This window comes from Podospora pseudopauciseta, chromosome 1 (assembly GCF_035222475.1).
Source record: "Podospora pseudopauciseta strain CBS 411.78 chromosome 1, whole genome shotgun sequence".
Lineage (NCBI taxonomy): Eukaryota > Fungi > Ascomycota > Sordariomycetes > Sordariales > Podosporaceae > Podospora > Podospora pseudopauciseta.
The window spans coordinates 8053631-9041561 of record NC_085892.1 but is presented as its reverse complement, the minus strand read 5'-3'; the positions used below and the strand labels follow the sequence as shown (position 1 = coordinate 9041561).

Sequence of the window (987931 nt, the reverse complement as noted above, 5' to 3'; positions counted from 1 at the left end):
AAAAGTAAATATTTATAGCGGTTTTTCTATATCGGAAAATAATAAATTTAAGGTAATAAAGACCTATATTTAATATTTAAAAGACTAGGCACCTTACTTTCCGGATTTCGGTATTAGCCTTAACGGGGAAATAAATTTATCCTTTAATACTTTTTTTATAGTTAATATTAAAATTTAATTCGGAAAATTAAAAGGATAGTACCGCGATAATTTTCCGCTATTAAAAAAGTACTTTTAATATAATAAGTTTAATTATTACGTTAAGTTGACGGAGTATTTAAAGAAAAAATATAATAAAGTATAAAAACTATATTATATTAAAGAAAGTAAAGTATATATTGGTAAAAAAGAGTAATTAAATAGTAAAAAAATATAGTTTAATTAAAAGGATATAAGGAAGGCGTAGCGTAAAAGGAAGGTTAGCGATTTAATTTGCGCGGTAATTTCGCTAAAATTAAAATTAAATAGAGCCTATAAAGCTTATACGAAATAGGTTAAGTATTAGGAAGCTCGTAAGGGTAAAGAATATAGGCCTAAAGTCTTTTTAATTAAAGGAAAAAAATAAATAATTATTTAAATAATTAAGGCTATAAATATCCGGTTAAATAAAATTTATAAGTACTTTAAACCTTATAAATTATTTAATAAAAATTTAATTAATAATTATATTATTAAAAATACTTTATAATACTATTTAAAAAAAAAAATAATCGTTTAAAAATATTTTAAAACGCTCCGATAAAGTCCTAATAGTTATTTATAATTAAAAAGTAAAAGTAAAAGTAAACGCGTAGGAAACGAAAAGAGTAAAGATCGAGGATATACCGGAAGAGAATATAAATAATTTAATTTTAATTAAAAATCCGAAAGTAGTACTTACTTTTACGTAAGAAAAGCTAAAGGTAATTAAAAAAAAAAATTTTATCCGATTAGGGAGATAGAGTTCGGAGTAGCTTAAAGTTACTTAATAGTAAGGTAAAGGACCTTAAAGATTATATTACTAAGAAAATTAAAAAATACGTTTACGGTTAAATTAAATTTATATTAAAAAGGTATTATAGGGTTTTACTTATATTTATTTATCGGTTAATAGATTATATAAAGAATATAGTTAAGGATATTAAAGTAATCGAGTAGCGTAGATCTTCTAAGAGTATCCTAAATAGAAAGAGAAAAGTTCTATAAAAAGGAAAGGCCTTATTATTAATAGTCCGAACGAATTTTTAAATAATTAAATATAACGAAACTCCTTTATTTAATTAAAGAAAAATAATTTCCGCTTTATATAGTATTATAATAAATAATAAGTATAATATAGTTAAGGAAAGTATTTAAAAAAAAATTATCGAAGGTAAGGTTTAACCGGGTAATAGCTTAAAAAAGCGATTATAGACTTTACTATTTACGTTTATTAATTAACTTTCCGGTAATAAATAAACTTTCCTAAGAGCCGTTACTTATATTTATAACGTTTTATTATTATACTATAACTTCGTTTTATTAATTTTAAAAAAAATATTAATAATATTAAATATAAGTTTTAAATATAATTTAATTAATAGGGCTATAGCTAAGAGGTTCTATTTATTAATAGTATTAATTAACCTATAGTTTAAAGACCTTTATAGAGATCCGGTTACGTTTATAAGTAAGATTTAAGCTTTAGTAATATTAATTAAGGTTTTAATTTTATATTATTTTTTTATTATTAATAATATTAAAGCTTTAAGTTTCTATAACCTATTACTAAAGATCCTATTTTTTACGGATATAAACTTTATTTTTAATTTTATAAAAGGCTATATAATTAATATAAATATATTATATAAAGGAAAGCTAATTAAGGTTTATATAGTAAAGAAAGAAGTAATTAATAAAATAAAAATAAAATATAACGGTAAAAATCGAAGTAATACCTTTCTTACTAATTAACCTTTATAAATATTTAAAGGATTAATTAATAATAAAGTATTTATTCCTAAGTAAGTAACGGAAGAATTAAAAAAAGGGGATAAAGTAATTAAAGAATTAAATAAGGGAGCTAGGCGTTTTTTACTTAATTTTATTTTAAGAAAGTTAAGTTTATTATTATTAAATTATTATTTAGCGTTTAATATTATTTTTTATAAAAATAAAGAAAAGGAAAATATTAAAAGTAAAGGAGGAAAGAATATTAATAATTAAAGGGAAAAAAAGAAAGGACGTTAGAAGGAAAAGTTTTTATTTTAGCTTAGAAAAATAAAAATTATAATAAGAACTTTAATTTTAAATAAAATTTTTAGGAAAAAATAATTATTACTACCGACTTTTATAATAGGTTTATATTTAATACTATTAATATTACTGTCGCTACCGCTATTAAAGATATTATTACCGTTTAATTAAACGATTAATATAATAACCCTATTTAAGCCCGATATTATATTTATATATTTAGGGATATTTAACTAGTCCCTTATTTAATTAAGTTAACGTAGCCTCTTTACTATATAGTTATATAAACGTCGCCCGCCTTTACTCCCGCCTCTTTTTAAAAAAAAAAAATAATATTAAAACTAACTTAATTACTATTTTTAAGTAAACTTAATTAACGTTTACGGAGACTATTACTACTATAATAATATATAAGAGGGTAAATAAAAAGGTAAAGTTAATTAATAATATTAAATTAAATAATAATACTTCCGAAAGAAACCCGAACTAAAAAGTAAGGAAATAGGCGGCAGTTAAGGAATCTCTATAATATAATTTAAAATTCGACGATATTATAGGTTTTAAGTTTTCTAAAGTAATTAAAGGGTTATACCTTATTTTAAAACGGTTAGCCGATTTAATTAAGTAAATTACCGATATTTTAATAGACTAAAAAATTAAGGTATTTATAATAATTTTATTTATAAAAGAGGCTACTTTAGTTTAGGATTTTACTAAGTATAAACGGATCTTTAAAAAAGTTTTTTTTATTTAATATATTAAAATTATCCTTTATAATATATAATAAAGTAAATTTATTTTAATTTTAAAACTATTTATAAAGAAAGTTATCGAATTCTTTAAAAAACGGGTTAAGAAAGGTATTATTAAGGAAACGTATAGTCCTTACCGTAATAATTAATTTTTAATAAAGAAAAAGGATAGTAATTTCCGTTTAATTAACGATACTTAAAGATATAATAAAGTTATATAACGAAATACCTTTATTCCTTTAAGTATTAAGGAGTTTAGCGAAGACTTTAGAAAGTACTTTATTATTTCTTTACTCGACTTTTTCTTTAAATACGACTAAGTTAAATTAGTTTTAACGAGCCGGGACTTTATTACTTTCGCGATACCTATTAGCCTATTTAAAATATATATTTTACTTTAAAGAACTATTAACTTAGTAGTTTAATTTTAAAGAGTTATAATTAAAGTCTTTTAAGATTTTATTTTATAGGTATATTAATTATATTTAAACGATATTATAGTAAAAGGGCTAAAGTAGGATTATAATAGTAAAGAAAAGAAGTTAGGAATTAAAAAGTAGGTCCTAAAGTATTTAAAGAATATTAATATAGTTTTACTTAACTATAAGCTTATAGGAGCTACTATTATAGCCGTAAAATCCTTTTAATATAAATAAGAAACTATTATCCTTAACTATTTCTATATATCGGATAAACGTTTCTTTAATTAAATAAAAATAGTAAAGATAAAGGAATAGCGAATTTACTATAATTTAAAGGATATTCGTACTTTCTTAGGGATTACCGGCTACTATTAACTATAGGTACTACTCTGTAATTTAATTATAGTTTTATTATATTTTTTAATAAAGAAGGATACGAGATAGGAATAGATAGAAGTTTAATAAGATACGATAAAGTAATTTATTTTTTTAATTATAAAAGTACTATATTTAGCTTTTTTAACGTTTAATAATAATTATTTCGGTAGAATTTTTATTATTTTTAATATAAGTTTAACGGAGTAAAGAATAGTAATTAAATAAGTAGGACTTAATAGAAAACGGTACCTTTATCGGTTTAAAAGTAGTATTTAAAGCTCGGTTAAATAAAAGTATAATACTATTAAAAGAAAGTTAAAAGGATTATTATATACTTTAAAGAGATTTAGAAAGTATTTTTTCGGGATATATTTTATAGTAAAAACGGATACTTAAGTAGTAGTTTATTAAGTTTAGGGGGCGGCTAATAACGTTCCTAGCGTTTTAATAATAAAATAATTAAAATAAATTAAACTCTTCGACTTTATTATTATTTATATTTTTAGGAGTAAGAACTTTATAGTAAACGTACTATCGAAAAAGCTATTTAGCCTTTCTAATTTAAAGGAAAAAAAGTTAGAATTAAATATTAATAATAAGGTTAATATAAGGATTTAAAAAAACGATATTTAAAAAATAAGTATTTAACGGATAAATATTAAAAAAAAAAAAAAATTATTAAATAAGGCCCTTACTTAAACGGACTATAGTTTCTTTACTCCTATACTATCGCTAAGTTCCTCGCGACTAATATAAAGTTAAAAGCTAAAACGAGGTTTAACGTTTAAATTATTAAAAATAATACTTTAAAAATAATTTTTAAAAATAAAGTTTTATTCTTTAAACTAAATAAAAGAGGCTTTCTCCTTAAAAGAATTATTAACCTTTTAATTAAGCGAGAAAGAGTTTTTAATATATATTATAACGAAATAGGTTATAAAGGACGAGAAGCTACTTATATTTAAATAATAAAAAATTATTATTAAAAAGGTATATATATTAACGTCGAGGTTTAAATTAAAATATATAAGTAATATTAATAATAAAGCCCGAAGCGTTAGGAGGACTAATATTTATATATTAAACCTTTAATTACCTTATTTATAAAGTGGTATTTAAACGTTTAATTTTTATTAACGGCTTCCGAAAAAAAAGTTTATTTTTTAAAAGCGAGGAGTAACTTAATTAGGTATTTAAAAGCGAAGGTCTTAAACTTAGGTAAGGCTTTTAAGGTAAAGAACTTTATTTTATACGATATTATTTTTAAATAAAGTTACCTTTTAATCGTAATAATAAACGGTAAATCGGAATTTAAAAAGAAAGTTATAAAGATTTTAAAAAGGTTAGGAGTTTTCTAAATAATAATTTTACTTTATAATATAAAAGTAAATAGAGTAATAGAGTTTAATTATATTTTAATTATATTAATATTAATAAAAATAACGGATAGGATAAAAAAAAATTAAAAATAATAACTTTTTTATATATTATTTATTAATAAGATTATAATATAAGATATTTATAAGTATAATACTTTTTATTTAATATATAGGTTTAACTCTATTACGTTAATCGAAAAGGACGTACCGTTATAGAAAGTCGTTTAATAGAAAAAAATTAGCTCCGATAAATTAGGGAGAGACTAAAAGGAAAAAGCAATTATAAATTTAATAAAGGTAAGGGCAAGACTATTAAAATTATAGAAAATAAATTTAACTTTAATAATTAAAAGGGTTAATATAGTAAAATAAAAAGTTACGGCGAAAAAAAATAAAAAAGAAATTCGTAATATTAAGTTTAAAAGTAATATAATTAAAAGAGGGAACTTAATATTAATATATAAAATAGATAAAAAGTTAAATATAAGTATAATAAGGAAGTTATAATATCGCTAAGACAGTTCTTTTAAAGTAAAAAAAGTTAAACTAAGTAATACTTATTACTTTTTAAAAACGTTAAATAAAATACCGTTATAAACTTTTTATACGTTAAATAAGGTAAAAAAGTTTTTTAGGTTAAAAGATATATATATAAATAAAAAGGATATAAATATATAGCTAGGACTAGGGAAAGTTAAGTAGATATTTAAAAATAAAGTAAAGGAAGGTATAAATATAGTAAAAGATAAAGATAAAAAAAAAAAGATAATAGAAAAAATATTAAAAAGGATAATAATTAGGGGGAAAATTAAGATAGAACGGAAGAATATTAAAATATAAAGGAGATTTAAGAAGGGTAAAAGTATAAAGGTAGTTTTAAAGAAAAGTAAACTAAAGGACTTTTTAGGTAATTAAGGGGAAATAATAACGAGGACGTTATAGTTATTATTTTTTAAAAAGATATTAAAGTTTATATTATAAAAATAAAGTTATTAAAGCTATTTATTTTTAAAGGAAGGAAAAATATTAAGGGAGGTAACTATTTAAAATAAAGATTATTATATTATATTTTTTTAATTTTTATTTTTTCTTTTCTTATTATTTTTTTTTCTTATTTCTTTTTTATTTTATACTTTTCCCTTTAATTAAAGATAGAGGAAAATTATTTTTTTTTTTCTTTTTCTTTTTATTTAATTACTATTTCCTAAGCGCTTTATACTTAACTCGTTATTTTTCTTACTTTTAGTCTTAATTAACTTTTTTATTATTAGGAATTAAGTTTATTATATTATAATTTAATTTCGATAATTTACTATTACCGAGATCCTCGAAATAATAATTATTTTTATTAATATTAAACTATAAGTAATAAATACTTTTATATTAATAATTTCTATATTTTTAATCGAAGTCTTTTTTTTTACGTAATTAAAGTATAACTATATTACTTTAATTTTAGTTTTATCGGGAAACGTTACGAAAGACCGATAATAGTTTTAATCGCATTTATTATAAAGATTAATATAATTAAATTTTATATATTAATATCGGCTAAAGCTTAATTAAAAGGGTAATATTTATAGTAATCCGGTAGTTTAGATAAATAAACTTTTAGAGCGATAAACCCGTTTAATAATTTCGAAGAGTTAACGCCCGAAAAACTACCCGTTAAACCGTTCGATAAAAACCTATTTAATTAAACTATTCGATAATATTTTAAAAATATAATTAATAATAGTTTTATTTATATTAATATCCTTAAAAAATATTTATTATTTTTTTTTACTTTCTTTCTTTATTAAATTAAGGAGGAATTATTTAAGGTAGAGGAGAGCCGCTACGTAATTAGGATTTAAAAAGGAAATCTTAAAGTACTAAAGAGTAATTTAATAAGGAAAAGAAATCTTATAATAAATATTAGTTCCTTTAAATATAATAGAATTATAAATATAAGTAGGACGTCGGATCTAAACGTATTTTTTATAAATAACGCTTTAATTATTAGAAATATAAATAAAGTTAATAGGACGATAAGTAAGGGTAATAAATAAAGGCTCCTAAGTAAAATTAATAATAACTTCGGACTAATTATATACTATAAAGTCGAAAACTCTCTCGATTTAATTAAAAAGTTTTTTAATAAAAAAAGTTATAAATATTTAAATAATAAAATCGTTAATTATTTAATTAAACGGAATAATAGGTTCCCTAAAAAAAAAGGCTATTATAAAAAAGTAGTTAATAAGTATTAAAAAAAATAAAGAGTAAGTAAAAGTAAGGAAAATTAATATAAGTATTTATAATTAAAAGATAGGACTATATAATTTATTTTATAGGTTTTAATAGGAGGGAGATTTAATAAAATACTTTTTTTTTTAAATGGTTTACATAAATATTAAATAATTATATTTTATAAATTAAGTAAATAGTAAAAAATAAAAATTTATTATTTATATAGCTTAAAGTAAGAAAAGGAACGCTAGCTTTTTTTCCCTTTCGATAACCCTTTAATTATAAATCGTACTATACGCTACTTTCTTTTAATTTTTTATAAAATAATATTATTAATACTTTTTTTAAAGTTTATTTATAATATATTGTAAGAAAAATTTATCGTTAATAAGGAATTCGGCTTTCTTAATAATTTCGTTAAGGAGATTATATAGAAAGTATATCTTTAAGGTATTAATAAGGTTTATAGCTTTAGTCTTTTACGCGGTATTTTCTTTCTTTAAAGTAATAATATTTTTTAATTTATTCGCTTTAGTTTTAATTTAGTTATTAATTTAAAAGATTATATTATAAGAAAATAATTTAATTAAATTAATATTATTTTTATAAAATAATTTTCGATTAATATTATTAAATATTTTTTTCTTAATTTAAAAATAACGATATTCCTTAATCGGACTTATATTTATAGTATTTATATAGCTTCCCTTACTTACGTAATATATAACCTTTAAAGTTAATTAAAAGTTAAATAATAATTTATTAGTTTAGTCCTTACTTACGCTTTTCGGTACTTTCTTTAAAAAATCTTTAAGTATTATATATAGATTTTTAAAGAACCTTTAAACCCTATTATAATAAAGTCGTCGATATATTTTTTCCTACCTAACGATAATTATAATATTTTTAACCGACTATATTAAGTCTTCCCTATTTATATTAATACCGGAAGTTATTAAATAGTAAATATTTATAATATTACTATTAGTATTTTAGTTTATATAGACTCGTTAAAGGATTAGAAAGGATATTAAATAAATATTATTTTTTATTTAGTATTTTATATCTATTATACTTTTTAATATAACTTTAACGTAAAAGTAAAGAAACTAATTTACGGTAAATAAAGCGGGGCGTAGAAATATAGTTTTTAAATTTTAAAGTATTATTATATTTACTTTTAAGGAGGTACTTTATATAATAAAAAAAAGAATTTAACGGTAGTAAAGGCTTAGAAAAGGGATCGTTACTATAAAAATTATAAAACTATAGACGTAATAAGGAAGAAAATAATAAGGTTATAGATAGTTTATATAAAGAGATTTTTAGGGTATAAACCTAATTAAAGGGTACGTAATAAAAAATAAAGGAAGAGAGGTTTAAAGGACTTAATAGATATAGAAAGATTTTATTTATTAAATACTTTTTTATCGTTATTTAAATCCCTATTACTTTCCCGGTTTACTTTACTTTTTAATTTTTTATTAACTTTAGTTATTATTATTAAAGGAAATAAGTATATTATAAGTTTTTTTTTTAATTACAAAGAGTTTAAATTATATAGTATATTAAACGATTTTTAACGATTAAATAAAGTAGTAACTCTTTTTAGGCTCCGTACTTCTATAACGATAAATTCGCCGCTTCTCTTTAAATTAATAATTACCCGACCCCCTATTTATAACTATTTAAGATCGCTAATAATATATTTTTCGTTTAATTATATATTTTATTTTATAGGATAAAAGTAGGCTCCTAAAGTTCTTTAAAAATAAAGGGAGGAAATCGTTAGGTCGCTAATTATAATAGCTCGATAAGGACGGAAATATACTTTAAGATCCGAAAAATAAAGGTACTTTTTTCTCTAATTAAAGGAAGATAAATAAAGGAGTAGTAAAATTAAATTATTTTCTTTTTTTTTTATTAAATAATATTTTTTTTTTACTTAAAAGAAATATTTTTTTCTTATATATATATTTGCCCACTAGTTTATAGTAGTTAAATGTAAAAGGAAGTTTAGTTTAAAGTACGGCTATAGGCCTAAAGGTTTAAGTAAGGAAGTAGGGCCTTTAGAGGATTCGGAGGTTTAAGGGTTATATATATAAGCGGTTTGCTTCGGACATTCTATTTTAAATAGATTATCGACTTTTATTTCTTTATATTTTTATACTTTATACGCGTGCAGGTAATTCTAGCCCTCTAATTAGGCCGATTAGGTGCTTATTATGTGGTCTGCGAGCCTATAAAGTCTTTTCTTTATTTTACGTAAAGTGCGGCCTACAAGCGAGCTACTATTACGGAGGTGCGCTCATTTATATACCTTGTTAAGGATATATTTGTAGTGTTGTGGTTGGTTTATGTGTTTTCTTACTATTTCATTATAGGAGCTACTATTATAGCCGTAAAATCCCTTTAGTATAAACGAAAAACTATTATCTTTAGCTATTTCTATATACCGGACGGACGCCTCTTTAATTAAATAAAAATAATAAAGATAAAGGAATAGCAAACTTATTATAATTTAAAGGATATTCGCGCTTTTTTAGAGATTACCGGCTACTATTAACTATAGGTACCGCTTTTTAATTTAATTATAATCCTACTATATTTCTTAATAAGGAAGGATATAAGATAAGAATAAATAGAAGCTTAATAAAGTACGATAAAGTAACTTACCTTTTTAATTATAGAAGTACCGTATTTAGTTTCTTTAACGTTTAATAATAACTATTTTAGTAAAATTTTTATTATTTTTAATATAAACTTAACGGGATAGGGAACGGTAATTAAATAAGTAAAATTTAATAAAAAACGGTACCTTTATCGGTTTAAAAGTAGTATTTAGAGCCTAGCTAAATAAAGGTATAATACTATTAAAAGAGAGTTAAGAGGACTATTATATACTTTAAGAAGATTTAGAAAGTATTTTTTCGGGGTATACTTTACGGTGGAAACGGATATTTAAATAGTAATTTATTAAATCTAGAGGGCGGCTAATAACGTTCCCGGCGCTTTAATAATAAAATAGTTAAAATAAATTAAACTCTTCGACTTTATTATTATTTATATTTTTAAAAGTAAAAACCTTATAATAAACATACTATCGAAAAAGCTACTTAGCCCCTCTAATTTAAAGGAGAAGGAGTTAAAATTAAATATTAATAATAAAGTTAATATAAAGATCTAAAAAAACGATATTTAAAAAGTAAGTATTTAATAGGTAAATATTAAAAAGAAAAAAAAGGAAATTATTAGGTAAGGCCTTTATTTAAACGGACTATAGTCTCTTTACTTCTATACTATTACTAAGTTCCTCGCAATTAGTACGGAGCTAAGGGCTAAAACGAGGTTTAACGTTTAGACTATTAAAAATAACGCTTTAAAAATAATTCTCGAAGACGGAGTTTTATTTTTTAAATTAAATAAAGAAGGCTTTCCCCTTAAAAAAATTATTAACTCTTTAATCGAGTAAGAAAAAGTTTTTAATATATATTATAATAAAATAAGTTATAAAAGATAAAAAGCTATTTACGCTAGAGTAATAGAAAACTATTATTAAAAAGGTATATACGTTAATATCGAGGCTTAAATTAAAATATATAAATAATATTAATAATAAAGCCCGAAGCGTTAAAAGGATTAATATTTATATATTAAACCTTTAGCTACTCTATTTACGAAATAGTATTTAAACGTTTAATTTTTATTAATAGTTTCCGGAGAAAAAGCTTATTTTTTAAAGGTAAAGAATAATTTAATTAGGTATTTAGAAGCGAAGGTTTTAAACTTAAGTAAGGCTTCTAGGGTAAAGAACTTTATTTTATATAATATTATCTTTAAATAGGATTACTTTTTAATTATAATAGTAAATGGCGGATCGGAATTTAGGAAAGAAGCTATAAAGATTTTAAAAAAGTTAAAAGTTTTCCGGGTAATAATCTTACTTTATAACGTAAAAGTAAATAGAGTAATAGAGTTTAATTATATTTTAATTATATTAATATTAATAAAAATAACGGATAAAATAGGGAAAAATTAAAAATAGTAACTTCTTTATATATTATTTATTAATAGGACTATTGAAATAGTAAGAAAACACACAAACCAACCACAACACCACAAATATACCCTCAACAGGGTATATAAATAAGCGCACCTCTATAATAGTAGCTCGCTCGCAGGCCGCACTTTACGTAGGATAAAGAAAAGACTCTATAGGCTCGCAGACTATATAATAAGTACCTAATCGGCCTAATTAGAGGGCCAGAATTGCCTACACGCATGTAAGGTATAAAAATATAAAGAAATAAAAGTCGATAATCTATTTAAAATAGAATGTCCGAAGCAAACCGTTTATATATATAACCCTTAAACCTCCGAATCCTCCGAAAGCCTTACTTCTTTACTTAAACCCTTAGGCCTATAGCCGTACTTTAAACTAAACCTCCCTTCGTATTTAATTATTATAAACTAGTAGGTAAATACGTATATAAAAAAAAAAAAAATTTCTTTTAAATAAAAAAAAAATATTATTTAATAAAAAGAGAAAAAAATAATTTAATCCTACTACTTCTTTATTTATTTTTCTTTAATTAAAGAAAGGAGTATCTTTACTTTTCGAATTTTAAAATATATTTCCGTTTTTATCGAGCTATTATAACCGGCGACTTAACGATTTCCTTCCTTTATCTTTAAGGAACTCTAGGAGCCTACTCCTATTTTATAAAATAAAGTATATAATTAGGCGAAAAGTATATTATTAGCGACTTTAAATAATTATAAGTAAAAGGCTAAGTAATTATTAGTTTAAAAAAAAGCGGCGAGTTTATTATTATAAGAGTACGGAGCCTAAAAGGAATTACTACCCTATTTAGTTATTAAAAGTCGTTTAATACGCTATATAATTTAAACTTTTTATAATTAAAGGAAAAACCTATAATATATTTATTTCCTTTAATAATAGTAATTAAAGTTAACGGAAAACTAAAAAGAAAAGTAAACCGGGGAAGTAATAGGAATTTAAATAGCGATAAAAGGGTATTTAGTAAATAAAATCCTTCCGTATTTATTAAGTCCTTTAAGCCCCTCCTTTTTTATTTTTTATTACGTACCCTCTAATTAGATTTATACTTTAAAAACCTTTTTATATAAACTATTTATAATTTTATTATTTTCTTCCTTATTATACTTATAGTCTTATAGTCTTTATAATAATAATTTCCTTTTTAAACTTTTATTATCGTTAAATCCTCCTTTTTACTATATAAAATACCTTTTTAAAAGTAAGTACAGTAATATTTTAAAATCTAAAGATTATATTTTTACGCCCCGCTTTATTTACTATAAGCTAGCCTCCTTACTTTTACGTTAAAATTATATTAAAAAGTATAATAAATATAAAATATTAAATAAAAAATAATATCCGTTTAATACCTTTTTTAATCTTTCGATAAATCTATATAAACTAAAATACTAATAGTAACGTTAAAAATATTTATTACTTAATAGCTTCCGGTATTAATATAAATAGAAAAGATTTAGTATCGTCGGTTAAAAGTATTATAATTATTATTAAATAGGAAAAAATATATTAATAATTTTATTATAATAGGATTTAAAGGTTTTTTAGGGATCTATATATAATATTCGAGGATTCCTTAAAAAAAATATTAAAGAACGTAAGTAAGGATTAAACTAATAAACTATTATTTAACTTTTAATTAACTTTAAAAGTTATTGGTTTGGGGTGCGGCCACAGGCCTGAGGGTTTAAGTAAGGAAGTGGGGCTCTCGGAGGATTCGGAGGTTTAGGGGTTATGTATATAAGCGGTCTGCTTCGGACATTTTGTTTTAGACAGAATATCGACTTTTATTTCTTTATATTTTTGTGCCTTGCACGCGTGTAGGCAATTCTGGCCCTTTAATTAGGCCGATTAGGTGCTTATTATATAGTCTGCGAGCCTATAGAGTCTTTTCTTTATCTTACGTAAAGTGCGGCCTGCGAGCGAGCTACTATTACGGAGGTACGCTTATTTATATACTCTATTAAGGGTATATTTATAGTATTATAGTTAGTTTATATATTTTCTTATTATTTTAAATGGAGGTCGTGCCCGGGTTAAATAAAGCTTAGAGTCTAAACTAAACTTAAAAGTCCTAGGTACTAAAGGAAGTACGAAGTTACGAACGATAATAAGTATTAATAATTTTATTAAACCCCGCGAGGTTTAATAAAAATAATTTATATTTATTTAATTAAATATATATCTTTTATTATAGGTTAAATACCGAGCTTTCTACTTACGTATAGAGAGTTAAGTATATAGTTCGGGTAGGACCTAGTAATAAATTAAGAGCATTAGTTGAAATTAGTTTATTAGCGGATCTTATTTCGGTAATAACTATTAAAGTTCTCTCTTATTTTTAGCTAGGAGGAATCCTCCTAATATATTATTTAGCAGTAGTAAATAATCGAAAGGGTTTCCGGGTTAACCTAACTTAGGATAATAGGGATTTAAAAATAAAGAAAGAAGGATACTTTCCTTCTAATCTAAATAAAAGTAATTTATTCCTATTTACTAAAGTTATAAAAAATAACCGTCTTTCTATTTCTAATAATATATATAAAGAAAAAGCTATACTATTAACGTAAATGTAATAGTAATTATTAATTATCGATATATTTAATAATATTTTACTTATTACTTTAATTAGCCTTTTTAGTAATAGCTAAATATATTAAACTTTTACGGTTCGTTCCGTATTAAAAACGGTTAGCTTAATAATTAAATTCCTAAAATTATCGCTATTCGTCCTCTCTTTAATTGCGGACTATATTTATTATAAAGATATTAGAACCCCTTACCTTTTTTTTAATTAAAGTAGTTTAGTTATAAATCCTAACGCTTTTAATATATTAAGTAAACCTTATATTAATCTAAATCTTACTATTAAGAACTATATAGCGGTTCCCACTCGGTATACTAAATATTCCGCTCCTTTTTTTAAATTCGCGTATTAATTTTAGTAATCCGGATACTTTTATCCTATAAAAGTTTACCCCGACTACCGTTACTTTTAAAGGTCCCTTACGTTTAATCGGCCGACTCCCTATTCTATAATACTTATATATTTTCTTTAATATAAATTCCTTAATCTAAAGAAAATTAGTTTTAAAAGTAACTTTAAAGGTAAGTATTTTACGGAATATTTAAAGCGTTTTAAGAATATTTATAAAGAGTATTAGGTTATAGAATTTACCTTTTACATTTATAAGTTTAAATCCTAGTATAACTTTAATATAAAAAAATAAATTAATAAATATATAGATTTACCTATACTTACTAATATTTAATTTATTTTAGTTACTTACCTTAAACGCTTTTTTAAGATATACGACCTCCGGTAAAACAAGGATATTTATAAAAAGCTAAATAACTTTTACGTTAAAGTTATTTCTAAGGGGGTAGGCGAGTTAAGGAAGGTTATTTTTAATTATTTTAAGCTGCTTTCTCGAATGCCGACTAGAGAGAAGGAAGTAATAAAAGCTAGGGTTACTAACCGCTTTTAAATAAAATTTTTTAAGTCTATAAAAATAATTTTTATTAACCGAGGAAAATCCGAACGTCGTTTAAGATCTATAAATTTTATTACCTAAAGTAATTAGATTAATAACGTAATCGAAGATAAATATAATATAGGAGGAAAAATCTATAAGGAGGATAAATTAATTATTATATTTTCCTTTACTACCTTTAATTAGGCGGCGGAGGTACTTAATTAGTATATAGCGGTTAACGCTATAGTAAATAGAGAGATAGTATTATAGTATTTAAGGGCGAATATCTATAGCGGCTTTTCTATATCGGGAAATAATAAATCTAGGGTAATAAAGACCTATATTTAATATCTAAAAAACTAAGTACTTTATTTTCTAGATTTCGGTATTAGCCCTAACGAGAAAATAGATTTATCCTTTAATATTTTTTTTATAATTAATATTAGGACCTAGTTCGGAAAATTAGGAAGGTAGTATCGCGATAGTTTTCCGCTATTAAAAAAGTGCTTTTAGTATAATAAATTTAATTATTACGCTAAATCGATAGAGTATCTAAAGAAAGAGTATAATAAGATATAGGGACTATACTATATTAAAAAAGGTAGAATATATATTAGTAAGAAAAAGTAGCCGGATAGTAAAAAAGCGTAGCTTAATTAAAAGGATATAAGGAAGGCGTAGCGTAAAGGGAAGGTTAGCGATTTAATTCGCGTAATAATTTCGCTAAAACCAAAACTAAATAGGGCCTATAAAGCTTATACGAAATAGGTTAAGTATTAGGAAGTTTATAAGGGTAAGGGATATAGGCCTAAGGTTTTTCTAATTAAAGGAAAGGAATAAATAGTTACTTAGATAGTTAGGGCTATAGATATTAAGTTAAATAGGATTTATAGGTACTTTAAACTTTATAGATTATTTAATAAAAATTTAATTAATAATTATATTATTAAAAATACCTTATAATATTACTTAAAAAAAAAATAGTTATTTAAAAATATTTTAAAGCGCTCCGATAAAGTTCTAATAGTCGTTTATAATTAAAAGATGGAAGTGGGAATAAGCGCGTAGGGAACGAAGAGAGTAAAAATCGAGGATATACCGGAAAAAAATATAGATAACTTAGCTTTAACTAAAAATCCGAAAGTAATACTTACCTCCGCGTAGGAAAAGCCGAAGGTAATTAAGGAGGGAGTTTCGTCCGATTAGGGGGATAGAGTCCGGAGTAGCTTAAGGTTACTTAATAGTAAAGTAGAGGACCCTAAAGATTATATTACCGAAAAAGCTAAAAAGTATACCTATAGTTAAATTAAATTTATATTAGAAAAGTATTATAAAGTTTTACCTATATTTACTTACTAGTTAATAGATTATATAAAAAGTATAGCCGAAGATACTAAAGTAATCGAGTAACGTGGATTTTCTAAGAGTACCCCGGATAGAAAGAGAGAAGTTCTATAGAAGGGGAAGGCCTTACCGTTAACGGTCCGGACGAATTTTTAAATAATTAGATATAACGAGACTCCTCTATTTAATTAGAGGAAAATAGTTCCTGCTTTATATAGTATTATAACGGATAATAAGTATAGTATAGTTAAGGAAAGTATTTAGGAGAGAATTATCGAGGGTAAGGTTTAACCGGGTAATAGCTTAAAAAAGCGATTACGGATTTTACTATTTACGCTTATTAACCGGCTTTTTAATAATAAGCGAAATCTCTTAAGAGCCGTTACTTATATCTATAATATTCTATTATTATATTATAATTTCGTTTTATTAATCTTAGAGAAGGTATTAGTAATATTAGATATAGGTTTCGAATATAATCTAATTAGTAGAGCTATAGTTAAAAAGTTTTATTTACTAATAGTATTAATTAACCTATAGTTTAAAGGCCTTTATAGAGATCCGGTTATATTTATAAATAAAACCTAAACTCTAGTAGTACTAATTAAAGTTTTAATTTTATATTATTTCTTTATTATTAATAATATTAAGGTTCTAGGTTTCTATAACCTATTATTAAAGATCCTGTTCTTTATAAATATAAACCTTACCCTTAATTTTATAAAGGGCCGTATAATTAGCGCGAATATATTATATAGGGGAAAGCTAATTAAGGCCTATATAGTAAAGAAGGAGGTAATTAATAAAATAAAGGTAAAATATAACGGTAGGGATCGAAGTAATGCCTTTCCCGCTAATTAACCTTTATAAGTATTTAAGGGATTAGTTAATAATAAAGTACCTATCCTTAAGTAGGTAACGGAAGAGCTAGAAAAAGGGAATAAAGTAATTAAAGGATTAAATAAAGGAATTAAGCGTTCTTTACTTAATTTTATTTTAAGAAAGTTAAGTTTACTATTATTAAATTATTATTTAGCGTTTAATATTATTTCTTATAAAAATAAAGAAAAGGGGAATATTAAGAGTAAGGAAGGAAAGAATATTAGTAATTAAAGGGAGAGAAAAAAAGGACGTTAAAAGGAAAAGTCTTTATTCTAGTTTAGAAAAGTAGAAATTACAATAAGAACTTTAATTCTAAATAAAATCTTTAGGAAAGAACGATTACTACCGCCGACCTTTATAATAGGTCTATATTTAGTACTATTAATATTACCGTTATTACCGCTATTAAAGATATCGTCGCCGTTTAATTAAACGATTAGTATAATAACCTTATTTAAGCCTAATATTATATTTATATATTTAGGGATATTTAACTGGTCCCTTACTTAACTAGATTAACGTAGCCTCTTTACTATATAGTTATATAAACGTCGCCTGCCTTTACCCCTGCTCCCTTCTAAAAAGAAAAATAATATTAAAAATAATTTAATTACTACTTTTAAATAAACTTAGCTAACGCTTATAGAGACTATTACTACTATAATAATATATAAAAAAGTAAATAAGAAAGTAAAGCTAGTTAATAATATTAGGTTAAATAGTAGTATTCTCGAAGGAAACCCGAACTAAAAAGCGAAGAGATAGGCGGTAATTAAGGAATCTTTATAATATAGTTTAAAATTCGACGATATTATAGTTTTTAAGTTTTCTAAAGTAATTAAAGGGTTATACTTTATTTCGGAATAGTTAGCCGATTTAATTAAGTAAACTACCGATATTTTAATAAACTAAGAAGTTAAGGTATTTATAATAATTTTATTTATAAAAAAGGTTATTTTAATTTAGGATTTTACCGAGTATAGACGGATCTTTAAAAAGGTTTTCCCTACTTAATACATTAGGACTATCCTTTATAATATATAATAAAGTAAGTCTATTCTAATCTTAAAACCACTTATAGAGAGAGTTATTAAATTCCTTAGGGAACGGGTTAAAAGAGGTATTATTAAGGAAGCGTATAGTCTTTACCGTAATAACTAATTCCTAATAAAGAAAAAAAATAGTAATTTCCGTTTAATTAACGATACTTAAAAATATAATAAAGTTATATAATAAAATACCTTTATTCCTTTAAATATTAAGGAGTTTAGTAAAGACTTTAGAAGGTACTTTATTACCTCCTTACTCGACTTCTTTTTTAAATATAACTAAGTTAAATTAATTTTAACGAGCCGGGACCTTATTACCTTCGCGATACCTATTAGCTTATTTAGGATATATACCTTACTTTAAGGAGCTACTAACTCGGTAGCCTAATTCTAAAGAGCCGTAATTAAAGTTTTTTAAAATTTTATTTTATAGGTATATCGGCTATATCTAGACGATATTATAGTAAAAGGGCTAAGGTAGGACTATAATAGTAAAGAAGAGAGGCTAGAAGTTAAGAAATAGGCCCTAAAGTACTTAAAGAATATCGACGTAGTTTTATTTAACTATAAGCTTATAGGAGCTACTATTATAGCCGTAAAATTCTTTTAGTATAAACGAAAAACTATTATTTTTAGCTATTCCTATATACCGGACGGACGCTTCTTTAATTAAATAAAAATAGCGAAAATAAAGGAATAACGAACTTACTATAATCTAAAGGATATTCGCGCTTTTTTAGGGATTACCGGCTATTATTAACTATAGGTACCGCTCTTTAATTTAATCGCAGTCCTATTATATTTTTTAATAAAGAAAGATATAAAATAGGAAGAGATAGAAGCTTAATAAGGTACGATAAAGTAACTTACCTTTTTAATTATAGAAGTACCGTATTTAGTTTCTCTAACGTTTAATAATAACCATTTCGGTAAAATTTTTATTATTTTTAATATAAGCTTAATAGGGTAAGGAACGGTAATTAAATAAATAGGACTTAATAGAAAACGGTACCCTTATTGGTTTAAGAGTAGTATTTAGAGCCCGGCTAAATAAAAGTATAATACTATTAAAAGAGAGTTAAGAGGACTGTTATATACTTTAAGGAGATTTAAAAGGTATTTTTTCGGGGTATACTTTATAATAGAAACGAATATTTAAATAGTGGTTTATTAAGTCTAAGGGGCGGCTAGTAACGTTCCTAACGCCTTAATAATAAGATAGTTAGGATAGATTAGACTTTTTAACTTTACTATTATTTATATTTCTAGGAGTAAGAACCTTATAATAAACGTATTATCGAAAAAGCTATTTAGCCTCTTTAATTTAAAGGAGAAGAAGTTAAAACTAAATATTAATAATAAAGTTAACGTAAAGATTTAAAAAAACGATATCTAGAAAGTAAATATCTAGCAGATAAATATTAAGAAAAAGAAAAAGGAAATTATTAGATAAGGCCCCTACTTAAACGGACTATAATTTCTTTATTCCTATATTATCGCCGAATTCCTCGCGATTAATACGGAGCTAAAGGTTAGGATAAAGTTTAACGTTTAAACTATTAAAAATAATACTTTAAAAATAATTTTCGAAAATAAAATTTTATTCTTTAAGCTAAATAAAGGAGGCTTTCCCCCTAAAAGAATTATTAACCTTTTAATCGAGCGAGAAAGAGTCTTTAATACGTATTATAACGAGATAGGTTATAAAGGACGAGAAGCTACTTACGCCCGAGTAGTAAAAAACTATTATTAAAAGGATATATACGTTAATATCGAGGTTTAAATTAAAATATATAAATAATATTAATAATAGAGCCCGAAGCGTTAAAAGGATTAATATTTATATATTAAACCTTTAATTATTTTATTTACGAAATAGTATTTAGACGTTTAATTTTTATTAACGGCTTCCGGAAAAAAAGTTTACTTTTTAGAGGCGAGGGATAACTTAATTAGGTATTTAAAAGCGAAGGTTTTAAACTTAAGTAAGGCTTTTAGGGTAAAGAACTTTATTTTATACGATATTATCTTTAAATAGGATTACTCTTTAATTATAGTAGTAGACGGCGGATCGGAATTTAGGAAGGAAACTATAAAGATTTTAGAGAGGTTAGGAGTTCTCCGGGTAATAATCTTACTTTATAACGTAAAAGTAAATAAAGTAATAAAGTTTAATTATATTTTAATTATATTAATATTAATAAAAATAACGGACGGGATAAGGAAGAATTAAAAGTAGTAGCTTCTTTATATATTATTTACTAATAGGATTATAATACGAGGTATTTATAGGTATAATACTTTCTATTTAATATATAGGTTTAACCCTATTACGCCGATCGAAAAGGACGTACCGTTATAGAAAGTCGTTTAATAGAAAAAGATTAGCTTTAATAAATTAAGGAAAGACTAGAAGGAGAAAGCGGCTATAAATTTAATAAAGGTAAGGGTAAAACTATTAAAATTATAGGAAATAAATTTAACTTTAGTAGCTAAAAGGGTTGGTATAGTAAGATAAAAAGCTACGGCGAGAAAGAATAGAAAAAGGATTCGCAGTATTAGGCCTAAAAGTAGTATAATTAAAAGGAGGGACTTAATATTAATATATAAAATAAATAGAAAGTTAGATATAAGTATAGTAAGGAAGTTATAGTACCGCTAGGACGGCCCTTTTAAAGTAAGAAAGGTTAAACTAAGTAATACTTATTACTTTCTAGAAACGTTAAATAGGGTACCGTTATAAACTTTTTATACGTTAAATAAGGTAAAAAAGTTTTTTAGGTTAGAAGATATATATATAGATAAAAAGGATACGGATATATAGCTAGGACTAAGGAGAATTAAGTAAGTGCCTAAGAATAGGGTAAAGGAAAGTATAAATATAGTAGAAAATAAAGATAAAAGAGAAAAGATAGTGGAAGAAATATTAGGGAGAATAATAATTAAGGGGAAGACTAAGATAAAACGGAAGAATATTAAGATATAAAAGAGATTTAAGAAGGGCAAAAGTATAAAAGTAGTTTTAAAGAAGGGTAGACTAAAGGACTTCTTAAGTAATTAAGGGAAGACAATAACGAAGATATTATAATTACTATTCTTTAAAAGGGTATTAAAGCTTATATTATAAAAATAGAGCTATTAAAGCTATCTGTTTTTAAAGGGAAGAAAGATATTAAAGGAGGTAACTATTTAGGGTAAAGATTATTATATTATATTTTTTTAGTTTTTATTTTTTCTTTTTTTATTATTTTTTTTTTCTTATTTTCTTTTCTCTTTATACTTTACCCTTTAATTAAAGGTAAAGGAAGATTATTCCTTTTTTTTTCTTTCCTTCTTTTTATTTAGCTATTATTTCTTAAACGCTTTATATTTAACTTACTATTCTTCCTACTCTTAATTCTAATTAACTTTTTTACTATTAGGAATTAGGCTTACTATATTATAATTTAATTTTAATAATCTATTATTATCGAGATCTTCGAAGTAATAGCTATCTTTATTAATACTAAACTATAAGTAATAAATACCTTTATATTAATAATTCTTATATTTTTAATCGAAGTTTTTTTTTCTTACGTAGCTAAAGTATAATTATATTACTTTAGTCTTAGTCCTATCGGGGAACGTTACGAAAGACCGACGATAGCTTTAATTATACTTATTATAAGGATTAGTATAATTAAATCCCGTATATTAGTATCGGTTAAAGTTTAATTAAAAAAGTAATATTTATAGTAACCCGGTAGCCTAGATAAATAAGCTTTTAAAGCGATAAACCTATTTAACGATTTCGAAAAGCTAACGCCCGAAGAACTACTTATTAAACCGTTTAATAAAAACTTATTTAACTAAACTACTTAATAATACTTTAGAAATATAATTAGTAATAATCTTATCTGTACTAATATCTTTAAAAAATATTTATTATTCTTTTTTACCCCCTTTCTTCGTTAAATTAGGGAGGAACTACTTAAGGTAAAGAGGAGCCGCTACGTAACTAGGATTTAAAAAAGAAATCTTAAAGTACTAAAGAGTAGCCTAATAGGGAAAAAAAATATTATAATAAGTATTAGCTCCTTTAGGTATAATAAAGTCGTAAACGTAAGTAGGACGTCGGACCTAAATATACCTTTTATAGGCAACGCCTTAATTATTAGGAGCGTAAGTAAGGTTAGTAAGACGATAAGTAAGGGTAATAAGTAAAGGCTCCTAAATAAAATTAATAGTAACCTCGGACTAATCGTACGCTATAAGGTTAAGGACTCCCTCGACTTAATTAAGAAATTTTTTAATAAAAAAGGTTATAGATATTTAAGTAGTAAAATCGTTAATAACCTAATTAAACGGAGTAGTAGGTTCCCCGAAAGAAAAGGCTATTATAAGGAAGTAATTAATAAATATTAAAAAAAATAAGGAGTAAGTAAGAGTAAAAAAAATTAGTACGGATATTTATAATTAAAAGATAGGACTATATAACCTATCCTATAGGCCTTAATAGGAGGGAGATTTAATAGGGTACTCTTTCCTTTTTAAACGGTTTACGTAAATATCGGATAATCGTACCTTATAAGCTAGGTAAATAACGAAGAATAAAAACTTATTATTTACGTAGCCTAAAGTAGGAAAAGAAACGCTAGCTTTTCTTCCCTTTCGATAACCTTTTAATTACAAATCGTATTATACGCTACTCTCTTTTAATTTCTTATAAAATAATATTATTAATGCTTTTTCCGAAGTTTATTTATAATATATTATAGGAAGAATTTACCGCTAATAAGGAATTCGGCCCTCCTAATAATCTCGTTAAAGAGATTATGCGGAAAGCGCGCCTTTAAGGTATCGATAAGGTTTATAGCTTTAGTCCCCCGCGCGGTATTTTCCTTCTTTAAAGCGATAATACTTTTTAGCCTATTCGCTTTAGCTTTAACCTAGTTACTAACCTAAGAGATTATATTATAGAAAGATAGCTTAATTAGATTAATATTACTTTCGTAAAATAATTTTCGATTAATACTATTAAATATTTTTTTCCTAGTTTAAAAATAATAATACCCCCTAATCGGACTTATATCTATAGTATCTATATAACCTTCCTTATTTATATAATATATAACCTTTAAAGTTAATTAAAGGCTAAGTAATAATTTATTAGTTCGGTCCTTACTTACGTTCTTCGGTACTTTCTTTAGGGAATCCTCGAGCGTTATATATAAATCCTTAAAGAACCTTTAAACCCTATTATAATAAAGTCGTCGATACGTTTTTTCCTACCTAACGATAACTATAATGCCTTTAACCGATAATACTAGGTCCTTCCTATTTATATTAATACCGGAAGCTACTAGGTAATAGGTATTTACAACGTTATTACTAGTATTTTGGTTTATATAGACTCGTCGAAGGATTAAAAGGGGTATTAAGCGGACGCTATTTCTTATTTAGTATTTTATATCCGTTATATTTTTTAATATAACTTTAATGTAAAAGTAAGGAGGCTAGCCTACGGTAAATAAGGCGGGGCGTAGGAATATAGTTTTTAGGTTTTAGAGTATTACTATACTTACTTTTAGGGAGGTGCTTCTGTTACGGTTCTGGAAAATAGTGAGGCTACGAGGACTAATTAAGACTGGACCGCGCTATCGGGCGGGGCCTACGGTCCAGGAGATTAGACGGACTAATAAGATGGGGACCGGGGACCGCGGCGGGGCTTACGGTCCACGGTCTAGTATCGGCTAATACGGAGCGGACCGAGGACCGTATATAAGACGACGGTCCACGGTCTATAGGTCTATATATACGGAGGAACTAGCTAGCGTAAATAGATAGTTCCGTAATATATAATTTAAGTTATATTTATAGTATTTAGTATTTATATCGAAATATTTTATTATATACTATTTAGCTATACCGAATTAAGATTATTTAAAAGTGCCTTTAACCAATATCCTTTTTAAAGATTCTGGATAGGAGTTCGTTATACTTTATATATTTATTTTAACTTTATTATAGATAAGTTAAAGGCGTCTTTTTACTATTATAGCCGGATTTAAAAACGTTTAGATAGAAAGCGTCCTGCTTAGCCTAGGCGCCGAAAGACCTTCCGCTAGATTTATACCCTTTACCGTAGAGTAGGTTATTAAGCGTTTTAAAGAGCTCGAGGACGAGGCTTAATAAACCTGGGAGTAGATTTTCGCTATTTCGGCTACGTCTAAGTCGACTATTAAGCTTTTAGTACCGGAGCGCTATAGAGGAGAAAAGGTAGAGTTTAAAAGGTTTTTAATTTAGTTTAAAACTTATTTTCGTTAATATTTAAAATAGTTTATTAACGAGGAGTCGAAAGTAATTTTCGCGGCTATTAGGCTTAAAGATAGGGCTCTTGTATAGTTCGAGCCTATCCTCGATAACTATTACGAGTAGGAGCCGGAGGATTAGGAGAAAATTATTATAGAATACTTCGAGAGCTATTATACCTTTAAGGTTAAGCTTAAGAAAGTATTTAGAGAATACGATAAGGTAAAGCGCGCGTAGGGTAGACTCTTAAGTTTACGCTAAACGCGCTTAATAGCCGACTACGCGGCTTAGTTTAAGATCGATAGCTTACGTAGCGCTATTAACGATAAAAGATTAATATAGCTTTTCTACTATAGTTTTAAGGATAAGGTAAAAGATAAGTTATATAAAAAAATAAGGCCCGATATTATTAATAAGTATATCGCTATAGCTATATAGATCGACGATCGGTAATTCGAGTATCGTATAGAGAAAAAAGGAGGTAACGGTAAAGGTAATTACAGTAATAGCTATAGGGGATACTTTAACGGTAACCGCTTTAACGATAGGCGTAAGCGGAGATACTTTAGTACTAGCTACTCCGGTACTATATATTTAGGACCGATGGACGTCGATACTATATAGTAGTAGAGGCCGTAGGGCCGAGGCTAAGGTAAAGATAACCTTAAGTATTTTAATTACGGTAAGGTAAGATACTTTAAAAAGGACTATAGGGTATCTAAACGGCTCGGATAAAAAAAGGAGATCGTATTAATTACTATATCGAAAAGACCGAGGGTTATAAAAGTAATAACTATCGGGTATTAATAAGGCGGAGCGGTAAGTTCCGAGAAAAACTTTAATTAATATGCTAAATAGGAAAATATAGAGTTCTAAGAAATAAAGGAAGTACTAGAAAAGCTAAAGGCGGAGTACGAGGAAAGAGATTTCTAAATATAGGCTTTACGGAATTAGATAGTATAGATTATTGCAGAAGTTATTATAAAAGTTACTAAAGACGAGGGTCTCGCGTAAAGACTTACTAGGTAAACGATACTAGAAAAATAATATAGTAAATACGGAATTACTATTTTATAGGATATATTATAGCTTATAAAGCTTTTATATAAAAGCTAGGAAAAGTACTGGAAAGGTAGGAAGGTCGTTAATATCGGGATCGCGAAATTATTAGGAAATATATTAATATTTATATAGTATATACCCTGTAAAGGGGATACGGTATAGCTTTATCCTAGGTATTCGGAATATCGGAAAGTACTTTAGTTTTAGTATATTATATATAGATATATAGAGTACTATTAAAGTAAGTCGCTATACGGCTATTAGCCGGTACGTAAAGTAAGTAAGGAGGGTAAGTTATAGCTAGTTAAAAGGATTATAGTCTAGTAGGAAAAGGCCTAATAGGAGGACCTAAACGATTATATTTTATAAAAGGTTTAGGACCCGGTTAAACTAAAAGATAGCTTTTAGGTTATATAAATCGCACTAAGGTATATAAGGTACTACGTCGAATATATAAATAGTTAGAATATAGACGATAATATACGTTTATAGGAGGAGGTGGTATTAGGATAGTACTTAAGCCTAGATTACGCTATATATTTACGGGAGAAGGTTAAGCGATATTATTAAGCTAAGACGCTTAAAACTAAGTAGAAGAACCGCTATCGGGCGTAAATACGAGAGAATGCTAAAGACGGAAGATAGGAGGAAGTTAGGCGGGTATAATTAAAAGACTTTATATTATTAGTTAACCCGGAGTAGGAGAACGCTTTTAAACGATATAACCGTTTAGGAAACGACTCGCGGCCCTTCGCGGGGGCTATTAACCTCTAACGGACTACGAATGGTATTTCCGAAAATATCGGTATAAGGTAAAGGTATAGGATAACGACCCGGCGCTTATTAACGAAGTCGCTACCGTATAGGGAGGAAGTAAGAAAAATAAACGCCTCTAGGTTACTATACGATAGAGGGATCTCTAGGCAGTAGTATTAGTAAATAGTAATATAGAGACGAACCTAATTTCGCTATAGTTCGTATATTAAGCTCGTATACTATAAAAGAAAAAGAAGGAATAAATCGTTATATAAAGACTATTTTCTACGTAAAAGGTCTATAGGAAAATACTATCTCTAGATATTATAGTCGAAGGAAAAACGATATTAGTTATATTCGATATTATAGATATGGGACCTTCGAAGAATATAATTTTAGGGCAACTATAGTATAAAAACTATAACCTAGATATCGATTAGAGGGATAGTAGCTACCTACGACTAAGAGAGCCTTAGAAGTATTTAACTAATGATAGAAAATTAGGAGCACGTACGGAGTAGAGTATAGGATAAGCACTTTCTACGGCACTACCGTAAGGAGCATAAGCAGCAGTTAAGGACTAGCTTATGCCGCAGTCACAGATATACGTTAGGGAATTTTTAGGGTTTATAAATTTCTATCGGATATTTATCCGGGGCTACGTAGGTATTACGAGGCTACTTAACTATTTAACTAAGAAGGACGTGGAATTCCGGTGGGGGCAGGAAGAGGAGCAGGCCTTCCGGGAGTTAAAAGAGGTTATTTTAAAGGACTTAATACTTAAATTACTAGACCCTAGTCGACTATTTAAAGTCGAGGCGGATATATTAGACTATGCAATCGGTGGATAACTAGGGCAGCGAGACGACGACGGCAAGCTACACCCGGTAGCCTTCTTTTCGAAGAAGCTTAAGGAAGTACGTTAGAATTACCCGATCTACGATAAGGAACTACTCGCTATTATCGAAGCGTTCGAGGAGTAGAAGCTATACCTTAGCGGTACTAAGTATAAGGTATAGGTATATATGGATTATAAGAATCTGTAGTACTTTACTACTACGAAGGTCCTTAACGTATAGTAAATACGATAATTAAAGTTTTTCTCGGAATTTAATTTCTAGATTAACTATAAAAAGGGCTCGGAGAACGCTAGGGTAGACGCACTTAGCCGGTAAGCCGATTACTATAAGGATATACCTAGGGAGTTACTACCACTACTTAAAGAGGCGCCGGATAGTACTTTTAAGTATTTACTATAGCCGTAGATAGAGTATTACGCAGTATATTATAAGAAGGCTATTTCTAGTAAATACTAAAGGAAATTAGGTAACGATATTATAGAGTAATACTAATAGGAAAAGCTAGAGCTATAAGGTATCTAGAAAAACAGTTAGGGAAAACTATAGTATAGGAATCGAGCGTACGTAAGGCTAAGTAATAGGATAGTATTGGTAATAAAAATTTATGTATCGAAGTTCGGAGGATATATAGGTATCGTTAAGACTATAGAAAAAATTAAGTAGTACTTTAATTAGCTAGGGATTAAAGACGACGTTAAAGAAACTATTTAATTATATTATACGTGCGAGAAAACGAAGGTTGCGAGGCATAAGCCCTATAGATTTCTGGAGCTACTGCTAGTAGCAAAACGGCTATAAAGTTTAGTTACGATAGACTTTATTATTAAATTATTAGAGTTTAAGGATACGGTAACCGGCGTTAAGTACGATAATATATTAACGGTAGTCGATAAGCTTACTAAGTAAATATACTTCCTACCTTATAAAAAAACCTAGTCGGTAAAATAATTAGCGGATATAGTATTACGGTATATTATAGTAATATATATATAGCTAAAGGAATTTATTATGGACTATAATATTAAGTTTATATCGAAATTTTAAAAAGCGTTAATAACGAGGCTAGAGATAGTAAATAAGGCGTCTTCGGCCTACTACCTTTAGACGGACGGTTAAACGAAACGGCTTAATTAAATCGTAAAATAATACTTACGGAATTATATTAATTTTAAGTAAGATAATTAGGTTAAACTATTACTTACGGTATAACTAGTATATAATATATCGCTAACTAAGACGATTAAAGCTATACCGTTCTTTGCGAATTTCGGTTACGAGGCAGACTTACGGTAGGAACCTACGGTTAAAGTACCTAAAGTTAAGGTTAAGGCAAATAAAATATATATATTTTATAATAAGTTTAAATAAGAATTAGAGTTTATAAAGGAAAGGATATAGAAATACTATAATACTAAAAGGTTTAAAGGACCTCGCCTTAAAGGAGGAAATATAGTATTCTTTTCTATACGTAATTTACGTATTAAAAGACCTAGTAAGAAGCTAGACTATAGGAGAGTAAGACTATTTAAAGTTAAAAAGAAGATATCGGAAACGGTATTCGAATTAGAGCTACTTAGTACAATACGTCTACGGTTATATACCTTTTATATCTTACTTCTAGAACCCGTACTATACGTAAAAAAGGCTAATATATAGGTAGTGGCGGAGGACGAAGAAAAGGAATATAATATAGAAGAGATATTAGATTTACGGTTTAATAGAAGCTAATTAGAGTATTTAGTTAGCTAGTTAGGATATCCGGCTATAGATAATTCGTAGGAACTATAGGTATACTTTAACTACTTAAATAAGTAAAAAGAATTCCATTAACGATATCCGGACTAACTAAAACCTAAGTAAGTAAAAAAGATTCGGCCCCGGCCTATAGCTAGATACTATAAAACGGAGCTAGAACTTCGATAAAAATCGAACTTACGCCTTCGACGTAGTAACTAACGTACTATATACTATACTATAAGGTTAAAAAGTATAAAGGGGACTAAATATAAGTAGTGCTACGCGCCTTAGGTACTTTAAGAAGTAAAAGGCGTACTATTAGCGGTATTTAATATAGTAAGGAAAGAAGGATTAACTACGTTAGAATCGAAAAAAAGATTAGAAAGCTAGTTAAAGCCTAAGGAAAGGTCCGGGACGTAAAGAGATTACGGAATGGTATCCTAAGCGGCGTCCGGCCGCGCAGGAGTACCCGGCGAAAAAGTAGGAGGCGCCGTAGCGGCAGACTGTGCTACTTAGGTATCCTCCTCCTAGATACCCCGCGCGAAGAGACGCTCTTCGCGAGTACGGAGGGAGCGGCGTATTCGTTTTACCCGGATAAACTAGGTAATTAATTACGAAAGTTAGTTTTTAAACTTTTACTCCTTACGCTCGAGCCTATCCTACTTTTTTATTATTTGGGTTACTATCGAATAGTTAATTATAGTATAGGAAGGAAAGGAAAATATATTTACGGGTAAAGCTAATATTAAACCCGTTATATAGAATTTTATAGCGTACGTACTTAGCGTACCGTAAGGACTCGGGAGCTATAATATAAGGGGTCCCGGAGGTAAAATAGGTAGAATATAATATTACGGTAATACTACGGTAGTGGATTCGAGAGGTAAAGGTAAAGGATTATTTAGTTTTATAATAACGTTTTTATACGCGATTAAATATAGTAAGCGATAAAGTAAAGAAAGAAGGAAAAGATTTATAATATTATTAGCGGTAAAAGAAGACTAGGCCGTAAGGACTTCGGCCTAAAGGGGAAGCATTATATTACGGTTCTGGAAGATAGTAGGGCTACGAGGACTAATTAAAATTAAACCGCGCTATCGGGCGGGGCCCACGGTCCAGGAAATTAAACGGACCAATAAGATAGGGACCGGGAACCGCGGCGGGGCTTACGGTCTACGGTCTAATATCGGCTAATACGGAGTAAACCGAAGACCGTATATAAAATAACGGTCCACAGTCTATAAGTTTATATATACGGAGGAACTGGCTAGCGTAGATAGATAGTTCTGCAGTATATAATTTAAATTATATTTACGGTATTTAGTATTTATATCGAGATATTTTGTTATACACTATTTAGCTGCACCGAACTAGGATTATTTAAAAGTGCCTTTAACCGATATCCCTTTTAGAGGTTTTGGATAAGGGTTCGTCACAGCTTTATATAGTAAAAAGGAGGATTTAACGGTAGTAAAGGCTTAGAGAGGGGATCGTTACTATAAAAACTATAAGACTATAGGCGTAATAAGGAAGAAAATAATAAGGTTATAGATAGTTTATATAAAGAGGTTTTTAAGGTGTAAGCCTAATTAGAGGGTACGTAATAAAAAATAGAAAAGGAAAAGCTTAAAGGACTTAATAAATACGGAAGGATTTTACTTACTAAATACCCTCTTATCGCTATTTAAATCCCTATTACTTCCCCGGTTTACTTTACTCTTTAGTTCTCCGTTAGCTCTAGTTACTATTACTAAAGGAGATAAATATATTATAAGTCTTTCTTTTAATTACGAAGAGTTTAGACTATATAGCGTATTAAGCGACTTTTAACGACTAAGTAAGGTAGTAACTTCTTTTAAGCTCCGTACTTTTATAACGATAGACTCGCCGCTTCTCTTTAGGCCAGTAATTACCCGGCCTCCTACTTATAACTACTTAAGGTCGCTAATAATATATTTTTCGCTTAATTATATACCTTATTTCATAGGATAGAAGTGGGCTCCTGGAGTTCCTTAAAAACGAAGGGAGGAAATTATTAAGTCGCCGGTTATAATAACTCGATAGAGACGGAGGTATACTTTAAGATCCGAGAAGTGAGGGTGCTCCTCTTTCTAATTAAGGAAGAATGGATAAGGGAGTAGCAGGATTAAATTATTTTCTTTTCTTTTTACTAAATAATATTTTCTTTTCGCTTAAAAGAAATATTTTTTTCTTATATACGTATTTACCTACTGGTTTATAGTAGTTAAATGCGAAGGGAGGTTTAGTTTAGGGTGCGGCCACAGGCCTAAGGGTTTAAGTAAGGAAGTGGGGCTCTCGGAGGATTCGGAGGTTCAGGGGTTATATATATAAACGGTCTACTTCGGACATTCTATTTTAGACAGAACATCGACTTTTATTTCTTTATATTTTTGTGCCTTGCACGCGTGCAGGCAATTCTGGCCCTCTGATCAGGCCGATCAGGTGCTTATTATATGGTCTGCGAGCCCATAGAGTCTTTTCTTTATCCTACGTGGAGTGCGGCCTGCGAGCGAGCTACTGTCACGGAGGTGCGCTCATTTATACACCCTGTTGAGGGTATATTTGTGGTGTTGTGGTTAGTTTATGTGTTTTCTCACCATTTCATTATATATTATATAAGTAAAGGAAGCTATATAAATACCGTAAATATAAGTCCGATTAAAGAATATCGTTATTTTTAAATTAAAAAAAAGATATTTAATAATATTAATTAAAAATTACTTTATAAAAGTAATATTAATTTAGTTAAACTATTTTTTTATAATATAATTTCTTAAATCGGTAATTAAGTTAAGGCCGAAGCGAATAAGTTAAAAAGTATTATTACTTTAAAGAAAAAAAATATTACGCGGGGAACTAAAGCTATAAACTTTATTAATACTTTAAAGGCGTACTTTCTATATAATCTCTTTAATAAGATTATTAGGAGGGCCGAATTCCTTATTAATAATAAATTTTTTTTATAATATATCGTAAATAGATTTCGGAAAAAGTATTAATAATATTATTTTATAAGAAATTAAAAGAAAGTAGCGTATAGTGCGATCTATAATTAAAAGATTATCGAAAAGGAAAAAAAGCTAGCGTTTTTTTTCCTACTTTAAACTATATAAATAGTAAGTCTTTATTTTTCGTTATTTATTTAGTTTATAAGGTACGATTATCCGATATTTATATAAGCCGTTTAAAAAAAAAAAAGTACCTTATTAAGTTTCTTTCTTATTAAGGCCTATAAGATAGGTTATATAATTCTATTCTTTAACTATAAATACCCGTATTAGTTTTCTTTACTCTTACTTACTCCTTATTTTTTCTAATATTTATTAATTACTTCTTTATAATAGCCTTTTCTTTTAGGAAACCTATTACTCCGTTTAATTAAATAATTAATAATTTTATTATTTAAGTATCTATAACCTCTTTTATTAAAAAACTTCTTAATTAAATCGAAAGAATCCTCGACTTTATAGCGTATAACTAATCTAAAATTACTATTAACTTTATTTAAAAGCCTTTACTTATTACCTTTATTTATTATTTTACTAACTTTATTTACGCTCCTAATAATTAAAGTATTATTTATAAAAAATACGTTTAAATCCGACGTTTTACTTATATTTATAACTCTATTATACCTAAAGAAATTAATATTTATTATAATATTTTTTTCCTTTATTAAACTACTCTTTAATACTTTAAGATTTCCTTTTTAAATCCTAACTACGTAATAATTTCCTTTTACTTTAAATAGTTCCTCCCTAATTTAACGAAAAAGGAAGGTAAAAAAAAGTAATAAATATTTTTTAAGGATATTAATATAGATAAAACTATTATTAATTATATTTCTAAAGTATTATTAAGTAATTTAGTTAAATAGGTTTTTATTAAACGGTTTAACGGATAATTTTTCGGGCGTTAACTTTTCGAAATCGTTAAGTAGGCTTATCGCTCTAAAAGCTTATTTATTTAGGTTACCGGGTTATTATAAATATTATCTTTTTAATTAAGCTTTAACCGATATTAATATATAGGATTTAATTATATTAATCCTTACGATAAGTGCGATTAAAACTATCGTCGGTCTTTCGTAACGTTCTTCGATAAAATTAAAATTAAAGTAATATAGCTATATTTTAATTACGTAAAAAGAAAAGACTTCGATTAAAAATATAAAAATTATTAATATAAAGATATTTATTATTTATAGTTTAATATTAATAAAAATAGTTATTACTTCGAGGATTTCGGTAATAGTAAATTATCGAAATTAAATCGTAATATAATAAGCCTAATTCTTAATAATAAAAAAATTAATTATGATTAAAAGTAAGAAAAATAGCGGATTAAATATAAAGCGCTTAAAAAATAATAGTTAAATAAGAAAAAAAAAAAAAAATAATCTTCCTTTATCTTTAATTAAAGGGTAAAGTGTAAAGAGAAAAGGAAATAAAAAAAAAGAAATAATAAAAAAAAAAAATAAAAATTAAAAAAATATAATATAATAATTTTTACCTTAAATAGTTACCTCCTTTAATATCTTTCCTTCCTTTAAAAATAAATAGCTTTAATAACTTTATTTTTATAATATAAACTTTAGTACCTTTTTAAAAAATAGTAATTATAATATCTTTATTATTATTTTCTTTTAATTACTTAAAAAATCCTTTAGTTTACCCTTCTTTAAAACTACTTCTATACTTTTACTTTTTTTAAATCTCCTTTATATTTTAATATTTTTCCGTTTTATTTTAGTTTTTCCCTTAGTTATTATCCTCCTTAATATTTCTTTTACTATCTCTTTTTCTTTATCCTTATCATTTACTATATCTATACCTTCCTTTACCTTATTTTTAAATATTAATTTAACTCTCCTTAGTCCTAGCTATATATTTATATTTTTTTTATTTATATATACGTCTTTTAATTTAAAAAACTTCTTTACTTTATTTAATATATAAAAAGTTTATAACGATACTTTATTTAATATTTTTAAAAAGTAATAAATATTATTTAATTTAACTTTTTTTACTTTAAAAGGGCCGTCCTAGCAATACTATAACTTTTTTACTATACTTATATCTAACTTTTTATTTATTTTATATATTAATATTAAGTCCCCCTTTCTAATTATATTACTTTTAAACTTAATATTATAAATCCTTTTCCTATTTTTTCTTACTATAGCTTTCTATTTTATTATACTAACCCTCTTAATTATTAAAGTTAAATTTATTTTTTATAATTCTAATAGTCTCGCCCTTACCTTTATTAAATCTATAACCGCTCTTTCCTTTTAGTTTTTCCCTAATTTATCGGAGCTAATCTTTTTTTACTAAACGATTTTCTATAACGGTATATCCTTTTCGATTAGCGTAATAAGGTTAAACTTATATATTAAATAGAAAGTATTATATTTATAAATACCTCGTATCGTAATCCTATTAATAAATAATATATAAAGAAGTTATTATTTTTAATTTTTCTTTATCCCGTCCATTATTTTTATTAATATTAATATAATTAAAATATAATTAAACTTTATTACTTTATTTACTTTTACGTTATAAAGTAAAACTATTATTTAGAAAACTTTTAACCTCTTTAAAATCTCTATAGTTTCCTTCTTAAATTCCGATCCGCCGTCTATTATTACGATTAGAGGGTAATTTTATTTAAAAATAATATCGTATAAAATAAAGTTTTTTATTTTAAAAGCTTTATTTAAATTTAAAACCTTCGCTTTTAAATACTTAATTAAGTTATCTTTCGCCTTTAAAAGGTAGGTTTTTTCTCCGAAAGCCGTTAGTAAGAATTAAACGTTTAAATATTATTTTATAAATAGGGTAGTTAAAAGTTTAATATATAAATATTAATCTTTCTAACGCTTCGGGCTTTATTATTAATATTACCTATATATTTTAATTTAAACTTTAACGTTAATATATATATTTTTCTAATAATAGTTTTTTACTATTCGGGCGTAGGTAACTTTTCGTCCTTTATAGTTTATTTCGTTATAATATATATTAAAGACTTTTTTTTACTCGATTAAAGGGTTAATAATTCTTTTAGAGGGAAAGCCTTTTTTATTTAGCTTAAAAAATAAAACTTTATTTTCGAAAATTATTTTTAGGGCGTTATTTTTAATAGTTTAAACGTTAAACTTTATTTTAGCCTTTAGCTCCGTATTAGTTACGAGGAACTCGGCGATAATATAGGAGTAAAGAGATTATAGTCCGTTTAAATAGGGGCTTTATTTAATAATTTTTTTTTTCTTTTTTTTAATATTTACCTATTAAATATTTACTTCCTAAATATCGTTCTTTTAGATCCTTACGTTAACTTTATTATTAATATTTAATTTTAATTCCTTTTTTCTTAAATTAAAGGGGTTAAATAGTTTTTTTAATAATACGTTTATTATAAAGTTTTTACTCTTAAAAATATAAATAATAGTAAAGTCGAAAAATTTAATTTATTTTAATTATTTTATTATTAAAGCGCTAAGAATATTATTAGCCGCCCCTTAGATTTAATAAACTACTACTTAAGTATCCGTTTTTACCGTAAAGTATATTTTAAAAAAATACCTTTTAAATTTCTTTAAAGTATATAATAGTCTTTTTAACTCTCTTTTAATAATATTATACTTTTATTTAGCCAGGCTTTAAATATTACTTTTAAACTAATAAAGATACCGTTTTTTATTAAATCTTACTTATTTAATTACCGCTCCTTACCCCGTTAAGCTTATATTAAAAATAATAAAAATTTTACCGAAACGGTTATTATTAAACGTTAGAAAAGTTAAATATAGTACTTCTATAATTAAAAAGGTAAGCTACTTTATCGTACCTTATTAAGCTTCCGTCTATTTCTATTTCGTATTTTTCTTTATTAAAAAATATAATAGAATTATAATTAAATTAAAGAGCGGTATTTATAGTCGATAATAGCCGGTAATCCTTAAAAAAATATAAATATCTTTTAAATTATAGTAAATTCGCTATTCCCTTATCTTTACTATTTTTATTTAATTAAAGAAACGTCCGTCTAGTATATAAGAATAGCTAAAAATAATAATTTCTTATTTATATTAAAGGGATTTTATAGCTATAATAGTAGTTCCTATAAGCTTATAGTTAAGTAAAACTACGTCGATATTCTTTAAGTACTTTAAGATTTACTTTTTAACTTTTAACTTCTTTTCTTTATTATTATAGTTTTACCTTAGCCCTTTTACTATAATATCGTTTAGGTATAACCGATATATTTATAAAATAAAATTTTAAAAGACTTTAATTACGGCTTTTTAAAATTAAGTTACTAAATTAATAGCTCCTTAAAGTAAAGTATATATCTTAAATAAACCGATAAATATCGCGAAAGTAATAAAGTTCCGGCTTATTAAAATTAATTTAATTTAATTATATTTAAAAAAGAAGTCGAGTAAGGAAGTAATAAAGTACCTTTTAAAGTCTTTGCTAAACTCCTTAATATTTAAAAAAATAAAAGTATTTTATTATATAATTTTATTATATTTTTAAGTATAATTAATTAAACGGAAATTACTATCCTTTTTCTTTACTAAAAATTAATTATTACGGTAGGGACTATACGTTTCTTTAATAATATTTCTTTTAATCCGTTCCCTAAAAAGTTCGATAATTTTCCTTATAAGTAGTTTTAGAATTAAAATAGACTTACTTTACTATATATTATAAGGAATAGTTTTAATATATTAAGTAAGGAAAACCTTTTTAAAGATTTATTTATATTTAGTAAAATCCTAAGTTAAAGTAGCCTTTTTTACGAATAAAATTACCGTAAATACTTTAATTTTTTAGTTTATTAAAATATTAGTAGTTTACTTAATTAAATTTATTAACTATTCCGAAGTAAAACGTAATCCTTTAATTACTTTAGAAAACTTAGAAACTATAATATCGTTAAATTCTAAGCTATATTATAAGGATTTTTTAATTATTATTTATTTTCTTACTTTTTAATTTAGGTTTCTTTCGGGAATACTATTATTTAATTTAACGTTATTAACTAACTTTACTTTTTTATTTACCCTTTTATATATTATTATAATAATAATAGTTTCCGTAAATATTAATTAAATTTATTTAAAAGTAGTAATTAAAATAATTTTAATATTATTTTTTTTTTAAAAAAAGGCGGGGGTAAAGGCAGGCGACGTTTATATAACTATATAGCGAAGAGGTTACATTAATTTAGTTAAGTAAGGGACTAGTTAAATATCTTTAAATATATAAATATAATATCGGGCTTAAATAGGGTTATTATACTAGTTATTTAATTAAATAGTAACGATATCTTTAATAGCGGTAACGATAATAATATTAATAATACTAAATATAAACCTATTATAAAAGTCGGTAATAATAATTATTTTTTTTTAAAGATTTTATTTAGAGTTAAAGTTTTTATCGTAATTTCTATTTTTTTAAGCTAAAATAAAGACTTTTCCTTCTAACGTTCTTTCTTTTTTTCCCTTTAATTATTAATATTTTTTCTTCCTTTACTTTTAATATTCTTTTTTTCTTTATTTTTATAGGAAATAATATTAAACGTTAAATAATAATTTAATAATAATAAACTTAACTTTCTTAAAATAAAATTAAGTAAAGAACGTTTAATTCCTTTATTTAATCCTTTAATTACTTTATTCTTTTTTTCTAGCTCCTCCGTTACCTACTTAAAGATAAATACTTTATTATTAACCAATCCTTTAAATACTTATAAAAGTTAATTAGCGAGAGAGGTATTACTTCGATCCTTACTATTATATTTTATTTTTATTTTATTAATTACTTTTTTCTTTACTATATAAGCTTTAATTAGCTTTCCCTTATATAATATATTTATATTAATTATACGGCCCTTTATAAAATTAAGGGTAAGGCTTATATTTATAAAAAACGGGATCCTTAATAATAGGTTATAGAAACCTAAAGCCTTAGTATTATTAATAATAAAGAAATAATATAAAATTAAAACCCTAGTTAGTATTATTAAAGCTTAGGTCTTACCTATAAACGTAATCGGATCCCTATAAAGGCTTTTAAACTATAGGTTAATTAATATTATCGATAAATAAAACTTTTTAATTATAGCTTTATTAATTAGGTTATACTCGGAGCCTATATTTAATATTATTAGTACCTTCTTTAAAGTTAGTAAAACGAAGTTATAGTATAGTAATAAAACGTTATAGGTATAAATAACGGCTTTTAAGAAATTTCGTTTATTATTAAAAAGCCGGTTAATAGACGTAAATAGTAAAGTCCGTAATCGCTTTTTTAGACTATTATTTAGTTAGACCTTACTTTTAATAATTCTTTTTTAAATACTTCCTTTAATTATATTATATTTATTATCCGTTATAATATTATATAAAGCGGGAATTATTTTCCTTTAATTAAATAAAGGAGTTTCGCTATATTTAATTATTTAAAAATTCGTCCGGACCGTTAACGGTAAGGCCTTTCCTTTTTATAGGACTTCTTTTTTTCTATCTAGGGTACTTTTGGAAGATCTACGCTATTTAATTACTTTAATATCTTCGGCTATACTTTTTATATAGTCTATTAACCGGTAAATAAATATAGGTAAAACCTTATAATACTTTTTTAATATAAATTTAGTTTAACCGTAAGCGTATTTTTTAGTTTTTTCGGTAATATAATCTTTAAAGTTCTTTACCTTACTATTAAGTAACTTTAAGCTACTCCGGACTTTATTTCTTTAATTAAACGAAACTTCTTCCTTAACTACTTTCGGCTTTTCCTACGCGGAGATAAATATTACTTTCGGATTTTTAATTAAAGCTAAGTTATTTATATTCTTTTTTAATATATCTTTAATTTTTATTCTTTTTACTTTTTACGCGTTTACTCCTATTTCTACCTTTTAATTATAAATAACTATTAAAACTTTATTAGAGCGCTTTAAAATACTTTTAAGTAACTACTTTTTTTCTAAATAGCGTTATAAGGTATTTCTAATAATATAATTATTAATTAAATTTTTATTAAATAGTTTATAGAGTTTAAAGTACTTATAAATCCTATTTAACCGGATATCTATAGTTTTAATTATTTAAATAACTATTTATTCCTTCTCTTTAATTAAAGAAACTTTAAACCTATATCCCTTACCCTTATAAACTTCTTAATATTTAGTTTATTTTATATAAACTTTATAAGCCCTATTTAATTTTAGTTTTAGCGAAATTACTACGTAAATTAAATTACTAACCTTCCTTTTACGCTACGCTTTCTTTATATCCTTTTAATTAAATTATATTTTTTTATTATCCGGTTACTCTTTTTTATCGATATATACTTTACCTTCTTTAATATAATATAGTCCCTATACTTTATTATATTTTTTTTTTAAATATTTTATCGACTTAATATAATAATTAGATTTATTATATTAAAAGTACTTTTTTAATAGCGGAGGACTATCGTAGTATTACCTTTTTAATTTTCCGAATTAAGTTTTAATATTAATTATAAAAAAGGTATTAAAAGATAAATCTATTTCTTTATTAAGGTTAATACCGAAATCCGGAAAGTAAAATATTTAATTTTTTAAATATTAAATATAGGTCTTTATTACTTTAAATTTATTATTTCCTAATATAGAAAAACCGCTATAGATATTTACCTTTAAATACTATAGTATTATCTTTTTATCTATTATAGCGTTAACCGCTATATATTAATCGAGTACCTTCGCCGCTTAATTAAAAATAGTAAAGGAAAGTATAATAGTTAATTTATTTTCTTTATAGATTTTTCCTTCTATATTATATTTATTTTTAATTATATTATTAATTTAATCGCTTTAAATAATAAAATTTATAAATTTTAAACGACGTTTAAATCTTTTTCGGTTAATAAAAATTATTTTTATAAACTCGGAGAATTTTATTTAAAAGCGGTTAGTAACCTTAGCTTTTACTACTTTTTTCTCCTTAATCGGTACTCGAGAGAGTAGCTTAAAGTAATTAAAAATAACCTTTTTTAATTCGTTTATTCCCTTAAGAATAATTTTAACGTAGAAGTTATTTAGCTCCTTATAAATATCTTTATTTTACCGGAGGTTATATATTTTAAAGAAGTATTTAAGGTAAATAATTAAAATAAGCTAAGTATTAATAGGTATAGGTAAGTTTATATATTTATCGATTTATTTTTTTATATTAAAGTTATATTAAAATTTAAATTTATAAACGTAAAAAGTAAATTCTATAACTTAATACTTTTTATAAATATTTTTAAAACGCTTTAAATATTCTGTAAAATACTTATTTTTAAAATTATTTTTAAAACCGACTTTCTTCGGATTAAGGAATTTACGTTAAAGAAAGTATATAGGTATTATAGGATAGGGGGTTGGCCGATTAAATATAAAAGACCTTTAAAAATAACGGTAATCGGGGTAAGCTTCTATAGGATAAAAGTATCCGGGTTATTAAAATTAATACGCGAATTTAAAAAAAAGAGCGGGATATTTAATATACCGAATAGAAGTTACTATATAGTTTTTAATAATAAAATTTAGGTTAATATAAGGTTTATTTAGTATATTAAAAGCGTTAGGATTTATAATTAAATTACTTTAATTAAAAAGAAGGTAAAGGGTTTTAGTATTTTTATAGCGAGTATAGTCCGTAATTAAAGAAAAGACGAATAATAATAATTTTAGGAATTTAGCTATTAAGTTAACCGTTTTTATTACGGAACGAGCCGTAGGAGCTTAATATATTTAATTATTATTAAGAAGGCTAATTAAAGTAATAAATAGAATATTATTAAATATATCGATAGTTAATAATTACTATTACGTTTACGTTAATAATATAACTTTTTTTTTATATATATTATTAAAAATAAAAAGACGGTTATCTTTTATAATTTTAGTAAGTAGGAATAAATTACTTTTATTTAAATTAAAAAAAAAGTATTTCTCTTTCTTTACTTTTAAGTCTCTATTATTTTAAATTAAATTAACCCGGAAACTTCTTTAATTATTTATTACTATTAAATAATACGCTAAAAGAATTCCTTTTAATTAAAAATAAAAGAGAACTTTAATAGTTATTACCGAAATAGGATTCGTTAACGAGCTAATCTCGACTAATACTCTTAGTTTATTATTAGGTTTTATCCGGACTATATATTTAACTTTTTATACGTAGGTAGAAAGCTCGGTGTTTAACCTATAATAAAAGATATACGTTTAATTAGATAAATATTAATTATTTTTATCGAACCTCGCGGGGTTTAATAAAGTTATCGGTATTTATTATCGTTCGTAGCTTCGCACTTTCTTTAATACCCAGGACTTTTAAGTCCAGTTTAGACCTTAAATTTTATTTAATTTAAGTATAACCTCTATTTAAAATAGTAAGAAAATATATAAACTAACTATAATACTATAAATATACCTTTAATAAAGTATATAAATAAACGTACTTCCGTAATAGTAGCTCGCTCGCAGGCCGCACTCCATATAGGATAAAGAAAAGACTTTATAAGCTCGCAAACTACATAATAAGCACCTAATCGGCCTAATTAGAGGGCCAGAATTGCCTACACGCGTATAAAGTATAAAAATATAAAGAAATAAAAGTCGATAATCTATTTAAAATAGAATGTCCGAAGCAAACCGCTTATATATATAACCCCTAAACCTCCGAATCCTCCGAGAGCCCCACTTCCTTACTTAAACCCCCAGGCCTATAGCCGCACCCTAAACCACTATAATACAAAGTATTTATAAATATAATACTTTCTATTTAATATATAAGTTTAACCCTATTACGCCGATCGAAAAGGACGTACCGTTATAAAAAGTTATTTAATAGGAAAAGATTAACTCCGATAGATTAGGGAGAGATTAAAAGGAAAGAGCGGCTATAAATTTAATAAAGGTAAGGGCAAGATTATTAAAATTATAAAAAATAAATTTAATTTTAGTAATTAAAAGGGTTAATATAGTAAAATAAAAAGTTATAGTAAAAAGGAATAGGAAAGGGATTCGCAGTATTAGGCCTAAAAGTAGTATAATTAGAAAAGGGGATTTAGTATTAATATATAAAATAAATAGAAAGTTAAATATAAGTATAGTAAAAAAGTTATAGTACCGTTAAGATAGCCCTTTTAAAATAAGAAAAGTTAAATTAAATAATATTTATTATTTTCTAAAAACGTTAAATAGGGTACTATTATAAACTTTTTATACGTTAAATAAAGTAAAAAAGTTTTTTAGATTAAAAGATATATATATAAATAAAGAGGATACGGATATATAATTAAGATTAAGGAAAGTTAAATAAGTATTTAGGAATAAAGTAAAGGAAAGTATAAATATAATAAAAAATAAAGATAAAAAAGAAAAGATAGTAAAAGAAATATTAAGGAGGATAATAATTAGGGGAAAGACTAAAATAAAACGGAAGAATATTAAAATATAAAGGAGATTTAAAAAGGGTAAAAGTATAAAAGTAGTTTTAAAGAAGGGTAAACTAAAAGACTTTTTAGGTAATTAAGGAAAAATAATAATAAAAACGTTATAATTACTATTCTTTAAGAAAGTATTAAAGCTTATATTATAAAAATAAAGTTATTAAAGCTATCTATTTTTAAAGAGAGGAAAGATATTAAAGAAAGTAACTATTTAAGGTAAAGATTATTATATTATATTTTTTTAATTTTTATTTTTTTTTATTATTTTTTTTTTCCTATCTCCTTTTCTCTTTATACTTTACTTTCTAATTAAAAGTAAAAAAAGATTATTTCTTTTCTTTTTTTTTCTTTTTTTTATTTAATTACTATTTTTTAAGCGCTTTATATTTAACCCGCTATTCTTCTTACTTTTAGTCTTAATTAACTTTTTTATTATTAGGAATTAAACTTACTATATTATAATTTAATTTCGATAATTTATTATTACCGAGATCCTCGAAGTAATAGCTATCTTTATTAATACTAAACTATAAATAATAAATACCTTTATATTAGTAATTCCTATATTTTTAATCGAAATCTTTTTTTTTTACGTAACTAAAGTATAGCTATATTACTTTAGTTTTAGTCCTATCGGGAAACGTTATAAAAGACCGATAATAGTTTTAATTATATTTATTATAAAGATTAATATAACTAAATTTTATATATTAATGTCGGTTAAAGTTTAATTAGAAAAATAATATTTATAGTAACCCGGTAGTTTAAATACTTTTTTTTACCCCCCTTCTTCGTTAAATTAAGGAGGAACTACTTAAAGTAAAGGAAAGCCGTTACGTAACTAAGATTTAGAAGGGAAATCTTAAGGTATTAAAGAGTAGCCTAATAAAGGAGAGAAATATCGTAATAAATATTAACTCCTTTAAATATAATAAAGTTATAAACGTAAATAGGACGTCGGACTTAAACGTATTTTTTATAAATAACGCTTTAATTATTAGAAACGTAAGTAAAGTTAATAAAATAATAAATAAGGGTAGTAAGTAAAGGCTTTTAAATAAAGTTAATAGTAACTTCGGACTAATTATATATTATAAAGTTAAGAACTTCCTCGACCTAACTAAAAAGTTTTTTAATAAAAAAGATTATAAATATTTAAATAGTAAAATCGTCGATTATTTAATTAAATAAAGTAATAGGTTCCCCGAAAAAAAAAGTTATTATAAAGAAGTAATTAATAAGTATTAAAAAAGATAAAAAATAAATAAAAATAAAAAAAATTAATATAGGTATTTATAATTAAAGGATAGAACTATATAATTTATTTTATAAGCCTTAATAAAAAGGAGACTTAATAGGGTACTTTTTCTTTCTTAAACGGCTTATATAAATATTAAATAATCGTACTTTATAAATTAAATAAATAATAAAGAATAAAGATTTACTATTTACGTAGCTTAAAGTAGGAAAAGGAACGCTAGCTTTTCTTCCCTCTCGATAACCTTTTAATTATAGATCGCACTATACGCTACTCTCTTTTAATTTTTTATAGAATAATATTATTAACGCTTTTTCCGAAGTCTATTTATAATATATTATAAAAAGAATTTACCGCTAATAAGGAATTTAGCCCTCCTAATAATCTCGTTAAAGAAATTATATAAAAAGCGCGCTTTTAAAGTATCGATAAGGTTTATAGTTTTAGTCTCTCGCGCGGTATTTTCCTTCTTTAAAGTAATAATACTTTTTAGCCTATTCGCTTCGGCTTTAACTTAATTACCGACCTAAAAGATTATATTATAGGAAAACAGTTTAACTAAATTAATATTACTTTTATAAAATAATTTTCGATTAATATTATTAAATATTTTTTTTTTAATTTAAAAATAACAATATTTTTTAATCGGACTTATACCTATAATATTTATATAACTTTCTTTATTTACGTAATATATAACTTTTAAAGTTAATTAAAAACTAAATAATAATTTATTAGTTCGGTCCTTACTTATACTTTTTAATACTTTTTTTAAAAAATCCTCGAACGTTATATATAAATCCCTAAAAAACCTTTAAACTCTATTATAATAAAGTCGTTAATATATTTTTTCCTATTTAATAATAATTATAATACTTTTAACCGACGATATTAGGTCCTCTCTATTTATATTAATACCGGAAATTACTAAGTAATAAGTATTTATAATATTATTATTAGTATTTTAATTTATATAGATTCGTCGAAAAATTAAAAAGGGTATTAAGTAAATATTATTTTTTATTTAGTATTTTATATTTATTATACTTTTTAATATAACTTTAACATAAAAGTAAGGAAACTAATTTACGGTAAATAAAGTAAGGTATAAAAATATAGTTTTTAGGTCTTAAAGTATTATTATATTTATTTTTAGGAAGGTACTTCGTATAGTAAAAAGGAAGATTTAATAATAATAAAAGCTTAAAGAGAAGATCGTTATTATAGAGACTATAAAACTATAGGCGTTATAGGGAAAAAAATAATAAGGTTATAAATAGTTTATATAAAAAGGTTTTTAAGGTATAAGTTTAATTAGAGGGTATATAATAAAAAATGGAGGAAGAGAGGCTTAAAGAACTTAATAGATACGAAAGGATTTTACTTACTAAGTATCCTTTTATCGTTATTTAAATCCTTATTACTTCCCCGGTTTACTTTACTTTTTAGTTTTCCGTTAACTTTAGTTATTACTATTAAAGGAAATAAATATATCGTAGGTTTTCCTTTTAATTATAAAGAGTTTAGACTATATAGCGTATTAAGCGACTTTTAACGACTAAATAAAGTAATAACTTTTTTTAGGTTCTATACTTTTATAACGATAGACTTACCGCTTCTTTTTAAGCTAATAATTACCCGGCCCTCTATTTATAATTATTTAGGATCGCTAATAATATACTTTTCGCTTAATTATATACTTTATTTTATAGAATAAGAGTAAGCTTTTAAAGTTCTTTAAAGATAAAGGGAGGAGATCGTTAGGTCGCCGGTTATAATAGCTCGATAAGGATAGAGGTATACTTTAAGATCCGAAAAGTAAATATATTCCTCTCTTTAATTAAAGGAAAATAGATAAAAGAGTAATAGGATTAAATTATTTTTTCTTTTTTTTATTAAATAATATTTTCTTTTTACTTAAAAGGAATATTTTTTTTTATATATATATTTACCTACTGGTTTATAGTAATTAAATGCGAAGGGAGGTTTAGTTTAGGGTACGATTATAGGTTTAAGGGTTTAAGTAAGGAAGTAGGGCTCTCGGAGGATTCGGAGGTTTAAGGGTTATATATATAAGCGGTCTACTTCGAATATTTTATTTTAAATAGGATATCGACTTTTATTTCTTTATATTTTTATGCCTTATACGCGTATAGGTAATTCTGGCTCTTTAATTAGGCCAATTAGGTACTTATTATATAGTCTGCGAGCCTATAGAGTCTTTTCTTTGTCCTACGTGGAGTGCGGCCTGCGAGCGAGCTACTGTCACGGAAGTGCGCTTATTTATATACCCTGTTGAGGGTATATTTGTGGTGTTGTGGTTAGTTTATGTGTTTTCTTACTATTTTAATAGCGTCTTTTTAATATCGCTCTAATTAACGCGCCAGTCCAGTAATTTGCTTAGAAAATAGTATTAACTATAGTATAGCTATAGACTTTATAATAATCTATTAAGTATAGTGTTAGGTACGACAATTATCTTTATAGTTAGTTTTGCTTGCTAAAAAGGCACCGTTAATTAAGGAAGTTATACTAAATACCGAAGTATATTAATAACAATGTAGGTTATTAAGAATAATAAAGGCGGTAACTCTTATTAAGTTAAAAAAGGTTCGCCACCGATTAGTAATTAAAATAGATATCGATAAATCCCTTCTAACGATAACTTAAGACATTTATATACGAAAGGTTTATATAGTTTAGTATAATCCGCCCGCGTTAGTTTAGCTAAAAAGTAATATAGTTTCTTCTTTACGTATTTAATGGCCACTATATCCGTAGTTTATTAATATCGAAGTAAATATATAGATTTCGAGAAACTTATTTATAATACCGAAAACACTATTATTATTAAGCAGTCCGTAAAGGCAGTCTTTTAGAGGCCTCTAATTATGCTATTTTCCTTATAGACTTTCCTCTCGGTAATAAAGCAAAACAATCTATCTATCGTGATCCTTCCTTCCAAAATAGGCAAGTATATAGATAACGCTAACTAGAATCTCGACTTCTTTAAATTCCCTTAAAATCAGGGTGCAACTAGTCAGCTCTTAGTTATTTAGTTAATTAAAGACGGACTAGATTTATGCAATTAAGGGTTAAACCCAAAGGTTTAACACTGTAAGTGAAAAATACTCCTTTACAAATATTAAAAGTCTTAGTATTTCCATAAAGTTAGAGCGCTTTATAAAGCTTAATATTTATACAAAGTATATTAAAATAGCGCAAAAAATAATGCGGAACGTATAAACATTAATACCGGAAAGCGAAATGTATTATAATCAAGAGAGTTACTAGGTTAGGCGTCCGAGCACGCCCTCTAAAAGTACGGCGAACATCTTGTAAAAAATACCGCTTAAACTTTTAGAGGTATTATTAGATTAGAGCTAACGTCTAAAATTAAGTCTATAGATACCTAGCCTGTAAAATTAGTAGTCTCGTTTTCCGGCATAGTGTCGATATTCGATCTAAAGAATTAATATAAAGATATTAATAAGAGAGGTGCAGAATAGACGTTAGCAAGAAAAGTACAATAAAGACGTTAGCGAAGATACTACCTAGTAAAATAGTATTTAATATTCCGGTAAAAGAACTAAATAAGCCTAGCGTACCAAAAGATTATATAGTATAAACCTCTTTAAAATTAAAATAAGGATAACTAAAATAGCTTACGTACCTATATATTACAACCTTAGTGCAGGACGGTTATGGGGCTACGAGAATAGAGGCTAATTAGGAAAACGTATAGGGGAGCTAATTACAGTAAAGAATAAGAGTAATTAATATAATTAAAGCACTAAATAAACTAAATAGGGTAATTAGTGTAATTAGGGCACTAAGTAGACTAAATAGAAGTAATTAGTATAATTAGGGCACTAAGCAGACTAAGCAAACTAAATAGAGGGGATTAGTAGCTTTATAAGACTAATTACGGCTTAGTACGAGAATTATATATACGGAGGAACTAGCTAGTGTAAATAGATAATTCCGCAATATATAATTTAAATTATATTTACGGCATTTAGTATTTACATTAAAATATCTTATTGTGCACTATTTAGCTGCACCGAACTAGAATTATTTAGAAGTACCTTTAACCGATATCCCTTTTAGAGGTTCTAGATAGGGGTTCGTTACACTATAGTAGCAAATAGCGAGGTATAGATCTAAAATATAAGCTAACTTAATATTTATAGGTAAATCCTTTTATCTTTACGTACTTTAGATATAAAATAAGCAAATTAGTATACTAGTTACTACGTAATAGGTACTTTAGGATACAGAAATATATAGAGCTATATAAGTCCAAAAGCTTTATCTTTTCTCGTCTCTTATCTCGGCCGCCTTTTTCACTCGAGGCTTATATACAAGCTAACTTCGTACAGACTTGGTATGCCTTGTTTCTGGAAGAACTTATTACCAGTCACAGAGGCGGCCGCAATATCATCACGCTAGCACATTATCTTAACAGAAAAGATCTTTCAGTTACTGCAGCTATCGCCATACCTAGGTGGCAATGCTATATATGCCCACGAGTACAGGATATTTGCAACGCTTTTACTAGAGCTGCCGCCACGTAGTATTACAGCAGTAACTAACTATAAAATAAGCCTCACAGAGATTATTTTTAATAAGGTAGAATTAAGATATAGGTGTAATCGAAAAGAGTAGCTGGAGTTAGGTTAGGGTTATAGATGTACTTTAACTCCTATAAAAGTAAAGCGAAATAATTTTTAATTAATATCATTGCAAAAGAATTATGGAATAGTATATTTAAATAATATATAAACCCCCTACATTGGCTTTTCTTATATATACTTTATACCACACTGCAAGTGCTGTAGTTAAGTGCTTTACATATAAGGCTTGTAATGCAGAAGGAAACACCTGGCAGAAAAACTAACATGGGGCCTCTATGTGTTCTTTATTACCTATAAACGAATGAATTACAAACAAATAGCCAGCTAACACTTAGACACTTCCTTCTCACTCCCATTCCTACTCCCACTCCTGCTATCAGGTCCCAGAAGCGCATCTCCAGAATACTGTGACTGTCTGTCTTCGGGGATACTGGGAAATCCCCCTGGCACACCCAAGAAGAACTGGGGCGATGGCGGTGCCTTCGCCACTGACACCTTTGAAGAGACGGACACTGTAACCTTGACACCATATTCATCCTCCTTGAAGCTATCCTCCCCGTCTGTGTGATCTGTTTCTCGTTGTCGTGAGAGGGCTTCTTCCCTTGCCTTTGCCTGGCGCTTGCGTCTCATGATAATGACATAAATGATGGGTAGGGCAATGGCTAATACACCAATGGGGACGACCACCCCAATCACAATCTTTTTCCAGTTCGAATTTGGCTCATCCTCCTCAACAACGGTCTCCACGCCTTCTTCTGAGTCTGGAGCAATTGAAGACTCAGACACACACTCACTGCCCTCAGCACAATAAAGTCTCGAGGAAGGAATGCGTGCGCCGGCCTTGTCAAACGGGACAATGGTGGGCTTCGTGGCAGAAGTCCCAGGCTTGACAGGAGCAAGGGCGATTTCCTTGTTGACTGCATCAAACACCATGTAGGTTCGTCGCAAGAGGGCGCTGCCAATGTTGAACTGTCCGCTGTTCGACTTTTGAATTCCAAAAAGGCAGGTATTTCTATTGAGACTTTGAGCGTTGGTGGCAACGGCAATCTCCCAGTTCGTGACATCCTGTGGGACGATGAGATCTGCGAGGGGAACGTTGAGAACGGGGCCGTCCGGCCCCTCGAGCTGAAGGCGGAGATTGAGCTTTGTATTCTTTGATCCAGCATCACACGGAATGGTGGCCCTCTCGATAGTCGTGTTCCAGGTCGCGCCGCTTGCAGCGATGATGGGATCGGCGAGTTCGCGGGGCAGGATCGAAAAGGATTCGGCAGGGCTGAGGGAAAAGAGCAGCCTGATTTCGTCAAAGTTGAGTGCCTCTTTCGAATCGTCAAGCATTTTGATGCTGTTCAATAAGACGGCGAAGGCGCTGGGAAAGATGTCGTAACCTCGAGCGGTGTTGAGGCGTATCAGCTCGCCCTTGAACCTCGATTTGTCGATGGCACCTAGAAGCAGAGATCCCGATGCTCCGTCCGCACTGTTGAGCCAAATGCTGTATGCTTGGGTGACAATCTTTCCAGAAGATACCAGTCGATCCACAAAGTTGGGATAATATTTGGTTGAGCGGCGGGGGTAGGTCGTGGTGCCATCATTGCCGAGTCCAAGCATCCCGATCCATTGATTATTCGTGGCTGAATTCACCAGGCCCATCGGGAAGTTGTCGAGCTCGACATCACCCATCTTTAGTGTATCGGTGAAGTTGCTGCCACGCACGGTGAATGTGCTGGTATATGCCGCGTCGAACTGGTAATTCACCGTTTCTGCTCCCTGGAATGTCGACGATTTGGATTTAGTGAATGCCCCCCATTTGCAAGCGGAGCCAGAGAGAACATCAGTGGGATGAAAGCCACCTGATAGCAGGTTGAAGCCTTGCGAACAAGGCATGGCCTCGTCGGCGTTGGGAAGCCATGTGTGAGGCGAGGACGGTGACAAGAGAAGCGACAGTGGTTGTGGGGGGGTCCCGACGGTGACGTTGACGATGAAGACGTGCCCTGACGCCGAGACGGGAACAGTTGCTGTTTTGCTATCGATCGATCTGGCGATGTTTCTCTCACGGGTAAAGGGGAACAAAAGATGGGCAGACGTCGCCGTCGCAAAAAGAAAACATTGCAAAAGTAAATAAACGAGTGACATGCTGCGCTAAAGGCAGGCGTTATCTTCCCATCATGGGAATTCAAGAAAGCGTGCAAAGATTGAGGAGCTGCAAAAGTAAGAGTGAAGTTGCCTGGACCTTGAAAAATGGAGAACCTGCCAAGCCAATTTCCGGTTCATCAGGGGCTTGTTGTGCTCGGAGCAAGCGCCGCCAGGGGATGCCAGTGACCCCTGCTACGCTAGACCAAACGGGCCCGACCCACAGCTTCACTTCTCGAAGCAGGTTAGAGTGAGTGGAACCTGCAGCTCGAGCATCCATCAGCATGATCTTGACGGCGATAGCACGTAGCCAAGAGAAGCTTATCATCAGGCCGAGGGGACCAAAATAGAGAAACGGCATGTATTCGGCTTTCTGCCCGTTGAATGATCTGTTATTCCATGTACGTATTCAATGAGCACTATTGTCCTACCAGTATAACCAACCCATTGTAGTTCCTCAATCATCACGCAGTCCAAAGACAAAATCTGGCAGCCTCGGAGCGCATACTGTTGCTGCCTTTTTACGCTTCACGGCGTCTGTCTCCTCGTTCTCCATTTGCTCCCAGAGCAACTTGGCTTCAGCCAGGATAACAGCAAGCAAGGGATCTCCTTCGAGTTCCTTGGGAATTGTCACTGCAGGCATGACGCGTCCGGGTTTGTTAGAGCTGGCACTGTCCTCGTTCTCGTCAGAGCTTGAATCCAACGCTGCTCCTGAGATGTTGTCGCCCCCAGCCTCGATGTCACGAGTACCCCCGGCCAACATAAGCAAAGACGAGATGAAGAGCTCTTTGATATAAGCAAAGCTGAAGCCATCCGTGAGATCTACTATCACAGAGCACAGTTCCATGGGGAAGGCAAGCGCAGGGGAATCCAGCACTTTCTCGCGCCAATGGTGACAGTAAACCATCCGCAAGGCGTGGTCCGGAACCTTGAAGTGGTATTTACGGTCAAAGCGGCTGGGTCGTTTTGTGATAGCCGCATCGATCCCTTCAAGGTGATTGGTCGAGCCTATCATTAGGATGCCCTCGTTGGAGTCAAGTCCATCAACCTCGTTGAGGAAGTAGCTGCGTGTCTTGTCCTCGACCAGGCTGTCGAGGTCCTCAAAGATCAGAAGGCATGGAGCGACGATTCGTGACTTGGAAAAGATTTCCTGCATGGCGACTTTTGGGTGCGAACATCCGTCGAGCGATTTCACGTACATGGCGGGGACCGGAGGATTGCGTGCCGCCAATGAGTTGATGATTGCCTTGATAGACACGGTCTTGCCATTCCCCGGTACCCCATGAAGAATCACACCGCGCTTCCATGGCACCCGGAGTGTCTTATACAAATACTGATTGTTAAAGAAGGACTCGACATCTTGAGCCAGGCTCGACTTTATGCTCGGGTCAAGAATGACATCGTCCCACGACGCTCCAAGAACACTCCGGTATAAATCCTTATCCTTCCTCCACTGCTGGTTGTCAAATACCCATATTTCATCGTGCATCTCCTTCGTCCACTTCCCGGCTACCAGAAGAAGCTCATCGGTCTTGGGATGGTGGCCATCAATGTCCACCGCGCCGTCCACGGAAGGAGGTGTTATCACATAGAGAAACCGTATGACCCGGCTCAGCAGGTAGTCCCTGAATGACAATTCATATACCAGGAATTGGTGGCTTTCCCAATCGTATTTCCAGGCACCAAAGCGTACCTCATCTTCAAGTTTGTCATTGCCCTTTTCGTATCGAAGTTTCGGGGCCACAAACTTGCGAATAGCGTCGTAGCCACGTGGACGATCCGGGGTTTTGGTTGCGTAGCCGGCGTCAGCGAAACCCAAAAGATCACAGGACGATGTTTGTGTGCGTGTAACATGGTGACCTGGGTATGCAGCGCTGAGCAGCTGGTGTACCTTGGTATCGGTGCTGATGCGATCTCGACTTGCATGCTCTGTCCAGCCTTCAAAGGCCAGAGCAGGGTTTTCGTTCTTGCCAATGGTGTCCATGTTGTTGAGGTTGAAGTTGGATGTAATATTGAGTGCTTGTGTCGAGGAATGAGTGGTCTCCTTATACTACCTCTAATACGGCTCAGAAGGCAGACGTCTACTTTTTACCCCACACCAAGAAGCTGCCTGTTCTTGAGCCCATTTTCATTGGTCTTTTTATTCCAAGAGCTGTTGGAGCCTGAAGCATTGGTCACCAGGCCATCAAGCGGCGATCCTGATTGGCGTCAAGATCTTGGTTTATATTCCTCCTTGGGTACATAGGTACATGTATCTGGAGTAGGTTCTTTTCCATCTGATCTTGAACATCATAGGCTGAGCTTTCCAACAGACCGATTGATAATACCAAATAAAGTTGGGCTGACGGTCGATGGCGAGCTGTGATCACAGGAACATGGAACGGCTCAAAAACAGTAGGCACATGTAGATATGATCAAGTTCGCTCATACTCGTGTATGTTGCTTGGTCGACTACAGGCCGAAGCAATTGGCATAGTATGTGACCGTGGCACTCCAATCAGAAAAGACGCCAATGACTCCCACATCCTGAGCCAATACATGTAACAGATTGTACACATCTCCCTCGCCATTGGTCACATTGGCCACGCTTGCATAGTAATATCCTCCTCCGCTGCCGTCACCAAGCCAACCGCTCCTCTCCAAGCTCCACGTAATGATGTCGAGTTTCTGTTTCTTGGCTTCGATGGCATAGCTGCTGGGCACAATCTTCCCCTTCTTATCAACGGTGACCAAGTAGGGCAGAGGAGGAGCGACAATCCTGACACCGGCCTTCTTGTACTCCTTGAGCCTCGCGACGGCAGAGGGGAATGTACCTGGCTCATCGCCGCTCTCGTCCAGCAACACGGCTTGCTTTCCCCATTTTGGCTCAGCCTTTAGCCAGTACAGGACATCCTCATACACAAAAGATTGTGGCCACACCCTCTCTGGCTTGATACCGGCCGCCTTGAACTCATCAATCATGTGTTGGGCATAGGCCGCCTGGGTGTAGTTGCCGCCGTTGAAGGGCATGGGCACCTCTGGGGCCTTCAACTCAGGGGTGAACTTGAGACCGAGATCGTCAACCAGAGAGATGAATTCCTTGAGAGTAGGCACCTCGCTACAGGTTTTGGCGTAGAGGTCGGTCCTCCAGCTTGCTGTGCCACCAAGATACTCCTCCGGGGTTGTTGCTTTCGGATCCGAGGCGTCCATCTTTGCACAAAGCGTCTTGATCTCTGCCAAAGTGAAATCCGAAGTGCAACACTTGGCCTTAGCAGGCCTGTCCCCAGACGCAGGCTGAAAGGGGGTGGTGCACTTGGCATTAAGTTCAGGAAGAGAAACGACGTTGGTTGTGGTGTGCAAGTCACATTGGGCATGGCGGCAGACGAGTTGAAGGTCTTTGGTGAAGGTGACATCGCATTCCTGAATGCCGGCTCCCATTCTGGTCTGTTTAGGGGCTCGAGTTAGACAGCTTCTTCCTAACGGGTGAATGGGCAACACTGACACCAGCAATAATTGAGTCGTAGGTATGCTCCGGGAACTGAAGGGTGCCACCGCCACGGTGAGAAATGCTCCAGTCGCTGGGCTTCATCCTCTTCTCTGAACAAGAGGCGAGCTTCTTCTTGAGAGGCCCCTCGTCCATCTGATCCACGAGCCAGTAGGGGCGCGGTCCGAGAGAGATCTGCTTGATGGGCGACACCTTGGGTGTCTTCTTGCCGTTGTGCTTGTCGCTAGGGGCGGCAAGCACAGTGGAAGCACCGAGGCAAAGGATCGCAAGCTTCTGGAAGGTCGCCATGGTGGTGGTTTGGCACAGGGGAAACAAGGTACCTGGGGCGAGTAACTATCACGTCTGGGTGGGAGCGGGGAGATGATCTTTATGAACAAGGCGAGTCCTTGCCACGTGCTTGCACAAGACAGAGTTGCATCCATCTTTCCGGGGTCTCGGTTTACTGCGTCTTGGAGTTTCCATCTCTTCCTCCCCGATGGCAAGGGCCGTCTACACGGGATCCAATAAAGTGAGCATTCGCAGCGTTATCGGCATGTCTCCCTGCCACCTTGTTCCCATATACATCGACGACGGTTGGGCTGCTTCCTTTTCCAATCTAGTCTGGTATACCCGAGGTGGGGGACGGAGAGCGGACGGTTCCATTTGCAAGGATAAGCTTAGAGAATGCTACGGTCAATAAAATGCACATTCTTCTGCACGTGTCAATCGCGTTGCATCGTCGCCAAGCACATAATGCAGGTGGGACGGATGAGAAGATTGATTGGCCAATCCTTCGGCCAAATGCACCTCCTGGGTTGGAGGAAAACGCAGAGATGAAATACCATGTCGGTAAAACACCAGAGTCTGGTCAAGTTCAGCTTCTTAACTTTCACTCATGTGGAGTGGGTACCTATCTTCGAATTGTTTCCCTCGAAGAGCATGCCGCACAATGTTCCAAACATTGACACCTTTACACCCTACAAAGTCGACCATTCTGCCTCCACAAAAGCCCCCCTTCTCCCTCAATCTTCCATTCTTCACTTCCCGGGGTGGTCAGCGCCCAAAATACACCCCAAGGATCTCGAGTCTTCTTCACCCTGACAAGCTTTGAATAATTGTCCCCATAGAATGACTGTTGCCAGTTCGGCTCATGAGGATCCCCTTCGTTGAGGTAGCTTCCTCCCCCTGGCGTTGCCTCCTTGAGGGGCTCCATCAGTTGTGTCAGAGCAAGCTGGGCTGCAATGACCTGCTGATCAGTGGCTGTTCCAAGATTGAGCTTGCTGAATCCGAATATGTCAGCGTGCATGACACTTTCTCTCCATACGGGGTTGACGCCTGCTGGGTAAGGGTGGCCTGCTGCTTCAAGCGTGGGAGCCATGTTGAGTCCATGAAACGTATATCCCGCTTCAACCAGTACTCGTGAGGCGTTCATGGCTTTGGAGAATAGGACAGGATCAACGTATGCCGCCCGCGGGAACAGACGAGAAGCAAAATATCCACCTGCACCTGGAGCACCGCCTGCTCCGGTCGACGATTGGCTGCTGTAAACCTGCGTGCGGACGGTGATGTTTGCAACAGGTATCCCAAGGCCGTTCAGCTCATCCAGGAGAGGTTGGGTAAAAGCAAGTGCTTCACCTGGAGACAAGCCCGGCATCTGCACCTGGACTTGCATGGCGAAGCCAGGACCAGAAGGCAGTCCATTTGTCCAGAGATAACCCCCTGCATCTACAACAGGAATTGCAAAAGCAAAGATAGCGTTGAAGCCTAGCCAAAATGCAGTGCTGTTGGTAATGGTTGGATTTGAGGGGGGGCTCGAAGAAGGTGTGTTGCCAAGATTGAAGTTGAAGGACGCGATGGTCAGATTGATGGCAGGATGGGCTTTCACAATGGCCGAGGTTATCACTCCATATGTGCCTTGGTTTGTCTGTTAGCTTCGGTGGCATATGTTGTACAGCAGACGCAAAACACTCACTGCCTCCACCACCTCGCAAAGCAAAGAACAGATCCTCGTTTTTGGTCGGGTTTGCTGTAACATATTTTCCGTCGGCTGTCACAACCTTGAGCTCCAAAACCTGGTCTACTCCTAGGCCATACTTGGATGATAAAGGGGAGTGGCCTCCACCCGATATCCAACCTCCGTAAGACCCGATGGTTAGACAAGAAGCAGCAGGTAGAGTGATGTTGTGCGCCAGTGCATATCTAAACGCGTCATAGACCTGTAGTCCAGCGCCAACCCACGCAGCTGGACCTCGGTAACGTCCTCCGGGTTGCTTATAATCTGACATGAACTCAAAACCTCTCAGATTATGGGTCCAAATGCTCAGAGATCCCGCACCGATGTTGCGAGCAAGAAAGTCATGACCCGTGTTTCTATGCGTCAGTCAGCAGGAGGCACAGACACAGATGCAGGACGGCCAAGTAAACATACTTGATTATCAGCCGAACGTTCTTTTCTCTTGCAAAATTCACCGCTGACTGAACATGCTTTGGTTGTGTAGCATTGACCACGTAAACAGGATAACCTCCCCTCGTACAGGTGGCATTAGCTTGAGGGTTCCTCACGAGGGGGCATGTCAAACCCTGAGGCCAGGTCCCTTGAACAGTGACTGGATCATCAAACCAGAAAGTGCTTTGACTAGCACTATTAAACAAAAAGTTGCATGCCGTGGTGTTGAAGCTTGCTGAAGTCGGATAGCACACCGAGGCTGGGGGGGAAGGGTTGAGCAAAACCCCACCTAGAGTGCGATTTAAACTGGCCCAATCCGAAACAGATGGCCACGCGGTTTCTCCGGGGAAGGCTTTGCAACGCGATGTTGGTTTGGTGGATGGTCCTCGGTTGCCCAAGATCCCTGAAGCCACAGTGTCGATGTCGACATCTGAAAAGTGGGAGTTATTCGGAGGTTGACCTATTGCCACCTGCGCGAAAAGCGTGGCAATGATTATCGCAGTAACAGACCACATGCTGAAATCTTCAAGTCGGCTCTTCACTGATTTCCAGGTTGTGAGATGCTGTGACAAATTAGCCCTGTGCATCAGCTCCTTATACATGGCGTTAGGACCATTCCCCAAGTACCCCGTGGCTTACAGCATGATCTTGTAAGCTGATTGCAACAATGGCAGGACACATACCAAGCCAGCATAGACCATAAGCTATTTGTAGAATAATGAGGGTTGTACACAATGGTTGCCTCTGTCACTTTCGATACATGTAAAGTAGAGCTGAGCTACCAATGTAACCCCTCTTGCATCTGTCCCGTGCCTCCGGTGCCGGAACCGATGCATGGGATTTGTCTATTAGGAAGGTATATTTACAAATGTGATGATCGACACAGGTATTCCTATAATAAGCCGATGTGGTGGACAACCAAACTGTGTGGCTGGGCTTTGTGGTTCTCTTTCGGCGATGACTTTTGGCTCCGGTGATCAACAAACAGGCAAGAAGAATGAAATTTTAAATCTCAACCAAAGAATATACACGCCTAGTTGTTAGTCCTTCTCAAATTTCAAACTCTTCTCAAACTCCTTTTCAATCTTTGCCAGCACCGTTCTCGAATGCTCCAACTTTTCATCATCCACACTGCCAAACCTCACCCACCCATCATATGCCATCCTCGCATATCTTGTCGCATTGAACAAATCCCCATTTGCGTAATGCAAGTTTGCCAGGCTATCATGATACTCAGGCGCAAGGGGGGGAACCATGTCCCACTCGCTAAACTCATGCCACTCACCGCTCATGACAATGGCATCCTTGAAGAACCCTTCGGCACGCGCGCTCTCAATACTCTCCTTGAGACTCTTTTGGCGGCGTCGATAGAACTCTGACTCCTCAATATCATTCTTCGTACCGGTACACAGTTGACACTTGCAGTCAAATCCCCAATGGTCTTTGAGATACTTTCGTCTTTCATCACGGACAGTTGTGATGGGCACATCTATCACATGTCAGTTAGCAATATGCATGTGTGTTGAACACCCTATAGTCCAGCACTTACAGCTCATCAAGATCTCCTCTCCCGGCTCGATGGCTACATGAGCCATGATCTCCATTGTCAACCTCCTCTCCGAGAACCTTGAGTGAACGTTTGGTCTGCAGCCATGGTTTATCCTCGCAGCCTCAGCAAACAGGCCGACATGCATTTGCTCCCCGTCTTGCTCTCCAATCATGACCGTATTGGCATTCGGTCCCAAGATGGCGTCCACCTCGTACTTTTCTGCTCCTCTCGACAAACCCCTGACCTTGGACCTCAATTTATCGGGAAGCTGGTTGATGGCTTGCTTGAGCATCCGTCTCCTATGATGGGGCTGTGCGGTGCCCAAGAAGCCTGTCCCAATAAGTAGGGAAGGGTAGTCAGACATGACAATCTCTCCACGCTTGATCTTGCGCTTGGCAACAACACCCAACCCTTTTCCTTCCACCGGGACAATCTCGTAGGCAGGACCGAGATTCTCGCGGCGCTGCACCCCAAGCGGAGGGGCCTCATCATCAAATGAGCCAACACCGACAATATGAGATGTTGTCAGTGTGGAAGAAACCAAGCTGATGCCGTGGCCATTGCGAAAGGTGGTCGAAGTGAACAGGCAGTCGATTCTTGGGACGGTTGTATTGTCTTTTGCTGGAGGTGAAATGCACTTGGGTGGGTAGTCCCACGCGATGGCATTGGAGCTTTCATCGGACAGGACGCCAATGTGCCCTGGAAGTGGACAAACCGGTAGCAGCGCAGCTGTTTCCAAGCGGCCTGCTGGATGATGAGGACATTGCTGTTTTGCAGGGGGAAACCCAGCTGCTGTTGTTTGTTTCGCCTTGCCTGCCGATGCTAGAAGGACAAGAGATAAGATGCTTGAGAGTGCCATTGTGACTTGCTTGATGTCAGGTGAAATTCAATAGACACGAAGACACGAGCGGCTGGATAGGACATTGTTATCAAATATCAGAAGTGCAATCTGTCCATAGTGGTTCCACAGCGGGAGCATTACTAGACCCAAATATCAACCATGTGCTAGCTGAATGCTTCACGCGGCACCAAGGCAAGGTAGTATATCCGGCGGCTATTTCGCTACCAACAAGACACTGGCAATGCGACCCCGAGCTACTCAAATAGGAAATGTACGCTGTTGTATTCCTTCAGCTACTGATCATTCATCACCAGACAAAAATATAGAAAGGCTGTCATAACTCATAACCATTGACCCAAAGTTTTTCCGGTCATGTTTTCGCCCCCCTTACCCCTGGTATGAACCTTGAAAGTTTCCCTGAAACCCAGTGGCAAAATTGAGTTCTCCATTAAGCGGAGCATACACCACAGGGCTGAGCAACTTGTTGAACTCTTGATCCCAATTCAGGTTCTGGGCCTGCTGTTGAAACTGATAGCCAGTGCTGGAGTGCAGCTGGTTTCCATCCCACTCGAGACCTGCTAATGAGCTGTAGTCGAGATTGGTAGAATCAAATCCCTCCCCGCCGGCCATTTGCTGATATGGGGACGTCGGATGCATCCCTGTGCCCAGGTCAATGCTTGTTCCGGTGCCAGTCGACATGGCAGGGGTGGCGAGATCGCTGCTGCTCAAAGTATCCCACTGCGCTGGTTGATCTGCAGGGATTTGCAATTGAGGAATGTCCTGCGGCGGACCATATTCGCTGAGTGGCATTTGGCTTTGGCGGTAAAGGTTCATTAGCTTTGGCTGGAGACCGACCATGATATCTTCCACCTTGGATCGAAGTCTGTCCTCAACATCTCGGGATTCGTTTTGAAAGAGCACCTCGAGCTCACGACGAACAAGAGTTGGCATTTCTCTTCTGAGAAACGTTGCATAATCCTCCAGATCGCTCGAACCAGAACCCAAGCCCGAGGCAGGGGTAGCGTTATCGTCGTCCTGGTCATCGTAGTCTGTGACTTGTCAGCGCGAGAACTCGGCACGGAGTTTGGTCTAGGGGGTTCACAGACATGGTGTTGGGACAGAGTCTGGATCATCGTCTGGAAACAGGATCATGTAGATCTCAACCCATTTATCTTCATCCGTCATGTTTGGCTGGGCCTTTTTGCGACTTCGCAATTTCTTTTCCTGATCCTTGGTGAAGCCTTCGTGTGGAATCCTGTTTTGCTGCATGGTGCACGGCGGGTCCTGTTGGAGATGATTTTGAAGAATAGTATCTTCCTCAAAGGTGTCCCAACAACGAGGACACTGGATTGGGAGCCTGTGTCGTCTGTAAAGATGAGTCCTGCTGTCTGGTTAATAAAAGACACCACGAGATCGACGTCGAGGAAACTACATACTTGACTCGATGAACTTCCTCCCATCCCGGGCCTGGGCAAGACGTCCATTTCTGATATTTGCGAGGGTTCCGCTTGAAGTAGGGACAGGCAAACTTGTTTCCGCTTCTCATCAGCCCGGCGGGGCTATCAGACGTGGCTCGCCGTGCCTTTTTGCGTCTCCCGTCGTGGTCTTCGGGTGGCTCCACCTCGGCTTCACTGAGATGTCGCCTTGCAGTAGCATGCGTAGCAACATCACCAACCGTTTTGGGAGACAATTCTTGCTCTGGAATAAACGAATCTCTTGGAAGTTGAGGGGCGTTAAAGAAAGAGTCGACACTTGGGATCGATCTAGACGCAGCAGGCGGCCCTGGTGGAAAGTTGGGTGCGCGAGGTTGCGGAGCCGTATGAAGTTGTCGCGACTGTGGCATCTGTGAGGATACAGTGGGCGCTCTCGGACTGGGACGGCCAAACCCAAAAGGAGCCGAAATACCCGAAATTCTGCGTGAATAGACCTCTTCATGACCAAAGTGAGGCTGCAAATCAGCTGCTGTTGGCCCTTGCAGCTCGTCATCCAATGATCGCTTGGCATTCCTTTTTGCAGAGGATGGTGGTGATGGGTGATCCCCTGCTGGCGGCGAAGGGGCCGGAGATAGAGGCAAGCTTGGGGCTGGTGCGATATATGGTGCTGGCGTTTGCGTCGGTCTGATGGTACGAGAAAAGCTTTGGGAAGGCCGCTGAGTAGATGAAGGTTCGATTTGAGGGAAATTCGTCATGACCGAGGCCATAAACGGCATGCTCGCCAACTGCAATGCGCCAAAAGAGGTGGCCGGGAAACTAGGTGAGGCCGCAGAGGGTTGAGATTTGGCAGTTAGCATGAGGGAGGCAAAGTCTTGTTCAGGCTCAGCACCGGGGGCTGGGGCAGGAGGTGGAGGAGGAGCTGCAGACGTTGAGGTTGGCTTCTTCGATTTGGACAGGTCAGAGAGCTTCATAGGCTTGGGTACTTCCTCCTCCTCGGTGTTCTTCTTTTCCTCCTTCAGAGTCTCTTTGGCTTCCTGCTGCTCTCGAGGCTTGACCGCCGTAGGTGTCTTTCCCTTCTTGGGAGCTGCTGGCAAGTCGGCGACACTGAATGCCTTCTCAGTTTTGGCGAGACTGGCGAACTGAGTCAACTCAGTGATTTTGGTGTCGAGGGAAGTACACAAGCTCTTCATGATGTGGTCAATCATGTCCTGCTTGGGATGTGCAACTCTCTGCTCGACGACCGTCTCGTCACCCGAGCTCCAATCCTCCTGGTCGTCTGGTGAGGCCGTCCTTGTTTTTGCGGCTTCATCTTGGCTATTGCTAGCTGCCGGCTCGTTTTGAGAATCATTTTGCCGGTCTGATGTGGAAAGCTTTTTGATGCCTTCGGTGATCGCATCGGCCAGGTCAGTCCCACTTTTGAGAGCGGGAGCTTGCGCCGTTTGGGCAGGCTCTGGTTCCGGTGATGGCTTGCCGGCCAGGCCGAGGAGAAAGCTCTTCATCGCGGCCCCAGTCTTGAAGCAGGTAAAGATGCTTAATGAGATGCTGAAAGGTTATGACTTTTGCTGTCGTTTCGAGATCGGGTTATCACTGTTTGTGTCGTTGGGCAGATGTCAAAGTGGTACGCAGCACAACCCCGCTCCCATCACCCGCCTTATCGATAGCCATTCTCTGATTGGGACGAAACCGTACCGCCCAGGGTTAGGGCTGAGTGATGACGTTGTACCCGGTGGTCCAGGACCATGTGGGCGGGCGGCTCTTAGCGGCCTATTATTGGGTTGTACTTGGGCAGGCCTTCCAGGTTGCTCCGTCTTACAACAGGGCATGTCTGCCTGCGATGTCGCAATGTGATTCATCGCTATCAATGTCCAAACAGCTCCCGCTGTCCGCTCATATTATTCCAGCTCTGTGATGGTTGTTTTATCTTCATTCTCTGCACGCTTGTTCAAATTCTTATAGCACCACAGTCCCTCTAACTTACCGCCGCTGGTAAACTACCTGATTTACGGTCCCTCGATCAGGAACACCTGTGGTCAGCCGTGCCCACCGTTTGGTTTCCACCTTTGCCGTTCTATATCCTTGTCATCACATTGCATGTTCACAATGGGACAGTTTTACGAAACAATTCCCGAGTCGCTTGTCAGATGGATACTGGCCCAAAAAGTGTTTTGGGTGGCCACCGCCCCTCTGTCGCCGGAAGGACATGTCAACGTATCTCCTAAAGGCGGCCCCTATTTCGGCATCCTCGACACCAAGACTTTCTGGTACCTCGATCTCAGTGGTTCCGGCAATGAGACCATATCTCATCTGTACGAAAAGAATAACGGACGGATAACCGTCATGTTCAACGCATTTGAAGGGCCACCACGCATCGTCCGCCTGTTCGGCCACGGCACAGTGCTCGAAAATGGAACAGACTCCTTCAATACTTTTGTCAAAAAGCACGAGGTCAGGCTCCTTCCCGGAGCAAGAAGCATAATTCTTGTCCATGTGCACCAGGTTGGGAGCAGTTGTGGCTTCTCTGTCCCTTATTTCGAATTCAAAGATTGGCGAACAACCTTGAACGAATTCTTTGCGAGGAAGGCCGACAGGTTTGACAAGGGAGATTCCAAGGAGAGCATAGAGAAGTAAGCGCACCTCTTTCCGTAACAGTTTTAAAGTGTTTCTGACGAAAAAAAGGTACTGGGCGCTCAAGAATTCGGAAAGTGTAGATGGTTTGCCAGGTTTAGACATTGCCAGAAAGACAGCCAAGGAAGACGGGATCGTACCTCTCATCAAAATGATAGGCGCTGGCGCCACACATGGAGGGCAGAGGACACGGAAGCAGCTGTCGTTTGGAGTACTGCATCTTGCCCTTGTGGCAGTCATTGCCTCCTTCGCCACCGTATTTTTGCAGCCCGTGTTTGGCGAGCTTTTGAAGAGTCTGGAGAGCACGTTTCAGCATTAATTCACTTTACGGCAACACGATTAAGCAACGTAGTGCGGATGAGAATGGCCTATTGGAGGTGGATGCAAGTCAGGATACGAGCAACTGCGGCATGTGAATTGAAGTTCCAGATGGGAACTGGACACAATAAACACAAGAATACAATACACCGGAATGATGCCTGGGCTACAAGAGTTTTGAAGTATTGCCACAACGAATAATAACAATAGCAATCGCCCTAGTGTACATTACTTTTTAAGAAGTATTCGGCCGAATTCGTGACGTCAGATAAGATAGAGTACCATCCGTGGGGGCCCTTGGACAATTTCCAGGGCACTGAGCCCAGCGCTCCGGGTATATCTATACATGTTCTCCCCTTCGCATTGTTCCGGGGTCCTTGTGGTTCTGTCCCATTTCCCCAGAACCGTTTAAATTCACAAACCGACTCCGAGCCAGGATGCCAGTCTACGTCGTCACCGGAACAAACCGCGGTATTGGTTTGGAATTCATCCGCCAACTGTCACAAGACCACGCCAACATCGTCGTCGCTTGTGTCCGCTCCCCCACCTCCGATGTCGGCAATTTGCAGTCCGTGATCGAGGAATCCAAGAATCACAATGCCATCATACTGGACTGCGATATTTCCTCAGCAGAGTCGATCAACCGGTTTGCAGAAACGTTGGGAAAGCAAAGGATTTTGGCGGACCAAAAAGTAGACTTCTTGATTCACAATGCCGCTCTGAACCTCAAACCAGAGATGAACTCGTTGAACCTTGAGCCTGATCTTGTCCATCAAATGGTCATCGCCAACGTTCTCGGTCCGGCTCTCCTTACTTCGGCATTGCTCACGGCCACACTGCTATCGCCAAAAGTGAGAATCTTCCACATCTCTTCGGGTTTGGGAAGCATGGCTGTCAGTCTTGACCACAAGCCACGACAGAGTGCAGGCTACTCCATCAGCAAGGCTGCTCTCAACATGCTTGCCGTCCACCAAGCAGAGGACATCAAATCGCACCTCCCAGGGGCAGTTGTGGCACTGGTGGATCCGGGCTGGGTGAAGACGGACATGGGCGGGAAAAATGCCATATACGAGCCCAGTGAGAGCGTTGGCAATATGCTCAAGATTCTGCACGACCTAGAGGAGTCAAACAATGGGGAGTATTTTCATCACTCTGGCAGAAATGTGCCCTGGTGAACCTCTGAGCGGTTTTAAACAACGTTGTCCATGATCGTTTTCCAGCTTTAGTTATCAATTCTTATAAACGATTAGGGAAGCTTGCCCGTGGTTACCCTGCATTGCTTACATCCAGAAAGTGATACCCAGCTGGAAAAGCCCAATTACTATTCCAGCCACACCCCCATAGCTCGCCCTTCCAGCCGCTCCGCTTCCACCACATGGGTTCTCCAAGGTGCAAGCAGCCGCCAAAACACCCTCTGGGGTCCTGAGTGCAGCGGCGCGGTCCAGATACCAGTTGCCAATGTCTGTCAGATTGCCTCGCTGGTCCAGCATGGCCATTTCCTCCCCCACATTCGACTTTGTTTTTCTAAAAGCACCAAACCACGAGTACCGTGCCACTGCCTGGTGCTCTTCCAAGTACTTTAAACTTTCGTTGAAGAACTTTTGGGTTTCGGCCTCGTTCTGGTCATGGAAGCCATACTCAGTAACCCAAAGAGGTTTTTCGGGAAATCTATTGCCTCAGCGTTAATCGGCGTGTTACTAGTGTAGGGGCAACGACACATACTTTGACTGCCACTTTCCAATGTTGTCCTTCAAGGTCCCGAAACCGCCGAATGAATGAAGTGGCACAAAGTCAAACTCGCACCCGTGTCCATCATTCATCTTGGAGCAGTTCTTCAAGAAAGGATCTACCCACCCTCCTCTCGGGTCTGAGACGGTCGGGAAACCGACTTTGATCCCATGTTCTTCCCTGAGCGGTAGAATGTTGTTGACCCAGGTCCTCGCGGCAATCTCGGGGGTCATCTCACTGCCTCCATATTCGAAAGACTGGTCAGGCAGGTTGAAGGTGAGAACGTGAGAGGGCTTTCGCTTGGAGAACTTCTCGGTCAAGTTGCCCAAGAAGTATGTGTCTGTGCCGTTGGGGGTGTAGGCGCCCCACATGCTTGGGACAAACTCAAACTCGGATTGAGAGAAGTTGGCATAGGCCTCTGTGACATCGGGTGCAAAGTTCCAGTACCATGACAGCGGCGATGAAGGATCGGACCAGATGAAGTCATCTCTGGGGAAGAATTCGTTGGGCGTGGAGACAAGACCGCGTTTGGGGTTCTTCTTGACTGGAACTGCCGCAGGTGATTCTGTCTGGCCCAAGACAGGTGACAGCAACAGTGCCGAAATGGCGATAGAGGAAAACCGCCCCATCTTGAAATTGAGGTTTGCTGGAGCGGACGAAGGTAAAGGTAGATTGTGGTCTACCGGACCATGTGATATCGACAGAAATGCGATGAAAACGCTTGAAGGGTGTCACAGCAACAACAACGTGGGAAGTGGACCTTTTTGAGGGTTCAGCGGGTAATTAAACGCCACGCGCCACTGTGAGAAAACTACAGCTGAAAAGGGTTATTGCTCAATGGCAAAGGATTCGCTAACGGTGAGCTAGTGTCAGCCGCAGCTTGCCAGTGCTTACTTCAGGGGTACACCTCATGATAAGGAGCCATCGCTGACTGAGATGAGATGCTGACTTGTCGTAGTATTCCAGGTTGCTTAAATTCCGTCGGGGTTTATCCATATCAGTCTGTCTTTTAGGCGGGCTGAAAAGAGACTTAGGACCATCTCAGTGAGCGACTGTGTTAGGAGCAAATAGGAATTGGTGATATGAGGATATCTAGAGGACATAATTTGTGACGGGTGCAAGCTGAAAGGATAGGTTTGAGATTGCAAGTAGAGCACTCGCAGAGGAGGACATTGTACCTAGGCTTCAACTATTCAGGATAATGGTCCTCCATGGGGGGGAACGCAGAATACATGCATAGATAGGACTCTCTCACTGCCAATCATCGTTACTACTATGTACATGTGGATCAATTCAAGGACATACTTTACAAATGTCAACTCTATGAACATTCCGGTGCGTGTATCCCGAAACGCTTCACTCATAGAGCCAAAAAAATTTTTGTTGCGGTGACTCGAGGTGGTGATGACTTAGTGGCGCCTGCCGAATACAGTTTAGGTCCAACGTGCCCTGAACCGAAAAAAATGACGTCGATTGTACCTGGCGCTCCTGCAAAATTCCAAAAGAAAAATGCCCGGCCAAGTCAGCAACCTCAAACTTCCAATTTCCATTAACGAACCACCATCCAACATCTACTTGTACATCTCGTAGCCGGAATGGAGGCATCAAAGGCACCGCCCGTCCGCATGACTCGGCTGGCCGTCAGGGGTTTGCCAAGATGGCGGCGAACGGTAAATTACGTTATGGGATTGTCGTAAACATTGGACAGCAAACAATTAGCCCGCTCTAGGCCCACTGCCACTGTTTCCTTCCAGTCGCATCGTGGCTTCCATTTTACTTTTATTTCGACTGCTCTACTCGAGCCCTTTTTTCTTGGGAGCTATCCACACCCACGACTGAGCACTAAACCAATGCATCTTGACAACAGGTGACACAGGCACGCAAAGGCGCTTCGGAATGGGTCTGGGAACCGAGCGCAGACTGCTCGACAACAACGACGGTGGCTTGAGTGACGACCCTTACTTGAGCGACAGCGACGATCCCGAAGCATCCGCTATCCTCTTTGACGCCGACCACGACCACGACGACACCGTGGCGCCGCTTATGCTAAGGCGCCTTGTCCCGCGCGGAGGACAAGGAGGAGGCGGCCCAAGTCGAGATGTTGGCGGCGACAACAGCGGAGGACATGGTCAGAGTGCCTCGTTCCTGCCCAGGCCTGACCCTGCCATGCCCGTATATATCACGATTCACCGAATTCGCCGGCTCGTCATTGCCGCCGTCAATGACAACTACACGCTCGAGGAGCTGAGGGCTCCACGGCTGGACAAACTGGTTGTGAGGCCACTGGTGGACAGGCTGTACAATCCCAATGATCCCGCCATCGTGTACTCCCTCCTTGCGAACCGTGTCCAATTCCTGCGTCCCCGCGCCCACGAGCTTCTTCAACAAACCGTCAACGAATCCCGCGCCACCCTCTGCGAACTCTTAGCAATCCGCATCCTCCGCCGCTTCCACGAAGATCACACCGGTCGATCTGGCCTGCTGTTGCTGGCCCACATTCTCGTGTCCGGCTTTGACCCCTGCGACGCAGCCCCTGAAGCCATCCGCGCACGCCGTCCACAATGGGCTGTTCAGGAACGAGGCGGCCACGAACGAAAGTTGACAGGTCTCGAGCTGGCCATCATCTCCGAGTCCAAGCTGTTCATAGGCTCCCCTGCCTGTCAGCGCGTCGTCGATGCCGTCTACCGTGGCATAGTCGTGTACACCCCCCTCTCGTTTGTCGACATCTTGCCCGATCACTACAAGCACCATCCAGTCTCCTTGTACGAACCCCGTCGTGCGGCCATTCTCAACCACCATCGCCTGATCGTTCCCCGGATCCGAAACGGCATCGAGCTCCTGCACTTTATCGTCCTGCTTGTTCTTTACATGTTGACGGTGACACACTATGGGTTTGGGAAGCATCTGGCCGGCCTCCATGTCAACACGTACGAAACGCTCTTCAACGTGTTTGCCGCGGGGTGGGTGTTGGAGCAGTTTGCTGCCATTGTGGAACATGGATGGGAAGTGCACGCGCAGAACCTGTGGTCTTTCCTCGACATCACCTTTGTGTTCATCTATGGGGCGTACGGGCTGGTCAGGACGGTGGAGTTGTTGATTAGTAGCGATGCGTTCTACGCCATGCCTGTGCTTTGCACGGCTGCACCTGTGTTGCTGACGAGGATTGCGTTTACGCTGATGCCGGACAACATTGTGTTTATTGCATTGCATGCCATGATGAGAGACTTTACGCGGCTGACGTTTATCGCCATTTGGTGTTTTGCCGGTTTTGTGATGGGCCTTTTGCTGCTGGCAAGGACGACGGGTGATGAAAAGCTGGAGGGAAGTGTGACATGGGCCACCATCACAAAGTGGCTCTTGTGGTACGTATCATTCGTCGTGTCTTGCGTGTCCTGCGTGTCTTGTTTCGCTTTACTGACATGGGTTAGGATTTGGTTCGGTCTTGATGGTACCGGCATCGAGCGCGCCTCTGACTTCCACATCATTCTTGGTCCGACCCTCATCATTACCTTTGCCTTTCTGGGCAACACTCTCTTCCTCACCATTCTCGTCGCCATCCTGACCAACACCTTCTCCAAGATCATCTCCAACGAGGCGGCCGAGATCCAGTTCCGCCGGGCTGTTCTTACCTTTCAAGGCGTCAAGTCGGATGCCATCTTTTCATACCCCCCGCCGTTTAACCTCTTGGCTCTTCTCATTATGCTGCCGCTCAAGTGGTTTGTTGGACCCGTAGTTTTCCATCACGTCAACGTTGCCGTGATCAGAGCGGTCAATGCACCTTTGCTGTTGCTGATTGGACTCTGGGAGCGGCGCAGGATATGGGGTGGCAGAAGGGGCCGCAACAGCAGGTGGCGGAAGTGGAAGTATTTTGCGGGTCTGAATCCGCATGGTGACATTCAGAATATCTTCAGCGCGGAGCCACCACCGGAGGTCATGGATGCGCTGGAAAAGATGGACGTATTGAGCGATATTGTGGTTATTGATAGGGAACTGGCCAGTGCGCGATCTCCCCGTCCATCGAGTGCTAGTGGAAGCGGCAGTGGGACGCCACTTTCTTCGATTAGTGTCAGGAGGAGAAAGATGAGCGATAGCAGCAGCCTAAGAAGGTTCGAGGGAGCCGACAGATGAATTTGTTTTGTATAAATGTAGTGATTAAAAGTTAGCCCTCTTCAAAACAAAGGATCTTTAATTCCAGAAACCTATTGCCTCCCTTAAATAGTCTCCTCTCGCATCCCGCCATACCAACTATCAGGCATTCATGCACAGCTGCTCCCTACTGAAACCGAACCCTCCGCTGCCTCTCCTCCCCCATTCCTTGCCTCAGAATCTCGATCTGCTTCTTGATCTCCACCCACAAGATCAACTTCTCCAAGTCAGTGTCGTCGCCACCGCCATTGCTGTCAGGGACATCAACGCTGACCCAGTCGTCCTCTGATCCCACCTCCAGGGCGGAGCCAAGATCTAACGTCTCCGAATCTCTCGCAATGACAAGCAGCGCCGCCACAAACGCCTCTTGGATGTAGGCGAAGCTGAAGCCGTCCGTGATCTCGGCAATAGCTTTGCACAGGCTGTCGGGAAACTCGAGGTCCTTGTTGCTCTTCAGCTTGCCTTGCCAAAACTTGCAGTATGCGACGCGCTGCTCCAGATTGGGGTCCGGAAAGAAGTACTTTCTGTCGAATCTAGAGGGACGTTTCTACCATCTTGTCAGTTATACACTCAAGCGGTCAGCCAAGACAGGACAGATACTCACCGAAAGGCCGGGGTCCAGTCTTTCCAGATGGTTCGTGCTGCCCACGATAAAGATGCCATCATTGCTCTTGAGACCATCAATCTCGTTCAAAAAGTAGCTTCGCACGCCATCTGTCACCAGCGAGTCGAGATCCTCAAAGATCAGGTAGCAAGGCGCATACTGCCTTGCTTTGGCAAAGATCATGGAGATGGCGTATTCAGGGCCGCCATACTAGTGCTTCTTAGTCGACGTCGCCTTTCACTCTATTACACGGGAAGAACTCACCGAAACAAAGTTTCTCACGTACAACGACGGCACCTTCTCCTCCCTCTGACTAAGCGTCTTCATCATGGCCTTGATGCTGATCGTCTTTCCGTTCCCGGGAGGACCCCAGTAGATAAGTCCTCTTTTCCAAGGCACCTTGAGCCTTTCATACTGGCCCCTGGAGGCAAAGAAGCTCGTGTGGTCGTCAATCAGCGCTTTCTTCATCTCTTCATCCAATATGACATTGTCCCAGCTCGACTTTTGGACGCTGTCAAACAGCTCCCTCGACTTTTGCCACCACCCTCCATCAAAGACCCAGATCTCGTCTTTAAGCTCAAACGCCGAATGCCCCACAGTCATCAACAAACTCTCAACCAAGTGGACCTCGGGAGGAGAAGACAGAATGTAGTAATTGACGATAGGGGGATAATAACTCGATCCGTCTCGACATTCAGCCAGATATACAATGAACTCTGCACCCTTGTAACGATACAGGAACTTGCCAAAGTGCAAATCCGTGGCAATGCCCCCTTTGGAACCGTCCAGTCGCCTGGCGGGCGGGAGGTAATAGTTCCATTTCAGGTCGGCCGGAAATACAGAGGGCTCCGGTTCCACCTGATGGAAACTTGCGAGATCGTCAGGGACGCTGGAGGCATAAGCCAGAATGTCGACATTGTCCACGGGCACGGTAGTCAATTGAAGTGAAGGGTACTGGCGCTTGAGAGACGCAGCAATGACAGCGTCGGAAGAGATACGGGGAGCCGATGTGTGCTGGAAGAATTTGGCGGTGGTCCGATCTGTCGAATCGTCTGGGTGTCCGCTGGCGCCAGTAGATTGGTGCTGTGGCTGTTCACGGCGGCGTTGGGCCTGGGAGAAGAAGCTCGGGGAGAACTTCCCAAACCGGTCGGGGAAAATGCCGTGTTCCATCTTTTGGTCTCTATGTCTGTATGTCGAATCGTGATTCTAGCAGCAAAGGCATAAAGGGTCAATGGAAAGGAGAAAGAAGGAATGCAACCTGGAACACGGATGAGTTGTTGTTTTGTCAGTCCCCAATTGGAGTTGCGTACGTCAACAAGTGCGGGGAAGCTACTGCTGTGCCACAATAGAAGGTGAGACTGGTGATTCCACTTCCAGGTTCGTATTAAACTCGGATGCCCAGAGACACTTGCCAAGTACCGAGCCCTGTGACAGCACCGGGCCGGAGATAAGCAGGCAGTAGCATAGCAACCAGATAGGGGTGACGCTAGCATTGTTGACATTTGACCCCTGAATCTGAAAATTACCCACATGCAAAGGACAAGGATGAAAAAATTATATACATATACTCATACCGACAATTCATATCTCCCCGTCTCTCCAACTTCATGAAATATCCGACGATTTCGAGGTTTCTTCCCCCCCACCCCCCACCCAACTTCATTCTTCACTGACTGGCTTCTTCATTTTCCACCTCACCCTAATATCCTTGCTGCTGTAACACTATCCCAGCTTCGATGAGGAATTGGTCGTTCCGGAAACGATGGACGAGGTGGTTGACACACAAGTTGACCCCGAGTTGCGTCGAATATGCACGTTGACTGGGCTCTTGGGATTGGGCAGTTCCAAGCTGGTCAATGATATTCCGTCCGACGACCTTCGACGGACATGTACACTAACAGGACTCTGAGGCGTTTCCAGATGCGCTCCGGAGACGCCCGAGACCGAGCCTCTCCATGATGTTGTGGGACGGTGGCTGTTGACAGAACTGGGTCTAGATGGAGTCCAGCTGCCTGTCATCGCGGCCGTTTTGGTAGGGCTCCCGGTCCGGAAAATAACCGAAGCGGTGGGGTTTCCCGATCCAGCAAGATGCATCCTTTCGTGTCTTTGAATCTCTTGTTGAACTCTGCTGGGCGTGCTGCTGGCTGGCCTCTCGTAGTGCACTTTGCTTGGGGCGGCATTGCCGCTAGGCGTCGCGGGTCGCTTTTCTTTTTTGATGCCCGTACGCAAGACTTGCATCAACGAGATGAACTCCTTGCGATCTATGGCGTCAACCCACTGTTCTACTCTGACAGGATAAAACTGGGTGCCGCATCGAGACACTGCTCCAAGAAAGTCAACCTTGAGCCGGGCTTCGTCGACATCCTTCTCCCACTCAGGGCCCAAGAGCTGTGTCATTCGAGATTGATAAACCTCGCGCAGCCGGGTCTGGTCATACTCCATCAGGTGGATCCAATAAAGCTCCGTCTTTCCTTCATTGTCCAAGTGGTCTTCGTCAGAAGTGGAAGAAGCTGACGGGCGCGGAGCCAGATTTGTATAACTGTCCCTGCTGGGCTTCTGCTTCCGGCTTGCGCCTCGAAGGAATGCAGGCATCTGACAAGCCATCCAGCGTGGCATGGTCGATACACATTCCCTAGTAGCGGTTAGCATGTTGACACAAAAGAGCGGTGATAAGGAAATAATACATACCATCCAATCGCACCTGTTATGCGGCCATTGTCGTCTACAAGAAGGTTCTTCAATGAGAGATCGTCGTGCCAAAGCACGGTATGCTCTGGCGGGAAAACCAAGGAAGGGAATATCTTATGAACCATTCTTAGCAGTTTGCGAGCCAGCCGGAGCACCATTTCGGCATGTTCCTTGTCGTCATCAGTCTTGGCTTTGGCAAGAGCATTTGTGTGCTCCGTGATGATGAGGTCAAGATAGGCTCGAAGCCAGTCATGACTGGATTCAAAGGGGCCACGGGCCACAGGATAACTGGAGCGTGGCCCAGAGAAGAAGACGCTGTCAACAATGGGGCCAGGCGAGGGTGTGACTGCGGTGTTGTAGTCGGCATTCGGGCCCGTTCCCAGCGTTCCAATCGATCTGAAACCCTGACCCAGATTGCCGCAGCGGAGCAGCTGGGTATGGAACTCTGCCACGCGCTTGGTAAGTATCTCTTTCTGGGTGTCAGTCATCTTGCGCCAGCGATAGTAAGCTAGCTTGCCGGGCATCATCTCCATCAGGAGCCATTCGAACCCAAGCTCATTGTTGACAGTCTCATCCCATGCAATGACTTTGGGCACGGGAATGTCGGTCATGCGATGCACCAGTCGCAGAGTGAAGACTTCGCCGAGGGTCTTGTTCCCGGGGTCAACGGGGAGGGAGATGCGGATGATGTGCTTGCCGCGGATGCTGTCGACGGCATAAAGTTTGCTGAACTCGCCATTGGCATGCAGGTGGACGTTGCAGTCGGCAGTGTGGTTGATGTTGAGGGCGCGGCGACATACACGCTCGACGGCTTCGATGTCGGGTTGTCTGGTCCACCTCGCGACCGGGCCGAGACCATTGTCGTCCCAGGCAAGACCATCCCGGGTCGGGTGCCGCATTGTCGGGTCTAACGGCGGGGCCCCCAGTCAAGGGAAGACGCGTCTTATGAGACGAGTCGTCGCATCACGCGCAAGTGAGCTGTCTGACGTTGCGGGGCGGCGTGAGCAATGCGCCAAAGTGCCGGGTTTAGTGTTGTTGGTTTCCTCTGGGCTGTTGCTGCGATTCCAGCGGAGAAGAGGGCCGTCTGTGGAAAAAATAACAAAATAAATATTGGCGTCGCACGACAACCAGACCTTGACGGCTGTGCACTCTTTGTGCCAATTGATAATTGATTGGGTTCGCGCTCTTGGCAGCCGCCGAACCAGTGAAAAAAAGCAACACGAGGGTGGGACTTTTGTTGATGTCAACATGCGCCCATTGGCTGCCCAGTCCCAGCCGAGAAAAAGGGGACGTCATGGCCCCTCCAACCCCTCCCCATCAACGATAAGGGATAAGGCCAACTACCGGCAGGAACGACTCCAGACGGGGAGACACCACAGCTGTCATGATGGCAGCGAATTTCTTAGCGCGAACTTTAGTTCATCTCTGCCATCATCGCCGCCTCAACAAAGAGAATACATCAACATGACGTTCGTTTTCGGAGCTTGCACCGCTACCACACCGGGCCTCTCTCCTCCAGCTACTTGAGATGAACCTCTGGCAATTATCTCCCTGGACAATGCCGCCAAGACCCAAAGAAACACCTTTGCCATGACTCAAGGAAACGGAGATCCTAAAATGTCTTCATCCATTCCCAACCCCCCGATCGGCACTCGGTCTCGTCGTCCCAACGGCGCGCTTGAGGACTTCCTGGACAACAATCCGGATCTCGAGCTGGGAGGCTCCAAAGGCTTCATCACCGAGCGTGCTCACCACCAAAAAATCTTTGGTATTCACAATCTGAAGAAGGGCGTAAATGCCATCGGCAGTGTCGAGTTTACGGCGATCCGGGGCCCGCACGGCACGATTCCCATCCGGATTCTGTATCCCGAGTCAGCCGAAGATTGGAGAGACAGAGGCGAGGCAGGTGCACTAATCTATTGCCATGGGGGTGGATACACCGTAGGAAGCGTGGATGAGTTCGAAAATGGTTTGAGGCTCGTGGCAGAGAGGTCTGGCTGCCAGGTCTATTGTTTCGACTATCGCCCTGCCCCCGAGTTTCGATATCCTGTTCAACTGGATGAGTATGACGCTGTGATCGACTGGGTTCAGAGCGAGGAGGGCAGGAATCGAGGCGTGCGTGCCGATCGTGTTGCTGGCGGCGGTGACTCGTCTGGAGGCAACCTGACTGCTGCAGTTTGTTTACGGCGCCGAGACAAGGGCAAGAAGCCCCTCTGTGCCCAGATTCTGGTCTACCCGACGGCTCGCCTTCCATTTGACACCCTGGCAGCAAAGGAGAATAGCTCGGGCTATTACTTGCACACCAATGGTATCTTCAGCTTTGCGGCGCACTATATGCCAAGACCACCAAAGGCGAATGGTGAGCTGCTTTGTGATTTTAGTGTATTCCCGACTTTGGTGTCAGCTGACACAACGCAGGTCCTTCACCACTGGATGCATACATATCTCCCGGCTACCAACCTGCAAAAGATTTGGCAAACCAGCCCAAGGCGGCTGTTATCACAAACGGATTTGATCCCTTGAGAGACGTGGGCATCGAATATGCCAGCAAACTGAAGGAAGCAGGTGTCGATGTCAAGTGGGTTCATCATGAAGACCTAATTCACGGGTGGCTTCAAATGACGCCGTGGTGTCACGCTGCTGGTGATGCAACTCGAGAACTGGGGAAGCTTGTGGGAGCGATCGTTTACGGCTATGAAAAGGAATGATCCCGCTCGAAACAGGGCAACTCTGTCCTGGTGTCATTGATTCTGCATTGTATGCTCTACCTACCTACACGTTTGATATAACCGTATATGTGCCGTCCATGATTCTATCCATCGCGCAAGCTCATGATGTGGGGTTTAAATCGTATCTACACCAAGGTATCCTCCCGACTTGACAGACCATCCCAATTTGAGTTGTACTCTGTGGGTACAGGTAAGGGTGAATCAAAATCCGACCCCGTAACCGCTGAAGCTGGCGACAGTGCCCCGTTTATGCTGCTACCCATATCAGCGTCGAGACCATGATTCGTAATTTGACCTGCCAGTTGTCCATGAGTATTTCCAACACATCCTAGATCAGGATCAACCTTTGTCAAACTCGGGTCCATAGTTCCCTCCCCCTCAGCTAGGAACCGCCGTCCATCTACATTCAAGACCAAATATTTCTTTATCGGATCACCCTTCTCATCAGATGATGCTCTTGTATACTCCCCCATAACCTTCATGCTATCCACATCCGAGTGTATACCGGTACATAGCCACCTGTTGATGGGATCTATTCGACCTCCCTCATCCCGAGCCGCCTCCTCCAGCGATACCAAACCAGCCACAGACACAAAGACTTTGGCATCCCATGCTCCTGTCCGCCAAGACATTTTTCTGAAAGCCTCGAGCGCCTGCCACCTCAGGGTCCGACTAGTTCGGCACTTTGTCGCAATCAATATCAGGGGACCGGTGACGTTTCCACCGGAGAGTATAAATCCGTTCGTGGTCATGGGCTCTCGATCCTCAGAGAATTCGAGGGCTATGTTGAGCAGCTGCCCGAAATCGGGCTCGCAGTGGTCCAAAGCTGTGCCTGCTGGATCCAGGCACCAAGCGAGGCAGATGAGGTCTGTGTAGCATTGCAGAAGGAGCAGTAACATTATCTTTCTAGTTCGAACGTCTTCAGGGCTGACCGCTGCTTTGTAATCAGATAGCACTTGCTGCCATTGGCGAGATGAGTTCCAAAGTTGTGCTTGTTCTGCCCAGAGGGAGTGTCTCTCGTTTGTTGGAAGGGGTTGTCCAGCAAAGGTACGCTGCATAGCCTGCGAGATAAATGACAAGCACCGTGTGTGAAAATTGCCCCAAAGAAAAGTACACTTCACTGCGCTAGTTTTCCCAAAGACCGGGAGGTCGTTACATTCAAGAGAAGAGCTGGGGATTGTGTAATGGGGTGGCGGGCTGGGACGCAGGTTGGACGTTACACTCAAAAAAGGGAGGATGTACTCCATATCTTGCGTGTCTTCATCTTCGCGGTTGACATAGTTGGTAGGCCCGGTGTTCCGGCGTGCTGCGTCCCTAAGGGTTGTTATCGAGACTCGAAGCAGTCGGATGCCGCTTGTCATAAGTCCATCGGCGGCTTCTACGTCACCCTGAAGAAGTTCGTAGCCGACGAGAAGCAACGTGATGACAAGAAGGTTTCGAGCGGACATGGAATCTCCATCGTTCCGTATTCGTTGTAAACACAGCGATATTGCCTGGTTTTGGTGGCGGATGGCCGCCTGGTAATGGGGATTGTATATATGGTGCCAACGAACATGAGAGTGTGGAGGGGACGGTGGCGAGCCAGACGATTGTCGAGCAAGTGATCTATCAAGCCTAGCTTCAACAAAGAGAGCCTGAGAAAGCGCGCCAATGGCAAATATGGCGTGGTTGACACAACTGTCCCGAATACCCTCGCAAAGCACAACCCGGGACCAAAAGTCGGCGTGGAGATAGCCAGCAAGATCGTTGACAAGGGTATACCGGAAGAAGTCATGGTAGATTATGTCTTTTTCGGGGCAGAAAGGCGTTACCCGTGCGGGACGTATCATCTGTAACGGCCGCGGGCCTCCTTGAATAGTTGCGGACTTGCTAGACGACTTTCTTGCTGCTTTTTGATCCGTTTTGGCGAGATAGCCATGGCACTCCATGCGTGCTTTTTCACAGCGGGAACACGTCGGCTTGCGCTCATCGCACTTGACATGTCGATTCTTGCAAGTGATGCAGCCGGTACGGACCTTGGGGGTACTGGCACGCCTTTGGTTGGACGGGGGAGAGACGACCGTGTGTGGGCCAGGTGTATGGGAGGGTGATGCCGATGGTGCCATTGTATGAAGCGGTCATACAAGCTCCCATAGGGTCAGGATTTATAGTGCGACTGCATATAGAACCTATCAGACACTATTCACATCCCTGGCTTTGAACTGGCTGAAACAAGCTGAGTTTGACGATGAAAGGTTGGCAGATGACCTCGGGAAGGAGCTCATGTGGACTGGGACTGTGGACGAGTGATTGGAGGGCCCTCTCGAGAAAGAAGGCCGGCGCCCGCAAAGTTTATATCCCATTGTTATTCACCACCTTTGAACCCAAGTTCGCCCTGTCGGTTCTGCTGGAATGAAGAAACGGCCCCCAACTCGCTCGTGATGCCAATTTTGATGAAGCTTGTCGATGACATGGAAGGCACACCAGCGTCTTCTGCTTGGCAGATGGCCCGTGCAAGTGGGATGCTTGACTTGCTCCGCCTCCCTCCGCGCTCCACTGCTCGTAAACATGTCGCCAATCAGCATGAGCAATGCCCCTGAAGACGACTGAGCTGGTCAGAGCCTTGGAAGCGGGGAGAACCAATCTCTGCCCCGCCTGACAAGCTTTGTCAATATGTGAGTGCGGAGAAATGGAATGGCACTCTATCCCGCAGGCAGGAACACAGTACTGTAGGGTATATTCTAACCACAAACATGGCACAGGCACAGAGAAACGATCAACAAAACCACAAGGCCCCCTAAGGTTTCTAAGCAACTAAATTTACCTGAAAAGAAGATTCACTGACTGGCGTGGATCGACAAGGCACGATGAGCAGTCTGTTCGACGGCCCGCACTTGCGAGCCCTGTGCGAACTCGGCCCGTCATCCCCGTTGTACACCAGGCATCGAGATTCCTGTGCCATAAACCTGCACCAAGCAGAATACAATTGGTTTAATCAGGGTACAGTGCAGAGCATGAAAGCTCTGTGGCTTGAGATCATTGGGGGTGGCCTGGAGAATTCACACGTGGGATTTGCAGCAACCCGGGCCGGTCCAGGTGCCCTGTAGGGCGATGAGCGTGACTGGCTTTGGCTGCGCCATTGCCGAGATGAGGGTGGCAGGCGGTTGTGATGGAACCTTATTTATCTGTGAGAAAACAAATTCTTCAATTATAAGTCGACAGCAGCTCAGCGGCAAAGTTGTCGCGCAACTGGAAGCCACAACCACGAAGCTCGCCCACCTCGGCTATCTCAGGCAGTGTTTTATGGGCCGCAAAACCAATCAGATCGCGAACCAGACACCCGGTGCCTCGTGTAGGAACACCATCTCATCTCACGAAAACATAGGTGAGACAGCATCATCGGCAGCGACCCATGAAAATTGAAATCCCAGACCATGCAATCCTAGTTGACTTCTCCATTTCCTGGAAGCTATGGCATACTATTCTCATGCCGGGCCGAGAACCCTGCGCCACATGCAGACTACACCCTGCCACCGTCATCAACCAGTTCATCTACCTCCCGAGACAAAAGATATTGATGTTGTAGTTTTTCGGGTTGTCTTAGATCCCAGGGACTGAACTCAAGAGTTTGTCAAAATACACCGTAACACTAGGTAGCTAACCACCCCGAGCCTGGATTCTGTCGGGTTTGGAACTCAGACAGCTGATATGAGGCATGGGATTAAACTGATGTTATGATAAGAAAGACATCCAAAGCAACGTACCATACCCATGTATAAAATCTACTCGACGAGCATGCAATCCATCTACCAAACTCAGCAGCGTCCTGCTTGCCTGAACTGAGTCTAACCATTAAGTCCACCCTGTTGATCTACTCCACTGAGCCCTGGTTTTGCAACCTGCATCGATTCCTGCTCCGCGGGTTAACCAGGTAATCGGTATTGAGAAAAAACAGTCGCTAGCCAATACCCTAGGTACTCAACTAACCGTAACAGCCAGCTTCTCAAAAGCCCCCGTGATTCCCCGAACCTAGTACGCACCAATAACTACCTTCTATTAAGTAGCGGTAATCCTTCTCCACAAATCCTGCTAAAGCGACACCAACGACACTACCTATTTGGGAGCTCTCACAACCTAGAAGACTGTAATCATAATCTTAGAGTAAACACATGAACAATAGAACTCGTTCTTGTAATATCACTTACCAAATTCTTCTTTACGAGCTCCGACTGACCTCGTGCAGGCATTTAGAAGTTTCAGTCACACAGGTACGTCATAAACTAAATGTCCATAGTGTGGCTTTGAGGCACAAACAGATATTCTCCATACGGCACGTGTATTGACAAGAGATTTGCCGAAGAGAGACCGGCTGGCATGTCATCCGAATCTGCCTTACCTGAGAAATGCATACCCACAAGAGATGCTATCATCACTTTGACCTATCCAAATAAAGTGCAAGCGTACTTATGCGCTAGAAAGAACAAAAAGATGCTTTTCCTTGTACAGGCCTGTAATTGGGTGCAGATGAAGTATGCAATTAATCATGCCTGTTGATGGGTAGGGAAGACAAGACAACCTTGGAAGCCAAAAACAAATGTAGGGCGGTGGCCTAGTGAAGTCACTGCCCGCGAAAGAGAGGCCAAAAAGGCAGGGGAATTGGTTGACAAATTAATATTTCAGTGTTGTTGTTAGTTGTTTGTGGTTCTGGTGAAAAATAGACCCTTTGTAGGTGCCCCACAACAAATCAACGACCCAGATCCCCTTCTAACAAACAAGTGAACTTTGCATCCATCCTCGCCTCCAACAAATCTTCAGCCGTTTTCATGATGACGCCATCATGCCTGTCTCGCCTTCATCAACTCTTCTCGCAACCTTGCGAGTGCCTCCATGACTGTTGCCTCCCGTATTCTTTCTCTTGTCCCTGGAAAGTTGAACGGACCAAACGCCTTGCTACCAGTGGGGCTGGCAATGCCGATATAGACCGTCCCAACTGCCTTCCCATCTTGCTTATCAGGTCCAGCAACGCCAGTAGTGCCAACTCCCCACGTCGTGGGAGGAGCGTCGTCATGTGTCGTTATCCTGCGCGCACCTTCTGCCATTTGAGAAGCAACCTCCTCATGAATGACTCCCTCTTTAGCGATTAGAGTTGCATCGACACTCAAGAGTGTTTGCTTGAGGGGTGTGGCATAAGAGACGACGCCTCCAAGGAAGACAGCGCTGGCTCCTGGGACAGACGTGAGGGCGACCATGACACCCCCTGCTGTGAGAGACTCGGCAACCCCAACAGTGGCGTTCGAGGATTTAAGAAGCTGTATCACATCTGCTGCGATGTCGAGCAGAGTCTCTGTGTTACGGGCCAGAAAGGCCGACATCTTTTCTTCGTTTGGACTGTTTCAGGTATCCCCCTTTGTAGTATTTTGATCAGAATGAAGTGAGGACTGGCGAAAAGCCAAAAAAAAACAAAAGGATTTGACTTGGGGGTTTTTAACCTGCAGGTAGGTAGGTAGGTATCCAACGGCGGTGAGTCACTCAACTCTAGGTAACTTCCAGAGTTTATCTAGCAACTTTGGTGGCGTCACGGGTGCCTTGACCCTTTTCTCCCTGCGAGCCAAGTGCTGACCCGAATCCCACCGAATGGTCAAAATTCTAACCGCGGAATCATGACCATTCTCAGAGAAGACTCAGAGAAGAGAGCGTCTAATGTGAGGTACCAAGACCCTAGTGTATCTGTCATTTTCAACTTCAAGAGCGAAGCCCAGAGTAAGCCCTAGACTAGATGTTTTAGTCCACATGACTCAGGTAGCCACATCACAGCTCTTACAACTCTGACTCACCTTGCCTGCTTTTTTTCTGACCGCAGTTGCTGGTTGGGCGATGAAATTTTAGGTCTAGGACTTCATACTCACTTGGCCACCTATCAGCGAGGTTGTCCTATATCAGCTTCAATGGTATTCTTGTCTCGATGTGTAACTCAGAGAGGACTCCGATAGGGATTAGGGCTGTAGAAACCTTCTGAAATGGCATGCATTTGTCAATATCAACACATGCAAGTGGCAGTTCGTCATACCGAGACAATCCTGATGCTGAGACCTTCTCTTCACATCCCATACAACAGCAAACACTTTAGTCAAAGGCAAGGATGCAAATTCCAAATTATTTTCCCGTTTGATTGGCAGCGGCAGGCTCATTATGACCACGTGTTGTCCATCTGCAAAGCGGACGGGAGCGCTAATGAAGGTATTTCTCCGCAACAGGTACATGACCGATTACCCGGATTCAGGGTGACTCGATGTGCTAAGAACGAAACAACGGAAATTTAGCTGCAGCGGTTAAATAGTCAAAAGATGAGCCTCAACCCACGGAGTTGGGAGCCGGAGTGCTCGTCTCAATCGACATCTTGGTAGTCACGTCGGCAGATAAGTTCGGCAAATAAAAAGAAAAGAGAAAACACAGGTTTTGTGTTTGACCAGTTTGTCGGTCCTGAGAAGAAGAGCTCCGTGCTTAAAATGGAAGTTGGGCTTGACGACTGGAGCTAACCTAGCCGAGCCACGGAGGTATAGTTGGGGTCGTATCGACCTAGTTGGATTGGCAACAGAAATTTGACACAAGCAATGCCTGACAAATGAAGAGAATAAAAGATTGACCAGGAAACATATGAACTGACTTGTACTTGACATGTACTTGACAAGATAGGAATATCTAGGTACACTGGAATCCCAACTAGTACGGCAGCGTCAGGACTTATACTCCCCGTTTTGAATATAACTGAATGTGTGTACTTGATTGTGGCTCGCTGTCGCCACAGTCCAACTTCAACGCATGTCGAGAGCTCTTATACGCGCGGCTAACTTCGCATGATCTTGAACATTGCCCATGATCTTGGCGCGCTGGACTTTTCTGATCTGTCTGGCTGCGAAAAGCTCGGGAGAGTGATCCGATTTAGTCATTGGATCTGGGGAGCATCTTAGGCGAGCCTCAATTGGGCTTTCCCCATGTCTAGGGAAGCGCACCGTTGCAACGGATATCCGTTGCCTGGTATTCCTTCCCTGGTCAGTGTTGCATTTTTGCATTGTTCGAGCAAAACAACCAAGCCTCCTAAAATCGGTAGTTGGTGCTGAGTCGTTATTGGTGCGCATCTTGTTGTCAAGGCTCGGAATGACTTCACATGAACATGACACTGACTTGAATCATGGCTATTTCCATCATGTACTCAACACCCAAGAACAAAGTAGCGGGGACATGTAACCAGAGATTCACTCCATGTTGCATTTTCACGGATGTCTTCCGAAATATTTCCTTAAGGCGATTGTCTCAATCCCTAACACGACTCCCCAGGTAGGTAGGTACTGTCGAGCTGGGTATATAGGATGGGCAGCTTCTTTCCCGCATCGGTTGGCAAGGGAGTTAGTGCCAGCAACAACCTCAGCGACCTCTAGCCATCATGCAGTTCTCAACTATTGCGCTTTTGGCGCTTTCCTGCGTCGCTCCGGTCTTGGGCGCACGCTCTCCTGGTTGTGGCAAGACACCAACCATTCGCAATGGTCAATACACGACAACCGTGAACGGCAAACAAAGAGAATATATTGTCCGCCTCCCTGACAACTATGACCGCAACTTTGCGTACCGCCTTGTCTTTACCTTCCATGCTCTTGGAGGAAACGCTCAACAGATCGCCAACGGAGGGGGCGGTACCCTTGCCTGGTACGGTCTTCCCCCCTTGATGACAGGCAACAACAGTGCCATCTTCATCTCGCCCAACGGTCTCAACCAAGGTTGGGCCAACACCGGTGGCGAAGATATCACTTTTGTCGACAACATGGTGCGCACTATCGAGAACGATCTCTGCGTTGAGCAGTCTCTGCGCTTCGCCACCGGCTTCAGCTACGGTGGTGCCATGTCCTACTCTTGGGCCTGCTCTCGTCCTGACCAGGTCCGAGCCATCTCGGTTCTTTCCAGCGCTGTTCTCAGTGGCTGCAACGGAGGCACTCAGCCTGTGGCCTACTACCACCAGCACGGTACCCGCGACTCGGTCCTGAGCATCTCCATGGGCCGCCAAATGCGTGACCGATTTGTCCAAAACAACGGCTGCACCCCTCTCAATCCCGAGCCTCAGCCCAACGGAGGCCGCTCCACCAAGACCGAGTACCGCAACTGTCTCCCTGGCAAGCCCGTTACCTGGGTTATCTTTGACGGAGACCATAACCCGTCTCAGCAAGACCAGGGAAGCAACACCCCCTTCGCCCCTGGCAATACATGGGAGTTCTGGAGACAGTTCCAGGCCGATGGGAGCAGCAACCCCAGCCCCGAACCTACCTCCAATCCCGGCAATCCCCAGACCACCTTGATTACCACCTCTCGCGCTCCTGAGCCTACAACCGGACCGGCGCCCGGCCCTACTGCTCCTCGCTGGGGACAGTGCGGTGGGCAAGGGTGGAACGGTCCCACCGTCTGTGTCTCAGGAACCACTTGCACAAAGCTGAACGATTACTATCACCAATGCCTTTAGACGTCGGTGCCCCGAAGATGTGCAGGTAAAAGTAGGGCTGGGGAGCAGATTGGAGGACGAAGAAGACAGGACGGTAAATAGGCTGGTTCAGTTTGTACATACATTATGAACAAAGTGTTTATTCCCACATGCAATGAGACTTCCAACCCACTGTGGACCTGCTGTTCCCCTAATTATTGAGCCTTTGGAAGGTTCGCATCTCGTTGAAGACTTGAGGATTGACGACTCCCTGAGACCATGGAAAGCTAAGGTACTTCGGACTGATCCGAAAGCACAATGCACGTCGTGGTGAGGAAAGACCCATGGCGCAAGAGTAAACGACCTTTTAGACTCCAGATATAAAATTCTTGGGTTTCTCTGCAGAAAGGGGACAAACGGGGTAGTGTTGATGAGGGTTAGGGTAAAGCTTTGCACGATGACTCAGCCTGGCAGCCCCCCTGTAGGTCGAGCTCAAAGTGGACACAGAGGACGGAACCAAAAGTCTGGGGAAGCTTTCAGCGGCGACATCCGCCGTTGACGGGTTCAGGCCGTCTTGCAATCGACTGTGTGCCCTTTGCCAATATCGAAAGAGACTGCGCAAAATGTCCCTGCGATAGTTGGCATTGGGTCATTGACGATACAAAGCTACAGATTTACAGCCATGATACTACGACCGTGGCTTCGACTGCCACTGCTGGCTTTGACAGCTTCCTTTTTCGGCCATGTTGCCATTGCTTCCAGCGCAAGCCACCACGAACTCTCCCTGCCATCCTACCACTATGGCGCTCCCATTCGGGTTGAGTGTATGAATCGCAGCTCGTACGCTTGTTTTCTTCTTCGCCCTGTCCCAAAATCCCATCGTTGCATACACTGACCTGCGAGTCGCAAACCACCAGAGAAACGGGCGAACACGTATCCCTCCCCGACTCCCCAACCCACGAAATCCAATGGATCCCTTTCCCGATCTGCAACGAGACGTCCTCACCGCTAGAATTCCGGTACGGAATCGAAGAAGAAAAAAATTGCACAATCCCCATGATTTCTGACCCCTTCTTCCATCTCCTCGAGTTTTACGTGCACGCCGATGCACCCCTCGCCTGCCGACTGCCCGCCCGGCCCCCGCCACATATCGAAGTCGTAGGCCAGCGACAGCCCGAGCAAGAATACATCCCTCTGGTTTTTGCGCTCGCGGGAACGCTGCAGCTGAGCCACATGCACATATCTACCCACATGAATGTTTTGCTGCACAGCACGCCCAAGCAACATGTCCATCCGCACGACAGCGGTGTTCTGGATTCTGCAACAGCATACTCGACGAGCCCCTTGACACATATGGAAGGCGGGGACACTGTGAGACTGGTCATTGGAGACCCGCTGCCTTTCAAGTTCAGCGTCAGGTGGTTCCCTACTCCTGCCCTGCCAAAAACTGAGGGAAGAGTCGAGTGGCAGGGGATGGGAGGACATATATATGCTTCCACAGTGTTTTATTCACTGCTGTCCTTCGGGGCCGGAGTTGTCGTGGCAGGTGCGTACTTCTTTGGAGTCATATTGCCAAAGCGGTTGAAGGGGAGAACGCTGGGAGGCGCGACACCGTTAGGATACGGCGTTGGAGTCGGGAACGGATGGGGTTACTCTGGTGGGGGTCAGAAGAGAGCTATTGACTGAGAGGTTGTTTGGAATTGACTGTGTATCACCAGACGGGAATTGGAGTGGACGGTGGGAGTTGGGCGCTTGGGGATTCATGACATTACAATGTTATTTATATAAATGCAACGGTCGGACTGTGGAAAACGTGTTTTCCAGCTACTCCATCTCATTGTTTATATTTCTGGTGCATCAGAGGTAATATTTACGGATGTGAGAGAACACTCGTTATTATATCTTACATCTATCTACCTTAGGTACCTTATGCTAGGCATCATTTGCATGCATCTGGAGCGTTTGCAAAGCTTGGAAGTTGCTCACAAAAAATTGATCCAGATGCAGCCCACGGGTGCTTCCCCTCTCCCTCCTTTCTATTTAACCTTGCCTGGTCCATACTCCGACATCACACAGCCTTGGGTTCTCAATACCACGACTTCCCGCCCAAACGTTTGCCCAATTACCTTCGACGATGTCGCCAAGGCGATGGGTTGCCCCAAGCCAATCTCTCACTCGGCCTTCTTCGATTCTGCCGCCGCATCCGCCGCCTTGAACCGGGATAGAATGCGTGAACCCATGTCAAACGCCCCGAGGAGAGCTGCGATGATGTGAGCAAGCATGTCACAACCTTCATGCAAAAAGATCCTTAAAACACTTACGGATGAACACAAACGGCGCGTAGTACGCTGATCTCAGCGTCCACAGCTGACTCTCGTCCGCCCAGATAGTCTTGTCCCAATAAAATGTATCGTGAATGCAGACCGCTGTGGTGAGTGCATTGTAAAGCGCATAGACAAAGAAGAGTAGCTCGTCGGGGCCGCTCGTTCCCTTCTGCCTGATCCCCATCTTGTACATGGCGTAGATCATGACGGGGAGAAGAAAAAAGAACTCGAGGTGTATAAAAAGCCCCATCCAGCTGTCATGACCGGAGGCTGTTTCGGGTGACCATTGTACAATGGGGTCGTTGAACTTGGCGATGTAGTCTTGTTTGGCTTTGTAGGCGAAGTGCAGAGGCGCGTCGGCTGGGACGAGGAGAGAGGATGGGTAGATGACCTCTTGGAGGTCGATTACTGTTGAAAGTCTCTTGAGCACAGTATCAATGACAGAACCGGGGTATCGATCTTGACTTACAGACAGTGATGGGAAACACGATGTAAAACCACACTAGCCAGACGTTATTTCGCCATGTCGTATTCTCGACTGCCATTTTGACGAGGGCTTTCCAAAGACTGAGTGTATAAGATGGCGCGAAGACAGCAAAAGTAGAAATAGAAAGTTGACATTGACATGGTTAATTATCCTCCGAGTCTTATTCTTTTTCGCGCTCAACAGACACGTCCGACTGAACCCCTGCCGTCCTGCAGATTGGCGCAATTGGGGGTTCGTGCGGGGATGTTGATGCGGAGAACACCCCGGCAAGTGCTTCTTGGCGTGCATTGCGCGGTGTAACGCTGCGGCGCAGTGGAAGAAAAATTATCTTCAAGTCAACCTAGCAGCAGGACCGTTTCTCATCTTGGATGGAAAGTTCTTGCAGCCACTTCAAGAAATTAGATGGTGAGATGGCCGAGCGGTCTAAGGCGCCACGTTAAGGTGTTCCTTAATCAATATCTCCTAGCAGATTCCGTGGTCCGAAAGGGCGTGGGTTCGAATCCCACTCTCATCATTCACTTTTGGCTTTTACAAGATTTTTATTCCCAATATCAACTACCAGCTCCCCTCCCAGACTTCATACTAAGGAGTTCATATGCTAATGAAACGTTGGGGCCTCTCCTTGACTCTTCTCAGCCACCTTTTTGGCCCCGCTTCGGAGTTTGAGGCTGTCTCCTCCGATGAGGGATGATCAGGTTGCTGATGAGTAGGCTCCATGTCCACGCTCTCCATGCTTTCTGTGAACCTGCTAGCAACCTGTTTCGTTATTTTGTTGAGGGTTTCCCAGTATTCCAACAGCTTGTTAAATTCGGCATCTGCTACATTTCCGTGGATACCTGTCATACCAAATTGAAACAGTCGGCGAGCCAGAGGATACACTGGGTCGTATGCAAAGCGCACGTACTCCTCCCCAGCGGCCTCTTCAAATACTCTCTTGACCTTTTTGTCTTCCTCGGTGATAGGGCCAAAGGTGAGGTCGATATGCCAGTCCTTATACTCTTCGTCTGCTGCTTCCTCGCGCAACTTGCTGTTCCACAGATACGCGGGGGGCTCACAGATCATAAAGGCAGGCGCAAATAGAGCCGAGTCCCAGTCAAGAATCCCTTCTATCTTGGGCTCATATGTGGATGGGTTGACCGAGATCATTATGTTGCGCGGGAAAAGGCCCCAGTGGCAGAAGGTGGGAGGAATGTCATTGAGGTGGTCTGCTTCCCCCATATCGGTAGCCACTCGTGCCAAAACCTTTGATCGTAGGTATCCTCTGGATCTTTTTCCAAATTTAACACTTTTTTGTAATAGCATAGTCGTGGATGTAGAGAGCGGGCGGTGGCCTCCGGGGGAGACGAACTATCGGGGCGGCGGACTTCGGGCGGGTCGCCAATAGCTGTTTGTAGAGGCGCGATGAAGACATTTTTTGAGCCAGATGAATCCAGCACGAGCTGGCCAGGCTTGTTGTTGAGGATCGAAAGCATCCGGTTGACGACCTTCCCAAGCTCGTAGGCCAGCTTGCACCATCCCTCGTGGTAATCTTCTGCGCTTCGTCCTAATCGATGAGAGTCCTGTGTGCATTCACTCCCCAGACCCTGCTTTTAATAACATATGGTGACTCCAGCACGTTGTCGGGAGTACTATCGTAGAAGATGACATCCGGCGACGGTATTTGGGTATATCCTTTCACGAAGAGAAGAGGAGCTATATCTTTCTTAAAGTCCTCTCTCTCATGGTTCCACAGGATACGGACGACGTATTCCAATCTCCCATATGCACTGTTGCCTTTGTGGATGATCCCGATAACACGATTATATGAACCGTTGCCGAGTCTTTCAACATCAAGATCTTCCTCGCGGATATTCTTCCAAAGAACTCCTCGCGCCAGAGTACTAATGCGGTGTTGGTACGTAACAAAAGGTTCCACTTGATAAATGATGGAATCTGGTTCGGACTTGACGGAATCTTCACTGTTCGATCGTTGTCCCGCGCTGGCGCTAGTATACGAATTGGCATCGGTAGTGACGATGTTGCTGAACAGCATCCTGATGTGTAGAGGAGGGAGAGCTAGCGGCTGCCATCTTTTTAGTCGTTTTGATGATCGAGGTATCTGTATCTATGTATAGTGATGTCTTTGGTGATGGTGTGGGCTTGTCGAAAGCCGGCTGATAGAAGTGTCTCTGGGGCTCTGTGAAACCGTTTCAACAGTTTCTCATCGTCGTGGCTCTTAGCAGCCGAAAATGTTGTCCACAGAGCCAAGGTTTAAGATTTGCTACCTGTTAATCTGAACTACCACGTTTCCTTCGCGCTGGCCTTTCAATCACTGGAAAGAAACCTTGTCTTCAAGATAGATAAGGTATCTTCAAAGATTCAAATGCAGGCCTTTGTTGTTGTGTGGAACCCGTTTCAGATACACTGGGTGGCAAAATAAAGGAAGCTGAGAAAACCCTGTGTTGTGGACTGAACAAAGCCTGAGAGGGGCGTAAGCTCCATACTTGATCACAACGCAAATGACAGTGATTTGCTGGTCATCTATTGACACAGCATATCCCAAAGTTGACCCAGACCCTACATATGTACCTTGAGTACCTTTTCTGCTGCCTTGCAGCTACTCATACTCGGCACCGCGGCTTATTGGTAGAATAAGGGGGATAATGCCACCCTAGAAAAAGAGTAATGCCCCCCTAGAACTTCTCTAGAAATAAAGTCAAGGTAAGGGGATTCTGTGTGGAATCATATCTGCTCACATATGCCACCCATGATACAAAGGACGTATTCGTGTTCTTTAACCTACCTTAGGTACTTTTGTGTTATCTAAATACCTCTTCAATATACTCTGAACATACCTACCTACCTTAGGTACTCGGCTGGGTGATGGCTCCTTATGCACTCGGGAAAGGCTTTGAGCACATGCAGGGCATTAGTATTGCAAAATCAAAGAACTACAGAGTACAGGTAGTTCTATTTTTGTCAACAAAGCGGCATACAATACTCTCGAAAGGGGCTGACCTACCTATGCAGACTGGCAAGGCTTATAAGTCGGGTCTCATCCCTGCGTTCAAGAACGATGATTGTACACAGCACTCACTCGCAGTTTCAAGTATCCTGTCACCACAGACATTGAAGTCTAAGTAATTACCAACATTATTCCGTCCCACACTTTATCTCTATTAACGTAAGTCGCGACCAAAGCTATCTACTTATTGAGCTACACTGACTACCTAGCCTGCAACAGCAATCATTTATCTATCATTAACATGGGTGACATCAGAACAAGAACGGTTCACCATTTTCCGAAGCCAAGGGCGACTGTCGATCCAAGACCGGTGCTGGCTACTGCGTTGCGCACCAGGAGCCCTGCCCGATCCACACCGAGTGGCTCAAGTTGAAAACTGGCGACTGTATAACGTATTTGATAAGCGAGCGGATCGGACAAGCGAGTGGATCGATTTCTACTACCCTATTACAACCATCCTTAATTGCAAAACAACAACACTATTAACCTACTATAATTACATCAGAAACAGCTGAATCAGACTCTTCTGCAACCTCCTGGCAAATACGTGCATTATGGCCAGGCTTGCCGCATACACCACAGCATTGAACCTTTGTACGAGCACCCCCTATACTACTACCATACGGCTGCGTTTCTTCCACTGCCTCCCCACCCACGGCCTTCTGGTCCAGTAGATCCTGTGCATCTTGCACAGTAAGTGATCCTCCAAGCTGTACACGTGTTCTTTTTGCTCTCCGGCGCTTGCTTAAGGCCTCGTTAGCCTTACGCAGTGAAGCGTTCTCTGCACGAAGGAGAGCCACCTGGTGTATTATAGCCGTTATACTCTTAGTAAGCTAGTCTACCGCAGCTAATATTGAAGCCGGGGAGCTATTTTGATGGTTGGTAATGCGAGTCTTGATAAGCGTTAACTGTGAGTTGGCTTCTCGGGGGTTTTATGGTGTCTGGAACACCCAAGGTTGTGGAGTGCCGGGCTATGAGGCCGGGGGTATTGGCGTACGAAGCTTTATATCCAGCTTAGAAAGCACCCTTTCTAGATCGTACGGTATAAGGCCAGCACCCGCAAAGCCACCCTATATATTTTTCTCCGTTATAGAGGCGAAGAAGGCCTCGCGGAAGGTATAGAGGAACTCGACCTTGCTTATGTAGTTGATATGCGCGCGCATTAAGTCCTCGGTCTGGCGACCGTACGCCTGTTTTAACGGCCTAAAGCAGCCAACATCGAGTAGCTGGAGGAGGTGGGAGGAATGTGGAGGTATATAGAGCGTAATAATATTATTTTGCTAGCAGTAGCGCTCGAATCCGGTCGAGTAGTGGCTTTCGTGGCCGTCGAGGATCAATAACCGGTATTTGCCCTTTATACAGGACGCTATATGATAGTCGAAGTGTTTGATCCAATCTAGGCCTACTGCATTGGTAGTCTAGCTATTATCGGTGGTTGCGATGCGCTAGTCGGCCGGGAGGTTATACTCGGTATACCAGTTAGCGAGGTGGTATTGCGTAGCTAAGATAATAAAGGGAGGGATAGCCTAGCCGAGGGTATTAACTCTCTGAATTACGGTTGCCCATTTACGGTTGCTAGGCTAGGCTAGTTTCGCCTTGCTAAGGCCGTCCGAAGTCGTAACCACTATACCCGCGAAGATAATGCCCATTATAAACCTAGTCTCGTCGAAATTATAGATATTATTATCTATAATACTGTACTTAGCCTTGGTGTTCCATACGAGCGTAAACTACTCGGCAAGGACCTTTGGATCCCCGCACTTAGCCCTCTGGTAGTCGTATCTACGCGTAAAACGCGTACGGAGCTGTGGCTGGCGTTTAACGAAGTTATGGGCCCAGCGTTTGCCAACAGGAGGCGCGTCGCGTACACGTAGTAGTTGGTTGGCCATATCTTCCATACTACTTAATCTAGGTGGGAATGCGCGTGCAGATAGCTCAAAGATATACTGAACTATCGTCTCCTCCTCCAGATCCGTCAGATTACGTGAGTTGGCTGGAATATCGCGTCGTGCAGGCTTACCAGCGCGTCGGCGATGGAGGGTAGTATAAGGCACAGAATAGAGCCTCGCTGCAGCTTTGAGGCTTAGCTTAGGGTCATTTTTAAGGGCTTCAAGTGTAAGAACAACTTTTGCCTTAACTAGAATCGAAGACATCGTGGTATGGTGGAGGAAATTGATGTTGCAGGTAGACAGCTATATCGCGTACGAAATCGATCCACTCGCTTATCCGATCCGCTCGCTTATCAAATACGTTAACTGCACAAAGTCAGCTCAGAGAGGTGAAAACCAGATTAGAAAGGATAGGGAGAAGTCCCCAGAACAGTCTGCAGAGTCAAGCAAGAAGTCGAAGAAGAAGGATTATAATCTTGAAAGGAGCTCAAAGTCAAAGAGAAGGTAATAAATGCCCAAAACAGCCCAAAGAGTAAAACAGGGGACAAGAAGGCCTAAGGAGTAATGCCTTACGAAGCGATAATAGTTATATCTCGCTGTCGGTTTTATTTAGCTCAATGTTGAGGATAGGAAGAAGTAAGTTACTTCTAGGTAGGTCAAAGTTGAAACGGACAAAATATATATGTAGAGTTGGATGTAGGCATGCAGATTGACGATAATGGCTCAATACGTCTGGCTGTAATTTGCCCACTGCCAATTATTAGAAGAGTTCTTTGTCCAAAAATGTTTATGCTGAGGCTGGCAATTCTGATTACAAGGTGAAAACGCTCGTTGCCTGCTCGCCATCAGACTTTTTGTGGAACCGTCCTGTACACCCCTTTCAATCATCCTCTGGGACCTGTTTCTGTGTCCGGATCTTCTACGTGGTTACATTACTTGCCTCATGGCTTCGATCTATCCCCACAGTCTGGATGTTTTCCGCGATTCCGCTGACCACCTTTGAAAGCTTCTTGATGTTCTTCCAAAAGCCCGGTAACTTCTACATCGCCAAGATCCCAAGAAGTATATGTGCCCTTCGTTCAATACAGGTAGGTACCGTATCTGAACAATTGTCGAGCCAATCTGTAGGTCGGATCATATGCAAAACGCATGTACCGCTTACCCGCAGCATCATCAAAGATCCTTTTGACGGTTTTGTCGTTCTCCGTGGTAGCAAGGTCCAAAGGTTTGATCAACATGCCGATCTTCGCCGTCGTCATTCTACCTACTTCTCGTATAGTTATAATTTCAAAGGTGGGTATACCAGCGGTTCGCGCATCATGAAGGCGGGAGCAAAAATGCCAGAATCCCAGTCTAGGATTGCTTCCAAGTTAGTAACAGCCTGAGCTGAATTTGTCATGGATGTACGGTATATATCTTCAGGCAGACAGATGGGCAGATGCAGCAATCTAAGAACACGATCTTGCTTCTCTTGGCTTGTGCAATCTCTCTCTTCGGATTGGCACTGTGGTCCCAACCCTTCGGACTCGGGATCGGATAAGCCGGGCTACATACTGAGAGGGGTTGCTGCACGACCCCTGCAAAATCACATCACCAAGTAATCAATAGTTTAGGGCTAAATGCTATTCGGAATAAAAGTCCCGGAAATGCAATCTTGGTTGGTATCCCAGAAGGAAGCAATGCAGTTTCATAACGATGCTGTTGGCTCTGCCTCCCTGTATATTGGATGCACTAGTCACGGTGTCAGCGGTTCGTAGTGACATCGTCCTTCGCCAGAGCTACTATTTTGCGTTAGCGCTTTGCGACAGGTCCTTGATACCATCCATACCTTCAATATACTCCCGTATGGGACATATGCGTACCATCCCTTCATGCCGAGAAGCTCTCAGGACTTAAAAGAGGCCTCTACGTGCCCAGAAGTCAGAGTGGTTCATGTGTTTCGACGCGCCTTTAATTTCTCTCCAACAATGAGGTCTCAGTTGCTCTCTCTTACTGTTTGGTTGCTCGCTCACAAAGTCGTTGGGACTGCTCTAGGGAAAGCTCCGGAATTTGCGACCGTCGTCACGCCCAGAACTGTTCTGGCGAATAGCTATGATTTCATCATTGCTGGCGGGGGGATATCTGGGCTAACTGTTGCTGATAGACTGTCAGAGGACCCATCAGGTAGGTTTGTCAGTTCATCAGAAGCGACTATCAGTGGAGATTTGCTAACGCACAACAACAGTCAAGGTCTTGGTTATCGAGGCCGGCATTTTCGATCAGGATGAAGACAACATCTTGATTCCAGGACAGTTTTTCACCCCGTTCCCATTCCAGTACATGTATCTTCCGTTGCCCAGCGTTCCACAGACGGCGTTGAACAACAGGTCATTCAATGTGCCGGCTGGGAAGGTGGTTGGTGGTGGCTCGGTCCTCAATGCTATGGTGTATGTGAGACCTGGAGCAGAGGAGCTTGATGCATGGGAGCTTCTGGGCGCAAAAGGATGGAAATGGAACGATTTGCTTCCCTATTACAAGAAGGTCAAGTTTATCGACAGCAGGCGGTTGGATGTCTTGTTAATATTGATGACAGAGCGAAAATTTCACCGCTCCAGATCCTGCATATGCAGCTGCTGCGAACTTTTCATTTGATCCCTCTGTTCATGGGACAACCGGGCCAGTGCAGGCTTCATTTCCGAGCTTCCACTTTGAAGGAAGTGGTTAGTGACTATTATTTCCTTGTTTTTGTTTCCTTAGCTGACAATGATAGGCATTTGGTTTGAGGCCGCAATCTCATCAGGCCTTCGTGCTGGCGGTGATCCACATGCTGGTGATGGCTCAGGCGTAGTCTATGTCCCCTCCGTTACCTCTGGGACCACAAGAACTAGAAGCCATGCTCGACTGAACCATTTCACACGTGTCCAGCCGAGATCAAATTACCACATCCTAGCCGGGCATACCGTTGCCAAAGTGCTGTTCGATAACACCAAGAAGGTGACTGGGGTTGAATATCTACCAACTGGAGGCGGGGAGCGTCTTACAGCTCAAGCCACAAAGGAGGTTCTCCTTGCGGGAGGCGCCGTGCATACACCTCAGATCCTGCAGCTTTCCGGAATTGGTCCAAAGAAAGTTTTGAACAAGTTCAATATCCCAATCGTGGTCGAGCTTCCCGGCGTAGGAGCCAACTTTCATGACCAACCTAGCATCATCATTCCATACAATGGCACGTGTGTACCTCTCAGTTTACCTTGTTACTTGAGTGCTAACTTGAACCTGGCAGTCACCAACAACATCTCGCCAAACGTGGGAACCCTAAACTCGGATCCAGTCTACGACGCTGAGCAGCGAGCTCTTTACGATGCAACTCGCCAAGGTCCTTACCAGCTTACTCGTGGTCTCAGCACCAACCTTGCGCTCCCTCCCCTCTGCAACGCAACTTCTGACTGCAAATCCATCGTCTCTGCGGCTCGCAGAACCAACCCCTTTCGATACCTTCCTGATGATACCCACGCCACCGTCAAAGCAGGCTACGCTCTTCAACGCGAAATCATTCTTCGCCAACTGGAAGGCCCCAAGACTCCCGTGTCGATGATTCATTGGGATACCGCCAACTCCGTCAGGATGTACTTCTTCAAGCCTCTGAGCAGGGGGACTGTTCAGATCAACTCTACCAATCCACTCGAGTGGCCACTGATTGACTTTCGAACAAACGTTGATCCCATTGACGAGGATTTGATTGTGGCCTCGTTCCTCAAAAACAGACACATCATGTCTCAGCCCAGCATGACTGCGTTGAATCCCCTTGAGGCCGCACCGTTTAGCAACGACATCACTGATAAGAATATTCTCAAGCAAATACTGAGAGGGGTCACTGAGCCGTCGAGTGCCCATCAGTGCTGCACGGCAGCCATGATGCCGAGACTACTGGGCGGCGTGGTGAACTCCAAAATGAAGGTGTATGGCGTCAGGGGCTTGAGGGTGATTGATACGAGCTACTGGCCTATTGTCTTGACTGCTGCACCTACAGCCACGACTTATGCTTCCGGCGAGAAGGTACGCAATGCTTTCCCTCTCTGGCAAAAGGGTTTCAGGACTGACCGAAGACACAGATTGCGGACGCTATCAAGGCGGAATATGGGTTACAGAGTCTCTAATGACCGCTGGAAAGGAGAAGCATGATTAGCATGTCGGTATTGCTTTGTTATATTTCCAGATAGGTACTGCTGCCTTTCATGCGGTTATTTCTACAGTCCATCCCCACCATTCATGTGCGCCATGACGCTTCCGGCAAACCATAAAAATGCTACCGTAAAGCCCCCAATAGCAAAGCCTCCTTGCACATCCCCTTGATTAACAAGTGTGGCCCAGACCACCGCTGTGAAAAGGCTGAGTCCGAACCCAATGCAGCCATAGAGAAGCATAGCCGGCCAGTTCATGCCCTCTTGAAGGTACAGGCCCCAGCCTAACCCAACCCCGTTTATTGGACAAGGCTTTAGTGGGTTGTCAACCTTTTTGGGCACTCGTCTGAAGAGAATCGGCAAAGGCTCGGCGTGCGACGGATGAGAAAACAGATGCATGAGGTGATTTGCTCCAATTGGTGGTATGTGTTCTGCCGGCTGGGGATTGTAAACATACGGGTCTGTATCTTGGGGAAGAGATGGAGAGTGGCAGATGTCCACAAGCTCTTGAATCGAATACAGCTCTAATTTGACAAAGTCTATGGCTTGTACTCTTCTGAGCTGGCCCCATAACCATCTTCCACCCGAACGTGCTTTGAGATACTGACGCCGGAGGAGTTGGAATAATTCCTGATCGGAGTTGATCTGGCAAACCTCGGGTTGAGCGAGTCTTGTTGCAAATCGGAGAAAAGGAACACAAAGAAAAAGGAAGAGGTGTGTAGTATAGGGTGCCTGCTGTGACGACTGCGCGCAGGGATTGTCGAGTTCAAGGCTCATGTTGCCACGCGAAGACTTGTGCTCTGGTAAAAGAGGGTACTGAAATTTGCGAAAGATTTGTGTTGTCCCGGTCCACATCTGAAACAGTACCCTGGCAAATGAATTCGGGTGGCTTCTCGGGGTATTTTGAGCATCTAGGTTATCATACTCCAGTTCAGGCTGTTTGGTGTTTTGGTATCGTAATTCGGCTTCAAGCTATTTGACTGCCCCAGGCACAATTTCAGTAAAATCATCGTAAAGGTTCCTCGTGCATTTCTGAAGGTCACAAATCAGTAAATACCAAGGGTGTGTACAATTGCCAGCTCAAACTCACACAGGTCCATGTTATTCTCGTCTTCCCGTCTTCCAGAGGCTTTTGCCTTAGTTTTGACACCATGTTGCTTATCTTGGTGGTCATAAATTCCCAGAAGCTTTGTTGGACGACCTTCGGACACTGTCGGTTGACAAATGCTTTAACATTAGACTGCAAGTGCAGAACTGGGTCCGTTTCGAACAAAAATACCTCGGCAACAGCAGTGACCAAGTCGAAGGGTTCATCTGCGGGCCCGCTATCACCTTGGTCATAATCTCGCCTTGCACCGATATTCTCACCGATTTCTTGATCTTCAATGATGTCATTATTTGTAGCAGAACTGTCGTCTGTCCATGTCTTGCAATGAGCCTCCGTAATTCTCCGAGCAATATCCCTCCGAGATCTTCTGACGAATCTAGCGGTATCCAGCTTCACTTGCTTCTCCGGTCGATCTTTTGTGTTCAAGGCCAGATTCAAAAGGTCGATAGCATACAGCTCGAGAAACCGGGCTATGTTGTGGTTGCTTTTCAAACAAGAGCCCGACAGTTGCACCATGTGTGACCACAGGAATTGAAGGTCTTGAAAATGAAGGAGGCGGTGAAAGATGGTCTCAATTGCGTCCGGGTCGACGGAGCTCACGGTAGATGGCACGGAGATGATGCTATCCGGATCCGAGACTCTTGATTCGGCATCTGAATCTTCCAAGTCGTAGTGGACTGGTGTTTTAATCCAGGCAAAGTCGTCAGATATCCCGGGACGCTTTGCCACTGACTCAGGGCTCAAGGACGTAGCCACAATGCGGATGGGGCTCGCGATAGAGGGCTGGATGCTCTGGTCCAAACCAGTCTCATCCGATTCCTCCACTTGCGGGAGGGGCACGGGGGACCTCTCTTGTAGCCGCAACACGCTCGGGAATATAGCTGATTCACACTGAATCCAATATCACTGCTTAACACGAAGAACCAAGTTTGCACATCTGGTCACATTCAAAGGTACTAAATTGAGCTTTCGAAAGATAGAGTTGATATAACTAAGCAGAGAGTTGGATCTATGAACGCCTGATTACCAATCTTATCCCTTACTAAACAACATGGCATTCTGCAGTCCGGCAGGATAGACATTTGCCAATTTAACATCTGGTAACTGACAACAAGCTGGAACTAGTCAAAAACGTCGACCGCATACCTGATATTTCTCATCCCCTCAAACCACTTTGCAATCTCCCCCTCCTTTGCCTCGTCACCAAGCACAATCCTTCCCAAGGCACTTCTCACACCATCTCCGACTGCCCGACTGCCACAAACGTACACTCTTGCACCATTGTCCCACAGCTGCTTCACTTCGTCTTTGTAGTTCAGAACACTGTCACCGACGTATTCCCGGTCATTCTGTCTGCTATAAGCCCTTGTCACTTTCACAATACCATCAGCCTCCCACTTCTCAAGCTCGTCACAATAAAGGTCATCCCAGTCGGGGTGCCGGCAGCCAAAGAAGAGCAACGCTTTGCCGAGTTTATTACCCTGAGATGCTAAGGCCGCCCGCTCTTGAATGAAACCACGGAAGGGGGCTATGCCCGCTCCGGCGGCAATCATCACCAACGGGGTCTCGACATTGGAGGGTAGGTGAAACGACGAGTGTGATTGCCGGACAGAGATAAGAAGTCTATCCCCCTGCCTTAGGGCAGACAGATATGACGTAGCGACACCTGTGAACAAATTGGCGGGGTTGGCCAATGACTGGCCGGAGAGGAGGGTGTAAGTGAGAGTAGCCTTGGAAGGCGATGCCAAAGGGGAAGAGGAAATCGAGTACTGCCTCACTCTCATCGGGGGGAGGAGTGAGAGGAATGTGCCGAAGGGAAGAGAGATGGAAGGATATCTGTCGAGAATGTCCAATAATGATAGCCGAGGGGTGATGATGGTTGAAGTGTAGAGCTCGGGGTTCGTGGAAAGAGCAGACAGTGCTGCTTTGTCGGCTGCAGCTGAAGTGAAGTTGGAAAGTGTTTGTACGCCCTGGAAAAATGTCAGTCAATTAGAAGCAAAGGATGAAGAATAGAAACGGGCGTACTCTCTTGGTGACAGGTTGCAACAGCTCAACGTAAGAGCCAAGCACCTCGTGGACTGGCACTGGTACTCCAGTTGGAAGCGTCGTCTTCTTACCCTCAGCCCCACCGGCAACCGTGATATGGCTATCCCAAGCCAACCCAAACTTTCTCATCACCCGGTTGATACTCTCTTTGGGATTCACCGGCAACACGGCCAGATAGTCCCCAGCGCGGTATGTCATGCCTTCCGGAAGCTGGACTTCGAGATGCTTCTTTGGAACCCCATTTCCCTTGGTCAGAGTCTTTTCCTCCACCACTACAGCCTCCTCGACATCTTGCCTCAAATTCGAAGCACGAGGGGTTGAGAACTGAACCTCAAGAGCCTGTTGCCTGCCACCACCCACAGCAGAACCGTATTTTGACTTGATGGCAGGCCAGAACACGTCGTCTTCCCATTGCTCAAAGTCGGTGAACATCTCACCTTGGGAAACATCTGTCAGACCGAGATCGCAAATAGGGGTAGCGCCCTTTTGTTCAAGAGTGTGGTAGACTAGACGAGGGATTTTGTGGAAGGTGTTGGCCCAGTCGCGGTGGCCACAGCCAAAGACGGCAAAAGAGGTTCCTTTGAGGGAGGATGTGTCAGGCAAGTCTTTGATCCAGGTGACAAAATCGGTGGCATTATCAGGCGGTTCTCCTTCGTAAGACGCAGTGATGAAAGCAACAGGGCTGGCGTCATCTTTGGGGAGCTGGTTTGCTGCTGCATCAAGCGCATCAATGATTGTTGCATTGTATCCGTGTGAAGGGGCGTCCATGGCCAGCCTCTGGGCAAGCGCCTCACACGTGCCAGTGTTGGATCCGTAAAAAATGTTGAGCTGCTTGAGCTGTGTCCCTTTCTCTGTCGCTTGGGCGTGCGGGTGTTTCGAAAGTGTGCTCTTCTCCAAAAGGCTGCCGTTCAGTTGTCTCTCCAGCTCGGTAGGCGTCAACCCGTGCCTCAGCTTGGCTTTCATCTCAAATCCCTCAGGCTTGGTGGTCAGAGTCTCTTTAATCTTGAGCTCGTAGGACGGATCCGACATCTCAAAGTCAAAGTTCTGCACCAGCATTGCCATTATGACCATGGCTTCTTGCCAGGCGAACGCGCGCCCTATGCATCCTCGCTGACCATTTCCAAAAGGCTTCCAAAACCCAGGATGTTCTTTGCTGAGCCGATCAAAATTCTCATCGAGCATCCTCTCAGGAATGAATTCGTCAGCTGTTTCGCCATAGACCGCTTTGTCTCGATGCGATCTCGCCAGATAGAGAAGAACGACCTGACCCTTGGCGATTGCCCATTTTCCCCCGATAACTGTGTCTTCGAGAGCCTGAACGCCGTACGAAGGAATGGTCGGACATAGTCTGAGCGTCTCTCGAAGAATGGCAGTAATGTATGGCAACTTTTTCATGTGCTCGGCCGTAATCGGTCCTCGACCGATCACCTCGTCGACCTCCTGGCGGGCCTTCTTCAGTGTCTCTGGGTTCTTGAGCAGCATCACAAACGCAAAGCTCAACATGCCACTAGTGGTCTCGTGGCCTGCGATCAAAAAGGTGATGAGGTTGTCGATGATAGCCCCGTCATCCAATTTCTCGCCTGTCTTCCTGTCCACGCCATCCAGCATTGCCGACAACAAGTCTTTTCTTCCGTTTGGATTCGCTCTCCGAGCATCGAGAACTGATTGAGCAATGTCCCTCAGGGTCTTGATGTCAGCAAAGTACTTGTTGCTTGACCAGAAAAAAAGACTGGACAAGAAGTTGCCCTTGAGGGATCGGTTTCCAGACTCGGTCAAGAAATTGGCCATTGCGGTAATGAAAGGATGCAACTCGTCGTGATAGTAAGAGTTGAATCGGAAATTCATCGAACACAGGGCAATGGTGTCGAGGGCAAGTCGGGTGAAGTCTTCACTGACCGCAATGGATTTCTCGGGGCCGTGGCGAGCCCACTTCATGACAAGCTGGGCAGCCAATTCGTGCATCTCGGGAAACATTTCTTGGATGGGCACCGGCCCGAAAGCAGGGGTTAGGACGCGGTGGGCGATACCCCATACTGGTTCTTCTGTCGGGGTGGTGAACATCCCGGCGGGAACGCCATTGCGGAGTTGCTCGAGGTCAGCAATGATAGGCTTCTTGAAGCGTGTTTCATCGGAGACCTCATGGACGAGGGCTGCTGTTGTCTACAATTCCATGGTCAGGGCACTTTGCTTATAAACTAGACGTGCATCAAGGACCTTACAACAATGGCGGTTGTTCCCCAAGGTAGCACGAGGCGGTAGATTTCGCCATATTGATCAGTAAACTTATCAAGGGACTTGAGGGTGCTGCTGGTATCAATCTGCAGTACATTCCCCACAATGGGGTATGCGCGGGGACCCTATTGATGCATTGGGTATCAGTAACAACCAACCTGAACGTTTTCTCAAAGGAGTGACCCAGAAACCAACACCAAGAGGGGAAAAAGGAATATATCGTACCGGTAAAGGAAGGCCCCCGAGAGCCATGGTTTCTTTCTTACGGGGAAGACAACAACGGAATCAAGCTGAAGTTAAAAAGTGAAGATTAAGGCAGAAGGTCCAAGCTATAAGTAGGCTTCACCGCCGGCTATGAAATCAGTCGCATGGGCATGATCAACGGTCTCATCAGCGCAGGCTTACACAGTCAATTGGTCAACAGTCGGAAGGATGAAGCCTTTGCATGTGTTGTGCGACTTAACATTAGTGTCAATTCGTGTCGGCAGACAAAGACGCGTAGGTCAACGGGGCACGCGGGATCCGTGACTCTGTTGGTACGGGACAAAAAGGGGAAAAGGCCGAATCTTGGCAATGTAAATACCGTCGGCTTTCGTGGAAACCACAGCATGATCCGAAAAGCGGAGAAACGCAATGCACCGTTGGGCAGTGCTGTAGTGCCAAGTGTTTAGTAATTGTTTTCTGGTGCGTCAGTTCCTTGCGCGGGAGACGGCGAGCTCGACCGAAATAGGCGAGTTAACCAATCAGGTGTTAAGAAAGCTGGTCAGTTACCTACGAGGAGGCGGTGTATCTAGTTTGCCGAAGGAGCAAGTTGAAAGTTCCAATCGCTGACAGAGATACGGATAATGGATACCTAATCAGTCTGTCCTTTATAAGCATGCAAAGCGGAAGGAAGCTGGATTCAAGACATGGAGGAGATTGGGACATTGGGTACCTTCTTGTTACTGGTGTGCAAATCTCAAGGTGGGCACAAACACCGCATACTAGCGCTCTGCTGACAACTACTGACTCTCGAGCCCCTGAACCCCTCAACCCTGAACCCTAACCCGGTACCAACTGTGACAATGCGCATTTGTCTACTTTCAAAGCTGTGTAGAAACCTTGTTCGCAGGTACCAAGGCTTTGACGGGGCGGGATTTAGACATCATAAAATTCTGGTATTGAGAGTCTCATTAGTAAGATAATCCGAGCAACATCTAACAGCCGTGACATCTATCCCCCGCCATCTTTTCTAGAAGTTAGCGCCATGGCACCTTGATATCCAAATAGACAATAACGAGAAACACCAACGCCGATTCGTATACATGCTATCCCATGCCCCCATTTCATATCCCTGGTATCATTCCCAATGCGCAACTGCCACGCTCTAGAAAGCGTTCTATTCAGCCACGATACCTTTATAAGCCGTGTCCCTATCATTATGCGTGCTCCAGCTGTGCCTGTGATCCTGCCAAATCCTGCCCCAACAACACTTCGATTTTCTTCATTAGATCCTTGATGCGGAAAGGTTTAGACACAACATCGTCCATTCCGCTCTTTCTCGCAGTGGCCACTTGCTCGTCTCGCACGTTGGCGGTTACTGCAATGACAGGAACGTGCTTCCCTTTGGTCACCTTTCCTTCCTGTTGCCACTTGCGAATTTCCCTGACGCAAGTTAGGCCATCCATGTTGGGCATTTCCAAGTCCATGAGTATGACGGATAGATCCTGGCCCGGGTTCTCTTCAGAGGTCCGACAAAAGTGCGTCTTCTCAAGAAAGGCCAGCGCTTCCAAGCCATCATTCGCAACGCCGACCGTATTGCATCCATACTGTTTGAGTTGCCTTACAAGAACCCTTTGATTGATGAGGTTGTCCTCAACGACCAAAATATCAAGCTGCTTCGGGTCGAATGTTGATGAAACGTCGGATGCAATTCTTGAAAATGGCTGCGGTCGTGCCGGTGCTGCCTCGGGTGCCATAGAACCAACTAGGCTCGCGCCCGAACTGAATTCGGCGGAGGAAACTCCAGAATATCCTTTGCCCTCCTGCTTGACAGCTTCACTGCTGAGCAAAGAGGTATTTCGTTCGCCTACTGGATGCAAGTGTCTTTCCATTGGCCCAACCGCTGCGAGGAAAGCATCCTCCTCTTCGCGTGATACAGGAGAGGGGGCGGCTCTCCTCACCTTGACAAAGAAACCAAAGACACTCCCCACCCCTGCTTCCGACGCCACTCCAATCTGCCCTCCATGAAGCTCAGCCAGTCGTTTGGAAATGAACAATCCTAGTCCACTTCCGCCGTACTGTGCATGAGTCCGTGGGGAGGCTTGCTTAAATCGCTGAAACAATATCTGCTTCTCTTCGTGCGTTAAGCCACAGCCACTGTCCTGCACATGGAAATACAAATATAGCTCGCTGGATTGAACTGGTACTGTCGCATCGGGCATCTCATCCTCCGGTGACAGAGCCGATGTTTTCGAGTCAACGTATCCACCAGCTGCCTTGAACGATACAGGAACATACTGAAACCCGGGGATCAGGCGGGCATCTGGAGGATTCAAAGATGCATCCAATGCAACTGTGATCAGCCTCTTGTCTTTGGCAGGCGCAGTGAACTTGATGGCGTTGGTGAGAAGGTTGATGAGAACCTGGAGGACGCGGCTCGGGTCCATGGCTACCCAGTCCACACTGAGTCCGGTAAGAGAGGTCTCCCGGATGTCGAAAGAAACCTCAATCTTCTTCGCCTGTAACTCGGGCTCAAACATTTTGACAGCCCGTCGCAGCAAAAGCTTCGGTTGACAGGGGACAGGCGTCAAAAGCAACAAGTTTGAATCCAGTTTCGAGATGGTAAGGATGTCGTCCACGATGGATTTTTGGTGCTGCACGCACAATGCGATGGTTTGAGCGGCATCTATACAGGACTGGATGGTTTGTGACGTGACTGAACTAGCGTTCCCAATTCCTCGATATGTCGCTTCTGTGCCCTGATATTGATTGTCTCCGGCCCCCAAGGCCGATAAAATATCGTCGGCACACTGCAGAATGGCTGTGAGGGGGTTCCGCATCTCGTGCGAGGTGATGTCAATGAATTCATTCTGCTGTCTCCTTGTCTCTTCGGCCTCCTGGAGCCGACGATTCTGCAAACCTTGGGCCCATTTGAGATGTGAGATATCTGTGATGGAACCCATTACGGATCTCACCGTGCCTTCATGAGATAACTCAGCATGGGCACTGAACAAAACCCAGGAATCCATTGGTTCATTCGTTTCCAACGCTGGGTTAATCCGCGGCTTCCTTAACTTCAACTCTCCCGACCAAGGCAAGTGATCCTTGACCAGACGCTCCCAGCCTTCTCTCATCGTATTTGCGCTTTCTTCAACCATGATATCCAGCCACGACATCTCGTACTGGCTGCTGTTATCTCTGGTGTGGCCCGTCATCTCGAAAAACCGATCGTTGGCCTCGCGTAAAACACCCTCGGGGCTGATGAGAAACATTCCGAGGGGAGAAAGCTCAGTCATGCGTCTGTACCTGCTGGCTTGCAAATTCAACTGCTGTGTCAACTGCTCCTTCTCCAATGCAGCTGCTTCCGCTGCATCCCTGCTACGCCGAGTCTCATCCTCGAACAGGATCACGGATGCCAAAGAGGTGGCCAGCTGTCGATTAAGCATGCTGGTAAAAGCCTTGTATTCGTCATTGTACGGCCGGCGAGGGTTTACGCCCAACACCAAGAAGGCAAGCACCGCATCCCCATTAGTCGGCCGGACAGGAAAAATGACAGCTTCCCGGCAGGGATCCCCAAAACCGCGCCAATTGATACCCTCGAGGAGGACTTCAGGCAATGTCCCATCTCGTGTGTGAAGCAGGGTTGGTTCTCTGGTGCGCATGGCTTCGCGGAAGGATGGCACAAACCCTTCGCGGCTCCGCTTGAGATCAAGATGCGTCGGGGCTGCCATGTGCCCATCAGGGACTCCAATGGATCCTTCGAGATGGCATGTCTTGAGCGAAATGGTGCTGCCTGAAGACATGGAAGAGTGGTCGTTGTCTTCGCCTTCTCCATCGCCCACCGAGTAGAGCAACGCAAAAGGGACATCGCGTTCATTGTCTTGCAGACCTTCCAAGACAAACTTCCAGAATTGCTTAACAGCCTTGGCTTGGGCTGTTCGTTCGCCAATTTTGTTGATGGTATGCATCCTCCGGCGGTTGATGACCTGTTTCGTTGTCTCGAAAGGTGCGTTGTAAAAGCCGAGAATTCGGTCGGTGCCCCCATACATCGGAGTAAAAGACCAAGAGAAGAAGGTCTCTTCAAGTAGGCCATGCCTGTCAATAGGCAAGTAATCATCCTCCTTGCGCACACTTATTCCTGTTCGGGCACATTCAGCGAAAATGGGGCGAAGGTAGTCCCAGAGCTCAGAAAAAGGACCGCTGAACCCGGTGCCCATCAGAGAAGGGTGCTTGTTGCCAGCCACCTCGGTGGCGTAGGCTTCATTGTACAGCATTGTCAGCTCGCTGCCCCAGAACAGAGCGGCCGGGTGAGGGTTGTTCATGCAGAGGTTGGCCGTCTGTTTGAATTCTGGCGACCATTTCTCCATTGGACCCAATGGCGTGATGGCCCAGTTGACGGTCCGGGCATATTGAAGATGAGCTGAGAGTACCCCTCTCGGCTCAGGACAGGTCCAGTCGGCAACTGACTTCTCTGGTGCAGCCAAGGTGATGGATGCGGATGATTTTGTGGTGTCGTCAGAACTTCCCGCCGGGGTCTGTCGTGTTGAAAAGAACGACTTTGGAGGAGGCCGTCCCGACTTTTGCTTGGAGTACCTAACGACTATTGTCGTTCCTGATACGGGGAGACTCGTGTCTGTTGGGCGTTCTGACGGTGGCGCTTTTTGTGATGCGGCCTTGAGGCTGTGTTCTGCGACAAAGCCGCCTGTCGCAACTTCAGCTGGTGCTCCAGAGGACAGGTCACCAACGGGACTGGCAACTTCAGCAGCGCGCCACAAGCGGTTCCCACTGATGAGGCGCCATCGCTTCCTAACGGTAGAGCCGGTCCAGAGGAGGTCGCCATAGAGAAACGAAAGTGGAAAGACGTCCTTGGAGTCGTCATGAGTCGTCACGCCGGTGGCCCATCGCTTGAACTCATCGAAGGAGGCATCCTGAGGCTCTTGCTCTGGCGGTAAGCCCTGAGCGTCGAGACCGATGAGGCCATCGTAAAGTTGTTCGTACAGTCGCAGGGCAGCGTTGCAGAATACGGGGAGCAGGACTTTGGCTCTGGCAGTGGGGCTGCTGGTGGAATCGATGGGAGTGATCGGCAGGGGGTCGTCGGGGTCGAGATCCAAAACAAAAGTCGGACGGGAATCAACGTCCAAGACTTCTTTGATGCTCTCGAGCAAGTCCAGATCCTCTGTAGCTGTGGTGGATGCGTCGTCTGTTCCACAGGCGGGAGGTAACCGTGGCGTCTGGTGACTCGGCTCACTGAACTCTGCTGTCCCACCCGCTCCTACTGCCGCTGACAGAGTCGTTCCGGCTCCCATTTGACTCGGGCAGCCCAGGCCTCAGTGTGCACGAGAGCTTTGTTCCTCGCAGCGAGGTCTCGTGTGCGAGATCAGTTCGCAGTTTTCGGCAGATTCCGTACGTTGAGCTGAGGAAGTTGGGTTGCGTCAAAAGACGCGACCCAGCGGTCTCGTCGAGGTTTGGCGATGAAATGCCAAGCTTACCCGCCTGCCTTGTTTCAGTTGTTTCTACGATCTCCGATCTGCTTAGTCAGGTTTCCTGGGAGCGGGACGCCGATCCGATACCACGTCTTCCGATACCCATTATGTGTTCGTCCGGACGGGATGGAGCGGGTCTTTCTGCAGCCAACGCAACCAAAATGATCTACCTTGATACTAAGCCGGTGTGCCCAGCACCCCACATTTGCTGTCCTCAAAAAGCTCAAACCGGAGAGAATGTTACGGATAGGCTTTTGGTTCTCAGATGGTCCAAGCTTCTGTCTCGCAGTGGCACATCCCATTGACATACCGCTTTTAGCAACGTTCGACACTGTGAAGACTTCTGCCTGCCTTAAACAGACATCGTGACATCTAAACCGCACTCTAAACCGCACTCGCAACCCACTTCACCCTCCTTAGTCAAGCCTCCCTATCATCATCAAATCACAGCACTAACTATGAATAACCTCCTAAAGGCAAATCGTAATGCCAATCTCGCAAATTTCACATGTTATACTGTACAACTTTGAACACCTCATTGTCCCAAGTTACCTACCTAGGTTGGTGGGTTTTGTGGTCGTACGACATGCGGGATACAAAGAGAAAATGACATCTCTCCTACTAGCAGGCAAAAGCTTCGACCGTTTTACATTCTCCAAAGCTACCTTAAATGGACATAACACAGAGATCCTCACCTAGTCATTGGGTACGCATGGAAGAGACACAGATGCCCTTTTAGAACACTTGGTTCATTTCGGTACCACCACACAGGCGCAAGTTTGTTCGCCATCTCTGGTCGTCAGCTGAAACGCTGGTTACAAATCACAAAAGCCATTCTTGCAGATGATCAAATCGAATCCACAGTCTGAATCCTCCTGGCAGCTCAAGCCTATTATGAGCATCAGCAACCTATCTGTTAAAAAAGGCAGAAAACAACGTACCGATACAAGAGAGTGGGTTGTCTCCACAATTTGGCCCTGGTCTGCTTGTTGGCGTTGGACGAGGCGGTACTGCTGTGCTTCTGCTGCGAGTTACAGGCGTCACGATGGGAGGAACTGTAACCCGACGTGTACTTGTGCTCGTGCGGGTAATAACCGGGGGCAGTGTGACCGTGACACGGCGAGTACTGGTGATACGCGTGATAACCGGCGGGTATGTGACCGTGGCTCTGCGCGTGGACGTGCTTATGCCACCGGAAAGAGGATTGCAACGACCTGCACGGCAGATCAGGTCTCCGTCGCAGTCATTCTCGTCCTCGCACCTATCACCTGAGAGACGGTTAGTATTAGCTGCCAAGAGAGAAAACCCAGGGGTCCAGGGTAAGTAGATACCAATGCAATGTCCGGTCCAAGCGCAAGCTGGTTGAGCAGGTGAGGTAGGTCTCACGGTAGGGGTTGGATAAACGTATATGGTTGTTGTGCGGATGATTGAGCCTTGTCCACCGCCACGAGAGGAGCTCTGGGTAGGGGGATTCGCACATCTTCCTGAGCGACAGTACAGATCCCCGTCACAGTCAAGCTCAGAGTCGCATTCGTCACCTGGCAACTTGTCAGTCTCTATACAGTGAAAGTTGAAAGAATAGGCAAAGGTATACCAAGACAATGACCTTCCCACACACACGCTGCTCCACCACCGCCGCCGCGCTGTCTGGCAGCGAGTTGGGCCTCAGCCTGTAGGCCGAACGCAAGCAACGCCGAAAGATATACAATTCTCATGTTGAGTGTGCTGAAAGTTGAATGATATCAAAATCATATGATGCTCGTGAAAGACAAGACAATAATCGTGGCCGGCTGAGACTAAATACAGGCAACAGCTACGTGGTTCACCTCGATACAAGCCCTGGATCGGATGATCTCACGAGATTGCATACCCAGCCAAGGTTACTGCCGGCCATGATCAATATCAAAAGTGCAACCACAAGTCTTCTGCCCCTGACAAGCCATTGGGTGTGACTCCAGGGAAGTGCAAATTTTGTATTTCCGACAAACGGATTCACGATTCCCGCTGAGTAGACCATGAAACTGGCGTCCTGATTTTCCGATCAATATCATCCGGCTGAAGAGCCTTCTTAGGCTCGCCAAACCAGAGGCCAGTCCAGGCTCTTGCTGTTTAGCCGTGTAGAACGGCCGGCATCTGGCCAACGCAATAAACTTGCTCTGCAAGCATTTTTGGGCTTGAGGAACCGGATCACTTGCCGAGAAGCGAACAGGGTCGCATGTTATAAGAAGTAAGAAGCGAATGTGTGTTGGTCGGGATACATTCTGCGGGGAAGGACTATGTTGTGGAAGGTGTATGTCGATGGCCGCGTCATCTATGAAGTTGGGTTTAATTGAATCTAGGTTCTAGCCGTCGACAAAAACACTATATGTAACGTACGTGCCTGAACAAAGCCCCTGTCAGTGGCGGCGCCTAGTCAAAGCTTGTATCTCCAGCAGCCATGTCTGATCCCAAAACAAACATTTACCCGGACTTCTAAAATATCAACAAAATTGGTCTGAAATATAGACAACATGCAATCACCATTGATCTGAATCCAAAATGCCCAGCTCTCATCGATGAGGTAGGTAAAGCACACCAAAAGCCGGTCCTAAAGCGTCATGTCGCTAAGACCCCTTTCCCTTCGCTTTACCAGCTGCATTCACTTTGTTCTTACCGCTTTCTGTCTTCTTGTCCTTGACTCCATTTGCATTCTTCTCCCCGGTATCCTTGATTTGCTTCCCATCGTTCTTTTCTGGACCAGGTAGCTCTGGCATTTGCCACCGCATCTCCTGCCTCATGAACTCCTTCAACGCCGTCTTGATCTGAGCCACCTTTTTGTTCCATTCATGCCGGTTTGTCTGCTCAATAACTTCCCCCGTTCCTTTTGCCAATGTTGGATAAACAATCTCCCCGCCCAAGTACACTCCCAGATGTAACACCCGTGCCCTTTGCCTCTCTTTTGCCATTGCAGCTACCGCTTCCTTGAGCTTGATCATGTTGTCGTGATCCCGCTTGGTGAAGACAATGATGTAGTCGTACTTCTTAAATACGTCTTTTGTCAAGCCTACACTGGGGCGAGTTGATATTTGCGACTTGATCGCGTTTTTAAAGGGGTAGTTTGCCCAGTTGTTGTCAAAGATGGCCTTCAAGGCTTCGGGTTTTGGAACATCGCCCGGGCCGCCGGGCTTGAAATCCTTCTTCCATGATGGGTAGCTGTAGTTGAGAGATGAGATGACTGGCACCAAATCAGAAGAATTTTTGACAAAGAATCCAGCGGACGAGACGGTTGATATGCGCCAGGGTGTGTTCGACCTGTACAGTAGAGTCAGCTCCTGAAAGAGGGCAAGGAGAGACTCGGCGATCGCTGTTCGCTCAGCATGATAAGGGTCGACAAAGAGGACCTTTAAATCTTGTCGTGGTATCGGCGATGGTGATGGTGATGGTCGTTTGGCTGGTGCTGACGATGGTGATAAGTTGTTCTTCTTTGGGGAATTAGCGATGTGCTTGTTCGCAGGGCTGTTGATGATAATTTTTTTAGGGGCTGGACTTGTGATTAGGTTGGGACTCGGGATATCGGGTTGTTTGTCCACAGCCATTAGGGCGAGGTAGTCTGAAAGAACGCCCCTGTCGTATTCGATATCATCCAGGATTGCCTGGACTTTCTCTGGGCTGTTTTCTACTAGGGAAAACCATATTTGTGAAACCCATCGCGCTCGAAATTCAAGATCATGAGACCGCGAGAGAATGCCTTTCTCGTATCGCTCAAGCAGGTCGGTTGCCTTCTTGATGTGGCCGTTAATAGCATCCAGCAATTGTCTGAGATCTTGTTTCTGGCCAGGATACAGGCTTGAGGAGGCAGCTGCTGGTCTTTTTTTTATGAAAGTTTCCAGCCGACTCAGAAATGGGCTCAGGCGCTCGATTCGTTTACCGAGTTGCGTCATTTGTGTGGGTAGGCCGTCGATGCGCTGGTAGAGAGTGACGGCTGACTGAACCGTTTCCACAAGAGTGACGATGGTGCCAATTATGTCTGCCATTTTCGCTATTGGCTTGGGTAAGAACCTGGAAGGGAATACTTCTCAGGAAGCTCGAGACCGTGATATCTTGTCGTCGGAGTGGTGTAATAGAAGAATATTCGAGGTGGAAGGATTGCGGCTCTGTCAGGCTTGGGAATGCTGGTTTTTTAGTAATGACGGCCAGTGAGGCGCAGCGTGCCGCAGCCATTCTCCGCCATTTAGACGTGTGGAACATAAATTTGAGGACTATTCGTAATACCAGGTAATGGACAGCTCGGGAAATTTAAGTACCTACCTTGTCGTAAATTTCTTCTTCGTGTCATTTGTTGTCTGCCAGTTCTCGACTCTTTGTCGTTTATGTGAACAATCATGGCAGGGCAAGCCTCCCGTGTCCGCTGAAGTCATTGGTGATAATCAAGATGGTTGGCGGTGGAGTCTTTCTAAGACCCCCGCGATCCTAGCGTACCCCTGTCCCCACGGCGAGATCCCTCAGCCACCCTTCTTGGTCGGTGGTTGTTCGGTGTCCGAAAAACAGCCTTCCGGGCTATTTTGGAGGAGCATGCTCAGTACATTGATTTGAAGGTAAACCTCCACTTCACTCCCAAAACCATTTCCAGCCTTGTTGAAGTCCATCATCAGTCCACATCAAAGTCAGTAAGCATCTAGTCCATTTCCGGGTTAGTTTCATGTCGTTGCAATTCTTCAGCACCCAAAGCGACCCAAAGCACAACCAACGTGCAGGGACAAGTCCAATAGCATAAAAACATGACCAATGAGGGCCTATGATTGTATACCTCGTCATGTTGATCATGTCCTTGAGGGTGGGTTGGAGCTGCACCCAAGTACCTACCTTGAAGGTACGGTGAAGAAATGAAGGGGTTTAAACCGGAGCGGTCCCCGTTCCTGTCGTTGATGAACTCTTCGTTTGACCATAGCCTGTTACCTGATATTTCACTGTACTTTTTGTGACGGCACCATGTTCTCTCAGTCCGATATTCCGGAGACGAATGTCGACGTGTAAGTGACTGGAGCCCAGAGCAAAGTATATGCCTGCCATTCTAATGCACACTCTAGCCTCATCATTGGCGCCGGGCCTGCCGGGCTCATGGCTGCCGCATCTTTCGCTCACCTCACCGCTATCCCCTCTGCCTCTCCGCTTTCAGTTCGGATCATAGACAAGCGTTCCACAAAGATATTTTCGGGCCAGGCCGACGGTCTTCAATGCCGCTCTCTTGAAATCTTTGACTCTCTTGGCTTTGCTGACAGGGCATGGAAGGAAGCAAACCACATGATCGAAATCTGCATGTGGAATCCTGACGCGACAGGTATCATTCAACGGAGCGACAGAATCCCCGATACGATTGTGGGGCTGTCCAGATTCCAACAGATTGTGTTGCAACAGGGCAGGATTGAGAGGTTCTTTTTGGACAACATCCAGAAATACTCTGGGGGTGCCATCAAAGTCGAGAGGGCGATCCTACCAACCAGTTTGCAGATTGGGGAGGAGAGAGTTAAAGTGACGGTGAGAAAGCTAACAGAAGAGGAAGCTACTCCGCCGCAAGCTACGACAGGCAGCAAGAGTGATGTGACAGATGGGCTCTTTCGGAGTAACCTTGTGGGGGATGACTACGAGGACAAGATCACAGATGCAAAGGGTGGGGAGGAAGAAGTGATCAATGCAAAATTCGTCATTGGGTGTGACGGTGCTAGGAGCTGGACCAGACGGGCACTTGGTCCCGAGTTCGAGCTACAAGGCGAAGCAACCGACTTCATTTGGGGAGTTATGGATATCATCCCTCTCACTGACTTTCGTAAGTTTCCTCGGGGCGCAACTTGGGAACATGGCTGACACATGGATAGCCGACATTCGCATGCGCTGTGCTATCCACTCAGCCAACGATGGGAGTCTCATGGTCATCCCTCGCGAGAACCGGCTGGTGAGATTGTACATTCAGCTCAAGGAGGTCACGCCGGACGCATCCGGCAGGGCAGACAGGTCCAAGATCACACCGGAGCTCATCTTTGGCGCTGCGCAAAAGATTTTAAGGCCATATAAGATCGACTATGAATATTGCGACTGGTGGACCGCGTACCAGGTATTTCCCCCTGAGCCCATTTTTACCCCTATTCACTCCTGGTTAACATGGCAACTGCAGATCGGACAACGTATCTCACCCTCCTTTTCGCACCCTTCCAATAAGGTATTCCTTGCGGGCGATGCAGTGCACACTCATTCCCCCAAAGCAGGACAAGGCATGAACGTTTCTATGCAGGACTCATTCAACTTGGCGTGGAAGGTTGGGCTCATAGCCAAGGGGATTTGTCATCCCAGGATTTTGGACACATATCAGTCCGAGAGACGCCGAGTTGCTCAGGACCTTATCGAGTTCGACCACAAGTTCAGTCGTTTGTTCAGCGGGCGCCCGGCGAAGGATGTTATGGACGCAGAAGGCGTGAGCATGGCTGAATTTAAGGACGCGTTCCTGAAAGGGAACCTGTTTGCCAGCGGATTGAGTGTTGACTATGGTCCAAGTTCTTTGGTCGTCAAGAGCGGCGACCCTGGCGAACTGGGCGATAGGAGCGTTAGAAGCCGGAATTTGGAAGGGGTGCGCAGAATTACCGTGGAAGAGTTCGAGGTGAAGCAGAGCCTGGCCAAAGGGCTGCCTGTGGGGATGAGGTTCAACAGTTTTAAAGTCCTTAACCAGGCGTGTGCTCGGCCATGGCATTTCCAAGAGAGGCTGAAGGCTGATGGACGGTTCCGCATTGTGTTGTTCGCCGGGGACATACTGGATCCAGCACAGAAGCAGCGAGTTAAGGTGTTCTGTGATAAGCTGAGCTCGTCCAACGGCTTTATGAGAAGGGCTACTCCGGAGGGGGCTAAGATTGATAGTGTGATCGAGGTGTTGACAATCCACTCAGCCAAAAGGACCGAGACAGAGCTCCTGCGAGATTTCCCCGATATCCTGCATCCCTTCGACCCACACACCGGATGGGACTACAACAAGGTTTTTGTCGATGAAGAGAGTTACCATGAAGGGTTTGGCGATGCATACAAGAATTACGGAGTTGATAAGGAGAAAGGGTGCGTTGTGGCTGTCAGACCGGATCAATATGTGGGTTGGGTTGGTGAGTTGGAAGACTTTGAGCAGTTGCAGGAGTACTTTGAGGGCATTTTCCTCGTATAAGTAGGGGATAGTGTGTACTTTGGTTGTCGTTTCATACAACTGTACCTGGTCCATGGGAGAAATGTTTTCGAGCTCTAAACCGGGCACCTATCGGCCCATGGGATGATCGGCTCCATGTGCAGTGATAGCAAAGGTCGCAGCCCTATGAGGAAGACGTATAACGGGAAATGTTGGATCCTCCTTGGGTGGTTTGCTGCTCGGGGTGTCAGGTTAGGCGAATCCATCTTGGTTGCACGAGTTAATGACTGTAATGCGATCGAGTTCCGTTGTGGGTATAGTAAGAGTCTGGATGATACCTAAGCTGGCATACAGCTTCTTCTATTCTGGGGGCCAATTGGAAAGGTCAGGCCCCGGGGTTAGATGCTAGCTACCCCTGAAATCGCATGATCTGATGATGACCACTTTCTTCTTTCAAGTTTGCATTCTTGTGAGCGACAGCCCAAAGGCCAATGAGAAATGATACCGCAACTATAGCTCCACGGCTTCGTTGAGTCGAGCCGCATAAGTTGCCCGAGCCTTCGTTGTCTTATATGTCAACAATCGTAAGTCTCAACAAAGAACGCTGATCCATGACAATACTAACTGCACCCTTCCCGACTCCCAAGCTCAACAACCTTTGTCGATGTAAAAGGGCTGTAAATACTTTCGCCTGTGTTACTTATAGATTCACAAAACCGACACGTGTGTCCTGTTCATAATTCTCCATCTCCTGGACACTGCCAACATTTACTCAAGAAAACACTGCTTGTGAAAATGTCTTCCCACCTACCTCCCAACTACACCCCTGCGCTTCTCCACCGCTACCTTTCCCATTTCAACCGTGACCCTTCCCAGCTAAATGTCATCGACCACGATGCCGTCGGCTACGCCACGGTGGAAGAACGGGCCGCCCGCGCAAAGAAATACAACGTAGTCGCTTCGGACTATTATGATCTTGTCTCGCCTCTCTACGAGCAAGGATGGGGCCAGCGATTCCATTACACCCCCATCTTCCCTGGGAAGTCCATAACCGACAGCATGACAGCTTATGAGCACGAGTTTGCCCGTATTGCCCGCCTCAAACCAGGGATGAAGGTGTTGGATCTTGGCTGCGGCATTGGCGGCCCTGTCCGCACCATCACCAAAGCAATCGGCTGCGAGATCATTGGGATCACAAACAGCGCCTGGCATGTTGAGCGAGGCACGCAGTTGACCAAGCAGGCCGGACTGGAAGGCAAGGTTACCCTCGTCCAGGGCAATTTTGTGGTTTGTAATCCCCTTCTTGTTTGCTCCTATCACAGAAGCACTGTCTGACGAAAGATAGAAACTCCCCTTCGAAGACGAATCCTTCGACGCCGCATACTCGGTAGAAAGCCTTTGTTACGCCCCCGACCCTGCAGAAGTGTACCGTGAGATCAAGCGCATCTTGAAGCCAGGAGCCCCGTTTACGTTTCACGACTTCGCCATGACCAAGAAGTTTGACGAGAACAACACTGAGCACGCGAAGATTCGGAACTGGGTCGAATTTGGAAACGGGATTGTGAAGATGCCGTGGGTGCCGGATATGAGGAGGTGTGTGGTCTCTGCTGGTAAGTCCAACTTCTTGCCTCAACAAAACAACTGCAAAGAGCAAAACTGACAAAATGTCAACAGGATTCGAGTTACTGGCAGAAGAGAACATGGCTGACCGTAGCAATGGGGCTCCTTGGTACTATGGTCCGGCAGGAGATGTTTCTTGGGCATGGCGCGTTCCTGGGTGGGATGACTTCTTCAGGGTGGTCAAGATGTCTCCCCTTTTCCTATTCATCGCCAAAAGTATCTACCGAGTGTTGATTCTGTTCGGCTTTGCGCCACCCGAAACACTCACCCTGATGGACACCATGTGGTACTGCTGTCGTTCGGTGGCTATCGGCGGCAAGATGGGGATTTTCACCCCAATGTATGTGTTCACATGCCGTAAGCCAATCACGGCAAACAAGCGAAGTGGTGCTGCAGAGCAAAAGCAAGAACAGGAGAAAGTTGAGCTCAAGAGGGCTTGAACTATCGGCGAGGCGGCCGATTATATGTCGAGTAGACAACAGCATGTTTACCGAGGATAAAGAGAAGCCATTACAATCGTTTACATATGCCCCAAGGAAAGGCCTCCCAACAATGCCTGACCGCCGTGACTGGCTGGTTCAGGTGTTATCTGTCTGTATCTGTAACTCCGACATGTATGTACCCAGCTATGCTCCTTCATGTCCTGGGGAAGAACCAACCCAATGCGCCTCCCTCATACCAATCATACCGGCTAATCGGTGAACCTAAAACATATCGTCATCATCGATTTCGTTCCATCTCTTGGTCTGTAACCTCCTCATCTTCTTGGGACTGCTGTGCCTGCTTTGTTGCTGTGCAGACGGCGGCCGCTGAGATTCAGAAGATGAATCATCCATCCTAAGATTCTCCAATTTCTGCCTCAATGTCACCTCCCTGTCTTTTTCCCTGTCTTTTCTTGTGGGTCTTGGACTGCTACCTCTGCTCTCCTCACCGGCAACACCGAGTCCTGATCTCTCACCCAACGGCCTCCTCTTGCTTGGGCTCATCCCAGCTACCTCTCTTCTGAGAATCTCGTTCTCCCTCTTGAGTCTCTCGTTCTCCTGTTCCATGTCCTCCATGAGAATATTTTCCTTGTCGTTGTCTTCCCCGTCGACCTCCTCGTAATCGCTCTGCGGCTGGGTTGACGGCAACGATAAAGGCGCGACAGCGAGGCTCCTCTCGAAAACTTCAATCTTCCGTCCCCAGTGCTCCTCGCCTCGTTCCATCTCGATTTGCATCGTCGTCTTCCACCTTGCCATCTCAATCTCGAGGCGCTGCTCAAACTCGTTGGTGCAGTCCTCACGAATAGCTTGCTCGAGCTCAATCATACGATCCTCCATGCTGAGCAAATGCGCCTCGGCTTCTTCGCGCGCTGAGCGTTCTGACTCGAGCGCTTGACGAAGATACTCCAACTCTTCAGAGAGACGGGCAATCTCGAGCGCCGCGGCCTCCATAGTGCTGCGGTGGGCGTCTCCGCTGAGGCTAGAGCCAGACAGAGGCGAGAATGCTCGCTGAATGTTGGGGGATGACAACAGGCCACCGTGCTGCGGTTGGTTGGAAGAAGATGATCCGGGAGGAGCAAAAAAGCTGCGATGGTGAACAGGTGGAGAGCCTAGTTGTCCCAGGGGGGGTGGGCTGGCAGGAGGCGCCGGGGCCGACAACGTGGTTTGTGTTATGCTGGGAACGCGCGGGACGGTAACTTCCCTCGCCAGGGCGGAATATCGAAGGATCTGAGACGTTGCATTGTAGTCGCCGTGAGGGTCGGCGGTGACGATCATGACAGCCTTCTGAGGATTTCGATGGCGGGCTGACGAAAAGGATGAGGCCGACGGGAAACAATTGGAGAACAGCAACTCAGTCATCTTGCACTGACGGAATGGGACAAGATTTGGCTTGTCCTTGGTCGTGGCATCGCTCTGCATCTGCAAGCATTGGCCTAGATACATCAAGCTTTCGTTGATCTTGCCGGCTTCTGCCAGTGTCGCGCCCGCGGTTTTGGCATCTCTCGCCCTTTCGCTTCCAGCAAGATCAACAATGGTGAGAGTGCTGCCGCCCCAGGGAAGATCGCCGTGCTTGCGGCTGGCTCGGGTGCGCTTTTTCACTTCTACGCAAAAGAAGCCATGGCTTCGCGAGCTAACGCTGTTGCTGCTTGTTCCTGTCACTCTCCGCTCATGTAAACCAGCTTCAAGCACCAGTAAGGCCTGCTGCAAATCCCCACATATAACCTTTCGAAGTCCTGCAACAATCTTGCGATCAGGGGATGTCTCTGTCGGCTTGAACAGGAGCGGTCGTCGGCGATATTCTTTCGTTGCGGCCGACTTGGTGGGAGGGGTCAAGAGATCAAAGATGCGATCGTTGTAGACTTCGTACATGGAAACCACCACGGCATATTCGGACGACGGATCGCATGAAACAGATAGGGCGCTTATATCAGGCTGCTGCGGGAACGCGACGGAGCGGTTCATGCGTCGGTGTTGGTTCGAACTCGGTCCAACGGATTCGCTCTGTGAAGGTTGTTTAGTAACTGCTTTGGAACGTATCGACGATGCAGTAGAAGCCATGAAACTCTTGGAGGCAGCAGCTTTGGTTCCCTGCGCCTTGCGCGGCCTTTTGGACACTGGCTCCAGCCGCTTCCGAGGTGTGGCAGGGGGGCTTGGTGGTGCTACTGAATCCTCACGGCTGACAATCCGAACACTTGGGGCCCGCTTGGGCGCTGTCCCTGGCAGGACTGTCTTCGCGGCAAATCCAAAGGGTCGAACCCTTTCATTCATGACTAGAGACTGAGGGGGTAACTGAAAAGGGTGTCCTACTAGCATAGGCGTAGGTGCTCTGGAGCTGCTACTCTTGAAGGTGGCGGGCGCATCCGCGTACACACTGTCGAGGAAGTTGTGGGCAGAAAAGATGAGAGCTTCGGAAGGATCAGAGTTGGTGATCGACTGTTCGAGGGGAGGGTAAGAGCTGCAGTCGAGCAGATTGTCGCTAAGGGATCGGAAGATGACATCGAGGGCGAGCTGGATCATCCCGCGCTGGGACTTTGAGCCAAGAATGGTATGCGACTACTCCGTATCAATATCAATGTTAGCTGTCTCCTGCTTTCTACTGCCATAAGTGGCGGCCATCCCACTGACCTTGCCTGACCCAGTGACGCCCAGCGTCGCAAGCAGAGCATCAGTCCCCTCGCCGCCATAGGGAGCAAGCACGCCTTCGACGAGATTTGCGACGCCAGTGCAATGGAAGACATCCAGTTGGGAGGCATCCTCCTCAAACACCTGGGTGAATGCGAACTTCTCGATGGCACGCCGTCGATCATTGGGGGGGTTTAGGGTGATATGTCTCGGCGCGTCGCTGTTCTCGTCGGGCTCCTCGACAGAAAGAAATCTTTCCCCACTGGTCGACGCGCTATTGTTGTGTGGGCGAAGTCGCAGATAAACCTGGAAGAGATTCTGCGGTGGTCTTGACGTGGCCATATCTGTCACCTTGCTTTGTTCGCCTACAGCAGATCGGGGATGTTGCCGCGACCTGTCCTCGGTGATGCGCGAGGTGAAGCCCAGGGTCCAGGGCAGTGCCAAGGGAGATAGAGTGGAGCTGGTTCAGAATATGGGCCAGGATGGCTGCAGTTGTGAGTTGGCAAGTGGAAGAATCGAAGCAGAGAAAACGCATGGAAGTTTGGACCAATGCCCTGCCCAGTTGTGTCGCCAGGCGCGGCCAGAACAATGTTTACGCTACCTGGAAGCAGCAGTTCCCCTGGCAACGGCGAATCAGGAACGAACAACCAAACTGACAGGGAGACAGGGAGCGCGATGCCAGGTGGAGCGATAAGATAAGATCTGCCATAGTCCACAGACCCACCACAGTCACCACAAAAAATAAGAGTTGGTACTCAAACGTGGGGGTCAAACTTATAAACCATACCTCGAAAGATAATCGTTTGGCTTTCAAACACAGTTATCACGCCTTTAAAGATAGATAAAAGGTTTTAAAAGATAGTTTAAAGACCTATTAATTTGGTTTTAAGGCATGGTTCACAGTATAATAGAGTTAACTTACTTGTGGCGCCAATTATTCTGTGGGGAGGGTGCCCACTAGCCCCTCTATCTTTTAACCAAGCTCCCCACTCTTTTCCTTGATGACATCTGCCCCGCGTTTAAATTGCAGAGGGGAAGATTGGAAGCTCCCGTTTCCTGGACTCTTGTGCAAATTTTCAAGCCGGTTCCAGTTGCATCCAAGTCCATGACACTGTTTTTTATGCTTTTAGTTGTGTTTATCCCTCACACCTTTAGTCTCGAGTTAAGGTGCCGCCAGGAACCATTTCAAGCCCAGCGCATGTGATCGTGTGTGGCCACTGGCCAGCAAATAGTTCGGCATACGTAACGCTCTTTCTATATACCTCCCATTTGGAAAAATCGAAAACCCCGGCCTCAGCGTTTTTTCTTAGAATTTTGTCTCCTTTTGACCAGGTTCACCCGGCGTTGAATTCGCATGACCGATCTCGGTGTAGACTGGGTCATCTTTCGTTGTTGAAAACGTGCAGGTGCAAAATCACCTGTCGTTACCAATTGGAAAGGTCCAGATTGCCTCCTGAACAGCGAGTCATAATTTTCATCCAATGTCTGGCCTTGCCTTGCTTGCACCGTAACCATGGAACCCTTATGTGACTCTTGCAGACCTACCGCGGTGACAGGTTGGAAGCCGCAATATTGTCTCGGTCTGAGCAAACATGATTCCACGAGCATATCGACGAGAAAGCTGTTTGCCACTAGCGCTGCGCATGTGGCTAGTAGGTTTAGCTTTTCTTGGGTCTCTGGTGGAAGGCGAACAATGGTGAGATGTCGGCGTTGTTTGGGCGTGCAATCGGTCGAGGTCCTGCAATGGTCAATCCATTTTCCGCAATAAGCGAGCCTGTTTTTGTTGAATCTCCTCCACATTCTCAAATGGCAGAGGGAGAGGAGGGAGATCCGAAAGAAATGACGGCAAGACGAGTCATTACCCCGCCTAGGTAGAGGCTAGAGCTGGAAGATGCTGCCAGCTGGCAGCTGGAACCACAACGACATCAGAGGGAGAACTGGAGACCCTCAGCGTGGGATAACACGTCAAGGCAACGCAACGACGACAACTAGATACACGTCTTGCCTGTTTTGGCCTCTTCAGGGCCAGTCAGGCATCTATGTTTGATCCAGGCCGGCGTGTAAACGATATACAGGTGCAGCAGACAAATAGACTTGTGGGGCTTTAATGGGGAATATCATCGAGCAAGTTCCAGTCACGGCCATCAACGTAACCGACATCATACCGTAGTGACTGTGTGATATGCAACCGCGCTTGACGTGCATTGTGGCCTGCCAGGTCAAGCAGCCAAGTCAACAGAAACAGAAAGGGTCTGAGATGCGGGGAAGTGTGCGTAGGAATTGATTCTGTGGACTCGGAGCCTCAGATTCCTGCTCCCGCCCCCAAATCTGGTAGCGAGCACCAGGAGGGGCTCGATATTCATGTTTAAGGTCACGATGTAGGCACACTTATGTAACAGACGGCACGATGAAAAGAGTATTTCGCACGGTAGGTATGGATTTAATTGTCTCGGTCGCATGCAAGTGGTGCTGCCCTCCATCCCATCACTGGCTCTGTGTCTGCTCATCATGATTTGTGGAGGAGCCAGGAGGGTGATGTCCTGCAGATGGAAAAGAGCGGTGACAGAACGGTTATGGTGACAGTTCCCGGAGCAGCGAGGCCCCTCGATGGGGAGAAAGGGAGCAAAAAAAAGTCTGTAGAGACTACTGCGGTAGGAGCACGCAGCATAGGAAAGGCATGGAAGGAAGGTTGCAGTACATTGGAGGGGTTAGCCGTTGAAGTTTTGGAGGCGTGCTACCTTACTCTGTAGGTTGATGGAGTCACAGACAGCTCCAGCTGCCAGCTGCCAGAACGCGGGATTGCAGAGGGCAGGCAGTGAGCGCCTCTTGGCTGATCGTGGACACTTTTGAACCAGGGGTCTGCTCTGCTCCAAGTGTGGAACTCTATTGCGCTAGCCCCACGTTTTCTGGCTCCAGCAGCGAGCCGAGCCAATCCCAGGTGCTGCAATCCCAGTCCCACCCATCGAAAAAAAGTTCGTCAAAAGGCAATTGAATCCCGCTGCTCCCCTCACTGACCTTTTCCTTTCCCTCAACCACATCACCCCAAACCGCCAGACGACGAAGTCGCACTATCTTTCAGAGACCCAGAACAGATTCACCAAAACTTCGTCGATTTCAAGATGCCGTCGGCCGTCGCTGAGCTCTAAGCGCCCACTGCGGACGTGTGCTGCACTCGCACGTCCGCAGTCCAGCAGCCTCAGCGAGATATTCAACTCTGCCAACTCCCCCACTCGACGAAGTTTTCACCAGACTCATCTGTCTCGAGCCCGTCTCCAGTGTGGGACAGGGTTCAATTGCACATCAACTGCAGTGAGACGGACAGTCCGCCTCTGATATTAACAAGTTCTACTCACCACGGCCACCACTCTCAGGCCACGCAGCGATTTCCCACAGTCTACTCACAAGTATCTGGCGGCTCTGTTCCCCAGTCGGCCAATTCACTTCCCCACATCCTCCTTCCACCCATCTTGATCCACTTATATCTGAGATCAAGTCAACTGCCGATTGTTCTATAAACGGACTGGGCGCTAAACAGCTTCATTGAAAGCTTACCTGTTAGACACGCCTTGGGCTTGTTGGACTCGGCATTGTCGTGTATCGTCATTTGCAGCAAGGTTCACCGCCGTTTGAGCCAATCCACTGTGCATCACCCCAAGATCAACCCACCTACTGTATCCACCCCTGCATAGCCAAGAATCATGTCTCGAAACATTCACCAAAAATATCCCTCTGCGCCTCGCATCAAGCTCGTCAACAAGAAGAAGCCGCGCAGGCCCTCCGTCACCTCGAGCGAGTCGTCTCTCAACCTCTCCGACGACGAAGGTTACTCCGGCGTCGAAGACGTCAGCGAATCTGACAATGAACTCGACGAGGACGATGTGGTTGCGGCCGAGGAGGAGCATCTGATCACCAATATGGCTAGGAATCGCCTGTTGAAAACCCCTCGGCCGCTCGACGAAGAGAATGACGCTGATGAAGAAGACGAAGACGAGGAGGACGAGCTCGAAGAAGAGGAAGCCATTGACGACGAAGATGCCAATGATGACGAGGACGACGATGACGACAGTGTTAGTTGGCAGGGCTTGTCACCACCAAAAGAGTTTGAGGATGCCATGTGGCCCGAGTCTGAACTGCCGGATGTCACGCCGGTTAAGCGCCATGTTCGGTTTGCCGGTATCGACAGCGACAGTGACAACACAGAATCCGACCTGTCCGAATCTGATGATGGCAAGCAATTCTTTCCCGATATCTTTGTCGACCAGAACGCTCTTGATCCCCGGTTCCGCCGCGAGATTGAGAATGATGATGGCTCCGACACCGATGGCTCGTACTGGGACTTCAATGGCTCCACCCAAGACGTATTCGTCGAGACATCGGATGTCGAATTCGACAATGGAGGTCTCCACGGTACCCCAATGCCAACGCCAAGGGTCATCCCTCCACTGAATATTCTACCCACTCCGCTGACGGCATTTTCCACCGAGTCACCGGAGCTTGACGGTTATGAGAGTGAGTTGTTGGCTTGCGATTGGAAATGGAAGTTGGCGCTGACTTTTTCCCATTACCAGCTGATGGCGACACAACAGAAGAGGACATCCCAGAGCCGGTTGTGCGTAAGAAGCAGGTTCGGCGACCAGTGTCTGTGGAAACTTCGGATTCTGAGACACCAAGACCTAACTGCCACGTACGAGGAAAGCCTCGTCTTGCGCGCTTCGACTTGGACGGTGACAGCGATAAGCCGGTCGGCGTGATCAATCCAAAAACTGGCAAGATGATGATTTTCACGCGTCAAAAGGCGGATCGTCTCGAGTTGGCTCCAGAGTCGTATGACCTGAATTTTGCTCAGGATGATTTGTCAGCTTGCTCTCCCATGATGGCCAACTCGGCCTTGATCATGCTGGGTGTCATGGACGCTAATACTTTGGGTGACTATTTCGCTACACAGCCCTTTGGGCCCAGTGAGGCCTTCTTCCCCTGTTCTGATGCATTCACTGGGGAAGAGACAGATGAATCCGAGTACTACCCAGCCCTGGAAGATGAGGGTGAGGATGCTCTCAGGATTGAGGATTTCATCGAGTTTAGGGAGGACAACGAATCGGACCAGGAAAACGAAGACGAAGACAACGCCGGAGACTGGAGCAATGATCCAAATTCAAGCCCGACACGGCCCAAGACCTCGGCCAGCATGACCACCACAAACACAGACTATTATGTCAAGGACGTCCACCCTTTGCTCACCCACTTCGAGATGAACTCCAACGCCGTGGGCGCTTTCCGTCGTAATCAGGTAAATCAGCAACTCATCAACAGTGAGGTCGCGACCCAGGAGTCACTCGCTTTCTCTGGACCTTACCACATTGGAACTCTCCGAGGCATCAAGTCCGGCAGCATGGAGACGGTAACAACCCCCATCACACCGGTGCGCAGGCAAAAGAGAAACAGCATGGTAGGCCTTGATGGACCTCTTGATTATTCCCCAGGATCTCCGCTCAACCATGTATCACAGAAGAGAAAGGCCCCCGATACCGTCGCGGATGACAACCTCCACAAACGCCACCGGAGCATTTCGGACATGGAAATTTTGCAGTTGTAATGGATCTCCCGGGATTTCCTATTTCTGGTTTTCTGCCGCATCTACAACGATAGCAGCACGATGACGGACCAAGTTTCATCTTCCGCGCCAACAAGCCTAGAAGTTTGGGAGTGGAGGATGGTGGATGGAACGAAGACACTTACGTCGAAGGACGGCATGGAGGAAGCGGTTCCGGTGATCCTTGGAAGATATGCCGGACACTTCAACCATCCCTGGCCTCGCCCACAAAATCGTCATGTATCATGACCTATGATACAGCGGCACTTTTTTTTTTTTATTCAAAACTGTTTTCCTTTTCTTTTACTCTTTACCTGCTATGACAAGCAAATATTTTGTTGTGCTTTTCTATTCGAGTTGATGTTTGGACTTATACGAGTTTGGTGACTTGTATTCCATTATCTGTGTGTATTCATCTACATGGCTGTGCTTTTACTCGGATGGGTTGGGGTTTCCCGGTCTCTGGTGAAAAAGGAAACGTTTCGACTTCTTATGGATGGGTTGTTCATGTCTAGCCCTTTTCCCGTGTCGTTTTATTTCCAAAATCTTTTCCTTCTTTCTTTTTTTCGGGACTGGCTGGTTGGGAAAAGAGAGAAGCAGGCTTCCTTCATATGAATGAATGTCTGGGATTTGCAAAATAAATGAAAGGGCGGGATGGTTTGGGGACGAGGTTTTTCTGGTTTCGAGTGGAAATCTGGGGTAGACAAACTACACACCTACACTGTTGTACACCACCATTTACAGGTAGACAGAGATATGGTGCCGGGTTTTCAAAGTCTGGGATGGATCACATCGGTGGCTTGTAGATCTAGATGACTGGGTGACTTGGGGCATGACTATTTTTTCCTGCGTCGAAGGGCAAAATTCCATTCGATATATACTTAGCCAATTTCTTGGGGAATATTGAACCCTGTGAAGAACAGGACTTATTTTGCTGGTAGTGAGTTTGTGAGTTAAGGTGAGCATTCCGGCTCACTAGGAGAAGGGCATCTTACTCTTAACTCAAGTGGTTAGACTTGGATGAAGTTACATGGTCCCATCGATGCTGTATCAGGAGACGCAATGCGGGCCAATGAATGAAGGAGAGTGATATTAAACCTAGCAAAGTGCCCCAGCCCCAGAGCCTGGCCACCATGTATTACCGGAATCCTCGAATACCTATGACCAACACCGTTACCGCTTTTCCTATTATCATCCACTTGACAACCAGAAATTAAACACCGTCAAATTCTCAAACAAAGGAGACAGATTCCTCGATCTAAAAGTCGACGCTTACGATGAAAACCAGATCTCATCCAGAAGTCCATGTAAACGATGAAGATCAGATCTCGACAGCCAACAACCCATCCTTAACACTATTATTCTGTTGATATCTCCGTCGGAAGACAGACCGAGGAGCCAAAAAGATTCAATCAGGCAGCGATGACCATGGCAGCAGCCACAAGCGCAACCATCAAGTCATTGCTCAGCATGATTGGCATGGCAGCCGCACTGACTGTGGGTGCAACACTGTCGGTACTGGATGGAGTGCCGGTGGAATAGTCGGTAGTAGAACTCTCGGTTGGGCTTGACGCGTCGCTCACCCCATCAGCGGTAACAGTGGTGCTCGAGGGTGCTGGGACGAAAGGCGTGACCGCGGTGTCGATTGACGGGGTTGCAACGTCAGGCTCACTGGCTGATGTGGTTGAGGTTGACCAGGTGGCTGAAGTGGAAGGACCGGGAACGTTGTAGGTAGATGCATTGCTGACAGTCGTGGTAAGAGTGGCAGTTCCACTGCTGATGGTGGATGTCACTGTCAGCGTCTCCGAGGTATCGAATGTCGAGTAGCTGGGGCTGAGAGTGACTTCGCCAGCATCTGAATGGCTATTCGTGGTAGCGGGGGACTCGTCGCAGGGGGGGGTTTCCTCGACGGTCAACGTCAATGTGGCTGTTTGGGTCTGATAAATGACCGTCGTGAGGTCTGCCTCATTGATATCGCGAGGGTGAATTTTGTTATTTGCCTGGGCACAAGCAACCGCTTGATCAACCGCTGCGGTGAGACTACTCAAAAGAGCAGTGACTGCAAGGAAAAGATTCGCAGAGATCATGATGTCTGATACACGAGACCTGGACCTGTCAATGTTCTGTCTTGAGAACTGACTGGGTTAAAGACTGTATGACGGTTTCTGGAAAGAGTAAGCTCGGGAAAGTCACACTCTCAAATAGAGGAAGACAGGTTCAGGGGGGGTGGCTGGCTAATGGCCGTGATGACAACAACTAAGCCCAGTTGTATATGACGTGTGGAAATGGAGGTAGGTATGTTGTAGCCGCAGTACCAAGGTAGAAGGAGAACAACTTACCACTAATAATGTCGCAAAATACTCAAGGAGGATGAGGCTTTCTATCACTACCGGAAGACAGAGTCGAGTGGGGGTTGGGGGAAGTGATGGGGGAGGTCGAGAGAGGGGCGGGGGCAACGTCAAGTAGATATTGGTAATGTTTGGAGAGAGAAGGGGAAGCCGTACAACTCCGCTTTTGTTCTGTGATTGCACTGAATGAAAATTGCAAGACAAGAAATGGTTTTGTGAGGCGGGGAAGTATCAATACAAATAACGGACCCGTGAGGTGGTGCAAGTTTTGGGGGAGATTAAGGCACTGCAAACGCGAGAATGGTCAGAACGGAATTCAAATTTCGTCTCATGACTGATCCCATTATCGGTCCACATGGCGGGGAAATCTAGCTAGGAATCAGGTTCCTGGGGGACTCTTGACTCCTGCGCCGGTTAGGTCCTTCCCAAAATCGATTCTCTACCACGCATCTACCTTATCTCAAGGCAGGCACGAACTTGGGGGTCATGCTGCAAGGTCTCGAGCAGGGAATTCTGCAGGTCCCACGGGCACTATAGCAAACACAGAGTGACGCCCTCAGGCCGCCAAATGACAAGCTAGGGTCAAAAGGCCAAAGAAGCGTGGTTCGGTAACAGCAAAGAGAGTACAGTAATGGCAACACGTCCATCCATTATCCGGGAATTTGCTGCCCGCGTTGCACGGGGTCTCGTATGCGGCCAACCTGTCATCTCTTGCCCAACTGGGTGCAACGACAGACTGTGACTTGTAAGAGCCTGAAGCCGTCCAAAGGTTGAACAGTTACGTTGTTCATGATTATCCAATTTCTCGATGCCAGCTGTAGGAGCACTTGGATCTCGATGCAGATCGTGTACCTACCTGCCACCAGCGTTGAGTACCCTTCAGAGATGATACCTATCTGCAGGCTAGGCCAATTGTTTTCAGTTTACGAGATCGATCACTAAAGTCTTCAAAATCAACGCGGTAATGCAAGTGGTAATGGCAGAGAATTTGCAGCAGCTATTCTCGCTTTGCCCATGCGGCATTCCCTGCATATGCTTGTTTTATGGATGATTCACATCAACAACCTCTCGACTGGCATTCACCTGCTCCTTCCCTTTTCTACATCATGATAAAGAAAGCTTCTCTTTGCAGGCAGGGGCACCCGTGAGGTGTCAAGGATCGATTATGGTCTCCGGCTTTATGACCTTGACTCCTCTGAGCCCACAGATCTCCTCATTTGAGCATACTCTTTCAAAACATGGATATTGCCCGACCTGACGACGAAGAGAACCAAAACCATACAACTCCACATTTCACATGGCGCGCCGTCCTAGCTGGACTCATAATTGGTTTTTTCATCAATCTTTCCAACACTTATTATGGCCTGCGAATCGGTGCCGCCAGCCAGATGTCGATCGTTTCGGCGCTCCTCGGCTTCGTCACTTTTCAATTCCTACAGCGTTATCTTCGAATTTCTCTTAACCCCTCAGAAAATTCCCTGCTTCTCAGTGTCTCCACATCCGTAGGGTGCATGCCCGTCGCAGCTGGCTTCATCAACGTCATTCCGGCGCTAGAGTTTCTGCTCAGCTCAGAAGAGAAGGGACCACTTCTACTAAGCGCCAAAAGTCTCATTGTGTGGTCTATTGGGCTTTGCTTCTTTGGTCTCCTATTTGCTGCCGTATTTCGCAACCATTTTGTCGTGCAAGAAAAATTGCCGTGGCCTGGGGCAAAACGTGCAGCCAATCTCATCAACTCACTTTATCACCAGAATCCGCAGCCGAGCATGGGCCACCAAAGCGCCAGAGATGAGGCAAATAGACAGCCCGATAACGAAGAAGACACAGATCACAGCAGTTTTGTTAGAGAGGAGCAAGCACTTCTCACTCCCCAACCCACTATCGATGGGTTTCGGTGGGATCGTGGCAAGCAAAGCCTCTTCCGAGGAACTCTCCTCTCCTGGGGCCTTGGTATGATTGTTTACTTTGTTCCAGTCTTGCGCAAGATCCCAGTCTTTGGGCGCACTGCGTCCAAGAACTGGTTGTGGTCTGTTGATCTCTCTCCGGGATTTTTTGGCCAGGGCATGATGACAGGTCCTACCGTTCCGCTACATACGATGATGGGTGCCGTTGCTGGCTGGGGAACTTTGTCACCGTATGCAAAGAAACAAGGTTGGGCCCCGGGCAGTATTGATGACTGGGAAAACGGAGCAAGGGGCTGGATAATCTGGGTCGCTCTGGCCTCGCTACTTGCTGACGCATTCGTCAAACTCGGGTGGTTTATTTGGCGGGAAGTTGTCCTTTTTAGCGACGACACAGCAATTATGGATGGAGAAAATGAAGATGAGATCAACACCGACCATGATTACCCATCATCGATGATCGGAAGAAGACGGTTGATTTTCTACTTCTTGGTGTCGGCTATAATCTGTGCAGTAAGTGTGCATGCTACTTTTGGCTCTGTCGTGCCATGGTACTACACTGGTTTGGCTCTCACTTTGGCCCTTCCTACAGCGGTAGTCGGGATCAGGTCTATTGCAGAAACTGACCACAACCCCGAATGCGCTTTAGGTATGTTCTTCAATGAGCACGTTTTGGCGAAGTGCTTATACCTACTAGTATCACACCTTGTATTTGGGACATTTCTATCCTCTTCGAATCCTAACGCAATCCTCATCAACCTCTTCTCTGCAGCAGTCTCACAGGCTGGTGCAAGCCAGTCAGGAGACATCTCCCATAACTTCAGGATTGGACAGCTTGTTGGATCAAGCCCAAAAGTTCAGCTTTATGGACACATAATTGGGTCAATTTTTGGCGCGTTCGTCTCGTGTGGTGCCTACAGACTCTATGCGTCGCAACATTCGATTCCAGGGCCCCTATTCAGAATCCCTGCTGCATTTCTATTCATAAACACGGCAAGAGTGGCGATAGGCCATGGTCTTCCAGAAGGTGTCGCCCCATTCGCAATAGTGGCAGCAGTGTTCTCTGGCATGAGCACCATCGTCAAGATGAGATATGCAAATCGGTGGTGGCAGACGTTCATTCCCACGGGTGTTTCCTTTGCAATCGGTTAGTTTGTAGCTTTCGGATCGGCTTCAGGGGCAGAATGTGGTGACTAACTCAAGTGTCCTACCAGGGATTTACAACACGCCATCCTTCACGATCACCCGCATAATGGGGGCTGTGTTCTACTGGGCATGTGCAAATTTCGGGCGTGAAAAGGGAAGGAAGAACAATGATTTGCTCGTGCTCGCCAGTGGGCTTGTTTTGGGCGAGTCTGTCGCGAGCCTCACAGGTCTTGTTTCTACGATGATGTTTAAAAGGTTTGGTGGGCACTAAGATTGATACAGCGAATGTAGGAGGTTTTCCTATTACTTCTTGTGTCATTGTTCCAAAAGGAAGGGAAATAAGTCGGTGTTGTCCTGTTGCTAATGAGCAAGCTTTGCGGTGCTCTCTGTCGAGGTTTGTTTACCCATGATATGCTGTTACCGAGGGGAAGTCAGGGGTTCAGGGGGTTTTGGCATGGACGCGCCAAGCCACACTTCAAGGGGGCCGCAGATGAATCAAGTAGAGACAATGGAGAAATCTCGCACTGATCAAGGGCAACAAAGCCAATATTATCAGGGTTCTTCGTGTTTCACAAAAATCCTATCTCTTCTCAAGTTCGATAATTGCAGCTGTTCACTTGTGTCATGGAAATAGTAGCACAATTTACGGCGGAACATGAAGTGGCGTCATTGGGGTTGCAAGTTGCATCACGACATGCTGACAACCATAGGAGACACATTCGGTGGCTATTTGGACGACGGAGAAAAGCCGATGCTCTGAGTGAGATCCCCCAGCATCACGTCGACCTGCTGAAGTTGGGTAGGGTGGTGTGGCTGAGATCATGGAGCTCGCAGATGAGTGGTTGACCACTTTGTTGACACAGGACGGTGTGGAGGGGCGGTTCATCAGGTATGTCACTCGCCAAAAACGACCCAAACGAAATACCTAGGTACTTTTAATGAGCACAGAAGAGAGGATGTGTAACGGTCAGAAGTATCGTGTGAAACAGGCAATCGCATGATATATGTGCTGCTTACTTGGGCATTGCGCTTGGTGCGAGAAAGATCAAGAGGTTTGGTGATTTCAGAAAATACTTTGCTGTAGGTAGCTGCATTCTGGGACTGTATCACCCGTGATGGAGGGGATGAGGAACCAGGGCTCCACCATTACGATTTCCTGGAATTTGAGCTGTCCCTCTTGTGGGTTGGTCCCGGAACCTGCGGTATAGGTACATTTGACCCCAAGATCTTCCAAGCAGGCGAAGTGAGGGCTCTTGAATCGAATACTCCATCCTCTCACCCGCTCGTTCTACGTCTACAAGGCGGTCAGGTATGGTATCGTATCGTGTGTGAAAAAGCGCTGGCTGGAATCTCAATGCAGCCGTGCTGAAAGAAGCCGAAGCTTTCGTACCATAGCATCATCAAAGCTCCAAGAACTCCACTGAAACGTCACCAAGTGGGAGCCAATCGCCTGGTCCGTGCGGGCTGGGGAAGTTCGGCTTCTGGTGGCGCCTCTTCAGCCGTAATGCACGGTTATCCCCGTTGTCGATGGTGGTTTGCAAAACTTCATGGTATCGGCTACAAAGCTGGGCTTCATTGGATTAAGGTACTCTGAGGATTCTCCTCCTGCCAGTGAGAAGAGAAACGAATCTTTGAAGAGACAGAGAGTACCGCCTGGCTATCATATTTCCACAAAAGCAAGAAAACGGCGGCTGGGCCAAGCTGGCGCTCAATGAGCGAATGGGACTACAGCAATGAGGGCCACAGCGGGCGATGGAGGTCCCTCCAAACCCACCGGGCCGGGCGGGCGAGCGCTGGACAAATTAATCAAGCCCATATATCAGCTTCCACACGATAGAATAATGATAATCGGCAACCTCATGCACGATGACTCTTGAAGTAGGTGGCTGAACCGTCAAGTAGCATACAGTCACTAAATAGAATATTTAGGCATGAAAAAGGAAACCCGAAAGTAAACCTGGTGGGTGTCAGCTTGCGCAAGTAGGTATACGATAGGTGGTAGGAACTTTGCAAGTCCCCATTTTTTGTCCATGGGCTCGCGGCTGGCCACCTCTACCCTCTACCGCGACCTCCCATCCTGACCCCGACATTGCCCATTGCCTCTCTTCGCCCGTCGGTCAATTCACCGTGTGGAAGCTTTCGTTTTCTGCTTTTCCATCCCTTCTTTGCACGCGCATCCCGCCATCTCCTTTTTGTACATACGCACCGACCCTTCCCACCCACCGCACAACCAGGGCACTGGCGATCCGCCATCTGAGCTTCGCGACACGAAATAGTGAAAGGGAACGACCAAGGCCACCACCGCCTCTTGTTATTCCTGTTTGCCCGAAAATCTTATCAGGAGCGCGCCTGACCATACTGCAACTTCCCGTCGCAAATTGATGCCACCAAACAGACGACTGCAATCAATTCCGTCTCACCGTCACCGTCGCCCGCCCGCCGTTTCCGGAAGTCATTGAACAACACCGGAAGGCGGTCTATCTCTCAGCTTGGGGTCTGGGGTCTGTCGCATCAAGACAGCCACCGTCGCTCTACCAGTGAAAGCCACCGCCATCTATCTCGTTGATATCCTTTGGTTTTGGTATTTTGCAGCCACCAGTACATCATGGCCGACATCAAGCCAGACACGAGCACCGCACAGCCGCGACCGTCGAATGAGGAGCCAACAGCCTCTCCACAACAACAAGGGCCGGAACAGACGGGAGAGACCGTGCCGTCAAAGACACCAGAGAGCGCTGAACCAGTAGTATCTCCATCCGAGGTGGTGACAAGCTCACCTGCCGAACCGAAAGGAAAGAACACGGAGGATGAAGCCCCGTCATTATCACAACCACCTCTCGGCAAGACAGCTCTGACCGCTGCGCCAGCAAGAGACGATGACTCCCTTTCAATAGAGCCTACAGCCGCTCTGCCTCCCGCGGCCATGTCCGATTCTGTTTCGCCGTCTTCCCCGGTCTGCACCATCACGCTGCTGCTCCCTACCGGTGCGCGACACCCGTACAAGATCGACGAGAAGTACCTCTCGAAGCGGGGTGTTGATATTCCAGAATATCTCGAGGGTGGGGGGGTCAAGGACCCGTTCAGTATATCAGTGTACAAGCTCAAGGAGCTGATCTTGAGGGAGTGGAGGGACGAGTGGGAGGGCAGGCCGGCGAGTCCAACCAGTATCAGGTTGATTCATTTCGGAAAGTTATTGGACGATAAGGAGCCGTTGAAGAGTATGTTCGTCCCTTGTCCTCAGGATCGGGATCGCCCTGTTGGCAGACAATGCTAACAAGCCTACAGAATACCAACTGAGCAAAGATGCCCCCAACGTTGTGCACATGTCGGTACGGCCAGCAGAGATGATGGAGGAAGACGAGGGCGCCAAAGGTGGGAAGGCCAGCTCCCGTGAGGGCAGGACAAGGGAGGGCGGGGGCGGCTGCTGTGTAATTCTATGAGGGAAAGGCCGCCCCTATCTTGTTTTCTTGTCTTTGGCGTTACGACGTCAACAATCCGACTGACTTGCATTTGTATTGGCATGGAGCTTGGCTGGCTTTTGGTTGGTCTTACAGGTACAGTCCTTTTCCATCTTTTTCGTACATTGTGGGAATCTGGCTGGGTGGAGTGGCGTTGAATGAGCGTGTAAATTTCGGGTTTATACATAGTTGGCGGTTCTTTAGGAATGGTATTTGTTTCTGAGATTCTATCGTACCAATGTTGGTGCAATCTTTCGGACGCCATTGGTCCACAATACGGCATATCGGTCCCACCTTAGAACACTGCACCATCTGTATGAAGAGTACGGCATCAGGGCGGTGTAAAAAGGGTTTGTAGTTGAAGAGTTTGATGGTAGTTTATTCATGCCATTTAATTCGTAATACCTCCCTCCCCCCCATCTACTCCTCTCCTACTTGCCGTCCAAGCCTCCCACTTCCTGACAAAATCTCCGTTTTACATCTTCACCTTGCGCTCGATCTCCTCGTGCACACTGATGTTCGCCCCATTCTCCTCCCCAGTAAATACATCCTCCCATTCAATAATGCCGTCCCGTCCAGTCAAGATCTCTTCGTGAATGCTAGGTGTGCTGTTGCCGCCCAGGCACAGGGGCTTCCATGTTCCTTCACGAGTGATCTTGAGCTCCATGCCTCTGCGGACTGGCTCGGCGATGCCATATGTGCGACGGAGTGTCTCCATCTTGAGCTGCTCGCGGGTGGTCTCCCACTGTTTTAAGCGGGCCTCGAGAGGGTGGGCGGAGATGGCTTGGGTCGCGGGAGTTGTGAGGGGGTTGGCGCCGACACCAGCGCGAAGTGTGTCGTGAAGACCAGGTGCTGATGGAGCAACATGGGCGCGGGAGGGCTGATGGGTGAAGGAGGAGGAGGGGTTGGACTCTGGGACGATGCGGAGAGACTGAACATAGGGAGCAGCATTAGCGGGCGGATGGCGGTGGAGGGGTTGGCTGCAACTTACCATCTTGATAGCTTCTTTGGGGTTTGTTGTTTTGTGTTGAATATTTATGAGTATCGGTGTTCGGTTGATTCTGTCACCAGAATTCAAGAGTGATCGCAGCCTGGTTTCGTGGTTAAACTGGCTGTGGTTTTATTGCGTCCTTGGAGGAAGCTCAGAGCTGGCTGCTACAATTGTCAAGGCTCCAGCAGCCTCGCGTCGCTGCTTGCCTGCCGTCGCTCGCAACGTCGGATGGAAAAGCGGGTCCAGGCTTCGAGCCAAGGTTTATGTAATCTGTAATCCACCCCCCGCTAACCCACTCCCCAGATTGCCGGGACCCTTGTCCGTGCCCACGCCCATTGACGAACAGGGGCCTTGAATGACATCTTTCCAAGTGACGGTGTTGAAGGTGGTCACTTCATTTCCAAGCTTCATCTGTTTTCATTCCGTTTGTTTGTAAAATATAAGGGAGACTTTGAGATGCGTGTCCCTCCCCCACCTTTCGTCAAACGGCTCACCAGCCCACCCGTCATCAACATCAAATCAGGAGCTACCTTTTTCCGCCGACATCCCTCCTCTCTGCCTCCACCAAATCAACATGCTCATTTGCAGCCACCCAAGAATGATAACCCCCCACTATTCAAGGAAATCTCGTTCCAGGTCCCCTCGCATCTTTCCCAGTCACCTCAGCAAAATGAGTCCAGCTGGGTAGTCGTCGGCCCTTCACGCTCCGGCAAAACCACCTTTCTTCAGATGCTCCGTGGAGAGCTCCATTGCTCCCCAATCTCGGCGAGGACATGGCCTTGGCTCACACAACACAACCTCACCCCTCAAACAGCTATCAAATACGTTGGATTCAACGGCAAGGGGATATCAGAGGTCACCACTTCGGCTTACCTGTCAGCGAGATATGAGAGTCTGAGAGAAGACACAGACTTTTCTCTCAAGGAATATCTACTTGGCCAGACGCAGTTCAACCTAGGCCATATTCCAGGGGAGCATGTCATCAGTCAGCATCTTTTCGACAAAGTTGTCAAAGACCTGAGTTTGGTCGAGCTGCTGGATACCCCTGTGGCCTTCTTGTCAAATGGGCAGTCAAGGCGAGCGGCGATTGCCAAGGCTTTGATGGCGGAACCAGAGGTACTCTTGCTGGACGAGCCGTTTGTGGGGCTGGATCCTGGAGCATCTAGGGCCCTGAGTGTGATGTTGAAGACGCTAGCCGAGAGAGCCAGTCCGAGGGTGGTCATTAGTTGCCGGCCACAGGATCCGCTGCCAGGCTGGATACAAAGGGTCGTATATTTGGAGGGAGCAGGAGAGGTGGCTATCGCCGGTCAACTGGGAATTGAGGGCGCCGAGGATGCATTTGTAAAGGAGGCGGGCGGGGGAAGTCAGGTGGAAATCATTACGGACGCCGATGAGGGCGCGCTGGGAGAGCCGCTGGTTGAGATGAACGGCTGCAAAGTGCGCTACGGAAACAAAGTTGCTCTCGGAAACTGGGATGGTGGTCTGCACTGGACTGTCCGGAGAGGTCAAAGATGGGGCGTCTTTGGGCCCAATGGATCAGGCAAGACGACGATTGTAGCATTGCTTTGTTCTGACCATCCCCAGACATATTCGCTTCCCATCAAACTATTTGGACGCAACCGAATGCCGGAGCCGGGATCTGGTGAGCGGCCTCTGACTTTCTGGGATATCCAATCTCGCATTGGGCATTCTAGCCCTGAGATTCACAAGCACATGCCTCGTGGCTTGAACGTTCAACAAGTGCTGGAGAGCGCTTGGGCTGATACTTTCAAGGGCGTTCCCAAGTTGGACGAGGACGCCAAACAGAAAGTGAAGGCAACACTCAGGTGGTTTGAGAAGGAACTTAATCCTAGGTACTCAAAGGACAAGGAGGGGCCCCCTGATAATGTCGCCTGGGCCCAGGATTATTTGTTTGGCGGCCTGTCCTTCAGTGCGCAACGAGTGTTGCTGTTTCTTCGCGCCATCATTAACCATCCGGACATTGTGGTTTTGGACGAAGCCTTTAGCGGTATGGATGAGTATGTGCGGGACAAGTGCATGCTCTTCCTAGCTTGCGGCGAGGAAAAAGCATACGCCGCTGACAGAACTGTCGTGGAACATCCTGCACCGGAGAAGATCAAAGTGAAGGGACTGGGCGAGGACCAAGCACTGATCTGTATCAGCCATGTCAAGGAGGAGGTCCCAGATTGCGTCAAGGAGTGGTTGTGCCTTCCAGAGCCAAACATGGGGCTCCCGGCTCGCTTTGGACAACTGGGGAAGCCGTTGAGGACGGATGAAGATACTTGGATGCACACCATCTGGGGCCTTAATAGAAGAAACTAGGCCATGTACCTTATGTTACAGGGAAAGGTTCCTTATACGCCATTCTTTGGGCGTTGCATTTGCCATAACTGACCTTGGGCCGGTAAACCTATTCCGACTCCTGGGACGAGCGGTTGCCCTGTATCATCTGGTCCATCCTCCCTCGCTCTCCTTTTCAGGCCAACAGACAATGTGCGTGTCTCAGAGGAATCACGGCAGTAGTACAACAGCACAATATATGAGATAATATGCCAAAACGGTAACATTCGAAACCAACTCTAGGCCCGATGATACCAACCCACCAGGATGGACCACTCACGTGGTGTCATGGCTTCCTCGGTTCCAAACCAGGATTCGTTTGCGTCCGGAAATCTGGTGCTGCAGTGCTACCCTCAAGCTGACTGTTTTAGCCGTCTCTGGGAGTCGAATGCCAAGGACCGAACATGATGACGGATGATGGGGGCCACAATTGGTACTTCTCAGCTCTTCAGAGTGGCCTTTCAGAGCTTTCTCTTGTCTAATCTCACTATTAGGCATAGCGGTCGTGAGATTCAGAAACATTTCTCGTCAGCAAATTGCGCAATACCGATCCAGGGCGAAGTGACAAGTCATTAAATTGGAAAGGTTGTCAGGAAAGAATTCAAAAAGAAATGGAAGATCTCTCTCATCTCTGGGAACGTCAGATTACTGCTTTGAGGGATAGCTTCTCGGCAGACAGCAGTGTAGGGGCGCCGACGTCCGGGTCTCCAAGCCTCCAACGCGGTGATGGGGACAGAGATTATGACACCCATGAGTCTGAGCATGGATGGGACGACAAGATCAACTCGGTAGTCGATGCTCTAGACGAGTTGGCTCTGTGCGTGTCCGTTCTTCTTTGGCTTCCTTCCCGTCATCTATTCTCATCTCGGCAATGCTGACAGGTATTCTCAAGACAATCGCCTACTGGAAAGACCAACACTACCACCACTCAAAGTCCCCGGACACCTTGGTTTCCGGATGGGGATGCTTACACCGAGACGGTGCCTCTGAGGTCAAGTAAGATTCAAGCTCTGCCTGTTCTTCCATGGCCGACAGATCCGCCTACTCCATCTCCATCACTATGGCCACCTCCACAAAATCAGAAAGATCATCAGGAGCAGTTGCTATGCCCACATTACACCGCCCGCCAGCTTCCCTTGTCCCCATCTACACTGTCAAGCCGAACAGCAGTCCCAGGCTCCACGACGGTGACGCCAGCAACCACGTTTCACTCACCACTGCCGTTCATCCAATCAGTCCCACCCTCATCTGTATCAGCCCTCTGTCTATCCTGGGCACCGCCGCTGGCTCGCCCTGGACCTGACGGCCAGCTTTTCAGCCCCAGCCTACCAACGAATACTGAAGCCGTCAGGACATGTTTCAAAAAGAGAGGCTGGAAGGTGCAATGTCGGCTGATTCCCAACGACTATAGCACATCAGCGGTCGAGACGGTGGTTGATAAGTTTCTTGCCCAGAGCCAGAACCAGACAGTTCAACACGAAAAGAGGAATAGATCCCGGAGTGAAGTTACGTCAAGGGGTGGAGAGCTGTTGATTGTATATTATCACGGGTTTGGAGCCACAGAAGAGGATGGGAGGCTGAGGTTTAGCAGGTATTACTCCTTTCCACATTTCCCACTCTTCCAAACTCGATCTTTCCACATATGGACTCGTGGATCAATAATCCTAACCCTGGGTAGTGACGAAGGAAGCCATTTTTACTGGGATGATGTGCGCGACCCAATTATGCAACATCCAGGGGATGTTCTTCTCATATTCGACTGCACGGCCCCTTTCCCACTGTCGTCCTCCAAGAGTAATCGACCACAACAATCTCATACTGGGGAGGAAGCCGAACCCCCTCAAGAAATCAGGCTTTTAATGGGCCCTGGTGTGCTCTCTAGAAAGGGAACGAAACAGGTGCTCGGCGTGTGTGTCCCTTCTTCGTTGGCTTCGGGAAGATCAGGATTTGGAGCAGAGCCATTGAATATCTCGTTCAAATTGTCAAAAGAAAAGCAAAAACCAGAAATGGCCGAGAAGCCTCGTGCACGGCCAAGGTCACTTTTGTTGCCCGGATTTGATCTGAGCGATCTGGAACCCTCAGATTCGGTTGAGCCTCAAGGTGACCAAGGAGCAGCACAGCCAGAGCTCGAACAGTCGAGTTCCCCGTGGAAGCTCGACGACACCATGACAAAAGCGCTCTGCAGAATCCTGGACAGAGATCGGAACCGAATGAAGACGGAGGTGGGGATGAACGAGATATTGTCTGTGCAACGGTTATGCAGTCTCGTTAGGGAAGATATACGACAGACATCAACTCTACCATCGACAATAGGATCGGAGCAAAGAGAAGCGATAAGGGAAGTGGAGAGGGGGCTGGCAGGAAGGGTATTTGTCACACAACTTGGTGGGGGACAGATACAGGACATTTACCTGCCTTGTCTTGGTGCTTGATATCGAGTGCAATAACTCATGGATCAAGGCGGTGTGCCATCTGGATTGGCTGAGGAAAGAGTAACCGTAAATAGGTCGCGACTGCTCCGGGTTCTATGCACCAGGAAGGAACAACAGTGCCCTGAATGATGATGCCACAGGCATGGAGACACCTGCGGACGACCCCTGCCAGTTTCACCAGACCACGCAAGCACCTTGAGCTAGGTCCCTTATTTGGTCTTCCCAACCTCCTGTTATTCAGCACTACGACATCGGTAGAGCAACATAGCCTTCTCGTTCTCACTCCGCCTCAAATCACGTCGGTTGACATACATCCCTCACTTATCTCACTTTGCTGGTTTCCATTCCAGCATTCGACATCTCCACGGGTATTGTTTCCGAATCATCGCACAGGCCAATCCATGCGGTCGGTGAACGGCGACTCTTCTGCAGCAAACTGATCAACCACACCATCGGCGGGCCTCCACGCGCCAAGCCCCACCTTTTCAAGGCACAGGTCCACCTAAACGGCCCTGTCATTGGCCCGTGCAGCCGCTACAGCACGACACCGAACCCCAGCAAAGTGGAGTTGCCCCAGCAACAGCGGGGAAGTAAGGGAGACAACATTACGACCCAACGAAGCGCACACGCTGGATTTGCAGAATCCCATGTATTGAGCCCGCAGCCCCGTTCAAAGCTCTCCTCTGCGCTTTGTTCAAGTGTACCCCATTTTCAACTTGCATTTGCTCCACGCTGCACGCCATTCAACGGCTTCTTTGCGACCGCCTCGTTGTAAGTTTGCGCCGATTCCTTGACACGTCTGGTAGCTAACAAACATTCCCAGCAATCACCACTGACTTTTCAACACAACTCTGGCTTTGTCTCCAGTGCGCCGCGTGTCCGTGAGACACATTCCTCGGCTGCGCGCCATCACGCCCGACCTTGAGATTTCTTGAGAGAGGAAGCGCAATGGATAACAGGCTCGGCAGGCCCAACTCCCCGCCAGGCGGACGCGTACCAGTACCGCCCGAGTACATGCTGCCAGCTTACGATGATGTCCACCACGAATCGAGCGCCACTGGCATGGGCGCCGCGCATGGCCACGGTTCTAATGTCAGGCTGTTGACGGATATGGAGGACCCTAATGATTATCAGGAATCTGATAGGCATGAGAGGCCGTATGTGTTACCACCCGTTTCTATCCCCCCCCCTCTTTCCTTGCCCCCCAGATCCAACGACGACTTTTGTGTGGACGTCGATGCCCTCAAAGAACAAGACAGCGCTCTCATCATCGGGACTGCGCCCGATGTCTTCAAACCGGCCACAATGCAGACAGGTAGTCAGCAGCCCGCCGCTCCGACAATCAGGTTTCAGAGAAGAAAAAAGTTCACCCCTTCGGTCCACCCTGTCGTCGTTACCGAGGACCTTCCTGTCCTGCCTGAAGGGCCTTCTCCCCGCAAGAAGTCGTTACGCCAGTTTCAGGCGAGATGTGAAACAGCCGCAACATCACCAGACAGCTCTCTACTGGATTCACAATTTCTTAGACAACTACCCAGCCCACAAGTGCCGTCAAGAGTATGGATGAGAGGCTCACAAGAAAATGAAAACAGAGGCAGAAGACGACAGCCATACGAACCCTCGATTGATTCACGGTCCTCTATTCTCGACCCGCCCCTCCGAATGCACCCACCGACCGAGTCGTATGTTTCGTATGATCAGAGTAGCATGAACGAGAGCAGTTGGGGCCCTTCACGAGCATCATCCCCCGAGTATTCCCCTCCACGCGGCCACCCACCACCACACAGCCACAGGTTCGAACCCGCCGATATCAATGGAGCCCCCCGCCCAGGAACCCCTTCCACCGTCTACGGAGGCTCTCCGCGCCGACCCCTTCCCCGTGCCCCAATGTACAACAGTCCAACGAGGGGCATGCAGTCGACGACCAGCTTTCACGATGATGCAACAGTCAACATCCCACTTGCCAGCCATCACGACGATCCCTTTGGCCCCGAGTCAGACGTCACTGACAACAGACGGCACCATCATACCCACTCATCCTACTCGGCAGATCAAATGACCCTGAACGAGGATGAATATTACGATGAAGATGGTGACGTTCGTGAGAAGGCTGACCGCTACGTTCCAGCACCGGCGGAGGGGCGACAGGAGCGCCGTGGTGTCCGCGCCCCCCAAATGAGCAAGAGAGAGGTGCAGCTTATCAATGGTGAACTCGTGTTGGAGTGCAAGATTCCCACCATCTTGTATTCATTCCTCCCGCGCCGCGACGAAATCGAGTTTACTCATATGCGCTACACGGCCGTGACCTGCGACCCAGACGACTTTGTTGAAAGGGGCTACAAGCTGCGTCAGAACATTGGCCGGACCGCCCGCGAGACGGAATTGTTTATTTGCATCACCATGTACAACGAAGACGAGTATGGCTTCACGCGCACGATGCACGCTGTCATGAAGAACATCTCCCACTTTTGTAGCCGTAACAAGTCACGAACGTGGGGAGAGAACGGATGGCAGAAAATCGTCGTGTGCGTGGTGTCTGATGGACGAGAAAAGATTCACCCTCGCACACTCGACGCCTTGGCAGCCATGGGCGTCTACCAGCACGGCATCGCAAAGAATTACGTTAACCAGAAGACGTGTCTCTCTCCAGACACGATGGTCCGCACCACCAATGGTGACAAGCCCATCCGAGACATCGCTGTAGGAGACCAGCTCTTCGACCACGAGGACCGACCCGTCCAGTGCCTAGCTGCTGAGGCTATTCAGACCTCCCGCATGATGAAGGTTACCTACACCGGGTACAACAGCGTCAGCAAGTCGTCCTTCACCTGTACGCCGGACCATATCATGACCCTGGTGGCTTATGGTGTCAAGCCCTTCAGGCATTCGAACAGCAACCGTGTTACGTGGTGGACTCGTTGCGATCGAACCGAGCTTGGGGCCGATGCGGTTGAGATCAAGTGGGATGCAGCCATGCATGATCTGTATACCGAGTACCGTGAGCAGCTGGGTCGCCGTCCAACTGATGCTGAGGTCCGCATGTACCTGAAGGCCATCACGTCCACGAGAGTTGTCCCCGGTTCTGAAGATGATGACTCTCAGAGGGTTGAAGAGACATATCAGAGTCCTGTTCTCATCAAGCTGCTGGCTAAGCTCAAGGCTATGGACGTGGACGTCGACGGTGAGGATGAATCGGTAGTATTGATGCTGCTACAGCAGCACATGGAGGACTATCTTGAGCACATGATACCTGAGCCAGAGGATATCCCTGACGAGGACAACGACGACCTGATCATCGATCTTGATGCCAGCCGGAAGAGAAAGATTGGCACTATCAGCACGCTGTCTTCCCGCGTCTCGGACAAGACTTTCGGCCAGTCTCCTTTCATCAAGTCGTCTCCTGTTAACAGCCAACAGCAGTCTCGAAACGAGGCCTCACAGTCGACCGTGTCGACGTACGCGTCTGTACTCACTGAGGACGACCACAGGGAAATGTTCGCCCCTGTCCGGAACAAGCTCGCAGTGCGTGATCCGATGTGCAAGTGTCAGAATCTGTCCTGCAAGGGCCTTCGGAGGGTGTCGACTGTCTTCGAAACCTCAGAGCAAGCCGACCTCGCTCTTGAGCTGCTATCAGGAGATCACTACCGTGTGGTTGACCCCTGCGCCGTCCAGGACATGGAGGTGTTCACGATGACGCTGGAGGAATATCAGGCAACCTGCACGGCTCCGATGACGCAGCATAAGAGCAAGCTAAGACTATATCGGTCACCCCTGAGGTTCCAGCCGTATCAGGGTCCAGTGTCACCTGTCCCAATCGACCCATTTTGGTTTGGTTTCTGGCTTGGTAATGGAACTAAGAACAATAGTGAGATTACCAGTACGGATCCGGAGGTCGAGGTCTACACGCAGGCACTCGTCGACCGCCTGAACCGTGATAGTATCCCTCCTGGAAAAGCGCCTCTCAAAGTATCCAAGTACAGGATTGATACCGGCACAAAACACGTCTACAAGGGAGAAGAAATCAAGGCAACGAAGGTCGCTCATCGTTTGCGTGTTATGAGCACTGTAAGCAACCTTGACAAGACACACTGGAACCCTGTTCACGACGGCCTCAGAGAACTCGGCCTGCTGGGAGACAAGAGCGGTGGCATCCCCGACTGCTACATGAACGCGGACGAGAATACGCGCCTGGCTGTTCTCGCAGGCCTCATTGAATCCGACGGATGGCTTTCTCACGGTCTCAACTGTTACGGCTTTGGCCAGTACACCTACGAGCACAAGAAGCTTGTTGAGGACGCCCGCAAGTTAGCCCTCTCCTGCGGGATCCAGTGTAACCCTATCTTCGAACGGAAGAATGGTAAGGACCGCCCTGAGCCTGGCTGGTTCTTTTATATGGGCAGAGGGGTGGAGAAGTTCCAGCCTCACCTCCTCCTCCCTCGAAAGCGCATGACGATCCCGTTCACCACGTCTAAGAACAGGGACGTACGGCCCTTCGACGTCGAGGACGCCGGCGACGGCGAGTTCCGCCTCATCGAGGTCTCGGGAGAGCTCTTCCAGCTTGCAGATCGCACCGTGGTTCACAACTGCACCGCCCACGTGTACGAGTACACCACGCAGGTTTCTCTGGATTCGGATCTCAAGTTCAAGGGCGCCGAGAAGGGGATAGTGCCCTGCCAAATGATCTTTTGCTTGAAGGAAAAGAACGCCAAGAAGCTAAACTCGCATAGATGGTTCTTCAACGCATTTGGCAAGGCGCTAAACCCAAACGTGTGTATCTTGCTGGATGTCGGAACCAAGCCTGGGAGTAACTCGCTATATCACCTGTGGAAGGCATTCGATACCGACTCGAACGTTGCCGGCGCTTGCGGAGAGATTAAAGCAATGAAAGGTAAATACGGAGTCAATCTGTTGAATCCGCTGGTTGCGTCGCAGAATTTCGAATACAAAATGTCCAATATTCTGGACAAACCATTGGAGTCGGTGTTTGGCTACATCACCGTGTTGCCTGGCGCCCTGAGTGCGTACCGATACCATGCGCTCCAGAATGACGAAACGGGGCACGGGCCACTGAGCCAGTATTTCAAGGGCGAGACGCTCCATGGGCAGCACGCCGACGTGTTTACCGCCAACATGTACTTGGCCGAGGACAGAATCTTGTGCTGGGAGCTGGTTGCCAAACGCGGCGAGAGGTGGGTGTTGAAGTACGTCAAAGGTTGCACGGGTGAGACAGATGTGCCTGGTAAGCCCCCTTCTTTTGCCGCTTTGTTTTGATAAGGGGATATCGCTAACACCCCCAAGACACCGTCCCCGAGTTCGTCTCCCAGCGTCGTCGCTGGCTGAACGGAGCGTTCTTCGCCGCTGTGTATTCCCTGGTGCATTTCAAGCAGATCTGGCTCACCGACCACACCATTGCCCGCAAGGTGCTGCTGCACATTGAGTTCTTGTATCAGCTCCTGCAACTCCTCTTCACCTACTTCTCCCTCGCCAATTTCTACCTCACCTTCTACTTCATCGCCGGTGGTCTTGCCGATCCCCACGTCACACCTTTCGACGCCGACGGCAAAGCTGCCCTCTACATCTTCACCATCCTCCGGTATATCTGTGTTCTATTGATCTCGACCCAGTTCATCCTGTCTCTCGGCAACCGTCCTCAGGGCTCCCGCAAGATGTACCTCGCGTCCATGATCATCTACGCTGTCATCATGATCTACACGCTGTTCGCCTCGATTTGGATTGTCGTCCACCAGCTCTCCCCTAAGAAGGAGGACAAGGACAAGCCCGAGCTCGAGATGGGCAACAACGTCTTCACCAACATGATCGTCTCGACAGCCTCAACTATTGGTCTCTACTTTGTCATGTCCTTCATGTACCTCGACCCCTGGCACATGTTCACCTCCTTCGTCCCGTACCTGATTCTCTTGCCCTCGTACATTTGCACTTTGCAAATCTACGCCTTCTGCAACACCCACGACGTCACCTGGGGAACGAAGGGCGACAACGTCATGAAGACGGATCTCGGTGGTGCCGTCGGCAAGGGGTCCGGTTCGACTGTCGAGTTGGAAATGCCCTCTGAGCAGTTGGACATCGACTCTGGATACGACGAGGCCCTCCGCAACCTCAGAGATAGAATTGAAGTGCCCGAGAAGCCACCCTCGGACGCGCAGCTGCAGGAGGATTACTACAAGTCGGTCCGTACCTACATGGTTGTTTCCTGGTTGGTGGCCAACGCCACGCTCGCCATGGCAGTCAGTGAAATCTATGGCAGCAGTGGCATTGGCGACAACTTTTACCTGCGCTTCATTCTCTGGTCTGTCGCCGCGTTGGCGGCCTTCAGAGCCCTGGGGAGCACGACTTTTGCCATCATCAACTTGATCAACATGGTGGTGGAGGGCAGGGTCAAAGCAAAGTTTGCAGTGCCCAACTGGGCTAGGGGTTTGATCGAGAAGATGAGGGACGGAGCGAGAGATATCGGAGAGGGGGTTGCTAATAGTGTTAGGAGGTGATGGTTTCATCATTCGCCACCTTCCCCCCCTCTCTCTCTCTTTGCACGCTTGCTTTTTGTCATGTTTAGACAACAGAAGAAGGACGGGCATGTGTTTTTTGGCGTTTATGTGAGGAGAGAAAAAAAGCATGAGGGAAAGATGAAAGAAATGTGTGTATGGAAATGAATGATCAAGTAATGTATGATAGACAAATTTTGACGACGAACTGGGCGGGAGGTAATAATTGTTTTGTCTTTGTTTGGCTTCTAGCTTTTCGCTAGGTACATAATACCCTTTTCTTATGGTACTTTTGATGCCCTTCTACAGCTTAAGGGGGAATAAATGTGTGGAACTTTGCTGTGACTTGACATGTCATGAACGGGTCTGCTCGGAAGTCTCACCAGCCATGTCATGAAATCAAGAACGGAGACTTGAGATGGGAAGGGGGGCATTGGAGACAGAAAGCTAATAGGCCCTTGAAGATAATCAGGAGGTCTAACTACATTGCAACATAATTTATTTTGAAGATAGTTGAGGGGGCTGTCAAGATACCGAATTAAGGGGTGTTGGCGTCATGAGAATTTCTATTACTTTGCTTACGGAGGCATCTGAAAGAGTGTTACAGTCCCGATTTTCGCTCCTTACTTGCAACATTATTTTATCAGACCGTGTTAGCGAAACCAAGCAACCCAAGGCACTTCAAAGCACATTTAGAATCGTTTCAGACAGCAAATCAAATTGTTCTTAACGCCTATTTTGATACCAAACAAATAAAAGAATAAAAAATGCAATGCGCTCGCAATGTAGACAAAAAGCCATCCCTCCAATATCCCCTATTTACATGACTCCTGCTCGTTGCTCATTTTCTGTTTCCATATTCTGTGTATCCAAAAATCACTCCTCTGCCTCCTCCTCCTCCTCCTCGGCAACACCCTCGTGGAAGTTGCGGCCATCGGTGGTAGCCTTGATGATGCCGGCACGGATGGTCCAGTCACCAAATCTTTCGCCCTGCTCCCTCTCCTTGGCGTACCGGCTGAGCAAGCCCCTCATGATCTCGAGAATCTCGTCCTCCTTGATGCTGCTGCGGTAGAGCTTGTTGAGTCTCTGGCCGTGGTACCCACCACCGAGATACATGTTGTAAGCACCGTAGGCCTTGCCGACAAAGGCAACCTCGGCCAACCAGGGGCGGGCGCAACCGTTGGGGCAACCGGTCATGCGCATGACGATGCTGTCTTGCCTGAGGCCGTTCTCCTCGAGGCAGGCCTCCAGCTTGGAGATCAGCACCGGGAGGTAGCGCTCAGACTCGGCCATGGCGAGACCGCAGGTGGGAAAGGCAACGCAGGCGGAAGAAGAGAGACGGAGGGCGGAGAAGTGGAGGTTGTCAAGCTTGTACTGGGCGAGAAGTTTCTTGAGGGTGTCCAGATCCTCGTCGGCAACGTTGCTGAGGATAAGATGCTGGTTGGGGGTGAGGCGGAACTCGCCCTTATGAACCTTGGCAATCTCCCTGAGGCCAGTCTTCATCTGGAAGTCGGCAGTGTCCTCGATACGGCCGTTCTCAATGAACATGGTGAAGTGGTTCATGCCAGTCTCATCCTTGAGCCAGCCAAAAGTGTCGATATTGCTGTCAAAGTGGAAGGGCTTGGCAGGCAGGAACGGCTGGCCCCAAAGTTCCTCAACCTTGGACCTAAAGACATCGACAGTCAGATCGTCAACGGTGTACTTCAATCTGGCGTGCTTGCGGTTCTTGCGGTCACCGTGGTCGCGTTGGACGAGCATGACCTTCTCACAGGCGATATGGGTCTGGTCAGCCTTGACGAAACCAAGCATGCGACCGGTCTGGGGATACGTCTTCTTGTTGTTGTGAGTGGTACCCATACCACCACCGACAAGAAGGTTGAAGCCAAGCAGATGTCCGTCGTTGCCCTTGATGGCAATCAGGCCGATATCGTGAGCGTACACGTCAACATCGTTGTGTGGGGGGATGGCGATCGAGATCTTGAACTTGCGGGGGAGGTAAGTAGGTCCATAAAGGGGCTCAAAGTCCTGGACGGCGTCACCAGCGACCTGCGTCTTCTTTCCGTCGTAGTCGGTGAGCCAGATCTCGTGATAAGCGGTAGTCGATGGAAGAAGATGCTCGCTGATCTTCTTGGACCAGTAGTAAACCTCACGATGGTAGGCAGACTGCGAAGGAAGAGGACTGCACATGACGTTACGGTTGACATCACCGCAGGCGGCAAGGGTGTCCATGAGAGCCCGGTTGATGGCTTGCATGGCAGGCTTGAGCTTGGCCTTGACGACGCCGTGGAACTGGAAGGTTTGACGGGTGGTCAACTTCATGGTCTCGTTTCCGAGCTCGTTGGCAATGTCGTCCATCTGGATCCACTGCTTTGGTGTCGAGACACCGCCGGGAAGTCTGCAGCGAATCATGAAGGAGTAGGCTGGCTCAAGACCCTGGGCCTTGCGCTCGTCACGGACATCACGATCATCCTGCATGTATGTGCCGTGGAACTTGGTCAGTTGCTGATTGGAAGCCGAGATGGCGCCGGTCGATGTGTCCAAGAGCTCCTCGGCGATGGTACCACGCAGGAAGTTGGAGGCGATCTTGATGTCCTCGTTGGTGATCGGGGGAGGCTCATCTGGGAGGCCATCGACCTTTGACACGCCGAGGGCTTCCCAAAGCTTGGGCTCCCACTCGGAGTAGCCGGTCTGGTATCCATCTGGGTCCTGGTCATCACCAAGACCAAGAGGAGCCAGACGGGAACCGCCAAAGTTGGCCAGAACCCTGTCGAGGTCCTTTCCGGGCTTGTTGTAGTACACCTTGTCCTCCTTTCTGGGCCAGTAGTGGCTATCACCAAGAGAGAAGACGGAATACTTGACGGAAGCAAGATCGAGCTCGGTGCTGTCCTTGATGGCATCCCAGAAAGGCTTGCCGTTGACCGGGAACTCACCCTGACCGGCGGTCGAGGTGATGAAGACAATGTTCTCCTCCGTTGGCAAGTCCTCGACTGGGTAGTCCTCCATGGCCATGACTGTGGTCTTCAGGCCACGGGCACGGCCCCTGGTACCCAACCGCTTGGCGAGGGACTGGGCGTTGCCACCATCAGAACCAAACAGAATGGTCAACGGCGCACCGAAGAGACCTTCCAAGAGCTGGTTATAAGCATCCTTGGCCTTGCGCTTCTGCTGGGCGCGAATCTCAGTACCAAAGTCCTGATCAAGAACAGCACCAAACTGGGGTTCCTTCCGCATCATCTGAGTGAGCTGGTTGTCTCTGTCAAGGAATGCCTTAAGCTCCTTCTTGATACGCTCAGAGTCAAGAGAGAAGTTGGGCTCGCCCTTCTTCTCATTCTCGGGGTTCCACCGGTACAAAGGCCAGTAACCAAGGTCCACGGCCTTCTTGGTCTCAGTGAGAACGGTCAAAGGAGACTCGTGCTCACCAAAGTAGGGAAGATAAGCCAGAACGATAGAGGGGCCATTGAACTTGTCGGCCTCATCCATAGCCTGAAGAACCTGGGTGTAAGAGCTGTAGACGGCGGTGGAGGCGACGTAAGCGTTTCCAAAGTTCATGGCATAGAGACCAATGTCCTTCTTTCTGCGGTTCGCATCAGCGGCAGCGCGCTCAGAGTAAGGGGTCGAGTCAATGATGAGCAGGTTGACATTTTCGCCCGAAGTCAGAACCTGATGAACGCCAGAGTTGCCAAGGTCATAAGCCCAGGCGTCGGACCCAACAAGCCAAAGAGACTGCTTGCGGAAGAATGCCTTGTGCTGGAGCAGGGCCTTTGATGGCGTCGAGTTGTCGAGTGTAAGCTTGGAAACAACCTCCTCGGCAGCCTCCTCAGACTTCTTCGCATCGTCAGCGCTAGCTACCCACTTGGCCAAGGCTCTCTTGGGAACTTCAGTCAAGAAACGGCCATTGCTGGCGGCCTCCTTGACCTCGGCAACAAACTTTTGTCTGCGCTCCTTTCTGGCGAGGAGAGAGCCGAAACCATACTCGGGAGTGGCCGAGATGGTCCGTGAGACGCCGGCATTGTCGGAATCGAGGGAGTTGGCGACAAAGGCTCTGCTTCCAAACAACTGATCGAGGATCTTGGTATAAGAAACCTCAAGCTTGGGCTTCGAGAGGTCGTACTCGGAGGTCTCCTGAGGAATCTCGCGCTCACCAACCTCCAAGTTCTGTACAGGCTTTTCCAGAGTCAAGTTCTGGAAAACACCGGACAAAGCTTGCTTGACACTTTCCTTGGTGATGTAGCCAAGTTGGTACCCAACAATAGTCTCGACGCCACCAACAGCACTCTTGACAGAAGTCAAGACATCGATGAGAACGGGGCCCCACTTTGTGGTCTTTCTCGACACCTGCTCAAGGACTGCCACCCTCTTGACAGATTTGGGAAGGGCATCGATCAACTTGGCGCCCAGCCACGGGCGGTAAAGTCTAGGAGCAATGATGCCAGCGTTGGCAAAGGAGTCACCAGACTGTGCCTTGGCAATAGCGTCAGAGAACAAGGCAACATCTGAGCCAAAGAGGAAGATGGTGTTTTCGGCCGATTGTGACCCCGTCCACTCGAAGGCGTTGTATTGTCTGCCGACAAGCTGGTTGAGCTGAGCCCAGATGCCGGTGACGTACTTGTAGATATCCTCGGACGACACAGGGGGAGCTGCGGCCTCGATGGTAGTTGCAGTGGATACACTTGGTGGCGTGCTGGTCTCACTCCGTTGACTGGACTTGACTGACGACTGTGAGGTAAGAAGAGGGGTTTCTGCTTCACCCTCTCCTGCTTGGTTGGCGGTGACTCCACCAGAGAGAGCCAGGGGTTCCGGCTGCTCAGAAACCACGGCGACCCGCCCATCATCAGCGTAAATCCCTGACCCCGAGATCGGCGCAGACTGGAACCTCCGCACATTGTCGAGGTTGAGAACAGCGCGGACAACGTCGGCGCTCGCGCCCTCAATGGACTCGGCAACAGCACCGGAGCTGGGGTCGAAGAAGTGGATGACACCCTTGCCCGAGCGAATGGCCAAGGCATGAGCAGTCAGCGCAATGTCTTGAGCCTCCTGGAGGGACCAGGACTGGAGGAAGGTCCATCCCGAATTTCTGATGGAGGTGATGGCCGAGTAGTCTGGGAAGCTCTTGGGACCAAGCGCAACATGGATGACGACGGGGAGGTTGGCAAGCTTGTAGAGATGTGCTACCGAGGGCAGGAGAATGGAAGATGTGGTGGTGACGGAAACCAGCTGGCCGGAGCGGATGGGAGTGAAGACGGAGAGTAATGGGTCGTTGTTGTGTCTGACTGATTGGATTTCTGGAACAGCGTCCGAGGTCTTCGCGACCAAGCTTTGTTCCTTTTGTTTGGCGAGCTGCTTCAAGTGGCTCGAGAACTCGGAATCAGAGGCGAGCGACGGCTGGACTGAGATGACCACATCGCTGGAAAGGTATGCAATTCTCGCGACTAATCCAATCAATTGTCAGCTACCTGTCTCTACACTGCTTGCGCGCACCTCATCAACGCCCTGGGAACGGTTGTGAGGCTTTTCGCAGTGTGCACGGCTGTCGGTCGAGATGCCGGGTTGAGTCCGGCTGTCGGTCGCATTGCGAGCAAACAATTTGGCGGGGCAGGGAAAGCTTGCTCGCGGCGATTTGACAGCTTGGGGTAATGTGGGGGAGGGGTTTGGGTGTCTTACCGGCCTCTTCAGGCGTCCTTATCGTGGTGAGTGCGCCTGCCATCGTGAGGGTATCGACAGGAGAACTGAGAGTGTGTGAGGGAGTGACTAGGAAAGGGAATTACTGCATCGCAAGCAGATAAAAGGAAAAAAAAAACAATGGCACTTATGTAAGGTGCAGCCGGAGGCAATTCATGCGAAAGGGTCCCTATATCGGCCCCGCATGTGTCCCAAATTTCTCTTGATGGGTAGGTGGGCGCAAGAGGTGATCGATTGCGTGATCGCTCTAGCGCCTCGAATCCCAGGAATTGCCCAGAACCCCCAGAGTGCTGCTGCACATCCAGCGAATTGCACGCGTGGGATTCAAATCATGCTTTGTCATGGACTTCCTCGATGCCTCCTTTGACACCCACCATCTGAAGTTGATGCCACCGCTGCCCACAATGACTAACACCGGGTCTCCGAACCCAGCCGTTCCACTTTGTCTTCGGCACCCAACATGCTCGTCTCTCGGCATAGGCCGTTGAAACGGGAACCTGGAGCCGTCTCTGTTTCGGCTTTGGCTTCGGGGTCACAGCCTTTCCATCCTCTCTTCTCACCTCTTCTCACGTCCCATGGAGATGGGGGTCATCTACTGCAGTATGTCAACCCGCGCGGGCGAGCAGTCGGGTGGTGTTGCCAAGTCCGCCACACGTGGCTCTCTGGCGAGATGTCGTAAATTGTACATAATTCGTACAAAGGGTTCATGGTGGGATGTTGTCTCTCAACGTATCCATTATTATCTGAGTGAATATGGTTAGCTCCCCAGCTCCAACCCCCCATTTGCCCCTGAACCGAAGATCCCAACCCCTATTATGACAATGTCTAGTGTAAAAAAAGGGCAGTATGCCAACCAGCCATGCGCCCAAATGTACCGTGCTATACCCAGAAAGATGGCCCTTTGAACTCATTAAATGCCGCTGAAAACATGTGATTCGCCTCCGCCATTATGTACTTCGTCCCACATCTCGACAACATCACCGGCAGAGGAGAATCATCTCCTGCTGCTCCTGAATTTTGAATGAACATCTTTAGCCCATTCCTCATCCTCCTTTCTTCCACCAAGCCAATAGCTCTTCCCCACAGAAATCATGTACCTCCCAATCTTGCCCTCCAATCCCTCTCCCAGGGGGGCACCCTCAGCAAACGGATTTGGTGCCGACCCGGACTCATCATCCTCGTCAGACTCGGGCACCCTCTCGTCAACAAACCGCAGGATAACGGCCCGAGCATAGGCCATGATAACCAAGCTGAAGTAAATCCTGATAAGTGTAAACCCAATAATAAGCACCATGCTAAACGCCGTGTCGATGCCGTCGTCTCTGACTGGGGTGGTTGTCTCGCCCCTAGGCTCAACCATTTGAAATTCCTCTTCTTCGGGAGCTCCTGAGGCGACAGTGGCCTGCATCTCCTTTAACTGTATGTACCACCCCGTCGCAAAAGCTGTCGTGTATAGTCCGCTCACAATCGTGTCCACCGCGTAAACCCAGGCTAGCAAGAGGTTTTGAAACGGCGTTCCCTTGCGAATATGTGGGAGGCAGAACGCCAGAACGGCGATAACGGCAATCGAAAGGAAATAGGCGGTGAACTGAAGGATCGACATCTGAAAGCCCGTGAAGAGGGTAAGGAGGCCATAGATTCCCGTCGCCTTGTTGAACAAGAGCGCAAGAGAGACAAGCTCCGTGCCGGTCTGTAGGGACATGAAGCCTAGGAATGACTGCGCGATGATCAGTGTCTGAGCTTTCGAAAAGGAAGGCATCGAGGTCCAACAAACCCTTGGGCGAGGCAGCCGAAGCCGGCACGACGATCGTGAGGATATCATTTTTTTCCCCCGTTCTTTTTCGTCTTTTATTTGGTCTTTTTCCTGATCCCCGTTGCGCCGTTCTCGTGCCTTTGACCGCACAAACGCCCAAAGAGAAATCGCAAACCAAAGTCGTCAAGAAGTGCAGAAGTCGAAGTGTTTTTGTGCCAGAAATGCGATGATCAGGAGAGGGAGCCGAAGCTAAAATCGCAGAACCAACTAAACTCGACAAATCTCGGACTTCCTCAGGGTCCCGATCAACAACTCCACCTGGGTCTCCTCCTGTTGTGTCGCGCCGTCTTGGCCAGACTTCCCAGACAGGATCGGATCAGTCGGCACTGGCTCTCGAGCCACTCAACGTTCCAGTTTTATGCGTCCAACAGAAATGTGTGGGCCTTTTGACGCCTTGGTTTTCCCTTGAAAGCTTGCGTTGCGCCCAAGAGCGCCGGTTGGAAATAGCGGGGCCGTTTTTCATGGCTTTATCCGCGTATCTGCTCAAAATGTGAGGCCTTGAATTGCATCCTGAATAGAACCGCGATGTTTGAATATGGGGAAAGCCATTCAGTACATTGACCAGTCATACGTCATTGCATCGCTTACTTTCTCTCGGTAACCCATTTTAATCACCAGTCAGCGAGCGTGAAAACGCCCCTGGTTCCAGCCTGCTGGTGGGGGGCGTTTTTGGTTGTCGACCCTGGAAAGTTAGAAGCCACCACGGTCAGCACGCGCTATGAGAAAAGATCGTTGGCTGCTCTGTAAGATGTTTACCTAGGTGCTCCTCGTTCAAGACAGATGGGGAAATTTTCAACACTAGTCGTAAGGCTCTCATGGGCGTAAAGCATTCGATGCATGAAGTTCATCTCAGTTGATTTCTCTTTCATGCTAAACTATTTGCAACAGTGCGCTCGCCTTTTCTGATCTTAACTCCACCCGCCCAGTCCGTCGAGTTATGTGATTGGTTCACTTTGCGACTTACACCGTCTTTTGGACTCAACAATGCCGCCAGATACAGACCGGTACCTGAACCCATGCCATCTACTGTGTATGAGCAACTGAGCCGGCTTGAAACATCATTGACAGTTGAGAAGCCTACCTAGATGTTCTGCATTTTCTCATGAGATACTACTTATACACACCCAGTCTTCAATGATGAACTTAAGCGTGAGCACTTGGCGACAACATAGGTCTTTCTACGTTGTGATGCTTGTGTAATGAGAACATTGCAGATGGAGTGCCCGTACACAAATTGGTAGGCTCCGCGTCATCGACAGGAAGGGACTCTTCTTTCAGGAATACAGCAATGAACTGTCCATTACCTTTCTGCGGAATAACAGGATACCATATTGAGTATATGCCTCTGATGATGATCGAGGCCAACATGACCCGGTCTTATACTGAAGAGAAATATCAGCTCGAATGAAGCCATAAGAAACATTAAACTTAGGCGTCGGGCTTACCTAACATTACACCAGCAGCATTACAGAGTTGCATGTTTCTATCACAGCATCAACCAGTGCCATCTTCCTACACCTCGAGGATAGTTTGACGCGTACTGCGGTTATGTTCTAACTGGCAATACAAGTGTCTGCCAGCCTGATGTTGGCCTAAAAGATGAACGTAATGAAATCTGCCATGGCGAGAATGATAGAACAGCTGTGGACGTACAGACCATTATCGGGATTTTGTTGATAACGGAAAAAAGAGAAAGGCAGCAATTGTAAGACAGCAAAAGCTTGACATGTAATGCTAACATACAGGACGGAGTTGGTACTGCACAGGTAGACGCCTAATCACAGTCATACTGCTATATATTCCTAGTGAATGGAGGCAGCGCTGGAGCTCCAATACCTCATTTAGCTTCCATTGCAATACCATGAACCACCCATCATCAAACACAAGTACTTATATACAGGAGCGCAACAAAGCCAACGCCAACACGATACCCATTGTTGTGTTTCATTCCCATCATGTCATCATACCAATTTGATCTTTCCCATCGCCAAACTTTCAGTTGTGCTTCATACCCATCTTGTCAAAGCTCTTCGAGATACCCCGGCCAGTCTTCTGTGCTGCCTGTTCAAGATGAAGTTTGTGCTCAACCTTCTGAACAGTGCGGGCTACCGGGGGCGAGATCCGCTGGACACCACGCTCAACTGGAGACTTGAACATGGTGATGTTGCGCTCCCATTTGGGCGCCCACTTGGTGGTCTGGCGAGCAACACGCTCCTCGGCGCCAGGGATGATCATGTAGAAAGGTGCGAAGGCGCTGAGGCCACCTGCCCCCATGCAGAAGACCTCAGTCCGAGTGGCAGCGGGGATGCGGACGGGCATTTTGAGAGATGGTTCGAGGGGAAATAGATCGTATGGGGACTTCGTTGCAAGAGACAGGAAATCTTTAACCGGTGTTGACGTTAGCACAATGGAAATCCTGGAACCGATGTGATTTCGTTGCTGCGACGTGATGGGGTACACCCCTAGGGAAGAAGCAAGGACATAGTGGGCTCATCAGGCAAAACAGGTGACGATGATGCCTGGTGATGAAAGAGAGGAAGGAACACATACCCTTCTCGTCTATACCAAAACTGTTATGACCGCGGTGAACCCAGGATAGGTAGATGGACAGAGATGCACCACCAAAGGAACTCGTTCTCTAGATGCAGATGTTGATGGACTGACGTCTACACGCGGTGGAACAAAGAACAGGAGATGTTACACACAAACAAAGAGCGGGAAGAGCTTGGGGAAGGTAAGGTCAAGATGAAGTGGGAGGGACGGGAAACCCCCTTTATGGCTGGGTTGGCGACCCTGTCCCGGGTGTGCTCAGCTGGCATACACTTCCCATGATCCAGCCAGCAGGAACGTAATCCCTCCTCGAGGGCAACCGCCACATCTCCTTCGAGGAGCTTGGAGCAATGGCCACCACGACCTGCCCAGGCATACTCAAAAGCCCAACCAGGAAGGAAGGGGATGTACCAGCCAAGGCCAATCAAGCGGCGCGTTGACAGGAGCGGAAAGACCACCCACAGACATGCCTGGTAGAAAGCGGGGTAAGAGACTGCAGCAATATCCATGCACCAGTCATGGACTTCATTGGACGTCACTTTGGACTCACTCTTGCCAGCCGTCAACCATGTCGTCTCACTTTACGGACTGACATGGCGCCACAAGACACTTGAAATGCGGGGAAGGAAAGGATGATCAGGCTTGTCTCTCAGGCCCTGCTCAGCTTGTTTCTCTTTGACGGAGCCTCCAATGTTGGAGAAGGATTTATAATTGTTAGAGGGTCAAAAACAAAACCCGAAGATGTTTTTGATATCTAACTTGATATTGTTTCCCCCTTGGTTGTGTGCTAGCGTTGTCAATTGAGGGTCGGTGGAGTCACCTTGGTCTGACTGCTCCACATTCCCCAGACTTTCCCCAGAAAACAACGGCGCCAAGTGGGTCATGTGTGGAGTTCACGATCTTCGACGGCGTCTTCATTTGACGTCTCTTGCCATTGCTTGACCGCGATCGAAAACCTTATTTTGATGTAATTCATCTGATTGCAAGAAAGAATTTTGTAGCGCTCATACACACAGAAACTCCGGAGATCAAGTCCGGGCCACCGGGTGCTTTGAATTATAATCAACATCCAGCCTTCAGGCCTGGGGCAACCCTCAGGCACATGTTGGTCACATGGGCAGCCCCTAGACCTGCCGTAAGCGGTTCTCGCGTCCCAGAACCGTGATGGACAACGCAAAAGCCCTTGCTACGCTCGATGCAATTGACTTCTTTCAGTTTTGAATCCATATTGTAAAAGGAGTTCGTATGTAGAGATCATTCTCTGCGTGTACTGCCCAGTGAGGAGTGGAACTGATCACCAAGCCTCAGGTTAACGTCCAAACTCTGTCTTGGCACCTCCCATCGCATCGGAAGCCAAGGCTTGCGATGTTGAAACTCTGCTGCTCTTCAAACGTATCACTTGATACTTCTTCATATCTCACAATACGGCTGGGCTTGCCAAAATATGGGGGAGTCCACTTTTCCAGACATCTCTTTCTTGATAGCATTGAGAGACCATTCATAAACTGACATTGAGCACATACCTAAAGTTTTCAACAAAGCAGCCCAGTCAAAACGGCGTGAGTAGATAATTGAATTACATCCTTTCTTTCCGAGCTGGATACAGCAAATCTACATAAACTTATCGAAGCTTTAGTTTCTACAAGTAATCGATTCTACATCCCGAACGTCAACAAAAGAGCAATTGGGAGTGGAATTCCTTAGGATCCAACCTTTCCAGATTCTTGCAGACCGATTGCAAAATTCATGGCCTGAAAGGACGAGACGAAGTACACTCGCCATACCAAACAAAACACTGCAGAGATCATCAACTCAAAACTGGCAGTAACTTGGAGTCAATCCCGCTTAACCAATTGCGCATACAAACGGAGAGTACCTCTCTCAGCTATCTTCAAGGTCTTGTAGACGCCGATACTCCTGTATAACCCTAACCCTTTCAAAAACTGGTCTCTAAACACTTGGCGACCGATAAGATAACAATTTTCACCACACCCCACATTTTTTTTCCTGCAGCGGAGGGTGGGCAAAAGAAGGCGGTCAATTTTTTCGGCCTGCTGCAAGTTGAACCTTCAGCGCCAGGTGGAGAGAAGAGAGTGCAGTCCTGTCACCCTCTTTTCGCAAAACAACCACCACCCTAGCTTCCCTTTTTTTCCACGTCTTCAAAGGGGCGCATATACACACTCCAAGATGCGCGTCGATAACTGTTTCTTCTGCGGTAGGCCCGCGTGGCCTAGCAAGGGTATCACCTTTATGCGCAACGATGGTTTGTCCTCCCCTCTTGATCTCTTGCACCTGGCTGGTGTGTGTTCCCATTGTCGCTGATCATTGCTCGTTGCGAATTTCGCAGGCAAATCCTTCCGCTTCTGCCGCTCAAAATGTCATAAGAACTTCAAGATGAAGCGTAACCCCCGCAAGCTCAAGTGGACAAAGGCCTATCGCAAGAACGCCGGCAAGGAGATGACTGTCGACAGCACTCTGCAGTTTGCCGCCCGCCGCAATGTGCCCGTCCGCTACGACCGCGAGCTCTTCGCCAAGACCCTCAAGGCCATGGAGCGCATCAGCGAAATCAAGGCCCGCCGCGAGAGAATCTTCTACAAGAAACGCATGGCCGGCAAGAGGGCGCGCGAGGTTGCCGCGGCCAGGAAGCTGGTGGCTGACAACGAGCACTTGCTTCCCAGACTCAGGGGCAGTGAGAAGAGGAGGTTGGCTGAGTTGGCTGGTGAGAGGGGTGTCGATGTTGAGGAGCTGGAGAGAGAGGAGCTCGCCGCCAAGGCTTCCGGGAAGAAGAGCAAGGCTTTCGGTGGTGAGGTGAAGAGATTGAGGGTCAGGACTGACGGTGGCGTGGAGGAAATTACCGAGTCTTTCGGCGGTGTTGTGGGCGAGGATGACGACGAGGACGACGGATTCGAGGACGAGGATGATGAGATGGATACCGACTGAGCGGCTCGATCTCTCAGCCGTGATCCGGAACTGGCTCCCGTCTCAGCACCCTTCATGTCCTTTACCGGTAGCTGGGTGGCGTTAAGGAAGGGTTAGACCCGTCATTTCTCGTCACTTTCCCTTTTGACGATCGTCCTGTCATGGGAGGAGAAAAAAGATACCCGAGCTAGGCTCAGAGCCAATGAGTACGACGTCTATCAGCAGCTAATCAGGGAGGTTGGGAACATGTGTGCTTCGTCCAATGGGACGTTGAACATGGGCCACCAGGAACAATCTGTGTGGACCAAGATATGATTCTCAAAGGGAACGGGCATACATGCATGAACACTGTTTTTTTTTTCTGCGGGTTTGGCGAATTCGGCGTTACAACTAAGAAAGGGGAGCTGTGTTCAGAAAAAAAGTTTATTTACTAGAATGTATCTCCAGAGTGTTGTAGACATCTTCATGGGCAGCCGGCAAATACCTTTATTGTGCTTTGAGAACAACGGCTCTGTAACCCCCTCTACCTGCCCACAAAAGAAGATTGACATGGACTTTGAGCGAGTGATGAATCGAGTGTGTCTTGAACGTGTTATTCCACTTGTTCCGGCTACCCAAACTCCTAAAGATATGTCATTACGTAGATTTAACCAAGTATGTGAAACGCTTTGGTGCGTGAAAGCCACCCATGACCCCCCGCTATGCTTCCCTAGTCTAACCTTCACACAAAAGCAAGCAAAACAGAGGTTGCGCGGTATATTCGTGTGCGGAATGACCATGGCTCTCTCCCGACCCATTCATCCCCCTTCGTGTACGTCTAGACCCTCACATTTTGAATCTGTCTAGCAACTACACCCGTCTTGCTGTGGTGTAGTTGTGCTCTTAACATCGATCATTTGGGAGCTGGCCTGCGCAGAAGCAGCAGCCGACCCGTCAGCCCCTTCCATCCCGGGCAGAGCCTGCGCAATCTTTTTGAAGAGGTTCTTGACGTTGTGACCCGCCTTGGCACTGGTCTCGACAAACATGAGGTTGTTCTTGCGCGCTTCCTCCTCACCCTGGGCGGTGGTAACCTCACGCTTGTCGTTGAGATCCGTCTTGTTGCCTACCAGCACAATGATGACGTCGTTGCCTCGCTCTGCGCGGACGTCGTCGATCCATTTCCGGGTATTTTGGAAGGATTTGGCATCTGGTGTCGGGGTCAGCAAGAAAGAAAAGGAGAGTAAGAAGGTTTAGCAGAGAAACGTACTTGATATATCGTAGACCACTACTGCAACGCTCGAGTCACGGATATATGAGGGGATCAAGCTGCGGAAACGTTCTTGGCCTGCCGTGTCCCAAAGCTGAAGCCGTACTGTCCTGTCTTCAAGATACATTGTCTGTTCCATCCTGTTAGCCAATGCCACAGGCCAGAAAGCCAACAGCGGAATTAACGTACCTTGGAGAGGAAGTCAATGCCAATGGTGGCCTGGTACATGTTATCGAACGAGTCGTACATGAACCGTGTGATGAGAGATGTCTTGCCGACTAATATAACGATTTAGTATCTGTCCCTGGTTCCGTCTTTGGTTTGTACGTGTTTCCATACCGCTTTGCTCGCCCAAAAATACCAGCCTGTGGAATACGTGGTTAGCCACCTCGTGCTGTATTCCGCGCGCGCCGAAGAGCACCAGCAACATACTTGAATTTCTTCAGCGGGTTGTTGTAGGACCCGCCCGCTCCTGTTTGCGCCATGGTTTTAATATTATTTGGTGTAGAGAATCGAAATGTATCGTCTCGGCGGTGGTGGCCGTCGTTGAGGGAGGGAGGGGTGTATTCGTTAAAAGGGGTGCTCGTGGAGTCGTCGTTAACCGTCGTCAAATCAGTGGCCAGGCTGACCAGGAACCCAAGAAGCGCGGCGTGGTTCGGCTCAACAGCTTTCGGATGGTTGTATCGGTATTGTCTAGGAGTGAACAAGTGTCCTCGAAAATTATACTCGGTACGGAGTAAGGTTCAAAAACTGGGAGGTCTAAGTTCCCTTTGTGATGGGAATTCGGTTCAGCTCGAATCCACAACGCCCAGTCTCTCAACTCTCCTCAACAGACCCGATTGCGGCTACGGTGAAAGGGGGGCGTGTCCATGCGTGCGTGCATGCCACCAGCCAGGCGACGCCCGCTGTTTTTCGCAAGCCACGCCTGGCCGTTCCAGCGCTCTTGGCGGCCGTCATGAGCAAGCAGCCAGAAACATCAGGCCTGAACCTCGGATTGGGTGCTGGCCAGGTCACCCTCGCCTGACACCTGGTGCATGATACTTTATGCGCCACGTGCAGGGGTTCTTATCTTATCAGTCACGAACACCCGCTGAAATTTTGAAAACCCGAACCCCACTTTGTATCTCTGGCAGGGTGCTTTGGGCCAGACTCGCAGTCGACGAAAACACCAAAAAAAGTTGCTTGAAAGCAACGACTGGTTCGACCGACAGCAACCACAGCCACAGTCCAAGATGCCTGTTCTTAAGGCCCCCTCGGGCAATACCAATGCCCCATCGCAGTACAAACAACCATCCAGGAAGGGCAAGAAGGCGTGGCGCAAGAATGTCGACGTTACCGACATCACGAAGGGCCTTGACCAGCTGAATACTCAAAAGATTATTGGGTATGACTTGATTATATGCCTGCTTTTTGAATGTGCGATTGTGGTTGCTAACCAATTGTGCTTTTGCAGTGGAGTAATTGCGGAAAAGGATTCTGCCGATCTGTTCGTTCTCGACGTCAAGGGCGATGCCTCTATCACCAAGAAGTTCCCCAAGATCAAGAAGGGCCTCAAGTCAGATGAGATTCTTGCGGCTCGGTCAGCAGTACCGGCTGTGCCTATGCGCAAGCGCCCCGCTCACGACAAGACCACAGATGGTGTTCTTCCAGTCAAAAGGCAGCGCAAGGAGTATGTCAGCGGCAAGGAGCTCAGCAGATTAAAGAGGGTGGCAGATGGGCAACACGACTCAACGGTTGACATCGTCGATGCCGCATTTGACCCTTGGGCCGACGAGCCAAAGCCAGAGCCAGAGAAGGCCGTCGAGCTGGCTTTCCTGCCCGAGAAAGAGAAACCCAAGAAGCCCAAGACCCTCGAACAACAATCCATCTCACTCTCTGCCAACGGCAAACCGATCCCTGCTGTCTATGTACCGAAGGGTGGCGCCAGTTACAACCCCGACTTCACCGAGTATCGAGAACGGTTGATCGAGGAAAGCGAGAAGGCTGTGGAGGCCGAGAAGAAGCGTCTTGCCGAATTAGAAGCGGAAAGGATTAAACTTGAGGCCGCCGCTCGATCAGCCGCCGAGGCTGAAGCTGCCGAGGCAAGGGCGGATCTTTCAGAGTGGGAGGACGATTCTGCTTGGGAAGGATTCGAGAGTGCGGGAGAGGAGCTCAGTGTCAAGGCCAAGCGGCCAAGACGCAAAACACAGGCTGAGAGAAACAGAATCAAGAGAAGAAAGGAGGAAGAACGGAGGCAGAAACACGAGGCGGCCATGAAGGCAAAGAATGCCCAGGCCGAGCGGATCAAGCAAATTGCGTTGGAGGTGGCAGAGAAGGAAAGGCAGTTGGCCCTTGAAAAGGCCGAGTTCAGTGATGCGGAGGAGATTGGTGATGACGAGAAGCTGCGGAGGAAACAGTTTGGCCGGTACAGGCTGCCGGAGAAGGACTTGGAGCTTGTGCTTCCAGACGAGCTTCAGGATTCGTTGAGACTCCTGAAGCCAGAAGGCAACCTGCTCAAGGACAGGTACAGGAGCATGTTGGTTCGGGGCAAAATGGAGGCTCGGAGAAAGATTCCCTACAAGAGGCTGGCCAAGACCAAGATCACAGAGAAGTGGACGTACAAGGACTTCCAGCTCCCAGCCTAAGAAGGTGGGCATTGTGGTTGCTAGTTGGTGTGAATACATAATGCAGCATTGCCTGCTGGTTTCTTGTTCTTGTGGATCAAATTGTTCTTGTGAACCAAATTCGCCTGCTAATCAATTTGCGCCCTGATCATACGTACCGTATCTCCAACTGGCTGCCCTCAAACATAACAGGAGAATTTCTATACATGTCTATACCTCGAGTCTACAAAACGGTGAGAGCTTCCGAGGCAATTTCCCATCAAGTGCCAGTTGGTAAATCAATCAGCACGCTGACGCAGCTGAAAACGCTTTTCCTACCCCCCCGAACGTTGGGCACTTGGGATGTCTACGAAGTCTCATAAATGTTTGCTTGAAACCTTACCATGAAACATGTCTTGTGACGGGTCAAATATACACTGGGGGTCGGGGGGGGTTGGGGAAAAAAAAAAAAAAAAAAGGACTGCGTTGTTTTAGAGTTTATGTGTATCAAGAAGCATATCGTCTCCTTTGCGATTTGCCTATGTGTTGTGTTAGTAGTGTTTGAAATATTTGGACGCGCTGAATGATGAAATTGGATGAAGTTCGATTAGATAAGCTCCTGGTGGTAGGCTCACTCCACCCCGCCAATCGGCATATGCGCCTTGCCTCTGTGGCCCTGCAGGTTGCTGCAAGGCAACGCAAGAATTCGTCGCGGGTGTGAAGTGACAGAGCAATCCCATTCTTAGCTGGGCCTCTTTTTCTCAACAACCAACACTTCTCGGTATTTTCTTCCAGGGTGTGAATGCGGCCAGCCCTCTTTTTCGGCACGCGCTCAGGTGTTTCTGCCAACAGATTCAATGAACAGAGCTTGGTTACACCAGCAAGACTCACAATCAGCTACCAAACATTAGCTTCCCGTTCACCTCTTCAACACACTCATTCCACTTTATTTACCAAATATCATAATCACCCATTCCCCTTCAAAGCCTTGAATCTACCAGGCAAAAAGTTCAACAATCACCTCTTCTTTCTACGTACGACCGCCCAGCGATTTTCCACAACCGTGTCATCATCACTACCATCACCACCACATCCATCTACCGTCAACCCCACCATCGCCACGATGAACGGTTCCAACCTGACCCCGTCAGTTCGCACCAAGCGCAAAGAGCCACCCCATGCACTGGATGCCCGCCACCCCAAGCATCATCGCGCCAATGGGGATCTGGATACTTCGGGCGGCGAGAACACCCCCGACAGACCCGACGACAGCTTCATCGAGCCCGAATACGAAGAGCCTGACGACAAGCTGGCTGCCCTCCTCCCAGCTGGTCCTGATACCGCCGAATGGCAAGAAACCATCCAGCGGGTGGTACGAAATGTCGTCTCAATCCGCTTTTGCCAGACATGTAGCTTCGATACAGACCCCGCCTTGACCAGCGAGGCCACGGGGTTCGTGGTAGATGCGGAGAGAGGGTCAGTTATTACGCTTGGGTGTAAACGTGTGAATATGTGCTGATTTCCACACTCATCATAGGTACATCTTGACAAATCGTCACGTTGTTGGGTCAGGACCCTTCTGGGGTTACTGCGTGTTTGATAACCACGAGGAGGTTGACGCCTACCCCGTGTATCGCGATCCGGTCCACGACTTCGGCATCCTGAAATTCGACCCCAAAGCCATCAAATACATGCCTGTTGAGGCCCTCCAGCTTCGGCCAGATCTGGCAAAGGTGGGCATTGAGATTAGAGTGGTCGGCAACGATGCTGGAGAAAAGCTCAGTATCCTCTCGGGTGTGATCAGCAGATTGGACCGGAATGCTCCCGAATATGGCGAAGGGTACAGCGATTTCAACACATGCTACTACCAGGCTAGCGCCGCAGCCAGCGGCGGTTCTTCGGGCAGTCCCGTGGTAGACATCGATGGATATGCCGTGGCGCTTCAAGCTGGAGGGAGAAGCGACGGTGCTTCCACAGACTACTTCCTCCCATTAGACCGCCCTCTCCGCGCGCTCAAGTGTCTGCAAGAAGGAAATCCCATCACCCGCGGAGATATCCAAACTCAGTTCGTTCTTAAGCCGTTCGACGAATGCCGGAGATTGGGCCTGACCCCTGAGTGGGAGGCTCAAGTCCGCGAAAAGTTCCCCAAGGAGACCAACATGTTGGTTGCCGAAATTATTCTCCCTGGGGGTCCCTCGCACAAGAAGATCGAGGAAGGCGATGTGCTGATCAAAGTCAACGGTGAAATGCTGACTCAGTTCATTCGCCTGGATGATATTCTGGACTCCAGTGTTGGAGGTACTGTCAAGCTTTTGGTGCTGCGTGGCGGCGATGAGGTCGAAGTCGAGGTGGAGGTCGGTGATCTGCATAAGATTACGCCTGATCGATTCGTCTCGGTTGCGGGCGGTAGCTTTCACGAGTTGTCGTACCAGCAAGCCCGTCTGTACGGTGTGGCCTGCAAGGGTGTCTACGTCTGCGAGGCCGGTGGTTCTTGGCGCTTTGAGAGCTCTGAATGCGGGTGGCTAATCCAGACTGTGGACCATAAGAAGACACCCGACCTCGATACCTTCATTGACGTTTTGAAGGGGATTCCGGATAAGTCTAGGGTTGTTGTCACATATAAACATCTGCGAGATCTGCACACTTTGAACACCACCATTATCTTCGTCGACCGCCACTGGGCCAAGAAGATGAAGCTGGCAGTCAGAAACGACAAGACTGGACTTTGGGACTTCACCAACCTCGCGGACCCCCTTCCCCCAATCCCTCCGGTTCCCACCAAGGCCAGATTCATTCAGCTGGAGCACACATCTCACCCTGCCGTGGCAGATCTCGTTAGAAGCTTTGTTCATGTTCAATGCACTCTTCCGGTCAAGCTGGACGGCTTCCCGAAGAACCGGAAGTGGGGAATGGGCCTGGTCGTGGATGCAGAGAAGGGCCTCGTGGTGATCTCCAGAGCCATCGTTCCGTACGATCTCTGCGATATCAGCATCACTATCGCCGATTCCATTGTGGTGGAGGGCAAAGTGGTCTTTCTCCACCCTCTGCAAAACTACGCCATCATTCAGTATGATCCTAAGCTGGTTGAAGCGCCGGTTCTTAGCGCCAAACTGGGTAACGAGCAGATCAGCCAAGGTGCCTCAACTTACTTCATCGGCTACAACAGAATCGGCCGAATCGTTCACGCGGCCACCACGGTCACCGAGAGTTTTGCTGTGACGATTCCGGCAAACTCCGGGGCGCCCCGTTATCGTGCTGTCAATTTCGACGCTATCACTGTCGACACCAGTCTCAGTGGACAGTGCGGCAGCGGAGTCTTGGTTGCGCAGGACGGTACCGTTCAGGCCCTGTGGTTGACATATCTGGGAGAGCGTTCTCATTCGACCCACAGAGATGAGGAGTACCATCTCGGCCTTGCCACTCCTACTCTGCTGCCCGTCCTCAAGCAGATTCAGGATGGCATCGTCCCCAAGCTGCGCATGTTGCCAGTCGAGCTCCGCGCTGTCCAGATGCTTCAGGCGCGCCTAATGGGTGTCTCTGAGGAATGGATCGAGAAGGTCTCTGTGGCCAATACTGCCCATCACCAGCTCTTCATGGTCACCAAGTGCACCTGTGAGCGTGTGGAGGAGAAAGAGGCCCCGGCTCTGCTTGAGGGCGACATAATTTTGACCCTGAACGGCAGTATGATCACCAGAATATCTGATCTCGATGTCATGTACGCCAACGAGTTTCTGGATGCCGTGATTGTGCGTGAGCGTCAGGAGTTGAAGTTGAAACTACCCACCGTCGCGGCTGATGACGTCGAGACGCACCGGGCAATCTCCTTTTGCGGTGCCATCATTCATAGACCACACCATGCCGTCAGACAACAAATCAGCGAACTATTCAGCGAGGTCTATGTCTCTGCCCGGACTCGTGGATCCCCGGCGTATCAGTATGGGTTGGCGCCGACCAACTTCATTACACATGTCAACAACAAGCCGACTCCGGACCTGGAGAGCTTCTTGGCTGCGGTTGTTAGGATTCCCGACAATACCTGTAAGTTTATTTCTAGTACGCACCGCCCTTCTTACCACATTCTGACAAGTTTCGCAGATTTCCGCATGAGGGCAGTGACGTTTGATAGTGTGCCGTGGATGGTTACCATGAAGAAGAACGAGCATTATTTCCCCACAGTGGAGCTCATCAAGGACCCTGAGGAGGAGACTGGGTGGCGGAGAGTCACCTACGAAGGCGGCGGCAAGGTGGTTCAAGGTGAAGGGGAGGATGGGGTTGTTCCCGTTCCTGGGGATGCTGCAGATATGGACGTTGACGTGGACGTGTAAAGCACGGATGATGATATAGCTGAATGAATCTGTGTCGGGGGCCGGTCAGAGGGTTCCAAGTTTACAGCTTTCCTCCTTTTTTTTCTTGCAATCAGCTGCTTCCGAATAATTTTATTTGGGTCGATGGGTTAAGCAAGGCGGCTGCTTGTGACAAGGAAAGCGTACAAAGGGCCAGCCAATTTCAACCGATACTGTCTGTGGCTTGGGATTAAATACTCATAGGGGTGTGTTTTTCAGCTGGTGTATCTCCCTATATAACTGTTGGTGATAGCCATGATAACCATACAGTGGCCAAGAGCGCCCAATCTATATTAGAACCGAAGTCCCGTCTCCCCATGAGAACTCTGCACATGAAGCTTTTGAGGATTCCACATAAGATGCATTTTGAAAGATAAAATCTTTCAGTGAAAGTTCCTTCGGATGCCAATTTGGTTAGCTGAGGTTGTAACCAACGTGGCTTGGCATCTACACCATAACATAAGGGGTCTAGCAAGGCTGTCAGACCTCGGTCCTGACCACCACACCACATCGTCCGAGGGCATGGACAAAGAAATCTATGAGTGCAACGCTAAAAGTGCCGTATCAAAACATGTGTCTCAGGGTAAAGCAGGCATCCGCCAAGCGTTTGTGATCAGATTGAAGACCAGACGTTGAACCTGATGGTGACTCTTTGGTGGTGTTATCTGGTGACACAAGACACAAGTTCCACGCATTCGCCCACTCTCAATGCGGCTATGGTAGTGGTTACCTTTACCAGATTCACTATTGAATTTGCTAGTATATAAGGGAAGAACCCTCCTTGTTGGTTTTCTTTCTCGTATTCCCTCTGTCAATTGACCTTGTTTTCGTCACGCCATTGCAACATCACCCCCTGAAACCCAACACCGTGAGTAGGATCCAGCCCCTCCAAGACATCACCTCAACCACCATTTGGGAAAGACGGGAGGTCCTTCATGACTTCCAGCTTTTACTGAACAGCTGCCTGTTCGCTCCCGCCCTCCAAGAAAAGAAGCTCAGGCAGTCTAGAACACTCACGCCCGCACCTGCCTTCCCTTACTGCACATCAAATACCCGACCCCAAGCTGTAGCTCCTCATCCGCTTTCTCAGACTGACAGAAATTATCCCCAGTGTACACCCCAGGTCCTGTACTGTACCCAGTCCATCCAAGTGCAACACACAACCGGCAGCCATGGGCAAGTCCAAAGTGGTTACGGCCGTGTTTCGAGCCCTCCAGGTATGCTATCATGATGCTGTGGCCTGTCCTGTCCTTAGTGTTGTGGTTAACAACGGAACCTGGAATAGCTCATCCTATCAATCACGGTCCTGGCTTTGACCCTCACCTTCCTCAAGGGCCAGGTATATGGCGACCCCCCCACCACCACCAAGTTCACCATCTTCGTTGCCGCCTTCACCATCGTCGTAGCCGTGGCCAACCTCCTCGGCGCCATCTGGTGGACATGGCTCGAGGACATTGTCCCAACGATTGCCCTGATGGCTCTGGACGGTATCGCCGCATTGTTGGTCATCGCAGCCGGAATCGTGAGTATTCATTCCCCCCGTACCGCCCTCGAGGCGGAGTGCTAATGCGGAGGAACATCAGGCTTGGTCGATTGGACTCAAGGATACCCATGGCTGCTCATTGGGGGACGACGACGGCAGAGGCCTGTATTTTACCGGTCTCATCAACGGAGGCTTGATTGATGTTGGCGGACCGCAGCCACTTGCTGGTTATCTGCGCGAGGAGGACCTAAAATCCCCGGATTTGGCATTCAGTAGGCTCCAAGGATTGTGCCACAAAGCTGTCGCGAACCAAAGTTTGATGTTCGTGGTTGGGGTTGCGCTTTGCGGCAGCCTGATCGGGTTGAGATTCTGGAGCTACAAAAGGGGCGGACAGAAGACGACTTATGTGTAACCACCTCCCACGGCCCCTTGGGTTGCACACCGACGACAAACTGATGAAGTGGGGATATAGACAGGATTACGGCTGACAATTATGGTGAAGGATCTAATGCAGAACGAATTATGGTATTAAACTAATGCAATGTATCATCTTGCGCTCATTTCTCATGCAGACAACCTGTCCTTTGTCGACACATGTACTCGAATCACAGCAAAAGGTCGGCATTGTTTGGCTGCCCCTGTGCAGAGTAGACTGGTACCTGGGCGTCAAACTGGCTGACCACATACCCGCCTCCATGCCCCTGATCCCCAAATCCATCTTGTTGTCTGGTGTGTTGCTGCGCAAAGTAGGCATCCGCGTCTGATACGGCCGCACTCATATTCCCTTGCCTCTGGACCGCCTTGTCACTACCGAACCCGAACCCGCTCAAACTCTTGTTCCCGTCATCCCCCGGCTGCCTCAAACCAGGAACGGCCACCTCCTGACGTTGCAGGCACGGGCTGTCGTGCAACTTCTTGGGCCGCGCATTCCTGAACACAGTCTGCACCGGCTTGAGATACACTGTAGCCAGGGTGCCCACGTTCAAACACATCTCCTCGAGGGTTTGCGGGTCCAGCTTCTCGCTCTCGGCAGTGATGGCTGGCTTCTCGCCCATGACCACCCTTTTAGCCGCCTCCATGTCTGTCGACAGCAGTCTCCAGTACATGTACGCCCTGTCTCGCAGGTCGGGGTTGTCTGTTTCCTCGGTGGCCCATTTGAGAACCTTGGGGACCAAATCCTGGCCCTTTGTCGGCCGTTGGATAAACAACTTGACTGTAGCGGTCAAAAGGGCGAGTTGAACCTCGACGGGCTCTTCGGAAAACGAGTCCAAAAAGTCTTCCAGCAGCACGTCCGAGTTCTCGATGCGGGAGGCGTACTGGCCAATGACCCAGACCATGGCCGCCTTGGCTTCTGGTTCGTCGAGGCTGTCGAGATGCTCGCACAGGGTGCCGATGATGGACTCGTACTGGTTGGGGTATTTGCGGAAGATATTGCGGATGACGACCGTGGCTTCTTGGACGATATAAGTAACCTTTGTTGACACCAATTCCAGCAGCAGGTTGATGCACCGGCGCGCGGCGGGTTCAATCTTGATGGCAAGCTTTCCGATCGCTCTAACAGCCTTGCGGACAAAGTGAACGTCGATTTCGGTGGCGTACTCTCGCAATTCGGTCAGGACTTCGTCAATGTTCTTTTCGTTGGCCAGCATAAAGATGAGCTCGAGCTTGGTGACCTTGACGTAGATGGGATCGTTGTATTTGCAGAAAAAGACGCGGATGTCGTTGCGCAAGACTTCGGGGCGGCGCTGTAGGATCAAGAGGGCGTTCCTCAAGGCCAGGTACTGAACCTCGGGTCCCTTGGCCAACAGAGTGACGAGCGGTGGTGACAGTTTCCTGCAGAGGGCGGAGATCTGTTTTTGGTCGGCAATGTAGTTCATCAGATAGAGAATTACTCTGATGCAGGTGAGGACAACTGCTGAGTTGGAGTGAGAAAGTCGAGGTGCTATACGCTCCGCCAACAGGGTAGCTTCCCCTGCTTCTTGTGGAACATACGACATGAGGGCTTCCAAGATGTATGTTTGGCCCCATCTGTCAAATCTGTCAGCACGTCCCTTCCCGAGTATGCACAACTCTGGACTTACTCTGAGCAATCTGGCAGAATGGCAACCATTTTGGACGCATTGCTGTAATCAATGGTAAGTTTGATGGCGTCGCTTCTTTCCCAGATATCCATCAGCCCAGCCAAGGCGCTGGCAACTACTGTCGGGTTGTCATCCCTCAGCAGGCCGTTTAGCCTGTCAATCAAGTCTGACTTTTCCACCATGTGCCTGTCATGATCATACAACTTGGCGACAGTGTACGCAGCCGTCTTGCGCACATACGGATCAGAATCCCGGAGAAGCTGCTTAACAATGGGCACTGTGGCCTCGACAAACTCTCGCACATGGATATAAGACATTGTCCGCAAGGCCAGCGCTCGTACAAGAGGGTTAGGGTCTTCCATGTCCTGCCCATATCATCAGCACATCAACAACCAGAAGGTCGAAGAAAGGGGGTCAACCAACATGTTCCAGAACAGGAATCGCCTTCACTGCTACCTCGGGGCGCATTCTCGCATAGTTGACCAAGAACAAGAAGCACATCTTTTTGATTTCGAGATTCTGAATGCCCATGCACCCAATAATATCTGGAAACAGGGCCACCATATCGTTGTTGCTCATGGTCATATTGGCAACAATCTTTTTCAGCGCGATCTTTTTCGTCGTGAAATTCTTGTCCTTTTTGCTGCCGCTGTTCAACTCGAGGCGGAGCTCAGCGACTTTGCCCTGTGGTCTTTGTAAGTAAGTGGACGGAGGAAGATATGCCATGAACATCTTGAAGGCTTGGTGTTCATGATGTCGTGTTTCTGGTTGGTATGGGTAGAAGAAACGGCATGTGCTGAAAGGTGGTGAGGGGCAAGGAATGTAGGGTAGCAACACGCAATGCGATAAGGCGACGATGTTGCCCTTGGCCAGTCACCCAGAAGCCATCCGTACAGCTCAGCTTGGTTGGGTGAGATGGCTTCCCCCGCAAACCCGGACCAAGACCGCCAAACAAGGGATTGTGTGCTTACCCGAGCAAAAAGCTTCGAATCTCCTCCCTGTGCACTCGCCATGTTTGCTGTCTCGGATTGTTCCTTCTTTTCTCTCACAAAATAATTTGATACAACAACGGGGCGGACCCCTCACACCAAGCCCTGGAAATGCTCTGCTCTCGTAGTCGTTTCCGTGTCTCTCGTTCTCTTTATGATAGACGCGCCAAGCTGAAGCTGGGTTCGGCAAGTTCTGGACTCGAAGGCGATCGCTTGTTCGGTTCGCGCGTGGAAGTCAAGCCGGCAAGATGGATGCTTGTAGCTTTCGATCTCGTCGCGTCACTATTCTTGTATTGTTGTTAAGAGCCCGAGTTGGTGTTGGTTTTGTTTCGTTGTTGTCTGGCTCAGGCGCCCCAGAAAGTACCGGACTTTGGAACCACCGGAATTACCGTTCTTGCTATCCAATTCGAGATTCAGCACAACGTCGGACGCTCAACGGTCGCAAAGTCGGTGGCGGTTTTAACTTGCGGCTCTGCCGGGAGCTCGATAGATGCGTTTAGTCGGTTCCGATCCGCTTGAGTCGGGTGGTTGCGTGGATCTCTCCTCGGGCAGTTGTTCAACAATGGAGGCCCCTGAAATTCAAATTGCGCCAGGGCCAATTCCAAGTCAAAGCCAATGTGGAGAATTGGTTCTGTGGGGAGTGGGGGAGCGGGTCCAGAACAGCAACGGGGATCCACTGACACGGGAACAAGCATGGTCCGCCAAGAGGCTTCCTGAAATCCATCCTAAAGCACGGACGCCATTCAATCTAGACATCACCTTCAACATTCAAGCCTCCAGGTCAATCAACCACCATCGCGACGCGCACTCCTTGACATCATCCCACCACAATGCCAGCTACAACGTTACCGCCATGGGCGATTGAGCTCAAGAACCCCCCACCATATAAGCCCAAATCGTCGATCCCCGACCCCACTGGCTATCCCTCTTCGCAACCCTCAAACTCCAAAGTACGTCCCGCATCTCACAAAACTACTGTGCCTGGCGCTTGGCTAACTGCTGCTGTTGCGTAACAGAAAGACAAGAAAACTGCCCCCAAACGCGACCCTCCATCTCCCGAAGAAATGGACACCCTCAAACTCAAAAAGGCCTGGGAGGTTGCCCTCGCCCCGATCAAGTCTCTGCCCATGACCGCCATCATGATGTACATGTCCGGCAATTCGCTCCAAATATTCAGCATCATGATGATTGTTATGGCTTTCAAGAACCCTATTATGGGAATACTCGGCACGAACCAGGCGTTTGAGCGGTTCGAGACGGAGACTAACAAGGGCAAGGTGCTGCAGGTGAAGCTCGTCTATGTGGTCATGCAAATCGTGGCGCTTGCGCTGGGCGTTTGGAAGGTGAATGGGATGGGACTGTTGCCTACGACGAGGAGCGACTGGTTGGCGTGGGAGGCGCAGAGGGAGCCGGTGGAATTTGCGGTGCCAGGTTTATGAAGCGAGCACGCTATGTATCAGTCAACATGGAAGGGCAGATCATGTGTGATCAATTATGTATCGGCAGCCTAGAAATAGATGCGGTCTTCATTATCATGTGTAGGAGAGATGGTCTTAATCTCAAGGCAATAGGTCTCCTCAGACTATCTCGTACTTTGTTCTCTTGAGATCCTCGAAGCCATGACGCAACAAGTCTGTGGGACAGAACCAAACAGTGGATGGACTCCGAGTGGTCCAGAAAGCTGGTGCTTGTTTCAAAGGGTGATATAGTTGGCTCCTTAGGTAGCCGTGATAACGGCCTCTAACTGGTTCGGGGTAAATGTTCTAGGACGTCCCTGACCTGCAAATGAGGAGTCGTTGCTGGCGAGAGCCACGTCAAAGTGAGCGACTTACCATTATCCACAAGACCAAGCGCCCAACCCCAGGACAATGTCAGCTCCCAAAAGAGGAGTGGCCTGTTTTCTTCTTCAACTTGAGAGCATTTGCCAGTGCATGCTGGGCTCTGGGGTGGGTGGTACTAAAGAGATACCTATCTTGGTTTTTGCATAACCGAGGACAATAGACTGGATCCCTAGCAGTAGATGGTAGGTTTGTCTTGACAAATGAGTTGGTCTCCGGCACAAACCACAGAATACTAAATTTATTTTTTATCAGCGCGCAGCCAGACCAGAATCTTGAAGAACCAGATAACATATGCAAGTTCTCATCCCGTGCGTGAATATAATGCCAGTCTAAACGTTTGGGGCGCTTAATAGCTTCAAGCATGTTGCGTTTGCACCTCTCACAGATCCCTATGGGATAATCTACTGGCATCATACATGCATCCTGTCGGACATAAGGTGATTGGGCACTCCAGTCACACCTATCCGGTATGCAACTCCGCTTTTCATACAGTAAAGGTTTTACAATCTGTTTTCAACAAATAAACGCAGATACTCCAACACTTGAAACATATGAAAAAACCTCTGTCAACGTTGCCTTTCATTGAGGTTGACACACTCTCCAAAAGGGGTTGAACTGAGAGCACAGTGCAGGCAGAGAGTGCCATATTTAGACACAGCCTAAAATGTAGTGTTTCCCGTCGGGCACAGTGTGAACAAGAAAAGAAAAGCGCTTACAAGCGCCGCCGCCAGGTCCAGGCCAAGACCCCTGGCCTGTCAAGCTGGAAACGGGCACTGACGTATCTGATGGGCGATCGCTGGAACTTGAGGTGGATGAACTACCCTCCCTGCACCGTGACACCTCCAATTTCCTGCTGTTGAATTAGAGCAACTGACATCGATCTCCTCCTTAATTCTCACCTTCCCTCTGAATATCGATACACAATTGCGCTCCCGCGATGTGGTTTTGAGATTCTCACTTACACCAGTTTGTGTCGGGCAGCTCCTTATCGATTACGAATTGACGTCATTGAAGACATCGCGACGGGTTCTCAACCAACAGCAAATTAACAAACACCATAACTACACCACAACGTCAGCATGCTCAGCCGTCGCCTGTCTCGAGACACCGGGCTTCGGACGGTCCATTCTTTGCCTTTTCGGGCCAGAATATCGGCATACCCAACTAGAATAGTCTCCCCTTCTCAACGACGCATCGTTTCCAACCTCCCCTCCTCACGGACCACGATCCTTAGAACCGCTCCAGACTTCAAGACCTTCTTCACCACACCACCCCTGACGTTAACCCACCTCCGTCAATTGTCTACCACAACATCCAAAAACGCACCCAAAACCACTCCAAAAGCCCTCAAATACGCCTATCGTTTCGCCGCCTGGTTTGGCTCTTCCGTGTTATTCGTCTCCCTCGGTGTAATTGGTTTCTTCGTCTACGATGCCACCACCTATGTCGACCACGCCTCCAACAAGTCCGACCTTACCATCTCACAGCTTGCACTTAACCCCCGACGGGGTGGGCCCAAGAACCTTCCCATTTTGGAAGTATTCATCGACGATGAGGATGACGAGGACCGCAAGCGGCAAAAGGACAAGCCAAGACTGGTGATCTTGGGTGGTGGGTGGGGAGGTGTGGCGCTGCTGAAGGAACTGAATCCTGAGGATTGGCATGTCACCGTTGTCAGTCCTACCAATTACTTCCTGTTCACGCCCATGCTGCCCTCAGCCACTGTTGGAACATTAGGACTGCGGAGTTTGGTCGAGCCGATACGGAGGATAATCCACGGGGTTAGGGGCCGGTTCCTGCGCGCCAGGGCCGAAGATGTCGATTTCAGTGCGAGATTAGTCGAAGTCAGCCAGGTGGACTGCCATGGTGTTGAACAGAGGTTCTATGTGCCTTACGACAAACTCGTGGTAGCGGTGGGTTCGGTGACGAATGCTCACGGAGTTAAGGGGCTGGAGCACTGCCATTTCTTGAAGGATATCAGAGACGCCCGGGAGATCCGCAACAGGATCATTCGCAACCTGGAGCTGGCTTGCCTGCCAACAACCAGTGACGAAGATCGCAAGAGGTTACTATCGTTTGTGGTCAGTGGAGGCGGGCCAACTGGGGTGGAGTTCGCGGCGGAGCTGTATGATCTGCTAAATGAAGACCTGATCCAGTTGTTCCCAAGGTTGCTGAGAAACGAAATCTCAGTTCATCTGATTCAGAGCAGAGACCACATTCTCAACACATACGACGAGACACTTTCGACCTATGCCGAGGAAAGGTTTGCCAGAGATCAGGTTGAGGTCTTGGTCAACTCGAGGGTCAGCGAAGTGAAGGAGGACAGCATCGTATTTACACAAAAGCAAAAGGACGGAACAGTCATCACGAAAGAGCTCCCCATGGGGTTCTGTCTATGGTCCACTGGTGTCTCTCAGGCAGATTTGTGCAAAACCTTGAGCGGGAAACTGGGCAAGGCGCAAAACAACAGACATGCCCTTGAGACAGACACACATCTAAGACTGAACGGCACGCCTCTTGGAGACGTGTATGCTATTGGGGACTGCGCCACTGTTCAAAACAACGTCGCCGACCACATCATTTCTTTCCTCCGAAGCATCGCCTGGAAGCACGGTGTTACTGACCCCGAGAAGCTTTCCCTGCATTTTTCCGACTGGAGAAATGTTGCCGAACAGGTCAAGAAGCGGTTTCCTCAGGCGGTGGGACATCTAAAGAGGCTAGACAAGCTGTTTGAGGAGTACGACCGAGATCAGTCCGGTACCCTGGATTTTGGGGAGCTGCGCGAGCTGCTCAAGACAATCGACAGCAAACTGACCAGCTTGCCAGCGACGGCGCAAAGGGCCCACCAGCAAGGGTCGTACCTCGCTCACAAGTTTAACAAGCTGGCACGGGCGGCTCCAGGGCTAAGAGCCAACGAGATTTCGGACGGCGATGTGGACGCGGCGGTTTACAAAGCATTTGAGTACAAACACTTGGGAAGCTTGGCGTATATTGGTAACTCGGCGGTTTTTGACCTCGGAAATGATGGGTGGCGGTTCGCTGGCGGTTTGTGGGCGGTGTATGCATGGAGAAGCATCTACTTTGCTCAAAGCGTCAGTTTCAGGACGAGAGTGTTGATGGCCATGGACTGGGGAAAGAGGGCATTGTTTGGGAGAGGTAAGTTGTCCCTGCCTTTATGAGAATGGCTGTTGGCTGACCTTAATGAAACAGATTTAATGAGCTACTGAGCTTCCTGCTCTGGACACTTTTGTCCTCTTGAGTTAGGGAGGGGGCTTTTTGCTGAATATACCTTATGAGTGAAGCCATTTTGTATCATAGACCATGCAAGCAAGCCTAGCGTGGCGTTCAAACAGAGGGGTCTCTATTGTTTTGTTACAGCTCAGGCTAGAGAAGGCCAAGGAGTGAATTCCAAAACGTTTCCATGAAAACACGCAGTGGATGAAGCCTTTAGCTCATAGTTCAGGGTATGATAAAGCTGTGTTCAATGCATATATAAACATGGGACAGACCTGCCCCGGCACCATGCTACCGACTCCATGTACATTTAGATGCAAACACTTCAGCAACGGAAATACCGCCTTTCAACCCAGCGCTCCTCGGCATCAGTGCACAAATTACCCACCACCACAGAAATGTCGGGAAATACTTTGGTGAGCCTGTGCAAACCCATCCGGCCAGCACTGTAAGTGACCAACACAATTCTCTCTTCCTTGACACCGTGGTCAACAAGAACTTGCACGGCCATGAGCGCCGAACCACCAGAGCTCATCTGAGCGTCGAGCAGTAGAACGGCCGAGTGTTCAGCGATGTCCTTGGGGAGGACCTGGTAATGCAACTCGGGCTCTCCAGTGCGGATGTTGGACTGAATCAGCACGCGACCAGTCTTGCAGTCTGGGATTACGCGATGCAGACCAGCCTCAAGAGCCGCGCCGCCCCTAAGAACAACGACGGCGGATACCTCGCCTGCCGGGGCGAGGCCGCGATATGGGAGGTTTTGAGGCGTGGTGATGGTTTTGGATGTAAAGAAGACGTTGTTTAAGGCCCTGTAGTAGGCGTGAGACTCTGGTTGGAACACGGTAGCCTACAAGAAAAAGGGACAACTTACTGCTCAACTAGCAGGGCAGCAAGGCGGTCGAAATAGAAGATGAAGTCCTCTGACGAGGTGTCGATGTTGTGTATGATGGTGTTCATGCCACGCATCTGAGACGTTTGATTCATGATGTGAACTTTGGAGGTTAGGGGCTCTGAAAGAGCACCGATCTCGAGGCGGGTGAGTGCCGCACGATGATGAGTTGACTTTTCGAGAAGCTTTTGCTGGATGAATTGGGTAACCATGGCTATGACAGTTAGCTTCAAGGGATGCATGGTTATACCATGGGCTGAATGAAGTTGGACGTACTCATGGCAACCTGATTTTCAACACCGCGGGGGACGATAATATCGGCCACTTTGCGCTGAGGATCGACATACTGATACCAAGTTAGCAAGAATCCCAAGGTGAGCGGAGCATGATGCTTACCCGTTCGAAATTGGGCTTTACAAAGGAGAACCACTGCTTGATGATACCTTCAACATCACGGCCTCTCTCCCGCTGATCTCGGAGAACTGTAGCTCGTTAGATTCTTGAGCTCTTCCATAACGAGCCGATTCACTTCAAGGGAACCTACTTCTTCGGGACAGGCAGGTGTCTGCGTCTGCTTCACAAAAGATCTTCACCCATGTTAGTACTCGAGATGTAACTCTGAAGATTGTAAGACGGAAATTACCTTCATGTCCAAGAGCTCAAGGACTCTTGGGTCATGAAGGGCGAAGATTCCTTCAAGAATCAAGACATGAGGTGAGTAGATCGATGTGGTTTGTTCCATGCGAGCGTGCTTCTCAAAAGAGTAGACTGGAATATCCGCGCGTTTGCTAACAACATCTGATTATCAGATAGGCTCTTTTACAGTTCATGCCTACGGCCAACGTGAGAAGAGAAGGACTCACCCCGCTTTCAGGTCTCGCAGCCGGTCTACCAAAACGTCAAAGTCCAAGGCCTGGGGTGGAAACGATCCTGGTAAGTCTGCCAATCCTGGATCCCATTCACGAGAATGATTTGTTGGAGGTTGTCTTCTTACATCTGGCGCATCAAAGTCGTATTCACAGCGGAACGCTTTTCTCGACGCTTCTTCATCGAGGGACTTGTAGAACGAGTCCTAGCGGATATGAACAAAGCATGAGTTTTTATTTTGTTTCTAGCCTGTACTTTCTTAAGCCCAAGACTTACAATGGACAAGATGACAACCCACGGCAGGTTCAACTTGTTAACGATGGCCTGCGAGAGAGTCGACTTTCCAGAACCCGAGCTGCCGGCGATACCGATGATGCTGACATCGGCCCATGGTGGAGCATAGTGCGCCCTCTTTGCGATAGTGCCGTCGACTGACGAGGTACCAGCAGTGCCGTTGGTCTTCAGGTTCATGACAAGATCTTCCAGCTGCGGCGTGCCGGGGGCGACGGGGATGGTGGAAGGCATCTTGGACCAGAGCGGTGGTGGTTGTGAGGGGTAATATAGGTTGTACCTTAGTGTCGTGAGGGAGGAACAGGTTGTTACGGGAATCTCATTTGCATTTGTGCCTCGCGGTGTGAGGCTTGAAGCTTACCTTTTGCCCTGCTTTGCTGGCCAAACTATAGGCGCAAATCCATGAAAAACTTAACCTACCAGGTAGAGGCCGCTTTTTGGTCCGTTCTGGCTGGTGAAGGCAGAGGGAGTGCCCTGCTTTGTTTGGAGCCATGGGTGCCTCAGGTGCCCTATTGCCCCTCGCCAAGCATCAGGTTGGGAAGGTCCTGAGGGTTATCTGTGGCCATCAGCGCTGCTTTTTCTACCCACCGAGTACAGTGTTACAGCATGGGAATTCGCACGGTGCCACTTTTGCCCGGCTTCTCTTTGACCCTGACCGAAAGAGCCCCCACAGAGAGACCCGTAAACGACTCCACTGGGAGCTCGGACACCTCTGCCTCCAGGTTTTCACCTTCAACTTGAGCTCTCTTGCAACTTCCACCTCCATTCCCAACAATTTTCTCTGGTCAAACCGCCAAAAACACCGCAGTGCAACCTGACTTCAGGTGCACCCAACGGCAGATGTGAAGCACAGCGAGCCAGTTTGCACATGTCCAACTGGCAGGCCTTTCAGCAGCAGGGGCACCTCGATCCCGATTTTGCGTTCAGAGAACACATCTTCGCCCAGTTTCGACAGGCAGCGCAGCGTCAATCGCAGGCTGCCCCCATGGTATGTGCCTCTTGACAACCTTGCTACGCAAGTTCACACGCTGACTTTCTCAACCAAGACTTCATCCACGGCGACTGCTACTCCTAAATATGCATTCGAGGCGCGCGTAGGCGACACCAAGACCCCCAAAAAGTTAGTCACCTTGCCCCCGCTTCCTTTGCCCTGGCAATATGATGATCGCATATCAATGGGAATCTCTCTGATTATCCATGAGGAGAAACTCTGCATTTATCTCGTAATCTCTGAACTGCCTCTTTCTTAACCTCGATTCCTTGTCGCTTCACTGCTCTCACATGACTCGGTTCCGTGCTGACAGAAAGCCCAGTGACATCAACGCTTTGATCTTGGACTACTTGACGATGGAGGGGTACCCAGGCGCCGCTGCCAACTTCTCCAAAGAGGCAAACCTGGCGCCACAGCAAGCGGACCCCTCCATCAAGACAAGACAAGAGATCCAACATGCCATTCACAGCGGGGATATCGAGACGGCCATCACGGCCCTGAATGCCCTCGATTCTGATGTAAGTCTTTTGATCTTGTTCACACCCCGTTGCTATGATTTGACACAGAGTTTCATGCACCACGCATAATAGGCCTTCGGGCTCTTTGCTGAGAAACACCCACCACTTTATGAGCGCAACCTACACACATTTGATTGTCTTGAAATTGCCTGTTTTGAGTCTCTAACGTGCATATCAGATACTGGATAAAAACCCCGAGCTTCACTTTTCATTATTGCGTCTCCAGCTTGTGGAGCTCATCAGGCAATGCTACGGCGGTGATATCACCCCCGCCTTGGATTTTGCCACACAACAGGTGGCTCCCAGGGCGTCGATAAATGAACAGTTTCGAGTTGATCTCGAAAGAGCCATGTCTCTGCTGTTCTTTGATCACGACTCGAACCTTAGTCCCGAACTGAAGGACCTGCTATCATCAGACCTACGCAGAAAGACCGCTACCAAGGTCAACGAGGCGGTCTTGGTCCGGCAAGACCAGCGCAGAGAGGCCGCTATCCGGGCTCTGGTGCGTATGCGTGCCTGGGCTGAATCATCAGCCAGATCGTCCAAGATCAAGGACCTGCCGCCTGACATCGACATTGGGCTGAATGGGGAGAACGCAGTTGAGTTTCAAGGACTCACCGAGACGAATGGACATGAACCAATGATTACGACTTGAAGATGAACCACGGGGTGGAAGATGACATGATATCCTCTTTATTTGTTTTGGGCATTGGCAGCGTTGGTATTTTATGAGTAAGGGAACTGTTTCTTCCGCGGATTTGTAGGCATTTTGATGGCGTCATTGGGCAACACGGGCACTCGGCAACGAGACAATCGGGCAATACAGGACTTGATTATCATGGTTGGCTCAGCTGGTTATTATACCAATACTATTTTAGCAGACCGTCATGTGGGCGGTGGTATGTTAAAGCGTATAATACTGAGAATCTTTCTTGGATCGAAATTTATCGTTGAAGTGTTTTGTGATCTATGATCTTTCTGATTCGAGGCCGCGAAATCCATAAGTCTGTCTTACGATAGACTCTTCAAAATCTCACCAATACCATGTCCTTGGTTTTGCTCATCAATCCTCTTTGTAATCACACCATCTGGCCAGCTTACGATACTTTACTCAGGTCAAGCATGTTTTGTTCACATGTATAGTTTCACACATTCAGGGGTTTGCCATTCACACCTCCGGACAACTGATAGCTTCTCAAGCTTCTGAACCAAAAGGTCCAGAATGTAGCTCCGGTGTGTTGACCGCATCGAGCTTGAGCCAGTCAGCGTTCACCTACCAAGAAAGGCTATATGCTGATATGACTGCCAACTTTTCTCTGTCCTGTATCATGGGCAAAGTCTTGGGTTACCGTGTCAAAGTTGCAAGCGCCATCTTGCACCAGCTGAACGGAGCAGTTGCGCGTCAAAAACACTCCAGTTCTTTTCAGCTGACCATTCTATAACTACAACAACACACATTCGCCGCTTCAACATGGATGGTCACACCGTAACCCCTTTCTTGTTCCGTGATGTACATTGACGCCCAGCCTCGCTCTTTCCCCCTTTTATTTAGTCCTGACGATCTTCAACTTACCGGGCGAGTAGGTAAAGTTGTTGGCGTACGCCTTGGGTGTGAAGGCACGGGTGTTTGGCTCCTGGACAAAGTACTCGTATCCCTGTTTCTCGGCAAAGGCAATAGCATCCTCCTTGGACTTGAAGGTTAGGTGGGTGCCCTGCATTGAATCGGCAGAGGACTGCCAACCCATGAGGGGGTTCTCCCATCTGTGGCCCTTGCCGAGGACGTCCCAGTCCATGCGCCAGCGGGAGCCCTTGGCGGTGCCGGATTGGGTGGCTGGTTTGGAGGGTTGGTAGATACTTTGGAAGACGAAGTTAGACAAATGCATCTTCCATAGAGGCGTAGACCACAGGACAAAGGGCCAACAAACCGGACTGTACGGGCTTGCAGCTCTAGGGGGGCGCCAGAGATTAGGCCGGCAGGGAGAGTGAGGTTTTCTTCGGAACCATCCTGAATGGTCTTGGGTACTGGGGTGAACATCCTATATCACCCAATATCAGATATCAAGTTGTGCATGGTTATAGAGATCCATATCGAAATAGTTATGGAGGGGTCGTACGAAGTGGCCTGGTCAACAGGAACGTCATAGTCGGGCGCATTCCGCTGAACAGGGGCCAGGTCCTCTGCCTTGGCTTGCTTGGGAGCCACGGCGGTCGAAGAGGACGAGGGGGTAGAGCTCTCGAAACGGCGCGAGGCGGGGAGGATGCTCGATCGGGGCGAGAAGGTTGCTGTGCGCAGCAGTCTGGCGGCGGCGGCGGCCGTGGAGGGGCGTAATGAGGCCATTATATGTTGGTGTACTGACGAGGATGGCTGTGGTCGTCGTCGAGGTGAGGGACAAATGAAGCTCGCACCGCAAGCTTCCAGCGCAAAGCTTCAATCGATGGGGGGCGAACTCACAGGTCGTCAGAGCTACTGGCTTGACTGGGACCTGGCTGGCTGGTGCTTGCGTCGAGGTGCGGCTTTTGACCCCACTATTGGTGCTCTGATTGGCCGACCGGAAACAACCGTTTTGCGCAACAACATTCTTGCTAGCCGGATGATTGGGGACCTTGCGTTTTCCCGCAGCCCTTCCCAGTTGGACCTTAACAGCTCAATTCCGTCAATCGTTGCCGACGACGACGACACTTCGCTCCATTCGACCCGAGCCGACTCCTTCTTGTATCGAATCCGAAATCGCGCGAAAGCCGCGATTACCCCTCTGCCAAAATGAGCTTTGTCACTCGCCGGGCGCTTTCGACCCTCATCCCCCCCAAGGTAAGATCCGGATGGATAGGGAGGACTGCAGCCAGGTAGGGAACCTTGCTAACTCACTTTTGCAGGTCGCTTCCCCCAAGGTACGTCTATTTTAATTCACTCCGACATTGCGACTCGACACTGGAAAGCCAAATGGGATCTGGAAAGTTGGTGGCGGGGAGGGGAGGGGAGGACTCTGAAGTGGAATGAGGGACGACGACATGGACGACGGGATATTGTTGGACAGAATACGCTTGGAAATGGAGAATTCGGACAGGTCAACAATTTGAAAGGGGTCATTAGCTAACGGAGGAAACTAGGCCATTGGTGCCAACCCCGATGCCGTCCGCATGCAGCGTGTCGTCAACTTCTACTCCAAACTTCCCCGTGGCTCCGCCCCTGAGGTCAAGCCCACCGGTCTCCTCGGAAGATACCAGGCCAAGTACTTTGGCAAGAACCCCAGTGCTGCGCGTAGGTATCTCTGTATCTGTCGGCGACACGACAAGAGGGAGTACCAAATGCTGATCATGTCATAGCCATCGTCCACGCCATTCTCCTGGTCCTGATCACTGGTTACGCCCAGAACTACTACTTCCACCTTCGTGAGTTTTAAATGCAAAGAGCTCGGGAGTTGAGGCTTGCTCTCTAACAAATAATAGGTCACCACAAGAACAACGCCCACTAAGCTACTCAGCCGGTGTTGTGGAAGATGACATTCCGCTTGGAATTGACTCGGGTGTGTATATAACCTGTTACCGAATAGAGTGAAGTGCCTACGAGACACTTAGCAACAGAGTTGTTTCTTTTGTGATGTCTCTGCTAGCTGCCTGGGATGGCGCTCTACCAAGTGGCCAATGGTGCAGCCTACGGTCACTGTAACCCGATTTCAATGGAGATGAGGGTCGGATATTCCCAGCTAGGCTCAGAGCCCTTGCGCGAACTTGCTGTTCTACATAAGGTCCAGTCCGCTCGCTAGCAAGCAATTGGGAGGATGCGCGAAACACCACCTGTACAATCAAGAGGCCGAATATCTTCAGTCCTAGTGATGCAGTTCCCTGATTTTTCATGAGCAAGTTTGGCATGTGAGCTCTACGTAATCTTTCTGTTTCTCTGATGACGGGCATTGCGGAATATATCAGGCATGACACACAAAAGGTCAAGACCATGGTTCAGCCTAGGAAGCGCGATGCCTCTCAGTCGAAGCATGATTGCTAGAGGCCCTTGGTGCAGAGATACTGTACATTTATTCGACTAGGACTGGCAATGAACAATCTATACAAACTTTGCCAGATCCTGAACTCAAACATATAGAGATTTTCCCTTCATATATTCGCTGGCTCGGGACTGGTTGTCTGTGGAGGGTCAGAGAGTAGATCTTCAACAAAGCACAGACCACCACCCAGCGCTAAGCCCGAAGCGATGACCCCGGCAGCTCTGACCTCTGGTTGCCAACCGACCGAGTCGTCAGTGCTGCAAGTGGGCAAAAAGACCTCCGACCACCAGCCGCATCGCCTCACAGGACGCTTCCTGCCCTCTCTTTCTCCAACGACCCTTACCTCACTCCCCCACGACGACCCAAATATTGACCCGCGACCGCGAGGTATCACCGTTCTCAATTATCCCCAGCATCTTCAGGGTCAAGAGGTACGTATCTCGCTCCCAACTAGACCGGCCGGGCCAAGTGGGTTGCACACGGCGAACAAAAGTTGCGAGTCGACCTGGCTCAGTCCCTCCGTTGCGCGAGGCCCAGCCTTCGATCTGCTCCGCGCTGCACCCTCGAGCAAACCACTCCCCTTGCTTCCTGGAGCTGACCGGAACCCACCTTTTTTTTCCTACAGAAAACATTACAGCATCGTCTATCTGTACGCTACGACGGCCTAATCTGTTCTGCGCCGAACTGCGATCGGACTATTCCCATCCACGATTCGAATCCACGAGTATTCCACGCGGATGATGGCCACTGAGTCACCAAAACAACGATCCGATGAAGCTACCATAACTTCTGACGCCCAACCCGTGAGTCTCGAGAGCTCCCCCCCTTCTTCTCAGGCGCACCCCGCCTTTGCTGACTGTTTGTTTGCGCATGTGTACAGTCCACCAAGGTCGATACTAACCCGGAAAATGTCGACGTCAACCGAACGCACATGAATGGCGCCTCGACCGACGACCTTGCAAACAAGCATATATCCGACATTATCGATGATCTTGTGAACTCGGCCGAAGTCAGTGTTAGTGGAGGGTCCGACAACGAGGCGTCTAAAGATGGCTCCAAGGGCAAGGAGGACGGCGCCGGTCATCCTAGACCTTCGTCGACCATCAAGAAGCCAGCGCCATTCAAGGCGATCAGTGTCAATAAGACCTTCCTCCACCAAAAGGGCACGGCGCCTCCTGCTCAGACCAAGCCGTTGGAGAAACCTACCGTCACCCTCAGCTCCTCCCCGACCCCATCCAGCACTTTGAGTTCATCTCGACCCCGATTGGTTGCCAAGACCGGAAGTGGCTTGGTTGCAAAGTCCTCTGGCGCAAACGGAGGGAAGTCGGGATCGGCTCCAGACGCAAACGCAGTCTGGAACAAGAATCGACGTGAGCAAGCATCATGGAATTACATGGCAGTTGTTGCTGTTGTGAGTAGTTTGCTAATACATCTTCACTAGCCGCACCCCCACCGGAGCCCAAGAAATATACGGATGAAGAACTTAAGAAGTATGGCATCCATATGGCGAGCCGCCTTGGGCCCGAGGACATCAAAGGGGAGAATAACTGGGCAGATATAGAAGATGACGACGAGGATTGGACCCCCGAGGCCATCGTTTGGGCTGACGGAACGAAAACTACCATCCCACATATCGATGACCATCATGCAATGCCAGCTTCTGCTTCCGCGCCCCAGGCAGCGCAAACAGCATCAACGGGCGAGTTGGCTGTCCGGCAAGCATCACGAGAAAGTGAGAGTTCAGCCAAAACGAAAGCCTCGGCCCTTGTTGCCCCACCGGCTACTGCTCCCGGTCCTGGTCCCGCACCTAAGACCCATGTACTTGGTGGTGGTAAGGGTCTGGTGTTGAAGGGTGCTCCCGAGAAACCAACGCTTGTAGCGAAGCCGCCTCCCCCGCCCGCCGCGATAAAGTCTCCATGGGCTACAATACCAAAGGTCGACAAGGTCTCGCCGATAGCAGCACCAGATGTGTCTGGCCCGCCAGTTTCCAGATACCCTCCACGTGATCCCGCCCTTTCTGGCGACGCTCGCCTGGCGCCCAAGGAGATCGCTGCCGATGATTTTAGTAGGGCCCCATGGCGCGATGGTCCACCGCACAGCAACAGAGAATTGTACAACTCGCAGTCTGGCCGCTATGAACCCGTTTCTGATCGCCGGGGTACGGTACGCTCTGATGTGCCACCGGGTCGACAACCAGCGGTCTTGCACCGGCCTGCGCATTATGACCAGCAAGGGCCTTTTGAACCTTCTGGTCCATACCAGGGAGCCAGGGATATTGAACAGCCTGGGCCTTATGGCCGACGCCGTGGATCGTCCAATGTTAGTGGCGGTAGCGGAGTCCTGCACCGGCTTAAGACTCTCGAGCATCCGATGCCACCCCCAGAGCTCATCAACGCAAGACGTGGGTCTATGACAGTCGGCAGCGATGGCCCAGCTTCGCCACGCAACTTTTCACCGTCCGGCGGTCCTCGTCATCCCCAAGGCTGGGCTCCCCGAGCTTCTCCTGCGATGACACATGCCATTCCATATCATCAGGCACCATCCGTGGCCAGTGTACAGGATGCTGCCCCCGCAGCCATCCAACAATCCCCACTTGTTCCCGCGGCAAGCCTTGTTGGTGTTACTGAGCAGGATATCGAATTGCAGAAGAAATTGATGAGGGAAAGGCGCGAGCTTGCCCTGAAGCGTCGTCAAGAACAAGAAGCGAGAGAGGAGGCCGAAAGAAAAGAGCGCATTCGCGCAAAGTTGGAAGCGATGGGTCCTGCCCCTGAATCTAAGAGCGCCAAGATGGCCGCCGCCAAGGACCACCCTCCAGCTCCAGCTCAACCCCGTGAGCCTGTCACGCAAAAGCCCACAGAGACTCATGAGCCCAAGCCGAAGGAGGATGTCGATCCGGGTGCTGCACCCGAACTCGAACGGAAGCCTGAAGCTCTGCCAAATGGATCACCGGTGCAAACCCTGGCAACTCTGAACAGCATCGACGCACAGCCGCACACCCACGCCCACCCTTGGCCGAGCACAGGCAAGCCCATTGAGCGCTATCAAGCGACTCCCACCTGGGGCCCTCCACAAGCTGGACCTGCTAAAAACGTTTGGGGCGCTCCGAATAACAATCGCACTCTGGGCAACGGTACATTTGTTTCTGATTTGGGTACTACACAACTCCCGCATCAGCTTTCGAGTAAATCTGGACCTGGTCCTATAGCACCGCCAACCAGCGTACGCGGGGCAATGGCTCCTACAACTCGTTTGCCGCCGATTGGGCCCCCGAGACCTGGACCCCGGAGTGAACAAGCTCATGGAGGAAATGCATCAGAGCCCAGGCAGACTGCCTCCTCCGCCTGGACTAACAGCGCCAGCACGATAGGCTTACAAGATGAACTGTTTGCCAAGATGCTGGGCGATTCCGCCTCAGAGCGGGAGCGTCGTCTCAAAGAATCTGGTCGTGGATTGAATGACCAACCGCCTATCAAGGATACTTGGCGCCCAACGAAACTTGATGCTGACGGCAGGCGGATAGAAGCTGCCCCAAAGCAGACGGTCAAGATTGGCTCAGAACATGCTTGGGGCGCCGCTGCCGAGGTGAAGGCCACGGCCTCTCAGCAAGAGCCGTTGGCGTCGAGCAATGGCCCGGCCGAGTACGGCCACCTTACCCAGAGTACTATCAATACTCGGGATATCTCGACAACTTCGATCCTCGGTGTCCCGACTGCACCCCAGCATGCTCGTGGGTCTCGTTTCTTCCCCCCTTCCCGTGACGTTCGTCTGGGGAGTAGCATGGAAGTTTCTCGGCCCAAGTCACCGTCTCCTCCTCCACCAGACATGGTGGGTCACCCTGCCTTCGATGGGGATGTTGCCCATCCCCACGTGTCTCTGCCTCGTCCTCAACCCGTTGTTCGACTTCCTCCATCCGCATCTAGCGACAGGAGAAGCGCCACAGCCGTTGGCCAAGGCAAATCCCACGTTTCAAGTTTCGCTTGGGCCAAAGAAGCTGCTTACAAGGAGTCTGAACACCCCCCCGCTGGATCAAACGCAGGCAATCGTCGGCCATCATTCAACAAACCGGAGAGTGCCTGGCAGGCAAGGTTTGACAATCTGCTCGGTGGGCGCAAGGCTCACTCTGTCAACCCCAGGTCGCCCGGCCTCAGATTCGGAGATGAACCTGTCCACATGGCTTCCGAGCCATGGCCTAGTTCACCTTTCTCTCACCCCTCTTCACCGCTCTCTGGCAAGGATGGATCCGTAACCACAAAGGGGATGGCGGAAGACTGCTTTGAGGAGCAAGAGATGGGATCGTTGCCACCAGTGAGGATTCCTAACACAGTATCCGAAGCGGCATGGCAGCCGTCTCCCACGCCTAAACCTCTCCCGAAGAAACTTTATGCAGTTCCTTCGAGTGCTGATTCCATCACTTTCCCGGTGCCCATGTCCGGGGCTGGCACTATATGGTGCGTGTCCTTTCCCGGAACCGAGAGGAAGGAGATTGTGGTTCCCTACGGGCGGAACCGCAGCAACCCCCGCCGTGGTGGTCCGCGTGGTGGCCGGAACACCACTGCACCCCATTACAGGCAAGGAGGCAAGGGACGAGATACACCATCGTCCTCTGTTGATCAAGGCTCGAGCTCCACGGGTGCCAATCCCTCGCATAGTCGAGGAAGTCGTGGCAGCTATCGCGGGCGTGACAATTGGTCTCGTAACACCCCAGCACCCATTCAAACATAGAGGAAGTGGGTGGATGCTGACATGGTGGCAAAACGGGCCAGCACAGTGGTATAATTCTTTCTTCCTTGGTGCCGTCAACTCCGTTCTATCGACAAGTAGAAGTCGAAGCACGATACCACGGCACTAAGTATGACGGTTAAGCGATATACTGGCCTTTGTTATGTTGAACCTGTGGCCTGAGATGCGGCGGTCCTGTACGAGTTTCTGAGCCAGCCCCATTCTTTGCAGCGACATAGTCAGTCGCATTTTCTGGAGTCTGGCCACTTCTTGGTTGATTTCTTTCGAAGCACCACGGATTTCTCCTGTTTTGTCGCACCAACATGGCCACTAGAGGATGCATTTGTTGAGCGGAAGAGTGGGGACTGTCAACTCCCTGCAATGAGTTTGTCTGCCAGGTTCTCTGGATTTACATGGCAGCTCAAACCGTTAGACAGGGCAAAAAGGGTGGGACCGTGGAAAGTGGGATGTGAATGCAACAGATGCTTGTTCAGGCTTTCATCCTTTGGAACATTTGCATTAGGAAGGATTCCAAAGTGGAGGGAACGGTAATCCGGTAGGATGGCAGGGCACAACTGGATGTTCTTGACACATTATAGCACGGGTGTCTTCCATCAAAAAACAAAGGGTGTACAAGAGAAGGATGAGGACTTGTCATTTTTATCTGTAGTGTATGGACGGCATAATTCCATCACGAGTTTTTCAGCTGAAGCATGGGGCGGTAGGCAACTGGAGTAACATTGTAACTTATTAGTTCAGTGCAGTAAATGAGCTCATTATTGTATGTATTATTTGGGTATGTTTCTTTTCGAGTCTCGCCTCGTATGGTACCAATGACTTGTCACTATGCGCATGTCAATATTTGGTCGCCTTTTCCGGAGAGACAATTGTGTCATTCGCCCCGCACCTCCTTCCGCCTCTGGTCGTGTTTTGTTGTCAGGAGGCCTTTCTCCACTCACGACATCAAACCCCGGACTTAGCCTTTACATTCTTGCCTTCAGTCATCACTTTAGTTGGAACCGCGCAGTTTTCTTGCCATTGGTTACATGATTTGGTCAAGATGGCGCCAACAACATCTGATAAGACGATTTCAAACTCCATAAACACCTCACCCACGTCACCACTACAAGACGTCACTAATCAGACACTCGACCCTGAAAGGGGTGCTTCCAGTTCCAAGAAGGAGCTCATCAACTTTCTCAGAGGCTGGCCCTCCCCGTCCTTGTTATCTTCCTCCATTTTACAGGCCGCCTCGACGGCGCTCCTCTCTGACCCCTCCCTGTTCGTTCCTGCCTTGCAATACGGCCCAGACCCGGGGTACCAGCCTCTCAGAGAAGAATTGGCTGTCTGGCTGGAGAAGCAATATTCAACCAGCACCAAGAGCGAGGAGATATGCATCACCGGCGGCGCGAGTCAGGGGTTGGCATGTGTGCTGGCTAGTTTTACTGACCCGTCTTACACCCAGACTGGTAGGTGTCTCACCCATGGCCAGTTTTTAGAGACGTTATGCTGACAGTCAACGTCACAAAGTATGGGCGTCGGCGCCATGCTACTACCTCGCCTGTCCCATCTTTGAGGATGCCGGGTTTGGTCCAGGACGCATAAAAGCCGTGCCAGAGGACCAGCAAGGGGGCATTGATATCGACTTGCTGGACACTTTGCTTCAAAAGCACGAGGCCCAGCACCACCAGCCAACTCACAAAGGAGCAGAAAGGAAAAACGCCGGCCCCTACAGAAAGCACTACCACCATGTTGTCTACCTTGTTTCGACGTGCTCCAACCCTTCTGGGACGACCATGACGCTGGAGAAGAGAAACCGACTGGTCAAAGTCGCCAGAAGGCACGATGTGCTGGTCGTGAGTGATGATGTCTACGACTTTTTACAATGGCCTATCCTGCCAGCCTCCCCCTCGTCTGACCTCGGCCCGTTGCTCCCGCGCCTCTCAGACATTGACTTGTCATTGGGTCCCTCAGAGCCCGCAACAAGCTCTGGGAAATGGTTCGGCAACGTTATTTCCAACGGCTCTTTCTCCAAACTGCTGGGACCCGGTCTCAGGACGGGGTGGGTTCACGGCACGCCAGACTTCATCATGGGGCTGTCCCAGACGGGGGCGACCAGGTCGGGAGGCGCGGCCAGCCAGTTTGCTGCTGCGTTGTTGGCTGAAGTGATGAAGGCTGGGGAGTTGGAGAGGCATCTGCAGGAAACGGTCAGGCCCAGTCTGCGGAGACGACATGAGCTCATCATGGAAACGATCAAGCAGGAGTTGGGAGCGTTGGGGGTGACGGTGGCTGCGCAGGATGGGGATAGGTTTGGGGGGTATTTTGTTTGGTTGACTTTGCCGGAGGGGCTTGACGCAAGGGTGGTGGCGCAAAAGGCCAGGCAAGAGGAGGAGTTGATCGTGGCAGAGGGGGAGATGTTTGAGGTGAGGGGAGATGAGGAAGGGGCGAAGTTTAGGGGGAATATCAGGTTGAGTTTCTCTTGGGAGGAGGAGCACAAGATCACAGAGGGGGTAAGGAGATTGGGGCGTGTGTTGAGGGGTTTGTCAGGCGAGACTCGATAGCTGTCGTCAAGGGTAACAAGGTGGGTGTTTTTGGAGGGGCGACTGATAGGTAGAAATAACATCACACTATGTTAGGGCCGAACTTTGCCACCATGAGACACATCAGCCTCGACTGTCCATAACAAGGAGGGAACTTGATCTTCTCGCCTTCTTCTTGAGCCATTACGCAGAAAGAGATGGTAACCTGCATCGACACGCACCAAGCCACAATATCCAGCAATCAGAAACTCCATCTAACAGTACTATACACCAAAATAACCCAACCAAAGCTCGTCTCCCCATTTCATCTAGTTTCATGTGCATCCCTCTAGGTAACCGCTTCTATCCCCCCTTCCCTGATTTTGCTTCGCCAAGTTCGCAGAGAACAAATCTAGCAAGATAGCAACGGCAAACAAACCTTAAACCTTGTTGCCAGAACCTAGAAACGCAAAAAGAGCCATCGCACTGATCTCCGTGACATTAGGGATAGCCTGAACTATCACCGAAAAGCGGCAGCGAGCCAAGCCCATAGAACATCAACCTTCATCCAACCCGATCTTTTTTGAGATGGCGTCTCGTACCCAACCCCTACTTGATAATAATAGATGGAAGTATCTCGACTTGAGGATGTCGTGCTCTCCTATCGACAGACCAAGCTCCAACCAAAAGGCCTGCGTAACATTTCCGCACTTTTGCTACTCAGTGTCCTCCCGGGAGAACAAAACTATGCGGTCATGCTCGTCATTTCCCACAAACTAACATCCCTTTAGCCGAAGATACAGCTGAGCGTAACGGTAGGTCACATAACGGCTTGAAACCGAACCTTGGATAATGATGGCTGGGCTTCGCAGCTGAAGATGCCCACTTGTCTTCCTGCTGTTGCGTTACCGCAGTTCAGGCGGCATCGAAGCAATTTTTGGAGCCGGGTGAAGGTGAAGAAAACGCAGTCGCAGGGCGCCATTACCTTCAAGATACCCGATGCCTTCAAGCCTCCTAATTCCTCATCAACCCCTGCCGCATCTTCTGAAACTCTTTGAACTGCAGCTCATGGTTCTCGCATGCGGCTAGCCACTTTTGTCTGAGTGGCTTGTCCTGCTCCAGCGAGTTGACATATTCCTGATAACCATTGTCACCCATAGCACTGACCCATGAGAAGCCCGCCGAGTTTTGTTGAGCCTGGCGTGTAGAAAAGTGTGTCAACATCGTGCCGTTCCATTGAGACCAAGCAATCATGTAGGCCTCAAACTCCTTGGTATATGTATTCCAAGCTGGGCTCCCTAACTTGACACCGCCAAAAGCAAGTGTTGTCGGAACTTTGGGTGCTTGGGGAACAGGTGGACAGGAAAGCGGCGTAGGCTTCATCTGAGGTATGGGAATTGTGGCCGAGGGTCTGGATTGGAATGGCAGGCTTTGGCCCAAATCGGCAAATGAGTTCAGTCCTGTTGCTTTCTGGCTGAAAGGCGCAATATTCTCAAAGTCTGCAAACACATTCGGTCTCATAAAGTCGTCCGTGTCTTCGGACCCTGCGTGAGTTGGGTTCACTTTGGGCATCTTCTGTGTACCGTTGACCTTTGGAGGCAGAGGCGGAGCAGCGGTCGCAGTGGTGCCAACATGGCCAGCTCGCCACTCCGGCTTTGTCGGTTCAACAGGGATGGGTCGGGCTTCGTTGGCCGCAGGCGGTTGTTGAGCTGTCGTTTCAGAAACGGGAGGGTCAATATCCATGGCGTTGGGGCTTTTGGGACCACTGGCGTTGGCTCTTCCGGTGCCTGCCTGTGCTCGGTCCTCACCACTACTATCGTCCTCCTCTGCCATTCCAGCCGATCCTGCTGTTAGGCGAACTCCTCCGCCCCGAGTCTTCTTGAGCGGTTTGACTGGTCGAGTAGGTGACACTGATGACCTCTGAGCCGCTGTTGGATTAAAGATGTTGACCTTGCTCAATTCCTCCCACTTCTTGGCATCGAAGGCACTCGGCTTCGGAGCAGCCTCTTGCTGAGGCATGGCTGCTGCTGGTTTCGGGGATGCATTGGCGAATGCTTCGTATGAGGTCCCAGAATCTTGTCGCAGTGGGGATTGTCGGCCACGGCGTCTTGCTCTCGTAAAGGCATTATCTAGCGGAGAGCTGGGCGAAGCCTCAAAATCACTCCCAGCGCTGAACTCGAACCTACCCTTGTCTTCGGCGACAAACTTCGTATTGATATTATCGGCGCTGTGTCTCGCGAACCGGGCTGTTTGGATGGGAGAGGTCGGGTCGTCATCGTCGTCGGGCACCGCGAAACTGACAGTTTGACCGGCGTTAGCATCACACCTAGGCCTTTGTGGTTGTTGCCCATCCTGAGTTGGTCTGGGGCGTTTCCGTGAAGAGTTTGTCCCCTTCTTGGCCAGCAACACATTCAGTTGGTCGGTCAAGTCGTCTTCGAAAAGACTCGAGCGAGAACCAGCCCGCTGGACTCCACTTGGAGTTTCATACATGCTGTGCTGCGCGCTGGAAGCGAAGGGGTACTTGATTTTACTGTAAGCATCGTAGCCGTGAGAGCTCTCTGGAGGGTGGTCGACGCCAGGCTTGGTAGCGCCAGATCCAGCATTACGAGGGCAAGACTTCTCACCAGTCCACCCACACGGAGGCGGAATCTGAGAAACTCTGCTGAAATAACCCGGATAGGGGTAACGAGAAGAAAGGGGTGCGGCATACACCTTGGGGCCAGGCTTGGCCTGAGCAGAAGCTCCTCCGTTTACTGTAGCTTTATGATGTTAGCAACGTACAAGTTCATTTCTAACAGGTTCAGGTCTCACCGTTTGCGCTACTATTGACTGATGAGGTAGAGCTGGTGGCGGTTCCGCCAAACCCAGCCGTAGTCGGTGGTGCGGAGTCAGGCGGCTGCGCAGTTCGGGGGCTGTACCGGGCGCTGGCCTTTGATTGAGCTGGAAAGCGGGGGTTGGTGGCCGTCTCATGATATGGCGGCTTCTCATTGCTCGATCGTCGGAAACCGTCAGAACCCACGCTGGCACTTCGTTGGCGATTAGGAGGTGCAGGCGGCGCCTCAGCGGGATTCTTGCGCGCGTTGTCCTTCATGCTCTTGGCCCGGTTGACGTTCAGAGGCTCGAATGGGTTAAACTTTTCCCCCACATTGGTAGCATAAGGCGTGCTCTGCCGATTATCCAAGAAGGTGTCGCCGAATTGTTGGGTCAGTGGGTCAACGTACTCAGACGTCGGCCGAGGTTTGCCAGTAGGGGCAGCGCCGGCTGCTGAGGTGCTCCCTGAGGCTGTGTACGTGTTGTAGTGATGATTTTTAACCGGCGGTTCGTCGCCTGTTGGTGATGATGGTGTAAATCCTGTCTTCCTTGTTGAGTTTCCACCAAAGGCAGCCTGTTGCCGTCTTTCCTGAGCCGCGCTCCTCGGGGTCGGAGGAGCATCTCTCGGTCTCGGTGGGACCGGGCGCGTTGCCCCGTAGGCAGTTTGCGGATTTGATGCCCTGGACCTTTCCCAAGCCTCCGATTTCGATTGTTCCCTCATTGACTCCGTCTTCGTCTTTGGCTTTGCCTGCCATTGTGAGTATCTTGAAGCTCCCCCGGTGCTGGCTGTGGTAGTCGGCCGGGTGGGCATCGGAGGTCGTCTCTGCGGAGGTGCGCCAAACTTCGAGTTTATATCTTGAGAGGTATTCATGTATGGGTTGCCTCTGACGCCTGACGCACCGCCATAGGCGGCGCTCCATCGCCCCAAGCGCGCGCGGTGGGCATCATACTTTGCTTTTTGCGAGGGGTCGGTCAAGATCTCATGGGCTGTTTGGATGAGCACAAACTTTTCCTTCGATAGTTCTTCGTTGCCAATGTTGCGATCTGGATGATACTTAAGAGCTGCGTAAGAGTTGTTAGCACGAAATCATGTTGAATAGTAGCCACTTTGGTGGTTCCTACCGAGCTTCTTGAATTGCTTTTTGACCACTTCGATCTCGGACATGGATGGGAGTTCGAGATCGGCATAGTAATCCCGTTCGAAATCTGGCTTGACCATTGTGATCTGATATTGGGCTAGGGCACGCCCTACCTGTCCCCCTTCCTGCCAAAGATACCAACTGTAGGAACAACTTTTGCCAGCGCTTAGATTCGAAGTTGGTGAAGAATTTCCTTCACTCTAAGTTCCAAGTCGGAAATCCCCAAGCAAACAGTGAAAGAGCAAAATGGCGAACCGTCTGTTGCCTTAGCTATGCAAGGGGGCAAACTTGGTGGCCCCCTTGTCTGGCCGAGCCCGTTTGATTCCCGGTGAAGGCAAACGGTGCCGGATGTTTGGATAGTCAACTAGCAATTGGGGCCCGACGCAGTTGTCTTGGGCGGGGGCGGGAAACCAGATCGTGTCGACGTGGGAATGGTGCCGCGTTCAAGCACAGCTCTCGCGCGCGGTGTTTAGCACAGAGGCAAATCGAGGGGTTTGTTTGGAGGTCGCGGAACCGTGACAGTACGTTGAGGGTAGGGATCGAGTCGCAAAACCGTGAACTATTTGGTGGGGCAAATATTGGACAAAAAAATGAAAGTCGAAAGTGGACTGGCTGGGTGGGAGCAGGAACTCGGTCTCGGCGGAGCCAGCAGTTGGAGGCAAGTGATGAGAGGTGGAAGGAGCTTGCAGGATGTCGTGCTGACAAGTCGAGCCGTTTCCGCAGAGAATATTCGGTGCGTGTTGGAAAACTGCGAATGTTGGTTTGTGGTTAGCTGCAGTTCGAACAGGCGCATGCGTTTGGGAACACAAACACGCCGCGCGCTGGCTGTAAATCCTAATCCTCGTGTCGCTCGGCTTACCTCACTCACCAACAGGAAGGCGAGACAGGAACTGCCAAGCTGGAAACCGCCGGTTCTGGAATGCGGAGAAAAGAGTGACTGCTTTTCAAAATAATGACAAAAGACACCGAGTATGTAGTAACCTCTTCTTGCACCTCGACCCCAGTATTGTTCGGAGTGTGCTCAATCTCCAGCCAGGTCAACAGTCAAAATAGAGGGCGCCTGCCGCAGCTCACTTGATCGAAACAATTAGGTGGGGTCTACTTCAGCTGTCAAGGGCAACTGGGAGCAAGGCGTGGAGGGGGGGCACCATTAGCGCGTGCTCTATTTACACCAGCGTCACAGTGAATATGACGTACTGCTGGTCCCCTGTTCCCGCCCTGCCTGGTCCACTGGCTTTTCCTTTTTCAAGCTGGTGAACCTGGGCCGGCGGGGCAGGGTAGCTGTGTCTATAGTACTAAAGTACAAAAGCTGCAAGAGATGCTGCTTGAGAGGAAAGAGAGCGAAAAGCGGTGAGGCGTCCTAACTGTCATCACCACTTGTTGCCGCTGTATCTCACAAGTAGGAGTTCATCCGAATCCTCTCACCCCATACTTGTGGTTTGCGGGGTAATAATCGGCGCCTCTTCTTGAACCTAGGACTACCCACCTAAGATCCTACTATCACCATCATTCTGTTGCCCTCAGTCCCGCCCATTCATTTCCACTTGATCATCATTGCATGATATCTCCGCAAGAGGTGTTCTTCCTCCCTGCATCATATTCAGATTGGAGATCTCGAGGGCCAGAAATGGTTCCAGTGACTATTGTGCTGAAGCATCAGGTCACGGGACATTTAAATGATAGGATGACCAGTTCCGGATGGGCTGAGGCTATGCTATACTACCGTGGGGGAGATGAACTTGTCATCTGCCAGAACCCGAGAACCCTCATAACGTCAGCTTGTATAACAGCAGTGTGATGCGTACTCAGCAAGCCAACTCTGGGCATCCTACGGACACCTCAAACATGGAACAGGTCTTTTACTTTAAGATGCGAAGGACGTGTGAAGAACATCAAGGCATCGTCCGGGTTAGGGTTGTGAAGACGAAATCCGCTGACGAAACATATCGGACATAAGCAAAACACAAAACAAGATTGCAAATGGCGCCAGATTGAAGTTCAACAGGGCCGGCCATACATAGCATACTCCTATTCAAACTTGATATCTTTCCTTCCACGCGCTCCGTCATGCTGACCATTCATTCCCGGGATGTACATGGAAACCCCTTTGTCGTCATGAGACCCTTGCCTTGATATCTCTAATTCCCCACAACATATATGATACACTTGTTACCGAAAGATTAAAACAATGAAACTCCCAACAATGCATCTCCCCTCAGAATAGTTTATCCTGAAATGTCTTTGGACAACTCGTAACTCCACCCACCATCCCGTCTCATCTTATCTCTGGCCATGTTATCCTTTCTGACTTCGTCTTCTGTCAACCTATCCGTTCCACTCCAGTTGGCCGAGCTCGTTCTCGCCCTGAATCTGTGCCATCTGTCCTTGCTCTTGCTAAATACCTCCTCCATGTTGAGTGGGGCCGGTGGTCCAAAGACTTGCATGGGGTCCATGCGTTCTTGTGCCAGCAATGCCTGTTTGAGAGCTGGTGAATCTGCCCAATCGGCCACCATGATATGCTCGTCTTCATCATCGTCATCGTCATCCGTCTGAATCTCAGGGAGTTCAATAGCCTCGCCGTTCTGGAAACGGGGAGATGACCGAGTCGCAGTCCTGTTGACTGACTTTGGAATACCACCAGCGCCAGGCCGAGCAGGGGTCTTGTGGGGATTTGCCGCCTGTCCTGTAGGGCGGTTGGGCGCAAAGGGAATGGCACCTTTGGCGAATTGGGCTGTGTTGTGCAAAGCCGGTTTGACGGTGCTGTGATGCTGTGCTGTGACGGTGGCCTTGAAAAGGTCTCTACTCGCACTGGGCGGAGGCACGTTGGCATAGCCTGTCGAGAACATGGACTTGTTGGAAGGGTCCTGAGTGATCCGTTTAGCATCCTCCCAGATTACAACCGCCACGGGGCCTGCCGGTCGACTCACCTTAAACCCAGCCGACGGCCTCACAGACGGTGGCTTCATTGTCCGCTGCTGGCTGTCGGCCATCTCAATGTCTTGGTCAAAGTCCTCGCTCACTCTGATAGGTTTGGTCTCCTGGGTGGTCTTTTGTGACTTGGATTTGGAAAAGCCCTCATTCTCTTGCTGGTGTGGACGCTTCATAGGCGCTTTCCCGCTTGCCAAACTCTGATTGACAAGTCGACTTTCCTGATGCATAGTGGAACCCAACCGAGAAGGAGGCCGCACAGGAGCCTTGTCTGCCATGCTGTAATCAGGAGGCCCGTTCGGCTGTGACCTAACAGCCGGAGGGGGTGCTCTGGTGGCCTTGGCTTTCTCAATACGCTCCCTCTGTTGCTCTTGCTTCTGGGCAGCAATGCGTTTCCGTTCAAGCTCGGCTTTGGCATCACGCTTCCGTTGAGCCTCGCGCTCCTCTTGCTCCTTCCGTTTCAAGGCCGCCGAAGAGGCTGATGTCTTGAGATGGGGCAATGACTTCTTCTCGTTCAATGAACTCTGACTGGTCTTGTTCTTCACATGCATTGGTGGCTGCTGCTGTGGCTGACCTAATGTCTCTTGGAGGTTGGAGGCCAGGACGCTATTTGAAGGATGGAACTGAGACTGTTGAGAACTGGGAGGATAAACGCGCATGACGGTCGGCGCTTGCCGAGTGGTCTTAGAGAGCGTCTCCTTGGTTGGCTTGACTGGGCGCTTGATGCCCTGCGTCCTGACTGACGATGCAGTCGTGGGTCGCTGAATGGAAGACGGGGGCATCGCCATAGTGACCGTCGAGGTCGCATCGGCCATGTCGACATCACCCTCATCAGAGAGACCTTGATCATCGGCTTGGCGGTTGGCCCTTCCCGGGCTGGTTCGGGTCGACTTGGGAAGCGCCTTCGGAAGTGCCTTTCGTGATGGTGCCGGTGTTTGTAAACCCTGGGGTTGGGGTCGGTACTGAGAATGAGCGGCGCGAGCTTGTTCCGCACGTGCTTGTTGTTGCTCTTGCTCTCGTTCCTTCTGCAGGGCCACTTGCTTTTCCATGGCAGCAAGTCTTTCCTGCTCTTTGCTGAACACGCGCGCCTTTTCGTCCTCTTGTTTACGTGCCTTATCCAACTTCTCCAGTTCTTTTTCTGCTCGCCTCACCTCTTTCATCTCCTTCTCTTTGGCTCTAGAATCCTTCTCCCGCTCCTTGGCCTCGATCTTCTCTCGTTCGGTAGACGCTCTAGTTCTCCGGGTGCTGTTGGACCTGGCTGGACTCAGTGGTCGGGAAGTGGATGAAAGCTGCTGTGTGAGGTCGGGGTACATCACGTTGTCTACCGATCTGAAAGACTCAACAGATGGTCCTGGATGAATACCAAGCTGCACAGTGGAAGGTGAGATCATAGCTTTGCCTTCAGCACTGATGGCTGCGCTTCTTACATTCAAGTTCTTGGCGCTACTCAACAGGGAAGACAGCTTATTCTTAACCTGCTTCAGGGGGTTGTCTCGGAAAGCACTGCGAGTAGGCGATTTGCTGGGTGTTGGCATGCGACCATCCTCTTCGACAGAGGGCAGAGTTGGCTGGGTCGCCGTCACGATCTTCTTGAGAGTAGCACCATCACCGCCCTCAAGTTGCGCAAGTGTCGGAAAAGCAGGCACAGATGCGGACTTCGAATGCCCTGGAGTGCTGTTCTGCCACTGTGGGCTAGCTTGGGCTTTCCAAGCGGTGGCGGGGCTGCTGGGGGGCATATCATGCTCAGTATCGCTCATCGACGACTTGCCTGCCACATTCTCCATATCTTCGACGGAGAGGCTCTTGCGGAGTTCAGGACGAGGGTTATATGGCACCACGGCAGGGGCTGCAGTGACAACATTACTTGGGGCCGCGATCCAGTCCTCGTCATCGTCCACTGGGAATGCTCCGGGAGTAGGAGCTGGTGCATTCGGTTTTGCGGGTGATTGTTTCAGCTTGGCTTCTGTAACGGATCCCAAGTTGGCCTGCGTCTGACCTGCTGGCGGAACGAAGAGATTCGCCAATGATTTGGAAGGTCTTGGGCCAGCAGCCTGAGACTTGCCCAACATGCTGATCTGATCATGCAACAGCTGAGTGTAAGTCTTGCTGTGTTCCGCTATCCTGGTGGTGTTTTCCAGCTGAGCAGTGAGCTCCTCATCGACATCCATGTCCTCATTGTCCTCATCATCAGAGTATTGTCTGGTGTTGCCCAGGCTCTTGCCACCAGTGTGGCGATTATAGAAGCTTGGGCGACTGAAATCCAAATGGCTCGTCCTAGATATCCGGCTGCCGCTCTTAGAGGCCAATGGCTCGCGGGCGGGCAGAGAGGCGAAGCTCAGACTGCTCTTGCGCACCAATGGCCTGATGGGACTTGAGGCCTCTGATGGTGACCTGGCATCCTCGGCATCCTCCTCCGACTCCTCGTGTCTTTCGCTAGAAAAATGTTCCGTAGGCTTCGGGAAACCCCTCGGAAGACTAGACGTGGTCTGCTTTACAGGCGACGATTTTGGAGGGGATGGTTTTCGAGGCGATGAAGACGACTTCTGGGGCGACGCTGGCTTCGTCGGCGCTTGCCTCTGCGGTGATGTTCTGACGGGTGACGACCTGGCAGGGGGTTCGGTCTTTTTAGGAGATGGTACTCTTGGCGACATCATTGCGAGTTTAGTTCGAACCACAACAGGACTGCTGGATTGTCCCATTTCCGAAGAGAAGCCACCACTGGCTGAGGCATAGGTTGTAGGCTGGCGTGTCTCGCTCTCATCAGCAGCGTCAAATTCGTCCTCGGCGAACGTCAGAGTTGGACTCGGTTGTTCTGCAAGACCGCTGGGGACATTGGGTTCGCCATCTCCTGTCTCGACATCAGGCTGTGGGCTGTCGACCATATCGACGTCATCGTCCTTGTCACAATAATCCAAATTCACCGTGTCGCAACTTTGGCTGCCATGATAACCGGAGTCCGTGAACAGGAGGGAAGATGGGGCCGCAACAGCTAGGGCAGGAGGGGGCGCTAAAATCCTTGCTGGGCTGGTACTCTTGGAAACTGTGGGCTCGGGCTTGTCTTCGGCTACCTGAAATTGTGGCAATCGCGCTGGGCTTTGACGTTGAGTGCTGCTGAATGAATTAGGCGCGTCCTTTGGTGTTGAGGAAAAGACATCGGACAGTGGCTTCAAGATACTAGTTAGCATTTGACGCGTCATATCCGCCTCCAACCACATTTGCCTACCACGCGAGTTTCCAAGGGTCTGATTTTCCGTGTTGTCATGGGCGTTTTCCCACGCAATTTTCCGGGTGTTTTGAAGAGTTCAGCGACATTCCTGTCAAATGTAGTCAGCAGCATTTCCATCGTCGTGCTAAATCATCATGCAAGACCATACATCTGGTTTTCTGAGAAAATCTCGGCCATGTGCTCATTCAACCAATCTAGCTCATTTCGCGCCGAGAAAGAGAATTCTTCTATCTCTGACTCGGCGATGTCGAGGGCAGAGTTCCTTTCCTCCTCGACCCAGGCGGCCGACCCGACCTGAAGTCGAGGGCCCCCTCGAAGTGCCATTGTTCGTCGAGTGAGGTCGCCGTGATCGGTAATGGGGTATGGCGTTTTCGTGGCTCTTGGGCTTGTTCGGCGCGTTTCGAAGGTCAACAAAGGGCGTACAGGACAGTTGCAGAAAGGGAAGCAACAAAAATAACAAGAAGACAAGAGCGAGGAAGTGGGTGGATTGTAAGACTCAGAAGGGATTACCAGGAGTCATCAGGGAAAGGGAGGGTCGAGGGTTGATAGTTGCTTTGCGAAAGTTGTGGGTTTGCAGAGCGGGTCGTCTTGATCTGGTTAGCCATTGTTTTGATTCCCTCCAAAACAGGAAAGGTGCAACCTGGAGCATTTTGGTGGGGTCCTCCCGCTCAACTCCGACGCCTGTTCACGTGCGGGGCACTGGACCTGTTTCAGTTCATTCTTCTTTGCCCATCTGCACTCAATCACCTTTTCTCCGGGTTGCATGCCAGTGCTATGTACAGGACTGATATTTACACCATAACTTCTATTTCTATTCATTAGGACATGGAAATTAGCACCTACTTGGTTAAAGGCCTTAAAAGATAGCACATCATGCAAGCTCTATCGCTTTCAGCTCTCCCTTCTTCAACCCTTCGCCAAACATGATCCCATGGGCATGGGCGTCCACCACAATCCTGAATTGATCTCCGTTAGGCCTCAATGTTAACGGTGCCTCTGCAGCAACCGCTGGAGGGAACGATGAAGTCAAAACAACGCCTCTGAGACGAGGCAGTGCCATTTACCTCTTATCGAGTCCGGATAGAGACTCGTTTTTGGTATAAAGGTCCCCTTGCAAAGGAAGTTGACGTGAAGTGGGAAAATTGGTGTTGCCTACATGGCAGACCCTGAGAGCAAGTGCGGTGCCAGGTTTAGCAGAAGATAGCTGATAGGAGTATGGCGATAATACCACATGTGCTTGTATGGTGTACCAGTATCTTGTAGCGTCTCAAAGAATAACGCTTCGCATATGGTGAACAGACCAGCGTCTATGAAAATGGTTCCTTGGCTGAATTCATCATGCGTATTGTACGAGTCGAGTGGTTAATGGGCAATTGAAAAGACCAACACATCTAGGGTTGGCTGCAGCTTCAGAAATGAGCAGCAAGATTTGGAACATCAGAGTGAAAGTCATCGAGAAGCAACATTGAGTTTTCTGAATTGGACTCGAAACAATTTGAAAGAGAGGATAGATATCCACGAGGGTATTGACGTTTGGATTGATCGATCTTCAAGGGAATTGCTAGGTGTGGCAACCAGGACCCACTTTAAGTTTAATGGCTTCGTCGCGTTCAGCAAAGAATAGGTCGCGTCGCGCATCAGCTTTCAGAGTGTTGGATTGTTCTTGTCCTTCCTTGTTCACCTCCAGAATTAAGCAGCAGCAGCGCGACAACACTTTGCAGGTCCACCAGCGTTCAGCCGATCTTGGATTAATCTTTTTAATTCAAATTCATTAGCCTAGATGGAGGTGGAGGTATCAGATTCGACTGACTGGTTGGGAACGCCGCTCGCCAGCTTGAAGTCCGTCGAGGAGGCACTCCGCTGCCATGTCTGCAAGGACTTCTTCACAACACCGATGCTTACTTCCTGCAGCCATACATTCTGTTCGCTTTGTATTAGGAGGTGTCTCACCGCCGACAGCAAATGCCCGCTTTGCCGGAAGACTGTCGACCTCTCCAAACTGCGGGGCAACGGTGCCCTGCGAGAGGCAGTCGAAGCATTTAGGGGAGTCCGAGATAGCATTCTCAAATTCGCAAGAACGCCAACGCCGGCTCTACCGAGATCTCCTAAGAGAAAAGCGACCGAGGTGGACGACTCCGACGACGAGTTTCAGGAAAGCAAACGGCCAAGGAGGTCTACGAGAAATCGCAAGGCAAGGGAACCACAAGCATCCAGTCAACTGACTATTGAGGATTCGGAGGGTGACCTGCAAGATGACAATGATGGGGAAGATGAATATGTGCCAGAGCCTAGTACGTTGGGCCCGTTCTAGCCGCCGAGGACAAGGCTAACTGATTCTCAGATGACGGACTGGTCGCGTGCCCTATATGCGAACAGCGCATGAAAGAAGTTCTTGTCGACAGACATCTTGACACCTCGTGTCCAGGTGAACCTCAGCCTCAGCCAAAACGCACGCCAGCCGCCAGCCGCTCGATCGCCTCTACCCTGCTATCACCCTCCAAGAGACCACCAGCCGCGGCTGCCAAGGCCCCCGAGCGTCTTCCAACTCTTCAATACTCTATGGTGAAGGATCAGGCTCTTCGGAAAATCATGCGAGAGCTGGGCCTGTCCACTGCTGGCAACCGAACGATGCTCGAAGCAAGACACCGAGAGTGGCTCACACTTTGGAATGCGAACTGCGATTCTGCCAATCCCAAGTCCCGCGGGGCTCTATTTCAGGATTTGCAGGTGTGGGAAAGGACTATAGGCACCATGGCACCCACCAGCTCCAAAGCAGCCAACACAGGCGCTCAAATCAAGGACAAAGATTTTGATGTTGGCGCTTGGGCGGCAAAGCACGACTCTTCCTTTAAAGACTTGATTGCGAACGCGAGGAGAAGTAGGCAAATTGCTGAGCAAAAGGCCAGAGAGGCTGCTGCCGAAGAAGCTGCGAAACAAGAAGCAAGCTCATCAGTCCCACAGCCTTCGGTACCAAAAACGTCGACACCATCAACGGCGGAATCAGCCCCTTTGCCACAAACACCAGTGTTACCGGTTCAACCGCCACCACACCCGTCATACTCTCACCCGGAGCGTTGGCAACATCAACCCCAACCAACGCACTATCAACAGCCATAAATGGCTCGGCCACCCCCACGCTACCCTCAGCCCCCATACCCGAGCGACACGAGGACTATAGACACTGGCCTAACGGCTCAAGAGGTTACTGACCTACCCAGGCTCGACAAGTAGAAGGGACACAAAGCTGGCTTTGGCTGGGTGTTGTAGTACATTCGTAGAGGAATATAATCTGATTTCGGTTGCTGGTTGAGCGAGGAATGTTGTTTTAGCACAGATGGGAGCAAAACTTTACGCGCGGCATAAAGCGGTAGACCAAGGGGGTACCTGTGATGTGGGAGGTGGGTTTGGCAAACCTTCTCCGCTTCAGCATCATAGATTTTAGCCGCATCCACTTTGTATCTACCTTACCTATGGATACGTAGTAATAATCATTTTTGGTAGCTGGGACGAGGCAACGAGCATAGCTAAACCCCCCAAAAAAAAAAAAAAAAAAAAACCATGAAAAAACCCCCCCAAAAAAGGAATAAAAAAAACAATTGTCATTTCCTGATCCTGTTGGTATTTGATAGGTACTCCAGCTCTTCTCACAACATCATGATATCCTGACCCCGTGATTCCAAACAATCATATTCAGGGTAATACATGATGAGATACCTACACAAAACAACGCCATGCTACCGAACTCCTATGCCATCTGTGAAAATCCCTACTCAAAGAATCCAACCCCCAATTGTGGGGAACTTGAATGGTTGTATAAATCGTGTGTAATAGTGAGTCACAGCGACATGCTGTCACATAACAACTCTTATTAAGCATGAACTAGTATATGCAAATTCGAATTAGCATACATGGATTGCCATGAAACGTCGTGTTCGATCACATCATTAACCGAGAGTAAGCCTACCCATCATGGCCTCCGCCTCGTCTGTCTCCTTATCTTTGACAGGAGCACTGCTAGGCACTTCGCCAATGGCCTCCAGCTTCTTCCGCAGGTCTGCCGCCTCCTTCTGTTCCTCCTTCGCCCTCTCCTCGGCTTCCCTCTGCTGCTTCTCCTCCACCTTCTTCCTCTCCTTCTCCTTCTCCTGTCTCTCCATCTCGGCGAGTTCATCGTCAATCTCGCCCTCATCCAGCACGGTTGTTCCACTGGCCTCGGCAAGGATCTTGCCGACCTCATCGGCATCAGCCATCTGCTCCCGGAGCCTGTCGACAACCTCTTCCACCCCCTCGACGCCGCCCACCTTGGCTGTGAGGCTCTTGAGAGCGTCTGATGACGACTCCATGACCTTGACAATCTGGACATTGTCGCTCGCTTGTTCGAGTTGAGTCTGTACCTGCTCCAGTTGGTTGACAGTGGCATACCGCTTTTCCAGCGTTTGCTCGGCCAGCTTCTTGCTCTTGAGCGCCGCCAACGCCGCCACTCTGTTTTGTTTCGTGACCGCCTCCTTGGCCTGTGCGCCCAGTTCCTCGACCCGCTTGGACAAAAGGAGCGTTTGATGCGTCAAAGAAGCCAGCAACTCCTTGAGCTGAGCAATCGACGCGTCCTCGTCCGTCAAGCCCTCTGGCTCTCCCTCCCCATCCCTGATCTTGACCGTCTTCCCATCATAGTCTATCATTTGCTTATCCCTCGCCAAGAAAACCAGCAAAACATCCATATCAGTATCTGATAACTCCCTGCCCCCTTCGACAAGCTGATCATTGAAAACCTTGGCAAAATGCGCCCTGGTAAACGTCCTCTCGAACCGCCCCTCCTTGTCCTTGATCCCCTCGCCAAAAGCCTTGCCTGCCCCCTCAACATTTTCCACTACGACAAATTGCCCCTTTGGTACTTTATCCCCGCTACCCTTCAGGAAATCAGTCACACCCGCTGTCTTGAGGACCCACCCCGCTAATCCCCATACCGACCAAGAGCGGGAGTAGATGCTCTCCTTCCGCTCGAGGAACTGCCTCAGTGGCACCAACTCCTTGTTTTCCACCGCCTCTTTGATTACCAGCCCCAGTGATAGTGGGCGGCCGTACTGTTTCGTCTCGAAGGCACTTACTAGCCTCTCGTCTGTGTTTAATACGAGCAGGGAAGGTTTGCTGGATGACGTGGGTGGAGGTGCGAGTCCGGATTTCGCAACTTTGGCGAGGGCGCGCCGCCAGGCGGAGAGGTTGGCAGCATAGCCGTCGGGATTCAGAGTTCGTTGGGCTGCAAAGGAGGAGTAGAGGGCTGGCAGGCGGGCTCTTTGGTATATTCTGTTAGCAGACGAGGATAACCTAGGCCACAAAACACGCGAGACATACTTGCGGAAGGAAGGCTCATTTTCCACTAGATAATCGAGTAGGGACTGGGACTTTTGCGACATGTTGACTGGATGTATTGATTGGTGTTGCTCGATTGGTACCTAGTTTTGAGACTCGACCGGCTTGTCGTAGTTGACAGGAAGAAGGGCAACGAGCGGTGTAAACACTTGCCCGTGTTTAGAGAAAATGAACCGCGCCAAAGAGGGGCTGCGCCGAATCAACCCTGGCAACCAGAATTCAGGCAACTGTTGCGACAAGATGCAGTCTCGAAAAAAAAGGCGTAGCCCCCGAACTGAGCTCAGCGATAAGTTTAATTGATAGCAGGTGGTGGACAATGACGTGCAGGGGACTGTGTTGGTTCTCTTTATCTTATCAGCGTGTCACAAGGGCGGTGCCAAGCACTCTCCGGCAGGCATCAATCAACAAGCAGTGGGGCCAAGGACTTGGTTTAAGCTTTCAAGAGCAATCACTTGTCGGGGGATATCACTGCTCTATTCTCTGTTTCTTTGCACAACTAGACATTTCTTCAGTCAGCCAGCCTCTGGTAACCTTAACCAAACCCATCCTTACTTGGGCCGCTTACATCTCCCTGACTCTGCAAAGGCGCCGTTTCCATTCCAGCAGCGGTCGCCCCTCCAAGAGGATTGATCATGCTCGTCCTCCTCGTCCGTCTATCGTCATGATCAAAGGTCTCTTCCTCCACATCTACCAAGCTCTCCTCAGGCCCTAATAAGTCAACCTGCAACCCTTGTTTGACCTGATCATTCAACATGGCCAAAAAGTCGCTTGCCACCTCGAACCTCTGGATCCCGTTTTCCCCTGGCAGCAGCGAATACATCTTTCTGGCTTCGTTCAAGCATTTTTGGGCCTGGATGTACTTTTCCTGAGCGACCCAGGCTTCAGCACCGAGCACGCTCCAGAGGGCCGACTTGCGCCGCCTGCTACCCCATGCTTGAGACCCAGCCCCTGACTTGGAGGCGTAGCAGATTGCCATGCGTTCTTTAAGCAGTGCGTCGCCAATCTTGCCCATTAACCTCGACTCGAGCACTTTGATACCCCATCTGACAGCCTCGTCTATCCCCGACCCACCTCTGAGCCGCAACAGTTCTAGAGCGAGTACTATACAGCGTGTGGCTCCATACAGTGAATTACATCGTGTCAGGTAGGAATAAAACGCGTTGTCAAGCATCTGATTGATTGTCTCGATGCGGGTTTTGGATGACATGTTCTGTGGCATGATAAGCAGAGCAAAAGCTGCCATTTCATTGGCCGCCGCATGGTATTTCCAGGCCTTGTCGTTTTGGAAATCAGTCCGCAAGAGGTCATATGTCGACATGGCCAGCTTCCAGTCCCTAAGCATGAAAGCAAAGTCTGCCAATCGGCGCATGATAGCCTCCGGGCTGTCTGGTCTGTAGAATCCCGACGCATCGTAATTGCTTGATGAGCTTGCTATCCCAGATGACCGACTTGAGCCGCCGAATGCCCATCTTTTTGACAAGCTCATGAATCGCCCGCTGATTCCTTTCCGTTTTGAGGCCACTTGATCGTTCCATACCGAAATATTGCGCTCCATGGTTGGGATCAGAGATTGTGTTGCCATTTCCCTGACAAACGTCCGTATTGCTGTAGCATCTGACTCGAAAATGTGTCGCGTCGGGTCCTCAAAGTCCTCTTTCGTCTCGCTCTCCTTAATATCTGCCAGTTCCTCAGCTGCCGTCATCCAGTCACTCCTGGGTAATGGTATGCTGTCGTCGTCCGTTTCAGCGCTTTCAGAGCTTCTTAGTCGTAGCAAGTGACAATGTAAGCCGAAATTTCTCTTCATCTGCTCGAAAAGGGCCATGGATTTGCTGATGTCGCTATTTTCTTCGTCATGCACCAAAATGTAATACCGCAAGTATTCCCCATCCACCCACACGGGGTACCGCTTCTCCCCTTCTCTCGTTTCTGTGTAAAGCCGGTGTAAAGCCTCGATAGGGTTTGGATTCCGAGAGCTGATGGCCATAACACAAGCAACTGGGTGGGCGAAAGATTCATGTGGCGCAAGTGGCATGCCAGATAGTAGTCGTCGAAGGTACAGGGCATAGTACGGGGACGTTGCTTCCACGTCTAATCCCATCCTTGTCGGTGTTTGTGGTTCCATCGTCCCTCTGAAGGCTTCCTCGGCAAAACTGAGATGTCGCTCCACGACTTTTTCTACATCCGTTGTCAGACTCTCTTTCGCCCTGCCGCTCTGCTTTTCTGACCCATTCAACCCAGCAAGCGCATCTGGGATTTGCAAGTTGGAGTGATCGCCGAACTTGGTGAATCTGAGTGAGAAGTCCTCCCATGCTCTCGATACCCCGTTGCTATCCCTGACATTGACCTTTCCCATGACCCGCTCCCCGAATGGACGAAGAAGTTCCCACAGCCCTTTCTCAAATCCCTTTGCGTTGACCAGATCATCAACATCCTCACTGGCGTGTATTGCGACATGGGGAACGAAGCTCTTCAACACCAGGTTCAGGGGGTCTCCGGGAGAATCAGCAGCCCCTGTATCGAGGAGCGAAGCTTTGAACCCTGCTGTTCCGGCGAATATTGATCCTGTCATCGTGCGGGCTGGTGATCGGGTGGACCGTACGGTGGAAGCTGGGGAGGCATCTCGCGGCGAGCCAGGTGGGGTGTTGTTGAGAATGGTAGACCGAAAGAGCGAGGCGGACTGGGGACGACGGCTCGTACTGCTTGTGCGTATTGGCAAAGAGAGTTCCGACTGTGAAAGAGGGTCTGTCGTGGGCGAAAAAAGAATGGAGGATGCACCAGGGCGTGGCTTTTGGGACCCGGAGAGAGATCGCATTATGGAGGAGGCCGCAAGAGGGGGGGACTGGACCGGCGAAGGCGTTTGGACCGCATCTTCGTGAGGTTGCATGGAGTTGAGATTGGGAACAACTGTTGAGAACGGACACAACTCGGGTAATGTCAAATGTTTGCTAGATGACAAGTACGGCTCTGTCGCAAACACGGGGATGCGTATCGAATCTGGAGACTGGGACTTCCTCAGTGCAGTGGGTTCAGTTGTCGGCGGAGCAATTGGTGGTGACTGCTGCAGTGGGGTTCCAAGTGTGTTTGAGCCAATTGGGTGGCATTTCAGCGGGGCGGGTATCATCACGTGGAGATAACACACTCCACAGCGGGCAGCCCTTGTCAACGATGTCAATTGCTCAGTTCAAGGATGACGCAACTTTGAACCACAGCTTGGTATCTACCAGGTATGCCAACATGAGCCTTCTACTGCATATAAATACAGACTGAGAACTATATGTAGCATTGAGCAGGTGCGGCATTGGGGCCTTGTGAAGAGGGGGCTCCTTTTCTATGCTCGTGAGAGAGACGCTCACTCAAAGACACAAGGCCCCGAAATGCATCGACATCTTACCACGGCGATAATCAGGATATGAATGCCATTTCTTGTGTTGCTTGACATGTATTGATGCATGTCGTTGGATCAAGGCTTTAGGCATGGCAGCCTACCTATGCTCGGCAAACACGCCATGGATTGTTCCATGTGTGTGAATTTTCGACAGAACTGCTCATGTATTCCAATCAACTCCCGCCGCCAGCCTTGAAGTTCTCGATTGCCGACTGGAACGAGCTGAGGTGCAGAAAATAGCCACTCGGCTGAATTCCCATCTCGCTGGCGTGAAACCATATACAAAATTCGAAGTAACGTTCAAACAGAAAAAGGATCCCTCGCAAAGAAGCCCCAGGTAATCGTGCCGACGAACCGACCCATTTGATGCTCTCTTGATTAACCATCCTCGCCATCACACCATCTGTAAGGGACCTGGGCCTCACCCCTGGATCCAAGCTCAACCCCAGGACCTTGGCAGTACGGGATCTGCGTGCCAAGCTCTTGGCTGCCACGATGCGAGTGCCGAGAAGTCTCCGCACTGCTAAATTAAACGTCCACCAAGATCTTCATCAGGCGCTGAGAGCGAGAATGGATGGCAAACTGGCAAACTTGCTCACAGCTGCCAGCATTCATTTGGAGCATATTTGGTGTTGTTCCTTAGAGGACGCCCGACAAAGCCGGAAAGCGGAACGATGACTCTTGTTGCTACACACTGGCGATTCTGCCGTGTGTACACGAGATGGCCAGGCTATGTATGCTCGATACGCCATCTCTTGATGTTGCTAGGTCAGCTCGATATCCGCTCCACATCATGGTTCCTGGCCCTGAGCGGCAATGTTGGGACAAGCTTTCACAAGAACGTACAAGCTCACCAAGAAATCTGAAGTTGCAATCCGCGGAGGTAAGCGAGGGTGGCTGCAAGGTTGGCTCGCCAGCTGCGAATTTACCCCTTCATCCATGCCGCCTCACTCTATTTTTCTTGCCAGGAAATGGGTGTTCATGGCGTAAGCCCTATAAGCTGAGCCCACTCGACGTTTCACTGTGGTCCTTGAACCATCGACTTTGTTACATTCGTTTTTAGGGGCAGCTTCCAAACTCCTCTTTCTCCATGGATCGATCGGGCATGTCGCCAACCGAAATCCCTAGCCGAATTGTTGCATCTCAGAGGCGAAGCGGAGAATACATATACGAGCAATGCTCCTCGAAGTTTGGCCCATGATAAACACCCTGCTCCTTCATATTTACAGAACTGTCTGACACACCCGACATGTTCTTCGAGCGTTGGTTCGCCGCCGGGCTGGCTGGCATTCTGGCTGCCTCTGGAGTAAACGCACAAGCCTGCACATCTAATCTTCTTATCGACAACTTCACCAAATGGACCAGCGGTGTCAATAACCTTGAATCCCCAAACGGCGGTGGGTTAGTTTTCGTATTGCTGTCTTCTGGTGTCTAACTGAGAACAGATGACGGTTCAATGGAATTCATTGCGGCTGGGACAGGTCAAGTTGTCTTCACCCCCAAGGATACCACCTCGTATTTTTATGAATCATTCGAATGCCAACCTGCCGTTACAAACGGATATGGAGGATTGCAATTCACCGTCGAGGGCCCTGCCGGTGCTTCGTTTGCTCTAGAGCTTCAGACAACTTCGTCTTGTAGCGCCAACGACGGGACATACAAGAGTCACTACACCATCATCGAGAACCTGACCGGAAGCCGCCAGACAATTAATGTTCCCTTGGTCGGCTTTGACAACGAACCCAACTACGATGCTGTTGTCGGTTGGGTTTGGGCTGTATTTTCACAGTCCAATGTTCAATGGTCGATTGGCAATATCACATGGATATGCGGGAATGTGGCTCAGCCAACGTCCCCTGGTTCAACAAGTATGATCCCACTCGTTGGAGTGAATTGTTTAGGCATCTAATTGTTTTCAGGTGTACCGACAAGATCAACCATCGTCCCTACCGCAACTCGATCCACAATAGCACCGCCAGTCACCACCAGCCAGCCCGCAACGTGCTTCAACTTGTTGATTGATGACTGGGCTTCTCAGTCCCGTCTTACATTCTTGGGCTACAACGCTATGGGGCAAGCAACGAGCGATGATGGAACAATGTCAAGTGTCGTTGTCAGCAACAACAGGGTCCTCCTTTACCCCAAAGATGCCAACTCGTACTTTTACAGTCAGTTTGGTTGTTTGAATGCCAACAACAGATACGGAGGCATCTCGTTCAGGGTCAGGGCGGCACGAGGCACAAGCTTTTCAGTGGCTCTGGGATGGTCCGATAGTTGTGGCTCAACCAACGTCAAGACGGTTAGTTTGACAACAGCGCAGTTAAAGTGGACATTCGATGGCACCGAGAAGCTGTACTCCTTCCCCTTTTCAGTGTTCAGTGGCGTCGATACGACAAAGCTGGATATGATTTATTTTTCCGGCCTCAATGCGGGCATCATCCTCGGCCCCATGTCCTTCTACTGCGGATCGACAGCTACCGAGTACGTCGCGCCAGCATCGTCACCAGCTCCCTCTGCCCTCACGCGCACAACAACCCAGGTGGCAACCCCAAGTGCCAAGGGTTATGTTATTGACACATTCTCCAACGAAAATACCAACTCGCTGGGCGAATGGCACGGTCCGGATGAGGGCATGGCGGTCACATTTGGCAACAACGCCATTACAATCCGTACCAACGACTCTGATCAAAGCTGGAACACTCAGTTGGCCAACAAGTGCGCCGACCTCCGCAACCTGACAGGAGGCTATCTCCATATCGCGTACTCGGGTAGCAACAAGTTTAGTATCGCCCTCCAACAACACAACTCCAAGTGCAACGAGACGATGGCCCCCTATCCCGAGACCTGGGATTCCGTGGAAGCCTCTCGCTACGCAACCACCTCCGACATCTACGTCCCCATCACCCACTTCAGCATCAACCTCCAGCGCGTCATTGGTTTCAACCTCCGCGGCTTCTACACTTCAGAGCCGACAACAATTACCAAGATCGAAATCGTCACCTCCATCCCGCCCAACTTCAAGATCCCGCCCAAGCTAGCCTCGGGCAGGCTAGTGTTCGCCTGCACCCGCCCCAACTCCTTCGCCTTTGCCATTGACGACGGAAACCCAGAGTACATCCCCCAGGTCATGAAGATCCTCAAAGAAGCCAACATCCCCCTCACCTTCTTCACCGTTGGCCTGCCCCTCCTAGATCAGAGCAACGGCCTGGCAGCAGCGTACAAAGACATGGCCTCTCGCGGCCACCAGATCGCCCTGCACAGCTACACGCACCCCAAGATGGAAGGCCTCGCCACCGAGCAAGCCATCGACTGGGAGATCCAAAACGACATTGGTGCCGTCCGCCAGGTGTTTCCAAACCTACGGTCGTCCTACTTTCGCCCTCCGTTCGGAACAGAAGGTGCGAGAATGAGACAGCGCCTGGCGGCAAACCTGAACGATCCAGAGCCGTATATTGTTGGGTGGAGCATCGACGTGGAGGACTGGCTTTGGGCTGAATCATCCACTCCCAACAAGCAGCTCGATGCGTTCAAGCGCGATCTGGCCAAGGGCGGGAACTTGATGGTGATGCATTACTTGCACCAAAGCACGGTGGACTTGTTGCCCGAGTTTATCAAACTGGCCAAAGCGAGCGGGAAGAGGTTGATGAGGGTGGATCAGTGCTTGGAGGACCCGAAGGCGCCGGCTCTGACTTGATGAAAAGTTTTGGCAAGATTGTTTTTACTGGTGATAGGTATGGTTGTAAATAGTACACGCAAAAAGCTGCGGGGAAAAGCAACAATGATCTGATGCTGCGACGCCCCCGCTCAAACCAGCTGGGACAAACGCTGGTCAGTTAGCATCTACACCTGTGTGGAACGGTTGAATCACAGTCTCAAAAGTAGGTATCATTGAAAACCAGGCGATATACAACTCCATGCTCCCAGCCAATTCGCTTTACCTTCCCTGCCATGCTTACGCGCTTATCCGTTCTCCAGATTTCTAGGTGTCTCGCCATGCGGTAGACCAGCTCATACGTCCTCAACCGCGCAGTTGGGGTGCAGGACATAGACAATCCTCTGCGCCGCGGCCGAGGGTCCGGCCTGGCCATTCTCCGTATCTTCTTGCATACCTTCGCCACGAATAGCCATGAGAATGTTGTCCTGTTACGCCCATGTCAGCAAATCGATTCACAACCGTGTGATATTGAAAGGTACACACCTTGACCATCTTTTTGAGCACCTTCTTAGCCAGTGCCAACTCCTGCTCGTAGTCCTCCTCGCCAGTCAGTTCCTCCTCCTTCTGCTCCAGATACCACTGAACAAGTTCCTCGCCCTCGATGCCCTCGCCGCTTCCAGATGTCTCCTCCTCGGCAACCTTGCTGACAAGCAAGTTCACGATGGAGATGTACTTGTCATACGAAACCGTTTGCTTCTCCTTGTGCACAGCGGCAGCGGATGCATCTCCCATGGCTGTATCACCTTCGCCATCAGCTTCAGGAGGAACAGATCCCGAAGCTGCGTCAGCAGCCGCTCTCAAGGCAGCCCCGTCCTCAACAGGCTGCTCATCCTCCTCATCAACCTCGACATCATCGTGTTCCACAGAGATAATACTTTGCCTCAACAGGTTGTAGGCCTCATTGACAAAATCTGGCGTGATATCTTCAACGCAGTTCGCCTTGGCGATGGCCTCTGACAATCTGATCATACTTTCCAATTGTCTGACCGTGATGCGATAGCTGTTCTTGCCTATGCCGCCCTGCGCGTCATCGGCTCTGAGATCCTTGTACCTTTGCACGAGCACCTCTTTGGCCTCGTCAGTAAACTCTGGCCTGTAAGTTCGGGCAAAACGGATGTATCTTTGGAGTTGTTCGGTCGAAAACTCTGGGACGACGGCCTCGTCACGGAGTTGATGGATGCCGACGATGTGAGAGGCCAGGTGACGATCAACCTGCTCGTTGCACTCGTCGAGAATAACGAAGAAAAGATCAAAGCGAGACATGATAGGAGCGGACATGTTGATGTTGGCGCGGAGAGATGTCTTGCGGTTGTACCGACCTCCAACAGGGTTGGCGGCAGCGAGAATAGAGGTGCGAGCATTGAGGGTTGCCTGGATACCGGCCTTGGCGATGGAAATTGTCTGCTGTTCCATCGCTTCGTGGATGGCGACCTGGTCGGCAATATCCATCTTGTCAAACTCGTCAATGCAGCAGACGCCGTTGTCCGCAAGCATCAGAGCGCCGGCTTCGATGGTGAACTCTCCAGTCTCTTCATCCTTGACCACTGCGGCCGTGAGACCGGCGGCGGAGGAGGCCTTGCCAGAAGTGTAGATTGCCCGTGGAGCAAAGTTACAGACGTATTTCAAGAACTGAGACTTGGAGGTTGATGGGTCACCGACGATGCAGATGTTGATGTCTCCACGAAGCTGCATCCCCTCTGCTGTGCTTTTGCTCACTCCAGACAACATTTGCAGGAGGATACCCTTCTTCACAATCTCGTGGCCGTACACCATTGGCGCAATCGACTGCACCAGTCTGGAATAGATGTGATCACTGTGTACCATGGCACGGAGATCGTCCACCTCAGCCTGTGTATAGGAGCTCAGCGTGGCATCCTGCATCTCCTTCAAGCTCTCCGCCGTCTCGACCGCCACATTACCGTTCAGGCTGCCGATCATGTCCACAATCTGGGCCTCACCAGAGGCACCAAGAGAAGACACATCCGGCGTGACCATGCACGCCAGGAAGGCCAGTCTGTAGGTCAGATCTCTGACACCAAGCGCCTTTAAACCACCAACACCACTCCCGCCAGCATCAGCACCCCTATCATCCCTCACCGCCGTTTTCCTGAGACCCGGAAGCCCGAGCTGACTGACGTCTGGAACCACAATCAAGGCGCCTGTAAAGATGCACTTTTCACCTGCCTTTGCTCTGTCCACAATTTCCCCTCTGAGGATCACATCCATCGTTCTTGGCATGCTCCCTGTAGGGATTTCGCTGCTGTTTTCCTGCACCCTGACCTTCTGCCAATCAACGAAGGTGCTCTGCCGGATGTCTAGCCTCCATGCGGTTCTATTTTGGCAAGTAGCATTGGGACACTGGGTAGGTTCCGTATACCGGAAGGTCTGCTCGACGTCTGGAACAACAGCTCTGCAGCCTTCGCAAACAAACGTCGCGAGGGCCAGTTCGGGTCTGACTTCAGATGTGCGGGTAACGGTACCGCTGATGCTCAATAGTTGGCCAACATTCCTGGCTCGCATTGACCGGACTCGGGAAACAAGGGGGAGATTGTAGAAGGCGATGGCGAACAGCTTGTCAGTTTGCTGGTTGGCGGTCTTGCTGCTCATCTCGGACTGCGTACCAGTTCCACCCAGGGTGCTGCTATCAGTGCCGTGGTGCTGGCTTGAGGCGGTTGGCTGTCTGTGTTCCCTGAAATATTGAGGCTCGTGCTTCGCGATCTGGTTGTGGAGCGCCGCTGTTAGGAAGGGCAGGAAACGATAGTAGTTGTTCATGATACCGTCGGCCAGGGCGCCGTTGCTCCAGCTCAAAAGGTGCTTGTAGTCGACATATAGGGTCGACAACTGATAGGTACGCATGCCATGGATTTGGGCAACATAATAGCGGTCTGTGGTCACAGCTGAGGAGGTAGGCTGGCCAGAGGAAGTCGGTGTCTCGACGAATCTATCCTTGAATTGTCAGTGCTGGTCGCTTCTGCAAGGGACAAGACAACATACCCTTCGATAAAATTCTCAAAGTGATCCTGCACCATGCGTCCAATGCTATCTTCTACCCGGGGAATATTGGCAGGATCTGTCGGTCTGGCTCTCACTGGAACCTGATCGTCTGCAAAGCCATCACCACCGCCACCACCTTCATCGTCGCTGGGCGCACCCAGACTTTCCGAAGGAAGAGGTCTCCCGCTGGAAGGGAACTGTTGTCTCCCGCCGGCGCGGGGTGTCCTCGAAAGACCATCCGACATCATGAACCCAGCATCACTGGAGGCTGATGGTGTTGCCATTTTTCGTTATTATTGAATTCGTTTCTCGTACAAGTGGAATCGTCTATCGTCTCTTTACAGCCGGTGTAAGAGACACAGCTGAAGTAGTGGCTCGTTGGGTTGTTGGTTGTAAATGCGACCAAAACCAGGCGGGGAAAATTGACTGGGATGAAAGATTGTCGCAAAGAAGCTGCGTTGTCAGGGACAGAGACGGAAGATCCACCGAGTCAATAGAAACGCCAGAAAACGCGGGACACGCGATTTAGTCAAAAAGGGGCAACGCGAGTGTGGGGGCCTGTTTAATTGCCCCGTTATGAAGATATGCATATAATCTGCACACGGTACTCAATACATGCGTATACCGTCATCATTGGTTGTCGTCTAATCATCTACATTACCTATTTTTACACAGCGTGTCCTCTCTACTACTCTGACCAGTCCATTTCCTCGCGTTCAGAAAGTCGAGTCGCGTAGACTGACTGTTTTTCCTGTCGAGAGGGTGCCAAAAGTACTTCCAAAGTTGCAGCTGGTACGCTCTCAAGAATAAGTTGAACTGGCAAGCCCTCGTTTCCCATTGAGCCTACCCCTAACCACATAAGTCTAAGTTTGGGATCATCCTACCAACCCCAAGTTCTTGATGATGCTGTAAACACGGGTGGCTTCCACTGGATCCGTTCAGGATCAATCAGTCTCTTTTGTTTCGCTCTGCTCTTGGCCCGCTGTTCCACCAGCTTGTCCGACAGCACGATCTTGTGCTCACCCTTATGGTAGACCTGCATCTTTAGTGCCTGAAGGGTATGCTCAACGTCGGTGGCCGTCATGGCAAGGTGCTGTGCAATGGTTTCGATGGTGCACTTCTCATCTCTCTCGCTAAAACCAAGCAGCAGGTCGATGATGTTTTCTGACCAGTACTGGCGGTAACTCAGCAAACCCAAATCTGAGAGCGGCTTTTCCGGTGATCCAAGTTTGCCCTCAATCTTGGAAAGTTCGTACGAGAACTGGATCAGAAGACGACCATAGCCCTTCCGCTGATACTGTGGGAGCGTCAAAATACACGCAACGTTATAACCGTCTGTACTTTCCTTTTCCTTGGAAAAATATCCAATAAGATGACACCCTCGCTCGTCTCTCGTCGTCATGACGTAGAACAAGAATGGGTCGACATCATAGTAAAGTGTCTTGTGATCAAGAAACATCTTTGACAACAGACACAGGTTCCGACACCACGTTCGCTGCCTCCTGCCATCTATCTCAAAGAATGACACAAAGTCGTCCCGATAGATCTCGTTTCCCGGGGGGTGTTGAAGTGTGCACTTCTGCCGATGTCTTGAGAAAGATTTCATGTCCGCGTAGTAGCTCAGGCAGAACTCGCAGATGAAAATGGACTCCTCCTGGCTGAACACTTCGGGGTATGGCGAAAAGTACCATGGAAACAACACGTACCGTCCAAACTCGACTTGTGAGATATTTCGGATCCGTGATACTTCAGCTGGATTTTGAGTCATGGACCCTGACGTCCGGAGTTTTTCAATCTCTTGCTGACGACTAAAAGGGCCGAGGCTGTCCTTTTTGGCTGCGCCGGCTGGTGTCTCGTCTTCGTCGATTTCCATTTCGTCTGGTCCAAGAACGCCAGGTGTTCCTCCCACTTCCAAACTCCCCATGGATTTCTCCTCTGTCTCCTGATTCTTATCCTTGTGTTGCCCATTCTCGACATATTCCGTCCAGGGGTGTGGCGTCTGGCCTTCGGATGCAACCGACTGTTCCCTTTTACTGACTCGTTTCTGGTTCTTCTTCGACGGTTGTGACTTCTTGGATGTTGCGGCGGTTGTCTTCTTGCTCTTTGGGTCCTTTGGTTTATCCTTTTCGGGGTTCGGCCACTCGACCTCCTTGTCGAAGTTTATCCTTGCTTGCGGCACCCACTCGTCGAGACGTTTGTTAAAGCTGTCGAAGTTTGCATACCATTGGCGCCCACTTTTTGTCTCCCTGATGCCCAGAATGGTTGCGCGACGCGGTTCGCCATCTTTTGTAACATAAGCGACACATCCAGCGCTGTCAAAAGATGTCAGTACAGCCAGCCACGAATGCGACACACATATGAACAAGGAGCAATTCCTACACAAGAGTGTCCGCTGTCGCGATGCCCTTTTTCCGTGGCTCATCACGGCCGGCGGTTGCTTCTCCGCTAGGACTCATGATGAATTTCGATGCGCGCTGTCGGAGGTTGATGGGAAGTTGATGGGCGTCGTGATGCGACTCGGCTACGAAGTACTCGATTGCAGTTCAGCTTAGGATTTGAGAGCTGTTGCAGTGAATTAATTGCCCCTCCAAAAGATGGACTTCTGGGGCACGGTCCACAATTTCTGGCGCCACGCCAGTGGCCCAGAACAATCCATGTCAGGCACCTTGATGGCTGCGGCTGTTGCTCAAAAACTCCCTGGCTTAAATCTCAGGCAGGGGCGGTGCCAACCCTAACCCTTTTGAAACTTCACCTCACTGGTCCACTTTCGTTCATGGTGCAAATCTCAATGTATTTATCCTCACTCAAAAGGACTTAACTCCAACACCTAGAACATCATCAATACTGTCGAGGTTCATAAATTCCGACTGGATGCTCCTGAAATAACATTACCAACTCTCGAATCCGCCAGCATGGCCCCAGAACTCTCATCGAATTGGAAGATTCTGCAAGCACGCCTCAAAGCTGGATCTGCTTCAGAACCAGCATCCTCTTCATCAGCCTCAGCCAGTCCCTCAGCTCCTGCCAACAATAAGAAGAGGAAGTCAGCATCTGATGATCAAGACTCAAAGCCGAAAAATAAAAGGACCAGAACATCCTTCTTCCCGAAGAAACAACCAACAAATACGACCTCGGCAACCAGTTCAACGGAAAAAATGGGCGCTGTCTCTTCTCAACCAGTCACCTCGACGGCCCCTCTCACGAACCAACCATCTATTCAGTTTCTGAGGCAAAACCATGGCATCTCCCACGAGTCACTGTCGGAAGCTTACAACCTCACTATTTCCCCCACCCTCCTGTCCTCTTTGCCCAGCCACCCCAACCAGGGCCTCTCCCCAACAGCTTCATTGGATAGGACGAAATACCTGGCGATAGACTGCGAAATGGTCGGATTCGGTCCCGGTGGCGTTCACTCTTCCCTCGCCCGTGTCTCAATAACTGATTTCCATGGCACCCAAATCTACGACTCCTACGTTCTCCAGCGCGAAAAGGTCACGGATTGGCGAACTGCCGTGTCTGGCATCGCGCCAAAACACATGAGGGATGCCCGGCCGTTTTCTGAAGTTCAGGCTGAAGTAGCCGAGCTTTTAAAAGGCAGGATAGTTGTCGGTCACGATGTCAACCATGATCTCAAGTGTCTTGACCTTGATCATCCAATGAAGATGATACGGGATACAGCCAAGTTTTCGGGGTTCAAGAAGTACGGGAACGGACCCAAGCCTGCTTTGAAAGCACTGGCGAAGGAAATTCTGGGGTTGGAGATCCAAACGGGCCAGCACAGCAGTATCGAAGACGCAAGGGTGGCCATGCTGTTGTTTCGAAAACACAAGCCGGCCTTCGACATGGAGCACGCGAACCGATATCCGGAAGATGTCAAGACCAAACTGAAGCTGAACAAAGCAGGGAAGGGCAAAAAGTCGAAGAGAAAGTGAATGGCCACGGAATATGAAAGACATCATCTGTAGATCACCAGTTGACGCTGGCTGTTGGAAGTGCCAATGCTGGAAACAGAATGTAAGGCTGTCCCCAGCCTGACAGGAGTGTCCTAACTTATCTGGACCGCCTTCGACGATTGACAGGAGATGACCCAGTCTGTTAAGGCCACTGATATTATGGTATTATTCTTCCGAAGACAGTCATCGCGAACCGCATGTGGCCGCCATGAACAGCAGAGGAATGCGATCACTTGAAGAATACCGACACAAAGCGAGACCTTGCCCGCTCTTAGAGAAACATGCACGATATACCGATCGTGTCACCACCAAACATATTAAATGGGGTCCGTGTCGGCGGAGAAGGGGTTTTGCTAATGTGGCGGGTCGATAGACTGTCACAGGAGGCAAGTGGAAGGATAGCTTTTCGAGCCCATCTTGTAAAATAATTGGAAGGGCCGCTTCTCAGTATGAACTGCTCGTCTCATATCTGTTGAGGGCCATATCACATCATCACATCACCCCTGTCGTTCTTCACTGCCGCAAGCCCGCCAATATTCAGTGTCCTGTGTGAGTGCAAGACATAGTTTACTCATATGTAACTGAGATCAATCAAAATATTTAATCTCCTCTGTTGGAACCAGTTTGTCTTTCACGTTGATGGCGGAACTGTGTCAGGGGCATCAAATGCGCGGCCGGGTTAGGGTCAGGGCGCCCCACCTGAGAATCTTGGTGGACATTCGACGCGTCTTCAATCGCGTTTCAATTAAACTCTCCGTTGTTGACGCACTCCTTTCAACTCATCCCACTCAAGACACCAGAAAGGATATCCATCTCATCCTTCTTTGATCGAATCTACAAAATGGGGACATCGCAACCAATTCTTGACATTGGCTCTGCCTCTTCGCCAAAGAGAACGACGGCCCACCTTCTCCCTTGCAAAATCCATCATACCGGGCCAGTCGAACCAACACAGTCCTTCTGGGACCCACAAACATCAACATCATCGACAGGTATGCCCTCTAGCATTTTCCAGGTCTTATTTATCCATGACTAACATTCTCTGTAGGCATCAAAGAAGCCTACTTCCGCGGCCGCAAGCTAAGAGGCAAGCCCGTCGCATTGCCAGAAGGATACAAAGGTGTTGTTGCCATCTCATCATTACCAGATCAGAACGGAAAGGCAGATGTGATAGATCTCGAGAAAGATAGCCATGGGAAACTGGAGGTGCAAGCTGAGTTTGACGAGGTAGTGGTCTGGGGTCATGAAAGCTTAGCTGACGCAGCCGCGGATGGGTATGTAAGGAGTCTGGAGGAGTGGGTGGGTGTCGCCGCGGCGCTTCATTCTCTTGATAATGGGGATAGTAAGTAGTGGGACGATTTGAAGGAAGGTTGTCTGAACATTAGGGAAACAAAAGTCGCGAGCGTTTCAAGAGCTGGGCTCAGCATAAATCATCAGCAAAAAGGCTAGAGATTGATACAGAGAAGTTGCACACATCCCTACAACTTGGGTGACCTCGCCCCTTCTTCCTCTCGGTCTACCAGGATGACCAATTTGCCAAACTGCTTGCCACCCTTGAGATCCTCAAACAGCCCATCGATGCCCTGGATGTTCTCCAACCCACCGCTCACAACCCGGCTGACAACCGGCTTGATTTTGTTCTCGTCCACAAACTTGACCATGTCCCCAAACTCAGCCCTGCTGCCCATGCTCGTGCCTCTCAACTCAATATTTTTTAACACGGCATTCATGTTCCACTCCATCTTCGGTCCCACTGTCATCCCATACACCACAATCTTGCCTCCCTGCTTTAGCATCTTGATTCCTTTGGCAACAATATCTCCTCCCGACCCGTCGACAATGACATCGATAAACGGCCTTGTCTTGGGCAGCTGCTTCAGCAGTGTCTTTTCCCAGGTCGCCTCAGTATACAACACCCCACCCTTGGCGCCCATTTCCAACGCCTTGTTGATCTTTTCCTGCGACGACGAAGTAACATAAACATTGCACCCCTTCTTCTCCGCAAACTGCAAAGCCGCGAGCGCGACACCTCCGCCAATCCCCGTGACTAACACATTCTGACCTCTTTCGGCCTCCCCCTTTGTGATCAGCGCTCTCCACGCCGTCAGCCCAGCCAAAGGCAGCGCAGCCCCTTCCGCGGATGTCAAGTGGCCCGGAGCAGGAAATACCTCCTCCTCGGGCACCACGATGAAGCTTTGAGCCGTTCCTTGATCAGAATAACGAGCCGACCCGCCGATTACACTCCATTCCTTTTCCTCCCTGTTGGTTTCCGTCGTAGGAATGGGTTCCGGGCCGTCAGGGGATGAAATCCAGCCGCGCGAGGGTGTGACCAAGACGGGCTTGTTGTACAACGGTGATGAGCTTGGTGAAACCACAGTTCCATAACCATCGGCTAGCAAAGGGGCAGAAAAGGAGATGCCGGGGTAGAGGTGCTGGCGGATGAAGAGGTCGCGGTGGTTGAGAGCGCTGGCCTGCACTTTGACGAGCACCTGGCCCGGTCCGGGCGTGGGAACAGGTGATGTGTTGAGGTGAAGGCTTCAAGCTTATTAATACTTGGTGAGAGAGTTGCATGGGAACGCCAAAACTCACGGATAATAGACCTTGCCCGGCTTTGCACCTTCGATAGGCTTGATGGTGAGGCTCTGATTTTGAGGCATGGTGAATGTGATGAATCACCTTAAATCGAGATATCAATTAATGTACATAAATGCAGTCAGTAGTAACGAAAGGGGTCAACCTTGATGAGCCACTGGGTGTCGTCCCTTTAAGAAATCGAATCCCGGCGCTAAGGGGTTCGGGCCCGGATCCGCCTTCCCCACGTTCCCCCGCACCAACGGATATGGAAACCGATGACGCCAGAGCCTCGGTTCCTTCTCCAAACTCGCCAACCAAAAGATGATCGCTGTCCTCAAAGCAAAAAAAAGTCACAAAAGCAGAAGATTTGCGCCAACTCAGTCAGCATCAGGCCCTGCTTTGGGTATCATGGGCTCTGGATTCGAACATCCAGATTGACAGGTATCCATTACAACTCCCTTTCCCTCCGCCACTCAACCTCAATCGCGCGATGTCTTTCTCTTCTTGGACTTGGAAGCACTTTCCTCCGGCGGCACATACTCCTTCTCGCGTTCTCGCTTCTTTTCCTCCTTCTTCTGCTTCGACTTCTCCGCGCGCTCTTGCTCGGCCATCCGTTGCTTCGCCTCCTTGCCCAAAAAGTACTCGCCACTCTCGATCTGCAGGTCGACCTTGCTCTTCTCGGGTGCAGGGGGGAATGGCGTGTATGTTTTCTTGGACTTGTCCGTGACGACATGTGGCTTGTGTCTCTTGGACAATGTGCGCTTCTTGAAGTTTGGTAGGTACCGGCTCCAGTCTTCCTGTGCCAGGGCGGGATCCTTGGCCAGCTCTCTCTTGATCCTAGACACCGTCAGTGAATTTATTCAGTGTGTGGGCGAAGAGGACCAGCTTACATTAGTTCCTTGATCAGGTAAATAGGATGCACATTTTGCATGGTATCCTCCACGACCCTTCTTACTTCCTTGAGCCCTTTGAATGGACCCATCACTGATACTGTGTTACCATGGACCAAGATATAGGTCTGGGTAAGAAGTTCTAGCGCTTTCAATGCTGTAACGTGTGTCAGCTGTGGGCTGCCGTAGGAGGTGAAAAAAACCGTGCACAAAACGTACTGGTGCCATTCTGTCCCAGAATACGTTGCCGCCTCTTGACAAACCGCTCCTTATTCCGTACCATGCTGCGAATTTTGATGATATCGCACGCCATTCCGTCCTCCAAAATCTTGATTGCCTGGGGTGCTGGAACCGACCGCGCCAAAAGTTTGATCAAGTCTCTCGCGTTAAGAATAGCGGCAGGGTCGTATGTCTAGATGTGATTGGTCAGTGTCTGGTATAATAGTAAAGTTGATTGAAGACGTGGTTGCTCACCTTTCGGGTCGTCTTGACAGTCATGGAACCCTCAATAAGATCCAGAACTGCATCAATGCCGTATTTCTCCAGGGACTTGGTGACGAGCGGCCAAGAATCCTTCAGATAGCGCTCACGGTACTTGGGAAATAGTGTCATGAATGAAGATTCCTCCAGGAATGCACCAGACGAATCCTCCTTGGTGAACGGGTCGACCTTCCATTTGTCAACGTCGTCGGTATCCCATGGCTTCTCCTTCTTGTGTGTCGATGGCATATTGTCGCAAAGAAATTCGGCGAATCCTTTTAATTCAAGGCAGACGTGGTGGAGTACTGATTTGTGGTGGTAACAATTACTGCCAATGTCAAAGAACGTGCCGTGCTGCGACTCGAGATTTGCGGTTTGTTGATGTTGGAAATATCCTGGCTTGTCTTTTCTTCGATGGAAATTTTTGGAGCACAGTACCTTGCAGGCCAGAAAGTGGGGCACACATGTCAAAGCTCGACCAGCTGACGGCTTGTCCTGCCACTTGGCGGCCGGCTTTTGACTGGCCATGAACTGTCTTGATCAATCATTGAATTCAGCTGAGGAACCATAACGCTTGCGGTTCTTCATGCGCCAAGTATGGTGTTTTTGACGTGTTATAATGGATACTGGCACACAGTACAAACCGCCATGGACATTGGGGTCGCTGGTTGCTTCTTATCGCCAAGCTCCTATCTCGTATCTTATCTGCTAAACTTGGTCTCACCTTGCTTCCAGGGTCTGCCATGTAGACAAGCGAAGGAAGGATCGGGAGAAAAGCGTCACCTTAGTATTATGTATAGACTTATAGATGGGATCTTGTTTTGCGCTCATAAGGGGGATTGAGAGCATAGACATGATCACAAGTGTTATTTGGATATCCCTTCAGATGTGACTCCCAAATACTATTTGATCACTACCTACAGTGTAGGTTATTTCGAGGCTCTGCTGGACGATAAGCTGCAAAGCAAGCCAATCAGCGTGCCAAGCGTCCAAATATAGCGGTCGGTCCCTAGCCACTCAAAAAGATTTGGATTAGCGCTACTGTGTAATTCCGTGTCGTAACACAGGAACCTACAAGTCGAGGCTCGATCGTCCTGCACTGGAAAAGGGGATTTGTTTCTTGTATTGTTCGTTCTGTTTATTCCCCGTGTCGGCTTTTTCCCTCGTTTGCCTTGCGCAAAAAAGACTGATTAGTATTGTAATATCTTAGATCGAGAGAGAACGAGGAAATCTCCAGTCTTTGTCCGCTTTTGCCGCCTACCGCTTCCCTTTGCAATTGTTGGCACCCGTCGCGCGTGTTTGGCGAATTCACCACTGCCTCTCACGCCCCCCATCGCGCATGCTCCGATCCATTGCACTGCCCTTAGCACGACTGCCGACCGAATCGCTGTGCGGCACCGCTTCTTTTCCCGGCTCCCCCGACCGCCCGGCCCCGGGAAACCTGTCTCCTTCCGCAGTCTTCCGTCGACGCCCCGCCAAGTTTCTTTCGCGACCGCGACCTTTCAACGGCGCACAGTGTTTCTCACGACCTCAATCAAACTGGCGCAATTACAGCCTCCCCATCTCTCCCCTTTGCACCCGGAGCCAACGCCACCCCCGGATATCAATCAGCAAATCCCCTTCCATCCTGACTGGAAGATGGACGAAAGCGCGGTCACCGAAGGCCTGTCATCGGGGCCACCACTGCCCTCAGCTCCTGGGCCCGAGGCGCGGCCTACTTCTCCGAGCCTGGCAGCGACGCACCCGGATACGCCTAGTACAGCCTCTGGCAGTACGCCCTTGAACCCGCTCCCGGGTATCTCTACATTCGCCCCTGGTACGGGCACCCCTCAGATACAGCAGCCTAGGTCAGTGTTATTTTTCTTTGTGGCGCATGGAGCTGCTGGAGACGCGCATTCGAACTGTATTCGTTGCAGGCTATTGTGACTCCGGTTCATCCATTCCGTAGCTGTCACTGCTTGCTTCCTTGTTTATGGAACTAACTTGACTAATGCGTTTGCTTCGCTCAGGCCTGTTGCGATCGCGCCTGCGATGCCTCCTAGAACGTCGCCTGCGAGCACCCATCCTGGCCCGGGTGGTAACTTGGTACGTTCAGATTCACACTTTGTTTGCTCGTCAATTCCACCCATGTCGCATAGACGATCTCGACAATCCATCACCGAGGCCCGATTGTAGTGCTTGCAGAGGGGTTTGCGAATCAATCCAAGGACGCACGGGTAGAGGGAGAGTCGGACGGAACCCATGTCCATTGTTGGCCGCCCTTTTCCCCTCCAATTGGCTCTTCACGATGTCATCAGGGTGAAAAAATCTGGTGGGGTTGCGCTTATCTAAGCCCCCAACCCACACTGGCTCCCGCGCTGTCTGCAGATCGATCAGTCGCCCAAAAAGCGATTGTGTTATCACTGGTGCCCCACACTTGGGATCCGTTCAAAAATTTCCTTATCATCTTCTTATCATCCCTCCTCCACCTCCCATATCTATCCCTCCCTCGCATTTATCAAGGCACCTTATCGTCACGATCTAATCGCTCTGCCCCTTTCTTTCGTCAAATCGCCTTGGAGCGCACCGCCATCATGGCAACCATGGCTAACCATGACCGTGAATCAACACAGCCCACATGCCAGAACTGCGGTACCTCGACCACGCCGCTATGGAGACGCGACGAGCACGGCGCCGTCCTCTGCAATGCCTGCGGTCTCTTCCTCAAACTGCATGGCCGACCTCGGCCTAGCTCCCTCAAGACCGACGTTATCAAGAGCCGCAATCGCGTCAAGACTATGCGCCCTGATCTTGCAAAGCAGAAAAAGGTACGCAATTGAAGCGCAGGAGGTGTCCAACCACCAAATCACTAACCGCATCCCCGCCCAGGCGCAACAAAACCAAGCTCTCCCCGCTGGCGCCGACGTGAACGGCGCTGACCTTGCCAATGGGAATGGCGCTCGCAGACCGTCGCAAAAATCGACCAATGGCCACATGGACGACACAAACTCCCCTATTTCACGCACCGGAACACCGAACATGTACAACCCGCACATGGCGCCGATGTACGGAAATCAAGATGAACAGTTTCAGGCGCAACAGCTGTCCGGGTTTCAAGTCGCCAGCGGGCCTGGTGGCCATGCTTCACCCCTGAATGGCGAGCGCACAGATATGCCTCAGGGACATGACGAGAATTCGCAGCTGAGGACCCGTGTGAGCGAACTCGAGGTCATTCAAGAATTGTACCGTGGACGAATCCAACAACTCGAACAAGAACAGCAACAGCTGCAAGCGCAAGCCCGACAGCAGCCAGAGAATGGCGGCTCTGATTCGGATGCCCAGCTCCGCGCACAAATGGATGCTCTGACAGATGCCCTCAACCAGGCTCGAAGCCAGAACGAAACCTTGACCGCCCAACTCGAGGTCGCGACTGTTCAAGCCGAAACCCTCAATGCTGCGCATGCACAGTTGCAAAACGAGCTGGAGGAAAGCCACCGCAGGGAAAACATGCTTAAGCGGCGCCTAGATGAACTCGAAGTTGAGCTCAAGGAAGCCAGGGATTCCCGGGATCACACATTCGAGGACGGCCGAGCTGCCAAGAAGCCAAGGGTAGAGGAACCAGAGCAACCGATTGTCTTTGAACAACAGCAGGATCATCAGCAGGAAGAAACTCTTCCCCAACCCGTTTCCATTCAAATCGTTCCCATTCCCGAACCGGTTGTCAACCCCGCGGCGGAGACTGCCCTTGAGACAGCCAACGAGACGTTACCAGAAACAATGGAGGAGGATACAAAGATCGAAGTGACCGCGCCATAGCAAAACATCTGGCCCACGGGCTCTGCTCGGCTTGATTTTTATTAGCTCTCCGGCTTGGTTTAGATGGGTTCGAGGGATGGCATAAAACGTACAGCTTTAGGCCCTGGGTTCCGTTCTTGTTATTCCCGATCTTGGCGTCAGTCTCCTCTTCTTGCTTCTCTTGGTTCTGTGATCCTTTTCGAGATAAAAAGTACTAGCGACACGTGGGGAAACGGGAAATGCACCGGGCTGGCTTTTTTTCTAATGGGTAGCCGGCAACCCGGATGGACGAAACGGGGCACGGGAAGGATTTTGTTATTTGGTTTTGTTTGTGATTCAAAGCGAAGCGACCTTTTTGTTTTCTCTGCTGGGTTGGGTGGTTTGCGTGGGTGGCAACCATGAAGCACGAACTGTGTCGGGTCATTATGTCTCTTAATATACCTCTTCTCTCGTCATTTGTTTCCTTCATTTTCATGAGTTTAGGGGGCAGTAGTAGTGTGTCGGGTTGGTCAAAAAGTAGGAGGCCAGAAGAAAAAAGGATTCGCGATGTCCTGATCTACTCGCGATTTACTCTCTGGCTTTTTAACTTCTGGCTCGGTTGAGTGCTGGTGGCAATCAAACGGTGGATCGTGGCTTTGTGGGAATAAAAACTGGTGTGGCTCAGTGCGTGTGTGTGTGTGTATGTGTGTGCACACGCGCTTTGACTGGTGAGAACTCCTATGGAGCAATTAGTTGGGATGGACAGTACAATCAGGTATATACATTATGCAGGTGTTGGTGGTCTCGGCGAGATGGGCACATAAAACGGGACTGTTTCTGTCATTATCATTTTACTTGGTACGATATCCAATAGAGCCTTCATTCCGCTATCACACTGCGTCCTTGACATGGTCTCCAGTTTACATTGGAATGCCCTTCGTCTTGTTTACTCACAACTCAAGGGTTCAAAAACTGCTCAACCATAACATCACAAACCTCCCCCATTGTGGGCCATCTCCCACGTTTCAGCAAGTCCCCCAAGACCACAGCCCCCATCCTGGTTGAGTTCACCGCCACCCCCTCGGTCAAGTATGTCTGCTCTGGTCCAGAGAGCTCCCTCTTCTCCGCTTCCATCCATTTCCTTTCTGCCTCCTTCCTCGCAGCGTCCAGCACCGCCTCCTCGTCCTCCTTTTCCCACAAATTACACTTTGTGCATTCTTTGCATTTTGTCCCATCACCCTGTGGCCGGAAATGCTGACAAAAATGTTGGTAGCCGACATCCTGCGTCGACGCGCCGTTCCCAATGTCCTTGCGGCAGACGTAGCACATCTTGTACCCGCACGGGCAGGTCAGCTTGTTGCAGCCCGAGGTCTTGACAAACCCAGTGTTGCATTTGGGACAGACCCGTTTGATGGCCAAGCTCATTGCCTGCTCCACCTGCGTTCGGAGAGCGACAAGGCTGGACTCATTGCATACATGAACATCCTTCCACGCCTTGTTGCACAGCAGACAGGAGGCACGGCCGCAGAGAGGGTTCTGGCACGTAAAGCGGAGACCGCGACGGCGGCGGCGTTGGCGTTGACAAGCAGCGCGGAGCTCAGCCATGACGCTGGTGCCGAAGGTTTGGTGGGAGATGAAGAGCAGGAATATGATAAAAGCCACCAGCAGAGCCAGCGGGGCCAGGAAGGGGACGGTGAAGAGGCATGCGACGACAAGGATGATATTCCAGATGTTGACAGAACGGGGCCTGAGCTGAGTTTGAGTCTCAGGGTGGTAAATATCGTCTACCTCGGCGTAGGAGCAAAAGGGGCAGTGGATTATCGGCAGACCGGTCGCAGCCAGAGAATTATCGGCGAGTCGCTGGTCAAGTTTGTGAAGCTTCTCAGGGCCGGTCTTATCTTCCATCAGCGCCCGGTGTAAGTGATGTGATGGAATGCATCCGGCACACTCTGTTGATTCGGCGGCTGGGCACCGGAGGGTTCCTGTGTTTGGGTCAATGCTGCGCTGCCAACCTTGGCCAAAGATGGCTTCTGTGAGTGTGTGCTGTACACAACGAAAGCAGATCATGTGCCCGTTTGCACTACAAGAAGTGAACTCCTCGAAGACAGACTCGGTATAGCAGCAAACGCACTCCAGCAGATTGTCAGTCTCCTCAGCTTCGGCGTTGTTCATGGCTACAGCCATCTCGTGATCCTTCGCTTCGCGTTCAGCTCGCTGCTTCGTTTTCAGTGGCACAATAAGGGCATCATACAGCTCCCTGTCGAGCTCAGCGCTTTCGGTAGCCTTGATAGTCGGGACGATAGACCCTTGGCCAGTTGATTTATAGACGATCAGGGGGTGTTGGGCCGCCACAGCAGCCGAGATAACTTTGCGTCCCCGGAATAAGGAAGAGATAGTGAAGCGCCACGACTTGGATGCCAACCCCACGAGAGTCTCTCGGGCTTCTAGGTAGGAGTAGTTATGCTCAGCCAGGACGGCTTTGATGGTTGATCGCTGCAAGCCTTTGAATTCCTGCAGGCCCAGATTCTCCACGGCAGCTCTGTACTCATGGCTTCTAAAGACTTCGGTCGGTGGCACGCGCTCAAACCCTCGATTGATATCTGCGGCATTCTGGCCGGGCCTTTGCTGGTGTTCTTTGGCAGACATGCCGCCTAGTCCGTCCTTGTCAATCCTCCAGCGGCCTTTCACCCAGACGGCACGATTCTTGAGCAAAGCGTCGGCAGCGAGAGCAAGCCTAGATTCTCCGTCAAAGTTGGTCAACAGTTCTCGGAATACTTCGATTTGGATGTCGGGGAAGACGGCTGCCAGTGCGTCGAGACAGGCATTCAGCTCTCGCAGGTCGGGTGCTGTCTCGCCAAGGGGCCTCAGATGTTCCTCTTCTGCGATATACTCTGGAAGAGCATGGCTGACAGCATCCTTTGGAGTTCTAGCTGCCGGTGTCATCTCGAGGGGAGTGTTTGCGGCCGGGACTTTATTGCTCTTTCGCGCGCCGCGATGGGCTGTCGAGGAGCCCATCAGGTCTGGAAAGCCCATTCGGACGGCTGTGGCGTGGCACAAGGCTGGAATAGCAATACCATGCTGGGTTTGTGGGCAAAAAGGCTTATGTTTTTTGAGCGGGGCGTCTTGGTCCCTCGTTGCTGATGGGTCATTTCGACATTTCAAGCTTGAGGCTGTGTAATAATATCGCGGGGTAGGTGCCTGTCTTGCAGAAGGGTTGACTGGACTCCCTTGAAATCGACAGTTGGCTATGCAGGCAGGAAGCCCGGAGATGCCCCAGCACTTTTAGTTGAGCTGATGGAGGTGGTGTGTGAAGTGGGCTGGAGAGGCCACAACTGCCTTCAAACACCAAAGAGGAGACGCAAAAAGCGGGCGTGTGATCCGTGCCCAGACCCCGCCACGGAGCCGCGAGTGGGGGTGCCTGGCAGCCCGCCTCACCGCCGGGCGGGTTGGGGATTCGGTGTGACATGCAGCAGCTTTCACCTTTAGATGAAGAATACCTCGTTATGTATTCTCCGCGGTCCAAATAGGCCCATCGCTCCAGGGGCCGTGAGCAGGCAGTACACCAGGTCTGTAAGCTGGAGATGGTACCCGACTGATACTAAAACAGTCTAACACCCTGATACGGACGCAAGTTCTGAATGAGGCTGCATCGCCTTGGGACATCTCATGCAATCAACACACTTTTCGGACTAAAACCACCAACCGGGTCTTGTCTAGTGTTCCGACGGCACACAAGAAATAATAGAAACCTTGACCTGACTGGACCTTGATTGAGATCCCTCCACTTCACACCCGTGGGTGGAAAGGTGAGAGAACAGCGGCATCTTCGGTGTGCGTGGACACAAGCGTCGAGCCAGAGGTGAGACATCGAGACGGCCCAAGGAGCGGGACTGTCACTGTGGAACGTCCTCTTCTGTCGATGTCCGCCTTTTTGTATCAAGATTCCTAACTTTATTAGCGGCAAAGTGCGGTCTGTCTGGCGGTTTTCTTCAACAATCATACTTTAAACGCAAAAGAGGGGCAAGTGGCTACATGTAACGCATCATGATCAGGTTACTGTTGATGGATACATATGACCAAGGCATGCTTTCGTCAGCACCAGTGGATTGGATAGGTTGCTGGACTCATGCCCCGTGTTCTCAGGGCTCACGAGCCATTGAAAGAGGAAGAGGTACAGTAAGGTAGGTAGGTGTCCATCCCGCCATTCCGGCCTTGTGCAACAAACGGCAGGAGAGACATCACTACTGCTCCGTTCGTTAGAGACAGCAACTCCACCACAACACCAAGACTTCTGATAAGATCGGGAACTTGATAAGTTTGGAAAGTGCGGAAGTCGATGAGATCGGGAATGGCGTGGCATTAGTTGGTGATGCTTGCTCACCACGCACATCGGCGACCTTTCACGTGGTGTCAGCGTCTCCGTTTAGGTGACGGAAGGCCAATTCCATGACTTTTCCATCACACCTCCATTTCGGTCACACTGAGGCAGAGGCTGCACACCGCCAGCCATCCATCCATGGGCCTGCACCAGGCCGCTAATGCAACTGTGGATGCAATTGGTCCCCTGTCGCTGTCGGAAGCCCAGGCTGGCGAATCCAACTGTCGTGTGCGTCGTGGTCGCCCTTGTCTGTCTTAAGCTCACCGACTTCTTGCCCAAAAGTTTCGGTGTCAAAGCCCGTCGAATTTTTCCTTCTTCGCGTGCCCAAGAGACGGAATTCCATGGAAACTGCAACACCAGCAACCGAGCAGCATGTGCTAGTGCAAGGGGCAGGGAACGGTTTGGCTCCATTTCTGCTTTTTACCCCTGGGTCGCCATCTTTTGGGCCCTGCATCTGGATGTGAAGGTTGTTGTGTCGGTGTCAGCCCGCCAGATCGGTTCTGCTTGGCGGTATAAAGATCAAAAGTCCGCCTTTTCCCTTCTCGCCCGCCACTTTTGCCATTCGCCATAACCTCACCCACGTTGAATTACGGTTGGCTTATATTCCTGATATCTATCTGTTCTTCTCCTACTTCCATCACCTTCATCTACATCATATGGGACCTACTGGTGCTTGCCGATCTCGTCCTCCCATGATCCTTTCACCTCCAGCATGGACCTCCTCCCCGTCGAGCTGGTGCGAATCGTCTACCAATACTGCGACCTGCCTACCGTAACGGCCCTCCGCCTGGCATCACGAAAATTTGCCGATATAGGATACGACTACCTCCTCCTAGACCACTTTGCAGTAGTAGAATGGAGAGATGATGTTCAAAGGCTACAGTCGATTGCTCGCCATGACCGTCTTCTTGGCAAGCCCCGGTCACTGGTCTTCCATTTGGCAAAAGTAGATGTGGGACGGGCCCAAGAAACCACCTCTCTGCATCAGTGGCTGAGGTGCCGCGAGGGTCATGACTTCATTCAGGAGGGCTGGTCTCGCTATCACAAGCTCGAAGAGCGTGCCACCCTGGTGGCTCCGTTACACACTCGCCAGTCTGTGCTCGAGGCCACTTTGAAGCGGCTACCTAACCTGGAGGTCGTTGATATCAACTTCACCAAGAACCCGTACGGCATTGACTTGTTTGATCAGGTCTTTCCGTATCACCACTGTCGCAAACAAGACCGACTTCGCGCCTCGAAGGACCTTGATGCCATCCTTTCCGCGCTCCCTCACGCTCGTCTTCAGTCTCTGAGTATCGATCAAGTACCCCTGGAGCTCTTTCGTCATCCAGATGCTCGGCAGCGATGGTTTGACTGTGCCCAGACGTTTGCAGGCCTCTCCCGGCTGGACCTGGTGCTTGATATTCCCCGTCAGATGGGCCCTGCCTCGCGGTCCAGAGCGATCAACGGGTTGGGACGGGTCCTTCAGTCCGCCAACAATGTCACACACCTGCGTCTAGCTTTCCACACATATCATGCGCCGGCCGAGAAGTTTGAGCTCTCTTTCAGGGCTCTGTTTGCCGGTGACTTCACTTACAAAAGGCTCACGGATCTGAAGCTCGAGGGCATCTCATGCTCTGAGGAGGATCTCAAGTCCTTCCTACTCCGCCACTCCCCCACACTCGAGAGACTCCGACTTGGCGGTCGTGGCCTCGCTAAGCCACTTGAGCTCAGTATCGGAGGCATACACCTACACAACGGACGGTGGCGCTCGTTATTCACCGGGCTAAAGGAGAAGCTCACTGCGCTTCAGCGATTTCACCTGGAAGGCGATATTGAGAGCGGTGATGCTTATACGCGCACCAGGGAGGTTTGGGATTTTCTACCCGTGGTCAGCGACGACTGGAATACGGTACATCAGGAGGATGGATTTGAGGGCTGGTATAAGAAGTCTGCTTCGAGGTGCAAAGAAAACTTTGACTCTCTGGGTCTAGAGCGGTTTTTGATCTCAGGGGGCCCGTGGCCGATGTTCATCAAGTATGGAAACACGTCCGCCTACCCCAGCCCTTACAGTTCTCCGGGTCAATCGGGTTCTTCCAGCCCAGTGGATTCGCCCAGCCCCACGTCTTCGGGCACGTTCAGCTCCTTTGGCTCACCAGCCCCTTCGGTCTGATGCATGGGAGTGACAAGGCAACAGCCCACGACAGCAATCATACGACACGACCTCCACTCAAAAGATGTAAATAATCACATCACACACCTCACGGCCTTTAACGGTAATATCTTAGACTACAACGTGTACCTCTTTTTCTTTTCTTGATGTTTTCATCAGCGAACAACATAATACAGCATTAGACGTTGTGGGACTGGCTGGTTCAGGAAGGCAGGCGTTCGTGTATCTTATTTGGGGGACAGGTGTTACGGAACATGGCTACATTTACACAAATATGTCTAGACACAGAGAATGCAAGCAATTGTCATTTGTTTTGGCGTGTTTGGTCAGATTCCACGACGTTGAGAGCACCTACTGGAATCACGTTTGATATTTGGAGACCGGTAAGCATTCCATGCGATTTTGACAGTCTCGAGTCCACCAACGCCTTTGTTGGCGATGATGTCTGTCTACCTTGATATGGGACACCTTGACTCATTCACCCTGTAACTGGCGACCTGAGCGTATTGGGCAGAGACCAGCACCGCCTCTACGTGTTGCTATTCACTACTCAAGGCATGCAAGTGGTGTAACACTCGAAGCAGCAATAATGGTTGGTCAAACAGTCCGAGGGCAGGCATCCCTCACTGTGCTTGACGAGAAGGTGCACTTCTCTCGAAAAGACTGTGGTGTGTGCCTGACATAGAGAGTGAGATGACACTCCCACACTTTTCAATGGGACAGAGCGTCATGACTTGCACCAGAGGTTTTGAAGGTGAGTGATATACCATAGATCGTATCAGAACTTACCGACCCCCACTTTCTCATCTCGTCCCATATGTTGCTTATCGTTTTGTCATCCCAATGTTGTAGTAATAGTTGTGTGCCGTGCCGTCCTAAACTGTTGCGGTTGCATCAGACGCAGCGCCGCAGCACCGTTGTTTGAGTAAGCCATCGTTACATTGTGACATTGGGGGTATTGGAGTTGTTGACAAGATGCTGTCGATCACCCAGCCTACATAGTCATAACCCGCATACCAAGGCTCGAGGCGCCTTTTTAAGGTGGAAAGACAAGCGGGAGACCTGAGAATGCTTCACACTCATCGGCGAATATCCAGGGCTCTACTCGTACGGATTACAGCTCTCTGATGCCTGAACTCTGTTCCTGGAGTCAGGTAGATGCCCCTTTTCTTCTACCTATTGCCCCTGACTAACACCCAATTCGTGACCAGTGTCGCTCCGCAACATGCACCGAAACCCAACTGATTCAACCCGGCCCCGACCGAAGCATATCAAAAAGCAAACAACGCGAGGGGGCTGAAGTGAGGGCAGCCATATCAAGGCATCCTGGGGTCCGTGCAATCACTCCAGGCAAGGATGTTTCAATGGTTGAACAAACCCAACTGCGCACCGCGCGGGGTCAACGAGACTACCGGCCGAGAGCTGAAGGCACAGACGGCAGACGAAAACGGTCGGCCAGGCAGATCATTCATTCAGTAGCATATGAAGGCGGATGTGGCTGAGGGCTGACTGCACTTGGGACATGCCCTGTGTTTAATTTATTTTGCATTTTCCGCCTGTGTTTCTGTACCTGTGTCCATGTATGTGTATGTGAAACTTTGGTGTCTCGAGGGGAGGGCGAGTGACCATGCTGTTTTCAGTGGAGAGAGGGGCAGAAGCAGGCAACTTTGAGCTCCAACATTCCTGCACAATGAAAAGGGAAAGAAAAAGAAAACAAGTTTTGAGTCAGCAAACTGAAATAATGCCGAATCAAACTTAGCAAGATGCTGATGTTCAAAATCGAACCAACACCTACCGAGCTCAGGAACGAGATGTCGTCTCCGTTGTCCTTGATCCAAAGTGGGGTCAAAACCAGGGACTAAAAGTGGTCAGTGCATCAGCTTAAAAGTTTGGAAAGTGGAGACGGTTCGATGTGGGATCCCGCTTGTCTTGCAGGCCCACACTGAAACTCCACAGTTCGCATCCAAGATCAAGCTCACAGCCTCCGCCACTGCCGCATTCAAGGTATGGGATCCCATATTGCGCATAAGTATACGCATCATCCCACAGGAAGGGAACAATATAAAACCATCGCATCAAACTCAGAGGTTCAAGTGCAAAATCGGTCAGATGAAAGGGGTGACAAACGGGACATTGTTGGGCGATGGTGAGGAAAACAAAAAGAACTTTTCAAACCTATTCACAAGTGATATGAAAGGCACAATGCAGGGCTCCGTCCGGGTGAAATGGCGATGTTCCAGCCATGGTCACCCACCCAACCTTATTCACCACTTGGCAGGGACTCCCGTTCTTTGTCCAAGGAATTCCAGAGCACACCTGGCTTCTCACTCGTCGGTGTTCTCAAAAGCTGAAAAGAATGGAGCCATTCCGGGATGCCTTCTTGATATCGTCCCGCCGTCATTTCGCTCCGGATTCAGCAGCTTCAGCACCCGCTTGCTAAGTCGCTTCCAGTTGTCTGGGAAAGTCTTTAGATTCCACTCGCTGACTGCAGCAAACTGCAAGCTCCGGATACAAACCCCTCCATCCGTGCTTTCTTCGCACCATCTTCGCTTTTTTACTTCTTCTTCATCCTCCTGTGTCTTGCATCGCCCCCTTCTCCATTTCTTCTGCCACCTCAGCTGATACATACATCGACCCTCCTGAATACGGCTGCCTCGACCTTGCGATACTCCTGTCCTCTTCAGCCACGCCCGTGCTCGCTCATGCTCGTCGCCGCCGAATCCGACCCCCCACTTGGTTCCGAACGGTGCAGGGCAAGTCCAAGACATCAAGAGATCGGCATTGGACGCTCCTAAACGACCCAGGGCCCGGCTGACACCCGAACGTGCTCTCAATGGCCGCCGCATCATCAGACCCATCTCAGCCAGACGCAAATTAATGACAATATCTGTATGCTTTTTCACAGTCGAGCGATCCCAGGCACCGCCATCTCGCGATCAAACGCTTCTGCATGAGAATCACAGGCCTGGCAGCAGAGAGTGTCATCGCCATCCGCATTGCAACCCCCATCATCCACTCGTCATCCATTGACTGGCAAACAACCCCAAGAGTTTTTGGGGGCTACGACTCAAGCAGAAGCGCTAGGTCCCAGGCTGCAGCATCCTTGTCCGCCCAGAAACACCCTGGTCCGTGATCTCGCGCCTGGAGCACATCCCAGTCCATGAATCATTGTTAGGACAGTACTTCTCTAGTAGGTCAAGCCTCTCGAGCTGCTTTCTTCCTGAGCATCACACCATTGTCAATGTTCGCTTGGATGGAATCTCCATATTCATGAGGACTGAAGAACATACATGGCAGTCGGATTGTTCCCAAAGCCTCTAGAATACCCTCCCTTCTATGGACGGGAGCATGCCTATGTCCTTGCCTTGCATCATACAACCTTCAAGCCAGGTTCCGCGCTAACAGCCGTCCAAGCCCTGGTTGCACATTCAGGGCCGTCAACTCCTGTGCAGTGCGTCCCTTGTGGTGGTTGCTTTTTTCCAAGCTGCGCTCTCGGTTGGCGTGATCATCGCCCACGTCACTTGTCCACAACAGTCGGGCTGCCGGGACTGGCCCGGAATTGTTTGGTTCGGCACTGGTCGGATCTGGTTGGGTTTTCCAGGTTCTTGCCTGGGTCAGATTGAAAACTCCTACTATCGTCTGCTCGCGAGTCTCCCCCTCTCTCTCCTATTCAGACGAGCTTGGTGAAAGGCCTGGTCGGCGTCGAGCTCGCCACAGTCCACCACCATGCAGCGTGTTTCGTCCTTTTTCCCCTCGTGGGAGCGGCCGAGGCAAGCCAGTATCAGCAGCACCAGGACGACGGCATCGACACCGGTGACGGATGCCCCGGCTTCAACACCGGGGGCTCTTGGGAAAGTTTTTGGATGGGCCGGAAAGATCGCCGTCCCTGCCCATCGTCTCAGCACATCGTCGGCAGCGAGCAAGACACCTACCCGTTTCGATCGCGAGACATACTGGCCGACAACGCTCGACAAGGAATGTGACAAGGCTGCTAGAATACTAAAGTCGTTCTGCTGTGGGTCTACGCCGCATTCCAGATGGATGATTATTCATTCAAGCTGACAGGAAACTAGTCGATGGGTTTCAATTTCCAGAAGCGCAACCAATACGAACCGCATCACCACCTACCGATCCCCCATCGCAATCTGCACAGATATACACTACCAAAAAGATCCCGCCTCGAATAATACAGAATGCCGTTGGTATCGCCATCTTCTCCTGCATGCGATCCGGCCTCTGGATGTCGGGCTCCGGTGGCGCTGGTCTCATCACCGCTCGGAAAGCTGATGGAACATGGTCACCTCCATCTGGAATAATACTCCACACAGCCGAGCTCGGCTTTGTGATCGGTGTCGACATATACGACTGCGTTCTGGTCATCAACAGCGTCCAGACCCTGGAACTCTTCACCCGCCCAAGACTGATGCTGGGCGACGACGTCAGCCTTGCTGTGGGGCCGTTAACTGCCATGGAGGGCCCGGAACCGGAAATCAAGTGGAAGGAAATTGGTGATACTGTGTTGACGTATGTGAAGGCTAGGGGAAAGCATCAAGCAGTGGCACTTGACGGATCCTTGGTGACAGAACGGACGAACGAAAACGAAAGATTTTACAGCGCCAATGTTTCGGTTTTAGACATCCTTGCTGGCAACATCCCCAAGACTATCCCGGAAATGCGTCCTTTATTTGAGGTCATCAAGGCTGCCGAGGGTCGAACTGATTTTGACAAGCCCCTTTTTGAGTGGCTAGCGCAGCAACCGGCTCCCGGAGATGCGGTCATCGAGATTCCCAGAATGCCCCCGCCGACACCTTCGACCCTCTCCTTCGGCATTCCCGACGCCAATGACCCGGACCCTTTTGGCGTTATAGGCCTTGAAATGGCCGGTATCGAGATCCGCGAAGCTGGTTCCAAGTTGAGACCGACGAGCACACAGTTCGAATACCACCCCAGTCCGACAAGCCCTGTCTTTGCTCGGTTCAGCCGCCAGAGCATGGAGACGTTCGTTTCTAGGAGCAACCGAGGCAGCTGTATGTCGTCGAGGACACAGGCCACCGCCGTGACGGATGCCTACACCCAGACGGACGTGACGAGCCAGGCTGAAACCAGCTTTAGCCGCGCAAATAGCGATGACGGGAAAGACGCGATGTCCGACAAGCTGCCTACTGTTGTTGAACCTGAGGAAGTTGACTACACAAAAGTTGACACAAGCTTCATTGAAAGACTCCGGAAACGCTCCTCGGAGGTACCCCCAGCACAGATTGCAGAGTTCAAAGAGATGGAAGTAATTCAGGAGGTCAAGGAGGAGAAGCTCGTAGAGCAGGCGAGGGAAACGCAGGTTGTGGCTGAGAAGGAGACTCAAACAATTTCTAGGGATGCCAATGCCCCTGCAACTTCGACCGGATCTCTCCCAGAGGCGGATGACGAGCGCGACGAAGATGCCGACGACGAAGATGACGAAGAGGATGAGGAGGAGCCTATCATCTGTGAGGTCGCTACCGCCGCTGCGCAGCCTACACGTTCGTCGATTCGCACTTCGCAAGTCACCCAGGTTATCCAAGCCAAAGGCGCCAATGTAGTAACCATCGCAAAACGAGTTCCGCCTCCTCTTCCCGCCAGGAGTCCGGCTCGCGTGTCTCGCGGTAGCAACACTGAGTACGGTGACGTGTCGTCACTTCGAAGCCCCGTTCGCAACTCATTTCTCTCGATCTCGTCCCGCGCCGAGGATGTTGATACTGCTGGCGATGTTTCTATCGACGAAGCCATCTCAACCAGCGGTCAGGAGCAAAACTTGATCAAAGTCGACTCACGCCCCAACAGCCCTCGCCACCAAAAGAACTCGTCATCGGTCAGCACTGCCATTGCAGTCCAGACCAACTTGGAACAGAGAAAGAGTCATGAAAGCGACCAGGTCCCACCGGTACCGCAGAACATTGAACTGCCCTCGTCGGCGGAAGAGGAGAGTGAAAGAGAACCGCGGACCCCCCTTACGGAAAATGAGTTTCTCAGCGCCACTGAACATCCTCAGGAAGAGACCAAGGCGGCGAATGGCGCGAAAGTCCTAAGAATAATCTCGCCTTCTGGTAGCACAGAAGGAAGCTCGGTCGCTCTTTCTTGAGCGGATGGCGGTACGGCGCTTGATGGCGTTTGTTAGTGTGAAAGGGGACATACGTGGGTGATCATGTTTGTATGTCATAGGACATGCACCTTTCTTCTGTTTAGCCGGCAGGCCTAAGCCGAGGCCGAGACTTGGGGGGAAATGTGCGGAATAGGTAGGGTTGGTGGTTTTTCTTTGCAACGGCTGATACCTTCATGACTGGGCGTTTTACAGGACTTGGGTTGAACTGGGATGGATTTGGGCGAATTCAACGCCTCGATCTTGGGCGTTTGGTGGAGAGGGTCATGGTTCACTGCCAGCGGGAGCTTGACGAGTGGACTGGGAGACTGAGCGATTTTGATATACCTTGGAATCTCTGTATTTAGTAATGTTTATGGGGGTGGCCTAAGTACGGCTTTGGCACTTACGGCTCAGATGGGTCAGTATAGGCATGATGAATGATACTCTCAGGCATCAGATCTGGGACCAAGCTGTTTCAATATATTATACAAATCAGACTACGGCACCCAGTTGCTGTTCAAGACTGCCGAATGCAGCGTGTGCTTAACCACCACCGATTCAGGGGTTGTACTGCTGGCGGCATGTGACTTACATAATCGCCCCACCCAAAATTTCAAGAGCTCTCTTGCACAGGACGACGCGCTCCCAGTCGTGCCTGTCTGTCAGTCTGTGTCCCGCAGCCGCGCTTTCTCCCACCATTTGAAGCTCAGCTCCAGCAACACAAATCGCAACACAGCGCGAAGCTTTGATTTTTGGCGCATCAAAATATCTGCAACGTCTCGACCAGGCAGGCGATTTGAATATTGTTTGTGACGCACCGCCAATTTTAGTTCTCGCCAATTCGATACCCACCACCCGAGTTGGATGTTTGCATTCTGTTGACCAGCAGCCTTAGCTACTTGGTTTACACTCCCCCATTGAGAACGCAAGCCCACGCCGCGGTCGAGAGGAACCCATCTGCTGCCAAAGAAAGGGAACAAGATACAAAGCTACAGTTCGGATCTAATTAAGAGGAGGGGGGGTAACAACATACAATGTCTGGCTCAACTGGCAAATGGCGCGAGGAACAGGTCCTCATCATCTGCCCCGGCTCCCAGACAACACTGGCTCAGATGGGATGCAACGAGCTCACACCACCACAGCACCGGTTTCCGACTCGCATGTTTCCTGACCCAGGAGTGGAGGGCCAGTTTAGGCCCTTCCACACGTACAAGCGACCCAAGACCACGGCCGGTGTCAAGGGAGAAGGCGAGGACGATTTTGACTGGGTGGAGGATGTTGATTCACTGGAAGGGGCCATCTATCCGATTCAGGCAGGCCACATTGTGCACATGGAGGCGTTTTTGGCGTTTCTCGAACACGTTCACCAAGCCTTGACGACGACATACCACAACACACCAATCATGCTGATGGCGAGTCCGCAGTGGACAAAGGCGGACTGCGAGGTGATTTCGCGCTACGTGTTTGAGAAGACAAAGACCCCCGCGCTGTGTCTGCTTCACAGCGGATTGGCGACACAGTACGGTCTCAAATGGCCAAACATGACAGTGGTGGATGTGGGGTTCGAAAAGGTGGACGTTACATGTGTATATGAAGGGAGGGTAGTTGGACACAATGATGTTGGGCCGGGGAATGTCAGGGATAGCGAGAAGGCTGATGAGGAGAGGAAAAGGGGAATCAGCGGCGGAGAGTTCTTTACCAAGAAGCTGATGGAGCTGCTGAAGGAGCAGGGGTTTGATCATGAGATGGCGGAGCAACTGAAGAAGAGCCCGGTCTGTGAGGTCTTGCCTTATGCCGCCGAGTCCAAGGAGCTTATGGAGCTGCCGACAGAGGGGGGATCCGCGACTGGCAGCAACGGAACAGCGACATCATCGGCTGCGCCGACAGAAGGACCGAAGATTGTCACCACTGTGGTGGGCGCTGATGATGACCTGGGTATCGATGGCGATGAGAAGGTGGTCAATGAGGAAGGCGTGCTTGATGTGGCCAGTCTGGTCGTCAGCGGTCAAACCCGTGAGTTTTTGGCGAAACAGGAAAAGCTCAAGGCGGAGAAGGCAAAGGCTGGCAGAAAGGGCAAGGGGCAGGAGACCGATGCCTCTGCTGCGGCCAAGGCCAGACTGCCGAATTCGAAGCGAACCAAGACCATATTTCACTACGAAGAATTGGTGACTGAGGATGTCCCTGTAGCGCCCCCTGCAGCACCGGCTCCCTCAGCCTCCGCTCCAGCAGAGAACGGGGTGTCCAAGGACGTCGAGATGGCCGATTCTGGTGCTGCCCCTGCAGCATCGACTGACGATGCAGGAACGAAACCCGATGAACCTGCCGCGAAGACAGGAGGAGAGCAAGCGCAACCTGCTACTGATGCTGCGGCGCCTCCACCAGCAGCTCAACCCCCTGCTGCTGCTCCAGCTACAGAGCGCATCTCCCGCCGGGTCCGTCGTGATATCGAGGTGGGCCTAGAGCGCTTCCTGTTTGCGGACCGCAAGGAAATCGATCGGATTGTCACCACCATCTACCACACCGTACAGGGCATCGATGAAATGTACATGCGCCCTAGTTGCTGGGAAAATCTGGTCTTTGTCGGCAACGGAGCGCGCATCCGTGGCCTAAAGGACAATATCATGCAAACCCTTCAAGCCCGCCACCTGATCTCCCCTTCCTCTGCCACTATGTTCACCTCGGAGCTGCCATCAAACATCGGCACCCCTTCCGGAACTGGTTCGCAGACACCCACTGGTTCATTCACTGGCCAGTTGCCCACAAGCAGCAGCGTCAACCCGTTGCTTCAAGCCGCCACCACCGCCGCCAGCCTCGGCGTCCCCGGCGGCCCTCAAGGCCAGATTGTGGGCGCAGACGGTCAGCTACAGACAAGCCATCATTTCCACAGCCAGACACCCACTAACATCAAGCTGGCTACGCTGCCGACTTATCTGGCGGAATGGACCAAGAACGGTTTCGAGGAAGCCATGTTTCTGGGTGCGCAGGTAGCAGCGCGCCTGGCCTTTTGCATTCACAACTTGGACCCAGCCGGACTAGAGGCACAAAGGAGTATGAGCTTCAACAGGGTGGACTATAAGTAAGTCTTTCTTTCTACCCCATTGAGTTTGACGGACAATTCCGCTAACAAAATGAAACAGTGAGTTGGGGCCAAAGGGCATCAGGTCGCACTCGATGCTTATCTAGCTGCCTGCTGCGGTTTCTCATGCAGGAGCCTCTTTTTCCTATTGTCCACGGAAAACGGTGTTAGGTTCTTTAGTTTTGCGGAGTGAACAGCGGGGTTTTCTTCGGGGCTTCTGGGAAGGGCGTTGGCAGCGGGTGGACAGTTGGGGTATCTAAGTTTGTGAGGGCTAAGTTGTTTATCCAATGTTGAACACATGTTACAGCGAGCCGCTCTTCTTCTAGGCTTTTCTGAGGGTCAAGTGTGCTATGGGATGTCTTGAATAATCCGTACCGATCATGCTTGCGATCTATCAAGTACGTCACTCATCCTACGCTGGAGGTTACTTGCAGTTTCCTGTTGGCTACCCTCCTAATGGACGGTGGATGCGAATAGAATATCCCATTTCTCCAAGTTGCTACAGCTCTTCAAACCACAGCTGAAGCCCCTTTTCTGCCCCCTTTTCTGCGTCAACCACCAACCAACCATCATCAACCAACCTTATGCATGTATAACTGCGTCAATTATGCAGTTGCAGAAGGAAAAGGCAACCCTATGAGACAGTGCCCACTGGCTCCTGGCTCTTTTACAACAGAATTTGATTGGTGTATTTCCTAGATCGAGGCGTGCAGGTTTGCGGCAAGGGCTTACAGCGCATCGGGGGATTGCTACCGATTGGACTGTTGACTTCGCTGCCTCTTCCAGTGCACTCCCGGCGCGAGCGGACGGATGCAGGAGACGCGGCGTTTAGAACACTCAAAAGTCCAGCGGTGAACGGCAGATGATGGATGAAAGGCAGAAAATGGCCTGTTTCAGCTGGGCTCCCAAGCACTGCGCCGTAGGGTTTTCTTTTTCTGCCCTATACGTTGTCCAAAAACATATTCGCAATCGCAAGCTTGGCTGGCAAGGTTGCATTGTGGTTCTCGGCATCGGTGTCTGCATCTGGCAGCTCAGAAAATGCAAAAGAGGGAGGAGCGTGAAGCCACTGTAACAGAGTGTCAACTTGTCTCTGTCAATGCATGTAGACGCCAAGGTGAGAAGCTAGCGCGATGGCAGCCGAGTCGGTCTCGAGCCAATGCGAGGCACAGCTCTTCCCGCATCACAAGTTGCAAGAAACGGTTTTCCAATCGTCTTCACCCCTGCATCTTTGTCCTGCTTTGGAAGTCTTGTCGTCCGTGAGCTTCCGAGAAATGGATTTCCGGGGCACGGGAAGGCGGCAGAGAAAAGGAAAGACACGTGGGAGTTGGGATCTTGAGGTTCATACCTGGTTTGGCTGTGGAGTGAGACGTCGAAACGGGGGCAGAACACAATAGGGGGTTCTGAGACACCATGTGAAAAAAGAACTCCCTGATCTCCACAACACTTCACCGCACGATGGCCGATCCGGGGAGCGGATAGTCTCAGAGACGGATTCGCGATAAAAGGGCGAGGAGGCGTTGAGAGAGTGGTGTGGTGGTTCCTGACTAGTAAGTGTAGGTCGTAGTTGGTGGCGCCGGGGCGAGAGGTCCGTGGCTGATATCCGTGGCTAATATCCAGTGGTGAGATGCTGGCAAGGGGGACCACGTGGTTGAACCCTGATCAGCTCAGATCTTTCTTCTCAAACTCCTTTGTTGCTTGTCGTTATTGTTGCCATTCCATACCCAGCAACAGAGGACAAACGCATTCATCCCGTCAACGAAAAGGTCAAATAATGCAGAGAGCCGGTGAAGAAGGTTAGCAGGCAATCTAATCTATGACCCCTGCGCGTTTGGAAATCAAAAGTGTCTGAGAACGGCAAATGGAAGGAGCGGACTGTGAGGGATGTTGAAATGGGTTTAACACAGCGCCTTGGCGGTGCACTAACCAGCACTTGCATCCATCGTCCCCATCCAGCTATTTCTGGACGGGTACCCGTTGACAGCTTCATTGTGGTGGAGCGTGTGTTGGGCCGGTCCAACACACACCCGGTGGAAGTACAATGGCCTCTCAACACGTCCAACAAGGCTTGGAACTCACGACGCTGTACCTGGATGGATGGGCACGTCGAGCTGGAGCTCCCGTGCTGGATCTCGCACCCACTTGTCACGGCATCCATTTCGTGATTCTGTGGGGCCAGATCTGCGTTACCAGCAAGACCCGTTCCCATCATCAGCCTGGTGGGCCACGGAGCATGGCCAGCAAGGCTCTCCTGTGGTGAAGAGACGGTGGCCAATGCGGCCCCTGGAACCCAAGACTCGATACCTTCTCTTTGCAGTGCGGTGTGTCGCATCTCGAGGTATCTCATGTTTGGCCCTGTCAGAAGAGCCCGGGACCCCATGTTTTCCCCCCAGGCGCTGTCTAATTGCCCTGGGGAGCTGCCGCCTGGGCTACAGTGCCGTAAAATGCGCCAGCGTGGTGAAGCGAAAGAGGGCGAGCAAAAACTCCAGTTCCACCACCTCAAGGCTCCCCGGTCTGTGCTCCGTGCTCCCGTCCAGGTCCTCTGCCAGCTTCCACTTCCGTTTCCAGGTGCTTGCATTTCCAGTTTTCCTTCTGTCATCACCATCTCAGGTGGTTTCGACAAAATAACGAGGATATCAGGCATTGTATCGCCCTTTGCTATTTCAATCCATCTCGGCCTGTCCCCACCGATACCAGTCACGCTTGAGTAGTGCGTGACAAGGACGGGAGCAAGTGCAAGTGACGGCTTATTAGTCCCGTTCTCTCGCAACGCAACGGTCAACGGTTTGACAGCGCCCCGACTGAAAGCGAAACCAAAACAACACAACCAAGGGAAAGAGCGACACAATAGTTCACGATCGGTCGACTGGTCCTCCCAAACAACACCAATTCGCCTTTTATCGCCAGCCTGACCTTGTTGCCGAATCAGACCCTCGACTTGCTTGAGCTTCGAGGCTCCATTGAGGCCCCATACAAAAGCTGGGGAGGAGGTCCGAGGCGGGTCTTTGTGTTGTTGCATCGCTACCTCTTCGACTCTCTCAATCGGGATCCAAGGCCACCTCTCTCCGCCCAGCCAAGGCAGTTCTACGACCTGCACAAGGCAACCTCGAACCAAACAGAGACGGCTTCTCTCTGCACGGCATTTCGGCATTCCGAACCCTCACCCTCACCGACCAACACCATCAATCCATCCATCACCCAGCACCTCGCAGCCATCGCAAACAGCCACGACCGCCCGCGCCTATGGGTTTCTAGGGAAAATCCAAGGACAAGCGAGCGCCCACGTCGCCAGCGGCAGCAACCCGCCGTCGCGCCTTCTCAGCTGCTGCCGCCGCCGACACTGCCGCGGCCAGTCTCTCTACTGCCAGCCGATTGTCGCCCGCGACCTCATCCAGCACTCACAACGACCGTCCCCGGAGGTTCATGGTCACAATGGGGTCGTGCATGAGCACGAGCGGGGAGGAGTCGGAACAGCGGAAGAGGAGCAACAAGATTGACAGAGATCTGGAGGAAGACTCAAAACGGCTGCGCCGAGAATGCAAGATTCTACTGCTTGGTACGTCAATTGTCTGCTTCGCCGCGCGAGCTGCCAAGTCGCGAGTTTCCATTTGCTAACCACTTGTTACACACGCAGGCTCTGGTGAGAGCGGCAAGTCAACTATTGTGAAGCAGATGAAAATCATCCACCTGAAAGGTTATTCGCATGAGGAGCTCAAGAATTATAGACCCACCGTGTTCAAAAACCTGCTGGAATGCGCCAAATCGGTCGCCAGCGCCATGCGCCAGTTCGACATCGAGCCAGTACTGGACGAGAACAAGCGACATCTCGACTTTTTGATTGATTACTCCCTCGATACCAACCCACAGACCATTGACGCAAAGGTCAGCGTGGCGATCCAGTCATTATGGAACGACCCGGCCAAGGAGCAGCTCATGGAAAGGCAAACAGAGTTCTACTTGATGGACTCTGCGGAATAGTGAGTTTCTTGTGTTTGAACCGAGGGGCACGGACTGGCATCTAACTTCACCGGCAGCTTTTTTGACGAGGCTGCAAGAATCGCACACAAGGAGTACATCCCCAATGAGATGGATGTGCTTCGGGCGAGAACGAAGACCACAGGTATCTACGAGACGAGATTCAAGATGGGTCAACTCAGTATTCAGTGAGTTTTCATGCTGCCAGTCTTGCCTGGAACAACACTGACAGTTCACAGCATGTTTGACGTGGGTGGTCAACGCAGCGAACGCAAGAAGTGGATCCACTGTTTTGAGAACGTCACTTCCATCATCTTTTGTGTGGCCTTGAGCGAGTACGATCAGGTCTTGCTAGAAGAAAGCAGTCAGGTACGCGATTCGTGGCCCATCAAGTTATGTCTCTGTGATGCTAATTGGATTTCTAGAACCGTATGATGGAGTCACTACTACTTTTCGACTCGGTAGTCAACTCACGGTGGTTTATGCGCACGAGTATCATCTTGTTCTTGAACAAGGTTGATATCTTCAAGCAGAAACTGGGCCGATCTCCACTCAGCAACTATTTCCCCGATTACTCGGGAGGCAACGACGTCAACAAGGCAGCCAAGTATCTGCTCTGGAGATTCAACCAAGTGAACAGGGCGCATCTAAATCTCTACCCTCAGTAAGTTGTTCTCTGTCCCGCCGTCGTTTTGCTTTTGTTATGATGCTAACGATCGATCAGCTTGACACAAGCGACAGATACTAGCAACATCCGTCTGGTTTTTGCTGCGGTTAAGGAGACGATCCTGAACAACGCGCTGAAGGATTCTGGTATTCTATAGATGCCCCCTCATGCATCCTCCAGAGTTGGAGGCGTACTCCCCGCACGATCGGGCGTATTTCAGGACTGCTGTGCCTGGCAGCTGTTGATCCCGAAAGCATCACCCTCCCATCCTACCAAGGAATACAGGCACGATTCGATCCGAGGAAAGTCAGCAAATAGCGACACTCGAATCTCTCCTTATTGATTGATAATGTACAGATCCCTCTATCGGGGAATCTAGCTGCAGAAATATTGTAATCCACCAAAAACCTCTCACCTGATATCCTGGACACCGAACCCACTTCACAACACACGACATAGTTTCAGCCTGGGCTTTTCTCTGCATATGACACGGCGTACAAGGCCATGGGTGAAACGACGACTTTTATTTTTGAGCAACGTTCTGTCTTTTATTTTGATTTTACGATTCCGGAGCAGGAGCGAGGGATGGACAGGCGGAAAAGGCAAAAAAGGATGGAGCTTCAGGAGGGGAAAACAAGTCTCCGAAGACTTGTCAGTGAAAAGCGAGGGATGATGGGCGTCTGAGACGACCCGTGCCCTTTCCAACTACACCTTACTAGTCTTGTCCTCCTATCTATCCATACCAACTAAATAGATGATCTTAGATCCCGAAGTCCCTTTTCGAGCTGTCTGCAACGAGCTGGGGTGAAGAATCAAAATTTCATGTATACGATACTTTCAGAGGGCGCCAAACCACATATTTTTGGTCAGAGTGTCCGGTGCTTTTGGGTCGTATTGGGAATGGCTCTGCGGGATATTGTTTCGCTCTAACAATAACAGTCCAAGGTCAAAGGCATGGCAAGCCCCTTGTTGATGTTCCCGAGCTGCAATGTTTGTTTTGATGTACTCAAAGACATGGGCACCTTGCCTGGTGTTTGGGTCTCCCGAGCCCGTCCCGTGCCGTGTGGTTGAAACACGTTTTGCCCACCCTTTCTTTGTATGAAAATGTTCCTTTCGTGCTTTTTATCACAAGTCTTCTGACAGCTCTGGAAGAAATAGGTCAAAGAGTCCCAGTCAAATTGGCTGGCATTGTTTCTGCCATATTACGAGCATACTTCTAGATCAGTGAGAGTGGTGTTCATGTTCGGCAGAGGGTGTCTACCTGATAGCCACCTTATCAACCCAATTGTGAGATCTCCTCATGACTTGGGATGTTAGCCTTGAACGACGTTGTATTCAAGTCTGTCATCTCGACTAATAAGACATTAATGATGCAACACGTCAAGCAGGGCAGTCTGGGTGGGCTCGGAGTGGAGTATAGTTGGGCTGAAGACTGCAGGCTCGGTGTGTTGGTGATGCTTGGCGCCGGTTCGGTTGGTTGATGAAGCAAATGCCTAACATGATGATGGCCTTACGATCTCGATCTGCTTTGTCAAGCCGTGGGAATGCCAGGATAACCCAATGCTACCGCCCTTAGATATAAGAATGATGATGCAGAGTTTCAGGCTTAATGTGGGGGATTCCCCAAGCCCAATCAATCATCACAGCAGCTGTGTCCCAGCTCCACGCCGCAACAAACCAGTGGCATTTCCACTTGCGAGTTGATGACAATCCGCCAGGTGGAAAGAGATATGGCTCTCGGCTCTTCCAGATCACTTACCCCGCGTTACGCATCCGAACAACGTCTCGGCCTGGTCGGAGCAGCACAATGACATCGCAACTCGTGTCAACGGCCATGCAGAATGTCGACTGAAAGGGAGACAGGCACAGCCCAAGGTCGTGACTTGGCCGAGTTGCAGGAGATGCGGAGGACCAATGCACCAGGAAAGCCAATCAAGTCGCAGACAAGCACCTTGAAGAAAGGGCCAGAAAGCTCCCCATATTGAAAAGCTGCAGGAAGGAGGAGGTGGTCAGTGGTGGTGGAGGTGGTGGGTGGTGCATGGGCAGGGGATGCAGTTCTGTCCACAAGGACCTCTCTCCTCAGTCGGGTGCCATCCACAACAGGACAACATGGATCCGGGAGTGCGAACGGCGCTGTGCAGGAAGGCAGGAGCAGGATTCCTGGAGCTTTTGCTGCTAAGTTTGGCTCACACGGTTGGTGACCGACCGGGCGTAAAAGTTATATGGAAGGCTCTTCCCACCAGCTCCTCGTCGTCTCATTCTCTTCTCTTCCATCTCTTCTCCGTCTTACAACTATTCTTGTGTGGGGTTCTTGTCCTGCACTCCCCGCCGCTCCTCTCTCATCGTTATACACAACCATCACCACCTCATCTACCCGCCCCATTGCCTAGACCGCCAATAGCTTCGCTGCTAGACAGTGACACCCAGACACGCCAGAGCAGCCAGCTACCCCACCACGCCCAATTCAAGCCTGAGCTGATCTTATCGACTGGCCCTCTACTACGTAAGCGTGCCTGACCTGCCTTGGCTCTTTTGCCGCCTGTAGTCTCCTTTTCCTCTCTTTTAAACTTCGAACCCCTCCTCTGAAGGGAACAAACTTGAAGGTGTCTGACATTTTCTTCCAGTCCGGCAACTTGGAAGCCCCTTCTCACCATGGCGTCCGAATCCCTCCCCACCAGACAGCGTCGCCCCTCCATGGGAGCCCCGATTGTGGACATCCAGGGCTCTGTCGGCCCAGCGGGCATCTCTCGGCCCAAGCACAAACGCACCTTTACCGGCTTCGGTGCCGGAGAGATCAAGAGTGTGGAAGGTATGTTGAGTCTATTTCCAGCCAATTGTCTCATGGAGAGGGAAGGGGCTGCTCATGTCTCGGGAGCTTTGGTGACAGCTCTCATGGTCGGGCGATGAGCGCAAGCAGTTCCCCCACCTGTTTGATTGCCCCTCACGGATTCCCAAGGGCTTGTGTGAGACAGGCGGGGTGCCAAGAACCTGCAGGTGCATGCGCTAACAACGTCTCCTTGGCATCTAGCTTCCATCCCTGAGCCGCAACGTGAGGCCTGGCTGAAGCATCAGGTCAGCGGTTTCAAGGACAAAGATGGCTTCGAGTCCGAGGTCGTCCGTCATGTCGAGACCACGCTCGCTCGTAGCATGTTCAACTGCGACGAATCTGCAGCTTATTCGGCATGCAGTCTCGCCTTCCGCGATCGCCTTATCCTTGAGTGGAACCGCACCCAGCAGCGCCAGACGTTCGTTGACAGCAAGAGACTTTACTACCTGAGCTTGGAGTTCCTGATGGGAAGGGCTCTCGACAACGCTATGCTCAATATCGGACAAAAGGATACAGCCAAGGGTGAGTGGGCTCTGAAGGGGTGTGGCATTTGAGCACGATGCTGATCAGCAACTGTTTAGCTGGCCTCGCCGACCTTGGTTTCCGCATCGAGGATGTGATTGAACAAGAACACGACGCTGCTCTCGGCAATGGTGGTTTGGGCCGCCTTGCCGCTTGCTTCCTGGACAGTCTTGCCAGTCTCAACTACCCAGCTTGGGGTTACGGCTTGCGATATCGCTATGGTATCTTCAAACAGGAGATCATTGATGGGTACCAGGTGGAAGTTCCTGATTATTGGTTGGACTTCAATCCTTGGGAGTTCCCTAGACACGATGTTACTGTTGATATCCAGTTCTTTGGCCACGTTCGCAAGTCGACTGATGAGAACGGGAGGACCGTTGCCCACTGGGAGGGCGGTGAGATCGTCAAGGCAGTCGCCTACGATGTGCCCATCCCTGGTTACGCGACCCCTTCTACGAACAACTTGAGGTTGTGGTCTAGCACAGCAGCCAGTGGCGAGTTTGACTTCCAGAAGTTCAACAACGGTGACTACGAAAGCTCTGTGGCCGATCAGCAACGCGCCGAGACAATCTCGGCGGTGCTTTACCCCAACGACAACCTTGAGCGCGGAAAGGAGCTGCGTCTGAAGCAGCAATACTTCTGGGTTGCCGCCTCGCTGTACGACATTGTCCGTCGTTTCAAGAAGTCCAAGCGCCCCTGGAAAGAGTTCCCCGAGCAGGTTGCCATCCAGCTCAATGACACCCACCCAACCCTCGCGGTTGTCGAGCTCCAGCGCATTCTGCTGGATCTGGAGGGTCTCGAGTGGGATGAGGCTTGGAACATCGTCACTAACACTTTCGGCTACACCAATCACACCGTGCTCCCTGAAGCCCTCGAGAAGTGGTCTGTTCCCCTGATTCAGCATCTTCTTCCCCGTCACCTGCAGATCATCTACGACATCAACCTCTACTTCCTCCAGAGTGTCGAGCGCCGATTCCCCGAGGAGCGCGATCTTTTGGGGCGCGTTTCCATCATTGAGGAGTCGCAGCCCAAGATGGTTCGCATGGCCCATCTCGCTATTGTGGGTTCTCACAAGGTCAATGGTGTTGCTGAGCTACACTCGGATCTCATCAAGACCACCATATTCAAGGATTTCGTGACCATCTTCGGCCCCGACAAGTTCACCAACGTCACAAACGGTATCACGCCTCGCAGATGGCTTCATCAGGCCAATCCCCGTCTGTCCGAATTGATTTCGAGCAAGACTGGTGGCAAGGACTTTTTGACGGACCTCAATGAGCTCAACAAGATCGAGCTGTACGTCAAGGATAAGGCTTTCCGCAAGGAATGGGCCGACATCAAGCTTGCCAACAAGGAGCGTCTTGCCAAGCATATCAAGGCGAGCGCGGGCGTCACCGTCGACCCAACCGCCCTATTTGATGTGCAAGTCAAGCGTATTCATGAGTACAAGCGCCAGCAGCTCAACATCTTTGGTGTTATCCATCGTTACCTCACACTCAAGGCTATGTCACCCGAGGAGCGTAAGAAGCAGCAGCCAAGAGTGTCCATTTTTGGCGGCAAGGCTGCTCCGGGATACTGGATGGCCAAGCAGATTATCCACTTGATTAACAGTGTGGGTAAGGTGGTCAACAACGATGAGGACATTGGTGACCTGCTCAAGGTGGTTTTCCTCGAGGACTACAACGTGAGCAAGGCCGAGATCATCATTCCTGCCTCGGACATCAGCGAGCACATCTCGACTGCCGGTACTGAGTAAGTGATGCCTTTCCTGATTGCCGCAGCACGGAAATTAACCACCAATCTCTATAGGGCCTCTGGCACAAGTAACATGAAGTTTGTACTCAACGGTGGCCTCATCATCGGTACCTGCGACGGTGCCAACATCGAGATCACGCGCGAGATCGGGGAGAACAACATCTTTTTGTTCGGCAACCTTGCTGAAGATGTTGAGGATCTCCGCCACGCACACACGTACGGCACGCATGAGATCGACACCGATCTCAACCGGGTATTCCAGGAAATCGAGAAGGGCACCTTCGGCAGCACACAAGATTTTGCCGCTCTGATCTCGGCTGTCCGGGACCACGGCGACTATTATCTTGTTTCTGACGACTTCCACTCATACATTGAAACGCAAGCGTTGGTGGACGATGCGTACCGGAATCAGGAGGAGTGGATTACCAAGTGCATCACATCGGTAGCGAGAATGGGCTTCTTCAGCTCGGATCGCTGTATCAATGAGTATGCCGAGGGCATCTGGAACATCGAGCCTCTCCGTGTGGAGAAGGAGGAAGGAGCGTAGGTCGTCCTCCCCGGACTCAAAAAGGCAGAGGCAGGCCAAAAAACGAAACAGCATGGTGAGAAACACCTCTATCAGAAGCTGCCATTCATTGGGCGTGGTAGCAAGTAGAATGCGGGCACGAACAAGAGCGGTTGGGTCGTCAAGATCTTGATGGCAGCAATCCTAGTACGTCGGTGGTATGGGTTATGGCCTGGAATGATGAGATGACAGACCTTTGAATCATATTTTCTGCCCCATGAGTTTGCCGTTCTTTCATCTGATTGCGGTCTTCTGTTCTAGGACTCATGGCCATTTGGGCTGCTGTTAAGTCCCACAATGTAGCTGCTGAATGCCAGCCCAACGTGATGACCCAAGTGGGCATGGAGGTTGTTTGTGTACAGTATGAAAATAATTGGGAATCCACAACAACTGCAAGTGTCCAACCATGCCAATTGCGTTACATACCGAGTCAGCCAACTCCAGCTGATGCGATTTATCCGTGGGCAGCTGAATGGAACTCTTAACATAATGATGACGAGAATTATCTCTCATATATTTTTGCAACCATTATTATGATGAATACGCCCCAAACCCATGTCAACCTACTGAAAAGAGGCGAGCTGACTTTGACCTGCAGACTCGGCATCGCATCCAAAATTAAAACGAGGAACTCAGCTCGCGTTAGGTGTGTCCTCGCTGTATCTTCGTGGGTTAACCAAATGTCATGACGGCTGAAGGGTCCCCTTCTTTTCTTTTCCAGGGTTCTACGTGTCACCCTGTCCGTACCCGCCAAGCGACCAGGGTCCGGGCTGGGCAATAGAGATTTTGACGTCATTGTGCATGAGATAGCGTAGTCTCGAGCTTGCCCCTGCCCCCGCTTGCGGCTGCGAATTGCGTTTTTCCCCGCCCAGCCCCAAGCCGTTGGACATCCCATTGTTATCCAACATGCAGGGTCATTTGATGCCGGGGGTTGTTAAAGTTGTTGGGAGACGGACTGTCCTGGCAGTAGGCCGCTAGCTATCATGACGTTTCAGAAGACTGCGCATGGTTAGGCTACCCAAGTACATACACCAACAGCCCAAAGATGATAGCGAGGGACATCTCTATCACAAAGAAGCCTCGGGCAGAACAGCAAGTGGAAGGTGGCTCGGGTGCGTGCGGATATACGTCCCGTGGGAATGGTACGAGGGAGAAGCTTATTTTGAAAAGATGAGCTGATCAGTCTCTCTGGCGCCTGCTAAAGCCTCTCGGGAAATATTGCCATGCTTCTGCTTTGTGGTTCCCCTGATGATCATGAGGCATTCTTGGACAACTTGGGGTCTAGATTGTCGAGGGCCGGGGAGCTTCACAGGGGGTGAAAAATGCACATCACATCACGGTATGGGTAAGAATGTACCAATGTACTCCGTATTTCGATGGTGTATGGGAATGGCGCACGGGCAATCGTCAGGACCCTGAGAATCCCTAGAAATGACGATGCGGAGGTATGGCTGGGAGAGAGAGAGAAAATGACGATGCATTTGCATGGTGTAGTAGTAGTGTGGTTGATACCAAGTGTTTGGCTGTGTTCTCTGTGCCTGAAATGACAGGGTCTTCTCCAGCATATGTCACTGGACATAGGCATGGGATGCAATTGGGTTTGTTACAGAGAACACGCACGATGGAACTTGGTACAAGCTGGCCTTCTCCGGAGCGAAATGTCCGACACAGTTGGGTTTAGGGGATGTGTGTGGTTCGGGCAGTTTGCAGCGGCGATTGTGAAAACGGACCCCGTGATGGATTTCAAGAAACATGAGAAGACGGACTGCTCAGACCGCCAGATGTCTGCTTCGACGAGCATCGATCGCACGCCAAATTGTTCGATGCCGGGACGAGAACCGGGGACTGTGGAAATCGCAGGATTGGCTGAACAGACATGACCCCACAGCCTCTGCGACAAGGGCTGCAACAACCCCACCACGCACCTACGTCATAGTCTTGGCTTCCCCTCCTCGCTGCTGTCTGTTCACCCAACTGTTGTTTTCGATGCCTCGATCACTTTGGGATGGCGCTGCCGGATTGGCGAAACCGTTGAGGCCCATGGGCATACCAATCGGCAGTGTTGGTACAGCACACCCTACAAATCCTCACTTTTCGTGCAGAGCAGGTCGAAGATGGGTATTGCAAAGGCATTTGCGCCCAAGGAGCAGTTACTACAAGTGAGGGGCTGATGGAGCTCAGCTCTTTGTAGGGCAGGCAAGGATCACGCTGCCAGGTTCATTGCGGCGCCTGTGGAACAGATAGACACCTTCCATGCAAATCCCAGTCAGGTCGAACGCTGAAGAGATGGGTAAGGTAGATAGTTGATTACACTGCAAAACATACACTGCTTAGCAGCCAATGCGCCCTAGTGGCCCTATTACCCTGGGACCTCTGGAAGTGATGTGATGAATAGCTGGCGCTCCAATCTGGATGGGTTAGACGGGAAAGTGGGCGTGTCAAAGCATGGAATTTGAGAAGATTCAAATCCATATCCTGTTCTTCCCGTCGCAAGGCCCCGCGTGTCACATCCCGGCCCCATCCATCCACGTCCCTCCGCTGCCATCCCACCTTGCAACCACACCAAGGGTGCCAGCCTGTCTTGTCCTGAATACATGACCATCTACCCCTCCCCCTCCCCCTGACACCAGAATAATAACTATCGACCATCCTGGACCTATTCTCTCTCTCTCTCTCTCTCCTCTCTCCTTTGCACACGAACTTCCGCCTCCACGATCGATCCCAACATTTTGATTTGACTGTGTCGTCGTCGTCTGTCAGGGCGATTATTTGCCTCCTCCCCTTCGTGCAAAAAGACATTTCGCTATTCAGGGCTCGAGACCCCAAATCCGTACGAACAGTCGGAAACTGTCAAGCATCAGGTTGCCAAGCAGGACATTCGTCAGTAATAGTGGTTTTTTGAGCAGCGCATTTCATTCGCTCCATCGACAGAATTTCCGGTTTATTGCCCCCATCCTGAACCAAAACGATCGCAGCGTGCCACCCCCAGACCACGCGAATACAAGACTACCAGTTGCCGCGTAACAGCAGAAGCGACCCGGCCTGTCTTGATCAAGAGCTCCGTCAGCTCTCTTTTCTGTTGGAAGTTTCATCATTTTTGCTAGAGACTGCAGGTACGCGCACTGAACCCGCCCACTGAAACCTACCACCAAAGACCCGCCTATTTTTCCTGGCCCTCTTTCCAGCGCAATTCCCTGAAATCCCTCCGGGCGCAGCTAAATTTGTCCTCTGCATTCAAGATACCCAATCCCCGCACCCGACGAAACCGTCAACAGCACAGTGTTCTGCTCGCCCCCCGCCTCACCTACCTAGCGAGCAACCCCGCTGTTCTCTCTTCCTTGGACGACTTCGACCGCACTCGCATTCTTGTCCACAACCGCTTTTGCCCGTCCAAGTAGACGCCGATCGCTTCCCGAACATTCTTCGCTTGCCGGTCGTCTAGAATCTCGCACAGCGCCCACGATTGTCCACCTCCGGCATCTATTTTCCCCGCCACATTTCCTGCATTGTTGCCGCCACCGCACGCTCGACTCGACTCGACAAACTCGACAACGCAATACAACCCGCCCACCATGGCTGAATTCGTTCGTGCTCAGATTTTTGGGACCACCTTCGAGATTACCTCGAGGTTCGTATGGCTGTGTTCAAAGGATGTTCGAGAAGTGTGCTCTGACGCGGGATTAGGTACTCGGATCTCCAACCTGTTGGAATGGGTGCTTTTGGACTTGTTTGGTACGAATAGCTACTCCCGGCCGATAATAGTTTGTGCTGTTTTCAGCGAGTTGTACTGATGAGGAATGTGCGCATAGCTCCGCCAAAGACCAGCTCACCAGCGCCAATGTCGCCATCAAGAAGATCATGAAGCCCTTCAGCACTCCCGTACTTGCCAAGAGAACATACCGAGAGCTCAAGCTGCTGAAGCACTTGAAGCACGAAAATGTTATCTCCCTCAGTGACATCTTCATCTCTCCACTGGAAGATATGTAAGTGTAACACCGGGAGCAGCATTATTGGGCTTGGAACTGATTTGCCATCAGCTACTTCGTCACCGAATTGCTCGGCACCGATCTCCATCGCCTCCTCACCTCTAGACCTCTTGAAAAGCAGTTCATCCAGTACTTTTTGTATCAGATCATGCGCGGACTGAAATACGTGCACTCGGCCGGCGTTGTCCATCGCGATTTGAAGCCAAGCAACATTCTGGTCAACGAAAACTGCGATTTGAAGATTTGCGACTTCGGTCTGGCTCGCATTCAAGACCCCCAGATGACGGGTTACGTTTCGACGAGATATTACCGCGCACCCGAGATCATGCTCACGTGGCAAAAGTATGATGTTGAGGTGGATATTTGGAGTGCCGGTTGCATCTTCGCTGAGATGCTTGAGGGCAAGCCCCTTTTCCCTGGAAAGGACCATGTCAACCAGTTCTCCATCATTACTGAACTCTTGGGCACGCCCCCCGATGATGTTATCAACACTATCGCCAGCGAGAACGTACGTGGACCTTATTGCATGCAGCCCTACGGGCAGCTGGTCTTGAACAAAATGGCCTTAAATGCTGACTGGAGCTATTAGACCCTGAGATTTGTCAAGTCCCTTCCCAAGCGCGAACGACAACCGCTGAAGAACAAATTCAAGAACGCCGATCCTGCTGGTATGTGTTCCCCCCCGCGTTGATCGTTCAAGCAGGGATACTAACTTGAACTAGCCATCGATCTTTTGGAGCACATGCTCGTGTTCGATCCCAAGAAGCGGATAACGGCCACCGAGGCGTTGTCGCACGAATACCTGGCACCATATCACGATCCTACCGATGAGCCAGTTGCCGAGGAGAAGTTCGACTGGAGCTTCAACGACGCTGATTTGCCAGTTGACACGTGGAAGATAATGATGTGAGTTATTCCAATGTTCCAGGTTGGGGATTGGGGACCTGGTTAACTGACGCTATTCGTTAACAACAGGTACTCGGAAATTCTGGACTATCACAACGTCGAGGCCGGCAGTGTTTCCATGGAGGGTCAATTCGCGGGTCAATGAGCTCGGAATCGGGATCCGGCAGGGTGGGTAATACACAGAAGGAGCATCCAGGTGCCGAGATGGGTGGTCCTGTGTGATGGTTGCTACCAACTCGACAGCCATGTCTCGTGGGTTATTTTCAATGCCCTTTTCTTTTCTCGGCGTTTTCACTGAGGAGTCTGTCTCGAGTTGTGACCTGCATGTCTAAAGCAACAAAATGGACGAGTTTTAATGGGCATGGCATAGCGGCTGCTGGAGAATTCACTTTCGAAAGAAGGTTCAACAGGAAGAACCCGGGAGACCAGTACACGAAAGGAGGGATGGTTCATATCTTTATCTCATTGTTCTTGCTGGATATGGTATAAGGCGCGTGTCTAGATGGATGGGGGTTGTGGGGTTCACATGAGAGGAGCCGAACTTAGCAGATTTTAACGATGATGACCATGATTTTGACTTTGTTGCAACAGCGCAAGTCTGTAACCCATGCCACAGCAGGGATCGTGGGCAAAGAGGCAGTCTTGATCAGTCAGGCAGTCAGTCAGGTAACCTGATTCTACGGGGAAATGAAGATATAGTTCCATTCAAGTTACGTGTGTGTGTGTGTATGTGTATGTGTGTGTCTTGTGCCTATGACTAAGGTATATATTGTTCAATTATGAAACTTCCCAACCTCAACGGCCGGTCCTCCGCAAGATATGGGCCCGATCAAGCGGTGACTTGGATCTCTGGCTACCACAGACCAAGAACTGTAGATGTTGTGATCGATCTGTTTGCTCCCTGTCATGCAATGCAGGACACGTCGGCATCGACGGCTTCCACATCCACATGCTGGCTGGGGAATGTTTTGCTGGGGCCTATACGATTGGTAAAGGACTGCGGGATCAGCGTTGCATATCCAATACGGGTCAATGTTTGGTATCTAATTTTGGGACTTGATATCGTGCCAGGTGTAACTGCTGGCCAGCGGCTGCATTTATGGGTTATTCGAGATTTCCAGTTTCAATTGACTGTCTCCAGCCTCTACGTCTTCATGAACAGTAGTCAGTGTTTCACCACTGACCCTACACATGGTGTACCGGCAGCCTGATCCGACCAGGACAGATCCCGAGACCCGAGAAGAAGCCCCCTTACATTACACTGCCAGATACTTTTTTCCATTGCCCACGTCACTTGGTAGCCGGCGGCGCCTGCGTCTCAATGGTTGCTGTGATGTTGACCGCCTTGTTAACCAGGGCAGCACGGTTCACAGACGGCAAGCCATAGCGAGGGAGCCAGGTTGAAGGACTGTGAATGAACTTACTGGTCATCAAGAAAGTCAAAGCTTATGGTCTGATCTCTACATTCCATTTTTACTTCACCTGATTCCCTTCATCCCAATTCATCCACATGGACATCGACTCGCAGGTCTTGGCACGTCGATTCGCATTTGCAGATCCCCATTTTCCAGAGCGCTAAGCCTAAAGGATCACGCTAATCAATAACCGCCCTGCCTGCCGCGGGGAGATTTGATGCGCTGGCAGCGGAGCGGCTCTTCAACCTCAACCGCAGAACAGCACGTCACTTTCCTTACAGCTAACAAACCGGGCGAAAATAGTCCACCGATACACGACGACGACGACGGCCCGGGCGAGCACGAGTATCTGATACGCACGCAACACTGTATTTACTACCAGCACAGCCTTGGTGATATTGCATTTTCAGAAATCAGCATAACTGGACAAGGGGTGGAAAGCTCGAAGCCTTGCCCAAGCTGCACCAGCCAATTGCCCCGCCATTCACACTTCTCGGGTCATCCCATACCGTCTTTTTGTCTCTTTCTCTCCTGACCTCGAGCGCAGCTGTCAAGCATCAATTCATGGCAACACCGATTTAATAGCTTTCGGGCAAAGCGTCAACAGCTTTTAGCAACAGCGTCATACCGTAATAATGTCGTCCTCTGTCCCTCCCACACCCACCACAGCTGCGAGCGCTAGACCGCATTTCACACCCTTAGTCTGCATAGTCGATTTCCACCATGCTCGCGGCCCCGAAGTCGAAAAATGGTTCGGCGCAGAGCCAGAAGGATTCGACCCGGCTGTGGAATATGATTGGGGGTTGCTGCCTTTTATGGCCCTCAGCGACGGCGCGCATGCTCTGACCGAGGATTTCTCCTACTTTACGTTGCTGAAGCCTGCGGAAGATGGGGGGGCGGGTACCTCGCTGTTTGGGATTTCATGCACTCGCCAGATGGACGCTTCTCTGTTGCTCAACAGACCGGCCGAGGTGACGAGATCGACGGTGCAAAAAGCCGTGGTCGTGATTGCAGACAGCCCACAGTACTTTGGCATGCTTAGGGAGAGGCTGAGCGTGGTCACCAAGGCGTGGTTTGCGCAGCGGGAGTTTACAGATGTGGAGATTCTGAAAAGGTTCCAGGAGAGCTTGGCTGATGAGAAGGAAAGGGGAATGATGAACGAGGATGAGGACAGAGACCAATATCTTGGACTGAGTCTGAGGGAGCTTGTCAGGGAGTTTAAATGGCAGACATTGGTGCTGTTGAAGTGCTGTTTGTTGCAGCCAAAGGTGTGTATTCTCGGGTTTCAACACTTGGGGATCGTTGCGCTGACAGGGGGCTGGTTAGATGCTGTTCTTTGGAACAAGATGTGAGAGGCTTTGCCTAACTCAGTTTTCACTGGTATCATTGATTCCAGGATTGCTGCGCAACCTGCAGGACTCTGCGGGACCAGAATTGAACAACTACGAGCAGAATCTCCAGCAGCCAACAAGCCTGAGGACTAGCGACCGGAATTCCCTGCTGGCATATATGGGGCTGCCTCTGCAGATTTTCCCAAAGGTATGCCAATGAGAATCCTGGCGCAAATACGATTGATGACTTACACAGAGTACAGGGCAGCTTGTTTGGACCATACACCCCCTTGCAACAGCTCGACATTCTGGCAGACTTTGGAACGAAATCGTATATAGTGGGCAGTACGAATTCGTTACTTTTACAGCAGAAAGATCGGTATAGCGACATTCTCATTAACCTCGACGAGGGCACCATCAACATCACGTCCACTTCGTTGAAGGCAGCTCTTCAGCTCTCCACCCCAGACCGCCGCTGGATTGACTTTATAACCCAAAACGTCAATGATACCTGGGACGAGGCAAACCCCAGCCGTCCGAAAACTATGGGTTATGTTGGCAGCGAGGAATTCATCCGCGTCCAGTTCGAGGAGTACTTACTGTCTTTGATATCGTCTGTCAAGTATCACAACCACCTCGCAAAGCATTCCAACAACCCCCGGATGTTGCTCCCTTATATTGAAGGCGATCCTTCCACCGACTTCGGCTCTGATTTCGTCGAAGCGTGGTCAAAGACGGAGAACTACCGAATTTGGAATTTGCACACTGATTCACATCTGTTTGATATTGTCGAACCAAAACATCCCTGCGCTGGAGGCTTGACCATCGAGGACGTTCAGAGGAGGATAACGCAGCAGGTACAAGATATGCATTGGGATGAGAAACTCGCGCAGGGGAAGGAGGCCCTAGGACGGAACTTGGCGGCTGGAAAGGAGAAGGCCAGCAACATCTTTAATAAATTGTATGCGGACATGGAGGCAATCAGGGAAGCCCAGCGAAAGAAGGCCGAGGAAGCCAGAATTGAGCAAGAGAAGGCAGCTTCTCAGCAGCAAGCCGAAAACAGAGGGGGTTCTCCTGACTCGACAGCTTCCAAAACAACACAGAACTCACAGGCTGCTGCGCAATCAGTAGGCAGCAAAGCGGGCGCGTTTGTCAACAGCTGGGCTACTTGGGCAGGGGAGAAGAGGCGGAAGGCTTGGGGCGGCGGCGGTTCAACACCTCCTACCCCCACCACTGCCAGTCCTCCCGAGAGTAGCAACGGCGGCGGAGGCGGCTGGACCTCGGGCTGGGTGAAGAACAAGAACAGGCAATCACAGATGAGCACAAGGAGTGCGACCTCTGTCGACGGTATGCTTGAGAAGGAGACCAAGACTGAAGCGAGAAGCCCCACGCATAGTCGACTACCGGAGGAGAAGCAGCCGCTGGCTGCGGCCGGGAATAGAGGTTCGGTGGCCGGCTCGTCTATCAGCGGGGAGAGCTTGTTTGACTCACCTGTCGCAACCCGACAATCCAGACCGTTATCGCAGGAGAGCGTAATTCTGGAAGATCAGGAACCAGGAGGGATCGATGGTGTTGTGTCATCGTCAGTCTCCGAGGAGAAGAAGTCAGGACCTATGAACGGAAATGGACCACTAGTGGTCAAGGTTGCCAAAGACGAGGGTAGTGATGATGAGGGGATCCAGGAAGCTCAGAAAACACCGCTTCCGTCGAGGGTGGCGGCGGACGAGGCAGCCAAGGCCCAATCTGCGTGGGAAAGATGAAACAGAAGAGATGAAGGGAAATGAATTGGAAAGGAAGGAGTATCATAGAGTTCTGTAGCCATAGCCTTGGATGAACAGTCCCCTTGGAATGAATGGAATACCTAATACTTTGTTTAATAACGGCATACTTGCTTGGCGCTCCTTTACAAATTTGCTCCTCAATGGTGTATAATTATGGCTGAATATCTCACTCGGCTGCTTAGGCTTCTAGACATAGCACTTCTACAGTCCCAAGGCTTTGTTCCAACACTCATGTACTGGCATAGAGTCGAGTTGAGTGGGTATCGTGTATTCGTCGAACGCCGGCTTCTGAACCCTGCATGCCCTGCTCTATCTCCCATGCACCAGTGCTATTCGCTGCGTGAACAAAGGTAGTAAATACAATATCATACAGCCATTATCAACATTGACACTCGTCACCCTTCCAAAATGTCTCGTCAAACCATGTCATTGCGTCTTTTTCTCATCGCCGCCCCTTGAATTTTCCTCGGCAATGTCCTCCTTGCTGAGCTGAACCGCCGTTTCCACCTGCCAGATGGCCCTCTCCAATTCGATTTCCAACTGCGGTAGGTCCAACGCTTGGGTCATCTTCCGCCCGTTGGCCTGATTCAGCAGCATGGTCTCCCCCTCTGGATGAGGATTCTCAGGCCCTGGGACCTTCTCGTTACCGAGCAGTTCCGCGTTCGGGCTGGTGGTTGGCTCTGGCGTGGACGGCAGCGGCTGCTCTTGACCGGCATATACAGCGTCCACCACGGGGGATGGGGTGTAGGTTAGGAGGTTGTTTTTGAGTAGGAACTGGATGTGCTTCCCTCCTGCGTAGGCACGCCAGTGAGACCAGGCACGGTAGACGAGATAGAAAAAGGGAAGGTTGGGGATTCTGAATTCACGGTTGTCAGCAGGCCAAAACAAAACCCTGGTGAATTGGGGCGTACACGTACACGGGGAGCAGCCCAATGGGTATCGTGACGGGCATGCCAACAAAACACCACGCCAACCTCTGCTTGTGCAAGCTTTCCCTCTCGGTGGCCAAGGCCTCCAGGATCTTGGAGACTTTCCCCAGGGGCAACAGGCTCTTCGGATACACCACCTCGACCTTCTCATCGCCCCGCAGCTCGACCTGCTTCCTGCGCTGGGAGAGCGGGGGCACCGACTTGAGACCCCATTCCTCGTAGGGGATCCGGCGGAGCGCGTAGTTGCCGTAGCTGACGACCTTCTTTTGCCAGCCTTTCTCTTTCTGCTCCCAGTCGGACCATGTGCGCGCCGCTTTGCCCTGGAGCCAATCCCCCCACGTCTGCTTCTGTGTTGCGGGCGCGTCTAGCTTTTGGCAGTAAAGCAGCGTCCGTCTCGTGGAGATGGGCAAGAGGTAAAGACGCATCGTAGCGTCCTGCCGTAGTTTGGTGGGTGTCCCTTGTCAAGAGTGTTGCGCGCGGGAGAAAAAAAAATGTTGCTGTTGCCCTGGGTTGCCTCTGAAAGGAAATTCGTTCGTCCCGAAGCACCGCTCCGTCTTTTGTAAAATCCTGTGCTGCGTAAAGGCGAAAAATAAGAAAGAAGCGAATGGGCTTTTGTATGGGATTTTTTGCTCCTCAAATCCAGAATCCGAGCCAGCGGCCGCCCATGGTCAATCTCAGTTTTGTTGAGTTTGTTGTCGCAAGGCCTCTTCGTGGTGGCAAGTCGACAGGCTGACCGCGTACTCTCCCTAGTGTACGGAGTTGGAGCTGGAGCTGGAGCTGGGTTTGACGAGTTCTTCAACAATTTTGAGCTCTTCTGTGCTGACTGGGGTACTTTGAAGCTTCTCGTGGGCTAGAAGGGGCAGTGACGCAGTTCCTTGTGATTTAGGGAGCTCCCATTGGATGACGTTACACCAGCTAGTGGGCCAGCCCGCTTGCACGAGCAGTGGAGTTCCAGTCCCCGTCATTGATTAAGCATCCGAATCCTTGTTGGCGAGCCAGACCCTTTGGGATAACGCGACGGGACTGTGGGAGGCGAATTGCTTGCGTTGCCGTTACTGGAGGCCTGCCAAGGGGTTCCAATTATGGCTTTCAGGTACAAAAGGACTTGGATCTCCCTCAAACCTTGAAGAGACGGTTTGCGGCTCTTGACAGCGTTATGAACATTGCGAGCTTGCCGCTGCCTGGCTCTGATGTCCGACTGTGAGCTTTTGATTAGAGACTCCACTTACTGTCCTGATGCAGCACTCGCCCAACCACCCATTGTTTCTGAGATACCAATTGCCTTGAGGTGGACGTGGGCTACATATATATTGAAACCTGACTCCAGTGTGCTGTAGTATTGTTGGTCAAGGGTCTCCCATACTGGCGATTTCATCATGTACCTAGACTATCTGCTGAAGAAAGGGTATCAGATATCTACACACTGTCGTCATAGCTTCCATCCGGCTTGTCTTTGCAGCTGAGTGGAGTGAAGAGGTCATGCGGCCCGTGCCAGCAGGGATAACAGCGAGCGCGGTGCTACCCAAACTTGCAAAACAGCCCACAGCCGCCAAGTCCCCCAATACCAGCCAGCGCTTCCAAGCCAGTGCTCAGCGGCACAAAAACAGACACAGACCCTCCAGGCCAACCACGGCGCATGTTACAATCAGATGGTCTCGACGAACTCGACCTCGCAGGAGAAGCAACATGTGTCGTATGCTTAAGTAAAACACTATCGAATGCTCCGCCGTCATCGCCGAGTTGACCATGCGCTGGCAATTCTGGAATTTCGATCGCTTTTCTGCATGCTCGCCAGCACTCTCGACCGCCCGATCGCTTTGATTGAATGACTTCGCTCGCTGGATGTTGCTTCATCCCCACTTGTTGACGCTCCTCTAGATCGACGGCAGAGTTGAATAGCCTCTGCTCGATCGTTTTGATAATGGCATCTGCGAGCCTCCCGCGCTCCAGTTCCAATGTTTCTGAACCTCGCGCTTCCCTCAGGTCGCGAAGCAGCGTTGCCGCTTCCAACACCACTCGACACCATACACCACGATCCCTGCCACGTATGTTTCCTTTATCCATGCCAGCCCATGAATTATCTGACACTTTCCAGCATGGATAGACTCCTACGAAGCACGGTACGGGTCGCCGACCGAAGACCAGCTCCGCGCACTTGACTGCCCCCCTCCCCGGGCCGCGCACTCTCACCACAATCATTCCCCCAGCCAGCCCCAACGACGGATCTCCAAAGATGGCTACGTGTACGATTTTGGAGGCGTGTTACCTACCGATGAGGCACCGAGGACCTCGCGAGCAAGGTTACGAAAATTCATTTTGCGCAAAGATGCTGCGGAGCGAGGGAGGAAATGGGACCACTTGCGCTCAGCCGAGCCTGTGATTGTGCCTCGATATAGCCGGGCAACACCCACCTCACCATGGCGAAGCTATCTGCAGTCATCTCGATACGGCCATCTTCCAGGGGAACATGCTCAGATCGTTGACCCCGAGGTGCTTAAAGAGCTCCAGCCCAGCTTCGATAACCCCATTGAGCCGCCACGACTTCTCGACTCAGCCGGAAACCGGTCCGCAAGGAACAAACTGCTCTACAAGAGAGCTTGGCGGGTCATCTTACAACACCCATTGGTGCCTTTGGCTTTCCGCCTTACGGTTCTCCTCACCTCCATAGTGGCTCTCGCCCTCTCAGCCAAGATCTTCCAAATAGAAAACGGCGAGACGGAAACAAACACTTCGGAACGGACACAGTCCATTGTCGCTATCGTGGTAGATACGGTAGCGGTCCCCTATATCGGCTACATGACATGGGATGAATACACTGGCAAGCCCTTGGGACTGCGGCCAGCCACACAGAAGATTTCGCTTGTCCTGATGGACTTGTTTTTCATTATATTCAAATCCGCAAGCACAACACTGGCCTTCGAGGCCCTCGTCTTTCACAACTCCTTGGACCGTCAGGTGAGCCAATACAGTCAAGCGTTGGCTGCGTTTCAGACCGTCGGTTTGATATCATGGAGCTTCACTTTCACCGTGAACGTATTCCGCCTCGTACAAAAGCTGGGAGGGGGCGAAGACGAACGTAGATAGGGATCTGGGATGAGTGAGCTCCTCAGATGGCGAGAGGCAAGATTCGGATCATGGAGCGAGATTTTTCCAACTTAAGGGTGTAGAGGTGGGAATGTGGGGGCTGGGTTTGGGCGGGAAAGGTTTCTCTTCTCTTTTCTTTCTTTTTTTTCTTGGGAAGGATAGCAGTATACCCTCAGCGTTCGACACAGGATCGGACAACATAATCTACTTTCTAGAATATTGTCGAGTCTTGGATGAGATTGAATGGTAGCGGAATCGTCAAAACAGCTGTTCAGTGTTGTTCCAAGTTGTTTTCTGACTCTTGCCTGGTGTGCCTACCGTTGTCCGTGCGCTTGCTGACGCCTATCGTTTATCAGTCCTGGTTGGGACTGTGCCTTCGTGATTAGGATTGGATAGTTTCGCGCAGGACAGACCGAGGTGGATGGTGAACCTTGAGTTTCCTGCCTGAAGTGCCATGCCGTTGACAGAAAAGCCAGTATGCTGGGCGATGACAACGCCGTTTTTCTGCCTAGCAGGTACCTGGAGTCATGAAACAGAGATATATCTATAAAATGCTGCAAGTTGTCTGCTCTGGATACCTTGGGAGTTTGAACAGTAATCTGATATGTCTGCACCTAGAGTGTCCAGTATGCAGAACCTACTAATTTGTAGCACTTTTGGACGTGTAAGGTGATGCTGGCACGAACGCCAACGCCACCAAAGGTTGCCAACAACCTGGAGCCTCGTTGATCTTTGGGAGCAAATGGTGGGGACTTTTTTGTAGTCCCCTTCACATTTTGCAGAAAATCAGACTATTCACCAATTTTCAGAGAACTCAAATCTCGCAGAAGTTCTTGCGCTGCCCACCTTACGACTGACAGTAAATCTATTCCCCGCCACGCCCACTGCACCTCTGGCTGCCCCACACCCGATTTGGCCTTTCAGGTAGCGGCTGCCTGGCACCAACTGACGTCCACCAGGCCAGGACCCGGCAGAATCTCGACCAGACATACCGAAGGCCTCACTTGCGAACGAAGCCCTCTATCTGCGAATCAACAGTTTGCACCGGCGAATCGACGGCATCCTTCTTTTATTCCTGGGCTTCCCCGCGATCCAGAGCGCACCTGCCCGCCGCGACAACCCCGTCCTGCCGTTTGAACCAGAGCCCTTGCTCGTCCTTCCTGGGCTGTCAATTAATCCATCCTGGTCACACCAACTTGCACCACCTCACCGAACACCTCGCCGTCGTGTCTAGCCCACCGTTGTCTTTCCGTGGGAGACGTCAATACTTTTCAGAAGATGCCTCCACCAGCGTTTTCGGGTGCCTCCCACACCCGTGATGATGTCGACAGCACGTACGTCCAGGTCCAAGCCTGTCTTGCCCAGGCCGCCCCGATGCGAAGGAACGCCTGCTGATGTGACTTAGATGGCTCACCCTACGAACGGGCATCGATGGCATCATGACAAACCTCCACAGCGGCCTGAACCTCGCCGACGTATGTCTCCCTCCTACATCCGTGAATGGGCGCATCGCTAACCTCGCCGCGGGCAGTACATGAAACTCTACACGTTCGTTTCGAACCCTTCCTACCGAGCCGTCACGTTCTCGACACTGACTATGCATCTCCAGAACGGTTCACAATTTTTGCACGAGCCAGAAGGCTGTCAGCTTCAACGCTGGTTCGCTTGGAGCTCATAGAGGTGGTCAGTGTCTCCGTTGGTTGTCTAGACGCTTTGAATTGCTGACTTGGCTCTGTAGCACACTTACTGGGAGAGGACCTGTACAAGCTGCTCAATGAGTATTTGGCACAGCATCTGACGGGTCTTGTGGAGGAATCGAAGAGTCACACTGAAGAGGCTCTTCTAGCCTTCTACATTCGGGAGTGGAATCGTTACACCAACGCCGCAAAGTACATTCACCATATCTTCGGGTACCTGAACCGCCACTGGGTAAAGCGGGAGATGGACGAGGGCAAGAAGTCGGTGTACGATGTCTACACCCTCCACCTCGTCAAATGGCGCGATGTCCTCTTTCACCAAGTTGTCCACAAAGTCATGGACTCGGTCCTTAAACTGGTGGAGAAGCACCGCAACGGCGAAACCATTGAATACAACCAGATCAAACTGGTTGTCGACTCCTTCATCTCCCTGGGACTCGACGAGAACGACTCCCACAAGCCCACGCTCAACGTCTATCGCTTCCATTTCGAGAAGCCATTCCTTGAGGCGACCAAAGTATTTTACACGAACGAGAGCAAGCAGTTCCTTGCCGAGAACAGCGTTGTTGAGTTCATGAAGAAAGCCGAGGCACGTCTGGAGGAGGAGGAAAACCGAGTGCAGCTATACTTGATCGGGGACATAATTATCCAGCTCAAGAAGGCTTGTAACCAGGTGCTCATTGAGGACCACAGCAACCTGCTCCGCGACGAGTTTCAGGTTCTCCTTGATAATGACAGGGAGGAAGACATGGCGCGCATGTACAGTTTGCTTTCGCGCATTGCTGGTGGCCTCGACCCCTTGCGGGCCAAATTCGAAAATCACGTTCGCAAGGCCGGATTGGCTGCTGTCGCCAAGGTGGCCTCCGATGCCGACAAGTTGGAGCCCAAGGTCTATGTGGATGCGCTACTTGAGATTCACACGCAGTATCAAGGCTTGGTCAAGCGCGCGTTCAACGATGAGGCCGAGTTTACAAGATCCCTCGATAACGCGTGCAGGGAATTCGTCAACCGCAATGAAGTCTGCAAGTCTGGATCCAACAAGTCGCCAGAGCTCCTGGCCAAGTATACCGATATCCTTTTGCGCAAGAGCAGCACTGGTGTGGAAGATGGTGCCCTGGAGGAGACTTTGACGCAGATCATGACTGTGTTCAAATACATTGAGGACAAAGATGTCTTTCAAAAGTTCTACTCTCGCATGTTGGCTCGCCGGTTGGTTCACAGCAACTCGTCGTCCGATGACGCCGAGACTAGCATGATCAGCAAGCTCAAGGAGGCGTGCGGATTCGAGTACACCAGCAAGCTGCAACGCATGTTCCAGGATATGCAAATCTCCAAAGATCTGAATACTGGCTTCAAGGGGCACGTACAGGCCAGCATCGAGGGCAAGAACTTGGACTCTACCTACTCGGTACTGGGCACAGGTTTCTGGCCCCTGACTGCCCCGGGGACAAACTTCAACCCACCGGAGGAAATTGCGCAAGATTGCGAGCGCTTCACACGTTTCTATAAGCACAAGCACGATGGCCGGAAGCTCACCTGGCTGTGGCAGCTTTGCAAGGGAGACATCAAGGCGAACTATGTTCGAAACGCCAAGATGCCATACACATTTTCAGTATCTGTGTATCAGATGGCCATCTTGCTTCTGTTCAACGAAAAGCTTCAAAACACGTATGAGGAAATTGCGCAAACAACTCAGCTCAACAGCGAATCTCTGGATCCAGCGCTCCTGGTCTGCCTCAAAGCCAAGGTCCTGACCTGTGATTCTGGTGCCAAGGTGGGCCCTGGCAATACGTATTCTCTGAACCTCGACTTCAAGAACAAGAAGTACAGGGTCAATCTGAACGTTGGCATGAAGAGCGAGACGAAGCAGGAGGAGGCAGAGACGAACAAGACGATTGAAGAAGACAGGAAACTGTTGCTTCAGGTATGTCCTCTTATTTTTCCATGGTCCAAAGAGGACAAATCAAATGCTAACATGGACACCTAGTCTGCCATTGTCCGCATCATGAAGGCCCGCAAGAAGATGAAGCACCAGCAGCTCGTTTCCGAAACCATTAACCAAATCCGGTCCCGTTTTGTGCCCAAGGTTGCCGATATCAAGAAGTGTATCGAGATTTTGCTCGACAAGGAGTACCTCGAGCGCTTGGAGGACGATGAGCTCGGTTATCTGGCGTAATATCACTTCGTCGGGTTGCTGGGGCCGAAGGCGAGGGTATTTATAGAGAGGAAACAAACAACCGGACAGCGAAAACAGAGGTGGACGGGGAACGGAGTTGCTAAATTGTTTGTATCTCGCAGAACGATGGATATGGGGAGCGACAGGGAAACAACAAACCGGGCAAGGTTCGGCTTTAGCCATCAACGCCCAGTAAACAGTTGATAAGTTTTTCTTTTGAGGGTCGGGCAAGGGATTTGGGAGGGTCAGGTTGGGCTTGGTCAGGTGCATTTGTAGCCTTTTTCATCCATGATGGCACCCTAAGTAGCAAGGAATCAGTCGCCCACACTCCAAATGGGCTCTCTGGTTCTCCAGTCCCATTACTTTTGCTCAGGTAGTTTGCAGTAAGCGGTTCCACGCCTAGCGAGTTGGCAAATCAAGGCTCCGGTGGGTCATGGTAACTTTAACGGAAGACGGAAGACAGAAACGGCGTGTATGTTTGTGAAAATGTGATCTTGACGTCTTTCGTGAACCACACATACCCTGAGCTACCGTGTCCTGAAGCCACAGAAAAATCCGGGCCCCTGTAATTGCAACTTGAAATGCTGAATATATGTACACAAAACGTAACAAGCCCGGTCCTTCCCCCGCCGTTTTGGACTCCTGCCCCTAACCTTCTTGACCTATTTAATGCAACCAGAAAAAGAACCAAAAAGCCCCCAAGTTGTCGCCAGCCGTTGAGTCCGATACCAAAGAATGGAACAAGAGGAGAAAAAAAAAAAGGGGGGGAAGGCTCGCCATCAGAAGAAGAATGGAATCGATGTCTATGCCTCCAAATCAGAAGCAGATCCCAAGCTGGAGTCAGGAGGAGGAGGCCTCCTCGCCCCGCCAAAGGTCCTCAAAAGCCCGTGAAGCAGCACAAACCAGATCACGATCCCCAGTATCACCAGCCCTCGGCCGAGGTGGATCACAAGCCTTGTGACCCCTGACCTGTGTTCAGCACCACTGCCACCACCGCGTCTTGCCTTCCTTAGCGTCGATCGTCCCCTCCCTCCCGAGACGTCAAAAGAGGCTGTCCTTCCCGAGGGTAGTGTTGCCCTTTCCCGCTCAAAGTAACAGCCGTTCTCGAGGTCGATCTCCTCCTTGTCTCTGTGGTCGTAGTCGTAGTCCTCGTGATAGGGGGTTGAACTGAGGAGGTCGAGGTCATCTTTTTCTTGAAGCCGATGGTCTTCTCGCTCTGGTGGGCTGTCGCTGTTGGGGTCCTGCCCTGGGGAAGAAGACGAAAATAGAGGAGGGGGCATGGGGACTGGCGGCAGTGGCTTGTTGCTGGTGTTGTTGCCTGGTGTGATCAGACCGAGGTCGCCTGTAGGGTTGGTGTCGTCATCATCGTCAATATCCAGGGAATAGAGAATGTCGATGGTGTCAGCGGTTGTGAGGTTCTGGTGCTGGGTCATGTTGAGGAATGGGTTCCGGCTGCTGGCGTGTCGGCGACTGCTCCCGAGGGAGATGTAGTTGTTGTTGTTGTTGCTGCTGTAAGCCTTGATCAGGCTCTCTGACCTAAAGGCGGCGGCGGCCTTTTGACGAAGAAGTATCTGAGTCGGGCTCGTCTGGGAGGCTGGCCTGCGGAGACTGGGTCTTTTAGGTGGTGGTGTTCTGGGAGATGGAGATCCTGGTGGTGATGTTGGGGGCGGTATTTGGAAGCAGTTCTTCGGGTTCAGTGGGGAGGGAACCAGAGGCGCATAATAGGGTCGAACTGGCGTCTTCTCTGGCACAGGCGGTGGTGAGGGCGCTGTTGACGACATGATTTCGATCATTGATTGTCCACAATGATCATGATACTTCTTCTGGTTGTTGATTTTGAGTTGACAACGGGAGAAGAAATGTGCAGATCTACGGTTCGTATTGAGGCACAGCTGACTGGTCGAGCAAGAGGACCGCTGTGGTTTTGAGCGTTGGTACTGGGTGAGACGAGGCGCGGTTTGACACGTCCCATGCCGCGCCGCTCTGAGGAATGTAAGGGAGGGCCCTATTCGGATAACAAATGTCAGAACAGCTCTGCCCGTCAGCGAGGTCAGGCCAGATCGGATCCTTCTTCAAGCAAAGACCTGTGTGCCGGTGCCCTGGTGCGATGACAATCTGAAACTGCGAATTCCCCGACGGTCTCCAAGCCGGGCCTTAGCATGTTGAACAAACAAATTTCTTCAAGTTAGACAGACGTCTGGACTTTTTTGGCAAGTGCAATGCCTCGGTGACCTCGTCGAGAGTGGTCAAAGCCGGAAGCCAAAGATGCCTTGGTGAGACGGAGTCACGGACCGCCCAGAAGGACGTGATTTGCGCTTTGGTGATCGGCCTGCATCAAGGCGGGAGGGCCGCTGGAAATATTCGGCTTGAAATAGTCTCTGCGACCATATCGTTCGTCAGTCCAACTCAGTTGTGAACCGACACAATCATCTTCGAGGCTACGGATTACTTGATTTACATCACCACAAAAAAAAGAGGCTTCTTCCTCATGGCCCAACAGAGTTGGGTACATAATGAAAAAGAGAGGCAAACATCAAAAATTGCGGCCATAACGACCCCGAAGGGCAATTAAAGACAACCAAACTCCTCGATGTGCAATGAAGGCTAGTCACCCTACCCCTAGGAATTCGTGATCTCCCGGAGGTTGGCCAAGGTAAGTATGAAGAAGAAAAAAGGAAACCAGTAAATTTGGGGCCGGGACTGTGAAATATATAGGCTGGTTTGCGGGGTCCGTGCACGCCTGCAAATTCACTTCACTGTAAATTGTCCGTGCACTGTTGAGGTTGAGGTAGAACGTCAGTGCGTCGTGCTCGCTCGGAATCATCACAAACCATATCAAACTGACACCAGATGAGGGAGAGCAACACCGGCAGTCTCATGAATATATTTGGGGTGTTAAAACTTGGAGAAATATCTGGATTCTACTCTTATCTGGAAAAGCTCATATCTCCCAGTTTTTAAAGCTACAGTTATCTTGGTAATGTCATCACGAACGAGAGAAAGCTGGTCCTGTAATCCAAGCTCGGTAGGTATCCCCCATGTGAATGACATAAAAAAGATTTGAAGTCTTATCCAGTTTGTTGTAGACTCTCCTCATGAAAGAGTGGGAATATGCAATGGCTGATGCAAGAAAGAATTCTGGGAAGATTATCAAAGTCGAGATCACCATAGTTTGATGAGACAGCCAGAATCAGCCTCTGATTTAGGACCAACTTATGGGGCAGTTACTACCCTAAATACCGCTACATCCAGTGGATGGTTGGGCCTGTTGTCTCAACCCACGGCCCCAAAGGGAAGTGGCGGCGGACCTCCAGATTGGGATTGTGGGAGACTCATGATACTACGAATGGAGGCAGGAACGGGAAACCTCATGAGGCCATGAGCACAAGGCTCTCTGCAACACCAAATATACATCATACTTTCCACTCTAGGAAGTCCAATCGGATGGAATAGGAAGCCACAAACGCCAGCCTGCCCGACAATGTATAGTAACCGCCACATATGACAAGATCACGACTATTGAGTCATCCGAAGTGGTGGATGGACAAATGTCAAACACTTGTACTTAGTGAGTCGGTATCCTGTGGGCGAGAGGCATGGAGCCAAGCTGCTTCATGTCAGGGATTTGGTCAGACTCCGACAAAGTTCTGTCTTTGTGCAAGGAGAACTCGCTCCCCCGTGTACCATCGGTACCTACATCGCAACTGTGATACCCTTCCGAATCACACGTGAGCCTGCTGATAGGTTTCTCATGGTGCTGTCAACCTCAAGTACACAGACCACAATGGAGTCCCACAGCGATCTCGCTCGATTGGAGAGAAAGTGATTGCTGGCTTGCCCTGTTCCCCTTCCATTCTTTTCCGCAAGGACATCGTCGAACGTTGGCGCTCCAAATCAATGTTTATATGCAAGGTTTATCGTCAACAACAAGCCCTGTGGGAGATAAACACGAAGCTGTTATATGACGAGCAGATATGCCCAACAAACCATCAGCTCCGGCTCCGGTTGCCGCAATCCGAACCGCTGCAGGAGGTCGGATAAAGCTTCGAGGACAAAGTGATAACTTGCCACAGTATGTTTTCTATATTGTGTTTATGTTTCTGGTGCACATAGCTGACCTTTCGGTGGCAGAAAGTGGTGGTTTGCTTCGACGGCCATTCCACTCATCGCTGCAACCATTGGGCCGTTCTCCAACGTCTTGTCCATCGTGTCCTTGGTGAGTCCATGGAGATTCACATTGCCTAACAATGGCTTGCCATTCAGCGACAACCATGGCTCCGATGATGCCGCTTGGGGTATACCTGATCCAAATTGGTGAGATTATACCCCCTTCCAAAAGAAATTATTCCCGCTCACCACATTTACAGGGAAATCATTCCCAACATCTTCTCCATCATCTTTGGCCTCCTCGGCCACTTGTTTCTGCTGTTAAACTTCACACGTCGAGTACGATACATAGTGGCGTTGCCTTTATCAATTGTATTCTGGCTCTTGTCGGCTCTCATCGTAGGTACTTACACACCCATTCTATGTCACGATATTCTGACATGTCCATTTTGCACACAGCTGATAGTCGTGGAAATTGCCATGGCAATCTATGCACCACCTGTGGCGCCTGGTGAAGCATATTCTCAGGGCTTCTGGCACTCCGTCCTGGCATCGCTCATGTACGTCCTCAGCTGTGCCATGCTGATGGTTAACATGGTTGGCTACTTTAAGGGACACTATCCACAAAATTTTGAGCTAGATGACGACCAAAGGACACTGATTCTCCAGACCATGAGCTTTTTCTTCTGGTTGGCAGGTGGTGCAGGGGTGTTTTGCGCGTTGGAAGGCTTTACTTATGCTGATTCCCTATATTTCTCTCAAGTGGTAAGTCAGCTGGTCCCCTGGTGCACGTAGTCAGAACCTTGCTGATGACGAGGATCAGACAATCCTCACTGTGGGGTTCGGAGACTTCGCACCCAAAACCGATTCGGGAAGGGGATTTCTGTTTGCATTCCAGATTATCGGTGTCATCTTCTTGGGTCTTGTCATTGGCAGCCTGACGCGCTTCGCAGCCAACATCAGCGCGGACAAGATCATCAAACGTCATCGGCAACACAAACGCGAGTCGACTGTCGGGAGAACAGTGACCAGTGAAAAGGAACTGAGAGAGCGGTTAGGCCTGCCGCCCGTGAGGCCGGATTCAGCAGCTGCCGAAGGAGGCGTGGCAGAGAGCGCCTCAGAATATGCCCGGCGGGCATCCATAACGCAGCTCGGGCGCCTGGAGATTGTGGGAAGAGCAGTTATATTTGACGAGGGCAAGGCCCAAAATGCGGTTGGCAGCGGAGAAGAAGCTCTTCGCGACAGACGAAAGAAGCGGCGGCAGAAACTACTGTTGTTGGAGAAGGAAAAGGACAGGTTTGATGTCATGAGGCAGATACAGGAGGAGACAAAACACTGGAAACAGTAGGCCCTTTTTGCTTTGTCGTGACAGACAGACTGCTGACCTTGGACACAGATCATGGGCGCTTGGGATGGCACTGTTGGTATTTTTCTCCTTTTGGACAATTGGGGCTCTGGTTTTTATGGTGACTGAAACACGGATATCCCAATGGAGATACTTTGACAGCCTTTACTTTTGCTTTGTGGCAATCTTGACGATCGGGTAAATATCCTGGCCAATCTTCATTGTGACTGGTTTCCCAAGCTAATTACTGAGCAGGTATGGTGATCTCGCTCCCAAGTCCAACATTGGCAAGCCGTTCTTTATTGTCTGGTCCATCACCGCGGTTCCCATTGTCACAGTCCTGGTTCAGCAAATGAGTCAAACCGTTGTCATGGCTATCAACAGGGGTACCTTTACTCTGGCAGATTGGACCATCATGCCCAAGAAGGGAATCCTCAAAAGCTTTCTCGCTCGTCACTCTACCCTGGCCAAGTTATTAAACAGGAAACAGGTCGACACAGAAAAAGGCAAGCGTCTAGAGAGACCTATGCGTGACGAGCGGCATTTCAGCGACATAGACCCCGAGCGTTCTCTTGGTCAGCAGCAAGACGGGAGTCGGGTGCTGGAAAAGGAGAAGTATGATGACAATGAGCTTGCCAAAGAGCTATCCGCTGCCATCAAGGCTGTTGCCCACGACCTGAGATCCCATCCGCCAAAGGTGTACTCATATGGCGAGTGGGAAAGATTCACGAAGCTGATACGATTCACCGCCTTGTCTTCTTTAGAAAGCGATGAGTCGGTGGAGAGGGATGAACAAACAGAATGGGACTGGATTGGTGAAGATAGCCCTCTGCTCGCCGACGTTACTGAAGCAGAGTGGATTCTTGATAGGCTGTGTGAAAGTTTGGGACGATGGATGAGGGGACAGGTCCAGAAGGTGAATACAACTCTCACTGATACCAAGTTGCAAGCCAACTAACTTTGTGTATAGCATGAGCAGAGAAAATACTGGGATGAGGTGTTTGATGTCATGGAAGGCAGGGTTGGGGATAGAAGGAAAGGGGAGGCAGCGACAGACACGCGGCGAGTTGGAAGTAGGTCATATGGGCATGGCAGGAACGAAGATTGGAAAGGAGTGAAATGGGAGGAGCCAACAGGAAACATGGAAAGACCACTGACCAGATAATTTTTGGGATGACGACGGGGGCGCAATCTGGTTCCAAACCCTTCTTCGCGCCTCACTTCCACCAAAGATGACAGCTGAACTTGTCACGAAGCACCTTTGTGGCTACAGCTCAAGCAGCCTCCAGCCCACTTGATTACCCTATGGCCTTTACGCAATAAAACTGCATTCATAGATTTTCATTCTGAACCTTACCATTCCTACGGAGCCGAGCTTAATTTCCCACAACCGCGAATAAACGTCAAAACCCAGCCAAAAAGACTGCCGCTCACTCAACAACGCCCACGTCCCACCCCAAACTCCAGCCTGACGCCGCGTCAGCGGAACAACTCCTAAAAGCCACCGCCAACTATTCCACCCACAACCAAAAAGCATCCTCCGAGGGAGTGGAGGCAATCAATGGGCAGTGCCGCGGTGAACCAAGGGGACGAAGTCCTCAGGCTCACAGGGCCCCGAGAGGAGGAGGTAGATGATCTCTTAGACATCTCCAGCAAACCCAAGAGTCTCTTCTACATCACCTTAGCAGAACCATTTCAACACCCGTGCTTTCTGTTATATGAATTCAATCCTCCCACGGCTCCAGCTCTAACCTCAGCATCTCAGATTCAGCAGTCTGAACAGCGCAGCACGTCGGGGATACAGCCATACGAAGCCTATCTATACGAGCTCACTAATGATGGTGTAGAGCGGACACTTTTAAATTCGGCTGAGCTGTCCAACAAGACCAAAAGAATTTGCCCAAAAGAGCAATGGAAGCGGTTAGGTACGCTTCGATATCGCTGGAACTTTGAAGCGCTCATCGCGAGAGCGGCAATTCCTCTGCTTAAAAACAACAGTGGAGGTTCAAGCAAAGCTTCTGACTGGATCTCGTTTTGTATGCAACTGTTGTCAGACTTGTCAGACCCTGATACTATTCTCACAATGTTCGAAACGGACACGAATAGCATGGCACCGACACCACAGCCCGTAAGGCAGGATGCGGGTGATACACAACACCAGGAGCAAAGCCAACCCCAAAATTCCCCCCTGTAACAAAACCAGCTTCAAGATCGCGTACAAGGTCTTGTTTGGCAGCAAGAGCAGCCTCAAAATCACGCAACAGGCTTTGGCTACCACCAGCAACATGCCCTGCCATTATTATGGGAGCGACGACTCCAACAAAAGAGCCAGTCTCCAGGCTTGGTTTTGAACCACATTCGAAACCAAGTGCAAACTCAAGGAGGGTCACAAGTACCTCTGCAACCACAAGAAGGGCTTTGATAGGGCGGTTCCTCTATTGACCTAAACAGTTCAGTAAACCCAAGTTATGAGCGAATGAAAAACATTCGATATGCAACAGCGGCAACTATTACTCAATTCAGCGGACTTTGGTGGAATATCAATAAAACCAAGATAGAGCTTCTAGGTAGAATTTACCGAATTGTTACCCTCATACCCAGTCCATATCTGCCAGCTGACGTCGAGAGCATAAACCAAAATAACCTGTCTTTGCAGTGGTTGAGTTTGTTTACCTTGTTGCGCATCAGAAGTGGACGAGAAGACCATACCGTACGTGCAAAAGATCCCCTAAAACTTCATTGTGATCCCCATCTGAATATCTTTGCGAGCACCAAGATGCCAAACACCTACACATCATCCCCTTCCTCACCTACCCTCCTGATCCCCTCCCAATGCCCCATCCCACCTCCAGCCCAGCCGCCATCATTCCAAACCCACAGCCTCAGAATATCCCCCTTTTCCTCTTCCGTATCCACCTCCCTAGTCCCCATCATGACTGGAACATCCTCTCCCCTTTCTGCTTCGTCCTCCCACCCAGGCCCATTGTACCGACTCAAATACCCCAGCTGACACCTCCTCCTGTTCGGCTCCCCACCGTCATCAAAAACTGTCTTGTCCCCCCAGGCAGAAAAAACAAGCGAGAGCTGATCCCCGGAGAGATTCCCCTCGTTGTCAAAACCGCAACCCCGACAGACAGACAGCAAGTGCTCCAAGGTAGGGGCCGGTGTCAGACCCGGGTGCTGGTGCTGAAACGAAATGACAATGGCGTACAGCCCGCAGAGGAGGTTGTCCGAGGGAGTGGGGATCCTCACGAACCGGCCTTTGGGGTGAAAGGCGGAGAAGAAACGGTTGCGCGCATGGACGTAGGCGCGGTAGCGTCCGAGTGTGGGTTTGGTCCGGGAGAGGAGGATGTCGGTTGCCTGGGAGACCCGGGCGTTTGTTGGCTTTGCGACGGCCATGGTAGCCCTCAGAAAAACATCGGGCAATGAAGAGGTGTTTGCGAGGTGACGACGGGGTTCGGGGTTGCTTGGGGAGGATAACCCTAACCCAGAACCGCTAATGTCTTGTCATTTATGAGCCAGCTCCGAGAGAACTTTTGTGGGTGATAAATGATGGCAAAAGCTACGCTCGGTCGGTCCTTCGGCACATGTGGGCACCGGATTTGGGAATGCAGAGAGGCACGGTTGGTGTTGGGTGCTCTTATATCAGATCTCAGCTCGGCATATGAAGGTCAGATATGCATTGCAGTTACCCTAGCCAAGGAACTCCAAAAGGAAGCCGATGGTGGTTCGGTACCATGCAATTATTGGTTGGTAAGTTTAGACCTGTGCGTGAGAGGGAGATGCGGCGTGGGCTTATCCCCTCCGCCTTATCTTGTTCTTTATCCGATTCCTAGCTATAATCTTCTGCGAGCTATTGAGAGGAGAAGGCGCACGCGAGGATAGATGGATCACTAGGAACCGTATCACGGCCTCATGCGCTGTAATAGACAGAGTTCCCCTCCATCTTCTTGCCAGCTATCGCGAGAGGACCAACACGCCGGTAATGCCAGGACTGAAGCAACTCAGGCTCAAGGTAGGCCAAGCTGGTTTGGTCTCTCGAAGGAAACAATACCAATCAGAATCCCAGTACCGTGCTGCAGGGAGGGCCGGAGCTGAACCGAACTCGCCTCGCGCCGACAATGATCACTGTTGATCGATGGATACGCGCAGCCTTGGGGCCTTGAAGGGCGCGTAATCCGGTGGCAACAACACAACATCATCGCATTCTCTCACCATAAACTACCTGCACGCTAAGGTAAACAGATAACCCATTTTGACCACTGACCGCCGCTGGCATGAAAAATGAGATGTAAGAAAGATAGAAGAAAGAATTACAAAAGTGTCTGAGAGCATAAAAACCCAAATAGGATCGCCAGGTTTAGTTCAAATAACTCCCAAAACAAAAACAACAAGAAGACCGCAATGTGGGTTCGAAAAGAGATTTTGCGCCCACCCCTTCAACATCAGCAACATCAAGCATGTCATCTCTGGATGGCCGAAAATGGGCATCATCAAAGTCATTATGACTTGGATACCCGTCCACCAATGTGTAGATTCCGTCCCGAAAGGCCATGGCATCTGCCTTAAGCCCCACCAACTCCATTCCCCGATGCATTATTAGCCGTTATATAAGGTCTCCCCAGAGACCGGCAGTGTGTCCGTCTTCTGCGGCGTCCCATTCACATGAGGATGCACTTGGCGCAGCAGCCCGCCTGGGCGTCATCCTCACCGACATCAATCTTGCCCATGCCTTGACTGTTGTGGGAGAGGCCGCTGCCCGAAGCTGTGCCTCCTTGCATCTCACGGTTGTACCGTCTGATGGCGCGAACAACCTCGTAGAAAGCTTGCTCGACGTTTGTGTTGGTCTTTGCTGAAGTCTCGAGGAACTTGCAACGGAACTCGCGAGCAAGAGCCTCGCCCTCTGTGAAAGCAAGTCAATACATGTATCCAAACACCACACATGAATCTTGCAAACATACCCTCTTGCGGCACCTTGCGCTCACTAGCCAAATCGACCTTGTTTCCTACCACAACCATGGGAAAGATGTCCTTGTCCTTTACACGAAGGATCTGCTGCTGGAAGGTTCTTATCTCTTCGAAGCTTTCGCGGGATGTGATGGAATACACGAGCAGGAACCCTTCGCCGGTACGCATGTACTGCTCTCTCATCGCAGAGTACTCCTCCTGGCCAGCGGTATCAAGGACATCGAGCAGCGCGACTTCATCATCAACGATGCACTGCTTGCGATACGAATCTGCAACGCCGCAGTTAGTCGACCCGGTCGCGATCATCAACTGGATGCGGAAAAATGAAATGAGTATGCGCACCCTCAATAGTTGGATCATATTCGTCGACGAAGTGCGATTGGATAAGCTGGATTGTGAGGCAGGACTTGCCGACACCGCCGCCGCCGACCACAACGAGCTTGTACTCTCGAGTAAACTAAGCAACCAAAAGCGCGACGTCAGCAACCAATTTATCAACCCAAACAAGATCATCGCAGTTGAAGCGCGCTGCTCGCTATCTCAACAGAATTGAAAGAACCAACCTTGGAAGCCATTGCTGTGGACTGAGGGTGCTGGAGAGAAGATGGAGCGACACCGATAACAGGAGGTCTGGATCACGCGGTACGGGCGTCGGGGATTGAGCTTTCAAAAAGATGCCGGGGCGGAAGCTCTCAAGAGAATGGGTCGAAATTACGGGGCGCTGCTTTCTCGGGCTACGGAGTCGAGCAGACCGTCGTGGGATATTCGCGGTTTGCGCTGGAAAGGGGATCCCAGGAGGTGGACTGGATTGAAAGATGTAGCACTGCTGGAGAAAACAGTTGCTGTTGTGCCCGGCGAATTAATGGGAGCGCCCCTGGAGTGGGGATCGGCAATGGGGGCCTGGGGTTGCTACTGGCTGGTGCTATGGTGTTAGCGGTTGGCTCAAGCTGCTTTGCGCTGCGCGTGGCCGGGCGGTTTGTTTTGTCGGACGACGAGATTTTCAACGTGTATTGAGGTGATCTTTAAGATTTTGGGTAGCTGAATCAAGATCATAAAGGACAAGCAACCTCAGCAGGTTTTCGGAACCAGGTAAAAAGAAGAGAGGCAGAGGCACGGCGGGCAATGGAGCGGGCACAAAAGAAAAAGCAACAGCGCCTGGACCAATGGACCGCTCTGAGAAGCAAAGAAAAAGGAAGGGTCCGTGTGCCTTCCCCTGGGGGCGACTTGATGGGCTGGAGGCGTTCGCGTCTTCTGATTGGTGAAGTGAGTGCTTGAGCGATGGTGCCGTGCAAGGGTCAGAACAGTCCAAGACCGCCCCGGTTAACTCGCCTTGTCCTTTTTGGGCGAACGGTTCAAATTGGTCATGCCTTGTTGCGTCCAGTATCGGCCGCCCTCACACACTGTGATGACAAGCGCTATGATATAGTTCGTCTTGATCTCTTCACATTGTATGAAGAAAAGCTTGTCTGACCTAATACTCCCAGCAATTGCAGATCTCCTATCGTGAGTATGGATTCTGTTTGCAATAATGCCCCTGAAGTTTAGACTAGCATCACACAAGTAGAGAACGTTGACGCCATTTGCGGTCCCACACCGGCGGTAGGAATAAGCGCCCCTGGCCCTCTAGCAAGCAACTTCCTTGACGGCAAAATATGAAATCAAAGAGCCAACTTACGATGTCTCCCCCTCACCATCATCCCACAAAAGGTTTGAAAAAGCCAGGAATGGTTGCACACCATGTCGATAACCGCTTATTCTCAGTTCCGATTCGCGAGTCACAACTCTCGATTTTCCAGTGGCTAGCCCTGCACAATTTGACGCAGTACAGTAGAGATTAGCTAGTGTTGAGTTTTTCTCGTAGACGGCAAGTATTGGAGGGAAGCCTCTGTGGTTGGATGGCCATTCTCGTCACTGACATCTATGTACTAGCAAAAGCCCCAGCTCTAGGCATATAGGGCTGAAAAGAGCCCGAGAGTCAGTGAGTCTTTGTTGCCTCATGTCTTACAGCTGGAACGAAAATATACCCAGCATTTCCATCTGGGTCGTTGAGAATGCCAGCCTGCAAAGTGGCCACAGGAAGTGGGTTGCAACGTTGTTTCTAGAAGACGTCGCTGAGCCCCGTAAAGATGTACTCTTCCCTTGCATTCAATTAGACTGCCCAGAGCCGTCAACCTCGTGATCTCCTAGGCGGATGAGCTTCGGCGTGCATCTCAACAACAACACGCACTGTGTGAGCGGTCCTGTCTCGTTAGGCTCTGGCCGGCTCCCATCCTTCCTGCAGCTGCAGGTCAACAACGTGCCGCAACGTGGTGTTTGAAGTTAGTTCCACAAGCTGGCAAAACCTGGGTTTTTGCCCGCTCGAGTTTCTTCCGGCCGTCAGGTCAAGATTGTCCTACCACATGGTATGTTCAAAATGTTTCTCTTCAGTCATCCATCTGCCCGCCCTCAGTTCACACACCGACAGAGAATCGTTCTCCTTGGCCCGTCAATCCCCCCGGCTTCTTTTCTACATTTGGCAAATTAACCCAGGCCCTGGCCCAACCCCGCGAACTTAGTCAGTCAGGAATTGCTGCCGTTTTCAGCGATGTACACTACAAATCTCACTGGCAACTGATTTTCGGTGGGATTTGCAGAGTCCGACTTGACTGCGACTATGGACGGAAAAGTTTGATGCTCATGGAATCGCCTGTTTACTTAGGGCGATGTGCTTGCTAGACACAAAACAACCTGGGATAACATTGTAACCAGTGTCTCATCGTGTCCCAATCCCCTCCAAAGCAACTCCAACTTGCAGCAGGCACCTTGGCTTGACTTTCAGCCTTGTGCCTCCTGCAGTGGGCGGCACCAGTGATCACATTCCCTTGCGTTGCGCTGTGCCGCAGCTCTGCCTTTGCTGGGCAAGAATCGAAAACCATCAAAGAGATTTGGGGTCTCTGATGCTGCAAATGGATCGCCGGTTGGAACCAGGACGGGGCGGGAAGTGGGTGGGCGTGGTCTCAAGTGATAGTCTCCACATTTTTATATAACCGCTTCGGGAAGGTTTCTCGGGTTCTGTTCATTCATCGGTCGACCTGCCATCGGTTCCAGTGACTCGGAGCAGCTACCCCGCGAAAGGCAGTTGATTCAAGTGGCCCTGAAGAAATACAGATGGCAGTAGGACACTCTCTTGAGTGTAAAGCCAGGATACTTGTATACCTTCTCGTCATCTTGGGTCAAACAGAACCTGGATCTACCTTGAATATTGACCCCTCCAAAACCAACCCTGGTCCAGGCCCCAAGCTAGCGAGATAAGGTAGGTGGGGCAGTGGAGACAAGAAGTTCAACATCGTCAAGGTCCCACGCCGTGGACAAGAAAGTTAGAGACTGCTCCTGGGAATAATAAAACCGTTTACAGATAGTTTCGGGGTATTTGGATAGGTAATGAGACTTCAAAGATAGTTCAAATGTTTTGAATAGAAAGTAATCAGCATTTAAAGATTGTCCAGAAACTTTAAATGATAGTTGAGGGGTGTATTGAGCCTTTGATATTCTGGTGTCTAGTTCTTCTGTCCACAGCGTGGGTCCTCACCACCGAAATTGTTGGCCAACCCGCAGTTCATCTCAACATCATTACCAGGCGCCAACTACTTACTCCGTACGCATGGTTCTGTCTTCATAGCCCGCTTGATACGTAAAGCATCCATGAACGCCCTCGGTGGACTCCTGGCCGATCGAAGCAACCACCAATATCGAATGTTTAGTTACAACTGATCCGATCCGCTCTAGGGCAAAGACGCATCGCTTCGCAATGACATTTCGCTTGGAGCGTCCCATGTTGTACTAATGTAGCCTGTGAAAAACTCTTCTGGAACTTTTCTAGAATGCGTGTGGAAGGGGTTCGGTTGAGTGGCGTCCCCCCTTTCATTTCTCCTTTCCGCTTTCCGCTCGTCACCCCACGTTTTTCGATGAGCCTGGCTGCCTCTTGATGCACGCCACGCGCAGTTGCCCAGTGTTGGTACTGTACAGCTGCCCTGGATTTTCTGAGGCTCTTCTGCTGTCTCATACCCCTTCGAAAGCAATGAAACTTTGAGGCGCAAGACCATGATTCTTTCCATTGGAGTACAAATCATTCGAGGCCAGACTTGAAAATACATGGCTTGGCCCTGCCACAGGTACCATGAACTACCCAACTCCATAGGCCAATACACCAGTGACTTACATCGGACTTTCAGCTTTCTTCGCCACCTGGAGCCTTAACCTCCGTCTCTCCTTCATCGGGGTTCTCGGGCATTTCGATGCTCACCAGAGTCCCTTCCAGATTCTCCAATATCTCGGGAATAACTGTCTCAAGCTCGGCTCGGTCCCTGCTGTCTTGTCAGTACCGTTCTTCTCACAACCGCCAACAGGGGAGCTGCACATACTCGCCAACAAGCACAACCGTATTCTCAACCTGAAACTTGGGGTAACTTCCAACATCTATATCCTTTGGCGCCATCCTCTTTGCAAGGCCAGTCAGGTAATCCGCCATTTGGCTCTCCGGTTGGAGGGTCTTGATGGTCACGCGGATCTTGCCATTGCTCTGCACTCGAGGCTTGATATGCCGTGTAAGGCCGTCCAAAAGGTGCTTAACTGTGCTTTTAGTTAGTACATGAGTGTCGAGAAAACAGGACAGGGCGGTGAGTACAGAGTTCAGGTATGCCTGGCAGGATGTATACATTTCCATTGACAACTGAGACAGGAACCCAATACTTGTCTCGGCAGGCGAGAATCGCCTGATCCTCCACTGGACGACTAGAGTCATGAGGCAGCAAGACCATTTTCTTTTTTCCATCAAGCTCTTTGGACGGAACGTCAAAGTTGAAGGCAGCCCGTACCGGATCCCTGTGCTCGGCCGTCTTTTTCTTCATGAGAGAGTAAGCTTCTCCGTGAAGCACGAGGGGCAGGTGAAAGGCCTTGGCGATGGACTCGTAGGTTATGTCATCGTGTGTCGGGCCGATACCGCCCGAGGTGACGACAATATCATAGTTATGGCTCAGTCGTCTCACCGCTTCAATAATATCGTCCTCCACGTCAGGAATGATGTCTATTCTCAGGAGGCTCTGAGATGATGGTGTAAGTATGGGTCCAATAGAGAAGATGGGCGACATACAATGCCTAGGGAGAAACACCATTTTGCAAGGTAATGTGAGTTGGCCTGTCAATATGGAGGTTAGTCTCGAAAATATGCATGAGCATGTTTGGGGAAGCCTACCTCCTTGGTCTGTACACATATCGAATATGTCAGCTATCGACGGCCGCTACGTGCTGAACAGATGCAAAGAAGTAAACGACTAGTTCAAATACCTTCCCATTCAAAATTTCATTCCCTATTATCAGACATGCCCCTGTGACGATATTCTTCTTTTGGCGTTCTGAAGCATCGAGACTGCTATATCGGTAGTTGGACAGACTGCGTTTCGATACCGACGAGGCAGCAGCAGATGTATGACCGTAGTGTGGCATTGGACGTAAAAGATGCCTTGCAACTTGATTGAGACGGGAGAACATGGTGATTAGTTCAAGGACAAGAGATTGTGAATTGGTAAAGCGAGCAAGGTACACCGCGCGGAGTGGGTGATTGTCTGTGGCCAATAGCAGGGAGGATTGCTTCCGATTTTGGAACGTCTGACCAGCACAGACGATCGGAACCTCAATTACGGATGACCTCGGGAATAGGTTCACAATTCCAAGACTGGATAAGCTCTCTGGGGTGATGCCCTGTTAAGAAAGATGGAGTCAGCTACAAACCTGCAAGTGACGTCCACTGGCGGTTTACTGATTCCCGATAAAGCGGGGCTTACTTACGGCAGCTGAGTGCGGACCGTAGTGCGGGGCACTGGTATCTCATGCATGTGAGCTCCACTGAGGCTCAACTCAACCTCCCTTGAGCACCCCACGCGTTCTCACCATCACTGCTGTCGCCCTTGGTCACAGGAAGCGTCTTTTATAAGTCACTTGCTGATCCCAGCTTCTTTCTCATTACTACACGCTCAACCAAACCGGCAAGATGGTACCTACCCCTCCTCTATTACCTATCCGGGCCCCTATCTCTCATGCCCTCATGATGGCTTCGTGTAAAATATGTCTTCAGTTCGTAGCTTATCATAAATGAGCACAGTCTTCCTCACTCTACACCTTCTCCGACTCAACAAAACAGCATCTCCGCAAATTCCGCCTCAGCACCTCACGCTCCAATGACCCTCAGGCCGTGATATGTACATCCTCCCTGATCTCGCACGGTGCCACGCAATTTTGCTGATCGAGCACATTAGACTTCATCGACAAACAAACCAAGGAGATTCGCCAAGATGAAGATGGCACAGTCTACAAATCCCTCGATGAAATCGCCGATGACCTCCCTGACCACTCTCCCCGATTCATCCTCCTGAGCTACCCTCTAACTCTTGTATGGGCCTTCCAAACACCACATACTTGTGATTCCATCAAGCATATGTCCGGTATGCTAACCATACATATTCAGCCATCCGGGAGATTATCCGTACCATACGTCATGATTTACTACATGCCCACCACATGCAACAGCGAGCTGAGGATGCTGTACGCCGGTGCCAAGGAGCTCATGCGAAACACGAGCGAAGTCACCAAGATCTTGGATCTAGAGACCCCAGAGGAGCTGGAGGAGATCCCGGAAAAACTCGGTGCCTAACATGCGGATGTTTTAGAGCCGGCGTTGGAAGGGTCATGGGCTTGGACATGTCATAGTCCCCATTCAGGGTCGTAGCAAATTATGAATTTTGTATGCCTCTGACATATGGGTATCAAGGTTGTTCTACATGAATTCTATCCAAAGTAGGTGCCAGTTATCTAACAACACGCAGATGCTGTAGAGATTTACAGTGCCGACAACAAGGAAAAGTATTGTCTCTTAGCTACTGCCATCCCCTTCCGGCAACAGCACCTCAGGATCTAGCCCAATTTGTTCTACCAGCCCCTTGACCACCCCCTTCAGCGCCTTGCAGGCCGAGCTGTCGGGGAACGAGTCGAAGAAGCTCTCCCCATAGTCGCAGGCGATCCCTATCCTTGGGTCTAGGGGTACGCTCCCCAAGAATGGAATGCCCAACTCTTCTGCCAGTCCTCGGCCTCCTCCGGTGTGGTCGAGAAAGATTTTGCTCTCATGCTTGCAGCCTGGGCACACAAACAAGCTCATATTTTCCACAATTCCCAATATCCTGATCCCGGCCTTTCTGCAAAAATCAATCTCCTTTCTCACATCCAACAAAGCCACCTCCTGCGGCGTGGTCACCACTACTGCTCCTTCGATCTTGCTTTCCTTTAAGAATGTGTTGACACTGAGATGCTCGTCACTTGTCCCCGGAGGGGTATCGACCAAGAGAAAGTCCAACTCTCCCCACTGGACATCTTTTAAGAATTGCTTGATCAGGCCGTTCTTTTTCGGCCCTCGCCAGATAATCGCATCATCCCGGTTTGGCAGCAGGAACTGAATAGACATGACGGCCAAGTTGTCCATCGCCCATACTGGCTCCCAACCGGCATTGCTGGTGTGGATCGTCTCCGTTTCCACCCCCAACATCTTTGGTATACTTGGCCCGCAAATATCCGTATCCATCACGCCCACTGTTGTATCGGGGTTTGTCGCGAACGCATGCGCGAGTTGTACCGTGAGCGTCGATTTCCCTACTCCTCCCTTGCCGCTCAACACCAATATCTTGTGCTTCACATCTGCCAGACGGGCTGTGATCAGGGGGAGGTCTGGATCGGGACCTTTCGGAGCGGAGGCGCATATTTGCTGGTTGGGGCAGCCGGCGCACGAGTCTGCAGTGCCCGCTTGCTCGGACTCGGGTCCCGGGCAGTGTTCTGGTTCTGGCGCGACAAGGTCTGGCTTCTTTTTGAGAGGGTTGGCTAGAACATCCCTGACCTCGTCGTCGGGCGCTTCCAAGGATGGCGCCATCGTGTTCGCGGATGTGTAGATCGTGCTGGGGTGCGCGCGCCTGCGGTATGTGTCTTTGGTGAGGAAGAGTATGAATGTAGAGTATCACACGACGGGAAGCGACAACTTGAGGATTGCTGATGGTGTGTGAATGGTAGTTTCTTGCATGCGCCAGCAGGAGAGTTGAAAATCGAGCTGATTAGAAATCGCCCCCCCATTACCGGAGTTATCATGGGCAGTGGGGGAGCTTATCTTATCATGGCGCGGGGCATTCCAGTGGGCGCGGTTGCGCTTGGGGGCGCTAAGACCAGGGTATCGCCGTTGGCTGCCGATCCCGGATCCTGATCCAACCAACATCTTCTTATTGGGTTCTCTCTGAAGCAACGCCTCCAACTTATCCACAGGTTTAGTTAGGGATTGTTAATGAGTTTGAAAGGAAAAAAAAGAGAATAGTAAGCAGAGTAAAAACAAGATTCATATCGAAAGCATTACCCGATGGACCTGCTGGCAGCCTTCCTGTTTCCCGCCCCATATGAGCTCCGGTACAGTTCTGCTGTTCTGGGCATCTAGATGCAGAATGGATTTGAAGGTGCTCGGTAGATATTCAACAAGTACCTGACACCGACGGCAATTGACGACATTAGCTTGGTGTAAACTACCGCCACAAGGATAGGTAGACCGGTGGTATCCCCGATACCATCACTTCACCCTTTGGTCATGGCCCGAAAGGACTTTAGGAATACAGCCTCGAGCCCCGAGCCTATTGTATGTGGATGCAACCAACCATGGCGATGTTCCTTACAGCATAACCTCGCACATCAAAAGCATGCCCCCTGCCGGAATTTCTTCCAAAGACGATGCCATAAGAGGAGGTTTATGAGATCCTAGTCAGGTGGCCAGATATCGGCAAGCCTGACTCACGGATGCAAGCTGAATAAGGGACATGAAGCATTCTTGAGAGATGGAGGGTATGGCAGACCACATACACTCTTCAGACAGGCCAATTGGGCGCGTCTCTGAGTGCTCTCAATCGGAGACAAGCATGGTCTTCCACCCCGATTCTCAAGTCCTGATCCATGGTGTGGTGCGGCATGTACTCGACTGACACCTGTACTTTCGCGCTCATGTCTTGATTGGACCTCATAATCGCAACGTACCAATCATGTATCTGAAATGCAGGTTAGTCCAAAATCGAAGCAAACGGGGAGGGTGTCTTCATTATTAGGCGTCTATGGGCGTATCTGAACTGTGTTCGAGCGCAGGGGACGTTAGGTAGATATGTGCAGAGGATGCATGGCTCGGCTGGGTTGGACGCGACCGTTACTCACATCTTTTCAAGCAATGGGATTTGTCAATGGGAGAATGATGCGGTTGTGGGAAGAGGATGGGGCAACCTTTGAATCCAGCTGCGAACCAGTTTGGGCAGGGCAAGCTCACTTGACAACGTGTCGGAGAAGCAATCTGCGGGTTGAGCCATCCATCATCCCTGTAACATGGAAGCCGCAGCGGTTGCCCATTGGAACCACGAAGTCAACCATGTCGCCGTCTCCCACTCTCAAAGTGGAACGAACGAGGCCAGAACCATCAGCACTCAATTCCGACCTCCCCATACCTACAGTGACATTCTAAAAATGAAGAAACCCCACGGCTGTGCCCCTTTCCCCTCACGCACATGGCTGCCGTTCTTTTCTTTCAACCCAACTGCTGCCGAATCATCGAATTGCAGGCGTGAGCCCAACGGTGCGCACCACCCATCCATTCGTCCAGCGCGAGCTGGACTCATAATAATAACAAGCCAGCCCGCAGCTTTCCTTTCGGGACCTCGTTCCCAACCTGCCCTGAGTTTGAATCTTTGCCCGTCATAAACGCGTCCTGCGGGTGTCGTTTGTCGCTGACTGGTGGTTGGCTGCGCTGCCGCATAGTTCCCATCTTCCCCACGTAAACAAGTAAACAACAACCAGCGTCAACCTGCGTCTTCATGCGAATGAGGATGATGCCTACAGCAAAAAAGAAGCTCGGGGCAATCGGTCTTTTTGGGAGAACGGGGGGAGATAGTAGTCCTAGGGTAGGAGCTGTGGGCCTGCCAGCAACATCCGCACCTGCCAGTGCTTTGTCTGGGAAAAACCATCCGCTGAGCAACGGCCACGCTACGAACAATGCACAGCAACAACAACAACCACTTCCACAGTTGCAACCCCCCCATGAAATCCTCGCGACAGGTCGGCAACTGGACAAACACGACACGCCTGGAACTGCAACGGCAGATTCCCGCTCAATACCGGTGTTCAAGGGTTTGAGTGGTCGTTACTCCTCCGTCGCGCCCTCCACCCACCACCACGGCCAGCCGCCACCGACATCAATGAGTAGGAGCCTCCCTGCACAACACTTTCATCCGATGCAGCGGACCCGGACTACGGCCTCGGACACGGCCGCTTGTGAGCCCCCACGTGGACAGAACGCCTGGGAAGACTCGACTGTAGCCTCCATGTTCAACGACACCGAGAGCAGGGCTGCTTCTGATAGAACTCACACGCGTCAGGCCAGCAATGCTCGCCCGTTCAGCAGCACTGACGCTGCCGGCGGATTCCCACCTCCTGTGGGTACATATCAACGCCAACACCAAGCACTCCCACCACCACCGGCACCTGCCCAGACCAGCCGGAGGGAACTTCAGCATCACCAACCCCATCAGCATCAACAGCAACATGGGTCCGCCAATGAGAACCTGCCATTTGTTATTGCCGACAATGGCATGCTTACGGTAGTTGCTGCACCCCATCACCAAAGCGCCGTTCCTGTAACCAGCAGTACAGCGGCCAATATCCCGCCTGGCAGTGACAAGACTGATGATGCATATCACGATGACCGGTCCATCTATGAGACCCCCACTAAGAACAGTGCACTGAGACGCACCCGTCTCCCTTACCGCGACACCCGTGGTCTCAAGAACGCTACCTACTCGCCCAGTGGAAGTCAGTACTCTCCCAGGCGTGCTGGGAGCGTTTCCATGTCTCCAGAGAGAGCAGTTGAGGCGGGTGAGCATCTCGAGCAGGTCCGTCTCGAGGAGAGAAGGAAACGAGATCGTGAAAGGCAACGTGAGCGCGAGCGCGAGCTAGAGCGCCAGAGAGAAAGAGAGGTTGAACAGGAGCGTGAGCTGCAGCATAAGCGATCAACCATCTTTGAGAACCTGACGCCTCTCGAGTTTGACGACGACCACAATTTCAACGACACCCGTGCCGGGGTTCTCGCTACCACCAGCGGCGTTGACCCGGAGGAGCTAACGGAGGCCCTCCAAAACACGCCGCGTGTCGCCACTCGGAAACTGCCTCCTCCTGTCCTCCCTCTTCCTCTTGCAGTCAAGAAAGACCTGGTAGCTACCGCCGCGATTGCTGCTCCGCTAGGTCGCACCAGCAGCTCCAACCGTCGCATTGTCAAAGAGCCCCTGAAGCCGGCAACGAAATCTCTCAAGCGCCGACAGAGCCTGGATTACAACGACGCTGAGCTACACAGGATGAGCTATTCTGATTTGCGAAACGAGGCCTTCGATTTTGACCCGCAGGCGGCAGCTGTCATTGAACAGCAAACAGCCATGAAGCAGCAACAGCCTCCGCCGCATCCTGGTGGCAGCATAGAGCAGAGAATGGAGTACTACAAGAACCAGGGAAGCATAGACCAGCACCAATTTTTCGCGCGCATCTCTGTTGATGAGTGGGACGAGGCAGGCGACTGGTTTCTGGAGCAACTCGGCGCAGTGGTGCAGAAGTTTAGGAAGGCGAGGAGGGATAAGAGGCAGCTTATCACCCAGTTCGAGGATGAGATATCTGCCAGAGAGGAGGCGGTTCGCGGGAAGGTTGAGGGAATTGGGCGGACCCTGGAGGACTTGAAACACGAGGGTCAGACCATGATGCAGGGTAAAGATGCCGACCTGGAGTTTTAAAGGCCGTCGACGGATAAGTGGCAGGCAGGCAGGGTGTACTTTGTGGTGTTGATGGGGCTACGGATAGGTAGGCGTAGGCGTGCCGGTGTGTGTATAGGAAGCTGACCATATCTTCTCGTCTCTATGGGTTCTTCTCATTGCTTCATTGAACTTAATCAACGACCGACAGTGACTGGGGCGGCAGCCCTGTTCTTAACGGCAGTAACGAATCTAACGCGGAACGTCACGGAACTTGCCAAAACATTGCACGACTATGGGGAAAACATGATTAATGAAATTACGACACGATTTTATGGCACGGAAGAAGGAAAGACTTGCGCACGACGGATGAGGCTGGAGGAAAACGGTGGATAGGTGGTGACCTTTTGTCTGTCTGTCCATATGCAGTGGAGCTGTGCTGGGCTATTTCTTTTCTTGCTGTGTATTACTTTTCTCAACAGGGCCCCGGCCTGTCTACTCTACATGGTTCGTTTTATGTACAATGATAATGTTGGCGTGATTACTACTTCACCGTTGGTCGCTGCAGTGCCAAAGCTAATGTACCCCAAGTATGATACCCCTAGAGACAGACAGCCATCTATGAATGCAAATCGCCAAGATATATGACAGCAGATTGTCAAATCACCACAGATTCCTTGACCGCTCTGTCTCTCCCCACCACCAACCTCAGCTGGCACGCCTTTTTTCTCTCGCCAAGCACCCCGTTCCTGATCCCGTCGATGTACAACTCATAAGCTGGGAAGTAGCAATCCACAAACTTCCTTACCTGCTCATCCGTCATGCCACCTTCGACCCCCTTCTCTCGCCGCAGGCCTTGCTCCTGCTGGATCCTCCACTCATACACCCAGCCTAGATCCTCGGCATCAACATGCACAAAGGCGTCAAACTGGTCCCATATCTGTTGATACTTCTCCAAGCAGGAGTTGATAAACATCAAATGAGCCGGCAAGTGCCGGTGAAGCGTCTTGCTGGTCGGGGAACAATACTTGGCTTCAAGAGCAACAGGCGACAGCGGACGGAATCCAACGAGCCAGCCCTCAAGAATCACAATCTTGGGTGGGGAGGTGATATGAGTCCAGGTTGAAGGAGGTGCGCGGTCGCCTAGGCCGGAGAATAGAGACTTGTCATAGCTGGGGATGTGGATGCCCTCGGGAGGGAAGGGTGATGTGAGTGAGGAGAGGAAGGAGGTCAACAGGGGAATATCATGGGTTCCTGCTCGGAAGGGTTAGGGATACATGCGAGTTTTTTGTAAATCGACTGGATAAGGGGACGGAGGGCCAAGACATCGGTCGGGGGATCAGGAAAAACACAACGTACCGGGTTCCCCACGATACTGCACCAGCTGGTTGTCCGGGTTGGCCGCCGCCAGGGCTAGCTGGTCGGCATGCGTCAGGTAGAAATCGTCGATGCTCACGACAAGCGTCGGGAGCCCCTCCCGGCTCTGCAGGGTCTCGGCCAGGGCCCGCACCAGCGTCGTTTTGCCCACCCCTTGGACCCCGTTCAGGCCGATGATGAATGGCCGGGAGGTGTATGGATGCTGTTTTTGGTAGGTCTCGATTCGTGACAGGATGAATGGGATGCAGATGGGCGATTTATCGTCCACGATTCGCGACTGCAGCGGAACGTCAAAAGATTGTGCCATTCTTGCTTTTGCTTTCTTATAGCTCTGTTCTGTACGAATGGTAGCTCCGGGCGTTGCTCTTCGCTTGGGCTGTCCTGGAGATACCAAAAGCGGAGAAAATGAGAGTGTAAAAAGCAGAAAAACTACACTGTTGCTGGTTCGCTACGTAACAAAACACGGATACAGCTCTCTCGAAGATTAAGGTTGGTGTTGCAGATGTTGGACCTGTGGTCCAGCGACACAGCTGCAGCCTTGCAAAGCCTCGACGTCTTGAAAAGGACCAAAGCGATGACGACAGCGGGCAGCTTCTGGAGCGTGGGAGTGGGTCGAAGCCGCAATTGGTGGGGGTGGAAAGTGTGGGGAAAAGGATTTCTCCGCGTTTAGAGGTTGGGGTTTGCGCTTTCTTCATTCTTCCAGGCGGGCCAATCCCGTTCAGCTATAAGGCTCGAGCCGACAGCAAACTCTGGATCTTTCGCCGATGTCCGCCATGCGTCGGCATCAGTGAGAAGGTAGGTATTGGTCTCATCAAGCTGGCTATCGAAGCCCCTGAGACTCTCGGTTTAGCAAGTAGAAGCAGGTCTTTGCACAGCTTGGTAGCCCCGAACTCAAGCTGACCTCGCTTGCTGCCACACAAAGCTCGACTCATGTGACTCTGCGCCAGGGTCACTCCGGCTCACCACATGTCGAACTCGGCCTTGCACGTCCGACGGGCCCAGAAATAGCCCAGGCCCTCCGAGTGGTCCGGTCCGTCCGGGCAGTCCTGGATTTGTCTTTATAACCGAACCGAGTTGACATCTCAAAATCTGTTCAGAAGAGATGCCAAGGTCGGTCCCCGGCAACACATAAAGTTGACTATTATGACTCGTACATAAATGTCGTCCCCGGACGGAAAACCACAGGCTTCTGTGCAGGCATAGAAACCCTGAGGAAAAACTGCAGCAGCTTAACATTAACCCCGGCTGGGCTGTTGGGGATAAGCTCTCCCGCTGCAAGTCCTCACGGGGTTTGAGGCTTGGGATGGACGGATTCAACAGGGGCATGGGTCGAATTGCAGAATGGCATGTGAAGAAATGGAACCTGGAGAAAGGGAACGGCTGGGGGCACTAGCGCCCCCGCTCTCGGCAAAACAGACGGCTGTGGAGAATGGAATGCGGCCACTGGCAACCGCGTGTGCCTCGGCTTAACAGTCCGGCAGCACTGGGACACAGGGGGACAGGGGTCATCTGGCTGCCCTCCAGCACACCTGCCGACGTCAAAGGACATCCACAGGTCCTTATTAGAAGACAGATGCATCCGGCTCGTTATTAACCGCCATTCGTATAGTTCTACCTCACGAATCTAATCCCTCTCCTTTTCCTTCACCACCATTCCTCACACCACACATACACAATGGCGGAACAATTGAGATACGACGGCCAAGTCGTTGTCGTCACCGGCGCTGGCGGCGGTCTCGGCAAGGCTTATGCCACTTTCTTTGCGTCTCGCGGCGCCAGTGTCGTTGTCAACGACCTCGGCGGCTCTTTCAAGGGCGAGGGTAACGACTCCAAGGTGAGTTCTTTCGTGCCAGTCTTCAATCTAATATTGGCAATCACTGACAATGTTTTGTCATGCAGGCTGCCGATGTTGTCGTCAACGAGATCAAGGCCGCCGGTGGCAAGGCCGTTGCCAACTACAACAGCGTCGAGGATGGTGACAAGATCATCGAGACTGCTATCAAGGCTTTCGGCCGCATCGATATCCTCATCAACAACGCCGGTATCCTCCGCGATGTCAGCTTCAAGAACATGAAGGATGTGGACTGGGATCTCATCATGAAGGTCCACGTCAAGGGCAGCTACAAGTGCGCTCGTGCCGCCTGGCCTCACTTCCGCAAGCAAAAGTTCGGTCGCGTCATCAACACCGCTTCTGCTGCTGGTCTGTTCGGCAACTTCGGCCAGGCCAACTACTCCGCCGCCAAGCTCGCCATGGTTGGCTTCACGGAGACTCTCGCCAAGGAGGGTGCCAAGTACAACATTATCTCCAATGTCATTGCTCCCATTGCTGCCAGCCGCATGACCGAGACCATCATGCCCCCAGATGTTCTCGCGCTCATGAAGCCTGAGTGGGTTGTGCCCCTCGTTGCCGTTTTGGTTCACAAGAACAACACTAGCGAGAGCGGTTCCATCTTCGAGGTCGGTGGTGGTCACATCGCCAAGCTCAGATGGGAGAGGTCCAGCGGCCTGCTCCTCAAGTGCGACGACACCTACACCCCTGGTGCCATTCTCAAAAAGTGGAACAAGGTCACCGACTTCTCCAACCCACAATACCCCAGCGGACCCAACGACTTCCTCACCCTTTTGGAGGAGTCTCAGAAGCTCGGCCCCAACGAGCAAGGTGAGAAGATCGACTTCACTGGCCGTGTTGCTCTCGTCACGGGTGGCGGTGCTGGTATCGGCCGTGCTTACTGCTTGGCTTTTGCCCGTGCTGGCGCTTCCGTTGTTGTTAACGATCTCGTTAACCCCGACGATGTTGTCAATGAGATCAAGGCCATGGGTGGAAAGGCTGTCGGTGCCAAGTACTCCGCCGAGGACGGTGATGCTGTTGTCAAGGTTGCCATTGATACCTTTGGCCGTATCGATATCGTAATCAACAACGCCGGTATCCTTCGCGACAAGGCTTTCACCAACATGGACGACAACCTCTGGGACCCAGTCATGAACGTCCATGCCCGCGGTACCTACAAGGTCACCAAGGCTGCCTGGCCCTACTTCCTCAAGCAGAAGTACGGCCGTGTTGTCAACACCACCTCCACCAGTGGTATCTATGGCAACTTCGGCCAGGCCAACTATGCTGCTGCCGTAAGTCTTTTCGTGGAACGTGAGATGGTTTGAAATGCTAACTTGAATGTAGAAATGCGCCATTCTCGGCTTCTCTCGCGCTCTTGCGCTCGAGGGTGCGAAGTACAACATCTTCGTCAATACTATCGCCCCCAACGCTGGTACTGCCATGACCAAGACCATCCTTCCCGAGGAGCTTGTCCAGGCCTTCAAGCCCGACTACATTGCTCCTCTCGTCCTCGCTCTCTCCAGCGACAAGGTTCCCAACCCCACCGGTGGCCTCTACGAGGTTGGCAGCGGTTGGGTCGGCCAGACCAGGTGGCAGCGCACTGCTGGTCACGGCTTCCCCGTCGACGTTCCCCTGACTCCTGAGGAGGTTGTCAAGAACTGGAACGACATCATCACCTTTGACAACCGCGCCGACCATCCCGCGAAGACCCAGGACAGTCTCGAGAAGATCATGGCGAATATGGAGAACAAGTCCGGCTCGGGAAAGGTATGAGCACCCCATTTTTTCATGTACCATAGTCACCATATAGTGTTTTGTGTAGAATAATGATGGAATGATGTATGAGCCTTCAACGTTTTGAACTTGATCTCTAACTGCTGTTGTGTCAATTTTCAGGGCGCCGGCGGCGATAACAAGTACCTCCAAGCCCAGCAAGAAGCCCTCAAGACTGAGAGCAAGGGAACTGAGTTCAACTACACCGAGCGCGACATCATGCTTTACAACCTTGGTATCGGTGCCAAGCGCACCGATCTCCGCTACGTATTTGAGGGTGCTGAGGACTTCCAGGCCATCCCCACCTTCGGCGTCATTCCCCCATTCGATACCGAGTTCCCCTACTCGTTTGACGACCTCGTTCCCAACTTCAACCCCATGATGCTCCTCCACGGCGAGCAGTACCTCGAGGTCAAGAAGTACCCAGTCCCCACCGCCGGCAAGCTCATCTCCAAGGGTAAGCTCATCGAGGTTGTTGACAAGGGCAACGCCGCTATTGTCAGGCAAGGAATCACCACCACCAACGCTGAGACTGGCGAGGAGGTCTTTTACAACGAGATGACCGTCTTCCTCAGAGGGTGCGGTGGTTTCGGTGGGCAGAAGAAGCCTGCTGACCGTGGCGCCGCTACTGCTGCCAACAAGCCCCCCGCTCGCGCCCCGGATGTCGTTGTCGAGGAGAAGACCACTGAGGAGCAGGCCGCCATCTACCGGTTGTCCGGTGACTACAACCCCCTCCACATCGACCCCGGCTTCGCCAAGATGGGTGGCTTCAAGGTGCCCATCCTCCACGGCCTGTGTTTCTTTGGTATTGCTGGCAAGGCCGTCTACGAGAAGTTTGGCAAGTTCAAGAACGTCAAGGTCAGATTTGCGGGCACAGTAAACCCCGGTCAGACCCTCGTCACCGAGATGTGGAAGGAAGGAAACAAGGTCATCTTCCAGACCAAGGTCAAGGAGACTGGCAAGCTGGCTATTGGCGGTGCCGCGGCGGAGTTGCTTTAATTCAAGTGATGATGTTAGAACGTGGGTGTAAATAAGTTTGAGGGACAGAATGTGTATGATTATAGTAAAGTTGAAGGAGTCAGACAGACAGATATCATAATTGGATAGGAATGGAAGTGTGGTCCAGTCACACAGATTTTATGTTTACACCTTCCAGGTTTCTGTTGATATCTAACTTGCAGCCCATATCAAGTCTCGTGGTATCCACTTTTACCCCTATTTGACCCTTTTCATCAGGTCAACATTACCCACAAAAGTACAAGTCGATTCAGGTATCACACATGCAACGATTTTGTTGGCCTGACAAGTAAGCAGCCCATGGAGGAGATCAAATCCAAAGCACAACGCGTCTTTCTCCGGGTTCTCTTGTTCGGCAGCTTAGAATTAAAATGAGAGAAGGTAACAAACAAAAATGACCTCCACAGTCCGAGCCTCTTGTTCCGGAAACCTTGAAGCAGCTCAGGTTGAAGAGTCCTGACCTCTATGCAATGCCTAAACTTCGTACTACCAAGTGGGAAAACCGAGAGCCGCCCTGAGATAAGCTAGTTTATTTCTGTAATGGGTGCAATCCCTTGCGAGAGCGGCTCTTTTGGTAGGATAATAATTGGTAAAGCAATGGACAAGCAGCAATCTATTCAAGTCACCAGACTAACATCGGATAGACTACCTACCCAGTCGCACATTTTAGTAAATGTTTTTTGTTCGATTCATGAGCAAAAAGAGAACTTAAGCTCAAGGCTGCCCGCGGCGCCTGCTAAGGTATCCGTTTTATGCCACGTTGGAACCAAATTGGATTTGCCACCGGTACAAAATGTAAACATGTCGAATATGCCTGTAACTGTACTCTGAATGTAGTGGTTAGGTGAGGTGCAATTACTGCAACATATTCCCTTGTCCAACTCCTTGTACCTCACCTCCATCAACCGTCCCGTCTCGGCCCGGCAGTGCCCAGACCCGATGGATCTGTAGTATAACACAACCAACAACAACCAACGGCCAAGCTTGTATTCATTGAACCCCCATCCCGCCAATCCGATCCAATGTTCTAAACTACCACCCTTCCTGACTCTTCCGTTTGGTGCTCCCGTTTCCCTCTTAACATCTAAACCCCCACATTATCTGACCCCCAAACGGCAGCACTCCTCCCGTCCCATGGATGGACTCAACCTCAACCCCCCATCCGTGTATTAAACATCAATCCGGATAAAGTCAGGGGACCAAAAGGCAGAAGCACAGACTCGTCCGTCCCGCTGGTACTGTCGTAAAGGTGGGGGTCAAACACGGAAACGACTGCCACCTCGCCCTCATGCTTGAGAAAGTGAAATGGCACGTTGGGGTTTAGAGCTCTTAACCGGTTCATGGCGTGTCGTGATATCAGTCTTGTTGGTTTGGCCTGCTCTTTGTCATGACAGGGAGGACCAAGCGCTAAGGTCTTTGGCCGACACCGGCTACCTTATCCGTTTATGGCTTTACGACGAAGCTGTAGGCATGGCACCCTGACGGGAACGACGCGGAGATTTGTACCAGTACTTTGATACTTCAGTTGTGTTGTATACAACCAGTCTGACTTTATTCTTGCAGCATCCTTTACAACATGGTAACCAAGCAAGCCAAATGCGACACGGATATTTTTTCACCCAGCTTCCAGGTTCAACCTTCCAAAGCAAGAGCCTTTTCCCTCGGACCCGTTACAAGCTCAAACTCACCCGGATCCAGGGTGAGGGTATGCCTGCCGCCCGTCATGCTCCTCAGATGCCCATCGTACTTCATCATCTCCTTCAGGGGAGCCTTGCCCATGATATGCAACATCCTCACACTGCCGCTCATCTTCTTACCTTCGTCCCTCAGACTCTGCACGCCCTCATACGGATCAGGAGGAACATAGACCCTGGTTAGGTCAATCCTTTCCCCGCCCTGGCCGTCCACGCTGCCAGAGTAGTCATCCTCTTCGGGCTTGCGCACCTCCATCACCTGACCGCCGCGCGCAGAGCTAATATCGTGCTGGATGGCATGCGATGCTTCTTCGGGGCAGTGAATGGTAAAGTTTGTAAAAGGCTCCAGTATACCGACTTGAGCGTTCTCATGGGCTTCCTTCAGCGCTGCGCGCACAGCAAAAAGCGCGGCGTTGGTGATGTGCCCACCCGTAGAGTTCTTACTCCAGTCCTTCTCTGGGTCAAAGGTAATGTGAACATGACACTTTCTAACAGGGGCGCTGCGGCGGGGACCGCGGGAGAGGCCGGCGATGGCGCCGTTGAATAGCTGCTGGCGGACTGTCTCGGTGTCAAATGGAAGCTCATCCGTGTTTTGGGGCAGAGGAATCGAGACGTGAATAACATTGCCGTCGCGCTCGATACTGGACTCAAGCAGAGTGTCGTGGTGGCACGCCTTGAGGGGCTCGAGAAGGACTGTACAAGCAGCTCTGCCAGCAACACCACGGAGAGCACGGTCGTACTCATGATGGTGGGGGCGAGTGGGGGCAAAGAGGCATTCCGAGTACTCAACCTCAATATCACCCCAGATGGCCGTCTCCTTTTCGATCTTGTAATGCGTTAAAAGGCGGTCTTGGGCGATCTCGAGGTGGAGAAGCCCCATGCCAGAAAGAATGAGCTGCTCCGATCTTTCGTCTTTGTGCCATCTAATACTTGGGTCCTCTCTGGAGAGACGTTGGAGGGCATCCACGATCTTGTCGCCAGCTGTCTTGGTATATGGTTCGATCGAGATAAAGGCGACCGCTGGAGGGGTCTCCGGAGCCTTGATGCGAACGCTCCTGTACGCCTCAGGAGCCTGTGCTTGGTGGCCCGGGAATGTCAACAACGTGTCTCCAGTGCGTGCTTGTTTGAGGCCAGTCATGGCCCCGATGTGCCCGGTTGGAAGGGTTTGGATGTCGTGGTAATCCTTGGCAGAAACATGCATGATGTTTTGCGGCTTTTCAAAGACGTGCATGTTGCTGTTCCACATGTGGCTGCTTCTGCTGAGACTGCCATGATATGTGCGTACCCAGCTCATCAAGCCTCGTGCCCCGCTATCCACCACCTTGAAGACGTGAGATACCGACAATACTGGCTCTGGCTTTTGGTGCGGGGCGCCTTTCTTCTTCGGGGCCGTCTCCATGAATTCAGAAAACGTGACGGTCTTGGAACCTGTAATGAGACGCAACTCTGGCCGCTCAGAAGGGTTGGGGAGGTAGTCAACCACAGCTTCAAGTAGAGGTTGAACGCCGATGTTGGTCAGGCTTGAGCCAGCAAACACTGGGGTGAACTTGGCCTCTCCATCGATAATTAGCCGGCGGATAGCCTTTTTAATCGTTCCGGAAGACACATTGATGTCACGTTCGAGATACTCTTCCATAATGCCTTCATCCTGGTCCGAGAGCTTGTCAATCAAGTGGAGACGGGCCTTCTCCATCTCATCCTTGAGGGCAGGGTTGTGTGTGGCGAGGGTCTCCTTCGGTACCACCGTCATGGCACCGGAATTCTTGGAGAATCTGAGGCCAACTTCATGAATGACATCGATAACACCAACGAATTCGTCTTTTTGCCACCAGGGAATCTGGCAGAGCAAAGGCCAGGTTTTGAGCCTGGCCGCCGCCTCTTGAACTGCTCGCTTGAAGGAAGCACCGTCGCGATCGAGCTTGTTCACATACAAGAGTCTGGGGATGTTAGAAAGATGGGCCGACTGCCAGACGCGCTCGGTATGGGTTTCAACCCCTTTTACACCATCCATAATACAGACGGCACCGTCGAGGATAGGCAGACAACGGTCGACCTCGTAACGAAAATCCTGATGGCCAGGGGTGTCGATGAGGTTGATGGTTTTTGACTCCTGACCGTTGAGTAAGACGGATTTTGGTGGCCATTGAAAAGTCACAGCGGCTGATTGAATGGTGATTCCTCTCTCCCTTTCCATGGGAAGGAAATCTGTCGTGGTATTGCCGTGGTCAACATCTAAAGGCTGTCAATATCTGTGACTACCACCGGGGAGTGGGCGGAATGGTCCAAAGCATACTTCCAATATGCCTTGTACGGCCGCTGTGATAGAGCATGCGTTCCGTAGTCGTAGTCTTGCCAGCATCAACGTGGGCAATGATGCCAATGTTGCGGATGTTCTCAATCCTCGCCTCGTGGTGAGCATGTTCGGTTGCATAGCTCCTGATGCCTTTTCCAATTGAGCTGTTGGAATTGCACAGCCGGGCATTTTTTAGAACTAAGAGACGAAGCAAGAGCTTCCCCTGGCCGTGGCGGCAGACATGGGATGAGACGGTGGTGAACATTCCCAAGCCTTGATCCCTTCGGCTCAGCTTGTTCGATACCAGGTATGCTGCTGTGAGCCCACAAGAGATAAACTACCAACCCGAGGATAGCTTCAGTCAACGAGTCAGCAGCCAATCAGCTCTGCATACCAAGCTGCCGAGCTTACTGCTTAGGTCCTGTTGAACGAAGGGAAGGGGACCATGCCTCTAGACTAAAAGAAGACGTAGCCAGAAGGACAGCTGTTGATTTTCTCACTCGGAGATCTGAACAACAGAGCTGTCTCTGAATTGAGTTTCGATTTTTAGAGCAGTCAGGCAGGGTAGCTTTAGGACAGGAGCTCATGCTGCGAGCTTCAGGTGGACCGTGCGTACCCCGCTCCCAAATCCCAGCCATATATCTCTTGGCGCTTCCATTTCCATTGTTTCCAGAGGGAGCAAAGGCGCCGAACGACACAAGCCACCCGCGGTCACATCCAACCTCACCTCAGGTGCTTCACGCTGGACACGCCACGCTACGCTATACGGCCACAACGACGACGTGCGACTGGCCAAGTTACCTGGATCGAAACGAGTTGAATTATCAGAAACACTTGCTATTGTGGCCCGGCCACTCCCTCCAAGAGCTCCCCTGTCACACCGCACGTCATTGCCGGGACCGACAAGCTTCCCAACAACTGCGCAATAACTAGACCTCCCACGTCATCTCAACAGAACATCCGCATATCTTAGTTCGAACCACATAATAAACCGCCATGGACTACAGCGCATCGATACCAGACGACCATGCTGCCGAGGCTTCGCCTTGGGGTAACTCTCCCAGTTCCTCGCCCAGACAGGATCAGACCGGCTTCGGCTCCAGCATCGCCGGGCTGACGGGCGATGCCCCGCCCTCCCGTTACCGATTCCCCTCCCACAGCTCCAACAATGGTCTCCACGACGATGGCGGGTTCGGCGCAAGCGACTCTGATTATAAGCGACCAGACACTGCGAGCACTGTCTCAGCTGCCGAATCCCATGGCGTGGAGCCCAGTATGGACGAGCCGGGCGGCGTCCAGCATTACACGGAAAACCACGCTTCAGGGGCTGGCGACCATGGGCCATCATCTCCAGGACCTCAGCATCAGCATCAGCAGCAGCAACAATCGCAAAATCCTGCGGCCGAAGGGGCACCCCAGAGTCAAGACCGGCCGCAACAGCAGCAGCCCCGGCGATCGCAGGCGCCCCAGTTCAAATTGCAGGCCAAGATCACTGGGCTGGAACGGACGGGAAGGAAGGATCCTATTTTGAGATTTGATGTACATGTACGGCCCCTTTCTTGGTTATACGTCGTTAGGAACAAGACGGATGCTTACAAGAAAAAGACAAACTTCCCTGCCTTTAGAACGACACAGTACCGCGATGTACGCCGTCTCCACTCTGAATTCATCAAGCTTGCCGAGCACTTGATCTCGGCCAACCCCGAGGCTATTGTGCCGGCGGTACCGCCAGCTTTGACATCCGCCGGTGCGGGCACCGAGGAGGATGAGATTCGTGTCAAGGCGCTCCTCCAGCGGTGGTTCAACTACGTCTGCAGCAGCGAGGTGTTGGCCAGAGATCCTGAAATGGTGCTTTTCGTGGAGAGCGATTTCGGCTACAGCCCCATGGTAAAAAAGAAGCAGCCGGCTACTGGTGTGCGCAGAAAGATCTTGAAGCAGTTTGCCCCGCCCCCAGATGACACTCCTGAGCTGCAGGAGGCCCGCCCCATTGTCAAGCTATTTTATTTGGGAGCGATGGATGCTGGGCACAAGGTTGACAAGCTTGTCAAGTCACGCAGAGGTATGTGCCCGATTGTTCTTTGCTACGGTCAAGGAAACCCAAATCTCTGACGATGAACTCTAGGTCTCGGACTTGCCGAATCCGACTTTGGCGTCAAACTTGGCAACATGCACGTTCAAGAGCTCCATCCAGGGCTAGCCAATGCCTATCGCAAGCTAGGCAAGATCGTCCAGACCGTCGGCGACTTCCACGCCGCCCAAGCAACAGCTGAGGCTACCACCATTGGTGACCCCTTCCAATACCACTCTCAGGATGCCTTCATCGTCAAGGAGACCCTCACGAACCGCCAAATTTTGATTCGCGAGTTCCTCCAAGCCCAGGAGCAAACCCGCAGCAAACTCAACGCGGCCGACCGCCTCAAAGCCTCCTCCAATGTCCGCCGCGAGAAAGTCGACGAAGCCATTGGCGCCCTGCACGAAGCGCGTGAGACAGAAACGGCACTCTACCAAAAGACCACCCGCGTCACACAAAATTTGGTTCACGAACGGCGCAAGTGGTTCGCTCGCACGGCAGCCGATCTACGGCTCTCCATCCGTGAATACGTGATTCGCGAAATTGAAGCCGAAAGGCGCACACTGGCACTCCTCGAGTCTGTGCGACCCGACATTCGAGCGATCGACTCTAGCGGTGGGCTCTCGCGTCTCGGGAGAGAGGCTCATCCGCCTGTCAGACGGGTCAGCATGGCTACCTCCCAGGGACCCAAGGGCGACGCCTGGAGTGGTGTTCCTAGACGGCACGACAGCAACATGAGCAGGAGTGTCTCGGGAAGCTTTATGGCTGGCAGCGTTTCCGAGGAAGGGGAGGAAGGCGGAGAGGGCGGTTACGATCAGGGGGCAAGGACGCGGGCGTTGAGCGGTGGCGGCGGTTCGGTGGCTGGGAATCTTCCGGGTTTAGCGGAAGAGGACGACGAGGACAGGGTCGATGCGAGAAATGCGGCCAGTCGGTTGGCTACAAGCACCTTCTAACTTGTCAAAATTCTAAAGGATAAAGGAACATTGGGAGCGTGGTGTGGAAGAAATGTCTGTGATCAAACAGGGGGGTCAACGAGTCGAGATATTACATGATGAAAAAGAACTATTGCCCAGAAGACGGGATGGCCGAAGATGCAGAAGTATGATGTAAGAGGGACACGACAGTAGTAGTCCCGCAGTAGCCAGCAAGCAAGTTAGAAGCAGCCGCAGCAGGAGGAAGATGACGATGCAGAAAATGCTCGGTTTACAACTCACGTACAGCAATGGTTACACTGCCCTCGGCTTGACTTCGGTGACACAACAGCATGAACCACGGGGGTCTTTTGGTAGCCTAAAGGCCATCTCTTCACACATGATACTGGATGAGTCAGCCTGTGTGTTTTTGATGACTTAAATGTTGTGATACCGAAGGAAAAGGTGTGCTTGGTGGTTAGATTTTCCCTTATAGACATTGGCAAAAGATTAGGTAATGGCTGATGGTCATGAAGAGATAGCGGCTCGACTCCAGATGTACATGTATAGATACTTGCTCAAGGGTCAAAGCACCGTGCCGTCTGACAGTAGCATAGGTAGGGGACTCGTCTGATATCATGCCTCCCCGCAGGGAGTATATGCTTCTCGAGGCGCGTTGGGCTGTTTCTGTCAAACCCCTTTTTGGACGGATCTGTATCTATCTGAATATATTTTGTCCCGTCTGGGGGGGATCAACGACGTATGAAACCGGCAGTTGAACCTCTTCATCTATTCTTTTACCGCGTGTATTAAAAGCTAGATGACGACAGCAGACCAATGCCCATCTAGCAACATATGGGGAAACGGATTCAACGATGACGACACCAGGGCAGAGGGCGGCTCAAAACATGCTCGCTTGTAAGCTCCCCGTCCCTACCACACAGCTGTCAAGCTGCTACATCCGCTGCTCCCCCTACCTTTTTAAGCTTCCCGTTGCCATGCTCGGATCACATCACCAACGTCAGCGTCCAACCGGTAGACACACCCGGCAGGGCCGTCCCGTCCTGTTCGTGGGGGACGGGCAGCAAGCTACCAGCGAGCGGGGACCCTTCAAAGTCCGAGTGAGCACGATACGGCCGGGCGCTCATGATTCCACTATACCGGCATACTTTTGGTTGTCGTCGACCTGTGTGGCAAAAGAACCGAGCACCAAAGTTAGCAACAGCGAACGGGCGCTTCGAGGCGAGGCCGAGGCTCCGGGGAAAGGGTCTGGAGGACGGTCGCATAGAGCCTGCCGTCAACGTTGCTTTCACCGGCCACTGTTTTGGTTGCGAAGTCCAAGGGGCTCTCTTGGACCAGATCAGAAACCGAGGAAGCGAGCTCTGCACGCTCACCGCTTCGCCTATCCATCATCTCGGTAAGTGGTGTATTGTGTAGGTGCGGTGACAAACCCCCCTGGCCGATTTACCAGGGGGGGTTTGCATGGTGGTGTCGTGCAGCTATATGTGTATGTACGGAATCCGTATAGCCCTGTGTTTTTTGTTATATCTGCAGGAGAGATGCAGGGTTTCCGGTGTACTCACCCGGTGCAGCCTCGTAGTGCCACAGTAGTGAATCCTGGTGTTCGTACGAGCGAGTATTGTTGGTACTGGTAACCTCTGCGAAAAACTCCATTAAAACACAGCTGCCGCTGCGAGCGAGGGGCAAGGCACCCAATGCCCTTCCAACATCTGTAGAACGCTAGCGAATTCCAACTCTTCTCGCCGGCGCACATGGGAACAAGATCGACTTTGCTCTCTGTGGAGGCAGGGCCGAATCTTCGCCGGAGCGACGGAAGCGGTTCCTAAGCATGTAGCTAGGCCTTCGGGAACCCGGAGCAGTTTGGCCCGATGCAACGGCAGGTGTTCGTGAATTTGATGGTGGGATTGGCCTACACTACGCCTTCCATGCAGACCTGGCGCCGATGGTCCCGGGTCCTGACAACACCATCGGTTCCATAACAAGGAGCGGGGATACCAACCTACAGGCTAGGAGCCCCATGACGTGAGAGTTCATGGCGTGTATATTCGTGGAATATCGGCCAGCTGGCCGTAAGCCCTGACGACCTGGACCGCTTTGCGAGTTGCGAGATAGGCACCTTGAGCAGCAGCATCTCCCGGCTTTCCTCATTGAGCGTTCCTTTTGAGGGAGACGTGTCTTGAACCGTCATGAGATACTGGCCACTCTGAAGCAACACTGCCGCGTGCGTTTGATGTATGAGCGGGATATTTGAGTTGAGCGAGAGCGCTCTGTAAGGAGTCGTTCTCGTCATCAGTCTCTTCAGTCATCGAGTGCTGGAAAATCTCGCCAGCTAGGATCTGCCTATCTTGGTCCGAAGTGCCTAGTGGCCCCACACGCCGCTCCCGCCCCTGCTAGCGCGATACGATGATGGAATCGTGGGGCAGGTCTGGGCGTTGTTGCTTTTTTTCTTCTTCTTAGAGCCGCTGGTTGTTGGGTCGTCCAACCCCAGTTTTCTCCAACCTCATGTTCCTCGGTTGGGTTGCACAGGAGGGACGAGGAAGCATCCGACAAAGATCCGGGTGCGTTCGATAAGGAGCATGTACGGACTATGTACCTGTCCTGTTATCAGTCGTCTTGTCTGGAACTCAAGATCAACACGGCGTAATCGATCTCGGGCACCCACTGTGCGACCGCTGTATCTTGTCGGTATTTTGATAAGGACTCGATAAATGTGCATGTTCGTATCGTAATTGGCTGTTGGGCCGCTTCCAGGGCCGCAGCATCCCGCCTCCGAGTAAGAGGTCTTCCGGCACTCACTCAGTCTTTGTGCAGCGGCGGCTGGACATCACCTCTCCCGAGATATACTTTCTTCGAGAGGGCAAATCACGGCGAATCTGGCTTCGTCAGCACTGCTGGAAGTTGGTGCTCCGTTTCAAATACCAAAAAAAGTGGAAGCTACCCCTGCCATGCCATGTGCGCAGGTTTCGCCATAGGGCCGGCAAAATACACGGTGCATATCGTTCATTTGTCTCCTCAGTTTGACAGCCCGTGGTTCCTGACCGCTAGAGCGATTTCTTCCGTGCTCGGCATGAATTGTTCGCAGGACATTTCTAGATCCGGACAGACTCATCACAGACGGGTTAGAATTCGAGCCATGTCGAGCGAGCTGTTGTCGTCGTAGCCGTTGAGATATCAACGGGTCCCCAGTCGTATTGGGGCATGTTGACCGGCCCACTTCCGGGCCGTTTGGAACGAACCCATGCTCTGTGGTGGAGCGGGGTTAGCAACATGTGGGGTTCAAGAATTTGGAGAGCTATTACTATGAGGCTAGCGAGTGATCTCCAAGGGGTTTCCTTCCACCGCGTCGATCTGCCACAGATAGAGAGCTCTACCTCCAACACAAGCATCAGCGTACACACAGCCAGAAAATATGTACAAACGAGGCAGGTTTCCGAGCTGAGCTGGAGAACAGCTTTTGGGTTGCACCCGGGAGGCTACTTCACTGTGCGGAGACACATCCGTTCCCCAGAGCGACCCCAACCGCGGCCCGGCTCTTCCCCAGGAGATGTCAGCACTTTGTCACCCCTGGATCGCGTTATCGGCAGCGCGGCAGGGGAAAAGCGGAAGAAAAAAAAAAAAAAAAAAAGGACGAAGGTGCAGAGAACCAACAGATAGGGTTCTTGCCTTCAACCTGGAGTGAGTACCTAGGGTAGACGCGGTAGCCGTAGATACCTAAGGTAGGTAGGTACCTAGGCAAGGCAGGTGCTCTGTACCTAGGTACCGCGCAATCTTCATGATTGACTCGAGCGTTTCATTCTTTTCCGTCTCTCTCCAGGTTTTTATCCCACCTACCTCCCTTTTGCCTACATCTGGCTTGCCCCTCTAACTCGTCATCGACGCCATTCACAGCCCAGATGCGAACACCGCATCCCCACACACCCTTCTCCAACCCCCCCGCCCCATTCATAATTCCTCCAGACTTCTCGTCCCTCCCCGTCCTCTCTCCGTCCACCCATCAAGACAGCTTGACACCTTTGACCCAAGTCCGCGATCGCTCTTAGGAGTGCACAATTCGGCCCACACCACCTTCGGCTCTACAGGCATCCTCTGCTCCCCATCGGTGTAAAGCTCTTCACGAGCATCTCTCCACCTGCCGGGGCGAGGTGAGGGTTCTGCTGCCTATACATATATCGTCATATCCCGGACGACGTTGTAGTGGCCGGGAGTTGTGTAGCCTCGCTAAGCACTGGAACAGCCGGCCCTGGGCACCCGCCTTCCGTCTGATATTACCGTTACCGCCGACTTACCCTGTCCCCGTTGGCGGTCGACCTGGCTTCTATTCTCATCGTTCTGACTCTTCTTCCCTCGGCCGCAAGCCGTTGTCGGCTTCGCAATCTGCCGGTTTCCCTCTTCCCGGTTATTGTTGTCTGAGCACCCAGCCTCTGGCGATAAGTGATAGGTACCCTAGCTGTCTGCAGACAAGCCGCGGCCAAGTAGCCGTACTTGACATATACATGCATGTTGCTGCATGGAAGCCAGCTATTCGTTCCTCCATTGCGTCGAGATCCCGGCACTCTGTGCCCTTCTCGGACAGTACCTCATTTTTGTCGAAAAGCGGTCCACTCAGACGGTTCGAGCAGACCCAGACGGGAAAGACCCTCGCCCCAAGTGCTCTCGGATTGCACCAGGACTGGCCTGGCTGATCTCCAACATACACTGTCCTCGACAGTTGCGACTCTGGAACGTGCTCAAGGTACCCATACTTGCCAGGGGCCTGCGGTGCGTATCCCGTTCTCCCGCATCACTCAAGGTTCCAGTACACAGCACGCCGCCACCACAGTTCACCTACCGTACTTGCACACAGCTGCCACAGCATATACATACACATACATGCACATATGTCCACATCAAAAGTGCAGAGACGCAGAAGCCAAACAGTGGCGCTGGTGGGGATTCTCGGTGCTTTTGAACCGCCTCCGGCGCCGGATGGGTGAAGCTTTTCTACCCTTGAATGTCGCGATGCTGCTGCCGTAGCGTCCTCGGACATGGATGATGGGATGTCCTACCGAAGCAACAAACCCTCGTTAGCCTCCTTGCATGAGATCCCGAGATTATGGAGCTTCTCTCTGCGCTGCTATGGAGCGCATGGATGGTCCCTTAAGATTTGCTCCCTTGTGCAGAAGTAGAGATAACTAGTCGATATCTGACTGGGTGAGCCGGCTGGTTCACAGTGGTGCTTTGGCTCTAGAGAGGGAAGACAAGCATCTTCACTTCCGCTCCTGAACCTTGTCTAGCCCCTGGTTTCTTGACGCTGCTGCTTCCTACCTTCCCACCCCCGGACTGCATCCACCAAGGATTGACACATATCAGCACGTCAGTGCTTCATATCATAGCAACCAAACCGTCGTTACTATACTTAAAGAGCCTGGCGAGACCCCCACTCTTGATCTGAGTTTACGAGCATCCGCCAGCTTTTCCTCACTTGCTCCATCCACTCCAGATCCGTTTCCCCTGGCCCTGAGAGGTTTTCACCCCCTCCTTCATAACCATACACAAGCGTCGCCACCAGACTTGCCTCTGCCCCTTCACATTTTTATCTTTTTCTGTCCCTCGATTCTCTCGCGTTCCCTGACCACCCTTCAACTCACATCATCCCGCGCCCACGTACACCAAACAGAGCCGCAGTGGTGCTTCTCGGATCACACAGCAAGCCTTTGGTCCCCTAGCTGCGCTCCCCGGATTCCCAAACCCCACGGGGAAGACCCCTTTTTACGGCCCCTCGTTGGCTGGACACACCTATCCCACCTCTACATCCCACTTACATCCCACGCCCCCCGTTTCCCTTCCTTGAAGATGGCGCCCTCCGCAACTGGTGACTCGGCGCCAATGCACATACCCGCCATGTCAAAGGCTTCAACGATCAATGCGTCAGTCCTGCATGGCCCGCGTGATTTACGATTGGTAAGTTTGTCTTTATAGCTGTCACCCCGCCCCTCGCCTTCTGACCCCTGGGTGCCCCAAGAGATCTTAGATCGGTCGGTTACACAGGGACTATGATAGGGGTCGTTTCTCAGCCTTGACATTTTCGGCCAGCTGCGTCCAATGGTCAAGCTGCTCACACCACGTTTAGGAGCAAAGACATATCCAAGAACCGGGGATTGGTGAACTACAGGTTGCCATCAAGACTACAGGAATCTGTGGATCTGATGTGTCCTACTACAAGAAGTTCGCCAACGGTGACCTTTGTGCCTGCCAGCCCCTTTCTCTGGGTCATGAGTCCTCGGGAACCGTCGTTGCCATCGGGCCTCACGTCACCGGCTTTAATGTTGGTGACCGCGTTGCACTCGAGGTCGGTATACCCTGTGGCCAGTGTGGTATCTGCCGCCAGGGGAGGTATAACCTCTGCAAGAAGATGCGGTTCAGAAGCAGTGCCAAATCGTTCCCGCATTTCCAGGGCACTTTGCAAGATCGCATAAACCACCCCGCAACGTGGTGTCACAAGTATGTTTGGCAATCTACATGTCTCGTCATAGATCGGACGCCTAAACCTTGTCTTTCTAGGCTCCCCGAGAATATCTCCTTTGATGCTGCTGCTCTGCTTGAGCCCCTCTCAGTAGCCCTGCATGCTGTCAACCGGGCCACTCCTACGCCTGGCTCCAGTGCACTTGTACTTGGTGCGGGAGCTGTTGGTCTTCTGACCGCCGCCATGGCTCGCCAGTCCGGATGCTCTACCGTCACCATTGCAGATGTGGACCAAGGCAGGGTCAACTTTGCCATCGCCAAAGGCTTTGCCACACACGGCTATGTGGTGCCAAAACAGCTCCACACCTCTTCCAGCTGCTCATCACTGTACAACAGCAGCAACTCGGGCACGTCGACGCCTTGCGAAGGCGTCATGACACCCGCCAGCACCATCTCGTTTCAGAGTTCCCTTGACACGGCCAAGACACTCGCTGCCGAGATGCTCGCCGAGGCAAACGACTCTAGCCCTTTGATCGATGACGAGGGCGATGGCGTCGATATCACGTTTGAATGTACTGGCAAAGAGGTGTGCATGCACACAGCCCTGTACGCCACCAAGGCCGGAGGAAAGGTCATCATGGTGGGCATGGGGACGCCGATCCAAACCCTTCCCATGTCGGTAGCCCATCTACGCGAGATTGACATCCTGGGTATCTTTCGGTATGCCAACACCTATGCTACCGGAATAAAGCTCCTCTGCGCCCGCAACAGACCAACCCGTGGCGGGTATGTTCTGCCGAACTTGGACGAGATGGTCACCCACCGCTTCAAGGGCCTCGACAATGCCAAGGGGGCGTTTGAGCTCGCGAGCAGGACCGTGGATGACGACGGCAATCTCGTACTCAAGGTCGTCATTGAAGCCGAGTAGACTGTGCAGACTCATGATGATCAGCCCCCCGCCTCGGTTTCGACCTCTCTTCTTTGATCTCAGCTTCTTGTATATGAAGACATCTCTTTTTCGGTATTGCCAAAGCAACAATATAGATGGATGGGTGGACAGGAAATGGGTCTAATGATTACCACGATGATACCTTGTCATCCCTAAATCAGGGATTGGCAGTGTTTTCTTTTGATTTTTTTTTTGGATGTTTTTTTTCTTGATTACTTTTTTGCCACTTTCTCTCTTATTAGAGTGTGCGATCATTTCTTACCTACTATTACTGTCATCACTTTGTTTTTTTCTCTCTCTTTTAGGTTCCAGCGGTTTGAAGCAACAAAGACTGGGATGGGATAGACAGATGGGGGACATGACCTTTTTGCCTTTTTCTAATCACTACTTTTTATTATTTTTTTTATCTTTCTGTCTCTTTCACGATGATGCTGTTTTCATCTCCTTGGTGTGATCAATCTTTCGTCTTTGGCTTTGTTCCTTTCAATGAACACCAAGGGTTCACCAAATCAGATGTTGCTGTGCTATCGATAATGCCACTGGGCATTGCAGAAGGTTCCAAGCGCAGCAGGTAAGCAAATATGGAGCAGATGAAGAGCTGTGATTCACATCAGGGGAGCGATAACAATATGGTGATAGAGAGCAGAGGGGTTCGGAAGCTGGTTGGGGCTTGAATGTGGGTAGGCAGACCAATTCTACTGTGTTGTTTCTCCTTGGTCGCTGTCTATTTTCTCACTCACACATGCTATATCTGTTTTGGGAGTTTTTGTGAGGTCACCAGTCAGACTAGTAATCAAGTAGTCTCTAATTTTGCATGACTTTTACCGGTGTATAGCTTTGTTGGCTCAAAGGCATAGCATTTTCCTGTATTCGTGGTGACTGGCTGATGCTACCACCAATCATGTTTCCTTTCCATGCCCATGCCCTTGCCTGATTTCCTGACCCTGATTCATGCCCCTGTCCTGTCTTGCCCGGATGTCTAACGCCATACATAAACTCATCATAATTGTCATCGCTTTATCTTGCTCACCGGGGACACATATTCGTTATGTTTCGTGCATGTACATGTCTGCTGCCCTTAGCGCTCCCCAACCCCTTCACCTCCTGTTTTTGTAGAGCCCCTCGGTGTTTATTGTGGTCCGCTCTCGTCGTCACGAGCACTTTAATCAGAGAGGTTGTGAAGCATATCGGAGGCACCACCAAACTCTTGTGAAACAGACCCTGTCGTGCCAAACTCAGCATGTCCCCTCGAATGAATAGGGCTATAGGAACCGGTTAATTCATAGTCATTGCTCTTGTCTCCCACTGGCCCGCCATACCCAACACCACCTCTCGGTCCACGTGTTTGTTTTGATGACTCCAGGATGCTGAACTTTTTACCTGCCTCCTTGACCTCAGCGACGCTGGTCAACAAGTCAGAGATCAAAGAGATGAGTTTTACATCGTTGGTCTCCTGCAGCATTTCCTTTCGCAAAGCAGCCTGTTCAGCAGGGGTGACAAGGTCAATGTTGGTGACCAGCGACTGAATGTGCCGGAGTATGTTATTCGAGGGAATCGTGTATTGGCCGCCAGAGGCACGAGCAGCATCAGAAGCTTCCTGTGTGGTTTGCTTTCCTTCCGTGAAAGTGGGAGGGAGGCGTTGCAGATAGGTGATGATCAAAGCGATACGTGATTTGAGCATCTTGATAGCATTGAACTTTGCTTGGAGCGCAGCCATGTACTCTGACTCTGACCTGGTGAGGTTGATGTCGGGATTGGGTGGCTCGGCCTGCGGTGGGGAAGAGGAGGGCTCGTCCTTTTGTTTCCCCTTGCCTTTACTCGGACTGACTGGGTTCTTCGAAACGGAACCAGAGGTCATAACGGCCCTACGCTTGCCCTTGCCATCCGTCACGGCGATCTTTTGCTCAAATTGCTCAGCGATGTTTTTGGTTTCGACTGGGGTATCATCTGCCGAAGCGTTGGCGCCACCCTCACGAATGAACTGCATGCCTATCATCTCGGCCTCTCCAGTCTCAGTTGCGTAGGGAAGTTTGCGGAAGCGGAGAACCATGTTGGTTGGGTTTTCGGAATCCTTCATCTCCTTATCTTCACCTTCGGCCTCCATGTTCGACTCATATATCGTGATTGGAAGCGGGTCCCCAGCCGCGGGAGAAAGCATGTCCTCCAGATGGAATCCTAACAATACGGCGGACTCGTTGACAGTGCTGATTTGGCGGTGGATTGGCAGGTGGAGGACTGTTGGGCCCGACTTGGGCACGAGGGCATACCAGCCTACCAGGTCGAGCTGTGGTGATTTGTGGACAAGTTTCACTTCCGCCACGTTAGTTGCCAAAACGCGTACTGCTTAAATGACTGGATGAATTCTCATACTTTGATCCAATCTTTGCCTGAACCATTCTTCATCGAGCTCGTAGACACCACCATCCTCCTCCTTCTTCACTGACTTGATGCTGAAACTGTGCTCAATAGTGATCTCGCGGCCATTTTGCTGACCAAGAAGTCCACCAACAACGGCGCCCTTGTAGTTCCTTTGGTAACCTCTGGTAATAAAGTCGGAAATCTCAAGGATCGGGAGTGGGTGAAGAATGATTTGGAGACCGGAGTCTGATGACTTCTGGACGGATAGCAGCTCGTTGGCCCCTCCTGCCTGGTTCGCCATGGTGGTGCTTCTTCGGTTCGTGATCGCTTCTGGGTCGAAAAAAATACTTATGGCTTCTTTGGGCGTGTATTTGGAAGCAAGTTTGGTAGTTACTTCGATTTCGTTGGGAGACAAACACAAGATTGTTGGTGGAAGAATTAGGGAGAGCTGGAGATGATGCGGGGAGCAATTCACAAGGCAGAAGCTCAGCCTTGCCCTGCCGTTGGGAGCTTGGGCCATAGGCGAGTGGGGACTCAGAACCCACGCAGTGGTGGCCAGCTGCTCACAGACTTGTGACAGCTGCAGTAGCGTAGCTCAGATCTTGGCACCCCCTTTCCCCTTGTTCAGGAGCTGCACCTTTCTGAGACAAAACACAAGACTCCAACATGGTGAACATACCATATTGGAACCCCTCATTCACCTTTTACTTCAGGTATATAGAGCCTCAGCTGAGAACCTTGATGCATAATCATCGAAAGGTCTACTCTACATTTCATCCTAATGCGCACAACAGCCCAAGCTTTGCTCTCCTGCTGAATCATGAAGCCATGTACAACAAGCTGCATCCATTCAATAGTCCCCTTGTCCCGCATTCCAACTCTTCAAAGATGCCTCCTGTGAAGTACTTATCGGATCAAATGACAGGCTCCCATGTGTTCCTTTTTCACCGCCAGCTTTTTAACGCGATGCTTTGAATCGTTGGACATATAACTCGCGCTTGCCCTGAAGCCAGTTCGCACCCACACATCCACTGCCGACGAAAAAGTAGCCATCATGTCGTCTTCGAAACAGCAGGAGAAGGGTTCAGCGTCCCAGCTAGTGGCAGCAAAGCCCGCTCAAGCAATCCCAGCCAAACGGACGGCGGACGATGATGAAGTGGAGTTTATATCTTGTTGTCCCGTCAAGAAGCCACGCCTGAACGACCAGCCAGCCCCAAACCCACACCTGAACAATCAAAAGCTAGACCTGGCAGTTTCTAGAATAACCAAAACCAGCGCGCAGTTACATCCAGCTTCTGCTAGCCATCGCCATGCTTCCGATCAACCTGCACCACCCAGCAGCGTCACTAGAACTACTGACACTGGGCCAGCCCCATCTCAGGATCCTAGCCCCAGAATGAGCCCCGAACAACCCAGTACATTAATCCAAGTTCTTGAAAGCTTTGCCTTCCCTACGGATTTCCCTCCAATCAGTCGCGTGCCACGCATGTCGGTGGCAGTTTCACCCAAACAGATGTCGCAGCCAATGCCATCTACAAGCCATCCAACATCGCTTTTCGCCAGTTCCAGCGCTTTGTTCAATTCCACATCGTCGCCATGTTTCGAGCAAGTCCCCTGCCTCGATTTTGGGGGGATCGCAATGAACAATCTGGCGTATGAGACAGGTCAAATGCTTTCACCATCAGATAACAATGCTCTCATCACTAGCAGCACACACATGTCCAGTCAGATGATCAACCAAGCAGCATTTGGACCAAACGCTATTCCCTTTGCAATGTACTCTATGGGAAGTCTTGTTCCAATGCCACAACCAAACATGAACTTGAACATGAACTCGAGCCCAAACCCGTGGATGAATCCACGTCCAATGCAAAGTCAGAGTCCACCGGTATTGCAACCTCACAACCCGAAACAAGAGCAACAACCACGACACATGTTGATTCCACCGGGCTCGCAATCGACGCCAGGGCGCCCATGTTGCCCAACCTCTGTCCAAAGTCCGATTCATAATCAAAGCCCATGCAAGCCACCCGGCCTTCATTGCACCGTAGTTCAGCAAGAGCACATGCGTTGGCTTCAGCAAGCTCCTCTTCAGCCATCCTCTCAACTGCAGACGCAAATATTACCAGTGCTCCCACCACCACCACCACCCCAATTGTTGAAAGCACCCACCGCAGCCCCCGAAAAACAGCCTCTCAACAAGACAAAATTCACCATCCCCCTCCGCAAAAAGCCGTCTCCAAACTTGCTCATCGACATTGCCGAAACGGCCGAGGAAACCTTCCCGTACGACGAGGTGGCCGCCCGCCACGGGGTGACGCCCCAAAAAGTCTTTGATACGCTCTCCGCCATTGTTCTGATTCCGCTGTTGCGCTGTCCAACTGATAAACGCCGCGCTGGAAAGTTGGCACATGATAGAGTCAAGTTTTATACCCAGAAGAAGAATACCATGGGAAAGGAGAAGGGGGAGGTGACGAGGGTAAAGGAGGTGAGGCAGTTTTTGGAGGAGAATAGACAGCAAGGGGGGGGATAGAAAAACACGGACGGTTTGCTTCTGTTTGCTTCTTTTTGGATTTTCTTTTTTTGTAGGAAACCAAGAATACGGCAAGCAGGCTACTCGCCGTAATGTTGTGAGGCCCTCAACGACCATCTGGAGCTGCATTCGGCGGGATCAGTGGCTAGAGTGAAAATTCGATACAGAATACGAGGCTGGTTCTGTTCGATAATGGATTGCCTGGAAATATAGCTAGACGGGCGATGCAATGAAGAACGAGGCAATGAATAACGAGGTATTGGAATGCTTGGTCTGCTCGTGGTAGATGATAGGGTCTCGGGGGCCGCGGCGGTAGTAAGACTGCGTTTTGTGTTGGTGGTAAGCGACAGCGTCTCGGGACATGCGACGGGAGTATCCTCGACTTGAACCAAATCACTACACCCTATTGTCAAAAATATACGAGAAAAGGTTGTGGGAGAAGAGAAAACTGCCGTACATACCTGTCAGGCTCTTTCTGAGCAGCCGCACGACCTTCACATCGGGCGTTCTTGACCTCTGCCTTTTCTTGCATTGCCTGATGTCTCAATCGCCCCTCGATAGACTTGAGGTTGCTTAGCCGTTCCTCTGTCAGTCTGATCTCGTCGGCCACGTAAACATCCCGGCTTCTGGTGATAGCATCTAGCTTTGCTAGACTGTCGTGTGAACACAGCGTTGTCTCGTTGGATTCCAGCTGCACCAGTTGCCGATCCAGCCAGATGAGCCTGGTAAGCTCGGGAGACCTTTCCATCAGCATCACTTGCTCTTCATTCAGGCGCTCAATATCCCCGTCAAGAGATTCGAGTAATTGATTCCCCGTGGCCCTGTTCTCACAACGCCCGGAGTCCCTCTTCCTTTGGAGAGAACTCTTCCTTTCTTGCATGAGCAACAGTTCCTTCATGGCCCCTTCCTCCTTCGCCCGTTCCATTTGTGCGTGGATCATCCGCATGGTTTCAGACTGTTCTTTTCGTACTCGTTCTAGCTCAGATGATAGACCGTCCAGGTCGGGGAACTCTTCCTTGAGAGCCCTGACTTCCCGGTTGGCGGAGATGATCTTTTCCCGGAGAGACACAAGCACCTCCTGCTTCGCATCGTTGCAATATGAATCCCAAGCATCCTGGAGCCTGCTGGCTCTTGAAGTGTCCACCTGGGTCTTCGCGATACAGTGGCCGCATCGCTCGTCTTTTTGCCCGATGAACTGTACTTGAGGCTCGTTGCACCAAGGGTGGCACCGTTCGTGGAAGCTGACATGGAAATGACCACAGCTCATTCTGGACTTTGTTCCCCGGCACATGGTGATGGCCTACCCGAATGTGGGGTGCCTTCGGGCCTGTTCTCTGGACGATGCGATGTGACGTCTGCGATTGGGATTTTTGTCGATGGGTTCAGTTAACAAATGTCATGGGACGAGGACGAGATCGTGGGTTTGTTTTGCAAAAAGACCGGAGGATCGAATACCATGCCCCAAATCAGCCACCGTACCTACCCAACTTGAATCAAGACGTCATGGTCATTTTGAGTTTGACCGACCCAAAGCCCACTGGGCAGCCGTCCCAGACCTGTCTGCTGTCCGGGTACCGCCATTGCGGTGGTTAGCGCATGTACGAGAGATTTCGAATGAAATGGCATTTGAGTTTATTTTCTGTGCGATTGTTCCGCTGAAAGTGTTGAATCAGACAATCCAGTCGGACCAAATCTCGGACGGCAGTTACGGCTGTCGTTGAATACCGAATCGGAACGGGACCGGCCTTGGCACGTTCCACAGTTCAGATCCTTCGGCGACCCCCGATCGGCTTTACAGGCGACAGCAGGGTGCTTCCCGGTTGCGTTCACCTCGTGCTGTGGAGGATATGCAAGGAAAGTGTCACGAACCGGCGAACGGCACACATCCGGGTGGTTCCCCCACGTCCTCTCCTCCAGTCGCTAAAACCTACAGATATTTTCGTTGGATCCTCCTTTCCCCGTTGGGATCTGATCACCGTGGGCCGTCTTTAGAAAATTGAATTACGTGCTTCAAAAAGTGACGTACTTGCCCTTCCTAACCAACCATCGTTTACTCGACCCAGCACAACATTGATCTCTGCATCCGTTGTAGCATTGCTCCTTCCGTCAAAACATTCGGTCTCCCTGCAAGACACCGCCAATTGCCTCGGTCTGGTTCCCCGTGATATTTTTTACAAAAAGAAAAGCATCACCAGAATGATCTTTGTGGTGGAATTCTTTTCACTCCTACTCAAACAAATCCATCGAGATCAACTGAAATAAATCACCACGGAGCGATGTCCTCCACGGGAATCGACCTTATTGCCAACCCAGGAGGCCATGATCAGGAGAAAGGGGGCTTATCATCTTCTCTCAGCAATGGTGGCACCGACGAAAAGAAAAGGGGCCCCCCTTCATCGCCGTCGCTCTCCGGGTCCCAGGTAGAAGAGCATAGCATGAGACGCCAGCTTAAGTCTCGTCACATTCAACTTATAGGTAACCATTTGCCCTAGGCAACCCCACTGCTCTTGCTTCTTTTCGTAACTAACACGCAGAGATAGGAATTGGCGGGACAATCGGCACAGCCCTCTATGTCCAGATCGGCCGTGGTCTCCTCCAAGGTGGACCCGCCTCCCTCTTCCTCGCCTTCACCATTTGGTGCTCCTTCATCCTTGCCGTGACGCTCTGCATGGCCGAGATGGTGACCTACCTTCCCATTTCCTCGCCATTCATCCGACTCGCTGGCCGTTATGTCGACGAAGCCTTTGGTTTTGCCTGCGGGTGGAATTTCTTCATCTTCGAGGCCGCGCTGGTGCCGTTTGAAATTGTTGCCTGCAATGTTATTTTGCATTATTGGAAAGGCTCCGAGATTGTACCCGCTGGAGGAATCATCGCCATTATCATCTGCTTGTATGGGTTGATCAACGTGCTGGCTGTGCAGTGGTATGGAGAGGTGGAGTTTTGGGCTGCGCTGGGAAAAGTGCTGCTCATTATTGCCCTCTTGATCTTTACCGTGGTGGTAATGTGCGGTGGGAACCCGACAGGAGACAGGTTTGGGTTTCGATACTGGAGCGATCCAGGCGCCTTTGCCGAGTTGTACCACACAGGAGACTTGGGGAGATTTCTAGGATTTCTGCAGTGTTTGATCCAGGCATCGTTCACCATAGCAGGGCCGGATTATGTGAGCATGGCAGCCGGGGAGGCGGAAAACCCGAGAGTGGTGATGCCCAGGGCTTTCAATGCCGTGTTTTACCGGCTAACGACATTCTTTATGCTCGGAAGTTTGGCGGTTGGTGTTCTCGTGCCATACACTGACGAGGAGATGAAGATAGCATTCTCGACGGGTGCACCGGGCGCAGCTGCAAGCCCATATGTTATTGCGATGAACCGGCTGAACATCAGGGTGCTGCCGGATATTGTCAATGCTATGGTCCTGACGGCGGCCTTCTCGGCGGGAAACAGCTATGTCTATTGCGCTTCAAGGTCTCTTTACGGCATGGCGCTAGAGGGGAAGGCTCCAAAGATATTTACAAAGGTCACAACTAAGGGAGTGCCTCTGTATGCCGTCTTGGTAGTTTTGGGAATCTCGCTCTTGAGTTTCTTGCAGGTCTCAAACGATGCCGCAGTGGTGCTTCAGTGGTTTGTGAACTTGGTCACGGCGAGCCAACTGATCAACTTTGCCTGCATGTGTGTGACGTACCTGCGGTTCTACTATGGGATGAAGGCTCAGGGGTTCAAGAGAGACGACCTGCCGTACAAGGCCATGTTGCAACCTTATGCGGCGTGGTATGCGCTGATCGGGACGTCCGTCATGACGTTTGTCGGAGGGTACACGGTTTTCCTGCCCGGAAAGTGGGATGTGCCAACGTTCTTATTTTCGTAAGTCTAATTCCGGACCAAGTCAAGAGTGCCCAGCTGACTGAGAACAGGTTTACAATGATTGCGGTATGTCCGATTTTGTATCTAGGATACAAGTTTGTCAACAAGACAAAACTGCATCGCTCAGATGAGATCGACTTGGTAAAGAATGTCGATGAAATTGAAGAGTACCAAAGGACATATGTTTCCAGCCCCCCAAAGTACGTATTTTTCTATATCAGTTGCGAAAGACCCTTTCTTTTTACTAACGTCACGACAGGAACGCCTTTGACAGGGTGCTGGATCGGTTGTTTGGATAGAGCGATATTGGTGACAGAAGAGCAGAGAGCGACAAACCTAGTGAGAGTAATACTCCAGCAAAGTTAGTGATATATAAGTTTCTCCTGGTTTTCACTTTCGATTCCAACATTACATGCTACCAGAAAAACAAAACAAAAACATTTGATTCATGTCCTGGGATTCCTCAAGAATCCAACAACGCCGCTGCAGTACCCAATCAAGTCATCCAGCCTATCTCTTTCCCGCGCTTGGTGCTCTTTCCACTCGTCCAGCGCCTTGAGAAGACAGTCGTTGGCCATCACAAGGTCGTAGTGCAGCTTCAGGAACACAGTCATCCACGCCTGTGTCAGCTCGTAGTCTCTTCTGGCGATCAGCCTGCTGGTCAAGGCCTTGATAAAGTGAAGCAACTCGTTATTTTCGTAATCGTGCTCACTGTTGCCCATGGAGAGGGACCGGAGCTCAAGATCAGCCGCCGAAGGAGGAAGAGATTTGAGGTGCTCGATAAACTCGGTGTCTGTATGCAGGGTCAGCCATCTTGTTATCCAATCATCACAACGGCGGGAAACTTACAATCACCCTTTTCCCCGCAGGCAGTCAGCTTGCTGGAGAAAGCCTGCTCTTGCCTCGTAGCATCTAGCTGCGTTATCCTCGATACAACCTCCTTGCCCTCCTTGTCGTCTTCAATAGGAGGTAATAGCGAGTTCGATCCGCCAACAGATGGCAAGAAGAATGGTGCCTTTTCGGGCGCCTTGGGGGCCTCCTTTGGCTTGTTTCTTTGCTTGATCAAGTCGATATGCAGAAGGGTTTGCCATCTGCTCTTGGGGACCAGAGACAAGGTCATCATGTCAGAGGAGAGCTGGTCAATTACTGGCGCAGTTACGCCATCATCGGCTGGTTCCGAGGCATCATCCTCAAAGGCAGCGTCAATGAGACCTTCGCCACCTTCACCGGATGCCGTCGGCAGAGAGCCGGCCGCCTCGCCAATCTCGGCGTCCGAGATTTGCCGGGTTGGGACGTGCTTGAAGAGCGTTCTGTTAGTCCAGAGTTGAACACCAAGGCTGCCTTCACACGAGCCGGCTAGGAACTCGCCCGTGTTGGAGAAGGCGAGGGCGGTGCAGGGAGTTTCCGTGCGGAATGCGTCGATAAGATGGCTTGTGGGCAAATCCCAGATGCGAATGATGCAGTCTTGAGAGGCAGCAATGATCCACCTGCCGTCATTGGAGAAGCAAAAGTCGTTGATGTCTCCCCGGCAGCCCCAGAATTCTCTGATCGTTTGCTTGGTTCCAATATCGACAACCCGGATGGAGTGGTCGTCACAGGCAAACGCGATAAGGTCATTGCCTGGATGATAGCGGCAGGTCACTATCTTGGTCATGGGCGCCCAGTTGATTTCGTCGATCAAGTTGCCGGTGGAAAAGTCCCAGAACTTGATCTTACCGTCGAGCGAGCACGAGGTAATGGTTGTGTTGAGAGAGTCAACAACAAGACCTGTTACCGCCGCTGTGTGCTTGCCAGTGCCCGGCGGGAAGCTCTGGGCTGACCGTGCCTGAAGCTCGTTGACCTTGTCCAGCGCTCTCAGCTGCATCATCTTGATCTGCCTCAATTGGGCCGGTGTCAACCTGGAAGGGAAACGTTGCTTGTGCCGACCTGACTGAAGGTTATAAGTGTCGATACTGCCTCCCTCCGACCCGACCACAGCGAAAGTGCCACATGAACTGATGGCCACAGTGGAAACATTCATGCCGTCGCCAGTCTTGAATGCCCAACGACCAGCTCTCTTTCGTCCCCAAAACCATGTGCGAGCCCACGGGTCGTTCTTGTGAGCGGTAACGACACTCTCCCAGCCCGTCATTCCGCTGAGCTCGGCATTAGAGTATTTTGTGCTGTTGGCCTTGTCCCAAATGACCTGCTTTCCGGGCATAGCACCAATACCACCATCGCGGTTCAGTGAAGATGCGATGCATGTGATTTCCGGGGCCTTTAGATCCTCCAAGGTTGTGCTTGGGCCTTGAATTAAAGACCCACCAGCAAGAATACCGGCTTTCTTTGCCTTCTTCCGAATGGCACCTTGTGATAGTTCGGTACTCTGACCGTCTCTTCGCAAACTCCATCCCCAGAGACTCCTATCGTGCCCACCGCTCATAAGCCACTTGTTTCCAGCCTCTGCGCCATCGAAATCAGACGGCAAGAATTGCAGGCAGCTGACAGGCGCCGCATGTCCACTTCGCTGGTGCAAAATGCGAGGTACTGGCGAGAATGGTGTCTCGTCAAAGATCCAAGACTTGAGAGAGTTGTCGAGACCGCTTGTGATGATCACGGGCTGACCGGGAAGAAACTCGATTTTGCTGATACCGCCACCAGCCGCCTTGTTGCGTGATGGGGGGTTGTGGGCGCTGCGCAAAACACCCATCGATCTTCCACCCTTGTTGAGATCCCAGAAAGTCACATCCCCACTAAAACCAGTTGCTGTAGCCATAACACCATCCTTCCGGCCATCCTCCCCGGCACCCTGACCATCAGTCCGGAATGAGATGCAGGTAACGGGAGCACCTTCACTGCCAGCCTGGATCTGCAACACTTTCTTGTCTGTGAGAACGTTTTGAATGACCAGAGAACCGCCAGAGTACGAGATGGCGAGCAACGACAGAGCGGGCGAGGGTTGCAGACAAGTCACGGACCCGCTGTTGGGTGCGGGCGGCAGGATCGTATATACGAGCTTGCCGGTACTGACGTTCCAAATTTCAACCCAACCATCCTTCCGGCCGACAAAGATCTTGTTCAAGAAGGTTGGCATGTTGCAGACGCCGCCCGTAATTTCATTGTCGCCCCTCTTAGCCGCCGCAGTAAAGAGAGTAGTGTAGTGTTCCAGTGTAGCCGACTTGAAGACCTCTATCCTCGTGACACAGCATGCGATAATCCACGAGCCAAAAATGACAATCTGTTTGATGGGTTGATCGAGGCCGGTAGGGAGCTGAAGCTCAGCAGCCTTTTTGCCGCGCTGGAAGGCCCATAATCCTTGAGATTCACCCTTGCTCGGGTTTCCCCAAGCAGCATATACCTTTTCTTTCCAAGCACAGGTGGCGGTTATATCGGCGGGAGTCTGAGGGCGGGTGACGAACACAAGATTGAGACCGCGCTTGAGATCGTATGTTTGCAGGGCACGGCCGACAGAAGTCGTGATCTGGAAGGTGGTTTTGCCAAGGGGAATCGTGGCAAAGGGAACGCTTGTTGGTGAAACTAAACCAATGGTCTACAGGACTCAGGACTGTCAGAATTGTTTCCATCTCGAATTTGCATAGTTTTCTGTGGTTGGGTAATGCGTACCCGGAAAGGCGCAAAAATGGCCGAGCCGCTCCTCTTTGAAGATGGCTGCGCTTTCACGATCGCATCGCGCTTTTGCCGCTTCGTCGAAGGGTGGTCGATCTCTGAGTGAGGCATGGTTGTCGCGTTGCAGCTCACGAGGAGCTTTCTATCACAAAAAACCACTCTATACGCTGCCAATGGCCTTTGTCGCGAGTAAAATATTGGTGATGGAAGTTTTCTTACAGCAGCAGCCTCGCTGAACCAAGCCCGTCCAGAAATTTTCAGCCACACATGGGAAAGGGGACTTGGGACCCCACCCAAACTTTTTCGATCGGCCCCACAACCACCGAACACCGACCCCAGGCCGGGTCGAGGGTGCCGAAGACATATATGCCAAGACACACCGCCGGCAGGCACCCCCGCTCCGGATTAACACACGAACATGGCAGTTTTTCGACGCCATAATCGAGAATCTGAACCATGACAGGGGCTTCATGCAAGCCAGCCGAAAGCTTCTTCACCGCCTGTTTTCCTAGGACAAGCCAAACTGCTTGGCCTATGGGAGCTCGACATGACACCAGAGAAGCGGATGACTACCAAGCGGGTCACGCGAGCACTTACCCGTTACGCACAGCACTCAATATGACACCTTGTGGCCACAGATCGCAGAACTGAGGCATTGGCGATGCAAACTGCTGAAGACTGTGGGAGGAATCACTTGCAGATGGAACATGAGAATACCCCTCAGGGTTGAGACAGCATGTCCCATCAATGCAAACGGAAACAGAGACAAGATTAAAGACAGATGCCCCACCATCCCAATGACACATGTTGGCTCGTGCTCTGCGGGCCAGGGCGTCATCATGCTTTGTGTGCCCCTCCCAGGTTTCCAAACTGCCCCGCCAGGGAAAAAATAGCCCTGGTTGGCAGCAGTGCAACCACGATTCGGGAGCCGGGTTGGCCCATCCAGAGAGCCCAGCGAGGCCAGTCGTGGCAGTCTGGCCATCAGCTTCGTGCCCTTCTCTCGGCCCCTTCCATTCGCATTGGCCATTCGCCATTGAAGAGAATCTACGGATGCCACTGCTTGGCTGGGCCACTACTGTCCCAGACTCTTTCATTTTCACGTGGAACAGACGGCACCCCAGAGCGGAATCGGATTGCGGCAGGGACTGGCACAAAACAAAAGTGTTTGGCGTTCTTGTTTTTCGTTCTGCTTCTGTTTTGTTTCTTCCTATTGCTTGGTAGAAAATCAGCTCTAGACCGTTTATTGCCACATCTTGTCAGTATCGATTGACCATTCTTGTACCATAAATAATCCCCGTCGTGTCAGTCTTATCTGACTGGTAGCATTTCGGTATCGAGCATTTCCAGACCGTCCACAAACACGTCTCTTTCAGCCTCCCTTCCCCCTGAAGCCTCTCGTTCTTTTGTTCCCTTCCAGGAACCAGCAAGCCACACACCGAGAGTGCCGTGCCAACCCAAAGGAAGAAGCTCGAACTCGTTCCGGTGCCCGCATTTTCTGTCCTAGCCATGGACACAAACTCTGACAAGTCGAAGCTTGACGAAGCAGGCCTATCATCGGTGGAGTCCACAGAGCCGGTGAACGGATACTTTGCGCCACGAGAAAAGGGAAAAGAGCAAGGACAGGCAGAGCCAGCTGCAAACTCAACGTCGCCAGCAGTCACACCGGCAGGCGCGCCGCCACCAGCACCAGTCTCGCCGGTGAGAACTAGAACGCACCGAACCAGCTTCCATATGCGCAACCTCTCCTCGTCTTCTCTCGCCAGTCTTACCAACCGCAAGAGCAAGCAGGCCGATCCTGGAACAACTCTCGCGGAGGCCCACGTTGACCGCACGAATCTCTCCATGCCCCCACCTTCCACGGCTATTACTCACCAAGCGTTGAAAGCCCATCTGCCAGCCCAAGGTCATCTTGTCCGTCGAGACTCATCCCATTCCGACGCCTGGAGCGAAGACGCCACCAGCCTCCGCCGTGTCCCAACCAATCCCTCCGAGCAACCTTATTCCCCTCGAGATTTTGGAGATTCTTCTTCGGCAACCGCCATTGAAGAATCCGAGACCCCTCGCCTGTTGCCCAGCACTCAGAGCGAGACAGGACTGTATCGCCACAACCAACTACCAGAACCCGCCTACCGCAGCGCCCGCTCTTCCTTTTCCGAGGCCGGCGCAAGCGCCAGCAACCGCGTGAGCATTGGGTCGATTTATAGTCTTGCCTCTGCTCGCGGAGTCATCAGCTCAGCTGCTTCTGCCAACGGAAGCGACAACAATAGCATCTCTGGCGTCCCTGGCCATCGGTCAGTGTCTGGCATCATGGCTACCAATAAGGCAGCCCAGCCTGAAGCGACCATGTCGAACGTCACAGTTACCACGGGAAGTCAGGGATCTCATCAGGGTGCCCTTCAGCTTGCTCCTCGGGAGGCGAGAGGTCAAACTGTTGGTGATATAGGGAAGACGACTGGTCAGCAATCTCAAGCAAGTGGCGATACGCAGCAGAAAACAGGAACAACCCCTACTCCTCGTCCTCAACCTACTCGATCGCGAAGCCGGGCCAAGCGCAGGTTCAGCGGTAGTACCGCGGCCAGCAGCCACAGCCCTAGCGGAGACCGTGTCGTTTCCCATCATCACCACCGCGGAGAGAAGGAAGAACCTAGGCCCGCTCCCTGGGGCGTCATCGGCGTCTGCGCGCTGGACGTGAAAGCCCGGAGCAAGCCTAGTAGAAATATCTTGAACCGCCTGATTCAGAACCGCGAATTCGACGTCTGTGTATTTGGGGACAAGGTTATTCTTGACGAGTCCATTGAGAACTGGCCCATCTGCGATTACCTGATCTCATTCTACTCGGACGGCTTCCCGCTTGACAAGGCCATTGCGTACGTCAAGGCCAGAAAACCTTTCTGTGTCAACGATGTGCCTATGCAAAAGATTCTTTGGGACAGAAGGCTGTGCTTGAGACTGTTGGATAGAATCAACGTCCCCACTCCCCAAAGAATTGAAGTCAACCGTGATGGCGGCCCCCGGCTTCTTACACCTGACGTGTGTAAGCACATCAAGGACATTAGTGGGATTGTCTTCGAGCCCACGGATCCTGATCCGGAGGCCGCCAGAGCAGCTGCTCCCCGCAAGGTTGAGCTGCTGGATGGTGGTGACATCCTGTCCGTTGACGGAACCTTGATCAAGAAGCCATTTGTCGAGAAGCCAACCAGCGGTGAGGACCACAACATCATCATCTATTTCCCTTCTTCCGCAGGCGGCGGCGCAAGGAAGCTTTTCCGGAAGATTGGCAACAAGAGCAGCGAGTATGTCGAGGGACTATCTGTCCCGAGGTGCATCACCCATCCCGAGGAGAGTTTCATCTATGAACGCTTTATGCAAGTTGACAATGCTGAAGATGTAAAAGCTTACACGGTTGGGCCAACATACTGCCACGCAGAGACGAGAAAATCGCCAGTGGTGGACGGCGTCGTGAGGCGTAACACGCACGGCAAAGAGGTCCGGTACGTCACAGGGTTGAGCGCCGAGGAAAAGGAGATCGCCAGCAAGATCAGTACCACGTTTGGTCAGCGCGTTTGCGGTTTCGACTTTTTGCGCGCCGGCGGGAAGAGCTACGTAATCGATGTCAACGGTTGGAGTTTCGTCAAGGATAATGATGATTACTACGATCACTGCGCCAACATTCTCAAGGAGATCTTCATCAAAGAGAAGCTTCGCAAAGAGGGACTCACCCCTCCCATTCCATCGCCTGCGATCTCCGACGTGGACCCTATGGCGGCCAGCATGGCGGTTCGTGCGGCGTACGCGAATAAGGAGAGGGAGTTGGTCGCCCATGTGGCTGCCCAGCAGGCGCAAAGCAGGGCAAGTATGGACAAGCCAGCTGTGGCCAGGGAGGTGCCAGGTGAGGTGGTTAGCAGCCAGACAATCACGATCAAGGGAGACTCGAAATACGGGAGCATACCTGCTAGTCCCTTGGCCAGTCAGTTCTCGTCTTCGGTGGCTGACAGTGTACCTTCTACTGCCCCCTCGACTGTTTCTGCGGCGCCTTCTGTCATGCAGGTTGACACGCCGACAACCGTTACCGCCGTCCAAGATGACCAAGAACCTCCTCCTCCACCGCCCCCCAAACCGAGTTGGAAGCTCAAGGGTGTCGTGTCCGTCATTCGTCACGCGGACCGAACGCCAAAGCAAAAGTACAAGTTCACTTTCCACACTGCGCCGTTCATTGAGCTTCTCAAGGGCCATCAAGAAGAGGTTCTTCTCATCGGCGAGCCTGCCCTCGCCAGTGTCCTCGATGCCGTGGATGTGGCAATGAGGGAGGGTGTTGAAGACCGCAACAAGCTCAAAGCTCTCCGCAACGTGCTCATCAAGAAGGGCAGCTGGGCCGGCACCAAGGTTCAGATTAAACCCATGTTCAGGAAGAAGCCAGAGGACAAGGAGAAGAAGAAGGACAAGAAGAGCGATACTTCGGCTGAAGATGACGGCAAGACTGAGAAAAAGAACGAAATCGACACAATGAAGGAGGAGGACCACCCACTCCAGACCGAGACCGAGGGCGAAGGTGACAAGGCCGACAGCGATGCGTACAAGACCCGGAGATCGCCTAAGCGCCATGATTCTCTGTCAGGCGTCACGATGTCCAAGTTCACCGCCGCGGAAGAAAGCCTCGTTCTCGACAAACTCCAGCTCATTGTCAAATGGGGCGGCGAGCCCACGCACTCTGCTCGCTACCAAGCGCAGGAGCTCGGCGAAAGCATGCGCAGTGACTTGGGCCTCATGAACCGCGAGGTTCTCGATGAGGTTCATGTCTTCAGCTCCTCGGAGCGTCGCGTCGTGACTTCGGCTCAGATCTGGGCGGCCAGCTTCCTCAACAAGAAGGATGTGCCCGAGGATTTCATCACCATTCGTAAGGATCTTTTGGATGATTCTAACGCGGCCAAGGACGAGATGGACAAGGTGAAGAAGAAGCTTAAGGGGCTTCTTCGGAAGGGCAACGAGAGGCCGCCTCAGTTCGCTTGGCCAGACAACATGCCTGAGCCGGCCGAGGTGCAGACGAGGGTGGTGCAGCTGATGAACTTCCACCGCAAGGTCATGCAGCACAACTACGCGAAGCTGTATAGTGGTGCAGTGAACTCGCTGAACGCCATCAACAACCCCTCTTCTGGTGATAAGGGCGCCGCCGATGGGAACTCCACCTCTGGTGTGTCAATCTCGTCGCTTGCGTCGGTTGGTTCCTTGTCGCAGGCTAATGCGGTGACGGGCATCCAGGCGAGGTGGTGCTGCGGTGAGGATGCGGAGCTGTTCAAAGAGCGCTGGGAGAAACTCTTCGCCGAGTTCTGCGATGGCGAGAAGGTTGATCCGAGCAAGATCTCGGAGCTCTATGATACCATGAAGTTTGATGCCCTCCACAATCGCCAGTTCCTCGAGTGGGTGTTTGCGCCACCAAAGAACATGCTTGAAGATGAGTACAAGACCAATTTCGGAAAAGGTCCGTCGCCAGCGGCATCTTCGTCGTCGTCGTCGTCCAACGGGAAGACGTCAACCGCGTCGGCAACGGCATCCAGCTCTGTGCCGGCGATCGCCAGCGGAAAGGATTCGGAGGATAGTGTTCGAGCGGCACCTCTGCCAGAGGAGACTAAAACAGAGAGGTCAGCTTCGAGTCTTAGTGAGAAGATTGAGAAGGAGGGCCACAAGGCTGTGAAGCGGATCTTCCGTAGGAGGTCGTTCCTCAACGGCCTGCGACCCTCGAGCAATGTCGACGCTGAGCTTCCAGAGAGGTACTTTCACCTTCACCGCGGCAACAGCCAGACAAAGGCCAAAACCGACGCCCGATTTGAGCCCCTTCGGGAGCTGTACCAGCTGGCCAAGGTTCTCTTCGATTTCATCTGCCCGCAGGAATACGGCATCTCGGACAGCGAGAAGCTTGAGATCGGTCTTCTGACCTCGCTCCCCTTGCTCAAGGAAATCGTCCAGGACCTCGAGGACATGCAGGCGTCCGAGGAGGCCAAGTCATTCATCTACTTCACAAAGGAATCTCACATTTACACGCTGCTCAACTGCATTCTGGAGGGCGGCCTCGAGACTAAGATCAAGCGGGCCACGATCCCGGAACTGGACTACCTGTCGCAGATCTCCTTTGAACTGTACGAGATGCCGGCCAACCCACCCATTGACGCCGAGGGCACACCCGTGTTCAACTACAGCATCAAGATTACCATTAGCCCCGGCTGTCATGTGTTCGACCCGCTGGATGTGCAGCTCGACAGCAAGCACTGCATTGGGTGCGCGCCCAGGAGAAGCCTGACGGCTCATGCCGACTGGATGTTTGTTATTGAGACCTTGAGGGCAAAGTTCCATCAGTAAGTTCCTATTTTTTGCTTTCTTTGTCATTCTGTTTGTTGGGCTTTGGATGCTCTTCCTTTGCTCCGCAACTCCCATCCCCCCGTTAGCCCCTTCGCATCATGTCATGCCATGCCGGACCTGTATCAGAGGGCCGGTCGGTCAACCCAAACAGGACCAACCTTTGGTTCCTTGGTTTTGGTGATCTCGTTGGTCACGTTGGGCATATATCAGAGGCTTATATTTGTGGATTTGCTAACGCGTGCTTGTCCATTCAGAGTCAAATTGCCCAAGACCTTTTTGGCCGTCAACCTATCGGATGCCTTTACGTTCCAAGAGAAGCAGCACAACGGTGACGAGAACGTAGCTACTCCTGGTTCAACCGGTGGAGCTGAAGGTGGCGAGAAGGAAGGCCTGGAGATGAAGACGGTTGAGCATGCCGCCGCCACCACTACTGGTCCTCTTGATAATACAGCTGAAACCACGGGGGACGCTGCTGCCGCTTCCGAAAGCACCACCATCACCACTGCTGCTACCACTGATGAGGTGGAGACTGCCACGCCGACGAATGAATCTGTCGCTACTGTCGTCGCCACCCCAAAGGTGGGCGAGATCAAGGAAGGACAAGCCGAAGAAGCGGCGGAAGAGGGTGTGGATGCGTCTACACCTGTACCCACACCTGTGGCCGCCGCCGCTGCTAGTAACATGACCGCCACCCTCAAGACAAGCGACCCAAAGCCGGAAGCTGCTGCTGACGACAAGCTGTAAACTACCGCGCCGCACGGGTAGGGGACGGGGCGGGTGGGGAAGAAAGGACAGGATAGGGGGAAGCTTGTTGTTGTACATCATGATGTGCGTGGGTTGGGGGTGTGGATTGGTCTGGATCGCATCCTCAGCCCGCTCGTCTTCTTCATCGCGCCCCTGGATCGGAAGTCGTTGCCTGTCAAGTAACCTGTTGTCGTTCAGTGGGCCGGCCCGAATCGCCCAACACCGCACAGATTCAGTCACTCGTCATTCTCACACCCCCCTCCACTAGGCAGGCGGTCCCAGCAAAGAGAAAACTGTCACTTAACGGCCCGGGAGTTATATCTGAAGCGAACTAGACCGGGGTGTGGGTGCACTAGGTTGATCGATCACAAAAGTCATACCAACTTGGCACGCTTTTACTAGGTTCATGCTCTGCGGAACAGATAACGGTGAAAGTGTGTGTGTGCGTGTGTGTGTGTGATGTCAACCATGGTGGCTTGCCTTCTTGTCTTGCCTTCTTGTTTTCCTGGTTGAGAGTGGAGATTTTGGTGTATGTAAATACGAAGCAAGTGGAGGATGGTGGTGACGAGTCCCGAAGTTCCGCCTAAAGAGGGCCGTTTGGCGTGTTTTTGCTTTCCTTCCTTTTTTTTTTCGTGCGCACAAGCATCATCGAAGATCCTTCAGCTTTCCATTGTTGTTAGCCTTGTCAGGGATAAAGTAGTAACAGCTGAGCCTAAGCCGGGGTGGGAAAGGCTTGGGAAACCAGGAGAGCGTTTTTGTCTCGATTAGGCAATCTGGCATTGCCTCTGGGCTCTGGGAATGGAGACGGACGGGTGTATGTGTTGCAAAAAGGATCGGTTGCGTAGGGAACCACACCGGCCGGTGCATTCATGAGATAGGAGGTCAACTGAGTAAGCGGCGTCTTTTACTCTGCTCGATGTGGACCTCCAATGCAAAGACGCACGACAAAGCGTCTTTGGTTGCGTTTGCTTGGACGTCGTGCAAGGGGAGGGTGGTGTTTACTTTTTCGAGGACTATAGGTACGGTCAGGCCGGGAAGGCCGGCCGAGGGTGGAAAAGAGCCAAAGAGAGGAAAGATGAAAAGGCGGCACCCATGGTTCAAGAAACAACGGATCCGGAGGTTTGCTGGTTTACAACTGGAGGAGTGGATTCAGAGACAACGACCCCAGCCTGTTTGGGAGAGATTGTGCTATCTGGGGGAAGGGCATGGAGGAATTGCTGGGAATGGGGGGGGCTATAGAGAAAGAAAGAAAGAAAGAAAAAAAAGGATAAACAGGGTTAGACATGTCGTGTGTTGCTGCTCTTTTGGGTGCTGTGCTGTTAGATCGTGAAACCTGGTGTCATCATTCCCACTTGGGGGGTTCAAAAGACCACGGACGAGTCCCGGCAAGTCAGACCAGGTCCGCCCGGTTTTACAAGTTCATACCCAGCATTTGCCTTCCCATTCGGTCGAGTGACAACAAAAGATTACAAAGTGATCGGTCACAAACTGGAACATCATACCACACAGACATACATCCAACTAAACTTTGTGGCTTTTTGGGCAGAGCTTGGTTCCGGTTTCGCGGGAGCTGTGAGAGGGCGGGACGGGCCAGCGCCAACAATTCCAGCCAGGATTGGCGCGCCTCTGAACGGGAGCTCTCCTGTAGCTTCGTGCCCTGTGCGAGATGGTGTTTCTGAAAGGTTTACGTCTGTTTGTGTGCAAGATGTGTCGAGGTCTGGCAATTGGTGGGAGATGGCGAAAAGCTTTTTCCATGTCTTTCTTCCCTTTGTGGAATATTCGGCGCACGGAGGTCAGGTCCGAGGCCAAGCGAGTTGTGTTGGGAGGAAGATCACAGAGAGTGCGGTGTACACACACGGTTTTTTTGGTTTTTTTGGTTTTTTTGGCTATCCAGACGTCGTCGCACATATCATATACGGTTGCTCTGTGATTCCGGGATTTGATGAGCACGAGCTGAGATTACCTAGCTGACAGCGGCTCAGTCTTTTCACGGCAACCCACGCCGCATCGCCCGGTGAGTGGTGAAGGTTACATCTGACGACCGACCGGTATGTCGGCTCATCGAGCTGCCTGCCCGCTCGAATAGCGTAGTAGCAAAGAACCAGGCCCACCGGTTTCACTTCGGGTGTCCTGCAATCGACATCACGGCTTGTGCGTCAAAGTACTTTGGTCGAGTCGAGGCTGGAATCAGCGGAATAAGAACAGCTCTGCCCGGTGCCATCCATGCGATTTGTCATTCCCGTGCAACATATTTTCCAAGTGAAGCGTGACATGGCCCATGATTAACCGGATCTGATCGGACAAGTGGATGTTCAAAAATCTTGTGTAGGAAGCCAGCTGACGAGGGTGTGGAGAGGAGGGGCAGGAACGACGAGGGGGTCTTGAACATGATCTGCTCGGGTTTTGTCACAACTTATGCGCGCAATCCCACTTCCGTCATTCATCCAGTCTTTGGGGAATGGGAAGAAGAGAGAACTGTACGGAGTATGGCGGGAAAGACCTCTCGGCAAATGCTGGACTACCATCTGGGCCCGGTCTGGTTAGAGCTGCAGAAAGACGTTAAGATTCTGCAACCTCTTGGCTACTCGGAAGCGAACGCAACCTTGAACTGTCGACTCTATCCCATACCTAGGTAGATGGTAGGGTCGCGTAGATTAACTGGTATCGCTTTCAGCAGTCCCTCCCCCAGCTGGAGATTACCTGACAATGGCTTGATGGGAATGACGATATTCAGAAACGATTCGAGCGTCTCCAAAGTGTCCCCTGATGAAGTGGTGGGTTTGGACAAACGTCAGTGCGCATCCGGTTGCCGGCAACACGATGCGGTTGCGATGCCATGACGCCCCGCAAACATGTGTTTTGTCCATCTATTCTGCTGTTATTTGACCGGTCTGCTTCTCCGAACCATGCTGCGAATGTATTACATGATACCACATGATACCACACGGTAGCTAGCTGAGGTTCGGGGTCGATCGGCTTTTGGTTTCTTCAAAGGTTTATGGTTCACCGAGAGCTTCTGAGGCGTCTGATGTTGCCGGTCTGCGGAGGCTGATTGTAGCTTGAGATCGAGTGATACCCGCTGGATGCAGATCGCCAGAGTGCCCACTCGCATGAAACCAGTTTGTGTGTTGAGCAAACCGACCGTCGACCGATTTCTGCGGCTCAGATATGCTTCCTCATACTGCTTTGTATTATTGGCGGCCTGGAAGGGGAACCGCAGACGAACGAAAGAGCGAAGAAATTAAGCATCAGCGGCCGATACTGTCTCACCGTCCTTGTCCGGTACTCCGTTGTCAGTTTACCATCAGACACAGCAGAGTTCCTGCTTGGCGCATCCTGGCCGTGGAGTTTGATATCGTGAAGTTGACCAACGGGCGCATAGACCAAGCTGCTGCATGAGGGTCCCTGGAACTGGTCGCATGTGTCTGAAGTCAGCAGAGCGGCAAGACTGGTGCCAATTGGTCAGAGGAGGGCCGCCTTTTGGGCTGCAGCGCGCGGGATGATCTTTCTTGCATGAGGGAAACGCAAGGCCAACGGGAGACCAGGTTCTCGACAGACACCATGTCGCCGGCGCGCTTTGACGAAGCCATCACGCCCTGCCATGTGTGTTGTTGTCTGTTGTCTGTTGTCTGTTGTCTGTTGTCTGTTGTCTCGGAGATGAGGGTAGTTCCACGGTGAATCTAGTGAGTGCTCTAGGATCTTGCTGCACGGTGCCATGTGAAGCAACCACAAACCCCGCTGAGGCTTCCAGGTTGGAGGCTAGCTAGCTCGGCACTACTCCGTCGCTCACGGCGCTAGAAGGCCACCAGAAAATTCCTCCCCCGGGGGGCCTGACCCTGACCGTCCGGTAGGCCGGCTTCAGGCTGCGCATCACCAAGTCACAGGGCTGTGGAAGCTCGCTGACAGGCTTCCATCAACGTTCAGCATGAAAAGATGGTCTGACACTCCACCAAGTCGGGACTGGTGAAGCATTCACGAAAATCAGCGCTGCATACCGAGATCGCCCCTAGCGTAGAGGCTTGGACAGTTCGTCTGATCTAGCGGACGGCATCAGTCCGTCGAACTGTGGGTAGCCAAGGCAGCTTGCATCCCGATTTCGTGAGGCCGCATACGTCCGGTAGGATATCAAATTTCAGGATCGGATTCCGACTTCCCCGTTCGATTGAATGTCGCTGATGTATCGGATGTTGAGGCTGCGGCGCGAGGAACCCCCCGTTCTCTAAAGGGCGAAAGGGCCAAGATAACCAACTGGGAGACTCTGCGGGGGCCGCTAACACAACATCCGCGGGGTGATGCGATGTCAGGATGGCGGCAAGCGGTGAGCATTCATGTGTTGTGAAACCAATACTTTGACGGCTGCTGTGATGTTGAAAGTCGTAGGTAAGAGGAGAGACGTCACAACGTGGGGTTCGCTCCAGTTTCCCAAACGAGCCTCATCAGGCCCTGTCAAACTTCGATACGCGGTGAAAAGCTCGAGATCAACATCATTTCGTTGCCTTGTCTCGTTGTTCTTGAGCATCAACCGGCATCCTTCTCGTTCATGCCCGGGCCACAGGTAGCACCGCGCATGCTGATGAAGGAGGGCAGAAACCACATACTATTACCCGTCGTCATCAAGCTCCGGTATCGTACAATCGTCTCCGCCTCAGACTCGTACTCCTTCGGTTTGGAGCCTGTCTTCCCCGACACACATGCAAGGTACCCGCAGGACATGTTTGGCGCTCTCTTTCATTTGTCCCCCGCGATAGCATGACATCGGTAAGATCGAGTCCCTCAAAGGCTTCAGGTCTACTTCTCGATGCCTCGCATGCAACGAAGCACCAAGCAGCCTAGTGAGGTACGATGGCTGCCCGTTGACAGGTCTCTCCCAAAAACATCATCTCTCTGGATCTCGAGTTGTTTTTTATTTTATTGGGAAACCGCAGGCAGGAAACAGGAAGAACCAAGGTTTACGGCTAAACCCTTCGATAGATGAGTCTGATATACCCCTCTAGGTCAGAGCTCGCCAGAAAGAGGTGCGTCCTCCTACGGTCGTGCATGCTAGGGAGCCATAACAGGAAACCCACCCAGTGACAGGGGACATCCTGGTTATCGATTGCTATCTTCTTTTGGCTGTGGCGCTTCTGCGTCCGCAAGACGCCAGGAAGCCGTTGAACGGCGGAGAGTGTTGAGTGTGAGAGAGATTCGCTTGGTATCCTTGGTTGGCTCCGCACCGCCTGTCACGCTCTTGGGTGACATGGGTCCTTCAACCCAGAGGAGCGGAGTGTGTGAGTTGATACCCGCCCTTAGGTGCGATCGCTCTACCACCCACTCTACACACCCCTCGTCGTTGCGAGTGCCAATCACACTGGGTACTGTACACCCATTCACGGACACTCAGATGCCATACTTGCATCGTATCACCCTGTTCCCTGTCATTGCCTGCCCATCAGCAGTTTTTTCTGCCCATCTACTATCCATCATGTCCGGCTCGGTTGGCAAGGTCCTGCTGCCGCGGTCCACTTACACGTCAAAGCAGCCCCCCGCGAACCAGTCTAGGGTTTCCCCCCAGACTAGGTAGGTAGGTAGAGAGATCACAGACCACGTCAGGGTAGGGGATGTAGTAGAGTCGACCGAGAAAATCTGTCGAGCGTATGTCTCTTAGTCTCCTTACGAACAGGGACGACATTTCCGTAGCCCACTCGCTCTCATCCTGAATCTCTCCCCCCCTCCTTCCCCCTTCCCCCCTCCCCTCTCCCATCCATGCTGATTTCCCCCTTGCTCGGCAACCGGAAAGGCTCTTTTCATGCCGTTGGAGCTTTGCGAATGACTGGACCCGTTCCCAGCTGCCCTTTGGCTCGCCGTTAGGGAACCAAACCGTCCAGGAAATCGTATCCGACTAGAGAGAGTCGTCAATCAACACTGGGCCTCCACTTTGGTCCTCTGCGCAACAACACAAAAAGCCGGCTCCCCCGTTTACATCCGCACCTCGACCACACAGTACATGCTCTACAGCTCAGAATCCTGCCACACATTGCGTCCGTTTGACAAGCAAACAGCACTCGACCACCACTTGACCTGTACCTTTGTCACCATTACGTCTTGTGTCTCGAATTACATTACTTTGATCTCACTTCTATATAATAAGTCTTAGCCTCCAAGCCATCGCTCCTCGACTTCAAGACTCATTCACGACACCAGTGACAGCATCCACCAAGAGCCATCGCCCACAGGAAAATTGTCCAACAACACAAGCAGCAGTATCCCCTGCTCTTTGCTCGCTATTGGTGAGTTGTGGTTGCCTTGACGCAATCGGCTGGGGATCCTCTCAGCGGCGTCGCCCGAGGTTTGACACTAACACGCGCCAGATCTTAGCTTTTTTCCTAATCCAGCACCACGCGCAGGAGCTCTCGCAATCTCGGCCACCCCCCTTTTTTTTCGACCTCGGCCCGCAAGCGACGTCTACATCAAAGTTGAGAACAGAAAAACAGACACCGGCAAGATGGCGCTCTCTACACACTGCGTCCACGTATTCCAGATGATCAAGGCGGATAACACTCTGATCGAATGGACGTGCCATTTGTGCCACTCGGGACCCCACTGGTGGATCTATGAATGCCGGTACTGCAAGATCCACACGTGTCGTGCCTGCATGGATGGGGCCTAGGAAGGGCCCCTTGTGCCTGGCACCAGGCTGAGCGGCACCCTGGATCTTGGTTGCGTATCTGTATGGCGTATTAGTGCGCGCGCGCGCCTGTGTGTGTTTGTGTGTGTGTGTGTGTGTGTGAGGGAGGGAGAGAGGAGGGGAGGGGTTTGGAGATTGGTCGTCGTGGTTGGCTTAACGTCGTCCCAGTACAGGTGAGTTGCAGCAACAGAACCAGAGTGCTACCCTTGGGCCTGCGCTCAGACGCACCATTATTACCGTCCAGTGACGTGCCTTCCCGCCTCTCGCCTGAGAGAGAACCGGCAGGCAGGGCGGTGAACACCAAGCCGGCCTGAAGTGGCCGAGGGTTTTCTCTCTGTGCTTCCCAGGGAGCATGAAAGCCGAGGTGGAGGGGGTGGGTGACGACACTGCGCTTTCCAGCGAGTCGCAGTCGGCCCAATCCTTTTGCTTGCGGCAAAACCCAGTGCTTCGTTCGGGTGGGCCCAGTTCCCCTTGTCGTTTGCCGACAACGGAATCTCAAGAAGCCGTTTGGAGCTAACTAAGGAGTGAACAGTGACAGAGACTTCCCCTAGAATCAGCCCGGGAAGCAGACGAGAACCAGCCACAGACAAGCGGAAGAATTCGGTAGTTGGCAGGGACCGACATGCATCGCGAAGGATGTGTCTCCCTCCAGAATGGGAGTTGTCCTCCGAAAGCCCTCGACAAGATCGTACATTTGCGAAACCGCCGTCATTTTTCCGTCTCGAGACATCTGGTACCTTGTCAGGGCCTGGACATGACCGTTACAACCGACGACCGTTCGATCGTGCAACAGTGGGAACCCGCGATGTCCTGCAGGGTCCCGGGTTGACTTTTTCTGGGGGTCTTGTCGCAAGAGCGGGCTGAGTGTGGGTCCCATCCGTTGTCGCGGATTCACCAGGGTTATTTGGCCCGCAGCGATAACCCTGGTAGCCCTGTCACCAACAACCCTTTCTACCTCCCTCGAATACCGAACCACGACCTTCCTCACACCACATGCCGTACCACACAAACTACTACTCACCAAGACCAATTCCGCCTCTCGACTTCGGCCATATCAACCAATTTGGCATCTTGCTTCAGCCTTTTCTTTTCTTTTCTTTTCTTCTCTTCTCTTCTGACAAGCTACATTTTTTCTCTCCTATTCTTATGATGTAATACCCTGCAGGGAACGGCAGGACCACGTTCGCTCGCTTAGGTATTTCACTCGGCTTTTTTCTCTGTGCTATTCATTTTTTAAGGAGTTTCTTCCGGTCAGGCAAGGGAGAGAAGGGCGGGAAGGGGGGACACCGCCCCAAAACAAGAAAGAGACGGGACAGGTACAAACGGATGGGATATCAAACGGGGGGAGGGGAAAGCTTTCATGGATAGTTTTCCTTTTTTTTTTTCTTTTTTCCCTTTTTCGAAAGGCGTTTTTCACAAAATTTAGACTGGGAACTATTTAGAAGGGTTTGGGTGGGGAAATATTGGTACGGAAAAGAAAGAATCAGGGAGATGGGAGTTATACTACACAGTATGGGAAGGGGGAAATGCTTCTTTCGGGGGGAATACATGAGGATATAACGGACGAAAAGGTTTTCTTTTTTACTCAAACCCATGGATTCATGATCTTTTGTTTGTCACGTATTTCAGAAATTCCACGTTCGGCAGCGCGCCGTTTTCTTTCTTTGTGTCTTTGGGTCGGCATCTTTCCACGAGAAAAGAAATCCAAAAAGCTACGCATGTATACAAACGGTTCATCTCCATCTGAGGGCCGAATCCTTTCTTTGAGATGATATCATTGTCCCCTCACCTGTTCTTAAACTTGCCATCGTGATCAAGACCTCCACTCTGTCTCTTCCTCCTTGACCGCCTCTGGATGAGGGGTTTTGGCGTATGGGACACTGATTGACAGGTCACACAAACTCAGCTCGGCTCGATCTTAGACAACAAAAGAAGTCTCGAGCTGGACGGAGAATTTCCGAGACAATCTTGAACAACGCAAGAAAGTAAAACCCAAGTGACAGGTCACGCAAAATACATACACGTTACCCGAGATACGGAGAACAAAAACACCTTACCTTGTGCAAAAAATAAAAACAAAGTTGTGTCTTGTAAGTCATGTGCCACCACCAGCAGATCCGGCAATGATAACTAATACAAGCGAAGTATCCTCGGCCCGCTGGTGTGTGTATCGTTTTACAAAAAAAAACAAAAAAAAAAAAACAAAAAAAACCACGAAAAAAAAAGGGCGGGATTTTTCCCCTCAAACATCTTTTTGTGGTTACGGACGGGTAGAGTTGCCCTATTCCCCCTTTCCCCCCTCCTCTTCTTCCCGTTTACGGAATAAGGTGTGTGACTGTGATTTGTAGGTTTGTGGACCATGCCCTGTCTGGTGATGGTAGATGCGTGGTCTTTAAAGGCTCCCATCGAGTCACATGGATGATGACAACACAGGCAGGTGTTCAAAAAGGTCGGGTGCTGTGTGCAACAAAGCATGTGCTAGGAAAGACTCCGAAAATCGGGGTTGGCAGGGACCATCTGTTATCCATCATGCTGAGTCTGTTTTCTTCTTTTGCAGTGCCGGTCCGGTTCCCAGACGGATGTGAGATGCGGGTGGAAAGGGGAGAATGCCGAATAAAAGACGGCGGGAACTCTTTCCATACCTTCCCCGCCTGCCCTCCGGCTGGGGGAGCCTCCTTGGGGTTTGTGGCTTTCTCGACACAAATAGCCAGACTCTCACGACACAAGGAACACAAAACTTTATACAAATATGTGCCGAGCTTTCAAAAGTCCCGGCGGAAAGAGAGCGCTTGCTGTCGGCTTGTTATTAAGCTCTTTAGTGTTTTGTGTAACTGTGCGACGCTCGACGGTGCTTGTGTTCGAGCGGGTGAGGGAGCGCTCGAGCCCAGCTTCTTCTGAGTGATTCAAGTACACGACCGTTTATCCGAGCGAACCAGCTTCCTAAAGGCGTCGTGTCACCTCGCGGAGGTACGGGATGTGGGAACGTTGATGGTGGGTGCGTGAGAGGTGATTTACGGGCATCAAAAAAAGGCTCAAAGATTCTCAAGATTATGGTCCGCTCGGGCCCTTGTTCCACAGGAGGCCTGAAAAGTGTGATGGATTTTTTTTTTTCCTTGGTCGGTTGTGAGAAGAGCTAGTAAACGAGGGCCGAGTCAGGAAGGAGGGAGGTGTACGAATGATCCGAGTATCGGTTGTTCGTTCTCTTCTGGTGCTGGGGAGGAGTGCGCCCCCCCCCAACCTTTCCCGCTATCCGAATCAAGCAACTTGGGATGAACGGGGCTTTGGCACCAGGATACATGGTTAAGATGCATGCGTAACTTTGCTTGTTCTTGGGTCCAGAGAGCTCGGAAGGCTGTCAAGTTCTGCGCTCCAATCACCCCACAGGTAACCGAGGGAAGGTCGGCGAAAAAGAAAGATCGATGTGTGTCCAATGACAAGAAGTGGCTTGCATCCAAGAGGTCTTCTCACCGCTTCAGTCGGGTGAAAGAGCATAAGAAGTTTGTTCACAAAGGACGTGATATGTGGCATATGAGCTCATGGTAAACTATTCAGTCGGAAGGTCTTTTGACCGGCCCTGTCAAACCACAAGCCTCTCGGTTCTGTATTTAATCATGGAGTCTTCAACTTCGGCAGTTGTTCTCGATAACTGTGTGCGGGCCGTTGAATCCATCCAAGCGATCATCCAGACATCGATCTCCCGCAACGCTAGCCTTCGGCGGCTTTTAGTCTGAGCTGGAGACCATCTGAAACTACACTAGCAGGGCGGCATGTGACAAGCCAAGCTGTTAGCGTCCATGTATAACAACACAACGGCGCCGGCACCACCATCAAAAATGCAGATTAAGTGCAGGAGCTAACCCCGATCCTCCCGGACCTGCCGCGCCGTGCCCGGGCCGATTGGTCCTCCGGATGGTGCCCATCGATTGGCAAGAGACACCGGAGGAAGTTCCGCAGAGCCAAGTGTCCCTTCGCTTCACCGACCCATGTGATTAGACCTTTCGTGCGTTTGATGAATGTCGACGGCACTCTGACGGTGTGATGACTGCCTAGTGACCCTCGACAACGCAGTGCCCGGGTGCCCAGGAAGACCTGCGCCTGAAATCTCGGTCCTTCATGCTTGTTGTCAGGAAGCCTGCGTGGCCGGGTCACGCCAAGACCAACAGGGGTGGGTGGCCGACGCCGGTGACCTTAAACTCGAGCAAATTCAGACGGTTATTATTATGCTGTCCAAGTTCGAGTTCGTGGGGTATCTCGGGCATATCCGCCCCAAGACTTGATGGGTTACTGCTTCTGGCAATACCCTCGTCGAACTTCAATAATGTGACGACCAGGGCAGCTTTGACATCCCTGACCCACCAAGGCACATGTTGCATTGGCGGGCTGCTCTGTCAAGGCGCCATTGCCCTGTCTGGGATGCATATAGCTCATGTACGGTTGAGAATATACATATACATAAAGCGGCGGGATATCGCACATGGTCCGCTGCGGCTCGTGGGGTCACTGCTGGTCATGCGGCTGTGAAGAGATATCGTCGGCCCTGCTTATCTGTCAACATATCACCATGCACTTGGTAATGTGATCCGCTCACCGCATATTGCGAGAAATATCGGATGAACCAACGGAGGCTGCCCGAAAATGAATGAGGGACCCAAAGTCCACAGAGGTGCTCACGCCCATGACAAACGCCTGTTTGGCATCATGTGCTGAGTGGGCTAGTGTGTCCAGAAATCAGATTCTCTATCGCAGGACCGATGCCTCGTTTTGATTCGTACTGCCTGCACTCCATTGGCATAATCAGGTGTTGGAGATACAATCGGGGAGGTCAGCCATAAGTGTTCAAGAATATTTAGATAATCTCTGTAAGCAAAAGGAAAGAGGTTGATTTCATTTCTGTGGGAAGCCTTCTACTCACTGTGCCTTTGGGGAATTGGGGATACTGCGGGGTAAGCAGGCATGGGGTAGCTCGGCTTTCCGCAAGAGCTATCGAGCTTTTGGAGAATGATATCAGACAAGGAAACAGATATTTATCTTTGCACTTTGTATTCAGTGCTAGCTTTTTCGATGTCATTGACTTCTTCTACGGATTGATAAAACTTGGGGCATTCAACAAGCTAAGAATCCATTGTTCGGCAGTCGCTCAGCCCTACCAGGGGTTCCCCGCAAAATACCCCACATTAAACCGGCAAGACCCGCGCTGCCGTCATGGAGAACAGGGAAGACCTGACGTCCGGCGACTTCATTCCTTTTGAACACAATCCTTTCAGAACTGGCAAGATGACTTCATCACTTCTGCTGTGGCGGCACGACATGTTTGTTCTCCAACCTTCAAGAATCTCGAACTTCCAACCCAGTTGTACCTACCAGCCAGTTGCCCTGAACGCTGACAGATCAGGTAAGTAATGATGACGACAAAGACGACAATCTCTTCATCGACGAAGACACAACTCCGGTTCTCATCATGTTCGGAGCTCCGCCAATTCCTCTCGTGCCCGCGCGGTATGCCGTACTCTCTGTCTGGTCGTACAGCCCGGCGTCTCTGGTGGCAAGGCCGAATAGAATCTGCCAATAAGTTTTAAGAACCGCAAGGCTATCTCGATATTTGATTCATCAAGGATACCGCTCCCCGGATTTACACATGTTTTGTCACGTCCGAAGAAGAGTACCAAGACATCTTGGGTTTGAGGCTCACGTGGAGTGGCTGTTTTGTACCGCCATTGCACAACCAAGCCTCGTGCTGCTGATAGGATGCGGCAAGGAAACCAGCTGCCGAATGAGTGATGTGTGTTCAACAACAGCGCCGCTGACATGCATCTTCTGACGACAAGCCGGCACGAGTATCTGTCTGCTAGATCATCTTGGATCAGTCGTGCCCGCTTGTTGGTGATGCTTCATCATATGTTTGCTAATGTTCTCTAGAACCACAACAGCTCGTACACCTGAACCCACTCGGTCGTCTTCCTATCACTACTTTGCATACCGCGGCCGCATGGGTGACGGCCGCCGGCGCTCTTGAGAAGCGAGCGCTTGACACATCCGCTTCGCATATCTTCGCACTCACGTGCATTCCTCATGCGCAACCGTGCCTGGAAACAGCCCAGTCATTGTTCATCTGTCACTGCCGCTTCTACATGGTATGGCCTTGCCGCCAGATGCCGCACAGGGACGCGCTAGCCTGTTGGAACAGACCACATACCTATGCTTTCCACTGCATCTTCCTGTTTCGGATGATCAAGAACGCCCGAAGATGCGTGCTGAAGTTGGACAACATGTTGGCAGGTAGCATGGCCCAGGATTCCCAAACGGGGAGATGCAACCCTCGCGATCACAGGGTCTTCCGTCTTCGATCAAACTTCGAGCTTCTGGTACATCATTTTACAACTTTGGCTACCGTGGCGAGTATATATTTTCTTGCATACCCTCCCCTTGACAAACGACTCAGAAACTAGATCACCATTCCTGGATTTACTTGTTTAACAGCTATCAACATGGTTTCCACCACATGGGGCAGATTGGCTGCTCGAGCTCTCTTTTATATGTCCATTCACCGGCTCGGCCACGCTGCAAATGACGCGCCCTACGCCGAAAATGCTGAACTCGCAGCCAAGGTTCTTCAAGACTGGTTTAAACCGCAAACGGGGGGGTGGAGCACAGGGGGTTGGTGGCAGAACGCAAACATTCTTACAGTTTTGACAGACTGGGCTCTGCTTGAGGGTCCAAATCAGCATGTCAATGTTACCGATATTGCTGCCACTACGTTTGTGAATGCTCAGAAGGAGAACGTGCAGATCGGAAAACGACACAGAGCAGACGAACAGATGGCCTCATCCAGAAAGCACACGCGGACGACGGAGAGCGGTTACCCTAAGTTTATCAACACATTTTACGATGACGAGGGGTGGTGGGCATTGGCTTGGATCAGATCGTACGACCTAACGAAGAAGATCGAATACCTCAGTATGGCGGAAAGCATTTTTGATGATATGAGAACCGGCGCCGACAACGTGTGTGGCGGCGGTATCTTGTGGAACAAGACGATGAGGTACAAGGCCGCTATCGCCAACGAGCTCTACCTTACCGTGGCTGCCAGTCTCGCCAACCGGGTGCAGGGTTCCAAAGACCATTACCTTCAGATCGCAAGAGAACAGTGGGTATGGTTTAAGAAGAGTGGGTTGATCAACAAGGACAACCTGATCAACGACGGCCTCAACAGCACCACCTGCCTCAACAACAACGAGACTACCTGGTCCTACAATCAGGGGGTCATCCTGGGTGGTCTGGTCGAGCTCAGCAAAGCCGCGGGCAACGACTCGTATCTCTCGCCAGCGGTCGACATTGCCGAAGCGGCCATCGCCAGTCTACAAGATGAAGACGGCATCCTTCATGAAGCCGACCACTGCGACATACGAGCGGACTGTGGTGAGGATGGGCCGCAGTTCAAGGGTATCTTTATTCGGAACCTGCACTACCTATACAAGGCTGTTCCCAATGAGAAATTCGCGATGACAATCAAGAAGAACGCGGATTCGATCTGGGCCAAGGGCCGGGACCCAAAGACAAATCGATTAGGGCTATCTTGGGTGGGCAAGCCGGAAGCGGGGATTGGCCCGACGGCGAAAACACACAGCAGCGCGATGGACGCGCTGGTTGCGGCGATGGGTGCGGTTGCTGGAAGCAAGTAGGAGTTGACTCCGCCGGCTGGGGATAGCAAGGAGGAGGGTAACAGAGGAGTTCGGAGTTGGGACCGAGGCTGGAAATGGACAGGCGGCTGGACTTTAGCCTTAGCGATGGTTACTTGGTATGGTTACCCACAGCTTTAGAGGGCATTTTTGATATTTCGGGGCAGCAGTAGGGCAAAGGGCTTGAGATGCTACTGGAGGTTGTTCTGTTCTTCGTGCCTGGCATCTGCCATGCCATTTTGGTTCTCTCTTTCGAGTATTGATAGCTTGACTATCAAAACAGCGGTCTTTCAATAGGGAGCTTTTATTTATAACAGAATTAATCCCCTACTGGGGATCCCTCTCCAAGCTTGAGTTGAGGTGTGAGAGCAGACGGCTCATTAAAAGATCCATCCCAGACTCAGTGTAGAACGACACCTGAATCAGCCGAGAAGCAGGTCTCGTGTTGGTATCACACAGTCAGCCATATCTCAATCCAAGTCATACGGAGATTCCAGGAGTTAACTCCCATATATCCCAAGTGTCGTTGTTCCACGGTACTAAAGTCTTTCTGTTTTCTCATATTTGTCTTTCACAACAGTTGACCAATGGAAGTCCACAGTCAACCACACAACCAACGGGCAGCCTAGGTAGGTACCTGATCATATCACAAAGTCTGCCTTGTAATTCTTTTTGGAAGATAATGGTGTTGCAGAGAGCCATTGACATCTTCTACCAACAAAAGACAGGCATAGGCAGTGCCAGCAAACAACTAGGAGTCGGGCTCAACCGCTCGAAAGGGAACACGAATGCTTTCTGCAGTATTTGAACACGCGTCAGGCAGTTTTTTCCGTCATGTTTTTGCTTTTACTTTATACGTGAGCCCTCTTCCCTGTGGCGGAGTTAGAAAAGGCTCGTGGACAACAGAAGGCAAGATATCAGCATAAAGTGCGTGCTTGCCGGAAAGTGAACTTTTATATCATGCTTAGCCGTGCTCAAGCTCAAATCACCCATCTCAACACCACCTACTGCTACTCTGCCCAGAAGGACAAATGGAAGGGTTCTTATTTCGGCTACCCAACACGTGGGTCAGGGTCTCTGTCAGACCAACTTTGATGACTTTGGTCAACCAACAAGGCATTGACCATGAAGCTATTACACCATGTTCCTTCCTCTTCTGAGTGAGCGTCCAAGTCATACCTTACCCACCCTTGTTTTACAGACACGAGAAAAGCATGCCTCCACTCACCCGGTGTGCCACAAGAAGGTTCACCAATGTTGACAGACCTGACCTCACCCCCGTTACTCACCGAGACCAAACACCTCTCTGACTTTTGTATTCGGCCCTTTCTTTCCCTCACCTTTCCACCCAACGTTCAACCCCAACCGCTTTCCCCCTCCCCCCGTCCCTTGAAACACACGTACCTCCAAACACAAAACGAAAACATGACTAGGTAGATTCCCATTCTCACATAATTCCCCCCTCCTCGGCCAAAGCCGATAGGGCTTCCCTCCCTCCCTCCCCCACGCACCCACGCACCCACGCACGCACCCACGCACCCACGCACGCACACACGCACACATGTACGCACGCCGCCGCCGCCGCCGCCGCCGCACCCGCCCTGCCGGCCCAACAACATGCACACGTGGTCAATCGAACCCTTCTAGAAATGGAAGGACAAGAAAAGAACAAAGCCTCTCTCTGTTCATGCATCACAAGAAAATAAAAATGCAATGCCTTGCTGCGGCACTTGAGCGAAATGCGTGGCCGTTCCTGTTGTTGGTTCGCCAGATACGGTGTAACATTGATGTATCTGTGTGGAGACCCTTCCCCCCTTTTTGGCTTCATCACTCATCTTTATGCTACTACTACTACCTATTGTACATGCTGCGTGCGTGCGTGCGTTTGCGCGACCAAAAAAAGAAAAAAAAAACAGAGGCGGTGTCGTCAGGTCAAAGAGCAGTTCAGTGTAGTATTCAGGAGGTTGGTCGGGTAGGGGAAGAAGGGTGCTGGGTCCACGTTGTATGTGTTGTTTTGTTTGAAACGTGGATGTGGGTATTTGAGATTCATGCCCTCTCCCTCTCTCCCTCTCTCTCTCTCTCTCTCTCTATTTCTTTCTCCAAATCCCATCAGATTAGATCGGTGTTCCGGATGGTGGTAGCAGCGATGGGGCCAGAGATCGACAACCCTGAAAAATCATCTTCAAGTAAGGTATCAAAAGACGTTATACATGGTATATCCCATAATCCTTCCACATATTCCCTGTTGCAGCCAAAATTAAACAAAGAAAAAACAAAAAAGGATGTTGTCACATTTTCCTCCCTCCTTCAGTTACGGTGTCATGATAACGATGCGGTATAAAAGGAAAAAGAAGAAAAAAAAGACTCCAGTATTCCATGCCAATGATGTAGAAATGCTACCAGTCCGCAAGGACCAAGCTGTAGTGTAGTTGTAAAATAGTCTCTCTCTGATAAACAAGGTCAAGTTCTGTTTTGGTGCCTGCCATGCATCCATTCCGCTTTGCGATCCGTAACAAGATATGATAGACAGAATAAAACCCTCTTCACAGCGCCAAAATTCAGTGGTGAATACTTTCGCCTGCAATGCTCCTTCCTCCCCCCCTCCGTCGCCTCGATTAGATTTCAGGATATATATGTATGTCGCCATGACACTTCCTCCAAAACTCTCCGCTTTATTGAGATTTCATCGCCCGTGTGCTCCTGTACATCAGCCTTGGGGGCAACACCACCTCCACCTCCTCCGCTCCATCGTCCACCTCGAGCTTCATCTCACTGCCCAGTCCGTTGGTCTCGGCAGCCTTCAAGGCATTCAGGTTGTCTTTACGCATGCTTTGCGGGCGATAGCTCCTGCCCCGAGTCTCCTCGGCATCTTTCTGAAGAGGGGCAGGACTCTCCTTCTTGACACGGTCCATCTCCTTGTCGGCCAGCTCCTTGGTCTCTCGTAGTCGCCGCTGAATCTTGATCACCTCCTCCCCGCAGTCGCCGTCCCGCAGGAATTGATGAGCGGCGTGCTCGCACATGCTCTGGACAAACTCGAGTCCCTTGTCGAGCTCATCATAGACATCGCTCTGTAGCGGCTTTCCATCGGGTCCAAGAGTGATGTTGCCGCGGGCGCCAGCTCGACCGTAACCGCGTCCCATGGATGCTCTGGCAGCCATCATCGCTGATGGCCCTCCGCCCATCAATCGTCGTGTGCTGATGTATTGAAGAGCCGGGATTGCCTCGGCGTCAGCGTTGGAGGATGCAGGGGCAGCCACGATGGCTCCATCGCCGGCTGCCGGAGTCAAGTCGTTCCTGGCGCCGTCCTTTTTCTCGTCCTCATCATCATCATCGGGCATGTCGAGCTCTGCTAACCGCTTGATCTGAGCTACCTTGGCGGCCATTTTGGCTTTGCGCATCAAGTTCCGGCTGGCGCTCACAAACTTGACGAGTTCTTCAAAGAAGATCTGGACGTAGCTGTCATAGTAGACAATGATCATGCTGCGGGTCCGGTACTTTGGCGGGCCGCCCTCGGCACTGATGACCGAGTCGGTGCGTTGTCGTTTCCTGAGTGTCGCCCGAGCGCGTGCTTGACCGGCCGCTCGCACCTTGTTTTCTTGTCGTTGAATGGCAGATGGCGAGTGCGAGTCGGACGGGCTGGCCGGCGGTTGCTCGGTGCCGGCCTTGGCGGCGGCGGCTCCCGCAGCTGCAGCATCCGCTGTCGCATCGCCATTTTCATTCCGGGTTTCGAGCTGGGGCTGTGGTGTTGATTCCCTTAGGTGCGCCTCAGGCTCATCGCGCGGCCTCAGCGACTCTGTTGAGCCCTTGTTCCGGATCGACTTTGGCGCGTTCGATGACCTCCCGTTCGGCGACTTTTCTTTATCCTTTTCGGCCAGCTGGGCCAGCTCGTTCTGGCGCTGTTCAATCTGGCCGTTGAGCTCATCGAGCTTGTGCAGCCAGTCGGGCACGCTGTTGACGAGATTCTTGAGCGCATCCATGGCCAGATCTTCCTCCTCACCCCCGCCAGCAGCAGTTCTTCGTCGTGGTGTGGCCGTGGTGGGCAATTTGTGGGTGTCGCTAGGGCCGCATGCACCTACGCGACCACAACTTGAAAGACGGGGAACAAAAATATTTACCGCTCCGGGAAACGGCCCCTATGCCTCGAGGGCGTGCTTCGGAAACGCGCGTGTGATGTATACTAGAACACGCGTGCCAGGAGGGGAGTCCCGTGTAAGACAGGCGGCAGGTTCGGATGAAAATTGAATTGTCGTGTCGTGTCTTTTCGGGGTTCGGGCGATTCCTTCAAAGCGCCGCTGTCATTCAAACAATGGGTGTCGCAAGAGTTGTTGTACTTGTTCTTGGTGTTGTTGTGTTGCTGATATACCCAGCCGGGGTGACAGGTGGTGTGGGAGCGTGCTAGAGGCCAAAAGGCGTGATGCGTCACGGTGCTGCTGTTTGTGTTTGGAGGTGGTCAGGTCGGTGGTTTGACTGGGTCGGGCGAGGTTTCCTTGTCGGGGCAAGGTGCGTGGTTCAGCTGGGCCAGAAGTGGATTGAAATGGGTGGGCTTCCAGCTTCTTCTTGTCTGCTCCGTCGCGTGGGATTGCAGCGGGTCGAAGACCAGACTGCGGGCCCAGGGGGGACCCATGCTAACAGGGGGACTAGTGGAGCCAGTGGGTTTGATCCGCGACTAAAAAGACCAGGGCCCGCTGCCGTTCCTTTCCCTTTTTCCTTCTGCGCGCAAGCCTCGGCGTTCGCTTTGCGAGAAAGAAAACAGCTTTGTGCTGACCTGACACGACACCACGGCTGATGGACGAGAAAGATCAAAATAACATATCAACAGGAGACAATTTTGGCAACTCGAGGGTATCACAAGAGCGAGGTGCCGGGTCTGAAGGCTGCATGTCGATCATGGGCAGCTATCCGTTGGCTCCTTTCTCTGCCCATGCCCATTTCATCTCTCCATAGGGGCATATTTTCAGGCTCGTGCGTGCGTGTTATTATCCCTCTGAATATCTTATACCTGCCACCCCCTGCGCCTGTGTTTTCCGCAGATGCTGCGGCCTTCGGTTGTCTCGCATCGCTGACCATTCCTTCTTTTTATGGCGACGCACATGTCGAGCAACCCGTCAGCGATCCATAATCAGGCCAGGTTGGACAGCCTCCCGACCGCTAGTTCTGAACCATTTGATGCTGCCTCTCTACATACATCAGCATCACTGCGGGGAAGCCATCTCCTGTCTACACTGCGGCCAGACGGTTTTGGCCACTGCTTTGCTGTCAAGTTTTCATGGTGGCAGGGTCCTACTCCGCGCTCGTTATGGCAGGCTAGCGTAGGGTGCTACTTGCATGCGGTGTTTCTCGCAGTAAGAATCAGCAACTATAGGCCGGCTGTTGACGCATGTGAGCTGCGGCTTTCGCTTGGAAAGTGCCCGCTTCCATACTCTTGACTCTGCATTTACCCTCCGCACACTGTGCTCAACTCGGCTCCGAGCACGAAAAAAGAATCAGGTCGAAATATTGTGTGTCAGTCAAGCATGTGTGGGTATGCAGCCGCAAAGTGGTCAGGGATGGAATCGGGCGGGTGTCAAGCCTTTAGCTGCAGGTCGAAGAGAAAGTCGTTTGTGAGTGAGTGAGTGAGTGTGTGTGTGTGTGTGTGTGTGTGTGTGTGTGTGTGTGTGTGTGGGTGTGTGTGTGTGTACGTAGTGGTTGTCTGCAGGTAGGCGCGGGCGGGAATGCCCCTCATCTCATCCCTTCTTGTGATCCGGGCATGTCATCCGCAAGTCAAAAAGCCAAGAATGTCTTTACAACAAACAGTCTCAGATCATAGAGTGTCTCGAATCTCAACCACGACTTCAAGACCCTCTGCGCCGTCTAGAGTAGCCCGACCTTGCTTCCTCCTCGACCGACCCCTTTTCCTCTCTCATGTTGTGATCGGCAATCGGCTGCTCTCGTGACTTGGACTTCAGGGAATCTTGCAGCATATGCAGCATCGACGAAGGAAGTTCGGCAGGCCTAGCATAGGGCCCATTATTGCCATTTTTGCTCCCCGTACTGTGCAAATGCTGGGTTGATGACGGCAGACGGAGCCGCGGGTGAAAAGAGTCTGCTCCCGCGCCGGCGCTTGGCCGCCACGGTGACATCGGGCCTCGGAGCTTGGACATCACAACCGGCGGCTTCAAAAAATTCCCTCGCCCGTTGCCCTCGCAGCTGCCCATTCATCCTTTCGACGGTGATCAGCCGATGCGTTTGGGTAGGTGTCTTCTTTGTTCGAGATCAACTGGAACGCTATAGCCACCACCAACAAAGAGCAATGTAGCACCGCGAGATACTCGAGAATAGGGGTGCGTATGCAAATGTCCAAGTTGTGTAACGCGGGGTAGATTTTCACTGCCGCTGCCCAGTCTTTTATTCGATGAGATACGATTGCCAGCACCCGCGCTTGCACAGCGCTGTTTCATTCGCGAGCACGGCAATATCGAAAAGGCCGCCGTCTACGAGATCTCCTTGCTACTAGTCGAAACTGATGAAAATCACTCCGGCAGTGGCAGGTGCTTGGCTGGGGTTGCGGAGCGGCGCCAGCCGTTGAAACAACGCACTCCCGTCGACTTGGCTTTCGGCCTCTTCCCCATCCGGCGCCTCCATCTCCAGTCTTTCCGACATATGAAGCTTGAAGGATCTATCGTTGAAGGCTTTGAGAAGATTCATTCTCGAAAATCCCCGCACCCGGTTCGGCAGACGATTCGGGTTCAAAACCTGTTGATCTCTTGTGCCAAGCGAGGCTGGCAGGCCGTTACAGTGCTCTCAGAACGGTAGGTATATCATGGCCTGTTTGGGTTCTGCAGAAGCCATGCATTTTTGAGCTTTATCTCCAAAGACGTCTTGACACGTGCATTTCCAAGAGCTCTGGACTTTGGCCAGGTCCGCAGCCCCCTCCCGCCTTTACCTCGTCTTCTTTTGCACCCGGCACAGCTTCAACTGCCATATTTTCACTGTTCATGGTTGCGGCTTTGGGCATATCGAGTCGCATAACCTACATGGCTGTTGTGGCCGAACCAGTCTTCCTAATGACATTTCATCCGAATCTCGACATGATGTTCCCCTTCCATATGCGACGGTGACATCTCTGTTAATCAGGCAAAGTAAAGCCCTTGCAGCTAAAGAGTCCCCCGGCGAGAAGCGCATCCTACAGTCCAACGGTTTCGGGCAACATATCGACACTGGCCCGGATCTTTTAGAAGCCTGACCGCTCTTTCAGTGCTTTGGCGACTCGTACAAGGTATCGTTACAGCAGCTGGCTCCTGCAGATCGCATACAACAGTACGCGGTAGGAGGCGTCAAGAGGACGGACTAAACTCCGTCGAGCTTCGGCAGTAGGTATAGCCCCGCTCCAATTTCCATTCGCTGCTTCGTAGCACACGCACGTCACTGAGATTCTTGCTCTTCCAACTCTGCTCTGCTTTGCAATGCCGTGATTGCTTCGGTTTCACTCGCACGGCGCGCGCGGAGGAAAGCCCTTATTGGCCATCAAATTGTCAAGACACCATCAGGACAAGAAAAAGAGCCCGTCCCCCAGGAACAATCCAGCCAACAGCGTTAAGTTTTGCCATTTTGGGGCAACCAGGCGCGGGATGTCCTGGTGGGTTGTGTCAAGCACTCAAAAGACGGTTTGGAGCGCGGGGGTGTGTGTCTTCATTTTTCACCGAAGCTTGACCAGAAGCCCCTCACAACTACCCCCCCTCCCTCCCCTCTTAGGTTGTTCTACACAACCACCTCGCCAATCTTTCCTCACATTTACCCTATCCCTTTTTTGAAACAAGATGAAAAAGAAAGCCAAGGAGCCAGCGTAAAAGAGGCTCGTCACGTTCCGCAGTTCGCTTCCCACCTTGCTTCATCAATTTTTAGAACATCTGACGCAACCCAAGAATCTTGCAAATGCACAAACTTAGAGAGGGGGGAAGCAAAACAAGGCAAAAATAACCCTATATCGCATCCGTCTCGGGCGGGCAGCAGCAGGAGGGAACAACACATGACGAGCATGACGCCAGGGAGCGTTCTTGGCCGGTGTGAAAATGCCCCATCTGTGACATTGTAGATGAAAAGTCTGTGGATTGGATGCAAGCAAGGGACTGGGAGCTGGGAGAGAGGTGAGAGTTCCTCCGTGTCTGACATTTCACAAGCAAAATAAACACCCATCAGGACATCATCATGAGATCGAGACGAGAAATGAAATGCGTGGGCCGAATGTAATCCTCACGCTTGCGAATCACACCTTCATCTCGATCGATATTCATCTTTTTTTTTTTTTTTTTTTTTTTCGTTTGTTTTTTTCGTATATGTGTGCGCGCGCGATCGTATCACCACAAAAGCAAGATCCTGCTTCCTCGTGGTTGCGCTGCCATGTCTCTCTGATATGGCCTGTGCACAAGACACCCAAGTCCCCCACCGCAGCCCCTTGGCCATATACACAAAATCTTTCAAGCGAAAGTGCCAAGAAATGGACAGAAACATCAAAGAAAAGAAGAAAAAAAAGCCCAACGGATAGGAAGCGTTGGATCCTACCAGTTGATAGTGACGACGACACCGATGATACACATAACAACGGAAATTCCGTACATAATGTAGGTGGAAGAAGGATCTGGCAGGAGTTTTGTTGTCCAATTAATCCAGCCCATTTTACGATCTAGTGTGGCATCAGGGATATGCCCTGGCGTCAAAGGGGCCACAGGCCTCACACGTGGGCAGTGGGTTTTCCCGTTGAGAGGGAACCCCGTCGGGGGAAAGTCACGAAAAGGAAGAAAAAGAAGATCAAAGGGTCGGGGTTTGTTGGTCGGGCGCCCGTGGGTCACGAGGTGGATTCGCAATCCGGAGGTAATTTCGAGTTGATTGGATAGGATGGAATTGTTCTCGATATTAATCGGCGACATGGGAAAGGTTGGACGCCGGCACGGCTCGCAGGTCTTGGTTCTTTTTCGTTTTTTTTTCTGGTACGAAGTACGAGGTGACTGAGGGGTTAGGTAAGCTAATTGTTAGCAGGGGAGGAGTTCTTGTGTGACGGTCAGAGAGATTCCTTCCCGTGTTCGCATGAGGTGGTACGAATATGGGTAGATGCACAATCAGAAGGGACGACAGGTGATATTTAATATGGAAATGTCTGAAGATCAGGTCTTGTGATGCGGTTTTGAACATGATGGGCGTTCACGACATATACATATATATATATGCATATGTATCGAGACGAGCTTTTACGTTCAAGGCAACACCAAATCTTTGTGGGAGTCGAGTGCCTCTTTGATGGTGGGGAATTGCATCGAGAGCTTGAGAGTGTGGGGAAAGCTTGTGAAGCTTGTGAATAGCAAGAGCCAACCCCTCCAATGTCTTCAGTCCCTCTTTGCACAGACACCCTCACAATTCGATCTGAGCTCACATCTTCTAATTGTAAACACAACTATTTACACAACAAGTGAAAGATCTTTTGTGATAGTAGACTCCTTTGGCCCCAGTTGCCTTCGAAGAATGTAACCCCCCTTCCCGTCCTCCCGACATCAGATGTCACTCGAGCACCCTGCAATGATCAAAGCGGTTGATGAGGCATATCACACAGTACGAACAACACACACACTCGACAAGTTCCAGATCGAAGAAATCAAGACAGATAAACTGCTAGGTTTTGCATTGGCCCCATCCGATCCCAGTCTCGCTCTTGGTTTCGGGTTGTTTGACAACGGGAGCGAGAGAGAGCCGCAGCTTCGCCTTGAGCAGCCAGCCAGCCAGCCACAGACAACACATTGCTAGTGATGCCAGCCCTTGTAGAAAGAACAAAGTCATCGACCTCGGTCCGATCAGAACCCTCTCAGTTATTATTCTCACCACCGTCCTCTAAAAATAAAGTGCCCAATCTGACTTGACTTGACTTGACTTCGCCAGGCCCCCATCCGATTGGCCCGGATGCCAGCCCGTAGCTTCAACAGCCACAGAACGGGGTCTTGGCTTGGTTTCCCCACAAAGAACCTTCCAATCGTATGCCAGCCCTGTTTTCCATTTGATCTTTTGAGGACACTAAATGACGGCAACCAAGCGTTGGCAGCGTTGGCGGTGAAATGATTGGTGATAGTGATGATAATAATACGTGGCTGTAATGATGACGGTGATATGATGGTGATCTACTGCTTCAGGACAGCTTATCTCAGGATGAGATACGCATGGGGAATCATTTTTGTGCAGCGGGCCGTCAGCAAGCCTGTCGGTGTGCCATTCGCCATCTCAATACCATCTCTCTAGATGTTCGCTTCACGTACCCGGCGAAATCCTGAGTGGAAGCTATCTATCAGGCACCTGTTAACCCCAGCTCGTTGACCAGCTGCTGGATCGACCCCTTATTGGTAGCTCCCCAATCAGTACCAAGCAACTTCCCCCCTTTTTCCTCCTCACCGTTACTGCCGCTGCTGTACACCCTCCAAAGCTGATCGACAACCGCACTCCTCACCCTAGGCCAAGGATGTACCATCAACGCTCCCAGTCTTTTCTTGGCTTCCTCTCTCCCCTCCCCTTCCCCCTGTAGAACAACTCCGCCATACAGCCCAATACAGGCCTCCAGTTTCCTCACATTCCCCGTTTTATACGCCGCCTTTTGCACAAGGAGACACAGCGTCTTCCAGTTTATCCCCTCAGGAGAGACAACAGACATGTCAAGCAAGAATCTCAACACTTCCAGTGTCGGGACCAGCACCCTGTCGTTTTTCTGATGAGTCCTCAAGTTCGATATCAGAGCGGTGACGATGTCCAGGGTAATGTCAGGGGAGGCGAGACAGTGCGACAAGAGAGCGGATCTGGTGGCGATGACAAGCTCTTCGTTGCCCGTGTCTGCCGAGGAGACGTAGCCTGACAACAGGGGGCAGAGCCATTCTTGGGGGTTGGAGAACAAAGTTGACGAGGAGACAGAATCGAGGAGCTTGGAGGGGAGGGAGAGGAGTGAGGTGAAGTACGCGGTCGAGGAGAAGGTTGTTTGGAGGAACGGGGCTCTGAATCTGATAGAAGAAAGGTTAGCGTGATGTGACAAGGGGGGACGCCGGAAAACATACTCTGGTTTCAAGACTAGAGAGAGGGCAACCTGGGCCTCTGCACGCACTCTGTCCAGTTTCTCTGCTGCCAGGCGCAGGATCCTCAGGATTAAACCTTCGACCAATGGCCCAGAAGGTGGCTCTGTCCACAAGGCTTTTGTCGCCCGGATGGCTTGGAACCTCACCATAGAACCAACATCGCCTTGTGCCGTGGTGGTGTAGTCATCCAGGCCCTCTGCTATCAGAGGTAGGAAAATATCCGTATTGTCCCTCAGCAAACCGCTCTTGCTGTTGCTCCTCGTAAGACTCTGAAGGACAGCAACATGAACATCAGTATATGGATCCGTGTTCCACCTCTCCACAAATGAATCACAGATCAAGTTCTTGATTTGAACCGTTTGGAGGGTGGAGGCTATCGAGTAGGACATGGCAAGTGCAGAGAAGTGCCCGCCCCATGTGGCAACTCTGGATGATGTCGGGCGGTGCCGAACAATTCCTGCCCACTCCCTGACAATTTCTTCACGCTCACCATCGTCGCTAAATATGAGCATAGTGAGAGCTGCGTCTGCAGCAGGTGTGATCAGGTCCGGCTCTTGCGTGAGAAGCCACTTTGCCAGGTATGTTCTCGTGAGCTTGACAAATCCCTTGACTGGGCCTTCTCTTTCTCCTAGGGCCTTCACCAGCTGGGTGATCTCGCCTGCGTTTTCTTCTATCAGTTCTGGCCCAGATACTATTGCTGTGGGCGAATTTTGAACACCGGAAGTGGACATAACAGCTTGGAGGATAGGGGCCGCAGAAATTATCAGCCTGCTGGCTCCTTCCGCGACAAGTTCTGGACGCCGATAAGTCTTTGCGTTGCAGTCTTCGAGAATTTCGAGCACCCCGTCTGCGGAAGAGTTGACAAAGCTGATGAGGCTTTCGCTTTTGTAATCCGCCTGCCCGCCGACAACTTTGGGAAATCCATCGAACACACCAGCTATACTCATCAACAAGCCATGTCTTTCCTCCACCTGACGCGCTTGGAGAGATGTTAAGACGCCTCTGGCTAAGCTGACTGATTGTCGAAGCCTCTTGAGGGGATCCGGGGTTGTCAAGGCCAACTCTGCAGTCAACGCCCCGAAAGAAGCCCCGACCGCCCGTCTGGAAGCAGCATCAACATCACCGACACCTCGCCATCCGAGCAACGCCTCCAGTATAGCCTCACCATATCGTGGTGAAAGCTTGGTGACACCCAGAGCAACCTCCTGGAGCGCTCTGGCTCTCAAGGCAACAGCGTGATAGTCCACCGTTTGCACAACCCAGATGCCTTCTGTGACTGTGTCGGGATGTCGCCCGATCAGCTCTTGGAGCGCAGCTGAGGAGCCACGTCTGATATTGCCCGCAGGATCCAGGCAAGCAGCCGCAACTAGCTCCGTAGCTGTGATTTGCAAGACAGAGCTACCCGGAGCATGCGCCCCTATGATCATGGACTCTGTCGGGACTGCAAGCAGTTCTTTCGTGGTGTATCTCCTGGCCATGGCCCATATTCCAAAGCATGCTGCATCCCTAACGTTTGTCCCCGACGAGCCTCCCGAGAGAGCTCTGCGTTCAAATGACAGTCCCGTAATAAGTGCCTGGACGATCTCAGCCAGCTGATCAGCCGGTGGTGACCTCCGATACAACAGGTGTGAGAGGGTGAGCATCAACCCATGCCACTCCAACGGGTTGACCGCACTCAAGTCCTTCTTTCCAGGCGTCTCTCTACCCTTCAACACATTCTTGTTCAGTCCCTCCAGCACGGCCTCCACGACCTGGCTGGCCATGTACTGATCCAACCTCAACGCAATGATGCTCAGCGCCTTGCTGGCCGCAAACCTCACGGGGGTGTCATTGTCCCCAAGACAATCCAACAAAAACCCAATCGTCGTTTCCACCAGCCCCAACCCGACAATATCCTCATACAAATCCTTGTTTTCCCTCAAAAACAACACCGCCACGGCCCTTATAACCTTGATAACCGCCTTCCTTGCCAACGCAGACGCCATGACGCTCTCCTGACTGTTCTCAGCAGCCCCATGAACAGCATGAAAAACCATCACCAAGTACGGATCCATATCCGACGTATCCGCCGAAGAAGTCAACACCCCCGCCAGAAAGCTCAACACACCAATGTAATGATACGGCGTCTTCTCCTGCTTTGGCCTCAGCGCTTTGAGCGCCCACCTGACCATAGCATCCAACACTCCCAGTTCTTGCATGTCCCTCCTCAGCGCCAACCTGACCAGCAGAGCCTTGGCCGCGTCTCTTTCCTTCCCCGGGCTAGCCAGATACCGAATCGCCAGAGGCAAGACCCGAACCGTGATTCCCGGTAGTTTCTCCCACTGCAGGTCCAGCCCCTCCACCACCGTCTTCTTCTCTTCGTCTTCGTCTTCATCATCCGCATCCTCGTAGTTGTTTGATGAAATGGTGGCCAGGTCAAAAGGCGCAAACAGCAAATGGCTCAACCACAGCAGCCCGACATACCTCTCTTCCCATGTTTTGGTTTTTTGGCATTGTTCTGTAAATGACAGCAGGGGTTCCAGCCAGGAGACTTCGTTCCCGAGGAACCGTACCACGACCTTTTCACCGCGAATCTTGCAGAGGGTGTAGATTATTTTGCTGATGGCCTGGGTCAGCGGGATGAGGAGCGCTTCTTTTTCGAGGTTGGCGGTGTCGTAATCGTTGGAGAGTGAGTGGGACGAGGTGGCGGCGAGGTTGAGCGAGGAGACAAAGGCGGAGGAGAGGAGTGAGATCCATTTGGAGAGGTGGGGGTCGAGGAGCTGGGGGAGTTCTTGGAAGGGGTCGAGGCACTTTTCTGGTTACTTTTTTGCGTTTGATAGTGAGTTGATTGGGTACATACACCGGCGATCAACCCGTCTGCTTCTCTTGCTGTGACTTGCTTCCTCACTTTTTGGGAGCTGTCCCCGCTTCGCTGCCGACGAAACAAGAACAGGGGGAGACGCGTGTCAAATTCGGATATGAGGTCTGCTGAGACCTTTTGGAGTTTGATGTCGGAATCTTCCACTGGGGCGTCCATTTCTGTAGCTTTTTGGCGTTGAAGTGGTGCTGAAAGTGAGGGAGATGGAGGGGCTGTGAGCTGTGTGGTGAAGTCAAAAGTGGGTCCAGGCATTCGCAGCGACTTACAGAACATCAAATCAGGCAGCTACGAATTTTCATTTTCATGATTGCCTGAAGCAGAATGAGAAGTGAAGTATACAGAATCACATGCCAGAAGATAATCTTCATGTTGAGCAAGGAGGAATAGTTTGATATTAGATAGTCACCGCACCTCTTGATGAGACTGGTGCCTCGGTTCTCTCAAGCAAGCAATTAATCATCCTGAACCAACTCCTTGATCTCCTCCCTCCCACCGCCTGGTGGCATAGCAAGGCCTGTCCCTCCTTCAGCCAACTTTTCATCCTTACTCCCACCTCTCCCCAGCCCCAAAGACCAGAAGCCAACCTCATCGACAATGTCATAGAGAATGTCCTCTACTATTTGCTCGTCATATCTATCCGCCAATGCACGTGGCTGATTCTCTCCCGCTTCTGGCTTCTGGCTAGCATCACCTTCGGCCACAATCACATCCTCCCCTTGCGGTTGTTGCTGTGAAAATTCAGGCGGAGGATACCAGAAATTGGGCCCAAAATTGCACTCAACGGCACCTCCTCTAAAGACACTCACGGCAGGATAATACCCCACCGACCCATCATCAAGCACATCTCTGCCGCCCAACACGCCGGACCCACCGCTACCGCCAGCTTGTTGGTTGTTCACCATTCTTGACGCTGGGGGCAAGAAAGCTAACAGATCGGTGAAGGGAGTACCCATAAACTTCCCATTCTTGTAGACCTTGATGTATGAGTTGGGAAGGGTGCGCAACGCTGGAGAGGTGTGATTCGGGTTGGGAGGTTCGGAGGAATTGTTAGGTCCCGAACTTGGATTCATCAACTCTTCCAACTCTTTGGTGGTGTGGTAGTCGATCTTTTCAAAGTAGATGTGAGCTTTGAAGCGGATCGGAATACGGTCGCGGATGATGTTGGGGTACTCGCTGATGCCGTCGGGATGGCCTTCGTCTTCAGCGATGAGATCAACGGCCGGGTTGTAGTGCCCTTGAACGACTTTTCTGTGCAGCCGCTCGGAAGGTAATTGGATCTCGAGACCAATCACGTCTCCTTCTTTGATGTCCTCGCCTTCGGGGAAAAAGTCTTTGGGTCGAGACATGTGAATCTTCTGGCCAGATTTGTCCCGAATTCCATAGCTGTAAGCGTCAAACCCAACCGGCGCATCGAGGGAGGCTTCCCTACGCGCAAATCCGAGACGAATGTGCCCATGGGATTCTGGATCGCCTTCGTTTTTCTTCTTCAAAATTCCACGAGTGACCTTGCACTCCCAGTACCAACGCCCTTCCCTTACTGCGACATTGGCACGAGCCATCCGGAAGCCCTTATCAGAGGTCACATGTGTGCCTTGCTGGTCGAAATACATGTGCGAGGCGGCATCTTCGAAATTCAAGTGGGCGCCATACGGTTCTGGCTCAGTGTTGCGATAGTAGAACATGGACGGAAATGTGGGATCAGCAATACAGTGGGTGTAGTGGAAGTTCTTCTTGTTGTAGACACTGCAATGATGTTAGACAAGCTCTTTACCAATAGGAGGTAGAGAGTACCTACTGATCTGACGTCTCGTAGAACTCAATTGATCTCCCCTCGGAATCTTGTACCTCGTGATGGCTGGTGAATACTGGCCCACGCGGAAGGTCAAAGTCGGTGATCTTTGGGGGCGCGAGCTTGTATCTCAAGGGCGCCATCTCGCTAGGTTGCTCTTTCGGCTTGGGTGCTGGTGAAGCCCTCGAGCTGTCACCTCCCGTAGCGCCCTTGGACTCTCTCTTTTTGAGAGACTCCTTTTTCGTCCGTTTCTCTCGTCCCATGGTTGTTCCTTCTTCTGCTGGTGGCTGAATCTGTACTTTTTGGGATTTCCCATCGGGATTGAGGGGCGAGGGAACGGCGGGACTGTGGGTGTCGTCTGGGAGCGCACGCTTTTGAGGTATAGAAGAGATCAAGGAAGGCGTGGTCTCCCTTGGAGGTTGCGGGGAGCTTGGGTCGGCCATTGTTGCGGATTTGCTCACGCACTGGTTTCTATTGTATCGACGAAAAGATGCTCTGAGTAGAGAACAGCTCTATCAATGGCGCAATACATTCGCTTTTTGACGTAGAAACTGTTAACGAAAGAGAAAGAAAAAAAGGCAACGCTCTATATTGTTCGATCAAGTGGAATGGAAGATATGGCTGAGTATATACCCGAAAATTAGTCGCCGTTGAGATTGCGCTTCGGTGGTTGAGATTCTGTCAATTGGAAGTTGGAAGCAAGTCAGTTGCGACGCGCTGGGAGACGCGGGCTGACAAGGATCAAAAGAGTGCCAAGAGCCATCTTGAAAAGCTTGTGTGGGTCCTTACATCTGGATTTCCACCCAATCAAATGGTGCAACGCCCAGTCGTCAAACCAAGCCTCGCGCGCAGCTTCGCCTTCCACTTTTCCGTGACTTGCCTGTTCCAACTTTTTCAACATTCCACAATCATCGCCAACCGGGCCCATCAAACCGACCAGTAAACAAGATGCCCGTGGTAAAAGGAGGTGTATGGACGAACATCGAAGATGAAATTCTCAAGGCGTCCGTCAGCAAGTACGGGCTGAACCAGTGGGCGCGTGTCTCGTCGCTCTTGGCCCGGAAAACACCAAAACAGTGCAAGGCAAGATGGAACGAGTGGCTCGACCCCAGCATCAAGAAGATCGAGTGGAGCAAGGAGGAGGATGAAAAGTTGTTACATTTGGCAAAGCTGATGCCCACGCAATGGCGCACCATCGCCCCGATTGTCGGCCGCACTGCCAACCAGTGTCTCGAACGCTACCAGAAACTCCTCGACGAAGCCGAACAACGAGAAGCCTCGTCCCTCGGTCTGACCGGTCCCGATGGAGGAGAAGCCCAGGCACCATCCGCCGATGATGTTCGTCGTTTACGCCCTGGCGAGGTGGATCCCGATCCCGAAACAAAGCCTGCCCGACCCGACACCATCGATCTCGACGAGGACGAGAAGGAAATGCTGAGCGAGGCGCGCGCCCGTCTTGCCAATACACAGGGCAAGAAGGCCAAGCGCAAGGCCCGTGAACGACAGCAGGAGGAGTCCAGACGGCTGGCAGCGCTTCAGAAACGACGAGAGCTGAAAACGGCCGGCATCAACATCAAGGTGACAACAAGGAAGAAGGGGCAGATGGACTATAATGCCGATATTCCGTTCGAAAAGAAGGCTGTCCCTGGATTCTACGATACGACTGAGGAGATTGCGCGCAACGAGTGGCAGCGAGCCCATTTCGACCCCAAGAAGCAGCAAGTTGGCAACAAGCGGAAGGGGGAGGGCGATGAGGAAGGTGATAGGAAGCGAAAAAAGAATGAGGGGCCCTCGCAGTCGATGCAGGCAGCGCTCAAGGCTGGTCAGATGCAGAAGATGCGCGAGGCAGAGCAGAGCAGCAAGAGGAGAGCGCTAGTGCTTCCAGCCCCTCAGGTTGGCGAGGGTGAGTTGGAGGAAATCGTCAAGATGGGCATGATCGGAGAAAGGGCAAGCATGATGGCTCGCGAGAGTGACAATGATGCCACCCGCGGCTTGGTTGGCAATTACACAACGCTCAACACCAGCGCGCCGATCAGAACACCTCGAGCTCCCGCGGAAGAAGACCACATCGCGAACGAGATCCGGAACATTAGAGCCTTGACTGAGACACAGTCATCTCTGTTGGGTGGTGAGAACACCCCTCTCCATGAGGGTGCAGGTTCAACCGGGTTCGAATCGGTAGCGCCACGGAGGCAGGTGATAGTCACGGAAAACCCGCTGGCAACCCCTTTCCGGTCGGGCGCAAATGGGGTCGGCGCTACTCCAGCCAGGGTTGGCCAAACTCCTCATCGCACGCCTCGCGATAGCTTCGCGCTGAACGCCAAAGATGATGAAATGTCCATGGTTGGAGGAACCCCTAACGACGCCAGACTGCGCGATCTATCTCTCCGACACCAACTCAAGGAAAGACTTGCCGCCCTTCCCAAACCCAAGGAAACCGACTGGGAATTGGAACTGCCGGATGAGCAACAGGAGCCGGCTGTTGCGCAGGAGACGGAGGAGGATGCGGCGGAGCGAGATCGCAGAGAGCGGCAGATCCGCGAAGCCCGCGAGTACTTGGAGCGCAAGAGACGGACCCAGGTCATGCAAAAGGACTTGCCAAGGCCAGTACATGTAGACTGGAAAGCTACATTCGCAGAGCTGAGCAAGAGTAACGAGAGTGAGGTGGAGAAGCTGGTGGCGAAGGAAGCGGCCCTGTTGATGGCACATGATGCGACCAAATACCCACTTCCAGGGGCGCCACCAAACGTGAAGCCGGTGGATATCGCCCGTTTCGAAGATGATTCTCTAGAAGAGGCTCGCCTTCAGATTCTCATGGAGATGAGGGAAAAGCCGAAGCCGGAGGCTGTCCAGGCAGTGTACAACAGGAACAATACCAACGCCCTGTTGATGGGTCTTGGGTGCTATGACGATGAGGATGACAGCGGGGAGGAGCAAAACATTGCCATCATGCGATCGGCACTGGACGTAAGTTCTTCCACACGTCTCCCACACACAGGGGCGGAAAACTCAAGAATGTGTATGGGCTAACATGATTCAGACTGCTATCGACGCCTTGATTGCTTCCGCAGAGAAGGGCAATAAGCTGGAAAAGAAGTTGAATCTGCACTTGGGCGGGTACAAGAACCGGGCCGAGATGCTGCGCAAGAAGATTGGGGAGGCCCACGAGGCTTTGGAAAAGGCCAGGGCTGCGCTGAGTGGGTTCAAGGTCCTGCAGACATCAGAGGAAGCCGCGATTCAAAGACGTCTTGGAGCTCTTAGGGCCGAGGTTGCATTTGTCAGCACCAGGGAGAGAGAGGCACAGGAGCAGTACCGGAAGATGAGAGCTGAGCTAGAGGAGCTGACTCTGAATGGAGGGAGGATCAATGGGCATTAGAAGATGGACCACAGCAAGACAATAATGTATAGATAACAGGCATATCAGCATGTGTCATGGCCATGAGACAAGACACGACTCAAAACGGAGTTTCCATAGTATCATCTGTTGGGTTAGGGTTGGGCGAATATGAAATGCAGGGGCATGCAATGAGCAGATTAAGAGACGAGCTTAAACACTCCCGTGGCTATTTTGGGGTCCCGTTCATGCATCTAGAAATTCCCGAAGGTTTCCTGTTTTGACGATGGACGTCGTCGTGCCTCTCCCGTGGTTGCACGCTGAGGGCGACCCCCTGCTGGCAGAACAGGTGGGTGCGCTGAAGGACGCCATCAAGGTGTAACAAGACCGCTGATTGGCTGTGGTGATCGTGGCCGCAAAGGCAACCTCCACGACATGCTGCCTGCTGAGTCGATGATACGTGACATTGGAACGCTGATGTAGCCCAAAGAGGCAGCGTATTCAATATTGCTCGTCACAGGCCAATATTTTGGCAGACTCGAAGGTGTTTTTTTTTATATGTTTCTGTTTCCCTCTCTTAGCGGCAAATGCTTGAGGGGGGGAAAGATTCCATCGCTCTTGAATATCGAAGGTGCCCATCCGTCGTCGCTCCTGCCGTTTACCAACAGCTATGGGAAGCACTCCGCCACTTAGCAACTTTCCCATGGTTATTTTGTTTTGAATTCTTTCCAAGCAACAATCTTTACGCGTTCAGCACGTTTTGGTTCCTCTTGGGCCATCGACAGCCGTTACCCGAAGTGTTAGAAGCATCTCGTTCTCCTACAGCATCTGTACCCCCCCTTGTTTCCTTTGTACAGTCGTCAACATGGGTTCGACGCTTGAAATCGACAAGTTTCTCGAGCCACTGGCTATCGATGTCCAGAAACTCTCTGGGCTCGCTCACGAGATGGCCTCGACCTTTGGCAAGCTCTCAGCCGAGTCGTCGGACATGTTCCTGCCCACCCCAATCTCTGAATCGATCTTATCCCCCGAGGTGAGCGCCGGCCAGGACGGCAGTGATAGCGGTCGGTAAGTTTATCATCTCATCAATCTTGGTTGAGGTTGCCCGAAGGAGCAGGAGATGTATTGCTTCTAGGCGAATGTAACGGACGAGTCGGCTCCGGTCGGCAGCTGCATAAAGTGCGGGGGTTGATACACAGACGAAGCGAAGAACAAGATGCTGACACTTCATCTTCACCAAACAGTTACCTCGCCATTGACATGTAAGAAAACCCAAGCCACACTCTCCTGGTTCGGTTAGACTTCGGAGAGCTGGGATTAACGTTTCTTAGTGGCGGAACCAACCTCCGTGTTGGGTTCATCGAGCTTCAGCACGATTTGGTTGTGGATGACGCTGGCATGCCCAGCACCGCCCGCAAGTTGAACCGCCTACTCGAGCACTCCTGGCCCATTGGTGAAAGTCTCAAGAACGAGAATTCGGAGAGTTTGTTCTCATGGATTGGCGACCGCATTGCACATGTTGTCCGCAAGGGCTGCGATGCCTTCAGTCTTTCTCCTGACCAGGACCTTCCCCTGGGTGTTACGTTCAGTTTTCCCATGCACCAGACCTCACTGTCCGAGGCCAAACTGATGGCGATGGGAAAGGGTTTTGCCATCACGTCTAACCTGGATCTCGGTGGCCACCTGACCACTGGTTATGAGAAGCACAAGACTGCTGACATGCCGAACATCAAGATTGCTGCGATTGCGAACGATTCCGTGTCAACTCTTGTCTCTTTCATCTGCCAGTTTCCCGCCAAAGCCCATCAGAAAGCGGTCATGGGCGTCATTGTCGGCACGGGCTGCAACGCCACCATTCCCCTGAAGCTTTCTACCCTGCATGAGAACAAGCGCCCGGCTTCCATCAACGTCTTGCCCGGTCAGGATGTGGCTACAGCCAAAATTGCTGTCAACACCGAGTGGAGCATCAACGGCTCTGCGCCTCCTCTCCGCAAGTTTGGTCTGATCAACAAGTGGGACGAGGAGCTTGACAGGGCCGGAGAGATTCCCGGCTTCCAGCCTCTTGAGTACATGACTGCCGGACGCTACCTGGGCGAGCTGGGCAGAATCATGTTTCTTGACTACTGCATCAATGTCCTCAAGTTGTCTGTCTCTACGCTGCCAAGCAAGCTTCGTCAGAGATTTGGCCTCACCACCACTTTCTTGAGCCACTATTACCACAACAGCCCCAAGGGTAGCATGGCCGACCAGCTGAGCAACGAGTTCCCGGCCGAGCATCCCGATTTTGAGTGGACCAAGACGCTCGAGGCCGTCCTGCACAAGATTGCCGTGGCGATTCAGAAGAGAGCTGCCGGCATCATTGCTGCTTCGACAATTGGTTTGCTGATGTGTGCCGAGGAGATCCCGGAGCCTGGTGCTATTGGGAAGAAGGACATCACTGAGTTGGTGGTTGGATACACTGGTGGGTGCATTCAGCACTTCCAAGACTACTTGGCCGACACACAAGCCTATCTGGATAAGATTTTGGCGTTGGAGTTTGATGGGAAAGCCCCTATTCGTGTGGTCTTGCATCCCTGCCACGATGGCGGTATCACCGGCGCCGGCGTTTTGGTGCCTGCTGCTTTGGCCAGTATGCGTACCTGATGTCTTTTTGAGGCTTGCCGTTCTGTCATCTGAGGCGTACCGAGGTTCTTTTTAGACCTAATTAGATTCTTTCTGCACGTATCTAGACGTTTTTGAGGCCCATTTGTTTGCTAGATAGGCCTCTTTGAAGAGGTTACAGGCGTCCTGGGGATATAGGAGGGCCTTTTTTCATGCAGACCAGGCCTGATTGCATTTGAGGAAGGCGTGTTTGGTGTTGAGGGAGGCATCAAATCGATTTTCCTACGCATATTGTGACTTTTTCCAAAGCCCTATTTTGATCTTTGATCCCTTGGGTCGTCTTTGATATGTGTGAAACTGCCTGTGTCACATCTTCGTCTGTCTTTAACATCAAAGGCCTCCAATTATCTTCAAAGGCCGTACCGTTCACCTTGTTGACAGCACCCATCGGGGATATCCCCGCACATACATGTCACACATCCAAGAATGCAGTCTCGGAATATTGGTCATTCGTCCTATTTCACTGCGGAAGAGGGGTGGCTCTGCATGATGCAAGTTGACAAGTTGCACCCTTAACGTGGTAGCTGAGAAGACGCAAGGTGATTGGACAAAGGTGATGAGAGGCAAGTTTTGGTAGGTATGGTGTGGGACTGGTGTGTGGGGGGGATATGTATCGTCGGCGCCGCATCGCAACCGAACTACAGGAAGCAAGGGCGAAGGCGTCATGGTGTTAGTGCGGGTTTGGACGCATAACGCCATACAAATATCACACAAAGCCGCCACCGAGAATCGGAGATGGGTTGAGGGGGGAAAGGGTTTAACGGAGTTTATTGAGTTGTACGAATACCTAAAATATGTAGTGTGACTTGAGTGTGAATATTTGTGGTTTCTTTTGTGTCTGTCTGTCTGTCTGTCGATGATGTGAACGCAAACATCATGAGCTCTCAGGAAAGACCGCCGCACCGTGAGGTGTACCTCTACCGAAAGAACCCCTGGGAAAGCGACAAAGACTCTGAATCGTCAGAATCTCTCTCCTCGTCTGACGACTCCAGCGACGATGAAACCACCAACCCATTCGACCTCTTCCTCCCCGGTTCTCGACCGCAACAACCCCCTTTTCGCATCCCCCGTCCTCACTATGCTTCCACTCCCAGCAGCAGCACCACCATCTCCTCGGCCTCCTCCTCGTTTCCCTCCCAGCCCAAAACAACCGAGTCCACCCCCCTCCTCCCGTCAAGCGCTCCCAGCAAATCCCCCTACCTCTCCGGCCTCTCCCGGCCCCGCTTCTGGCTGCTGTTTGGCCAGATAATTCTCTCCCGTAAGCTCAGCCCGTCGTCTTCCTAACCCCCCCCGAACCAGCTCAAGCGTACCTGAAAAATCCTAACGACAGCGCAGAACTGATAATCTGCTTCGACGGCACAATCATGGCCTCCTCCCACCCGGTGATAACCTCCCACTTTCACTCTGCCAACTCTGCCTCCTGGCTCTCGACTTCCTTTCTGCTCACCCAGACCTCTTTTCAGCCGTTGGTCGGGGGTTTGTCGGATGCGATTGGCAGGAAAACACCCTACCTCATCCTCGCTGCCGTCTTCTCCTTGGGGACGCTATGGTGCGCCGTTGCTGGGTCCATGCTCCAGTTCATCCTGGCTCGAGCAGTCTGCGGCCTCGGAGCGGGGGGGATGATGACGCTGGGGAGCATCATCATGTCTGATGTCGTGCCTATCGAGATCCGACCTAGATATCAGAGCTTGTTGAATGTTACTTTTGGTGTCGGGTCCATGATGGGGGCGGGTCTGGGGGGTCTGATGGCGGATTGTCTGGGGTGGAGGTGGGAGTTTGGGGTTCAGGTTCCTGTTCTGATCATCTGTGTGGGAGTGAGCGGGTTGGTGATCCCCGATGATTTAGGACTCTACGGGAAACAGAAGGTGACGATACAGCAGGCGTTGAGAGAGTTTGACTTTTGGGGAGCCGCGACCCTGGCGGGGAGCGTGACGGGGTTGGTGTTGGGGGTTGGGCTGGGGGGAAACGTTCTTCCTTGGAGCCATCCGGTTGTGGTAGGGTCGTTGATGTTCTTTGCGGTGGTGTTCCCCGTGTTTTTGTGGGTGGAGGGATGGGTTAGAAACCCGATCATGCCGCTTCATCTGGTGTTCAAGGGGCCGCACATGAACCTGATGTTGTCGAGCCATATTTCGGCATTGTTGGCGGCGGCGATACTGTTTAACGTGTAAGCATCTTCTGCCTCTCTTGTCTTTGATTCTCAGCTGACAACAACCAAAAAAAAAAAAAAAAAAAAAAAAAGACCGCTATTTTTCCAAGGCGTCCTCCTCACCTCGGCCACAGAGTCCGGCCTCCGCCTGGTAACCTGCTCCGCGGTCCAGGCCCTCTGCGGAATGACAGCCGGCTTCTTGATCACCTGGTCCCGCCGGATGAAGTGGCCGCTCATCACAGGCGCAACGCTCGTCATAGCCGGACTGTTCTGCTTGTTCAGCATGGAAAGGGGCTGGCCGACATGGGTTTACATGCTCTGTCTCGTGCCGGCGTCGGCAGGCCAAGGTTTCCAGTTCCCGGGAAGCTTCATGGCTGTGCTCGCCGCGTCAGAGCAGCACGAGCAAGCTGTCGTGACCAGCACCCTGATGCTGTGGAGAAGCACAGGCAACATTCTCGGAGTCGCCTGCTCATCGCTTGTCGTGCAAAACTCGCTAGGGTATCACCTCCAGGAATTCGTCAGCGGACCGGAAAAGGAGGCTGTGATCAGCAAAGTCAGAAAGTCGGTCGAGGCTATCAGGGACTTGGAGGGGACATACCAGGATCAAGTCGTACAGAGCTACGCTGCCGCCCTGCGTCTAACTTTTCTATGTTGCTTCGCTCTGGCCGTTGCGAACCTGTGTTTAGTTGCACCAGTCAGACTGGGAAGATTGGGGAGCAAGAAGTAAAAACAACACCAAAAGACGTGGTTATCGTAGATAAAATGGGGCAGCTCGGAAGAAATTATCCGACATCCAACGAAATGTCATCCAGTCAATCGTATCATTGTCAGGCGCAACGAGGGTATCATAGAAAACAAACGAAACCAAAACGCCATTCCCCTTTGCTCCTGGTTCCTCATAATCCTCCGATCCTTCTCCATCATATCCTCCGATCCTTGTCCATCATATCCTTCCACTGACTAGAGTGGCCAGAGCTTCGGTCGATTTCGGTCGTGACCTGAATGGACTCATGCTTCATAATCGGCCATTCATCCTCATCCGAGTCCTTATCCTTCATCGCACCCACAATGTGGTTGTGGGAAGAATTGAGGTTCTGCAGCCTTATGCTGTTCCCCCTCATCCTCCCAGCATTGCTATACGCCCTATCCCTCCCAGCGTTGCTGTTCGCCCTATCCCTCCCGGCAGTGACGCTGACCTCGTAATGACAAAGTCCTGATTCCAAATCACGGCCCGCTTTGTTTGCCTGCTCCTGGCTGATGATGGCCAAGTCCCTCGCACCGATCACGACGCTGGGCTTCTTCCTGGCCTGCTTGCGTGCCTCTCGCTTCGCCAGCAACCACCGCGGCGCAAGTACGGACCAGGCATAATCTCGAAAGGTCCTCGTTGTTCCAAACACCAAATAAGCCAGTACCGGCGCCGTAACTCCAGGGATGTAAAGAATAAAGTCGGTAACGGCTCTCCCGGCACTCAGGTCCGGCTCTGCCGGGACATTTTCGACCGAGTTGGTCTGTGAAGCTCGGAGCTGGAACATGACAACGACGAGTTGAAAAAGGCTGCGTTGTCTGTCAGTTCTCTGTGCTCGCAGTCCATGATGTGATGGTATACATACCTCAAGGCGATGAAAGCAACGGTGAACCGCAACACCAACCACCTGTCGTAGATATTCTTCCTCTTCGGCAACGGAGGCTTCGGCTGCGAGCTACTGGTTGGATTCGTTCCATCCGAGGTGCCTCCACCAGTGTTCGTTGAGCGCCCATACCGAACGTCCCATGACAACACCATTACCCGCGAGTGAATGTATTTGCCAAGAATCGACAACAAGATCAAGCTGCCGGCCAGGAAGCAAGCGATCACTGGGGGCTTGTTAGCAAGTGCTCTTCAGAAGACAACGAAAGCTTATAAACGTACTGATTCCGCTGGACAAGATTAGGAACCCGACGGTACTGGCCTGAATCTTGCTGAACCGAAGCAAAACCATAAACACGGCCGGAATCACGGCCGCAGTACCCTTGGCAATCAGAGAGGCGTGGAACCGGTACATTTTGGTGATGCGTAGCTGGAAGATACTGTTGGCCAGCTCTACAGCCCAAAAGACAACGAGTAGTGATTCTACATTGTAGCAATAGTACTCTGTGCAACTATCAGTATGCGCTCCCGGTAGTCGACCACAAAGCAACCTACGAATGTAAAACAGCACTAAATCCAGACCGGTTGATGCACCCGTGATGTTGAGCTCAGGATTCCCCACATTGGCAACGACATTCTGCCATTGTGCTATCTTGATATCGTTCCACCAGGTGATGGTGTGTATTTGCTGGATGATTGAGGTAAATGTGTGCAAGACCATGAAAGACCCCAGCATGATGACATCTGAGCTTGGTTAGTCTCTCTCGTTGGCTGATATCTCCATGACAGTGAAGCACTCACAGCTCGTGCGCTCATCATGAACCCACACGATCCACAGCAAGAACAAGCCGACGGCCAGGCAAAACCAGCTGTAGAGAAGAATAGCAACACACTGGCCCATGACCTCGGAGGGCAGTTGAGCCATCTTGAGGGTGTTGTCGGCAGCGCCGGGTATGTCAAGGGGTTGGAGGTTGCACAGGAATGGAGAAAAAGAAGAAACAAACACCAGGACCAAGGTTGAGACTGGGGATCAAGACGCGTTATCATGCAGACAGGGCGACGCCAAGGAGGGGGATCTTATGGATAAATTGAGAAAGCCATGGCCTCGGGCTAGCTTGGGTGACAGTGAGCGTGACACAGTAACCCCTGGAAAACGTGGAGAGGCCCAAACACCCAGCTTCTCGCCCTGCCCATCATGCCCAAAGACGGAGCTGTGGAAACGGGGGTGGTTGAGGGGGGAGAGGAGGGTCCAGAAGCGAGCAGCTGAATATGGTTACAGGAAGCTGCGTACCGATTGCGATGTTGTGCCCTTACAGGTGCGCTTTGTGAGAGAACGAGATGGGCGATGTATCGCTACCAAGATCCGAGCGTCCGAGCGCAATCCAACAGGGCCTTCGTGATTTGCAAAAGACGCTATCGAGAAGCAAGCCCTTCACGAACTGAATGGCGAAAGAGGACTAGTGGCTTGATGTGGAGAGTAGCGCTTTGATCGTTTATTGTAGCTCCTCCGCAGCTTTATCACAAGCATTTGGTCTGCTCCGGTGCGACCCTGTTCAAGTTCGGAGATCAGAAGCAGCAAGCAACCCCGGCCTTGCAGGAAGGACATAAGGGTGAAGAAGACGCATATGGGAAGGAGGGTCGGCTGCAGTCTGCAGATCTGTCTTGTCGTTGTGACTCTGTTCTTCAATGGGGTGGTTGGCATGTGAGGTTTGAGTGGATTTCGACGGAGTTGGAGCCGAGCCCGAAAGTCCAGACTCGAGAACGACGGTAGTGGAGATATGATAACTCTTGAGGCAAGTGTCAGTTGATACCGTGATAAAGAGGTGGAAACAGAACGTCAAGTGAATCCAGACCCTGTCTCCAGAACAGCTCCATGGCCCGAGATGCAAACAGGCTGTGGGTGAGGGGATCTGGTGAGCCAAGCTCTGGAAAAGAGAGATGCCGCCCCTGCCAACGTGAGACGATGTCACGAACCCCCTGCCGCTTAACCGGTTTCCGAAAAGAGGGGTGTTCTCCGAAACGCTAGAGGTGAAGCCGTTCCCAATCTGAGGAGCACACATCGGACGACTGTGGCCGCGGCAGTTGAGCCACACAGGCACGACAGTCTACTAGTGCAGGTGACGAGTGTGATGAGAGAACAATAGGAGAATATCAGTCTCTTTGCCATGCGTGCCGTAATCCCGTCGAGCCTAGACTAGACGATCCATCGTAGAAGGGACGGGAGGAGAAAAAGCAGCGTATCGGAGATTTGAACCCACGTGGAAACGGGGGCAGCACCTCGGGTACAGGCGGGTGCCGAAACAGCTGTCGAACAAGAGATACCAAGAACTTCAAGCTTCGGGATTAGAAGATTAGAGAAATATTGGAAGCCTGTGATTTTCCAAAAGAGGGAGGTCTAGATTGTGATAGTGGGAGATAGTGAGAAGAGCCGACCCTTGTGCCCGTGGTGGGCGTGGGTGAAAATGGGGGTTGGTTGTTGGTGAGGTGAGCTCGGTTCGAAATATTGCGCTGGTGGCGCTGATGGAAAAGGCATATGACCCGTGCCCGACAAAATGGACCGTGCACCTTCCTCGCAAGGCCATCAATTCGGTCCGCTGCAACCACTTTTGCAGGGCGTGGCTGACATCCCGCAACGCCAAAAATCGCGGGGAAGAACGCGCTCTGGTTACAGTCGTTTGGAAACCTGCAGCTCGCCACAGCATCAGCACTGCAGTCTCTCTCTCTCTTTCTCACACAAGCCGACAGACGACAACCTCGTCTTTCCACCAACCGAATCCACGCCCACTCTACTTACAGTGCTTCATCAATGGAGATCGACTGGGAGCCACCTCTTCCAGCCGGGTACAATGACCTCCACCGTTCTTTTCTTCAAAACTTCATGGCACAAGGCACCCTCACGCTGAAACAAGGCAAGAAACTGCTGGCCGACCTCAAGTCAAAGACCACCTTTGAGCCCGTTGACCCGGACACCATCACTCTGGACCAGTTTACAGATGCCATCCGAACTGCGAGAGAGGCCGTGGAGCCATTGGACTATGACATCCGCTATATGCGCGATCAAGTCCGAGACGAGCGTGTCTGGGTTTTTTACAACACCCAGAGCGACCCAGCCAGCCAGATGGCCACTGTCCATTCGGCCGAAGAGGTAGCATACATCAAGAGGCTGCTCGACGCCATGTTTGAGACGTACAACACGCCCCGCATGGAGGTCATGGCTGTGGATGAGGGACAGGCACTAAAAGTATCACGCCCCTCTCGGCAAAGTATGGGGAATGGACATGTCAACGGCGCCAATGGTGAGGATGCGGAAGGCAGTCAGTCAGCCACTCGGGGACTCAAACACTCCGAAGTGCTCGCGCTACTATCGAACCTGGTAGCCGAGGGGTGGTTGGAGAAGAGCAGGGACGGGTTTTACAGCCTGGGCACGAGAGCCCTGGTTGAGCTGTGGTCCTGGCTTGTTGCCACCTACAACGACGAAGAAGAAGAGTGGCAGCATATCAAGTTCTGCGAGGCGTGCAAGGAGATCGTGACGCACGGACAGCGGTGTAACAATGTAGACTGCACAATTCGCCTGCACGATGTTTGCGAGGGCAATTTTTGGAGGACCAGGCCGGACCGGAAGTGTCCGAAGTGCCAGACGGAGTGGGATGGATCTCAGTTTGTGGGGGAAAGGGCCATCACATCCAGGTCGGCATTCCAAAGATCAAGAGCCGGGAGACGCGGGAGACGTAGCGAGGTCGCCGAAGATGCAGGCGAGGAAGAGGCTGAAGACTAATTTTTTTTTTTTTTTATTTACATAGATAGAATTCTTGATGATACCCAATTGCATGACATCACCCTGTGGCTGTGCACATCTCGATTGAGATCTCCCGCTGGTGTGGTTCCGAAGCGGCCTCCTGCCGACTCTAACGAACCCCCTACCTATAGTGAAACCGGAAGCTTGGAAAGACCTGGAAATAAACCCAGACGTAAACTGCAGCAGCTCGAGTTCATCTGATCTCGAATCTGCATGTGAAGCGTTTCAACCCGGAGCCGCGTACATCCACCATCTTTCCCCCCCGCCTTTCCTAAGCCGAGTATGAGCAAACGCAACAGCACGGGCACCAAAGCTTCCCCTCCAACCCCGCCCCTCACCACTGACGCCAAGACGTCATCCCAGTGCAACTCACCACGTACACGCAACCGCACACATGGCTCCGCATTTTCCATGGAGGCAAAAGTCAAAGGAGAAGGAGAAGAAGGCCGAGGAGGGTGGTGATGGCAACGCGAAAGTCGTCTTGACGCCATCGGCCGCTCCCCGGGTTTCAGTATCGTCGCTTTCATCTGACGACAACGGCAAGCGAATCCCAGTGGCTCCCATCCTCGACGACGAGGATGAGCAGTTTCTCGAACGACTCGTTGCGCGCACTGGCTTTGACGCGGAGGAGGAAGAGGGACCTCGGCCGGCGCTGCCGCCTCGATCGAAAACCCCCGAGTTGACGTGGGATTGGGATGACAAGAGCGAGACGTTCCAGCTGTTCGGCGCCAGCTCGGCCTCCAACCCCAACGATACGGCTCTGGTGTTGAAGGACAAGAATACCGAGCTGGCAACGATACCCAAGGCGCCAGAACAAGAGTCTCCTTCTGGGCCAGAGGAGATTGTTATCGACGCGGCAGATACAAAGGCTGATGGAAAGGATAACCAGAACACCAAGTCGAAGGAGAAGAAGCCATCGCGCCTGTCCCGCATGTTCACGCGCTCCAAAAAGCAGGGTTCGTCAACCCCGGACAACCTCGCCGTTCCCGCGACCGAGGGCACAACCAAGCCGGAATCGGCCGAGAAGGAATGGGCCGACCTCTCTCGCTTGTTAGACAAGCTCAACCTGTCGTCTTCGGGCTCCATCTCTTCAGACGCAAAAGACCTATTGGTTCGGCCGTTTGTCCAAATTCTCAAGGATCTCGCCAACGGTGTCCCCACAGCAGTTGACGACCTTGTCTCCCTCCTCGACGGCCGGAATGACATCCTCACCAAGACCTTTGAGAAGCTGCCTTCGTCTCTCCAGAAACTAGTGACACAGCTTCCCAAGAAGCTCACCTCTAGCCTTGCCCCGGAAATTCTAGCCATGGCCGCGGAAGCGCAGGGGCTGGATAAATCCAAGATTAATGCTGACGAGGGGCTGAAGGGGGCAGCCAAGTTCTTTATGCCAAAGAACCTGAGTGATTTGGCACTCACCCCAGCGTTGATCAAGACCATGCTCAAGGCCATCTTGAATGCGCTGAAGACCAAGTTTCCCATGTTGGCGGGAACAAGCGCGTTGTGGAGCGTGGCTGTTTTCCTGTTGCTGTTTGTGCTGTGGTATTGTCATAAACGAGGCAGAGAGGAGAGGGAGAAGAAGGAGAAAGAAGAGGCTGAGGGGGAGGGGGAGAAGAAGGAAGGGGAGGCGGACGGGGAGGCAGTCAGTGGAGAGCGGGTGGTGGAGGAGGTCTTGCAGAATGAGAGGGCCGGGGACGGGACGGTGGCTGGCCAGGGGGGTAACGGGGAACTGGTGGTGGTCGTTGACGCGCCGGGTAAGGGGGTTCCCAAGTAATGGTAATGACGAACGTAATGACGATACCCATTTGTAGGAAAGAGCTTGGAGTTTTCGGATGGACTTGGGCATGGACTTTTCCGTAATTCTTTTGGTTTAATGCGCTCTGCTAGCTACGTCTTTACCTGTCCACTTTGGCGGTGACTTCAACTTCAATCTTCATCACCTCCTCCATCAACCCAGCCTGGATCATGGTAGCGGCAGGTCTCACATTGCCCAGCCACTTTTGGAGCACAGGCCTGCTTTTCTGTCAGTTGCTTAACCTCTGCAGTTTCCAAGAAGGGAATTGCAAGACCAACCAGGTGCTTTCAAAGTCTTTCCTGTCTGGCAGGATGTATCTCACTCTCACAACATCCTGCATCCCAGCGCCCGCTTCGGCCAAGGCAGCGGCGATGTTTTGAAAGGTTTGCTCTGCTTGGTCGACGACGTTGGGGGAGATGAGGCCTGTTTTGTAGTCGTAGCTGACGACATGCCGTGGTTAGTATGTGAACGGTGGAAAGTTTAGACAGGGAGGTAGGTGAAATGATAAAAGTGGTAATGTGTTGATGTGGTAATGTGAGAATGTGGGTGTTGATGTGGTAATGTGGTCATGTGGTAATGTGGTAATGCGGCAATGTGTTAATGTGACAAAAGATACTGTACTACAAAAAAGCAAAACTACTTTACCCAGTGCATCCAGATACAAAAACCATGTCACCCTGGACTACAGCTCGGGAGTACCCGATCCGAGCCTCGAACGGGGAGCCGGAGGAGATGAGCTTGCGGGAGGGGGGCATCGTAACTGGCTTGTGACATAAAGTTTGATAATAAATATGTTTATTTGAAGATTAAAAATATCTTCATCGATGAGAGTTGCAATTAGACTATTTATTGGAGACTGGATGAGGAGTTGTAAGTGAGTCACTGTCACTGAAAAGGGGTGAAGACTAGGGGTTAGAAACCCTAACCCTGTAGTATTATGAACAAACTCTCAACCACCCCTTAACCTCTGGGGTTATCTTAAAAGTGATATATCAGAAGTAGTTAAAATGAAAATTGTCAACTCCAATGGATATTAAATGTAAAAGGATCGAGGATATGATCCCAACGATATCACGACTAAATAGTCTGCAATCTGATGTTGGAAATTGAAGATCTTAAGCCGCAAGCAGCCGGTGAAGTTGCTTCACCAAGTTATGGAGTAGTGATCCCCACACATGGATTTCGAACTGTCAAGCCGCTGGGAAAGCGTGAAGCTTCTACGAATTGTTATTTTGAAATTCTTCATTATACCGATCGAATGAAGGTATCTTATATTTCGCAAATAGATGTTCCACAGTCGTTTGTGGAGTTGATGGACGATCAGGGTAAGTGGAGAGATGTGGAACGCTGGGATACCGCCCGTGGGAAAGGGGAGTTTGCCGGATCCACGTCCGCTGGTTCACATGATTGAGCTCCATTGTCCCGTGTCAGCCTCCAGACTTCCGGATACCTAGCTTCGTGATGCGACTCGGGTTGATGGCATCTCTCCAGTATCTTGATGTCAAGCACTTCCATCAATCAGAACATCCCGTCTTGACTGACTGACAACTGCAAGTCTCAACAGCTAAACCACCCCACATCAGTAGCTCTCCAAAAACCCCAACCTTGGCACTTGGCGTCCAGTCCAGTTTTCTTCTTCTCCCCTCGCATCCTCAGCCAAGACAACCACCAGCCAGCACTGCGCCGCAACCCAAATCACCTGCAACCATATCCGTTATCTTGCATCTTTTTGTATACATCATCTCATCAACATCACCACCAAAGATGGGGATGGACGAGAAATACCCCGCTGGCAACCCCGGAATGCCGCTCATCCCACCGCGTCGCGGCCTCAGCCCAGGACGTTTCCTCCTCGCTGTCGCATACCTTGTCGTTGTCGGATTCATCTACTGCTTCTTCCAGCAGAACCCAAACCACCCGCTTCACTCACACACCGCCCATCACCATGCCGCTCAGCAACCCTCGGCGCCTGAGACGGTGATCAAGATGGTGGAGCCTAGCGTCAGAAGGGGGTTGGTTCCTCTTGAGGCGCATATCATGTCCAAGTGCCCTGATGCGAAGGTATTGTTTGTTTTGATGCCGACGTGGAAACTCAGCTCAGCGGCTAACCCCTTGTCTCCGGTATAGGACTGCCTCCGCGACCTCGTTCTCCCCGTCATGCAAAAGACTCTCGACAAGGTCAACTTTACCCTCTCGTTCATCGGCCGGTACGCTACACCTCCACCCCCCCCCCCTCCCTATTTGCCTCACCGTTTGTGGCATGCGCACCTTGATGGACAGACCCTGACACAGTGTACCACAGACCAACCGAACACGATGACGGAGTGGCTTGCAAGCATGGCGCAGAGGAGTGTAGGTTTACCCTTGTGCTAAACATCTAGCGCGCCAAAGACTAACAGGCAATGTCTCCAGGCCTCGGCAACATCATTGAGCTCTGCGCCCAAAGCCTTTACCCAGACCCCAAGACCTATCTCGGGTTCGTCATGTGCTTAACCAAGGACTACCGCCACATCCCCCAGCGTGGTTTGATCGAGGACTGCGCCCTCGAGCATGCCATCGACTTTGACAAGCTCAACGAGTGCGCCACCAAGGATGATGGCGCCTATGGGATGGGTATGCTCAGAAGCAGCGTCAGGAGAACCTCGGCGGCCGGCGTGACCAAGAGCTGCACCGTCCGCCTCAACGAGGAGATCTACTGCGTCCGCGATAACGGCCAGTGGAAGGAATGCCCCCACGGCTCCAGCGTCAATGACCTCGTCATTGCGATTGAGAAGCTTTACCACCGGCGCGCTTGAGCGGCTCGAACACCTCGACCCACAGATCGCTGGCCTCGCCCAGAGTGTAGCTCATTGTAGCCCGGTCCATGCCCGCTTCGTCCCCGCCACCCATCGTCTCCAACTGCGATATAATGCTATCTAATCCAACCGCCTTACCCGTCGCCTGCGTGGCGCCCGCCTCGAGCTGAACGTGCACAATGTGAATATGAAAGTGGTAATATGTGGGCTGGTAGTGGACATAGAGTTTCAGCTGGTCAGCCTCGATGGATGGGTACACCTTTGTCGTTGCCTCGATGAACTTCTCCTTCATGTGGTTCAGCCAAGGGATGTGTTTCTTTTTCAGGTCGCGCAAGGACCAAATGTCTCTTCTCTCCACCAGACCCAGCAAGTGCAGCGCATCGAGGGTCTGGCGGTCCCAGTTCAGGTCGGGCAGCAACAAGAACCCTTCTTCGTTGAGGGAAGCGGCATCGAACGGTGTGCGGTAGATGACATCCTCGACCTCGGTCCTCCCTTCAACAATATTGAACACCCAGTTCAGACGGCCGGCGTCGCGCTGGGCTTGCATGTACGGCCTGACACGCTCGAGGTAGATTTGCGGTGTTTCGGAGACGAGACGGACGCCCTGTTTGGAGTATTTCTTGATGTGCCTTTCGGTGCAGGGGTGGATAAGGTTGATCTTGAGGTCGGCCGTCTCGTCGGATGGGTTCTGGGATGAGGAATTGGCGAGGTACCAGTGGTAGATGTCATTAGCACCTAGGTTCTTGAGAGTTTGGAGGGTGGTCGGGACTGAGGCGAGGTAATCGGGGGAGGATGGGAAGGGGGCACGCTCGAGGATGAGGAGGGCGGGGAGAGAGTCGATTGTGCCGAGGAGGGAGGTTCGGCGGCCTGCTTGGTCTGAGGTTGTGGGTGGTTAGGACGTGGTTGAATAGTGGAAGTGGATATGGTATAGAGTAATACGAAGCACACACCTTGATTCAGAAGCTTTTCGAACTTGAACTTTGGCACGAGTGCCTCGGCTTTGGCTTTGGTCTCTGCTTGTGTGGACATGGTGAGGTCGTTGGTTGTTGTGAGTTTTTGTCGAAAGTCAAACCGGGATGGGCATTAGGGGTGTGACAGAAGGAAGCTCGAGTCAAGTTGTCTGTGTTTGGGGCTTCAGATAGAAAACATGGGATTAGTGCCCCGCGCTCTGCCCCGCATTGAACCACTGACATGCTGCATCTTGTCTCAATATCCATCTTCCTCATCCAGAGACCACCCAGTTTCCCCAAGGACAGGTGGCAACAGCCCCGGTCGTCTTTCGGATGTCTTCCAAGGCTATAATTTCTTTTGAAGGGTCTTAGACTTCTGTTGATGCCTTTCCACAACCTCAAAGCCACAGGAATCAAGTATCCCAAGAGGCCATAAAGTCTAGATGGGCCCTTCCCACCCTTCTTTCCTCCCAGACTACATATGCAAATAAAAAGATACGGAAAGCACACAAAAACATAAGGAAATAGTCGGTTCACAATACCATGCCATCATTGCTTTCCTTCCCCCAGTGGTTTTCAAAAACGTACAAAGAATTCAGGTTAGGGTTAAGGCAGGCTCCGCGGCTGCTTGGTCTGTGCTTGCTGACAAAACGTCCCGAGACACCGACAATTATTGTTCAAGCACTCCTTGTAGTCTTCCGATCGTCTGCCATTGTCATCACCGGAAATTTCGAGTGCCGAGTGCTCCAGGAGGTCACGTATATGTAAATCATCTGGCAAAGTCCGATGGGTTCCGCTGCTGCGCCGACGCTCATGGACGACTCTGAGCATCCTACCGACACAGCTATCCCAACATCCACAACTTTCTTTGGCCCGGCTATCATGCACATCGTGTTGCGATAGAAAGCAAAAATGCGACCGGAACCTACCAGTTTGCCGTCGATGTACGAGCCTGCGTAATGATTGCGTGCATCCAAGTTCCAGAAAGTCAGGCCAGGGCAAGCGGAAGCAGGCTCGCGATCTGGAAGCTAAATTGTGTAAGTGAGCCTCTCATCGGACATTGTTGGACAATGCGACCTCTCCGAACCATTGTGTTAACAACCGCCATCGCGCACACCAGTCCAACTCGAGGACCAGCTCAGAACAATCAGACATTCGGCTGATGCAGACCGCTGCAATTCACCGCGGACGGTCAGAACAGCCGTCTCGTCGAATGTCGTCTATTCTTCCCCCGTGGCGTCAAGCGCGGACCAATCATGGCTGAGCGAGGCTACGATTCAGGAAGGACGAGATGTCGGAGAGCCTCGAAGTCACCAACGTCAACAGCCGGCTGACTGGCTTGCCAATAGCGAACTGGAACTTACGGAGCTAGACGATGCCCCATTGTCACGCGACTTGATTGAGGAACTGTCAGTGCTGCGCATCTCTTGTAGTGCCAAGGGCGATCCAATGGCTAACAACCTAGCCTACAGTACCACTTTATACTTTAAAAATGGCTATCACTGTTCCCCGATGATACACCCTTCTCGCTACCTAGAATCCTTGCGATCAGATGTTCCTTCTCGTCAGCCACCTTCGTTCCTCCAATTGGTGATCATGGCGACTGGAGCGAGTACCGACCCTTCACATGCCTCCCTAGCCATGTCTCTGTACCGTCGTGCTCGCAAACTTGCCGAGCAGGATGAAGCCAAGGTCAGCTTTACCTGCATCTCGGCCGTGGAACTCCCCAACTAACAGAAGGCCAGGAACCAAATGCATTCATGTTAGCTCATGCCCAATGCTGGGTGTTCATGGCCAGCTTCGAGCTCAAAGCACACTGTTTTCTCGCGCTTCCCTCAGCCTGGGGAAGAGCATCAGGATCGCGCAGATCCTGAATCTGCACCAACTCGACAGATGCCCACAGCCACCATCTCTGTTTCAGTCTCATCTTGAGCCGCCGTCTTCGCGAAACCTCGACTGGATTGAGATGGAGGAGCGCCGCAGGACCTGGTGGGTGATTAACTCTGCAGATCGGTTGGTTTTCGCAACCTCAGCGTTGCCTTCCATTATTGACGACCGGATGGTGCACACGCTGCTTCCTAAACCAGAGGAAGCCTTCACGAGCGGTGGAGAAGAGACGCCTCAAGAACACACAAACACTTTACACCAGGCATTGCGAGAAAGGTCACCACCCGTTTCGCGTCTGGGAGCACGTGTTCTCGCAGCTCATCTCTTTTATCGAGCTATGGACTTGGAGACTACTGAGTCTCAGCCAGAGGCGCAGGCCGAGCACAACCTAGAATCTTATTGGGCTCGACAGCAAGACGTTGGCAATGATCTGCTTGCCCTCCCCATCAGCTTGCCCCGAGATCTCCGCCTCCCTGCCAGTATTGGGTGTCAAGATACTATTTATATCCACGTCCTGGTACACACCGCCTTGATGTGCCTTCACAAGACCGCATTGCGCAAAGCAGCCGAAGATGGAGGTCAGGGGGCCGAGGCAAGCTTTGTTAAGGCGCAGGGCCGAAGCAACTTGCTTGCTGCAGCTGCGCAAGTCATCGCCATCATCTGATCAATCAGGGAGGAGGACTTGACCGAGGCACTGAAGAACCCGATCCAGGGCTACGCAACGTACATTGCATCGCTGGTGTTTCTTGAAGACTTTGCGCTCACCCGCTTTGAGGGCAGCAGGGCCAATGTTGTTTTTCTCTTTGACATGTTGCAAAGGTTCAGTCAGACACACCCGGTGGCAAGAATGCTGGCCGGTCAGCTCGGTCACGAGCTGGAGAGATTGGAGGTTGTGGATACGGCTATGGAATAGGACGCTTAAGCATCATGGAGAAGACGTTTCTTAAGCCAGAAAGAAAGATGGTTCATCAAAAGCGGCGAGTCGCTGGAGGGTCGGGCCTACATCGAGTGGTCGTTCGAGTCTGGTATGTTCATTTTGCAAGGATTATGAAGTATTCAGCATCGATTTCTAACGTGCTTTTCAGATTATATTGCAAGTCCCCAACATGTTGACCCAAAGGACACGATGTCTATAACCACCCTCCGCTACGTACTTCCCTTTGACAAAGGGACCCTTTCTCAGCCACTCCTCCAAGCCCACCATCCCTGGATTCACCTCCCTGGCCTTTCGCAGATCAGCTTTGTACCCCTCCAGGGCGAACCACTCTACCATCGAGCCCAATTCCTTCACTCACCGTCTTCAATCCTGTTCCCAACAATCCCCATGTGATCGGCACCGGCTTACCAGTCACCCTCTCAAAGACCCTGTTCATCTCCTCAAAAGTCAATTCATCCCCCCGCCAGCCCCGTCGCCTTTTTATTCCACTCCTCCGGATTATGGAACGCCTCCGCAGCAAAGAAGCCGATGTCTCTTGTGGCAATCCACTGCAGCGGCTTATCTCGCCCGAGGGTATCCCTCAGCAAAGTCATAAACACCTTGCCCGCTAACCGGGGAGGAGGGTTATCCATAAATATCACCGGTCCCAGAATTGTCCAGCCCATGGTTCTGGTCGCGTTCTTCCGCAAGTGCTGCTCAACCTCCCATTTGCTTTTGAAATGAGGGACCTCCGTTGGGTTATTCCAAGAATGTTCGTCTCTGCCCCTGTCGACGCTGCTGTAAACAAAGTGGCGGACGTTGTTTTTGAGGGCGTGGTCGATGAGCGATTTTCCTTGAGTGACTTCGTCTTCGGAGGGGGAAGGGCTGGGCGGAGAAGACGCCCCAGATGGTGCCTGTTGGGGAGGAGGCTTTGGCAGAGGCGAAGAGGGTGGTGGGGTCATCGAGGTTGGCTTGGACGAGCTTGATGGTGGAGGGAGATTTGGCTTGGAGGCGGAGGGCAGAGGGGGAGGAAGGGTTCCGGGTTACTGCTAGGACGGTGAAGGGGGCTGAGGAGGATAGGGGATGGGAGAGGAGGGCGTCGATGACGGCGGAGCCTTGTTGGCCCGTTGCGCCGGTGATGAGGAGGATGCGAGGAGGCATGTTGACGGTCTGGAGTAGGAATTGCATGAGCTGAATGGGATGCTTTCACTCAAATGCAATGCGCACTTCTTGAATATATATCAATGGTGATGGAGGTCACTTACATGGCTTTGTCACCCAACCCTACCCCTGAGAGCCCCTTGTGGACCCATTTGCAATCATCGGTAAACATCGGACACCGACGCTTAGGTTATCCCACAGAGCTTAGAAATCGACCGTCAAAACTCACAGACAATGACAGGAACAACTGAGAGTATTTGGGTACCGAAGTCATGTAGAATTTAAGCTATATATTAACAGATGATTCCTCTTTCGTCCCGTTCTGGGTAACTCTTCCTCCCATCCCATCCCATCACCTCATCCTGCATCATCACTTCCCCATCAAAACACCAAAATGTCTTCCCCTTTAACAGTAGGAGTAGCAGGCATAACCGGCAAATTCGGCCGCCTCATCGCCTCCAAGCTTCTTGCCAACCCCTCCACCCGAGTTCGCGGTTATGGCCGCAACCCCTCCAAGCTCCCCTCCTCCCTCACCACCTCCGCTCGCGTCCAGCTCTTCCAAGGCGAGGCGTTTGACACCGCAGCTCTCAAAGGCTTCGTCACAGGCTGCGATGTCGTCATCTGCGCCTACTTGGGTGACGATAACCTCATGATGAAGGGCAAAAAACCCTCATCGACGCCTGTGAGGAGTCTGGTACTGTCACCCGCTATGTGGCGAGTGATTGGTCGTTGGATTACACCAAGCTCAAGCTGGGGGAGTTGTTTCCCAAGGACCCGATGATCAAGATCAAGGCGTACCTGGACGAGAAGGCTGCCGGGGGGGGCAGAGTCAAAGGGGTGCACGTGCTTATCGGGGGGTTTATGGACGCCATCTTGAGCCAGTTTTATGGGATTTGGCACCCGGAAACAAAAAGTATCAGGTTTTGGGGGGAAGGGACGGAGGTGTGGGAGGGGACGAGTTATGAGAATGCTGCTGAGTTTACGGCTGCTGTGGTGGCGGATCGGGAGGCGGTGGGGGTGAAGAGATGTGAGTTTGGCTGAGATCGATGTGAATGGGCTGGAGATGGTTGCTGACACAGAGGACAGTCCTCGGTGATCGCAAGACGCTTAACAAGATCGTTGAGCTGTTTGAGAAGGTGTACGGGTTCAAGCCTGCGCTGGAGAGGCAGGGCTCGCTGGAGGAGCTCAAGGTTTTGATGCACAAGACCAGGGCGGAGAACCCGGCTGATTTCTTTACCTACATGAAAATGTGAGTGTTTACTTTGTTTCAAGGGGGAAACTCTTGTTGACTGAGCGACAGGTTCTACCAGTACTACTGGCTCAACGGGCAGACATTGGTCGGCCCCGAGACCGACAATGACAAGTACCGCGAGATCAAGGCTGAGAGTTGGGAGGATTTCTTGAGGAAGAGAAGCCCGGAGGAGCTCGCGCAGGCCATGTATGCTTTGGCGTAGTGAGATTCTGTGGCGATGACCTCGACATCAGTTAGGTACTTGAAATGTAACTAGTCAAGTTAATTGCTTGTCGCGATCGCGAACCGTTCCTGTCCTACTGTGACGCGACCTTCCAACGACCTAGGTAGCTCACCACACCACAGGTCCCCCTCCAGGCCTCAAATCCCGAAACTGTCACCATCTCACCTCCTATCCACGTGTTTCCTCAGCTCCATTCCCTCGGACCAAGGGCCGGTCAAATTCCAGGTCCAGTTCCAACTCCGGTCAGATCTCAGTTCTTTTCCTCGTTTGTCATACACTCCACCCTCCGCGCCGCACACTCACATGTGAGAACCACAAAGGTCCCACAGGATCAACAAGAATGGGTCCGTGTTTACGGTCGCAGTTCCTGTTTCCTGCTGGACAGAGGCGCGGAAGGCGAAGGGAAAAAACCGTTGGTACATTGTGGCGTGGGCTCCTTCGTTGGGGGGTTTACGGATTGGGAGTACCGACGGGGCCAAGGAGCTGTTGGTGAGATTGTGTGCGGGCATAATTCCCGTTGCCACTATAAGAGAGATGACCAGGTGCAGGTTGGCATGTGAATTGTTGGAAAGTGGGTTTACTGTCGATGCCAGTTCAACATTCAATCACCAGAGGCAGTGTGGTTGTAGGAGATGTACACCAATCAGTTTGCACTCAAAATCCACTATATGTCTCTCACATATACAACTCACTCAACCCATCCCTGGTTGCCATCCGATCCAGGATCAGATGAGACCAGGCTTCGGAAGCGAAACCTTTTTCTCCCCTCCACTGGGTAAAAAAAACATCATCATCAACAAGAAATCCCGATTACAATCCCCCAACTTTTCCTTCCTCGACCAGTTTCGTCATCGACATCCCGTCGGATGTTTCTCATCTCCACCCCCTGATCCTTCCCTTCGGTTCGACAGCCGAGACCATTCCTCACGACCCAAAATGTTGACCAGATCCCCAGGCCACCATCTTTCCCAATCATCTAACCACCGCCTCCTTGGTATCATAAAATGAGCGTCATGCATCCATCCCTAGTTTCCACCAATCCCTCAAAAATACCAAAAAAGGGGTATAGATGCCAAAAAAAGTAATGCCTAAAAGAATGACATGTTCCCTCTCCCCTTTTCACTAAAGAAGAAAAAAAAAGAGGAGAGAATAACGGGTATCTCATGTATAACAAAAAAAAAAAAAAAAAAAAAAAAAAAGAGAAAGGACAATAAAGATGCCCCCCTTCCAGAATCATGTAAAAGTATCTAACAAATCATAACACATTCTTCCCTTTCGTCATCCCATCCTCTCCCATCGTGTGTATGCTTGTTAGCTTGTAAGGAATGTCGTGAATGCCATCATTAAATCGCCCGAAATGTTGCCCCCCTTTCCAAAGCCCAATTCTATCTTCTCCCACCAAGAAGGAGTGGTCCCCTTTCCTTTCCAAAAAAAAAAGAAAAAAGAAAAAGGAGAAAAAAGAAAATAAAAATAAAAATAAAACAAAACCCCATCATTAAATATGTGCAACCATGCTTATGTTTCATCCCCTCACAACCTCTGGCCAAAGACATTAAGCATTATAGAAGTGAAAAAAGGAAAACAAAACAAAACATGAAGCCATAATACCTGACTGCCATCCATCATCCATCTCAGAGCAACATGGCAGCAAACAAAATCCCGGCTAGGATGTTACCAAGTCCTCCCAGGGAGGGGACGTTGGCCATCCTGCCCGCAGCCGCGGTGACGACCGGGCCGGTGGGTAGTGTGGGCGTTAGACCGCCGGTGCCGGCGATGGTGGTGGTGATGGTGGTGGGGGTGTCTGTGGGTACGACACCACCGTCATCGCCGCCACCGCTGGTCTCGCCGGGGAGTGTACCTGTAGAGAAAGTGGAAGCTGTGAATGTAAGTAAGTCATCTGTGGTGTCAGGGAATGTCGAACTGGAATCGTCCGAACCGGATGAAGGTGTGGAGGAGGAGGAGGAGGAGGAGGAGGAGGAGGAGGAGGAAGTGGGTGGAGTGGTGGATGAAGCAATAGATGGAGACGTAGTTGTAGTAGCGGACGGGCCGTCCTCCGAGGTGGACGGAGCGTCCGTACTAGTCGTAACATCGGGAGACGACGTACTCTCTGAGCCACCCGACGTGGTGACTTCGGTGGTCTCCGTGGTGGGAGACGCTGTCGTCGTCTCGGTACTGGGAGAGCTGGTGGTCTCGGTGGTACCGGGAGAGCTGGTGGTCTCGGAGCTGGTGGTCTCGGAGCTGAGAGTTTCGGTGGAGCTGGTGGACTCGGAAGTTGTGGATGTTGTCTCGGTGAGTGTGGTTTCTGTGCTGCTGTCGGTTGTGGTCGACGTCGTCTCATCGGTGGACGTCGGAGTAGAAGTGGGTGTTGAGGTTTCCTCACTTGACGTCGTGGTAGTAGAAGTGGTGATATCATCAAAACCAGTGCTGGTGTTGGGTGGCAGGCCAGTGTCTGTTGAGACAGTCGCTGTGTCGGTCACCTGTGGCTCACCGCTTGTGGTGGTGGTGATGGGCACTCCAGGCAAAGAGTCGCAGTAGTCGAGCCATGGTCGGAAGTTTGGCTCGAGATAGACCCTCTCTATCTCTTCATACTTGGTGTCATCGGTGTTGTCTGCAATGCACACCTTGCACTCGTCCAAAATATCCAAGAAAACCGAACCCGGTGCGCAAAGGTCTGGATCCCTACCGACACGTTGAGCTTCCAGATAAGCACTATCACAAAGGTTGAAACAGGTGGCTGGAACCACATCTGAGCCTGGCCGTTGCCTTTTGACAAAGCGTGCCCCCGAGTTTGGCACAGCTGTTGATCTTGTGCGTTCAGTGATAGTAGCTTGAGAAGCCCAGTCGCCAGTATAGCTGGTTGCTAATCTGCCATCTGCCTTCAAAACAACAACAGGCTGAAGTTCGAAGACGCCATAGCTCAAGCCAAAATCCTCGGGGTTGAGGTTGAAGTATCCCTCAACAGGCGGGAAATAGCCAGTTTCGTTCTTCTTCCAGACGACGCGAGGGATGTATGGAGCAGGGACACACCAATCAGGGTGACACTCAAAGTCCAAACCGGGCGCTTCAGCCCAAAGATTGCAGCCGTCAGGCTTAGGCTGATTGCAGACGAATCCGGGCTCACAGCCCCATGTCCGGAGAGCCCTGGGGTGCTTCTTCGACCTCACGTCGAGCGCGGAGCGCTTGTAGATACCAGCGTTTGTCGGAGCAGCACATACCGACACAGTTGTGGTTGTCAACTGCGTGACAGTCGCTGTGACTGCATGGACTGTTGTCATGGTGCTGACGGTGGTGAAAGTGCTGAGGCTGGTAGTGGTGAAGACGGTGGTTTGTGTGGACCAGAGAGTTGTACTGTCAGTTACTGTGACCGGGAACGAGGTTGTCAACGTCACTAGAGACACGACTGTGCTCGTTTGAAGGATGGTTGTTGGGACCGTTTCAGTTGTTTTCACTGTTTGAGTCTGGGTTTGTGTCTCCTTCTGCGTCAAGGTGGTTGGAACGCTTGTTGTCTCTACCGTGGTAAGAGTTGTTTTCAAGGTCTCGGTCTTGGTTGAGTACAGCGTCGTACTATCAATGACAGTGATGGGGATCGTTTTCTTGGTAGTGTATGTTGAAGTCTTGGTTTTGGTGGTAGTAACTTCTTTCCACTTAGTGATCACCTTGACTTTGGTGACTGTTGTGGGAACTGTTTTCTTGATGGTTCGGGTTGTTGTTGTGGGCACCAACTCAGTTGTGGTCTTGGTGGAGCACAAATATGGCGATTTGGTGTTGCAGACCTTGATTGTAGTGGGCACAGGCACGAGCTGGACGTTGTTAGTAAGGAACCGCACACGTCATGATTTCAAGGTCATCTTACAGTTGTAACAGTTGACAGCTGTGTGGTCGTGATGTACTCAGTTGTCCTGAGGTTTGTTAGTGATGCCGGAGATGTGTGTAGCAGATCAGATCCCTTACCCCTTGATAACAGTAACACTGACCGGCACAGAAACGCTGACTTCGTTGGTTTGAGTTGTATACACCGTCTCTGTCTGCGTCGTCTTCTCAGTCACAGTGGTAGCAGGCAGAGTGACAGTGCTGGCAGGCAGAGTGACAGTGCTGGCAGGCAGTCTAAAACCCAAGTTAGCGAATAGCCAAAACTCAAAAGAGCTCGAAATCGTACGTGACGGTAATGTAGATCTTCTCTTTGCAGTGATGAGGGCATTCAGTGTCCACGTGGTAGGTTTGTTCGTCTTCTAGTCCGACAGCAGCTCCAGAATCGAGTTCGTCCGTTGTTTCGTTCGTTCTCCTATACACCTGGTTAGCATCACCAAGTACAACCTGAGCTAGGGCTAAAGCCCCTAAGCTCTGCACAAGCCTCGTGAGAAGCATCCTTCCGAAGTGACTAGACACAAAAAGCGAGGGCAGTCCCAACAAGAAACGAATGTATGAGCAACGAGTGAAGTTGCGCCGACGAGAATGGCACAGAGCTATGAAGAGCTTAGGCCGAGGGCCGGCGGTGGACTCGGATCATATATTGAGGCTGGGCAGGCTCAAGGGGAGGGGGTGCATCGCAAGCGGCTAACTTGAGCGGACAGCTGGGGTGGTATTCGTATACTCACTCGTGAAATGAGCCAACGGCGCAGAGCCTTGGCGATCAGACCCAGCTCCTTGTAAACAAGGGAACAAGTCACAGTCGACGGTGGATTCCGAGGCCTATATCCTCTAGACTGCTCTCTGCAGTTGCGTGTCGTTGGTTTGGGCTCAAAAACGAGAGAAAAGGTTGAGACGGAGCGAGAGAGCCTCAACGGCACAGAGCTGACGAAAAAGATGGAAAGAGGAGAGGAAATCTCAAGGGCCAAAAGGGACTGAAGGATGATCAAAAGGGATCCAGACAGCTTTTGCGTGCATACCAGTTTGGGCGAGCTGTGATGCGGACTGCCATCCATGTCCCAACTCACATCCAGCTCCGTCCTATCATGAGAGATCAAGTTACCAGGGTAGATGTTGAGCTTTCCTACCCCTGCTCGTATAGCTGCAGACCACCCAACCCACAAAAGGTACACCCGTCGTCCGGGGGAAGTGCAATCCCAATGACGGTGCCTGGCTAGCCACGCTGCGCAGCCCCGAGCTGCCACACCTCTTCAACCTCATCCAGACCTGCTCCAGACATGTAACCTCGCCGCTCACCATAGGGCTCTTGATATTAAACGCAACACACACAGCCTGATCAATATGAGCCACAGTATCTGCCGAACTTCTTGGTTCCAGCTTTCATCCTTGTGTGCCCAGCACGGGAACAGAAACAAAGGAAAAGGAGAAATGAGGCCTGGGCCTTCGAAGCGGGCTTTCCGAGTGACAACAATATCTACAACTATTGACAGCGGGATTTCCCTCTCGTCGCTGCTGCCTTTCGGCGGCAGACTGCCCAGAGGGCTTACGATAAAAAAGCAGACAAAGTCGCATCCCGGGTGGGGTCTGGCAAAAGAGGTAAGTGGACAGGGTTCAATAAGCTCTTTCTACCTCTCACATCAGGCTCACAGCCAACAGTATGTAAGAGAGTGAGAAGGAGAGTTGTTACCCAAGTTCTTTCCCCCCCTGCCTCTCTCATGGCTCAGTCTACCAGAAGAGGTACCAACCCCTCATCTTGTTGGCTGTACGGATATTCGCAAGCCACCCTGGCCGCACCGTGGGGCCTCGACAACAGCCTGTCTCCCAGCGAGGTGTGGTGGTGATGTAGTGTACACTATCCGTACAGTGATAGCAAAATGCAAGCCCGGTTTGGACACTCCCCGCACCGAGCCGCTCTTGCGATCGAGGCAAGCCGGGACGGCAGACAATGGGAACAATGGAGGGGCTGGTGGTTGTGTGTATGCATGAGAGATGCATAGAGCTGCGTTAATAGCGTATGTGGTATTGCCGCCATCAATCGTGGAAGCAGGACATGTTGTTGAGAATGACGAAGTTGACTCTGTTGAAGTTCGGGTACCTGAAGAAAATGTGTGGCCGAGCCTCGTCCATCATCTGCCGCCATCCGATTTCCCGACGGCCAGGCGGCATTAGAGCCATGGATGAGCCTGAGATGGACTGTGGCTTCCATGTTAAAGGATTCCGCAGTTCTTGCATGTTAAATCAAGTCGAAATTACGACCTGGTGCCTTGCATTCGGTCGCTGTTGCTAGCGTTGGGACGAGAAGCTTGAATGTGCGGCGGGGTCTTCCAACAACGACGATAAGACCGAGATAGGAAGATGGGCAGGAAGTCGAGAGAATATGCGAGATTACTGGGAACTTGGGAACTTGGGAACTTGTTGGCATGAGTAAGCCCGAGCCGAAAGAGGAGCAACACGAGCCATACCAGCTGCAGGTCCATGCATGATGGACCAGAAGGGAGTGGTGAGAAGGAAGAGGTTGTTCTCGGCATCAGTTCGTTCAGTGAGGGTGAAGGCGGTCGGCGAGTTGGGGTCCGCGGGAAGACGCCCTTGTCAAGAAGCATGGACCAGGACAGGGGGGGTGGCCGTGGTTCATTGGACGATCAGCCAAGCCCTTTCCTTTCTGGGGTTTAGCCTTGCAGGGCCGAATGGCGTGAGGGGCATCACTAGCGCCATCTGTGGGGAGCGGGGAGTCCCCGACTTTGGTTCCCGCAATTGTAAGCTCTTCCATTCTGCCCCGCTCACGACCTGATTCTCAGCAACATCCATCCAGTCCTCTATTTCTCAGCAAGCATCTCACAATTGTCTTTGGAACGACAATTCTTTCTGGGAAACTGGAATTCCCAATCCAAGTTACCAGCGTGGGGCTAGCGAAAGTGGTGAGCACTAGCATGCCGGGCTTATCAGGTTGCCCTGCCCGGTGTTGGTGTAGGCGTCAGCTTACAGGAATCACACCTAGTCCTGGTGCTTTACGGGTCCAAGCCAGGTCCAGAACAGCAATAACCCCGCTATCACAGCATCCTTGACAGTATCATTCTCCTACCTGCCACCCTGCTTGAGTATGAGAGGAACTACATCTAGGTAGTAGGAAGGCGCGAAGCCTGAGAGAAGAACTTTCGATGGGACAACAGACCATGGCCCGTTTGCCACTGGAGGCATAGGTGATGGCAAATCGACAACACGTGTAGTATACGGTAGATGTGGGTTGCAAGGGAAGATGTCGTTTTTCCGCTGCCGGTCATTCAATGAGGAAGGTTACACTGGTCAGAAGAACACGCCTCATCTGAATATCGTGCCAAGCAGCAACAGTTTGGACCCGGCCGTCAGCGTTACCACACCCACGGGTTATGAAGACGGATTCTTCATGGGAAACAGATAGATCTAGGTATGGTGGGCTGAGAACCATTTGTCCAGAGAAGCTGTGCAAATCGCTCCAGAGAACGGATACTGCCACAATCCTGCTATTCTAGCATGGCCAGAACCATGGAGATACTGTTTTCTCCAATCCTCGCACCCTCATCAACAGCCAACAACGGACACGGCGACTGCCTCAATCCAATCCCAGTGTCCACAAGGCTGAGATGCCAGTCAGTGAGCCTTTGGGAGGGTAATATTGACGCCTTGGCACTAACCAGGATGCAACCAAACTGGGGTGTCCTCGGCCCCCTCGTCGTTCTTTGTTGCTCACAATGATCAGAGCAAGGAAGTTGAGATGGATGGTGGTATCTGCACGCCCAGCCTCTTGAGCCAACCACCTCCGGCCTCGCCACACCTCTTCAACTAATTCTCACTCGAGTCTAGTTGGAAGACTTGGAAGACTCGCATTTGTCCGCCATGGGTCGGATTGCGGCGTGAGCGATCAGAATTCTCTGTCTTCCATTCTTTCTTGTCCATCACGTTAGGATATCTCGGGTTGAGCACAGCGTGCTAGATCTCGAAATTTCGAGAGCGAGTTTTTTGTTCACATCTTCGCCTGCGGTGTGGTGTTGTTCGGTGAGTGTCGCTCTGGACCTTGGTCTAATCCCTCCTCTTCCCTTCCTGTGGCTGCCGGCTATTCGCCACGGTCTGTATGGTATCGCCGCCCTCTCGGCGTCCATTGGCCTGCCGTTCTGCGGGGTCCTTCCGGCAGGTCTAAATTGTTATCTGGAGAGAATTTGAGGCTCAAAGATCTCTTATGCTTCTCGAGGCTCTGGATTTCAGTCTTTGCTGTTGCAGCGCACTCCAGACTCGCAGCGTCCTGCTAGAAGGCTCTCGTATTTTGACCGACGAGGAGAGGCATATCCAACTCAACGCCGTTCTAACCTATCTCGACAGGGCAAAACGAACCCTCCGCGAGCACGCTCAGGCGAGAGGTACTACAGCAAGACTGCCTGTGCCTGAAATATCCCTTTCTCATTCCCGCTGGATGCAACGGCCAGGCTAGGAGTTCTGATATCTTCCCCCTTCCACCATTCCCCTGGAAGAACCTCGCCAATATGTTTGCGTTGAAACTTTCAACAATCGCTGTGTGGGTGGTGTCTGCGTCAGTTGTCGCCAGTCAGCCAAGGTGGTCTTCTGCCTACGTCAACGTAACTCTCTGCCAGTGGAGGGAACCTCGAGGTAATTTTTCTCCCCATGATCGCTGTTTTCTAGTCGCTGTGCTAACTCGGAAAACAGTTGCGGTCATACGAGACAGGCTGTTTCTGGATGGAGGCAATCGTTGGTGGCGTCCAGGGCTCTCGAATGGGGAATATGGGATTCCTGGACAGGATGGTGAGTGCCCGCATCAAACACTTTCGCGAGCGGCATCTTAATACGATGGACAGACAACCCACTAGGGATTACATACACGTTGAACTTCAGCAAGCCTTTCGACACCAAAGACAATATTACAGCGCTGTTCGTACCAATCTACGCCTTGGGGGGTGCGGCCGTGAACAATATCGCGCCGAATTTTGCCAGCGGAGGGCTCCTGTACAACGATTACCAGTACTTTGGTTATGGCGGTATGACTTTCAGGTCAGCTGCGTATCCGGAGCCGTTGGGTACAGCTGTGCGCGGATACCGGGCCTTTACTTCACAGGTGCCTGATTTTATCCCTGGACCCGTGGAAGATAACCTCGATGGCAGCGTTACACGATTTGTTGCGTATGGCGGAGCGGCTAGCGCCCCCTCTGAGAACCTCGCCTGGTACTTTTCTGGGCTGCGCTCGCCGACCGGCGGACTCATCTACGATGTCGAAAGGGGCGGGACGAACGAGACCACTCTGCCCTCCCAAGTGTCTGACACATTGATCACCCTGAGCTTGGAGAAAGAGCAAAGACCAGATTGGACGAACAAGACACTTCCCAAGGATATCCCGGGACGCGCCGGCGCGGAATTGGTATGGGTTCCTGTTGGCACCAAAGGTATTCTGGTCGCACTGGGGGGCGTTGTAGACCCGTCTTTCATCAAAATAAACGGTAGATCGAGCGACCCGGACAACAATGTGAGTGTATATTGTTCCTGATTGAAGTCATGCCTAACAAAATGCACAGAAAGAGAAAAGCCGGGAGTTCATGTCAACTATCGATATCTACGATGTGGCAGGGGACAGATGGTATCGACAAAAGACGAGCGATGGCCCAGAAGCCCTCAGCAGAGGGTGTGCTGTAGTCGCCCCCGCTCAGGATGGTACAAGCTTCAACATCTACTATTATGGCGGTTACGCTGCGCTCGAGCAGAAGTCAGGTTACTCAGATGCCGTCTGGGTATTGTCGCTTCCCTCCTTCACGTGGACTAAACTCACAGAAGGCACCGGTCCTGGGCGCGCCGCACACAAGTGTATAAAACCATACCCTGATCAGATGATGGTGATTGGAGGCCACCCCCCGCTGGACGCCACCAATACTGTTCCGTGCCTTCAGGAGCCGATCCGGATCTACAATTTGTCTTCCGGGGCGTGGGTAAACCGCTACGATCCAGCGATCTGGAGCAATTATACCGTCCCTCAGGGTATCCGCGACACGATTGGGGGTTCCCCCACAGGCGACGCCGAGTTGACGAAGCCGAACCCCTCCTTTGTGAGCACCGCACTTGCCAGTGTGTTCGCTACGAAATACGACAACACCAAGATCAATGCCTACTACCCGTATGCGCGTGAAGCCCAGGTCAACAACACCAATCCGATTGTTCCCCCGGTAACCTCCGAAGAAGCGCAAGGTGGTGGAACCCCATCCTGGCTTGGTCCTGTGGTGGGAGTTGTTGTAGGGCTTGTCGTCCTCACGCTGATTGGTGTCGGAGTGTTCTTGTGGCGACGCCGAAAATACCTGGGTCCAGATGCCGAGACCAAGAGTGAGGCTAGAACTGAGAATACCAGAACGCGGGTGATGAATTGGATTCCTCGTCCAGGTCCAGGCCCAGGTCCTGCATCACCACCTCAAGAACCGGAGGATGTCAAGCCGCATTTCGCAGCTGGTGCAACTGAGTATTACGGCGGTAGCGTCACGGATGTGGATAGCGTTGGGGCCCCGACGCCGTTCTCTATCTCTGAGATGATGAACACCGAAATCCGACGTCCGGTAGAGCTTCCGGATAACTCTGGCCCCGCTGAACTCTATAACAATCCGGCATCGCCGAGCGTGAACACCCCCTACACTTCCTACGATGAAAGCCCCGCGGTTGGCCGTGGCTCGGTCAATAAAGGCTCTTCATACCCAAAAAACACTCACCAAGTCGACCACGCAAGCAACATCTCATCTCTTGGCTCCACTCCCCCTCCTCCTCCACAGCAACCGGCTACAATTCCAGAACATTATGGCACCTCCTTCTACCGCCCAGACTCGGACGCACTCGGGAACCCACCAGTCACCACGCCCACATCCGGTCACCCAACCAACGGAACCAGCAGTACCCTCCGCAACCAAGTTCTGTCGGGCATTTCCAACCTGAGTGATCGTGACCGGTCCCATCTTCGGCAGATTAGCGACACGACAGTCAGCTCGATCACGTCCGGTCATCAACCAGGTGCAGGACAGCACGGGCAGATTCTCAGCCACTCTGGATTCCCAGAGAGGTTGGTGGAGAGCCCAGGGGTGGTGTCGCCTCCTACTGCCGGGCCTATGGGTGAGAGCCCAGATTACCTCAGTGCGAGGCCACTGCCAGGACAGGCGCAGCAATGGCAAGCACAGCAAGCGCAAGCGGCGAACAGCCCGCTCAGGAAGAGTGTATTCACGGAGAGCAAGGAGGACATGACGGATCCGAATGGCGGTTCTGGCCCAAGTAGGATATAAGGTAATGAGGATGACGGGGGCAGTAGGTTTAAAAGGAGAAGTGCTATGAGTGATGATTCATTTGATGTTGATATTACTTTTTTTTCTTTGTAATTTTGGGCTTTGGATGCGCGGGCTGCAGTGGATCATGAGCTGGGCGTTTTGCTTTTTGATGTGATAGGGACACATATGATACACGCGGGACATTGGCCAAGGCAAGATGGATCACTCCTTTTATACCATACTTTTGATGAGATGAGCATTTCAAGATGGGCAGGTAGCGTTGATAGGCATAGTGTGTAAACTCGATACTTCTTGTCACCATTTGATGATCTTCGATCGACCGGCCGAAATGGCGCTTTCCATGAATGTGATAGGCTAGGTATATAAACAGGCAAGGCTTGAGCAGCGCTTGACTATCACGTTGCTCTAGTTACACCACAACGCACGTTATGATGAAAGATGGCGCAAACCCCGAGTATTCAGCTCAACGTGAGAAAGGAATAAGAATAGTAGTCTCTACACCGGAGTCCGAGACCCCTGACGTACAAGGGGACACTTACTCAGACCTTGCAACAACTGTGGCTCCAAGACATGGGGATCAGAGACACTGAGTGAGTCGACGAGTCGCAACCGTAACTCCCATCGTCGCGGTGGGAGATCATCATGTTGGATCTGAGAAGACGAACATCTCTCTTAGAGGGAGCAGGGTTCGAGTATAAAGGAACCCTGTTCCGGCTGCTGTCAACCGTCTCGCTCCTTCAGCCTCACCATTCATGTCCACACTTGATCACATTAGCGTCGTCTCAAGTGAAAGGCTTCACCAGAATGCAATCTTTGACCTTCATTATACTCCTCGGTTTGCAGGCTACCAGTCTGCTAGCCACACCTCTCTTCCCCTCTAGACCCCAATGCCGCCCGACTCAGAGCGGAATGTGGTCCGCTCCGTGTCATGACGTACAACAAAAATCTACCCTCCCTGATTAAATCGACCGCAACGCCATCCACAAGTGGTATGTTTTCTTCCCCCCTCCCCATCACCATCACCATCCTCCTTTCCTCAAACTAACAGCAACACTCTCACAGCACCGACCACCCACTCAGCCACATCGCACATGAGCTCAACTCACATCCAAAACTTCAAACAAAGTCTGCTGCCACGACAAACCCTATGGCTGCGGCTGTAGTTGTCCGGGGCATAATCCGCCTGAGTGATGACAGGCGAAATGTCCGACTTAGTTAGACAGCTTGTGGGGGAGACACGTGTATTGAGAGCACAGTGGGATGGTCACAAGTCACAGTGAGAATTCGCTTGGGTTGATTTGATGTGTACTCAGTTAGGGTAGAGATAGGGGGAAAAGTGGGCCTCCTCCCCTGAAACCCCCTGATGCTTTTTTCCTATGACCGTGCCAACCGTCGTCATGAATTTCTTCCCACTTTCCAGAGATACAATTCAGACCGGTCTCAACGCTGACGTAGCGACACCCTTGTCTCCAAAACAGCCTTCCCCTTGGTGCTGACGATGAACTGGTCGCTCACGACCTTGAAATGGTCCTTTGGTGTGAGACCATCAAAGTCAAAGTCAAACTTTTGCACGATCGCAGCCATAAGCAGATACATTTCTGCCCAGGCAAGACTAGCTCAAGCGATCAGGTCGGATCACAGGACAGACGATGACACATAGAGGAAACCTACTGCATCCCAAGACAGATCCTCGTACCTCTCGAGAACGGCGCGTACGTCTTCTCAGCCTTCTTCCTCGCCTCCGGATCTGCCCACCTCTCCGGCTGAAACCGATGCGGATCCGGGTACAGCCTTTCGTCCGTGTGCATCAACAGAACCGTCATGCCCACAGGTGTTCCAGCCGGGATGCGATACTTGTCATAGATCAAATCTCTGTCGGGAGCGGTACGCTGAGAGCGGGAGGCAATAGCAGGACTTAACCGCATACCCTCCATCAAAACGGCCGTTAGATACGGGTAGCTTTTCAAGCGTCTGCAGGGGGATAGATCCATCCGGAGACGAGGACCGAGCAGCTGCCTCGGTGAGCTCGGCTCGCAGGCGAGTTAGAATGTCGGTGTTGCTAAAGACGTTGTAGATAACCAGCCGGAGGAGGCTGGCTGTTGTTTCGAAGCCAGCTCCCGTCACTGAGACGACGTCGGCAAAGACACGCTTGATCGTCTTGTCCTTGGGGGGAAGATTGGAGTCATAGATCTCGTGAACGATGGTTCGGGGGGTGTCGTCATCCGGGTTGTAAGAAGCGGCCGCTTTGAGTAGCTGCGCGGTGTCCTCTTCGCTGTCCTGTGTGCAACATCAGCAACCGTTCCCCTCGGGTAAGAATGGTAGACTGCTGTATGTACTCGCGCATAGCGCATAAAGTTTGACGTATCCAGATCAGCGCTCTTGATGAGAAACTCCTTCGGAATAGAAAGCATAGCAGGCCCATACCAGCGGATGTGCTTGGTCAAGTGCCACATCCTTCCGCCACCATGCATGATTCTTGTCATACCGACACTGAAGTCCGGTTGGTCAAGACTGTTATAGTCCTTCCCAAGAACATACTCTGTCGAAGCATCCCTCTGGAAAGCACTTATAGCAGCGCCGAGATCAATCACTCTTCCAGCTTTTGCAAACTCGCCAATCCGCCCGCAGAGCTTTTCTAGCTTACGGATGATCATGTCCTGATGGCGGACAACCCTTGATTTGGAAAAATAGGCATTAAGCGGTGCCCAACGGGCCTTGTGCTCGTGGTGGTCCGGTGTAAAGATGATGGCACCAAGGGCATTCTGGGCATCGATCGACCAGTCGTACTTGTTCCAGCGCCCCTCGTGGCGGTGGAGCTTTTCAAAATAGTCTGGTTCGTTTATGTGAAGCTCGTAAGGACTGATCCGGACGATGGGCCCTGTATGTCGTCAGCTGACAAGGTCGCAGAATTCAATAATCGACGACTTACCATATTGCCTGTGCATCTCGGCGATGCGAAAGGTATACTGTCCCTTTTTGACCACGTCGTAATACGCCTCGTAGTAGCGAGTGATTGCGGCAAGCTTTGGGCCAAGAAATTTGGCAAGAGGATCCAAGTAGAGGCGGTAGAATGCAAGAGTGAGGCAGTAGGCAACCGCCGGGACTGCAATCGATTGCCATGACAAGAGAGATATGAGCAACTCCATTGCAATATGACCCAGCAAATCTCAAAAAAGCCGCCCCTTGCCCAGTAAAGAGCAGAGATCCCAGTGCCATCCAGGCATGTACAAGAGCGGTCGCTTCATATTTACCAGTTTCTTGCGGGGATGGGTTATTTGAGATCTTGTACTGAAGTAAACAACCAACGGCTATAGCTATGCCACACCGTCGCGTATTCACTGTGCATCGTCTGTCTTGCAGTTGCATTGGCAGTGCAACAACATAGAGCTTTGGGTCCAACTGCAGCAGCAGTGAACCCAATCAAACTCCATAAACCGGAATTGATGGCGGAGTTATCCAGCTCAAAATGTACATAAGATTCTCCTTGTATCAGTCACAATTCTTTCCAACGTAATAGCCCCTTGGGGTATAGGCACTAGGTAAACAAACAAACAAAAGGGTGTTAGCCCAATGACAATCCACAATCAACACATCTCATATATTCAAACAACCACCCGGCACGCCCATCCTCAAAGCCTCACACCCCCCACCTCCCTGGCCCCCTTCAAAGGCAAAACCAACATCCCACTCCTCGGCAGTCTCCCTCCTCGGATATTAACCTGCAGACTCTGGTGCAGCAACCTCGGCTCTCCAAGCCCCGAGTCCCTCTCCTGCCTCCAGTTCACAAACTCTTGTTGTGTTGTGCCAATCTTGAGGTGTTTGTTCCGTTCTTGTTGCTCGGCTACTGTCGTGTAAGGGACTGGGTCGCTGCGGTCGCCGGATGGGTAATCGTGGCCTGTGTAGATCTTGTAATGTGGGGGGAGGGAGAAGAGGGTTTGGACTGAGTGGTAGCTGTATAGAGAGAAAGGAGTTGTTAGTTTTACTGATCAGATGAAAAGGAGTATGGTTGAAGGAGGGGAAAGTGCAAATGTGGTGATGTGGTACTGTGCTAACGTGGTAATGCAAAAGGGGAAATGGGCAAAAGGGTGGGTAGGAACCGAGCAGGGAACCAACAGGGAAGAAGCAAGTGAGGTACAACTGGAGCAACAGGGAACGAGCAGTGAGAGGACACAGGGAAGGGGCGGGAGAAAGGCTTGATGAGAGGGATGGAGCAGAAGCAAAGACAACAGAGAGAGGGAGCAAAGGGTTGCACTAACAGTTGGACAGCGTCTCCTCCGGGGAAGTCGCAACGGGCTGAGCCAACGTCAGGGAGGAACAGAGAATCGCCACAAAAGATGTTGTCTGCGGTGGTTAAGGTGAGGCGGTCAGCATCAAAATCACCAACAGAGCTGGAAAGAGACAAAAAACAAACCGCCAATCAAATATCCAACATGATCAGGCGTGTGGCCAGGCAGATGGACCACCTTTGCCTCCAAGTCACCGATTCTGAAAGTCTGGTCATCCTCCCAAAGAAAATCGAAAACATCTTCGAGTTCGGATTGTTCGACTCCGTATTTCTGGGCAAATGTGGTTTGGGTCTGGATGATGCGCTTGCCAATCCCTGTTTTCGGGTTTGTTGATTGCGCGAGCTTGAGCTGGAGGTACCGGGAAGCAGACAGATGGTCTGCATGGGTATGTGTCTCGAGAAGATAACCAACTTTGTAGTTGTTCTGAACGACGATATCGAGCAACGAATCAGCAGTGGCCGTGGAGACGGTATTGCGGGCGGGTTCAAAATCAAGTACGGGGTCGATGATGGCGGCGGCAAGGGTGGACGGGTCAGCAATAATGTATTGCCAGGTGCCCGTGACAGGCTCAAAGATGGGGTGGACAATCGGAGATGCCATGTTGAGTGCTCGGATAACTTGTAGCACGATGGTTGGATGAGATAGAATGGATGAACTGGTGGGCAGTCACCTCTGGCTTTTATTTGTGACAAGTTTATTCTAACATCAGGCTGAGGATTAATCGCCGACGTAGCTTTCGACCGTCATACAAGAAGAACTCCAGATGACCGAGATCCGGGAGCACCTGGTCGCTCCATGAGAAGGGCTCTGAGCCGGGGACCAGGCAAGGGCATGTGTCCCGGCATGTACATTGTCGGGGGTCAACTTCAATACATCGTAGCAACCTCTTGAGGTCCAGCGTGAGATCACAAGGCGTAAAGCCGCCATCCCGTAGTGCAGCAGGGATAATTGCTGACATAAAACGGCGTCGACGTAATGCATGAATATCGGTGATGATGACAATGGAACATTGGGATCGGGGACCTCAAGTTCACAGCTACCCAAGCCCGGATGCCGTTTCCATATACTGTACTGCCTCTGAAACAATTGCTTATGCAGCTCGCCGATGTGAACGCCATAGGCTTGTCAGCTCCGGGGATAAGATACGACCTAGGGGCCCACTGCCGAGCCCCGGGTTCTCGGGGGCTGCCGGGTTTGAGACCCACTGGAGCCCGATATCCGGTTCCCGCCCCGGGTGGCCTGTGCACGATCGGCGACCACCTCTTCCCACAAAGAAATCCCCAGCTTTGCTTTTGCTTCTCGAAGCACCCGGTGCCCTGGTTGGTCCCCGGCGGAAAAGCTGTCTCAGTGCGTCATGCCTGGGCACTGCTGGCTCGCTCTGGAAGCCGGTAAAAGTCCCACGTTTTGGCAACGGTTGTGATCGGGATTTTGTCCCTGCATTGACCAAAATAGACATGTTCTCGGGAGGTGTCGGTCAGCTCGGAAACGTTGAAGCTGTCATGGCAAAGGTGCTCCACTGACCAAATATCTCATGTTGATGCTTTGACACTTACCCACGATTCGCTGATGGATTCGTAATCATCTGGCAGGATGGCATGCCCACGCCACCAAGGCTGGCCCCCTGCGTTGAAGCTATGCCCTGCGGCAACTTCGCAGGTTGGGATGGTGGTGTGGTGGCCGAAGAGGTGACGTTCGTTGATACCCCACTATCCCACCCTTCTGAACGTCCGTCCGCCGCCGTTAGGACTGTTCCCCGAAGCCCGCAGAGTGAACGAACCGCCGATATTAAAGAACAGACCCGCCTGGACCAGGGCACAGACATAACATAACAGTATAATATTTTTAGCTCGCCATCTCAAGATCATTCCATCCCAATGTCGTCTTCTCTCCCAAGTCACAATCAGCCGGGCGAATCTTCATCACTTTTGCCATCAAACATACCAACAACTGAAAGTGCTTCTCGCTCACAGGGACAACAAACCGAACAAACAGGAGCAATGTCAGAAATCAACACCCTCCTCACAGGCGCCGCCTTTGGTGCCGCCTTGACAGCATCAGGAGTATTCCAACCTTCGGTCATCATCTCACAACTCAACTTCACCAACTTCCACATGATCCAAACCTTCCTCACCGCGGCTGCCGGTTCAGCGTACGTCTACTCCTGGTTTCGTCACTCTCCTCACATCTCAAGCTAACACCCCCTCAGAGCCACCGTCTCAATAGCCCAAGCCCTCCAACCGAACCATCCGAACCTCGTCCCCCGTGCCGCCTCCAGCCTCGGGCTGTTCGGCCCCTACGACGGCAACATCCTAGGCGGTATCCTCCTCGGCTCAGGAATGATGCTCTCCGGCGCCTGCCCCGGCACAGTCCTCGCCCAGCTGGGAGTAGGTGTCAAGTCAGGAGTGTACGCCTTCGCCGGTGCCTCCCTTGCCGGTGTAGTTTGGTCAGGGTTCCTGAAGCCACTGCTCACCCAATGTCCAACACCAGCAAAGGCTGGCTCGGCATCACCATCACCAAAAGCAACAGTCCACGAGGTTCTGGGGGTCAGCAAGGGGACTTTGTTGCTTGGGTTGGAGGCCATGTTTGTCGGCATCGTTATTGCCGCAGCCAAATTCACCGAAGTTGGCCCAGAAGCCAAGATCCCTCCTTATTATGGCGGGATGTTGATTGCCGGAGCGCAGCTGCTGAGCTTGGTTGTCAGGGGTTGCCTGGTCGGCATGTCTACTTCGTATGAGGAAGTCGGCGGGTGGATGCTTGGTGGAAAGCTGGTGCCGGAGAAGTACAGGAACATGCTGTTCTCTGCGGGTGTTATTGTTGGGTCGTATCTCCTGTCGCACGGTGCCCCCAAGTTTGGCGAGGTGACGGATGTGGTTGTCAGTCCCTTGAGCGCGGCGGTGGGTGGGTTCTTGATGATCTTGGGGTCGAGGATGGCTGGGGGTTGCACATCTGGGCATGGGATCTCGGGGATTTCACTGCTGTCGATGTCGAGTTTTTTGACGGTCGGGGCGACGTTTGCGGCGGGAGGGTTGATGGGGTTGTTGATTGGTTGAGGTCGGTTTGGTCAAGTGAGGGTAGTGGGACAGTTGCCCAAGTTTGGAATTCTCGTATATGGTTCTTTCTGTGTACATGCTGAGATTCGGGCCCATGCGGCCCATGTATATTTATATCTCTACTTACAACATGGGTACTGCTACTTCAGTTTGTGCCCAAGAGCCAACAGGCTTTCACCACTCCACAGTTCCCTCTGGCAAGTATACGGTAACCCACTGATTGGTCTGGATCCTGTTTTAACCACCACTGGCATGAGCCTGCGGCGATCATCCCCTTTTGGCCCCAAGCCACGAGCCGCCCTTCGTTTTTCTCGACATCCCGGATCTCAGCTTCCCCTTCACCACTCGCCGAACAGAAACTCGGTTGTGCAGGAGACCCTTGCTCCCGGGGCCCACTGTTTCTGGAACTGCCAGCCGAACAACGGGGACCTTCACCCTGTGGAGCTTCCACATCGGCGAACACCCTGTGGGTCCGGCATTTGTTCTCTAGTTCCACCTCTGTCCCTTGTCCATATCGAATCTTGATCGCCGAGGAGGTACTCGGGGTATGCTAATTTCTTGGAACGAAGCTGAGGATCACCAAGACCCCCAAAGACAGAATGAACATTCGACTTACAGTGTTCTGAACTCACTTCTGCTTCTCTGCATTTCATCCCGAACTTGTCATCACAGGCTCACCAGTTTGGCTCTGTACTGTTTTCTCCAAGTTCGTTACATAGTCCGCGTTGCCATCTTTATGGCAGATCTCCCCACATATACTGGTTCCTTGATTTCTTTTCCCTCTGATCCGTCATCATGCACGTGTCGGTTTGGCGAAGGAGCAGTTGAGACAAGTTATCTCGTAGAGTGAGGTTCATGATTTTGTTGACTGGGCACCTTATCAGTGTTGCGACATAATTCAAACGCCCCTCAGCCCGTGGTAGTGTTTGTGTTTGATACGCTGCTCTCAGCCTGCGGCATGTTCTTGATCAGTGACGTGTTTACGTTGGAAATTGCTCTTCTTTCAAATTAGTGGTGCTAAATGCTATCACGTATATGGCGACTGGTGTCAAATCGCGTCATAAAGTCAAGCCGGCGGCTGAAGCGGTGAGAGGATACAATTTCATGGTACGAGGTTGCGTCTCTGGAACGGAGAATGGGAATAGCGTCAGTTCCGAGGCCGTGTAAGAGGAACAGAACCGCATTTGGATCGATATTCTTCTTCTTCAGTGGCTTCAATGCCATTAAGTTATTTATTCATTTATTATGCAGTTGGGTCCCCTTGCGATACGCCATACTTCCGCCCGCATTTAGGCCACGAGAATTCAATCGAAATATTCAATGCCACACCTGAGTGCCCGACCCAGCTCGGGAGACTTTTCTATCCTGGAGAGACAGGAGCTGACAGATTACAAGCTAGAGTAAGGCCCCTGGCTCCTGTCTTGTTAACTTTGAATCACAGCCTTGAGAACACACGGTAAGCCACCTACGTCCTCCAACGTGACGCAGCACGATATATGAAGAAAGGCGTGTTACTCATGTCGAAATTTATAATTACAGTGATTTAGGCCTTTCCGCCGAAACAAAAATGCCTTCGACGGAAGTGGCTCTTAGCTTTGGTCGATTTCGGCATCTATCCGGCGAGACCCGCGCCCGGGCTTGGGGCGAATTCATGTCTTTGGAAGGCAGCGACAAGTCGCACTCGGTTGGGGTAGACATCATGGACCGGAACCTCCTTGGCAAAAAGGAGCGCTTCAATCCAGAGAGTAATACCTGGGCATGGACGACCCGCGACGAATTGAGAGCGAATGTGCTCAAGATGCTGCGCCGGCCGGGGACCAACTACCGTCCGCGAGTTGGTTGGCATGTTCGTCAACCTTCGGTCCTGTACCATGCGTCGACAGAAGCTCGGGCTTACGCCTGCAGAAGATTCCACACTTCACTTCTGCATAATGGCGAAGTTGAACTCCAGAACGCAGTTGTCAGGTTCAATCCGGAGGTGGACAACTTGAGCCAAAACTTCAAATTCGTGGTCAACCAAAGTCCCCTTCGACACTCGCCTCGGGTATTCCCACTCTCCAAAGACCATTGATCCATGGCTGGACTCCAAACCCGGACAACCAGGCCTTCCACAGCATACTACCCGTGGTCTTCACAGCGCACACCCCCCGCAAGTATCCCTACGGAGATAGTCTTTGCTTAGAGCTCTGCGGGACCAAGATTATTTGGTCTTTGAAGACGATTGGGGGATGTTCTTAGATGACCATTACAAACTCGACCCGACAAAACGCTTGATCACAAAGGCCATTACTTACGCCAAAGGATGGGGTGGTTCTCATAAGAAAGCTCCATTCCGAAGAACGGCTGGTCTTGCTGGAGGTCGTGGATGTTGATAGCGACATCAACTGGCTGATCAGGAGTGGCGAGTGGATCCTAGGACCGACTACAGGAGACGAAAGACTGCAAGAGCAAAGCGAGTTGCAGTGGTTAAAAGCGTTCGATCATTTTCACGGGTACCGGACATGATGACCTCTCTGTTGGCGGACCCGTTAGGTCTCTGTTCGGGTTCCTGGCAGATCCCGGAGACTGGGACGGACTCAAAAAAAAAATAGGGTTTTGCGGACCGAATGTTGGAATGGGCAAGGCGACCGCAATTTGGAGACCAGAAAATTGACTGGGTGGAGAGGAGGTGGAGAAAAGATGGATAGCCTTGGTGATTTGCCAGTGGTGCAATGTCATTCTATGGGAGTGGAGGAAAGGTGAATGGTCACATTTGTTGGCGAGCTGGGGGTAGTGACATGTCAGACAACGTAATACTGAGGCCCATGGTGATGGGGGTAATCTTACTTGTAGTTTCTTTTCTTGCGACTTTTCTTCTTCTTGTTATATGGAGCTCATTAGGGCTTCACTGGATTTGTAGATGTAGATGTGAGGTAGCTCGGCAATTTTGTGACAAAATGCACCCGCTTGGTATATGAAAAGAGACTCCTATGCAATGCAAATGTGCAAAGGGCCACTAAGGCAGCTACGAGTAGGCCTTTCTTTCAAGAATCTCTGAAGTCCTCACGCTACATGCCTGCTATGCACCGCTCTGCTTGCACAACATTCAAAAGTACAGTAAACAAGCAACAAAAGTATGCATATCAACAGTTTCTAAAACCCCCTCAAAAACTCCTCCAAACTTATCGGCTTCCTCACAGCATTATTGATCCCTTCATGATACGTAACCCAAACCCTGTCCTTCTTTTCCCCGTCGGCCCCTGTATTTTTCGTTCCATTCCCACTTGAATCTTTCAACACCGGCTTGAGCACAATAATCCTCCCGAAAAAGTCCTTCTTGACTGCTATCTTGTCCTGTTGCTTTAACATCTCCAGCTTTTGTAGATGATCAGGGGTATTTTCCTTGTTGTTGTCATCAATATGGGGGATGGTACCGCCGCCGGCTCTGAGCCGTGCCTGGCGAGAGGCTGTTTCTCTTGCGGCAATCGTCTTGGCCAGCTCCTGATCCAACATTTGGCGGACGGCATATCGTGTCGGCGGTGCTTGGGAAAAAAGGAACTGGGAGGCAGACGCCGTCTCGAAGGTGGCCAAGGTATCCAAGTCTCTGTATCAAAATGTTAGCGTGTGTACTGTGGTAAAAGTGGGGCCAAGAAAAAGGGGCAAAAACTCACGGCTCCATCCGGTACACCCACGTCGTCCTGCCCACCAACCCGCCACTACCGTCTTCAATCTTACCTTTGTGTAACTGAATCCCAACCTCGGCCAGCACGTTGGCTGCTCTTCTCACCATGGCCTTTTCGCCCTCTCGCCTGACGCTCGCGATGGAACCGGTCTTGTCGCTCCCCCCAATAACGACAGGCTTTACATCTGGTGACACCAAGCGGACGAGATAAGGAAGGAAATCGGTGGCGATGTCTTCTGGGCTGCGGAAGGATCGTGATAGTGAGGGCGGTAAAGAGTCCTGGATCCCCTGGAGGATGGCGCGGTTGAGCTTTTCTGCCTCGCGCGCCTCGTAGTCGGCCCTGGGGCCGGAGAAGGGGAGGGGAGGTGCCTCGTTGGGGTCGTCTTCACCCCATTTCCTTTCGTGCGCAGCCGGCTGGTGACGACGCGCGGAGGCAAAGAGGTGGTGGCATGCCAGGACGGGTTGGGAGATGTATTGCGCTAGCTCCCACTCTTGGGCCGAGAAAATGCGGGAGGAGCAGGTATCGTGGAAGTGCATCCATTCGTAGGCGATGTCGGGCTTGGTCAGGAAGGAGTCGTCGTTGAAGTCGCGGTTGGGGTATTCGAGGAAGATCTCTGTCATGATCCGGTCAACCTCACCGCTCGTGTCAATCATCTCACGCAGGCGAGACATGGCATATTTCTTGGTTTGTTCAGAGATGCCTAGCTGGGCCTGCGGTTGCTCGTGAAGAGCATTCTTCTTCGCGGCGGCGGGGAGGCTCTGTTTGGGGAAGCCAGCGCCTTCTTGGAAGATGCGGTTGACGATTTCTCTGACGCCGCCGCGACCAATGCCTCTGGCGCCTCCTCCTCCATGAGCTAGATCTTGAATGACATTTTGGTCTATCCATTGTCGGGTAAGAGAAGGCGTGGCTTGTTTTGAGGTTGCTTTGAGCCTTCCGGCAACCCATTCTCCCACCACCATGACACCTCTCAAATCTCCCTCGGCCGTACTTTCTGCACCCTTCCGAACATCTTGCCCACTGGTCATTCCCCAAGCAGCCTCACATAGCTTTCGTGCGGCATCCCGGTCACAGGGAATCCCCTCCTTCTCGAAAACAGCCTTCAACCTGGTCACCACGGCTTCAACAGTGGGTTTCCCCACATGGATAACCTCTGCCAAACCAGATTGTCTGAGTGGCCTAAGAGAAGGATGGTAGACGTCGTTGCAAATCAGGATGAGTGGCCTCATCTGGCGGAAATCATCCCCTCTCTTCTTCTTCCCTCCTCCCTGTCCCGAAGAATTCTTCTGATCGGTAGTGACAAGATCAATAAGCGCCCTAACAAACCCTCCTTCACCACCTGCTCCGGATCCAGAAACCACGCCGTCCACCTCATCCACAACCACACAGATTGGCCGCGCAATCTTGTCTCTTTTCCCGGTCTCTCCCGCCTTCTTGTTCTCAAGAGTTCTGACTGTTTCGGTTCCCAAGGTTGTCCGGATGCGCCCCTTGACTACATCTTTGCTTCTGTCGTCACTTGCATTGATCTCGAGAACGTCGTACCCAGCCTGCCGGGCACACACGTGTGCCAGCGTCGTCTTGCCGAGACCTGGTGGACCATGGAGCACGAGAATTTTGCGGTGCAACCGTTCCTCCTCTTCCTGACCTTGTTGCTGCTGTTGACGGCGAGCAGAAGGACGAGTCTTGGCTGTGTTAGGAAAGACGATTGGATCCCATTTCTTGAGCCAGCGTAGCACTTGACGATTTGTCAGGTCATCGCCAACGAGGTCCATAAAGTTCCGGGCTCTGTATTTCTCGGTCCAGAGAAGTGTCCGCCATTGCTTTTTCGGCTGCGCTTGGGGTTCAACGGACAGCAGTGGCTCGTCTGGGTGTACAGGAGGCGCAGTGGGCGCTGTCGTCTTCTTCCGTGGCTTCGCAAGCTCCTGAGCGGCCTTGTCCATGAGACTGTGTATGTCGATACCAAAATAGCTCTTCTTTGCGCGGCCTTCTTTTGTTCGGGACCGTGCCGCTACCATTGTTGCGTAGGAAACGGACTCGGTAGGTTTGCGCTCGCGGATCGGGATCGTTTTTCCGGAGCATGTTGACATGCCGTAGGGGGCGGGAACGAACTCGTCATCCTGAAGAAAATCGGGCAAGGGTTGTGTTGACTGAGAAGGGAAGATTTGCGTGGCTTGGGTTCCAAAGAGACGATCATAGCGTTCTGCTTCTTCCTCCGACTCCTGGGGCGGTTGGCTCTCTGGGGGCGTTGTCTCTCGAGTCTCGTTGCCATCATGCGCGGTTACTTCGGAATTCTGGGTGTCATACTCCAACATTCGCCGCTTCGGCGAGGGCTGTTGTGTAGTTTCGTCATTGTCGTCTTCGTCTGAATCGTCTTCTGCGAGGAATCCAGCAAGAACGCGGGGCTTGTGCTGCTTCGGTGGTTCTGCTGGGCGAGGTCTCTTGGCTTTGACAGGAGACGAGCTCGCTGGGAAGGTAATTGGGGACGACGGGGCTATCATTGTAGATTTAAAAGAGTGTTGATATCCCAGTTGAGCTGGCCAAAGTACATGGCACGTAAAAAAGATGGTGATGAGTTGTCACAGCTCCAAATTGTCAAGACTGCGTTGCGCTGTTGTCTTGGGAGCGCGGAAGACGCGCTCAAAAAAGTGGACCCGCGACCCGCGACGCGATCAATTAAGCGGGACAGTCGTAGTGGTTGGTCCGTGCACACTCTGACCGGTGTATTTCAAATGAATTTCCATGTATCATGGATCGAAAGTTACGTGTAAGTGCACCTCCAGGACTTTCTCGATCCATATCTTTGAGAGGATGTCAAAATTGACCGAACGCGTTTCCGTTTGATGATTATTAAAGAACAGTTTCTTAAGAGAATCGGGCTTTTACATAGAAGATACCAGAATCACCCCAGAAAGATTTTACCACGACTGCTTACCACTGCATCCCAAAGAGAAAACATCTACCCTCCCATCCATCCATCCCCTCAACTGAACCTCCCCAAACTAGCCCACCCACTGATTCCCCCAGCAACCCCAACCGCAATCCACCGCCACTGATTTCTCCTCACCCACCCCATCACCAACTCCCTCATCCCCGTCTCCTCCCCCCATTTCTTACTCCCCTCAGAAGCAGTATGCCCGTTGACACTAGGAATAATCCACCCCTTCTTCATCCCCTTGATTACAATCTTCCCCGTTCCCTCACCATCCTTCAACAACCTAGCCAGCCGCCATTTGCACGCCCCGTTGATCCCTGTCTCAAAGTAGTAAAACGTCACCGCGAGAACACCCCACAGAATCCCAGCAGAAAGCAGATAGAGCCCTCCCTGAAGTCGAGTTTGGGAGTGATTATACCAGAGGTAGACATTGGAGAGCGCGGCGGAGTTGATGATAGGAGGCACCCAGTTCGGGCCCTGGCGGTAGATGAGATGCCATTGCTTAGCAAGAAGTTTCTCCTCTGTTGGAGGAGATAAGACAGGAGATGTGGCGAGGAGTGAGAGGGTTGTGGAGTGAGTTAGTGTGATTCCTCAAGAAAGTTAGCATCGTGGGTATGATTAAAATAGGACGGGGATGAGCTGACCAGTGTAAACAGCCGGGCCAAAAATGGCCGTCCACTGGGCAATGGGCTGGAGCGCGAAAGGCATCTTGAAAGCTGGCTGAATCTGGTGATGCTGCTGACATGAAATTCAAACTGAAGTGAGATGGGGGGTCGAGGTTGAACTGCGGGGGTTATGGTACGGAGAATTGGTCAAGTAGAGCTGACATGCCGTGACACCTGATAGGTGGACTCGTGGGTTGCACACAAAGGACAACATTCCGGTACCCCGCCATCATGATTCGACACGACATCTACCAAACCGCATACCAGCACGGCTGAGTAATCACGAATGGAGTGGTAGCCGCAACCCGATGTCGAGAGGAGGCGCGGGTCGATCTCGATATCTTTCGGCTGTCATCTTGGGTACATGGCAATAAAAGCAAGGTAGTGCCGCGATTCCCGCGACTATGGTTCGGGACCGAATTTTGTTGTCTAGGTGCATATGCACGAGCCTCCAAGAACCAAAGCGTTTCAACTACCATTTGAGTTGCTCATCATGCTCATGTTGGTGTGGTAAAAGTCACATCACGTCGAGACCATTCCGTTCGAATAAATAGGTAATCAAAAGCCATGTTCAGATCCATTATCTACCGCAATTTCAGGTATCATCATATCCCATCATGTCATTATATCCCAACCAACGCCTTGCCAAACAAAATCAAAAAGCCAACAAAGACCCGCTCTTCATCTAGAAAACCTCCAAGCTAGAGTCTTCCGTGTCCCTTCTTCTCTCCAGATTTCTCACCACGCTTGCAACCGCAGTCTCAACATCAATGTGGAAATATGGCCTATTGACACCATAGATCGGCGCCAATCTTTTCCCACTTGGTCTCGACTCGCCAGAAGAGACGGGTGCAATCTCATCACGCTTCTCACCAGAGCCAGCGTGACCAGCCTCCAAGTCCACATCCCCTGACCCTCTTTCCTTCTCCTTCCTCCCAACAGTGACATCCGGATCAACCCCGGCAACAGCCACAACATCCTCCCGGGCCCCCCCTGCCCTTTCAACGCCATGGCCTCTGTCAACTCCAAACCCAGCTGCGACAAGCGCCCGCTTGGTCCACCGGTTTGTCACACCCGCAAAATACCACTCCACAGCCTCGGGATCTGTGTACTTGTTGAACTGAGTCCTGAGATCGACAAGAGCCTGGGCGGCAGTCACATCAATGGCGTTTACAGCGCTGAAATCAAGGATGATGGCCTTGAGCTTGGGCTTGGAAGCAATCTCCTCAGTGTCCACAACCTGACCGCGACGCGGGCCTGGATCATTCCAGGGGCGATCGCCGATTTTGTCGTACTTGTTGAGCTGCGTCCTTCGAGTGTGCTTGTAGATATACACCGTCATCTTGTCCAAGTGTCGTGCGCAGTTGACGTAGTTCAGACCTTCGCTGAATCGGTAGATGAAGACGCCGGGGTACGGTGATGTGATGGGGATCTGCGGGTTGGATTGGTCACGGCGGCCGAGATCAAGGTACGCCGAATGCTTCTCGCCATCCAGGGCAGAGTGGTCGACATTCTCCTTCTTGAGGGTACTGTCCCGGCTGGCGTGCTGCAGCTGAACACGGCCCAGAAAGCTACCTGGGCTTTTCGCAATCCTCCAAAGCAAAACAGCCCCAGACGCAGCGATTGTGACATAGATACCATTTTCAATGGAGGTGAAGATGGAAACAAACACGCCGGCGAAGAAGATAACAACTTCGAGAGGCGATGTCTGCCAGTACTTGTACACCTCCCGCGGAGGTGTGATAAGATCACCGACAGCGTGGATGATGATTGCTGCCAAAGATGCCGAAGGAATGTAGAAGAAAACCGATGTGAGCGCGTAGAGTGCCAGTAGCACAATGACGGCCGTAAAGATGCCGGCGAGGGGGGTTCTGACGCCAGCCTTTGCCTTGATGGCTGTACGCGAAAACGAACCGGTGGCAGGATAGCCTCCGAGGAATGGCCCAAAGACATTGCTGAAACCTATAGCCACCAGCTCCTGCGAAGGGTTGATCATGTAGTTGTTGACACGCCCAAAAGACTTTGAAATCGCGATGTGCTCGATCAGCAGGACGATAACGGTGACCGGAAGATGAGGTGCGATGGCGGACAAGATCTCAGTGTTGATTTCAGGAGCACCAACATGTTGGAAACCTGGACACGACACAAGTCAGCCAAATCTCTGAGGTGTATTGTCAAAACGTAGCCACTTACCACTTGGGACATTGCCGAGAATCTTGAACTTGGCATTCTTCGCATCCGACACGCCTCTGTTGACCAACCAGCTCACGAGAATGTACAAGATGACGATGAAAGCCATGCGGAGGGTGGATATGAAGAACCACATCTTGGATCTGGTGGGGCTGCGTTGGCCCATGAAGCCGCAAAACCAGCGGATAAAGTAAAGACCGAACAAGGCCGACAACCCCATTGCAGCATCAAGCTTGGTATCGCCCAGGTGTTTGAGGGTGTTGATAATGACTTTGTATGTCTCCTCGCGAGTCTTGACAGTCGAAATTCCCATCATTGTCGGCACCTGTCCAGCGGCGATACTAATGGCAGAACCAGTCATGAAGGCGCCGATAGCTGTGAGCGGAATGAATTCGACGATGAAACCGAGTCTGGTAAGTCCAATAAACAGCAGAATCACGCCTGAAATCAAAGCCAGAGCTCGTGCAATGACCTCAGCCTCGAGTTCAGGCTGCGTTGCTCGGATGTCGAGTATGATGTTTCCAACAATAGTGGACATCACTGCAACGGTCTAGAATTTTGTGTCAGCCGCTTGATCATAAGGTCAAAAGTGATATCAGAAGAACTCACGCCGATTGTGATATCCTTTGAGGTGGCAAAGGCCCAGTAGAGGAAAAATCCCACGAAGCTGGTGTACAATCCGAACTCGGGGGGCAGATTGGCCAAACCAGCGTAGGCCATACCCTGAGGGACAACAACAAACCCGACAGTGATGCCTGGGAAGGTTTGTCAGACACAGCTGAATCAGTGACTGGCAGGCAGTGCTTACCAGCAATGAGATCTCCGAGTAACCATGTCAAATTGTAGTGAAATATCCAACCCCAGAACGGAAACAGCTCCCTGAAGTAGTGTTTGATTCCGTCAGCGGTGGGCACCAGATGAGCCAGAGCCTCCTTGGCCGATGGTTCAGACTCGAGGTAGAGTCCATCGTCGTAAAAGTCGGCGTCATGCAGCTCATCCTCGGGACGGATCCCAAGGAATCGTTTCACACGACTGGCGGTGGTGTTGTGAGCCATGGTTGATATCTGGATGGCTGTGGATCTGGAATCAAGCAGCGGAACGAAACGGACGCTGGGGAAGTCTTATATCTTGAGAATCCCCGGCCGCTCCGCTCAATCAGGAAAACGTGTGAGCGATAATCGGTATGAGCTGGAGTGCGTCTTCTGGTAGTCTCTTGGGCCCACGGTAGGCAAACGTGCAGCAGATGGCGTCGGTAGACAGGGGTGCAGCCAGGGTCTGGGATCCGATAATCGAGCACGAGCTCAGAGGCTGAGGTGTTTAAACCCACTAGAAGGGCTCAGTTTCGTGGAGGGCAGTGGGATCGCTCGCTTTTCGGTGGTTGCTGATCCACCTGAAGCGCGGGAGACGATGACACACCCCAATGCAGGAATCCCACTATGCTTCTGTGATAGGAAGTACAAGCTGCAAAAAGGCGGCAAAGACCGTCGTGGTGGAATTGATGAGAGACGGACCAGTCCCCCTTTTTGTGTTGCTATCCCATCTCTGGGTGCTGGACCCTGCTCTGTCCATCGCAGCGGCATCGATGACATTGATGTGTGTATCGGATGTTAGTGGGTGGAGTCATGTCCCCTGGCTTCTCCGAGACCGCTAGAGGGGCTCCTAAGCAATGGAGACTCGGTCTTGCGGTACAGATATTTTGCCATGTCGATTACGGGGATTCCTTGATTAGTGACCGTATTTCCGGGGTTTTGGCAGAGCTCCGCTGCCCCAATTCGCACGCCATAGCAAAGCCTGTCATTTGGCGGGTCATGGTTGGTGTATTTGCCGGGGAACAAGTGGTTTCTTTGCAAGATTTTGCATCCGTTGCCGTCACCAAGGTCCTCCTTGCCGATTTCCCGTTGATCGCTCGGCTCTATTGCTGCACAGGGGCGCCCTACGCTAGGGTCGAACGTGTCAGCGGCATACTCAGGATGGGAAAGACTTAAAAGAACCAATAAATGCTTTGCGTATTTCAAAGTCTTCAAAGACACCCTCAAGAACCCCCTTTGTATTTACATCTTCTCTGCCTATACAACTAACAAATCTTCAGATGTCGTTAACAGTGGCTCGGCAGACGTCAGACAATGGCGCAAATCTCTGGGCATCGTCGAGGTCCCGGACGCCATGGCGGGACCAAGACTTTCCCCAGGAAGCTTGTCTGTGACACTGGACCAAATCAGCTGGGACTAGGGGGGATTCCGTGCTTCTGGTCGATTGTGAAGCGCATGCTGGAGGACGCCACGATTTTTCTGGTGTTTGCTATCGTCTTGGCTGGTGAAGGCGTGCTGGTCTCACTTTCGCGTCGATGGCGTGGAGTTGCTGTCAGTGTTCGGGGCTGTTTGACGGGGCGTGGGATAGGTGGGGCCTTTGATATGATTGGCCAGGACACCCTGCCCACTGCTCTTAAAGGAAGGTGCCTGCTCTCCACCCCTTGTGTCTTCTACAGTTGGTTAGACATCTTCTCTCATCTTCATCTAACTGTCTCAACATATGTCTATTTTTCCTAGCATTTTTGTTCTCGTCACACAGGACGATCGATGCTCTCTCGACTCTCGATGGTCTCATGAAAATCACCCCCGTCTCTCCTTGCCTCAAATTCACATTTGGGCTAGGCTGAATCGCGTTAGGCAGTGTGGGGGACGCACACGGAACTCCATCCGCCCAAAAAGCACAAAAGGCCAGACCCGCCCACCTTTACGAATGACGACATTTCAGGGATTCTCTTGCGCAATTCATCACGACGAATGAACACCCAGCCGGGCGTCCACCAGCATGCCGCCAGCGTTCCCTTCAACCAGCTCATGAGCTCACGCACACCGCATCAGTGAGCCGGGTCCAACAGAATGGTTCGATTGCAGAATTGGAGAATCGAGGATTACATGGCTGAGTCCAGAGCCATTGGAAGCGTGTGAGATGACGGTATGAAGTTGGGGATTTGAGGGGTCGGTGATGTTGCTACGGACCAGACGCCTGGCGTCTCTCGCCCAGCTGCTTCTCGCACAGCTGCTTCTCACCCGAGGCTGAGAAAAATCAGCGAACCCTTGGAATGGAATGATGGTCAGCTCTTCCACTTTGTTATCGAACGACGGGATGTGGGAGTGATGAAGATGACGGAAATACTGATCAACAAAAAAGAACTGACGGGCAGCCGCGATGGGAAAGGAGGATGCAGGTGGCAATATGATGACGGTGGCATCCGGTCTTCTGCTGCTCAGTCTGTGAAGTGTGCATCGTGGAAGGGCCGCGGAGACGTCATTCACAATGATGTGTTGGTGGGAAGGGTGCGTTATGAGATGTCTTAAGACATGGGGGCACTCCTGAGCTTTTTGTTTCTGGGAGACGAGCTGCCAAGCACCATCACCCTCAACATTTTCAGACATCACCAAGCGAAACGATCACCAGATACCAAAGGGCGTGGAGTGGTTCTCAATCAGCTTGTCAGTGGGTTCTACTGTGGCCTGGGTCTGGAGCAAGCGTTTTGTCGAACAAGCGAGCCAAGTCAATACTTCATGAGTCTGGACCGTTCCCGGCACTCTGGACATGGCTCGTCTCCAAAATCAAGGTTTAGGCCGATGGGGCGTGGAAAGCGAGCTGCCGGTACTGCAGCAGATCCCAAAGGCAATGATGCTTTACGCTTCAAGGTGGAATGCAGTCATCATGTTTAGAGGGTGGTGGTGGAAATGAGCTAGCGTCCAAGACTATCCAGTCAAGAACAGGGGCTGCCGTGGCGCTGAGCACGTCTTCTAACGCGATGCGAGGTGAACAAACCCTTTTCGGCTTGTTGGAATGAACAAGGACCCCGATGCTGCCCACCTATTGCAACCGGCTGTCCCAAGCCTTTACGTTCTCTTTACGTGAATGCTCTTGGCTCCCCCAACTTGCTGCCAATCTTTGCAGACTCTCGCTTCCTTTCTTCCCTGTGAGCGTCTATTCTGCATTGCCAGCCAGCGCCACCGCAATGGGGGCACTCATTGTACAGCCCGGAACTACAACGGACCGAGCCTTGGTGAATTGGAGTAGCCTAGACTTATACCCTTCGCATCTCTCTGATGATGATCAGCCCAAACCGCCTCCCAGAGATGGTGTGCTCGAGCCCATCAATCGCGAGTTAGGCAACAGACGCAACAAGCGCATGGAATGCACGACAGCCTTCTTCTTGCATACATGACCCGGCATGTAACCCACTGGAACACGCCTGTGCTTCACCGATATTATTCGCATTGCCCATGCACAGTTACTGGAACCTGGACTTAACGGACGCGACTGGAATTAACGGCAAATACCCTGGTGACGTCGCTCGTCTTACTCCAACATGCATCCCAGCCTTGCGGTCTATCGCCCTGATTCAGAGCCTGATAGCTCGTTCCCAGAGAGGCACTTGGACGACCCGAGGGACTCCCCTTCAGAATGGCCTGGCCAGCAGGATATCGCACATTTTCCTCCCATCAATCTTGACTTTGCGGAAGCTGGTCTGTCGAAGATAGAGAATTTCGAGTCAAATAGCACATCTCTGTGGCCACAAGGATGGATGAACCAACAACGCTCGTTGCTTCATCGTCAGCAAGTATGTTTTCAAGTTGGCTGATTGTTGTTGGCATGCTAAACCCCTGGCTACAGATTTCTATTCACACCGGATCGATCGAGTTACCCATATTACATTCTTCCTTTCGGCAGACAACTTCCCCTGTTCAAGCCGAATGGGACCTATTTCGTGCGTCTTCAGAACAGTTCCCCGGGCATTTTCAATGGAACGCCCCCCCACGACGGTCAACCACCGAGGAAGATTCCGATTCCAATCAAAGTCAGCACGACAGTCTTGAAGAATTCTGCCCGCCTCTGTCAACATGGAACGCCACACACAAAGCCAGGCGACGAAGTGCACATCGTATCACCAAACCCACTAGATTGCCTGTCGTGCCAGTCGTTCCTCAAACTATCATGTCCGACAGACAACCCAACGAATCAAGCCCAGATCTGTTCGATTTCACGAGCACCAATATTTTTTGTGCTCAGCCGAGTCATGATCCTATGGTTTTGAACCATGGAAATGGTGCCACAAACTTCGCCTTACCTCAAGGCGAGGAGTTCACTGCGGAGAAGGTCCATTCGAAGCGCATCGCACACAAAATATCCGAGAAGACACGGCGGAATCGGTTGACACTTGCAATACGAGAGATTCAGAAGCTCCTACCTTCGGAAAGTGATCGGGACGACATGCTACTACCAGCCAATGAGCTGCTTATCCGGCCAGGCGTCCCGAGCAGCAAGCTAGATGTGGTCGAGATGGCTATTGGTTTTATCAGAAAGCTCAAGGAAGAGAATGTCGGCATGACAAAGAAGCTGCGGGAACTTGAACAGAAGTCAGCACAAAAGTGTCGATGTCAGAAGGAGGAACATGGCCAGGAAAAGACCCCGCCGGTGGAGGAGCCAGAAGATCAAGCGAAAGAGTAGTGGTCATCTTTATATCAGATCCACAACGGTGCGGCTAAGCGCATCGTGGCTTGATGAGGTTTTGAATGTCATGAGTCCAGTATACCACGACGGATAATGAATAATGGAACAAGAATTGCAGTGACGTTGGCGAGTCCCCTCGCTGCCATTTCAACACTTTAAGCCTGTTTTCACAGACTCATTTGTCCGCCTTCTAAAGCTCGTTTCGGCTCTATTCCACAAGACCTGCTATCTGCGTTTCGGACCCTGTCGAGCATCTTTCAATGCCGTCTAAGAATGATTTGATGCACACTGTTCGAGACATGCTTCCAGTAGTATATCGTTATGACCTACTCAAATCAGCTTTGAAGATCTTTCTCTTGTATCCATCGCTGACTTTGCTCTCTTCCACCACCAGAATAGGAAACAGAGATTCTAACCAGTGACAGCCTTGCTGAGCGGGGTAAACCTGAACGTGGGATAATCTTAAACCATGGGGTCCTCAGTGCATGCTAGATGGGGGTTCAGCTCGGGTACAGTAGGCAGATGACCCCACACACCTCGGTGGGTTTTAGGCGTGTGCTTAAGCATACCTAGGGTCTCCCCAAAGCTCTCAAATCCCATAACTCTTTTCTCTTCTTCTTTTCTTAAGCTGAGCTTTCCTGCAGCAGCCTCGATGCACAGAGCCCAGTGATCATTCTAACGACCTCAAGGCCGATGAGAATGCTGGCAATTTGCTTGCCTTTCAATTTCTGAGACAGAAGATTTCTTCTCGCAAACCGCAAGCGCCAAACAGGGCACAGAACAGGCAGGTGATCACACGACAGCCTAGACCACTCAAAGACACGACGTTACGTAACACCTCGCCTGGCACCCCTACCACTTGATCTTAAACTCAGACTGTTCTCTCCTCCTCCCCGCAGTCACAAGTGAACACGAAGGAAGAGGTCCCAGTCAAGTTAGGTGGTCTGTGGTCATGAAAGGTTCCCGTTCATCCGAAAATTCATTACCCCACGCGTGTTTCGGAGAAACAGAGAGCCTCATGGTTCGGATTGTGGGCAGACCGGTCTGTGGCTCTCGCCGTGAGCCATATCCCGGTGACCGATCGGAGGAGGGAACCAAAGAGAGATTGGCTCAAGAATCTCCAAGAAAGCCAAGGGAACGGCAAGAAAAGCCAAGATGTGACATGTAGGGCTCTGGGCTCGCTCACTCCGGAGCTTCCCGTTCAGAACTGTTCCACCCATTCCCACTCACCTCACCCATCTGTGCCAAGGGACGAATGGAGGAGGACGGACTTTCGCCCGCTGGACGCTTGGGAGACTCGTTGCCAAGCGGGGGCTAAACTTGAGGAGGTTGATGTGCCATCGGTGGCTTATGCAATTTGATACGTAGAGAACGCCATGTGAGCGAGGGGAGCTAATACAGCTGATATCCATGTTGCCCAGGGGTGCTGGACGGACAATTGTGTTTTCTTCTGTTAGTGCCAAGACTTCAAGGCGTTGCCCTGGACACCTGACCCCTGGCCACGATGTTGACTGAATGTAAACAAACCCCTGAAAAAGAAAATGGCTTGCACATCCACAATGAAGCCACCACAGTCAACTGGTTATAGAAGTTAATCAACTTCATATGACATAATGTTCTCAGTTTTCAAGTCATTCAACCCTGATTTCAATGATGTTCGTACAGCAACTACAATCGCATGTGACCTGGCACCTTCTGTATCGTCCAACAATGACATTGGCAGGAGCGTTATCAGCAAGAGTGCTCTTTCCCAGGCTCAAACTGTCACTGCATTTAGGCTCCACAGTGCACCGCAACACCGGTTCCCAAACATTCTCCAGTCATGTACCTCTTTGACCTCGACCATCAAATCCACCTCCTCAATCTCGACAACAAGTGGCCGCTCCCACCCCAAATCATGCTGCCACACAACGACACCAGGACGGCCTCCTCTTCCTCCAACCAGCATCCCACAATCCCTACCCCTACCCCTTTCACCTCAACCCACCCACCAACTCGAAAATCCTCTCGAGCCATCTCCCCCACCTCCGACGACAACCTCTCCGCCCTTCCCCCAAACCTAGCCTCCCTCACCCTCTCCTCATCTGCTCAAAACCGCACAATTATCCTCGGGCTAATCAACTTCCCCCCCACCGCCATCAGCGTCATCACTAACCTAGCCAACACCTCCTTCCCCTCTGTCATCGACGGCAAATCCTCCTATATCAAACTCGAGTCCAAAACCATCGCCTGGGTCGTGATCAAAATTGGCATGCGCGCCACGCTATACTCCAAGAAGAAATTCGCAGAATTCACACGCCAATGGGTGGGTTTTTTATGTGGGGGTTTCAAAGAGCTGTGGTACCACGGTTGGGGGTTTGTAACCGTTGTTCAAAACCCGCTTGAGCCGCCGACGGTGGGGAGGAAGGTTTTGGCCCAGAAGCAAAACGTGGATGTCCAGAATTTGGTTTTTCGGTTTGATGGGACCAGGGAACAGGAGAGGTATGAATGGTTGGGCATGAGTCTGCATCAGTTGGGGGAGGTTTTGGTTGTGGGGGGGTTGCCGGCTAGGGTGCATGAACGGATAGCGAAAAGTTTTTTTCCGATGGGGTTGGGGAAGAGGAAGTGGGGGGTTAAGGGGAAGTATAAGGGGTATCAGAGGCTGGGCTTTGCGGGGAGGAAGTATTTGGGACCAAAGGGGGCGGAAGACGAGACCGTGGTGAGGTTGGTGGAGGTCGTGGAGGAGGAAGGGTGGGAGCTGTACGCTAGTTTGGGGACGTGGCCGGGGTTGGTACTGTTTAGGAAGGCGAGGGCGCCGGGGTCGAGGGTTCCGAGCCGGTCGCTGGGTTCGGAAGAGAGGGTCGTGGCTATGCCTGAGGTTGATTGAGAAACATTGAATAGAATGATATGTGTAGACTAAATGCTAACTTTATTTTTCAACAGCTGAATACTGTTTGATTCACTGCCTTTTACATTTGTCGGATACCTTCAAGACCACTAATCACCCGGCCAAGAAAGCTTTTTGGATTTCAGATGTTTCCGACGACTCCATAAGCGAATCTTAAAGACTACCTACACATTAAAGTCCATCATGCTCCTGTCACTCATCATCAGATCGCCTGGATCCATGAACCCTTGTCTCTCCCTCGCAGCCTGATACGCCGGCCAGATGGCGTCCTTAACCGTCATAAAATCCGGGAACTGGCCATCCAAATTCATAGTCGAGCCCCTCACAGCGCCGTACTTGTAGAGTGGGGCTAATCTCCTCGCGATATCCTATTTTTTGTCAGTCAACAACTCTCATCCCCTTTCTTATTCAATTCGGGCAATGTCAACTTACATGAACCAACGAGCTCCTCCAGCAACCGATCGCTGCTGCTTCCCCTTCCCATTCTTACCTTCCCCTTCCCATTCTTACCTTCCCCTTCCCATTCTTACCTTCCCCCTATTTTCAGCCATCAGTATCTCCCTAATGTCGTCCGCTTTGGGTGGATTTCAAGTTGACCTGGCTCGGAACACAATCGCTGTAGTCATCTTGGCGCAATCGCTCTGGTCAGAGTCCGTTTGCATCCCTACTGTGCCCTTGTTCGGAAGGGGACCAAGGCTGAAACCGTGCTCGTCCCGACCCTTCTCTGCGAGGTCCAAGAGGGAGCGCGGGACAGAGAGGGCATAGTCTAGAGAGATGAAGCCTTGTTCGAGATCAAAAGGGGGGGTGGTCATTTGGGTCTGAGGGGCCGCCGGGGGGACCAGGTGAACCGGGGGAGGATGGGGGCGAGACGGCTGCAGCGGTGGTTAAGATTGGTGGTTCGTGATGTACTAGCGAGGGGGTGTCAAGTGTGAGGAGGCCTGTTTTGATGCGGTAGTGCTGACGATTGGGGTCTGGCTGGATCATGCGTTGATTGGGGTTTTGGGGCTGGGCACACTGGCATGAAGACAGATCTTTTTCGCTGGTGCTGATAGGAAGCTCGAGGGCGGAAATCCAGCATGTGGAGCGAGAGGAGACGGCGAGGAAAAGTGATTCTGGGCATTGTGTTTACTTTGTTGTCAAATTGTGTATCTTGTTTGTGTGTGATAGTGGATTGCTGAATGCGATGAATGAAAGAAAGGCAAGCAAACGTCAATGAGACCAGATATATATATATACTTTTGTGAGAGATGTGCTTAAAACTTTGATATTTTTCAGGCCCAGTAGCTTTGACAGTTGGCTTCGGGTGGTGGGCAGCCACAGTGGGGCTGGACTTTGTTTACCTTCATACTTTTGGTGTCCAGGACGCTGTAGCTCCGATTCAACCTATGTACATTGGTATTCGGTAGGGAGCATGAGATCCTATACGGTGATTGTCTATCTGAAGATAATAGAAATCGTAGCGGAGTGCCAGCAGAATCTGAACACCCCCTCAAGAGACCACTGTTTCTTCACGTATTTGATAGGCTCCCAAATGGGTAAGTGACATCAGGCAGGGCATAGCAAAAGTTTCAGAATAGGGTTGGTGACTGATTCTACGAGTAACATTGATTAGATTCGAACAGATGTCGACATTATTGTCATCAAATTATCAAGATATACCTGGTCTTTTCACGAGAAGGTACCTTATCAGAGATGAGTAAATTTGTTGCATGTCTAGTATTTACCAGGTATCCATGTGTGTGTGATGTGTATGGTCCTTGGTTATTGCAGAGTGTGAATCACATGTCAGTCACAAAAACCAATACCCACTTATTAATCCCTATCTCTGTCATGCCTTTCCTGTTTCTGCTTGCTTCCAAGGACATATCCAGTAACTTCGATCGAGGTCTTCATCACATCGGAAGATATGATAAGCCGATCTCAAAGAGTCCACTAATTCCAACTCATTGATATCCATACAATAGCAAAGCCTCTGCCTTGTCTTTGTCAAAGCAGGGATGGGTAACGGAAAGAGCATCACACAAGGGATTCACCGCCCTCGCCGATAACAGTGCCATTGTGGTCTCAACGTGCCTTCCTAATTACTTCGAACGGCGGGATCAAATTTTCATTGGTGAATCAAAGTTTTACTGTTGACCCGCATCCAAGGTGCGGGTTTCGCGACTGCCTTCTCGAGTAAATATTCCAGGCCACAAGTTGATTTCTTTTTGTTACCTATCTACCTTACCTACCTCACTCACCTTCTGGATCCGGAAGTCAAAGTCGCCCTTCCCTTTCCCGCTTCCTCGATTCAACCCATCACTCAAACCTCCTCACAATTATCACCACAAAGTTCGAAAGTCATGCTGTTTACAATCCTCCTTTTGCTTCCCATTCTTGGGTGCGCCGCAGAGAGGCTCTTTTTTCACCGTTCAGGTGACTGTTGGGATGGTGCCGAGACTATCAGCTGGTATGTCGCTCAGAATCATCGATGACGCTCGACCAATCTAACCCAACTCGAATCAGCCGCGATATCCCCGCGTCCGTTTGCTGTCAGGCCTCGGATCCTTGGTGCGGTGTTGTCCACTGCGAGGGCTGTCCCAACGGCTCCACTGTCGCTGGTTACTTCCAGAACTCGTGCCAGACCAAGGCCAACGGTCGGTGTGAAATCACACATCCGTTCAGTCAGGAGGGATTACTCGGATGCTGTGTGGACCTTGGCCCCTACGACACTTGCGCTGGCCAGTGGTACCCATCCTCCAGCATGGACGTGGCCACTACCTCGGAGAGGAAATGCGTTCAGCCCAACGTTATGACATACGTTGACCATGATCATGGTGTCAAGAGGGAGATCCATATACCCCAGGGAGAGCTGAAGAGAGCTACGCAGCTTTTGTTGGCAAGAGACTTTGGAGGCCTGCGAGCGTTTGAAAATTGGGGTAAGTTCTCAAATGTTGTTACCATTGCCATGTGTGCTGTATCGTGTGCTGACATTGCCAATAGCTCACCAGAGTTCTGACGAGTAGGCTCGTCTCGGATGGGGTTTCAAGGCACTGACGATGTGGTGTTGAAGCTAGTATAGTAGCTCGGATCTAGCAATGCAGCAGACGCATCAGATGTGCTTAAGCGAGGAGGTGGGCATGATCTCTGGGGCGGACATTCTTCTTCCACATTGAAGGCAGTTTGACAATACATTGAGCAATTCCACGTTGATTCTCTCTAGCCGCGGCTCCAATGTTTGGTGAGGCTGAATTGCCGTAACTGCTAGCTCTCAGGTGAAAAGTATCTTGCCAGCCAAGTGGATAACTACAGATAAGCCTACGTGGTGCCAGCTTCGAAGTCATTGAACCCAGAGCCAGCTGCTAGGTCGAGCTTGAGATTAGGGTCGTGGGTGAATGCAACGTCCACGGCAGTCGACCTCGACGAATGGCACCCTGTCTAATCAGATATACCTTAATCGTCACCGGGATCTGGGGCAACCCCGTCATCAGACAAGCTCAGGGCGCACCTCTTCTCGAACCCCTGTTGCTTTGTGGCACGCAGCAGATACAGATGCGCTCTTTTTTACCTTTTTGGACCCTGTCTACAGACTGAGTTGTATCGTCCCGTGGTGGTTGATCAGTGGTCTGCTCAACCGGCAGGTTGGATGGTGTGTGAAAGTGAGAGTGGGGGTCATCCAACCTCCTCAAACCCGGTGCTTGGTATGGGGTCTAGGGGAAGTGTTTCTCCAAAACGTGGGTTTCCCAAAATGCCATGTGAAAATGTGCCAAGACAGCATCTGAAAGGTTTCATATTGGAAACTCGTAACTTTGTCATCTTTTGGATGTCAACTATAGGACTAAAACAGATGGATATGTTTGGCCTTGGTCGCTCTTGGTTTTCCTCGCGTGGTTCGACAGAGCAGGGACTACGGCAACTTATCTCCAGTTATCGCGGCCCCGCATTGCGGGTGGTCTAGGCGCAGGTTGATGGCTGGTAGCTACTGTAGGTGGCACATTGTGGCTTACCCTTCCAAGCACCCCAAGCTTCAAAGTAGATGTCGTCGGCGGCTTGTTTGGACTTGGCATTCACCGAACAAGTGCGGGAGAACAGACAGTCTCACGTGCTAAGATAGTCCAACTCAAGCTTTTACCTCCGATCAGAGAGCAAAGGCTCTGCCTGCCCGCTGGAGGACAAACATCAAGCAGCCATCTTCCAGGTTCCCTGAATAAGGTACTGGCTGAAAAGCTTCTTTGCTTGGTACCCCACATGCACCTAAACCCAATTGGATGAGGGTTTGCGGCCTGGGAACATGGGGTTTTTGTTCACGACGGCCATGCTTGACTCGATGGGATCAAGTAAAAACTTTTCGAATCCGCTGAGATGCGGGGTCGATTGGCCGTTATCTTATCCCCGCTTATCGATAGACCATCTTGGTGCAGGGCCAAGATGCCCAAGTGAGATTTTTCCCGTGCACCAAGTCAACGGCTCTCCGAAGATAAGGGATCATCCCTGCGGGCGGCCAATGGCTGGACAGCCTCCAGCGGGGTCCCGACCTGCCGTAGCGCCTCCCAAGGTCACAGACCACCTGCAAGCAAGCCAACTTTCTTCCAACCTCCAAGAAGCAGCTGCAAGAGCTTGCAGACGGTTTGGCCGAGACCCTTGGTTTGAGCGCGCATTTTGCCTGGGATACAGCTCCTGCGGCCAGCTCTGCTCTAGACTTCTTGGGCGACAGCCATGTTGGCATGCCACCGAACCTCTTTTCAGAGCCCCCTGTCCAGCAGCCAGCCCAGCCATGGTTGACGCGTGGGGGAACCGAGGGGGGCATCACCAGTTTGGTGTTGCCGATATCGATACCACACCAATTCTCACCGTCTTTGAGAATTGGAGATCGGCGGGGTGAGAAACCCGATTAGGCATAGATAAATATCGACTGACATTGTCAACCACTGCGGCCACAAAGAAACCAACAGCTGTTCCATGACGGTGACACGCAGGTATTGGAAACTCCAAGCCCCTATGGCAGATAACTCGTCTGCTGGTGTCCAGGATCACCTCGCCACAGCCCTTATCCAGACTCCCCTTCTTCTCCGCCTCTGGCACTGGCAATGCACCGGTTCTTCAACCTCGATCTTGCATAAGTACAAAAGAGGTCCCCTACTTTTAGCCTGGGGTGTTCTGCAACATTGACGACTCAACTTTGTCGATCAATTCCAACTCCCCACAGAGCCCCGACCTGGCCTCCCGTGCAGCACCGTCGCAGCAGCGCGTCATCCTAGAGGAGAGCTAGAACACCCCTCGTCTGCTCAACCTGTTTGACGCTCCTCTCGACCTTGCAAATTTTTTGGCCCGAACCCCACAGCCCTCGGTCGACCCTCTATACCATCGAAGCCATGGAGAACACAACGTTCACTACGGAGGCGCCGCGGAGACGCAATGCCTTCAAGCGCTTCGCGGACAAGATTGCTGTCGAGCAGGAGCCCGGGTTGACAACAGCACAGCTGATGGTGCGGACCTCCTCCTCCCTTCACACACCGCGCGCTCGTCCTCTTTCTGTACCTGTCCGTGATCCATGGATATCGGATTAGGCCTTCAGAAAAGAATCCATGTCCCCTCTATCGCGTCTTTGTCCCGTCGCAATGACAAGCTGACACGGACACATCCACAGTTGACGAACCACGATCTCAAACCGGTTGAGCCCGAACGACGCCAATGGGGTCCGTGGAACTTTGTCGGTTTCTGGATTGCCGATTCGTTTAACATCAACACCTGGATGATCAGCGGTACTATGATCGTGGGCGGTCTGTCGTGGTGGCAGTCGTGGATTTGTGTCTGGCTTGGTTATGCGATTTCTGGCTTCTTTATTTGCTTGACGGGCCGCATTGGCGCACAGTATCACATTGGGTTTCCGGTCGTGGCCAGATCCTCGTTCGGAATCTGGGGAAGTCTGTGGCCAGTGTTCAACCGGGCTGTCATGGGTGAGCAACGAGATCCTCGCGAACCGCATACTTGGCGCATTTCGGGGGCTAACAACTATCGCAGCTTGTATCTGGTATGGTGTCCAGTCGTACATTGGAGGGAGGTGTGTCTACATCATGATCAGGGCAATCTGGCTATCTTGGGTGAGTGTTGGAAAGCTGCCGTCTGTTGCCTGGATCCATCCAACTGACAGCTTCTAGGACCGCAATACCATCCCCAATACCTTCCCTGAGAATTCCGGTACCACCACGGCCGATTACGCTTCTTTCTTCATCTTCTGGCTCTGCTCGCTTCCGGCCATCTGGTTCCCTGTCCACAAGATTCGCCATCTGTTCACCGTCAAGTCGTATGTCGTCCCTGTTGCGGGCATCGCCTTCTTGGTCTGGGCCGTCGTTCGCGCCAAAGGGCTCGGTGATATCGTGCGCCAGCCAGCGCGCTTGGAAGGCTCCGAACTCGCCTGGGAGTTCGTGAAAGGTGTGATGAGCTCCATTGCCAACTTTGCGACTCTCATTGTCAACGACCCCGATTTCTCCCGCTTTGCTGGCAAGCCCAAAGACGCCCTCTGGTCTCAGCTCTTCACCATCCCTATTGGTTTCGCTGTCACCTCATTCATCGGCATTATCGTCTCCTCTTCCTCGACAGTCATCTACGGCGGTCCTCCCATCTGGGACCCTCTTGAGCTCCTCGAAAAGTTCATTGATGACAGCGGTTCTGGTGGGCGTTTCGGCGTCTTTGTAATTGCTACCGCTTTTGCCCTCGCCCAGCTCGGCACCAACATTGCTGCCAACTCCGTCTCGGCCGGTACCGATTTGACTGCCCTTCTGCCTCGTTGGTTGGACATTCGCCGCGGTGGTTACATCGCCGCTGCTGTCGGTCTCGCCATGTGCCCTTACACCCTCCTCACCGACTCCAACCAGTTCACCACCTACCTCTCCGCCTACTCGGTGTTCCTGTCCTCCATCGCCGGAGTCATGATTTCCGACTATTACTTTGTCCGCAGGGGCTACCTCGACGTCAAGGAGCTCTACGACGCCCGACCCACCTCCCCATACCGCTTCACCTACGGCTTCCACTGGCGCGCCTACGCCGCCTACATCGCGGGCATTCTCATCAACGTCGTTGGTTTTGCCGGAGCTGTTGGCACGGAAGTCCCCATTGGCGCCACTTATGTATACAACGTCAACTTCTTTGGCGGATTCGGAGTCTCAGCGTTTGTGTACTGGGGTCTGTGCAAGCTCAGCCCCATCCCCGCCTGCAGCGACAAGTGGATGGAGGTTGGCGACGAGATTGATGACTTGAGAGTGGCGTATGATGCTGACAATGCCAGCGGGACGGGGAGCCAGGAGTATGTCCCCGGCAAGGGAGAGAAGGATGTGGGCAGGGTTGTTTAATAAAAAAGAAATTGAAGTTGATGAAAAGCAGAGTTGGGAGGGAAGGAACAGTTGTTTGCTTTTGTTTTTTTGGAAGTTTATACCCTTGACGTAGTTGATCTGCCAATGTTGTTATGGAGGATGCCTGATGCTAGGAGTTTTGCCGAGGACATGTCAAAACAGCGATAATAAATAACGATTATACACTTGCATGCCGGTAGATGCCGTGCTATCTTGGTCCTGATAGCTCTTTGTTTATTCGTGTTTTTAGGGTTGCGTGTGTGACCATTTCTCATGCAATTTAGGTGTGCACATCGTGGACAACTTTTATTGAACAGTTGACATGCGTCAGAGCATGTGTGGCAGGTTGGGAACATGGTCCAAAAGGAATAAACGTTACTGCTATCGATAGAAACTTCTGTCTACCTTCCCACCGATCCTACAACGCCTTATTAGTACTTCAGTATCCACATTGCCATAACCATTAACGCCCTTCATAACCCTCGTGATTCATTCTCTTCGTCACATCATACCTTCACAACCTTGATCCACATCCTCGGCATCATCCACCCATACACCCTCTTCTCCTCAGGCACAACCCCAGCTACTTCGGCATCTTCCACGACCGCCAGGTTTCTCTGCAACTGCCACACCCTCCACGCCCTCAACATCAACAACGCCACCGCCCCGACAAAGTACGTGCACCCAACATACATCTGCGAGGGCAAAAACTTGGCATCATCTGTTCTGCTCTCATCCACGAACTGCAGAGCGATAGTTTCCCCAAAAGTAGCAGGCAGCGCCATCACCAAGCACACCGCTGAATACGTGGCCGAGGACTGCCTCAATCCCACCACTTCTGTGACGATGGGGTTGGCAGTGCTCCAAAACGTGCCCGATGAGATGCCAGCAAGGAATGCAAATACCAACAGCGGGGGATACGATCGGGCATAGATCCACAAAGTAAGAGAGATTAAACCGCAAAAGAGCGTCATCAACAGTGCCGTGTTGATCCGGCCTTGCCTGTCGCTTACCCAGCCCACGCAGGGGCGGCCAATTCCAATACCGAGGCTCAGCACGGCTTGGACAATGGACCCTTGATTGAGATCGAGGCCGAGGGAGGTGGCGTGGCTTGGAAGCGAAAAGAACAGCGACACATAGCCGAGTTCCACCATGAAGCCCCAGATGAGAATGAGAATCACTTGCGGGCGGGTGAAGATGTGGAAGCTGAAGGATGAGGAGTTCGCCGCAACAGGGTTGTTGACAGGTGACTTTGTTACCGGGCTCTCTCTGACAAGCAAGCCACAGAAGAAGTTGCAGAAGAACATTATATAGGACATAATGCGCCAAGTCCAAGGAATTCCGTACGTGGCAATGAGCTTGCCGGCGAGAAGGCTGTACCCCAGCCCGCCAAAGCCTGATCCGGCTGTCGCAATGCCAATGGCTAGACTCCGGCGGATGGAAAACCAGGGGCCGACAACGGAGAGGGTCTGTCACCACACAGTCAGCGACGGCGGTCTCGACAGAGCGCTCAGAAAACTTACAGGAATGTACACTATCCCCATCCCCAACCCATAACAAACTCCATACGATAGCACCAAATGCCAAACCTTGGATGCAGTTGATGAAGTATGAACTCCAATGGATGCAATCACGGACCCTAGCACAATCGTCCCCCGGGTTCCCAGGGCTATTTTGCAGCGATTTGCCAGTGGCGCAACGATGAGGGCCATAGCCATAGCCAGGCCTCCGATGATGGCGTACTCAGACCTCCCCACTCGCGCAAAAGTACCTTGGGATATGTAGCGATCGAGAAATATTCCCCATGGTGATCCTACTCCCCATGTGTTGGCGTGGATCATGAAGCTGCAGAAGGTGCAGACCCAGCCATATCCACCGTCCGGGGCTCTATCTTCAACGGCGGCTGCGGCGGCAGTGGCTGTTGTTTTCTCAATGCTACCGGTGATTTGCTTGGGTTCTTTTGGGCTGTCAAACAGTTGGTTAAGCTTTTGGGCTGAGCTTATGGCGGTGGGTGGAACTGATGGAGCGAGCGTGGTTGTGCTGTCTCCTTGAGCGAGAGAACGGCCAGCATCTGTGTGCGATGCTGCCATTATGATAAAATAATACAACAAGCAAGATAAGAAGCCCGAAAAGCGAGTGATGATGAGGATTTGGATATTGTGGAAAAGGAAGAGAAGGACTTGCAAGAACAGAACGAATGTTTTGTGTAGAGTTTGCTAGCAGCCAGCCTCTCGTCATCGGTGGGCCTGACAAGCCACATCGCGATTTCCTTGCTCGTCGCTGTCTTCCTCGTCAATATCAGGAACAATGTTCTGAATCTTGCCGTGTTCATCTAGAACAACCCCACCGAGCAAGCCAGCAATTTCACCCGGCGTAAGCGCCATCTTGGAAAGGTTATGTTCTTTGATGGCGGCATCAATCGTGACGAGTTCGGTGTGCTGTAGTTTTGCCATCCGCTCATCAATGGTCTTCCTCACCACGATACGGGCTCGCCGGGTCTACTTCTGCTGGCCTATGTAATGCACGCATCCAAAGGCCTGTTGCTTGGTGGCGTAGTTCCACCAAAGATCCAAAATGAATACTCGGTTTGCACAGACAAGATTCAATGCTTGGCCGCTGCATTGAATCGAGGTAACCTAGATATATTTGCCAGAGTCCTATCACGGGAAGGGTGTAGCCTCGAGTAATGTGAAACATTTGCCGGGGAGAATGGTAAAAGCAACAAGATCACTTACGAATACTTTGATCTCCTCCTTTGCAGTGAAGTCGTCCTGTGCTTGAATCTTGTTGTGACCGGATTTTACACTTTCGTCTAGAAAAAGAGACTCGACCTTTGATGGGCCGACTGGCTGAATCCCATTCACATCATCACCCAATTCCCGACCTTTGCGATCAGAAGCACGTCGCCATGCACCGCGAATCGCCTTCTTTTTCATCGGGGTGCTCTATTGATCCTCTGGTTTGGATTTGCGAGACGCCTTGATGTTCGTAATGAGCTTCTTGCATACACGGCAATCAAGATCCTGCTGAACGCCCTCTGTCATGTCCGAGAGGTGGCTCTCGACACATTCCCGACAGAAATGATGCCCGCACTAAGATTTTCTGTTAATTAAACTTCCATTCCCTATATTGTTGGCATATTGGTGTAAAGATAGACATGCCTTTGGGTTGAAGCCATCATCAGGTGTTAATCCGCATCTCTTGCAGACATTTCCAATGTGTCTTCTTCCTGAGGCTTCTCCAGCCGAAGTAGATGCGGCTTGAAATCGAATCTGGCATCCAGAGATGTTCCATGAATGTCATCGTACCCCATGCCCATCACGTTCTTCAGCTTCTCTTCACACCAACACCCAATCTGCACGATATAGGGGGTGTCAATCTCAACTTTTTTCAACTTCTCCAGCAGGAACGGATGAGAAACGGCCTGGCGGAGACGTAGCACATAGAGCAACCAGTTGGCAGGCAGAGAGGTTTGTTCTGGGCGAGTTCGTCAACGGCCCGCTTGCGGAATTCGTCTTCAATGCGTCTATCACAACACATAACTGTCAGAATGAAGGTAGCGGCTTCTTTGAGAGAATATACCTGTAAATCAAGGTTTGCTCACGTGTAAGGTCGATCTTGATGTCCTCTAAAACGTTCAATGCCATCAAGGTTTTTTCAAACTCGGGCTTTCCAAGCATGTGCACCTTTTGTCCCACCGCCCCGCTTTTCCGCATTTGACTCGAAGCTTGCTGTGCATTGGTTCCGACTTTCAAATTCTCACTGGCCTGTCTCATCTTGCTCTCGCTTTCTCTCTCGAGGTCGTGCCCTATAGCCTTAAGCTACTACTAAAGGCTTGAATATATATTTAGTTAATTAATACTAATCCTTTACTAGCCGCGTAATATTTAGTTACCTACCCTACTTTTAACTACTAACTCCTGACGTACAAGTAAATGATAGTTAAACTATAGTATAACTAATCAATTTATAAATTATTAAAGTTTATGTCCTATCTATTGGCCTAAGAGCCCTATAATAGTACGCATTGATTGTACTTATAGTCTCACGGTATTAAAGCGATGCCTTTGGGAGAATAGGGTATGGAGTACGAGAGGAGTAGCGCCGCTTCGGCTATATTTAGACACCGCGTTATAGGGAGCTTTTGTTGTGACCCTCAGAGCCACGGGTGGAAGGTCACACATGAGTCTGGGACTCTTACTTTGGTAGTTTAAAAGGCCTTGCCTCGGGATGCTCATCATGGAGCTCCCCATCTTTAATTCACCATCAATTACAGGTCACACCCTTTCTTCTGCATCTTGTTTTCTTTGCATTTATACTTTTCTTATTTTTCTACGGCAGCTGACCATGCCCAGTGACCCTCCCAAGCTGTTTTTCCCATAGTAAAACCAGCTTGTTAGAGTCTCCCCGCATCCTCCTTCGCTAGAGACTCTCCCCGAGAGTCTCCCCATCGTGCGCCTCCGGTGTCTGCATCGTGAGCCGCATAGTGGAACCTCCCGGATAGCCCCCTGCAGGGACATCTCCAAAGTGAGCCTCCTTTGGAGTCTCCCAGGGAGCCTTCCAACCGGACCCTCCTACCGGAAGGTCACAACAAACCACAACACCACAACTATACCCTCAACTAGGCCCTGAATAAAACACCCTCGTGACAGTGACTCGCTCGCAGGCCGCACTTCAAGTAGGACAAAGAATAGAAGCTATAGGCTCGCAAGCTATATAATAAGCACCGGATTAGCCTGAATAGAGGGCTAGTATCCTTCTGCACGCGTGTAAGGCACGAAATTTAAAGAATAAAAAGTCGATAATATCTCTAAAGTAGAATGCGAGAAGTAGGCTACTTTTATACATGACCCCTGAACCCCTGAATCCTCCGTGAGCCCCACTACCTCACACATACCCTCAGGCCTGTGGCCGCACCCCATACCAGTAGTTGAGTAGTGGAATTATTGAATAATGAGATTGTAGATGTAGTTTTTGAGAGTAATTTAGAGGAGTGACAAGCTGGTTATATGGTAGTCGCCGTCACTGCTATAGCGAGCCAAACCTCCGCAGGGTACATGCCCGTTACGTTAGTCTTAAATGTATTGATGGCCTTTATAAACTGTTAGGACCTTTAGTAAGCGCAGATTTGGTCCAATGTCCCTCCGTAAATTTAGCTCAGATCGCGAAACCTTCGATAATGGTGAAAGCGAATCGTGCGTCTAGGAGTGCTCTTCGACACATGTTAGCGTAGGCGATCAAAATGTGAAATGCGTACGTTTCCCTTGTCTGACATGATATTGCGGGCAGCGAGCCAAACCTCTTGGCCGACGTAGTACTTGCGGGCAGGCTTGCGTTTCCGGTTGGCATATTCCTCCTGGCGGGCCTGGGCTATGCAGATTTTTGATTTGAGGAACTCGTGGATCTCTTGCATTGTTCGGCGTCTCTGGCTCTCAGGGACCGGTCGGGTACCATAGGCTCAAATCCCATGCGGGGGTCTCGCCATAGACAACGATTCCACCAAATGTAGATAGAATAGATAGATAAATAAAGTTCTATATCTGCTTGCCTCAGCCGCTGCCAACCTAGCCGCGATAATGGACGAGCTGGCCTTTAGCTGCGCCTGGGATGGGCAGTAGGCCTTGCCCAGTGGATCGACGAAGTGCTAGTCTGCGCGGCTCGCTCAATTGATACATGAGGTGATCAACATTGGCGTTGTTGGTACTTCCTTCCCAGACGTTTGCTCTATTTAGCTCTGCCTGCTCAAGGTCGACGACCGTCGCTCGCCCATCGTCCGAGAGCAGGAAGTTGTCCGTTTTCATGTCAGTATACTCGACTCCATACCCCGTTAGCGCTCGAAGAGCATCTTCAAGGCAGTTGCGTAGGGCTTCCAGGTCCTTGTCCTCGGGTAATCTACCCTCGCGTAGGAGCTCGTAGACGGTCTTTCCACGGATAAATGATAAAACTAAGGCTGGAGACCCATCATATACTCCCTCGCCGTAGAGATATGGGATGACAGTCCCCTGAAGCGGTTTCAAGACCTCGTAGACCTGCTTCTCCCTATCGAACTCGTCTTCCCAGCCCGCCTTTCGTTTTTTGAGGATGATTATCGGGGGGAGAAACCATCCAGGGTAGTATGTCCGTATTCGAGGGCAGCAAGTGGCAAAAAACTGGATCAATGGGAGAAAGAGTGGCTGTTTGAGCTCCAGGCGGTACACGGTACGACGCGGATCCAGTAACTTGGAAGTCTGAGCTAAGACAAGCTGGCCACCGATACGGAATTCCTTAACCATGTTAGTGCTATACAAGGAGGAAGGCTGGAAGCCAAATGTAGGCGCCTTACGAGAGGAGGGCTGGCAACCTGCAAAGGCTGGCCATCATCTTCGTCCATCTTGAGGTGGATAGACTGCGCTTGTACTGGCAAAGAGGGAGGATGCGCTAATGACAAGGAAAAGTTTTTAATCTGGGCCGGAACCAAATATGAACAAGCAAACGCTCCCACCTTGCCCTGCAGGTATCCGAACGGGCACAGTGCACAATATGTGGAACAGGATGTTGGGACCCGGCACGGCAAGGCGGCGTCAGCAAGGGACTTTTCAATTTGTCGGCTGCAATTTCATACTCTAGCCATTACTGCAAACAGTTCCCATTGTCGTACGCCAAAATATTCCCGCCATCATCTACCCAGACCCAGAACCCGCCCGTCTGATCCCTTATAAACTGGCGTCTGTATCCGTTGGGTTGACCAAATTCGTGCGCGCCAAGAGCCCTTAAATTGGAAGCTTGATTTTGAGACATAGCCTGAAGAAAACAACCATCTTTTTCCCCTTCAGTTTGTGAGACCACACCTTGTAATACGAACCAGCCGTCCCGACTCGCATTTTTGGGGGCTCAATCGTGTCAGGCGGCAGCAGAGATATGTAAAAGGTGATGATATTCTGAAGTGCTTCAACAAACAACTCCGGAGAGCAAAAACCTATCCCTATCAACACTGATTTGTGACCTCAGGGCCGAAGCCCTGGGAGCAACCTGTCTGAACCAATCCTCCGAGAGCAATACCTCCCACACCCCCTCCCAGGCAGGCCCACAGCCAAACCAGACCTCCTCGTCGCCGAAAATGAAGCCCGTGACACCAAATAAACCCTGCAAACCTGGTGGTGATCTATCTATTCCATACAACCTGAGTCCTCCTATTCCAAATTCAACCACGGTACCCTCTTTGATACCATGCCCAGTAGCTCAACGAACCTCGCATGCATCACTCTGTGGAGCGCCTTTGTCATCCCATCTGCCGGCATATCAACTCCCACAACATACTGTACATTAAAAAACCCTCTCATAATGTCACAGTATCAGAGCGATGCCTTTTGGAGAACAGGGTGTGGAGCACGAGAGGAGTAGCGCCGCTTCGGCTGTATTTAGACACCGCTTCGTAGGGAGCTTTGCTCCTCTTTTCCTTTCCCTCGCGTGATAACAAGACACTCACCCTAGTCCTGGTCGGCACTGTGACATATAGTATGGCAGAAACTTATATACAATATGTTGAGATGGGTGCTATTGGAACCTGTAGAATATAGGCTCAAATAGCTATCGGCGCAGTACACTAAGAGTGAAGAAGACTTTGACTGCAGTATTCGATAGTAGCCGAAGCATTGAAGGAAGAGGGATTACAGAGACGGTGCCCTACAACATATAGAAGGTAATTACTGTTATATAGGCTTGTGAAGCACTAAATAAATGTGGTGAACCAGTATATTAATTGAACTTAAAGACTAAGAAATATTATAGTTAATAGGGTATTCTCGAACTCAATGCCGTCATCCAGTTTAAGCAGTCCAATATCGGTATCACCGATTACTTCTCGCAGACACCGAACCTTCGTGCCTGGGTCGCCTTGTATTGCCCTGTAAAAAGTTTTTTCTTCCAAGCAATCTGTCTCCCGAAGATGTTCTTTGCCTTTTTTTTTGTCATGATCCATCCAAGTATGACGGGGTATAGTCACCCGCCGTTCCACCCCTTTCCGAACCAGTACACCTGCCGATACGCTACTCCAGATTGCACGGCTTGAAGAGGTGGATGAGATTTGGGCCCCTGGGTAAAACTTTTCATCAGACAAAATGTAATCCGTATTGTCCTCTTTCTTGCATCGTTTTTCTCCATCGATAGTAATAAGTTCGGTTGGGGAGAATGCCGGAGATATATGCTATCGCTTCGGCGTCGAGAAACAGTGTATTCGCCAGCAGTGCCATCTGGTCCCAAGTCGGTCCATCAATCGCGTTGAAGTCTTCCAGTCCTGGTATTTCCGAAGTAAATGGTTCTCCTTGTCCATATTCTCCGTATAATGGCCAGAAAGCAAAATCGTCGTCGTCGAAATCCCGCCAAATCGGTACAAACCCGCCAACGCTACGGGGAAGAGTCCCTATTCCGGCAACTGTACTATCGCAATCGAGTACAACAAATGGGTCACATAGCTCCATCGCTGAGACACCAAATGTATCACGTAAATGTGACTTGATTATGCGCATTTCCTCATCCGTAACTGACGCCCATCGTAAACATCCCGCATCATCCACCAAGCTGATATTTAGAGGGCCGATAGCATCTCTATCCCCCCGATATATTCGTCCGCCCGCATTTCATTTTGTTTTGGGGTAGAAATCGGTTAGTTGAAGCGCGGTATCGCTAAAGCATCAACGGTGGGTTTCAACACGAATCTGGACCCAACTGTCGGGAAGCGCTCGGATAGAAGGTGTTGAGTTGGCGGTATGGTGTTGAGGAAAGATTATTTTCGAGCGACTTAACAGCGGGGAAGAAGCCATCTTTTATATAGAACAGCTTCAGCTTGGTAGACAGTTCGTATACTTCCGAGTCATACATCACATCCAGTAAAGTTAAAGTTTCAAGCTATCTAGATCAACGTGGCGTCAAACTTACCACAATGCACCTTACCATATCCCAACATATACTTTCCAGTTTACAACCACGAAGCTGCTGAACCAGAGGCAAATGCGCTGGTCGGAGCTACTTAGTGACTTCCACTTCCAGATCCAGTACCACGCAGGCAAGCACAGAACGATCCCGGATGCGTTATTGTTGAAATACAGCTTTTGTTTGTGGATTTTACAATGTATCTGAGCCCTGTAGAATACATGGCTTCAAAGGCAACACAATTGCTTGGAATCAACAGTGTTTACTGAGGTTTAGGGACTACGGCAACCGGAGTGGAACTCGGCCCCTCTGAAGCAATCTGAGGTCCTGGGAAGCCGGATGCCAAGGCTAGCGCCCTGCAAGGGTGAAAACAGTAGCGCAACGTAGCCTGTAACCTTATTTTAGCTAGCGCACTTAGCGGGCGTTCGGCTTGGTAAGTAACAGGCAAGTTCACTGTCTTTGTTCCGGAACCTCCGTACATTTTCACTGTTTTGTTTGTCTCCCCCTGTCCCCCCTGAACCTGCCCAAAGACTCCTCTCAGTCAAGTTCCCCAGTGATATACCCCCCCAACCTCCTCCCCTGCCCATCAACCCCATTCTGCAGTCTACCAGCCAGCTGATTCTGCCCCTCTACCAACCTCCTATGCTCCTGAAGCCGCTTCGTCATCCTCGCCTCGGACGCAGCATCAACCCGGTCGATCGCCTCTCTCTCCCGAACCCTAACTGAGCTCATCTGATTGGCATAGTCAATCATCTTCTCCTGCTTCCTCTCCTCCATCTCCAGCTCAGCCTCCTTGATCAGCCTCGCCCTCGTCAAGCCAGCCTCGGTCAGGCGCTGCTCAGCTTCCACGTTCGCCTCCCGCTCAGCCTTCCGTCGCTGAAGCTCTTTCGCAAAGGCCTGATCAGCTTGTCTTTGGCGTGTCTGGTGAAAGTCGAGCTCGTCTTGGCGCATGCGGCGGGTGCGGGAGTCTTCGATCTCGGCGCGGGTCTTGAAGAGCTGGTTTTGGAAGTCGGCGATTTCTTTTTGGCGGGTTAGGGCGGCGTTGTGTTCTTGTTTTTCTTTTTGGATCCGAGTCTCGAGGGCGCGACGCTCACGTTCAGCTCGGAGAAGCTCGGGCGGCAGGTTCATTGCGCCCTCTGGTTGGGGTTGGGCAGGGTCGTTGCCGTAAAAGACGTCCTTGCAACGGTTGGCTTTGAGCAGCTCCAAGAGTTGAGCCTTGGTTTTGATGTTGGGTAGGACTCGCTGGACATATTGCGATGGCGAGTATGTGTATGTCCCGTCAGTGAACTGGTTGTATGGCTCGTTGATGTACTTCCAGACCCCTGTCTTCAGCAAGGCACTTGTTGTGGCGATAGGATCCAGACTCTCCAGCGCGAGCAGTAGGACGGTCTTGCCCTCACACTGGATTGTAAGATCTGACCCAGCTTCCCTGATCAGATAACTCATGCACTTTTGCATTTGTTTTTCCTGACTTGCTGTCAGCGAGCCTCCGCTTGCAGCGTTTAGGCATAGCTCTCCAAGTGCACTCCGACCACCATGCAGGGTGCTGGGAAAGTCGACATCATGGCCAAAATCGACCAAGACCTTCAGGGCCTGTAGGTTCAATTCCCTGGCCGCGTTGTGAACAGAGCCATCATTCTGGCTTGCATTTGGATCAGCTGCCAAAATGTTGGACATGATGCTTGTGCCCAGTTCGCCACCCATCTCAGTTGCCATTGTCATCGGCGTGTTGCCCGTCACATCCATCACATCGACCTCGGCACCGGCGAGAATGAGACATTTGACTACATCCTGCCTTCTGGCTCGGATAGCCAACATGAGAGGTGTTGTCTTGGATATTTTGGTCTCAAAATTCACCTTTGCACCACGGATAACCAGCAGTTCAATGACAGAATTGCTGACCCGCTTCTGTGGCTGTGAAATAGCCCAGAATAGCAAATTGACCTGTTCTTCCTCGTCAATATCCTCCATAACTCTCATCGTGGTCAGTTGATCGTGGTAATAGCCCGCATCAAGCAGCGTCTCCATGATTTTGGCAGACCGCGGAAACTTGTTCAAGGCTCGGAATAGCACTGGTTCGGTACCGACAGCGGGTGGAAACATGACGTCTAGCCTCTCCTCTCCATCCTGATATTCGGTGAAGAGAGTGATGAGTCGAAGGGTGTCTTCTTCCGATAGATCCGCATGGTCGAAAATGTAGCCGAATGCGATGGAAACGGCTCTTGAATCCGGATTCTGTTGTAGGACCTGTCGAATAAGGTCTGCATCTGCCCGCTGAGCCGCCTTTCGCAGCACGATGCCATCTTCGTAAGACACGTCAACCTTGTGTTGAAGTAGCAGACTAGCGAATCTGCGCGCCAGCTCGTCCTTCTCCGCGTCATATGCATCGATGGCCGTCATCAGCGCCAGTGTCAGGCTCTCCCCCTCTGCCCCCTTGGCGAGTAACATTTTCGCGACCAGGAAACCTTTCTCCGTAAACCAAGTCACCGATGCCTGTGGGGTGAACGCTTGTTTGAAGGTCCATGACACATCCTTCTGTGGGATGTCACCCGCCAAAAGCAGCTGTAACACATCCACCAGCAGCATCTGAGCTGCATCCGTCAGCGTCTCGCAGCCATTAGACAGCGGCGATGCCCCGTTCTTGAGCAACAGCCCAACCAGCCGCAAATCTGGATCCTCCTTCACGACTCTGTTCAAAGCGATGTTGACCTCCTCGCATGGCGGCATTCCAGCTTGAAACAACCAGTCCACAACCTGTAACCTCGAGTCCCTGCTCAACTTTCTGCTTGCCTTGAGCGACCGCAGCAAGGTCACCTTGTTTGGCTTCTTTTCCTGTTCCCTGCCGCTATCGATGCCAAGCATAAGCTTCAAGCACCCCATATTTGCCCCTCTCGTGACATTCCAGATAGCCTCTCCAGCATTGTAGTCCACGCTTGCCCCATGCTGAAGCAGCAGTCTCACGAGCCCTTCGCCGTCATCCCCAAACTTGGCCGCCGAAACAAGCTGTGCGTCCACAACCTCACCTTTGACCCCCTTTTGTAGTAAGATGCGGAACACATCCTCCCGGCGCTTCAGATCAACAACCTGACTCGCTGCCAGGAACCCCTTAATAAGGGTTTGCTCCCCGACCTGGCCACCTTGGCCTCTTAAAAGCATCTCCATCACATCCTTAGCTCCTGCTCCACAAGCCTCCACAATGGCTTGTCCATCGCGGTGATCAGCGCTTGCTCCGTAGTCGGAAAGAACCCTTCCAAGCTCAATATCGCCGTCTGAGGCAGCAGACAGCAGTGCATCAGAAACAATCTGCCCCTTTACCCCCTTAACGAGCAGCGCCTTGCATATGGCCACTCTTTTGGTCTTGTTTGTAACCAAGAGCGCATCCACCAACCCATCCTGCAGTACTTGTTGCGAGTAAACCGTGGACGACTTGTCCAGCACCAGCTGTACAATCTCAGGGTTTTCCTTTTTGATGGCGGTGAGGAGAGCGTCGCCCCCAGAGGAATCCGCATGGGTAGCAAGGAGTGAAATAAGAGGTAGGTCGTTCGGGTGGGCATTGATTGCATAAACCAATGCCCGGTTGGCCTCGGCTCCTGGCGCTCCTGATTCTATCAGTTTCTGGGTGAACGTTAGTCTATCCATGGGGTCAAGAATATTGAGCGATTGTGGGAGGGCCGCGGCAAGTGATGTAGCATTGGGGTTGACGGTGAATAACAGGTCGACTATGGCAGAGTCGGCCGCCTTCACAGCGCACGACAGAGCGGCCGCTTTATTGGAGTTTACATCCGCTCCGGCTGCGAGAAGTGAAGAGATGACGCCAAGTTGGCGCTTTTCTGGTGTTATCTTGAGAAGCGTCTGGACCTCTTTGACAAGTATGGCGTTCAGGATGTTCTTATCCCGTGTTCGGCGAAGAATGGAGTCAACCTTGGCCGCTTTTACTTGGTTTGTCGGCACCTCTGACAACATGGCCAGCCCTTGAAAGAGTGTGTCTGGACTGGGGCCACCGTATTGTAGGACCAGTTCCAGCAATGATGGTTCGGGATCATTAATGGCTGCCTCATGTCAGAGACGTCAAAGAACACACATAACGTATGACCACGTACCTGAAGTAACAGATGCTCCATGGTCAAAGTTGACATCTGCCCGTCCTTGTTCCAGGAGAAGCCTGGCAAGTTGCATATCCACGGGCTTGACGGCCAGAGTATGTACCAGTGCTTGCGATGTCTCACCACGACCAGCGCTCGGAATAAGCAGGCTAAGCATGCGGTATCGTGTCTCCCTATCCGGCTCTTCCATAGCCTTCATGACGGCAGCAGCCATTGTTTGAGGTGCTGGCTTATTTGTGAGCAACCTTTCTAGAAGAGGGAGATCCCGAATAGCTATAGCCGACAAGACGCCAGCACCATCGTTGAAATTGACGTCGGCGTTGAATCTGAGAAGCATGCTTATAAAGTTTTCGTCTCGGCGTGGGGGCTGTTCTTCGATCGCCTCTTGCAGAGCGACCGAAACACAGGGGCTCGACAGGCCCGCGGTTAGAAACTGTTCGGCGATCTGATATCGAATCGTCGGCTGAAGGGCTCGAACGAGAGGAAAGATATGGTCCAGAGTTTGTGTACTTGGCCTACCGGCCAACAGCTGTTTCACCATTTGCAACTGACCCATCTGGACCGCGATGCTCAAGGCCAGACCATTCCTATGATCAACTGACGCAACCGCGTGTCTAACAGCTACCACACCATGCTTCCAGTTTCCTAAGTTGTGACTAGAGGCTGGCTGCCCACCGGGAAACTGTGGGGTAAGTAACAGTTGGGCAGATTGAAGGTCGTTGGCCTTTACGACATCGATAAGCACTTCGTGTAGAGGGGGCCCGCTTGCCCCTTTTCGAAGCAGGAGACTGAGCATAGCATGCCGATCCTCGGGTGCAATAGTTTTCGGTATGCTATCGAGGCATTCCGAGGCATATGCTGGGCTAAGTGTAGACCTTTCGCTCAGTAATAACTGGGCCAAGCTAGTTCGTCCGGTGGACAAGGCGTGCCGCACAATGGCAGCCTCTTGGTGCTCAATTGAAGCTCCATAAGACACGAGTAAATCAACCATATCATAATACTCGTTGACAGAAGCTTGAGCGAGTGCCATCGCAATCGGTTCCCCTGAAGCACCAGCACAGAGGAGGGCCTCGGTGAAGGGAAGTCTGTCATTGGGACCAAGTGAGGGGTGTTCCACCAACTGTGCAAAGCTTTCCAGAACACCCTGGCCACCCTGTGTAGGTGGTTTTGTACCGGTAAGGATGGCAAGGGCGATATCGACCCTGCACTGGGAGATGGCCGTCTTGAGCGCTTCGGCTTTGTGGTAGTCCCCATCAGCTGTCGACCGGCTGAGCCTCATAACTGTATGAAAGCAGCCTTTACGTGTAGCGTCAACCATGGACATGGATATCCATTGTGATGATGGCCTTCCTTCCGATTGCAAGATCAAGCCGACTAGATCCGCATGGCCACCCATGATGCAGAGCTGCCTGAAGGCGTCCTGGGCATCTTGGGTTTGCGTGGAGTTGGCCCCTTGGTGAAGCAACATGGCCAGCATTTCTAGATCCCCAGATCGTATCGCAAGAGGAAGCGCTGCATCCAGGGTGAGGGGATCGGCATACTGGACCAAGACAGCAACCATGTCGGTGTGCCGGTTTTGAACCGCCCTTTGCAGCACTCTGCTTCTTTCCAAGTTCTCCAAGCTTTTTCTCCGAGTGAGGAGGTTGGTCTTATTTTTGATGGTTGACACATTGACATTTCCTCCCGCGTTCACCAGCTTGGCAATCAAGGCATCCGCAACGCCTGGCGCTCCTCGATTGGTGACCAGAGCGTCCAGAGCCTCGAATATTTCGTTGGGATCCCAGGTTCCTGAGGGCTTTTTGTTTGAGCTGAAAGCGCGTTTGATGCTTGCATTTTGAGAACTTTTGTTACCGTCCGCAGAGGCGCTCAGTCTTTGCCGCTTCAGTAACTCTTCTGCTTGAAAATCATCTTGTGGTGTTCGTCGTTGTGGAGGTCGCTGTTGAACTGTTACCGGTGGAATGGTTGGGTGGATACCCCAAGCGGCGGCGATCTGCTGGAGCCGTGCCCGACGACCACCGTCGTGGCTAAAGGGTGAAGTCATCGTCATAAACTGTCGAGCTCGGAAAGATCATGACCAGACAGATGTGCGTATATAGCTGGAAAGTCTGTGTCGAAACGCGGATATGTTTCGTCTTCGGCAGAATTAGGTGCTGCTCCGGTCTTTCTGCTTGGGCTGTAAAACCTTGTTCACTGAGAAGTGATCGTCACACCGCGGACAAAGAAGTCACCCTCGGAGGTGTTTTTGCTGGAGGTGTCAACGATGAACTCCCAAGATGCTGGTAAAGATCAACAAGCTGGAGAGAAACAGAAGATCCAGATGTAACGGTTTGTCGGCCAGTCTCGCGTCCAAACTGGACGGTTTGCGTGGCCAGCCTCGCGGTGGTGTACGTGGTTCTGTGGGCCCGTTGCCGCTACTCTGCGACGATCACAGCGCGCCAAGGCAGTTTTTGACGCGCTGCGGAACGAGCTTTCGGGGTTGGTTTGAAGGATGAATGAATGCGAGGAGATGGAAAAGACTAGAGAGTTGTACCAAGAGGATTAGACCATGGAAACTTGAGATGACGAGGCACTTTCGCATTTCTGGTTGAATATTCACGGCGTCTATTATTGGGGCGCTGTGTAACTCGAGCTTAAGCCCCCTGTGAGATGGGACAGGTTACAGGGGAAGGAAGCTCACAGCTAGGCTTGGAGCTTGACTTTGCAATGCATAAGCACCCTCCCTACAAAATAATTGGCACAGCAAGCAAGTTGACCTCATATTATATTGTCAACACTGCCTCAAAGGTAAATTGATAAGACTTCAAACTATCTTTCAAGGCCTTGTTAACTATCTTTAAGGATCTTTAAACTATCTTTAAAGGCGTATTATCTATCTTTAAAAGCCTAGCGATTATCTTTCGAGGTGTGGTTTATAATACAATATGTGTTTAACCCACTTCTGAGTGCCAGTTATTTTGTGGTGAGAGTGATAGGTTGGCTTTGAAGCCGCTGTCGCAAAGCACAGCCACTGAATTGGCCACGAAGCCGCAGCGTTTCGAGCGCTAAGCAGCCCCACCAAGGACGCCAATCAAGATTTCAAAACGCGGGGCAGCTTCTTTGACGATTTTATTCTTTTCTGCTATTCTTTCTGGTGCTGTCATGACGGAAGGGAAGTTATAGTCCGCCGCCAGCTGGTGTGGAAAAAAGCAAAGCGGGTTGAGCACGGAGTTTTGTCCGATGTACCCGGAGGACGCATGCAAGCCCAACAGATCTCACGAACAGCCAAGGCAGACAGACTTGAACACACCACACTTTCTCAAACTCAAGGCCTGAAGGACTGAGATTCGGTATATCCCGGCTCACGACGTGGGAGCACGACGTTGTTGCCAGAGCTCCTCTTCAACTAAATCCGACAACCGCATACTGATGACATCATTAGTCATCCCCGGATCAACCTCCGACTCGGTCCTAGTCGTATGTGTAACATGATGTAGCATGAAGAGGGGAAGCTGGATATCGTGAAATTCCGAATGATATTCTTGTCATCGGCTTCAATGTCGGCGGTAAAGATGTAGGGGGAAGGATCTGATCATTTAAACGCAGTGAATTTCACGTTGATGCTTTTCACGAAATCCTTCACCTTGTCAACTTTGTGAATAAATAACACCGGCCCCATCGACAGTCCGAGACACAGTCCATCCGGCTACGATAGTTCATCCCGAGTGTCTTACTCAGTCCGGTCCTTCCCCACGCTGGACAACATACCTACCTCAGATATCCCATCTTCATGTGCTCATCCCAACAGCACCTTTGATAACGTCAGCGTTGCTATCACAAACCGCCGGTCCGAAGTAAACAAATACTCATACAAGTCAAAATGGCACCCATGCCCAAAACCATGTTCGGCGTTGTTATCCCCCGTCCAGGTGGCCCCGATGTCCTGGAATACAAGACCGGCTTACCCGTCCCTTCCCTCGGTGAAGGCCAAATCCTCGTCCGCAACGAGTATGTTGGCGTCAACTACATCGACACGTATGCTCCCCACATGCTCCCCTCATTTAATCCCCTATCCTAACCAACACCCAGATACTTCCGCACTGGTCTCTACAAACCTCCCTCCCCCTCCTCCAACAGCAACCACCCCTCCACCAACGGCTCAAACGACACCCCCTCTCCCTACCCCCTGATCACAGGCAAAGAAGCCGCCGGCACCATCACCGCCTCCTCCCACCCCTCCTACCCCGTCGGCTCCCGCGTGGTCTACCTAGCAGACAACACATACGCCCAATACACCCTCCTAACCTTCCCCCTCACCCAAGCCACTATCCTCCCGGCCTCGCTCACCCCCGAAACCGCCTGCGCAGCCTACCTCCAAGGTCTCACCGCCCTAACTTTCATCCGCGAAGCAGCAGGAATCACCCAGCAACTCGGAATCTCTGAAGGACCATGGACCCTCGTCCACGCAGCAGCAGGCGGGACAGGCTCCATGCTCGTCCAGATCCTCGCCGTCATGGGCGCCAAGATCATCGCCACCGCCGGCGGCAAGCAGAAGTGCGAATTGGCCAAGAAGTTGGGAGCAGGATGGGTGGTTGACTCTAGCCTCCCGCAGGAAGAAGTCATCCGGCAGGTCAAGGAAATCACCAACAACAAGGGCGTAGACGTGATTTTTGACGGGGTGGGCAAGGCGACGTTTGGAACGGTAGACCTAGATGTCGTGGCGAGGAAGGGGACGATCATTGTGTTTGGGAATGCGGTAAGTCCCCCCCCGCCCTTTTTTTTCTCGAGTTGCGTGGGAAAGCTGACAAGAGAAAAACAATTAAGTCTGGCGCTGTTGAACCGGTCGACCTCTTCCGCCTCATGCCCAAAAACATCAAGATTATGAGACCTTCCATGCCCGGATACATCACCACCCCAGAGGAAAAGGAGACCTTTACAAGCGAGCTTTTTGACTTGCTCGTAACGGGCAAGATCCACGCCAATATCCACCAAATTTATCCCCTCAAGAATGTTGCCCAGGCGCACATCGATCTGGAGAGCAGGAAGACCACGGGCAAGCTTCTCCTCAAAGTCGAATAGTACCTTGATTGGCGCTTCCATGGTCACGACCTTTTGTTTTGTCGAAAATAAAACGAAGTATCCATTCAAATAAACGAGAAAACGTCTTCTTTTATGTCTAACCATTATCTCTGTAATAAAAGCCCTGAGAAGAATACATGGTTTGCAGTTCCCGTCTGCTGCCAGCCTGCTAGTCATAAACAATCGTAAACGCATCAATCTTTTCTTAGTTCTTGTGCTTGCTCGCCTTCAACGCATCCAGCAGCTCGGCCGGCGGGTCTTGTCTGTACCCCCTAGGGTTGTTCTCCACCCAGCGCCAGAGATCAGCGCAGGCATCTTCCAGCGTCAACTGTGTCTTCCAGTGGAGTTCTTCGTTTGCACGGGCAGGGTTGGCTGTCAGGTCAAGCACATCGCCCTGTCTCCTCCCAACGACCTCGTACGGCAGGTCCCGACCGACAACCTTGCTGAAGGCTTTGATCATCTCGAACACTGTGCTGCCGCGGCCAGATCCCAGGTTCCAGGCGCGAACCCCAGGCTTGTGTTCGCGGAGGTAGTTGAGGGCAGCCAAATGACCAGAGGCGAGATCGAGGACGTGGATGTAATCGCGAATCGCGGTGCCATCTTTTGAAGCGTAGTCTGGTTCACAAGTGTTAGCCGACCATCTAGCAGGGGTATAACAGACTTGTAATGACCTACCATCACCGAACACCAACAGCTTCTCCCTCTCCCCCGTAGCGACCTTGCCCAGCAGAGGGAGCAAATTGTAGGGAACACCCTGCGGATCCTCACCCATAATACCACTGGGATGCGCGCCGCAGGGGTTGAAGTAACGCAGGAGCGCCCCGTTCCACTGCTCAAAGGGCTTGCCTGCCTTCTGGTTCTTCTGCCTCTGGGCATGAATTTGGTCGGTAATCACCTGCTCAATCATAACCTTGGTCCGGCCATAAGTATTGGTGGCTTCGATTGGGCAATGCTCAGGGATCGGGATCATGTTGGGGATGCGGGTGGCATCGCCGTAAACGGTAGCCGACGACGAGAAGACGATGTTGGTAACATTGTGCTTCTCCATGGAGCGCAACAACGAGATGCTGCCGCCGACATTGGTTCGGTAGTAATCCAGAGGAATCTCGCCTGATTCGCCGACAGCCTAGGTGGGAGACAAGAGTTAGCCTGGGCCCATGATGTAGCAAGCGTTACACTGCGTTGCGCTGGCGGGGAAAAAGCGCATCTGTGGGTAAGCGCATGTCACGCAGCTGATCCGGAACTTGCCTTGAGAGCTGCAAAGTGAATGACACTGTCGATTTCTGGGTGCTTCGCAAACACTTCGTCGAGGGCGGTTTCGTTGGTCACGTCGACCTCGTAGAACAAAGGCCGCTTCCCACAGATCAGCTCAATGCGATCTACCGCCACCTTGGACGAGTTGTAAAGGTTGTCGACAATGACGACATTGTAGTCATTTTCGAGCAGCGCAAGGGTGGTGAAAGACCCAATGTAGCCGGTGCCACTGTAAGCCACCCATATCAGCGTCAGATGTGTTTCTTTTTTTTTCTGGGGAATTTGGCGGGGATGCTTTTCGCGGCTGGCACGCCCATGCGGGGGAGTGGACAGCGATTGCGGAGAGGGGTCTCAGGGCCGCAGAGGTGAGAAACGGGCTTACCCAGTGACGAGAACGGTTCCCACGGCCATGATCTCGCGGGATTAGGTGTTGAAGTAGCGAGGGTCGGGTATAAAACGAGGAATCAAACGAGCGAGAGGATGGGGCAGAAAGAATGAACAAAACAAGGTCGCGTTGGAGGAGCAGGTCGCAGGTTATTAAAATGAGAGGTGCCTGCTATGGATGTGGTCAGCACAAAGTCGCAAATCGAATCTCGCTAGCCCGCAGCCAACCGTGGGGCAACCGTCTCTCCACCTCCCACTTCGTGCTTGTGACGCCCGGGGACCCCGCCTTGCAACACCTGCGTCGTCCCCTGCTCGCCCAGCTCACGGGCGCGAGTGAGGTCACTGGCAACATGTTAAGCTTCGTGGGGATGGGGCCACCATTGAGTGGCTTGGAGCTTGAAACAGTCTCGCTGCTTGACAGAAAAACTCAAAATATCGAATCGAGCAATGGACAAGGCAACTGTGAAGATGACCGATGAGGATCCCTTTCACGTGGAATTCAACCGCAGACAGCAAAGATCACCATGGAACCGTTGTACAGATGCGCAAGAGTGGCTCAAGTCGAACCCTGATTTTCAGCAAACATTTGAAGGAAGCGGTGGAGCTTCACAGGGGAATACGAAACGGATGGCGCATTGGGAGTAGATCCGACAATGGTAGTGCGTATGCAAGTGTGCGGCTTGTGTTCATACATGATGGAATGTCGTGCCAACTTCAGGTGCTTGTTCAAGGTATTAAATAAATATGCCCAAACCCTCAATTGAAAGATATCCCATTGATAAGTGCTAGGTCAAGATTCTTAACAAGATGTGGCTGATCGGGAAAAGACATCTCCACGAAGTTGGAAAATGGGGGAGTGTGCGGATGCTGGGAAGGTACGCGGGAAGGTTTGGATGAGTTGCCTGCCGGGTAAATACGTGGGGGGTAAAGTAGATATCACTGCTGAGTCACCAACGTTGCTGCCACACCAACTTTCCACCAGCCACTAACACGTATCAGCAGCCACGAAAAACTGAGCCACATTGACCGAACAACAAGTTGGTGAAGAAGCACAGACCACATTGCTGAGACGGGAAAAGGCTCAATTGCGCAGAGCTCCAGCTTCGAAAAACGCGCCGATCCACTGGCACGGCAGATGCTCTACAGACCACCAGGAACGGCCACTGAAGAACAAAGCATGTACACCTCGACAGGCTCATGAAAGGGGAACAAGCTACGAGGCCATAAAGAACCAGGCCGTTTTCAGCACAGAGACAAGAGCTTTATGTCCGCTTGCGATGTGTCGTGTAAAGTCAACAACAGTCTGCGCGTCTTCATCTCTCATTTTAGTCGCTTCAACGCCCCATCCTCGAGCTCTCTTCATCCCATCTCTGACCAACCATGATATGTACCGTCGCCGCGACTGAAAACTAGCAACCACCCGGCAAACCATTCACCTTGCCTGTCTGGCGACTCCGGAGCAATTGATTGGGATTGAGCAGGGAAGTGACGTGTCGGTTGCTGTTGGGCAATTGGTCGCAACGAAAAAGAAGGCGAGGCAAAGGCTGTTGCAGCCTTGGGATTCGGCATTGGGGCCAGACACGCTGTCACACTGTCACACTGTCACGCTGAACAAGAAGGTAAATCTACACCTCACGAGTCACCCCCTCAACGTCGTCGGGCTTCAACGCAGCCTCTTTGCTATCGCCAATCTCATTTGTTATTTGTTTGCTCCCTTCCTCTCACTTGTTCCTATTGTTGTATTTTTTTTAAAAAATTTTTGAATAGTCTGCCAGTACTGAAGTCTCATGTTCAGCAACCCAGCTTGTTATTGTATATCTTGCTGAATGTTGGGGCTATCATTGTCATTTGCGATTGAATTTTCCCTACTTTTTTCTTTTCACTTCACACATCAGCTTTTCACCACTCACCATTAGCGATCATGACTGACGCCCTCAGCAGTCCAACAACATCGTTGCACATAGCATTGAATCTCGGTCAAAATCCAATATCGCGAGGAATAGGCTCTTCTAAATCGCTTCAGCATAGCGCCAATTCACCCTCGCTTTTCACCATGCCGCCTAGACAACACCCAGGTCGTGGCGGCAATGTCCCTTCGCCCTCACCTCAGCAGCACGGACGAGCTGGCACGCCCTCCTCTGTACGGTCTTCCAGAAAACCCATTGATACGACGGCTGTCAGGATCGATATGCCAGTCAAGTACAGCACCTCATATGGCTCTGCAATGGCTACGTTTCCGGACAGAGTCAGGATCATGGGAGGAGGAAACGTACGCAAGGCAGTGCACGGAGTTATTGATACGGTCATCAAAGATAACGAGGCTGCCAATGCCCGCCTGTTAGCAAAGGAGAAGGAACTGGCATCTCGCACTAACACCTCATCGGCACACACACAACAACCTGTGCAACCTCTCCCGCCTGTGCAATCTCTCCCGCCTGTGCAACCTCTCCCGCCTGTGCAACAGCCTCAGACTGTACGCAGGACACAGGTTCCGGGGAGAACGACGCTATCTCAACAGATTTCTCGCTCGCAATCGGAAGAGTCGGACCAACAGGGAGGGGACCGGGAAAATGACGGGCCCTCTCAGCAAACCCTTGTCGACTCACAGCAGGGCGCCACCACTTCGATGAACAGGGGCATGATATCTGACAACAGGTCGAGATCAGGCTCTGCAAGGTCGAGGTCGAAATCACCACCCACTCAGAACCGGAAGAGATCTCACGATTCCGTTTCCCCCGAACTCCCCGATGTCACCAGCCCTGAATTGGATAGGTTGACCGCGCGAGTGGATGCCCTACGACAATCCAATCAAGCCGAAGCCGAAGCGCGTGCGGAAGCTCTCAAAGCTCAACATGTGGAACTCGAAAAGCAACACCGCAAAGAAAAACGCGAAAAGAAACAGGCGGAGCTGCTAAAGAGAGCGATTGCTATTGACAAGGCTCGCCTAGCTGCACTGGCTGGAAACAACTCGGCGGCCGGTTCTCAAGTCGCGAATCCACATCAACAACAGCCCCCTACAACTTCGAATCTGCTTCCTTTTCCTCCAAACTTCTCAGTACATTCACCTTCATTCGGTGCCCCAATTCGAATACCAGGTGGTGAGGTGCTTCAGCCACCTGGGTACTCGAACGCTCCAGGAACCACGGATGGTGCTTCTCGCAGCTGGCAGGAGGAAACCAATGTTGCTGTCGTCGACAGCGCAGCTCATGTCAGGGTTGGGTCACCAGCCGTCGGTCATGTAGCAGCCAAACCGCAACCAGGCTCATTGGAAGATGCGCTGGGAACAATGGGGCAAGCCAACAGAACAATAAGTGTTAGGGGGGGTATGGCCGGTGCTAATCCTGGTGGTTTTACCATGGCGAACGTTAGTCAGCGTCCTGGTTGGCGTGCACGAGCGGGGGTGGATAGGGCGCCCTCAATCTCGAATCCTGCTGTACCTGCGGCCCGTGTCGGTACTGCTGGGAGGCCAGCAGTTGGCGGTGGAGGCGGGCCTAGGAGAGACCCAGATTCCTCCGATTCATCATCCAGCGACGAAGACGATAGAGCCGGAAACGCCGATCATGGAGGTCGATATACCGGTCCTCGAAACAATACTCACGGCAATCGGGCAGGCCGTTGGCCCACAGGAGGTGGAGGAGTCAATCGAAGTACTGTCGCGGCAGCCACTGCGTGGGTGGGCGATGTGCTGGGCAAGGGAGGCGATATCTTGAGCAGGATTTGGTGGCCAACTGTGAAATGGTTTCTTGCGGCCTCCTTCGTTGTCGCCATTTGCTCTTTCTTGCTTGGTGCTGGAGGTCCGATACTTGGGATGATGCCGTCGTCTCCATACACGAAGGGTGGTTCGTTGCCGGACATGGCTGTGTTCACGGAGCAGCAGTACAACGATTTCAAAGCGTTTTGGGAAAAAAGAGCCACCGCTACCGAGTTGGCACTCAGGAGTGTCCAATCCACACTTCCGAAGGTGGTTCGCGTAACCAAAGACAGGGATGGCAACATCATTGTTGCCAAAGAGTTCTGGGAAGCCATCCTGGATCGCATGAAACACGAGCCCTCCATTCTCAGGCTTGAAAAGGGAAAAATCAGCGACGCTCACTGGGATGCTGTTCGGTCTCGAATCAAAAGTACGGGGCTGGATCACTCTTTCGAGGACTGGTTCGAGAAAAACAAGCACAGAATCACGAGCCTCCTCTCCGGGCACCCAATCACCAAGCCAGTCACCTCTGAGGCCGATACATATCAGGACACGGTCACGAGTCGCCAGTACGTTGAAAATCTCCAACAGCAAATAGCGATATCTCGGAAAAGCTTTGAAAGGGATTTGGAGGCTCTACGCAAGGAGCTTCACGGACTCATCGAAGAGCAAAAACATAAGACGGGTGGTCTGAGTAAGAAAGAAATTCAAAAGCTGGTCAAGGAGATCGTTGGCAAGGAACTGGGCTCTTCCCCCATCAGGCCTGGCAAGCGAAGCCCAAGCGCCGCTATCATGGACATGTTGAACCGCCATGTCAATTGGTTTTCCTTTGGAAATGGTGCACAAATCGACAGCAGTCTTACTTCTCCGACCTACAGAATCGCGAGGCCAGCGATGGGCACTGTGGCGTGGCTCAGGGCCATATCCAAGAAACCACAGTTTCTCCATGACAGCTTCCATGCTACCTCTCTCTGGACAGACAGCGGTCACTGCTGGTGTGCTGGTATCTATGCTGGCAAGAACAAGCAGAAGCTCCCGGCTGACATCGGCATCAGTATTGCCGGCCTGGTTATTCCCAAGTATGTTGTGGTCGAGAACATCAATCCGGGGGCCACAACCGACCCTGACTCCATGCCCAAGGACATTGAAATCTGGGCCAAATTTGAGAACCAGGCCAAGAATTCGCAGATGCAGAAGTGGATGAACACACAATTCCCTACTGCGGCTGCCAATCCTCGCAACGCCGGCCACCTTCGGGAGGAATTTGTCCAGATTGGCAAATTCGAATACGAGTATCGTCATGTGGATAACGGCGTCTTTATCCACAAGCTTTCTGACGACCTAGTTACACTTGATGCTGTCGTCGATACGGTGCTCATTAGGGCTGTCACGAACAATGGTAGCCCGGATCATACTTGCTTCTACAGACTTCGGCTCTACGGGCAAGAGGTTGACGAGCACACTGGAAAGCACATCGGATCGAGCTCGTGGTGAGTTGTGTTTCGGTGATGGGGATGGAAGAGGAGCTGAAAGGGAAGCGACAAGTTGGCTGGCCAGGCGTTTTTTCTCCTTTGTGTTTCACCCAATGGTTTATCTATATATTTTTTAGTATCACGCCGTTTCAGTAACATCTATGAGTGGTCAAGAACTTTACATCGAGCTAGGAGAATGAAAAAAGAGGGTGGTCGGTCGGATACCCTAGATTACACGATACCCCGGTCAGCATGTTGTTGACAAGGCAGCTTCATTTTGGCTGCCAGGTTTGGGTTGGGTTTGCTTTCTTTGAGGGCTGAGAGCAAAGGAGCAACGGCGGGAGACATGATTTCAGACGGCGTTGATGGATGCTTTTGGTACTTGAGTTATGCACATACAAAGAAAAACATGAATAATTCAAGATGATATATACCTTTAAACCTGCTGTTAATGTGATTGACAAGCTTACTGCGCCAACCCCAACCCTTCTGTCTATCGGCACTCTGTCTTGGCGCTTTTGGCTGGTGGGTTGAAGTGGGGCAAGTGGCAGAATTCCTTCTCCGCCAAAATTTTCCCTGGCTTTCAGCAGAGCAAAGCAATTGCGCAAAGAAGTCGATCCTGGACTCCAGCTTCCATTTCGTTTCGACAATTTTCCACGAGCTGCGCGGGAGCACGACACAACGACAGCAGACACTAAAATTCAACATGGCGCCTACTACTGGCGGCGCAAAGACTGTTGTCGCTCATCGAAACAAAAAGAACTCCAAATCGGCGGATGCGACACCGAAAAAGCCAGAGACGAAGACACTGAAGAGAAAAAGAGGACAGGATGAGCTCGAGAAGCTGAAGGCTGCCATTCAGGAGCTTGTGGGTTGCTCAATTGCATTTTATACACCCTCTTCCGGTACAAGTTTCTAATGGATGGATATCACAGGACCCAAAATCGCCAAACCTCACTAAATTCACCGACCTCCCTCTATGCGCCGCGACCGCGTCCGGCCTCCGTGCCTCCCACTTCGAGGTTCTGACAGACATCCAAAAAGCCGCCATTCCCCTCGCTCTCAAGGGCCATGATATCCTCGGCGCCGCCAAAACCGGCAGCGGCAAGACCCTCGCTTTCCTTGTCCCCGTCCTCGAGAAGCTCGTCCAAGCGCAGTGGACTGAATACGACGGCCTCGGCGCTCTCATCATCTCCCCCACACGCGAGCTCGCCGTCCAGATCTTCGAAGTACTTCGCAAAATCGGTCGTAACCACGTCTTCTCGGCAGGCTTGGTCATCGGAGGCAAGTCGCTCAAGGAAGAAGCCGACAGACTCGGCAGGATGAACATCTTGGTGTGCACCCCCGGCCGTATGCTTCAACACCTCGATCAGACCGCTGGTTTCGACGTCAACAACCTCCAAATGCTGGTTCTCGACGAAGCAGACAGAATCATGGACATGGGGTTCCAGTCTGCAGTCGACGCGCTGGTTGAGCATCTCCCCAAAACAAGACAAACGATGTTGTTCTCGGCCACCCAGTCGAAACGTGTTTCCGACCTTGCGAGATTGAGTCTCAAGGACCCGGAGTATGTCTCGGCACACGAGGAAGCACCGACAGCCACCCCGACCAATTTGCAGCAGAGCTATATTGTCACACCCCTTCCCGAGAAGTTGGACACGCTCTGGGGCTTTATCCGAACGAATCTGAAGAGCAAAATGATTGTCTTTTTCTCGTCAGGGAAACAAGTACGGTTTGTGTATGAGAGCTTCAAGCGCATGCAGCCTGGTATCTCGCTGCTGCATTTGCACGGCCGGCAAAAGCAGGTTGGGAGAATGGAGATTACCCGAAAATTCACCTCTTCCAAGTACGCTTGTTTGTTCGCCACGGATGTTGTCGCGAGAGGAGTTGATTTTCCCGCTGTGGACTGGGTCGTGCAGGTAGACTGTCCTGAGGATGCGGACACGTACATTCACAGGGTGGGTAGAACAGCCAGATACGAGAGCAAGGGTCGGGCGGTGCTGTTCTTGGATCCGAGTGAAGAGAAGGGGTTTCTGTCCAGGCTCGAACAAAAAAAGATTCCGATCACAAAGGTCAATGTTCGGGAGGGAAAGAAGACGAGCATCAAGGGAGAGCTGCAATCTCAGTGCTTCCAGTCGGCGGACTTGAAGTACCTCGGACAAAAGGCGTTTATCACATATGTGAGGTCGATTTACGTGCAAAAAGATAAGGACGTGTTCAAATTCAACAAGATGGATCTGGATGGGTATGCGGCCAGTCTGGGATTGCCGGGTACGCCACAGGTGAAATTCCAAAAGGGGGCGGAGGAGATGAGACGGGCGAATAAGCAGGCCAGCAGGATGGCGTTTGATGTTGGGTCGGACGACGACAGCAGCGACTATGACGCCGAGGGCAAGCCGAAGAAGAAGGAGGTCAAGACCAAGTACCAGAAGATGGCGGAGAGGCAGAACCAGGATGTGTTGTCTAGTCATTACCGGAAGCTGGTTGACGAGGGTGCGGAGGACGACGACGAGGACGATGGGTTCTTGTCGGTGAAGAGAGTGTTGGGCGATAAGGAGCTGGATGAAACTGCTGAAGGAATCAACGGGAAGGAGATTGCGGGCGCAAAGGTGGTCAAGATTGGTGACCAGGAGATCGTTATCGACTCGAAGCGGGCGGAGAAGAAGCTCATGTCCAAGGCCAAGGTGGCCAAGATGATGGGCAAGGGGCAGAAGCTCATTTTCGACGAGGAGGGCAATGCCCAGCCATTGTACGTCTTGCAGGGTCTGGAAGACTTCCAAAAGGAGGGAGATGCGAAGGAGCTCAGGCAAAAGTTCGTCGAGGCCGAAGGGGAGAGGGTCAAGGAGGCGGATGTGGAAGACAAGGAGTTGGCTAGGAAGAGGAGAAAGGAGAAGAGGGATCGGGCCAAAGCTAGAGAGAGAGGTGAGGAGGTGGAGAGGGAGAGAGGTCCGATCACTCAGCTTGATAGCGGGGATGAGATGGATGAGGACCCGTTGGCTTTGCTTAGGAGTCTTCCTATTGCCGGTGGCGGTGGTGAGCAGTCTGAGGAGGATGAGCCACCGAAGAAGAAGACAAAGAAGTGGTTCCAGAACGACTCTGACGTGGAAGACCAGCCCGAACGGAAAAAGAAGGCCTCCAGTGGTAAAAAGGTCATTGAAATGGGCTACGAGCCGGATAACTTGCAGGACTTGGAAGCCCTGGCTGCCGGTCTTTTGGAGGACTAGTTTTGGTCTGTTTTTGCGGTCAAGGGGTAGTAATGATAATGGATTTTGTCTGTTTAGCGACAATGAAAATTCTGTGTTATGTGTTACTTTACGATTTGTATGCCTATAATAGAGATCAACTATGCCTAGTGTGATAGCTTAGACGCGTACAAGATATAGTAAGAGGCGGTCTTACACAAGGCCTTCCTGGATAGTATATAGGCCTTGTTAGATAATGTGAAGGTCTTATTATATAGCGTAGAAGGCTTGAAAGATAGTGGCAGGGTCCTATTTGGGCATTGAAACGTCTCTTGGGGGAGTAAAAACGTACAGCTCCGGAATAGAAGGGTGTACATTGGGACAAGTAAGGCTGTCATGCAGGATATTAGCACCCTTTCAAAGACAAACATGCATTATTTTCACCTTGAAAGATATTTCTGGGATTCGAAGGGGTATGTAGGTACTGACCCCGACCAGAAGAGTACTACTTTGCATTCGAGCTATTTGATCTGGTCATGAAATGACACCTCCATGTCACTGGGAGAGCATCACTTGCCGAGGTTCAGAACGCAGTAATTTTGTCGATTCGTAGCAAGTCTTGATACCTACAATAGCACTATTGTCTTTGATCTCGCCGTTCCATGTCATGTTTTCTTGTCTGCTCTTCTGTTTATTGAATGACAGTTCTGAGTTTAGGTATTAGACATTTGCAGCAGCCATCTGCCCGTCCCGCTCTGAGGACCGAGAGGCCGAAGTTCGGCGGGCCCAACAAGAGCGTCACGCTCTGAAAAAAGAGTCACGCTGACTGAAAACCTTGTCATTGTAGCAGCTCGGCATGCATTATCAGATCCGAAAGGCAGGCACCGGGGCCTAATGCTTGGGAGCTAGCTGACCTGCGGAGAGCAAGACCGGTTGTCGTTTCTCCACGAGTGTGGTTATACCAACAAAAGTCCGGCACCGCCGACTAAGAGGCAAGCGGTGAGAATTTGCCCGAACAAGTCCACCAGGGCGTCGAGAGCCCAGACCATTGTGGATAACTGATTGATTGATAAGATGTTGAGCTTTTTTTTATCAGATCGAAGCTCATTCATCCATTGGGTCAAGCGATCAAAAGCGGGTCCAAGGCCAAGCTAGCGGGACGATTGTGGATTTGATGTGGATCTTATGCATCTCCATCGGAGGAAGCTTGTTGCCAAAATCGCACATCAGATGGTCTGAACAGATCTCGCGATGTCACGTCGTTGACTTCGAGCTTTTGCCAGCGCGAGTCTTGTTTTCGAATTGTGGCCTCGCGCTGGACGTTATTCCATGTTTTATTGATGAGTGGCCGTCATATCTAGCACACGAGCTCTCTGACTGACTTCACTCAGGCGGCGGCGATCAAATACCATCAATAAACAGACTTCTAGGCTTTGATGCCAAGGACTGGCTCTGTCAGGAACGCACATTGCGAAGTCGAGCGTCTGGGTAGTTCCCTGCCCATGGTGGAGAGGTAATGGGGACCGTGACATGGTTCTACTGAACCGTCAGCTTCGGAGTTTTGGGCCTGGCATCTGCCTCCATGCGAATGCGCCTTCGGAGACGGCTCGGGCTGTGGTGGATAATGAGAAGATACGACCGTAGGGATATATAAGCAGCATCCCAACTCGCTATCCTGGGGTTTGTGATCATTCTCCTCACTACCGCTTCCCTCCTCCATCTCTTTTCAGACTACAGCTTCTTCTCCAGCTTAGCCAGCTTCCATATCCTCACGATGAAGGCCGTCGTAATTCTCGCTTTTGCCACCCTTGGCCTAGCCGGTGCCGTTGGAAAGGGACACGGAGGCTCCGGAGGTGGTCGTGGAGGCCCTCCCGGCAAAGGCCATGGGAGACCTCACCCTCCCAAGCCTACACCCAAAGTCTGTAACCCGATGGACAGCTGTAACCGCGAGATCCTCGGCCTTGGTCGCAAGCCCGTCTCCCTTGAGACGCGCAGCGCCGACTGCGCTGAGTACCTGAAGGTTACCGTCACTGGCGCTCAGCGCACCTGGACTGAGACCATCTATACCACCTCCGGCCAGATCGCAACTACCCCTGCCCCGGCTCCCGTTGTCACCGCCGCCCCCAAGCCTGTCCCTGCCTACGCTGACGAGTGCCGTCGTGATGACGACTACGCCTCCGCCTGCGGCTGCCTCAGCGTCAACGTCACCACCACCACAGTCCGCGCCGCTCCCGCGTACGAATATCACTTCGGTCCTGCCGAGAACTGTGATGAAATCGCCGTCCGCGAGATTCCCGAGTGTGCTCACGAGTGCTTCAACACCCTCACCCCGGCGTGGGGCTGCACCGGCATCAGAGATATGGAGTGCCAGTGCGGTGTCAACTTCCAACCTATTGCTATGGCCATGGGCGAGTGTGTTCTTGAGCGCTGCACCCAACAGGAGTACAATGCTGTTTACCCTGCTGGTCTCAACGGTAAGTCTTGAACACGTCCTGGCTCCTGGTACTATCTAAAAATCTTAACTGACATGGGATAATAGCCTGCCGCTGCGCTGCTGCCTCTGCCAACCTCCCCCAGCCTACCATCATTCTTTAAATTGGGCTACTAGACTAGAGGTTTCAAAGATTCGGTCCGTTCAGGTTAGCTAAAATGCTTGTTCAATCGGGCTTTGACCAAAATGCACCTTGCATATAATATCAACACCATGACCGTGATATCTTGCCCCTTTTCAGGTGGAGCAAGCTGATCCCCAATTCTGCCTTTCACTTTTAATCGACACAAGCACATGATACATGTCAGTCCTTAGAGGTACTGTCATTAGCCTTGTATGGTGCCTCCGATTTTCTGATTCTGGCCTCAAATGCACTTTCTGCTGCACATAGGTACCTTCCCATTCTCTTTGAAATGATTGGAAAAGTGGGATGACCAGGCCACCTAAATGTTATCACACACAACAAGTGCACGTCTCAAGCGCTCTCACTGCACGAGATTGGCAGCTCTGTTATCTGACCGACCTGTTTCTAGGCCAAGGAAGTTGCATTTGTGAAAGCTGAGTAGTTGAGTTATTTGGTGTACGCCTGCGCCCACCTAACGACCTCTGGGTCGCATACGGCACAGGAAGGTAAGAGCTCATCCATGGCAAATGACTGGATAGCAAACTGAGGCTGGGCCGCATATCGAATATGAAAATTGAGCCCGCCGAAAATCATTATCTCTTCGAGGGAAAGTCATCGGGCCCAGGCTTATATGTGCAATATGTATACGGACGTACAGTGGTAATTACTTACATAACTCTCCTTCCACCAAAAATCATTGCCCTAGACTTCGCTTTGTTACCGGTGTCCGACTTCATCACGCCGTCCTGGTTCATTGAAAGCCATGCCAAACCAACAACAACAAATAGGCGAGTCGCACGCCGCCACAGCTCACGAATCGCCGGAAGCTTCTTTATCCAATACGCGACAGACTCATTTGAACCAGCCAGTCTCCATTGACAATCCATCGACCAATTTGAAAAATCTTCAAGGCCATCCTAAGTGTGAATATGTTACTGCGGAGATTGGCACACTCTACGCGAACACTTCTTCTTTTTTTTGCGCACCCCCAAGCCTCAACCAAGAAAAACCATGTGGCAATCCGTGAGACACAACATCAGACGATTACCTCTCCTCCCCGATCGCAGCCAATGCAACCTGATGGGGGTGACCACCGATAGCTTTCACTTAGGTTCTGTGATTTCAGATTCAGCCGCCATCAAAAGTCAGCTACTTTCATCTGGATCCAATTCAACTGCAGACAGCACTCAATTCAGCTCCGGTTTGCCCCATCCCAACAACAGTAACCCACAGACACTTTCCGTCGGGCATACCTCGGTCCCAGACAGCCTTCAAACACACACACTTAAGCCTATCTGGAGAATCTGGGGCTTCGAGGTGCTGTCCATCAGTGTTAGTTATCTCATATTCGTGGGTATGTGCTGAAAGGCTGATTTGTCGCCCTTATCAATGGCTCAGTCGGTACTAACCAGATATACCAACAGCCATTGTGGTTGTGCTCGCCAGCTATAGCGAAAAGCAGCTACCAAATTGGCCTCTCAAGATATCTTTGAACTCGATACTTGCTTTTTTGACCACCCTGGCAAAGGCAGCCTTCATGTGGCCAGCTTCCAATGCCATCAGCCAAGCTCAATAGAGCCGGTTTCTTCAGGACTGGTCGTTGTACGACTTCCATCTTATTGACCAGGCAAGCAGGGGATCGTGGGGAGCACTCACTCTACTGTGGCGAATCCGGCATAGACACTTTGTCACCCTTGCAGCATTCCTGAGCATCATATGCGTTCTCACCTCTCCGTTGACACAGTTGGCCATCGACTACCCTTCAAGATACGTTCCCTCACCGGGCGAGGATGGGGCTCAAGTTTCAGTCATCGGGATGTTGAAAGTCTCAGTTCATGAAACTCTAGTTCGGGCAACTAACAAGGCACTCAATGAACTCCCATGGCCCGTGGAAGACTACGAGTACAGCCTGATAACCCCTAATGAACCTGTCTGCTCAACGGGTAATTGTACCTTTGATGAAATTCATTCATTGTGAATCTGTGTAGACTTCGCAGATGTCTCTTCCTATCTGAGGATTCGAGCGGAGGACAACCTTCAGGCTTCCACCAGTGGTGACCACAACTACTGGACTGTCTACGAATGTGACATCACAGTATGGAACGCATCAATTCCAAATGCCTACCCACACGGCAGGAGTCTCGACCTTATACACCAGGGAAAGCTGGCGGTCTTCATGGACGTGCTAACTGGAAACCAGAGCATTGCATTCTCTTGCAATAAGAATCTTATGAAGACAAAAGTAGCGTCTTTGGTACTGATCCGCACAGTTCCGGTGATTGAAACGCAGGGAGAATGGGAGTGGAAGGAGGTTGCCGAGGAATCCAACTACGCGGAGATTCTCAGCTCGATCCAGAAGGCTGGCTACGAGGCTATCGAAGTCCTCTTCCACCTCTGTGTTCAGTCATATGATATCCGCGTAGACAAAGGCAAACAAACCACCACCGTAGCGAACTCTACATTGACACCGAGTGAATCTAGCTCCGGATTCTTCATGGACTTCACATGCGCCGACGTTCCAGGAGATCAACTAATATGCGACCAAGCACAAGAGGATAGGTTCGACTGATACAAAAATACAATCTATCTGGAGGGTCCCATTAACCCCTCAACAGTCCCGGGACTTGAAAACTACGGGGCCACATACGAGGCGATCCAGGTCATTGGAACAGAGATGAAAGCGCTTCTCATGACTTATGCTCAGGAGCGTCCTGTGCAATCAGAAGAGCGTCCGGAAGACATTTACCTGGATCTGTTGTTTGATAGTATTTCCCGGTCGCTCTGGACAAGCATCTTTCTTGAGCCCGAAAATCTGCTTGATCCTGGGCGGGCGACAGATCGCATCAAGAAGATCTTCATGAACTTTGCTATTGGTCTGTCACGTGGGTAAGGTTTCTCGCTGCTCTTCAACAAAAGTTATTCCGTCTGGTCCCCGTGCTGATTGTAAGCTATAGACTACGAGAAAACAGACCCAAATTCCAAGTAGCAAGCGATATTGCCAACATCACCGGTACAGCTTGGATTGAAGAATCCTATGTTAGCATCACCTGGGGTTGGCTTACCTTCCTGGCTGTCGAATTGGTAATTTCCACCGTCTGAATCGTCAGGCACTTTGCAGGTGGCATTGGGAAATGCCAAAGAGGAATAATTTGGAGGGCATAATTTGGGGTTCTCATAATTTGGTAGAGCGGAACGTCTCGCACAAGTTTGAAATTCACAAGGTTCCCAGGCGGACAGCCGCAGGCTCAGAGACAGGATTTGGGTGTTTTTCAGGGCTTCAGAGTATATTTCACCAACTTCATTCAGGCTTCCATTCCAAAGAACGCAAATTTCATCAAGTTTAATAGAGCTGAGCCAGCCACGACCACCATGATGGATGACATGTCACAGAAGGCGCGTTGAGAAGATTTTCAGCAGAGTCGTGCCTGAAACCTTGTCTGGTCGCTCTCCTTCCATAAATTGCGTGGCTTCCTCTACGAAGCAGCATTTTCTGCATCCCCCCATCTCTTTGATTGGCGCAATCGTGTATCTATCGCCGCCGTCAAAATGCCTTATAACTTGCGCCAAAAGTCGAAGCCAGTTGTCAACATGAGTCCAATCGAGGTCGAAGACAATATGATGACTCTTGTGGAGGAGTTGAAGACCGTGATGGACACCAGTCAGTATGAATTTGGTTTTGCATGCGGCGGCTCGCTTCCCATTCTACACCCGGACATCAAACCCTCCGACAGCGACAAGGCTGTACATCTTGACCCCATCGCTCTCCGTTGGGATCCTCGAGACTGCTCTATCTACCCTTGCATCCCGCTCTAAGATTACCTTTCCAGAAGGTCCTCATGGGAAGCAAGATGAGCTCTTACGCGCCCTCGTCGCCGATATGCTCCCTGCAACCTTTGGCAAGGCCGGAAAGGACGTATGTGATGAGAAATATCGCAAGGCGCTGAAGCGTCGACCCTACCCAGTTCTCGACCAATTTCCGCCCTTACCATGTCGGCATCATTGACACGATATCCAAGCTTCTTTCTCCTGGCATCGGTCATCACACAATCAAAGCAGAGCTCTACAAACTCAATGTGTATGATGGACCATCAGGCCACCTCAAGGCACATGTCGACACCCCGAGATCTCCCTCTCAGTTTGGGTCTTTAGTAGTGTGCCTGCCTGCTGAGCACTCGGGGGAGCTTGAGGTACGGCACAGGGGTGAGACGATGAAGTTCGATTGGTCAACCAAGAACTCCAAAAGCAACATGGTTCAATGGGCCGCGTTCTACAGCAATTGCGAACACGAGGTCCTTCCTGTCTCAAAGGGATACCGACTTACATTGACGTGCAATCTGTACGCCGAACGCATTTCCGAAGCTAAACTGGCCAGGTTCATGGAAGTCGAGCTTCCTCTGATGAAGTATGCACGAAATATAATAAACGACAAGACTTTCATGCCTAAAGGTTGGTGCTATCTGCAACTCCCTGCTTCACTCACATTGGCTAACACATCCTTATGGTTAGGCGGTTACCTTGGTTTCTACACCTCGCACGCGTATTCGCACACATCGGAGATCTTTTCCGTCTCGGCCATCAAAGGCATTGACCGAGCGATCTGGCAAGGTTTCCTGTCCCTGGGCTACCACGTCGACCTACGCCCGGTTCTCATCACTGAGAGGTACGAGGACGACTCGTACAGATATGTGATGGGAAAGTACTTTCCGGCGGAAACCTACCAGAATTGGCAAGTCGATGACGAAACTCATCTTAAATGTTTGATTAAGAGTTGGGGCATCAGCCGCGTCAAAGTTCAGAGAGGTTGTGTGGATGAATGAGAGCCACGACGAGCACAAACAGCGACAGCTGATGTACATGGTGGTGAGTGCTTTCGAGGTTCTGGTTTCTCAGTATCCCATGACACATAAAGCTAACGGTATGCCATGAACAGTACGGAAACGAAGCACCTATCCACTCCGACTATTCATACTGCACCATCATCGTCCATGTGCCCGAGTGGGACAATCAGCTTGGCGCAAGGACAAAATTGACTTCAGATCCGGACAACGAGTCTGAGTGTGTCTCTAGCCTGAATTTTGCAGATACGGATAGGGAGGAGGCCATGGCAATGGATGAGTCCGAGGAAGAAGAGGAAGATGAGTCTGGCTTCGAATATGGGGGTCAGATTCACGCGTGCTTTCTGCAACCTGAGATAGAAGGGATGTCTCCAGAGAACCTTTGGGCATATGAGGTCGTTAAAGCAGGATTGGTGAACTGAATTACAGTCGAGTAATGAAACTAAACCGATAACTGTAGCTTCTACAAGTAATCTAGATTCCATTCATTTGCTATCGAGTTCTTAGGAGGCGTGGTGGCAGAGTGGTCTAATGCGCAAGACTAGAAATCTTGTTCCTTCGGGAGCGTCTGTTCGAATCAGGCCCACGTCGAGTTTCTTTTATACCTTTTTACACCTCTCCGCCTTCTTTGAAGTTTGGGCGCTTCTTTCCACTCCACAATTCTTTTGTTGAATCTGGGATCCGGTGTTTTAAGCCCCATCGATGTCCGCAACAATTTCTAACTGTGCAAACATACCACAGTTGATTACCAACTTGCAGCTTTCACACCATACATCTGCTTTTCTTTTTACGCTCAATTCTACATCAATTTCACTACTTTTTTCTTTTATTTTTTTTTAATTTAATTCTTTTTTCAATTCTTCTTATATATTTTTATTTAGCTACAAACCAGTAACTCTGCACCACAATTCGTTCCCGATCTACTCAATTTACATCTTTTCCATCTCTTTCAGCCACACTCCACCCTCCTTTAGCGTCTCCAAATACTGCCTCCGAGCCTTCACCCTCATCTCCTCATACCGGCCCCTGATCTCCTTTTCCTTGCGGCACCTCTCCTCCAAGACAGGCCGGTACTCAATCTCGGCCTGGAGCCAGTCCCACGTCGCCGGGCTCGGGACCTCCCTCTCAAAGGCGACTTGAGACAATGGACCATCCCCGCAGAAGCGCTCCAACAAGCGGGCGAGAAGCCCCTTCGGTGACTGACCGTGGTTGAGACGGTAGAGACGGTTCGCTTCCTCGGCGGCGAGGTACGCTTTCTCGTAAGCGTCGAAACGCTCGACCATGACGCGGAAGGGGGGTCGAGGAGGGGTGGGAGGGGTGGGAGGGGGAAGGGCGGCGAGCTCCTTTGCGAGGGAGACCTCGAGTTGAGCACGGAGGGTGTAGAAGCGCAGGGCTAGGGCGGCTCTAGCTTTTGGGGAGAGCGGGGTTGGTTCCAGGTTAGGGGTGGGAGCAGAAGCGGTGGTGGTTACCGGCGTGAGAACAGGAGCAGTGGCAAGCGCCGCCTCACGCACAACGGAGGAACCGGGAGATGGGGGTGAGGCTATGGAGGGGGCAGGTTGCGTTTGCGCTTGTACGCGCTCGGGTGTAGGGGAGCGAACGGGTGCAGACGGAAAGACGAGCGGGAGCGAAGTGACCTCCCCGACATTCAGCTGTGCTTTGGACTCGATACTGGGCGTCTCTGCTTCCGTCGCTCGCTCGACGAGTTGGGAATGCACCATCCCTGTGTTCATCATGGCCTCGATCCTTTCTTGCACGGCAGCTTCTGCCTCTGCCTCTGCCTCTGCCTCTGCCTCTGCCTCTGCCTCTGCCTCCGCTTCAACGTCGCTGTTTGAACCGACTGATCGCTCCGAGTCGCTGTCGGACCAAATCCAGTGCTCCGAGTCACTGTCCGAGTAGTGTTTGGACGCCCAGTCGCCCGTCTCTCTGGTCTGAGCGTCTTCCCAGTCTGAGGACTCTGAAGAGGTTGAGTGGGTTCCTGGGCGGCGAACCATGCCTGGAGACTGTTGTACGAGATATTCGTCGGTTGGGTTGTGCTGAATCGGTGGAAAGACTGATCAAGTCAGATATGGTTCACCAGGAGAAATGCTCGAGACAGTTGAAGGAATTGGGGGAGGGTTCAGCAACCTTATACTCGTTTCGGTCAGGGTTTGATTCCAAGAGCCACTAGTCAACGTCAAACTATGGAGGGCTTCCGTGTGGGTAACTCAGTTTCATTTCTCTTTTGCCTTTTTAAGGTCTGGTCGTCCGCCGTATTAGGTGGGTAGTGGCTTGACTTATCAACCCGTCAACCTGAAGCCAAAGCGGGAAGATATCATCAACAAGAAAGGCTAGGCGAGAAACCCCGATGCTCAAGCGAGAGATGGTAAACCCGGGCCATGCTGCAGTCTAAAGAAAACACAAGTTACTGCGACACGGGAATTGGGAATGACGTTCGGTGGTGGATAGGGACCGTCAAGGAGTGGATTTTAACCCTGTTTCCTGCTAACGTTGTGCGCAGTGGGGAGATGGCTTTTTCTGGCAAGGTGAGAAGCATCCAACGCCTGGGCAGCCACCGACCTTTGTCATTTTTTTTCTGGGTGTTGCTGAGATAAAGCTGCCCTACTTTCGACTACACAGTGAGAAGACGAGCCAGCAAACTGTGTGTTGATAACCCATATCACTCTTTTTGGTTTCACAGTTTTGAAAATTCCTCGTCTTTTTCATCCAATTCACTCGTCATACCCACCCTGTTCCGTTCGCCGACATCGATGAGAGCCTTCACAACACCACCACCTTCGGAGTTGAAACAGTACCTGGCTGGCTGGCTGTTTTCCTCTGGTCCCCGCAGCGTTCAGACTAAGGCGTGAAAAGAATGGCGGGTCGTTTGCGAGCCGTCGTGTACACAGTAAACGGACATCTCAAGTTATTGAATACCGATCCATGGTCTCTATTTTGTACGGTCTATCATTTCTTGGCGCAGTTCATAGAGTTATCAATGTTATTAATTCATCAAAATTACCCATTTCGAATTTTTTACCAACTATATCCATCATTCATCACATCATTTCATCAGTTCCGATCTTGATCATCAAGTACATGAAAACACGAGCTCATGCCTCCCGCCTTACACCTCGGCAAACCACTCGCTGTTGGGAGCAGGGGCATAGATGGCACTCCTCAAAGGAGCCTCAAACAAATTCCGGATCTCATCAAGAGTGTAACCGGCGTTAATGGCGAGCTGAAGCATGATTCTGGCCTGAGGGCCCTGGAGGTAGCTAGCGTAGAAGCTGTGGGGGCAAGAGAATCAGTAACTGTCATCAGACATAAAATACCAGTCTTTTGACAGGAGGAAACTCACACAGGACCCTTCTCAATACCGGGCATACCAGTGCCGGTCACGGAACGGGTGACAGTCACGACAGGGATGCCCTGCTTGTAGAGCTCGGCGGCAGCCTCGCGGGCGGAGGGGGAGAGAGAAGCGGCGCCAGAGCCCATGTGAACGATACCCCTGTTTTAATTTCCAGTCAGTTCTGTTGCTTTCAACGATTCTCAACAGGCAGGAAAGGCACTTACTTGGCACCATTGGCAACAGCTGCGTACATGAGCGAGGCGTCGAAGCCCTCTATCCAAACTATCAGCACCTTCGAAACAAGCTGGTGACAGAAGGGAAAACTTACGGTGACCATAGAGGACGACAACGGCAGGAAGCTCAGTGGTGTTCGTCACGTCAAAGTGTGGGCGGCCGGTGGGGTAGCTTGGTCCGCTGAAGTAGAAGTACGGTTGACCTCCGAGGAAAGCACCGACGTTGCCCTGCTCGATCGACCTGAAGGTGTCGGGGGTGTTGGCGTTGGACTTGGTGGAATAGTAGATGGAGGTGATACGATCGTTGAAGGCGATCAAACCACCCCTGTCCCTCGCATCGGGGGAAACGGCTGTGGCGACAGCCTGGAAGAAGTTGGAGCGGCCATCGGGGGAGATGTAGGTATCGGGTCTCATGGCACCGGTAGCGACGAATGGCTTGGAGCAGTTGAGGGTCAGGTCGACGCCAAAGGCTGTCTCCTCGAGGGTGTTGGTTCCGTGGAACATGATGCCACCTGCTATGTCTGAGCCCTCGGTGCAGAGATGACGGTTGGCATGCTGTGTGATGTTGAGGTAGAGTGAGCTGTTGAGGCCGGCACTTCCTCCTGTGACTGGGAAAGAAACAACAGCCAACTGAGCCACCTTGAGGACCTCAGTGACGTTTCCGATCATGTGGTCAACGGTAACTGGGGGACCAGATCCATAGTTGATGTTGTCGAGCCGGCCGTACTTGGATGCGGAGAGAATTGTACCGCGAGCGTTGTAGATGACAACCTTGGGCAAAGAAGAATCTGTTGAGACCCAAGTAAGATCCGAGTCAAAAGTAGACTTCTCAGCTTTGGCTTGGGATGCAATGGCACCAAGGCCGATGGCCAACGCTGTGAGGGATTTCGAAGTGAACATCTCGAGCTGGGGGACCGAGAACTGGGTGAGCTTGGGTGTAAAGGTCCAGCGCTGATGAGGTCTGATCAGCCACAAGAATATCTGGGCTTGCCATCATCTTTAAATGCTCGATCCTGATGTTCTGGCGGGTCCTACATAGCCCCGGGGACCTCAAGACTCCTATCTTTACAAATCCCATTCTCGTCATTCTTGGAGTTCTCATCTCATCATCGCCGTGCGTGTTATGGTGATATGCGGCTCCTATCAGATGTATACACCACTTAGTGGCCGATAGTCTTATCTTGCGAGTGGGGAGCGCCCTGTTTTCCGGCCCAATCCTGCGGGTCAAGCACGAGGCGGAGACCGGACTGGTCACTGAAAAAGGTAACATGCCTTATCTTGCCGGCATTCTTGGCGTCCTCCTTAAATCCGGGGGGACGGAGGCGGGGTGGGGCCGATCGGGTTGTACCGCCTGACCGGAACCACCACACTACACCGTCCCAGCTGTTTGACACGGTAGATTTGGAGTGGATGATGCCGACGAAGATGGGAAACAGTTGGTTTGGTTGCTTGGCATCAAAGAAAATGCACAATTTCAGTTGTGTGTTGGAAACTAAAGAGAGTAAAGGAAGAATGCAGAGATAAAGGGGGGAAGGCGGTTGGGGGGCGAGAGTGGTTGCAAATGGAGAAGTCGAAGAAATAACAGCATCGTCCGCAGGCTTGTAAGTTAATGTGCATTGGCTATGTTGTTTATCATTGTCGACATAGATTCTAGATCTACTGTAGTGTTAAATGGGCCTTCTAATGTACTCTATACACATTATCTTGTCATTCATGGGCTGCTAAACCATTTTTAAAGATCGTTCATACGCCTCAAAACTTTTCAGGTGTATTTTGAGTCAAAAGGTAGTCAATAGGCCTTTTCGAATCATCAATGCACCTTTAAAAATTGTTGCTGAGCCTATTGAAATAGCTTAGGGGCATTTATGTATTGTTGGCATGGTTCAAGATGAAAGTCAGATGTGTTGAAAGAAATTTGAAAGGTATATCGTCTGCCGCTTTCTACACGTGCACTATCTTCTATTTTCACATACATGGTTGCATTTGGAGCAGGGTTGTAGGTAACAACAACTTCTATACTGATGATTTATAGCATATTTTCTTATGGGGTGTTCATCTACATGACTACCTGAGCTATTTCATTTATATAGGTAGTTTCATGCCACTGAGTAAATACCCAGCGGAATATTTTCCAATTTAAACCTTGGGCGAACAAGTGAGATCCATCGACTAGAGAAGTTTTAATCGGAAAGGAGGATTTGAAGAGGAGAGGAAATTAGCAAGATAGCTAGTAAATATTCCTTGCCTATACTGCTGACGGGTCATGCAAACTGCACAAATCAACTTCACTCCACAATCAGTTTCATCGATAGGGGTATCTGTGCCTCACTCCGTCGCCATCCAAATCAAAACAAGGAAAGCAACTCCCATCCAGTAAATATCCAACTCCATTATAGCCCATCGCTTGCCACCTGGTATCATGAACAATAAAAGAAGACATCAAACTCATCCCCCACCCGCGACTGCAACCTCTCATCTGGCGTGACCACACCGACTCAATTTCCTTCACCACCCTCACAGACCAACGTGCAGCTTCACCTGCATGAAGCGCATCTATTGAGTCTGCTGGACAGGATAGGTTTGCTGGACAGGATATGTCTGCTGTGCGGGGTACTGCTGCTCAGGCTTGACCTGGCCGAGCTCAGCTTGGCCGGCGGTGCCAGGGGCCGGGCCAGACCCCTCAGGATCAGCCAGGGAGGCACGGATGAAGAAGACCAAGTGCACAATGGAAAGAACCCTGCGGTCCAGAATGTTAGCCAATCAGGTCGGGTTGGTAGGTCCAAATTGGGAGATTTTGTGGCTTGATTGCTTGATTGCACTGGATGCACATCAGTGCGGGGTGGTATCCCCGAATTGCTGACACCCATGTGATGTTGCCGTGAGGCAGTGCGGCGCAGCTACGGGGACGGAGGAAATCCTGCTGTGAATACCGGGACAATCTGATTTTGCTTACCAGATCAAAGCACCGAGACCGGCGCAGGCACCGAGAGCCTGGCCCTCTCTCTTCCACACAGAGTCGTAGAAACCAAAGCCATACGTGTATGAGAGCCAGAAGGAAGCGGCGCTGGCAGACCAGGCCCAGGCGGAGAGCCAAAAGATGATGTGGAGGATGTAACCGACCAGAGCGCCGATGCGATAGAAGAAGTGAGGGGCCCAGATCTCAATGGCTGCGGCGCCGCCGTAGACGATGAAGGACCAGATAGCCTGTGATGTGTGAGTATGAGATGAGATATAGGACTCGAAAAGAGGAAGCATACTGTGAAGATGACAAGACCACCGGCGCCAGTTGGGCCACCATATCCTCCAGCATAGCCACCAAAGATTGATACGGCCCAAGCACCGAGAGCGAGTGTGACGAGTGAGAGCACCAAAATCGCGATCTTGATGTAGAGGAGCCAGAGGGGTTGAGGGGGAACGCCCTTTGCAAGGAGACCTTGAGTCGACATGATGTGGGTCTGTTGGTGACTTGGGGTGGTGTCGAGTCCGTCCGTACGAAGCTGGTGTTGTTGATAATACACAGTTCGGTTTGGCCTACAGCAATAAACCAGCTGCTCAGAAGTGGGGGAAACACAATCTTTTTATCACTTTGCTTTGGTGTCACACATCTCCTCATTTCGCATTCAAGACCTAATCAGCCAGGCCAGATTCGGCTTGGGGGGGGGGGCGGTTGCTCACATGCCGCATGCCTGAACGGACAGGGTGTGTCAGTTTCTGCAAGCCCAAGATGCAGTGGCGGCCTCAACAACGGTTCGGCACCCATGTCCACGCCAGGCATGGACTGACACGATGGAAGAATGTACTGAGAAACGGCGCTTGGGTGTGTGGTGTGCCGGGGTATGTCGTTGAAACTCGATTTGCTGACGTCGTCGTGCCAAGGCCGATATGTGTGCCCCGAAGGCTGAAGAAAAGGAAACCACTGCGCAGTGAGTGAGACGTCAAATTTCAAGTGACAAAAAGCAGACGCATAGCAGACTTTGGGTCTACTTTTGGGCCCGCAGTTGGGCTTCCCTTGGGACGACCCTGGGGATTGTCTGCTGGAATGCCGCAACTGGTTAATGAGCTGAAGCTTCAAGTGGTGAGCACTGCCCAATATGGCGGCTTGGAAGGCTCGTGATTCGCCAGAGGATGCACACCAAGCGAGAGACAAGGGGTGTCCCCTAACCCGTGTCGCGCCGTGGCTCGGCTTCCGCACTTTTTTTCTCTCTTGCAGCTTGGCGCGGGACTACGGCACAAGATCACGCTTCTTGGGGAGGGGTTGTTTGCTTCGCGATGGGAATTTGCTCTTGGATTTTGAGGTTTCTGGGGAAGAATGACACGAGGGTTTGTCGTTAGAAAACAAAACGCCCCCACAACGCGTCGGCTGCCTCAATCTTGACTACCAGTGCCAAGGCGGGAGTCTGTGCATGATGACGACGGTAGTGAACGGTGTAGTTTGAGGTTTCATTATCGTGGGTCCTGGTCAATATCGCGGAACGACGACAACTGTTGTTGAGCTGGGTGTAGCGACCGGTAACGGAAAGGAGCCGCGATAGGCGTTGAGGACTTCGCTATTATTAGCCGGAACAAGTGTTGGCATTTGCTTCCAGAAGAGTGGATTGAATCATCTTGAGAGATGCGGCTGAAGATAGAACGCGAGATGGTGCATTCTTCGGGTTGATCAGCCGTCTATATCGAGTGCCGCGAGACATGTGGATCGTTGATCGAGATGTCTTTTGAAAACTTTGATAGGTGGTCGAAACAGGGTCACAGGACATGGCGAGCCAATGGGTGGAGGAAAGCGCACCAAGAGATTGAGTGCCAACACTGCGACTGCAAGCAGCCGCAGTGTTGAACCGTGCCTTCGGTGCAGCCATCATCAGACCCGACGTCAGTCAACTCTGACAGGCTCTGTAACTGGCACCTGTTGCTCTTCGGGTTATAGTTAGCCGTACGCCTTTTCTTTGTCTATTTTCACTCGCAGCGGCATGGCAAATTGTTTAAAACAGACAGTGTAGAAATTCAATAAGCCAAATACTATCAATATGCGAATTCAAACCAATCCCCGACCTTTATCCAAACGCCCAATTCAGACCAGCAATCCCCTATATCTCAAAGCAGCATCACCGTTTAAGGGATAGTGGTAGCAACACAGCTGCCAGCACCCAAACCACTGGCACACAACCGCGTGCATCCAATGCCCAAGTCAGAAACCTTGATGCAATCACCGTTGTTGACTCTGGTGATGAGGTCGCCCTTGCACCCCTCGCCGTCGTTGCGCTGGTAGGCAAACCAGGTGTCGACGCGGGAGTCGGTGCGGATGGATTTGATGTTGTCGGTGAGGGGAGCGTCACCGGTGGAGAAGCCGTTAAAGACCTTTTTGTCGACTTCATTTTGGCTAGAGGAAGCGATTAGTTAGGCTGTATTTGGCAAGAGATGACGATAAAGGGAGGAATACCAGTTCTCGTCGTCAAACATCTTGGTCGCAGCACCGAAGGCGGTGGAGGCGAGGGAAGCGATGAAGAGGATGGTGGTGGTGGCACGCATTTTGAAAGATGGCAAGATTGATTATTTGTGTGAGTGTTTTGAAAGTGTTGTTTGCTGCTGTTATGTTGCTGTTGTAGTTGTTGATGCTGATGAATAGTTTCTTTCAAGCGAGCGAAATCTGTCTGATTTATACTCTTTCGATCACACCCACCTCACTGCTAAAAGCCCAAGTTCTCCTACGGTATTCTCATGATGAGTTCATCCCCAGGATCTCAAACAAGTCTTGGCCATCTCACCGGTCCAATTCTCTTCTCATCAAGGCGTTTCTGCTTATTCGCCTAGTTTCGACTTGATGATGACCTTCTTGGGTTGATCGCCCCCTTGCCGCACGATACCCGCAGACCCGGCCGATCCTAAGCCGACTTCTCCGGCCCTTAGGCAGCGGAAACATTCCATAATCATGATGACGGTCGTCGGGGAAAATCATGGGATCGAACTCGGCCGAGAAATAAGGTTAAGGGATGGCCCGGATGGTGGCAGCCGTCATGGCGTCCTGGGTTGCTGGCCTCGTTGACGTTTCACGGCCTAAAAATGGAGGCGTAGCTTACTGTACTGACTCATCAGCTTTTGTTCAGTGGCATGTTCAATGGCTGACAAAATCCGACGGTGATTTGATTGAAGGGGCACAGCGGTCGGCTGGCCTTTGCGGCGGGTCGATCGGGGTCATGGCCAAGGCGGACAGCGCCGCAGTTGTTTACGACTTTGAGATGGTTACGATGATGTCATATCATTGGATGATGAATTTGAGATGAAACTAAGCCGATAGAAAGCATACTTATATACCACCTATCTGCACATGCTATCAGCGAAGTAGCTAGCCATTGTGTGTAGACAGCGCAACGGTCAAGGAGCCGCGAGCAACCTGGCCTGACCAGTTGGGGTTGTGTGGGCCGGACTCGACCCTTCGCTTCAGGTAGTTGGTTCAACCCCATGACGGTTGCTTCTTTTGCGACTTGGTCAACACTTGCCACAGCTTTATGGAACAGAATTTCCTACAATTGTTCCTGTGATGATTTAAACGGGAAAAACTGTCATCATATTCGTTACAAGATCTTCTAAACGCCAACACGCTTGCTGTTCTCTTTCTAAATTCCTGAAATAATCAAAATGTGTGAAATCACTTCCTCTCATGAACCAACCTCCCCCTCACCCACACCTTCTTTGTATTCCTATCATCACCATTATATACCCACTTCGCAATCTTCTCCTCCCAACTCTCCCATCCAAACACATCGACATTTCCCTCCTCCTCCTCCTCTTCATCCACCTCATGAAGTTTTACAAGCTGAGCATCCCACTCCATCCCCACCTCCAACCCACCAATCTTGTCCTCCATCCCCACAACCTTCGCCCCTCCCCTCGTAGCCAGGTACAAAACCTCCTCCACGCTCAACTTATCCCTCTCTTCCGACTTCCCCTCATCCATACAAATATGCCTGCTCACCAAAACCGCATGCCTCGCCGCCTCGAGCACACTAGGCGAGTACCCCCCGCTCATATCCGTCCCCAGCCCAACCTCGATCCCCTTATCCAACAACCACCTCACCCTCGCCGCTCCAGAGGTAATCGCCGAGTTGGAGCAAGGGCAATGGCTGACTTTGCTCTTCCTCTCCGTGACCAAATCCGCTTCTTTTTCTGTCAGGTGCACCGCATGCGCCAGGATCGTTCTTGGCGTCAGCAGCCCAAACGTGTCGTACACCTCTGCGTAGCTATCCCCTGCGTCTGGGAACAGACTCGCCACGAGGGCTATCTCGTTTTTGTTTTCACTGATGTGTGTCTGAACAGGGAGGTCGGTTTCTTTTGCTAGTTGGCCTAGCTCCTTCATCAGGGGGGCCGAACAAGCGGGTGCGAAACGGGGGGTGATGATGGGGGTGATTAGCTCCATCTTGGGGTCTTTGGACAAGACGTGATCGATGCACTGCTTTGTTTTGGCGAGGGATTCCGCTGGGGATTCGTCGAGGTAGTAGGATGGGCCAAGTTGATCCATGCATACTCTCCCGATCAGGGCGCGCTGGCCAGAAGAGAGGCACAAATCTGCCAGGAGATTGGTGGCGGGGACGTCAATGGTGGCATAGTACGCCGCAGTGGTTGTGCCGTGAGAAAGTGTCTTGCGGATGACACGGGAGTAGACCTTTTGGGCTTTTGGGAGCGAGGATAAAGACGCCTCCAAGGGGAAAGTGTAAGTGTTCAACCAGTCCAGGAGGGTCGAGTTGCCAAAGAGGCCAACGTTGGGATACTGCGAGGCGTGGAGGTGGGTGTCGATGAAGCCTGGGAAAAAGAACTGGCCGGCTTTGGCGACAACCATGTCGGTATCATCAGAGGGCCAGTTCAGCTGGGGGAGGAGTGTGCTTTTGGCCTTGGCGATGTCGGTGTCCGGGGAGACAGCGACAATGGTGCCGAGACTGTCAACTGCTACGGCGGCATTGTGAAGATACTCGAGTTCGCTGAGAGTCTTGGAGTGGATGAAAGTGCCAAGGAAGATCTTGTTCTTCGCTGGTGGCCTTGTCTCGCTCACGGCAGCGGTGGAGAAGCCGATATCCCCCATTTTGATGATGTGATAGTCTTGGAAATGGCAAACGGCTTGTAAGTTTTGTCAGAAGTAAGATCCAATCGTGAACAAGGAGGTTGGTTGTACTGTGTGCCGGCCGTGCCTGGTCGGTCTTTGCTTATCAGTCCAACACTCCGTCCGTCGTATCTCCAATTTATCTGGATCGAGATAAGTGTCGCAAAAGTCGCCAAAAAGCCCAAAAGATCAAGTCCGGAAACAAAATAAACAGGAAAACTGTTTCTTATCTATTTCTGCCAGGTTTCAGAAGTGAACAACAAAGTCGATGACAACCCGCGCTTGGCAGCGCCAGCGGATATCCCCCCGCCGAGAGTGGAGTTCGGCTCTCTGCGCCCCCGAACGCGGGTCGCCGCCTGCGGGGGTCACGGGTGCCGGCGTTGCCCGACCAGGCCGAGAGCAAGCACTCTTGCAGCCGATCCGAACCGACACAGCCCGCCATCACGCTAGAACAACAAAGGAAGGACGCAACTTTTTAAAGCTTCGCTCGCTGATGAAACGATGAAACCGACAGTTTGGTCAACACTAGAACATGTGCCTGGGTGGCACCGTCATTGCCCCTGGTTTGACAGGTGTCAGGTGTCAGACGTCACGTCACACTGGATGAACTCGTTCGGCAGTTGACCTGATAATCAAAAAAAGCTTAAAACATAACCTAGTAAGATGCCAACATAAACGCCCTCAAAATCTACGCAGACAAATCCCATGCGCGCGCTCTATGGCGACGTCCCATCCCGAGGCCGTCGATCTAAATCATGATGTACACATCCTTTTCAAGTCCCTAGTTCCCAATTACAACATGTATGTATGATAGATAGTATAGTCCCTTTCGTCTAATCCTTTTCTCGTATTCATCCATGGGCTCAGAGCTGCGCTGTGGCAATGGCGGCCGCGTGGTCATCGGTGTATGTGATGGACACGTTGACGTATCTGATACCAGCCTTCTGAGCGGCTTCTTGAGCGTAACCGTGCAGCTACAAGCGAAAAGTTAGCTTATGATCACACCAGACGCAGGATCCGCTTTGCATACCTTGACTGTTGGTGAGCCAGTGCTGTCTGAAACGATCTCAATATCCTTCAGAGCCGCACCCGCTCCTTGTCCCTGGACACGCAGGGCCTTGAAGACGGCCTCCTTGGCACTCCATCGGCCAGCAAACGCCTTCTGAGGCGACCGCCCAGTGGAGGACGAGAAGCAGTACTTCATCTCGGCCTCGGTGAAGTTGCGGTCAAGGAAAGTGTCGCTGTTGGTGTTGATCGACTTGATGTCCTCAATATCCATACCCACCTGAGTGTTGGCCGTCTCAAGTGCCCTCGCGGCCTGCCCAATCATCATCTCCAAAGCTGCCTTGCCGCTCTGAGGAGAAGCAGGCGTGGCGGAAGCAGTCTTCTCAGAAAGCTTCATGAAGTTGGGAGGGAAGATGAGCTGGCCAGTCTTCTTGTCTTCCGTGACGCGAGCATCGGGGTTGAGGAGAACCTGGCTGAGCTGCTCATCGGTATATGGGGGCTTGTCCTTTGCAACGAACAGCGCGTTGTTGATCAGGCCGTTGTGGAAGTACGTGTAGGCCTTCTTCTGGCGAGCCTCAACCCTAGTCTTGTACGAGTTGAAGGTCTGCTGGTCAAGAGTGGCATACAGATACTTGGGGTGGATACCGATAGCCTGAGCACCCTTCTGGCCGAAACCAAAAGAGGTGACCGAGAAAGCCTTGACGCCATCGGTCTGGAGAGTACGGCTGGGGTAGACGATGTGATCAAACTTCTCCATGATGGCGTCGACGTTGTCAGCGTTGCGGTTACCGGGCACGAGACCACTGTTGAGAACCTGCAGGCAGCCGTTCAACATCCAGGCACCGGCAGCACCCTTGGGATGACCTGTGAGATACTTCTGGAAGATACCCATGACGGCATTGCCCTTGGTACGGCCGAGATGCTCGAGCTGTTGGCAAATAACAGAAGACTCGTTCTTGTCGTTGGCCTTGGTGGACGTGCCGTGGAAAGAAGCAACGTCAAGATCGTCGATGGTGAGACCCCAAGTGGCCAGAGCGCCACGCAGGGGAGCGATGCTGGGATCCTGCTTCCAGAAGTTGTTGCCAAAGCTGCGCAACACCTCGCGAGTTTGCCTCTCGGCCTCCTTCTCGATGTGCCTGGCCCGGTCTGCGACATACTCCTCAATCTCACCACGCGACCGACCCTCAGACTTGAGAGCCTCAGCCTCGTCGGCGAGGTATTGGTGCTCGGCTTCCTTATCACCCTGGATCTGGCGAGTGCGCCTCTCGATCTGGCGCCTTCTGTACTTGATGTCCAGAAGTGGCGAGGGGAACTTGCCGGAATGCTCACGGGCGGTGGTGAGAACACCCTGGCCGGGAGCAGGGACGGAGCGTCCGATCTTGTCAGAGGCGGTCGTGGTGAGGGCAAGAATGCCCCAAATGGGAACACCCATGTCGAGAGCGAGCTTGGCAGTCATGATGACCTGGAGACCGGCACCCTGAGCTTCCATGAAGCCGTTTCTAGTCGTGGTGGTGGGTCTGGACATCTCGGCAGGAGTGCGGCCATGGGCCATCTCGTCAACAGAGTTGCTGGTGGCTTTCATGTTGGCGAACTCGTACGAGCCCTCCTCACCAAAGTCATCATAACCACCGACGATGCAGATGCGGGCCTTGCCCTCCATGATGGTCTCATAACCGATGTCGACGGATTCAACAGCAGTAGCGCAAGCACCGACGGGGGTCTTGATGGGGCCAGAAGACGAGAGGAGCAACATGTTCACCCACGCAGCGATGGTGTTGATGAAAGACTCCTGAAGAATGTCGTTCTGGACCGGCTTGTCCTTGTAGCGATCGACGTGCATCTGGCGGAGAGCCGTTGATCCACCAAGACCACCACCAATGCAGTTGCCCACTTCGGACACATGGACATACTTGTAGAACTCGAAAGGATCTGTGATACCGGAGGACAAGAGGGCCTCGGCAGTCGAGACGAGAACGTACAGAGAAACGGGGTCGACTTGGCTGATGATGTCCTCAGGGATGCCGTAGCGCTTGGCGTCCCAGCCAGTTGGGATCTGACCAGCAACGAGACGGTCGAAGCGAAGGGCCTTGGGAATCCAGAGGGATGCCCCCTTCCTCATACGAACAGTGTACTCGCCACTCTCAGGGATCTCAAAGACCTCGACCTTGTCTCCATGCTCGCGTTTGAACTCCTCGGCGGTCTCCTTGGAAGTCTGGAAGGGATCCAGATCCTCCTCAATGACGACCTCCTGGAGGAGCTGCTTCTTGTTGGGGTCATAGCCATCGAACAGCTCGGGCTCGATCAGACGGATACCGGAGTGCTCCAAGATGTACTTTTCGTATTTGGCCTTGATGTCCTTGTCCTCCACAGGCTCGCCAGTCTTGCCATCAACCCAGCCGGAGTATGGCTGGCCCTTGATGGGACCGTTGTGATTCCTGATGAGACCCATCATCCAGGCCATCTCGATGCAGCCCTCCAGGGAGAACTCGCCGTACGCCTCCATCTCCCATCTAGTCCTCGAGTTGCCCCATGGACCAACCTCGGCGAAACCAGTAATGACGACAACCCTGTCGAGATCGACCATGCCCTTGAGCTTGTCGTTGAGAGGAGCAACCTCGGACTTCCAGTCGGGAAGGGTGGGGAAGTCGTACTTGAGATTGGCGCGAGGCTCGATGACCTTCTTCTTGTAGAGGACCTCCGAATCTTCACCATTGACAATCTTGTTCTCGACAGCGGTCTCCTTGGTGACGGCACGACGAATCTCGCTGGTCTCGGTGATGGACTTGCGCTCCTTGGTCATCACCTCGTTCAGGTTGGGAATAAACTGGAGACCACCGTTCAAGTCGGCAAACACGGGCTCATTCTGGCACAAATCGACGACAGTGGGAGACATGAGTCCAAGAAGGTTGAAAGCCATTTCCTGCTGCGAGAAGGTGCGCACGCCAAAGTTTTCGACAGCCTCGGCCACCATGTTGTTACCAGCCATGAGACCAGTGCCACGGGTCCAGCCGATGATGGCACCGCAAATGGTGAGGTAGTTAGCCCAGTCCTCGGCATGCCACCTGTTGAAGAGAGTCTCGAGGCCAAGCTTGGACTCGGAGTAGAGACCGTCACTGCCGAACGTGCCGTGGTTGGGAGAAAGGGGAAGAATGACCTGAGCAGGACGGGTCTCGAAACCACGGGCGGCCTTCTGGGCCTTGACGTTTCCGAGAAGACGGATGAGATTGGTGAGCATGATGCGGTGAGCAAGCTCAGACTTGGAGTCGATGCCATCGATCTGGCGACCCTGCTCAGAAATGGCGGCAAAAGGAACGATGAAGTCCAAGTCCCAGCCAAGGCCGGTCTTGGGGTCATAGATGTACTCGACAAGGGCGTTGACATCCTGAACACTGCCCTGGTTGAAGGGAACGACCACGAGCTGAGAGCCGCGCGAGCCATAACGAGCATACATGGACTGGTAATACTCGGTCACCTCACGGGAGAAGCGAGAGGTGGTGACAACAACCTTGGCACCGCCAGTGATGAGGCCCTGGAGAACCTCGGCACCGATGGAGCCAGCTCCAGCACCAGTCATGAGCACATACTTGCCAGCAAATGTGACACCATCCTTGGCGGCTTCCTCCAAGCAGTCAAGGTACAGGCTGGTGAGCTTCTTGCTGTAGTCCCAGCCATGCTGAGTCTTCTTGCGGAGATGGAGGAAGGGAATGGTCTCAGTCTTGCCCTTGGGCTTGGACTTTTTGACGAGACCGGCGGCGGCGCTGGCACCCTTGCCGTTCTCCTTGGGAATGATCTGGCTCTCGTTCATGCCAAGAGAGCGGATGATGTCACTGTACAAGCTCTTGATCTCGAGCTGCGATGTCTTAGGAAGCTTGTGCTGCTGCTTGATCAACTTGTAGATCTTGGACAGATCATTCTGAACCTTTGTCCTGCTGCCGTACTCGGAAATCTTGCCACCCTCGGCCATTTGTTGGACATAATGCTCGAGCTTTCTGCAGCTAGCGCGAGGAACCTCCTCATACTTCATGTTGCCGCGAGCATCAACAGTGGTGCGTGGGCCGGTAGGGACCGCAACATCCTTGTACACAGGGTCGGCAGAGAGCACCTCCTTGCAGTTCTCGATGAGCATGGCACCGAGCTCTTTGGCAAGCTGATAGGTCTCTCCACGCTCTGTTGGGCAGTTGTCGATGTGATATTGCATGAACTCGAGGAGAGCTGGGTTGGAACGGTTCATGATCCGGATACTTTTGCCAACAATTTCACGGTCAACAGCCTGCAACCGCCCGAAAATGATGTCGTAGTACATGCTAAGAGCATCTTGACGGGCCCAGTTCCATGACGAATCGTAAACGCGAGCCTTGAGCGGCGTAAAAACGGGCTCAATGCCAGAGGCGTAGAAGTCGCCATGCTCGGCCATCCAAAGATCAATCTGGGCCTGCAAGACCTTGGAAGACTCTTGGGAGGCCTGGAAAGCCTTGTCTCCGGCACGAATGTCCACCTTGAGATATCTCGCAGTGAGCTCCAGCTGTTGCTTGAAAAACGTCTTCTGGTCGCTGGTCAGAGCCTCAATCGCCGCCGGGTCCATCATCATGCCGCCGCCGGAACCGCCGGCTGGGCCAGCAGCCGCAGCGGTGGACAAGCTGATGCCAGCGCTGGCGGCGTACTTCTGGGATACGTCGTCGAGGAAAGCCTTGGCATCAGCCTCGGACCCCAGACGCGCGGCTGGCTCCATAGTGATGGCCAGCAGAAGAACTCCGTCTTGGCGTCCGGAGCCCAAACCCCACCTCGTCTCGAGGTACTTCCTCGCAGTCGTAATGTTGAATCCACCGGGCATCTTTGAAGAAATCAGACGAGCGATAAGACCCTGGGTGGTCTTGCCGAGGTTGCCATCGAAAGTGGCCTGCAACGCAGCACCGAGCTCATCAAGCGGTGTATCTTCGGGCTTTTCGGGTGTCGAGCCAAACTCCTTCCCGAGGTCACCGACGATTTCATTCTGAAGTGTGGATTTACCTGTGTTTCTCGTTGTCAGCAAAACTCCAACATAAAGGGGTTTTTTTTCAGGGGTCGCGAGAACATACCACCAACCAAGTCCTTGATGGCCTTGCCCAATGGAATGTCAGATGCTCCCTTCTTGAGCTTTTGAGCAACCAAAGCCTTCACAATGTCAACGGCCGGCACCGGCGCATCGGGCACCGAGGCAGCAGGGCCAGCACTCGGTGGTGGAGGTGCCGCCGCAACAGCAGCTGGGGCCGCCGCAGCCGCAGCGGGAGCACTGGAAGAGCTTGGCGCGGCTGCTACCGGCTCAGGCTCCTCTTCAACTGGATCGACATCGTAGTAAATCTCTTTGGCGTCCTTGTTGTAGCAGAGAATTTGTCTTTGAACAGACTTTGCGGCGTCGTAAGCTTCGTACTTGGAGGCGAGCGTCCTCTTGGCCATTACACCAAGGGTATCAGCGGGACCGATTTCCACGATACGCTCGGCAATCTTCTCGGCAAGAAACACATCTTGTGTCTCAATCCATCTGACAGGAGAAGCAAACTGGTAGGCGAGAAGCTCGACAAGGAGCGTGTGGGCGAGCTCCTGCTCAACTTCGGGACGCATCTTGGAGGGGCTGCTGGAACGTAACTTGGGAAGAAAAGAAGAAGCAGAAAGAGAATATCGTAGGGGGTATCTTCTATGAACAAGCGGTGGTCATGAACCGTTCCCAGTGAGACCCGGGGGGGAGAATTGGCGTGATGGTGGTGGTGGTGGTAGATTAGTGGGAGGGTCGATGCCGTCGCCGAGTTGGTGAGGTGGAGGGAGGGGAGGAGGGGCGGGAAAAAGGTTGGACGAACAGGCGAGGGCGTGCCTGAGAAGAAGAGAGATGAAGATTAAGACGGACCCAGCTCGTTCCACGCAAGGGGCTTCGGGGATGCGGAACCCAGACTTTTGACAGAGGGGGGCAACTGGAATGACAAGATAGTCGTGAGACCGGGGGCAATAGACAAAAAAATTGGGAGCTACCGCGTCTTCAAGGTGCAACTGTTGAATGAATTTTGGGCTCGGCAGACCCCTGCAAATGGGAGTGCCCCCCCATGCCCGCTGGCGCACCTTGCAAGCTGCTTCTCAACCAAACTCTGGACCTAACCTGATTCAGCCTAGCGCACCTCTCACTAGCTACCCCACAGTGTTTGGAGCAGACAGCGACCGAAGTCTCGATACCTCCGCTCGACAGCCGTCACCGCCGAGTTTCACCGCAGCCCAATGTCTCCCGGTAGAGAGCAAAAAGCAGAGAGCAGGCAACCAGCAAAAGGACAAGACCCGAGACTCGACGACTGTGCTCCGTGTCCTGGACACTTCGGACACGCCTGTCGGACCGTTTCAACCTTGAGCCTCATTACTGCATGGCGTCATGATCCCGGAGATCCGGATAGACCTCGGCCGTGTGTGCTCCTCTGCCAGATGCCAATCATGCCTTGCCAGGGCATTGTAAGCCATCAAAGGCTTGTTTATTGTTTATTTGGACCTTGGCTGACACGCTCTGCAAATTTATCAATCTGGTAGTGGTACAGCAGCACCGCATGGTACCTCTGTCTCCGGCATGTAGAGTCCCTGTAGATCTGGAGATATCAGATGGCTACAGATGGTCGCGGCGCAAGCGGAGAAAGCTGTCGGACCAGATCATCATCCCTTGATGCATGTTTGCCATCCACTATTTTGAACCTTTGGGCCCTAAACATGTGGGCTACAATTCAGTTGACATCGGCTCACACACGATCGTGTGGAATGTTGTGGTTGGCCGTGGGGACTGCCCGAACGGAAAAGAATTACAGTCGAGCTTGTCTCCTGGCGTTCCGTTCACACTGAGTCCTTGGGCTGCAAAGAGAGTTTCCACATTCGGACCTACAAAGTACGTTATTCTCACCTCATGTCTTGATAGTACTTGGTGCGTCCGTCTACTAAAGCAGAGGGACACCTTCTCGGCAACGGAACCGGGACTTCCTCTGACACCCGTAATTCAGAAGGCTGAGCAGATATTCCAGAAAAAGGTGCCGGCCCTGCCTTCAAGATGGCATTGGACCAGTATGTGACTTTGTAGGATGCTGTTCCAAATGTTCCAGTTGATCCGACTGATACGGCAGACCTGCGGCGAGGCGTTGTTATCAACTGGAGATTCCAGACCGGCACTGCCGGCTCCCCGTGGACCTCGACAGGCATCCTCACGGTGGAGCCATGGGAAGCTGAATGAAGAATCTTTGAACCCCCAAAACCTGGAGAAGCACGGAGCCACGGATCTACGTACGGGCACAACGGGATAAAACGCAGGTACGTCGGCGTGCTCGGGGTAAGCACTCGGGGCACGGCCCAATGATGAACAAGATCTGTAAGATGATGCTCGAGATCTCTCCCATATGTCCCGAACTGAAGGAAGGCTCTCGACGCTACACAAAGTCTCGGGTCTAAGAAAAGCCAGGCCTTCCGGAAGAATGGATGCATGGCAAAAGGACCCTCGCCGCTCCGTCCTATCGCTCCGCTATCGAGGGCAGTGATCTGTGTGGGCAGTGGCGGGCTGAAGTTTGCTGGGGTTGGTGGATGGCGGGATACGTCGGGACGTTCGGATGGAGGTATCGATACATGATGGGCAGATGTGGGACATTGGGGTCGTCGCTGTGACAGGTGGACCAAGTGGGGTTGCCGCTGTGGAACCCTCTGTTCGCGGGTTGGCCGGATCTCAGGCTCGGCAAGGTACAGCGCATTAAGCGGGTGCATAAGCCTCGCCACAAGTACACTGTGCCAGACAGTGCACACAACGAGGGGTCCTGTCGACAGGGGGGGATCTGGGTGCGGATGTGTCGTGCCATCCCCAACAAGATCCCAATTTTTTTTTTGGCGAGCGACGAAGCAGCCGCCAGCCGTGGATTCGCAGGGAGACAGCCGAATTGCGTTGGGCCTTTTTACGCGTTGCCATCCCCCAAGGTCGACACCAGTGGAGGGACCACATCCACATCTCCACCCGATCCGGGAACCACGAGGGGCTTCTAAACTGCTGCTGACTGCTGCTTGCTTTCCTCCGGTTGCTGTTCTCCTTCCTTTCCGTCCGCTTCCTTCTCCTGAGATTGATCTTGTTCCCCCGCCACCGCCCTTCCCCGCCATCTCTCGCCGCCCCTCCTCCCTGGGCTGATAATACACTTCCCACCCACTCTCCTGGGCTTGAGAAGACACGAACGAACGAACGATCCAAGGGCAGGTCTATCTTAGGATTCCAGTCCCTCCCTCCTCTCCCACCTGCCACCTCCCATCAGTCCCTGTAAGCCTGCCTCCTATCTTGCAACCTATGGCACCCTCCCCCACCACCCCCCTCGTGCTGTGCCAGTAGTTCGTTTGCTCACCATCCAGTCAGCATTGTCTTCGCGGTTTTCGACGCAGAAAAGCGAATTGTTGCAGGCAGTTTGATTCTTGAACTCTCCCAAATCGTTGTGCTGGTATGTGATCTTTTTTTTTTTTTTGGTATTTGATCGTCTGGCTGGCTCACCGCCAAATTGGAGACGAGACGAGGGGGGGTGGTGCCATTGGCTTGCAACAGAAAGCTAACAAGACCCAGGGAGTTCATAAGAGACCAACAAGTCCACTTCTTTATTAGATACGATACCCCTATATCTTTCATAATGTACGGTTCCGGGACCGGCCCTCAGACGGGCGCCGTCACACCTAGATCGTCAGCCTCGCTTCGTCCCCTTACAGTTTCCCACGGCTCTCTCGAGACGACGTTTTTGATACCCACTGGCCTTCATTACCATGCCTCCGAGCTCAAGACCCGTTTCACTGCCAGCTTACCTGCGCCTACCGACGATTTGGCTCTGGACGATGAACCATCTTCGATCCCGGAGCTGGTGGCTAGATTTATGGGCTTCATTGCCAACGAAGTGGCCGAGGGCGAGGATGATGCACAGGGCTCGTATGAAGAAGTGCTCAAGCTCATTCTTAACGAGTTTGAGAGAGCATTCCTCAGGGGTAACGATGTCCACGCGCTTGTCGCGAACCTGGAGGGCATCGATGCCAAGAAGTTGGAGGTGATCCGCAGCTACTTTGCTGCTAGATCTGCCACAAACAGGGCGATGAAATCCCACCAGTCTGCTCTTTTCCGTGCTGCCGATGAGGACGCTGCCCGGATCTACAATATCTTCGGTGGACAAGGCAACATTGAGGAGTACTTCGATGAGCTCCGGGAGTTGCACACCACCTACCCATCATTTGTCGGCGAGCTCATTTCCAATGCCGCCGAGCTCCTTCAAACACTTTCCAGCCACCCCAGTGCTGAGAAGCTGTACAGCAAGGGTTTGGATATCACCCACTGGCTCCACCACCCCGAATCGACACCAGATCTGGATTACATGGTCTCAGCGCCTGTCAGTTTCCCGCTCATTGGTCTCGTGCAGTTGGCCCATTACGCTGTCACCTGCAAAGTCCTGGGCCTCCACCCCGGTATTCTTCGGGAGAGAGTCACTGGCTCCACTGGTCACTCCCAGGGTATCGTTTTGGCTGCCATTACTGCGGCTTGCGACTCGTGGGAGTCCTTTGAGGAGCTTTCCAAGTCCGCCTTGACCATTCTCTTCTGGATTGGTGCCCGCAGTCAGCAAGCTTTCCCCAAGACGTCTATGACCCCCACCCTGCTCCAGGATGCCGTTGACAACGGAGAGGGTGTGCCCACCCCTATGCTCAGTGTTCGCGATCTGCCCCAAAGCGAGGTTCAGAAGCACATTGACCTCACAAATCAGTATCTGCCAGCCGATCAGCACATCTCTATTGCCCTGATCAACAGCCCCCGAAATGTGGTTGTTGCCGGTCCTCCAAAGTCCCTCTGCGGTCTGAATGCTCAGCTCAGGAAGGTCAAGGCTGCCACCGGCATTGACCAGGCCAAGATCCCCCACACGCAAAGAAAGGTTCGCTTTGTCAACCGCTTCTTGCCTATCACGGCTCCTTTCCACAGCAAGTACCTGGAGGATGCCACGAGCTTGATTGACGAGGATCTTAAGACCGTCAAGATCGACGCCTCGTCACTCGGCTCGGCTGTGTATGACACCAACACTGGGAAGGACATTCGTGACTCTGTCAAGGGCAATGTTGTCCCGGCTTTGGTTCGCATGATCACCAGCGAGGTTGTCAACTGGGAGAAGGCCACCGTTTTCCCGCAAGCCACCCACATCTTGGACTTTGGTCCGGGAGGTATCTCGGGCCTCGGTGTTCTCACCAGCAGAAGCAAGGATGGCACCGGTGTTCGCGTCATCCTGGCTGGCACCGTCAGCGGGACCGTCCCCGAGGTTGGCTACAAGTCTGAGCTCTTCGACCGTGATGAGGAGCACGCTGTCAAGTACGCTGTTGATTGGGTAAAGGCGTATGGGCCTCAGCTCGTCAAGACTTCCAGCGGGCGGACCTATGTCAGCACCAAGATGAGCAGACTGCTTGGTCTCCCGCCACTTCTGGTCGCTGGTATGACCCCTACCACCGTCCCCTGGGACTTCGTGGCCGCCACCATGAACGCTGGGTATCAGATTGAGTTGGCCGGTGGCGGTTACTACAATGCCAAGACTATGACCGCTGCTATCCACAAGATCGAGCAGGCCATTCCTGCCGGTCGCGGTATCACTGTCAACCTCATTTACGTCAACCCCCGTGCTATGGGCTGGCAAATCCCGCTCCTTGGCAGGCTCAGATCCGAGGGTGTTCCCATTGAAGGTTTGACCATCGGTGCCGGTGTTCCCTCCATCGAGGTTGCTCAGGAGTATATTGAGACGCTTGGCTTGAAGCACATCTCGTTCAAGCCAGGTTCCAGTGAGGCCATCCAGGCCGTTATCAACATTGCCAAGGCCAACCCCGACTTCCCTGTCATTCTCCAGTGGACTGGTGGCAGAGGTGGTGGTCATCACTCGTATGAGGATTTCCACGCCCCCATCCTTACCATGTACGGCCGTATCCGCCGCCAGGAAAATCTCATCCTGGTTGCTGGCAGCGGTTTCGGTGGTGCTGACGATACCTATCCCTACCTCACCGGTGAATGGTCCACCAAGTATGGCTACCCCCCCATGCCATATGATGGTTGCATGTTCGGCAGCCGCATGATGGTTGCCAAGGAAGCGCACACGAGCAAGGCTGCCAAGCAAGCCATCGTCGATGCCCCAGGTCTTGATGATGCTGCTTGGGAGAACACTTATAAGGGAGCAGCTGGCGGTGTTATCACTGTCATGTCTGAAATGGGTGAGCCCATCCACAAGCTCGCCACCCGCGGTGTTCTCTTCTGGGCCGAGATGGACCAGAAGATTTTCAGCCTCCCCAAGGAGAAGCGCCTCGTCGAGCTCAAGAAACAGAAGAGCTATATCATCAAGAAGCTCAACGAAGACTTCCACAAGGTGTGGTTCGGTCAGAAGAAGGACGGAACCGCCGTGGATCTCGAGGACATGACCTACGGCGAGGTTGTGCGCCGCATGGTTGCCCTCCTCTATGTCGAGGATGAGAAGCGCTGGATCGACCCATCCTATGCCAAGCTCACGGGTGACTTCATCCACCGTCTTGAGGAGCGCTTCACCACTTCTGCTGGCCAGCCATCTCACTTGCAGAGCTATGCCGACCTGGACGAGCCCTTCGCTGCCGTCGAGCGTATCCTCTCGCACTACCCTGATGCTGAGACCCAGCTCATCAACGCCCAAGATGTTCAGCACTTCTTGCTCCTGTGCAAGCGTCGTGGCCAGAAGCCTGTCACTTTCGTCCCCACTCTCGACGGCGATTTCGAGTTCTTCTTCAAGAAGGATTCTCTCTGGCAGTCTGAGGACCTTGGTGCCGTTATCGGCAAGGATGTTGGCAGGACCTGCATTCTGCAAGGTCCCATGGCGGCTAAGCACGCCACCAAGGTTGACGAGCCCATCAAGGAGATTCTAGACAACATTCATGAGGGTCACATCAAGGGTCTCACCAAGGACCTCTACGGCGGTGATGCTTCCAAGATTCCCACCGTGGAGTACTTCGGTGGTGATCTCATTGACAAGCCACTTCCGTTGGATATTGACGGCCTCACCATCGCTGTTGACGCCAGCAAGCACACCTACCGCTTGAGCTCATCTCCGGCGACGGAACTCCCTGATGTTGAGTCTTGGATCAACATGCTTGCCGGTACTGAGCGCAACTGGAGATACGCCCTGCTTCGGTCCGAGGTCATTGTTCAGGGGCAAAAGTACCAGACCAACCCGATGAAGAAGATCTTTGCTCCGGCCAGAGGCTTGTTTGTTGAGATCACCAACCCTGATGATCCTGCCAAGACTGTCATCGTGGTCAAGGAGCAGCCTCGCCATAACCGCTATGTCGAGGTTATTGAGGTCAAGCTTGATGGCAAGGATGAGATTGTCGTCAGCTTGATCAAGGATACCACTGCCCTTGGCAAGTCGGTCGCCCTGCCGCTCCGCTTCAAGTACCGCCCTGAAGCTGGGTATGCTCCTATTCACGAGGTTATGGAGAACCGCAACAACCACATCAAGGAGTTCTACTGGCGTGCATGGTTTGGTGATGAGAAGTTTGATCTCGATGCTCCTGTCACCAGCAAGTTCGACGGCGGCAAGACTGTCATCACCAGCGAGGCCATCAACGACTTCGTCCATGCCGTTGGCAACACCGGCGAGGCTTTCGTCGACAGACCCGAGAAGATCATGTATGCCCCCATGGACTTTGCCATTGTCGTTGGCTGGAAGGCTATCACCAAGCCTATCTTCCCTCGCACCATTGACGGTGACCTGCTCAAGCTTGTCCATCTCTCCAATGCCTTCCGCATGATGCCAGGTGCCGAGCCTCTGAAGAAGGGCGATGAGGTCCACACCACCGCCCAGATCAACGCCGTCATCAACCAAGAGTCTGGAAAGATGGTCGAGGTATGCGGCACCATCACACGTGATGGCGAAGCTGTCATGGAGGTCACTTCTCAGTTCCTGTACCGCGGTGTCTACAACGACTTCGAGAACACTTTCCAGCGCAAGGTCGAGACGCCCATGCAGGTGCACCTCGCTAGCACCAAGGATGTCGCCGTCCTTCGCTCCAAGCAGTGGTTTGTTCTTGACGATGCTAGCCCTGATATCGAGCTCCTTGGACAGACTTTGATCTTCCGTCTGCACAGTTTGGTCAGGTTCAAGAACAGGAACGTCTTCAGCCACGTGGAGACCCGTGGCCAGGTTCTTGTGGAGCTTCCCACCAAGGAGATCATTCAGGTTGCTACCGTCGACTACGAGGCCGGTGAATCCCACGGCAACCCAGTCATTGACTACCTCCAGCGCAACGGATCTTCCATCGAGCAGCCCATCAACTTTGAGAACCCCATTCCTCTCAGCGGCAAGACCCCTCTCCAGCTGCGCGCCCCTGCTTCCAACGAGACTTATGCCCGCGTCTCTGGTGACTACAACCCCATTCACGTCTCTCGCGTCTTTGCCGCTTATGCCAACCTGCCCGGCACTATCACACACGGCATGTACTCCAGCGCTGCCGTCCGCAGCTTGGTTGAGACCTGGGCCGCTGAGAACAAGGTTGGTCGCGTTCGCAGCTTCCACGCTTCTCTTACTGGCATGGTTCTTCCTCATGACGATCTCAATGTCAAGCTGCAGCACGTCGGTATGGTTGCCGGTCGCAAGATCATCAAGGTCGAGGCCAGCAACAAGGAGACGGAGGAGAAGGTCCTTCTCGGCGAGGCCGAGATTGAGCAGCCTGTGACGGCTTATGTCTTCACTGGTCAAGGTTCTCAGGAGCAAGGCATGGGTATGGACTTGTACAACAGCAGTCCTGTTGCCAAGGACGTTTGGGACCGTGCCGACAACTACCTCTTGGATACTTATGGTAAGTGTCACTTTTGCATTTTCGCCTCGCTGTGTGGCATGTTACTAACAGGCTGCAGGCTTTGCCATCTCCAACATCGTCAAGAACAACCCCAAGGAGCTCACCATTCACTTCGGTGGTCCCCGCGGCAAGGCCATCCGTCAAAACTACATGGCCATGACCTTCGAGACAGTTGCCGCCGATGGCTCCGTCAGATCTGAGCGCATTTTCAAGGAGATCGACGAGAAGACCACATCGTACACCTACCGTTCACCAACGGGTCTGCTTTCCGCCACCCAGTTCACACAGCCCGCCCTGACCTTGATGGAGAAGGCAAGTTTCGAGGACATGAAGGCCAAGGGTCTTGTGCCCAGGGATAGCACCTTTGCTGGTCACTCTCTTGGAGAGTACTCTGCTCTGGCTGCTCTCGCAGATGTCATGCCCATCGAGTCTTTGGTCTCTGTTGTCTTCTACCGCGGTCTGACCATGCAAGTCGCTGTCGAGCGTGACGAGCAGGGTCGCTCCAACTACAGCATGTGCGCCGTCAACCCCAGCCGCATCAGCAAGACCTTCAACGAGGAGGCGCTTCGCTTCGTGGTCAGCAACATTGCGGAGAGCACCGGCTGGCTCTTGGAAATCGTCAATTTCAACATCGCCAACATGCAGTATGTGTGCGCCGGTGACCTCCGTGCCCTCGACACCCTCGCTGGCGTTACCAACTACCTCAAGCACATGAAGATCGACATTGAGCAGATGCGCAAGGACTTCCAGCCCGAGATGGTCAAGGAGAAGCTGGTGGAGATCATCCAGGCGTGTGCCAAGGAGACCGAAGCCAAACCTAAGCCCCTGGAACTCGAGCGCGGGTTCGCCACCATCCCTCTCAAGGGTATCGACGTGCCCTTCCACTCTACTTTCTTGCGGTCTGGTGTCAAGCCCTTCAGGAGTTTCTTGCTCAAGAAGATCAAGCAAACCACCATCGACCCTGCCAAGCTCATTGGCAAGTACATCCCCAACGTGACGGCCAAGCCGTTTGAGTTGACCAAGGAGTATTTTGAGGATGTGTACCGCCTGACCAACTCGCCCAGAATCGGCCACATCCTGGCCAACTGGGAGAAGTACTCTGAGGATGGTGCCGCGGCCCTTCAAGGAGAGGCGTAAATGAATTCAAACTAATGGGTGGATGGGACGATTATGTGAAAAGGAAATGGCAAGGAAAATCGGTTTCTCTACCAAAGCATGGCTGCATGGAACTTTTTCTTTTTCTCATTGTAGATGTTGTACATTTTTTCTTGTACTCTTTGATGAACCCGCACATTTTTGTAATGCGTGTCATGTATGGGCAGGCGGTCTAACGGAGCGTTTTTGGGAATTTGGTTTGGTTTGGTTTGGTTTTTATCGGTTTTTAGAAGTCATAAGATTTTACAGGAGAGGAGAAATAGAGCCTGTGGGCGGTACAAGCCGTAAAATGTGTTGGCGTTGCGCTGCGTTGTGTTGTGTGTTGCTATGTGAAGTTATTCGCAACCCCTTGATGGCGAACAACAGCAATAGACAACCTCATGAGGCGCCCTTACAAAAGTCCCAACGGCGGCTTCGAGAAGCTGACGTCTCTTTCCCCGCAATGAAATGTCATGAAACTTGGGCTCTTGTGGGCACTCTGGATGTCAGACAAGCAAAGCCCCTGGGTAAGGGGAAATCGGAAAGGGTTGTGTGTACAAAGTGGCGTTTTCCAAGGGTCCCCTTGTTTTGGAAATTTTGGGGATGATGGATGATGGGGTGGGTACTTGGTTTGCCGTACGAGTCAGCGCGATCGGGAAGACCTTGCGTGGGAGTTGGGGGTCTACAACACTACGAAGGCACCGGACGAATGGGGGGAATTTTCTTGGAGGATGTTGTTGTGGGGTATAGGGCTCAACATTGGGGGATGTGGTTTCTGCCCATGTAGAAAAGGTGGAGATGGGGGGGGGTGGAGGTGGTGTTGAGTCTGGCTCTCAACAATGCGCACACTGTGGTTGATGGCGGAGCTGGTTTCGGGTTCGGGCATCCGGAAGGGGTTCTCGCCAGGTAGAGTTTTTGGGGTTTGGGAATGGACGGATGGTTCTTTTGGTGGCGACGGCGATGGTGATGTCTGCAGATTTTGGCGGAAAGGGCTGACAGAATTCTCGGTGATTTTTTGGTCGAGACAGAGCTTCACCCACCGACATTTATTTTGTCTTTTTATCAACCCTGTCCTCGTGATGGATGTACACAAGGCGCTGGGGTTGGGCATAGTTTCCATTATGGGCGAGTTTGTGTTGCTGTGTTGATAGAACTAGATCATGTCTAGGTTGGCTGAACATGCTTTTAAAACTAAGCATATCATCTCAGTTTTTGAAGAGCTCATCAACTGGGTGTGGTGTAGTGGTTAATTGGGAGTCAATTGGGCAAGTGAGTGAGTGAAGGGTGGATGGAGTGTGAGTCTGGATTTGAGACTGCCGAGCACTGCGCACTTACACAAACTCTGGCCTTCCCAATTGGGAAGCAGCCACAGAGCACAGAGCACCTGCTCTCAAACTCACACCAAGCACTCAGTCAAGTTCCTGTCACAAACATGAGATGAACACACAAGCGGCCAAGTCATTCTGTCTAGTTCTTTCCGTTGTCTTTGCAGCAATTATCTATCTTATACCTATCATTCTATCATCATCCACCTTTACCCCTTTCCAAAACCTCCTCACCAGACATGCATATATACCTATCACCGCATCTCAACTCCATGCAAATGCCAAAACGTGAAACATATTGATGAATGTTTTAATGTTGTGTTGGTATGTATGTATGTATAGTTGTTGTATATGTATCGACAAAAGAAAATGCTTTGACGTTTCTGTCCATCTGTGACTGCCTTCGTCCCTGTGAGAGGAGAGTAGTTGGGTTAGAGTGCAAGAAAGAAAGTAAAGCCCCTGGTGAGAGCCACGCATATATGCCAGTACAAGTCACCCCCATCATGTGAGCTCATCCCCCTCCTCCAATTCATATCATTTCCATTTCCATCATAACACGCCATTCCACCACCATCCAAGCCCATATTCCAACAAAAACAAAAAGAAAAAAAAAGAAAAGAGTAAAAAACAACGTGAAATGCTCCAATAAATGCTACCGTAGATGCCCATGATCATGATGAAATACCCAAATAGATGTCAGAAAAAAGAAGAAGAAAAAAAAAAAAGGAAAAATTTTTCTTGTCATCATGCTGCCGACAACCTATCCCATACCCAACCATTCCCCTCCATATGCGTTTGTGAGAGTGTGTGTTGAGTGCGCCTGTCCCCCCTTTTCGCCAAGTGTCTGTTGGTGATGAACGATGATGAGAAAACAAAAAGAAACGCCATGTCCATTAAACATCCATGCTGACCCGGATTAGTTCCTTTCCAAAAAAGAAAAACAAACAAGAAATCGCTGTCGTGATAATAATAGCAGCCAAAGGGCAAATGACACAATGAAAAACGCTTTTTAAAGTAGACAGGATGGTGAAAAGAAAAACAAGAAAAGGGCCCAGATATAGAACACGAATGAAAAAACACACGGAAAACTCCACAAGGGAAATAAGAGGCGAAACGTCGTCATCGGTGCCCCGTGTTCTCAACCATCTCAGATCAAGGAGGCGTCGCCATGTTCTCCTTATGGGTTCCCAGAACTTTGGGAACCTGTCCGTCTCGTGGTTGGGCAGCAACACGTGGCAGCTGTGTCGGGCGCCGAAAACCACTGACAGGGAGAAGGAAAGCCGGAAAGTAGGGTGTTCCAACCACATCCAACCGCCTTTCGGCCCGAGTACATGACATTGCCGGTGGCAAGGAAAAAGTTCAAAAAAAGACTGCAGCTCAAAGTGTGCAGTCGGTCGGTCTAGTAGACCGGCATGGGATTCGCGAATCGCAGAGGGCTCGATGGTGCCGAGGGCGGGCGGTCACTTGAGTGGGAGTGCCGCCGGCCGAAAATGCTCTGCATGATAGCCCTGGGGTTGATGTTCTCAAAGCTGACCGTCTTGTGAATCAAGGGAACGGGAATGTGGTGGACCTTCTTGGTCTGCCATCGCTCCTTGATGCAGTCATCCACGAGAGTCATGAGCCCGGTAGACATAATGACACTGAGGAATCAAGTTAGCAAGCTGCCCGTGTACAAAATTCAGGAGGTGGAAAGAAAGCTTACTCGGCAACATCAGTGATGGCATCCACGATGGTCTCATCGGCGATCCACATGAAGCAAGGAGGCACCCAGCCACCAGCGTTCTCGTCAGCGAGCACCTGGCTGGGAGACCTTGTCTCAGGAACGATATGCGCGACCGGCGCGCTGGAGTTCCCGTCTCGGATCAAGTGGAAGGACACCGAGTTCAGCTGCTTGTCAAAGTGACGCTTCCAGCTGTACTTGTGGCCCCACCACTCAAATTCGTAGCGCTTGTTGTTCTTGCTGCCCCGACGATGCACATCCACGCGGGCATAGTTGCTGAACTCAAGCTTGATGGTGTTGGTAGGCTGCGGCCTCTGGGCCTTGTGATGATCGAGTGACAGACGAGACAAGTTACTCCGATCGTGGAAGATCTCATCATCGGCATCGGAAGTTGAGTAGCCCGTGCCAGGGCGGCCCAAGGCTGCCATGCCCGACTTCGCGCGGCGAAGAGCCGGCTTTCCACCACCCAAGTTCTTGATCGCGGTCGACATGGAGCGCTTCAGCGTTGGCCTCTCATCGTGATCCCTGGATTGGGGCCTCGAAGGAGCGCCCGGCTCAGTGTACTTGCGCTTCGAGTTGCAAACCTCGCGACCAGAATCCCTCGAGTACCGACGAAGCGAGAATTCCCGCTTGGCCAGATCGTACATGCGAAGATGGAAGAGCTGGATGGCCGTTCTCCTCCGTCCCGTCACCACTGTGTCGATCCGCAAGTTCATGTTTCCGTCGGAAGTAAACTCATCATGGCGAATTGTCAGGCGGTTGAGCGAGGGGAAGAGTTTGGCGAAGTCTTGGGGGGTTGAAGGGCGGACATTGGGCTCGACAAGCTCGCGGCGGTACACGGGAAGCGGCGGGATGCTGTTGTACTCGTAGTCCAACGACTTGTCGTCCAGGGTGGCAATATCCTCAGATGAAGCTGTCGTCGAGGCATATGTCTCGACGGAGGAGCGCGAGTCGAGGGAAGTGGTAGGGCTGACATCGTTTCGGTAGTCGTAACTCCTGGACGTACCACTGCTTCCTGTCGATGCGGGGGAGCGCTTCAAGCCAGAGGGACGGGGCGAGGTGTAGAGGGAGGTGGGCGCAGTTGAGTTAGAGCCATATGAGTCGTTACTCCTCCTATTTCGAGATTCCTGGCTGGTGGAGGAGTGACTTGAGCGTGTTTGCCTTTTGGGGGGAGTAGGAGGAGGCATATTGGAGGATGGTGAGGGGTGTGTGTGTGAGAAGGTGGTGAGAGTAGAGTGAAGAAGGGGTGGGGAGGGTGGTGAGAGCGTGAGGGGAAAAGAGGTGAGGGGTTTGTTCAGACGAGGTGTCCGAGTTATGGCTGTTGTTGTTGCTGTTCTTGATGGTGAAGTGGGGAAGAAAAGGGGGGTCCCGAGCTTGGAGGGCCGGTGGGGGCTCAGTATGGTCTTATAGAAAGTGACCCAATATCCAGGGGATGGCGGATTGGGCGGCAGCGAGCTCAGCGCCGTTGAAGACCTTGGGAATTGGAAAGGGTCCGGAATAGTATGCCGGAGTCGAGCCAGGGGGGGGGGGCTGCAACTACAGAGACAGGGTTGCAGCTGCGTTGTTCGGGGTCTGCAGGTGTCAGGTAACTTCTTAGGTTAGGTCGGGCATTAAACGCGGGGAGCTGGCGTCGTGCGTTTTGCTGAGGTGCCGTGGTTGCTTTGAATCCTCGACAGGTCGAACGAACAAATAGATTCGGGGCGGCAGAAAAGTGAACAGGTGGGTTGTGCAGATGTAGACGCACAAGCAGAAGCAGGAGCAGAAGCAGAAGCAGAGATGCCTTGATGCGTTGATACGTTGATGCGTCGCGGCGTTGGATGAAGTGTCTTGGGATGCTTCACTAGCGGTTGACAGATCATACAGGGCCCAGATAGTGTAGAAGCACTTCAGGTCGATGGATGGGGACGTCGTGATTTTAAGAATTCCTACCATGTAAAAGAGCCTGGTGCAACCCCATTAATGCTGCTGCATAGAACGCTCAGGAAAAACGGACCTCCCCCCTTCGTGCCCCAGGCCAGCCAGGATGGTGCGGTCATCGGAGACGGGCAGATGAGGTGCACATAGAGGCAGTACATGCCATCGCCCTCATCCGCCCATTTGTGCTTCACCATCACCAGCCACTTGCAGAGATGCAGGACGTGGCAGGTGAGTTGTGATTAGTGCGCCGTCGTCATTGGCCAGAAAGTATCCATAAGCACACGGTAGCGATTGGTCCACCTTTCACAGCATCTCCTCATTGGGAATCCTCAGGTGGTACTTAGTGCGTGGGAGGAGTGAGGGAGGACCGTTGACAGTTCCCTTCAATCCAAACTCCAATTTGCGTACCGAATCTGTAGATGCAGTCCGTAAAAGTCGCTCATGCCCCCCGTCCAGGTAGAGGTCCACGTGGGGGCGTAGGGAAAAGACACCAAACTGGTAACGCCGGAACATGCCACTCATGCAGCTACCGTGGGCTGTTGGGACAGTGCCAAACGCTCGGAGGGTCCCCTAACATTCTGGCCTCCTGACACTGCAGGAAGGGATCATTCTCAATGGGATGACGCTGACACTTTCTTCGGACTTGAGCGGCAGCTGCTGCTCTTGCGCTGAAACATTTTTTTCCCTACTTTACAGCCGGAGCATTTTTTTCCAACCTCTCTCATCGAACAACCACAACGATGTGCGACGAACCGTTCACATCAGCTGGCTTTGTCACGGGCACGTTCGAAATACGGGCACACGCAAACCCTGCATGTCTCCAAGTCCACCATCCTGACAGCATCAGTCATCCTGCTGCGGTTGGCAGCAGACATCCCGGGTCATCGACGTAATGTTTCTGCAGCATCGCCCAAGGTAACGCTGCGTTGCGTTGCACTGTCGACAAGGTCGGCATCGTTTCGATTGCACTTCATTCCAACAACACAGCAGTCATGTCGAGATATCCTATTCTTGCAGCAAATGGTGGACATGGACAACGAAGCGCTCGTAGCAAACCGGCTGGCTTCCTGGTTCCTTCTCGTCTCTTCTAGTCAACCGATGCCGTGGACGTCGCCGTAACCACAACCCCTATTTCTGAATGTTATCAACGACATCTGCTTGGCTGATCAGAGAATTGCATATGGCGGCTATCATGGCATTCTCAAAACTACCTTGCTGGGATATCCTTGGACAACAGAGCACGGCAACACGGACGACGTCCCCTAGGACCAGAGAGTGCAGGGCGTCACCAGCCACAGTCCTCACCAACAGGCTGTACGTGGCAGCTGCATCAGCGGGAAGAAAAAACGCCAGAAGCGCCTGTCGACGCCGGTACCTTTGACGGAGCCCAACCATACTGAGTCCCATGCTCAAAGGCACAAGCTGTGGTGAAAGGGTGGGCAACGCGTGAGGGGACGGGAATCGAGGCTTGCATAGGCCATCCGGGCCCCATTGGCTGCGACCAAATCGTGGGGAAGGCCTGCAACCACCGACGACGGATTTCTCATGAACACACCACTTACTCAACGATGCAACTATCACCATCCAATTGAACGTCAATGGCCTCGGGAAAGCCATGCCCAGCCCACCTGGGCTATCTGCTGCCAATGAGCGCACGGTCTCCCGCTGAAAGATAGAACACCCACTGTTTTGTTGTGGGACTTGTCCAAAGCTGAAGCTTGAATGTTTGGAGGATCAACAGCTTCAACAAGGACAACGAGGGGCCAGCTATCTAGTGCCGCGCTCACTTGTGCGTTGTGTTTCTCGGAGAATGGTTGTTACGGCATCACAAGCGTGGATGCTCCGGTCGGCGAAGACTACTTGCTCGGCAGCATGTCATGGCATGAGATGGTCTGTTTGCCGAGCCCAACCTCTTCAAAGAGTTGAACGAGCTGGCAGCGACCAAGTCACCTCAATCCAGATCTGCTCACTGGCCAAAGTCTTGAGATGGCCGTTTAGAGCTTGGCGCTGTGGGCTATTCTCCGCATATGGAGTAGCGACTGTTCCCCTATGCAGGCCAGGGCCATTGAGCGTCCGCCATTCTTTTTATGTTGACTTGTGTCAAGCGTTCATTCGTCAACATATCGGGCCTCAACACCAACCCCAGCACGCCAGCACGTGGCCGACAACGCTTCTTTCCTTGATGCCATTCGCGAGCTGGGGCTGTTTATCTGTTCATTTGCAAGGCTTTCGCAACATGGCTCCGCTCTGTCGTCCTGCTGCCCGAAGAGACCCGTATCACTGGGGAGACACTACCCAAAATGCTGACATTGCGAGGTGGACTGCGGGCTGACTGATGATTCCCAGGGATCGCTTTTGGCGCCTGAATCTGGGGTGAAAGAAGGCGACCAGATCAAATCTGTCCGGGGAGGTTTTCCTATGTCTCAGATGCCCATCCATCACGGCTGCTGCCGGTGTCATCCCGCCGGGGGGGAGCGGCGGGGGGGGGGGAATGATGAGCACATATCTTCCTCATACAGAAACTGCCCTGACTTCACCGTAGCTCGGCGTTTGGGGACAGGCGCGCGAGATCGCGAAAGGGCTTTGGATGGGGCTCCTGGCGATCAGGTGTATGAGACTGGTCTCTGTTGATCTGCCGTGGAAACGCGGCTATTTCATGTGGATGTGTGAAGGATCTCGTCCGATCTCCGGTGGACTGGTCACCTCATACCCAGAGTACTGCCACACAAGCTGATGCGCAGTCTCCTCAGCTGACGTTGACTGTCGAGGTCTAAAGAAGGCTGTTCCCCTTCACCGTCTGTGATCATCCAAGTTGTCGGATGGTGCCCTTGTTATCCTCGAATGCCGTACCCGCTGGTTTGGAAAGGCTCTCTGAGCCTTGACCGGCGTGACAGGTGATGATCCTGTGCATTGCGATTTGCCTCCTTGATGGCTCGGTCATGACCTAGACGCGTACAAGTGTACCACCAGCAAGAGGCCAGCTGCGGGTGGCAGCGCACTTGGCCGTCCGCTCGTTCACAGAGGAATTGCTGCTTGTGACGCATCTGACGCAATTGGTGCTCATGCCCAATGACAGGTCTCACGGTTGATCGCTTTGGGTATTCCTTCCAATGCCCACCTAGATATCCGAGCCTGGACCGTTCTGGCAGCGGGTCATCACGGAAAGTCATTGTCGCTTGCGAGGCGAGGTAGTTGTCTTGACTATTAAAGGTGCGACAAAGGCGAGAAGACGGCATGGGGCATGGGACCCTCCTGTTATGGAGTTTCTCGAGGCTTTCTTGTCCAACCTCTGGCGGCTACAGACATATTGATTCCTGTCAAAATGCCATGAGCCGTTATCAAGCACCTGCAAGTAGCTGCAACTTTTTTACCACCTCTTTCCCGTCTGCGGCTGCCAAAGACTATTGGCCAATGGTTCTCCAGCACATGATCGTGTCAAGGTTGCATACCTTACCTCGCGCAGGGAGATACATGACATATCTTACACCTTTCACTTCACAACTACCACACCTTGGTGCTGTTTGTTCATAAGACTTTTGTATGCGCCAACACGTGAGCGAAGCGTAAGCGCGCCCTTCTCACTCTTGTTCTTCTTGACGCCGAAAGGTGTGGGTTGGGTTTCGATAAATGGTTGTATGCCGGCCAATGAATGCAGGTGGTCGCTGGCACGACATGATTCGTGGAGGTTTTCTCTGCCTCGCTCAATGCAAGGTTTTCCTTTTGTCACTGAGGACCTTTGAAGAACTGCCTCGTGGGCCTCGAGGGAAAAACTCGGAATCTCGAAGAATCGCACCCTCTCGAGGTTTTTGCGTGCTACCCTTCTGTTCAACGTTGCCTTTTTGATTCTCCTCCATTGGGGTACAATCGCGATCGCATCAGCCAGCCAAGGATACAAGTGGCTTATACGGGGGGGATTGTCGAACCATGAGGAGAGGGTTGCGGCTGCATGCGCTACTTATCTCATTGGGTTTTGAGGGAGGGGAATTTGCCGGTTGATGGGTTTTGGAAGATGCCGATTCGTTCGAGTCGTGTGTAATCCGGGAGGGAAAACATCTCTTCGCACCCAACTGGACTGGCTAGGTAGGCTGATGAAACCTTGCACCTTTTTGTCGCCCGTTCGACGGTATACCAGTCCCTCCATCCCGCGGCGATCGAGGAGGAGGTTAGCTATGATGGGGGATCAACGCCACATTGTCTATGTCCCTCAAGGTCATACCATTGTGTCGTCGGGACTCGGTGCGAAAGGGTGCCACTTGCTCATAGAGTTTCGCCAAAAGTGTCTCTGATCGAGATCTGTGAACATGGGAATTTTCGAACTTGATGGGTAGGAATCTGGGTGATTGACCTGTCTCCTAACCGAGTATGACTGCTTACTCAGACTACAAAGTAAATAAGATGTACAAAAAAATGAAATCAGAGTGTTATATCAGCGTTTCTAGACGTGCATGTGTGGCTATGTTCTTCGTCATCTACCGTTTTGTGTTTTTGTTTTCCTTACAGTTTGCGAGCCTTCTTCATATTGATTGCGCCCACGACCTAGACGGCAACACTCACCGAAAACCGGAACGGACATTAAGTGCCCCATTCCCATCATATCCGGTCAATTCGAGTCGAACTTGAGGGTGTAGGAGTGGTAAGCTTGAGGGGTGGTGACACAGCATGAACCATGGGCCAACCATGCTATGTGCGATCTGAGAAAAACAAGAAAGAAAGAGAGGTCAGCAAACTCTCAGTTTTTCTTTTCAACCCCCATTGTTCTCTCTGCCAAAGAGCAACAGTGGACAAGTCAATGTTGGTGTGGCATGTGCCACTGCAGGAGCGGGAGGGTGGTAAGTTGCAGACTTGGAGTTTTGAAGGGGTAATACCCATTTGCCTCTCCAAAGCCATCACCATCTATCTCATAGACCGGGGAGTCTACCCGCGCACACATTTCCTCCCACGTCTGTGAAAGCTGCGTCGTGACGTGTTCAAAAAGTGCTGTTGATGCAAGGGGAGGGGGGGGGAGGCGGTTCACATGACATTATTGCCCCTTTTCCCCCCTCTGGTCCACGTTGGAAACTGAATTGGCTTGTTGGATTGGATGTGTGTTGGTTCAACCAACAATCGATGGACAGCACCTCACGATGATGCGGGAGTCGAGGCTCGAAGAAACAAAAACCGGCCGCATTGAGGATATGTGGAAGAGGTCCTGCAGGCTTACACATAGCCTCTCACTCACTGTCCGGTGTCACAACGGCTGAGCCCGCAACGACATGGGGAAGCAATCCGAGTGTTCCATGTGATGGGCCTACGCCGCTTCAATGCATTCATTAGGTCTCGCACTCAGTCTCCCGGTGCAGTTCATGAGCCGAAAGATTGATGAGGCCGGAGATGCCTAGCGCAATAGCTTCCTACCTCGTAGGGCTTGTGTGACTGTCAATCATGGTGGCGGTGACGTCCATGATTGATGACTGTACTCCTGCCGTCATAGTCCTCACGATTATAGGATGAAATGTGCTGCGATTGACACAGATCGCTCAGCAGTTCTAGACTCAGCAGTAAACAGCAGTAAACTGTGGCAAAGACCAGAGATGTAGGCGGACGCGGGCCGTCGGGAAGGGGGGCTGCATCTATTGAGCGGTTGGCAGGTGTATTTGCCAGTTTTGCATGTTCCGCATGTATGGGAAGGTAGGGCATTAATGCAGTGTTGGCGCATGCCATTTTAACTGGGCATACACCGCGCACACACCGGGGAAATAGGATTTGCTGGACATTTTGGAGAGAGAAAAATGGTTGGCGTTATTGCGGGAGGGAAAACGTGGGGAAGGCAAGGTGCGCGGTCCGATGCTTGGAGGCTTGGAGGCTTGGGTGAGGTCGAGAGCTGAGGGTAAAAGGATGAGGAATTATCGTGAGAAGGCTGTGGCCAGACGTAAGGTGTCAAGAGCCGCATCAAGTGTTGGTTAAGAAGGAAAGTGCAAAAACAGAACAAGGGGTAGGGAGTTCCTACCTTGGGGCAAATTGAAAGGAGCGTGCCTTCTGTCAGACACGTGCAATACCTCTCTGGAGAGGAAGGAGGAGTCAAGATGAGCAGGGGTGACGTGGTTGGGAAAGAACGATGAAATGGACAAATACTGACAGATTGGTAAGGAGCGATGGTATAAGGAGAAGGTACTCTAGAGTGGAAGGAGCGATGGTAGCAAAGGACTTCTTGGGTAGTGTGTTCACTGACAGACGGCAATGCCAGCAACGGCATCACCAGTTCTGAGATTATCAGACATGCCAGAGTCTGCTGTAATACCAAACAAAATCCAACAAATCCAGCCGTCCCAGAGCGGCTTCTAAAGCTTCGTACACTGTCTCTGTTTTGCTTTCCCTTTGACACAATGCCACTTTTGCACATTAGCACATTAGCACATTAACACAACATCACATCACCCCTTTACCACATTAACACACTACCATATTACCACAATAACGCATTACCTCACTCCATCTTCCGACTTCATCAATCACCAAGACTTCAAGAGCCACTCGAGATCTGTCATCAAGCTCAGAGCTCCCACCTCCCTCGCCTGCCGCAATAACCAGCAAGCCTGGTCATTCCGCTGGCACGATTCTAGACCCCTTTGATACTCCTCACAAATACAAATGATCTACTCGTAAACTCCTCTTTTATTCCCCAGACGCTACCTGATCAAGCAAGAGCTCCCCTTACCAAATTCCTGCTGAAACAAAACACGCTATATCCCTCAACCTTGACCCGTCCTCCCAACTTAAATTTTCCACAAACACTTCCCATCATATCAAGATTTTTAGACACCTATGCCCCTTTTTCATATGTTGGGGATAGCATATCTACCGAATATTCGTGTCTACCAATGCATAGCGCTCTAGCAAACAAATACAAATATATAAATAAGAATAGTAATGGCAACTCTGTCACCGGGTATCTCAAAATCGTAAAGTAGTAGAGAAGACGCAGTCGTAACTTTTGCTGTATCGCATCGCACACGTAGGTTCGTAGGTTTCGGGGAGGGGGGGGGGTTGGGGTTGGGGTTGGCACAAGGGTTTTGGTTTTGGTTTGATGTTGGTACAATTATAATTTCTCCCCTGCCTTTCCTCTCTCGCTTTCGCAATCTCGTCTGACTTTTTCTGGTCGTTGGGAAAAAAGGTAGGTAGGTAGTAGGTAGGTAATAAAACATTCAATGAAACAATTTCGCTGTCGAAGAAGGTCGAGTCCGTCCGGTATAAAAGAAAACAACCACTCTTTCCTTCCTTCCAAATCACAAAAAATGGTATGGAGTAGACGTCGACTGACCAGATGAAAATATGATGTGATGACCAATGACCATTCATGATCCCGTCCCAACACAAAAATCCTCACTTTTTCTTCCTTGGTCAAATCTTTTTCTTCTTCCCCCTTCACAAATTCCTCCATAACCAACCCCGTTAAATCTCTATGACCACCTCACTGGATCCTCCTATCGTTCGGACCTTGACCATACCTGTGTTGCTAACTCCGACGTGGCCGCTTGTCCTGATGATTCCCAGAGTCCAACCCTTCGCTCCTCCGCTTCCTATCATTCCCCCCATTCCGTCCATCACCATGCTGGTCGCTGGGCTGTCTGTGAGGCCCTCTTGAGTCCCTGGGCTGCGGGATGCCCCCGCGTGGAGGGCCTGTCCGACCGGAGCCGTAGTCCTGGCCACCACCACCATGCCCATCATTCCTTCCAGACTGTACCGCATCGCTCCGTGGACCAGCATTGCCATCACTGCGATTGCTGCCACGATGAGTAGGCTCGCGCGGTCCAGCTGGCGGCATGTCCCTTCCCCCACCACCCGGAAGAGATTCACGGCCGGAGCGGCGAGGAGCATTCGGATCCCTATCATCACGGCCAGCACTCGGGACGCCGGATGAAGAAACGCCTGATCGCCTGTGGTTGTAGTCCCGTGGCTCCTTGGCGTCGCGGTCACGGTCCGGGTTGCGCTCTCGACTGCTAGTCCTAGATGGCCGGTTGCTGCGATCACTCCTATGTTCCCGGCGACTTCTGTCGTGCTCGTTACGGCTTGATCCATAGTCGTCTCCATTCGACCGGCTGTCTCCTACCACCTGAATAGGAACAGGTGCCGCTGGAGCACGGTCGACATTCACATCACGGCGCCCAGAATCCCGCGGGAATGGCTCGGGGCGTTCCTGAACAGGAGTCGTGACAGGAGAAGAACCAGCGAGAATCTGCGCGTCTGAACCCGCCAAGTTAGGACGAGAGCGACTCATCCGCAGTCCAGGACCGCGGTTGTTCTCCATAGACGTCTTGTCAATCATGTTTTGGATGTTCCTAAGCTGTCTCCCACCGGACCTCATGCGGTCGTTAGACGCTGCTGGGCCGGTAGGCGTGGCAAAGTCCGTGTTCAGGGGTGGAGGTGCCTGCCTTGACCCCGTGTTCGGTGCCGACATGGATGGCCGATCAGGTGTGTTGATCGGTGGCCTTGAGTGAGATGCGGTGCCGGAAGGAGTACCCGAGATCTGGTTCAGACGATCTGGGTGGATACCAGACGGGCCAGTGGGTGGTCCAGGAGGCGGGGAGGGTGCGCTGGGCGCTTGCTGATTGTTGATATGCCGCATTCTATCTGGATGAACACCTGCCGCAGGCGCTGTAGGAACAGTGGGAGAGTTGGTTTTCTCAAACTGGTTACCGCGCTGTTGCTGCCGCTGCCGGCCTGCCGCGGGCCCAGTAGGCACTTGACGCTCAGGCGACGCGGGGCGAACTGACTCTGGCACAGAAGGCCTAGTATCGGGACGCATAGACACCCCGTTGGCAGGACCCATTCTGTTTGTGTTCCTACCACCTCTACCTCTGGGTCCGGACGGGGGAGCTCCGGTAGGCATGTCAACCACCGACTGGATGGGTTGGAGCCGGCCGTAGTTGGGATCCTGCTGGTTCAATCTACCATGGTCCGGATCCGAGCGCGGCGGGCCACCAAATGAAGCATCCCTAGACCCCGCCGTTCTCTCATCGCGCTCAGCATTGCGGTCCGAGCGGGGCTGTGATGGCGCATTGTCGATATTCCGATCCTGGCGAGGCTGGGACGGGGCATTTTCAATGTTGCGATCCTGGCGTCCATGAAGCTGAGTGTGATCTGTGTTGCGATCCGGACGAGAGTGTGAGGAGCCATGATCTTGAGTGCGATCCTGACGGGGATGCGATGGTAAGCTGTCTGGACGACCTTCCCGGCTTGTATTATGATGATCCGAGTGACGGTGACGCCCATGTCGCTCATCCCGCGAGTTGTCCGGCTGTGCTGCATTCGCCGCGGAGTGATCTGTTCGTCTCGGCGATTCAGTCCGACCAGGCCGATCGCGGAGCTGATCTCTATGACCCGAACGAGGAGGCGCATCTCTGCTGTCGTTGATGAGCGCGGCTCTCGCTGGGTTGATGATGTCGGGCCGATCGGCATCCGCAATAGCACGAGCACGATCTGGATGAGTGGGCGGATCTTGGGACGCATTCGATGCCGAACTGGTCTGAGGAGATTGTCCCACTGGTGGTTCTCTAGGTCCTCTTGGATCATGTCGACCGGAAGCATGTGGTGCCCGGTCACGAGGACCACGGGCGTCTCTGTCAGCGGGCGCACCGTGCTCATTCCATCGAGGTGGCAGTTCACTGCGGGTTGACCAATCCCTCTCTGAAGCGCGAGCAGGGTCCCGCGGACCAGCATCAGCGGCTCGTCGATCAGACGAAAAGTCGCGAGGCCGCTCTGACCGTGGAACTTCTGGAGCGCGGAAATCTCTAGCCTCACGAGGACCGTGGGGATCGCGAGGATCACGGGCATCACGTGCGTGCGATGGGTGAGAAGGAAGGGGTGGGTGTGCTGGATGGGCATCCCGTGAATCCCTGGCTTCTCTCAGCTCCCGAGAATCACGAGAGTCGCGACTGTCCCTGCTGAAATCACGGGCGTCGCGAGCTGGAGGCTCACGCCTATCGTGACGCGTCGCTCCAAACCTATCGTTGGCGCCTCTTGGGAAAGCAGGCTCGGGCCTAGCCGGAAGATCTGGTTTGTTTGGTAGGCCATGACCAACTGGTGGGAGGGTAGAGAACTTGGGTGGTTCCGGCCGCTCCGGACGCTCATGTCGCTCATGCCGTTCAGGGCGGCCACCAGAAGATGCTGGCCCGGTTGGGTTCGATCGAGAACTGTTCGGCTTTCCAGATGGGCCGTTGGCTGGGCCCACCCTCTGACCAGGTCCATTAGACTCTCGCAGAGGTTCCCGCGGGGGTGGGGGTTTCGGCAGGATGTGCTTTTCATCCCTTGCCCTTGAATCACTCTTCTTCTTGCCTGCTCCGTCCTTGGTAACTTCGCCGTCTTCAACTTCGGCTTGGTGCGCGCGAGAGCCGGCTGGCTTGAATTCTGCTGCGGAGCCACGGAGCCCAGGCGTTGGTGTCGAATCGCCCTTCTGTGTGCATATGGTTAGTGTTGGTCTTGTAATGACGGAGCTGTGGCCACTTACAGCGCCTGGCCTGAATGCCTGAACAAGGATCCATTTCGACTTTCTCTTCTGTAGTTCGGAGTAGGCAGTCTGCGCGGTGACAGAAAGATCGACACGGTGGCCCATTTCGGATTCGGATGCATTCTTGGAAGCAGCTTCACGTTCAGTGATGGTCTTGAGCTGCTCCAGAAATTTGTCGGCCATGAAGTTGATGGCGGGAAAGTAATCAATGACGGACTTGAGAACGGTGATGGCATTGCGAATATGCATCCATTCCATGCCATTCAGGCAAGATCTCAAGGCGGTGTTCAGTTCCTTGTGCCATTTGAACAGCAGATCTTTGAAGGCATCATGCTCGACAAACTCGGTTGGCTTTCCATCCGCGTCGAAAGCGGTTGCAAAACCAAGGTACTGGCGAGTTTTGCTAACCTCCTTCAGGCCCAGGGCCTCCTTTTCGTAAGCATTCTTATCACCATGCCACTTGGACAGGTCGCCAAGGATGAGCTTCAAGAATCGGCCAACATGTTCAGCTTCGCGGACGGTGCAGGTGAAGATGATGGCCCGGAGACGGTTGTGGTTGAAGAGTCGATCGTAGAGTGACATGAGCTTGAAGTTTGAAGTAGAGAACTCGTGCAAAAACTTGACCAGTCTGAAGCAGTATTCGGCATCCAACGGTGAGAGGTGCAAACGGGGTAAGATGCACTCCTCGAGAAGCGCGTCCGATGCTGCATCAGCCTTGGTGATGGGCGCTGGAAACCAGCTGTCGACTTGTCTGCCGAGGTGTACTCTAGCTTTGGAGAAACGGGTGAGGCCTTCGTTCATCTCCTTCAAGAGAAGTTTTTGGCGATCCAAGATCTCGTTCCGTTTCTGGGTCTTCTTGTTCATCCCGTGCCGAGTCATGTCCGTTCTGTCCCTCATGACTTCTTCTGCTTGCTTGATGAGTCTGCTATTCTCCACTTGGTAACTTTCCTGGGGGAAGAGTAGGTTGCCTAGGTGGAGTGACCAAAAGAAGACGTAGAACGATGGGCTGATGTATCGCCAATCCTGTTGTGGGAGCACACTGGGTATCTCTTCGATGAGTGGCGCGAGGGCCTCAGCTAAAGACTCTGGCACACGGTTCTCGGGGGTTTTGGGTGAGCCATTCTCAGCGCCATCTGAGCCAGGGGCCCCGTTCTCATCAGCCGCATCCATTGCAACATCACCATCCCCGTCCGCAGCGACCTTGGCGAGCTCGGTTGAGTTGGCGGAGCCCTTCACTTCCCAGCGAATGCTGGACCGCCGAATTAAAAAGGCAAGGTTGGCCTCCAAGCCAAAGTCCCGCATGAGCTGAAGGATGTCAGGGACGAGATTGTTGAAGGTGACGGCATCTAGGTTGCTCTTCAGTAGATCGAGATACTGGAGGAGAATCTGATGGGTGTCGTCAACGACTGTGGCCAAGTATTTGATACGTGCACCGCCTTCCTCAGCATAGATGGCGTTCTGCCGGTACTGAGCGATGTTGATGAGAAGTTGGCCTGCTAGCTTGGAGCTCGTCAACGCCCTCATGAGACGCTCAGCGCTGCGAGTAGACGCCGCCCGCTTGTCGCCGAGATTGATCAGAGTCTCACGCCGAAGTAACTCGCCACCCGTCATAGCGTGCAACTGGGCATCCGTGAAGTCAAGGTCGGACACGACACCGCCCATTGACACAACCAGCTCCTTCAAAATGACGAGATCAGTCGAGTTTCCTTGGAGGAGTTGGTTGTGAACATATCGAAGGATTGGGGACGAGTCAACATTGGCATAGCGTTGAAAGACTCTGCCGGAAAACTTGGACAGCGCTTGTAACCATCTGCTCGTGAGCAGAACTGAGTCCTCTTGAGTACGACTTCTCTGTTGGCCACCGAGAGAGCTCAGGACCGACCAGACCAAGACGTCATATCCAAGATCCGTAAAGTACTTGGTGCATTCGACAAAAGCCTCGATGAAGTTGCTGTAGGATTCGATTTGGGAGAGTGAGACTTTGCAGACGATTCCTGGGGATGGATAAGCAATCTTGGCCAGACTCTTGGCCATTTCCGGAATGTTGGTGAGCGACAACCGCTTGAGAATGCTGAGTGTCTCCAATCTGGTCTTTGCAAAAGCCTTTCGAATGGGTTCTAGTCGAGAAATAGACCCTTGGTACCACTCGGCATAGATGTTGTACCGAATGCTGATGGGATATTGCTTGAGAAGGTTCCACACACTGTCAGCCACCGAAGTGTTGGTTTCCCCCAGGCTCAGCGCTGGCACCAAGAGACGTTTGAGAATATCAAGCCACCGGCTGACATTTTCTGGCGATTGATCATCTGCAAGACTCTTGGTGCCGATGCTGCTAAGTTTGGCCATCAGATCAGCATCCAGGCCGATGTTGACGCCCACCACATTCATCAGGGTATCGAAGAGGGTAAACAGGTCGTCAACTGTCTGACAAACAGGGACGTTATCAGCCCACTCGTCCCAATAGAACCGGTAGTTGGAGCCGTCGTGATCATTCTTGTCGACGTGAGGCCATTTCAAAGGACGCTTAGGAGGTGCCGTGCTGACCCTGATACTGCCTTTGGTCACACCACTCTGATCCATGTCAGGCATTGCTTTGGGGGGGCAGTCGGTTGACGCCGCTGCCGTCGGGCGGCTCTGGTTGTAGACAACATCGATAGAGTGTCTAAGGATTCGGTGAAGCAAGGTCACGGTTTCCGGATCGGCCTCAAGAACCCAGTCGTGTCGTCCAATCATAAAAAGCGCCTCTGGAAGAGCACCGATGATAAGAAGACAGTGGAGAAGATGAAGCTTTTGGTCCTGAGGCTTGGGGAGATTCGGCTTGTCTTCCGGAGAGTCCGCACCCTTCATTTCCGTATCGGCCTTGTTTGAAGCGGCATCGCGGCGGGAAGAGTTAATGGGCTGGCCGGAGGGGCCCTCGTCCGGTAGAGCACCAGCCATCATTAGAGCATTCTTGGCGGCGCCAGGGCGATTAGCCCTTTCTTTCTCCTCCAGCTCCTTCATTTTTTCGGCTCTAGTTTCCTCCATCTCCTCGTCGCGGGGCCAGATAAAGTTCCAGATATCTGTCAAGGATATGAAACCCACTTTGATCAAGAGTGCTGTGAGGTACAATAGGTTGGCGGGAAGGGTATCTTCTGGGTCTCTGGCATCCGACGTGTAAAAGCGCAACTTGAAGCCAAGCATCTGAGCGGCGTCGCGGTTACCGCAAGGCGGAAGTGTTCTGGTGATCCTAATCCACTCCTGCTCAATCTCGGATTCTGCGTTCTTTGCAGCAGTGCCGTTCGCCAGTCGTTCTTCGTCGGCAGCAGTAAGCTGTCTACCACCCAGTTCAAAGAAGGCGTCGAGTTTGACTTGGCGGGCCCTCTCCCAGAAGGCGATATCTCGTTGCAAACGCTGGGCCGCCGCCATCGCATCCTCCTCCTCACTATTGAATGGACTCTCGTGATCTGGGTGGGCCCATAATGGAAGCCCGCCAACGTAGGTATCAGTTGGCAATGTGAGTTGGCTTCGCGGCCACCACGAGCTGAAGCGAAGAAACTTGATGAAGAAACGGAACTGCTTGACGAGAATGGCGGCAAACACATCTAATGTAATGTCGAGAACTCGGCCGGGATTCAGATCGAAGGTCCCAATAAGGCCCATAACCTTGTTAAAAGTATCCTGTACAACCTCCGAAGAGGCTGGCTCGTTGGAACACGTGGTGAAGATTTCCGTCACTAGCTTGGAGAAGCCCTCGGTTTCCTCACGCAACAGGTTGTAACTTGCCTGGCGGTAGAGCAAATTGGTGGAGGTGCGGATACTCATTCTAAAAAAGGTGTCGCGAACCAGCTCGAGAGGCGCCAGAACTGAAGGGTCAAGATCGACGCGCATAAGGGACAGAGAGACCCCGCTAGCCATCATGAAATCCTGAAACTGCTCTCGTACGGAGTCCGTCTGGGTGTCGGAATAACTGCCAACTGTGTCCAAGAACAAAGTATGCGGGTCGAAAGCCCCAGCTTCGCGCTCCTCCTCCGACGGCTCAGGCCCCAGGATTTCCCTCACGACACCGCCAGCGTCGGCGCCGCGTAGCCTGCCAGTGTTGACTGACCAGACAAGCTCCTGGAAGATGGAAGCGACCTCGGTAAGATCCTCGTCCTCGCGAGATTGGACACCATGCTCGATGATCTGTTGGCGGGCGCCCTTGCTCCATCTGCTAATGCAGTCGTCGGTGACGATGGTATAATCCTCATCAACCAGAATGGGAGATGGGGGTGCTGACTGGGGTGCTGGTGTTGGGGTGACGGTTGTCGTCAAAGGAGGCAGAGGGGTTTGCGAAGAGGCACTCGATGGTCGAGCCATGGTTGGAGATATTGAAGCCGGGGCGCTTGATGATGGAGGAGGCGCAATATGAGATTGAGAGGAGTCGCGACGATTATCTCTCCGGAGGTTTCTGTTCCCACCACCGCCGCCACCTGCTCCTGCCCGATTGTTGCGGTTGCCCCCATCAAAGCTTCGGTCGTGCTGCCCTAGTGAGGTATCCTGAGGACGATGCGGGGAAGGTCTAGATGACCCCGAGTCTGGTGGGACCCGATCTTTTCTCTTCCTCTGCGGGCCCATCATTAATCGTGATATCGAAGGTATCGTATTTGGGTCATTTATTGGTGATGCGGACTGCAATCCGCAGGCGCTGTCGCGCTAGCTCAACGATGCAAAAGTTATACCTATCAGCACCTTAATGTGTATTAGAATTCCGAGATGACAGGCAAGATCGTTTCGCGGTACTCATATCGCAGACGGGGTAGATGTGGTTGAGCTCTTCAACCCCAAGACAACAGAAAAGTGTCCTAGGCAGGCAAAGGTGGTGCAATCAGCAATTCACGTACCGAATGGACCGAGACGCAGTATCGTTTGCAATGCTTTCTAAAATTCCTTTCATTCGGCCTCACCGCGTAGAGGGGGGAAATTGGGCCGATGTATCGATTGGTGCTCGTCGGCGTCGCTGGCTCGAGTTGGATGTTGGTGAAGGATAGAAGTTGGTGATTCGCGTGAGAATCGCCAAACTGCAAGCTCGTGGTCGTGGTCGCTGCGTTCTGCTGCAACAAAAGCTTGGCAGATCAAAAACGGCAGCCTTGTTGGGTGAGGCTGCCAAGACCACAAGGTGGGGCTGATAGGTCGAATTGGAGGTTGGTATCTTTTGTGGTAGAGTACCTGGCATTTGGTGACAGTCATGCGGTATGTGCGAGTACTGTCTACCTGGTCGTAGTCTAACAGCCAAAAGTCGGGGCATCTGGGATCAGTGCGCTTCTGCCCCACTCTAAACCACCAAGAAAAGGCCGATTGCCGGCGATGTTCTGCCCAGAACCTTGCCCGTTCTGGCCCTTCCAGCGCTTTGGGTAGCAGAACAGAGTGCCCTGGATGGGTGAATGGAGAATGGAGAGAACACCCTCTCGATCAATCCCGCGTGTGCCCGTGCCAGAGATGGGTGCTAGCGATGGCGCAATCCACGCTTGCGGCTCCTGCTGTGCAAGCACGTTCCCATCCATCCACCCACGCGGATAACTTGATGACCGATGACTGTTCCTGACCGTGGGTAGGGGGCCATGCATTGGAAGCCTCCTGCATGCACTTATATTATGAAGAGCCTTTTTTTTTTCATTCTTTTCTGTTATGATTCCCGAATTTCCATGACTCCTTCTTCATTGATCTTTTCCCGCCCTTCTGGAACAAGCCCTCTGTTCCAACTCTAGCCCCATTTGTGTTTCTGGTTTGACACATTCGCTCTTGTCACTTACAGCCGGTCTTTTTCATCTTTTCCACAGCACATACCTTGCCCATCATGCCGTCACACATCAGCGTTGAGGGCGAGAAGCCAGTATATGGTGAGTCAGGTCAAGCTCTGGCTCCTTTTTTTGACCTCCCATAAAATCAAGACCAGTGACTGAATACTTCCAAGAAAGAATCACATCTCAGCCTGAGAATCCGTTCGCTACCCTCATCCCGGACCAGCAAATCGCCATTATTCCATCCTTCACCCTCGAGTCTGGAGTGACTCTGCGAAATGTACCTGTTGCCTACACCACGAGAGGCACTCTCAACCCGGAGGGCGACAATGCCATGGTCATCTGCCACGCTCTCACTGGCAGCGCCGATGTGAGCGACTGGTGGGGCCCTCTGCTGGGCCGGGCAGGGAGAGCCTTCGACGTAACTCGCTTCTTCATCGTATGCATGAACAGCCTGGGGAGCCCATACGGAACCGCCAGTCCCGTCACCGCCAAAGACGGAGATGCCTCCAAGGGCAACTACGGACCAGAATTTCCCCTCACCACCATCAGGGATGATGTCAGGCTTCACAAGCTGCTCCTAGATGAATTGGGCGTCAAGCAGGTGGCAGCCGTGATCGGCGGCTCCCTCGGTGGCATGTTTGTGTTGGAATGGGCCTACCTCGGCAAGGAGTATGTGCGGTGCGTCGTCCCCATCGCCACCTCGAGCCGACACAGCGCCTGGGGCATCAGCTGGGGGGAAGCCCAACGGCAGTCCATCTACGCCGACCCCAAGTATGAGGATGGGTATTATTCCTATGAGGACCCACCCGTCACCGGTCTCGGAGCCGCGCGCATGGCCGCCTTGCTGACGTACCGGAGCCGAAACTCGTTCGAGGCACGATTCGGCCGCAACACCCCGGATCCCTCCAAGCGGCAGGCCATCCGTGAGAGGCCGGACCCCACCACCCCGTCCGAAGCCCATTTCCACATCCACAATGACGGGCACAAGTGGAAGCGATCCCCGCCCCGGACTAACAGCCAGAGCGAAAATATCCCGCTTTCGCCTTCTTCCAACAATGGGAAAAGCAGGGCAGACAAGGCTGCAGAGGCGGAAGAGGCAGCCCCTGACCCTCAGTTTCACGGCCCAGCCAAGGAGAGCTTGACAGGAGGAGAGGTTATGCCCGCGCAATCCACTTACTTTTCCGCGCAGTCGTACCTCCGCTACCAGGGACAGAAGTTCGTCAAGCGCTTCGACAGCAACTGTTACATCGCCATGACCCGCAAGCTGGACACCCACGACGTGAGCCGCGACCGCGCCCCGACCGTTGCCGAGGCGCTGGCTTTGATTCAGCAACCTACTCTTGTTTTGGGTATCGAGAGCGACGGGTTGTTTACTTTTGCGGAGCAGGAAGAGCTGGCGGCACATATTCCTGATGCGAGATTGGAGAGGATAGACAGCCCGGAGGGGCACGATGCTTTCCTGTTGCAATTTGAGCAGGTGAATCGGTATATTCTTGGCTTTTTGAAGGAGGTGCTCCCAGATATTATGGAGAAGGATGTGGGTGATCAGGGAGTGGAGGAAGAAGGGGTTGGAGTTGTGACCAAGAGCAGCACGTTTGGGGAGGCAGAGGTGGGGGATATCACTGCTTGGTAGGAGGATAGATGGGGGAAGGCAGTTTGAACTTTTCAACAAGGCAATACAGCATTGGATTTGCGTACTTTGGCATGTCTATCTTAAACCTGTGCTGCCATTCTTTCCACTTGATGTGAGGTTTGAGATTCACTACTGCCGGATCCCTAGTACCTTATACCACAGGCAGATGGACATTTTCGCAACAACAACAACAACGGTTTTGCTAAACTTTTGTCGATTCGAAGCTGTGCTATATCGTGGGTGGGATGATGCAGCATGCAGGTGAACAGACACTTAAACGTGGGGTACATATAGAAGGGTGACCTTCCCCTCTTCCCCGCATAAAACGTGCTGCCTAAGAAGCTGAGCAAAATGTGATATTTCGGAGGTGTGTCTGGTGTGTGGGATCTTAATCCCTTGACCTGAGCATCTCATTTCAGCTCTCAGGAGAATGATGAAGAAGGGCTGGCGACATTGGAGGGCAATGGTATGACGTAGGGTTGTCTTGAAATCAGCCTTGTCATCAGTTTTATTTAGAGCTGTACTTTACCAGAAGGATTGTCCTCAACAGAGGGCATGCCTTACCAAGGTAGTTGATTTTCACAGTTGGCATTGACAGTTTCAGCATCAAGTAATGCGTCCATTACAATCTAGCCATTAGCTAACCAATCTGCGGCAACACACTTCTGCTGTGCATGTGCGCAAAGAGAAAGGGGGGTATATAACTGAACTGAACTCAACCGAACCGCGTGACCTATCCTTCCGTTTTCCCACATGTCCCAGAAATCTGTCAACTCCCTCAAAGCGATGGTCCGTAAGCAAAATTAATTACACACGTTTCTCTCCTCTCTCGCGGCCGCCGGCGTAAAAACACTGCATTCTCCCTGTGTGCCACAACTCCACCCTGTCTTTGGAATAGGACCTATGTGAAGGCTCCTACACCTCCCGTGACACAAACGGCGCAAAATCCCTTCTCTGCCCGGCCTCATCCCCACCTCTGAATCTTTCCAAATCGTCACTATAACCTCCATCAACCTCCATGAACGCATCCTCTGTTGATCCCTGCGCCTGCTGTGGCTGAACGGAGGATGTCGCCCTGGATAACCTCCTCTTGATCATGCTCCTGACATTTTCCTGCCCCTGGCTACCATCCTGTGGCTGACCCCGACTCCTCGTCACATCCCTTTTCGCCTGTAGGATATCCTGATACGTCTGCAGGACCGTCTTGTCATCGTCTGTAAGTGACACGCAAAACCGCTGCAGCACAACAAAGTGAACCGCCTGGACAAGATCAAGTCCAAACATAGTCATCAGGTATGCCGTCACAAAAACGGCAGAGCGGTCGTTTCCCGTCTCACACACCACCAAGACCTTGCCTTTCCTTTGACCGGTGGGATCAGAGCGCGCGGCAGCGATGAGGTGAGCATTGATTTTTTGGGCAGCTTGCCCGAATAGTCCGATCATGCTCTGCATGTGAGGAACGTCAACACTGTCAGTCGCTATCCCTACTTCTTCAGCGGCGCGCTGGATGCTTCGAAGAATCCCCTTGTACCGAGCGTCCGCGACGCCAAAAATGAGCGTTATCCCCTTCTCTCGAAGAAAGTCATGATCTTTGACGCTGCTGGCGGGACCGAGGTAAAGAAAATCGAGGATGGGCTGAGCCAGCCGGCGGTGGGCGTACTGCCAATGGAGAGACGGATCGACAGCTCGCTCGGTGTCGAGGTGACTAAACAGCTCCCGGAGCTCCTCCTCTGTGTAATCACCTGCACCAGAGGAATTGTTCAAATCCGAGAAAGGGTCAATGGACAGAGTTGGGTTGCTGGACCGTCCTGGGAGAGCGGGAATATGAATATATGGGGGTTCAGGGGCGCGACGCATGGTTTGTGCCGAGCGGACCACTCCTTCGGCGATGGGCGATTTTTCCCGTTCCATGTCCATTTCAATAGGTTGTTGTGTGTTGATTCCTTACGAGGTCGCAATGAGAGGCCTCAAATCAGATAATGCGAATTCAAAGCAGAAGAGTTTGACTGAAGGGGTGTTTAGTCTTGGGGTTCTGGAAGTGAAATCTTGACCAGGCACTCCGCTGGCCTTTAATATGAGCTCACCAAGGCTGCTGGTGTGTCTTTTGGCAGAGAGAGCTGCCAGGCTATGGAATATGATGGTGTCGCGCCACGTAGGTATATAGTGAGCAAGAAAAAAAAAAAAATCTCCTGATAGAGGATTACTGAAGTCGACGGTGTGAATTGGTGAGATGAACGTCCGCTATGCCTGTGGCTCTTGACTCAAGTGAGATGCAGACCTAACCTGCCACAAGGGAACAGTTGAGTGGCAGGCAGCAGTGTGGGGCGGCGGCATGTCACCTGCAGCTTAGCCAGTCCAGAGACTTGATACCACAAGGGCGTAGTGAAAGAAGTTGGGAGCATTGATGCACCGTCTTACATAAAAGGATAAAGTCTCCAACTCGATATAGAGGAAACCACCTAAAGGAATGCCCATCTTCATTAAATCCACCCAGAATGTCTTGTTCAGTTGAGGAATCGAGAGTCATACCCAAATCTTATGGAGGAGTTGAATTAGAGCTTTTCAGCTGGTACCTTGCATCGTACTTCGTTGGACAACCAAGTAAAAACATCGACAACATGGGCACCGCCTCAGGGCATTGCATTCAGGGTAGTAACGAAAGCATGCTCGATCAACCAAGCAGGTCTATCTGTGTGCAATGCAGCCAGGCGCTAGAAGCAGCATTTCAAACCCAAAAAACTCTTCTCAGAAACTTGATCGACATGATCTATACTCTTTTCGTCGGCGTCGACTCTTTGGCCAAGGGCGACGTTATTTCGGGCGTCACCGACCTCGATTCCACACGAGGTCGTGTTTTGCTGGCCGAGCCTAGCTTCTTCCGCTTCTTTTCAGACGCCGTAGAAGATGTGCTTGCCTTTCGTGCGACACCGAGATATTGGTCGTCAACCTCGAGCGTTGGTGTCGTGCTTCGCGATCCTGGTGTTCCCAGGTTCATGCTTCCTCTTCTCATGGTGCCACTCCCGCTCCTCGTCCGCTTGTGTTCACCCAATACTGCCGCATGGCGAGGGTGGTGTGGATGATGGGCTACCTTCTCGGGATGGTGCTGCGACGGTTTGTCCACCACCTTGCGCCAGGGAAGCCACCAAAGCCAACCCCCGTGTTCCCTTCGCAGCCTGAGGTCCCTCTCCTTAAGCTTCACCCTCAACAAAGCACGCCTTTCGTTCTCCCTTTCCCAGTACTCCGCCCTGTACAACTCCCAGTTCTCCCGGAAGCTGGGCGAGAACGGCTTCGCCAGCAGCAGAAGCTTGACATAATCCCCACCCGGTGCCAGGTCCTCTTCATGCCCCCCCTTTTCCTCATCCCAATTTGTGACATGTACACTCGGATGCGAGTCCTTGCTCAAATTCAACTCCCTATCCACCTCCCTCAACACGGTCGGGTCCACAAACCGGTAAGAACTCCCATTGTTCGAAAACACACCATACGTCAAAAACCAGCCGATTGTGCTCAGCGCCTCCTTCCACCACGGCCTTTTCATAACCACCAACTTACAGTTGAACCCCCTCAGCCCCCTGTTGCTGACCGTAAACCACCTTCTCGGCCACCTCACGCCCCTTTCCCAGATCCCAGTCAGCCAGACAAGCAGTCCGGTCATGACGCCACCCAGGAAGCACATCCTTTCTGTTGTTTCCACCATCCAGTATACCGACCCGCCCACGCCCGAGCCGTCTTCTCTTGGTGCCAGAAAGAGTGCGTACCCAAACCCAGCCGTCCATATCGTGAGCAGCGAGAGGAAGAAAGTGTGATGCCGGCGCCGGGCGCGGAGCTCGAGATACTGCACGCGCAGGGAGGCTTCGAGTATCAAAAGGTTGAGGTAGATCATGGATGGGGAGGACGGCGTGTGGGAGAGGGGATCTCCCGTTGGCGACGATGACTTCTCATCTGCGCCTCCTGGGCCCGGTTCGGTAGTAACACCACTTGTTTTGGAGAGGTCATTGCGGGAGGTGAGGCCGGCCGCAGAGGAGAGGGGGGCGCCTTTGACAATGGAGTCAAGGGTATCGGCCATGGTCTGATTCGTTCCGGCCGCCGGATGGGGGGGAAGGGCGGGTAGCGGACCGGAGGGAGTCGGAGTCGGGAATCGAACTCCGAAGGTGAGAATTGTGTGTTCGTTAGGATTTCGGTTCAATCAGTGTTGTTTGCGCGCGGCGGGCGCGTGGCGCTTGTTGGTGGTCGTTGAGAATCTGGAATTTCTCTAGGTTACCTAAGGTAAGGGGTGGGTAGGCAAGGGGCTGGCTGAGCTTATCCCTATGCGCAGTCAACCAGCCAGCGGTCAGCTGTTGAGAGATAGGTAGAGAGCCGCAACCGCGTCAGAGGGCCGTCGCAGTGCAGATGCAACCAATTCAAAAATTGCGCAGTTATGCCGGAGTTTGTATATCGCCGAGTCGTTCAATGTCATGGATGCATATCTATCTGGTGTACACCAGCAAACTTGAGGGTTGTTAGAAAAAGACTGGGGCGGTGTTGAGCTTCTCACCCTCGGTTGGACCCGGAATTCTTCCTTTTGGCTGGCCGCTCGCTCTCGATTCTCGATTCTCACAGGGGTCTGTCCCCAGGCAGTCTCCAGTCTCGGCTTGCAACGTCATCGTTCGGGTACTTTTGGGAGAATGGTTAGCGGCAAAAACAGGGGACCACTCGCCCGCATTACCATTGAGCTCCCAGCCCGCCACTGCTTGGCCTGCCCCCCATGTTCCCATGATCGGGTAGCGGAGCGACGTAAAATCCGATCGCTGGACATTGTTGAGCAAGCGGTCTGGTTGATTGGGGAATTCGCTGTCGGAGGGAGCGGAATTTACACTTCTTCTCTCCCGCACTTGTCTGCACCGGACACGCCATCCCGACACAAATGCAGGAGCATTGTATAAGGGGCGCTGTCCCGACGCGCTCCTCCAACCGTCACCATGCTCAAGTCTACTAACCCTACAAGTCTTTTGCTGCGTATTCCTAAGCTCGCCTCGTCCGTGTTTGCCGGTCCGCCCTCGGAAAAGACTGGAACAGCAAGTCCCTCAAAGGAGTCGAGCAGCCGCATGTCCACCGAATCGGTCTCTGCCTCTACGGATACTTCTTCCTCGATCCCGCCACCTACAACACAACCTCTCCTTTTCCCTACGCACCGCAAAAAGAACCCGTCGCATCAATATCACCCTCAGCACCACGCTGAAGGTGCACCGAGAAAACACACGCCCAGAATGATGGCATTTCCCCTAGGTTACAAGGAGGCGGCGCACCAATGGGTGTGTATTTCCGCTCCAGCAGCCAACACGGCGCATCAGTGGACAAGTGGCTGACGAGCATGCAGTGGACTAGCCTATCATCGCGACAAGCCGAACAGAATGTACTCTCATTTATGCCTCACGTTCGCGAAGCCACCGGCCCAAGTGTCGGCGCGCGCCTCCTAGATCTCGCCAACACCGATCCTTTCGGCCAGCGAGTCTGGCGATCATCAATGGTGCAGCTGTCGGGGAAGAACCGTGCCCTGAATGAGTTCTCAATCGAAAGAGAGGGCGAAGATGTGGACAACACCCTCGTCATGCTGCACGGATACGGCGCCGGGCTGGGTTTTTTCTACAAGAACTTTGAACCCCTCACCAGATTACCTGGTTGGAAATTATACGCGCTGGATATGCTAGGGATGGGCAACTCCTCCCGCCCGCCGTTCAAGGTCCACGCCAAAACACAAAAAGAGAAAATCGCCGAGGCCGAGAGTTGGTTCATTGACGCGCTCGAAGAATGGCGCAAGATTCGCAAGCTCGAAAAGTTCACATTGATGGGTCATTCAATGGGCGGCTACCTCGCTGTTTCTTACGCCCTCAAGTACCCCGGCCACCTCAACAAACTGATTTTGGTGTCTCCGGTAGGGATCCCGGAGGATCCCTGGGCAGTCAACGCCGACATGCCCGAGCCCGAAACCTCCACCATGGCAGCCGAGTTCACCCAGGACCAGGAAAGCATCGTCCACCAAACCCCCGCTGGCCAAAACGCCGAGTATGTCAACGCGAAAGCCAGCGACAAGGAATCCGTCGCTTCCCAGCCCAACACCTCCACCACGCCCCCCAAGCGACCCCTTCCAGGGTGGCTGGTCTGGCTCTGGGACGCAAACGTCTCCCCGTTTAGCATCGTCCGCTTTGCCGGGCCGTTGGGTCCCCGGTTCGTCTCGGGGTGGACAGCCCGCCGGTTCAACCACCTGCCCTCGCCTGAAAAGCAAGCATTGCACGATTACTCTTATGCTCTGTTCCGCCAGCGTGGGTCGGGCGAGTATGCCCTGCCGTATCTCCTCGCTCCGGGGGCGTATGCCAGATCACCAGTCATCAACCGCATTCAGGACGTCGGCCGGCAGGTCATCTCCCCCAAGACGGAAACCACCCCAGAAGTAAAAGAGCACGGTTTCCCGATTGTGTTCATGTATGGAGAAAACGACTGGATGGATGTTGCTGGGGGGTATGCCGCCGAAGAAAAGATCAAAAAGAGAATAGAGAAAGAATTGCTAGAGGAAGGGGGAGCGGAGAAGGAGAATGGGAGTGTAAAGGTTGTTGTGGTGAGGAAGGCGGGGCATCATCTCTATGTGGATAACCCCGAGGAGTTTAATGAAGTTGTGAGGAGGGAGTTGAAGGAGACGATGATGGTGAATCAGAGGAGGAGGAATTAGGGGGTGGGGTGGGTATAAAATAGAGGATGATGTGCTTATGGAAGACTAAGGGATGCATGGTAGCGGCGTTTTACTGTTTGAGGAGGGACCAAGGGCACGGGATGGGTTGTATTTTGGGAGTACTAGCAGCATAGGGAGGGATAGCGGTCAGGATGGGCCAGACAGACAAGGATGGTTCTATATGAGGATGATGAGGGGAGGTTATGGTAGTAGACAGGCATGAGGTTTTTGGCAGGCTGGTCAGGTTGGAATTAGAGTAAAACCAACTGGGTGTTTTGTATGGGCGTCTATGATGAGATGGATATAGTAATTTTGGGGCATCTATATATAAGGTAGTGTTCTCATTGGTTTTGGCAGCTGTAGCCAACAAAATTACAAACTACCTACTGCTGGTTATTGGAAAGACATTGCTACTTGCTCAACATGCCACGGTTGGTTACCTACGCCGATTCTTGGCCAACGTGGAAACTGACTGCATTTTGAGGCCCCGTGTTATGTTGAACGATCTGCTACAAGTTATACATCCACGCATCGCAAGTTCGGGCATCACCGCCTGGAATGATAACAGCAAAGCGGTGTAAAAAATGCAGCGTAATTAAAAAACAAACACAATAATAATTTTTAACTTGATAAACAAAGTGTAACAAAAAAATCTTCAATACGATACTGGTCCCTCCCGTTCTCTTTGTCACTGGTCTGTCTCTCTCTCTCTCTCTCTCTCTCTCTCTCTCTCTCTCTCTCTCTCTCTCTCTCTCACTCTCTCTCACACACACATCCACCCAGCACTACTCTTTACGACGACAACAACTCTTCAAAACGAATCTACAACCCTTACCAACACACCCACCATCCTCACTCCTTCCCACCCAGCAAGCTGGGCAACTTCCAAGCCCAACAGCGTCTCCTAATTCCCGCCGGTTGCTCCTCCACCATTATCGCCACCCTCCCATCCAATCCAGCTCCTAGGCATCACCCTCCAAATCTTGACCTCACCACTCCTCAGGTCGTCAAGCTTGAAACTTTCCAGCTTGACCTTCTTGCTCTCACGGCCCTGCTCCCAAGCCCTGACCTTCTTCTTGGTGCCATCCCATTCGCCCACGACAGCGACGTGGTCAGGTTTGCCTACCTCGACGCTGTACTTGGCGTGCATGGCGCCGTGCTTGCCTTGGAACTTGGCGTTGCGGATGCTGATGATGTCGCCGGGGCGGATCTCGTCGTTCTGGCTTGTGCTGGCGTTGGCAAGGTTGCTGTACACCAGGGCGCCATAGGCACGCGTGCCGACAGGGTGAAGAGCGTCCTTGTGGGGACGCAGCAGCTCGTGAATGAGTCCTTGTGGAGTCCCGTCGCCTACAACGGTGTCCTTCAGCTTGTGGACGGCCTCGCCGATGGCACGACCAAACCGCTCGTAGCTTTCCTCAAGCTGGTCCTGACGCAAGGCTCGTGGTGGGGCCTCGTGACGTTGGTCGAGCTGGACATCGGAGGGGTCCTGGGGGTTGAAACGAACGGTGATAACGGTCTGGGAGTAGTCCTGGAACAACACATAGATATCCCGAGTCACAATTGTCTTGCCGCCCTGGTGGGGATCAGAGGAGGTTGATTCTTCAGACTCGAAGAAGATATCCTTGCGGCCGTGGAGCTGCGAAGGCAGGCCATTGGGCTGCAGCCACCATCCTGACTGGTTGGCTAGATCAATGTCATTAGCAACAAACCCAGACTCCATCGAAGGCCGAGTAACGTCGACCGAACGTCTTCCACCGCTACCACGGGGGACATCCAGCGACTTTCTCGGCGGAGGAGCTCGGTTTGGCGGTGAGGAAATGGGAGGGGGGATAGGCGACCTCAAGTTCTGAGGGGGAGGAGGTGGCGGGGAAAACTGGAGGGTCTCATGCGCCGATGTCTCCTCGTTCTGCCTGACATGCGGAGAGGGCATCGGGAATGACGGAACAGCTGGAGCTGCCTGAGAAGACGAACTATAGTTGTATGGATCGTACTCATCATCATCGTAGTGAGCAGGCGGCGCCTCTTTCGGCGGGGGAGGGGGAGGGGGGGCTGTGCGGGGCGCATCTACAGACTTGCGCGAGGGCGCTGGCGCACTTGGTGGAGGGGGAGGCTGACTGGGAATCGGAGGAGGTCCTGCTCTCGGGGCCGCTGTGGAAGGAAGCGGGGGCGCCTCACTCGTTGGCGATCTCGGTCCGATATCCTCGAAACTCGACTCCCGCTGATGGGCCTTGAGCGCATCTTTGTGAGGAACCGACGAGGCGATGTCGGTGTCGTAATCGCCCTCATATTCGGTGATCTCGTCTTCGTCACCACTATCCTCGTCCCTTGGTGGTGCGCCGGGAATTGGGGGCGGCCGGGTGTCAGCCGTTGAATCCCTACGCAGCGGGGGCGCCGCTGTGGGAGGCGGAGGAGGAGGTCTGCTCTGTGTGGGGAGCGGAGGGGCGGCGCCAGGGATTGGAGGCGGTGCCCTGCTGTCGCGCCTGGGGATAGCAGGTGCCGATGGTGAAGTTGGAGGGCTCTCATCATGAGACCGACGGGGGGCAGCCCGGGGTGATGTAGGTGGCAGTGGTGGAGGACCGCCAGCCCCAGGTGGCGGGGGAGGAGGAGCTCTAGTCGCATGGGCTACATCAGGTTTTGGTGTATCGGATTCATCATTGGGCCTTTCGGAGAGCTCGTCGTCAGACACCGACCCTTCGCTGGGGGACTTAATCGCCGACGCAGTTGGCGGTGGTGGTGGCGGACGTGCTTTGCAAGGTTAATAATGACACTCCACAGTGCAAAACGATGGGCATCACTATACTCACAGTCCAGAGAAGGAACAGGGGGGGGAGCTGATCTCCCGCCAGGAATAGGGGGGGGTGCGCTATGTTCGTTGGGCGTTTCTACACCTGTGTTAGCTTTGTTGAGATGGTGCTCGACAAACAACATACGGGCTGGCGCAGCTTCCTGATGGGGAGTCTGCAGCTGGGCCTCGTCCTCGTCATCTTCCACCTCTTCGGCACCAGACTGTTTTCGCTCGGGAGGCGGCGGTGGGCGCGAGAGCCCAGGCAAAGGAATGCCGGGCATAGGAACGGGGGGCGCGCGGGCAGTAGGCGATACCGGCTCCTCATGCTCCTCAATGTGCTTCTCAGGGGCGGCCTTCTTCTTCTTGGGCATCATAGGTGCCGGGGCACCAAACAGCCCAGGGATGCCCATACCCGGCATGCCCATACCGCCTGACATCTTGGCCATTCTTGCGCGCAGTTCCTCCTTGCGCCGAACCTCTGGGTCGATATCCTCCTCCTCTTCTTCTTCTTCCTCTTCATCTTCCTCATCAGCCTGTTCATCATCGTCTTGTTTCGCGGCAGTAGCAACATGCTTTGGTCTAACGTCATTTTCCTCCTTTTCGGTGAGCTCCTCCAGACCCTCGGTGGTCTCGCCAGCCCCAGACATATCAGCCTCATTACCATCATTCGGTTCGATTCCTCTTGAAGATCTGCGACGCCCAGGGTGCGGGATTCGGGGTGGGTGAGATTCATCCAGAGAGCCGCGGCCTGTGGTGTCTTCGGTATCGCGACGCTCCAGAGGGGGTGGAACAGGAGCAGTAGCTTCACCTTCGGCGGCAGTGGCATCGTGGCTATCCAACCGTTTCTTCACTGGTTTCTTGGGCTTCTCCTTCTTGGCAGCAGCCTCGGCATGACGAGCCGCAGTCTCCATTTGCTGCTTTTGGAGAAGAGCGAGACGCTCCTTCAAGCTCATGGGCTTGGGTTCATCATCAGCGGCTTCACCCTCATTCCTTGATGAGGTTGGTGCCGTATTACCAACAAGTCCCGCTTTTCCAGCATTCTCCAGTGTTTCGGCTTCTTGCTCCTTGACCTCCGGATCCTCATCGCGACGATATACTTTAGCAACAGGGGCCTGGGTGACCGGTGGAATATAGGCGTGCCTGCTAGGAGGGGGGGCAACAAACGGCTTCTTGATGAAGCTCGAGCCGCCTCCTGAGCTCAGCCCGCTAGGCTTGAAGGGGGCGGGGGGGGCTGCAGCTGCCTTGTTAAAAAGTGCAAGACGATCCTTGAAAGAATTTCCGGTTGGCTTATCAGAGACAGGTGGAGGTCCAGCACTGGGTTTGGAGACAACGGCAGCAGGCTTGGGCGCAGGGGGCGACTTTGCGGCAGACGGCGCCTCAGTGGGCTGGGGAACAGGAGGTGCGGGCGCGGCCACTGGAACAGGGGCGGGTGCGGGAGCCGGAGGGGAGGCGGGAGCTTGGGCAGATTGAATTGGCACCGGAACAGCGGCAGGTGCTGGTGGAGGAGAGGAAATCGTCGGCTCGGGCGAGGGAGATCTCAAGGGCTCAGGTTCAGGCTCCGGAGCAACTTCGTGCTTCGGAGATTCCGGGGCTGGAATCGGAGCTTCGGCGGCGGGTTTATGTTCCCTTTTGGACTGGGGCCGTGTCGCCGGACGAGGAGGTGCTGCAGGCTCATACTTTTCGACGAAATTCCTGGGGAAAATACCCTCTTGCTTGTTGCCGGCCTCGTCGACGTACTCCCCCGCATACCAATCGGCATCTTCCTCGTCGGTCACCGTTATGATCTGGCCGACGCTGAAAATGAGGTCATCTTCGTGGCCCGAGTTGTATTCGTACAAGGCCTTGACCTTGAACGACATGATGACGCGACTCGAGGCCTCGGAGTAAGTAGACGGCAAGGTAGCTACTGTTGATGTCTGCAGTGTTGTGTTGCGTGCTTTGGGCTTGTCGTCAGAGGCAGGCAAGCTATTAAACGTCGCTCGCTGGCTCGGCAGATGCGGGGCGGGGTTGGCTTTCGGTCCGCTTCTCTTCGTGGGCCTGGACTTCGAGGACTTTTCAATGTAAACACACGCCAAGTGCAAGTGAGGTTGTAGGACCTGCTGTGTAAACGTAATGCTGAAGGCGGAGTGCGAGAGAAGAACCGCTCGATCTCCAACAGCTGGTGGTCATGGAAGGGCGGTCCTTGCTTGGTCACCCCTTGCAAGCCGGACGTCGGACGCCTCAGCTTGTTCTGCAGTGTGGCTAAAAGTGTTGGCTTAAGGCGCACATCTGATCCTCAACGTCAGCGCATAAGAGGCTACCACACCTTGCGTTTGTTGCTATGGTCTACGTGTTTCAAATCTGTCTTTTTAGTATGGACACCTCACCAGGCAGCAATTCACCCGGAGTTGGGAGTGTTGCAGTCAGGAGGTGGCTTGGGCAGTTATCTCATGTCCTGTTGTCGCTGTGTGTTGCTTGGAGATGACCCCTCAGTGAAATGACGAGGTGGATCAACGCCTCACCTCGGAAGCTCCAAGCTGCTTGGCAGCTGGCAAGTGTCCCCTCTGTCCGGCAGGCATCGCCCCTCCATCGCATTTGTAACTTTCTGATATCTCTAGCTTGGCATCTTTTGTTTCACATGCCCATCAACAGCGACATTTCCGCCAGCAGCAAACACAAGGTACCTACCGCCTGTCGATCGGCTAAACTACTACTCTTTATCAACGTCACCTCTCTCCTAACGATAACCTCCTTTATCTCCAACAACATCACCAAACCCCCAAGCCATCACCTCCATGGCGTCCACCCCCAACCCTCCTAAATCCATCCTCAAAAAACCACCACCCACCCCCGACGCCCCCTCGGCCCTCGAACTCACAGGCCTAACCCGCGCCCAAGCAGCCCAACTCCTCACCCTCTCCAAAACAGAGCTCAAACCCCCCATCCCCATCGAAACCTTCGAGCTCCTCTCCGCCGCCTTCCCCTCCTCCCAACCCCCTTCCCAATCCGACATCTCCCTCCTCCTCTCCCACCTCCCCAACTTCTCCCCCTCAGAGTACCTCGATCTCATAGACGAACGGAACTGCCTCAACACATGCGGCTACGCCCTCTGCTCCAAACCCCGCCGCAACTTTCCCGGCAAGGTCAAAATCCGGCGGTCGGGCGTGGCGAAAACGGAGGACCTGAACAAGTGGTGCAGCGATGAGTGCGCGCTAAAGGGTATGTATATCCATGTTCAGCTCGAGCATCCTTCGTACGAGTGGACAGGGGAAAAGGGGGAGATGAAGATCAGAATTCGGCTGAGGGAGGACAAGGAACCGGGTGTAAAGGAGGTGGAAAAGGCCGTGGAGGGGCTCTCGCTCGATGGGGCCGGTGACGAGAGGGATAAGAAGGGAGATGAAGCCCACGAGAAAAAGAAGCAAGCGGGCAAACTAGCCGTCGAGAGGAATGGGATGGGCGTCGATAAAGTCGAGGTCACGATTGGGGAGAAAGAGATCACCCAGCCGCCCACAGCTCCCACCTTCACCAGCGCCCAGGGAGGCGAGAGCGATGCTCATCTCATGGTGGAAGGATACAAGATTGGCAGCAAGGGCAAGAAACCAAACAACACTGGCGGTGAAGGCGAAGATGATGATGACGATGATTTTATTCCTTCTATTCGTATTGAGAGCCTCAACTATGGGAGGCCTTGATCCTATCTTTGGTAAAATGGACAGGCAAACAGACAGCATTGGGGTTGCATAACAAATGGCGTTTTGATAGTTTATGATACCCGGTTTACGATTGTCGGACCTTGGAAATAAAACCTACCTGGAGTTTACAACATCTGGAAGATTCACATGACAGATCAAAGTCACAGCATTTATCACCTGGGCAGACATGGGCTCCCCAACGAGGCGGGACCCAGCCGTCTCACACAACATATCCCATCCGCATCACCATAAAGGAGAAGCGTAGTCTGGCAGTCGAGCGTCGTCCTCAGCATTACCTGCAGGACTCAGCGACACCTGAATGGGTGGGGCAACAGATTGCTTTATTCTTCAAAGCTATCGCATGCCGTGTTTGTTTTTCCCTTTCCGACCGACCACGACCCAGCGCCGTCAGTATTGGCCCAACGCCGCAGCATGTTGATTCCCACGTGATGAAGAGATCTTCATACTCCTTTCCCAACTTTTGTTGACCGTCATAAAAGGGTATCGTGATCGAAGTCGTCAAGCGTCGTTTTCTATTGGTGGTCCTAAAATGTCCCCTCTTTCGAAGAAACAATTTAGTCGCGGCGGGGGCGGTCACCACCGAAGCGGCGGGGGCCACGCTCAACAGCGGGGTTCTGGGTAACGGGGATGACGTTGACGGGGATGGCGTCGAACTGTGAATTGCTGTCAGTTTTTCCACTCTCGTGGCCTTCAGACACTGGGCAACACATACGCCGAGGTGCTTAAGGAGGTCCTTGGTCTCGGTATCGACATCGAGCTGGCCGCTCTCGGAGTTCTGGGTGAAGTCGAGAGCGGAGACCTCGGGAACGTACTGATCCTTGCGCTCACGCTCCTCCTCCTGAAGCTTGAAGGAGATACCGCGGACGGGGCCACGCTGAATGCGCTTCATCAAGTGGGTGGTGTAGCCGGCAATCTTGTTGCGGAGGCGCTTGGAAGCAATGATGGCAATCTCATCGCACACACTTTTTCCTCAGAGTCAGTCGGGTCTTCCCTCTGCCCAAAATCCAGGTTGGAGAAAAACATACCGCTTGTTGGTCTCGAAGTCGAGAGTCAACTTGGGGTAGTACCGCTCAATGATGACCTTGGCGGACTTCTTGACAGTCTTGGTACGAACGCGACCCATTTTGACGGTTTGGTGTGGTGGTTGGTTGTTGTGAAGGGAAAAAAAGACCTACCGAGGGCGACGCTTGGAGTTTCGGACACAGAAGAGAAGAAGCAGGAGGATTCTCGCAGTCGAGCTCGCCAAACCTGTGGTGGTTTTCAGAGTGGGTCTGCAATTGTGGGGGTTGCGTGCGCTTAGGGCATGCCAATCTTTTGGGGTGTGGCTGGTGAGCTGGTGAAGCTTACTATTTTGTGGCTGCCACTTGAGGTGGGGCAACTGCGGCTGAGGCATTCCCGGATTCACTCTATGATGGTCACTCCAAAAACTTGAGCCAACAATAGTAAACAATGCCTTTAGACATCGGAAATGGCTCACATGGTATATATTTCTACAGAAAACATGTTATACATTATGGACCTATCAGCAAGATAGTCCAGTCACTCCCAATCGACTCTAGTTCGCCGAATTCAAACCATAGTCCTGTGCACCCTGCGAGAGCTTAGTTGAGTAGGACTTGCGAATGGTTGACTGGCTGACCACCTCAACCTCCTTCCGCTGTTGTCCAAAAATGCCCTCACCATCGCCAATCAGCTCACGGGCAACCAGCTCAGCCTCGGCATCCACTGAGTCCTTGAGCACGATCCGCAGCTTGCCATCTGAGTTGACGGAAGCCGTTTCAGGCTGAACGTAAACCTTGGCGCCGTTCTTGAGATCAGGGTCGAAATGTCGAAGAGGCGACTTCCCGGACTTCTGATTGTGAGCGTTGTCACCCTCGCTGGTCTCGGTGACGAAACCAGCAACACCCAATTTGGCGCTGCTGTAGCTCTGCTGGCTGCGCGGCCTGAGCACTCTGGCCTCAACCGGCTTATGTTCCTTTTGCGGGCCGTACAGCGGGTGGTTGTCCATGTATGCACCGGTGCGGATGTACGAGAGACCGGCGGAAGGGTGGGTCTTTGGAGGACCATGTTCGGCATACGGGTTGTTGGTGTCGTGGGTTGAATATGTGTGTTGTGGGGGATGCAACATTTGCTCAGTCGTCAGTTCCGTCGGTTGCTTCAGAGGTGCGAGATCCAAGAACTCCCCAACCAGCTGATACAGCACTGCGTTCTGGTTCCGAACATTCCGCAAGTACTCGGTAACGTCATCCTCAAGAATAGAATCGACGGTGACCTTGTCATACTCGGTCTCTGCGTTGTCCAAGGCTTTCAACCTGGCCGTCTCGTTGAGATCGCGGGCGATCTTGGCCTTCAGAAACATACGGAAGGCGGCACGACGGGGGCGAACCCTCTCAGCCAAGTACTTCTTGAAGTCGCCGGGCGTCATGCCGGCAAGCCATGGGCCAGAAAACCTCCATCGTTGGTCGACAAGCTTTGCACGGTCCTTCGCGGCGATGGCGGTGCGATCGATGTCGTCCTCGAAAACGGACCTGGTCGCGGCATCGGTTCTGCGTCTTGAGCTTGCAAAAGAGGAGGGCGTAGAGATCGGGAGACCAAGTTCTTGGAACTTGAGAAGGGTGAGGCCGTGGTCGGCGCCTGAGGCGTAGTCGGTAATTTGCTCGATCGTATCGATGCCCTTGATGCGGAGCATGGGAGTCGAGGACTTGGTAGTTGATCGAAGAGGGAGAGGGCGCTTCAAGCCCCAGTCCCCCTCCTTGCGGGCGTGACTAAGGGTTGTGATGACCTGGTGTGTTGGGTAGGCCGAGGTAGCTGTATCGGAGTGCGACTTGAAGGTTGCTTGAGCGGCTTCTGCCGCCGGTGGTGGGAGGGGTGCCGGCATAGAGAACATCCGCGACGCCCGGAGAAGCGCGCCTCCCGGGGACACGCTCCTGGAAACCATGGTCAATGTGGCTGGATTGGCCCGAAAGCTCTCCTGGCTGTCGTCGAGGTCGGGGTCGGGGCCGCGAGAGATCGGGGCTTCGTTCCTTCAATCGCCGAGTTGAGCTGCAAAAATTCCCGAGCTCCAAAAGTTGAATGGATGCCCCATTGGCCATCAGTTCATGCCAAGGCCGAGTTCTTCAACCCTAACCCTTTGTCATGCAAAGTTACCCCTGATTACCTAGTTACTAGTATGTAAAGTGATTTAGAGACATATTTTGGGTATCTTGTACATCTATTCAATTTTGTCTATACCTTTACATCACCTCTCTAGCAACTCGATGCCAACACCACGCAATGCGTTGACTGCCCACGATGGATAGCTCTGTCCATCAGGGTACAGTCCAACAAAAAACTTCTTGACAAAGGCCGGGAATTGGTCAGCAATGATGGCCTCTCTGGCCTGTCTCATCAGATCCAGCTGATACCACACGTTGTGCAGTGTCAGCAGGTGCGCCGCAACTGTCTCTTTGGCGGCATTGTGGTGAATGAATGCCCTTGTAATGCCCAGCGACCCTTCTTGGCCGACAGGCCTGCAGCACTGACACCCACAACCCTCCTCGATGGGCCCGAAATCAGCGGCATACATCTCTCTTTTCATGTTGAGTACACCATGCTTGGTGATGGCATTCCCAAACCGCGCAGTGCGTGTGGGCCACACGCAGTCGAACATGTCTGCTCCCAGCGCCACGCTGACCACAAGATCCTCTGGGTACCCAATTCCCATAACGTATCTCGGCTTGAGTTCTGGTAGTTGCTCCGTGCAAGTGGCCACCACCTTGCAGAAGTCATCCTTTGCTTCACCTCCGCTCAGTCCGCCAATGGCGATACCGGGTGTGTCACGGGCGACCATCTCGCGGCAGCATTCCCGGCGCATCTCCAGGTCCAGTCCACCCTGAATGATGCAGAACAGGTTCTGCCTTTCTGGGTATTTGTGGGCAGCGATACATCTGTCAAGCCAACGTACACTGCGCTCCATCGCCTCTCTCATGCGCGCCTTGTCTGGGTGTGTAGTGACGAGGACATCGTCCAGCTGCATCATAATGTCGGATCCGATCGAGTTTTGGAGGCTCATCGAGTGCTCGGGGGTTAAGAGCATAGGGCTGCCGTCGTGTGGTGAGAGGAAGCGCACACCTTCCTCGGTGACGTTGGCCAGCTTGAGTAGCGAGACCATCTGAAACCTTTGACATCTCAGCTATTTTGCTTCCCATGATTAGAGTTGGCCACGTACCCGCCACTATCAGTAAGAAGATTGTGATTCCATCCCTGAAACTTGTGCGCGCCTCCTACAGCATCAAGGACTTCCTGACCAGGCTTCAGGCCGAGATGGTAGGTGTTGTTGAGGCAGAGACGGCATCCAGTTGCCTCGAGTTGTTCGGGGGTAAGTCCTTTGAGTGAAGCCTGCGTGGCTACAGGCATGAAAATTGGGAGGTTGACCTGACCGTGGGGCAGCGTCAAGATGGATGCGCGGGCACGGGTTGTCTGTTAGATATCTGCATTAGTTGTCAGGCATGTCCAGCAGCATGGAGAGGAGAGGGATTGCACATACAGAGCACTTTCCCACCAGCTCAAAAGTGAGGGCGGCAGAGGATGCCGATCTGGTCGTAGAAGCCATTCTTCTTGCAGTTGCCCACATTCCTGTCCGTTACCGCAACCAAAAGCCAAGTGAGCCGTTGTCGACTGTTGCTCGTGAAAATGCCCCTCGTTCTTTGAACCCGCTGCCAAGCCTGGAAATTCTCCAAAAGTCGAGTGGAGCAAACGGTTAAGGTGGATCCATAAGGCTACCCCTCGATTTGATCTTCAACCCATGCCCCACCATGACTCTCTCTTGGACCCTTCCAAGCTGTTGTGATTGTGACGTATCGCCGTATGTACATATGTCTAGATTATCAGTAATCTTGGCCCATATGGATGCATCTCCTGTCTTGAATTCAAGAGCCATCAGTTACGGCCACGTCCAAGAAAAGATACCAGCACCTTTCCGCAACCCACAAGACCGGCATAAATCCCTCCTATTTCGCAACCAGGGAACAGTGGCTTTTGTTTTCTCATATCGGTACTCAATTTGGAGCCTTATGGCATGATTGAGCAATATGCCACAACTATCATTCATCGTCTGGTCACCACCTTGTCTCCTTCTCTGGAGGGCGGTCCGCTATGGCAACAGGCACAAATGTCAAATGAACACCACAAACGCAACCTAGCAGTACCCGAAGATAACATGACCTACCACGCCCGAAGCTTGAACTGGATGTTTAACTCTGGCCAAGTTGAAGATATGGCAACTTTCCTGGAACTACAGGAGATTGTTTGGATCCCTCAGGTTTCTCCATTGATGCCCCACTTCTGCCCAGCTAACCCCAACCCGAGCCCAAGTCCCAAATGACCAACGTCAAAGATCCTTCTGGCCCAAAATCAGGCGATTTCTATCTCCTGCCGGGACGCATTGCCGGCGACGGGCACCAACAATATCTGGCTATTCCTCTTTGTTGTACTCCCTCCTACTTCGGCTATAATGTTGCATCCCGAGTCCATTTTTTCCTTCGCCATGTAGAAAAAAATTCGGTTCAACTCAGGGAGATCGTCGAACAAGCGCTCCCGCACCCATGACCCCTTGGCCCTTCCCTGTTCTTCACCACTAGCAAAATCCGAGCCGCGCTGCCCAGAGATACCGACTCTGCTGCGCCAGCCTCGGCGCATAATGACATCAAATCGGAGCTGGAAAGCTTGGGAATGGTTGTTTCTCAGGTTGTCCGACCTGGCCAACTCTTTCCCTTGTTTGCATTGTGATCAGAACTATAAAACTCTAGGCTATTCCTTGCGCTTGCGTCGTGTGTGTGTGCTCAGACTTCATCCAAGTGTCAAAAAGTGCTGTCAAATGACCACGGACTTTAGACAACGAAAAAGGATACTCCACTGGAAGCACAGTTTTGACCTCGGGACCAGCCTGACCGGCTCTGACCTGACAACACAATACAACACGGGCACAAAAGAGCCGTTCATCTATTTGGTCATTGCTTAGCTGTGTCTTGGCCTCGTCAATTTTTTGTTTCGTGGTTCGTTTCTATTTGAGGTTCTAATAAGCGGATACCCCGACACGATTTCTCTCATTCGCGACGCTCTCATGTTTTTTTGAGATACCTTCACGACATCTCGACAAGTCCAATTGTGTACTATTTAATCGGTTCTTTTTCTCAAGCCAGGTTGCCATCCCTCCGGCCGCTTTGGATTGATTCATACACGCCTGTTTTCGAACCCAACCTGGAAGCTTCACACACCTGCGCCATATCCTGTGCTGATACTATACACCACCATCTACTGAACCACAGCATCAAGGATGGCCCCCGATGAATTTCACCTCTTCCCCTTCCTCCCAGCCGAACTCCGCCTCCAAATCTGGCGCCTCGCCCTTTCCCCTCGCGTCGTCGTCCTCACCCAGTCCTTCACCTCTCCAACTCCCCCACCCACCCTTCTCTCCGTCTGCCACGAATCCCGCCAGGAATCCCTCCGCTCCTTGGTCCTCCTCCCCCTGATAAACACCTACTTCCACCCCGGCACCGACATCCTGTACTACCCCCGTCCTGTCTCTCCGCTAGGCTACTCCACCCCCTCCCCGCCAGCCGACATCTGTCTGGAGCTCATCACCAAAGTCGCTGTCGACTATGTCAGCTCAGAAATCAGGAGAGAGTGGGAGGTGTACAACAAATATTCCTTCTTAAAGTCGTTCCCCAATTTGGAGGAGGGGTATCTTGTGATTAATGCGCAAGAGAGCAGCAGCAGCAGCAGCAGCAGCGGTAATGGTGGTAGGGGGAATAGGGCAATTGAGCTGATTGATCCGAGGGGGGATAAGGAGGAGATTATGGGGATTATGGAGAGGGTGAGGGAGAGTTTTTGTTATGAGCTGCCTGCTCCTTCGCCGGTCGAGGAGGATGGTGAAGGGGAAAAGGTTGAACGGGAGGAGGCAGAGGAAGAAGAAAAGGAGAAGTGGGTCGATGGGAGGATTGAGTATAATGGGCTGGAGCTTGTGCCGAAGGCGATGGTTTGGGGGGGTTGTGCTGGAGGTGTGGTTGGGGTTTGCGGGTGATAATTTCCCTTCTTTTGCATTTTTTTTTTTTTTTTTTGGTTGCTTCAAGTTCTGGCATTTGTTTGGCTTCTGGTTTTTTTTTCCTCGGTTTTTTCGGCATATAACAGCGCTGGTTTAGAAGGTTATTCGGGGAGGGGGATAAGGAGGATAGACAGGGACAAATATTGTATTTAGTGTTGTAAATACTGGGTCATGTGTACATATTAGGGGTACGGATTATTGGATATTATGAAAACCCTTCTAAAATACCTCGCCATGTCCATTCGGTTCTCATATGAGGTTGATCTGCTCTTTGGTGTCATGTGTTCAGCATGCTCTCAACAGAGCATATATGCCGACAAAGCCAGCATGATCCAGCTCAGCAGGCCATATCTTGCATCTCGCAAGGACATGGCGCCGGAAGGTCCAGAGGGCGAAGGTGGAGGCGTCGGGGTTGTGTTGGATTCTTCGTCATTGGGTGGAGGTTCAGTCGGTGAGGCAGTCGGGATGAGATCAACAATATTGCCATTGCCCCCCAGGCTTCGGCTTCCGGCAGAGGTGAGGATGATGTCGCCATTATCATTGCCGCCGCCGCCGCTTCCCCTGATGGTCGCTCCACCAGGTGGGTAGTCATCACAGAATGTAGTGAACGCTGCAAAGACTGTTTTTGACGTTAGACTCAACCTCATAAAACTATATCACGACTGGTTGCTTCTGCTTACTGCTGTAATCAGTCGACCTGCCTGTTGTCGCCCAGGCAGCACAGGTGCTCGCATAGTCCTCCGCGACGGTCGTATATGAGCCGAAAGGGTCGTAGCACATGCACTCTGCCAGCTCTCTGTCCGAGATAGCGGTGAAGTTGGGGATCTTGCTTGAGCAGGATCGTAAAATATTGGCGAAGGAGGCGCAGGCTCTGGGGGTGGATGAAGGTCCAGCAGTCACTACGTCTCGGGTGGTGCTGGCATCGACTGTGGTCGTCCTTGGGGTCGTTGGACGGTTGGAACAGATGGGACTAACAGAAAGGCAACCATCCCAGATGACCGACATTGCTGGTGATTGGGGCAATTAGTGGCGTGGCCCTCCAGTGACATATCAGTAAGCCTCAGCCAACATACCTGAAAAGGCCGAAGTGGCCCCCTCCACTGAGTTGTAGATGTATGATGCACATGACGAGTATGCTGGGTAGAGAGCCGTGCCTGAGAAGCAGCATAAGCAGTCAAACATCTCCCCGAGTGGAGCTGTTGTAGCGAGAGCACCAGCGCTGGCACATGATGTGACCACAAGATTGGCAACAGAGCAAGCCGTGACGCCTGCCTGTAGTGCCATTGCTTGGACAGTCATATTTGGTGGTGGAAAATTGTTGACATGTATGGCCTGGACATCGATGGTGTGGACTACCTCGACATATTGCTCAAGTATCGCAGTGACGACACCTGGCTGCACCAGGGCAATGACTGGGAGATATTTCCGAACCATCATTCCGTTGTCTTGGTAAACCAGCGAGAAGTGCCCAAGAACGGTCACAGGCACAATGGAGAGAAGGACATAGCTTCAGTTAAGTAGCTATGGAAATCTCAAGGGCGAAACTGGGGTCTCGCATATTGTGGCCCAGCTGAAATAAATATCGTCGAGCAAGTCCCGAGCTCTTCATCCTCTGCCACATGGCGCCTCTGTTTTGTTTGGGCTCGGTAGGGTTTCCATGACCGACTCTTTGTTCTGTTAGGGTGCGGCTGAAATGCATTGGAAGGCCACCGCATGCTCCTGGCGACAAAAACGCCTGGCCTGAAGGCTGTGGAAGCATATGATTGGGGGTGACGGGAAGGGGGTGACGGCAATGAAGTGTAGCTACCCCGCGTCTGCATTCAATATTCTTGGCATCTCATCAGTCAATACTCCTTAGTGCTTGCTTGTAGAACGTGCAGGGAAATGCGGACAGAAATATAGCCTTATGGAGATCCTTCAACTGACCACCTCGAATGAGAGAAATATTCATGCTCAAAGTACTCGTGCCCCTTGCCAATCTGTGCCAGTGATGCGCTGTTCTTGCTAACAGTGCTTCAGTACCCACCTGTTGATGCCGGCACTTGCTCATGCATGCTTCCAGAAGCTTGGTCAAAGCAGCGATGACCTAGTGATCCAAAAGGCCGGGTGCTCCATCGGCAGGGAGCCCTTGTCCACAGATGTGAATATGGATGGAGAGATATCGACAGGAGACAACAGATTCGAGGCGCTGTCAGATAACTTTCTGAAAACCTCCACCGAAGGACTCTGGAGGTTACAGGAGATGCAATTCACACTACCAAGAATGCCTAAAGCTCCCTGTCACGTGAACGGGCATTGCTATGACGTCCTGACGCGTGACGCGGTCTGGATTGTTGCGCCAAGTCCAGGAGCTTGTGGGGGGCACAGGGAGGCCAAATTGGAGCCAATTTACAGCTGTCCACCACAAGCATAGACCAATGACTTCATGCCGGCTGCTGTTCGAGACATCAGACAGAATAAATCACTTTTTGGCTTTTTCCTGGCCTTCAAAACGAGAAAGACGGCTTTGTGCCCCATGCAGCAGCTGCATCAACACCGACCTCATTCATAATGGCGTCGCCGGCGTCGTTGTCTGAGTTATCCTCTCGTCCAAAGAGGACCTCCCAACCTCAAGTTGACCTCCAGCAAGACAGGCCCGCAAGCAACAAAGATGGCTCAAAGAGTCCCAGAGAAAGCGACTTGACCCAGTCGCTCCAACACCTGACCATATCAACCACCTCATCGCCGGCAAGGCAGCCCCGCGCCCCTCGGCCTAGCCCCCTCAAGCCCACCTCCTCGTATGATTATCCTTCTGAGAGCTCCCCGCGTCGACCAAGCAGTGCCATGCGCAGTCCGCTGTCCAACTCTTCCTCCGTCAGATCACCATCCAGGGCTGGCACTCCCGCCCTACTAAGAAAAGCCTCGACGAACTCGCTCCGCTCGGTCAACGGTGTAACGCCACTCCGTCGAGCAAGCTCCGCCAGCATCCTCTCTCCAACCCCATCGAGGTCCGCCAGATCACCACTGAGAAGCATGTCGCCCGAATTTCCAGAGAAGCCCATCTTGACTCCGCAAGCCGTCGCGAATGCCCACTTCAAAGCCGAGCTAGAGGCCCTCCATGGGCCGGACTGGAACCGCCCGGCCGAGACGGTTGTCATTCTTCAGGATGCCTGCTACGGTCACAGATTCTCGCGACCAAAAACCTCGAAAGCGCAGCTCAGCACCATTGTCGAACGACCAGAAAGGGTTAAGGCCTGTGTCCTGGGTGTATCGGCCGCATATGTCCGGCTGGGCGAACGACATCAGGATGGGGACTTTCCAATTGCCCCAGAGGCCAACCCGGCGCAGCTGCCCACAATACCTTTTCGAATACAAAAAAGCGACAGGCGACTTCCGCTAACCTCCCAGACGGTGACCAATGTCCACGGTACGAAATGGATGGAAGAGCTCAAGATCATGTGTGAGACGGCCGAATCGAAGCTGGCCGTCAACGGAAAAGAGCTCCAGCGACCAGATATCGACCGTGGGGCCAACACGGGCGCTCCTCAAAAGCTTCATGAGGGGGATCTATATCTCTGCGCAGAAACCTTGGAGGCTCTCGAGGGAGCATTGGGGGGTGTATGTGATGCGGTCGATGCCGTGTTTCGTCCCCAGGGGCCACAGCGGGCCTTTGTTGCCATCCGACCGCCTGGTCACCATTGCTCTGGCTCCTATCCGTCAGGGTTCTGCTGGATAAACAATGTTCATGTCGGTATCATGCACGCCATCCTCAGCCACGGTCTGACCCACGCGGCGATCATCGATTTCGACCTTCATCACGGCGATGGCTCCCAGTCCATTGCCTGGCTACATAATGCGAGGTCCGCTGGGCTGGGTAAGAATGCAGCCTGGTGGAAGAAAACATCGATTGGGTACTTTAGTTTGCACGACATCAACTCTTACCCGTGCGAGATGGGCGATGAAGACAAGGTTAGGAACGCCAGCATATGCATCGACAACGCGCACGGCCAGAGTATCTGGAATGTTCATCTGCAGCCATGGAAGACGGAGGCCGACTTTTGGGCATTGTACGAGTCCAAATACTCGATTTTGCTAGACAAGACTCGGGAGTACTTGAGGGTCCAGACCGAGAAACTACGTGCTCAGGGGGTGAATTCAAGAGCCGCCATCTTTTTGTCTGCCGGTTTTGACGCCAGCGAGTGGGAAAGCCCCGGCATGCAACGGCACAACGTCAATGTCCCGACTGAATTCTATGCCCGACTAACCAGAGACGTCGTCAAGATTGCTGCCGAAGAGGGCACAAGTGTGGAGGGGCGGGTTATCAGCGTTCTGGAAGGCGGTTACAGCGATCGGGCTTTGTGCTCGGGGGTACTGAGCCACATATGTGGTCTCGTTGGTGATGGTCCCCGCGCCAAGCAGGAGGTAGCTCCCTCTGGACTTGGTTACGAGATGGGCCAGAAGCTGGGCACAGTAGAGGCTGTGAAAGGAAACCCACCAAAAGAGGACCGAGCCCGTCAGTACGACCCATCGTGGTGGTCTGTTCCAGAGCTTGAAGCACTCGAAGCCGCCATCAGTGCCCCCTCGGTTGAGATCAGGAAGCCTCGAAATGTCATTCCGCCCACCTACTCTTCGCCAACACAAGCATCAGCAGCTAGAGCAGCTGTGCCTCCAAAGAATACTCGCCGCAGTGTGTCAGGTTTCGGCGTACCAAACAGCCACAGCCATAGTTACAGGGCGCCTACACCTCCTCCACCTGACGTTGCGTGGACCACAGCAGCTCTCGAACTAAGCAGATTGCTGATCCCATCAGGACGACAGACGGACAGCTGCACTCATGAGGAGCTTGGCGCAGAGGCAACTCGAGCCCGGCGCGAACGTCAGTTTGCCTTGGCTCAAGGTGCAGAAGATGCAGATCCACAGACTATGCCGGTTGACGTTCCTCCTCCGGTGATTGTAGAACGAGCACCCACCAGAATGTCGTTAAGAGAGCGTAAAACTAGGCCGACGTACTTGGAAGACGAGGACGATGATCGCAAATCACGACGAAAAACAGTCGCCGGACCAGCAGTGCTTGCTACGGAGAAGAAAAGACCACCCCCCAGTCGGCGACTTAGTACTGCGTCGACAACGGTGTCGACAGCGGTGTCGGAGACTGTGGACTCGGCACCGCCACTTCCTACAGCACCGATACGTGCCGGCTCGAGGTTGGAGCATGTCAGATCTGATTCTGTCGCAAGTGTTCGGACCAATGCTTCCGGAATCAATGTGAGAAAAACTCGGGCCCCAGCCAAGAAGGAGCCTGTTCCCAAAGCCCCAAGAGTTTCCAAGAAACATGTTGGTGCCCCCGCTGTGGCAGCACCCGAACTTCCAAAGTCCGGTGGCGAGGGTGGTGACGAAGTCGATAAGCTGGCGAAAGACATGAAGAAGATTAAGATCACTGTTGTGTCCAAGGCGGTGCGTGACGCTCGGGAACGGGAACGAAATGCGCAAGCCAAACTTGCCGCAACAGATACCATCTCTGTGACGGTGCCTACCGAGCCGAACGAAAATAAACCTCTCCTCTCAGTTCAACCACCGGAAAACCAGACGGTTCCCGCCACCCCATCCGACACTGAGTCCACCTTTGTCTCGAGCCCCCTTGCGTCAGCCGAAGAGAACTACCCTCTGCCTGCCTTATCATCACCAGGCCATTATCAACCTTCAGAATCGCCAGCATCTCCGCTTTACCCGGCTTCTGAAACCTTTTCCAACTCCGCTATGAGTTCTGTCACTCCCACCTTCTCGAGTCCCGTTCGTGGAGTTTCGCCCCACAGGACTACCTCAACTCCAACCCCGATGGATATGTTCGTCCATTATCATCCTGATGGCCCTACCCCTGAGTCGAATGTTCAACAGCAACAGCAACCACTGCAGTGGCTGCCTCCCAACGTGGCCACTCCCGTGTCGACCATGGCCCCGATGAAGAGAGGAGATTTGCCCGTCTTTAGTAGCACCGGGGCAATTCCCTTTTCGCCAGGGCCACCCCAGACGCCCGTATCGTCACCGCCTCCACCCGTCGCTGGGAGGGTGGGAACGCCTGCTGTGAAAAACTCGCCGGTTAGGAACCTGATCAAAAAGATGGAGAACAGATAGTTGTCGGGAGATGTTGGTCTTTCTTCAATACCACACATCAGGTCTGGAAGAAACATTGCAAGAGAGTTTGTTTTATACAGGAAAAGCGTGCGTGGAGGTTGAGGGGTTCCTTGACCACGGCATGGGAGTAAGTTGTGTATTCGGTGTATCGGCCTTTTCCTTTTTATCCATGACTTCGCTCTTCTCTTCAGTCGGATTACTTCTCCTGTTTCACAGTGGGGCACTATAAGAGCGCTTGGCTGTTTCTTTGCCTGCTTGTCTGTATTCATATGAAAACACTTTAGATAATTTTATTTTAGTTTTCAGGCTGTAGAATATGTAACGAACTTCGTTTTCTTTGGTGGAGGATTCAAAAGACCCCAAGCCTCGCTTTCTGTAAATCCCATCCTGGTGGGTGCTTCTTTTTATTGACGATCCCCCACGTATTCGCGTGGGGGTTGTTATGCTCCTCGAACCTGATCGCGAGTCTGACAGGACCATAAGGGCTGAAGTCTTTGAAGGGTTCTGTTCCAATGAGGGGGTCCCAAAGGGCGGCTAGAGGTGCTGTTAGCATCGAAGTCCACCAGAGACTTGCCAACACTTACGAGTTCCAGGAGGCTGTTTGGGGTCTAGCCGTGGCGCATACTTCCACTGATCGGTCTCATAGATCCAGTTCCATTCCGCCCATAGGTTGGCCTTCTTGGGGTGCGTGGGCTTTGGCGGACTACCGCGGTACTGGCCGTTGTCGTTGATCCCGCCCCTGGCGTCGCCATGGGTCCATGTCTGAATGGCATACCGGTAGAGGTTCCAGCGTTCCATGTCGAGCCGGTGCAGCTCTTTCTTGAACGACTCTTCAGTTTGCAAGGCGGGCTGGTTGAAGAGCTTGCACGTCTGTCCAAACAGGCCGACGTAGTCGTGAAAGAGACCGCGCTTGGTCCTTCTCGACCAAGGGCTCTGGCCGGGTGCGAGAGTATCGTGGGCGCCGAAACATTGCTCCGTCATCCTGTTTCGGATTCTGAACCAGTGCCCGCCCCACAGCTTCCACGAGCCTGGACGGAGCTGGGCCTTCTTGGCGTAGAGGTGCACCATCTCCATGATGGAAGCCCATTTGTTAATGAAGTCGACATGGCTCTGGAGTATGTTGCGTTCCTCCAACTGTCGACTGGTGAGCGATTTGCGTCCGGTCAAGGCTACGACTGTTGGGGAGGTGGATTTATTTGTCAGTCACCAGCTTTTCCCCGGCACAGATGGGTACTTACGAATATGCTCGCAGGCGATGGCGTCCAGGTTGTATAGTTGAAGGACTGTCCCGTCGAACAGCGCTTGCCAGGTACGCTCCTCGTTTGTAACTCCAGGCTCGACCAAGAACTGGGCTTCCATCTTGATCGCCCGGGCCCTCTCTTCTCGCTGCTCTTCCGTGAGCTGGGCTCTTTGGCTAGAGGTCGTCAACTGTGCCATGCCAGTCGTCACCGCTGATACGGTTGGAGGGGGCGGAGGAGGAACATAGACCTGGCTGAACGTCTCGCCCTCTGAACGACCTTCAAGGTCCTTGGGCAACAGGCCCACCTCGGTGGTGTTTGCCTCATCATGTCGAGCCGAAACAAGTCGCAGAGCTACAACTCGGCAGTCGGCCAGAAGGTCGACCCCGTGGACGGTTCGGTGTACCGAGGCCACACGCATCAGGTGCTTGACACCGATGGGCGGCCTGACCTGCACCAGGAGGTTGCCGCTAGATGTCGGTATGCCATTCAGCACGTCGTCGAGATATTCCTGAAACTCCGCGGCAAAGCGGTTCGCATTGTCATACTTTTGCCACCGGGTTGGGTCCAGGTGATCCCCATTCGTGATTCCCCAATGCTGGAGGAGCATGCGAAGACGATAGTCAACCCTGTACTTGTAGCTCTCTGCATCCGCCTTGCTGATGAGCGTGTCCTTGGCTTTGACGTCCGTCTGAAGTCGTTCTATCTTCCTAGCGTTGGACTCGATTTTTGGATCTAGAAAGTTGTACTGAGTGTGGTAACTCTCAACAAGCTCCTTCGTCGAGGCGAGTTCCTTTTCGAGCCTTTTAATCTTCGCGGCGTCACCAAAGACGTTCTCCATTCTCTTCCAAACCTTGTTTTGGCTATCCTCGTCAGTCATGCCGAGTTCGTTGGCTACTGCCCGGATGTTTTGGTGTGTCTGTCTAAGCTTCTCATCAAACTGGTCACTCCACCCCTTGTACATCTGCTGTACTGTTCGCCCCGATTCCTCATCTGCGTACCAATGCTGCCTTAGAGGGTCCCCGAGATTCTGAAATCTAAACGCTTGATTGCTCGTTAGGGCGGCGCGCATTCTGTGAGCTGCTGATTCGACATTTCTTTGGTTTGGCCAATGCTCGATCGGCAAGAAGAGCGCGACGTTCCTGTAGGTCGCTTCTTCAAGGGTCTGAGGGCGAGTGTGATCCTCTCTAACAGGAGCGTGCTGGACGTTGATCGTGCCTGCTAATCTGTCGGCAAGTTCTCTTTCTTGCCTTCTTGTCAACCTCTGGAGAGCGTACACAATGGTGTTACCAGAGGCACCAGCATTACTGGGGCCAGCAGGAACTTTAGTTACGCCAGCATTGCTGGGCCTCGGTGATCTTTCCGGTGGCATATTTGCTGCCCTGGCTAAGTGATTTGGATTTCAGGATGTTGGTTTTGTGGAAACTTTGTCGAGCTCTTTGCAGGTGCAACACGGTAGCTTGGTGGACTTGCTCGTCTGGGTTTATCTAGCAGCATGCTGAAACAAAGACCGGATTCTCGTTGATGGACTTGGTACTGGAATTCAAAGGTCGAACATACCTTACCTACCTATCCTGGCCGCATTCGGCAAGCCATCATGTACCTTGACAAAGCAGCAACAAGCAAGACGAGGTTTGTACACGTAGAGTGTAACTTTACCTACCTACACAGTTCAAGAGAAACAAAAATACATGTTCCAGCGAGAAACAGGAAATAAAGCCCAATACAAAACCTCATCGACAGGACTGGCTTTTGTGCTGAAAGAAGTGTGTTTAAAACCAACGCCAGTTTTCTTCACACCCTACCACAACTTGCCCTTGGTCATTGACTCTGTCATTTTCCCTGCTCACGCCAACCCCCGCCCCAAATTTCCTATCAATATTTTCGAACAGCCAGCTTCAACCTAATGTTTCACCACGTAAACACAGGCCACAGCCCCCGGTATCGAACTCTTCTTGAAGGTGGCCGTTCTTTACTTCCACCACGTTCACCTCTATTTCCCCAACCATGTAGATGGTAATTGCCAAACCACAAAGAAAACCGGGCTTCAAGAACAAATGCCCTCCCATGAAACCAGTAACCACATCGACCACAGCCTTGCCCATTTAAAGAGCACCGTCATATAGAACATCATGAAAACAAACATGTGGATCACATGAAACCTGCCCTTCATACCCTACCTACCTAACCAAAGTCCGTAACCTTTGTTTTCGTACACGCATCCAAAAACAAATCCAAAAGCCAGAGAAGAGTTTTTTCATAGAACAGACAAGCGCGTGAAAAAAAGAAATAGAAAAAAAAAATTCGGTCTCAAGTTATAAGTGATAAATAACCAAGCTTTCTTTCCCATTCTACTTTCCCCCCCCCCCGCTCCTTGAACCCCTAATGCGAGATAACATATACCCACCGCCGCCCTTAACTTGACAAAAACACAACAAACAGATGACAAACCACTAAAAGCACACGGATAAATAATCAAAAAATAAAATAAAATAAAAAAAATTCCAATCCATATTCAATCAATGTATGTCCCACCAAATCACCATCTTTCTCTCTCAAAAAGCACATCGCCCCTTGCAAAAAGCACACACATGCATGGTCATTCACCACAATCCCTACCCAACTAAGCAAAACCCCCACCCATCTGCGCCTGGCCCCCGGGCCCAGCCCCCATCAAGATAGCCTCCGGTATACTCCCCCAAAACAAATTCCCGTTATCCAGCGTCTCGTTCTCCTTTGTCCCGTGCGCAAACTGGTCGATCCCCCCGGGAGCATGAAACCAGGGCATGCTCTGCGCCTCGGCCACATAGCTCACAATCTCATTCGACGAGTACCCCAGCGGCAGCGTCGGGAAGGAAACCATGGGCATTTCTGGCGAGGGGATCGTGGTAGATGACTGAGAAGGGGATGGTTGATGCGGGTGATGTGGGTGGAAGCGCCAGTTGTCAGCGTTGTCTTCCATTTTGCCGTTGGAGTCGTGCGACTGATGATGGTAGGGTTGGGGTGGGTGGTTGGAAGAGTTGATCGGGGTGAATGAAGTTGACCGGGAGGGCTTCTCTTCGTGGTGTTGTTGTTGTTGTTGTTGTTGTTGTTGTTGCTGTTGTTGTTGCTGTTGCTGTTGGTGGGAATTCGGCTCGACGGTGCTGTCTCGGGAGGACTGCTTGTCGTCTGGGCCGCCCGTGCCGAGTATCTCACCGTTATTGATGATCTTTCGACTCTGTTTCTGCCACTCTTCGAGACCGCCACCGCCTAACCGCACGCTGATGAGCTTGCCCTCGTTGTTGCCCGGCCTACCGCTGTGCTTGTCCCAGTCTGACTTGACCTTTTCGTAGTAGCAAGCCATCTCACGGAAGTAGTTGCAGTACGTCTCGGCCAGCTTCAACCACCGGGACATCTGCTTGAGGGTGGAGAAGGTTGTCCCAGTAGGGCCGTTTTTGGTGATTTCAAGATCACCTGAAAAGGAGGGGAGCATGTGGCCCTTGGTGTCCATGTGGGGAAAATGGACGGCGTAGATACCGACAAAGGCTGCAGTCCAGACAGAAAACAAAACCAGTGCTGACATGGGCAGCTTGTCGCCACAGATTTCCACCAAGTCAACAATGTCCCTCGCCGCACGGAAGATCTCCTCGGCGCTGGTGTCCCAGAAGCCGGCCGGCTCCTGACCCTCAGTGAACACGGGCTCGTCGAGCGGACCCACAGGCCTGTCACAGCGGATGGGGATAAACGGGATATACTCCCGGTGAAGCATTATCCTGCAAACAGCACCGAGCATATGCAACGAAACATACACGCTACTCGCTTGGTGGTTCTCGTGCTTGTAGTAGTTAGAGTCCGACCACTGGAAGTTGGGAGGTAGATCAGCGTAGAAACCCTCAAGTTTCTCGCGCAGCTGGCAAAACTTCGATGCCGAGTGCCATGGAGCTTCCGTCTCGGTGAAGCGACCACCCGCAAAGCTCCACCGTGAGATCTCGCCCCAAAGGTCAACCAGACGTACAAAACGCCCCAGGACACTGTCGCTGATAGGCCGCTTCTTGTCGATTCCCGGGACAGGGTTCAAGAATCCCGTAAAGACGTCCTCTGACAGATCAAACGACATTTCGGCGCATGGGAGCTGAATCCGGAGGTCCTCAGATCGAATCGTGGACACCCGGTCTTTACCACAGCCCAAAAGACGGTCCAGTATCAGACAACTGAACATGGTCCTCCTTCGGATCTCCTTGGCGATAATCATTTGTGAGTGAGGAATGCTAGGCCCTCTCGCAAGCGCAGGTCGCATGCTGAACTTCTTTCCGGGTTCCCCATCGCCATGGCCGAGACCCAAGGCCTGGGCCATGCGGATAGCCACACCGACATACATCCACGCAGCCATGCCGCCAACTCTCGGGACCGCTTGGCTCCATTCGTACAAGCCAAGCATGAGGAAAGCTTGAACTCTTTCCACCGAGGCCACCGTCATGCTGGTCCTCAGCCCGCCGAGAGCTTTAGTCAGGATCTCGGCATAGTACTCCGACGCCACAGACGCCTTGAGGTCAGGTCCAGGGGGCTGCGGTTTTGGTGTTGCAGCAGCGCTTGATGCATTCTTTGGCACGGTAACATATGATACCAAGGTCTGGTGGAAGCGCGCCGTCAAGGTCAGAATGCCTAGCAGCACAAGATTGATTTCTGGGGATGTATCGCTGGGCTTAGCCCTGAATCTGCTCCCCAACTTCTCCTTCAACGTTGCCAAGTGCAGGAAAGGCAACTCGGTTGCAAAGTGAAGCCGGTATATGTCAAACAGTTGTGACCAAACAGCCTCGTTTAGATACGGCATCGATAGCACATCCTCGGCAATCATAGCGGCCGGCACGGCACCCTCCATCTTCACGATATCCTCCATCCTCCGCACCCGCTTGCGTTCAGTGCCCTGCTCCGCCTTTGGACCGGCGGGGGGCTCTGAGCGCTTAGGCTGCACCGGCGGCGCTTCTGGATAGGTGCATTCTTTGCCATTTCGGATGCAAGTGTCGCACGGCGAATCGCCACCTGTGTTGTTGCACTTGATTTTTGACTTGCGGCAGCTCTGGCACGCAATGCTGGACCGCTGAGCTGGCCGCTTCGCATTGGCTCCCCGTCGACTGTCCGCAGTGCCCGGACTGCTGGGGCTGCCAGCCATCATTGTAGCCGAATTTGATGCCCGGCTGTCATCGTCAGGGACGACGACAGGCTTCGGAGCTGGTTGTTGAGCGCGGTTCCCGCCCCCGGCCGCAGAGGGGCGCGGCGGGCTGTGTGGAAGCGGCTGTCGAATATTCGGTAGCCGGTCTGGTGGTGCCGGGTCCGAGGGCGGTGGAGGGGCCGGTGAAGGCCACTCCGTGGGTGCGGGAGATGGTTCCAGCGCCGGTCCGGCAAAGGCGTCGTGAAACTTTCGTTTCGGTGGAGGTTGCTCCGACGGATCGGCCGGGGATAGGATGGACTGGATGCGCAGCTGGGACGCAATTGTGACGGCGGTTGGGTCTCGCGAGGGGACCCCTTGATACAGGCGCTGTCAAGAAACAAGGCCGTCCTTGGGCCACACTCCACAGTGCAACAGACTGCTACTGCAGAGAGACCGCTCGGCGGAAAGCGATGTGCAGGGCACGGGGAGGGGGAGGAGAGCCGAGGCTAGGTAGTCGGTGTCGTCGGGCGGATCGAAGAGCGGACGGGACTAAATAGGGTACGGAAGGTACTCACACTTCGGAGGGAGCGCGGCGAGATACCCAGATGATAGGATCAGGGAGGGGGTGAGGGCGGGCAACGGCAAGACGGAAGCACGACGGCGGCGCGAGAGAGGGGAGGGAGGGGGGGAGCCCAGTCGAGGCAGCGCAGACAAGTGGCAGAGAGGGTTTCCCGGACGGGCCAGTGCTACCAGAACAGTCGAACGGGCGTTGGCACAAGGTATTACAGCGTCGACAAGAAATGCACGTAGCCGTCCTTTGCGCGCGCGGGCGGCCGGACGAGTCAAGGGCCACAGATAGCGAGAAAAAGGGTGTGTCTACCCGAAGAGCAATGTGACGCCGAAACGCAGCTGTTGATTTGATCCGATCCTAACAATGCCGATGCTATCTAGCCTGCTGCGTGGGCCAGGCCGTGGGTCGTGGGTCGTGGGTCGTGGAGGTTGCGCGCGTGTGGTGGTTGCGGCCGACGGATACTCCGTACGGCAGGTAGCGGTAGCGGTAGCGGGAGCGGGAGCGGCAGTGGGACGCGCAACGGGATGGTCGACTAGTTTGCTGGTTAGCCTCTATGCTGCTTGATAAGAAGAGAGCCTTTGGAAGCTGATCTAGTCGGGGAGCACGAAGACGGTGAGGTGGGAAACGGCGGGCGGGAAACGGCGCGGTGGTGTTTGGGCTTGGGCGGGACTGGGACGCACACGAGATGCTACTGGCTGCACAGAGGCACGATGGTGCAGACAAACAACACAAGCCGTGAGGGTGGACGCAGCTTGCAGCTAAGGGGCTAGAGAAGGGGGGGAAAAGGATAATTCAGATAACCTACATCCAGATCGAGAGAAATTCGGAACAGCAAGCAACGGCCAACAAGCAACAGTGTGTCGGCAGGGTCGGGTGCGTCAGTGTCAGGCGAAGCAGCTCCGAGTTCCGAGAGCGAGGGTGGACAGTTCCAGGTCAGGGATTTTTTTTTTGTAGCGTAGGTACGGATACCTGACGGGGGCGGCAGTGGACGGGATGTTTGGGGATCGATCGGAAAACGGACGGGGGTTTGGTTGGTGTCGTTGACGGCGATTCGATATCTCTTCGGCCTGGGCTATTTGGAGCTGGACGTGGTGGAACGGACGGGGAATCCCAAAAAAGAGGCGATGGGGAAAAAAAAGAAGTGGCCCGTTGCGGTCTTTTTATTTGACGGCACTGAGTGAGGACTGGCATTCCACAGAGCAGAGTCGCAGAGACCTCTCCTGCTGGACTGTTCATAGGCAAATCCCTGAAGATGAAGTGCCATCTGCCATCGAGGAACGGGGAAGCTAGCATCTAGCCAAGAGCCAGTCAACAGCCCTTCCGGGGACGGCTCGGACAGCATCTTCCCGGGTTACCATATCGCGAAGTTTTGCACCTGGGCTGGCCTGGGCTGAGGGTTTGGGCAGCCACCCACGGTCAGAGTTTGACATGTCACGGATTGACATCAGGGACGAACAATGGGGCCTGCCTGGTATCAAGAAGCATTGCACTCCACGCTTGAAGACAGGTACTTTCTAGTCTACGCGACCCTTGACACATCCGCCCAATATTTGATATGTTAGATAGGTTGTGAAACGATCTTCGTCTTGAGAACAATGACATTCTTTGGTACTAGGCGCATTGACCAACGGCAACCTGGGCGTGGCACACCACCAACCAACACCACCGCAAGGTCTCCAAACTGGGAAGCTCAACGCTCTCACGGGCCACAGAACGCCCTCAGGTAAGGGAGATGTCGGCAAGAGGGGCCCTGGGTTAGCGCCTTTTTCTTTGACCTTGGCACGGCTTTCGAGCAACACCCCGCTTCCGCTGTTTACAGGAAGAAGATGGCGGCGTCGAAGAGTCAGGCACGGCACGGAACAGCAACGAAGCCTTATGAGTGGTTGACCTGAATACAAAACCCTTCGTTTACGCCCATTATCAATCTATGTTTTGCAGAACAATTTGGCTCACAGACTGCCCCCCTGAACTCCCGGCCAGGATCTCTTCCTCCCACCAAAGGGCCGGCATCTGGATCGTTTCTAGGGCCGAACGGCATGTGGACACTCGCCTGTTTTGAGGCGGGCGGACCGCCGACGTCGCTTACGACCGACTCTCAGCAACTCCTCTGTGGTGGAACTGCTGACAAGACGAGGCTGGGCTTGTCCGTCAGGTCAGTGTTCCGAGGACGGTGGAACAAGCGCAACGGGTTCCTGTTTTCCAAGAGGGGCGGTGGAAGAGAAGAGGGCTTTTCGGTACGTCCGCAAAGGGACGATCTGTGAGCCATGCAGACGCACAGGGGACGGGAGATGCGTGAGGAGTAAGAAGTGACGAGATACGGAGTACGGGAAAACAAAACAGCACCTGAAAAGCCGGAAAGCCTCCCCGTTGGCTGGAATCCAACGGAATCAAAGACCGACGACCTGGAAGAAGCCTACTATAAGCAGTGTCGTTTTTCTCGCGGTAAATGCCTCGATTTGTTGGGTATTCACGCTTTGCTACGATGGGAGGACACTGCAGGTCGGCAACTGCACACTGATGGGTACCCGCCGCAGGGAAGAAGCCGAATCGGGAGTGCCTGCAGCCACTCGGCAACGGGGAAATGCGCCCCTGATTCGATCGAGTCGAGCTCCCCCGACGCTCTTTTCCTCGGAATTTTCAAACAGTTTCGATCGTGACTTCCAGGTTGCACTCAGGCATCCGAACTCTACTTTACCACCTTGTTCAGTATGCTAAAGAAGCCGGGTCTCAAGTTGGGCCTTGGATGAGGCTAGGGAAGGCCTATCTAGAAGAGCCTGTGGAAAGCAGCTCAGCCCATGACAGCTTCGAGTTGAACAACGCAAGATACTGGGCTGTTTCCTTCACAGTTGCACAGTCTTCCAGGTTGGGCGGGACACGATCTCTTCGTGACCCAAACACCCTCGATCTGGCTATGTAACCAACAATTGTGCCCCGCCATCAACCACTCTTTGCACGCTCAAACTCCAGCCAGTCAGACCATCACAACCTAATTATTCCAAAGTACTGTACCCCCCTCCCCCGCACTCCCAGCAAAAAGGACGCCGCCACAAACCATACAAAAGGAAACACCGGCCAGAGCACGCGAGGCCCAAAGTTGACCTTACATCCGTCGGCCACGCTGAGTTGGATGAACACCTGGAGTTGCCGACTACCGACATGGAGCGCGGGGAGAATACCGGAGGTTCCATGATCGCAACCAGCTCGCTCAGGGGTTCTATATGTGTACGCTACAGCGAGCGGGCTTTCAAGCATAAACGACCCTTTTCCCTGCAGGTGACAACGGTGAAACAAATGCGTCATCAGTAACTATATCTGAAGATCAGAAAAGATGCAGAGCTAACCAGAGCATAAAACTCTCCACCTTTTGTTCCCTGTTTCATGATAGACACGGTGGCGGATGCAAGAGGTGTATCTTGTGGCATTGGAGGCTCTGATTTCATGCGGCAAACCAATGACGTCGCCCTTGAAGGGCGAGGCCTCGCGCCCATGCTCCACACAGGGGAGCTCTCTAAGCGCCCTGGGACCTCTTGCGCGGGGTGCTGGTGTCTCGCTGTTGCTATTTTGAACACTGGAACTGTTCGTTGGGGCAAGAACTGAAAGTGATAAGTGATTTAACCCCGCCTTCTTGGTCAAATCGTGCCATTGCGACAGAGCTATTCTTGCCATACACCAATCTTCCCGGACGAGCGGTTTTTGGGTGATTTCATCGACTTGACGGCTGAGATAAAGAAGCCCAAGTCGCAGCGTCATCGCCCCTTTTTCGAGTGCGACACACCAGGACATCCCGCATCATCGCGCGGCGACAATATCGGCACATATTAACTGAAAGGACAGCCGACGTAATGGCTTCTGGACACAATGTGAGCAACCTACCTTGGCCACATCGATCTCACAGACACCCCAATCCGCCAAAAACACATAATCTAATCCCATGCGCCAACCACAGGATCCAAAGCTGCTGTATGCCATCAATGGCGTAAAGGCATACCATATCGCCAATGGCAAGGAGCAGCCCCTCACGCCAACGGGCCCGCAGACATTGTCGCTGCTGATGGTTCCTACGAGCTCTGTTTTCGCCGACCCGTCCATCGACCCGGAGACGTCAAATGCCGAGCAGGACTTCTACCTCCATCTTCACCTGCCCCCTGAGCTCGATCTTCCGCTGCCAGCCACCACGCAAATCTACCATCAGCCGCCAACCAGTTACCTGATTCCGCGGTGGGATTTGGGGCCGGACAGCGGCGCATTCACCAGGATTGAGTTTCCCTCTGTACAAAGCCGAAAGGGGATCCAGGAGGACGTCGACACATTCGAGACCATTTTGGCGCAATGCACCGCTTTCCTCGAGAGGGCCCCGCCCCCAAAAATTCATGGAAAAAGCGAGAAGCAGTGGTGGGAGGACACCGACCAGAAGGTCAGCAGCGGGGGTACTGGCTCCAAGGCGGCTGTCGCCACAGGCGAACAGTTGCCCGCGTATAACCCAGCAGACTTCAAACCTGGCGAGGCTTATGCGCGTGGAAGCCCCTCCAACACCGCTCACGCGCCAGGACAGATCGTTTTGGTTGATGAAGAAGACGGCAGCGTGATTGGCGAGCTTGCCGAGAACTTCCAGGTTGTTGAGCACAGTTCCCTGAAACCTGGATCGAAAGGTGAGTCCGAACCGTGTGGCACGGCATAACGGGTCCTTTCTAACCATTGTGATGTTGCAGATCCGGTCGAGATCACGCTCCCTGCCGATGGTGGTTCGAATGTTCAGGTGGCACCTATCTCCCCTGAGCTGTGGGATGCAGAGCTGCATCCAGCCTACAAGAATTCCTTCCTTGTATCGAACGCGCACGCCGCCTCACGGCTCATCATCACTGGCTCCGACATGGTTGCCAAACTTCTCCAAGGCCAGGCCGACAATTACACCAAGCGATCCGAGCCTGCTGCGAAGCCCATGACCTTCAAGCCGACCACCAAGGAGCACATCCGCCGCATCGGCACCTTTACTGGCGGTGCGGCCACTCTGTCGGCCAAAACGGTAGGCCAGATTGGCAAAGTTGCACAGAACCTCGGAGCGACGCTCGGTGGACATGGCAAGAAGGCGACCACTGGTCACAAGGGGTATGGCCCGGACGGCAAACCGCTTGACACATATAAGCCAGGCATCCTGAACAAGAGCATGATGGCTTTTTCCACTGTAATGGACGGTGTAGAGCAGGCCGGACGTCACTTGCTTGCGTCGACGTCAGATGCCGCCACAACTGTCGTTCAGCACAAGTGGGGACCCGAGGCAGGAGAGGTGAGCAGGTCGATTGGTGGTGGCGTCAAGAATGTCGGACTGGTCTACATTGATGTAACGGGCGTCTCGCGCAGGGCCCTGATCAAGAGCGTGGCCAAGGGTATGGTTGTGGGCAAGACATCGAAGGGCGAGTCTATCGTTGTGGGCGGGGGCGATGGCGGTGCAGCTGTTATTGATAATGACGGAGGAAAGTCGTCGGTTGACACACAGTCGCTGAGCGGAATGACAGTTGCGGAGGGGAAGCAACCAGCGAATGGCAACGGCAACGGAGCTATCTATAAGTAGAATGCTGGCGAGGCAGACGAGGTATGAGCTGTATTCTTTTCTACCATGACGAGTTTTTTTGGAATGTCGTGTTTTGATATCATAATTTAACGTAATATGAACGGGATGTTCGGATGAGAAATGTGTGTGATGATGAAGTGAGAGAAGATCGCAGGACTTACAAAGGGGTATGAATGCATCACGTGATGTCAACCCCCTGCCTTTTCATCAAGACGCGTTGTGAACTGTCGAGTGGTTCCACCACTGATGGCATTGCATTGCTTCAGATAAGGTGCCTTCGCACACTCAACAGCAGGAGCAAACAGCTGACCTGGCTGATATAGGGGGCCCCGTCAGTCACACCTGCCGCCCTTTCACAGACAATGGGGCAAGTTTTGAAGACCGGTTTACGACTCTGACTACCTATTTAGCATCGACCGGTTGACTTCACCGAGTCCCTGGCTTGTAACAAGTGACCGTTGGAGCCGAATCCGTCCACCGTTACCAAGTCAGAGCCGCCTTTGAGTTGCATCACTCTTTTGTTGATTGCCTGGTACGAACCTCGAACAAAACTCGACTTTTTAGTTACCAATTTCGTTTGTTTGCTCAAATTACGAATCCTCCCACTTTCACTTTCATTTGCTGCAAGTTGGCACTGCAACACGACCAGGCCGCTCCATGTGCTGCCGGTTCGAAATTTTGGGAACAATTATATTATTTATCCAAGCCCTGAGGAAGAGTTCAGACGAGAATACCAAACTCGATGAAAGAAGTCCGGTTATGACTGAAATGTATGTCTTGCATGTTTCACCGCCCTTCATTCGTATGTTAGACTGACACTTCCCTCAGCTCACCAACATCCCAACCTCACCACCACCTTCATGACAAAAAGCCGTCACACCAGCCAAAATGCTCCACGAAATTCTGCTCTCCCTCTCTGGGCACCCCTCCCCGCTCCTCCGCGCAGCCGCTACCCTTTCCCCAAATGACCTTTCACCCACCCTCTCCCTCACGCCAAGCGAGGCCGCACTGCTCCAACCCCTAGCCACCTTGTCGACCCTCCACACAACAATAGCAAGTCAGTCAAATTTGATATCAACCAACCACCCATCTGTCATCTGCCGATCTGTCGCCTCGTCGATTCTCTCACAGCACCTCCATTCATTTCAGCAATTTCTCCTCCAAATCGAAAGTGACATTCTCACCAAAGACAGCAAGATGGTCGGAGGGTACAACATTGTCCCGTTGACGCAGGTGGTGGGGTTGATCGAGGGGACGTGGAGGAGGAGGATGGAGTTTTTGGGGGAGGTGACGGGGTTTATGGTCACGGGGATGGGGAAGCAGCAGCAGCAGCAACAAGGGGAGCGGTGTACTGGACCGAGGTTGATGGATGTACTGAGGAAAGAATTGCAGACTGGTTATGAGGATGTGGAAGTGTTGGCAAGGGAGTTGCTTAGCGTGGCAGAGGGGACGTGGTTGAGGGAGGTGGGGGCTTGGGTAGTGTATGGACAGTTGCCGCAAAAGAGTGATGGGGACTTTTTTATCAGGAGGGTGGACAGGGGTGCTGTTGCTGGGATGGGGACTGGGGAGACGGGAGTGACGGCGCAAGAAGAGGAAGAGATGAAATGGGAGGAGGAGTGGGTGGTGGAGGAGTACTTACTGCCGGGATTTGTCACGTCTGCTGCGGCGGCGAGCATGCTCTTTATCGGGAGGAGTTTGAACCAGATTCGCGCCAAGGCCGTGGGGGATTATTCTCTGAGAGGCAAGGGGCATTTGTCGACGCAGTTGGAGAGGTTGTCCAAGCTGCAGCATCCGTTGGATGCGGCGAGTTTCGGGAGGGCGATCTCGGATATCAGGAGATACCTTTCTAGGACAACTCTGCAGAAGCTGCTGCCGTTGAGTAAAGTTGTCGAGACGTTGGGGTTGTTGAGAGATTTCTTTCTGTTGAGAAAGGGGGAGTTTGCAATGGCGTTGACGCAGCAGGCGGATGAGAAGATTAGAAGTCGGTGGAAGAGGGCGGAGAATATGAGTTGGGAGAAGAGGGATAAGTTGGGAAATGTGACCGTCAAAGAAGGGGAAGTGGCTGCTGTGCTAAGCCGGACTTGGGCGGCGATGGGGAACATGAGGGGAGAATATGATGATGCTGGGGATGAGGAGGATGAAGGGGTGGAACTGGCGAGGGACTTGTTGCGGCTGACGATTGCGAAGAGACGGGCGCCGAGCGCTTCAGGGCCGGCAGCGGTGGAGAGCGGGTTGGTGAATATTGCTGACACTCCGTTTCGGAACCTGCTATTCTCGGTGCCGGTAGTGTTGACACTTAAAATACCATCGCCATTGGATTTGTTTCTGACACAGGCAGATCTGCAGACATATACTGCGATCAACTCGTACTTGCTGTCACTGAGACGAGCGCACATACGGTTGACAGATCTGTGGAAGATTACCTCGTTGAGGAGGCATCATCCTGCACCGCCAGGGCCGCCAAGGGGAAGCACACGAGGCGGAAGAGAAACGGTATTGCTTCTAAGACAGCGGCAAACGGCAAGGTCAGATATGCTTCGCAGTGCCTGGGCTACTGCTAGCGCCGCTATCTTCTTCCTTGGGGAAACAGAAGCTTATCTACAGACAGAAGTCGTTGCTGGCTTGTCAGATGGCTTCCACAGGTGGTTGACCACAGGCGAAGACGACTACCATCCTCAGTCACAAACCGATCTGAACAAACCTGCCCAGCCACCAGCACCACCTACCAGTAACACCACCACCACCACCAACAACAACAACAACAAAAACAACAACAACGAAGAACAAGAATCCAACGACGACGACATCTGGCTTAATGAGTCAAATACGTCTTCCCCACCACCGAATGCTTCTTCCTTTTTGGGTCTTCACGACCCAGAGACACTGTCGCATGCCCATAGACTCTACCTCCGCACGCTTGTCTCGCTGCTGTTGCTCTCGCGGCCTACATTCACCGATGCCCTTTATGAATTGCTTGTCCAGATCGACCAGCTTGTCGCTTGCGTCAACCGTCTTCATCAGGTGTGGCAAGCCGCCGATTTGGAAGCCGATGTGGGTGTTGTTGATGCGTTTGTTGATTTGGCCAAGGAGGAGAGAGATGTTCAGGAGGTGTTGAGGGAGGTGGAAATGAAGGTCAAAAAGGGAATCGAGGGGTTGGTTGGGGAGCTGAGGCGGCTCGAGGGGAGGCATGATCATGAGGATGTGGTTCTTGGGGAGGGAGGGGAGGAGATGGAGATGGTTATGAGGGAGAAGGGGGAATATGTACCCCGGAGAGTTGGGGGGTTGGATAGGTTGTTGATGAAGTTGGATTTCGGGAGTTGGTTTGGTGGTGGTAGTGGTGCTAGGGAGGATTATGGGGTAGAAGGGGAAATAGGGGTGGATGTGGTAGGGGGAGAACATTTTTGGTCGTAGGGTGGGCTGAATACATGTGAGGAAGAGCTGGAAGGTGAAAATCAGAGTGAGGAAGTCGCTTTCGGCAAAACTAACGACCAACAAAAGCATGATTATGTCAAAATCCCAGCAGAAACGGGAGACGGACAGCAGCTGCCGCGTCTGCGACGGAAGAAGGGGATGCATTTTCGGATCAGCAGTGAGGGACAGCGTGGACGAGTGTTCTGGCAGCAGAGCAAGCACAGCAGGGTGAGAGGCGTGAGCAGTTTTAGCATAGCGAAGAGTACGAAAGGCAGTGTGCAAAAGTGGCAAATTCAAGGATCATGTAACTGATATCATTGTATCGAGGACAATAATTTGTGTATACCTGCTGGGGATTCCCATTCGGCCATCAGAACCAAATGAAGCTCTCACCAGGTCCGACATGGACCATGGCCATCCCCGATTGTCTTCGCTTACCTATAGTGCAAGGTTGAAACCACTAGCTGCAACGAGGGTACTAACAGAGCCGTGCCACGTTGTCAAATATATATACCGATATCGGGATATGAGTTTGTAATCCGAGTTTGTGGATGAGATGATTGCTTGTAGGCTGGGAAGAAGGAAAGATGATCAAGGCAGGGGATTAAGGATGATGGTCTGGACCTCGACAGCTGTCCGAAGAGCAAATAAAGTTGACAGGTACATGTCTCTTTATCAATTACGAGGCAAGTCGTTCTCTTGGTGGCACCGGGCTTGGGGCTTGCCCCAGATGACAATTGGGCCAAAGCCAAAGTAGGGGATGGTTCGGGTTGAAAGTGACCATCTCATTCCATGTTGAAGAAATTCATGAAAGAATTGCCTCTCTAGAAACCCAACTGATCTTCGGACTCTACCAGCAGATGGAAGGTAGTACCATTTGAGCTTGTCGTCCGACTTGAGTGGTGAGAAGAAAGCAGATCTGCGTGGTGTACCACACCTACCCTGGGGTGTGTCTTTTCGAAACCCCACCACCGGCACTCCCCCACCCGCGCGCGCCAGACGTTCGAACCTAGTATCTCGGGGCCGAACCGACTTTCAAAGAGGCTTTAGAAAGACCGAACTTTTTTTTGTAGCTTCCCGTACCTGATCATGGCTTGTATCACCTCGATTTCTCATGACTCAAAGACGTACAAGCGCAAAATTCAACTGTCTGGTGTGCATGTATTGCGCTGCCCCGCGGTTTCTAGCTCTGGGATTGGGTGCAGCGGTCTTACATGACACCTGTTGGTAGAGCTGCCTTTTTTTGGACATCCCTGCCTATTGTGGGACACTGCCTGGCTTTTGGAGGCCTTGATTGGCCAGGCAGTGCCAGACAAACAGGTTGCTCCCACAGTGCCAGGGCAGAACCCAGACAGTGCCCCAGAGGGATGGGTTCTGCGGGTTCTGCTACCACCCGGTCGCGAGGTTTTTACACCCTCCCCCGTACTCTCTCTTTCTCCATCCATCTCCAGTTGCCCACACCTCCCTACTCGGTACACGCCCGCCCACGATTTGGTGACGGGACGCCAGAGAGGGTCGAGACCCAGCATACCAAAGTTCACCTTTTTTTCCTTGTTCGAGCTTCTGGCTTCCTTCTAGATAACATGTCCACTACAAATAGTCACCCCGGGCTATCCTACAACGTCGGTAACATCAGGCGAGCCTTTCCGCCACCACATCCACACAACCCACCCAACAAGCCATCGCCATCGCTCCCGCAGCACGCGTCCCCGTATCAGTCTCAAGCTTACCAGCCTCAGCCGGCGCCGTCGAGCCAGTACTCCGTTTACCCATACACTCCTCCCGCCGTCAACAGTCAACAAACGGTCCAAAATGCCGCACGACAGCCCTCGCAGGTGCCGCCCACGCTGCCCGGACCGCGCCAGCGAGGCCCTCCTTCGAGACAGATGCAACCCGCCCCGAGCTACCTACAGCAGGCCATGAATCACCAGCCCATGGCCCAGCAGCCGATGACTTCCCAGAGCATAAACAACCAGCCCATGAACCCACAGCAGCTCAGCCAGCAGTCGCTGAGCCATCAATCTCTGAGCCAGCCCAGCCTGTCCCAGCAACCCTTGAGCCAGCAGACTCTCGGTCAACCATCGTTGGGCTCACAGTCTCTTACTCCCCAGTCTATCAGTCAACAGATTCAGCAGCAGCAGCAGCAGCAGCAACAGCAGCAGCAGCAGCCCTTGAGCCAACCTCCCCTGAGCCAGCCTCCAATGGCACAATCCATGACCCAGTCTCTCAGCCACCAGTCTCTGGCCCAGCCGGTGCAGAGTGTGCAGTCGGTGCAGTCCACCCAGCAAAACGGCAACCCGATCATATCGCACTCTCAGCAGTCTACTCCCCAGCCTCCGCCCCACCCGGCCCTTCCCACCTCCCTGCCGCAGATTGCCCAGGTGCAGGTGCCACAGGTGCAAAAAGTCCAGCAGGTTCAGCCTGTCCAACAACAACCAACGCCTCCGCAGCCCGAGTCTACCGAGCCGGTACAAGGAAATCAGGATGAAGAAATGGAGATGGGAAGCCAGGAAGAAGGAGAGGGTGACACGTCAATGGAGCCCAAGCTGATCGAGGGCACCCCGTTCGTGCCGCGTCAACCAATGGGGCCAATGATGTCTGCCCCTCCCGAGGGTGGTAGTTTCCCGACGTTGGAGGCTGTCCACAAGCATGTTTTGACCTACTGCACGTCTGTTGGCTATGCCATTGTGATCGGACGTTCCAAGAAGACGGTTCCCGGCCTCAAAAAGGTTCTTTTTGTCTGTGATCGTGCCGGCAAACCCCCAAAACGCGTGAGTCCCGAACTTCGAAAGCGCAAGACCACATCCCGGAAATGTGATTGCCAGTTCGGATTCTTTGCCATCGAGCAGAGAACCCAGTGGACGGTGCGTTACCGCCCAGATCCCGCTCACCTGCAGCATAACCATGGTCCGAGTGAGAGCCCACTGCTGCACCCGGCAGCTAGGAAGCTGGATAGCAAGATGGTTGAAGATATCAAAAATCTGAAAGAGAGCGGTATGTATCATCTCCCTTGGGTTTACCTGTTCGTCCACTGACTCGACCCTCAGGGGTAGGTGTCACGCAAACGCTGGAGATCCTTCAGCAGCACAACCCCCATGTCCCTCTTCTTCCTCGCGATATATACAATGCCAGGGCCGCCATCAACCGACATCCTGAAAAGGTCGCAACCGGATTAGCCGAGAACAGGCCGACCATCTACAGCAAACCTCATCCGTCGGCAGAGGAAAGAATCAGGGCCGATCTCCGCCGCGAATTGGCCAAGACGAAAGAAGATTACGAGAAGATGGCTGAAGAAAACAGGAAGGAGATCGAAGAATTAAAGAACAAGTTGCGGGAAAAGGACAAGATCATCGAGAAGTTTGAGCAGTTCATTGATATCTGCAACCAGCGTGTCATGGTCAGCCTTTCGAGCAAGGATGATGCTAGTCGTGCAGCTGGTGCGGCAACTTCCTGAGTTTTTGGAGACGGTCAAGGCGTTTTGCTCTGGTTCAGCATATTTTCCAGCCTTTTTTATTGTTTCTTTTGAGAAAAAAAGATGAACGTTATGTGGCGAGCATGAGCGGTTGGTCGGTCATAAGGCATGGGCATGGTTTTGGGAAACGGCTTTTCACGAACAAAGCATGAGGCGTCCAGGTGTGGAGTTGAAATGGGATTGATGAGGGATGAGATGGGATGGACGGATGGATCCATATTCCGGCCTGTGTGCTGGGATTTACGTATGAGGGCATTTATTATGGTGACTTAATTTTCAGCTGGCGCATAGTTGTTATGGGGATCTCGAAGTGGGAGGGGAAAGAATGGTGTTTTCGGTTCTCGGGATAAAACGACATTTTTTTGACACTTGAGGATGTGCTGCTTCTCTGTGACACTTGATATGTGTGTACCTCCAGACGTCACACCACCTTCACAAAGGGGGTGTAAATAGCAACCGGATACCTACCCCTAAGTGGGAGTGTCTCCCTTGTGTGTTGATTCCCATGTAAAACCGTTCGGGCTTCTCTGGTGATGGGAGCCATCTGACGGTAAAGCTGCAGATCAAATACTTTTGCAAGAGACTCGATTTCATAAGTAGATGGGTAGATGTACATGTACCGAGAATACAGTGCTGGCAAGTAGGTGACACTTTGATGTGGACATGAAGCTGTGTTTGTAGTAGATTTCTACTTGTGTTGCGGGGAGGGGATCTGTCTCGGTATATGGTTTGTTTATATGAATCTGAAGCGTTCTTCTCTCGCATTTCATTCTAATTCCAGTGATACATGCCACAAAGCTGTATACACACTTTCAATGCCGAACGACAGCTGCCAGGCCTTGTCGGCGGCGGGACAGTTGCGTGGGTGTTGCTTCTGCAGCGCGCAGCATGAGGGGTTGGCCAATCAGGTCGCAAGCCACCGCATAGGGATCCAGGGCCCCTGACACATGCCCCCATGCTCAATCCGCGACAGGGATTCGGGGAAGTCGCGTCAAACGGGCAATCATTGGGTCGAGTTGTGGATGAGGAAACACCAGGCCCTGGAGCGAGCTTCCCTTTCAGAGATGCTCCATTCTCGACGACTTCCTCCTTGCCACAACATCATCTTCTCTGACAGAGGAGGCTCGCGATAATAATCATCTATCACCCGCAACCTGAGATACCCCATCACGGCCTTCGCTCTTTTTTCCCGCCTTCTCTTCTCGGTTTGTGCATTTTGTTTGCACCAAGATTACTTTTTTTTGTTGCAGGAAGCCACACCGATCACATCCAGTCACGATTGCTTCGTTTACGCTTGTAATTTGTCTCTCCCCCCGCCCCGAACTGAAAGACGTCCGAGAAAACGAACGATGAGATCGGCTTTTTCATAAGTCAACAAATCCAATACTACCTCCAACCCAACTCCCGCTCTTTGCTTCGCGAACGAAAAGAGGGGAAATCAAAATTACCACACAAACATGGAAGCGGCAACGCCTCCCCCGGCCACGAGCCCAGGCCCCTCGAATGGCATCGGCGGTACGCCCTTTGCCTCTGTCGATGTAGCTCGGGTCATCGATCATATTGCTGTACTGTTGCAAGCTACGCTAGGCGCAACTCGACTGGAGCTTGAATCCCCCGGCAGTTTGCTATCTGGAACCCGGTATCAGGATACTTGGCAACGATGCTCTCGATGGGCCTTGGACACACAAGTCGCCCTTACCATTCAAAAGGACATTGTCGAGTTGGAGCCTATCGAGGAGGACCTCATCGAGGAAGATGTTAGTGTCATTTCTGAAGGTCAGAACATCGATTTGGTGAAAGAGGCACGAAAATCCAGGATTAACAGCGGTGCAGATGGACCTACGCATGTCTACAGTCTTACGTCTGATATGTCCTCGTCTGCAACCTCGACCACCGTCGGTTTTCTTGTGATCCTGAAGCGTGCACAGCCTCTGGACGCATCCATCCCCTTGACCTCCCAGATCCAGATGCTCAACCTTCCCGGCCCGGCCTACACGGCGGTGAACGCTGGTGACCAGGGCTCCATCACTTCCCCGTACGAGGTTCTTCAACTTTATCTTCATAACGGTCTGGCGCCATATTTTGATGCGAGCACCAAGAGCCGGCAGCAGGCGGCCAGCACTGGAAGAGGCCGCGCAGATGCAGACGCAAAGACTGGCATTCCTGTCACCAAGAAGCGCTGGACCGAGCTCGAGCTCAGCTTGTCCCATCTGCAGCAAAATGTTGAGATCCCCGAGGTTTCTCTGCCCTTCCACCCTGTTGTGCAGGCCGCACTCGACCAGGCAAGAGAAAAGCAGACGAAACCTACTATTGATCTGATTCCTGCGCAATTCCTGACAGACAGCGGTTTTCTCAACAATCTCCAGGCCACGGTAAACAGCTGGATCAAGTCGATCCAGGTTATCACTAAGATGACGAGGGACCCGAACACAGGCCCGGCTAACCAGGAGATCAACTTTTGGCTTTCCATGGAATCAGCATTGGAAGGCATCGAAAGCCAGCTTAGGAGCGAAGGTGTCACGCTTACCCTTGAGGTTCTCAAGCATGCGAAACGTTTCCAGGCTACAGTCAGTTTTACCGCAGACACTGGTTTGAAAGAGGCGATGGAAAAGGTGCAAAAATACAATCAGCTCATGCGGGACTTTCCCCTTGATGAACTGCTCTCTGCTACCACCCTCCAGAAAGTGGAAGATTCGGTTGGCCAAATTTTTGCTCACTTGAACAAGAAGCTTAGGATCTGTCCCTACCCAATTCATCGCGCCCTTCCGCTTGTCGGGGCTATTTCGGCCGATTTGGACGAGGCTCTCCACCGCCTGTTGCCAGGCCTGGAGCTTGTCAAGCTCGACTACCAGGAGTTCAGCCGGGTTATCAAGCAGGCCGATTCCATCTTCAGAGTCTGGGATGACAGCATCAAGGAATTCACCAACGTGGCTCGTGATGTTACACGTCGTCGAAACGAGAGGTTTATTCCCATCAAGATCAACCCTAGGCACGGCGACCTGCAGGCTCGTCTTAAATATGTAGCCACGTTCCGTGCCAACCACGAGCAGCTGCAGCGGACTATCGTCAATGTTCTTGGGCCCAAGACCGATGTGAATGGTGTCTCAGAGGGTGCCAACGGCACGGTCGTGGTGGAGGAGATTGGTGACGTTGACGCCGTTGAGGAGGTGAAGCAAGCCTGGGAGGGCTTGAAAGACGTCGACTTGCTTGATGTCACTCCTGAGGGCACGGCCAAGTGGGCTCGCGCCGAGAACACGTACAATGAGCGAACGTCCCGCGTCGAAAACTCCATCATCGCCCGTCTTCGCGACCGGTTGGCGACTGCGAAGAATGCCAACGAGATGTTCCGTGTCTTTTCCAAGTTCAACGCCCTTTTTGTGCGCCCCAAGATTCGCGGTGCTATCGCCGAGTATCAGACCCAGCTTATCGACAACGTCAAACAGGCTATCACCGCCTTGCACGAGCGGTTCAAGCAGCAGTATGGTCACTCAGAGGCACACGCCATGGCCCAGCTTCACGATCTTCCTCCTGTTTCCGGAGCCATCATTTGGGCTCGGCAGATTGAGCGGCAGCTTGACACATACATGAAGAAGGTGGAGGATGTTCTCGGTGCTGATTGGGCTATGCATGCCGAGGGTCAAAGACTCCAAGCCGAAGGTGATTTGTTCCGCAAGAAGCTCGATACTCGGCCTATCTTCGAGGCCTGGTTGCATGATGTGCAGCGGAAGCAGATCACGATCTCGGGTCTCTTGTTCAACATTAACAGGATCCGCTCCGCCGGAAATGTGCTGGAGCTCGCAGTCAATTTCGACGCTCAAGTCATCGCCCTCTTCAAGGAGACTAGGAACTTGGTCTGGCTCAGCTTCCCAGTTCCCCACTCAGTCAACAATGTCGCAAAGGAGGCCAAGCGAGTGTATCCCTATGCTGTCAGTCTCATGGAAAGCGTTAGGACGTTTGCGCAGACCAACCGCCAGATCAATGACATGTCTGAGGTTTCGGTGCTGCTCAGCGGTTACCGCGAAGGGGTGTATCTCTTGATCGCCAAGGGAATCTCTCTGAGGTGGGAATCGTTTGTCAATACGTACGAAGTGCATTTTAAGAACCACGCGCAGAGTGCCATTGACAGCAATTACACCAAGAACGGAGAGAGCAAGCATGTCAAGTTTGTCAAGGATTTCGCCCTAGCAGTATCCCTCCTCCAGACCAAGACCCTTCAGCTGGCCAACATTCATGGATCGGTGGAAAAAGCGCTTGCGGAACTGGAGAAGTGCCCTTATGAAGTCAAGGAATTTGAGGGCCGGCTGACTGCCATTCAGACAGCCGTTGATACACTCAACTTGGAGCAGTATGTTAACCTTGGCTTCTGGGTGGATCGCATGAACAAGCAAATCAAGGCCATCCTTCTCGCCCGTCTTCAGCATGCTGTTCAGGCTTGGATTGAGGCCTTTGAGGACGAGTACTTGGATGACAGGAGTGATCGGAAGAGAACACTCGAGACTGTCAACGCCCCCAAGACTGATGTTCCTGTCATCAAGAAGCTCATTCACGAGATCACCATGCGGAACCAAGTCATCTATCTGGACCCGCCTCTTGAGTTTGCTAGAGCAAGCTGGTTTTCCCAGTTGCAAGAGTGGATCGGTGTCATTTGCAACCTGAAGAAGATCAAGGCCACCCGGTACCAGATGACCATCAGCACGACGGTAGAGGACGAAGCGCGCTTTGACGACCTGCCTAGTGAGTGCACGGATGCTCTCTTGCGTGTGCAGACGTCAGTCGAGAAAAAGATTCGTGAGATTGGCGCCTATGTCGACAAATGGCTGCAATTTCAGTCTTTGTGGGATCTCCAGTCGGAGCATGTGTATGATGTTCTCGGCGACCAACTGTCGAGATGGCTTCAGCTTCTCCAAGAAATCAGAAAGACGCGCCAGACCTTTGACACCACCGAGGTCAGCCGTTCCTTTGGCCATATCACCATCGATTATGACCAAGTTCAGACGAAGGTCAATGCGAAGTACGACCAATGGCAGCATGACATTCTCATGAAGTTTGCCAGCCGGCTCGGCACTCGCATGCGCGAGGTTCACGCCGAGATTGAGAAGGCTCGTAAGGACCTCGAGGGCCAGGCTATGGCGGCCAACTCCACGGCCGAGGCTGTGCAGTTCATCACCATTGTCCAAACCTGCAAGCGCCAGGTGAAGCTCTGGGCGCCTGAGGTGGAGACCTTCAGGCAGGGAGAGTCAACCCTCGTGCGCCAGCGCTATCAGTTCCCTAATGACTGGCTGCATGCTGAGCAAGTGGATGGCATGTGGGATATGCTCAATGAGTTGCTTGCCCGCAAGTCCAAGATTGTGCAAGACCAGACCGACGCGCTCCGTGCCAAGATCATTGCCGAAGACAAGGTGGTTATCGACAAGATCAACGAGGTTGCCGTTCAGTGGAACGAAGAGAAGCCTGTCTCGGGTACCATTGCCCCCGATGTTGCTTCTGCTACCCTCAGCACCTTTGAAACTCGTATCACCAAGCTGCAGGATGACTCGGCCATGGTTGCGAAGGCCAAGGAGGCTCTCGACCTGCCCGCCACTCCTGACACGTCTCTCGGCGTGATTCTTGAAGAAGTTCAGGACTTCAAGTCTGTCTGGGCGTCACTCTCCACCATCTGGAAGAACCTTAATGAGCTGCGCGAGATTCTGTGGAACAGCGTCCAGCCAAGAAAGATCCGGTCCTCTATCGACAACTTGATCAAGATGACCAAGGATATGCCCAGCAGGATGCGCCAGTATGCCGCTTTCGAGCACATCCAGAACATCCTCCGTCAGTTCATGAAGGTCAACCCGATGCTGGCTGAGCTCAAGTCTGAAGCTGTTCGTGACAGACACTGGATCAAAATCTACAAGCAGATCAAGCCTGGCAAGCGGTACTCACCTGTCTCAATGACGCTGGGTGACGTGTGGGACCTCAACCTGGTGGCGACCGAGGTCATCGTCAAGGACATCATTATCCAGGCGCAGGGAGAAATGGCGCTGGAGGAGTTCTTGAAGCAAGTCCGCGAGACCTGGACTGGCTACGGACTCGAGCTCGTCAATTATCAGAACAAGTGCCGTCTCATCCGTGGCTGGGATGATTTGTTTGCTAAATGCAGTGAGAATCTCAATTCGCTGCAGGCCATGAGGCATTCACCTTATTACAAGGAGTTCGAGGAGGAGGCCACTGCTTGGGAGGACAAGCTGAACCGTGTGCACGTTTTGTTTGACGTCTGGATTGACGTGCAGCGCCAGTGGGTGTACCTCGAGGGTGTGTTCACCGGCAATGCCGATATCAAGCACCTGCTCCCCATCGAGTCTTCTCGCTTCCAGAACATCAACAGCGAGTTCTCGGCTGTGATGAAGAAGGTGTACAAGCAGCCCAATGTGTTGGATGTTCTCAACATTCCCAATGTGCAAAAGTCTCTCGAGCGTCTGGCTGAGCTGCTCAACAAGATTCAGAAGGCGCTTGGTGAGTACCTCGAGAAGGAGCGTGTCTCATTCCCGCGCTTTTACTTTGTTGGTGACGAAGACTTGCTGGAGATGATCGGTAATAGCAATGACACCATGCGCATTGCCAAGCACTTCAAGAAGATGTTTGCTGGTCTTAACGGTCTGACTATGGAGGAGGAAGGTGTTATCACTGGCTTCACATCAAAAGAAGGAGAGGTGGTTCGTCTCAAGAAGGAGATTAACCTTGTCAAGACGCCCAAGATCAATGATTGGTTGGCCTTGTTGGAGAATGGCATGAAGGCTACGCTTGCTGAGCTGTTGGCTGAGGCTGTCCAGGACTTCACTCCTATCTTCAACAACGGTGAGATCAACCGGGAGGCGCTCAACAAGTTCATGACGGCGTATCCCAGTCAGATTGTTGTGCTTGCCACTCAGGCTGTCTGGACTACTGCGGTTGAGCAGGCGCTTGCTGAGGGCGGCCAGAGTCTGCCAGCGCTCTTTGAGCGTGAGGTCCAAGTTCTTCGCCTGCTTGCTGATACGGTCCTGGGTGATCTGGAGGTGCTGCTGAGGAAGACATGCGAGCAGCTGATCACCGAGTGTGTTCACCAGCGGGATGTCATTGAGAGGTTAATCAAGGTCAACGCCAGCTCCAACACACACTACCTGTGGCTTCTTCAGATGCGGTATGTGTACACACCTGAGGGAGACTTCTTACAGCGTCTGCACATCAAGATGGCCAACGCCAAGCTCAACTACGGCTTTGAGTATCTTGGTGTTCCTGAGAGGCTTGTCCGCACTCCTCTCACGGATAGATGTTTCCTTACCCTCACCCAGGCTCTTTGCCAACGCTTGGGTGGCTCGCCTTATGGTCCTGCCGGTACGGGCAAGACAGAATCCGTCAAGGCTCTCGGTGTCCAGCTCGGTCGGTTCACTTTGGTGTTTTGCTGTGACGACACGTTTGATTTCCAGGCCATGGGTCGCATCTTCCTTGGTATCTGCCAGGTCGGCGCTTGGGGTTGTTTCGATGAGTTCAACCGTCTGGAGGAGAGGATTTTGTCTGCCGTCTCTCAGCAGATTCAGAATATCCAGCTTGGTCTGAAGCAAGGTGCTGAAGACGACAAGGCTCAGATTGAACTCGTTGGTCGCCAGCTGAAGGTGAACGCCAACACGGGTATCTTTATCACCATGAACCCTGGCTATGCTGGTCGTTCCAACTTGCCAGACAACTTGAAGAAGCTGTTCAGGAGTGTTGCCATGTCCAAGCCAGACAAGGAGCTCATTGCCGAGGTCATGTTGTACTCGCAGGGTTTCAGCCAGGCCAAGCAGCTGTCGAAGCACACTGTTCCATTTTTCGATCAGTGCTCGCAGAAGCTGTCCAAGCAAGCTCATTACGACTTTGGTCTTCGTGCGCTCAAGAGTGTGCTTGTCAGTTCTGGCGGGCTGAAGCGTGCTCGCTTGACGCAGGAGGGAGAGCTAGGCTCGGAGGAGGTCGTTGAGCCTGAAATTCTTGTGCAAAGTATCCGGGAGACCATTGCGCCCAAGCTAATCAAATCGGATGTGGAGATTATGATGGGCATTGAGGAGACTTGCTTCCCTGGAGTCAAATATGTTCCTGCCAGCCTGGAGAAGCTTCGGGGGGCGATTCAGCGGTTGGCTGCGGAGAGGCAGCTGGTTGTCAACGATACTTGGATGACCAAGGTGCTGCAGCTGTACCAGATCCAGGGCATTCACCACGGTGTCATGATGGTCGGTAGTGCTGGTTCGGGCAAGTCTTCTGCTTGGAGGCTGCTCTTGGATGCGTTACAGCAGGTTGAGAATGTGGAGGGTGTGTCCCATGTCATCGACAGCAAGGTCATGTCCAAGGAAGCGCTGTACGGAAACCTCGATTCGACTACCAGAGAGTGGACCGATGGTCTGTTCACGAGTATCCTGCGCAAGATTGTCGACAACCTGCGTGGTGAGGACACAAAGCGTCACTGGATTGTGTTCGATGGCGATGTCGATCCCGAGTGGGTTGAAAACTTGAACAGCGTGCTCGACGACAACAAGCTTCTCACGCTGCCCAACGGTGAGCGTCTCAACCTGCCACCCAATGTCCGCATCATGTTTGAGGTGGAGAATCTCAAGTATGCCACCCTCGCCACTGTCAGCCGCTGCGGTATGGTCTGGTTCAGTGAGGATACGGTCACACCGAACATGCTGGTCACCAACTATATTGAGACGCTGCGGTCTGTTGCGTTCGAGGATCTGGATGAGGATGCTGTCGCTACTGGGCAGAGCTCGGCCAAATCTCTTGCTGTTCAGGCTCAGGCAGCCGACTTGCTACAGGCCTATCTCACGACTGATAACTTCATCAATGAAGCGCTACAGCAAGCTGAGGGCTTCAATCACATCATGGAGTTCACCATTGCTCGTGTCCTTAACACCATGTTCTCTCTGCTGAACAAGGCTGTTCGCGATATCATCGAGTACAACAGCCAGCATGTCGACTTCCCTCTGGAGCCTGAGCAGGTCGAGAATTACATCTCCAAGAAGCTTTTGCTGGCACTCGTCTGGGCTTTGACGGGTGATTGCCCATTGAATGACCGCAAGCAGTTTGGTGACAAGGTTGCTGGTCTGGCCAGCTTCGGCTCCCCTCCTCTGGACAACACAAACTCGCTCATCGACTTTGACGTGTCGTTGCCCAAGGCTGAATGGACACCTTGGCAGAACCAGGTACCTACCATCGAAGTCAACACTCACTCGGTCACGCAGACGGATGTTGTCATTCCCACGCTGGACACTGTTCGCCATGAGGATGTTCTCTACTCGTGGCTTGCTGAGCATAAGCCTCTGTTGCTGTGCGGTCCTCCTGGTTCCGGTAAAACAATGACGCTGTTCAGCGCCCTCCGCAAGCTTCCCAACATGGAAGTCGTCGGCCTCAACTTTTCTAGCGCGACGACGCCTGACTTGCTGATCAAGACGTTTGAGCAATATTGCGAGTACAAGAAGACGCTTAACGGAGTCATGCTTTCGCCCACACAAATTGGCCGCTGGCTTGTCATCTTCTGCGACGAAATCAACTTGCCCGCCCCCGACAAGTACGGTACTCAACGTGCAATTTCTTTCCTCCGTCAGCTCGTCGAACACAACGGCTTCTGGAGGACTTCGGACAAGTCCTGGGTCACCCTTGACCGCATCCAGTTCGTCGGTGCTTGCAACCCGCCTACTGATGCTGGCCGTACCCCGATGGGTCCCCGTTTCCTGAGACATGCTCCCCTTATCATGGTTGATTACCCTGGCGAGGTCTCGCTCATGCAGATTTATGGCACCTTCAACTCGGCGGTTCTCAAGATCATTCCCTCGCTCCGTGGCTATGCCGAGCCGCTCACGCAGGCCATGGTTAAGCTGTATCTCGAGTCACAGCAGAGGTTCACACCCAAGATTCAGCCCCATTACGTCTACAGTCCTCGTGAACTCACCAGATGGGTGCGCGGTGTGTATGAGGCTATTCGGCCGCTGGAGACGTTGTCAGTGGAAGGTCTCATCCGAATTTGGGCCCATGAAGCGTTGCGCCTGTTCCAAGATCGTCTGGTTGCCGAAGAGGAGCGCAAATGGACCGATGATGCTGTCCGCAGAATCGCCATGGAGTATTTCCCCACCATTGATGAGCAAAAGGCGCTTGGTGGACCAATCCTGTTCTCCAATTGGCTCTCAAAGAACTATGTGCCTGTTGACCGCGAGCAGCTTCGCGACTTCGTCAAGGCCAGACTCAAGACCTTTTGCGAAGAAGAGGTCGATGTCCCGCTTATCCTGTTCAATGACGTCTTGGAGCACGTGCTGCGCATTGATCGTGTGTTCAGACAGCCGCAGGGACATCTTATTCTTATTGGTGTCAGCGGTAGTGGCAAGACTACGCTGTCTAGGTTCGTGGCTTGGATGAATGGCTTGAAGGTGTTCCAGATCAAGGTTCATGGCAAGTACTCGGCGGAAGACTTTGATGAGGATCTGAGGGAGGTGTTGAGGAGGTGCGGCTGCAAGGGGGAGAAGATGTGCTTCATTATGGACGAGTCGAATGTGCTGGATTCGGGTTTCCTGGAGAGGATGAATACTCTGTTGGCCAATGCTGAGGTGCCGGGTCTGTTTGAGGGTGATGATTTGGCTGCGTTGATGACGGCTTGCAAGGAGGGTGCTCAGCGACAGGGGTTGTTGTTGGATTCACAGGAGGAGCTGTACAAGTGGTTCACGGGGCAGATTGTCAAGAACTTGCACGTGGTGTTCACCATGAACCCGCCGGAGGATGGTTTGGGTTCCAAGGCTGCGACGTCGCCTGCGCTGTTCAACCGTTGCGTGCTCAACTGGTTCGGTGACTGGTCCGATCAGGCCTTGTTCCAGGTCGGTCATGAGCTCACGCACTCTGTGGACTTGGACAGGTCAAACTGGGCTGCTCCCGATACAATTCCTGTGGCGTACCGCAGTCTCAACCTGCCGCCGTCGCACAGAGAGGCGGTCGTCAACTCCATGGTGTATATTCACTACTCGTTGCAGCGGTTCAACAGCAAGCTCCTCAAGCAGCAGGGCAAGGTCACTTTCCTTACTCCGAGACATTTCCTGGACTTTGTGGCGCAGTATGTCAAGCTGTACAATGAGAAGAGAGAAGATTTGGAGGAGCAACAGAGGCATTTGAATGTTGGGTTGGAGAAGCTGAGAGATACGGTCGATAAGGTTCGGGATTTGAGGGTCAGTCTGGCGGAGAAGAAGGCCCAACTTGAGCAGAAGGATGCGGAGGCCAATGAGAAGCTGCAGAGGATGGTTGCCGATCAGCGTGAGGCTGAGCAGAGGAAGAATGCTTCGTTAGAGATTCAGGTTGCGCTTGGGAAGCAGGAGGCTGAGGTTGCTTCTCGCAAGAAGTTTGTGTTGGAGGATTTAGCCAAGGCCGAACCAGCTGTTGAAGCGGCCAAGGCTAGTGTCGGCAACATCAAGAAGCCCCAGCTTACCGAAGTCAGGTCCATGTCTGCGCCTCCACCTGGTGTCAGGCTGGCGCTCGATTCAGTCTGCACATTGATTGGTCACAAGGTCAACGATTGGAAGCAGATTCAGGCTGTTGTCCGTCGTGATGATTTCATCGCCAGCATCATCAACTTTGACAATGAGAGGCAGATGACCAAGGCGCTGAGGATGAAGATGCGGAACGAGTTCTTGGCCAATCCCGAGTTTACCTTTGAGAAGGTCAACCGTGCCTCCAAGGCTTGCGGTCCGCTTGTCCAGTGGGTTGAGGCGCAGGTGCAGTACGCCGAGATCTTGGACCGTGTTGGGCCGCTGAGAGAGGAAGTGCGGCAGCTCGAGGAACAGGCTCTCCAGACCAAGGCTGAGGCCAAGGCGGTCGAGCAGACGATTGAAAACCTCGAGGCTAGCATTGCCACTTACAAGGTTGAGTATGCGTCGTTGATCAGCGAGACGCAGGCTATCAAGTCGGAGATGTCAAGGGTGCAATTCAAGGTCGACCGCAGTGTCAAGCTGCTTGATAGCTTGTCGAGTGAGAGGACACGCTGGGAGGAGGGCAGCAAGTCGTTCGAGACGCAGATCAGCACACTGGTGGGCGATGTGTTGGTTGCTGCTGCTTTCTTGGCGTACAGCGGTCTCTATGACCAGGTGTTCAGAAAATCGATGATGGAGGATTGGCTGCACCAGCTGCATCTCAGTGGTATTCAATTCAAGCAGCATAATCCTGTCACGGAATACCTCTCGACGGCCGATGAGAGGCTCAGCTGGCAAGCCAACACGCTGCCTGTGGACGACCTGTGCACAGAAAACGCCATCATCTTGCAGCGCTTCAACCGGTACCCGCTCATCATCGACCCCTCGGGCCGTGTCACTGAGTTCTTGCAGCGCGAGTGCAAGGACCGCCGGCTTACCGTGACCAGCTTCTTGGATGATTCATTCACCAAGCAGCTCGAGAGTTCTCTCCGTTTCGGTAACCCGATCCTCATCCAGGATGCCGAACATCTCGACCCTGTGCTCAATCATGTGCTCAATAAGGAGTACCAAAAGACTGGTGGTCGTGTGCTGATCCAGCTTGGAAAGCAGCAGATCGATTTCTCGCCTGCGTTCAAGATTTACCTTTCCACGCGGGATCCTTCGGCCACCTTTGCTCCTGATATCTGCTCGCGGACGACATTTGTCAACTTTACTGTCACTCAGAGCAGTTTGCAAACCCAGTCTTTGGCTGAGGTGCTCAAGTCTGAGCGTCCTGATGTTGATGAGCGTCGTTCCAACCTCATCAAGTTACAAGGAGAGTTCAAGGTTCATCTTCGACAGCTTGAGAAGCGTCTGCTGCAAGCGCTCAACGAATCTCGTGGCAATATACTGGATGATGACAATGTCATCGAGACACTCGAGACTCTCAAGACGGAGGCGGCCGAGATTTCAACCAAGATGAGCAACACCGAGGGTGTTATGGCCGAGGTGGAGGAGATTACGCTGCAGTACAACATCATTGCCAGATCTTGCAGTGCTGTCTTTGCTGTCCTCGAGCAGCTGCACTACATCAATCACTTCTATCAGTTCTCGCTGCAGTATTTCCTGGATATCTTCCACTCGGTCTTGCACGGCAACCCGCACTTGGAGGGAGAGCAGAATCATAACGTCAGGAGAGATATCATTGTCAAGGATCTCTTCGTGGCTGCCTTCAAGCGAACTGCTCTGGGTCTGTTGCAAAAGGACAGGATCACGCTTGCCATGCTGCTTGCTCAGGCATCGCCCTACAAAATGGACAAGGGCCTGTTGGATGTTATTCTTGATGAAAAGGTGGAGGGTAAGGACCTCTCGACTGACATTGGCGCCAAGGACGAGGTCTTTGCTCGGGCCAGGCGTATCACTGCTCTCAAGGACAAGATTGAGAATGTGCCTGAGGCGGACTGGGACAAGTTTCTTTCGGAGGAGCTTGCTGAGAACTTCGTGCCCAAGATCTGGGATGACAGTGTTGCTGAGACGGATCGCGCTCTCATATCGCTGCTCTTGGTCAAGCTTTTCCGTCTTGATCGGTTCGTCCCTACTGCCGAACGGTTTGTAACATTGGTGTTTGGCAATGATCTGTTTGACATTGTCGAGGATCTCAAGCAGACTGTCGATCAGGTTTCTGCTACTCGCCCCATTTCCCTTGTCTCTAGCCCTGGCTTTGACGCCTCTTACAAGGTTGACAGTCTGGTTGAGCGCATGCGTGTCCGCTGCACCAACATTGCCATGGGTTCCAACGAAGGTCTGGCCAGTGCGGACAAGGCTATCAGCAATGCTGCCCAGACCGGCTCTTGGGTCCTCATCAAGAACGTCCACTTGGCTCCGACTTGGCTTCAGTCACTTGAGAAGCGGATGGAGAGCCTGAACCCGAACCCAGAGTTTAGACTGTTCCTGTCTATGGAGTCTTCGCCAAAGATTCCTGTTAACCTGCTGAGAGCATCCCGAGTGTTGATGTACGAGCAGCCTGCTGGTGTGAGGGCCAATATGAAGGACTCGATGGGCTCGCTGAGCACAAGGAGCGTCAAGTCACCTGTGGAGAGAACGCGACTGTATCTGTTGCTGTCGTTCCTGCATGCTGTGGTGCAGGAGAGGCTCCGGTATGCCCCCAATCTGGGTTGGAAGGGGTTCTGGGAGTTCAACGATGCTGATGTAAGTCCCTCCGAACAACTTTTGCTGGAAATTGACAGGACGCTAACATGGAAAATAGTACGAATGCTCCGCCTTTGTCATTGACACTTGGATCGACGTCGCCGCACAAAACCGCACCAACATTGCGCCGACCAACATTCCCTGGGACATGATCCGGTACTTGATCACAGAAACCTACGGAGGCAAGATTGACGACGAAGGGGACATGAACATGCTGCGGCAGATCGTGTCTACTTTCTTGACCCCGGCCGCGTTTGATATTGGTCACAAGCTTGTCGAGGGCACGCCCGAGACGGGGAGCGAGGAGCTGGTTGTTCCCAGCGGAACGTCCCTTCAGGAGTTTATGGGGTGGATCCAAAGGCTGCCTGAGAGAGAGCCGCCTACGTATTTGGGGTTGCCGGCGAATGCGGAGAAGTTGTTGCTTGTTGGGTTGGGGAGGAGCTTGATTGGGAATCTGAAGAAGGTGGTGGATTTGCTGGATGAGGGTGAGGTTTTGATGGAGGTTTAGGGGAGCCGAATGGTGAAATGGGGGTGGCTTAAAGGGGTGAGAACGATGTATGATAATTTGTTGGGTCAATATTGTGTACAAGTCAAGGTTGTTGTGAGGACGTGTTGGAGTGTGAATAGTGGTATAGCCGTTTGACAATATATCTTGTTTGTTTTGCTTGGGGAGAATAAATGTTTGGCGCACGGTGTTTTATGGAGTTGAATTGCTGTGAATGTCAAGTTTGGGTGTATGTTCTGCGAGGATCCCTCTGGTTCTGGGCTTCGAAGAGTCAGCAGCGAAACCGGCTTGTCCAAGGGAGACACTTGACAACATCCATCCACCAAAACCCTCTTGATAACAATTGTTCCATCATCCTTGCTAGAAAAAAACCGAGCCGTGATTGCACCTGCAAGTCCTCTACGTCATGTAACCCACCCCCAATCTCCCAACCGCAGGCAACTGGCAACAACCGGAAAAGTGATTGATAGAACTCCCATCCGCCTCGGCCGGTCATTTTCCCCCGGTTCATCTCCAAATCAAGCTTTGCAACTCATCGGTACCGGCAGATTGGAGCTGCGAGCACGGCAACGTCGGTGACAAAGGCCGAGTCCGCGATCGTTTGATGTTGAGGGTTGCTGTTGTATCTGTCCGCGTATCGCCCTCTTGGTTGTAGTCAGCATATCCACTACATCTACCCGGATACCTGAGGGTCCGGAGATATGACCAAGTTATTCTGCCACCTCTCAAGTTTGCGGATTCTGTTGGTCGTCTTTTCTGCTGCAGAACTGTCAATCGTTATTTTGCGAGTGGGCTGGCGGTGTTTCAAATTGATGATGACATCACATCTCTCTTCATCCTCACCACCATCCTGGTAACCATCTCGACGGTCTTGACAAACGTGGAGGCTTTTGTTTGTTTGTCTCGATCTCAAGCATCAATCATTCGAATGCTATGCAAGGTACGGGACACAGTAACGATGAACCACCCCCCTCCTCCCCATCATGGAGGGCGACCACCAAACGGCATTGGGTGCAGTGCACGCCGTCAGGGGATCTTCAGGGGTAAAGGAAAACCACAGCCTCAACCACCCATTGTTACACCCAGCAACCGGAAAATCCGGCTCCCATTTATTTGCCAGAGGAGAAAAATGATATTCAGGCACGACTTCCCTTTCCATCCCCACCCCTCCCTACCAAAGCTTGTTCCTGTCTGGATCGTCCCCAAATCTCACCCAATCCCATCGTTTGATGATGTGTTGGTTGGTTTCATGCATGTCCAAAAGGAAGATGCGATTCTCGATCTTGCCAACCGGAACCAAAATCGTTGCGCTATTCACGCAGTCACCTGTAGTATGCCCGTAGCACCCACAGTCGTCATCATCATCATCATCATCATCATCATCCAACAGCTCCACTTTGTCAAAGAGGCAGTGTCATTGCTTTCAGAATCCGGGGGAAGAAAAAAATCAGGTACGGGCGGCACAGTTCGAATCTCACCGGTTTGGAGGCCGGAAATCACGACCTCAGAGCTACGAGCTTGGCCAATGACATTTGGATAGCTGTTTCTCATCTGCCTAACTGCGGCGCAGTCCACGCTGAATATTATCCCCGTGGAGAGTCCGAGGTTGAAGGATCTCAAAGACTGTTCAGCAATTGAGCAATATGAAAACATAAAAACTTTAGACATAAAATATGTGCTTGTGGTCTTCAGATCGTGGGTGACAGCAGCCTCGACAATGTCAATGTAAATATATACAAATACACCATCCGTTGACCAGCACTTGGCCAACTTCATGTGTTCACCCACCCTTTTGCCATGTCAGTCTTTTCCAGAATCGCTTCATGCCAGTCAGTCGATTCCGGCCCTAACCATCCCCTATTAAATCCATCACCACAGCTGTCACCCAGAACGGAAAGAACCCCATTCAGACCGTGCCTTTTCTTTCCAGCCCAAAAAGAAAACCTATCTTTTCTTGACCGCACACATAACTTTATCTTGCCTCCCAACCCAACTCAAACAACCATCAGGCAAGCAGTAGCGATTGCAACGGAAGTGTCCCCCTTCCCTTATCTCCCAGTGTATCCACCCAGCCCGAAAACGCCATTGGTATCGTGGAATGCAAATGCAGTAATGAAGAAAACGAAAACTCGTCGCGAAAAATGCCCCAGAGAAAAAAGATAGTCGGGATTCGTTCGTGTACGTCATGAAAACCCAGCCCAGCCCGCCGACCCCTAATTTTCCAACCCAGAAAATTGCAAAACGAAAAAATTGATCGAGAAAAACCCCCAGTCTAATAATCGGGGTCTGGATTGGTGGCTCTCAGCACTCGTGGCGCATCAAGTCGTCTGGAATAGTCGTGGTTGTCTTGTAGGGAGTTGACGCTGTCGCGGCTTCGGTTCGGATCGCGTACGTAGAACGGGTCGAGTCGCGGGTCAATGGGCATGAGCTGGCTTCGACGTTTGGCCTCCCATGTTAATGGCTGCTCCGTCACTTGAGGGGCTTTTGACCCCATAGAGCCCATGCCCGAAGCACTACCACCTCTCATGGGTGAGATAAATCCCTGCTGCTCTTCTTGTCTCCTCTTCTTCCACAAGAGCCAGACGAACAGTCCAAGAACCGACAAGCCGCCGATGATGCCTACGGCAATGCCGGCAACGGCTCCGGCCTGCAGGCCACTGCTAGAACTTGGCACCGTCCCGCCGGTAGCTTGGGGAAAGGCCGCCGTCACAGTTTTGACGACGCCTCCAACGGTTACCGTCTCCACTGCGCCGCCCGGTTCCGACGTGACGACTTGATCAGGCTATCGAAAAGTCAGCAATGTTCCATCTCAAATCAAAACAATAAAATATCGCCAGCCATCGCAAACAAACTTAAAAACAATATATATATATTTATAAAAAAAACAGGGCATACAGGAGATGAAGCTGAAGAAGATACACTCGCCGAGGAGATCGACGGTGTCACGGTCACTGTGATGTGCAATGTGCTCTGCACAATCTCAGCCTCAGTGGTCACGATAGTCACAGGGACGGGTGCAGGGACATGGGCCTGGGTGGTATGGGAAAGTTAAAAACGGCCGTAACTCCAGGGCTCTCAAGCGCGGCCAAGAGATGGAACAACGACTCGTGGTGCTGAGGCAGACAAAAGAAAAACGGCTGCGGGAGGGCTTCGGCGGGCATTCTGTGTTGTGCGCTCGAAAACTGGGGAGTACTTACGGATGCTGTTTTGGACGGCTGTCGGGTAGTGGAAAATGGGGCTGGCGGCGCTGTTGCTGTAGGCTTGAACTGGGCAATCTCAAGATACCCATAAACAGGACCCTTTCCACCGCAAATATCGTCGGGATAGCCCGGGCATGGAAAACTGCAGTCCGAGATGTCGTTCTGATCGGCCTTGTTAGGGACGGTGCTTGAGCACCAGCACTTTTTCTCGAGCAAAATTGCGAAAGCAAAGTTCAGATCCGTGCAGTTTATTCTGCAACGACCCATGCTCTGGAAGTCGCTGACAACTATCAGGAGTCACAACGTCAGTATACTGAAGCCGTGTGCCAAGATGACTGACCACCTACATGGGTCAAACTTGAGACCAGTGTTGTATCTGGCACAATACTCCATTGGGATAGAGGGCGTTGCCTGAGAGCGGCTGGATAGCAGAGCAACGATGCCAAAGAAAGCCCAGACAAGGGCGGTTAGGGGCTGCCCCATGGTGGGCGAGGCTGTATGGTGTGGTATTGGTGTGTTGTGTCGGTGTTTGTTGACCCTAGGAAGAGCAGCTGGTGGATCTCTCGTTTGGTACACGGCGATGTATTTCGTTGTCAATCGAGTCGAAAATCCCACGCAACTGTTCCCAGTAGATCCTCACACACGAATTGGCTGGGATTGGGCCACGGCCATGCCAGGTTGGACAATTTTGTCAGGTTGGGTAGTGGTGAAAGAGATATTTGCTGACAGCGGGTTTCGGGGAAAGTTGGAGACACCTGAGTCCGATCAGACCGGCTGGAGATTGGAGACCTGATGGTTCGTACGAGAGACCTGAGCGAGAGAGCCGGAGATGGGATGAGTCCGTGAGCTAGAATTGAACACGGCGAAGCCGCGCGACGGACAGAACAGGACAGCGAGTGTATTTCCGCGAGGGTGTTGAAGGAGGAAGGAAGAGGAGAAAAAGGTGGTGTGTGTGGCGGCGTGGGGAGCGTTTGCAGGTAAAAAAGAGAAAACCAGCCGGCCGAAGCACCAACAATGAGCAGGTGGGGACGGCGAGGAGAGGCGGGTGTTTGATGACAAGGATTGGGTGAGAAGGAGCCAGATCTGACCAGCGCTGTTGCCGATAAGTCAACTGATGGGCGAAGATGGCTCCGCTGTTGCTGGTTCAAGAGCACAAGTAATGAAATACTGGTACGGAGTGAGTACACGCTCAACGCTTCCCCAGTGTCAGCAGTTTCACCTGCTGCCTCTTTGTGTTTTTTTTTTTGGGTTGTTTTTTTTAAAGTATTTGATGGGACACAGCTTCACACGTTTCTTGGGGACGGGAGAGCTGGAGGAGGAGAGGGGCTGCATGAACACCTGGAAGGCACAGCGCTGCCGCAGGGAAGGGTTGACAGGGCAAGCAGCCCCGCTGAGTGGTGAGGCTAGCGGAGCTCGGGCTCACGGGAAACAGCAACAACTAGGAAATGGATAATGGGCCCATGGCGTCACTGCCCTCGCTTCTCTTCGTGATTCCCAGAGCTATCCACGCAGCCCCCCGGTAGCCAGTACTTGGGATTCTCTGGGTACGTTAGTGGTTCTGGGCGCTGAAATCCACTCGTGGCCAATGGCGGCACGCTGAAACCGCTGGAGCGGCCTGTAGTGCCGTGAGATGCGCAGGATGCCCGGTCCAACCTTAGCACTGGGTCGCTGGGCGGGGTAACCGGTACCCATTCTTCAGCTCACTTGGGTCTTGGGCATCGTGGAAATCGAGCCGCGAAAGACGCCGCCCGTTCCTGAAGATCTTTCTCATCGGTGGCTTGCGGAATTCTCGTTATCCTTCGAACCAATACACGCCTCACCCGAGATTGTTCGCGACCTGTCCACACAACCCCTTATCAAGGGCTTCAGAGACAGCTCAACGCGGCAGCAACAGCAACGCTTTAAGTGGGTGGTTGGCATGCTCGGCGCATCTCGGGACCCCGTTCTCCTTGGACAAGGAGGACGTGACTGGCAGTGGGTGGAATGCAACAGAATACGGGACAGTGCGACTCCACCACCCTCGTCGAGATCTTCTGATACGCGCGACAATTTTTCCAGGCACGTTTCCTGATGGCTATCAATCTGTTAATAATTAGTGACAGGCTTAGCGCTACCAGGACCGCGATGGCCCTTGTAACGGTTGTGGACCACGATACGCCGTGGGTCGACAGCACACACACCACCATATGCCCTAGCACTAGGGCGTCGAGACGTCAGCCAAGGCTTATGAGATTCTCGAGTCGGGCATTTCGTGGAGGAGGAACACATTCATCGCGGTTGTGAGCTTCCATTCCCGTTCCGACTGTCCGTGATTGATATGGATGGGCTCCCAGCAGAGGAAGCCAGCAAGTGAGACAGGGCGGCAACCTGCATAACCCGAAACAGCTGCTGATGAAGGCGCAGACAGACGTGACAGCTATCTCCTTGCTCCCGACGGCCCCTATTTCCTACTACAAACCTCTGGCACCAGACCCGTGTTCAAGCGACTCGCACATTTCACCTTTTTGTTTGAGGCTTTCGTCGGCAGCAACGGCATCTCAAGCTCTCGGCGGAGGGCTCAAGCTCTCACACTTGCTGCAAGCACGAAGCACCCCCTAATGCAGTGCTCTGCACACGCACGACATGGATATCGGCCTTTGTGTGCACCTGTGGCCAGTGACTCAGCTGCTTCCATCTTCAGGTGAGGACACCTGAACGGTTGGCTGATGCCACCCTCACGAACCTGCAAAGACGATTCGTATACGACACCCTGCTCGAGGCCGGCTTTGGTCAGAGATAGGAGACATTTGTCCAGTGGAAAACGGTGGTTGTCAACCCAACGGCAGCGACCAGCCCTTGGAGATCTTCCCGCAGCGTAGGATGGGGTCACCAGAAACGGCACCACAGATTATGCAGCAAAAGTCCATGTGAATCGATGCCCTCGTATTGCCGACTGCGCCCCTCAAGACGAGACGACACGCGTCCGCCCCTATAAAAGCCATTGTCAGCCAAGACAATACAGAGAAGTTGTGGTTATGGCTACTCGTACTCCATGAATGTTCCCAACATGTTCGTCAGCATCCTGTCCTCCCAAGACAGAAGAAGCGTTCGACATTGAAACCATCAACCGCACGCGGGGGTCACTACCCGCATCAACGCCCAGCCTCCACCCCGCGATGTTACCTGTGCAAAGGCAGTGTAGCATCCAGGCTACAGGTGGGAAAAGACCTCCGGGATCGAATTGTTCTTTCTGCATCGTTGTATGTCAGTCTTGGTCCTGCGGCTCAACCAGGTTTTACCGGCCGCAATACCAGCGATAAATACAAACCTGAGGGGCGAGATAACATTGATGATGCGGCCGTTACTAACTGGTTGTTGTGGGGGAACGGAACAGCTCATTGTTTACCCTCTTTTCCACCCTGTGCGCGCATTCTGTCCAACCAAATTCTGGACGCTCAGGAAAACATTGTCTCGAACCTGTCGTGGTTGCTGTCACGCAAGACCCTTCGGCGCTGCCACAACAGCAAGCAGGCCACAGTCAAAACTTCCGTAGCGTCCTGCCCCCAAGGCGTCACAAGGCAAACCGTCGTGAACGGTCTCTTCTTTCTCGTCTATCACTTTCTCTTTGTTTGTTTGTCTCGATCATTTACTCAAGGGTGGGCGAGCTGCTTACCGACAAATTCACCGCCTGTCTATCTTGCCCAGCCTGCGGGCGGGATCCAGCAAGAAACACTGCTGTGTGTGTGCGAGATGTTGTCTCATCTGGTGACGATTTTGCTCATGATGGCGGTGAGTCCCACAGCTAGCAGAAATGCGGGGGGGGAAGAACACTGCACTCTGGCCCTGTCTAAACAGATGTCGCGATCTACCCTTTGGGGAAAAGCTTCCTTGGTGGGATCTGCATGAACCGAATTCATCAGCGCTGCTTTTTTTTCATCTTTGCCAGTCCGCGCCAGTCAAGAGGCTCGTTTCCGGAATGGCCAAATTCTCGCGAGAGTTGACGATTTCCCGGCTGAGGCCGGGCTAGCTCTTTTACTCTTTAGCAGATCTTAGCATTGTCGATCGGTTTGTCTTGGCGGGGAGCGTGGCTGGACGGTTGATGATCTGATTGGCGATGTGATATCGTGAGGTGCCGGGTCAGCGAAGCCGGTGTGCCTAGGCTGGTCGGCACGGTGTTATCGCGGCTGAGATCATCAGATCTCGGGTGTGAGATGAGGGTGGGTGAGAATCGTGTTTTCAGGCAGCGCTGTCACCTTTCGAGGAGCTGTTTCTGAGGTATGCCTCTGAGGGCTCACGATCTGCCTGCCACGATAGCTGGTATCCACGGGGGTATATATGAGGGTGGCAGAGATGCAATATATCGAGAACACGATTAATGAGCTGTATCAACGTCCCAGAAAGCCCTTTCCACACATTATCATCTTTTCACCTGTTATTCTCGCAGCTATCTATAGATCTTGGTCAATTACAAGGTACCTTTGCTTTCTTCTCTCAAACGAATGCTTCCAAAGACTACTGCTACACCTCGTATCGCACTGCCGAGTCCATCCACCACCAATTACAAAAACGATAACCCAAAAATAACCCCGTATAAACGCCTTTTGACCGTTCCAAAACGAGCGAGCACTATCCAGGTGCTTAGTTCATGACCAGTATCAAAGCAGTCGAAGTATCTATCACCCCTTTTTGGGCGTCACCTCGTCCTCTTCACCCCCTCTCAGCGAGCTTCTCGAGCTCTTCGTTTCGATGCTCTCCACCATCTCCAATACCCTGGACCTCGACTTCTTGGGTCGCATGACTCTCTCTGGTGTCATGGTAGTGGGACTCAGGCTCACCCCAGGGTTCACCTCCAACCTCTCATACCTAACCGCCTCGGCAGTGTGCAACCCCTCGGTCTTGATCTCCGCCTGGCGCAAAGACGTGGAAGGTGATATCCCCATCGTATGCGTGGTCGTGATACTGCCCGCGACTGACTCCCTCTTCCTGTCTCTCTCCTCGTCTTCCTCGCCCTCTGGTGGCCGTAACAGCTCAATCTCGGGCAGCTTGCCCTTCCCCTTGTCCTGCTCTGTCGGAGCAGGCGGTCCATTCGTATCCCAAGTATCATAGTACCGGGCGTCAAACTCCCTATCCCCCTCCCTCACCACCTCCCCCACCTCCCCTTCCTGCTCAATCTCCGCATTCACCACCCTCAACCTCTCCTTTGGGACAGTAAACATAACCTGCACCAACCTCTGCTCCACCGCCCGCTCAACATCCCACTCCCCGTCCTGCGTCTCTTCCCCACCCCAGCTCTGCCGGTTCTGCTTCCGTCTTTGCAGCGTCCCCTGCCTCCGAACCAACCCGCCATCCACCCCCGTGCCGGCCTCCAGCTGCCCTCCCGGGCTGCTCAGATCCTCTCTGCTCCCCCCCGTCGCCGACGACTCCGGCGTTCCCTTCTCAAACACCCGCCTTATGCTCCCCAACCACGACCTCCGCTGCGGAGCTTTTGATTTCGAAGGACTCCCGGGCACGTAAACATAATCGGCATCCTCCTCGTCTTTGTACCCGTCATAATTGTAAATCTCATACCCGCCCTGCCCGTCATCATACGTCTCAGCCTGCCGACCGCCGTGCAGCAGCCCCGGGCCTTCGCTCTGCAGAACAGGAAAACTAGACCTCGCGGTGCTAAACGTCGGTGCAGAGGAGGAGCTGCCTCCACTGCCACTGCTGGATGGCTTGGCCTCCCCAGCGGCCGTGGCAACCCTCAGTTGCTGTCTCTCCGCACCAGGAACAAACGAGAATGCGCTCGCTTCAGAAAGGTTACTTCCTGTCCGTTCCTCAACCAAGAGAGTAGGCGTATCGGGTCCTCTGGTTGGTGACCGGGTGCCAGTAACGCTATTCTGACGGCCCAGATACAACCTCGGGGGCGTCTTTGCCGCGATGGACTTGCTTCTCCCGATTCTAGCGGCGAGTACTGCGTCGGCGACATCAACGTCGTTTTGCCAGTTTTGCACCTCTGGATCTTGAGGTTTCGGAGGTGGTGCTGGTGCTGGTGGTTTGCGCTCGGGGCTGGAGCCGCCGCTTCGGGAGCTGATGCTCGGTGGGGGGAAGAAGCCGCCGATGGGGGTGGTGGCTGCTGTCGGCGTCAAGAACGGGTCGTCATCCTCGGACGAGTCCCGTGGCTTTTCTGGGCTCGCACGGCCAAGGTTACGGTGCCGGGGTTGCTGGCCGAGGTCGCCCTCGTCGTCCTCGTCGGCTTCGTAAATCGGCGAGATGAGATTTGACCGGCCTGCTCCTCCTCCGGGCCCAAATTCGTACGATGTCGACTTGTTGGTCGGCTGGTATAAACCTCTCGCGTTCTTCGCCGAGGGTGGTGGTGGTGGCATATACAAAGAGCCCCCGGTCTTTCTGACTCCACCTCGCAAACCCTCGTAAGCTAGTGACTTTCGCCCTTGAGAATAGGGGTCGCCGCCACCAATGTACCATTCCCTGGCCGAAGCCGCAGTCCAAGGGAGCATCAACCCGTGTTCCCGCTCAAGCATCTCGTCGTCATTATCATCCGACGTAATCCCCCTCGGGAGGGAACCATTGATACCCTGTGACAAATCCCGGAGGGCATCGTTTCGAGAGCGAGTTTGCTGTTGGCGCCGACGCCAAAAAATGAACACAGCCACCGAAAACAAGACCAGAAACCCAACACCCAGTCCAACACCAAGACCAATCTGCGTCTTCTTGGTCTCGTCACCCCCTTCTCCCTGGCCGTCGTCGCCCGATCCGCTCCCCTCGCTTCCCTCACCCCCCTGCCCACTCCCCGCCGAACTCGAACTCGGGTTTGGAAGTACATACTCATCAACCCACTCCATCCTCTTCAAATCCAAAAACCTCAACCCCTCCCCATCCCCGTCCTGTCTCTTTCTCTTCATCTCCTCCCCACCGATCCTCCAGCCCCCATAAACAACCATAACATCCCCCGGCAGCACCGCAGCCCCATGCCCGTATCTCCCTTCCCCCTCGCCACTTCCTTTTACTCCCTCTCCATCCGCCCATGCCCAATCCCCCAACCCCCCCAACCCCATATCGACCACCACCACCTCCGGCTCCGCCCTCTGCCCCATATCCCCCACCCACCCTCCATAAATCACCAGCTTCGTCCCATCCTCACTCAAAACAGTAGTGTGCCCGCTCCGACTGTCCACTTTCTTGTCTCCGTGAATAGGGATAAAACTCCACGTTTCTTCAGGCAGTGACCAGACTGCAGCGGTGCTCATGTTGATAAATGCTTGTTGGGTGTGTCCACCAAGCAAAACCCAGCCGTTTTGCTGGGTCAGGGCTCGTTCTCCAGACGCGGTGGTCCGGTTGGAGAGGGAGGGCTGCAGGGCGGTGAGGGTGAACCCCGCGTTTGGGATGGGGGGGCCGGGGGAGGAGAGGTATTCCCCTTCTTGGGAGGAGGTGGTTGAGGGGGCTGAAAGGGGGAGGCGGAACATGGAGTTGGAGTAGATGGCCGAGGATTGCTGGCTGTCGTAAGGGATGGGGTCGGAGAGGTTGGTGAAGGGACACATACCCCCGTACAGGTAAAGGGTCGGCGGGGAGACAGCAGGAGCCAGCTGGAGGGAAAAGGAGATTGTACTTCCCAGGTGGAAGGGCGTAAGAGAGGGTTGGGGGTGGGGGTGCCATCGGGGAGGGGTTGATGATGCTGAGTCTGGGGACCATGTCCAGAGGGAGCCATCGGACTGGGAGGAGCAGTCGCCGGCGAAAATACCCAAGGTGCCGTTGGCGAAGATAGTCGGCGTGAAGGCGCCGGTGATGGGGGGGGTGGATAACACTGTTGTGGTGAGAGATGAAAGGTTCAGTGACAAGAGCTCGACGGCGCTATCGTCTCCGGTGGGCGTGAAGATGTAAGCTGCGCCGATGGGATGCCCATTCTTGTCTGGTGGTGGGAGAAGAATCGTTGTTGGAATGTATGGAAGCTGCGCCGAAGCCAGCGTGGAAAATACGAGTGCTGTTGCCGTCCATCTTGTCCTGGACCCCAGGCGGCGAGGTCCCGCCATTGTGGTCGCCCCCCGAATGTCGCACCACAGGAATGTTGGTGTTTAACTCAGGGACAGCCCGTCGCAAGCCTCAATCCAACTCCTCCTCACAAACAATACATTGTTCTCTGCCGTCTTCGAGATGCTTGTCCTTGCTGGGTCCAATATCGAATCCAAACAAACACTAACCCCACCGCGCCCGCTGTTGCATCCGATCTTCGATCTTAGTTCGCCTGTGGAGTTGACGAGCGTGTCCTGTATAGACCAGGGTTGATGGTTGTATGTTATATATTTGCCGTCGCAAACCTCAGAAGAAAATCGGAACCAGGTCTTGGTGAGCCGGCACGAACTCTTGTTTTGCTATCCTCTCTCTTCCGTCTTTCCCGCCACGTCAAAAAAGAGAAGGCGCCAGCCTGGTCAGTCGCAAAAAAGAGGTTCCACCAGAAACCATTCCAAGAAGATGGCAGGAAATATCCACTCTTGCTACTCAGCTCCGGCTCCGAAAACTGCTTCAGCAAGAAATCGAGATGGCTGGAGAAATGGAGTCTTTTTCTTCTTGTTGTTCCCCAGAGCAATCCAGACCCTTGAATCGACAGAAAGCAAAAAAAAAAAAGAAAAAAAAGAAAAATGAGGGGAAAGGAGGGGAAAGTCAACAAACTGCCGTTTTCGCCATCATCCCGCGCTAACACTGATATGGAACAGGGGCTCAGGCTATCTGTTCAATTCAGCGTGCACCTGCAAAATGACCATCCCAAGAGCTTGTGTCTGGTCAAGAAAGACCTGTCTCTGATCACGATTGGTCAATTCCCCTCAGTCCGTTTCTCTTTTGGGGGTCCCGGTGGAAAGCTGTGCCGCTGGTGCATGCACGGTCAGCCATCATCCTCACAGAGTCGAAGTCGTTGCCATGGCGACTATCATCCCGTCACACCCATAGGTATGCCGAGGGGCTGTCACACACACGCACACACACACACACACACACACACACACACACACACACACACCACAATGGACCCGTGTATCCGTAAAAGTCTCACATTGTATTAAAACGAGCAAGAGACACGTCTTGCGATGTGCTGTCGGCAATTCAAGCTACAACAGTACCACCACAGGTGAAATTGAAAATACAAGGCATCACATTTTCTAGAAGAACAGAAGCCAAAAGGAAGCTCCCTCAAGATTTCACTCCCAAAACGAGCACTCGGCTCACAGAATCCCGCCATCTCCCTCATTCTCTTTCTCAAGCTGACTATCGTCTTGTCCAATCAGCGTTGCCGACATGTCCGCGATCGTGTCTTCTTGATCATCCACCGGCTTTTGCGTCGAGAGGCTCTTGACATATTCATCCCACGCAAAGCAAGTCTGCTTATACTTCTCAGCCTCGGCCTTGGCTGCCGCGACGTCAGCCCTGGCCTTTTGGGCCTCCTCCTTGCTCTTGTTCGCCTGGTCGCGCGCATTCTTGAGCTGGTCCTTGAGCTGTTCGATGTTCTCCTGGTTCTTGAAGAGCTTGTTGATCTTGACCCTGTCCTTGGCATCCACGGTGCTCATGAGCTCATCGCGCACCTTGGCGAGCCTCTTGTGCTCGGCGATGAACGTCTTGAGCTCCCTCTCCATCTTTTCGTTTTCGGCCTTGAGCCGGTGGACGTCGATGGCGTCCTGCTCCGCCTTGGCAATGCGCTCCGTGTACCGCTTCTCCAACACCGTCACGCGGGCCGGGTCCGTCGGCGCGATGGCCTGCACAACCGTAGGCTGGGACTCGAGCAGTCTCGTGTGCGCCGTGGCGGGGTGGACATCGTGCGCGGGAATCACGAAGAGGGTATTCCTGCCCTGCCCCGCCAGACGGTAGAATCGCGACGGGATGTCGACGTAGACGATGCCCTGGGTGTACAACTCCGTACCCTCGCTCGACACTATGGCGACCTCACCTACCGCTCCGTTTGACTTGTTGATGGTGTCCTGCGCTTGCAGGAGGGTCTCCTGCTTGTCGAGGATCGAGTGGAGGTACTGGAAGATGTCGTCACCGGCATTGACAAGCACGTACTTGTCTTGTGGATAGACGATGGAGCGTCCCTCACTCGCGCCAGTAGGGCCAACAACAGAAAGGTGCTGACTCGGGATTAGGGCTTCGCCCGCCAGGGCGTCAAGAGCATTGTTGTATGACCTCTCGAGCTCGTGCATCCGACCAACGAGATGCTGCGTGTACGCCAGCCACTGACCTAGGAGGGTATTGCGAGCATGGTTGAGGTTCTCCATGCCCTCCTGGTCCGTCGGCAAGATGCTGAGCAGCCCGCCGGTGGTGCTGAACTCGTGGTCCAGTCTTTCCAAGCAGGCGTTGGCGTGCAGAACGAGGTTCTGATGGGTGGCATACGGCTTTAGGTTCTCCCCGGGGTTCCTCGGCTTGGGGGCATCGGCAAAGGGGCAATGATACGAGACGCCTTTGAGTTCATCGCGGGCGCGCACCTCGTTCAAGAGGGCCGTCAGGGGAATCTGATGATTTGCATCGTCGTTGGTGTAGGGGGTGCTCAAGTCGGAGAGAAAGTCAAACGCGTCATTGAGATTGGCTCTGAGGGTAAGAGGATCACTCTTGTCGGTGCTGCCAGCTCCAGCCCTGCGGAGGCTGCCGTCTCCAATCTCGGAGATGCCAATTGTCGGGTTCAGTTGCTGGATGAGGATGCACAGTGACTGAGCATGCTGCTTGAGGGCGAGAAGTGTTGGAGCAATTCCCTCGGTGGACAGATAACCACAGTTGACGTGACGGAGCAGACCCTGACTGACCGTCTGCGCATAGATTCGCGAGTACTCGGAGTAGTAAGGCAGGGAAAAATCGGTAGCCTTGATGTAGCCGTCTTGTTCTCCATAGGGGTCGTCCTCGTGCTCTGCCGTATGGGCGTAGACTGCCGGTGCGGATCCCATGGTGTCCGATGTCTGCTCAGGTTGATGTGGTATGTGTTTGGCAATTGCTCACGGACTGTCAGACTTCTCGAGTATGCGAGATCAACCTGATGAAATCGTGGTTTGTTGATTATGTACCGTGGGTGAGTTTAGAGGCCCTATTGTCCTTTGTCTGGAACATGGTGTTGGGAATGCCGGAATGCCCGGAAGCAAGCAAGAGCATTGTATTCAGCACTCGTTGCAAGACCATGACAAAGAAATTTCTCTATCCGGTCAAGACCATGGACGGAAACAGTAAACTCGAAGTGCCATTGTCTCCTAACCTACAAAGTGCAAGCCAAAACTTCACTGTTCGGTCTCGAAACTAGATGGAGCTGGTTGACGCTCAGTTGTTTTCGACATTGAGAGGCCCGAGTTTATTCTGCACCTGCCTTGTCTTGCCCATCTCTGAGTTCAAAATAGTGTCAAATTTCTCAAGAGTTTACTTGGCCCCGGCTAGTTTGGGATTTGACCTGTTGTTCTTGACAGGTTTAATAAGCAAGAGCCACGAATTGATGCGGGGCCTGGTTGGATTGTGGTTGGGTTTTGCCTGAACATGCTGGAGTAGGGGTCCTCTGAGGCCAACGCAGCCCCGTGAACCCACGCCGTAGGGACCCCCAGCTTGGGTGAAAATCTGGGGAAGCGCTGCATTGCAGCGCATGCCGGGAGTCTTCTCGGCCGGAGCGCAACGCCTTATCTTGGGTGTGGTTGCTTGACGACTTGACAAGTTGTGTGTTCCAGACCGCGGAAAAGACCGACGCACAACACAACATAGCTGAAGGCCACAATTGGTGGCTTGAAAAGGTGGTGCTTTTCTGGTCGCAAAATGTCAAGTGTCGCGTGTTGACGTCGCACAAAAGGGAGGCCGGACGCTGGGCAAGGGTCTCTGTCGCTCCAACCGGGAAGAAACCCCTGCTCAATCACCGATCTGCGTGACGGAGGAGGGTCCTCTGCCGCAGCCCACCTCGATCGTCACCTGGTTTTTTTTCGTCCGCTCCAACGATGCGGTTGCTCCGCTAGGCGATGAGCTCACACATGGCAGTCAAAGTAAAAGAGTTGGAAGAAAGACAGAAAGAAAAGCGTTCCTAACAGTTCTCGTGGGCTGACGTTGGACGTAATTAGCACAAAGAGACACCAAACGTCAGTGCCCTTCTTTGTACCTTGAATGTGTGACGCGGTGGCACTTCCAGCACTGCTCGACACCACGAGCTGAAGAAAAGCGGGCCACTTCACCCTGCAGCAGGACAGCCCAGTCCAGACCGACTGCTGAGCTGTCCATTTCTGTCACTCTGGTCTAGCGCTAACAGCCATACACGGTAAATCATTTGAGACATGCTGGTGATTGCTGGTGGTTGGTGACCTCTTTTTTGGCTCTTTTTGGTGATGGGCTGCACTGGCTTGGGTGATGGCTATGCTTGGCTGGTGACGACGGGAAGCCGACACGATCGATCGGAAAAGGCAGACTGAGGTGTGTTTTACATGTAGCATATGCAGACCGTGGAGACTTACAATGGTGAGCTCAAATACCGAGAACAGGAAATGAGATGTTCTTTTACGAAGTTGTATGGCAGCGATGACCGCAGCCAAGCACAGGGCAACAAGTGGGAGAGGCTGAATCGAGGTTTCGTGGAGGTGGGGCAGCGTCGCAGTTGGAGCAGAGCGATTGCCGTGACCCTGGCCGACCCTGCTGAAAGGTGCATGGGCCTAATGAAAATGCAACGTCTGGATTGGCAACGACTTGCGTCATTGGATTCAGTGTCCCCGATGCAAAGAACACAAAGCTAGATTTGGTGGTGCAGACAACGATGAGTTGCCAAAAGTCGGAGACAAGGCCGAAGTGGCTGTCCATTCCGTAGTTGATAAAAAGCCCGTTGGCTCCCCCGTTGACGGCGGCCGCCTCCAGCGGTCCAGCCGTTCCAGCGTGTGTTTGATACACCAAATATCGTCCAATCCCAGAAGGGAGTAGCTTCACGACCCAAGCTCCCAGACCCAGCCCAGTAATTTGACGCCGTCGTGCCTTCCCCTGCAAAACCACGAAATTGTAAGGGCCCTCCTCCAGCCCGCATCCCTGCGCCGTTTCCCTTCACCTGCTTTCCCGTCCACTCGTTCCACTCCGTCGGCGCACAAGCTTTGGGCGCGTCCAAGGAGCTCTCTCCTCCATTTACCCTTCCGCACCGCCCAGCCCGTCAATTTTCTTCCGTTTCCCGAGGATCTCTGATCTGTGATCTGTGATCTGTGATCTGACACGCTCCTTTCAGGCCTTCCGGTTCGTTTCCCTCTCACGGGGAGGGCGACTCGACTTTGTTTCCTAGAGACATCAACATTTACGACGGCATTGACGACGGTTCACGAACCTCTTCAGGCATAATTGCCAGCTACTAACCCTACCCCTAAGCGCGCAGACGCTGAATTCTGCAATACCGCCATCATGAGCAACAGCAACAATACTTCCAGCACTGGAGAAACGGCGGAAAGCTCCTCGCTTTCGGGTAAGCTTTGCTCCTGAGGAAGGTTTGGGCACAACGCAGTTGCAGTACTGACACACTTGACAAAGCATTGGTTTCGACCCTCGCCCCTGTCGCCGTCATCTCTGGGGCTTATCTCGCTGTCTTTCTGATACTGAGACGTAGCAAGAGACGCTACTACGCACCGCGAACCTACTTGGGGAGCTTGAGAGAGAGCGAAAGATCGCCCCCCCTTCCCAATGGGCTGTTCAACTGGATAGGAAGCTTCTGGAGGATCCCCGACATCTACGCCCTCCAGCACCAATCTCTCGATGCCTACCTCTACATTCGGTACCTGCAGATGGCGCTTGTTCTCTGCTTCGTTGGCTGCATCATCACCTGGCCCGTTCTTTTCCCCATCAATGCTACCGGTGGCGGTGGTCAGAAGGAGCTCGACATACTCTCCTATTCCAATGTTAACCCGGACACCCACAAGAACCGCTATTTTGCACACGTCTTCGTGAGCTGGGCTTACTTTGGCTTCGTCATGTATCTGATCATGCGAGAGTGCATCTTCTACATTAACTTGCGCCAGGCCTTCTTGCTCAGCCCCTTTTATTCGGAGCGCATTTCGTCTCGCACCGTCTTGTTCACCTGCGTCCCGGACAATTACCTGAACGAAGCAAAGCTGCGCCAAGTGTTTGGCCAAAATGCCAAGAATATCTGGATCACAGCTCGCACCGACGAGGTGGATGACTTGGTGAAGGAGCGCGACAAGGTTGCCATGAAGCTGGAGAAGGCCGAGATCAAGTTGATCAAGCTTGCGAACAAGGCCCGCCAGAAGGCTATCAAGAACGGCGCCAATGCGTCCGAAGCTGACAAGCAAGCGATCACGGGTGATGCCGAGTCTGGAAGCATTGCGGCCCGATGGCTGTCGGCCAAGTCTCGGCCGACACACCGAACCGGTCCTCTTGGTCTGATTGGAAAGAAGGTGGACACGATCAACTGGTGCCGCGCCGAGCTGGAGCGCCTCATCCCGGAGGCGGAAGCTGTCCAAGCCAAGTACCGCAGCGGCGCTTTCAAGAACATTCCGGGTGTCTTCATCGAGTTCACGTCGCAGCAGGCCGCCGAAGCTGCCGCTCAGATGCTGGCCCATCACCAAGGTCTTCACATGTCGAACCGTGTCGTTGGTATTCGCCCGAGCGAGGTGATCTGGAAGTCTTTGGCTGTTCCGTGGTGGCAGCTTGTGATTCGGCGTTACATTGTATTGGCCTTCATCGCTGCTTTGATCATCTTTTGGGCCATCCCTGTTGCTGTTGTCGGTGCTATCAGCAACATCAACTATCTCGCAACGGAGTATTCTTGGCTGTCGTGGCTCACCGATATTCCCAAGGTCATCCTGGGCGTTATCACTGGCCTTTTGCCATCTGTGGCCCTTGCTATCCTCATGTCGTTGGTGCCCATCATCATGCGCCGTAAGTAGACCGACCATCAGCTCCTGTGCAGCGTCCCAATTAAACTAACGAGTCTTGTAGTTTGTGCGAAATTGGCCGGCGAGCCATCAATTTCCGGCGTTGAGTTGTTCACCCAAAACGCATATTTCGCCTTCCAGGTCATCCAGGTCTTTTTGGTCACCACCTTGTCGTCATCGGCTCCTGCCGTCATTGAACAGATCATCAACGCCCCCAATGAGACACCGAGAATCCTGGCTCAGGGCTTGCCTAAAGCATCCAACTTTTACATCACATATTTCATCGTCCAGGGCTTGACCATTGCCACTAGCGTGCTCACCCAGGTCGTCGGGTTCTTCATCTTCACAGTTCTCTACAAGTTCCTGGCGAACACACCCCGCGCCCTCTACCAGAAGTGGTCTAACTTGAGCGCCATTTCATGGGGCAGCACCATGCCGGTCTACACCAACATTGTGGTTATCGGTATGTCCGCACTTTTGTCCCGCTTTTTCAATGCTGTCGCTAACTACAATACGTAGCCATTACTTACTCGTGCATTGCTCCTCTTATGTTGGGCTGGGCCACCATCGCAATGTTCCTCTTCTACTTCGCTTGGAGATACAATGTTTTCTTTGTCACTGATACCCAGATCGACACCCGCGGTCTAATCTATCCTAAGGCGCTCAAGCAGCTCTTCGTCGGAGTCTACCTCGGCGAGATTTGCATGCTCGGACTGTTCATCGCAGGAACGGCTCCTGGTCCGGTCATTCTCATGGTGATCTTCATCATCTTCACCGTTCTGTTCCATTACAGCCTCAACACCGCTCTTGACCCTCTCCTCTACAATATGCCCATGTCGCTGCTCGCTGAGGAGGAATCAGCCCGCCTCCTTGACGGCGAAGCTGGCGCAAGCCACAGCAACGGAAATGACAAGTTCGTTGATGAGCATGACCTCAATGGCGACGGTATTGTGGAGAGTGCCGAAGAGCAAGTTGCTCATTCCCGGGCGGCCCGAAAGGCGGCGGCTGCTCATAGCAAGGGCAACTTCCTCACTCGGTTCCTGAAGCCCTGGATTTACTCCGATTACGCCACACTGCGCAACCTTGTGCCCCGCCACGTGTCGTTGCCACAGTATACCCCCGAAATCATCGAGAATGCATACAACCCGCCCAGTGTCACCTCCCAGGCCCCTCTGCTCTGGATCCCCGCCGACCCGGCGGGAGTTTCCAAGCAGGAGATTGCCCACACCAGCAAGATCATTCCTATCACTGATGAAGGGTGCATTCTGAACGAGAAGGGCAAGCTGGAGTGGGACGAGGAAGGAACCAGGCCGCCTGTGTGGGAGGAGAAGATTCTTTACTAATTTGACTGAGCGTATGCATATCTGATCTGCATAGCATGGCTTCGGGCATTTGGCTTTTGTTGTCAGACTGAGAGAAAGATATATGATACCGGCAGGGAGAGAGAGCAAGAGGGAGAGAGGCGAGAAAAAAGGTTGTAGTAATGGATATGCGCAGATACCCCCTTCCCCCCCCCCCTTCCAAGCCACACTTTTGATGGATGGATAATTTGATGTTTTGTGTTTTCAGCTCTTAGGCTGAGCACGTAGTTTTATGACACTTCTTCTTTTTTATGGACCTCTGTTTTCTTTGTTCTACTTGTATGAACAAGTGTGAAGAGTGATAGGAAACTTTTCGTTGTAGGGAGTTGATGAATGCTATTTTGTTTTACTTGTTATTTTAACTTGTTGATTGAGGTCGGAGAGGGGTGGTTGAAGATGTCGCACTTCTTGAAATTCTTCAAGAAAAACGACATCAGCTGCTCCCTTTGTGCTTCGATCAGCATACGGTGCATAGAATCCCCTTGATATGTTGTTAGTGTCAAGTGTTTTCTTTTTGGCAAGTTGATGATTCCGCTCGGTCGATCTCTATCACGTAGCAATACCAACTAGTTTTATTCTAGTATTGTAGTTTCAGCCGTGGTATCATATCATAAATCACCACTTCCCCTGGATTACAGCATATCTGTGTTGAGTTCGTCTCATCTAATTCTAATCCCAGTCCAAGTGTTGGCGAGAAGATCAAAGAAATGTTCTGCGTGGCAACAGTCGGGACAGTGACATCGACATCCAGATTTGCCTGCCCGCACGTTGCATGTGGGTGACGGAAACGCCAGGGGCCGCAATGACAAACAACGGCTCCAGATCCACACGTTACCTCCAGGCTCCGATCCGTGAGCGAGACTCGTGCGAATAAAACAGTGAGTAAAGACGAGGAGTGGAGCATGAGGCCACAGTTTCGGCCCATCGGCGTTCAGATGGGGGGTTAAGTGTGGTTGATATTGGGAAGGAGCTTCGATGGTGGGAAGGAGCCATGAACATATGGCCATGGTTCTGCTACCATGTGATGAGGCTCTGGCCCCGAAGGCTGCAAAACCTTTTCGCCCGTTAGGTCAAGCAATGAAAGTCGAGGAAAAGAATGTGCGATGTGGGGAACTGGGAACAAGTGAGTTCTGTATCGACCTGAGAGGAGGGCTGTGTTTATGAATATCTCGTGAGCATGCTTTGACATCCACATCAAGTCGCTCCCTCCCAGATATGCTCACTCGCCGACACTGTCCCCTTTTCTCATCGCCCAGCGACCTCATCGTTTTATTTTCATGTCAAGCGGAGCAGCATCACACACCTACCCACCGACACCCATACAAGTCATGAGTTTTCAGCGTTTGTAGGGATTAACTACTAGCGAACCAATCTTTTGTCAAACAGCATTTCTTGACGATATTTTGCACTTCATCCATTGGTTCAGTCGTTCGAGATGGATTTGACTGCATTTTTAGTCGCTATTTTTTTTTCAGCGTGCCTACAGGCTGTGGATGGGCTTCTCGTCCCAGCCAACAAGTTCATCGATCTCGCGCTCCCTTCCTACGACTACATTGTTGTCGGTGGCGGTGTTTCTGGCCTCGTTGTAGCCAATCGACTCACGGAGAACAAAAATGGTAGGCTCCTATCTGATTTATACGCATCCTCTTGTTTGACTGACATGAAGGCATAGTGACTGTTCTTGTTCTCGAGGCTGGCGACTTGTTAGTAAACACCCAGCAGCAGTTCAGTTAGATATCTGCTAACGCACAACTACAGAGACTCAGGCCCGGACCTCGTCACTATCCCCGGACTTGTCGGCCACGGTTTCATTCCGTCTCAGAACTGGAACATCACCACCGCACCACAGGAATCCTTAGACAACCGTACTCGGGACTACGGCCAGGGTCATGTTGTTGGAGGTGGTAGCATCCTCAATGGTCTCGTCATGACCCGCGGAGCCAGGTACGATTATGATGCCTGGCGTACACTGGGGAATCCCGGCTGGAGTTGGCACGGAATGCTTCGTTACTTCAAAAAGAGCGAGAACTTTACTGCCTGTGTGGCTCCAGAAGACAGTCAAAATCTTCATATTCGACCACATATGAAAGTTCACGGCCAGAAAGGTCCCTTGCAAGTAGGCTACCCGAGATTCTTTTACAATTCATCTCGTATGTCACCCCCTTTTTTCCATGGCAGGGTCTCACGCTGACCACTCCAAGGTAACTTCCTCGAGGGCATCTCTGAGCTCGGGATCCCGCTCCTTCCCGACATCAATACCGGTATTGCAGCAGGCGCTTCGGTTGCCCCAGCTACTATCAACGATCGTAACCAGTCACGAGCGGACAGCCGAAGGGCGTATCTGGACAGTGTCCTAAGTCGCCCAAACCTGCATCTGGCGACCCAGCAGACCGTCACTCGCGTCCTCTTCGGGACTGAGGCTGTTGATGAAGACTCCGAACGGCCTGATAAGGGTCTCAGGAGAGCATTTGGGGTTGAGGTGAGCGGCTTTAGTGATTCTGAACTAGGATTTAGAACTAACAAAGCAGTTCGCAACATCGTTTGACTCCCCACGGAAGAGAATGGCATGCAATAGGGAGGTGATCCTAGCAGCGGGGGCTATCATTTCACCATCGTTGCTGCAAGTGTCTGGCATAGGTCCAGCCTCCGTTCTGGATGAACTGGGTGTACCTGTTCAGATCGACCTGCCGGGGGTTGGCCAGAACCTCCAAGATCACGCAATGGTCGGCGCGTTTTATAACTGTGAGTGACTATCCGAGGTTCTCCACTTCTCAGATAAGTAGCTGATGATTGTTAGACACTCGTTTTGGAATGTTTACGGCGAACAACCTCACTGGCAGTATTCTTGAGGAAGTTGAGAGCCAATACTTTGCCAATCGAACAGGTCCCCTGACGCACCCACTAATCTCAACTCTCGCGTTTGCCTCTCTCCGACATCTCGACACGAACTGGGAAACCCTCTTATCGAACATACCTAGTTCCGAACCCGAGTCCCACCTCCCTCCTGGACCAGGTCAACACCCCACGATCCTGGAAGGCTATGCCCGTCAACAACACCTCCTTACCTCCCTCCTCGCCCGCTCAAGTGTGGGTGCGCTCGAGGTGATGGCAGACAGCATCGGTACTTTAACAGCAGCAGTTCAGCATCCTTTGAGCAGAGGTTTTGTCCGGGCATTGTCAGCCGACCTCCTCGCCAACGGCTCCGTGGCCCGAAATATTCTTCTCGACCCGCGCTATTGTTCACACCCATTCGACTGCGACATCATTGTGCGCGGTCTCAAGCTTAATAATCAGCTAGTCAAGACAAAGGCCATGCAGCAGCTCGTCCCTCAGCCCGCGTACCCCTGGGATGATCTTACCAGCCAGAATGATACAGCTCTGTTGGAGGCAGTCCACTCCAAGCTGCAAACCGAGTTTCATCCTGCCGGATCAACATCGATGATGCCTCTGGAGTTTGGGGGAGTCGTGAGCCCGCGGTTGATGGTGTACGGGACATCGAACTTGAGGGTTATCGATGCTGGTATTATACCTTTGTTACCGGCTGCTCACATCCAGGCAGCTGTGTATGCTATCGCTGAAAAGGTTTGTCAACCTGATCCCCACAATCCCCTAGCGTTTCCACGACACTAACAGCGGATCCAGGCAGCAGATATCATCAAACAAGACAGCAGCACCATGAGCGGCTCGGACCCCAACGATGGTGATGTAACACCGCCACCAAACCCCTTTACGAATGGTCCTCCAGGCCTTGGACCTGGTATCGCGGAGGGTCCCGGAATTTCAGGGCGCGTCAATGATGACCATGGTCGTCCCTACCACTGCTGAGAGGCATGCATACCACTCAACTTTTCATGAGCTTTGCTTCATTTGTTTTGTTGCATTTTTTGTGCTCATCGATTTGTCATTATCAAGGACGTGTACAATACTACACACGGGATAGTTCGGTAGCAAAGTACATGTTTTGAGAATCAGAAAGATACCTCCCCGGGATTATTTCGCGCATTCTGGGATTGAACATGTCGTGTCAAACAAGTAAAGGATACCACGTCAAGTGTCAGACACGTGAAAGGGCGGACAAACTTATCGGCGTTGCTGCAAGAGTTTCGTCGTCAAGCCGAGTATTCAGAAACCCCGAGGGCGTGTAAACACCACAAGGATTGCCGGTAAAGACACCGTGAGACAGTCCGGAACCTCTTGTGAATACGTGCCTTGCTACCTATTCTATATCGTGTATCTATGGGCATGAGAAAGTTCTCCAGGTTTTTCACGTACAAGTCATTGGAGGGGAAAAGGAAAAACAGAGAGCAAGTGTCAAGATGAAACCGAAAGAAAGAAAAATAGTCATTCTAGTATAGCGTATAGAGTAGGAAAAGACAACATAAGGGAGGAAACAAGAAAGGTAAACAAAACGAAATGAACCCCCCGATCCAAACTACGCGCTGGCTACCTTAAATCAAATGTGGAATGAGAAACGCGCCCAGAAAAAACTTGAGTCTATATAACGAGAGAACCGAGAGAAAACAACAGTGCCCAGGACGTGAAAGGGAGGGGGCATTTTTAGTCAAGAATAATATCTTCATTATCCCCCTCGGCAGAAGCGTCGCTCGCCTGGCCGGTGGGATTTCCGTTTGTGGCGGGTGACTGGCTACTGCTAGTAGCAGAAGGCGAATGCGATCGAGATACTGAGCGTGATCTGGTCCCCCTTGGCGCCGGGTGGCCGTGCAGCAGATGAAGCACAGGTTGGCTATGCTGAGAGGCACTCCGGTCGTAAAGCTCCCAGCTCGCAATCAAAGGTACAATCACCGTTGCTCTAGGTTCCAAGTCGGGAAGAATTTCCACGCCAAGATTCTGTGCCAATTCCTTGCGGAGGAGGTTGAGTTCGCGGATGTTGACTTCCTCGGGCTGCTTCCTCGAAAGGTTCTCAAGCATGATCTCCACGTTCATTGAGTTTGCCTTGTCGAGGAACCGGTCAATTAGACCTGTCTTTTCCTGGTCAAGGTTTGACTGTTCCGCAAGACTCTTGACTTTTTGGGCGCCTCTCAGAGCCCACTCCTTCAGTGGCAAGGGATTTCGGGGAGGTTCCAAGGATGGCGCTTCATCGACTATCAGGCCGACCACGATGCCGAGAAGCTCGGTGTAAACACTTGCAAACTGGGCATGTGCCTTGTCGCTTGCAATGTTGTCTAGAGCCGTCGTTGTTTGCTCCCGAATCCTAATCTGTTTTTGAAGAGCACACAAAAGAGTGCAGAAAATCCTGTTGGCCCTGGTGGTCTTGTTGTCGAGTCTCAGGGGAGTAAACTCGCCATTTGAGAGCTCGCAAACACAAAAGTCCAGAGTTTTCAGCACGAGTTCCCATTCCAGCCGTGGATCAACGCTGGAGTCCTTGATTGCGGGTTGGGTGTTCTTGAACTGCTTCAGGAGCCCCCCAACGTCAATGGGAATTTCGTCCACGGCTGTCGGCTCATTGTACCTCTCCAACGCATAGCTGAAGATTTTGTACATGAGAAGGTCGAAACGGTACTTTCTAGGCGTCAGTGTCTGCAGCTTTTCGTGGCCTGCCTCGTCTACTTCGACGGTGGTTTTGTTGATGATCTCGACAATCTGTATAATCGAGCTTTCAGAATTCTCCGAATCATAAGTCCTCGAGGTGAGAATGCGAAAGAGAACACTCTCCCAGGTGTTGTCATCAGTATCTGCCCACCTCTCATACAAAAGCTCATTTTGCTCCAGCATTTGACGGGCAGCTTTTGCGTCGGCCTCGGTTTGTATGATGCAGATGCAGTCAATGACATATCGTCGTAAAAGCTGTCGTCTGATCTCCTGATCAGCAAAGTCGCCATGGCCTGCCGTGATAACCCTGTAAAGCTCCGCTTTGATGGCGAACGCGTTATTCAAATCACCGAGGTACAGGAGGCCGTCTGAGAGAATGTGGGATGCAGCCAGTTGCTCAGACGAGTAACGTGAGAAATCCAAAGCTGGCCTTGTCATGGGTGAAGGAGGATGAAGGGCAACAGACGAAAGGTCGGGTGAGGCTGGGTTCTGCCTCGAAAGGGGGGTGTTTGGCGATGGCTCATCCACGACCTGAGGCTGTCCTCCCTTGTATTTGCTGATATTCCATTTTTGTTTGCCCAAACGGTGAACATATTGACGCCGACTAGTTGAAACCGTTAGAATATTAGTTGAACAGGGGCAGAAATGACCCACGATGCTATGAAGTTGTAGTTCTTTGCCATAAACGTTCTGGTTTTATCGAGCGTCGACGCTCTGTACATGGGGACGATAACATCTTTATACTGCTCCCAGCGTTCCACCCCTATGCGTTTTGCGTGCTCTCTTTCGGGGGGGACGAAATTATCTCTCTCGGGCATCCTGGCGTGTATTCGTCTTGAAACTCGAGACTGGTGCTTGGATCGAGACACTGACTGTCCTACTTTGACTGTCATCGGAAGAGATTTGATGATTCCAAGCAGTTGACTCTTATTCCTAATATACCCAATGCCATCGTGCCTGGCCGAAGACAAGCGAACTCCATCTTCTTAAGGCAAATGGAAATTGAAGCTCAGGTCGGTTCGCGGACGACCAAAGGAGAACTGGAAATTGTGCCTTGCGCCTCGCAAGGCGTCCAAGTCAACCCAATAAGCCGTATCTGAAAGACGCATGCTTGGCTCTCATAAACGGTGAACAGTAGGATGCGGCCAATAGGAGCGAGTCGTATCATGCTGGACGCGACGATTCACTAATGCATATGCATACTGAGGTGTGCGCTGAGCCGCTTTGCCCGTCAACCCCAGGAAATAAATGTTTTGATACTGAAATGGAATTCCAGAATTCCAAAGCTGACCGCCACTGTTTCGCCATTTGTGGGCTAATATGCTGTGTATCAAATTGGGCGGTGACGAAAAAGGTGATGTTTTGAACTGCCTCCTATGTCAGTGTTGGAAAAGGAGTCCAAGAAAGAGATTCAAGTACGGTGCCTGCCCAAAGTAAGGCAGCCTGGACGGAATGAGAGGCAGTAAAGATTGTCCCCAACATTTTTCCCTGTGTTTTCACCATGGGTCTATCTTCAGACTCGGCCGTTGATCTTCTAGAGATTGGGGCTTGGATCACAGATGGTATCCCGAGCACATTTCGAAAGAAAAAACTCGAGCTCAAAGCACCATCGGCAGTCGTTTCCGCCGAATCTCAAGAAGACCAGCCGAACTCGCACACGAACGAACCGTCAAAGAAGCCCACACCGATGGTACCCGGTAGAGGACTTCCAGAACATCTACCAGAGATTAAGCTGGGAAAGCACAACCACGCAAGGGAAAAGCGGCCCACGACTCGAAGAAAGTACACTGGCTTCCCGCCGGGCTGTGAAAACAAAGCTGGCAGTTACGGAAAAGGGAACTGGAATGGGCGAAGCAACCGGCAATCTTTGAGTCCTCGAAGATACTCATGTTATTCGAGGTGAGACCCCTTCAGCCATCACGGACTGCCGTTGCTAACTGATGACAGAGGTAATACGCCTGGCAAGGCATCGGCTTCTGAGAGCAGCAGGTGTGGTGTGTAGGGAATGTATGTGTGCAGGTCGATGTATCGTGTAATTTCAAAGAAAAAACAGCTTGGTGCCCACAAGAATGTAGTGTACAATTAAGAGACCCGGAATCCACTTGGACCTAGAACATCATGCTGACAGTAGCGTTGCAACTGTAGTGATGGCACCTGAAAGGTGCAGGGAGTCCCTCACCAACCAGATGATGTGATGCCAGGTGGGGCTACCAAAGCCGGGCGACGAGATTATGCAAGCCACCTGCAATCCACCAGCCTCTTGACACTTGACGTGGCTGCTTAACTTTCAATGCCCAAAGGGTCCAATATGCCATCTCGAATCTGCCTTCCCGGTCGATATCGATGCGGTGTGCAGAATGCCATGAATTGGAAATGTACAATCTCTCCATCTAATGACAATAGCTCAATTAGGAAAGTGAACTTTTGACAGTCTGGATAAAACTGGATCCTGTTGTGGTAGTGTACATGACATGACTGACGGGATTCCCAAACTCACCATGTCTCACCAAGCTGAACTGGATTTCCCGTCATCTCCAAGTTCAGGCAGGCCTCGTGATCCCTAATGGTGTTTGGAGATCGGCGATGTCACCTGCAGTGGTGGTCGGTCTTGAATTGCCCCGCACTTTTTTGTACGGTAGGTCCGAAATGACATCTGGCTGACAATGAAGCTTGTAGCTTAGATGGTTCGACTGTCGAGGAAGCCTTGGACTGGTTGGTTTGGGCTGAAAATGAGCGATACCAGAATGCTTGAGGTCCACAATCCTCATGTGTTTTTTTCTCGAAGCCAACACGAGGCGGAATTTGGCCTGGCCATTGAGGTTCACAACAGTCAAAAGTGGAACGATTCAAAGTGAACTGTGGAGGGGTATGATGTAATTGATTGAAATTAATGGCCAATCATATCATCGCTGGCCCGCAGCATCCTTCCTGTCCTGCATCTCGAATTCACAACTTCATTGCTGGACTTCATGTTGGATACTGAGCAACTCTGCAGTTATTGTCCATATTTCAGCCATATCGAGGGGATCAAAAATGAATTTCTCTCCTCTGTTCCATCGCTATTTTGGCATTAGGAGCACCAAACTTGGGAGAGTCTTACCTCAAACTGATCATCTGTCATATAAACAAAACCAATGACGCAGTTGTCAAGGTGACCGGTTCTTCAACGGCAGGTAACAGGTAACGCATCCCATGTAGGCAAAGTAACACACCTTCATCCAATCCATCGACGCAAGACCGCTGCTTCAAACAGATGGGGTGGCAACTTGGAGCTCAATAAGGCCAATCGGCTGGTTTTTGTTCAACCAGGAAATCTGCAATTACCTGCCTCGTGCATCCCAACGTGCTTTGCTTCCCCGCAACATCCGCAACACTGAAACCAGAAGTAAAAGGCAGCCACTGACGGGCAGTTTCCCGAGCATTCCATCCCGTCTCCTCCACTGCTGATAGGAAATCCTTCCTTGAACACAAAACACCGACCTTCCTACCATTGCTTCTTGACAACCCGACAATCCAGCAAGTCATCAACTTCTCGAAGTCCTGGCAATACACGCTGAACCGGCAAAATGGATCGCTTCCACCAAAGTACGCTTCGCATCCCACATCCCGATCTCAGGATCAATACTAACCATCGTGACCGCAGTTAACCCGTTCGCCAAGCGTGACTCCCACACTACAGCCTCCATCACGACCTACAAGGTCCTCTCACTTCTCACCTGGCTCTTGTCCGTCGTCACCACCGTTTACTACGATACCCATGCGCCTACCGACGGAAAATATCTTGGGGGTAGCATTTGGCACCAGAACTATCACCACTACTCTGGCTTCACCCAAAATGCAGTCATTACCTCCATCTACTTTGTCGTCATGTTTATCCTCCAGTTGATCTATACCTCTCACCTCTTCTCCTCTGATGCCACAACCGTCAACGCCGCGGCTTCCGTCGGCAGCCATTTCATTCTCAACAACCTCCTCCATTTCGCCTGGGTTATGCTCTTTGTCCGGTCGCATTTTGTCTGGTCTGAGATCATCTTGATTATCAACTTCTTCAACCTGTCAAGCTTGTACTTCCGTCATGCGACTTACACCAAGCTTATCCACGCAGGAGCTGTGAGCTGGCCCTTGGCCTGGACGTTTGTGGCGATCTACTGGAATGGAGCGATCATGGTTCCCCACCAGCACAGTCTTGTTGCCAGGATCTTTGCCAATGTCTTTATTTGGAGCTTGTTGGGCTATGGCTTGTTCTTCATCTTTTTATACAAGGTATTTTCTTCCATCAGACAAAGGAGAATACGGCGCGGTGCTAATAGAACATAGGACTACACCATGGGGTTTGCTCTCAGTGTCTTGTCAGCTTCCCTGGGCGTCGCGCAGTTTTTCAGACAGATCATTGCGTTCCAGTGGATCTTTGCATTCACCATCATGTCGGTGCTGTTTGTGGCCACTGTGTTGGTTGCCGTGCCGGCTTGGACTGGGCGGGAAGACTTCTTCGGCAATAGGAGAGAGCCTGTTGGAGATGCCGAGAGAGCGCCTCTGTTGGCTGACAATTAGGGGTTTTTGAAGAGGGTGAGGTACAGATTGAGTGAGAGCTGGACGTGGATATGGAGTCGTCCATAAAGGACGAACGGTATTTTAGTAATATGGAATGGTTCAGGAGGCGGGGGTGGGCACAAAATTGCTGTACTGTTGGGTCTTACGAGGTCTCTTTTCTACAACCACAACATGTAACACCTTGTGTTCTTTTCTGTTCTGTTTCCAAAGTCACGATGTTTGCATGGTGTTTTGGTTTGGTTGGGTTCAGGTATGACGTATGCGACATGCTTATCGATAAGAGTTGTAGCCTATCGCGATCAGAAAGTTCTCGCTTGGCAGGGTTGCAACCGACAGGGGTGTGTGCTCAAGCTCAGAGCTCAGTTCTCTTCATCACGATCCCACGACCTTGACAAATTTTCTTTTGTTGACAGCAGCCTGAGATATTCCAAGATGAAGGGTGTCATACCCTTCCCGTTGGGTCTCACCCTGGGGACAGATGTCTGCATGATCCCCCGAGTTTACTCCCTCATCACCACAAATCAGGGCACGCCCATCATCCCCACCCTCGCCCGGCCCTTCAACGTGATCAACAATGTGGACAGGTTCACAAAGAAGCTGCTGACGCAAAACGAGAGGGAACGGTTGGAGGAGCTGCCCGTCTACCTCAACGCGGTGAAGGTCATGTCGTTTCGGGACGGGGTCGGTCCGGTAAAGCACAAGAATCTGCTTGGGAGACAGCGATCGGAAAGAAGGGGGGAGATTTGGAAACTGGCGGAGTGGTTGGCTGGGCGGTGGGCGGCGAAGGAGGCAGTGATCAAGGCTCATGCTTTTCGGGCGGGGACGTCAGCAGGGAAGGTCACGTTTGGGGGGGTGGAGATCATGGTTGAGGGTGAGGAGAATTTGGGGAGGAGGGTGGAGGAGACGGCTGAGGAAGAAGGGGAGGGGGAGGGGGGGCGGGTGCAACGGAAGGATAAGGGGGATTATATCCTGGAGAACATAGATGGTTTGGGGCCGAGGGCGGAATTTGGGAGGGTAACGGGACCGCCAGTGGCAGTAATATTAGGAAATGAGGAGGTGGGGGTGAAGGGGCAGGTGGCGCTGTTGAGTATCAGTCATGATGGGGATTATGCGACGGCGGTTTGTTTGGGATTCAAGCCCGATGCTTTCAATGGGAATGGGAATGGGAATGGGAATGTAAAAATCGAGGGAAAGAAGAAGGCCCGGTGAGGAAGAACTTTCAGATACATACGCGATGCCTGGCAATCTGAGGCACTCTAAGTATGACGCATGACAGCGGATTGTACAAACACCAAGATTTTCAGGAAGGAAAATGTGAAAATCGAATCACAACATGTACGGGCCATCTTGAGCCTCATTTCTTTTGGTCAATTCCTTTGCTGGAACTGGTGGAATGTACTCCTCTGCCCGAGCACTGTGAGAGCTTTGTTGTTATAAGGCAGGAAAAGAAGATGACATCGTGTACGACCTCTCGTAAACTCACCAGTGGCACAATCACGGTCAATAGGAATGGCTCCTTTCCAGATCGTTGTTGCAGCAAAGTGAAACACTTAGTAGTTCTATTTTGGTATGCGTTGTTGAGTTTCTCATCTGCAGTGTGTTTTGTTCTCGTATTACCTGCCCCCCTGGGCTATACACAGAAGCTTTCAGTGCTCTCGTGATAATGACATTATTCCACCTCTGTTTTCAACAAATAAGATGGCCGTCTAGCGCAATGGTAGCGCGTAGCCCTCCTAACAAGGAGATTAAGGCTAAGGTTGTGGGTTCGAGTCCCATGATGGTCGACTACTTTTTCCACTTTCAATAAACACTACATAGTATATTTTTGCCTCTGGGTTGGCTTCAGATACATGCATTTTAACTTTCCCAACCCGGTTTCCCCCAATGGCCTTTCAGAGGTAAAGCCTTGCTCCCCATTGGACAATGGCAGCGCAACAACTACTCCAGTGGACTGTGGAGTCGCATCAGCATCAGTCGGAGCTTCAAGCTTCAAAGAACTGTGATTCAGACAAGATTGTGGATAAGCGGGGCTGTGATGGCAAGTTTGAGGCCATTGGAAAAGATGAATTGAGTTTAGTGAGGGTATGAAGGCCTCGTGGTGTGTTGCAACGACTTGAATGGCCTGCTTGGCCGTGTCTTGTTGCTCTATCACTCCTTGAAGGCAGGGCGGGGCATTTTTCTTTTCTTTGACTCATCATTACCGTTGAACTCTCACTCTGTGCTATCGCCAACCCCAACGGGCCGAGGCGAGGTAAACCTAATTTTTAAGTATCGTTCTGTTCAAACAACAAAATTTGAGCATCTTCTCACCACATTGTTCTGAGGAATCGGCTTCATCAACCTACAAACCATCAAGACAATGGCCTTCACAATGCATTCCCACTCGGGCCAATTCTGCCCCGGCCACGCCGTCGACTCGCTCGAGTCCATCATCCTCCACGCCATCTCCCTCGGGTACCAAACCCTCGGCCTGACCGAGCACATGCCCCGCACCTCCGTCTCGGACCTCTACCCCGAGGAGCTCCTCCCCACCCCGCAGGCCACCCTCGACTCCCTTTTCCCCCGGCACGAGGAGTACCTCTCTACCGCGGCCGCCCTCCAGCAGAAGTACGCAGACAAGATCCACATCCTCATCGGGTTCGAAGGGGAGTGGATCCGAGGGGAGGAGTACGGGTCGCTGATAGGGGAGCTGGCCAAGGACGCGAGGGTGGATTACTTCATTGGGAGTCTGCACCACACGGCTGGGATTCCGATTGACTATGACAAGGCGCTTTACCGGACAGCTATTGAGGCTTGCGGTGGCACCGAGGAGGGGCTGTATGAGAAGTATTTTGATGAGCAGTTGGAGATGTTGAGCGCGCTGAAGCCCAAGGTGGTAGGGCATTTCGACTTGATTAGGCTGATGAGTGAGGATCCCGGGAGGGAGTTGAAGTCGAATCAAAAGGTTTGGGGGAAGGTAGTCAGGAATCTGGAAAAGGTGAAGGAGTTCGGGGGGTGGCTGGAGATGAACACTTCTGGGTTGAGGAAAGGGATGGCCGAGGGGTACCCCAAGAGGGAGATTGCTGAGGAGTGGATCAAGATGGGAGGCAGGTTTACGTTCTCTGACGATAGCCACGGGATTGGGCAGGTGGCGACGAATTATTTGAGAGGGTTGGACTATCTCGAAAGCTTGGGAGTACGGGAGGTTTGGACATTAGAAAGAGAGACACGCCCAGGGACTGTAGACGGAAAGAAAAGCGGGCTGAGAGAGAAGAGCGTGGCGATTGATGACTTCAGGGCGAGTTTATCGCTCCCATGACGGAGATTGGATAGGAAGGATTTTTTTGCAATGTAGAGCGACGATGGAACTAGACGTTGGATTGTCAAATAGCTGCTTGAAGCATTGCCAGTTTGATTGTGTAATACATCAACTAAGATCACGGCAAGAATGGAGGCGTCAAGATGTGGTATTCCGAACGGTTTCTAGGAAGTTGAGAGCTTGACACAGGGATCCAAGAAGCTGGGATGGCCGTGACACCCATAACCTAGCAAATCGTACCACAGCTGATTATATCCTTCCAGAATGCTTAAAGTAGGATTGGTATAGTAGGCTGTTGACGAGCGCAGTCTCGAAAAATGGATGATGCCCGTGGATATGGTTCGAAGGATGCTGCGATTCATCCCTGGCGGTGGATTAGAAGGAGCGGTTTCCTTGGTAAAAATAACCTTAACATAAATAAGGGTTTCCCCAGGTCTCCCTAAGAATCAGCGCCATCTTGTCGAGACACTGAGACTTCCTCTCCCTTCTCACCAACCGAAGCTGGGAACAGAGAAACATGTTGCTTCTTAAGCTCACAATATGCTGAACGCAAGCACATACGACCATAGGCAGTTGAATACACGGGATCCCGTCCGCTCTCCCCTAGTTAAGCAATTGACCGCCAGACCAGTACTCAGGTGGGTGACCACTGGGGAATCCCTGGTGTTGTATGTTTTTGGTGTTTCGTTTTATTTATTTTTCATGCTTGTTGGTGTAATTTGGAGATTGAATGTTGTTGTTGTTGTTGGTGTTGTTGTTGGTGTTGTTGGTGTTGTTGTTGTTGTCATTATTGTTGTTTAGCAGGTATTTGCGGCTCTGTTTAGGCCCGTTGGTTGGTTAGGTGTTAGCATCCCCTAAGATAATCCTGGGGTTATGTATTTGCTAGGGGAGAGTGATTGATGTCCCACCCTCTTTTGCTCGTTGCATAAACCTTTGGCTAGAACTAATACCAAAATAAGATTGATTGACAGTAAGAAGAAAGTCGCAAAAGCTCCCCGGTCAGTCCCCTCATGAGCAGGGAAGGTGATCGGCTACCAAAGCCCAAGGCTTTTACTTCAGATCGAACAGGTTCTCACGGTGAGCCGGGGGGGCGGTGGGCGTGAGCGGCTCCAATCCCTTTACCAGTTGACCGCAAGGGTGTTGGGATGACGGTATTAGGGCTGGCTGAAGATTGTGGCTGTCGACCTAATACATAAAGCCCAAGCTCCTGCGCTTCGTTCCTGTAGTGACTGCTTGTTGCCCCAAACCCTCGATGACCGGGCTGTGAGGACTGTGGTTGCGTTGGCTATATGCTGGCTTTGCGATACCAATGTTTCTGGGAAGCCACGGTCCTGTCGCCTGTTCCTTGCCCGAGTCTCCTAATTGTTCGTCGTAAACGACTCATCCCGTTTGGTTTCTGAACAGGAATACCTCCGTTTATGTGTTTATCCTATGTGACGTATCCATTATGCGTCTTTCAATCTGTCTCTTGGGGACTGTCTTGTCATTAGAAGTCTTTTGGTCGAGCACCCATCCTCCCCGCTGGCTGCCGAAGTCTTTCAAACCGTCCCCTAGGTACGAGTCGCGGCCATATTCGAGGTTTCTCGTCTTTTGTCTTGGATATTGGCTTCGAGGTCGTTATGTTGTTATTGCCATCTGTTGATGCCGATCCCTTCACCCCTTTCTGATCCCTTCTTCCTTGAGTCGAAAACAACGGTCATCATCACCCTCTGTAGCCATAAGAAATTGGAACATAAAAGCAAGGTGACAGTCTGTATTCTTTATATCTCTCTGCCTTCTCCTTTCCTAGCCCCCTGCCGCCTTCTCTTGCCTTGTTTCTTCCCGAGGTCCTCGAGACCCGTCATGAAGCTGACCACCCTCAATCAACACCATACACAGCCGCAGTGTCTTCTTTCTAGCCACAACACACCGGGCGCCGTTTAGCCAAATTTTGCTTTCTCATAACCTCTACTTTATCTCAAACTTGACGGCTCACCATAGCGGTGAGGCTGATTCTTTTTGTGACAACAACGACAACGAGGCTGAAGTGACATCTTGATAGCCGATAAGAAAGACGCCACAACAACAAAAGCCTCACCAAAAGCTCAACTTGAGCCGGCGTCTGAGAGTTGACCGAGGCTAAAACACCAGAAACAAACTCCTCGCGCAACCTCAAACTCCGGCCAGTGTGAGAGATGACAGTGAGGTCAGCTGACTTAGGACTTGTCCAAGAAGACGAGCCCAGAGCAGCAGACAGACAGAGAGACACAGGAGTGTGAACCTACGCTGATCCCTTCCAGAAGCCCCCAGATCCTTTCCCAAACCACCTCACCATCCCATCTCTTCATCTCATCTTCTTGACCACTACCACCCATCACCTCATCCCCCATCAGATCACCACATCAAAGCCCTGTCCCTGTCCCCCTCTCATCTCACATCCCAATTCCTTCTACTGCATCTGGAACATCTCGAACACGCAATCCGATATCCGATCCGCTCTAGATATCTTCTTTCGAGAAGACCTTCCATCCCGACGGGAAGAAGATCTCGCATGAATCGGATATCCACATCAAGCAACATCCGTCCTTCACCTTACACCAGATGCTGCAGCAACGGGATGATTTCCCGCTTTCTATGCTGCGTAGCAAGCAAGGATAGACCTAGTTCCGACCTCGCCTTCCTCTGCTCTACTGGAGTCCCATCTGTCACCAAAGGAAAAGGGCATGTGTGTATGCCATCAAGACGTCTGTGCCATCTACCACTTGGTATGCAGTCATTTCCCGCCGTCACAGTGTCTTCCAGATCAAGACCCCGACGCAACTTCACTGCCGTCATGAAAGAGTAATTGCTGCGCGGGCTTGGGCACACTGCAAAGGCGAGAAGGAAGATCATCATACCCTCCCTCAACCTCACCGGCCGACTCCGATGAGCAACAGTGCCCGTCCCAACGGCAGTGACCCAGATCCTTGATCGTCTCCTCAGGTTGAGATGAACATCAGATGGTAACCTAACGACAGAAAAAGGGGTAATAAACAATACCGTTATTGTTTGGCAAGGACGGGCCAGTTCATTCTGAAGCTGCCTTCTCGAACTGTGTGAACGGACTTCGCCGTATAGGTAACCAACCAACCCAGCGGTGGCAAGAGAGCAAAGAAAGAAAGAAAGCATTGAACCGAATGTCCGCTCTTGCACCCCCCTTCCCCTCGAACCCCAGTCCCTGCCGCAGAACAAACTGCTTTGCCTTCCCAAGATCACGGGATAGATATGCGCAGCAGCAGAGCAACACCGACCAGCGATTGGATCGGCATCTCCCATTCCAAAACGCGGATCTGGTCTGGGGGAAGTCTGCCGTTGAGTTGCCGCGTCCCTCTGTCTGCTTTTGAGCCGTTTCTCTCCTACAACTCTCCCTCACCCACCCACCAGCCACACCAGAGACAAAAAAAAAAAAAAAGGGAGAGCCTCATGATATTTACCAGCCGTCTGTCCCAAACCGGATACCACAACCGACCATTTCACGAGCCTGGGAGAATTATTACCAACCAACTGAACGAGATAACTTCCGCTGTTTTCCAACGATGAAGCCAAAAAAAAAAAAAAAGGGGGGGACCAGAACTGAGACCTCAGGTGAGGGAAGCATGCAAAGACAAGGTCAGGGGCGGGACGGCAAGCAGCAATGAACCTATACCGAGGCACCGAGGCACCGAGGGAATGAAAATAATGAGACTGTGTATCTGCATGCTGTTGGAAATCTGCAAAGACGGCTTGGGGATGTCATAGCGGGTAGGAGGGCGATGCGGTCAACTCCCAAAATGCAACAACGACAACGATGATGATTGTCGATGACAAAGTATCTACCTAGATGCAACGTGATCTAACAACAAAATGTCCAAAATGGTAATCTTCTGGAAAGAAGGATGTCGGATCCACCTTACCTATCGATATGCCATCCAAAGGGTTCAATTCAAAATGAGTCTATAATGCGTCGAGTACCTAGATGGTAGGTGGTCGGAAGTCGAAAAGCTACGTGGCGAATGCCAGCCAAGACTTGTGGCTCTTTGAAACGACGGAGCTATTCTGGCTGTTGTTCATTCATGCGGAGCTACCAGCAGTATACATAGCAAAAGTTCAGACGATGGGTTTGGGTTCGGTATGAACGGTGGTCCCCTTCGAAGAGAGAGATGAACGGTGGATGTTTGATCAACTTGCTGTTTTGTGGATTACGTTATTCCCACCCATTCGAATCATTGCGGGGTGACCCTTGCTTCCCGCTCTTGAACTGCTGGCTGTCGTCTTCTCATTGTTTCGTGGGCACCGGCAGACGGCAGATATCTGCAGAGCACAGGCGAACTCGAAACACAGACTGTGTCAGTCCAGTCAACTTCTGCCGCTCTCTTAGACTTTTCGTTGTGTAGTTCCAACGTTGCTTCACCGGCCCTCCGACCGTCGATACAAGAGGCATGGCAGGCATTGTGCTCGACGTCTTGTTGCGGTGCTAGGAGGCAGTAGCTGTCGTTGCGTTGCTTTGCAAACCAAGCTGCCATGGAACTTTACTTGATGGAGAACGGAGCAAGCCCTCTCCCACGACATCCGAAACATGCATCTAGGTGGATACCTTATCAATTCCTCCCAGGCAGCGGCAATGTCTAGGTGATCAGGACATGCCTCTGCGTGTATGTGTAATCGCCAGGGTGCTGTGCTGTTTCTGACCCAAATGGGACGACAGATCTGCTCGGAGAATATCTCGTGATGTGTCTTGTAGACAGAACCCCAGGATGAGGTGGGCCATCATCAAGATCATCTGCTGCTTCCCCTCACTCTTGCCAGCGACAATCCCTCGAGCTATCTGGACTGGGTTGATGATCACAGCCTCGGAACCACAGTGGTCGCCAACACATGTTCTCTAGCCGTCCAGGGTACTGCGATCCCCAGGATGGTGCTTTAAAGGAACGCTCTCGGAATACCACCCAACTCTCTTTCCCCGCAAAACCCCTCCTGGGCTTAAGCTTTGAAGATCGTACAAGTGCCGTACGAGGCCGGTAGGATGGGACTTTAGGCGGAGCACCCTTCCGTATCGAGCTGTGGCGTCTCGCTGACTACCACTACAGCACGAGGTAACGGGGCTTCACGCCCGGAGCAAAGTATTACCGTTTTCGACACCCTGTTCGCCTTGACCTTGATCTTCACCTTGTTTGACCGTTGGGTCTGGAATAGTTTGGTTCTTAACCTCTGCTGAACCATCGAAGATAGGTACTTGCGGTCCCCTGCGTACAATCTGATTCAGTTACAACTGAGACCAGCTTCCGGCAAAGCCCCCTCAAGCCGTACGGGAGAACCGTAGGTATTGATCGCGGTGCCATGACTGTCATCTCCAGGGGTATTGTCAGGGCATCTCTTGATTGCGATAGCCCCCCGCTGTCACGCTTGAGATCTGCCGGTGTTCTAGTGCATGTCAAACTAGTACTAATGCTTCTCTTCGGAGCTTTTCTCGACGGGCTATTGACATTGTCGAAGCGTGGTCCCTGACCGTGGAACACAATGCGAGACATCGGTCACCAAGAACCACGGTCTAGCCTCTGAAATGGCGACTCTGCATACAGTGATCAAGGTCTGTTGATGTCGCCGCGGCGACCTTGCAAATTACGCCGTAGATTAAATCCAATATCAGACCGCTCTGTTCTTCCGATGATGGAGCGTCTGCTGTAGAGAACGCGGCGCCTAACTAACCCACGTTCGGCTCTGTCAAGCGCCTTCCGCTGCCAGACCTCGAGGTGTGTTCGTCGTAACAGTAGCTGGGGGAAGTGGTAGCTGTCACCATATCCAGCCACTCGTTCACCGGCACACCGCACGTGGTGTTAAACTGCATGCATGTCTCATCCATTTTCCCGACGTGATCACCGCGGGTTAGAATCCGCGAACACCATGCAACGAAATTGGCAGTTTGTTGGTAGAGGATGTATGGCATTCTACCACCTGGTCATAACAAACTCCTCCGGCGTTGGAGATAGATAGCCACGATGGCAGCCGTTCCCGGCGTCAAAGATATGGTCGCACCAAGGAACCGCCTGTCGACCAGGTTCATCGCCTACGTACCTGCTTGACACCTGCAGCTCAGGTACGCAAAAGTGCGGGACAGCGTGCCGCTGACTGATCGCTGCTGCCGTCCTGAGGCCGTCTTGTCCGCTGGGGATTAGACGGCCCCGGGAACTGGAAGCTTTTCTGGAAAGCCGGCCCCTTTATTTTACCGTTGTTGATCTGCAAGACTGAAGCCCATGAAGCTAGGTGGTGGTCAGCTAGATCTCGGAAGCGCTTCAACCACTCTTCAGATGAAGACTGATGCCGACCACGGACGACACGTAACCTAGTGATATCCAGATCCCATGATCTTGCCGGAAATAATGCCGCTGTCTTGGCACAGGATAGGTTCGGTCTGCGGAGAACAGCTTGATGGCCACGAAAGGAAGGTGAGTAGAACCTATTAATGAGGTCCGGTCTTCCGACTCAAAGATTGTTGCTTCAGGAGGACAGGGTTCACATACATGTGTTGTGGCCAGATGGAAAGACGGTCCCTGTTCCGTAAAGTGCAGCGGGGTGTGCCAACATGTAATATATGGCTACCCCAGAACCGATCAACAGAACGCACCTTTACGGGTAGATACCGACTGCAGCCTGTCCCCAAAACAGCGTAGGAGAGGCGAGACAATCTAAGATGTTGGATTCTTTCCATGTGGCAGGGGGGCTCCGGCAGCTGTCTGACCTGGGCAGCTCTGTCTGTCGACGTTGTATTGTTGTATCGTCCCCGCGGGAGCTGGGTAGCGGGGTACAGCGGAGACTTTGATCGGCAGCTGCCGATGACACCCCAACAGGGTTGATGGGTGTAGCGAGGAGAACACCACATTGACTACCCATCCATAGTTTGTGGGCTTGTGTGTTCGCAGCCAGGAGTCTGAAGGATTGCTGCTAGACGGAGCAGGAGAGCAAGGAAGAGTACTTGTCAGACACTCTCACTCAAGCCCGGCGAAGACTAAGCGCCATCCGCGTGGTTGAGGCTCGCTTTGAAATTCCATATTAGGAGTGTTAATTCACGTCCTGTTGGAGGAACAGTTGTGTTTGATGGCTGAGCCGGCGGAAGCGGGCTTTTTTGTTTGTGCAGTAAGTAGTCGTTTGAGAACTTGGATTGAAACAGTCTGGGAGGCTGGCATACAGCGGACTAACTCCTGTGGCTCGCGCACGCCACGTGGGAGCCACGGAAGAAAGGGAGCTTCCCCAGAACAGAGTAGGTACCACCTGCAAGTCGAACGTATCCGAATCGAGTTTCCCTGCAAGTACATGCTTCGACTGTGGTTCCGACCGCGACACGGCCTTTTAGGTTGTGCATGCCTCTTCTTTCTATGTCCACTTGAGGAGTGGATATTTGTCGCTGGTCTGCAGTCGGCAGAAGAAAGTGATCACTTCTGATGGTAAGAAACTTTTGTCGATGTTCTTGTCGTCGATGTGGACGGGGTTTCGGGGCACGCTCCTGCAGTGGGCCTTTTTGGAGAAGCATCATTGGTTGACGGCCGCTCGGAACCAGACTTGGACCAAGAGGTCGTTTGGTTTGCTGGCCAATCAGGGGCATGTAAACATCTCAACGGTGTGGGCACGATCTTGCGTGCATGTGGAGTTTCGGTCCGCCGGCCGTTGAAGGATGCGCTACGCTAGGATGGTGACGACCCCGGTTCCCGTTGAAAGAAGAAAGCCGATTTGGTGGCACACACGGCGCCCGGCTCCTGCCCGACTTGTCTGTTGTTGGTGGTCTCCCGGCGTCATCGATCAAATAGTTAAGATGGCCGGCCTCCCTCGGTGATGAGTTGTAGGTTGACACCCGAGAGCATTGACAATGCGCCTCCGTCATCTCACCGCTCGGTGAGAACTGGATTGCACACAGACTCTGCTTGTTCTAGCGTGAGGTCTGGTGGTGTGTGTGGGTGACATGTGGCGCCGGTCTCGACCAAGGTTTGTGCAACAATCAAGGAGCGGCACTTGCGGAGGAGTGTTCCGCGCGCCGTGTGCTCCGCCGGTACCAGTCACCCCCAGGCCAGCCATAATCCGAGTGTATGCAGCTGAACACACAGGAGACACAACGAGGTCCTGGGAGCTTTGAGGCGGCGCGGATGTCCCCAATCAGTACCGCAGCCAGAGTCTGATCTTGACCATGTTGGCAATCTGGCGATCCAGGTACCGACTGAGGCAAGGCTGCACAGCGACACCAAGGTGGTAAGGTGTCATGGTCCATACTGCACTTCTCGGTGGTGAAGAGCGGCAGTGGTAGCCAGGTGTTGGATGTGCAAGCAGAGTAGGGGACTGTTGGTGTTTGACGGCAGTCATATTGTCGGGACCGAAGAAGGGGTGTAGCAAGAAAGTTGTTCATCGCTGTCTATGTGGTTTTTGTCGTCAGTAAGCCGGGATAACTCTTACAACAATATTTTGTTATGATCTCGCCTATGTACTCGTATTCCCACTCCGCGCTAGACTTTCTTAGACAGACCGGAATGCCGCTGCCGGGGGCTAGTCGCCGTTGAAATGACATTGTGATTTTGGTCCCAAGGGGAAGTCTTGAGATGCGTGCATACATTTAGATTGCGGTCTAGTACTATTGGTTCCCGGACATCAGGTCTGTTTCAACAAACTAGTCTTCCTCCTTCGCTGCTATCTCGGCCGATAATTGACGACATAAGGTTTCCGATATTGGCATGCCGCCTGGAGTTGGATGTCATAGCAGAGGCGCCAACCGGTTTTGCAATTTCGAGGAGGAAGACGATTCGGGAAACATCTGCGGAGAGAAAGAAATACTGAACAATCAGGTGTTTGTGAAAGGTAATGTCATGTGGCACCACAAGTCGCCTTTCATGGTTGTCAATGCAACTGGGATCGACGAAGGAGGGGATGGGAAACAACAAAAAATTTCGCCTTCGCGTAATGAAGTTGCTATGCATCTCCAATGGCCGGAGCTTTGCGGATGTTCCCAACCGACGACAAGTTGGGGAATCGGAGATGCAGGTCACCTCAGACTCAGAGAGTGCGATGCGAAAGAATGTCCCTTCCAGGCTACAGTCAGTCAGTCAGTCGATCTACTCGTTCCTTGAGAACCTGTATCTAAGACACGGCGGTGAACTGAGTGGGAGTTCCTTTCTTGGAATATCAACCTGGAATGTTGAGCAAGAGGCAAGTGCTGCCCGCTTCCAAAGTTGTCGAAGAATTGAGAATGAGCAACCCTACCTGTAGAAAATTCCACCATTCAAGCCTAGTGACAAGCCCCGATCGAAGTGGGCGTCGCTTGGCGAATGCTTTCCTTTCTTGGCTTGACGAGCCCCCATCTTTTCATCTGCCATCTGCCGTGCTCCATCGACAAGGCCCGAATCTCGACACCCATTCCGTAGCCCACAATCTCAGCTGGGCAAGCTGGGCGTCCAATCGATATTCTCTGCGTCAAAGTGCATCAAGCGCATCATGTTACCTGCCACTCAGCGTCACTGATGTCTGTCATATCTGTCACTGACACAGGCACTCTGCCAGGCCGGTCTCAGGTCGCCACCATGTACATATCGTCATCTCCGTGATCGCCCTCCAACATACACTATGATGTACCAAATACGGAGTCACTACTCTCTTGGACGAACGCAATATCAGACCCCTTTCTGGACCGTCCCCTGTGGTGGCTGGAGTCGCCCGACACACAAGGAATGCTTTCCTGCTGCCTCCGTCCCCAGATGCTTGACAGCAGGCACATATACCTAACGTCTTATACTTACCATGGCGCGGAATAACAGGCGGACCTATGGCGTCTGGCGGGACGGATCTGGATGGACGTTTGAGCAAGTCTGCGGTACGATAGCTCTTCCGCTTGTCCAGGGCGTGAGGAGAAGTCGATGGCAACCCTGAGCGACAGGGGTGGCAGTAGATGTGCAGCAAAAGCACGCAGGACGTGCAGCGGCTCTGCAGCAAGCGACCCCTCGAGTAACGCTTCCGAAAGAGGGAGATTTGGTTGCTACTCGTCACTCGCTACATTGTCATTTGGTGGTGGTGGTGGTGGTGGTCGAGAGGCAAGAGATCCATGGGTGCTGGATCATGGATGGCCAACCGACGCTGTTTGGTTCTGAAAATCTGAAAGCTCCGAAGTTCCATTACGGCATCACCCATGACAGCTTTGTTGGCCGACCCCATCTTTTCTCCCCGGCTCCCCCCAGTGCTCCCCAGACTTGCCGCCCCAACTTCCCCAGCTGCTGGCGGTGGGCAGCACCCACAGAAAAAAAATCCCCAGCACAATGAGGTGATGACTGTCCCTCGGCGGCACTCTGGCCGAGCGAAAGCGATGCCAAGGCCACTATGAGCGGGGATGGCACAGTCCACACGCGCCAGCAGCATGCTTCTCCGCCGCTTCCAGTGCCATCGTCTGCGCAATTTGTCAATTTTCTAAGTGGAGGCTCGACACCTTCAACCTGAAGCGATGAACCGCAGCATCCAGGGTGGAGTGTTGCAGGCGTTTTGCGAGGAGCGAACCCTCCTTCAGCGCCTGCCATCGCCTGTGCCGAGCGGCCCAGTGCCAGGAGGGCAACCCCAGGGCAGGGCAGACGAGGACGACCCTCATCGGAGTGTTTCTGTGGGCAAGAAACAGCTCGTCAGGAGTGCCAGGTGCCTGCCACATGCCGTCTTCGCAACCTTTATGCTGGCACTACGACGATAGCGTCGTCGACTTTCTCCACCAAGACCAGCTTCTGGGACCCCTGCCCTGATGGGCCATCCTTGTCTTGGGTTGCTCCAGACTGGCTGGCAGATGAAGACGAGGCCCATATATCCTCAAGCAGACCCTGAGATGCCCGTTTCCCCAGAGTTGCTGCTGTTGCCTTTCTTCCACACGACGCTACCCGCCCCGCGCTCCCATCGCATACCTCGCTCACCCCCATATGCCTCCCGTCCCGCCGCTTATATTGCGAGGGCAATATAAAGTTGATACTTGATATTGTGCTGAACCAGAACCTCGCGCCCCGGTCACCAATCGTAGCCGGCCTGATCAACAAGCTCAACCGCGGCTTTCCTGCTCTGTATGCACGCCAAGCAGACAATACAGACTCGCAGAAAGTACCCTGGGGAAGCAGGAACAGCTTGAGAAAAATTACCGACTTGCTACCTTGCTCGATTTGGATATCCTTTTGTCCTTTTGGCGCGCCTGTCTCGCTCCGGCCCCTCTTCAACACTATACGGCATATCGTCAGAGACTGAGAGGCCGACAAAGCCATCTCGTTCGTGACGGTCCACCGGGAAGATAGACGAACGACACATCTGAGGCCTTCGGGAAGACGTACCTCAGGTCAGCTTTTTGGGTTCTAGGGGTTCGGGCAGAGCTTGAGAAACACGCTCCGGACTTGTCCAGCAACCACAACCGGCCCAGCCGTTCCTCGTCTTCACACCCCCCTCCTTTTGACCCGTCTCCTTGTACGTTGAAGATCCATCTTCCCTGCCCTCCACGTTCTCGACAAGGCCCGTTTACATGCCGTCACGCCCTGTCGGTTGGCCTGCCGTCTGCTCCTGTCTCCCACACCCCAACCCCGCCATGCGGGTTCCTCCTCGCTGCACCCATCTTGCAGATGGCCGTGCCGCCTTCTTTCATAACCGCGTTGATCCCCTCCCACTGTTTTGGTCTCTGTTATGCTCTTCTGCAGACCGTTAATGCTCATGCTGGTTACTGACCATTCCCTACAGGGAAGCTCACTTCGGTCCGTCAGACTGCCGCTGGTCGTTATACTCCCGGCAGCTCATCAGCTTCCATCCGCCAAGGGGAGATATAGAAGCTCCCACTTCCCCATCCTGGACCTTGACGACTCCTTCTTGTCGTCTCTCCTCTCTACCCATCACAGACGTGGCTACGCTTCAACCAACTGCCTGCACTCGCTCGAGGCCGTCCGTCTTTATATCCTCTAATTCACGATCTTGACGATCGTCAACCTCTTATTTCTTAATCCGAACACCCTCCTCACCGCCACCACGCTTTACTCAGAAGACAACAACGCCAGCCGTCAAGATGTTATCCAATCCTCTCCACCGGTTTTCTCCTTACCATGCCATCCCCGCGAACACACTCATGTCTAATGGCCACGTTCCGGCAGGCCATCTTCATCCGGGTGGACTCGATGGCTTAGCTCCTGGATCGCACTACGCCCTCCAGCAGCTTCAACAACACGTCGGTGTTCACAATCCACACCTCGCCAGAGCAGGGTCTCAGCAAAAGCACAGGCAACACCCATATGGTCCTTCCTCAAGGGCTACAGGGGCGGCGGGTCCTATCCGCAGGAGAATTAGCAGAGCTTGTGATCAATGCAACCAGCTTCGGACAAAGTGCGACGGCCAGCATCCCTGCGCCCATTGCATTGGTGAGTTTCTTTTGGTGTTTGTGAATACCTAACATGATCCTGACAACCATAGAATTTGGCCTTGGCTGCGAATACATCCGGGAACGCAAAAAGCGAGGAAAAGCTTCCAGAAAGGATCTGGCACAACAAGCCGCACAGCAAGCTGCCGCGGCCGCCTCGTCAAACGGTCAAAAATCCCCAAGCCAAGGAGGCGAGAACGGGCAGGCCACCGAGAACGGAAGCGATACCCCAAGTACCACAAAGCAGGAACGTCAGTCAAGCTCGGATGAGAAGCCGGGAAACGATGCCGAGGAGGCGATTAGAAGCCAACGAACAGGGAGCATGGACAGCTTGGCCGAGATTGCCGCTCATCAGGCTCACATGACGAGCCACCCTGGCGGTATGGATCGCGATCATTTGGACAGCCCATCAGCATTGGACCTGAACGGCTATGGCAATGTTCACCCGGCATACGAGCGTCAAATGGGAGGCCACATGATGAACGGCCCTCCTCATGCTGCGTACGGCTCCGCCCAGAGCGGCATGTCGAGCTACCCTGACCTTCCGTACGCTCTACAAACCCAGAGCCCAACTGGCTACTCAGCAGGTGGCCCCAATGGCTTCCGCCTTGGAAACAGCCCTCTTAGCGCCTATCCTATGGGCGGAGAGCCAACATCGCCCGGATGGATGAACATGTCATCACCACCTCCACAATTTGCCTCGCACGTACCGCAAAACAATTATAGCCACTCGCCGCTGCGGTATCCGGTTTTGGAGCCGCTGGTTCCGCATCTGGGCAACATGATTCCGCTCTCCTTGGCCTGCGATCTCATTGATCTCTACTTTGCGAGCTCATCATCAGCCCAGATGCACCCCATGTCGCCATACGTTCTGGGGTTCGTGTTCCGAAAACGGTCGTTCCTGCACCCTACTAAGCCTCGTCAGTGCCAACCAGCTCTCTTAGCAAGCATGCTTTGGGTTGCTGCCCAAACCAGCGAAGCTCCTTTCTTGACGAGCGTCCCCTCGGCGCGCGGCAAGATTTGCCAGAAGCTTCTTGAGCTCACCGTCAGCCTGCTCAAGCCCTTGATCCACACGCCCTCCGAAGAGGCGTCGCCAGTCTCGAGCCCCATTGTGGATGGTGTGGCCCTAGGCGGTCTCGGTGTGGCGCTTCCTGGCTCCATCAGCATGGACGCTCTCACAGGCGAGTCCGGGGCGTTCGGCGCTGCCGGCTCTCTTGACGATGTGGTTACCTACATCCACCTGGCCACAGTGGTCTCTGCCAGCGAATACAAGGGCGCCAGTCTTCGGTGGTGGAACGCCGCTTGGTCATTGGCCCGTGAGCTCAAGCTCGGTCGCGAGCTGCCTCAAAACGCTCCATCCACCCGTCAGGGCGGCTCTACCGACAGCGAAGAAGGCGAAGAGCGTGGAGAGATTGGGAGTCTTCAGGGAGTTATCACGGAAGAGGAGCGTGAGGAAAGACGACGGATCTGGTGGATCGTCTACATTGTTGACCGCCACCTCGCTCTCTGCTACAATCGCCCCCTGTTCCTCCTTGATATTGAGTGCGATGGTCTGTATCAGCCAATGGACGACACCGACTATCAAAACGGCATTTTCCATGCCTACACGGACCCCAATGTGCTCGCTTCAGACCCCGAGTCTTCTCAAAGCGTTCGCGGCCGAGGGCCCTGCTTCGAATGCACAGGCCACAGCATCTATGGCTACTTCCTTCCCCTGATGACCATTCTCGGCGAGATTGTCGACCTTCACCACGCCAGGAACCACCCCCGCTTTGGTGTTGGCTTCCGCTCCTCACGGGAGTGGGACGATCAGACATCAGAAATCACTCGGCATCTCGAAATCTATGAGCGGAGCTTGAAGAGATTCGAGCAGCGCAACCTGAGCCTCAGTGCGCAAGCGCAAGCTGCCGATGAGAAAGCCGCCGAGGCTGCCGGTGTTCCTACGGCCAACGATATGCCTACTGATATTGGCACCCCATCGGTACATAGCGTTCACAGCGTCCACACCAACTCTAGCCGGATGACAGAGAGCGACATTCAAACTCGCATCGTCATGGCCTACGGAACTCATGTCATGCACGTACTACACATCCTCCTTACCGGCAAGTGGGATCCTATCAACCTTCTCGATGACAATGACCTCTGGATCAGTAGCCAGGGCTTCATCACCGCCACTGGGCATGCTGTCTCAGCCGCCGAGGCCATTAGCAACATCCTGGAGTTTGACCCCGGTCTTGAGTTTATGCCTTTCTTCTTCGGCATCTACCTTCTCCAAGGCTCGTTTCTTCTCCTACTGATTGCCGATAAGCTGCAGCTGGAGGCGTCACCAAGCGTGGTCAAGGCCTGCGAGACAATCATCCGCGCCCACGAGGCCTGCGTCGTGACACTCAACACAGAGTACCAGCGCAACTTCAGCAGGGTCATGCGCAGCGCTCTGGCCCAAGTTCGGGGCCGTGTTCCCGAGGACCTCGGCGAGCAACATCAACGCCGGAGGGAGCTGCTGGCCTTGTACCGGTGGACAGGTGACGGCACTGGCCTAGCGCTCTAGACGGCACACCCGCCTGTCTTACGCTCCCCAATATTCGCCCATATACCCCCTTATCTCTTGGCATTCGCCCCAAATGCCGAGCTACACTTATATATATCTTCTATTTATTTTCTAATTCTCGCTATACATACACGGTGGGCTTTGGTTGTCTTTGTTTTGGATGGCGTTCTTCACACTGGCTTGTTCTCAAACCCCAAAAGGGAAGGGGAGGGGGAGGGGGGGAAGGGGTTTGGATGGTTGGTTGGGTTTTTTTCTTGATGGTCAGGTTGGGCTTTCCTTCGGTTTCTCTCGGCGGGTGGCGATGGCGGGCTTTCTGTGGGTGGGTGGATATGGTGGGTTTTTTATGAACTTGTGAACGAAACTTTTTTTTGGGATGTTAGCCGATCGACCACATTACACGGGAATCAAAAACGGTCTGGTTTGTATTTTGGAATTTAGGTGTGTCTGTCTTCTATTGGATTTCAAAATAGGTTCAATGTCCTCTTTTTTCCTACGACGTTGTTCAACAATGTGTATTTGTGCCATACAAAAAGGTTGGGTTCTCGGCGTTGTATTCAACTTTTGGCTTCCAGTTTACCTTTTGCGGTTTGACATTACATGTAGATATTTGTGTGTCCAATGCAAGCAAAACATACTTTACAAAAGCCTGTTTTGAATGTAGCCAGCAGAGGCTGGTCTTGATCTCATGACCACGCAGAACTAGACTGACCGACTTTCCTGCAGCCGTTGGCGCAAAGTCGCTCGATGGAGTGGGAATCCCACAATGCAACTATCATGGAGACTTTGCATGCTGCTGCTGTGTGTTCCCACAGCCCACGCACCCGTCCGCTCGCTCATCACCGGATTTCCACATTCGTGGTTGCAGTTGTGAAGACCACCGAGGCATGTGGATCTCTTCTGCGAAGTCATGTAGCTGGAAATAAGCGGAGAAACACGGAGATAATGCGGGGGGTTAGGCTTGAGATCCTGGGGTGTTTGGGTCTGGGGAGCGGGGAAACCATTTTTTTTTCCTTTGCTTGGGGTAATAAGAAAAGAAAAGAAATGCGGGATGGATCGGGGATCGCCATCGGTTTCTGGGGTCGGGAGAGGCAAAAAGAGGGGGGAGAGGGGGGGGTATGAGGGGAAATGATTTCCCGAAAAACGGGGGAAAAAGAGAATACGACCAGCAAGATGTTGACAATGTTGAAAATAATGGCGGTGAAAAGGGGGACTGGTTTTGCTAGTTGGGTAAGTAAAAGACGGAATAGGTTGGTGGCTTGGTGGGTGAGAATTGTGTGATGTAATGGATGGGGTTGGAGAAGACGGGGATAAGAACGATGGAGACGGTGATAGGTTGTATGGGATGGGCTCGGATTGCCTGTTTTTGATTAGGGATTTGCTCGGCGGCGCTCCTGGGAGGAGGCTGAACATGATGACATGACGGCAGCGGCGCGGCCGAATGCTGGGGACCGCCCGGCCGGTACCGGGCAGCACATGGTTGGCCTTTCGGGATGCCAGAGAGGGTGTGGTGTTGTGGATTTCTTTGGGGGCTTGGTGAAGCGGGTTTTGTCTGGGAGCTAGAGCAGATGGCGTGTAAGTCCGCGCAGAACGCTTGAGAGATGATGAGGCTCGGTATCGTGGGGTATATCTCGCGGAATCTTGGGGGGCGAGCTAATCGTGAAGGTTGAATTATGGGGGCTTGTGTGATATGAGAAAGAAGGAAGGTGTCTATAGCATGATGATTTTCGATGGAATAGTGTTGGAATGCGTACGTGGATGCTAGCCTCAGGTGAGGTAGGCATGTAGAGGCCCCGGAAGATGCGCAGCTGGAAGTCTGACGAGAATAGACCCAGCTAACAGTTTGGCGTATGATACCTGGTTGATTTAGCTTTTTTTGAAGGCATGTACCCTGTCTTCTTGAGTGATATTAGCGGCCAGTCCAGACGTTCAACGAACACATGCCAACGTGAGACCCACTGTATCCGTTGATGATCTTCACCTTACCCACGTAAGGTACTATGCCGGCCTCCAAAAACGTAAACCGAAAGCATGCCCGGAACTCAATCATATTTGTGAAACAAGGTGATATCAACCTCCGCCAGACACGTATCATTTGATCAACCTCCGCCTCGCTCAAACAGGGTATCATGAAAAACAAACCATCGCAGCCTCTCACGCGGCATCCCCCTCAATCTCCCTCATCTTCTCATCCATCCTCCTCGCCATCACAACTTCTGGATCCTCCTCCTCCTCCTGCGGCGGCCTGTCCCCCCCCAAAATATCTCTCACCTCCTTTCTCGTTATCATCCCCCCCCTTTTCTTTTTCCCCAACACCCCTTCCTCCCCCATCATACCCCCAACCCACCCTTCCAAACTTCTCATCCCAACCACCAAGAACCCCAGATCCTCTCTATCCACATCAAATACCTCCCACCACTCACACTCCGGCATCTTGGCTCCCAAATCCTTCGCCGCATTGTAAATCGCCGCCACTGCCAGCCCGTTGGGTTGAGTCGTCAGGCACAGCAACTGCGGTGACAGCAAAGCAGTATTCAAATACTCGACCACCCTCCTTGTGATCTTCTCCTTGGGGACATACAAAAAGTCCATTGACTGGAGGTATGTAATCGCGAGGGGATGCGGCAACGACACCGTCGTGTCGAACGACAACGAACACAGGATGAGGTGCTCCAGCGACAGGATCCGCGAGTGGAAAGCCTGGTAGGAGGTTTCGGATTGGTAGTAGTCATCTGGGATGTTCTTCGGTGGGTTGCTGCCAGGAGGAGATAGGAACGTGGAAGAGCTCGAGAGGAGGTAGGCATAGACGTTGGATAGATCCCTGGGCGTGCAAGGGCAGGGACTGATTTTGGCGACCGTGTAGAGAATAGCTGCTGATACGTCCTGAAGGCATATATATGAACGTTAGAATGGGAGACAGAAAAAAGGGAGCGAGGGGTGATGGCGAGCATACGCTGAACTCATGTGACATAATTGGTTCTATAAGCCAGAAGCGCGCCAAGAGGACATTGGCTTGCGCGGTGACGGACTGGGGGAGCTGAAGGAGGATGCCAGCTGCTTGGGTAAGGCACTGGGCCGAGAAAAATATCGCATCTCGAAGTTCGGTAGGGGGCGAGTCCAATGAGCTTCGGCGAAATATCTGATCGGGTGTTGCGAGAGGATTCTTCATGTGCGCCATGGTCATGGATTGCTAATGTGCGTGGTTGTTCAGTTGGAGCGCGCTGAACCGAACATGCTGGGGTTGTAGCTTCAGAAGACTGATCAATCAGGGTTAGGGTCTAAACAGCCTGGCTCCAGAGCACTGAACTATGCGTACGAACCAGAAGCCCTACAGGTGCGCCAAAAGATGGCAGACAGCCCTTTACTTCAAGTGTCCCCTCGATTTTCTCACAACCTACTGAGAAGCAAGGAGAGGTGGTGTCCGATGACCTGACGGGCACATCAAGTTATCGGAAGGTAGTGGGACATGAACAAATTACATTGCAATTATCAAGATGAGCGACAGAAGGTATGTGAACAAAGTGGCGGAGTGTGTAGAAATGTCCGACTGATTGATGAAAAAGCTGAAGGCAACCTCAAACATAGTGCTTCAAGTCCACAGAAGAAAATGACCAATCATCAAAAACCCCATCTGTAATGAAACAAAAAAGGTAGCAACACAAACCGAGATTTCTGCAAGTTGACCCTTGAGGTTGTACACACCAACCCGCATTGGAAAAGCAAAGCAAAGGTGCGGTACTGATGGCCTAGTAGACCTCTGGCTCGGGCTTGATAAACGCATTATCGTCAGCACCTGGAGTACTCTGGGTAATGAGTCGCTGGAGATAGGCCCCTGCTGCCACCGGGGTTGTTCTCAGGCTCGTTCTTAACTCCAGCCATGATTTTGAACCCAGGGCGGAATGAGACGCAATGTTGAGATGCGAAGCGGTCGTCGTGCGATTGGCCAATAAGCTGTCGCGCACTGAAAGACAGGGCAGGCACACACCGCGGATGGAATGATGAATCGCCAGCCAATGGACAAAGACGAAGTAAGAGACGAAAGATCGCAAGCTAAGCTGTCTCTCCCAGGCAGCTCAACGAAAAACAATGGGGGAGCCAAAGCTTCACAGCTGGTTGCTGGAGGGAGGGAAGAGCTGGAAAAGTAAATTGAGAGACGCGTTTGAATCGCTGGAAACGCAAGGAAGTCGCGACTTCCCGTGATTATCTGCGGGGTGTTTAATTGTGGGGGAAGTGCTATGGTGGGGCTCAAACACAAGCTGTCGGGACAAGGTGAAGTGGAGGTGGTGATGTGATCGAGAACTCATCCTGTTTGGGTGAAATGCCCTCTGGGGAAGCTCCGATAGTGGTGTAGTCGGATTGTTAGATGGTTAGTCGGTCAGCAGCTCTGTTCATATGTTCACAAGGTGACTGCAAGGCGTTTGCTTAGGCTATCGTGCCTTCAAGAAGCTTTGAAGCGTAAAACTTGGCATATGAGTTGACTGGTGTTTCATCGAAGTTGCGGTTTCGACGAGGATGGGAGATACGGTTGCCGTACCTATAGTATGCCAAATCAGACCAGAGATGCCCAATCCTTGTCACGATTGGTAAAGAGTGTGTTAATCCAGTTCATCCAATTCAAAAACGCCCCTTCCAATGCAAGCCGCCAAATCTCTATGCTACCTGTCTAATATCAGGGTGTGTTCGCGTGTGATCCAAAGGAACCTGATGCATAATCTCATAAACCACGTTTCCATCATCATTCACCCCCTCTTCTCCTAAAAAACATTACCATCTATCAGGCCCGAACCTGCCTCCATCAGGCACCTCCAAATAGCTGCAAGCCTGCCAGTCACAGCCCTGCTTGTACACCTCTGTTCCCCACCAAGAGAAGCCCTTCATCCAGCCCGGATAGATGAAACCAAAGAACACCACCACTATCCCAAAGGCAAGGCCAGAATCCAGAGCGGCGCTCATCGTCATGGTATATTTCGCCCACCAGGCTCCGGCTCGGTTTTTGATGAGGTAATTGAACACGTAGCACACCACAGCCCAAACCGAGAAGTTCAAGCCCGTCGCCGGGGGAATCCATCCGAGTGATCCGAACAAGACTGGAAGATTGATCTTGCGAACGATGGAGTCCTTTCTCTTGCGTGCGTATAGCCACAGCGGAATAGGCAAAATCCCACCGACGGCAAATGCCCAAACCAATGGCCGATATGTGGCGTTAGGTCCAAAGAATTCCGATGGCCCTACCACGCCCCAGAGAATCGACCCGTTGAAGTGCACTCGTGCGATTGGGCAGGTGAACCCGTTGATTGCCTGCGGGGTGCAAATCCCAGGTACGTTGACAAACATCCAGTTGAGAACGCCAATTTGAGTCAACGAGGACACAATAGTGGCAACCATCTGGACAGCGAACAATATCCGGGGTGGGATTTTCATGTAGTGGCCAAGCTTGAGATCAGCAGCAAACTTGATGCCCTGGGCCGAGGAGATGTAACCGTAGGTTACAAAAACCATGTTGGCTACCGGACGACCGGGAAAGAGTGCGCCGGCGACGAGCTGGCAGATCAGATAAATACTGCTGTGCTGGTTGGTGACAGCCATGATGATCCCAATGGGGATGAAGAGGACGCTGCAAATGCCCAGGGCAAGGAGGAGGCCGTACCAGGGAAGGTGGATAGGGTAGCTGCAATCGGTTAGATATGATGTGGCGTGAGGAGTATAGGGTAGAGCAACTTGCTATTCAACAATAAAGATACCCACGGCGGTCATCGACACAAACGTTATCAAGTACCAAAGCATGGGGGCATCTTTGTATCTCTTCATCAGGCGGTTGTGAACATCCTCTCGAGTCATGAGGTTGTCGATACTTAGAGACGACCTGGCTGGTTCCGTTGCTGGTACCCGACCACGGCCGGATCCCCTCCGGGGTCGGTCCTCGTGCACACCGGCCACAGGCTCGTAGGTGCCTTTGGTTTCCGCCGAAGCCTCCTCAACTGACCGCTTCCATTGTCTCCAGATATCCTTCCCATGCCAGCAGACCGTGTGCGTGATGAGGGCTGCAAGCCCGGCAAACTGAACGCCGTAGCTAAGCACATAGGTGATGGGCAGAAACACCCTACTATAATTTGAATAAGCCTCCCTGTCGAACAGAAAGTCTTTGGTAAGAACTCTGCCAACGTCGTAAACGCTACCAGTGTTGTCAAACACGGCTGCTGATAGAATTGGCATGTATGAAGAATACAGCCAGTTGCTGTAGTACGCAATTGGTGCGATGATCCACATCACAATCACCAAGCCGCCGACCACATTCATGGCTGCCCAGAACGGGGTAAGCAGAGGTGACCCGATGTAGGCAATCTGAGCCCAATCAAATGTCATGGGAAACAGTCCCAGACCTGACACGACGCCAAACAGGTTGGCAACCACCACATTCTTGGGGGCAAACCACGTGATGACGTTGAAGTAGCTTAGAGCTGGCATCAGAAGCCCAGGAAGGAAATAGAAGACAAAGGCACCAAACCAGACGGCATAAAAGAACTTCCATCTGCTAATCCGCCAGCCATTGGCCTCCTTATTCTCCTCCTTATGGAGCGTCGTAAACATGGCTGCCGACATAAGCGTCCCAGGCCAAATCATGCCGCTTGGTCGGACCAAAAATCGCCGTGTGAGCCCGGCAAACGTGTAGCCCAAAATTTGGGTTGAAAAGGTGAGGAGGATTTGATAGGTGATGCTGGCCTCCTGCTTGTAGAACTGCGTTTGCTCAACGATGACGTCTGTTGCAAAAGCAAATCCAAACGATACGTTGCTGCTGACATAGACGCAGCTGTGCTCCTTTTCGTTCCAACGACCCTGAGAAAGCCAAAGCCGAATCTTGTCCAATACGCCTCTTCGCTCCCATGGAATGATGTGTGGTGACGGATACTCGGATGAATATATGGAGGCATTCTCGCTTCGAAAGCCATCGACGTACTCATCCGGTGGATCGTCAGACCGTTTTAGAAGATAGTCCCACAAGAGACCGAGGGGATGTACAAGTAGCAATGCGATGACGGGTGTGATGGCAACACTGGGGTATCTCAAGGAGAAAAACAAGTTGGTAGAAGATCCGAGAAAGGAAAAAAGTATGGACAAAGCCCACATACGTGGTGTGTTGATGGAAAGACTTGTGTTGTCGGTCGGCGCAACGGAAGCCCTGACTTGGGCATAGGGAGAGTTGTCTGGGGGGTCGTTCTCATCACCCTCGTCAATCTCCGACTCGAAGATATAGGATCTCGAATCGTCATCGTCCATCTCATCCGCCGTTGCCGTATGATTCTCCGTCAAATCGTTCAACAGCGACGTCTCGGTGGTTCCAAATCGGCCTTCCAGTCCTCCAACAGTAGTCGAGCTTCCCAGCGACTGGCGCGACGACTTTCTCATAGTCACCGACAGCGACCTAGCTTGGGAGCTGGTGCGCCGTCGCCGCGACTCAAAATCGCGTGTCGATCGTCTGCTACCATATCCAGAAGACTCTTGTCTTTGGTGCGCAGCGCTGCCCTCGACTTCAGGATCGGGTATAGACTCATTGGATCCTCTTGGTGTAACGGAGCCGTACGAGGGGCTCTGAAAGCCCGCCGTCGAGCGGAGCGGGGGCATGTCCTGCGTCATGGGTGCCGGTTGTTGGCTGAAGTTTTCAAGTTCGTGAAATTCGTTTTCGTCAAAATCGTCGTATCCAAAACCAGATGCTGAGACAGGCTCGCTGTAGGTGTCGCTGTCGCTGTCGCTGTCGCTCTCGTCAGCAGCGGTAGGCGTATTCGTCGTAAATCTGGATCTGCTGCCATGGGAATCTGCAGGGAGGAGAGTGACCTGGCTTTGATCTGATTCCCTGGCGTGGTTGTGGATGGAGGGGCTGTGGATGGAAAACTGAGAGGCCGGCGACGGCGTGGGGCCTTTGCCTTCTCTCTCAGCAGCGGAACCTGGCACTAGAGGTTGGAGTGGGATGGATTGTAAATCTGGCGCGTCTAGTTTGTTTGCTGGTGCTGGGGCCAATGGACCTTGCCTGCCACCTGACGACGACATATGCCTGTCTTTGCCCTGCCTCTCTGGGATAGAGATCCAGGTGATTCGAGGGCCTTTACCAGTCTGGCAGGCGTAACCCACGCGACTGCGGGGCGATGGGGGTTCCCGGGTCTCAATGACGGGTGGGAGAAAACACGAGAGGCACGTTAACAATGGGTTGGAGGGTACGGGAGTCCCGGGACAGATCAGATCCAAACGGCTGGATAAGTGTCCTGCAGGTCCGCCCCGCCTCCGATCTGATATCTCAAGATGGATGTGTGCTACACAGAGCCAGTTAGAGCCACCGAGTGCGCACTTCCAACCGAGTCTCTATTGAGCGAGATGGCTGTGGTAGTTTGGGGTTTGGGGATTGCATCCGAGTTTTGTAGAGAAAAACCGGCCAGGAATCCATCACTTGTTGCAACCTCCAGATGTGCCCCGCTCAGGCCATCTCCAGTGGATCTGATATGGCGGCTCTATCCGCTGCCTCCTCGGAATTGTACTGGGCATCCGGAAGGCTGAAAGACACAAACACTCATGGCTGACTAGTTCATGAAGTATATGAGGGTTGAATAACGGTGAGAACTTTAGTTAGGAGACAAGCTTGGTTGGCGGAGAGAACGCAGCTACGAAAAGGCTTGTTTTTAATGCTTCCGGCCAAGAAGCATGGGCGGCTGCACTCTGACGACATATCAGACGCTTGGGGTTGAAGACTCCCGATCCCGAATCAGGCCAAGCCTTGGATTGCCAACACGCAGCCGTCCTTCCCGAACGGAGCTCCTAGCGCCTTTTTATCAGCCTCAATCTCAACGTTCTCCAGCATCACTGGGGAACCAGCTGGGGGTTTTGGAGAAAGCTGGGAAGGAAATCGCATATCCGCATTCAGCAATCTTGACATCGAAACACACCAAGAGACTTCAAGCATTAACTTCAATGCCCGAAGGCGCAGTAACAGATGAATTTGCGATGGCGTCCCTCAACGCCGCCAAGCAACAACTTCGGACGGCTATGAAGCACAAGCTCCAGGCCATGACTCCCGAGTCTGTTCTCTCACAGAGTAGGATGCCGACCCGTAACTGAAGACACACACGCGGTATTGTAAAAACTGATTGCTGTTCAGGCTTGGTCGTGTTCAACAAACTCAAAACCTTTCCGCCGTTTGTCAAGGCCAAACGAGTCAGTGTCTTTCTGTCCATGCCAGGCGGCGAAATTCAGACAGACGCCATCGTCAGACACGCTTTAGCCTCCGGAAAGGAAGTTTTCGTGCCCTACCTTCATAAAAACCCAGCCACATCTCCAGCTCTTCCCGTGCGGGTCATGGATATGGTGCGCCTTAAAGACTTGGCAGATTATGAAGGCCTGACGCCAGACAGATGGGGCATCCCAAGCATCAACCCAGCCACCGTACACGAGAGACAGAGAGTCTTTGGTGGCCCGGACGCCCAGCACTCGCAGAGCACTCTGCTCGACCTCATTCTCATGCCGGGGGTTGCATTTGACATCGATCCTAACAACGGCGCCATCAGGCGGCTTGGGCATGGCAAAGGGTTTTATGACTATTTCTTGAGCCGACACAGCGCAAAGTCGGCTGAGCTAGGGCAACAAGAGTCTCCTGTATTGCTATATGGCTTAGCCCTGTCTGAACAGTTCCTGTCTCCGTCCGAGGGGGCAGTACCTGTTGGTCCTTTTGATCAACCTCTGGACGGGCTCATTCTCGGGAATGGCGAGATCAAAAGCCCTCCAGCTGCAAAATAAAAACAGTCTGATAGTCCTGCGTCAATCGGTTGCCGTGCGCCTGCCTGTCCCGCTTTCCCTCTGGTATCCCAAATCGTGTAACGTCTTTTTCTCTTGCCAACCCTGACATATGTAGACAATCGAAACAAAATTATACCCATCTCCCGGCCATTCCCGCCCTCTATGAAACTCAACCCTTCACCCTGAATAGCTCTGGATAAGGGACACATTGTCGCCCTTGAGGAGAATTTGCTGGTGTCTAGTCAGCACAAGAATCGCCCGCTGCAGGAGAAACATCTCAACGTACCCCCAAATTTCTTCTCGTTTCTGTGTCGTTCGTCTTGGAGATTTGTTTGACCTCCACGGCATCGTCGATCTAAGGGGTACAGTGTCAGGTCGCGATTGGATATGTTGTATTGGTATGCGCCAGACTTACAACCAGGTTCATGAATTCGTCGAAGCCCTGCAACGAAAAAGAGAGGGTTAGCGCATGGATGCGATAGACAGAGGATAAGAAGGAGCCACATACACGGATAATGCCAATGATGCGGATCGAGAGCTGCTCGTAGAGCCAGATTTGGACTGGTGTTCTCTGCTGCAGGAGTTTGAAAAGAAAGTTGATTGGTGGGAGCAGAACCCGACGACCACCACCTCCTCCTCTTCCAGTCATTGTGTAGTGTGAACGGGTTGTTGGCGTGGAGCTGCTGTGTGGATGGATGCGATTGCGGTGGGAGGTGCGGTTGCGGTAAGCTGGTGTTTTTAAGACTTGTCGCGCTCGAGCGTGTCGTGAAATTCGCCCAAAGAAATCCATCTGGCGAAGCTGCCAGGCCCAAGGCCAAGACCCGGAGGACCACTAACAGACGGTCCGTGCACACTCCCCCTCCTTTTCTCTTCCACAGGCAAGCCACGGCGTCCCACTGCAATTGGCTTCGTTCATGGTGGGGGCGGTTTGTCGGGCAGCCTGACGTTTCTCTTTTGCTTGCATGAGGGACCGACGTTCGCCAAAGAAAGTCTAAAACAAGAGACCCATCCCACCTTCCGAACAACACCAAGCTTTTGCCCGTGAACCAAACCTTGCGATCATCTTCCACCCCCCCGCGAACCCCGCCTAATCAAGCGGCGCCTCCTTCCTCTCCGCGCGAAGAACCGAGCTTTTCACCAGCAACCGCCAGACGCACCACGCCAGGAAAGCTATCTACTGCCGCTATAATTTGGAGGGAGGGGCCATCTTCGCATACGTCTTTTGCGGCTTCAACAACAGCTGCCTCATCCAACCCCACCAACTGGACAGTGAACCATCCAACCTCCTCGTCCACCACCCTCAAGCGACCGTCGCAACGCTCTCGTCATGGCTTCAAATGGCGTGGAGGACGCTTTTGCCGTCGGCAGTGTGCTGCAGGCCATGCTGACCATGCGGAGCGGGGATAATGACAAGAAGAAGCAGGCCGCCGATTATCTGGCCAAGTTCCAGAAGTCTGTGAGTGATAGGCTCATATCAAGGGGCATGCCGAATCAGTGCACCATGCTAACCTGGCCCTAACATCATAGAAAGCTGCCTGGACAACAACAATCTCGATACTTCAGAGCTCGACCGAGGCCGAAGCACAGCTCTTCGCGGCAACAACCCTGAAGGGCAAGGTACGAATACATGCACACTAGACGACCCCTGGCAAGAAACATCAGGCTGTGGTGAACCGAAGCTGACTGGACTCCAAGATTACATATGACCTCGCAACTCAGGTGTCCGAGGGCGACCTCCCAGCCCTGCGCAGCCAGATCCTATTGCTGCTCAAGAAATATGCGCCCGGCCCTAAGCCGGTGCGGGTTCAGCTTTGTGTCTGCCTCGCAATCTTGGCGATCCAGATGCAGACATGGAAGGATGTTTTGCCCACCGTTGTATCAACTCTTGGGAACGACGTCACAAGCCACGCCTGCATCCTGGATTTCCTCCGTGTCCTTCCAGAAGAAGTCACGGAAGGACGAAAAATCACCCTCTCTGTATGTGGACCGATATCTTGCGACACGCCTCTACCTCTATCTTTACCTCGCGACATTCCGTTTTTGGTGGATCGGCCTGGGATCAGTATCTAATTGGGTCATGACAGGAAGAAGAACTCTCCCAGAGGACATCGGAACTGCTGGGGGACAATGCTGAGCAGGTGGTGCAACTGCTTATCAACTATGCACAGTCTTCTCGTAAGTTTCCCCATCTGGTTTGGCCCCTGGATGACTCTTGTGGTTCCTCGCTGACGACTTGGCAGCTGCTGCGGCTACCAACCCTCAGCTTTTCGACTGCATCAGCTCATGGTTGCGTGAGGTGCCCGTGGGTGTTGTGGTCAGCTCTCCTCTCATGAGTGCGGTTTTACATGGAGTGGCCAACGACAACTCGCTTTTGGCTGCTGCTGACTGCCTTACTGTGATTTGCCGAGAGACGAAGGAGGTGGATGACAATCGCGATACGATTGCCCTCCTCCTTCCGAGGCTTCTTGAGCTCAGGCCACGCATTCAGGCTCTCGTCGACGAGGACGATACCGAGGGATTCAAGGCGATCACCCGCGTCTTCGCCGAGGCTGGTGAGTCTTGGGCCTTGCTGGTTGCTCGCGACCCTCAACACTTCCGCCCTATTGTGGACTGCCTTCTTGAATGTTGCGCCAGAGACAAGGAGAAGGACGTGCTCCACTATACCTTCAACTTTTGGTACGAGCTCAAGCAGTACCTCACTTTGGACCATTACATGGAGGCTCGGGTGCAGCTCGTGGACGTCTTTGCCCAGCTGGTCGACATCCTGTTGAAACAGCTCGAGTATCCAGCATCGGACGACCCCAACAATGTTGACCTCTTCGACGGCGATCGTGAGCAAGAGGAGAAATTCAGAGAGTTCCGCCATCATATGGGAGATACGCTGAAAGATTCCTGCGAGGTGATGGGGGTCTCGGCATGCCTTACCAAGGTCTACGACGCCATCAAATTGTGGCAGGAGAAGTTTGGAGGCCTTGCCACTCCCACTTCTGTTCCCCACTGGCAATCGTTGGAGGCACCCCTTTTTGCCATGCGTGCTATGGGACGCATGGTGGATAATGGTGACAGTTCTGTCCTTCCCCAAATCTTCCCGCTTTTGGTGCAGATCCCCGTGAGCAACGAGAAGCTTCGATTCGCGGCCATCATGGTTTTTGGCCGCTATACCGAATGGACTGCGGCCCATCCGGAGTTTCTCGAGTCTCAATTCCAGTATATCGTCTCTTCCTTTCAAGCTGACTCGCAGGAGATTCTGCGCGCTGCGGCTCAGTCTTTCAAGTACTTTTGTACTGATTGTAAGACCCTGCTCAGCCCGCAGGTGATCCAGCTGCAGGCTTTTTACGACGGCATCCTTGACAAGCTTCCTATGCCTAGCAAGGAGGAGGTTACTGAGGGCGTCGCTGTCGTCCTTGGTGTTCAAAAGCCAGAGGAAATTTACCGCTTGCTCAAGCTGTACTGCGACCCCTTGATCAACCGGCTGATGGTCAAGGCCAACCAAGCAACGGACGAGAAATCCAAGGTTGATCTTGCTGGTACGTTCTCCTTGCGCGACACCTGTCTGGATTAGCACTAACATGGTTGTCAGATCACATCAACCTCCTTACTAACTTTGCACAATACGTGGTGCCATATATTCCCAGTGACCAGGAGAATCCTGCGGTCAAGTACTGGCAAGAGGTGTTCCCGATCCTGTCAACCATCCTGGATAACTTCATCACGTTCATCCCAATTTGCGAGCGTGTGTGCCGGTGCTGGCGGAACATGGTGATTTCTTACAGAACCGCCATCACCCCTCTTCTCGGACCATTGGCCAACAAGTTGGCTGAAGGGTTTGCCGCATCGAAGCAGGGGTGCTTCCTCTGGGCCACCAGTGCAGTCTTGAGGGAGTTTTCAGAGGACAGAGAACACGTCGAAGATGGCATTACTAACGACATCTATGTCTTCTTCGAGGCGCAGGCGACAAATGTTCTCCGTACTATGAGCGATATTAAGCCTATCGATCTCCCAGATGTCATTGAGGACTTTTACCGCCTGCTCATCGACGCCCTTCTTTATTATCCCACCAAACTTATTCCCTCTCCGCTCTTCACCCCTATCTTTCAGGCTGCTATTTCGGCTTTGTCCCTGGAGAAGCAGGAGCCCGTTTCGGCAGCCCTTCACTACATCCGCGATCTCCTCACATACGGTGGGCCAAACCCAGCCACTTCCAGTGATGCCCTTGGAACAGCCGGCGCCCAGCTTCGCCAGATTGTCAAACAACTCCTGCTCGAGCAGGGCGGAGCGCTGATCAAACAGACCATGGCGGGCATGATGTTCACCTTCCCCAGCGACTGTTTCGCCGATGGTAGCGGCGTCTTGCTGCACATGTTCCAGCTCCTTCCTCAGGAGACAGCTGCGTGGGTTGAGAGCACCATCCGAATGCTTCCCGCGGGAACCGTCACGCCCGTGGAAGCCAACCGCCTTCTCAGCAAGATTAAGGAGAAACTCAGCGGATCAGATTCCGACCGGAGACAGATCCGTATTCTGATGCAGGACTTTACCAACACATACCGCCGCCGGTATGTGGCGCCTCGGGATGGTCTAGGACAGTTGGAGGCGACCCAGTTCCACTTCTCTGGGTAGATACGCTGCGGGTATGGGTGGACTTATAGGATTGGTGTCAGGGAGATTCTCGCGGTGGACAAGGGGGAAACATTTTGCGGGTTGGGATGTGTCTGTGCATATATTTTCGAATTCGTCTCTTGGGCGCAGAAGTGGAGAATTTATGACGGGTGGTATATCAGGTAGCTGGTGGAGGGATACTGAAATGCATGCGATGTTTTTGAAGGGGGGCGAAAAGATAACGAAAAGGAAAAGAGGAGGGCATCAAAGGAGTGAGAAGAGACCGAAAGACAGCGGTGGGAAAGACAGTTGCATTACGACACCTAGATGGGATGAGGGCCACGACGACGGAAAGCGAAGATAATTGAATTGTGTTGTGGAGGATTTATATGTAGATAGTATCAACATCCCTATTTTTCGTCTTTTTTTGCTACCCTTTTGCTGTATCTCCTTTTAGCCTGAAGTTTTCCCTCACTTCTTCTGTCTTTTGATTCTGTCATGTTTTCATACAACCTACAATTCTTATCGTTTCTCTTCAAGTATTTATAAGACCAGGAGAATGGTGGTATTCGTTGCTGCATAGGCCGATTGGCCTTTGGGAGAGGTTGGGAAAAGCAGGATGGGAAAGGGCAACAGTTGCTTTAGGGACATAGGTTTATTCAAGAGGAGGAAAGCGAGTTAGGGTTGGTGATCAGGAAGGGATGAAGAGGACAGGAAGGGAAAGAAGAAAACAAAACAGAAATGAAAAGAGCCTACAACGAGAGTGACTTGCGTTGCTGCATGGCAACCAACATCCACCCCCTGCCAAGAATTCAGGGGAATGGAGGGTCTTGGCATAAACGATGCTGAAGTTTTTGTCGATTAGACAACATAAAATTTCAGAACGGTTCAAGAAGAATGCTATTCCTCCAAGTGATCTCGTCGTCTTTATGTTCAGTAATCAACGTTTACATCAGCGCTATGCAAGAAGAATCATTACAAGTTCATATATTGGCTATATCCGCTCCAGGGAAAATGATATCACAAACATGCTGCCTCAACCACCATCCCAAAAAGCTCCATCATCTTTTAGACACATTTACCGCCCCCTCTCCTCTATCGCCCGCAGTACCAGCTCCAGCAGTCGAAGGACCACTTTGCGCCTCCCTCCTGGCCTTGGCCCCAGCTTTCAATTTCTCCCACCTATCCCTGTATTTCTCTACTGTCTGCTCTAGCCTGTCATAATCTTTCTCCCTGGCCACCATCCTCTTTGTCAGCTCAGCCAGCTGCTCCTCCAACTCCGCGTTCCTCTTCTTCAGAGCCACTTCCTCTCCTGAACCCCCACCTGGGGGCAAATGTCCGTACCCACCACCGCTCGAAGCACTCATTGGCGATCCGGGTCTTTGCAACCGTAAGCTTTGTGCCAACGCCAGGTGGGAACTCTGGCTGTTGAGTTCGAACGCGTGTAGACGTTTGCTCACTCTATCCAGGGCGTCCTTGAGCGAAGCGTTCTCGAGTTGGAGCTCCTCGACAACATTTTTAAGATGGTCTTTTTCGTTTGTTGCCCGAGATTTGCCTGAGTGTGATGATAGTAGAGACGGTGGTCTGCGAGAGCCGAGTTGAGGAGGTATCTGGATCTCTTGTGCGTCAACAAAGTCGTCTTCGTCGTCATCCTCTAGGCTGTTGGGATCGCGGTGTATGGAGGCTGCAAGACGACGACGTTCTTTCGTTTCATGATGGAGGATGCTAGCGTAAGATACGGTATGCCCGCTCGTAGGGACAAAATAAAAAGAGTCGGCAGCGCTCGGGTCTCGAGGGAGGGATCGGAGGGCCGCGCGGGAGTATATCTTTTTGAGATCAGTTTCAGTAGTAGCGGTTGTCGTCGTTTGGGGATGCGCGGTCCATTGGCGCTTTCGTGGAGGGGTGGGTTCTGGGGGGCGGACGGGGCTGGTCCGATCAGAGGTGACTGATGACTCCTCCGAGATTAATGGCAGCCCGGCGAAGGCGAGGGGCGCGGAGAGACGATTGATCAAAGTGCCAAATGTGCTATAAAACCTGGAGAAGCCCTCCTCGCTAGGGGTCGAACTGCCGGTATTCTGTTCGACCTTGTTGGGCTCATGAGATGCATGCTCTGCAATGACAGGGGGAACCCAGCCTGGCTTGCGTGAGTGGTCCAGAGAATCCGGGGTTTTGGAGCCTCTCGTGGAGCCCTCCCTGCGGGGATACACTTCCAAACTTCCAGGAGCCTGGTCGTTGGAAACGCTGGGTGTCAGAGGCTGGCTGGGATACTTTGATCGAATTCCTCGAGCGGATGCCAAGTTGTTTGCTATGGAGGATGACAGATTTCGCCCAGGGTACCGTTGATGAGACAGCGTGGGGATGGGCTTTGTCGCATGGGCGGATCCAGGAGCAGCAGCTGAAGCCTTGGAAGATGTTGCAGTTTTGACATCGTCGTGATCTGTAGAATCTTTCTCATCTGCCTCGGCAATATCGCTGTCGATACTATTCTGGCTGGGGAGTCCTAGGGGTAACTTCAGCAACTCGGACAGCCGCTTATGGTGTTGCTCCAACAAGCTCAGCATGCGCAAAGCCTCGATGCTCGTCGTCCCCTTAGCCGCGTTAGCGAACTCGCCAGCAGCCTGCGCATGTTCCGTAACGGCAACAGTGGTGTCGGATGTTTGTGTAGCGATGGATGCAGCGCGGGCATGGTCGTGTGCCTTGGGTAATCAGTGTCAATAGCTAACTGTCTGTTTGCCTATTCATGAGATCGAGAACAAGCATACCTTTGTGAGCGCGGCGGACTCCATCATGGGGGAGGCGCGCGGCGCATATCAGAAAAAGAGCAAGTGTGGGAAGTGGGTGACACTGCGGCGGATGGAGATATTCACGATGATGGATTGGCGGGGTGGATGATCTGCTCAGTGGACATCAGGAGCCGGCCAGCGAAAGGCGTCCACAGGCACGTAGGGCTGGAGGATTGGCGCGGATGCTTATCTTATCGCAGCGACCCGGGGCAGCACAAGTTGTCGTATTGGGATGGAACCAACCCCAGGACAGGCTTCGTAACAGCTTCCACAAAGAGGGGCCGTACTCCCTCGTCGATTAGTTAATTAATCTCGGATTTGAAACATCATAAGCTTCCGAGTAAAGACACTTGTCATCCAGTGCAAATTGCAGCATTTTCAACAAGGCCAACCCTCAGCCGCCTTCTCGACGTTCAAAGCGTTGGATTGATCCAAGTGGCTGCTTCTTGGCATCTCGGCTTATGACGATGTCATCATAGGCAAACGGGAGAGCTACCATTATCCTCCCCTTCGTATCTAAACAGCAAGTTCTTACAACTCTATTCCCCGCCTCTCTACGCCACAGTACGCATAGCACTAGCAACGCGCAGCAAGTCCACCTCCTCCAAAACCATAGACCGCGATCCAGCTTGCGTGAGGTGCTGCACTGGCAGATAAAAATGGACGGCACCTCAAACGGACTGGGAAAGCTATTGCCAAAGGCCATCGCGGCAAAACGGCGGCGAAACAAGGCCTCGTCCATTTACAGCAGCACCAGCAACGATGATGTCGCGCCACACAGAGGACCAGACAACTCCAATGCCCCTGTCGGCGAAACCAGCTCTCTGCGCCGCACCGACAGCCAGCTCAGCGAGGACAATACCGATTTGATTTCGTTCGAGTCTGACACAGCATCGTGAGTGTCTCTCTCTGTCTTGATTTCGCCCCTTTTTACCCCTTCAACAGGGCCTCGTCATGCAATTTGTCCAGCCTTGTCGAGACCTCTTGGCGGCTCTTCAGTGAGAATCCTGCCTATAATTTTACGGAAAGCTACTTCGTATTAGCGCCTGCTAGGGAAGCGGGCCCGGGCACCTATTGGCGTATGCGGAGCTCCGGTCCACATCCAGCTCACCACCTACCTGACCTCTTGGCTCTCGTCGTCAACCAACCTGTGCCTCCCACAGGCGGCGTTTCTGCTGCTCGTCGTTGGCCGTCGTCATCAGCCTCTCCCAACTCACGTTGATAATTACCGGTTCTTCCGGATACACGCTCCTCTCGCATTGTTTTGTTTTCATTTGTGTTATTCACCTATAACCTCAACTGACACCCTTGACATTCGCTCGCTAGGCCAGACACCCGTCCCACCGCCATCTCAGTCCACCCGTCCCAGATCGGGCACTTAACTACATCCTCGCCCCTCGTGCAGGAGAAATACAAGCCAGAGTCACAAACCTCAGACGTCCTGTCTTCTGAAATCTCCGGATTGTCGACCCGATCTTCGACTTTGCCGCAAGACTCCTCGGACAGTCTGGAGTCTACCCCTTCGCTGAGAAAGTCCCGAACCCATAACCTCCTGCATCCCGATTCCGATCCACCGAAAAGGTCTACATCTGGAAACCGACTCAGAGACGTATTCCGCTCGAAAAGGGGTTCGGAAAAGAGTTCCAGTGACGAGAAGACTGTGCCCGAGTCTTCGCCAGCGGCCAACCCAGAGTCTGAAGCCAAAGTCTCGACCGGCCGAAACCGTGCCCTTTCACGCGGTCCGACGTTGGAACCTCTGAAAGCCCCGCCACGAACACCACAGACTCCGCCACATGGAGAGCCTACTCCGCCAGTGATCGTGAATACCCCTCCCACACCAACCGATCCTCAGCTGCCCGTCATCGTGGCGACCAGCAGCAGCCCTCGTCGTCCGGCGAATGCGTCTCCCGTGGGGAATATGATAACGCAACGAAGAAGAGCGGGGTCAAATGCAGGCCCAAGCAAGCTGTCAACGATAACATCCGCCCCTCTCACGCCAACGCCGGAAGCTGGGCCAGTTTCACCGAACCCAGCTGCCACGTTCTTTTCGTCCATGTTCTCAGCAGTCCAAAATACTGCCAACTCGCTCAGTAGCACTATATCAACGGCGAATCTAGCTCCCGGGACGAAGTCTAGGGCCGGTACACCGTCTCAGGAAACCGACAGCACACCACAGCAACAACAGCAGCAGGACGGCGTCGAGGTTGAATCCTCATCCATTCCTGATTTGTCTTCAGAATCCAAGGAGCCAGCCGTTAAAACGCTAGGCATGGGCGATCTCAGTCTTAGCCAGCTCGGTATTTCCGAGACACCGAGCAATGTTCCTAGTCCTGTGGCCTCAAAATTTGCGGATCCTGATCCACGAAATCGATCAGATTCAGCCCCGGACCCCCATCCCGCTGTGACGGAAATTGTGGACGAGTCGCATCTTTCGCGGCCGAGATCGGTGTATTCTGCCAACGGAGATCGCACGCCACCAGCAGGGAGTGTATATGAGGGTAGATCAGGGGTTCACCGGAGCGGAAGCATTCGCAGTGCTCTTGGTCACCGCAGGAAGCGAGGCAGCAGCATAGCTACACACAACACATCTGGGAGCGCCATAGGCGCTGCTATTTCAGCTGCCAACTCTTCGGTGGCTAACCCCAATGCTGCGGGAAGCACCCCGAAACTTACTGGATTTGCTGTCGCTACTAAGAAGCGCAACCGTGACTTTCATAACCTTTTCAAAAGCGTGCCCGATGACGATTACCTGATTGAGGACTACAGCTGTGCTCTGCAGCGTGAAATTCTCGCTCATGGCCGGTTATACATCTCAGAGGGACACCTCTGCTTTAGCAGCAATATCTTGGGCTGGGTGACGACGCTGGTGATGAGCTTTGACGAGATTGTCTCAGTCGAAAAGCGGAGTACGGCGCTGGTGTTCAAGAACGGCCTGGAGATTTCTACTCTACATGCCAAGCATATCTTTGCCTCTTTTGCGAGCCGCGACACGACATACGATCTGATCATCAAAATCTGGAAGCTTGGTCATCCTCACCTCCAGAGCTCTCTCAATGGCGTCCGTCTGGAGGAACCGGGCGGCGACCGTACCGAAAAGGTTGATGTGGAGAACGTCTCTGTGGCAGGGAGCCAGAGCGTATCCGGATCCGATGACGAGAGTGCTGATGGGGATGACGATGATGACGATGTGTATGATGAGGATGAGGAAGAGGAGGATAGCCAAGAAGCAAGCTTGCCTGCGGACGCAACCTCAGAGGGCCCTGATAAGACAGCCACTCGCAAGGTATCTGGTCCAGTGCCCTCGGAGAAGGCCGACGACAATGCTCCCACAAGTGGTGGTGATTTTCCAGGTCCTATCAGTCACGCCCCGACAGAGTGCGGGGATGAAGGGACACATTTTGAGAAGATTCTGGGCGACGAAACTATTCCGGCGCCGTTGGGCAAAGTCTATAACTTGCTCTTTGGACCTGGCTCGGCCGCATGGATGGGCAAATTCCTGACCGTGGACCAAAAATGTCTGGATCTCCAGATGGAGGACAAGCGAGGTCTCACTGGGGAGGTCAAGTCGCGGACGTTCACCTACATCAAACCTCTTAACGCCTCGATAGGGCCTAAGCAGACGAAATGTATTGTTACGGAGCAGCTGGAATCCATCGACCTCGACAAGTCTGTCAACGTGCTTTGCAGTACGCAAAATCCCGATGTACCAAGTGGCAACATATTTGTGGTGAAGACAAAGTATTGTCTTACGTGGGGTGAGAACAATGGCACTCGTGTTCAGATCAACTGCACTATCGAGTGGTCTGGCAAGAGCTGGCTGAAGGGTATGTTGTTTCTCAGATGCCAGTCGTCAATGCTGATTTGCTAACATCATCGGCGTAGGTCCCATTGAGAAGGGCGCAAACGAAGGACAGACGCAGTACTGCAAAGATCTTTTTGCCAGTCTGCGAGCAGCCATTTCTTCTCGGCCACGGTCTAGCACTCTCGGTATTGCCGCAGGGGCACGTGGCAAGAAGCGTGGACGCAAGGCGAAGTCCGCGCTGGCCTCTAACCAAGCCAGCGACGTTGAGAGTGTTGCCAAGGTGTCAGTAAAGGAGAGCTGGGGTCTGCTTGAGCCTGTGCGGCCTTTCCTCGGGCCCGTGTTTGATATCATCAGGCCTATTCTTACCGGAAATGTGGTGTACGGGTTGCTTGTCGGTCTGCTGGTGGCTAGCTGGTTCGGGTTTGGTACTCGACAAGGACCAGTACCCTATGGCCGCGACATCGGGTTTGCAAACTACCCACAGCGAATTGCGGCTTACGAGGAAATGTGGAGCAGAGAGGAAAGTGAGCTGTGGGAATGGATTGAGGAGAGAGCTGGTCTGGACCGGCTGAACGGTGGTAGTATGCCAGCCCCGAGAAAGAGGACCGTGGATCCAAGGACGGTAGAGGAGAAGCTGCGGGAGGAGAGGATGGCTGAGAGAGAGCTCCGGGAGGCGATCAGAGTGACGGAGGAGCATTTGCAAGTTTTGAAGTCGGTTGTCAACAGGAAGGAGAGGGGCGAGAAGGCTACAAGTGATTGATCTGATTTTCGTGCAAGACAGGAAGGGGGGCATCTCTTCGTGGGAATGAGAGTGGGTTGGGGATTCTTCATTATTCAGGCTGACGCCGCAAGTCTTTTTCTTTGTATAGCATAAGCATAGCAATCATTATATTGGGCAGTTCTTTGGGTATGTTTATCGAAAAAGTTTTCAAGAAGGCGAGAAACAATGTGTGCCCTGTGATAGTGAGCAATTCCGACACCAAGCTTCAACAAGAGACAAGGTCCGCTGGCGTAATGGCAGCGCGTCTGACTACGATTCTTTCAAGATTCAAGTAATCAGGAGGTTCCAGGTTCGACCCCTGGGCGGATCGTTTAAATCTTGACAACCCATTGAGTTGATTTTTGGATTTCTTTTTGAAGATTTTCGTGGCAGTGGATCCGTTAGCACTTTGGGTTGACCCCTGAACCCCTGTACACCTCACAGCAAGAACCCATCGCTACACTAGAAGCCAGAATTCTTATCGGCTTCCCTATGAAACAATAGTGTCAATTCAGGTAGTCTATATTACATCGATTGACTCATTTCATTGATATATGCGTATAACCCAGCTCATCACATCCCCTGAGATCCATACGTTAAAAGACAATCTTATTAAGGAGTCTCTTCATTGTCATCGAAGAGAGGGTCATGGTCGGGACCTCTTCATCATCTGGTACGCCTACACTGCCATCGTTCTTTCCGCGAAGCCTTCGATATGTGGACCGATAGACGGTGCCAACGGCCGGAATACAACATCCTGTTCCCTCCTTCCCGTCTCCGCAACATCACTTCCCTTCAAATCGTCCGAACACGTCCGTCCGCATCATGTCCACCAACACCAAACACCATAAAATACCGGGTCAGATGGTGCTACAAACACAACCCCAAGTACCTACATGAACTCCAGCACACAGAGAAGTAACGGCAACCTTGATTGATTGACCGGCGTCGAGCCGCTGCGGCTCTCACTCACCAATGCAACAAGGAATGAAAAAGGGTCAGAGCCCTACAGGCTGACGACTCCCATGGTTCAAGCCACTCGGGGAAGCAATCCGATGTAGATCCTTGAGGGGCGGGAGCGGGAGCGCGATCTGAAACTCCTCTGCCTCTCTTTCTCCGGTTCCCGTGTGTGTGTTCTAGTCCTGCCGGTCTGGTCTGTGTGTCCGTTCCTACATATATTGTCACCGCGATGATGTAATATGACCGATCTGAAAATATGTGAGATGGAAGCTCACCGAGACATGGGACGGTAAACTCTTGCGGAAGGTCGGTATGCAAGGAGCCAAGCGAGGACTACGTGATGGGCTGGAGCAGTTTGATAACACGTGCTGCTACGTAGGCAGGCAAAGCTCGGACATTCACTTCCTCTTCTGCAGCAAATGACGGGCTGGATAGGAACGAAATTCGAGACCGGGCAGATCAAGATGTCAAATCATGGTCAGTTCTTTTCATAACGAGAACAGCCGGGGCTTTCTCGGGCCGGAGTTAGCTGTCCGCGGATATCAGGTACCAACTTGTATCGAACGAGGCGGGCAGAACAAAGGCAGTTTACGTATCGACATCAGGACAACACCCTCCCCCAGTCAGATCATCATCAATCATTCACCGCTCATCAACAGCTTTGCTTCCCATCAATATCGAAGCATCAGTTTTCCCCGCCTGATGGTTTCGGCCGCTCGCTTGCCCGCATCAATCTCACTGCACATGCAAAAAAAAGAAAAAAGAAAAAAACGCGGGGAACACACGCCATATCATGCCATTGCCCTTTTAACAATTTGACTTTTGACGTGCTTGTCACAAGAAAATAAAATTGAGTAAAAAAGGTCACTAAAACACCACGCTACTGCACAAGATCAACGCCGTCGCCGTTGTCAACAACGGCTGCGGGCGGTCGGGTGTCGAAAGAGCAAGGTGAGAAAGCGGGTCTTCCCGCGGCGCCCCAAGTCAAGCAACCATTTTCTCAGATCATTCCTCTCAACAAAGCGTAAGAAACCGCCACCTCGGCAATTCTTCTTCTTGATTTATTGTCGATAGCATGGAGGAAATCCCGATGAGGTGGGCTGATATGATGCGATTCTGGCTTCTCCACGTGGGGTAAATGGTTCGATCGTTGGCACATCTCTGGGCACGTCACTTTTTGTATGTATTTGTACGTATGCATGGGAACAGAAAGACCTGCATCGGATCGGATCCGGACCTACACTTGACTATGTAGGTACAGATGGAGATGTACCCTTTGTTGCTCACCTTGCAGGGTAGAAGAAATGGGAGGGTGGATGTAACCCTTCTTTTTTTTCACACCCCTATCAACAGAGGATTAGGTAAACCCAACCTCCTCCGAGTTCCTGATGACAGGAAAAATGATAAAAAAACAAGCAATAGTTTGGGAAAGACTGAGAAACCCTTAACAAAATAGTCGAGAGTAACAGTGAACACAAGAGTAGTAGAGGCACATGCTAAACAAACCCCCTCCTCGCTCGCCCGCTCGCTCTCTTGCACCTTGCATATCAGGGAACCGCCCCATCTGCACCCCGACCAACTCGGTGGAAGAGTTCCATTATAAAACAACAAGAGCTTGGTTCGAGACAGGTGTAGAGCCTACGCTTTCTCGGCTGTTTTTTTCATCCTCCTTATGCCTTGGATGTTGTACTCAGTCGACATCATAGGCAGGCTTTCACATTCCTCGCCAAACCTCAAAGGGTCATGGTAGAAAAAACAGATGACGCGAGAAATCTAATCAAGTTTCTTCAACAAACTCTTCTGAGTAGATTGTGCGTCACACACAGATCGCCAGCCACAAGCCCCATTCGGCACAACCCGCATTTCGACCCTTCTAGAGTTTCCAAGCATCGTAGCATCACCCCCCCCCGCCATCCCCCCAATCTAATTAATCCTCCGAGAGGTACACTACACTCCGCATCAACTCCGCTGCGCAGCCATGTAAAGGGGGAACGCTAGATTAATTAATTGGCTTTGCATTGTGGGATTTTGATTGTCCTTGCATGTGTATGAAGATAGATATATTGTGCGGGCAACTTGGATAGAACAGATAGATAGACATACATAGACAAAAACAAGAGATAGTCCGGCCGGCCGGCCGGGTAGAGGCGGTGTTAGAGTACCTGTAGGTAGGCATGTATCCCAACAATCTGTAAGTGATCTCTTCTTGCGCCCCAGTAATATGACGAGGATATGACAGCTTAGGCGAGGGAAGAGTAGAGAACGGAGGGAGATGTGCCTACCCGATATCAGTGACACTACCGCTAGCTTTGCTCTTGCTCTTGATATCACCTCTAAACACAACATCCGCGCAGGAAGAAGACATCTCTTGACGAATTTCAGTTCAGAAAACGAGGGCCTCCCTGAATTTTTACCTGTGCTTGTCATTGACAAAGCTCTGACACGGCTCAGTGGACGGTCGGCAAAGAGCATCAAAGTGGGCGTCACGTTGCAACCAAGATCGCTTATGATAGCCGCCGCCGCTCGGCAACAACGTCTCTAACCTCTCGGGCATATATCCCTATTTCTCGCCTTCGGCAGAATTTGAGTGCTGATTGCGTGGTGCGTGCACATTCTCCCCTGCATTTTACCTATCCGCCACCAGGCGCAGGCACAAACCACCAGCAACGCTCAGAAAACAGAAAGTGTGGTGCTCTATCCGATCACCCCGATCCCGATCGGTGAAAAGAGGAGCACGCACCCTAATGGTGGGAAGACGAAACCTGAGTTGGCCCGATATCTGTGGAGCCGACCCGTTGTTCCTTCGCCCAAGGTAGCGAGCGGGTCGCCGTAACGGTTGCGTGGGGATGGGTTTCAGTGAGCCCATGGTATCGAGAAGGCCCGACAGATGCAAGGTTTATGATACGCGGTCGTCGACACTTTCATGCTTGTCGACGTCCTTCCCGTCATCATCATCAGTGTTTTCAGTCTCGTCGTCATCATCCTCGCTATCGTTGACAACCAGTGTTGATTCTGGGTCCTTGCCATCGTCTGATTCCCCTTGTACGCCCTCATCAAGCAGATCCGCATTGCTCTCCGGCTCCCGAGTGAGCAGAATGTCTTCGCTACCTTGCCATTGCGAGGGCATAGGTGGGAGGGCATCTGGCTCTAGGTCCCAACCGTAATCTTCATCATCGTCACCCTCGTCCTCGCTGTCGGCGATCTCGAAGCCGGTATCCCCAAGCTTGCGTTTTTGGGCACCTGCTGGCGTTGACATCGTCCTCAAGGGGCTTGAAGCCTGGTCGTACTCCACCGGAACCAAACCGGCCTTGTCGTAGCAAAGTTAGCAAAGAAGAGAACAACATCAGACCCAGACTACTGATCGATCAAAGAAACATACTGCCTCAATATGGAACCCGCAGAGTGCGGCTGCATCATCCGCATGCTTGTCAACTCCGTTCAGCTTCTGGATGAACGCAAAGCGCAGAGCAGTGGAAGTCTCGAAGTCATTTTGAAGCCGGTCTCTGAACAGTGCGATCCTCGAGACAATACCTTGTCTCCAGACGCTTGCATTGATGGCGGGAACCAAGGTCGCACCGCGTTCCGCCTGCATCTTTGTGGCGCACTGCGTGAGGATGACAATAGCCACATCCCGGGTTGCTGCCAGCTTTTGAAGGTTGCTCAAAATATAGTGAAGTGCCTGTATTCTGCGTTCTGCAGGTATCGGTGCTACATGAAAAGTCAGTCTCAGGCTTGTTGGATCTCCACGCCGAAAAACGTACCTCGGGTATCTTTATGCTTCGTCTGAGGGGCCTGCCTCAGGTCTGTATTCTTGAGGACGTCATGGTTGACCAACGCTGAAAGGGAATCAACAACAATCAATGATGTCCACTCTGGGATACAAGACGCCGTGGGCCGACATAGCAGGGCTATGAGATGAACCAAGGTCGGGCAGCTATAGTGAACAAACTTGTCTAATGGTTGGATCTGCCCATCCTCAGAGTTCAAGTCCACGACCTGGTGCAACCGTTCAATGGACATCCGGTGAAAGCCATCTGCATTCGTATAAGTGCCCGACCACAAGAGATTGCCAAGGCCCGACTGGAATGGGTTGAAAGGGAGAAGAGGCTAAACAGACCTACCCAGACGACTCCGCCGCCTTCGCGAAGGCAGTTAGCAGTGAGCTGGATTCTAAGATCGAGGTGTCAGTTACATTTACTGCACGCACGGGTGAGGGGAGTGGGTGTAAGGAGGATGAGATACCCGAATGCTGTCTTTCCCACGCCCGGGGGCCCCCATATTTCCGTCACACTGCCCTTCTGGATGCCATTTGAGGCATCGAGAACTGGAAGGCCGGTGGAGATGTGGTGGTTCTGGGTCCCTTCAAAGTCTTCCAGGGCCTGTGCAGCCGACACGGTAGGAAGACGGTCTGGATCCGACAAGTGTTAATCTTTTTTTCTTGTCTTTTGGGTTGGCATTCCAAGTTGGGTCGCAAAAGGAGCCTCTGGGCAGAGGGTTGGGTTGCTTGGGTCTTACGGATTGAGGAAAGGTCAAGGCTTGAGCCATGGATTGTTTCCATCATGGAGGAGTCGACATCACCATGTCAAGCAACGGCCGCTGTTCTCCCGTGCTTTGGGCGGAGATGGTTCCAGGCGATTTAAGGGCGGTCAACGGTTGAATCGGGTTTGCAGCCTGTTGGCACCAAAATTTGGTAGCTCTGCCAGTTCACCATTGATCGTTGCAGGCAAGAGCGGGGAATCGGCCCGCCAGAGCGTACGCATTGCTCAGAGGAAGGGCCAAGGCACGTGCAGCCAGTAACTCCCTAAAGTTTAGGCGACGGTGGGAGGACAGTGGATGCTCTTGCCAGGCGCTGAGATGAGATGAAGACAAGCGATGTTTCGTCTCATTTCGCGATACAAGACCGTGAGAATAGCCGCAGTGCATAATGCACCGAACATCAAGCGCGGCGTGCTGGCGGAAGAGCCGTTTGTTGAGTAAAACTAAGAGAGAGACCATGAAGCATTTCCGCCACATCAGGGGCATCAATGCCGATCACAAAATGACAGGGTTCGCTGAATAGAGAGCACACAACACAGTCTTGATTGAGGCTTCCTCTTCATCTTAAACCCTCTACAAAACAAAGCCCCAGATGGGGTTTATGGGTGCAAAAATGCAAAAGAAAATGCGGTTTATGTGGATCGAACACATGACCTTCAGATTAACTTCCTGAAGTTGACTTCAGTCTGACGCTCTCCCAACTGAGCTAAACCCGCTGCATAGGAAGTTTTCCTAATCTTTAGGTTTATAACAGTAACTGAGTAAGATTAAGCCGCGTGTATCACATGTTTCGTAGCCTCCTGAGCCCTTGCATGATGTCATTGGCACATGTTCATGAAGCAATCTCCATCCCATAGCTCATCAAAACAATCTGACCGCAAGCCACCTAACCCTACGTGCCGGGTCTTTTCGTAAGAGTAGAAGGCTCAAAAAATCCCACCCCCTCTAGTCATGGTGATCGCCATGGACTGCACTTCGCCATGTCACTGACATTACGCCAACACTCTGTAGCTCCTTATCAGGCCAATATCTGGCCATTCTGTCCTGGCGCTTGAGCTAATCCGACAAAAAACGAAAGGTTGACGGCGACGGCGACAACAGTGACGGCGGGCCTCGTTCACATGCCAAAGCATCCCGTCATTTCCCCGCCGTGCAGGAGGAGCTCCAAGAAAAGAAACATCTACCAGTGGTTGTTGGGGTCTAACGTTCGGTCGGCAATCCGCGCCCCGGATTTTCGGCCCCTTGCCGAGGGCAGATGGAGGTTAGCCTGGTACAGTGGGACCTGGGGGGAGAACCTCTTTAGTGGGGGGACTGCTTTTGACGGTCTCGCCCGTTTTATCAAGCAGTAAGCCAAGAAGAACCAGCCGACGGCTTTTCTGGATGGAAATCTCCGACATGGGAGGTTAGCATCCCATGCTTGAGCCGCGGAAGAAGGGACACCCACGTTTGACATCGCCTTAGGATAGCGGACCTTGCTATCCCTGGCAAACCACAAAAGGGAGTCCCCTCCCACACGTGCCACCGAGGAGAAGAGGCTCAACAAACGCCGAGAAAGTGACAGCCGTGCGTAACGCGGGGGGTACCTTCGGATATTAGATGGGATATAGCCCACCTCTCCCCGTGCCGAAGCGGTGTTCGGGTCTCATGAACCCCAGCCCCGCTGTCGTTGGTGAGGCTGATCAGGGTGCGTGGGAGGTTCGCTTTCCAAACTCGGACCATGGAACAACTCCCATCCGCCCCTCGTTTTCCAATTCCAGCATAATCACCATCCGCCGTGACGGAGCTTAGCAGCAGACTGCGATGTCCATGCGGTGTCAAGGTGCAAAACTAAGAGCGAGGAAATTGTTTTCCCATGCTCCTACCACCCCGGTCTTGGCTGCGATAAGAGCGAAAATTATCAGGACATGGCAACGCCTGTCTCGGAGTTTCTCGGCTCCTTCGAACGGGAGTATTTTGGTGGAAGTGCCCCGGGGAATTGGTTTGGCCGCAAGAAAAAGTTGCACCTGTCCCTCCACACCTCCGCCCGTTAGCGTCGTGGTGCAATGCTTGGACTGCCCTGGGGCCCCACAAGATCATGCTGTCACTCGTCCAAACCCGACGAGTTGCACCGGGTTTTGCTGCGTGGAAGCTAGGGAAAACGCTCGCGGAGCCGCCGGGTAAATTGACGACTCAGGGCGATCGATCTCCGTTGCATGAGTGCAGCCGCCGCCCATTCAGAACGTCGGGACCAGGCACGCAGCAGTCATCGTGGTTCCTGTTGTCCTTGAGGCAGAGCGACAAAGAGATGCGTCCTTTTCCGTCAGATTTCTCCAGCTTCTTGTCTCTAGCCCGTCAACCTTTTTTCTGGGGCGGATCCTCGGTGTTTCTGTGGATCACGGCATCATCTGAGATCTCGAACCGGCGCTATTAATGACTCGCGACAAGGCCGTCGTTTTCTCTTTATCTCGCGCTTCGGGCTCTCAGGGTTCGGGTACTGTCCCGAAACATTAGGGCTCAGACTGCTGAAGAACATCGATGACTGTGCTGTAATCGTCGTTGCGACCGCCAGACGACACGGGATATGGCTTCCTCCCACTGGCGACCGGAGTGTGACAGCTCGGAGATACTGTGCTGATGAAACCAGGTGCAAGCCTGCTCAGAGAAGCCTTCAGCCTGTCAACCAGTCCACCCCGAACGCTTTGCTTGGCTCCTGTCGTCGGTGAAAGCTGCAAACGACCCCAGATCCCCGGAATATGTTGAGCCCGTCCCATAGAAACAGTCAGCTGCTGGGAAGGGTCGAGGATAGCCTGAGATTCGCAGTTGCGGCTCTTTTCTGATTCGCTGTGGGAGATGCTTGTCAACGTCAAACTGGTGCTTAGGGCTGAGAGGCTGCCTTCAAAGACCAACTGCCGCTTTCAACTGGTTTCGGCGGGGCGGGCTCTCCCATGAGATTCCCAGAAAAAGGAGACCACATGATACGAACATTCTTGTGTGATCCCAACAACAAGCTGAAAGCCAAAGAAGCCCTCAGGCAGAAAAATGGATTTTTGCCAGCACAGCGGATCCGCAAGAGCACCTTGAGGGACAAACGCGCGGCAGCCACAGGCCAGGGTAGCAATTGCCCCTTTAGGTTAGTGCCAAGGCTTCAGTGAGTCAGTCAACTCCAGGTCTGATGTCAATTATCAGAACCCCATCGTCGATAACTGAGACACAGGTCAAGTGGTGAATATTCTGATTTTCTCAAATTTCTGCAGTGACCCGTGGTGACCAGTCACTGTCACCTCTGTTATCCCCTGGTCTAATTGAGTGTTGAGGTGATGTGATCCGGTGCCTGAGGTGCAAGGTGATTAAAGCGTTGTGGTTGAAAGGGTGCGACCCAAACCCCCACGCCCGCTCTTCCAAAAACAAAAAAAAATGCGGGTTAAGCGACAACATCAGGACACACCCAAGGTCATCACGCCAGAACAGGAGCTTCTGGTCCACAGCTGCAAATCCTCTGGAGCAGCCCCGGAGAATGTGAAATGGCCAGTTCGAGTTTGATCCTAAAGAAGCAATTGACCTTTGAATGGGTGATCGGCTTCTTCGGTCTCCGAGCCGGTCGCACCTCAGAGTGGAAGGAATGTGGCGCCTTGGGCCCGATTGGGGCTTATCGCATCCCCAGGTCCCCAAGGTGTTCCGGTAGGTACCCCGGATTTTGGGAGTGACGTGAGAGGGCCCCTGACAGAAGGGAAGGAGGCTCCCCAATACCTCTTTCAAGAGGGCGGCGTCGAGCATGGCTTCTCCAGTCGTTGCAAGTGCCGCAAATGAGCGGCGTTATTTTCGCAGTGTTTGCGCGGCGATACGAGGTTCTCCTTTTCGTTTGTTATTTGATTGAAGCTTTTTGTTGGCGAATAGCAATAATAATGTGTAGGGCCGAGGAGCAAGCGATCAAATTCGTCAGCCGAGGGTTGGACGAGGCCTCGTCCATGTCCCATCGAATCTCTCCCCACATTCTGCCCGAACCTCCACACTTTGTGTCGTCGATGCTTATCTCTGCTCGCGCCACCCCCAAGATTGCTGGATACACGTCTCACGTTGCTCCTGGGGAACTGGTGTGGGACTGAAAAGCAAGTAATGAGGTCAGTCGAGACCTTTTCCGCAACCGTGATAATCATCCATCGCAACGAAGAAAACAAGGAAGTAGTGGAAACATGATGAGGCCTTTCAAGCACGCTATCATCATCGTGATGAGGTTGCTGCTTTCGCCTGTCGTAACTCCTCCTAACTCCCTCGGCCGGGCGGCTCCCCCAAGCTTCTTTTCTTGGCCTTCGGCGCTCAAAACATCGACTCAGCAGAGATGAATGCTGCAACATGATCAAACATTGTGGGTACGGCCGAGGATATGGTCAGGGCCAAGGTAAGAGTGAGTTACCACGGTCTTGGGGGATTTTCATTATAGAGGCTGGGGACTGGTTACTCGCGGATGCGTGGGTAACAATCACGGTTATAATGATAATCCATGTACCTTTTCCCCAGATGTGCAACTTACATCATGATCATGTCTAGTGCATCTCCCCCGGATTCGACGACACTCAAGTGACGGGAAGCCTTATCGGTCTCGGCTCTCGCCGTTCAAGTTGGAGATCTCAGTTCTTGGTGTTACAACAAACTTTGAGCTCTTCAAATCAAGACAAAAAGTTGAGAAAATAAGAAGCGGGGGAACGTACCGGAGCCCAATCGTCTTGCGCATACCGCTACTCAGCCACTACGCACACCGCCCCCCTGTCCTGTGAAATCGGCCTCACCCACATCGTGCTCCTTTGCTTACACAGGAGGCAGAAGGGAAAGGAGTCTTGTCTTGACAAAAGGTATAGCTGCACCCTCTGGAGAGGCCGCTGCATGACCTTCACCCTCGCACATGAAAGAAATAACACACACGGCGGCGGCCTTCGCCTTGGTTCTCGGGTGATGGTGGGATGGCGGACGGGAGGGAATGCCTGAGTGCTGGCAACTTCATATGAATTGTGTGCAATGAAAAATCGAGAGCAACTCGGAGTTATGCGCTGGCACTTGTGCGAGAAGGCGGAGGATAGGACAGTCCTACTTTATGAGTTGCAGAACATCAACAAGACGGTAATATAACATAAGTCTTGGTTCACCTCGCATGAGACACCGGTGGACATGCGATAGCATCATACTCCGTACCGCTCTATAATCAGCCTCTGCCGAGAGAGTTGGCGTCTTGTGCCTTTGGGTGTGAAGCTGAGGTGATCGCTATCTCACAACACCCCACGCTCGGCTCCTGTTGGTGCCTTCCTGTTTGCCGTGTCCTCTCCGAACACAACTCCACCCGCCCCATACAGTGCCCCCCCGCCCTCCCCCACAGCAGACCCCTTTCCACCTGGGGACCAGCACCGTAATACATTTCCAATAAAGTACCGCCGCCTCAACAGTTGCACACCGGTGAAAATTCCACCATGAACGGGCAGCAGAGGGCGGGTGCAGAGAGGGCTGCATGGAAAGGGTACATTTCCACTCGGGTGCGGCAGAGAACAAGCACATATGGACGGGTGGGTGGAGAGAACTGGAAGGGGGAGGGCTGTGAAATGGGGGTGGATGTACCTTACCGCAGCTACCAACATAGGCGTGAAATACGGTACCCTTTGGGCTAGGTACCGATGACATTTTATTTTTTCTTTTTCCCCGAGATGCCCCCTCCCCACCCCCCCTGGTGTTCAGGGAAGGGGCGCGCTGAGTCGCTAGGGACCTTACCGAACGCACCCCCCCGTGGTGTCCACACCACATGCCTGGCACGCCCCGGTGTCAGCCCGCTCACCCGCCATTTAAAACCAGCATGGCAGCCGCCCCCCAAAACCCAGGCTCTCATTGCTCCTGCTTGCTACTTCAGATTTCCCATGCTACATTAAAAGCTTTTCCCCAACAGCGCCCGCACCACATCCCCAGACCCAGTCGTCAACCCGCACGCCAGCAAAACCTTAACTCCAACTCCAACCCAACGGGCCGCCCTATTCATCTCGTCCCAACTTTTGCAAAGAAACGAGGAACGTCTGGAACCCCAAAGGGGCTGAGAGCGTTGACCGACAGTTTTTTCTCCCTTCGATCTTGTCCGTCGCCGGCTGCATGCATTTTGTGCAGCTCAATTGGAAGACAACTGGGACAACTATACGACCGAGTAGGGGTTAAACAGAGTCCCAGCACAAGGGCGACCGATCACATGCAACGAACGCAATCTGCAGTGGACTTTTCCAGTCTACTGAACCCGGAGACAACAACAGAGAGGGACCAGCTTTCTCCCCAACGGCAGACGCAAACGCAAACGCAAACGCAGACTCCCGCCGTCGAGGTCGAGATGTCTGTTGGATTGCTCCGTCCAAATGGGCCTTTGCCCACGGGCGCTCAGTCGGCTGACAGCACGAATGAGCTCCCCCGTCCTTACAAATGCACCATGTGTGACAAGGCTTTCCACCGCCTTGAGCACCAGACCCGTCACATCCGGACGCACACGGGCGAGAAGCCACACGCCTGCCATCACCCAGGCTGCAGCAAGAGGTTCTCGCGCTCAGATGAACTAACGAGGCACTCGAGGATACACAACAACCCCAACTCCAGGAGAGGGAACAAGGGACATCAGCACGCTGGTCTGGTTCACAGACTGCAGCCTGATGTCATGCCTCCACCGCAGCCCAAGACGATTCGCTCGGCTCCCCCGACCGCGATCTCTTCTCCCAATGTCTCGCCTCCTCATTATCACTCGTACAACTTCTCCCCTCAGCCTACGCTGAGCCCATACCACCGCAATGCTCTTGGTAGCCAGAGCGGTCCCGACATTCAGATGCTGGCGAGAGCTGTTGGTCAAGTCGAGCGGGACAAGATGGCCCCTTACGGCTCAAGACATGCTCACTTCTACGGCAACGGCATTGCCACATCAAGGAATCCCCTGATGGCCGGCCCTTCGCTGCATGCCTACCATATTTCTCGGCCCACTCACTCCCACGATGACGACGACCATTATCACAATTACAGACACGCTAAGAGGTCGAGACCCAACTCGCCTAACTCCACCGCTCCTTCTTCTCCCACGTTTTCTCACAATTCACTCTCGCCAACTCCTGACCACACACCACTTGCCACGCCTGCCCACTCTCCGCGTCTCCGGCCGTTTGGAACCGAGCTCGCGCCATTTCGCAATCTTTCTTTGCATAGCCAAGTTCCAGCGCTTGCTCCCCTTGAGCCGCAACCCGAAGGTCAGCAGTTCTCGCAGCCAATCGCGCAAGCGCCATCTCGCAGCGGCATTTCCTTGACCGACGTGATCAACCGTCCAGATGGAGCTCGCAAACTTCCACTTCCAAGGATGAGTGTCAGCGACATGCTCACGCCAAGTGATGGCTACAGCCTCAGTGGCAGAAACTCGACCGCCAACAGCGTTGCTGGAGATTTCTTGTAACGAGTGTGACCACGGAAGGGCGAGTGAATTGTACAACTTTGTTAAAGTTTGCAGTCTCTTAACGACATGATATGACGACAACGAACAAACCCGGGACTATAGAGGATATACTACGGGGCGTTTGGGCAGGTTTCTCTTTGGATGGAAGAGGAAAGGTTACGGGTACTCGAAGCATTAATAGCGACCAAAAGTTGAGCGTTTTGGCTTCGCCGTGGTGGGATCTGGACACATGGGCACACGCGGTTTTGTTTTTTTTCTTGATGTTTTTCTATGGCGGAACTTGTTTTTTCGAGGCGGGTTATAGACATCACCACTTCCTTTTTGTTTCTGGACGGACGGACGGATAGACTTGACTTCGCTCATACATATTATATATGATTCTGCTGTTATCTCCAAGGAGGTCAGCGAACATGGTAAACGCTATTAGTATTTTGCACTTTGTAGCACTTTCTGTCTTTCCAGACCTTGCGACCACTGTGATTTGCAATCCTTGAATTTATCTGATCCCTTCTGGCCTCTAAAGTTGACTATTTTTAAAAGAAACTCGACAAGACAGAACTCCATTTCTGCCCACTCTTGCTCTGCTTGCCCGTGTGACAACAACCCCCACGCTCAAGATGGTCACATACTCACGAACAACAAAGTTGGGATGTGGTTTTTGGCGCTTTGTGTCTCGTGAACACAAACATGAAAGAGTATGGCACCTGCTCGCAACACGAGATAGTGGGATGCAAAAAGAGAATGTGATGTATCAACGTACACGACGTCCGCCGCCTCGCCTACCACCACCGCCGCCTCCATGTAATGTACTTATCCGTTTGGGGGGGGGGACGTGGAAGACACTCATGATGTAGGATAAGCAGTACTACCACACCTGTTTATGTGTCTCTGATGGGCCCAAAATATATCACCACGCGTAACCTGCCTACGTATGTAAGTAGGCTTATATTCATCGCACTCGGACTGCTGAGTACCGGTGCTGGTGTGGACTGTCTCACTCGGGACAGTCAACAAAGTTTTGCAAGGCTGAGAGACATGTCCTCTGCCAGTGGATGAGTCTAGAAATTTCAGACCAAACAAACTCCAACCAACAGCTGCGGCGTAGAAAAAAAAAAAAAAGCCTTGTGTGAAACCCGCTCCGCACCATCCAAGCATCCCTTGATACGGCACTGCATTCTGCAGTGCTTCTGCCCGAAAAAAAAAACGTCACCCCGCCATTTTTGCCAGGTCGTAAATACCGAGACGAAAGGCTGGTTCGGTCAGAAAATGGCATTTCTCTACATTTCCATTTACACCAAAACAAGAGTGGGTATGTAACCCGCATACCTATTAGTCAAAAGGGCTGACATGGAGAGTGACATCCAAGGAAACTTGACTAATAATTAGCCAGCAATGACGCCAACCCAACAAACCTCCCACCCGCGACACTCACTCGACTTTTTATTTTATTTTAATTTTTTTTTTTTTAGTAATATTTTTCTTTTTTTTTTAGCCTTCTCCAAGGCAAGGCAAAGCGGCTCTTAAAAGTGGACGCTGAGAAGTTGGGATTTCCATTAGGCACAGAATTTCTAGAACAATATGCACCTGTTGGAGAAAAGATTTTTTTACCCAATGTGAGTCGAGTACGTATTGTCACAACCAAGCTTCTCTGCTTCGTGTCTTGGGTTTCTTGCTCCGCCTCGGCCTCCCCTTTTCCCTCTCTCTGCCTTTTCTCCAGACGGCGCGCTTCCACACAAAATCCGGGCGCAAGTTAACAAAAACCTGGGGGGGGGCGGGGGGGGCGCGTTATTTCCTTGGCAGTTGTGTGCCAGTGAGGGAGAGGCCCAGGAGGCGTATGCAATGTGGGGAGGGCAATCGATTGGATCCCGGATTTTTGCCTGGGTGTGTGTACTTGATGGTTGTAAATTCGTATCAGGTCAGCTTGTATGAAAGGGTTTTCTTTCTGTTCTTTGTTTTCCATTCAGTACTTTCTGGACAATCCATTTTCCGTATTTTACCGCAAGCTAACAACATCGAGTCTTTCCAGAAAACCACCCCCACCACAGGCCTCGCTCGTAAAAGCAAGGGGCTGGCGCAAAAGGGAACTTCTTTAAACTCGTACCGCCGCCTGCGCGGCTTGGGGCCTGTAGGTTGATCTCCCTAGGCCGCCAGCCGGAACGACCCCCGGACTCGCAATGTGTGGGGTGACAACGTGCTAAAGTCTGGGGATGCGCGATGCCGGGACGACACTGAGGCAGCGCTTGGTAACACACCAAAAGCCGAGCAACGATAGCACCATTGTGACCCCCAACTTTTCCTTTTCTCGATGACGATCCCGGAGCCTTGACCTGTGAGCTAGTTTTCTTCACGACCCGCGGCGCTCCTCATGGCTTCATCAATGGCTGGGCCCATTCTGGTCTAGCAGAATTGAAGCGGATGTAGATATCCGTATACGCATCCCGGGGCTAGAGTTTGGAGATGAGTCAGGAGACCTGTTGCCACGAGTCTTCTCCAAGACGCAAAAAAAAACCTGGCCAAGTCGCTCCACGTTGTGCTGCGTGATCCATATTTCGGCACAACTTGCATCGTGCGGTTGTGCTGTGACCCTGTCCTTTGGCCTCCCCGCCCGATTTCGCAGCAGTAAAAGGCTGGAAGGTCACACTAATGACAAACCTCCGGGAAGATGGCGGCATGAGAAATGGTTTAGTGTCGTCTATAGGGTGGTGTGTACTGTATGTGTGTAGTCTCCTCCCGTCGGCTCTCGCGCTTTGAACGGGGCGGCTTGATTAGTGAGGGTGTAGAAAGTGATGTACACACATCTATGTCAGTCAGAGCAGCTTGGAGGCGTAAAATGTTACTCTCTTCACCGCAACTTCGGGAACAGAAACAGAACCATGGTGGTGGTTGGTTAGTTTGAACCTATTCGCTCTGGCCATGCCATGTGTGGTGGGCGCCTTTTGCTACAGCAGTGATGCAATCCTTGTGCTTCTCTCGGATCATCTCTCTTGATGGCCAAGCGCCAATAAGTTGAACCTGGGAGTCTGGGGCGGCTCATCGGCTTCTCTCTGCTCGGTGAGCCTAGACTGTCCTTACATTTTGGCTGCAGATGTTCCTGCACGGCTTGCTTCGTGTCCCGGTCACGCCCTTCGTTGGCGAGGTGAGGAAGAGATAAGGAACCAACCGTCAGCCAGTCAGAGTCTGGCATATTCCGGGCCGTCGGGTGTGAAACAGTGTGCTTCCTACACGACGACGAGGGGTTGATATTGTCAAGCCGGTGATGAGATGGATGACCCAACCACCTCCTGACCACATTGCATCACCCTGGCCTCCCGTTGGATCAGGGGCTGTCATCCCCACAAACACGGTGCGGCCTCGACCCCAAGATTCCCGAGCTTCGCTAACGCGATCTGGGACAGGCGGAGAACCTTGTTTCGTTGCAGCTGCCCCTTTGAGGATGGGGCGAACACCAGCTCCGTGATAAGCTCTCGGTTTGAAAAGGTGTGGAGGGATAGGATCGGCGAAAGCGTGACCTTTGCGGCCAAAATAGCATACAGATTGGACTGTGAGCATAATGTTTCGATAGTGGGGGCTCCAGCATTCCAAGCAATCATAGCACCAAACCGCTGTCTCTCACCTGGTCTGACGGGTGAGGTAAGAAACAATCAACCCTGTGATAGTTGGAAGGCGGTTCGATGCAACCCTTGTACCTGGGTGCGAAACCACGTCAACCTGAGGCGCCCGGAGCTTCTTGCTTGAACGGTTGGTGCTCTCGAACTACTATGGTTCCGGTAATGTGTAGTTGCGTGTTGCTTGTAATGCAACAAGTCAGATGCAGATGGTGTCAACAGAAGCGGCACTTCTAGGTTTTCGAGGCTGTATACCTAGTATTCAGGATTGCGCGTCTCGTAGGTACACGAGCAGGTACGAGTTGGTTCCTGCCGTCATCTGAAGTCGCAAGTTTGCGTGATTCGGAGTTTGGAATGGCAGGTCCCCACATGCCCCACCCCCACGCCCCACGGGGTTCTGAAGCTTAAAGCTAATCCCAGGCCGCCAGCCAAGCCACCAGGCCAGACTGTGATGCAACCCCACATTTCAACGACAACATCTCGCCCAGTCACGGAACCACGAGCCTTGAACGATCAGCTCTGGGGGCGTGATAACGATATCTGTGGCTGGACCCCCATATCCGACGGTTGCACCAGCCAAGTCAATACAGGAGGGAAAGGGGGCAGCTTTGCTCCCAGTTATCCTGCGGTACGTACTTGGCGCGATAAGAACCGTTGCGTTGTGTTTTCGGGAAGGACGTTACAAGCGGACAAGCGGTCGAGACTCGGACTAGGCATGCTTCGAGCATAAGCCACAATCAAAAACACATTGCTCAACCACAGACCCAGCTTTCATGGTTGCCCAGACGGGCGATGGCATCAGGAAGACGGTCAGCACACCTTGACACCCTTGCCACAAAATAGTTGAGACACTGAAGTAGGTGACGCATGCTTTAGAGGATAGTTCATAGGCCTTTAACGATGGTCCATAGGCCTTTAAAGATAATTAATAAGCCTTGTAAGATCGTTTAGAGGCCTATTAATTTACTTTTAGCGCATAAGGTAGTTTACAGTATAGTATGAGTTAACTTACTTTTGCTGTCTCAATTGTTTTGTAGGGAGGGTGCTCGAGTCTTACCAGCAGAGCGTTACGTGCAGAAGGCAGCCAACCACACCTGGCAGCATGCTTTGGCGGTCCGAGGATGCACCTCGCCTGAAACTGAAGGATTTCAGGCGCTTGCGGATGGGACGGCGAGTGTTAGGTGCTGGTGAAAACGGACAATGCTCCTTTACTGGCCTCGGCCTGCTTGCTCCCAAGAGAACGCGGTAAGCGCGAATTGGAGAGAACCAGAGATGCAACTTTGTGGGCGACATTGTTTAACCAGAGCTTCTTAGATTCCACCAGGACTCTCAATGGCTTTTGGGTCTCACGCATGCTTGCGGCCAACGCTCATGATACTCCGACGTCCCATTGCTCTGGTTCGTCGGCCGCTTCAGGCTCCCTGCTTCCCCGGTGTGCCATAGATGCGCCATGGATGCACTGGATCCATCATTCATTGTCGGCTCGATCTGTTTCCATGGAGTCTCTAGATGCTCCCCAGATATGTGTTGACCCATACCTGATGATCATCCCTCCTTGCCACAGTCGAAGGGCCATGGCACCGTCATCTTGGTAGGGTCCGGCGTAACCGTTGTCCTGGCTCCGGAAGCCGCGCGGGGCGTCGGCACTCCATCCCATTTTGGATGGCTCTCCGTCCGCGAAGCGGTCATGACACTGGAACCTCTTGGAAGGCACACTAGGACCACCCGTTACCCGACCCTGCCCTGACGCAGCCTGGCTCCAATACGACCTTCAACGGGATATGTACCTGTCTAGTCCTCTACCAAGACCGCATCTAATTCAGGGCAACGCATCGAAGATGGTGTTGATGTACTCTATCATGGTATGTTGGAATGGTTGGCGGTAAGCACCTCATGACATGGCTTTGCTTTGTCGTACTATTTTCATATACATGTCAATTTGCTCGATTCTTTGGAATCTAGGCTGTACCTACCCGCTAAATTTAATGTGCCCGGCTCCAAATGATGCCATCTGGGGCCCTGTCAATATGCCGGCGTCTATGAGTGACCACGGCAGGAACGACATGCAACGGTGTTCATCCTATCAGTGTGCTTATTCTGACGAATTGGGTATCTGGCTCACCATCACTACCATCATCACCATCGGTGGGGGCCCCTGCCTTATCAAAGGGGCTGCTGGTTTGATATTAATTGGCTTATTGCGTTCTCACCCGGAATCATCCTCACTTCATCAATCCACTTTCAGCCCAGCAACCCAGCGTGCCATGCTATCCGAGCACGGTGCGCTTCAGGCTATATCATGAAAGCAGCTATTAATTGCTCCCAGTGGGAGAACCTAGAATCTCAATGGCTGCAGCACCAGGCTAGCGAGCGTTGTATCTGCTAGTCATGACGCACTTCTGCACTGCCACTGGCACATACTTGGTAGATCATATGGGCTAGGTCGACTTGTCGACATTAAACGCAAACGGGAGTTCAACTCCAACTTCAGAACTCGCTCATTGGCCCTTGTTCTTTTCATCACCATTTTTACTCCCAAAAGCTTACCATCCCGGAAGTCTTGCCTGGTGTCTTGGCCATGTGGGCTATTAGCAAAGAAGTGGGAGCCATCTGCTGTGTCTCCGCCGGGACCAAGGTCCGGGTAACTTTTCTAGCCCAAAGGAGCCGAGTATATTCACGCCTTTTTGTGGCTGTCCATATCCATATATTTTTGGGCAGGGGTTTGATGTCCGATCCAGTTTGATCCAGACATAGCGGGCATCCGATCAAGCCACGGAGTGCACTTGTGGAGAAATATTGCACCACTGCTATCACTATCAGACAAGTCGGGCTTCATCCCTCAGAAGAGTGCCAAGGGGTCTCGCCAGGTGTAGGAGCTAGGCTCGCGGATAAATCGCAGCAACCGGAGAGCCGGGACGCAAGTGGCTGACCGCTAGATTGCGGTCCAGACATTCATAACAGACCTCTCTGCAGCTTTTCCGTGTCTGACTTGATATGCCATTTTCTTGTTCTTCTCCCTTGTCTTTGTTTATGATTTTACATGTCATGACGTGAGCCTGCAGTGGCTAATCGGGCTACCAGTGCATCGACAGAGCGGGAGGTACAATTCTGAGCCGGAACTGTGGTCGTTGAGCTTGAAGTTGCAGACTCCGGCATCATCCAGAGTCGTTCTCATGCGAATTTCCGCTGGGGACATGCACCAGCGGCAGCAGGCGCATGTAGGTTTTGCTTCTTTCTTCATTCTCGGGACGGGCCCCGCAGTAAAACGACGTTCAATGCTGCCTCTCAGCTCGAGTCTATTTATTCTGCATTCCGTAGATTGCAAAAGGTGCACTTAGAGGCCAAGAACGAGACCACAATCACCACCACACCCAGGGCGTCGATGCACTCGAGGCGTGAGATTGCTGGTGTGGATGTAGAATGCTGCAGGATGTGCTGTTTCAGAAAAATTCAGCAGCTCAATACCCCTAAGTAAAGTGAGTCTGGAAGTTGACGGTTGTCGATAGTGAAGATTGAAGCAAGCTTGGGGTATCATATTTCACTTTTGGCAACATGTGGTAAGCAATGTGTGCAATATGTACCCTTGGACTGGCAGTAGTAGTCATCAATTCAATACCTCACCGGGTGACTAGTCTAGTGGTCAGGACGCTTCGTTGTGGTTATTCTTAAGAATATCACATACGATCCGAAGAAACCCCGGTTCGATTCCGGGGTCGCCCATATCTTTTGCACTGCATTTGCCCCTTTTCCAGCCCCTAATTTACCAACTGCATCCATTTCACGGCAACACTCGGGACTTCTTTTTGCAAAATTTCTTCCCCGACATCCTCTGCCTTTGTCCGACTCATCAACTCAATTGACTTGCCATATTGGCAATTACTCCTGTTCTGTGCGCGGGCCTTCCCCTCTCCCTCTTCTGCCGCCCAAACCAATCCTCTGAGTGGTTCAAACAGACGCGAGCCGAGCATCAATTCCGCCCCAAACAAGAAAAAGCCACCACGCGAGCTGTTCACTGCAACCGATTGCCCCTCCCCAAACCGCAAGCGAGTGCAAGGCGCCTGTTTGGGAAACGAGGTGGTAGTTAAACGGTTTTGCAGCCTTGGGAAAGCCTCGACCGAGTTCTTCGCTTCCAGTTCGCTTGTTTGCTTGGAGGGGGTTTCGATCCACACTCGGTGAGCGGCTCTTTTGCTTTGGGAGTGGTGGTGTATCATTATGGAACGGACCAGCCCGTACATCTTTGGATGAGAAGGGGGCGGATGTGCGGGGGATGAATCCTTTCCAGGCTGAAGAGAGGGAAGATCTTTTTCCAGGGATCTAGGGGTCTGGACCGGTTGCTGCTGCGAGCTGGCTTTTCTGGAGAACACTATATGAGGATGCGCGGATTGATCGATGGTTAAGGTTGATGGTGGTTGTTGCTCCTGCTGCTGCTGGTTGGATGAGAGAGGGGGAACCTCGGCCCGAGAAGAGGTTGTGCTCCTCTCGGTTCCATACGACTGACCATCACACTCCGGTGGCTTTTGACCCGACCATTTGCATGCGGCCAAATGCCTGTGTTTCGAAGAGATAGGAGGCTTTCCCGAAGAAAAAGACACCACATGTGGAAAAAGAACCGGCAAAGCGCAAGAGAGAGAGGTGATCGGCAAGATGCATTGCCGGAACCAGCACGCGGCCTAGGCTGGAGTCTGCATGTGAAGAGAGTGCCAGTTGATGAGCCCACTCACACTCAACGGATACTGACATACGGATGCTGGCACTGCGATACGATACGCGAGAAGCAGAAAGGGTCACTGGAAGGGTCTCCTGAAACTCTCCGGCCGGTAAGGTGTTCGCTCAGGACAACTCGTTCTGTCAGAATACACACGTTTGACCGAGGTAGCTATTCGTCAAAGTGTGTGTTGCGGTTTTATGCCACGTTGCTGAGAAGATCTTTACGATTTGGAATTCGATTGAGCCAGGAAACAGAGTCGTGCTCATGTAAAGTATGTGATACAGAGAAGCACATCTGTATAGTAGGTAACTGTCTGTGCGGTCTTCGTCTGATCCTTCTTGCCTGCCGGCTTGGGTGATTGTGGTTCGTTGATTGGGATTTGAAGATCGCTTCGACGAGGTTGCCAAGACCGCGGAAGTGCTTCCGAACCACCACTCATCGGTTGGAGACATGGGGTGAGGGTGGTATGGAAGACCACGGTCGTATTGTGTGTGTTGACAGCGGCAAAGCGGAAGGGAAGGACTTAGTGGCCGTGTTTGGGGCTGTAGTGTGGATGGTTGTATATGCGTAAGGTATATATGATATGATGGTGCATTTCAAGGTACAGACTGTGCCTTAGGCAGGCAGAACTGAATGGGTAGGATCTCAAGTCCAGGATTCTTGCCTGTCTAGGAATGTGTGAAGAAGGGAAGAGGTTCGCAAGCAACCAGTCCACTCACCGAGATGCTTGGCTCTCTTGGCTTGAGGTCTGGTGATGGTCACGAGGGATCCAAGCTGAACTTGGGTCGAGCTATGGTGGTGTGGCGGGATCTCTTTAATGGAGGCAAGTGGACGAGGGTATGCGTGGGCGTTGTTGCCGTGGCCTGCTGCCGGTTTTGCCGTTGTGTTGCCAGACCGGACAACCCAGATTTCCGAGTTGGACGGTAGTGATAAACAATTAATATTGTCATGAAACCTGTTTGTTGTACCAGCTATGGGATCATACTGTTTAAAGGCACAGTTTGCTCCTTTGAACCATTCGACGGTGATGTCTGATGGTCGAGATTTTGCCTCTCGCTATGACTTATGCCGAGCTGCCAGTGGAAAGCCACTTCACTGAACTCGAAGCGAACGGAGTGGTGACGAAAAGGGCTAGGTGCTGCCTGTAATTGATGCCTTCTCCGGGACGGGGCGTGAAACCATACGACCAAGCCTTCGAGATTGAAAAGTGGCAAGTGACCGCATCAAAGACGGAAGACCGCCACGGCGGAAAGGTCCGCTCGTGGGATTAGTTCCTAGCGAGACCGGGCAACCAGCCAGACTCTTAGTCTGGATGCCCCGAGGCCCAATATTTTACGTTAAAGATACTCTGGAGAATTGTAGCGGAATAGACAGCAAGTCCATTGGTTCAACAGCGTCGTTTAGCAGCGAGTTTCGGTACATGGTGAGCATGTCCAAGATACAACTTGTTAGACAGACACCGCTCCATTTTTGGGCACAATTTATACCATAGAGCATTTATTTCCCTTCACCAGTAAGGAATGAGTCTTCGATCCCGGTTGGGTGGTTCTGTCTGTTAATGTTGGAGAGCTCTTGCTGGCCTACCTGCTAGATATACTGTTTTTTCAATATCAGCAATTACATACGACCATAGGCAGTTGAATACACGGGATCCCGTCCGCTCTCCCCTAGTTAAGCAATTGACCGCCGGACTAGTACTCAGGTGGGTGACCACTGGGGAATCCCCGGTGTTGTATGTTTTTGGTGTTTTTTTTCTTCCTCCACTCCTGCTATAGCGGCGACTTGTGCGGCATTCGCAGCAAAAGTACAGCATCACTATTCTATTATAAACACCGTATTACTCTCTCTGTCTATATTTATAGAAAGCCTTAAAAATTAACTAGATATAAGTATTTCTGTTTAGTCATTAAGAATAGTCAACTCATTAGACTGAATGGACAAGCACAAGAGATTCAGGGGTTACCCCTGAGTGCTTGATATCCACCTCCACAGAGGAAAAATATTTGTAAAAAGCCAAAATAATAACCTAGAACTTGAGGTTGAGTTTTTAACGATCCGCCCAGGGGTCGAACCTGGAACCTCCTGATTACTTGAATCTTGAAGAATCGTAGTCAGACGCGCTGCCATTACGCCAGCGGACCTATTAGTTGTGGTTGGAACCACTGCTGGTCCTAGAATATATATTGACACTACACTGCTTTGCCAACGACCTTTTAACATCTGACAGTTGTAATATATCATAGTATGTTCATTCATATCATCATTATCGAATGTATACCAACTTCAACAACAGACAGCATGCCTACTGTCGCCCCAGCAGCCGCAGCTTCCCTCAGTCTATGAGCATAGAGAATGCAAATACGTAACGCTAAAGCTTAGAAAGCCAGCCTCAACAAGAGAATCTTGCTGCTTCCTGGTAAACTTTGACGTCTTGCCGCCCCTTTGAAGGAGTCATGGGTGCAGTGTGAATTGAGGGTTACAGGATAGTCGTGGTAAGGAAGCTTAATAATGCCAGTGTAAGGTAGTGGAATTTCCTCGTGTATATAAGAAAGTCTGCTTCTACTCAATGAAGTTATGTTCATGCTTCCTTCTTCACCGGTCAATACTGATCTTGCATACATGACTTTTGCCAGACTAGGCGAACCCCGATCAGCCACGTTTAAGAGCAAAAAGTAATCATACTCTATGTTTCCTTCGACTTAGCTGGAGGACGAAAAGTTGGGAACGGTTCTCCTAGGCTAGAGTTAGTCTTCCTCTAGCCATACTACATGCCGGTGTTTTGATGATGAACATGGAACCCGTTTTGCGTGGTGGTAAGTAGTACGATGGAAGCACCAAGGTAAGAAGAATGGAATATCCGGAACACAAAACAAGCTTGACCATGGCCTTACCCATTGTCAAAGACACACGAACAACCCTCTCAGTAAATAGCAGTATATAAAGATGACTCTGGATCATGGCTTGAAACTGTCGTTTTCATCCAGTTGCTTGCAACCCATGATGATACGGTGGTCCCCAGCCACCAGAAGATCTGGCAACGTCATCCCAGTCAGTCTCCGTCATTGCTGCGACAGTTCATCAAGTATGAAGTCTCTTTTCAAGGTAGACTGCCCCCTCATACAAAGCATTTACGATATTTTGCTTCGAACTAGGATGCTAGCGATCAACTGCTGCCTGTGGGTTTGGAGATTTGACCCTGACACCAAATTTACCTAACCCTTGATGTCAGCCGAAGTCAACCTTTTGCAACTATATAGCCTAGCCATTTCTTAAATTGTCAATCAGCTTGATCAGAGTAGGCAAACTGGATTTGCCTGATTTGTAATGTCGTCGAAAGAATATTTCAGAGCTGCTCAAGATAGCCTCTAAGGAACACACTTGGAATAGGTCGATGAACATATCTGAATGCCTTAATCGGGGGCTTCATAATAATTGAGGTATGGCTCGTTACACTCAGAAACAGCTGGGCCCGTAGTCTTCAGTTTCGTGTGGCAGGGTATATGGTAGAGAAGCTCATCTTCCCCTTCACCGAACGGTGAAAGAATAATCCTTGGTATTAGTTACTCGTGACAGCCCTGCTACAAGAGGTAACATGGAAGCCTACCAACGTACGATACAGGAAGAATGAGGATGAAAGGGATATTGGAAACCCAGAACTCGGCGTCTTTTACTCTAATCTTGTTCTAACTAGTCGATATCTATACATTCATGACTAATACGCAGTGCAGTGTAAATCATCCTGACGAGGACACTTTGAACTTCTTGGAGCTCTCTTAACAGATATCCAGACTCTTTTAAGGTCTTAAAACTTGTATATGACACTGTTGTTCATTCTTCATATAACTTTACGCGCCTAGGGGGGCAGCGTGAAACTTTCGGTCGGTAGACGAACCATCAAAGTGTCGGGATCAAGGGTAAGCCTGTACGCGATTTACTTCAAAGCTCAGCTGAATGTATATCACATGATTAAGGTGCCTGTCTGACCATGTTATCACCGATTATTCCCAATGTTAGGTGATAATCGAGTGACGCAAGAGCCTGTCTGTGGCTGGCTGCCATCGCCAACGACAAAAGCACCAGTTACACCAATACCCCCAAGACTAGCTATCATTCGCTCGTCGTGCTGATCATAATCCAGAGAGAACGTGGGTGTCACAATTATCGGTGACTACTCATGGTATGACCAACTTTGACGCGTCTACCAAGAGATTGAAGGGACAGTGTCTAAGATTGTGGTACACTATCCTTGTTGTTTGTCAGGGAGCTGACAGAAGAATTGGGTCCCTAATGAGAAGCCTCCTTCCTTCGATGTCACGCTTGCATGTCTGTCACAAATAATGGGATCCCCAAATAATAGCACCGGTAATGCTTCAATTGAGCATGTGTGCCGTATTCACACCTTGCTAGAGGAGTCTAACGTCGGCTTCTGCTCCTCCCGCTGTAAGACTGGCTACTGTTTCCTGGCATCAAACATGCGCGGATTCAAGTGGCCACTCTTGGTGAAGAGATATTCATTCTCAGGATTCCGCAGTCGCGCCCAAGAACTTCTCAAGGATGCTCTGGAACACTGTCAAAGTTGTTGGTTAACCTGGCCGAGATCTACGATTGCCTCGTTCAGCCACGGCTATCCTGATCTTAACAACCAGGAAACCTATCTATAGTACAATTTTCATGCGCGGTTTCATAACACATTCCTGAGATCATCCTGTGACTATTGTTATCCGGTTTCTCCACGACACCATACCTATACCCCTGACTCGAGAGTCTTTCAGCTTATAATGGCAACTAACATATTCCTATATGACTCGACACGAGGCACGAGACGCAATGGTACTGTAACACCAAGCTATGCTATTAAAAGTGACAACGCGCTTAGTCTCTGTGTGAAACCTACCCCCGCGGTAGTCAGTCTGGCTAGCCCTATTTGTGCAATGTAAACACGCCCCCCTATTGCATTCTACCCTATTCATATCCTAGCGGAAGTGTGTGTACACAGCAGGACAAACCCGAAGCACAACGGATACCAAGAGATAGTCTGAATCAATCACATATCATCTTCAGATTGGAAAGTAGAAAAACTCGATCAAACTCGATTTTCCCCTGCAGGAAGTAAACATCGTGGCAACCGCGTAGTCAGGGGCGAAACTGTCGCCTCCACCATGCACACTCGGCTCAACTGACTGACCGCCGTCCAACATTAAGCAAACCCTACCGCATCAATCTAATACGGCCGAGTGGTGAGCTTTGTGTTACTATTCCCACGTTTGTTGGTCGTTGCCAATCCTACATATCATGACAAGCAGCAGCCAAGACCCCAAGAACCCCCCAATCCAAACTCCCTGGGGTCGATCACATTTTAGGGCTTAGCCTCACCCCGGCCTTCCCGAAAACTGAAAAGCGCCACCCAAACTGCCAGAGAATCTGACGCTGGCCTTCTCCGAAACGGCTGCTTCCGGGCCCCGAAACGATCTCGGTCGAGAAATAAGCTGGTACCCGACTGTTTGGACGTGACCCTTGTCGGGATGGCTGCTGGATGTTTGTTAACGGTCAAGAAATTGGAGCTGTCAATATCGGGCAGATGCTGACTTTGACTCACCATTTCACCGACTGACAGCATGGTCATCTTCAAAAATGACTTTTCGGACTTGACGCAAACGATTACTTATCACTGAACCGAAGGCCGCGGATATTTGATTGGAGCGATGGTCGGGATTGCCCTATCGGTCATCATCTGACCCCCACACCATTTGACAACTTCACCCCGGATGTTGCGCGGGACTGTTCTGCCTCTTGAGGGCATGCTATCATCATACTTTCTGAGGTCCGGACACCATCGGCTTCTGCCGCGTTATCATGAATGGGCATATTCTCACCACGCTGATGACAGCGGTATCTTCCATCAAACTAAGTAGAACGGATAGCTAGGACCCGAAAAGAAAACTACAGGCATCTCATCAGGTCATTTTCTCACCGGTGCCATCAAACAAGTTGTCAATAACCTCACCGGTACCCTTCCAAAAGAGCAATGATAGACTCACTCCGAAACATTGACGACCCCAGCTGAAAATCCCGTTTTCCCTCATCCACGTGTGCGTCAGAAAGCGCTGAAGAAAAAAAGGAACAACAGGATACTCTTTCCAATCCCATGCATGTCTCGCTCTCGAAGACCCTGTGCTAACCAGTCAGAGATCGTGGGCTTGCATGCCCAAATCTCAAAAAACAAGACACTGCATTTTTTTCGTTCTTCCACACCCACTTAAAACGAAAAGAAAAAAAGATACATGGGTGAAACAAGAGGGTACGTTCCGCCCAGTTAGAGGTACAAAGACAACTTTTTCCCAGCTCTAAGCTAGAAAGGGAATGGTCTCGTCTTGACAGTATGGGTAAACAGTATGGAATCCGCAACCACACTTCCAAACAGAAAAACGGTTTCCGCTGCTCTCACCCAACCCCAGACGATGGTGGAAATCCAGACCGGCGAGAATTTCTCTCACCTTCAGCTCGTCATGGCCAAGCTCGATGCTCAGGACCTGTGTTGCATACTCATCCACAGCTCCCAATCAGGAAATCGGCGAATACATTTCGACACATTCTTCAACCCGCACCTCCATCACCGACCCACGGCAATGACAATTCCCTTCCGCATGACCACCCATGCGCAGGTCCTCCAAACACCGAAAAGAAAACTATCAGCACCACCAATACCACCCCATCTCCGTGAACCTTGTAGCCACCAACGTCACTGCTCACCCCCATGGACCTAACAGCCCGAAATCCGGCTCAGCTCCCTTTGGCCCTTCCAGGTCCTTTCAGAAGACATCACTCACGCTCCACACGCCAGCTCCAGCCACAAACCTGCAAACCGGAATCCGGAGTAAACTCAACCCCCGCCCTCCGGAGTAAGAGGCGCAAGGTCCATTTCTCAAGCATAAAAATGGCCGAAGGATAACCTCACAAGGCTGAGGGAGGCTTCATGAATGGTGGGCGATTAATCTATGCTTCTCGCCGTCGTATATGTCGCCTTCCACCGTCGACCTCAAGCACAGCCCCCTCTTTTCATGCGGCTCTTCGCCAGTGATAGGTAGGTCCAATTGTAAAGGTCCATCCACCGGGGCATATCCAGCCTCGCGAATAAATCCAGCCAATACAGCCACTCGTGTATCCCCACCCCCCTCTCATTTCGCCTTCTGAATGGACCGCACAATCCAACCAACCACACACCTACAACAACCCCAGCGTTTCATGTCTTTTCTGTCATTTTTGACGATCGACAGGCATGCATACATACATACAAGTCACTTTTTCCAAACGGCCTACACGCACATATCTCAGCCCTACCAACTTAGGTGAAGTTGTATCTGCTGTGTGACCCAAGCTTACTGCAACCAACTCTCAGTGCAAAAAGCTGTTAGTCCCAGCAACAGTTCCCGTTCTCTGGCGCGATTCCACCAACAGCAGCTGCCAGACAATCAACCCGCCTAAATATCTCCCACCAGCCCTTTTTTAATCCCGCCAAATGTCAACCCAAAGACGAGCAAATATCCCACCAAACAAGCGGTCAGCCTAACGCTTGTGGTATATACACCTTCATTCCCGGTAGCCAGCCAGCGCCAACCACGGGAAGCCCCAATTCCCCCCGTCTTTGTCGATCGCCAAACTCCAACCTCACCCAGTCACCAGATGGATATGCCCAAAGCCCGTTGCATCACGCAAGTAGCTCCCACCCCGCCCCCCAATGTTTGAGGCTGTAAGATCTATCACCGCAGCATGCACGCAGATTGGTTCTGTCGGCTTGTTCCGCTAAAAGACCGCCCGAGAAGATGGTGGCTTAACTTACAGTGGAACATCATTCATCACCAGCCACGGCTGATGAGAAGAAATAAATGAAACAGATGCAGGACAAGGCTGACCTCGCCGTGATTTTTACACCGGCAGCGGCAATTGCAGCTGACTGGAATATGCTGTTGGGATGGCAGCGGGATTTCGCCCATCGCTCTCGGAGATGGGAGCTCCGGGACCGAAGCCTTCCCGCAAAACGGATCGGAGATGGCGGCTGGCTGCAGGGGTTCGTCGCAGACCCCCCGGCGAAGGCCGGACCGACAAGAGCAGAGGCACATGGCAAACGTGAAAAAAGTCAAGAGCTGGTCAGAAGAACATAGTATCGGCCAAGACAAGACCAGTCATCACTTGACGGCAGCGGGACGATCCGGCAAGGTCGTTAGACCGAGGTGAAACAACATCCAACAATGATTACTTTCTGAAAGGACGCTGCAGCAACCAAAACACGGGCCTCAACGGCAGCCGCGTTGCACCAGCATAATGCTGTGGTAGCGTGATGGTGTTGAGTTTGGTGGTGCAGTACCACTCCTATCTGGCAAAACCAGGTCCAAGAGATGGAAGTACAAGGCGTAATGGTTTGTCGGGATCGAGACTCAGCGTCAGCCATATGTCAATGTCTTGCACTGTCTCGCTGCCGTTATCGGCCTTCTAGTCGAAAACAGTTCGTTGATTACTTTCAAGCCTCGGTGCGTCCAGCTCAGAACTTTCGGAGCTAGTTCCGGAGATCTCGTATCTTGTATTCAGGGGGGTGTGCTAGGGAAACAGGTTGAGCCCGGTTTCTGTCTCTTTCTTCATGGCACGATATCTCCTGCCCCACCCACAGAAGACAAGCGTGTCCCAACTCTTCAAAATTGGTTCGTGAGCCTTGTGCATGGCGGCAGGCCCGACTTCGTGTGTTGCTGTTCAGAGGTTTGTGCGACGACACCAAGGGCGGGACGAGCAGAAGCAGCGCGCCTTGGCAACAGGTCAAGCCCTGGACACAAGTGGGCACGGTGGGGGCAGCCCCCAGGGTGATGGTGATCCTTGTGGTTTTAGGCGACTTAGCCCCGAAACCTTATTTAGACAACAGACGCTTCCAGTGAGCTTGCCCCTACCTTGCTTGGCCTCTGGTGTTGGTTCAGTGGTTGAGGCCTGACGATGCTGTTGGTCCGGCCCGTTCTAGTGCAAGCTGGGTGACTGCGCCGCACAACAACTCCGAGGTTTGCTCCGTTCGCGCCCGAAACTACGGAGTTGTCCACACGTGCTGACGCGGAACGGAGATCAGGTTCGGGCCATCCCTGATCGTCTCTTACCAATCGCCAACCTTCGCCTTGTGCCTGGTTAACATTTCGCCGAAAGCTCTCGGAGTTTCAGCAGTGGGAATCAAATGGATAGAGCCACATGAGAAGAACCAAGAAACGGTGTTCCCAACCATCTGCCCTCGCGTTGCGGATAGCGCAAATGGCCCTGGGCACTACGCTACTGCGCTGTCCGTCCTGTTGTGTTCCCAATGGCGCTCCCATTGCGGGGGAGCTCAAGCCCCTCTACCGCTCTCTCGGGTCGAGTTGGGGTGTACGAAAGGTGCGGGGAGTCCCAGCGGTTGTCCCCCCAGTTGGAGAAGTGCCTTCGGTGCCGTGTAAAGTGACAGATCGCCGGCGGTGGAAACACAGACCCCCAAACGCTTGCCATGGCGCGCACTTGCAGGGTTCTGGCACCACCACCACACGCCATGAAGAGCCAAGAACCCCTATGGCTCCCACTAGCGCCTGCGCTTTTGACCTCCAGTCTCCGAAGCCTTCCTTGATCTTTCGCTGCTTGATTTCTTATGACAGTGTTCTACACGGAGCAGCCGAACGAGGGACCTCCGGCCAAGTTAAGTTGCTAACACTGCGCCGCGCCTTTGGTCACCCAGTGACATCTACTCCCCTTCCTGCCAAGGCTGCCAGTGATTTCTCATGGAGGGTGCCTAAGGTTCTGCGCAGCCAGGACATCTGTGACTCAGCTTGTTGTGTTGTAGTTGGGGATTCGGTCGAATCAGCGGGGCTGGCTTCCGCGGCCTGAAAGGTTCGGTGGGGTTATCCTCAATATGAGTTCGAGGCAGTGCATTGGCAGCGATGCATCGGCACAGGGTGTGATTTCGGGGGGAGGGGGGGGGGAGGACTGGACCGAGAAATGAAACTCTCTCGTTGGTGAGCAACCCAATGATGACGAGAGCTAGCAGACCGGTGTGCGCGGATGGCATGCCGGCTGCTTTGGGGATGGGGTGCTGACTCTTGGCGGACGGGTTGTTAAGCCTGCTGCCCGCTAGCTTAGGAGGAAGCAAAAAGAGGCATAGAATATCTGAGCAGGTTATGAGACGGACAAGATGTGTTGCTGGCCCTTCGAGCTCGGTTCATGCAAGTCATCCTGAGGTAGGAGGGAGGGTGGACCAGCCCCAGACCGGCCTCTTCGGCAGATGAGCGGATAGGCGGTGACACGACACAGCCAAGCGTCCAGGGCTGTACAACCTCAAATGACCGTCCCCGCCGAATTTTTGAAAAATGGCGATATGACCGTGGTTCAAGATGCTGCTGGAAGAATGTGCTGTATCGTAATACAGTTACATGATGGCCCGGGGAGGTGAAAACAACAAAGTGTGGCAATCAGCTGGCATCCTCCCCAGGGTCGTTCTGCATGGTTGGGGGGGGGGCGGCCTCATGAATCTGGCGGTTTTCCTTGCTGATTGTAGCGCTCTTTTTTTGCTCAAATTGGTGTACGGTTTTTTGACATGTTGCATTTCCATGGCGTGCATAGTGATGAGATTGTTTGCTGCGGCTTACCCACCCTCACACGAAGGCAGATAGGAAAGAGCAGAGGACCTAGCTAGAGACATTCGCGAGGACGAGAGTAGGTCCTTCCACCCATTGTGGCCATGGAAACTGCGGAAAGATGGCCGGGCCACACAGGTTGAGGCAGACTTGCGGGTACGCACACAGCCATACAACTGCAGCAGCGATTGGAATCACCTACTTGAAACGTGGCAGAGCAACTCGTCGCTGTGGGGAATTTAAAAACGCGAGTCCAGTGCGATGCGATGAGTGTGATGCCATCCCGGCCTTCCGGCCGCCAGATCAAGCCGGGAAGCCAGCCACCTGCAGCATGGAGCTCTCGAAGCATCCCGGGGCCGCGTCGTATAGTCCGGGCCAACCTAGAATGCAAGTCTCCACGTATTCGATTTGCGATCCTTTCAACTCTTCAAGGTATAGGTGAAGCAGAAGGCATAATGATGGGAGGTACCCCGCCTTTTTGTGAAGCCGTTGCCCTTTTGGGGTCACCTTATCACCGCTGGTCAGCATGTTCCTCAGATGCAACCACCGGGTCCTTCCGCATCTCCTGACAGGCAAAACCAAGGGGACACGAAAACCAACAGAGCAGATTAGTCAGACCCAATCTGTTCAAAATGGTCCTCCGAGGTTGCGTGATAACTGTATTCCCTCCCCCCCTGGAGTATGCAGCATGCTCTGAAGCCATAATATCAGGGTCGCATTTAGATAGCCCCAGGTGTTTGAGGTCAAGACAGAGTTTGTGCGAGGTTTGGCGGTAGAGGTTGAGGGCCGTGGCGCTTCTCGTCTGCCTCGTGTCACCGGCCGTCAGATTCTGGCGGAGAACCAACCAACCGCAATCAGCTGCTGGGGCGATCCTTCGGTGTTCGAGTCCCTTGTGCAACCAAGCTTCGATTTCTTGTGTTACATTAGATGAGAAAATGGACTGCCACACTAACATCTGTCGTGGGGACTAGAGAGGTGTTGCTCCTGTGCCTCGCACCAACGTGCAATGGCCTTGCTCTTGTTAGGTCCTAGTCATGCTTGGCTGAAGGTGTTCGTGTTACACAGTTGACAATCTTGCACCTGGGTCCTGCCCGTTATTTTTGACGCGCTGGGTACACTGAAATGGATGAACCAGAAGCGCGAACAAGGCAAAGCGGCCAATACGGTAGACAGATCAGCTTGACAGGCTGGTTTGACCAAGTCAGAACAAAGATGAATACATTGAATGTTAGAAAAAAAGCAAGGGAGTGGAAATAACAAAATGAACACGCCAGAATGGAAATCCCCGCAGACGAGCGAGAGCCGGAGCTACCAACAACCTTGAACGGATTTAGGGGCGTTCGTGATCTGAGCCCTCGCAAGGTTTTCCCCTGCGCCCATCCAACCATTTCCCCATTCCCTGTTCCGAGTTGTATGAGCCGTGTTTTTGATCGCCCACGCTCAATGCTGCCCGTCTGTCGGTCCTGTGTCTGCCCAATCTACCTGTTCCTATCGCAAAGGTCCTGAATTTCTCGGCGGCCTGGCCTGGGCCAAAAACATCCTTGCGATTCCCTCGTGGCCACCCTGATAGTACAGACACTATTCTGCAGCACTTGCAAGAAAGTCTGTTTCGGCTTGTTCCCTTGAACCCGACTGACGCGGCTGAGGTGTTGTTGGTAGGTGACACAGGCCGTCGTTCAACCTCCCTGCGCCGATATCTCGCCGCCAAAGACAAACACATACCGATGATCGCTGAAAGGCAACAACGTCCAAGAAGTAAAGTAAATGAAACGCAACGTGTGGTGGGTTGGGTTGGTGAAATCTGACAAGGCAAATAAAAAAGACAAAAACAGAAATTAAAGACGATGCACCCGGGTATCCTTGCAATGCTCTCTGACCTGGTGGTTCCGACCCTTGTACCTAAAGCCCTTTTTAAACAACTTTCCTAAGCCGAAAAGCAGGAAAGATCAATAGAAGTAGAAGCAAATAAGCCGACGAAAATTCCTCCCAGTAACAACCCAACCGTTTGGTGTTCTTTCCGATCCCAAGTCCCGTGTATGTATCCGTACCCATACCCATATCGCATGCGTGTGTGTGTGTGTCTGTGATGTGTGGCGTGTGTTGTGGTCAGCATCAGGTAAGCTGTTCAAACCACCGTGCCGTGTAGCAATCACCCCTCCATTACTGCCAAGCACAAGATAGAAAAGCCGAAAAATCCATGCCCCGTAGAATCCAGTTTGCCCATCCCGCTCTTGATAACCGATTTCCTTGTGCCTATTCCCGACAGGCTCGATAAGCTCTAGAGACCTTTTGTGCTTTCCAGCCTAAGAGATCAAGAACCGGAAGAATAGAAAAATGCTCCTGATGTTCAACCACCTGTTCAACCACCTTTTCTTCCACTTTTTTTTTTTTTTTGGTTATATATTGTTCATGAGATTTTGCAGAGCTGTTGTGTAAAGAGTAGATCATCGCTCGCTGGCTCGTTCAAAGTCGTGGAGCGCCCAAGCCGTTGGTAGAAAATGTGTCGTTACGTCAAATAGGTACAAGCTGACCGGCGTCGTGTGTCTATCACGTCATGTTCATTGCGGAAGAAGAAGAAGGCGGTGGAATGAGCGTAGGGTAATGTCCAGCCGAGCTCGGCTTGCCTTCGAACCGGCTGCAGCGGTTGTTGGCGTAGTAGGACTGTGGTGGGTAGAAGATGCTTGGAAGCCCTTCCATCTCAGGCTTCACCTTGGCTGGGTCGAATCCTGTACTCATGGAGCTGTTGGTCCCGCTGTCCGAGGCATCGTGACGCGAGTGCGTGAAGAGTTCAACTGGGTGATGCTGGTGATGTCTCGGATCGTGTTCGCCCTCATAAATTGTTGCAGGGTAGTATTGATAGCCCTTCGTTTCGGCGATGGCCTTGACCTCATCCGCCGAGATCATGGGCTCCATGGTGAGCTCGTGGTGATGTCGAGTACCGCCATACGGATTAGAACGAGGGTCGTACGATGGGTACCCTCCCTGGAGTATGGATGGTCCGGTAGAATAATCACCACCGGGGCCCATCAGTCCCGGCGGAAAGCCTCCACCGACACTGCCGCCGCCAGAACCTCCAGGCCCGCTGCTCGTGCTTCCTCTCCTCTCGGGCTGGTAGTGTCCAGGAGAGCGCCCACGCACGATCATCTTGGCAGACTTTTTGTGCGCAACTTTAATGTACGAATCCGAGCCCTGCTGCTGCCCAACATCTGCCCACAGCTCCACGATAAGGTGATAGTATTGCTGTGCAGCCCTCCTCTTGCCGTTGTTGGCCGTGGCCTGCTTGAACTGAATACGCTCAAATGTGTGTTCAGTGGGAGCCGAGTTCTGCGGAGGAGCACCAAAGCCTTGATCGTAGGGCCTGGAGGATGCGAGGCCGCCGTCTGGCCCGTACAATGCGAGTGGATGGTGTGTAGCCTGCTGCGGCTTTGCTGAGAGCCGGACTTTCTCTGGCTTGGCGATTGGCCCTTTGTCTCGCTTGGGCGTGTGCTGGACGAGCTCAATGGAGTGGTTGTCGTTGTCTGCCACGACCGCAGAAATACACATGGCGAAGCCGAACACTGTGTGCGCCTGTGTAGATCCCGTTGGCTGGAACTGGATGCCCGCATGCGGGAGCACGGGCGACAGAGAGAATGAGCAAATGCATGAGAAGTAGTTGCGTCTATAGCAGGTCCACTCATTGTCGGCCAGGAAAAAGCCCTTGTCGATGATGCCGTTGATGTCCACCTTGATGGGAGTCGAATTCTGGTCAGCATATGACAAATGGCCGTGTTGTGTCAAACTTCCCAGTGGCGGGATGTTTTGCTGCGACTTGGACCCGAATCCAGAGTCCATCTTGAGAGAGGCGTAACTGGCCGGGCTGTTGGTGGGCGAGAGGTGAGGCCGTCGTGAAGGGAAGGAGGGGGACCGCGGGATAAAGTGGTGATCTGGCTGGCGCCTGTTGAAGGAGGGCGTCCCTGTCGCGTAGATATCACGCGCAGCACCCAAGTGTGATCCTGGATGCGGCAATGTTGTGGACCGAGGGGCATGTGCCATGCCCGAGGGGCTCGATGTGCTACTGCTACAGCTGTAAGCGCTGGGAAGAATCGAGTGCGCCATGGGATGGCGAGCTCATAACGAGAAGGCAGAAAAGAAGCTAAGTGTATCACGTACTTGGAGCCCAGTCGAGGCCTGACGTCCAGGCCGGGGAAGACGGGGGGGGCGGAAGAATAATAATGACCGCCTTCAGGGGAGTACGGAGTGACGGGAGGCGGTGGGATCAGGCTTAAATAGGAGGAAGGCTGCGTTGGTGCTTCCGGTATCGTTGACAAACTGTTAGTGGACCCCTGGGTGAAGCTGTGAATAGAGACTTCGGGTCAGCACACGCGGCCACGCCTCAGAACCATGCAGAAGGGGGAACAATGATGGGGCAGGCAGGTAGTGTCAAGCCAGTTCGTCCACAGGCAGGGCGTCCACAACGCGATGCTCGGTGTCCCCAGGCTCCCCCCTGCTGCACCACTGCAAAACACTTGTGCGCCGGTAGGACGGTGCTTGCTAGGTGGTACTGCCAACGTACTGCCAGCTAGGTGTAGCACAGAGCCACCTAGCAGCTGCTAACGGAAACCGGGGAGACAGAGGACGGCGCATGCGGCAACAGGCGCGGGAGGAAGGCTCACAAAGCTGCCGATCTCATGTAACCCGTCCGGCGCCGAAGCAAGCACCCATTTCTTCCGCCACCGCTGCACTGCAATCGAGCGAGGTTGAAGATGAGGAAGATGACAGCACCTCGAGGCACCCACCCCGGCCAAGTCCAGTTGCCACAAGACGAGGAGGATGCGGCAAGCCCGAGGCTTGGGGGAAAACAAGAACGGAAACTTGGGGTATGGGATACTGACGCTTGCCTGGCTGCTTGCTTGGATGCTTGCCCGCTCGCTGGCCTACTTGACGAAATCGAATCTGGAAGAGGGAAAGGAAGAGAAGGGGTGTGCAGAGGGAAAATAGACAGAGGGTGCAGAAGTGGAAAACAGCGTAATGCAGGGGAAAAATAAACGGTGTAGTTGCGGGTGGAGAGCGCGGCACTGTTATTTGAGCAGTACGAACAGACCGAGTGCAATGCCACAGGACCCTTTGCCAGTAAAAAAAAAAACGAGTGCCCCCCAAGGAAAAGACCAATGGAAAATTGCCCACTGACGTACGTACCACATATGATCAGTAGGAGCCGGGATATCGAGATAGCCCAGTCCGGGACCTGAGACTGACGCGGGCTCAAAGTCCTGCTATAACACGCACCTGTTAGAGCACTATTCCCATTTCTGTGTTGGCTGGTGTCTTTTTGTCTATCCGTTCTCGTGGCCTTCGGTCTCGAAAGAAAACAAGAAACTCGGAAGAGCGAGGGTGAATGTGGAGAAGGCAAACGGCAGGGACAAATCAGGACCGAGGATCCAGAGGCAGCACTCGAATAGAGTATCTCATGGCTTGTTCCCGGGGTACTGCGTTGTGGTTGCGGGACTAATAAGCAGAAGCCGACGAGCGGGTGGTGATTGTCGAATGGATGGCGTGAATGAAACCTGTGTGGCGTCTGAATTGGCGAGCTAGATTAGCAAGAGCCCTGCCAGTCCGGCCTCACAGCAACACCGCAAGCTAAATAAAATAACAAAAAAAGGTGAGACGCGGGGAAGAGGTCGACGAGAGAGCAGGGAATGATGGTGAGTGGTGGGGCGAGGCAGTTGGCCAGTGACCGGTGAGGAGGATGGAATCAAAACTCGCGCTGGTTTATGAGGCGGGGAGTGGTGCAGTGAACGAATGAGCGAGACTGAATCAATTGCTGGGGGCGGTGCGTTGAGAGGCAGAATTGTTTGCTCTGCGTGGATGGGAAAATGGGTTTCGAGCCATGGACGAGATGAATAGACAAGGTAGGTAAGGTAGGTAGGTGCCGTCCCCGTTCCGGTGCTGCTGGCTGCTGCCCGTGACAGTGGTGGTCGAAATATCAACGAGATCGATCCATCCAGCTGCTGATGCTGCTAGGTGCTAGGTTCCGCTGCCACTGCTGCCTTGGATGCCAACTTGCAGTCCGAATAACACCCAGCGAGTACCTCGACAGGCTGCCCTGCCCGATTGCACCATGTTGGTAGGTAGCATCGAGGCCGCCGTCCAATTGCAGGGCAGAGCCAACAGGTACGTACTGCCGTGTTCAACAGTACATCAAGGTACCGGTGTGTGTGCAGAGGTACCTACACGTGTATGTAATGTCCTGCGAGCTCCTGGTTGGCTAGTCCGAATTTTGGTGCAACCTCACCAACCCCAAGAGGCCAGAGGCAGAGCAGCATGGAAACAGCACCCAGTGTCAGCACCGACAATGGGTTTCGTAGCGCGCCCAGCAGCCGGGATGCAGCCCTCATGTCGCACACAGATCCCCGTTCAGGCGACGCGCATCTTTGTATGTGCCATTGAAAGACCCTATATTTTTTTTTTGCTCTGACTCTCTCCTCTTTGGAAATGCCAACCCAGATAGAATATGGCATTCCTCTTGCTTGGCAAACTCGCCGCGGCTGCTGGGTGGACGAAGAAGGGAAATGGGGCTGGGCTCAAGGGAGATATCATCTCGGGGATGCTGGGATGAGTGTAGCTGCGGAGGTCTGTTGAACTCCAGAGAGCTGGGAGCAGTTGACTGACGGACGGACGAGGGAGTCGGAACGGAGGGCATGGAAAGCGACTGCATGCAGCAACCCCGGGGCCTTGGCCCGACGATCGGAAAGGGCGGGCCCCAGGCCAGTCCAAGAGATGCGTGACAACGGTGCAGAGAGTCGAGTGTGCCGAGTGTGGAACGGTGGGTGTGCTGGTGGTGGGTATAATGGGAGGTGTGTGTTTTGAAAATGATAAAGAGAATGGCGCCAAACAGCTGCAAGGCCAACCCACAGCCTCGCCAAGTCGGCATAGCAATATACAAAGAACGAAAGGGAAAAATATGGAGAAAAAAGACGACGAAACAATTCGCAGGGGTGGTTTTTTTGGGGTTTTTTTTAAGCTGTTACTGACCTTCTTATGTACAGTGATTTCGAGTGAGGCAAATCGCTGAACCCGAAAATATCTTGCCGTCGATGTTGGTTGCTCGAGTCGTTCTGCAAGGCTGGCTGGCACTCCGTACAACTGCCATTGCCAAGAGGTGCTCGCCGTTGAGTCGTCCAGGAGCCACAGCAGAAACTGGACTAAAATCCAAAGGCTCGGAAAAGATAGGGTTTGAAAGGGAAGGAAAAAGAAAAGAAATTCGGATATACCTTGGGGAGTGGTTGATTCATGCGAGACGCCTCGGCTCCAGCGGGGAGCAATGTCTTGCTGCTGACAAGAAGGTCTTCTTCTCTTCGCGTTTGCGGCGCCTGTAGCGATAGCACCCATGGTCAGCTCATGGATTTCTTACATGAGAAGGTAGACGGGGCCCGGCAATGTTGCCTCTGCCGTCCCTGGGGCTGCACAGGTAGTTGCAAAAGCGACCGCGCATGCCGAGGACGGCGAGGCGAGATTGGCCGTCGGCGAAAGGCCTGCGGACAGAACACCACCGACGACTCGCGTGCCTTCGCTGCTGTCCAAAACCGCCCGAGTGTGCAGCTATCGTCTTCCGTGTGGCTTGCAGCGTGCTGTTCCAGAAGCGGATTGGCTGGAGAAAACTTAAACTGACCTCAGAACGAGCCCCTGTCTTGCCAAGCCGCGAGATCACCAGCCCTGCACATCGACAGTAAGGTGTCGTGCCGTTGTTTTTACCTGCCCAAAACCACTTCTGTCAGTCAACATATGGACTCAGACCGGCCTCTCACAGTCACGCATCAATAACAGTCATCGGTCCACTGCGGCGGCCAAAAGATGGCGAACGGGTGAACATTAGACCAACCCTGTCGAGCAACTGCAGAGAGTTGGGAACAGGTAGGTCCCTGGGTGAGCAAGCTCGGCCATGTTCCAGGTTGACTTGTGTCGTCTGATAAGAGTTCGACGAAGGTGGCACCGAGAGCGGGATGGAGAATCATCTGAGATCATCCAACACTCGCTTAGTCCGTCGAGGTCTTGATGCTATTTTCGAGCTCGTTTGTTCCGATGCAGATATTTCTTGGCTTTGGGCTCCGAGTTTCTTGGACCAGCCCAGTCCTCTTTGCTCGGGGGGAAATGCACCTCCATGCGGTCCCAGATGAGTCCATGTAGAATCGGGATCCGTTCTCAGACTAAATCTCGCCGACTTCTCTGATTGCTCGGCGCCTTGTGTCTTCATGCAGGAAAGTGAGGCATCTGTTGTTGCATTCGGGTCGGAATCCCGTGAGACTGAGCGTTCAAGCTGGCTGGCTCTCTGAACCCGTTTCTCGACCTTCTCCATGAGAACAGATCGGACCGAAAGGGCCAAGCAGAGGGAACATTTTTGATATGACTCAAATATGTTAGAAGAACAAATCGATGTGCTTACCTCGACCGAGTTCCTCTGAAGACGAGCCTAGTTTCTGCGTATCAACGGCACTGAAAGGCGGGTCGATCTCGCTGGGTAGGGTTCGGAGCTTCTGAGCAGGGTAGAACGGGACGAGCCGCTGCGATGATCTCGTGCCTGGGCCTTTCCCTTCTGCCAGACGGCTTTGCGTACTTCTAGAAGCCTGTGGCGCTTGTGACAACCGATAGGAGCCCCTTTCTTTGTTTCGAAAACGCCCTCTCTCGAGTCGTGCTGATGATGCAGGCACGCCGTGCGAGCTTTCAGTGCAGGATCTGAGATCGTGCCGATGTCGAGAAAATCGTTGTTGACCCTAGAGTCGTGGCTTGAGATCGATTCGCACGGGCTTGAGGGAGAAAAGGGGGCCTGTTGCCGGTAGCCCAAATGGCACAGCGGGGTCGTACAGAGAAGAATCGGTGAAGCGTCTCCAGAGCTAGCGCGGCTTATGGTGGATGGGGACGAGAATGAGGGTAGTTTGCCTTGAAGACGGTGGCTTCGGTAGGGGTTCCTGTGCCTTCTTAAGCCCAGATCGAGCAGCCCGTGTTCCGCAGAATTTTGAGACAATGACAACGAGGACAAACTGAGCGGAACGAGAGGAGAGCCCCGGTCTTTTTAAAAATAAAAGACAAGCATCGAAAACCGAACCTTGATACTCTATCTCGGGCAAGACCTGATGAAGGGGTTTAGATTGCGTTCCTCCTGGCATCATGGCCGAGTCTCCGGTAGAATCTTGCCCCCCCGGTCAGCTAACCCCCATGTAAGTTTGTGGACAAGCAAGGCCATCTCTGCCAGCTCAGATTCGGGCGAAAGGACCGCACTGGACAAGCAAAGCAAGAAGCCGCTCTAGTTGCAGGCCCATGACCCCCTCTACTCCTGCTGTCTTTGAAAGCCTCAGGCAAGCAAACTCGGGTCGAGGATCAAAACTCGCCACTGGCACACGCCCCCTTCCCTTCCTCCCCATGTGCTAGATCTGACCCAGGTGAGCACGAGGTCATAGCGATCGTAAATACGGCGACAAGTACCGACTCAAAGGTTAACTGCCTACCAGTATGTAGACGTCGTTGCTCCATCTCGACAGGGGGGGCGTGGGCTCAGCAGCGAGTATCCCGACAAAATCTCGAGGTATCTGTAGCAGGTGGCCCAGGTCGAAAACAAGGTCACTACCCTACGAGCTTCTGCGGTCTCGTCTTCCATGCATCAGATATGCAAGTACCCTACCGTGAGAATGTCCTTAAGGAGCGCCACAAACACCCTTTGGTTGATTTGACTGACGGTTTTGCTAGGCCAGAAAGCCAGTCCAGCACGGATAGTTGCAGCCATATGACAACCTCTTTGATGACAGGCTCGACAAGAGACCCGCCCTGCACCACTCACCCGCTCTCTTCACCGTGTCCCCTTCTGAGCCTGCCAGGGAATCGGAACCGCGAGTTGCGAATCCGGCCGCATCTCGCGCTGCACTGTAGGTAACAGAAATTGCGCTAGGTGGGTTGGCGTATAGCAGCGTCAGCGTGTTGTTCCGTATGTCAAGGTGAAGCCCCCGCCAGAGCCCATCGCGCAGAAGAGCTAGTCGGACCTTGACCAGACAGGCGGGCAGGGCCGATTCCAGTCCGTCTCTTGTGCGGCCTTCCAAGGTCAAAACACTGGATGCTGGCTTTCAATGGAGCGCACCTCTGGTCTTCGGCCCTATAAGCCTTGACGTGTTCGGCCGTTGCCGACAATAATCCATGCAGCGGAATCAGAGACAAGCCCATACAGTGCTGTGCTACTCAAAATGGTAGACATTTCGACCCGGCACGTGAGAATTTGGCGACTGAAGCCCGCTTCCAAAGGTTGTATCAGTTCGAGACTCTGGGGGCTTCTCCTATCGTAACCACAGCTCGGAGCCTCAAGATTGACAGCCAGCCCCACAAGCAACCGGACAGCCTCAAGGAGCACAACCGCTGACGGCTGGTGGTGGAGACGGACCATGAAAAGCCTCGCGGTAGCTCGCATTTCCCGTATCAACAGAAAATGCAAGAGAAGCAGTGGGAGGCGTTGATCCGGCCTGTGTGTGCAATATCACGGCGAAGAAGGTTTTTCGAACGCTTCCCCGGTGAGCAGCCGAAAGACGGACATGGAAGTGATACTCAACCCAACTAGCGTTATCCGTACCCGAGCCTTTCCATCCTTTGCAAAACACGGCCATCTGAAGAGGCCCAAAAATACACCGTGAGCTTCTCGAAGAGGGAAAGTCGGGATCTCCTCGTGTTGCCCTGGTGCATGGTCGGTATGAGCTGATGACACTGGATCGTCAAACGGGCCAGTACGGGTGGACGATTGGATACTATGTCGTTTGTGCAGCTTGCCGTCTCCTTCGAATTGATGCACCCACCCACCCGCCAATCCGGTGGTGGCAGCAAAACCTGCTGGAGCCTTTCCAGTGCGGGTAGCTCCCTTGTTTCAGGTGTGATGGCCTTTCGGCCGTTTCCTCCAGACATGAGGGAGCTTGGGGCGAATCCTGGTAGTGATTGGTTCATCAGACCGAGTGCTAGAAGCCCAATCAAGCATGGATGGCAATGATTGAATGATGATTCTCATCCATATCCTCATGAGGGCGGAATCTGCACCCAAGCACTTCCCCTGAAGATGAACAGGATGGCCGCTTCCAGCTTGGACTTTACGAGATCTTGTCGGGGATGCTATCCTGGATATCCCACTACCTCCTCATTCTCCCCGTTTCCCGGCGGCAGTTTCTTTCTAGAGCCCAAATCCACACCCTCGTCAACAACTGAGGGTGCTTGATTTGTCTGTTGATATGCCCATACTGGAGAAGTGACGGCTCGGGCCGTTGGCGACGGTTGATGCGGTGCTCATTACGCAACAGGCTGAAATCAGTCAGAGGCTGTGTGCACGCCAAAGTCTCTTAAAGACCCTGGCATATCCACCGCTGCGGTAGATGATAGTATCACTGGGGGCCATGCTGACCTCGCGACCAAAGAGAGCTGGAGGCCCCGCTCGGTCGTCGCCGGACCCGTTGCCGCATGCCGACCTGAGGGCTGATCATGAACCAAGACACAGCGGGCGCCTCAGAACAATGATATGCGCGTGCCCCGTCCTGGCCACCTCTCCCCTGCTTTCCAGATCTTGTGCCATGTGACACCTCATCTCACCCCCAGCTTTCGAAAAAACCAAGGGTCTCTTTGAGCGACGCAGCCCGGCGAACCATGAGGCTATCTGGAGCCAAGCAGCTCTTGTTCCACCTTTCAAAATTTCCATATCCAGACAACGCAACCTCGCATCCTGCATGAACGATTAGCAACCTTCCCCGCGTGTTGTTGCTTTTCCTGCTCGTACCGCTGCTGTCAAGTAGTGCGTCACAACTCCAGATCTCGTGACAAGGCGGCGGCAGATAGCTATGGTTCTAGTCCCAGATTCCAGGTCTGCACTACACCAAGCCACGGGGTGCATGTCTAGGGTGATAGACGACATTGTGGTTTGCTTGCTTGGCTCTCCAGGATGTACGTCCCGTTTCGTCGGCTAAGTACGGGAGAAAATTAGGAGGAGCGGATCTGGACCCGGGAGGTTTCGGAAAGGAGCTTTCTTGATGTGAAAAACTGATAGTTGGCCTCGAGCTTGTCCTTGATGAGTTATCCTTCCCGTCATTCCAGAAGTGACTCCGGGAAGCCTACAAACATCTCAGTCTTTCTTTCTCTTTTTCCTTTGTAGTAGGGAGTTTCCCTATCTGCTATGACCTTACCCTCATCGCTTTTCTCCCTCACGACACATTATTCTCGCGACTCTTTCCCGTGTTTGCTCCTGTCGGCGTAGGCTTGGGCTTGTAATTAATTAAGCTCAGCTTCACAGCCAAGAGATAGTGGAGTAGGTGGGGCTAAGTGGAGTCAAGATGCCAAGGCTTTTCTTCACGGGAGCGCCACGATGCCCCACTTAGGCCAATGTCCCCATCAAGGGATGTCACCTTGCTTCGATATGGCAAGCGCAGATTGGAGTTGAAGATGCATTGAGGAGGCATGATACGTACGATTGATCACTGATTCTGGTGGTCAGCCGTCTTACTCTGAGTTTTTATCTCAAAGTTACATCACAACCAACCTCCAAAACACGGAGACTTGCTAGCAGAGAACCTATCTCGTTTATTTGCGCGCGCGGCTTTTCTTTCCGTGCTGCATTACTTCCTGCAGGCAAGACCGACAACACCATCCGGGCAGGTAAGGAGCAACGCATCTAAAGCGAGAATGAACAAGACCAAGGGTATCTGGGAGAGAAACCCAATGGTTTCAACCTATCGTTACCTTGATCTCCTCCGGTCAGACCCATTTTTGGGTTTTGGTCACCCCATCGCATTACCCATCGCGGGGTTTAATCACCCGATCCTTTCTATCAGATATGGATGCCCATTGTCTGGGTACCTAGTCCCGTCTGCCTCACTCACTTGGGATGAACGACCACCTACAACGCCCCTGAGGCTAAGGCAGCAGGCATGCGTGTCTGAATATCTGGGTGGCTACAGTGACATTGTCCCTCGTATCTTTTTGGCTTGAACTCACGCGAAGTTTTCGACATGTGACGATACAATCGGCTTGCTCTCTCTCGCATTATATGAGATCACTGCGATCTGAAGCACTAAGCCAGGCCCGCTTTCAGCGAAGGGAAAATCGAGCCCCAAACTCCAGTCGGCACCCATTGCGGACTTTGGCATCTGGGGTCACCCTACACAGCTCCATGGTCCATCGTGATCGAACTTTGCTCACCGGTTACCACGTCAGAGCCGGATATGGCAGTCATTTCGACGAGACGATTGGTGGATGCAGCCCCGGCCACGCCAGAGGGGTGCGACCATCGAGGCCGGTCAGAAACGACGCGTTCGTGAGGTGCCTGGAAGACAGTCCCTGCGGTCGGCGAGATGCCACTCCGCTCACTTCAGTCTCTTCCTCAGCACCAATACTTCTATAACCTTTCTTGTGGGCCCCTCCACCTCTCCTCTCACTCCAGGCCGTCCCTGTCAATATGTTCAGCCGTACGCATGAGAGCAAGCACACCACCACACCACTATCTCGTCAACGCTGCAGCCATGAACGGCCATGGCATTCGTTCTGAGCTCGCGATCAACCTCTCGTTAGGTATCAACGCTTGGTTCATTTGATCCTAGAGATGGCGCCCACCGCTGCGGAGATTGCGTTGGTTGGGCGTGATGTTGGTGTTGGTTAGCTACAACAAAATCACTTTGCCACCAATATATGTGCCTGCCTCCCAAGCCATCCGTTGAACATATCATGACGATGGTAGATCATCCCGATGGTCTTGAATATGCACTTTTGGAAGCCCTTTTGCTGCCCGACTGCATCACCTTCCTTCGCCGATTTGGAAGATCCGCGCTTGACGAGATGGCCGGCCTTCAAATCATGGGGCACCCTTGCTCTATGTCATCCTGCAGCTCCCGATGGTGGTGTGGCTCTCTGAGCATGAGTGAGCCTGATGCTGGCAGCGGGATATTTTAGCAGACGCCCAGAGAAGCGGAGGCTCCTCCCAGTCCGCTTATACGACTCGGGGTGCGTTCAACGAGACAGGCCAGTACGACAAGGTACCTTTCGGACGGCGCATGTACTGTCAAGTTCCTCAGTCTTACCGCCGGACTGGAATGAGAGTCCTCCTGGTTGGGACATAGGGTACTTTTCCCAACCCAACTTCAGTGTGGATGATTTCACATCAGTGGTCCGTTATATGAACTGGGTCCTTCACCTTGTTCGCCTGCAGATTCCGTACAGCGCTACTTCTCTCGGCTTGCCCTCAAATTCACTTACAATCTCGCAAGCCTCAACCTGCTTGCCCCGGGTATTCGTGGATTCACACCTCAGGACCAGTAACTTTTGGAAATACTAACTCCCATGAGGTTCGTATGTCTCTTGGCAGAACGCAAGTTGATGGGCCCCTCTTTGAGTTCACGAAGTATGGCAAGGGAGCCTGGATGATGCCCAGCGAAAGACCTATGCATCAGACCAGCCCGGGCCTGACCGAATGCTGATACAAGGCAGTCATACCTCTCAATGTGGCCGGAACTCGGAGCTTTAGGCTCGAACGTAGTGCCCTTGAAACGTGCCCAGGTCATGTCCACGACTGCATACTCGAGGCTCAACAAAGTGCATCTGACATATCACATCGAGAATCTAGACGTTGCTCATCAGCCCAGCCTTCCTTCCATCTGTCTTCTGAAAACGAAGAACCTCCTTCCCTTTCGGTTCATGTTCGGAAGGAACGAGGGAGAGTCCCACCCAATCAGGCCCCCATCTACAGGTGACACAGAAACTCTCCTTCCTCAGAGGAAGAAAAGGGGCTATACCATTCTGCACTGGAGCTGGAGTGCATACAAGGCCCCCAATCAGAGCGTGCACCTTTTTTTTTTGTTTTTTGTTTTCCCTCCATTGAGATCCGCAGTTGTCAACATCAGCGGTCGTGAGGTGTGCCTCAGCGATATCATCCGCTAAGAACTACGATCGGCTGAGTTCGCGTCGGAAGGTAGGCGGAATAATGTTGGGACAACAACGGGCAACGCGGCGACACGCGTGTCGATGTACAATCGGACGGGAAGAAGCCCCCCTTTGAGTGACCAGCCGGTCTCAAACAGATGAAATATCTACATTGGATCCAGTTCCTCGGGAGCTCCCACCACAGATGGTTTGCAAGCTGCCAGTGTGCTTCCTACCTAAAGGAGAACCGGTGGATGAGGACTCGCAGCTGGGAGAGTCTCGTTCAGGTAGGTTGCGCTCGACTGAGGTTGCGCAACACCCCTCCCTCTCTCCGAATGTAGGTTCTTGTTTGACCTTGCTTCCGGTTTCGTTCGCTAACTCAGTCCAAATCGGGTCCGGCAGGCTTCTTCTCGGTCAGGCCCAGACTCTCACAGCATGGACCGCTTCCTTTGCCACAAGACCCTACACCGCGTCGAAACTGACCATGGCACGACTGCGCGTCTCATGCGGTGATCAACGAGAGAAGCTCCGTGATCAAGTCTAACCAGGCGGACACGGCGATCGATTTGCGGAGATTGGCAAGCGCTGGGTGGCTGGCACCTGTTTCTCTGGGAAGAACCTGATGATGGTCTCCGGTTCGCCGACGCGATATACACTACGTGGCAAGCGCTTGTTTACAGGGGCAACATGACGCAAAACAGCAATATAAGGGGTCAGGGATTGCGGAGCGAGCGACGGACGACTGGCTTGGGATTTGTCTGGAAGACCGCGTCGCGCAGCTGCTCGTCATACAAGCGTGTCATCACGCGCATCGAGCCCTTCGGCCTGCCGGGACGAGGCGTCCAAGAGGAGGGACGACCACCGCCAGGTGCTTTTCTCCAGGTTTTTCGTGGCATCGTACCACAGGCCATGTTGGAGAGCTTACTTGGCCTCTCCCTGCTGACAAGCTCAGGGATGGGCTTTCTTGTCTCGTGCGAACACATGTTATCGGCTCGGTGCTGTCAAGTCAAGGAACTGCGTGGTCTCACAGACGGATGCGGGCGGCGCCGAGGCTCGATGATGCCCAGAACAAGATCCGTGATTGCCACCTCTCCCCCCCCCAGTGCTGGAGGTGGAAGGGGCTGGGGTGGATTCATTCCGGCCGTTGTCGTTGCTCTCACGTGGCCGAAACCAGGATGTGAAGATGGAAAGCAGGGGCTCTGGGCTTCTCTGATCAAGCCACTCATCAGAGACAGACAGGATCTGATACGCCCAGGAAGTCTCATCGAAGGGTTCCAAGCCGGTACCCAGCCGCGCCTACCCACGGTACAAGACATTTGATCAGCCAGCTAAACGTGGTGGACAGGGGATTGTCTTGTTCAACATGGCATGCAGCCCCTCGGAGGGTGCGGAAAGACCGTAGAGCAATCAAAGTTTGCAGGGAAGAGTTTGCAGCCAGCTGAGCCATGATAGCAAACCATGGGGAGAGGCTACCATATCACTTCGGCCCCGAACGGCCAGCGGGAAAGATCCCTGACCCCGAAGACGTGACCCGATTCGTGAGAAAAGGGCATATTCACAGCCATCGAAAGGCCTTTCGGTCGAACGCCAAGAATAGCAGCAATGCTGAGGGGGTCATGACCATCAATCAGCACTGTCATCATGAGGGGCAATGATGTGGAAGGACCGACTCCATAGAAGGGCCTATTTTCCCTCCTTGCCTGTCAGAATGGCAGATGGCGACTTGGCCTCCTTGTCCGACGCTGTTCTGTGTAAATGGTCCGATCCGGCGCCCCGTGTTCTCAGGACGATGGTATGTATTCGACTTTTGTGAGAGGTACCCGTCCTGACAGTGCCGCAGGTTTGTGAGAGGTGAGGTGTCTCGTGTTGACCTCCCCCTCTCGCTGCGGAAAGTCAATATTGAAGCCAGCCACATGCAGCGGCAGAGAATGCCCTGGAGTGTGTCGTGGCCAAGATGCTGATGGGTGTGGGTAGTCGACGTACATGTAGTAAGTATCGATGCGCTCAATACACACCCTTTGCCTCTAACAGCCATCTCCAAGACCCAGAACAAAGGGACTGACTTAACTCAAAGAGAGAGTTGAGGTGAGGCATGATGTTCATGTATGACATGAGATAGAAGCATGGCCAATCTGTCACTCACTGGCAGGTCGTTCACGATAGAGGCTAATGACGGTTGTGATATCTAGCCCGCCCCACATTTGATTCCTTGGTTGTTGTTGTTGTTATCACATCGCCTGTTTCTGCTTGATTCAAGTCATCTATCTCGGGCCTTCCGGGTGCAAGCAGGCAAGAGCAGACTTTTCAGACGAATGGAAAGGCATGCAAGCCTGATAGGTGTTTACGATGCCGAAGAGACAATAGAAGCAAAATTGGGCAATGTTGCTGCAGAAAACGAAAAGAACAAATCCAATGAGAGGCCGTCAACCTGTGCTCCCCCCCCCTTTTTTTCCCCTGGCAACCTGGAAGCTGGACACGGGACAGGCGCATCTCGCAACCTCGTGTGAGAGCTCTCTATTCTCGGGATGATCCGGAGAACCTAGGGGGTAAGCCACCTGGATAAGCTGAAAGGACTAAAGATTTCAAGGAGAAAATTTAGGCTCTAGGCAACGGTGCACTTGCCCACCCCTCTCCGAAGAGGGAAGCACAAGATACGGTCTTTGTGTGAGGGTGTCTTTTGCAAGGGAGGTTGAAAGAAAGTCCACTAAACTGAACAGAAAGAATGCAGGCAGGTAAGGAGTGGGTCTCGTGGTGGGGATGTAAACGCTTTGGCCAACGGTTTTTGACAATGATTTTAGCGACTCCGCTGGGGGCGCTTTCTGGCTCTTTTGGGCTGACAGCTGGGCTGTGATACGCTGCCCGCAATGTGCCAATGGAACATGGGGCCATCATGGGTTTGTTTCGCCGCCTCCGCCCGCCGGAGAGGAGTCACACCGTCACAGCGGGAAAACATGACGTACATTTTGAGGTATCAGAAATCAGTAGTGCTTAAGGTACGGTTACCAACCTCCTAGTCTAGTGAATCACATAGACACACGAGAAAGGTCCTTGTGTGTTCTGGCCGCCCCTCTTTGACCGAGCTTGAGCACTTTGTCCGTTTCTAATCCTGCTTGTTAGGTGGCAGGAAGGCGAAGCAATAAGGCAACTGTGTATTGGGATTGCGGCGAGCATATTTGCAATCCATCCGCCTTCCCGTGACTTTTGTGAGCTTGAGCGGTTTCCGATTCCCCGATTTCCGCATTGTCGATTGTCGATTTGCATTACTTTGCTCCCGAAGAACACATACAACACGCCCACGCAACAAACAGAGAAGCAAGCGCAACTCGGTCCATTAGGTACCGACCCGTTCATTGCCTTTTTCTCTTCGAGTCACCAGAAAAAGAAACGCGCACCAGTCACGAGCTTTGGCAGCCTTTTTTATTTTTATTTTTAATTCGCCATCGCCCAAAGGCCTTGTTTTTATATAGTTTCGCTCTAGATATTTCAGAGAGGAAGCAAGAGCCCAAAAGTAATCAATGCCGAAGAAGAGACACCAAAAACAGTATTCCAAGCCGCAGTCCACAGCACCAGCGTCACTCAGCAGCAGTACGGCTGCTAGCAGGCACAACAGCCACCATGGTGCGTTTCGTTTTAGTTCTTTTTCTCTCTTTATTGTCTGCTGGTACCACACCGGAGCCCCGCATGATGTCCACATTTCCCCCCTCCCCGTCGTGTATCCCCGCAGCCGTTGAACGTTGAACCGGGTTTGGGGCGGTTTGGCCCGTAAATTGGATAGTTCCATTCTACACACCCCCTCCATCGAACTCTTTTTCGCCCACACCCTTTGTGTGTGTGTGTGTTTTGATCTTGTTTACCCTGGGGGGGTGGGGGCCCATACACAAACCCAACAGTTTGTGGAAAGGGTGTGAGATACACTTTAGTGGGATGATTAAGCAAGACTAACATTCTCTCGATACTTTCTTTCCTGTCATCACAGACGACCAACAACAGAACCGTTCCGTCAATGAGCTGCTGGCCGACTTGCGTCGGGCAGGGCTGAGGGACGGTGGCTCATCGCAAATCCGTCCAGCAGAGGCGTTTGTTCAGCCAACTGTTCCGCCAGCAATACGGCAGATCCTTCAGCTGCCGGAGACGCCGGCGCCGCCACCAAGGCGTCCGGTGCGGGTTGATGCCACAGGTAGGAGACTGCCTCCGGGACCGGCGCCCCCGCGGAGCTGGGTATCCAGGCCTGCGGGGAGTGGTCTGTATAGTGACCCTCGGACGTTGATTGAGTTTGGTGGGGCGCAGAATTATGCTCAAAGACCGCTGCCGGGTATGGTCTTGCCTGCAAAGGGGAGTTTGATGGATCTCGTGCTGAAGGGGTTTGCGAGGACGTGGGACTGGCAGGTGGAATATTGCCGGTATATTCTCTATGAGCTACCAACACGCGTGAGAGGGGCGTTGCTGGCGTATATTGGGTTGTATAGTGAGAAAGGCCTGACGCTGCAGGACATGAGAGCCATCCTGCTTCCCCCTCCTCCTGTGGTGTACGAGGACGACGAGGACAGTCACTATGAACAGGAACGACAAAGAGGGTTCCTCCCCCCAGGCGTCGTGAACGACGACTTTTCCTGTCTCGACCTGTCCTGGTCGCTGGGGCGGTCACTCAAAATCCGCGAGCTGTCGGATTTCTTATACCCACCCCAAGCGGCAGCTGTTGTATCAACGGCTGATCCCAAAGACTCATGGGACGCACCTGATGACGAACCAACGCTCGAGCCGTCAATACCGGCCGCCCTGCTGCCCAACTTGACACGCTTGTCGCTGGCCCTCGATCCGGAACATGCCCATAATGTCTCCTGGCGGCACTTGCTTTCCTTTGCTACCCATATGCCGAACTTGACGCACTTGAGTCTGGCGTTTTGGCCGGAGCCATCACTTACCCCCAACGCAAAATTGGCTACTATGGTCACTGCACAGGGGCAGGTGGTTCAATATGGAGCCACGGGACCGTACAGTCACAGTTTGGACAACGACTGGACAGAGGCGATCATGGTGTTGAACCGGTTAAGCAAGAGTTTGTATCGGCTCGAGCATCTGGACTTGACGGGTTGCGGACTGTGGGCTTCGGCGCTGTGGTCGAAGAGCGGACATGATATGGTCGATTGGGTGGGCGCTTGGGGGAAGGTGGAGAGGATAGTGATGTACGCAGGTTATAAACTGGGGGAGGAGGCAGGGAGCAGTGAGAGGGCGAGGTATGAGATGGTGACGGAGAATGCGAGGAGGGTGGAGAGGCATGTGAGGGGACGGAGAGCAGAGAAGGGGATGGGTAAGAGAGGAATAGTGGTCGAGACTGATGAAGAGGGAAAGGAGTAATATCTACCGGGGAGTAGGAAGATATTGAGGTATAGATTCGTCAGGGATCTGGGGACAGGCACCAGCAACTACCACTCTACGATATTGACAGCCTTTTATTTATTTATTCGTAACCCTCAAAGCCTGCTACGTGGTATTCCGGTAAATCCAAAGTACCATACAATAAGCAATGCTCAGTGGTCATTTCGAAGTCCTGTTCGTATCAGAAGCAGGAGTAGCCATTATCAAAACAGACAGATCCTGCCCTCAAGTGAAATGGATTGAGATGATGACAAAGGCAGTACTCAAAATATTGACATAAACTATGCGCACGGATTTATTATCTTCTCATGCAAACTAGTCGCCTCTAAATTTCTTGGTTCTCCGAAAGATGGAAACTCGCAGCCTGGAGGCGTGGTATGAGAATCTCTTACAAAGCCCTAAACCACTGATACAGAGGATATTTTGGAAACAACACTCCACAGAGAAACCAGCAAGCCCAGAACAAATTAAACGATGCATTGGCTGACGAAAACTAAATGATAGCAAAAAACATAAATGAATGTAAAAACGATGCAAAAGGTAAGGACGAAACGTGATTTGAACACGTGACCTACCGGACTGCAGCCGGTTGCTCTACCCCTGAGCTATTCGTCCTGACAAGAATCAGCTGCTGATTGATGATGTTGTAACTAGATGTAACACTTATAAAAGTGAAATGCCATCAGATATCAACATAAATGAGAGCAAATAATGAGTATGAAGCCATTTCCTAACATTTCATTACCATAAATAAAAAAAAAAATAAAAAAAAAATCCACAGTACTACCAAGTGCTGATAGTACCTACCACTCTTCGTGCTGGTTTGGCTGACACAGTGCCCTCCCGCATTCCTTCCGCTGCTCCGCACAGTATGAAAGTGGGTCACTGAACCGCAACTTGGACTGGATCACATCTCACGTTCATTCGCCAAAGCTCATCTTACTTTTGACTTTACACAGCTCATTGCTTTTCGTCTCAAACAATCACACCGAGCTCGCACATCATATGCCATCAATTCATGGTGGCACTCATCTCTCTACTATTATTAACTACCTGCCGCTCACCAATTGATCCTTGGTCTGAGAAAGCGCACGGCGCCTGGCAGTAACTGCTTCATCAACAACTAGAGGTCAACACTGGTCTCACTCGGCTCAATGTTTGAAGTCATGGAGGAGCCTACGGATAATAGGTATGTCAATTGAGATGTATCATACAGTACTTACTCTCGCGCACACATTCTTTTGATTATTCCATCAAATGAGCCACCATCTTGCCGGCATGGTGAATCACGTCTCTCATCTCAACATGAGACGTGTAGTTTCCATGATCCCCGCCATGTAAGATCCAGGAGACGATGGGCTAACGCAAATAATCACACATGCAGAATGGCAGAAGAGCCTGTACCACAGCCCAATGGGAATGCCGTCGCAGTCGCTGCTGAGGTAGTCACTATCGTAGAAGCTGCCGACAAGAATGCGAGTGATGTCGCCCCAGTTGAAGTAGCGCGCCCAGCTAATAGCATACAAGAACACCGACCATTCTCCTGGCTGTAAGTCACATCCTCGCATGATTAGCATCACACATACTGACATAGACAATCTTCCCAGGGAACCTCATCCCATATTTGTCATCGCCTTAGTTGGACCCGAGGAGATACCGTTCGGCATCCAAAAAGACTTCTTGTGCTCCAAGTCCTCCTATTACCGCAAGTTCTTCGACGAGAATGCAGACCAAGAATCCATCGAGAACATTGTCAGACTCCCAGAAACACCCACCGAGGTGTTCGCGTACTGCCAAAACTATCTCTACACGGGCCAGGTCTTCCCATCACTGGATAACCTTCCCAGCTATGATGTACTCATTGGCGTGTGGAAGCTTGGCCATATGCTCGGCATCGACGGCCTCTGCGATGCGACACTGGACGCCATGATTGAGTGCAGACGCATCACCGAACACATTCCTGCAACACCACTTCTTGTACAAGTGTGGAAAGATACTCCTGAGGGCTCTTCGATACGAAAGCTGCTCCTTTCGTGGGCTGCCGAGTATATGAGATCGTCGGAGTCCCGGACAGAGTTTGCGAGGTCGTTGCCGCAGGAGGTGTTGAGTGAGTTGGTGGTAGCTATGAGCTCACTGGAGAACAGCTCCCCCCTTGATGAGCGGGCTGGATCCGATCCTGCCGCCCTTGCCCCGGCCGCAGAGAAGCGACGTGACGCTGAAGGGGGACAGGAAGGAGGACGACCTGCGAAGAAGCAGCGTGTGTCGGAAGCTGGTGCCAACGGGTCACCTCCTGTTGTCTCTCAGACCGCTTCTGGTCGCAAGACGGTGACAAAGGGAGCCACCGCTTCTGTGCCAAAAGCCTCGTCTAAACCAGGCCCTAAGCGCCGCACTAGTGGAGCTGCGATTGCGAGCCAGCAGTTTTCGACGAACCAGAAACTGAACTTTTGCGCAGACCTACTGGCCAGGATGCTCTCTGGCCCTGGTAAGCCCGCTTCACCTTTCCTCTCGCATTACTTGAACTGATATTAACGTCTATAACCAGGCTTTTGGACCCGTGTCGTTGGGCCCTTCAAGGATCCCGTCGACCCCCAGCGCGATGGCGTACCCGACTACTTCAACGTGGTCAAGAAGCCCATGGACTTGACGACGATGAAGAACAAGATGGACAACAAGGAGTACAGTGACGAACAGGAGTTCCTGGCAGACATGAACCAAATCTTTGCGAACTGCTATGAGTACTGGAATGAGACTGATCCCATGTGGGGCGCGGCAGAGAAGTTGCAAAAGTCGTTTGAGGACAAGTTTAGCCAGATGAACAAGTGGATCGCGAAGATGGAAGGGGATGAGGGGCATTAGAATGGCTCCGGTACTGAGCTTCGGAATGTGCCGGCTTACCCATTCAAGCGCTTCACCTGTTCTAGCTCCGGTTTCAGGAAACGTCAAAAAAAAAATACAGCTGTGCGGCTGGGGGGAGGACGACCACCTCCGAGCAAAAGACGAAGAGAAGCACGTCGGCACAAAAGACGAAGAAGAGCGTGGCATGGTGTAAGATAAGGGAGAATGTCTCTTACTGTCAGCAGGAGTTTGTCTAGGTCTTGGCGGCTGGCTTTCCTTCCATTTATTAATGATAATTTAGGGGTGGGGAGGAGGGAAACCAAAAGGTCGCGTTTCATTTTATGGTTTTGTTGGGATGGAACACAGGTAAAGACGAAAGAAGAGAAGGTTACAGGTTGGAATCATGACGGTTAGTGTACGTTCATAGGGGTGTTAATGGTCCGCTCTTAGTAACTAGGGCGGTGATCTTTTGGCCCAAACAGCAGCCATTTGAAAGAATTTCCATGAAGGGTTTCATCAAGGCCCTGGGGCCCCTGATGAAGTATTTTTTGACGTATTGGCCAGTACGTGCCAAGGCCCTATCGAAGACCGGTCGAAGTCAAGATAAAGGCCCTGGAAGAAGGTGGCCTACGGTGGATATGGCTTGCTGTAAGGCCCTGTAATTGACCATACTGAGCAGTATGAAAGTCTTCGTCACCTTTTTTTAATGAAGACTTTCATGGGAAAGTGGAGTTTTAAAGGCCTATAGTTAGTCAGAGTTTAAAATACACGGACTTCTCTTCAGGAACGGTTTTCCATCCAAATTGGCTGATGAACTGTTTCAGACGAAAAAGATCACACATTCTGAAAGTCTTCATATGAAGACTTTCAGCGAAAATTACGGCCAAAAGATCGCGCCCTAGCTCACTCAGTAGCTGCTAGTTTTCACCAATGAATATATGAGGCAAAGCGGCTACTTTGACCAACAGTTTAGATGGCTAAAATATGGTTTGATGGGTATATGTGAGATCCCTTTTGATAATATGCTTCTCTTCCTAAGCTCTGTCGAAATTCAAAACGCCTTGATCATAGTTTCCCTGAAATTCCATCACAGCCAACTGATATTGTACACGCATACCTTTATCATACACCGCTCTCGCACCTGGCGATGACTTCACCACCTGATACCGAGAAACTTGATCCCATCGGTCTTGGACCTCTCCTTCGCAGCCAGTGCGGAGGCAGCCTCTGCGTTCTCCAAGTAGATCCTCTGTTGGCCCTTTACATCAACATAAAAGTACCTGTACTCCCACTGTTTCCCTCCAACCGGCTTGAAAAGATGTACAAAAGCCGTGCCAGTACCTTTCGGTCCCTTGAGCTATTATTATGATGCCATGTCAGCATGTTTCCTTCAGTCATTATTCGCTAGCTGTATAACGCACGTTGAAGTTGATGTACATATGCTGAACCCCATTCCGATCCGTCACTTCACTCGAGGCGATCGGCCTCGCCCTCCGCCACTTGTTGCCGGTCTCCTCTCCGAATGCCTCGATTTTTTTGCCATCTCCCAGGAGCCCAATCAAGCGCGGATCGGCCTTTATACGGTCAACGGCGCGGTTGAAGTAGGCTGTCCGGGAGGAGGGCGAGAAGACCTCGGTGTAGAGCACGTAGAGCACGCCAGAGGTGAGGGTCAAACCGAGGATAACGAGGCCGAAGTTGAAGGTTTGCTGGCTGGCGCGAGCGCCCTTTTCAAGGATCGAAAGAGAGGACCATGGGACAGAGCCGGTGTCGTTGAAGGGCGTGACGGAGCGGCGTTTAACTTCTGGTTCGGATTTGGAGGACGAAGTTTGGTGGTGGGTTGCGTAATGGCGGGGTTGAAGGGCACGTAGATTGACCACTGGGGAGGTGGAAGGGAGGGTTCGAAGCCGAAGAACTGGGGTTAGATGGGATTTGATCATCATGGCGGTTGGGGATTATCCATTGCTCCACGCAATAGATATCGTGATTCGAAGGCTGTCCGCCTCCTTCAAGGTGAGGTCAAGTGGGAGCTTCAAGCTGCAGGGCCCCAGGCTTCTGCCGCCCCGGCATTTCCTCGGCGGGTAAAAGACTCAAGGTGGCCCGTGGGTGCAGACGTGGGGCAGCTCAGCACTAAGCCAGTTCAGGGTTAGTGGATTGACTTGATGCCACATGGATGGATTCCTGGGCAGCGAAATTGTGGCCCGTTGTCCCCTGACTGGATCACCATTGAACGTTCACGAGCCTCGACCGCACTTCACCCTTTGAACTTTACTATCCGAGACCGCCAGCACACTTAACTACAGAGCCAACCGTTACACACCAGACACAATGAGCGGCCTCGCTACCAAGCAGCAGTCGCTCAAGCTCTTTGAGAAACTCAAGTCCAAGCAGGCTAATAAGGCAAGCCATCCATATCATCCCTCCTCGCGTTGCCAGCAAGGTGCCGAGTTCGGTCGCGAGACCACGGCCACGCCCACCCGCGATGATGGAAACGGTTTACTAACTACGGATTCCTTCCCCCGTGACAGATCTGCTTCGACTGCGGTCAAAAGAACCCAACATGGACCTCCGTTCCTTTTGGCATCTACCTCTGCCTCGATTGCTCGGCCCACCATCGCAACCTCGGTGTCCACATCTCCTTTGTTCGGTCTACTAACCTCGACCGTATGTCCCCGTTTCGCATTCGCGTGCCTCCGACAACAAGAGCCCATAATAACTAACCATGCTATAATACAGAGTGGCAATGGGACCAGCTCCGCATCATGAAAGTTGGCGGAAACGAGTCCGCGACCAAGTTCTTCCAGTCCAACGGCGGGTCTGCCGCGCTGAACAGCAAGGACCCCAAGACCAAGTACAGCTCCACTGCCGCGACCAAGTACAAGGAGGAACTCAAGAAGAGAGCCGCGAGGGACGCCAAGGAGTTCCCCGAAGAGGTCGTTCTTGAGGAAGGTGGCGACGCCGCCGAGGCACCCGCCGAAGAGGAAGATGACTTCTTCTCATCTTGGGACAAGCCGGCCATCAAGAAGCCTACACCGCCAATTTCACGAACCGCCACCCCTCCCGTTGTCGGGCGCACCGCCTCTCCATTAAGCAGCGCAGCCCAGAACGGCAAGGATATTTCGCGTACCGCCTCCCCTCTGGCTAAGACCGATGGCGAGTCCAAGCCTGCTGCCGGCCGCATCGTCACCTCTTCCAGCTTGAAGAAGACAACTACTGGGCCCCGCAAGGCCAATGTCCTCGGCGCGAAGAAGGTCGCAACCAAGCTCGGCGCAAAGAAGTTGGGTGGCGATGTGGTCATTGATTTTGACGAGGCGGAGAAGAAGGCCAAGGAGGAGGCTGAGCGTATCGAGAAGCTGGGCTATGATCCCGAAGCTGAAGAACAGAACTCCAAGGCCGCTGCTGCCAAGAAGGATACCGGTGCTGCCATTTTATCTCCCACACCTGTGAGCTCGGCTCGGAGTGGTGGATACGGTTCGGCTTCTCACACAAGAGAAAAGTCGGCTTCGGAGATGGAGCGTTTGGGTATGGGTATGGGCAGACTTGGATTCGGGCAGATTGGTGCCCAGAAGGCTGCCGCCGCTGCTTCCACAGCAAAGAAGAACGCTGGTGGCTTCGGGTCTGTTGGACCTATCAAGGGCAATGTTGATGGTGAGTTCTGCTATCATTTTAGGGCTGTTGAGGCGTGATACTAATCCAGCTTTCCCTTGCAGATGATGACAATGACAACTACGCCCGCAAGAAGTTCGGCACTCAGAAGGCCATTTCTTCAGACGAATTCTTCGGCAAGGGCATGTTCAACGCTGAGGCACAGGCTGAAGCCAAGTCCCGCCTGGGCGGTTTTGAGGGTGCCTCTGCTATCTCTTCGAATGCATACTTTGGGCGTGAGGAGTCTGACGATATGCCCGGCGGCGGCATGGATGATTATGGTGACTTGGAGAGCGCCGCGAAGGATTTTGTCAGGAGGTTCGGCATTACTGCTGGCGACGACCTCGAGAACCTAACGCATCTGCTTGGGGAGGGTGCTGGGAGGTTGCAGGGAGCCATCAGGGCTTATTTAGGGAACTAGAATTGAATTTTTTTTTGGAAGGGGTTGGGAAAAAAGGAAATATCAATTTGTAATGTTGGGGGATTGGTGGGCTGGTGGGAATTGCGAAGGGAGGTGGGAAGTTTAAATTTAGCAAGCAGAACAGCGGGCATGTTTGGTGATTTAGTTGTCTTTGGGGTTTGTATGGGGGTGTAGGTTGGTTGGTTCTTGGTAGTTATCTTATTTACACGAGTTAGAGAAATAAAAGCACGACGTGGTGTTACATTAAAGCGGCCTAATCTCGACATGATATATAGCTGCCAAACTCATCCTCCTCACACAAGGTCAACAAGGAGGCCGGGAGATTGATGCCAAAAAGGTAATATTGTCTTCCTTCAGAGGGAGTGAGGAGGGGATGGTTGAGAGAAGGAAAAGAAATGATGCTTGCGGTTTATGTGGATCGAACACATGACCTTCAGATTGACTTCCTGAAGTTGACTTCAGTCTGACGCTCTCCCAACTGAGCTAAACCCGCTTGCTGTCGTGTTATTCTTGACTCGGGAGTGGGATTATGTGTGGAGTTGTGGGAGTGGGCTGCGGCGGTTGGGGTTTGGAACCCTTGGACAAGGCTTAGAGATAACGCCCCCTCACCAAGCTCATTGCTCACCCTAAAACCTATCCGTGTAATAATTTTATATACAACTGTATGTATCGAGTATCTCACGTCCATCGTATATGGTACATCTTGTTTCGCACAACCTTCGTTAGCTTGAAAACTACACTATGCTACTGTGGTGAGTGGAGCGAGTCAGGGGTAACTCGAAACCGACGCTTTGGAGTGGCCGGTGACAAGAAGCAAGTGGTGAGCTCCAAAACACTTCCCCAGATTTCACAAGTCCCCAATCTCAAAGGTCACTGATCATGCCGCCGAAACTCCAGCTGCCCCAGTCTCAACCACCCCCGAGCCGAGAATTCTGCGGAAGGCCGACCGAAATTGCGGCTACGGGCCGGCATGAAAGTGGGACCGGCCACCATTACCGCCTGTTGATAGCCAGAGACGCTCGGGCCATGTCGATCGCTTTGAAACAGTCGAGATGAACCGTGCACTGACAGCCAGTCAAATTACCTCATGATGGAACCCAAAGCTGCCGCCAACTTGAACGGCGCAGGCTGGCAAAGTCAGCTCGGTCGAAACAGACAGATGCGGAAATGGCGTTTCGCCGTCCGTTGGCGCTTGAGAATTGTCGGGAATCTTTGTTCTATTATGCTCCATAGAGAGAGCTGGTGGAGAATGGGTATGAGGCTATCGATATCACAGCAATCCAGATTGTTCTCTGAAGATCCCCCGAGATTAACGATGAGGTGTATCGGGAGTTGCTTGGCCTCATTTGCTTTGCTCCGGCTTGGTGTGCATCGAAACAGAAAACTCCTGCCGGGGTTTTGCCAGCGACAAATTTCCCACGGCAAGGTCGCCGGAAAATCGAAGATTGAGAAACCGCTGGCCTCCTTGTTGGCCCAGAACTGCCCTTGACATCCACTGTTGCTCAGGGAAGGCCTTGTTGGCAACCTCTTGGCTGTCCACGGCGACCACAGAGCGCGCCGACACAGACGCACGCGACGTTGAAGATGGGACCACCACGTCAGGCTTGCTTCATGCGTGAGGCAGCGAGCGGTAGGGGGGAAAACAGGGAAATCACTCATCTGAACTGGAAGAGCAGGTGGAAGCTGCCATTGGGAAACGGAGCTGTTGATTTCCTGACTGAATTGGGAATTTTGGGATGAGCTTGCCCGCCCATCTGTCATTGGCGCCTGGTTCCTGGCTTGCTGCTGTCTGCCAGGAACACCGCACAACCAGACGCAGGTACCGTGCCGCGCAGGGAAGCAATGCCCAACGCTGAAATTAAGGAGATGGTCTCATATGGTTGCTTGGCTGCCAATTGGCAGGGTCGAATGTGTACCCTGGCCGCAAGAGTCTGCGGCAGCGATACCTTCCCGCTATCGTCAAGAGGCCCGTCCACCCCCAGCACCCCCCAGAGTGCCCAGATCCTCGCGCTCGTTTTTAACCGCCCCGTCGCCCTCATTTCTCCCTCTGCTCACCTTTTGCTTCTGTTTGGCCACCCATCGCCTCTTCACCTGAAGAAATTGTCATTCCTTTCCAGAGTCCTGTACTCGATCCATTCGTTTTTGCAACATCGGCTACGAACGACATATTTTTGTCCGCCAATTTAATTACCGCCCTCCTCGATCCTCGATTTGAACGCGCTACCCAATACCTCAAAACTCACCAAATCAATCCATCACAATGCTCGCCAAATCCATCACCGCTCTGGCGGCTCTCGCCTTCGCCGTCAATGTCGCTGCCGAGCAACCCTACAAGCCTCAGCTCGTGAAGATGTCGACCCGCTCCCTGTTCTCCATCGGTCGCCGTCAAGATGCCCCCGGGTACCAGCCAGAGCAGGCCGTGTGTGGAGAGGGAAACACTTGCGAGGAGGCTTGCGGTGCCGGCTACACAACTTGCGCTTCCACCGACAACCAGGTGCACTGCTTCAACGCTCAAGCGGCTCAGACGTGCTGCCCCGATCAGTCTGGCAGTATGTGCTGGCAATCGTGATGTTTGGAAAAGCTCATGACTAACGCGTACGATAGACTCCTGCGACGCTGGCTACTACTGCACAGCCGACAAGGCCGGTGAGACGTGGTGCTGCCCCAACTCTATGGACCTTGAGGCCTGCGCTGCTGCATTCGAGGTGACTGGTGGTCTCGTCTCTCAGACCCCTCCTCCTGCCACTTCGACCTCTACCACCAGCTCCGAGGTCATTTCCACCGCTCCTCCCACAACTACCAGTACCAGCGCCAGCAGCTCGATCGTCTTTGGTGGTAAGAACTCTACTTCGGCTGCCATCACCATCACCAGCTCTGGTCTTGCCTCGGCTTCCGCCTCTGCTACCGGTGGCGCGTCTAACAGCACCGTCTCCCTTGGCACCTCTCCCTCGCCCTCCGCACCTGCTCCTTCCGTCTCCAACATCGCTGAGGGTGCCGCTGGTACCTTCGCCGCTCCCGTCAGCGCCCTACTCCTCATTGCCGGTGTTGTCGCTCTTCTCTAAACTCCTAACGGCACCAAATCCTCGGAGGTTCGACATGAACACTACAGGACAATGGATTTCCGAGGGCACACTGCTTTTACGAGACATGAGACACGACCTGATAGCCCGCACACCTAAGCCTTAATCACCTTTGTTTGTGCAGAGTTGGAATGTTGCGTGTTTCCAGGCGACAAATGGATTTGGTTGGTTTTTTTTCTGCCAAAGGATAATGGGCAAAGGAGCACGTTAATTTTCCAGGGATGCTTTAGAAACCATTTTACGACGCAGCGTGCTTGTTTTTTTGTTTTTTTTGGCCATCATGCCCTGTGGGTGTGTGGGAACTTCCGGGGGTCAAGGACTGGACTGGATGCGAGGGGGGAAGCCAGCTGGGTTTCTTGTTTTATACTCTTCGACTTGATACTCTGCCGAGACTGTTCTTGGACGGATTGTCTCGGGCATTTTGTGATTTTTTTTGTTACGGAATATGTTGTAAGAGAGAATGGAAGAGAGGGATTGTAGAAGACTTGTTGTCCTATAATTACGCTGGAGACAGTAACATACCAACTTTGCACAGATTTTTGGTCCTGCTTCTTGTGACATGTTCTTCTTTTGTTGAATCGTCGGGTGCTTGCTTTTTCTTCAACAGCTGCAAGACATGTTTATGCAGGGCTGTCAATATCCAGATGCATGGCTTCTCGGTCACGAGGTGTAAAGGTTTTATTGGCCGTCTAAATGGAAATACGGGTGGTTGAGCGAGCACAACGTACTAATCTCCGAGTAGCTCTGTTGTGGGAAGCAAACAATTGGGCGACGGAATACCTGGGAAGATGTTTGAAGTGCTTGTCCTTCTGTGGGCTCTGCGAATCATAAGGGAGAAAAGGCAGTCAGAGAAAGGGATACGGAGGTCCGGGATCATGATTGCGTGCATGATTCCTCTTTCGCGGCGCTACTGGGAGCTGGTCAAGGAAAACATGCTCGAATCCTCGTTAGCTTCTTGTAGGGTGTGTAACGTCGAGAGTAGGCACAGTCGGTACATTGGTGCTTGATGATGGGAATACGAGCTTGGGAGAAGTGAGGGGGGCCCTTCATGGGTTGTTCTGTTTGTATTCGCCAGGCTATCAACAAAGGTTTAGGTATCATTAGTTTTCACAAGATGAGGTTGAGGAGGAGGGTAGTAACGTCAAGAAGAAAACACCAAATTCGCAGCAAAATTCATTTCTAAACAATGTCGCTCACGTACATTCGGACTTCAAACTACCTCGAAGCCTAGGTGGCCATCATCTTCCTCACCTTCTTCTCCACTCCCTCTTCAAACTGGCTGACACCACCCTTATCAAGCAACGTCATCTTGCCCCCTTCCTTCCCAGCAACGAGCTTATACACCAGTCTCCTCCTTTTTTGCTCCTCCTCGTCTTCCTCACCATCGTTGGCTTCACCATCACTGTCCACATCCTCATCCTTCAGATTCTCCACAGCACCCTTGACGAACCAACGGTCGTGGGACACCAAGACAACGGCGCCGGGCCAGTATCTCAGCGCTTCCCGCAGGGCCGTGACAGTTTCGTAGTCAAGATGAGTTGTCGGTTCATCCAGCACCAGGCAGTGTGGGTGACTCCAGAGCAACCTGGCCAATTCGCAACGGACGAGCTGGCCACCGGAAAGTTTTGCCAGCGGCACATTAGATGCCAGACGGCCTGGGAGACCGAGAGATCCTAGCAGTCCCCGCACGTCTGGTTCTTCCATCACTCCAGCAGTTTCGGACATTAAAAGAGATAGAGCGGTGAGAGATGGTGTTGCCCGGCCAAGAGATAGCAGGCTGGTGACTGCATGCTGGGAATAATACCCTAGCTTGAGCCGCGGGTGTTTCTGAATTGCACCGGACATCGATCCAGAAGTCGACGAGGTAGGATCCGAGACTAGTAGCCGGATGAGTGTCGACTTGCCAGCACCGTTGAGACCGACAATGCCAATGCGGTCGCCCATGGAGACAGACAGGGTGATGTCTTGGAGCGTCGGTACAACCAGGTGAGCCGGCCTGCCTTTGATCTTGTAGCGGAAGCTGACATTCTCAAGTGATATCAACGGGCCGGGGAAGCGGAGGTCTGGCGGAAGAGGCAAAGAGATAGACACACACTTGTCATCTTTAGGGATGTCAATTGCCTCTCTTGCCGATTCGTGATAGCCAGCCATGTCACGGTTGAGCTTGAATTTGTGGCCCTTTGCGTTAACTTGCATGCCCCAACGGTCGTCGAGCTTCTTTTGACGGGACTTGGCCTGGCGGAGCTTGTTCTGGTCGTCGTTCTTCCGGCCCGCAGCCATATTTTTTTGGATGGAGTCTTGAATGTGGGCTTTCTGCTTGTCTTGGGCGTCTTTCATCTTGGTGAGGTAGAGCTTCCGCTCGGCCTGGGCAGCCTCGTAGGTTGGCAGGTCGCCGTGGAAGTAGGCGAGGCCCCTGTCTTTGAGTATCATCAGATCAGTGCACACCGTGGAGGTGAAGTCGCGATCGTGGGACACCAAGATTAGAGTGGGAGGTGTAGGGTGAATATCCTCCAGCCCCTCCAGGTACTTCTGAAGCCAGATGATACCGAGAAGGTCGAGAAAATTGGTCGGCTCGTCCAGAATCAGGATGTCTGTCTCCTGAAGCAGAGCCACGGCAAGGTTACTCCGCATCTGCCATCCTCCTGAGAGGGTGTTTGCGGGCCTGGCCATGTAAGTATCCGTAAACCCTAGGCCGGTCAAGATTTTCTTTGCCTGGGACTCAATGTCAGCCAACCGAGTTGGTTCGACTTGTAGTTCCAGCTCCACAAGCATATCTGCCGCCTCTTGGATCTCTGCTTGCAGTATCTCGGCCGAGATTTCCTCCTCTGGCTGATCATTCCTGTTGTATGGTTACTATCAACTGTCCTGGTACCTCCGAACAAACTCACATCTTTTCAGCTTTTTCAACCTCCTTCTCAAATTCCACCAACGCCTTTCTGGCCTGTAACCCCCTCGCTCCGCTCCTTAGACTGGCGTCCTTGTCCAAGACAAACAGCTTCTTTTGCATTCTCTCGTACTTCAACTTCCGCACAGCCCTCAGAGTCCCATATGGGTCAGGATCGTTGACTCCTTTAGTCAATTGTTTGATGTCCCTCTCCACCTCACCCTTAGCAGTAGCTCGGTCTACCACCTGCTCCAGTACTGTCTGCCCTCCTGTTTCGGGCCCTCCGTCCTTCCACTCATCGTCGTCTGCGTCGTCAGGTATACCAGTCTGTTGGAGTATTCCCACTCTGACCTCCTCCGGTATTCCGGGGATAAGCTTCTTGCTGATGGCCCTCAGCAAAGTGGATTTGCCAGCCCCGTTGCGGCCGACAAGAGCGTATCGTGCGCCCGCCTTGAGCTTTAGGTCGGCATTGCTCAGGATCTCGGTACCCTCTGCTCCAGCCTTACCCTTCCCTTTCTTTGTAGTTGTTGACGAGGGGGAAGAGGCACCGGGCACGATGGTGATGTTGAGGCCTGAGATGTCAAGCTACAGAGAAGTTAGTGGGAAAATCAAGTGTGATAGGTGGGAGGCAAACCTCGCGGTAGTTGGGACGATCAGAGATGTGAAAGCGGGTTTGTTTGCATGTGCAAAGAATAGTGGTTGCGGAAGTGGAGTTGGCGGATGTCATTTTTCCAGGCTATTTGAGGTTGGGCGGGAGGCAGGCGGCTCAGGCTCTACAAAGAGTGGAACAAATTCCGCAGTTGTCAAAAACCTCGATATCAAGGGCACACAATGGCTGAATGCCCTTAGAGATAAGATGCGATGGTAGTCGTGAGGAATCGGGCTCTCTTAAACACATAGAGTCTGCGCTCTCTCTCGATGTCGGCGTGAGATGCACGATTGCAGGTGTCGGTTTTCTGCTTCACTGCCTTTCCGGGCCAGTCAGTGTTGGTGATCATGAGCTGTTCCAACACAAGTGAGACACAACTGCATGGACACTGACGGCACGCTGCTGCCCCGCGCGCATTTCTGTCCCGGCACCAACAGCACTCAAATCCCGCCCCGGTCTCCATTGGACGGCTGTGAACACGGCCTGTGACTCACGCCGGGCCGTCAGTCGGCGAGCGGGTGCACTGTAAGGGCACGCCAACAGGAAGCCATAATCCAATCAACATGCATGTTGTTAGTTATGTAGACAAAAATGATGGAGAAGCAAAGTTTCTGTTAGAAGGACAATCTTTAATTCTAATGATGTCTAATAAGATGTTAGAGCCCGGCTGAAGTGAGAGGCTTTGGGATCTGGGATGGACCGTGCGCAAACCAGTAAGTCGTGTAACATGATTGGCCAGGCCTCACTTACAACACCTTTTACCTCATCAATGCCACAAGGCTGTAAGTGATCTGGGTCTGTCAAGTGCCTACCACAACAGAATTTCACAATATGTCAGAGCCCACGAATACATGGTGGCAATGGATCTGTATCCTTTTCATTTTTTAAATTTCATCAGCTGTCAAGACCGGTGATCTCTTGAACCTGCATGATGTCCCCAACGAGCGCGGTCGAGGGACATATTGGTCATGTTGGAACTTGTTTTCGAATGCTCTGAGATATCAGGACTACTCCATACTGTTGTGACCATTAAAGAAGATCTTTAAATATTTTTTCCTTGCAAGGCCGGACCTTTGATAGAGGTAACTACCTATACTTGTTCAACAATACTAATTATTTTTATGTACTATTGATTGTTTACTCCCTCTTCATCCACCTCAGCTTAGTCTCAAAATGATCCAACATCCCCAACAGATTCCCCGGCTCCAACTTGGGTTATGCGGTTTTAGGAACAACGAAGACCAAACCGGTGTATGGTTCTACCATTCAAATGTGACATAAGTTGATTACATCAGAAAATGATGAGTACAAAGCCCATAACATGGATAAGAGCTGCTGGACCAGTTGGACTCCTATGAAGCCTTGTTGAACAGAAAGACAAACGCCCGAACCATGCCGCTACTTTGTATGAAACCGCTCAGGACCCAGCTTCAAACCACCCGCCTCAACTCTCCCCAAAATCAAACACAGAAATCATTGGCCCTCAAGCAGCTCATACCACTCCGGGATCTCCTTCACCAGACCCCACATGTACTTCTCCAGCTTCGCCGAACACTTGGCATACACCGTCGTGGCATCATTGTACTTACGACAGTTGCTGAAAATCAACTTCATATCCGCAATGAAATCCTTAGGTGTCGCGTATGCATCGTGTTCCAGTCTCTCCTCTATCGTAGAGAGATCCATCGGGTTGGCTATAATCTTATAATAGTCCGGAACTTCATCTCTATTAACGGGGGCCAGAAAAGGCCACGCCTGCTTGTGGTTTTGGATCTGGTACAGGAAGCGTCTTATCTCCTTGAAGTGAGGTCCGCGACGAGGGAGACGGGCCAAGGCATCCATGTCTGGGGACCAGCCTGTGGCTCGAATGGCCAGGATGGAGAGAGGATCGATGGGGGTAAGAGCGGCGCCGCTGTTGCTCTGAACGATCCATTGAGCAGGCGGCTGATGGACGACATGGCTTTTGCTCAGAGACCTAATCTTGGCCTGCACGGTCTCTTTTTGTTTCAGAAGCATACGACCGGACTCCAGATATCGAATTCGAGGGACCAACGAGCAGAGCATTAGCGTCCCTCCCTCGTAGTCCTTGATGTAACCCATCCATATGGCCTTGTCGAGGGTGATCTCCTTAGAAAATCCCTGCTTTTGAAAGTAACCCGTCGCGTAATTGTCCGCGTATGTGAGGAAATGCATCACTGGCGAGGTTGCCTTGACGTAGTCCTTGAGATGGGCCATTAGGTGGGCTCCATATCCTTTGACCTGCTGGTCGGACGACACGGCACAAAACACAATCTCGGCAAACTCCCGCTGGCGGAACTCTCGAAAGGTTATCCCGCCTATGACCTCCAACGGTCTCTTGATGATGGCAAGCGACAGATGGGCGCGATCGTAGACGAGGCGGGCAATGTAGTCCTTGGGCATCTTTGGAAGTTGCTTTTGAAACAGGCACTTGAGGCCTGTCAATATGATCATGTGCTCTCGGCTGCCGTCATTGTTGACCACGCGGAATTCGATTTCACCGTTTCGTTCCTCAATAACTGCAGGCTACATTAATACCAGATCAGCAACGCGGTCAGGGTATCCAAACTAGGACTGAGATAGCGGTGGCAGTTACTCACTTTTTCGGGGAAAGGAATCCTCAAAGAGGCAGCTGGGAGTTTGACCGAAGAACTCGTCACTGGCACATCGTGTGAGAGCTTTATTCTTTTGGCGAACCGAGCCGCAAGCGGTTCTTGGGAGTCATCGCGCTTTCCATTGCTCATCTTTTTGGTTCTCTTGTTTGAAACGGGTGCCATGTAATTGCGGAAATTGTAGTCGTTGTGGGTGTTGGAGGTTGGGTGTTGAAGGTTGGGGTAAGGAGACCAGTCGATAACAAACTTATCGTCGGTGCCGACAGCTTCTTTTGAAATTGCTCACTAGATGGGAAAGAATGCCTCGGAGTCGGTAGGTAGGTTGCCTGCATCGGCAGGCAGTATACCGTTCCACTGCCACGTGACGGTGATACATGTCGCACTGCGCACAAAAAAGGCAACCTTGTTCAACAAGACGGGAAATAAGACATGGAGCCAAGAAAGAGAAGTCGGCAATATATAATTTGAAGTCTGCTGTTGTCGTCGAGTTTGAACACAGCGTCTGCTGGACTGACCGAGTCAGATGGTGCTATATGACGAAGAAAAGAAAAGCAGTAAAAAAAGTATAGTATCGTAGTGATGTTGAAAGATTCGATGCTCCATCCTTTGCCCACCGGGTATCCAACCAAACCTCACCCACAATCACACATACACATCCCCGCTCATCCGAATTATTGCGTAGACCAACACCCAAGCCGCCCCCGCCCGAACCGCCGCCACCAGCCCCTCATGTCTCATAAGACATAACATCGTCTTTCGCACTCATCAAAGGCCTCTCACGGCTCCGACTCGGGAGCAAACTCCTGCTGGTTCGCACTGCCCTTCTCGTCCCTGACACGTCCCATCTGCGCGGCAAAAGTGGACGTCGGCTTCCAGCTTCTCGACTTCCTTGGTGTAGTCTCCTCCATCATCGTGTCGATTTGTTCGAGTGTCAGACCCTTCATTTCAGGAACCAAAAAGTACGCAAAAAGTGTCGAGCCGATGCAGAGAGACCCCCAAATGAAGAACACCCTGGGGCCCAAGTTGGCCGAGCCGGGTGTGTTACCCACCATGTAAGGGGTGATAACGGCAATGATACAGTTCCAGAACCAGTTGCAGGCTGTCGAGATACCAACACCACGAGAACGGATGGGCAGCGGGAAGCACTCGCCGATGATGACCCAGCCGACCGGACCCCAGGTGGAAGCGAAACAGAAGATGTAGATGCAAATGAAGGCGATCATGACTTTGACAGCAGCGTCGTTTTGGGCCTCCGGGCGGCCTTCGGTTACACCAACGATGGCGACAATGAACTGTGTGATGACCATGCCAACACCCCCCCAGTTAAGAAGAACACGACGGCCTAGTTTCTCGACAGCAATGAAGGAAATCGGCGTGGACAGAACGTTGACGAGAGTAGTGACAAGGGAGATGAAGAATGGGTTTTGGATCGTGCCAAGCTGCTGGAAGAAGGTGGTGCCGAAGTAGAAGATGAAGTTGATACCTGGTTTTCTGGGTCAGCATCAAGTCCCACGACAACGAAAATCTCCTTGGCTTACCGGTGAGCTGCTGCATCATTTGCATGCCAGAACCAAGAAGGGTACGTCTGAGGTTGCTGTTGCCTTTGCGCAGTGAACCCTGAAAGCAAGCAATCCACGAGCCGATGTAACTAGTCTGGGGAATAATCTGCATCTCATACTCGTGGTTTGCAACAATTTCCGCCAACTCATCCTTGATGTAATCCGAGTCCAGTGGCTGACCACGAACTTGCGAGAGAGACCTGGCGGCAAGATCTATTTTGCCCTTCATGACATAGTAACGGGGGGACTCGGCTGATATTCAAGTTAGTCTGCCAGTTGGACCTTTTCAGCGCCCACACGAGACCACTTACGCAAGATAAAGAGGCCGATGCCTAGAATGATGGCCCATAGGAACTGGACGCCGACTGGAATGCGATAGGAACCGGTGTCGTTTCGGTTCGAGCTGGCGTATGTCACGCAGTTGGCGAGTAGAATACCAAGCGTGATACAGAACTGATACCCTGACACAAGAGCACCACGAACCTTCCTAGGCGCAACCTCGGCCATGTACAGGATAATAACGGCGGAAATGAAACCGACTCCCACACCTGATACCAAACGGCCCATGACAAATAGCACTTCCTGGTTGGTCGAGATGATTTCGAGAATGCATCCGACGCAGAAGACGAGACACCCGATGATGATAGTAGGACGGCGGCCGAGGAAATCGGCGACATCACCGGCAATCAGAGCTCCAAAGAAGGTACCGCAGGAGAGGATCGATGTCATGAGAGACTTTTGAGAGGAAGGAAGACCGAACTCGGTTTTGGGGACATCTACTGGTTCTCCGGTTTTGTAGTTATACTGCAATCCTGTGTATAGAGTAATGAAATAAGGCATCCCCAACACACCCGACATCCATCCGGTGTCATATCCAAAGACTGCACAGCCCTTTGAGTTAGCCAACCTCGACCATATGCCACTACAGGGCAGACAGACTTACAGATACCACCAAACGCTGCGAAGCCGCAGAGTAGATAGGCCTTGAAGGTCACTGGAGCTTCGATCCTGGACAAATCGGCCGTACCCGAAAGCGGGTATACCACCGCGCCCACCATCCTGCGTGTGGTGTTTAGAGATACCTAGTGTTGTTTGATGGTGATACAACTGCCCTCACGTCGGGGTGTGTGTGTTGGTGAGTTGAGAGCAAGGGTGGTCACCCAAAAAGTGTGTTGGCCCCTGACGGGAAAAGGATAATATGAACGAGTGAAAGAAAAAAAGAGCGAAGAGGCGGGTCGATGATGACAGAGCGGGTTTGTTCGGCTGGGAGAGAGTCTTTTGTGAGAGCTGGAAAGAGGAGAGACCACGCGACAAGCACGGCTAAGGGGGACCAGCGAGAGCGAAACCCTAGGACACCAACAAGTAATAGTCTTCTTTGGGGGCCTGGACCTGAGACGATACAAGCATCTCCGTTGTCGAAGATGCAACAAAAGACGCTAGCAACGGACGGCGCAACACAAAGACAAGCCGTGGTCGTCGAGAGAGAGACGGACGGGAATGGAAGGATGTAATAGAAAGCCTGGGGAGAGACCCCCATATACTTCTTTCTACGTACCTCCCCACAACAAAGGGGCAACGCAGGCACAAACCCAGCCTCCTTCCCCTGTAGCCATGCAGTCGGCCACTGACAGCGGCCTTGGCATATTCGAATCCCTCCCAGCGGAGCGCGGTGGGAGTCTCGCGTGTCTCCTTCGGCTGAGGGAGCGTCCACTTTGCTTTGCTAGCACTGGCTAGTAGCACTTGCGACCTATCAGGCTTCGGCTCCCGGAAAGGGGTGTCTGTCGGCACTGGGCTAACCGGAGGGATGACCTGCAGTGACACACAGTTCTCGGGCCTCCGTGTTTTCGCGACAAATACTTGCCGAAGAAAGAAACCCCTGTTGCCAGCGTTCTTGTCGACATTAGCGGCTGGGTCCGTAAGGTAGACTTCCAGGAACTCTTCATGCCAGCCGTTTGCTCGGCTTTCATCTTCCGTACCAGGCGTACCTCATGAAGAATGCTTCTTCCTTCATGGCATCATGGCGACCGGTAAATTCGGTCAAGTTGCTTCCTCAAGCGCCCAAGCACTCACATCAAAGGGGAGGCATTGCGAGAGAACAAAGGCACCAGCTGCTGCCAAGTCCGATCGTTTCCCAAAGCGTCTTCGCGGGGACCCCTACCAGCCAACGCTGGTTCCACAACCTGGATTTTCCTGCTGTTAGGAGCGGTGGTCAGACGCCCCCGCCAATTGGCGTCCATCACCACCATCCCAACGTCCTTCAACCCTGGATTCGGCTACCTCCCTCCCCGCGTTCGTGGGATCGGTGTGTCGTGAGGGTGTGAGAGCGTGTCGATCATATTATCTGGTGAGAAGTTTGCTGAGGCGATTCACTTTTATCCCACAATCTCCTTGTTCAATAACGCCAATTGACGAGGAAGACGGTGAAACTTTTGTGGACATCGAGGCCTCAAACAAATGGAGAAAAAGATCGCGAGGAGCAATTGATCTGTTTAAGGTTTCTTGGCGGTATCCATGGACAGGGGTTGCGAAATTGGGGTACAGGGGGGAAGAAACTGTTAAGCTCGTCAAGTTGCCAGGGGGTTGGACAGAAAGCTCCAGACCCGCGGTCCCTTGCGAAAATCAACTGATCGATGATGACCCGTTCAAAGGATACAGGCCCACCCCCACGGATTCTTTTTTCCTGTTGACCTGTTTGTCCAGACGTGCCAGCATATTCGCAGGAAAGGTTGCTTCCTGAAGTGATAAAAGGGAATTCAGTCCCTCCTGCATTCTTCAGCACCCTGACGGCCAGTGATGAAACCAGTTTCTTGTCCTTGGCTGCGTTCTGACTGGTCTTTTCGCCAACGTTCTTTTCCCCTCCCCATGCCCACGTCAGCCAAAATCAATAAAATCCTGTGTATCGCCACATCACCCAATCGGGCGAGATCTCACCAAGACAAGAAGCAACATGCAGTGTCGATCTTGCTGGGCGACAAGACGGAAGAGAATAGGGAGCGTGCTGGGTGATGGTGAGGCTACCGTGGTGCCAGTCCTACCGCGATTGGTGATTGGAAAGCAGCGCCACTCCGTCTCGAGGCTTGGTGGCTTTTCGAAGCCTGTCCATTTGAGGGCTTGGCCAGGCTTTGAGCCGCAACTTGGACCGGGAAACGACATACTAGTTGAGTTGAGACACAGGTAGAAACAGCGTGCGGGGCATGCACACTCTGAAGCACTGATCGCTTTTTATCCATCAGCTTATCGGTCCCAATCATCAGGATGATCGACCGCCAATGATCGCGTACGTCGATCAGCCACAGGCGGCTCAGCACGGTCCCTATCATGAATTTGTTGATCATCAGTTGTATGCTTATCTTGGCGTAGATGTCGCGACCTCTCGTCGACCGTTCATCACGAGGTTGTCAGAGCCTGTTACGCTCAGACTCTTACTTTGGTACATTAGGGCAAGGGTCTGTTGGTGCAGGTTTTATGTTGGTAGAAAGTCAGGCTGTAACTGAGCAATAAAGGCGGCGTAAGGCCTATTGCTTCTTCTTCTGAGAATTAGATCAAGACTAGATTAAAAGCTATTTAGGTAAGGACTGGTGTAAGTAGCCAGAGAAATCCGCTGCTCTTAAATAATTCTTAAGTAGTAGGCCGAGCTGAGTGGGGAACTGCATCCAACTCGCTTAAGATACCGCATTATAGGTACCATCCCAGGTGCTATTACTATCTGGTCGTCTAGTGTCCTCCTATCCGCAAGTCTTATGCTATTTATTCCAGCGCTATTACCCCGCGATTAATTATCACGGAGTTGCTCCTTGCTTTATAAGTTACCGCAGTTACGTAATTAACTATACATACGTAATTATAATACTAATATAGCTTAGTAGGTTATAATAGGTTTTTTCTTCTTTATAACCAATATTCTAGAGACAACATTAGTTACGCTTATCTTCTGCGTCGTTAAGCTAAAAGACAGTAATATCCAAATATATATAGTAATATTAACTAGTCTCGCGACTTTTTTTTAGTAGCTTCTATATTTACTAATAAATGCAGATGTCACAGTTAAGCTAACAAGCAGGATAGATTCTATGCAGGGTACGACGCGCACAGCTAATTGTTAGTAAAACTAATTAGATAAAGAATAGCTTTATTTATAGGATTATTATTAAAAGTTAATAATTTAAGAGAGGATTTTTATTAAGAAATAATAATATAAAAAACTAAGAGGTATATATATATAGAAAAGCTAATTAATAAAAGTAAATTATTCCGTAATATATAATATATTAAAATAGGTGCTATTAAGACTTGTAAATATAGGCTCAAATAGCTATCGGCGCAGTACACTAAGAGCAAAGAAAACTTTGACTGCAGCATTTGATAGTTACCGTAGCACTAAAGAAAGGAGAATTATAGGGGCGGCGCCCTGTAATATATAGAAGAGAATTACTGTAATATAAGCTTGTAAGGCACTAATAAGTATAGTAAACTAGTATATTAATTAAACCTTATAGTCTAAAAAATACTATAGTAAATAGGGTGTAAGGCAGAAGTTTTATAGGCCATCGGCTTTTTACTTACTCCCTGAGGGTAACTCCGTTCTCGGGCCTAAACGTCCGTTTCCGGGCCCGAACGCCCGCTAAATACGCTAATTAAATATAAGGTTAAAGGCTACGTTATAGGCGACGTTACGCTACTATTATAACCCTAGTGTAGGACGGTTATGGGGCTACGAAAATAGGGGCCAATTAGGAAAATGTATAGGGAAACTAATTATAGTAAAGGACGAGTAATTAATGCGATTAAGATATTAAGTAAACTAAATAAAAGTAATTAGTATAATCAGGGCACTAAGTAAACTAAACAGAAGTAATTAGTATAATTAAGGCACTAAGCAAACTAAGCAGGAGTAATTAATATAATTAAAGCACTAAGCAGACTAAATAAAGGTAATTAGTGGCCTTAAAGGACTAATTACGGCTTAATATAAGGACTATATATACGGAGGAATTAGCTAGCGTAAATAGATAGTTCCGCAATATATAATATAAATTACAATCGTTAATATTTAAACTATTATAATAGAAATAAGCTATTATTATATACTATTTAGCTATACCGAATTAGGATTATTTAAAAGTACTTTTAACTAATATCCTTTTCAGAGGTTCTAGATAGGGGTTCGTCACAGCTACCGTTTAACTACTGTAAAGTACTGGCCTTAACGCTCGGCTTTCCGGGACCTCGGATTGCTTCCGGAGGCCGAGCTTCCGCTCCGGTAACCGCAGTTTTTAAACACTATTAATTTAAGCTATCGTATTGCCTTTAAGGCCCTATAATATATAGGGCTTAAATATACTATAAAGTCTATAAATAAAAGCTATATTTTTATATAATATAAATTATAATCGTTAGTATTTTTAATTATTATTAGTTTAAGGTACGGCTACTAGCTTAAAGATATTACTTTAAAGTGCGGCTATAGGCTTAATATTATAGCTTAATATTTAGTAGAGCGCGGGGCACACTATAGACTAATCGCTAGTATAAAAGCAAGGACTAATTAAAACAAAATTATTAAGATCGAGAATCGATTTAAAAAAATTAATTTTTAAAAGGATAGTATCGAGAAGATTAATAGTTAAGTCTATCGATTTAGGATAGTATTAGGCTTAGCATAAAGTCTATATATATAGAGGAACTAGCTAGTATAGATAGATAGTTCCGCAATATATAATAATAGATTATATTTACGGTATTTTATATTTATATTAAAATACTTTATTATACACTATTTAGCTGCACCGAACTAAAATTATTTAGAAGTACTTTTAACTAATATTCCTTTCAGAGTTCTAAGTAGAGGTTCGTTATACTTAAGGTCTTTTTATTAAAAAAGTAAAAAAGTTAGGCATTTAAAGGATTTAGGGTTTAGAGGTTATATATATAAGCGGTCTGCTTCGGATATTGTATTTTAAATAGATCATCGACTTTTATTTCTTTATATTTTGTGCCTTACACGCGTGCAGGCAATTCTAGCTTTCTAATTAGGCCGATTAACTGCTTATTATATAGTTTGCGAGCCTATAGAGTTTTTTCTTTATTATACGTAAAGTGCAGCTTGCAAGCAAGCTACTGTCACGTAAGTATGTTTATTTAGAGACCTTATTAAGGGTATATTTATAGTGTTGTAGTTAGTTTATATGTTTTCTTACTATTTCAATATAAGGTATAGTAAATACTTAATTAATTGCTACGGGAATTAATAGGAAATAGCGCGCCTAAAAGCGCTAAAAGAGTAGTGTCTAAATAATCCTAAAGTAACGAGAGTAATTTAGAATAATTCTTAGCACCATGATCGCTAAAAGTAATTTAGAATCACGTTTAGCGAAGTAATTTAGATAATTCACTAGTCTATATATATAGGGAAATTAGTTAGTATAGATAAATAGTTCCGCAAGATGTAATTTAAATTATTGTTATTAGTATTTAAACTATTATAATTAAAATAAGCTATTTATTATATATTACTTAGCTATACCGAACCAAGATTATTTAGAAGTGCCTTTAACTAATATCCATTTCAGAAGTTCTAGATAAAAGTTTATCACAACCGAACTAAAATTGTTTAGAAGTACCTTTAACTAGTATCTGTCACAGCTTAGTAGGTAAGTTTTAGGACAAAGCAATAGTTATACCATACTAATTAATTTATTGTAAGCTATAGAACAAAAAGAGAGGAAATTCCAACAGTGCCTGCAAAGCAGGGCTTTTTGACAAGGCAAAGCTTTGACCACTTGCTCTCGCTCCCAGAGTCCCACATGCCCCACGTGGCCTGCACGTACCCAGTATCCATCAGTTCGTCAGTGTCAGGCCAGTGCCGTAACAATATCCCTTTCAGAGGTTCTGGATAGGGGTTCGTCATAGCAGAGGATCCGTGGGACGACTATAAGAACGAAGCTTTTCGCTTGCCACCGCTGCTGTGAGTGGAACTGTGTGTAGACGAGGGAGCCTTCGATGAGTGCGGCGTCGAATGCGAGTGGTGCGAGTGGTGAGCGTGCGTCTTGCCACTCCGGTGCTTGGATAACGTAGGCGGAGTCGGCTGGTGGACAGGCTGGTGTTCGACGACTTCGTAGTCGCCTTCGTCTTCGTAAGTATCCAGTAGTTCGATGTCTAGTACAGTCAAGGTAAGTACTTCTTCAGCGACAGGATGGAGGCTGCTGCCGCGTTGCTTCTCGTAATACTCCTTTAACTCGTCTCTCAGCGCTTGTAACTGTCTCCTTGCGTGATCCTGTTCGTTCTTAAGGTGCTTCCGGCCCTCCTTATATTCCTCGTAAGAGTTAACTAAACTCGTCGACCTAATAGGAAACTAGTAATATCTAAGCGTGCCGTTTCCGGCAGGAGTTACGTAGTGCGCGTAAAAGTTAAGTTAGGTACCATTCGTGGTAAAGGTTATAATACTTACGTGTCCAGGGGGGTCAGACTTTCCTTAGAAAGCGAGGGCCTGGTTCCGAGCGTAAACGAGTGCTGCTCCACTATAGGAGCTCTGCAGCGTTGCTTCTGCCATACTCCCGTCGGGGCCCTTCCATTCTCCTGCTATGTGCGGTAATGTTACCGCACGAGGGTTATCTTTATAGAGGACAGCCCCTAGGACAAGTTCGTTAACCGGAAACGGGAAGAAGTCCTTCATTTCTAGTCCTTCGACGAAATCCGGCTGGGAAGCGGATAGGCTATAGTTAAAGCCCACGTCCTTCGGGAAGGCCGTAAATGCCTAGTTAAACGCTCGGTTATATCTCTTATCGCCATATTTTTTTAATAATTCTATAGTCTCGATAACCACAGTTACTTCATTAGCGGCCCTGTTAACCCGGTCGACATAATCGCCGTATTCTAACTCGGTAGGCGAGGCCGTCCCGCGGGGTAGGGCGCTTCGTTAGTAGATCTCCTCCAAGTCCTTAGGAGGCTTGGAGCTAGAGGGATCGAGGACGCCGTTCTTATACGCCTGGATAGCAAAGCCAGAGGCCGTAGTCGAGATAGTCTTCGTCGATCCCGAATCATCCGAGGGGTCGGAGGTCTTCTTCTTACCCATCTTATTAAAGAGGGCCAAGTTCTTTCGCGTTAATCGTACTGGCTCCGATGTTAGTCGTGTCGCCCGCGCTTGCTTCGCTTGTGGCTCGGCGTCGTTGTTGCTATCTAGCTATCGTTTTCGTGGCGGCGGATTTACTGGAACTTACTTTTCTTTGGCTGGCAGAAATTCTGCCTGTAAAAGCTTCGGGGAAGTTTGTTTCTTATCCATGGTAAAGAACGAAAGAAAGGGGGTTTCTGTTCTTAAAGAGCTGGTCGACAAAGTAGGCCGCTTGTGTTTGGAATTTCGTTTAGGCGATATAATTAATTAGGCGTAGACAAAAGTTCTAGGCAAGAGTGGCTGGTAACGATTGGTGAAATGGTGAGAAAACACACAAACCAACCACAACACCTCAAATATACCCTCAACAGGGTCTCTGAATGAACACACCTGTGTGACAGTAGCTCGCTCGCAGGCCGCACTACACGTAGGACAAAGAAAAGACTCTATAGGCTCGCAGGCCACATAATAAGCACCTAATCGGCCTAATTAAAGGGCCAGAATTGCCTGCACGCGTGCAAGGCACAAAAATATAAAGAAATAAAAGTCGATGTCCTGTCTAAAATAGAATGTCCGAAGCAGACCGCTTATATACATGACCCCTGAACCCCCAAATCCTCCGAGAGCCCCACTTCCTTACTCAAACCCTCAGGCCTGTGGCCGCACCCCAAACTATTAATTCTCCTGATTTCGTTCGTGAGGGGTCGCTCACGTAACCGTCTAATAAGGTGGCAGGGTTAGCGGCGTGCACTACGCCGCGCACCGCGTCGGGGTATTTTTGCTAATCGTTAGGACTATACTAGTATACCCTACACGTTAGTTAAATATTAAGCGGCTTCTATATATTTTCGTTATTACTATAGTCTTTTTACTTTATAGAGTACTTTATTTATAGTTTTTCTTTGCGCTAAGCGAGGATTTTCTTAACTTTTTATTACGAGTATAATGTGAATATCCGAAACGAATAACTAATCGGGAAAGCGGAAGCTTAGTGACTAATTAAGAGAGAAGAGAACCGACTAATAAAAAGTAAATCATTTAGGCCCGAGGAAATTATACGTAATTCTGGGGAATTATTTATAATCTTCGAGAGTTAGTCGTGATCTTGAAAGAAAAAAAGTAATCTACATCTTAGTATTAGGCCTATATATATAAAGGAACTAAATAATTCGTAAATAGTTCCGTAATATATAGTTTATAATTTATATTTACGGCATTTAGTATTTATATTAGAATATTTTATTATATATTATTTAACTATACTAAATTAATTATTAAAAGTTACTTTAAACTAAGTATTTCTTTTAGAGGTTCTATATAGTAGTTTAAGGTGCAGCTACAGGCATAAAGTCTTTTTAATGAAGGGGGTAAGAAAGTAGGGCTTTTAAAAGATTTGGAAGTTTAGGGGTTATATATATAAACAGTTTACTTCTAATATTTTATTTTAAATAAGACATCGACTTTTGTTACTTTGTATTTTGTATTTTGCACGCGTGAAGGCAATTCTGGCTATCTAATTAGTTTAATGCGGTGTTTATTATATAGCTTGCAAGCCTATAGTTTTTTTTTCTTTATGGTGCGTAAAGTGCAGCCTGCGAGCGAGCTACTATTACGCAGGTATATTTATTTAGGGACCTATTAAGAATATATTTATAGTGTCGTGGTTATATTTATATATTTTCTTACTATTTTAATATATATTATATGAAACTTAAAATAAAGTATTTATTTAGTTTAAACTAATATTATAACTTTAGTATAGGACGGTTGTGGGGCTACGGGAATAGGGGCCAATTAGGAAAACGTATAGGGGAGCTAATTACCGTAAAAGACGAGTAATTAATACGATTAGGGCATTAAATAGACTAAGTAAAGTAATTAGTATAGTTAAGGCACTAAGCAGACTAAGCAAAGGTAATTAGTGGCCTTAGAAAACTAATTACGGCTTAGTATAAGGACTATATATACGGAGAAACTAGCTAGTATAGATAGATAGTTCCGCAGTATATAATATAAGTTATAATCGTTAGTATTTAGACTATTATGATTAAAATAAGCTATTATTCTATATTATTTAGCTGTACCGAACTAAAAAATTTTAAAACTATATTTAACTAGTATTCCTTTCAGAGGTTCTAGATAGAGGTTCGTTATAACTAATTTTAAAAAATTACTTCGATAATAAATATAATAAAAGGAAAAATATTATTAAAAAGTATTTTAAGTTTCTAAGATTTACAAAAATTAAAGAAGTATTAAAATAGTAAAAAAATATATAAACTAACTATAATACCTTAAATATACCTTTAATAAGGTCTCTAAATAAATATACTTGCGTAATAGTAGCTCGCTCGCAGGCCGCACTCTACGTAGGACAAAGAAAAGACTTTATAGACTCGCAGGCCAGATAATAAGCACCTAATCGGCCTAATTAGAGGGCCAGAATTGCCTATATACGTATAAGTTATAAAAATATAAAGAAATAAAAGTCGATGTCCTATTTAAAATAGAATGTCCGAAGCAAACCGCTTATATATATAACTCCTAAACCCCCGAATCCTCCGAGAGCCCCACTTCCTTACTTAAACCCTTAGGCCTATGGCCGCACCTTAAATCAGTATTTAAAAAATATAATAAAAGTAAGTATATTTAAAAACAATTAATTAACTTTAAGTAAATCCGGTTTATTCCCGATTATATTATATTATTTAAGGTAAATGTACTATTAAAGTAGATGCTAATAAAGCCTATAAATATAGGCTCAAATAGCTATCGGCGCAGTACACTAAGAGCGAAGAAAACTTTAACTGCAGCATTCGACAGTTACCGTAGCACTAAAGGAAGGAGGATTACAGAGGCGGCGCCTTATAATATATAAAAGAAAATCACTGTAATATAGGCTTGTAAGGCACTAATAAGTATAGTAAACTAGTATATTAATTGAACCTTATAGACTAAAAAATACTATAGTGGATAGGGTATGAGGCAGAGGTCTTATAGGCTATCGGCCTTTTACTTGCTCCCCGAGGGTAACTCTATTCCCGGGCCTAAACGCGCGCTTTCCGGGCCCGAACGCCCGCTAAATTCGCAAACCAAATATAAGGTTAGGGGCTACGTTACAGGCCACGTTGCCGCTACCGTTTAATCACTACAGGGCACGTTACTACTACCGTTTAACTACTGTAGGGCACCGGCCTTAGCGCTTAGCCTTCTAGGACCTCGATTGCTTCCGGAGGCCGAGCCTCCGCTCCGGTAACCGCAGTCCCTAAACACTATTAATTTAAGCCATCGTATTGCCTTTAAAGCCCTGTAATATACAGGGCTTAGATACACTGTAAAATCTATAAACAAAAGCTATATTTTAATATATACTTTATAATAAAATTTATAATAAAGAATTAACATAATAATTTTATAATAAGCTTATAGAAAAAAGTAAAAATAAATTATACTAATAGAAATAACCGAAAGTTAGTAATAAATATATTATAACAGTAGTTTATATTAACGATTAATAATATTAATACCGAAAAAAACGTAAAGATTTATACAAATAAAAAGCGTATTAACTTAATAATAAAAAAACTAGTGTTACGGAATTTATAGTTCAGGGACTACCTTTACAAGATCTATAAAGATAAATATAGTTTAAAAGCAGTTTAAGTTGAAAAACTATATTAAATTCTTTAATTACGGAAAAATCGGGTATTTTAAATGAGATTATTAGGTACTTAAAAGCTGTTCGTTACCGGGGCCTCGATAAATCGTAACTAAAGCTTTCTTTTACGGTTATTATTGTTTAATATAGTCTTTACAGTAATATTTTAATTTTCTGTAATTAAGGTATCTAATTCTTTTTTTTATAGGTTAATACTATATCGCGTCGAATTTTGCAACTCTACAATAGGTTTCTTATAAAGTATTTCTTTAGCGTAAAGAAACTTATTTACTTATATAAATTTAATAAAGTCAAATTAAACTAGTTTAGTTTTGTAAATATCTCTCAATTAATCGATTATTAATATAAACTATTATTATAATATAATTTATAGATTTTTTAAATTAGTTTTACTTTAATAAATTTATTTTGTTTTTATTCTTTTACCTATAGTCAAATACAATTATTTCAGGTCTATTTTTTTTAATTTAATTATAAACTAATTTATTTAAACTTTACAGCGTAATTTGATATTAATTCCTTTTAGCGAAAGTTATATAAATATTAGTTAATAATACGTTCCTCGTCGGGATTTTTCAAAGTTTGCTTTAAGCTTTTTTTCGAAAGTAGCATAGCTTAAAAAATTATTTTTCGTATTAGGGTTGTAATCGACAAGCCTTTTCTTAAGTAATTTCGTTAAAAAGATTTAAATTAAATAAAAAAAATTAAACTAAAAAAGTAATTATATATATAACTTTATTTATTACCTTAAGTAATTTATTACTATAGAAAATAATAAAAGCTTATATTTAAATATAGTAGCTTTATATGTAATAAACTTTTATCCAGAACCTTTGAAAGGGATACCGGTTAAAGGCACTTCTGAATAATCCTGGTTCGGTATAGCTAAATAGTGTACAATAATAGCTTGTCTCAATTATAATAGTTTAAATACTAATAATTGTGACTTGTATTGTATACTGCGGAACTATCTATCTATACTAGCCAGTTCCTCCGTATATATAGACCTCTATCCTCCAAGTACCTCCGTACCTGGCTTACTACGCTTACTAGTGAGCCAGGTAAGCCGGCTTACTTCTGCTAAGAGTGAGCGCCCTACTGTTCTGCAGTTCCGTCGTTTCTTTCTACTTAATTGGCTACTATAACCAGCTGCAGTCTCCATCTTGCTTTACTATATAGTTGGTCTGTGACATTATATAATTTTCTTTATACTGTTATATTAAAGTAGTTCTGGGAACTTAAGCCGTCAATTTTTGTTAAAGTTTATAATAATTACTTTAGCGGTACTAATTGCTTTAAAAAGTCTTTTATTCTCTTCTTAAAATCGCTTAGTGTCGTAAGTAGCGTTTTTTTTAATTATAATAAAAAAGTTTAGCGTCGATATAATTATTTGAAATACTGTTTAGTAATATAAAATAACTATCTAAATAAAACCTTTTAAAATATTATGCCTAAACTTTTACTTTAATACGTTAAAATAAAAGTTTACTAATATAGAATTTATATTAGTAAAAAGTTAAGCTATATTTAAGTAATAAAAACAGCGTAATGTATATTAGTTTTTTCTTCAAAAATTAAATAAAAATTTAGATTAAGAATTATTTAGGTTAGGACTAGTATAAGTAGCGAGGGAAACTCGCTACTCTTAAATAATTCTCAAGCAATAGGCCGAGCTTGTTGGGGAACTGTGTCCCGGTGACTCGCTTGAGACACCGCATCACAGGTGCCATCCCAGGTGCTATCATTACCTGGTCGTCCAGTGTCCTCCTGCCCGCAGGTCTTGTGCCATTTCTCTCGACGCCATACCCCGCGATCAATTGTCTCGGGGTCGCTCCTGGCCTCGTGGGTCGCCGTGGTTGCGTGACCAACCGTGCTCATGTGCTTACAACGCTGACATGGCTTGGCAGGTTGTAACAGAGCCACAAACGAGATCTCCCTTGTGAGGCTTGTTCCGCAGCTGCAACTGCAGCTCCACGTGCTACCAGAGAAACCGCGAGTGTCCGAAATGGCAGATTCCGTGAGCCGCTTTGGTTGCTTCTTTGTCACCAATCTCGCCATGAAGAGCTTCAAAGAACAAAGTTGTTGTCGACTCTCAAGTCGGTTAATCAAAGCGGATCCCGATGATAGCAGATGCGAGCGGGTCATCGCATCGTCGTTAATCGTCAATTGCTGAGTGCCGTGATGGGATGCGACCCTGCCAGCCCTATCCACAGCATCAGGGTTGTATTCGGGCCGAGCCTTACAAGATCCCCCTTTTCGTCTCGATTTCGTCACCAGACACACCCAAACACCGTGGATTCGATTAGCTGCCGCTGTGGGTTTGATCGATTTGCAGTGAACGACGGACAGTTCGAGCACGAGTGGGGAAGGCGCCGTTGCGCTATCATCGGATGGGGTGGCACAGGCGGTTGTCGACATCTGGATCGTGAAGATCAGGTCAATACAATTGCCATCATTTATAAAGGAGGGTCGGGAAAGGGTTATGGTTCGATGCTGTTGCTCTTTGGTTGCTTCCCGAGGGCATCAGATCATCAGCCATGTTTTTCGTCGTTGTCTTGTCTGTGTATGCGAGACTGGCCATGGTCGTTGGAGCGTGGGGCCTAGTTATGAACATCCAACCTCGAGGTCTTCAATACAGTTCAAGTTGCAACCACCCAGGCCAGAGAGGTTACGAGGGGCCAGCAGCAATTTGGAAGGTTTCTGTCAAACAGACCCTGCCCCGGAGTGGAAGCGAAAGGTTGCACCCAGGGAAAGAACCACCTATTTGTATGGCTGAACCTGCAGCGAATCTTAATACCACAAGCATGACCACCATGGCATTTACGTGAAATTTTGTAGCTGCAATAAACACAAAACAGAGCGACACCTTCTGAGGTGCAGAAGGTATGAAAAAGAAATTGAAAAAGAGGAATGGTTGATTTCGTCCAGGCTCGAACTGGAGACCTTCAGTGTGTTAGACTGACGTGATAACCAACTACACCACGAAACCATTGGTTGTTGATGCATCAGATTTTGAAATTGGTATATATGTTGGGACAAACGACAACACAAGCAGTTTAGTCCAAACCTTAGCAAGGAAGGAAGGAAGCCAAAATCTTGAACGAATGGGGCACCTGACACGAGGATAGCTAATAACTCCAGTATCTAATATGGACACACAACAGGCCTCCTGAGAACCTACTTCTTCCCATAGTTACAGCCATCTATACTCTCATCCAGATCAACTCTTGCTCCCCTGAGTAGACGGAGCATCTTATTCAACTAAAACCTTCAGTCTCTCCCTCCTCTCCCTTCTAACCTTCATCCAGCCCCCCTTCTCAACCTCTACAATAGTGCCATCGATGCACACCTTCCGCCACCTAGGATCTTCCTCTTTGATAACTACCTTTACAGCCTCAACCTCCTCATACCCAACTTCCTCCATCTTGATGTGCTCCCCTCCCCTGTAGGCCGCCTGCATAATCTCCATCGTCTTCTCCCCGCCCACATCCCCAAAATGCACCAACCTCAGCTGTCCCTCGAACGGCTTGCTATCCGGACTGACCGTAAACGTCTTCTCCAAGTTTGACACCATGGTTGCCAGCACATAGTCATATTTTCCACCTTCCTCACCTTTCCCCTTCCTCACCAACGGCTTGAATTCCTCCTGACCCTTCAGCCGCACTTCGACATCAGCATCATAGGCATGCGACTCCTTTAACAACTCCCCCGCCGCCATCCCGAACCTCTTATCCCCATGAACCCTATATGCAGGTGTATCACTCTCCCAAACCAAACTTGCATGAAACCCATAAGAAGCCACAATCGCGCCCACAAGATGATCCACCTCCTTCAACCCTTTTCCAACCTCATCCTCCACCTCCCCGTCCTTCACAATCGGCTTGGGCGCCCCGATCAACTTCGCCCCCCTAGAAAACTCGGCCCTAAAAGTCGGCAACCTCTCCGGCCGCCCCGTAAACAAAGTCCTCAGCCCCAAAACCAACGAGCTTGGCCCCTTCCCCTCTGGATACCTCCCATATTCAAGCTTGTGCAAGCTGTGAAAAAGCGCATTCCCCGTTCCCAACGGCAAAATCCCAACAGTGGGCACCTCATTGGTATCATGATGCTCCTGCGCCTCCCCAATCCCATTCAGCAAGTCCACCACCCCTCCATCCCCACTCAGCAGCACAACCGTCCTCTTTCTCGTCCTATCCTTGGAGAGATGTGTCGAGGCAAAATCCCGAATTGTGTGCTCGTTTTCCGTGATGGTCACCTCATATCGATAACCCCGCTCGGACTTTGGGTTATCCTCAAGTCCGAGCGCATCCAACAACGGCCTCAGAACCACCTCGTAAAAGGGAACAGCCAGTCGGATGCCAGATCTGGTACTAACAATGATGTGGGTGTCCGATCGGAGATGTGGCGGCGGGAGCTGGGATCCTTCCCCGTCTGTCGGGTGTTGTGGTAGTAAGAGCTGGGCGAGGTCCGGATCCTTCGGTAGTTGCGAGGCGTGTGTTACCTCGAGCTTGAAGGGCTGTTGCTTTTCATCCACACCATCACTATTGTCGATTTTGATGGTTTCAGGCGACGCCTCGATGAGGCTGTAGATCAAGTAACCGTCGCCACTGGGGACGTTTGTTCTGGTGGCAGGCAGAATGAACACAATTTGATCATGGTTGAGTTGGCTGAGATCATCGCTGTTGGTGATGTTGGCTGGTGTTGATGTGGCTGCTGTTGTCGTCTGGGTCGCTGTGGCAGCATTTCTCGACATGTGAACGACAGTCATTTTGGCGCCTGTGCGCCTTCTGAAGGCTCGGGGCATGAGCCTGCAAAGGAACGACATTTTGACCTTGGAAAAATGGGCGAAAACAAAGCAAAATATGGAATTTATGACTGACAATTTAATTGTGAGGTGGATATTTGATTTCTAACGCTCACCAGACTGATGGATGGTGTAAGAGGGTTTGAGCTGCACTCAAAACCACCCCTTTGAAGCAAGGACGTCCGCAACCGAGAGTCGAGTGCCCGATTGCGTTATCAAGCATCCTGCCGGGTGGTTCCTTGGTGGGGTCAACGGTAGTGGAGTACGGAGTATTCTCCAGACACCAACAGTTGGCAATCAAGGAGTCGCAAGTTGGAACCCCCCTGGTTTCTATCAGTCAGCCACTCCATCACCGATTCCATTCGATGTCGTATTCCTTGCGCGATTCCGTGTCCAACACAAGCCACGATTCCGACATGTCAGACATGTAGGTGACACCAACCACGCTCTGCCTGTTGATGCAATTTATTTTGTCCGCAACTTCCGCTGAGCCATCATCACTTTCCAGTGGCTCGGCTCATCGGGCCCCAGTTCTCCTTCGGATTCATTTGGTATCGCACAAGCTTCTGCTTATTCTCCTCGCGGCCCAGTTCCTCATCGAAGACCACCTCGGTGATCTTGGAAACCGCATCGTCCACTTTCGTTGGTTCCGTGAGACCCCCTTCGGTTGTCTCCTGCTTCTCCCCCAAGCGCAAAAGTCTCCAGGCAAGACTTCCCTCCTTGATATTGGCTTCCTTGACAGGTGCCTTTTGACGGACCCATTCTCGAAAGACGTGGAAGATGACTGACCATGGCGCATCGGTCTTGATGCTGCCAGCCTTGCAATGGCTTCGAGTAACGCGATACCCGAGACCTTTGAGAGCGCCCTTCAAATGTGCTTCTGGGGGGCTTTGGCAGTTCATGAGGCCTGCCACCTGCGCAGGGTAGAAGTAGAAAGGATAAGGGTCAATGGCAGCCAGCTCAGCTTCCGTAACCTTCTTCTTGACCACCTTGCCCAATTTGCCGCTGTCCTTTTGAGCTTCGACTTCTTGGGGAGTCGGCAAGAACTCCTCGAGTGCTGTGTACAGCATACCCTTCACTCTAGGGAGTGTTCCATAAATTTCGGGTGAGGCCTCGTTAGCCTCGTCGATGACCTTTTGAACGAACTCAGGGTCATGGATCCGGCCTGCATACATCGGCCCTGCAAGATGGGTAACCGAGCCACAGTGATCGCAAAGGGGTGGCGCTGTGGGCGCTTTCGTAAACCCGTGCTTGTAGAAAATGCCGCTTCCCTTCTTGTTTGGTGCTGGCTTATTCTTCATGAGAAGCTGGGTGGTCCAGGAACCGCATCCTCCACCACAACTATAAACCACCATATTCTTGCCTCCCTGGAACTTGACCATAGCTGGCGACCTAGTCACGCGAACAAACACTCTCATGTAGTAGTCGACTGATAGTGAGAGGAGCGGCTCGATTGCGAGGCCGTACTTGGCTGCGGCGGTCTCGATAGAATGCAGGACAATACGAAGCCCAACCTCATGACTGTACCAACCCTTCACCGGAACACCGCCGTATAACGCGTAGCATTTTTCAGGATAGCCATTGGAGGCCCAAACGCCAGAATCTGTGCAGGTGACGCAAAGCAGCCCACCATCGTCCCTGATAGCTTGAACAGCGGCATCAAGGAACGGAGCAGCGCTTCCATAAGGGTCAAGATCGATAACGTCGTACTTGTTGCTGGCAATAATCGCCTTCCCAGCACGCCCACTGCGCTTGCGAAGCTCGTCGACAACCACCGAGTACATATGAGCAAGGGCATCGTCGTGGGAAACACTGATCTTGTCAGCCAAGCCATTGTGGATGGCATTGCGCTGGATTGACTCGGTGGCCACCTTCAAGAGATCATTCGAGGTTACTTTGGTGAGGAATGGGATTTCGTGGGCATAGCGCAAAGCACGAAGGCCGCTGGCAGACAAAGCGTCCAATATTGTGAATTCCACGCCAGAGCTCTTCTTCTCTTTCGCAGCATCAGCACCATTGCTTGGCTGAGCCCCCAGTTCCTTATCTTGTTCGGGGATTGCGGGCTCCAGCTCCTTCGCATCCGGCATCTCAGTGTCCGCTGGCGCAACTGCAGACTCGCCGACAGCCTCCTCGGCGCCAGCATCATCACCGAGTTTAGGAGACTTTGCAGGCCGTTCGCTCTGCGTCTGCTCCTTTCGTTTTCTCTTCTTCTCGGCAAACTTGCCACTCCTTGCTTCGCTCGCAACTTTCTTCTGCTTCACCTTTTCCTTTCCATATGCCTTCATTGCCAGAACTGTCAAGTCTCGGTTGAATTGCTGGATTGGGTTGTAAAAGACCTGTTGCACCTCCTGGCCATCCTTGGCATCTTTCTGTTCGGGGACGAGAATATGCGCGAGCCCTTCCTTCACTGTGGTATAGATCACGTTGTCGTGCTTGATTCTCTGACCGTTGGCCGGCGTGGCATCGAGGCCCGGAAGCTCGTCGTCGGACATGGCGCAAAGAACGCTGTGGGTGCGTTTAAACAGGGGGAAGGCCGAGACGTGAGGCAGGTAGTATGATCGTCGTGGTCGGTAGAAATTGCCGACTATGGATCGATAGGAGGCCGAGAACAGGCTCAGGCGCATCGGTGACAAGTTACTGCCATGTAAGTCGCGAGCGGAGCTGTCAATTCATTATTCCTCTGACAAGAGACTTGCCTGGACCCTGAGCCACCAACATTTTTGTGATTCTGCCAGGCGGTGAGCCATCCCACCTTGATTCCAAGCTCCACCCCACTTTCCCCTTTCTAACCAGCCATCAAGGTTCCTGCCTCTGTCGCCATCATCATCATATGGCAAGCAGTCCAAAGAGTTGCTTTACCGAGAAGCTTGATGACCTCAGTTCTAACCTCAGGTCCAATACTGCTGCTAAAAACGGGTTGGGAAATGAGTTGTCAGATCTGGGCTTGTTTCATGCTGCCTCCTCAGATCAGATCATGCAATGACGCGCCTGCAACTTCTCCCGCCAGCTGGTGGTTGCTTCTCAAAAAGCTGGACCGTCTGTTGAGTTTCTGAGACTTAGAAGGAGCCGCCTTTGAACTGTGGTGTTTCGACATCCTACTTCAAAGCCTTCCCTTTCGGTCTCATTTCCTTCGTCGGCTCCGAAGCGATAGATGGCCCCTTCTTCGCGCTTTCCTCTTGTCCAGTTTCCGTCGCCAGCTGTGCTTGACAAACATGCCTGGGCAAAATGGACACGCCCGACTGATTTGATTGCCAGAGGTTGGTTTCTTGACTACACTCGACCTCCTACCTCCGCTGTAACCAGCTGTTTTGGGCATTTGGCGACTTGTTGATTCTCTCCAACAGGACTCTGTTAATATTTTGTATTTTCCCCTCCTTTCCATGTCCATTTCCCAAGGCATGGCCTCTCTCTCCAGAGACCCCAGTCGCCTGAGTCTTCACGGCCTGAAAGGCGACCAGCGATCAGAGACAGGCGAGAGCTTTTACAAATCCGACAAACCCTCTGGCATCCCAGTTGCTACGGGCCGTCCCGGAAGTGGCAACCCGGTCACTTCGAGACCTCCACAGGGACAGGGACGCCAAAAGCCAGGCACAAACATTCCGCACCGCTTCTTGACTCCAGCTGAGTGGGCTCGTGTAGCTCATGGACTCGGGGCAATCAGGGAGGGAGAAACGCACCAGGTCGTCCACCCTTCTTCCTGGTATTGGCCGCCGAAGGGTCTTCCAGAAGGCCTCTACCGAGATATCGTCACCCAGCGAACCAAATACTTCTACTCTTATCACATCCTGAGCGTCCTGCGCTGGCTTCTCATGCTTCTTCAGATCATCCTTGGAGCTGTTTTGACAGCCCTTGGCTCGTTCCAGACGACCGACGGCACCCCGGTAACTGTGCTGGCCGCCATCAACACTGTCGATGCTGGAATACTCGCTCTTATGCACAACAGTGGGTTGCCTGATCGCTATCGTTTGGACAAAGTTGAGTTCGTCAAGGTTGAAGATTTTCTCAAGGTTTGTGGCCGCTTTGCCTGTCTTGAGCCCTTGGTTAACCCAGTTTGGTGACAGGAACTCCTTGATACGGGCATTGTCGAACAACACCAGACCGTCGACGATATTCTCAGCGATTGCTTTGCACGATACCAGAAAGCCAAATCCATTGTCCTGGCTAACATGCCCGAGTCCTACACGACCCAAGCAGCACCATGGATTGGAGAAAAAGCGCCGATGATATGTCCTGATCCGTCCGCCCATTTTGTGATGTCGGTTCAACCACAGTCGCAACCGAACCAGGACAAGCAGTAGTTATCGGGTCCTTTTGGCGTGTATTTGCGGTACTGCACAGAGAGAGGTGGGGATGTCAGACTGCTACAAATATCCTGAAGCATGTTAGTGATTGTCTTTCATATGTTGGGCATTTGGCAATGTATGGAAATTTGTGCCCTCTCAGATGTATTTGAAGAGGAGACGGCCTAAGTGGAGGTATCTGTGTGGTGAGGAAATTGAGACTGTTTGTTTTTTGTCTGTGTTGAAGCTATTATGCGAAACTGGTTGGAGGTATAGATATTCTGCAGCGAGCTGCTATAATCGGGAGGGTAATCTTGAAAGTTGTCAACACGATTTTATGTACGTTATGTGCTCCTTTCATGCTCTTCCCGTGATTCTGCAAAGTTCAGGCTGATTTCCTGGCTCAGGAGGTGCCCACTGTAAGACCATTTCCCCAAAACGGGGGGAATGTTCCGTCATTGATAATGCCAAGCTCGAAGCGGCCACGAGGTCAAACAAAGCAAGTGACTTCACTTTTACAGCCATTCCTTTCAATCTGAGCAGAATTTCCTACTGAGACAGACGTCGTGCCTTTTACAACTCAACTGCAGTGTAGCCAAAACAAAGTCCCATCGCACTCGTAGCCAATGATTCGGCCTTACGAGATGATACCCATCCAATCGCTGGTTACCGATCGTTGATGCACTTGCCGGCCTCTTTTCGTCAGCGGCGGCAGCACGGTTTCTTCTTTGCCTTGTCTGGTTGACCGCTTACGTCCAAGCTATTCATCCTTTTAAAACATCATTATCAATTTGATAGTTGCCCATCCACCAGGATGGCACCACATCACCGCCTCCCCCGCATGGCGGTCTCCTACGGCCGAACCAGAATCCTGCGGTTGACAGTGCTGGCTTGCATAGCCTGCACGACGCTGGTGATGATCATGCAAATTGGGAGGGCGTGGTCCCGTGGACGAGATGGACATCGTCATCACCTGTTGCAGGGGGCTTCACCGGGTTGGAAGACTACTAAGGAGGGGCTTGCTCCTGTCAAGAGCAGGGAGGAGCTTGGGAGGGAGATGCTAGAGTATGTAAGGGGCTTACCTGGGTTGCAAGGGGAGGTGGCGGTGTTGAGTAAGAGAGTTAGGGTTGTGGAAAGCAAGGAGGGGGCGGTGGGGGAGGGGAAGATTAGGAGGGTAGGCAGGGGTTTTTTGGAGGGGCACGGGTTTGCGAGGGTAGATTTGACGCCGCCGGCTGCTGGGGAGGGAAGAAGCGACAACGGGGAGACGTTGAAGCAAGAGACGAGGTTGCCGGTTCCGGGGGTGGTGGAGGTGCCGGTTGACGTGCCCAGGGACGACATGGGGGATCCGGGGGAGGTGCTGTTTGGGATTGCGTCGGATTATGAGAGGGTGTCGAGGGATGATTTTGGGCTTGTGAGGGACTGGGCGGGGTTTTTAACAAATCATAGTGCGGAGAGAGAGAGGAAGGAGAAGAGGAGGTCAAATGGAGCGGGGTTGCTATTGGTGTTGAGCAAGGCAACTGAGTCGGAGGTTGTGGAGGTGAAGGCTAGGTTGTGGCAGGCTGGGATTGATGGGACGGTGTTTGTTGTCGAGCAGAGGGAAGGCAAGGATAGTGATCGGTATAAAGGGGGTGTCTATGCGCAGTTGTTTCAGAGGCTGTTGATGTCGAGGTTTGGAAAGGGGGAGGTTGGAGCTGGGAAGACGAGAAGATGGTTCGCGGTAGTGGATGAGAAGGTGTTCATACCGAATTTGAGGAAGTTGGTTTGGGAAATGGATACAAGATTTGAGGATGGAGGAGAGTGGTTGGTGGGATTGCCGACCGAGAAAGAGGACTGGGCAGATGATGAAAATGGGAAGCAGATCACATATGGAGGAGGGGCAGTTGTGATGAGTCCTTCAGCACTAGATACAGTTGGTCAGTTGATGTGCTTTCAGGCTGGTGGAAAGGGTGGGAATGATGAGGTGAAGGCTGACAGCAATTGGGGGGAGACACTTTACAAGTGTTTGGAGCAAGAAAGATACCTCAAGATTCAGGTCCTTGTGGGTGGCGGTGGCTATCTTCCTGGTGAGGGAAACCAAGGCCAGAAGGTAAGTGGCCGGCCGCTGGTTTTGCGCACGGACAAGGATCCTTTCAAATTTTCAGCGAAAGGTCATCTTGTCAGCAATGTCTGCGGCGAGGAATGTTACCTTCAAAGGTTCTTGTTCGCAGACAGTTGGGCTCTCATTAATGGGCACAGTATCACAGCCTACCCGCGCAGAATCGAGGTTCAGATGTCCTCCCAAAAGATGACACAGCAAAAAGGATTCCAAAACAAAAGTGGTGGAGGCGAAGTGGCTGACAAAATCGCCGTCCATTCAACGTCGTCGGTTGGTGAGGGCCAGAAAATAGCTTGGAGGGGTGGAAAGACCAAGACCTGGCGACTTGTTAGCGCTGAAGTGCGTGATGATGGGAAGGAAGTCTGGCAGGCGTATGTTAATGAGAAGGGAATTGGCAGTAAAGAGGAGGAGAAGTCGGATGTGGACTCTGTCATTGTGTTGGTATGGGAGTTTTGAGTTGCATAGATATTATGGCGCTCAGTGCTTCATGGGGTTCCAAGAGTGAATGCCCAAGTGTATTGTCAGAGCACATAAGATGCTGAATTAACCAGCGATTAAAATCAACGACGTCTTAGTTTCAAACTGGTGTTTGAACATGCACCGCTCGTTGTGATTCTGTTGCCCTTTCAGGTCAGGAAGACCGGTAGCTAAGGCAGTCTGAATATACCAGATATGCTGTATCGGGCTATCAAAAGGAAACTCTATGTTTAGTTTCTCCCTCTGAATCATTGCGGCTGGTCTGCCCCACGAGCAAGGGAATCGGCGGTGGTTGCAAGCCCTGAAGAGCAAGTTCTTGGTCACCTGATTTGTATATCTTACGATATTGTGCCTTATGTAAAATTACACCATCACGACCATCTCGTGTGTCTAGAGCCCTGCACAGTGTATCTGGTTTGCAACCGACCTGCTCTATCTCGGCCTCTACTTGATGTTTTGATGACGATGTAAATAAACCCCTGAGTGACAACCACCACGCACGGACCACACTCTATCTACAGTCCTCTTTCCTCAAGCCCATTGAGTGAACATACTTGGCTTTCTTCCCTCGCTGCCCGCCTTAAGCAACAATAACACTCTGAAGATATATCCACCATTACATGGTCCCTTGTCGCCTCATTCACATCGATGCCAGCAATGCTAAGAAGGAGCATGAAGATCACAACACTGTGTTCCCAGCCACTTTGCTCTGCCTGCCCTCCTTTACTTGAGCTTTCCGTGCAATTCCAAAATACTGTACACGCGGGTCCTGGACACGCGGGGCCAATCCATCCACCTGCCATATTGGAGCCCACGTAAATTTCCCAAGGAATTAATCTAGGTTTCTCCTCTCTCTTACCTCTCTTACCTTCTCTTCACCACTACCAATTATCAGATCAAGCAAGGATACTATATCGTTGAAAAGTATCAACTTGCAATTCCTTTCGCTATTCCTGTCTGGTCAACCACATCGCCTTCCATCTTGCCAATCGCATCGTCTGGGTTTCGGTCTTCTTGTGGCAAGTCGTTCTGAGTCGAGTCGAAAGACACCATTTTGGGAGATTCTTTTCGACTTTTCGCGAGTATCCGCGACTTTTTGCGACCTTTTGGCCCTTTTGTGCACTTGGTAAGTCCACTATGTCCGATAAAAGTCAATTAGTATTGGCTTTTGATATCTCTAAGTTATTAACAGATCCTGTATTAGTCGGAGTTGTCTTGCAAGTCGCTTGTCTGAAATCTAGAAATTCTAGTCTTGGGTTTAGTGAGTCGCCTGCCCCAAAGATGGGACGAAAGAAACCTGCTACTAACCAGCTCGACTATGGTTGCGTAGTACCTCTGGTGTTCCGGTGGCCTCTCTGTACCGACTTCAGCAATTTGCTGAAAGCCCTTCGAGGTCGTCTGGCTTTGAGATGCAGCACATAACTGCACTCATATTGTCTGTAAGTTGTGCGAACAAACATCCTGTACTTGTTGTGTGCCCCTATTAACAGCTATCAGGAGTCACAGCCCCGTTCTAGTCAGCACTCTGCTGGCATATCTTGCCGACCTCTGGCAATCTCCTTTTCGTCTGAAAGGTAAGTCATAAGACTAGTATGGGTGTTTGATGACGTCTATCTCTCAACAGAATCCTTTCCTCTGAATATTGACCTCATTTTTCAGGAAAGAGCCAACGGCTACCTTCGGTACTATCTCTCTGGCTCAACAGGGTCATCAACTATTGTTCGGTTCAGCACCTGCACATATCAACCACCTGAAAGTACCCTGCATAGGCACAAACAATGCCGGAAGGCATGCGGCTTCGCACCACTTCCGAGCGGAGGGCTCCAGCCCGATTTGGAGACCCGGACGGGGAAGGCGAGGAGAATTACATCGGTTCTCAGGTGCCACAGACTGACGACCCCAACTCGAAATTTCCTCGCCCAGTCTACCAATTCGACAACCAGTTGGCCCGAGAGTGCGCCTTCCCTACCTTGCCATTCAATCACCCTGGCCCAGGCCCCTCTGGTGCCATCCTCAACGAGAGGCGGAAAAACGGGGGAGTTACGATCCTTCCTCAACACCAACCCGCAGTTTCTGCTGGCACCGGTCATGAGGGCAGTGGCGATTATCAGGACGAAGAGGATCATGAGAGCGAGGCCAACAAAGAAGATCAAGCACATCAAACAAGAGATACATCCATCAACCCTACCACCCGGGATCAAACAACCATCTCTGGAAAGCCCAATCTTGCCATTCAGAACCATGGCCACCGGGGCCGCCTTCCCTATTCAGCACCAGCCGAGGACTGGATTGCTGCTGCGAACCAACCTGAGGGTCACGATGATTCGGATCTTGATGCCCTTTTGTCCGGGGCAGATCAAGTGGACCCGGAATTGCCAAGTTTTGGGCTGGATCCGCGAGATAGAGATCATGACGATGTCGGAGACTGGACTCGGACCTCATCAGAGTATCATTTTGACATCAGTCCGTCACCTCCTGATACAGCATCTCCACACGGGGACCCGTTTGTGACACACCCCGAGGTGCCTGGCAATGCGCTTCCCGAGGTTGGAGTCTCGCAGTCACAGCCTCGATCAAGGCGGCCCTATACGGTACACATCGACAGAGATGCCGCCAAGAGAAGGGCTGAAGAGGTTGAGCGCAGCCAGACGCGCAATTTTGATGTACGTATTTAATTTCTGAAGATATAGGCTGTAGAGACTAACCTTTGAGTGATAGCTGCGTAAACTCGGCCAGAGAGCCCCCGACTGGGTGAGTCTGTCAGACAGCGCGAAATACATCATTACCTATGAAATGACCAAGACTGGCATGTCATTCGTACAGTTCATCCGCACGTTTCGGCTGAGCGCTTCTGAGGCCACCGAGTTGATGAACTTGGTCGGTGAAGAGCAACGCAAGATTGATGATTTCGACAAGGAGATCAAGAAACACTTGCATGCTGCTGATCTGACCTGGATGGACGAGTACAACAAAACCCACGCTCCACTTATCACCGACCATTTTACCGCCAAAGAGATTCGACTGGCAAAGGATTTCATGACTTTCATGGGCTTTGGGGACGTTGCTTCCAATCTCGGTGGATATGTAGGCGTTGGCGCTGGTAGGCGGTTCCCTATTTCGCTCAACCACTTCTGGGGAGATGGATTCAGAGACTTACCACCCCATTTCAAAGTCTTCTGTTCGGGGGAGCTTGACAAAATGGCCAGTACCTGGGATGAGGTGCAGAAAGAGCACCCGCCACGCCTGTCAACTCCAGAGATGCTGGTCAGGCTTGATCCTCCGCCTGGTACGATCAACCCAAGGAGACTCCTCATCAACCCAGAGCCCGCCCCATCTGCCCGGCAGCCTCCCGGCCAATCTCATCTTGCTGGTGATGCCTCTGTTGCCGACGCTCCGATTCGGAATCCTGCTCTCCCACTTCGTTCAGCCACGGCTTCTTTCCCTCCAGGACTGCATGGACGCCAACCGCATTCCGTAGATGCAGGTTATCGTAATGCCGAACAAGCACAGCCTGTTAATTTTGCACAGCATGATTTTCCAGCTTGTCTACCGGACCCAAGCTATGGTGTTCCCATCAACCCCTTCGCTAGCATGCCTCCCCCAAGCATGCCTGGCAGTCCTAGACATTCCCAACACGGTGGCTGGCAGCGTTATTTGCAAGTGCAGGACGAGCCTCAATTCCCTCAAGGGCCTCAGCATCAGCATATTTACCACGACAGAGGGACGCAGTGGGGCCTACCGGACCGCTACCGTGAGCCAGCGAACGTTCATTTCGCAATGGCAATGGGAGAAGACCAAGAGCTCAGACAACCGCCCATGATCATTCGGACTCGCTATCCCCCGCCGCCCGCACACTCTCAACAACCTCCGGATATCGATATGCACCGGGAGCTCACCTTGAGCCCCGCCTTTGGCCATGCATCCAGTCGAGCAGTACCTGGCAGCAACCACAGAGAGCATCCCGATGTTGCCGGTCTCCTGCCTCATCGTCGTGCCCCTGGACCAATGGATCATCGCCTACAGCAGATGCCAAGTCATGGTCTTGGTGACCGAAGCAACCAAGCATTTGATCCGCGTCAGTGTGTGCACGCATTCCGTGCTGCTCCCCAGATTGCTGCTTACCCGTCCGGGATGGGCCATGTTCCTCAGGACCATGTCTCATCCGGGGAGCTGTCAAGGCGGAACATCGCCAGTGGCAGCGGGACTGAAATGCCACTTATGAACACTACTCAGCTGGCTCTGCTGTATCGCACATATGATCAGCCCCGTCCATCAAGGGGGACGCTGCACCACACTGCTGGTTATGTAGGGCGTTCAGCTGGCACGGGTCAACTCTCCCATCTCCAAGGCAACTATCCTATCCCGGTCTTGGGTAGACAAACTGGTCTACAGGAAGCTAGACATGTTGGCAAAATGAGACAGAAGGATGCTCAAGCGTCCAGCGCACAACCGCCGAAAGAAAGCTTCAGCGAACCCCTTCTCAATTATCCCCGACCCAAGATCCAGCAGCGAGATCCCAGGTTGCGCAAGGAGGTTGATAAGTTGAGAAACAAGTTTCAGAACACCTGGACTTCGTCATCAGAGTCAGAGTTGGAGCCAGAAGAGAATGAAGAGGATATTCTCCGGCCCTGGAAGACCCGCTCTACGCGTGTAGAGCAAATTCCGGATGACGACGACGACTTTGTTCTCCCCAATGAGGACGAAATCCAGGAAAACAAGCAGGAAAAGAGATCCAGGGCATCTTTGCCGTCGAGAAAGAGGGCTATCTCAGCCGCGTATGCGCCCGCTGAACCGAGAAAGAGGTCAAACACAGCAATCAAGAAGTCGGCAAATACGGTGGCTCCTGTTGCTCGAGCGACCAACAAGAGAAAGGCAGCGCAGACTCAGGAGAACCAGGTCGGTCCCAAGAAGCGTCGTGTGAATGACGAAACATCATCCACCCGTGCTAGCTCCAGCACAAGCCGCAGTCTGCGAAGGAAATCTGCGCCCGCTGTCGAGGATCTTTCCGATGGGGGGGAGTATGATGAGGGGAAGAAGAGCAAACCAGTCAGGGGAAGGCGCCAGCCCGGGGGTGTCTGGGGAGACGCCAACACCATGTTCACAAACGGCCTGGGTGGCTTTATGAAGCGTTCTGATGTAGCTGCCCTGCCCAACACCAAGTACCGACCCGGCGGATCGTTCGGCGGTGGAAAATGGCTGGAAGAGGACACTGGGATCATGTGGCTCCCCGTGAATCCGGCAGAACAATGCAGGAAGAATGTGGTTGAAAATCAAGCCACGGCGAATTGCGCGTCGGGGGCCGAGGTTGTCGGGACCGGAGAGAAGACAACCAAAAAGAGAACAAAGACGACGACTCAGGCTGTCAAGAAGACTACCCGGCTGGCTTCTCAAGCAGCCACGCCCTCTCCTTCCAAGATAGTGTCGTCACAAGTCACCCACTCGTCAGCTATCATCGGGCACAGCAGTCCCGCCATGGCCCCAAAGGGCGAGAGCTTTGAGGAACTCCTGTCGTCCAAGGGGTTTTACACCCGCGAGAAGTTTGAGACAGATTCTTTGTTTTGGGCTTACATCTCTGCGCTGGGCCCGCCGTTCTCGACGCATCCCGGTGCGCCAACTCCCCAGTCCCCTCCCAAGGGAAAGAGCCTGGATAACTACATCCCAACCCAGACACGCACCGAGAATGAGGTGTATCTAGCCACTCAGAAAGCAACGGGCGGTAAGGTATCCCGGTCTCAAGACGAACAGACACAGGGACAGGGCCAACAGAATGAGGAGATCCAGGAGAAACTCCAAAAGAGTACTAGGGAGACTCAGGGGACAAAGAGAAACCAGGAGACCCAGGAGAAGCCTCGGCACGAATCCCTAGAGAAAACCCAGGAGATGTCTGATGGTGGCAACCAAGAAGCGGGCCATACCATCGAACAGACCCCACAGTCCGCCGGAGAAGTCCACAAGGAGATTCAACAGCAGAACCCCCAAGCTGGGGAATCGAAGGAGAACGACCTCCAAGATGTTCTCAAGAATCAAGGTTTCGATTTGGACAATCCACCAGCACTCGATACAACTGAGAAGCTGGGGAGATACCCAACAAGGTTGAGAAGCTCTGTGTTTGGTCTGATTCCGAGTAACGGGGGTTCATCTTCCGACTCTTTCTCTTCTCCCAAAGGCACTCCTAGCAAGAAGCCGGTCACCAGCAAGTCTGCGAGCGAAGAGCCTACTACAACAGAGGCTCCTGCCGAAAAGGCCCCGGAAGAGCTTGACACCGAGGATACTGGCACCGAGGAGCATGCGTCTCAGGATCCAGCCAGCACAGGCGCCATAGGCGGTCTCATGACTATCCGGACTCTTCGTCCCCGGAAAGGCAAGGACCTTCGGAGAAATGATATGAAATGACAGGACTTGAGACGCGACACGCAAAGATACACTTGCTCAAGTACGAGCAAGATGACTGGCAACATGGAAAAGCGTCCTCTCAGCAATCGCCTTGACTTCTTAGCAAGGGTGAACACAACAAAAGGACAAGAGTGTGTGTTGATGTTTGATTTGCTTCCCCAGTATTAGCATCGTGACAACACAAATCCGCGACTGGGGTATTTCTTTGTTGGGTTTATTGTCCAACAAACTGCATATTACGACTGGCATGCATTAGGATTCGATATTGGTCCAGGAAACGAAAAGCACCAGAATTTGGGTTGCTTTGGATCAGGAGTTTGACAAATTTCGCGCTCGACGTTCTTTTCCTGCCTTTCTTTGATAAGGTGATTTGGGTGTTTATACCCGTAGTAGGATTGGGTTGCAGGTTGGCTGTTTACTGCTGTTGCGTTTACATTTGCATCCCAGGGGAAAGGACAGAGCGGCGGGGGAATTGTTTGGGCATGGCATCCAGCATAGATGGTGTTATTGGGTCGGTATTTTGAGATGCTAGTTCTTGCATCTGGATCTCTGGGCGTCTGGTGTGGCTCATGATACCCGGTTCTTTCTGCTATATATGTTGGCTGGCGAGGACGATTGGGAAGGCATTTCGAGAGTATGCGGGATACTATTTCGACTGTAGGATTTTGTAGAATATTTAAGCTGTAGGGTTTTGTATGACGGGCGGGAAGTTGGCCTTGAAGATATATGATAATTGTAAACATCGATAAAGATAAATTTCTATAAACGTAGTCGTGATGCTTGGTAACGTGTGGAATATCGTGAGGCTCTCTCTGCGTTGCATACGAAACGTCCAGATAATCCGTGCGCTTTGCCAAAGACTTGACTATCTAACTCGATATCAACTAAAAGCCTAAAATACGTTCAATTAGCTACAAAAAGCTATACTAGGGCCTAATAATCAAGCTAGTATATACTAATTAATATTAAATATTATCTACTAACTAAAGTTATTTTAAACTACTTTTTTAATATAGATATAGTTGAATTAATAATTTTAATAGTTTAAGTATATAGCTATTACTTTTTTACAAAGTTATAGTTACCGCCGTATAGTGTTAAAAATAGTACCTCCGCTTAAAAGCTAAAGCTAGCCTAAAATGCATACTTTTAGCTATATATATATGCTAAAATATAATTAAAGTAATAAAAAATATAGTATATTATATAGCTTAATATTGCTATATATTCAGTATACTTTTTTATATAATATAAGTATTAATAGATATTACATTTTAGTTAAAAGTATGTTTAAATATTTAGTTAATGCAAGCTTGTATATCAAATAATAGCAGAACCTTAGTAAAAAAATGCACGGATCACAAAGATATTTCATATACAACGCACAGCTCAAGGTGCTCGTGCGCGTGCCACAGTCTGCCTCCAGAAAAGGGGGCGTTTTGACAGGGATCAGCTTGCGGCGCGCCACAAGCAGTGCTCGCGCGCAGTTTAATTACTTGGCTGGCGCTGGGCTGGAGAGACGTCAGCTCTTGGTTGTAGCCGGTCCAACCTCCAAGCTTCCCGCTCTGCAACCTGCTGCGCCATCGGCACCCCACGACGTCGATAAAGACAAGGCCTGCAGTCTTTTACTATAATTCTCGAACAAACTACAGACACTTGTCAATTCCAGCTCCCATCTTTCCCGAACGTTCGTCGTACCGGCCGTTGTAACCGCTCGACCGCCCCGAGTCCCCCGTAATTTGGTCCGCCTTCCGAGTACAACAAGTTTCGCAACCCGGGCCAACTGAAGCATCGACCGACCATGGCGCCCCGAATCGAACCCCAAGAAATCGAAACCTACTGGAACATTTTCTCGACCCGCACCAATGGAGGGCAGTTCCTCACGGGCGAGATGGCCGCGCCCGTCCTCAAGAACTCCGGGCTCCGCGACGACCAGCTCGAGCGGGTGTGGGATCTCGCCGATGTGGATAACGACGGCAACCTTGACTTTGAGGAGTTTTGCGTCGCGATGAGGGTTATTTTCGACTTGCTCAACGGGGAGTACGCTGATGTCCCCAAAGTGCTGCCGGACTGGCTGGTCCCGGAGAGCAAGAGCCATTTGGTGAGCGCGAACAAGGCGATTAGGGGACAGGAGCCAAAGATGGAACGGGTGGAGGATGAGGAGGAGGAGGAGGGGTTGAAGGACGGATTTGATTGGTATATGAGCCCGGAGGACAAGAGCAGGTATGAGGCGGTGTATAGGGAGGGGAGGGATATGAGGGGGGAGATTAATTGTAAGTGTTGACTTGGTCTCATTACCCACTGGGTGATTGAGAAGATGCTAACACATGAGAACTAGTCGAGGCCCTCAGCGATCTCTACAACAGCCTGGACGTGCCGGACACAGACGTCCGATCAGCGTGGAACCTCATCAACCCCAACGCCTCCCAGACGATCAACAAGGACGCCTGCCTGGCGTTCTTGCACATCCTCAACTACCGACACGAGGGCTACCGCATCCCGCGCACCGTCCCGGCCTCCCTCCGAGCGAGCTTTGAGCGAAATCAAATCGACTACCAAGTCGACAACCAAGCCGCCAAGTCGCGGTGGGCCACCAAGGCCGACGACGAGACATCAACAGGCAGAAAGGCAAAGTTTGGTGACCAATATCTCACTCGGTTGGGGAGAAGCGGGTTCACATCCAAGGGCACGGATTTCACCACGACGAAAAACAGCGATGCCGAGTGGGAGGAGGTCAGGCTGAAGAAGCAGCTGCAGGAGCTGGAGGACAAGCTTGCCAGGATTGAGCAAGGGGTTGAGGCGAGGAAAGGTGGCAAGCGGGACTCCAAGCCAGCGCTGGTCAAGAGGGAGTTGGAGCAACTTTTGGATTACAAGAGAAAGGAGCTGCGAGACTTGGAAGAAGGCAAGGGGAAGAGCAGGACAGGAAGCAACCTGAAAAGCGTCAGCGAAGACCTCCAGACCGTGAGGGAGCAAGTGGAGGGATTGGAGTCGCATTTGAGGTCGAGACAGGAAGTTCTTGAGCAGTTGAGGAGGGAGATTGAGGAGGAGAAGATCTCTCGGTGATGCAAGGCGGGTAATAATGTATAGTGGTTCACAACGACGAGCGAGTTTCCTGGCATTGATGTATTCGGGTTCTTCATTATGGTATTAGGTTGATTCTCTGTATCGAGGGGAAAACAAAAGCCATTCCGTCCATCGCCTGTAAAGCACACACCAAAGTTCATCATGGGTATAACTGCTTGCTCGCCTATCCGCCCTTTCTCTTCCGTTTTCTGATTTGCCTGCCGGCTCTGGAGCCGCGCTCCTAAGCAATACTGCCACTGATGTACTGGTCCACCAACTGCATCCCCAACGTTCTCCCCTTCGCCAACCAAACGCCAAAGCTAGGCAGTCTGATCGAGCCCATCCTGCCCACGCCTCTCCCCCGGCCAACCGCGCAGGCGAGAATGTCAACTGGCGGGCCCTTGGCAGGGACAGGCTCCTTGCCCTGAAGCAGGCTCAACTCAACATTCTTGGCCACAGACGAGGCCTGCTTCTGTGTGATCATAAAGCCAGCTCTCGGCTTACTGACGATATCCCCCACCGCCCAAACGTTATTCCCTGGCACACCAGTCACATGAAGGAACTCATCCACGAGCACCGTCTTGGTTTTGGGGTCGAGGTGCTTCGTATCGACGTAATCCGAGTTGGGCACCATGCCCTGCGTGGGCAGGTAGTGGTTGCACTCGAGGTTTTGGCCGTTCTCCAGCTGGATCGTGTACTTGTCGTCGGCAGAGCGAGCAACATCCTTTACACGAGCCCCCTTCTGCACAGTGACGTTCAGCTTCTTCAGCTCGTTCTCGGTAGCGGTACTGAGAGATTCCTGCTCGCCAGGGAGGACGTGCTGGCCAGAAGCCAAAAGGGTGATGGTCTTGGTCTTGCCGTATTCGTACCCCAGCTCGCCGGCTACTTCCACACCTGTGGCTCCCGCGCCGGCAACGATGATGTGGTCGGCTTTCTCAACCCTGGAGGCGGTTTCGTGGAGGAGCTTGATCAGGGATTGATAGTCGGAGTTGGCCTTCCAGGGGGTGTCGTTTGTGTAGCGGGCTCCAGTGGCGAGAACGAGGTGGTCGTAGACGATTTCACGGGTTTGAGCGTCGGCAGCGCTGTTGCTGAGCTGGACTTTGACGGTCTTGGCGGTGAAATCAGAGGAGATGGCTTCGCCGATGACGAGCTCGTACATGTTGCTGGGGTATGGCTGGAGGGCTTCGGAGAGTTCGCGGAGCATCTTTTGGTCTGGGATTTGACCAGGGATAATGGCGCGGACGGAGGCGATGTTCCAGTAAAAATGAGTGTTCTAGAGGTGAAGGGGAGTTAGTACATGTGGTGACGATGAGGGGGGTCACGTGCAGGCGACTTGCTTTGGAGACGAGGATGACCCGTAAGTTGGGGTATTGTTGATGCTTCTTGAGGAGTGCATGGGCGACGTGAAGTCCACCGAGGGAACCACCCAGAATTACGACTGTTTTATTGTCTGCCATTGTTTTGGTGATGTGGTGGTGGTTGTTATCTTTGTTGGTTTGCAAGTGTGGCAGATTCGGAGATTTGAGAAAGGAAACGGTGTACGGATGAGTGTGACGGGAGCCCCTTCCCTCTTATACCCAGCGAAACTGTACAAGCTATGGATTTTACTTGGGGCCCGGCATCTGAGACGAACTCAAACGGACGGTGGGTGACTGCGTGTTGCGCGAGCTGTCGCTTGAATATGCATGGCTCGGTCTCAGATACAGAGACACAGCATGATGCTACCTAATTCAGCTCAACTATCGATAGTCTTGTGTCAATGCGACAGAAAAGGGAGATATTAGCACCGTCAGACGACAATCCAGTGGCTTGTTCCTGGGATGATACGGCGATGCATGCTGCTAGCCAACAGCCAACGTTGTTGATTTCGTGTCCCCTCTGGCTGCGCTCCCTTGTTAAGAAGACGGGATTCTGGATGTCGATCCGAGAGGTTCATCAACAGCCCGTGCCGGTATTTGGACAAATTAACGGACCACGTGCAAGGGAGAGCAAAGAAACGGGGGGAAACGCCATCCATCAGTCATCAAGGAGTCTTGATGACATGGGAATTGGAAATACAGGTGCAAAAAGCACGATAGCATCTGTCATCACAGCCTTGATGGCCAGGGGGGTCGATAAAACAAGACGGGACGGGCCCGAAACCCCAACCCCGGAGCTAATTGCCGCCGATGTGCCGACGGCGGTGGAAAAAGAAAGCTAATCCCAAAATAGCCCTACCCCTGTAAGATGCACCAATGCTTGGCGGCTCGGGCGGTCACTGGATGAACCGAACAAAGCTGGAAGAGCAGATGTCGTCCGAACCTTCTTCTGACTGAACGTTGTCTATTGCTCGGGACCGAAGCACCCCATGTTTTGCCATGTTTGGAAGACACCTACGAGAATCTGTCGATAAGTGGCTGATTGTTCGTGTCGACTGTACATTTGGGTGGTGAGATTCGAAGCTCTTAAGAGTCTGTCCTTGCTGTCACGTTGCCAAACATAAAGCCACCACTGGCCGCTCCCAAATTTCTTGACTGGAAATGTATGATGGTGGCTGTATCCTTCCGGTAACATACTTTTCTCAAAACCTACTTCCTGTCATCGTTTTGAGGTCATTGTGTTGATGGGTCTCACACCAAGATGGAGAGACTGCCAGTGCACCAGTGCTTGGAGATTTCGATGGCCCTTAAGTTGAGGCTCCGTGTTCGTACGATGGTATTGTGGGAACGCTCAAATGCCCTCTCAACAAGCATCCTTATTTCCACCTGCCTCCCGCTATCAGACTCTCTCTCGAAAACTCCGTTCCCGTCTGACAAGCCCGTCTTGTGTTCGGATTTGGATGGAGGATGACCTCACGGCCCACCTCCCTTCCACTCACATGCTCGCATGTGCTCCACATGGTCAGGACAAGCAATTGACCCCGCGCTTTCCGGCTTAACCACCCCGTGCCTGACCTAGCTGACCCCGCCATGACCCCAACAAACAGGTCCAGATCTCTTCTCCTCAACACTTGCGACACTTGACAGATTCCCTAACTATACAACCAGCACTCAGCACAGCAGGCACTAGAGATTTCCCTTTTCCAAACCCTTCACACACTACCGCAAAAATGGCTCAGAGCGAGGCTTTCCAGAAGGCTGTTGTCGACTCCAAGAAGTTGACTTCCAAGCCCTCCAACGAGGATCTCCTCGAGATCTATGGTGCGTCCAGTCTCTCCTTACACTAGTCTGTCAGCGTCATCTAACATGTTGTGCTCTTCAGGTCTCTACAAGGTCGCCACTGGCGAGAAGATTGCCGATGCCACCAAGCCTGGCATGTTCGACCTCAAAGTGCGTCCACCTCCTCCTCTATGTTCCCTCCGCGGCACCCGCTAACCCGACATCACCATAACAGGGCAAGGCCAAGTACAACGCCTGGCAAGACGTTGACAACAAGGGCTTGACCCCCGAGCAGGCTCAGGAGCAGTACGTGGCCAAGATTGAGGAGATGAAGACCAAGTACGGCTATGACGCCAACAAGGAACCCGAGGCTGTTGGCGGTAACTAGATGCACCGCCGCCGATTATATCGCGAGAGGTATAACATTGGCGCCAAAGAGCTGTCATCTAATCATTGGAAATCTATTCATACCCGTCAACGAGTTCATCACCGAGCTGCGCACCCTGTCACTCAACTATTTTCACGCAAACATGCTTCACATTCTTTTTCGTGCCCTCAGACTGCCCCTCACCCGCCTCTTCTCTCTCTTGATATTCCTCACCATCTTTAGCCTTTGTTGGGAATGGCTCTTTGGCCTGTGATTCCATCACACCACAGCTCCGGCTGAGAGGAGGACTCCCCCAGCTACAACAACGACGCCAGTGAATACTCAGGTTCATGCGGCCCCAAGTTCTGGTACCTCAATCATAATAGTATTGACGCCAACGGCGTTCCAAAATGCCATAGCTGCTTATCGGCAAGCACCCGCACCCGCAGCTGCGAACTTTAACATGTCGGTAAACCCGGCCTTCACGTTGCCGAATTAGCCGGATCTGCCGGTGCCGGGAGCGCCACCGCCGAAGCAAAAGACGAGGGTGAGGTCACGAACTCTGTAGAGGGTGGTTTGCCTGGGCCATTTTGGGTGTTTTTGGGGAGGTATTGTGTCCTTAGGGGGTAGGGAGGGGTATGTGTAAGAGGTTTGATGATCAGCGAGAGTTTGGTGTCTTGTATTCAGATTGTCGGTCTTGTTTGGGTCGAATAGATATACCTCTTCAGCGAACAGGGGGGTTAGATTTATATAGCATGTTTTGGCATGGGAAATGAGGTGCTGTTCTTCGCGTGGCTTCGGAGAAGATGTTGATGCGTTATTGGCTAAACAAAAATATAGGGTTAGAGTAGGTCAAAGACCAGCTCCGAAAAAGAATCGGGCGCCGAGACTCGACGCCGGACCTCTCTACCAGCGTGGCCACCTGCTTGTCTGTCTCTCCCGGCGCAGCAAAAAATGCTAGGATGGAGAGGGAGCGTTGGAAGGTGCTGCCCCCGACAGTCTTGGTTGGTCTGTTCAGTACGAATTGGACTCGACACCTTTCTTGATGTTGAAGGCGAATCATTTTTCCACGGCGGGGAGACTATGCTTCCGTGTTGGCGACATTTTACTGAAGGCATAGCCACAAGACTGATGCCACAAGAACGAGGAGGGTAGAGAACGAGAAAGAACATGTATTGCTTCACGACAACTAACCAGCTAGCCAACACCAAATCAGACCATTCTATCCAAGCCACCTCAGGTATCATCAGGTATAAAGCTCATCCGTCAAGCTGTTCAGCGCCAGCCCATCCTCCGCGATGTCAGGGACGTCAATCAAGAAGTTGAGCGGCATCTCCACAAGGTTACCCCTGATGCCGCTGAGCCACATCTTTAGCTCACCCACACCACCGGGAAAGTTCTCCCTGACAACGTGCCCGTAGTCGACCTTGCCGTTCTTGTACCCTTCCTCTGCCTGCTCGGCCGGCTCACCGGGGATGACAAAGTGCTTGGAGAAGAAGTTGTCGTAATCCTCCCAAGTCCTGACCTTGTCGTTGGGGACAGGGTGGAAGGCCCTGCTGAAGATTTCCGTGTTGCGGCGGGCGGTGCCACGCCACAAGTTGATGAAGTCGGGCGAAAGAGGGTCGGCGACGAGGCGGTCCGAAGGGGAGTCCCAGTCGTAATGATTGACCGCGTCGTGGGAGACAGGCGTCCAGTTGATGTCAGGACGGTCGGGATGCTGGTGGGGAACGAGACCGAGGTGCTTGCGGTAGAGGAAGCGGCGGAGGGAGGTGGCAAACTGGGAAGCAGTGTACGGGCGGCCATTCATATAAGTTCTGATCGGCGTCGGGTCCTCGATGATGACGGCAATTTCGGAGTCGTGGTCGCCGAGCTGAGAGCGGTCGTTGAGGTTGGCAGAACCGCAGATGACCAGCTGGTCGTCAGCGATGAGGACCTTGGTGTGGATGTAAAGCTGCTCAGAGACAAAGGAGTCGAGCTCATCCTCGGGAATACCAGTCCATGGAACGCCGAGGATGGACAGGCCGCTCTCCATGTAGCAGGGCGAGACGGTGTCCCAGCTCTGGTCGGTCAGGGAAGTCGCGGTCGCTTGGTAGCGACGGTAGTAGCTATTGTTCCCGCCAGAGTTTGAAGAGTTGTACCGGTCCTCAAAATCGCGATGGGCAGCTTCGTAGCTGACCCCGCTCTCGCGTTCGGCACGGGTCATGATCTGACTTCTGTTGATGCGGTCATAGTTGCGGAGATTGTACCAGTTGATGTACCTGTAAGGGTCATGGACGCCTTCCCTCCTGAGTGTCTCGATGATACTGCTGCCGCCGCGGTTGATGCTGTTGTACTGGAACTCCATAATCGCGCGGGTGCCAAGGGCACCTTCAGACTTGAGATCGCCAGCAAAGGCAGGAACCGCAGGCATCATGATAATGATCTGGAAGTCTTCATTGTTTATGTGAGCACGCAAGACACGATCGACAATGGCTTTGCCGATCTTGTTGCGAACCGGTCTCTGCTTGTTGGAGGTGGCTGTGATGAAGAACTGCGGAGAGGTTAGCGCCCGATATAGCCCTGAACAATAAACAAGACCCGTACCTGATTCTCAATGTACACAAAGTGCTTAGCGTTCGTGATGGCGTCAATGTAGGCGTTGGCGATAGAATGCTCGGTTCTCACACCAAGCGACCACTTCGAGACACTTCTCGCCAACTGGATGTTGGCGATGCCGTGCTCATTGGCATTGCAGACAGGAGGATGAGGCGGCGCCTGGACCTGAGAAACACCGGCCTCTTCTCCACCTCCTCCCCAGAATTTGCCCAGCTTGGAGGTGATCTTGGACTGAACGCCGCCCAGGAGCTCTTCTCCTTGATCCATCAAGGCATGGGCGCCATAATCGGAGTGTTTTTGAACTCCAGGGGCCGTGAGACGGTGGACCTTCAAGTTAGTACGACCCGAGTATTTCTTGTCAAAGATGTAGTTCCTAGCTTTGGGTTAGTACACCGGGCAACACGACGGAGGCTGCAACGAACCATCGTTCACAGAAATGCGTGGCCAAGCTGTCCACAATCGGCCCAGACAAGCTGATAGCAACGTCGGCCCACCCCATTCTCGATGCCTTAGTCCGGTCGACTAGAATTGTCAGTATCAACCAACTGCATGGCAAGTGTTGGTTCCACTTACGCTTGTTGTTTTCCCATTTGTTGACCTCCTCAAAATCATACACTCTCGCGTTGTTGAAATCTTGCCCCGGAAAAATGATGTTGTCCAGATTACCTGGGTGCGCGTCGGCAATGGGATGGCCTATTATGGTGAGCTGATGTCCTTGGACTATTTATACCCACCAGACTTACTGTTCGTGTCGTATCTACCAAAGCCTTGACATGTTGTTAGCAGATATTCAGGTCTTGCAGTTACCACTGGGACTTACACATATCTAAGCCACCCATAAAAGCCACCCTGCCGTCAACGAGACAGAGCTTTTCATGGTGTGCCCAGAAAAGAACCACATCATCGGCGGTACCATACAGACCCTCAACAGCGCTCTGTGATGCTTTGGCAAGGTTGAAGTTCTTGAGATCGAGGCTCACGAGACTTGTGTGGAGGTCTTGGAGGCCCGAGACAACATTCTTGGCTGGATGATGGTCGGGATATCTGAACACTTTGATGTTGGGATGGAGTCCCTGAAGATGATTCTTGGTGTGCTGTCACGGTCTCAGTTTCTGATCAAGTCAGGTTTAACGTCAACGGGTAAGCATTGTCTCTTACAGCCGAGTTTACTATGACAGTGATGAGTATGGATACCCCTGCGTGTCCGTGTCAAGATGAACTCACGAGTCAAAGCAGCCTCGACCTCCTTGTAGACGAGTACATAGACCCTCACCCCTCGCTCAGCAGCGGCTTTGAGCAGTCTGTCCAGGCGGTATTTCTCATTCTGGGCCGGGGGTCGGCGCAGGTACAGTTCGGGGCTGTGATGTGCAAATACGAAGCGGTCAGCTGGTTGTCACAAGACCCAAACAAGATTCCTTCTGGGACGGTGAGGACGGGTCGGCATTACCTCAGCCACCAATCGAGAATGTAGATGGACTCTCGGGCCTCTGGACCAGATTAGCGGATTTCTTGAGTGTGACTGATGAGACAGGGGGGGGGTTATGAACCTTCAATAGCCATAGAGATGGCCCAAAAGTAGGTTGCGCCATCCACATACCACTTCGCATTCCCTCTCGACCGAGGGGCAAACGAGCAATGGCGGTTCTCGCTGAATTCTGCACACTCGCTCTCACGACATTGGTAACCCTCGTGCGTGTGCGAATGCTTGTCCTCTCCGGGCAAAATGTCATTGAGCCCCTGCTTGGCCTTGCGAAGGAGGGAGTGGATAACCATGGTGCCAAAAGGACTAGTGACGAGCTGTCGACAGGCGGTTCACAGCAATGATCAACAGCGTGCGTTGATGTTGTGTTGGTGTTGCGGGGGCGGGGGCGGGGCCGAACGGGAACTATTTCAACGTAGCAGAACGGGAGGCAACCGACGACGACCGCACGAGGACAGCAGAATGAGGAAGAAAAAGACGGGGAGAAAATACCGTACGATAAAACCAGAAAGTGGATAAGACGACGGAATCTGCACCTAATATTCCCAAGCAATGCAATCCGAAACTAGAAACGGCAAGAAAAATGGTATCCAGTCTCCCAGACTGCGCATGTCAATGGCCAGCTGAGCTGAGGCAAGGATGCCCCTCACCAGCACAGTAATCGATATGGTGTTATCACCAGCCGCCTTCTTGGCCCCATTAGAGCTGCGAGAAGTCCCAATGGTATCGCAGGTAGGATCAAGCTGACTGTGTCGCCGTCCGCCGAGATGCCGGGCTGCCGGGCTGCCAATGGGAAAGCCGTCGTACTCGGAGTCCAACAGTGGTCTTGCAACGACGGGAGGCCATTCGCTACGCTGACGGGAACGGCCCATCTGATCGAGCATGAAGCAGATGCGACAGCAACTGCCAGTCTGATAGGGCTGAAGACCGGTCCGGAAGCGGAATCCCCATCCGCAAGCCCACTCACTGATCCTGACTTGCATTCTGCGGCTGTGTGGCGGGTATTGGGACGGTGAATTTGATCTACTCCGTACCTAGCAATAGCATGAAGCTGTCGTGGTGGGACCGCATGTGACGACAATTAAGCGTACATCAGAGAGTTGACGTCGTGAAGTAAAGCCGGCATTGCCCGATGTTCAACCCAGCACAGCATTCTCATCGGGGCCGTGACTGTGATTGTGCAACAGGAAGCGTGAAAGAATGATCGTGACAGCGGTCAAGTGCCATACTTTCCATCCCTCCTGAGATCCATGCTCCTGGTCAAAGAGCCCGTAGGGAGTGAGCGTGGTGAGGTTGTATTGGCGGCCCAGTGGCTGGGAAGTCATAGTGGGCGTCATGTCGGTAAACAGGGCCCGAGGTCGCTGCGCGCGTCTTGCCGAAGGAAGCCCACACACCCGCGGGCTAAGTGGCCGCCGCTGCCAGGCCCGGAATGATCTGCGTCAACAACCTCACCTGTCACACAAGCATCGGTTGTGGGGAAGACCGTTTTTGTTAAGGTGTTGCAATTCGGTGAGAGGAAAACATTCGGATCCTCGCAGCAGGAGAGAAACCCAGAATGGGACTCGAAGAAATCATGATAAGAGACCCTGTTTGCTGAAGAGAAACCCCGCACTAACGAGGATGTGGCAGCCACTGCGAACTGGGAACAAGGTCCTAATTCAGCCTTAAACCAAGCGGGAACCCCTGGCTGTCCCTGTTTCTTAGGTTTTTTTTTTTCAGCAGCATTGTGACGGGACCTTCCACATCTTGGGCTGGCAAGTGTGGGAATGGTGTGTAGATGGTGCTGTGTCCCTGGCAGCAAGGGGGAGCAGCTTCCCATTCCCCGATGACGGACAAGCCACTTAACCGCATCTCAACAGAACAATACTATACATCTGCATGCATACGCATATGCAGATGCAAAGAACCTTTCCCGCCTGCTCCCAACATCCCGTCCCTATCACGAAGGACCGGTGAAGCTTGATGGCCTGTGAATCCAGATTTGCGAGTGCACACGACCAAGTACTGGCCCCCCAAGGTTCGTCGTTTACCTCTCGCTTTCCCGTCTGTTGAGCCATGGTTCAAGAAGCAGTGATGCCCCCCACCCTCCCCTCCCTATCACACCCCCCTCCCCCCCGTCTTCTCCCAGGAAGAAGCAATGTTTTATACCTCGACTGTTCTTGCCCCTCTCAGCATGCTTGTTCTCTGAGATGTTTAAATGTTCTTTTCTTACCTTTATTGTCACCTTAAGTGCTCTCCCCTGGTTAACCTGACCCACAGCATCAGTAAATATCTCACGAGTTCTCTGGACATCACTTTCACTTGTGCTTCCCCTATGACTCTGACAACACCACCATAAACCGAGATGCAAGCACCATAATAGCCACACACCGAAACAGAGTCTACAGGTCAACTACAAGCCGCATCAGTTTGAATCATATACAAAATCTGTCACCATGACGTCCCCATCTCAGACATCCGTCTTCCATCCCGAGCACCACGCTCACCTAATTCCTTACATGGCCGCCATCTACGCCTCAGGCATCAACATCGACCGCACCACCGCCATCGGCCCTTTTTTACCTCCCCTGTCCCTCGAACGCCTCCTGATCTGGTGGAAAGACCGGATAGCAGAGCATCAAGCCCAGACCCGCATCATCATCCTGCTGCTGCCTCCGTCCGAGAATGCAAACCAGAAGCCAAAGGGCGAGGACCTCCGCGGGATAGCCATGGTCGAGCTTGATCAGTCGCAAGCTGGTGATTTCCGAGGTGTCATCGACCTGCTGATTGTTGGCCAAAAGTTCAGGAGGCAAGGAGGGGGGAGGAGTTTGATTCAAGCGTGCGAGTATGAGAGCGCGAGGAAGGGGAGGTCGCTGTTGGTGAGTACCTACCCTACTTTCTTCACAGACTTTGTTACTGTTTTTTTTTTTCTTTTTTTTTTTTTTTTTTTGTGGAGAGAAATGAAAGGATATGAAGGTATGCTAACGAATCTGGCTACACGCCGACAAAAGACGGCGAAAACAGAGACAGATTCCGCCTCCGAGCTGGCATTCAAGAGCTGCGGCTACGTCGAGGTGGGCAAAATTCCAAACTTTAGCAGGACCAGCGTTGATGCGGCCACGAAGAGGGGGGTTACCCTCTTCTATAAGGAGATTTTACTCCAGGCCCAGCAAAGCCGGACGACTGCGGGTGCCTAAGAGGCTTGTACGACGCCAGGGCTCAGGAGTAGGAGTTGAAGGAAGCAAGGTCGGGCTGGTTAGCGGATCGTCTACGGCTGTTGAGGGAGCTTGGGTTTGAAGGGGCCAGTAGAGACGGTACGAGGTACCACCACGGAGGTCACCCTCCAAAAAACGGTGGGATTCCGGGTTTTCAGCACGTTTCGTTTCTAACCAGAAGTTTCATTTTCTTTTCCAGTGTTCCATTATTCGTAAAAGGCAGCGGGTGGTGTCAAAGAAAGATAGGCAATGACTGCAAAGTCCGTTTTCCTTGGTTGTTTTCACACTTTTCATGGTTTGGCAAGACTGGGCGAGCAATCTCTTTTGATATATCTATCGCCACGAGACTCGGGAATGCACACCCTCATTTATCCTGAGAGTGCCCTCTCCAATCGCGTGAGAGGGTTCGCTGGGCACAACTTATGTCGAGCCTGCTGATGCCTATGAATGTACTGCAATGTCCAGTCTCACACGGAGTCTTCGGCTCAATCATTCATCTCGCCATGGTGACAATCACACGAAACGCAATGCCACTAACCGCAAGGCTTTGACAAGTTTTGGGAAATATCACCAGAGTGGTTCCATAGGTGATGTAACCCCAGATGAATTCAGAAACTCCATATCTACAATGCCGCATCCATCCAGCCATAATCCGGACGAAGCCTCTTTCCCCGTCTCATTCAACAAACAAAAGTCTCGAGTAAACCACAAAATGAGGGAAGGAAAAACAAGAAGCAAAAAGATAAACACGCTCCCATGAGCCAGGAAGATAAACACTGATTAATATGCAATAACCCCTCCGTAGACCCCCGTTCCCTTCCGGTCCTAGCCCCAGCAACCGATTCGGTATCCTTCCTTTCGGTATTGTTACCGTTCGGGCCCTGGTGTATTTATACAGAACCTAACTTTATACCGCATACTACCAAGCAAGAGCACAAACCAAGACAAACACAAGACAGACAGGCATGATGATCGTTCGCTTTCCCTTTTTGCTTTCCCAAAAAAATCCAGACACCACCCCATAATGAAAAAAGGTGGGTGGTCGTTAATCATCCACAATCAAATCTAGTCCGCTTTGGTGGCAGTGTTGCTTGATCCGCCAAACAACGTGGAGGACTTCGATTCCTTCATTCCAACGCCCTCCTCGAGCTTAAAGTGACTGCGGGCTCTTCTTGTGGTTCTTCCCATGAGCCACTGGAAGAGACCAAAAGCGATGCCAAGGATGCAGCCCATGCTGAGATAGGGATGCTCCTTGAAGGTCATCTTGATATCGAAGAACATCTTCTCAATCACACCAATGGTAAGCTTCGGCTTGAGCTTTGGTGGGTTGACTGTGACCTTGTTGAGGGTTTCAAGGATGGATGTGCGCGAGGGAACAATGGGGTTTCCAGTGCTAGTTTGGTCCCAATACCGGCGTTTCTATATCGCAACTCGTTAGTCAAGGTCACCTCGACATGAATCACTAACGAGAGAACTTACATCTTCATCGTTGATGATAACACGGTCACCGTCCTTGGCATCAATGCCATAAGTGGTGCGAATCCACCGCTGCCAGAAGTTGCCGTCAACCCAGGCAAAGGTAGCCTCTTTCATATCCGACCTGTCCATGTTGATGCGAATGTTCTTGGCGTTGCGCAGAGCCCGCTGGTCACCACGATCCTCGGCCTCCTCGATGCGGAGCTGCTTGGCGTCGCGAAGGTCCTGGCGATGGATCTGGAAGAGCTGAATCTGCTTATCCATCCACTCGTTGGCCGCACTCTTCATCTCACGGATAGCGCCGCGGAAAGAATCCTCATTCTCTCTGTTTAGAACCCCCAGAACAACGATCTTGCCGTCCATGATATCGCGGGCGTTGGACGGGGTAAGCTCGGGAACAAGGGGGAGCCAGACGGACTTCATCCAGTTGAGAACCATTCTGGTATCCCTCATTTCCCTAGGCGCGAGAGGAGTGTAGTAAGTCGGGCGGCCCTCGCGCGAAACAATCAGACGTGGCCAAGTGGTAATCTTGTATCGATCATACAACTTGGGATCCCGGGTCTTGACCAACTTGGCTTTGCCAATAAGGCTGAGAGGATAACGCTCCAAAGAAAGGAAGTCTTCGCTGGTGGTAGCATGATCGTAGAAGTAGAGGAAAATGACCTCCTCCTTCTCTTCGAGAGCCTTGAAAGAGTCGAAATCAACATCCGGAACCCCGCTGGAGAGATCAATGGCCTTTTCAGCATACTGGACAAAGTCGCCCAGCCCGCGAAGGCCCTCGTACTCGACCTTCTCACCGCCCTTGAAGAACATGATGGAAGGATAACCACGGACGCGGAGTTCCTTGCAAAGCCTAGTGTCGCGGTCGCAGTTGACCTCACCAATGTTGAGCCTGCCCTTCATTTCCTTGGCCAACTGCTCCCAATTCGGGGCCATAGCCTGGCAGTGGTGACACCATGGTGCATAAAACTTGACAAACCAAGGCTCCTGGGTGAGGGTAACCATGCTCTGGAACAATTCCCAAGTCAGAGGAACGGAGAGACCCTTAGGGTTGGGGTTCGACGGCTTAGGGGTGACCTTCTGCGAAGGGGTATTGTAGTTGACAGTGTAGGTCTTCTTTGGTGTCGCTTCCCCTTCCGTTGAAGCATCGGCACTGGCGGCAGTGGAGGTTTCGGTCTCCTTCTCCTTCTCAGTTTCCTTGACCAGCTCTTTTTCAGACCCCTTTTCCCTGGCATCTGCCTTCTCGGTCTTCTCGGTTTCGGCCTTGGCATCAGGGGATGTCTTGTCGCCAGGTTCGGGGAGCTCGAGGGTTTTAGGCCTGGTGTTAGGCTTCACCTTCTCGAGCGCATCTTCGACAGCACCACTGAGAACACTAATGTGCTTGACGCCCCTAAAGGTGACCAAAGGCTCGCCATCCTCAAACAAAATTGTTGTTGGCCATGCGGCGACCTTGTTCTCAGTACATAAATCGGCGTACGCGACGCAGTTGAGTTCGGCGAATCTGAAATCATAGAACTCGGTGAAGTCGGCATCCTTGCCCACTGGCTTCGATGTGAAGTAATACTCGTACAACGTCTGGAAGGTCGGCAAAAATTCCTGGCAATGTCCGCACCACGGGCTACGGGAGTCAGCTTTTATCAGTACAGGAGAAACCCGTAGAGGAGGCGGGCATAATACCTGAAGTGTTTGACCATCAGGAACTTTGACTTTTTTAATTCCTCCTTGTAATTGGCCGGGGTGAGTTCCAAAATCGGTGGAACCTTCTTGCCATTGAAGTATGTGTTTTCTCGTGTGATATCCTCCTCCGTGTCGGCTGATGGTGGTGAGGCGGTCGCCAGCGCGGCCGCCCCGAAGAAAAAGAGGTTGCGTAGCCTCATTGTGAATTAAGCCCGATCGCGTAAGTCGCGCTCGCTCTGATATCGGGAACTGGGCACCTGGCACCGGCAGATCAACTGCAAAAAAGGGGTGCCGGTGACGGTGTCGTCGGTAGAAGCTCTGTTTGGAGGGCCCGTCTACCTGGACATTTGGAGCACTGCTGCTGGGCTGCGTGGAGTGGTATCCAACAGCTTCCGGAAATAACGGCAGTGGGATCCTTGTTTCGTGTGAAAGGGGTACCAGTGTACCGATAGGTGTTGAGCTGTTCTCGAAGGGTCGCACAGTCTAGATTTTGGTCCGGTTGTGGTCTAAAAAGTGCATGCTTCCGGTAGCAGCGTCGTCGTGAATGGCTTCGTGGAATGTGGGATGGGTTTGGGAAATGGGGGATTCAGGAGGCGAAACAAGTCTCCCGTCCAAAGATTTCCGACACGTACCTGCTAGGGGGCGTCTGGCCAGGTCGATTTGCCCGCCTCAATTTCAAGGCAGCACGCTAGCCAGCTTAGCGCTAAATGCCAAGGCACCGTGACCCACTTCCCAGTCAGATCCTCAAAGACAGATCCCCACTCCCGATATTGCGGCACTGTGTGGAATTATGTACCTGCCGTCCCCGTTGAAAGACATCAAAACAGAGTATCAAAACATCATTGGGATAGACAGTGAATCTTTGCAGGCGAATAGACCCTGCTTTTTCTCTGCTGGCGTTCTCGTCTGGATAGTTTGGGGTCCAATTATCTAAGCCCGCCGAATCTTGCAGAGCTGACGGCTGGTGGCACCTGCGAACCTAAACGCCATCTCCAACATTAACTCGTATCTATGATCGGCAATTATTAGCTATCGTTGAACCGGCTAGTTTTGAGTTCAGACTCAGCAAGACTCACGCATCATGGCATCGGCAAGGAAAAGGCGCGTCAGTGATGGAGATGAAGATGGCCAACACGATAATCAGCAACGGTCGGCTCCTCAGTCACTTACACATCCCATAAGCCCCCCACGCAAGAAACGGCGACTACCAGACACACCCACCGAAGCCAAATACCACCCGCCGTTCAAGTCTGTTGGGTCGCCTTTTCAGTTAACAAAGATCAAAGATCTTCCCGCGGGGTTGAACAAGGATACCTATACGTTGCGGGATGTCCTGGGGGACCCTTTGATATCAGAATGTTGGGAGTTCAACTACCTCCACGATATCGACTTCCTCATGTCAGCCTTTGATGAGGATGTTCGAAGTCTCGTAAAAGTCCATGTTGTTCATGGGTTCTGGAAGAGGGAGGACCCGAATAGGTTGGCGCTCCAAGTAGGTTTACTCATTCATTATACATCATCGTGTTCTCACCAATGTGTATATGTATATCATCATAACAAATTACAGTTTCATGAACAATATCTCGTCCCACTACAATGCCTTTACTCAAGATACTCATACTACACATATCTGACATTCGCAGGAATCTGCCGCTCGCTTCCACAATGTCACCCTCCATGCAGCATTTCTTCCCGAAATGTTCGGTACACATCATTCCAAGATGTTCATCCTTCTCAGACACGACGATACAGCCCAGCTCGTCATACATACAGCCAACCTCATCACAAGAGACTGGACAAACATGACACAAGGAGCCTGGTTCTCTCCTAGACTTCCTCTACTGAAGCCCGAACATGACGAAGGTCGGCCCAGAATAGGCAATGGAGCCAAGTTTAAACTGGACTTTCTAAACTATCTTCGAGCCTATGACACCAAAAGACCAACTTGCAAAGACATCACCACCAAGCTCATGAAGTACGACTTCTCCTCCATCAATGGCTCACTAATATCTAGTGTTCCGGGCCGACACACGGTCACTCAGTCCACCTCCTCCACAAATTTTGGCTGGGCAGCCATGAAGTCGGCTCTCGCCGCTGTCCCCATTCACAGCACCATTGAACACAAACCAGAAGTTGCCATTCAGATCTCCAGTATAGCCACCTTGGGCCCAACCGACTCCTGGTTGAAAAACACCTTCCTTCACACCCTCGGCAACACGCCCGCCACCACTTTCAAAGTCGTCTTCCCCACCCCAGATGAGATCCGAAAATCTCTCGACGGTTACATGTCCGGCGGCTCGATTCACACCAAAACCCAGTCCCCTCAGCAAGTCAAGCAGCTCCAGTATCTGAAACCATTGTTCCACCACTGGGCCAACGACTCCGCGTCTGGTTTGCGTACGTTTCCCCCCCGCCCTCTTCTTTCACCATCAGCTAACGCCCCCCTCCCGAACATAGCCATCAACGCTTCCAAAGTCAAAAACTCCGGCCGCAAGCGCGCGGCCCCCCACATCAAAACTTATATCCGCTCCCACCGCCCAACCCCGGAGTCATCCGAGACAGACATACACATCGACTGGGCCCTGCTCACGTCAGCCAACCTCTCCAAACAAGCCTGGGGCGAGGCCCTCTCCGCAAAAGAGAACACCGTCCGAATCTCTTCCTACGAAATCGGAGTGTTGGTCTGGCCAGGGTTGTATGGCGAGAATGCGGTGATGAAGCCTGCTTTCCTGGAGGATGCACTCCCTCCTCCGGAACAAACTCGTGGTGATGGAGATGGCAAAGGAAAGGAAGATTATGACGGGAAGGATGAGGTCGTCGAGGTGGCTTTGAGGATGCCGTATGACCTGCCTCTGCAACCATATGGACCGGGCGAGGTTCCTTGGGTGGCAACTGCTAGCCATACCGAGCCGGATTGGATGGGGAAAATTTGGCAGGCTTGAGGCAGTCTGACCGGCCTTTACCGCAACAGGAACTTGCAAGTGGTCATCAGAGAGCGGCGGATCGGCTTACATAGATGCAGGTGGGCGCATTGGTGATACGGACGAAATGGATCACTAATGTTTTGGTGACAGCCCAGGATCAATTATGCTGACTCTCAAATGTGAATGTGGTGACGGAAGAAGAATCAGAACTAAAAAATACAGTAATATAAAGCACACATGGCCGCCCACATTCGTGTCACAGAGACTTGAAAAGCCACATCTTTGTTCTCCTGCTTAGAACATTGAACCGAGGCTCGAGTATTCATCATCATCCATGGGTAGCCTCCTAACCATCCACCCCTTAGGGTTATCCTACCATTATCCACGCCAAAACGCCCGCCTCCGTATTTCCCAACTACTTTATCTACTCCTCGTCATCCTCCAGCTCCTCGACTCTCGGTGCCAGGTAACTACGTTGTGTAGGAGTCGGGCCAGAGGCGATCTGAGTAGCTGTGGAGTTGACAGAAGCAGTAGCAGGGGCAGCTTGGCCAGTAGCAGCTGAGAAAGTTGCTCCAGCAGTGGCTGAGGCCTTGACCTTCTTGCTCTTCTTCTTCTTCTTAGGGTTGGGCTGTCGTGCTTGTGTTAGGATTTACTCCAAATGCAAGGCATAAGAAAGGAAAAAAACGTACATCATGCCAGGCCCAGACAGGCTTGAAACTGTCCACCACAGAAACATCCTCCCACAAATTAGGGAACAGCCAGAAGCCGGGTTTCAAAACGAAGTAGGTGACACAGAAGAGAATAACACGGAAGATAGCCATGGCGAAGAACAAACCCAGGAAGACCAGGAAAGCCCAACTGAGGTAATACACACCCTGGCGCAGCTTGACCGGCCAGAGAGGGTAGCAGACGAGAGTGAAGATGATGAGGAGAGCAAGGGCGGCATAGACCTTGCGCATGACCTGGCTGCCTTCCCAGAGCCAAACGTAGTACATATCATCGCCTGCTTCTTGTTGAGGTTCAATGCGTACAGTCCAGAGACCCTTGACACGTTTGCTGCTCTTCTTGGCAGGGGCGTGGTCATGGCCCTCGTGCTCGTCGATCTGGACGACGCGGAGAGCAAGCATGGACATGGGAAGGAGCTTGAAAGCATTCTCGAGGGAGGCACGATCGGTGATCTCTGGAAGAGCAGGGTTCTTGGTACGCAGCTTCTTGTAGGCATCGGATTGGAGAGCGCGAAGGGCACGTTTGACCTAACCACCCAAGTTAGCGATCTGAAGGGGTTTGAACTAGCGATTGGGCTAGTCGTACTCTGAACATGTCCTTGCGCTCGCCATTGAGAATCACTGTGCGTGGCTTAAGCTCCTGGCTGCGAAGGAACTTGGCCAGCACAAGGGCGAGCGGATTCGGAGGGCCGGGAACAATTGGCTGGGCTTGGGCTGGGGGGCCGTGTTGATGCTGGTGCTGGTGCTGATGTTGCTGCTGAGGACCACCGCCGCCTTGCTGTTGCTGCTGCTGCTGGGCCTGCTGCTGCATTCTCATCATGTGCTCATACTGCTGTCTTTTGATGTGTTCTGTTGCGCGTCAGCTTTTCGTTCAGTCGCAAGTTTAGCTGTTTGCCGGAATCTCACCAATGAACTCTGGAACTGTCATGCCGGCAGCCTGAGCATCGGCAGCAAGTCGCCTCTGCATCTCTTGGATCTGTTCTGGGGTGGGCATGGGCATTTGCCCATTTGGAGGAGGGGCCTGCATGGTGGACTGTGTCTATCCGAGTTGCGCTCGTTGCGATCCTTTGGCGATGCGGTGCGGGAGGGGTGACGGAGGGGAGTCGCGAGCTCGTGTTTGCGTCCAATTGCTCAAACGGTTCGTATAATCGAAACCAATGGACCAAGTGCCAGTGTCGGGATCACGATTGCTCCTTCTGCAATACCGTGCTGATGCTCTCGGAGAATAGGTGGGATGTTGGTTCTGGCACTTTTTGCGTTCTGCAAGAAAGGTTAAGGTCAAGTTCCGTACACGTATCTCTCAATGACCCCTGCTTCCCCAAACTTTCAAACTGGCCTGTGCCAGTAGCTGCCCCACCGTGCCTTGGCAATGGAGAGCTTGGGCCAGATTTCCAGATTTCCAGATCTAACCAGGACTTGGAGACCTGCCCGCCAAGAGCCCGCCACAGAGCCACATTGTGGCTGCTCTGAGCTGTGAGACTTCGTCAGCCCCCGCATGAAGACGATGTTTAGAAACGCACCACCATTTTGGTGAAAGCGGGGAGGGGGAAATAAAGAAGCAGTGGAGGTCAAGGCGGGATTTTTGATGATTATCTGTATCCCATCTTACCCCGAAACCCAATCCATACATCCAGTTTCATGAATAAAGCTTGCATGCCCATGGGCACGTGTGTTAGGTAAGCCCGTTGTGGTTCTTTCTTGATGCGCTAACACCGTTTTTGTGGACGTTGTCTCATCGGGGCAGCGTCCCAAGCCACTGGATCCTAGCGGCCGGGGTTGCTTTCTGGCGCCCTCGCTTTACACTACCTCATCACTTCAGTATCTGAAGATATTGTTCAGCCTCAGGGCGCCAAAATCTGTTGTACAGAGGACAGCCCTCCTCTCTCTGCGGTGCTTCTTTCATGCAGCTCGCCTACCTTATATGCTATCCCAACGGGCACTACGCTGTCTGCACATATGGTTTTGTCCTTACACCGGCGCTATTTCTCCGTGTTTGCCTCGCTCGGCCTCTATTCCACACAAGCATCAAGGACGCACGACAGATGCGACGGAAAGCAAATGATAGGCCATCTCCTTCTCGAGGGGCAAAAGAGCCCTATTGTTTTCCTTTCCCCGGTTAAACGCTCCCCCATAGCAACTACTAGCTGCATGTGTCTGGTGGAAAGGAAAACGCCCCAGCCGTTTGGTGCTATGGTGCCTTGCAGCGTAAGGCGTCTCGAGCTGCTTGTTGATCATGAGGCATAAGAGTTCACAATGATTAAGACTGTCGAAACAACATAGGACCAACAAAAATTAGCATCTCGGACCCGGACGGGAGGCCTGAGATCGAGGTCACTCCCGGGCCAACGATGATCGACTCTCACCCGTGCCGTGAGGCTCAGTTTCATGACGACAAATCCGAGAACAAAATAGCAGTGCTGCCCGGTGAAGATGGCCTCCTCTTATATGACGGACTCGGATAGGTTGTGTTCCTCCGGGTCGATTGCAGACTGCAAGGCGACCCACGAGACCAGGCCAAGCACTCCTCTCAAGCCCCTTTTCCCGCGAGGCCGTGGTAGAATGTGGCAATGCGGTTGCTACCTTGGTCACCTTTTGCTCACATCCAAGAAAAGACCGAGACATTGACGCGCAGTGCGGCACTCACAACGGCACGCGACTGGACGACATTACACCCACAATGTGTATTGGTGTGTAGCGCCGCCATCCGATACATGACCGAACCCCGGTTTTGTAAGCGCCAGTTGGTTCCTCGGCCTGGCCCATCTCAGCCTATCAGATGCCGCCTCCTGCAACCTCACCTCTGGCCGCTACGCACCACTAGGTCAGCGCAAACTCAGCCGAAGTGAGAAAGACGGACCTGCCAGATGATGTCTCTTTTGCCTACTACTGTGTACTGCATGTACTCTTGAGACTTGCTGTGGGAACGGGAACATATGTAAAGATGGCCACCGCCGTTCGCGCCGTTGGTGTCCAACACTTTTCCCCTTCCATTCCCTTCCTCACCTTGGGTCCCGTCATGGACTTTTCTCATCCTTCATCTTTCCTTTGTTTTTCTGGGTCACGGTAGTTGACGTGTTACGCTGGTCGCTGGTCGTCATTCGTTTCTTCCCTTGTGAGGCGGGAATGAGAAGCTCTCATTCTCTGTAACATCCGTTTTTCTACAACCTTCAGTACCACAATCTACATCATGGGTGCCTCGTGGTTTAGCTCTGTTACACTCTGCTGCGGCGCTGAGGACAAGGAGGAGGATCGCCCGAGTGAGTCGAATCAAGGCTTGGGAATAGTTACAGACAGGATGCTAAACGTAACAGGCACCGCAGAAAGGAAGATCGTCGTGCTGCGAGATCAACCTGCTCCCATTCAAGCACCAACAGCAGGGCCACAGTGGCCCAGCGAGAAGACATACGAAAGGACGTTGGAGAGGGAAAGGGACCATAGCCGCGGGCGCAGGTACAGCCGGGATAATGCTTCCATGAGAAACTGGTTTTCGAAGCCCGCATCATCATCAACTTCATCATCGACTCGCCGGCTCCAAATTTCGGGCCCAACAAACTTTCGACATCTAACTGCCGAGTCGTTCCAATATCCGACACCAACACCACCGCCAGCTCCTCGTCAGCGGGTTCGTTCATTTCGGCCACTCGAGCTCAGTATCTACGCACCAAAGAACCGACTTACGCCCATCCTACCTCACCTCGAGCGTGGAGAGAATTTCATCACACCACCGCCGCGTGCTCACACGGCCAATAGCTCACGGTGGGATGCCAGTAGCACAACAACAGTTGGTGCCCCAGAACGGAGTTACTCAGTCATGTCTTTTCACATTCCGCGGAAGCACGTTCGTCAAAGCTCTGCCGGATCCGATGTGTCTACCATCATGACAGCGCCGAGAATCCCACCCAAGTCCAGAGCTCGTGCTTCCACGGCCCCCAATACCGAGAGAATCGTGGCGCGCATCGCCAGCGCCCTGGTAGAGAAGGAACGGCTGCAGGCGGAAATCAACTCGGTTGTTGAGAGACAGAGTATTTACCTGGGCAGCAGGCCATCAACGGCTATCGATCCGAAGGACTTGTATCCGCTTCCTTCCATTCCTGCGATGCCCGCTGCTGCTCCATCATTTGCCGAGAGACTGAGCACCGATCGGCCTAGCACCGCGCCTGCAAACACCGGCACCAACCTTTATACACAGAGAAAAACCATGGAGTTGGCCCAAGCGGCCTTTAACTCCCACCCACCACATACCCCTTATAGCCCCTCCCGTTACGATGATGAGGAGGTTACCGGCAACAACAACAACAACAACCACGACCAAACTGACTACAGCTATCTCGACCGACCTCTGGCGCCACCCCTTCCCCTTATTCTCCGCCCTCCCCTTCGCAAGAAGAAGTCCTTCTCCCGCGTTTCTAGCTGGCTATTCAACCCGGACGAGCAGCACAACTTCCAAAAGCCCGCGACCAGAGAAGGAAGCATCGATGAGTCAACCCTGGTCACCACCAGTCCCCGCCCGATCAAGGAGACGGATGGTTTCTACCAGTGCGTCGCCCCCCCCGAGGGCCTGCCGCGAACAAGTATGGAGACTTCCAGCTCAGTCTACACATACGAGACAACTTCCGAGGAAGAAGATACCAAGACTGCCCCCACCACAAACTGGTCACCTGGCTCCAGCCCGAGGGTGAAGCAGACACAGACGCCAAAGCAGACACCCCCGCTCAGTCAACGGGTGAGGTTTGCGGTGGAGGACATTGAGGAGAAGGAAGCCAAGTCGAGGACATTCCAACCTAGCCCACCACCCCCGAAGATGAAGATGGAGAAGGGTATTGCGCCTGCGGTTGGGCTGGGGGTTCCGATGGGGATGGAGGGACACAGGCCGTTGAGTGTGGGTGTTGCGTTCTGAGGCTTGGGGATTTTTATTGCATCGGTTCAATTCACATTTGCATTTGGACATTACAGCATAGGCAACTTTTTGGGGGGAGGCCAGAGCCTGGGAGACCTTTTGGAATACTTTGTAATGGGTGGTTTTGACAACAAAAAAAGGGGTTTTAATGGGGGATGATTGATTCCATTGTATTACTATCTTGAACTCTATGATACCATTCTTGTTTTTCTCTGTTTGTGATATTAGGTATAGTTTGTTAGGTAGCATTTTTGACCGCACCTTGAGGGCTGGATCTGGAAATCCGAGAAGACGGTGTAATTTCCCTAGACGCTGTTGTTACAATAATTTTGTGTGATGCAAGAACAGACGCCTGCGTCAATATCAGACACTTTTGGGTCACCGTGACGGCCTGCCGCCGCCCCCTGTCGACATGTTTCTTGGCCGGGCGGGTAGGTCACTTGTGTCACATATTAATGGAAATGTACAATTGAGGCAGAGGTGCGCTGTCAAAGAGACAGACGCCGTGAGGATGCATCGGAGTTTAATTGATGCAATACAGCCGTGGCAGTTTGGAGTTAGAGGTTTGGGAATTTCCTAACTCTACTGATCGAGCGGCGTGGGGGTACTGAGGGTGCTGTGAGGGTGGCACTTGACAAAAGCCATCAAAAAGTCCTCGAGAGGATGTTTGATCAAATCATAGTTTTAAACTCAAAACCGAACCAGCATTCAAGAAGAGAGCTGAATTGCACCGTCCTGTTGGTTGCTATACCTCTTCGTAATATGATTTACACAATGATTGGCTACATGAACAGGGCAACAGAATGCATTGTATGAAGGTCAGGTACCTATGAGTCAAGTTTGCTTTTTAGGAGCGGTGATATTTCGTCAAGAAGGCAGGGACCTACGCAACATAAGTGGTGGCTATACAGTGGTGAGAAAATAGTGCCATGATCATGTTGTTGACAAGTGGCTGTGAGCCACCAGATCGGACCTTTGGCGGCCGCTGAGCTTCATGGTGGGTGTTGACGGGAACGTCAAGCCTATATGACCTAAGATCGGACAGCAGATTCCCGGAAAGCAAGGCTTGACATTTCCATCTCGTAAGGCGAACTTCTTGGGAGCAGCTGGTGACTCGGTCATCGCTTGACTGGGTGGGACCTGGTATGTGCGCACTTGCGTCGTGTCAGATCAGGAGGAACAAGGAGGGCCATCAAGTGATGAGAAGCCAGAAGGTCACAGGTCTTATTGGTTCGACGAATCCGTCCGAAGGTTCCAAAGATCCTAGTCGCATAGCCTAGCGGTCACCGATGAGCCAGCCATCTCGGTCGAGGACGTTGGCGGGTTGGGACCTATTGATGCCCTACCGAATGGTGTTCTGGAAAACTTCTCGAAAGTTGACAGCGGGTGGCTTATACCAGGATTAAGCTGCTGTGCACGGGCCACATGGTCTGAAACGTCACAGAAGGTTTGTCGTTCTTTCGACATCTTGGCAACCGACCACTGGAATTTGATGCCTGAACCACGTGGCAGGGTTTTTGGTCGTTCATCAACGTTCCAAATGTATCTTTCCATCTCAATCTGATCTACATTTGGAAGGAGACTCTCGTGATGGATCTCGACCGGTCTACCCATTGACCCCAACCTATAACCTTTGAGCTCATGTTACTTTGACTGCGACTATGGATTGGATTCGTTCGTTATTTCCGGGTGGAAGGCCTGAGTATACTTCACTTCCGAAGGATGAGTTATCTGCTGGACAGAGACGGGTTTTCCGGGAGCATGAGCACAAACGCAAACTGCGATTGTTGATAGTTGCGATGTTTGTGACTATTCTGGCGATCCTGGGCCTGCTGTTCATGTAAGTCGGGAATCCACTTCTTCTAGAAACCTCACTAACTGTTGAACAGTCAGGCAACAGACGGTTCCAACGGCCGACCGCGTCGTTTGCGCAAGTGCGATACCCCAGATCTGGGATTCCAATGTGATGCCAATATTTCCCACTCATGGGGACAGTACTCGCCGTACTTTGCCGTCCCTTCCGAGATCGACCCAGCTATTCCCCAAGACTGCGAGTTGACCTTTGCGCAGGTCCTCTCTCGCCATGGCGCCAGGGACCCAACTCTTGGAAAGTCGGTCCAGTACATCTACCTCGTCAACCGGATTCAGGAGAATGCCGAACGCTATGGATCGGGATTCGAGTTTCTCAAGACCTACAAATTTGGTCTCGGCGCAGACCAGCTCACCCTCTTCGGCGAGCGCCAAATGGTCAACTCAGGCCTCCAGTTCTACAACCGCTACCAATCCCTTGCCAGCAAATCAGTTCCGTTTGTTCGCGCCTCGGACCAGAACAGAGTGGTGGTCTCTGCCAAAAACTGGACTCAAGGTTACAACACTGCTCTCAAGAAGGATGAATCGTCCAACCTCCCTCACAAGCCTCTTCCTATCCTTGAGATATCTGAGGCCAAGGGTCTCAACAATACCCTCTCTCACGGCCTATGCGACGCATTCGAAAAAGGAGGGAAATATTCCGAGGTAGGCGACTCCGCCCAGGCCACCTACCTTGCGACATTTGCACCTCCCATCAACGCCCGCATCAACGCCAACCTGCCCGGTGTCAACCTCACAAATGAAGACTTGATCAGCTTGATGGACCTCTGCCCGTTCAACACTGTTGCCTCGCCTACCGGTGTCTTGTCCCCCTTTTGTGATTTGTTCACCGAAGAGGAATGGAAGTTGTACGATTACTACGAGTCACTAGGGAAATACTACGGTTATGGTCCCGGGAACCCGCTCGGTCCTACGCAGGGGGTGGGCTGGGTGAATGAGCTCATTGCTAGGTTGACGAGGAGGCCGGTGGAGGATCACACGACGACGAACTCGACGCTGGACGAGAGCCCGGAGACGTTCCCGTTGGATAGGGAACTGTATGCCGATTTCAGCCATGATAATGATATGATGGGGATTTTGGGAGCGCTGGGAGTGTATAATGGGGTGAAGCCCCTGAATAACAATACGAGACAGGAACCGGAAGATGCAGGAGGGTTTAGTGCTGCTTGGACGGTAGCTTTTGCGGCTAGAATATATGTTGAGAAGATGGTTTGTGGAGGGACGAAAGGAAACGGGGAAGAGTTGGTTAGGATCCTGGTTAACGGGAGAGTGGTGAAGCCACACAATTGTGAGGCTGATGATTTTGGGAGGTGTAAACTGGATCAGTTTGTGGAAGGGTTGGAGTTTGCGAGGAAGGGCGGGAAATGGGGAGAGTGCTGGGCTTAGCACCGAAATGATTGATGATTTGTCCTTGCATATCTCGTAGATACCCTAGTAGTATATCATAATTGGGTGTCGCAGTCTATGGTAGTGGTGTGTATGAGATCATGGCCCTTGACAACCAGACCAATAGGGGGACCGTGGGTAAGGGCAGTGAAGTGCGGCTGAGGGTGAGGAGGACGGTGGCTTTGCGCAATACCTATGGAAGCTGGGCTTGGATTTCAAGTCCGAGATTGGACCATGCTCGTGCGATTGAAGTTGAGGCCTCGTGTTTCAGGGACGTACCAAGCTTCATAACCTCCTCCTAGAACATCAGAATGCCAAAAGAGCTTGCGTGGTTGCCAGCATGCCCGAACCATCTTCCTCTTCATGAAGCTCCATTTCATGAAGCCCAAGGGGTCTCTACGTATCCACCCAGATCGCATCTCTTGGCGAGGCTTGGTTTTCGTCATTCTCCGCCACGGCGCGGTCTGGATACTCTTGGCAGATAGCGGGGCAGCTGAGAAGCTCGGCAACGGAGGGGAAAAGGTGGAACTGGTTGCGTCGCTGCTTTCGGCCGCGGCGGCGCTTTCGGGAACAAAAACGAGAGACTTCTGCAGTGACTTTTCGCGGAGCGACGGGAACGAGCAGGGAAGGAAAGGTGAGAAGAATTGTTACACAGGGCAACCGTTGCAAGTTGTGGGTTGTTGCGCTGCGTTTTTTCCCTCCATTGCTTCTCCTGGCCTTCATAGCAATTAGCATCGAAACCTTGCCTCTATCACAGCCAGCTCTTCCTGTTTCACTCTGCCTGCCCACTGCCACGCAACGCGCAAACGCACACCACTTGTACGCCCGCTCGGCTTTACTGCGTCTCGTTCCTGGTCAAACCGGCCGACTGGATCCGGGTGAGAGCGTAACGTCGCTTTGGATGTTTTGGAAACTCTAGAAGCTGCCAATGTCAATGTTGCATCGATCGCCTGACCCTTACACCACGGCTTAACGACGACACAATATTCTACCATCGACGTTTGTCGCACTCTATCGATCGATTTTGGACAACCGAACCACAGACACACAAGATGCACCCAGCAGGCGTTGCCATCCTGGTGATTATTCTGCTTTTAATAGCAGCCGGGGTTGGATGGATTGTCTTATCACGAATTAGGGCGCAACGGTTAGGTGTATGTTTTCTGTGTTTCTCCAGCTTCAGTTGTGACCCGTCCATTGACAGCTTGTGTCTTATAGCTCCCACCACCCCCTTTGAGTTCCTACATACCCTTTCTTGGATCCTCGTCGTCGTCCTCGTACGGCCCAACTCCCGCACCAGGCGGCATCAAGGGATGGTTCAACGATAAATTGCGCCAGATCAAGCAGGCCCGCAACACCCGCACCGCGGCCGGCGCATACGAAGGCTCCTCCTCGTACAACGCAGGGTACTCCGGTGGAGGCGGCCAAGGCTTCAGATCACTTGATGACTCTGCCTGGGATGCCCGCGTGGGCGATTACAACCCCTATGAAGAAGAGCGGGAACTGGGACTCCGCCCACCTCCGCCAGGAGCTGCTACAGGTGGGGAGGGATATCAGATGAATGTGCCCCGTGATCCTGAGGAGCAAGAAGAAAGAAGAGGAAGGTCGACCCAGCGAGAGCCTCAGCCTCAGCTGAAGCCAAATCCGTTTGGGGACGATGCCGAGCCGAGCAACATTTCGCTTAGAGGGGTGTCCCCAAGGCCGATGGCGGTTGACACCAGTTTTGCGGCGAGGAAGCAGCAGCAAGGGCAACAGGGAAGGCAGCAGGAGGATAACAGCCCCACGGAGAGGAGATCCATTTTCCGGGAGAACATGTAAATGTGTTCAAGGAGGAGAAATGGGGCCAGGGATGGAACTGTGAGAATTGTGGAAACGATTGAAGGAACAATCTGTCTCTTTATTCTCCGAAAGGAGGTACAGTCCGAGTAATTGAATATGGATAAGGATGGGTTGGTAGGCACATCAAAGCATGGGGAGTTGGATGGCTGGCTGGTTCGCTTTTGTTCTCGTGATCCCCGTTGGTAGTTTGTATTTCTTTTCTTGTACTTATGGTTGTTAATGATCGAGTCTATGAGAATAGGCCCACGTGGTATCGGTATTGGACAGGGGCCGCATATCTGTGAGGTCTAAATTGCATCTCATGTATGATCACTTGGGCAACTCGCTCCGCCCATTGCCTTGCATTGCCCGAGGTTGTACATTTTTATGGTGGGAGCAGCTCGCTTTCTTTGTCTTGAACCAACCAACATGACTAACAGCAGGGTTCATTGGGTCTTGATCTGATCTTCTAATGCATCAATTGACGAGTGACCATTCCGCCTTTTTATCGACTTGAGCGGCCAGACCTCGAGTGGAGCCCCTGACATTGATGTTGGGGAAGCTTCCCCACCCCCGCAACCTCATCTCACATTACAACTCCAGGGGTCACTTGGGTCTCAGCACACAAAATAGGAGGCACTTACACAACCTATACAAAGCTCGTTCTCTTTAGTGAGTCCAAGTGCAAACACCTTCAAAATGGCAGACAGCATCAACCTCGTCGCCATCCATGACTCCCTCATCGCCATCGCCCGCCAGGCAGGCGAGATCATGCGCAATGCCACCGGCAAGGAACTCGAGACAGACGAGAAGATGAACGGTATTCAGCCTCTGTCAACTTACAGCACTATTCACCGTTTGCTGACCCCGTCGTCTCAGCCGTCGACGTAGTCACGGAAACAGACAAGCGCATCGAGGACCTCGTCAACTCGATCCTCACAAAGGAATACCCCACCTTCTCCTTCGTCGGCGAGGAGTCCTACGTCAAGGGGGTAACCAAGGTCACCGACGCGCCCACCTTCATCTGCGACCCGATCGACGGGACCCAAAACTTCATCCACGGTTTCCCGCTTGCTTGCATCTCGCTGGGGTTCACCCTGGGCAGGAAGCCCCAGGTGGGCGTGGTGTACAACCCCTTCTCTGATGTCTTGTTCTCTGCGATCAAGGGACAGGGTGCGTTCATGGTGGACAACTTTTCCTTGGCACCTGGTCAGGGGCAGGGGAAGCCGCAGCAATTGCCGTTGAGGCCTGGGAGGAAGCTGGGGAGTTTGGAGACGGCGTTGGTGGGGATCGAGTTCGGGAGTCAGAGGGACGGGCATAACTTTGACTTGAAGCTGGAGGTGTACAAGGAGCTGACGGCTTCCAAGGCGACGGGCGGTGCGATGGCTGGTGCGGTGAGGAGTATGGGGAGCGCGGCGCTGAATATTTGCTATACGGCGGCGGGGGTGATGGATGTTTACTGGGAAGGGGGGTGTTATGCTTGGGATGTGGCGGCTGGGTGGTGTATTCTTGAGGAAGCGGGCGGTAGGATGGCGGGCGGGAACCCGGGGGTGTGGGATCCGGCGGTGGATGACAGGAAGTATATTGCTGTTAGGCAAGGTGGGGAGGAGGAGCAGAAGAAGATTGTGGAGGAGTTTTGGGCGCTGATGAAGGGCAAGGAGATGGAGTACGAGCATTAGGTCGTGGTGGATGTTTAGAGAGAAAAGTTAAAAATATCGAGTAATACCTCCCTAGACAATGGCATTCTTAGGTGTGGTGAAGATAATCAAGAAATTACTAGAGACGGAGATTCCGTTTTCAGAACAAGGAGGGATCAACGCCACAATTGCTCGCTTGGTGAGCCAACGGTTAGAGATGCGCGCGGCATTGTTTGACCGCACCTCACATTCCACTTGGATTTGGGCTATCCGAGACAACAAAGAACCTTGATGACTTCCGCCCGTCTTGTAAAACATCAAATCTACAGCTGACAGGCCCCCTGCCGATCACCAAGATGTCTAGCAATCACCACTGCAATGTCACATATATACTACCAACCGCCTGATGAGGCCATTCAAGAAGATTATGGCTCCGACGAGGGGCCAGCTAACCACGGCGAAGGCAAAGACTGGGACGAAACCGAGTTGGAACTGTGCGGTGCCATTCGTGAGAATTTGCGTTGCCTCTCGTTGCCCTCGAGCTTAAAAGTGCTGACTCGTCAAAGGAACAGACATCACCTCCCCGTGTGACCTCACTGGCGAAGTCCACCCCATCCTCAGCAACTGGATCCCAGCACCATCAACACCCAGCGACGATGGCCCCTCCGATGAGGTCCTCATCCCGGAACTCCACCAACCCCTGCTACTCGCCAGCCGCATCCTCGAGCGTGAGGCCTTGCCCTGGTTCTCAGACTTCTTCATAGAGGATATATTCTCCCCTTCCTACGCCGGTTATCTGCGCCCCTTTGTCGAAAACGACCGGCAAAAGGACCAAGACAAAACCCCCTTGGTGATTGTCCGCCATCACAAAGCCCGTTGGGCCACACCTGCAATGCGCCAGTACTGGTGTCAGCTTGCTGCCGAGAAGCTTCGGAGTGAGGAGCTCACCAGCCGGGTTAGATGGAGTTTAGATGACAGTATTGTACACACCAAACGGGCGTATGGATATACACCCCGGTATCCTCACACTCCGGGGGAAAAGCACAAGATCGACTTGCCTGACTTGATCATTGAGTATGACAAGCTAGCCAAGTTGAGGGGGGAAAAGGGGAGAACTCTGACGGTGCTGCTCATGAGGCCGTTCGCGAGGAGGTTGTATGACCTGAGGGTGATGGGGGGACGAGGTCGGGAGGAATACTGCAGGACGGCGTTTATGGCTGCTGTTACCATGCTTCATGAGTGAGTCGGGCCGGAGGGAGAGCCCAGATCCAGTGAATACGTTTCCAGTGAATACGTGCTGACGAAGAAGCAGACTTGCCCATGTCATTTACTGGCAGGACTTCCGGGCTATGAACAGACGGTTATACGAGCCGTTCTACGGGGGGGATCTAGAAATGGAACTGGGCGACAGTTTGATCGCGTCAATTTTTGGAGGTTGGACGCCGGTGTTAGTCAACTGGACTCCTGGGTGGCATTTCAACCCAACATTTCAAGACGGTATCGCATGGTGCCAGTGCTTGAACTGGGACTATCATACGAAGAGGCCGCGGTACAGGGCTCATTACTCCATACGCGTGGACTAGTGAGTTTCATATCCGATGACATGGTCAAGAGAGGAGATACTAAGTACTGTTATGTCATTAGCATCGCCGCTCTTTTTAACAGCCGCAGCTGGCAAACGCGGTCCGCAAAGGGTCTTGTTCGGCCGTCGACGCTTCAGAAAGCCTGTATTAGACGCACCGAACTCGACCAAAGGATAGCCGACGAAGGTTTGCATGCTTCTGCTGCGATCAGTGACTTTGAAGAGGAAGAAAAGTGCTGTAAATGGAGAAGACCTCCAGCGACATTTTTCCGCGTTCCGGCCTACGCTGACGAAGTTTTTTCCGACGACGTCATCAGTCGAGTCTTTCATGGCTTAGAGCATCTCGGGCTCCTTCCACCTGAGCCAGAGGCTGTCGACATCTCAATGCCTTGGAAGTACCGAGAATCCTGATGCTCTACTAGCCTGCCAGGTAGGAGCATGCGAGAACGGGAGGCTTATAACGGGCTCCTATGTCGACACACGGGACGAAACCTAGCTAGACTTGCCCTGGCCATACCCGGCAGTCAGTCTCAGCTTGTGCTGCTCGGGTACAAGGAGCAGACGAGGCCGGTAGCTTCGTGAGTCCGGTGCTTGGGCACCGATGGGTACACTACGATCAGAGGTTACAGCGGCCCTCCTTATCTCGGCATGTAGCTCAAGCGAAGCAAGCTTGATGCAAGTTTCCGTCATGATAGATCAGTATCTACTCGGAAATAAAAGCTCTTGCTTGCCATTTCTGCAAGTTCAGAAGCAAGGTGTTGCGGTGTTGTCTGTATCTTATCTGGGGGACATTGGTGTGCCGTCTCTTCCATATGTCCAGTTGTTAGTTCGTGACTTCCTGCGTACCAAGTAGGACAGTCTGTACGTCCTCATAATGTTCACGATGAGTGAGCCGAAGGATCTGGCCGAGTTGAGCCCAGTGGATGCAAGCCGGCATACGGCATATGCAAAGGCTTAGGAGACAATGCGAGTCGACGTGACCTGCAGGAGAGGTGACGGGCTAGCAGGCAGAGAGCTAGGGTTCATCCGGCTTGCGAGGAGATGCAGGCCGATAAGGCTCTGGCTCGCCATTGCGCCTGGGCGAGAAATCGTCATACGAAGGGTTGTCTTGCAGCGTCACAGCACTGCAGTCGGAAGCCGCTTGCTTGTGTAGCTTGTGCCAATCCTCAGGGGTTCATAGCTGCTCACCGACAACTGTCCTGACAGCACGGCCACCGAAACAGTAGCCCGGTGTCGGCGCACGCTTAGGTTGCTTCAACGGGTGGTGGATGACACCCATAAGATTAAGACGAAAAAAAGGCCGGATGGCGTTGTCGCATTCTTCTAAGCGGCGTTAAGGAGACCAAACAAACATTTGACCGAGTCACCGCTTCCCGCTGTCAACCTTGGCGCCGTCGAAGCTGCCGAGTTGCGGCCGATAATAGATCGTCATCGAGATGACCCAAAGGAAGAGCATTCGTAACATGGACTGACTGGCTGTATGCAATGTAGTAATCAGGCTGTTGTGAGAGAATTTGGATTGTCGTGCGTGGCCGAGCGAGATAGACCGAGATAAGAACATTATCAGATCACCAACTGATAAGGAAACGGACGACGGGCCGTGTCTCTCTCGACGAGCACCTAGGTAATGGATGCCCATCGGTTTATCACTGCAGCGAACTGATTTCTGACAAGAGAGCAAGCCCAAGAAGCCATGGTGTGTGTGATGCTGCTGGCTGCCAACCAATGCGAGGATTTCCATGATTCACAGAAATCGAGATTTTTGCAGGATTCAAGCGCACAAAGATTTTGATATCGGAGCGAGGTTTCCTTGCGGTGGCCTGCCGCCGCTGCAGTGCTGCTGCAGTGGAAGGGTTCCCCACAGTAGCTGAAAGCTTCTGATTGGCCAGAGCTCAACAACACCAGCATGTTCGACGCTAGGGCCAACCAACGGTTGTGGAGACAGCTTTCGGCTCACCTTTGTCCATCCCAGCAGATCAGCACAGGGTTCACAAGCTTGCTCAGTTTGCCTTCTTCACCCACGGTCCGAGCTACCGACCATTCTCAATCGATATTTTCCTGCGCAACCTCTTTTGGCTCGTTCCGTGTCTTTACCTTGCTCATTTTCTCCGATGGCTGGGTGAAACACGCAACGTGCACCGGAAGAGCTTCCGCGTTCGTTTTTCTGCGGTCTTGGCCCTGTCACTGCCGCTTGCAGAAAGGTGATCTTCGATATTCACTCCCCAGGGAAGACGCGGCAAGGTAGGATATTAGCTATCAACTGATAGTAGCCGGACCGTGTGTCTGGAACACTACAGCCATCATGGAATGTTCGACGCCTGGTCCCAGACGTATCAATGCGCCAAAGGGTCCATAATTTTTTCCCGCTCTTGGGTTTCTTGCCATGTCAACAGCTTTCAGAAGACAGTGAGTGGGCTAGAGTTGCTCCCACTGATATATTACCACTCTCATGCTCGCTGTCGAGGTTTGCCACTTTTTCTCTCTCTGTAGTCTCTCTTCTACCTTCTTGTTCTCCGACACGAAGTTTACCCTAGTTTACAGGGTCCTTGCACGCAACTATCATTCTTAATCTCTCGGCTTGACAACCTCTCTTTTCCTGTCTCCTTGGCTTTGTGAAATTGCAAGCTTCACCAGCACACGATGACACTGAAGACACCGAGTCGCCGCGACCCGGAGAAGTTCCCTGCTTTTCAGCTTTTCATTCTCGGTGGGTTCATTTTCCGCCACGTTTTGAGATGGGGCTTTCGAATATCTAACCTTTTTCTGTAGCAATTGTCCGCCTTGCCGAGCCAATTGCACTCACCTCGATTTTCCCTTATGCTTGGGCCTTGATCAAACGGTATCAGATTGGAAATGAAGAAGATGCTTCATTCTATGCTGGCCTCCTCATCTCGTCCTTCGCTCTTGCGGAGGCCTTGATGGGTATGTATTGGGGAGGGCTCTCGGACCGCATTGGGCGAAAGCCCGTGTTGTTACTGGGATGCGTGGGAACCATGTTTAGCATGATCATGGTGGGCTTTGCTTACAACATTTGGATCGCCTTGGCTGGGCGAGTCATCGGTGGGCTTTTGAACGGCAATATTGCCGTCATCCAGACCATGGTTGGCGAGCTGGTGACAAAGCCTGAGCACGAGCCGAAGGCATACTCTATCAGTACGTTATTTCGCAAGCTTTCCTGTTTCGAAATTTGCTGGGCTAACTAGTAACAGTGCCGTTTGTTTGGAGTGTCGGTACGATCATTGGACCCATGATAGGGGGTTTGTTTGCAGACCCCCACGAGTCGTACCCCCACCTATTTCCCACGGGCTCTCTCTTCCAGCGCTTCCCTTACCTCCTACCGAATCTTATTTGTGCTGCGCTTCTTCTTGTCAGCATCATGATGGGCTACTTCTTGCTGGAGGAGACACATCCCGACATGCAGCCGCGCATCTCCCTCCCCGACCACACGTTCCTCTCCGAGAATACCCCCCTGATCGAGACGTCAGACGCCATCAAGCGCCCGGCCGTTGACATGCGAGACGAAAACTATGGCACCATGCGGGATCGAGATATCAAGGAGCCAAAAGACATCGAGAAGCAACACACCAATATATTCTCCAAGAGAATTATGGCTGTCGTCGTCTCCCTCTCTATCTTCACCTACCATTCCATGACCTACGATCACCTTATGCCCATCTTCTTCGAGGACGACCGAGTTCCTATTCACGCCTTGTTTGGCAAGGTCAACCCGCTCTACTCCCCCGGCGGCCTGGGCCTCTCACTCCAGGCTGTCGGCATGATTCTTGCCGTTCAAGGCATCATCGCGTTGGTCGTTCAAGCCGTCATCTTTCCACCACTGGCCGAGCGGATAGGTGTGCATAGGCTCTTCATCATTGTGACGGTTCTCCACCCGATCGCATACATGATTGTTCCCGGCCTTCTTTACGTCCCCGATCAGCTCCTCTACCCAGCCATTTACTTCTGCCTCGGAGTCCGGAACTTCTTGTCGATTATTCTGTACCCCTTACTTCTTATCTTAATCAAGGAGGCCACACCCAGCCCGTCAGTGCTGGGCAAGGTCAACGGTCTTGCGGCAAGTGCTGGTGCCGCCTGCCGCATGATTGCACCACCCGTTGCCGGCTATCTTTATGCCATGGGGAAGAGGGTAGATTGCACAGCGCTTGCCTGGTGGGGGAGTGCCCTTGTGGCTGTTTTTGGAGCGGTGCAGTGCTTCTCTGTAAAGAGATATCCAGCCCGGAATACTGAGGAGGAGGAACGGTTTGAACCCTAGGTGGTGGGCAAAGCTTTTAATGCGAAAGTAATTGAGGGTGGCTATAATGGGGGATATTTTTCAAGGGGATAGTGGTATGGATCGGCGGTGGGATAGAAAAGGGTCGGGATTTATAGAAGCGAGGCGAGGCGTTTGGGTTCTTTCTTGTTTTCTGTTCGTCACAGCGCTGCGCTCACGACGGTTATGATATCCGACGACTGGCATAATTTGGTGAGCATTGGGATTATACCATAGATGGAACTGTAGATACGGGTCACGAATATAGATTTCTGTTTTTCTGTTCTCGAACTTGACACACTGCTTGCTTGTGCCTTGGTCAGGGTTGTGTCAGGGTTGACGATGGTTTCCCCGCTCGAGACGAACCCTAACCCCAAGGTTAATAATTTTTCCAACCTCACCATTGCCACTCCACCAGAGCGGGCAGAAACAAACCGATCTCGCGTTGGGCAAGAGAAGAAATACGTCCCTCAAAAATTTCTCTACAAACGGCTCGCTTATTTGGACATTTCTCTGTATAGCTCACGACTTTTGTCTACGGTTATCTGTCGACGGCCAACCCAGCATACCCGTTTTAGCGGGACTGGCTGGTTTTCTCACTGGGTCGCAAATAGCTCAGTTTCAGTCTCTCACTTAGTCATCTCCAAAAAAAAAATCCAAAAAAGGAAAAACCGCCCAAAATGGATAATCTCGCCAACGACACCAGAGACCTCAAGCTGGATGACAACAATGTCCCAATCGGCCCTGCCCCTCCCCCGGCAGGAGCCGACCTCTCCACCATGTTCCCCGGCCTGCCAGCCGGTTACAAGGTCAACACAGGGATGACGCTCGAGGAGACGATCGCCGACTTGAACAAACACCCGCTGTTCATGACCGAGCTGGACGACGCTGAAGAGAACGAGGAGCTTGCCGCTTTGCAGTCTCTTGCCTATGACGGCACGCCTTTGGAAAACGGCCTCAACTTCAAGGAGCAGGGGAATGAGTGCTTCAAGGCTAAGAAGTGGGCTGATGCGAAGGAGTTTTACGGGAAGGGAGTCCAGATCTTGCAGGCGGAGGAGTTTAGACGGAGTAAGGGGATCAAGAAAAAGGTTCAGAAGCAGCAGGAGGTGGCGATGAGGAGCGAGGAGGAGCAGAAGGCTTTTGAGGAGAGGGAGAAGAAGAGGTTGGCGGAGAATGATGGGTCGGGGGTTGTCAAGGAGGATGAGAAGACAGCGACGAAAGAGGAGTATGAAGAGGTGGAGGATGACCCCGAAGAAACGCAAAAGGAGAGGACGCTGTTGGAGCAGTTGTACGTCAACCGGGCGGCTTGTCATTTGGAGCTGAAGAACTACCGGTCTTGCACGTTGGACTGCGCGGCTGCGTTGAGGCTGAATCCGAAGAACGTCAAGGCCTTTTACCGGTCTGCAAAGGCGCTGTTGGCGGTGAACAAGATCGTCGAGTCGGATGATGCTTGCGCGAGGGGGTTAGAGATTGACTCTTCGAACGCGGCGCTACAGCAGCTGGCCAAGGAGATCATCGCCAAGAACGAGACAGTGACGGCGCACAAGAAGGCCGAGGAGAAAAGGGCGGCTGATGCCAGGAGAAAGGAGGTGCTGATGAAAGCAGCACTGGAGGCTAGAAACATCAAGACGAGGTCGACCGGGAAGCCGCCTGACATGGAGGACGCGCATGTCCAGCTTGTTCCCGACCCGCTGGATCCCCAGAGTTCCCTTTCGGTGCCGACGATGCTGCTGTATCCTGCCGACTATGAGAGCGATTTCATCAAGGCGTTTAACGAGACAGAGAGCTTGGAGCAGCATTTTGGGTATGTGTTCCCTCTGCCATGGGACAGAGAAAACAAATACACGGCGAACAATGTCGAGTGCTACGTTGAGACAGTCAGTGGAGGGTTGGCAAAGGTGGGCAAGAAAGTATCACTGCTCAAAGTGTTGAGCAGTGGCAACGTGGAGATTGTGGATGATCTACTCAAGATTTTCGTGGTGCCCAAGGGGAAGGCAGAGGGCTGGGTGAAGGACTGGAAGGAGAAGAAGCTTGGGAGGAAGTAGGTGATACTCACTGATCGTGACATCAAAAGGAGGCTGTAGTTGAGGGTTATGTACCTAAAAAGAAAGGCAATGCTCCCATATCATTATGCCACTAACTGAAGACTCTCGGGCACGCCCATCTGTAACTATTCACCTACACCAGTTCAATTAACTATACGTCAATGTTCATGACAAAACCCCTCGTTTCCAAGCCATTTCATGCTACAAACTGATGTTGTACTAGTCGATGTTCATCTTCTCGAAGTTCCATGCTCGTACATCTGCGTGAACTAAGAACTAATAAGCATCTGTTTCCACACAGAAGAGAACAACAAAACACAAAAAACGTCAAGAAAACCAAGAGAAACGGTTCTTATATAACACCCCAAAAGTCCCTCCTCTTCTCCTGGTTCTCGGTCGCAGTCGCGGATTTTGGCGTTGGCATACTTTTTCCCTTATGCTCGACTTGGGGCTCCTCCTTATCCTCCATCTTCGTGTCATCAGATCGAAACTCTTGAGCCCTGGGCGAGGAAGAAAACTGATTCATCGCCATCCGTCGCTGTGTTCTCTGGAACCTCCTCATTTGCCTTCGGAGTTCCACGCACCGGGGCATCCCGCAGCGAACGAGGTGTGTGTGCCAGTTGAAGACCTCCCAGTTGCCGCATGCATCTTCGCCTGTGAGGGTAGAAGACGGAGATTAGTGATGAGCGATACGGAGGCAATGTTTTTTGCGAAGAGACTTACAGGACTCATAGGACATCTCGACGAGGTGGCCACATCGCTTGTCGTGCCGTTCTTGGATTTCGCACATGTTGGGTGCTGCAGCTGCCGTTGGTGTTGGTGGAGCTGCGGACGCAGCTAACGGTCAAAGAATTCCCGGTGGTAATTGTTGTCTATTTGAGTACACACGCCAATTCCGTGTGACTTATTGAAGGTGTGGGAGGAGAGGGCTTTGATGTCGTGGATTCGATGCAAGAGGTCCGTTCCACAAGGCAGGATGCGACAACGGAAGCTCAGGATTAAAGGTTTTTGTCCCAACCAGAGATATTATACCAAACGGTGGGGGGTTGCTTAAGGTTTCGAAACGGACAATTGGTGCCTCACACAGAAGAGGCGCTGGGAGTATGGAGACGCAAAATCCGGTCAACGCACCAGTTGAGGCCTGGGGTGAGTATTTCTGCCGAACAGTGCCGTGATACTCGCCATGTCGCAGTGACATTCCAATTAATAGCGATCCTTTTAAAGCAATCACAGCTCTCGACGATAGTGTTCCCATCCCATACCCCAGTTGTTAAAAATAAGGTAGTTCAAGATGACGCATGGGGCGGCGCCACTAACACACGATGAAGCTTCCATCAGATACACTGATGACAATTATAGGGATGGAAAAAACTGAAGGCTTCTTCTACCACATGAATTCTCATTTTTCCAATGCATAAAGTGTCTGTGTTCGGCGGTTTGATGGCAATATCATGAAAGTGGAGCGATGCTGGACTTTGAGCAAGTTACCTTGGCAACGCCCCTTTTCCAGTTCGTGTTGACATGCCACGGCTTCCAACACCACCGCACAAAACTTGCCAGTAAACCCCAAAACTTCTAGAAACGTATCTCAAAAACTGTTATAGGGCTAAAAGAGTCAAAAATAATTTCTTCAAATCACTGGCTGCCCTGCCAGGCAGTTTTCAACCCGAAATTTGAGAGGGCGTGGGCTCTGTCGAACAGCGGACAAGAAATTCTGGACGAAGAACTTGTGCAGTTTCCTTAAAGCTCGAAGCAGGAGCTTGGAGCTTGAAAAGACAAACTGCTCGTACCCTCAACATTTTTAGAGGTAAGTAAACACTCCCCTCCATTCTTCTCTATCACTTCCTATTTCTAGTTGTACAAGACACTAAGCTCTGCATAACCCTACAAGATCCTGTCGTGAGACCCCAGCAACTGCATCTCACATCTGTACAACCGATTAATCAACTCATCTCCCCATCTCACCCCACGTCCCCCCAACCATTCACTTCCATTCTTAACAATTGTAACCAAGTTCAAAATGTAACTCCAACCCCTTTGCAGTGACTCATCAGCATCGCATCAGAAACACAAAGTTCCATCGTTCGTTCTGTGTGCCGAACTTCATTGGATATCGTTCTTCTGGGTTTTACCCTCCCCCGGCCCTGCCCGATGAGAAGAGTCAAGGTAAAGTACCTATGTGATGGGTTTCCGAACAGGTGTTCCACCGCAGTTAAACACCTACGCGCCTCATGTCAGGTCATGCACGTCATGGAATGTCGTTCAAGATTTTCCTTGTTCCTGCGTCTTGAGCCTCCAGCACAGCCTGATAGCTTGTTATGACGGTGACTATTTGCAGACCTAGGAGGGTGGTTGAATTGAATGTCCAAAAATCAATATTCGTTCTACCTGATGTTTGTTACCTGCCAGAGAAAGAGAACCGATCGATTGTTTGTATGTTTGCTTTCGCTACTCGCTAGATAACCCCATCTAATTGGTATTGTCAAAAGAAGCACCCACCCACACCCACCCACACACACACACACACATACACACACACATACACACCGGGCCAAAGTCCTCTTCGTGTTTGCCCGGCGGTGTCTAGCTTTTCGTTTTCTGTTCCTCACCCAAAAAACTTCCCCAGCGGCAATGCCAAATATTCAAGAATTATGAAAACGAAGGAAAGAAAACAAGAAAAGACCGATAAGCATAGCCATGAACTCAGGTAAAATATGCAAAGAACAAGCAGTAACATTCCAATATCAATGCTCGCCAACCGCCTTGTGGATAAAAAACCCCCAAACCGAAGCGCCTCCTTTTTCTTTTCTTGTCCCATTGCCTCGAAACACCAGAAATTTCCCTCAACCCTTTGCTCATACCATGAAATCCATACCCGACAAAACCAGCCCGAGACCTGGCTCCCCAAATCCCACCCACATGGCAGGTGGTGTTGGCTATTTAGGTAAAAATGAAGTAGTGACATGTGGAAGATGAGAAAGAAGTGGATAATGACTTGAGCAAAACCCCAGGAATACTGGCAGTGTAGCGTAAAATGAACATCGAGAGCAGCAGCCAAATTTCATCACATCAGCTCAGAACCCTCCTCCTCTTTGACGCTCCCCTGCGCCTGGGACTTACATCGTCGTTGCAATCATCATTGTCTTCATCGTCGGCGTCAGAGGAGGAGGACACGGACCTGGTGGCCAGTGAATTGGGTGTGGAAGTCACATTGGCGTCACCAGCATGTGGAGATGACGGTGTGCTGGCGTGCTCCATCTTCAAATCAGCATCCTCGCTCCATACCCTTGTCTGGCCGCCGCTGCTGCACGTAGGACTGCCGATATTCGTTACCAGGCTGCTGGAAATAGTATTGCTCTCGCCTTTTGGTCCCACACCTGAACTCTCCGGAATGGCATCATCTTGTCTCTGCACTCGCTCCTGTTTCTCCTCCTGCTTGCTCGTTTTTTCGCAAAGTCGCATCAGTGTTAGCGCAGCATCCTCCTCCGAAGCCGGCCTAACTGATTGCATACTCGGGCTTAGGGATCGCGAGGCGGGAGGAAGACCACGGAGTTTGGGGTAAGGACTAATATCCGGTCTTTGGTCAGTTGCGGGCGTGGAGTGACTGCTTGTAGGCCGCTCGATCTGATCAAATGTCCGTTTATTCGCACCAAGGCTTTGATAGAGACTTCGAATGGGTGGTAGCGTATGCGTGGGACGCTCGTATGGTCGTGCAGTAGTATTTTGAATGGTGGGGGACCGTACGGCGCGTTGAGGGTATGGTGATGGAATACGTGGAACTGCCGAGAGCCATGGATTGGCTCGAGATCCGTAGGACTTGTCTTCAATGTTGTTCCTTGTCCACGGTTGCGGATATTGATGGTGTTGATGCTGCGGGCGACGCTGCTCCCGTTCAGTAGATGGATCAGAGCGATACGATGAATACGGCCGTGGAAGGTTTACTGGAATCCATCTTGTTGGAGTGTTCATTGGTGGTGGACGGATACCAGTCCCATATCCGCCGGACATGAACTCGGTGGGTGTATTACGACTGTAGATATCAGGCGATCCAGCATAGAATTCGTGGTCTGCGTTACTATGCGGACTCAAAGGCATCGGTCGATCGTAGTCTATCCGGTTGCTGTAGGGCTCAGCGGCCAGCCGGGGCGGTCGTGGACATGGTCGAGGACTGACGCTGCGAGACATGCGTGGACTGAGTAGAGGGCCACTGCGTGGTGTTGGAAGATGTAGCAGTCGCCTTGCCTCCAGCCTAGCTTTGGCAATGATGTCGGGATCGATGACCATGTGTTTGTAGCCAGGCATACCTTCCCGAATGCACTCCGAGGGGAAACTTGGGCCGAATAGGGGAATCAAGGCACCTGCAATCTGGTAACAGAATGTTGCACAGACAGCCTTGGCACAGGAGTATGGCATCCAGTAGCCTGCGACATGCATTAGCATATCTATCGTAGGTAATCTCTCGTGCATAGCATACCTTGGGCGATAATAGATCCCCCAGTGATGCTGTGCGTAATGTCCTTGAGCCCCGGGTTCTGGTTGAGCATTTTCGCAGGAGTAGTCTAATGTAATCAGCAAATTTCCCTCCTCATCCAGGACCGAGCACCGGGACAAACAAACCTTCCCGTATTCAAGACACTTGAAGAATGGAGTCATGCGCACGAGGCCAACATTGTAATCCCACATGACGGTGTAAGTGTTGTCTGATCGAAGGCGACTGTCCCTGGGAAGTCTAAAAGAGTACTCGAAAACTGTCAAAGTCAGTACAGGTATCCCGCGATGCATTCCGGATTTCTTGTTGGTTTACCTTCGAAGCTTTCTCGCCCGGTCTTCTGATAGAAGTCTTTCTTTTGGCTGTGGTAAGGAATCCGGCGGCAGTTGCTCTGAATCTCCCGCAGATCTGACACATGGAACCTGTGGACCTCGTGGAGCGAGGCTGCATCCAGGTCCTCGAACGGTGGATAGTTGATCATGCCTCTGACTGCATGTCGAGCTGGTCTGGGATCGTCTTGCATGTTTGCTGTCCTGGTCCCTGGCCTGTCGGGTGATGGTCCTGATGTAAAGGCGACAGCTGGACGAGCTGAAGGTGAAGCGAATTGACTGGGTCGAGAACGTGGCAACGGAGCCCGAGGAGGCTCCGGGTTAAGAAGAGAGGCTACTGATACCATGGCGGTGATATGTTGTGGAGATGTCTCGCGTGCCTCGCTCGCTACCACTGCAACTCTTGGGGAGAGAGATGGGAGGGGTAATAAGGGTGGCAGGCCTAGCGACTGGAGGGGACACAATCACCAAGTCAGACAGTGCTTGCGTCTGTGGCTGAGAGAGACTTGATGTTGGAAACCCATTCCCTTTCAGGCTACAAACAACAAAGCCCACGCAGAGCACCCTCGCAAGCTGGGAAGCCTGTAAATACTCCTTGAGGCTCGCACACAGCAACAGGGAGCTCGGGTGTTGCCTTTCTTTTCTTAACCACCGGCACGCAGTGTCATGCAGCCGCGAGAGACAGATTTCGTCCGCGCAGCGTTCTCGATGTGATTCCTTTGTCCGGGGCATCCAGGGATTCGACTTCCTGGCGAGTAGGGGTTTGTTTGGTCTTCCCACCGCTCTTTGCTCACCTGAGCGAGAGCCCAAATATGAGAAATGACGGGGAAAAGGCGGTCGATAGCCCGATGAATGATGGTTCAAACGATGGCAGCACGCTGAGAATAACTGGAACATCCAGAGCCAGGCGGCGAGGCAGACCGGCTGGATTGGGGTGCCACTATGGTTTTGGTGACTGTGTCTCCTGTCGGGCTATGTTCGGCACGAGATCATAGGTCCAGATATGCGGCAGGATTGTGGGAACACACTGTTGAGAGAGCCGTAAGATAGCCACACTTTCCAAGAACAAGGTTTTCGGTATTGGCCCTCGTAAACTTTTGCGGTTCCAGACAATCTGCGAGAAAGACTGGAGTCGAGTGAAGCTAACACAACACATCCCAGAGGTGTTTGTGCCTCAAGTGGATATCAACACCAAAAGGCACCCGGAAGTTGTCTACATGTTCCGCCAAAGGCAGAACAAAGAGGTTTGGGGAGGCAAGTGCGGTCCATGAACTTCTCGCAGGGACAGGCCTTGTTCGAGAAGCCCTGGGCAGGAGGGAGACTGTCGGATGGCTGCAGAAGGGTTGCCGCTGAGATTGTTGGCTTATTTGGCTACTCCGTCGATGTGAGCGTGTAACAAAGAGAAAATAGGGAGCATCATCGTCGTCTCATCTAGCACCGCAATCCCAAGTGATTAACTGACTCGACACACGTGGCCGCTTTACCTCTGTCGCTAGGACGTGTTTTGATAGCTCGTTTCAGGGGATGAAGAGCCCGTCAGTATTTGGATCTCTTGCTGCTGATGCGTAATAATAGGCCGTCATATGACTTGTTTTAGAAGGACGCCCCGACGACCGTATTGCCTGTCAAATTGATTGCTTTGAAGTCATCCCAGCCCAGGAACCAAGAGGGGTTGCCAGGCACCCATAACTTTCCCAATCGAAATGGCCATATTGCAACTCGATTCCGTGATATTCCATGCCTCTTCGAGAAGCCCGAGAGAAAGACAGGAGCAAAATCTTTTTCCGCAATATTCTCCGCCGAGATTCGCCGCAATACAGCGGAAAAGAGCATCTGTCAAATGCACTGTGCCTTGCCCACCCACGAGCTTGACCTTGTACAAGTTTGCACCGAAAAAGTGTCCGAAAGAAGTACAGGTGTTTTGCTGACCTGCTGTCCACGTTGGCGATCAGGCATCCTTCCTCTCAACAAAAATATTTTCTTCTGTTATCGCCCTTCAGGTGGCTAGGACAGGGAAGGGAGAGCGAGCCGGCACAAATTTGACATACTGTCAACTGGACGAGTCAAAGTCAGCCAGCGAAGTGATGAAGTTCAAAAAAGATGTGGCGCAAAGGCTGGCGACAGATAGTGAGCAGAACCAGAAAGAGGTGCAATCCTCTGGCCAGCTCCGTGCTGTATACCCTGCTTCGGCATTGACGAAGATTGGGCGGCCCCATTTCGCCCAAACTCAGGCGACAGCTTCTTGTCGTATGTTTAGGGCTACATGGAGCCCTCGACTCTCGGCCGCTTAGGCATGCTTAAAGCCCGCGGCGACGACTTCTGTGAGCACCCGCTGAGCCAATACGCAACAGTGTTCTGCCCAACACAGACAGTATGGTGCCTCAAACGGATGCACAGAGCCCGAAGAAGGCCCAGTGAAGTCGCCAGCGGACAGGAGAAGTGAACCTATCGCAGCAGTCATAGCAGACCTCGCCGATCACAGTTCTCGCAATGCCGCGCCGGCAGAGGGTGGTGGAAAGGCCCGCCCCCAATTTAAGAGCAACCTAGGCCGGTTTGCAAGACTGAAAGATTGACCGGATATGCCGAGACAATCTACCGGTTCAAGTGATGACCAGAGCCCCCCATAATCTGGTATTAGTGTATTCGACACACCCCCTGCCAAACTTGGCGTTCATAGCCACTCGAAGACAGTACCATCATTGGGGAAATATCAGGGACAAGCAGACTGATGCCCAGTCCAGTCCAAGGAGGCCCCGACTGCCAGTCTGCCAGCCGGGAGCATCACAGTTCAGATGTGTAAAATACTGTTGAGGTCTTAGACGTGTTACCGAGCGAGAAGGGTGACCTTCCAAAAGCCTTTACACGCCGTTGTAAGACAGCTCCAGCTGTCACTGTCACGGCTGTACGCAGCACGTCGGGGCATTGGAAGAGAAGCCTGTATCCGCCGGATGTTGCAAGCAGACGCAAGGTGCCACAGCATTGCTGGTATCCAGAGCCGCGACAGCATCCCATTCGTCACGCGTAGAGAGTCTCGATCCACATCGAAAAGGACTGTCTGCGAGGAGGTACAGACAACTCCACAGCCTCGTCCCCCATAGAAGAAGCCAGGGCCCGCAGTCCTAGATCGGATTGGTCCTGGGACAGATGCGATATGGAGGCGACCGGACGCCGGCATACCGAAGCGGAAAGTATGTAGCTGCCGTGGGGTTCATTCTCGAGACCCGATCCAAACAATTGCTAGCAATGGTTTTGGGCAGGCTGGGGACTGCCAGGCTGGGCCACAGCAATCTAAATTAGCATGGGCGGCGGCGAGTACAATTCACCAAACGTGGCTAGGGGCGCACTGAACTATACAACATGTAACCAGCGTCTCGAGACTCGATATTTTTGTGCGGGGTGGGATACCCATCCAATATGTAGAAAAGAGCCGATGGGTAGCCTTGAATTCTTGAGTCCCTTGGGAGCATGGGCTTTGCAAGAGAGCACACAAGAACGGGATGCCGGTGGTGGTCGTACCGCTACTCGCTTGTCGCAGCTGGAAGTCGGACCAGTCGGACCAGTCTGTGTGGACGAGCAAGGAACTAGCAGTGAATCAGGCGGAGAAAAGAGACGTGTACGATTCCGGATTTCGCCAAAGAACTGCAAATCTGAGCAAACAACTCGGAAGCTGGGACCACTGAGGTGAGGTGGGTGGGAACCTGGAAATTCATCTGCATCATGTGTCGACGCTGAAGTCGCAAATTTTCGTTGGTGCCTCCACGGTAGGGTCATCTGGCTATCCATCTTTTGGGGCCTTCTGGCAGTTCCTTCCATTGAGGCCCTTTGGGTCACTAGGGCCAGCTCGGGAAGATAAATCACGGCAGGAAGTGTCGAACTGAAAAATGGAATGTCGTTCGTTCTTCGGTTGCCCGTGGTTTGTGCCTAGATGGGTGAAAGGAATTGTGTAAAATGATTGGCTAGTCATTAGATGGAAGGCTCCGTTGCCTCTTTGTCATCTACCACCTGCCAGACACTTGGGTGCTCCTGAAACTTGGCAGAAGTGGGGCTACTGATTCTTGTTTTGCCAGGCCTGAGGCACCACAAGCCCCGACCCCACTTTCAGTAGGAAGTCGCGTCTCGTTCGCGTATGGTGCCTGGACACGGCATTCAAGACCCTAGTCGAGGAAAACTCGCCCTACGAAATATTGAACACAACGCACAGCAGGCTCGCAGTACACCCACCACTGGGACCACGCACAACGACGACTTTGTTTACCTGCGGCCGGCTACACTCGCCACAACAATCCCTCTTAACTCTTTCTTGTGACGCGACCCCTCCATTCCTTCTCATTTTGCCTACTCCCTTCGACTCGACGACAAACGCTGGGCGAGTTGATCGAGGCCTCTCGCGGAATCTCTTTTTTTCGCTATTGTTGCGTCGTGTGGTGTCGAGACTTCGTCTTATTTCGACCCTTTTCCACCTTCGAATTTTGCATGTACCAAAGAACAAAGCCTTTGCTCTCCCTCTGCCGCCCCTTTTCACGTTGCGCTAAAGACTTTGCGACGCGCGACTTGAGGAACGCGCCTCCCAGGTCATCGCCAACATGGATTCAGACGTGGAGTCCGTCTTTGACACTGCCCAAAGCGAGTCTGACGGATACTCACCAGAGGTGGTACGTATGTTTCCTGGAGCCCTTCCCTTCGTCTTTGAATTGGTTTTGCAGACTGCATCTAGTCTGGTTACCCAGCGGTAACTCGGCGGCAGCAGAGGATCGCTCAGTTGAAGCACCAACTCTGAATACTGAGCTATTCTACCAATACAAGCGCAAGCAACAGCAAAGCTAACAACATCTGCTACAGAAAACAAAAGCTAAGGCTGCGCCGAAGAAAGCGCCTGCCGCGAAAGCTGCCAAGATGGTCCAAACCAAGCTCACGGTCGGCAAGGCGAAGGCGGCGCCCAAGAAGAGAACGAAGCCGGATAGCGATGATAGCGATGACGATAGGCCTCTCTCCAGCACTCCTCCGATGGCTAAGAAGCAGAAGAAGGCACCGGCGAAGAAGTCCAGTGGCAAGCCACTGGCTGAGATCGAGAACGACAGCATGCTGATCGACGATGAGCCAGCCCTGGCAGCTGCCTCCAAGTCCTCCAAATCCGCCACCGAAACATACCAGAAGCTCACGCAGCTCGAGCACATCATCAAGCGCCCCGATACCTATATCGGGTCCGTTGAACGCACCGATCAAAAGATGTGGGTTTTCAACAAGACGGAAAAGTTGATGGAAAATCGTGTTGTATCCTTTGTTCCTGGTCTCTACAAGATCTTTGACGAAATCCTTGTCAACGCCGCGGACAACAGCCAGCGCGATGCCTCCATGACCTTTCTCAAGGTGACTGTCGATCGCGAGACGGGTGAAATTTCAGTCGAGAACAACGGCAAGGGAATCCCGGTTGAGATGCATCAGAAGGAGGGCTGCTATATCCCCGAGCTTATCTTTGGTCACCTTCTCACCGGTTCGAACTACGACGATGATGAGAAGAAGACGGTCGGTGGTCGCAACGGTTACGGTGCGAAGCTTACCAATATCTTCAGTTTGAAGTTCACTCTGGAGTGCCAGGATAGCGTCAACGGCAAGCGATACAAGCAGACCTGGACCGACAACATGTCCAAGATGGAAAAGCCCAAAATCACAGCCAACAAGACCAACGACTTCGTCAGAGTGACCTTCCTTCCGGACTACAAGAGATTTGGCATGGAGAACGGCATTGATGACGACTTGGAAGCCCTCATGTACCGCCGTGTGTACGACATGGCAGGCACCATGGCCAGCGTCAAAGTCTGGCTGAACGGGGAGCAACTCAAGATCGCCAAGTTCAAGGGCTATTGCCAGCTATACGCCAAATCAATCGCTGCCGAGCGGGGTGACGTTGTTCCCGAAGGCGAGAAACCTACTGCTGCGAATGTAGAGTATGAGGAGGTCAGGGACAAGGGCAGAACGTGGCAGGTGGGGTTCACTGTGTCAGATGGTTCATTCCAACAAGTGTCCTTCGTCAACAATATCGCCACAACATCGGGTGGTACACACGTCAACTACATTGCCGATCAAATCACCGAAGCCCTTCTGAAGGAGCTCAACAAGAAGAAGAAGGGCCATGGTCTCAAGCCGGCCAACTTCCGCAACTACATCTTCATCTTCATCAACTGTTTGGTCGACAACCCTGCCTTCACCTCTCAGACCAAGGAGCAACTGACGACCAAAGTTAGTGCCTTTGGTAGCAAGTGTATCCTGAGTGATGCCTTTCTCAAGAAGGTCCAGAAGTCTGAAGTCATCGCCAACATCATGGAGTTTGCTGAAAGGAAAGCGGATAAGATGCTGGCAAAATCGGACGGCAACAAGCGTGCTCGTGTGAGCAATGAGAAGCTTGTCGACGCCAACTTGGCGGGCACCAAGCGTGGCCACGAGTGTACCCTCATCTTGACGGAAGGTGACTCTGCCAGAGCATTGGCCGTTGCTGGTCGCGCTGTCCTGGATCCGGATCGCATCGGCGTGTTCCCTCTTCGTGGAAAGATGCTGAACGTGCGTGACGCATCGACCGAGCAGATCATGAAGAATAAGGAAATCGAAAACATCAAAAAGTTCCTGGGTCTGAAGCACAAGCAAGTGTACACCGATACCAGGGGTCTCCGATACGGCCATTTGATGATCATGGCCGATCAGGATTTGGACGGCAGTCATATCAAGGGCTTGCTCATCAACTTCCTTGAGGTTCAGTTTCCTTCGCTGCTGCGCATCCCCAACTTCTTCCAGCAGTTCATCACCCCTGTCGTCAAGGTGTGGCAAGGCACAAACCCAAAGAAACCTCTGCGTCCCAAGTCGTTCTTCAACCTCGTCGAGTATGAGACGTGGAAAGAGAACAACAAGAATGAACTCCGGAAGTGGAAGTACAAGTACTTGAAGGGGTTGGGTAGTTCTTCGAACGAAGACGCCCAAGTCTACTTCACTGATCTGGATCGCCATCTCAAAGAATTCGAGACACTCAAGCCAGAGGAGTCTCAGATGCTTGACATGATCTTCAGCAAAAAGAAGGCCGATGCTCGCAAAGAATGGTTGGGCAACTTTGTTCCGGGAACCTTCCTCGACTCTACGGCTCAGAGAATTAGTTACTCCCAGTTCCTCCAGAACGAATTCATTCTGTTCAGTATGGCTGACAACATCCGATCGATCCCATCCATGATCGACGGCTTCAAGCCTGGTCAGCGCAAGGTCATTTACTCTGCCTTCAAGCGCAATCTTGTCAACGACCAGAAGGTTGTGGAACTTGCCGGTTATATTTCCGAGCAAGCCGCCTACCATCACGGTGAACAATCTCTGCAGCAGACAATCATTGGTCTAGCTCAGACCTTTGTCGGCTCGAACAACGTCAACTGCCTAGAACCTAGCGGCAACTTCGGTTCCCGACTCTCTGGTGGAAAAGATTCTGCCAGCGCTCGTTACATTCACACGAGACTGTCCCCGTTTGCGCGCAAGGTCTTCTCCAAGCTTGACGAGCCCAATCTCGAGTACCAGTTCGACGACGGCAACATGATCGAGCCCAAGGTGTATGCTCCGATCCTACCAATGGTCTTGGTCAATGGTGCCGACGGTATTGGTACCGGCTGGAGTACTTCGATTCCCAACTACCACCCCATGCACATAGTGGAGAATCTGAGGCGCCGGATGGGAAGGTTTGACCCTGACGATACCGAGGAGAAGCCCTTCGTCCCCATGGCACCATGGTGGCGTGGTTGGAAAGGAACTCCGGAGCAGGAAGCGCCCAACAAGTGGCGTTTCAACGGTATTATCAGGCAAGATGAGCAGAACCCCAACGAGATCCACGTTACTGAATTGCCAATCCGCATGTGGACTGATGACTTCAAGGCTAAGCTTGAGGACATCATCCAGAACGACAAGACACCGACCTTCATCAAGGATTACAAGGAGTTCAACGACCACAAGACGGTCCATTTCATCATTGACATGGACGAGAAGCACCGAGAGGCAGCCCTCAGGGAAGGTCTGTTGGAGAAGTTCAAGCTTACCACTACCGTCTCCACAACAAACTTGGTGGCCTTTGACACTCAGGGCAAGATCAGAAAATACGACAAGGTGGAGGAGATCATGGAGGAATACTACCACTACCGCCTGAAGATGTACACAGAGCGCAAGAAGCATTGGCTCAAGGTGTACCACGCCGATTACCGGAAGCTCAAGAACCAGTACCGTTTCATCACGGAAATCATCGACAACAAGATGGTGGTCAACCGAAAGAAGAAGGCTGTCTTGGTGCAGGAGCTTCGTGACCGCGACTATGAGGCATTCCCTCCCAAGGAGGATAAGAAGGCCAAGTCGCCTGACGAGGAAATGGCTACTGAAGAGGCCGAAGATGACGACACCGCTGGAGGCGCTCGCGACTACGACTACCTGCTTTCGATGCCTGTCTGGTCTTTCACCAGCGAGCGTCTTGAGAGACTTAAAAACCAGATTGCGGCCAAGAAGGCGGAGCATGATGAACTGCAGGCTCTGAGTGAGAAGGACCTTTGGATCAAGGATTTGGATGCTTTCCAAGAGGAGTGGGAAACGCAGCTGAAGCTGGACGATGAGATCGCCACCGGCATTCGCAGAATGGGCCGCCGCAAGTCGGACAAGCTCGGTGTAGGGAAGGGAGGAGGCCGCCGTCGGAAGGATGATGACGCCTATGAGCCAGAGAAGAAATCTAGGGCCAAGGCCGTCAAGGCTGCTCCTGTGCCTATCAAGACGGAGAAAACCCAGCAGCGGTTTGCCGAGGCGTTCCAGGCAAAGTCCAAGCCGAAGCCTGTCGCTGACAAAACCTTGCCAGATGTTGAAGCGGGCGGTGGGATATCTGATGACGATTTTGCCCTCTTGGGTAAGAAGGCAATGCCCATCAACACTAAAGTGAAGGAAGAGTCGGAGGCTCCCACAGCAACCAACGGTCGTACCAAGCGCGCGGCTGCTGCGAAGTCCAAGTATGTGGTATCTGATGACTCGGACGAGGACTTTATGGATTTGGGTAAACCTTCAGTAGATGAAGATGTGGATATGGCTTCAGAATCCGAGGAGGCCGTGGCCGAGAAGCCGCCCGTCAAGCGCGTGGCAGCAGCAGCAGCTAAGGCGAAGCCGTCATACAAGCTCAGCGACAACGAATCGGACGAGGAAGTGGAGGAGAAGCCGCCCGTCAAGCGCGCGGCCGCGGCCAAAGCAAAGCCATCCTACAAGCTCAGTGATGATGACTCTGAAGATGACTTTGAGGCGAAACCACCAGCCAAGCGTGCAGCCGCAGCCAAGGCCAAACCGATGTATAAGCTCAGCGATGATTCGGATAGTGACGACAGCTTGAAGCTCGGTGATGTCGGTGCTATGGTCAAGGGCATAGGAGCTCCAGCTTCGAGCAGCAGCGGTGGCAGGCTTAGTCTGTTTGCCATGTCCCATTCTGGAGGTGGGGATACTTCAGTTCTCCCCAAGATGAAGTCCAAGCCATCTAAGCCCAGTCTCGACTTGGACGACCACGACGACACCAATTACGAGGCGCTCGCCAGGTCATCCCCCCTGAAGACCAAGGAGGATAACTTGGACGATTTCCTATCAGACGACGACGTTCCCGCTGCCAAACCTGCTCCCAAGGCAGCATCCAAGGCAAAGGCCCCTCTCAGTGTCGTTCCAGCACCGGCCAAGAAGCGTGGACGTCCTGCCGGCAGCAAGAGCACTAAGGACAAGGATGAGGCAACTGCTCCCAAGGCCAAGGCCGCTGTTACCAAGACCGCCAAAACAGCCGCTGCTAAGCCCAAGGCACCACATCTCTCACCAGCTGCGAAGGCGTATGCTGCTAAGAAGGCCAAGGCTCAAAAAGGCTTGAGCGACGATGAGGGCGATGAGGCTATGGAAGATGCTCCAGATAGTCCTCCCGCAGCCAGGCCCAAGGCCAGGCCTGGTCGTGCCGCAGCCGTGAAGAAGAAGCCGATTGTGATTGACAGCGATGAGGATGACTCGATAGGTGGCGGTGGTGGGGATGACGAAAGCGATGATTTCGACATGAGCGATTAGATTTGATGATAGCGGGGAGAAATACTCGAGTTCCTAGCTTTCTTGTTCATAATGGGGATCACATGGTTCACAGTTTATATGGGAGTCAGAGTTGCACCGGGTTAAGCACAAGTTATGTGAAGCTGGGAATTGTGGGACGTTTCGGGGTGGCAGCTTTCTTTTGTTATTTGTGGCAAGTTGTCGGTCTACTGTGGTGTGTATGTGTAATAGCAACATGGCATTTGGTTGAACGCATGATCGCAGTCATGAAGTGTGTGGTAGTGTATTGTCAAGCAAAGCGTATCAACATCAATCTTGAGGGGCAGAAGTTGCCAAGATTCTGCTCCCCGCACCTCCCTTATGTGGCCCCAATCAGGAAACAGTGACGTCGAAGGAGCAGCCCCCGTTTGGGTTTCACACCCAACGTCTTGCCTCACTTCACGATACTTTCAACAACAATCCTCATTTTTCCCAAAACCTGCATTTCTCGGCACATACATATATATATACGGTCCAAAGATCCACGATGCCCCGCCTCACCACAGAAGGAACGTACACCGATTCCCCCCCGCCAGGCCGCAGCGCCTCGCACGACGGAGACGAGGACGATGACCTCTTGGACCGTGGGCGGGCCAAAGCCCATCGCTTCCTGCACGGCTTCATCGACTTTGCCTTCCAGGGAAACGTGCTCGAGATCGCGTTCGGTCTGATCATCGCGTCCATGTTCACCGCCCTTGTGACCTCGCTCGTGACGGATATTTTGCTGCCGCCAATTTCGGTGTTGTTGCCGCTGAACAAGAACCTGGAGGAGAAATTTGCCGTGTTGAAAGGGGGGTCGAATTATAAGGGGGAAGGGGGGTATAATACTTTGAAGCAGGCGCAGGCGGACGGGGCGGTGGTGATGGCTTATGGCTTTTTCTTGAACAGGTTGATTAATTTCATTGGTGTGGGGATGAGCTTGTATGGGATGGCGGCGACATATCAGTTTTTTTCGAAGGATCCGATCATCAAACGTACTGTTAGGTGCAGGTATTGTCGGAAGAGTATTAGTGAGAAGGTGAGTCTACTCTTGAGCTCTTTTTTTTTTGTTTTTGTTTTTTTTTGGGGGGTTGTTAGGTTGTTGGCTAACGGGGGTTCACAAAACAGGCTGCAAGGTGTATCAACTGTACTAGTTGGCAGGATGGGAGGGAGGACCGGTTGTTTTAGAGAGGCTGAGGTCGTTGTTTGCCGTTAAAGGGGTCTCCCATGGAATGTCCTATCAGATTGGACAGTAGGTGGTGCTGAGCATAGGGGGTTGTTCTCATCCTTGAGCATGTGCGGTTGGTTTCGTCCTTGAACATAGCATAGCAGGCCGGGGTGGCCATTCTAATTATTGACGGTCATGTTTACATGCATCCTCGTTCTTACACAACCAGAGACATCGCAAACGTCTCAGCGAACAGATCTGTGTTTCCATGGCAAGTCCCCTAGAGAAGCATCGCGCCGGCACCGACAAGAGCAGCACCCATCATGATAGCATTCTGGGTAATCTGGGGGACACCAGCTGTGCTGCTGCTCGTAGAGCCGGCAGCGTCCTCTGTCTGGGTTGTGGTCTGCGTGCCTGTCTCAACAGCGCCAGTGCCGGAGGCACTGGTAGTGGCAGCCTCAACATCCAACTTCTCCAAGCCGGCCGTGATTGTTACGGCTTGGATTTCCTTCTGGTAGTCACCTGCAACCTGCTGGAACAGAGCAGTCCCGCCAGGGCTGATGATGGAGCCATAACACTTGGCTTCTTTGCCCACGAGATTGCAACCGTATTGTTGTGTGCTAGTCAATGTAAGCAAAGGTTCGGTACAGGGGGTGAAGGGTCATAACAGAACTTACACAGACTCTCCGCGCATGTCAATAGAGAAGGTGCTTTCCCCCTGAACAATAGTCAAGCCTGTGCCAAGGCCACAGTCGTTGGAATCGGCATCGGGAGGGCATGCGAGTGAGTAGGTTGCCGCCGCGGGCTGGGCAGTGATGACAGAAGCCCAGATGGTCTGCGTGTCGAAGCCGGGAAGGAAGAGAGAGGTGACTGAGGTGGTAGCCGCTCCGACATCCTGAGCCGAGGCCATGGTGCTGAGACCGGCGGAGGCCAGCAAGGTAGTAACGCGAACCATGGTGACGATTTCAATTCAGTAGATGCAGGCGAAACAAAGCAAGAAGAAGACGCGTAAAAACCAAAGATGGAAGAAGGACTATAGAAATATGATACTAAGACAGTATATCCACATCTTTTAGGCAGCTTGCTCCGTATTCGGTATCAAACCCAGCCAAACGCGTCCCTCCCTGAAGCTGAAATTACTTGTACTAAATCGTCCGGATTTCGGGCAAACCGCTCAATGGGAAAGCCATCAATCAGCAACACATGATCCCTGTATGACTTTATGCCTACCCTCAAACATGGCTGGTCCACAAATCTGGTCTACAGAAATTGCGGTTGGGAGTCCCAGAAGAGAAGGAGGTAGCAAAGCAAAAAGCAAGCGATCCCGCCTCTGGATGTGGTACGGGAACTGATTGACAGCGCATCCCGTGTTTTATACAGCAGCAAAGTTGCTTTGGCGGTGATGATCGACGGCAAGAAAATCAACCCTTGTTTACAGCTTTGCCCTGAGGTATATCAAAGATCGACAAGTGCCAGAACCAAAAGCTACATGGGAAACATGATCGGGTGATCGTTTGATGTTGTTAGGATTCAGATCGGTGTCGGAGCTACCGTCGCCTGAAGCCGACTGTTGACGTAACCCCTGCCAAACGCCCATTGGAACCCACCTGTTCGGGCACTTACAGCAAGCCATGGATTTTGCAGAACCATGTGGTGTTCACGACAGATACACGACTTCAATGCAGATGCGCTCGTCTTAAACAGAAGCAAGTCACCGCCCGAAGAGCAGCATCGTGATGTGCGGCTTGGCGACTATATCTGGACGACACGAAAAACTCAGAGGTATGTCTTGGCGAAGCCCCCCCTCGCCAAGAGCGCCGCCAACGCCAAGAACGCAATTCCCATCGTCCGGACAAAACAGCGCAGGTCTGGGCATGACTGTCCTGCCGTTCTAGATCGAGTTGTGACAATCCCATCTCTTCTCTTCCTTCCAAAAAATCCATTTCTCTCTGTGAATATCCCTGTTGCTGCGATGGCTGCCAAATCGAAAGCGTAACCGCTCTGCCACACCTCCAAAACATCATGAGATTTCGGCGAGAGGAACGGCGCCGGGGAGGACGAGTCTCTTGCTGGATCTGCACCACGGTTGTGATAGCGCATGCAATCACTGGTGCACACGGCCAATCCACCGTATCAGTTTACATACCCGGCTACGGGGAGGCTCACTGGGCTGCTCTTCGCGGCAGCATCATTGGCAGTGTACGTATTTTGATTGAGAAATCCAGGTTGAGATGGAGCATTTTGATTAATCGACTGTTCAGGACCAATCTGCAACAACCTACACGGTCTTTTGTGCTGAGAAGGCGCCAAGTTGTCAGATTGCCGGCGACCTTCCCTTTGTCTTCACAGAAGGGCCAGGGACTTTGAAATATGGTGGCGTGGCCCCTGGGACACTGTCCGTTTGCGAGCCATGGTTTTCTGAATCCGAAAGATCAAAGTGGCTAACTGAGTGACAGAACGGCCGAACTTGAATGCAGCTTGGACGGCACAACGGCCGCAACCTGCACAGGATCGTCATCCTTCGGGGTCAACCATTGGGAGGGCACCATCACGGGGCCGACGCAGACTGTGTGGACGGAGACTTTCACGACGCCCGAGGTAACATGGGGCGCGTTGACTTTGACAACACCGGGTCCGTTACCCAACACGATTGACATTGACGGGACACCAGCAGCATCGTTGACGAACTCACCTGTCAAGGGCGCCGGTTTTAGCCTGGACCCGGTGAGAGCTAGCTGGTTGTCGGGCGTCTCATCTGGGGCTGTTATTTTGTTTGTTCTGACATTCATGTAAAGGGGCGCGGAAACGGGCGTTTGATGGTTTTATGTTCTCCGGTTATGGATCGGGGCCGGTGGAGATACACGGCACGGTGTTTTTGTTCCCCGATTTCACTTTTGGTTCAAAGAAGTACGGATACCCCTTTTTTCGAGTCGCATGTAGTTCCGAGGTTGTACAGAAACATATAGGGACGGGAAATATTCCGGGTTTTTATGCACCTACTTCGATACCGAGCTCTCTTTCTATTCACCCTGAGCCATCTCAACAACCTCTCTTCAGCTGGAGATGCAAGGCGAGAATGACCCACTTGGCAGCACCTGTCAGCTTCAGAGAGGACTCGCCCCGTCGCGCGGCACGTCGTGGACAGGGTGGTTGCAACTGCTAGTTGGTTGCACGTGTAATATACTATCAACACTGATAGTTTTCAACTTTCGAGGTATGTTTCAGGACTTTTGGAGTGTCAGTTATTTTGTCCACAGCGTGCGCGGCAAGGTCCGCTGATCTGTTGGCCAGCCGTTCGGATTTCACTGGAGGTGGTGTTTCAGAATTTGGAGAAACGCCAGCCTAAGAAACGTGGCGTGAGCTGGCAGCCAATCAACGGCCTGTCCAACTGAAAGCCCCTGATCACCCGCTGCCCCGCAGGAGCATCGTAAGCTTGGCATCAAAATGCTCCGACTTCAGGTTCAACATCTTCAACACCACCATGGCAGACAATTCACCTGTGTTTCCCGACCATCAGCTACTTTCCTGACAATGAGAGGTTGAAAGGGGACGCCCGTAACACTGGTACACCTTTAGGTGATAGTGCCAAACTTTCACTTGCCACATAATTGTCAATGGAACACACAAACACAGCTGAGGTGCCCTGGGCATCAAGGTTCTCGAAGGCAGCATTTTCTGCTGTGCCCTTTGCATAACTTACCCACAGGCAAACCCCTCTCGTAAACTGATATTTGAAATCACCTAGACAAGCCTTCTCTGTGCCTGGGTCTCTCGCCTAGCAAGCGCACAAACGCGCGCGCTTCTGAAAGACATACTGGACCCTTCAAAACCTCGGCAACCTGGTCAAGCTTCCATGTGCACAGTCTTGGAATCACCAGTCGGTGCACGAAGTAAACGAAACATGCTAAATTAATTCTAGGGGTTGCAAGGCTTACCCGCAGTGGGGGTTGCCATTGACAGGGAGACAGGGTTCAAGATGCCCTATTGGCTCGCAGGAGACGACAACACCTCCCCCAAAGCCGTGCTCGGCGCCGCAAGAAGGAGATCGGCCGTGGTGATGGGTCACTCCTTCTTCTTGCAGCAGGGATGCAACCTTGAACGGTGAGATGGTTTGTTGCATCCGATCTTCTTTTTAAAAGTTGACAGGTCCCGGCCGTTTGGACCTTTTCATCTGTTCTCCAAGTCCAAGCTTGTCCTTTCATATTGTCAACAGCTTGCTGACGACCGAGTGTGTGTGTGGGTGTGTGTGTGTTGATCACCAACCTTCGTTTGGTATTGTTCTTTTCACTTCAATTGCCCGCAACGCGAGGCTATTACTCTATTCATTTTCTGTTCACTTTCTATTGTACCACTTTCGTACAATAGTCCACGAATTTCGGTCACCCGGGGAAACACACAGAATCGTTCGAGAGTACTTTGCTGTTGCCGCTGTCACGGTGCTTTGCTGAATCGTCAACCGCGCCACTCTCAACACAGACGATAGCAACAAGGCGTTACCTTTTCGCCGAGTTTGCTCGCCTTCGATTTTTGCTTTTATCTGCTGTGCAGCCACTTTCCTTTCGATATCATCCGCTGGTCCTCGGACAGACGCAACTACTCAAAGAACACCACAAGGCTCCAGCAACAAACTCACCATGAGGTTTGTCAAGTATGCGAGACCCGTAGCGGTCCCGGCAGTCATCATATCTGCCGTTGCGCCGAAAGAGCTCAACATCTCTGATTCACGTACGTATTGCATGATCGTTGCCCTGACGGGAGTGCTAATTTCTTGAAAGTCTCCATCAAGGGCGTTGCCAAAACCGTCGCCGCCAACGCCATGTCTTACTACTCGGGCACCCCTGAGAAATTTGTTGACCTTCCTCAGCCCTACTACTGGTGGCAAGCCGGTGCCCTGATGGGCAGCATGCTCGACTACTCTCACTATACGGGCGACCACAGTTACGACAAGCTGATCGCAAGGGGACTCTTGGATCAGGTTGGCCCCGACTTTGACTATATGCTCCCCACTCACTTTGGCCAAGAAGGTAATGACGATCAAGCATTCTGGGGAATGTCTGTCATGGCCGCCGCGGAGAGGAACTTTCCCCAGCCAGACCCGAATGTTCCCGGGTGGTTGGATATGGGTGCCAACATTTTCGACTCGCTGGCTGGCAGGTGGAATACCACTGCTTGCCAGGGTGGGCTTTTGTGGCAGATCTTTGCCTCAAACCCGAACGGACTCGACTACAAAAACACCGTCAGCAACGGCGGCTTCTTCCAGATTGCGGCCAGACTGGCCCGCGCCACCGGGAACAAGACGTACAGTGACTGGGCGGAAAAGGTTTGGGACTGGACGGAAGCCATCGGCATGATTGACAAGTTTGGAAACGTCTACGACGGCGCCCATGCGAGCAAGGACTGCAAGGACACCAACCCGGTCACGTTTTCTTACTCTGCCAGCATCTACATTTACGGAGCTGCCGTCATGGCCGACGTCACCCAGGACAAGAAGTGGACCGAGAGGACGGAGAGGATGGTGGAGGCGAGCAGGAGCTTTTTCAGCCCGTTTGAGAACGCCACCAACATCATGTACGAGCACGCGTGCGAGCAGGTGGACAAGTGCAACCAGGACATGAGGAGCTTCAAGGCGTACTTTTCGAGATTTGTCTATGCGGCCGCGAGGTATGTTCCGAGTATCAAGCCGGCGATCGAAGAATTGTGGCATACTTCGGTCGAGGCGGCTGCGAAGACTTGCACAGGCGGTGCGAGCGGGACCCAGTGCAGCCACAAGTGGTATACCGGTGCCTTTGATGGAAACCCGGGCTTGGGCCAGGAGATGTCCGCGCTGGAGACGATTCAGGGCTTGTTGGCTTTGGACGCGGAAGCACCGTTGAAGGGGGGCGAAATCAAGACTGTGAGGGCGTTTGCTGATCAGAATGCCGTAAAGGGTGATTCTGAGACGGCTTCAGGTCCAGCACCAACACCGACACCTGAATCGGACTCGGCGGCGGGCTCCCAGACCGAGGCCGGGACGCAAACCTCGGGTGCGTTGAGAAGGAGGACTGTTCCCGTGAGGGGGTGGTGGTAGACTTTTGGGGTGGTGGGGTGATGGCGTGTCTTACTTTCTTCGTTGTATTTACATTTCACCTTTTGAGCATTGCAGGCCACATTAAACATGTGGCCTGGAGGAAATCTTGGAATCTATTGCATTAGGCAGGGGAAAAGCATACAGACATGCAGATACATAAAACTAGATGGTCTTCTGGTGATTCATTTTGTGTGTTTTTTTCCAGTGACGTTCAATCCGAGTCTGGAACATTCAAGTAGTCCAACCTTACGCAACAACGGCACTGGCAGCCTTCTCCTTCTCCTCTTCATCGCTTCGCACATCCATCCCCCGGACCTGCTCAAGCTGCTTCTTGATGGCTTCCAAGAACCTCGTCACCTCGTCCTCGGTGCCAACCGTGATCCTCAGGCAGCCCAAGCACCCGTGCTCCTTGCCCCTGAACCTGACAACCACGCCCTTGGTCTCCGCCAGACCCTCGTACACAGCCAGCGCAACAGCATTGTCCGGCTGCCCGTCCTTGTTGAGCATCTCGTACAGCAAAAAGTTGCTCTCGGTCCCGCCCATGAGCTTGCCCACGCCGGGGATCGTGGGCATCTCCCTCAGCAACCTGTCCCTCTGCTCCAGCAGAGCAGCCTTGTTCGCCCTCATGACCTCCAGGCCGGCGGGGGAGAGGGCGTACTCTGCGATCGCGGAGGTGATGTTGTTGACGTTGTAGGGAGCCTTGAGCGCGTTGAGAAGCCTGGCAATTCCGGGCGAGGTGAAGGCAGCACCGAGACGGATACCCGCCAGCCCGAACGCCTTGGAGAGGGTCTGCATCACGACGAGGTTGGGGAACTCGACGACCCATTCGGCGAGGGAGGCCGAGTCGGGCGCGAAGTCGATGTAGGCCTCGTCGACGACCACGACGCCGTTCCAGGTTGGGTGGGCGAGGATCGACCCGATGGAGGATTTGGAGAGGAGGGAGCCGGTTGGGTTACCCGGGGAGCAGAAGTAGGCTAGCTTGATGGTGCTTGCATCGGGGGAGGAGAGGGCGGAGAGGATGGAGGGGACGTCGAGTTGGAAGTCGGGACCCGGGAGGAGGGGGATTTTGACGAGGGAGACGTCGTTTACTTGGGCCGAGACGGAGTACATCCCGTAGGTTGGCGGGCAGACAAGAATCTTGTCCTGACCTGGGCGGCAGAAGGCGCGGATGAGGGCGTCGATGGCTTCATCAGAGCCGACGCCGACGAAGAGGTTGGCTGGGGAGAGCTTCTTTTGGGTGTGGACGTGGGTTTGGCGGAGGTTGCAGAGGAGCTGCTTGAGGGGGACTTGGTGAGGGTCTGGGTAGCGGTTGAGGCCGGGGAGGTCGATTACAGGACCGAGGCTGGATTGGGCCTGAACAAGGCCTGTGATGGACGGAGGGAGAGGGGGGCCATAGGCGTTCTCGTTGGCATCGAGAAGGACGTTGGTGCCGTCATCTTTGTAGTCGCTGTTGTTTTGGGTGTCAGTGATAGTGCGCTCATGAGTCCAAGGGGTGAATCTCACTCTCGTGCGCAGCGATAAGGTTCGAGGGCCAAAATGTTTGGTCTAGCGCAAGTTTCCAAGTTGAAGGGCGACATTTTGAGTGTTGATCACCAAATATGATGAGGTAAACACAGTTTTGGATCTTCAAATATCCTTATATAGTGCGTTCCCAGTGAGTTGCGCTCAAGGGAGGTTGAGGAGTCATTAACGGCAAGGAGTCAGGGCGAAATATCTTGCAGCCCCGGTTCCGGAAGGCGGGCCCTCCAAACAAACCATCCCACCAGAGGTGATTTTTGAAGCTGACGACGACGCAACTTTTTTGGAACAGAAATAGGAGCCAGAGTGAAATAAATCGATCTCCTGATCATTATTCATTTCGTCACATGTCTAACAACAATTGGATGGTCGCTTCACCAGCCTTGATTCTTCCCACCCTAACTAACCCTAGCCCCAACCCTCACACAATTGAGTCTCGCTCACATCCAGATACCAGAAAGCGAGAACAAGTGAATTACTGCAATCAAACACTGTTAAATGGATTACAACTCTTGCAAGTCTGCCGATTCAGTTGCAGATTTTCCTCCCCATAACAGTGCCAGACGACACATGAATATTTGATCAGGTCTTCGGTTGTTACCATTCAGCCGGTGCAATCCTTGACGATGATTGGCCAATCCATGATGAGCAGCAGCCGGGGATCTTGTCCCCCGCCCAGAGCCTTCCCATCAGCATACCCATTCTCTACACATCACCCCAGCCTTCTATGTTTTGTTAGAACTGCTTCAGATGCTAGCGCCAACAAAAATTCACTTCACATTTTTCGCCCTCCTGCTGTGCGCCCACCTCAGTTCAATCGAGTCCCAAGACTGAGCTCACCCGTCACAACTTGCAAGTTGTGTCATGTTACCAGGCCAACACCGTGCTGACTCAGCATTTCCATAGGCTAGCTGACAAATTCTTGGGTCTTTTCGCTTTGAACTCCTGAGAAATGGTGTTGAATCCTCGTTCCCCTTGCTCATCACGATGCGGGTGGTCCGTACTAGTCGCCCGGCCGCCATTCCCGGACCTCCCATCCCGAGCCGATGTCACCCCCGTCTCCTCGCGTAAGTGGGACAGCAATATAGCCTGCAGCGGAATAGTATTCCCTGTACCGGGTGAATGGGACGATAGATTGCCCAGCAAAGGGTTGCTGGGCACATAAAATGCTTGTCATGGCCCCGTTGTCGATGTTTCTATTGGCGTTGCTGTTTTGTCCTCTCGCGCACACGTCATCCAACGGCTAGCCATGCGGTTTTCTATCATTCTCGCCGGCGCCTCTGCCTCTATTGCGGCCGCCAGCCGTGGCCGCAAGTCCTTCGATAATCTGGTCGCCTTTGGCGACAGTTATACCGACAACGGCCGTCTAGGCTACTACATCAACAATGGCGGGCAAGCACCTCCCCCGGGCCAGTATCACTCGGTGTCAAACACGACGGCTAGCGGTGGTCTCACATGGGCTCAGTTTGCGGCCCAGGATGCTGGTGCCAGGCTCATCGACTATGCTGTCAGCGGCGCGACATGCTCCAACAAGATCGTCGAGCGTGATTTTGCTTTCATCGGCCGGTCATTCCCTTCAGTGCTAGAAGATGAGATCCCATCTTTCACAGCAGATGTCAAGTTCAAGTCCATCTTCCCTAACCGGACACCCGAGAATACGGTGTATGCCCTGTGGATCGGAACCAACGACCTCGGTTTCGATGCCTTCCTTTCTGACTCCCAAGCTCCCGGGACCACGATTTCCGACTTTGTGGACTGCATCTGGTCCGTCTTTGATACCATCTACAAGACGGGAGGCCGACGGTTCGTTCTGCTGAACGAAGCCCCTCTTGAGCTCTCGCCGCTGTACGCACACCCGGACAATGGTGGGACTGGAGACAGCCAGTTCTGGAACACCAAGACGAACTACAACGTCACACAGTACGGCCAAAAGATCAAGCAATACACTACAAACGTCAACACTATCTTTGACTACGGCGTCCCATTTCAAGTGGCCATCAAGTCGCGTTGGCCAAAGGCAACTTTTGACCTCTTCGATGTTCACAGCTTGTTGGTCGACATTTACAACCAACCACAGAGCTTCTTGGACGCTCCCTACAACGTAACGGGCTATTACCGCCATTGCTCGTCGACTGGGGGTGACTGTGTCGACCAGACAGCTCTCGGTGGCCTGTCTGGTTTCTTGTGGTACGATGAATTGCATCCTTCGACCAAGACAGGTGAGCTGAGCCCCTACCATTTGAGGGTCATACATGTGCTAATTCTGTTGTATAGATGAAATCATTGCGGATCACTTCCTTGATGTTGTTTCAGGAAAGTCCAAATACGGGACCCGGTATGGAAGGAAGTAAAGGACGAAAGGACAAAACGCAGAGGAGCACCAAATGCATACTTGTATATCCAATGATCCTCATCAGGAGAGAATGGTTAATCAAACATGACAATTGTAAACGATCAATTCAATGAGGAGAGAGGTGTGAGAGGGCACTATGTACCCACCAAGACCGATGAACAGCTGGCTACAGGGTACCAGCACCCTCAGGCACGATGCCTACCTCGCTGGCTTGTAATGCAACTTGAACGTTTAAAATGAAGCCAAAACCAACTACCTAACTCTTGTTTGGTCAGCATTCACCTGCTTACGAAGACAAGACTCGAGAGGCGATTAGGGTCGTCCAGATGATCCATATATGTTATTCTCAAGCATAAGATAGTAGCACTCTTAGCATCCAGATCTGCGGCCTTTCGAGCTCAGATCACACAACCTTGACCTTCAAGTCCAAGTTATGTACATCTGTCCTGGTGGAGTGTGGGGCTATTCTCGGTGATGTCTGTCTTGGTGGATGCAGAAGTGTCCACATTTAGGGTCGCACAAAAGACGAATCTGGATTAGCGTGGCTGTTGTCTGAAGGTTGGGCCCACACTTTTGGGGCCCTTGCCGTGTGCCGTTCGGGTCCCGTGATTTCGCAACACGCAAAACTTTCAGGTTTCCCCCTCTCCGAACACCCGTCGCCCACAGGACGCCCGCCTGCCACCCAGCGCGACCGATACGCAAAGAACAGCCATTCCTAGCAGCCATTTGCCCTACATAAACTTATTTTTACTTTAACCTTTGTGCTTCGGGCAGCGCCCCCCCTTTTTCTGGCGTCGGACCTACAGTTGCCCAATCCCCCGGTTTCCCTCGTTACCTATCTCCGGTTGCTTGTCCCCCCCAGTGCCACCTCTCAGGGGTTAAGGAGGGATCTCTCTATCAGTCTCGTCCCAAAAAGGATCGCGACACACAGGTGGGCATAGACCAACCTGGAATCCCATATCGGCCCTGTCCATCGCATCTTTGTCTGGCGGTTCAGACGTTTGATAGCCTGTCTACCCGTAGCAATTCCGCGCCTCCCCACTGGCCAGCTGGTCTTTGCTTGGGTGCTGCCTCTTGGTATTGTTGGGGCACAGCGGCAGACGCGCAGAGAAGCTCTCGGATTGCCCACCCAATCCCCATCCGCTCTCGATCGCGTTCGTTATTACATACCATCTCATCCTGACTGAGCTGCCTGGTCGGCTCCGCGCTTTGCGTTAGAGACATACCTGCCGTCACATCCCAGCCGTACACATCTCGGTGGACTGGGGACCCAGGTACTTGCTGTCACAAGTCTGTCGTTAACGGAGAAAGATACCAAAAGTTGGAAGTTCATGTTGATGGCCCTACCCCACACCGGCAGCCGCAACCACTGATCTGGTCCACGACACGTCTATCGCCGTTCCATCCGCCGCCCAGTCCGCTCACGTTTCCCCTGGCATACCCCCCTCGGGAAGTCTCCTCTGTCGCCTTGCCCTGTTTCTTGGCTCGAGTCTCCTCAGCCTGATAGAAAGTTATGTACTCAGCTCAGTATGGCTTTAACGGCGCCCCACCGCAGGGCGCGCAATTGCAGCCTTCACCAAACCAGGGACAGCAGCAGCAACAACAACAACAACAACAACAGCAGCAGCAACAGCAGATGATGTATAACGCGCAACAGCAGCAGCAGCAGCAACAACAGCAACAACAATTCCCCATACAACAGGGTCAGGGCGGCCCGTTTCCTGGAGGTCACAATAACCCGGCCATGATGGGAGGTGCTGGTCCTGCAGGAATGATGCAGAATGCCGCCATGCCGCACATTGGTGCCAATGGTCAGAGTAAGCCCCCCTTTTATGCCTTTCCTACGTATGACGTCCAGCCACCCGTCAGTCTGGCAAACTTTCCTTCTCTGCCCGTTTCCTTGTCGTCTTTGTCCTACCCGACAGAGACCTTCGCGCGTGGTGACCTGAGAGCCATGGCTCAGCAGTTGCCGCAACGCCTCTCGACATCCGAAGCCCATTCCGTGTCACTCCCACACTCATACACTGCCAACCTACCATTCACTCTTCATGTCACCACGGAGACTGACGCCAGTAACGCGACAGTGGCTTACCAGGCCCCCTTTACGTCCTCGCCGTACGGGGCTGGAATACCTTCTTCAGCAGCCCCTCAGCCGCAGCTTCCAGCCAACTTTATGATGGGCGGGCCGATGAACCAATATCAGCTGAATGCTGGTCTTCAGCAACAGCAACAGCAACAACAGCAACCTATGATGCAGCGTATGCATCCAAACCGCCCGAATGCAGGCGGGATGCCCACCTCAACTCCTCAGCGTCCTTTCAACCCGTCGCAAAACACACCGGCTACTTCAATGGCTTCCCAGCCAACTCAATATGGTACTCCTCAGCAGACACAGAGCAACTCACGGAGTCAGACGCCCACGAATCCACCACAGGGACAGCAGGGACAACCGCCATCTCAACAATCGAGTCAGCCATCCCAGCCTCTCCCACCACAGCAACAACAACAACAAGTCCAAACCCAAGTCCAGCCTCAGGCTCAAGTTCAATCTCAAACTCCACAGCCACCATCCCATCAGTTACAACAGCCCCAGCAGCCGCCAACACCACAGCAACAACAGCAGCAGCAACAGCAGCCGTCCCAAGCACAGCAGCAGCAGCAGCCACCCCAAGGTCAACCGCAGCAGCAGCAGTCTGGCTCAGCAGCCATGACGCCTCAAACGCCAACCTTTCCCGCTAATGGACAGGGTCAACAAGTAAATGGTACTTCGAGGTTGTCAACGCCTCAAAGTCCCGGTGGAGACCCGCAGGACAAAGAGCGGGTCAAGATTCTTTTCGACATCAATACGGAACTGCTCTACGAATCCATGCAGCTGTCCAACGCCCAGCTCGAATTGAAGAAGGAAGCACAATCGGCTCCGGAAGCTGGAGTAGATTATGCTGAGCAGGAACGGCTGGTGAAGGAAGACTACAACCAGTATGTTACCCTTGGGCAGACCGCAAGGAGTTGATCTAACCTGTTGTTGCCCAGCTGCATGAAGAGGCTTCAAGTAAACTTCCAATATCAATCATCCATCCAAAGAAACCCAGCTACTGCCGTTTTCCCGGCTCCTTTCTTGACAGCCCCACCACTTAGTACGACCCTGAAGCTTAAATTACCCCCGGCTTCTCCAGACGATGTACTAGAACGACCGCTGGATCCAAGCGCCGATCGTCTTCAGAGAATTGAGGGACTCAAGCAACTCTATGCTAAGCTTCAGGCACTCTTTCCTGGTGTCGACCCTAAAAGAGAGCAACCAGGTTCTCAAGCGTCACCAGCTATGAGGCCGGGTTTCAATCCTGCTGCTCCTGGCGTGATCCCCAACGGGCAACTTAATGTGTATGCTCGAGCGCAAGCACAGGCTCAAGCCCAAACACAAGCTCAAGGCCCAGGCCAAGCTACAGGATTTGGCTCGAACCACAGCAGCCCTGCTCCTGGTCCGACGGCTTACAGGACACCGCAGATGGCCAACAGCCCAGGCCCTCTTTTGCAAACCCAGCCTGCTGGCCAGTGACGCGAGCTAGGAACCAAAGCTGTACGATTGTGATGTGATAGGTGTTGAGGGGGGCGTGTACCAGGCGCAAAGTTATACCGTGGGTCAAAGAAAGAGCAGGCCGGGGTATATATCAGCATGACAGCATGTCCACGGTTGCGTGTCCGGATCCTCTCCACATGTGTTCCCTATTTTCTGTTGCGATCATGTCTTGGATCAATAGTGTAAAGCGCCAGTTGCAAATGGTGTTTTGGGAGTAAAACCGATCTTTTGGCGGAGTTTGAACACGGCGGAATGCGAAGTGGGCAAAGGAGTGGGTTGGTTATGTGTATTTCTGTAATCATAAGCTGTGCGTATTCATGGGACAGGACGTTATAGACAATGAGAAGCAGGGGCGTTCGACGACTCGACTGTTATAGATCTATATAATAGTATGGGTGGTATTTTTTGCCAACCTTGCCGACCACTGCTGTGGAGGGGCCAGATTGGACATTTGTTTTTAAAGGCCTCGGCGATCTCTCATCGGGACCATCATTGCTTGTGAATAATCCCCGAGATCCAGTCACGCAACGTGGGAACATTACACATGTCATCCGATGTCTGAGCCCAAGACTACGTCTCCTCCTACACTCTTGACTTGTGCGGCAAATGCGGTCAAGGGCCAGGCCCGATGAACAAAGGCCACCAAAGAGGAACCCGAATTTTGGTTGCGGGGACGTTTGACTGCACTGGGCTTGTTACTCGGTGGCCTTCAGCGACCCGTTGTTCATATTTGGCTGTACCTTGGGACAGCCGGAGGGGAAGAAGAGTAGCGGTGGAATCTGCAGTTGGCACATCGCGAGTCTTGAAGCCAAAGATGCGAGTTGGTCCGCCTGCAGCATGCATGCATGAGCGGGATGAAAGCTTCCCTTTCCCAGCCGCCTACTCTGATTGGTAGCAGTTTGGTAGCTCACCGGTTCTCAACGGCAGCCATTGGATGATATTTTTTTTCTTTGTGTTCGGGAGCAGGAGCTCCCTTCTCCAACAGAACTGTGCTGCCCGAATAAATTTGGGCCACATTAATAGGGAGGCACAATTATGGCACGACAACAAAACCCCTGACTGGTGAGTGGTGATGATAAGGTCTCAATCGAGGAATCACCCTTTATGAAATGGCAGCCAATTCATAATGCCCCGCTGTCGCGCTTCCCCATTGGACCAGTGAGAGAGCGCGCCTGGACCAGGGAAGAAGAAAGCATCCAATCATCTTGCATTGATCCATGAAATCCAGGGGTTCGGGGGTCTTGCCTCTTCGCCAAGTTGAGCCGGGCCACCACGGTTCGCAGTTGATCCCATTTCGATTCGATCGTGAGCGGCTGCTCTGCTCCTGCCTCCCTCTCGAGCTCACATCGTGTCGTTATCGCCGCTCTCCACTCGCCATATCTCGTCGCTCCTTTCTAGTGCCGGTCCTCTCTGGCGAAAGCTTCTGAAGCTTTAGGCTCCGCTGCTGCTGTGTTTACCAAGTGTTGCAGGCGTGGGGAGCGGGTCACCTTGTGATCGCACAGTACTGTTTCAGCATCGTCGGCCCCCTCGATGAAACTTCAAAGAACAGCTAGAGCCCCATCAACAGTGTCGCGTGCCAAGAAGCAGGCCAATTCGGAGTCTTGAAGATCTCGACCGACTCTCCCACTTCTCACGCGGTCTCGCCTTCCCGCCCTGTCGCCCATTGCAAAGCCATCCCTGCCGTACCGTGCCCCCCTTCAGTCTCTATTCTTTCCCTATTCAAGCTTCGACGTCCGCCTCCGAACTCTTCTGGAACAAGAAGCAAGGCCGAACAAACAAGAAACTTTGGGAGGAACCAGGGACAGCCGAGACCAAACGGCGGCAAAGCCGAGAAAAGGAACCTAATCACTAATTCCTAATCATACGAAACGAACAAACGAGGCCTTGGGGGTAGTTGGTACCTTTTTTTTTTTTTTTTGTTGTTGTTGTTGTTGTTGTTGTTGGCCATTCACCAACTGGAAGTTTTGGGGGCATATTCACAGGGAAGAGCCGCTTTTCCTCGGAACGGACCAGGGACAGCACCATTGAGCGACTCTTTTCGGTTTTGGGCTAGATAATTGGCCAAATATTTCCTTCCTGTCTTTTGGAACTTGGAACAATTGCACCAGCTTGTGGGAGATCAGGAGGGTCGAGGCTTCGGGATGGAGCTCGACCGAATCGAGGGAGATGAGCAGCAGCGGCTGCCGAGCACGCGGAAGATTATGAAGCCAGCCATGGCGACTACGCCGACGACGAACGAGACGGGCCACGAGCGAACCACCTCCGAGCCGATCCCTCTCGAGATGCAGGAAAAGGCACGAGACCACGACTCGCTCGTGACAGTTCGCCTTTCCGAACCCCCTTCCCTGACGGTGAATACAGCCGTCCCGCCGAGCACAATCCCTCCTCGCTATGATGCCGAGTACGCCCCGAGCAAGACCATGGCCGAAACACTGAACGAGGAGGACGATGACGATGACGATAGTGAATCGGAGATATTCGAACCCGATACTCGCAAGAAGAAGGGACCCAGCTTGCAAGATGAGCTGGGCGAAGCTGAGGAGGGACGCTCGGATGATGTTGCCAATGATTCGAGGTCGAGTTCTGGCTCCGACGCGGTTGATTGGGACAAACTTCAGGCGACAGAAGATATGGAGGCTAGAAACAAACAGAACGCACAAGCGGTAGGTGCAAAGCCGAATCACAAAGAGTCCCAGGAAACGAGCGACTTGCACCGAGCAACGAGGATCAAATTCTCCCGTGTCTTTGGACTGTCTCACCGTCCCACACCGTCCTACTGTCTCATCACAGCTACATCTCTTTTTGCACTGTTTTGCTCGAGGCTAACACAAGACTTTCTTTCTACAGTCCACCGCCTCGCTGCTTGCTCGGCTGGAACAAGAAAACAACAGAATCGCGACCAATCCGAAGAGCATCAAGGTCAAGATCATTGAGCGACAGCAACACTTGCGAGAGAGCCACCCGAGACCGCCCTCGATGGCACAGCTTCGGAAAATGGTCACCGGGCCGACCCCTCCAGCCCTCCGGTATTCGACGTTGCCGCCGACGCCCATGACCGAGCTTGAGTTCTACCTCGCCTTGGTCAAAGACCCTCAGCAAACGGCTGCTCGCCTGCCAACTCTGTTGTCCAACAAGGTCAGGAAGGGCATCCCACCGCCGCTGCGGGGTGTTGTCTGGCAGAGCATGGCCGGCGCCCGCGACAGTGCCCTGGAAGAGGTTTTCGAACGGTTGTCTGGCGAGTCTAGCCCCTATGAGGGCGTCATCAGCAAGGATCTTGGACGAAGCTTTCCAGGTGTGGACATGTTTAGGGATCCCGAAGGCGACGGCCAACGAATGCTCGGTCGGGTACTCAAGTGCTTCAGTCTCTATGACACCAAGATTGGGTACTGCCAAGGGCTCGCCTTTCTGGTCGGCCCCTTGCTCATGCACATGGGCGACAAGCAGGCATTCTGTGTTCTGGTCAGGTAAGGGAACAGGAATCGTACCGATTCGTCCGGAGTATTTGGACTAACTAAGGCACTCAAAACTAGGTTGATGGAGAACTACGATCTGCGCCATTGTTTCGTTCCCGATTTGTCAGGGCTGCATGTCCGCATCTACCAATTCAGAGAGCTGCTGCGCCAGCATCTGCCCACTCTGTCGACGCATCTGGACGAGTTGCAAGTCGAACCCGCCTATGTTTCACAGTGGTTCCTCTCCTTCTTCGCCGTAACGTGCCCCCTGCCCATGCTGTTTCGCATCTACGATGTGATCTTTGCCGAGGGGGCGTCAGAGACCATCATGCGAGTCGCCTTGTCGCTCATGCGCAAGAACCAGGCGCGCATTCTGGCCTGCACCGAGCTCGAGGACGTGATGCATCTGCTCCTATCGCGCGGGCTATGGGACTGCTACAACTACAACGCCGACGAGTTTGTCCAGGATTTTGTTGCGCTCTCTGAAATTGTCACCAAGGCCCGGTTGGCAGCCTTGGAGCAGGGGTACAGAGAAGCTAACCTTAGCCCAAGCGCCAATCCCCGTGCCACAGATGCAACAGCGCAACAGGTGTCGGATGTTACCACCGCAGCCTCCCGTTTTCTGGGTCGCCTGTGGGCTTCCTCTTCAACACCGCGATTTGCCACGTTTGCGGCAGCCGCCTCCGCATCCAGCAACACCAGTACTGCTAACACCACTACCAACACGCTCAATCCCGGCCTGGGCGCCGTGTCGCGTCCGTTGAGCATGCTTCGGCGAAGCACGTCGAAGCAGAGCCTGGCATCCACCCTCAACTCGATGGAGGTTGGCTCGTCCACTACTTCATCTGCCGCTAGCGTCCTCAGCTCCGTATCTACCGAAGCAACGTCCGTCTCGCGGGACAGCTCCGCTGACGATTCAACCGTGACGGGCGCGCCGCAAAAGACATCGCCCGCCGTCTTCTCGAGCGGCGCCAATAACAGCAAGGAGGACAAGCAACTTCACAGCCAGATTGAAGACTTGCTCACAGCCCTTAGCGAACTGCAACGGAACCATGCCTTGTTGGCCAGCCAGCTACAAAAGGAAAAGGAAGACCGCGATGAGGACAGAAAAGCAGTGCGGTCGTTGCTGGACGGCCTGCGCAAAAAGGCGGGCGCCGAGGATTCGGCGGCATTGTCGTCCAGTGTCGATAGCGAGGACACCATTCGAGATGCCTCGACTGAGCCAACCTCGGAAGAGGGTGAAGAGACAGTCAAGCCCACCTCGGAGGAGCTATCCGACCTGCTCGATATCGTCGAGCTTCGCTTCAGCGACTCGGTGGTCAACCGACGGTCGTCCATGGCGCAGACCAAATCACAACTTCGAGACGAGCTGGCTCGAGCGAAAGAACAGTTATCCCACGAGGTGTCCAGGTCACGAGAGCACGAACGCAAGATTCATGAAGCGGAGCAGGAGGTCTCCTCTCTGAAAGAGCAACTGAGGGAGAGCCACACACATGTCCGAACTTTACATCAGGAGAAGCAGCGCCTCGAGCGGCAGATACATGGCATGCGGACCAGGGCGTCCGACACGCCAGCCTCTAACGCGACCAGTGCCGAGTGGTTCCCCCAGATTGGTACGGCAGCGGGTACAAGTGGTCTCCGCGAGCTCAAGCTGGGACGCAGCAGGTCCACCCCATCCCACCCGCCCAACTACAACAAGCGAGCGTCGTCGATGACGATGCAGAAGAAGCCCAACCGGGACTCGGCCGGTTCCACCCTGAACGTCGTGGCTCCTCCCCCACCCCCGCCTATCCCAACCAGCGAGAGTGATGCCCTTCTGCTTGAGCTCGCGGCGGCGAAGACGGCCGAAGCTGTCGCCAAACAGGAAGCCGAGGAGGCGAGGCAGAAGCTGGAGCAGCTCCGGAAGGCCTTTGGGCTGGCTCCGGGCGAGACACCACCAGCGCTGCAGAGGAACCACAGCACGGCAGACGGTGGGGGGCCAGCGGCAGCAGCTATGGGCATGTTTGGTCGGCTTACTGGGACGACCGGATCGACGTCTGTGCCTGCTCCTGGCGAGTCCCCTCAGAAGGCTGCCATGGCGCCTGCTGCCACCAATGCTACGGGCGGCGGCGGTTTCTGGGGCTGGAGGAGGTGAGCTGGCTAAGATGAATGTGATACACTGGCTGGCTTGCTGTTTTGAGAGTGGTGGTGTTTCATGGCTGATGATTTTCTATTGCTGGGCTTTATTCTAATGAGCATGTCTCCATGACCTAGAAGGCATGGGGAGGCGGTTATGTTGTGTTTTTGGTTTTCCTTCTATTACACCTCATTTGGAGGCGCTTGGGCGCAAGTTTTCTCTTTTGGGCACATATAATTTGATGGTTTCGTGTTACTGCTTCGGTGGATTTCAGGAGGGGCATATGCCATATATGCAGTTAAGAACAATAGCTGTCCACAGGCGAGGCGGAGAAGGTTGTGTTTATTGAAACAATATGAGATACCAGTAGTTTATGGGTTGTGGGTTGCTGTTGTGGTATGTTGAGTTTGCACAAACAGAGGGGAAGTCGGTGAATGCAGGGTGGGGCATCAAGGGAGTAGAGATGAGAATGACAGGTATATAAGCCTGAGTATAGTGTATAGCGTACCCACTACTGCTTAAATCAGCAAGCATTAGAAGAGGAACTGAGGGCTTTGTTTCCCGTGAAAGTAGCTGGCTATGCTGCACCACTAGCATAAAATTGCTGATGAAGATGCATAGGCCACTTGTTTCTCAAGAAAGCCTTCCGGTGTAAACTGCTTTATATTTAAATGTTGACTTTGACCATATCAGGAGGTGGTGAGGCTATTCACAGGTGGATCTGTGCATCCAAAGTGGGTTATGCACAAGCATCCCTGCAGTAGACAAGAAAAGCTAACTTGATTCACCTGCGTCAAGTCCCTTCTCTCTTGCTGAAGATCCCGTTGACGTGAGCAGGTTTAAGAAAAGCGAGGTTACGTTGCAGGTTTTGATGTTGATGGAGGTAACCGGCTGAGACGCTTGGCTGCACTGGAAATCCCTCTTTTATTTTTTGGGTCGTTTGAGTTGGTGTGGTGTTGTCAGCGGTGTCGTGTGCTTGTGTGCTCTCACCCACGTCATCGGTTATCGGAGCTGGGGGTGTGTGGACGTTCTGGAAGAAGCAAGAAGAAGAGAGTGGATTTTTGAGGGGCAGTCAAGGATGCTGCCGGGGCGAAACGGCGCGTCAAAGTGGGAAAAAATAGCATGTGAAATCCATTATGGGCTAGAACTCGAAGGGCACAAGCAGGCCAAGAGACACGTACCGAAGAGAGGGACAGGGGACAAGGGATAAGAGAGTGAGCCAAGGCACGTCAGGGTGCTACGCTAGAGTTGGATGCAAAATTGTTCTTAGTCAAGGGGCTTATCGCAGTGGTGAGGAAGATGGAATACAGGAAGAAAGAACAAAGACAGGAGGGAATATCATTATCTGTTGTGTGATCGCAGGTAGCTGAAAAGATACCGACAGTGCAAAATTGAACGAATGTGGGAGATCGGGAAGCTCGTTGATAGGCTGGCGGGCTATCCTGTTTTTGGAGGGAGGCTGCTGGCAATGATCTCATCATCTTGAGGTGGTGCTTGCGTGCCGCCGACTGTTTGAAGGGAAAAAGAATTGGTGGGGCAGAGCTGTGCCAAAACTGCCTGCAGTGCCCCTCTATGCTATCATATCCAAGCTCTAGTGTGTCTGCTATCAGAGAGCATCGGGACGGATCAGTCGGTGCACCGTGTGCGAAGAGGCAGCGACTTGGAAGCAAGCCCTGGTGTCTCGAGCTCCTCCCACTCGCGTCATTCCTCCACCTTGGCTTTCCCTCTTCCTCTAAATTCATCTTGCCATCCTCAAATCGTCTCCTGGAACCCCCAATCCAAAAGACATCATTCTGCCACAAGGAAATTACACCACTCACCAACAGCTTTGTTGTAGTCTACACCTCCTACCGACTTCCTCAGCGCACACAACCACTTGTGGGTTTTCTCCGTCGCCTGCCAGTCGAAAGCTCCCCTCCAACGGTTCCCGACTCCCAGAATTTGTCTCTCGACAGTTGCCAAACTACCAATAATCCCCGCCCAACGACATCATATCCATCAAAAATGGCTGACATTTCGAACGGACATGCGAACGGGAATGCCAGCGTGGATGCCCTTAAGAACAGTAAGGTTCGTACGAAGCTCTTCCTTTTCTTCTGCTGCCTTAATCAGTCCGCCCAAAGATACCCAGCTAACACGAGCCCCGGTGTTTCACAGCTCCACGACAGCCGATACCTCTTCGCCTGTGACCTAAACTGACGATAACTGCTGCAGACCTTGCTGCCACCTACAACAATGTTACCAGCGGTACGATAAGCTGCACATCACCTAATCCTCACATGCAAATGCTGACGTCGACTTTTCTGCAGGCCCTGTAGCTCAGAACATCAAGGCCGAGGGCGCGAGAACCACGGATGAGCTTTCCAACTTGGCCAACTCTCGCCGCGCTCCTTCGTACACCGCGGCTACTGGCCAGCCCTTGACTCATTACCACTCCTTCTTCTCGGAGCTGTTGTCATGGAAGAATCCTCGTACGTTCAAGTGGGATCCACCAACGAGATATAAAGCTGTACTGATGAAGGCTCTTAGGCGCCTCTGGAATTGCCTACCTCACAATCATCTCGTTCATCTTCTCGGTTAGATACCTGGATGTTCTCCGATGGGGTCTCAAGCTCACATGGATGGCCCTCGGTGTTACCATTGCCGCCGAGATCGCCGGAAAAGCCATTTTGAACAATGGCTTTGCTACCCAGCTCCGCCCTCGCAAGTACTACACTGTTCCCCGAGAGACACTTGATGCCGTTATTGGCGACGTCAACGAACTTATCAACTTTGGTGTGATCGAGTCCCAACGCATCCTTTTCGCTGAGAACATCTGGGCTTCCGCTGCTGTAAGTTCCCCTTGGCGATTGAGCTTATATTTTCGGCTCTCGGTGCTGTAGACTCGGAGCTCTTTGCTAACTCGTCCCGCTAGGTTGCCCTCGGCGCCTTCATCTCGTATTACTTGGTCAAGGTTGTCCCGTACTGGGGTCTTGCTCTCATCGCCACCTCCGTCATCTTCTTCGCCCCTCTCATTTACACCACCAACCAGGAGCTTATCGACAGCCAGATCCAGCACGCTGGTGAGATTATCAATGACCAGACCGAGCAGATCCGCTCCTTGGTCCAGAAGAACACCGAGCAAGCCACCCAGGTTACCAAGCAGTACATGGGCGACTACACCGCCAAGGCTCAGTCCTTGATCAAGGGTGCTGTTGGTCAGGAGAATGGCCACAAATCCGAGCTCAAGCCGACTGACTTCCCCGTCGCTCCCAAGGAGGACATCAAGTCAGAGCCTATTGCTCCCCCTACCAAGGCCGGTGAGGAGGAGCCTTTGATCGCTGCTTAAGTGAGCAAGGCTTCCTTCGACAATCATTCGCGCTTCCTCTGCCTTGTTGAGCCAGATGAGTGACAAAAAAACAGAAATCCGATCAAGCCTGTGGCAAACTTTTATGGCGCGGTACGGGGCATGGAATGGCTGGACGGTACAAAGACTGCCACTTTTTCTTTTAATGGGATCATGGGATGGTGCGAGACTGCTTTTTTCTCAGTAGTTTTCGATATGCTATTGTTTTTATTCCCGGTTTATGTTTTCTTTTGGGGGCTATTGGGATGAGGAGGGACGTTGAATCCACGAATGCGTTCCCCTGTTTTGTTGTTATGAGTAGTTATGAACCTAGGGTTTCCTGGCAAAAATGACATGGGGGGTAACCGGGTGTTGGTTGTAATACAAGTACGTTTTTGTTATATCTGTTGCACACCCACCCGGTATCAGCGAGTTTGATGCGCGCAAATAACGACATTCTGTATTTTCTACTGGTATTACATTTTTATTATATCGTGAGTGAATGACTGGCAGGTGTGCGTAGACGATAACGACTGTGATGACGGAAGATGATCTCTGAAGTGCTCCCCTGAACGCCTGTTGTTGTACAGCTTCAAGCCAAAGTGCAAATTAGATGCTTGATACGCCCTAAATCCCCCCAACTCCGGTGACGATGCATAGTGGCGAATGACGGTAGATAGATAACGAAAGAACGAGCTCAGACAGCTCCAGCCGTCTCTCTGAAGGGCTCTACTGCTGCTGCTGGTAATACTCTTTGCTCGGCCTCCCGTCGTTCACCGGCTGACCGAGATACGTGTCATCCTGCTGGTGCATCTGCCCCTGGGGCTGCCCGCCAAAATCCACCTGCTGCATCTGGTCCTGTCCGTCCTGGGCGCCGTAGTAGCTCCCCCGCTCAGAAGGCGGGTAGTTCCCCTGCATGATGGGGTACTGGCCTCTGGCAACGTGCTTTTGCTCGTCGAGGTCGGAGTCTGTCTCTGAGCGGTCGCCGCTGACGTGGCGGGACTTGTACCAGGCGTAGGCGAGCGTGGCGAACCCGAGGGTGGAGAGGACGGCGGCGGCCCAGATGAGGAAGTAGAGGCCCGGAGAGGTCGCGGCCGAGAGGCCGAACTTGGCGCCGTCTTCGTTGACGGCGTTTTTGATCTTTTCGGCGGCGGCGGTGAGACCGAGGGTGCCGATCCCGGCGAGGAACCAGCCGATTCCGAAGCAGACGAGGGTCGGCAGGATGAGGGCTGTCTCGCGGGCGGCGAGGGCGGGGACGAAGGCGGAGGCGAGGGCGGCGGTCGAGCCTAGGAACGCCAGGGCGAGGAAGACGACGGAGGTGAGGAAGAAGAAGCCCATCGCCGCGAGGGCGCGGGGGATGAGGTCCAGGGCGTCCTGGATGGTGTCGATCAGGCCGACGTCGCTGAGCTTGAACTTGAAGGGGCCGACGTTGAGGGAGGCGTCGAGGGATTTGGAGAGGTCGGTCTGCTCGACGACGAACTTTTTGGTGCACTTTTCCACGTTCGGCTCCGCGGCCGGGTCGGAGAAGAGGGGCGCGTACATGCCTTCGCACATGGCGCCGATGTGGATGGAGTAGTACTCCTTGAGGCCGATGGCTTTGGCGACGCTGCCGAGGGCCTTGTCGACGAGGTCCTGGCCGAGCCGGACGGCCTTGTCGGCGATTTCAGCACCCTTTTCGCAGGCTGCGCCGACGCCGTCGCCGACTTTGTCCGAGGCGCCGTTGAGGGCCTTTTTGGCGTCTTCTTCGGCCTTCCTGCCGCCGAAAGCACCGGCGAGACCACCGGCTACGTTGCCGAGAGCGTTGCCCGCGTCCGTGACGGCGTTGTCGGCTTTGTCACAGCCGCCTTGGGCGGCTTCTTGGACGTTGGGGGCCTTGATGAGGTTTTTGCCAAAGGTAGACATGTTGAACTTGGGGGTGTTTGGTCAGTAACCTTATTCAGGGGGGGAGGGAGATATAGGGGTACAGTTTGACATACGTTAATCACACTCAACCCTTCAATATAATTCGGTGAGCTTCCTGCCGACAAGGCAACGGCCAAAAAAACAAAAGCGAAAAAGGAGCACACGACAGGCGCAACCTTGAGAACCATGCCCACCATCCCACCATCACCACCTGCACCGAAGCCTCTCATTTTGTCTGAACTGAAAAGGAACGTAAGTAAATCGGGAACCTGCCCCTGATCTTTTGAATGGCAAAGTCAAGGAACGACTGGCACGGAAGTGCAAAGGAATGAAAAATAAAGCCTCTAGGGCTGTGAAGAAACGCGAAGAGGTAGAAAGGAAAGGAAGTTGTTGACGTCTTCAACAACGGATAGTGAAGTACACCAAAAAAAAAAAAGGAGAGAGAGAGAGAGAGAGAGAGAGACGGAGAGAATTGAAACCTGTAGGATGAGATCAGCTAATATACAGCGTCAGCATCACCTGGCCCGCCAGGTTCAAGCAAAGTGGTAGTCTATAGCTGGCTATTCTCAGTTCCAAAGGCGGGTACACTCTGGTCCAGGGAACGTGCAGGAACAAAACAGATGCGGGCTGCGGGCTGCGGGCTGCGGGCTGCGGTCGTGGCTGAGAGGTCGGCCATGATGGTCATATGAGGCTCTTGGTATGAGACGATGACGGTGATGATCTGCAAGGATTGTAAACAAAGGAAACAACAGGACTTGGGGGGACGGGTGCCAGCCAAAAGAAAGGGATCATCTAATGTCCATCCCCAGCCATAGACACCTTGTGTGACGCCCGGCATAAGACCCCATCAGGTGGCCTGAGGTTGGGGTTAGGAGGTGGTCGGGTTTTTACCATGGCTAGAGAGACTTTTGTAAGTTTGAGAGAATCGACAAAGAAACATATGTGGGTAAACCCGGGGTCAAAGCTGTGCCCTCCTGTGCCCTCCAAAGTTGGGGTCGACGACAGCCTGACCAATGAGAAAATCGTGGTGCTTGTGAGAAGTGCATAGCTCTCCAACTGCCGCTTCGTGAGGCGCATGGCCGCCCGTTTCCCACCAACTTCTCAAAACCGCCATTTGTCTTTGCCGAGTTTTGCTGTTGGGTCGTGGGCCGGACACCGACCCAGAATCGCGGCCGGCCCCACATTCCCCCGACCGAGACTCTATTGGCTTTGGTTGATCGGTCTCGGCAGGGGTCCGAAGTGGGTGGAGCTCCAAGCCGAGCCTGTAAGGAATTCTGCGAAACAGTTTGCAATCGACTTTCGAACGTAAAAAATCAGGCCAAAACATTTGAGTGAACATAGACTTGGAGTATTCAAATCGTGAAATGTCATTATATGTGCAGAAACGACGCTATAGTACAGTCAAGAAAGCCAATCCATCATATCCTCCCACACTCTATAGCTTGGGCAAGCTGACGAGCTGGGCGTTGCCCCTCTTGATGACGGCAACGGCATCGTTGACAAACTCGTCAACGATCTCCTTGGCTGACTTCTCCTCGTTGACAACGGCGGCACACTTGCCCATAAGGTGGGGCATGAGGGAGTCAAGAAGGTCATCAACATCAACCTCGGCGTTGTCGGGGGTTGAGGCAGCAACGAGGCCGATCTTCTTGAGGTCGGCAATCGATGGGACCTCACCAGCCATGAGCTTATCGAGGTCGACCTCGTGGGGGATCTTGCCCTTGGCGAGGCACTGCTTCAACTCGGAAACACGGTCCTCCTCCCAGTTAACAATGTAGGGGTTGGCGCGGACACGCATGGGGCGACCGGTGAAGATGGTGGTGCGGATGTTGTCATCGAAGCCCGAGGTGCGGACGGCCTCCTTGTGGGCCTTGGGGGCACCAGCCTCCTTGGAGAGGACGAAACGGGTACCAACCCAGACACCGCTGGCGCCCATCATGAGCGCAGAGGCGAGGAGCTGACCGTTCCAGATACCACCGGCGGCAACAACCTGGACGGGCTTGCCAGTCAATGGGGACTTGTGGCCCTTGACGAGCTGAGCAACGGTGGGGATAAGGACGGTGGTGGGGGTGTCACCGGTGTGGCCACCACCCTCGCCACCCTGAGCGCAGATGATATCGACACCGAGGTCGAGGCACTTCTTGACGTGCTTGGGGTGGCCGATCATGTTCATGTAGAGGATGCCGTTCTTGTGGAGCTTCTCGACGACGTGCTTGGGGGGGACGCCGACGGCGGAAACGAAGAGCTTGGCGCCGGACTCGATGATGATGTCAATCAACTCGTCAAGCTTGCCCTTGGTGTAATCGTAGCTGAAAAAGCGCAAAGGGTCAGCAAGAGAGAAGAGGAATGAATGGTCTGTCGGCGCCTGGGGAATGGTCTTACTTGGTCTTGCGGGCGTTGCCGCCAACCTGGGGAAGAAGGAGATCGACACCGAAGGGAGCCTTCTTGTCGTTAAGGTGCTTCTTGATCTCATCGATCTGCTCCCTGAGCATCTCGGGGGTGTAGCTGATACCACCGAGGACACCCATACCGCCGGCATTGGTGACAGCCGCCGCCAGCTTGGGGCCAGCGGCGACGTTCATGCCGGCGAGGAGGATGGGGTGCTTGATCCCGAAGAGATCGGTGATGTCGGTGCGAATCTGCTCTACAAAGTGAAAACCTCACGTTAGCGCCCAGTTGGTCGTTCGAATGCGCCAAGGGGAGAGCCGGTGTGCGCGGGGTGATTCAGGTTCGAGGTGAACTTACGAGGAGAGGCCATGATGACTGATGTGAATACTCCAAAACGGGAAATGGTAGAATAAGTGTTGGTGAAAAAGAAAAAGGTTAAAAATCTCGCTGCTGAAAAACAAAAAAGACACAAGACGAAGCACGAGGAAGAAGGCCAGTTATCAATCAGTTGGATCTGTGGAGGCACACGCATCTTGGAATCCGGGGTACGCTGAGCCTTGGCCACGATCACCGCCGTGCCGAGGTTGCCCGCGCCCCTACGCTAAGCTTTATTAGGCGATCATGGGAACGCTGGGGGTACTCGGCTGCGCGACCGAACTGCGGAGGTCGAAGACAGACCGAGGCATCGGTTCAGTTTGTCCTCGTTGAAACTGTCATTCTCAAGTCACCCGGCAAGCCAAGGCATGGTTAATTTTATTATAGCGAACATTGACACTTGAAAGGCCTTGATCAACAACGACCAGGCCAGACGTTTCAACGGCGACGGTTGCACGTAGGAGAGTTTCACGGTCACAGTCAACAGGTGATGGTTCCCACATGTCTGGCTCGCCTTCGATGACATCGGATGTTCCCGAGTCCCTGTTGCTGGTTCCTCTGTTCGCCGCCCCCTGGAATTCCATCCACGGGGCGTCGGAAACCTTCAGGCCCGGCGCGCTGGTAATTAAGTGCATGACCCGGAGTTGAACCCGAGACACCACCACATCCGCCTGTTGGCTGTTGTTCCAATGACACAGCTGAGAATCCTTAAACGGATAAGGTCAACCGCGCCTTCAACCCTAACCCTTTCCGCATTTCTTCGGTGGAGACTCCGAAGGTCGGGTCTGGAGCAACTCACAGAGCCACTTCTCGACTTCGGTCGGTGACTTCACTGCGGCAGAATATGAAGAGCTTCACACGTATCGCCGCAGGGTCATTGAGACAACCCCGACAAAGTTTACCTAGTGCCAGACATGTATGCCATTCCTGCCAGAACCTGCGCCTAAGCAGGATTGAACAGCGGCAATTTTCCCAGACAGCACCGTCTTTAACAGATTCGTTCGGCTTCAAAAAATATACTCTCCCGCGCAGCTTTAAGCCCAAGGAAGTAAACCTGCCTGCCAAGATGGCCAGCCCGCCTCCCCCAGATCCGGCGCGGAAGCGGCTGGCATATATCGCCCTGGGAAGCAACTTGGGGGATCGTATTGGCTGGATAGAAAAGGCCTGCGCCGAGCTGGATGCGCGGGGCATCAAGGTCAAGCGCACAAGCAGCCTGTGGGAGACGGAGCCCATGTATGTGCTAGACCAGGATAGATTCGTCAATGGTGCCTGTGAGGTACGTCTGGTCTCCGACCCCCGTTATACCAATCAGACCCGCAACTAAAAGAAAACCTCAGGTTGAGACAACTCTTGAGCCACTTGCCCTTCTGGATGCTCTCCAAGATATCGAGAACTCCCTTGGTCGCAAAAAGATCATTGACAAGGGCCCGCGTAACATTGACCTCGATATCCTTCTCTATGACAACACCAAGTTCAACCATGAGCGCCTCACAATTCCTCACATTGGAATCCCGGAAAGGGAGTTTGTCTTGAAGCCTCTTGCTGAGTAAGTCCTGTTTTGACCGTTTTATCTTGGCACGAACCCTTGACTTACAACGGTTCCCTAGACTTATCCCCGACAAGCCTCTGGACCCCGACCGACCATGGACCCTAACCCGGGACTTACTTGATGCCCTGCCTTCTTCTACTACTCCTATCACCACTATGACCCCGTTGTCAGCACACCACCCCCCCATCATGGCTCTCAATCCAGCCCGGAAAACACACGTCATGGGCATCCTCAACATGACCCCTGACTCCTTTTCTGATGGCGGCCAAAACACATCCCTTGAGGAGCAAACTTTGATCTCCAACATACGATCCTTCTTGGACGCAGGCGCCACCATGATTGACGTTGGCGGGCAGTCAACCGCCCCTAACTGCCCCGAGGTTTCAGTAGAGGAAGAGCTCAACCGAGTGCTCCCGGCTATCAAGCTCATCCGCTCTCATTTCTCAGATAGGCCGGTGCTCATTAGTGTGGACACCTACCGAGCATCTGTCGCCGAGGCTGCCGTTGCCGCCGGCGCTGATATTGTGAACGATGTCTCTGGTGGAAGCATGGACCCGGAGATGTTGCCTACTGTTGCGAGGTTGGGGACAACCATCTGTCTGATGCACATGAGGGGGACACCGGCGACGATGAACAATCTTGCTGAGTACCCTGATTCTGAAGGAGGGCTCATCGGCGGGATTGCTAAGGAACTGGTGGAGAGGGTAGCGGCTGCCGAGACGGCTGGTGTTAGACGATGGAGGATCGTGCTTGACCCTGGGTTAGGCTTCGCCAAGGTTGGCTGGCAAAATGTCGATGTGCTGAGGCACTTGGATGAGCTCAGGTTCTGGCCTGGGTTGCAAGGTCTGCCGTGGCTTGTCGGGTCCAGCAGGAAGAGCTTCATTGGGAGGGTGACAGGCGTACCGACGCCGAAGGAGAGAATATGGGGCACGGCCGCGACAGTTGCGGCTGCTGTTCAAGGAGGAGCGGACGTGGTGAGGGTCCATGATGTCAGGGAGATGGCGCAGGTGGTAGCGATGGCGGATGCTATCTGGCGGTATTGATTCTGGGATATCAAAATGGGACGAAATTCAACATTACTGCGAGGGCAAACTGTTTCTGTACATACTCACTCCGTGTATATGGGTTCAACAAGAGGAAAGGAGGTCTTTTTGACTCTACATGGGTTGCTAAAACGGATGGAGCTGGGGAAATCACCCGTTTTCTGAACAGAGGCTGAACCCTCATTGATTCAGTGAAGCGGTCGGGACGCGCATGGTCACGCATGCTGGAACCCGCGGCCTCCGACACCGACACCTACGCCAGCTTTGCGTGGTGGTACCGACTCTGATGACGGGTTCCAGTTGCAGGGCTGGGCCTTGGAATACCAAGGGCGACATAGTCTGGACTGGCAGCCTCAGGGCTGAAAGAAGGCGCTGCTTGGCATCTGCTAATTGTGACGCTGCTTACACAAGTCTGCTTACTATACACTGCTGAGTAAATGTTGATTACAAAACACTATCAAGTCGATTGGCTTCAACATCGCATTCCGTGACGACTACATGCCGGCGAGGCGTCAGTAGCAACGATTTTTGGGCGAGATTGCGATCTGGTAGGCACTAGCGACAAAGATGAAGAGATCTTGGCAATGTACGCGTACGTCGACATTGACGTCGGCGTTGACGAATCGGGAAAGCCACAGCTGACAAGGTGGAATATATTCATGAACCACACGTCTATAAAGATCTCATTGATCAGTAGTTATAGAGGTCCATCCACTCTGTCCACGACGAGGACTACAACAGCAGCACTTTTACCATCCACTCACCAACACGAGCTCCAACAACAACGTTCAGGTAATCAAAATGCCGACCATTACCATCATCCCCGCCTCTTGCAAGACCTCCCTCGCCACCATTCGGGCTCTGCTCTCTCTTTCTGATCCCTCGGTCAAGATACACGGCATATACCGCGACTTATCCAAGGTCCCGGAAGATTTACTGTCCCACCCCCAATTTACAGCCCTCCAAGGCGACATTGACGACCCTTCCCTCGAACTTCCTCCCAGTGACCTGCTTTTCCACACAACCCCTAACACGTATACCGATGCCGATGTCTTTGAGCACGCCAAACGACAAACCGAGAACTTGAAAACCGCCATCCTCAAATCCTCGACCATCAAGAAGATCGTCCTGATGAGCACAATGGGGGCCCAGTACTCCTCTGGAACCGTAATATCATCCTTTCCCTTCCCGTTCATAGAATGCTAACGCAAAATGTGACCAGGGTGAATTAAAAGCAAACCACGCTGCTGAAACCACCATCTCCACCCTGCCCGCCTCCATCCAAAAGGTCTTTGTCCGCTGCTGCTGGTTCATGGAAAACTGGGCCTCCGAACTCCCCAATCTCCTCTCGGACAAGCCCTTCTTCTACTCTACCATCTCCCCCGCCGACTTCCCCTTCCCGCACATTGCCGTGAGGGATATTGGCAAGACGTGCGCTCAAGAGCTGTTGTCTACTGGCCCCCCCAAGAGCAATCCTTACATATTTGAGCTTCAGGGCCAGAGCTACAACTCGAATGATGTGAAGAAGATCTTTGAGGAGTTGCTGGGGAAAGAGGTGGATATGAGAGTCATTCCTCAGGAGGGGCTGTTGGATTATTACCGGCAGATGTTTTCTGAGCATGTTGCGAGGGAGTATACGGAGATGAACCAGAGCTTCTTGGACGGGGGGATCTTGTTTTTGAATCCGGAGCCGACGCCGGGTGGAGAGATTCGGAGGGGGGAGACGGAGTTGAGGGAGGTGTTGGCGGGATTGCTGAAGGGACGGGTTTGAATTTCGCTGTCGGCATATTTTGGGGTGATTGATGATGTATGAAGCAAGTTGTGGAAGAAGTGTGAATTTGGGGATGGGAGTTGCGAAACATAACCGCCTGTTGGAAATTCTACATTTTGCTCGATGAAAACAACAAGCCGCGTTCTAGGTTCTATTGCCATCCATGAATGAATGGCTAGAAAAATCAAATAAGGGTGTTGCAATGAAACGAGTGTTCTCCGATATGATATATCCATCCCTTTGCCCCTAGTTTTCCGCTCCGGTAACTACCTATGGATTGGTACCGTCTCCCCTCGCGTCGTGCATGCCGCAACCGCTTCGTCAGAGGGCTCTGCAGGTAATGGAACAGTCGCTGCCGATACCTGATCTCCCTCGCTGACGGCCTTCTCTAATCCAAGAAGTATACCACCAGTGGCAACACCACCTGCAACAGTACCAGCAAAGCCTTCGGCGGCAGAGCCGATGGAAGAACCTCCCGAGGAAGAGCCGACAGAAGAGCCCCCAGACAGCTCCTTACCCACCTGGCCATCACGAGAGATTCTACCAGTACGACCAAAACGGGGAGCCCGCGCCCGAATCAGGTTGCGATTGGCGTCATCTGGGAGCTCCTCTTGCGGGAATCGAGCATATTTGTCTTGGAGGAATTTCACATGGGGCGGATAGAGAGAGAAGATCCCGTTTCTGCACTGGGGAATCCTCCTGAGCATCGTCGACAGCATCATCCTCACCACCACGGCCGAAAATCTTGCCCTTGACGACGTCGATTATATCCTCGATGCGGTTCACAATCTCATCACTAAGAACACCCTTTGCCACTTCTTTGGCGAACCCGTCAGTCTTTCCGCCTCTGCCGTCAACCTCTGCTGTGTCGTCAACCTTTTCTGTCCTGTCAACTTTAGCTGCGCTATCGACCTTTGGAGAATCTGGGGCAGAATCCAGACGGCGAGATGGGCGCTTGCGGTTGAATTGGATTCTCCGCCGTACACTTCGCTTTTGAGGGGCTTGCGCAGCGTTTACAGTTGGCTGGATCTCTTGTTCATCGCACTGGCTGAGAAGATGCTCGATAACGAGGAGAATTCCACCGCTGGCTACGCCTCCGGCTACGTTTCCAAGAGAAGCGCCGATCTTGTTGTTCTTATTGCTGTGTGAAATGGCTGTTTCGGATGTTGGCTTGGGGAGACGAGCAGCGCTGGCTGGACCGATGAGGGAAATGAGGGCAATGGTGTGCTTCATTTTCAATAGGTCTGTTAGATTGAATTCTGCTTGACCGGGGCTCTTCGAGAAGGTCAACTTGAGAGAGACGGCTGAGGAAATGTAAGGTACGTTGAGACAGATGTTGAAGGGAGTGTTCGAGGCTTGCCATAAGCCGATTTAGGATTCAAAAGAGAACGTGAAGCAAACAAACCTTCCAGAGGTTGAATTTCAAGACTGTTTGAAAAGGAGTGCTTCCCCAAAGTGAGATGATCAAATGAAGAGAATGTGTTTTGGACTTTCCAGAAGTCCTGTGAAGGAGTGGATTGTTGATATCGATATTTGAGTTGATGATAGAGACAGATTCCAATGCTGATGAAGAGGACGGTGCTGGCCTCTCTTATACTGAAAATGGATCTCATCACCTTACCCACCTGCCTGCTCAGGCCATGGCAGCCTTGTGCTTCCGGTCCTGGACGCCTGGTGTCGTAGAGTTTCAACCTGAAGCTCAGAACCAGCCCTGCATCATGGCACCGTTGACCATAGCCTTGGCCTGTGTTCTATCAACTTGATGTCCGAATGTCTACGGAGAGGCTCATGCTGGCGCACACCACACAGAAAGACCAGACCGAATACTGTCGCAGGATGTGGCCGATACCTGACTTGTCTGAAAATAGATGACTAAAGCCCGAGGGCTGGGCAGTGCTTTACATTGTACCACACACAAAGAGGGCGCATCTGGGAGTTACGAAGCACAATAGACCCCTAAGTAGGTCATACCATCACATTTCCAGACCAGAATGACACATCGCTACACCAAACACCAAACACAAGCCCCAGGAGATAGTTTCAGAACGTTCAATTATCCCTTGACACCTCTTAGACCTTCTTGGCCGTTTTCTCATGTCCAGGCCTATCCCGCAAAATCCACAGACCTAGGCAGATAGTATCCAGCGAGGTCATTCTATACTTGTTGGCTACATGTTGTTGCAAGGTACTTTTTCAGGTTGGAGATACAGACAGCTTTCGAGATTCACTTAGACAAATGTCAGGGACTAATGATCTCTGCTCAAAGTGTCTGGGTGAGATGACTGGGGTACTTCAAGTTCGCCCATCAGGTAAAGTACCTTATCACGTTGTGGACAAAATACTTGGCACCGCAAAAGTAAGTCAACGGAATAGTATCTGGAAGACGCCCCAACAGGTAAGTAATAGGCCTTGGAAGGTAGTTCATGGGCATTCTGATTATTGTTTGAGGGTTGTTGGTTCTTTATCGAGGTCTATTTTTTTTTTTCAAAAGGTATAAGTCAACAATTATAATACATTTAATCTAGCTTACAGCGGCAGTTATTCTGTCCAGAGTGTGCTTATGAAAGTTGTTGCGGCTCTCGATGTCATAGCTCTAGGTTGTACAAGCTTGTTTTATTAGTATGACCGCAATTGGTGTGATCTTGTTGTCACATTACTGTTCAAGGATGTGGCTTGTGAGATGTGTGTAGCATTATGGTGTCTCGTGAAAAGCTCTTCTGGTCTGGGGACCTTGTACAGCCGAAGATGGTTTCACTCTCTATACAACGTCTTGTTCACAGTCGTCATACATAGGGCCTATCCAAAGATACTAGAGATGCGTGAAGATAGAGGCTGATAATTATAGGTAGCGAGAAGGGGGACAAACATGACCGATATTATGTGTCGTTGTTGATGCCGATGTTGAACACATGAATTCAAGTCAAATGGACACTTCGGCTATCAAGTAATAGAGAGGAAGGTATTATCAATATCGGCCTTGGCCCTTACCGGCCAAGGTATTGAGGGCTAGCACGTGGGCATTAAGCTGCCCTTGGGTTTGATGGATTCTTGACCGACAATTGTTTGTTATTGACTTTTAAGTTTCAGGGAGACCACAACTTGCCCTCCACTTCTCACACATCTTGTTAAAATTTGGTTGCCAATGCTGCCACACTGCATGGGTTCAAGGTGCCGAGATCCTTAGATAGTCTGGGATTGGTGGTAGTGTTGGTGGAATCAGGATTGCCCTTTTAGTAACTGCAAAATGTGGTCATCGACTGCTGAGTATCAGATCGAGGACTCTCTTGGAAATGACATATATCGCTTCATCCCCCGTCTAGCTCAGAGTCGTTGGTGGTTGGGACGTCGGAGATGAGGATGAAGTTCCGCCGGCCGACCGGCTCGACACACCAGTCGGGCATGACTGATATCCAAGAATTGTTTATGTTGTTGCATTTTTGGGGCACCCGACCCCTCCCATGGTCTGCATTTACTTTCCAGATCACCAGGTAACTCGCTGAGCTGTCACCTGCAAAGTCCACTGGAATTAAGAAGCCCGAAGTTGTGCTGTCAGTGCCCTGGTTCCCCCGCACAAAGGATAGCCGTTCTGAGCCAATCAACAGGCGGTCAATTGCCAGGCCCACAGTGGATAGCGCGTTGAGGCCCACTGCCTGCCCCGCGATTCTGAGCTCGGCATTGGCAGCCATCCATTGGTCCGCCAGTCCCGGGAATGGCCGAGAATAGCTAAGCGGAACAAACGCCAAGAAACACGAGCAAAGGGCAACCCTGCCACAGCCCACCATCTTTTGGGCGTCGACTCGACGTCAGAACGACATCCCACGCACGGGAACAAGCGGCTGCGATTTCATACATCTTGTGCCACCACCCACGACTTCACTTCACCGACTTTCGATTTTTTCGCGCAGGAACCCTACCACTCATTCGTCGCCTTACATTTATCTGTTCTTCGTCCAGCGACTTGCCTACACACCCTGTACCGACACGACCGAGCGCCCACTGGCCATTTCCACGAGTCAAGCATTCGAAGCCAGTCATCGATAGGGGCGACTTCACAGCCCAACAGGACGGACATCGACGGTATTTTCTCGCCGCACGGATTTAGACTTCGACCGAGCGCGAGTCCAAGCATCAAGAAGAAGGACCACGACCCATATTTCGACCGAAGACCTGTAAAACAATCAATCCACACGGGAGTGCGAGGAAAGAATAGGTTATCATCACTCCAGCTACGCCAACACCAAACACCAAGACTGCGATAAAACAAGTGATAGGGGTCTTCTCACCCCCTTCTCCATCACCGCATAGCCGACCGCCATGTCTTCCCAGCGCCCCTTTTTCCTGTCCACCTTCTTTGCCGCATTCCGTCAACAGCCGCCCTCGGCCCTATCAGCACAACAACCAAATAAGCACACCACTCAGGCTTCCTCAGGAGTAGGATCATCGTCTACCGCCACGCCACGATCGATATCCGCCTCGGCCACTGCCGCGCAATCACAGGCTACTTCGCCTTCGACGTCAACATCTGCCTCTCGAACAGGGGTGATTGGACAGCTGCCACTGCACTCCCCACGACATCACCATACCGCCGGCATACCCATTCCGCACTCGGGAGGAAGAAGGCGAGGAAGCGATAGCAGCAGTGAAGGGTTTCGAGATGCACTAGGGACAGAGAAGCTGTATATTGGTGGAAGAACTGCCACAGGGGAGGAAAAGTTCTTCAAGCTGGGTGTTGTACGAAGGGTCCGGAGTGGGGATAGGCTCTCGTTGGACAGACTAAGCCTGTGATGTTGAGTTAACAGCACGACATGAGGTTGAAACATGGCATTTTTCTGGGGGGATTATTCTTTTTTTATTGACATGGCGTTGGGTTGTATGATTGGGTTATTGGATAAACATTGATGGGCGGTCACGGAATCATGGGAAGTTATACATATACATAACTACGTTTACAAACAAGGAACAGGACTGGGTGGAGCGACTGCCTCGGGTATAAGAGGCCTCAAAAAAATAAGGGAAGAAACTACAGTTGGCGTAGCATGGGACATATTGGGAGGACGAGGCCCGCAGAATAGGACAGCAGGTAGATGTCTGCATATGGGAGTATTTTGGAGAAAAATACAATGAAGTTGTTGTGTTCTTCACGCTCAGCATCACTACCACCAATCAAAGAGAGGCTTAACCTGTGTTTGTTTACAACCTGCTGACGCCAGTCCCCAAATCTACCCACACCCATAGCCGCAACCCCCTCTACCACATAAACCTCTGCAAACTCCCCGAATCGAGTACATTCCCCTCACTATCCTTCCATACATAGGGCCTAAACAGAAACAGGTACATGGTCACCGCATTGACACCCACAAACCAGGTCGTCTCGAGAACGAGCCGCAGATCGATCCTTTTGCCGATGCCAACGGAGGCAAAAGACCAGGAAGGGACCAGCAGCCGGTAGAATACCCAGGGCAGAATAAAATACCTGGGTTCAACTAGCGGGGCGGTGACGAGAGAGAGGGCGGTGGTCAGAAGCCAGAGGATGGCCGTTGATGTGGTGGGGGTGGTGTCTGAGACTGAAGAGGGGGAGTCGAGCAGGGTCAATTGCCCATCGCTCTCAGGAGCTGCCTTTGGCTGGGCGGGAGCAGTCCGTGGTTTTGGCCCCGAGGGTTGTGTTGTTGATGGGGTGGTGGTGGACAGGCTTCCCCATACGAGCCATCTTGCTACGGTGTAGGGGATCACCAGCAGGAGGCGGATGAGCGGGGAGCGGAGGATGGTGTACCGGAAGATGTAGAACATGTAGTGCCTGTTGTCTGCGAGGGTGAAGGGGTGGATGATGGTGTTGTACCTGACAACTGCTGCGGACAGGAGGGCGGTGAGGAGGGCCCAGGGGATGGTGAACAGGGCGTTGGGGCGGAGAATGAGTGAGTGGATAGTTTGCAGAGGGCGTGTGATGAACCCAAGAATGGAAGGGACGAATAGGGGCAGGGAAAAGAAGGCGAAGAAAGGCCAGATGTAGAGCATCTGAGCGAGGTGAATGGTTGCGATGTGGTTAGATTTATCCCCTGAAGCAACGTTAGTAGCGGCCCGTGAGAAGAACAAAGCAAAGGTGAACCCACCAAGGACAACGCCTTCGTTCCAGGCTACAAAGCCAGCGAATAGACCGAGAATAGTGAGGTGAGGCCATATCTGGCGCAGGACCTTGGCCGGGTTGCAGAGAGCAGTCACAGCAATGGTGAGGAGACAAAAGAACCAGTCTAAAAAGTCAGCCTATGCGTAACCGCATCAACGTACTGGCAAGAAAACTCACCATCAGGCCCTGAGTTGCTCAGTGGCGGGTCATGAAGTGTAGTGAGAAACTCTTGAGCACCTGGCTTGACAGACCGCAGATTGTAAACAGCCTCCAAGCCGCCCATATAGACGACAACCCAGAAGACATTGGTCTGGCGCATGAAGAGGGCAGCCACACCCAAGATGACAGTCCACACATCACTCAAAAGACCTGGTCGTTCCGGCCCGACTCGTTGCAGATGGTGTCGGTAAGAGAGAAGCACCGCCAAGGTCGACAGGGGATCAGTGTAGTAGAGACCCGAGAAGAAAAAGATAACTGGCATCAAGGCGATGTTGATGGCCGTGTGAAACGAGTATAGGGACAGGTTTGTTGAAGCAACCTTGCCGACCCGCTCAGCCTGCCTCCTTTCGATCAGATTGCGGCATTGCGCTGCAGCAGCAACAATTACTAGAACAACCGAGAGATTGTGGAAACGCAAGGTCGAGGTTTCACATGTGAGCATTGTTATCTTGTTGTATATCACGGAAAAGAGGTAGCTGATAGTCACCCCGGAATTAGCGGGCATGAAATGAGGAAAAGGGGCAATAGGTAAAAACCGTACAGGCCGGGAGGGGTAGTGATCTTGTCATCCCACTGCCGGTATCTCCCTTCGCAGTATACCTGTGCTTGGGGTATATGGAAGAACTCGTCCTATGACACGTTAGCACCCCAGATCATTAGGGGCTGGCTAACCCGACTTACAAGATACGGTTCTGGAACATAGCGATTGACCAGGAGCGTCCAAGCTCCGCCAGATAGGCTGAGCAGAAATAATGAAGTGCTGACGAGAGCATATGAGACCCATGGCGATTTTATTTGTGAAGGCGATGCTGAAGTCTTTACTGGTGGGCAGATGATCCATGCTAGAAATGTTGATGTAAGAATGACTGTCACCAGAGCTTGGGCGCGTAAGCTCTGAGCCCAAATATCGAAGGCATCCTTCAGATTTCTCTGCGCATCATTGACAAAAGCCAGAAGTAGATCTTGTAAAGAGCCAACCATGACATCGACCAGGTGTTTGCTGTGAGCATGTGCTTGTTCAAGGGTTGATGTGTTGAGAAATTAGAAGCCTCTCTTTTGGCCATCTTACAACTGTCCCCTGGCCCACAGGGTCCGTGCGTTGAAGAGTGAGAGTGAGATGCACCAGAGAGACTCACTTCACGGTAGAAAACAGGTCCCTACCTTCGAGTTCGTAGAGATGGATATTTGAGCCTGGGAATTTTTGATGAATGATGTCTATAGAATTTTTTCATTTTTACAAGCCTCGAAATCACAGGAGGCGGCGTCAAAATGCCCATTAAACCCGCTACACCCAGCGCCAAAACCACAGCCCGTCATACGATTCCAAAAATTGATTTAGAACGGCTAGAAAGGTCAGAAACATGAAAAGATCACCGGGGAATCAGGTAACTCACGTTGTCGGCGGGGTGGACCTTCTTGGTGAAGAAGTTTTGGAGAGAAGCACCAACGACAGGGATGTTCTGTGCCCGTTAGTAAGTAGTGGTTCAAGACGTCTGTTGAAGGGGCGGGAACGTACGCCGAGAACATCGTTGTAGACCTTGGGAACGCCGGAGGTGAAGAAAATGACAGTGAACAGGGCAACGCCGCCGAAAAGGCCGGCCTTGACACCACTGTAACGGGTTAGTATCATTTTGCTCAGCATCTGATCTCCTGTCCAACAAGACAATATCTCCAACTCCAAAAAAAAAAAAATCCGCTACCCCAAGTCCATGATCCCTTCTTGAACTTTAAGGGAGAAGCCAAACATCACCGCCCATCCAACCATATCCTTCCAAATCGCCCTCTGAACCACCGCCCCCCTTCCAGAGAAGCCTCCTATAATGATTTGCGACTTACAGGTTGGTCACAGTCTTGGCGGTGATGGTGCCAACATGGGGCTGGAATTGGTACCTGGGAACATAGAGTCAGCGCCTGATCTGACGCAGATAAATCTTCGCTTCTTCGGCATGGCTGGTCGGGTGTCCTCCAATGCATGATTACTGTCGGGAGGATCTGAACATCGCGGGGAGAGGCTGGTATCGGTCGTGGCTTACTTAGGGCCATAGGGGCTCTTGTACTCAGGGTAGGCCGCACGGCGAACAGGAGTCTTGAACATGACGTCGTTAGCAAAGATGCTTAGGTTTGTCTGGGCTTGCTGGAAAAGCCCTGCTGTGGGCTAAACGTGTGCGAATTGGTTGGGCGAGCACTGGGGCACTCACAGGAAAAGGCATCTTGACTACCGCAGCAAAAAAGGAACGAGGTGGTGCTTCAATGGCTGTCGAAACAAGGTCGAATCGGCTGTTGGATTTGGTGGTGTTGCGCGAGATTCTTTGCCGGATACAGCCGGGTCCGGCTTGTTGGCCTGAGGCACGAACTCAGCCCAGAGCGCGCCAAGCTTTCACGTGCGGGTACCTGTCCCCTTGAAGATCCCCGCTGTAAGCCGCTCTTACACAACCCACCAAGCTCCAGCGCAAGGGTCAAGTGAATTCGGTGACATTTGCAGACCAAAATAAAATCTCCGGACGTGGCTGTTTCTTGCAATCTGCTTTCCATACCACGACTTCGACCCAGCACCTCGGATCGCTACTTTCTTCGCGAATCTCTGCCATCAAAAAAACATCACAATGGACAAAAAGCTCGACGCCTCCTTCGAGCGCGTTGAAAAGGCGCTCGCCGTGCTCATCGACTCGATGACAAAGTTCACGCCCTCCGAGAAGGCCGCCAATGACGTCGTCAAGGCTGAGCGCGAACTCTTTCTCGGTCTGGAGGAGCTCGAGGTTCACCAAAGAAACGTTGCCCGCATCAAGCAGCTAAAGCAAGAGACCGAAGCCCTCGATGCCCAAACAAAACAAACCATCAGCGCCCTCTGGGAAATGCGCAAGGAGCTCGTCGCAGTCGCCCCGACCAAGTTCTCCCCAGCCAAAGAAGAGAAATACCCCTTTACCACGCAGCAACTCCTCGACTACGCCCGGCGCATAAGTCGCAACACCCTCCCCCCACCAGGCGTCACAAACGGCCTCGATCTTTCAACCGCCGTCCCCACCACCCCCGACGACCAAGCTGCTACGGGACCCAATGCCAGTTTCGCAACCTCAATAGGTGGTGGTGGTGGTGGTGGTGGTAGCGGGCAGGTAACAGCAGCTTCGACTCCGGCGCCAGGTGTTCAAGATTCGTTCGTCTCCCAAGTCCCCTCCCAGTCCCAGACAGGCGCCACCGAGCTGCCCGTCCACCTCAAGCCCGCCGTCAACCCGCTCGAAAATGCACCCTTCTTCACCTTCCCGACTATCGATCGTATCCGAAGCGGCGCCCTAGCTCAATACCAAGACCTCATCAACCGCGGCATCGACCCCAAGAACTACGACCCAGAAGAGGAGGAGCGGCGCATCAAGCAGGAGGAGCAGGACCGCAAGGACGCCGAGGAGCGCGCCAGACAAGAGAGGGAGGAGCAAGATCGCAGAATGCGCGAGGAGAGAGAGCGCATGGCGAGGGAGCGCGAGCTGGCCAGACAGCAGCAGCAGCAACAGGAGGGTGGCATGGATCGCAGGGGGAGCGTTCTTGCGCCTGGGCAAGCGGGTGGTCAACCTGCCAGAGCAGCACCTAAGCAGTTTACCTTTTTGGACGAGGATGACGACGAGGATGAGGACTAGAAGTCTTATTTCATAACTATACCCTTGCGACTTTTGTAAATTGCTTTGCTAGCTCAGCTGTTGGACTTTGGAATGTCAAGCCAAATGAGGAGAGATGATACCGAATAGTATGGACAGATCCTTTTGGCAACACAAAATGATACCCAATAATTATTGAATGATGTGATGATACAAAAAAAGGTCAACACAATTGAAACAACGTCTTTCGCCAACTGCTCATCCGTCCACAACCCCAACCCCCAGGCCTAACACACCCCGCAGAAAACAATAGTAGTACAAACAGAACCTAACTGCTAGTCAAAATGATCTTGAGGCAGGAAAATCCAAACCGTTTCTTCCATTTCTCCTGTTGCTTTTCTCTTTCCATTGTCACCGAAAAAAACAAAAAAAAAAAAAAAAAAACAAATAATGCCGCCCGCTAAACCGTCTTCCACCCTTTATCCGCCGCCCCTTCGATATCCTGTATGAACTCAGTCTAGTCAATCTTGATTGAAGAGTAAATCTTGCGCACAAACAGCCAGCTGGCAAAATATCCGATGGTGCCTACATCGTGTCAGCATTGGTGACGATGGTGGAAAGGGGTACCCGAGGGAAACTCACCAGTCAGGATGAAGAACAAAAAGGAAATCAAGGCGCTGTACCCAATGTACAACACACTTCCCGCAAACCCGCTCAAAGACAGCTTGGTAACCCAGTAGATGAGGGCGTTGAGGAAGATATACCCACCGCTTGTACCAGCAGCCAAGAAAGCCCTCCACTGCCAGTTGTAGTTCTCAGCGCATAGCAAGAAGTAAACCAGCAGCACGGTGACGGCGGCGCAAGTGATGATCATCAAGCCGTAGCACAGAAACAAGAACCCAAACATGTAGTAGATCCGGCTGAACCAGATCGACGTCATAATAAAGTAAAGCTCCACGAAGATGGCGCCAAAGGGAAGCAGACCAACGAGAAGCATGCTGGGAATGGGCTTGAGATATGTGGTGACTGGCGGGATCTGGCGAGGAATCTGGTTGGTGCGCACAGGAGGTTCGATCGCGGGTGCGCGGAAGGCAAGCCAGGAGCCAGCGAATGAAAGGGGAACACTGATGAGGAACCAAATGAAGATGAGCACGAGCATGGTGGTAAATGGCACGGCGCCGGATGACTCCTCGGCCCACAGGAAGAGGTCGAGCAGAAAGAAGACGGCGAAGACGATCCCAGGCACCAAGAGTGGAGTCAGGATGATGTTGAGCTTCCACTTCTCGCCATGGAGCGACTTGTACATGCGAGCAGAGGTGTAGCCACCGACAAAGCCCAAAACCGTGTAAAGGAGGACCATGATGGTGCCGAGAGAACCGCGGTTGGACGGGGAGAGGAAGCCTAGCAGGGCAAAGGCAATGGTGAAGCCAGCCATGACGAAGAGCTGGGTGCCGTTGCCCAAGAATACGGAGAGGAGGAGTGGGTGGGAAGGATTGCGGAAGACGTCGCCATGGACGAGCTTCCAGCCGGAGTCCTCCTGCACGCCATCTTCCAGCACAGAAGTTCCAGACAGGTCATCGAGGTTGATTTGATCCAAACGGTTGTACCGCGCAATGTCCTTCTTCAGAGCCCGGACCAAGACGGACATGACAGTTAGGACGAGGAAGATGACAATAACAGACGAGTTGATGAGGGAGAACCACTGAATCTTGGGGTCGTACACATGGAGGTACTTGTCCCATCTGGTGGCCCAAGCAGTCGTAGACTCGATCCAGTATACGCTGTAGGTGAACCGCACCTTGGTGTCGCCTGTCTCGCTCAGCTCGACGATGTCCGGTGCTGTGTTGCAAGTGTCCGGGCCGATCTCGCCAGTGTACTTCCTCGACTCGGGCTGGACAATGACGCCGACAACACGGTACTGGCCATTGTTTCCGTTGACCTCGTGATACTCGATAACGATGTCGTAGTGGTTGTTGAACTTGATTCGGCCATCGTCTAGCTGCTCGCCCAACAGGAAACCGGGGTTCGTAAACTCAGTGTCGGACAAGACATCGATTGTCTTCTGGCCTGCCGGAAGCCCATCCACCAGCCAGTTGAGACTGACACCTTCTTGAATCTGCTGGTTTATGAACTGGGCCGCGTTCTTTCCGTATGTCACCTCGCACTGCTTCTTGCAGGTTTCGTTGTGCTTCATCTTGAGCTCGAAGGCCGATGTTTTGATTCTGTCTCCAAACAAGATGCTTCCCAAGCTCTCCCCCACAGGTTGCCCTCCCCCTTCTGGCGCGCAGAACTGAAATGTTGGGTGGTAGTAGTCCCATGATAATACTGAATGTAATACTGAATCTGCATCGCCGACTGGTCGAATCGCGTTGACGTAGAGTGGTACGGCGTCATCCTGCTTGTATGAGGTCGGCGCAACACCTGGAAGGTAGAAAGCTGATGTGAGTTGGGGGAGGGCGAGCAAGGAGAGCAAGAGCGTTGCCCCTGAGGGCGCGTGGCTTTGTAGTTGCATTGTGGTTTCGTATGTGTAATCTGCGGCTGCTCGAGTTAGGAATAGAAAGGCAAAGAAAAAGAAAACAACAACCGGTTCTGATAGCAACGGCGCATGGGGCTGAAGTCGTCACCGTGCAGTGCTAGGTTTGGGGCAGTCTGGGTGGGTTTGGGCTTCGCGATCAGGGGAAAGTGAACTTGGCGAACGTACTGTGACTGGAAGTGGGAAACGAGCCGTCTGCTACCCGTCCGCGGGTTCAGCCTTATAACAAAGAATGTCTCATGCAGAATAGTTGGGAAATCATGGGAGGGTCATCGGAGGCATTGAAAGGTGGGCAAGTCTAAAAAAGAAAAAAAAAGAAAAATGGTGTCGCAGCTTTCGAAGCTTCCGACAAGTCAGAACAGCTGGCCAACAGCAGCTTGGGGTGGTCGTGAACGGCTGCCTTGTTCGTCAGGTCGGTCTTGGGACTGCATGGCAGTTGCGAGTCGGAGAATCCTCGGATGGGGATAAGGCAAATCGATAAGCCGTCTGTGTCTTTGTTACCGGGGTCAGAGAGCCAGCGGCCCCACAAAAAAGTCTCGAGGTGGGGCCTCAGAGTCGCAAAAGATTTTGTTCATCCAATTCGTCTGTTCTGCACCCATCCATCTACTGCCTCCCACAGCAATAATGGCGGCACCAGCAACCCTTCCAGCACTGCTGGATGCTCTTACCAAGTCGATATCGACCACTCTTGAAGCTGCGCCAAAACTCACAAACTTCGAACTACCAAAAGACGGCATCTCCCTCCTCGACGTGAAGAACGAGCTGCTCCTCTCCTACCTCCAGAATCTCGTTTTCTTAATTCTTCTGAAGCTGCGCCAGGCGAGAAATGGTGGAACCAAGGACCAGGAAGAGGAACAGAACCTCGATGACCTCGTAGTCAACAAACTCGTCGAACTTCGACTCTATCTCGAGAAGGGCGCCCGGCCACTCGAGGACAAGCTGAGATACCAGATTGACAAGGTGCTCCGAGCTGCCGATGACGCGGAAAGGAGTACAAGGGCGGCAGAGGAGGCAGCGGCTGCCAATGTCGAGTCCGAGTCGGAAGCTGGCAGCGACAATGAAGGAGAGGAGGTCAATGAACTCCACGCTCGCGCTTCTGCCGCTTACCAGGCCCGCGCCAACCTCTCCGCAATCACTCGCCCGGCTGGTGCGAAATACGCGAGCAAGGAGGGAGACAAGTCCGGAGTGTACCGCCCACCCAAGATTTCAGCAACCTCGATGCCCACGTTCGACAGGCGCGAGAAAAAGGAGAAGCCTATGAAGTCGGCCACCCTCGACGAGTTCATTCAAGACGAAATGTCATCTATCCCAATGGCCCAACCCAGTATTGGTACCACGATTATGCAAGGTGGTCGCAAGATCAAGACTGCTTCTGAGCGCGCCAAGGAGGATGAGAGACGCGAGTACGAAGAACGGAACTTTGTCCGTCTGCCCAAGGAGAGCAAGAAGGACCGCAAGAAGAGGGGTTTGACCGAGGGCCGCCGGATGAATTATGGTGGTGAGGAATGGAGAGGCTTGAGCGAAGGGCTGGACAGAATCAGCCAGTTGACGCGCGGCAAGAGCTCCGGTGGTGGCACCAAGGCGCTATTGGAAAAGAGCCGAAAGAGAGGCATCGATACCGTGGATGGCCCGCGTGGCGGCGGCGGCGGTGGTGGTGCTGACATGGGTGAAAGATACCAAAAGAAGTTGAAGATGCTGGAAAAGGGCCGCGGAAGAAACAGGAAGTGAAGGGATTTTATTTGGTCAATAATATACACTCTATACCCAGGTCTACTCAAACAGCCATCGATCATTTTGCGCGTCGTGTCCGTCGTATCTATTCATCAACTCAAAACATGGCTCAAATGCTAACGCCGGCATCACGCCCTTGATCTGTTCTTGGGCCCTGGCCTATCCTGTTTCTTATACTGTTCTCAAGTCTGAACCACCCATGCTGGAAGTGCATAGCCAAGGCCAAAGAACACGAACAATGCCCACTTCCAGCGGAAGGGATTGAACGCCACGCAAAAGACGAGCCACCAGACAAGCTCGAGATAAGTAAAGAACTCGAACGGCCCAGCTGGGGATGCAGCCTTGCGGAGTCCCGTCATGTCGATCCAACTCTTCATCCAGAACGGACTCGGCCGGGTCAACGGGTCCACCAGAAACTCGAGCAGAATCCCCGTGAAGATGCCGATGTGCCAATTGCCGACCGTCTCAATCGCGTTCATGTACGTGCAGTTGATGCATATGCTGGGATGGTTGGGTGGGAATGTCTGGAGATACCAGTTGGGCGGGGCCATAGGGCTTTTGGAAGCATGAGCCTGGTAGGAAAAAGCCGACAAGCTGTGGTCTCCCAAACCCTGTTGCCATCGCAACAATACCGCCTTCAATGATATCCTGCTTGCCTTGACCACCAGGCTCGACACCCTTTTTTTTTCTCCGATTAACCTTCAACCCCTTTTTTCGGTAAACTGCTCAATATCACACCTCGCCCACTCCGCCTTATTCAACCTCAGCTTCTCCATAATGTCCGAGTTCAACATCGGCGTGTCGGTAAACTCCTGCCCATAGATTTTCAGCGTCAGCAGCATGTTCCAGATTGGATTTCGGAGAATGATCCACCTCCCTTTCTTATCCTGGTACATGTCCTCCACTTTGGTACTGAATTTCGGTCGAGAGCCGAGACCGTAACGATTCCATAGGTCGCGGACTTGAGTCAGGATCTGTTGACGATCGGGGTAGCCTTAGTCCCAATCTTACCGAGGGGTGAAATCGGTACATGAGGGAGTGGATTTGGAGGCTGGAGGTGTTGTTGACGTAGGATCAGATGCCGCCGAGGTTGTCGGGGGAGCCGGACTCGAAGAGGGTGACGTCGAAGCCGTAGCCTATGCAGTAGGCTGCGGAGGTTACGCCTGTGATTCCGGCGCCGATGATGGCAATTTTTGGGCGGGAGGGGAAGTGAGAGTTGGGGTTGGGAGCGGTTGGAGAGAGGATTTTGTCGAGGAGGAACTGGATTTTTTGGAAGAGGAGGAGTACTGGATGGAAGAGGAGGTCGGAGAGGCGGGATGGGGGGAGTCGGAGGCAGTTTTTGCCGCCAAATGTGAAGGCGAGAATGTTAGATGTGGTACTGTGTTATTGTGGTAATGTGAGAACGTGGTAGTGTGAGAATGCGGTGATGCGACAATGTGTTTAAGGGGTAAAGGGTTTCTGTTTGTCCCAAGATGGAGTGCTGGACGATGTCTTCCTGGCTGGACCCTGTCCTGCACCTCTGTGCCAGAAGGATTCTTCTTTTTTGTTTAATCCTGACCCATCTTTCTGATGGTCCTGGTGCTGCACTGAACCCCTGGTGTTACTTGGATAGTTAACGTCATCCAGGATGTCAGTCAAAAAACATGTGAAAATGTCCCCACATGTGGTTTGGCGGTTGCTTCTCTTTTACAACCAAGACATCGTCGTGGATTAAGCCACCAAAAGAGACAGTCAATTGTCTGGTCTGTTACTGATTATTATCACCAATTACCTAGAATGTTGTTTTGTTCGGTAACTGAGCTCCTCAAAAAGTGCTGGAAGCTTGCAGTTCTGGCTCGTGCCTTAGCAGCGATCTCCTGCCGACAAAAAAGGGGCTAAACTCAATTTCAACATCTCGTTTTCCCATGTTTGCTCCCCACCACCTGCCAGACATGCTGTGCACCCAGAACACCTCCTCCTCCATTCATTTCAGTGATCTCCGCCGCGCCGACACACAGCTGTTGCCATTGGCTGCCCAAGTGAGGCCCACAGTCCCAGATGCAGTGAGGCCTGCCGCTACTTCCGGGAACCCGCCTACCATAACTCACTTCCATGTATCTGGAATCCTGCGGCTGCAGGCAAACACAGGAATGTCTCACGATGGTTCTGTTCTCATGCCCAATGGGCAATACTAAACAAACGGGCAGTGCATCTCTTTCCCGTCAACATCGCAGGGCGAACAGATGGATAAACAATGCAATGACCGGCCGATAACATCTTCTCGAGGCACCTGCATACAATGGAGGCAGATATCTTGAAAGCGAAAGAGGAAATCTTTCGTTGCTCGTCGAGTTGAGTTTATTGAAAAATTCAAAGCTTTGCTCAGCACATTCTTGATAGAACACAAGAATTTCCTCGCAGTTTTAGACATCACAACCCCAGGCCGCAGACCACCGTCATTCTCACGTCTTTGGCTCTTCCTCACAATGAAGAAAAACACCAAGTCTACTGCTTCCAAAAAGCAACAGTGGGACTCGGCACTCATCCTTCCTCGGGTCGAAAAGTGCGCATCAGACAAGGACGAAGACTATGCTTCATCTTCGTACTGGTACAACAGCACCAGTGGCGTGTTCAACCTTCGAGATATCGTCGTCGCCATCCAAAGAGGAGACACTTGCGACAGAATTCGATCGCTCTTGAGCCCTCACCAGACGGAATTCCAGTCGCTGAAGCTCAAGCATGAGATCTGCGGGACCGTCGATGACATTCCTGCATTTTTCTTCGTTGTCGAGAGTGGCAGTGCCGAGATGATCAGAATGTGGGCGTCTTACGGTGGAGAGGTCAACACTGAGTACCGAGAAGTTTCGTTGTTGGTCTACGCTATGGTTCGCTGTTTGTCCCCCACGGCCGATGGGCCTGTGATGGTGGCCACCCTTCTGAGTCTTGGAGCATCTATCGACTCTGTCCCTCCACCATTTTATTTGCCCATCGACCGAGACCTTCCCGAGGCCGGCCCTTCCGATGCTGAGTTTGCAGTCTTCAAGCAGGCCAAGACTGGATGGGTCTTGGGTCCTGTTCGCCGATTGCTCACGGACGCGTTGAACTCTTGCTTCACTCTGCGATACGCTCTGCACCGGGCCTCAATAACCGAGCCGCTCTCTGGCGCCAATCAAGCTATCGCAAAGAAGCATTCGGCCACCGGGCTGTTGGGGGTCCATTACTTCCTTGTGGGCCAAACCCAGGCGTGCCAGTCGCTGGTGGAGATCTTCATGGCGTAAGTTGGTGGCCTACCTACTACCCACACCACTCGTAAACATGGTAAAGCATGACCCTGACATCTTGAGTGTGCAGCCAACTAGCCTTGGGGGCTGATCGACCGATAATTTTGCTGTTCGCAGGACCTAGCGGCCATGGGAAGACTGAGCTAGCGCAGAACATGGGAAAGCTTCTGTCTTTGGATCTCCAAACAGTTGATTGCACCAATTTGCGCACCTCGATGGATCTCTTTGGTCCCTTCTTTCCATTTGCAGGCTATGACCAGGGCTCAGTTGTCAACAACTTCCTCGACGAGCATAAAAGCCAGCGGTCCATTGTGTTTCTCGACGAGTTTGAGAAAACACAGCCGAACGTGCAAGAAGCGCTGCTACTTCCCATCCAAAGCGGTAAGAAAAAGGAATTTTGACGCCCACCTATTAGATAAAAACTTATTCCAGTATCTGCAGGTCTGTACCTCGACCGTCGGAACCAGCAGATCGTGGATTGCTCCAAGACCATCTGGATCCTCGCAACCAATGCGTTTGACGACACCATCCTTTCCTTTTGCAAGACTCACTACCGTGAGTTATTCACCAACACTGTTGGCCTTGACAAGAGGGCATCACATCAGGCGAGAGCGCTCGGGAAGGAGCTGTCGGCCATGATCAAGAAAGAAGCTATCGGGAAGTTTGGCGTGGGTTGCTCCCTCGTCAGGTTTGAAGCTCATGTAGTCTAACAGCATCACGCAGGCACCCTTGACTGGCCGCATCACATCGGTGATACCCTTCCTCACCTTTTCACCTACCGAGCAAGCAGCCGTGGCATGCAAGGAAATGGACCGTTTGGGACGGAAGCTGGCCCGCCCAGTCAAGCTGTGCGACGACCTGAAGCTCTACCGCCCTGTCGGAAACATCAAGCTGCAGATTCCCTTCAGCTACTCTGTTTGCAAGGCGCTGGCATCGCAAGGCTATGATGAGCAACTGGGCGCACGCAGCATCATCAACACCGTTGACAGCGAGGTGGCGCTGCCATTGGTCACACACTACCTTGCTGCGCGGGAGGAGATATCTGAAGACGATGAGGGGTCCTGTTTCACGATCACCGTTGACGCCGATTTGGGGATGATTGAAGTTGTAGAGAAGCAGGACACGCTTCTTGATGAAGCCGGTCTTATCTTCAACAATTTGAGGGGGAGGATCTGAGGTGGCATTACCTGAAGGCCCTCTACGCGTAACCGCGCACAAGCGCAGCTTTGGTTTTGGTAGCTGTTGGATCCGATGAGATGAAGATTGTTGCAGTATATTATACTTGGGGATAAGTAAAAGAGAAATGAGTCGATATATTTTCGTTTCGAACCCCATGGGTTCATGATCCGACGACGTTGTGGTACCTACCAACCAGGTTTGTTCCGAGGGACCGGCCCGGGGCCGACCCAGGGCCGACCTTCAAGGGCTCCGGTCGGCTCCGGTCAGCTCCACCGGGAGGTCTGACAGACGACCTCTCCCAATTTGTTCAACCACTACAATAAAATGACATCTTACAAGTCTGCGTAGACCGGTGAGCCGGTGATGCAGAACCTCTTTTGACTCAACATTGCGACCCTACCGAAGAAACCCTCGCAAGCAACTGAGAAACGCAAGCCTCACCATCCGTTCGCCTTTCTCGATCCCATTTGGTTGGATGGCTTGAAGATCACGACAAGTCTCTGCACATCGGTAACGGAATCTTTTTGCGTAAATGTGCACCATGAAATTGACCTCGCAGGCAAGGTCTGGCTACAGGTGGCGGTCTTTGAAACACTGCACGTTTGGAAGGACACACGAACCATCCGAGCTGGCCCACCCCTCTCAGACCGAGACAGGTCCCCTGATCGACAACTCGATTGAAAGATCCTCAAAAGGCAGAATGCTTCTTTTATTCTTTCTCCATTCTTATTTCTTGAACTTTTTGACGATACCACACCTGCTACTCCCCACTTTCTGCCAGCATCAAAAACGAACCATGATGCAGCCACTACCCTCACCGCGGTATTATACCGATCTCCCCAACAACGACGACCACCACCACGATGACGAATTCGACGTTTCATCCCAAAACGCGCGCAGCGACAACTTCAGAGCCGCGCTCATGAACGACGATCATGAGGAAAAGTCTTGGGCTATTGATACAGAGGGGCGACAACATGCACATGTTGCCACATCATGTCAATGCCGGTCAAATCAACCGAGAAAGAAGAGGAGATGGATGTGCAAGGCTATCATGTCCATCAGATCACTTCTCGACACAGTCATGCTGGTGGTGATTCTGGTGTTGGTTGCTGAGAGGCGGTGGCCGGAATATTCCATCCTGCCGGGGAAACAAAACAATGAAGGGGCAAAGGGTGAGATAGGGGGTGATATCACCGGGTTTGCGCCATATTGTATGCCTCTCCTGATTCTGACAAGACAGACACCCGGGCCGTTGCGTGCTAAGTTTCGATTGTGCACAGTCTCTCAACAAATAACAACCTTCCAACCCGACCCTCTTTTCGTCCCAGACAACAGCTCTGATTTTTTCACCGAGGCCGTCAGGAAGAAGTGGCTGGGAATCGTTCCTCGTATGCGTACTCAACCTGTTGCTCTCTTTGGTTCCATACTGACAGTCAGTCTCAGGCGGACTCGGCTACGTGACCGTCAACAAAACCTCCTCCCGCGGCCAAGATTCATTTGACAATCTCCCGCACCCCCTGAAAGAGTATCCATCGTCAACCTTCACCACCTCGGTAACCCATCAGATCCACTGCCTCCACACCATTGCCGGGGTGGTAGCAGCCTACGAGTCCAACAGATTGGACATGCTTCCAGAGGAGGGAGCGTGGCATTTGAATCATTGTTTTGATTACCTCAGACAGAGCATAATGTGCTGCGGTGATGTTGCACTGGAGGGGCAGCACACAACGTTTCCAGAGGACTTTACAGGGAGCGATGGGTGGGATGCGAAGCATGTTTGTCGGGATTATGGGGAAGTTCTGGAGTACTTGGAGGCAAACAGGGCCGATGACCAGGTTTGGATATGAACGATCAGAGACTAGGGCTGCACGTTGGCCGAGAACTCGAGGGTGGGATGCATTAATTGGAGGCGTTTGGGCTACTAGGATGGGCTGGCTTTTGATTTAACGGCGTTCGGGCACTACCATGATGATGGCAATGAAGACCAAATCCAATCACGCCAGTGAGAACATTCTTGCGGTGATGTCTGATGTAGGCTTGCCCAGTTCAAGTTCCCCATCCATGATGCCATGGACGTATGCCTCACCCAGCAATATCCATCTTTCTTCCGCGTCGGAGACGGAGGCTGGGGCGGGTTGCTTTCGGATGGCGTAAGGGCAATGACTCCCGCTGGGAATGAAAATCGTGTCTTCCAGATCCGCTGTGCCCGGGCACAGCCCGACATACCCTTTATTCGAAATAAAAGCTCGGCTTCCATAAAGTGACATCAGAACATTGCGGTATGTAAGGTACCAAGCCCCCGATGAACCAGCTCCGGGGTCGTATAGTTTTGTTGCGCTTTCCAACAGCAGGAATGATTCTTGGGACACCTGGGTGGCTCGCCGTTGATGCATCACATCGTTCAGTTCCTTGTCGGCCGACATTATACGCCACCTGGCCGTCTGGGGTGTGTACTTCTCGCTGAGAGATAGGAACCGGTCAATATCATCGATACGCAACTTGGCCGACTCCCAGTTGAAATCGTCGGCGAGGTCAGCAACCCACAAAGATCCAACATCTTGGATTGTGTCCACGATGTAGCCTTTGAGTACGAGTACGCGTCCATCTTCACCCCTAGCAAGCACCTCAGCTCTGGTGTCACCCCCGGCATTGTAGAGCGGTATTCCCTTGTCGCCGCTGTAGCCCAGCCACGGGGGACGTTGTTGTTGCGACCAGTCCGGGACCCAAGAGGGTAGTCTGGGATTTCGCTGCCGACACAGACCAAGAAAGCCTAGATTCCCATCTTCGTACAAATACCTGGCTAATGAAGTGTAGACGTCTACCCAATCCGCCCCTGGTGTCATAAACCTGTCAAGCATTTCTCCATCACTGGACATCCCTCTCAATGCATTGACCTTGTCCTGGGGATATCTACACCCTAACAAGCCTCCGGAATCTCCAACATAGAGCTGCAGAAGCAAGTCCTTCAAGCGAAGTCCAAGCTCTCCTTGCAAGTACTTCTTCCTCAGACCCAGTGTTTGCGCCGCCCTGGCGCTGAAGGCTCTCGGAATCATGCCAATTCTTCTGACATAGACGCCAAAAGCAATCAGTTTCCCAAGATAAGTCTTTGCGTTTCCGATCGACCTTGCTTCCAAGATGAACCACAAGACCAAGAAGAGATGCGCAGCCCAGAGATGCTCCCATCTGATCCTCTCCGCCCCAACAGCAAACACGCAGCCGCCATCACCTCGCTCATGGTCAGGTGCCATGACAAGCTCCTGAATAACCCAAGCCCGGCCGAACCAAGGCCGATGGAACAAATCCAACGCCGCCGAAGCAGGAATCTTGGGGCGCGGCCAGATTATTCCACCCCTCTCTTGCTTGATCATTTTGAAGATCTTGTCTCTAACCGCAGTTCGCCTCCTTTTTTCCTCAGGTTCATCATCGAGGTGGTCGAAATTGGGCCAATGCTGCATATCCTGCTCCCGCAGGATGACCGCGTCAGCATCCCACACCTTCTTCCCCAGCCTTCTCAGCTGCTGCACCGCTCTTGCCGTGTCGGGATTGGGACTGTCGCCAAGGTGGACAATAACCCTTTCAGAGTTGCGGTAGACCTGATCCATCTGTTTAATCTGGCCTTCTTTCTCGACGTCGTCCACTTGGTTGATGCAGACCGCATCTACCCATATTGGCAGACCGGACTGGAGCTCAGGAGTCAAAAGCGAGGTGAGCGCCGAGTGCAGATTTGGGGTGACAATGAAGGATTGGTTGTCTACCGAGATTGATGGCGCAGATGAGTCGGACGCTGTTCTGGGTGTTCCCCAGACGTAAGAGAGAGCGAGGTACGGAACCGGAGAGGAAAGTGGGGTTGTGATGAGGCGGAAGTTGAGCGTTGACGAACAAGGGACCAGTGACAGCAGCCGGATCTCGCCGGGAGGGAGCGACGAGGAGTACTTGAAAATCTCTTTGGTAGACATGATCTCGTCCGACTTGTCATATTCAGACAGGCATTCGGAAACTGTCGAGTCTGACCGGAAAAGATTGTGAAGCGCAACCCTGGTAGGCATATTCATTTGTTTTTGAGCAACGAGGAGGCTGGTTACACCCATCTCAGCCGCACCTCTGATAGCCCCTGAGCAGAACACCAGGTGGCGGACAGACGGTGACAGCTGGAGGAGGCCATGACAACTTGATCAATTTTCTGTTTCGAGACTCAACACTCACGTTTTAGGAATCTGTTACGGCCCTGCCGGATGAATACCAGCAAGTATTGTTCTCTTGTTTTGTTGGGCGGGATCATACTGCCGGGCTTGTCCGAGGACAAGGTCGCTGCCGATAAACATCTATAAAACAACAAACTCTAAGACGAAGGGCATTTCAATGTGTATCCTTCAGGTGGTGATGAGATCATTAGGTATTTTGATACCTTACACCTACAGAACCGCTCATTCTGCTGCGTGCAAATACGAGAATCGATGCTCAGTCCCTTGAGAACAGTGGATGGAGGTGATGTGGTACGTGTTTTTCTTCTGTATGGCCTATACCGATATGCTACATCCTCAGCTCTTGTTACTCACTCACGCTAAACCAATTACTGGCCTCCCGCTTCAGCCTCCAGCTCGCACTGTTCAAGGCCCCGCTCCTCCACGGGGTTGTTTGTCCCATTGGCCTCTTGCGTTGTCAGTGGCAGTTTGAGTAAAGCAGGTGACGCTCCAAGAACGGATCGGCGTGACGTGCACGAATGACCAACAGGTACTATACTAAGACACTTTTCAAGACAACCAGAGCCCAAAAGGGACTCTCAAGTGTCAGAGAGCCTATGATCCCATCGGGAGGTATCCGGGGCAGAACACTGGGCTGAGGTTTGCAACCAGTCCAACTCCGGCTTGGTGCAAAAATGCCCTGCATAAGTCGCTCGTCGCTTGCCCAACTGGACAACAGCAGTTTTCGGCTGCCTGCTCTTTTGCCCAGGCCTCGATGTGTAGAACGCTTGCTTGGAGACTCGACGTCGTTATGACTAAGGAGGGTGTTTCAAGGGCATATTGTGGATGGGATTTCAAGCAAAATACTCTTAGAAACGGGAGCGGGGATCTGAAGTTCCCAATAGGATCACCCCCCCTTCAATTCCGTTCCGTAAACGTTGAAACCTGCAGCACAACTATTGCTGCTCTGCAGTGTTTGCAGCCGTCCTGTCTCTGATGTTGGGTGATATGGCATGCCCAATGGCGCTGCATCGTGAAAGGTGCACGCCATGCAGCGTGATATGCAGCTTCTGCCGTGTTGCAAACCGTCTTGTGAATGTGGATTTCGATTGCAAGGCCGTGCCAATGCTCTGGAGCTTTCCAGGTCAACATCGTTTTCCTGTCCTTGTCGATTTCCGTTTTCCAAGCAATCTCTGCTACCCAACAGGATACCAAAGATTCAGCAAACAGAAGCACAATGGAGTTTGAAGGGATAATTCCCCCAGCGGTCATCATCAGCTCGAACACCATGGCTGTTGATGACGAGTTGCTGCCTCTGGCCCCTGCATTCTTGGACCTGGCATACACTTCATTCGACCCCTATTCCCATCAGGCCAGTTTCCCGCATCATCAACAGCCAGATCCCCCATATGGAGGTGGCAATCACCATCAGGGTTTGAACATTGGCAGCCCAGGTCCCAATTTGTCCTTGCCAGCACTAACCCAAGCTTTGCAGAACCGATCAGCTTATACCACAGTGCCGGTATGATGCTTGCCGTAGATCCGCAGTCGATCGGATATGCCTATATGCCGAATTGCCAGTCTTTGATGCCGGTGTCGACGCCCCTACAGCTACCGGTCCAGCCCTCAACCCAGACCCAAACCCAGCAGAGTATCAAGACGGACACGCTCAGAATCGGGGACGCAGAAGCTGTGTGGCAGTTTTATGATGGACGTTTCCAACTCTTTGAACAGCGAGGATGCATCATCCTGGCCAGGATCCTGATCAAGATCATCGCCCCAAAGAAGAAGCATCACTACCCTTATATCAAAGGCGACAGCGCCGCGCCGCCTTGGTGGCCACAAGATGGTGGGGTGGACGAGAATGACAGAATTCGACATGTTGACCCTTCCTACATTCCCAAGACACGTTAGCTTCCCGCCTTTCCTCACAAATGTGTCCGGTGTTAACGCTTTAAACTGCAGCGCGAATTCGTCTCCTTGTTCACCTCATCAGACTCATCACGGAGCCCCATCACCGACAGCATCCCGAGATCCAAGAGGCTAATTTTGACATTGGACGCTTGGAATCGGTAGTCATGGAGACCATCTCAACCTGGTTCCAAGAAGAGCCCCGAAATGGGGCAAAGAGGCCAATCCTGGAGGAAATATTCCATGTTGCCAAAGCAGAGGCATCGTTCAAGGCTGGCCAGATTGGTATGGAGCACCTCCATTCCCACGATTCATCCAACTGCTGACCAGTGGCCACCGTAAACAGACGACCAATCCACCATCCACGTCTGGCCGGCGAAAACCCTTCGACCCAAATACCGCAAACGAAGCGCCGCTTACAACCCCACCGCCAACGACTTTGACCTCGAACTCCCACCCGACATGAGTGACCTCGCCCCCGATCCGCAGCTTGCTGGGTCAGTGCTGGCGTTGGGTTCGGTACCCGAGGTCTGTCTCGAGGTTCCACCTGGTCCGACGGGGTCCGGGCAAGGGATCCCTGCACCTGTTGGCAGTGCGGTGTCATTGCCTTCCCTTCCACTGCCGATCGATATGATTCGGCTTCCTGCTATGGCGGGAGAGTATGTGGTCGACAACGGGCAGGATGTGCGAACGGAGACGTATGCTGATCAAACCGGGCTGATGCAGTATGGGTATGCTGTTGGCGAAGAGGAACAACTTGCGGGAGTGGCGTATATGTCTGTTGGGTTTCCGCAACTCTGCCATGCTGGGGAAAATGTGTATGCAGCGGCGTTCCCAACTGGGGTTATTGTTTGATTGAGATGCGAGACTGTTTGCTGCATTGGGCGGTGGTGTGTGGAGGTGTCAGGCAAGTGTGCAGAGGGCGACAACATGTCAGCTACAAGCCATGACGGAACGAGTTTCTGATCCGTCAAAAAGAAATGTGTGCATTAAGCAAGCAATGAAAAGCCAAGGGCACAAGTGCGCGTTAAATAAATTCCGCAGCGGTTACACTTGATCACTGGCCTCTCTGGTTGTCGGGGTTGCAGGTCTGGAACATCACCGCGACAGGTTGCAAGGAACGGTGGAAAGCGCCAGCATCCAATCATGGTGGTTGTGGGGTCCCCAAGAATTAGCCTCGTCTTGATAAGATGGGACACAGAATGCCTGACGGGTAGCGTAATCCCCGACTGCCTGTGAAAGGCATCGAGAATGGAAAGAGCCATCACTCACCTCGAGAGAAGAGCGCCAGGAACCATATATCAGACCCAAATAACCAAATCCTCTGGGACAGTGCTTATGAAGCCCCCCCGAGGCTGCAGCCAAACAAACGGAAGGGGAAGTCGTCAACCGAAATGGTCACATCTTCATGTAAAACCAACGGGTCTTGTCCTCACCATGGCGCACCAACACTGCTACTCACCGCTGTCAAAGAGGGTAGTCGAGTGATCCATTTTTACAGCAAAGAAATAAGATCTGCTAACAGTGGGTCTTCAATTGCAGACTGTCCATTGTTTGAGGCTCACACAAGGAACGTATTAAGTGTGCCGAGTCTGACAGTGCCTTTGTGCAGTGCTGAGGACGGGTCACCAACGTGGAAGCCTCTATCTCCGGATCGAGATGTCGGCTTCTTTGTTGTCGCGAATCGTTTTTTAAAATCCCTACTCAGCATCATTAATAGCCTAGAAGATGGCAAGTACGGGTAACATCAGTACTTACTTGCCTGCTTGGACGATCAGACGACAACCGCCATGATTCCCAAACACAGAAGGTTCGTGTTTGAACACGACGAATGGGATGACACGCACTATTCCTGTGTGTTTTTCGACCAGGAGCGCCGACAGTACATGCAACTCCAGTTTGCTACCGAAGCAGTTCCCAAGATCCCCGACAACCATGTGCGCCGAATCGAATCAGAAAAGAAGTTTTACGAGTACGCCAGAATTTGGCTGCCGGCCATCTGCGACAAGCTGGCTCCTGCACATCAGACTTTCGTGGCAGATACCGATGGAAACCTTGTTTCTTCGGGTAAATCCACGATACCCATCCAGCCTTCCTATGTTGATAGGAAGCACGAGGCTGTGAAGCCGACAGAACCTGGGTTTCGCGGGTTTGTTTATCGAAACAAGCTCCTGGAGCTGATCCGGAGACCAGGCCAGGTAGACAGGGTGGCTTACATCAGTACTGTCGGCGAAAAGGGAGGCCCAATCAAGGAAGGCCGCGTCGTTGAGGCCGATTTCAGATATTACTGCACGAAAGATGCAAAGACAATCTCCCATTGCCTTCGCAATCTGTACTTTCTTAATCGAATTCTTACCATCCCCAACGATCAAATCCTTGGCCGCTTTCACCATGCAGTTCTCGAAAAGAAGTCGGTGGTGGGCTACCTCACACAGGCCGCAAGGGGTCCCAACATCAATACCTTTTCAACTGCAGACAAGAAGCGACCCTTCAAATTGGCTCACCTTGAAAAACTACTCGATGGTGTCAAGACCCTCAATTTGGTATATGGACTGGTTTCCAAGGATCTGCAAGCAAACGACATTGTGATTGACGAAGACACCGATGAGTTATGGTTCCGCTCGTTCAGCCACTGCGTCCCTATTAGCTCCCAAAATGCAATGTTCGACGTGGCTCTGGCTTACATCCTGCTGTACGAGAAGATCACGCACAATATCCAGACGCCTCCCAAAACTCTAGCTGAGGCTAGAGATTTGGTGAAAAAGTTGTCCGCCATCGACACCTGGTTCAAGTCCGACGCGGCTGAGCTCGATGCCGACGTCACAAAATATAGAAGGGTTATGAATAATTTCCTTCAGTCTAGCTATCTGGACGTGCTTTTCGAGAAGTCACAACACCCAAAACCACAGACCGGGATAGGATCAAGCGAAGTCGCAACTGAAGGGCGTGGGAATGCCAGTCTAGGGAACCAGACCAGACTGTCAAGGAAACGGCCAAACGAGGGGTCGCCAGAAGATTCAAGACCGTCTAAGCGCAACAAGACAAATCAAGATGCACCAGATGTGGATGTCAACTGGGAGGAGGCCAAAGTGCCCAAGATACCTTTGTCAATCATCATTCCGGACGAGTTCACCATCAAAGTTGGCGGCGTGGAGGTGAATATCACATCCGAAAAGCTTTGGCGTCGAGGGAAGAGTGAGGGAACACAAGACAACCCAATTATAGACTGGTATCGTCCAGCCACAGATTCCCCTGCTCGCAAAGGCATAAAATACCTTCTTGCGAACGGCAAAGCAGCCCCGGAAAATGATAGGGCCGGGCGGTGGCACGAATTGTTGATCCAACAGCCCACAGAGGAAGACGAGGAGCTGGACGACTGGGATCCCTTCGCCCTCAGCGGTGACGTGGACGACGAAATACGGCAACTCTGTGTGAATGCAGCCCAGGTAATCGCTAGTGCCAAACAGAGGGCTGCCAATGCTCGGGAAGCTACCCTCAAGGCCAAAACCCAAGCTAGGCTGGCTGGAGTTCAGGTCCAAGAGATTAGAAAAGCCATCGAAAACGCACAAGCGCTCGTCGCCGATTACGTTGCTGGAAACGCGACAAGATTGACTATCTAGTCTAGATAGACATTTTGCATGGTGTGTAAGAATGTTTGGAGACATGGAAATGGATCGCTTTATCTGTGGCGTACTTGTATAATACCTGTGTATCCATCACGAAGCCAAATGAAACCGCATCGTGACAACATTAACCATACGGGGACCGCTAGCTCTCCACCTTCCCTTGTTTGTAACCTTCGTGGGTGCTTCTCCGCAAGAAACAGAAGCGATACCATGGCGGCAACACAAAAGTACAGCATTGTCCTCATCTGCCGAGTATAACCATCCGCATAGGCCTGTCTAACCAGAATTAAATCTTCAAACGGCACCGCTCCAAGGGCCTCAGGAGCCTTGGAAGCGGCAGACGCTTGCTCTTCAGTCAGTTCAAGCCCGGCAGTGCTAGAATAGACATGACTACGCAACAAAGCTGAGCAAACAGCCAGGCCAATAGTCCCCCGCCCAACACTCGGATTTGTGTGACAGGCCCCATGGTGACAGCTGTAAACAGGGGCAATAGTTAGCTGAGAGTTGACAACAGGACGCCAGACAACATACGCATATCCTCTTGCTTGACCGCAAGCGGCATCATCATCAGCAACGTCCCCATGTTGAACCCGAACCCAAACCCCATCACGACCTGCAGACCATACTGGCTTGGTGGGATAGTCAAGTCCTCCCCGGTTGACAACCATCCAAACAACCCCACCCCCGACAGCCTGGAGACTACACCCCACAAGCAGCATACAACGGTGGCAGCCTCAGCTTGGACAGGATGACACCCGACATGGCCGTTGCCACTGGGCGCAAAGCAGCAAAGGCAGTATTCTTATACCCGCCTGGACAGCGCTGAGACTATTGGCAACTTGCATCCGCTGGGTGGATGGTAATGATGGACAAGGCGACCATGAGATCAGGAGTTTGGTCCCCAAAAAGTCACCGAGTCGAGCGAAGATGCCCAGGTACTGTAGGTAATAAAAGCATCATAAAATTGTCAAGAGCGTCGGAGTTTCTCTAAACAGTATGCAGAAATCAAAACCCGCTTACCTTGACCATCATCTCCAAACAACCCCCCCACAGCCACTCTGCCACTTCCCTTTGATAAGCCATCGTCTTCATCTCTGCATCCATCCTCGCCTCTTCATCCCCACCGAGATATTTATTCCTCCAGTTCGCCGAATCAAACCCATGCACCACATCCGGCACGAGCAGCCATTTCGTGCTCCCCCTTGACGCCATCCACCATGTCCATGTCTTCCGCCCAAGAGAACCTGGTATGTTTCGCATCCTCCAAGCATCCCCTCCATTGAGCCCTCTCCGTTCGTCCCACCCTCTCATCAAGATCTGGCACCGGCCTCCCTCCCCCAACTAAAACAGTCTTCCAGCTCTCATGAGCCAAACAGTCCAGCTCAGCAGCAATCACAAATACATGCGGTGACAGCTCACCCCTATTCGCAAAAGATGGCGACAGCAATGGATCAGCCGCGTCATGGCCATACGGTATGTGACTCCACGCGCTCGACGGCGACAACTTCCCCATCCAATCCAGCCCCTTGGCCCCAACCTCGGGGACCCCGCAGATCCTTTTTGTATGGTCTCGTCTTCAGCTTCTGGGACACCCGACACGGTAAAATCTAGAATCCCGGAAACAGATATCACCGCCCCTGGTGGCGGGTTAGATCTGGGTGGCTGGGAAAAGTGCGGATGAGGTTGATGATGTACATTTGGGTCTCGACCTGTTTTGACGCCGGGCAGCTGGGCAAGACCCAACGCGAAGCTTACGCCGGCGTCGAACCCCGCGATGGCGGTTCGCATTCGGTCTGTGGGCAACAACTCATCGTTCAGGGCGGCGTGATATAGAACCTCGACATCGAGCAGGGGTCCGGGGAATGGAGCCCAGGGGGCTTTCGAGTAGTTGGGGGCAATTACCAGTATCCAGAGGCAATCGGCAAATCCGCGGTTCCGCACGTCGTCTTCGGAAGGCGATCCAACGGTGAAACCGCCGACATGGATTGCGAATAGCGCTGGCAAGAGTGCGGGAGACGTGAGGTCATAGCGGGCAGGAAAGAAGATACTTTTCAAGTCAACGTCGTGTTGTTTTCCTGAACAGAGACGATATCTTACCGCACGGGCAGGCCCTGGCGGACTGGGTGAGTCTTCTTGATATCTGGTCGGTCCGATGTTGGGTAGTAGACATCGCGGAAACCACGGTATAGCTCAACTGGTAGTTCAAGTCCGTTGATCATGCTCACGGACGCCACGTGGAGTGCTCGTTCGATGGCGTCCCACTCGTGGTGCTTGGGCACGCTTCGCTTGAATTCATTATCAGCATTCCGTCGTGCCAGTCCCTGCTCTGCTAGATTGTAGGTCGTGGTTGGGCGAGGGATATTCACAACCCATGCCCCTGAATCATCCGACACACTGCTTGTTGGGTATGGGTAGTCCTCATCCGTGGCTCGTGGCCGTGGATGTGGTGCTCATCCAGATTCTGGTGCTCTGCTACGGGGCAGCTGCTGGAGTGAATCTCCGTCAAACCGTGTTCGGGCAAACGATTGAATCTCTTCCATGTTAGGATGGCGGAGTCGATGCTAGAAACTCAGGCTTGTAAGCACTTATCGTCAAAGGCCCGTTGATAGTCTGCTTCTTTATCCCCAAAGTTGGTGACGGCTCTGGACTGGGGTCGGTGGTGGTGAGGGAGCCGATCCTACCAAGCTTCTGGAAGCTTGTAATGCCGGCTTAGTCCGATCCTCTACGGCTTCGGCCTGGTGAAGCACTCGCCGCATTTCATTATCACGACTATTTGCCGGCCTCTCTTTTGGCGTCGCATCAGGCGTCAACGGCACCTCTGCTGCTCTCGGTGGGGTTTGTGGGCGGGCCGACTGGTTGTTGGTCGTTACTGTTGCCTGGTCTTTCGATTGTTTTCCGTTCATTGCTTTGATCTGCGAGCCTTGGGGTGGTGCCATGGACTGGGCCAGGTCAAAGGTCCATCGATCTTCCTCTTCTCCCCGTTCCCTCTCTTTTGCCAACTCATGGGAGACGAGAGATAGCTCCGGAACTTCTGGGACAATACTGACTCTGTTGCCTGTTGTCAACTCTCTCAATCGGCTCTTGCTTCGCCCACGCGTAGCCACCTCCTGCTGGCCGTCCGGGTCTCTTTCCAGACTTGTGCTTCGCTGGCGAGCTTGAGCCGGCGGATACTGAGCCACGTCTTCAGCCCCAAAGCCCATATGACGCCACCTCCGGTCGTGGGGTTAGTCCACAAGCAGGCAGCTGCCACCTCTCTCAGCATCGCGGTCGCCATGACGATAGGGATCAAGCAAGTGACCCAGAACAACGTCATTCTCTCGTTTCGGACGACAGGGAAGAGCAAGATGAGGATAATTCTGTCGTGCAGCTACAAGCACAGGAAGATCGGCCAAGCATACCGAGGCTGTCAGTGAATAAAAGCAACAACTACCGTAGGATGGCTCATACCGAGCTGTCTATACAGCCGTCCGCCCGTCAGAAGCGGGTCAACTTTCAGTAAAAACATCAGTCATCGTTTACGTCGACGACGTTGCGACTACCAACGGTAAGAAGGACTGCTGCCCTATTGTGGGCAGTAACGCCAGGCAGGGCAAGGATGAGGATGTTGTCCGGCCGCTACGAGGGAAGCGCCAGAAAATAAATACTTCGGCCCTTACTAATCGGTAGATACGCCTACGTTACACTAACTCGCTAATACTACAGGCTTCAAGACCATTACTAACCTAAGGTTTAAATCGCCGCTAAAGTTAGCGCGGTGTTTTCAAGCCGCAACTTTTATGGAGGTTCGCTTCGGATAAGAAGATAGTCGAAGCCGCTTTCGCAAGCTTTAATCAATAACTATTTAAAGCGGTCCTTCAGCGCGTTTGGGTAGACGGGGTAGTAGCTTTTGAGGTAGAAATCTCGTAGAATGTCTATACGAATTATGGGCGGGACGATTATACATTCAAAACTTAGCGGCGCAAATCATTCATAAGGAGGACTTTCTTAAGGTAGCGCGCCCTCTCTTTAAGAACTACCTCCACAGTCGAAGATATTAGAGAAGATAAGTACTTCCAGGTCAAGGAGATTTAGACTTACGTCGAGAAGGAAGGCGGATAGAGTACCTGGTTAAATGGGTAGGGCATGGGTACAAGGATAATACTTAGGAACCCGCCACGCATTTGGAACAATATCCTGAGGTCCTGCAGCAGTTCAACCAGAGGAAGGGATTGCCCACAACCTTTCGAATGTGTATTTGGGGCTGTATTTAGGATAGTTGGGGTGATGCGCACCTTAGTTTGTCAAGTTACTAGCAAACAGGGCAGATATTCATGTGTGCTTCATGTAATATCTACATAGGAGGGTTATTTTGTAAGCGTAGACTCTAGATGCGGAGTATAATCTTCTCCGTGAAAGGGCTAAAGGATAAAATGAAGAAGGTCTCTCCAATCTTTGCCTGCCACTGCTTGACAATGTCTTACTATTTACTCCCACTTTGCAGGAAGCCAATACCATCGTAGCAAAAGGCGACGAGCGCAGCCTGATTATACAGAGTATAAGGCGTGGGTGTCATGTCTCCCGATGGGCGTTGATGGTGCTGCCGCACTACGGATCGGCTTCTATCGTCTATCTTATAGTCTAAATATTATTATATACGTATAGTTCCCTCTCTCTACGCATAGCCTCGAGACCTAAAGAGGTGAATCCGATCGCTATCGCCCTACTCGTTCTTAGCTATTCGTGAGTAAAGTGGTTTGTTTATCTACGTTAGTTTATGGTCTTGGCGGTTTTTGTGGGTCGAGGGCACGTGAAGGTTGGGTAATAAGGGGGGTGGTTGATAATAAAACTAGGCTAGAGTAGCTAAAGACCGGTATTTTATTGCGAAGTTTGGCTTCCGAGTTTTTGACGTTAATATGGGTGGGCTGTTGGCTCTTGTGGAAATGTTGTTGAGAGTATTGTCAGCAAGTAGCAAAACTTAACAAATTACTAGACTATAGCTTTCTATTTAGTTTGAACCTTTGCTTCTCTAGACTCATCGACTTCTTGTGCGTTTACTAAGACGGCGACACTTACTACGTAGCAACGAAGAGCCCACACCCAAAAGAGCCGCCAGGGAATACCAGCAAGATCTTAAACAACTAATTATATCCTACGATAGTTAAACACCTTAATCAAAGAGTATAGGACCTCGCATTGATACTAACCCACTATTTCCAGATCTTTTTGCTAAGCTAGCCGGACCGCATGCCAACGCCACGCCTCCTTCGAACCGCTGCTGAGGCTAATTGCTATTGCTATACTATAATATTGCCACCTATACGGGAAGATATGCGTTATCTTTTGATACCAGATTGAAAATGTAAAGAGTTAGTTGGTCTATAAATGTATTCTGTACTCCACCCCCCCTTTGGTGGTAAATAAGAAAAAAGAAATATAGGAGAGAAAGAAGATAAAGATCGAACAGTTCAACATTTCGAGGGAATGAAAATATTATAGTACGTCCCGAGTAATAACCAACGGCCATTTTGCGCCCTTGTACGGCAGAAGCGTATGTATAATATTCCGGTGGCCACTATAATACATCCTTGTTATTGTAGGTAGTCCAGCGCCTGTCTTGTCCTAACCCATACGCATAACACACTGGATTACCCAGTTGTTTTGATCTTTCCATGGTGGCTGCGGCTATTTGGAAACGTCCGATATTTGTGTTAATATAAGCGCTGGCATGATCGAAAGATAGCTGGGTAGTAGCTGAACCAACATTTATAGTCTGTGTGCAGGATCCTGATGCCGCATCCCAGATCCTTGATGGTGTTGGCACCTGAGTGTTCTCGAGGAGGTCTGGCGGCTTATGAGTGCTGGAGAGTGGTTGGCCGTCTGGGACTGGCCGGAAGTCGCACGCAAGATGAACTTCGACTTCATTCCCGCGTAATATGGTCAGGATCTGACGTACTTTAGATCACCCTCACTTGCTCTGGAGAACTTTGACACGCCATGTCCTCCGTCAAGGCACTGGTGGGAACCATATTCTACTGATCATCACGATCCATACCCAGGCTCCTTTTCCACTATACAGACCACCCGTCGTTGGTGCTGGTCGTGCGTGGAATTAGGGGGGGACTCTTAACGGAATTCGTGTTGAATTGCCTGTTAATTGCAATTTATTCGACCAAATGCACATGACAGGAGCATACTGTATTTATTTTAATACGCGAACTATTTTTAGTCGCGATAAATAATAACGATAAGGGAGTTGGCGCCAAAACAGATAATACTCCCCGGGAGAGTATTACTTAGCTTAGCATTTCTAGGAGCACAAGGCATCATAACCAAGTTGGAGGGGCGGAGGGAGGGGCCGGATAGGGGGGCCGGATGGAAGGGTCGGATGGAAGGGCGCAGAAATGCAACAAATAAGTGGCTTGACACTCCGTCCACCTTCCAAAGGGCGGGAGGCGCTTATGTGACATTAAAACAGTAACGCGCTCGTCAGCTCCTGCATTGGCCAGGGCAGCTCAAGTGCCCCAGAGTCTCTTACACCGTTCACTTGTTTGGGGGCTGAGCTAAGACACCTAACTAGGAAAATAATGGTTCCTAAACTGACGAATGCCCATTCCCTTCCCCTCTCTCAAATCCTTCTTTCAAACCCTTCCTCCTTTCCTCCAAACCCTTCCTTCGCCAGAAGTAATGTTGTACGATGCGTTCTGTAGACGGTCTTCGTCTTGGTATGTTCGTTTCGGATTCATGGCAGGGCGTTTGCCTTGATGACAATCGGGGAAATCGGTCGGTAGTAATCGGGTTTGGTAAATGCTGAGCGAACGTCAGACCTGTGAGCTTAGAGCAAAAGTGGGAGGGAGTTCATGATGGTGCAGGCGTGCGGCTGGCCATCTCGAGGGAGGTAGCTGAGCAGGTGAGTGCGGGTCTTTTTGCGGGGACGGTTCAACGGCGTACGAGAATGTTATTTTGTGAATTCCTTGACGAAAGCGTTGAAGGAATTGTGTGCCAACATCTCATGGCCCTTCCGGGACTTATCCTTTCCTCCTCTTCGGCTCACCAAATGAGGTACCTAAAGTTACCGCTTGCTGCTCGGAATTACTCGACCGGCTGCCCCGCTCGTCAGGTATAGAAGCGCAGCTGGCATCTGACCGCATCAAGTAACCCAAATCCTGGGAAAGCCCAGTCCCCTCGGAAAGTGATGGGACATCAAAAGTTCAACTCCGACGGCAAGTGATTAATGACAGAACATACCGTTCATATAATCCACTTGTCGAATATCCATTTCGCATTGTAATACTTTCAAGAGACGATGATGGCACAATAGTGTGATGTTGTTGATGCTGGATGTGGTTACCGGAGTCAGTTTGTTAAAACAGCAACGCAATAAGTACAACAGCACGTGGGTCAAATCTTTTCAGTAGAAGCGATGACCAGATGTATTGTGTATACAGGTACAACTGAGCTTTGATGAGTTTCAACCAGGCTTCAGCGTCTGATAAAAACACGAGTATTTCTGACCATCATCAGACCAGGTGGCATCCAGACCACACCCTATTTATTTCCCTACAATCCCGAAACTGCGCATCGCCACTTGCATTTCTTCCATATGTCACCATCAGCAATACATCTCATCTGTCTTTTCAATTGGCATCCAGTTCCAGATCACCTCGGGTTGGTGCGGAGCAAGATGCATTGCATTTGGATCTAGATTCTTTGTTCCTCGGTCGGTGTCATTGAAAAGTATTTTAGACCACCTACAAGAGGGGGGGGAGGCGAGAGAATTATGGTTATGGTCTCGAGGCCAAACTAGCTCCGAACTCGACGACTTTTAGAACGTACTGGTGGCACTTTGATAAGACAGGAGATGTAGTTGTATGGCCAAATGTATTTGGGGACCCTATAGTTTCGGACAGCAGATTGTCATCAATTGGGTTTTTACATCTACTCTGGAGAGTGACCGGTTGGTTATCTACTTGCGTTTATTGGCCTTTAGAGTTTTTGGTTAAAACATACACGAATCAAGCGCGAAAGCCGCCCTTGTCCAGGAATATCTTTGCCGTTGAGTTATCTGCGGCCTGTTTGACGTTTTGCCATGATTTATTAAGCCCCGCAGGGGCCCTTTGAAAAGACGTAAGCCGTGTAGAAAATATCTCAACCATTTGTTGGGATTCACTCCCTGCCGCGCTGGCCGAGGGTGTGGGCCGCGAGTCACATTCCATCTGTTATGCCGCACTGGTTGAAAACAAAAATTAACATGTCGGGCGGTATACGGGGAAAGAGGTAGATTCTTGGAGGCTGGAGTGTGAGGAAAGTGTGGGACAGTCGGAAAGAAGGGTTTGGAGGAAGGGTTTGGAGGAAGGGTTTGGAGGAAGGGTATGGAAATAGGAAAAGGAAACTTTGTGTGGGAATCGGAGTACAGATTGCGCCATTTTGCTCGCCCACACTGGACCGACGACATGATTCAAGAAGCAATGTCCACGCTGCATCGGAGATGAAACTTGTCTCATGGGGAATCAGAACTTCCCATTGAATATTGTGAGCGGTGAGCGCCTTTACATCAATGGAGGAGCTATATTCAACCAGAACATTTTCGACCCCAACAAGAGGCTCATTGCCTTACTGGACTTTGCAAAATCAGGGTTTTTCTTGGGAGTCAAAGGGCAAGCTCGTCCACGGAAGCACCATACCCATAGGCAAAACTTCAGCGTTTTCTGCACTGAAACCTCCAGTGATTCCGAGAGTTCCATTACTGTTGTCACTCCTGATGCCTCTGCAGTTTCAGAGGGGGAAGATGATTCGACACTTGTTTCTTTAGCACTTGGTCGCTGAATAGCAGGTCCGGTATATAAACACGGATTTTGTAGCCGGTTTTCGAAGTCTAGTTATCCGGCTGGTTGCAGAGAGTTTGGGCAAGCCGGGCACGCGCAGGTATGTAGGTCGATTGCCGGCTCCGTATATTCCTCCTCTTCTTGCCCATCGGTACCAACATCCCAGGTCGGGTAGCCTTTCCGGTAAACTTGTCGGATGGTCTTTCCGCTGCCTCCTTAGCCGCAATCAACTTGGTGAGTTCTCAAACGGCATCCACAAGCTCTCGCAGGGCGGTTTCGTCGTCGGTGCTATCGGGGGACAAGGTAGCGAAGCGTCCCCATGCTTCATCGACGGGAGCGGACGGGGTGTCGCGGATGGACGGCGTGGGGGAGGCTGGAAACGATATGGCGCTGGCTGGGAGTGAAGCCTTAGGTTAAACAGGTGGGAGTGAGTATGTATATCGGGATGTACGCGCACGCAGGCTAGCGTGGAACATAGTACCTCTCGCGGGATATCCATCCATCCAATCGGATGATAATCCAGCGTTCTTTGTGCCGTATGGACCGCAAACGACGATGCAGCTGGTGACACTTGGAATCTCTTCGGTGCCGAAAAGTCTAACACCTTTCATTGATCACCATCTGGTTGCCCAGCATTTGGAGGGCGAATTCAAGGGCCGGGAGAAACCTATAGTGTCGGTTTTTCTCCAACGATTCGCGTTGCTCCCAAGGAGTGCCCAAGTATGCATGGGACTGTTGCCAGTTGCCGGTCTGGAACTCGGAAAGTCTCCACGGCGGTGGATAGTGAGAGTGAGGGAAGCTATTGTCGGAGCCATTGTCTGAGCCGCCGTGTAAACTTGATGGCATCGTAGTTGTTTCCGCATCGAAAGCCGCAAAAAAGAAGAAGGGAGGCATGACTGCATGATTAAGAATCCCGATTGCGTGTTGCTGGTGTTGAAGCCAGGGGTAATGAGCGAGGAAGGCGCCTGATGCCAGCAAACTGATGATATTTTAACAATGCCTGGGTGGATAGCAATGTGGTTGACTAGTTGTGTGAACGAGAGTCGGGTGAACCACTGGCAACTTTGCAGAGGATGCCAACGAGAGCTCCACCTGACGGGATGCCCACTGGTGCTGCTTTCGGGTTTCAAAACACCAAAGAGAAGGATGATCGGGAAGGGACGACAAAGACCTCGTTGATGTCACAGAAATCAGCATGAAGGCTCGAGGGCCACACAATTTCCTCGTTCGAGATCGCTCTCTCCTGGCAGGCGAAACTGTTCTACGAAGTACCTTATGGATTTGCCATCTCCTGATGTTCTAAACATTGGTACCAATTGCACAACAGCCAAGAAGAGTAAGAATACTCACATCAACCAATCTACGCATTTGCGACTCCCGTTTCGCTCTGGAGGATTTTATCTCAGGATCTGCTACCTAAGATCTTCTAAACGGGGCTGCTGAAAGCCTCGCTGAGACGGGAAGCTTGGCGAGTTTGTTAGCGCATCATTTGACCATGTCGCAATCCGGTCACTGTCATCATCACATCCACCAACTGTGTCATCTTTACGCCGGGATCTCCTGCCCTCCAGTACTTTGCTCCAGAGTCAATTACGCTTTCTGTTTCAAAGAGAAAAAGAAATCATTGTTTCCCACGGTGGCCTGCAGGTTGGCAGTCACGGCAGTATGGAGAGATTGACAAATGTGACAAACCCAGCACCGCCCCGCACCTTCCCACTGGCTGTTTCCCCATAATGTTGACATCATCACTATCATCATGACTGTGCTGCATCCTTCCGTTTTCGGCAACCCCAACCAAAAGCTTAGAGAATGGAGCAAACACTCCCTGGGTTTTTCGCCAGAAAGGTGGCTGACATGAGAGGGGAAAAAGGTATTTATTGACCTCCAATCACCCACTGCCATCTTCATTTTTCCACGCACCATCCGCTCTCTGAATCAAACATCCACAATCATCTCTCAATCCAACAACTAGTCCCACAACCTCTTTCAAGAGTCCCTACTCAATACACCAAACTAAAAATGGCCAGCAACAACCCCGGAAACTTTGCCAACCGGTATGTCCTCCCCTCTAGCTCTGCCCACGACCCCCCAGCCACCACACACACATGGCCAAACCCTAACCAATCTTCTTTTCTCCAGTCCCAAGGAGGAGGTGCGCGAGATTGCTTCCAAGGGTGGCAAGGCTAGCCACGGCGGAGGCGGCACTCAAGCTGCCAACGACGACTCCTCCTCTGGCAACAGCGGTACGGGCAACCAGGGCTTTGCCAGCATGGACCCCGAGAAGCAGGTATGTGTCTTGCCATTCTTTGCTATGCGTATTGCCATCAGACATGGCTGACTGCTTTTGTGCCACACAGCGTGAGATCGCTTCCAAGGGAGGCAAAGCCTCCTCCGGTAGCTTTGAGCCCGGTAGCGAGCGTGCCCGCGAGGCTGGCAGGAAGGGAGGACTCGCCAGTCATGGTGGCAATTCCGAGGAGTAGGGCGACAATTCTGATGGTCGCACTTTCATGATATGAAATGACATTTCTGATGGCGCAATTTGGCAGAGGACAATTGGGACTGTGTTTGTACAATAGGAAGCAGATAGTAACGTCGGGCTCCGGATTTGACTTGTACTTTCTATGAATATTTGCTCCGACATGGCTCATCACACGTTCTTCCAAAACAATATTATCGTCCTGGCTGTCATTTGTTTCTACATCTTGACATTGGTCAGGCAACAACTCCGCTGGGCTCAGCAAAACCAGGAAATTTAGGAAGAGCCAAAAGAACCGCCAGGAGCCAATCCCTTCATACAAAGCTGTTAAAATCATTGGTACTCAACGTGTCAAAACTGCAATGACAAAATGTCCTCCGTGACACAATGTCCTCCATGACATCAAACATCTCAGCCACACGTGGCTGGTGTTCACGCCACCCCCTGAAACCACCACCAAATCTCACCAACAAGGGTAGAGAGGCTATTCAGACATCGTGAACAGTTCATGTAATTAAGGCAATCCCCGTAGTCTATGAAAAGACGAAAGGCAAATAATAGGGCAAGTAATAGTGATAATATATAGATTCTTCACCAATCGAGCAGGGCTACCCGTGAACTACTTCTAATGAGTACCTAGGTCGAGGTTGCCTTCTCCGTCACCACCGGCCCGCCGTCCATATCCTCGTTGACTTGAAGCATTGTTCAAAATGCTTAAGAACTAGATCCTCCACGTCTGCGCTGACCCAACAGGGCCCAGCGGTCCTTCGTTACAGACGACCGAGCCTGAGCGTTTGCTGGGGGCTGCTGAGCAAGAGGGTCGGCTCCAAACTTGACACGCACACTCGAAGGTTTCAAACGTCCGAGGAAGACCGATGCGGCCTCCGCCTGAGCGTGAAAGCAGCAGAACCTGAACTCAATCTCATGCTTGGAGTCCCGATGCGAGGTAAGCTTGACTTCCTCCTCCTGATAGATGAAGTAGCGACTGAACAGAGCTCTGAGCTTCTTCACATCGACAAAGTCGGCAGGGCCCGAGATAATGAGAACGCGCGACTTGGTGCCCCGGGGATCTGACGGCGGTGACTTGACCTGGTTCCAGGAGACAATCGCCCGGATCCTGGTCGACCCATTGTAGAAAGAAAGACCGCCGCGGTGAATGAAGTTGTATACCGCCTCAGCCCCAGCGCGATCGAACATGATGAGCTTAGCCGCGGCCCCTGTCTGGCCCTTGTCGGCATTGGCAGGGATGACGTGGACTGACCAAACCCTCCCGAAAGGTCCATGGGGGGCGAGGGCTTTCAAGAGCTGAGCGGGGGTGACATCCGCAGGCAGCCGGGTGATGAACAAGCTGGTGTTCTCATTGTCGGAAACCATGCCGCGCTGGTTCTTGGGATTGTTCATATCGCCGCGGTAGTTGCGGGAGAACCCGCGACTCTCCCGCTCGTCCCCCAACGCTTGCTCGTCCGCCTGGTTACGGCTGGCTAAGGCCTTCATGGGGTGGAAAACTGTGGCGATACGTTCGTCGTCACTGAGCGCTATCTCATCAAAGGTAACGCGCTCGCTAGCGCGGCCAGCCCGGCTATCGGGACGGGAGCGGTTGGAGTTCATTTTGCTGAGCTGCCTGCGGAAATCGTTAGTAACTGGGTAGCTGCTACTGTTGAACGATTGATAAAAGACATCTGACTTACTTGGGATTCCTTGATTATGTTGATGACGGGGGAGTGATGGGTTGGTGTCGATGATCTTACGAGGGGGGAAGACCAAGGTAGTTTGGAGCCCAGGTTGAGTTGTTCTGGGAAAGTGGAAGCAATCAAGAGTTTATTTGCGGTCAAAATCATATAGCTGTTGCGGGAGCAATCATGCCAACAGTGAATAGCGCGTTGGGAATTTGTCCCCACTAGGGAGCGAGACTAGCAGTGATATAACGCACAGTAGAAGTGAATTGAAGTGTTGGCTCGTGGCTGTCGAGGGTCTTCAAGAGCAAGTTCAACAAGTCAAGAGCAGGAAGAAGGTCTGCTGGTCCGAATTCATCACAACCATCACGCTTTGAAGCCCCGTGATGATCAGTCATCCGCAGCGAATACCTGGCGTGTTGAGTGTCAGCCGTTACTTCGAAGCTGTTGAGTGAGTGGACCGAATTGTACTGCTCTAATGACTGGTTACAGCCTTCCAATATTCCAACTAGCATATTCCCCAGTGATGATATTGTATTTTCGGCAATTGCAGCAAAGATGACCACCAGCGTTTAGATCCGCGTTGTATTCCTTGTCCTGCCTTTGCCTCGGGCACATCCCAAAACAGCGAGATTCGAAAGGCTTCCACCAGGGCTCTAAAAGAGCAAAATCGTCACACAGGGCAATTGAAAACTGTGTTTGACGAACGTCACGATGGTTCTTCATTATGCTACTATACGTAGTTGGGCGCCCCTATCTCTGACTGTTTCCTTCTGTCGTTCTTGGCTGGTGACGACATGTCGAAAACAATTCATCAGGCCCCAGCTCTTCTGTCTGTATCCGCCTAAAGTCTGCCCCCTTGATGTGGATCCATGTTCGGCTTTCCTGTCTCAAGCAGTTGTTTCTATTTCTCACCACCCTGCCATATTTCACCATACCCAAGGACTCTGGGCTTGCTTTCACCCCTGAGAAGAGATATGGTGAAATATCAACTGAAGACTTTCTCAGAACCATCACTTGGATGTACAGCCCTAGAATTCCTACCCCAAGTATGCACCCACCAATAATAATGGCAGTCTGCAGATCGCGCTGCCCGCTTCAGGCTGATCAAGTCGGTGGCTTTTGGCGAAACATGTTTCATTACAACAGAAGTTACGGCTTACACATAAATCCACGTATCAACCACTTCCTTGAACCTGAGCATGGTTTACCTTTAAAATTTGATGTTGACAAAATACCCTCACTTCAAGACGGATGTTGCACTAAGATACTTATGCATTCCCAGTGTTCCTTGCACATAATTTGATACTGACAATGACTGCGGCAAAGGGCTTGCCATATACCCCCACTGGCTGAACTCCGACCTAGACTCCCCACTCCAAAGATCACTTTTTGTCCGAAGTCCTTTCAGATGTAATTCCGAAACTCCGCAACGCCTCCCTTGGGACCGATGCAAGATAAGCATGCGGCGGGAATGCCTCTGGAAGTAAGTGCGTGTCGATTCTTAACTTTCTGATATATTTTGGGATGTATACGAACCACGCTGCGTCAATGGCCACAGCCAACCGCCAACTGCCATGGGCAGCCATGACACGTCGCCAATCGTAAGAGAGATGATGGCTGATGGTGTCTTTTACCTTCGCTTTCCAAGTTTGCTGGCGAGTTAAGCCACACATTCAACACTTGCGATCTCAACCCTCACAAAGGCGGCTTCAGAACTTTGTATCGACATCTCGGTATGGGATTTCGGAATCGGTGTCTCCCGCCGCACCAGTATGCGGATGGAGCTTTCCCAGCAACCAGATCTGCATTCGGGGACGTCACCAGGCTTGCAATGAAAGTGGGCTTGGCATCAAAGCATAAAACTGTCAACCCTCAGACGAACTGACGAGCCCATGACGTTCATCCAGTGAGAACAGACGTGTCCAAGCGCATTTAAAGTAGTGCTATCACTGAAGTTCGTTCTCTCTTTTTCTAACTGTTCCTCCTCTCACTGTTTCCCTCATCAAGCTTGTTCTGCTCTCGCCAGCAATCCACAATGGCCCCCGATATCCCCAAAGAGCAGAAGGCTCAGGTCATCACGGCCGATGGCGGTGCAGTCTCCCCTCAAGTCTTCTCCATTACCAGATGTTCACACGCTAACAAAAGGCGCCAGTGATGACGTTAAAAACCATCCCCGTCCCCACTCCGGGCCCCCAAGAAATCCTGATCCATATTCTGTACTCGGGCGTCTGCCACACCGACCTCCACGCCCTCAACAACGACTGGCCCCTGCCCCGCAAGACCCCCCTGGTGGGCGGTCACGAAGGCGCCGGCGTCGTGGTGGCCAAAGGAAGCCTGGTTGCTTCGGGCCAGGGCGTCGATGTCGGAGACTACGTGGGGATCCCCTGGCTCAACTCCACCTGCCACCACTGCACCTTTTGCATGCAAGCTCAGGAGATGCTTTGCAGCGAGGCGCAGCTCTCGGGGTACACGGTCGATGGCAGCTTCCAGCAGTACGCTGTCGCCAACGCCTCGCATGTGGCCAAGATCCCCAAGGATAAAGGGGTTGAGTTGGACGCTGCTGCGCCCATCCTGTGTGCGGGTCTGACGGTCTACACTGGGCTCAAGCAGAGCGAGGCCCGGCCGGGGCAGTATGTGGCCATTGTGGGCGCGGGTGGTGGTTTGGGAAGTTTGGCGACACAGTACGCCAAGGCTATGGGCCTACACGTCATTGCTATTGACGGGGGTCCGGAAAAGGGGGAGAGCTGCAAGAAGTTGGGGGCCGAGGTGTATGTGGATTATTTGAAGAGCAAGGACCTGGTGGCGGATGTCAAGGCGGCCACGGCGGATGGGCTGGGACCGCATGGGGTTTTGCTACTGGCCCCGATGGAGAAGCCGTTTCAACAGGCGACCGGGTATGTGAGATCTCATGGGACGGTGGTTTGTATTGGCATGCCAGCGGGTGCCAAGGTGAGCATGCCGGTGTTCGACACCGTGGTGAGGATGGTGCAGGTGAAGGGGTCTTATGTTGGGAACAGACAGGATATGGTGGAGGCGATAGACTTCTTCCTCCGTGGGCTGGTGAGGGCACCGGTCAAAGTGGTGGGTATGAGCGAGCTCGGTGGTGTGTTTGATGCCATGAGGGAGAACAAAGTGGTGGGAAGGTATGTACTGGATACCAGTCGGTAAGCCGGAGGTAACGAGGTCTCTCATAAACGCGTGGAGTGTCACAAGTTTCAATAAAACGCAGTTCGGTGGAGACTCAATGCTGGCCTCTGAATTCTGTGTGTGTCGCCTCTGGGGAAAAGGGAGACTTCTGTAAGGCTATAATACAGTAATGTGTGGAGATGGGAGGACAAGGTTAACTATAAAGTATCTCAGTTATAGCTCAGACGTTGCCCTTTATGACCATACAACAACAACCCCGTGTTCCTGCTTATATCTTCAACTGTCCCTTGGGCGTGCACGCCAACCACCCTGTTGATAAATGACAACATCTTTGGGGATCCAGCATTGCCACCCTGCTGAACATTTGTGAGGCCAGCACCGACCCCAGCAAAACTTTTCAAACATGCCTATAGGGGCATGTATGGAGGTGAAGCGTGGACCGTGCTGGTCCATTCTAGCATCCCTCCTACACAAAATCCCAACTTGTTCCCCGCCCTCAATCGGCCCCCATTTCCAAGCAGAAATCTCACGACCCCCACAATCTTCCCCACAGCGACCTCGACCTCGACCTCGACCGCGTCGTGTCCGGGGCCGGTAGTTTGTACGAGGCGCCGTTGTCGTCTTCGTCTTCGGATGAGGATGAGGATGAGCTGGAGGAGCTGTTTCGGTCATGGTTTTGGGCTGAAGGTTGAGGCTCTGGGGCTGGGGAGGGGGATGGAGAGGGCGAGATGGTGATGACTTTGAGGTTTGGGTCTTGCAGTTGTAGGGAACGCTGGCGGTTGAGGGTTGGGCTGGCGGGTGGGATGGTGGTGCTTGTCCTTCGAGCGGTGGCCGGAAGATGTCGTGTGGGGGTGCTGCTGATTGGGGGGCTGACGAGGCTGTTGTTCTCGATGGTAATTTTGAGAGGCGGTGGGCTGGGAAGGAGGGGCGTCTTGACTTGGGGATTTGAAGAGGTGGGAGACTCGTGGGTGTTCGGACTTGTGGGTGCGAGATGATTTGCTTTGGACTCTCCAGTGCCGCCCGTACGCTCTTGGTCCTGTATTGGGTTTGACAGCAGCGTGGGAGGAACAGGAACCCCTAGTGTGTCGATTTCCCAAGGTAAGTGCTGTGCTGTGCGCTTCTCAGGTGACTTTGAGCCAACGACAGGAGCAGCACTTCCGCACCTAGGTTTCAGTATTGATGATGGTATCACAGGCCGAGGGTTGCGCCTGAGCGGTACAGGCAACGGCGGTACAGACCTTCCCTCAAGACCAGGTGGGTTAATCTTGTTCAGAACCTTGGTCGTGGAATTCAAGTCGGTTGGCACGGGACCTGGGTGCAAGATTGTTTCGACATATTCTATTTCTCTCGCGTTTAGTGGACTGGTTTGTGGCTTTTTAGGGGTTTTATATATGAATCTTCTCCGTGAAAGAGTTGGAATGTGTCCAGAGGCAGTGTGAGATGGTTGGTGTGAGGTAGTGAGTATGTCGGGTGAGTTTGACCTCAGTTTTGAGGTCGTGGCGGCAATACTAGATGGTTGAAGAGTCGTGAGTATGTCGGGGGAGTCTGACCTCGATGTTTTCGAGGTTCTCTTCGGTTTCATACTGGCGGCAGTTCTGAGAATCGACTTAAGCTTAGGCCCCGTTGGGGCACTCACGGTTTTTGTAGTAAGCGTAGCTTGTGTCTTTTGCCTTTTGGGTATTTGGTCTTCGCCATCGGAGGAAGACATTATGGACACATTCGAAGAGGACACTGATTCCGAGTGTCCCGATTGAGCTTTTGTCCTCTATAGTAAAATTGTTAATATGACTGTTGATCGTTGGGCTTCATTTTGTTCACCTACATCCCTTGCTTCCTTTGCCGCTCTCCTTGTTTTCAAATTGGGCGTTTTGGAGGGATCTGATGACGTGCTCTTTCTTTTCTGATTCTTCTGGCGAGAACCAGCTTTTCTGCCTCGACGTCTTGGTACGGATGGCGTTGAGCTCTCTGCTTCCACTGCGCTTTCTTCTTGTCGGTTTTCGGAAGAGCCTCTCCGTGTTTTGGAGGGACCCTTTGTAATCCGTTTTAATGTTCTTTCCGGCGTTCCTCTCGTTCTAGAAGACACCCTCTGAGCCTTTGTGGCTCGTGCGGAATTGCCTCCCCTTGAGCGACTTCGAGAGGTGCTCCGTCTCGCCGCGCTGTTTTCTCTTCCTCTTCCGTCATCACCGCCATCTTGTACCCTGAACGTTGTCAGTCGAATGTGTAAAAGTCCCTGTGGCTCCACCGCCGAGTCAAAGCGCGACCCTATCGCATCACCCTCTGTGATCAGGATATCACCATGCGTCAAATCAGCAGTCAAATATGTCGGAATCTCATTGCGAGGCCGTGATTGACCATCAGAACTGTCCAGTATCTCCTGTCTCTGCTTTTTGTATTCACCGCGCGACATTTTTCTTCCCTTGAGTTGTTGTAGAGCGGCGAAGTGCTTCGTTTCTGGTAACGGGGAGCCATCTAGCACCCGTCCTGCCTGAGTGTGGTTCCAGTAATCAGGGCTGTATCGCCATCTCATTCTCACCGGGCTTCCCAAGCACAGGGTTGCCGTCACGTCTCCGGCTCTGTTATATCCAGCAGGCTTGAAATATTCCTTTTGTTCACCGCCCACGTACGCGGTGACTGTCAACAACCAGGGCTCCTGGGTCTTTTCAGTACGCTTCACCGTCGTATCCTGTATATCTTCCTCCAACAGCTCTGTGAGTATTTCAAGCACCGTTTGAACAGACGCGGGTGCATTTTCCAAAGGGACCACTGGATAAAATGCACTCGGGTCCCCTTTCTCTCCAAAGCTGATCTCGTATCTGTTGATCCTGGTGCCTGTGAATCTATTCGACGCTGTATGGCGCTGGAGATCAAGGTGGCTTCCGTGATTGGCCTCCCAGATGATACTGTTGAATAGATCGTCGAATATCGTGCCTGGGGTAGCTGTACGGGGGGGTCGGGACTTGAGGAGCTTGATCACGCTTCCACCGGGCATTTCATGCTTAAACTCAATGAAAGTAATCCCGTGGCTGATGTATTCCCGCTCAAGGTTTCGGGGATCGTGGAGGCTGTGAAATGGATGTCTGGCTTGAGTGAAACCTCTTGATCGTTCTTTCAAGAGGTTTTGGAGTTCTGGTATATCGACAGTCAGAGAGACGGCGTGACCGCACCCGTATGGTCCTTCACAGATCCACGACGCCCAGTGGAATCGCGAAACACATTTCCTGCATTTAGGGCAGACTGACCCCTTTCGCATGTCAGTTAGCTGTGTTGGGCGTCTGAGTCGGTTGGATCCGAAGTCAAGGCCTGCCTCGCCGGTTGATGCTACCCTCTCAAGCAGCCAATGCGTGGAGAATAAAACATCCTCGGACAAAACCTCCCCGTTTTCTGCCGTTGAGAATTTCTCACATCGTGGGTTGGCGCACACCCAGACTTTGTATCTTTTCGGTGATGGTTCTCCACATTCTTCGCAAACTCTGCTGCGTGTGGGTTTTCGGTCGCTGATAATTTGCACCTGACGTTGCTTTTGATCTCGATAGCGAGCCGAGGCAATATTGTTGGCCTTCCACCACGGTGGTTGAAGGAACTGCCGTCTCTGGTACCGGGCCATCGTCACTGTGGCATCTCCACCTTCTTGATACTCATGCCAGAGATCGGTTAGAACATATTCTCCGAGCACCGCGTATCTGCATGGCTTGGCGGGTGCTATTCGGAGGTGTAGGTTGTCGGAATTGGATCCTTGAAAATAGAGAATTTGCAGCTTAGCTTTACGGTGCATCAACAAAGTTGGGTCGTTAGGGTTAGATTGGCATTTACCAAGAATCAGCCCAACAGGACTCTGCTCATCTTTGGCTCTTTGTGCCGCCTCCAGCCTGGATGTGGATTGTCGCATGTAGCCAGAATTGGTAATGTCACCGCCGGCATCGAGTTTTATGATGACTATATCGTCGTCAAAGTGGCTGTGTTCCCCCTCGCGGCCATCAAGCAATACCCCACGTATTATTTTGTTATGTTGATAGATCCCCTGTTGCGCTTGCCTAAAGAAAGGAAGACTTTCAATCAGATCCGTCCTGTTTGCTGCCCATGCTGGCGCTAGACCTCTAGGGTCAACCGTAGCTTGGCCATCATCATCATCGGGACTATTATTAGCATTGCGAGTGTCCTCTTTTGGTGGCATGATGAGCAACAATACATCTATCTTGCGGGGTTCGAGAAAAGACGGTGAAGGCCAAACAACCACCAAAGCAGGTTGAATATGAACATTTTGGCAGCAAACAACGATTCGGGTTGAAGGAGCTTGACCGGAAGCTCAGAACAAAGAAACGACATTTCTTGCCGCATTCACCACAAGACTCTTCCCCTTTCCGGGACCCACGGGCTAGTACCTGATTCCGCTAGATTCTCCTCGCACACAGGAAGCAATTAAATAGTGTTTTGTTTGTGTCAAAGCCCCTCGGGTGCGCTATGGCCTTGCGTGCTGGAGTTGATCTGGGCACTGGGTAGAATATGATGAGGCATCGACAATATCGCAAAATTGATGCGCAATAGGGTCTCCGCCCCGGATTATGCAAGTGGACGCAGATGACTGGCTGCAGGTTGTATGGAGATCGCGGCGATGATGATTGGGCGCGCCGTATCTGGGGGATGGACTGGGGTTGGATCGAGACTCGGGGATAATCTTGACCCTGGCCATCCTTCAATGTCACCCAGCTGCTAGATTACGGGGGAGGAGGACAGAGGTGGGTGCTGTCACTCGCACCACTTGGACCAACCACAAAGCTGGCTGCTGTGTTCGATTGGGAGGGGCGTTATCCTTTTTATCAAGTACAACACAGGGCACATTGAATGGATCCCCTCCACCTCCTCGTAAAATCCACGAGAGTAGTTGTCCTGTATGTCCCGTAATATAATGACGATATAGTGTGACCAAATGCCGGCAGGCAGCAGCAAAAGTTGAGACAGGAGGGGGTTGTCGACGGAGTCTTTTCCGATTCGAAGCAGCAACGCTGGGCTGGAAGCTAGAGAGCTGGTAGCTGCAGCCTGGAGAGAATTTGGTGGCAGCATGTCAGTTTGCCCGTTCATGTTTGCTTTTCCACCCCCACCTGTCCCGGTCGCCCGCTACGCTACGACCCACCGACTGCATCCATCCGCGAGGCAGTATGTACTCCGTACCCCATTTCAGACCAGATCACCCACCTGGGCCAACCCATCAAATTTGCAATGATGTGGACGGACAAGAAAAAAGAAAAGAAAAACCGAGTAGGCACCGCCGATTGACATGCCGACCGCTCAGTCCGATTGGACTGCACCTCCGGCTTTGCTGTGGCATGTTTCTGAACTATTAACACCAGCCGCATAACCCTCTGGCACTCAGCGGTTTTGTGTCTCGCGGCGTACCCCTCATCTGCCGAACCTGTCCCTCCACGATGCAGTGCAGATGCGAGGGGGTGTAGGGACGACACCCATCAGCATAAAAAAAGACACTACCCCCTAGCTGGCTGCTCTCTTGCTACCCATCATCACCGCTTCGGATCCATCTTCTTGGAAACCCCAATACTCATCTGCAACAGCCCTCAAGCTTACGATCCCTCCATCAATCAATCATGGGTTCAATCCCAACCGTGCCCGACATCACATCAGTGCACATCGTTTTTCAACGACATGCCGAATCGGTTGCCGAGGTACCGACAAATCTCGACTACCCGCCACTAGAGAGTCTGGAGGACCTGGAACACATCGTCGAGAAGAGGAGAGAGACCGTGAGGACGAGTTTCTTCTTGCCGGATGGTTTGACGAACGCGGGGGCGCAGACCTGCCTGGATTACAACAAGGATGTGCCCGGGAAGCTAGACAATGTCTACTTGTTGGTCTCGTCGCCATGCACAAGGACGATAGAGACCATTCAAGGTCTCTGCCCATCCTTCCAGCTCGTGGGCCCCTTCCATGCCCCTCAGGGCGAGCCTCCTATGAACCCCAGGGTGCCAGAGCTTGAGAAGAGCATCTACGTCCATCCCGGCCTTATGGAAGCGTCGACAAGACCATCGGACATACCCGGAATACCGACTGTTCGCGAGAATGCCCCTTCGCGACAGTCGGTAACATTTTTGAGACTCAAGGGCGGCACGGATGAAGATGCTCTTACCATTCTCAATGAGCAGGAGGTGGATATTACCCGGATGGTTTGGCCAGAGGGTGTCGAGAACAGATGGCAGACGGATGAAGATCGGACCTGTGCTGTTACCGACATCCCGGATCTTGCCAGCATTGACCAGGCAGTGAAGGAGGCTCGGATCTGGCTCCGGGAGTGGGCCGCCAAAGTCCTGTCGGTTCATCAAGCACAAGGGAGGCATGACACCCCACGGATTGTAGTCTGCACTCACGGCGGCATACTCAACTTTGTCACCCAGGAGTGGCGAACCCAACTGGAGCAAAGGCCTTCAGATGGGAAGTGGGAGCTTCGATCTCCCACAGTGCTCGACCACCTCGACGCAACGGTATGGACCTTCGAGTCGGCAACGGATGAGGAGGCGATGTTGAAGGAGTTGCCCCAGTCCGAGGCAAGATACTATGCCCGCACACTCGGTCAATACTACCACCATCTGGGCGACGACCCCAGCCAACTTTACTTGGATGTAGATGGATCAGTTGTCGACCAAAGGGCTCTCCAATTCGAAGAGATCCAGGAAATATCGGCAGAGGTGCGCGATTTTGGAGAGAGGTGGTGGACGACGTTGAGGATTCTCGCCAACTGGACGGGACTTGAAAACAGTCAAGCTGAGGAAGACTCACTGGAGTGGGTTTAATCATAATACGGGGGGGTCATCATGTCGTGATATTTTGGTGGTGAAAGATTACAGAATGAGCGTCCTTTTTTTTCCTGGGCTGGCAACTTTGATTTAAAGGTACTTGGTCATATCCCCTTCGCATCCCAAATCTACCTACCTACTTAATGTTTCTATGTCGTGGTCAAGATCTACTGGGCCAGATTGTACTATCGTCAGCACCCCTATTTGACCCCTTTCCCGAGCTCCACAGCTATTAAGTTGACCAGGTGACAAACGGGCAGATCAGGCAGGGCATTGATGATGTATCCACCACAATGTGGATTTTCTGGCTTATGAAAGATGAGCAAAAAATAAAAGTATTGAACGTTTGGACGGGCTGGGAATCGAACCCAGGACCTTTCGCATACACTGAAGCATGCTAAGCGAACGCTCTACCAACTGAGCCACACGCCCTCTATGATTGGATGGTTTGTCTGAGCGGTAGATCACAACGTGATGGTGGTGTGATGTGTTGCATGGAAGAAACCCTAACGCCACCAGTCCGGAAGATGGCCCAGTTCCACCGATAAGTTGCTTTTTGCAAATGATTTTTTGTGAGACTTGCATCGCAGCAAGCGGTGGTTGCTATCCGAAACATATCTGCCGATCTTGGCTTCTCGCAAGACCATGGCTTTTCCACTCTACTGGCCAGCCTGCATGAAACACGGTTCGCAGATGGCCAGTGGCAGCGGTCCACCGAAAGACGGAGCTGATCCCGTGGAGAGAAAAAGGAGTGTTGAATTTGAATATCTTGACTTGAGCCGCTACCGAGCGTGCTGGCTTACTTTCTGGCTTAGCCACTCCAAAGTCGGTATCTCCAGGCAAGAGATGAGGCTTCGTAAGTTACAAAGCGTCTGCGAATACCCCATGATCAATATCGAATAATTATCGTCCGCCAAGAGGACCACAACTTCTTGCCTTGAGAAGATTTCAATTGTTGAGCAGCGAGCTTTTCCTATGTTTTCTGCGGTGCAAGGCGGCCACAGAACCAACTCAAAAGAGCCCACTTCAGCCCACATACAGTTCCCGTCAACCATCAAAACAGGTGTCTGTCTACCTGCCAACAAAATTGCCCCCGAAACCTTCCCGACTGCTCAGACCTAAGACCCTATCCGTCTCGTTAGCCGCCACTAGTTTTACATTGCGTGGAAGCCACCAACCAAATCAAAGCCTGGTTTCAATCGTCCTACCGCTCAGGCCTAAGTACTATTGGCTGACGGTGAGCTACATCAACGGGACCGCAGAGTGAAAATTACGTGTCAGTCTTTGGGTATCAATATGCCGAACCGATGGGGTGCACAACTGCTTCTTGTGTCTCACAATCTGAGTTCGGGACTGGCGCAGGAAATGTAAAAGAGCAAATCGATTGCGTCAGGGAAATGTCACCTGTCAACTTTGGCCGACGGCTGATATCAACCAATCATCGGATTTGAATTATCCGGACGATGGTGGTGGTGCTGTTCCGGGGCTGAGAAGAATCAAGAGCCCAGCCCGTTTTACTCTGGTCATAAGTCATAATTATCGAACAATGGTCGAGTTACGTAAGGTTCCAACTATAGAGCTTTCTTTCAGGTGGCGCCGTATTCGTTATAGGAATGAATACCAGGTATCTTTGAGAGACTAGGTAATCTCAGCCCTCCCTGAAGGTAATAACGAATCAGAAGGCGAACTCAGCCGAATGGCAAGAACGATGAACCAAAGCCTCGGGTTTACGTCTTTACGTCTGCAGGTCTCACCACCATCTTTTCGGCTCACGGCCAGCCGAAAGGAAAAGGCACGATACTGAGCCACCTTTCCATCATTCTTTACGTCCGATTGCGTTTTCCAAGTCGCGCAGTGTCATACACAATCAGCCATTACATTTTCTACTCGAATCTTACTGGCACCAGTTGACACCCTCATTCCACCCACTTCACCCAACTAAAGAATTCTCGCTGTTTGTTCAGAGATCAATGCACTAACGACATGCTCAGCCAGCTTCAGAATAAGCCAAGTCATTGTGATAGAGATGATGTACTTCAGCTGTGGCCAAATAACCTTATTTGTCAAAGACAGACTCACAATAGGTAATGAGCCAAATACGAGTTCAGGTCCTGCCATCTCTTCTCCACCACCGGAGCACTGCCTTCAACCTGCTTTGTTCACAAGATCCGAAATGAACAAGCCACACAGCGAGAGCCGACAGTTCATCCAGCGTTTCTGTATAAGCTAGCAGGCAGGGCACGAGGAACGCCGAAAGCAGATGATTCGGGCGTCGTATCATGGGCAGGTATCCAATTTTGCTGTCAAGTATCCAAAAGTGTCATGACTTCAGCCCTAGGCTCATTATGGCAGTGTAAACGAACAACGATGAGATTCTTTTCTTAGTACTCAGGTCGATTGCCGTCATGTGAGATGAGGCCAAACAATATTTGGAAGTCTCTCTCAGTCTATAAAGAGTCTCTGAACTCGACGGAACCCCATCCATCCGTCACTCATACAAATCTCTCGACCTCAAAAGTTAGCAACCAGCCTGGCGCCTCAAGATGCTTCACAACAAGATCTTGCTCGCCCTCTTCATGGGAGGGGCCAGCTGTACCCGTATCTATGTGAACACGACAACTACCACCCATGTTACCGCCACCCACGACCCTACCCCTCGACCAAGCTACCCTGTGTGCCGCAATGTTACCCATTGTGGTGGAGTCTGTGGTGATGGGTAAGTGTTTGAAATTTGATCCTTCGGACTTGGACATGACTAACCCTTCACCTTGTGCAGGATGGTCCAGTTGCCCTATGAGCAGTGCGATCTCGGCCCAGAGCTCAACGGAGCACCCAACTCTGGCTGCTCCAAGGACTGCAAGAAGGTTCCCTGCTGCGGTGATGGGATTGTGGCATTCCCCGAGGAATGCGATCTGGGCCATCGCAATGGTGAGTTCAACTCCGGTTGCTCCAAAGATTGCAAGAAGGTCTCTTGTTGTGGTGATGGACATGTAGACTGGCCCGAGGAGTGCGATCTTGGATCTCTCAATGGTGAGCTCAATTCGGGCTGCACCGACGACTGCAAAAAGGCCCCTGTCTGCGGCAACGGGTACATCGATCCTGGCGAGGAGTGCGATGCCGGGCCAAGAAACGGAGCCTACGACAGCGGCTGTTCAGATAACTGCACCATCTGTGGCTACTGCGGTGATGGCATTCTGGATGCTCCTGAAGAGGAGTGTGACCTTGGTTGGCAATTCAACGGTGCCCCTGGATCCAAGTGCTCTGCCAACTGCACCAAGCTTGACGTACCCTGCCCACCAACATGCGGTAATGGCGTCGTCGACCCAGGAGAGCAATGCGATTACGGCTCGCTCAATGGTAGCCCTGGCTGCAAGTGCACAACCAACTGCACTTGGGTCAAGGGGCCCATCTGTGGCAACGGCATCACCGAGAATCCCGAGGAGTGTGATGACGGTGATCTCAACGGTACTCCCTCGTCCAAGTGCACCAGCACCTGCAGGTTCAAAGAGCCCTGCTACCCTCCGAATCCATCAGTCTGCGGAAACGGCATTGTTGAGCACCCGGAAGAGTGCGACGACGGCTACCTCAACGGCACCCCTAGCTCCAACTGCACAAAGACCTGCACCAACATAACTCGCTGCACGTCCTCTTGCCCAAAGCCAACGTGCGGCGACGGTCGCATTGACTACCCCCTGGGAGAGGAGTGCGACGACGGCGAGGCCAACAACGGAAAGGATTACTCCTCCTGCACGGCTGACTGCAAGCGCAAGAGCAAGCCCAGCACGTGTGCTACCTGCAACCCAAACCCATTCTTCAACAAGTGCACCATCACAACGTCTTGCATCTCTACTCCGTTTGGGCTGGAGAAGAATTACTGTGCTTGCCGGGCTGGGTACAGAGCTTCTGGCCTGGCGGCTACCGATCCGAGACAGTTTAGACTTCCTGGGTTCGTGGGACAGGAATACAGGGTGTTTGTTGCGCCGGGGGTGGAGTGTGATCAGCTTTGTGATAGCCCTCACCCGGGACCGGATAGTTGCAGAGAGGTTCCTGTGAGGGCTGATTGTGCGTAGATTTCTGGGGATGGTTAAGAGTGTGGTGAGTGCGATGAAGCACCCGGGGGGTGAGAGATGGGAGTGAGGAGGTTCCGTTACCTATCTAGGTACTTTGGCCTTTCTTGTGTTGTTTCAGCTTTGCTTTCGTTTGGATAGAAGATGGTATTTCTTTGATGAGTTTGTTTGTTAGTCTCTTAGCTCTGAATTCACTTAACCTTGACTCTGATATATTTGACATTGATATATGTCAGCTGCTGCTACTGGCGCCTTACAGCTTTGCGCCTTTGCTATTTCTCCGACGGAGCTCTACTACCCAGTCGCTGGACTCTTATTCTCGATTGGGCTTGAAGTCTTCGGTCAGGTTCTGTAAATGTTGATGAACGTTTTGCAGGGCCCTGCTGTTTTTCTGAAGCTGGGGACTCAAAGCAGCTTTTCTTTTGTCAGACACTGTCATCAGTTCAATTACATGCCTCAAATTGACTGCCTGGGTTCTAAACTCAACGATTAACAATTTATTTCCATCCAGGACCCTGCAAGATATCTGCTACCCTGAACCCTCCCTCTGGCTGAAGTCAATCGACTTCATCATTTGAAGCCGTTCTAGACCAATATCCGACATACTTGACTTATATCCTAACCTCACATTTGCAAATATATCTTGTAAGTCGTCTTTTTAGATAGCCTGTGGAAATTACATCACTTAGGTACTTGAGCTTTACTTCACAAAAGACGTGAGTACCCATGGCGGTCAAGGTTGGGGTGTCTCCGAACAACCGTCAACACATCGTTCTGAACCTCTTGCCAACGCTTCAAGTACCGCTTGGGTACATCAATCCCCGGGCCAGCCCCGAAATTCTAGCTCGAGGTGCCGGTTCTTGCTGCTTGACGAGGCGCCACATCCGCTTTTTGGTGAGGCTGAACCCCGTGGCGATGTCCAGGCACCCAACGTAGCTCCACACTACAGCCAAGCTCGTACAATCGGTGCGACAGGTGAATGGTCTCGCCAATTATTGGCTGTAGGACTGCCCAGATGGACCTCTGTGTTGGCCAAGTCCTGACCCTTTTGCAGGTATTCCAAATCGCTAGCTGGTTACCGCATGTAAATGCAGATTCGGTTAAAAGCTTCTCACGAAAGTGTTTCTGGGTAATTCTCTATATTTGTCAACAATAGCAAAGCGGTTGTCAAGTGCTAGATTTGAACCATCGTTGTTTGTTGGCTTGCTACTCTGGTCAGGGTTAGGGTCACTAACAGCAGTGGTGATGTTCAAAGTGGATTGCATTGCTACCGAATTTTACCCACGCTTGACATTTGTGGGGAATTGAGAACCAATTCGAACCCCGCCATGGATCGATAAGCAGACTGCTTATCAAGCAGGCAAAGTGCTGGAAAAAGTTGTGGTAAATATTACCCCACCATCCCACCAGTCTTCAAGCATCGAGTTAGCTACCAATTCCTTTTTTTTTTTAACTTCACGAATCACTGCTCACCATATCCGTTAGAGCTAAGCTTCCACAAACATGTCATCCTCGAAGCCATACCAACACCCTGCCGACGATGACGACTCGGAGCCCGAGATGATCGCCGAGGACGATGTCCAGGAGGTTGTTGACGATATGGACGGGGATGAAGATGTCCCCATGGACTCGGACGATGAGGAGCAAGGCGAAGAACTAGTGCTGGAGAACGACGGTATCGCCTACTTTGACCAGCACAAGGATTCAGTCTTTGCGATCGCTCAACATCCAGTACACCCACATTTGATTGCGACAGGTGGTTCCGAGGGCGACGCCGATGATGCCCCAGGAAAAGGCTACGTTATCGACATCTCTGCCGCCTCGTCAAAGCCAGTCCTCCCCCCAAGCTACAACTCAGACCCTAGCTCCGCTGGGGCGTGGCAACCGACCGAACTTCAGCCCCTGTTCGCCATCGATGGACACACAGACAGCATCAATGCGCTGACATTCACTCTACCACGCGGTGACTTCTTGGTCAGTGGCGGCATGGACGGGCGGTTGCGCGTGTACGCTGTAGGAGTTCCCAGCACCGGGACAGGTGCTCAGTTCAAGTACGTCGGCGAGTCACAAGAAACAGAAGAAGTCAACTGGGTATCGCCTTGCCCATCCGCCGCCCATCCGAACACCATCGCCTTGGGCGCATCCGACGGCTCCGTCTGGGTCTTCACCATTGACCCAGCTGCCGATCCTTCCAACCCAATCCAGATCGTCCAGTCCTACTTCCTCCACACAGCATCCTGCACAGCAGGCGCCTGGTCTTCCGACGGCCTTCTCCTCGCTACCGTCAGCGAGGACAGCTCCCTCCACGTTTTCGACGTCTTTGGCGAAGCGGCTGCTAAGAACCTCGTCACCGATAACGGTCAAACAGTTGTGTCTCTTGCGGACGCGGATCAACGCTTCTTCGTCGAGGGTGGCCTCTACTCCGTCGCCATTTCCCCCTCTGGTGGGCTCGTGGCCGTCGGTGGCGCCCAGGGTGCCATCAGGGTCGTCGGTCTCCCTCGCCTCTCCGCTCAGCCTGCTTCGCGAACCACACAACGTGCCGTCCCCGTCCAACGAGGCCCCGCCGGCCGCAGAGCTGCTCCTTCCAACTCGTCCAACGCGCAAAGCGATCCTTCCGCCGGTGCTGGCGTCGTTCTGGCTGCCTTGAACGTACAATCAGACGGCATCGAGTCCCTGTCTTTTTCGCCGCAACAGCCTCTCCTCGCTGCTGGCTCAGTAGACGGCAGCATTGCCATCTTTGATGCCGCGAGGTCGTTCCAAGTAAGGAAACACATCCGCGGTGCCCACGAGGGGGAGTCTGTTGTCAAGGTAGACTTTGTCCGGGCTGCCACTGGCGCGACTGCCGGTTGGCTCCTGACGTCGTGCGGTTTGGACGGCGTGGTGAGACGGTGGGACATGCGCGGCGCGACTGCTACCCAGGAGGCTGTTGCTGCTGGGCTAACGGCTGGTTTGATCAAGGAGTGGAAGGGTCACAGAGGTGGTGGTGAGGGAGGTGGTGTTTTGGGTTTTGTGCAGGGCGCTGATGGTGAGAGGGTTGTCACAGCGGGTGATGACTCCGTGGTGCTGGTTTTCGAGGCCTAAACGCAAAAGGCCCATCTGATTGGTGTTAAGTATGAGTTCAAGATATCCATGGGGAGTTAGTTGTCAATAGATAGGACAGAGTTGCATATTGGGAGCGGTCATTTTTCATGGAGGTCAAAAATAAAACGGGAAGCAATTTAAGTAGTCGTTTTGACAGAAAAAAAGCGTTCTATTTCGGGGATCTTAGTGTGGATCGTATAGATGAACAGCCGAGTGCGTGAGACATGGGGTTGGTTCCAGCTGTCGATTCACAATGTTGAGCTCACCCATCCACCCAAACAACTCCAACGCTCAAGAAAACAAAAAATGAGAAAGACAGTCCCGACAATATTTATTTTGACAAACCACCCCGTCTTTGTTGAAAAACGCCTTTCCCTTAGTTCCTCCCTAGAGCCAGCCACCTGATGATGTGTTGTTGTAAGGTATCTAGAGATGCATGCATGTTGAAAAGCAAAGGAGAAAAATGCTGCCAGATCCCGCCAAACCGCTCAGAAACTCCCGTTTGCGGCTTGTATATGTAAAAAGCCAATCAATGCCCGAACGTGTTGTTGAACCCCATCTCCTTTTCTTCCCTTCCTCTTTGGGAGATACTTGTTGAACTCTCCCCTTGCCTGCCTTTTGACCCACGCCCCCTCGAAACCATAAACTCCAACGCAGAAGAAGAAATGTCTATGAGCAACACCCGTCTAAAACCCATTTGTGTGTCTATTGAGAAGTCTGAACAGAAGACAGATTACCGCCCGTCGTGTCCTCAACAGGAGGGCAGGTGCAGAAAAGGTTGGTATCTCCGTAAGCTAGAAATATGTCAGCGTACTTGAGACCGATGCCATAACACGGCAAGAAGTCACTTACTATCGTTAATTCTCGCCACACTAGGCCAGAACTTCTTCTCCTTGAGCCAAGGCAGCGGGTAGGCAGCCTTGGTGCGGCTATAAGGCCTATCCCACTTGCTTCCCTCCTCACCATCGCCGCCAATGATATCCACCATGGGATGAGGCGCCATCTTCAAGACGTTGCCCTCACGCGGGGCCTTGCCCTCCTCAATCTCACGAATCTCCTCGCGAATGCTGACAAGAGCATCGACAAAGCGGTCAAGCTCCTCCTTGGACTCGGACTCGGTAGGTTCAATCATGAGGGTGTTGGCCACGGGCCAGCTCATGGTGGGAGCGTGGAAGCCATAATCCTGCAGGCGCTTCGCGATGTCGATCGCCTCGATGCCGGCGGTGGCCTGGAAAGGCCGGACGTCCAGGATGAACTCGTGGGCGCATCTGCCGTGCTCGTTGGTGTACAAAATCGAGTAGTGGGGCTTGAGCTTGGCGAGGAGATAGTTGGCGTTGAGAAGGCCGACCTGGGTGGCCTTCTTGAGGCCGGCGGCGCCCATGAGAGCAATGTACGACCAGCTGATGGGGAGGATACCGGCGCTTCCAAATGGCGCACTGGTCACCTGCGTTGTGGTATGGTTGGGGTAGTTGTGGAGCGTAGAAATGGGAAGGTGAGGACCCAGATGCTTCTTGACGCAGACAGGGCCGACACCTGGGCCACCACCGCCGTGGGGAATGCAGAAAGTCTTGTGCAGGTTGAGATGGCACACATCTGCGCCAATCTCACCAGGGCTGCAAAGGCCGATCTGAGCGTTCATGTTGGCGCCGTCCATGTACACCTGGCCACCATGGGAATGGATGATGTTGCAGACCTCCTTGATTTGCGGCTCGAAAACACCGAAGGTGCTGGGGTAGGTGATCATAATGGCACCAATCTGCTTGGAGTGCTGCTCGCACTTGGCCCGAAGGTCCTCGAGATCCAAGTTGCCCGTCTTGGTGTCGCACTTGATCGGGACAACACGCATGCCCGCCATAGCTGCTGACGCCGGATTCGTGCCGTGGGCCGAAACAGGAATCAAGCAGATGTCACGGACAGGATCGTCAGGGCCGCGCTGAGAGTCGAGGTAGCTACGGATAATCCGCAAACCTGCGTACTCGCCCTGAGCACCCGAGTTTGGCTGCAAACTCACACCATCCATGCCTGTGATGCTCTTCAACTGCTCCTCAAGCTCGTAGATGATAGTGTAAATCGGCTGCGCCTTGATGTTCTGCTTCAAACGTCCAGGATGAACATTGGCAAAGCCTGGCAGGGTGATGAGCGACATTTCAGCGCTACCGTTCAGCTTCATGGTGCATGAGCCCAGAGGAATCATGGAGTGCACCAGGGAGAGATCCTTGGACTGAAGGTGGTGGATGTAGCGGAGCATCTCTGTCTCGGAGTGGTGGCTGTTGAAGACGGGATGTGTCAGGTACGGGGAGGTCCTCTTCAACGTCTCGGGTATGTTGGCAGTTCTGACGGACTGCTCCTCAAGCAAGCTCTTGACAGTGGAAGCATAATCCTCTCCAGAGTTTGCCGACTGCTGCACCAGATAGGAACGGAAGTCACCAAGAATCTGGACAAGTCTGGTCAAATCCTCCTCCGTGACCGTCTCATCCAGGCTGATAGCAACCTTGCTCTCGCCGACTGGTCTGACGTAGACCCCAGTCTCCTTTGCGAAACGGTAAAACTTATCAGCCATGTTTGGCAAGTCGATGGTAACCTTGTCGAAAATCGGCTCCTGGGCTTCATAGCCATAGCGTGTAGCGGCCGCCCAAATAACCCGTGCAGCAAGGTTGCATCTCTCAGCAATCCGCTTCAGACCTTCAGGGCCGTGGTAAACTGCGTAAAATGCGGCCATGTTGGCGAGCAAAGCTTGAGCAGTGCAGACATTGCTGGTAGCCTTCTCTCTCCTGATATGCTGTTCTCGTGTCTGCAAGGCCAGACGAAGAGCACGACCACCGAGACGATCCTTGGATACGCCGACAAGACGACCGGGCATCTTCCTCTTGAGCTTCTCCTGCACGGCAAAGAAAGCAGCATGGGGTCCTCCTGATCCGAAGGGTACACCGAATCTTTGCGAGTTTCCAAACACGATATCAGCACCGAGTTCGCCCGGTGGGGTTAAGAGAGTAAGTGCGAGCAGGTCTGTTCCGACACTGAGGAGCGCGCCTTGCTTGTGAACGGCATCGGCAATCGATCGGAAATCGGCAGCGTTACCGAACCTATCAGGGTACTGGAGCATGACACCGACCAAGTTATCGCCCAACTCCTGCAGGCTGGCGAGCGTGGACTCGTTAACGTCCATAATGGCGACCTCGACCCCCAACGCTTCAGCACGTCCGCACAACACCTTGATTGTCGCAGGATGAGTTGACTTGGAGACAACAAACGTCTTTCCTTTCAGCTTCTGCCTCGACGTAGGCAACGAGTTCAGGGAGATAGCCATCGCTTCGGCTGCCGCAGTTCCCTCGTCCAGCAAACTAGCATTGGCAACCGGGAGAGCTGTCAGATCAGTCACCAAGGTCTGAAAGTTGAGCAGGGACTCGAGACGGCCCTGGCTGATCTCGGGTTGGTATGGCGTATAACTGGTGTACCAAGCCGGGCTCTCGAGCACATTGCGCTTGATTACTTCAGGGACCAAAGTACCGTAGTATCCTTCGCCAATGAAGTATCTCTCCGACTTGTTGGGAGTCCCAGCAATGTCCTGTGCGATCTTCTGAACCTCCCATTCCTGGAGACCCTCCCTCGACATGGTTTCGCTCTCAGACTGCTTTCCCTCAGTCACAAACAACTCCCTGGTTGACCGGATATCCGCGGGTATGACTTGCTCCACGAATTCGTCAAGCGACTTGACAGGGGGCGAAAGAGCCTGGAGCATCTCCTGCACGCCCTGATCGTCCGGGCCGATATGCCGTTTGGTGAAGCTCTCATTGATAGGAAACAGGTCGGGCAGTCTATGGAACTCGGGTGTCTGGAGGGTCGGTTTCGGGCTTTCCCAGGCGGCGCTCGTGGTGCTCTCCCATCGTGCGAGTGCCTTGGGAGTAGAGCAAGCAGTTGAAATGCGAGGTCGCAAAAGTGGCCTTGAAGCTCGGGAAGCGTGGAGCAAAGCACCTGGTACCTTGCGCAGGTGCGCCATCTGCTGTCTGGAAGCCATTGTGACCGGAGAACAAGAGCTTCGAGACCTCGGTGAGATTCAATCGGGCCCAGGTGTCAATGACGGCCGGACAAGTCGATATGGCGGCGCAAGAGCGCGCGTCCGTCCAGAACAAAGACTTCTGGCCAAGGATTGTTAAGGTTGTACCCTGAATGCTCAGTGGCACACAAAGATGCCGTGTGTGGCCGTAGACACCGATGTGTATTGCTGGCGCAAGGGGTGAGGAGAATATGAAAAAATACGGGGGGAAAAAAGGTAAGAAGTACGATGTGGGAGGCAGTCCAATGGCGCTTAGATAGGGTCGGTCCTAACGGCAGTCCACGAACAATCCCGAGCCAGGTTGACGTCAAGGCGGCAAACCGGTCTATATGCGATTGTCTGCTAGACTGGTGAAAACTCGCTGAAAGAAACTGGAATTCCCAACCTACGACAGATACGGGACAAGTAAGAGAGATAACGAGCAAGAAGAAGCGGCAAACTTTAAAGTCAATGGCAGCCCTTATCCAGTCATACTGTCACCCTCCGAGGTCCCCAGTCCCAGGACAGTCCACTCACCCCCCACCGTTATCGGTCCCCAGTATCAACCACGGCCCTGGAGTCTGGAGCAGTTGTTTGTATGCCAGTTTCAAGGGAAGGGCGGTGGCAGTCGGGTATTCTCGGTTAGGGGCCTCCTGATAACGCTCCGACTGGTTCACCGGCTTTGCATGTTCGTTGCATATGGTGTTGTCTTAGGTAATTGTACTCCGGGTACCATTCCGAGCCGCAATGCCAAGCCCACCTTCTGCACCGGGCAGGCGGTGCCAGCGCTCGCGCCGCTGTCATCCGCCCTCAAGCCCGATTGCCGAACTAGGGATGGCGTCATGAAAAAAAAAGTTTACCGACCGCCAAGTTCTTTCAAACTGCCATCGTGGGGTCAGAATTCAAGCAAAAAGCCTGAAAAGTCAAAACACTGGATCTTGATCCACAGACTTTGAACCCGGATCCGAAGTTTGAGCTTTCAAGGTTCCCAGAAGAAAGAAAATAAAATCAATTCCTATCGCAGCACCCAATCGATACCATCGTCACCGGCCACCTCGTCCTCCCACCACGAAACACAAATAACCACCACAACCCCTTCACAGAATCCAAAATGTTCGGTTGTACGTCACTGTCTCCCCCTCTCCTCCAAGATCTCACCGCCTTCCAAAAATTCTAACAAATAATCGAAACAGTGCCCCCACAAATCTCCGAGGCCGAGCTTCGCGCCGCCGAGGCGGAGGCCACCTTCACCATCCAGCGGGTCATCGCCACAGCCGCTGCTCTCTACCTCTGTATGAAATTCCAAATCTCTATCTTCCCCCGGCTGGTTGGGTGATTCTAACCTTTGCCCCCTTTGTACAGCCCCCTTCGTCATCGATGCCGTCTCCAAGGTCTTCTAAACGGTTCAAGACACTCGATATGCCTGCCACAGCCTGTTGGTCACGTATTGCGATATATCAAATACCACCACCGTGACGACCAGGCCATGTATAAACGCCCTGTACCAACAATAGAGTAGTGGGTGTTGTCTGGGAACTAGAGCAGGGAAGGCAGGCTTACTCGCTTGACCACTTGCATGTGGTAAGGGGTAGCCATCCGATAGACGGTGACACTAGGCACGGCGCCTGCTCTTTCTTTGTGAGGATTGTGAGTGGGATCGTTTCCAGAGGGCCAACAGGAGCCAGCCGCCGGCGTCTCTGGCATAGGCTGAAAACCATCTGGCGGCTTCCATGGCAAGGCGTTTGTTGAAAGCTCAGCTCCCAGTCAAAAGATCACGGACATACCTCGCAATTGCAGGCAAAAATGAGAAGGAAATCAAAAAGCATAAACAGTCACGAGGGGTCCATAGATTCATGATGACAAGGCGAATATTATGCCCTAATTTTGAGTACCAACACTCTACGAAAGATCCGTATCCACACCAACGCCTTCGCCGTGCTGCCCAGGTCTCGTCCTATTTTTTCCCTACAACTTCCTTGCGTGTTGAAGTATGCAATAGAGCCCCTAGACTGGAAAACCAACACAGCCTAGTGAAACCGTGTCGTAAGCCTCGCCGATTCAGGTGTAGCATGTGACTAGCGTGCCTTCTTTGACGGAGCCGGTGCTGGCTTGTGTTCCTTTTCCCACTCGTCAAAGTCCTTCTTGGCTTCCTCAACCTGCTTTCTAAGGTGCTGAAGTTGCTTGTCGTAGTCTTCGAGGATCTAAACAGCACTGTTAGCCCTGGGGTTTCAAAGTTGCTTTCCGATGGGAAAACACCAACCTTCTTCGCCTTTGCCTCCACATCCTCGCTCAAGCCCCCATTTTCAAGAGCGCCAGGCTTGTTGATCTCGTCCTTGAGGCTGTCGGCATACTGCCTGAGAATGATAAGACGGCTCCACAACTCCTCCAACCGCGCGCTCAAAGCAGGGTCCTGCAGGTCCTTGTCGATCTTCTGAAGCTTCTGCTTGAGCTGATCCTCATCGCCAGAAAGCGCGTAACCCCTGTTGCGCAGAATCTGGACCTTGGCGGCCAAAACCAAGCAACGCCTGCTCTGCTCCGCATGCTTCCTCCGCGCATTGAGCGCACGAACAGAGTGCTCCAAATCGTGACGAGAAAGAATCGCGTCTAAGCTGGCGTTGATGGCATGGAGCTTGTTGTTGAACTCGGCAAGGGCCCTTCGTTGCAACGTTAGGCGCGCAACGATAGCTGGGAAGCCAGCGCAGAGAACGGGCATGAAGTTGGCCGCAGGCTTGTTACGAAGAGCCTCGTCCCATTCCTTGGGGTCGTCCTGAGGACCGGGGTGGTAGTGTGGTACAGCGTGCTCGTCAACCTTGTTGTAGAGATAGGTGCGGAAAACGCAGTTGGGGTTCGAGGGGTCCCATTTCTCGGTGATGAGCTTGATCTGATCAGGAATTGGCTTCTGAACTGGTTCGGCGAACAAATGGCACTGGTTAGCACGGAACATCACACAATCATGTAGTAAGGAGTGATAGGTTGGGTGATAAGAAGCAAAACATACAGTTTGTCTGGCTCCCAGGTTGCCATATTGAGCTGCCCAACTGTTGGGTCGAGTTGGTCAAAGTCTGCCCTAGCGCCAAAGGTGCTTGTTGTTGCGCTTGTGGTTGCGCCTGCTGCTGTTGCTGCTGCTGTTGCTACCGTCGAATTAGCATCACGCCCGTTCGTTGAGACGAGACTCTTCTTACACTGGCAGCTGGTTGCGCAAACATGCTATTACCGAAGATGTTCTGCCCCGCGGGCTTAGTGGCGGTTGAAAACATTGAAAAGTGATATATCTGGTCGAATGGAACGCGTAAGGTAGGGAGACAAACGGAAGGTCGCAAATCGAGGGACCGAAAACAAACGGCGACGAGGAGTATTGACCGGGAGGGATGCGCGCCGGAGATGCAATTATAGTTGTCTAGCTTGTACTTTTTATTTCCTGTGGCCTTGTCGCAAGCAACTGATGAAGAAGGGATAAGATGCGTAAAGTTGCTGTCGGACTTTGTCGGATATGGAGTGGTTGAATGTTTTGTTCGGCTTGCAGCCTTCAAAAACTGAGCTCCATCAAAAGCTGGCCCAGGCTTTCTACGTTGCTCACTGGCGCAGACCGCGTTTCCAGTGGGTCCTCACCGTGCGGGCAGGGCGCCTCACCTTGGTAAAGCCAATCATCCACCAGCGGGTGGGACCCACACGTCAGGAAGCCGAACCTCCAGCAACTCCAAGCATCGCCAGAGCTCCAAAACACTCATAGCTTCGCAGCCAAGTTAGGCCCGCCAACACCGTCAAGATGGCAGCCAGAAAACCCACGTACGTGTGCTTTGTGACGGCTTCTAAGCCCCAGTTCACCAATTGGTGTGATTGAGGGGAAGCAGCGCCCTGGAGCACGGAATCACTGACATAATCGATAGCTTCAACCAGCAGATCCTCATCGACCCGACGCCGCTGCCAGATTCGATCCCCAAAGTCAAGGAGGTCGGCGCCAGCTCTGCCCCTCTTCTCTCGGCTGCTTTCTTCATCGGCGCGCGGTGCAAGGACTACAATGATGACTACATGCAATGCAAGACTGAGAACCCCGGAAAGGGCGAGTTTGAGTGCCTGAAGGAGGGGCGGCGGGTCACCAGATGCGCCCGGAGCGTGTACGTGCCCCTTGTTGGATTTCTGGCTTAGGGGAATGGATCCATGCTGGATTTCGACAATGACACATTGCAGGAAGAGGCCATGAGAGCTGACAGATACGATTGATCACCAGCATCGAGGATATCAACAAGTCATGCCTGGAGCAGTTTCGCGCCCACTGGACATGTCTCGAGAACAACAACCATCAGCTTTGGCAGTGCCGCCCCGATGAGTGGAAGCTGAACAAGTGTGTTTTCGACAACCTGGTGCGTCATGTCCCTGGAACCGAGCCCAGTCACATATATCAACCACCGGACGATGTCGCAAGCTAACCCACATGTTCATGATTAACAGAAGCTCGAGAAGGTCATTCCTGACCAGCCCAAGCAGTCAACACCCGTCCACCTCAGACAGAAGCAGATCTATGCCCACTCACCGGTCCCGGCGTGGGAGAAGCCATTCATTGCTGAGAAATCCCAGTCCTCCTAAGCCTGGGTGGAATTCTAAGGGGCTTTCTGTCTGCGCTTGAAGGATGTGGCGAGCTCTTCTTTCTTTACCTACCTGTCTCGATATGGGGGATAGATGGATGCACACGTCTGGGCTCTGTATATAGTAGAAACCCAACACACGACAGGAGGAAGGTGAATCTGAAGTTTGTCCAGAGTTTCGCGGTTGACTGTCCTTCTGCGTATTCTGTGTATATCATTCACTCGCTATTTTGTCTTGACTGAGAACAGTTGCAGGGGCAGTGGGGCAAGGCACGCCGAGACAAGGTTGTGTTTCATTCTCTCCGTCGAGGCAAGACTTCGGGGTACGTGGAATCTTGTGGTAGCTCTCTGAAGAGTCATGATGAAGAGGCTTGCACCAAGCTGTCTGCCTCCAGAGCAGTACACATTCAAGCGGATTGGGTCTCAGCCTCATTCGTCATACCCAGGGACGTTGGCGGTCTTCCACGTCGGAAATGGGGCGCAGCTAAACCCGCTCCTGTCTGCCATCCAGTATGTTTGTCTCATAAACCACTCCTGTTCATATTTTGCGTCAATTCAGGAAAGTCGATGTTTCACACAAACACGAACAGCCGCATAGTTAGATCCACAATGACTTCTCCTGGGCCAACACTTTCCGGGCCATTTCATCAACTATTCAGCAAGTGGAAGATCTGCTCGTGCTCGTCGTGGACACGTAATGTTTTAATGTGTACCATTACCAGCTTACGCGAACCTCGATGACAAGAACGATCATATTACACTAAAGGTCCCCCTGTGTTGCCATGGCAGCCACACACGCAACTGTGACTACGTTCGCAGCACCAGTCAAAGGGAACTTTTACAGAGATTGAGCTCAGTTCTCCATGATGACCAGAACTCGCGGGGCGATATCTCCGAGCCGAGCTTCTCTCATTCACGACCAACAACGTCGACGACTGGTCACAAAACGTGAAAATGCGACTGTGACTGTGACCAGGGTACGGAAAGGGCTCGAAATAGCACCTAGCACTATTAGAGGCTGGAGGTTCTCCGCATTGAGTTCGGAGGAGAACGCTCCCGGGCTCTGTACTTCGTTTGGTACACTCTGACCACCATATCTTTGGACATATTCGGTCATGATGTGTATGAGTGACCAGATGAACGGAGTATTCCCTGGATATAGGGATCTCAAGTTGAGAAAGGTGGACAGGAAAGCCGCGACACATTTTGGCGACCTGATTGCTGGCATAGCGAAACCGGAGTTGAGCGGCGTGAATCAGCCATGTCTTGATGACAATGTCTTAACCTAGGGAACTGGTGTTCTAATCCTCAACTCAGCCTGCCATGATGTCCTTCAGTGTCTCGGAGGCCTTGCCTGGTCTGTCAGCACTTGCCTTCATTCAACTGGACGACGGCGGTATATGTTGTGGTCTTGTGCTCACTACCCTTGACAGGCTATGGCAGCAATCATGTAGTTTGAGTCGGCCATTGCAAGGAGATTAATATATGCAAAACAAGGACACCTGCAGGCTACTCAACCAATATCCCGAGAGAAACCGACCATACAATAACAAGTGATCATAGGTAGTCATCCACTCATCTGTCTCGGAGACTGGAAGCTGGGCATGTTTCAATGAGGGGTTTTTGATGTAAAGAATTCGGCAGCAAAAAAACCACATTTTGATGGCGTAGGTAGGCCTTCTTGCAGCAAGACCCCTCTCCAACCAGGGATCACAATGACGGGTTGATGGTCTCAATCTACCGCAGCGATTTAAACTTGCTGGAAATCCCCATCCGGCATGACCCATGCGGTGGGTATCAACGGTGCCTCGGACAAAAATATGTATGCTATTATTGAGTCACTCGGAACAACTTCCACATCAGTTCTCGCGTAACAGTCAGACAAGCAGGGCATCATCTGGTCGATCAAATTGGCATCTCGTCAGTCATGGGGCTTTGCTTCCCCAGACCCAACATGTGGCACCGAACGGAGAGTGGAGTGATAGGGGAGATATCCTTCATTTTGTGGTCGATTTTATGGACATGAAGTGGTCATGGTCGCGGACAGCACTGTCGAGGCCGATGGAGATGGGCACCACGGGCCAGGTCAAAAGCCATCTCGGCCACCATGAGCAAGTCGCCCCCAAGGCCTTCATGGGCCACATTCTTGCACCCGTTCCTCAGGGGTACGCGTAAAATAGTGGCAAAAGGATGCGCTGCTGTGCGACAAACATCGTCTTCCAAAATATAGGAGGCTGTCACCAACGGACAGCTGGGAGCATCAGGCAGGCAGGCAGGCAGTCGGCGGTTCACGTTCCGTGACGGAAACTTTGCCGACTCTGAAGTCTGAGACGAAAACGAGAAACCCCGCCAGAAAAGATCCCGATGGCCTCTTCGGATTCAAGGGTAGAATATCGACCTCCATTTAGAGGTCATTAAGGTTTTGCGGGGTCGAATACGCACATAATCTGCAGCTTTGTCTTTGGTATAATGTGGTCTGAAAATGGGAGCGATCTTCTGGATCAGCAGCTATGTCGATGAGGCGCACACACCACGTTGCAATGTTTTATACTTTAACCAGACTTCCCGGACACCAGAATCGAATATACACACTCCCGTCGCAGGAGAGAGCCACACCAGAAGGAGCATGAAGTTGCCGGTTGCTAGAGACCGATTTCCTTCATGGATATCATAACCACCGGTAGGGAAACCCCTGCGCGTCTTCCTCGCACGACAATCTGGCCGCAGTTGGACCAACGGTGATCGGCCCCCCTTAAATGTGGGCGTTTGCCGCCCTGCGCCTGCTCCCCGCGGGGTATATCTGGAAGTGGAAGGCACGAAGGGCAAAGATGATGAAATTTTGCTCAAAATCCTCAAAAACCCGGATGTGCAATCTGCTCTCAAACACCGAGCTCATGCCCCAAAAGATCTAGTTTCCGATCTTGCAAATTTGCTAGGTATGCCGACCTAGTAGGGAACTCGGTCCAGACTCTCCAGGACTCTCCAGGTTTGCAACTACACAGAAGCGGCATAAAAAGTGGCCCGGGGTAATCGTAGCAAAATTCCTGCACTGCAGGATTCGAGGTTGTGCTTCGCAAGTCTGATCCTGTCAGAATCGGATACAATCCAGACAGATGGTGATGATTGAGACCAGGGGATATGTTTTGTTTTTTCCCCACTGGGAACTTAACAGATTCAATACACGAATATCATAGAAAGCACTGTATTATCTCAGAACTTGATAAAACATCGTTTGGTGTTGCGACACATGCTGGCGTCGATCGAGTCATGTTAAGGCTTTGGACGGCACGATCCTATCAACCCTAACAATGCAACATGATCGTACGCTTGTCGATGGAGTTTCTCAGGGGGAGCAGTGGTGAATTTCGTCAAGGTCTCCACCCGCTGTTAGCGTCGTTTCAGACAGGCGGGGGTTACCGCCGTTGTGTCCATTGGCTCTCCCAATCTCTGGGCACCCAGGTTAGCCCCGGTAATTGCAAGCTACCCCGCCAAGTCCTGCAAGGCACTCCTCAGGAACAGCGATTTGATTGGCTCTAGACTTTGGGCCAGAAGGGTCTCGAGGAGTGCGGCTATCAAACCGAGGGCTCGATGAACGGCCCTGATCAGAAACATGGGACGACAGCTCCCTGTGTTTTGGAGCCAATTGTCTAGTTGACGTGACACCACCTGAGAAGACCGAGAAACCCAGCGACCCAGCCGGCAGCCTGGAAAGGCATCACAGGATATCCGCTGCTGCTGCGTTGCGCGGTTGTGGATGTAGTTCGAGTATAATAGAATTGGACTTCGCACTGCAATTTTCCTGTTCCAAACGTCAACGACCGCTGACGCTATCGTCTGGTAAAGAAACCTACCTTGTGAGCAAAACCCAACTTCACATCTGGACACACACCTGAAAACCAACCCTTGGTGCCGTTGATGCATCAACCCCTCCCCTGGTCCGCTTGTTTGCTTGAGAACTGCGGCGTGGTCGTGATATTTCCACTCCGTCCGCCCCGCATTCAAGAAAATTAAGGTGACGTCTGAAGGGGGCCAAGAAGCCGGGACCAGCACCCTGGATTCTGATCCCCTCAACCTGACGCTCCAGCTTGGGCCCCACCCGTTGCCGGCTGCTAAGAACACCACCCTTCCTTTCTCGATTCTCACCTTTCAACTCTTCACCTTTTCTTCTCTGGTGTGACCCGTGGACTGCATCCTTCCCACAACCATTTCCTCACCTTCTCTTCTTCCCCCAACACTCCTTTTGAAGTTTTACTTCAGTCCACTCCTTACCAACTGTTCGCCATCTCTGGTCTCTCGACTTTTTCGACTTTTGTGCCCTGCTCGATTTGGCGACTTTCCACTCCTTCCCAAACCAAAACATCAACACCTCTCTTGACGGCGGCGCTGTCGTTTGGTGTTAGGGCGACCTCGGAATCCTGTGGCTACTGCGGTACTCGTGAACCCTGGTTGTGGACGACGACAAGTATCGTCACGCATTCTTTTCTCGTCACTCCTTCCACTAGCAGTTTCCTCGACGGACCGGTGCGGCAAGTCAAAAGACGTCATCTCGATCCAGCTCAGCGGACCGACGACTGTCTCACAACAGCGAACGATCCCATCGACATCCTTGAAGGATCAAGCAACGACAGCAGTGCTGCCCTCAACCTAGCTCTGCGTACATAACTCCCCATCTCAGACCCATCCCCTCACGACCAATCCATCATTCAGACCCGAACTATCATCACTCTAGGTACGTCTGCTGGTTGGAACGTCTCTGATGCCCACGTGGGCCGTGTCTCATGCATCACAATCATATTGTTGTTTTGAAAGTTGGGTGACGGGAGTCCCCTCTGGCTATCTGCTCTCACCAATCTGACTCAACCTTGCTAATGCATATCAGACCGCGAGACTAATGTTCTAGACAGACACGCCGATTTCACAAATATGAAGTCCTCAGCGATGCTCGCCGCCTGCGGCGCTATTCTGGCTGCTGCCAGCCCCATCCTCCAGGAGCGTCGCCTTATTGTTCACAGTAAGGTCATCATTGAATGGGTTACCGTCACTGTCACCGAAGGCGAGCAGCCCACTCCGGCTGTGTTCAGCGTGGCTCGTCGCCCCGCTCAGCGCACCACTACTACTACCATCGCGACCACCACGTCTGCCGCCCCCCCCCCGCCACCTCCTCCCCCTCCGGCTCCCAGCACGAGCGCTGCTCCTGAGCCGGTGGTTGTTGTTGAGCCTGCTCCGGAGCCCGAGCCTGCTACAAAGGCCCCTCCTCCCGTTGTGGAAGCCCCTGCCCCCGTGGTTGAGTCCCCGGCCCCCGTCGTCGAGGCTCCTGCTCCCGTCGTCGAAGCCCCCGCCCCTGCCGTGTCTACTCAAGCCCCCGCTCCGGCCCCAGCTCCGGCCCCAGCTCCGGCCCCAGCTCCGGCCCCAGCTCCAGTGAAGGTCGAGGCCTCCAGTGACTATCAGAAGGCTGTTCTTGAGAGCCACAATGTGCACCGTTTTAACCACTCCGCTGGTGCTCTCGAGTGGGGACAACAGTATGCCGACTCTGCCAAGGTTCTTGCCCAACGTTGCAAATTTGAGCACGACACGTAAGTAGAATAGGTTTCCGACGTTGGATCATGGTTCTAACTGTTTTGCAGGAGCATCAACGGTGGTGGCTACGGCCAAAATCTTGCCATGTGGGCCGCATCTGCTAACGTTGACAAAGTCGACCCAGCTGCTGCTGCTGCTCGCGCCATCTCTAATGGCTGGTACAATGACGAGCTTGAGCTTTTCCCTGCCAGCGAATATGGCCGTGCCAACCCTAGCGCCCAGGCTCAAGCCACCTTCTCCAAGTGGGGGCACTTCACCCAGCTTGTCTGGAAGGACTCCAAACAGGTTGGCTGCTTCACCGCTCGCTGCCCTGTCGGCACGCTTGTCTCCAACATGGAGTCTCTGTACACTGTCTGCAATTATTTCCCTGTTGGTACGTTTCAAAATAGCCATTTATCCACAACTACTTGTGTCCCACCGAACTAACCTTTTGTACGTGTAGGAAACATGGGCGGAGCTTACGGCAAGAATGTGCTGCCTCCCCTTGGCCAGCCCATCTCCATCGCAGCCTAAGTGTAGGCACAACTGATCGTTAACGAAGACGACGTAACTATGTAGAATACTCGGGACGGCCCGGGCCGTTTATCTTTTCGCTTCTTTCTGTGTATACAACCGTCTTTTGTTGTACACATTGCACTTATTCCACTGTTACCGCTCGATCCTGGTGAACTTGGTATCTATGTTGGCTGAGAAGGGAGGATGGGTCGCACGGTTACCTGTCAACCCAGCTCGAGCTAGAGAAAAGCCTTGGCAACCGGTCCGCCGTACTATTCGGCTTCATTTCTAGATCCCTTGCGAAATCACGTTCCGTCATCACAGCGATGTCAACCTCTGGCCAAAAACCAGCGATGAGCTACGAGACTTACGACACGACAATGGGCAGCACAAGGAAGGGAATGAGGAGTGTGAAAATTAGTCCTTGATGACTTGGAATATGGGGCGCATGTTTTTCCATTTGCTTCGTCTGCCGAGGAAGAGTATTCCTCGGTTGTAGCTTTGCGGTTGATTTTTCTGATTTTAGGAGTTTACATTGTCTTCCTTCATGTGGGAATAGTTTGTTGTCTTTGTTGGTGCTTACTGCTCGGGGAAGTTTATTCAATTCTTGATACGGGATTTGGCCTTGTTACCTTCATCGCGGCTGGTGCCTCCTCAATGGCTTCACACGGATGATGCTATTTATAGGGTTCATGGATGGCGGTGTTATCATGCTTTTGGGTACTTCATGTATCATACGTATACAGATACCGAATGTTATATGAGATGTTTATATTTTGAATCAGGATGTTGGTTTCCTGTCAAGTATGGGCTTGTGGAATCATGACGACAGCTGATGCCGAGGGTCTTCTTTTTGGGTCGACGGTAACGCTTAGATGTGGGACGGTGGAGTGGTAGTCAAGATGGATATCACACGTCCTCCAGATATACTGAGGATGACAACCCTATTGTTGACTTGAACACTACAGATTTGTAGCACAAAATGTTCAGGATGATAACCCCGACAGTCTCAATATGCCGTTGATCTTCCTCCCGTCAGGTGGGGCTCGGCAACGGGCAAGCCGCATCCCGTCATATCCCTGCTCGTGTTAGCCGGCCGGAAGCTCCCCGGCGCATCGGTTTGAGGGCCACTCCACAGGACAGCTTCCGTGTCCAGCAACCCAACCTTCCCCAAGAAGGCTTCTCTGACGACCTGGCTTATCATCATCTATGTTTCCAGACTTCGAAGCCAGCCTATAGTAACTTGCTTCATCAAACTTTCTCGTGAATATTGATTTCCGATCTGGACCCATAACCCGACTGCAAGATCTTGAGTCACAGCTATCGACCTACCCCGCAACGAATCAAGCCGGCCTTAGTTCACCAAGCAGCTGGTCATCGATCTGGTCCCAACTTACTTATAACCACCCGCCCGCCTTGAGACTTGAGAAGGTCATTTGAACAGTGTCATCGGGAGGAATTTTGTCAGTCTCTTCAAGATGATGAGCGCACAGCTCCAGCAGCAGCAATCGGCGGCAGACGGAGCCGCCCCGCCAGCGTTAGGAAACCAGTCGCTGGGCTCCGATGAACTCCCACCTGTACGGAACCGCGCCTCAGAAAGCAAGAGCCCATATGTTTCCCTTCATGCCGACACACCTGTAGCTTGGCAACCTATGAGCGAGGAAACTCTGGCCCGAGCCAAGGCCGAAAATAAACCCATCTACATGCATATTGGATTTCTGGCTGATCACCGTAAGCTGTTCTCCGCTGTTGCTTTCAATAACAACAAAAGCTGACCGTATACCACTCCAAGTTTGCCACATAACAACCCGGGACATATTTCACAACCCCACAGTTGCCGCCTTCCTCAACGAGCACTTTGTCCCGATCATCGTGGACCGGGAGGAGCGACCAGACCTCGATGCAATATACCAAAACTACAGCGTTGCTGTCAACAGCATCAGTGGCTGGCCGTTACACCTATTTTTCACTCCCGATCTCGAGCCCTTCTTCGCGAATGCCTATTTACCTGCGCCTGGTACTGTTGGGGAGGATGGGGAGGCATGCGACCTGCTCACCATTTTGCAAAGTAATCATCGACTGTGGGTCGAGAAGGAGCAAAAGTGCCGGGAGGAGGCTGCGAAGGAGCTCGAAGGTCTAGAAAAGTTTGTTCAGGAAGGCGCTTTGCCACTTGCTCGCGCTCCCAACGCCACAGCAACGTCCGATTCGGATATTGAGGTGGACCTGGACCACGTTGAGCTTGCTGTAAGCCGTATAGCAAAACTTTTCGATCCTGTGCATGGCGGTTTTGGCCAGCCTGGGGAGCCAAAGTTTCCTAACCCGGCGCGGCTGTCCTTCTTGCTCCGGCTCAGAGAATGTCCTGATACAGTACGCGATGTCATTGGAGGAGACGAGGATGTTGAGAGGGCGACAAAGATGGCGCTTCAGACGTTGAGCAAGATGAAGAACAGTGGTTTAAGAGACCACATCGGTGAAGGGTTCATGCGGATGAGTTCCACCAGCGACTGGAACATGCCCCATTTTGAGAAGATGGTGGGCGATAACGCCCTACTGTTGGGGGTTTATCTTGACGCCTGGCTTGGAAACAGAAAAGGAACGCAACTAACCAACCAAGACGAGTTCGCCGATGTTGTGTTGGGTCTGGCCGACTACCTGATCAGTCCCGCAATTCAGCAAGAAAATGGGGGCTTTATTTCAAGCGAGGCGGCGTACTCATACTATCGCAAGGGCGAGCAGCACATGACAAACGGGACATTTTACCTTTGGACTCATAGGGAGTTTGACGAGGTTCTGGGACCAGAAGCCAGCAATATCGCTGCCGCATATTGGAATGTACAAGAGGATGGCAATGTACCCCAAGAGCGGGATCCCTCCGATGAGTTTCTTAACCAAAACATTCTTTCCGCCGGTAACGGTGTTCATGAGCTCTCGACTCAACATGGTCTTCCGGTTGAGGAGATACATCGGATCATTGCATCTTCAAAGAAGAAGTTGCTTGCTCATAGGGACAAGGAACGCGTACGACCACCCAGAGATACGAAAATCATTGCTGGAGTCAACGGCATGGTCATCTCAGCACTATCCCGGTCACAAGCGGCGGCGGAGGCTGTTGGCCATTCCAAAAGCGCGGAGTATATCAAACGCGCTGAAAAGGCAGCCCAGTTTATCTTTGACAGTTTGTGGTTAAATGATATCAACACCGAAGGCCCAAACGGTGGGCAGCACAAAGTACTGCACCGCTATTGGAACAATGGGCCGAGCGAGACGCTTGCCTTTGCTGATGATTATGCCTTTTTGATTGAGGGTCTTTTGGATCTGTACGAAGCAACACTCAGTAAGCGGTGGCTAAATTGGGCCCAGGATCTTCAAGGTGAGTCGATCCCCTAATGTTTCAAAATGACGACAGTGGAGAGCTGGTTGCTAACGCACCGGACCAGAGGCACAAAACCGGCTATTTTATGACTCGCCATCGGCAGTGAACGGTACCCCAAGCCGACGCGCCGCTGGCTCTGGCGGTTTCTATTCAACTGAGCTGCAGACCATCAGCAGCAACATCCCACGCTTGAAGAGTGCCATGGACATTCTGATCCCCTCGGTCAACGCCGTCTCGGCCTCCAACCTCTACAGACTGGGCTCCATCTTTGCGGAGCAGCGCTATAAGCAGATTGCGTTAGAAACGATCAAGGCTTTCGACCCCGAGCTCATGGAGCATCACTGGATACACCAGAGCCTCCTGGCAAATGTCATAACAGCGAAACTGGGAGTGGAAGAGGTCCGGATAGAGAATCAAGACCTTGCTCAGTCACAGCTGGCTGAGCTACGCTTGAGAGCGAGAGGTCGCGCAAGGGTTCTTGTCGAGGCTAAATAGTCATACCTGGCGATGCCTGCCAAGTTGAAGTCGTAAGAAGCAGACATGGTTATATATCGACGGTCCAGGACCTGATTAGGGATATATGAATCGGGCACTGGCACGCTTGGGCAGTGGGCGAATGAAACGCATGGGAAGGTAGCTTTTGAGTGTGTCGGGACTCTTGTATCAAAGCGGTCATGTATTTATAGTTGGCAGCTGTTTAGTAGTAGCATGGGTGTTGAATTAAGTGGTACGTGTAGATGCTGAATTTAGTGTTTTCTCCCTAACTCACAATGGCTGTTTTGAGTGTTTCGCTTTTTCATGCTGTGGTCAGGTGTCGAAACAGAGATTCTTATGCCGAGAACTGCTGAAGAGGCCCTAATCTCATGACATAAAGCATGTGCCTGGCTTTGCAGGTTTACGCAGGTGAGGTTGGAGCATCAGAGGGCCAACATGAAGCATTCTCTCTACATGTGCAGACATGATCCCAACACTGTGCGGCAAATGATAGCTCCAAGGCCTCTCGGCTATCGCCATACAATGCTCAAGCACCTGTGAAAGAACCATCACCCATCATTCAGGACCTATTAGAGATATGTTGAGACCCTGACACCAAATAAGACAGCGTTCTCCTCTACTCCTCTGTGTGGGAGGCCCCCATCTCCGTCAGATACACTCGATGAACTACCATGAAGCGCATCTTTTTGGTGAAGATAAAAACCCATTCATGACCACGGGGACCGCAATGCTTGGAGCAGACAGACGGCCAATGCTTCTGGCTCAAAACATCAGTCACGAATATATCTCGACAGAGATATTCTGTCCATATCGAAAACAGGGGGTATCTAAATCTTCTTGTTCCAAAACAAGGGGTGACATAATCCATATTAACGCCCCCCCCCCTTCCCTCCCTCTCTTAACCGGAGCTAGATAGACATGTACACGACCATTTCTAACAACGACACACAATGAATGGGAAAAGAAGTGAAGAAAAAAGAGGCTGACCCCTTGAGTGTTTGTTGTTGTCATGTAGGAATGCGAATGTTATTAATACTGTATGTAGCTGGCAAATCGGCAAAAGGATCATTTGCCTGTGCCGCTCTTCCTGTTCATCAGGCCTTGGAAGAAGGCCTGCAGGTTTTCGGTATCCATTTGGGCGTTTGCTTCGGCGCCCACCTCATCTGTTGGGCTGCCTGGCTCGGAGGTGCCGTATGCTTGACGGTCCTGGACACAAATGTTAGTCTCCTGTGGTATGATTAGAGTTCAAAATTTTCACCGGGGTGCTCACCTTGAGCCTCTGAACCATGTCATCCGCGTCTACTTGGATACCGCCCATGTTGAACTGCACCGGGCCAATATGCTCCAACACTTTGGCTTCTGTCGGCCGAGTATACGGGTCCAGCGCCCCCTCATCCTCCTCAATCTTCTTGAAGGGTTTATTTCTGGAGCTGCCAAAGTCTTGACCAAAGGTCTCGTCGTGCTGTTTCTTGAAGGTCTCGAGCTGCTTGAGCTGTTTGCCGAGGAAGGCTTGGGTGTCCTCGCTCTTTACTTCAAGCTCGGTCGAGTGAGTGTCGCGCCCCGCCAGCTGGAGGGCGTCCATTGTGGGATCCTGCACCGACAGCTCGTATAGCCTGACTGTCGAGCCCTGGGGTTCTTCGTCGTCCTCTTCTTCCTGGTCGTGAACAGCTTCACCGCTTTCGCCATTGGGCTCGCCATTTGACGTGTTGCCGTTTGATTGAGGATGTGGGAATGGCTGATCGAGGTCGGCGGTCCAGGCATTGCTGACACGTTCCACGTCGAAACCTTCTCGTAGTACACGGATCTTACCCCACGAGTCCCAGTTGGGGGGGACTACAATCTTGTCCCTGTCGATGACATTGTGCTTTAGTGGTTGCTTCTTCAGAAGTGAGTGGATGCCAAGGCTTGAATGAATCAAGCTTGGGAGTTGCGAGGGTAAAGAGGGGGTGGTGTAAATCAGAGAAGCGCCATCTGTGGAACCACATTAGCATTGTGACGATTGTTTTCTCTGGAAAATAGGGGCAGCATACGCCTAAGCAATACTGTCCGCATGAACTGTAACACAACATCAAACTCCTCCTCCTTCCAACTTTGTGTTTTTTCAAGGTATTCCATTTTTTCGGCCTACCGAGGCTGAGGTTAGCTACTGCGAAAAAGGAGGCAATTCCATGGGATGTTACATTTTGAGCGACAACGCATAGTGGGATACCCAGTGCGTCCTCCCACTCGCCAGGACCTGGGGGTAAAGCAACACCATCATCCGCGACTGGCAAGGCCGTTGTGCCGTCGAGGTTGGTCCCGCCACCCCTACCGCGGTCGCGCCACGACAACATCACTTCCTCCATTGCTGCCATACACTCATGGCTTAACGAGATCAGAACAGTCCTGAGTAACAAAATCCACTCCCGCAACTGGCGCATCCATTTCCACGGCTGAGACCAATCCAGTAATATTACAATCAGGGTATTGGGTATCGTCTGAGGCGTCAGAAGCGGCTTGAGAAGAGACGCGAAGCTCGGCGAGGGGTTTGTAAGAGTGTACAGAGATATGCGAGCCAAGGTGTCTTCCTGGTCGGCATCAAGAACGTCGTAGTAGGTATACCCCAGTGCAAAGCTGTTTGCGACTGGGGGCATTCGAGATGCGTTTCGATCAAGGGTTCGGCGTAGCTCGTTGTTGGAGAGGGATTCGAAGAACTCTCGCTGGGAGTCGACAGTACCTCCTAGTAAAATAATATTCTTTTCTGGCAGTCGCTTTGCGCTGGCTACCCCGTCCAGCATGGAGCTCCAGAGATCCTTCTTCTCCGCCTTCTCGCCATTCTTGCCATCTGATCCTGACCCAACAGAGGCTGTCGTGTAAGACGAGTACCGGTTTGTATTCCCGGCCATGGCTGCGCCTGTTCAGGACGAGCTCACCGTGTTGCTTGAATGGGATGTTGTCGTCGCTGGAGTCGCATTTGCGTGTTCAGGGATTCGTGGTGTTTGGGCTCGAAGTTAAAGGTCGCAAGGCGAGACACTCGATAACCGTCCGCCGGCGCCGCTATGTCGATTGATCGTTCCGTTTGCTGGTCACCCTGAAAACGCTCCCCTCCAGCAGGTGTTGACTTCAGTAGAGCTCAAATGCGGGCCGTAAATTCCCCGAAACATTCGCGGACGTCGTTGGGAGACGCGACTGGCGGCGTTTGCCCAATGCCAGACAGAGTTGCAAGCCAGTACAGCCAGTGGACCCTGACTGCAGGGGGTTCGGGCGGTGGACATCTTTGTCTCGTTGAACCCTAACCCCTGCTCCCCCGCTACACCCTTTTGCTGCATAGTCTTCACGGCGGGCTTTTGCCCAACTGTGCGCTCCCCTTTCCGAGTGACTCCGATGACTCTTCAAAAGATATATAGTGCACTGTCACAGTTCCGAACTCGGTATCACACCTCCAGAGAGGCTTATCTATTTTCTTCGAGAGAGAAATACAATGTTATTGCAGGTCTTGGGACCAAAACGGCCTTGGCTGCAGTGGGATCTATGTAAATAGGCGAGCTTCCCCAGGCTAATGGAACCTTCCGGCATCCACCTGGTCTTTACCTGCAGCAGCTCCGCCACTGATCACCTAGCGCATTCCCCACTCTCTCGGGTCATCCTCCGTGAAAGGCTGCCATCGTCATTCATCCAACTGTATTACACCGATTGCCTACAAATAGACAACGTTTTTGCGCTTGAACATCTACAGCCAACTATACGCAACGGTCACCACCAGTTTGATCCGACATTGATAACAGGCACAATGGCGAGCACAGCCAAGTATACGCCTGCTGCGCAGGAAGATCCCGATGCGCACCTCTACACGCAGCCGCCTCCGTCGTACCAGGCTGAAAGCAGCTCGGCGCAAGACAATGCTGCCCTCTTTGGCGGCGCCCCTCGCAGCAGCGAAGACAACATCCCCGATGACTTCAAGGTGGGCATACTCCTGCGCTTATTCTGTATCAACAGCTTGACCTAACAGCGCTTCTCTAGTTCGGAGGTTCCGTTGCCGAAGCTACCCTCGAGATCCGCAACCAGTTCATCCGCAAAGTCTACACCATTCTTACTGTCCAAATACTCGCAACAACCCTCGTGAGCTCCCTAAGCTTCATGAGCGATGGCTACAGAAATTGGATTCAGAATAACCCCACCGTTCTCTGGCTGTCTCTCTTTGGCTCCATGGGTTTCATGATCCTCACCTACTGGAAACGTCACTCATATCCTACCAATCTGCTCTTCCTCTCCGGCTTCACACTTCTTGAAGCCTACACCATCTCCGTCATTGTCTCTTTCTACGACTCTTCTATCGTACTCAACGCAGTCGTGCTCACCGGCGGCATCTTCATCTTCTTGACGGCCTTCGCTTGTCAGTCCAAGTACGACTTCACTTCATGGATGCCATATCTCTTTGGCGCTCTTTGGGGCTTGGTCCTCTTCGGGTTTATGTCCTTCTTCCTTCCTCACACCAGCACCACTGAGCTCATCTACGGTCTGTTGGCCGCGTTGATCTTCAGCGGCTACATCCTCGTGGACACACAGCTCGTTATGAGGAAGCACCATGTCGAGGAGGAGATCGCTGCCGCTTTGAGTTTGTATCTTGACATTATCAACCTGTTCTTGGCCATTTTGCGGATTCTGAACAGCCAGAACAATAACTAAGTTTGGCGGCGGTTAAAGAAGTGGTCGTGGTGAATGGGCGAAGGAAGGTTGAGAATGACGGACGATAAGGTACGATATGGGATCAAGAGACGAGCGTGGTATGACAGGGCGGAGGTCGTTTTGTATTATTGATGTTTGCTTCCCTCTTTGTTTTTTTTTTTTGTTTTTTTTTTTTTTGGCTTTGGGATGACTCGACCTGATGGGATTACTATTCTTGGTTTCGGCAGGAGTTAATAAATGGACGGCCCGTTATGACTATGGGCTTGCTTCATCTATAGTGTTTGGTTTCGAATGATCATTTAAAATGTGATTGATGTAGGCCGTTTGCCATAGCGTAGAATGTGTTGAGGAAATCGTTTCCTTGGGCCCAGCAAAGCATCAGCTTCCACCAACCCCACTAAACTCGATCAATTTATTTCAGATTTGCCTCCGCGAGGTTTCTATTCACACCACACCTTCTTGTCACTGAAACTAAGAGCTGAAAGACGCGCCAAGCCACACGCGAAGGAAGTCGCCGTTGATTCCTTGTCCGTTAGTTGTTGCACTTTAGTATATCTTGCCGACCTTCGTCGCCATCCGCGACAAATCACCCTGGCACGCCGCTCTTTTTTCTGGAGGCTTTGGCAGATGGCGAGAAAGGGGGGACCAAAGTTTTATGCTGTTCGCGTCGGCAAAAAGCCCGGTGTTTACACCAGCTGGGATGAGGCCAGGGACCAAGTCACCGGCTTTGGCGGCGCAATTCGTGAGATTCTCTTCCTTCATGATGCATACCTTACACTGACTGGCCTTCATAGACAAAAGCTTTCCCACCCGCAAGGAAGCACAGGATTGGCTCAACGCGGGCCGCTCTTCTTCAAACATGACAAACCAGCAGGCTAGCAGCAGCAGCCAACCTTTCCGACGGGGACCTGATCAACCAACACCACAAACCACGAATCTCATCCGACGTGGCTCTGATCATTCCTCGCCTCAAACCAGCTATCCTGGTCGAACCAACCGCAATGATCCTGCTCCGGCCCGCGACAACTCCCCATCACCACCAGCACCACCACCAGCATTCCCTCGCTATCCCATCATAAACACCGTCACCAACAACATCGTCCTCCCCAAAAAGAACCCAGTCCCCCCAACCTCAACCGCCACCAGAGAGCCCCCCGCCAAAAGAGCCAGACCCAACCCCGACCCAAACGAACTGATCGTAGTCTACACCGACGGCGCCGCCCCCGGCAACGGCAAAAGGCACGCCACAGCCGGGATAGGAGTCTACTTCGGCGCCGGCGACCCCAGGAACATCTCCAAACGCCTCCCGGGCCCCTTGCAAACCAACCAGCGCGCCGAGCTCATGGCCGTCCTTCTCGCGCTTCAGGCTTTTGACCCCGCCGAGTCGGTGGAGATCAGAACGGACAGTCAATACTCCATCGACTGCGTGACAAAGTGGTATCGGGGATGGGTCAGAAACGGGTGGCTGTCGGCAAAGGGCGCGGCGGTTAAGAACGACGATATCATCAAGCCTATTCGGGCTCTGATTGACGAGAGGGATGCCGCCGGGGCGAGGACAACGTTTACCAAGGTGGCGGGACATTCGGGGGACCCGGGGAACGATGCGGCTGATCGCTTGGCCGTTCTCGGGGCTCAGCTGCCTGTAGTTGAAAGCCGCTTGCGGAGGTGAAGAGGTTGAGGTGTTTGGCGGATTGGGCATTGGTTTTCTCGTATTTGTAAATCACACACAGCGAAGAGGGGTGGATAGTCAGCGTTGTTAAGAGAGTACAAATCGTCGAGATGAAAACTTAATTTAGGTGATATCTGCATTAGAAGTCCAATAGTAGAAAAAAAGGAAAATAAAGCGAGTCAGATAGTAAGTGGCCGACTCAGGGTATAACCAGCAAGCTGATGCTGACAGACGTGACGGAAAGAACAACAGCCTGGCCACCTCCCAATGAACCCTCCCTCCTTTGCATTACGGGGCCCATGCTTCCGTTGCCTCACCCCCTGGTTATGGCGTCGGCTGGAACCAAAAAGAGAACTACCAAATCTTGACCTCGTCACCTAATCTGATATCCAGCCGACACCATCTATCCCTTCCCTTGATGACTTCCGCGTGAACCCTGTGCCCTTTCCGCCAGCCTATCACGCACCCCTTTTCCAGTCGCTCTTCGTCACTGCCATTGCGGGCGTGCTCCATCGTCCTCTGTTTCTCGTCACATTCATGGCCTTGGGCTGGAGCTAGTATCGTCTTGGTAAAAAAAAGAAATTGCAGAAGCAGCGGGGGGGGGAATATTTTGTCTCTAAACACAACAGAAGAACCAACGCCTGCACAGAAAGATCAGGTCGCCTAGAAAGTTTCGAAGTTTCGCCATATCGGTATGACAGCCGTGAAACTTCGATAACCTGATACCATCATGGGGTTTACTCTGGGTTGCCATTGGGCTCCGAGTGGTTGGAAGGAGTCCCTTGTTGGGCGGCAGCCGCAGCGGCAGCCTCGCGCTGCATCCGGGCCTCGATCTCGCGGAGCTGGGATTCGCGGGCCAGGAGCTCCTGGCGCTTCTCGTTGATCTCGCGTTGAACCTTGACCTCGATTTCGCGGAGCTTCTCCTCCTCACGGCGCAGCTGTTCCTCCTTGAGGCGAACAGACTGTGACGCAAGGTCCTCAGGGTTCATCGAAGAGTCGCTGCAGTTGATTAGTATGTATCTCACCACAAAAGCATACGCATTAACTTACACCCCAGCACCACCCTCGACGCTCTTACTGAGCTTCTCGGTACGGTAGTTTTCGTAGAGGAAATCGTGGGTGATTTCCTTCAAGTCAGCAAGGTGGCTGTGGAGAAGCGCGGACCGGATAGCCAGGAAATCGGAGTGACGCGGGTTGTCAACCTCGACGACACCCCAAGGGTACTGGCGGGCGCGAACCTGGCGACCTCCGATCTCGATGATGTCTTCCGATCCGACAATAGCGAATGGCATAAGACCTCTGAGCTCGGCGTTCTCCTCCACTGTGTCCTCATCGTCCTCCTCAATATCGTAAGGAAAGTTGTAAACGGGAATACGGTAGTGTTCGATATCCTCCATCACAAGCTTCTTCGTCTCTGCGAGTTCGGCGGGAGTAAGCGAGTCGGCCCGGCCAATAACGGGGATGACGTTGACCCTGGGGGCAAGGCGCTTCATGAGCTCGATATCAAGCTCGCGGAGGCTAGCGCGTATGTTAGCAGGGTATTCAGGCCCAAGTTGAGAGCAGAGGATAAATTACCCATGGCCGGTCGGGGTGATGAAGTAAAGCATGGCGTGGATGCGGTTGTCTCTGAAACGGGGATTACGCTTGATACGCGACTCCTCCGCAAGAATGTCATCGTATTGCCTCTCCAAGTACCCAACGATCTCGGCAAAGCTGTTTGTACCCAACCAGTTAGCACGCGGTCTTGTCTTGTCTGCCACGGGCTTTGGAGCACCTACCTGGCCTCATTGTCAATCTGGTCGCCAAAGCCCGGTGTGTCGACGATGGTAAGAGAAATGCGCGTTCCCTCCTCATCCAACTCAAGCTCTATCCACTGTTAGATGCTGGCTTATCCGTGCCTCAGGTTCTCGTCCTGAGGGGGGGAGGGGTTGCATACCGACGGTGACGGGCTTGATCTTGACGCCATCCTCGACGTGCGCAGTAGACGGGTCATCCGATTCCTTGTGGCCAAGGACGGGCTTGCCGCAGAGGGTGTTGACAAAGGTAGTACGGCCTAGAAGAATCACCGGCGCAGTCAGCCACACGTGCGCGCAAGAGCATGGCCAAACATGACGGCCTTGTAGCTGATGTTTGTTTACTTACCAGTTCCCGAGGCACCGCAGACCATCAGGCAGAACTGGATACCCTTCTTGACGTTCTTCTTTCGGCGGATCATCTTCTGCTCAATGCCAAACAACGTGTTGTTAGCTCCAACCATAGCTGTGAAGTTATGCAGGTTCGGTGTAAACGGGTGTTTTGAGGTCTGCCACACGTGCGAAATGCGGGTTGCGGAGAGCTGTGTTGCGGGCGAAGGATGCGAAGGGTTATGGGCTTCACTGAGGAAGCTGGATGGACAGGGAAAGGCAGACGTACGGCTGGAGAAGACATGATATTGGTGTGGAGTCGCGACTTGTATGGAAACACGGGTAAAACTAGCGCCGACCTTCGACAGAGCGCTCAACAGGCAATCAAGAATAGAATTAATAGACGATTGGGCGTATCCAGGCACCAAAAAGGCGGACTCTCGAATGAATGCTTGTGTAGAATCAACAAGCGTCGTCGGAGTCGAGGAATGGGACGACGGCGAGGATGATCACGGTTCGGGTTGGGAAAAGGAGAAGGGCCGGGATGGGCATCGAGGCGGAAAATGCCAATTTCACAAAATTGTTGCGGGTGCTACCGCAGCAGGAGCCCAGGAGTTTCAGCACGGAGCACTTCTGGCTCTGGCAGTGAGTGAGAACCACCGCCCACTAACAGCCAGAGCTGTCAACCCAGCACAGGAGCAGTAATGACCAGCCGCCCCAGCCCGCAAATCTCAGGGGTTGCCCGTTCATGACATGGCGCTAGCCCTGTCTGGGAAAGGCGCGCTCCAAATCCCCAGGTGGAAGCGCCCCTTCCTCGGGACTCCCAGATTCCCCACCCGGACATTTCATAGGCAGGCAACAGCTGGGAACGGCTGGCAAGGCCTCGTGTCTCGATTTCACCCAGTCCTGTTGTCTCAATGGTCTCAGCATCAGCGATTGCGTTGTTGGCGCAGTTGGAGTTGAAGCTGGTGACTGTCTTTGAGACTGCAAAACTCACTTCTGCGTTCCAGCTCTCCGCCAATGGTGAATTTTGGACAGGACAGGAAACAGGAAGCTTTTGTGCAGACTTGGGTCAACCTCGCCTGTTAAAAGATCGTATAAGTGGCCGCTGCCAGGCGTGGCTCTCTGGAACTCCTTCATCCAACAACCTCAGGAGCAGCCGGAGTGCAGCTGACACACTCAAAGCGCCAAGCCCAACCTGTTTACGGATAGCAACAACAACACCTCGTCATCCATCTATCTCGACGTTGTCAGTTGCCGTTTGTTTTTCTTATCTCGTTTTCGTAATCAAGCTTTGACCGGCACTGCATCCGCTCATATTTGTCCCATCCTGCTCGGCACCGACCTTCATCAGCAACCACCCCCCGGCATCGGTTCGGGGCAATCGGGACTGTCATGAATACTCGACCGCCTCTCGAGACAACCAGCCTTCCACTGGTTCTCTCGATAACATTTAATGACGATTGCAGCTGTTTTGCTGTCGGGCTGAATACAGGGTTTCGGAGTAAGTGCTTTACCTGTGTCTTGAGAGTCGTTGAGCTACCCATCAACTGTGCTCCACCCATTTCTCGACTCTCCTGTAACACAAGAAGATGATGGCACTCCCTCTGAACTCGACCATTGGACTTGACTACTTTGTGCAACAGCGCTAACAATGACAAGTCTTCAGCTCGGAAACATGCACGCAGACCACAGCACGCGGTATGTCTTTCCTTATCAGTCTTGCGTGTGCGTTTCTTGACCCTTTGAAGACTGACTATGAGCCTGAGCAGAATTCAACGCGGGTGTTGGGCTGGTTCAGATGATGGGCAAGGCTAACTATCTGGGCATCGTCGGTGGGGGTAGGAAGCCAAAGTTTGCTGCCAACAAGCTGATCCTCTGGGACGAGGGTAGGAGCAAGTCCGCTCTCGATATCAGCGCGTTGACACCTGTGAGGGGCACTCAGTTGTCTAAGGAACGGATAGTCGTGGTGCTACAGAACAGTGTCCGGCTATACAAGTTTGCCAAACCGCCTTCGTTCATCACAGCCTACGAGACGGCCAACAATCCACTGGGGCTTTGCCGCATGTCATCCAGAATCATCGCATTCCCAGGCCGAAGTGCCGGGCAGGTGCAAGTGGTTGAGATTGCTACGTCAAACGTGAGCATCATCCCGGCCCACGCAGCGGCCATTCGAGCCCTTCAGCTGAGTTTGGATGGCGAGCTTATAGCAACTGCTAGCGAGACCGTAAGTGGCTTTTAATTTTCAAGGCATTGGCTGCGGTGTTCGCTTGCTAACTTGGAACATAGGGAACGCTGATTCGAGTATTCTCAACCAGGACCTGCGCCAAGATAGCTGAACTTCGCAGAGGAATCGATCCGGCAGCTATCTTTTCTCTTGCGTTCAACCCATCTGGGACTATGCTCGCTTGCACATCGGACAAGTCCACTCTACATGTCTTCGACATGCCGAAAGGAAAGAGATTGGGTGGCCAGGGTGAGGACGGGGCGCCGGAAACAGCGAATGATCAAGGGAAATGGGGGATTTTGTCCAAGATCCCTTTAATGCCTCGATTCGTCAAGGATGCTTATTCCTTTGCCACACACCCCTTCGAGGCGGGTGATGAACCCTCTAGTGCGAACCAGCTTCTCACAGAGAGCTCAACACTTGGGACTATGAGGCTGCCAAAAGGGGTTATTGGTTGGCTTGACGACACTTCGCTGCTGGTAGTTGGAGCTGGCACTGACGCTCGTTGGGAAAAGTTTATCATCAAGGATGAGGGAGGGGGCAAACGTTCTCTAGCAAAGGCGGGCTGGAAGAGATATCTCGCGGACTAGGAGGGGACTACTCGACGTATTGACCTTTTGGCGCGGCGTTAGTGTGGGTGGCATTGCTTGTTTAGGGGGTATGGTTTACATGGAATTATGGGAAGGGGGCAGGTTATCAGCGGCAGGAATTTGGGCTCAACAGCAGGCGTTTATTTGGCATTTTACTTGATGGCATCATTCTCCAGCAAACATTAGCGGCTGGTTCAATGTGTAGTTTTGTATTAACATGGCTTGGGTATCTTTATCAACTCGTTGCACTTCTTCAATGACCAACACACTTGGGTCTCCTGTCAGTATCCAGGGCTCCATTCAATCTCTACTTCAATGACCACCACACTTGGGTTTTCTTTCAGCATCCAGGGCTCCATTCAATCTCTACTCGGGCGTGGGGATCTGCTCCGACTCCTGCGCCGTCTGCGGTCGTCATCATCACGATGACGCCTGTCACGGTCCTTTCTTCGATCATCACCATCTCCTCGATCGTCTCTGGGACGGCGCTCATCGACCCTGTCTCGGCCTCGGTCGGGCCGGTCATCTCGATCACGCCCGTCGTCTCTATCCCGCCTGTCATCTCTATCCCGCCTGTCATCTCTATCCCGCCTGTCATCTCTGTCGCGCCTGACATCTCTGTCGCGTTTGACGTCTCTATCACGCCGGTCACTGATGCGACGTGCTTCGTCCCGATGGCCATCCCTCCTACTATCACGGCCCTTCTCTTTGTCGTTCCCACCAGAGGGTGACATATCTCTTCGGCGCTTCCGGTCTGGGTCGTCCTCGATGCGTTCTTGCCTGCGGTCCTGGTGTCTGTCCTCTCGCTCATCCTCGTCACGCTTGGATTTGTGCGAGCGGTGGCGATGCTCCCTATCCTTGTCCTTCTCTCTACGCTCCCTGTGTTTCCGGTTATGTTTCTCCTCCTTCTTCTTCTCCCTCCTTAGGGCCTCATCCACCTCCTTTTTCTTCTCCTCAATCAAAAAATCCTTCATCGGGTCGTCATCGTCATGATCCTGAATAAGCAGCTGCAATTCTCTCTCCTCCTTGAGCATCGCCCTCCTGGGCTTGTCATCCTCATCCTCATCCTCGTCCGTACCGTCCTCATCCTCACTCGGCAGGCCCTTCTCCAACCTCTCCCGCCTCATGACATCCTCCCACCCAACCTTGCACTCCTCCAAGTCCTCATCGTCCCTCGCCTTGTACCGCGCATGATCAACCCTGATCAGCCTCCCCGCAATCTCCGCGCCCCCCAGATTATCCACCGCCAAGTCGGTGCTCCGCTGGTCTTCGTACTTGAGCCACCCAAAGCCCTTTGATTTACCTGTTTCCTTGTCGCGGACGAGCTTGAGAAAGGTCGGCTCGCCGTACTGGCTGAAGATGGTGATGACGTCGCCTTCGGTGAGCTCGTAGGGAAGGCCGCCAAAGTAGACGAAGGCTGTGTCGCGATAGTCGGTGTGCCAGGAGGCAGAGGGGGGGATCCCGTTTTCAAGCTCCTTTTTATTGAGCGCTTGAATGGCGCGTATTTGGTTCATTTTTTGGGAGGCGTGGCTGGATGTGGTTTGAGGGCAGTGGTCGTGCTGGAAGAGAAGGCTGAGCATTTGATTGGGAAAACATTGGCTGGAAACTAGACGAGGCTGCAACAACCTTGCTGGCCCGTGCCAAGCACCAAAGAAAACAGAAAGCCCGGGTTAGGGTCCAGCCGAGCTTGGCGCCAACTTTAAGCACCGGGCGCCAGCGAATGAGAATCCCCACAAATCAGGTGTCACGCGAAGCTTGAGCTGTCTGATCATTTGGGTTTCATCAACCCCTATTTTTTGATGTTGAAATTCCTGCCTTCAGGGGATGGTGGGCAAACCGATTGGTTGCTTGATAGGAAGCGCGGCCAAAGACTTGAGGAAAATATAGTCAGTGATTGGACAGGCCATTGTTTGCTGCTTTCAAGGATCTGTATTCGGCAACTTTCGAAGCTGTGGGTTATTCCTAGGTGTGAGCTTGACAAGCTTTCCAGTTCTCTGACAGGAGCTTTCGAATGTGCGCCCAACACTGGCCGGCGAGCAATAAACAAAAAGATCCAACCACAGTGCGGAAAGGGGACACATGCAACAATTGGACGATGAGATGCAGCAGACCACCCCGCGCTCAAAAGATGGTGGGGTTGAGGTCCCTGAACTGTGTAACCCTCTACGGACCCCCTCTGATTAGTTGTCGTGTAACAGCTGTTCCCCTGACCCGATCTTGGGTGTACAGACGGTGTCACAGATCTTTCAAATAGAAAAGCTCGAGCGTTGTCTTGAGCTAGACATTCAGTTGAACAGGAGTTTTCGTGCTGCATCTGTCACCAGCAAAAAAAAAAAAAACATGTTTGAAGAAAGCAAGAAAAAGGAGAACAGAGCTGATCTACGGTCAGTGCTCACCCTGCTTCCACCATCCCCGCCTTTCCCAATCCAGCAAGGTGCGCTTGGAGTTTTTTGGTGCCGGGGCCCCTACCCCTGGAAGAAAGCTCACAGCAGAAAGCTTGCCGTGAGCGCGCACAGTGCATGTCCACCGCCTTTGGGGCTGGCTGGGCTCAGTCCAGCCCAAATTCAACATTTTGGTCAAACCGCCAAACGGGGTGGAGTGTGGAACTGCTCCCTGCCCGTCGTTCGCTACCGCTGCCGTTGTCTTTTGCCAATTGTCCCATTGGATTGGACTGGATTGGTTTCAAGAGGCAGCTCGTCGTTCGTTTTTGCTGTCGTCTCTATCGTCTTGCTGTTGGTGATTGACGGCGTCCTCGTTTTCTTTTATTTCCCAATCTGGTGGTGTCCCTTCCTGCCTCTCAGCATTCAACCCCGTCCCGCACCTGCTCTGAGCACCGCGTGGTGACAGCTGGACCGACGACACTCTCGCGCCTCTTGTTCGACCGGCTTCACCGTGCCCAACACGCCCGACGGACGGCTTGTATCCAGCCGGCACGGCTCAAGTAAAAGTCGGTGGCCTCGATCGCGACGAATCTTCAACAACATCGTGCTACTCCATCAGCTCGTCTCCCAGACGGTCAATTGGCGGTCCGGCCGTCGCTCAGTACACCATGAGCAACCTCCCGGCCCCTATTTCCCAAGATGGCCCCGACCAGCACGATACCCAAGTCACCTCTGTTGGCCTGCCGCAGACAGCACCACGGAGTAACGGCAAGCCCAACAGTTTGAACGTGCCCCTATATATGCAAAGAAACGGCAACAAGGTGCTTGTTCGTCGACCCAAGCGAAAGGATGATGGGGCTCTGAAAGGTCTTGCCCGGTGGTTTGTTGCCAATCAAATTGGTCAGTTCCCATACTTCGTATCTAGGTCTTTAGATCTCAAGCTGACTTCCACAGGACTCTCCTGCAATCTCGTCGCCCTCCTCTTCCTGGCCCACAGCATGCCCCGCGCGCGCGAGTACACATCCAAGTTCTTTACGCTCTCGTATTACAACCAGAATACAGGGAAATACTTCCTCGGTGGCGACGATTGGTACCTCATCGCTTTCTTCATCGTGGTGTTGACGGGCTTGAGGGCTGGGATAATGGAATACGTGCTGGCTCCGTTTGCCAGGGCTAAGGGAGTTCATAAGAAGAAAGACATTGTAAGATTCAGCGAACAAGGCTGGTTGTTGGTCTACTATTCTTTCTTCTGGCCCCTGGGAGTGGTATGTGTCAAAATTACTTTTCGTTTCTGTCGTTGAAGTGAGGCGTGCTGACACGATGGCACAGTACATCTACCGGACATCTACCTACTATCTGAGCCTCCACGATCTTTGGAAAGAATGGCCGAATCGTGAAATGGATGGGCTCATGAAGGCCTACACCCTGGCACAGCTGTCTTTCTACCTGCAGCTACTCATTGTTATCAACATCGAGGAGCGTCGCAAGGACCACTGGCAAATGTTTTCCCACCACATCGTTACAAGCACCTTGATTTATGCTGCTTACAGAGAGGGACACACGCGCGTGGGCAATCTCATTCTGGTTCTGATGGATGTGGTGGACATTTTCCTTCCCGTATGTGTTGTCGTGACGCCTCGGCACCCCCTGATTATGTTCTTGTCTGCTAACCAAACCCCCTTAGTTCGCCAAGTGTCTGAAATATCTGGGCTACAAGACGATTTGCGATGTCATGTTTGCTGTCTTCATGGTCACATGGTTCATCGCGCGACACATATTCTTTCCGATGGCCATCTACTCCGTCTGGGCTCATACCCTGATCTACATGAACGGCTGCTTCTATGGGCGCGAACTTGACGGACCGCACCCGCCACCCGCCAACGACACCTGGCTTTATATTGCGAGACCGCTCTGGGATACCGATGCACCAGTCTGCTTCAACCACAACTTCAGGAACGGATTCTTCGGCATGCTGTTTTTCCTCCAGATTCTGACCGTGATGTGGTTTTATCTAATCATACGAGTTGCCATTAAAGTGATCAAGGGAGGCAGCGCCGAGGACACGCGAAGTGATGACGAAGCAGATGATCTCGAGGATCTGGATGAGTATGTTTACGAGGAGGCGCAGCCGCTTGAGGAGGAAGTTGGCGCAGACGAAATCAACCTGAAGAGCTGGGAGAGGAGGGTGGCCCGCGGCAAAAGGTCAACAACGGCAACAGGAGTCAGCTTGCCTGGTCACAGCGACCGTAAGGAACTCCTCGGACGAATCGGTTGCGAGAAGCAGGTTGACTAAGGTGGCGATGATTGTCTTGGTTATATTTGCCAAAAAATACCTTTTTCCTTTTATAGCGACAAGACCCGGGCAGGAAGGCAATGGTTGCCAGAGCGAAGAATGCACAGTGGTATAGACGAGGGCCGGCCCACAATCACCAACACTACCGCTTTGACTTGAGGGCGAAATGCAAACTAGGAGGGTACACTAATTGTGGGCGTTGGGGAGATCATTTTTTTGTTTTCGGATTGACGGGTTTTCCGAAATGTCTTTCTCCGTTGCGTATACATCGGTGCCTTCCTTTTTTTACTGTCACCGCCTCGCAACCAGCCCCCGCTTCTTTTTTCTTATTTGGTTGCCCATTTACTTGCGAAGGGCTGATTTGTGAGAGAGTGGAAAGTTGTGGGGTGGTGTTGGGAGTCTACTGTTGCATGGTTTCGCCAGCTGCTGCTCTGGTTGCTCAAAAAATGGTGGAGGGGCAGGCATTGGGATGGAACGGATAGGTGGGGAGGGGAATTGGAACATACACAAACAAACGAACGAAACGAACCCGAGGCGGGGAAAAAAGAATACCCTATTATACCAGTTTTGTTTTCATGCGTCGATTAATATTGAATAGAGAGAGAGCTGTTGGTGTACGGCTTAACAAAGAATTTGTTATGTCTGCCTCCTGACAGTCTGTCCAGGTTGGGGAAAGATGGCTGTCTTTCATCTTTAGTCCACAAACATCCTTTGGTTTGTCACAAGACAGAGAGACGCGGCGAGCAGCACATTAGTAGTTTTAATATCAACAAATACCCAATATTTCCCTTCGCGTCCTGTCGTCTCAACCCGGGCAACTTGGCATCGCCCACCCGTTCCGACTCCCGTTTTCGTTGTATCCTTGAGCAAAGATCTATACACTTTGATGGCCGGATGTACCACTCTGGATCTCCACCGAGAGCTTCGGGATGACAATAAAGGGTGACCATGGCCGGGGACAGATACGGTATGGTGTGGAAGAGAGAGTCTTGGTTGGGTAAGGCACTTCTAGCGAAAGTGGGAGCTGGACAAGGTGATGGCCGCAACGCGCTTGAGCTGGGGTAAGTTGATGTGCTCAGATCAGGTGGACGGTTATTTGGTACTTGGGTGATGCTTATCATGGGAGATACCTGCTGTCTTATCTCAATGGTGCCAAACAAAAACTTGTGTCTCGAGCCCGGCGGTGTTTTCTTTGGATTTGCAGAGGGGGTAAATGTGGGATTCTGAAGGCGGTAGTCGGGTCTCGAAGATAGATGGGGATTCAGTTGAGATAGAGCCAACCAGATCGAAAAGAACAACGCTGAGAGAAACATGTATATACTAAGACAGGTTGGGATTGCCAATTGGGATTTGACCAGAGACTGCCCTGGTTTGTTGGGATGGACAGGTTCCGGCCTGATTTTGTCATGAGCGATGGTAAACTTCGAGTATGATAACGGGTTTCAACAAGAGAATTATGGCACATTACATCGGTGTTCACGAGAAGCTGGAGCCCCACAATGCGTTTTGGGGTGCGGTTTTCTAGTTTCATGTAACTGGATACACCGGGAGAATCCGGTCGATCGCGTGCTCACTCACCTAGGTACCCCGTTGGTCCAAGGTGAGATCACCTTTCCATCACCGAGAGTGTGGACCGGAGTTGCCTACGCTGCGTATTGGGTCCACTCTGGTCAAGTATTCACGGAGTCCGGTGGTTGTGGGAGAAGGGAGCAAGGATAGCAAGCGGGGGGCTGCTCGTAATTCTGGTTCGAGTCCACAGTCGAGGTTGGGATGAAGTGATGATGATTGCTGCGGTTGCCATGGCCAAGGGAGTGGACTGACAGCGGGACTGGCAGGGGGCCGGACCGAACCGAACCGCTGTTGAAGAAAGCTTATCTGAGCTTTGGGGGGTGGGGGAGATTGAAGTTACGAAGCTCCTGGCTCTTCGCATGCAGAATCCTTTTCGCACGTTGACTCTCCTTCATCATCCATGGCTGGACCCTGACGTAAGAAACACGGGGCAACGATGGGACGGACGGTGCTCCTTTTTGCATCCATTGTAAGTTAGTTGTGTGACTGGCCGGTATCCTTCTTGGCCCATACGGACACTTCAAAGATCAATCACAGAATGCTGCTTTGGAGAAGAGACTACGTTGATGGGCAATTTGAAAACAGCGATCTCGAGAGCAGATGACATGATATACAGTAGAGATTAGTTCCGAGCTGTTCACCTCATTCGCTCTCTGCGAATTCAAGATTGCTTACATGAAGGGGACAGAACTACCGTTGAGAAGTTTTAGATCGTACACAAATGATGTAGGGGTGGAGTGAGTGGATGGTCACTTCGTATCGCCATCAAAGCCATGCCTCTACCTGCGTGGGCGTGGCTTAGGATGCAAGCCTCTCCCGGCTCTCCTCAGGCCAACAGGCTTCCAGATCCCCATTCCGACAACACCACCGAAGCAGAATACGGAGTGGGTCTGCAAAGAACGATCAGGTCGCCATGATCTTAAATATCGCTGGTTGTGCTCCCCTTACTCCCACATCTTCTCCCCAGCAGCAGCCAGCCCAGTCAGCCCGGTAGCCCAGAAGTCGACCTTGAAAGCCTTCGCATTGCATTGCTAGCATTGCAACTTTCAAGCGTTGCTTCACTCTTTTCATCATTCTCCCTCTTACCTGCTCCCGTCAGCATCGTCCAACATGAAGGGCATGGTTTCAGCCCTGCTGGCCGCGGGCATTTCGGCCACCTTGCCTTCGAGTGCTCTCGGCAGTGTTGTTGTCACCCGCGACGCTGATTTCCCTGATCCCATTGATGGCTTCATCGGTCCCATTCCCTATGGAAATGCCACCATCAATGCTCCGCTGGACAAGGACGGCAAGGACACCTACATAGGCTTCAAGTTCTTCCCTGAGGCCCACATCCCTCACTTGTGCGCTGCTCACTGTGTGAGCGTCACCAACTATCATCGCAAGCACCCCAAACCTGATGGCACCTACGACACTTGCAGATTCTTCCTTGCCTACACCCTGTTTGAGAACGGAGTCCCCCAGGGTCTGTTCTGCTCGATGTACACCCGCGATTGGGATCAGTCTTATGCCACCAACCGCGGCGAGACTCGTGGTCCCTCGCAGATGTCCATGCAGGATGGTTACGGTTATATCTTGGATGACAACTACTACCGCACTTGCCGGACCACTGCCACGACCGTCAAGACCACCGTTGTCGCTCCCCCCACCACCACGGCAAAGCCCAACACCACTCACAAGCCGGAGACTCCTACCACTTACAAGCCTAACACCACTCACAAGCCCAACACCACTCACAAGCCGGAGACTCCTACCACTTACAAGCCTAACACCACTCACAAGCCGGAGACTCCTACCACTCACAAGCCTAACACCACTCACAAGCCGGAGACTCCTACCACTCACAAGCCTACCACCACTCACAAGCCGGAGACTCCTTCCACTCACAAGCCTACCACCACTCACAAGCCCAACACCACTCACAAGCCGGAGACTCCTACCACTTACAAGCCTAACACCACTCACAAGCCGGAGACTCCTACCACTCACAAGCCCAACACCACTCACAAGCCTAACACCACTCACAAGCCGGAGACTCCTACCACTCACAAGCCTACCACCACTCACAAGCCTACCACCACTCACAAGCCGGAGACTCCTACCACTCACAAGCCCAACACCACTCACAAGCCGGAGACTCCTACCACTCACAAGCCTACCACCACTCACAAGCCCAACACCACTCACAAGCCGGAGACTCCTACCACTTACAAGCCCAACACCACTCACAAGCCTACCACCACTCACAAGCCCAACACCACTCACAAGCCGGAGACTCCTACCACTTACAAGCCCAACACCACTCACAAGCCTACCACCACTCACAAGCCCAACACCACTCACAAGCCGGAGACTCCTACCACTTACAAGCCCAACACCACTCACAAGCCTACCACCACTCACAAGCCCAACACCACTCACAAGCCGGAGACTCCTACCACTTACAAGCCTAACACCACTCACAAGCCGGGGCCTCCTACCACTCACAAGCCCAACACCACTCACAAGCCGGAGACTCCTACCACTCACAAGCCCAACACCACTCACAAGCCCAACACCACTCACAAGCCTAACACCACTCACAAGCCGGAGACTCCTACCACTCACAAGCCTACCACCACTCACAAGCCCAACACCACTCACAAGCCGGAGACTCCTACCACTTACAAGCCTAACACCACTCACAAGCCGGAGACTCCTACCACTCACAAGCCCAACACCACTCACAAGCCTAACACCACTCACAAGCCGGAGACTCCTACCACTCACAAGCCTACCACCACTCACAAGCCCAACACCACTCACAAGCCCAACACCACTCACAAGCCTAACACCACTCACAAGCCGGAGACTCCTACCACTCACAAGCCTACCACCACTCACAAGCCCAACACCACTCACAAGCCCAACACCACTCACAAGCCGGAGACTCCTACCACTCACAAGCCTAACACCACTCACAAGCCGGGGCCTCCTACCACTCACAAGCCTAACACCACTCATAAGCCGGGGCCTCTTACCACTCACAACTGGAAGCCTACAACTCACAAGCATACCACCACTCACAACTGGAAGCCTACCACTACGGGCAAGCCCACGATTACTCGGCTTACAATCAGTCTTCATCCCACCCCCACTCACAAGACAAATATTACCAACCCCCGCCCGGTTATGACCACGCTCCGCACAACGACAACCAAGCTGCTAATGACCACGACTAAGCGCACCACCACCATCACTCGCAAGCCCACAGTCATGACATTCACCACCCGCCGCACCGTGGTTGGGACTGGTCGTGTGATTGCCACGCCCATTGCTGCCATCGCCCTTGATGACAGTGACTAAATGGTGCGCCTCCGGTGGTGTAGGATGTGTCATGATTGACTCCAAAATCATCTGTTCTCAACATGGACTTGAGGCCTCTATCCTCATCTTTCAAGGGATAAGCGAGGGCACTGAATGGGGAGCATGACACGATAATGGCCTCTTGCCTGGGGGCAAGCATGTCTGGAATGACAGGAGGACGGGGTCGCACACACACGCGCGCACACCTTCATGAAACGGGGGCGAGTATTGTTATATCTTTTGAACAAAAGTTTGCCGGTGTATCTTTGCTTACTTCTCTTTTGTGTTCTCTTCTTGCTCTCGTTTGGAACCACCCTTATTTCTCTTCCCTCTCTTCTGATTTGCCTGTTTTGTCAGTTCTCTTCCAGGGGCGTTGGTTGGCATAAGGAAGGGAACGGTCTTGGGCTCGCTTGGCTTTCGGAAGGGGAAAGGGGTTACGATCTATCCGACTTTTGGATGCAATGAGTTTATCTTCTTCGGCTTTCCTCTTTTTTTAATTTCTGGCCGCTTCTGCGTGCAACCTCTCTCTCGCTGGATTGCGGACCCTCGAAGGAGTGTGCTGGTTTCATTTTGGCGCAAGGAAATGCCAGGGATCACCCATATGAAATGCTATGAGGGACGAATTCTATTTCTGTACTTTATCTTTCCCTACTAAAGACTAGGTTGACACGTACAGAATTTTGATCTGGTATGGTCGAAGGCGACGCGCGTGGGTATTTTGTACATAGATCTTGCATGGCTTGGATGATCGAGTTAAATGATTATAGAACGTGAGTTTTCGTTTTCAAACATTGACCTGGCTGTTGCGACTGTTGACTTGATGCCAGTCCCTTTGGGAGTCATATTTGCAGAGAGCCTGATAGCCAGCCATGCCATGATAAAATGCCGCTTTTCGCCCCTGACGCCAAAACAGTCATGTCCTTCAATGGGTCACTACGAACTAGCGGCGTGAAGGCGTTCGGCTAGCTGGAGAACTTTTCTATAGTATCTCTCGGCCTGGGTGTCATTTTCGCCAAGGTGGTAAAGGTATTCATCACCCATGTCTTCGAGTAACTTCAGGAGTTTGATTTCGCGGTCTTGTCTGGTGGTAGTTGAGCGAAGGTACTGTTCGACAAAGCTTGCCAGGTCGTCGACAGAGTTATGGTCGTTGTCTTTTGGAGACTGGTCTGCTGGTTGAAGTTTCGGTTAACGTCCTCTAGATGAGCCATCCTTGAAATTCCGACTGTCAAAACCCCTCATTTCGAAAGGATGCCTCAGCTCATCCAGCCACAGGTCTCGATCTGGTGCCCAATGTTGAGGCAAAATTGGAGTTTGCAATTGGTTTGTCTAATTTGCTGATTGAACTACCCTGGTTTAAATTTGCTAGCGGCTACGACGGCGAATGTCGTAGGTGCCGTGATGCGATCTCAATATTTGGGATTCAGTAGTGACTGACCATGAACCCTAACCTTTACGATACTCGTTCGCGGAGCATTTGGTCCCTTTTTGACATGTAAAAACCTGCTTGGGGAAGTCGGGGCATTGGATCCGCTAGCGGTGCCCCGCTTCCATTTCTCGATGAGGAATCATTGGGCGAAAACCTTTCCTGAGACCCTGCGTGCGATCCGAAGGGTTCCACCCGCTTGATGGCGACGTCATTCCCTTGCACTCTTTCTTCTCCCTGATTGTTGTTAGCCATGCGTGCCATACTCGCCAGGAGTGCCAGGTAACCTCGTAACAAATCGCAATGCTGTCCACAATTAAGAAAAGAGGCTAGATGACGATTACTGGCAACTTTCCTGCCTACCTCATACGCTTGGCAACGTATCCTGGCCCAGATCTGGGCTGACACGCTGCAGGCCCCAACTAGCAGTGGATGGACCTAATGAAAGCTTAAGTGTTTTCTCCCAAACGCATACAAAACTGCCACTTTGATCTCATCGAACCCGCAGTGCCGGACTCAGCTCCTGATAAGTCAACTGGCTCCCTTGGGTATGCAGCCATCTTCAAACGCATCTCGTCTGCTAGGACTTTGCACAACCTCGTCACCTCAACATGCCTCGCTTCAGAGACATTGCCCCCGCACCCCACAGGCAAGAATCGGCCGAGTCCCGGTCTTCTCAAGAAACTTCCTCCCTCGGGCCCCCAAGTGATTCTCCTGCACTTCCGCCTCGTCGTCTGCTGTCTCGCAAGGCTTGCGCCTATTGCAAAACGAAAAAGATCAAGTGCAACGGCGGAGAGCCGTGCTTTCAGTGCCAATCGCGGCAGCGACCCCAAGAATGTCGCTACCAACTTTCGCCAGAAGAGGCGTTGCGCCTGGAAAACGCGCGCCTCCGGGAACGGATTCAGGAATTGGAGTTGCTGTATAGGTCTCAGTGTGCAGAGAGCTCTGACAATATCCATCTCGACGATATTGCGGTAAGTGTCTTTGATCAGGGGCCTAACAGCGGTCAATCATCGTTGGGACAACGACTGGATAATGAAGCTTTCAGCCATTATTCCCAGCCGTGAGTTTTGATTTTTTTATTTTGTTCCTCGTCATGACTGGCTTGCTCCTTTGACAAACATCTAGTTTGCCACTCAAACTTGTTTACATGTCTTACCTCCTCTCCCCGGTGCCGTAAATTGATTCATGAACAACCTCAGATTCTCACCCCCACAGCCTTTGTCCACTAAGAGCTCACCTGCCGTCGGCAATTCTCCCTTGCCGCCATCTTTACTCTCGAAACAAACCTCTACAGACACTGAAAAGGAATACATGCTTCAACCACATGCCCACCACAGCCTGGCGAACGAATTGGCGACCAAGTGTACGTATATTCGATATTCTGGCATTGCGGGAATACAACTAACAAACACCCTTCAGACCCCTCAGTATACCCTGCTCTAATACATCCAGATGCTGAGCGCCTTGGGCTACAGGTGATATACGACCCCAGTCAGCTTCTCAGCCACATCGATGCCGTACAGATTACATGCTCGATTGAAAATAAGCGCCCTTATCCACAGTCTGACAACCGATTTCAGAGCGTTGACATCACCCGATGGACTGATGTCGCGATTAACGGAGATCTTGCCGCTAGCCTGCTCTCACAATACTTTGTCAATGACCAGCCTGCCTTTCAACTTTTTGATGCAGATCTCTTTCTCAACGACTTGGCCCACGGAGGGCATGTTTACTGCTCATCCCAGCTCGTCAATGCGTTGTTGGCGTGGACTTGCGTAAGTAGCTGAAGACCGGGAACGATTGTCACGTTGCTGACTCAAAGCATAGCAAGCTTACTGCAGCTTATACCCCGAGAAGGGTCTGCAAGAATTGGGTGTCCGATTTTTGGCACAAGCAGATCATTTATTCTGGCAGTCACTGAATCTCAACACCATCACCTCTGCCCCTACCGCCACTCTGCTTGGAGCTTGCGCCGTGGTGTCAGGCCACGCCGACCTCTCGGCGCGATACAAAGCCGCTTCTCTTGCAGCTAGTCGGTTCATGGGGCTATTCGGGACTGGTTACGCTTTTTCTGCAGGGGCAATTGCTCAACCGACAGGTGTAACTCTGAGCTCTGGCCAGTGGGCCAAAGCCACTTCACATACTGCGTGGGGTGTATTTTCGAATCAAACGTACGTCCTTCATTTGGGGTTGGCAGCCTGGCGAGACTCTCAAGCTGACGAACATAGATTCACTGACTTACATGCCCGCTCCTGTGCCTTTCAGGGGCATCCCGGGCTTCCCATAGCTGGTCGCGATACGTACAAGACGGACGACGGTAGCTTAGCGATACTCCCTCTCCCCAGCTATTCAGATGTCAGCTACGTATCCACGAATGAGCTGGCGGTAATAGTTCATGACATGGTGCGGTTGTACTACTATACTGGTGAGCCAGACGATGGTTCTCCGCTAGCAGCAATGCCGAATCGAAACCCAAGCCTTGAACAAGCTGAAAATATCTTTCGGCGACTGCTTGCATGGGCGGCAGGTCTGCCGCTTGCCTGCGTCAGAGGGGATCAGAACTCTCCAGAGACAATGTGCATGCAGTAAGTTCTGGTTGAAACCCCGTCGACCAATGTAGATGTGGAGATACTTACGGACGTTTGTGTAGTATGCACTTTCATGCAGCTGTCATTGCATTATTTCAGCCATTTATATTTGGGCCATTGCAGCGGCTGAAGTTCCAGTCATTCGACACTCAGGGATCCGCCCTCTGTGCGTTCAACTCCTCGGTTGACCAACTCAAGAGGCTGGTAATCAATCACCAGAGTACATTTGATCTCCAGGGACATCTGTTGGGCCCACTGGGCGGGACGATGTCTCTTGCAAGCAGTCTTTGCCAGACTGGACCCTCGGTGGAACGAAAGGACGATTCTGTACGACGACACTACTTTGCGGTCTGCATCAAGGGCCTTCTTCGCATCTTGAGCCGGTTTGAAGTTATCAAAGTCTTCATACAGGGACTACTGGCCCTGGCGCTTTCCACCCAAACGATCACGAGACAATACGCAGAGTCGGTGATGGGCGAGGTGACGCGACCGGAAAATTCGTCACTCTCGGCCATGGCGGCAGAGCACCTCACTTCGAACGTGGTGGTAGACTACGAGCTTGCGCTGACGGACCGATCGGCGGCTACTTGTGACCAGGTCGCGGCGACGCTTGGGGATCTCAGCAGATCAAAAAGAATCGAGCCCACAGTCGACGCTGATCATGTTATGGACGGCGATAAGATGGAGATGGTGTAAGGTTTCATAGCATTTGGTCGAATTAGCGTCATTGTTTGGGGGTTTCGAAACTTTTTCCTCCAATCTCAGATTGTTCCGTACGCTTCGCTCTCGTGAAACTGCTACAAAGAGCTGATGTAGGTGGAGCTTTGCCTGCCATATTGCCAAGGACAATGTCATGCCGCTGACCACTTACTCGGCTGCTGAGAACCCGTAATACCTTGTTTGGATCATTCTCCCGACAGAGGTGCCGTTGGGAACGACAACTGGATCTGGGGGAAACCCCAGATTCTTTATTTCCCCTTTTAGCCGCACCAACCGTAGCATGTTACGACACTAGCCCGGGGGATTTCTTGTTAGCGACGGTAACGTGGAGGGTCCCGTTCGGTCGGTTGTGGCTTTGATGAGTTTTTCTGCCTTGCGCTATGGCGAGGAGAGCGTGCTGCGCAAGTGCACAAGGTCTCCTCTCGCTGGTGGAATCCAGGCCGTTATCCAGGAAACCCGAAGCTAGCCTATCGGGAAAGAAATGCAACATTGCAAAGTCGACGAAAGATGACACGATGGGCATGTTGTGGGACCCCCGGGGAGATGGAAGCCGGCTGCTTTAAAAGAGACCACGACCCCCCTCTGTCCGTGTTGTGGAGGGAAGGATACGAGATCGGGAGCCAAGTCACCACCGTCACAGACCCTCATCATGAAGTTCTCACCGGCCACCCTCCTCCCGCTCCTCATGGCGGCGGGAAGCAACGCCGCCCCTTCGCAGAACTCCCCTCGCCAAACCAAGCCACCCACCGTCTACCTGGCCGGTGACAGCACCATGGCCCGCACAAACAGCCCGCACAACGGCTGGGGCGAGTACCTCTCCAGGTACCTCACCATCTCGGTCGTCAACAAGGCCATCTCCGGCCGCTCCGCCCGCAGCTTCACCAACGAAGGCCGCTTCGCCGAGATCGAGCGCCTCGTTGTCCCCAACGACATCGTCATCATCAGCTTCGGGCACAACGACGGCAGCTCCCCCAATTCGGCCAACGACAACGGCCGCAGCGCCTGCCCCGGCACAGGAAACGAGGTCTGCAAGTCAGGCAAGACAGGCGAGACGGTCTACACGTATAACCACTACCTCCAGACGGCCGGTAGGGCTCTCATCGCCAAGGGGGCCAAGGTCGTCTTCAGCGCCCAGACGCCCAAGAACCTGTGGCAGAACGGGCAGTGGAGCGGGAACTACGAGCCGCCTAGGTTCGTGCCGTACGCTGCTGCCGCGGCGAGGAACGTGGGCAGCGGGGCGAGCTTTGTGGATCACTACCAGGCTGTGACCAAGACGTATCAGCGGTTGGGGAGCCAGAAGGTGAATAGCTTTTACCCTGTGGATTACACCCACACCAGCCCCGAGGGGGCGGATGTGATTGCCCAGGCGTTTGCCCAGGCGGTGTCGAGGGATTTCAACGGGACGACGGCGGTGAAGCCTTACTTGAGGAACCCGGTGCCGAACGTGTTCAATTAAGGGGGTCAGGATTTGTACATATGGAGTGCGGTAGATGAAATAAAGATGAAGGTTTCGGATCAAAGGCTGCCACGATAAGTGAGCCCGGGAGCCGTCGGCTGCCATCGGGATATGTATGACCCGGTCGGGCGTTGTCGTGGCAAGGGGCGTGTGTGACGCCGGCCGGTGTTGTTTGCGAGTCGCTGGTAGCGATATCGGCCATCTTTTTTTTTTTTTTTTTTTCCAGTCTCCGATTCAATTTTCAGGTCTAGGAATTCACCAATTCAGTTCACCTGCAAAGGCTGTCCAGCGCACAATGGCAAAAGTTCTCATCACCGGAATCAACGGCTACATCGCCGCGCACACCGCCGCCCGCTTCCTCCAGGCCGGCTTCAGCGTCAGGGGCACGGTCCGAAACAAAAGCTCTCCTAATGTCGAGTCCTTGCTTCGCGCATTGTCCGCACCCCAGAAAGCAGGCGGCGGCAAGGTCGAGATAGTCGAGGTTCCTGACATCACCATCAAAGGGGCGTTTGACAATGCGGTCCAAGGCAGGTCCCTCCTTCCCGTGCTCCTGTCTCTACTGATGACCTGATCATGACATCAAAAAGGTGTCCAAGCCATAGCCCACCTCGCCTCTCCGGTTTCGATGGCCGACGGCGACCCAGCCCCCATGATGAAGGCCGCCGTTGACGGGACCACTTCCCTACTCGCCTCCGCCGTTGAGGCCCCCACCAAGATCAGATCAGTGGCGTTCATGTCCTCCATCAGCGCAGTGTACTCACCACCCCCTTACCGCTCTCCGGATCACGTTTTTGCCTCGGCAGATTGGAACCAAGAAGCCGAGGCCAAGGTGGCAGAGCTGGGGGACAGCACACCCGGTTACATCACCTACCAAGCCAGCAAAACCGCTGCAGAAAAGGCACTCTGGAAGATCGTCGATGACAAGAATGATCCAAGATGGAAGGCGGTGAATGTCACGACTTTTTGTCCCAGTCCTGTGTTGGGGCCGCCGTTGTTTATGCCGAGCCCGTTGTCTGGGCTGAGCATGCGGGTGAAGGACATTTGGGATGTGATGCATGGAGGCGAGGTCCCCGAGGCGAGCGTCATTAGGGGGACTTTTGTTGATGTTAGGGATGTGGCGGAGGTGGTGGTGAGAACTGTGGCGAATGACTTGGCTGTGGGTGATGGGGAGGAGAAGAGGAGGGAGAGGCTTTTGCTTGTGGCGCAGGATAATGTTAGTCCTGGTCAGATGGCGCAGGTTTTGAGGGAGGAGTTCGGGGATAGTCTGAGAGGTGTTATCAGGGAGGCGTCTACAGGGAAGGTTGAGGAGGTCAAGAAAACGAGGGCGGCAATGAAGAAGTTTAATTCCGAGCCAGCAAGGAAAGCGTTGGGGAGAGACTGGGTGATGTTTCGGGATAGCGTGGTGGATAGTGCGCGATTCTTTGCGAGTTTTGAGGAATCAGAGGCGCTAATTTGAAAAAGTCGATAGTAAGAATAACACAGCCTTACAAGCGTTGGTTTGGGGAATGATTGAAGCAGCCGGTGGTATGGCAGGACGGACTAGACGAGAAGAAGCATTCTCTAACTCTACTTTGGCACCGAGCTGATCAAGTCCAAAGACCTCGCACTATGTTGGCTCAAAAGGCGGTGTTGGTTAAACAGCATAGCGCAATAATCAAATATCAAAGTCTAGGTACACCAGACACATTGCCCGGATTCTTAGCTGAGAACAAAAGTGCTCCAGTAGGAGGCAAGGGCGTGGCTCACATTGATTGATTATGATAACATCCAGGGATGTTGGACCCAGTTTGAAAAAAGTGAACATCGCAGCTGCCAAAAGGATGGAAATGAAAGTTGTGCGAGGAAGATGCAAACCCTAAATTGAATATCTTGACCGAAAGAGCAAGAGCTCACCTCGTGCATGGCTCTTGTGGAACGAGCAGCCCCAGACCCAACAGATAATCCCCAAGCCTGATCCCAAGATATCGCGATCAACAAAATCTAAAGTTTCCCAGCCGCAAAACGATCTTCAACGCGCAGGGCCAGTTCTGCTACATCTACGAGAAGACCCAGAACCACACCCCAAGCCAAAATCCGCACCCCAGAAGACCCCCAGTCTGTTCAACTGATTGTGTACAGCAGCAATAGCCTGTTGCACGTTTCCAGGACCACGATGGTTTCTGCGGGCCCTGGATTACCATCACCGCCCTGCTCTCTCGACAAGACATGGTGTTTGGAGGCTCAAGAAGTGGTTGTTCGTGCCTGGGAGACAAGCATGGCCAATTGCGGATGATGATTGATAGCCTTGGAAGTCTCGACATGGGGAGATAAAACATCTATCCAGCCTGCCACCGCAAAGGGGTGGTGCCCGCCGCAGCGCCCGGACCTCCGCGCCGGTCCGACGGCACCCTTGGGCAGAATTTCGGATGAGATATCGATCTTCGCATGGATTGCGGATGTATGCAGATCCCGTCTTACGCCCTGTGGTACCCGTGTCAGGGGTCGAGTGGGGTTATGATGTAGGATTCGGAGTAACTACATGATGGCTCTCCCCCTCTATCTTGCTTTGCTGAAGAATGTCTCCTTCTCGTGCAAGACACAAAGATACCGACATCCACGATCTGGAAGCACCTTCCATAGACCCTATTCAGACTGTGCACCATGCCGCCATTACAGTTCGGCAAAAGTTTCCTGTCATCAGCCGTCTTTCTAGGCGTCGCTATCAGCACTCCAGACTTGTTTCATGCCGAAAGGCAAAGTTTTGCGGCCCAGGCACAAAGGATCGATCAAAGGGCCTTTAATGTTCTCCCGACTGTTCCTCCACCGTCAGAATATGGAGGTTTCATTGCTTGGATTGTGTGTGATCTTTTCATCCCTTTCATCATGCCAGCCAAGATGTCAAGTTAACCATCGGTATCGTGTCCAACACAGCCATTCGCACCACCAAATGCGACAATAGAGTCTCTAGTTGCCCAGCCCTTTCACATCTACAGCAAGGAGTTCGAGGATATTATTGGGCCCAACCCAACCTTGACGCTGCTGAACCACACCGATGGCGACCCCTTGTTTCACGAGGCTCCAGTGTGGTAAGTCAACCGACAGCGTGTTTGAGCTCATGGCAACGACTACTCGGCTAACATATGATGCAGGAATCCATCCACAGATGAAATGTTCTTTTGTCAGAATGCAGGTGCGCCAGCTGCCGGAACAGGGATGCAAAAATCAGCCATCATTCAGAAGATCAAATTGTCTGCCATCACACGGGCTATCACCAGCCAGAGAAATGCCAGCGGATCTGTTCAGATTGAGGATGTGACCGCGGCTGACGGGGCCAAGGTTATGAACCCCAACGGTAGGGTTGTATTTTGCACGTGCTTGACGAACGCATCAGACTGAATACCAAAATAGGGGGCACAAACTACAAGAACAAGTTGCTCTTTGTCGGACAAGGAAAGGGGGAGAACATTCCTCCTGCCATTTACCTTATGAATCCAGAGCCTCCTTATGATACAAAAGGTCGGTCAGGTAGTCTCCGCGCGTCGAGTGCTTATCACGTGCTAACGGCAGGAGGATATCTAGTCATGCTGAACAACTACTTTGGTCGGCAATTCAACTCCATCAACGACGCCTCAGTCAACCCCCTAAATGGTGACATCTATTTCACCGACCCTACCTACGGATTCGTTCAAGATTTTCGGCCTGCACCCGGCTTTCCAAAGCAGGTGTGGCGTTTCAATGAGGCTACTGGAGCTGTCACTGTGGTGGCGGATGGATTCAGCATGCCAAACGGCATTCAATTCTCACCATCGGGGTCACATCTTTATGTGACCGACAGCGGGGTAGCGCAGGCTTTCAGAGGGATGGAGTATAACAATCCTTCCACGATGTTAGTTGATCTTTGTTGTTTCGTTCACAGCCCGCTGACACAATTAGTTACCGATTTGATGTCTCCAGGGATGGGACCTTGTCCAACAGACAAACCTTTGCGTTTATCACGCCTGGTATACCAGATGGGATCAATGTGGATACAAAGGGCAACGTCTACGTGGGCTGTGCAGATGGCGTGCAAGTTTATAGTCCATCAGGGAAGTTGATTGGAAAGATATTCCTGGGCAAGGGAGTGGCCAACTTTCAGTTTGCGGGGAAGGGAAGGATGGTGCTGTTGGCGGAGACGGAGTTGTACTTTGTGGGTGGGTTGAAAGCTGAGGGTGCTTTTCCGGGGAGGTTGTATTAGTCGGTGTCCGATGTGGACGAGACGTGCTGCGGGAGAGCACAGCGGTAGTGAGGCTGGGGTGTTGCCTGATGGGGTGTTATTATTCGATAGTAACTCTTCTGCTTTGACCGTATTTCAATGAATACTCTCCTGTTATTGCACCATGTGCAGCTGTAGTGAGATCAACCCCCTTTTCCTCTTTTTTTTTTCGCAAACCATGGGGGTTCAGGGTGGTACCGTATGATATCCGTCATTCAAAATCACAACAAAACCCCGATTGTGTTTGCCGGCACGAGCTCATAATAGTGTTGCACTCTAAATCCTTCTCATCCTCTTTCGGTCAACGGATGGAGAGTGTTCCCCGCACCCTACAGTTTTGATAGCCGCCATATTAACTCCCATCCTTTGTCGGAGTTGGCTATGGCATGCCGTCTCTACTGTTGGTCTGCTTTCTTGATTCCAATGAGCGATCTCGATGCAGAACGTTGGAGTATTTAGAGGGCGGAAGGCGTGGAGAAGATTGGAACGTTTCTGACCACCTTGAATAGGGCACTTTTGGATTGAAAATAACCTGAAGCTCAAACAGCATGAAGCCACAACTTCTGGGACTTTTGGCTTGGTTCTTCATGCCTGAGGTGCTGGCTCACAGTAAGCTCAACCCTCCGCAGCCTAACACGAACGAGTTGTCCTGACAGTCCAGACACGATGGGCATCCTCCTCGTCAACCAAACCGCCACCCCGGAATGGCTCTACGTCCGCGACGTCATGGGTCCCAACTATGAAGACGAGATTTTTCCCTGGGGCCAATACCACAAGACCATACCCCAGATGGACGTCCACCATCCGGACATCACCTGCGGCAGGAAGGCCTTTGCTGCTGCGGCCAACACCTCCACAGCTGATGTCATTGCGGGAAGTGAAGTCGGGTTCCGAGTCAGCTGGGATGCCTACGGGCCTGGCGGGGAGTTTTACCACAGAGGGCCCGCACAGATTTACCTATCGAGGGCACCCGGGGACGATGTTGAGAACTATCGTGGGGATGGGGATTGGTTCAAGATTGCGGTTGCGGGGCCGAAGGACAATAATTCTTGGTTGTTGTCGGGGGAGGGCGATGTGAGTTACCATGGATGATCATTCAGACCCCCATCTCTTCGTGGTGTGGATGGGACTGACAGAGGGAAACAGTTCAACTTTAGCATTCCGCTGACGACACCACCGGGGAAGTATCTCATGCGGATCGAACAGTTCTGGCCGACGGACTTGTACAACTACAGCCAGTGGTTTGTCAACTGTGCTCATGTCAATATTATGGGCGAGGGCGGTGGGAGTCCAGCCGGCTTTGCAAGGTTTCCGGGGACGTATGAGATTGATGATCCAGGTGAGTTACCTCGTTGAAGACTCCGGTTCGGAGAGAGATGCTTGCATCTTGCTAACAAGACGAAAGGGATTCGGCTTCCTGGGAACCAGATGGTCCTTGGATCCGTCAAAGTGGAGGATATGAGGCTACTTGAGTACAAGCCTCCCGGGCCTGCTGTGTGGGCTGGCTGAGTGAAAACATGGTGTGGGATGGCAGGCAGAAACTTTTGAAGAGTTGATATTCCACGGCAAGCGTTGTGGACAAAACATACAAGCCGACGAAAAATGAGTAGAGCTTTGCGTCAGCCGAAAAACGAGGAGCAATGATGAACTGTTGATACATGTGTCCAATTCGGATCAACCTGCATCAGTTTTGCTTGTCAATGCCGCAATACACCTCAGCCACTGTCGCCACGGGAATCAAGTGGTGTGTTTCGGAGTTGAACCTCGAAGCTGCTACATTGCGCATTCCCTACCTGAGGTGATGGGAGTACGTACTCGAGGGCCACTGGATCCCCATCTTCAACTGGCGCTTGCAGGTGCCATGTGGCGGTGAATTGTTCACCCAACTGATAGGGCCGACAGACTTTTCGAGTAGTGTGATACCCAGCAAGCTCGGCCACGGCGCAGACTACGTTCCTTCAAGTTTTGGCTGACGTTTTTACACTTGAATAGATGTTGGCTCTTTACGATATTCGTGTGTTTCAGAGACTTCGAATTTCTTCTGGCAGGGGATTTATTGCGGAAAAGAGAACGCTACTCACCCGTTCGACATCGTGACAGGGCCAATGTCCCCTAGGCGGCAGTGGAAGACATGGTTTCGAGAACTTTGCGGGTCGTGGCTGAGGTTCTGTTTTGTGTTGTCGCCGCAACGTCAAATGAAGAAGCTCGGGGTGCCCTTTTGGAAGCAAGGCCCCAGACGGGATATCCTTCTCAAGCATGGCTGGATTACACTAAGGTTGGAAAAGGCACCGGAGTTTTGTAGTGGCTGGGGAAGACTGGGAGAGTGGATGAATGAGATACATGAAGTATATATGGATTCTGTGTCAGGGCGGATGCTGCGGCAAAAGCTTGTCTTGAGTTGGAGAAGAAGAGAGCGTTGGTGCCTGACCAGACTTTTACATGCTAGGGATTAAGAGATGTTGAGTCTGGCGAGAAAGAAGCCAATGCTTATCGGGTCGATGAGCTGCGGAAGGACGCGGACAGGTTCACGTGGCTCACTTGGCTGGCAACGCACCACGTTGGAGATCGGAGCCTCTGCCTCCCCTTATACTCTTGGGGGGTTTTGCGCCGGAAAAGGTGACGTACAGGACATAATCAGATTTTAGCACGAATTATCAGTGTTTATTTGTGACCGTGATATCGAGGTTTTGGAGCTGAGGGAGCTGTTGGCGAAAGACAAGGGTCAGGTACCACCTTTTGACCCACACCTTGTTTGGACCCACCGCGGGCCGCTGACAGCAAGCAGCATTTTCTCCACAATTCCGCCTTTGTTTCCTAGGAACATCAACGAGAAAAGCAACGGCACTTCTCGGCAGTCGCGACGTGCCACTTCTTTTCTCGATTGCGATTAAGAGATAGACTCCGACATCCTCTTTCACGTTCGTTGCCAGGCTCTGGCAATAATGGCTTTCCCGTCCTACAAGCGGTCGCTTGATTCCTTCAATCCTGAGGCTTCCTCACCTAGACCGCCTCACCGCCGAAAACTGAACAATTCCAGGTCCACACCGACCTCCACCATCGCAAACCTCGGCCTTGTTCCTGACTTCAACCCCACGCAAGCACTACAGCAGAAACGGCACAGCTGCTTGAAGCACCATGCGGGACCCGACCTTATATCCCCTCTTTCTGACGAGCTCCTTCTGCGCATCCTCTCTTTTCTCTCACTGAGCCAGCTCCTCGGCGTTTCTCCCGTTTCCCGCCGATTTTATACCCTCGCCTGCGACTCGCAGTTGTGGAAGAATTTGTACTACCATCGCTTTGTGCTGCCTAGAGCCCGACTCATACCAGGCTTCGGCCCACACCTGGGTGGGAATCATAGCAAGAACACATTCGGTCGAGCCTGCAGGTGGGGAACAGGACACCGAGCCTGCGGGAATGACCTCGATACAGATTTGAAGGTCAATAACGCGGGAGGTCTCAATACCGGCAGTATTGGCCAGGATGAAGATGCCGAGGACGAAGAAGAGGAAGGGGTGCGGGACTGGCTGGAGGGGGGTATAACACCGCCTGAGGATCACGATGACGACGTGCAAAGCAACGGCGTACAGGAAGACCCGCTGTTGTACTACGCACCCGATGAGGACAGACTGAACAGGACGATGGACTGGAAGAGACAATACAGAATACGCCACAACTGGGCGAAGGGCAAGTGTAAGGCTGTTGAGCTTCGCCTAAGCGGAGGACAGGAAACAGTGAAGACCCCACGTCATGAAGAACGTTTCAATGAGCATCAACGCTCGAGGAAAGGACAGAGGAGTTTCATAAAGGCAGTTCAGGGTATTGCAGTCAGTGCAGATAGCCGACATCTGCGCGCATGGGATCTCAGGAGCCGCAAACTGTTGGGACATGTAGGGTTGGTGGAGGTCCCAGAAGTTGACGGGGACGCCCACAGCACTGCACCAAGCTGCATGGCTATCGATGAGGCAAAGCTCGTGGATGGACTGCTGGACATTGCGCTGGGGTTCACCGACGGGAGCTTTGGGGTGTGGAGGCTATCTGTCAAGGACGGCCGCTTGAAACGACGATACCGACACGAAAAGTCCAGCAATGGCGAGCTGATTGAGATGGCGTACTCGCACCCGTACCTGATCACAGCTACCAGGGCGGTTTTGGTATCGCTATACACCTTCGGTGGCTCCACGGCTGGGCCCTGTGATAAAACCATGGTGTTACCGCCGCCGTATCTACTAACATCGCTAGACTCGCACACGTGTCAGGCACCTCTCTCCTTCTCCATCCGCAAAACGAACTCTTCAGTCATCGCATCAATTGCATATACGGTGACTACCCACATCGGCTGGTCTTTTGGCGTTCAGGATCTCCACATTTCACCCCCTATTCAAGATGATCCAGCCTCGATGCCAGAAATCACAACTACGCCCATCGCTCACACTCTCCCGCTTCTCCTGTTCCGTCGCCCGGTCAACTGGATTGAGTATATACCCAGGCCAGGTCATGGTTCCCGCGAGCCCGCCGAATCAAGCGTATATGAACCTCCCTTCACACCGCCCATGACTCCCCGGTCTAGAGTCATGGACCCTGGCCGCTTATCCCCTCACTTCAGCTTCTCCCCTCGCGAGTGTGGGCCGAAAGCCTTGTGCTACAACCACCCTTACCTCGTTGCGACCCTGCCCGACAACACTTTATCCCACTTTCTGTGCCGGTCTGGCCCGTCCTCCTTGACGGTCACCTCTGGTCATCGGCTATGGGGGCACACGTCTGGAATCAGCCAAGGTCAGGTCAACTGCCGCGGTAAGGCTGTCAGTGTGGGCTCTCGAGGTGAGGAGATGCGCGTGTGGGCTTTGGAAGGTGCCACGTCGAGGGCGAGCAATGTTATGAGTGTGGAGATACGGCCAGAGAGGGTCCCGGGGCGGGACAATGGGACGAGCCGGTACTATGACCCAATTGATGTTGCAGAAGAGCGGGATCTGGTTGGGTTTGATGATGAGATGATTGTTATTTGGAAGCAGAACAGAGGCGGGGGAGAGAGCCTGGTGATTTACGACTTTACTTGAAAGGGGACGCATCCCTGTGTGGGTACTCGACTGCATTGAGGTGAGGCTGGCGTCTGTTGTAACGTCGCGTGACAGAGAGGAGCCTCATTCACCTCGGACCCTCCATAAGTCCTACCGTGATCTGGACAACCCGCAGGACTGCGCTGCCGCATAGAAATGCAAATCCGTTGGGTAGTGCCGGGCGCTGCTCTGCAGAAATCAGACTCACGCACCGCATGCACCGCGTTCCAGCCATCAGTGCCTATGCGCAGTTCTGCCTCATTGGACACAGCCTGACGAGGCTGGCGGATTGAGGGACACCAGCAGAGAAGGCATCATATCATGTCGGTGTCTTACACCGCATTCCTCAATAGGGAAACCGGCAATGACATGGCAAGGCGGAGCCTCAACTTCTGTTCCGGCATTCCCTTCGACGGACCGCGCTGTCTGCCTACAGCGTTTATCTGCAGGGTGCTGTGATTCTGGACCACTACGTGGTTGTCGAATCATGAACGACGGCTGCCTAGTGTGAGGACGCGTCGTTGATGGTTCATTGACTCAACCGGCGAGGGGGCAAACCGGAAGCTGTGGAATTGACGAATGGGAAGGGCAAATCGGGTCCGGGGAGGCGTGCTGGAATTGGAAGTATGGGGTGTGGGCATTGGGGAGTGAGTGTGGGTATCACTGGAATTGTGTCTGTCCGTCATCATTTGTCGTCCAAGGTACATGAAGAGATGGGATGCGTGTGTTCATATTGGAAGCGTGAAGGACAGAGGAAGGATGTGTGCACAAATGGGCGTTATCATAATAGGATCCACGCCTTGTGGCAATACCGCCACAGATTACAAATTCGCGGGCAGGGCGAGGCAAGGTCCAGGGCCGGAGTTGATTTGATGTATTCGTAAGAGGTTCCCAATGGTAACTCGACAGAGGGGGGGCAGCAGCCCTCGCGGCCGTCAGAGGCGGTGGCTGGTGTGTGCCAAACGCACTGGGAAATTATAAGATGGCATTTTCCTCGTCCTACTTCAGTGCACCTGATTGTGTTCATCGACCCTCAACCCATTGAAACCAACCTGCCCAAATTGGCCGGTTGCCGACTGGGAAAGTGAGACAAGACGTCGTAAAATTCGACACGTGTGAACGAGCAAATAACGTGAATGTGCTACAGCGATATGAAAGGTGAAGACGGCAACGCTCAACCGCAGGGCAGTTTCGCGTGGAATTCCACATCGGGTTGGTAGGCAGTCACCGACCGACATTGCGCTTTTGACCACACGTGACGACTCACTCTCACCTCGGACCCATGTTCATCATATCCGTACTCTGGCGTTCCTCACTCAGCCCTACTTACTTCCGATGCCTCCGTCTTATGAGGGTCTCCCACGTAGGCGAGTTACGTGGACAAACCACCGACAGACCTTGTTTCCGACCTCCGTTTTCCTTTTTGCAATCTTCCACTTCGTTTCCTTCCTTGGACCTGGGCCCGGCCCTCAAAGAAAACCTGATATTTCGAAACATCTAACTCTGCCGAAAACCTTGGATTTTGTTGATCCGTGAAGGAACACCCGGGACCTGCCCTGCCCCTTGCCTGTCTGCTTCCGGCGGGGGTTGCGTTGCGGCGGCAGCGTTACTCAGATGACGTTCTCCCGGATAATAAGCGCTCCTTATCTGCGGTCTTCCTTGTTATCGCCGATGCGCCAAAAAAAGAAAAAGAGGTGTGGTGGATGATGTTCCCCTCAAGTGGTGCCCGTGATCGCAATCACCAAGAAGGTGGGTGTGCACAGGTGAAACATGACGGCATCACCAGGTTGGCCATTCTCGACACCGTCACGCCCGCACCCCGTTCTGGCCGTTCGGATGACACACATTTCGAATGGAAAGGGGGGTAAACGGTAGGTAGGCGTGGTTGAGCTTGTCCTCAGATCAGGTGACCAGCGCTTCATCTGAAACCTTGCTTGCTCTCTGCGCAGAATGCTGCAGAAAAGGTAGTTCGTCTGGCATCTCCCGAGCTCTGGGAACAGAAGATGGACAGGGGTAAGACTTACAGTTCCCTGCGTGCAGGGGGCCACGAGTGGGATCGTGGAGTCACAGGGTGAGATATGATAGGTTCACACCCTCTTGTTTCGAACCGTTCTCCAGAACAGGTTGGCTCAGGTGAAGATTATGCGTGCGGGATTCGTAGACCACTCATGCCTATCAATCTGAATACGGGAATAGACTGAAGGACCGCTTCTTAGAAGGCTTGGAATCCGAGCGCTCGTGACTGAGACAGCACTGTTGGTTGGTCAGCTATGCGGTGGTGGTGGTGGTGGTAGCTGTTGTTGATATTGAGATCAGATATTCCTATACCATGCACTTCTCAACACGCGTCGTGTTGTGTGTAGAGACACAGATGGGTGGCCACTCAAAAAAAGCGACATACTCTCATCAGGCTTCTTCGTGGTTTGTGTCGTTCTTCATTCTCGGATCATGTCAGGTACCCGAGAGGGCCTTGGTCAATCGGACAGCCGCGGACCTTGTCTGAGCTGGGCTTGCAGTGCATCAACACCACCTCACTCTGCAGGGCATATGCACCGCCAGTTTCCACGACTGGCTGTTAGCAAGTTAACTGGCGGGTTGAAACCGGGCGAGGCTGTCTGGCCCTGAGTGATACTGCGCAGCGGTACCGGGACCGCACATGGTGGCTGCGCAAAGTGTATCTGGGGTAATGTTTAACAACCCTTGTCGGCGATCAGCCCTGAGGCTTGTCAGGTTCCTGATGAGATCGTTGGTTGGCTGTTCCAGACATCAGCATCGGAAGCATGAACGTCGGAATTGGAAGAGATTGGATGTTGGTTAATTCAAGGCGCCAGTAGTTATGTGTAGGATTATGGTAATCGATGAGATAAGATATGCTCTCATTGTCGTGTTTTCGGGTGTTCTGTTCGAAAGGTGGTGGGTTGAGCTGGGCCGAACCCAGCTGAAAGCAGTTGTCGACACCGAGACCACCCTCCAAGCTGTCGGTGTGGTGATCCGTCGCCGAAGAGGTTGTCGGCAATGTCTGGCGCCAACTGAGGAGGGAGAGCTGCCATTACCTAGGTGTGGTGCCCTTGCGCGGTTGACGCCGACGACACTGGCACATTGGGTAGTGCAGGCTTTTAGCGGCCCAGTTGCGTACAAATCAATCATGGTTCAAGGAATGGAGATGTCGAACAGTGTGGAGTTGGTCGCAGGCAGGATCCACGATACCCACCAGCCCTGGGTCAGTCGCGGTCAACTGACCAATGGGCCCGCTCCATCCACCCCTTTCATCGTGGGGGTGGAACAACTCAAGGAACCGCCAACAAAACTCAAAATGCACATCGCTAACCCAACTGCTACCTTTTTCGAGATCGAGAGCAGCGAAATGCAGCATGCATTCCAGAGGGACAATAGCAAGCTAGGCCATGCAGGGACTCCAGATTTCATCATGCCTCCTCAGATGCACCCCCGCTCGAAGAGGAAGGACCCCAATGGTGTTGCGGAAGAGGGGCACACATGAGCAGTGCCCCTCATTTGAGGGGTGATAAGATAATGGCGGGGTGAAATGGTGGGATGATCTTGGAATCATGGCGCTGTTGAGAAGCGATGGATGAGGGCTCAAGCTGTGTCTGGGGAGATCAAGTTTTCAAGGCATGTTTTGGCAAGGAATATAGTGGCTATATCTCCCTTGGGTTTGGAAGGGAGCAAGACTGCTGACAAGGCGTCAAGAGCCAAGCTGGCATGTGAGGAGAGCCGGACACCATCACAGGCCACAGAGGTCACTGCGAAGGTCGCTAGCCGCGTTATCAAACAAGGATGGTGCTATCAATGGCGAGCTGTGGTGTGCCTTGGAAGTTGGAGGGCAGCAGTGAAATGGAGGGGGTTGATCAGGCGGAAAGGTATCTTGAACTGCCCAGAATATCGAGCAGTGGTGTGTGGTGCAACCAACGGGTGACTCCGCCCAAAGCGTTCGAAAGATGGCGGGTGTTTGAAGGTGATAGCCCAATTCAAAATGGCTCCCACAGTGGATCACGCCGGCAGAGCTGTTTTGTGCTTCCAGAATTGTTACTAGGCGGCAAACTGGGTGACGGATCACCAAAGTCGCCGATGAGGACCAACAATCCATACGACTGACCTTATTGAACGGCATTGCGGACTTAAGCATGGAGATTGGAGAGACTCGTGGGCATCCGGGATTACCAAGCGCAATCCTGGGAGCTGGGAACTGGGAGCTGGGAGCACATTGTTTGGAGTCATGCCACACGCCTTATGAGACAATGAAAGTCAATTGCGTCCATGTGAGCCTGCCTAGCCGATGGCGGCCAAACTGGGGAGGGTTGCGAATCAAGGAGGCGAGGTTCTGTCCGCGATGAGTGCGATGCTTTGGTGCTATCGGTGCCATGATCACGGATCGTTCGGAGGTTGCTTCGACGCAATGGCAATCAATCGTGCTGTTTCTAGCGTATTGTGCCATGAGAGATATGTCGGCCGAAATCCGACACGGCACTGGGCCAACTCAATTCTCTTGAAATGCTCAATGGCAGCGGTCTAACAAGTCAGGTAGCTCACCTGGACTGTGAACAGAGGGACACCGGATGCAAATGGGCAAAACCTTGGCTCCTTTGGCATCAGGTTGTGTGGAATTGTGAGATTGCAATGTCCGGTGTCTCTATTTCTCCACCAGAATAGCTTACTATTGATATCAAAGAATCCGTCAGGCTGAATTTGCGATCAGCCCGCCCAGAGCAGTTGAGTTTGATACCATCGTTCAGGTGGAAGGTTGTGGTACCTCTGAAGCGCCAAGAGTACATCGTCATAAGCGGCATCTTATCGGGGCTTGGGCCTATCATTGGTCGAGCCATCAGGCTGTCGAGCTCGCAGCCACCTGGGACCAACCGGCAGATTACACAGCACGCCGGTTGCCAGGACCTTCCATTCCCTCCATTTCGAGGTCAACCTGTTAGGTGAAGCAACGCCCCAAAGGACATCGAGCTATGAGTCACACTTCTTGACGCGGCCAACTCGACTCCAACCCCCAATATCTCAGAAACGAAGCCTCCAGACCTCTTCACAGGATGGGACCGCCTCTCTCGCCCGCGTTGCTGCCTTGATTGGCCAATTCACGTTCCATTGCTTCTTGTTCGCTTCAGCAATCCCAAGTGGCAACGCGTCGGTGGTTGAGCCATGGCGTCCATGCACCGACCTGCTTGCACTGATCTGAGTTGTCGAACTCCCCTTTCGCACGGGGAAGCGCGTGGATGCTACGGATGTTCAAGCTAGGCCTCACTGCCCAACTGGCGCCCAATTGGGGTTCAAATTCAATTGAGTATGGAGGCTCATGTGCCAGACACCGCTCCCCGCGCTCAATTGACAAAAAGGGAGGGGGGTTCCACTTCAAATCGCCGGCCAGTCCAACTCCCCCTCCGCAACCCCACAGAGCCCACAACCCCTCCCTCACAATCTCGACATCACCTCGTCCCGCTCATGATGGGTAGCTTGCAACTGAAGACGGACAGCCCGACCTCATACTCACTCAACCCGCCAAACTGCGACGTTCTTGATTTTTCGTTTGCCGAGCCTGCCCATCCCAAAGATACCTAACCCAACGGCTTGTCCATGTGGCCATCTCAGTCTTCGGTCCGGTTGATCGTCAGTTTCAAGTGAGAAGCCAGGCGGAGAAGACTACAGCGCGGATTGCCTTGGTAGTAAGGCAAGTCCCAGGATCAGCTTCCTGAATGTAGACTCTCACGGGAAGCAATGTTCGTCGTGACATACAACTTGGCACCTGTCTCCGCTCGCCAGATGGGATGTCACAACCCAAACCCAGGTGCCCAAAGCTCTCCCTCGACGACAAAGCAACATGAATGCGGCAGTTGCAGCATTGGTGGTTGTAAGTGGTCCAATCGTCCTGATATTCGAAACAACAACAGCACAGTGTTGGAATACCAAAACACCAATCACGACAGGAGGGCTGTTTGATACAAGCCAGCGTTGAGGGGCTCTTGCGGTGTACTCACAAGCAACAATCTTGGGCAGGAGTACATTCTCTCTCCTGCACGGCAGACTGGCGCCCGACAGTGAAAGAGAGCTGCTTGACCTAACTGGCCACAAACCTCTGGTCCATCCCCTCGGCATTTCGTTAGTCTGCCCCCTGGTGTGTCTCCAGCACTGCGTACATGGAAGTACATGTACATGTCCCCAGCCCGTTGCACCGTTTTGGGCCATCCGTGTGACCAACCTCACCCTCCCCAGACCGTTTGCCGCCTTGTGGCGCTTGGGCTTATAAGTGTAATGACCCACAGTGTATGGAGTACTTGGTCGTCCTCCATGGCTTGCGCCCTTGCTGTTCATAAGCCTCCCTTCTCGCTCTTATTTCGTCTTTTGGTTGATCTCAAGCAACGCCCACCAGAAGTTTCCTTTTTTGCCATTGTCCGTTACAAAGCTGCCTACACAAGCATTGCGCGGCGCCCATTTCGCCACTGTCACCGACGGCTTCCAACGGCTTCCATTGACCAACCATTGCAAGGCCACCGCCAGCTATTGTTCACCTATATCCCCACGAAGACCCCCCAGTTGGCCATTGTTCAGTTTCAGCAAAGGCAACTACCACCAACAAAACCACGGCCACAGCCAGACGATGGGCATTGAAACGCTTCGCATTGTGCCCTATACAACAACTACTTGAGCTGCCGTTTCTCCTCATACAGACACCCACGCTCCCATTCAGTCGCCGCAGTCATCATCAGACAAAGAAACCACGGGTGCCTGACGTGCCCGACCATACAATCCTGCATTTCTCGCCCTACATCAACAGCAGTTGCAAACTCATCCTTCTACAGCCGATCTCGCAAGGATAATTCTACGCAACTCCAGGTCCTGGCCAGTCCCTCGTCATCGTCCGAACACGCCTCGTATGTCAATGCTTGGGGTTTGCCACCCTGCAGACGGCCAGACAGTCATGCCCAACATGGCTGACCAACTGAACTCCAACAACAACTCGATGCACATGCCTATGTCGTTTGGAAGAATTCACCCGACGGCAAGGAACCCATTGTCACCGCCTTCCCAAAAGCCAAACTTGTCTACCGCACGCTCCATCATGCCAAACCCAAGTCATCTCCTGTCTCCTCCTGGACCTGCTCCCTTGGACGACATGAACTCGGACATGAACATCACCACCGCGCAGAACAGCAAGGGTTTTGAAATGCAGCGCCCAAACCCACCTCCTTCCCCGCCTGTGTCGCCTCCTTCATCGCCGCTTTCGAAGTCGACCGCGTCCGTGATGCACCGCAGCGTCGGACCAAGCGATCCGATTTTGTATGAGACTGCCGAAAGGGCCAGCGCTGCCCCCTTGCCGCTCTTTCCACCGGCCCCCAGGACAGCTGGATCAGTGGAGGATGACTTGATGAACAAACACATTGCGGCGAGACCTCCCAGTCTATTTGAGAGCGTCTCGCCTCCTAAACGGGAGGACTATCAGCTGGTGATCTACTTCAAGTCTGAGGTCTACAAAAGGTTCAGCCAAAATCCTAGGAAGTGGATGGAGCAGGAAAGGAGGTTGCGGCAGGCCGATCGTGAGAGCGCGAGAAGTGTGGCGAGGGCGCGGCTTCCGACCATCCTTCCGGCTTCCAACCCTACGCCACCTCGGATACACGTTCCCAGGGCACCTGTGGCTCGTGTGCAGAAACCAAGATCCCCCAAGGTCAAGGCACAAGCCCCTAGGCCTATCCGAGCAACTCCCGCGCCAACTCGTCCGCCGACAGCGGGTCACGTCCACGCCACCCCAGAGCCTCGCATGCGAAACGCGGCGCCAAATCGCGAGGACAAGGATTTTGAGGCATTGGAAGATCTTTCACCGCCACTCGACTCGCTCCCGCAAGGGAGGCCAAATAGTCTAAAGGTGGAATGGAAGGGGAATGCTCTGGATCTCAGCAACGACCCACATCGTCACTTGCTTCACCCTGACGAACTCATCCTGGCAAGCAACCTTCGGCTGGACTGCGCTACATATCTCACGAGCAAGAGACGTATATTTTTGCGCAGGCGCGAATGTGCCTTGATTGGGAAGGAATTTCGCAAGACTGACGCACAACAGGCCTGCAAGATCGATGTCAACAAGGCCTCGAAGCTTTGGCAGGCATACGATAAAGTTGGATGGCTCAACATTGAGTGGACCAGGGCTCGTCCTTAGACTTGTCTCTCTTTCGGGGTGTTTCTTTTTGTATACGGTTTGGTTGGGTTCACTGTTTGGCGGTCTTTTGTCTTTTCACCAGCATCTGCATTTCGGATTCATTGTCATCAAACTTGATACCCCCTTTCTTGGAGAGCGAGCTTGGTCTATCACCTCTCGCCCAAACACTTATCTCACACATATTTACTTGCATAACGGTCGACAGCGATACAGGAGTGGCACCTCCGCCATGATTTCCTTTGCACATACATTTTGCATGCTTCACATCACGTACTAGGCCGGAACACATATTTTGGACTACTGGATGAGATGGAGACTGATGCGGATACCCCTTTCTTTCACGTCTTTGCATTTTTTTTTTTTGAACATACACCCAGGCAACAGCGCAAGGATGGGCCAGATTGGACATCACCACTCTGAGTTGGATTCTGGAAAAGACTTTTTGGGAGAAATTGAACAAATCACCACAAACCACTACCGAACAAACTAGGTGGCCCGAAGTTAAGTCGAGGCTTTGTTAGGATAGAATACTACCTGACCTATCAAGGTTGCCATATGCGGCTACCACACATGATCTGCTTTTAACCGTGGACAAACGTGCCGCCGCCCGATCTCCATCCCATCATCTCTTGCAGTAGGTCCCATGATCGCATCATTTGATGTCGGGTATGCACCCCGGGATGTCCCCCGATCGATCGATTGAGCCGCCTCGGTAGTGTGGCGCCACATGGGTCAAGGGGGTTGAGAGATCTGTGAACATAACCAGTACAGACATGATGTCACTGAGCGTGGCATTTGTCGTTTTTGTCGTGGCGGAAACAAGCTTTTATCTGATTTTCGTCCGTTTAACCGTCTGTGGGCCGGGGCGGCCGTGGGACCAATGGTACGGGATGCACGTTCTCGGGCTATTTGTTGCATGCATGGCGTAGCTACCTTGCGATAACGATTTCTGCGAAGGTCAATTGAGCGGTTATGAGCAAAACGGTCGGGGAAACTCCATCCTACATACAGGTGACCGATTCAGTTTTCTCTCGATACACATCCATAGCTTGGACAGATAGTTCTCAAAAGCCATCTCCCTCATAGAAACCTCCACCTCCGCTCGCGCTTCTGTTTGTATCGGCAGGACCCCTCCCATAATCGCCATTTTCTACAGTCACTACCGAGGCCAAGAACCACAAGATTGAAGAATTTGAGTTCATCACCAACCAATCTAATCATACACATGCATGAGTCACCGCTCACTCATAGTATGCACAGTCTCACCTGTAATGACACTCCTTTTGATGGCGTCATCCATTTAAATCTTCATGAAACTGGTTGGTGACTACATCACCTCAGATATACAAACTCCTATGGGCCGCTTCAAGTGAGTTGATGAGTTGACGAAAGTAGTACTCATATTTAGGTCGGTTATAGTGTTGAGAAATCAAACCATCTTCAAAACAACGCTCAACACGCAAACGTAATAACAATTCAACACCCTGGACCAAAACACACTATTGCAACATTGTGCTGATCTGTTGTGATTTGAATACTTTTCCTTGCACTCCATCACCAATGTCCTACATACCCATGGTAAGGGTGTAGCCACCATCAACAACAACCGTCTGGCCATCAATGTACTGGTTGGCTGCTAGCGCCAACACAGCCTGGGCCATGTCAATATCCCTTCCTGGCCGGCCAGCTGGTACTTTGCCCTTGTACTTCTCAGCGTCAATGTGGCTCTTCTGATACTCGTCGCTCTCGTCAGCGGTCATCTCACTGGGGAAGACACCCGGAGCGATGCTGTTGACGCGGATCTTGTGGCCGTTCTCGGCGATCTCCGCCGCCATCATTCGCGTGAGGTGGACGGCGGCGGCTTTGCTGGCGTTGTAGCTAAAGTCTGTGACAAATGTCAGTATTCATGAAACCTGAGGAGAGAAATAAGGAAAACTCACGATGCTGCGACCCCTTCACCAACCCGCTAATACTGCTAATGTTGATCACAGTCCCCGACCAGTGAGGGTGCCTCTCCGAGCTGGCCTGCAGCAATGGCAAAAACGCCGAGGTCATAAAGTAAATGCTCGCGACATTGGTCTGGTATGTATCCGTCCAGTCTTTCTCCGTCATGTTCTCATTCTCAAACAAATTGTGCTTCATCTCCTGCGCCGTCTCCGTCTCTGTCGTAACCGTCGTGCTGCTCACGCCGGCATTGTTGATGAGGATGCACAAGCACTTTTCCCGCGCGGAGATCTCCTTGTACAGACGGGCGACCTCTTCCTTCTTGGTGACGTCCCCTTGGATGGCGATGATCTCGCCCTCAATGTCCTTGTTGTAGATCTCGACTACCTTGTCGAGCTTCTCTTTGGTGCGGCCGACGATGTAGACTTTGGCACCGTTAGCCGCGAGGGCTTGGGTGGCCATGAGACCGATTCCAGAACCGCCGCCCGTGACGAGGGCGACGCGGCCTTTGAGGTTGAAAAGGGAGTTGCGGTTGAAGTCATCGTGAGATGCGGCGGCAACGCTCTTCGACATTTTGGTGAAGTGACGAAAGGCTTGCTTTTGGGGGGTGTTGAGTGATAGTGGTTGAGGAGCTGGAGCTTTCGCTCTGGGCACCGCTGTGTGGATCGCGCGAGAGAGAACTGGGAGTGAACTGAGTCTTGTGGTTGAGAGAGTAGATGTTTGGATGAGACGAGATGTCAAGGGCGAGAGGGACATGGCTTTTCTTTGGAGGTTCAAAACGCTTGGAGGCAATAAAAAGAACTGGAAGCTCTTTAAGGGTAGCATTAAGCTCCTATGGGCCCTCCAGGTTCGATTTCGTCATGGATTGGGCTGCTGTGGTCGATCTCAAAGATCGATGACGATAGATCCTCTCACTTACACGCCAATTGACCAATCAGATGCCAACGAAGCTGCGGTTTGCCTCATTGTGGGTCCTTGCTTGTGGTAGCTTCCCTCCTTCCAAAGCCCAACGGATGAAACAGTGTGGAAGGTTTGAAAGATGCATTGAGATTGTTCTCGAATACCTTCAATGACAGCCTGATATGAAGTGAAGATGCGGAAGGTGCGATTGTGGAGCGCAGCAGTGGGGCAGCTCCCGGAGGATTTGCTCCCACCTCAGGACACTTGGTTTCCCCTATCAAGGGTCTTTTGCTTCAAATCAAACAATCGCAGGAAGTCACCATCGACAAAGTATTATCAAAAAAAGCTCACCGGAAAACCCCCCTCCTACGGCTTACCTGTTGAGTCATCTGACCATTTCAGTTGCCAGATGAGTGTGGAGGACTGTAGGTGGCTCATGGGTGTGCATTAAACATGTTCAATGTTTGAAACTCCCTGCACCAGTAACGATGTGCTCAATGGTTTAACCCCTTCCTCAATCCCGATGCTCACGCTGCTCAACTGCCGCTAACTCGACATCAGTCTTAGGCCAGAGATGGCTTAAATCGCCAACTGGAAGACTCAGCGTGATGCGCATTTCTCCCGCCATGATGATGAAACACATGTACCATCCTAGCAACGCCACTATGAACAATAATGCACCACCCGCCTGTGATTACCAGACGTGTTAGCCTCGACGTCTTCATCCGGTGGAAGTCTCTCACCTTTTGCAGTTTCCCAGCACCATCAAAGTCCCCGGCACTTGCTCGAAAGTATGCACCACTCAACACCCAGGCTCCAAGGCTGACCAGCAAGAAAATAGTGGCAAAGACAGCGTTGATCTTGCATGTGAAGATGAAGAAGGTGAATAGGGCGAACCCCCAGACAATCAAATACAGCGCAATGACGGTGTTGTATTCGCGCGAGGCAAGTCCTGTCGGATCAGCATCGGTGGCATATGGAGCAGCCAGTTGCAAAGTTGGGAGCTGGAGCATTCCGAAACTCAGCCAGAACACGGCGAACAGGCCCATGACCATCATGGGAAAGAAGTTCCCCATTATCCACTCGAAGACCATTGCGAAGAGGAGGAGGACGGGGCCGACGAAGAAGAAAATCCCCCTGTTTTTGATTATGTATCAGTCAGCTCTCTGTTCTGGTCTGTACATTGCTGACTTACACGACAGGAGAGAATCCTGAGGCTCCACCCCATCCCATACAGACGATTGAAAAGGTGAAGGTTGAGATCACGAAGCTATGGTGCCGTCAGTATTTATATTTGTACACTGCACGCCCATCACTCACCCGACAAACCCCAATGCCGTAGGATTCGCAAAGCGTCTGTTGTTGTCCCCAACATGGGGAACTTTTGGTGTGAGGTAGAGTTTCTCGAAGAGCTCTGGGGACATTGTCACCCCAGTCTGCGTTCTGTGGAGGCCCTTCTCCTCATCGCCCACCACCCGGACGCCATTGGAGCTCGTTGCTGGCTCGCTTTGGGTTGACATGATCTTGATTGTCTCTAACTATTCTTCGAATTTCGTGTCAGATATTCCAACGTGCGGAAGATGCCCGCCCAAAAAGCAAGAAGAGTCAGGAGCACAACAGCGGGAGTCGGGCCCTGATGTTGGGTTTAATGATCCTCTGCTTTGCAAACCAGCGCATCTCCAATTGAGGTGCCACACCTTGCAGTACAAACTATTGTTTCTCAGCCATCCAGATGGTGTCCTCGCGCACCAATCGAAAAGCCAACGGAGACTTACCTTGCCATTAACGGCGGCGATCATTGCATAGACCTTCCCCAGACTCTTTTCATGAATGGTACCCGCTCAGACACCATGCTTAACCTGCGTTGCCTTCTTTGCCTTTAGTGGGAAACAATAGAAAGTTCCCCGCCTGCGGACTGGCTCCTGTGAGCTGAGGAAGCAGTGACTAAGAAATGTTGGAGAAGGGGAACCAGACTCAAAGAGGGGCTGGATGCAACGGTGATCTGCCGTGCCACGTTGGAAGCAGTAGGGCTTCAACTGCCGGTGGTATTTCAAGGTCCGAATATGGGACCTAGCCATTTTTTCCTTGAGAGCTGTGGACTGTATTATACTTGGGAATTAACGGATCGTCCACTAAAATCATTGCTTCTTTCATATCGAACAGAAAGTCGATCTGACTCTAGACCACAACACCGGCTTGCTAATAATAAAAACCGCCTGCTTAATACAAACCCAGAAAACCCCCAAGAAAAACAATTAGAAAATAACCTCCTCGCTGCCCTCCCTAACCCGCTCAATCATCCCTTGCAACCCCTCCTCGTTTTCCGCCCCCACAACCACATCCGCAATGCTCGCCCCCTCCTCCCGATCCTCATACCAACTCAACACAAACATCCTTCCCTCCTCAAACTCCCTCCTCCACTTCCTCACAAACTCCTCCCTTCCGCCCTTAACCGTAATGCCAAAACTGCTGGCGCAATCCAGCCCCCTTTGGGTGAAATGCCCCTTCAACAACGGCAAGGCCAGGCTCCCCGACGTCCTAACATTCAAATCCACCACGTGAAACTTTGTTCTCTCCCCACAATGCGTCTCCGTCTCCCCTTCTGTCCCCGTCTCCAAGACATCGATCCCCACCGGCCCGACATACCCATGTTTCGCCACAAATTCCGCAGTCCGCGACATCAGCACTTGGAATCTCTCGTACAGTGCCTCCTGCCTCGAGTAGACGATGGTGCTGCCAACCCAGGCGTTATTCCCATCAGTCATTTGCTCTGATGTCGCCAAGAAAACAGGCTCCCCGTCCTCATTGACGAAAAAGGTCAAGCCGTAGTCCCCGATGGGGTTGGAGACCATATCCGAGATCACCACCGCCGCGGGATCCATGTGATGATTCTCGGGAGTGACTTGGGACAGCAACTTCCTCAGGGGGCCGTCGGGGCTGGAAAAATCAGACAGCAAATCGTCTTTTTGTTCTTGCGTGGTCACCACCCAGGTTCCCGCTCCGCCGAAAACCTGCTGGTTCTTGAGAACAAACGGCACCGGCCGGGAGGAGATGGCAGAGAGCACTTTGGCAGATTCGGTCTTCACCCATTGACCGCTTGGGCCGGAGCAAGATTCGGGGATGAATGTCAAATCGTTGGATCGCTTGTCTGCGCGGCAGGCGTCGCAGCACGATCTGGGAGAGGCTGGGGGGTATCCCTTGACGGAGATGATGTCGCACCTGGGCGTGGGAAGACCGGACCTGGCGAGGCCGGCTTTGGAGTTGAGGATCCAGTGGGTTTCTAGGGAGTGGGTTAGGGGATATGACTCCAGGCCGTCAGCGACGATTTTGTAGGTGATCTTGTCGATGCCGTATTCTTTCATGGGGATCTTGGACGGGCCGGGGCAGAAGACCAGGTTGGGTCTTTGGGAGGGGTCGAGGACGGAGAGGGTGGTGGTGGCTTCTTCACGATCGTGGGCGACTGTGGCGGGGGACTGGTTCATGTTGAACATGATCACTGGGGATGGACCTGCGATGAAGGCGTCTCTTTGGGGGATGAGGCTGAGATACTTCATAGCTAGGGACTTCCTGAGGTCGTGGTTCTTTCGTGTGAGCTCTTTCCGAGGGACGGTGTTGAAAGGGCTGTCTTGATAGAGGTACTTTGTGTTGCGTGGAAAATCTGGGTTGAGGTCAACGCCGCTGTTGACACCACAAAACACCATTCCCAAACGGGTGCTTGCGTTTTGTGGGCTCGCTCGTCTGAAGAGCTCGGTGAGTGTGGTATCGAGCTTGATTATTGGAAGGTCAATGCCTGTCAGGCTTGGTTTATCAACGGATCCCATGGTGTGAAGTGGTTGGCTTGCTGTAGCACAGTACCGTAGGTAGGTGTTGGTGAAGTTCAATCTGAGCTGTGATCCCCTGGCAGCGGTTGGTGTGGGATTTAGGTTGATATTATGTCTGCCGCAACATATCGTGGAGGATGCATATGACGTGGATCGAAGGCCGCGAGCAGCTCCTCCCCGATTTAGCAAACAAAGTAACGTCATTGATGGCGGCTGGCATTGAGACAAAAGATGGCGTCCAGTAGGTCCGAATAAGCTATATCAAATAGCGTCCGATCTTTCTGCACTGATTAGCGGTCCGCTCTCAGGGGCGTTTGAGTTGTCCGTTCCAGAACCAAAAAGCAGGGACTGTTCGTGCAGGCGGGCGGTCCCGAGAGGCCGGCCCCCAAGTGAGAGTGAGCCGATGACATCATCGTTTAAGACATTGGGTGTTTTCTTCACCGACAAAAGGCGTTTGTTTGCCTGTGATTGATCTGCTTTTGAATCAAAAGAGCCGAGAATCCTATTGTAATGACATCGATGTCTTGGTGAAGTTCCCCGCGTGTGGTTTTACTCCATTGGTGGTATGGTTACTGTGACGAGCAGCCATTAGCTGCTCGGAATTCTGTCAAGATATCCACACAACAATGCACTTCTGTATTTCGCTTTGTGTTTGAGTGAAGCTCTCATGCTTACACGTAGTGGACCGTCTGCTTCGTTGCCGTCGGCATTATCCGATCTGGCCCTGTTTCACTGACCACCTCACGAATTAACTTCTCCAAATATCTGCAAGAGTAGATTACGACCACGTTCTCGAAGCGTCTCAAGTGCATAATCATGTAAGGTCTTGAGGAGCGTTTTACCCCTGAGTTTGTATCTAACAACTCCCGATGTGCCTATCAGGCATTTTAATCTAGGCTAAACAACCCCCCATTTCCAAAGCTTTCTAGTCGGGACCAGCCGGTCGAATAGATGAAGCGCAACAATATACAAGGTCAACAGAAAGCATTGGCATTGGTGCGGGGAACCTGTAGATCATCCAGATGGTTGATTCACCCGCACAAGCAAATCTTGATAGGGGAGTTGTTGTGGATTATATATCGGCCATGCACGTCCCTAAGACCTGTTTTCAGGATCCAGTCCTTTTGGCGAAGACTCTAAAACCGATTACAACATGAAGCTTCTCATACTACTCGCTACTGCCACGCTGGCGATCGCCTCCCCAGCCCTATACGGCCGCCAACACAACGTGACTGGCCCTTGTCCGGTTACTGCGACCAATGTCGAGACCTGCAGAGATATGATTGATGCTTCGGCTTGCTGGAACGGAATCATTGGGGCCAATGGAGATGGCAGCAGCCAAAATGCGGAAAGACTGTGGTCTTGTGTGCCAGGAGGCAAGAAGAACGTAGGCTATACCCTCTCTCACCAGGAGTGAGACAATTGCTAACAGCAGGACGGGCTAGATGTGTGAATGCTACGGCTGTGACTGGGGATTGGACAGATATGTTACCCGGTACAAGCTTTGCGATGAGCCCTGAGGGAATGTCGGACATAAGAAGTAGAATGAAGAGGAGAATGCGCCTGTCGAAGGCCTAGGAGCAGACCAAGATCCAAAATTGGGTTGACCAAATATGTTATATGCCTATATACGTTGTTAAATACACGCTATGCAGTATGCAAGATAATCCAGTTGATGTATGACCACCTCCCAACACCTTTTCCGTTGCCACCATGACTTTGCTCAGGGTATCCGCCTTGAAGATCTCTATGTAGACGGAAATGCACTCATCAAATCGTATGACTCCAGTCTTGTCCATGACAAGAAAGGAAGCCATTTCAAAAAAAAGTATCAGACCTGATCCCCTTCAAAAGAGGCCAGGCACCTTCTCGTACAGGCCATCGTACAGCTTCCCAACCCACCCCAATGTCTCGCCCCCCCTGGCTACTATCCCAAGACCACCAGCAGCCCACATCACGCACCCAATAGCAGCAACTCCATTGATAACCAGCAACCTTCTCCTTCTCTTCTTCTTGGTTTGCTTGTCAACCGCCGCATTCCCAGTGTGCCTCTCAAGCTGCCAACCGGCACCCTGCGCCGCCCCAACCCACTTCGCCCACCCCCAGACCATGTGCCCAACACCGAGACCGATCAACGACACAAACGAGGTCCAGGAGATAACAGGATGCTTCGCAAACCCATGCGCTACGAATGCCAACCCGATGTTGGCACTGTCACCTTCTACTAGAAGTGGCAAGCCCCGATTCATGAATGCGTGCGCCGCGAAGATGGCGGTGAAGCCGTATCCTGACGCGGCAATGTAGCTGAAGGTGGGCCATCCACTCCTTAGAGTGGGGGTCTGTTTTGTTGGCACACTGCCCTTTCTGTGATGATGGTCGTCGCCATAGTACCGCTTGAGATTTTGCGACCTTCGAATAAGGCGGGTGGCTATCCCCGCACCGATGTGGACTACGACTGGTAAAGCGACGAGCAACGGTTCGGAGAGTGGTGTTTGGTAGATCTCGCGCGCTAGGAGGAGGTACGACTCGGAGGCGGGCACGGAACGGGCGAGGACGGGGATGACCGAGGTTGTAGCCAGATGTAGGGTCGTGAACAGTGAAAATGTGTACGACGAGTAGCGCTGGATTCGTGTTACTGAAGGCTGTTTGTTAGCGCAGAGTCAGGAAAGCGTTAACGGCGGAGGAGCTTGCAGTAGAAGATTGGCCCATGACCGGCGCCGCTTAACCCGACGCTGGAAGTAGTTGTCGGGTTGGACCGGAGCGAGTGTGTCGAGTCCGAGAGTGATTCTTCTGGCTGCTCAGGTAGTGGTGGGAGGTCTTTGTCGGTGTATGGGACGGAGGCAGGAGAGTCCATTGGTGTTGGATCCAGTTCGAGCAGGGAGAGCGAAGTAGAAGCGTTGGACACAAGAGTGTCCTGAGAAGCTCTTGATCGTAACGTATGGTACTCCATGGTGGATGAAGGGGGAGACAAACACGGCGTGACCCGGCCTGTCTCAAAGAAAGCGCAGTGCAAAATCCTCGGTGATGGCTTCTGTGTTTTTTTTCCAGCCTTGGAATTGTTGAGCCCCGAAACGATGCGTTGGTTGAGCCGTTGTTGGCATCTGAACTTGGCGGACCCTGGGGGACAATGCCCACTAAACCCGACTCTAACCCCACACTGTTCAGGGCCCCCAGGCTTGGCATACCTCATTTGAGCACAAGCACCCTTGTGATTACTTTGTCCTTTTTCCTACTCGTTGCAAGTTTAGATGTCCGATCAAGGCTAAATTCTTTGACAACCACGCGGCGCTCATCTCCTCCCGTCACTCACCGCGTCCGATATTCGATACCTACGACTGCCCCCGATGCCTCCCCGAAACCAGACTCTTCCTCCGGCCCAAACTTCGTCGGCGCGAGAAGCCCGACAGGCTTTCTATTGTCAGCTCTGCCAGAAGGGCTACAGCCGCAACAATGACTACGAAGCCCACCTCAGTTCTTACGACCACACCCACAAGCAACGTTTGAAGGATATGAAAGCAATGGTCAAGGACCCCAACGCCATTGCCCGCGCCCGACGACAAGAACAAAAGGCCGAGGGCGTCATCAGCATCAAGCTTAGCGAGGCAGCGGCATCGACGGGTGGAGGGGGGTTCAAAAAGGGCGGCTTCAAAAAGACAGGTTTCAAGTCAGCATTTGTGCCAGGAGCTGGAGCCAGCGGACCACCAGCAGACACGAAAACAGCCACTGCTCCTAAATCCGAGGTGACAGGATCCAGTAGTGTGCTAGCGCCGAAAAGCGAACTCGTAGAGAGCGACACAGAGGACGAGGGATATGAAGTTTACGATCCACGGAAGCCCACTGATTGAGCCCTCTCTTTTAACATCATATGGGAATCATACAGCCAACATCGCATCGTGGTGCCGTTTGGGTAGTCTTGGAAGAAGTTGTTACAGCCTTACGATCTCATGCTACCCTGTCTGGCCGGACTAGAAACCTTGGAATCCCGACAGATCTTCCTCCATCAGGCCAAAAATATGCGTGTTCCCGGAGAACCAGTTCGCCAGCTGAGCAGACTGGTCCATATCATAGCCGAATCCTGCCGGTCCTCCGATCCCATACGTGTGGTCCTGTTGGGAATGCTGCGGCATGAAACCTAACTGGTTCAAGTACATCTCGACGTTGTCTCCAACCATACTCATGTTATGATCTTGCTGCCCCTGCTTTCTGGTTTGGAGCCACAGACTGGCAATGTTTACCAGCACCTGCGATATCCGATACAGCTTGGTAACTCCTGAGGAAACGGGCGCCACAGGTTGTAAGCCCTCGGTGAATCTCACCAGTATAGCAAAGTCTTCTTCGTTTGCCGTTTCGATGGTGTGGCAGAAGAGCACGACGAGAGGGATGAAAGGGATATAGAGAATATTCCTGCATGCCGTATTAAGCACATGGTCATGGAAGATGGGGCGAACACATACCACTGAATATACCCTGCCTTCATGAATAGGCTCTCACCACACAATGCCATGCAACCCTCGTGACTAGAAAATGCTTCCCGTGCTGCATGGATGCACTCTGGGTTGAAGGTACTTGGCGACCCCGGTAGAGTTGGGATTGCACGGTAGATCAGAGTCAAAACTGACCATTGAACCAGAGCATCACCGACGACTGCTATATCGAATGAGAAGCGTGCCTGGGCATTATAGCCCCCGGACATCTTCATTTTCTCGACGACATGCTCAATCAGCGGAGCTGACCGTGCTACCACATCCTGGAGTGCTTGAGCCAGCTGGCGCGCGTTTTCGGCACGCTTCTCAGCGGTTCGGGCCAGAGCCTCAGGGCTGTAGAGCTCTCTGTACGTCCTTCCCATAACTTCGCTCCAGCTGATCCACCTATCGATACATTAGCCGAATACACGGTGCACAATGAGACCGCCAACAGTCAACATACTGAGCTTGACCAATCTTCCAGAGTGGATCTACGTTCTTGACCTTGGGACCGATCTCTCTAGGGATTGTTATGTCCCAATCCTGGATTGCGGTCGGCCGTCCAGCTCGCAGTGACAGGGCGCTATCGAAGATGTATGTTGTCCAAAATAACATCGCTTTATGCTCAGACTCCGTGGTGCTCGGACTACGGGCTCGGTGATAGCCCAGAGTCTGGCAAATATTCGCCGCTATAGTGATGAAATCTCGGGCGAGCGAGTATTTCGACTCCTCGATGGCGTACATCGTCTGCTCTATGGATCAGCCCCGCATCGTGAACAGGATAGGACACTGCTGATACATACAGCCATTATTAGAAGCTCGACACTCTCTCTGCGCTGCGGTAACAAAAGAGGGAGATTTGTAAGCGCGGTTTCGATGTTATCCCGGCAAAGAAACGAAGCCTCGAACAGTTGAACTTGACGATCCCCTTCTGACGCAGCCCCTCTCTCTTGCAGGGTGAAGTACAAGCCCAAATTCACGATCCCCCATTGCATTAAACTGTACTCTTCAGTCGCAAAATAGACCCTGCGAACGTTGTCGGGAAAGTCCTCGATGCCGGTGAATGTGGCAATTGCTGGAAAGCCCATAGGAGGGTGTTCTGTGCTGGAGTCAGTACTTACAAGACCTTCAGGAGAGGGATAACATATTGACAGACGTTTGATCTCGCGCAGGACACTGAGAACTATATCAGCAGACGGCATAGGCAGTTCAGCCCAGCCGCCTTTTGGGAGAGGTTTCGCAGTGGTGAACCGCGCATCATGGCGGGCATTCTCGATGTTTTGGAGTTTGACAAGCTCCTGCAGGGACAAGAATGCCGCCCGCATCTCTGGATCGAGGAATGGAAATGTGGTGTTTTCGATGAACTGAGTCGCAAATGCGGTATGCTCCTTCATCAAAGCGGTAGCCTCGAAGTCATCGCTCTCATTGTCTTTGTCAGCACCAAACAAAGCATCTGTACTATTCTCACGAGGGGCCGATGACGAGGCTGCTGCTGCTGACTCGAGTGTAGGAGAGATACTCGAGGATGCTGTTGGTGGGCCTCGGTTGTTGAGGGAGACGGTCAAGTTGTGCAGCATCTTCTCGATGGCTCCCAGGCGGGAGTCGAGACTATCGATCTTTCTCTCACTGCAAACAACCAAATGGGTGGGTGTTAGTCTTCCCAGAACGGGATACCGACAGACATGGGCAACAATGAAGACGGGCATTTCCTCACTATTGATGGGTGATGAGAACTCTCTGCCTGGGTTCGCGAGGCTTCTGGCCGAGGCCGGTCGAGCTACAACTCCGACTGGCAGTTCTACAGTTTGAACATACAGGCAACTCTTTATCACAACGAATCTACCCGGCACTTCGACTTAACACTTCTGTCGAACATTGATGGTGGAAGTGAATATACACACCTTCCGCTGCCGACACTGGTCACACTGTCCCCAACATATTTGTCAGTGTTAACTTCGATATCACCAAAAGTCTGACACGGCGAAATTATCGACCGTTCTTCTACCATGATGTAGTGAGGGACGTGCTACCTACGGCTCTCTTTGCCGAGTGATCATTATTATCGGCCAGCTCGGGCAGTTCCTCCATATTCGCGGACAGTCCAGCAATCCGCTGCTTAACACACACGCTGCTGGCGTGCGTTAAGCGGGGGTCTAAGACGATTGCCTCTGATAAGGGGACTTTCACCAGGCGAATGCAGTGATAAGAAACAGATCTCGGGGCCCAGGACAATTCGTCGGGTGGGTGCTTCGCCTGGACAACGGTTGATGTTGCACTGTTCGACAGAGAAAGCGGCCGTGGGATGTGCAGTGAGGGGATCACCCAAGACCCGCGGAACCGGAACGCGAGCCCGAGTAGGGGCTGCCGCCGAGGATCGAGAAGCTTGGGCCATCAGCCGGTTCCTATACAGTACAGCGCTTCGTTCGAACCATGAGCTCTGCTCAGGATTGAGCATTCCCATCCTTGGCCATGTGTGTCAAACAATACTATCGAGGCAACATGCCCTCTTTCTTCCAAGCATGTCAGGCCCTTGATCAACTATCTATCGGAAGCAGACGAAGGTGATTGGTCAATATTTTCCTGTCAAGGCAACCTCGATTGCGGCAAGCACAGTTGACGACCACTGACAGGGCCGGATTCTGAGCCACAAGCAACAAAAAATGTGTCCCATCAAGTCACACAGCAGTGCGCCTGCGGCAGTGAGCGCTTTTGCTGTCTCGTCTATGATTGATCGAGAGCTGGATTGACCCCGCAGCACCTTTGCAGCCCTCGGCGCGTAATTCACGTTCGGGCTTCAATAACGTCTCATTTTATAATTTTTGACCCTCGGGAGCCGGAGATCGGACGCGCAACATCATGTCGCCGGATTCTGACTACATATACACACCTATCGACCTCGAAACCGATGCAATTCGTCTCATACGTCTTCTCAGAGGCCGCGTGGACGAACCGGTTCGATGTGAACTGTTTGAGACCTTTCTCCACCAGGTTGAGGGTGTCCCTTACGAGTCTCTCTCCTATGCGTGGGGTGATGCGCCGATATCAAAGGAAATTGAACTATGCGGGAAGAAGGCTGCGGTGACAGAAAATCTCTACTTGGCCTTGTGTTGTCTGAGGCAGCCAGACCAGGATCGAATCCTATGGGTTGACGCCCTGTGTATCGACCAAAGGAGCCATCGAGAAAAGAACCACCAGGTGAAGCAAATGAGGCTGGTTTATTCCAACGCCCAGAATGTGCACATATGGCTTGGGCCAGGTACGGACGACATCGATCTTCTCATGGGTTTGATGAGCCAGTTGGACAAGCGAGCAACTAAAAGGAAGAACTATCGAAGGAATTCGCCAGATGCTTGGGTTAAGGAGTGGTCAATATTCGTGAAGAGAGACGGAACGGGCGAGACCAGCATCAAAACATGCCGGGTCAATGCCTTGAAAGATATGTTAAGCCGGCCATGGTTCAAGAGGGTATGGATTCTCCAAGAGGTTTTCAGCGCCAGGAGCGCTGTTATCAGCTGTGGTTTCAACACCATTCCGACACGGGTGTTTGTTCTCATGCCCAAGCTAATGGGGTTAGAAGTTGACGCGCACACCCAAGCTGTCTTGGATATCATGCCCGGATACCTGCGGCAAAGGTCATGGTGGAAAGACGCACCGGATCTGTGTTCACTCCTGGGGCGGTTCGGTGCAAGCAAGGCCACCGATCCACGCGATAATATCTATGCGCTGATCGGGATAGCGTCGGATGCAAGTGCTGATGGGATACTGCAGCCAGACTACAACATGTCCCTGCACCGAGTGGTTGAAAACACGATTTTGTATCTGAAATATCGACAAATACCGAGCATCCCAGGCCCTGAGCCGTCTACGAAGCGGGACTTGAAGCATCTACTAAATCAACTGGACCAGATCCCCAGTCAGGCCTTTCAATGGGCAATCAGACAAGGAAACCAAGCAGCGGCGGCAGCAGTCGTCGCCAGGCCAAGCTTCCACGTCAACGCCTGGCACACCTCTCGAGGACCACCGTTGGTCTTCCTAGCCGACAAACCAGGCTACGAGTCCCTCTTCTCTTGCCTCCTCGCCCTTCCTCACTGCAACACCAACGTGAAGGATTGCCACGGTGACACGGCGCTCAACATCATCGCCCTCCAGGGCCACCTCGAAATGGCCAAGCTCCTCCTCAACTGCAACGACGTCAACGTCAACCACAAAGGCCGCGGAGGGCAAACCCCCCTCGGCTCCGCCCTCATGTACGGACACCATCTCATCGTCGACATGCTCCTCGCCCGGCCCGACATCGACATCAACCTCCCCTCTGGCATCAACGGCATCCCCTTTACCCCTCTGTACATAGCCTGCAAAGACAACAAATCCACCTATGTGAACAAGCTCCTCGACCGGGGCGCCGAACTGGAGACTCCCTGCAACGAAAACGCTTCTACCGCCCTGTGGGTAGCCTGCAACCAGGGACACCAACCCATCGCCAAAACCCTCGTCTCCCGCGGCGCCAAAATCGACGCAAAGGACGCGTCAGGACGGACACCGCTCTGGATGGCGGCCGTTGCCAATCACCCCTACTGCGTGAGGATGCTTCTCGATGAAAAGGCCGACTACGGGCCCGGGGCATCAAGCGAGAATAGAACCGTGCTATGGAAGGCAGCATCGATGGGGAACGGCAACGCCGTCAAGGCGCTGACGATGTATTTCCAGCAAAAGGGGGTTGTGCACGAGGTCTTGCAGCAGGAGAGGGACTCCGAGAACCAGACTAGTGCGCTCTGGATCGCGGCGAGGAACGGGCACACGAGCGTGGCGCAGCAGCTGATTGGGTTTGGGATGGATATCAATTCTTCGGGACACTATGGGCAGACGGCGCTGTGGATTGCTGCCAGGCATGGACACGCAGAGACGGTGCTGATGCTGCTCAGGGAGGGGGCGGATAGGGAGGTGTTGGATGTGTATAATGGGTTGACGGCGAGGGAGGCAGCGGAGGAGTTTTGGCAGGAGAGGGTGGTGGATGTGTTTCGGACGGAGGAAGGGTGGGAGAAGGCGAGGGTGGTGAGCAAGCTGGCTTTTTGAGAAGGCTGTCGAGGGTTGAGCAGGTACTATATACGGGGATCATCTTCTGGCCCGGGGAGGCAGGATGGAATGTGGCTGTATTGCTGTGGATTATTGGCATTAATATCCACAAACACCGTGTATCAGCAATGTCTGAATGTCTGTCGACTATCAGTTGGAACCCCTTGGCCGTTATTGAAGGCCTATCAAGCACATTTGAATGCCTATCAACTATATTTCTAGGCCTATCGACTGTCCTTGCGCGCCTATCCACAATCCTTTAACGCCTCATGACCATCTTTGAAGGCCTCGTGGGTATGTTTTCCTGTCTAGTGACTATCTCTGGAGCCTTGTGCAGACGCAATGGCCTCACACTCTCGAGTCAACATTTGCATGTCGAAGTTGTCGACGAAACATATCAGGTCTTGGGGTCCGATCGTTGTGAATTGCAGCTCTCTTTTCATCTTCTGCACGTCGTTAGCATATATTACCTGGTTGAGTTTGAGGTGGGCAGCTCCATCAGACGGCGAGAACGTGGGGTCGCCTTCTTGATCTCTACCCATAGGCACACGATGATTGATAGCGGTTAGCTGTTGTTTGCCTGTGCTGTATCCGCCGACGAGAAAGTCATCACCACGAGTGGCATCCTTGGATAGCAGAGGCCCGTTGCTGCATTTTACGTTCGACGGAAACCTGTTGCAGGACCGAGGTTGTTTTAGGACCTTATTCGGGAAATCCTCCTCATGACTTGTTATACTCTATGGCTGTTGGTGATGATTCTTTCTGCTTAAGCGGTCTTATCGTGTAATCTAAGGTGAGGTTCCTAGTGACTGAAGCTAAGACAAACATGAATGGATTGGTGAAGAAGCGACGGAGCCAGGAGCCTGAGCGAGAGAAAGAAAGTGGGCTTGGTTGCAAGAAATCAGAGCCACACGGTAGACTCCACAGTATCACCAGAGCGGCACCTTGCGAAGGAAATGCAATTTCTTTTCCACCATGCTCACTCAGTGGCTCAGAGGAAAGGAGCCAACAAACATGCCCTGGCCGCCGGCAGGTGGTGGAAAGGAGCCACAGCCATCCTGATCCACCTATCTTACCAGCAGGAGCAGCACCTTCACCCCACAGCAGGGTAAAGCTCGATGTTTCAACGGTTATTAGTCGGCCGTAAAGTTCATGTACTTTGACGATAATAGCAAGCCTGGAGTTTCTGAAGCATAGTTAATCAGGTTGAGAGTGAGAAGCCAAGGCCCAGCCAAACCTTGCCCGATTACTTCGATGGTTGATTCAAATCACCGAGAGGTATACCAGGGCTTGATGAGACAAAACATACGCTTGACTTCAGGGACATGAAGCTTTAAAACAAAGAATGAGATGAACCCCAAAATAAAGGGGGGGGGGGGGAATGAAGAAGTTTAGCTGCAACTTGTTTTGATCAAGTGACCTCCGGGTTATGAGCCGGCGCGCTTCTGCTGCGCCATGCAGCTTCTCAACTGTGGATATTGTAATGAGTCACATCTTGACATTATATTGACCCAGTCTGTAGCACTTTTGCTTTGTTAAGAGGACTGCTACTTAGCATTGTGCAAACAATAGGCACAAGGTATTATGAATTATGAGTCGCTTTGACACAAGCTAGTTCTAGTCAACGCTCCTCATAGATGTGAGAAATCTTCCCAGGGAAGAGATTGATGCTGGTAGTTTCAAATGTGTTCATGTGTAGCCTCGACAAACTCAAAGCCGTGGATCTCTCGTTCGTAATTCCTTTGTTGATTTTTTCTGATGTGCCAGTTCCGCGTCCACTCAATATCGTCTATCGACCGGGCGGCCGCCAAGTTGCATTCATTCTCATGACTGGGCTTCCGGGCTTTCAACTTGCTCAATCCCTCAATGCGTCATCCAACAGGGACGCGAGGCAGATTATCGGGCAACATGAAAATTACATGTCACAAATTTGCGGGATCCCGACTACCGCCAACGAGACCATGGCCATATGCAACACCCTCGGGGGTTCCATTGCTGACATGCAACTTCGTGGTGGGAAACCGTGGGGGCCGTTTCGTGACGAAGCAGACTTCAGCAAGCTCATGAGGTGCTCTGACGACCCAGGTCAACAAGGTCATGAAATTGTGTTCACGCACGCAGATCTGAACCCGAGAAACATTCTGATGGATCAGTTCAAACGGCCTGACGGGACCAGAGGGTGGATGGTCACTGGGATAGTTAATTGGGAAATGGCAGGATTCAATCCGTGAATATTGGGAGTATACAAAGGCCATGTTTGAAGGGCGAAGCTGGCCGAAGAGATACAACGATTGGATTCATGGTCTGTGGGCAAGGTTTGGAGATTATAGCAAGGAGATGGATGTGGAGTTGAGAGCTTGGGCATCTGGAGACGCAGTTTGATAGACGGGCGTGTTGCTCATGTCAAGATCGAAACTTCCGACTCACTAGATTGAATGATTTTCGCAGGATTTTACCAGATGCCACGGCTCACCAAGCCTTCACACACAAATAAGTCAGACCGTAGCAGTCCTATGACGTAAAGAGCTCTCGGGATTTGAATGACGAGCCGTGCTGTACTCCAGGCCATATAATCCCACCATTCCCATGTATTTTCTTAGATTGCCTGAGATCCTTCAGCGAGGTCTTAGAAGGCCACCCGCTTCTGCCAAGGGCTGTGTTTGACCATCATCAGGAATTCGGACAAGTCATGCCAGTCGGGAAAGTGGTGAGAGATTAGGAGCCCATGGAAGATTCATTGGTGTGGCAGTAAGTTCCGGCGTAAGGCCGATGCAGGCTGACCCCCAAAACGAATCGCAGCATGATGAAAACCCGGTCACAATGGTTGCTATAAAGACAATTCAGATCTTGAAATGCCCCTGCTTGAGACCCATGTCGGTGCGGGCTTTGCCTATCACAGAGAATGAAAACCGTCCGAGGGGTTGTTCCTGATTTTTGATGTGCGACTCTCTCACCAGTTAGATACCATGCACCGACTTGGTTGGCATCGTAGCCGCTCTACAGCAGATTCACCACCCTCAATAAACAACCCAACCAAAATAACCGGAACGGATCATCCAGTCCACTTCTGTCTGTTGTGTCCGCACCAATTGCGGAAAGCCGGGTGCTGCGGGCCCAGCGCTGCCGTGAGAAGGCCCGGGTAAATACTCTGTTGATATTGATCCCGCAGCACCTCTCCAATATGCGCTCACAAACCTCATTTGTCGCTGCTCGTCCGCGTGCCCGTTTGGTCCATATTAAACCTCAATCATGCCGTGGAACACTATACCCCAGATTTCTCGAGCGGATAGAGTGTATTCCACCACACACCAACCACACCAGTCTGGGGCCCTCGGCTGGGGTGCAGACATGTTGCCTTCGGCAAATGCAGCCACTCGACCAAAGAGTGATCACGGTAGTATACTCCTGATCGAGCCTCCTGTCCTGGTTTGGACAGGGTGAGATTTGACAAGTCAAGGAATCGAGGGCCGGTAAGTGAGCTCGGTTGGAACGCCCCCGTATGCATGCATAGCTTTGACAGCCCAACGGTCGAGTATGACGAGTGGGCGCGAGTGAGAACCTGGCAAGCCACCCCCTACATCTGGGGTAGAGTGGAAGCAGCCAAACAGTGAGAAGTATATATCACCGAAAAAAAAGCGGTTGTCCTCCCCTCCCCCTCTCTCTGCCCGTTGCTTCGTCAGTGGCTTGCTTCCATTCTTGCACCTTGACTCCATCCGGGTTCCAGTTCAAAATGAAGTCGACATTCTTTGCTGCCTTGACGGCTCTGGCCGCCAAAGAGGTTGCTGCCCATGCCACCTTCCAGCAACTCTGGGTTGACGGTACCGATTATATAAGTCTTCTCTCCTGGTGTTGACCTGGACCTGTGACTGACCTTTTCAGCACGGCTCCTCCTGCGCTCGTCTCCCCCCTTCCAACTCGCCCGTCACCAACGTCGGAGGCCGTGACTTTGTGTGCAATGCCGGTACTCGTGGCGTCGCTGGCAAGTGCCCTGTTCGCGCCGGCGGCACCGTGACTGTCGAGATGCACCAGGTATGTTTCTACCTCATGGTTTCCTTCCGCACCGTCACTGAAACTCTACCCACAGCAAACTGGTGACCGGTCCTGCTCTCAAGAAGCCATCGGCGGCGCCCACTACGGCCCCGTCCAGGTCTACCTCTCCAAGGTCCCAGACGCCTCCACCGCCGACGGCACCTCCACCGGCTGGTTCAAGATCCTTTCCAACTCGTGGTCCAAAAAGGCTGGCGGCCGCGTTGGTGACGATGACAACTGGGGCAGCAAGGACCTCAATGCCTGCTGCGGCAAGATGGACGTCAAGATCCCCGCTGACATCCCCTCGGGCGACTACCTCCTCCGTGCCGAATCGCTAGCTCTCCACGCTGCTGGTCCAAGCGGTGGCGGTCAGTTTTACATGACCTGCTACCAGATCACCGTCTCCGGTGGTGGCAACGCTAGCCCCGCGACGGTGAGGCTCCCCGGTGCCTATGGTGCCAGTGAAGGGCAGGTGAACATCCACGCTGCGCTTACTTCTTACACCGCCCCTGGACCGGCGGTTTATTCTGGTGGTGAGACTAGAACTCCTGGTGGGGCTTGCACTGGGTGTGCGTCAACCTGCAAGGTTGGCTCTTCTCCTTCCGCGATTGCTCCAGGAGGAGGTGGTTCTTCTCCTGCTACTGGCGGTGGTAGTAATGCTGGCGGCGGCAACTCCGGTTGCAGTGTTGCCATGTATGGGCAGTGTGGCGGTAACGGGTATACTGGATGCACGAACTGCGCTGTAAGTTGTTATGAGTGAACCCCTTTTCCAAAGTGGCATCAGTGCTGACCCTGCAACAGAGCGGATCTTGCAAGGCTGTTTCGCCTCCTTACTACTCGCAGTGCGCTTAAAATACTGGTGGCTTGATTGGGAGGTCCGGAGGGTAGATTGAGGATAGTTGAATCAAGGTGGTGGGCACGGGTGGCGTGGTGGTGAGTGCGAGATTTGTATGCATAGCATTCGTATATATGAGTAACTATCTGGGTATGACCATTGTCAGCTACGTCAAAATCATCTTTAACTCCGGGTAAACCTTTCAAACGTACATGAGATACCCGCTGCCGTGTTGCGTAGTAGGGCTAAAGTATACACGCATTGATCTAACTCTACCCCTCAAGCCCATAGAAACATCCAATCCAACGTCGTTTGAGCGCTAATATTCGGTGTAAGAGCTGGAAGCCGGTGAGCACATCAACCCAAGATAGATACTTAGCAATGTGTTCATCAAAAAAAATGTCTGTTGGCCAGCCTTCTAGCATTGGTATATACAACCTGGCACCCGCAGTCCAGCACCCTCCCCGCACATGCAATCGTTCTTTTCATTCCTTTTCCTTTTACTGGCTAGGGTTCCCACCCTCCCGCGCAAGACGCTCAGCCTCCAGCTCCCTCTCGGCTTGTCTGTAATACTTGGCGGTGTCAACACCGTGCTGGCTGTGGTTGACAAAGTTGAACCAGGGGAGCACAGCCATAAAGAGAGCGGAATATCTAGACTGGCGGGCGGCAACACCCTGCATGGCGGGAGTAAGCTGACTTTCGCCGTAGATAGGCTCGCCGCGCTTGACCTTGTCGACCATCTCGCGCATGTCCATCTGGACTTCCCGGGCGTTTTCGCTCATACCGTAGAAGCGCACTATCAGAGCCGTCAGTTCCTGTCTCTAGTACCGCCTGCACCCGCCCACACTATCCGAATTCTTCTAAACCCAGCCCGAAGCCCGACTGTTGCCTCGATATGCTGTGATGGAGCGATGACGTACGAATAGACCGCTGGTAAAAGTAGATGAAACCACCACACAACCCCATGGCACCGCCCAACCGCATGGTCTGGGCGACACCACCCTTTCCGACATATGAGGGAGCAAATCTCTCCATGGCGTAGAGAAGACTGGGGCCGGCGGCGGCAGCGACGATGCCGTGGACGTAATCGGACGGCCGGGCGTACCGAATTACACGCTTGAAGTGCCTGGATTGTTACCAATCGATGTTAATTCCTGTCCATCTCCGTGCTCAAGAACTTCGACATCTAGTGAGGGGGGGACCATACGGATCATTATCGATGAGCTGTGTGCAAACCCCAGTTAGCTTGGTCCCCTTCAATTGGGTTTCTCGGCACCGCAAAACTCACTGGGTACTCAGTCTTGATCTGCTTGCTGATGGTATACGTGTTTCCGGGAGTGGTCGACATTTTGACTGACTGGGCCTGGCCGGCGGTTTCCGTCGTCGTCGTCGTCGAGCAGGGCGGGCGCAGGCAAGCGAATTGAGGTCGTCTGGATTGGCTCGTTCCTTGAAGCTTGCTGGACCCAAGCCGTTGAAGCTCCAGCAGTGGATTGATGCCTGAGGCAAATATCATGTCAACAAGTCTTGGCGGGAATTCAATGTGGCTTGTGCGCTGCGGGGCAAGCCACAACCACTTACACTGCTTGACGCGCGACGCGCCAACCATCTCACAGTCGCGTCTCTTTTAAATGGTGTTGTCTACCCCCAAACCCAACAACACCAGTTGAAGCAGCAAAAGTTGCAATAGTCGACCACGAAGTATCTCACAATGCCCGCCGCAGCAGGTCCCAGCAAAGTCACCAATGGCAACAAAAAGGATAGCGGTGCTTTTGTCGATAGTTTTCTAGAAGGATGGAGCGACTTTGACGAGGAAGACCCATTCGGTTCCCCGAAAGGCGACAAATCCAAGAAGACCGATGACAAGAAGACCGACGCCAGTAGTAAAAAGAGAAAAGGGACCGATGTTCTCGGGTTAGAAACAGAAGTCGACAGGAAGAAAGCTCGTGTTCCCAGAGTCAAGCTTGACGATGCCCGGTATACACTTCGCCTAGCCCCCGCCTGATCTGGCATGTATGCTAATATCATGACTAGACTACTATCAGACAAAGGCATCCCATGGCTCCGAAAAAACGCCCAATCCAGACTAAAGCTCAAAGGCAAAGGCCACGAATTTTCCGACGCTGCCCGAATGTTATCGTTCTACCAGGAATGGCTTGACGAACTCTTTCCCAAAGCCAGCTTCCTTGACGCATTGGCAATGGTGGAAAAGGCTGGACACAAGACATCGTTGCGGAACGCCAGGATGAAATGGATTGACGAGTTGAAGCCCAGAGGCGAGGGAGAGGAGGGTCCGAACGACGTAGACCCGTTTCCGATTTACGAACATGATAAGACACCAAAAGATACAGGAAGGATTGCGCCTGTATTCGATAAGGCCAAGGAACGACCGAAGACACCCGATGGGGATGATTTGTTTGGAGGCGATGACATCTACAATGCCACGCCAAGAGCTGCGACCAAGGGGGCTAGGGGTGAAGACGTTCCGGACGATGATGATTTGGATGCGCTGATGGCAGAGGCAGAGGCTAACTCTGGGCAGCCACCAAGAAGCATATTTGGGAACGGGACAAGTAACAGCACGGCAGCGGCACCACCAAAACCACAGGCGAATAACATACCAGAGGATGACGATCTGGACGCTCTGATGGCCGAGGCAGAAGCGGAAACATTGTCCACTAGACCGAACCAGTCAACCAAGAGCATACTTGGCGGTGGCAATTCCAAACCATCTGCCCCGCAAAGGAAAGAAGTGGATGACTTTGATGATGACGATTTGGATGCGCTTATGGCCGAGGTTGAGGCCCAGCCACCTACGAAGGCACCGAGCGCACCCAAGTCTACGGAGCCTACGAATGTTAATGATGAGGAGGACGATCTTGACGCTCTGATGGCAGAAGCAGAGGCAGAGGGAGCGTCTTATAAGGCTGTTCCTGAAACCCCGAAGGAGGCTGCGGCCAAAAAAGACATCAGCTTTGACGATGATGAGGCGGCAATGGCAGAGATGGATGGGTTGTGGTAAAAGGCCAGTGGTACTCCGTATGCGGCAAGAGCCAAATGTTCATTTATTTTAGAGACACTAGTTTAAACAACTGTGTCACCATTCAAACAATAACCTTGAAGACGAAGACGGCGCTATGTTTCTGGGCCCCCTTTAAAGATATGATGCAACCCTAACCCCTGCGTGCCTGTCGAGCTGTCGTCACAAAGGTGCATCCTTGTCAGGCTACCCCACAAATGATTTTGGCGGGGCAAGTCGATGAAGCTGCGACCTTGCTGTCTTCCAGGCTGGCGTCGTCCATGTTTGGGCACAACATCACACCTTGAACTCGGTCGAAAATATCACTTGATTTTTGCAAGCAGTGGACGAGACCATCACACTACCATTACCGCCGAAATGGCGACCGATCTCCAAGATGCCATACAACGGCTTCACCTGGACGACAATTCCACATTCGATGCAATTGACGACATCCTTGACCACAAGGTAGTTAAGCCGCCCAAGAAGCAAGACCCTGATGAGCTGCGCGCCGAACTCGAGCGGAAATTCCTGTCGCCATCGACCACATTCTCGGACGAGTGGCTCGACAAGCTTCAGCAACGATGGGACACCCCGATTGACTACTCCCTGCTCTTCAGCATTGCGCCCAGCCAGACCCGCACCGTCACCCGCTTCGTGCGTCATGGGCTTGAGGGTCGGGTCACAGGCTACAGAAATGTCACTGTTCCGGCCTCGCATGCCACGGCGAAGAACAGCACGTCCATGACTAGGAAACCCGCCAGCAGATCTGAATTTGTCCGGGGTGGCGCCGGGTTCTTCCCTTTCGCTCCTGGTGGTTTGGAGGGTATCGAGTCAACAGCTGCGTTGGAGGATCAGCTGCGGGCTTCGGCTGCCATTGAGGAAGCTGACAGCAGGAAGAAACTAGAACGTGTTATCAAGCTTGGATCCGGTGGTCTGCTTGAGGTTGCTCCGGGTGTCTCCAGGGGTATCGACTTTACGAAAAGGAGAAAGGTTGCGGATGAAGAGGCGGAAAAACAGGCGAAGGAAGTCGAACAGGTCTTGGATCAGGAGCCCGAGGCAGCTCCTGACCAAGAGGATGAGGACGCAGACAAAGCCCCAACGAATGGTGCTTCTGACGAGAGCGAGGAAGAGGAGGACCTCGAGGATATCGACTCCATTCTTCCAGTGGAGTTCCCAGCTTTGGAACCCCATGGCAAACTTGCAGCATCCAGCGCTAGAAAGGCAGGCCGCGAATGGGCGCACATGGTGGATATTAACAGACCAATGCCCAACTTCCGGGAGCTGGTGCCAGATCCAGCCAGAGAATGGCCATTCGAACTTGACAACTTCCAAAAGGAAGCCGTCTATCATCTTGAAAATGGCGACTCGGTGTTCGTCGCAGCCCATACTTCTGCAGGTAAGACAGTGGTGGCTGAATACGCCATTGCTCTTGCGGCAAAACACATGACGAAGGCTATTTACACATCCCCGATCAAGGCGCTCAGCAACCAAAAGTTCCGCGACTTCAGACAGACGTTCGACGAGGTTGGTATCCTGACTGGTGATGTTCAGATCAACCCGGAGGCCAGCTGTCTCATCATGACTACGGAGATTCTGCGCAGTATGCTTTACCGTGGAGCCGATATCATCCGCGATGTCGAGTTCGTCATCTTCGACGAGGTCCACTATGTAAACGACTTTGAGCGTGGTGTTGTCTGGGAAGAGGTCATCATTATGCTACCAGAGCATGTGTCCTTGATTCTTCTTTCTGCTACCGTCCCCAACACTCATGAGTTCGCCTCGTGGGTAGGACGCACAAAGCAGAAGGATATTTACGTCATTTCTACGCCGAAGAGACCTGTGCCGTTAGAGCACTATCTCTGGGCCAACAAAAACATTTACAAGATCGTCGACTCTGAGAAGAGGTTCGTCGAGAAGGGGTGGAAGGATGCGAATGCGGCTATGCAGGGCAAGGACAAGCCACCAAAGGCCATTGAGGCCGCACCAGCTCGGGGTGGTGGCAACCAGAGAGGTGGTGGCCGTGGAGGCCAGCAAAGAGGGGGCAATCAGCAACGTGGCGGCGGTCGGGGTGGCGGACAACAGCAGCGTGGGAGAGGTGGACCACCACGCGCGAGCCACAATCCCGGACATATGGGCCGGACAGGCCGACCAGGAGGGTTTACATCTGCTGCTCAGGACAAGAACTTGTGGGTTCACCTTGTCCAGTTCCTCAAGAAGCAGACTCTTCTTCCGGCCTGTATCTTCGTCTTTTCCAAGAAGAGATGTGAGGAGAATGCAGATGCTCTGAGCAACCAGGACTTCTGCACCGCTCAAGAAAAGAGTGCGATTCATATGACGATTGAGAAGTCGATTGCTCGTTTGAAGCCCGAGGACAGAACTCTACCCCAGATTGTGCGCCTTCGGGAGCTGCTCTCGCGAGGTATCGCAGTCCATCATGGTGGTTTGCTCCCTATCGTCAAGGAGTTGGTGGAAATTCTTTTCGCCCAGACTCTGGTCAAGGTTCTTTTCGCGACTGAGACCTTCGCCATGGGCCTGAACTTGCCCACGAGAACAGTTGTCTTCTCGGGATACCGCAAGCATGACGGCCATTCTTTCCGCAATCTCCTTCCTGGTGAATACACACAGATGGCTGGTCGGGCCGGTAGACGCGGTCTCGATACTGTCGGTTCCGTCATCATTGTGCCTCCTGGTGGCGATGAAGCCCCCCCTGTCACTGATCTCCGGCAAATGATTCTCGGAGAGCCTAGCAAGCTCCGGTCTCAATTCCGCCTGACCTACAATATGATCTTGAACCTACTACGCGTCGAAGCTCTGAAGATCGAGGAAATGATTAAGCGTAGTTTCTCAGAACACGCCACTCAACAGCTCTTACCCGAGCACGAGAAGGCGGTCAAACTATCCGAGGCAGATTTGGCAAAGGTCAAGAGGGATTCTTGTCAGATTTGTGACGTTCATATGGACGACTGTCACCAGGCGGGTGAGGACTTCAAACAGTTGACAGAGGAGCTGTATCGCGCGTTGCTGAACATTCCGATTGGCCGGAAGATGTTTACGCCTGGTCGTCTCATCGTCTGGATGAAGGAAGGTGTCCGTACTCCTGGTTTGTTGCTCGCTGAAGGCGCCAGCACCAAAAGCAGCGCGACGGTTCCAATGTTGCATGTTCTCGAAATTAGGACGAATCGAGAAATTCGCAATGACACGGACTTGCTGCCCTTTGTGCCCAATCTACGCAAGTACTACACGTCACTCCCCCAGGCCAAGAAGCATATCGGGACCAAGACATTGCATGTCCCCCTGAGTGACTTGGTATGCTTGACAAAGTATGTCACTAAGGGCATCCTGCCAGACATCTTTGGCAGCGGCGAAGGCTACCAAAAAGCCAAGGACAAGCTTCAAACCATCTGCCGCACCTGGGCCTCTGATCACTGGGATGAGATGGATCTGGGTCGCATCAAGAGCCTGGCTATTCACGACATCATTAACAAGCGCCATGAGGCGGAGGTCAAGCTCACAAAATCCGCCGCTCCGCTTTGCACGTTCTTCTTGAAGCACTATGCCATGTGCCACGATCAGTGGCTCATCAAGACCAACATCGACCAACTCCGCCAGGCCCTCTCCAACCAAAACCTGCAGCTCCTCCCCGACTACGAGCAGCGTATCCAGGTTCTCAAGGACCTTCGCTTCATTGACGAAGAAACCCGGATCCAGCTCAAGGGCAAGGTAGCCTGTGAGATTCACTCTGGCGACGAGCTTGTCCTTACCGAGCTCATTCTCGAGAACGTCCTCGCCGACTACGAGCCCGCCGAAATCGCCGCTCTGCTCTCGGCGTTTGTCTTCCAGGAGAAGACAGAGTCCATCCCAAAGCTGACGCACAACCTAGAGAAGGGCATGAAGACTATTGTCGAGCTCTCCGAAAAGGTCAATGCGGTGCAGACTCTCCACCAGGTTATCCAGACATCAGAGGAGTCCAACGACTTTGTCAGCAAGCCTAGGTTTGGGTTGATGGAGGTGGTGTATGAGTGGGCTAAGGGTGTCAGCTTCAAGAATATCACGAATCTGACGGATGTGTTGGAGGGAACGATTGTGCGGACGATTTCCCGGTTGGATGAGACGTGCAGGGAGGTGAAGAATGCGGCTAGGATTATCGGTGATCCCGAGTTGTATCAGAAGATGACGGTGGCGCAGGAGTTGATCAGGAGGGATATTACTGCTGTGGCTAGTCTTTACATGTAAACGCGGCTAACTGTTAGCGATTTGCATGATGTTATGGGTTATTTGGTGGCCAGTTGGGAGTTATGGGGTCATATGGCAGGCGCTGATTTGGCAAGATGAAGGTTAGCTCTGGAGGAGAATATGGCTCGTTTACTTCAACGAAGGAATGCTTCAAAGTTGAGCGACATATAAGCATGAGAGCTTCTCTGGTGGGAATCATGAGTTTGAGCGTTGGTGGCGGCATGAAATACAAGCTCTTGCAATGTCTTGATATATCTTGGCCACATGTGACCCAAATTGACTGTGACGTGTGATCTATTCCAACACTTTCCCCCCACCACAAGGATCATAACCCATGGTAAAGTCCTCTTGGGACTTCCAAAGCGTCATGCCTGGCAGTATCAAACCCGAAAAACGCCAAAACGCCAAAACGAAAAATAGAAATTCTTCCTCCTTAACCCAGGAAACCAAATATACCTCATTTCGTAATCTCGTGTTCGTCGTTCCCTTCCCATCCAGTACCCTTCCCAAAAATCTATGCCCGCAAAGCCCTCAACCTCTGTTGCAGCGCATCCTCCTCCTCCGCCGTCGGCTCCACGGCCTGCGCCGGCTCCTTCACCGGATCAACCTTGCTCGCACTCGCCTTTGCCAGCTCCTGGTTCAACTCCAACCCCGCATCATCCGCCAACTTGCCCAACAGCTCATGCACAGCATCATCGCTGACCTGCACCGAAGTGTTCTGCGTCATGGCGTCCTGATAAATCCCATTGGACATGGCGTACTCTTCGTTCTGGCTGCGGAACTGCTCGAGGGTCAGGAGCGTCTTTTCGGGGTTGGCCTGGCGCTGGGCGCGCTGCATCGTGCGGGAGGACTGGGCCATCATGTGCGTCATGCGGTTCATTGCGTTGTTGGCCTGGATCTGGGCGAGGGAGAGCTCGGCCATGTCGGCGGCTTGGTCCATTTGGGCGGCGATGGCTTGTTTGGCAAGGAGCATGCGGGCTTTTTGGGCGGCTTGGGCGGTTTCGCCTTTTTTGAGGAGCTAGATTTCGAGATGGGAGGTTAGAAGGGGGAGGGGGGGCAGATAATGGCCAAGCGGGGGAAGAAGGGGAGAGATACGTTTTGGATTTGCTTCTTTAGCTCGTTGTCTTGTTTGGCCGCCTTTTGGGCTTCGCGGCGGGCTTGCTTGGCGTTGAACTGAGAGGGGAGGGAATGTTAGCAGAGGAGCATGATGATGGTTGCCACTGCTGTCGGCGACAAGGGAACCGTGGGGTGCCTACTCGCGCCTGAAACTCGGTTTGCATATCCCGAGCGAGTTGTCGATTTGCCATGGTGGCGGCTGTGATTCTAGAATGTTGTTTGAACAAAAGGGTTTGGCCCGAAAGGAAGGACGTCGTCGAGGGGGACGGTGAGGTTTGCGCGAGCGTTTCGAGGTGGTGATGTCGTTGTCGTTGCAAGGCAGTGGATTGATTGATGTTGGCGAGGCGCAAGGTTGTTAGGTAACGTCAGCTGCCTTGCGTCCCAGCTGCCGGCCGCAGTTGGCTCGGCTGGCAGAGTGCGGGGCTCAGGCCGTGAAAATGGTGGGGTTCTCAGGGGGGTCAAATCCAACGCCACAAAGCATGACGCAGTTGGGTGACAGGGGCCTCTTCACCGCTCACCCTATTCAGTGGCACGTTGTGGCTTGTGCTGTCTTGTTTTTTTTTTCGGCCTCAAGGGAAAGGGGCAATCCGTGAATAATGGATACCGAGGACCCGAGCCACTGTCTACACGGACGGAAGGTGCACAAAAACACGCTCGGCAATGGAAGGCGGATACGGGATTGAGCCTGCCCCCTCGGGCGAACGAACAGTGAACCGTAGAAAGGTGAAAGTGGGTCTACGTCAAGCCAAAACTTTGGTCCCACTGCGAGGAGCACATGGATGCTGCTAGTTTTGACTTTTCAGGCATCGAAAGACAATTTTCTTCCAGTCCTCGTCCTCGGATCTGAACCAGTGAGACATTTGATTACCACGAAAAGACACTCTTAGACGGCATCTCTCCCCAAAACACCATCCACATGAGTAACTACAACATGTCGGCGATGCGGAAACACAACGTCACGACATTTCCGCGTCCCCCCGTGGTGGACCGAGTCCAGAGACACATCCAGATCAAGTGGCATGGCCAACTTATAGCCGATTGCCCGCCCGGTGAGGCTTACTGGTGTCTGGAGACCCATCACGCGCCCAGTAGGTTGCCCCCCTTCTAGTCGACAAGTTTCGCCAGGTCGAGTCCGGAGATGGAGTCAGTTGGTCCACCGTCTTCCCGCCATTTCCCTCCGGCGACAGGGCCACGCCGTTGAGCTCCATCCAGATCGGGGTCTCAATCCACTCTTCGAGTTCCCATCTGGCGGTGATATGCAGGGACCCGACGCTCGATTTTCAATGGCAGACTCATCATGGCCAATCGCTAACCTTGACCTTTTTGCCGCATGTAGCTTACTTCATCCCACCCTCCCGCGTCAGACTTCCTCTCTCGACGACTCCTCGTACCTCCTTTGACGAGTTCAGAGGTCCCATAACCTACTACGCCATGATGAGCCCCATCAACGCGGCTGACACGGTGAGCAACCGCATCTGGTCGTTCAACGAGCCTCCAAAAGATTTTGAGGCCATCAAGGGCTATCTGGCCTTCTTTGCGGGTCCTTGGGAGTGCTATGTCGACGGCGAACGCGCCCAGTCTCCCCCGCAAGACTTCTACGGCGGGTGGGTCACGAGCGATATTGAAGGCATCAACAAGGCTCCTCATCCTTGGGGCGTTCCCCCCCCCTGGGGCCACGAGCAGTTCTAGAGGAGCAATCAATCGAACGAGTTCCAGAAATCGGTGTGTCTGTTTTGAGGGGGTTTTATGCTCAACTCTGAAGACATAATGGCGTCTGAGCGGTCAGCATGTTTAGTGTCAGGCGTTTGGGGTCAGCAAAAATAAAAAAGGGGGAGGGAGCATTGGGGGCATTAGGGATCTGGCGATTGGGTGGCAAGCATTGATAGACGGGGGACTTGAACATAGAGCAGCCAGTATTATATTGTACATAAACAGGCCATTTCCAAATTTGTGCGTCTGGATGGGTGATCAAGAGAAAGAGATCTTGCATGTACATACAGGACGTGATGTTGGGAACGTGAAGAGATCGGGGGACGGTGGTATGGCTCAGACGTCGCGACATCCAGCACATAATATACCTCTCCTCGGAGGACCGAGGGTCCGGGGGCCATCATGACATTGTATGCTTTGGCGCCGTCACCAACAAGCGTGCCGTCCACTCTTCATGTGCGGACCAACGCTCTACCCATGCGAGTTCCTGCCGCTTGACATGACTTTACCCCAGACTTCTGGGGGGCATCCACATGGTTGACATTGGTGTGACAGGCAGTCCCAGCGCCATGACAGAAAACGGGGGAATGAGAACAAGGAAGGAACGGATCGATAGGTGGACAAGATGCGGAAGATCACTACCGATGAGTGGCACCTGGAGAATCTGGGGAACCTGGGGGGATCCAACCCGATCCAGCTCCATCCCTCCATGCGAGGCTCGTTTGGTTTTTACCCCAGGTTCCATAATAAAGAGTTTGCTCCACAGGATGGAGTGCTGCGGGTGGGAAAAAGAGGGACGATCACGGATGGATTCGTTCGATTGGAGTTAAGGCCTGTGGAGTTGTGGGTTTTGTGGTTTGCTTGCCCGTCGTCCCGT

The 987931-nt window shown here is 51.1% G+C and overlaps 301 protein-coding genes and 11 non-coding genes across 312 annotated transcripts; 166 read left to right on the top strand and 146 right to left on the bottom strand.

The window, feature by feature from the left end:
* Positions 1-48663: 48663 nt before the first annotated feature.
* Positions 48664-50469, bottom strand: QC763_124660 (uncharacterized protein; the record flags this gene model as incomplete). The annotated part of the gene is made up of 1 exon (XM_062909029.1): positions 48664-50469. One exon carries the CDS (start codon positions 50467-50469, stop codon positions 48664-48666), a length of 1806 nt encoding a protein of 601 aa, XP_062772210.1.
* Positions 50470-50923: 454 nt separating this feature from the next.
* QC763_124650 (uncharacterized protein) lies at positions 50924-52450 on the bottom strand (the record flags this gene model as incomplete). Its single annotated transcript, XM_062909028.1, has 1 exon — positions 50924-52450. One exon carries the CDS (start codon positions 52448-52450, stop codon positions 50924-50926), a length of 1527 nt encoding a protein of 508 aa, XP_062772209.1.
* Positions 52451-52917: 467 nt separating this feature from the next.
* Positions 52918-54238, bottom strand: QC763_124640 (uncharacterized protein; the record flags this gene model as incomplete). The annotated part of the gene is made up of 2 exons (XM_062909027.1): positions 52918-53889; positions 53948-54238. 2 exons carry the CDS (start codon positions 54236-54238, stop codon positions 52918-52920), a joined length of 1263 nt encoding a protein of 420 aa, XP_062772208.1.
* A 661-nt stretch (positions 54239-54899) lies between these two features.
* QC763_124630 (uncharacterized protein) lies at positions 54900-57076 on the bottom strand (the record flags this gene model as incomplete). Its single annotated transcript, XM_062909026.1, has 3 exons — positions 56358-57076; positions 55902-56299; positions 54900-55843 (listed from the first exon to the last, which is right to left on the bottom strand). The coding sequence occupies exons 1-3, from the start codon at positions 56975-56977 to the stop codon at positions 54900-54902; spliced, it is 1962 nt and encodes a 653-aa protein (XP_062772207.1). The 5' UTR covers positions 56978-57076.
* Positions 57077-57405: 329 nt separating this feature from the next.
* On the bottom strand, positions 57406-58783 carry QC763_124620 (uncharacterized protein; the record flags this gene model as incomplete). The annotated part of the gene is made up of 2 exons (XM_062909025.1): positions 57406-57864; positions 57925-58783. The coding sequence occupies 2 exons, from the start codon at positions 58781-58783 to the stop codon at positions 57416-57418; spliced, it is 1308 nt and encodes a 435-aa protein (XP_062772206.1). The 3' UTR covers positions 57406-57415.
* Positions 58784-59863: 1080 nt separating this feature from the next.
* Positions 59864-61810, bottom strand: QC763_124610 (uncharacterized protein; the record flags this gene model as incomplete). Its single annotated transcript, XM_062909024.1, has 2 exons — positions 60202-61810; positions 59864-60146 (listed from the first exon to the last, which is right to left on the bottom strand). The coding sequence occupies exons 1-2, from the start codon at positions 61695-61697 to the stop codon at positions 59864-59866; spliced, it is 1779 nt and encodes a 592-aa protein (XP_062772205.1). The 5' UTR covers positions 61698-61810.
* Positions 61811-62020: 210 nt separating this feature from the next.
* Positions 62021-63142, top strand: QC763_124600 (uncharacterized protein; the record flags this gene model as incomplete). The annotated part of the gene is made up of 2 exons (XM_062909023.1): positions 62021-62822; positions 62875-63142. The coding sequence occupies exons 1-2, from the start codon at positions 62290-62292 to the stop codon at positions 63140-63142; spliced, it is 801 nt and encodes a 266-aa protein (XP_062772204.1). The 5' UTR covers positions 62021-62289.
* A 436-nt stretch (positions 63143-63578) lies between these two features.
* QC763_124590 (uncharacterized protein) lies at positions 63579-64316 on the top strand (the record flags this gene model as incomplete). Its single annotated transcript, XM_062909022.1, has 1 exon — positions 63579-64316. The coding sequence occupies one exon, from the start codon at positions 63579-63581 to the stop codon at positions 64314-64316; it is 738 nt and encodes a 245-aa protein (XP_062772203.1).
* A 105-nt stretch (positions 64317-64421) lies between these two features.
* Positions 64422-65498, bottom strand: QC763_124580 (uncharacterized protein; the record flags this gene model as incomplete). Its single annotated transcript, XM_062909021.1, has 2 exons — positions 64422-64809; positions 64864-65498. The coding sequence occupies 2 exons, from the start codon at positions 65496-65498 to the stop codon at positions 64422-64424; spliced, it is 1023 nt and encodes a 340-aa protein (XP_062772202.1).
* An 883-nt stretch (positions 65499-66381) lies between these two features.
* Positions 66382-69179, top strand: QC763_124570 (uncharacterized protein). Its single transcript, XM_062909020.1, has 3 exons — positions 66382-68231; positions 68298-69008; positions 69116-69179. Exons 1-2 carry the CDS (start codon positions 66766-66768, stop codon positions 68995-68997), a joined length of 2166 nt encoding a protein of 721 aa, XP_062772201.1. The 5' UTR covers positions 66382-66765; the 3' UTR covers positions 68998-69008; positions 69116-69179.
* Positions 69143-70789, bottom strand: QC763_124560 (uncharacterized protein; the record flags this gene model as incomplete). Its single annotated transcript, XM_062909019.1, has 3 exons — positions 69143-69562; positions 69620-69829; positions 69884-70789. The coding sequence occupies 3 exons, from the start codon at positions 70787-70789 to the stop codon at positions 69143-69145; spliced, it is 1536 nt and encodes a 511-aa protein (XP_062772200.1).
* Positions 70790-71341: 552 nt separating this feature from the next.
* QC763_124550 (uncharacterized protein) lies at positions 71342-73562 on the bottom strand (the record flags this gene model as incomplete). The annotated part of the gene is made up of 2 exons (XM_062909018.1): positions 72308-73562; positions 71342-72251 (listed from the first exon to the last, which is right to left on the bottom strand). Exons 1-2 carry the CDS (start codon positions 73204-73206, stop codon positions 71342-71344), a joined length of 1809 nt encoding a protein of 602 aa, XP_062772199.1. The 5' UTR covers positions 73207-73562.
* A 9-nt stretch (positions 73563-73571) lies between these two features.
* QC763_124540 (uncharacterized protein) lies at positions 73572-75126 on the top strand. Its single transcript, XM_062909017.1, has 2 exons — positions 73572-74666; positions 74726-75126. Exons 1-2 carry the CDS (start codon positions 73898-73900, stop codon positions 75013-75015), a joined length of 1059 nt encoding a protein of 352 aa, XP_062772198.1. The 5' UTR covers positions 73572-73897; the 3' UTR covers positions 75016-75126.
* Positions 75127-75161: 35 nt separating this feature from the next.
* Positions 75162-77141, bottom strand: QC763_124530 (uncharacterized protein; the record flags this gene model as incomplete). Its single annotated transcript, XM_062909016.1, has 1 exon — positions 75162-77141. The coding sequence occupies one exon, from the start codon at positions 77139-77141 to the stop codon at positions 75162-75164; it is 1980 nt and encodes a 659-aa protein (XP_062772197.1).
* A 2709-nt stretch (positions 77142-79850) lies between these two features.
* On the bottom strand, positions 79851-80387 carry QC763_124520 (uncharacterized protein; the record flags this gene model as incomplete). The annotated part of the gene is made up of 1 exon (XM_062909015.1): positions 79851-80387. One exon carries the CDS (start codon positions 80385-80387, stop codon positions 79851-79853), a length of 537 nt encoding a protein of 178 aa, XP_062772196.1.
* A 1995-nt stretch (positions 80388-82382) lies between these two features.
* On the top strand, positions 82383-83678 carry QC763_124510 (uncharacterized protein; the record flags this gene model as incomplete). Its single annotated transcript, XM_062909014.1, has 2 exons — positions 82383-82418; positions 82442-83678. The coding sequence occupies 2 exons, from the start codon at positions 82383-82385 to the stop codon at positions 83519-83521; spliced, it is 1116 nt and encodes a 371-aa protein (XP_062772195.1). The 3' UTR covers positions 83522-83678.
* A 318-nt stretch (positions 83679-83996) lies between these two features.
* Positions 83997-85491, top strand: QC763_124500 (uncharacterized protein). Its single transcript, XM_062909013.1, has 2 exons — positions 83997-84319; positions 84397-85491. Exons 1-2 carry the CDS (start codon positions 84162-84164, stop codon positions 85163-85165), a joined length of 927 nt encoding a protein of 308 aa, XP_062772194.1. The 5' UTR covers positions 83997-84161; the 3' UTR covers positions 85166-85491.
* QC763_124490 (uncharacterized protein) lies at positions 85294-86523 on the bottom strand. The gene is made up of 3 exons (XM_062909012.1): positions 86273-86523; positions 85801-86211; positions 85294-85739 (listed from the first exon to the last, which is right to left on the bottom strand). Exons 1-3 carry the CDS (start codon positions 86346-86348, stop codon positions 85651-85653), a joined length of 576 nt encoding a protein of 191 aa, XP_062772193.1. The 5' UTR covers positions 86349-86523; the 3' UTR covers positions 85294-85650.
* A 171-nt stretch (positions 86524-86694) lies between these two features.
* QC763_0028780 lies at positions 86695-86804 on the bottom strand. Its single transcript has one exon. It is a non-coding gene; the product is annotated as a tRNA-Leu (tRNA).
* A 77-nt stretch (positions 86805-86881) lies between these two features.
* On the bottom strand, positions 86882-87508 carry QC763_124487 (uncharacterized protein; the record flags this gene model as incomplete). The annotated part of the gene is made up of 1 exon (XM_062909011.1): positions 86882-87508. The coding sequence occupies one exon, from the start codon at positions 87506-87508 to the stop codon at positions 86882-86884; it is 627 nt and encodes a 208-aa protein (XP_062772192.1).
* A 5365-nt stretch (positions 87509-92873) lies between these two features.
* On the top strand, positions 92874-95740 carry QC763_124480 (uncharacterized protein). Its single transcript, XM_062909010.1, is given in 7 exon segments — positions 92874-93346; positions 93408-93703; positions 93756-93882; positions 93933-94336; positions 94491-94535; positions 94547-95215; positions 95272-95740. The coding sequence occupies 7 exon segments, from the start codon at positions 93055-93057 to the stop codon at positions 95314-95316; spliced, it is 1878 nt and encodes a 625-aa protein (XP_062772191.1). The 5' UTR covers positions 92874-93054; the 3' UTR covers positions 95317-95740.
* On the bottom strand, positions 95407-97327 carry QC763_124460 (uncharacterized protein; the record flags this gene model as incomplete). The annotated part of the gene is made up of 2 exons (XM_062909009.1): positions 95407-96312; positions 96431-97327. Coding segments are annotated over 2 exons (1803 nt in total), but the record flags the coding sequence as incomplete, so codon positions are not given.
* A 17-nt stretch (positions 97328-97344) lies between these two features.
* On the bottom strand, positions 97345-100978 carry QC763_124450 (uncharacterized protein; the record flags this gene model as incomplete). The annotated part of the gene is made up of 4 exons (XM_062909008.1): positions 97345-98418; positions 98474-100654; positions 100714-100851; positions 100952-100978. The coding sequence occupies 4 exons, from the start codon at positions 100976-100978 to the stop codon at positions 97570-97572; spliced, it is 3195 nt and encodes a 1064-aa protein (XP_062772189.1). The 3' UTR covers positions 97345-97569.
* A 1166-nt stretch (positions 100979-102144) lies between these two features.
* Positions 102145-106233, bottom strand: QC763_124440 (uncharacterized protein; the record flags this gene model as incomplete). The annotated part of the gene is made up of 1 exon (XM_062909007.1): positions 102145-106233. The coding sequence occupies one exon, from the start codon at positions 106231-106233 to the stop codon at positions 102145-102147; it is 4089 nt and encodes a 1362-aa protein (XP_062772188.1).
* Positions 106234-106998: 765 nt separating this feature from the next.
* Positions 106999-110423, bottom strand: QC763_124430 (uncharacterized protein; the record flags this gene model as incomplete). Its single annotated transcript, XM_062909006.1, has 5 exons — positions 106999-107299; positions 107352-107624; positions 107797-107948; positions 108005-108057; positions 109064-110423. The coding sequence occupies 5 exons, from the start codon at positions 110421-110423 to the stop codon at positions 107233-107235; spliced, it is 1905 nt and encodes a 634-aa protein (XP_062772187.1). The 3' UTR covers positions 106999-107232.
* A 338-nt stretch (positions 110424-110761) lies between these two features.
* On the top strand, positions 110762-113727 carry QC763_124420 (uncharacterized protein). The gene is made up of 4 exons (XM_062909005.1): positions 110762-111419; positions 111477-112213; positions 112263-112498; positions 112559-113727. The coding sequence occupies exons 1-4, from the start codon at positions 111379-111381 to the stop codon at positions 113585-113587; spliced, it is 2043 nt and encodes a 680-aa protein (XP_062772186.1). The 5' UTR covers positions 110762-111378; the 3' UTR covers positions 113588-113727.
* A 470-nt stretch (positions 113728-114197) lies between these two features.
* On the top strand, positions 114198-115605 carry ERG6_2 (Delta(24)-sterol C-methyltransferase; the record flags this gene model as incomplete). Its single annotated transcript, XM_062909004.1, has 3 exons — positions 114198-114832; positions 114891-115155; positions 115220-115605. The coding sequence occupies exons 1-3, from the start codon at positions 114341-114343 to the stop codon at positions 115603-115605; spliced, it is 1143 nt and encodes a 380-aa protein (XP_062772185.1). The 5' UTR covers positions 114198-114340.
* A 98-nt stretch (positions 115606-115703) lies between these two features.
* On the bottom strand, positions 115704-118896 carry QC763_124400 (uncharacterized protein). Its single transcript, XM_062909003.1, has 3 exons — positions 118273-118896; positions 117955-118200; positions 115704-117648 (listed from the first exon to the last, which is right to left on the bottom strand). Exons 1-3 carry the CDS (start codon positions 118609-118611, stop codon positions 115870-115872), a joined length of 2364 nt encoding a protein of 787 aa, XP_062772184.1. The 5' UTR covers positions 118612-118896; the 3' UTR covers positions 115704-115869.
* A 2128-nt stretch (positions 118897-121024) lies between these two features.
* QC763_124390 (uncharacterized protein) lies at positions 121025-124208 on the top strand. Its single transcript, XM_062909002.1, has 2 exons — positions 121025-122778; positions 122838-124208. The coding sequence occupies exons 1-2, from the start codon at positions 121968-121970 to the stop codon at positions 123860-123862; spliced, it is 1836 nt and encodes a 611-aa protein (XP_062772183.1). The 5' UTR covers positions 121025-121967; the 3' UTR covers positions 123863-124208.
* Positions 124209-125271: 1063 nt separating this feature from the next.
* QC763_124380 (uncharacterized protein) lies at positions 125272-125946 on the bottom strand (the record flags this gene model as incomplete). Its single annotated transcript, XM_062909001.1, has 1 exon — positions 125272-125946. One exon carries the CDS (start codon positions 125944-125946, stop codon positions 125272-125274), a length of 675 nt encoding a protein of 224 aa, XP_062772182.1.
* Positions 125947-127445: 1499 nt separating this feature from the next.
* OPT8_1 (OPT superfamily) lies at positions 127446-129522 on the top strand (the record flags this gene model as incomplete). Its single annotated transcript, XM_062909000.1, has 3 exons — positions 127446-128754; positions 128803-129252; positions 129320-129522. The coding sequence occupies 3 exons, from the start codon at positions 127446-127448 to the stop codon at positions 129520-129522; spliced, it is 1962 nt and encodes a 653-aa protein (XP_062772181.1).
* A 787-nt stretch (positions 129523-130309) lies between these two features.
* Positions 130310-133073, top strand: QC763_124360 (uncharacterized protein). Its single transcript, XM_062908999.1, has 3 exons — positions 130310-131129; positions 131181-132469; positions 132537-133073. Exons 2-3 carry the CDS (start codon positions 131857-131859, stop codon positions 132689-132691), a joined length of 768 nt encoding a protein of 255 aa, XP_062772180.1. The 5' UTR covers positions 130310-131129; positions 131181-131856; the 3' UTR covers positions 132692-133073.
* A 28-nt stretch (positions 133074-133101) lies between these two features.
* Positions 133102-134311, bottom strand: UMP1 (20S proteasome maturation factor). The gene is made up of 2 exons (XM_062908998.1): positions 133701-134311; positions 133102-133643 (listed from the first exon to the last, which is right to left on the bottom strand). The coding sequence occupies exons 1-2, from the start codon at positions 133701-133703 to the stop codon at positions 133185-133187; spliced, it is 462 nt and encodes a 153-aa protein (XP_062772179.1). The 5' UTR covers positions 133704-134311; the 3' UTR covers positions 133102-133184.
* Positions 134157-136022, top strand: QC763_124340 (uncharacterized protein; the record flags this gene model as incomplete). The annotated part of the gene is made up of 1 exon (XM_062908997.1): positions 134157-136022. One exon carries the CDS (start codon positions 134157-134159, stop codon positions 136020-136022), a length of 1866 nt encoding a protein of 621 aa, XP_062772178.1.
* A 629-nt stretch (positions 136023-136651) lies between these two features.
* On the top strand, positions 136652-138472 carry QC763_124330 (uncharacterized protein; the record flags this gene model as incomplete). The annotated part of the gene is made up of 3 exons (XM_062908996.1): positions 136652-136857; positions 136933-137631; positions 137719-138472. The coding sequence occupies 3 exons, from the start codon at positions 136652-136654 to the stop codon at positions 138470-138472; spliced, it is 1659 nt and encodes a 552-aa protein (XP_062772177.1).
* Positions 138473-139420: 948 nt separating this feature from the next.
* CHS2_1 (Chitin synthase, class 2) lies at positions 139421-145362 on the top strand (the record flags this gene model as incomplete). Its single annotated transcript, XM_062905490.1, has 3 exons — positions 139421-139629; positions 140062-143708; positions 143768-145362. The coding sequence occupies 3 exons, from the start codon at positions 139421-139423 to the stop codon at positions 144970-144972; spliced, it is 5061 nt and encodes a 1686-aa protein (XP_062772176.1). The 3' UTR covers positions 144973-145362.
* A 164-nt stretch (positions 145363-145526) lies between these two features.
* On the bottom strand, positions 145527-151166 carry MET5 (Sulfite reductase [NADPH] subunit beta). Its single transcript, XM_062908995.1, has 2 exons — positions 150631-151166; positions 145527-150398 (listed from the first exon to the last, which is right to left on the bottom strand). Exons 1-2 carry the CDS (start codon positions 150671-150673, stop codon positions 145846-145848), a joined length of 4596 nt encoding a protein of 1531 aa, XP_062772175.1. The 5' UTR covers positions 150674-151166; the 3' UTR covers positions 145527-145845.
* A 344-nt stretch (positions 151167-151510) lies between these two features.
* QC763_124290 (uncharacterized protein) lies at positions 151511-152936 on the bottom strand. The gene is made up of 2 exons (XM_062908994.1): positions 152423-152936; positions 151511-152365 (listed from the first exon to the last, which is right to left on the bottom strand). Exons 1-2 carry the CDS (start codon positions 152468-152470, stop codon positions 151643-151645), a joined length of 771 nt encoding a protein of 256 aa, XP_062772174.1. The 5' UTR covers positions 152471-152936; the 3' UTR covers positions 151511-151642.
* A 1520-nt stretch (positions 152937-154456) lies between these two features.
* On the bottom strand, positions 154457-154780 carry QC763_124280 (uncharacterized protein; the record flags this gene model as incomplete). Its single annotated transcript, XM_062908993.1, has 1 exon — positions 154457-154780. One exon carries the CDS (start codon positions 154778-154780, stop codon positions 154457-154459), a length of 324 nt encoding a protein of 107 aa, XP_062772173.1.
* A 1766-nt stretch (positions 154781-156546) lies between these two features.
* Positions 156547-158380, top strand: RLP24 (ATPase-activating ribosome biosynthesis protein). The gene is made up of 2 exons (XM_062908992.1): positions 156547-157274; positions 157359-158380. The coding sequence occupies exons 1-2, from the start codon at positions 157199-157201 to the stop codon at positions 157949-157951; spliced, it is 669 nt and encodes a 222-aa protein (XP_062772172.1). The 5' UTR covers positions 156547-157198; the 3' UTR covers positions 157952-158380.
* Positions 158381-158536: 156 nt separating this feature from the next.
* ryh1 (GTPase Ryh1) lies at positions 158537-160234 on the bottom strand. The gene is made up of 5 exons (XM_062908991.1): positions 159609-160234; positions 159516-159541; positions 159366-159454; positions 159177-159306; positions 158537-159116 (listed from the first exon to the last, which is right to left on the bottom strand). The coding sequence occupies exons 1-5, from the start codon at positions 159659-159661 to the stop codon at positions 158773-158775; spliced, it is 642 nt and encodes a 213-aa protein (XP_062772171.1). The 5' UTR covers positions 159662-160234; the 3' UTR covers positions 158537-158772.
* QC763_124250 (uncharacterized protein) lies at positions 159608-161931 on the top strand. The gene is made up of 2 exons (XM_062908990.1): positions 159608-160560; positions 160630-161931. Exons 1-2 carry the CDS (start codon positions 160409-160411, stop codon positions 161798-161800), a joined length of 1323 nt encoding a protein of 440 aa, XP_062772170.1. The 5' UTR covers positions 159608-160408; the 3' UTR covers positions 161801-161931.
* Positions 161932-162359: 428 nt separating this feature from the next.
* On the top strand, positions 162360-166421 carry QC763_124240 (uncharacterized protein). Its single transcript, XM_062908989.1, has 3 exons — positions 162360-163234; positions 163296-165796; positions 165854-166421. The coding sequence occupies exons 1-3, from the start codon at positions 162561-162563 to the stop codon at positions 166081-166083; spliced, it is 3405 nt and encodes a 1134-aa protein (XP_062772169.1). The 5' UTR covers positions 162360-162560; the 3' UTR covers positions 166084-166421.
* A 423-nt stretch (positions 166422-166844) lies between these two features.
* Positions 166845-168118, top strand: QC763_124230 (uncharacterized protein). The gene is made up of 3 exons (XM_062908988.1): positions 166845-167318; positions 167387-167623; positions 167685-168118. The coding sequence occupies exons 1-3, from the start codon at positions 167274-167276 to the stop codon at positions 167994-167996; spliced, it is 594 nt and encodes a 197-aa protein (XP_062772168.1). The 5' UTR covers positions 166845-167273; the 3' UTR covers positions 167997-168118.
* Positions 168060-171574, bottom strand: QC763_124220 (uncharacterized protein). The gene is made up of 4 exons (XM_062908987.1): positions 170637-171574; positions 170089-170349; positions 169666-170030; positions 168060-169612 (listed from the first exon to the last, which is right to left on the bottom strand). The coding sequence occupies exons 1-4, from the start codon at positions 170676-170678 to the stop codon at positions 168190-168192; spliced, it is 2091 nt and encodes a 696-aa protein (XP_062772167.1). The 5' UTR covers positions 170679-171574; the 3' UTR covers positions 168060-168189.
* Positions 169921-172291, top strand: QC763_124210 (uncharacterized protein). The gene is made up of 2 exons (XM_062908986.1): positions 169921-171604; positions 171671-172291. Exons 1-2 carry the CDS (start codon positions 171485-171487, stop codon positions 172091-172093), a joined length of 543 nt encoding a protein of 180 aa, XP_062772166.1. The 5' UTR covers positions 169921-171484; the 3' UTR covers positions 172094-172291.
* A 999-nt stretch (positions 172292-173290) lies between these two features.
* On the top strand, positions 173291-175875 carry QC763_124200 (uncharacterized protein). Its single transcript, XM_062908985.1, has 2 exons — positions 173291-175651; positions 175706-175875. The coding sequence occupies exons 1-2, from the start codon at positions 173575-173577 to the stop codon at positions 175720-175722; spliced, it is 2094 nt and encodes a 697-aa protein (XP_062772165.1). The 5' UTR covers positions 173291-173574; the 3' UTR covers positions 175723-175875.
* URK1 (Uridine kinase) lies at positions 175838-178286 on the bottom strand. The gene is made up of 9 exons (XM_062908984.1): positions 177762-178286; positions 177613-177690; positions 177482-177531; positions 177262-177406; positions 177163-177205; positions 177015-177100; positions 176895-176964; positions 176601-176832; positions 175838-176538 (listed from the first exon to the last, which is right to left on the bottom strand). Exons 1-9 carry the CDS (start codon positions 178008-178010, stop codon positions 176055-176057), a joined length of 1437 nt encoding a protein of 478 aa, XP_062772164.1. The 5' UTR covers positions 178011-178286; the 3' UTR covers positions 175838-176054.
* Positions 178088-180229, top strand: QC763_124180 (uncharacterized protein). The gene is given in 5 exon segments (XM_062908983.1): positions 178088-178764; positions 178823-178896; positions 179090-179285; positions 179464-180118; positions 180131-180229. 4 exon segments carry the CDS (start codon positions 178645-178647, stop codon positions 179938-179940), a joined length of 867 nt encoding a protein of 288 aa, XP_062772163.1. The 5' UTR covers positions 178088-178644; the 3' UTR covers positions 179941-180118; positions 180131-180229.
* A 451-nt stretch (positions 180230-180680) lies between these two features.
* Positions 180681-182266, bottom strand: NdufS4 (ndufs4 NADH dehydrogenase Fe-S protein subunit). Its single transcript, XM_062908982.1, has 3 exons — positions 181400-182266; positions 181211-181321; positions 180681-181139 (listed from the first exon to the last, which is right to left on the bottom strand). Exons 1-3 carry the CDS (start codon positions 181621-181623, stop codon positions 180830-180832), a joined length of 645 nt encoding a protein of 214 aa, XP_062772162.1. The 5' UTR covers positions 181624-182266; the 3' UTR covers positions 180681-180829.
* On the top strand, positions 181858-183154 carry ATP17 (ATP synthase f chain, mitochondrial precursor). Its single transcript, XM_062908981.1, has 5 exons — positions 181858-182094; positions 182160-182174; positions 182394-182544; positions 182610-182675; positions 182733-183154. Exons 1-5 carry the CDS (start codon positions 182047-182049, stop codon positions 182756-182758), a joined length of 306 nt encoding a protein of 101 aa, XP_062772161.1. The 5' UTR covers positions 181858-182046; the 3' UTR covers positions 182759-183154.
* Positions 183155-183558: 404 nt separating this feature from the next.
* QC763_124150 (uncharacterized protein) lies at positions 183559-188008 on the top strand (the record flags this gene model as incomplete). Its single annotated transcript, XM_062908980.1, has 3 exons — positions 183559-184089; positions 184167-184656; positions 184728-188008. Exons 1-3 carry the CDS (start codon positions 184024-184026, stop codon positions 188006-188008), a joined length of 3837 nt encoding a protein of 1278 aa, XP_062772160.1. The 5' UTR covers positions 183559-184023.
* A 1057-nt stretch (positions 188009-189065) lies between these two features.
* Positions 189066-190694, top strand: YEY2 (Valine--pyruvate aminotransferase; the record flags this gene model as incomplete). Its single annotated transcript, XM_062908979.1, has 2 exons — positions 189066-189474; positions 189536-190694. 2 exons carry the CDS (start codon positions 189066-189068, stop codon positions 190564-190566), a joined length of 1440 nt encoding a protein of 479 aa, XP_062772159.1. The 3' UTR covers positions 190567-190694.
* QC763_124130 (uncharacterized protein) lies at positions 189963-195559 on the bottom strand. The gene is made up of 6 exons (XM_062908978.1): positions 195334-195559; positions 194458-195222; positions 193336-194397; positions 193235-193283; positions 190714-192820; positions 189963-190648 (listed from the first exon to the last, which is right to left on the bottom strand). The coding sequence occupies exons 2-5, from the start codon at positions 194552-194554 to the stop codon at positions 191539-191541; spliced, it is 2490 nt and encodes an 829-aa protein (XP_062772158.1). The 5' UTR covers positions 194555-195222; positions 195334-195559; the 3' UTR covers positions 189963-190648; positions 190714-191538.
* Positions 195560-196457: 898 nt separating this feature from the next.
* On the bottom strand, positions 196458-201992 carry QC763_124120 (uncharacterized protein). The gene is given in 7 exon segments (XM_062908977.1): positions 196458-197338; positions 197402-200566; positions 200626-200716; positions 200777-201215; positions 201269-201375; positions 201578-201609; positions 201623-201992. 4 exon segments carry the CDS (start codon positions 200950-200952, stop codon positions 196700-196702), a joined length of 4071 nt encoding a protein of 1356 aa, XP_062772157.1. The 5' UTR covers positions 200953-201215; positions 201269-201375; positions 201578-201609; positions 201623-201992; the 3' UTR covers positions 196458-196699.
* Positions 201993-202266: 274 nt separating this feature from the next.
* On the top strand, positions 202267-204163 carry RAD18 (E3 ubiquitin-protein ligase rad18). The gene is made up of 2 exons (XM_062908976.1): positions 202267-202919; positions 202970-204163. Exons 1-2 carry the CDS (start codon positions 202409-202411, stop codon positions 203743-203745), a joined length of 1287 nt encoding a protein of 428 aa, XP_062772156.1. The 5' UTR covers positions 202267-202408; the 3' UTR covers positions 203746-204163.
* A 34-nt stretch (positions 204164-204197) lies between these two features.
* On the bottom strand, positions 204198-206033 carry QC763_124090 (uncharacterized protein; the record flags this gene model as incomplete). The annotated part of the gene is made up of 2 exons (XM_062908975.1): positions 204198-205911; positions 205972-206033. 2 exons carry the CDS (start codon positions 206031-206033, stop codon positions 204573-204575), a joined length of 1401 nt encoding a protein of 466 aa, XP_062772155.1. The 3' UTR covers positions 204198-204572.
* A 488-nt stretch (positions 206034-206521) lies between these two features.
* On the bottom strand, positions 206522-208873 carry QC763_124080 (uncharacterized protein; the record flags this gene model as incomplete). The annotated part of the gene is made up of 1 exon (XM_062908974.1): positions 206522-208873. One exon carries the CDS (start codon positions 208871-208873, stop codon positions 206522-206524), a length of 2352 nt encoding a protein of 783 aa, XP_062772154.1.
* An 849-nt stretch (positions 208874-209722) lies between these two features.
* On the top strand, positions 209723-213302 carry QC763_124070 (uncharacterized protein). Its single transcript, XM_062908973.1, has 3 exons — positions 209723-210771; positions 210820-211242; positions 211294-213302. Exons 1-3 carry the CDS (start codon positions 210624-210626, stop codon positions 213066-213068), a joined length of 2346 nt encoding a protein of 781 aa, XP_062772153.1. The 5' UTR covers positions 209723-210623; the 3' UTR covers positions 213069-213302.
* On the bottom strand, positions 213239-216367 carry MCM6 (MCM DNA helicase complex subunit mcm6; the record flags this gene model as incomplete). Its single annotated transcript, XM_062908972.1, has 3 exons — positions 213239-213514; positions 213573-216030; positions 216084-216367. The coding sequence occupies 3 exons, from the start codon at positions 216365-216367 to the stop codon at positions 213383-213385; spliced, it is 2874 nt and encodes a 957-aa protein (XP_062772152.1). The 3' UTR covers positions 213239-213382.
* A 596-nt stretch (positions 216368-216963) lies between these two features.
* On the bottom strand, positions 216964-219310 carry ESA1 (Histone acetyltransferase; the record flags this gene model as incomplete). The annotated part of the gene is given in 3 exon segments (XM_062908971.1): positions 216964-218395; positions 218463-218887; positions 218898-219310. The coding sequence occupies 2 exon segments, from the start codon at positions 218537-218539 to the stop codon at positions 216964-216966; spliced, it is 1509 nt and encodes a 502-aa protein (XP_062772151.1). The 5' UTR covers positions 218540-218887; positions 218898-219310.
* REX4 (3'-5' exonuclease) lies at positions 218996-220015 on the top strand (the record flags this gene model as incomplete). Its single annotated transcript, XM_062908970.1, has 1 exon — positions 218996-220015. The coding sequence occupies one exon, from the start codon at positions 218996-218998 to the stop codon at positions 220013-220015; it is 1020 nt and encodes a 339-aa protein (XP_062772150.1).
* A 768-nt stretch (positions 220016-220783) lies between these two features.
* QC763_124030 (uncharacterized protein) lies at positions 220784-221518 on the top strand. Its single transcript, XM_062908969.1, has 2 exons — positions 220784-221028; positions 221085-221518. Exons 1-2 carry the CDS (start codon positions 220878-220880, stop codon positions 221384-221386), a joined length of 453 nt encoding a protein of 150 aa, XP_062772149.1. The 5' UTR covers positions 220784-220877; the 3' UTR covers positions 221387-221518.
* Positions 221515-222693, bottom strand: QC763_124020 (uncharacterized protein; the record flags this gene model as incomplete). Its single annotated transcript, XM_062908968.1, has 2 exons — positions 221515-222571; positions 222626-222693. The coding sequence occupies 2 exons, from the start codon at positions 222691-222693 to the stop codon at positions 221515-221517; spliced, it is 1125 nt and encodes a 374-aa protein (XP_062772148.1).
* A 396-nt stretch (positions 222694-223089) lies between these two features.
* Positions 223090-224816, bottom strand: KRR1 (ribosomal RNA assembly protein krr1; the record flags this gene model as incomplete). Its single annotated transcript, XM_062908967.1, has 4 exons — positions 223975-224816; positions 223720-223912; positions 223501-223657; positions 223090-223447 (listed from the first exon to the last, which is right to left on the bottom strand). The coding sequence occupies exons 1-4, from the start codon at positions 224506-224508 to the stop codon at positions 223090-223092; spliced, it is 1242 nt and encodes a 413-aa protein (XP_062772147.1). The 5' UTR covers positions 224509-224816.
* QC763_124000 (uncharacterized protein) lies at positions 224594-227775 on the top strand (the record flags this gene model as incomplete). Its single annotated transcript, XM_062908966.1, has 4 exons — positions 224594-225827; positions 225990-226065; positions 226593-226787; positions 226849-227775. Exons 1-4 carry the CDS (start codon positions 225619-225621, stop codon positions 227773-227775), a joined length of 1407 nt encoding a protein of 468 aa, XP_062772146.1. The 5' UTR covers positions 224594-225618.
* A 915-nt stretch (positions 227776-228690) lies between these two features.
* QC763_123990 (uncharacterized protein) lies at positions 228691-230766 on the bottom strand (the record flags this gene model as incomplete). The annotated part of the gene is made up of 1 exon (XM_062908965.1): positions 228691-230766. One exon carries the CDS (start codon positions 230764-230766, stop codon positions 228691-228693), a length of 2076 nt encoding a protein of 691 aa, XP_062772145.1.
* A 2057-nt stretch (positions 230767-232823) lies between these two features.
* Positions 232824-234263, top strand: QC763_123980 (uncharacterized protein; the record flags this gene model as incomplete). The annotated part of the gene is made up of 1 exon (XM_062908964.1): positions 232824-234263. One exon carries the CDS (start codon positions 232824-232826, stop codon positions 234261-234263), a length of 1440 nt encoding a protein of 479 aa, XP_062772144.1.
* A 2268-nt stretch (positions 234264-236531) lies between these two features.
* QC763_123970 (uncharacterized protein) lies at positions 236532-240378 on the top strand (the record flags this gene model as incomplete). The annotated part of the gene is made up of 3 exons (XM_062908963.1): positions 236532-237453; positions 237678-238278; positions 238337-240378. Exons 2-3 carry the CDS (start codon positions 237990-237992, stop codon positions 240376-240378), a joined length of 2331 nt encoding a protein of 776 aa, XP_062772143.1. The 5' UTR covers positions 236532-237453; positions 237678-237989.
* A 1034-nt stretch (positions 240379-241412) lies between these two features.
* On the top strand, positions 241413-243946 carry ARP9 (Actin-like protein arp9; the record flags this gene model as incomplete). Its single annotated transcript, XM_062908962.1, has 2 exons — positions 241413-243454; positions 243516-243946. The coding sequence occupies 2 exons, from the start codon at positions 241413-241415 to the stop codon at positions 243559-243561; spliced, it is 2088 nt and encodes a 695-aa protein (XP_062772142.1). The 3' UTR covers positions 243562-243946.
* A 951-nt stretch (positions 243947-244897) lies between these two features.
* GPA2,MOD-D (Guanine nucleotide-binding protein alpha-3 subunit) lies at positions 244898-248250 on the top strand (the record flags this gene model as incomplete). The annotated part of the gene is made up of 7 exons (XM_062908961.1): positions 244898-245001; positions 245072-247007; positions 247086-247428; positions 247486-247614; positions 247666-247795; positions 247852-248090; positions 248151-248250. Exons 2-7 carry the CDS (start codon positions 246875-246877, stop codon positions 248248-248250), a joined length of 1074 nt encoding a protein of 357 aa, XP_062772141.1. The 5' UTR covers positions 244898-245001; positions 245072-246874.
* Positions 248251-250745: 2495 nt separating this feature from the next.
* Positions 250746-251474, top strand: GPH1_2 (Non-essential glycogen phosphorylase; the record flags this gene model as incomplete). Its single annotated transcript, XM_062905489.1, has 2 exons — positions 250746-250902; positions 251122-251474. The coding sequence occupies 2 exons, from the start codon at positions 250746-250748 to the stop codon at positions 251472-251474; spliced, it is 510 nt and encodes a 169-aa protein (XP_062772140.1).
* A 5-nt stretch (positions 251475-251479) lies between these two features.
* GPH1_1 (Non-essential glycogen phosphorylase) lies at positions 251480-253812 on the top strand (the record flags this gene model as incomplete). The annotated part of the gene is made up of 2 exons (XM_062905488.1): positions 251480-253194; positions 253252-253812. The coding sequence occupies 2 exons, from the start codon at positions 251480-251482 to the stop codon at positions 253742-253744; spliced, it is 2208 nt and encodes a 735-aa protein (XP_062772139.1). The 3' UTR covers positions 253745-253812.
* A 2395-nt stretch (positions 253813-256207) lies between these two features.
* QC763_0028230 (uncharacterized protein) lies at positions 256208-257160 on the top strand (the record flags this gene model as incomplete). Its single annotated transcript, XM_062905487.1, has 2 exons — positions 256208-256330; positions 257002-257160. The coding sequence occupies 2 exons, from the start codon at positions 256208-256210 to the stop codon at positions 257158-257160; spliced, it is 282 nt and encodes a 93-aa protein (XP_062772138.1).
* Positions 257161-257334: 174 nt separating this feature from the next.
* Positions 257335-259381, top strand: HOG1 (MAPK protein hog1; the record flags this gene model as incomplete). Its single annotated transcript, XM_062908960.1, has 7 exons — positions 257335-257390; positions 257447-257494; positions 257572-257745; positions 257800-258256; positions 258338-258416; positions 258471-258654; positions 258724-259381. The coding sequence occupies 7 exons, from the start codon at positions 257335-257337 to the stop codon at positions 258797-258799; spliced, it is 1074 nt and encodes a 357-aa protein (XP_062772137.1). The 3' UTR covers positions 258800-259381.
* Positions 259382-259808: 427 nt separating this feature from the next.
* Positions 259809-263284, top strand: QC763_123920 (uncharacterized protein). Its single transcript, XM_062908959.1, has 3 exons — positions 259809-261337; positions 261441-261608; positions 261664-263284. The coding sequence occupies exons 1-3, from the start codon at positions 260705-260707 to the stop codon at positions 263158-263160; spliced, it is 2298 nt and encodes a 765-aa protein (XP_062772136.1). The 5' UTR covers positions 259809-260704; the 3' UTR covers positions 263161-263284.
* On the bottom strand, positions 263281-265480 carry QC763_123910 (uncharacterized protein). The gene is made up of 2 exons (XM_062908958.1): positions 264099-265480; positions 263281-264037 (listed from the first exon to the last, which is right to left on the bottom strand). The coding sequence occupies exons 1-2, from the start codon at positions 264533-264535 to the stop codon at positions 263608-263610; spliced, it is 867 nt and encodes a 288-aa protein (XP_062772135.1). The 5' UTR covers positions 264536-265480; the 3' UTR covers positions 263281-263607.
* QC763_123900 (uncharacterized protein) lies at positions 265105-267462 on the top strand. Its single transcript, XM_062908957.1, has 2 exons — positions 265105-266155; positions 266206-267462. Exons 1-2 carry the CDS (start codon positions 266032-266034, stop codon positions 267192-267194), a joined length of 1113 nt encoding a protein of 370 aa, XP_062772134.1. The 5' UTR covers positions 265105-266031; the 3' UTR covers positions 267195-267462.
* A 345-nt stretch (positions 267463-267807) lies between these two features.
* CDC53 (ubiquitin ligase (cullin) of SCF) lies at positions 267808-271578 on the top strand. Its single transcript, XM_062908956.1, has 7 exons — positions 267808-268053; positions 268154-268528; positions 268600-268665; positions 268722-268742; positions 268804-268877; positions 268933-270815; positions 270879-271578. The coding sequence occupies exons 2-7, from the start codon at positions 268473-268475 to the stop codon at positions 271065-271067; spliced, it is 2289 nt and encodes a 762-aa protein (XP_062772133.1). The 5' UTR covers positions 267808-268053; positions 268154-268472; the 3' UTR covers positions 271068-271578.
* A 292-nt stretch (positions 271579-271870) lies between these two features.
* QC763_123880 (uncharacterized protein) lies at positions 271871-272860 on the bottom strand (the record flags this gene model as incomplete). Its single annotated transcript, XM_062908955.1, has 1 exon — positions 271871-272860. The coding sequence occupies one exon, from the start codon at positions 272858-272860 to the stop codon at positions 271871-271873; it is 990 nt and encodes a 329-aa protein (XP_062772132.1).
* Positions 272861-273901: 1041 nt separating this feature from the next.
* TOK1 (Potassium channel) lies at positions 273902-279036 on the top strand. Its single transcript, XM_062908954.1, has 8 exons — positions 273902-275123; positions 275199-275381; positions 275435-275573; positions 275634-275939; positions 275998-276518; positions 276571-276717; positions 276775-277435; positions 277490-279036. The coding sequence occupies exons 1-8, from the start codon at positions 275029-275031 to the stop codon at positions 277682-277684; spliced, it is 2247 nt and encodes a 748-aa protein (XP_062772131.1). The 5' UTR covers positions 273902-275028; the 3' UTR covers positions 277685-279036.
* Positions 279037-279306: 270 nt separating this feature from the next.
* On the bottom strand, positions 279307-279918 carry QC763_123860 (uncharacterized protein; the record flags this gene model as incomplete). The annotated part of the gene is made up of 1 exon (XM_062908953.1): positions 279307-279918. One exon carries the CDS (start codon positions 279916-279918, stop codon positions 279307-279309), a length of 612 nt encoding a protein of 203 aa, XP_062772130.1.
* A 778-nt stretch (positions 279919-280696) lies between these two features.
* ras1 lies at positions 280697-282787 on the bottom strand. The gene is made up of 4 exons (XM_062908952.1): positions 282051-282787; positions 281830-281944; positions 281481-281756; positions 280697-281422 (listed from the first exon to the last, which is right to left on the bottom strand). Exons 1-4 carry the CDS (start codon positions 282060-282062, stop codon positions 281181-281183), a joined length of 645 nt encoding a protein of 214 aa, XP_062772129.1. The 5' UTR covers positions 282063-282787; the 3' UTR covers positions 280697-281180.
* A 2575-nt stretch (positions 282788-285362) lies between these two features.
* QC763_123840 (uncharacterized protein) lies at positions 285363-287260 on the bottom strand. The gene is made up of 6 exons (XM_062908951.1): positions 286810-287260; positions 286718-286726; positions 286616-286660; positions 286151-286565; positions 285888-286095; positions 285363-285830 (listed from the first exon to the last, which is right to left on the bottom strand). Exons 1-6 carry the CDS (start codon positions 287011-287013, stop codon positions 285695-285697), a joined length of 1017 nt encoding a protein of 338 aa, XP_062772128.1. The 5' UTR covers positions 287014-287260; the 3' UTR covers positions 285363-285694.
* Positions 287116-288416, top strand: QC763_123830 (uncharacterized protein). Its single transcript, XM_062908950.1, has 5 exons — positions 287116-287515; positions 287624-287720; positions 287778-287911; positions 287987-288289; positions 288345-288416. The coding sequence occupies exons 1-4, from the start codon at positions 287513-287515 to the stop codon at positions 288170-288172; spliced, it is 420 nt and encodes a 139-aa protein (XP_062772127.1). The 5' UTR covers positions 287116-287512; the 3' UTR covers positions 288173-288289; positions 288345-288416.
* Positions 288392-289435, bottom strand: NBP35 (cytosolic Fe-S cluster assembly factor nbp35; the record flags this gene model as incomplete). The annotated part of the gene is made up of 1 exon (XM_062908949.1): positions 288392-289435. The coding sequence occupies one exon, from the start codon at positions 289433-289435 to the stop codon at positions 288392-288394; it is 1044 nt and encodes a 347-aa protein (XP_062772126.1).
* Positions 289436-290958: 1523 nt separating this feature from the next.
* Positions 290959-293351, top strand: QC763_123810 (uncharacterized protein; the record flags this gene model as incomplete). Its single annotated transcript, XM_062908948.1, has 2 exons — positions 290959-291154; positions 291376-293351. The coding sequence occupies exons 1-2, from the start codon at positions 291046-291048 to the stop codon at positions 293349-293351; spliced, it is 2085 nt and encodes a 694-aa protein (XP_062772125.1). The 5' UTR covers positions 290959-291045.
* A 357-nt stretch (positions 293352-293708) lies between these two features.
* QC763_123800 (uncharacterized protein) lies at positions 293709-295410 on the bottom strand. Its single transcript, XM_062908947.1, has 2 exons — positions 294669-295410; positions 293709-294563 (listed from the first exon to the last, which is right to left on the bottom strand). Exons 1-2 carry the CDS (start codon positions 294991-294993, stop codon positions 293968-293970), a joined length of 921 nt encoding a protein of 306 aa, XP_062772124.1. The 5' UTR covers positions 294994-295410; the 3' UTR covers positions 293709-293967.
* Positions 295405-299459, top strand: FOX2 (bifunctional hydroxyacyl-CoA dehydrogenase/enoyl-CoA hydratase fox2). Its single transcript, XM_062908946.1, has 4 exons — positions 295405-296520; positions 296586-297809; positions 297862-298284; positions 298414-299459. Exons 1-4 carry the CDS (start codon positions 296362-296364, stop codon positions 299287-299289), a joined length of 2682 nt encoding a protein of 893 aa, XP_062772123.1. The 5' UTR covers positions 295405-296361; the 3' UTR covers positions 299290-299459.
* A 1284-nt stretch (positions 299460-300743) lies between these two features.
* On the bottom strand, positions 300744-303831 carry MEF2 (Ribosome-releasing factor 2, mitochondrial). The gene is made up of 2 exons (XM_062908945.1): positions 303295-303831; positions 300744-303233 (listed from the first exon to the last, which is right to left on the bottom strand). The coding sequence occupies exons 1-2, from the start codon at positions 303557-303559 to the stop codon at positions 300940-300942; spliced, it is 2559 nt and encodes an 852-aa protein (XP_062772122.1). The 5' UTR covers positions 303560-303831; the 3' UTR covers positions 300744-300939.
* A 71-nt stretch (positions 303832-303902) lies between these two features.
* VPS17 (Vacuolar protein sorting-associated protein 17) lies at positions 303903-306601 on the top strand. Its single transcript, XM_062908944.1, has 3 exons — positions 303903-304839; positions 304900-305353; positions 305417-306601. The coding sequence occupies exons 1-3, from the start codon at positions 304291-304293 to the stop codon at positions 306316-306318; spliced, it is 1905 nt and encodes a 634-aa protein (XP_062772121.1). The 5' UTR covers positions 303903-304290; the 3' UTR covers positions 306319-306601.
* A 3562-nt stretch (positions 306602-310163) lies between these two features.
* QC763_123765 (uncharacterized protein) lies at positions 310164-311310 on the top strand (the record flags this gene model as incomplete). Its single annotated transcript, XM_062908943.1, has 3 exons — positions 310164-310439; positions 310532-310869; positions 310946-311310. Exons 2-3 carry the CDS (start codon positions 310791-310793, stop codon positions 311308-311310), a joined length of 444 nt encoding a protein of 147 aa, XP_062772120.1. The 5' UTR covers positions 310164-310439; positions 310532-310790.
* An 819-nt stretch (positions 311311-312129) lies between these two features.
* QC763_123760 (uncharacterized protein) lies at positions 312130-314513 on the top strand (the record flags this gene model as incomplete). Its single annotated transcript, XM_062908942.1, has 3 exons — positions 312130-312237; positions 312407-312777; positions 312838-314513. 3 exons carry the CDS (start codon positions 312130-312132, stop codon positions 313664-313666), a joined length of 1308 nt encoding a protein of 435 aa, XP_062772119.1. The 3' UTR covers positions 313667-314513.
* QC763_123750 (uncharacterized protein) lies at positions 314510-316621 on the bottom strand. The gene is made up of 2 exons (XM_062908941.1): positions 316058-316621; positions 314510-315997 (listed from the first exon to the last, which is right to left on the bottom strand). The coding sequence occupies exons 1-2, from the start codon at positions 316563-316565 to the stop codon at positions 314850-314852; spliced, it is 1656 nt and encodes a 551-aa protein (XP_062772118.1). The 5' UTR covers positions 316566-316621; the 3' UTR covers positions 314510-314849.
* A 478-nt stretch (positions 316622-317099) lies between these two features.
* Positions 317100-318578, top strand: QC763_123748 (uncharacterized protein; the record flags this gene model as incomplete). The annotated part of the gene is made up of 1 exon (XM_062908940.1): positions 317100-318578. The coding sequence occupies one exon, from the start codon at positions 317100-317102 to the stop codon at positions 318576-318578; it is 1479 nt and encodes a 492-aa protein (XP_062772117.1).
* QC763_123743 (uncharacterized protein) lies at positions 317679-320316 on the bottom strand. Its single transcript, XM_062908939.1, has 2 exons — positions 319040-320316; positions 317679-318974 (listed from the first exon to the last, which is right to left on the bottom strand). Exons 1-2 carry the CDS (start codon positions 319867-319869, stop codon positions 318659-318661), a joined length of 1146 nt encoding a protein of 381 aa, XP_062772116.1. The 5' UTR covers positions 319870-320316; the 3' UTR covers positions 317679-318658.
* AGP2 (General amino acid permease AGP2) lies at positions 320100-322928 on the top strand. The gene is made up of 4 exons (XM_062908938.1): positions 320100-321053; positions 321119-322436; positions 322487-322636; positions 322696-322928. Exons 1-4 carry the CDS (start codon positions 320855-320857, stop codon positions 322733-322735), a joined length of 1707 nt encoding a protein of 568 aa, XP_062772115.1. The 5' UTR covers positions 320100-320854; the 3' UTR covers positions 322736-322928.
* Positions 322839-326729, bottom strand: UTP21 (rRNA-processing protein utp21). Its single transcript, XM_062908937.1, has 3 exons — positions 326040-326729; positions 323286-325965; positions 322839-323229 (listed from the first exon to the last, which is right to left on the bottom strand). Exons 1-3 carry the CDS (start codon positions 326151-326153, stop codon positions 322883-322885), a joined length of 3141 nt encoding a protein of 1046 aa, XP_062772114.1. The 5' UTR covers positions 326154-326729; the 3' UTR covers positions 322839-322882.
* A 267-nt stretch (positions 326730-326996) lies between these two features.
* On the top strand, positions 326997-334370 carry VIP1 (inositol hexakisphosphate and diphosphoinositol-pentakisphosphate kinase). Its single transcript, XM_062908936.1, has 2 exons — positions 326997-332389; positions 332648-334370. The coding sequence occupies exons 1-2, from the start codon at positions 327549-327551 to the stop codon at positions 333135-333137; spliced, it is 5331 nt and encodes a 1776-aa protein (XP_062772113.1). The 5' UTR covers positions 326997-327548; the 3' UTR covers positions 333138-334370.
* A 5248-nt stretch (positions 334371-339618) lies between these two features.
* Positions 339619-339783, top strand: QC763_123710 (uncharacterized protein; the record flags this gene model as incomplete). Its single annotated transcript, XM_062908935.1, has 1 exon — positions 339619-339783. The coding sequence occupies one exon, from the start codon at positions 339619-339621 to the stop codon at positions 339781-339783; it is 165 nt and encodes a 54-aa protein (XP_062772112.1).
* Positions 339784-344820: 5037 nt separating this feature from the next.
* QC763_0027960 (uncharacterized protein) lies at positions 344821-345814 on the top strand (the record flags this gene model as incomplete). Its single annotated transcript, XM_062905486.1, has 2 exons — positions 344821-345193; positions 345729-345814. Exons 1-2 carry the CDS (start codon positions 345004-345006, stop codon positions 345812-345814), a joined length of 276 nt encoding a protein of 91 aa, XP_062772111.1. The 5' UTR covers positions 344821-345003.
* Positions 345815-346286: 472 nt separating this feature from the next.
* On the top strand, positions 346287-347480 carry QC763_123700 (uncharacterized protein; the record flags this gene model as incomplete). The annotated part of the gene is made up of 1 exon (XM_062908934.1): positions 346287-347480. The coding sequence occupies one exon, from the start codon at positions 346287-346289 to the stop codon at positions 347478-347480; it is 1194 nt and encodes a 397-aa protein (XP_062772110.1).
* Positions 347481-349341: 1861 nt separating this feature from the next.
* QC763_123695 (uncharacterized protein) lies at positions 349342-349818 on the top strand (the record flags this gene model as incomplete). Its single annotated transcript, XM_062908933.1, has 1 exon — positions 349342-349818. One exon carries the CDS (start codon positions 349342-349344, stop codon positions 349816-349818), a length of 477 nt encoding a protein of 158 aa, XP_062772109.1.
* A 331-nt stretch (positions 349819-350149) lies between these two features.
* On the bottom strand, positions 350150-351454 carry QC763_123690 (uncharacterized protein; the record flags this gene model as incomplete). Its single annotated transcript, XM_062908932.1, has 1 exon — positions 350150-351454. The coding sequence occupies one exon, from the start codon at positions 351452-351454 to the stop codon at positions 350150-350152; it is 1305 nt and encodes a 434-aa protein (XP_062772108.1).
* Positions 351455-357353: 5899 nt separating this feature from the next.
* QC763_123680 (uncharacterized protein) lies at positions 357354-361619 on the bottom strand. The gene is made up of 3 exons (XM_062908931.1): positions 361392-361619; positions 358535-361341; positions 357354-358480 (listed from the first exon to the last, which is right to left on the bottom strand). Exons 1-3 carry the CDS (start codon positions 361566-361568, stop codon positions 357781-357783), a joined length of 3684 nt encoding a protein of 1227 aa, XP_062772107.1. The 5' UTR covers positions 361569-361619; the 3' UTR covers positions 357354-357780.
* A 229-nt stretch (positions 361620-361848) lies between these two features.
* On the bottom strand, positions 361849-366599 carry ASH2 (transcription factor, contains a PHD finger motif). The gene is made up of 2 exons (XM_062908930.1): positions 363205-366599; positions 361849-363152 (listed from the first exon to the last, which is right to left on the bottom strand). Exons 1-2 carry the CDS (start codon positions 363639-363641, stop codon positions 361862-361864), a joined length of 1728 nt encoding a protein of 575 aa, XP_062772106.1. The 5' UTR covers positions 363642-366599; the 3' UTR covers positions 361849-361861.
* CEF1 (Pre-mRNA-splicing factor cef1) lies at positions 364019-366755 on the top strand. Its single transcript, XM_062908929.1, has 2 exons — positions 364019-366165; positions 366239-366755. Exons 1-2 carry the CDS (start codon positions 364147-364149, stop codon positions 366572-366574), a joined length of 2355 nt encoding a protein of 784 aa, XP_062772105.1. The 5' UTR covers positions 364019-364146; the 3' UTR covers positions 366575-366755.
* A 203-nt stretch (positions 366756-366958) lies between these two features.
* Positions 366959-369463, top strand: QC763_123650 (uncharacterized protein). Its single transcript, XM_062908928.1, has 3 exons — positions 366959-367600; positions 367777-367794; positions 367864-369463. Exons 1-3 carry the CDS (start codon positions 367398-367400, stop codon positions 369173-369175), a joined length of 1533 nt encoding a protein of 510 aa, XP_062772104.1. The 5' UTR covers positions 366959-367397; the 3' UTR covers positions 369176-369463.
* A 2796-nt stretch (positions 369464-372259) lies between these two features.
* QC763_123630 (uncharacterized protein) lies at positions 372260-375455 on the bottom strand (the record flags this gene model as incomplete). Its single annotated transcript, XM_062908927.1, has 6 exons — positions 375225-375455; positions 373768-374753; positions 373522-373710; positions 373249-373470; positions 372950-373193; positions 372260-372893 (listed from the first exon to the last, which is right to left on the bottom strand). The coding sequence occupies exons 2-6, from the start codon at positions 373889-373891 to the stop codon at positions 372260-372262; spliced, it is 1413 nt and encodes a 470-aa protein (XP_062772103.1). The 5' UTR covers positions 373892-374753; positions 375225-375455.
* A 317-nt stretch (positions 375456-375772) lies between these two features.
* Positions 375773-376741, top strand: QC763_123620 (uncharacterized protein; the record flags this gene model as incomplete). Its single annotated transcript, XM_062908926.1, has 1 exon — positions 375773-376741. The coding sequence occupies one exon, from the start codon at positions 375773-375775 to the stop codon at positions 376739-376741; it is 969 nt and encodes a 322-aa protein (XP_062772102.1).
* Positions 376742-377156: 415 nt separating this feature from the next.
* Positions 377157-378533, top strand: QC763_123610 (uncharacterized protein; the record flags this gene model as incomplete). The annotated part of the gene is made up of 1 exon (XM_062908925.1): positions 377157-378533. One exon carries the CDS (start codon positions 377157-377159, stop codon positions 378531-378533), a length of 1377 nt encoding a protein of 458 aa, XP_062772101.1.
* A 12-nt stretch (positions 378534-378545) lies between these two features.
* Positions 378546-379324, bottom strand: QC763_123600 (uncharacterized protein). The gene is made up of 3 exons (XM_062908924.1): positions 379200-379324; positions 378833-378994; positions 378546-378772 (listed from the first exon to the last, which is right to left on the bottom strand). The coding sequence occupies exons 1-3, from the start codon at positions 379307-379309 to the stop codon at positions 378655-378657; spliced, it is 390 nt and encodes a 129-aa protein (XP_062772100.1). The 5' UTR covers positions 379310-379324; the 3' UTR covers positions 378546-378654.
* Positions 379325-379780: 456 nt separating this feature from the next.
* QC763_0027840 (uncharacterized protein) lies at positions 379781-382292 on the top strand. The gene is made up of 4 exons (XM_062905485.1): positions 379781-380615; positions 380682-380761; positions 380857-380906; positions 380967-382292. Exons 1-4 carry the CDS (start codon positions 380319-380321, stop codon positions 381347-381349), a joined length of 810 nt encoding a protein of 269 aa, XP_062772099.1. The 5' UTR covers positions 379781-380318; the 3' UTR covers positions 381350-382292.
* On the bottom strand, positions 381312-382378 carry QC763_0027830 (uncharacterized protein; the record flags this gene model as incomplete). The annotated part of the gene is made up of 2 exons (XM_062905484.1): positions 381312-382225; positions 382300-382378. 2 exons carry the CDS (start codon positions 382376-382378, stop codon positions 381312-381314), a joined length of 993 nt encoding a protein of 330 aa, XP_062772098.1.
* Positions 382379-382736: 358 nt separating this feature from the next.
* Positions 382737-384850, top strand: QC763_123570 (uncharacterized protein; the record flags this gene model as incomplete). Its single annotated transcript, XM_062908923.1, has 4 exons — positions 382737-383336; positions 383420-383708; positions 383772-383991; positions 384098-384850. Exons 3-4 carry the CDS (start codon positions 383812-383814, stop codon positions 384848-384850), a joined length of 933 nt encoding a protein of 310 aa, XP_062772097.1. The 5' UTR covers positions 382737-383336; positions 383420-383708; positions 383772-383811.
* A 340-nt stretch (positions 384851-385190) lies between these two features.
* QC763_0027810 (uncharacterized protein) lies at positions 385191-386272 on the bottom strand. The gene is made up of 2 exons (XM_062905483.1): positions 386150-386272; positions 385191-385824 (listed from the first exon to the last, which is right to left on the bottom strand). Exons 1-2 carry the CDS (start codon positions 386261-386263, stop codon positions 385576-385578), a joined length of 363 nt encoding a protein of 120 aa, XP_062772096.1. The 5' UTR covers positions 386264-386272; the 3' UTR covers positions 385191-385575.
* On the top strand, positions 386010-387794 carry QC763_0027800 (uncharacterized protein; the record flags this gene model as incomplete). Its single annotated transcript, XM_062905482.1, is given in 5 exon segments — positions 386010-386277; positions 386689-386945; positions 386951-387290; positions 387350-387512; positions 387564-387794. Coding segments are annotated over 5 exon segments (1182 nt in total). The 3' UTR covers positions 387718-387794.
* A 404-nt stretch (positions 387795-388198) lies between these two features.
* QC763_123540 (uncharacterized protein) lies at positions 388199-392231 on the bottom strand. Its single transcript, XM_062908922.1, has 5 exons — positions 391895-392231; positions 391690-391842; positions 391592-391637; positions 388932-391538; positions 388199-388909 (listed from the first exon to the last, which is right to left on the bottom strand). The coding sequence occupies exons 1-4, from the start codon at positions 392101-392103 to the stop codon at positions 389370-389372; spliced, it is 2577 nt and encodes an 858-aa protein (XP_062772094.1). The 5' UTR covers positions 392104-392231; the 3' UTR covers positions 388199-388909; positions 388932-389369.
* A 2154-nt stretch (positions 392232-394385) lies between these two features.
* On the top strand, positions 394386-399214 carry QC763_123530 (uncharacterized protein). The gene is made up of 5 exons (XM_062908921.1): positions 394386-395634; positions 395956-396240; positions 396298-396393; positions 396447-397108; positions 397158-399214. Exons 2-5 carry the CDS (start codon positions 396117-396119, stop codon positions 398889-398891), a joined length of 2616 nt encoding a protein of 871 aa, XP_062772093.1. The 5' UTR covers positions 394386-395634; positions 395956-396116; the 3' UTR covers positions 398892-399214.
* An 876-nt stretch (positions 399215-400090) lies between these two features.
* Positions 400091-402040, bottom strand: QC763_123520 (uncharacterized protein; the record flags this gene model as incomplete). Its single annotated transcript, XM_062908920.1, is given in 5 exon segments — positions 400091-400506; positions 400566-400808; positions 400822-401171; positions 401231-401772; positions 401824-402040. 5 exon segments carry the CDS (start codon positions 402038-402040, stop codon positions 400335-400337), a joined length of 1524 nt encoding a protein of 507 aa, XP_062772092.1. The 3' UTR covers positions 400091-400334.
* A 483-nt stretch (positions 402041-402523) lies between these two features.
* On the bottom strand, positions 402524-403792 carry QC763_123510 (uncharacterized protein; the record flags this gene model as incomplete). The annotated part of the gene is made up of 3 exons (XM_062908919.1): positions 403306-403792; positions 403151-403235; positions 402524-402845 (listed from the first exon to the last, which is right to left on the bottom strand). The coding sequence occupies exons 1-3, from the start codon at positions 403778-403780 to the stop codon at positions 402524-402526; spliced, it is 882 nt and encodes a 293-aa protein (XP_062772091.1). The 5' UTR covers positions 403781-403792.
* Positions 403793-404439: 647 nt separating this feature from the next.
* QC763_123500 (uncharacterized protein) lies at positions 404440-406426 on the top strand. The gene is made up of 2 exons (XM_062908918.1): positions 404440-405329; positions 405387-406426. Exons 1-2 carry the CDS (start codon positions 405055-405057, stop codon positions 406228-406230), a joined length of 1119 nt encoding a protein of 372 aa, XP_062772090.1. The 5' UTR covers positions 404440-405054; the 3' UTR covers positions 406231-406426.
* Positions 406427-407797: 1371 nt separating this feature from the next.
* Positions 407798-408301, top strand: QC763_0027740 (uncharacterized protein; the record flags this gene model as incomplete). Its single annotated transcript, XM_062905481.1, has 1 exon — positions 407798-408301. The coding sequence occupies one exon, from the start codon at positions 407798-407800 to the stop codon at positions 408299-408301; it is 504 nt and encodes a 167-aa protein (XP_062772089.1).
* A 920-nt stretch (positions 408302-409221) lies between these two features.
* ctf18 (Chromosome transmission fidelity protein 18) lies at positions 409222-412387 on the bottom strand (the record flags this gene model as incomplete). The annotated part of the gene is made up of 2 exons (XM_062908917.1): positions 409222-409813; positions 409881-412387. 2 exons carry the CDS (start codon positions 412385-412387, stop codon positions 409363-409365), a joined length of 2958 nt encoding a protein of 985 aa, XP_062772088.1. The 3' UTR covers positions 409222-409362.
* Positions 412388-412869: 482 nt separating this feature from the next.
* QC763_123480 (uncharacterized protein) lies at positions 412870-413875 on the bottom strand (the record flags this gene model as incomplete). Its single annotated transcript, XM_062908916.1, has 2 exons — positions 413466-413875; positions 412870-413411 (listed from the first exon to the last, which is right to left on the bottom strand). Exons 1-2 carry the CDS (start codon positions 413527-413529, stop codon positions 412870-412872), a joined length of 606 nt encoding a protein of 201 aa, XP_062772087.1. The 5' UTR covers positions 413530-413875.
* A 98-nt stretch (positions 413876-413973) lies between these two features.
* CYS14 (Photosystem I iron-sulfur center) lies at positions 413974-416731 on the bottom strand (the record flags this gene model as incomplete). Its single annotated transcript, XM_062908915.1, has 4 exons — positions 413974-415619; positions 415680-416226; positions 416286-416431; positions 416485-416731. The coding sequence occupies 4 exons, from the start codon at positions 416729-416731 to the stop codon at positions 414172-414174; spliced, it is 2388 nt and encodes a 795-aa protein (XP_062772086.1). The 3' UTR covers positions 413974-414171.
* A 552-nt stretch (positions 416732-417283) lies between these two features.
* On the bottom strand, positions 417284-417820 carry QC763_0027700 (uncharacterized protein; the record flags this gene model as incomplete). Its single annotated transcript, XM_062905480.1, has 2 exons — positions 417284-417614; positions 417756-417820. The coding sequence occupies 2 exons, from the start codon at positions 417818-417820 to the stop codon at positions 417284-417286; spliced, it is 396 nt and encodes a 131-aa protein (XP_062772085.1).
* Positions 417821-419451: 1631 nt separating this feature from the next.
* QC763_123460 (uncharacterized protein) lies at positions 419452-421260 on the top strand. The gene is made up of 2 exons (XM_062908914.1): positions 419452-420279; positions 420333-421260. Exons 1-2 carry the CDS (start codon positions 420028-420030, stop codon positions 421164-421166), a joined length of 1086 nt encoding a protein of 361 aa, XP_062772084.1. The 5' UTR covers positions 419452-420027; the 3' UTR covers positions 421167-421260.
* Positions 421261-422991: 1731 nt separating this feature from the next.
* Positions 422992-424035, top strand: QC763_123455 (uncharacterized protein; the record flags this gene model as incomplete). Its single annotated transcript, XM_062908913.1, has 1 exon — positions 422992-424035. The coding sequence occupies one exon, from the start codon at positions 422992-422994 to the stop codon at positions 424033-424035; it is 1044 nt and encodes a 347-aa protein (XP_062772083.1).
* A 185-nt stretch (positions 424036-424220) lies between these two features.
* Positions 424221-424868, bottom strand: QC763_0027670 (uncharacterized protein; the record flags this gene model as incomplete). Its single annotated transcript, XM_062905479.1, has 3 exons — positions 424221-424424; positions 424587-424593; positions 424654-424868. The coding sequence occupies 3 exons, from the start codon at positions 424866-424868 to the stop codon at positions 424221-424223; spliced, it is 426 nt and encodes a 141-aa protein (XP_062772082.1).
* Positions 424869-425930: 1062 nt separating this feature from the next.
* QC763_123450 (uncharacterized protein) lies at positions 425931-427255 on the top strand. Its single transcript, XM_062908912.1, has 3 exons — positions 425931-426505; positions 426562-426974; positions 427039-427255. Exons 1-3 carry the CDS (start codon positions 426399-426401, stop codon positions 427059-427061), a joined length of 543 nt encoding a protein of 180 aa, XP_062772081.1. The 5' UTR covers positions 425931-426398; the 3' UTR covers positions 427062-427255.
* A 1376-nt stretch (positions 427256-428631) lies between these two features.
* fur4 (uracil permease) lies at positions 428632-431600 on the top strand. The gene is made up of 4 exons (XM_062908911.1): positions 428632-429521; positions 429683-429992; positions 430057-430136; positions 430194-431600. Exons 1-4 carry the CDS (start codon positions 429408-429410, stop codon positions 431382-431384), a joined length of 1695 nt encoding a protein of 564 aa, XP_062772080.1. The 5' UTR covers positions 428632-429407; the 3' UTR covers positions 431385-431600.
* Positions 431601-431890: 290 nt separating this feature from the next.
* On the bottom strand, positions 431891-435012 carry QC763_123430 (uncharacterized protein; the record flags this gene model as incomplete). Its single annotated transcript, XM_062908910.1, has 4 exons — positions 434967-435012; positions 434546-434910; positions 432908-434476; positions 431891-432853 (listed from the first exon to the last, which is right to left on the bottom strand). The coding sequence occupies exons 3-4, from the start codon at positions 433472-433474 to the stop codon at positions 431891-431893; spliced, it is 1530 nt and encodes a 509-aa protein (XP_062772079.1). The 5' UTR covers positions 433475-434476; positions 434546-434910; positions 434967-435012.
* A 1936-nt stretch (positions 435013-436948) lies between these two features.
* On the bottom strand, positions 436949-437823 carry QC763_0027630 (uncharacterized protein; the record flags this gene model as incomplete). Its single annotated transcript, XM_062905478.1, has 2 exons — positions 437707-437823; positions 436949-437680 (listed from the first exon to the last, which is right to left on the bottom strand). Exons 1-2 carry the CDS (start codon positions 437752-437754, stop codon positions 436949-436951), a joined length of 780 nt encoding a protein of 259 aa, XP_062772078.1. The 5' UTR covers positions 437755-437823.
* Positions 437824-440718: 2895 nt separating this feature from the next.
* On the bottom strand, positions 440719-447036 carry QC763_123420 (uncharacterized protein). The gene is made up of 2 exons (XM_062908909.1): positions 444392-447036; positions 440719-444340 (listed from the first exon to the last, which is right to left on the bottom strand). The coding sequence occupies exons 1-2, from the start codon at positions 446439-446441 to the stop codon at positions 440829-440831; spliced, it is 5562 nt and encodes a 1853-aa protein (XP_062772077.1). The 5' UTR covers positions 446442-447036; the 3' UTR covers positions 440719-440828.
* A 449-nt stretch (positions 447037-447485) lies between these two features.
* On the top strand, positions 447486-449605 carry QC763_123410 (uncharacterized protein). The gene is made up of 3 exons (XM_062908908.1): positions 447486-448405; positions 448460-449126; positions 449195-449605. The coding sequence occupies exons 1-3, from the start codon at positions 448251-448253 to the stop codon at positions 449447-449449; spliced, it is 1077 nt and encodes a 358-aa protein (XP_062772076.1). The 5' UTR covers positions 447486-448250; the 3' UTR covers positions 449450-449605.
* A 49-nt stretch (positions 449606-449654) lies between these two features.
* GAL10 (UDP-glucose-4-epimerase) lies at positions 449655-451114 on the bottom strand (the record flags this gene model as incomplete). The annotated part of the gene is made up of 4 exons (XM_062908907.1): positions 449655-450064; positions 450125-450575; positions 450698-450932; positions 451086-451114. 4 exons carry the CDS (start codon positions 451112-451114, stop codon positions 449655-449657), a joined length of 1125 nt encoding a protein of 374 aa, XP_062772075.1.
* A 1894-nt stretch (positions 451115-453008) lies between these two features.
* On the top strand, positions 453009-456272 carry QC763_123390 (uncharacterized protein; the record flags this gene model as incomplete). Its single annotated transcript, XM_062908906.1, has 2 exons — positions 453009-453488; positions 453525-456272. The coding sequence occupies 2 exons, from the start codon at positions 453009-453011 to the stop codon at positions 456270-456272; spliced, it is 3228 nt and encodes a 1075-aa protein (XP_062772074.1).
* Positions 456273-456798: 526 nt separating this feature from the next.
* Positions 456799-459614, top strand: DBP4 (ATP-dependent RNA helicase dbp4). Its single transcript, XM_062908905.1, has 2 exons — positions 456799-457118; positions 457186-459614. Exons 1-2 carry the CDS (start codon positions 456957-456959, stop codon positions 459472-459474), a joined length of 2451 nt encoding a protein of 816 aa, XP_062772073.1. The 5' UTR covers positions 456799-456956; the 3' UTR covers positions 459475-459614.
* A 948-nt stretch (positions 459615-460562) lies between these two features.
* Positions 460563-462403, top strand: QC763_123370 (uncharacterized protein). The gene is made up of 2 exons (XM_062908904.1): positions 460563-461906; positions 461972-462403. The coding sequence occupies exons 1-2, from the start codon at positions 461207-461209 to the stop codon at positions 462025-462027; spliced, it is 756 nt and encodes a 251-aa protein (XP_062772072.1). The 5' UTR covers positions 460563-461206; the 3' UTR covers positions 462028-462403.
* Positions 462404-464223: 1820 nt separating this feature from the next.
* QC763_0027560 (uncharacterized protein) lies at positions 464224-464937 on the top strand (the record flags this gene model as incomplete). The annotated part of the gene is made up of 2 exons (XM_062905477.1): positions 464224-464518; positions 464663-464937. 2 exons carry the CDS (start codon positions 464224-464226, stop codon positions 464935-464937), a joined length of 570 nt encoding a protein of 189 aa, XP_062772071.1.
* Positions 464938-465593: 656 nt separating this feature from the next.
* QC763_123358 (uncharacterized protein) lies at positions 465594-466050 on the top strand (the record flags this gene model as incomplete). Its single annotated transcript, XM_062908903.1, has 2 exons — positions 465594-465705; positions 465779-466050. The coding sequence occupies 2 exons, from the start codon at positions 465594-465596 to the stop codon at positions 466048-466050; spliced, it is 384 nt and encodes a 127-aa protein (XP_062772070.1).
* Positions 466051-466255: 205 nt separating this feature from the next.
* QC763_123357 (uncharacterized protein) lies at positions 466256-467321 on the top strand (the record flags this gene model as incomplete). Its single annotated transcript, XM_062908902.1, has 3 exons — positions 466256-466493; positions 466554-466907; positions 466978-467321. 2 exons carry the CDS (start codon positions 466256-466258, stop codon positions 466862-466864), a joined length of 549 nt encoding a protein of 182 aa, XP_062772069.1. The 3' UTR covers positions 466865-466907; positions 466978-467321.
* Positions 467322-467391: 70 nt separating this feature from the next.
* Positions 467392-467473, bottom strand: QC763_0027530. Its single transcript has one exon. It is a non-coding gene; the product is annotated as a tRNA-Ser (tRNA).
* Positions 467474-467811: 338 nt separating this feature from the next.
* QC763_123354 (uncharacterized protein) lies at positions 467812-468873 on the bottom strand (the record flags this gene model as incomplete). The annotated part of the gene is made up of 1 exon (XM_062908901.1): positions 467812-468873. The coding sequence occupies one exon, from the start codon at positions 468871-468873 to the stop codon at positions 467812-467814; it is 1062 nt and encodes a 353-aa protein (XP_062772068.1).
* A 975-nt stretch (positions 468874-469848) lies between these two features.
* QC763_123350 (uncharacterized protein) lies at positions 469849-471806 on the bottom strand. Its single transcript, XM_062908900.1, has 4 exons — positions 470539-471806; positions 470435-470492; positions 470220-470369; positions 469849-470148 (listed from the first exon to the last, which is right to left on the bottom strand). Exons 1-4 carry the CDS (start codon positions 471341-471343, stop codon positions 469986-469988), a joined length of 1176 nt encoding a protein of 391 aa, XP_062772067.1. The 5' UTR covers positions 471344-471806; the 3' UTR covers positions 469849-469985.
* A 1112-nt stretch (positions 471807-472918) lies between these two features.
* Positions 472919-473889, bottom strand: QC763_123340 (uncharacterized protein; the record flags this gene model as incomplete). The annotated part of the gene is given in 4 exon segments (XM_062908899.1): positions 472919-473026; positions 473045-473180; positions 473397-473647; positions 473701-473889. 4 exon segments carry the CDS (start codon positions 473887-473889, stop codon positions 472997-472999), a joined length of 606 nt encoding a protein of 201 aa, XP_062772066.1. The 3' UTR covers positions 472919-472996.
* Positions 473890-475549: 1660 nt separating this feature from the next.
* Positions 475550-476794, bottom strand: QC763_123330 (uncharacterized protein; the record flags this gene model as incomplete). Its single annotated transcript, XM_062908898.1, has 3 exons — positions 476203-476794; positions 475878-476142; positions 475550-475817 (listed from the first exon to the last, which is right to left on the bottom strand). Exons 2-3 carry the CDS (start codon positions 475964-475966, stop codon positions 475550-475552), a joined length of 357 nt encoding a protein of 118 aa, XP_062772065.1. The 5' UTR covers positions 475967-476142; positions 476203-476794.
* Positions 476795-477083: 289 nt separating this feature from the next.
* Positions 477084-478511, bottom strand: QC763_123320 (uncharacterized protein; the record flags this gene model as incomplete). Its single annotated transcript, XM_062908897.1, has 1 exon — positions 477084-478511. One exon carries the CDS (start codon positions 478509-478511, stop codon positions 477084-477086), a length of 1428 nt encoding a protein of 475 aa, XP_062772064.1.
* An 881-nt stretch (positions 478512-479392) lies between these two features.
* On the bottom strand, positions 479393-485604 carry FAS1_2 (beta subunit of fatty acid synthetase; the record flags this gene model as incomplete). Its single annotated transcript, XM_062908896.1, has 3 exons — positions 484610-485604; positions 479560-484541; positions 479393-479503 (listed from the first exon to the last, which is right to left on the bottom strand). Exons 1-3 carry the CDS (start codon positions 485130-485132, stop codon positions 479393-479395), a joined length of 5616 nt encoding a protein of 1871 aa, XP_062772063.1. The 5' UTR covers positions 485133-485604.
* Positions 485605-487358: 1754 nt separating this feature from the next.
* QC763_123305 (uncharacterized protein) lies at positions 487359-488151 on the top strand (the record flags this gene model as incomplete). Its single annotated transcript, XM_062908895.1, has 3 exons — positions 487359-487425; positions 487908-487993; positions 488113-488151. 3 exons carry the CDS (start codon positions 487359-487361, stop codon positions 488149-488151), a joined length of 192 nt encoding a protein of 63 aa, XP_062772062.1.
* A 25-nt stretch (positions 488152-488176) lies between these two features.
* FAS1_1 (beta subunit of fatty acid synthetase) lies at positions 488177-494836 on the top strand (the record flags this gene model as incomplete). The annotated part of the gene is made up of 2 exons (XM_062908894.1): positions 488177-493373; positions 493432-494836. The coding sequence occupies 2 exons, from the start codon at positions 488177-488179 to the stop codon at positions 494508-494510; spliced, it is 6276 nt and encodes a 2091-aa protein (XP_062772061.1). The 3' UTR covers positions 494511-494836.
* Positions 494837-496156: 1320 nt separating this feature from the next.
* QC763_123290 (uncharacterized protein) lies at positions 496157-499463 on the bottom strand. The gene is made up of 2 exons (XM_062908893.1): positions 497535-499463; positions 496157-497472 (listed from the first exon to the last, which is right to left on the bottom strand). The coding sequence occupies exons 1-2, from the start codon at positions 498737-498739 to the stop codon at positions 497232-497234; spliced, it is 1446 nt and encodes a 481-aa protein (XP_062772060.1). The 5' UTR covers positions 498740-499463; the 3' UTR covers positions 496157-497231.
* A 7071-nt stretch (positions 499464-506534) lies between these two features.
* RLR1 (THO2 plays a role in transcriptional elongation) lies at positions 506535-515327 on the bottom strand. Its single transcript, XM_062908892.1, has 3 exons — positions 514812-515327; positions 509953-514659; positions 506535-509898 (listed from the first exon to the last, which is right to left on the bottom strand). Exons 2-3 carry the CDS (start codon positions 514546-514548, stop codon positions 506962-506964), a joined length of 7533 nt encoding a protein of 2510 aa, XP_062772059.1. The 5' UTR covers positions 514549-514659; positions 514812-515327; the 3' UTR covers positions 506535-506961.
* Positions 515285-517629, top strand: QC763_0027410 (uncharacterized protein). Its single transcript, XM_062905475.1, has 2 exons — positions 515285-515807; positions 515882-517629. The coding sequence occupies exons 1-2, from the start codon at positions 515765-515767 to the stop codon at positions 517342-517344; spliced, it is 1506 nt and encodes a 501-aa protein (XP_062772057.1). The 5' UTR covers positions 515285-515764; the 3' UTR covers positions 517345-517629.
* QC763_0027420 (uncharacterized protein) lies at positions 516828-517417 on the bottom strand (the record flags this gene model as incomplete). Its single annotated transcript, XM_062905476.1, has 3 exons — positions 516828-516848; positions 516889-517120; positions 517410-517417. 3 exons carry the CDS (start codon positions 517415-517417, stop codon positions 516828-516830), a joined length of 261 nt encoding a protein of 86 aa, XP_062772058.1.
* A 630-nt stretch (positions 517630-518259) lies between the features above and the next one.
* Positions 518260-519261, bottom strand: QC763_123260 (uncharacterized protein; the record flags this gene model as incomplete). The annotated part of the gene is made up of 1 exon (XM_062908891.1): positions 518260-519261. The coding sequence occupies one exon, from the start codon at positions 519259-519261 to the stop codon at positions 518260-518262; it is 1002 nt and encodes a 333-aa protein (XP_062772056.1).
* An 850-nt stretch (positions 519262-520111) lies between these two features.
* On the bottom strand, positions 520112-521410 carry SPO7 (Nem1-Spo7 phosphatase regulatory subunit; the record flags this gene model as incomplete). Its single annotated transcript, XM_062908890.1, has 1 exon — positions 520112-521410. The coding sequence occupies one exon, from the start codon at positions 521408-521410 to the stop codon at positions 520112-520114; it is 1299 nt and encodes a 432-aa protein (XP_062772055.1).
* A 360-nt stretch (positions 521411-521770) lies between these two features.
* Positions 521771-524468, top strand: QC763_123240 (uncharacterized protein). Its single transcript, XM_062908889.1, has 2 exons — positions 521771-522635; positions 522701-524468. Exons 1-2 carry the CDS (start codon positions 522303-522305, stop codon positions 524045-524047), a joined length of 1680 nt encoding a protein of 559 aa, XP_062772054.1. The 5' UTR covers positions 521771-522302; the 3' UTR covers positions 524048-524468.
* Positions 524469-524879: 411 nt separating this feature from the next.
* On the bottom strand, positions 524880-529280 carry BBC1 (assembly of actin patch protein). The gene is made up of 3 exons (XM_062908888.1): positions 526978-529280; positions 526852-526929; positions 524880-526792 (listed from the first exon to the last, which is right to left on the bottom strand). The coding sequence occupies exons 1-3, from the start codon at positions 528689-528691 to the stop codon at positions 524952-524954; spliced, it is 3633 nt and encodes a 1210-aa protein (XP_062772053.1). The 5' UTR covers positions 528692-529280; the 3' UTR covers positions 524880-524951.
* A 326-nt stretch (positions 529281-529606) lies between these two features.
* On the top strand, positions 529607-530503 carry QC763_123220 (uncharacterized protein; the record flags this gene model as incomplete). The annotated part of the gene is made up of 1 exon (XM_062908887.1): positions 529607-530503. One exon carries the CDS (start codon positions 529607-529609, stop codon positions 530501-530503), a length of 897 nt encoding a protein of 298 aa, XP_062772052.1.
* A 502-nt stretch (positions 530504-531005) lies between these two features.
* On the bottom strand, positions 531006-531647 carry RPS17B (40S ribosomal protein S17.e.B; the record flags this gene model as incomplete). The annotated part of the gene is made up of 3 exons (XM_062908886.1): positions 531006-531177; positions 531237-531486; positions 531550-531647. The coding sequence occupies 3 exons, from the start codon at positions 531645-531647 to the stop codon at positions 531079-531081; spliced, it is 447 nt and encodes a 148-aa protein (XP_062772051.1). The 3' UTR covers positions 531006-531078.
* Positions 531648-532079: 432 nt separating this feature from the next.
* On the bottom strand, positions 532080-533462 carry QC763_123200 (uncharacterized protein; the record flags this gene model as incomplete). Its single annotated transcript, XM_062908885.1, has 1 exon — positions 532080-533462. One exon carries the CDS (start codon positions 533460-533462, stop codon positions 532080-532082), a length of 1383 nt encoding a protein of 460 aa, XP_062772050.1.
* A 300-nt stretch (positions 533463-533762) lies between these two features.
* Positions 533763-535231, bottom strand: QC763_123190 (uncharacterized protein; the record flags this gene model as incomplete). The annotated part of the gene is made up of 3 exons (XM_062908884.1): positions 535050-535231; positions 534732-534982; positions 533763-534681 (listed from the first exon to the last, which is right to left on the bottom strand). Exons 1-3 carry the CDS (start codon positions 535134-535136, stop codon positions 533763-533765), a joined length of 1257 nt encoding a protein of 418 aa, XP_062772049.1. The 5' UTR covers positions 535137-535231.
* A 1606-nt stretch (positions 535232-536837) lies between these two features.
* QC763_123180 (uncharacterized protein) lies at positions 536838-537584 on the top strand (the record flags this gene model as incomplete). The annotated part of the gene is made up of 1 exon (XM_062908883.1): positions 536838-537584. One exon carries the CDS (start codon positions 536838-536840, stop codon positions 537582-537584), a length of 747 nt encoding a protein of 248 aa, XP_062772048.1.
* A 139-nt stretch (positions 537585-537723) lies between these two features.
* Positions 537724-539042, bottom strand: QC763_123170 (uncharacterized protein; the record flags this gene model as incomplete). Its single annotated transcript, XM_062908882.1, has 3 exons — positions 537724-538224; positions 538286-538612; positions 538679-539042. 3 exons carry the CDS (start codon positions 539040-539042, stop codon positions 537902-537904), a joined length of 1014 nt encoding a protein of 337 aa, XP_062772047.1. The 3' UTR covers positions 537724-537901.
* Positions 539043-540155: 1113 nt separating this feature from the next.
* Positions 540156-543716, top strand: HOS3 (histone deacetylase; the record flags this gene model as incomplete). Its single annotated transcript, XM_062908881.1, has 1 exon — positions 540156-543716. One exon carries the CDS (start codon positions 540156-540158, stop codon positions 543714-543716), a length of 3561 nt encoding a protein of 1186 aa, XP_062772046.1.
* A 349-nt stretch (positions 543717-544065) lies between these two features.
* On the bottom strand, positions 544066-546326 carry QC763_123155 (uncharacterized protein; the record flags this gene model as incomplete). The annotated part of the gene is made up of 3 exons (XM_062908880.1): positions 544066-544250; positions 544301-544891; positions 544955-546326. 3 exons carry the CDS (start codon positions 546324-546326, stop codon positions 544066-544068), a joined length of 2148 nt encoding a protein of 715 aa, XP_062772045.1.
* A 1251-nt stretch (positions 546327-547577) lies between these two features.
* QC763_123150 (uncharacterized protein) lies at positions 547578-550106 on the bottom strand (the record flags this gene model as incomplete). The annotated part of the gene is made up of 1 exon (XM_062908879.1): positions 547578-550106. One exon carries the CDS (start codon positions 550104-550106, stop codon positions 547578-547580), a length of 2529 nt encoding a protein of 842 aa, XP_062772044.1.
* A 521-nt stretch (positions 550107-550627) lies between these two features.
* On the top strand, positions 550628-556222 carry QC763_123140 (uncharacterized protein; the record flags this gene model as incomplete). The annotated part of the gene is made up of 3 exons (XM_062908878.1): positions 550628-554513; positions 554600-555302; positions 555363-556222. The coding sequence occupies exons 1-3, from the start codon at positions 554496-554498 to the stop codon at positions 556220-556222; spliced, it is 1581 nt and encodes a 526-aa protein (XP_062772042.1). The 5' UTR covers positions 550628-554495.
* Positions 551026-551995, bottom strand: QC763_0027270 (uncharacterized protein; the record flags this gene model as incomplete). The annotated part of the gene is made up of 2 exons (XM_062905474.1): positions 551026-551185; positions 551823-551995. The coding sequence occupies 2 exons, from the start codon at positions 551993-551995 to the stop codon at positions 551026-551028; spliced, it is 333 nt and encodes a 110-aa protein (XP_062772043.1).
* Positions 556223-557110: 888 nt separating the features above from the next.
* On the top strand, positions 557111-560053 carry QC763_123130 (uncharacterized protein; the record flags this gene model as incomplete). The annotated part of the gene is made up of 2 exons (XM_062908877.1): positions 557111-559330; positions 559448-560053. 2 exons carry the CDS (start codon positions 557111-557113, stop codon positions 559631-559633), a joined length of 2406 nt encoding a protein of 801 aa, XP_062772041.1. The 3' UTR covers positions 559634-560053.
* Positions 560054-561216: 1163 nt separating this feature from the next.
* On the top strand, positions 561217-563087 carry RBF1 (Transcription factor rbf1 (RPG-box-binding factor) (Repressor-activator protein 1); the record flags this gene model as incomplete). The annotated part of the gene is given in 3 exon segments (XM_062908876.1): positions 561217-561759; positions 561775-562627; positions 562681-563087. The coding sequence occupies 3 exon segments, from the start codon at positions 561217-561219 to the stop codon at positions 563085-563087; spliced, it is 1803 nt and encodes a 600-aa protein (XP_062772040.1).
* Positions 563088-564140: 1053 nt separating this feature from the next.
* DYN1 (dynein heavy chain) lies at positions 564141-577926 on the top strand. Its single transcript, XM_062908875.1, has 2 exons — positions 564141-577222; positions 577281-577926. Exons 1-2 carry the CDS (start codon positions 564563-564565, stop codon positions 577728-577730), a joined length of 13110 nt encoding a protein of 4369 aa, XP_062772039.1. The 5' UTR covers positions 564141-564562; the 3' UTR covers positions 577731-577926.
* A 1457-nt stretch (positions 577927-579383) lies between these two features.
* On the bottom strand, positions 579384-582212 carry QC763_123100 (uncharacterized protein). Its single transcript, XM_062908874.1, has 3 exons — positions 581275-582212; positions 580925-581214; positions 579384-580509 (listed from the first exon to the last, which is right to left on the bottom strand). The coding sequence occupies exons 1-3, from the start codon at positions 581408-581410 to the stop codon at positions 580000-580002; spliced, it is 936 nt and encodes a 311-aa protein (XP_062772038.1). The 5' UTR covers positions 581411-582212; the 3' UTR covers positions 579384-579999.
* A 3370-nt stretch (positions 582213-585582) lies between these two features.
* On the bottom strand, positions 585583-588933 carry QC763_123090 (uncharacterized protein; the record flags this gene model as incomplete). The annotated part of the gene is made up of 1 exon (XM_062908873.1): positions 585583-588933. The coding sequence occupies one exon, from the start codon at positions 588931-588933 to the stop codon at positions 585583-585585; it is 3351 nt and encodes a 1116-aa protein (XP_062772037.1).
* Positions 588934-590118: 1185 nt separating this feature from the next.
* On the bottom strand, positions 590119-591825 carry QC763_123080 (uncharacterized protein; the record flags this gene model as incomplete). Its single annotated transcript, XM_062908872.1, has 1 exon — positions 590119-591825. The coding sequence occupies one exon, from the start codon at positions 591823-591825 to the stop codon at positions 590119-590121; it is 1707 nt and encodes a 568-aa protein (XP_062772036.1).
* A 1917-nt stretch (positions 591826-593742) lies between these two features.
* PHM7 (phosphate metabolism protein 7) lies at positions 593743-597506 on the top strand. The gene is made up of 4 exons (XM_062908871.1): positions 593743-594332; positions 594398-595762; positions 595823-596221; positions 596278-597506. Exons 1-4 carry the CDS (start codon positions 594272-594274, stop codon positions 597099-597101), a joined length of 2649 nt encoding a protein of 882 aa, XP_062772035.1. The 5' UTR covers positions 593743-594271; the 3' UTR covers positions 597102-597506.
* Positions 597507-598194: 688 nt separating this feature from the next.
* Positions 598195-601108, top strand: QC763_123060 (uncharacterized protein). Its single transcript, XM_062908870.1, has 8 exons — positions 598195-598242; positions 598319-598735; positions 598792-598822; positions 598878-599269; positions 599321-599598; positions 599648-599861; positions 599917-600701; positions 600762-601108. The coding sequence occupies exons 2-8, from the start codon at positions 598555-598557 to the stop codon at positions 600942-600944; spliced, it is 2064 nt and encodes a 687-aa protein (XP_062772034.1). The 5' UTR covers positions 598195-598242; positions 598319-598554; the 3' UTR covers positions 600945-601108.
* Positions 601109-601179: 71 nt separating this feature from the next.
* QC763_123050 (uncharacterized protein) lies at positions 601180-605412 on the bottom strand. Its single transcript, XM_062908869.1, has 2 exons — positions 603324-605412; positions 601180-603273 (listed from the first exon to the last, which is right to left on the bottom strand). Exons 1-2 carry the CDS (start codon positions 603560-603562, stop codon positions 601677-601679), a joined length of 1836 nt encoding a protein of 611 aa, XP_062772033.1. The 5' UTR covers positions 603563-605412; the 3' UTR covers positions 601180-601676.
* On the top strand, positions 605394-607319 carry QC763_123040 (uncharacterized protein). The gene is made up of 3 exons (XM_062908868.1): positions 605394-606254; positions 606313-606932; positions 606987-607319. Exons 1-3 carry the CDS (start codon positions 606236-606238, stop codon positions 607218-607220), a joined length of 873 nt encoding a protein of 290 aa, XP_062772032.1. The 5' UTR covers positions 605394-606235; the 3' UTR covers positions 607221-607319.
* A 333-nt stretch (positions 607320-607652) lies between these two features.
* On the top strand, positions 607653-608429 carry QC763_0027150 (uncharacterized protein; the record flags this gene model as incomplete). The annotated part of the gene is made up of 1 exon (XM_062905473.1): positions 607653-608429. One exon carries the CDS (start codon positions 607653-607655, stop codon positions 608427-608429), a length of 777 nt encoding a protein of 258 aa, XP_062772031.1.
* Positions 608430-608920: 491 nt separating this feature from the next.
* QC763_0027140 lies at positions 608921-609004 on the bottom strand. The gene has a single exon. It is a non-coding gene; the product is annotated as a tRNA-Arg (tRNA).
* Positions 609005-609579: 575 nt separating this feature from the next.
* Positions 609580-610518, top strand: QC763_123030 (uncharacterized protein; the record flags this gene model as incomplete). Its single annotated transcript, XM_062908867.1, has 1 exon — positions 609580-610518. One exon carries the CDS (start codon positions 609580-609582, stop codon positions 610516-610518), a length of 939 nt encoding a protein of 312 aa, XP_062772030.1.
* Positions 610519-621437: 10919 nt separating this feature from the next.
* QC763_0027120 (uncharacterized protein) lies at positions 621438-622319 on the top strand (the record flags this gene model as incomplete). The annotated part of the gene is made up of 4 exons (XM_062905472.1): positions 621438-621479; positions 621508-621612; positions 621801-621966; positions 622234-622319. The coding sequence occupies 4 exons, from the start codon at positions 621438-621440 to the stop codon at positions 622317-622319; spliced, it is 399 nt and encodes a 132-aa protein (XP_062772029.1).
* Positions 622320-622552: 233 nt separating this feature from the next.
* XLR1 (Xylanolytic transcriptional activator xlnR) lies at positions 622553-626015 on the top strand (the record flags this gene model as incomplete). The annotated part of the gene is made up of 2 exons (XM_062908866.1): positions 622553-622901; positions 622954-626015. 2 exons carry the CDS (start codon positions 622553-622555, stop codon positions 625446-625448), a joined length of 2844 nt encoding a protein of 947 aa, XP_062772028.1. The 3' UTR covers positions 625449-626015.
* On the bottom strand, positions 625868-627229 carry QC763_0027100 (uncharacterized protein; the record flags this gene model as incomplete). Its single annotated transcript, XM_062905471.1, has 2 exons — positions 625868-627004; positions 627200-627229. The coding sequence occupies 2 exons, from the start codon at positions 627227-627229 to the stop codon at positions 626816-626818; spliced, it is 219 nt and encodes a 72-aa protein (XP_062772027.1). The 3' UTR covers positions 625868-626815.
* A 370-nt stretch (positions 627230-627599) lies between these two features.
* On the bottom strand, positions 627600-629540 carry QC763_123010 (uncharacterized protein; the record flags this gene model as incomplete). Its single annotated transcript, XM_062908865.1, has 2 exons — positions 628399-629540; positions 627600-628328 (listed from the first exon to the last, which is right to left on the bottom strand). The coding sequence occupies exons 1-2, from the start codon at positions 628627-628629 to the stop codon at positions 627600-627602; spliced, it is 960 nt and encodes a 319-aa protein (XP_062772026.1). The 5' UTR covers positions 628630-629540.
* Positions 629541-630209: 669 nt separating this feature from the next.
* Positions 630210-633488, bottom strand: QC763_123000 (uncharacterized protein; the record flags this gene model as incomplete). The annotated part of the gene is made up of 2 exons (XM_062908864.1): positions 630210-631113; positions 631168-633488. The coding sequence occupies 2 exons, from the start codon at positions 633486-633488 to the stop codon at positions 630210-630212; spliced, it is 3225 nt and encodes a 1074-aa protein (XP_062772025.1).
* QC763_0027060 (uncharacterized protein) lies at positions 631943-635222 on the top strand (the record flags this gene model as incomplete). The annotated part of the gene is made up of 4 exons (XM_062905469.1): positions 631943-632201; positions 632254-633106; positions 633175-634524; positions 634588-635222. Exons 3-4 carry the CDS (start codon positions 634134-634136, stop codon positions 635220-635222), a joined length of 1026 nt encoding a protein of 341 aa, XP_062772023.1. The 5' UTR covers positions 631943-632201; positions 632254-633106; positions 633175-634133.
* On the bottom strand, positions 634385-635006 carry QC763_0027070 (uncharacterized protein; the record flags this gene model as incomplete). Its single annotated transcript, XM_062905470.1, has 2 exons — positions 634385-634543; positions 634740-635006. 2 exons carry the CDS (start codon positions 635004-635006, stop codon positions 634385-634387), a joined length of 426 nt encoding a protein of 141 aa, XP_062772024.1.
* A 177-nt stretch (positions 635223-635399) lies between the features above and the next one.
* Positions 635400-636156, bottom strand: QC763_122980 (uncharacterized protein; the record flags this gene model as incomplete). The annotated part of the gene is made up of 4 exons (XM_062908863.1): positions 635731-636156; positions 635638-635664; positions 635509-635577; positions 635400-635453 (listed from the first exon to the last, which is right to left on the bottom strand). Exons 1-4 carry the CDS (start codon positions 636010-636012, stop codon positions 635400-635402), a joined length of 432 nt encoding a protein of 143 aa, XP_062772022.1. The 5' UTR covers positions 636013-636156.
* Positions 636157-636549: 393 nt separating this feature from the next.
* MTR10 (Nuclear import receptor) lies at positions 636550-640426 on the top strand (the record flags this gene model as incomplete). The annotated part of the gene is made up of 6 exons (XM_062908862.1): positions 636550-636678; positions 636750-636839; positions 636918-637199; positions 637307-637397; positions 637463-638749; positions 638803-640426. The coding sequence occupies 6 exons, from the start codon at positions 636550-636552 to the stop codon at positions 639837-639839; spliced, it is 2916 nt and encodes a 971-aa protein (XP_062772021.1). The 3' UTR covers positions 639840-640426.
* Positions 640427-640736: 310 nt separating this feature from the next.
* Positions 640737-643010, bottom strand: QC763_122960 (uncharacterized protein). The gene is made up of 2 exons (XM_062908861.1): positions 642581-643010; positions 640737-642514 (listed from the first exon to the last, which is right to left on the bottom strand). Exons 1-2 carry the CDS (start codon positions 642605-642607, stop codon positions 640880-640882), a joined length of 1662 nt encoding a protein of 553 aa, XP_062772020.1. The 5' UTR covers positions 642608-643010; the 3' UTR covers positions 640737-640879.
* On the top strand, positions 642809-647381 carry QC763_122950 (uncharacterized protein). Its single transcript, XM_062908860.1, has 3 exons — positions 642809-643496; positions 643928-646425; positions 646484-647381. The coding sequence occupies exons 1-3, from the start codon at positions 643261-643263 to the stop codon at positions 647161-647163; spliced, it is 3414 nt and encodes a 1137-aa protein (XP_062772019.1). The 5' UTR covers positions 642809-643260; the 3' UTR covers positions 647164-647381.
* Positions 647382-647403: 22 nt separating this feature from the next.
* QC763_0027010 lies at positions 647404-647494 on the bottom strand. The gene has a single exon. It is a non-coding gene; the product is annotated as a tRNA-Arg (tRNA).
* Positions 647495-650569: 3075 nt separating this feature from the next.
* On the bottom strand, positions 650570-653306 carry QC763_122940 (uncharacterized protein). Its single transcript, XM_062908859.1, has 7 exons — positions 652936-653306; positions 652639-652913; positions 652366-652531; positions 652245-652293; positions 651885-652203; positions 651503-651831; positions 650570-651430 (listed from the first exon to the last, which is right to left on the bottom strand). Exons 2-7 carry the CDS (start codon positions 652682-652684, stop codon positions 651020-651022), a joined length of 1320 nt encoding a protein of 439 aa, XP_062772018.1. The 5' UTR covers positions 652685-652913; positions 652936-653306; the 3' UTR covers positions 650570-651019.
* QC763_0026990 lies at positions 653286-653375 on the bottom strand. The gene has a single exon. It is a non-coding gene; the product is annotated as a tRNA-Phe (tRNA).
* Positions 653376-656159: 2784 nt separating this feature from the next.
* On the top strand, positions 656160-656741 carry QC763_0026980 (uncharacterized protein; the record flags this gene model as incomplete). Its single annotated transcript, XM_062905468.1, has 2 exons — positions 656160-656308; positions 656549-656741. The coding sequence occupies 2 exons, from the start codon at positions 656160-656162 to the stop codon at positions 656739-656741; spliced, it is 342 nt and encodes a 113-aa protein (XP_062772017.1).
* Positions 656742-658852: 2111 nt separating this feature from the next.
* Positions 658853-660082, top strand: CRE1 (carbon catabolite repressor protein; the record flags this gene model as incomplete). The annotated part of the gene is made up of 1 exon (XM_062908858.1): positions 658853-660082. The coding sequence occupies one exon, from the start codon at positions 658853-658855 to the stop codon at positions 660080-660082; it is 1230 nt and encodes a 409-aa protein (XP_062772016.1).
* Positions 660083-667309: 7227 nt separating this feature from the next.
* On the bottom strand, positions 667310-667407 carry QC763_0026960. Its single transcript has one exon. It is a non-coding gene; the product is annotated as a tRNA-His (tRNA).
* Positions 667408-670446: 3039 nt separating this feature from the next.
* QC763_0026950 lies at positions 670447-670536 on the bottom strand. Its single transcript has one exon. It is a non-coding gene; the product is annotated as a tRNA-Arg (tRNA).
* A 2817-nt stretch (positions 670537-673353) lies between these two features.
* Positions 673354-684306, bottom strand: QC763_122920 (uncharacterized protein; the record flags this gene model as incomplete). Its single annotated transcript, XM_062908857.1, is given in 6 exon segments — positions 673354-678143; positions 678153-678507; positions 678576-681375; positions 681388-683074; positions 683170-683297; positions 684298-684306. Coding segments are annotated over 3 exon segments (1644 nt in total). The 3' UTR covers positions 673354-678143; positions 678153-678507; positions 678576-681375; positions 681388-681567.
* Positions 684307-686287: 1981 nt separating this feature from the next.
* On the bottom strand, positions 686288-688160 carry QC763_0026930 (uncharacterized protein; the record flags this gene model as incomplete). Its single annotated transcript, XM_062905467.1, has 4 exons — positions 686288-686328; positions 687440-687557; positions 687611-688062; positions 688100-688160. 4 exons carry the CDS (start codon positions 688158-688160, stop codon positions 686288-686290), a joined length of 672 nt encoding a protein of 223 aa, XP_062772014.1.
* A 2439-nt stretch (positions 688161-690599) lies between these two features.
* QC763_0026920 (uncharacterized protein) lies at positions 690600-691554 on the bottom strand (the record flags this gene model as incomplete). Its single annotated transcript, XM_062905466.1, has 3 exons — positions 691191-691554; positions 690788-691118; positions 690600-690683 (listed from the first exon to the last, which is right to left on the bottom strand). Exons 2-3 carry the CDS (start codon positions 690920-690922, stop codon positions 690600-690602), a joined length of 219 nt encoding a protein of 72 aa, XP_062772013.1. The 5' UTR covers positions 690923-691118; positions 691191-691554.
* A 1372-nt stretch (positions 691555-692926) lies between these two features.
* Positions 692927-693473, top strand: QC763_0026910 (uncharacterized protein; the record flags this gene model as incomplete). The annotated part of the gene is made up of 2 exons (XM_062905465.1): positions 692927-693000; positions 693362-693473. The coding sequence occupies 2 exons, from the start codon at positions 692927-692929 to the stop codon at positions 693471-693473; spliced, it is 186 nt and encodes a 61-aa protein (XP_062772012.1).
* Positions 693474-695566: 2093 nt separating this feature from the next.
* Positions 695567-696798, top strand: QC763_0026900 (uncharacterized protein; the record flags this gene model as incomplete). The annotated part of the gene is made up of 4 exons (XM_062905464.1): positions 695567-695707; positions 695825-695903; positions 696105-696647; positions 696714-696798. The coding sequence occupies 3 exons, from the start codon at positions 695567-695569 to the stop codon at positions 696164-696166; spliced, it is 282 nt and encodes a 93-aa protein (XP_062772011.1). The 3' UTR covers positions 696167-696647; positions 696714-696798.
* Positions 696799-696871: 73 nt separating this feature from the next.
* QC763_122910 (uncharacterized protein) lies at positions 696872-699392 on the top strand. The gene is made up of 3 exons (XM_062908856.1): positions 696872-696908; positions 697033-697533; positions 697892-699392. The coding sequence occupies exons 2-3, from the start codon at positions 697431-697433 to the stop codon at positions 699268-699270; spliced, it is 1482 nt and encodes a 493-aa protein (XP_062772010.1). The 5' UTR covers positions 696872-696908; positions 697033-697430; the 3' UTR covers positions 699271-699392.
* A 442-nt stretch (positions 699393-699834) lies between these two features.
* On the bottom strand, positions 699835-699906 carry QC763_0026880. The gene has a single exon. It is a non-coding gene; the product is annotated as a tRNA-Cys (tRNA).
* A 160-nt stretch (positions 699907-700066) lies between these two features.
* Positions 700067-702634, top strand: QC763_122900 (uncharacterized protein). Its single transcript, XM_062908855.1, has 5 exons — positions 700067-700480; positions 700676-700840; positions 700899-701773; positions 701834-702287; positions 702315-702634. The coding sequence occupies exons 1-4, from the start codon at positions 700446-700448 to the stop codon at positions 702145-702147; spliced, it is 1389 nt and encodes a 462-aa protein (XP_062772009.1). The 5' UTR covers positions 700067-700445; the 3' UTR covers positions 702148-702287; positions 702315-702634.
* A 441-nt stretch (positions 702635-703075) lies between these two features.
* On the bottom strand, positions 703076-704230 carry TIM21 (mitochondrial import inner membrane translocase subunit tim21). Its single transcript, XM_062908854.1, has 2 exons — positions 703548-704230; positions 703076-703483 (listed from the first exon to the last, which is right to left on the bottom strand). Exons 1-2 carry the CDS (start codon positions 704064-704066, stop codon positions 703280-703282), a joined length of 723 nt encoding a protein of 240 aa, XP_062772008.1. The 5' UTR covers positions 704067-704230; the 3' UTR covers positions 703076-703279.
* Positions 704231-704451: 221 nt separating this feature from the next.
* GLO3 (ADP-ribosylation factor GTPase activating protein, ER-Golgi transport) lies at positions 704452-706189 on the top strand (the record flags this gene model as incomplete). Its single annotated transcript, XM_062908853.1, has 4 exons — positions 704452-704523; positions 704652-704787; positions 704860-705771; positions 705834-706189. The coding sequence occupies 4 exons, from the start codon at positions 704452-704454 to the stop codon at positions 706187-706189; spliced, it is 1476 nt and encodes a 491-aa protein (XP_062772007.1).
* A 403-nt stretch (positions 706190-706592) lies between these two features.
* On the bottom strand, positions 706593-706682 carry QC763_0026840. The gene has a single exon. It is a non-coding gene; the product is annotated as a tRNA-Phe (tRNA).
* A 177-nt stretch (positions 706683-706859) lies between these two features.
* On the top strand, positions 706860-709858 carry QC763_122870 (uncharacterized protein). Its single transcript, XM_062908852.1, has 2 exons — positions 706860-708738; positions 708794-709858. Exons 1-2 carry the CDS (start codon positions 708450-708452, stop codon positions 709249-709251), a joined length of 747 nt encoding a protein of 248 aa, XP_062772006.1. The 5' UTR covers positions 706860-708449; the 3' UTR covers positions 709252-709858.
* A 612-nt stretch (positions 709859-710470) lies between these two features.
* Positions 710471-713247, bottom strand: QC763_122860 (uncharacterized protein). The gene is made up of 3 exons (XM_062908851.1): positions 712788-713247; positions 712158-712738; positions 710471-712108 (listed from the first exon to the last, which is right to left on the bottom strand). The coding sequence occupies exons 1-3, from the start codon at positions 712878-712880 to the stop codon at positions 710497-710499; spliced, it is 2286 nt and encodes a 761-aa protein (XP_062772005.1). The 5' UTR covers positions 712881-713247; the 3' UTR covers positions 710471-710496.
* A 584-nt stretch (positions 713248-713831) lies between these two features.
* GCN5_2 (histone acetyltransferase) lies at positions 713832-715764 on the bottom strand (the record flags this gene model as incomplete). The annotated part of the gene is given in 3 exon segments (XM_062908850.1): positions 713832-715346; positions 715421-715639; positions 715654-715764. The coding sequence occupies 3 exon segments, from the start codon at positions 715762-715764 to the stop codon at positions 714276-714278; spliced, it is 1401 nt and encodes a 466-aa protein (XP_062772004.1). The 3' UTR covers positions 713832-714275.
* Positions 715765-716208: 444 nt separating this feature from the next.
* On the bottom strand, positions 716209-720458 carry QC763_0026800 (uncharacterized protein; the record flags this gene model as incomplete). The annotated part of the gene is made up of 5 exons (XM_062905463.1): positions 718977-720458; positions 717935-718881; positions 717303-717872; positions 716971-717243; positions 716209-716915 (listed from the first exon to the last, which is right to left on the bottom strand). The coding sequence occupies exons 2-5, from the start codon at positions 718047-718049 to the stop codon at positions 716209-716211; spliced, it is 1665 nt and encodes a 554-aa protein (XP_062772003.1). The 5' UTR covers positions 718050-718881; positions 718977-720458.
* Positions 720459-724906: 4448 nt separating this feature from the next.
* On the bottom strand, positions 724907-725269 carry QC763_0026790 (uncharacterized protein; the record flags this gene model as incomplete). The annotated part of the gene is made up of 2 exons (XM_062905462.1): positions 724907-725162; positions 725208-725269. The coding sequence occupies 2 exons, from the start codon at positions 725267-725269 to the stop codon at positions 724907-724909; spliced, it is 318 nt and encodes a 105-aa protein (XP_062772002.1).
* Positions 725270-731692: 6423 nt separating this feature from the next.
* QC763_0026780 lies at positions 731693-731766 on the bottom strand. The gene has a single exon. It is a non-coding gene; the product is annotated as a tRNA-Val (tRNA).
* Positions 731767-732030: 264 nt separating this feature from the next.
* Positions 732031-733599, bottom strand: QC763_122830 (uncharacterized protein; the record flags this gene model as incomplete). The annotated part of the gene is made up of 1 exon (XM_062908849.1): positions 732031-733599. The coding sequence occupies one exon, from the start codon at positions 733597-733599 to the stop codon at positions 732031-732033; it is 1569 nt and encodes a 522-aa protein (XP_062772001.1).
* Positions 733600-733934: 335 nt separating this feature from the next.
* On the top strand, positions 733935-737876 carry QC763_122810 (uncharacterized protein; the record flags this gene model as incomplete). The annotated part of the gene is made up of 4 exons (XM_062908847.1): positions 733935-734283; positions 734396-736316; positions 736380-737585; positions 737640-737876. The coding sequence occupies exons 3-4, from the start codon at positions 736959-736961 to the stop codon at positions 737874-737876; spliced, it is 864 nt and encodes a 287-aa protein (XP_062771999.1). The 5' UTR covers positions 733935-734283; positions 734396-736316; positions 736380-736958.
* On the bottom strand, positions 734076-736202 carry TRM1 (RNA methyltransferase tRNA(m5U54)methyltransferase; the record flags this gene model as incomplete). The annotated part of the gene is made up of 1 exon (XM_062908848.1): positions 734076-736202. The coding sequence occupies one exon, from the start codon at positions 736200-736202 to the stop codon at positions 734076-734078; it is 2127 nt and encodes a 708-aa protein (XP_062772000.1).
* A 796-nt stretch (positions 737877-738672) lies between the features above and the next one.
* Positions 738673-740409, top strand: QC763_122800 (uncharacterized protein; the record flags this gene model as incomplete). Its single annotated transcript, XM_062908846.1, has 1 exon — positions 738673-740409. The coding sequence occupies one exon, from the start codon at positions 738673-738675 to the stop codon at positions 740407-740409; it is 1737 nt and encodes a 578-aa protein (XP_062771998.1).
* Positions 740410-741097: 688 nt separating this feature from the next.
* QC763_122790 (uncharacterized protein) lies at positions 741098-746823 on the top strand (the record flags this gene model as incomplete). Its single annotated transcript, XM_062908845.1, is given in 7 exon segments — positions 741098-741294; positions 741305-741556; positions 741635-741691; positions 741761-741869; positions 741928-742004; positions 742090-743093; positions 743149-746823. 2 exon segments carry the CDS (start codon positions 742209-742211, stop codon positions 746821-746823), a joined length of 4560 nt encoding a protein of 1519 aa, XP_062771997.1. The 5' UTR covers positions 741098-741294; positions 741305-741556; positions 741635-741691; positions 741761-741869; positions 741928-742004; positions 742090-742208.
* Positions 746824-748193: 1370 nt separating this feature from the next.
* On the top strand, positions 748194-749929 carry END3 (endocytosis defective-related protein). The gene is made up of 2 exons (XM_062908844.1): positions 748194-749096; positions 749162-749929. The coding sequence occupies exons 1-2, from the start codon at positions 748625-748627 to the stop codon at positions 749884-749886; spliced, it is 1197 nt and encodes a 398-aa protein (XP_062771996.1). The 5' UTR covers positions 748194-748624; the 3' UTR covers positions 749887-749929.
* Positions 749930-749953: 24 nt separating this feature from the next.
* QC763_122770 (uncharacterized protein) lies at positions 749954-751383 on the bottom strand. Its single transcript, XM_062908843.1, has 2 exons — positions 751242-751383; positions 749954-751159 (listed from the first exon to the last, which is right to left on the bottom strand). The coding sequence occupies exons 1-2, from the start codon at positions 751341-751343 to the stop codon at positions 750128-750130; spliced, it is 1134 nt and encodes a 377-aa protein (XP_062771995.1). The 5' UTR covers positions 751344-751383; the 3' UTR covers positions 749954-750127.
* Positions 751384-752307: 924 nt separating this feature from the next.
* Positions 752308-755971, top strand: QC763_122760 (uncharacterized protein). Its single transcript, XM_062908842.1, has 4 exons — positions 752308-752432; positions 752506-753065; positions 753127-753194; positions 753259-755971. The coding sequence occupies exons 2-4, from the start codon at positions 752975-752977 to the stop codon at positions 753409-753411; spliced, it is 312 nt and encodes a 103-aa protein (XP_062771994.1). The 5' UTR covers positions 752308-752432; positions 752506-752974; the 3' UTR covers positions 753412-755971.
* QC763_122750 (uncharacterized protein) lies at positions 754543-759054 on the bottom strand. Its single transcript, XM_062908841.1, has 8 exons — positions 757533-759054; positions 757433-757472; positions 757199-757343; positions 756806-757079; positions 756729-756752; positions 756408-756678; positions 755974-756358; positions 754543-755920 (listed from the first exon to the last, which is right to left on the bottom strand). Exons 1-8 carry the CDS (start codon positions 757756-757758, stop codon positions 754637-754639), a joined length of 2649 nt encoding a protein of 882 aa, XP_062771993.1. The 5' UTR covers positions 757759-759054; the 3' UTR covers positions 754543-754636.
* Positions 758859-761134, top strand: QC763_122740 (uncharacterized protein). Its single transcript, XM_062908840.1, has 4 exons — positions 758859-759234; positions 759325-759482; positions 759725-760323; positions 760456-761134. Exons 3-4 carry the CDS (start codon positions 759901-759903, stop codon positions 760639-760641), a joined length of 609 nt encoding a protein of 202 aa, XP_062771992.1. The 5' UTR covers positions 758859-759234; positions 759325-759482; positions 759725-759900; the 3' UTR covers positions 760642-761134.
* Positions 761135-761203: 69 nt separating this feature from the next.
* QC763_122730 (uncharacterized protein) lies at positions 761204-764695 on the bottom strand. Its single transcript, XM_062908839.1, has 3 exons — positions 763813-764695; positions 762139-763753; positions 761204-762078 (listed from the first exon to the last, which is right to left on the bottom strand). The coding sequence occupies exons 1-3, from the start codon at positions 764010-764012 to the stop codon at positions 761725-761727; spliced, it is 2169 nt and encodes a 722-aa protein (XP_062771991.1). The 5' UTR covers positions 764013-764695; the 3' UTR covers positions 761204-761724.
* QC763_122720 (uncharacterized protein) lies at positions 764614-767135 on the top strand. Its single transcript, XM_062908838.1, has 3 exons — positions 764614-765304; positions 765456-766209; positions 766270-767135. Exons 1-3 carry the CDS (start codon positions 764894-764896, stop codon positions 766752-766754), a joined length of 1650 nt encoding a protein of 549 aa, XP_062771990.1. The 5' UTR covers positions 764614-764893; the 3' UTR covers positions 766755-767135.
* On the bottom strand, positions 766838-769252 carry SEC62 (Translocation protein S62). The gene is made up of 4 exons (XM_062908837.1): positions 768368-769252; positions 768048-768310; positions 767426-767989; positions 766838-767364 (listed from the first exon to the last, which is right to left on the bottom strand). Exons 1-4 carry the CDS (start codon positions 768486-768488, stop codon positions 767161-767163), a joined length of 1152 nt encoding a protein of 383 aa, XP_062771989.1. The 5' UTR covers positions 768489-769252; the 3' UTR covers positions 766838-767160.
* On the top strand, positions 769006-772736 carry QC763_122700 (uncharacterized protein). The gene is made up of 2 exons (XM_062908836.1): positions 769006-770718; positions 770773-772736. Exons 1-2 carry the CDS (start codon positions 770649-770651, stop codon positions 772356-772358), a joined length of 1656 nt encoding a protein of 551 aa, XP_062771988.1. The 5' UTR covers positions 769006-770648; the 3' UTR covers positions 772359-772736.
* A 908-nt stretch (positions 772737-773644) lies between these two features.
* Positions 773645-775613, top strand: QC763_122690 (uncharacterized protein; the record flags this gene model as incomplete). Its single annotated transcript, XM_062908835.1, has 2 exons — positions 773645-774198; positions 774248-775613. Exons 1-2 carry the CDS (start codon positions 774020-774022, stop codon positions 775611-775613), a joined length of 1545 nt encoding a protein of 514 aa, XP_062771987.1. The 5' UTR covers positions 773645-774019.
* A 1052-nt stretch (positions 775614-776665) lies between these two features.
* Positions 776666-777431, top strand: QC763_122680 (uncharacterized protein; the record flags this gene model as incomplete). Its single annotated transcript, XM_062908834.1, has 2 exons — positions 776666-776767; positions 776832-777431. 2 exons carry the CDS (start codon positions 776666-776668, stop codon positions 777429-777431), a joined length of 702 nt encoding a protein of 233 aa, XP_062771986.1.
* A 699-nt stretch (positions 777432-778130) lies between these two features.
* QC763_122670 (uncharacterized protein) lies at positions 778131-779110 on the top strand (the record flags this gene model as incomplete). Its single annotated transcript, XM_062908833.1, has 2 exons — positions 778131-778251; positions 778311-779110. The coding sequence occupies 2 exons, from the start codon at positions 778131-778133 to the stop codon at positions 779108-779110; spliced, it is 921 nt and encodes a 306-aa protein (XP_062771985.1).
* A 336-nt stretch (positions 779111-779446) lies between these two features.
* Positions 779447-782286, top strand: QC763_122665 (uncharacterized protein; the record flags this gene model as incomplete). The annotated part of the gene is made up of 3 exons (XM_062908832.1): positions 779447-779576; positions 779641-780307; positions 780381-782286. 3 exons carry the CDS (start codon positions 779447-779449, stop codon positions 780649-780651), a joined length of 1068 nt encoding a protein of 355 aa, XP_062771984.1. The 3' UTR covers positions 780652-782286.
* Positions 782287-782464: 178 nt separating this feature from the next.
* Positions 782465-785208, top strand: QC763_122660 (uncharacterized protein). The gene is made up of 3 exons (XM_062908831.1): positions 782465-783357; positions 783420-783803; positions 783860-785208. Exons 1-3 carry the CDS (start codon positions 783291-783293, stop codon positions 784918-784920), a joined length of 1512 nt encoding a protein of 503 aa, XP_062771983.1. The 5' UTR covers positions 782465-783290; the 3' UTR covers positions 784921-785208.
* Positions 785209-785597: 389 nt separating this feature from the next.
* Positions 785598-786962, top strand: CNS1 (HSP70/90 co-chaperone; the record flags this gene model as incomplete). Its single annotated transcript, XM_062908830.1, has 1 exon — positions 785598-786962. The coding sequence occupies one exon, from the start codon at positions 785598-785600 to the stop codon at positions 786960-786962; it is 1365 nt and encodes a 454-aa protein (XP_062771982.1).
* Positions 786963-789367: 2405 nt separating this feature from the next.
* Positions 789368-795387, bottom strand: QC763_122640 (uncharacterized protein). The gene is made up of 5 exons (XM_062908829.1): positions 795130-795387; positions 791767-795053; positions 791580-791710; positions 791437-791521; positions 789368-791383 (listed from the first exon to the last, which is right to left on the bottom strand). Exons 2-5 carry the CDS (start codon positions 792125-792127, stop codon positions 790032-790034), a joined length of 1929 nt encoding a protein of 642 aa, XP_062771981.1. The 5' UTR covers positions 792128-795053; positions 795130-795387; the 3' UTR covers positions 789368-790031.
* Positions 795388-795919: 532 nt separating this feature from the next.
* TOP2 (DNA topoisomerase 2) lies at positions 795920-801857 on the top strand (the record flags this gene model as incomplete). The annotated part of the gene is made up of 2 exons (XM_062908828.1): positions 795920-796432; positions 796620-801857. The coding sequence occupies exons 1-2, from the start codon at positions 796364-796366 to the stop codon at positions 801855-801857; spliced, it is 5307 nt and encodes a 1768-aa protein (XP_062771980.1). The 5' UTR covers positions 795920-796363.
* A 505-nt stretch (positions 801858-802362) lies between these two features.
* Positions 802363-803293, top strand: QC763_122620 (uncharacterized protein; the record flags this gene model as incomplete). The annotated part of the gene is made up of 2 exons (XM_062908827.1): positions 802363-802893; positions 802983-803293. 2 exons carry the CDS (start codon positions 802363-802365, stop codon positions 803040-803042), a joined length of 591 nt encoding a protein of 196 aa, XP_062771979.1. The 3' UTR covers positions 803043-803293.
* QC763_122615 (uncharacterized protein) lies at positions 803090-806520 on the bottom strand. The gene is made up of 2 exons (XM_062908826.1): positions 803700-806520; positions 803090-803642 (listed from the first exon to the last, which is right to left on the bottom strand). Exons 1-2 carry the CDS (start codon positions 803975-803977, stop codon positions 803303-803305), a joined length of 618 nt encoding a protein of 205 aa, XP_062771977.1. The 5' UTR covers positions 803978-806520; the 3' UTR covers positions 803090-803302.
* QC763_122610 (uncharacterized protein) lies at positions 804439-806174 on the top strand. The gene is made up of 3 exons (XM_062908825.1): positions 804439-805221; positions 805284-805417; positions 805479-806174. Exons 1-3 carry the CDS (start codon positions 805045-805047, stop codon positions 805813-805815), a joined length of 648 nt encoding a protein of 215 aa, XP_062771978.1. The 5' UTR covers positions 804439-805044; the 3' UTR covers positions 805816-806174.
* On the top strand, positions 806488-809261 carry QC763_122600 (uncharacterized protein). Its single transcript, XM_062908824.1, has 2 exons — positions 806488-807747; positions 807798-809261. Exons 1-2 carry the CDS (start codon positions 807657-807659, stop codon positions 809087-809089), a joined length of 1383 nt encoding a protein of 460 aa, XP_062771976.1. The 5' UTR covers positions 806488-807656; the 3' UTR covers positions 809090-809261.
* HIS5 (histidinol-phosphate transaminase) lies at positions 809175-811001 on the bottom strand. Its single transcript, XM_062908823.1, has 2 exons — positions 810593-811001; positions 809175-810536 (listed from the first exon to the last, which is right to left on the bottom strand). The coding sequence occupies exons 1-2, from the start codon at positions 810664-810666 to the stop codon at positions 809336-809338; spliced, it is 1275 nt and encodes a 424-aa protein (XP_062771975.1). The 5' UTR covers positions 810667-811001; the 3' UTR covers positions 809175-809335.
* An 804-nt stretch (positions 811002-811805) lies between these two features.
* Positions 811806-813056, top strand: QC763_122580 (uncharacterized protein). The gene is made up of 2 exons (XM_062908822.1): positions 811806-812826; positions 812882-813056. The coding sequence occupies exons 1-2, from the start codon at positions 811857-811859 to the stop codon at positions 812956-812958; spliced, it is 1047 nt and encodes a 348-aa protein (XP_062771974.1). The 5' UTR covers positions 811806-811856; the 3' UTR covers positions 812959-813056.
* Positions 813057-814851: 1795 nt separating this feature from the next.
* QC763_0026490 (uncharacterized protein) lies at positions 814852-816901 on the top strand. The gene is made up of 2 exons (XM_062905461.1): positions 814852-815936; positions 815991-816901. The coding sequence occupies exons 1-2, from the start codon at positions 814915-814917 to the stop codon at positions 816511-816513; spliced, it is 1545 nt and encodes a 514-aa protein (XP_062771973.1). The 5' UTR covers positions 814852-814914; the 3' UTR covers positions 816514-816901.
* Positions 816902-818675: 1774 nt separating this feature from the next.
* Positions 818676-822120, top strand: QC763_122560 (uncharacterized protein; the record flags this gene model as incomplete). Its single annotated transcript, XM_062908821.1, has 3 exons — positions 818676-819197; positions 819382-819998; positions 820065-822120. 3 exons carry the CDS (start codon positions 818676-818678, stop codon positions 822118-822120), a joined length of 3195 nt encoding a protein of 1064 aa, XP_062771972.1.
* A 1078-nt stretch (positions 822121-823198) lies between these two features.
* Positions 823199-825828, top strand: QC763_122550 (uncharacterized protein). Its single transcript, XM_062908820.1, has 5 exons — positions 823199-824167; positions 824317-824349; positions 824412-824573; positions 824632-824933; positions 825017-825828. Exons 1-5 carry the CDS (start codon positions 823675-823677, stop codon positions 825428-825430), a joined length of 1404 nt encoding a protein of 467 aa, XP_062771971.1. The 5' UTR covers positions 823199-823674; the 3' UTR covers positions 825431-825828.
* A 328-nt stretch (positions 825829-826156) lies between these two features.
* Positions 826157-827559, bottom strand: QC763_122540 (uncharacterized protein; the record flags this gene model as incomplete). Its single annotated transcript, XM_062908819.1, has 2 exons — positions 826157-827335; positions 827404-827559. 2 exons carry the CDS (start codon positions 827557-827559, stop codon positions 826157-826159), a joined length of 1335 nt encoding a protein of 444 aa, XP_062771970.1.
* Positions 827560-828632: 1073 nt separating this feature from the next.
* QC763_122530 (uncharacterized protein) lies at positions 828633-830636 on the bottom strand. Its single transcript, XM_062908818.1, has 3 exons — positions 830075-830636; positions 829712-829973; positions 828633-829638 (listed from the first exon to the last, which is right to left on the bottom strand). Exons 1-3 carry the CDS (start codon positions 830247-830249, stop codon positions 828765-828767), a joined length of 1311 nt encoding a protein of 436 aa, XP_062771969.1. The 5' UTR covers positions 830250-830636; the 3' UTR covers positions 828633-828764.
* FOL1 (trifunctional dihydropteroate synthetase) lies at positions 830460-832684 on the top strand (the record flags this gene model as incomplete). Its single annotated transcript, XM_062908817.1, has 3 exons — positions 830460-831368; positions 831430-831638; positions 831700-832684. The coding sequence occupies exons 1-3, from the start codon at positions 830937-830939 to the stop codon at positions 832682-832684; spliced, it is 1626 nt and encodes a 541-aa protein (XP_062771968.1). The 5' UTR covers positions 830460-830936.
* An 801-nt stretch (positions 832685-833485) lies between these two features.
* On the top strand, positions 833486-834677 carry QC763_122510 (uncharacterized protein; the record flags this gene model as incomplete). Its single annotated transcript, XM_062908816.1, has 2 exons — positions 833486-833851; positions 833907-834677. The coding sequence occupies 2 exons, from the start codon at positions 833486-833488 to the stop codon at positions 834453-834455; spliced, it is 915 nt and encodes a 304-aa protein (XP_062771967.1). The 3' UTR covers positions 834456-834677.
* A 4092-nt stretch (positions 834678-838769) lies between these two features.
* On the top strand, positions 838770-839240 carry QC763_122500 (uncharacterized protein; the record flags this gene model as incomplete). The annotated part of the gene is made up of 1 exon (XM_062908815.1): positions 838770-839240. One exon carries the CDS (start codon positions 838770-838772, stop codon positions 839238-839240), a length of 471 nt encoding a protein of 156 aa, XP_062771966.1.
* Positions 839241-839547: 307 nt separating this feature from the next.
* On the bottom strand, positions 839548-841841 carry ALG10 (glucosyltransferase). The gene is made up of 5 exons (XM_062908814.1): positions 841477-841841; positions 841332-841425; positions 840754-841284; positions 840563-840700; positions 839548-840508 (listed from the first exon to the last, which is right to left on the bottom strand). The coding sequence occupies exons 1-5, from the start codon at positions 841774-841776 to the stop codon at positions 839703-839705; spliced, it is 1869 nt and encodes a 622-aa protein (XP_062771965.1). The 5' UTR covers positions 841777-841841; the 3' UTR covers positions 839548-839702.
* Positions 841842-841966: 125 nt separating this feature from the next.
* QC763_122480 (uncharacterized protein) lies at positions 841967-843448 on the bottom strand. The gene is made up of 6 exons (XM_062908813.1): positions 842994-843448; positions 842829-842881; positions 842632-842685; positions 842312-842405; positions 842190-842255; positions 841967-842139 (listed from the first exon to the last, which is right to left on the bottom strand). Exons 1-6 carry the CDS (start codon positions 843003-843005, stop codon positions 842131-842133), a joined length of 288 nt encoding a protein of 95 aa, XP_062771964.1. The 5' UTR covers positions 843006-843448; the 3' UTR covers positions 841967-842130.
* QC763_122470 (uncharacterized protein) lies at positions 843399-844421 on the top strand (the record flags this gene model as incomplete). The annotated part of the gene is made up of 1 exon (XM_062908812.1): positions 843399-844421. The coding sequence occupies one exon, from the start codon at positions 843399-843401 to the stop codon at positions 844419-844421; it is 1023 nt and encodes a 340-aa protein (XP_062771963.1).
* Positions 844422-844442: 21 nt separating this feature from the next.
* Positions 844443-847611, bottom strand: TMN2 (Transmembrane 9 superfamily member 2). Its single transcript, XM_062908811.1, has 3 exons — positions 847081-847611; positions 845022-846917; positions 844443-844964 (listed from the first exon to the last, which is right to left on the bottom strand). The coding sequence occupies exons 2-3, from the start codon at positions 846889-846891 to the stop codon at positions 844897-844899; spliced, it is 1938 nt and encodes a 645-aa protein (XP_062771962.1). The 5' UTR covers positions 846892-846917; positions 847081-847611; the 3' UTR covers positions 844443-844896.
* On the top strand, positions 847537-848640 carry QC763_122450 (uncharacterized protein; the record flags this gene model as incomplete). Its single annotated transcript, XM_062908810.1, has 1 exon — positions 847537-848640. One exon carries the CDS (start codon positions 847537-847539, stop codon positions 848638-848640), a length of 1104 nt encoding a protein of 367 aa, XP_062771961.1.
* Positions 848641-848825: 185 nt separating this feature from the next.
* Positions 848826-849675, bottom strand: QC763_122440 (uncharacterized protein; the record flags this gene model as incomplete). The annotated part of the gene is made up of 3 exons (XM_062908809.1): positions 848826-849254; positions 849348-849530; positions 849655-849675. The coding sequence occupies 3 exons, from the start codon at positions 849673-849675 to the stop codon at positions 848826-848828; spliced, it is 633 nt and encodes a 210-aa protein (XP_062771960.1).
* A 1092-nt stretch (positions 849676-850767) lies between these two features.
* On the top strand, positions 850768-853079 carry QC763_122420 (uncharacterized protein; the record flags this gene model as incomplete). The annotated part of the gene is made up of 5 exons (XM_062908808.1): positions 850768-851896; positions 851974-852284; positions 852345-852571; positions 852627-852749; positions 852795-853079. The coding sequence occupies exons 1-5, from the start codon at positions 851109-851111 to the stop codon at positions 853077-853079; spliced, it is 1734 nt and encodes a 577-aa protein (XP_062771959.1). The 5' UTR covers positions 850768-851108.
* Positions 853080-853614: 535 nt separating this feature from the next.
* On the top strand, positions 853615-855084 carry QC763_122415 (uncharacterized protein; the record flags this gene model as incomplete). Its single annotated transcript, XM_062908807.1, has 3 exons — positions 853615-854296; positions 854366-854473; positions 854529-855084. 3 exons carry the CDS (start codon positions 853615-853617, stop codon positions 854930-854932), a joined length of 1194 nt encoding a protein of 397 aa, XP_062771958.1. The 3' UTR covers positions 854933-855084.
* Positions 855080-857173, bottom strand: QC763_122410 (uncharacterized protein; the record flags this gene model as incomplete). The annotated part of the gene is made up of 1 exon (XM_062908806.1): positions 855080-857173. One exon carries the CDS (start codon positions 857171-857173, stop codon positions 855080-855082), a length of 2094 nt encoding a protein of 697 aa, XP_062771957.1.
* A 1077-nt stretch (positions 857174-858250) lies between these two features.
* Positions 858251-860143, top strand: QC763_122405 (uncharacterized protein). Its single transcript, XM_062908805.1, has 4 exons — positions 858251-858699; positions 858762-859175; positions 859232-859462; positions 859524-860143. Exons 1-4 carry the CDS (start codon positions 858363-858365, stop codon positions 860030-860032), a joined length of 1491 nt encoding a protein of 496 aa, XP_062771956.1. The 5' UTR covers positions 858251-858362; the 3' UTR covers positions 860033-860143.
* Positions 860144-860967: 824 nt separating this feature from the next.
* QC763_122400 (uncharacterized protein) lies at positions 860968-862797 on the top strand (the record flags this gene model as incomplete). Its single annotated transcript, XM_062908804.1, has 1 exon — positions 860968-862797. One exon carries the CDS (start codon positions 860968-860970, stop codon positions 862795-862797), a length of 1830 nt encoding a protein of 609 aa, XP_062771955.1.
* Positions 862798-863296: 499 nt separating this feature from the next.
* On the bottom strand, positions 863297-864063 carry QC763_122390 (uncharacterized protein; the record flags this gene model as incomplete). The annotated part of the gene is made up of 2 exons (XM_062908803.1): positions 863297-863481; positions 863847-864063. 2 exons carry the CDS (start codon positions 864061-864063, stop codon positions 863297-863299), a joined length of 402 nt encoding a protein of 133 aa, XP_062771954.1.
* Positions 864064-872855: 8792 nt separating this feature from the next.
* QC763_122370 (uncharacterized protein) lies at positions 872856-874223 on the top strand. Its single transcript, XM_062908802.1, has 3 exons — positions 872856-873658; positions 873744-873891; positions 873962-874223. The coding sequence occupies exons 1-3, from the start codon at positions 873624-873626 to the stop codon at positions 874082-874084; spliced, it is 306 nt and encodes a 101-aa protein (XP_062771953.1). The 5' UTR covers positions 872856-873623; the 3' UTR covers positions 874085-874223.
* Positions 874224-874794: 571 nt separating this feature from the next.
* QC763_122360 (uncharacterized protein) lies at positions 874795-876028 on the bottom strand (the record flags this gene model as incomplete). The annotated part of the gene is made up of 2 exons (XM_062908801.1): positions 875769-876028; positions 874795-875697 (listed from the first exon to the last, which is right to left on the bottom strand). The coding sequence occupies exons 1-2, from the start codon at positions 875916-875918 to the stop codon at positions 874795-874797; spliced, it is 1053 nt and encodes a 350-aa protein (XP_062771952.1). The 5' UTR covers positions 875919-876028.
* A 1532-nt stretch (positions 876029-877560) lies between these two features.
* ADH1_1 (alcohol dehydrogenase) lies at positions 877561-879181 on the top strand. The gene is made up of 2 exons (XM_062908800.1): positions 877561-877846; positions 877909-879181. The coding sequence occupies exons 1-2, from the start codon at positions 877792-877794 to the stop codon at positions 878922-878924; spliced, it is 1071 nt and encodes a 356-aa protein (XP_062771951.1). The 5' UTR covers positions 877561-877791; the 3' UTR covers positions 878925-879181.
* QC763_122340 (uncharacterized protein) lies at positions 879008-883663 on the bottom strand. The gene is made up of 2 exons (XM_062908799.1): positions 880726-883663; positions 879008-880668 (listed from the first exon to the last, which is right to left on the bottom strand). Exons 1-2 carry the CDS (start codon positions 883072-883074, stop codon positions 879430-879432), a joined length of 3588 nt encoding a protein of 1195 aa, XP_062771950.1. The 5' UTR covers positions 883075-883663; the 3' UTR covers positions 879008-879429.
* An 837-nt stretch (positions 883664-884500) lies between these two features.
* On the top strand, positions 884501-885700 carry QC763_122330 (uncharacterized protein; the record flags this gene model as incomplete). Its single annotated transcript, XM_062908798.1, has 1 exon — positions 884501-885700. One exon carries the CDS (start codon positions 884501-884503, stop codon positions 885698-885700), a length of 1200 nt encoding a protein of 399 aa, XP_062771949.1.
* Positions 885701-886050: 350 nt separating this feature from the next.
* On the bottom strand, positions 886051-886135 carry QC763_0026240. The gene has a single exon. It is a non-coding gene; the product is annotated as a tRNA-Ala (tRNA).
* Positions 886136-887263: 1128 nt separating this feature from the next.
* QC763_122320 (uncharacterized protein) lies at positions 887264-889983 on the top strand. The gene is made up of 2 exons (XM_062908797.1): positions 887264-888419; positions 888480-889983. Exons 1-2 carry the CDS (start codon positions 888247-888249, stop codon positions 889771-889773), a joined length of 1467 nt encoding a protein of 488 aa, XP_062771948.1. The 5' UTR covers positions 887264-888246; the 3' UTR covers positions 889774-889983.
* A 1290-nt stretch (positions 889984-891273) lies between these two features.
* SQT1 (60S ribosomal subunit assembly or modification protein) lies at positions 891274-892851 on the top strand (the record flags this gene model as incomplete). Its single annotated transcript, XM_062908796.1, has 1 exon — positions 891274-892851. One exon carries the CDS (start codon positions 891274-891276, stop codon positions 892849-892851), a length of 1578 nt encoding a protein of 525 aa, XP_062771947.1.
* A 127-nt stretch (positions 892852-892978) lies between these two features.
* On the bottom strand, positions 892979-897477 carry GCV2 (glycine decarboxylase subunit P). Its single transcript, XM_062908795.1, has 2 exons — positions 893704-897477; positions 892979-893645 (listed from the first exon to the last, which is right to left on the bottom strand). Exons 1-2 carry the CDS (start codon positions 896864-896866, stop codon positions 893557-893559), a joined length of 3252 nt encoding a protein of 1083 aa, XP_062771946.1. The 5' UTR covers positions 896867-897477; the 3' UTR covers positions 892979-893556.
* Positions 897478-897705: 228 nt separating this feature from the next.
* On the top strand, positions 897706-898723 carry QC763_122295 (uncharacterized protein). The gene is made up of 3 exons (XM_062908794.1): positions 897706-898005; positions 898078-898176; positions 898247-898723. The coding sequence occupies exons 1-3, from the start codon at positions 897996-897998 to the stop codon at positions 898282-898284; spliced, it is 147 nt and encodes a 48-aa protein (XP_062771945.1). The 5' UTR covers positions 897706-897995; the 3' UTR covers positions 898285-898723.
* Positions 898717-900478, bottom strand: NUP57 (Nucleoporin nup57). Its single transcript, XM_062908793.1, has 4 exons — positions 900067-900478; positions 899883-900015; positions 899145-899788; positions 898717-899085 (listed from the first exon to the last, which is right to left on the bottom strand). Exons 1-4 carry the CDS (start codon positions 900139-900141, stop codon positions 898960-898962), a joined length of 978 nt encoding a protein of 325 aa, XP_062771944.1. The 5' UTR covers positions 900142-900478; the 3' UTR covers positions 898717-898959.
* NdufA8 (ndufa8, NADH-ubiquinone oxidoreductase complex I 19kd subunit) lies at positions 900126-901643 on the top strand. Its single transcript, XM_062908792.1, has 4 exons — positions 900126-900670; positions 900772-900999; positions 901113-901245; positions 901334-901643. The coding sequence occupies exons 1-4, from the start codon at positions 900651-900653 to the stop codon at positions 901466-901468; spliced, it is 516 nt and encodes a 171-aa protein (XP_062771943.1). The 5' UTR covers positions 900126-900650; the 3' UTR covers positions 901469-901643.
* A 4747-nt stretch (positions 901644-906390) lies between these two features.
* Positions 906391-907557, top strand: QC763_122270 (uncharacterized protein; the record flags this gene model as incomplete). Its single annotated transcript, XM_062908791.1, has 3 exons — positions 906391-907040; positions 907092-907417; positions 907487-907557. 3 exons carry the CDS (start codon positions 906391-906393, stop codon positions 907555-907557), a joined length of 1047 nt encoding a protein of 348 aa, XP_062771942.1.
* A 1460-nt stretch (positions 907558-909017) lies between these two features.
* QC763_122260 (uncharacterized protein) lies at positions 909018-911751 on the top strand (the record flags this gene model as incomplete). Its single annotated transcript, XM_062908790.1, has 3 exons — positions 909018-909270; positions 909332-910909; positions 910977-911751. The coding sequence occupies 3 exons, from the start codon at positions 909018-909020 to the stop codon at positions 911405-911407; spliced, it is 2262 nt and encodes a 753-aa protein (XP_062771941.1). The 3' UTR covers positions 911408-911751.
* Positions 911752-911857: 106 nt separating this feature from the next.
* QC763_122250 (uncharacterized protein) lies at positions 911858-914849 on the bottom strand. Its single transcript, XM_062908789.1, has 4 exons — positions 913588-914849; positions 913438-913531; positions 912678-913378; positions 911858-912613 (listed from the first exon to the last, which is right to left on the bottom strand). Exons 1-4 carry the CDS (start codon positions 914290-914292, stop codon positions 912473-912475), a joined length of 1641 nt encoding a protein of 546 aa, XP_062771940.1. The 5' UTR covers positions 914293-914849; the 3' UTR covers positions 911858-912472.
* A 96-nt stretch (positions 914850-914945) lies between these two features.
* Positions 914946-916072, top strand: QC763_122240 (uncharacterized protein; the record flags this gene model as incomplete). Its single annotated transcript, XM_062908788.1, has 2 exons — positions 914946-915347; positions 915407-916072. The coding sequence occupies 2 exons, from the start codon at positions 914946-914948 to the stop codon at positions 916070-916072; spliced, it is 1068 nt and encodes a 355-aa protein (XP_062771939.1).
* Positions 916073-916637: 565 nt separating this feature from the next.
* On the top strand, positions 916638-917757 carry QC763_122230 (uncharacterized protein). Its single transcript, XM_062908787.1, has 2 exons — positions 916638-916814; positions 916867-917757. The coding sequence occupies exons 1-2, from the start codon at positions 916700-916702 to the stop codon at positions 917739-917741; spliced, it is 990 nt and encodes a 329-aa protein (XP_062771938.1). The 5' UTR covers positions 916638-916699; the 3' UTR covers positions 917742-917757.
* Positions 917758-917807: 50 nt separating this feature from the next.
* Positions 917808-920593, bottom strand: CDC11 (Cell division control protein 11). Its single transcript, XM_062908786.1, has 7 exons — positions 920154-920593; positions 919884-919959; positions 919678-919794; positions 919520-919607; positions 919317-919454; positions 918792-919259; positions 917808-918740 (listed from the first exon to the last, which is right to left on the bottom strand). The coding sequence occupies exons 1-7, from the start codon at positions 920166-920168 to the stop codon at positions 918479-918481; spliced, it is 1164 nt and encodes a 387-aa protein (XP_062771937.1). The 5' UTR covers positions 920169-920593; the 3' UTR covers positions 917808-918478.
* On the top strand, positions 920474-922974 carry HSV2 (Phosphatidylinositol 3,5-bisphosphate-binding protein). Its single transcript, XM_062908785.1, has 4 exons — positions 920474-921368; positions 921527-921565; positions 921637-922091; positions 922154-922974. The coding sequence occupies exons 1-4, from the start codon at positions 921260-921262 to the stop codon at positions 922679-922681; spliced, it is 1131 nt and encodes a 376-aa protein (XP_062771936.1). The 5' UTR covers positions 920474-921259; the 3' UTR covers positions 922682-922974.
* A 66-nt stretch (positions 922975-923040) lies between these two features.
* Positions 923041-924261, bottom strand: QC763_122200 (Mitochondrial NADH kinase; the record flags this gene model as incomplete). The annotated part of the gene is given in 2 exon segments (XM_062908784.1): positions 923041-923254; positions 923273-924261. The coding sequence occupies 2 exon segments, from the start codon at positions 924259-924261 to the stop codon at positions 923041-923043; spliced, it is 1203 nt and encodes a 400-aa protein (XP_062771935.1).
* Positions 924262-925027: 766 nt separating this feature from the next.
* On the top strand, positions 925028-928177 carry lag1 (Sphingosine N-acyltransferase lag1). Its single transcript, XM_062908783.1, has 5 exons — positions 925028-925065; positions 925178-925962; positions 926017-926327; positions 926392-926679; positions 926747-928177. Exons 2-5 carry the CDS (start codon positions 925731-925733, stop codon positions 927353-927355), a joined length of 1440 nt encoding a protein of 479 aa, XP_062771934.1. The 5' UTR covers positions 925028-925065; positions 925178-925730; the 3' UTR covers positions 927356-928177.
* A 1857-nt stretch (positions 928178-930034) lies between these two features.
* Positions 930035-932266, top strand: QC763_0026080 (uncharacterized protein; the record flags this gene model as incomplete). The annotated part of the gene is made up of 1 exon (XM_062905460.1): positions 930035-932266. The coding sequence occupies one exon, from the start codon at positions 930035-930037 to the stop codon at positions 932264-932266; it is 2232 nt and encodes a 743-aa protein (XP_062771933.1).
* Positions 932267-933926: 1660 nt separating this feature from the next.
* QC763_122180 (uncharacterized protein) lies at positions 933927-936976 on the top strand (the record flags this gene model as incomplete). The annotated part of the gene is made up of 6 exons (XM_062908782.1): positions 933927-934752; positions 934892-935055; positions 935112-935467; positions 935520-935863; positions 935921-936277; positions 936343-936976. The coding sequence occupies exons 1-6, from the start codon at positions 934301-934303 to the stop codon at positions 936974-936976; spliced, it is 2307 nt and encodes a 768-aa protein (XP_062771932.1). The 5' UTR covers positions 933927-934300.
* Positions 936977-937649: 673 nt separating this feature from the next.
* QC763_0026060 (uncharacterized protein) lies at positions 937650-938456 on the top strand (the record flags this gene model as incomplete). The annotated part of the gene is made up of 1 exon (XM_062905459.1): positions 937650-938456. The coding sequence occupies one exon, from the start codon at positions 937650-937652 to the stop codon at positions 938454-938456; it is 807 nt and encodes a 268-aa protein (XP_062771931.1).
* Positions 938457-938751: 295 nt separating this feature from the next.
* On the top strand, positions 938752-939058 carry QC763_0026050 (uncharacterized protein; the record flags this gene model as incomplete). The annotated part of the gene is made up of 2 exons (XM_062905458.1): positions 938752-938976; positions 939053-939058. 2 exons carry the CDS (start codon positions 938752-938754, stop codon positions 939056-939058), a joined length of 231 nt encoding a protein of 76 aa, XP_062771930.1.
* Positions 939059-940293: 1235 nt separating this feature from the next.
* Positions 940294-942742, top strand: QC763_122160 (uncharacterized protein). The gene is made up of 5 exons (XM_062908781.1): positions 940294-941291; positions 941367-941521; positions 941585-941787; positions 941844-942321; positions 942369-942742. Exons 1-5 carry the CDS (start codon positions 941097-941099, stop codon positions 942667-942669), a joined length of 1332 nt encoding a protein of 443 aa, XP_062771929.1. The 5' UTR covers positions 940294-941096; the 3' UTR covers positions 942670-942742.
* Positions 942743-943031: 289 nt separating this feature from the next.
* Positions 943032-944441, top strand: QC763_122150 (uncharacterized protein). Its single transcript, XM_062908780.1, has 4 exons — positions 943032-943296; positions 943349-943761; positions 943834-944026; positions 944093-944441. Exons 1-4 carry the CDS (start codon positions 943236-943238, stop codon positions 944194-944196), a joined length of 771 nt encoding a protein of 256 aa, XP_062771928.1. The 5' UTR covers positions 943032-943235; the 3' UTR covers positions 944197-944441.
* A 1188-nt stretch (positions 944442-945629) lies between these two features.
* On the top strand, positions 945630-947741 carry QC763_122140 (uncharacterized protein; the record flags this gene model as incomplete). The annotated part of the gene is made up of 1 exon (XM_062908779.1): positions 945630-947741. The coding sequence occupies one exon, from the start codon at positions 945630-945632 to the stop codon at positions 947739-947741; it is 2112 nt and encodes a 703-aa protein (XP_062771927.1).
* A 2848-nt stretch (positions 947742-950589) lies between these two features.
* QC763_0026010 (uncharacterized protein) lies at positions 950590-951240 on the top strand (the record flags this gene model as incomplete). Its single annotated transcript, XM_062905457.1, has 1 exon — positions 950590-951240. One exon carries the CDS (start codon positions 950590-950592, stop codon positions 951238-951240), a length of 651 nt encoding a protein of 216 aa, XP_062771926.1.
* A 3393-nt stretch (positions 951241-954633) lies between these two features.
* Positions 954634-955911, top strand: QC763_122130 (uncharacterized protein; the record flags this gene model as incomplete). The annotated part of the gene is made up of 1 exon (XM_062908778.1): positions 954634-955911. The coding sequence occupies one exon, from the start codon at positions 954634-954636 to the stop codon at positions 955909-955911; it is 1278 nt and encodes a 425-aa protein (XP_062771925.1).
* A 1357-nt stretch (positions 955912-957268) lies between these two features.
* Positions 957269-958875, bottom strand: QC763_122120 (uncharacterized protein). The gene is made up of 2 exons (XM_062908777.1): positions 957852-958875; positions 957269-957796 (listed from the first exon to the last, which is right to left on the bottom strand). The coding sequence occupies exons 1-2, from the start codon at positions 958678-958680 to the stop codon at positions 957477-957479; spliced, it is 1149 nt and encodes a 382-aa protein (XP_062771924.1). The 5' UTR covers positions 958681-958875; the 3' UTR covers positions 957269-957476.
* Positions 958876-959181: 306 nt separating this feature from the next.
* Positions 959182-960275, bottom strand: QC763_122110 (uncharacterized protein; the record flags this gene model as incomplete). Its single annotated transcript, XM_062908776.1, has 4 exons — positions 959182-959443; positions 959499-959892; positions 959951-960025; positions 960076-960275. 4 exons carry the CDS (start codon positions 960273-960275, stop codon positions 959270-959272), a joined length of 843 nt encoding a protein of 280 aa, XP_062771923.1. The 3' UTR covers positions 959182-959269.
* Positions 960276-961010: 735 nt separating this feature from the next.
* Positions 961011-962780, bottom strand: QC763_122100 (uncharacterized protein; the record flags this gene model as incomplete). The annotated part of the gene is made up of 1 exon (XM_062908775.1): positions 961011-962780. The coding sequence occupies one exon, from the start codon at positions 962778-962780 to the stop codon at positions 961011-961013; it is 1770 nt and encodes a 589-aa protein (XP_062771922.1).
* Positions 962781-963667: 887 nt separating this feature from the next.
* On the top strand, positions 963668-964232 carry QC763_0025960 (uncharacterized protein). The gene is made up of 2 exons (XM_062905456.1): positions 963668-963963; positions 964022-964232. The coding sequence occupies exons 1-2, from the start codon at positions 963730-963732 to the stop codon at positions 964094-964096; spliced, it is 309 nt and encodes a 102-aa protein (XP_062771921.1). The 5' UTR covers positions 963668-963729; the 3' UTR covers positions 964097-964232.
* Positions 964233-964423: 191 nt separating this feature from the next.
* Positions 964424-965766, bottom strand: QC763_122090 (uncharacterized protein; the record flags this gene model as incomplete). Its single annotated transcript, XM_062908774.1, has 2 exons — positions 964424-965211; positions 965268-965766. 2 exons carry the CDS (start codon positions 965764-965766, stop codon positions 964424-964426), a joined length of 1287 nt encoding a protein of 428 aa, XP_062771920.1.
* A 154-nt stretch (positions 965767-965920) lies between these two features.
* On the top strand, positions 965921-966421 carry QC763_122080 (uncharacterized protein; the record flags this gene model as incomplete). Its single annotated transcript, XM_062908773.1, has 1 exon — positions 965921-966421. One exon carries the CDS (start codon positions 965921-965923, stop codon positions 966419-966421), a length of 501 nt encoding a protein of 166 aa, XP_062771919.1.
* A 55-nt stretch (positions 966422-966476) lies between these two features.
* On the bottom strand, positions 966477-969657 carry QC763_0025920 (uncharacterized protein). The gene is made up of 8 exons (XM_062905454.1): positions 969074-969657; positions 968941-968964; positions 968754-968878; positions 968196-968665; positions 967843-968138; positions 967503-967786; positions 967031-967444; positions 966477-966980 (listed from the first exon to the last, which is right to left on the bottom strand). Exons 1-8 carry the CDS (start codon positions 969125-969127, stop codon positions 966542-966544), a joined length of 2106 nt encoding a protein of 701 aa, XP_062771917.1. The 5' UTR covers positions 969128-969657; the 3' UTR covers positions 966477-966541.
* On the top strand, positions 967572-968520 carry QC763_0025930 (uncharacterized protein; the record flags this gene model as incomplete). The annotated part of the gene is made up of 2 exons (XM_062905455.1): positions 967572-967633; positions 968235-968520. 2 exons carry the CDS (start codon positions 967572-967574, stop codon positions 968518-968520), a joined length of 348 nt encoding a protein of 115 aa, XP_062771918.1.
* Positions 969658-969895: 238 nt separating the features above from the next.
* Positions 969896-972112, top strand: QC763_122060 (uncharacterized protein; the record flags this gene model as incomplete). Its single annotated transcript, XM_062908772.1, has 1 exon — positions 969896-972112. The coding sequence occupies one exon, from the start codon at positions 969896-969898 to the stop codon at positions 972110-972112; it is 2217 nt and encodes a 738-aa protein (XP_062771916.1).
* Positions 972113-974991: 2879 nt separating this feature from the next.
* Positions 974992-978658, bottom strand: QC763_122030 (uncharacterized protein). The gene is made up of 5 exons (XM_062908771.1): positions 978265-978658; positions 978184-978200; positions 977897-978102; positions 977189-977772; positions 974992-977118 (listed from the first exon to the last, which is right to left on the bottom strand). Exons 1-4 carry the CDS (start codon positions 978580-978582, stop codon positions 977477-977479), a joined length of 837 nt encoding a protein of 278 aa, XP_062771914.1. The 5' UTR covers positions 978583-978658; the 3' UTR covers positions 974992-977118; positions 977189-977476.
* QC763_0025900 (uncharacterized protein) lies at positions 975298-976901 on the top strand (the record flags this gene model as incomplete). Its single annotated transcript, XM_062905453.1, has 3 exons — positions 975298-975941; positions 975995-976141; positions 976197-976901. The coding sequence occupies exons 1-3, from the start codon at positions 975843-975845 to the stop codon at positions 976899-976901; spliced, it is 951 nt and encodes a 316-aa protein (XP_062771915.1). The 5' UTR covers positions 975298-975842.
* CSM3 (chromosome segregation in meiosis-related protein) lies at positions 978249-979995 on the top strand (the record flags this gene model as incomplete). Its single annotated transcript, XM_062908770.1, has 2 exons — positions 978249-978950; positions 979008-979995. Exons 1-2 carry the CDS (start codon positions 978685-978687, stop codon positions 979993-979995), a joined length of 1254 nt encoding a protein of 417 aa, XP_062771913.1. The 5' UTR covers positions 978249-978684.
* A 237-nt stretch (positions 979996-980232) lies between these two features.
* Positions 980233-984228, top strand: SKI2 (Antiviral helicase ski2; the record flags this gene model as incomplete). Its single annotated transcript, XM_062908769.1, has 1 exon — positions 980233-984228. One exon carries the CDS (start codon positions 980233-980235, stop codon positions 984226-984228), a length of 3996 nt encoding a protein of 1331 aa, XP_062771912.1.
* Positions 984229-984471: 243 nt separating this feature from the next.
* DID2 (Vacuolar-sorting protein SNF7) lies at positions 984472-985781 on the bottom strand. Its single transcript, XM_062908768.1, has 3 exons — positions 985485-985781; positions 985324-985401; positions 984472-985246 (listed from the first exon to the last, which is right to left on the bottom strand). The coding sequence occupies exons 1-3, from the start codon at positions 985533-985535 to the stop codon at positions 984743-984745; spliced, it is 633 nt and encodes a 210-aa protein (XP_062771911.1). The 5' UTR covers positions 985536-985781; the 3' UTR covers positions 984472-984742.
* A 46-nt stretch (positions 985782-985827) lies between these two features.
* Positions 985828-987466, top strand: QC763_121990 (uncharacterized protein). The gene is made up of 2 exons (XM_062908767.1): positions 985828-986432; positions 986681-987466. Exons 1-2 carry the CDS (start codon positions 986261-986263, stop codon positions 987031-987033), a joined length of 525 nt encoding a protein of 174 aa, XP_062771910.1. The 5' UTR covers positions 985828-986260; the 3' UTR covers positions 987034-987466.
* The last annotated feature ends 465 nt before the right edge of the window (positions 987467-987931 follow it).

Bases quoted from the DNA above. Each gene is read 5' to 3' on its own strand.
- END3 (XM_062908844.1), top strand. From the start codon at position 748,625: ATGGCGCCCCGAATCGAACCCCAAGAAATCGAAACCTACTGGAACATT. The intron at 749,097-749,161 runs GTAAGTGTTGAC...CATGAGAACTAG, and splicing joins TATGAGGGGGGAGATTAATT to TCGAGGCCCTCAGCGATCTC.
- NdufA8 (XM_062908792.1), top strand. From the start codon at position 900,651: ATGGCAGCCAGAAAACCCAC. The intron at 901,000-901,112 runs GTACGTGCCCCT...ATTGATCACCAG, and splicing joins ACCAGATGCGCCCGGAGCGT to CATCGAGGATATCAACAAGT. The intron at 901,246-901,333 runs GTGCGTCATGTC...CATGATTAACAG, and splicing joins AGTGTGTTTTCGACAACCTG to AAGCTCGAGAAGGTCATTCC.
- QC763_122900 (XM_062908855.1), top strand. From the start codon at position 700,446: ATGTTTGAAGTCATGGAGGAGCCTACGGATAATAG. The intron at 700,481-700,675 runs GTATGTCAATTG...TCACACATGCAG, and splicing joins GAGGAGCCTACGGATAATAG to AATGGCAGAAGAGCCTGTAC. The intron at 700,841-700,898 runs GTAAGTCACATC...CAATCTTCCCAG, and splicing joins CACCGACCATTCTCCTGGCT to GGAACCTCATCCCATATTTG.
- QC763_0025920 (XM_062905454.1), bottom strand. From the start codon at position 969,127: ATGGAGGAACTGCCCGAGCTGGCCGATAATAATGATCACTCGGCAAAG. The intron at 967,787-967,842 runs GTATGTATCAGC...TCCATAGAGCAG, and splicing joins TCGAGCTTCTAATAATGGCT to ACGATGTACGCCATCGAGGA. The intron at 966,981-967,030 runs GTATGTGTTCGC...TACGGCATGCAG, and splicing joins AAGGCAGGGTATATTCAGTG to GAATATTCTCTATATCCCTT.
- QC763_122580 (XM_062908822.1), top strand. From the start codon at position 811,857: ATGCGGTTTTCTATCATTCTCGCCGGCGCCTCTGCCTCTATTGCGGCC. The intron at 812,827-812,881 runs GTGAGCTGAGCC...TCTGTTGTATAG, and splicing joins GCATCCTTCGACCAAGACAG to ATGAAATCATTGCGGATCAC.
- QC763_122610 (XM_062908825.1), top strand. From the start codon at position 805,045: ATGAGATTTCGGCGAGAGGAACGGCGCCGGGGAGGACGAGTCTCTTGC. The intron at 805,222-805,283 runs GTACGTATTTTG...TCGACTGTTCAG, and splicing joins GCGGCAGCATCATTGGCAGT to GACCAATCTGCAACAACCTA. The intron at 805,418-805,478 runs GTCCGTTTGCGA...ACTGAGTGACAG, and splicing joins GGCGTGGCCCCTGGGACACT to AACGGCCGAACTTGAATGCA.
- ATP17 (XM_062908981.1), top strand. From the start codon at position 182,047: ATGAGCTTTGTCACTCGCCGGGCGCTTTCGACCCTCATCCCCCCCAAG. The intron at 182,545-182,609 runs GTAGGTATCTCT...ATCATGTCATAG, and splicing joins CAAGAACCCCAGTGCTGCGC to CCATCGTCCACGCCATTCTC. The intron at 182,676-182,732 runs GTGAGTTTTAAA...AACAAATAATAG, and splicing joins GAACTACTACTTCCACCTTC to GTCACCACAAGAACAACGCC.
- QC763_124250 (XM_062908990.1), top strand. From the start codon at position 160,409: ATGCCTGTTCTTAAGGCCCCCTCGGGCAATACCAATGCCCCATCGCAG. The intron at 160,561-160,629 runs GTATGACTTGAT...GTGCTTTTGCAG, and splicing joins AATACTCAAAAGATTATTGG to TGGAGTAATTGCGGAAAAGG.
- QC763_122950 (XM_062908860.1), top strand. From the start codon at position 643,261: ATGGACGGCACCTCAAACGGACTGGGAAAGCTATTGCCAAAGGCCATC. The intron at 643,497-643,927 runs GTGAGTGTCTCT...TTCGCTCGCTAG, and splicing joins TTCGAGTCTGACACAGCATC to GCCAGACACCCGTCCCACCG. The intron at 646,426-646,483 runs GTATGTTGTTTC...TCATCGGCGTAG, and splicing joins TGGCAAGAGCTGGCTGAAGG to GTCCCATTGAGAAGGGCGCA.
- MEF2 (XM_062908945.1), bottom strand. From the start codon at position 303,559: ATGTTCACCACCGTCTCATCCCATGTCTGCCGCCACGGCCAGGGGAAG. The intron at 303,234-303,294 runs GTATGCTTTGGA...GACAGCCTTTAG, and splicing joins CCGTACAAGGCATATTGGAA to ATGTTGACCACGGCAATACC.
- QC763_122030 (XM_062908771.1), bottom strand. From the start codon at position 978,582: ATGGTTGGCGCGTCGCGCGTCAAGCAGTGTAAGTGGTTGTGGCTTGCC. The intron at 977,773-977,896 runs GTACGTCATCGC...CGGCTCTGATAG, and splicing joins CTTTTACCAGCGGTCTATTC to TGCGCTTCTACGGTATGAGC.
- QC763_123460 (XM_062908914.1), top strand. From the start codon at position 420,028: ATGCATCCCAGCCTTGCGGTCTATCGCCCTGATTCAGAGCCTGATAGC. The intron at 420,280-420,332 runs GTATGTTTTCAA...CCCTGGCTACAG, and splicing joins CGTTGCTTCATCGTCAGCAA to ATTTCTATTCACACCGGATC.
- QC763_0027840 (XM_062905485.1), top strand. From the start codon at position 380,319: ATGGGGATGGACGAGAAATACCCCGCTGGCAACCCCGGAATGCCGCTC. The intron at 380,616-380,681 runs GTATTGTTTGTT...TCTCCGGTATAG, and splicing joins CCAAGTGCCCTGATGCGAAG to GACTGCCTCCGCGACCTCGT. The intron at 380,907-380,966 runs GTAGGTTTACCC...CAATGTCTCCAG, and splicing joins CAAGCATGGCGCAGAGGAGT to GCCTCGGCAACATCATTGAG.
- QC763_0027410 (XM_062905475.1), top strand. From the start codon at position 515,765: ATGCCGTCACACATCAGCGTTGAGGGCGAGAAGCCAGTATATG. The intron at 515,808-515,881 runs GTGAGTCAGGTC...AATACTTCCAAG, and splicing joins GGGCGAGAAGCCAGTATATG to AAAGAATCACATCTCAGCCT.
- DYN1 (XM_062908875.1), top strand. From the start codon at position 564,563: ATGGAAGCGGCAACGCCTCCCCCGGCCACGAGCCCAGGCCCCTCGAAT. The intron at 577,223-577,280 runs GTAAGTCCCTCC...CATGGAAAATAG, and splicing joins GGGAGTTCAACGATGCTGAT to TACGAATGCTCCGCCTTTGT.
- QC763_122250 (XM_062908789.1), bottom strand. From the start codon at position 914,292: ATGGCCGGGAATACAAACCGGTACTCGTCTTACACGACAGCCTCTGTT. The intron at 913,532-913,587 runs GTAACATCCCAT...CAGCCTCGGTAG, and splicing joins TATGCGTTGTCGCTCAAAAT to GCCGAAAAAATGGAATACCT. The intron at 912,614-912,677 runs GTGAGCACCCCG...ATTTGTGTCCAG, and splicing joins ACATGGTTCAGAGGCTCAAG to GACCGTCAAGCATACGGCAC.
- QC763_124070 (XM_062908973.1), top strand. From the start codon at position 210,624: ATGTTCTTCGAGCGTTGGTTCGCCGCCGGGCTGGCTGGCATTCTGGCT. The intron at 210,772-210,819 runs GTGGGTTAGTTT...AACTGAGAACAG, and splicing joins CCTTGAATCCCCAAACGGCG to ATGACGGTTCAATGGAATTC. The intron at 211,243-211,293 runs GTATGATCCCAC...AATTGTTTTCAG, and splicing joins AACGTCCCCTGGTTCAACAA to GTGTACCGACAAGATCAACC.
- QC763_123240 (XM_062908889.1), top strand. From the start codon at position 522,303: ATGCTCAAGTCTACTAACCCTACAAGTCTTTTGCTGCGTATTCCTAAG. The intron at 522,636-522,700 runs GTGTGTATTTCC...ACGAGCATGCAG, and splicing joins AGGAGGCGGCGCACCAATGG to TGGACTAGCCTATCATCGCG.
- QC763_124570 (XM_062909020.1), top strand. From the start codon at position 66,766: ATGGGTCTGGGAACCGAGCGCAGACTGCTCGACAACAACGACGGTGGC. The intron at 68,232-68,297 runs GTACGTATCATT...GACATGGGTTAG, and splicing joins ATCACAAAGTGGCTCTTGTG to GATTTGGTTCGGTCTTGATG.
- lag1 (XM_062908783.1), top strand. From the start codon at position 925,731: ATGAGCAACCTCCCGGCCCCTATTTCCCAAGATGGCCCCGACCAGCAC. The intron at 925,963-926,016 runs GTCAGTTCCCAT...TGACTTCCACAG, and splicing joins GTTTGTTGCCAATCAAATTG to GACTCTCCTGCAATCTCGTC. The intron at 926,680-926,746 runs GTATGTGTTGTC...AAACCCCCTTAG, and splicing joins TGGTGGACATTTTCCTTCCC to TTCGCCAAGTGTCTGAAATA.
- ryh1 (XM_062908991.1), bottom strand. From the start codon at position 159,661: ATGGCGCAAACAGGAGCGGGCGGGTCCTACAACAACCCGCTGAAGAAA. The intron at 159,542-159,608 runs GTATGTTGCTGG...CGTATTCCACAG, and splicing joins AACCCGCTGAAGAAATTCAA to GCTGGTATTTTTGGGCGAGC. The intron at 159,307-159,365 runs GTACGTTAATTC...AGGATGGAACAG, and splicing joins GCATTGACTTCCTCTCCAAG to ACAATGTATCTTGAAGACAG.
- QC763_122370 (XM_062908802.1), top strand. From the start codon at position 873,624: ATGGCCAGCAACAACCCCGGAAACTTTGCCAACCG. The intron at 873,659-873,743 runs GTATGTCCTCCC...TCTTTTCTCCAG, and splicing joins CCCGGAAACTTTGCCAACCG to TCCCAAGGAGGAGGTGCGCG. The intron at 873,892-873,961 runs GTATGTGTCTTG...TGTGCCACACAG, and splicing joins GCATGGACCCCGAGAAGCAG to CGTGAGATCGCTTCCAAGGG.
- QC763_123800 (XM_062908947.1), bottom strand. From the start codon at position 294,993: ATGGCACAATCTTTTGACGTTCCGCTGCAGTCGCGAATCGTGGACGAT. The intron at 294,564-294,668 runs GTACGTTGTGTT...CCTTCCGAGCAG, and splicing joins GCAGTATCGTGGGGAACCCG to GAACCCATGATATTCCCCTG.
- FOX2 (XM_062908946.1), top strand. From the start codon at position 296,362: ATGGCGGAACAATTGAGATACGACGGCCAAGTCGTTGTCGTCACCGGC. The intron at 296,521-296,585 runs GTGAGTTCTTTC...TTTGTCATGCAG, and splicing joins GCGAGGGTAACGACTCCAAG to GCTGCCGATGTTGTCGTCAA. The intron at 297,810-297,861 runs GTAAGTCTTTTC...ACTTGAATGTAG, and splicing joins AGGCCAACTATGCTGCTGCC to AAATGCGCCATTCTCGGCTT.
- CDC53 (XM_062908956.1), top strand. From the start codon at position 268,473: ATGCCTCCACCAGCGTTTTCGGGTGCCTCCCACACCCGTGATGATGTC. The intron at 268,529-268,599 runs GTACGTCCAGGT...GATGTGACTTAG, and splicing joins CGTGATGATGTCGACAGCAC to ATGGCTCACCCTACGAACGG. The intron at 268,743-268,803 runs GTTCGTTTCGAA...ATGCATCTCCAG, and splicing joins CAGTACATGAAACTCTACAC to AACGGTTCACAATTTTTGCA.
- QC763_122320 (XM_062908797.1), top strand. From the start codon at position 888,247: ATGCTTCACAACAAGATCTTGCTCGCCCTCTTCATGGGAGGGGCCAGC. The intron at 888,420-888,479 runs GTAAGTGTTTGA...CACCTTGTGCAG, and splicing joins GGTGGAGTCTGTGGTGATGG to GATGGTCCAGTTGCCCTATG.
- QC763_123910 (XM_062908958.1), bottom strand. From the start codon at position 264,535: ATGCGTCTTTACCTCTTGCCCATCTCCACGAGACGGACGCTGCTTTAC. The intron at 264,038-264,098 runs GTACGTGTACGC...CCGTGAATTCAG, and splicing joins CCCATTGGGCTGCTCCCCGT to AATCCCCAACCTTCCCTTTT.
- QC763_123050 (XM_062908869.1), bottom strand. From the start codon at position 603,562: ATGACAGTCAAAGTAGGACAGTCAGTGTCTCGATCCAAGCACCAGTCT. The intron at 603,274-603,323 runs GTGGGTCATTTC...GGTTTCAACTAG, and splicing joins AACTACAACTTCATAGCATC to TCGGCGTCAATATGTTCACC.
- QC763_122770 (XM_062908843.1), bottom strand. From the start codon at position 751,343: ATGGCAGACAATAAAACAGTCGTAATTCTGGGTGGTTCCCTCGGTGGA. The intron at 751,160-751,241 runs GTCATCCTCGTC...CTTCACCTCTAG, and splicing joins AACAATACCCCAACTTACGG to AACACTCATTTTTACTGGAA.
- AGP2 (XM_062908938.1), top strand. From the start codon at position 320,855: ATGTCCTCCACGGGAATCGACCTTATTGCCAACCCAGGAGGCCATGAT. The intron at 321,054-321,118 runs GTAACCATTTGC...ACGCAGAGATAG, and splicing joins TCGTCACATTCAACTTATAG to GAATTGGCGGGACAATCGGC. The intron at 322,637-322,695 runs GTACGTATTTTT...ACGTCACGACAG, and splicing joins TATGTTTCCAGCCCCCCAAA to GAACGCCTTTGACAGGGTGC.
- QC763_122120 (XM_062908777.1), bottom strand. From the start codon at position 958,680: ATGCTACCCTTAAAGAGCTTCCAGTTCTTTTTATTGCCTCCAAGCGTT. The intron at 957,797-957,851 runs GTGAGTTTTCCT...CATTTGTCACAG, and splicing joins GGTGAAGGGGTCGCAGCATC to ACTTTAGCTACAACGCCAGC.
- QC763_123420 (XM_062908909.1), bottom strand. From the start codon at position 446,441: ATGACGATGACTTCACCCTTTAGCCACGACGGTGGTCGTCGGGCACGG. The intron at 444,341-444,391 runs GTACGTGGTCAT...GACATGAGGCAG, and splicing joins TGGAGCATCTGTTACTTCAG to CCATTAATGATCCCGAACCA.
- QC763_123830 (XM_062908950.1), top strand. The intron at 287,721-287,777 runs GTACATCCTCCC...CGAGCACATTAG, and splicing joins TGACCCTCAGGCCGTGATAT to ACTTCATCGACAAACAAACC. The intron at 287,912-287,986 runs GTATGGGCCTTC...ATACATATTCAG, and splicing joins TGAGCTACCCTCTAACTCTT to CCATCCGGGAGATTATCCGT.
- QC763_123743 (XM_062908939.1), bottom strand. From the start codon at position 319,869: ATGTGCCGGGGAACAAAGTCCAGAATGAGCTGTGGTCATTTCCATGTC. The intron at 318,975-319,039 runs GTATGTACGGCA...AATAGGGTGTAG, and splicing joins GCTCAGAAAGAGCCTGACAG to TGATTTGGTTCAAGTCGAGG.
- BBC1 (XM_062908888.1), bottom strand. From the start codon at position 528,691: ATGTCGTTCAAGGTCAAGGCCTTGTACGAATACAACTCGGGCCACGAA. The intron at 526,930-526,977 runs GTATGTTGTTTG...ACACAGGTGTAG, and splicing joins TCAGGAAGCTGCGCCAGCCC to AAACGCCCAACGAACATAGC. The intron at 526,793-526,851 runs GTGAGTATAGTG...AACCTTGCAAAG, and splicing joins CCCTGTTCCTTCTCTGGACT to CACGTCCGCCACCACCACCG.
- QC763_124210 (XM_062908986.1), top strand. From the start codon at position 171,485: ATGCCAGCTACAACGTTACCGCCATGGGCGATTGAGCTCAAGAACCCC. The intron at 171,605-171,670 runs GTACGTCCCGCA...GTTGCGTAACAG, and splicing joins CGCAACCCTCAAACTCCAAA to AAAGACAAGAAAACTGCCCC.
- QC763_124390 (XM_062909002.1), top strand. From the start codon at position 121,968: ATGTCTCGAAACATTCACCAAAAATATCCCTCTGCGCCTCGCATCAAG. The intron at 122,779-122,837 runs GTGAGTTGTTGG...TCCCATTACCAG, and splicing joins GGAGCTTGACGGTTATGAGA to CTGATGGCGACACAACAGAA.
- ADH1_1 (XM_062908800.1), top strand. From the start codon at position 877,792: ATGGCCCCCGATATCCCCAAAGAGCAGAAGGCTCAGGTCATCACGGCC. The intron at 877,847-877,908 runs GTGCAGTCTCCC...AAAAGGCGCCAG, and splicing joins GGTCATCACGGCCGATGGCG to TGATGACGTTAAAAACCATC.
- QC763_122870 (XM_062908852.1), top strand. From the start codon at position 708,450: ATGCTCGCCAAATCCATCACCGCTCTGGCGGCTCTCGCCTTCGCCGTC. The intron at 708,739-708,793 runs GTATGTGCTGGC...CGCGTACGATAG, and splicing joins CTGCCCCGATCAGTCTGGCA to ACTCCTGCGACGCTGGCTAC.
- RLP24 (XM_062908992.1), top strand. From the start codon at position 157,199: ATGCGCGTCGATAACTGTTTCTTCTGCGGTAGGCCCGCGTGGCCTAGC. The intron at 157,275-157,358 runs GTTTGTCCTCCC...CGAATTTCGCAG, and splicing joins CACCTTTATGCGCAACGATG to GCAAATCCTTCCGCTTCTGC.
- QC763_122640 (XM_062908829.1), bottom strand. From the start codon at position 792,127: ATGGTATCAGTAGCCTCTCTTCTTAACCCGGAGCCTCCTCGGGCTCCG. The intron at 791,522-791,579 runs GTTTGTTTGTCC...TGATTACATTAG, and splicing joins AGTGTCTTGAATACGGGAAG to ACTACTCCTGCGAAAATGCT. The intron at 791,384-791,436 runs GTATGCTATGCA...TGCATGTCGCAG, and splicing joins GGGATCTATTATCGCCCAAG to GCTACTGGATGCCATACTCC.
- QC763_123040 (XM_062908868.1), top strand. The intron at 606,933-606,986 runs GTATTTTCTTCC...AATAGAACATAG, and splicing joins TCTTCATCTTTTTATACAAG to GACTACACCATGGGGTTTGC.
- CDC11 (XM_062908786.1), bottom strand. The intron at 919,455-919,519 runs GTAGGTGCTCCA...GGGTACAAACAG, and splicing joins CAGATTGACAATGAGGCCAG to CTTTGCCGAGATCGTTGGGT. The intron at 918,741-918,791 runs GTAAGTTAATGC...AATCAACTGCAG, and splicing joins GTCGAGGGTGGTGCTGGGGT to CGACTCTTCGATGAACCCTG.
- QC763_122615 (XM_062908826.1), bottom strand. From the start codon at position 803,977: ATGGTTCGCGTTACTACCTTGCTGGCCTCCGCCGGTCTCAGCACCATG. The intron at 803,643-803,699 runs GTAAGTTCTGTT...TACATTGACTAG, and splicing joins GACATGCGCGGAGAGTCTGT to CACACAACAATACGGTTGCA.
- QC763_122405 (XM_062908805.1), top strand. From the start codon at position 858,363: ATGTGGATTTCGATTGCAAGGCCGTGCCAATGCTCTGGAGCTTTCCAG. The intron at 859,176-859,231 runs GTTAGCTTCCCG...TTTAAACTGCAG, and splicing joins TTCCTACATTCCCAAGACAC to CGCGAATTCGTCTCCTTGTT. The intron at 859,463-859,523 runs GTATGGAGCACC...CACCGTAAACAG, and splicing joins GTTCAAGGCTGGCCAGATTG to ACGACCAATCCACCATCCAC.
- QC763_123600 (XM_062908924.1), bottom strand. From the start codon at position 379,309: ATGCCCCCCTCCCGCAAGCTCATCTCCTCCGGCTCCCCGTTCGAGGCT. The intron at 378,995-379,199 runs GTAAAGTAGTTT...GCATGTCGTCAG, and splicing joins TTTGTATCTGGATGCACTGG to CTACGACTACAAAACAGGCC. The intron at 378,773-378,832 runs GTTGGTCTTGCA...ACAGAAAAGCAG, and splicing joins AAAGACTTTGAAAGCACCTG to GCCTGTGCTCCAAAAGTGGC.
- QC763_122230 (XM_062908787.1), top strand. From the start codon at position 916,700: ATGGCGAGAAAGGGGGGACCAAAGTTTTATGCTGTTCGCGTCGGCAAA. The intron at 916,815-916,866 runs GTGAGATTCTCT...TGGCCTTCATAG, and splicing joins CGGCTTTGGCGGCGCAATTC to ACAAAAGCTTTCCCACCCGC.
- QC763_124400 (XM_062909003.1), bottom strand. From the start codon at position 118,611: ATGGCCACGTCAAGACCACCGCAGAATCTCTTCCAGGTTTATCTGCGA. The intron at 118,201-118,272 runs GTCAGTGGGATG...GATACGGAGTAG, and splicing joins GCGTCACTGGGTCAGGCAAG to TCGCATACCATTCTTGGCTC. The intron at 117,649-117,954 runs GTAGGACACCCT...CAACCTTCACAG, and splicing joins GAGCACCTACGCCTATGCTA to AGCGAATCCGTTGGACCGAG.
- QC763_122480 (XM_062908813.1), bottom strand. The intron at 842,686-842,828 runs GTAAGCCACGAC...CTATGTTCCCAG, and splicing joins AAGAGCCCCTATGGCCCTAA to GTACCAATTCCAGCCCCATG. The intron at 842,406-842,631 runs GTAAGTCGCAAA...AACCCGTTACAG, and splicing joins GCCAAGACTGTGACCAACCT to TGGTGTCAAGGCCGGCCTTT.
- QC763_124290 (XM_062908994.1), bottom strand. From the start codon at position 152,470: ATGATATCCTCACGATCGTCGTGCCGGCTTCGGCTGCCTCGCCCAAGG. The intron at 152,366-152,422 runs GTTTGTTGGACC...ATCATCGCGCAG, and splicing joins TTCGGCTGCCTCGCCCAAGG to TCATTCCTAGGCTTCATGTC.
- QC763_124480 (XM_062909010.1), top strand. From the start codon at position 93,055: ATGCCGAGAAGCTCTCAGGACTTAAAAGAGGCCTCTACGTGCCCAGAA. The intron at 93,347-93,407 runs GTAGGTTTGTCA...GCACAACAACAG, and splicing joins ACTGTCAGAGGACCCATCAG to TCAAGGTCTTGGTTATCGAG. The intron at 94,337-94,490 runs GTAGGAGCCAAC...ACTCGGATCCAG, and splicing joins TCGTGGTCGAGCTTCCCGGC to TCTACGACGCTGAGCAGCGA.
- QC763_121990 (XM_062908767.1), top strand. From the start codon at position 986,261: ATGAGTAACTACAACATGTCGGCGATGCGGAAACACAACGTCACGACA. The intron at 986,433-986,680 runs GTAGGTTGCCCC...TGCCGCATGTAG, and splicing joins GGAGACCCATCACGCGCCCA to CTTACTTCATCCCACCCTCC.
- QC763_122860 (XM_062908851.1), bottom strand. From the start codon at position 712,880: ATGACATCCGCCAACTCCACTTCCGCAACCACTATTCTTTGCACATGC. The intron at 712,739-712,787 runs GTTTGCCTCCCA...ACTTCTCTGTAG, and splicing joins ATCGTCCCAACTACCGCGAG to CTTGACATCTCAGGCCTCAA. The intron at 712,109-712,157 runs GTGAGTTTGTTC...ACCATACAACAG, and splicing joins GTTGAAAAAGCTGAAAAGAT to GAATGATCAGCCAGAGGAGG.
- QC763_124360 (XM_062908999.1), top strand. From the start codon at position 131,857: ATGGCCGACATCAAGCCAGACACGAGCACCGCACAGCCGCGACCGTCG. The intron at 132,470-132,536 runs GTATGTTCGTCC...ACAAGCCTACAG, and splicing joins CGATAAGGAGCCGTTGAAGA to AATACCAACTGAGCAAAGAT.
- QC763_122910 (XM_062908856.1), top strand. From the start codon at position 697,431: ATGCCGAAGAAGAGACACCAAAAACAGTATTCCAAGCCGCAGTCCACA. The intron at 697,534-697,891 runs GTGCGTTTCGTT...CTGTCATCACAG, and splicing joins CAGGCACAACAGCCACCATG to ACGACCAACAACAGAACCGT.
- QC763_122660 (XM_062908831.1), top strand. From the start codon at position 783,291: ATGACACTGAAGACACCGAGTCGCCGCGACCCGGAGAAGTTCCCTGCT. The intron at 783,358-783,419 runs GTGGGTTCATTT...CTTTTTCTGTAG, and splicing joins TTTTCAGCTTTTCATTCTCG to CAATTGTCCGCCTTGCCGAG. The intron at 783,804-783,859 runs GTACGTTATTTC...AACTAGTAACAG, and splicing joins GCCGAAGGCATACTCTATCA to TGCCGTTTGTTTGGAGTGTC.
- QC763_122550 (XM_062908820.1), top strand. From the start codon at position 823,675: ATGCTATCATATCCAAGCTCTAGTGTGTCTGCTATCAGAGAGCATCGG. The intron at 824,350-824,411 runs GTACGATAAGCT...ACTTTTCTGCAG, and splicing joins CTACAACAATGTTACCAGCG to GCCCTGTAGCTCAGAACATC. The intron at 824,574-824,631 runs GTACGTTCAAGT...GAAGGCTCTTAG, and splicing joins GTTGTCATGGAAGAATCCTC to GCGCCTCTGGAATTGCCTAC.
- QC763_122940 (XM_062908859.1), bottom strand. From the start codon at position 652,684: ATGATGGAAACAATCCATGGCTCAAGCCTTGACCTTTCCTCAATCC. The intron at 652,294-652,365 runs GTATCTCATCCT...CCTCGATCTTAG, and splicing joins GTGGGAAAGACAGCATTCGG to AATCCAGCTCACTGCTAACT. The intron at 651,832-651,884 runs GTACGTTTTTCG...CTTTTCATGTAG, and splicing joins GAAGCATAAAGATACCCGAG to CACCGATACCTGCAGAACGC.
- QC763_123650 (XM_062908928.1), top strand. From the start codon at position 367,398: ATGGGTTCGACGCTTGAAATCGACAAGTTTCTCGAGCCACTGGCTATC.
- TOK1 (XM_062908954.1), top strand. From the start codon at position 275,029: ATGACGAGCAGATATGCCCAACAAACCATCAGCTCCGGCTCCGGTTGC. The intron at 275,574-275,633 runs GTAGGTACTTAC...TTTTGCACACAG, and splicing joins GGCTCTTGTCGGCTCTCATC to CTGATAGTCGTGGAAATTGC. The intron at 276,718-276,774 runs GTAAATATCCTG...ATTACTGAGCAG, and splicing joins GTGGCAATCTTGACGATCGG to GTATGGTGATCTCGCTCCCA.
- RLR1 (XM_062908892.1), bottom strand. From the start codon at position 514,548: ATGATGGGCCCGCAGAGGAAGAGAAAAGATCGGGTCCCACCAGACTCG. The intron at 509,899-509,952 runs GTAAGTGGCCAC...ATATGCACACAG, and splicing joins AGGCATTCAGGCCAGGCGCT to AAGGGCGATTCGACACCAAC.
- CEF1 (XM_062908929.1), top strand. From the start codon at position 364,147: ATGCCCGTGGTAAAAGGAGGTGTATGGACGAACATCGAAGATGAAATT. The intron at 366,166-366,238 runs GTAAGTTCTTCC...AACATGATTCAG, and splicing joins TCATGCGATCGGCACTGGAC to ACTGCTATCGACGCCTTGAT.
- QC763_124490 (XM_062909012.1), bottom strand. From the start codon at position 86,348: ATGGCAGTCGAGAATACGACATGGCGAAATAACGTCTGGCTAGTGTGG. The intron at 86,212-86,272 runs GTAAGTCAAGAT...GACTTTCAACAG, and splicing joins CGTGTTTCCCATCACTGTCT to TAATCGACCTCCAAGAGGTC. The intron at 85,740-85,800 runs GTAAGTGTTTTA...ACATCATCGCAG, and splicing joins CGCGCCGTTTGTGTTCATCC to CTCTCCTCGGGGCGTTTGAC.
- fur4 (XM_062908911.1), top strand. From the start codon at position 429,408: ATGGAGAACACAACGTTCACTACGGAGGCGCCGCGGAGACGCAATGCC. The intron at 429,993-430,056 runs GTGAGCAACGAG...CAACTATCGCAG, and splicing joins GTTCAACCGGGCTGTCATGG to CTTGTATCTGGTATGGTGTC. The intron at 430,137-430,193 runs GTGAGTGTTGGA...GACAGCTTCTAG, and splicing joins GGGCAATCTGGCTATCTTGG to GACCGCAATACCATCCCCAA.
- MET5 (XM_062908995.1), bottom strand. From the start codon at position 150,673: ATGGCAGGCGCACTCACCACGATAAGGACGCCTGAAGAGGCCG. The intron at 150,399-150,630 runs GTAAGACACCCA...TGATTGGATTAG, and splicing joins AAGGACGCCTGAAGAGGCCG to TCGCGAGAATTGCATACCTT.
- QC763_122730 (XM_062908839.1), bottom strand. From the start codon at position 764,012: ATGAGGCTACGCAACCTCTTTTTCTTCGGGGCGGCCGCGCTGGCGACC. The intron at 763,754-763,812 runs GTATTATGCCCG...TGACTCCCGTAG, and splicing joins CTGATGGTCAAACACTTCAG to CCCGTGGTGCGGACATTGCC. The intron at 762,079-762,138 runs GTAAGTTCTCTC...GTTGCGATATAG, and splicing joins TTATCATCAACGATGAAGAT to AAACGCCGGTATTGGGACCA.
- QC763_124120 (XM_062908977.1), bottom strand. From the start codon at position 200,952: ATGGCACTTCGAGGGGGCCCTCGACTTCAGGTCGGGTCGGCCGCCTGG. The intron at 200,717-200,776 runs GTATGGTCTTGC...TACATTTGACAG, and splicing joins ATTTTCTCAGAAAACCAGAT to GAATGTCGCTGAACTCTTCA. The intron at 197,339-197,401 runs GTGAGTCGACCG...CGGATCACTCAG, and splicing joins GGCCGTCGGCTGGGTTTAAG to GACCCTTCCAACAAGTCCAT.
- NdufS4 (XM_062908982.1), bottom strand. From the start codon at position 181,623: ATGGCCTCATTACGCCCCTCCACGGCCGCCGCCGCCGCCAGACTGCTG. The intron at 181,322-181,399 runs GTACGACCCCTC...TGGGTGATATAG, and splicing joins CCTGTTGACCAGGCCACTTC to GATGTTCACCCCAGTACCCA. The intron at 181,140-181,210 runs GTTTGTTGGCCC...CGTCTTCCAAAG, and splicing joins CTGCAAGCCCGTACAGTCCG to TATCTACCAACCCTCCAAAC.
- GCV2 (XM_062908795.1), bottom strand. From the start codon at position 896,866: ATGGCTTCCAGACAGCAGATGGCGCACCTGCGCAAGGTACCAGGTGCT. The intron at 893,646-893,703 runs GTAAGTGACTTC...ACATATTTCTAG, and splicing joins TGTGGCGAGAATTAACGATA to CTTACGGAGATACCAACCTT.
- RAD18 (XM_062908976.1), top strand. From the start codon at position 202,409: ATGGAGGTGGAGGTATCAGATTCGACTGACTGGTTGGGAACGCCGCTC. The intron at 202,920-202,969 runs GTACGTTGGGCC...ACTGATTCTCAG, and splicing joins TGAATATGTGCCAGAGCCTA to ATGACGGACTGGTCGCGTGC.
- QC763_122295 (XM_062908794.1), top strand. The intron at 898,177-898,246 runs GTATGAAATTCC...CCCTTTGTACAG, and splicing joins AGCCGCTGCTCTCTACCTCT to CCCCCTTCGTCATCGATGCC.
- URK1 (XM_062908984.1), bottom strand. From the start codon at position 178,010: ATGCCTTCCACCATCCCCGTCGCCCCCGGCACGCCGCAGCTGGAAGAT. The intron at 177,206-177,261 runs GTAATTTCCGTC...ACATGGGTGAAG, and splicing joins TTGAGCTCTTGGACATGAAG to ATCTTTTGTGAAGCAGACGC. The intron at 176,539-176,600 runs GTAAGTTGTCCC...CGCCTACTACAG, and splicing joins GCTGCCCTGCTAGTTGAGCA to GGCCTTAAACAACGTCTTCT.
- TMN2 (XM_062908811.1), bottom strand. From the start codon at position 846,891: ATGCAACTACAAAGCCACGCGCCCTCAGGGGCAACGCTCTTGCTCTCC. The intron at 844,965-845,021 runs GTGAGTTTCCCT...GACACGATGTAG, and splicing joins TTTGTTCTTCATCCTGACTG to GCACCATCGGATATTTTGCC.
- QC763_122150 (XM_062908780.1), top strand. From the start codon at position 943,236: ATGAAGCCACAACTTCTGGGACTTTTGGCTTGGTTCTTCATGCCTGAG. The intron at 943,762-943,833 runs GTGAGTTACCAT...AGAGGGAAACAG, and splicing joins TGTTGTCGGGGGAGGGCGAT to TTCAACTTTAGCATTCCGCT. The intron at 944,027-944,092 runs GTGAGTTACCTC...ACAAGACGAAAG, and splicing joins GTATGAGATTGATGATCCAG to GGATTCGGCTTCCTGGGAAC.
- SEC62 (XM_062908837.1), bottom strand. From the start codon at position 768,488: ATGCAGGCCCCTCCTCCAAATGGGCAAATGCCCATGCCCACCCCAGAA. The intron at 768,311-768,367 runs GTGAGATTCCGG...GACGCGCAACAG, and splicing joins GACAGTTCCAGAGTTCATTG to AACACATCAAAAGACAGCAG. The intron at 767,990-768,047 runs GTACGACTAGCC...TTGGGTGGTTAG, and splicing joins AGCGCAAGGACATGTTCAGA to GTCAAACGTGCCCTTCGCGC.
- QC763_124240 (XM_062908989.1), top strand. From the start codon at position 162,561: ATGCGGCCAGCCCTCTTTTTCGGCACGCGCTCAGGTGTTTCTGCCAAC. The intron at 163,235-163,295 runs GTCAGTTATTAC...CACTCATCATAG, and splicing joins GTGGTAGATGCGGAGAGAGG to GTACATCTTGACAAATCGTC. The intron at 165,797-165,853 runs GTAAGTTTATTT...CAAGTTTCGCAG, and splicing joins TAGGATTCCCGACAATACCT to ATTTCCGCATGAGGGCAGTG.
- QC763_123840 (XM_062908951.1), bottom strand. From the start codon at position 287,013: ATGTTCTCCCGTCTCAATCAAGTTGCAAGGCATCTTTTACGTCCAATG. The intron at 286,096-286,150 runs GTACTCACCGCC...CTAAAAGCACAG, and splicing joins GCCAGGCATACCTGAACTCT to TTAAGCACCTTTTGGACGGC. The intron at 285,831-285,887 runs GTATGTGCAGCT...ACAAGACAGCAG, and splicing joins ACGGTTGTGCTTGTTGGCGA to GGACCGAGCCGAGCTTGAGA.
- QC763_123290 (XM_062908893.1), bottom strand. From the start codon at position 498,739: ATGCCTCCTCCTACTCCCCCCAAAAGGCAAACACGCTCAAGTCACTCC. The intron at 497,473-497,534 runs GTAAGCTTTCTT...TTGATTCCTCAG, and splicing joins GCCATCACTGATGTTGCCGA to TGTCATTATGTCTACCGGGC.
- QC763_123540 (XM_062908922.1), bottom strand. From the start codon at position 392,103: ATGCTTCTCACGAGGCTTGTGCAGAGCTTAGGGGCTTTAGCCCTAGCT. The intron at 391,638-391,689 runs GTAAGGGATCTG...AACAAACCTCAG, and splicing joins AGTGTTACTGTTATCAAGGG to GACAACTGAGTACATCACGA. The intron at 391,539-391,591 runs GTAAGATGACCT...AACAACGTCCAG, and splicing joins AGCTGTCAACTGTTACAACT to CTCGTGCCTGTGCCCACTAC.
- QC763_122160 (XM_062908781.1), top strand. From the start codon at position 941,097: ATGCCGCCATTACAGTTCGGCAAAAGTTTCCTGTCATCAGCCGTCTTT. The intron at 941,292-941,366 runs GTGTGTGATCTT...TGTCCAACACAG, and splicing joins GAGGTTTCATTGCTTGGATT to CCATTCGCACCACCAAATGC. The intron at 941,788-941,843 runs GTAGGGTTGTAT...ATACCAAAATAG, and splicing joins CAAGGTTATGAACCCCAACG to GGGGCACAAACTACAAGAAC.
- VIP1 (XM_062908936.1), top strand. From the start codon at position 327,549: ATGGACACAAACTCTGACAAGTCGAAGCTTGACGAAGCAGGCCTATCA. The intron at 332,390-332,647 runs GTAAGTTCCTAT...TTGTCCATTCAG, and splicing joins TTGAGGGCAAAGTTCCATCA to AGTCAAATTGCCCAAGACCT.
- HSV2 (XM_062908785.1), top strand. From the start codon at position 921,260: ATGAATACTCGACCGCCTCTCGAGACAACCAGCCTTCCACTGGTTCTC. The intron at 921,369-921,526 runs GTAAGTGCTTTA...AACAATGACAAG, and splicing joins GCTGAATACAGGGTTTCGGA to TCTTCAGCTCGGAAACATGC. The intron at 921,566-921,636 runs GTATGTCTTTCC...GAGCCTGAGCAG, and splicing joins CACGCAGACCACAGCACGCG to AATTCAACGCGGGTGTTGGG.
- QC763_124420 (XM_062909005.1), top strand. From the start codon at position 111,379: ATGTTCTCTCAGTCCGATATTCCGGAGACGAATGTCGACGT. The intron at 111,420-111,476 runs GTAAGTGACTGG...TGCACACTCTAG, and splicing joins CCGGAGACGAATGTCGACGT to CCTCATCATTGGCGCCGGGC. The intron at 112,214-112,262 runs GTAAGTTTCCTC...ACACATGGATAG, and splicing joins CATCCCTCTCACTGACTTTC to CCGACATTCGCATGCGCTGT.
- QC763_122740 (XM_062908840.1), top strand. From the start codon at position 759,901: ATGACGTCCCCATCTCAGACATCCGTCTTCCATCCCGAGCACCACGCT. The intron at 760,324-760,455 runs GTGAGTACCTAC...CGCCGACAAAAG, and splicing joins GGAAGGGGAGGTCGCTGTTG to ACGGCGAAAACAGAGACAGA.
- QC763_0027810 (XM_062905483.1), bottom strand. From the start codon at position 386,263: ATGCCTCCTCGCATCCTCCTCATCACCGGCGCAACGGGCCAACAAGGC. The intron at 385,825-386,149 runs GTAACCCGGAAC...AGCAAATGGGAG, and splicing joins CCCCCTTCACCGTCCTAGCA to GTTGAGCAGCACTTGCGGAA.
- QC763_124030 (XM_062908969.1), top strand. From the start codon at position 220,878: ATGGGGACATCGCAACCAATTCTTGACATTGGCTCTGCCTCTTCGCCA. The intron at 221,029-221,084 runs GTATGCCCTCTA...CATTCTCTGTAG, and splicing joins AACATCAACATCATCGACAG to GCATCAAAGAAGCCTACTTC.
- UTP21 (XM_062908937.1), bottom strand. From the start codon at position 326,153: ATGCCTCACTCAGAGATCGACCACCCTTCGACGAAGCGGCAAAAGCGC. The intron at 325,966-326,039 runs GTACGCATTACC...TGAGTCCTGTAG, and splicing joins CCATTTTTGCGCCTTTCCGG to ACCATTGGTTTAGTTTCACC. The intron at 323,230-323,285 runs GTAAGTTTCCCG...CCCTGCATACAG, and splicing joins CTGCGGGGAAAAGGGTGATT to ACACCGAGTTTATCGAGCAC.
- QC763_123680 (XM_062908931.1), bottom strand. From the start codon at position 361,568: ATGGACGCCCCAGTGGAAGATTCCGACATCAAACTCCAAAAGGTCTCA. The intron at 361,342-361,391 runs GTATGTACCCAA...TAACCAGAAAAG, and splicing joins CAGACGGGTTGATCGCCGGT to TGCCTCGACCCCTTCCAAGA. The intron at 358,481-358,534 runs GTATGTTTTCCG...TTCTTCTATCAG, and splicing joins TCTCTAGTCTTGAAACCAGA to ATTCAGAGCCCCGTTCCTCC.
- HIS5 (XM_062908823.1), bottom strand. From the start codon at position 810,666: ATGTCGCCCTTCAACTTGGAAACTTGCGCTAGACCAAACATTTTGGCC. The intron at 810,537-810,592 runs GTGAGATTCACC...CCAAAACAACAG, and splicing joins CCTTATCGCTGCGCACGAGA to CGACTACAAAGATGACGGCA.
- QC763_122340 (XM_062908799.1), bottom strand. From the start codon at position 883,074: ATGCCACCAAAAGAGGACACTCGCAATGCTAATAATAGTCCCGATGAT. The intron at 880,669-880,725 runs GTAGGTGAACAA...ATTTTACTATAG, and splicing joins CGGCAAAGGAAGCAAGGGAT to AGGACAAAAGCTCAATCGGG.
- QC763_122960 (XM_062908861.1), bottom strand. From the start codon at position 642,607: ATGATGGAGTCCGCCGCGCTCACAAAG. The intron at 642,515-642,580 runs GTATGCTTGTTC...TGATTACCCAAG, and splicing joins AGTCCGCCGCGCTCACAAAG to GCACACGACCATGCCCGCGC.
- DBP4 (XM_062908905.1), top strand. From the start codon at position 456,957: ATGGCGCCTACTACTGGCGGCGCAAAGACTGTTGTCGCTCATCGAAAC. The intron at 457,119-457,185 runs GTGGGTTGCTCA...TGGATATCACAG, and splicing joins AGGCTGCCATTCAGGAGCTT to GACCCAAAATCGCCAAACCT.
- QC763_122600 (XM_062908824.1), top strand. From the start codon at position 807,657: ATGAGGTTTGTCAAGTATGCGAGACCCGTAGCGGTCCCGGCAGTCATC. The intron at 807,748-807,797 runs GTACGTATTGCA...ATTTCTTGAAAG, and splicing joins GCTCAACATCTCTGATTCAC to TCTCCATCAAGGGCGTTGCC.
- QC763_124130 (XM_062908978.1), bottom strand. From the start codon at position 194,554: ATGGTCAAGCCAGATTTCGAACGGGATTACTATGCCGATCTCGAACTC. The intron at 194,398-194,457 runs GTAGGAACCACC...ACTCTTACGCAG, and splicing joins AAAGCAATTCAAGAAGCTCG to CTCTTAAGTATCATCCAGAT. The intron at 192,821-193,234 runs GTATGCCGCACC...TCAAACTGTCAG, and splicing joins GCCAAGCCTGGCCCCAAGGT to TTTCGCGGTGCCCGACGACG.
- TIM21 (XM_062908854.1), bottom strand. From the start codon at position 704,066: ATGATGATCAAATCCCATCTAACCCCAGTTCTTCGGCTTCGAACCCTC. The intron at 703,484-703,547 runs GTGCGTTATACA...TCATAATAATAG, and splicing joins ATATGTACATCAACTTCAAC to CTCAAGGGACCGAAAGGTAC.
- DID2 (XM_062908768.1), bottom strand. From the start codon at position 985,535: ATGGCAAATCGACAACTCGCTCGGGATATGCAAACCGAGTTTCAGGCG. The intron at 985,402-985,484 runs GTAGGCACCCCA...CTCCCCTCTCAG, and splicing joins AAACCGAGTTTCAGGCGCGA to TTCAACGCCAAGCAAGCCCG. The intron at 985,247-985,323 runs GTATCTCTCCCC...CTCGAAATCTAG, and splicing joins TAAAGAAGCAAATCCAAAAC to CTCCTCAAAAAAGGCGAAAC.
- QC763_123450 (XM_062908912.1), top strand. From the start codon at position 426,399: ATGCTGTTTACAATCCTCCTTTTGCTTCCCATTCTTGGGTGCGCCGCA. The intron at 426,506-426,561 runs GTATGTCGCTCA...AACTCGAATCAG, and splicing joins GGTGCCGAGACTATCAGCTG to CCGCGATATCCCCGCGTCCG. The intron at 426,975-427,038 runs GTAAGTTCTCAA...CATTGCCAATAG, and splicing joins GCGAGCGTTTGAAAATTGGG to CTCACCAGAGTTCTGACGAG.
- QC763_122750 (XM_062908841.1), bottom strand. From the start codon at position 757,758: ATGGTTATCCACTCCCTCCTTCGCAAGGCCAAGCAGGGGCTCAATGAC. The intron at 757,473-757,532 runs GTTCATAACCCC...AATCTGGTCCAG, and splicing joins CATCTCTATGGCTATTGAAG to AGGCCCGAGAGTCCATCTAC. The intron at 756,753-756,805 runs GTAAGTCCCAGT...CAACATGTCAAG, and splicing joins TATGGGTGGCTTAGATATGT to GCTTTGGTAGATACGACACG.
- QC763_124220 (XM_062908987.1), bottom strand. From the start codon at position 170,678: ATGGCGAGTGCACAGGGAGGAGATTCGAAGCTTTTTGCTCGG. The intron at 170,031-170,088 runs GTTGGTTGACCC...TGATATGGGCAG, and splicing joins CGATTCCTGTTCTGGAACAT to GACATGGAAGACCCTAACCC. The intron at 169,613-169,665 runs GTAAGTCCAGAG...CAGATTTGACAG, and splicing joins ATTCTGCCAGATTGCTCAGA to ATGGGGCCAAACATACATCT.
- QC763_124540 (XM_062909017.1), top strand. From the start codon at position 73,898: ATGACTCAAGGAAACGGAGATCCTAAAATGTCTTCATCCATTCCCAAC. The intron at 74,667-74,725 runs GTGAGCTGCTTT...GACACAACGCAG, and splicing joins AAGACCACCAAAGGCGAATG to GTCCTTCACCACTGGATGCA.
- QC763_123100 (XM_062908874.1), bottom strand. From the start codon at position 581,410: ATGGGGCAGCCCCTAACCGCCCTTGTCTGGGCTTTCTTTGGCATCGTT. The intron at 581,215-581,274 runs GTAGGTGGTCAG...GACTCCTGATAG, and splicing joins TGGTCTCAAGTTTGACCCAT to TTGTCAGCGACTTCCAGAGC. The intron at 580,510-580,924 runs GTAAGTACTCCC...ACTTTTCGATAG, and splicing joins AGCCGTCCAAAACAGCATCC to CCTGATCAAGTCGTCACGTC.
- QC763_0026490 (XM_062905461.1), top strand. From the start codon at position 814,915: ATGGCTCAGCAGTTGCCGCAACGCCTCTCGACATCCGAAGCCCATTCC. The intron at 815,937-815,990 runs GTATGTTACCCT...GTTGTTGCCCAG, and splicing joins GTGAAGGAAGACTACAACCA to CTGCATGAAGAGGCTTCAAG.
- ALG10 (XM_062908814.1), bottom strand. From the start codon at position 841,776: ATGGTTGGCTCTTTACAAGATCTACTTCTGGCTTTTGTCAATGATGCG. The intron at 841,426-841,476 runs GTAAGTCGGGTT...AACGTGTCATAG, and splicing joins ATGTTCCAGAACCGTATCTT to GACGAGTTCTTCCATATACC. The intron at 840,509-840,562 runs GTGGGTTCACCT...ACGTTGCTTCAG, and splicing joins GAACGAAGGCGTTGTCCTTG to GGGATAAATCTAACCACATC.
- QC763_123920 (XM_062908959.1), top strand. From the start codon at position 260,705: ATGTCGTCCTCTGTCCCTCCCACACCCACCACAGCTGCGAGCGCTAGA. The intron at 261,338-261,440 runs GTGTGTATTCTC...TGCCTAACTCAG, and splicing joins GCTGTTTGTTGCAGCCAAAG to TTTTCACTGGTATCATTGAT. The intron at 261,609-261,663 runs GTATGCCAATGA...CACAGAGTACAG, and splicing joins CTCTGCAGATTTTCCCAAAG to GGCAGCTTGTTTGGACCATA.
- QC763_123370 (XM_062908904.1), top strand. From the start codon at position 461,207: ATGAAGGCCGTCGTAATTCTCGCTTTTGCCACCCTTGGCCTAGCCGGT. The intron at 461,907-461,971 runs GTAAGTCTTGAA...ATGGGATAATAG, and splicing joins TTACCCTGCTGGTCTCAACG to CCTGCCGCTGCGCTGCTGCC.
- ras1 (XM_062908952.1), bottom strand. The intron at 281,757-281,829 runs GTGCGCATACTC...GCGGCGTTGCAG, and splicing joins ATATGATCCAACTATTGAGG to ATTCGTATCGCAAGCAGTGC. The intron at 281,423-281,480 runs GTATGTTTGCAA...TTGCTTTCACAG, and splicing joins GCGCAAGGTGCCGCAAGAGG to AGGGCGAGGCTCTTGCTCGC.
- NUP57 (XM_062908793.1), bottom strand. From the start codon at position 900,141: ATGTTTTCAACCGCCACTAAGCCCGCGGGGCAGAACATCTTCGGTAAT. The intron at 900,016-900,066 runs GTAAGAAGAGTC...ATTCGACGGTAG, and splicing joins TTGCGCAACCAGCTGCCAGT to CAACAGCAGCAGCAACAGCA. The intron at 899,086-899,144 runs GTTGGTGTTTTC...AGTGCTGTTTAG, and splicing joins TGGAGGCAAAGGCGAAGAAG to ATCCTCGAAGACTACGACAA.
- QC763_0025960 (XM_062905456.1), top strand. From the start codon at position 963,730: ATGAAGCTTCTCATACTACTCGCTACTGCCACGCTGGCGATCGCCTCC. The intron at 963,964-964,021 runs GTAGGCTATACC...AGGACGGGCTAG, and splicing joins TGCCAGGAGGCAAGAAGAAC to ATGTGTGAATGCTACGGCTG.
- QC763_124200 (XM_062908985.1), top strand. From the start codon at position 173,575: ATGCTCAGCCGTCGCCTGTCTCGAGACACCGGGCTTCGGACGGTCCAT.
- QC763_123750 (XM_062908941.1), bottom strand. From the start codon at position 316,565: ATGGCCCAAGCTCCCAACGGCAGGGCAAGGCTGAGCTTCTGCCTTGTG. The intron at 315,998-316,057 runs GTATGAGAATTC...ACGTGGCGGAAG, and splicing joins CAGGCAAAGATTGGATCAAA to TGAAACTTGTCCACAAATCA.
- QC763_123410 (XM_062908908.1), top strand. From the start codon at position 448,251: ATGGCACCCATGCCCAAAACCATGTTCGGCGTTGTTATCCCCCGTCCA. The intron at 448,406-448,459 runs GTATGCTCCCCA...ACCAACACCCAG, and splicing joins GGCGTCAACTACATCGACAC to ATACTTCCGCACTGGTCTCT. The intron at 449,127-449,194 runs GTAAGTCCCCCC...AAAACAATTAAG, and splicing joins TCATTGTGTTTGGGAATGCG to TCTGGCGCTGTTGAACCGGT.
- QC763_123060 (XM_062908870.1), top strand. From the start codon at position 598,555: ATGGATTTGACTGCATTTTTAGTCGCTATTTTTTTTTCAGCGTGCCTA. The intron at 599,599-599,647 runs GTGAGCGGCTTT...CTAACAAAGCAG, and splicing joins GGAGAGCATTTGGGGTTGAG to TTCGCAACATCGTTTGACTC. The intron at 600,702-600,761 runs GTTTGTCAACCT...CAGCGGATCCAG, and splicing joins TGTATGCTATCGCTGAAAAG to GCAGCAGATATCATCAAACA.
- VPS17 (XM_062908944.1), top strand. From the start codon at position 304,291: ATGGACTACAGCGCATCGATACCAGACGACCATGCTGCCGAGGCTTCG. The intron at 304,840-304,899 runs GTACGGCCCCTT...TACAAGAAAAAG, and splicing joins TTTTGAGATTTGATGTACAT to ACAAACTTCCCTGCCTTTAG. The intron at 305,354-305,416 runs GTATGTGCCCGA...GATGAACTCTAG, and splicing joins GCTTGTCAAGTCACGCAGAG to GTCTCGGACTTGCCGAATCC.
- QC763_123350 (XM_062908900.1), bottom strand. From the start codon at position 471,343: ATGTTCACTTCGAAATCCCTCACAGCGTTGGCCATCGGCCTTGGTGCC. The intron at 470,493-470,538 runs GTAAGTTTTCCC...AGGTGCTGATAG, and splicing joins TGTCGTCCTCTATGGTCACC to TTTGGATAGAGGGCTTCGAC. The intron at 470,370-470,434 runs GTAAGTGCCTTT...AAATTAAAACAG, and splicing joins GCTGTTGCCAATGGTGCCAA to GGGTATCGTTCACATGGGCT.
- PHM7 (XM_062908871.1), top strand. From the start codon at position 594,272: ATGAGCAACAGCAACAATACTTCCAGCACTGGAGAAACGGCGGAAAGC. The intron at 595,763-595,822 runs GTAAGTAGACCG...CGAGTCTTGTAG, and splicing joins GGTGCCCATCATCATGCGCC to TTTGTGCGAAATTGGCCGGC. The intron at 596,222-596,277 runs GTATGTCCGCAC...TACAATACGTAG, and splicing joins CACCAACATTGTGGTTATCG to CCATTACTTACTCGTGCATT.
- QC763_124230 (XM_062908988.1), top strand. From the start codon at position 167,274: ATGGGCAAGTCCAAAGTGGTTACGGCCGTGTTTCGAGCCCTCCAG. The intron at 167,319-167,386 runs GTATGCTATCAT...AACCTGGAATAG, and splicing joins CCGTGTTTCGAGCCCTCCAG to CTCATCCTATCAATCACGGT. The intron at 167,624-167,684 runs GTGAGTATTCAT...GAGGAACATCAG, and splicing joins TGGTCATCGCAGCCGGAATC to GCTTGGTCGATTGGACTCAA.
- QC763_123500 (XM_062908918.1), top strand. From the start codon at position 405,055: ATGTCGTCTTCTCTCCCAAGTCACAATCAGCCGGGCGAATCTTCATCA. The intron at 405,330-405,386 runs GTACGTCTACTC...ACACCCCCTCAG, and splicing joins ACCGCGGCTGCCGGTTCAGC to AGCCACCGTCTCAATAGCCC.
- QC763_123530 (XM_062908921.1), top strand. From the start codon at position 396,117: ATGTTTGCGTTGAAACTTTCAACAATCGCTGTGTGGGTGGTGTCTGCG. The intron at 396,241-396,297 runs GTAATTTTTCTC...CTCGGAAAACAG, and splicing joins CCAGTGGAGGGAACCTCGAG to TTGCGGTCATACGAGACAGG. The intron at 396,394-396,446 runs GTGAGTGCCCGC...TACGATGGACAG, and splicing joins TGGGATTCCTGGACAGGATG to ACAACCCACTAGGGATTACA.
- ASH2 (XM_062908930.1), bottom strand. From the start codon at position 363,641: ATGGCCGACCCAAGCTCCCCGCAACCTCCAAGGGAGACCACGCCTTCC. The intron at 363,153-363,204 runs GTAGGTACTCTC...ACATCATTGCAG, and splicing joins TTCTACGAGACGTCAGATCA to TGTCTACAACAAGAAGAACT.
- QC763_124180 (XM_062908983.1), top strand. From the start codon at position 178,645: ATGTCCAACTGGCAGGCCTTTCAGCAGCAGGGGCACCTCGATCCCGAT. The intron at 178,765-178,822 runs GTATGTGCCTCT...TTCTCAACCAAG, and splicing joins AATCGCAGGCTGCCCCCATG to ACTTCATCCACGGCGACTGC. The intron at 178,897-179,089 runs GTTAGTCACCTT...CAGAAAGCCCAG, and splicing joins GACACCAAGACCCCCAAAAA to TGACATCAACGCTTTGATCT.
- QC763_122720 (XM_062908838.1), top strand. From the start codon at position 764,894: ATGGCATCGGCAAGGAAAAGGCGCGTCAGTGATGGAGATGAAGATGGC. The intron at 765,305-765,455 runs GTAGGTTTACTC...TGACATTCGCAG, and splicing joins CGAATAGGTTGGCGCTCCAA to GAATCTGCCGCTCGCTTCCA. The intron at 766,210-766,269 runs GTACGTTTCCCC...TCCCGAACATAG, and splicing joins CGACTCCGCGTCTGGTTTGC to CCATCAACGCTTCCAAAGTC.
- QC763_122700 (XM_062908836.1), top strand. From the start codon at position 770,649: ATGGGTGCCTCGTGGTTTAGCTCTGTTACACTCTGCTGCGGCGCTGAG. The intron at 770,719-770,772 runs GTGAGTCGAATC...TAAACGTAACAG, and splicing joins CAAGGAGGAGGATCGCCCGA to GCACCGCAGAAAGGAAGATC.
- QC763_123900 (XM_062908957.1), top strand. From the start codon at position 266,032: ATGGCATCTGCGAGCCTCCCGCGCTCCAGTTCCAATGTTTCTGAACCT. The intron at 266,156-266,205 runs GTATGTTTCCTT...GACACTTTCCAG, and splicing joins TACACCACGATCCCTGCCAC to CATGGATAGACTCCTACGAA.
- QC763_122530 (XM_062908818.1), bottom strand. From the start codon at position 830,249: ATGCGTGTGCCTCCACAGATCCAACTGATTGATAACTGGCCTTCTTCC. The intron at 829,974-830,074 runs GTAAGTTCACCT...TTCACTTTGTAG, and splicing joins AGTCATCATGGCCTCTCCTC to AGCAGATTCGCACCGACATC. The intron at 829,639-829,711 runs GTAAGACCATTC...GCGCTTTTTCAG, and splicing joins GGCAACGCCCGCAAGACCAA to CTACGATTACACCAAGGGCA.
- QC763_124500 (XM_062909013.1), top strand. From the start codon at position 84,162: ATGATACTACGACCGTGGCTTCGACTGCCACTGCTGGCTTTGACAGCT. The intron at 84,320-84,396 runs GTACGCTTGTTT...GCAAACCACCAG, and splicing joins GAGTGTATGAATCGCAGCTC to AGAAACGGGCGAACACGTAT.
- QC763_122760 (XM_062908842.1), top strand. From the start codon at position 752,975: ATGGCTCAGAGCGAGGCTTTCCAGAAGGCTGTTGTCGACTCCAAGAAG. The intron at 753,066-753,126 runs GTGCGTCCAGTC...TGTGCTCTTCAG, and splicing joins GGATCTCCTCGAGATCTATG to GTCTCTACAAGGTCGCCACT. The intron at 753,195-753,258 runs GTGCGTCCACCT...TCACCATAACAG, and splicing joins CTGGCATGTTCGACCTCAAA to GGCAAGGCCAAGTACAACGC.